The sequence below is a fragment of the Typopeltis vanoorti genome, chromosome 5 (genome assembly GCF_054136105.1).
Source record: "Typopeltis vanoorti isolate ZY-2024b chromosome 5, IOZ_Tvanoo_1.0, whole genome shotgun sequence".
Classification (NCBI taxonomy): Eukaryota; Metazoa; Arthropoda; class Arachnida; order Uropygi; family Thelyphonidae; genus Typopeltis; species Typopeltis vanoorti.
The window spans coordinates 21,498,245-22,526,759 of record NC_143553.1 but is presented as its reverse complement, the minus strand read 5'-3'; the positions used below and the strand labels follow the sequence as shown (position 1 = coordinate 22,526,759).

Here is a 1,028,515-nt window from a genome sequence, read left to right as displayed (position 1 = left end):
TCTTGATGGGGAGGAGGTGGAGAGGATCCAGAGGCGAGTGACCAAGATGATAGCAGGTCTGTGGAATGAACCGTATGAGAACAGGTTGAGGATTTGTGGGTTGCAAAAATTGGTTGATAGGCGGAGGAGGGGAGATATGATTGAGACATTCAAATTACTGAAGGGTTTCTATAAAATTAATTCAGAAGATATTTTTGAGAACACGGCTGGTTGTGGGAGGACTAGGGGACATCCGTGGAAACTGGGCAAAAGTGTGGTTAGTAAAGGTGTTAGAGCTGGGTTCTTTACTTTTAGAGTAGTGAATGAGTGGAATGCGCTCCCTGAGTCTGTGGTGGATGCTGTGACAGTGAATGAGTTTAAGGCGAGGTATGATAGATACTGTATGAATGTCAAATAGTTGTGATGAATATGATTTGGGGCCTCCCTCGATGAGTCTAATGACTCCCTGGAGTTGCCCGTAATAATAGTAATAGTAATAAATACAGACATGGTACAAATTAACAAAAAATTGGAACAGTATGAACATTACATACAGTTTGTAATTCCGTACAGTATATAATACAGTACAAAATTCGAAGCGCATGTAATGATGTGACAGTTGAAGAAATGTTAGGAACTGTGCGAGACATAAAGACGAAATTAACAGTAGCGATAGAAGCGCAAGAAAAGAAAAATTATGGAAAGAGGTAAACACCCTCGTGCCAAATCGAGCACACAATACAAAAAGAACTTAAAATAGAGGAAACACCAAAAGAAAAACAAAGATTTAAGCATTATAGTGCAACTCATTGGAACCAAAATTGGCATTCCAGTTACAACCAAAGACATGACCTCTGTTAAACGAGGTCCACAAAAAACAGAGAGACCACCACCAATCATCGGTCGATTTACCAGGAAAAGTCTGAGAGACTGCATTCTAGCAGCAAGAGAGAAAACAAGGCCGACAACATCGATCCTAAGTGACAAGAAACTCCCAACTATCTGAACACTGGACTCCATACTTAAACACCTTTTATACCAGGAAAGGAAAATCAAAACCGAGAAAAACTACAAATTTCCGTGGAGTAAGGATTCACAAATATTTATGAGACAGAATGAAAACACTCTAGTTTATACAATTGCAAGAGAATCTGACCTAAGCAGTCTACCAGTTAGTACATTAACTCTCCCCACAAGAGTAATCTTAAGAGCAATACTTAAAATATCTCTAAAAATTATCGCATTGAGATCCCACATCTGAGCGAACATATCCAGTCAGAAAATATAAATTTCAGTCTTTAACTCTTTGAAGAAATGGGCAGACAACATTTCCACCAATACCGACTTCATCATCATAAACACAAACTTAAGAAGTGTCAAGAAACACTAGCTTACACTGATAATACTACTCAACTACACCTTGACAAACATGGGCGTACTAATCCTAACCAAAGTTGCAATAAATGACACAGAATATTATGCATACAACATACAATAACCACCAGTCCTACATTTTATGGAGGCCTAACAAAAGAGGAATCATGACATTTATGAAAGAAAAATACAACGTGATGAAAAAACAAACTCGTTTCGAACATACGGAAACACTAATATTGGAAATCACAAATAACGACAAACATAGTGTCAAACAGACGCTGAGATAAAAATCCACTCAGCTTTCTGCACAAATTAGAAGCATGGCTAAGTGGCATTCAACACCGTACAACACATCTGCTCATCCTAATAGGAGACATTACATAAATATTCTAGACCATGCTTTTTCAACCACTAACACATACCTCGATTTAATAAGTCAGTACAACATAAACCCCTAAACAAGAAGAGAAATACTCAACAATTCAATAACGCAATTATGCTTTGATTATATCAGCATACGGGCTCCCATCAATACATATACCTCATCAGTAATTAACACCAAAATCGCCGATCACTACTTTGTCTCAGCTTCGTTTCATTACATCACGCTCGTATACAAACATTATACAAAAACACAAGATATCAGCTAACAAAAGTTCTTATGGCAAAAAGACACTACTGCCTTCAAAAATCTATGGAACATAATTATAATATGAAGTAGGCTTGTGTAGCTCAGTGGAAATGACGCTTGCGTCCTGTGCGCTTGGCGCTCGAAATGAGACTTGGGTTCAAGTCTAGTCGCCGACTGAAGGAACTTTTTCTAAGCCTATTTTCGACGGATTCCCGAGTTAGTCGATCTCTGGCAAGGGCAAGCGTGTTTTTCCTCCCGGAAAATCGGGTTTTTCGTCCGATGAACTCAAGAAAATCGACCTTTGTACTCACATTATTTCAGACAGCAACATATCCTGTTAGGGTTAGGCACCAAGAGATGGCGGCACTTGTTTGTATGCCAGCCTCTTCATCGGTGGCTGCCTGTAATTAGTGATAGACATGGACCAGTTATCTCTGATTGGCTACCGGTGGAGATTGAACTGCCCACTCAGTCTCCAAAAGCTAGATAGAGTATAAAGGCCACGCCTATAAGGGAATACTCCCTATAAGGGAATAAAAGGCGTTAGCTGATTTTTTTTATTTAATAATATGAAGCAAACTTTGGTTACACTTTACGAATTACTAACTAGAAAAAAGAAAACGTCAGCATAAGATTTTATTGCAAAAACCTTTAGTCAGGATATAAACCAAGAGAAACGGGTAGACACATGCAACCATGCTGCAACGACGTTCAACAAAATATTAATAATAGAAAGTCAACAGCAAACTATGTATTTTCCAGCTCTAACAAAACAGGAACTGAAAGAAGCGCTCTTAAGTAAAACAAAAGACCACTCCAAAATAAGACTCATAGACTTTTAACACACTTTGAACAAATAAATCCACTCCTGTTGAGACTCGTGAACACAATATTCGACATTGGCATTATTCCACAACAACTAAAAACTGCAATAATTACGCCAATTTACAAACATGGTAAAAGAAACGATACTCAGAACTACAGACCAATAACTACCCTACCAGTCATTTCAAAAATTCTAGAAAAAATAACACCAGAGTACAGAACAATTTACAGAAGTACAACATCATCTCACCAAACCAATATAGCTTTCAGGAAACAAAAAGCACCATCACTTTATCAAAAGACACAGCTGATACCATAAACAAAGCCCTCGATAAAAACAAGTTGTTTGTACTTATACTTCTTGACTTAACTAAAGCTGCTGGTACACTTGAACATGATATACTACTGACCAAACTATACTCAATAGGAATAAAGGGTACATTGCATACCGACTATAGTAGCGATCTCTCAAAGAGAACAAACGTAACAAAAATAGGCACATATTGGAGCCAGAGTATACAAATAAAAATGCTGACCCAAAAGACGCCATGTTATCACCTACTCTATTCAACACATACATTAATGACGTTCATAACCTTGCCACACGAAGTCAAATATATAAGTATGCAGATAACACCACGCTAATAGCAGTCCACACAGACATCAATACGGCTCTCTTCAAAGCACAAAACCTAAATCAAAACACAACTTACTTCTACTAAAACTGAATTGTAATCAACGGCACCAAAACGTAGATGTTAATTATACATAATCCGAAAATGATGCATCCTACACCACTATCGCTAAATGTTCATATATACCACTGCATTGACAACAAAAATACCTGCCAATGTCCTGAAATCAAACGCGCAGCACATGCAAAATAACGTGGCCTTTATACAGATTGCCAACTTAAATAGACAAAACATACAGGGTGTTCGGGATAAATTTGACATATTTATAATTAATTATATTTTTCCGTAAGTTACATGTATTAACACACACTTCTCTTCATTTAAAAGTTTGGACCCTTCTTCATTCATATACAAGATGTCAGAAAGGATGGATAGCTGGAACCCACCTGAATCATGGAAGAGAATAACTTGTATCATGATGATTCGTGCCCGCCATCAAAATAAGGATATTACGACTGCTGCCCAATGCTCCCTGAATACAGTAAAAACAATCAGGCATGAACTAGAGACTTGCAATGGTGACTACGAGGATGTAGCAAGAAGAAAGATCCCTAGCAGACGATCTGATTGCGTTCGTACAGCAGAATTCCTCGCAAATCTGCAGGAACAGGTGTTGAAGAATCCTAGCATTGGAATTCGGGCTTTGTTCGTGGAGTTGCTAACTGTAGTCAAGCCCTGGATAACAAGGGTAGCCAATGGTAGGCCGTATGTATGGCAGCAGGATTCGGCCCCTTGCCACACCTCTGGGAAAAGTCAAAAATGGTTGTCTGAAAATTTCTACGACTTCACCAGTCCAAATGTTTGGCCTCCAAACTCCCCAGACCTTAACCCCATGGATTATTTTGTATGGGGCGCAGTTGAAAAAGACACCAATCGCACTTCCAGTAATACAAAAGCCCAGTTAATGGATAAAATTAAAACAGTTTTTGCGGCCCTTCCCAGGGAGACTGTAGCATCAGCTTGTTCGAGGTTCCGAAGCAGAATTGAAGCTGTGATCGATGCTAATGGTGGTTATTTTGAGTAAATCTTGTTGATAGTATTGTAATTAACTCTGCCTGTAATGTTTTTTTGTCAATTCATTAAATTTAATAGATACAAAGAAGATTTTCTTTTTCCTTACGAAACTGTCAAATTTATCCCGAACACCCTGTAAATCAGCTAAAATCAGCTAACGCCTTTTTATTCCCGTATACGGGAGTAGGCGAGGCCATTTAGCCCTATCTAACTTTTGGAGACTGAGTGGGCAGTTCAATCTCCACTGGTACCAATCAGAGATAGATGGCCCAAGGCTATCACTAATTAAGCGGTACACAGTGAAGAGAGACGGCTCAAATGTGCCGCCATCTCGTGGTCCCTGACCTTAACACAATATATGTATTGTCTGAAAATGATGTGGGTTCTACGGTCGATTTTCTTGAGTTTACGGGACGAAAAACCCGAGTTTCCGGGAGAAATAACCCGCTTGCCCGTGCCAGAGATCGAGTAACTCAGGAACCGGTCGAAAAAAGGCTTAGAAAAATTTCCTCTGGTCGGCGACTAGATTTGAACCACCACATCCTTTCTTCGTACGGTCAAGCGCTGTAGAGTGCGAACGCCACTTCTACTGAGCTATACAGGCTTACCTATATACTAAACTACGCATCATTGCAGCAAAACTTTTCCATGTAAAAGACATTATTCAGTTTAACATAAAAAAACAAAAAACTCCTATATCACGGTATTTGCGAATCTCTACTCAGGTACGGTATAACGGTCTACAGAAACACATCAAACAGTCACCTAACAAAATTAGAAACATTACATAGAAGTTTGCCAACAGTGATTTGGAGACCCTTATATATATATATATATATATATATATATATATATATATATATATATATATATATATATATATATATATATATATATATATATATATATATATATATATATATATATATATATAACAGCCAATATCCGATCCGCTTATGCTGATACACAGAATCCTGAGCATTAAAATATGAAACACTAAATAATGTGACTAAGTAATTATTATAACAACACCTATCGTAACAATAGAGAGAGACACATATAGGATAACACGACCACAAAAAATCTTTGCATTCCTAGACCCTTCAACAACTCATACGGTTCTTTTGTTAGATCACATCTGATACCCATGCTATTCAACAACCTGCCAAGGGTTTAGAACACATAAACAACTACAGAACATTTAACCTCTTGAAGCTATACCAATTTGCTAACATAGCATTAACACTTATATACTCTTCACAAATACCCCGGATCCAATGCCTGCATTCCATCTATAAACAGTAGAAAGCAACATAAATAATGATGGTTAATCACACTATCCTCATAAAAGCTAATCCTAGCTTCGAAGTAGGGGTTAGCCCGCCTCATTCAACTAATCCTCATTAGCATAAACTGCAAATTATTGTAATGTATATATCAATACTGTGTATAATAGTAAATGATGAAATTGATATGGAAAAATAGTTACGTTTAATTATATTCAAAGAAAAAATGTTAAAAAGAAATACGGTACTCTAAACTGTATGCGGAATTTTGTAGAGAAGAGAAAATGTAATAAGTCTTAATTGTTTGCTGTTGATATGTTCCATCCATTCGTTTTCGATTCCTGGTGATTCTATGAACATACACTCTTCATTCAGATCTGTCCTGCCCATATCTTTCAGAATTTCCAGGCGCATTCCAGTTGCTTCTATAACTCCATCCACCAATCTAATTCTTGAACTTCTCCTTCTCCAGCTTCCGTCAACTTTAGGAGGCATCATCATCTTCTCCAGACTGTCATTTGCTTGTATAATATCTCTAAAGTATGACAATTTTGCTTGATGATCATAGCTTCGATGCAGCAATCTGGCTTTATTCTATCTATCACTGATTTATTCGTTTGCTCTGCAGTCCATGTATTGTTAGTAAGGATCTTCAAACCCATAATTCAAATGCATCTATCTTCATTCTTTTGCTCTTTCACAGGGTCCAACTTTCACATCCATACAGTACCAAAAGGAATACCACTGCTTTAGCGATACTGATTTTTGTTGCAAGGCTGATATCTTTATTTTTAAAGACCTTGCCCAAATTTGTCATTGCTTGCTTTCTGAATAATAATCTTCTAACTTGTTCAGTAGAATACCCATCTTTATCATATCGCGATCCTAGGAGCACAAAATTGTTAATTACTTTCATTTTCTCCCCGTCTACTTCAAAATCATTAAGTTCCCATGATGCCATACCTTTTATCCTTTTGAGGTTTAGTTTAATGCCATATTTAGCACTTTCTTCTTCAAGTGTCATAATAAGTTCCTCCAAATCTTTTTTGGATTCTGCTAGCAAGGTGCTACCATCTGCATACCTCAAATTATTGATATTCCTTCCACCAAGTTTAATTCCCACTGAACACACCTCCAGCCCTGCCATTTTTAAAATGTATTCGCTGTACAAGTTAAACAGATATGGAGATAAAATACATCCTTATTGCAGCCCCTTCGCCTATTGTGAAATATTCAGTTTCTCCAATATCTGTATGGACATTAGCTTCTTGTTCATAATAAAGTTCCCGCAGAAGGATAATGAAATGTTTATTTGTTTAATGCTCTGGTACTCCGATTGTTCTTAACACATTCCACAGTTTTACATGATCTACAGAGTCAAAAACTTTACTATAGTCAAGGAAACAAAGGTAGACATTCTTTGGATATTCCTGTACTCTTTTGATTATCCATCCATTGGAGATCTGATCTCTTGTTCCTCTGCCTTTTCAAAATCCTGCCTGTTCATCTGGTATTTCTCCCTTCATGAATAATTCCAGGCTTTTCTGAATAATCTTAAGTAAGACTTCAATTGCATGAGAAATGAGTGCTATAGTTCTGTAAATTTTGCACTCTCTTGCATTGCCTTTCTTCAGTAAAGGTATATAAACTGATTTTTTCCATTCCCTAGGCCATGCAGTTGTGATCCAAATTCGCTGATATAGAGCTGTTAAATTTTTAACAGCTCTGGTGCTTTCTTACTGGATAGCTGTTCAGTGTCTTCCTCAATTCACTCTCCCAGTGGTCCTTACTTTTAGGGTTACACGGTGATCAGCATTCATTTCAAAATGTTGATCCCAGTGGTAATGGCTCCTGTATATAATCCTGCTCTTCAAATTTCTCAGTAATTTTGGAGTTCTTTCTGTAAAGGGCTTCTGTATACTCTTTCCATCTTCTTTGTTGTTTGTAGCTTCTGTAAGGTATCCTTTGTGTTTCCTTTTCAAAATTTTCACCTTGGCACTAAACGTCCCTGTCACTTCCCTGATCTTTTTTGAAAAGATCTCTTGTTTCTCCTTTCTTGTTTGGGTCTTCTGTTTGTTGGCATTCCTGGTTAAAGTATTTTTCCTTGTCTCTTCTGGCTTATCGTTGAAACTTTGCATTCAAATGTTGTACTACCTGAAAATTTCCTGTGGACTTCACAGTACAGTAACGAGGGTATGGAGCGCCGGTGGCAAGTGTCTAACTTGTGCCCCCAACCAACTTCGTGGCGCCTCTGGCGGGCTCTACTTTAGTCACGCCCTCGTTATGGCACTGGGCCTTCATTATCCTACTTTCCTGACAGTTTTGATGGCATCCTCTGACAGCCATTTAAACTTCTTCTTACAATCTGTCGGAATATTCTTCTTTGCTTCTGTTTTAATTATATCTTTAATCTCTTCCCATAGTTCCTCTGGTTCTCTTTCACACAAATTGAGTCTGTTGAATCTGTTCTGTATGCTAATATTGTATTCAGCCGGTATGTTTCCAAGATCATATCTGATCAATATTTGTGTTGTTTTCAATTTCCGTAATTTCACATGTATCGTAGCCACCAATAATTCATGGTCTGTTCCACAGTCTGCTCCTGGAAAAGTCTTGACACTGAATTGCGTTTCTCCATCGTCTTTTCCAAGTATATAGTCAAATTGATTTCTGTAGAAGACCCTGAAGGAAAAGAAGAAGAAATTTATTGCTTTTACAAAAGGAATATATGAAAAATTAAATGAAACAGACCATGTAATTATAGCTGGAGTTCTTAATGCCAGAATAGGAATAAATTTTATATTGCGCTCTTCATATTAAAAAGGTTACTGGGTTGCTGACCCCTGCAAGATGTGCTTTACATTTATGGAAAATACTACAGAAAGAAGTCTGAAGATTGCTCCACCTATACTACGAGTCGCCCATAAGGTATTACTTATGCTTGCATCCGCCGAAACTTTTAATTTCTATATAATTGGCACGAACCTCTTGTAGTTTCTTTATTCGGCTATGAAATAATGTTGTATTCAATATTCACTTAATTTGTACCATCATGTATTATATTTGCAGTGTTTGTTCTTTATGTTTTCTTGAATTTTAGCACATACTAGTAATGAATGTATCTCTCAGATATACAGCGATCTATGCTGCAAAATTACCGCTGCGAGCTCCAAATCAGTTTACAATAATTCCTCTGAGGGCGTCATGCCGACCTCTGCCTTAAATAATCAAGGCATAGAAATTTCCCGGAATAACAAAATAATTACGCTATTTTTTTCAGATGATCAGGTAATAATATCAGATAAGGAAGACAATTTACAAAGAGCAATGTATAATTTAAACATTATAGTAGAACAGTTTGGAATGAAAATTTCCATAGATAAAACTAAAACAATGCCATTTTGTGGACAACTCCAAGTAGAAGCAAAATAGTTATTAACAATAAAATAATAGAACAAATAAATACTTTCAGTTATCTTGGATGTGAAATATCATATAAAGGAGAAAAAGACATAAAATGAAAAACTTCAAAATTTTTACAGATTATAGGCCTGATAAATAGAACACTGAACCCAAATATAGTACAAAAAGAAACACGCTTAAAAATATACAATACTTGAGCAGTTCCCACATTATTATATGGTAGTGAAATTTGGGCAATAAACAAACAAGATAAACATCATCATCATCATCATCATCAAATTCCTGCCATGTACCCTCAAGGGGTGTACAGGATATGACAGTACTACATGAAAAAATTACATCATTACTAACTTCCTATCTACAATTTTCCTCCAAATCAGTCTGTTACTTGTCAAGACTCCAACATTATCAGATCTTATATTTCTATCGTCTAAGGCACTTTGTACCGTATCAATCCACCTATATCTTGGTCTTCCTCTGGGTCGTTTTCCTGCCAACCTGGCAGAGAACACTTGTTTTGCTAATCTTTCCTCTCCCATTCTATTTAAGTGACCATACCATCTGAGATTAGCTCTGCTAACGCATTCCTGGATGCTGACAATGTCAAGTTCTTTCCTAATATCCTCATTTTTAATATGATATTGCCATTGATGCCATCTGTTCACGCCTCTAATCTTTCTCAGGACTCTCATATCTGCGGTCTCTAGTCTTTGGTCAAGTGTTTTACTTCTGACCCAGCTCTCAGATCCATAAGTTAAAATTGGTTTGAACACAGTCTTGTATACAGCTAATTTAGTGTTCCGACTAATTTCTTTCTTATTCCATATGAATTTATTCAATTGACTTCCCACGATACCAGCTTTGCTGATTCTGTTGTCTATTTCTATATTTAGTTTACCATCTTCAGTAAAAATTGTGCCTAAGTAGCTGAAATGTTTTACTTGTTCCACAGGCTCTCCATTCACAACACAGTTGACATTTTCAATGATTCTGCCTATTTTCATTGTCTTTGTCTTTTTATTGCTGACCTTCATACCATATCTATTACAACAGCTATTCAATTTAGTCAGAGAATCTTGCAGACTTGTAGCGGATTTATTTAGAAGTATAACATCATCCGCATAAAGCAAAGAGCTGACAAGAGGGGGTGCTTAAGGGTCAAAGCTGTATAACTGAGAGGAGACCTCCACATAGCCTTTAAAGGAATGCGGAGAACCGACCAGGGCTTCTGACCTAATGTCCAATCCTCACCTTCTCGTGGTGCACCCTGTTGGGTATCTACTTTGATACTGACGAACGAGGATGGGCTGGCAATTTGGGATTTAGCCGACCAAATTGTATTCTTATTGGTTAAACCAAAATAAAAAATGATGGCACAACATGACAAAAAACAAGATAAACAAAGAATAAAAACAAGTGAAATGAGATTTATGAGAAGAAATGCAAAATACACATTATAGATCAAAAAAGGAATGAAGACATTTTAAAAGAATTAAAAATAAAATCAATAGAAGAAAAATAAACAATTATAAACAATTATAAATGGATTGAACATGTAAACCGAATGGCCAACAACCGACATCCTAAACAAATACTAAAATATAAGCTAATTGGAAATAGAAGGCAGGGTGGACCTAATAAAAGATATTGGATGGATAATGAGACCGGAACAGACCAATATGGTCTATACCCATATTGTCTATCAAGTGATATCCATGTGTACAATATCCGTTGTACTGTTTTTGTGCAAAGAATTCTCTGCTCAAAACTCAGCTAGTCTCTTCCCTGCAGTGTTACAAATACCTAAACCAAAACGACCTATTATTCTTTGTTTCTCCGCCATAAATCTCGCTTCGGTCTTGTATCTATCACTTCTTGTAACTTACGATAAAATTATTCTGTCTACTTTATCTGGTGCTTGTGTAGTGTATGATGCAAGCATAATATGTTATATTCATTGGATGTCCACTGATTCTGAGAAAAATTATTCCGTCACTCACTGGATTATGACCAAATACATACCTAGCCATCTTTTTCCTGAGTTAGAAAGATACTCCACTTTTACGACTTGTCTCATGTCCCGATTAATACACCATATAATCCTCTGACTGAAAATTGCCCATTCCTGTCAATCTAAGTTCACTTATTCCCAATATATCCAGCTTCTTGCGGTCCATTTCCATCTTTATTATGTCCAGCATACCTTGGTTCATACTATCATTCCAAGTTCCAATGTTCTCGGTTCCTGTGAAACGGGGAGCCTCCCTATTCCAACCTGCAACGTCTATGACCAAGCGTCCTTCCATATTTTACCCGCACACATCATAACAACCAGTTCTACTTGTGGAATTCCTCTTTTCTTCCCTAGTTGCATGCTGGATGTCTTCAGGCCTGGGGGTTTTACAATCCAGCACCATAACGTACTTCTCATTTTTGGCATGTTCATAGAATGTTCTTGACAATGTACAGAGGTGGTTTTCCATTGTCTTCCTTTAGAATATTTTTCGACTATCCAGTCTAGATCTGAACAGTTCTGTGAAAACGGGAGCACCTCTGGAAGGATGTGACCTTTTGCCATGTTGTACAATCTTAATTGTACATGGGGAAATGATTTATATGGTAATAATAGAAAATATTATTATATAGAGAAATAATATATAATAGTATATATATATATATATACTATTATATATTATTTCTCTATATAATAATATTTTCTATTATTATCATTTAAATCATTTGTATATACATTTGTACATATGTACATTTGTACATATATATATATATATATATATATTAGGGTTACCAAGTAATTTTATAAGCTTGGTTATTTAACTCCTAATCCCAAGTAAGCAAACAATTAAGTTTGCGCCTGAAACATAGTTCAAGTCTAAAGATGGTACAACATCAGGGCAACTCATTGTACAGATGGTTAAAGCTCTGTTCACTGCTCTTAGTATTTTCCCATAATGTAAACCACATCTCACTAAAAGATGTATACTGCAATACATTATGGGTGGGGTCACTACTCAGACCGGTTTCAACCTTTTTTGACGTCTCCTCAGTGAGTAGCGAGACCCTAAATACCAAGGTTTTAGTAATACAGAACCTTATCAACTTTACCTATACAAGTTGCTGCATATGTATTTTAATTTTTAATAAGAATCTCTGGACGAGATATAGATGTAATTAATTTTTTAAATTGGGGATATGGTATATTAGGGTTACCAAGTAATTTTATAAGCTTGGTTATTTAACTCCTAATCCCAAGTAAGCAAACAATTAAGTCTGCGCCTGAAATATAGTTCAAGTCTAAAGATTGTACAACATCAGGGCAACTCATTGTAAAGGTGGGTAAAGCTCTGATCACTATTCTTAGTATTTTCCCATAATGCATTGCAGTATACATCTTCTAGTGAGATGTGCTTTATATTATGGGAAAATACTAAGAATAGTGATCAGAGCTTTACCCACCTTTACAATGAGTTGCCCTGATGTTGTACCATCTTTAGACTTGAACTATGTTTCAGGCACAAATTAATTGTTTGCTTACTTGGGATTAGGAGTTAAATAACCAAGCTTATAAAATTACTAGGTAACCCTAATATACAATATCGCCAAGTTAAAAAATTAATTACAGTATATATATATATATATATATATATATATATACACACACAATAATATTGTTAATATTATTATAATAATTGTTGAAAACAGTTAGCCACAATCTTTCTAAACAACAGTCTTTCCTCTCCCATTCTGTTTAAGTGACCATACCACCTGAGATTAACTCTACTAACACATTTCTGAATGTTAACAATGTCTTGTTCTGTCCTAATATCCTCGTTTTTAATATGATATTGCGATCTGTTCACACCCCTAATCTTTCTCAGGCCTCTCAAATCTGCGTTCTCTAGTTTTAGATCGAGTGTTATATTTCTAACCCAGCTCTCAAATCCATTAGTTAAAAATGGTGCGAACAATGCCTTGTATACAGCTAATTTAGTGTTTTGACTAATTTCTCTCTTATTGCATATAAATGTATTCAGTTGACTTCTTACCATACCAGATTTATTGATTCTCTTGTCCATTTCCATATTTAATTTACCATCTTCACTAAAATCGTGACTCAGTACCTGAAATATTTTACTTGTTCTATAGGATCCATTTACAATGCAGTTGATATTTTCAATGCTTCTGCCTCATTGTCTTTGTTAATGCCATTGCTGGCCTCCATGTCATATCTATTACAACATTTATTCAATTTAGTCAGGGAGTCTTTCAGACTTGTACCAAAGTTATTTAGAAGGATAACATCTTCTGTATAAAATAAGGAGCTGATATTAACCGCCAAATTTGATATCAGGTTTAATACCACTTTAGTTCATAATGTGATCCATATAGATAATGAATAACAGAGGGGATAATGTACATCCTTGTCTCACACCAGATGTAACATTAAACCATCTTCCTGTACTTCCTTCAGTTCTATCTGCTGACTTACAACTCAAAAAAACACTAAGTATTGCTTGATTTAATCCCCCACTGACACCACAGAACTGTAGCGTTTCGAGTAGCTTCTCTTTTGGCAAATATTCCCATGATTTCTGAACTATTTTTCGTAAAGTGAAAATTTGAACCTGACAGCCCTATGACGTCTGAATCAAGTCTGAATCCACAATCATTCTCAACAGTTTCTCACGTATACGGTCATAAGTCTTACCAGGAACACTCAATATAGAAATACCACTGTAATTCTCACATTCTGTTTTAATTCCCTTTTTATATATGGCTACTATGAGAGAAGATTTACACCAATCATCTGGAATGAGTCAGTCCAGGCCTTCTGATCTATGCAGTGCAACAACTGGATGACTTTAATACCTTCATACTTGAGCATTTCTTGTCGAATATCATCTACTTCAGCTGCCTTCCGCATTTCAGGCTTTAATGGTTTTTTTACTTCAAAGTATGGATATATATATATATATTCTTGATTACATGCCTGGTCAGTGTTTTTTACCACTGTGCTAAAATTGCTTGTTTCATTTAGCAACTAATCAAAGTAATTACTCAATACTAAAAGGATATCTGCTTCCCCAGTTTTCATGTCATCTTTTTCATCTCTAACTCCCTAAAAGAATTACAGATGACCAAGGAAATGCTCTTTTCTCCATTTCTGAGCTTCTTCAACAATCTCCAGAATATCTTGCCACCTTCTTGGTATTTATTTTCGATGTTCGTAGCTAAGTCTTCGCATGACTTTTGTTTAGCTATTTTACAAAATGTTTAGCTTTCCTTACATTTGTCTCTTTATTCTCTAAGAGCACAATCTGACTTATTTTCCAGTAACTTTTGATATGCTTTCTTCTTTTCCTTCACTGCCTCTTTAACTTCCTGTGTCCGCCACGGAGTTCTGATTTTTCTATCCTCACAGACAACCTCACAAAATACCTCTCTGGCTGAATAAATCAATGTTTTCTTGCGGGCTTGCCAATAAATCTCCAAGGTTTCGTCCCTGTTCACAAATTCTTTCATTTGTTCTTGAATAATGTGTATGTATTTTAGTCTACAGTTCAAAAACTTGATTACATGTTCTTCATTTCGAAATTCAAGTTTATACTGCTCAAAACTAAATGGTGATCATTTCCGATTTCAAATCCTCTGTACACAATGGTGACCTGCAGTGGAGAGAAAACATCACTCTCTACAACAACATAGTCAATGAGACTTTTCTTATTCTTTGTCTCTTCTCTCCATGAGAATTTATGCACATTTTTATGTTGGAATATTCTCTTATTAATAACCACTCAATGTCCTGAACAGAAATACAACAAGTATTGCCTTTTTATTATTAGCTTTGTTCTCTAAATTTTCCCAGAATATTTTTGTCTGCAATCATTTCCTACTGTGCTATTTAGATCCACAACAAGGACCAACTTTTCCTTTTTCATTGTGTCAGCTGCTATTCCTAAAGCCTCAAAATTGCTCCACTTCTACCTTAGTAGAACCTTTTGTAGGATCATATACACAAATAAGTCTCATTGTCCATTTCCCCATTCTGATATTAGCTCACACCATTCTACTTGGTATTGCCTGCCATTGAAGAAGATTATCCACCTATTTTGTTTTGAATGCTATCTGTCATTGCCTAAATATTGAATTTTGTATTTATTGCTCAGAAAGATCTTTCCCATTTTTTGTCTTTTTTGTTTAAGTCGATTATTATGTCGACTATTATGACGATCTGGTACTTATCCAATTCTTTATTTTGCTCCTTTCAGGCTTCTTATGTTGATAGTGCCGATCTTGAGCTCTGGTGATATTAAATTGTGATGTGTTTTAGAATTGTTGTAATAGCTGATTTTCGCTGTTCGCCCTAGCTCCGTGCCGAAATCAACGGGGGCCTTGTTTAACCGGACAACACCCCACCTGCATGAAATTCTGTGAAGTTGTACAATCATTTTATATTGTGGTTTAATCCAATAAGAATACAATTTGGTCGGCTAAATCTCAAATTGTCTGCCATCGTCGTTCGTTCAGTTTCCAGGTAGTTTCCTAACAGGGTTCCCCACGAGACGGTGAGGATTAGATATTTGGTATGAAGCCCTGGTCTGTTCTCGGCATTCCTTTAAAGGCTACGTGGAGATCTCCCCTCAGTTATACAGCTTAGACCCTTAATCATCTTAATAAATATATATATAGAGTGATTAATATATTAATTATTATTATTAATAATATTATTATTCAGTTATAAAAAAATCACTTAACGTCTTTTGTCTTTTTTTTTTATTCCCGTAGGGAAGGCGAGTTGATTTCCGCGAAAAAAAAGATTTAGTACAAAAAGTCGCCGATAGAGGACATTTTAGCGCTGGCGGAGCAGAAAGCAGTCAAAGATTTGCAGTGAAAGCAGACAAAAAGGATTATACAAATCTTATTGTGCGTACGTCACAGCAGCGCCACCAATTCCACTTAAAAAGGGATTGGGAACGTTCATGCTGTTATTCCAATGACTGACGAATTGTGCTCAATATGCGTCCTACCTTGCCTCACCACCTTTACTTGTTAATTTATTTTACCTTAAACAGTGCAATGCCGTAGCGGCCCTTCGGGGATTTAGAAGGCTTCATAACCTGCATACAGGTCCTATGTCAGCTGTAGCACTGAGAGCAATGATTAAGAAGTTTGAAGAAACTGGACCACTAGGAGTTAAATCTGGCAAGGGCCGGAAAGCAGTGCAAGAAGAGAGTAACAGGCGTTGCAGCTGCGGTGTTGGATGACACAGGGACCAGCACTGGTCCAAGCGCTCGTGCGATAGCTCGCAAACTTGATATGGTTTATGGTAGCCTGGAAAATCTTACAGAAAATGCTTCACTTCTATCTGTACAAGTTGAGTCGTGTGCAAGCACTAACTACTGCAGATTATGATAAATTCATGACCTTCATACTAACGTTCCTTTCCCGAATGGAGATCGACAATGACTGGTCTTGGAGAATATTGTGGACAACTGCAGAATTTGGTTATCTGAACATCCCCAAGTGATCCAGCAAGTACCACTGTATTCTTCAATAGTAACTGTGTGGTGTGTTTTCACAGCCGATTTCATAATAGGACCATAGTTTTTTGAGCGTACTACCCTACAGGTCCTGTAACCTGCTCCATTACTGGAGAGATTTATCGACGAATGGTGGAAAATTTTGTCATTCCTGCATTGCAGCAAAGAAAATGTTTGGACTCCACAATGTTTATGCAGGATGGAGCATGGCCATAAATTGAACGTTTGGTACAGCGCCTTTTACGCCAGTTTCAGTAATGTGAGGGTTATCAGTCAGTTCTTTCCAACGGCATGGCCGCCTCGATCCCCAGACATCACTCCATGTGACTTTTGGGTGTGGGGGTATTTGAAATCGGTTGTGTATGTTGATGGCGTTCCCAACTTGCATATCTTGAAAGAGAACATAAAACTGGCTGTTATGAACATCCAATCCAACTCCTTATGCTCAACTCTAGAGCATGTCGCACACCGGATGCAATTTGTTCTGCACAGAAAAGGTCAGCACATTGAAAATAGTGTATGTGGTCCAGGGGACCCTGATTCTGATGAATAAAACATTATTTCTTGTGAGTTCAATCACTACATTAATTTCTGTCTCTCGCTAGTTGTTTTAGTTTAATTATTATTATTATTATTATTATTAGCATTGTAAACCACCACACATCCAGCTGGAATGAGTGACACGGCTGAGGCTTACACCATCAAAATGTTATTATTCCATTTTATCTGCCTTTAATGTAATTATCCGCTTGTTTTCGGCTACAGCAGCGCTAAAATTTCCTCTATCGGCGACTTTTGATACTAAATCTTTTTTTCGCGGAAATCATCTCCCCATGCCGTGAAAAGCTCAATATGAAATTTGGTCTCATTCCATTTATTGGTTTTAGCTACAGATGCCTCCAAAGAGGGATAGTTATTTTATGGCCACTCTGTAGTATTTCTAATTTTGTTAGGTGGCTGTTTGATGTGTTGCATAGACTGTTATATCGTATCTGAGTAGGGATTCGTAGATACCGCGATATAGGATTTTTGGATGGAATAATGTCGTTTACTTGGAAGAGTTTTGCTGCCATGATCCGAAGTTTGGTGTGTAGGTATTCTGTATGTTTTGTCCATTTAAGGTGGCAATCTATGTAGAGACCAAGGTATTTGCATGTGTTACAGGTTTGATTTCGGGACATTGCTAGGTTTTTTTGTTGTTAATGCAACAAATACCTGTGTGATAGTGTATCGATAGTGATGCGGGGCGCAAGATTCTTGGTTTGTGTATTATCAACATTTGTGTTTTGGGGCAGTTGATTACAATTGCGTTTTGGTAGAAGTATTGGTACAGTTTTGGTACAATTGATGTTCTTATTTCACTTAGGGGCTTCAGCTTTGAATAGAGCCATGTTGATGTCTGTTTGGATTGCTAGTAGTGTTCTGCATACTGAAATGTTTGACTTCTTATTGCCATATTATGAACATCGTTAATGTGTATGTTGAATACAGTGAATGATAATATGGCGCCTTGAGGGACACCGCAATTTATTTGTATACCCCGGCTGTGACATGACCTATTTTTGTTATTTGTGTTCTGTTTGAGAGGTAGTTCCTGAACCATGTATGCAGTGTTCTTCTTATACCTATTGAGTATAGTTTGGTGAGTATACTCACCAAATAGGTATAAGTGTATAGTTTTGTGAGTAGTATGTCATTTTCAAGTGTATCAAAAGCTTTGGTTAAGTCAAGTAGTATAAGGACGGCGTACTTGTTTTTGTCGAGAGCTTTGTTTATTGCGTCGGCGATGTCTTCTCATTCGGAGTTTGGTATGTAGGTATTCTGTAAGTGAATGTGCTTTTTGTTTCCTGAAAGCCGTATTGGTTTTGTGAGGTGATGTCGTACTTCTGTAAATGGTTCTGTAGTCTGGTGTATGTTATTTTTTTCTAGAATTTTTGAAATAACTGGCATGGTAGCTGTGGGTCTGTAGTTCTGAATATCGTTTCTTTTACCATGTTTGTGAATTGGCGTAATTATTGATGTTTTTAGTTGTTGTGGAATGATGCGAATGGCGAATATTAAGTTCACGAATCTAAAGAGTATTGGATTTATTTGTTAAAAGTGTGTTATAAGGTCTGTGAGTCTTATTTTGTGTATTCCTGGAGTGGTCTTTGGTTTTAGTTGTAAGAGTGCTTCTTTCAGTTCGTGTTTTGTTACTGGTGGAAAATACACAGTTTTTGTTGAATTTGTGTCGGTAGTTTTTGTTGTTGAATTTGTGTCAGTAGTTTTTTTGTTTTGTTGGTAGTTTGTCTTTTTTGAGTTGTGTGATATTGTTTGTGAAGGCATGGTTGAATGAGTATACTAGTTCCTCTTGGTTTGTATCCTGAGTGAAGCTTTTTTGCATAAAATCTTGTGCTGAAGTTTTCTTTTTTCGAATTACTAATTCGTTGAGTGTAGCCCATGTTTGCATTATGTTGTCGTTATATTCCATGAATTTTGGAAGTAGTAGCGTCTTTTTGCCCTACGAATTTTTGTTGTTAGTTGATTTCTTGTGTGTTTTTGTATAAGTTTGAAAATGTGTGTTACTGGGTGAATTTTTTAGTTTTTTCCATAGATTTTCTTTTACAGTAATACTATTTAATATGTTGTCATTTATCCATGGATTGTTGTCTGTTTGTCACCTCGTTTCCGTAGGCTTTGTTGCTTTTTTGTATATTTCTGTGAACTTTAGTTGAAAATTCTCATATAATGTTACAGGATCATTTATTTTAAGTAAGCGGTTGCAGTCTGTATATTTTACATGGTTATCGACAGTGCTCTTTAGTATGATCGAGTTTTGTCGACTTTTGTGGTGGTGGGATGAGGGAAAGGCAATGTAAAAAACGCAGTTGAGACAAAGTAGTGATCGGCAATTTTGACGTTAATTATTGATAATGTATATGTATGGATGGGAGCCCGTATGCTGATGTGATCAATGCACGATTGTGTTAGTGAGTTATTGAGTATTTCTTCTCTTGTTGGGGAGTTAATGGCAGGGTTTATGTTGTACTGACTGGGTATATCAAGGTATGTGTTAGTGGTTGAAGAAGCGTGGCCAAGAGTATTTATATTAATGTTTCCTATTAGGATGAGACTATGTGTTGTACGTGGTTCTATGCCGCTTAGCCATGCTTCTAACTCATGAAGAAAGTTGAGTGGATTATTATTTGGGGATCTGTATATTATATTTATTATGTATTTGATTCTAGGTTTTCATAATTAGTGTTTCCGCATGTTTGAAATGAGTTTGTTTGTATTTTTCTTTGATAAGTGCTACGATGACTCCTCCTCTTTTGTTTGGTCTACATAAGTTGTAGGTTTGGTAATTATTAATGTTGTATGCGTTGATTTCTGTCTCGTTTATTGCAACTTCGTCAATATTAGTCATATCTACGTTTGTCATGGTGAAGTTGAGGAGTGTTATCAATGCAAGACAGTGTTTTTTTATACTTCTTATATCTGTGTGTACGATAGCGATGTCGGTATTAATGGAAATGTTGTCTCACCATTTCTTCAGAGTCAAAGACCTTGAAGTTTGAATTGCTGACTGGATATGTTCGCCTATATTTGAGATCTCCATTATATAGTTTTGGAGTGATTTCTGTTCTTGTTCATAAAGATGTGAAGGATTAGTGTTTATATTGATAGGCTGTGTAGGTCGGATTCTCTTGCAATTATATAAACTCGAATGTTTTCATTATTTCTCATAAATATCTGTGAATCATTATTAGTCCACAGGAACTTGTAGGTTTTCTCTGTTTTTCTCTTCCTAGTTTGGTATAAAAGATATTTAAAGTATGGAGTCCAGTGTTCAGTTATATAGATTGGTGTTGGAAGTTTCTTGTCATTTAGGATCGATGTTGTCTGCCTTGTTTTCTTGCTTACTCTCTCAGACTTCTGTTGGTAAAACGAGCGATGATTGGTGGTGGTCTCTCTTTGTTTTTTTGTAGGCCTCGGTTAATAGAGGCGATGTCTGTGGTTGCGACTTGAATGCCAATTTTGCTGTCAATCAGTTGCATTATGTTGCTTAAATCTTCTGTCTTTTCTTTTGTTATTTCCTCAGTTTGAAGTTCTTTTTTTTTTCTTTTTGTGCCATGTGTTCCATTTGACACTTGAGTGTGTTTAGCTCTTTCCACAGTTGTTCATTTTCTCGCTTGATTGTTTCCTGTGTTTCTATCGCTACCGTGAATTTTGTCTTTATTTCAAGCATGGTTTCTAACATTTCTTCAGAGGTCACGTCAGTGTACTGTGGTTGTAATGTTCATACTCCTCAAATTTTTGTTGATTTGTTCCATGTGTGTGTATTTAACAAGTCTTTAACCACGACTTTTAATGAATCAAAGTTATCAGTAATCTTAAGTTCAGGAAGCGGGTTACCTAGAAGTGCATCGTTTATTTTCTTTGGTGTCTGTTCTTTGTTCTTCATTTTCTCACGGCATTGTAGACAGCCCATTCGGTCCGTTTCGCGGCTGTTTTATTTTTCACATGCTTTCTGAGATCCCTGAACATTGGAAGTGTTGTTTTCAGCCACATCCAGAACAATGCCGCCCGTCCCCTTCGTCGCTTAATGGCTTATTGCGCTGGTTACAGCTCATTACATGCTTGACCTTCGCTGTCTCGGTGACCTTTAGACTTTCTTCCCGTTAGTGACTGTAGTGCGACTTTTAAAATGGCGATGTCCTTTGTTCTTTGTTGGTTGATGACAGCAGTTCCCTCTATGATTTTCAGCACTGCAAATTTGGATATTACAAAGCCGATTCTGATTTAAACGTCGCTGTCTTCAGCATGACTAGAAGAATTAAATTACAGCACTTTCAAATAAATATATGAGTTAAAACCACTTTAAACCTATAAAAATGGGAGCAGTGATAACAGCGTGTGTGCATCCGTGCATATAATAATAATAATAATAATAATAATAATAATAATAATAATAATAATAATAATAATAATAATAATGATGCATTTTTTATATTACCATTAACATGACAGCAATGCACATCTACTTCCTTTCTCGACGATCGACACAATATTTCTCACATAGTGGCGTAGATTCCAGGTAGAAACATGGAACTCACGATGCTTCTCTTTCAAGTGGTGATTGCAGCTGCAGAGGGGTATTTTTCAGATCTTACTAAGAACCACTATAAGGAAGGGATAATGGCACTGCTAACAATAAAATGAGCGAATTTGTAATTTCAAAATTATATTTATTTTTCAACATAATCTCCCTTAAGCCTAATACATTTATTCCAGCGATGCTCCAGCACCATTAATCCATCCCTGTAGTGGTTCTCAATAAGATCTGCAAAATACCCCTTTACAGGCAATCACCTCTTGATTCGAAGAAAAACGTTGACCAGCGAGGAAGAGTTTTAGTTTTGGGAAGAGATAGAAGTCAGAGGGAGCAAAATCTGGGGAATAGGGTGGATGTTCCGACAATTCATAGTGTAGATCCCTTAATTTTCCCCTTGCCAAAACACCTTTGTGGGCAGGTTCATTGTCCTGATGAAAGATGATTTCTTTCTTCTGCAAACCGGGTCGTTTCTCATGAATTTTTTCTCCGGTTATTGTTTCACCCTTTTCAAGATAATTAATAAACAAAAATATCTTTAGCATCCCAAAACACCGATACCATGACCTTTTCCTGTTGATGGAACCGACTTTGTCTTCTTTCGCGCTGAACAACCTGCTTCTGTCCAATATTTGGACTGCTGTTTGGATTCAGGTGTGTAATGGTGAATCCCAGTCTCATCCATAGTAATACATAAAGCCAAATATCAGTTTTATTCTTGTTGAAACGCTCCATGCCCTGTTCAGAGATTTTCATGAGAGTGCGTGTTTGATCTGCTGTGAGTAAGCATGGCAGATTTTGTGCAAAGCTTTTTCATTTGCAATTCTTTATGCAAAATATAGCCTGTAGTCTCTGCAGTTTCACGTACTTTGACTTGCCTTTCATCCAGTAGCATATCATGCACTGATCAATGATTTCTGGTATTGTTACACTTGTTACGTCCTTGACGTGGATGATCTTCAAGGTTGGTACGGTCGTGTACTCGGCAGTCCATTTTTTAATTGTCGTAAACAAAAAGTGGTCTTAAACTTTTATGAACTTCGAATTAATTTCTTTTCCGTTAAACCTTCTTTTTCTAAGAATTTTATAACCGATTCTTAATTTTCTATTTCAAGGGATACAAGCAACACTTTGGTTTCTGAAAGCTGTATAAAAAACTAATTGATAGAATGACTTGCAATTTAACATTGTTGCTTATGACAGTTGTAACAACTTAGAAAAAAATCATGCGGATAGTATCGGCATCTATGGTCGAAGCCGAGAACTCTTCTGATGACCCTCGTACTGATGACCCTGGTCATCTTCTGATGACCAGGCTCATAAATTGGGCCTGGCACCACAAAAACAGAAAGACGAAAGAAAAGATATTAAGGGGCTCAAAAGAAAATTTATACTCACTGATAAAATTCCTCTCAGAGGTCCTGACCAGGCATTATAACAATTTGAATGGAGCCACCATGAGGGATCATGTTACACCCACATTGCCACCAACTTGGTCTATAATGTAAAACATTATAGAAAGGAGATTTACAGAAAATTAAAAGTCAAACTATAGAAATTGTATCAACACACTTCGAACTGCAATAGTTGCGATACGTTTCACATAAAACATTAATCACAACAATAAACACTAATAAAAAGTTTAATTAATCATGATGATAATATTGTTATTTTTGACCACAAGGACTACAGGAGAGAATGAATAACTACTATTTCGGGGTTGTTTTTGGCGAAATTTATTTTAAAACTAAGTTATACCAACTAGTTTCACCAACTGTGGTTGTTGACTTCATCAGAGTAAAAGATGTATAAAAAATAAGAACACTTAAACGCTAAAAACTGTTAACACTAAAACCATTAAATGAACCGAATACAATTGTATTTTATAAAAGCAGAAGAACGCGTACATCACACGCTTAGCGCCTGTACGATCTACTAGTTGTTATGTAGGAACGTTCTGTAGTTGACAGCAAAATTTAATTCTTGCATGTTGAAAGATCTAATCAGGGTCTTCCAGATCTCGGGCAGAATCAATCCTTGGTTTCTATTAAGGTTTTGTTCTGAACGGAGAACTGTTGTGCTTCTTTTATAATTAGGGAGCGGAAGTCCTTTTCTAAATAGGGCATTGAGCTTTTATCCCATTCTATAACATGGTTAGTTATAGCAAAATGAAAGTCTAACCCCGATTTGTCTTCTCTATCATTATTGATGTCTCCTGTGTGTTCCTTCTTCCTGATTTCAAAACTTCTTGAAGTCTGGCCAGTGTTGTTCAAGCCGCACGAGCAGGGGATGTTATAAACTCCGTCATATTTAGAAAATGGATGACTGTCTTTCGGAGATATTAAATATTGGCGATTGGTCTGTGCAGGTTTAAAAGCCACTCTTATTCGATGTGGCTTGAGGAGTCTGGCAATCTTAATGGAAATTGTCCCCCCAAAAGGAATCACTATGGTAGATTTATAATGTACAGGGTGTTCGGGATAAATTTGACATATTTATAATTAATTATATTTTTCCGTAAGTTACATGTATTAACACACACTTCTCTTCATTTAAAAGTTTGGACCCTTCTTCATTCATATACAAGATGTCAGAAAGGATGGATAGCTGGAACCCACCTGAATCATGGAAGAGAATAACTTGTATCATGATGATTCGTGCCCGCCATCAAAATAAGGATATTACGACTGCTGCCCAATGCTCCCTGAATACAGTAAAAACAATCAGGCATGAACTAGAGACTTGCAATGGTGACTACGAGGATGTAGCAAGAAGAAAGATCCCTAGCAGACGATCTGATTGCGTTCGTACAGCAGAATTCCTCGCAAATCTGCAGGAACAGGTGTTGAAGAACCCTGGCATTGGAATTCGGGCTTTGTTCGTGGAGTTGCTAACTGTAGTCAAGCCCTGGATAACAAGGGTAGCCAATGGTAGGCCGTATGTATGGCAGCAGGATTCGGCCCCTTGCCACACCTCTGGGAAAAGTCAAAAATGGTTGTCTGAAAATTTCTACGACTTCACCAGTCCAAATGTTTGGCCTCCAAACTCCCCAGACCTTAACCCCATGGATTATTTTGTATGGGGCGCAGTTGAAAAAGACACCAATCGCACTTCCAGTAATACAAAAGCCCAGTTAATGGATAAAATTAAAACAGTTTTTGCGGCCCTTCCCAGGGAGACTGTAGCATCAGCTTGTTCGAGGTTCCGAAGCAGAATTGAAGCTGTGATCGATGCTAATGGTGGTTATTTTGAGTAAATCTTGTTGATAGTATTGTAATTAACTCTGCCTGTAATGTTGTTTTGTCAATTCATTAAATTTAATAGATACAAAGAAGATTTTCTTTTTCCTTACGAAACTGTCAAATTTATCCCGAACACCCTGTATATCTTCAGGTTGTCTTTGAAAAAACAACACAAAACAAGGGCTCACAGAAAAGAATCTTATGGATCAATTTTCTAGGATAACCATTCTTTGTAAGGTTATTTGATAATAGGGACAGTTCATCTTGGAGGTCTTTATCATCTGTCGTAATGAGAGAGGCTCTATTTTTTAGCATGTGCAATGCTAAATTTCTGAGAAAATTGATGTGAAGAATTGAAGTGCAAGTATCTACCTGTATTCGTATATTTACGATAAACCGTAAGGCTGATATGACCATCTATTCGTTTTTGATTAAAATGTCCAGAAATGGTAATTAGTTATCTTTCTCAAGTTCAAGAGTGAAGTTAATGTTTTGATGCAAAGAGTTAATCTTGCTTAGAAAATCGATCAGATCCTTTTTCGTATTTTTCCAAACAATAAAAATATCATCAACGTATCTTCACCAATCTGTGGGTTTAGCATCTAGTTGAGATAAAATTTTACCTTCAAATTTCTCCATAAAGAGATCTGCACAAGGTGGTGAAAGAGGGATTCCCATTGCAAGGCCTGTTAATTGCTGATAAATAGTTTTATTCCATAGGAAAAAGTTAGATGTTAAATAATGATAGAACAAAGAAGGGATGTCTTGAGGGAATAAGCTTCCTAAAATGTCGATCACTTCATTTACTGGAATGTTGGTGAAATAAGAAGTAACATCCAGGTTTGCTAGAAGATCTGTATTGGATATCGAGATTTTTTTTAATTTCTCCACGAAATGTTGCCAATTTCGTATATAAGTATCTGAATTACGGATGTGTGCTTTCAGGAGACCTGCAAGGTATTTAGATAATAAATAGGTAGGCCAATTAATAACATCATCAATGGGACGAAACGATATACCATTTTTGTGAACTTTTGGAGAGCCATATAGTCTCGGTATCAATGGATGCATAGACTTTAATCTTCCTTTAAAATCTGTTGTCCAGCTATCATATTACGCAATAAATCGTTGGTATCATTATGATTCTTTAAAGTGGGGTCCGAATCTAGAACATAGTAAATAGATGTATCAGATAGTAAGTTGGCAAATCGGGGTTAGCCTTTCTTTTGGCTAGCACTAACCGTGTTATAAATGGGATTAAAGCTCAATGCCCTTTTGTGGGGACAATTCCCCTTAAGATTGCCAGACTCCTCAAGCCCCATGGAATAAGAGTGGCTTTTAAACTTTTAAGCTTTTAAATGGGAAACCCTTTTTTACCACATTGTGCGGATCTCTTTATGGAGAAATTTGAAAGTAAATTTTATCTCAACTATACCCCACAGTTTGGTCGAGATACGTTGATGATACTTTTATTGTTTTGAAAAATACGGAAAAGGATCTGTTCGATTTGCTGAACAAGATTAACTGTTTGCGTCAAAAAATTAAATGCACTCTAGAACTTGAGAAAGATAACCAGCTAACATTTCTGGATATTTTAATCAAGAAACGAATAGGTGGTCTTATCAGTCTTACGGTTTATCGTAAATCCACCAATACATGTAGATAATTGCACGTCACTTCCACATACCATATTTCTCAGAAACTTAGCAATGTACACATCAGTGGCGCCAGTACATAAGTACTGCGACACTGCAGCATCCCCAAGGAAAAAATGAAAAATTTTAATTTTGTTTGTGTTTTAAATAATAACAATGCTGACAACATTACATAAATGCAATACAACATGTTAAAGGTTACAGCTTATGTTTTGACATTGATTGAATAGTTAACAATTGGAATTGTTCGATAGATTACAAAACAAATGCACTGCGATTTAACGTCGATATTCGTTTGCGCTTGGCATTGCATGTGATGTCATTCCCCCACTGTCCGACGAACGAAGAACATTTCTGGCTAGGTGTGAAGCAAAATTGCTTTTCATATTCCCTTTTGTCTGTAATGAAAGAACTATGAATGGGGTGTTTATGAGCTATATGCTCGCCTACTGAGGGTAGTGAAATTAGCTGTATTCAGTTGAACTTAAGATAGACTTAGCCCTTTTATATTTGTAGCTTTCCCCTTCATTATATTCTGAAGCATCCTTGATCAGCGGGTTTGTGTGGTTGCTTGTCTTGGTAAAGAACTTCTCAGCTAGATCTAGGAGAAAGGAGGAGATGTAAGGGATGTTGACTTCTCTGTGGATCTGGGAGTTACTAATAAACCAAGGGGCATCCGGAATCATCCTCATGCTTATTCTGTAATCTCTGTAATTTTAGAATATTTGAGTTCGCGGTGTGGCTTCATGCGGGGGATGTGTAAGTGATGACTGGTCGTATAACCATCTTGTAAATCGTTAATTTTGTTTGAGTATCCAGTTTACTTTGTCTGTTGATTACAGGGTAGAGCTGTGCTATGACCTTGGATGTCTTCGAGGTAACGTATCTTATGTGATTGCTGAATAGGAGTTTTCTATCCAGAATCATTCCGAGATATTTGACTTCCGTCTGCAATGGAATCTCCGAACTCCGAAAAAATGAATATCCTCGTATTATGGATTTTCTTTCTTGTAAATAGTATGGCTGAACTTTTCTGGGGGTTTACTTGGATCCTCCAGTCTGCCAGTCACCTCTCTAAAATATGTATACTGGCTTGAAGTCTTCTAGTTGCCAGTTTTGGGCTCAGATATCTTGCCATTAATGCAGTATCATCTGCATATAATGCAGTGAATGTTGTTCTCGGGTTCAAAGTGATGTCTCCTGCGTAAATTGAGAACAGGAGAGAGGCCAGAAGAGAGCTCTCAGGTACGCCTGCCAAGACCCTGAGTATGGACCCAAATGGCAGTGATTCTTTAGTATTCTTACACACGTTATTTCTGTGAGATATGAAACGTTTATTATTGGTGCGTGTGCGCGGAAAACTATTTTTTGTCCATCCTATTTTATTTTGTTAAAATAACATATAATTATTTATTTATTATAGATATAAAGCTGAATTATGACGAGTGTCACTGTTGAAAATATATTTGAAAATATAAGAATTATATATTTTAAATATCATTACACGCAGGCCTGGCTGGTGGCGTGTGCCAAGTACGCAATATACACAGGCGCCCGCAGAAGAAAAGGCGCATAAAAGATGTCAAAAAATATGGGATAAGAGTTTAAACGAACAACGAATAGTACATATAATTATGAATGTACGTCGTTCTCCGTTCGGGCCCCTTCAGATCTTCCCGGAAACGAACAAATAAATTCTGAAATTGTATCCTGGACGACCCGATTATATCACTGTAATTTTTTATTAAAATTTACAAAAATATACCTAAAATAGTTCTTCTTTATTTTTTGATGTATCATAAATCAACCTATGATTAATTGTTGCGTGTAAGGGCCGTTATTTTAATCCGATTTTAATTTTAATTTTAATTCATTTTAATCCGATCCGATTAAAATCCTAATTTTTTATCGGATCGGATGCATTTGGTCCGGCCCTAAAAGTCGGCTTACTACTGATAACTCATTCTTCTCGACATTCGAACCTGTTATATTAGCGGTCTATTAGGGAGGCGTCAGCGACACAAAATAATCGGCGAACTCTCGAGTCCAATGCGAAACATTCTTGTACAATTCTCTTATCTATTTTCGTTGAGTCTTGAAAATTAATTTATTTATTAATGCAAAATTAATGTAAAGAATATTTGAATGAATCTGTTAACTTTATATTACTAGTTTATATTATTTTGAAAATTTGTATAACTTGGAAAAATTTGTATAGGCAGGAATAATCCGTAGGTATCATTATACTCTAAAGAGGTTTTCATTTGTTTTTCATTTCCTGTTCGTTTTATTCACACTTTATTCAAAAAAAAAAACTTTTTTGGAAAGGCGGTGAACATTAATTGCACACACAAGAAAAATACTATCCACCGGTCCTGGTTACACGAAACAAATGCACTGCGATCTAACGCCGATATTCGTTTGCGCTTGTCATTGCTATTGATACGAAACTTTTATTATTGGTGTTTGTTCGTGGTGAGAATGAAATATTTTTAACAAAGCAATTTTTAATATGTAAATTTATTTATTAATAAATTCGTTACTGATTAGGGTTTTTTTTTTTTTTTTTTTGTATATGCTGCAGCTTCAAAACTTCAAAAGGTCAAACAATTAAAATAATCCAAATATATACACCAGACAGTAACCATTCAGAGGAAGAAATAGAAAATTTCGATGAAGAACTGCAACAGGAAATAGATAATCCCAAAAATAGAGAACTCATGATAGTGATGGGAGATTTTAATGCTAAAATAGGACAGTTCACAGCAGACAAAAAAGATGTGATGGGGAAATTTGGATACGGAGAGCTTAACGACAGAGGAGAACAATTACTCCACTTCTGTAAAGCAAACGATCTAATGATTACAAACACATTGTTCTATCAGCGCCCTAATAATAAATATACATGGACATCCCCAGATGGTAATAAAAAGAACTGCATAGACTATATCATCATAAACAAACAATGGAAATGATCAGTAAATAATGTATGAATATTAAGAAGTTTTGATTTTGACTCTGACCACGAAATATTAACTGCCAAAACGAAAATAAAATTCAACAGGAAAGGTAATATCAGAAAAGAAGAAAACATCAACCTAACAAAACTAAAAGATAACTCAAGCAGAAATCGATTTTTAGAACAGATGTGCTTGAAATTAAAACCCTCTATCTTCCAGAACAGCGGAAAATACTGGGAAGAAGGAAAAGAAACAGTGTTATCAATTGCAAAAGACACTCTAGGTTCCAAACCCAAAATAAACAAACAGTGGATAACCTAATAAATCATAGCTACCATAGAAGAGAAAAGAGAGGCCAAGATACTTGTAAACCAACAAAACAATGAAGAGAATAGAGAAAAATATAGAGCACTAAAAAATAAAGTTGATAACCTATGCAAAAAAGCCAAAGAAAAATGGTTAGAAGAAAAAGCTAAGAAATGCCAAGAAGCTTACCAACAAAACAACCTAAAAGTCTTCCATGATACTGTAAGAGGAATTACAAAGGAATTCTCAGCAAAAGCAGTAACAATGATAAACAACAAGATGACTGAAACCGGGAATATTGAATATATAAGAAAAATCCGGTCAAACCATTTTAAGACTATCTTCCACCAAGGAAACAAAACTACAATGCCAACAATAGAAGAAAATAATGATCACCCAAAAATTTTACAAGAAGTTAGATACGCAATAAAACAGATGAAAAACAATAAAGCACCAGGCATTGATACTATCCCTACTGAACTGTGGTCATATGGATGCAGCATATCAATAGAATATTTAACAACCCTATTCAATAAAATACTACAAACAGGAGAGATCCCAGATGACTGGAGAACTGGAAAGATCATCCCAATATACAAGAAAGAAGACAAAAGAGACTGCAGAAATTACAGACCAATCAATTTACTCTTTCACTCCTATAAAATATTCATAAGAATTATACAAAATAGATTAAAAAACACCTACGAAGAAATGATAGGCATAGAACAAGCTGGTTTCCGAGGAAACTATTCAACAATAGACCAAATTTTCACATTGCACCAACTAGCAGAGCTCAGCTGGGAAGACCATAAAGAACTATATTGTTGTTTTGTGGACTTTAAACAAGCTTTCGATAACATCAACAGAGAAATCCTTCTTAAAATTCTACTAGAAAAAGCAATAGACAAATATATAATACAGTTTCTGATAAAATATTACTTTAAGACAAATGCAATAATTAAAAAGGACACACTCACAACAGAACCCATAGAGATCCAAAAAGGAGCAATGCAAGGATGCCCATTATCCCCATGCCTATTCAACATATATCTAGAAGTTGTAAAGAAAGCAATAGACAATGAGCCTGGAATCAATGTCAATGGTTTAAACATAAATAATATCAAATATGCAGATGATCTCGTCCTTCTTGCAAGAACCCCAAATGAACTACAAAAGTTAATCAACAAGCTAAACGAAACCTGTAAAATATATGACATGACAATAAATATACAAAAGACAAAAGTGATGAAAATAGGGAGGAACAGAACTACCATCTCAGCCACCCTAAACGGAGAACAACTAGAACAAGTAGACAACTTCATATACCTTGGATCAAAACTAACAGAAACAATAGATGAACTCAAAACAATCAAACACAGAATAGCAATAGGATGGACCACCATGGGAAAATTACAGAAAATCTGGAAAACAAACAAGATATCTAAACAAGCCAAAATCAAATTACATGAAGCAATAATTATACCAACAGTCATCTATGGAGCAGTAGCGTGGACAGTTAAAAAAAGTGAGGAGAAAAAACTGCTGGCATTTGAAATGAAATGCTTAAGAAAAATAAATAGAACAAGTTGGATAGAAGAGAAAACAAACATCACAGTCAGACAAGAACTATTGTATAAAAAGACAATAATAGAAAAAATTAGAAAACAACAATGATGGTTTGAACACACTGTACACATGAATGCAGATAGGCTTCCTAACGTCCTAATCAATACTTTTCCAACTGAAAAAAGAAGACCTGGAAAACCAAGAATTACCTGGCTGAAATTAATAAAGAACATCTCAGGATGCTGAACATATAAGGAACTTTTTCGAACAGCAAGGAATAGACAAGACTGGAAGATCCTGCTCAAGAGAAGACTCAACCCGTCTTAGACGGAAGAAAAGAAGAAGAAGATATGCAGTTTCAAATTTAAACTTAAAATTTTCAGGCGGACGCGACTGGTACACAGTCTAAAAAACAGAGCCTCTCTCATTGCGACAGATGATAAAGACCTTCTATATGAAATGTCCCTGATATCAGATAACCTTACAAAGAATGGTTTTCCTAGAAAATTGATCCACAAGATTCTTTTCTGTGACCCCCCCACAAAGACAACCTGAAGATATACATTATAATTCTATCATAGTGATTCCTTTTGTGGGGACAATTTCCATTAAGATTGCCAGACTCCTCAAGCCGCATGGAATAAGAATGGCTTTAAACCTGCACAGACCAATCGCCAATTTTTAAGATCTCCGAAAGACAGTCATCCATTTTCTAAATATGCCGGAGTTTATGACATCCCCTGCTCGTGCTGCTTGAACAACATTGGCCAGACTTCAAGAAGTTTTGAAATCAGGAAGAAGGAACACACAGGAGACGTCAATAATAATAGAGAAGACAAATCGGGGTTAGACTTTCATTTTGCTATGACTAACCATGTTATAGAATAGGATAAAAGCCCAATGCCCTATTTAGACAAGGACTTCCGCTCCCTTCTTTTATAATTAGGGAGCGGAAGTCCTTGTCTAAACAGTTCTCCGTTCAGAACAAAACCTTAATAGAAACCAAGGATTGATTCCGCTCGAGATCTGGAAGACCCTGATTAAATCTTTCAACATGCCAGAATTAAATTTTGCTGCCAACTACAGAACGTTCCTACATAACAACTAGTAGATCATACAGTCGCTAAGCGTGTGATGTACGCGTTCTTTTGCTTTTATAAAATACAATTGTATTCGATTCGTTTTATGGTTTTAGTGTTAACAGTTTTTAGCGTTTAAGTGTTCTTATTTTTTATACATCTTTTACCCCGATGAAGCCAACAGCTACAGTTGGCGAAACTAGTTGGTATAACTTATTTTTAAAATAAATTTGGCCAAACTTCCCCCCCCCCCCCAAATAATAGTCATTCATTATCTCCTATAGTTTAATTAATCGTTAATCCCATTAGCTAATGAAAAGCTAACTCAATATTCGAAGTCAGTGGATTACTGCACTTCATCATCTTTTATTGCGAATATTAGCATATTAGCATTTATAAAGACATAAAATCTTAAGAAACTGCCTAGAGACTACGTCTGTCTGATGATCTGTTTAGTATGATATTATAAATTATATATACATTTTTTTGAAATTTATTTTACACTTTTATTACTAACCTTTTTTTCAGTGGAAGCATAACGCTATTTGCTATTTAGCGTCATACGGTTCGTTCTATTTTGAAAAAATCAATTTTTTGCATTCCACCTTGTAAAAACTGTTTTTAGTATACTATAGCCTAAATTGAAAACCAAATGGCTATTTTTCTGGCATCCTTATATAATAATTAAGAAGATACAAATCCCTTGTTGTTCAACTGCCAGTAAGCAAAACTGTAATATCGAGAACTACGAATCTATGAGTTTCATATATACCGAAAAACTATCGGCGAATCCAAGTGTAAATAACCACTTGGTAGTACAACACCAAGGCAACTCGAAGCAAAGGTGGAGCAAGCTCCCTCACTATCCTCACTCTCTCACTATGAGGGAGCTTGCCCCACCTTTGTTTCGAGTTGCCTTGGTGTTGTACTACCAAGTGGTCATTTACACTTGGATTCGCCGATAGTTTTCGGTATATATGAAACTCGTAGATTCGTAGTTCTCTATCTTAGAGTTTTGCTTACTGGCAGTTGAACAATAAGGGATTTGTATCCATTTAATTATTATATAAAGATGCCAGAAAAATAACCATTTGGCTTTCCATTTATGTTATAATATACAAACACACCTTTATGGCATTCGTGTAGTAAAGATATGTAAGTTGTTTTCACTTAAACCTTGTTATCTTTAATGGCGGTTGCCAAGTGTTTATATATGTGATCAGTGATTTAAATAGTTGTTATGAATAATACGGAGTGTTGATTCAGATTTTTGATATAAGCGGAAAGCGAAGGTAAACAAGTCGCTGATGATTGTGTTGTTATTTACTGATTGCGGTCTCGCGATAGTCCTTTAGTGTGTTATATTTTGTGTTTATACGCTATACGGAAATCCTTGAGATCCAGCTCAGGTAAGCATATATTTGAATATTTCAAATATGACCAGTTTAAGTCCCGATGACTTTATCCAATCGTTGGATAAGAAGCTAGCGCTCGACCTCCTCAAAAAACTGTGGAAGAAATTTGAGGTAGAGTGGCCAGGGTTTCTAAACCTATATTCAGTGACAGACGACTCCACAGAAGGGGACAACTCAACATCAGGGGAAGAAGGGAAGATGAACCTGATAATCTCTGCTCCCATTCCAAAACATGATACAGAAACCCATGCACGGAAAAAACGTAAAACAGTGGAGACTCAGATAAACGAGGGGATGGAAGAAGATACCCTCAACACTGACCTCCCCACACCTAACAACGAAAAAGTTCCCCCAATTGTTCTACGGGAAAAATAACGTTGGACGGCCCTTAGGCCTATTATGTAAAACTACCAAATTGCCTATTCATGGGCAAAAAACGTAGACGACGGAATTAAAATCCAGCCTACCACAGTAGGCGACTACAGACTCCTCACAAAAACCATGGACGAGTTAAATATTAAATATCATACTTACTCACTGAAGTCGGAGAAAAACCTAAAAGTTGTACTCAGGGGAGTAACAGAAAACATCTGCACAGATGAAATTACTGAAGACCTCTGCCTCCACGATCTCCCACCTGTCAAAGTTAGCAGAATGCTCCGGGCTGACAAGAGTCCAATGCCCCTAGTACTCGTTGAGATACCTAACACACACACGAGAACGTATACAACTTAACAACGATCTGTGGTCTGAAAATCACAACAGAACCACTAAGAAAAAGAGCCTCGTCAGACCAGTGCTACAGATGTCAAAAGTACGGACACGCACAGAAACTCTGCAGAGCAGACTACAAATGCCTCAAATGTGGGCAAAACCACCCCACAGCAACCTGCTCAAAACCCAGGACCTCACCAGCCAAATGCACGAACTGCGGGGCCCCCACCCCTGCAAACTACAGAGGCTGCAGTCACTACCCTAAGAATAAAACAGACAGCAAACGGAAACAGATCTCTGAACCCTGCCCGCAGACACCTGAGTTAACGGCTCCCCCAGTTGCCTGACACCCAACAAAAGACAACAAAATACCACCTCTCACAAGTGGAAAATACCAACAGTCTAGAAAGCCACCGTCGAAGCAGTACATACGCCGAAGTAGCCCGCTCATCCAAATACATCCAGCAGGACCAAATTCTTCCAAACATGACAACAGTCGTCACAGCCTCATTGGCAAACATGATTCAAGGCTTCAGTAAGTCAAACCGTTCAGCAAACTCCTCAAAAAGATTTCTAAAAGAATCTCAAACCATATTATCAATGCTTGTTAATGAATAAAACTAGATTACTGCCAGACTCACTACAGATCGCCGCTTGGAACGCCAATGGCCTAAAAATCAAGACTATGGAACTTCAAGAATTCTCACACAGATACAACCCTGACATCATCCTAATTAATGAAACTCATCTAAGACCTGCAGACAATCCAAAACTGAGAGGCTACACACTATATAGAAACGACCGACTGGACTACAGAGGTGGTGGTACAGCCATATTTATCAGGAACTGCATCAGGCACAATGGAATACTCACCCCCCCCCAACCTCCAACCTAGAACTCACCGGTGTCGAAGTCCACACAAATTCAACTGGAAGACTTAAAATCTATGCCGCCTACAACTCCACTGCTAAGACCCTGCTATTTTCTGACTTGGATGCTGTACTAGGCACAAATGAATTCATCATCGTCGCTGGGGACTTAAACTCCAAACATCCCTCCTGGAACAGAAGAACCACAAATAAAAATGGCCGTATCCTCTTCAGCTACACAGGATTAAACAACGCTGTCGTAACAGGACCCACTGAACCAACCCACCACAGCCCAACTGGCACAGCCGACATCCTAGAAATCGCCATTCTACACAACATCAAATACCAGCACAGCATTCAAGCACTGAACGAATTATCATCAGACCACAACCCAATCCTACTTCACTTAGGGAACAAAGATCAGTTACCACCCCCCCCCCCCCCACAAAAAACCTCCATCATTTGGGAGAAACTCAAGAAAGTGCTACCAGAACACACTGGTCCAGTTCCCCATATAAAAGCCAAGGAAGAAATAGACACGGCAATAAAGAACCTCACCAATCAAATCAATAAAGCCATAACAGCAGCCACAGTATCCACGATTACCCACAAACAAAATCGTCTCCCGTAAGAAATCATGGACTTAATAAGGGAAAAAAACAGACAAAGAAAAAGATATCACAACACTCGTGCTCCCCAGGACAAAACAGCCCTCAACAGATTAAACAAATCTGTCCGAGAAGCTCTCCAGAACCACAGGAACCAACAATGGGACAACAAGCTCACCTCCATCTCCACAACAGATCATTCTATATGGAAATTCCTAAACAACCTAAGGATCAAGCGCAAATCCCTCCCCCCCCACAAGCAGAACAACACCTTGCATACACAGATGCTGACAAAGCCGAAGCCATAGCAAGAAACCTAGAGAAACAATGCAGTCCTGCATATGATAACCTAAACATCAGCCACGTATACAAGATCCATCGTAAAGTCAGGTTCACAGTAAATCGTCCCGATGTCAATCCAAGTCCTATAATGCTTACCTCACCTACCGAAATAATCGGCATCTTCAACCATCTCAAGATCAAAATAGCCCCAGGTCCTGATGGCATCACTAACCAAGTCATCAAGGCACTACCATGCAAAGCCATAGCACATCTGGCAAACATCATAAACTCCATCCTCAAATGGCAGCACTTCCCCCAGTCATGGAAAATAGCTGACATCATTCCAATTCACAAACCAGGCAAAGACCCACACCTACCTGAAAATTACCGTCCCATCAGCTTGCTATCCAATTTAGGGAAAATAGCTGAGAAAATCATCCTCATCAGACTCCAAGATCATGTCAACCAATTAAATATCATTCCAGAAGAACAATTCGGCTTCCGTCAAAATCACAGCACCACCCATCAAATCTGGTAGAATACATCACCACAGGATTCAATTGGAATCAACACACTGGAGCTGTCTTCCTAGACATCTCAAAGGCATTCGATAAGATCTGGCACAAGGCCTCCTCTACAAACTTATCATTGCTAACCTTCCACTAAACATGATACACTTGATCAAATCATACCTCTCCAACAGGAGGATGCAAGTCAAAATTAATGAAACAGTCTCAACCCAACGGAAAATCCTCGCTGGAGTTCTTCAAGGATCACTGCTAGCCCCGATCCTGTTCAACATCTATATGGCAGACACCCTCAAAATCCTCTCACATCCACCATCGCCCTTTATGCTGATGACACGGCTATTCTAGCCAGATCTCGTCAACCACTTCTCGTCACCAAAAAACTACAAGACACCATCCTGAATCTAGAAAAATGGTTTAAAGACTGGCGACTACAATTAAACCCCCAGAAAAGTACAACGATATGCTTCACAAGAAGACGAGCATCCCCCAAAGGAGACATCACCATGTTCAACTCTAAAATCCCCTGAAAAACTGAAGCAAAATACCTAGGAATACTTCTCGATAAGCGATTATGCTTCAACAGCCACATCAAGAGCATATGCACCAAAGCTTCAAAAGTTATCACCCAGCTATACCCCTTGATCAACAGACACAGCAAACTAAGCTCAACAAATAAAATACTACTGTACAAGACAGTGATCCGTCCCACAGTCATATACGCCTCCACAGCCTGGAACCATACCTCCAAGACAAACATCCTCAAGCTACAAAGACTACGGAACAAATTCCTGCGAATGATTCTGGACGCCCCGTGGTTCATCAGGAACGCCCAGATCTACCGGGACATAAATATCCCCCACATCTCTCCACTACTACGCTCCCTAGCAGAAAAATTCTTTATGAAGACATCTACGCATCCAAACCAACTGATACAACAAGCCGGAAACTAGGACGGTAATGACTACTGGAAACATAAAAGACCGAAAGCCATCCTAACACCCAACGACGAATAACCACTTCTGCCCACTCAGGGCGAGCTAAAATAGCTCACAAATCTCTCCCATCACTGCTCCCGAAACAGACAACAGGGAATATGAAAAGCGTCTAGGTTCACCCTCTGTGCCATATATGTCCTGCGTCCTGCGTCATTGTTATCTTCCAGGTCTACCTACTCACTGATGAGACCTCAAAAAAGGTTGAAACCGGTCTGGGTAATGACCTCTCCTCATAATGTAATTACAGTATTACATCCCCTAGGGGCTGTATTTTTACATTATGAGAAAATATCAAGGATAGTGAGGGAGCTTGCTGCACCTTTGCTTCGAGTTGCATTGGTGTTGTACTACCAAGTGATCATTTACACTTGGATTCGCCGATAGTTTTTCGGCATATATGAAACTCATAGATTCGTAGCTCTCGATCTTAGAGTTTTGCTTACTGGCAGTTGAACAACAAGGGATTTGTATCCCCTTAATTATTATACTATAGCCTGTTAATTTCAGACTTATATATTAGTTTATGGCAGTATATTTAATAAATAATACTTTATGTATTATGCCGAACTAGTGGCACAAGTTTCTCTAATAACTGGAATTTAAAACCTTCAAGGATTTGAACGATTTACCAGAGCTTTACCAAAAAGGCCGTAAATTTGTAAACTATCTGTATTACAAGATAAGCTGTAAGCTAGAATTACTTTTTTAAAAAAAAAATGTCGCAAACTGCAGGTTATTCCAAACTTTACTAAGATAAAGGAAACTATAAAATCTCCAGGTGCTCATACTATCTACAGGAACACCAGATTATCTCTAGTCTGTAATCAACTTTGGGCAGCTAAACGTGATCTTGCCATTAATATTCGTCTTGTTGCTGATCTCCGGACTTTTTCCTCCTCAAACATGGACCCACAACTTTCCTAGATAGTTCTTAATGTAGCTAAATGCTCTTTACAACGTTCATTTAATAAACAAAATCGAAATCCAAATGGTAAATTCGGTGTCCTTGTTGCTAAGCAAATAAAACCTCTGCAGATAATCGGGTAATCAACGTTTTCTGTACGACCTTTAACTGACAGTCAAACACTAATTCTTTCAAAAGGAGGTGAATTCTACACACTTCCAAAAAAAAAAAAAACAAGGTATCCTATTTAGATTTCCTTTTTAGCATCGAAGGAAACTTATTTAACCTTTCAAGTGAAAAGGCTAATAATCTCAGCTTAGAACTTTCATACATCCTACTGAAATCCAAGCTTGCACCATGTAAAATGTCCCTGTCGGAAAAGAACACTTTGCATCCCTTAAGCCACAAGTCGGTTTGATATCACCAAAGCATACAAGCGAAAAGCTACAGTAGTTATTGAATCAGCAAATTATAAAAGAAAAAGTTCACTTTTATTACGAGATCGTTCATCTTACCAGGAACTAGATCACAACCTCACTGGAAGGCAAATTAGAAAATTAAACTCCCTTCTAGACGATGTTATAAGTTTAGATGCAGATACCATAGAAAAGTTAAAAACGCATTTTGCAAGAACGTCGATGTTTTATGGTGTACCAAAGATCAATAAGAAAAACATTTCTCTCCGTCGGTTTGTAGACTATATTGATTCACCTACGTATCGCATAGCCAAATATTTAGAAAACTTATTGAAATCACATATAGGCAAAAACCGCTCTTTTGTTTTAAAAATAAATAAATAAATAAAAGTCTTTGGATTTCTTAGACAAATTAAAAAATACTCCATACAACCTACTGATTTTATGGTGAGCTTCGATGTAGAATCCCTATTTACAAACGTACCTCTCAAAGAGACTTTACAACTACTTTCTGAAATATTCCCCACAATTCACAAGTATAGTAAAACTGTACGAAGTCTTGATGCATTCTGGGTACTTCGTTTGACAAAACAAATTCTACAACCAAGTAGAAGTAACTGCCATGGTAAGTACACTCTTCCCTGCTTTACCTAACTTTTATTGAGATCATTTAAAATACATCCTTTTTTCATCTCAACCTTCAACCTTCATTTGTTTTATATATATATATACACGATATTTTCCCGGTGTGGCTTCACAATATAGATACCTTTCCAACGTTTCTAGCTCATATCAATGCTTTGCATCCTCGTTTCAAATTCACTATGGAAATTGAAAGAGAAAACAAATGATCATATTTACACATTCTCCTCATCAGCTAACGTTCAGGTAATTTAAGAACACCAGTTTATAGAAAACCTACTTTCACTGAACGTTAAATTCTTCACCATTCTGCACGTCATATTTCTTAAGAGACTGAAATCATAAAGTGTATAATTCTACGAGGTTACACTAATTGTTCAACTCCTCTTTGACTCCTACAAACCTAACCCAAACAACAAGATATCAATATGACCTAACGGGTTCCACTCTCATACATTTCAAAACGATTTCAAGAATTCTGAAGAAATATTATTTAATTGCGACTTGTATTCCTATTAAAACTCTCAACGTGTTTCCACTCTTCTGAAGATAAACGCTATGTCTCTATAAGTCTGGATTAGCGCAACACGGAGTGGAGGCAGACCAAAACATTCTTTGATCTGAAACACGCCGTCTACATGGATCACCATCCACATCACCATATTCATCATCATCATCTCCTGTCTCTTGCTTTCTCTTTCATTTCCTGATAGTGCTATTTATATCATCAAGCATCATTAATTGTCTCCTTCCTCTTGGTCGCTTTCCTTCAATATTTCCTATTATTCAACAGGCTATCTCCTCCTAATACATGTTCAATACAATTATGTTTTCTTTGTCTTGTGGTCTTTAGTAAATTCCTTTCTCTTTTTTTAACTCTTTGTAATACTTCTTCATGGTAATTTTATCAGTTCACTTTATTTTCGTCATTCTTCTCCATAACTAAATTTAAATGGTTATGGAGAAGAATCCAACCTTTTGTCTTTTTTCTTCCCAAATGTCCATGTTTCCCACCCATATAAAGTTATACTCCAAATATAACATTTAATAAGTCTTTTCTTTACATTTTCATAAAAAAAAAAAAATCAGCTAACGCCTTTTTTATTCCAGTATTTACGGGAGTAGGCGAGGCCATTTAGCCCTATCTAACTTTTGGAGACTGAGTGGGCAGTTCAATCTCCACTGGTACCCAATCAGAGACAGATGGCCCAAGGCTATCACTAATTAAGCGGTACGCAGTGAAGAGAGACGGCTCAAATGTGCCGCCATCTCGTGGTCTCTAACCCTAACACAATATATTTAATGTCTGAAATAATGTGGGTTCTACGGTCGATTTTCTTGAGTTTACAGGACGAAAAACCTGCTTGCCCATGCCAGAGATCGACTAACTCGGGAACCGGTCGAAAAAAGGCTTAGAAAAATTTCCTCTAGTCGCCGACTAGACTCGAAACCAAGACTTCCTTCGTGCGACCTAGCGCGATGGTGTGCAAACGCCACATCCACTGAGCTACACAGGCTCATTTTTTTTTTTTTACATTTTCATTCATTTTATTAATTTAAAAATTTTCTTACTATAAAAGAAATATTTTTATTTGTTAATCCTTTCTTTTATTTACATGTCACATTTTCCATTTTCTTGCGAGATACTACCAAAGTATTTATATAGTCTCACTTGGTCAACATTTTTCTCCATTCATCATCACCTTAACACATCCTGGTGTCCTGCAGATTCTCATCACATGTGTTTTCTTTGTGATAATTTCCATACCCTATTTTTTGTATATACTTTCACATTTTTTCATTAGATACTGTAGTTCACCATCAGTACTAGCTAATATTACTTGATCATCTGCAAATCTAACATTTTGTATTATTCTTCCTTCAATAGTGATTCCTCTTTTCTCTTCGTCAAATGCTTCTTTATCATTTCTTCTGTAAATATATTGAAGAGTGTCGGGGAGACAACGCAGCATCCTTGTCTTACACCACTACTGATCACACATTTTTTAGTTTTTCCTACTTTTGTCTTTAATATCCCATTTCACCATGTCAAATGCTTTTTCAATGTCGACGACACTATATAAATTTCTTCATTTACTTCTGTATTTCTTTCGCGTATGGTCCTCATTATTCCAATTGCATATCTAGTTCCTCTGTCTTTTCTAAGTGCAAACTGATCATCCTCCCAAAAATACTCCACATTATTATGGAGTCATCGATTTAATATTCTTAGCAGTATTTTAAAGACATGCGAGTGTATGCTTATAGTTCAATAGTCACTGCACTAAGTAGGATTGCTTTTTTTTTTTTTCAATTGGTATAGGAATACTCTTTGTAAAATCTTTAGGCCATTCTCCTGTTTTGCAAATGAGGTTTCATAATTTCCATGTTTCTGTTATATCTTTGTCCTCCAGTTGTTTCAGGATTTCACTAGGTATTCCATCTACATAGATATCGGTACAAATTCGAACGTTTATTTAAGGAGAGTGCGGAGGCCTTACTTCACCGCCCTAATTTAAATCAGAATGACTGCCTATCCTTATCACAAATATGGGAAAGTTTGATTCAAATAACACATCATTAAAGGTTTTGTTTAGTAATTAAGACCAACAATGATATTTTATAAAGACATAAGGTCTTAAGACACCACTTAGATACTACATGTCTAGATACTAGACAAGACATCTAATCTAGACTAAATATCTCTTGCCTTGTATGTTGTTATACACTGTTGTGTGCTTGGTATTATTTATAAAAATTTTGTTATATCCTCTGAGTAGCAGAGAAAATAATCAATCTATCTTAATTCATCATTGAGATTATCAACACCATAAAGGAGGTTAATAACCGTTTAAAAAGGCTACTTCATGAATATCATTAAAGGAGTTTATTAACTCTGGGAAGAAGACTGCTTGTACAAGAAGAGCTCAAAGAGTAAATATGTTGAGTTTGTTCTTAGAGAAATGCACTCTCCTGCAAAGGTTGATATCTTTCAGATTTGGAGGTAAAGCAACTATTTCATGCGACTAAAGACAGACATGACCCAAATTCTAACAAGGCTGAAGCAAACAAAGTATAGAACATTATAATGAGTGCTGCTTTGAGGGCCATCTTTGCAATACAATGGCAATATATCAACAATCACTTGAGGTCCATTATATCATTGGCCATCTCTTGTCATTGAAAGTAATGTTCGCAGCCTACTCAAAGGAGCGTTGCAAAAGGACCCAACATCCATGGTGAATGGAAACCACGGGGGCTATGGGATACCATGATTTCCTATTCTATAACAGTGAAGGTCAATTTTTCAAATATAAATATCCTGTTTGTAACAAACCAGGCACTTAAATACTTATCCAGCAACGACCATGGTTCATGTATGGGACTTTTGCAAAGGCTTCAAATTTATTTCAGCGATTCTTACGTTATCTGGATTCTCTTGGGTGTCTTCATTGAGATGTATTTATGCCTTCCGGTATGCAAAGTACCATTCAAGCTATGAACAGTCATTGGTAAATATGAACAACTGGAATTAATTCAGATCCCACCATTCTAATCACCTATTTGTAGGTGTAATGATAAGAGCTTTTTCGACAGTCCTTGACATAATCAAAGTAGCTGGAGAAAGATGCAAAGTTGAGGGCTGACTCCTGCATGAAGGAATTATGATAGGATGAAACATTGTTGTGGAATATTGAATGGACTGGCTTTTATACCTATAGATGAAAGGATCAATGTGATGGATTATTTCATGGAGAATATACTTGATAATGAGCAACTGGAAGTCCTTAGCCTTCTTCAGCAGCAGGTACGCATTCTATCAGGAATACCTCCTTCAGTATGTTGAGGATTCCAACGTGGTCCTGACATGGTTATGGAATTCCAGAGAAGAATCGCACCGACGCCTTTGTGAGAGTTGGAATTTTGCTTTCCATAGGCTTCTTAAGGGATTGACCACCCAACGATCTGGAAGGCGTTTGAAAGCGTTAGAAAATATCAACTTCTCTATCGACAGTCCTGATTAAGGACTCATGATACAAGAGTCCTTAATCAGGACTGTTGATACAAATACTTGTCGATTCTCTCGTTCATATTTATATTGAACATGTTAATACATGCTATAGATTAAAACTTATACTTAAGAGACCCCACCTTAAAACGAGTCTGACGGGCCTGAAAGGAGCTGTATCAATAGCATTTGAAGAACCTACCTATGGGCTATGTGAATGAGCAGTAGTCTGAGGAATTTCTGAAAGGTGTAGGTCACAACATCTAGGTCACGCTAGTGATATATTCAATTTTGTGCTTTGTTTATTTCATTTTTCTTAGATACAGTATGATTATTAAATGAATAGTTATAATTGTGTGAATAACTTTCTTCTCCTGTTAAACAGTGAGCTCCAAATTTATAATGAACATGGTAATACATGATATAGATTAATACTTATAATTCCTTCCTCAATGCATTATAATAATATAATTAATTCCACATTTCACATGTCAGGAAAGAGGTCTTAACTACAAATAATAATAAGAATTAAAATTCACTAACGTGTTTTCTTTCCTTAGAGACTACGCAAGGCCGTTTGTAGCTTTTTTTTTTTTAACTTTTCAAGTCTGAGACTAAAACTTCACTCTTTGCCAATCAGAGATAGCTGCCTCGATGATTATCACTAATTTAAAATTGTATCCACTGCACAGAGCATGGCAAACAACTGTTGCAATGTTTTAGATCCTAACCCTAATATTGTATGAAATAGTATAGGTTTTCCTTCAGTTTACATTAAAAAAATCCGCGTTTCTTTCCCTGAAGAAAGGGTCTCGTTTCCTTGACAGATATCAACTAATTCGAAAAACCAGTAAAATAAAGAGTAACAACAGTTCCTCTATCTCGCGAGTGGAATCGAACTAACAACGCTGTTCTTCAGGTGGCCTAGCTCGATGGATGCAAAAGACACATCTATAGGCCTTATAGGATAAATAAAAAAAATCTGCTAACTTTTTTTATTCCTTATAGGAAGTAGGTGAGACTTTAAAACTCTATGTAGCTTTTGGAAACTCAGAGGGCAGTATTTCCGCCTGTTGCCAATCAGAGATAGCTAGCTCATGTCTATTATCATTAATTATAGCCGACATCGATGAAGAGAAAGGCAAACAAGTCATCTCTTGGTACCTATCCCTAACAGAATATGTTGCTGTCTGAAATTCTGCGGTCGTTTTTCTTGAGTTTAAGGGACGAAAAACCCGTGTTTCTGAGAGAAAAAACCGTCTCGTGACAGAGATCAACTATCTCGGGAACTGGTTGAAGGTAGAATTACAGAAAGTTGAAGGTTTAGAGACAGTTCCTCTAGTCGACGACTAGACTTGAACTTAAGCCTACCCTCAGGCGATCTTGTGCAGAGGAAGCAAGCATCACTCCAACTAAGCTTCACTTTCCTAAAGATAAATATTACGACTTTTAAATTTCGAATTTTTATTTGTCCATTCTGCAACAAATTATAATTGGGGTTTTGTTGAAAGGATTTTTTTCCTGAGTAGGTTTTGTTCTAGTATTTTCTGTTCTATACTTGCAATAAATGCCTACATAGCCCTATGGGAATGGCATTTTGATTAATTTAGGTCCCCTGATAAAAGACTGCTGTAAGTTTGATTTTAGTAGCAGACTAGAGGAACTTTTTCTAACACTTATTTAGATTGAAGAAAGGCTATTTCTAAAACTTACTTTGATTGAAGAAAGGTTTTTTCTATGCCTTACTTTGATTGAAGAAAGTTTGGAAAAAGCCTTTCTTCAATCTCTGGCATGGTCATGTGGATTTTTTTCCCCTTGATCTGGGGTTTATCAATCTGTAAATCCAAGAAAATAGTATGGACATATTCGCAGACAATAATATATTTGTGAAATAAAGCGAGCCAAAAGGCTTCACCTTGGCGATGAATTCAAATTAAGTGGATATTCAATCCAACATTATTTCAAAGCCGAATAGAGAAACTACTAGAGTTTCGTGCCGAATAGAGCACGAAATTTTTGTGCCGAGTTTCATGATAGGGGAAACTCGTAGTAAAGGTGGAGTGAGCTCCAATCATTATCTTTAGTATTTCCCATAATGTGAAACACATCTCCTAGCGGAGATGTATGATGTTATACATAATTTAAAGTTATATCCACTGCATTGAGTATGACAAACCACTGTTGCTATGTTTCAGTTCCTAACCCTAATATTGTATGAAATACAATATTAGGGTTAGGAACCGAATAACATGTATGATGTTATACATTATGGGGGTGACCCCCCATAATGTACAACATCATACATGTCCACTAGGAGATGTCGTTTACATTATGGGAAATACTAAGGATAGTGATAGGATCTTACTCCACCTTTACTACAAGTTGCTCCTGTCATGAAAGGTTTGCTTACACTTGGATCTGCCGAAACTTAAAAAAAAATTAACTAACGCCTTTTATTCCCTAATGGGGAGTAAGCGAGGTCTTTATACTCTATCTTGCTTTTGGAAACTGAGTGGGCAGTTCAATCTCGAACTTTTATAGTTTCTATATTGCACTCAATTCAATATTCATGGAAATATTTTTTAAATTATTTCCATGATCCTTCCCATTCCTTTTTAAAATTTTTATTTTTTATTCAGCTTTAAAAAATAATAAGAAACAAGGTATGTTTATTTATCATTAACACCAAACCAATATGAACTCCTATTATTATCCGATAGCAGTGTTTCTCAACTGCCAGGACACAGCCCAGTATAAGGCCCTGGCATCAATTATAACAGGCCGCAAGAGGTTCTCCTGGAATTTGTCATTTTACTTTTCTAAGCATTTTCATGAATAAATATTTTATAATGGAACATTCTGAAGAGAATAATATTCGTGAATGTGTCCAAAAGCTCAGACCCAGAACGCCTAAATAACATCTGTGTAGCAAATTTCAGTGACCAAGCCGCAAGTATTTAAACATGGAAATATTCATGAAGGTTTGGGAATTTTCAAAGATTGAAACCTTTCAACATTCGAGAAAGGTAATACCGCTGTTTATGACCAGCCATAAAATTGTAAAATTGCCAGCAAGCCGATTACAACATTGGCTGTGAATTCTCAAAACTGAACGAAATAACATGTGTTGCAAATATCAGTGACAATCAGCAAGGAAGTATAAAGAAAAATTTTTCACTGAAATTGAAGATCAAGACGGTCTGTATCCGGTTCTCAAATCTAGTAATACTGAACTGTTTCTTCGGAAGTTCGCATTGCAGTAAGTTCTTGTTTCGAAACCTAAGTGCCGTAATTTTTTTGACCACCTTACAGGCCATTATGGATAAAATACGCATCTTTATATGCTTCATATACATTCGTATATTGCAATATAATATCAATTGAATTACAATTTCAATATGCAGTACGCATCCATGGTAACCTTGACGTCTATAGACGTCTTGGCTGGTAGCGTGGTAAGTAATGGGCTTACAGATTTAAATTTTAATATGAATAAGAAACAAGGGACTTTGTTTATTTTTGGTGTTAAGAAATCTCTTATTGAAGGTGTTTGTGACACAGCAAATAGTGATTCATCCACCTTAAGCGTACAGGGCGATCTGCGAGATGTACAAAAGGAAAAGAAACTACCAGCACAAAGAAGAAAAAAGTCTGCATTCACTCGGAAGTACATGATAGCCATTTAAAATTTGGTTTGATACAATGCCCTGACACTGACCAATTGCCATGACCTCAATGTGTCATACTGTTCTCGGAAATGAAGCTATTAAGCCATTGCAACTTATCCACCATATTAGCACAAAACATTCCGATCTAATCGAATAATAATAATAATAATAATAATAATAATAATCAACAAACCCATTGAATTCTTTATGCGTAAAAGAGATGTGCTTAAATTATAAAAGGGTTATTTCCAAAGCTTCAACCACTGACACTTCACATTGATACATCCTATTTATTATCATTACAGATAGCTAAATGTAAAAACATGCATTCCATTGGTGAACTCAATAAGCCTTAGTAATATGGGTGTCACTTTCGACAAGATGAAGATAAGATAAGGGATCATGATATGATTGGTTGTTGATATTATGACGTCAGTGTGTGTGACGTCATGAATTTGGAATGTTTGGAATTTCACTGGGGCAGATGTGTCAATGACGTCAGGTTTTGTTAACTTGGAACTATCGAGGTTTTCTGAATATTCCAAAAGAAAACATTTTTTATTTTGTTTCTCTTATGGAATTGTGGGTGATCCTTGGAGATAAGGCCTCGTGTCGTGATTGGTGGGGAAGTTTAAACCAAATAGGGGTAGGGTGAATGGGGGAAGTGACGTCAGTGTCGTGGATGTGTGCTGTTATCAGATGTAGATAAGTGACGTCATTTGTTAGTTGTAAATAAGTGACGTTATTGTTTTGAATGGAAATGGAAGATATATTAGTGGATAAGGATTCGTGGTGTGATTGGTGGGTCTCTATGAACAAAATAGGGGTACGGTGAATGGGGGAAACGACGTCATTGTCGTGGATGTGTGTTGTTATGAGTTGTAAATAAGTAAATGGTTTGCATATGGCATTATGGGTGATGGATAGTGATAAGATAGAGTTTGGAATGCTTGGAATTTCGCTGGGGGGCCCTCCCCCCCTCTGTCAGGGATATCGCGTAGTGTGTTTAGTTCATGTATAGCATTGTGGATAATAATAGAGATAAGGAATCATGACGTTATGTGTTTGGAAATTTCTGGGGAACATATGTCTCTCTGTGATATCACATAGTATTTTGGTTTGTCCTAGGAATTGTGGGTGATGTTTTTGAGATAAGATATCTTGGAATTTCCTAGGGTGAGAAATATTCGTCATTGTCGTCAAGTTTTGTGTTTGGTAGTCTATAGATAGCAGTACTAATTTTCCAATATAGTTTCGGGTATTTCTCTCCTGTTAAATACTATGGGAATTCTTGGAGTAGAGTAGAGCCGAGGTGGCGGCAGCGTTTTGACCTTTTCAGAATAATGAACTGAACCACACACATTAGACATGAAAAGTCGCTAGTGTATCCATGGTGATACTCTAATATATGTACCCTATGATCATTCTTATGAAAAAGAAAACTATTCAGTATTAGAATTAGAATTGCGCTTATATCGCATGCTATGTTTAAGTTAAATAAAAAAGATTAACATACTTTCCATAATACAGCATCTTGGAACTATCGAAGTTTTCTGAATATTCAGAATTGTTGATTTTTAACATATATTCACACCACAAAACACAGAAATACAAGGTCTGAAATGCAGTTGACCCTTTTTCCTTATAGTTACTATGCGGTGAGTTTATTTCCTACACTCATGGTGGCTCAAGCTATGTTTTTTCTTTTTCTTACAGTAACTCAATGTGTCTTGTCATGGCTAATATCGGCCAGCGACCCATATTTGCCAATTTGTTGTGTCTACTTGTGAACTTTTCTGATTGTGGGGCTTGGAATTCTCCTGGTCTTACTTGAGGGTTTGATAATACTTCCCACACGACAATCCAAACTTCACCTTTTTTATGAATCCTATCCTCCTTTTGATGTTTCGCAGGGTATTATCAATTCGGGGTTTGAGTATGTGAATGAATTGTTTACAGATAACTCAAACATTGTCAATAGGTAGCATTTGACAATTTTCAAAATAATTAATTACAGGATATCAGTTTCTCCAGTTTTTGTTTTCTTTTTTTTTCTACACCAACCTTTCTTAAGAATTTGATAATGGGATGGGTTAAAAAATCTACAGTCTCTTTGTAAAATAACAAAATTCTAACAGTTGTACTTTAACAATGACTGTTTTTTTTCTAGTCTGGTGATGGTATTTATAAATATAGTAACAAAATTGTCAGTTTTCAGGTGAAATCTTCCCCCCTAAAAGTTCTGGCTATTAATTTAATAACCAATTCCTTTTGGCTTCCAAGAGTTGACACAGTTTCTTGAAATATTTGAGGGACTGCATGAACAAATAAGACTTTTAATTGACTAAGTGGATTTTCAAAAAAAAAACTCTGGTTAGTTTGTGGCAAGAAATTTCACAAGAAAAAAAATCATTTGTACTTTATTCATTTTAAAAGACACAATTACATTATTAGCTATCACATCTGTCTTTTTTTTTTTCGTTCTCATAATGGAATAGCATGCATTGTCAAGTTTAAAAAAAGTTTCAACTGCCAGTCATATGTTTTTTAACTTTCATCATGCACAAATGTTTTAAAAGAAAAGAAAAACACACCTTCTTTTCATACTAAGCTTTTTTAAGAGTTTGGTTAGGTGATGGGTTAAAATATCTACAGTCTCTCTGTAAAATAACCAAATTCAAACACTCGTACCTTAACCACGACGGTTTTTTTTTCTAGTCTGGTGAAGGTATCTAAAAATATCGTAACGAAATTGTCTCTTTTTAGTTAATTTGTACTTTATTTAATTCCGTTATTTGCTATGGTCTCCGTTTTTAATTCCGCCAAAACTAGAATGTATGGGTGGTAAAGTTGTGAAAGAAGTTTCAACTCACACTCAAGTCACTGGATTTTAACCTTTATTATATACAGTTGTTCTCGTGGAAAGGCTTAGACGTTGGTTATATATTCCTGCTAAATAGCCTTAAGGAAATTACAATGTACAATAGAATATACATTAAAATAAATTTTAATACACTTCCAATATTTCGGAAATGTCACGTTGCCATTATCACAGGAACTTAAATACAAGACACGTGCATGCAAGCACAACACAGTAATTGAGAAACAAAGCAGTAAGCTATTCTTTCTCCTAAAAGTCCTGATGGTGCCTCCTAGTGGGAAATGTTGGTATTCTTGGCCGATCGGGCTGAACGTCTTCTGATGTAGATTTCAAATTTGGGGTAGTCTCATGCAACTAAATTTGTTGAGGTGTGGATTGCTTCTTAGTGCTGAGGCTGATTCCATGAATAGCCTTTTGTATTTGAATTTACTATGGTGTATTATCGTGGCTTTCTTCCACCGTATTCTATGGCGGGTATCCAATGCATGGTCTGCAATTCCAGAGTGGCTGTATTGGTGAAAACGGATGTAGTCCTTGTGTTCTGAAATTCTGATATTTGCTCTCCTGCCTATTTGGCCAAAGTAGGACAGCTTACAACTGCTAGGGACTTGGAATACACCAGGTAGGTCTGGTGGGGGGGGGTTGATCTTTAGTGGAGTGGATAAGGGATACCATTTTTTTATAAGGTCCATAACAAGAAGTCAAGCAATTAAGTCATGTTTTTTTAGGATTTTTGTAATTTTTTCCCAGGTGCCTCGGATATAGGGAATGGTGATGGATTTAGAATAATGCTTGTTGTGAAGGGGGTGGAGGTTGTGGTTTACTGGTTTCAATATTTTTTGGATTTTTTTGGGTGGGTAGCCATTGGCTAAGAAAGTGTTGAGAATGTGGTTTAGTTCTGTGGTTAGGGCATTGTCATTGGAACAGGTAAATTTAGCCCTGTTGTGTAGTGTCTTAATGACTCCATATTGTTCTGTGTGGGAGGGGGATTGTTGGTGAATGTATCTGCCTGTATGGGTGGGTTTTCTATAATCTGAGAAAATCAATGTTCCATCAGGTTGGTGGGTGACTGGTGTGTCTAAGAAAGAAGGCAGTTGTTTTTTTCTTCTTCCAGGGTGAACTTGATTCTAGGGTGTTAGTTGTTTAAGTTGTTAGGAAGGAGACGAGTGCATCGGAGCCATATGGTCAAATAGCAAACACATCATCAACATAGGGAAGCCATATGGTTTCTTTTGGTGGTGCAGAATTTAAGCCTTTTTTTTTTCAAAAGTCTCCATATAAAAGTTGGCCAAGGGTGGGGAGAGTGGAGAACCCATGACTGTCCCCTCTATTTGTTTGTTGAATTTTCCTTGCCAAACAAAATAGCCTGAGTTCATTGTGAACTGAAATAGGGCTGTGATATTGGGAGGAAATTTAGCTTGGATTAGCTCCAAGGATTCTTTGAGTGGGAACATTTGTTAATGAGGAGGAGGAGACGTCAAAACTGATCATTACATCAGTCTTTCAGTGTAAGGTTTTCTATGCTGGCTTTGAAGTGGCTGAGTTTTTTATGTGTGAAGGTGTGTTGCCAATATAGTGTGTGATTGCTTTGGTCAAATGTTTAGCTAGTTTGTATGTGGGGGAAACAATGCCATCCACTATGGGATGTAATGGCACATTTTCTTTATGTATTTTTGGGAGTCCGTATATACAGAAGGGATGGAGTAAAATGGTTTTAATTTGTTAGTGACTTCTACAGGCCAAGAAGTGTCTTTCTTAAGGAGCCTGTGGAGTTTTCTAATTTGTGAGTTGGTGGGTTTGTGCTTGATAGGGAGGTAAGTAGCCCTATCTAACAATAGAGCATTCAGCTCACCTGTGTAATCCTTTTGGTTAAGTAATACACAGGCGTTCCCTTTATCTGCTTTGGTGATTATTATTAACTTGGTTTTTTTTTAATTCTTGCAAATATTGGAAGTGTATTAAAATTTATTTTAATGTATATTCTATTATACGTTGTAATTTCCTTAAGCTATTTAGTAAGAATGTATAACCAACGTCTAAGACTTTCCACAAGAATTACGACAATCCAGGGAGATTCCATTGCACGTATTCCATTTTACCCGCCATTATGGTAAAATGAAGTTGAAGCTATCAAGACAACAACTGAATTGTCTCGCTTTCCTAAAACGCTGCCAGGATAACCAAGTAATCCCAAAAAGATAAAATCTTGAAAGTCTAATTTTACCTTTTTTTTAAATAACGAAACCTGTGGTGCGATCATAATTAAAAGAAACACACGTATTAACCACAGTGAAAATTATTTAATTGTAAATATTTCATTCTAAGTATCTTAGGACATCATCGATACAGTAGTTTAAAACAACAATAGGAATAATATACAGTTAGGGCGCATGATTACAACAGAATCTCATTAAACGTGCGTAACGTGTTACAGAATTTTAAAAAAATTAATTAATTAATTAATTAAAAAAAGAATAATAATTATTTAACACAATTTTGCATGACAATTTCCCATACTTGCAGAATAGTAAGAACGTCGTTGCGGTTTAAGTTTGGTCTGTGTAGTAGGGCTTCAGAACTTTCTTTGTATGAAAGTTCATTTTTATATAAAGATCTATGTAAAAGTTTAAACTTTTCCCAATGGATCCTATGGTTTGGATTTTCAATTCTGTGTTGTGAGAGACCAGATTTATGCGGTTTAAAAAGACGAATGTGGTCTTGATGTTCCGAGATGCGTTTCTGAACAGACCTACCTGTCTTTCCAAAGACAGGTAGGTTTGGAAAGACAGGTAGGTCTTTCCAAACAATTTGCATGCACATGGAATCTCATAAACGCCAGGCAACATCAAAGGTGAGAGTTTGGCCTTAGGAGAAGGTAAGAAGTTGTAAATTTGGTTGATAGGTTTGTAAGTAGTAGCAAAATTGTATTTCTTCAAAATTTTAGAAAGACGTTCGGAGATGCCTTTGACGTAAGGTATGGAAATCCTATTGACTTCTTCCTGTCTGGTTTGATGTCAATTCTTCACATTCACAATTCTTCTGCTCATAATCCATCTCAGAAATCTGACATTATTAAATCACTAGTCTCCAGAGCACACAAATTCTGCTCCTCTGAAGAATCTTTAAACCAGGAATTAGAAGTAATCGAAAATACAGCTATCATAAATGGATATAATCCTAAAACAACTCAAAAAATCATTAGTCACTTCTCCACACATCAAACCAGAACAGGAAGAAGTGTGGCTGATTCATCATCCATGAAGACCTCATGATCTCAACAACCAACACGTCACGATCCCTTATCTTATCTTGATCTTGTCAGAAGTGACACTCATACTACTAGCCTTCTTTAATAAAAAAAAAATCAGCAACGCCTTTTTATTCCCGTATATATAGTGAGTCCATTTTTAACCCTCTCTAACTTTTGGAGACTAAGTAGGCAGTTCAATCTCCACTGGTACTCAATCAGAGGTAGCTTGCCCAAGGCTATCACTAATTAAGAGGCACGCAGTGAACTGTGATGGCTGAACAAGTGCTGCCATTTCGTGGTCCCTGACCTTAACACTCGTATTTAATGTCTGAAATAATGTGAGTTCTACAGTCGATTTTATTGAGTTTACGGGACAAAAAACCTGAGTTTCCGGTAGAGAAAACCCGCTTGCCCTTGACAGAGATCGACTAACTCAGGAACCGGTCGAAAAAAGGCTTAGAAAAATTTCACCGACTAGACTCGAAATCAAGTCTTCCTTCGTGCGGCCAAGTGCGGTGGTATGCAAACGCCACATCCATTGAGTTACACTGCTGCTTCTAATGAAGTATGTGGTGGCAAGTTAAATGAAAGATATCCCATTGTCGAATGATACAGTTGAAAGGTAAATATCTGACATGGCAGAAGATACTGAAACGCAACTCATTTGAAAAAATTAAAAAATCGAAATTGTTTGCATTTCAACTGGACGAATCTATAGATATTCAGAACAACAGCATTTTACTTACGTATATACGATATATATTGATCGTGATGAAAGTAACATGAAGGAAGGAATTTAAGTGTTTCTGAATTACCTATGCAAAGTACTAACAGCCAAATTTCAGTTTTGAATAGTTTAATTTAAGAGAGAGAGGTTGCGAATGGAAAAATTACGTTTAAGTTTGTACTGACTGCGCTGCCTGCTTTACAGGTAGAAATTCAGGTTTAGTCACTAAAATTAAGGATATGACATGCAATAACGTATTGTCAACGCACTGCTACATTCAGAGGAAAAACCTGACCTCCAAAAAATGGCAACTGAGCTTAATGAAGTCCAGTCTCAGTCTGCTAAAATTATTAATTATATAAAACAGTACTTTAAATAGTAGACTATTAAAAGCACTGAGCCATGATCTGGTGCCATTTTTTCGATGCCAAGTTTGCCTCTGAATGTAGCAGTGCGTTGACAATAAGTTATTGCCTGCCATATCCTTAATTTTTGTGACTGAACCTGAATTTCTACCTGTAAACCAGCGCAGTCAGTACAAACTCCAACGTAATTTTCCATCCGCAACCACGCTCTTTAATTAAACCATTCTCATCATCAAAATCTTCTTATCCATTTGGAAGTTCGTTATCTGTGCCGCGGAAACGTACTCAAGAGGTTATATGAACTGCGAAACGAAGTTGAGCTGTTTCTAATTGATAAGAAAAGTAACTTGTCCCATTATTTCCAGGATTAGAAATGGGTAGCCAGGCTGGCATATCTCAGCGACATATTTTCTTAGATAAACGAGTTGAATTTAAAACTTGAAGATGCAGATACCACAATATTTAATGCTTGGAACAAGATGGAATCATTTCAAACGAAACTCAAACACTCACTTAATATAATTGCAGAAAGAAATAATGAAATGTTTCACTTGCATTCAGATCATATTATGGAAACAGATCATTTCTATTCGTAGAATTCAGTTTCAGATATTATTGCAGCCCACTTGATAATGTTGTTGTTGTTTGAAAAATATTATTCCGAACATGAGGATCCCTGGAGGCAAAACATGTGAATTGTGAACCCCTTCTTGCACACAAACAGCCCTTTACCATGAAGAAACCCTTCAGCTTATTGAATTATCATCGGACAAAGAACTGGAAAGTACTTTTAATTCGATGAGTATTCGAAATTCTGGATTTGAATAAAAAATGAATATCCAAGTTTACAGGAAATAGCAGTGAAATTTATTCTTTATATTTCCACCATGTACAGTATCTTTGTGAAACTGTATTTTCTGCCATGACTGTGCTTAAAACGAAACAGAGGAACCGCCTGCAACTATCTTACTGTCTCCGTTTCAATTCCTGTCTCCACTCAATTCCTCCAAAACAGCAACAGAAGACTCATAGCCTAACTATATGCTATATATGAACTTTAAAAAAAATGGAAAGGTAATAAAAGAATCTGTTTAACTTTTTCAATAACTTATAATTGCTGTGTGGACAGGAAAGAGCAGTGCACAACTGCTCAGATTTGCACAAGAGCGCGGTTTGTTTGCCAAGATGGTCGCTGACCTTCGATAGAAGATAGCACAATAACAAGAAGATAATTGCTGTGTTAAAGTGCTTCGTTTTTAAATTGAAAATATTCATTAGTGTTGGAACTGGAGTTTAGAATTGAGAGATTCATATTGGAACATTTATTAAATTACTCGTACATACTTTGCATATATTTGGCATGTGTATGTGAAAACAAGTTTGACATCCTCCTGCTTCCTCCCCTGTTTAGCTGACTTCTATGGTGAGCTACGATGCATAAATATTTTCCCAACTACCGTTTTTTTTTTTCAAACCAACATCGTTAAAATCGATTTAATAATAATCAATTTTCACTGAATAATATTATAAATATTTGGTGATCACAATGGGACATATCAATGAAAACCAGCACAAATTGACTTAGTGATGTTGTCCTGAGGAAACTGCAATATGCTACAAGATTTCATTAGTCCAGTAATTGATAATTAATTTAAATGTAATTTTATATTTGTCAGCATGACACACCATATACATAAGTGTACTCTTTATTATTATTATTATTATGTGACACCTCCAGGGAGTCCAAAGACGCGTCGAGGGAGAGTGTTCCAACACCATCGAACGATTGGTCCCCTTCCGTTAGCTTAATTTATAAAAAAATTGGAAAGGTATATACGAGTAAATTGTTGGGACCAGTCTTATAAAAAAAAAATTTACTGGACCGCGGTCTAACGAAGGTTATGAACCACTGTCCTATAAGGTAGCGTTTCCCAAATTTTTCCTATGACTGAACACTTCACAAATTCTGAAATTTTAACGGAATGAACACCTTGGTTAGAGTCGAGTATCACCAGTCTCGTATTCAGTGTAAAGCTAAACGCACACCATCGCCGAAGCATGCTGTATTGCATCGCAAAAATGCCTGTATTGGGTAGCTCAGCACGCTACAGGCGTGCTTGGCTGCATCGAGTCGCATTGACCTTGCTTGTGACTGCACGTTTCCTAGAATAGGTACCTCTGTACTTCACTCGCGCTCGGAGGTGTCGACAACCGCTGTCAGCCAGCGGCTGAGTCATTCACATGCTAAATTAGGAGCGCCTGATTTTCAAACATGTTTGAACCTGTCGCAGCATTTAAAACCATTCCACGTTCATATTAATTTTGATGATTTTTCACGGAACACTTATTCACTTTCCGCGGAACACAGTTTGGGAAATCTTGCTACAGGGTGTGCATTTATATCTATATTTATGTTAATTATTCGACACATAGGATATTTGAACCACATAGAAATGCCCGTTAACAGCTATAATAATAATATAATTTTTCAAAATTCTGCATTAGGTAGAGTATTAAAAATTCCACGATTTCTCTGGTTTATTTTCTTTATAGGGAGATATCCACACTTTATATCCTATAGAGGGATTAAGGGCAAACACGTGTGTTTACAGCGCGCGTACAATGGCGACAGTAACGGTAATAGAAATTCGAAAAAGTATTGCAGGTAAGCGTTAAAGTAAGAAAAACATTCTTTTTCTCTCTTGTGCTTAATCATTATTGCAATATAAGTGTTTTCCATATAATTCAGGTTAATTTTTGATGTGTTTGTATTATTGCAGACATTTTAGAAGGCGCAGATTTGACCTCTTTGTCATCAAAGAAAGTTAGAAAACAGTTAGAGGAAAAATTCCAAACCGATTTTACGGAAAGGTAGTGTTTTTAATATATGAAACCTGTTCTTGAACTAAGTTACAGAGTTATTTAGGATAGCAAAACTAATGGTAATATCTGACTTTCCACTAACCTCTCTCTCAGGCGCACCTTAATATATTTTAATGTGTGTATATATTTTACCCCATGAAATGGTACCCTATCTTATATCTTCTGACTCCGAATATGCCTAAAGGTGAATCTAATTTCCTTCGAGCTCTCATCATGTAAGTGTACAAGGAGGGAACATGAATTTACATGTAAATTTACAAAATAAAATATTTGAGCAAACGGATAGATCGTTATCTTTACTAGCCATAATAATTTACAAAATCATTTAGAAAACCGTTAGAGGAAACATTCCAAACCGATTTTACGGAAAGGTAGTGTTTTTATATATGAAAACTGTTCTTGAAGTAATAACTACATAGTTATTTAGGATAGCAAAACTAATTATATCTGACTTTCCACTAACCTCTCTCTCAGGCATGCCTTAATATTTTTTAATGTGTGTGTGTGTACTAAATTCTACTCCATGAAATGTTACCCTTTCTTATGTCTTCTGACTCCGAATATGCCTAAAGGTGAATCTAATTTCCTTTTAGCTATCATCATGTAAGTTTACAAGGAGGGAATGAATTTACATGTAAATTTACAAAATAAAATGTTTGAGGAAACGTACAGATTGTTTTCTTTACTATCCAAAATAATTTACAAAGGATACCTTTCAGTATTCCATATGGAAACTGCAGTATGCTTTATTATAGAGCATGTCAAATAATACTTCCATGAAAAAGTTTTGCTGCTGATAATCAGAATTAAAACAGTGAATTTTACTACTACACTCCATTTAGCACAGATGGCATTGATTTATCACACGTAATTGCTGTGTGATACGAAATCAAAAACTATACAGACTATATAATCGTTAATAAGAAATGGAAACATTCGTTCCAAAAATGCCAAAACATTAAAAAAGACTGACGTGGATACAGACCATGAATTACTATCAGCCAAACCGAAAATCAGTTTCAAGAAAGGAATAAACCATCAAAAACAAAAGATGATAGACATCTCAAAATAGCTTGACCAAATCTAACTATCAGTGAACATTGAAGAAAAATTAAATAATCTTGATACAGTCTCTGAGTCTTCAAAAAAAAGTTAAGGAAATTATTAAAGAAATGACAACAAAACACCTAGGTTACCAAAACAAGGATAAATAAAGATTGGTGTAATCAGAGATTTTGGACTTATGGGAGAGAAAAAGAATATCCAAAACTAACTTCTGAAAAAAAAATAATGAAGAAAATAGGATGCTATACAAAAATTGAAAAAAAAGATATAGACAAAAAATGCAGATTAGCAAAAATTACATATTTAGAAGAAAAAGCAGGAATGTGTGAAGAAGCATACAAAAAACAAAGACTCCAAGACTACTTATGAAATACCATGATTACCTTGATAGACCTGTGATGTCATTCAGGATTTCTCCATGACAGCAGGTTGTAAAGAGACCAGCTATTCCTGTCTTGGGCCTTTCTTCTCCATTTTCTTCCAACTTTCTTAATCATTGGGTCTTCCCACCTTAAGGCTGGTCTTCCAGGTTTCCTTTTGGTATCTCTCAGATACCAATTTGTTACTCCAAATTGTGACTATCCATCTGTTGTCTCTCATTCTGGCAAGATGTCCTTGCCCATCTACTTTTGCTGTTGTAGATTGCTTTTATTACATCTTTGAGTTTAGACTTCTTCCTGATTTCTGCATGTCTTACATGGTTCTATTTTATTTATATTGCACATTCTTCCTTCTATTGCACGTTGAGTTGTTATTAAGCTTCATTCTTCTTTTAAAGTTGTGTTCCATGTTTCACTGCCATAAGTTAATGCTGGTAGGGTGTGACTATTGAAAAGGTGGGCTCTTATTTCTATATCTATGCCACTTATGAAATAGTTAGAGATAACTAGAACATGCTCACCCAACCCAATTTCAATATTGCAAAAAAATGGAACCACAATAAGTATCAGTGAAACAAATAAAGAAATATGGACTAATAATTTTAAAGAAACATTTGCAGCTAAAGAAAACATAGATCAAGACGCCTTCAACCCAGAAGAAACTTCTGACACAAAAGACATCCTAAATGAAGAAATACATAGAGTAATCAAACAAATGAAAAATTATAAAGCACCAGGTGTAGACAATATACCCGATGCTTTAAAGGGGGAGAAAGTATAATAAATTACCTAAGGAAACTATTCAACAAAATACTAAAGAAAGGAAATTTGCCAACAGATCAGGCCTGATCATACCCATCCACAAAAAAGATGTCAGATCCTGCACTGACTATAGACATATCACCTTTCTAAGCCACTGCTATAAAATATTCATCAGGATTCTTCAAAACAGAGTTAAACATTCCTATGAAAAACAGATGGAAGAAGAGCAAATGGGATTTAGAAGGAGAAGCACAATAGATGCAATTTTCATATTAAACAGATTAGCAGATCTTATGAGAGACAAAAATAAAAAAACTCTACTGCTGTTTTATTGACTTCAAACAAGTTTTTGACTCATTAAACAGAAGCAAACTCGTTAAAATTCTAGAAACAGAGGGTTCAACAAATACCTATTAAATTGTATCAAAAATTACTATTCAGAAACACAAGCAATAGTGAAATACAAAAACAGAAACAGACCAAATAGCAATTAAAAAAGGAGTTAGGCAAGGCTGCCCATTGTCACCATATGTATTCAACCTGTACCTAAAAGTAGTAGATGGACTACAGATGTGTGAAGGCATAACTGTAAATGGAAGAAATCTAACACATTTAAAGTATGCTGATGACATAGTTATCACTACAGACAGCCAAGAAAAATTACAAAATATCTTGACCAAGCTGCATCAAACAAGTAATAAAAATGATATGAAAATCAATTTTAATAAAACAAAACTAATGGTAATAAGAAGAAAAAAGGGAAGCAATCCAAATGAAAATTGGAAACAATAATATAGAAAAGTAAAGCAATTCAATTACCTAGGATCAATGAACACTAAAGATCTAGACTATTTATAAACTGTAAAATGCAGAATCAATAATGAATGAATAACAGTGGGCAGACTACAGAAAATATGAAACAGTAAAAGATTAAGCAAAGAACTCAAAGATATATAAAACAATGGTAATTCCCATAGTGCTTTATGGCTCAGAATGCTGGATCTTAAGAAAAAAAAGAAATGGATAAACTCAATGCTTTTGAAATGAAATGCCTAAGAAAAATCAATGTAACAAAGTGGAAGAAAGAAAAACAAATGAAGAAGTCAGAGAATAACTTAACTTTAAATAAACAATAATTACAGCACTAAAAAAGAGCCAAGCAGGCTGGTTTGGACATGTTTCAAGAACGAACCCAGAAAGACTACTGAACATATTATTACATGGCAGAATTGAAGGACAGCCCAGCAGAGTGAGACCAAGAAAGAAATGGATTGAAAACATTAAAGAAAGCATCCACTTAAACTCCATAATAGAACTTCACAAAAAAACAGCAGACAGAAAAAAAATGGCAAAAATTTGTCTTTGAGGAACTCATGCCATGAGAAGAAGAGAAGAATTGCTGTGTATGTGTGTATATATTATTATTTTTAAATAAATACATGTTATATATGATATATATAAATATCATTATTTAATATAAAGTGATGTATATATCAAAATCTTGTGATTGATATATATGTGTGTGTGTACACACACACACACACGATGTATATGTATATACAGTGTATATTTTATCTGAGAGGTGAGAAGTATTCCGTGAGGGAATATGTGAAGGATTTTTTGGACAAAGCAAATATGAAGAGCGAGAAGGTGAAGTCTATGATAGAGGCAAATTGAGGAGGAGAGTGTTGATAGTAAATGAATCAATATTCAGGTTGTGCAGAAGGAATTATACAGAGTTTGTTGACCTATGACCTGTATTTAATAGAAAGAAGGATTTGTCTAATGCTTCATCTAAATAGTTTGGGCATAAGGTGTCTAGAGAGCTTTGTTCACCGAGCATTCTAAAGCACGAATTCAGGTAAACTTAAGCAATTAGGGTGGATGTAGTTGGACGTGTGAATGAAGGTGAGTGAGTGTTCGAATGACCAACATGTGAAGAATCTAGTCTCAAGCAAAAATATTAAATAGGGTAGTCAATTCAGGAAGCAAAGGCTTAAAGGGATGTTGCAATTTGCATATACTGATGCCACAAGTATTATTAACCAGAGAGGGAGTGTTTGGCATTGGTTAGTGCTGTTATATCGTTGTCTATGGTTAATTGATATTTCTATATGATTTAATATAGTTGTTTACTTAAATCTATCCTTCTTACCTAAAACCTTACTCAAACAAGTCCTGTCATCTGCGCCAATTGTTATCGTTCGTTCTTCTTCCTTATATATATTTCTATCGTTATTATTGTCTTTACCACTGTTTTCTACACTCTCCTTTCTTAAACAGACTATGATTCAGGCCATTCTCAAATTTTGTCGCGTGTAATTCTTTCATACAATAGGGCTTTGTCTATGTATGGGACAAGGCCCTAAATATGTTCTCTGAGACAGTCCGCCTGTTAAATATTGACGAATTTATTTTTTGCTGTGCCAGCTACAGAGGATAGATAAGACTCTTATCCAAAGTGGCTATCTCAGAATAATACACAGTAATAAAATTTCAAACACTAATCTAATTATTCTCACTTCTCTTTGTTTTACATGCAGTCATGGCCTGAAAGATCAAACTATATTCATATGTTCCTCCCGCTAGGTTCGGTAATAATTTTATGAGTGGCTATTTGAATTCATAAAATCAGCTGAAATCAGGCAAATGATATAAAACATATTTATTAAAGCTTAAAAGATATACATGGAAAGTATAGGGTACATGATTAACTTAATCACCTTCCTAGCAAAATTCTGATATCAACGCTAACACCTAGGACCATAGAGATTCTATAAACATACAAATTTCCAGCTTAAATTATCTTGTCATCAATCACTCTAGGGTCACTAATCATATCTCACAATGTATCAAAGTTATTTCACATATAGATCCCTTCTAGGAAAACATTCTTCAAACAGGGACAGGTTACTGCCAAATGGGATAATCCCTAAAGTTCTCTACAACTTGTGCATTCACAAATTAACCTATTAAGTCTCTCATATCTTTAATTGGAAATCATATATTTTAATATATTTTAATATTTTAATCATATGGAATGACTTTCTGTTCTGTCTTCAGCCTTGTCTAGACATCAAGGCACCGTTGTGGGCTACCGTTCTTCGGGTCACACATGAGATCAGCGCTATCATATGTATCCTGAAGTGATCACATATGATCAGTTTCTCCAGGACAATAAGGCGGTATGCCGCTCTGGTCTTTCTCTGGAACCGCAGGAACACATCTGTATCGTCAGTCACACAATATAGCTCAGCTATTCTGTTATGAAGAGATGGCTAGCCTTGCCTCGCGAACCTCGATAATCCTTTCATGACTTCTACGGCCAACCCGGAATCGTCCCATTGGCGGAGACGGGGTCCCAACATCCAAGAGCACAGGAACCAGGAACCAAAAAAAGCCTCGTGTGTGGGGGGAGCTTGACCCTTATATTTACCCTCTCTTTCTCGGAGATTCTTGCGCATAGTCGTTGTTGACCGCGCAGCACTCATTCACTTGTGTGTGGCGTTCTTCCGAGAAAGCGTTCTAGCTTCGCTTTTCCTATAAATTCTCCTTCCCTCAGGCGTTATACTGGATGGCTAAAGTGTGACCTTTGGACTATAGCTTACACTCAACTTGCTTTCACACAATACATAGAATGGGATACTCTAATTAAATAATAACCTTAAATGAATCCCTTTATTTGACTCTACCAAACTGATTAAGTTTCACATTTCTTAAACTAAACATTTCTTCAGTTTTGCCTTAAAGTTATAATGTACATTTCAGTTTTCATGCCAAAACACAACATTTTTCTTAGAATGAAATATTTGATATATATATATATATATATATATATATATACACGGCATTCCTATATTACCTAGAGGTAAACACATGTGCTTACTTTCCTATTTATTGGGAAACCCATGTCGAACTGTGATAAGATAGGAAATCTTAATTTCATAATCTATCACAATTCAGCAGTGCAACCTTGCCAATAGTTATAGGCATTAATAACAGGAAAGATAGAATGTGAGGGGGTGGTGGCATGTTCCCTCTAATTGTTTGCTGTGAGTGTGCGCAGAAATTTGTGTGTGTGCAAAATTTGCCTTCTTTTGAAAAGTATGTGCGCACCCATACGAGTCACCATACTGATCATTTAAGCAAAAAAGTTGAAAGATTTTAGTTCACTCTTTACCTGCTGGTGTCAATGGGACATCAGCCAGGTCACCCCAACTCCCCACCGTGTTTCCACACACGGCAGTAGCCTCCTCAGTAAACAGTCAGAAATCATGATTCACAAGTCTTTTAAAAATTAGAGAATTTTGAAATGCTACAATATTTTTAATTGTACTGTAATTTATTTTTTTAAAAGTATTTAATTATTTTTATTAAAATTATGAAACCATTGTTTTAATTTGTCATGATCTTGAACTAATATGATCAGCCAATCATGTTTGGGAATTTTCCATGAGTCAGGCCTGAGATGTAAACAAACCGTGTGCCATTCTATATGCTATTTTAAAATTACACATTTGAGCCACACCCCTTTCACTTTGGTATCAAATTGCTAGCCTCAAATAGGTTTACTGTTAATAATTTATAAGTTTTGTGCAACTTTGGGAATATAATAAAAAATGCGAGGTTATAGGCTTGAGCGTTGGCGAGTTACCGTGTTTTTTAAAGAATTTATAGGTTAATGTTTAAGTGGAACTTATTTAATTAGTAAATTTTAATTTCATCTTGAAAATCTAGTGTGCGCATATTTTTTGCTTTGTGCGCTAGTAAAACGTGTATGCGTGCACATGCACACAGCTTAGAGGGAACATTGGGGAGGGGGATGTAAACTCCATAGGCTCCTTAAGGTCACTTCTTGTAGTGGATGGTATTGATTTCCCTCCACATACAAATTAGCTAAACATTTGGCCAAAGTGCTCACACACTATATTAACAACACACCATCACACAAAACACTCAGCCCACTTCAAAGCCAGCATAGAAAACCTTACACTCCAACATACTGACATAATGGTCAGTTTTGACATCATCTCCTTATTCACAAATGTTCCACTGAAGAAAACATTAGAGCTAATTCAAGCTAAATTTCTTCCTAATATCTCAGCCCTATTTCAGTTCACAATGAACTCAGGCTATTTCATTTGGCATGGAAAATTCTACAAACAAATAGAGTGGACAGCCATGGGTTCACACCCTGTGTGGTGACCAGGGTTAAAGAATAGTCCCAATATAGCCCACGCATGTTGTAAAAGGCGACTAAAATGGGTACGGCGGATTGTGATATGGATCATTACTTGTTAAGAATTAAATATAAACAAAGGATAAAAATTAATAAAGTAGGTAGAGGAAAGAGAACACCAAGATATGACATCCAAAAATTAAAAGATGGAAAAATCAGACAAAAATATATTGAAAGATTGAGAGAAGAAATAAATGAAGAAAATGAGGATGAGCATACTAATAGTATGACTATAGATAAAAAATGGGAAGGGATCAAGAATAAAATTACTAAAGTGGCTGAAGAAGTCCTGGGATTCAGAAACAATGATAAAAGAAATGAATGGTATGATTTGGAATGTAGAAAATGTGTTGAAGACAGAAATACAGCTCGTCTAAAGATGCTTGAACGAAAAACTCGAGCAAATGAGAATGAATATAGAGAAAAACGTAAACAAGCCAAAAAGATGTGTAGAAGAAAGAAACGTGAATGGGAAAAGGCAAGGCTAAATGAAATTGAGATTTTGAAGAATACAGGACAAATTAAGAAAATGTATAATAAGATAAAGGAAATTAAAGGCGGATTTCAACCCAGAAAAACTTTCTGCAGAGATCATGAGGGAAACTTGCCCAGTGGAAAGGAGGACATTTTGAGAAGGTGGGCAGAATATTTTGAAGATCTCCTTCAGGACAAAACAAGCATGGAAAATAACGTTCCAGAAGAAGATGAGTTTAACGAACTCTTGGCAAGTATGGGAAAAGCTGAGACAGAGGAAGCACCAGAATTAAATGAGATAGAATTAGCCCTAAAGAGAATGAAAAATTATAAAGCACTTGGTGAAGATGGAATACCAGTTGAGCTATTAAAATACGCTGGGCAATCACTATTAATCAAAATACATAAGTGCTTGTCAGAGGTATAGGAAACTGAATCTATGCCTACTGAATGGGACACTGCTATTATCGTTCCTGCACATAAGAAAAATGACAAGTCTCTCTGCCAAAATTATAGAGGAATGTCACTGTTAGCAGTAATTTACAAAATATTTGCAAGGGTACTGGCAACTAGATTGGAGCCCTTTATAGAAAAATGCTGGGCGACTACCAATGTGGCTTTAGGTATGATAGATCAACAACAGACCAGATTTTTACAGTACGAACTATAATGGAGAAATGTTACGAGTTCAATATCAATCTGCACCATTTGTTTGTGGACTTTAAACAAGCCTATGATAACATCAATTGAGATAAGCTATTTAAAGTCATGAAGGAATTCCAAATTCCACCTAAACTGATAAGATTAGTTAAAATGACACTCAGAAATACCATGGGTAGAGTGCAAATACAGGGCGAACTCACACCTGAGTTCAGTATTACCAAAGGATTACAACAAGGAGATCAACTATCAACAATGCTTTTCAACCTATATCTTGAAAGGGTAATACGAAATGTAATTATAAACAGAGGTGGAACTATTATGAATAGAAGTCTACAGCTTTTGGCTTTTGCAGATGATGTGGACTGTATTGCAAGAACTGAGAGAAGCCTCAGAGAAGGTTATAGACAAATGAGAGAGGAGGCAAGGAAAATGGGACTACAAACAAACGAAACTAAAACAAAATACTTAATTGTTGCCAGAGATAAACAAAAATTGGGAAACAGCAAGTTTTACAGTAGATGAAGAAACCTTTGAATGAGTCTAGCAGTTCAAATATTTGAGTTCAGTAATAACAGAAAGTAATGATATGTCAGTTGAAATTACCTATAGAATAGCTGCTGCAAATAGAACTTATTATAGTATTCAGCCACTATTAAAATCTAATTTGATTTCGATAAAAAGTAAAATCTAGCTATATAAAGTAATCCTCAAACCTGTACTTTTGTACGGCCCTGAAACATGGACAATGATCCAGAGAGATCAAAATCGATTATAAATATTGGAACGAAAGGTATTAAGAAAGATCTTTGGCCCAATTAATGAGAATGGACTTTGGAGAGTGAGGAATAACAAAGAAATAATGGAGAAATTCAATGAAGTGGATATTATTACTGAAATAAAGGTGAGAAGACTGAGATGGCTAGGACATGTTCAGCGAATGGGGGATGATAGAGCCATAAAAAAAGGTCTTCATGTCTGGACCGGGTGGATCTAGGTCCAGAGGACGACCAAAAAGGAGATGGCTTGACGATGTGGAGGATGATTTAAAGAAAATGAGAGTAAAGAACTGGAGGAGCAAGGCACAGAATTGTGAAGAATGGAAGGCTATCCTGAGACAGGCCCAGATCCTAAATGGACTGAAATGCCAAGGAGTAGTAATAGTAGTAGCTATGGGTTCACCACTCTCCCCACCCTTGGCCAATGTTTTTATGGAGACTTTTGAAGAGAAAGCCTTAAATTCTGCTCCACAAAAACCAACCATATGGCTTCGCTATGTTGATGATGTGTTCTCTATTTCTCGTAGAAAGGCTTATACGTTGATTATACATGATTATTAATTAACTTAAGGAATTCACAACGTACACAAGAATATAAATTAAAGTAAACTTTAATATATAATTCCAATATTTTGGCAACATCACTTTGCCATCTTCAAAGGAACTTAAAATAAAGACACATGCACGCAGGCACTACACACAGTAAAGAAGGACGAAGCGAGGAAGCTATTGCTTCTCTTGGGGAATGACATCTCCCAAATTTGGTGCAGCCTCATGCAACCAAATGTGTTGAGGTTTGGCATGTTTCTGAGGCTGATTCCATGGAAAGTCTTTCAAATTTGAACTTGCTACTATGTATTATTGTGGCTTTCTTCCACCGTATTCTGTGGCGTGTATCCAGACATTGTCTGCAAGACCAGAGTGGCTATACTGGTGAAAACGGATGTAGTCCTTGTGTTCTGAAATTCTGATATTCACTGTAGTGCCTGTTTGGACAAAGCAGGACAGCTTACAACTGCAAGGGAGACCTGGTATACAACCAGGTAGGTCTATGGGTTCACCACTCTCTCCCTTCCCTTGGCCAACTTCTTTATGGAGACTTTTGAAAAGAAAGCCTTAAACTCTGCCCGACATAAACCAACCATATGGTTTCGCTACATCGATGATGTGTTCGCTATTTGGCCACATGGCTCTGATACACTCCTCTTCTTCTTAACACACTTAAACAACCAACAACCCAGAATCAAGTTCACCCTGGAAGAAGAAAAAAACAACTGCCTTCCTTTCTTAGACACACTAGTCACCTGCCAGCCTGATGGAACCGTGGTTTTCTCAGTTTATAGAAAACCCACCCATACAGGCAGAAACATTCACCAACATTTCCCCCCCCCCTCACAGAACAATATGGAGTTATTAAGACACTACACAACAGGGCTAAACTAATCTGTTCAAATGACAATGCCCTAATCACTGAACTAAATCACATTCTCAACACCCCCCCCCCCAAAAAAATCCAAAAAATATTGAAATCAGTAACACCCCCTCCCCCCCTTCACAACAAGGATTACTCTAAATCCATCACCATTCCCTACATCTGAGGCACCTCAGAAAAAATTACAAAAATCTTAAAAAACGTGACTTGACCTCTTGTTACAGACTATATAGAAAATTGGCATCCCTTATCTGCTCCACTAAAGACCAACCACTTCCCCTAGACCTACCTGCTGTATACCAGGTCCAATGCAGCTATAAGCTGTCGTACATTTGCCAAACAGGCAGGACAGCAAATATCAGAATTTCAGAACACAAGGACTACATCTGTTTTCACCAGTATAGCCACTCTGGTCTTGCGGACCGTGCTCTGGATACATGCCATAGAATACGGTGGAAGAAAGCCACAATAATACACCATAACAAGTTCAAATTTGAAAGACTTTTCATGGAATCAGCCTCAGCCCTAAGAAACACGCCAAACCTCAACAAATTTGGTTGCATGAGACTGCCCCAAATTTGAGAGACGTACATCAGGAGACCTTCAGCCCGATGGCCAAGAATACCTACATAGCCCCAGTGGCATATTTAGGTATTTGCCTCCCTTAGGCCCCAGAAAGTGCCACCTCTCATGACCTGCCCATAGGCAGGTCATGATCCCAACCTCCAGTGACTGAAGTTTTGTAAAAACTTTGTTATTATAAATAGAATACTAAAAGCCTATGTATAAAGTTAAAAGGGAATTAACTTGCTCGCTTGCATAAACAAAGAATGTAAAAATGGTAATAGGCGACCTTCAAGGTCAGTGGAGAAAGGGGTAGCAAGAATCAAACATAAATTCCGCAGTCCGGTAAAATGGATTCAAGATATATGAAAGAGGAGAAAAGAGAAGTCTGCGGAAATTTTGGATCAAGAGAGTGACGAGGAAATATCTGGGGTTCCCAAACCTACATCCAGAGTTTGCACGGGAAAGTACGGGGATTTCAATCCTTAACCCAAGGTTTCAGAAAAGACCGAATATAAAGCATGGATCTTCAACCAGGAGGGGTCGACAGTTTTCGCTAGAACAGAGAGAAGTCGAAAGGAGGTAACGAGGTGGAAGTCGATCCACGGCAAATCGTCCAGATCAAAAATGACAGTTACCAGAAGTGATTAACTAAGGAGGGAGCAACCGAGCCGGACCCAATGCATTGCCGATCAGACAAATCTACATGTGCTCTGTATGCTGAATCCCCTTTGCCCAAAGTTCCAAGACTCTTAGAAATCGTGTTCCAGTCCCGCCAATCATTCCGAGTGAAATGCCGGTGCTCCATAAATCCCCGAAGGAAAGAACTCAAAACCCAAGATGGAAAAGGAAACCAAGGACTCCGAGATGAATAGAGAAGTGCACAGAAGGCAAAAAGAATTCATGTGAGTCAATTGTTGTATATTATTTTTGTATGTGATGTAAGGGAACTATCTTAATGGACTGCTAAGTTTAATGTGATAAGATGGTTATAACCTGAAAATAATTAATGCAATTTTATGGTTGGAATTATTAAGTGTTTGGATTAGAGCATTGCAAAATCCTAAGAAACGATTGAGCATAATGTGTAATTGTTGAGTGTAAGGATTTCTTTTGCAGAAAGATCAGGCAACAAAGGTGTAATAAGAAAGTGTATATATATTCTCTAAGAAAATTTTTTTAATCATGAATGTGGATAGCGTAAATTCGGGAGCCACTAGTACTAACACGGTGGGTGATAGAGAGTTTTTTAGGACAATTAATCCTCACCTCATCATCCCACAATTCTCTGGAGATGACCACAATGATGTGTTGTCCTTCAAGTTTGCTGAAGAATCAAGAAATGTTGGCAATTGGTCAGACTTCCAACTTCTGATCATACTGAGGAATAAATTGTTTGGAAGGGCTAAGAGTTTTTTGTATTCCTCTCCTATATTGCAAGACACTTTGGAATACAATAAATTCAAGGATACCCTGATATCCCAATTTTCCAAAGTTAGAAGTGCAGATCCGAACCTATGGAGATTACAGAAATGCACTCAGGAGAGAAAGGAATCTATAACTGATTTTTACAACAGACTGTTAACCTTAGCAAATAGCCTGAGTGTATCAAATGATGACAGAAGCCATCTCGACTGGGTGGTTTTCCTCCAATTCAGATTAGGGATAAGGAAAGAATTCTGAGAAACAGCATATAAAAAGAAAATTAGTAATTTAGACGAGTGCTACCTAGAAGTGAAAGAAAAAGAGGAAAGGCTAGGTGACTTTCATCTCGCATCTAGTGCCAGCCAGATATATTACAAAAGAATCTGATTCATAGAAAGAGGCAAAACGAGAAAATAATCCAGAGAATTCAAAGGGGAAGGTGAAAGAACAACAGATAGAGAGAATGGAAGATAAGAGTAAAACAATTGCAGTAAACAAGGTCGAAAATGACAGAGTGACTACCTCAAGTGTTGCAGACTCTTTCAACATGGAAGAGATACACTCTGTAATCAGGTGAGAAGTAGAGAGGTTATACCAACCTATGATGGATAAAATTGACTCTGTTTTAAAGCAACTACAAGAAACCAGAGCAAAATCATCCACAGAGACCTCGAGTCATGAACGAGTAAGCAACGAGGGAGAAAGCAGAGGGGAAGCACCCAATGCTATGACTGCAACATGTTTGGGCACATTGCCAGGTACTGTTTCCAGAATAAAAGAAATTTCTATAGAAATAAGCATTTTGCATCAAATATGCTGGTTACTCGCCACCATCCCACAAGCAGATCAAGAAGATTAAGTAGAGAATTTAAGGAGCAACACACTAAACCCATGACTGTCATTCAAGGAAGAATAAGGGGAATAGTGTGATGTTTTATATTAGATACTGGATCCCAAGTTTCAGTAATAACTGGATCGCTATTCAAAAGATTAAGGTCCAGAGTATCTAACTGTGTTACAAGGCTGAGGAGACCTGTTAAGCTAAGTGGAATCCAAATCCTACTATTTATGCACCAAGAAAATTAAAGGTAAACATGAGGTTGCCTGGCTTCAGTTTAGATGTCGTACCTGAGCTACTCATTCTCCCAGAGACCTCTCGGCATGGGACTCAAATAATACTGGGAACCGACTTCTTAAAAGGTCATGGGTTCACATGTGATTTCAGCACCCAGGAAGTCTCCCTGATGGGGGTGAAGCACGCTACTCGAAGGGGGGGGGGCTACTCAGAGATTTCAAACTGATAGAGCCAGTCAGGGCAGAATGATAAACAACCACAACTATAGAGGAAATAAACAAGCTGAAGTGAGTGAGAATGTAAACGGAAAGGAAGAAAATGATCCCTCAGTAGTTAGAGACATCCGACAAGATGATGTGGGAAAACCTTTCACATCTCAAGTGTGAAGGTGGCAGTAGGTCAAGAGGAAGACATGGAGCTTACAGGAAGTAAAGATAAAGGTGCAATGGAAATAATTTTTATAGAGAAAGAAGAAGGGAACGACGACAGATGGCCTACCTTTCCAGATCACGTACTGTTACGTACGGAGGAACGGAGGATTCAAAAGGCGAAAGAAGGTAATAGAAATGAGCGCACAAATTTTGAAGAAAACAAAAAGAGAACATAGTATAAAATGAAAAATAAATGTCCAAGGAGTAAGTTAAGCACTGACTCTGACAAATGTGGGTCTCAACATGTATTGCAACAGAAAGAGCCCACGTATCGGACTGACTACTTTCTTTACTCACAAAAGGCCCAATAAAACTGAGTATTGTCCACTCCAGAGAGTAAGTAACACACAGCATATAGATAATGTACAGAAAAAATTTATCATCCATATTCATAGCTGAAAAATTTTTCGTGAAGGGGTGGACCTTTGTAAAATTTGATGCAGCGTACATTTTTATATTTTTTATTGCATCGACTTTTACAGAGGTCACATCTAGAAAGTTGTAAAAATAAACTTTGTTATTATAAATAGAATACTAAAAGCCTATGTATAAAGCCAAAAGGGAATTAACTTGCTCACTCGCATAAACAAAAATGTAAAAATGATAAAGCCAATGCCTTGCCTTCGGAAGGTTATATGATGTTAGTGCCCTGATTAAAGTGTCCTTTTGTTTACAAATTCAGTCTTAGGCGACCTTCAAGGTCAGTGTAGAAAGAGGCAGCAAGAATTGAACATAAATTCCACATTCCTGTAAAACGGATTAAAGACATGCAAAAGGGGAGAAAAGAGAAGTCGGTGGAAATTTTAGATCAAGGGAGTCATGAGGAAATATCTGGAGTTCCCAAACCTACATTCAGAGTTTTCGCGGGAAAGTACAGGGATTTCAATCCTTAACCCAAGATTTCAGAAAAGACTGAATATAAGGCATGGATCTTCAACCAGGAGGGGTCGACAGTTTTGGCTAGAACAGAGAGAAATCGAAAGGGGGTAACGAGGTGGTGGTCAATCCACTGCAAATCCTTGAGATCAAAAATGACGGTTACCAGAAGCGATTAACTAAAGAGGGAGCAGCCGAACCAGACCCAATGCGTTGCTAATCAGACATATCTGCATGTGCTCCGTAGTCTGAATCCCCTTCGCCCAAAGCTCCAAGACGCCGAGAAATCTCGTTCCAGACCCACCAATCGTTCTGAATGAAATGCCAGTGCTCCGTAAACCTCTAAAGAAAGAACTCAAAACCTGCGATGGAAAAGGAAACTAAGGACTCCGAGATGAATAGAGAAGTGCACAAATGGCAAAAAGAATTCATGTGAGTCAATTGTTGTATATTATTTTTGTATGTGATGTAAGGGAACTACCTTAATGGATTGCTTAGTTTAATGTGATAAGATGGTTATAACCTGAAAATAATTAATGCAATTTTATGATTGGAATTATGAAGTGTATGGATCAGAGCATAGCATGTTCCTAAGAAGTGATTGGACATAATGTTTAATTGTTGATTGTAAGGAATTCTAAGGCTTTATGCTGCATAATTACAGAAAATTACCATAGTGATTCTGTTCTAAATTAGTTTGCTTAAAATAGGAGTCATAAATTATATTGCAGTAATTTTGTAAGATATGTTACATAATTGTGGAAGTATGCATATTGAATGTAGCTTAAGTTAAAGAAACATGCTTGCTATTTATATTCAGTGAGTACTGCCTGATCTTTAATATGCAATGCACTGTATTGAAATTAACTTGTTCTTGTGAGCGGGGGAACTAAATGATAGATAAGATAAGGAACGCATAGAGAGCCATGACTATAATTTAATTAAGAGAGGATTTGGATTAACTAAAGACCTACTGGAAGTACTGTTATTTTTTATGCTGCAAGGATGCTTAGTGGTGCAGTCTTTAATAAATTTCTAGTGTTCTCAGGTATAAGAATATAGAGTCATGGAAGGTGGAGTAGGAGATAGCAGGAAGAATAAGAGATTAATAATACAGCATAAATAGATAGCCATAGTTTACAATGGCCATCTATTATATATATATATATATAATAGATATATTATACGTCATCATCATCATCAAGGGGTGTACAGTCATATCCTGTACACCCTCAAGGGGTGTACAGGATATGATAGTATTACATGAAAAAATTACATCATTATTAATTTCCTATCTACAATTTTCCTCCAAATCAGTCTGTTACTTGTCAAGACTCCAACATTATCAGATCTTATATTTCTATCGTCTAAGGCACTTTGTACTGTATTAATCCACCTGTATCTTGGTCTTCCTCTGGGTTGTTTTCCTGCCAACCTGGCAGAGAACACTTGTTTTGCTAATCTTTCCTCGCCCATTCTGTTTAAGTGACCATACCACATAAGATTAGCTCTACTAACGCATTCCTGGTTGCTAACAATGTCAAGTTCTTTCCTAATATCCTCGTTTTTAATATGATATTGCCATTGATGCCACCTGTTCACGCTTATAATCTTTCTCAGGACTGTCATATCTGTGGTCTCTAGTCTTTGGTCAAGTGTTTTACTTCTCACCCAGCTCTCAGATCCATAAGTTAAAACTGGTTTGAACACTGTCTTGTATACAACTAATTTAGTGTTCCGACTAATTTCTCTCTTATTCCATATGAATTATTCAGTTGACTTCCCACCATACCAGCTTTGCTGATTCTGTTGTCTATTTCTATATTTAATTTACCATCTTCAGTAAAAATCGTGCCTAAATAGCTGAAATGTTTTACTTGTTCCACAGGTTCTCCATTCACAACACAGTTGACATTTTCAATGATTCTGCCTATTTTCATTTTCTTTGTCTTTTTATTGCTGACCTTCATACCATATCTATTACAACAGCTATTCAATTTAGTCAGAGAATCTTGCAGACTTGTAGCAGATTTATTTAGAAGTATAACATCATCAGCATAAGGGCAAAGAGCTGACATTAATATCTCCAATTTTGATATCATGTTTAATACCACTTTCCTTCATAATGTGATCCATATAGATAATGAATAACAGAGGGGATAATGTACATCCTTGTCTCACACCAGATTTAACATTAAACCATCTTCCTGTACTTCCTTCACTTCTAACTGCTGACTTACAACTCAAATAAAGACTAAGTATTGCTTGATATAATGCCCTATTGACACCATATAACTGCAGCGTATTGAATAGCTTCTCCCTTGGCACCTTGTCATATGCCATTTCCAAATCGACAAAACTTAAATACAGATCTTTGTTATATTCCCATGCTTTCTCGACTATTTGTCGTAAAGTGAAGATCTGATCCTGACAGCCTCTATTTGGCCTGAATCCAGCTTGTTCTTCACCAAGCTTTTCTTCCACAATTCTTCTCAACCGTTTCTCAAATATACTTGCATAGATCTTGCCAGGAACACTCAGTAGGGAAATACCTCTGTAATTCTCACATTCAGTTTTATTTCCCTTTTTATATATGGATACTATGAGAGTTCTACTCCAATCATCGGGAATTCGTCCCTCTGTCCAGGCCTTCTGAACTATGCAGTGCAGCCACTGTAAGACTCTCACACCACCATACTTCAGCATTTCTGGTCGAATATCATCTACTCCTGCTGCCTTTCCACATTTCAAGCCTTTGATGGCTTTTTCTACTTCAAGTATGGATATCTATTCCTGACTGCTTGCTTGGTCAGTGTTTTTTACCACTATGCTGTCATCACTGCTTGTTTCATTTAGAAGTTTTTCGAAGTAATTTCTCCATACTTCAAGGATATCTTTTTCTCCCGTTTTCATGTCACCTTTATCATCTCTAACTCCTTTTACAGCACTCTTTCCTCCATTCCTAAGTTTCTTCAACAACCTCCAGAATATTTTGCCACCTTCTTGATATTTATTTTCTATATTCTTGCCAAAGTCCTCCCATGACTTTTGTTTAGCTAGTTTTACACACTGTTTAGCTTTCTTACATTTGTCTCTGTATTCTGTAAGAGTAAAAGCTGACTTATTTGCCAGGAACTTTTGATATGCTTTTTTCTTTTCCTTCACTGCCTCTTTAACTTCCTGTGTCCACCAGGGAGTTCTGATTTTTTTTATCCTTACAGACAACCTCACCACATGCCTCTCTGGCAGAATCAATCAATGTTTTCTTCAGAGTTTGCCACTGAATCTCCAAGGTTTGATTCCTGTTCTCAAACTCTCATTTTTTCTTCAATAATCTTTGTGTATTTTAGTCTACAGTTCACATCTGAGAGCTGCTCAACTTTTAATCGCTTTAAAACTTTCTTACATGTTATTCTTTTCAATAAGAAATTCAATTTTATCTTGCTCAAGACTAGATAGTGATCACTTCCAATTTCAAATCCTCTGTACACTCTGGTGTCCTGCACCAGGGAGAAAACATCACTATCAACAATAATAGTCAATGAGACTTTTCTTATTCCTAGCCTCTTCTCTCCATGTGAAGTTGTGCACATTTTTATGTTGGAACATGGTGTTAGTAATAACCAGTCCATGTCCTGAGCAGAAATCCAACAGATATTTGCCATTTTTATTAGCTTTGCTCTTTTCTCCAAATTTTCCCAAAATAATTTTTGGGAAAATTTGTCTCACAATCATTTCCTAGTCTGCTATTTAGATCCCCAAAAAGGAACTACTTTTCCTTTTTCATTGTGTCAGTTGCTTTTTCTAAAGCTTCAAAAAATTCCTGCACTTCTACCTTAGTAGAACCTTCTGTGGGGCCATAGGCACAAATAAGTCTCATTGTCCAGTTCCCCATTCTCATATTTGCCCACATTACTCTACTTGAGACTGACTGCCATTCAAGAAGATTAGCCTCGTATTTTGTGTTGAATACTATGGCTACTCCTTCTTTTCCTAGATTGTCATTGCCTGAATATAACATTTTGTATTTATTGCGCAGAAAGATCTACCAATTTTGGTCTTTTTTGTTTCAGTCACCCCTATTATGTCGATCTGGTACTTATCTAATTGCTCAGCTAGCTCCACCACTCCACAGGCTTCTTATGTTGATAGTACCGATCTTTAACTCTGGTGATGTTGAGTTGGGGATTGTTTTCAGATTTGTTCCAGTAGCTGACTTTTCGCTGTTCGCCCTGGTTCCCTGGCGAAAACAATGGGGGCCTTGTTTAACCGGGCGATGCCCCAGCTGGCATGAAATTTTGTTATGTTGTACCATCGTTTTTTATTTTGGTTTAACCAATAAGAATACAATTTGGTCGGCTAAATCCCAAATTGCCAGCCCATCCTCGTTCGTTCAGTATCAAAGTAGATACCCAACAGGGTGCACCACGAGAAGGTGAGGATTGGACATTAGGTCAGAAGCCCTGGTCGGTTCTCCGCATTCCTTTAAAGGCTATGTGGAGGTCTCCTCTCAGTTATACAGCTTTGACCCTTAAGCACCCCAAGGATTTTCATTGCTCCTTCAAATAAAAGCAAAATACAGAAATCATCTTAGTGTGTGCGTGCCGATATTCGACTGAAGTTGACCAATATTGAGCCTATATCCAGCAACTCTGCAAGGGCTGAGAAGCTTAACGAGCTTATTAAAAGTAAGTAGTAACATAATTATATCATATTATTTATTCATTTAATAAAAATTAAAACTTTGTTCAATGATGATGCACTTTTAATCGTTTACTTCCAATTTAATTAATTATGTTTCCATATGTATTCAAAACATGCTTTTAGATTTATTATGTTATGAATGGCACAGTTTTTCCGAAATGTTGGTAATTCCTACATAGGTTTTTAAAAAAATTACAAAAAAGTCAAAACAATGTATTGGGAAATAAATTAAAAATTGAAGTAAAATTTTAATTCCAACATTCTAAAATGGTTTTTTTTTCTTGCTTTTCTGTGTGCAAAATCGTCGATGACATTGTCAAAGTCTATTTCATTACTCATTTGCTGTTTTATAGATGGTGTGGCAAGATTTCTTAAATGCCAAAAAAATGCTGCCCTGGGTGGATTCTCCCCCCTTTCCCAACACACACACACACTTCTGTAACTCAGTGGTCCATAGAATTGTTTTAGGCATTTTACTGGTCCTTGTGCTTAGGAAGGTTGAATAACACTGATCTTAACTATAAAAAGAAATGCTAAAATCCATGAACAAAATTTGGAGTAGTAGAAATATCAGCTTAAAAACCAACTAAACGCTAAATATAACAATACAACTGCAACCATATAACATACTGCTAAAGACATGCATCTTTAGCAGTATGTTATATGGTTGTGGAACTTGGATAATGACAAAGGAATCAGAAAGAATAAAGAATACTAGCTTTTGAAAGAAAGTGTTATTCCAAATTCTACACATTGGATGGACTCAGAAAATAAGAAATGAAGAGAAGGATACACTAAAAGAGACTCTGTTTCAAAAAGTCATACAAAGAAAATTAAAACTCTTTGGACATATTTATAGAATGTCAAGTGACAAAGTTAGTCATTGGTGTTTGGCCTAATGAGGGGAACAAATGTCAGAGGTTATCCTCATCATGAGTGGGCTGACGATATTAAAGACTGGTGTGGGGGAACTTCAAGAATTAAGTCATGCTGCAACGAACAGATGTCACTGGGACAACATAATCAACATGGCATCAGACTCCTATGGGCACTATGCCCAGTTCGTGATGATGATGACCATGAGGTCTTGACTTGGGAGGTAAAAAATGAGGAATATTCTGTCAAGAAGCATGCATGGAATTATTTAGGGCCTTGTGGGAGCGCTTGCACTGATGAGCAGAGCTGCCTTCAGGCGTTTGTGTTTCCACCTGTCTTTTTCATCGTAGTTGGATGACTCTTGAATGAGTTGATCAGGTGAATGGCCGCCTGTGCGAAGTATGTAGAGGCAGTCCCGCGAAGAAACGTGAGTATATCCAGTATTTTAGCATCTCGATGGAGGAGAGCATTCCTGACATCATTCCGTTTATAATATTTTTCATGTTATATTTTCAACATATCTACGAGGATATGCACTGGATGTTCTCTTCTCCACAAAGACATCGCTTACATTCCGCCATGCATACATATTGCACTCAGGACATCGAATATAAGGCAGATGATTATGACAAATGGCATAAAACTCTGCACAAAAGCAGAGTTTTCAGCAGTTAGAAATGAAGGAAGTACAGGAAAATGGTTTAATGTTAAATCTGATGTCAGACAAGGATGTTCATTATCCCCTCTGTTATTCATTATCTATATGGATCACATTATAAAGAAAAGTGGTATTAAACCTGATATCAAAATTGGAGGTGTTAATCTCAGCTCCTTACTTTATGCTGATGATGTTATACTTCTAAATAAATCTGCTACAAGTCTGCAAGATTCTCTGACTAAAATTGAATAGCTGTTGTAATAGATATGGTATGAAGGTCAGCAATAAAAAGACAAAGAAAATGAAAATAGGCAGAAGCATTGAAAATATCAACTGCATTGTGAATGGAGAACCTATAGAGCAAGTAAAACATTTCAGCTACTTAGGCACGATTTTCAGTGAAGATGGTAAATTAAATATGGAAATAGACAACAGAATCAACAAAGCTGGTATGATAGGAAGGTCATCTTAATAAATATATATGGAATAATAGAGAAATTAGTCAAAACACTAAATTATCTTTATACAACACAGTGTTCAAGCCAATTTTAACTTATGGATCTAAAGTTGGGTTAGAAATAAAACTCTTGACCAAAGACTAGAGACTGCAGATATGAGAGTCCCAAAAAAGATTAGGGTCATGAACAGATGGCATCAATGGCAATATCATATTAAAAATGAGGATATTAGGAAAGAACTTGACATTGTTAGCATCTAGGAATGGGTTAGCAGAGCTAATCTCAGGTGGTATGGTCATTTAAACAGAATTGAATAAGAAAGATAAATGTTCTCTGCCAGGTTTGCAGGAAAAAGACCCAGAGGAAGACGAAGCTATATGTTGATTGATACAGTAAAAAGTGCCTTAGAAGATAGAACTATAAGAGCAGATAATGTTGGAGTCTTGATAAGTAACAGATTGATTTGGAGGAATATTGTAGATAGGAAGTTAGTGGTGATATAAGTTTTTCATGTAGTACTATCATATCCTGTACACCGCTTGAGTGTATACATCAGGAATTTGATGATGATTTTTTCATCCATCCATAGTTTATTTAAAAAAAACATAAATCAGTTTTTATTTCAGTATTTTAACAAAAAAACTCAATCTTTTAGAAAAAAAAATAATACAAAAATAAAAAATTAAATTTCAAAAAAAAAAAATATCACAATTCAAGAACTTCAAAATAGGATTTAATAACGATTTTTATTCCAATTCGCTTTCTAATAGAAAGTGCATCCCTTTTGTGCTGAATTGGTTCAAAATCACTTTCATCCGAGGAAATGTTTTATACATCATATTCCTGTGCGTTCGTTGACAGTTGAATTTCTCTTATATCAGAAACCTTTTGAGGCATTGCTTCAGGAGCAGGTTTATTTATTTTAATAGTAAATTCAGTAATAGATTTTGTGATTCTAATTTGGACTGTTCTTTGTATAGCTCTTTGTAGCGACCTGATTGGAATTTAACAGCTTATTCGATTATGGGATCATTAATCAGAAAATAATTTTCCAGTTTATTTGTCAAAGGCCTTCAAGAATTAAATGAGCGTTTTGTGGTGATGGTTCTCTTCATTGCTGAAATCTTTTGGGTCGATCTTCTCTAATGTGATTTCTAATAACTCCTCCTCATTCAGAACTCTATCAGCAATTATTTCATTTATATCATCAATGGCAAAATCATCAATTCCTTCACCACCAACTATTTGTGCCAAAGTGATTATTTCTGCATACACTTCATCAGTTGTATTTGAAAGCTCAATAGTTTCGCTTTTGACGCATTCTGGCCAGATGGCCATCCAATGTGCATTCGAAGTCGACAGTCTTATGTCATATAAGGCCAAAGCTGCATGTTTTACACAATTCATGATTGAAAAGCTTTTCCAAACATCAATAATAGTAAGGTTTTGATCATTTTCCATTTTATTCATAATGTATTGAAATGATTGCCTTACATAATGTTTTTAATGTTGCAATTATTTCCTGGTCTAATTGCTGAATTAGGGAAGTGGTATTAGGAGGCAGGAAAACAATTTTTACATTGGGGATATTCCAAAATCATGTTAAATCATGTAAATTATGCTATAAAAATTGTAACCTTAATAAATATAAAAAAAAATTAAGTTTATTTTTTTGATTTAACTGTAACAGCTAGAAATCAATTAACTCAGAAAACTTGGAGATTTCTTATACATTTTCATTTCTGAATTAGATGAACATCACATGAAAATGATGATTAGCAAAATATCAGTAACAAGACAAAAAAAAAAAAAAAAATCAGCTTATGCCTTTTTTATTCCCGTATACAGGAGTAGGCAAGGCCATTTAGCCCTATCTAACTTTTGGAGACTGAGTGGGCAGTTCGATCTCCACTGGTACCCAATCAGAGATAGATGGCCCAAGGCTTTCACTAATTAAGCGGTATGCAGTGAAGAGAGACAGCTTAAATGGGCTGCCATCTCGTGGTCCCTAACCCTAACACAATATATTTAATTTCTGAAATAATGTGGGTTCTACGGTCGATTTTTTTGAGTTTATATGACGAAAAATCCGAGTTTCCGGGAGTAAAAACCCGCTTGCCTGTGCCAGAGATCGACTTACTGGGGAACCGGTCGAAAAAAGGCTTAGAAAAATTTCCTCTAGTCGCCGACTAGACTCGAAACCAAGTCTTCCTTCATGCGGCCAAGCGCCGTGGTGTGCAAACGCCACATCCACTGAGCTACATAGGCTCTTGTAGGCAGAAACATTGAAAATATCAAATACATCGTGAATGGAGAACACCTATGGAACAAGTAAAACATTTCAGCTACTAAGACACAATTTTTAGTGAAGATGGTAAATTAAATATGGAAATAGATAACAGAATCAACAAAGCTGGTTTGGTAGGAAGTCAACCGAATAAATTTTTATGGAATAAGAGAGAAAATAGTCAAAACGCCAAATTACCTGTATACAGTACAGTGTTCAAACCAATTTTAACTTATGGATCCAAGAGAGTTGGGTTAGAAATAAAACACTTGATCATAGACTAGAGACCGCAGATATGAGTCCTGAGAATGATTAAGGGCGTGAACAGATAGCATCAATGCCAATATTAAAAATGAGGATATTAGGAAGGAACTTGACATTATTAGCATCCAGGAATGTGTTAGCAGAGCTAATCTCAGGTGGTATGGTCACTTAAACAGAATGGGAGAGGAAAGATTAGCAGAACAAATGTTCTCTGCCAGGTTGGCAGAAAAAAGACCCAGAGGAGGACAAAGATATAGGTGGATTGATACAGTAAAAAGTGCTTTAGAAGACAGAAATATAAGATCTGATAATGTTGGAGTCTTAACAGATTGATTTGGAGGAAAATGAGGGGTTATCAGTGGGCAGTGTTGAGTCCTTATTTGTTATGCACTTGGATGTGCTGACAGAAACAGTAAGAACTGGATCTCTCTTAACAATGTTTGATGATGATGTGGTGATTTGCACAAAGTCTGAGCAGGAAGCAGAAGAAAGACTTGAACAGTGGAGGAAAGCTTTGGAAGACAGTGGTTTGAGGATCAGTAGAAATAGTATAGAGTTGATGTATTGTAGTGAAGCAGTAGGAAGTATAACATTGCAGGACACAGACATGCTATAAGTGTCTAGGTTCACATACCTAGATTCATGTGTCTAGAGTGATTGATACCTGGTCTCAGAACTCAGTAGGAGGATCTAGTCAGGGTGAATTGACTGGGAAAAAGGTTTCAGGTATCTTATGTGATACAAAAGTGTCTCGCAAGTTAAAAAGAAATATCTCCAAAATGGTAGTAAGATGTACTGATGTATAGCAGTGAGACCTGGCAGATGTCCAAGAGATGGGAGAAGAGAATGGATGTAGCTGAAATGAGAATGCCGAGACTTGCAAGTGATGTAACAAGATTTGGAAAGATTCGTGAATCAAGGCTGAGATGTCATGTTATGTTGCAAAATGTTATATTGTCATGTTATATTGCAAAATAAAAGCTATCTGGGAAGGAGAGTGTTGGAGATGAAGCCACCAGGCAAAAGAAGTAAGGGGAGGCCTAAATGATGGCTGGACAACTTGAGAAGTGACCTCCAAGATCTCGGACTAGAGAAGAAAATGGTCTTGACAGAGAACCCGGCGGAGGAGGTTGATCTACTTCAGCGATCCTACTTGAATTGGAATGAAGCTGAGGTTGTCTGTGTGTGTGTACATAAATATTCCCAGGTTCGTGTATGCAAATAATTGTTTTCCTTGTATGTGACTCTTATTAAATTTCTATATATAGATATCTTAATTCAGTGTTAGTGGTAAGTTTAAAATTACCACTAACACTAAGTATAAACCGAATAGGTTTATTGTTAAACTTATCCAGTACTACACGTTATGTCTTGTACATAGCTTTGCTCTCATTCTTTCAGCTATATTTGCTTACAGTTGTTAATGATAAGTTCTCTGTTCCTGTGGTCCTGATAGTATGTGACCGACTGGAGATCAGCAGAAGAGAAGCACTCTGTAACCTTTGTGTTTAGTTCTTTCTTGCTTCACTAGTTCATTGTATGTTTTACTCTAATGATGTGATGAGATGCTCTTCACGAAATATTAGGGAGTTATATTAAATTTTTTATTTCATTATGTGATTTAACTTATATAGGCAGTTAATTAAAGGAGATATTTTCTAGTGGAGGTATGCTTTGTTTAAAATTTGTAACACGTCAAACTTTAATTTGTTAGCTTCTTCTGTATGTAATTCTTAGACACATTTTTTCCTATAATGAAACCAGTCTTTTGATAGCACATTTAATTCATCTTCTGTAAGAAGCTGGATGGTTAAATTTATGACTCACTTGTTGCATGTGGGTGTATGAAATTGTTGAATTTTCATTGCAACTTTTCTCCTAACAGTTCAGATTTCTCAATTAATCAAAGAAATTATTTCCCAATTATTCTTTAAGAAATGCAGTATTTTTAAAGGACTTAGAGCAATTAGCATGAGTTCTTCATAGATTTAACCTACATGCTGCCATTGAACCATTTTGTGAATAGTCTTCTATTCTACACTCCTCTGATCTTAGCTAATAATGTACATGTCAAGTATCTCATTTTGGACAGAATAGCCATTCAGCTGAGATTAGAATTCATGAACACCAAGATATATCAAAACTTGGAATCTGATAAATCTGGCTTCAGTTCCCATTCCATTGAGACTGGTCACAGAGTTTACTACAAATAAATTTGGATACATCACATGTTTTAAATTTGATTGTTACTTTCTTGAAACATTGAAATGTTAGCTCACTGTCTGAATCTTGGTTGCTAAGATTGCATGTCTATATTCAAATTCTGGGAAGTTATCATTACTGATCGTCAATTTATTTTGTTTTATTTTATTTTTAATGATGTATATAGTTTTTGTATTAGATTAACATTTACTGCTTATTATTTCCTTTGAATTAATAACTTCTAAACTATTATTGAATTTTTGATTGCTATTTTATCATTACTTTTTATTCTCTGTCTGTTTATCTCTCTTTCTCTCTCAAATGTACATGAAATACTCCTTCAATGAAGAGAAGCTTTTTTTTTATTATTTGTACTACTATTAGATCTCTTAGTATTTAAATTCAGTAGGAAAGAATGGGAGTCATGTTTCCACACTGAAACTCGCTTTATTTTCAGATATTATTAAATTATTTATAAATAACATTCTTAAATACATGTCGAAAGATATTAAAAACTAAATTGAAGAATGAATGTTTGAAGAATCTGGTTGCTGAGATTTTATATTTGTGTATTTTTTTAATGTTGCTGGTCTTGTGCAAAATATCACAAATTAATCTCTGGCATAGTAATACCATCACAAATGCCAAAATTAAGCAGCTTTTGGTAAGCAGTGGAAGGTTATTTTTTATGTCTCGAGCCAAGTTTCCTTATATGGTATTATTCATGCTTTTGTACATGTATATATATTTGTGTCTATAAATAACACAAAACGTTTGTTTCTCTACAGAAAACAAGAGATAGATAATATAGTTATGGAAATGATAACTTCCAAGAATGAAAGTGGAGATCATGATTCTGAAGAGGGTGAATCACATAAAGGTGATTCTTCAGAAAGTGAGGTAAGTAGATGGCATTTTTAAAAATAAATGTACACAAATATTATCACAATCTTCTGGTGTATATCCTCAGTGGGTTTAGCAGATATTATGAGTAACTCAGGATTTCATGATTAGTTTCTAATCAGAAATGATCTTCATAATTGGTATACTATTTGTCTTCTGTGGTCTTACATTTAGTCTTATAAAACAAGTTAAACGAAATTAGCTGCAATTAGTCAACTCTACTGGGTATGATCACAGAATAAGAGGTAAGTGAATTCAAGCGTTTGAAACAAAAACACTTGATTTTGTTAATTTTCTTTTCTTTGATGGTATGTAGAAAACTCATCGAAAAACAGTTCACAAAGGCACTTGGATAAAAATTTTATTTAAAAACATCAAACAACAATTAACTGAAAAATCAATTAATTGAAAGGCAGTTGTTAAAAAAAAGTTCGTTGAATGGAAATTCTAGCATTATGTAAATCTTTATAAAAAATCTTCATAAAAATCTGTTAAATCATTATAAAAAAGCACCATGAAAATGCTATGTCATTGTAGCTGTATAGTGAAATGCCACATAGCTATTTGCTTACCAGATAACTTCAGTTTATATTGAAATAACTATAATGCTGTTATTTTTCATGTGTATAGCTGAAGTCGATTTTATATGTGATTTATGGCTACATTAATCTGTTATTAACAAAACATATCTAATTTTGAAGGAAGAGATATTTCAGGTGTGTAACCCACTTTCTGATTTGTGATAAAGTAATTCTCCACCTTATGATGCTTTACTTTATAATTACAGTAAAAGTCCACTTCATGTTGTTAGTGGAACATGATGTTAGTAATAACTATTCCATGTTCTGAGAAATTCAGCATCATTATTAGCATTGCTCATTTCACTAAACTTTTCCAACACATTTCTACATGTCTTTCATCATTTCCTACTCCACTGTTTAAATTTCCAGCAAGAACCAAGTTTTCCATTTATCCATTTCTTCCTTAGTAGAACTTTCTGTATGAGATCATGGGCTCAAATAAGTCTTATTGCCCTGTTTCCCCATTCTGATATTTGCCACATCTCTAATGATATTAGGGACAATCAGGGAAAAGAAGCCTCATATTTGTAGATTTAAGGACTCAAAAACACACTTGTTGAACAGATTATTTTATTAATTACAAATAAAATAAAACTTGACGTTTCGACCTCTATATCGAGGTCATCATCGGAAGAATACAACTGTATACAGAACCAAGCTACATGCTCATGCTTTCTATATCAATAAACTAAATCTACGTAGTTAATAAATCTTTTTTCTAGCCTGACCTCTAGTGATAGAAAGGAAAAACACAAATAAATAAGGAAAGAAATAAAATTATAAAAAAAAAAATATATATATATATATATATATATATTATAAATAGATAAATGCAACTACAATAAACTGTTAGAGTCCTCAAGTATTAATATTCTGGATAGTTACAAAATGATTTCTTTCAGTTGCTATTGAATGTTCTAAACACTTCACCAGGTCATCAGGTTGTCTTCTTGTAGTGGGAATTTTTCTAATGCTAGTTTAGGATGTTATACAGGTTGTAGATGGGTCCTCCACATTCTTGAAATGGTGAGGCCATCATTTTTGTTGAGATTTGGGTTGTGTTTGAGCATTTCACAACAAGACTCTTTAAATTTTCTCTCAAACCATGTTTTGGTGCGGTGTAAAGACTTGGTATTTTTCCAGTCAATTCTATGGTATGTTTGGAGTGCATGGTCAGAAAGGCCTGTTTTACCGAAGTGGAGGTATTTAATGTGTCGTTTGTGTTCGTCTTGTCTGATTGGGATAGTTCGCCCTGTTTCCCCCTATGTATGGTATGTTACATGTGCAGTGTATTTTGTATACCCCTGGGTGTGCTAGGTGTGGAAGAGGATCTTTAGAGGAACTGAGTAGGTGTCTTAGCTTATTTGGGGGTTTAAAGGTGGTTTTAATGTTGTATTTGCGAAGTGTTCTGTCTATTTTTTCAGAAATGCCTCTAACATAAGGAATGGCGATGGCATTCTTGAAATCTTTTTTGTTCTTACTGGTATCTTTATGGAGGATCTTGTGAATAGTTTTTTTATTGTATCCATTTTTGATAAATGTTTGGTTGATGATTTTGTATTCTTGGTTTAGAGCCTGTTCATTGGAACAAATAGTTAAGGCTCTGTGTTTAAGGGTGCTTATGACACCTAATTTTTGTGTTGGGTGGTGGTAAGAATTTTTGTGTATGTATTGGCCTGTGTGTGTAGGTTTGCGGTAAACTGAGAAGGAGAGACAGCCATAGGGAAGACGTGTGACAAGTGTGTCTAGGAAAGGAAGAGAGTCGTGTTTTTCCATTTCAATGGTGAATTGGATACGCTTGTGTTGTTTGTTTAGGTGGCTAAGGAATGTATTTAGAGCTTCGCGGCCGTGGGGTCAAATGGCGAAAATATCGTCGACGTATCTGAGCCAAATTTTGGGCTTTAGACATGCTGTCTCTAGAGCACGTTGCTCAAAGTCTTCCATATAAAAGTTAGCTATTGGAGGAGAAAGTGGTGAGCCCATGACTGTACCTTCTTTTTGAAGGTAAAAATTGTTTTGCCATACGAAATATCTGGAGCGGAGTTCGTGGGCAAAAAGGGCCGTGATGTCATGTGGAAATATGTTCTGTAGTAGCAAGATCGTGTCATTCATTGGGACATTGGTGAAAAGGGAAGTTATGTCAAAGCACTAATAAATCTTGGTCAGTGAGTGTAATGTTTTTGATTTTACTGATGAAATGTTGTGTATTTTTTATGTAGGAAGGGGACTGACCTACCAATTCCTTGAGTGTGGCAGCTAATTTTTTTGCTAAGAGATAATTTGGGCTGTCAATTCCTTCAACGATCGGGCGAAGTGGTGTGCCAGGTTTGTGTATTTTTGGCAGGCCATAAATTCTGGGCGCACGGGCATACTGAGGTATTAATTTTTTTGTCGTTTCTTCGGGCCATGTGTGGACGGATTTGATTAATTCAGTTGTTTTCTTTTTGTTACGTTTTGTGGGGTTGTAGTTAACCTTTTGCGTCCGATATTAACTGGTTAATTTTTTCAATGTATGTCGTCCGGTCTAACAGGACAGTGGAATTGCCTTTATCGGCTTTCGTTATTATAATATCATGGTTATTTTTTAAGGATTTAAGGGCTAGATTTTCGGTTTTGTTTATGTTGGTGTTTAGTTTTTTGTTAGAATTTAGTATACACGATGTTTCCATTTGTATTTTATCAGCCAGAATGGTGGGGAGTGATCGTAAACCTCTGTCGATATGATACACGATATCAAGCTTGTTTACTGACCTCGGAACAATGGCGTAGTTCAAACCTTTCTTTAGCAGCGAGAGTTCACCAAAAGGTTAACTACAACATACATATTTCGTATGGCAAAACAATTTTTACCTTCAAAAAGAAGGTACAGCCCTGGGCGCACCACTTTCTCCCCCAATAGCTAACTTTTATATGGAAGACTTTGAGCAACGTGCTCTAGAGACAGCATGTCTAAAGCCCAAAATTTGGCTCAGTTACATCAACGATATTTTCGTCATTTGGCCCCACGGCCGCGAAGCTCTAAATACATTCCTTAGCCACCTAAACAAACAACACAAACGTATCCAATTCACCATTGAAATGGAAAAAAATGACTCTCTTCCTTTCCTAGACACACTTGTCACACGTCTTCCCTCTGGCTGTCTCTCCTTCTCAGTTTACCGCAAACCCACACACAGGCCAATACATACACAAAAATTCTTACCACCACCCAACACAAAAATTAGGTGTCATAAGCACCCTTAAACACAGAGCCTTAACTATTTGTTCCAATGAACAGGCTCTAAACCAAGAATACAAAATCATCAACCAAACATTTATCAAAAATGGATACAATAAAAAAACTATTCACAAGATCCTCCATAAAGATACCAGTAAGAACAAAAAAGATTTCAAGAATGCCATTGCCATTCCTTATGTTAGAGGCATTTCTGAAAAAATAGACAGAACACTTCGCAAATACAACATTAAAACCACCTTTAAACCCCCAAATAAGCTAAGACACCTACTCAGTTCCTCTAAAGATCCTCTTCCACACCTAGCACACCCAGGGGTATACAAAATACACTGCACATGTAACATACCATACATAGGGAAACAGGGCGAACTATCCCAATCAGACAAGACGAACACAAACGACACATTAAATACCTCCACTTCGGTAAAACAGGCCTTTCTGACCATGCACTCCAAACATACCATAGAATTGACTGGAAAAATACCAAGTCTTTACACCGCACCAAAACATGGTTTGAGAGAAAATTTAAAGAGTCTTGTGAAATGCTCAAACACAACCCATATCTCAACAAAAATGATGGCCTCACCATTTCAAGAATGTGGAGGACCCATCTACAACCTGTATAACATCCTAAACTAGCATTAGAAAAATTCCCACTACAAGAAGACAACCTGATGACCTGGTGAAGTGTTTAGAACATTCAATAGCAACTGGAAGAAATCATTTTGTAACTATCCAGAATATTAATACTTGAGGACTCTAACAGTTTATTGTAGTTGCATTTATCTATTTATAATATATATATATATATATATATATATATTTTTTTTTTTATTTTTAATTTTTTTTTTTTTATTTTATTTTTTTTATAATTTTATTTCTTTCCTTATTTATTTGCGTTTTTCCTTTCTATCACTAGAGGTCAGGCTAGAAAAAAGATTTATTAACTACGTAGATTTAGTTTATTGATATAGAAAGCATGAGCATGTAGCTTGGTTCTGTATGCAGTTGTATTCTTCCGATGATGACCTCGATATAGAGGTCGAAACGTCAAGTTTTATTTTATTTGTAATTAATAAAATAATCTGTTCAACACGTGTGTTTTTGAGTCCCTAAATCTACAAATATGAGTGCTGATCACTGTGTAACCCTAAAAGAAAGGGAAAAGAAGCTATAACATTAAACACTAAATATGAGGATAATCTTCTTGAATGGCAGGCAATATCAAGTAGAGTGATGTAGGCTAATATCAGAATGGGGGAACTGGACAATGAGATTTATTTGTGCTTATGGACCCACAGAAGGTTCTAATAAGGAGGAATTTTTCAAGACATTAGGGAAGACAGCTTACACGATAAAAAAAGAAAAGTTGGTCTTCGTTGGAGATCTAAACAGCAGGGTAGGAAATGTTTACCAGACATACTGGGAAATGTTTACCAGATATATTGGGAAAATTTGGAGAAAAGAGCAAAGCTAATAATAATGGTAAGTACCTGGTCCATGTTTTGCTCAGGACATGGAATGTTCCAACATAAAAATGTACATAAATTCACATTGAGAGAAGATGCAAGGAATAAGAAAAGTTTCATTGGCTGTGTTATTGTCAACAGTTATGTTTTCCTGCTTGTTCAGGACACAAGAGTATACATAGGATTTGAAATAGGAAATGATCACTATTTAGTGTTGAGCAGGATAAAATTGAACTTCATATTGAAAAGAAGGGTGTGTAAGAAAGTTTTGAAATGAATCAAAGTTGAACAGCTATCAGATGTGAACTGTGGACTCAAATACAGAAACATTATTCAAGAAAAACTGAGAGTATGAAAACAAGAACCAAACCTTGGAGATTCAGTGGCAAACCATAAAGGAAACTTTAATTGATTCAGCCAGAGAGGCATGTGGTCAGGTAATCTGCAAGGATAGAAAAATCAGAACTCCTTAGTGGACTCAGAAAGTTAAAAAGGCAGTCAAGGAAAAGAAGAAGAAAGCATATCAAAAGTTTCTGGCAAGTTAATCACTATGTGCTCTTAGGGAATACAGAGAAAAATGCAAGAAAGCAAAGCATTGTGTGAATTAACTAAACAAAATCATGGGAAGACTTTGTTAAGAATGTTGAAAATAAATATCAGGAAGGTGGTAATATATTCTGGAGGCTATTGATCAAGCTCGGAAATGGAGGAAAGACTACTTTAAAAGGAATTAGAGATAATAAAGGAGACACGAAAACTGAGGATTAAGATATTTTTGATGTATGGAGTAATTAATTTGAAAGATTACTAAATGAAACAAGTAGTGACAGCATGGTGGTAGAAAACACTCAGTGGGAATGCCATCTGGAATATATATCTGTACTTGAAGTAGAAAAAGTTGTCACAAACCTGAAATGTGGAAAGGCAGCTGGAGTAGATGATATTCAACAAGAAATGCTAAACCATGGAAGTATAACAGTTTTACAGTAGTCAGATCTGATCCTCACAACCTATGTTTAGCATAGGTTGTGAGGATCAGATTTTCACTTTAAGACAAATAGTTGAGAAATCATGGAAATATAACATGAATCTGTATTTATGTTTTGTATATCTAGAAAAGGCCTATGACAAAGTGTCAAGAGGAAAGCTGTTCAAAATGCTCCAGTTATCATGGTGTAAATGGGACATTATATCAAGCAATACATAGTCTCTATTTGATTCATAAATCAACAGAATTGAACAGGAGGATGACTTGATGTTAAGTAAGGTGTGCAACAAGAATGAACATTATCTCCACTGTTATTCATCAACTATATGGATCACATTATGAAGGAAAGTAGTATTAAACTTGATATTAAGATAGGAGATGCTAGTCTCAGCTCTTTACTTTGTGCAGATGATGTTATACTCCTAAATAAATTCAGGACAAGTTTGCAGGATTCCCTGCCCAAATTGAATAACTGCTATAATAAATTTGTATGTAGATCAGCAATAAAAAGACAATGAAAATAGGCAGAAACATTAAAAACATCAACTGCATCTTGAATGGAGAGCCTATAGAACAAGTAAAATATTTCAGCTATTTAGGCACAATTTTTAGTGAAGATGACAAATTAAATTTGAAACTAGACAGCAGAATTAGCAAAGCTGGTATGGTAGGAAGTCAACTGAATAAAATTATATGGAATAAGAGAGAGAGAGATTAGTCACTAAATTTGCTGTATACAAGACAATGTTCAAACCAATTTTAACTTATGGATATGAGAGCTTAGTTAGAAATAAAGCACTTGACCAAAGACTAGAGACTGCAAATATGAGAGTCCTGAGAAATATTTGAGGCATGAACGGATTGCATCACTGGCAGTATCATATTAAAAAAGAGGATATTAGGAAGGAACTTGACATTGTTAGCATTCAGGAATGTATTAGCAGAGCTGATCTCAGGTAGTATGGCCTTAAACAGAATGAGAGGAAAGATTAGCTGAACAAGTGTTCTTTGCTAGAATGGCAGGAAAAAGATCCAGAGGAAGGTGTAGGTGATGTAGATCAAGATGTAGATGAATTGGTACAGTAAAACGTACCTTAGAAGGAAGAAATATAAGGTCTAATAATATTGGAATGTTGACAGATAACAGGCTAATCTGAAGGAAAATTGTTGATAGGAAGTTAGTAATGATGTAGCTTTTCATGTAGTACTATTATAAGATCCTGTATATCTCCCTGAGCATATATTACGTCAGGAATTTGATGATGATGACTAATTGATATTGCCAGCCATTGAAGGGAAAATTATCCTCGTATTTAGTGTTGAATACTATAGCTACTCCTTTCTTTCATGCTTACACGGTGATCAGAATACATTTTGAAAAATTATGGAGACAACTACCGTGTTATAGAGTAAAACTTTAGTTTATAAACCAAAATCAACACTCGACGTTTCGACCGTCATATCAAGGTCATCCTCTGGAGGCTAATCTTCTTGAATGGCAGTCAGTCTCAAGTAGAGTAATGTGGGCAAATATGAGAATGGGGAACTGGACAATGAGACTTATTTGTGCCTATGGTCCCACAGAAGGTTCTACTAAGGTAGAAGTGGAGGAATTTTTTGAGGCTTTAGAAAAAGCAACTGACACAATGAAAAAGGAAAAGTTGGTCCTTGTTGGGGATCTAAATAGTAGAGTAGGAGACATACAAAAATATTTTGGGAAAATTTGGAGAAAAGAGCAAAGCTAATAATAATGGCAAATATCTGTTGGATTTCTGCTCAGGACATGGACTGGTTATTACTAACACCATGTTCCAACATAAAAATGTGCACAAATTCACATGGAGAGAAGAGGCTAGGAATAAGAAAAGTCTCATTGACTATGTTATTGTTGATAGTGATGTTTTCTCCCTGGTGCAGGACACCAGAGTGTACAGAGGATTTGAAATTGGAAGTGATCACTATTTAGTCTTGAGCAGGATAAAATTGAATTTCATATTGAAAAGAATAACATGTAAGAAAGTTTTAAAGCGAATAAAAGTTGAGCAGCTCTCAGATGTAAACTGTAGACTAAAATACAGAAATATTATTGAAAAGAAAATGAAAGAGTTTGAGAACAGGAATCAAACCTTGGAGATTAAGTGGCTAACTCTGAAGGAAACATTGATTGATTCTGCCAGAGAGGCATGTGGTGAGGTTGTGTGCAAAGATAAAAAAAATCAGAACTCCCTGGTGGACACAGGAAGTTAAAGAGGCAGTGAAGGAAAAGAAGAAAGCATATCAAAAGTTCCTGGCAAATAAGTCAGCTTTTACTCTTACAGAATACAGAGACAAATGTAAGAAAGCTAAACAGTGTGTAAAACTAGCTAAACAAAAGTCATGGGAGGATTTTGGCAAGAATATAGAAAATAAATATCAAGAAGGTGGCAAAATATTCTGGAGGTTGTTGAAGAAGCTTAGGAATGGAGGAAAGAGTGCTGTAAAAGGAATTAGAGATGATAAAGGTGAAATGAAAACAGGAGAAAAAGATATCCTTGAAGTATGGAGTAATTACCTTGAAAAACTGCTAAATGAAACAAGCAGTGATGACAGCACAGTGATAAAAAACACTGACCAGGCATGCAGTCAGGAATACATATCCATACTTGAAGTAGAAAAAGCCATCAAAGGCTTGAAATGTGGAAAGGCAGCAGGAGTAGATGATATTCGACCAGAAATGCTGAAGTATGGTGGTATAAGAGTCTTACAGTGGCTGCACTGCATAGTTCAGAAAGCCTGGACAGAGGGACGAATTCCCGATGATTGGAGTAGAGCTCTCATAGTACCCATATATAAGAAGGGAAATAAAACTGAATGTGAGAATTACAGAGGTATTTCCCTACTGAGTGTTCCTGGCAGGATCTATGCAAGTATACTTGAGAAACGGTTGAGAAGAATTGTGGAAGAAAAGCTTGGTGAAGAACAAGCTGGATTCAGGCCAAATAGAGGCTGTCAGGATCAGATCTTCACTTTACGACAAATAGTCGAGAAAGCATGGGAATATAACAAAGATCTGTATTTAAGTTTTGTCGATTTGGAAAAGGCATATGACAAGGTGCCAAGAGAGAAGCTATTCAATACGCTGCAGTTATATGGTGTCAATGGGGCATTATATCAAGCAATACTTAGTCTTTATTTGAGTTGTGAGTCAGCAGTTAGAATTGAAGGAAGTACAGGAAGATGGTTTAATGTTAAATCTGGTGTGAGACAAGGATGTACATTATCCCCTCTGTTATTCATTATCTATATGGATCACATTATGAAGGAATGTGGTATTAAACCTGATATCAAAATTGGAGATGTTAATGTCAGCTCTTTGCTTTATGCAGATGATGTTATACTTCTAAATAAATCCGCTACAAGTCTGCAAAATTCTCTGACTAAATTGAATAGCTGTTGTAATAGATATGGTATGAAGGTCAGCAATAAAAAGACAAAGACAATGAAAATAGGCAGAATCATTGAAAATGTCAACTGTGTTGTGAATGGAGAACCTGTGGAACAAGTAAAACATTTCAGCTACTTAGGCACAATTTTTACGGAAGATGGTAAACTAAATATAGAAATAGACAACAGAATCAGCAAAGCTGGTATGGTGGGAAGTCAATTGAATAAATTCATATGGAATAAGAAAGAAATTAGTCGGAACACTAAATTAGCTGTATACAAGACTGTGTTCAAACCAATTTTAACTTATGGATCTGAGAGCTGGGTCAGAAGTAAAACACTTGACCAAAGACTAGAGACCGCAGATATGAGAGTCCTGAGAAAGATTAGAGGCGTGAACGGATGGCATCAATGGCAATATCATATTAAAAATGAGGATATTAGGAAAGAACTTGACATTGTCAGCATCCAGGAATGCGTTAGCAGAGCTAATCTCAGATGGTATGGTCACTTAAATAGAATGGGAGAGGAAAGATTAGCAAAACAAGTGTTCTCTGCCAGGTTGGCAGGAAAACGACCCAGAGGAAGACCAAGATATAGGTGGATTGATACGGTACAAAGTGCCTTAGACGATAGAAATATAAGATCTGATAATGTTGGAGTCTTGACAAGTAACAGACTGATTTGGAGGAAAATTGTAGATAGGAAGTTAGTAATGATGTAATTTTTTCATGTAGTACTGTCATATCCTGTACACCCCTTGAGGGTACATGGCAGGAATTTGATGATGATGATGATGATGATGATAGCTATGGTTTTACTGTAATCTATATTCTTTTTTGATGAAGTTTTATGAAGAACTTTATTAATAGTGTTAAATTGTGAATGAAGAATTTTATGATTATTAATACTTCATTCATGATTTAACATGAGTTGCATTTCCTGAGCTAAGTTTGCTCCTAAGTAAATTGTAATTTAAACACTTACTGTTACTTTTTCATTGAAATAATAATTGTAATTTTTTTTATTTATTTATTCTATATAAATTCTTTATATAACTTGTAAATGTATCCTAAGTGAACTGTAATATATGCATTTTATTTGTTGTTACTGAAAGTGAAAGTAATTCTAACGGACTCTGCTAATGTGATTTGATTGGTTGCTGTCAGAAAACTAAGTTATTTTTAGATAGTGCATGCCTTAACGTGGGGAACTGTACAACGATCAAGTGGGAATTTCGTTGTAAACTAAACAAGTGAAAAAAAACAAGTTTGGGCAGGTAAACGCAGAAGAATTATGGAATAGAGGAAAAAAGAACCAGAAGGAAAATGGAGAGACTGTAGGAAGGTCGTGAGATGTGATCTAACCTGGGATCATACGACTTAATAAAGATTTGGAAACTTGTTCCGATTTTAATGGATCTTCTAACGGATATTTATTTATAGTTTCCTGTCATCTTGTAAAGAAATTTACCCGAGTGAAAGGATAATAACATGATCGAGATTTATCATAAGATAAGCTATTACGAGCAAGAAAATACATTTTCCAGTCTTAACAAATAAGTTAAGACTTCAATTATATTGAACTGCCCACTCAGTCTCCAAAAGTTAGATAGGGCTAAATGGCCTCGCCTACTCCCCGTATATGTGAATAAAAAGGCGTTAGCTGATTTTTTTATTTAACAAATAAGTTATTGAACTCAGGAATTCCATAATGTGCAAGCTATGATGATCATACTGGTAAGAATATCTATTCTATAACTAACGTGTGATAGTGTTACTTGTGTCCGGAGAACTTGGTCAAATTTCATGTTGCTGGAGCCAGCTAGTCAAGCTTGAATGAGTGATATTATAAAACATTTCCTTGTGAAACTAATGTGAGAAACTTCATTGAAGAATTAGTTCGTGTTTGAATGTGTTATCTCACTATGCATATATAAAATCAAGACAACCTTTTAAGAACTATTTTAATCCTCTGATAAATATTGATGATGCTTGTTAAGTGTTTGATAAATTGAAGTTTAAGAATATTTCACTTAGACTAAAAAGAACTAACTTTTGAATGTTTTGCTGAATATTGTTATTGTTTAAAGTGAAACTAAGTTGAAATCCTAAAGGATGTGAATTGTGAAAGTCATATAAGTTCTAGCAGTAAATGATGCACTCAGCTGAGTAGAATCTAAATACTTTATAGAATGCATAAATTATTTTCTAATTGTATTGATCTTAATAGAGTTCTTGTTTCTTATGTAAGAATAATTTTGTGAGATAATTAAATATCTTGTTTAACTTGATTCTTGTGCTTGCCTAATTTCAGTTTCATTGCACCGCTCATTAAAATACGAATCTTGTGGGAAACCCTATGTATAAGTAAAAAAATTTCGGCCTGTAGTAAGTTCATGTTGCTGTTGTGCTATTTGATGCTTGATTCCTTCGCAGTAATTGTGTAATTTCAAACATAGAGTGGTGCGCAGTATTATAAAAATTTTCTTTATGTTTGAATGTGGGGTCAACCAACAACTAGCAAATATAAGGTTGGATGAAAGACAAAACCAACAATAGTATTTTTGTTATATCCATTATTTATAAATGTGTTGCTAATAATTTTTAATTCTTGTTTAAGAGCTTGTTGATTAGAGCAAATTGTTATTGCTCTGTTTTTAAGGGTGTTAATGACTCCAAATTTTGCGATGGGTGGTGATATGAGTTAGCATGTATATATTGGCCAGTATGTGTCGATTTGTGGTAAACCGTGAAGGATAGACTGCCTGAGGGAAGACATGTGACCAGTTTATCCAGGAACAGCAGTGAGTTCTGATTTTAAATTTCGTTAGTAAATTGTATGCGTTCGTGTTGTTTTTTTTTCCTCCGGGCATCGTAGATCTTTATAAACATTGTATAAATAATACTTTATTCACATATCAAGACAAATTTTGGGAACAAAAAGAAGGATTAGCTATGGGCTCTTCCCTCTCTCCGGCTTTAGCTAACCTATTTATGGAAAACTTTAAATAATGCTTTAAACATTTATCATAAAAAATCAAAAATATGGTTGTGCTATGTAGACGATATATTCTTCATATGGCCAGGAACAACAGATGAAGTCATTGCTTTCAAAGATTACCTAAATAATTTGCATAATAATATAAAATTTACTTCAGCACAAGAAGAACTTAGGAAACTGCCTTTTCTAGACATACTATTAGAAGTCAATGAAAAGGATAATAAACTTTCTTTCTCATTATATAGAAAACCCACCAACACAGGAAGATTTCTTAATGCGGCCTCACACCACCACCCTTTGCAAAAAATAGGTCTAATAAAAACTAAGGGACAGAGCGTATAACATTTCCAGCACAGAAAAACAGAGAAATGAAGACTGAATAATATATGCACGTAAACACAAGAAAGATATTTAATTAACCAAATATTTCTGTCTGGAAATAGCAGACCATCTTCAGTGGCACTACAAGAACAGTTTTAAAAAAAATACAAGGTGGAATACTAACAATAGATCATTTAAAAATAGAACTATATAGATGACATCTTTACTGTATGGCCGCACAACAAAGACTCCTTACCCTCTTTTTAAACAGTATCAATTCCTTACATCATCGTATAAAGTGTACTATAGAAATGGAAGAAAACAACCAGTTATCTTTTTTAGAGGTTCTCCTCATCCGGTCACCTTCAAATACTCTTCTACAGTTTACAGGAAACCAATGTTCACAGGTCATTATATTCTTAAAGAATCAGCCCATCATCCTTGTCAAAAAACAGGAATCATAAAATGTCTAATCAGAAGAGCCAAAACTAATTGTCCTACTTCTAATTTTCTACAGAAAGAACTTTCTACTATCCAACAACACATGAAACTCAATGGCTTTTCCGAAAATAGTACTCAACATCTTCTCGATTCTTATAATCCACCACAAAACAACAAAGATTCAATACGTTGAGTTCCAATTCCTTACATCTCCGGGATTTCAGAACCTATCACAAGAATTCTGAAGAAATATGAGTTAACAGCTACGTATTCACCTATTAACAAATTATCTTCCCATTTTCCTTCTCCTAAAGACAAACGCTCAACTATATCTCTTCCTGGAGTTTATCTAATTCCCTGCAACTGTGATCTCTCCTATTTTGGACAAACTGGACGTTCTCTTGAAAAAAGATTCCGAGAACATCAATCCTCCATTCATCACCACAAACCTGAAAAATCTGGATTGGCTCAGCACGGGATTGAAACTAACCATAACATCCTTTGGTCAAAAACTTGCCTCTTACATAGATCCCGTTATAAATTTGAACTTTATTCAAAGAAAGCATAGAGGCCTTACTCGATCGTCCTAACCTGAAATGGAATGACTGTATATCTATATCAAAAATCTGGGAAAGTCTAATCAGGATAACTCATTAATTCATATTAATTTTGTGTTATTTAATATTATTAATTAATATCTTTATTTCAATCATGTCTCTGCTTAAAAATATTCCCTTTAATACTTAGTGATATAACATCACGTGGCTTGTTGTATTTTTAAATGAGCTATTGTTAGTATTCCTCCTTGTATTTTTTTAAAACTGTTCTTGTAGTGCCACTGAAGATGATCTGCTATTTCCAGACTGAAATATTTGGTTGATTAAATCTTTCTTGTGTTTACGTGCATATATTATTCAGTCTTTATGTCACAAGTATCCTTAAAACATCCGAGAAATGAAGAATTAGAATATCTAACACAGATCTTTCAGAAGAATAGTTATGAAACCAAGACTATCAAAAAAATCTTCCACACACTTCCTCCTACAAGCATCTCTCAGAAACAAGATTTCAAAAACGCTATCATGCTTCCATATATCGAAAATGTTACAGACAAGATGGCTAAATTACTTAACAAAAATAACATCAAAGTAGACTTTCTGCCGCTGGAAAAAATTTTGAGATTTCTACATCCCCTCAAACCTCCTCCTCATCCTTTAAAAAAACCCGGTGTTTGCAAAATTCATTGTTCTTGCGGCATCTGCTAAGTAGGACAGACAGGAATATCTTGGGAAATTCGCATGAGCGAACACCAAAAGGAAAACAAAACAGAAGAGAACACAAATGAGGTCTAGCTGTCCATACTACTTCCACCGGCCACAATGTACTCTGGAAGAAAACAAATATGTCGTACATAGAAAAAAAACTGTTACATAAGGAAATTTAAAGAAGCTGCAAACATGCTTAAAATACCAACACAATACAATAAAAATCAAGGATTAATTCTCCACCAAGTTTGGTCAGCTTTAATAAAAATATACCTCAATCAGACCTCAGACATTATCCAGCATTGTTTAAATTCAGCACTGCTTTGAATCTGCATTCTGATTTTTAATTTTATGAATAGTCAGATGGCTACAACTGTATAGTATGAACTAATACTAATAATTTCTCTTTTCTTTGTGTTTTAAACTTTGTTACCTTTTGCCCCTGAAGATGTAAGTCAAACGACTTACGAAACTTGTCGGGTCTTTTATTAATTCATCGTGTTTTATATAGCTTTTTAAAAAAATGTGGTCCAATTACCGGAATATGCCATGTGAGTGTTTAATGTTTGTTGACCGTGTGGCCAGATAATGAAAACACCGTCAACGTATCTAAGCCACACTGTAGGTTTAGAGTAAAGGAATCAAGAGCATTTTGCTCCAAAGCTTCCATATAAAAGTTAGCAATTGGTGGGGATAGTGGTGAGTCCATGGCCGTACCTTCTTTTTGTAGGTAAAATTTATTTTTTCACACGAAGTAACCAGAACGTAGTACGGGTGGAAATTTGTTCCGTAGGAGAAGAATTGTGTCACTGATCGGGACATTTGTGAAAAGGGCAGAAACTAACTAATAACTCATCTTTGCCGAGTGTTATGTTTTTAATTTTGTTTATAAAGTGTTGTGTGTTCTTTATATAGGAGGGGGAATGACCTACCAACTCCTTGAGTGTTGACGCTCATTTCTTGGCTAGGTGGTAATTAGGGCTGTCTATTCCTTCAACTATCAGCCGAAGCGGAACGTTTTGTTTGTGTACTTTTGGAACATCATATATTCTGGGAGAATGGATGAAAAGGGGTATAAGATTTTTAACGGTGTCTGACAGACAAGAAGTGATGGACTTAGTAATTTCTCAGTTTTTTCTTAATTTTGTTAGTTGGATTATAGTTTACAAGCTGATATCGGAGACTAGTTGCAGCGGTTGGCAATCTTTTTGGAGTGAAGAGCCATTTTTAAAATTATATATGTTAAAAAAAAATTAGGGAGTCGCACGCAGTGATGAGCAACCAATGGTCCTCGGGCTGCATGCGGCTCCCTCAGGTTTTTTGTGCAGCCCACGGTGTTCATTTTGTACTGCAAAATTAATATATTTTAATTAAAAATCTATTTTATGAATGTTGATTTATACATGTGGATTTATTTGTGCGGGTTAAAAAATTAAAATATGCCTAAATAATGGAAAATAAATTAATACTTTCTTATCAAAGAAAAAGAAATTATTCTTTACGTGGATCGAATCGAGAATTTGATTTACTATTTAATCACTTTAAATTTAGAAACAACATTGAAAAATATTATATTAAATTATTTATTCAGTTTTTTTACAGTAACAAGTTATCATACATGTAAAACACAGGGGTGGCATGTCACATAAAATTATATGATATTCTTAAATATTAAATAATAAAACAAAGAACCGCAGTTATTTATTCAAAGAGCCGCATGTGGCTCTGGAGCCACTGGTTGCCGACCGCTGCTAGTTGATTCATCTGATGGATGTAAGTTGACCTGTCAAGGATGACAGTGGCATTACCTTTGTCCAATTTTGTTATAATTATATCTTGATTTGCTTTCAATGACTTGATTGCTGCTTGTTCTGTTTTTGTAAGATTGCTATATTAGGTTTTCTATTTATTCAGAACGTTGCTGGTTTCTAATCGAACTTTATCAGCTATATTAATAGGAAGAGACTTAATGGTCTTTCTATGTGGTATATAAAATCCAATTTATTAACAGTTCTAGGTGCTACTGCGAAGTTAAGGCCTTTATCAAGAAGTGCAATTTGACCGTTATTTAAGGTATGGCTTAATAAGTTGATTACATGACTATTGCTTGCCGGTGGTTGGTCGCTCCTCGTCTCACTTGTTCGTTGTTCACTGTTAGAGCTGTTTACCAGAGAAGAGATATCCTGGTTGTATTCGTATTTTTTTTTTTTTTTAATATATATATATATATATATATATATATATATGACAGAATGATCATTGACTCGGTTAACATACATAGTTTTATGAAAAAAAATTGAATGACTAGAACCGAGATTTAATTAAAAAGGTTTTAATATAAACACACTACTAGTTTCGGCCTGTAACAGCCTTCTTCAGGTGACATTATAAAAGAAAAAACACTAAACATTGAGGGTTAAAAGACTATGAACAACATAGACAGTCTTTATACATAATTAGCATTAAAACGTTGTAGTTGTATTTGAAGCTGTTCTTTCATTTGTTGCATTGTTGGGAGAGTGCGTGCTTGCTGCATCACGTGAACGCCAGTACATGATTACAGCTGAATGACTATCCGGGAGGTTGTAGCTTAAGTTGTTATTTAGATGAACAGGATTGAAGATGATTTCTCTCGATTCCACAATTTTTCTCTCTATTTCGTCACTGCAACGGAAGATGTTTGTAGATATTTCCCAGCAGACTTTGTGACTTTGGTTATCATCATTAGGATTAGCCGAGAAGAGGATATGACTTGATAATGCACTTGCTCGCTGTCTCTTGTAAGTAATGTCTCTCATGTGTTCTTCCATACGCATTTCGACAGATTTGTCTGTCTGCCCGAAATAAGGAATATCGCAGTCACATAATATTTTATATACGCCAGGGTATTTGAGTTGATGATGACAAGGTTTTGGGTGGCTAATTAAGGAACGGATCTTTGGAAGTGGAGTGAACAAGGTTCTGATATTGTATTTTTTTAGAACTTTTGCTAATTTATGTGAAACAGTACTTATGTAAGGAATAGATATATTCCTTTTGAATCTATTTGTTTCTTCTGAGTGATGTCTGGGAGGATTAAGAAGGAATTTGTTAATGATTTTCTTGGAATATCCATTAACTTCGAAAGAAGTTTTCAGATGGTTTATTTCTGTAAGCAGTTCATTTGGATCATCAAGAAGAGAATGGGCTCTATGTCCCAAGGTGGAAATTATTCCAAGCTTATGAGGAGGGAAATGATGGGATTGACTGTGCAGATACCTGTTGGTATGTGTGGGTTTTCTATATATCGATATTTTTAGTTTACCAGCAGAAGAGCGAGTCAGTTTGACATCAAGAAAAGGCAAGGAATTATCTGTTTCAAGCTCAGCAGTAAACTTAATACTTTGATGTCGGCTATTGAGATGTTCGAGGAAAACCATAAGGGATTCATGTCCATGGCTCCAAACAATGAAGATATCATCCACATAACGTTTCCAAACTTTAGGTGTTAAAATAAAGGAAGAGATAGCCTTGGTTTCAAAATCTTCTAAGTAAATATTTGCAAGAACAGGAGATAAAGGATTACCCATAGCCAGTCCATGATTTTGTTTGTATATATTATCTTGAAATTTGAAGTAACCGGACCTGATGCAATGTGTAAGCAAGGCTAACATTTTTTTGGATAACTTGTCCTTGAGTAATGTTAGGACTTCATCTGTTGGGACATTAGTGAACAAAGAAGTTATGTCCAAGCTAGCCATGATGTCATTTTCATCAACTGTAATATCCTTGATGTATGTAACAAATTCTGTAGTGTTCTTGATAAAGGAAGGTGATTTCCCTGAAAAACTTTTGAGGTATTTGGCAAGGTATTTTGAAAGATTGTATGTAGGAGAATCGATACCTTCTACAATTGGGCGTAATGGGGTGTTCTCTTTATGGATTTTAGGAACACCATATATGCGAGGAATTAACGGATGGAGAGAGCGTAGAGATAAACGGACGTTTCGGGATAATTCAGTTGTTGTTTTTAATAAGTTGTTTGTACGATTTTGAAGTTCACGAGTTGGATCTCTCTCAAGTATTGAGTAGGTATCATTATGTAGTAATTCAATCATTTTATTCTTGTAATCTTCGGAGTTCATGATGACTGTTGCATTTCCTTTATCTGCAGGGAGGATGATTATATCTCTGTTGTTTTTTAAACTTTTAATAGCTTTGCGTTCAGTTGAAGTAATGTTGTCTGCAGGTGGTTTTGCGTTATTGATAATAAAGATTGATTCAATACGTAGAAGGTTTGCATCTTGTGGAAGGAGAAAAGAAGCAGCTCTTTCTATTTTTGTAAGTAATGTTTCCTTTGGTATTAATTTTGGGGAAGGAATGAAGTTTAGACCTTTACTAAGGATGCTTTGTTCTACATCTGAAAGTATATAGGAGGATTTGTTGATAACGACTTTGTCAATATCGATGTGTGGTTTTGAGTTCCTATTATTTTGTAATCTCTTTAACGTTTCAAATTTTCTTATAAGATTTACTTTGTTATTATATTGTATTCAAAAGTTCTAAAAAAATACAATATCAGAACCTTGTTCCCTCCACTTCCAAAGATCCGTTCCTTAATTAGCCACCCAAAACCTTGTCATCATCAACTCAAATACCCTGGCGTATATAAAATATTATGTGACTGCGATATTCCTTATTTCAGGCAGACAGACAAATCTGTCGAAATGCGTATGGAAGAACACATGAGAGACATTACTTACAAGAGACAGCGAGCAAGTGCATTATCAAGTCATATCCTCTTCTCGGCTAATCCTAATGATGATAACCAAAGTCACAAAGTCTGCTGGGAAATATCTACAAACATCTTCCGTTGCAGTGACGAAATAGAGAGAAAAATTGTGGAATCGAGAGAAATCATCTTCAATCCTGTTCATCTAAATAACAACTTAAGCTACAACCTCCCGGATAGTCATTCAGCTGTAATCATGTACTGGCGTTCATGTGATGCAGCAAGCACGCACTCTCCCAACAATGCAACAAATGAAAGAACAGCTTCAAATACAACTACAACGTTTTAATGCTAATTATGTATAAAGACTGTCTATGTTGTTCATAGTCTTTTAACCCTCAATGTTTAGTGTTTTTTCTTTTATAATGTCACCTGAAGAAGGCTGTTACAGGCCGAAACTAGTAGTGTGTTTATATTAAAACCTTTTTAATTAAATCTCGGTTCTAGTCATTCAATTTTTTTTTTTTTTTTTTTTTTCATAAAAATATATATATATATATACACAGCAATCCCTCGATTAGTGCACCTAATGCGTTCTTTAAAACAGGCGCATTAATCAAAAACACACTAATCGAATATAATAACCTATGGGAAAATATATAATTCGTTCTTCAGATTTCTTTTTTGACCCTTAATTTTTTTTTATAAAAGAATTATGGTATGTCTCAGTTAAAGGAAAACCATGAAGCTGAAAGACAGTAAAACATATTTAGAATATAAATTTATTATTCTACATCTTAACAAAGAATTGAGCTAATGTAGTTTGGCAGGCATTTTGGTTTCTTTTTTTCATACAACCGACGGTATGGTCCTATTGCCTCTTCTACTCTTCTGCAGATTTTACTGCTTCTCTCTTCATCAGGGTCAGCCTCTAAGCATTGCTGCTTAAAAACTTCGATTGTATGATAAAGTATTTTCAAATTGTTTCTGTGAAATCTCTTGGCTGACTATCAGTGGTTAAATTTTCTTCATATTCTTCGGGATCTTCCCACTGTGCATCTAAATTTAGCAGGTCGGAATCACTCAATTCTTCAGAATGAGATTTAATTAACTCTTGGACGTTATCATTGAAGGGGAGAAAGAAATGAAGGATGTATGAATTGCCTGCCAACACATGAAATCATGTGCTTTATAGATAAAATTTCCCAACTGTTATAAAAACAAAATAATTACCACTTTAAAAACTACAATGATCATAAAATAGAAGTTAATTTTCCAATGTGTAATAATAAACAACTCATCCCAGAAGATGGATTAATTACCCTATTATTGGAATGGATTCTCCTTTTTGTGACGTGCAGAAGTGTCGAATCTGTGAGTGTACTATAGTAGACAACATAAATTTTGGCGGTAAAAATTTGGAACATAGTGTACATGGAAGTAGTGTAGTATGCCATTGAAAATAACTTTGTAAAATGTTTTAAATCAATAACTAAATTATTTCATTCTGGTAAGTGATTTTTTAAAATAGTTAGCCATAAAAATTTATAGATAGAAAGTTTTTAAAATCTGTAACATTTATTTTTAAGATGTATATAGGCGCACTAATCGGGGGCACATTAATCGAGGGATTACTATATATATATATATATAAACGTTGCTCTCCAGCCCAACTCTTAGTTTTGTAATCTAATAGATAATAATAAGACTCTAGCTTTGATGTAGTAAAGTTTTTTTTTTTTTTTTCACCAGAGGTCAGACCAATAAATGTTGTAATGGTTGGTCAGTAACTTTAGCAAACCATGTAGAATGTAGTGCAGCTTGTTTCTCTATATATATTGTGTATGCTCTAAAGTGGGCAGTACCTCCTCCCAGTGGGCGCTGAAGCCTTCTTTTGGGGGGGGGGGGGCTATAGTGGGATATCAGAAGCATTTGGAGGCGGTCTAGGGGTCAGTGGCTCTTTACAGAAGAAATTAATAATATATATTTAAAAATTAATTATTTTCATGATTTTGTGATTAGATAATCATTTAAAATTTAAATATTGCATTTTAATTTATCTTATGCCTGTCTTATGCGATCAATTTTTTTTATCAATTTTCTATTTCAATTATTTAACCATTTGAAAATTTACCATGTCAGATGTCAATTTTCTATGTCAATGAGAAAATAGAGCATGTATATACAGGGTGTTCGGGATAAATTTGACAGTTTCGTAAGGAAAAAGAAAATCTTCTTTGTATCTATTAAATTTAATGAATTGACAAAAAAACATTACAGGCAGAGTTAATTACAATACTATCAACAAGATTTACTCAAAATAACCACCATTAGCATCGATCACAGCTTCAATTCTGCTTCGGAACCTCGAACAAGCTGATGCTACAGTCTCCCTGGGAAGGGCCGCAAAAACTGTTTTAATTTTATCCATTAACTGGGCTTTTGTATTACTGGAAGTGCGATTGGTGTCTTTTTCAACTGCGCCCCATACAAAATAATCCATGGGGTTAAGGTCTGGGGAGTTTGGAGGCCAAACATTTGGACTGGTGAAGTCGTAGAAATTTTCAGACAACCATTTTTGACTTTTCCCAGAGGTGTGGCAAGGGGCCGAATCCTGCTGCCATACATACGGCCTACCATTGGCTACCCTTGTTATCCAGGGCTTGACTACAGTTAGCAACTCCACGAACAAAGCCCGAATTCCAATGCCAGGGTTCTTCAACACCTGTTTCTGCAGATTTGCGAGGAATTCTGCTGTACGAACGCAATCAGATCGTCTGCTAGGGATCTTTCTTCTTGCTACATCCTCGTAGTCACCATTGCAAGTCTCTAGTTCATGCCTGATTGTTTTTACTGTATTCAGGGAGCATTGGGCAGCAGTCGTAATATCCTTATTTTGATGGCGGGCACGAATCATCATGATACAAGTTATTCTCTTCCATGATTCAGGTGGGTTCCAGCTATCCATCCTTTCTGACATCTTGTATATGAATGAAGAAGGGTCCAAACTTTTAAATGAAGAGAAGTGTGTGTTAATACATGTAACTTACGGAAAAATATAATTAATTATAAATATGTCAAATTTATCTCGAACACCCTGTATGTGTGTATAATAGGTTATGTTTACAGTAGCAAATATATTCGTTATATTTCATTTCAAAATATATATAAAAATCACTTTTCTAATTGATTTGTACAAAAATAAATCCAATTTTATATAATTTAATATTACGAGTAAAAATAATAATGGCAAGAAAGAAATAAAATCGTAAATTTTAGTTAGCCTAGTTATTACTAACTCATATTGCTAACTAGAGGGAAAAAATAAAGCAAATATTATTTGAAACTTATTATACTGTTTTCTGTGGTTAAGTTTTGTAGGTTTGTTGTTTATTATTTTATTTATTAATTATTATTTATAATTATTCGGACTGTCGTGGTCGGACGAACAAAATGTGCTTGCATGCAAAATAAAAAAATTGAATGTGTCATACAGGATATTTTAATTTCTATTTTTTATATACTTAAAAAATTTATTCATTTATTGCTATTGTAAAAATTGATCGTGCCACACAGGCTTTAGTCTATCCACGCAGCAGACAAGTCTTAACTAGTAGTATGTCGGTCAACTATTACGTAGGTAATTCACTCAATTCAGCATGTTTTGATAGGAATATGGGTGCTTGCAATGACTCGTTCAAAGCACGAGCACAATGGTATCGCAAACAAGTCAATGCATGCAGGTCGATTCGGGCTAGATTTCAAATCTATAAATACCAGTGGTTTAGGAATAAGTTTCATTATTTTTTGTGTGCTTTGCCAACAATCATCAATCGAAAGTGTGATAGATAAGTGGAGTCATACAAAGCGTAAATTAAATCTTTTATTTTGTGAATATTTTCGCAAATTTTATTACTTCATTATGTCCGAATATAAAAAGAAATGTCGACAGTACAGTATTGAGTATTTGAAATATGGTTTTATCCAGTCTCCTACGAACCAATTATTACCCATGTGCTTGATTTGCCAAAAAGTGTTTTCAAATGAAGCAACGAAGCCTTGTAGGCTACAAGAGCATTTGACTAAAATGCATGCGGGGGAGGGGGGTGCGCGTTACAAATAAATGCAATGGGGCGTTACAAAATTTATGTCTTGCAAAGTGGGCGGTGGCCCAAAAAAAGTTTGAGAACCTATGCTCTAGAGGATGACCTTGATATGAAGGTCGAAACGTCGAGTGTTGATTTTGGTTTATATTAAATTAAAGTTTTACTCTGTAACACGGTAGTTGTCTCCATAATTTTTCAAAATGTATAGCTACTCCTTCTTTTCCCTGATCATTATTGCTGGAATAAAACATCTTTTATTTGTCGCTTAGAAAAATCACACCTGATTTTGTCTTTTTATTTCCTATCCCATTAGTGTGTCATCTCCTATCTAGGAGGTTGGCTACTATTATGTGATTCATTGTTGACTACAAGCATAACGACATGTGAGTACCCTATCTCTTCAGCATATTGTAAGTATTCATGGCTGTAATCATTGTGTGTCCATATGGCCAGTTTCCCTGTTCTGAGGGACAAAAAACCTGAGTTTTTGGGTGAAAAAACCTTCTACCTTCGTATAAGACCAACTAACTCACCTTTAGTGGAAAGAGATGTGAGGAACCAGATAAAGGTTACTCATATCATGGACTGGAATCGAATAAGTCTTTCCAACTAGAGGGCTTTGTCTATACCAACAAAAGAGAACATCTCTGAGCTACAGAGATGCTCTCTTTTTTGTTTCAGTAACACCTATTATGTCGATCTGGTATTATCTAATTCTTCTGCTAGTTCCATATCTTTTCCATTTATACTTTTTATGGTGATGGTGCTAGTCTTGAACGTGTTGGGATTTGTTCCAGTAGCTGACTTTTTCAGTGTTCATCCTGATTTGCTGATGAAAAGAATGGAATTCTTGTTTAACTGGGTGGCACCCCAGCCTGTATGAAATTCTGTCTTGTTGTACCATTGTGTTATTTTGCTTGAAGCCAATAAGAATATAGTTTGGTTTGCAAAATCCTAATTTGTCAGGCCCATCCTCATTCATTCATTATCTAAGTAGATACCTACTGATGTATTGCACCACTGAGGATTCAACATTACATCAAAAGCCGTAGACTGCTCTCACCATTGCTTGAGAGGCTATACGGAGATCTTCCTGCTAACCATCTTTCGCCTTCATTCATCCCCTTTAAAATGTGCAAGGAATTATTTTTACCTCCTCTAAATTAATGGGAATAATTTTACATTAGATTTAAAGTTATCTTCTTTATGCCAGGCAGGTTTTTAATATTTTTAAAGTATAATGTTTCTCAGACATTCCCCACCACCACACATACACTTCATTTGAGACATCACTTGAAGTGATGCTTTCTTTGTGATGTCAACAATTTCTTTAATAAGGACATAAGTCTCACATGAAGGAATGCTTTGCCAGAACTGTATTTCCCACAATCCTTGAGGGTACATGGCAGGAATTTGATGATGATTGATGATTTGTACATAAATTCATACATGAATTATTATTTTTACATAGATATGGAAGTTAAAAAAAAATTCCTAAAAATAACAGGTGTATTAAATTCTGTGTTTAAACAAAACCAGTTACAAGTCTTGATTAAAAGATTACTTACTATCTACTAGTTTTATAGCAATACTAATTGGAAGTGAAATTTGGACAATAAAACAGAAAGATTAGTAGCTATGAATAGTGGCTGAAATGAAATTTTTGAAAAAACAGCAAAACATACCCTATTTGATCATATAAAAATTAAGAAATAATTAAATGAGGTAAATAAGTAAATGAGGAACCAGTAATAAAAGAAAGGAATATAAATAGATTTGATATAAATGCAATTTAAAAAAATGCAAATAAAAGTTGATCCAGACAAGTTCTTCATTATCAACCACCAGGAAATAGACACTCATTGATGAGACTTATTAATGATTTCTGTAAGTCATCAGTCAATCATTTTACTGTTGACTTATTATTATCATCACACACCCACATAGGGAGGCAGGGGACATATTGAGAAAGATCACATATCACTCACGCTGGCTATCACTCCCTTCTCTTAAATTCATTCACACAGTCTGCATTAATCACTCCCAGAGGCCATTCTGATCACACACTGCTCTGTGAAAGAAAAATCTGGCTCTCCCCTTTCCTGACTGCATTCATTCTCAACACTTCCATGGATGCCTTTTTGTCTTCTCTCCACTATAAAATGAAAAATTATTGATTGATATCCTATATCATTCTTTCAGAAGTTTGTTGTTCTATCATATCACCCCACTCCTGTTTGCCAGTGTCTGCATTCTGTATACTGTCAGCTTTTTCTCATAATCTATATTCCATCTTTAATGGTTTCTTTTGCGTTTTCCATTGTATCTGAAAATGAAGTCATATCAATGCTTGTAAAGAGGTAAAATTGACTTCCTTATTTTTAATAACCTAAAATTACAATTATCCGCTGAAATATTTGCAGTCTATTTTTTTATTTTTTTCATTTATTTCATTTTTATTTGCAGTCTATTATTTTCTAAGAATAAAGAAAATATATATCAAGCAAGTGGCACGATATTCTGGAGATTGTTGAAGAAGCTCAGAAATGGAGGAAAGTGTGCTGTAAAGGGAATTAGAGATGATAAAGGTGACATGAAAACTGGAGAAAAAGATGTTGAAAGTTTATTTTTCACTTGGTTAGAGTATAATAAAGGAGTGTTGGTAGCTTGCTCCACCTTTGCAACAAGTTGCTCTGATGTTGTACCACCTTACCCCAATCCTGAAGATACTTTCAGGCGCAAACTTTATTTGCTCACACTTGGAAAAAGGATTAAGCTAATTTTATTATGGAGAAAAAGATATCCGTGATGTATGGAGTAATTACTTTGAAAAATTGCTAAACAGAACAATCAGTGACAGCACAATGGTAAGAAAACACTGACCAGGCATGCAATCAGGAATACTTATCCCATACTTGAAGTAGAAAAAGCCATCAAATGCCTGAAATGTGGCAAGCCTGAAGTAGCTGCACTGCATAGTTCAGAAGGACGAATTCCAGATAACTGGAGTAGATCTCTCATAGTACCCATATATAAAAAAGGAAAATAAAACAATGTGAGAATTACAGAGGTATTTCTCTACTGAGTGTTCCTGGTAAGATATATGCAAATATACTTGAGGAATGGTTGAGAAGGATTGTGGAAGGGAAGCTTGGTGAAGACCAAGCTGGATTCAGGCCAAATGGAGGTTGTCAGGATCAGATTTTCACTTTATGACAGATTGTTGAGAAATCATGGGAACATAACAAAGATCTGTATTTAGGTTTTGTAGGTCTGGAAAAGGCATATGACAAGGTGCCAAGAGAGAAACTGTTCAAAATGCTACAGTTGTATAGTGTCAATGGGGGATTATATCAAGCAGTTGAGTTCAAGACAGCAGTTAGAATCGAAGGAAGTACAGGAAGATGGTTTAATGTTAAATCTGGTCTCAGACAAGGATGTACATTATCTATATGGATTAATACCACTTTCCTTCATAATGTGTATAAAGGAAAGTGGTATTAAACCTGATATCAAAATTAGAAATGTTAATCCGAGTTCTTTGCTTTATGTCTATGATGTTATACTTTTAAATAAATCTGCTACAAGTTTGTAAGATTCCCTGAATAAATTGAATAACTGTAATAGATGGTGTAATAGATATTGTATGAAGGTCAGGAACAAGACAAAGACAAAAATAGGCAGAAGCATTGAAAATATCAACTGCATTGTGAATGGAGAACCTATAGAACTAGTAGACCATTTCAGCTACTTAGGCTTGAATTTTAGTGAAGATGGTAAATTAAATACAGAAATATACAACAGAATCAACAAAACTGTTATAGTAGGAACTCAACTGAATAAAATTACATGAAATAAGAGAGAAATTAGTCAAAACCCTAAATTAGCCTGTATACAAGACAGTGTTCAAACCAGTTTTAACTTATGAATCTGAGAGCTGGGTTAGAAATAAAACACTTGACCAAATATATGAGAGTCCTGAGAATGATTAGGGGCATGAACATATGGCATCAATGGCAATATCAAATTAAAAATATCATATCACATTAGGAAAGAACTTGACATTGTTAGCATCCAGGAATGTGTTAGCAGAACTAATCTCAGGTGGTATGGTCACTTAAGCAGAATGGGATAGGAAAGATAAGTGTTCTCTGCCAGGTTGGCAGGAAAAAGACCCAGAGGCCACCTGCCACCAAGATATAGATGGATTGATCCAGTATAAAGTGCCTTAGTAGACAGAAATATAAGAACTGAAAATGTTAGTGTTGACAAATTAATTTGGAGGAAAATTGTAGATAGGAAGTTAGTAATGATGTTAGTTTCGTGTAGTACTATTATGTCCTGTACACCCTTTGAGACATGTCAGGAATTCGATGATGATGCTTATATTTTCAGTCTTTGCTGTATGGCTGAACTTCAATTTCCTGTCTACTAAAACCCCGAGATCCCCAAGCTTATCAGGTTTCTTTCAGCTTAAGTTCACCAATATAATTACAGCACAGGATATCTCATCAGATGAAAACACATAATTTACATTTACTGACATAGAATAGAAACATTCTCACATGCCTAAACTTCAGCATCCTATCTTATTAAAACTCCAAGATCCCTAGCCTGATTAGTTTCTTCTAGCATAATCTTGTCAATATGAGAAGCCATTGGATATCTTATCATATCAAAGTGCCTAACTTTATTTACTAACATCGAACTTAGTCATTTTCACATGCCCACAATTGTCTCCTTATGTTATTTTCACATAATATAAGGAGACAGTTCAAACATCAGACACGCACGCACACACATTTAATTATAATTGTAATTACAAATAATTACAATTACAAATTTAATTATAAATTTTTTACATAAAAGTATTTGTTTTATGCCACATTTTATTGTGTATTTATTAAGTGTTAAATGGTTTATCAAATTCATATTGTCTCTTCATCACTAATGTTTGAATAGATGCTTTAATTTCACTAATATACCTTCAGTCACATTTCTTGTCATAATGATATATAAACATAGCCTCCCCTCCCATAAAAAAAGTAGGTTAAATTAGTGTGCTCCATTGAATTAAAAGCTTGCTTTAGATATTGTTATGTATTTATTAAACCACCGATAGTTTGCTGGTTTCAGATCATCATCATCATCATCCTCAGAGCACAATTCCTCATTATAAAATACAAGACACTATAATCATGTAATAGATAGGACAGGAACCTATTCAACATCGTAATGGAATAAAGCCCTAAAGTTTTAGCAAGCAGCTTGTGTTCTTTGGGTTAATGGTGGTCTTAGAATAATTCACCCAGATTTTGAGTACAATAGATTCTGGTTATTTTGGGCAACTATTTCATTGGGACAAATATAGAACAACAAAATAAGAATATAAGAAGAATTTGCTTTCATCTTGCTTTAAAAATGTGTCGATATCTGTAGTGCTTGCTGATAAAATTACTTTATCATGATGCATTGGATGGCTCTTTGTGTTATAAACACAATATGTTGTTTCAATCAGAGAAAGCATTGGATCATGTAACAGTGTTATGCTGTTCAGATATATTAGTAACAGATAAACAAATCTGTTCCAGTCTGTTTATTGGAATAAGGTCTGAGCCTTGATGCTTTAAAGGGATTAGAATGGAGAATTTGCCAGTTGAGTACCATACTAACAAAAATGCATGGATGATATCTGAATTTTTTAAGAATTGGCTTGTAAGTTGGGACTTAAAATTACAATGGAAATCAAGACAAATTTTGCTGTTCTTGAAAATTGCTAAGGAGGTCAGTGCAGAAGTTAATCTTTTGCAAGTAATACAATTTTTGGCCAATAATTGGTGAGGAATAAGCAATAAGACCATTCAAATCTGTTTTGCTCACTGTGGTTTTAAGCATTCAGTATGCTAGATAAAGTCAATGGTGAAAATGACATTCCATTAGACGAGAACATCAGAAACTATGAAGAGTTTGCATCCATATAGGGTAGGCTTTATAAAACATCAAAAGACATTAGAATAACAAGAAAGTCATGAGGATGACACTCCTCAGACTAAGCGAGATGATCACCCAGAAAGTTCAGAAAATTTATTACTGATTGTGACTATTTCATTTTGAAGACAATGAATGCAGTGCTATTACTACATACCTGTACTGATTCTGTTTAACTGCAATCAATCAAAAATATTAATAAAAATGGCAAGCTCACTTGATCAATTTCTAGAACATGAACTGCTAAGAACTGCATATGTACCTATATATTATTATTATTATTATTATTCCTGATACCTCCAAGGAGTCCGAAGACTCATCGTGGGAGGACATCTACAACTGTCTCTGCACCTAACCTCTACTACGAATTATCTCCATCAACGCCATCTGCCGCCCACCTCCATCACCACCACAACTAGTAATTTTTGTCTGTAAATTGCGTGTGTTCTGAAGGGCCGATTTGTATGTATGAGGGATGAAAAACCTGAGTTTCCGGGAGAAAAAACCCTGCTACCTCCGTATGAGATTGGCTAACTCACCTTCGATTGAAATCGACCAGATAAAGATTCCTCCCGTCGCGACAAGAATCGAACTTAGGCCTATTCCAATCGAAGGGCGCAATGTACTGTCGTTCTTCCAATTGCACTACGGAGGCGCTCAAAAAAGCTACAGCATTGCCATCCATTACCCTCCAACGGTATTAATTACCACATCTCACGGTCGATTCCCCTTCCTACCTCTCTCTATATATATATGAAATTATTTTTATGCAGATATTCTGCTTTAATTAAGCAAGTTGTTTATAAGTAAGTGATTTTGCTACTCAGTAAATGAAAAACTTGTCTAAACTGTATTTTTCTTGCACATATTTTAAACTTGTTATGCAGCTTTATGTAATTGGGCCAAATTATGCTATTCCTATCATAGGCAATTAAATCATCATGACTTCAGAAATGGCCTTGCAGATTCGTAATGGCTTCTTTGTAGAATTATCTTCTGTAGGTGTATTGTCTTATCCTGTCTGAAGGGCTGTCTTATGGACAGGGTTAAAAGAAAAGAAAAAAGCACACACTGCTCGTCAGTAATGAGCATTTATAGTTGATGAATAAAATAATCAGAGTAGCAGTGGTAGTTTAATCATTAATTTTATTGACTTTATGTAATGCTGATAAAATAAAATTAATGATTAAACTAACACTCCTATTCTGATTATTTTATTCATCAACTATAAATGCTTGCTACTGAAGAGCAGTGTGTGCATTCCTATTTACATTTATGGGTACTATGAGAGCTCTGCTCCAATCTTTGGGAATTTGACCTTCTGACCAGGCCTGTCTAAAATTCAGTTTAGACAAACACTCCTCCTTCTTCTTTGAGCACCATCCTCTATCGGAGGCCAGCGATCACCTTGGCAAATTTTGGGCAATCCTCAGCTACTCTGAACAGTCCTTCAGAGCTCATGCCAGTCCACTGTCAGATGTCTGCCAGCCAAGATTTTCTTTGTATTTCTTGTCCTCTTCTTCCATTTATCTTCCCTTTTATAATCAATTGAAGTGTCTTAAATTTTTCATTATGAAGTAGGTGACCAAGCATGCAGTTTTCCTTCTTTTTATGGCATTTAAAAGTTCACGTGATTTCCCCATTTATTCTAGTACTTCCTGATTAGACGTTTTTGCTGTTCATGGGATTTTTAACATGCGTCTGTATAACCACATCTCAATGGCTTCGAGTTTTTTTTTATTGATGACGTATTCAAGGTTCAAGTTTCCAGACGATTTTGAAGATCCTGAATATCTTCAAATATCTTCAAAATAACATCCAATATGCTGATGATTTCACCATTTACATTAATCCCTTTCTCTCTTCCTTTTAAGATTTTTTGAAATATGGCTTCTGAGTATATGTTGAAAAGAAGAGGTAACAGCACACATCCTTACCTTACTCCTCGTTTAATGTTAATGAAGTCTGTAATAATGTCATCAACTTGAACAGATGCCTTTTGGTTCCAGTATAAGTTTTCAATGATTCTGATGTCTTTACCATCTAAATCCAATTCTTTTTAATAGTGCAATCATTTTAGTATGTTGGACTTTGTCAAATGCTTTCTCTTGAAGTCAATGAAGCAAATGAATACTTCCTTGTTTTGGTCAATACATTTTTTAAATAAGATTTGAGAACAGAAAAGCACCTCTTTCATTCCCAAACTGTTTCTAAAATTGAATTGGGTATCACTGATGGTGTCTTCACATTTTCTGTATATTCTATTCTGAATTATTTTCAGAAACATTTTGAGAACATGACTCATTAAGCTGATCATTCTATAGTCATTACAAGTTTTCGCATTTGCTTTTTTAGGTAACATGATGAAGGTCGACTGTAACCAGTCTTGAGGGATTATGCCTGTATCATAGATCTTATTAAATAGCTTTACTAATATAGTAATGTTGTCATCTTCTATTTAAATATATCTCAAACAGATGGTTTTTTACATGGCATATGTGGTAAAAAAACACAAAAATCTATCTGTGACATAAATTTAAATATTATAAATAATTTTTTTTTTACATAAAAAATCTGACCACTAAGTGGACAGGATAGGATATGCATCATGTTACATCTAAAAAAGCACTCGGCATATTGTGAAGTAACCAGTGATGACATGGTAACTAAAACAGATGTGCTACAGACAGCAGATAATTATTTCATACCCAGTGATGGAATATGTAGAAAGTTGGAATGGAATGCTTGAAAGTTGCAAGAATTATTGCAATTTTTTTCTTTATTTTCCAGAATATGTGATATACTCCAGAATATTTCCTTATACTGATTGGGAAGACTTTGGTAAGGTAAGAATATGGAAAATAAATATCAGGAAAGTGGCAAAATGTTCTGGAGGCTATTGAAGAAGCTTAGAAATGGAGGAAAGACTGCTGTAAAAGGAATCAAAGATGATAAAGGTGACATGAAACTGTTAAAAGAACCAAGCAGTTACAGAAGCGTACTAGAAAATTTTCAAGAGAAATGCAAAGAGGAGTACATATCAATACTTGAGGTAGAAAAAGTCATTGAATATCATCTACTCCAGAAGCCTTTCCACATTTCAAGTTTTTGACAAATATTGATACATACTCCTTAAATGCTTAAGTATGCTGGTGTAAAAGTTTTGCATAACTAAGAGGGCCTGCTCAGAAAGTCAAATTCCCAATGATTAGAAATACTGTGAATAGAGAGCTCTCACTGTACCCATCTATTAAAAGTGAATAAAGCTGCTGCTTCTTCTTGCATTAGATGTAATATCTGTTGCGACCAAGATCTTCTTTTATGGTAACTTTTAGTCTTTTTCTAGGTCTTCCCGTTCTCTTATTCTTTGGTTTCCAACTATAGACTTGTTTTGTTATTCTATCTTCACTTCTTCTCTCCACATGTTCAGTCCATTTTATTCTTCGGGTTGATACCCAATTGTTTATTGCTTGTATTTCACATTGTTTTCTTATATTATATATGTATTTTTTATTTTATTTAGTCTAGTTTTATTTACTAGTTTTCTTAATATATTCATTTCACCTGTGTTTAACATTTGTCTTGTTTTTGTAGTGTCTGGTCATGTTTCTGCATTATATCTCATAATAGACTTGATTACTGCTTTATAAATTCTGGTTGTTGTCTCTACTCTAAGATGTTTATTTTTCCATATTGTTTCATTCAAGCATTCTGATATTCTTGCAGCTATTGCAACTTGTTCTCTGACTTCTAAATGTGGCCTTTCTTCCCTGTTCAGTTTTATACCTAAATAGTTATAATTTGTTATTTGTTCAATAATATAGTACCTTCCAATTCTAATTTGCATCTTTGTGGTTCTTGTGATATTGTCATACATTTTGTTTTAGTTTTTGATATCTTATATTATATAATTTTGCTGCTTTATTAAATGTATGTAGTAATATTTGTAGCTGAGTTTCATTTTCAATTAATAGTACATAATCTGTATTACATATAGTTCTTATTATTCTATTTATTTTCACTCCAGTATTTTATATTCTATTAATCTTTTGTATTATTTCATCCATTATTATATTGAATGTTGTTGGGCTTAAAGAGTCTAATACCATAATTAATTTGTGTCTCTTTACTTATTTTTCCTTGTGTTTTTATTATACAGCTATCATCATCATCATCATCATCATCATCAAATTCCTGCCATGTACCCTCAAGGGGTGTACAGGATATGACAGTACTACATGAAAAAATTACATCATTACTAACTTCCTATCTACAATTTTCCTCCAAATCAGTCTGTTACTTGTCAAGACTCCAACATTATCAGATCTTATATTTCTATCGTCTAAGGCACTTTGTACCGTATCAATCCACCTATATCTTGGTCTTCCTCTGGGTCGTTTTCCCGCCAACCTGGCAGAGAACACTTGTTTTGCTAATCTTTCCTCTCCCATTCTATTTAAGTGACCATACCATCTGAGATTAGCTCTGCTAACGCATTCCTGGATGCTGACAATGTCAAGTTCTATCCTAATATCCTCATTTTTAATATGATATTGCCATTGATGCCATCTGTTCACGCCTCTAATCTTTCTCAAAACTCTCATATCTGTGGTCTCTAGTCTTTGGTCAAGTGTTTTACTTCTGACCCAACTCTCAGATCCATAAGTTAAAATTGGTTTGAACACAGTCTTGTATACAGCTAATTTAGTGTTCCGACTAATTTCTTTCTTATTCCATATGAATTTATTCAATTGACTTCCCACGATACCAGCTTGGCTGATTCTGTTGTCTATTACTATATTTAGTTTACCATCTTCAGTAAAAATTGTGCCTAAGTAGCTGAAATGTTTTACTTGTTCCACAGGTTCTCCATTCACAACACAGTTGACATTTTCAATGATTCTGCCTATTTTCATTGTCTTTGTCTTTTTATTGCTGACCTTCATACCATATTTATTACAACAGCTATTCAATTTAGTCAGAGAATCTTGCAGACTTGTAGCGGATTTATTTAGAAGTATAACATCATCCGCATAAAGCAAAGAGCTGACATTAACATCTCCAATTTTGATATCAGGTTTAATACCACATTCTTTCATAATGTGATCCATATAGATAATGAATAACAGAGGGGATAATGTACATCCTTGTCTCACACCAGATTTAACATTAAACCATCTTCCTGTACTTCCTTCAGTTCTAACTGCTGACTCACAACTCAAATAAAGACTAAGTATTGCTTGATATAATGCCCCATTGACACCATATAACTGCAGCGTATTGAATAGCTTCTCTCTTGGCACCTTGTCATATGCCTTTTCCAAATCGACAAAACTTAAATACAGATCTTTGTTATATTCCCATGCTTTCTCGACTATTTGTCGTAAAGTGAAGATCTGATCCTGACAGCCTCTATTTGGCCTGAATCCAGCTTGTTCTTCACCAAGCTTTTCTTCCACAATTCTTCTCAACCGTTTCTCAAGTATACTTGCATAGATCTTGCCAGGAACACTCAGTAGGGAAATACCTCTGTAATTCTCACATTCAGTTTTATTTCCCTTTTTATATATGGGTAGTATGAGAGCTCTACTCCAATCATCAGGAATTTGTCCCTCTGTCCAGGCTTTCTGAACTATGCAGTGCAGCCACTGTAAGACTCTTATACCACCATACTTCAGCATTTCTGGTCGAATATCATCTACTCCTGCTGCCTTTCCACATTTCAAGCCTTTGATGGCTTTTTCTACTTCAGGTATGGATATGTATTCCTGACTGCATGCCTGGTCAGTGTTTTTTATCACTATGCTGTCATCACTGCTTGTTTTATTTAGCAGTTTTTCAAAGTAATTACTCCATACTTCAAGGATATCTTTTTCTCCTGTTTTCATGTCACCTTTATCATCTCTAACTCCTTTTACAGCACTCTTTCCTCCATTCCTAAGCTTCTTCAACAACCTCCAGAATATTTTGCCACCTTCTTGATATTTATTTTCTATATTCTTGCCAAAGTCCTCCCATGACTTTTGTTTAGCTAGTTTTACACACTGTTTAGCTTTCTTACATTTGTCTCTGTATTCTGTAAGAGTAAAAGCTGACTTATTTGCCAGGAACTTTTGGTATGCTTTCTTCTTTTCCTTCACTGCCTCTTTAACTTCCTGTGTCCACCAGGGAGTTCTGATTTTTTTATCCTTGCACACAACCTCACCACATGCCTCTCTGACAGAATCAATCAATGTTTCCTTCAGAGTTTGCCACTGAATCTCCAAGGTTTGATTCCTGTTCTCAAACTCTTTCATTTTCTTTTCAATAATATTTCTGTATTTTAGTCTACAGTTCACATCTGAGAGCTGCTCAACTTTTATTCGCTTTAAAACTTTCTTACATGTTATTCTTTTCAATATGAAATTCAATTTTATCCTGCTCAAGACTAAATAGTGATCACTTCCAATTTCAAATCCTCTGTACACTCTGGTGTCCTGCACCAGGGAGAAAACATCACTATCAACAATAACATAGTCAATGAGACTTTTCTTATTCCTAGCCTCTTCTCTCCATGTGAATTTGTGCACATTTTTATGTTGGAACATGGTGTTAGTAATAACCAGTCCATGTCCTGAGCAGAAATCCAACAGATATTTGCCATTATTATTAGCTTTGCTCTTTTCTCCAAATTTTCCCAAAATATTTTTGTATGTCTCACAATCATTTCCTACTCTACTATTTTGATCCCCAACAAGGACCAACTTTTCCTTTTTCATTGTGTCAGTTGCTTTTTCTAAAGCCTCAAAAAATTCCTGCACTTCTACCTTAGTAGAACCTTCTGTGGGACCATAGGCACAAATAAGTCTCATTGTCCAGTTCCCCATTCTCATATTTGCCCACATTACTCTACTTGAGACTGGCTGCCATTCAAGAAGATTGGCCTCGTATTTTGTGTTGAATACTATGGCTACTCCTTCTTTTCCTTGATTGTCATTGCCTGAATATAATATTTTGTATTTATTGCTCAGAAAGATCTCACCAGTTTTTGTCTTTTTTGTTTCAGTCACCCCTATTATGTTGATCTGGTACTTATCTAATTCCTCAGCTAGCTCCATTTCTTTGCCATTCAGGCTTCTTATGTTGATAGTACCGTTCTTTAACTCTGGTGATGTTGAGTTGGGGTTTGTTTTCAGATTTGTTCCAGTAGCTGACTTTTCGCTGTTCGCCCTGGTTCCCTGGCGAAAACAACGGGGGCCTTGTTTAACCGGGCGATGCCCCAGCCAGCATGAAATTTTGTCATGTGGTACCATCATTTTTTATTTTGGTTTAACCAATAAGAATACAATTTGGTCGGCTAAATCCCAAATTGCCAGCCCATCCTCGTTCGTTCAGTATCCAAGTAGATACCCAACACGGTGCACCACGAGAAGGTGAGGATTGGACATTAGGTCAGAAGCCCTGGTCGGTTCTCCGCATTCCTTTAAAGGCTATGTGGAGGTCTCCTCTCAGTTATACTGGTTTGACCCTTAAGCACCCCTTATACAGCTATTATTATCATATATTTCTTGAATTATTTGTATTATAATAATTTAGTTTAATCCTTTATCCAAGTATAAGCAAACAAAGTTTGCACCTGAAGTATCTTCAGGACTGAAGCAACTCGTGGTAAAGGTGGACCAAACTCTCATCATTCCTAGTCTTAGTATCTCCCATAATGCAAAGCACATCTCCTTGCGGACATGTATAATGCTATGTATTAAGGGAAGGGCCACTATTGAGGTCTTGTCGGTGGGAGCCAGACCCAGAGGTGGTGATACTAAGGCAGAAGCAGTGGAGAAGTCATATTTACCTATACGAGTTGCCAAAAGGTATACCAACTAAATTATTAAATTTAGTTGGATTTTAGAGAAAGATGTTTGAAGTTTTTTTTTTTCTCCAATTGATTAGACTATAATAAATTTAGTTTAATCCTTTATTCAAGTGTAAGCAAACAAAGTTTGTGCCGCTACTTTCTTCTCTGCAATATTTCTATTACATCTTGAATTAATATTCTGTCAAATGCTTTTTCCAGATCTATAAAACATATAAATAGTTTCTTATTGTATTCGATTATTTTCTCTATCAATATTTTGATTATGAAATATGTGATCTATCTTCTCTGAAACCTTCATCTAATAGATTAATTTACTTTATTATTTTATTATTTAGGATTCTTATTAATACCTTTAATGAGGTATTTAATAAATTTATTCTTCTATAATTTTCCATTTTTTTTAATCTCCTTTTTTAAATATTGGTATTGTTATACTTTTTTTCCATTCTACTGGAATCGTTTTTTTTTTTTTGTATTATTTGGTTGTATAATATATTTTTATCGTATATGTTTATATTATATTTTATATAGTATAGGATATTAGGAAAGAACTTGACATTGTTAGCATCCAGGAATGCGTTAGCAGAGCTAATCTCAGGTGGCATGGTCACTTAAACAGAATGGGCGAAGAAAGATTAGCAAAACAAGTGTTCTCTGCCAGGTTGGCAGCAAAACGACCCAGAGGAAGACCAAGATATAGGTGGATCGATACAGTACAAAGTGCCTTAGACGATAGAAATATAAGATCTGATAATGTTGTAGTCTTGACAAGTAACAGACTGATTTGGAGGAAAATTGTAGATAGGAAGTTAGTAATGATGTAATTTTTTTCATGTAGTACTGTCATATCCTGTACACCCCCTTGAGGGTACATGGCAGGAATTTGATGATGATGATGTATATTTTTATCCCCAGGGGCGCAGTTTCCATGGCAATCCCGGGATACCCAAACTAAAGATACCAAGTCACGGCGGTATAACCATTACATCTGGTTGGAAGGAAATGTCCAACCCACCGTGTTGCATAGAAGGCAACAGAGAACCACCATGCATACTTTTTCTCCAAGTAATGATGAACAAGTCAAGATGGAAGAATGAATTATGCACAAGAACAGATGGGACCTCTGGGTCTGATCTTATGCAATATGCTTGAAAATACAAATATGAACACTTGGAATATTAACTCGATGTATCAAGCAGGGAAGATGGCCGATGTGATCAGAGAAATGAAAAGAATGAAGATATCATTTCTTGGAATCTCAGAGGTTAGGGAAGGATGGAAAGGGAAATGAGATATAAGAAGAAATGGTGGATTTAGATTTATTTACTCAGGAGGAGAAGAAGCATCAAAGAGGTGTTGGAATAATGTTGGATAAAAGGATAGCCGATATGGTGGAGGGATATTGGCAGAGATCTGAAAGAGTGATTGTTTTGAAAAGACCAAACCTAGAAATATCCTTATAATTCAAGTATACTTGCCTACAAAAGATCATATAGACAAAGAAGTCAAAGAGATCTGTCAATAAATAGAGGAATGTTTACATTTGAAAAATAACAGATACACTGATAGTTATCTATCATACTGAGAGAGGATGATTTGATGGGCCCCTGGGGCTTGGAAGAAAGAAATGAAAGGGGGAGACAGCGGTGGAGTTTTGTAGAAGGCACAAATTGATAGTGACTAACACCTGGTTTCAACAACATGAGAGAAGACTGTATACTTGGAGATCACCTGGACAGAGAGGTGAAGAAATGAGAAATCAGATTGATTACATACTAATTAACTCAAGGTATAGAAATATAATTAAAAATGCAAAAATTTATCCCGGAGCAGACTGCAATAGTGATCATAACCTGCTCACAATTAATGTAAAAATCAAATTAAAACAAATAAATAAAGAAAATGTAACTAGAACAATAAGAATTGATGGAGTAAAAAGAAAAGATATCAGAGAGAAATGTCAAGCTGAACTAGATAATAAGATCAGCAATATTGATACTGATAGACTAGAAGTAATCTGGATGGATTTAAGAGAGAAAATCAACTAATGTACTAAAGGTCTTCTGGGTGAGGCAGAGAGAAGAGGAAGGAAGGAAGGAAGCCCTGGATTACTGAAGGAGTGAGAAAAAATGGACAAAAGAAGAAAATGGAAGAATAAGAACGACGAAGCCCAAGTCAGATATAAAGAGATCAATAAACAAGTAAAATTGCTGGCTAAAAAGGCAGAGGAAGACTGGCTCAATCAGGTCTGCAAGGAAATAGAGGAAAACAATAATGCAAAGGATATGAGAAAGGTCTATGAAGGAAGGCTTGAACTTGATTTCAGGGAAGAAGAGAATAACAAAAAAGTGCTTTGAAGAATGAAAAAGGAAAGATTTTGTTGGAAAAAAATGAAAAAATGATAAGGTGATAGAAATATGTAACAGAACTTAATGAGATGAAGATAATCTCCAGTGTGATCAGATAGAAAATGATGATACCCTAGAAATTAAAGAATGGGAAACCGAAGCAGCCATTAAAAGAATAAAGGATAGGAATGTTCCAGGAGTGGATGATATTCATGGAGAACTGCTGAAGACATTGGGTTGATACATTCAACATTGATCTGCAATCTAACTTTAAAGTTAGATTACATTGTTTCTTTCAATTGTGGACACTATTATTAATTCTTTGGCTGAAAGGTTTGATCTCTTGACAAGTCACTTTTAACATATTTCAATTTTTATCAAGTTTCAAGGAAATTTCTAATATGGATGAGCACTTTAAGAAAATTACTGTGATAATTTATAAGTTGCACTGACTGATGGTAAAGAAACGGATATTTGTGCCACCAAATTATATAATGTAATACAAAGTCTAATGGACATTATACAGGATAGTTACAGAGAGTTATAATAGCTCTTAGACCTACTGAAACTATTGCAATATATGTATATATATGTACATATGTATATATGCAAATAATTTAGATAGTGTCTTTATTAATTTAATAATTTCACTTAAAATATTTTTGACACTTCTAGTTTCAGTAGCAAATGGTGAATGATCATTTTCAAGATTGAAAGTAATTAAAACATATCTAAGATATAGTATTTCACTGGAAAGATAGTTGGACTGTCGATCATCTCAATAGAAGGTGATATCTGCGTGAAACTAGAAACAAGTGAAATTTTGGATGAATTTGCTTCCATAAAATCAAGAAAAGTAAACTTTTAAATCATTTAATTTTTTTCGTACATTGCTTTTTCCATTAAAAATTAAGTGATTCTTGTCATTGTGCAATTTTTCTAGTTTGTACATCTCTAGTTATAATAGCTCATAGCTAGTAATTCGACAACTTATGTATCTAATCTATGTGCATTTTTGTATGTTTTGCGATTTTTGCTGTGTTGTTAATATATGTGTTATGAGTTTTTAACCTTTAAATTTTAACTACATTTTTAAAAAAAGTAAGGGGCGGCTACTTAAATTTACATCGGGGCACCAGGACCCCTAGAGGTGGCACTGCTCTTGAGGAGACTTTATCTAGCAAAGTTGATTGAACAGAAAGAAATCCCAAAGTGATTCATGACCAGTGCCTAGATGATGATGTAAATACTGATGAAAACACTAGTAAGCTCTATGACTTTATTGCGATAACAGTGCATGACTGAAGCAGATGATAAATATAATTCTCATCCTCAACTTCCTGGAAACATGTGGTGAAGGATGACATTAATAAGCTTGCTAAACATTTAAGTTCAACTCCAAAAAAGTGTCATTTGGCACTGCTTTGGATCCACATGTACACATAAAGAGGGAACAAACTTCCTGCGTTTGGCAGAAGTGACCTGCAATGTGCCACCAGGAATATGCAAATTCACAATGGTTGTAAATAGTAAATTGAAAGACATGCCTGTCTGGATGTTACCTTCCCAGCAGGAACAAGGTTATCAACTGGAGGGAAAAAACTGACAAAATGGTGGTGATGAAGAATAGACCACTAATTATAAACAAGAGATGCTGGTGCAAAAATCAGGTGCTACACCTAATTACTGTGAAAACCAAAACTCGGATACTGTATGGTGACTGAATGCTTGGCCCATGGAGTCAACAGCAAATCTCAGAGAATCTTCCAAATCTCCTTCACAAAGATACACAGTCTCACTTCCAAACTCAGTAATGTCTGTTTCTATCTCTGTAACCTCATCTGCTTTTCTGTATAGAAACCCAAATTGCAACTTATCTCAACTCTCCCGATTACAGACTCATTTTGGCTCAAATTTTGATATCTGTGTATATATTCACTCTGATATACCATGCCAAAGAGTCTTCTGATTTTGACGTGCCTCCTTTGACTGAAAATCTCTACCACATTCTATCAAATTCATTTGTTCCCTATCACTCCTAATGCCACCAATCATTGCAAACATTATAATTTCCTTTCTTTCAATGATGATTTTCTTCTGACTTTCCTAACAGTATGATCATCTTTCTTGAGGATTTTAATGATCATGACACTAACTGTCTTCCCTCTAACAACTACACAGATCAGGCATGTGAAGATGCTGAAACTTACTGTCATCAAAGAACTGACACAAATTGGTCACATACCTACTTGAATACCAGATAACCCCAACCACTCTACTGGACCTTCTCCTTGCTAGTGACCATTTTATACGTGCACTGTGAATGTTGTTTGTCCTTCTCTTCACCTGTTGAGCAGCATGCACACAACCACTACCTTCCCACATGCTCTTAAAAATGCTACGTGGGATGATCTTCACAGCTTCTATGCCTCATTCCCTTAGTTGAGATACTCTTCACAACTTTCCAATGTTGTCTTTTTTTGTTGTCATACCAAAGTGCAGAGTAGCTGCAAGGAGACTGTTGAATCATCTAAAAGGGATTTTGAAAGATCTAAAAGCAGGAAGCTTGCATCTTTCCCAAATGGCAGTTGTGCTTTGTGGTCTTTTTGCCAAAGCCATCGGCTATAACTTCCATCTGCAATATTTACACTCACATTGCTATTTCATCATCACCCACAGTAAAAGCTAACCTCCTGGTTTCTTACTTCTCTAATTCCTGTATGATTAATTCTGATGGATGCCTTCCCACAACCATTCCATACACTCACCACACAGTGCCCTCTCTGACCTTACATCAGAAAAAAATCAGAATTTTATCCAGATTAAAAAAAAAAAAAAAAAAGCTGCCTGATCCAGATGGCATTTCTTCAGTTGTCCTAAAGATGTGTGCTTCACTGTAAGTCCCATTCTATGTTGCCTTTTCATGCTTTCTATCATCATCATCATCAAATTCCTGCCATGTACCCTCAAGGGGTGTACAGGATATGACAGTACTACATGAAAAAATTACATCATTACTAACTTCCTATCTACAATTTTCCTCCAAATCAGTCTGTTACTTGTCAAGACTCCAACATTATCAGATCTTATATTTCTATCGTCTAAGGCACTTTGTACCGTATCAATCCACCTATATCTTGGTCTTCCTCTGGGTCGTTTTCCTGCCAACCTGGCAGAGAACACTTGTTTTGCTAATCTTTCCTCTCCCATTCTATTTAAGTGACCATACCATTTGAGATTAGCTCTGCTAACGCATTCCTGGATGCTGACAATGTCAAGTTCTTTCCTAATATCCTCATTTTTAATATGATATTGCCATTGATGCCATCTGTTCACGCCTCTAATCTTTCTCAGGACTCTCATATCTGCGGTCTCTAGTCTTTGGTCAAGTGTTTTACTTCTGACCCAGCTCTCAGATCCATAAGTTAAAATTGGTTTGAACACAGTCTTGTATACAGCTAATTTAGTGTTCCGACTAATTTCTTTCTTATTCCATATGAATTTATTCATTTGACTTCCCACGATACCAGCTTTGCTGATTCTGTTGTCTATTTCTATATTTAGTTTACCATCTTCAGTAAAAATTGTGCCTAAGTAGCTGAAATGTTTTACTTGTTCCAGAGGTTCTCCATTCACAACACAGTTGACATTTTCAATGATTCTGCCTATTTTCATTGTCTTTGTCTTTTTATTGCTGACCTTCATACCATATCTATTACAACAGCTATTCAATTTAGTCAGAGAATCTTGCAGACTTGTAGCGGATTTATTTAGAAGTATAACATCATCCGCATAAAGCAAAGAGCTGACATTAACATCTCCAATTTTGATATCTGGTTTAATACCACATTCCTTCATAATGTGATCCATATAGATAATGAATAACAGAGGGGATAATGTACATCCTTGTCTCACACCAGATTTAACATTAAACCATCTTCCTGTACTTCCTTCAATTCTAACTGCTGACTCACAACTCAAATAAAGACTAAGTATTGCTTGATATAATGCCCCATTGACACCATATAACTGCAGCGTATTGAATAGCTTCTTTCTTGGCACCTTGTCATATGCCTTTTCCAAATCGACAAAACTTAAATACAGATCTTTGTTATATTCCCATGCTTTCTCGACTATTTGTCGTAAAGTGAAGATCTGATCCTGACAGCCTCTATTTGGCCTGAATCCAGCTTGTTCTTCACCAAGCTTTTCTTCCACAATTCTTCTCAACCGTTTCTCAAGTATACTTGCATATATCTTGCCAGGAACACTCAGTAGGGAAATACCTCTGTAATTCTCACATTCAGTTTTATTTCCCTTTTTTATATATGGGTACTATGAGAGCTCTACTCCAATCATCGGGAATTCGTCCCTCTGTCCAGGCTTTCTGAACTATGCAGTGCAGCCACTGTAAGACTCTTATACCACCATACTTCAGCATTTCTGGTCGAATATCATCTACTCCTGCTGCTTTTCCACATTTCAAGCCTTTGATGGCTTTTTCTACTTCAAGTATGGATATGTATTCCTGACTGCATGCCTGGTCAGTGTTTTTTATCACTATGCTGTCATCACTGCTTGTTTCATTTAGCAGTTCTTCAAAGTAATTACTCCATACTTCAAGGATATCTTTTTTTCCTGTTTTCATTTCACCTTTATCATCTCTAATTGCTTTTACAGCACTCTTTCCTCCATTCTATGTTGCCTTTTCATGCTTTCTATTCCACTGGTATTTATCCTTCTGCATGGAAATTAGAACATGTAAGGATTTATCGCCCTTGTGATAAATGAATGTAGAATTTGCGAAAGGGTGAATAATTCTAATTTTAATCTGAATACATAATTTCTGATCATCATCAGAAATTATGTATTCTATTATTGTGTGAAATGTGTACTGATTCTCAGTAAACAAAATAAAATTCCTAGAAAACCAACACAATATAAAATAGAGAAATAAATACACATAACACGTATTCTGTAAGGCATACTTTCTTGTAGAATCCAACAGATTCTACAAGAATCTGTTGTGCTTGTTATTGAACTACCAAATGTGTACAGTAGCTGTTCATTATTGGTTAGTTATTTAATACTTGGGAAACAAATATCTTTTCCTCTCTTCGTATTATTATTATTTTTTTTATGTTTGCCATCATAAATTCAATTATGCATGTCTAGATTTTATAGGATCATATGCTATTTGCTCTTCCAAGCAACTTATAGGACTCTTATATAATATCACAAATGCTAATTATTAATAATTCATTTGCCAGTAATGAAAATATTTCTATTCACACTTGTTCTTTCCTTTACATATTTACACCTTTTAGCAATTCACATATACCAACCAAATATAGCATCCTCCTTCATTGTTGTTTTCTAATATCCTGAAACAAACATATGTCTCTCTCATCTCAGTTCAGATTTGGTTACAGTTAAAAATCTGTCACAATATATAGCAGTAGTGATAATCCTCTGAATTCGCACGTGCAGTTTTATTTTATTTATTTATTATTTTTTTTTTTATAGAAGGGTAAAATGATGGCTCTGCTCTACTTATCTAGCATTCAACCTCTGACCAGGCCTTCTGATTATGCAGTGTAGCCAGTATAAAACTTTTATATCTCCATATTTGAACATTTCAGGTTGAATATCATGTTAAATTTGCTACACTGTTTGGAAAGAAGTCGATGCATACCATGGTTTGCCTGCCTTAATAAGATTTAGGACCTCCTTTCTTTGCAATGACTGCAGCATTTCTATAAGGCATACTTTCCATAAGTGTACGATAGTGATCAGTGGGAATTTTGGACCATTCTTCATGTGCAAATGTAATGAGGTCCTGGACTGTTGTGGTAGTGGACCTCCCTTAACCTCACCCGACATTCCAGTTCATCCCATGGATGTTCAGTAGGTTGAGATCAGGACTCTGTCTAGGCCAGTCAAGTGTGGTGATGCTCATGTCCACAAACCACACAGTTATAGCAGCAGTCTTATGACACGGTGCATTATCTTTCAGAAAAGCAGTGAAAAAAAAAAAAAAAAAAGGATGCATCACAGAATATTCAGATGCCGCTCCGAGTTCAGTGTTCGTGGCACCACAAAAAACAGGTCTGAGGCCAAATCAGGAAAAACAGGATCACACCATCACATTGCCTGTTCTGAATTTCATAGTTAGTTTCGCTTTCTAGTAAGAGATGTTCACTGGGCATCCACCACACTCAAACCCGTCCATCTACCTGGTAGAAGGTGTGTAGAGTGATTTGTTGCTCCATAACACAGCTTTCCAAACTTCCATGTCCCACTACATGCGCCCTCTTTGTGCCACTGGAGATGATGCTGCATGTTAATTTGGGTATGGGACTTGCATATTGCGGTCCTATCATGGAAACCCATGTTGTGAACCTCGGTTCTGAATGGTTTTGTGCAGATTCGTGTTGTAGTCGATGCCCAGAACTCCACATTTATCATGTCGGCCAATGAATGGCATTTTTTACATATTATCCTTTGTAACACCTTGCGGTCATGTTCGGTGAGGATGTTGGACCGTCCACTGTGGATAGCGCTTGCAGTTGATTCCCTTCGCTTCCATCTCAGTATGGTATCACTAATTGTTGACATGGAATGGCCCGTTTTGTCAAAAATTTGCCACACAAATTGGCCTGCAACTTGCATCCTATCACATTTCCTCTTTTAAAACTCGCAGCCATTTCACCACAATTGTGCACTGACTTGGGAGCATCATATTTCTCCAATTTATAATGGCTACACACATGTGACTCTTTACATGGAATGATGCACCTTGCCCATAGGGGGGTGTCTGTTACTTCTTTCCATCCAGTGTAAGAAAAGCCTCATTGACTATGTCATTGTTGGTAGTGATGCTGTTTCAGGATACAAGGATTTCAAATTGGAAGTGAGCATCATTTAGTGCTAAGTAGGATAAATATCACATTGAAAAGAGCATTATGTAAGGAAATTTTAAAAAGAATCAAATTTGAGCAGCTTTTACAGGTAATCTGTACTCAACTATACAAACATTATAAGGAAAATGAAACAATTTGAAAACAAGAATCAAACCTTGGAGGCTTAGTGGCAATCATTGAAGAAAACATTGATTGATTCAGATAGGGAATTATGTATTGAAGTTGTCTGCAAGGATAGAAAAATAAGAAACAGTCATGCACATGAAGAAGAATATAGAAAGTTACTCGCAAATAAGTTAGGAGATGCCCTAACTGAATACAGAGAAAAATGTAAGAGGGCTAAGCTATTTGTAAAAGTGGCTGAACAACACTCATGGGAAACCTTCAGTAAGAATATAGAAAATAAATATCAGGAAGGTGGCAAAATGTCTTGGAGGCTATTAAGAACCATAGAAATGGAGAAAAGGGTACTGTAAAAGGGTTGATAAATGGCCATTAAAACTAAAATAAGGATATTCTAGATGTCTGGAGTTACAATTACATTGAAAGACTGTTAAATGAAACTAGCAGTGATGGACAATAGTAGATGTTCAAGAGGAATGCAAACAGGAACAGAAAATGCCTTTAAAAATTTGGAGGTATAAAAGTTTTACAGTAACTAGACTGTGCATAATTCAGAGGGCCTGATCATGGGGTTAACAGATTCACAATATCATTCCTCTTATTCATCACCTATATGAATCACATTATGAAAGAAAGCAGCATTAAACCTAATGTTGAAATTGGAGATATCAAATTTAACTCTTTGTGATGTACTCTTTAAACATATATGACTCCATGATTCTCTAACTCAATTATTATTATTATTATTACCCAAGACCTCATGGAGTCAAAGACTTATCTGGGAGGTCCTTTTATCACACACACATCTCATCATACCGTGTCTTAAACACACTCAAACTCCTTGCAGACACCACACTCTCAGGCAAGGTATTCCAATCATTCACAACTCTGCACGAAAAAAACCTGCCTCTCACTCCCCTACTCACACCCTCTTTATACAGTTTCCAGGGGTGACCTCTGGTTCTCTCCTGATCTCCTACTATTCTCTGTAGAACTTCTCCACCATTGATCTTATAACAACCCCTTACCAACTTGTAGGTCTCTATACATATATCCCCTCTTCCTTCTCTCCACCAGACTGCAAATTACATCTTATCAATCTTTCCTCATACTCACCATTCCAGAGGTCAGAAACTACTTTAGTCAGTCGCCTTTGGACCCTTTCCAACATCTCTTCATCCTTCTGAAAACCCGGTGACCAAATCTGGGCACAATAGAGCATGTGTGGTCTAATCAAAGCCTTATACAATGGAACAAGAATCTCCCTACTTCTACACGTCAGTGTCCTCCGCATCATTCCCAGAAGTCTTTGTGTTGGCTTCATAATTTTGGCGATGTGTCCCCTAAATTTTAGATCCTTATCCACTATCACCCCCAAGTCTCTTATTTCCTCTACCTCCAAACAATATATTTTCACCAAGCATAAATTCTGCATCCCATCTTTGTTTTCCAAATTTTAAAACCTTACATTTTGCAACATCGAATCACATTCCCATTTGCTTGCCAATCACTCAATTTATTCAAGTCTTCTTGCAAAGCCACAACATCTTCACTACTCTTTATGGTTCGTCCCAACTTTGCATCATCAAACAACTGAATATCTCCATCCAAATCTTTGCCAATATCATTAATATACAAGTTAAATAGTAATGGCCCTAAAACAGACCCCTGAGGCACTCCTCTAGTGACTTTCCTTTTCCTGGATATTGCCCCCCCCCCCCCCATACACAACTTGTTGATACCTATCAGATAGCCAGTCTCCAATCCAATGCACTAATCTGATATCCAACCCCATCTGCTCTAGTTTGACTGTCAACTTATCATGAGGTACTCTATCAAAATCTTTTGCAAAATCCAAGTATATTACTGTGTATCCTTCTCCTCTGTCCAAGGAAGCATTCACTTTATTGTAATAAGTAAGTAGATTACTAAAACATGACCTCCCTTTAGCAAATCCATGATGGCCATCAAAGATAATACCATTGTTGTCAATCCAATTCTGGATCCTAGTTCTCACAAGCTTTTCCAACAACTTAACCACAACACCTGACACTTGACAATTGCAAAATACCTGTAAGAAATGGTTGTAAACTATGAAAATAGGAAGGAACACAGAAAACTTCAGGTGCATTCTCAATGGAGAACCGATAGAACAAGTAAAACATTTCAACTATTTTAATGACAATTTTTACGATGGCAAATAAAATTTTGATATAGAAAGCAGAATAAGCAAAGCTTTTATTGTGAGTTACCAGTTGAATAAAGTTAAATGGAATAAGACAGAAATTAGTGAAAACACTAAAGTAGCTGTATACAAGATAGTGTTCAAACCAGTTTTAAGTTATGGATCCAACAGTTGGGTTAGAAATAAAGCACACTTAATCAAAAGCTAGAGACAACAGATACAAGAGTTCTGAAAAAAATTAGAGGAGTGAACAGATTGCATCAATGGCAGATTCATATTTAAGATAAAGAAATTAGAAAGGAACATGACATTGTTAACATTCAACAATGTGTAAGCAGAACTAATCTAAGATGGTTTGGCTGCTAAAACAGAATGGGAGAGTGGAAAGTTAGCAAAGCAGTTCTTTGATGCCAAGATGGGAGGGAAGAGACTCAAGATCTAGATGGATTGATTCAGTCAGGAGTTCTTTAGAAGTATGAAATCTTAGATATTTGAGTGCTGACTATTAATAGACTAATTTGGAGGAAGATTGTTGATAGGAGAATAATAATATTAATATGGGGTGCTTAAGGGTCAAAGCTGTATAACTGAGAGGAGACCTCCACATAGCCTTTAAAGGAATGCGGAGAACCGACCAGGGCTTCTGACCTAATGTCCAATCCTCACCTTCTCGTGGTGCACCCTGTTGGGTATCTACTTTGATACTGAACGAACGAGGATGGGCTGGCAATTTGGGATTTAGCCGACCAAATTGTATTCTTATTGGTTAAACCAAAATAAAAAACGATGGTACAACATAACAAAATTTCATGCCAGCTGGGGCATTGCCCGGTTAAACAAGGCCCCTGTTGTTTTCGCCAGGGAACCAGGGCGAACAGCGAAAAGTCAGCTACTGGAACAAATCTGAAAACAAACCCCAACTCAACATCACCAGAGTTAAAGATCGGTACTATCAACGTAAGAAGCCTGAATGGCAAAGAAATGGAGCTAGCTAAGGAATTAGATAAGTACCAGATCGACATAATAGGGGTGACTGAAACAAAAAAGACCAAAACTGGTGAGATCTTTCTGAGCAATAAATACAAAATGTTATATTCAGGCAATGACAATCAAGGAAAAGAAGGAGTAGCCATAGTATTCAACACAAAATACGAGGCTAATCTTCTTGAATGGCAGTCAGTCTCAAGTAGAGTAATGTGGGCAAATATGAGAATGGGGAACTGGACAATGAGACTTATTTGTGCCTATGGTCCCACAGAAGGTTCTACTAAGGTAGAAGTGCAGCAATTTTTTGAGGCTTTAGAAAAAGCAACTGACAAAATGAAAAAGGAAAAGTTGGTCCTTGTTGGGGATCTAAATAGTAGAGTAGGAAATGATTGTGAGACATACAAAAATATTTTGGGAAAATTTGGAAAAAAGAGCAAAGCTAATAATAATGGCAAATATCTGCTGGATTTGTGCTCAGGACATGGACTGGTTATTACTAACACCATGTTCCAACATAAAAATGTGCACAAATTCACATGGAGAGAAGAGGCTAGGAATAAGAAAAGTCTCATTGACTATGTTATTGTTGATAGTGATGTTTTCTCCCTGGTGCAGGACACCAGAGTGTACAGAGGATTTGAAATTGGAAGTGATCACTATTTAGTCTTGAGCAGGATAAAATTGAATTTCATATTGAAAAGAATAACATGTAAGAAAGTTTTAAAGCGAATAAAAGTTGAGCAGCTCTCAGATGTGAACTGTAGACTAAAATACAGAAATATTATTGAAAAGAAAATGAAAGAGTTTGAGAACAGGAATCAAACCTTGGAGATTCAGTGGCAAACTCTGAAGGAAACATTGATTGATTCTGCCAGAGAGGCATGTGGTGAGGTTGTGTGCAAGGATAAAAAAATCAGAACTTCCTGGTGGACACAGGAAGTTAAAGAGGCAGTGAAGGAAAAGAAGAAAGCATATCAAAAGTTCCTGGCAAATAAGTCAGCTTTTACTCTTACAGAATACAGAGACAAATGTAAGAAAGCTAAACAGTGTGTAAAACTAGCTAAACAAAAGTCATGGGAGGACTTTGGCAAGAATATAGAAAATAAATATCAAGAAGGTGGCAAAATATTCTGGAGGTTGTTGAAGAAGCTTAGGAATGGAGGAAAGAGTGCTGTAAAAGGAATTAGAGATGATAAAAGTGAAATGAAAACAGGAGAAAAAGATATCCTTGAAGTATGGAGTAATTACTTTGAAAAACTGCTAAATGAAACAAGCAGTGATGACAGCACAGTGATAAAAAACACTGACCAGGCATGCAGTCAGGAATACATATCCATACCTGAAGTAGAAAAAGCCATCAAAGGCTTGAAATGTGGAAAGGCAGCAGGAGTAGATGATATTCGACCAGAAATGCTGAAGTATGGTGGTATAAGAGTCTTACAGTGGCTGCACTGCATAGTTCAGAAAGCCTGGACAGAGGGACGAATTCCCGATGATTGCAGTAGAGCACTCATAGTACCCATATATAAAAAGGGAAATAAAACTGAATGTGAGAATTACAGAGGTATTTCCCTACTGAGTGTTCCTGGCAAGATCTATGCAAGTATACTTGAGAAACGGTTGAGAAGAATTGTGGAAGAAAAGCTTGGTGAAGAACAAGCTGGATTCAGGCCAAATAGAGGCTGTCAGGATCAGATCTTCACTTTACGACAAATAGTCGAGAAAGCATGGGAATATAACAAAGATCTGTATTTAAGTTTTGTCGATTTGGAAACGGCATATGACAAGGTGCCAAGGGAGAAGCTATTCAATACGCTGCAGTTATATGGTGTCAATGGGGCATTATATCAAGCAATACTTAGTCTTTATTTGAGTTGTAAGTCAGCAGTTAGAAGTGAAGGAAGTACAGGAAGATGGTTTAATGTTAAATCTGGTGTGAGACAAGGATATACATTATCCCCTCTGTTATTCATTATCTATATGGATCACATTATGAAGGAATGTTGTATTAAACCTGATATCAAAATTGGAGATGTTAATGTCAGCTCTTTGCTTTATGCGGATGATGTTATACTTCTAAATAAATCCGCTACAAGTCTGCAAGATTCTCTGACTAAATTGAATAGCTGTTGTAATAGATATGGTATGAAGGTCAGCAATAAAAAGACAAAGACAATGAAAATAGGCAGAATCATTGAAAATGTCAACTGTGTTGTGAATGGAGAACCTGTGGAACAAGTAAAACATTTCATCTACTTAGGCACAATTTTTACTGAAGATGGTAAACTAAATATAGAAATAGACAACAGAATCAGCAAAGCTGGTATCGTGGGAAGTCAATTGAATAAATTCATATGGAATAAGAAAGAAATTAGTCGGAACACTAAATTAGCTGTATACAAGACTGTGTTCAAACCAATTTTAACTTATGGATCTGAGAGCTGGGTCAGATGTAAAACACTTGACCAAAGACTAGAGACCGCAGATATGAGAGTCCTGAGAAAGATTAGAGGCATGAACAGATGGCATCAATGGCAATATCATATTAAAAATGAGGATATTAGGAAAGAACTTGACATTGTCAGCATCCAGGAATGCGTTAGCAGAGCTAATCTCAGATGGTATGGTCACTTAAATAGAATGGGAGAGGAAAGATTAGCAAAACAAGTGTTCTCTGCCAGGTTGGCAGGAAAACGACCCAGAGGAAGACCAAGATATAGGTGGATTGATACGGTACAAAGCGCCTTAGACGATAGAAATATAAGATCTGATAATGTTGGAGTCTTGATAAGTAACAGACTGATTTGGAGGAAAATTGTAGATAGGAAGTTAGTAATGATGTAATTTTTTCATGTAGTACTGTCATATCCTGTACACCCCTTGAGGGTACATGGCAGGAATTTGATGATGATGATGATGATGATGAATATAAACTGAATCATGTAGTACTATCATAGTGGCTTCAGCACCCCATGAGAGTACGTACCAGGAGATTAATGGTGATATAATTTACTGCAGCCTTTCCACATTTCAGGTTGTTGATGGCATTTTCTATTTCAAGCACTGATGTATATTCCTATTTGCTTTCCTGTTGAGTGTGTTCTACTACCAAGCTGTTCATTACTTGTTGTAATTGATTTAATGGTATTGATATGAACACAGATGGATGAGAAAATAACTATTTATTAACTTAAAAGTTAATATTTTGTTAGTATTATATCCAGCATCTTCAGAGCATACAACACAAAGTTTGTTACAAATGCAAGACAACCACAATCCGGTGTAACAGTGGGGCTAGTATAAGTAATTGCAGCGTGCAACACAAGACTAAAGTCCTAATAGGGCGCCATCTAGGTTTTTTTTAAAAAAAAAGTAGTTCAAAGTTTTGAAATAGTAGTCCAAATAATAGTCTTATAAAGTTTGAAAAAAATAAAATAAAATAAAAGTAATTAATATTAATTTGATCTTAGGATGACTGTCTCCCAAATCTTTGGTAGATTTATACAGCCATACTTGTTAAGGTTTGGAGTATGTTTTAAGGCTTCTGTTGATTCCAGGAACAACCTCTCTGACTTGTACTTTTGAACTTTAGCAAAAGTACTACACAGAAGCTTCTGTGTAGTACTTTTGTTTTTTTCCAATTGATCCTGTGTGCTGGGGTATCTAATGCATGGTTTGCCAAACTCGACATGCGATAGCAAAAGTGCCAGATATTTTTTGTGTTCACTGAGGTGGATGTCCACAGTTCTTCCTGTCTGCCCGTAGTAGGCTTGATGACAAGAACAGGGCACTTCATAGACTCCTGGATGTGATAATGGAGTGAATCTGTTCTTGAGAGTTGCCAATTTCACATAAGGTTTAAATAAGGTGCACAGTTGGTGTTTATTAAGCACCCTAGTATCTTTTCAGATGGCCTTTAATGTATTGGATGGTGATAGTTTTGTTGTAGTCTTCTGTGGTAGATAGAGGGGATTTCTGGTTATCTATCTTATGGGGATTATAACCATTGGTTAAGAAGGTGTGACGTAGGTGAGAAAGTTCAGTAGTGAGAGCAATGTCATTGGAACAGATTGCTATGGGTTAGTGTTTTTAAGATACCATATTGTTGAGAAGGGTAATGGTGTGATTGTTTGTATAAGTATCTCCCTGTATGTGTGGGTTTTCTATAAACCGAAAATGATAAGGAACCTTCTGGAGGATGTGTGTCCAGGAAGGGCAGGCAGTCATTGCTTCTAGTTCCATTGTAAAGTGGATTTTAAGGTGCAGGCTATTTAGATGCACTAAAAATGTATTCGAGTTGTCTGGGCCATGTGGCCAAATAGCAAACACATCATCAACATAGTGTAGCCAGAGACTAGGTTTGAGAGTGGCTGTGTTGATAGCTAGTTTTTCCAGATGTTCTATGTTGGCTATGGGGGAACCCATAGCTGTCCCATCTAATTGTTTGTATATTTTCCCTTTCCATGTAAAATAACCTGCCTGTAATGTGAATTTAGATAGCTGAAATATATCTGGGGGAAATTGTGAATTTAGTAAGTTAAGTGTTTCAATCAATGGTACATTAGTAAATAATGAGGTGATATCAAAACTCACCATTAGGTCTGAACTATTTAAGGTGTGGTTTTCTAATATACTTTTTAGGTGGGTAGAATTTTTAACAAAAGAGGAGAATTGTTTGTATAAGTGGCTAGTAATTTGACTAAATGTTTAGCTAGTTTATATGTAGGACTATTTATACTATCTACGATAGGACGCAAAGGTGTACCTTGTTTGTGTATTTTAGGAGCACCATATAATCTGGTTGTTCTAACATGCAAGTGTGAGTTTTTTGACAATTTCTTTTGGCCAGGAAGTGACTTTGTTCAGTAACTTGCACACCTTATTCTTTTGTGAGTTGGTGGGATCTCGATCTATGATTTGATATGTAGACCGGTCTTGGAGCAGTGTATGCATTTTGCTTTCATATTCTGTTGTATCCATTACTACAGTGCTGTTTCCTTTGTCTGAGTTGGTTATTGTAATGTGGTTATTATTGCATAGTTCTTTTAGAGCTATTATTTCTTTATGTGGGATATTATTTTTGGGAGGCTCAGAATGGATTAGGATATTGGCCACGTCTAACCTAATATTATTGGCTATAGCTGGAGGCAAGTGGTATATCCTGTGTTCAACGGAAGCCATTATTTTGGTTTTAGGAACTTCTTTAAGAGTAATGGCAAAATTGTATCCAAGACTTAATGCACTCTTGGCCTCTTTGGATAAGGTTGTTACAATAGGTTCACAACGATGCCATCTTAATGAAATTGCGGCCGCTGCATAACACTGCATTGCTGGAGGATTTCAAATTTTTTCCGGTATCAGTTTTGAACTTTAGCAAATTCTTTATTGGCTGTCGAGTAGGAGATTCTATCCAAGATATCCCATAGCTCCGGGTTCAAAATGTCAGATAATCTGACCTTTTTTTTTTACCTAGATGGCACCCTATTAGGACTTTAGTCTTGTGTTGCACACTGCAATTACTTATACTAGCCCCACTGTTGCACTGGATTGTGGTTGTCTTGCATTTGTAACAAACTTTGTGTTGTATGCTCTGAAGATGCTGGATATAACACCAGCGAAATATTAGCTTTTAAGTTAATAAATAATTATTTTCGTATCCATTTCTGTTCATATCAATGCCGTTAAATCTATTACAACATGTCTGATGAACACATAAGCCTATCACATAAGCCACTTGTTCATTACTTGTTTCATTTTAGCAGTCCTTCAGAGTAAATTCTTCAGACATTTTGAATATGAAATATCATTAATCTTTTTCACATTGATCATCTTTGATTCCTTTACAGTACTTTTCTCCATTTTTAAGTTGTTTTTTTTTCTTCACCTCCAAACATTTTTACACTTTCAGGATATTTTTTCTTTTCTGTGTCCTTTCCAGACTTCCCATGACTTTTGTTGCTAGTGTTACACAGTGCTTCGCTTTCTTACATTTTTCTTAGTATTCTCTAAGATCACAATCTGTCTTCCTAGCCAGGAACTTTCAATATGCTTTCTTTTTTTTTTTTTTTTTTCTTGACTATCTCTTTATCATTTTTCTTAGTATTTTCTAAGACCACAAGCTGTCTTCCTAGCCATGAACTTTCAATATGCTTTCTTTTTTTTCCTTGACATCTCTTTAACTTCTTGAGTAAGAAGTTCCAATGATGGTGAGTGAGCAAGAAGTATATGAGGAATTGAGTAAATCTGATGTCAGCAAGACCATGCGACTTAATGGTATATCACCGTGTTTCTTAAGGGAATGTTTCACTGAGTTATCAACATCTTTAACTTACATTTTTAACATGAGTCTTAAATTAGCCCAGGTCCCAAAGGAGTGGAACGATGGCCAAATTGTTCCGCTGCATAGAGGAGGTGATAAGACTAAGGCTTCAAATTATAGGCCAATCTGCTTGTCTTGAGTCGTGGTCAAGGTGTTGGAGGAGCTAGTGAGAAAAAGGATTCTTTTTAATGGACAGTATGTCTTTGCTAAAGGAAGATTGTGTTTTAGCAATCTGCTTACTTATTATAACAAGATGACGAGTACATTGGATAAGGAGGGTGCATATACAGTAGTGTAATTAGATTTTGCAAAGGCTTTCAATAAATTGCCACATGACAAACTTGTAGTTAAATTGGATAGTAGATTAGCGCAAGCAGAAGCTCTAAACCTATGCTGCATTACTGTTAATATTGTGGGTGGGCTAGATGTTAGCTAATCCAAATATTGAACATTAAGACTCTACAATCCTTCATTAAACAGGGAAGTGATTTGGCATCATGGCAGTGAAATTCATCTACTGCCTAAAAAGTATTAAAATATCCATGCCTACTGCACTAACTCACACAACCTGTTGATTTGATTGGAAAGGTGATATTATGTCAGCTAACTAGAACAATAATTTGGCATTTTTTAATGTGAACCCACCCATGAAAACTTCGTAAACCTGTTGTGCATTTTGTGATGATTTTAAGATGAACAGTCAACTTAGGTGGGTGATATTGCAGTGCATGCACTTATAAAATGAACATTCTCTAGTTTGAAACATGTTGATATAAATGCCACATAGTGAAATTGAGGAACAGAAAAATGAGAATGATAAATCATATTGAATGTTTCATTTTAGATCAGGTGAAGTGATTTACTGGGTTTTGTTTTGTGATCCCTCCAAACAGAATAAATTCAGAACCATTGTTCAGTGCTACCTATCTGCAAATGATGTGTATTGTTTTTATGTTTTTTGGCAATCATTTGAAATCATTGAAATCATATATCTTTGTCTAAACTGGTAGTTAAAGGTAATGTTTTAACTGGAGAAGTGGTGAAGACTAAGATTCAGTTTTTGAGTTCATAACAGTGAAAATATTAGAAATTTTATTTTTTATTTTTTAACGATACTTGTGACATAATGATTAGAAATATATACACGTTAGCCCAAGAATAATATTTAATTTGCCAAATATTTCAGTCTGAATATTACAGACCATCTTCCGTGGCTACATAGGAATAGTTTTTAAAAAACAAAGTGGAATACGAACAATTGATCATTCATACATAGAACGCGGCGCATGATGTCATATCGCTAAGTATTAGAAGAGTAAAAAAAAAAAAAAAAATAATGTGTTATCCTGATTAAACTTTCCCAAATTTTTGATATAGATATACAGTCATTACGATTCAAGTTAGGACGTTGAAGTAAGGCCACTACACTTTCTTTAAATAAACGTTCAAATTTGTAACGACATATGTGTAGGAGGAGAGTCTTGGACCAAAGGATGTTGTGGTTTGTTTCTAATCCATTCTGAGCTAATCCAGATTTCTCAGGTTTGTTGTGTTGAATTGATGACTGATGCTCTTGAATTCTTTTTCCTATGGAACATCCAGTTTGTCCAAAGTAAGAAAGATTACAATTACAAGGAACAAACAAGTGAAAATATTTGTTTGAGGGTCACCACAAGTTAAGGGAAGTTCAGGTTTTACCATTTACATATTTACAACAGGGTTATCACACTGTAGAAGTACTACATTTTGCAGTAACAGATGGCCATGTGACAAGTTGGTTTATAAATTGCATTAGATGGAAGTTGTATAGTAATTAATGAGCTATATACACTGGCTTTATGCTAAATATTAGCAAGTTGTATTTAACTTACATGTTATATTATCAGATGTTTAAATGTTGTGCTGTTCAAGAGGACTTGAACATGCTGTCTTTGTATGTAGAGGAATGGGGCCATTAATTCACTATTGTAGAGTATAGGTTTGTATTACATATTTTATTAGTTGATGTATATATCCTTTATACGCTGGTGTCCAAAACCTAAAGACAAACACTATTTCTTAAGATTATAACTGCAAATTCAGATTGCTCAGCTTGAGGCAATTTGTATGACTGACGATTTTGAGTACAACACTGGTAAATATTTAAAATTTTTGCATTGTGTACAAAGGAATCATGTGGTAGCACTCAACAGGATAAAAGGCATAAGACTGAGCTAAGCGAATGGTGTTTGAAGGAAGCTCTTTTCTTGAAGGAATAAAGTTGCAAACTTGGATGTTTTGTAATGTCTTAAAGACATCATCTAGATCAGTGCTTCCCAAACTTATGGATGCAAAGTCCCCCTTGGAAAAATTAAAATATTTCACAGCCCCCATCGAAAAAAAAATTGTAATACAGACATATATTATTATAATATTTATTGTATTTTTATTCAATACAAAACATACACAGTGAATATTTCAAAAATCAAATGCAAATATTTCATTTTTAGCATCATACATACGCATTTGACATGACACACCTAGTCTTAAAACATTTAAAATTTTTCATTATTTCACGGCCCCCAGTTTGTGAAACTCTGATCTAGATGACTGCATACAAGGAAGAATTATTAGAAAGCATGAAGATGGCTGCAGAATTGCTGATATTGCCAGAGAGTTTGGAATCTCACATAACGTTGTATCCAAAATTCAATTGGTTTGAAATGGGCAGCATTTCAAACCAATGGAATGTGTTCCAAACATTTGCTAAGAGGTCATGCTTGCTCTACCAAGGAGCATGAAGACAGATTTTTGGTTATAATAGCAAAATATAATCGATTCAATGCTTCCATTCAAGCACAGATATCTCGATAAACTGTGCATGATGTCTGCGACAAGTAGGCCAATACACCCGAAGGTCTGTAGTCTTTTATCCACAACTCATTGTAGAGCACATTTTCAGTGGTGTTGTGTCCATGAAAATTGAACAAGACACTAATGAGCTAATGTACTCTTTACAGATGAGAGTCATTTTAGTCTTTCCTCTGATTCTAGACGACACTTGATCTGCCATGAAAGTGGTACTGCTTACCATCGTAAGAATGTTCTTGAAAGGGCTAGATACCACAGCTCTGAGTCATGGTTTTGGGAGGCATCATGCTTAATGAATACACTGAGCTACAAGTGCTGGAAAAAGGGACTATGACTGATGAGCGATATTGTGACGAGTTCTGCAATGTCATGTTCAGTTGATATTTTCGTGGTGCTATAGATGAAAAAATCATTTTTATGGATAGCAATGCCACACCACAAAGTACATGAGCAGTAGATATACTTCTGGAGACTAAGGATATTAATAGTATTAAGTGGCCAGCACACCCCACATCTCAACCTCATAGAACATGTTTGGGATGCAATAAGTAGACACATTGCTTCAAAATTCCTCTCCAGCAAAAGACAAGGACTTGCTTCTTGCTCTGAAGGAGTTTGCCTAAAGAACTCCTGAATCACTTGGTGCTAAGCATGATATGTTGTGGTGAGACCTGCATGACAGTTCGGGGTGACATATTCCATATTGAAATGTCTCTCTGCATAGTTTCTGTAAGCACTGTACATTAATTTCTTAACTACATCCTTAGGAAATTTGTAATTTTGCCAAAAAAAGTATTACAATTTAATTTGTACAAAATTTATAACTCATTATTATTGTTATTATTAACATCTGACCCTCATGCAGTCAGAGACATCATGGGAGGTACACACTATCGCACACAGTGCTCATCCAACCTTGCCTTAAGCTGATTCAATGTGTCTACATTCATAACACACTCAGGCAGTTCATTCCACTCGCCACCCACTCTCCATGCAAAGAACATTCTCCTCACACCCACCTTGTACAATTTTCAGTGATGGCTTCTTGTTCTACCTCCCCTCCCCACCCCATTCTATTAAAAATCTCCTCTATATCAAACTAATAATAACTAGCTTTTATGTCTCAATCCTTTCCTACCCACATTCCAAAGACTACTGACCACCTTTGTAAATCTTCCCTGGACATTTTAAAGTTTCCCCACCAAGTGTATACTTTCCATTCTCGCTGTTTACCAAATTTCAAAACTTACACTTTGCAATATTGAAGTGATAGTTCCACTTATTGATGCAATATCTATTTAAGTCCTCCTGTAAGGCCATAAGGCCATAGCATCTACTTGCCTTCCCAATTTTGTATCATTTGCAAACAGCTGTATAACATTAATATACAAATTGAGCAACAATGGTTTCAAAATTGACCCCATGTCGCACACCACTAATGACCCTCCTCTTTCAGGATACTGCACCGCCATATACAATTTTCTGATACCTATCTGACAGCCAGTCACTGATACAACTCAGAAGTCTGTTATCCAATCCCATCTGTTTCAATTTATATAACAGCTTATCATGTGGCAGTCTATCAGAAGTTTTGCAAAATCCAAGTTACACCACATTATATGCATCTCCTATGTCCAAGGTATTTGTCACTTTGTTATAGTACATAAGTAAGTTAGTGAAACATGATCTCCCCTTAACAAACCCATGCTGATAACCACAGAGAATACTGATATCAACCCATTTCTGTTTCCTACCTCTCACCAATCTCTCTAGTACCTTTACCACAACTCCTTATGTCATTGGTGAGGTTATACTAGAAGAAACTGACCAGGCTAGGGATCTTAGAGTTTTAGTAGACAGGAAGTTGAAGGGTTATATAGCACAAATTGTAAATACAACTCAAAGAATAATTGCAATGCTGAAACAAAACTTGACATGTAAAGATAATGAAGTCATTTTACCTCTTTACAAGGCCTTGATACGACTTCACTTGGACTGTTGCGTGCAGGTCTTGTCTCCTACTTTCTGTGGTGATTCTGATACAATGGAGATATTGCAAAGGAGAGCATTAAAAATGGTATCAGGATTGTGGAATATTGATTATGAAGACAGGTTGAGAATTTGTAGGCTGCAGACACTAGCAAACAGGAGAAAGAGGAATGACATGATTGAGAATTAAACTTCTGAAATGGTTATACAGAATTTCAGTAAATGGAATTTTTCATTTTCTGGAGGGTGGAGAAAGGATGTGAGGGCATCCTTGGAAGTTGAGAATGAATTCTGTCAAGAAGGGGTAAGGACTAGATTTATTCTTTCATAGACTGGTGCATGATTGGAATGGATTGCCATTGGATGTTGTGTGTTCAAGTAGTATGAATGAATTCAAGAACAGATATAACAGCTAGTGCTATGGCCTCCCTCAATGAGTTCCTGACTCCCTAGAGGTCAATGATAATAAAGATAGTTTTTTTGTGTAATATAATTTATTAGTATGCTGGCAATAAATTTATATCCATATTTGGCTGTAGTCATGAACATTTTTTCACATACAAGTAAAAATGTAGTTTGACTTTAGCTTTAGGGCAGCAGTGTATATTTATGTATACTGTATATAATCTGGAGCTAATAAAATAAAGGGATAATACAGGTGGCAACATTTAACTGCATAATGGTTATTTGCATAAAAAGTGAAAGTTGCGAACTGTTTCTGTTGCAGATGTGTCTGATTAACTTCGTAATGCTTATTCGCATATAATGATTTTTAAACATATCCAAACTGATAATAAGCCGAAAGGCTATTATTTTTAAACATATCCAAACTGAGTTGAATTTCATATTTTCTAACACATTTTGTGACGATGAGTAGATAGCTATTTTTTCAAAATGTATATTTTATTTTATTTTTTTAAATTTTTCTGAAATTTCACGTCAGAAATTTTTAGAATTTTTCAGCTTGATTGGTCCTTAAGGTGTTTCCCACTCAGACATAAATGCTATACATACATAGAGATTTACAACATAGTATAGTATCATGTATGTATATATGTTCTCACATTATGTAGAATTCCTACATAAATATGTAATTTCTTATTCGTTAGAAAGCAGCATTTTTTTTTTCTTGCAGGGAAATGCAAAACAACAGAGCAAAAAAAATTTTTTTTATACATCTTAAAAAATCAAAGTGATCATCAGCTATTTTCATACTGAGAAGGTTTTGATATCAGAATTGTTCAATTTAATTATAGTAAAATTGATTCATTAATTTACAAACTTGTTGCGTGCATTTAGCCACTTTATCCAGTCAGGTACAGAAGCAATAGAATTATCAACAGAAAAATTGATGTGAAGTAAAAAAAAAAAAAAAAAAAAAAAAAATCAGAGGCTACAACAAGTACACCACTGTTCCTAATTCAGAAGATATCCTTATTAAAGCAGCTACAGTAGTACAATCGGAACAATTACTCCATGCAATATCTATTGGGGGGGGGGATACCGATTGCAGTCATCTCCCATAAAACTTAAATTTTTTAGAGGCGTAACATCTGAGGAGGATCCCCTTGATGTTCCCATTTTAAGTGTCGTGCTTTTTTGCAATCAAGGTGTCAACTCAATACAGAACAACTCCAACAGTAAGTAATACCCTGTATGCGATGGTAAGCAGTACCACTTTCACGGCAGATCAGGTGTCATCTAGAATTGGAGGAAAGACTAAAATGACTCACCTTTAAAGAGTACATTAGCTTATTGGTGTGTTGTTCAATTTTCATAGATACAACACTACTGAAAATGTGCTTTACGATGAGTTGTGGATAAAGAGATGTAGACTACAGGCCTTCGGGTGTATTGGCCTACTTGTTGCAGACATCTTGTACAGTTTGTCGAGTTATCCTCACATCTGTGCTTGAATGGAGCTGACTTGGAAGCTGAACTGCCATTGTGCATCGATTACATTTTGCTGTTATAACCAAAAATCTGTCTTCATGCTCCTTGGTAGAGCAAGGACGACCTCTTAGCAAATGTCTGGAACACATTCCATTGGTTTGAAGTGCTGTTCATTTCAAAGTGAATTTTGGATACAGCCTGGATACAACGCAATGTGCGATTCCAAACACTCTGGCAATATCAGTAATTCTGCAGCCATCTTCATTCTTTCTTATAATTCTTCGATGTGTGAAGTCATCTAGATCACTGCTTCCCAAACTGTGGGCCTCGGCCCCCTTGGGGGGCCATTAGTTTTGTTGAGGGGGGCTGTGAAATAATGAAAAATTTTAAATGTTTTTAGACTAAGTGTGTCATGTCAAAGGTGTACTTAAGATGCTAAAAATTCAATATTTGCATTTGATTTTTGCAATATTCACTGTGTATGTTTTGTATTGAATATAAATACAATAAATATCATAATAATATATGTCTGTATTACGATTTTTTTTTTTTTTTTTTTTGTTTTTTTATGGGGGTTGTGAAATATTTTAATTTTTCCAAGGGGGCCTTTACATCCATAAGTTTGGGAAGCACTGATCTAGATGATGTCTTTAAGACATCCAAGTTTGCAACTTTATTCCTTCAAGAAAAGAGCTTCCTTCAAACACCATTCACTCAGCTCAGCCTTTTGCCTTTTATCCTGCTGAGTGCTATCATGTGACCCCCCCCCCCTTTTGAGCACAATTCGAAAATTTGAATGTGCACCCGCTTTCTACTCAGAATCATCTGATTATGCAGTTGTAATCTTCAAAAGTAGTATTCATTGTGTTGGACACCAGTGTATTACTACATTTATTTTCGGGTCTACATTATATGAGTTTATCATGATTTTCATTTAGATGAGTTGTGTTGGATTAGATTTTATTGGAGGAGCTATGGGTGACTACTATAAATGCAGTCATATTTAATGCACAGTGTCTTGGCCATTCCTGATATATATAGGTGCATGTGTTGTCTCCATGTGGAAACTTCCATGATTCTAGATCATTATAAGCTTGATTCAAATTGGTGACAGAATATTTTTTTCTTAGGCCATTTTTCAACTGTTTCCCAAGTTAATCAAGTCATTTATAACCTCATATTTGCAGTTAGTACGCGAGATTGTGTTCGTTATCTACAGTATTCTTGTTACCCTTTATAAGTCTACAAATTATGCTAGAAATGAACTAAATTAAACTATTGATGATAACAAAGGGTGATGAATTCAGACTAACTGCTTGTTGATTTCCAATAATTCAAAAAAGTTTTCTGCTTATTCCCTTTTGGAAATAAAAGGCATTAGAGAATTTTATTTAATTATTTATTTATTTTTGCATATGAACTTATTCTAGATATTCCTGCTGGTGTTCTGGAAAATGACTTTTTTTCCCCCTTTGTATTAGGAAGAATATGTTCCTCGTCCTAAAAAGAAAGCCAAATCTTCTATCATTAAGAAGGTAATATTATTTTCTTTGCTATATTAGATTAGAAATTTAATTTTTGAAGTTAATTAACCAATATCACCTTCTTGCTGACTTGAAGTGGTATATTTGCCACTTCAGGTCAAGATGCTGGGAAAGAGTTCAAGCAGTGCCTTATACAGGATTGGACTGCATATTGTATAAGCCATTGTATAGTCAGGAGACAGGGTGTTTTCTTTCTATGGGCAACTCTCTACTCACTTGCATGCCCCTGCTCTTTAATTATCTTTTTTGCATTCAAATAATCATGCAAAACAAATCATTATAGTTTTTTTTAATTCCATATATAAGAGGTTGATAGTCGTTCATCACTGATGTGGACAGACAGAAAGTTGAGGAGAAAGGAGAAACATGTTAAATTAAATTTGAAGATCTATAGATTATATTCTTCAGAGAATACAGAAGTGGAAAGCTTATTTGAGAAGACTGATATGAAGGAATGAATGAAGAGGAAGAAAAATTAGTGCTGTGAGTTTTGAAGTTTATATGTGAAGAAGTGTTGAATGACTGCTGCATGTGTTTTAAAGGGGGTGTCAAGGAGAGTGGGAGAAATTATTGATGTCAGTTGTGATGAACAGTGAAAGAGACTGGAGTGAACTTCCAAAAGATGGGGCATAAACTAATTGCTCTCTTTCTTACTGAGTTCATTATTTTTATGGAGCTTTTAAAGACACCACCCAAATTGTGAACAAAATTCAGTGGTGAATTTACAATATTTTATGTCATTCCCATCTACAAAAGGTTTTTGTAAACCTGTTAGTGCATTTATACCATGACGGAGGAACTAATGATATATATAATTACCTAGTTAGGGAACGCTGCTCTAGAGATCAGATATGGAACTCTTTCAAACCAATACATGTCTCCAGTAAGCAGAATGGTGGTCTCACAGTGGGTGATGAAATTAATCTCCCTCCTAAAGACATTTGCAAACATCCATGCCCACGGCGGGATTTTAACCCTCATCCTCTTCGTTGGAGAGCGAATACTTTAATCACTCGGCCAACTAGACTGGCATAAGTTAATAGCTGCTCGAAGTTTATTGCCTAACTGAAAGAGAAAAGTAATTTTTTGGTTACCAAAGTGACTTTATTTGTAATATATTATGGCAATAAAGTTTGCAGGTTCACTTTCTTCAGGAAGAGAGATCTAATTTTTCCTGTACTTTGGGTGTTGACAACAGTAAAACTAGAAGAAAGGAATTTTTTGTAGAACAGAGCTGAGTTTTGCCAGCATTGAAAGTAATAAGTTTATTAGCACACCATTGAAAAATGATTTGGACATCAGAAATTTCAGCATAGGAAATCTAGAAATTCACATATTTTGCTCAGCCAAGGTTTGCATATAGAATGAGAAGTTGATATTCTGAAAGTTTTGATAGTTTGTGTAGTGCCAAATTTCTGAAATGGGAAAGTGGAATGCAGTGCACCTTCATCAGCAAAACTGTGGATTAGGATATGCTGTCATCTGAAGAATATCTTTGATATAATTGATATATAAAAGGAAGAAAGTAGTAAAAGAATGGAGCCTTGAGGAACTCCATCATTATTTGTAAGGTTTGAGGATAAAAATCCATTCACTGTCACATGTCTTCCATCCAAACGACAGTTGGCAGTTTAGTTGCAGAAGGCATATCATATGAGTGGAGCATATTTCATAGCTTTTGTGCCAAATCTGATCAGATGCATTAGAAATATTGAGTGCAATCCATTGAAAATCTCCATGGTTTTTCAATGGCATTTATCTAAATTTGGGTCAATAGAAGGGGATTTGATTGGCAGTGGTAGAATCTTTACTGGCAGTGATTTTTCAGAGGCTTCAAGGTAGAGCAGAAGTTGGTATTAATGGTTTTCTACTGAAGTAATACTTTAGAAAGAATTGAAATGAGAGAAATTGAATAGTGCCTCGATGCACAAGATTTGTTGCACTTTAAGGATTGGGTTGAATATGGACTTATTCCAGTCTGCAGGATAGACCGGAATACCAGTGGAGGAGAGAATAAATAGGCGACAGAAAACTATTGAGAAAGTACTCCCAGAGACTAGGAGACTTTTATGGTATCCAGTTTTGGATAGAATTATTGTGATATCTTTCTGGCTAAAGTTTAAATTTATTTGTTTCATTTGAAATGATAGGAAGATGTTTATGAATAATGATGTTATTGCAGGAATTAACATAAGCCAAGTAACTTATTTGATACAGAAAAGATAACAATTGGTAATTGGAAAATCACAATAGAAGATAAAATTCCAGTAGAACTTATAACATATTCACTACATAAGTGGAACCAAAGATTTCTTATATCTTCTTCTAAGCCCTTTTATAACCAATTTTGGTCATAGGCCTTCCCCATTGACTCTATCTTTCTCTGTTGAAGGCTTCCTGATGCCAGCATTCTCCAACCATCTTCATTAGGTCATCCTTCCAGCTTCCTATTGTGGCATTTGTCTTCCTTCACATAGATGCTGATGTGCGATGGTCTTTGTCCATGTATTGCTTTTCATCTATCTCCTGCCCATCTCCATTCTAATTTTAATCTCTTTCCCGATATCAACACCTTTGTGTCTTTTCTTATATCTTCATTCCTTATTTTATCCTGCAGACTGATGTTTAGTATGACTCTCCAATCTGCAATCATTTTTTCCTCATTCTTTCTAGTAGTTGTTTGAATATTGACCATGTATCTGATTCATATGTCAAAATTTGGATGATGCACTAGTTGAAAAGTTTAGCTCTATTTTCTTGTTTTAGTTTACTGCACAAGAATTTTTTCAGTTTGCCAAAACCATCCAACCTAGCTGAATTCTTTTTATTGCTTCCTAAATGCTTCTTTTTCTTAGTATAAAGGTTCTTCTCTATATGCTTGCTCTATTTTGTTATTATCTATTGTTATCTGGTTTCCTTTGAAATTTGTCATTATTTTAGTTTTTTTAAAGTTTATGTAAAATCCTACTTTATTTGATACTGTATCTAATTTGTTCATCATTTCTTCTAGTTCTCTTTTGTCATTTGTTATTATTACAATATCATCAGTGTATCATAAATGTTTTAATTTTTTACCATTAATATTAATCCTTTGACTCCAATCGACTTCACTTAGGGCATATCTAATACTGCTTTGAATAATTTTGGATGAAATAGTATCTCCTTGGTGTACTTCTTTATTTCTCTTGAACTTGGTTGCTGTGTTCACTTATAAGGATACCAGCAGTTGGTTTCATATATTTTGTTTATTAGCTGTATATAATTTTGTCTTACTCCTTGTTTCTTCATTGGTATTAGCATTACTTCTTTTTCAACATAATGAAAGGCTTATTTATAATATATGAAATCCAAATATGATGGTAAGCTGAATTCTCTGCATTTTTCTCTTAGCTGATTCAGTATCCTCAGATGGTTGAATTGTGCTATCTCCTTCTGAATTCATCTTGATTATTAGGCTGAACTTAATCAAATAATCTTGTGATTCTGTTTGTTATTATTTTTATAAACAGTTTATAGACTTGTGACAGCAAGCTAACATATCTGTAATTTTCTGCCTTTTTCTTATTACTCTTTTTCAACAAGAGTATCATGATAGTATTTTTCTAGCTGTTTTGTATATTTTCTCTTTTAGGCATTTTTATATTTTATTATATTTCATATTTTTCATTGGTGGTTCTTCAAAAATTTGTATTTCTGGGGTACTTTCTTCTTCTTCCTGGTCTTCTAGCTTCCATGCAATAGAGTTTTAAATAATGTTATACAGTTTTAAAAAATTCCGTCTAATTCTTTTTACTATGCCTTTTATCTTTGAGAGGTGCTACATATGTTGATTTGCTGTGGTGAAAGATAAATTCTTTTTGATAGTATTTAGTGACAGTTAACTCTTTTTTTTTTGCATTATTATATCTGTATTTGATTAACTGTAGCAGTAGTGTGCTTAATTTCATGGTTTTCAAGGCTTCTGTTTTTGTTTTATTGTATGCAGGATTCTACCTCATGGCACTGATGCACAAAACAGTGGCGAGCAATTTCATTGTGTATGATTTTGTTTGTGTATATGAAATGTATGCACTTCATAGAATTAGAAATTTATGGAAGGAGAAGAAAACTGGAGAGCATATTTGTTGTGTTTCATGAGTGAATGTGAAAAGTCTGAAGAAAGCAAGACGAATAATAGTTGTGAGCTGAAAGACTAAATGCATGATAAATGTAATTTGTGAGGTTGGTGTTGTAAGCATGTATGAGTGACTTGAAAATGAGAAGGAACAGATGGAACAGAAAAGATAGCACACTTAAGTGGAGTTCTCCACAGAAAAAAATGTGAGATTGAGTGGTTGGAGAAATGCTTGGCAGATGATATGACACAGAATTGAAAGGAGATGCAAGATGAGTGAAAGCGTGAGAATAAAGATCAGATTTCTTATGGTGATTCATTGATAAAAGGAGAGTGTGAGGAAATCATGTTTTCCTAGTGCTAAAATTATGAATATTAATGATGCTGTAAGAATGCAAATAGTGAAGGTGAAAGAGATGCTTATTATTATTAGGTGACACCTCCAAGGAGTCCAAAGATATGTTCACTGCTACAAATGATTTAGCAGATGACAAAGTGCAGCATGCTAGAAGATGTGAAAGAGTTGCTATTCATGTAGAAAAGAAGAGTAAGAAAAGTAAAAGTTGAATCTGTTGCCACGGTATGATAGAGGCAAGCTATGATCATGAATCAGTCAGCATGCAAATTATGCAAGAGGAATGGTGTGGAGTTTGTGGATGTGTGGAGTGAGTTTGATAGAAGAAAGGATTTATATAAAGTGGAAGGCTTGCATTTGAATGAAATTTGGGTCAGGAGTCATGAGAAAGTGAGAGTTCAGAATTGCAGAATCAGTGAGACTAGAATGTTTGAGTGTGGAAGAGGTGCAAGTTGGTATGGGTCCAGGCAACTTAGAAGTAAGGGGGGATGAGTGAGCATATGATGCTAAATGTAGCATTCCAGGTTCGTAACTGTAGTGGGTTAAGCTGCAAGGTGTAAGAGAGGTTGTGGGATTAAGGAGATATTACAGTTTTTGTATACTAATGCTATAGAAATATTCGAAATAAGGATGAGGAGTTTTTTGGCATTGGTTAGCTCCACTTGACAAAAAGTTATAGGCAATATTGAGACTTGGTTGACCAAGGATGATATAGTCAGAAATAGAATGCAAAATAAATAGTTTCTTCAGAGAGGACAGATGAAACAGGATGATGGGGGAGTTTTGCAAATTTTAACAGAGAAATTGAAGCCCAAAAAGAGAAGCATGTCAGGAGTGCAAGGATGCAGAGGGCAGTTCATTTTAGGATGTCAGGTGTGAGATTGAGACCAACAAGATGATATATGTAATTAGTTGCTGGCATAATATGGGGAAGGGGGGTATAAGGAGGAATGTAGATGACATACATTGGAAAATTAGCATCGGTGCATCTCAAGTGGTTGCACTTGATATCTCCAAAGCTTTTGACTGGGGCTGGCACAAGCTTTTACTAAGCAAACTCCCATCGTTTGGTCTGTCTCAGGATTTCTGCAGTTGGATTGTCAGCTTTCTGTTTGGATGTAACTATGTGATGGTGGATGATTTCTTATTGTTACGACGTTTCTTATATTATTCATATCTCCACTTATTTGTTATAATACGTTTATATTCTAATCGTTTAGATTAACTTCTATGGTTTTATATCTTTCTTTTATCCTACTGGCTGCGACATTTATGTTGTGACTTTTTCTTATCCTTTGTCTTTGCTATCCTCTCGACTCCGTTATTTATGTTATTGCCCTTTTCTTATCTTGTTTGCTTTTTCTTTACTTAATTAGTTATTTACTCTTTATCTACCCTTTCTTAACTAATCCAATATTCTATCTTTCTTAAATTCAAAACTCATCTAACACTGTACCTTACTTATACACATTTATCCCTTATAATTTAAACTCTACAATCAAATATTCTCTCCTTCAGTGCTTTGCAGTCCTATTGGCCTCTCTATGTCCTAAACAAACAATCTGAAGAAGTTCACCCTATAAGTATTAACACATTTATTTTTATGCTGCGCCAGCTAATACCTAGGTAGAAAGGATTCTTGTTCAGGGTGAGCCCTTTAGAGAGTTAATGAATATTTGATCAAGCATCAATTTATCTCCCCCTCGCTTGTCCCTTTCTTTCTTACAGTCGCGGCTTACTTATTGCATTAGTATTCATGGGTTTATCCCGCTTGGTTCGTTGTTATTTTTATGAGCGGTAGTTTTGAATTCATATAACATAGGCAGATCAGGCAAGCACATGAATGAAACAATTTAATTAGCTTTAAGGTGATACACTATAATACATTTTATAACAGGATAATATGGTTGCACTCAACTCAGATCAAAAGCTCTAATTAACTTGTACTTATCACACATACTAAATGTAGACTTTTATACCTTAAATACCTTAAATACAATCATAAAGTAAAATTCACAGGTTATCATTAAGCCATTCGGATACACATGGCTATCAGTGAACACATAGCACAATTACACTTTTGGTTTAACATAATCTTGTATCTATTCGGCCTCTTGGGCAAACAATTCTTAACGCTGTCTCGGACATGTATCTAGTTGTAGGCTACTCTTACAGTTCTTTAAGTTCAGTCCAATTTAAACGTTCACACAGGAAATTCACTCTCTTCTTACAACTGGAATTAGTATTTTAAAAGTCTACATTACCATTTCTGTCCTTGAATTCTTAAAACTTATTCCCCCTTGTCTAATCATCAAGGCCTTCAAATGTAGTCGCTTTGGAGGATATTTTCCGTAGATCTGTGTGAGTAGAATCTCCAAGGGAAACATGGGAGGTGGCACGATAACATCGCCTTGAAGGGACGGCTCAATTTAGTCCCTCCGTCGTACGACAACATCACAGCTATCCTAGGACACAGACATAGCTTGGCCCAATACGAACGCTACGATGGACGAACTAAGTGCCTGTTGTGACTGGCCAAGGACTTCCCTCCTATGACGAGCAGGACCACTCCGAGAGATCAGGAATCCAGGAAGAAAAAAAAAAATCGAATCTTCATGCAAGGCCTTTTTGTTTAATTTTCTCCTCTCGGTAAATCTCGATATTTGCGATATGCGCCAACTCGGTCACGTGTGTCCACGTCAATCTCATTAGCTCCCTCTATTATCTTTTCTGCACGTATGTCTGCCTCCTATTCCTGGAAGACGCTTAGGTTTCCCTTTTCCAATACTTTCATAATGCAGGACGGTAAAATTGACCCTTGAACCCTGACTCACAGGCTTTACTATAGTGCAAGAGGCTGGTTTTTCAAATGGATTTTGCCAGCTTACATGGATTTCTATTATCAGGCCCACACTTAATACAGATTATATTTAAACACTTTATTCAATTTTATACAATTCCTTAAACTTTATCTTGACTTGTATTCACAAACAACTTATTTTTTCTATTGCCAATGTTCCATGTTCTCTGCCTGAGTAGAATTAATGTTGTGACCTGAATCTTTTAATATAAACCTTTTTAATGCTTATTCAGGACACAACATTATCCTCTCACCATTCAACTAATGCTGGGGTTCCACAAGGTTCTTTTCTCTCATCAACCCTCTATATTCTACCTTCAGTGACCTATTTCAGTTGACCTCCAAACCAATACACAGGTTTCCACATTGCACTCCTCCCTTTCATTTGATAAAACTTACTCTACACAACTCACCTCAACCTACAGAACATGAACTACCACTGCCCTCAATTCTGATCTCCAAGCCATCCTCCAATGGGGTTCAGATAACCTTGTCAATTTCAATGCTAGTAAAATTCAGTTCTGTCTTATTTCTGACAAAAAAAGAACAGTTTTCTCCCAGTATTATTTTTGACAATAATCAAATTTCCAGACAAAATGAAATTTCTCTTGGAATCATACTAACATCATGCCTCTCCTGGCATAAGCACATCCCAACTATTGCATCCCAGCTTCTTAAAAAAAAAACAACAACAACTAGGATTTCTCATTTGCTCAAGACATTACTTCACCTCTGAACAGCTATTAACCTTATAGAAATCACAAATCTACCTAGCTATTGAATACTGCTTTCACATTTGGAGCAGAGCCTCTAAGATCTCCCTCAAAATGCTTGACACATAGGAGAGCAATTAGATTGAAATAACCCATCTCTTACCAACTCATTCCTCCCGCTTTTGCACAGGTGTTTGGTTTTTACATTTTGTGTATTCTATAAATATTTCCATCGCAAATGTTCATCTGAAACTGAAATAGCATCAATTATTCCTCCACTCGGTTATTAAGTCCGTTGGAATACGTGCAGCTGCCACCCAACATCCCTTCAAAGTACACCATGATGCCCTAGGACAAGTTTCTTTCCTTCTCCTTCATCCCTGCTACTGTTGTATTGTGGAACAGTCTTCCCCTGATGTGTTTCCCAAGGAATACAATATGCAGTCTTTTAAATCAAATGTAAACAAGTTTCTCCTTTCCCAACCCGCTACCCATGCACTGTACTAACGTACTATAGGTTGATTAATCCAACCTCGTGTATATGCTCAGCAGTGGGAAAAAAAAAGTGCAGCTCGAGTAATTATTATGGAAGTCACCTTATAGGCAAATAGAATGGGAGAAGATATGGTCACAGGGAGTGAAGGAAATGGAATTTACACAGGTTCTGAATTATACATATATTCTGATGCAGCATGTAATGGAGTGGGGACATAAGGGTTCGTGAGTGCTGGATCTGATAATATCATCAGATGACTTAACAGTGTCCAATCTAGTTATACTGCCACCACTTGTGGAAAGTGATTGATCATATAGTCTTGACCCGGGAGATTGTCAGAAGTACAGAATTTTCTGTTAAGAAGCAGGAGATTATGAAAAGCTGTGAGAAGTCAGCTTACAGCAGTGCCATGGCATAAGAATTTGGAGGGATATTGGTAGTACATTGGAGGGTTACTATGAGTTTGAAGAACACAGTATCAGAATAAATACAAAATAAATAACGGAAAAACTCACCGAAAAAGATTATTTAATAGTATAATTTTCGCCAGTGGCATCAAAGGCATCTTCAGTACATTTTAAGCTCAAATTAAACAATAACTAACAATTCCAAAAAGCACCACCTAAGTAGCTAGTGTAAGATAACTAACAAGGTCAGTAAATTTCCTAACAAAAAAAAAAAATATATATATATATATATATATTAGATTTCAGATTTACAGATTTCAGAAAACAAACAAAATCTGAAAACAAACCCCAACTCAACATCACCAGAGTTAAAGATCGGTACTATCAACATAAGAAGCCTGAATGGCAAAGAAATGGAGCTAGCTGAGGAATTAGATAAGTACCAGATCAACATAATAGGGGTGACTGAAACAAAAAAGACAAAAACTGGTGAGATCTTTCTGAGCAATAAATACAAAATATTATATTCAGGCAATGACAATCAAGGAAAAGAAGGAGTAGCCATAGTATTCAACACAAAATACGAGGCCAATCTTCTTGAATGGCAGCCAGTCTCAAGTAGAGTAATGTGGGCAAATATGAGAATGGGGAACTGGACAATGAGACTTATTTGTGCCTATGGTCCCACAGAAGGTTCTACTATGGTAGAAGTGGAGGAATTTTTTGAGGCTCTAGAAAAAGCAACTGACACAATGAAAAAGGAAAAGTTGGTCCTTGTTGGAGATCTAAATAGCAGAGTAGGAAATGATTGTGAGACATACAAAAATATTTTTGTAAAATTTGGAGAAAAGAGCAAAGCTAATAATAATGGCAAATATCTGTTGGATTTCTGCTCAGGACATGGACTGGCTATTACTAACACCATGTTCCAACATAAAAATGTGCACAAATTCACATGGAGAGAAGAGGCAAGGAAAAAGAAAAGTCTCATTGACTATGTTATTGTTGATAGTGATGTTTTCTCCCTGTTGCAGTACACCAGAGTGTACAGAGGATTTGAAATTGGAAGTGATCACTATTTAGTCTTGAGCAGGATAAAAATGAATTTCATATTGAAAAGAATAACATGTAAGAAAGTTTTAAAGCGATTAAAAGTTGAGCAGCTCTCAGATGTGAACTGTAGACTAAAATACACAAAGATTATTGAAGAAAAAATGAAAGTGTTTGAGAACAGGAATCAAACCTTGCAGATTCAGTGGCAAACTCGGAAGAAAACATTGATTGATTCTGCCAGAGAGGCATGTGGTGAGGTAATCTGCAAGGATAAAAAAATCAGAACTCCTTGGTGGACACAGGAAGTTAAAGAGGCAGTGAAGGAAAAGAAGAAAGCATATCAAAAGTTCCTGTCAAATAAGTCAGCTTGTGCTGTTAGAGAATACAGAGACAAATGCAAGAATGCTAAACACTGTGTAAAACTAGCTAAACAAAAGTCATGGGAGGAGTTTGGCAAGAATATAGAAAATAAATATCAAGAAGGTGGCAAAATATTCTGGAGGTTGTTGAAGAAGCTTAGGAATGGAGGAAAGAGTGCTGTAAAAAGAGTTAGAGATGATAAAGGTGACATGAAAACCGGAGAAAAAGATATCCTTGAAGTATGGAGTAATTACTTCAAAAAACTGCTAAATGAAACAAGCAGTGATGACAGCACAGTGGTAAAAAACACTGACCAGGCATGCAGTCAGGAATACATATCCATTCCTGAAGTAGAAAAAGCCATCAAAGGCTTGAAATGTGGAAAGGCAGCAGGAGTAGATGATATTCGACCAGAAATGCTGAAGTATGGCGGTATAAGAGTCTTACAGTGGCTGCACTGCATAGTTCAGAAAGCCTGGACTAAGGGACGAATTCCCGATGATTGGAGTAGAGTCTAAAGTACCATATATAAAAAGGGAAATAAAACTGAATGTGAGAATGATAGAGGTATTTCCCTACTGAGTGTTCCTGGGAAGATCTATGCAAGTATACTTGAGAAACTGTTGAGAAGAATTGTGGAAGAAAAGCTTGGTGAAGAACAAGTTGGATTCAGGCCAAATAGAGGCTGTCAGGATCAGATCTTCACTTTACGACAAATAGTCGAGAAAGCATGGGTATATAACAGAGATCGGTATTTAAGTTGTGTCCATTTGGAAAAGGCATATGACAAGGTGCCAAGAGAGAAGCTGTTCAATACGCTGCAGTTATATGGTGTCAATGGGGCATTATATCAAGCAATACATGAGTTGTAAGTCAGCAGTTAGAATTTAAGGAAGTACAGGAAGATGGTTTAATGTTAAATCTGGTGTGAGACAAGGATGTACATTATCCCCTCTGTTATTCATTATCTATATCGATCACATTATGAAGGAAAGTGGTATTAAACATGATATCAAAATTGGAGATGTTAATATCAGCTCTTTGCTTTATGCGGATGATGTTATACTTCTAAATAAATCCGCTACAAGTCTGCAAGATTCTCTGACTAAATTGAATAACTGTTGTAATAGATATGGTATGAAGGTCAGCAATAAGAAGACAAAGACAATGAAAATAGGCAGAATCATTGAAAATGTCAACTGAGGAAGTCAGTTGAATAAATTCATATGGAATAAGAGAGAAATTAGTCAGAACACTAAATTAGCTGTATACAAGACAGTGTTCAAACCAGTTTTAACTTATGGATCTGAGAGCTGGGTCAGAAGTAAAACACTTGACCAAAGACTAGAGACCGCAGATATGAGAGTCCTGAGAAAGATTATAGGCGTGAACAGATGGCATCAATGGCAGTATCATATTAAAAATGAGGATTTTAGGAAAGAACTTGACATTGTCAACATCCAAGAATGCATTTATAGAGCTAATCTCAGGTGGTAGGGTCACTTAAACAGAATGGGCGAAGAAAAATTAGCAAAACAAGTGTACTCTGCCAGGTTGGCAGCAAAACGACCCAGAAGAAGACCAAGATGTAGGTGGATTGATACTGTACAAAGTGCCTTAGACGATAGAAATATAAGATCTGATAATGTTGTAGTCTTGACAAGTAACAGACTGATTTGGAGGTTAATTGTAGATAGGAAGTTAGTAATGATGTAATTTTTTTCATGTAGTACTGTCATATCCTGTTCACCCCTTGAGGGTACATGGCAGGAATTTGATGATGATGATATATATATTATATACAATAAAAAGTTAGGATAGATTAGCTGAATTATAAAGTACTATCTCCCATAAAGGGATGGCGAATGAAGTAAAGTTTCACATGTTTCTTTATAAAGCCATTCCATGAGGAACCGACTTTTGTGAAGGACTGTTGTCTTTTTCCACTGAACTCTATGTCTAGTGATGATGGCATGTGCTGCAAGTCCAGCATGTTCAGGTTTTCAAGGTATTGATTATATATATATAATATTGAACATGTCAATATAGAAAATGATGGCACAACATGACAAAATTTCATGCCGGCTGGGGCGTCGCCGGTTAAACAAGGCCCCATCGTTTTCTTCAGGGAACCAGGGCGAACATCGAAAAAGTCAGCTACTGGAACAAATCTGAAAGCACACCCCAACTCAACATCACCAGAGTTATAGATCGGTACTATCAACATAAGAAGCCTGAATGGCAAAGAAATGGAGCTAGCTGAGGAATTAGATAAGTACCAGATCGACATAATAGGGGTGACTGAAACAAAAAAGACAAAAACTGGTGAGATCTTTCTGAGCAATAAATACAAAATGTTATATTCAGGAAATGACAATCAAGGCAATGAAGAGTAGCCATAGTATTCAACACAAAATACGAGGCTAATCTTTTTGAATGGTAGGCATTCTCAAGTAGAGTGATGTGGGCAAATATCAGAATGGGGATTTGGACAATGAGACTTATTTGTGCCTATAGTCCCAGAGAAGGTTCTACTAAGGTAGAAGTGGAGGTACTTTTTGATGCTTTACCAAAAAGCAACTGACACAATGAAAAAGGAAAAGTTGGTCCTTGTTGGGGATCTAAATAGCAGAGTAGGAAATGATTGTCCAACATACAAAAATATTTTGGGAAAATTTGGAAAAAAGAGCAAAGCTAATAATAATGGCAAATACTGGCAAATACCTGTTGGATTTCTGCTCAGGTCATGGACTGGCTATTACTAACACCATGTTCCAACATAAAAATGTGCACAAATTCACATGAAGAGAAGAGGCAAGGAATAAGAAAAGTCTCATTGACTCTGTTATTGTTGATAGTGATGTTTTCTCCCTGCTGCAGGACACCAGAGTGTACAGAGGATTTGAAATTGGAAGCGATCATAGGCTTGAGCAGGATAAAACTGAATTTCGTATTGAAAAGAATAACATGTAAGAAAGTTTTAAAGCGAATAAAAGTTAAGCAGCTCTGAGAAGTGAACTGTAGAATAAAATACACAAAGATTATTGAAGAAAAAATGAAAGAGTTTGAGAACAGAAACCAAACCTTGGAGATTCAGTGGTAAGCCTTGAAGAAAACCCTGATTGATTCAGCCAGAGAGGCATGTGGTGAGGTTGTCTACAAGGATAGAAAAATCAGAACTCCATGGTGGACACAGGAAGTTATAGAGGCAGTGAAGGAAAAGAAGAAAGCATCAAAGTTCCTGGCAAATAAGTCAGCTTGTGCTCTTAGAGAATACAGAGACAAATGTAAGAATGCTCAACACTGTGTAAAACTAGCTAAACAAAAGTCATGGGAGGAGTTTGGGAAGAATATAGAAAATAAATATCAAGAAGGTGGTAAGATATTCTGGAGGTTGTTGAAGAAACTTAGAAATGGAGGAAAGAGTGCTGTAAAAGGAGTTAGAGATGATAAAGGTGAAATGAAAACCGGAGAAAAAGATATCCTTGAAGTATGGAGCAATTAATTCGAAAAATTGCTAAATGAAACAAGCAGTGATAGCACAGTGGTAAAAACACACAAGTCAGGAATACATATCCATACTTGAAGTAGAAAAAGCCATCCAAGGCTTGAAATGTGGAAAGGCAGCAGGAATAGATGATATTCGACTGGAAATGCTGAAATAAGGTGGTATAAAAGTCTTACAGTGGCAGAGGAGAATTGTGGAAGAAAAGCTTGGTGAAGAACAAGCTGGATTCAGGCCAAATAGAGGCTGTCATGATCAGATCTTCACTTTACGACAAATAGTTGAGAAAGCATGGGAATAAAACAAAGATCTGTATTTAACTTTTGTCGATCTGGAAAAGGCATATGACAAGGTGCCAAGAGAGAAGCTATTCAGTAAGCTACAGTTATATGGTGTCGGTGGGGCATTATTTCAAGCAAGTCGGCAGTTAGAATTGAAGGAAGTACAGGAAGATGGTTTAATGTTAAATCTGGTATGAGACAAGGATGTACATTATCCCCTCTGTTATTCATTATCTATATGGATCACATTATAAAGAAAAGTGGTATTAAACATGATATCAGAATTGGAGATGTTAATGTCAACTCTTTGCTTTATGCGGAAGATGTTATACTTCTAAATAAATCTGCTACAAGTTTGCAAGAGTCCCTGAGTAAATTGACTAACTGTTGTAATAGATATGGTATGAAGGTGAGCATTAAAAAGACAAAGACAATGAAAATAGGTAGAATTGTTGAAAATGTCAACTGTGTTGTGAACAGGGAACCTGTGGAACAAGTAAAACATTTCAGCTACTTAGGCACGATTTTCAGTGAAAATGGTAAATTAAATATAGAAATAGATAACAGAATCAACAAAGCTGGTATGGTAGGAAGTCAATTGAATAAATTCATATGGAATAAGAGAGAAATTCGTCGGAACACTAAATTTGCTGTATACAAGACAGTGTTCAAATCAGTATTAACTTATGGATCTGAGAGCTGGGTCAGAAGTCAAACACTTGACCAAAGACTAGAGATTGCAGATATAAGAGTCCTGAGAAAGATTAGAGGCTTGAACAGATGGCAATATCTTGATAAAAACGAGTATATTAGGAAAGAACTTGACATTGTCGGCATCGAGGAATGCATTATCAGACTAATCTCAGGTGGTATGGTCACTTAAACAGAATGGGCGAGGAAAGATTAGCAAAACAAGTGTTCTCTGCCAGGTTGGCAGGAAAACGACTCAGAGGAAGACCAAGAAAAAAGTGGATTGATACCGTACAATGTGCCTTAGACGATAGAAATATAAGATCTGATAATGATAATATTGGAGTCTTGACAAGTGACAGACTGATTTGGTGAAAAATTGCAGATAGGAAGTTATAAATGATGTAAATTTTTCATGTAGTATCCTATCCCATACGCCCCGTGAGGGTACATGTCAGGAATTTGATGATGAAACTTTACTTCACTCGCGTAACTTAAACAGATCTGGTGGTTTACGTCTATCCCCCTTTATGGGAGATAGTACTTTATAATTCAGCTAATCTTTCCTAACTTTTTATTGTGTGTGTATATATATATATATATATATATATATATATATATTTTTTTTTTTTTTTTTTTAGGAAATTTATTGACCTTTTTAGTTATCTTACACTAGCTACTTAGGAGGCGCTTTTTGGAATTGTCAGTTGTTGTTTAATTTGAGCTTAAAATGTACTGAAAATTACACTATTAAATAATCTTTTCAGGTGAGTTTTTCCGTTATTAATTTTGTATTTATATGTCTGCTCACGGTTTGCCATTATTAAAACTTACAGCATCAGGATGCACACCCAGAATTATAAAGATAAATCAGGTAGGAGTTAGGTGGATGAATAGCATCATTTAACAGGGATTTCAGACGAAGATCAACATGCCTATGAGTAGTACAGGGCACTGGCAACAAGGGTGGCCAGTATGGTGAGGAAGTCCAAAGCTAATTTTGAGAGAAAGCTTTGGACGAATCCAAAGAAAGCTGATAACCCCAAAAGAAATCCTAAAAAGTTCTTTTACTGTATTGATTGCAAGTAAAAGGAGGAATGACTATGGAAGAATGATTTTAAAAAGTGCTGATGGTTGGGAAGTAACAGAAGCAAAGAAACAGTTGAATGAATTACTGAGTGAGCATTTTGCAGGGATGTACCATCTAGGTGGTGATGTTGCAATTCTAGATTCAATATTGACTGATTGGAGAATAGAGCTTGAGGAAATGGAGGTGCTTAAAATAAAGTAAAACATCAAATGCAAGATGTTTTCATTTCTTGAAGACATTGTGATGTTTTCTTGAAGACATCTTCAAGATGTCTTCAGCATCTCAGGACTAGATGAATACGAATATGGTACTCTATAACAGAGCTTCTTAAACTGTGGGTGGCAACCCCAAATGGGTTGCGTAATGTGGGATAACGAAAAATTTGGCAATAGTAAAAGGTTTCTGAACGCGCAACGATCAAAAATTAATTCAGATTTGAGGCTATTGTTTGTAATTATTATTATCATTATTATTATTTGACGCCTCCAGGGAGTCCATAGACTCATCGAGGAAGGGCACCTACTCTGCAGCTCTCTCTACCCCTCAATCAACCAACTACAACTAACTGCAACTACACCAATGGCATCTACCGCCGACCACTACCACTAGTTTTTCCACAGACAATCACGAACATCCGTACCCATGGCAGGATTCGAACCCGCAGCCTTTTGGTTTGAGAGTGGATATGCTAACCACTCAGCCAACCAGGCCGGTTAAAGTTTCCCTTGCCGAAAACTAGCATCGAACCTAAGTCCTTTTTCCTATGCCCAAGCTATGAGGAGTACAAACGGCAGTTCCATTGAGCTACACAGGCTCACACAATTCTTTATGTAAATGGAAAAATTATATGTATACTAAAGAATTGTTTTAAAATAAATTTCTTTATGATTTATTATCAGTAAATGTTTGATTTGTATACCTATTTTATATACCTATATACCCAGGGTTGCATAAAAATTTCTCAGTTGAAAAGGGGTCGTGAGTGGAAAAAGTTTAAGAATCGCTGCTCTATAAGGGACAATATGGTTTAATCTATGGTAGGCCTTGCCGTAGTAATTTGCTTACACTTTATAATCAAGTGACAATGGAGTTGGTTAAGGAAAATGGGTACTCAGTGATATTGCTAGACTTTGCTAAAGCATATGACAAGATTCCACATTGCATAAATTGGAGGGAATGGATATGAATCTGGTGATTTGGATTAGAGTGTGGGTGGCTGATGGACAGATATCAAAAATTGGTTTATGAAGGGGTTGAGTCCAGGAGAAGGCAGGTGATCTGTGGTACTGTGTTGTTTAATTTGTACATCAGTGATATAGGAAATATTCAGTTTGCTGATGATGCAAAAATGGGAAGAATGATAGCCAATGAAGGTAATGTACAGGTTTCACAGAATGACTTAAATAGACTGGCAGTATTGGTTAAGGTAAATGACTACCAGTTTAGTATGGTGCAATGTATGGCAGTGCACTTTGGTGTGTAGTATAGGTGACCCTCGTATAACGCAGTACTTATACAATGCGGTTTCGATATAAGCGGTCTACAAATTGTAGTAACCCTTTATCTTTTTTATATATTTTTCACCGTGCGAATTAAAAATCAAATTTTATCTTTGTTAAATTTGCATCTGCCTGTATCGCGCATATAGTTATAAGAAGCGAATTTATATTAGGGAAAATACCTTTAGCACGCATGTACGTCAATTGTTTACCATATAAAGTGTTTGTTGTTGAAATTTGTCTTCTTTTTTTTGGCAGGAAAGCGCATTAAAAATCATAACTGTGTTAATTTCAAGCTGAGCACTATTTTCTGGTGAGTTACATACAATATGTAAAGCTTTTTTATGTAAAAATTTATTTTAATAGTTATACCACTTAGAGGGCTTTTGCGATATGGTTGAAAACGAAATTAGTGAATTAATTAATGGGAAGACAGATTTAGATGAGGAAGAACTCGTACAATTAATAGATGATGTTGAACCAAATGGCGGGGAAAGTTCTGCCGAAGATTCTGATTGTGATGAATCCATTAAAGAATTCAGTTTAAAGAAATTAGCAGAAGGATTGGACTTGTCAAGAAAGTTAGGATGTTATTTTATGCATAATAATCCATCAATGGAGCGCTCCTGAAAATTTCCAAGACAATTGAATATTTGTTTAGCTCCTTATTATGAACTTATTAAAAAAAATTCCAGCATAGAGCAAGGTCTTATTACTGACTTCTTGATAACTAAATCAGCCGAAGTATGCAATGAGAATTAAACTAATGATGTCCAAGAGATTTCAGGTGGTGATGATGTCCGGCCACTCATAAATAAAGAACATCTACAAAATGTTAGTTTTGAAGATGAACGATTAAAATATGCACTTTTATTTTATTTTGCCTAAAATATTTATGAATTATGTGTAATGAAGTTTATGTACAATTTGTATTTTTATAAGTTTATACTGTACTATGTATTTGTTTCATAGTTTATATGTTTTCTTAATTTACATGAATTACCTGAATTAAATAAAAATAATTTTTTGTTGGATATGTCATTGTTGGGATGACATATCGATGGTATATTGATGGAACTGAAATTGATGAGACCAAGGAATTGGGAGCGATTGTGAGCAGGGAACTGCAATTTTGAGGACATATTGCTAAGGTAACCAAAATGGCACATCAGATTACATGGATGTTTGAAGAACACACTAACAAGCAGGGATGCAGAAGTGATTGTTTCGGTATATAAGGCTTTAATTAAATTAAAGTTGCCAAGAAATAATAATGTTCTTGTTTAATCCTTCAAGTGTAAACAGTTTTTTACGTTGCATAAGCAGTATCTTCATGACTAGGTTAGTAGCTTATACAACAAATGATGTCACATCTTAATACATGTAGGCTAGTCATGAAGATACTTTATGTGCAACCTTTGTTTGCTTACACTTGGATAAAGGATTAAACAAGAATGCAATAATTTATAACCAAGAGTGATAAAACTTTCTGAAACTAGCTCTAATCTAAAGAGTATTTTAATAATAAAGTGTTATACCTTTTCACTACTTGTATATGGGAAATATAGGATTTCTGCATTGCATCTCTTCTGGGTCTCCCCACTGACAAGAGATCATATCTTAACCAACAGTTGAAGGCCTATTTCTCTATCTAATACTGACTACAAGATATCTTCTTCTTGACCACGTATTAGGCAATTGTTTGCCTGTAATGTTTTCAGGGGTTTAAAAAGTCTTCTGCCCATCTCCTCCTGGGTCTTCCTCTTGATCGGTGTCCCTTTGGTTTATATTTCCACGCAATATTTGGCCATCTGTCCTCATTCATTCTTTCTACGTCATTTTTCCAGTTCTTTCTACAGTTTGTGATGTCTTCTGTTATGTTAATTATGGATAATGGTTTTCTTATTTCATATCATGTCTATTCTTTTTATAGCCTGCGAGCGGTCTTAGGAACTTCATTTCTGCAGCTTCCACTTATCTCGTTCTCCCCAAGGCCATGTTTCACTGCCATATTTCAGAATTGGTTTGGCTATTATTTTATATAGTTTTATTTTGGTTGTTCTAGACATCTGTCTGTTTATTGAAGTGTCTGTTCAAAGTTCCTATGACTACTATGAATTTTTGCTTTTTATATGCAATGTCGATTTCTCCATTGGGGCTTATGTAATTTCCTAGATATTTCAGTTTGTTCACTTGTTCTATTACTTTGTTGTGGATGACTAGTTTGCATCTTTTAATTTCTTTACCTTGAAATGCTATTGATTTTGTTTTATTTACTGAGATTTTCATGTCATACCGTTCTATTGTTTTGTTCAATACGTGTACATTTTTTGTAAGTGGTCTTCATTTTCAGCAAAAATAACTTGATCGTCTGTATACAAAAAGCTAGTTAATTCTTTACTTCCTATTTTAATTCCTGTGATTTTGTTTTTCCCCTCCACTCTCTTGAGATTTTTTACATATATATATTGAAGAGTATTAGTGATAATCCATTTCTTTGAATGAGACCTATTGGTTTTAATTTTTTTGGTTGTTTCATTTTTAATTTTAATATAGCTTTCTTCCATGATATTTGTTATTACTTTTGTGGTTTGAGGTGGCGCTTTCAATTTATACAGTATGTTGATTAATTTTGTTCTGTTGATTTGCTTTCTCATAATCCAGGAAGGCCATATATGTTGCAAGATTAAATTCTATTCTTTTTTCTATAATTTGTTTGAGTGTAAATGTGGGATCTGTGCAGGATCTTCCTTTCCTAAAGCCGCATTGTTCTTGTCCAATAATTTCCTCGGCCCATGGTGTTAATTTACTTTTAATTATATTTAGATATATTTTATAGCATGTATTTAATAAGGATTGGTTTATTCTAATGTTTTTCTAATTTATAAGTCTTCTGTTTCCTTCTTATTAAGACAATCTCTGTAGTTTCTGCAGTCCTTTTTGTTTCCTTGTTTGAATATGTTTATGACTATTGCTGTTATCCATTCTTGTTGGATGTTTCCTTCTTTCAATATTCTGTTTAGGAATTTAATTAATCATAATTGAAATGGTTTAGAGCTGTATTTGTATTATTATTCATGACACCTCCAAGGAGTTCGAAGACTCATTGCGGGAGGACACCTACTATACAACACTCCGTCTCCACTACTACACCGAACCTCTACTGCCAATCACCTACATCAATGCCATATACTGCCCATAACCACCACCATCACAGCTAGTATTTTTGTCTGTAAATTGCGTGTGTTCTAAAGGGCCAATTTGTCTGCATGCGGGATGAAAAACCTGAGTTTCTGGGAGGAAAAAACTCTGCTACCTCCATATGAGATCGGCTAACTTCAATTGAAAAAGTCCATATAAAGATTCCTCCCGTCATGACGAGAATCGAACTTAGGCCTTTTCTAATTGAAGGGTGCAACATACCGTCGTTCTTCCAATTGCGCTATGGAGGCACTTATAATAGTTCTGAATTTATTCTATCTTCTCCTGTAGCTTTTCTTTTTTTTTTAGTTTTTCCAATATTTTCTTTAGATCATTTAACTGTATTGGTTCGTCATTTGTTTCTTGACTTATTACTTATTTTATTTCAATTGATTATTATTGGTTGCAAGCTGAGTGTAGTGATTGGTCCATTCTTTTGTGGAGGGGATCTTCTAATTGTAGATTATCCTTTGTTTCTTGAGTAATTTTTTAATGAATTTATAGCTCTTTAGTTGAGGTCCATTTTTGTCATGCTCTAATCTTGATACAAATTTTTCCCAGTCCTGTCTTCTGATTTTGCTGGTTTCTCTTCTTGTTATTGCTCATTCTTTGTAATATTTATTCATATTAATTTTATTTTTAATAAATAAAATTAATAATTTTATTTTAACAAATATGTATGTATTATCAAAGCTTTAAATATAATAATAATGTTACACATACTTCATGTGCATATTTTTTGACTGCGCAGAACATAACTTTGTACCTCCCATTAAAATTGGGTTAGTTTTATGCCCATTCAGTTTACACCTGTTTTTTCAGGAACAGAAGTGAGCCATAAACTGAGGACTGCCTGTACTGCTGACATAGCTCAGTACATCCTCAAAACATGCAAGCCCCTTAATCACATCAAGGAGAGGATTAATAAGATGTTTAACACTTGAAATACCCACTGACTGGAACCATGCAACTGTGAGTTCCATTTTTAAAAAAAAATCAAAGAAGAATATCTCTGAAAATGATACACAAATAAGTTTATTAAACACATGTTTAGAATATATACAAAAAATATTGAGGAACAGAATTAACCGTACTCCTGAAAATAATTTTAAATGAAGAACACGATGGCTTTAGAAAAGAATGATCCTGCATAGATCCTATAATTCACTCTCAAAATATTAATTGAGAGAGTAAGAGAATTCAATTTAGAAATATATCTGGCATTCATAGAAAAATTTGCAAAAAAAAAAAAAAAGCTTTTGACAAAATAGACAGATATAAACCCTTTGGTATATTAAAAACAACTTATAAATTTATTAAAGCCAATCTGCATCTTATATGAGAAAATAATTATTATTATTTACAGAGACGTCCAGGGAGTCAAGGACTCATTGAGGAAGGCCACATATCAACCACACCAACTGTCATAGCTCTTCTTAAATGAATTTATTCACATTACCTGCACTCACCACCTCCAGAGGCAAGCCATTCCAGTTACTTGCTGCTCTGAAAGATAAATATTTAGCTGTAACCCCTCTCTTGATTGCATTTATTCTCAACTTCCATGGATGCCCTCTTATCCTCTCCCCAACCTCCATAAAATGAAAAATTCCATTTATTCGTATATTCTATTGTATCATCATCTTCATCATCAAATTCCTGCCATGTACCCTCAAGGGGTGTACAGGATATGATAGTACTACATGAAAAAAATTACATCATTATTAATTTCCTATCTACAATTTTCCTCCAAATCAGTCTGTTACTTGTCAAGACTCCAACATTATCAGATCTTATACTTCTATCGTCTAAAGCACTTTGTATCGTATCAATCCACCTATATCTTGGCCTTCCTCTGGGTCGTTTTGCTGCCACCCTGGCAGAGAACACTTGTTTTGCTAATCTTTCCTTGCCCATTCTATTTAAGTGACCATACCACCTGAGATTAGCTCTGCTAACGCATTCCTGGATGCTGACAATGTCAAGTTCTTTCCTAATATCCTCGTTTTTAATATGATATTGCCATTGTTGCCATCTGTTCACGCCTATAATCTTTCTCAGGACTCTCATATCTGTGGTCTCTAGTCTTTGGTCAAGTGTCTTACTTCTGACCCAGCTCTCAGATCCATAAGTTAAAACTGGTTTGAACACTGTCTTGTATACAGCTAATTTAGTGTTCCGACTAATTTCTCTCTTATTCCATATGAATTTATTCAATTGACTTCCCACCATACCAGCTTTGCTGATTCTGTTGTCTATTTCTATATTTAATTTACCATCTTCAGTAAAAATTGTGCCTAAGTAGATGAAATGTTTTACTTGTTCCACAGGTTCTCCATTCACAACACAGTTGACATTTTCAATGATTCTGCCTATTTTCATTGTCTTTGTCTTTTTATTGCTGACCTTCATACCATATCTATTACAACAGCTATTCAATTTAGTCAGAGAATCTTGCAGACTTGTAGCAGATTTATTTAGAAGTATAACATCATCTGCATAAAGCAAAGAGCTGACATTAACATCTCCAATTTTGATATCATGTTTAATACCACTTTCCTTCATAATGTAATCCATATAGATAATGAATAACAGAGGGGATAATGTACATCCTTGTCTCACACCAGATTTAACATTAAACCATCTTCCTGTACTTCCTTCAATTCTGACTGCTGACTTACAACTCAAATAAAGACTAAGTATTGCTTGGTATAATGCCCCATTCACACCATATAACTGCAGTGTATTGAATAGCTTCTCTCTTGGCACCTTGTCATATGCCTTTTCCAGATCGACAAAACTTAAATACAGATCTTTGTTATATTCCCATGCTTTCTCGACTATTTGTCGTAAAGTGAAGATCTGATCCTGACAGCCTCTATTTGGCCTGAATCCAGCTTGTTCTTCACCAAGCTTTTCTTCCACAATTCTTCTCAACCGTTTCTCAAGTATACATGCATAGATCTTGCCAGGAACACTCAGTAGAGAAATACCTCTGTAATTCTCACATTCAGTTTTATTTCCCTTTTTATATATGGGTACTATGAGAGCTCTACTCCAATCATCGGGAATTCGTCCCTCTGTCCAGGCTTTCTGAATTATGCAGTGCAGCCACTGTAATACTCTTATACCACCATACTTCAGCATTTCTGGTCGAATATCATCTACTCCTGCTGCCTTTCCACATTTCAAGCCTTTGATGGCTTTTTCTACTTTAAGTATGGATATGTATTCCTGACTGCATGCCTGGTCAGTGTTTTTTACCACTGTGCTGTCATCACTGCTTGTTTCATTTAGCAGTTTTTCAAAGTAATTACTCCATACTTCAAGGATATCTTTTTCTCCCGTTTTCATGTCACCTTTATCATCTCTAATTCCTTTTACAGCACTCTTTCCTCCATTCTTAAGTTTTTTCAACAACCTCCAGAATATTTTGCCACCTTCTTGATATTTATTTTCTATATTCTTGCCAAAGTCCTCCCATGACTTTTGTTTAGCTAGTTTTACACAGTGTTTAGCATTCTTGCATTTGTCTCTATATTCTCTAAGAGCAAAAGCTGACTTATTTGCCAGGAACTTTTGGTATGCTTTCTTCTTTTCCTTCACTGCCTCTTTAACTTCCTGTGTCCACCAGGGAGTTCTGATTTTTTTATCCTTACAAACAACCTCACCACATGCCTCTCTGGCAGAATCAATCAATGTTTTCTTCAGAGTTTGCCACTGAATCTCCAAGGTTTGGTTCCTGTTCTCAAACTCTTTCATTTTTTCTTCAATAATCTTTGTGTATTTTAGTCTACAATTCACATCTGAGAGCTGCTCAACTTTTATTCGCTTTAAAACTTTCTTACATGTTATTCTTTTCAATATGAAATTCAATTTTATCCTGCTCAAGACTAAATAGTGATCACTTCCAATTTCAAATCCTCTGTACACTCTGGTGTCCTGCACCAGGAAGAAAACATCACTATCAACAATAACATAGTCAATGAGACTTTTCTTATTCCTAGCCTCTTCTCTCCATGTGAATTTGTGCACATTTTTATGTTGGAACATGGTGTTAGTAATGACCAGTCCATGTCCTGAGCAGAAATCCAACAGATATTTGCCATTATTATTAGCTTTGTTCTTTTCTCCAAATTTTCCCAAAATATTTTTGTATGTCTGACAATCATTTCCTACTCTGCTATTTAGATCCCCAACAAGGACCAACTTTTCATTTTTCATTGTGTCAGTTGCTTTTTCTAAAGCCTCAAAAAATTCCTCCACTTCTACCTTAGTAGAACCTTCTGTGGGACCATAGGCACAAATAAGTCTCATTGTCCAGTTCCCCATTCTCATATTTGCCCACATTACTCTACTTGAGACTGCCTGCCATTCAAGAAGATTAGCCTCGTATTTTGTGTTGAATACTATGGCTACTCCTTCTTTTCCTTGATTGTCATTGCCTGAATATAACATTTTGTATTTATTGCTCAGAAAGAGCTCACCAGTTTTGGTCTTTTTTGTTTCAGTCACCCCTATTATGTCGATCTGGTACTTATCTAATTCTTCAGCTTGCTCCATTTCTTTGCCATTCAGGCTTCTTACGTTGATAGTACCGATCTTTAACTCTGGTGATGTTGAGTTGGGGTTTATTTTCAGATTTGTTCCAGTAGCTGACTTTTCGCTGTTCGCCCTGGTTCCCTGGCGAAAACAACGGGGGCCTTGTTTAACCGGGCGACGCCCCAGCCGGCATGAAATTTTGTCATGTTGTACCATCATTCTATATTTTGGTTTAACCAATAAGAATACAATTTGGTCGGCTAAATCCCAAATTGCCAGCCCATCCTCGTCCGTTCAGTATCCAAGTAGATACCCAACAGGGTGCACCACGAGAAGGTGAGGATTGGACATTAGGTCAGAAGCCCTGGTCGGTTCTCCGCATTCCTTTAAAGGCTATGTGGAGGTCTCCTCTCAGTTATACAGCTTTGACCCTTAAGCACCCCTTTTCTATTGTATGTCTCTCTCATATGACATGCTCTTTCTCCTGTTTGCTAGCATCTTCACTCCACAAATTCTCAGTCTCTCCTAATAATCTACATTCCATCTCTAACACCTCCTTTGCATCCTTTCCAGTATCTTCATCACATCTGTAACCAGGAGACCAAATCTGTGAATAGTTGTCCAGGTGAGGTTGTACCAAGGCCTTGTAAAGAGGCAAAATGACTTCCTTATCCTTATACGTCAGTGTTTGTTTTAGCATTACAGTTATCCCCTGAGTTCTGTTCATATTCTTTGCTATATTGGTCTTTGACCTTCAACTTCCTATCTACTAAAGGTCCAAAATCCCCAATCTGATCACTTTTCTTCTAGCATAAACTTGACAGTATAGTATTGCATTGGATATTCACCATACCAAAGTGCATAACTTTACATTTGCTAACATTGAACTGAAAGTCATTTTTACATGCCCACAATTGCAGCCTATTCAAACCATTCTGCAAATGCTGCATGTCACATTCCTCATTACCCTGCCTATTTTTGTATCATCATCAGTAAATGGCTGTATGCCTTCTCTCAAATCGTTTCCAGTGTCATTAATGTTGTAAAGATTGAATAACAATGGACCAAGGGCTGATCCATCCCTGAGTTATGCCTTTGCAGCCCCCTCCCCCGCCCCATTTTTATATATATATATATATATATATATATATGTCAGTCAGGATTCCCATTATTCAAGCTAATAGTTTGTAATCCAATCCCATATCCTCCAACTTATGTAATAGCCTTCCATGCTGTATCCTTGCAAAAGTATCATGGTGTGTCCATTCTCCCTGTCTGGCTCATTCATAACAGTATTATAAAATGTGAACAAATTTCTCAAACATGCCCTTTCCTTAGTAAAACCCTGGTGATCATTACAAAGCATAAATTCTCTGTCAATCCCTTTCTAAATGCAAGCTCTTACCAACTTTTCAAAAATCTTCACCACCACTTCTCCAGAGATACTAATAGGTAGATAGTTGAGCCTTTGCATCACCTTGTGCAAAGGGATTATTGCACAGTCTTTCCACTCCTGTAGAATCTTCCCTGTTCTGTGACTCATATTACACAGCCAAGTTTTAATAACCGCATAAAGAGAACAGAACAAAAACATCTGAAGTAACCAGAGAAGTTAGACAAGGATTTCCCCTATCCAGTATTCATATTTACAAATTTAGGGACACAAAACACGTGTTGAGATGATTATTTTACTTATTATTAATAAAATAACACTTGACATTTTGACCCGTGTATTGAGGTCATCATCAGAAAGATACATGTGTATAGGAATCTAAGCTACATGCTCTTGCACTTATAAAGGTAAATTAAATCTATGCTGTTAATTAATTTTTTTGCTTAGGCTGACCTCTAGTGATAAAAATAAAATAATAAAAAAAAATAAAAATTAAATAAATAAAAAAATATATAAATAATTAATAAAAAAACTAAAAAAGTAGTTCTTTATTTTATTTATTAATTATTTATATATTTTATTTATTTGATTAATTAATTTATTTTTATTTAATTAAATTTTTTTTTATCACTAGAGGTCAGCCTAAGAAAAATATTAATTAACGGCGTAGCTTTAATTTACCTTTGTAGAGTGCAAGAGCATGTAGCTTGGTTTCCTATACACGTATCTCTCTGATGATGATCTCAATATGGAGGTCGAAATGTCAAGTGTTATTTTATTAATAATAAGTAAAATAATCATTTTAACACGTGTTTTTTGTGTCCCTAAATTTGTAAATATGAATGCTGATCACTGTAACCTTAAAAGAAAGACCTATCCAATATTATTTGGAATATGTAGGAATGAAATAATCAAAGAATGGAGAATTACTGATTATTTCATTTCTACATATTCCAAATAATATTGGAATGCAAATAGAAAATTAGTTTATTTTAGATACCTTACTTTTTACAAACTCCCTGTTTTATTTATTGATTTTTTTTATTAAACGACTCTTTTATATATCTTAACTCTTTGCAGATAACTCTTATTTTAGATTCATTTTGCACTTGTAATAAAACAATATGACAGTTTATGAAGAAAAATAAAATTATATCATTCAAATAAAAAAATGCCCATCTGAACAGAAATAGTTATACACAACAGAATCATTCAAGAAGTCATTAATTTTAATTAGGATTGCTTAAGGTCAAAACCAGATAACTGAGAGGAGACCTCCACATTGCCTTTAAGGAACGTGGACAACTGACTTAGGCTTCCGACCTGATATCCAGTTACCCATTAGTAGGTATCCACTGGGTACTGAAGAAATTAGGATAGACTGTCAGTTTGAGACTCAGCTGACCAAATTGTATTCTCTATTGGCTCCATGAAATCTCATCATGATGAGATTTCATGGTTAAACAAGTGTTCCTGCTGTTTTTATCAGGAAACCAGGGTGTACAGTGAAGTCAGATGCTGGAACGAATCAAATTGTAGAAGAAAGTGAACCCAACATCGAAACAATTGAAAATAGGACCCATCAATGTAAGGAGTATTAATGGAAAAGAAATTGAACTTGCAGAAAAACTGGAACAGTACCAAATGGACATAATTAGCATTACTGAGACAATAGTAAGTGTGGGATGTTATATTCGTGAATAATAATCAAAAGGAAGGATTAGTGATAGCAATATGAAACATGAATAAACTAATTCATTGGAGGACAATTTCAAGTAGAGTTATGTGGATAAACTTCAAAATGGGGAAATGGACAATGAAACTTATTTGTGCTTATGATCTCACAGACGGTTATTGTAAAGAAGAGGTGGAGGAATTTTTTGAGTCATTAAAGCAGGCAGCTGACAGGCAAAAAATGGAAAAAGTGGTCTTTACTGGAGATCTAAATAGCAGCATAGAAATTGAATCCCAGTGGGCATATAGAAGCATTTCAGAAAAAGTTTGAGTAAAGAGCAAGGCTAATAATACTGGTAAGTATCTGTTGGATTTCTGCTCAGGATATGGACTAATCATTATTAACACCATTTTCGAGCATAATGATGTACACAAGTTCATGTAAAGAGAGGACTTGAGAAATAGCACTATATTATTGTTGATAGCTTCATGCCAATTCAGGATACAAGGGTATATACAGGATTTGAAATTGGAAGTGATCATCACTTATTTGAAGTCAGATTAAAATGAATATCACATTGAAAACACAATATGTAAGAAAGCTTTCAAAAGAACTGAAGTTGAGCAGCAGGTAAACGGGTAAACTGTGGACTCAGCTGTTGTTCAGGAAAAAATGAAACTGTTTAAAAATAAGAAGCAAACCTTATTAGGATCTGAGTGGTAAACTCTGAAGAAAACATTGATTCATCTAGAGAGAGAGAGACGTGTGAAGTTGTCTGCAAGGATACAAAATTAAGAACACCATAGTGGACCCAAGAAGTTAAATAAATAGTCCTATAAAAGAAGTCCACTGAAAGTTCCTAGCAAGTAAATTGTCAGATGCTCTAAAAGAATGTACTAAAAATGTTAGAGAGCTAAGCACTGTGTAAAAGTATCTAAATAGTACTAATGGAAAAACTATAGTAAGAATGTAGAAGATAAATATCAGAAAAGTAGCAAAACATTCTGGAGACTATTGAAAAAAACTTAGAAATTTAGGAAAGCGCATTAGAAAAGGAATCAAAGACAATAAAGGCGATACTAAAACTGAAGATGAGGATATTCTAGATGTGGGGAGTAATTATTTTTTTAAAATAATTACTCACCACAACTACAACGGCAGAAAAGTAGTAGATAATACGTCAGAGGAATGCACACAGAAGTATATCGATATTTGATGTAAAAAAAAGCTGTCAAAAGTATGAAATGTGGAAAGGCAGCTGAAATAAATGATATTTTGACCAGAAATGGTCAGTATGGAGGTATAATAGGTTTTGCATTGCTACACTGCGGAATTCATAGGACTTGATCTGAAGGTTGAATTCCAGATAACTGGAGTAGAGCTGTCATAGTTTCCATCTATGAAAAGGGGAATAAACTTGAATGCAAAAATTGGAGAAATTGCTCTACTAAATGTTTCAGTTAAGATTTACCCAAGTATTTATGACAAGAGGGTAAGAAAAACTGTAGAAGGGACTTTTAAAAAAAAAAAAAAAAGTTCAGGCAAAATGGAAGTTGATATGTTGATATTTTCACTTTACAAGAAATAGTTGAGAAATGGAAACATAGGGATCTGTACTTAAATTTTTACATAGAAAACTTTGGCTTCTTTCTCAATGGAGAACCTATAGATTAAGTAAAATATTTAAGCTATTTAGGAACAGTTTTCTGGGGAAGATGGCCAATTAAATATGAAAATAGACAACAGAATAAGCAAAGGTGATGTGATGAAGAGTCAGTTGAAGAAATTTATATGGAATAAGTAAAATTAGCAGGGTCGCTTAAGAGTCAAAATCAGATAACTGGGAGGAGACCTCCACATTGCCTTTCAAGAATGTGCAGAACTGACTGGGGCTTCTGACCTAATGTCCACTATTCACCTTCACGTTGTGTGCCCAGTTAGTAGGCATCTACTGAACGAACAAGAATGGGCTGGCATTTTGGCTTAAACCAGAAATGCATGTGATGGTACAGCCTAATGATATTTCATGCCAGCTGGGGCATTGCCAAGTTAAAGAAGGCCTCTGCTGTTTTCTTCAGGGAAGCAGGGCAAAGAGTGAAAAGTCAGTTACTGGAACAATCTTGAACTCAACATAAGGAGAACTGAAGATAAGAAACCATCAATATAAGGAGTATTAATGAAAAGATAATTGAACTTGCAAAAGAATTAGAAAAGTACCATATGAGCATAATTAGCATTACTGAGGCAAATAAAAAAACAGGTGAGATCTTACTAAATAAGTATAGGATGTTATTTTCAGGCAATAATGATCGAGAATAGCATTCAACACCAAACATGAAGAGAAACTTCTTGATTGGAAGGTAGTTTCAAGTAGTTATGTAGGGAAACTTCAAAATGGGGACATGACAATGAAACTTATTTTTGCCTATGGTCCCACAGAAGGTTCTTCCAAATAAGAAGTGGAGGAATTTTTTGATTCATTAGAACAGTCATCAGAAACAGGCAGCTCACCAAGAAAATGAAAAAAGTGGTCCTTGTTGGAGATCTGAACAGTGGAGTACGAAATGAATCCCACCAGGCATATAGGAACATTTTGGGAAAATTTGGAGAAAAGGGCAAAGGTAATTACAATTATTATTATTAGTAGTATTATGGGCAACTCCAAGGAGTTCTTAGACTCATTGAGGGAGGCCCTAACATCATGTCAAGAACAACTATTCAACATTCACATAGGATCTATCATACTTTGCCTTGAACTCATTCACAATCATGGCACCCACAACAGACTCTGGCAGCTTATTCCACTCATTCACCACTCTCCAAGTAAAAAGCCTAGCTCTAACACCCTTGCTAACCACACTTTGGCACAGTTTCCATGGATGGCCCCTATTCCTCCCACCACCAGTTCTGTTCTCAGAAATATCCTCTGAATTAATCTTATAGAAACCCTTCGGTAATTTGAATGTCTCAATCATATCACCCCTTTTCCTCCTATCAACCAATCTCTGCAATCCACCAATCTTCAACCTATTCTCATAAGATTCATTCCATAGACCTGCTATCATCTTGGTGACTCGCCTCTGGATCCTCTCCACCTCCTCCCCATCAAGAAGAAACCCTGGCTCCCAAATCTGGGTGCAGTACTCAAGATATGGTCTTATCAAGGCTTGATACAGAGGAACAATAACTTGCTTGTCTCTGCTTGTCAAAGTATTCTTCAGTAACCAAGTGATTTGATGAGCTGATTTAGCCACTTTTGCAATGCACCCCCTAAACTTCAAATCTGACCTCGTCAATCTCCTGGAGTACAGTTACACCAATGTGGTATACTGCTGCTAATCTTTTCACCCCAAAATGCATAACCTTACATTTGGCCACATTAAATTGACATCCATTCTCCAGTCCTCCAAACTATCCAAATCATCCTGCAAAATTTTGACATCATGTGCATTCACTATTGCTCTACCAGCTTTGCTTCATCAGCAAACGAATGAACAGTTCCTCTCAGATTCTTTCCTATATCGTTAATGAGCAAATTAAATAGCAGTGGTCCAAGAACAGAACCCTGTGGCACACTACTAGTCACAGGCCGTCTTTTGGACTCTACGCCTGAATAAATCTCATCTCTCTCTCTCCATCAAACAACCTCCTATCCATCTCACCAACCATATATCCATCCCCATATGCTGCAGTTTACTGATTAGAATTCCATGTGGTATCCTGTCAACGGCCTTAGCAAGGTCCAGCAGAATCACTGTAAACCCATTACCCTTATCCAGCAGAATCACTGTAAATAAACCCATTACCCTTATCAAGTTCAGTGGCCACTATGTTATGAAACATGAGCAAGTTACTGAGGCATGATCTATCCTTCACAAAACCCCGAGACTCAAATTAAACAAAATGGTCAAAGGCACTGACAATTCTGTAGCTGCTTCACATATGACACGAACTGGTATACCATCCAATCCCACAGATGTATTCACATTCAGGTTTTGTAATAGACTATTCACCTCCACTTCATTCACCACAATTTCCATACGAGCTGTTGGTTCCTTCATTCCTGCAATATCACCACCTGGATGATATACTCTTGCAAAGTGCTTGCTCAGTAATTCCACTATATCAACTGATTCAGTTACCTCCCTACCATTGACATTCCTTAAAATCATTCTACCATATACATTATTTCTTTTGCTTGCAACATATCGAAAAAACTGTTTGGGATTCTCTTTAGCATGCAGAGCTAGTTTCCTTTCATAATCTGCTTTTGCTTTTCTTACCACACTCATTACTCTTCTGGCCTGTGCTTTATACTGTTCTTGTGCCTGCAGGTCACCTTTCTCCTTAAATTCCTGCCACAGTTGTTTCTTTTTTTGCAGCTCAAGCTTAATGGTGTTATTCATCCATTTAACCCTTACTTGATTTACTATTCGGACCCTAGGTATACAGTCAGCCATTACCTCCTGCAAACGCTCCTTAACCACCTCCCATGTACTATCAACATCCAGCCCTTGCAGTTTTACATGCCATGGCACTGAACCAAGCAATCTCCTAAGCTTTTCATACTTACCAGCCCCAGTAATTCCACATGTACCCTGTCTTAATTGAAAATTCCACACACACACACACACACACTTAGCCACCTCCCAGGTCAAGACCATATGATCATTCTCACCAATTTGTGGCAGCATAGTCATATTCATTAGTCAAATTCTCAGATGCAATTACTAAGTCAAGCACTCTCGAACCCCTAGTGTTTTCCATTACAGGCTGTCGCAGATGGTTATCCCTTAATAACTGCATAAAATCCAATTCCTTCCTCCCATTGTCCTCTCCTCCTTGCAATCAATGTTACCATAGTTGAAATCCCCCATAATGATTATCCTCCTTCCACTCATTGGATCTATTTGCTTATGCATACTATCTCCACCACCTATTCCATCACCTGGTCTATAGCAGCACCCAGTTGTATATTTTGTTCTGCTAGCCTCAATCTCACACCAAATAGCCTCAAATGTGCTCTTTTCTCTATCATGCAGTTCAACTTCTATTCTCCTTGGCTGCAGTTCATCAGCTATCATCAATAACAGTCCTCCCATTTTATTCTCTCTGTTCCTCTTGAACACACTATACCCCTCACATTCTATCCCACTAACTATATCATCTTCTTTCAGTCATGTTTCACTAATGCCAATAACTATTGGCATTAGTGAAAGAGCCAACCAAAGCCAAAAATTCTTCCTTCTTGTTCCTAATACTCCTGGCATTAGTATACATGAAATGCAGGTGCCTGTTAATCCCCCCCCCCTCCCCCCATCTTGATGCCTTATTCTAACTATCCCATTCTGATTTGTTGTCCTTCATACTAGCTCAGGCATATTATACACATGCTTACACTCAACTGTCTCCCTGAAGTCTGCATATCCACTCCCTTCCTTAATAACTCTGGTTTCCCTGATTCTGCACCTCCGCTTTCACTTCATTCAACAACACTTTTTCCAGTCTCCGCACACCAAATCCATTCAGGTGCAAACCATCCATCTTGTATAAATCCTTTTGCCCATCAAACCCTCTCCACACCACTCCTCCTGCATAACCGACGCATAGTCATTTGCAATTATGGCCCTCCTCAACTCTTCCCTGTCATACCGCGGCAACAGACTCACTATCCTAACTCTCCCACTCTTTTCTTTTGCTACCTCTAGTAATTCCTTCAAGTCCTCTCTCATAGCAATTTTTTCTCCTTTTAAATGATTCGTTCCTGCCACTACTATCATTTCCTTCACCCTCTCCTTTTGCATTCTGATAGACTCACTTACATCCTTAATTTTTGCAACTGGTAAGTATGATTTTAACAAACTCTCATCTATTACAGCTCTTAGTAATGAATCACCGTACAACAATGGTAAGTGTTTACTGGACTTCTGCTCAGGACACAGATTAATCATTACTAATACCATGTTTCAACATAAATGTGCACAAGTTCACATGGACAAAAGACACAAGAAATAAGAAAAGCCTCATTGACTACGTTATTGTTGATAATGATATCTTCATGCTCATTCAGAATACAAGAGTACACAGAGGATTTGAAATTGGACGTGACCATTACTTAGTACTAAGCAGGATAAAAAGAACAGAACATTGAAAAGAACAATATGTAAGATAGTTTTAAAAAGAATTAAAGTTGAGCAGCTTTTACAAGTTAATTGTAGAGTCGACTATACAAACATTATTGAAATAAAAATGAAACAAATTGAAAGCAAGTACCAAATCTTGGTTCAGTCCAGTGGCAAACTCTGAAGAAGACTAATTGATTCAGCTAGGGAGGTATGTGGTGAAGTTGTCTGCATGGATAGAAAAATAAAACATGATGGTGGACACAAGAAATTAAAGAAGAATAAGAAAGCATATCAAAAATTCCTAGCAAATAAGTTAGCAGATGTTCTAAAAGAATATAGAGAAAAATGTAAGAGAGCTAAGCTGTGTGTAAAAGTAGCTAAACAAAAGTCAGAAAGATTTTAGTAAGAATATTGAAAATAAATATCAAGAAGGTGGTAAAATGTTCTGGAGGCTATTGATAAAGCTTAGAAATGGATGAAAGAGAACTGTAAAATGAATCAAAGATGGTAAAGGTGACATGAAAACAGAAGATAAGGATAGCCTAGATGTCTGGAGTAATTACTTTGGAAGACTTTTAAAGGAACCAGGCAGTGACAGAACCATACCAGAAAATTTTCAAGAGAAATGAAAAGAGGATACATATACTTTTTCTACTTGAGATAGAAAAAGCCATCAAAAACCTATAATGTGGAAAGGCAATGGCAATTGGAGTAGTGTTAAAATGTAGTTATTTTATTATTATCTTATTAAAATATGTTATCAAATCTTCAAATATATCTTGTCTTCTGCTTCTTTGTAAAAACTATAGTTATCTCTTTTAAACCTTTTTTTCTTTACCTTTACTATACTTCTGACTTAAGGCAGCAAATAATATAAAGCTCACTTGTGCAAAACTTACAGAACAAAGAAATCGCCTCAGGCCAGAGCCAATCCCTTTGTCTGACCAACTGGTGTTTATTCTCAACTGAATTTGGAAAATTTATTTAGTTTCTAGCTGCACCACCAAATTTGTGGGAGTTGAATCGCCCTACGAAAAACACACATAGTAAACCACACGGAACTTCTCTCTTAATTCTAAGCAAATCAGATGCAACTTAAATTTTCTGTTATGCAGTCGTAAAAATATCTATCTTAAGGCTCACAGATTCTAATTAATGAGTAGTGCATTGGAAATAGAAATCAGGCAAGTTATTTAAACAAAAAAAACAGTTTATTTAACATCAATGAAATGTACAATGGGTCAATTTTAAGTACTAAGTAAATTAGCTTTTATGCTTCAAATCACAACTAATGACTACGTTTACAATTTGGTTCCTTATCATAATCAATTCTAGTAAGACCACGTATCTGTAATTTTCTCTCATTAAAGTTGTTAATACTCAGATCAATTTTTACATAACGTTCTGCAGGTTTAGGTAATGGCTATAACATTAAATACACGATGTTTCACCTTAAATTTTAGCCAGACCTCTCACAAATAACAAAATACTTCATATATCAGCATTAAGGCCTAAAGTCCTCAAGTATCATTATAAAACAAGTCCCTTAATTAAATCACCATTACAATCTTCTTATTTCTAGTTACGCAAAGGAAAGATCTTACTTTGAACAGATGTCTGGTCTTTTCTGAATGATCCCTGAAATCACTTCCTTCTATTACCGACCGACTTTAGCACTGCACTGCACTGCACTGCACTCGGGTACCTACTCCGGGATTAGTTAGATATCCTCTGAACATCAGGAATTTGGCGGCATGAAAATCCGATATCTAATTTCTTCTAAGAGAACTTATCTTAGTCGCGTCGGTCCCTCGGCAATTTTTATCTGGGACACAGGTCTCCAATGGCAATTACAAATCATTTCCCAAGATGTTATCAAAGCGCTGCTGCCGTAACGTACGTCGTATCATCATACCTCTCGACTCCGGGACCTCGTCAACTTCTGGAACCTGTGACTTCAGATCGGAACCCCACGTGACCTCGAAACTTCTCACTGACCCAGGACTGGACGAATTCGAACTCCAGGAACCAAACTGGATCACCGCACTGAACTTCTTTCTCGCCATCGCAACCCTCTATTTATCTGGTTCCAATGACTTTGGGGTTTGCTTATGTCATTGTCCCCCCTGGGTGTTACGATGTTCTGCACCCACCATCCTTCTCGGTCATTGCGTTCAGATGGGAAACCCCCGCGTTTTGTTGATCCTCGAGGTTGCAGTTGCCCGAGGTCATTTGTTAATACCTTAATCCATCTGAAATTACCGGTGACTAAGAGGTTTCTTTAGACACAATTAATCTTACACTTATTTTTCTGTTCTTTTACAAAACCCTTTGAGGTGACAATATTCAGTAATATACAAAAAATATTATTACCAAATTAAAAATATGGAAATTTCTCTGTTTTACCCACCAGTATTTTTAGTGAATTTTGCTTACCAGTAAAATCGGTATACAAGAGGTTTTTGAATAAAGTTCCTTGAATACACAATTTTCATAGGTTTTCTCTTCCCCCCAAAAAAAATTTCTTTAAAAAATTTTTTTCGAACTTCCTGCAAATTTTCTGGAGAGAATTTGACCACAAACTTGTTTACTTCCTTCCTTTGTATCTCTCTCGGACCTAATTTGCACCTTATTTCATTATGTGTTTTATCCTCATGATTATACCTAATTTCATTGCTATTCTTTAACATTTTGGACCTAATTAATTCTCCATTATTTTTATTCATAAAGCTTGCACAATCTGTTAGTAAGTGTTCAGCCTTTGTAGCAATTGCTAAATTCCAACACAATAAACCACTTATAGCTATTCTAAGCATAAAAAGAAAACATAGGAAGTTTGCATAATTAAACTGCCACTGAGGTTGTATATTAACTTCATGGTTGCTGTGCCTGTTCCATCTCGGTCTGTCATAGGAACTTCTAGATCTATTAATTATCTCAGTGTAGTTTACTCTGATGGATCTCGGACTATCCTCCCCTAATTTTTCTTCTGTATTACTTTGGTCATTTACTAATTTAATGCTTGATATTTCATAAGTCTCAGATTGACTGTTCACTTCTGAAGTCGAATCTATTTGACAATCAACTGGATTATTTTGAGACACTTCATTAACTCCATCAGTCGGAGCGACATTACTTTTCTTCTGAATTCTTTCTTCACGAGATTTCTTATTTCTATTTCCACTTTTATGGTTCCCTTTACCAAACCGTTTATTTCCCATTAGGAACATTTCATTTCTGGAAAAGTCGTACGAGAACCTATATCTCTTTAGTAAGTTAGTTCCTGAAAATTATCTGAACGTGTTGGTGAGATGTCCTGGGGAAAACCAATAACTCTTGCCAAACACATATATTAAACTCAGGTAAGCATAACTTTACTTTAACCTTCTTGGTCGCATAAACATTGGATGTCGATATCCCCGATAATCTGATCGGTCTGCTTAAATTAGAATTGCCTCGCCACACACAGGATTTTATTTCTTGAAAATAATCTCCTGTTATGACAAAGGTCTGGGAACCCGTATTTAATAATACATCACAAAGTTAACCTTGTATCTTACCCTTAATTATCATTTTTGACCTTCTTTGCTGTTCATGATTCCTTTGTCCTCTCCTACATGGTTTACCTTCATAATTATAAGGAGTGTGCCCAAACCTCAACTCATATCTATTATTTCTATTGGAGAGTCTCTTATTACTAAAACAGTTGCGAGCTATGTGCCCAATCTTGTTGCAACTGAAACCCGTAGGAGGCTCCTTTCTGTCTCCTTGTTCATTTTTTCCCTCTGATTGATGTAGAGATACTTCGAAGGTTTTTTCTGTTACTGTCGCCAACTTCTGCATAACAGCATCAAAACGGTTCATCATCAGCTGTTAGAATCGTTCAACTCCTTGTCATATTATTTCATTAGTCCTGTCTGTTTGATGTATAGTTGATTCCGAGGTCTTTACAGTTACTGCCACCAGCTGATTCAGAATAGCATCAAGACGGTCCATGAAGAGCTGTTGTAGTCATTCAGCTTCTTGTTTAACTATAGAATGTACTTCTAACTTAGTTAGCCCACTTCTTTTGTGATATTAGTTTTATTATCAATCACTTTGTTAACGTTGACTGATCTTTCTCCCTCACTGTCTTTTCGATCCTTAATAGTCTTTCCCTTACATGTGCTAGATTCCCTTTCAGTTTTATTCTCGCTAGTGGAATTATTTGCCTCTTTAATCACATTAATATAGCTGGTAGTAGATGCAGGACGAATGTCTCTGAGCATCTGTTCCTTCTCTTTCACGGCAAGGAAACATTCCTCAAGATAAGTGGTTTTTTTCTTATAGGCGGTTTCCTTCAATTCTTGTTTTGCCCCTAGTCTAAACTGATGAAAAACTGCCCAGTTGAGGTGAGGTTCATCCTCATTAGAGATCCTCAAACTGTTGGCATTTGTCAGTAACCTATCATAGAACTCAGTCACATTCTCCTTTTCCTTTTGAGCATATCTCTGCAATTTCCATATATTAGGGCCTAAACGTCTTAACTTGGAGAACTGGGAAATCAAGGTCTCCTTAAATTTTGAATATTCCAAGGTATCCTTCAAAATCAGGGATGAATATTGGAAGTTTTTTGCCTTTCCCACTAGCTTGCTTCTTAGCAAGATAAGAAGCTGGAAGTCTGTCCATCTACCCACTTTCCTCAGTTCTTCGACGAAGCTAAAAAAAGCTAAGACATTGTCAGTTTCCTCTCCAGAAAATTGTGGAATAACTTGTTGAGGATTAATAGTTCTGAAGAACTCAATGTCATCCATTCCTGTACTAGTAGGTTGATTCATGCTTGTAGATTAATTCACAAAATTTCAAATTTACACAGAATTTTTTCAACTTGATAACTTGCTGATTCTAATCCAAAACTTGTTCACTTTAATTCACTATATTGATCATTTAACTGCGTGATCAGAAATACTTAAATATGGAGGTATAAAAGTTTTGCAGTCGCTACACTGTATAATTCAGAGAACCTGGTCAGAAGGTCAAATTTCCAGTGATTGCAGTAGATCTCTCATAGTACCCACTACAAAAAAGGGAATAAAACTGAATTTGAGAGTGAGAGGAATTTCTCTACTAAGTGTTGCAGTTAATATTTATGCAGGCATAATTGAAGAGGTTGAGAAAGATTGTGGAAGAGAAACTCGGAGAACAAGCTGGGTTCAGACCAAATAGAGGTTATCAAGATAAGATTTTTCACTTTGAGACAAGTAGCTGAGAAATGGCGGGAATATCACAGGTCTCTGTATTTCAGTTTGGTAGATTTGGAAAAGACATACAACAAGGTATCCAGAGAAATGCATTTCAAAAAACTACAATTACGAAGGTGGTCTGAAATGTTCTAGGCTTAACAATGAAAAAATGAATTTATAATATCAAAATTATTTTTATTTTTCAATATAATCTTCCTTAAGACTAATACATTTATTCCAGCTATGCTCCAGTGCCATTATCCCATCCCTGTAGTGGTTCTCAGTAAGATCTGCAAAATACCCCTCTACAGCTGCAATCACCTCTTGATTCAAAGAAAAACATTGACCAGTGAGGAAAAGTTTAGTTTTGGGAAGAGGTAGAAGTCAGAGGGAGCCAAATCTGGAGAATAAGGTAGATGTTCCAACAATTCATAGTGCAGATCTCTTAATTTTCCCATTGCCAAAACACCTTTCTGGGCAGGTGCATTGTCCTCGTGAAAGATGACTTTTTTCTTTAGCAAACTGGATCTTTTCTCATGAATTTTTTCGTCTAGTCTGGTTAAAAGATCAGAATAATATTACCCGGTTATTGTTTTACCCTTTTCAAGATAATAAACAAAATGGCTTTAGCATCCCAAAACACCGATGCCATGACCTTTCCTGATGGAATCGACTTTGTCTTCTCTGCTGCTAAACTACTGGCTTTTGTCCACTGTTTTGACTGGTGTGAAATGGTGAATCCAAGTCTCATCCATAATAATAAATCGACACACAAAATCAGTTTTGTTCTTGTTAAAATGCTCCAAGCACTGTTCAGAGATTTTCATGCGAGTGCGTTTTTGATCTGCTATGAACAAGCGCAGCACCCATCTTATGCAAAAATTTTTAATTTGCAGTTCTTCATGCAAAATATATCCTACACATTCTGTTGAAATGCCTATAGTCTCAGTAATTTTGCTCACTTTGACTCGCCGGTCAACCCATACCATATTGTGCACATCATGATCAATGATTTCTGGGTTACATTTTTTGAACGTCCATCATGTGGACCATCTTCAAGGCTGGTGCGGCCATGTTCAAACTCTGCAGGCCGTTTCTTAATTGTCAAAAACGAAGAAGAAGAGTGCCCATAAACTTTTATGAACTTCAAATGAATTTCTTTTGCTGTTAAACCTTCTTTTACAAAGAAGGTTTTTACAGCTGTATATAACAAACTACTTGATAGAATAACATGCAATTTCACATGGATGCTTATGACAGATGTACCAATTTAGAAAAAAAAAATCTTGCCGATAGTGTTGCCATCTATGGTCGAGGCCAAAAACCTTTCAGATCACCCTCGTATATAGGATGAATGGAACACTATGCAGAGCAATACATAGTCTATATTTAAATTGTCAGCAGTAGTTAGAATCGAAGGAAATACAGGATTTGATGTCAGTTCATGGGTAAGACAAGGATGCATATTATCTACACTCTTTTTAATAATCTCTATGGATCACGTTATGAAAGAAAGTGGGATTAGGTCTGATATTAGACCTAATCAGATGATGACCTTATGCAGATGATGTTATACTCCTAAACACATCTAGTGTAAGTCTCCAGGATTCATTAACTAAATTGAAAAACAGTTTAACAAATCTGGCATGAAAATCAGCAATAAAAAGACCAAAACTATGAAAATAGGCAGGAGCATAGAAAACTTCAGCTGCATTCTGATTGGAGATCCTATACAACAAGAAAAATATTTCAGCTGTTTAGGTACAGTTTTTAGTGAATATGTTAGATTAAATCTCATCCACTTGATAATGGATTGAGTCCACTAAGAAGAAAGGTTCTCCACTTATCGCGATCTTTAGCCATCTCACTCATGACTCTATAGCTGGGTAGATGGGAATGTTCTTTCAGCAACTTTATCCAAGTACTTCTTGGTCTGCCTCTAGGTCTTTTTCTTCCTATATGACTCTTGTAAAACTTATGGTATGAAAATAAATCATCATAAAACAAAAATAATGAAGATAGGTAGAGAAGAAGAAAATATTTCTATAAATCTCGAAAATCATCTGCTGGAACAAGTTAATAAATATGTTTATCTTGGCAATCTTATATCTAGTAACCTCAACAATATGGAAACAGTAAAACACAGGCTAAACCTAGGTTGGACCAACATGAATAAACTAAACAAAATATGGAAAAATAAAAAAAATCCCAACAAGTCTAAAATTAAAATTACATAAAACAATTATTATCTCAATGGCTACTTATGCTTCAGAACCTTGGAGATTAACTCAACAACCAATCAAGAAACTTCAAGCATTTGAAATGAAATGCCTCAGAAACATTAATAACACCCACTGGATGGAACACAAGACTGAGATGGTTTGGTCATATTCAGAGAATGGTCCCTCATAGACTCCCATATTTAGCTCTGAATATGACCAAACCATCTCAGTTGATGCTTAATGATTGTGTCTATTATGTTATCTGGGAAGTTTAAATCTGTTCTGACTTGATCATTGGTCTTGTGTTCCATCCAGTGGGTGTTATTAATGTTTCTGAGGCATTTCATTTCAAATGCTTGAAGTTTCTTGATTGGTTGTTGAGTTAATCTCCAAGCTTCTAAAGCATAAGTAGCCATTGATATAATAATTGTTTTATATAATTTTAATTTTAGACTCGTTGGGATTTTTTTATTTTTCCATATTTTGTTTAGTTTATTCATGTTGGTCCAACCCAGGTTTAGCCTGTGTTTTACTGTTTCCATATTGTTGAGGTTACTAGATATAAGATTGCCAAGATAAACATATTTATTAACTTGTTCCAGCAGATGATTTTCGAGATTTATAGAAATATTTTCTTCTTCTCTACCTATCTTCATTATTTTTGTTTTATGATGATTTAATTTCATACCATAAGTTTTACAAGAGTCATTTAAAATATTAATAGTTTTTTCTAGCTGTAGTTTAGAATCTGCTAAAATAATGATATCATCTGTGTATTTTATGTGATTAATGTTGGTACCATTGATTTTTACACCTGGTTCATCAGCTATGGTTTTGCAGACTTCTTCTTGGAAGACAATAACGAGTTGAGGTATGAGAAGGCATCCCTTCATTACACCTTTCTCGACTCTGAAATCCTCGGTTTTAATGCTGTTCATTTTAACAAAAGCTTTGATGTCTCCATAATAATTTATAATAAATGTTAAAATATCTGAATCCATTTTTATATTTTTTAGGATAGTGATCAATTTGTTTCTATTAACTGAATCAAAGGCTTGCTTAAAATCTATAAAACAACAGTATATGGGCAGGTTGTATTCCCAATGTTTTTCTGCTATATTATTAATGGTGAAGATATGGTCTATGGTGGATCAATGTGGCCTGAATCATGCTTGGTTTTCCTCTATGATTTTTTCTGTAAGCACCTGTGTTCTCTTTTGTATAATTCGAATGAATAGTTTATAACTATGACTTAAGAATGTTATTGGTCTATAATTTTCACATATTCTTTTGTCTCCTTTTTTGTGAATTGGTATAATAATTCCTGTTTTCCAGTCAGTTGGGATTACTCCAATATAAAGAATTTGATTAAATAAATTCATTAAGAAATTAATAGCTTCCTTGCCACCATATTTCCATAGTTCTGTAGATATTTCATCTTTACCCGTAGTTTTTGAAAGTTTCATTTGGTTTATTGCATTTATAATTTCTGCTGGAGTTATGGGTGGTTCCTTTTCATATATATCATCTTTTCTGTTATACTTTCCTCCACCTGTTCTTTTTGAAATAACGTTTGATAGTAGTCCTTCCAAATTATTTTAATATTTTGTATTGACCCAGTTTCTAGATTGTTTTTATCTTTCATTGTTAACGGTTTATCTTTATAGATCTTAGTTAATTCTTTGATAATTTTGTATACTGTTGTATTATAATTTCTTTTATCAGCTTCTTCGCACAGTTTTGCTTGTTCCTCCAACCAGTTATTTTTGGCAGATGTGCATATTTTATTAATTTTGTTTTTAAGATTCTTATAATGTTGTTTATTTTCTTCTGTATTTTTTATATTCAATATATGATTTGCTGTTCTTTTTTCTTCTAAAGTATTTAGAATTTCAGGGTTATCCATTTATGATTTGGTCTTGATGTTGTACCAAGTATGTTTCTTGCAGTACTTGTAACAATTTTTTTACCTTGATTCCATGTATTTTCTATATTGTCATAGGAAAATTTTCTAAACTCATTTTCTATTAGTGTCTGATAGTTATCTTGCATAGAATTCTCTTCCAGTTTTGACAGGTCCACTTTGTTGATAGGAGCTCGTGATTTACGATACTTGAATTTTAGTTTAATTTTTGCTGCAAGCAGTTCATGGTCAGTATCGAAGTCTGGAGTTTTTAAAGTTCTAACATTCTGCACTGATGATTTCCAATTGCATTTGATTAGAATGTAATCAATACAGTTCTTTATTGTACCATCTGGTGAGGTCCATGTATATTTGTGGGAAGATTTATGGAAAAAAAAGGTATTACGGATAAATAGATTGTTTGCTTTACAAAATTCTAATATTCTTTCTCCTCTTTCATTTCTGTTATCAACTCCGAACCTGCCCATCACATCCTCCATGCCTTGGGTAAACTTCCCAATTTTGGCATTAAAATCACCCATCATTATTAATATATCTTTCTTATTGGTCTTGTCTATTAGATCTTGCAACTTATCATAGAAGATATCGATTTCTTCATCTTCATGTGATTGGTCAGGGGCGTAGATTTGAATTATTGTAAAGTGAACATTTTTTTCTTTACCTTTTAATCTGATAGTGATCATTCTTGGGCCATGTGGTTCTGTGGCCATGGCTGCATTTTGTAGCCTATTGTTCACTAAAATAGCAACTCCTCTGTGTATATTGTCCTCTCTGCCCGAATAGAATAGTTTTCCTGAATTTAGGTTTATAACTCCTTCTCCTGTCCAATGGGTTTCATCCAAGCCTACAATGTCCCATGTAATCCTAGCAAGTTCTTTTTCCATCAAATTTATTTTCCCAGGTTTTAACAGTGTCCTTATATTTAAGGTTAAGAGATGCAAAACTCGATTGACTGACCACATACTAAACTTCTCGGCTGCTCCCTGTGATCTAGGATCAGTCGTGTCGGTTTCCTTGGACGCAGTAATATTCTCTTGACACAGTGGAGACTCCTGATTCATAGGGTTGAATGGCAGAATAATGCAGCCGGCTTGCCACTCCTCTGCTGCATCCTTTGGTCCATGACTCCTTATTCTTTATTCGGAGCAACCCTTTGGGATTTCCCTCATTCGCCACCCGAGGGACACGCCTAGTAGGAGTCAGATCTTCCCCATGTTAAATCTCAACATAAGCAAATCTGGTATGGTGGGTAGCCAGCTGAATAAATTTATATAGAATAAGAGAGAAATTAGCCAAAACACAAAACTAGCAGTCTACAAAACAGTGTTTAAACCAGCTTTAAGTTATTCATTCTGACAGTTGGGTTAGAAATAAAGCACTGGTCAAAGATTACCACAGATATGAGAGTTCTGAAAAAATTAGGGGAGTGAATACATGGCATCAATGGCAGAACCATATTAAAAATTGAAGATATTAAAAAGGAACTTGACATTATCAGCATTCAAAAATGTGTCAGCAGAGCTAATCTAAGGTGGCTGTTAACTAAAATGGTCAAAGAAAGGTTAGAAAATAGGTGTTTGACTAGAGATGGCAGGAAAGAGACCCAGAGGAAGACTGAAGTAGATTGATTTGAACAGAAGTGCCTTAGAAGTATGAAATGTTAGATATAACAATATCTAACATTCATAATGTCAAGTTACTATCCAATATCTTTATTTCTGACATGATTTTTCCACTGATGCAATTTGATCAGGTCCATAATTTCTCTCAGAACTCACTCTCTAATCTTTGGTCAAGTGCTTTATTTTTAACCCAACTATCAGAACCATAACTTAAAACTAGTTTGAACACTAGACTGTATAGTGCTAGTTTAGTATTTTGGCTAATTTTTCGTCATCAATTTCCTGATACGTACCCCCAAGGGATGTTAAGGTCACTATTACAACACTACACTATTAAGTTTACATTATTATTAATCTCCTATCAACAATTTCCCTCCAAATCAATATTGTAGTGCTCATAAGTAATAGATTGATTTGGAGGGAAATTGTTGATAGGAGATTAATAATAATGTAAACTTAATGGTTTACATTATTATGAACTATTAAGTTTACATAATACACAAATAAACTAAACAATCACAATGTTTAGTTTCTAAATGTCGTCGGAGTTTCACAGGTTTCATGCACTCGTTCGACGACACTTCATAACACAAAATACATTGAGGCTTGTGTTCACTTTCATCTCTGCAACAAGTAAACCTGAATTCCAAATATGAACTGTTATATTTCCTACTGTATTTTTTCTTTGAACTACTTGTTTCTTCTACTTTAATAGTATCAGATTTACTTGTTATCTACTCGTTATTTGCTCGATATTAATAGTTATCAGATTTACTCACCATTACAACACGTGTATCACAATTAGGGTTAGCATCACCTGTTTCATTTGCCCTTCTTTTCAAAGTCCTAGTTCTAAGCCACTTTTCCATTATTAAAAAACGTTGCTGAAAAATATATAAATACTGGGGTTAACTCACGACACACTTTATCCAGGTATCACTTAGCACTTCTGAAGATATACTGAGCCTTGGTTGAAGGAGGGAAATCTTCAATAATAAAAATCAGTAAACAACAAGCAATTGGTTGAAATGTTGATAACGCATGTTCTTCAAATGGAAGCAGTAAAACTATGTTGTTGTCACTTCACCCCTCTTTTATTATTCGTCATTCTGCCGCTAAATTTGTAGCGGCAGAATGACGAATAATAAAAGAGGGGTGAAGTAAACAACATAGTTTTATTGCTTCTGCCTTTGAACATTCTGACACTATTTGTTGGTTGTTTTAAGTCTACATTTGATTTCAATGCTGGTCTGGTTGGCCGAATGGTTAGCATATCCGCTCTCCAGCCAAAAGACTTCGAGTTCGAATCCCCCCTTTTGGGCATGAATGTTTGTGATTGTCTGTGAAAATAATAGTGGTGATGATGGACAGTAGATGGCATTGGTGTAGATGAGGCGGTTTGTGGATGAGATTGAGTGGTGGAGATGGAGAATTGTAGAGTAGCTGCCCTCCCTCAATGAGTCTTAGAACTCCCTGGAGGTCTCAAATAATAATAATAATAATAATTTAAAAATATATATTTATTTAATTAATTTAAGTCTGCCTACGGACCACCTGTCCCATCATCACAGGTTGAGAAAGACTGATCTAGATTGATTGATTCAATTAAAAATGGCTTTGAAGATTGAAATGTTAGATACAAAAATATTAGAGTGCTGACTCTTAATAATTTGGAGTAACATTATTGATTTGTGGTTTTTAATAATGAACTTAATCATATCTTATAATACTGTCATATTGACCTTCCACATGTCGCTCCCCTTTGAGAGTTAATATCAGGAAATTGGTGATGATGATTTTAGTTATTTCATCTCTGTATTAAGTTATGAAGATTTAGGCATTTTTATTTTCTTAATTTCTCTTTCTTCAACCATGCAGTAAATTGTGATTTAATAGAGGAAACTATTTCCATTAATGAGTATCTCTACAGTAAATGGAATAAGAAACCAAATATTAAGACCAATAGTAGTCACCAGAAAAAAGTATACTGTGGATGTTTATTATTTGAACATTACATGGAAGTGATGCATGGACAATAAGAAAAAGGAAATAAGTAAAGAATCACTGCTGCAACAATATATGAGAAGAATAACGATGTATACAAGCCTAAATAAAAAGTGAAATGATGACATACTTGAAAGAACTAAAAGAAACCAATAATAAAAACAAGAGAAAAATAAATCAAAATGGAAAGAACATCTAGCTATATACAGAAGAATGCTGAATGAGATGAATTACAAATCAAAATGGTCAAAGGAACAGAAGCACGGTGATGAAACACTGGGCAGAGACTGAAACTGACCACTTAGTTGAGATTCATGAAAGCAGGAAGGAGATGTTCAGTTTAAATGTTTGAAACAAGACTGGAACAGTAATTGAAGCAATCAAGGCATAGGATTCACAAAGATATTTTCATTTGGTGTTTTCTTATAATGCCAAAGAAGACATTAATGAGTGTCTTTGTGAGTGCTGCTCTATGGAACTTTATCAGCACTAGATCGAGATCATCTGTACTATACTTAGAAGGTTCACTGGTGAGGAAGATATAAAGGGTGGTTAGAGGTATGTTTTATTCAGGTAGATATGTAAATAGTTTATGTATGGTCATTGGTAATAGCAAATTCGTTGGTTTCTCTACCTTCTGGATTGGTGCATATGGAAAAGGAAAGCCACTTGGAGTTGTGAATATTCATGCATCTAAGAAACATGGCTTTGTTTATAAAAGTTGTATTAGAGAAAATCTGCATTTAAAAAAATAAAGTTATAGATCTGAATGGTTAGTGGTATTTGGAAAGCATTAGTGAGATCGCAGTGAATTTGATAGAATTCGCAGAGAGATTTTTAGTCAGAGAGAGTCCAAAAGAGGAAGTTCTAAATTGGAAATTATAGTAATGTATGGATTGATATGCATTACTTGAGAATCAATATAATTTACAGAACAACACACTCAGTGACACTATATACAGGGTGGTTCAAAATTTCACATACAAACTTTGAGGGGAGGTAGAGAACATCAAAAGCAACCATATTCACATAGGAAAGCATGACTAGAAACGCCACCCTAAAATGATAGGTGGCACTGTTTGCCAGCCCTCCAGGTGAGCAATTGGGGCTTCCTCATTCAAGCTTTCGATGTCGTACAAAGAACATGCATTGTTTTACGCATGTTCTTCGTTACATACACCTGATGTGAAACCATATTATGTATCCAACTACTATTGAACTGTTCAGCTACGTCTAATAAAGTTTTTTACACTACTTACTGCCTTGTGTTATTTCTGTATCTTTGTGTCCCTGTTAGTACCTTCTGATGGCGTTTCTGGTCATGCGTTCCTATGTGAATATGGTTGATTTGATGTTCTTTACCTCCCCTTAAAGTTTGTACGTGGAATTTTGAACCACCCTGTATATATATAGCTACTCTATATATATAAAAAGATAAGCTGAAATTTGAAACGTTTTTATGTCACGTTTTTTTGTCTCCGGCTTACCAGCCCGGAACTCAGGGGGTTGGGTGCCAGGGGGGCAGAGACCCCCCTAGAGTGTGTGTGTGTGTGTGTGTGTGTGTGTGTGTGTGTGTGTGTGTGTGTGTGTGTGTGTGTGTGTGTGTGTGTGTGTGTGTGTATCAGGAAATTTAAAAAAAAATGCTGTCAGATTAAAGATATCCCATTTATGAGATGGAAAAAAGTCATCCAGTGTGTAATTGTGACAACTGATATGACTAGGAGTAGCCTGAAATTTGAGTTTCTGTTAGGAAAAGGTGTATGTATGTATGTATGTGTGCAGGTTAGAGGTAGGAATAAGATAATTAAGGATGGAACTTAAACACCATGTCTCCTGGTTTGAATTCATATCAATGGTATGCCAGAATTAAGCACGTAAAATTTATGTGAAATAAATGAAAGGACAGACTTAGTTTGATTAAACCAAGTCTTCTCTCTCATCAAACATATGGCAGATGGAAGATACATAATGGCTATTATGCTTTTAACTACAACAGTACCTGATGTGAAAAGCATTGCCATATTCATATAATTGTTTATTTGATCATTTTATTTTGTTACTGTTTGAATATTTTCAATAGCTCTAACTTTAATATATTTATTTTTTTTTTAACTCTGAAAAAGCATCCCACAAGAAACCCAAAACCTAGTAAAGTTACTAAACAGTAATTATATATATATATATATATATATATATTATTGCTATTATTATTATTATATGGACACTTCCATAGAGTATGAAGACTCATCGGGAAACCTAATCTATCCACACAATCTGTCATACCTCTTTTTGAACCTATTAACAGACAAAGCACTCACAACTGACTCTGGCAACCCATTCCACTTATTCACCACTCTCCAAGCAAAAAATCTAGCCCTCACACCCCTACTAACCACATCTTTATTCAACTTCCAGGGATGACCTCTTATTCTGGTCCCTCTAGCCAAGTGCTGAAACATTTCCCCTGCATTTATCTTATAAAACCCTTTAAGCAACTTCCAGGGATGACCCCTTGTTCTGGTCCCTCTAGCCAAGTGCTGAAACATTTCTCCTGCTTATAAAACCCTTTAAGCAACTTAAATGTGTTTATCATATCCCCACTTTTTCTCCTATCAACGAACTTCTCCAATCCACACACCTTCAATCTATCCTCATACGGAACATTCCACAGGCCACTCACCATTTTGGTCACTCGCTTCTGAATCCTCTCCACTGCTTCCTCATCTCCAAGAAACTCAGGAGACCAGACCTAAGCACAGTAATCCAGATGTGGACATATCAAGGCCTTATAAGGAGATTAACAACTTTCTTATATCTACCTGTTAGTTTGTTCTTCAACAGTCAAGTAATCTTATGGGCTACCTTAGCAATATGTCCTCTAAACTTTAACTCTCTGTCTACCACCACCCCTAAGTCTCTAACTTCATCTATTTCCTGGAGTACAGTGCCATCAATGTGAAACACAGCTTGCAATCTATTTATCCCAAAATTCATAACTTTACATTTCTCCACATTAAACTGACTCCTGTTTACTTTTGCCCATACTTGACAGCCTATTTAAATTGTCCTGATCGAGATCATATGTACATCGAGATCAAGCTCTCCACATTGCCTTGATTAACCATTACTCTACCCACTTTTGCATCACCAGCAAAAAACTGAATATTTTCTTTCAGGTTATTTCCTATATCATTTATGTACCAATTAAACAACAATGGTCCCAACACTGAACCTTGTGGCACACAACTAATCACCTGTTCTCACCTCTGTTGTTAACTGCTGTTGCAGTTAAAAGAAAAATAGCCATTATATATCTTCCATCTGGCATATGTTTGATGAGAGAGGGAGAAGACTTGGTTTAATCAAAGCAAGAAACAATTCAAACCAGGAGACATGTTGTCTAAGTTCCATCTTTAAAGCCTATATATATATATATATATATACAATATACAATATACAATATACAATATCCTAATATACAATATACCCAAGTTAAAAATTTATTCCCACCCATATATATATATATATATATATATATATATATATATATATTCAGTGACCTCGGTTGGCAAACATAATTCGTTCCTAAAGGCTGTTCGGAAACTGATTTGTTTGAAAACTTAAACCATTTTCCCATAAGAATTAATGTAAAATGAATTAATCCGTTCCCGAACCCCAGATAATTGCTTATTTAAACCTTTATAACAGTACTTCATGCATAAAATCATATATCGTATACAAAAAAAAATGAAACTGCATAGAATCTTACGCAAAAAGAATAAACACAATAAATAGATAAAATATAGATGAAAATTGATCGCCTCTTTATTTTTGAGTATTGTAGCGATTGTTGATTTTGCCATACCGAACTGCATAAAGCAAGATCCGAGACACGAACCCCATTTTCTTGTTTGGATGTGATTTCGTTTTTCACCTCTATCTTGGTTCTAACAACTTTTCTTTTCACCTTGCTGCTATCACTATCCTTCTTCGGCCCCATAGTGTTTATTAATTTAATTTTTATTATAAATTATTATTTAATAATAATTTATAATAAAAAAACTATAAAACACAAAGAAAATCAAGAAAACGCAAATTCAAGAATGCGAATGAGTTTAAGGGGGAAGTATGACAGATATTGTATGAATAATGGTTAGTATGCAATGTTGGGTCTCCCGCGATGAGTCTTTCTCCATGGAGGCACCTTATAATAATAATAAGTGTCTTAAATTAATTCTCCAGAAATTCCAGCAGGTGTCTGCACTGAGCGTAGGCTATGGTGTAACTGACGCTCTCCCACCATAATCTCAGCCCACCGAGCACTTGGTTGCCAGTTTGCCTGTTCGGGAACAGACATTCTGTTTGGAAACCGGTGCGGTTTTTGTTCAGAAAATATGTTTGGGAACTGATTTTTTCGAGTTGAGAGTCGTTCGACAACCGAGGTTCCACTGTATAAATGGCTGATTTGTGTGATATTGTCCAATTCCACATACCACTGATTCAGATTCCCTTCAGGCAACCCAAAAAATAGTGACAGCTTTCTAAAGTGTTTCTGTTAGGTTCAGTTCACTATACTGTCGACAGCTGGTCTCCAGAATAATTTTTAAAACTTTATTCTTGACTAGAGAAATGGTAAGTCACTGTTACCAGTTATATTAAATACTGTTCTCTAAAAACAATCCCGAAAAAATTCCATTTTACCAACGTACCATATTAAGCCCAAATATAAATGATGTACCTTACACTCATACAGAGGTGCACTATGCACCTCTGCAGTTTAAGTAAAGATGAAGTTGAAGAATCTTATAGCAGCATGCAACAAGTAGCATACAGTATTGAAAAAACTGATTTTCTCTTGGTATTAGGTGATTGGAGTGCAAAAGTGGGAGAAAAGAATATATACAAACATATATGCAAAGAAACAAGCTGCAGTACAATCTACATGTCATGCTGAAGTTACTGACCAACCGTTACAACTGTTGGCCTAACCTCTGGTGGAAAAAAAAATTACATCAAAGCTAGAGTCCTGTTATTATTATTATTATTATTATTGTTCCGGGAAACTCCAAGGAGTCGACAGACTCATCGAGGGAGGCCCTAACATCATGTCTGGAACAACTATTCAACATTCACACAGTATCTATCATATCTTGCCTTGAACTCATTTACGGTCGTAGCACCCACAACAGACTCTGGATGCTTATTCCACTCATTCACCACTCTCCAAGTAAAAAACCTAGCTCTAACACCCTTGTCAACCACGCTCTTGCCCAGCTTCCATGCATGGCCCCTAGTCCTCCCACCACCAGTCATATTTTCAAAAATATCTTCTAGGGGATATTTTGGGAAAACCAAACATCCAAGTCTGGTTTTCCCACAATTCAGGCCTTTTCTTGTACACTGTATCCCTCAAACATGCTAAAACTTCCTGGTACAACTCTTTGTTTAGCATCTGACTACGTGGTACAAATTTATAATGGACAATGCCTTTCCAATAAAAAAACACAACCCACATCACCTTGATCTTTGACTGACTCATCCATCAATGCTTAAACTACTCATTACACTGCGTTTGGCTCATACAGTCCTCCGTGTATGCTTGGTTAAGCAACTGAAATGTCTCAGTAAAATTTTTACTAAGTTTGTAGCAAAATTACACACACACACACATTGTTCTTCAGCTCATTCATTGTCATTTTGTCACTAAACTGACAAACAGTTTGTGCCCTTGCTGACTTCAGCAGATGTAACTTGACAACTAATGCTCATAGCAGAATGCGGCATATGTTGGCAAAACCTGCTGCTAAGTGTGCTCAGTAGCCGCAGCATGCTCTCTCTGCCAGTTGGTGCACTATTTAAAAAGTTCGGTCTTTTTTTTTAACACAACTCGTATATTGGAGTGAATATTCCAGGTGTGTGTGTGTGTGTGTAGTGCTCATCCACCAAATAGCAATATCACTGATATTATATTTTTGCATTTATTCCCATTAAAGACCCCGAATTGTTTCCAGACTTCACTTAATTCCTAAAATTAAACACAATATACCAAATGTTTCATGCAGAGGACACTTTTCAGCATGTAAACATTGTATCACATTCATGTTAATAGATCGGGTATGCGTTTAAAATACATACACTTCGAGCCCTTTGAAAAGATGTACAGATGGTGTAGCAGATATCAAATTTTTAGTGTTCTAGTAGTTTAGATCGCTCAGAAGGCGAGGCAGGGTGAGCTCTGAGACAATAGCACCTAGAGGCTGTGATTGGTTATTGTGTCAACCAATCCAATTGAATGTTGTCATTTGTCATGAGTTGCTGTTTTTGTTTTCTGAGTTTCATCTGTTTTGCATGCAATATTATAACTTGATAAATTTATAACTTTTTTTGCCCATATATACAATGGGAAACAGTATTGTAGTCGAAGTAGGTAAGACTCTTCCTCCTCTTCCAAATTTTACACCTTTGAGTAATTCAAATATACCAACCTAATATAGCATTCTCGTTCATCATTGTTTTTTAATACATCTTAAATTGAACACATTGTTCCCACTTTGCACAGATTTGGTTACAATTAATTGATAAATTAAAGTATTTTAAGTTATCCTACAATTGATTGCATTAGACCAGTTAAGATGAGCACTGATGTGCTATACACTTAAAACTTTCATTCATTAATCAAAATACAATCATATGGTCAGACTGATGTGAATTTTGTAGTGTGGGTTGAATAAGCCACGACAGCACACCCAACCGAAATGGGCACGCGATGCCTCTTTTATATATATATATCTATAAACTCCGACGAAGGCTGCCAACACATCATAGACTGGTCTCAAACGTCCAATATACATACTTGTTATGATGAACTCGAGAGAAGGATACTTGAATCTAAATATCCCTCGATTCAACCCATATGAATAACAGCCTCAGCTACAATTTATCTGATGCGCACATTTCTATCCAGTCTTGGCACTATCGCGATAGCTCACGCATGTAGTCAACTTTAATTGGAACTTCAGCATGTTTTCCTTTTTTAAACTGTACTACAGTTTTTTATATTAGATCTGTTGTTATTTTATAATGTTTCTGTCATTTTTTATATAATTCTTTGTATTTGACACCTGAAGAAGTTGATTTTTTCAACGAAACTAGTAGTGTCTCACGATTAAACCTTATTCTTTTTTATTCTCGGTGTTATAGTCATTTAAATTAATATTCATAACATTATTTACTGAATAAATATGAACTCCGATATATATATATTTATTATTATTATTATGGGCAGCTCCAAGGAGTCCTTAGACTCATCGAGGGAGTCTCAACATCATGTCAAGAACAACTATTCAACATTCACACAGTATCTATCATACTTCACCTTGAGCTCATTTACAGTCATGGCACCCACAACAGACTCTGGCAGCTTATCCCACTCATTTACCACTCTCCAAGTAAAAAACCTAGTTCTATCACCCTTGCTAACCACGCTCTTACCAAGCTTCCATGGATGGCCCTTAGTCCTCCAACTACCAGTCCTATTTTCAAAAATATCTTCTGAATTATTCTTATAGAAACCCTTCAGTAATTTGAATGTCTTAATCATATCACCCCTTTTTCATCTATCAACCAATTTCTGCAGCCCACAAATCCTCAATCTGTTCCCATAAGGTTCATTCCATAGTCCTGCTATTATCTTCGTCACTTGTCTCTGGATCCTCTCCACCTCATCCCCATCGAGAAGAAACCCTGGCACCCATATCTGGGCACAGTAGTCTAGATGGGGTCTTATCAAGGCTTAATACAGAGGAACAGTAACCTGTTTGTCTCTGCTTGTTAAAGTATTTTTCAGCAACCAAGTGATTTGATGAGCTCATTTAGCCACTTTTGCAATGTGCCCGCTAAACTTCAACTCCCTATCCACCAACACTCCCAAGTCCCTAGCCTCATCAATCTCCTGGAGTATGGTTCCACCAATGTGATATACTGCTTCTAATCTTTTCACCCCAAAATGCATAACTTTACACTTTGCCACATTAAATTGACTTTCATTTTCTTTATCCCAGTCCTCCAAACTATCCAAATCATCTTGCAAAATTTTGACATCCTGTGTACTCAATATTGCTCTACCCAACTTTCCATCATCAGCAAACAAGTGAACACTTCCTCTCGGATCCTTTCCTATATCATTAATGAACAAATTGAAAAGTAGTGGTCCAAGAACAGAACTCTGCGGCACACTACTAGTCACAGGCCGTCTTTTGGACTCTACTCCTGAATAATACACTCTGTGATATCTCTCCATCAACCACCCTCCTATCCATCTCACCAACCCTATATCCATCTCCATATGCTGCAGTTTACTGATTAGAATTCCATGTGGTATCCTATCAAAGGCCTTGGCAAGGTCCAGTAGAATCACTGTAAACCATTAACCTTATCCAGTTCAGCAATCACTGTGTTATAAAATGTGAGCAAGACCTTGACAACAATTCCTGATATGCTGATCGGCCGGTAATTTTCAACAGCAATCTTGGAACCACCTTTATGCAGTGGAAATATTTTCCCCTCTTTCTACTCCCTCGGGACTAACCCAGACCTGAGACTCAAATTAAACAAAATGGTCAAAGGTACTGACAATTCTTTAGTCGCTTCTCGTACGACACGAGCTGGTATACCATCCAATCCCGTAGATGAATTGACATTGACGTTTCGTAATAGACTATTCACCTCCACTTCATTCACCACAATTCCCATATAAGCTGTTGGTTCTTCCATTTCTGCAATGTCACCACCAGGATGTTATACTCTTGCAAAGTGCTCACTCAGTAATTCTACACTATCAACTGATTCGGTTACCTCCCTACCATCGGCATTCTTTAAAATCATTCTGCCATATACCTTTTTTCTTTTACTTGCAACATATCGAAAAAACTGTTTGGGATTCTCTTTAGCCTGCATGGCTAATGTTCTTTCATAATCTGCTTTTGCTTTTCTTACCACACTTGTTACCCTTCTGGCCTGGGCTTTATACCATTCATGTGCCTGCAGGTCACCTTTCTCCTTAAATTCCCTCCACAGTTGTTTCTTTTTTTGCAGCTCAAGCTTAATGGTGTTATTCATCCATTTAATCCCTACTTGATTTATTATTCGGACTGTAGGTATACAGTCAGCCATTGCCTCCTGCAAACACTTCTGAACTTCCTCCCATGCACTATCAACATCCAGCCCTTGCAGTTTTACATGCCATGGCACTGAACCAATCAAACTCTTAAGCTTTTCATACTTACCAGCCTGATAATTCCACATGTACCCTGTCTTAATTGTAAATTCCACACCTTTAGCCACCTCCCAAGTCAAGACCCTATAATCACTCTCACCAATCGGTGGCAATGTGGTCATATTCGTTACAGTCAGATCCTCAGATGCAATTACTAGGTCAAACACTCTCTGACCCCTAAGTATTTTCCATTACCTGCTGTCGCAGATAGTTATCCCTTAATAACCGCATAAAATCCAATTCCTTCCTCCCATGTGTTCTCTCCTCCCTCCAATCAATGCTACCATAGTTGAAATCTCCCATAATAATTACCCTCCTTCCACTCATTTCTTCTATTTGCTTATGCATACTATCTCCACCATCTTTTCCATCACCTGGTCTATAGCAGCACCCAATTGTATATTTTGTTCTGCTAGCCTCAATCTCACACCAAATGGCCTCAAATGTGCTCTATTCTCTATTCTGCAATTCAACTTCTATTCTCCTTGGCTGCAGCTCATCAGCTATCATCAACAATACTCCTCCCTCCATTTTATTGTCCCTGTCATTCCTGAACACACTGTACCCCCTCACATTCAATCCCACTAGCTATATCATCTTCAGTCAGCCATGTTTCACTAATGCCAGTAACCTGTGGTCTGGAAGTGCCAACCAAGGCCAAAAATTCTTCCTTCTTGTTCCTAATACTCCTAGCATTAGTATACATAAATTGCAGACCTCCGTAGGCCCCATTCCTACCTTGATGCCTTATGCTAACTATCCCATTCTGATTTGTTGTCCTTATTTGCTCGGGCATATTATACTCATTCATATTATACTCAACTGCCTCCCTATGGTCTGCATATCTACATCCCCCATCCCTTAATAAATCTAGTTTCCCTGATTCTGCACATCCACTTCATTCAACAACACTTTTTCAAGTCTCCTTACACCGATTCCATTCAAATGCAAACCATCCATCTTATATAGATCCTTTCACCCATTGAATTCGCTCCACACGTCCACAAATTCCACACCACTCATCACGCATAACTCACGCATAAAGTTATTTGTAATTATGGCCCTCGTAAACTCTTCACTGTCATACCGTGGCAAAAGACTAATCATCCTAACCCTCTCACTCTTTTCTTTTGCTACCTCAAACAATTCATTCAGGTCCTCTATCATTTCCATTCTTCTTTCAAATCATTTGTACCTGTCATAACTATCATTTCTTTCACTCTTTGCCTTTGCTCCCTAATAGACTCACTTACGTCCTTAATTGTCGCACCAGGTTGGTATGATTTTGTCAAATTCTCTACTATCACACCTCGTACTAACGAATCGCCATACAGCACTCGCTTCTTTGTTTTGTTTACATTCACAATCATACTCTTATTTTTCCTATCATACTTTTTTTTTTATTCGCTGGTACACTCGGTAGACATTTGTGCATATGCTCCAGCTGCCGCTTTGCTCTATGTATCACTCCGCTCAACAGCGCGATCTCACTCATTGCATCTATCTCATCTTTTTTATTATCTGTTAAACCATTGATTTGCTCTTTATTAATACCTTCATTCACACTTTCTACATTCACACCCTCGCATACTCTGGTACACCATTCACGCCCTCACACTCTCTGGTACAACCTTGCAATTTCTTATCATATTGCTATTATCTACATTCTGACATTCAACAAAAATATCACACTCACGACCTGAAACACACATTAATTCCTCATTTTCTGCACACATTCACTCCACTATCATCATCTAACCATACTCCAACCGCTCTCCGCAACGCATACATTTCGCAGATAGTATCAATCTCCTTTATGTTACTGTTATTGAACAAAGATGGTGAACCATTATTATTAACTGCCATTTTTCTTCTTACTGGAGCCATGTGCTATCGTATCTTATCGAATTAATAATTGAAATAACACCAAACAAACAGACACACTAAGATACGAAAAGCAAACAGAACTACGTAATATTCAAGAACATTGTCAATGATAACTTAAAATAACACTTATCTTATCAGGAGCTCTCAACAAACACTACCTAATATAAAAATTATATATATATATATATATATATATATATATATATGTGTGTGTGTGTGTGTGTGTGAGAAAAGAGTTTAAATGATTTTTATGAGATGCTTTTTGATGTTGTAAATGTACAGAGAATGGAATTAAATATCTCATTTGCCAGAATATTTTAATAAGTTGTTTGTCTGCAATAAGGCTTTTCCTTTATTAGATTGTTGCTACTTGATAATTCATTTTTGGTGCCAAACATAGATTGAAGGCTTTTTTGAAGTCCAGGAACGTTGCTATATGCTAAACAGATTTTAGCATTTTTTTTTTTTAATTGTATTAATAAAATACAGAATTTGATACTTGATTCTAGATTCTTTTGGAATTCTGTTTCTTTACCGTTTAAGTTAATTTTGAAAGGTAATGATGACCTTGCATAAAGTGATAGTTTCTCTCATCTCACACTTATTCTTTTTGCCATGTTCACGCTGGACAACGTTTCACTTCACACAGTAACTTGCTTTACTGTATGTCTTATCCCTTCCATATTGGACTGGTACATTTTTACAAAGTTTTCAATATATACATGTTAGTTGCAATTTTTTTGGTAAAATTTTATTCGTAAAATTAGTACTTGTGAAATGTCTTCATGTTACAGAAAATTTTAAATTGCAGTCAGAACTGATTGCTTTCGAAAGTGGCTTTACATAAATTTGATTTCTGTACTGAATCGCTGCATTATAAACAGATGTTACCATATATTTTCTACAACTGAAAAATTGAGAGAACATTAGTATGCTACACATATTGCCCTTGCTGCTACCAACACAGTCACCAGCTCATTGCAATCAAAGCCCCTCAGTTATTTTGAATACAGAACCATGTACCATTCTTTTTGATATTTTAGAAGCCTTTGCTCATAAAGAATTTTTAAAAGTAAAAAATTAATGCACCAAAATGTATAACGGTCTTCTGGTTTCTAAACCCACAATTTTAGTTCAACTCTTCATACACTAGTGGACATCACATCTAAAAGCTTAGCGATGCTGCCATCAGTGCCCTAAGTCTTGGTCATAATTTTGCCATTGCTCCGAAACATGTACAATACTAGATCTATATATATATATATATATATATATATATATATATATATATATATATATATAATTGGCAAAGGTTAGCAAACTCTCTTCCCTCCCCTCCCTTTACTGGTTATACCACTTCCTATATTAAAAACTCGATCCATTTTTAAAACTTCTATGGAGAAATTAACATTAAATAATACTGATATTTTGGTTAGCTTTGATATTATTATTATTTGTTAATGTAATAGGATGGTAATTTTTGGGCTCTCTGCTACTGTTTGTTTTCAGGGCATTAATTATTGCTGTTTTCCAGTCTTTGAATATTTTCATTGTATTGCGCTTGAGTTTAGTAGAAAGTGTGCAAAGGTTCCGTTTGGTGCTGGTCAGTTGATTTTTTTTTAATCCACTTTGGAAAAGTGTCTTCTAGTTTAGGAACTTGAATTTGTTTCTTGGAATTTTCGTTGATCTGGTCTGACAATGTGCAGGCCTTGGGCTTAATTGTCTAGTTTTGCATTTTTCCATATCATTTGCTAGCTCTGTCTTTGTTTTATTTGGTTTGTGGAAAGTTCCTCTTCAAGAATATTTCTTTTATTGATTAATCTAATTCATTAGTTGTAACAAATAATTTGATGTTTTCTTTATCTGTTTCACATTGGTTTTACCAGTTTGACTGCAGTTATAATAAAAGTGTGCCTCTTCATAGTGTTACGACATGTTAAAATGTTAAGATCTATCTGTCATTTTTCCTGACATATCTTCTAGCAGTAAAGCAGGGACATGAACAGAGACAACCAAGTTGTTCCTCTTTATCGATCCTTGATATGAACTCCATCTTGACTACTGCATGCAGATCTGGGCACCAGAGTTTCTTGGTTAGTTAGAGAGGATCCAGAGGCAAGTGACCAAGAGGGTGGCAGATCTATGGAATGGACCTTACGAGAACAGGTTGAAGATTTGTGGGTTACAGAAACGAATTTGTGAAGAGTTTTTACAAGATTATTATTATTCAGGCCTCCATGGAATCAAAAGACTCATCGTGGGAGGTCCTTCCTAAGAAACACAAAGTCTATCAAGACTCATCGAGGGGAAGTCGCCCCTAAGAAACACAAAGTCTATCATACCACTCCTTAAACTCATTGACCGTTCTCGCTCTCACCACTCCATCAGGAAATGCATTCCATGGTTCAACCACCCTCCATGCAAAGAAACCACTCCTCACTCTCTTGCTCAGTTTCCTTTCGTAACTTCCAGGGATGGCCTCTTGTCATCACTCCTTCCCGCTGTTCAACCAAGCGAAAGAACTTCCCAGTGTCAACCCTGTAACCAACTTTCAACAGTTTAAAAGTCTCAATCGTATCACCTCTCCTTCTTCTATCCACCAAACTCTGCAGTCCACATCCCTCGGCCGATCCTCATAACTATCATTGTACAGTCCTGAAACCATCTTTGTTATCTGCCTTTGTACCCTTTCCACAGTTAATTTATCCCCTTCAAATCCTGGGGACCAAATCTGAGAACAATAGTCCAAGTGTGGTTTGATCAGGGTCTTATACAACGGAATGATAACTGTTTTATCTCTGCAGGTCAGCGTCCTTTTCATTATTGCAGCAATCCTCTGTGTTACCTTCACCACCTTTGCAATATGTCCCCTAAATTTCAGGTTTCTATCAATCATCAACTCCAGATCTCTTGTCTCCCTTACTTCCTCCAGTATAACTCGTTCCATAGAGTATGCAGCGTCCCATTGATGTATTCCAAACCTCAAGACCTTACATTTTGCTGCATTAAACCAATACTCCCATTCATTTGCCCATCTATCTTGCTTATTCAAATCCTCTTGCAGGACTGCTGCATCTGCACTATTACTAATAAGCCTTCCCAGCTTCGCATCATCCTCAAACAATTGAATATCCCCTTGCAATCCACTGGCAATGTCATTGATATAAAGGTTAAACAATGTAGGTTCCAGTACTGAGCCCTGTGGGACCCCACTTGTAACCCTCTGCTTCCTTGAAACTGCCCCACCATACACAGCTCTCTGATACCTATCGGACAGCCAATTCTGAATCCAGTTGACCAATCTGACATCCAGACTCATGTGCTGCAACTTAAATATCATCTTATCATGTGGCACCCTGTCAAATGCTAAGTCTAAGAAAAGGGCAGTATATGCCTTTCCCTCATCTTATGCTCTTGTAACTTTATCATAAAAGGCTAGCATATTACTAAAACAAGAGCGCCCCTTCACAAATCCATGTTGACTCTGACAGATAGGTAACATTACCCTCATCTGCCCAATGCTGTATACTGTCCTTCACTACTTTCTCCAAGATCTGACTAACTACTGATGACACACAAACTGGCTTACAATTAGACATTTCCAGTCTGCTACTGCTCTTATGCAATGGCACTATCTTACCTTCCTTCCATTCTTTTAATACCATTCATGTAGTCAGACTTTCATTGAAAAGCCAGTCAAAGGCACTGTCAATTCCCTAGCACATTCTCTCAAAACTAGTGGAGAAATACCATCCAATCCCACAGCTTTACTGACATCCAGAATACTCAGTATTTGAAACACACTCTCCTCCTGTACCTATAAACCTCGAACCTGCCCAATCCCTCTAGCATTAAAACTGACTCCTCCAGGATGAAATACTCCAATAAAGTGTTCATTGAACAATTCCACTATGTCCTCTGCATCAGTCACTCTATTCCCATTTTTATCCCACAATGTCATTCTTCCACAGTAATTTCTCCTCCTACTGGCCACATACTAAAAAATTCCCTAGGATTTTCTTTGGGTCTTAGGGCCAATCTCCTCTCATATTCCAGTTTCATCTTCCTTACCATACTATTCACTCTTCTGGCCTGTGTCTTATACTCTTGATGCATCTTCACTTCACCTGTCTCCTTATATCTCTTCCATAGCCTTAGCCTCTTTTTCGCATGCAGTTCCTGTTTAATATTGTTTGTCATCCACTTTACTTCAAATTGTGTCCTCTTGTTTACTCGTGGTATACAACTTACCATTGCTGCTAACAAATATTCTTTCATAATTTCCCACGCACTAATAATATCCCGGCCTTTCAATTCCTCCATCCATGAAACTTCTCCAAGTTGACATCTTAGACTATTATAATCACCTGCCTTATAATTTCACATACGTTCCCTTCTCTTTGATACCCCTGCATGTCTATTCATTTTCCAAGTCAAAACCATATGGTCACTCTCCCCAACTGGTGGGAGAGATGTCATCTCAGTTATTATCAACTCTTCTGATGCTATAACCAAATCCAAAACTCTTGAACTTCTTGTTCTCTCTATTACATGTTGCCTAAGACATTTGTCCCTCAAGAATTCTATTAATTCCATTCCCTTATTGCTACATGCATCTTCCTCTCCCCAATTTATACTACTCTAGTTAAAATCTCCCATAACAATCATTCTTCTTGCACTTGCCAAACTCAGCTGTCTAAACATTTCCTGGTCCCCACCCTCTGTGCTCCTGGGTCTGTAGCAACACCGCACTAAATATCCTGTCTTGCCCACCTCTACCTCACACCATATGCTTTCAAACTCATTAGTGCCACTGCCTTCCAAATTCTCCACTCTTAGAGGACATAAGTCGTCACTTATCATAAGCAGTACTCCACCACCATGCTTTCCCTTCCTATCCTACCGAAAAATGCTGTATGCTGCTACTTCTCTTCCTGTTTTTATATCCTCTTCTGTCAACCACGTCTCAGTGATCCCAATAATCTTTGATCAACCTGATGCTATCAGCACCACCAATTCCTCTCCTTTATTCTGGATACTCCTGGCATTAGTATAAAGCATAAAAATGCCACTGTTTCTATACCCAGCATTATCCCCTCTAGACTCCACTGGGCTCAGTGTTAGCTGATGTCGTCCCCCTTCTCCCAAGTACCCATTCCCACAAGAGGCCACCCCTGCTACCATCGTCCCTCGGACACACTGACTTGTTCAGAACAGCAATCACTCCAGTGAATCCTACATCCTTCCTCATTCAAATGTAAGCGATCTCTCGCATACAATTCCTCTCTCTCCTCAAACGCACTCCAAGCATCCATATATTCCATTTCTCTCTTGTTACACATTCTAGCTATTATGTCATTCAAATTCAGAGGAAATTTTTCAGAACATGTCTGGTCTGGTGGTGAGAGAACCAGGGTGCCATCCATAGAAACTGAGTAAGAGCGTAGCTAGCAAAGGTGTTAGGACTAGGTTTTTTTGCTTGGAGAGTAGTGAATCAGTGGAATAGGCTGAGAGACTGTTGTGGGTGCTATGACTGTGAATGAGTTCAAAGCAAATGATAATAGATACTGCACAAATGTTTGATAGTTCTTGACATGATGTTTAGCACTTCCCTCAATGAATCTTAAGGACTCCTTAGAGTTGCCCATAATAATAATAATAATACATCGTACACTAAACACTGTCCAAGTTGTGAACATGCCCTGTTTATTCATTGCAGTGAGTGTAGCAATATAGTTTCATTTATTTATCATCATTTCACAGAGTGAGCAGATTTTTCTGCTATAATTTTTTGTGGATATTCAAGACATGATGTTGCATTGACAATATTGAACAGTAAGGACATAATTATTAAAGTTAGCTTGCTTTATATATCCTTTAAAGTCGATGTAAATTGATGTATAATTATGATGTAATTATAGGATATTTATAGTGTCTCATAATTTCATATTTCTCTTAATATTGCAACTGATAATTTATGAAACTACAAAATTCTCCTCTGAAGGAAACACTTTTTTTTTTTTCAAGTACCAAAGTCTTTATTTTAGGGCTCTTTTAAAAAAAAAAAAAAGTTTTGTTTTTGAAAAATATATACCTTATGAGATTAATTCTTCTTCTTATTGTGCTATCTTCTATCGAAGGTCAGCGACCATCTTGGCGAACAAACTGCGCTCTTGTGTTAATCTGAGCAGTTGTGCACTGCTCTTTCCTGTCCACGTCTTGATGTTGTCAAACCATGATATTCTTTTTCTTCCTCTAGTTCCTTTGCCATCAATTCTTCCTACCAAAATAGTTTGTAGAAGTTGGTATGAGATTAATTAATTATCCTAGTATTGAAAATATGTTTTATGTTCAGTTTTGATAGAGAGAGAGAGAATCAGACTTCTAGATTTAGTCTTAAATGCATAATACTTTATATTTGGAACATAGATAATATCGTGCTTCAATATCACCAAAGTATTAATAGGATGTGTTGCATTTACTATAACATTTAATTAATAGCATTGTTATCTTAGTTATATTAAGATATAATCTTAATATAACTAAGATAACGAAGATTTTCTTAAAGAACTCATTCAACTCTTAGTTCAAACACCCTCCCCCCCCTTCCAAGTTAATATTAAATTAGTTTATATTTCTCTTGGAAAGAGAAATAAACTGTCCTTATGCAGTTCATTTCTATTTCTTTATTGTATCTTAGTTTCTTTTAAGTTCTTTATTTGTATCTTTCAAATTATGCTTGAATACTATAACTAAAACATTATTCAGTTACACTAATTAAAATGAAATCAGAATTTTTTTAATATGAAGGCATAAACCATAAAAGTAAAGAAAAAAAATGTTTGGAAAGGCATACAGATTAATATGAAAAATTCACAATAAATTTGTTTGTCTTTGTTCTAAAATCTTCTAAACTAATTTTAGGTTTAGCAAATCTATACTATCATTATTGAATTGAATAATGTATACAATATATTATATATACAATATATTATTCAATTGTTTCAACTTCTGTTTCAAGTATAACTTGAAACAGCATCGCCACTGTAGTAAAACTGTATTGAAGAAGTGTTATACTTCCTTAATTTATTAGCCAGGTGTATTTAACCTGCTTATGAATGTTTTCTATGAATTTAGACAAATTTCTGCCATCTCTTCACTACATTATTTAATTCTTGTTAGCAAATTATTTGTGTTAAAAGAACTTATTCAACTCAGAAAAACCAAACCAATTCTTAAATTAGTTTTTAACGAGACCTCTGTTATTGTTATGCCAATAATTGCCTACAGAATTTATACAAAATATACAGATACATGCATGATGTATCTAATGATACACAATTGTTAGTCATGTGTATTGTTTTTTTCATTTTTTTTTTTTTAAACAATGGTTGTTAAAGTGTTCAGATCTTTTTGTGTAGTTTTCCTGATGATGTATCCTCATTCCTTTCCTTTCAAAACATGTTGAAATTTCTGTAATTTTATTTATTTATTTCTTAAATGTGTTATTTATTTATTTCTTAAAGTGGGATGTATGCATTCCCGAATGAGGCTGGAATTTGGATTGAAAGTGATAGTGGTGGGAGAATGTGCAGAAAGTGTAAGCAAAGTGAGGAGTTGAAGTATGTGTCAGGTAGTGAGATAGTTATGGTTGAAGAAAGCCAGAATTGCCAGAATGTGAGTGAAAATAGTGGCTTGATAGAGAATTGCGATGTACAAGATGGCAATGAGAGCGGTGATCTAAGAAAGAGTGAAAGCAACCATACTGAGAGAGAAAATGGTTTAAATGATAAAAATAATGAGGAATTATTTGTAGGAAGTGAGATCGCTACGTTGTTCGCAGTGATACAAAATGCCCAGCGGCAATTAGAGTACTTGCAAAACTCTTTCCAGAGTGATTCGGCTAACGTAAAAAAACAATGCAAGAATGAGAGAGTTTCTGAAATGAAGGAAAGAGTGTTGTATGGTGACTTTATTAAGAGGGATGATAGATGGCAGTGTAACTAAATCGTACTTACCGGGTGCGAAATTTAAGGATGTAAGTGAGAGTATTAGAGTGCAAAAACAGAGGGTGAAAGAATTAATAATTGTGGCGGGTACGAATGAATTGAAAGGTGATAAATTTTTTATGAGAGAGGACTTGAAAGTATTGTTAAAGGTAGCGAAAGAAAAGAGTGACAGAGTTAGAATGATTAGTCTATTGCCGCGGTATGACAGAGAGGAGTTTAGGAGAGGGCCATAATCGCAAATGAGCATAGGTTATGCATATGCATAGGTTATGCAGACGGTGTGGTGTGGAATTCGTGGACATGTGGAATGAGTTTGAAGGGTGAAAGGACTTATACAAGATGGATGGCCTGCATTTGAATGGACTTGGTGTGCGGAGACTGGAAAGAGTGTTGCTGAATGAAGTGAAAATGGATGTGCAAAACCAAGGAAACTAGAACTACCAAGGAGGGGGGGGAATGGATATGCAGGCATCAGTGAGACAGATGAGTGTAAGAATGTATATAATGTACCCGAGCCAGCACTAAGGACAAAAAATGGGAATGGGTCATTTAGAATAACGCATCAATATAGGGATGGGACTAAGGGATCACTGCATTTCATGTATACTAATGCCAGGAGTATTAGAAACAAGAAGGAAGAATTTTTGGCCTTGATTGGATCTTCCTGGCCACAGGTTATTGGCATTAGTGAAACATGGCTGACGGAAGAAGATATAGTTAGTGGGATAGAATGTGTAGGTTATAGTGTGTTTAGGAGGGACAGAGAGAATAAAATGGGGGGAGGGGTATTATTGATGATAAGCTGATGAACTGTAGCCAAGGAGAATTGAAGTTGTATCGCATGATAGTGAAAGGAGCTCATTTGAGGCTATTTGGTGTGAGATTGAGACTGGCAGAATAAAATATACAGTTGGGGTCTGCTATAGACCAGGTGATGGAATAGATGGTGGAGATAGTATGCATAGGGAAATTGATGAAATGAGTGGAAGGAGGGTAATTATTATGGGGGATTTCCACTATGGTAACATTGATTGGAAGGAGGAGAGGACACATGTGAGGAAGGAAAAGGATTTTATTCAATTATTAAGGGATAACTATCTGAGACAGCATGTAATTGAAAATACTAGGGGTGTGAGAGTGCTTGACCTGGTAATAGCATCTGAGAATTTGACTGTAATGAATATGACCATGTTGCCACCTATTGGTGAGAATGATCATAAGGTCTTGACCTGGGAAGTGGCTAAAGGTGTGGAATTTTCGATTAAGACAGGGTATATGTGGAATTACCGTGCTGGCAAGTATGACAAGCTTAAGAGATTGCTTGGATCAGTGCCATGGCATGTACAACTGCAAGGGCTGGACGTCGATAGAGCATGGGAAGTGGTCAAGGAGCATTCACAGGAGGTAATGGCTGATTGTATACCTAGGGTCCAAATAGTAAAACAAGTAGGGGGTAAATGGATGAATAACACCATTAAGCTTGAGCTGCAAAAAAAGAAACAACTGTGGAGGGAATTTAAAGAAAGGGGTGACCTGCAGGCACATGAACGGTATAAAGTGCAGACCAGAAAGGTAACGAGTGTGGTAAAAAAAGCAAAAGCGGATTATGAAAGGAAACTAGCTTTGCAAGCAAAAGAGAATCCCAAACAGTTCTTTCAGTATGCTGCAAGCAAGAAAAAAACTGTACATGGCAAAATGATTTTAAGGAATGACGATGGTAAGGAGGTCACTGAATCAGTCGATATAGTGGAGTTACTGAGAGCGCACTTTGCAAAAGCATATCATCCAGGTGGTGACATTGAAAAAATGAAGGAACCATTAATTTATACGGGAATAGTGATGAATGAAGTGGAGGTGACTAGTCTATTACAGAACCTTAATGTGAACACATCTGTGGGATTGGATGGTATACCGGCATGGGTCTTGCATGAAGCGGCTAAAGAATTATCATTGCCCTTGACCATGTTGTTTAATCTGAGTTTCAGGTCCGGTTTAGTCCCGAAGGTGTGGAAAGAGGGGAAAATAGTTTCACTGCATAAAGGAGGATCCAAGACTACGGTTGCGAATTACTGAACGATCAGCATATCAGGAGTCGTTGTCAAGGTCTTAGAGAAAGTAGTCAAGGGAAAAATACAGGAATGGATTGATGAAAACAAGATACTGTACAGGGGACAGCATGGCTTTGTGAAGGGTAGATCATGCTTCAGTAACTTGCTCAAGTTTTATAACAAGGTGACGGCTGAACTGGATAAGGGAAATGGGTTTACAGTGATACTGCTGGACCTGGCAAAGGCGTTTGACAGGATACCACATGGAATTGTGGTATCCTGTCAAACGCCTTTGTTTGACAGGATACCACATAAACTACTACATATGGGAATGGATATAGGATATAGGATAGGTGGTTGGTTGATGGAGAGATATCAAAGAGTAGTTTATTCAGGAGTAGAGTCCAAAAGATGGCCTGTGACTAGTGGTGTGCCTCAAGGTTCTGTTCTTGGACCACTGCTGTTTAATCTGTTCATTAACGATATAGGGAAGGATCTAAGTGGAACAATTCATTTGTTCGCTGATGATGCAAAAGTTGGTTAGGGCAATAGTGAATGCAGAAGATGTCAAAGTCTTGCAGGATGACTTAGATAGATTGGAGTTCTGGGCTAAGGAGAATGGATGTCAATTTAATGTGACAAAATGTAAGGTTATGCATTTTGGGGTGAAAAGATTAGCAGCAGTATACCACATTGGTGGAACTGTACTCCAAGAGATTGATGAGGCCAGGGACTTGGGAGTGTTGGTGGATAGGGAGATGAAGTTTAGGGGGCACATTGCAAAAGTAGCTAAATCCGCTCATCAACTCACTTGGGTGTTGAAAAATACCTTGACGAGCAGAGACAAGCAAGTTATTGTACCTCTGTACCGAGCCTTGATAAGACCTCATCTCGACTACTGTGCCCAGATTTGGTCACCTCGGTTCCTTCTTGATGGGGAGGAGGTGGAGAGGATCCAGAGGCGAGTGACTAAGATGATAACAGGTCTATGGAATGAACCATATGAGAACAGGTTGAAGATTTGTGGGTTGCAGAAACTAGTTGATAGGTGGAGGAGGGGAGATATGATTGAAACATTCAAATTGCTAAAGGGATTCTTAGGATTAATTCAGAGGATATTTTTGAGATCAGGACTGGTGGTGGGAGGACTAGGGGACACCTATGGAAGCTGGGCAAGAGTGTGGTTAGCAGGGGTGTTAGAGCTGGGTTCTTTTCTTTTAGAGTGGTAAATGAGTGGAATAAGCTGCCAAAGTCTGTTGTGAGTGCTATGATGGTGAACGAGTTCAAGACAGGGTATGATAGATACTGTGAGAATGTAATCGCATAGTTGTGTGGACATGATGTTTAGGGCCTCCCTCGATGAGTCTAAGGACTCCTGGAGTAGCCCGAAATAATAACAATAATAAATATCTACAAGCGTACTCTGAGTTATTTATTTTTGTAGTTTTTAATAAGTTCAGTTTTCTGGCATGATGAATTGCATAATTTTGCCCCATCATGGTTTGAAGAGTGGATGGCACCCATTGCTCCTACCAGTGAGCAGGTAGTGCATTCAAATCTCAGTGTGGTATGGCTGTTTGAAAATATTTTAGTAATAGATGTTTTCATTACCCATTTTGATATGCCTTGAAACAGTACTCTTAATCACTAAAGTTGACTTCCTAGATTATCTGATCCTTAGCCCCATCTGCATTATTAAGCGTATGATCATTTATTATTTTATTTTATTTTTTATATGACACCTAACTTTTGTGGATTCGGTTAAAAAAAATTTTAACCATTAAATTATATGCTTGAATGCAGCATTGATAATTTTGAGTATACAGTATTCATATGAAGTCAGATATAAGTGCCTCAGTAGTGTAGTTGGAATAACAGATGGTTTCAGTTCTTATTCCAACATAAATCTTTATATGGCTTTCTTAGTTGAAGATGAGTTGTTGGTCTCATGTTGTTGTTAAGTCCATTGAAGAACTTGTAGATATGATTGGATTTGTAGATGTATTTTGCTTGTTGTTTATGGTCTATGATTATGTTGGTCTCATAGAGAGTTAGTATAGTTTTGGTTTTTTGCACCTGGAAAGTCAGGTACAAAAACTTTTCCTTTCCTTTCCACATAACAGGCACACCAGCCAGTGATCTTGTGCATTTAATAGATAGTACTGCATAGTGTGTAATAAATAATGGTGGTTGAATAGGGACTGTAGAACTAGTTTGAAATAGTGAGGATTCACTATATTATATTCCCCTGATTTATTATTATTATTCAGGAGACCTCTATGGAATCACAAGACTCATGAGAGGCCCATCCTCTTGCAGTGAGTCTTGAACATTACATGAGTGATGTCATGTTCTTTGTAGTACTAAATAATAATGATGTTTTTTTTTAAATTATATTTTTAATATCAGTTCAGTCATGTACGCATTTAGAAAAGTGCTTACTTGTTTCGAAAGTTGTTTCATGTAGGGATTTGAACTTTGAAATTGATATGCATTTGAAGAGTATTTTATAAAAGCTCAGCTATTATGTGTTAGCTCTTTTTTAGCAACATGTGCAAATTTAGGAATTAGCCGCACCATAGGTTAAGAAGAATCTGTGAGCAAAGTGTATAATTCCACATCAATTAATTTTAAAGTCCAATATAGCGTCGTCTTAAAGGACGTTACAGTGAGTCTTTAATCCTTTATCCAAGTGTGCACAAACTTTGTTTGCACACACTTGGATAAAGGATTAAACTAAATTTATTATAGTCTGACCAAGTGAAAAATAAACTTTCAACATCTTTCTCTAAATCCAGAGTAATTTAATAAAAAGGTGGCATACCGTTTGGCAGCTCCTATAGGAGAAGATGACCTTGCTAATGCTTCTTCCTTGGTAATAAAGAGACCTCAATAAAGGTCGAAACTAGTCTGGGTAGTGGCCCTTCCCTTAATGCATAACATTATACATATCAGCAAGGAGATGTGTTTTGCATTATGGGAGATACTGAGATAGGAGTGTTGGTAGCTTGCTCCACCTTTGCAAGGAGTTGCTCGGTGTTGTACCACTTTACCCCAGTCCTGAAGATACTTTCAGGCGCAAACTTTGTTTGCACACACATAGATAAAGGATTAAACTAAATTTATTATTATTCTCAACCTGTGGTCTGTGACGATGGGACAGGTGGTCTGCAGGCAGACTTAAATTAATTAAATAAATATATATTTTTTAAGTATAATTTCTGGGAAATTCCCATGCTACTCCTCTAAAACACTATTAATATAATTAACGGCGCCTGTTTTTGTTTAGGAGTGTCCCTTATATTTAATACATTGGCTAACATAACTCAAAAGGGGTATATATATATAATTTAGGACATTACGGGCGAGTGTAGAAGGATAATGTACATACCTTGATTTTGGTTTAAAGATGCCTTCTAAATCTAAGCTCTTGTGGAAGGGGGGGGGGGGGGGGCGGAAAGAGAGGGAAAGAACATGGGGATGTATTTGGGACACGGGAAATAAGTTTGGGAACCCGGGTTACTATTAATAATATATATATATATATAAATATATATATATATATATATATATATATATTATTTTGTTGTGGGGAGATGGGGGGGGGGGAAGGAAGGGGAAGGGTATCCTTATGTGGAAACTGGGGCAAGGGTTTTTACGTGGTGTGGACCCTTTTCGGTCATCGTCTGACCATCGTCGGAACTTTGTGGGAATGACTGGAGGGCTATGTCAAGGCTGCAAGATGTGTCTGCCAAATTTGGGCATTTGTTGTCGCTAAATGGCCGGAGGCGTGGCTTAATTTGTAAGTTTTGGATCGTCCAACATTCGGAAATTAGGTAGGGGCGGTGGACGTTGATAGACCTTCACACCTTCTACACTCGCCCGTAATGTCCTAAATTATATATATGTACCCCTTTTGAGTTATGTTAGCCAATGTATTAAATATAAGGGACACTCTTAAAAAACAGGCTAAAATAGCCGTTAATTATATTAATATATTTTTTAATTATCCAAACAAAATAACATACATACATACATACATTGTATGTATGTATCTGCTTTTTGCATATGACCTAGTTCTGCTTAGCTCTTCCACAGATGACCTCCAGCGGACCCTGGATAGGTTTGTAGCTGTTTGTGCATACGCCGGAATGAAGATCAGTGTGACCAAAACAAACATTTGTGGTCTCAAGACAACCATCCCAGTGCACTCTACATGTAAGTGGAGTCCCAATGAGGCAGGTGGAGAAGTTTAAATACCTTCGGCCCATATTCATGAATGATGGAAAATGGGCCATAGAGTTAGATACTCGAATTGGCTTAGCAAGCTCAATACTGCGGGAGCTTGGCCGTTCGGTAGTATTGAAGTGGGAGTTAAACCAGAAGGCAAAGCTGGCTGTCTTCAATACAGTCTATGTCCCCATCCTCACGTATGGTCATGAGATTTGGGTAATGACTGAAAGAATGCTGACACGAATCCAAGCAGCTGAACTGGGGTTCCTTCGAGGGGGTTGCGGGGCTAACAAGACTCGACAGAGTCAGAAGCTCTGCAATTCGGGAAACCCTCAATACTCAACCGCTGCTTCTCCGTGTTGAGAGATCACGGTTACGTTGGCGAGCACCTGGTAAGAATGCCAAAAGAGAGGCTCCCTCAGCAGGCCCTCTTTGCCAAGCCAGAGAGTGGGAGGCCACGTGGAAGGCCAAGGACTCGCTGGATAGATTATATCCAAAACCTTGGGTGGACACCTTTGGAAATCCCACCAGAACACCTGAGCTTGGTGGCAGAGAATCGTGTCCATTGGAAATTCGTCTTGCTGCTGTTGCCCCCACAACCCAATTAGGAAAGGTGGGCCTTGAAGATGTATGTATATTTTTTATTTATCCAAACAAAATAAATTAAAATTAAATAAGTAAAAATTATTGAAATCAAATGAAGACTTAAAAAAAAAAACAAGTAGCATCACAATGTTCAAAGGTGGAAGCAATAAAATTGTATTGTTGTTCACTTCTCCCCTCTTTTATTATTAGTCATTCTGCCACTAAATTTGTAGTGACAGAATGACGAATAATAAAAGAGGGGTGAAGTGAACAACAATATAGTTTTATTGCTTCCGCCTTCCCTTGCTGTTTTGTCAGATTTGAAGTGAACATGTGTTATTTACATTTCAACCAATTGCTTGTTTATTGATTTTTATTATTGAAGGTTTCCCTACTTCAACCAAGGCTCAGTAATCTTCAAAAGTGCCGAGTGATACTTGGATAAAGTGTGTCGTGAGTTAACCCCAGTATTTATATATTTTTCGGAAACATTTTTTAATAATGGAAAAGTGGTTTAGATCTAGGACACTGAAAAGAAGAGCAAATGAAACAGGTGATGCTAACCCTAATTGTGGTACACATCTTGTAACGGCGAGTAAATCTGATACTATTGAAGTAGAAGAAACAAGCAGTTCAAAGAAAAAATACAGTAGGAAATATAACAGTTCATATTTGGAATTCGGGTTTACTTGGTGTGGAGATGAAAGTGAACAGAAACCTCAATGTATTTTGTGTTATGAAGTATCGTCGAACGAGTGCATGAAACCTGCGAAATTCCAACGACATTTAGAAACCAAACATTGTGACGTGAAAAATAAACCAATTGAATTTTTTCAGCAAATCTTAGGACATTAAATCATGGGAAAGATATAGTTTTGGTCATGGATTCCATTTATAGGAAGCCACTGGAACCATCCTATCTCTTAAGTTAGCACATAGCAAAAACAGGGAAACCTCATTCTATCGGAGAAAATTTGCTACTTCCAGCTATAAAAGATGCGGTAAAAACTATGTTTGGCAACAAGTTGCTAAAAGATGTTAATGTGATTTCTCTTTCAAATGACACTGTCGATCGCAGAATTAATGATATGTCAGGTGACGTAGAATCTGAGTTAATCGAAATAGTTAAGAAGAGCCCTTATTATGCATTACAAATAGACGAGACTACTGATGTTACAAATGATGCGCAATTAATATGCTACATAAGATATGCGCATGATAACAACATTCATGATGGTATTCTGTTTTGCAGAACTTTGCCATCCCGAACAACTGGAGAAGAAATATTTCACACTCAATAATTACATAATACACAAAGGGATCTAGTGGGAAAAATGTATAGGTTTCTATTCGGATGGAGCTCTCACCCTGATAGGCAGACATAGTGGGGTTATTTCTATGGTCAAGGAAGTAACTCCAGATATGAATTGGGTACATTGTTTCATACATAGGGAAGCGTTAGCCTCCAAAGGAATGCCATCACAATTTAAAACTGTGCTATACAACGCTGCCAAACTAGTTAATTTTATTAAGGCTCGAATGTTAAATAACAGGTTATTTTCAGTACTCTGCAATGAAATTGGCAGTGAATATATACAACTTTTGCAGCTTTCCAGTGGCAAAGTACTAACAAGGTTATTTCAATTAAGGCACGAAGTTTTATTATTTTTAAATTAATGTAATTCTGATTTTGCATCATTCCTTGTTGACGAAGCATGGTTATTAACACCATCCTATCTTTCAGACATTTTTTCAAAATTAAATGAACTAAATCTCTCCCTTCAGGAAAATTCTTTAACTGTTCTTGATGCCTATGACAAAATAAAGGCATTCAAGAAAAAACTGGTTTTATGGATTGATTATGTAAAAGACATACAATTTGCACTTTTTCCAACATTGGAATCCTTTTTAGTTGAAAATGATCTTTTTGTTGTGTCTGAGTTTCTGGAAAGGGTTTGTGACCATCTCAAAACTCTGAAACAGAATTTTGAAACATATTTTCCAAATAACTTTTATGAGAAATTTCTGTGGGTTAGCAATCCATTTCAGGCTTACAGTCACAAGAACGATCTTTTGTTATCGAAAAAAGAACAGTTAATTGAGCTTTCAAGTGACAGTTGGCTTAAAATGCAATTCCGTGATTTTGGTTTGGCTTGATTTTGGATCTCACCTTCAGTGAGAAGTGAATTTCCCCAATTATCTTAAGAAGCACTGAAAATTGTCATGCAGTTTTCTACAATATCTTTGTGAGAAAGGATTTTCATCGCTCCTTCAAATGAAAACAAAATATAGAAATCGTCTTTGTGTGTGCCTATCTTCGACTGAAGTTGACCAATATTGAGCCATATATCCAGCAGTTCTGCATGGGCCGAGAAGCTCAACAATCTCATTAAAAGTAAGTAGTAACATAATTATATCATATTATTTATTTGTTTAATAAAAATTAAAACTTTGTTTAATGATGATACACTTTTAATCTTTTACTTCCAATTTAATTATGTTTCCATATGTACTTAGAATTGGTCCGTAGAATTGTTTTAGGCATTTTACTGGTTCTTGAGCTTAGAAAGGTTGAGAATCATTGCTCTAGGTGGTGGATGACTGTCATTGCCCTGTAAAATACCACCTCCATGCTTGTTAGAGGCAGTAGTGTCAGATACATCTTTAGCCTTCAGAGCAAGGGTTCTGGTTTCTGTTTCTTCCAGGACAGGCCAAGACATGCTCAGAGATCCAAAACTTCTTCCTTTTTGAAGGTACATCAGTACCTTCAAAATGGTGGAGCCACAGCTCAGTCCCAGTTATAAATGGGTTTGAACCTGTCACTAATGAGACTGATGGCTGATCAGTTGGAGCATAATCCCACTGCCATACTCTCTACCAGGTTATTGCTGAAGGACACGTTTAAGTAGTAGTAAGGAGGAACTGTCAAGGCCATGTTATGGCAAGGAGACTGGTTGCTATCTGTATGGATGGAGTCTCTCTCCTCCTTACTGCTTGTCCCTGTTGTATCCTTTTATCTAACCCAAAATGAAATGTACAAAAACTGACTTTGGCATGAGACAAGGCTTGGCAGATTATGGAATCATTTGAAATTTGACTTCTGTTTGAGTAAACTTGAACAAAAATGGTTTCATGTCCACTTCAAAATTGTAGCGATTATTTTTTGTGGTATCATTAAATTCCTGATATGTACCCTTACCCTCAAGAGGTGCACAGGATATAAGTTTCCTATTCAAGAAAGAAATTATGTTTTCATTGTTCAGCCTATTTTCATAGTCTTTGTCTTTTTATTGCTGATTTTCATATCAAATTTGCTACAGTGGTTATTCCGAGTTATTCACTTTAGTTATGGAATCCTGCAGAATTGAACTGGATTTACTTAGGAGTATAACACCAGCTGCAAATAAGTAAAGACCTAAGGTCAATGTTTCCAATTTTGATATTAGGTTTAATGCAACTGTCTTTCATAATCTGATTCATATAGTCTATTCAGGGTATCGAGTGCCCCAAAGCCTATCACCTTTCCATATCTGAGGAACATCTGAAACACTAGCTAAAATCTTACAACTACTTTCAGACCATAAAAAAATCATTCCTTATTTACTCCATGTAAGACCAACACAGCCCCTAGACCCGTGTAATTGTTAACTATCCTACCATGGTCTAATAGGCAGGAGAGCTAACGTAAAAATCGCTAAAGAAGAGGACTATATCTATTTTCATCACTAGAGCCACTCTGGACTTGCTGACCATGCTTTGAACCACCACCACAGAATATACTAGAAGAAGGCCACTCTACTCCAACTGTAGCTAATATATATATATATATATATATATATATATATGAGACTATTCCTTGAATCAGCCTCACTCTTAAGAAACTAATCAAACTTCCACAAATTTGGTTGCATGATAGTGCTCCAAATCTGGGAAACTCAGCCTACCAACTTAACAACAAAGAGACCCATTTTAGCCCATGAGGAGGTACTGTTTAGAACTTATGGCTCACATTGGCATGCTTCAGCCTGATTACTCAGTGCCAGTAGGCACATATCATATTGTATACTGTTCCCTGATGATGACAATTTGACTCTGCTTAAATATTGGAAATATTAATTAAATTTATTGTAGTTAATATTGTCTGTTGTAATTTCGTTAAAAAATCGGTTGAACTGCAGCAGATATTAGCATTTAAGTAATTCACATCATGCTGAAGATAGATGTTTACTCAAGGTACCTAATAATAAATACTTATTTGTTATTAATCACATGTATAGTCATTAGCATGTTAAAATTTGTGTTGGCTTGCATCACATGTTTTGACACTTTTGTCAACTGCTCTGTATATAACATTTGAATTTTGACTTAGGAAAATATATGTTTTAAATTTTATCAATAGGAATTAGATGATGAAGCATTGGCACGTAAATTGCATGAAGAAGAACGGCAATCAAGGAGTCGGGCTGTGAAAAAAACCAGCCATGTTAGTATGTTTATTTGCCTGTGCATGTAGGATTTTTATTGTTACTCTTAAATATCACTGACAACAAATAGGAAAATTGACTGAAATTAAAAATGATTATTGTTAACATAATTAGTTTGTATTTGAATCCTTTCAGACATTATATGATCTTAATGACTTTGCAGATAGTGTTTTGATTTTCTTTAAGTTTGTACTTTGGTTGCTCATGCTTTATTATTTTGCTATCCTATTTTCTTTGATTCTTATAATGTATTTAATGGTATAAAACCTACTCTTCAATTTCAGTCTTTAAGCTAGCAGGTCTCAAATGTTAGGCACATATTAAGGTCTACGTTTTAATTTCACATTTTTTATTAATCTGCCAATGTTTAAGGACATTTAAAGAAGATAGTTTCTGTTTGGATAAAGTGGTGCCTCTCATGCCTCTTAACATTATTACACTTGCATTTGATTATAGGTGAAATGTTCATTTACTTACTTGGTCTTTAAAAAAATTAATAATTTTTATTTTTTTCATTTTTAATGGTATTTGTTTATATATATTTTTTTAGAGAATAACCAGATACAAATATATGCATAGACAGGGCTTTTCACCTGAAGGTGAGTGAGTTCGTGTGGAGGCCTCTTCCCCAGGAACTCTGTTTTTTTTTATTTGTTTTTTTATATTATCCTGCAAACTGGCCATCTGAATATGTTTACAAACAATAAAAATACTTATTGGGCAAGGAAGGCAACAGGAAACCACCTTGTTCTATTATTATTCCTTAGTAAAGTAGCATTGTTACCCACCAACAGGAGGTTGAGTAGATGAGACGATATATATATATTGCACAAGAAAATGTTTAATGATAATTATCTTGATATATATCAGATCATTTGGTTTCATTATAACAACATTAATGAAATATGGCAGATTCAAAGCCAGAAAATACAATGAATATACAAATGTCACTTTCGTGGATCAGATGTTCAACCGATTCTTTTCTGAACAAGGAACTATCTGTTATCAGAGCTATCTTTAATTCTAATGGTTATGATACTGTCGATAAAATAATCAAAAATTAATACCTTCATCTTAACCCTCTTGAAGGAGAAGTTTCTAGGATTTATCATCCATATGTTAAAGGGTTTTCAGAAAGAATAGCAAGACTTCTTCACCAGATTCACCTGCAAGTCTCTTTCTGTCCAATGCGTAAACTAAATACCTTCCTTATCCCTCTTTTCTTATCCTGGAGTTTACAGAATCCTTAGCTCTTGTGGCTTATGTTATTATGGACAGACTGATCATTCTGCACAAATTCATCTTGAAGAGCATTGAGAATATTTTTCATTTAAGGAGCCCAATAAATCAGGTTTAGCAAACCATACCTTATCTACAAAACACAGAGTTCAGTGGAATGCCAAAGTTCTACACAAAAGCTATTTTCTTCTGGAAAGACTACAAATTAAGCTGTGAGAAACACATTCACAATCCCAACCTTAACAAAAAAACAATTGCCTTAAATTTTCTCAATTCTGGGAAGTATCCTAACTAATACCATTCATGTGCTTCATAAATTGTAATTAATTATTTAAATTTAAAAATTTTATTAAGTATTTTATTTTTATTTGTTTCCTATCTGATATCTATTAATGCAGATGGAGTTATTCTCCAGCAGTCAATAGCACATATAATATGTGCTATATGCTTTCAGTTTAATTGTTATCTTTGTTGTGGTTATCTTTCTGTATTGAAAATGGCTATGAAACATAGCTGAAAATTCTACAAATAAGCAATTTTATGTAAATTACTTCTGCCATTAATTAGTATTATAATGTATTTCACTTGCATCTTGATTTTTAAATCAATAATTTATAATTTTGTTTAAAAAATCTCATTATTTACAGTTGCTGAGAATAATAATCTCCCATATTTTCTGTAATGTTAGAGCTCTTGTAATAAACATTAACATTTAAAATGACTTATGGATTAGGCACGTCTTTGACTAAAGAATCTATGTTGATTCCATGCTGATCAAATCTGGACTTGTGAGATTTTTGGTATTAGACATAGCTACTGAAGTTTTTCTCAATAGAACAGCTAGTTTGTCCTAAATACGAGAGATAGCATTTGCAAGATGCCTGGTATAAATGAAACCAGGAAGAGAGAGGAATGCAAAGCTCATTTTTGGTGAATACTGAGAAATAGTCAGTTTGTTGATAGAAAGAAGAAGATGTAGATAAGGATATCTTTTTCAGGATTGTTGCAGTTGATTCAGAGATACCAGAGTTGTAGGGAATCAGAACCATACATGTATACACATTGGAGTTATGTGATCTCAGATTATGGGTTTATTCTTTTGAGAAGACATAAGTAGTGTTTTGATGAGTTCTAAATCTGGTAGTGGATGATGTGTAGAATCATGGTGAATATATTTATCAGTGGGGGGGGGTCAGTTTTTGATAAACAGAACTGGATATGATATCTGAGGGAGAACAGTAAAGTAGAATTTCTATGAAGGATAATTTTACATCTTTGCATTTTCTATGCTGAACTTGATACAGGAATGTAAGTAGGGTTATTGATTTGTTGTCGGGGAAATCTGTGTATTTTCTAGATGCACTTGATTGCAAAAATATTATTAGCATAACATAGAGTTTTATGAGTGTAATAAATAGTAGTTGGCTAAAGCAGATGAGAGGGGATCTATGCTGCCTATCCCCTTGTACATTTGTTGTTTTCTCTGTAAAATATTTAATGTCTTACTAAGTCTTAAACCTTTAATACATTTGAAAGGAGGTCTCATGATGATAACTGAAGAGTTTCAGCCAGTGGAACATTTGTGAATAATAATGTGATGCCAAAACTGATAATGATATCGCTGTACCCATAATTTTTTGAGAAGTCAAAAAATTATGGGTAGTACAAAAAACGGATGAATTTTTAATAAACAAGTGGAATGTTCTACATAAGAACTCAAAAGATATGAAATAGATGTCATTAAAAGGATGTGTAATTAAATAGGTTTAAACCTCCCCTGGGAAGATTCAGTGCATTTTAGACTCCAACAAGTTGAATTCACAAAACTCTTGTGAAACATGTTATAATGCCCTACATCTCTAATATCTCAAAACCATTTGCAACAATCTTGAAGAAATTTGTCTTTATGCTCGTATTCTTTTCCATTAACAAACTGTCTACCTGGAAGAGACAAATGCAAAAGGTTGTCGTTGATGGACAATAGCCATTCAACAAAGATAAACATTCATCTCTTTCTTTTCTTTTCTGGTTTTTTACCAGACAAATGTCATCTCTCATATTTTGGATAAATCAGCTATTCTTGAATTAGAAGAGGGTTCGGGAACAGTAATATTACATCAACTATCAGAAATTAAATCTCATCCATCTAGGCTTTTGAGCATGCAGGCAACATACTTAACAGAATCTTTTGGCAAACACAAGCTTAAACCATAGAAGTCATTTTAATTTGAACTCTTATGGAAAGAGAGCACTGTGTTTGACCCCAGTTGAAATGATTGTATATTCTTACTAAAAGTTTGGATGATACTTATTTTCAGAAATGGTAAATAATGAGTTTTATAACATCATATCTCCAGTTTGCATCTTGTTTTATGAAAGCAAAATCCGAAGATGCCGATTAGTAGACCATTTGTACGACATCCTTCTTGCAGTTAGATGGAGCTAAAAATGTTCTACAAAGATTCTGCTTTAAAAATGACATTGTATGCTGTGAATCTGCCTGTGCGTTAAAGAACTCCTAACTTAACAAATATAGATGCCTGGGAGACTATAATCCTACATTTAAATTAGGGATGTGCTGAACCATTATATCATCATCATCAGCATCACATTCCTGCCATGTACCCTCAAAGCGTATACAGGATATGATAGTACTACATGAAAAATTTACATCATTACTACCTTCCTATCTACAATTTTTCTCCAAATCGGTCTGTTACTTGTCAAGACTCCAACATTACCAGATCTTATATTTCTGTCATCTAAGGCACTTTGTACCATATCAATCCACCTATATCTTGGTCTTCCTCTGGGCCGTTTTCCTGCCAACTTGGCAGAGAACACTTGGTTTGCTAATCTTTCCTCGCCCATTCTGTTTAAGTGACCATACCACCTGAGATTAGCTCTGCTAACACATTCCTGAATGCTGACAATGTCAAGTTCTTTCCTAATATTCTCGTTTTTAATATGATATTGCCATTGATGCCATCTGTTCAAGCCTCTAATCATTCTCAGGACTCGTATATCTGCAGTCTTTAGTCTTTGGTCAAGTGTTTTACTTCTGACCCAGCTCTCAGATCCAAGTTAAAACTGGTTTGAACACTGTCTTGTATACAGCTGATTTAGTGTTCTGACTATTCCATATGAATTTATTCAATTGACTTCCTACCATACCAGCTTTGTTGATTCTGTTGTCTATTTCCATATTTAATTTAGCATCTTCACTAAAAATCGTGCCTAAGTAGCTAAAATGTTTTACTTGTTCCACAGGTTCTCCATTCATAACACAGTTGACATTTTCAACATTTCTAACTATTTTCATTGTCTTTGTCTTTTTATTGCTGACCTTGATACCATATCTATTACAACAGTTATTCAATTTAGTCAGAGAATCTTGCAGACTTGTAGCGGATTTATTTAGAAGTATAACATCGTCCGCACATTAACATCTCCAATTTTGATATCATTTTTAATACCACTTTCCTTCATAATGTGATCCATATAGATAATGAATAACAGAGGGGATAATGTACATCCTTGTCTCACACCAGATTTAACATTAAACCATCTTCCTGTACTTCCTTCAATTCTAACTGCTGACTTACAACTCAAATAAAGACTAAGTATTGCTTGATATAATGCCCCATTGATACCATATAACTGTAGCATATTGAATAGCTTCTCTCTTGGCACATTGTCATATGCCTTTTCCAAATCGATAAAACTTAAATACAGATCTTTGTTATATTCTCATGATTTCTCCACTATTTGTCGTAAAGTGCAAATCTGATCCTGACAGCCCCTATTTGGCCTGAATCCAGCATGTTCTTCACCAAGCTTTCCTTCCACAATCCTCAACTGTCTCTCAAGTATGCATGCATAAATCTTACCAGGAACACTCAGTAGGGAAATACCTCTGTAATTCTCGCATTCAGTTTTATTTCCCTTTTTATATATGGGTACTATGAGAGCTCTACTCCAATCATTGGGAATTCGTCCCTCTGTCCAGGCATTCTGAACTATGCAATGCAGCCACTGTAAGACTTTTATACCACCGTACTTCAGCATTTCTGGTCAAATATCATCTACTCCTGCTGCCTTTCCACATTTTAAGCCTTTGATGGCTTTTTCTACTTCAAGTATGGATATGTATTCCTGACTGCATACCTGGTCAGTGTTTTTTATCACTGTGCTATCATCACTGCTTGTTTCATTTAACAAATTTTCAAAGTAATTACTCCATACTTCAAGGATATCTTTTTCTCCCGTTTTCATTTCACCTTTATCATCTCTAACTCTTTTTACAGCACTCTTTTCTCCATTCCTGATCTTCTTTAACAACCTCCAGAATATTTTGCCACCTTCTTGATATTTATTTTCTATATTCTTACCAAAGTCCTCCAATGACTTTTGTTTAGCTAGTTTTACACAGTGTTTAGCTTTTTTACATTTTTCTCTGTATTCTCTAAGAGTACAAGTTGACTTATTTGCCAAGAACTTTTGATATGCTTTCTTCTTTTCCTTCACTGCCTCTTTAACTTCCTGTGTCCACCATGGAGTTCTAATTTGTCTTTCCTTGCAGACAACTTCACATGTCTCTCTAGCTGAATCAATCAGGGTTTTCTTTAAGGCTTGCTACTGAATCTCCAAGGTTTGGTTCCTGTAATCAAACTCTTTCATTTTTCCTTCAATAATCTTTGTGTATTTTAGTCTACAGTTCACATCTAAGAGCTGCTCCATTTTTATTCGCTTTAAAACTTTCTTACATGTCATTCTTTTCAATAGGAAATTCAATTTTATCCTGCTCAAGACTAAATAGTGATCACTTCCAAGTTCAAATCCTCTGTACACTCTGGTGTCCTGCACCAGGGAGAAAACATCACTATCAACAATAACATAGTCAATGAGACTTTTCTTATTCCTAGCCTCTTCTCTCCATGTGAATTTGTGCACATTTTTATGTTGGAACATGGTGTTAGTAATAACCAGTCCATGTCCTGAGCAGAAATCCAACAGATATTTGCCATTATTATTAGCTTCGCTCTTTTCTCCAAATTTTCCCAAAATATTTTTGTATGTCTCACAATCATTTCCTACTCTGCTATTTAGATCCCCAACAAGGACCAACTTTTCCTTTTTCATTGTGTGAATTGCTTTTTCTAAAGCGTCAAAAAATTCCTCCACTTCTACCTTAGTAGAACCTTCTGTCGGACCATAGGCACAAATAAGTCTCATTGTTTAGTTCCCCATTCTGATATTTGTCCAAATCACTCTACTTGACACTGCCTGCCATTCAAGAAGATTAGCCTTGTATTTTGTGTTGAATACTATGGCTACTCCTTCTTTTCCTTGATTGTCATTGCCTGAATATAACATTTTGTATTTATTGCTCAGAAAGATCTCACCAGTTTTGGTCTTTTTTGTTTCAGTCACCCCTATTATGTTGATCTGGTACTTATCTAATTTCTCAGCTAGCTCCATTTCTTTGCCATTAAGTCTTCTTATGTTGATAGTACCGATCTTTAACTCTGGTGATGTTGAGTTGAGGTGTGTTTTCAGATTTGTTCCAGTAGCTGACTTTTCACTGTTCGTCCTGGTTCCCTGGCGAAAACAACGGGGTCCCTTGTTTAACCGGGCGACACTCCAGCCGGCATGAAATTTTGTCATGTTGTACCATAACCATTACTTAGCCAAATAACTGACATTTCAATTTGAAATTTGCCAATAACAGAATATTCGGCCAAAGCATGCTGAATTATATTTTATAAACAAATATTTTAATAAAAACACAAACTCATTAAAACCTGATAACAAATTTAATGAGGATTATATTTTTTATTCCAAACACTTTCTTATAAAATTCAATTCACTATACTTCAGCTCTATATATTTGGTGCTTCAGTCAAATTGCAAAATGAATCAAGATTAAAATACACGCTTTTGCCAAAAGCATCCAACACTCCACATGTATAATACACATACATGTCGGCAATTCTATGTAAGCATTGGCAGTGTAGACATTCTTTGCCATCAGAATGAGTGGCTGAAAAGAGTTTAGTCCGTTCCTACATGGTATAATAGTCAGAACCCACAAGTTTGGTCATTCAGTCTGAGAGATTTCTGCCACATTGCACATGCCCCTTTCTACTGTCAGCAAGGTCATTTTGAAGTGAAAACCTGATGGACCCTACCAAATCACTCCTGTGAACTTGGTTGGTCCAAGAAACTGGAAAATTAGGACTGGCGAACTCCCATGTGTGTTGTCACGATAAATAATCAGTCAGCCTTATCAAACTTCACAAATGAGTACTGCACTGAGCTCTGGAATGGATGCCAGTGACAGAACTATTTGCTGGGAGGTTTTTGCCCTTAGATTTCATGGTCGTGCTGCATCTCATACGCCCTTGATTAAAACTGCTATTCCTGGCATCATCTGGAATGGTTCAAACAACACTGTCATTGGAATGTGGATCAATGGAAGAGGATCTGTGGAGTGAATGAATCACAGTACGTGATCTGGCAATCCAATGGATGTGTGTGGATCTGGCAGATGCCTGGTAAACGATACTTACAGGAATGTCTTCTATCAACCATGAAATTTAGAGTTGGTAGCATAATGGTGTAGGGATTGTTTTTCCTGGTTAGGACTAGGCCCATTGGTTTCTGTCTCTGGATCTTTAAACACTGATACCATGACATGTTGGACAATTTAATTCTTCCCACAGGAAGAATTAAATTCCTTTTTTGTATCAGCATGATAATACCTCCTCACAAAGAAAGGGCCCTAGTTCTGTGGTTTGAAAATATGGAGGTGGAAGAACTAAACTGTCCAATCCAAAGGCCCAACCATAATCCTATTGAGCATCTTTGGTATCAACTGGAGCAAAGGTTGCATGCTAGATCTACTCACCCAACTAACACGCAACCTTTGCTCCAGCTGATACCAAAGATGCTCAATAGGATTAAGGTTTTTGTCACCTGTTTGGCATACTACAAGCGGAACGGAAGTGAATTCCAGCATCAGTTTACCAGAACTTAGTGGAGAGCCTGCTCTGAAGGGCAATTGCTGTTATAGCAGCAAAAGAAGGCCCGACTTCATACTGACACTGTAGTGATGGGAATTACAAACAGTTACTGTCTGAATGCTTTTGGCAACATAGTGTATGGATAATCATACTTCACCTAACTACATAACTACGTGAAAATGCAGAAATAAAAAGAATTATCATTTATATATATATATATATATATATATATATATATATATATAGTAACTTAAAAGGTTCTGAAAAAAAAAAAAAAAGAAAAAGAGAGAGCTTATGAGAATACAACCTGTGGCATCAGAGTTACTTAGCCAGGACTACTTAAAAAAATATCAGGATTGTAATCTTTGGGGAAGGCAGAGTGGGGGAAGAATGCTCTAAAGAACAAAGTAGATGAAATGAAAGAAGAGGCAGTGAAGTTGGTCAATGAATTTCAAGATGGACTGTAAAAGGGTTTTGGTTAGCAGTGGCTCATGTTTTAATGATTTTGAAGGGGACTGGAAGAGTTCAGCACACTGTGCATGAAAGTATCTGTAGAGGAGGCACAAGGAAGAGACTGAACATCTGTGAAAGAGCATTGAACTGGGTATGTGAGAGAAGGATCATTAATTAGCCAGACCGCTCTTTTATGGATAGAATCGAGCAATCTTAGAGATGATTTTTGTGCACTTCCCAAAATATGGGAGCAGTATTCTATGTCTGGACAGGTTTTGGATTTCTGTAGAGTTAGGAGCTGTGGAGGTGTCAAGTAGTGTCTTGAAAGTTGTGCAAAAAAGTACAAATGTTTTGGTGGCTGCAGAAGCTATAGTTGAATTGTGGTTGTGCGAGGAAAGATCAGAGGTGCATGTCAGTCCAGGAAGCGAAATCTTGATCATGTTTGCATATGTGAGTATTACTGATTGTAAGGGAGCAAAAAGGATGCAAGCTCTTTTTTGTGAGAGATCAGGAGAGTTTTGGTGGCACTGTATTTTACAAGGTTGATCTTGCCCCACTGGAATATAGTTAGATCTGATTTCAGGTCATTGGTCTTTGTATATCTTGAGGATTCTATTACTGAGCACTACAAAGTTTGTCGAACAAAAAGAATGAATGGAGTATACTGTCATCAGCAAAAGCTATGGATAGGATTGGAAGTCTGCAAAAGCAGATCATTTATATATAATAGGATTATTCTGATTAGTTGAAAATTTGTAGGCATTTATGAATTGTGATAAGATGACAGATTTTTTAACCGAATATGGATGGTATGAGTGAAAATGGAGGTAGTTTCCGATATGCGAGGGTTTGTAGTATATTTTCGTGGCTATTTTGTTGTGTGTTCTGGTTAATGTCAAGTTTAAGAAATTGATGGATTTGTTCTATTCGGTTTCTGTGGTGAATTTTAGTCTGTTGCTGTAACCATTTAGGGATGTTTTTAAGGTGGTAATGTGTGTGGGATTACCAATGCACAGAATATCGTCCACGTATCTGCCATAAAAGGTGATGCCGGGGGCGAAGGGAAGGGTGGAGTAGGAGTGATTCTATATGTGCTACAAATAATTTCGCTAGTTGTCCACTGATGTTTTGGCCCATGGGGAGTCCGAAGATTTGAATGTACATGTTGTTGTTGAACTTGAAGAAGTTTGCCGAGATTATTAGTTTTATTAAGTTAATAATGTCAATGGGCGTTAGATTAGTACAAGAGTGTAGGGTGTGGTTTTCTGTGAGTAGTGTGTGTACGATGTCTAAAGTTCTGGGGACGTCGACGTTAGTGTATAAAGAGGCCGCATCCAGTGAAGTGAGGATGTCATCTTGGGATACGGTTAGGTTTTTTATTTTTTCGAAAAGGTCGTCCGTGTTTTTTATCATGAAGTTAGACGTTGTAATTAATGGTTTGTATTTTTCGGTAGGTGTGTTTGGTCGGTTAAGATGGCTGTTATTTTGTTGTGGTAATCGGTTTGGTTTGTAATGACTACAGTGTCCCCTTTGTCAACTTTATTGATAATAATGTTCGAGTTCCTCTTTAGGGATAAAAGGGCTTTTTGTCAGTTGGGGTTGAAGTTTGGTTTAATTATTATTTTACTGTTTATGATGTTGTTAATTTTGTGGAATATTGTTTCTTTGTTAGGGTCATATTCTAATTTTGCTTGCATTTCGGTAACGATGTCTCTGTTTTGTATGTACTTAGGAGATACACCAAAGTTTAATCCTTTGCTCAGGATGGTGATTTCATCGGGCGTGAGGTTGTGGTGCGATAGATTGATGATGGAGTTGTTTTTTGTTGGTTCTAAGGCGGAAAAATCCGAAGGGTTGGAAGCAATGCAATTGTTGTATTGGGTGTTTGTTAGTGCGTACCATTTCTTTGCATGTCGATCTTCTAATAATAGCGTGTAGTCGTTGATGTGAGATTGGGTATTATCCCAAAAGACTGCCCATTCGTTTGTGGTTAGTAGCTTTTTCAATCTGTTTTTTGTTTTGTGAATGTATGAAGATGCTTGTTGTTTCTTTTTAAACCTGTTGTTTATGGCTTGTTTTATGAGGGCATGGGATGCTCGGTAGCAGATTTTTTTGTTTCCGCGAATCGTGCTGTTGCCGCGTACCGTGGCGAATTTTGGTGTGATGTTGTGATCGAGGCATTTTTTGAGGAAAGTTATATGTATTTTTTGAGCGGTGTATGTTAGGATGGTTTTTTGGTATGTACTTTTTGTAAAGTTTATGCACTCATTGAATATGTGACGTGCGACCACGACATAAGCTTGTGTTGGTATGTGCGCTAGGCGAAAACTATTTTTAAGGGTGTTTTGTGATCGAGGGGGGATTGGTGGGGGGTTGGTGGGGAGGTTATGAGTAGAGAGCCAATGATAGGGGTTGTATGGTTATAAGACACAAGTAAATTATGTGTATTATTTCTGGGAAAACTCCCATGTTACTCCTCTTAATAAACTATTATAATTACGGCTATTTTGCCTGCTTCAGTTTAGGAGTACCCCTGTTTAAATGTCATTGGCTATTTACTCACGGATTCATGCCCTTGAACAAAAACATACCCCGCAGATCGACAAGGCCATCATAGTAGACAGACAAGACAATGAAACAATGCTAAGAATATCGGAAACAATAGCCATAAAATGTGACGCGAACTCTATCAATGTACACAGGCCCTACATAATCTCCGAGGTTTGGAAGTTTCACAACATAAAATTGAGGTCAAACCCCGACCATTAGGCGATAACACAAACACTTCAAAAACAGAAGCACCTATCCGACCTGACATAGCATCCACTTTCCCAATGTGTTCAGATGACGACTGAGAATAGTCGAAACGGACCGCACCCCGTCAATCCCCTTCCCCCCTATATAAATAATCGACCCTTTCACCTTTCCTGCACCCTATATAATATAGCAATATATTACGGGAAAAAAAAACGGGTTTTTCTAATTTAATTCTCCCAAATTGCCTACCTCCCCCCTCCACACACTCAGTAGTTTTCAGACATCGCATAAAGAAGAAAAGCCGCAACACCCAGAAAAAGGTATGTGTAAATTTCTCTTCCTTATGCTACATATACTTTTTGGTAAACTTACATCTACAATGCCCTAAGAATCGGTGAGTAAATAGCCAATGACATTTAAACAGGGGCACTCCTAAATTGAAGCAGGCAAAATAATAGTTTGTTAAGAGGAGTAACATGGGAGTTTTCCCAGAAATAATATACATACTTAGTTTAATCCTTTATCCAAGTGTGAGCAAACAAAGTTTGCACCTGAAAGTATCTTCAGGACTGGGGTAAGGTGGTACAACACCAAGGCACTCCTTGCAAAGGTGGAGCAAGCTACCAACACTCCTATCTCAGTATCTCCCATAATGCAAAACACATCTCCTTGCGGATATGTCTGATGTTATGCATTAAGGGAAGGCCACAAACCAGACTAGTTTCGGCCTTTATTGAGGTCTCTTTCAGTGGGAGCCAGGCCCAAGTGGAGATACCAGGCAGAAGCATTAGCAGGTCATCTCTACCTGTAGGAGTTGCCAAATGGTGTGCCACCCTTTTTTATTAAATTAATCTGGATTTAGAGAAAGATGTTGAAAGTTTATTTTTCACTTGGTTAGAGTATAATAAATTTAGTTTAATCCTTTATCCAAGTGTGAGCAAACAAAGTTTTCACCTGAAAGTATCTTCAGGACTGGGGTAAGGTGGTACAACACCTGTAATGCTTCTGCCTGGTATCTCCACTTGGGCCTGGCTCCCACTGAAGAGACCTCAGTAAAGGTCAAAACTAGTCTGGGTTGTGGCCCTTCCCTTAATGCATAACATTAGACATATCCGCAAGGAGATGTGTTTTGCATTATGGGAGATACTGAGATAGGAGTGTTGGTAACTTGCTCCACCTTTGCAAAGAGTGCCTTGGTGTTGTACCACCTTACCCCAGTCCTGAAGATACTTTCAGGTGCAAACGTTGTTTGCTCACACTTGGATAAAGGATTAAACTAAATTTATTATACTCTAACCAAGTGAAAAATAAACTTTCAATATCGGCTTTGTGTTAGAGTGACTGAAAATGCCCAGATCCTGGACACAATGCTATGTGGATTTCCGAACTCTCTGGCAATAACAGTAATTCTGTAGCCTTCTTCATGTTTTCTAATAATTCTTCACCACCACTGATCTAGAAATCATCTAGATCAGTGGTGGCGAACCTTTTGATGTGACCATGCCAAAAATTTCAAATCGGGTTGCTGACATGCAAAGCAGTTTTTAATAGGGGAAAATTAATAGAAAATGAATCTAACTTAATTTATTTATTTACAATATACATATTTATTTATAATATTTTATTTTATTTATTTATCATCATCATCATCATCATCATGCATATCAAGGATTTAGGCCTAGCATAGCCTGTTCCGGCCTTAGAAGTCATCGTTTAAGAGGACGTCCTGGTTTTCTTTTTCCTAATGGTTTGTATTTTAACACTTGTTTTGGTAATCTTTCTGTTTTCATTCTTTGAATGTGTTCCATCCATTTATGTTTATATTTTTTAATTTTTTCTATTACTGGTTCTTGGTTTAATTCTTTCATAATTTCTTCATTTCTTTTGTGATCAAATAGGGTATACTTTGCAGTTTTTCTCATAAACTTCATTTCTGCTGTTGTTAATCTTTGTTTGTCTTTTTGTTTTATTGTCCAGATTTCGCTTCCATACATTAAGACTGGTAGGGCTAATGTATTGTATACTTTTAGTCTGGTTTGTTTTTGAACTAGGTTTAGTTTAAATATAGAGTTAATTACACCTGTTATTTTTAAATATTTTGCAATTTTTACGTTTATATCTTTTTCTTTTTCATATGTGATCATGCATCCTAGGTAGTTAAATGAATTCACCTGTTCTAAGATCTTGTTATCTATTACTATTTTAGTTCTTGCTGGATCTTGTCCTTTAAAGGCCATAGTTTTTGATTTTTCTGTTTATATTATCATACCATAATCTTTGGCTATCTTATTTAGATCTAAAATAGCTTTCTGTAAATTATCTTCAGAATTCGTAATTATTATTTGGTTGTTGGCAAAGAGGAGAGTGTTTAAGTTTGTTGTAGGAGAAAGTTTAATTCCTTGATGTAAATTTTTATTCCATTTTATTATTATTTCATTTAAGTAGATATTAAAAAGAGTTGCTGAGAGAGGACAGCCCTGTCGGATCCCTTGGTTTATCTCTCTTGTATATGAGAGATATACAAGAGAGATAAACGTGATTTAATCTTATTTAATAAATACAATTTTATTTAATATTATACAAAAGAGATATAGCTTGTGATTTAATCTTATTTGTATTTGATTATTTTCATATATACTTGTGATAGCTTTTAGGATATTATTTGGTATTTGTCTTTCTTTTAATATGTTAAATAATATGTTTCTTTTAACTTTGTCAAATGCTTTTTCAAAGCCAATAAATGCAACATGTTTATCTAAATTGTATTCTCTTCTTTTCTCTATTATTAATTTTAGGCAAAAGGACGGTCTATACATGATCGTCCTTTTCTAAATCCATTCTGTACTTCTAAAATAAAGTTTTGGAATATTTCATTAGTTTGCTATTTATGATTCTGCCATACATTTTGTAACAGGAATTTAGTATACTGATACCTCTAAAGTTTTTAGGGTTATCTCTATTACCTTTTTTAAAGATAGGAATCACAAATTTTTTCCATTCTATTGGGGGGATACCAGTTGAATAAATTTTATTTAAAAATAATAAGAGTCTTTCTTTAAATCTTGTTCCTGCATATTTATATAGTTCTGAACCTACCTTATCTTCTCTGGGTGATTTTCCGTTTCTTGTTTCTTTCAGGCTGATTTCTAATTCTTCTTTAGTTATTTCTTTTTCATTTTCATTAATTGTTTGCCCGTTGTCTTTTTTAAAATATTTGTCCACAATTCTATGTAGTAATTTAGAAATTCTTCTAATTTCAATTCTGTATTTAATTTTATGTTTTCTTTGGTATCTGCATTCAAGTGTTTCAAAATCTTATATACATTGGGTCTTATTTTATATAAATCATGTTCTAAATTAGAAACAAATTTTTTCCATGATTCTCTATGTCTTTTTCTGACTTCTCTTTTAGCTATGGCTCTTATTCTTTTATATTCTATTTCATCTTCTAATCTTTTACTGCTTAACCATTTATAATAGGCTTCTTTTTTCTTTTTGATTATTTCTTTGATTGTATCATCCCAAATCTTCAGTTTTTTCCTTTTATTGAATTTTTTGGTCTTTCCTAAGCTTTCATTTGCTGCTGCATTTAGTATCGTTTTTATATTAAGCCATTCTATTTCTATTTCTTCATTTTGTTTTATTTTATCTAGATATTGGTTAATTCTTTGTTCATATAGCCATTGTACATTTGTGTCATTCAATAGTCTAGTTTTATAAACAACTATTTCAAATTTTTTTTTCTCTTCTTGTTACTTGTAACCATTTTGGTGGTAATCTTAATTTTATTTTAACAAGGAAGTGGCCACTACTTATTTCATATCATCTGTGAACTCTAAAATCTAGTGAAAATTTTGATGTCTTTTCATTTAATATAAAGTAATTTAATATTGATTTCCATCCTCTTGCTACCCAAGTATATTTATGTATGTCTTTATGTTTATAGAAGGAATTCATTATTTTTAGGTTATAAACTGCAAAGTCAATCAATTTTTTACCATTCCTATTTAGAGTATGTTCTCCATGTATTCCTATATTATTATTAATTTTCGTGTTTCCAATTCTTGCATTTAAGTCTAAAATGCTAAAATTACGTAATCATTTTTATTTATTTTATTATATATATTTTGTATTATCTGTTCTCTTCCTTCTTTCGAGGCATATAAACCAGTTATTGTTAAATAGCCACTATCTATTTTTATTCTAGCTTCTATTATTCTTTCATTCCATAATTTATAATGTTTTAACTGTTTTGAAAGGGAGTTATGAATCCAAATCATGACTCCTGCTTGTGCTCTTTGGTCTCTGTCGACTCCACTGTATATCACATTAAAATTTTCGGTTCTCATAGATCCCTTTAATTTCTTTTTTGTTTATTTTAAAATAAACAAAAAATCTGATATTTTAAAATTTCTTTCATATAATAATTGGTCTAATTCTGTTTCTTTATATGCTATTCCTCTTACATTCCAGTTCGCTGTGTGTATTATATTTTGTCGTTTCCATTTTTGTTTTACCTTTCCATTCCAGGGTCATTTGCCATAGATTCAATTCGATTATCTTTTTCTATCAGCTTACAAGTAGCATTATGTTCTCCATGTCAGGGGACTAGCCTGACGATGGAATAGTTCAGTGCTAGGGCTGCTACCTTAAGGCTTCTGAACTAGCTTTCTTCCAAATTTAAATCCATCAGAGGAATAGGGTATATTGAAGGAAGAAAGAGTAGATTATGGAAAAATTATAATAAGATATAATTTTGTTATAGACAGGGCATAGTTGTAAGGCCAGAAATGAAAAAACCCAATGGCCCTTGAGTACTCTAATAGCATAAGGGTCATAAAATAAGAGTTGGCTGATAAGGCCTTATAGGAAAGATTAAAGTAAGTGGATCTTCCTCAAAGTAGAGGAAGGAGAGGATAGATCCAGCTAGGGATCCATGAGAGTGCCATTTCCCTTACAATCAAGATGACTGCCCTGTTGGTCCACAAGTCCTTATTCAGTATATTCGCACCACCCCACCACGCACGCACATGGTGTACTCCCCTATCTTCCACCCAGGGGACGCACTCTCTAGGGGTTCTCTATTTTATTTATAATATTTATTTCTTATAAATTTATAATATTATTTAGTGTAAAATTGATTTTAATGATGTTGGTTTGAAAAAAAAAGGTAGTGAGAAAAATATTTATGCACCTCACTGTAGAAGTCAGCTGAGCAGGGGAAGCAGCAGAAGGATGTCAACTTGTCGGCGAAAAGCTTACTGTAATTACTTGAATATAACTTGTTCTCGCGTATTACTCACGCCCTTGATTTTACTTGATGAAAAAAGGCATTTAAAAGTTTTGCATATATCTTGCACACGAAAAATGTTTGAACAATGAAACTTTTTCACTTGGTTAGACTGTAAATTATATATTTAATTTAATCCTTTAACCAAGTGTAAGCAAACAAAGATTGCGCTTGAAGTATCTTCAGGAATGGGGCAACTCGTGGCAAGGGTGGACTGACTTCACATCACTTGCCGTAGTATCCTATAATGCAAAACACATCTCCTTGCGGGTATAATGCTATGCATTATGGGAAGGGTCACTACCCAGACCAGTCTCGACCTTTATTGAGGTCTCTTCAATGGGAGCCAGATCCAGAAGTGATACCAAGGTTGAAGTAATGCAGAAGTCATCTTTTCTTATACCAGTTGCCAAAAGGTGTCACACTTTTTATTAAATTACTCTGGATTAGAGGAAGATGTTGGAAGTTTATTCACTTGGATAGACTATAAATTATATACGTGTCTTCTGAAAAGTTCCCCAGCCTATCAATGAAAAAAACGAATTTATAATTTCAAAATTATTTTTATTTTTCAACATAATATCCCTTAAGAATAATACATTTATTCCAGCAATGCTCCAACCCCAATTATCCCATCCCTGTAGTGGTTCTCAGTAAGATCTGCAAAATACCCCTCTACAGCTGCAATCACCTCTTGATTCGAAGAAAAATGCTGACCAGCGAGGAAGAGTTTTAGTTTTGGTAAAAGATAGAAGTCAGAGGGAGCCAAATCTGGGGAACAGGGTGGATGTTCCAACAATTCATAGTGCAGATCCCTTAATTTTCCCATTACCAAAAGACCTTTGTGGGCTGGTGCATTGTCCTGATGAAAGATGATTTTTTTTAATGCAAATCGGGTCTTTTCTCAAGAATTTTTTTCGTCTAGTCTGGTTAAAAGAGCAGAATAATATTCTCCGGTTATTCTTTTACCCTTTTCAAGATGATTAATAAACAAAATGCCTTTAGCATCCCAAAACACCGATGCCATGACCTTTCCTGCTGATGGAACTGATTGTCTTGCGCTGAACAACTGGCTTCTGTCTACTGTTTTGACTGCTGTTTGGATTCTGGTGGGTAATGGTGAATCTCAGTCTCATCTATATTAATAAATCGATGCACAAAATCAGTTTTATTCTTGTTAAAACGCTCCAAGCACTGTTCAGAGATTTTCATGCGAGTGCGTTTTTGATCTGTATGGCATCCATCTTGCACAAAGCTTTTTCATTTGCAATTCTTTGTGCAAAATGTATCATACACGTTCTTTTGAAATGCCTATAGTCTCAGCAATTTCACACACTTTGACTTGCCGTGTCATCGAATATCATATTGTGCACTTGATCAATGATTTCTGCTGTTGTTACACTTTTTGACGTCCTTTATGTGAATCATTTTAAAGGCTGGTACAGCCACGTTTAAACTCAATAGCCCATTTCTTAATTGTCGAAAACAAAGGAGAAGAGTGTCTATAAACTTTTATGAACTTCGAATGAATTTCTTTTGGTGTTAAACCTTCTTTTACAAAGAATTTTATAACCACATGATACTCAATTTTATCCATTTCAAGGGATACAGACAACACTTTTGCTTCAGACAGCTGTATAAAACAAACTGCTTGATAGAATGACTTGCAATTTCTCATGGATGTTTATGTGACAGATGTACCAACTTAGAAAAAAAAAAACATCTTGCCATCTATAGTTGAGGTCGAGAACTTTTCAGACCACCCACATATTTAATTTAATCCTTTTGCATGTGTAAGCCAACAAAGTTTGTGCCTGAAGTATCTTCAGGACTGAGGCAACTCGTGGTAAAAGTAGACTGACTTCACATCACTTGCCTTAGTATTTCTAATGCAAAGCACATCTCCTTGCAGACATATATAATGCTATGCATAATGGGAAGGGTCACTACCCAGACTGGTTTTGACCTTTACTGAGGTTTCTTCAGTGGGAGCCAGATCCAGAGGTGATACCAAGGTTGAAGTAATGCAGAAGTCATATTTTCATGCCTTATTCTTAAATAACTCTGGATTAGAGAAAGATGTTGGAAGTGTGACGCCTTTTGGCAACTGGTATAGGAAAATAATACTTCTGCATTACTTCAGCCTTGGTATCACCTGGGGTCTGGCTCCTACTGAAGAGACGTCAATAAAAGTCGAAACCAGTCTGTTTCCCTTACGACTCTTCCCCTTATGCATAGCATTATATATGTCTGCAAGGAGATGTGCTTTGCATTATAAATACTAAGGCAAGTGATGTGAAGTCAGTCTACCTTTCCCATGAGTTAGTTGCCTCAGTACTGAAGATACTTCAGGCGCAAACTTTGTTTGCTTACACTTGGATAAAGGATCAAACTAAATATAATTTAATGTTTGAGCATGTTCACGTTAAGGCGATAGTAACTCACTCACCGTGGTTAACAGCATGCCCTCCCCAACAGCCATTATACTGCAGATGCAAGAAATCTGCAGTATGGCTGCAGATTTATTTATTGTATCCCTGAATAAGGTACATAGCCTTTTCTGTCTGTGTAATATATTTCTCAATAAATATTACAATTAGAGACAGCTGGAATAAAATCGGTGCTAACTATTGAATCACGTGTCCTCTCTCACAGAAACTGTGCTGTATAGACTCAAGCAAAACCGTATATTGCACCAGAAACACAGTATCTAACTAAAAACTATTGTCCTATTTTTCAATTACATGAAATTAGCGTATTGCATTTGAAATTCTTGATGTCATTGTGACAGATCACAAAGGCTAACTTGAAATAAAATTCTACGACAAATTGATACATATCATATAATGCATGTGCGAGTTTGTCGACCAGCTCAAATAAGCAGCAATAAAATTTAACCAAGGATTGAAACTTTGTGTGAGTTGAGCCCACCAGTAATGAGAAGTTCCATCAGAACGATAAACGACGCCCCTTCATGAATGTGTTAAAACTAAGAAATATATAGTGTATGTTGTTAAGACAGTTTCAAATGTTATGGAATTCGGTTGAAGTTTGAGTGCGACCCAAAGACAAGGGCAACCTTATCTTTGGGTCGCACGATCATTTGTTAATACTCCACCAATTATATGCACGTCTTCATAGCTGCTCTCTCGTGTAAAACAAAATTTAACTTGTACATATTGTAACAATTAAAAAAAAAAAAAAAAAGATGAATAATTTATAAGCATATCAAAGGATATCACCTGTAAATCGTTTAAGTGCCAGCAAAATTCTCAGGCGTGCCATAGGTTCGCCATCTGTGATCTAGATCAGTGGTCTCCAAACTTTTTGGCGTGAGGGCCACATTGGGTACTTCAGCACTGTTCAGCGAGCTGTAGTAATAAAAAACTCTAGAACTAGATATGTGAGTTTTATTGAAAGCAGATAAAAACTGATTACAGAGTATGTGAGATTAAATGATCGTATATTAATGACAACGAACACTATCAGCAAATTCTCATATTTTTATCACAAATTATAATAAAACCATTAATGTGAATGATGTAACTGTGCGTTTTTAAAATCTTATTAAACTCAGGTTCAAATTTTGAAGTGCTAATTACCAGTAGCGATTTCAAATGTTCATCAGATAAATTTGCCCTGCATTTTGACTTGATATATTTCATTCGGGAAAAAGTTTGTTCGCAAAGATACGTTGTCCCAAAAATGGAGAGATAAATTTACAAGCAAATTTCTTCAAATTTGGGAACTGCTCAGAGTTTAAAATTTATAAAAATCGATCAAGTTTCCTTCCTTGTATTTATCTTTAATATGTTCATTTGCCTTAAGTTCAATAATTTCCATTTGAAGCTCTATCAACAACCCGTGTTTTTTTTTTGCGGATTCTTATTGAAAAATTAGTCCAATTGGCAGGCCGGATAAAATCATATCGCAGGGCACATCTGACCCGTGGGCCATAGTTTGGAGACCCCTCATCTAGAATTCTTGTCAAAATCGTTAATTATACAATTTGTCATAAGTTGATTCATCTGAATGTGCAGTTGTAATCTTCAGAAATAGTATTTTTCCCTAGGTTATGGACACCTGTGGTGTGTGTAAATCATATAGAAACATGGAAAGTTTTTCAAGTAATACAAACTAAGGCAACAAGTTTGCTGCTGAGGATTCTATTTTCATAAGCTCTTTGGTCTTTATTCAATGTATTTTAAATTTATATTTTTTCATTTATGAAATAAGCATGTATCTTTAATTTTATAAATCAAGTGGATATTAAATCCATCATAATTTCAAAGCGAATGTAGAAACTATGAAAGTTTCTTACGAAATTTGACCATACGAAACTTTCATAGTCTCTACATTCGGCTTTGAAATAATGCTGGATTTAATATCCACTTGATTTATATAATTTTGCATCGCCTGACTAAAGCCTTTGGATTTTTATTTTAGTAAATGGATCTTTAATATTTCTCTTTATAAAGGATTATTTTGCATTGCTGAAATAAAATGTTTTAGGCTCTTCCTTGGTAAAAAACAAAAATAAAATTTTTGCTTTCAGCTGTCAGATATTAAAAGTAGAGCCAGGAGGCTCTGCTTTTAATATCTGACAGCATTAATTATCTTATTAATGCTAATAATAAGATACTGAAAGGAGGATATTGTGGATCCATCCATATTTTATAACCAAATGTAGAAAAATTTAGCAGAGTCTGTGTCTTTCTTTTTAAACCATCTGGTAAATTTTTGAAAATTTTAGGTTTTTGTATATTTGGCCATAAAATACAAACAAATTCAAAATATCAATTATTGTGTTATGTTATTTATTTCAAATTAAAGTCTTTTAATATTTGGTTATATACCTGCCAAGAGTACACTTATAATTAAATTAACTTTCTGACATAGGATTGCTATGGTATATTTAACAGAGGGTTGTTGCTCTTTTAAGGTTTCTGTATGATATATTATAGAACAAAAGCTTATTCAGACGAGGCCAGTGAAACCTAATCAATACAATAATAAAATGCAAACAGATAGGCTTGTGTGCAGAGTTCGTGTCCTTTAAATAGTGAAAGCAATTCTCATGCCAAGGGTTATGCTCTCATAAGCTATGGTATATTTTCAAAACTTGAAGTTTCTTTCTACATTTGGCTATAAATTATGGTTAGATCTTATTTAAAAAAAAAAATAAAAAATCAGTGCAGCATAAAAATATTGCACTTATTTCCTCAAATAACAAAAATATTTATAGTCCTTTTTATTTTAAATTGTGAAATATAGAAAATGGTTATCAATTTATTAATCAAAATGGATTCATATAAATTATGATTTAGGAAAATAAATTTTTCATCCTTTTTGGGAGAAGCCTGCATGTGGTTTCTTCATAAATGTTTTCCTTTCTGAAAAATACATTGTTTTGGTGAATACGCTGGTATTTGATGCTTAAAGAAATTTTCTCTGAGAAATACTATGGAATAAGTTTATTTATTATCCTTGGAAATCCTCTTTTGCAAGTTAAAGTTTCCATAGCTTGATATTTCCATGCTTTTCTGTGTCTGGCAAATACTGCATGCAAATTTTTTAAGAAATTACTATTTAATTACTGGTTTTGTACAACATTTTTGTGTATAAAACAAGTAAAAAATAATGTATTCCCAGAGACAGATTTCTAAATTAACAACTGTCATTATTCAAATTAAACTTGAAATGCATGTTTAAAATCCTAGCTAGATATCAGACATGTGACTTATTGCTGCACAGTGTGTTGTATAACTTCTTTCATTGCCTAATTCATTAATCTGCTGGTCTTTCATATATAATGCTCTTTGCTTATTAAAGATGAGATCTTGGCTTGATTGAGTAGGACATCATATCATTTTGCGTGCCTCTTTTTTTTCTCCACATCTTTAACCTGTTGTTTTTTTGATGGATTTCTCCAGATTACCCACCTGTCCAACATTGCAAATTCTGCAAATACAGAAGATTTTGTACACTCCTGGTCATATATCAAATATAAACCATTGTGAGTTCATATTTACTTTGTCACACGTTACGTTTCCAGAGCATGGTATGGTTGTTTCATTGCTCAGTTTGTTAGCAGGCATGGCAGACTTGTGGCAACCGAGAATTTTGCTGGAGTTAAATTGCAATTTTTATCCAACATACATATGCCATTCTTGAATGCCTCATCCACTTTTATGTGAAAGTTATAGATTACAGCTAGATATTTTTTTACTTTCTGTTTCAGTGATATCTTGAATTGTTGATTGACAATTCAATGCAATGTTGGTGCTTTCGTTGACTTGCTTTATAGTGACTCAATTTTGTGAGAGAATCTCATATCCATCGTATTCCAGAAATGAGGAAAGTCTACCCTCAAATTACACTGGACAACAAAAATTTTGCAAAAGTCATGTCCCCAGATTAATTTCATCATTTCTTATAAATTTTGATGTGCTGAACACTGATATGACAATAAAAATGCAAAATTGACTACAGTTTGTGAGAAATCTGCAATAGTTTCTTATATAGTAGAGTAATACATACTTGTCACATATGCCGGTAAGTGTCCACTTCTACATCTCACTTCGCTAGTATAGCTGCTCAAGATCATCTCTAGTGAATATCCAACAGTAATCAGCCAACATGTAAATGTTCCTTGGTATCGTTTCTCCATCGTTACAATTTCCTGATGGAAACGTTCACCTGGGAAAGAAATCCCAACAACTGGAGCAAGTGTATTTTTAAGGACATATTGCAGCCAAGTTTTTGATACAGAGACAAGTCCTCAAGCAGTTCCTTGTAGTTTTCTGCCCTGACATTTTTAAGGAAGTTAGTTGATACCAGACAAAACACATGCCAAGCTTTTTTTCTTATCACCCTATAGCAGGTTGTCGAACATCTTGTCAATGAAGAGCTCTCCGATCTGAGGACCAAAAAAAACTTCCTCTTTAATTTTTGCTTCGCTGAGTCCAGGTACTTGAAAGCTGATCTAGTCCAGTCCATAGCTTTTACGAAGGTTTTTTTACCAGAATCAGTTGATATGTAGGGGCATTAGCAAAATTTTGTGCATTTCTGTCAGTGCTGGGTGTTGCTCCAACCTTTAGAAATTTCCTCACAGGGCCAGTTTCTCTTCACGAGTGTAAGTCCTTGCTCAGCTGTCTCATTCACACAAAAATCAGCAGTACTTCTTATATCCCAACTGCAGACCTATCATGAAATGCATTCCAAGCTTTTTTCTCATCACCCTATAGCAGGTTGTCGAACATCGAGGATGTTCGACAACTTACTATAGACACTACCATCAAGTCACCACAGAGATGCCAGCTGTTTTAGGTTGTCACAGGGTTCTTTCATGTAAACTGTGTGTCCTACTGGAACGGATGGAAGCTGGTTTCCATTATGCAGGAACACTCTCTTCAGACTCAATTTTAACGAGTCTGTGAAGAGTCATCATTCATGTAGGTCATGTTTGATTCGAAAGGCAGTTCATCACATTGCATCAGCCAATGATGCAATAGTTCTTGGGGGTGTTGTGTATGATTGACTGATGCAATCAGGAGATTGAAATACAAAGTTGCCTAATAACAGCGTTTTATTTTATTTTATTTATTTATTTATTTATTTTATGAAATAAAAAGGAACAGTTCAAACAAGAACCAAACATTGTAGTCTCAGTGTCAGACTAAAGAAAATTGATTAATCAGCTTGGGAACATGTGGTTTAATTGTCTGCCAACATAGAAAAATAACTCCATGGCAGAGACAATAAGAAGAGTCCTTGAAAAGAACAAAGCATACATACTGAAGTTTTTAGCAAGTAAGTCAGCATATGTCCTAAAAGAATACAGAGAAAAATGTACATAAAGTTTATTGTTATTGTTATTGTTATTATTATTCCTCATCATGGGAGGTTCATTCAACTGACAACATATTTATCATACAGAATCTTAAAATCCTTAACACTCCTTGTATTAACAACATATTCAGTATAAGTAGTATTAATGGAAAGGAAATCGAACTTGCAGAAGAATTGGAAAAGTACTACGTGGACATAATTGGCATTACTAAGACAAAGAAGACGAAAACAAATAACGATCGAGGAAAGGAAGGAATAGTGATAGCATTCAATACCAAACGTGAAGAGAAACTTCTTGATTGGAGGGCAGTTTCATGTAGAGTTATGTGGGCAAACTTCAAAATGGGGAAATGGACAAGGAAACTTATTTGTGCCTGAAAATAAATTTCCCTCTAAGAAAGAAGTTGAGGAATTTTTTCAGTCATTAGAACAAACAGCTGGCATAAAGAAAATAGAAAAAGTGATGGAGATCTCAACAACAGAGTAGGAAATGAATTTCACTAGGCATATAAAAACATTTTGGGAAAACTTGGAGAAATGGGCAAACTAATAATAATGGTAGGTATTTACTGGACTTATGCTGAGGACACAGACTAGTCATTAATAACACCATGTTTCAACATAAAGATATGCACAAATACCAAAAGCATCATTGACTACTTCATTGTTGATAGGGATATCCTCATGCTCATTCTGGATAAAAGAGTGTACAGAGGATATGAATATGGAAGTGTCTATTACCTAGTATTAATTCTAGTAGTAAGACTTATACGTTGGTTAGACATAACTGGTAATTAATTTACGGAATTAACAACGCATATAAAGTATATTAATTAAAGATAACTTTAATGAATCACTTCTATATTTCGGCAATGTCACATTGCCATCTTCAGGAACATAAAGATATGGTATGTGCACTAAGGAACTAACAAAGCAAATGAGGAAGAAAGTAAGAAACTAATTTTGTTCCTAAAGTCCTAATGGTGCCCTCTTGTGGGCTAATTTGGTAGTCTTGGCAATTGGGCTGAAGTTCTCATAATGAAAGTCTCTCAAATTTGGGGCAGTTTCATGCACCCAAATTTGTTGAGGTTAGGAACGTTTTTTAGAGCTGCTGAAGATTCTTTGAATAATCTTTCGTATTTAAACTTGCTGCAATGGATTATTTTTGTTTTCTTCCAACGAATTTTATGGTGGGTATCTAAGGCATGGTCTGCCAGCCCAGAGCGGCTGTACTGGTGAAACCGGATGTAGTCTTGGTGTTCTGAAATCCTGATATTTGTTGTTCTGCCTGTTTGGCCAAAGTAGGACAATTTGCAGCTGCAAGGGACCTGGTATACACCAGGTAGGTCTAGGGGAAGAGGTTGGTCTTTGGTAGAGCGGATAAGGGATGCCAACTTTTTATATGGTCTGTAACAGGAAGTAAGGTCATATTTTTTGAGGATATTAGTTATTTTTTCAGAGGTGCCCTGGATGTAGGGGATAGTGATAGACTTGGTGTAGTCTTTATTGTGGAGGGGGGGAGGGGGGTTGTGGTTTACAGGTTTTAGTATTTTTTGGATTTTTTGGGGGTTATAGCCATTGGCTAAGAAAGTGTTGAGGATGTGGTTTAGTTCCATAGTCAGGGCCTTGTCATCTGAGCAGATTAATTTTGCCCTGTTATATAGTGTTTTTATCACACCGTATTGTTGTGAGGGGGGGGTAGTGGGATTGCTGGTGAATGTATCTGCCAGTGTGGGTGGGTTTTCTGTAAACAGAGAAAACCAAAGATCCATCAAGCTGGCGGGTAATTAAAGTGTCTAGGAAGGGGAGGGTGTTGTTTTCCTCTTTTTCTAAGGTGAACTGGACTCTGGGATGTTGGTTGTTTAAGTGTGTTAGGAAGGAGTGGAGTGTGTCTGAGCCATGTGGCCAAATAGCAAACACATCATCCACATAACGAAGCCAAATAGTGGGTTTTTGTGGGGCGGAGTTTAAGGCTTTCTCTTCAAATGTCTCCATAAAGAAATTGGCCAAGGGTGGGGAAAGTGGTGAACCCATGGCTATCCCCTCTATCTGTTTGTAGAACTTTCCTTGCCAAACAAAATAGCCTGAGTTCATTGTGAACTGAAATAGGGTTGAGATATCGGGAGGAAACTTGGCTTGGATGAGCTCAAGGGTTTCTTTGAGTGGGACATTGGTAATTAGGCAGGAGACGTCAAAACTGACGTCTCCTCCAGTTTTAAAACCTGAAGCACTCACCGCACTTTCACGTGGTCACAATTTCGCCCTAGCTCCTAAAAGGATACCTGCTGAAGAAATCATGATCCAAATAGAGCGTGGAATTCGCAACCTGCTTAACCATATCGCCAATAATGTGAGACTGGATGTAGTCTGTGTTCTCACTAAAGCCAAACCTCCAAAATCCAACTTATCCAAAAACGAATATACAGCCCTACAAGAATTAAAAAACAACAAAAAAATAGTAATCACCAAAGCTGATAAGGGAAGCGCCACTGTAGTACTCAATCAAAAAGACTACAAAGGTAAGCTAAATTCTTTAATACGAGACCGTACTACTTACCTCCCCATTGAATATAATCCGACCAGCTCTCAGATTAGAACTATCCACAGACTCCTTAAGAAAGTCACTTCTTGGCCTGTGGAAGTCACCAACAAACTTAAACCTTATAACTCTAGACCCCCCCGATTATATGGACTCCCAAAAATACATAAACAAAATGTGCCATTGCGTCCCATAGTGGATGGCATTGATTCCCCCACATATAAATTAGCCAAAACGCTCGCACACTACACTGGCAACACACGATCACACATAGAAAACTCAGCCCACTTTAAAGCCAGTATAGAAAACCTCACACTCCAACACACTGACATAATGGTCAGTTTTGACGTCTCCTCCCTATTCACCAATGTCCCACTCAAAGAAACCCTTGAGCTCATCCAAGCCAAGTTTCCTCCCGATATCTCAGCCCTATTTCAGTTCACAATGAACTCAGGCTATTTCGTTTGGCAAGGAAAGTTCTACAAACAGATAGAGGGGACAGCCATGGGTTCACCACTTTCCCCACCCTTGGCCAATTTCTTTATGGAGACATTTGAAGAGAAAGCCTTAAACTCTGCCCCACAAAAACCCACTATTTGGCTTCGTTATGTGGATGATGTGTTTGCTATTTGGCCACATGGCTCAGACACACTCCACTCCTTCCTAACACACTTAAACAACCAACATCCCAGAGTCCAGTTCACCTTAGAAAAAGAGGAAAACAAGACCCTCCCCTTCCTAGACACTTTAATCACCCGCCAGCTTGATGGATCTTTGGTTTTCTCTGTTTACAGAAAACCCACCCACACTGGCAGATACATTCACCAGCAATCCCACTACCCCCCCCCCCCCTCACAACAATATGGGGTGATAAAAACGCTATATAACAGGGCAAAATTAATCTGCTCAGATGACAAGGCCCTGACAATGGAACTAAACCACATCCTCAACACTTTCTTAGCCAATGGCTATAACCCCAAAAAAATCCAAAAAATACTAAAACCTGTAAACCACAACCCCCTTCCACAATAAAGACTACACCAAGTCTATCACTATCCCCTACATCCAGGGCACCTCTGAAAAAATAACTAATATCCTCAAAAAATATGACCTTACTTCCTGTTACAGACCATATAAAAAGTTGGCATCCCTTATCCGCTCTACCAAAGACCAACCTCTTCCCCTAGACCTACCTGGTGTATACCAGGTCCCTTGCAGCTGCAAATTGTCCTACTTTGGCCAAACAGGCAGAACAACAAATATCAGGATTTCAGAACACCAAGACTACATCCGGTTTCGCCAGTACAGCCGCTCTGGGCTGGCAGACCATGCCTTAGATACCCACCATAAAATTCGTTGGAAGAAAACAAAAATAATCCATCGCAGCAAGTTTAAATACGAAAGATTATTCAAAGAATCTTCAGCAGCTCTAAAAAACGTTCCTAACCTCAACAAATTTGGGTGCATGAAACTGCCCCAAATTTGGGAGACTTTCATTATGAGAACTTCAGCCCAACTGCCAAGACTACCAAATTAGCCCGCAAGAGGGCACCATTAGGACTTTAGGAACAAAATTAGTTTCTTACTTTCTTCCTCATTTGCTTTGTTAGTTCCTTAGTGCACATACCATATCTTTATGTTCCTGAAGATGGCAATGTGACATTGCCGAAATATAGAAGTGATTCATTAAAGTTATCTTTAATTAATATACTTTATATGCGTTGTTAATTCCGTAAATTAATTACCACCTAGTATTAAGCAGGATAAAATGGACATAACATTGAAAAGAACAGTATGTAATGAAGTTTTAAAATTATTAAAGCTGAGCAGCTTTTGTAAGTAAATTGTAGACTCGACTATACAAACATTATTGAAGAGAAAATGAAACAAATTGAATACAAGAACTAAACCTTCTAGTCTCATTGGCAAACTCTGAAGAAGACATGGATTGATTCGGTTAATGAGGTATGTGGTGAAGTTGTCTGTAAGGATAGAAAAATAAGAACACCATGGCGGACACAAGAAGTTAAAAAAACAGTCCTGTAGAAGAAGAAAGTATACCAAAGGTTCATAACAAATAAGTCAGCAGATGCCCTAAAAGAATACAGAGAAAAATGTAACATAGCTAAGCTGTGTGTAAAAGTAGCTAAACAAAAGTTATGGGAAGACTGGTAAGAATATAGAAAATCAACATCAAGATGGTGGCAGAATGTTCTGGAGGCTATTGAAGAAGCTTAGAAATGGAAGAAAGAGTAATGTAAAATGAATCAAACGTGATAAAGTTGACACAAAAATTTAAAGACATCTCTTAAATGAATCAAGCAATAACAGAATCATACTAAACATTTTCAAGTCAAACACAAAGAGAATTACATATTAATACTTGAGGTAGAAAAAGCCATCATATATTTGAAATGCTGAAAGCCACTGGAGTGTATGATATTTGACAAAAAATGCATCAGAATGGAGGTATAAAAGTTTTGCAGTGGCTACACTGCATAATTCAGAGAGCATGGACAGAATGTCGAATTACCAATGATTGCAGTAGAGCTCTCATAGTAACATCAATAAAAATAATATTGAATGTGAGAATTACAGAGGAATTTCTCTTCTAAGTGTTCCAGGTGAGATGCATGCACGATTGAAAAGCGATTGTGAAAATGAGGAACTTGGAGAAGAACAAATTGGTTTAAGGCTAAAGAGAGAGGTTGTCATGATCAGATATTATTCACTTTCAGACAAATAGTTGAAAAATTGTGGGAATATGACAACGGGTCGGTTTTGTAGATCTAGAAAAGGCATGCAACAAGTTACCCAGAGAAAAGCTACAATTATATGGGTGAATGGAATTACACAGAGCAATACATAGTCTATATTTAAATTGTCACTCAGCAGTTAGAATTGAAGGAAATACAGGAAGCTGTTATTTGTTTAGTTAGTGAATCCTGGAGACTTGCACTAGATGTGTTTAGGAATACAATATCATCTGCGTAAAGCAAAGCGCTAAGTCTCACATCTCCAATTATATATTTGGTTTAATTCTTTATCCAAGTGTAAACAAACAAAGTTTGCACCTGAAGTATTTTCAGGACTGGGGTAACTCATGGTAAAGGTGGGATAAGTTCTCATCACTTACGTTAGTATCCCATAATGCAAAGCACATCTCCTTTCAGACATGTATACTGCTATGCATTAAGGGAAGGGTCACTACCCAGACCAGCTTCGACCTTTATTGAGGTCTACCAGTTGCCAAAAGGTGTCAGTACCTTATTACTAAAATAAGGTATTGACACCTTATTTTAATAAAATAAGGCCACTTTTGGCAACTGGTATATGGTGATATGACTTCTGCATTACTTCCACCTTAGTATCACCACCTCTGGGTCTGGCTCCCACTGATGAGACCTCTAAAAAGGTCAAAACCGGTCTGGGTAGTGACCCGTCTCTTAATGCATAGCAGTATACATGTCCACAAGGAGATGTGCTTTGCATTATGGGATACTAAGGCAAGTGATCAGAACTTATCCCACCTTTACCACGAGTTGCTCCAGTCCTGAAAATACTTCAGATGCAAACTTTGTTGGCTTACACTTGGATAAAGGAGTTTGCACCTGAAGTTAAACCAAATATATAATTGGTTTAATAACGAATAATAGCTGTAATAAATTTGGCATGAAAATCAATAATTCAGAAAAACCAAAACTATGAAAAAAGGCAGGAGCATAGAAAACTTCAGCTGCATTCAGAATGGTTATCCTATAGAATAAGTTAAAATTTGCAGCTATTTAGGCATATTTTTTAGTGAAGATGGCAGGTTAAATCTGGAAATAGACAACAGAATAAGCAAAGCTGGTATGGTGGGTAGTCAGCTGATTAAATTTATATGGAATAAAAGAGAAATTAGCCAAAACACCAAACTACCAGTCTAAAAAAACTGTGTTTTAATCAGTTTTTATGGATCTGAGAGTTGTGTTAGAAATACAGCTTGATCAAAGTCTAGAGACCACAGATATGAGGGTTCTGAGAAGAATTAAGGGAGTGAACTGTTGGCATCAGTTGCACAGCATATTAAAAATGAAGATATTAGAAAGGAACTTGACATTATTAGAATACATGAATGTGTCAGCATTGCTAATCTAATGTGGTATGGCTACTTAAATGGAATGGGTTAGCAAAACATCTGTTTGATGTGCAGATGTCAGGAAAGAGTTCCACAGGAAGACCAAGGTCTAAATGCTGCGATTTGGTCAGAAGTGCCTTAGAAGCACAAAATGTTAGATATGACAATATTGGAGTGCTCACATGTAATAGAATGATTTGGAGGAAAATTGTTGGTAGGGGATTAATAATTATGTAAACTTAATCATGTAGTGCTGTCACAGCAACCTGAACCTCCCTTGCAGATGTATAACAGGAAATTGATGATGTTGGTGATGTCATTGACTATGTTATAGTTGATAGTGATGTTTTCCCACAGGTTGAGGACACAAGATTATACAGAGGATTTGAAATTGATCACTATTTAGTTTTTACCAGGATAAAATTGAATTTCATGTTGAAAAGAAGAGTGTTGTGTAGTACTAAAGTTTTATAATAAATCAAGGTTGAGCATCTTTCAGAGGTGAACTCTAGACTTAAATATGCAAACGTCATTGAAGAAAAAAATGAAAGAATTTTAAACCAAAACCTTGAAGATTCGGTCGCAAATCCTGAAGAAAGCATTAATTGATTCAGCCAGTAGGCATGTGATGAGGTCTGTTAAGGGTAACAAAATCAGAACTGCATGGTGGACACAGGAAGTTAAAGAGGCAGTGAAGGAGAAGAAGAAAGCATATCAAAAATTACTCGCAAATAAGTCAGATTCTGCTCTTAGAGAATACAGAGAAAAATGTAACAAAGTGAAGCATTGTGTAATCTTTTTATAAGCAGTGCATCAGATTCCACTCACATACAACTTAATTAGATTAAAGAAAACAAAGGTTTAATGAACATTATATATGATATATATAGATTGGAACACTACACAATTTCAGTCAATGGTTGATATATTAAGATATTAAAACTCTAACTGGGCCCAATCGTTCAATGCATAGTATTATCAATGATATTAACCAATAAATTTTCTTGCAAGGCTAGATACATGTGGCAAAAAAAATTCACTTCTAAACTAAATGCTAACAGGCTATCTTGGATATCAGCATTATCATTAAATTAAAACAAAATTCTAGTAGTACTATCATTTAAACCTCAATGCTAATCTTCAAAACCTTTTCTGAATCATCTCAACATTCTCCTAGTTAGTACAATAACTCAGCACTGCTACAGAACTACAATAATCTATCTTTCAAGATTCTGATTGCTACAATCCTGTCTTATGTTATCATTAATGCGCTCTCTTTAAATCGATCACTTAAACAAATTCCTTTCATCCACAGCTAGCAATGAAAAGTTTCTACTTATCTATCTCAGAGGTCATCACCGTTCTTGACTTGTTAGAAGCGGGCTTTCTTCAATAGAATGCCCCTTTTCCTTTCCTTAACTGAAACAGTGGCAAGTGGTTCTCCGATCTGTTGACAATTATCCTCGACCTCTGTATGACGAAAGCATGGCCCCTCCTTCTATGGATGACTGGCTCGGCTGTAGATCTACGGGACTTCAGCTCTATTGTCTCTGCTGATGCATCATCCAACCAGCTCCGGAGTGGAGGCTCTGCCACCTTCATCCAGCCTACTACCTCGAGAATCCCAATGCGAGACGATCCAGGAACAAAAGAGAGCGAGTGGGAGTGCTCTTGACCTTTTTATTTCCCGCTGGTCACAGTGATTCCAGCACTCTACGATATCCACATAACGCTGAAAACCTTACTCAAGTGGGTCAAACGTCATAGTATGCAATCGCCGGGGTGAACCGTCCTTCTCATATTACTGCTCCGGGACTTTGGGTGATACTCCCTTCCAAACTTTACACAAGTTATGCTGCAACAGTCTGAAAGCTTGACTGATCCATCCAAGCTGAAGGTGGGACAAAGTTGTATATGCAACTCAATTCAAACAAAGACGGCAGGACCCTGACCTTGATTGATACTGGTATTGTGATGACAAAGGCATATCTTATGGACAACTTACAAACAACAAATTTTAATTTAAACTATACAACATTTGATGCATTTACTTAGTTGCACTTACGACAGGACCCTGACCTTGATTGACACTGGTATTGTGATGACAAAGGCATATCTCACAGATAACTTGCTAACAACATAATTTAATGTAAATTATACAATATTTGATACACTTACTTAGTTATAGATAACTTGCTAACAACATAATTTAATGTAAATTATACAACATTTGATACACTTACTCAGTTGTACTCTAACATACTTAGACAAGGAAAACTGTACAGTATGGAACTTGGATATATTTACAAGGTTACACTACAGTATACTCAGAGACAAACACATGTATTTATTCAGTCTCTCTCTCTAGTTTTGATTGTGAAATATGAAGAGATTGGAATTTCTGTATTCTCAATCGATCACAATTTAACAAAAGGCTCTAATATCTAGTGGTAGCCTACTTATGATACTGATTAGTATTAGTGCTGTACAATTTTTAGCCTCTCATGGAAGGACATTAAGAAAATAATAAAATAAATAATTTTGAATTTACCAGTTTTTAAAGTGCTGATAAGCACTAAAGCTGCTGATAATTGGACTCTGTGAAAAGGGTAAAAACAATTACCACAAGTACATAATGGTGGTGGTAAATCTCATTAATGTGAAGTTGACAATGAATGATGCTTAACAGAAAAATGACTTTTTGTAAATTACTTGATACTACTTGAAGGCTCTGAATTTATTGTAAGAAAATCAGACATGATTACCAAAAATACAAGTTATATAACTTGGTATCTTATTTATCTCATTTTTACTTCTTTATATGTACTTGTTCAAGATTTATTGCCAGTACTTAGAATAAACAAATTGCCAAGAATTATTAGTTGTATTAAAGCAGTTGAAAAATAATGGTAATGTTAAAGGCAAGGAGAAAAAAAATATTTGTGGAGAAATTTTTTGAGAAGAATCATTCATTGTAGTAATCTACAAATCTTCACAAACTAAATAATAAAATTTCCTCATTCATTTTGATTTTAGTGAACTGATTACCAAAATTGGCAGTACTGATGAAGTAACGTTTGAAAAAAAAAAAAATATGTGTAGGTTGAAAGTTTTATAAGAACATAATTTAATTGCTTTTTGATTCAAGAATCATGTCAATTAGCTTGATTTTATTCAACAGATAATGGCTTGCAAAATTTGTATCATTAAATACAAAGTGCAATATTTCTCCCCTCCTATATTGCTAAGTTGCATTGTTCAGCTAGTTTTAATTATATTTGGAATTTGGTTTCTCACATTGTTTAAAAATTAACTGAGAATTTCTGTCTCATTAGACTAAAATTAAAGCATGGGCCTTTCTCTGTGAATACATATCAGATTTTAAAGAAATTTATATAATCATTTTGTGCATTGCTTTTGGTCTCTTGAGATCCATATGTGATCAGATAGACTGGGGGAGGAGGGTCTGTAATGAAGCAAGAGAGGAGGACTACATACTTGTGCAAGTTGCATTTTTCATCTGATTTTCATCGCTAAACTATTACATTAAAAAAAAATGTGTCTTTAAAATGAACTAGTACTTAAACTAGGGAGTTGATTTCAGTTTTGTCTTGTCTTATTATTGCTTCAGTTGTTAGCAGCGTAAATAATTATTTCAAATTCCATTAGTACATTAACAGCAGCAAAATAACAGTCCTATCTATCCCAATGGCTTTAACAGGCGTTTAAGGCCCACAACCTTCCAAGCATGCTTGGATTTCGTAACCGAAATACGAGGATAGAATGGTCACTCCTATGCCTCAAGGTATTCTTGGCTGTATCCCTGTGTGTTCAAGGGGCTGGTTTGCCTGCTTGCGGGATGAAAAATACCAAATAAACTGGTGGAAAAAACCCTACTGCCTGCGCCCAAGACCGGCTAACTTGGCTATGGCTGAGGAAGATCCTTCAGCTCCTCATGTCTCCGACAGGAATCGAACCTAGGACACTCCTTCCCCAGGCATATGGTTACGAAGCGCAAAGCCACTAGGCTAACCGCACGGACGCAAAATAACAGTGCCAATACTAAACATGTCATCTGCTTCTAAATTGTAGCCAATCCAATATTTTCTTAAAATTTGGTTCACTTTTTTTATTACAGTTATTTTTCCTTTAAAAATGGACATTCGCAAAATTTACCAGTCAAATTTCTCAATACCTGATTTTCTTTTATGTACCTGTCACTTTTTTTTGGGAGGGGGGTTAAGCATATGCTTTTTTGTGATTTAATGTTTTTATTCTTATCGTCGACTGATGTATGTTTATATTTATATTAAACATTTAGAAATAATTATAAAAAAACATAGCAGACAGCAGGCTCTGTTTTTATTTATCATTGACTGACAGATTTATTTTAAATTGGAATTTTCCACTTTTTTTGAACATATTGCCAAAAAATACCCTAGTATTAAAAAGTAAATCCAGAACAAGTTCTGACATACATATAACTAAAACATCTAAAACTAACTTGGTCTAAATATCAAATCTGGAGTTAGGACTCATCAATATATTTTGATTTGTAAAAACTTGGCTCTTTTTTATGCAGTAGTATTCGTTCTTTTCAGTCTTCCAAGAAGGAATCTAAGAAAAAAAGTGAAGAAAAAAAAGTTAAGCAGAAAAGAGGTAAATTTAATTCAAATGATTATATATTGAACGTGCTTATAGGATACTGTAAATTATCTTTTTTGAAAGTTTTTGCAACATTTATAACAATCACTTTATATTTTCTTAAATTTTGTACATAATAACTAGGAACCTCAGTAATTAATAATGTTTTAATCATAAAATTTACACTTTATTATTACTGTTAAATAATATTTTTTTAATATTCATTATTTAATATCACTGTTCTCTATTCACTGTGAACTTTTCACAGCATGCCTAGAAGAAATATTCAAACTTCTTGATTAGAGAAAGATCTGAAGATAAATGGAAAATATCGTATCCATGGACTCCAAATTGCTAGCAAGATAGCTAGCCTAAAGATAAACCTGAAGAAGACCCAAGTTATGTTCAGTAACTATGTCCAACCAGAAATAATAAAAACTAATAATGATGAAATTGTGCAAGTTGATTACAAAGGATAACAGTTGAACAAAATATCATCTACAAAGTTAAAAGACATTATGCTTGGGTGGAAACCCTTTGGAAAATTACAGTCAATATTTAAAAGCCAGTTATCATTATGCCTGAAAGAAAAAGTTTTTAATCAATGTATTCTTCCTATATTTGACATACAGCTGCATGTCATGGACACTAAATGCAGTGCAAAGTAAATTCAAATATTAAAACAGTACAATTTAGTATGGAAAGAAGTATGAATGGTATCACAAGACTTGATCACAAAAGGAATACACGGATAAGAAATTAAACCAAAGTATCTGACATCATAGGAAGAGTGAAACATCTGAAGTGGCAACGGGCTGGGCATATTGCTTGAAGAGAAGAAGAATAATGATGAACAAAAGAAGTACTGGATTGGATTCCACAAGAGAAAAACTTTCCCATGATACTTACGAAATCATGATGGATAATCAAATTTGCATAAGTGACATGGGGAAAGAAGATCCATTTGACAGACATGTTTGGAGTAATCTCGGAAAGACCTTCCGCAGTGGCTTAACAATGGCTGATGATGATGATTGAATATCACATGCAGCATTGAAAGTAATATGGCATATGTGAAATATAAGTAAGCTAACTTCATAAACTGACTTTTGCAAGTGTAGGGATGAAATCCATATGATCTCTAACACCAGCTAATTTATTCCTATCTGAAAATGTTCCAATAAACTTCATAGATGCAATTGAGCCCAGGTCTTTCTTTCACTAGACAATCAGTGAAAACTTCAGATAAAGATAACTAAAGTTCAGTGATTGATCAAAGATCAATCATTAGATATCAGACTGGATTATCAGCTAAATTTAAAACAAGATTTTTCACTAGATTAAATTATTTTTATTGAATGAAGGTAATGAAATCAAGTGAATCCTGCATTAGAGAATAAACATAGTAATTCTTGTAGATAAACTTATACATTCGTTATAAATAGCTTTTAATTTTTTTATGAAATGACATTGTATACTAGAATATTAATCAATATCTTCCTTTAATCAGTACCTTCCTATATTTCAGCAATGTTACATTGCCATCTTCAGAGATCACAAAACAATGATATGTGCATGCAGATACTAACACTAAGCAAATGAGACTGAACCTAACCTAGAGTCCTAAAGGTCCCTGATAGCAAGATAAATTTTCCCAAATTTTTTGAGGTTTGGGAAGTTTTTCAGAGCTGAGGCTGATTCAAGGAACAATCTTTTGTACTTATACTTGCTGCAGTGTAATAAAGTAGCCTTCTTCCACAAATTCTGTGGTGGGTGTCCAGCGCATGGTCAGCAAGACCTGAGTGGCCGTATTGGTGGAACCGAATGTAGTCCTTTTGTTTAGATATCCTGATATTGGCTGTCCTGCCTGTTTGGCCATAGCAGGACAGTTTGCAACTGCAAGAGACCTGGTGTACTCCAGGTAGGTGTAAGGAAAGTGGCTGGTCTTTAGTGGAGCAGATAAGAGATGCCAATTTCTTATGTGGTTTGTAACTAGTCATGAGGTCATATTTTCTTAGTATTTTTGTTAGTTTTTGGATGTAACTCAGATATAGGGAATGGTGATAATAATAAATATAACACTCAGTTTATTAAGCATAAATTTATTGTGCAAAAATATATATATTAAAAAAAAGTAAAATGTATATGATTTTTTTAATAAAAAATTCCAAATCTTTATTGCTAACTTCTCATCCTGCACAATATGTCAACTTATTTCCTTGTTGTTATTACTAATTTTATAAAAGTGTATTGAAAAAAATTCAGACTGGCATGCTATATACATTTAAAAATTTGTCTGACTGACAAGTGAAGCACCTGATGTGTGAGCAGATTTTCATGACTTTTCTAGTCATTGATTTTTATTGCTGATTGTCATACTGAATTTACAATTATTCAATATACTTAAGAAATGCTGCAGACATGGCCTGTACTTATTTAAATGTATAAAGTCATCTGCATAGAGTTAAGATCTGAGTTAAATATCTCCAGTTTTGATATCAAGCCTGATGCCACTTTCCTTCATAATGTGCATTTATCTTCCTGTACTCTTTCAATTCTGATTGCTCATTTGTAACTCAGACTATGAATTATTGTGTATAACATCCCATTTACACCACATGATTCATTCTTTTGAAGAACTTTTCATTTGGTATGTCATATGCTTCTTGCAGATCTACAGAACTTAAATACAGATCCCTGTTGTATTTCCATGATTTGTCTTTATGTTCAGTCTGATCCTGATAAGCTGTTTTTGGTTTTACCTCACTTGTTCTTTTCCAGGTTTCCTTTCTCCAGTTTTTCATAACCTCTTCTTAAATAGGCTTGCACAAATCCTACTTGGAATACTCAGTAAGGAAATTCTTCTGTAGTGCTCCCATTCAGCTTTATTTTTTTATACATCTGGATACTGTGAGTAATCCTCTCCAATCTGGAAAGGATTACTCATAGTAATCCTCCTGACTAGGTCTTCTAAATTATTATAGCGCACCCACTGTAAAAGTTTTATAGCTCCATATTTGAGCATTTCTAGTCTAATATCACCAACTCCAGCTTCCTTTCCACATTTCAGGTTTTTGATGACTTCTTCAACCTCAGATATTACAGAGCTTAAAAAAAGCAGTTATCTGCTCTTCTGTGGCAAGTGGAAATTTTAGTTGATGAGTAAAGAAATCAGAAGAGGGGTTTTCAGTTTAATGGTCAGTTTTATTTATGTAATACCAATTCTGTGGTTCTTTATGTCATAAATAGTTTTAACCGTACTCTTTGCAAATATTGGGGTATACCAATCATTACAAACATGTATTTGGTTGTAATGGAATACAGTAGTAAGAGGATAAGATTTTTATCAGTGCATCTTTAGAAAATGCTCATGCACACAGTGAAGTGTCCAACCAGTTGCAATATAGTAAGCAGCAGAAGTAATAAGCTTATTTTGTTTACACTAGCATATGTGCAGAATTTGAACCTTTAATCTAGGAGATGAAAAGTTAGATTTGGTTACATTAAATTTACAAATGTAAATTTAATGTAACCAAATGCTCCTGACTAAAGTAGTGATAAGAAATGATTGTTAATTTCATTTCAACACAATAATTTTTGAAACATGGTGAACAAATAAAGTAACATAAAAGTTACATTTAACTGTGCTTCTAATTCCATTTTTTACTAATTCTGCATCATACATAAAATTTTAAGGAAGTTCTAGTCCAAGCCCAAGTGTGCATTTTGTTAGAAGCCAAAGTAAAGTTTACCAATGCATATTCTAAACACGTTTCAATTTTTTTTTTTTTAGTTGCTGCCACATCATGTGAAATAATTTGTAAATGAGAAAACATTTTATGCTTTCTCAGTTACTTGTTTGTTGCTTATAGTCATTTTGCACTGATAAAATGTATCGGTTTGTTCCTCGAGTAATTACACAAGGTAAAAATTAGCGATAGTATAAATAAATGCTTATAAATAGACCAAGTTGGGTTTGAACACACAATTATATTAAGTGAAATTTATACTCCAAACTGACATCTGGCTAATAAGATATTTGCCTAACTGGTGAGCCAGCATAAAATTGTTCAAGCCCTAAATATTGATATGTACTCCTGATTGCATTCTTCTTGAGTATTTTCCACTGATCTTTTAGCAGTTTTTTTAATATAATTACTTCAAATATTTAACACGTCTGGTAATTATTTTGGTTTATATTAAATTAAAAGTTATTACACTAACATAGTAGTTCTCTTTGTAATTTACTAATGGTTGGCATGCTATTTATATTTATTTAGCTACTTTTACATATCACTTTGATATTTCTCTGTTCTTAGTGCACATGCTAACTTACTTTTAGAAACTTTTAAAACACTTTCTTCCTGTGTCTAAAATGGTGGTTCTAATTTTTCTATCTTTGCAGACAACTTTACCACTTACCTCTCTGGTTGAATCAGTGATTTCTTCATAGTCTCCAAGGTTGTGTTCTTCTTTTCAGTTTCATTTTTTCCTGAATAATACTGAATTTTTATATTTGAATGCACAGTTCACCTCTATAAGCTGCTTCACTTTGATTCCTTTGCAAACTTTCTTGCATACTTTTCTTTACATTATGTTATTCAGTTTTATCCAGCTGAGTAATAAATAGTGATCACTTCCTATTTTAAATCTCTCATTTTCTAAACCAGCATGGAATGTCTCTCTGAACAATAAAAATAGTCAGTGAGATTTTTTTTATATCTTGAGTCCATGTGAATTTTGCGCATATTTTTATGTTGGAGCATGGTGTTAGTAAAGACTAGTTCATATCCTGAACAGAAATCCAGCATAATGTACTTATTATTATTATTAACTTATTCTTTTCTCTAATTTTTCCCCAAAACATTTCTGTATGTCTGGTAATCATTTCTTACTCTGCTGTTTTGATTTCCAACAAGGGTAACTTTTTCTTTATGTTTTGTGTTAGTTGCTTTCTCTGATGCTTTGAAAAATTCCTCTACTTTTTTCTTAGTAGAACCTTCTATGGAACCATAGACCAAGAAAATTATCCTTGTATGTAGTGATGAATACTATATTTACTCCCTTTTCTGATTATTACTGCCTTGAATATATCTTGGGTATGTTGCTTAGCAGAGTCTCAACTATTTCTGTTTTCTTTGCTTCAGTAGCACCGATTTAGGTTGATCTGGGACTTAAGCAGTTCTGCTAATTGCATTTCTTTTCCATTGATGCTTCTTAAGGTCATTATCAACAGAGTCCAGTACTGAACTCTGTTTATATTGAATTGAGGGTTCTTCCAATAGAAACCTCAATTCAAAATAATTCCCGTAAAATGAAATTTTATTGTGCTGTATCATAATTTTATTTTTGGTTTAAGCCAATAAAATTACACTTTGTTTGGCTAAATCCCAAATTTCCCACCGATTCTCATTCATTCAGTTATCCAAATAAATACCCACTAAACAGTGGTATTTCTTTGCATAAGGAGGTGATATTCCCTTGTTTGATGCAGTCATGCAGAGATAGTTTTTCTTTTCTTTTTTTCTCCCTTCAGTTTCATTTATTAAATGCATAATGCTCAAGCTTCTGATATTTTTTGAACTTCTCATAATAGTGCATGGGAATACCATTTTATTTTAGTTTATGCGATGATTAGGCATTATCTCAGAAACCCTGTTGGTTCAGAGCATTCTTTAAAAGGTTACTTGGCGATCTCTTCCTATTTATGCATCTTAGACCTTAAGCAACCATGAATTAGTCTTATTCAAAATAATTGTTTTGCATCTGAGGACTATTTTTTGTCCGGAAATCAAGGCGAACAGCAAAAAGTCAGCTACTGAAATGAACTCAAACTTGATATCATTTGAATCAAGATAGTCACCCTAAAGATAAGAAGTGTCAATAGAATAAAAGTGAAATGGCAGAAGAATTAAGGAAGTAACATTTCAGCATAATCGGTGTCTGTGTATAGAGGCTTAAGTGCTGTGAGGACATCATGTGGGAGGCTTAATGGATTGTATACAGCATGTGACTTTTTTTTTATATTTTGTGCTGTATACAATCCATCAAGCCTCCAACATGATAATTGGTGTCAATGAAACAAAGAAGACAAAAACAGACAAGAATCTTCAAATCCCTGGTGTCCAAATACACTAAGCCACATGTGGTGAAAAAGCCAAGTGTTGTGGCAGATTGGTACATTGCAAATCTCTCTCTCTCTGTGTTTGAGAGAGAGAGAGATTAGGTTTGTTTAAAATTTTCAATTACTTAACCTTCCAACCAGCCAGGACGTATATGTATATATGTATATGTATAGCAAATCCTGGATACGATTCAGACCACCTGTTAAAAGACAATGGATATGAAGTGCAATTTGGCCATCATGCCCATTAGAATGTGCAATAATTCCTCACACTGACGAGAACACTTAACCAGATTACCTCATGTGCATAGCTATGTTTTTTGCCTAGTAAGAAGCGTAGTTGCTTGCTGTTTGCTCGGTAATTGGAATCTATGTTATATTAGTTTAAATACCTATAAGTTATATATATATTTTGCTACTTGTTTTATTGTATAATTAGTTTTTAATGCCGGTGCAAAATAAGAGATCCTTTCACACTTTCTTCCCTTAATATTGTATCAATTTGGAAGATCAATGTCACTATCAATTTTTTTGCTAATTATCTTAGTCACGAATATATTTTATTTTCCCAGACCTTGAGTCAAGAAAATTATTTTTGTCAAACAATCATATTATAAATTCATGAAAATTCAAATCTTAAAATAAACAGCCTCCACCTGTTCCAAATTAAGTTTTCTTTATTTTTTATTCGTAATCTTAGTTCGAAAGTTAGTTCACAGATTGCATGAAGGTCCGAACTTTTATGATTTTGCTTTATAGAGAATCATACATAAATCTTGAATCTTATCACGTAATGTATAATCTTTATAACATAATATGTAGTTCCTTGCACTTCAACTTTCTTGGTTTCCCCTAATCACTCACATAAAATTGAAATAAATGGCAGTTATGAAGTCAACTGTTATATACATATTTTCTGCTAAGTTTGTTATTATGTGGCAGATTTGAAGCATGCATATATCAAAATGAAATTTTATATCCTAAATTTTCATAATAGAAATAAAATTGTATTTCGCCTTTGATGACCCCCCAAAAAAAAAAAAAAAAAAAAAAAAAAAAAAAAAAAAAAAAACTCTCACCCACCCATATCCACACACAAATATTGCAAGGTAACATACGTGCATATATAACATATTTATCAGACTTCATTATTTTTCCAAAGTAAGTGTACCGGATAATTTTTAATATTCTGATACAGGAATTAAATTGCGATTATTATAAATTAGCAAATTTTGTATATTTTCTCATTTACATTATATCCTGATAATTATAAATCGTTAAATTATGCAAAATTAATTTTTATAAAAACAGTGTCATCCTGCAAAAGTAATATTAGAATATAATGTTTCAAATATCTATAAATAAATCAGAAAGGTGTAAAATAAATAAATAAATAAAAGATTTCTGTGTGTATTCAGCTTTTGTTATGGACTTTAGCAAAGTTGTTTAAAAAGCTACAATTATATAAATGGGACATAATGTCCAGCAATGTATAATCTATCCTTGCATGTCAGCAGTTACAATTGAAAGAAATATAGAATGACTGCCATCCTCCTCCTCATACAGTTCCTGATTTGTACACTCCGAACCTAAAGGATGATAGTAACTGATGTAGCTTTTTCATTCTGTGCTAACTACCTTTCAAAAATTTCCCTCCAAATTAATCTGTTATCTGTCAGGACTTCCACACCATTATTTGGCTTTTGTTATGGACTTTTTTAGGACGTGTCCAGTGTGTCTACTGGATGTGTCCTTTCCTCACTTTATTAACAATTTTTGTTAGCTTACACCTGTACTCAAACAGAAAGGAATATTAGCAAGTATATCTAAGACACAATTCATTTCTGAGATGGCAAGTAGTTGCAACAGTAGCAATAGTTTTGAAGTACAGTACTGATACTTTCCTGTTTAGTGACGCACCAATCTTCTGCATGAAGACATGTCTAAACTACATGCAAAATTGCTATCTTCGTAGCTAGAAAAATTTCCCTCATCAACATCAGTAGAGTAAGCTATTTGAAGGCTGTGACTTTTCTGCATCTCCAGAACTTTTCTTTTTTTTTTTTATCCTATACAAAATTCATGTATAAGTGCTGCACTTCACCTTATGCTATTCAAAAGCAGATTGAAATGTAAGCTGTATATTCCCCAAAAGAAAACAAAGTTTGGAGTAAAAAAAGAAAAGTTCTGGAGGTGCAGAAATTTTGAGCCTTCGTATTTCAAGTAGCTTTTACTCTGTGCTGATGTTCTTGAGGGAAATTTTTCTAGCTGTGAAGATAGGATTTTGCATGTAGTTTAGACATGCCTTTGTGCGAAAGATGGGTGATCATCACTAAACATACCAGTTTGTCCACAGTTTTCATTCATAGGTAAACCAGGAACTACTGAAGCTTTTGACACAGCAACATTTTAGGTTTCTTCCGTCTATTTTTAGATGATGATATTTCCTTCATAATGGAACAGACTTGCCTTTATGCTTGCAAACTACATCAGCAAGTTGAGTAGTCTGCATTCTCACAGTACACTTTGGAGACCAATAAATACCAACATACTACTTACATTTATAATCCTCTTGATTGAACAAGGTATCGTGAAAAAGCCCACTCACAAAATGTATTTCTGCATGCATGGGCTATAGAATAGATTTTGAACATGTCAATGTTTTGTGATGTTATGACTGAAAAACAATTCATTCTCATTGTGAAGTATTTGCATTTTTAGAATAATGAGGAATATGATCAGGCAACTAATCCTTGCCCAGTTCTCAACAAAATTTATGATTTTCTGATGAAAATTCGTCAGAGATTTAGATCACTATACATTCCTGAGAGAGAGACATAAATATCATTGAAAGCCTTATGTCATTTATGTTTTGCAAAGTGAATAATTTTGGGATATCAACCCTTATAAGGGAAAGCAGGCTATGCGAACATGCTAAATATTTGAATATTCCCATGTTAATGCTGTAGTACTAGAATTACTAGATCTCTTTCTGGAGAATAGGTTACTGAGTTACAATGGATAACTACTATATGTGCCCTGAACTCATTGATTTGCATTTACAGCATTGTACAAATTGTTATTGTACCTAAAAGCAAGAAGGCGAGACATCCTCCAAATCTGGCATCAGGAAAACTGTTGAAGTTGAAACTGAGCTTAGCAGCAAGGCAAAGTCTTTGCACTACATTAGAAAGACGGGGAAAAAAAAAAACCTTTTTCTGCTGTCTTCCCTGCACAATCCATCAGTGGAATCCTTGGAAAAGCATATTTCAAAAAGATAAAAACATTGCTGTGTGTGCATTTACTAACACTATGGGAAGTGCGATCAAGTGGCTATAATTTTACTCTGTAATGAGGAAACAGTGTAAAAAATATTCCAAAAAAGTGTTTGGTCAAATGTTGGATTTTATCATTTGAAACAATTTCCTCCTGTACAAGAAAAGATATGTCTATCATAACATATCAAGATTACAAAGTAGAAATCGGCAAAGCATTGGAAACTTAACCACCCCAAAGCAAATACATAAATAAAAATAAACACTGCACACAAATGTCATGTCTGCTTAAAAAAATCAAAAAGGAGACAGTAATCTGGTGACCAGAATATAAACCTGTTTGTGCATTTATTTTAGGTCATTCCATACTGTTCAAGATATATAAATTTCAAACAATATGAAAACAAAAATGATGGCCCTTTCAGGGCCATCAAGATGGTCCTTTTTCTGGATTACAAGTATTGATAGAGAGATGGCTGAGTGTAATGATGCTAGTTCCTCTTGAAAAGGAATTTGTTTAAGTTGTTTTTATAACACAGAGAATAATATATTGTTCTTCTAAAAGTGGCTAATAGTACTACCTTTTTTGAGGGAATAAAAATAGGGAGGATCATCAGGACACACATGCCCTCTAGGTGCAAACACTTTTCTTTTTATATGTCCACAACCATAAAAGTTTGGAAATCTATAACACGTTAATGCTATATGTAATTAACATCAGAGATAAGAGTAAACATGTTTTTTTTTTTTTCTTTTTCAAGCCTCCAATAAACTGAGTGATGGCCTTGCACTATGCTATTTACAGAACCAAATTCATCTCTCCACCTAAATATTTTCATAAGGATTCATGCCAATATTGAAGTAAAAAAAAGCAGTGACCCTCTCCAGTCAGCTACCCAAGCTTGGTTGTCTCAATCAGGAAATGATTGAGTAGACTATAAGGCCTACGTATAGTCTGAATTGAGAAGAACTCTAATATCTGAAAAGAAATAAAACCGGAATAATTTTTCTGTTGTTTCAGGAATTTCATGGTCACAGTTCTTACAGAGCAAAGTTTTCTGGATGAACTGTGAAATCTTCAGTTTTCAACAACTAGCAAATGCAAAAGTAACACTTGGAAGAGTTTCCACTGTTCGTCCAAGAACATACCAGGCCAGGTTTTATATTACTTGAAAGGAAAAACAAGAAATGTGGCTACTTTCAGAATACAGAACATAGAAAATAGCAGCGAGTATAACAACATTTTCTTCTAGTTTAGATACGTGGCATTGTTGAAGTAGTAAACTTTTGCTACTATTTTACACTGAAATGCATGAGCATCTTTCCAAGTAATTCGCATTTGTAACAATTGTTTTGTGGATAATTTTTAAAATAAATTCACTGAAATATCTGCAGATTGAATAGGTCTATAACCCCCCCCCCCAAAAAAAAAAAGAAATGATTACGTAACACATGCGCATTTTCTTTTAAATAATTTAAATCCCTTTTTTTCAAGATAATTGTATCAAATAATTTATAATTTTTCGATAATAAAAGTGAAACTGATCATTATAAATTAAGAAATTATTTTGTCATAAATACTCTATCAGCCTGTAAAAGAAATGTCAGTATTTCTGTGTTAGGATGTCTGCTAATCAACAATTGAAAACAAAACAAGACATTCTTGATATATTCTGAACTACAACTTGAGGCACTTTAGTGTGACATCTGGCAAAGTGTTCTTTCTCTGTTTTTTCTCAATAAAAGAAAGTAATCGAAGCTTTTTGCTTTTCCTCAGCAAAGAGGATTATTATCAAGTATTTCTAAGATGTAGATTATTTTAGAAATAGCAACCAACAGTAGAAGTAGTAATATTTAGAATTTTTTTTTTTTTTAAGAAAAATAAATAAAAATAATACTACTGAACTTTCTTTTGTGTGGTATGCATATAAACAGTTTTACATATTGAAAATATAGCATAGTATTTCTAAAACTTAGAATAATTTCAGCAGAGAGCTCATTTTAGATTGCAAAGAAATAGTACAGAATTAGAAACTTCAGTGGTACAGCAATATTATTGCCTTATTTGTTTTGTAAAAACAGTAAAATGAAGTAATAGATTTTGATTACTGTCTGTGAAAGCTTCCAAACAATATAAATTTAGGGCAGCTATGTAATTGAGTTCCAAGTGAGGAGAGGGTGGCGGAAGGAATACATTTTACACAGAGGAAACAGTAGAAAATCATCAAAATGAGCATAAATTTTGAATAATAGTTACACACTGGATATTATAGTAAATGTGCATCCTTTAAAAAAAAAAAAAGCAGAAGCCAAAGAGTCCCTGCTAAAATATCATTGGATATAAATGTTTGATACTAAAAAAAGACTCGCAATCGGAAACTGAGTAATAGAGTTTAACATCATTTGTTGTTCATCAAAATAAAAATAAAAAAAGTTTTTAGAACTGAAAGGTGACGATTCATATAATGGTACTTTGCAAGGAAGAAAGCACAAGGTCATATTTATTTCAAAAATGTTATTCAAAAAATATAAATATTTGACATAATATGTTCAATGCAAACATTTGAAAATTTGCAAAGAAAAAAATGCTTCGATATTGTCAGTAAAGTGAAAGAACATAAAGAACACACAACAGATTTACTACTACTAAATAGATTCATTGCAAAGGCTGATCTGTGGTCATTTCAGGATTGATTATTTATTTTCACACATATGAATTTGTTTTTATTTTTGGGAAGAGAGACAATAAATAAATTATGCTGCAAAAAAAAAAAAAAGATCAAATATCGTAGGACAGTAAAGGAATTCCAAGTAAGACGGTACAATTAGAGACAAGTGACAAAGGTCGTTCCACCACAGTTGATCCTCCGCTAATGGTCTAAAATTGGCATAGGGGGTAGATAAGGTAGAATGCCAATGAAGTTTTGATCCATGAAAATGCTGGGATGGTCTAGCTATTTCATCCACTTTGGCCTGTAGGGAGGTTAATAAAAATTTAGTTGAGAAATTTAATTATTAAAATAAAATTATCAATGTGATTTAATATTTATTGCACTAGTTACTGCCTTTGACATATAAAATTACACCCCTCTCTCTCTCTCTCAAAATATAAATAACTTATTATTTATATTTTGACAGAGAGATATAATTTGATTACATCTGTCAAATTTTATGCCAGAAACTTATACCGTATATCTGGATATGGTAGGGCACATTACCAAGATAACAGCAAAAGAAAAGAAAAGAAAAAAAGTTTTTGATATAATTTATTTCATGTTTTGCTTTAAATTTCCAAGTAGTCTAATCTGGATAGAACATATTATCTGTGGATAGCTTACACTTCTTGAATTTGTAATTTAATGTAGGATTTTAGTATATTTTGACACTGTTTGAATAATGGCAGCCACTGCAATTCACTTTGCTGATACATTATTGCCCAGCCTATCACCATTTTAAAGGTCTACATTTTACACAGCATAGTACAAGATTTTGTGGAATGCTGTTCTTGCAGCATTGCATACCGGTGCCTAAAAATGTGACCAGTAAGAAACCAGGGAGTGTGTGTATGTGCTTATAATGCAAAATTGGGAAGAGCTTGGCAATATAAAAATTAGCATAGCAGACTTTGGCAGTGTTACTTCAGAAACAAATGCATGCTGGCTGAGAGAGAGACAAATAGTTTGATTCAGGGCAAGGAAGACAAGCATCATACAAATAAGAATATAAAATTAAGTAGTGCGATAGGTTTGGAAGATGGTGTTGATTGAGAGTAGATTGCTTGGAGAGAGAGAGAGAGAGAGATGCACTGAGAGAAGAAGTGGAACGTGAAGAATGAGTTCAGAAGCATGAAAGAAGAGACTAGGAGAATGGAAAAAGTGGATGTTGAAGCAAATGAAAGTAAGAATAAGAGAGAGAGCATTGTGGGAATGATAGAAGGGGAGAGACTAGTAGAACGAGCAGATGTGAGGAAATGAATTGGAGGTGAAACAGTGCAGGAGCTAACGGCAGAAAGATGACAGACAGTTAAATGGGAGAGAAAGTGTTGGGGGGAAGGTGAGAGAGAGGTTCAGGTGAGCAAAGAAGGAACAGAGTGATAAGGGGCATGATGTATGGAGATTCGATGACCCATGAAGTGCAAAATATAATGCCAAAGGAGAGTGTTTGTTTTGAGAGACAGTAGACAGTTTTACTGGCAGTTAAGCAACGTGAAAGAATGGATGAGATGATTATGATGGTGGGTACAAATGACTAGAGAGGCAGTGTGAATTGGATAGCAAGAGATTTCAGGTATAAGTTGTATTTCAGAAGAGAGAGAAGACAGTGAATTTGTTACCCAGGTATGATAATGCCAAGTCAAGAAAAAGAGCATCAGTAATAAATGGTATGATAGCAAGAATGTGTCAAAACAAAGCCTTGGATGATGCACAGAGTACATTGGAAGATAGCAGAGAAGTGTATATGAGACACAACCTGCATTTAGGAAAAAGGGGGAACACATAGTGTAATGAATCCAATGGAATCTGAAGGAAATAATAATGGGTATAGAAACACTTACAATGTGTTACACTTCTGTATATGAATGCTAGGAGTATCCAAAATAAGGGTGAAGAATTGGAACTGCTGACAGCCTCAGCTAGTCCAAAGATTATTGGAAGCAGTGAGACATGGTTGACTCACTGCTTCCAGTAATCTTTGGACAAGCTGAGGCTGTCGGTACTACCAAGTATAGTATTTTTTGGCATGATAGAAAGGGAAAAGCAGTGATGAAGTTACTTATGGTAAGTAACACTTCATCACTGGGAGAGAAAGTTGTCCTCTCAGAGTAGGATTTGGTGGGCAGTGGCACTAACAATTTTGAGAGCATATGATATGAGGTGGACAGGACAAAATATTTAGTGAGGTGTCGTTATAAGCGAAGGAGCATAAAGGGTAAATAGCAGATATTTAAGCAGTTGAGCTTGGTGCATGTGAAATGGATGATTTTTATGGAAAATTTTAATAGCAGGAATGTACATTGGGAAGAGGAAACTGCATGTAATAGTATAGGAATGGAATTTCTGGAATTCTTCAAGGCCAGCTGTCTTAGGCAATGTGTAGTAGAAGGAACACGAGGTTCAAAAGTTTTGAATTTTTTATAGCATTGGAGGATCTTGTTGTTGAAGAGAGTGACCATGTGTTTTTGACTTAGAGGATGAATAGATGTGCAAGAGTATCAAGAAGAAAGGAATTTATATGCAATGGAAATTAACCTCGTGCAGTTCCATGGATGGAGGAATTGGAAAGGCAAGATATCATCAGTTCATTGGAACTGGTGAAGAAATATTTATTAGCAGCAATGGCAAATTGTATACTGCAAATGAAAAAGAGAACACATTTTGGTGTAAAGTGGATGACTAACAATATCAAGGGGAGTGGGAGTTATGGAAGAGATATAAAGAGAGGTGGTGGTGAGAAGATGCATGAAAAATATTACTCACGCCCGGAGAGTGACTAGTATGGCAACAAGGACAAAACTTGAATATGAGAAGAGATTGGTCCTGAGGTTCAAAGGAATTGTTTCATTATGTGGCCAGTAGGAGTGATCAGTAACTCATGATTAATCATGAGTTATTTTTGACTATATTAACAACACCAAACGAAACTATTTTATAAAAGTATGTTTTATTAACTTATATTTCACTGAATTTCAAATTAGCATCATCAGAGCACAACACAGCATGTATACGTGACATTGAGTAAGTGAATCAATACAATTGTAACAGACAAAAGATCTAAAGTCCTATTTTGGTGCTCTCTTGGGGGGGGGGATTACATTTCTGTGTGAGTTGGTCTTAAGAATCTCCCAAATATTTGGCAAATTAATGCACCCATATTTGTTCAGGTTAGGAGAATTCTTCATAGCCATGGCTGACTCAAAAAATAATCTTTTGGATCTGTTCAACTTCCAAATAGCACATAGTTTTCTTCCATCTAATCCTGTGTGAAGGGGTGTCCAAAGTGTGTTCTGCCAGTCCTGGTAGTGAATGTATCTTTTCTGTTCTTCCAGGCAGATGTTAACAGATCTTCCTATTTGCCCATAGTAGGCCAAGTCACAAGGAACTTCATACACTCTCCAGGGTGTGCTAGAGGGTGAAGTTTATCCTTAGGCAAGCAGATCAGAGCTGCTAATTTAACATGAGGTTTGAATGTGGTGCAAAGGCCATGTTTCATTAGCACTTTGACTATCTTTTCTGATGTACCTCTAACATAAGGAATAGAAATGGTAATGTTGTGTTCCTGTGTAGTAGAGGAGGAAGAAGTAATGGGGCTATTTGTTATTTTAATATAATAACAGATTAAAAGTACTGCTATGGGTTCTCCCCCCCCTCTTCCCCTGTAGCAAACTTTTACATGAACACTTTGAAAACAAAGTACTTACCACATCTACATACAAGCCCCTAAAGTTGTTACGTTATGCTGATGATGTGTTTTCCATTTTGTGGGCCAGTTTGCCCCAAGAACTTCTGAATCACTTGATCCTAAGCATGGTACAGTGTCTTGAGAGCTGCATCACAGTTTGGTGAGGACATATTCCATACTGAAATGTCTCTCCACATAGTTTTCTGCATGCACTGTACATTAATATGTTAACTGCCTTCTTAGGAAATTTGTGACTTTTGTCTAAATTGTATTGCAATTTAATTTGTACAAAATTTATAACTCATTTTTTGTGTAATATAATTTATTAGTATGCTGGCAATATATTTATGTCCACACTTGGCTGTAGTTATGAAAATTTTTTCATATACAAGTAAAAATATTTCTCCCTTAGCTTTTGGACCCCAGTATAATAGCAACAATATGCATCATGGCTTGAATTTGTTGAATTTGTTAGAAATCCCATCTGGGCCGTGCTTTCCTATTCTTAAGTTTGGTGATGATTTCATGTACCTCTATAGGTGATGTCATTTAAATAGAGTTTATGTTCTGTGTACGTTTTATTGAACAGTGTACTCAAATGTGTGCTTTTACTGATAAAGTCTAGATCCACTTGGGTGTAGTTTGGACTACACTGCTTCTCTAGGCTGTCACCCAAGTCTTCACGTTAGACTCATCTTCAGCATGGTGAATGGATAGGGTTAGTATCTATGCATAGAGCTTTTGTCGTTTTCCAGGGCATCTGGTCCTCTGTGTTCAAGGACTGCAGTTTTATCTCCTGCTGTTGATTTTGATAGTTTTTAAGTGCATATCGGACATTGTGTTGAGCATTTGTCAATATTCTAGGGTTAGTGTTCTGTGGTAATGCTGCCTAGCTCTGTACTTTTCACAGATCAAGTTTTTAATCTCATCCAGAAGTCGGTCGGAGTTTGTGGATAGCACACCTGGCGTGGTATCTGTTTATTCCCTTGATGAGTCTAAGGACTCCTGGAGTCGCCCGAAATAATAATAATAATAATAATAATGCAGTTACCTGCTTTTCTAAGCCCAAAATCGGGTTGTCAATATTTTCCATTGAGATTGATGGCGTGAACAGGGCCAGTAGATTCATGTGGAGCAATTGTTAGTTTTGTCCAGTTGTCAGTCAGAATCCTATTTGGGATATTTTCATGTTGTACGTCCAGTTGGAATAAAACTGGGTTGTGGTCAGAGCTAAGGTCCATCACACATATTTGGTATTGATAGATAATATTTTGTAGTATTGCTATATCAAGGACATCAGGAAGTCCTGCCAGATTGTAACACGTGGGATCTGGAGGTCTTATGAACACTGTATTCCTCGTGGCAGCAAAATCATTGAGCGTTCTACCATATCAGTTTGTAGATTTGCTGTTCCAGGCCGTCTGCTTAGTGTTCAGGTCTCCTGCTACTAGCACTACATCATTTATGTATAAAATTTCAATCAAGTCTGCTTCCAGTAACTGCTTAGTTTGTAAGCTCTGGGTTGTCAGCTGTTTGAAGGTGTGTTTCATTAACAAGGAATACCACAGCAGAATAACATGTCGTAAATTCTTGTAGTTCACTCATTTTGTTTCCTAGACCAGCATTTCCCAAACTGTGGGCCGCAGCCACCTTCGGGGCCATAATTTAAAATGGTTTAAGACTAAGTAGATTTCTTTAATCTTAAAAGAAATGTATATAATTTTTATTATTTCTTTTTTGTTATTTTTTAAAATTTTAATGGAAAAAATCGCACATTGGCATTGGTTCACAAATTTTGCTTCTTGCATATTTCGGTGCTTAATGAATATTCGTAAATATATGCTTATTCACATAAGCATATATTTACGTATAAGCACATATATTTTATTTCAAAGGTATTGATAAGAAGCACAAAAAATTTTACAAATGCAAAATCTTGAATATAAATTGTATTGAATATAAATACAATAAATATTATATTAATATATGTCTGTATTACGATTTTTTTTTTTCAATGGGAACCTATAATGCAAAGCACATCTCCTTGCAGACATGTATAATGCTATGCATTAAGGAAAGGGGCACTACCCAGACCAGTTTCGACCTTTATTGAGGTCTTCCCTTAATGCATAGCATTATACGTGCTGGCAAGGAGATGTGCTTTGCATTATGGGAGATACTAAGACAAGGAGTGATGAGAGCTTGGTCCACCTTTACCACGAGTTGCCTCAGTCCTGAAGATACTTCAGGTGCAAACTTTGTTTGCTTACACTTGGATAAAGGATTAAACTAAATTTATTATAGTCTAACCAAGTGGGTGGGTGGGTGGGGGGGGCTTCCAATATCTTTCTCTAAATCCAGAGTAATTTAATAATAAGGTGAGACACCTTTTGACAACTCATATAGGTAAATATGACTTCTCCATTGTTCCACCTTGTTATCACCACCTCTGGATCTGGCTCCCACTGACGAGACCTCAATAAACGTCGAAACCGGTCCGGGTAGTGGCCCCTCCTTTAATGCATAGCATTATACATGTCTGCCAGGAAATGTGCTTTGCATTATGGGAGATACTAAGACAATGAGTGATGAGAGCTTGGTCCACCTTTTCCACGAGTTGCCTCAGTCCTGAAGATACTTCAGGTACAAACTTTGTTTGCTTACACTTGGATAAAGGATTCAACTAAATTTATTATAGTTCATTTCTGCTTCCATGGGGATTGTAGTTTCATTTGATATTGGTTTTTTGCATCATTTTTTCCTTCTGACTTTGCAAAACTGTCTTGTTCCTGTACTGTTCCTGGATTAAATATGAGCCAGATTGTCAGTACATAGTCTGAGATTCTAGACCTTGTTGATGACTGGAGTGGATTTTTGCCTCTCAAGCTTGGTAATGAGTTGATCATGCCATTTAATTTCTAAGAAGTCACATAAAATCTTCGGTATTGTGCAAATGCGTGCTTGAACTCTTGGCTTTCTTACTGGGGGAAGCTGGATCCTGGGATGCTGGGTGTTTAGATGTGTTAAAAATGTGTTGAAAGCATGTAGGCTATGCGGCCAAATGGAGAATTCATAATCAACAAAACATAGCCGAAGAGTTAGCCCATATGGGGTAGAGTTTGGAGCTTTTTCTTCAAATGTTTCCATGAAGAAATTAGCTAAGCAAAAGTGTCAGTTTTAGGACACCAGGGTGGCATGTTATATTATTATTATTCGTGACACCTCCAAGGAGTCCGAAGACTCATCGTGGGAGGACACCCACTATACAACTTTCTCCACCACTACTACCAATCATCTCCATCAGCGGCATCTACCGCCCACCACCACAACTAGTATTTTTTGTCTGTAAATTGCATGCGTTCTGAATGGCCGATTTGTCTGTATGCGAGGTGAAAATCCTGAGTTTCCGGGAGAAAAACCCTGTTGCCTCCGTATGAGATCGGCTAACTCGCCTTTAATTGAAAAAGTCCACATAAAGATTCCCGTCACAACAAGAATCGAACTTAGGCCTATTCCAATCGAAGGGCGCAATGTACTGTTGTTCTTCCATTTGTGCTACGGAGGCGCTTATGTTATGATTCCATTCTCAAAAAGACCAAGTGGTATAAAAACAATCACCATGGAATTAGTTTTTAGAACAGCCCTTGTGAATGCATGTATTATTTACAAAAAAATTCACCTCCAAAGGAAATCTTTTCTGCAATTCAGAGACTTAATCATAGAAGAATTATTAATTCTTTGATTATAGTGAGATTATACCTAAACAGGTTATAGTGAAAATGTACAAAATTCACCTTTTTCACTGAACAATGGAGTCAGTCTGTCAGTAAGTGCTTTAGAGAATACTATTGAAAATTTTCTGAGATTCTCCTTCTTTCCATAGTCCAGTTCTTTAATGGTATTTGAATTGAGTTATGTAAGTTTAAACTTTTGCATTCTTATTTTTCTAATGGTTCTAATTGCAGATTTCAACATAACATTACTATGACTTAATTATGGTCACTTCCAGAAGGATCTAGTTCTTGCTGAGTTTATACAGATTTTATATTTAGTTTATATAAGAATATGATCAATTTTCTCAGTTCTTTCATCTGGTGATATGCAAGTCTATTTTTGTGAGTTGTTATGTGGAAAAAGCATGTTAGTTATGGTGAGATCATTTCTAAGATTGGTGGAAGCAGATGGGTTAACCAGAAATATGAGATGATGACAACATACTGTAATTGGTAACCTCCCTTGCGTTTTAATGTCGCACATAGATATAAATAACTTACTTGTAAAAAATATAATAATGTAATGTAATGGCATTCTTAAATAATATTTTTTCCATGTATAGAGAAAATAGGTATTGGTGAGTTTTAAAAATGAAATGTCTGCATAAAGAAATAAATAATTTATATACATATTACTATATAAAAAAATGTGTACTGCTCATTAGTGAAGAAAAGGAAATTCTTAGAAAACAAAGTAAAATATAAATAACACATAGAAATAAACACATATAACAGGTACAAAAATTGTACAAGATTATTTGCTACTCCATCAATCCACATTATTAGTTCATTAAACCCTTCCTCATAGCTAACACAGCTGTTTTTTATTCTTCTTCTTTTCAGCCATTTTCTGCCTACTGCTGGATGAAGGCCTCCTCCAGTTCTCTGTTCTTTGTAATGGTTGACCAATTTTTCCCAACGAAATTTGACAATTCATCACTCCACCTTCTTTTAGGATATCCTCAGCCTCGTTTCCGTTCTTTTGGAATCCAGTTCATTAATATGGTGGTCCATCGCTCATCTTCTCTTCTGGCTAGATGTCCAGCCCATTTCCGTTTTAGTTGCTTGTGAAGAATGATGTCAGTGATATGAGTCTGGCTTTTCATCCAGCTGTTTTGCTTCTTATCTTTTAATGTGATTTCCAGCATCAACCTCTCCATTTTTCTTTGAGTTTTTGCTAGTTTATTTGTTAGTGCTTTTGTTAGAGACCAAGTTTCACAACCATATGTGATGACTGGAAGTATACACTGGTTAAATGTCTTCCTTTTTAAATAGAGTGGGACATCATTGTTTTGAAAAATGCTTTTCAATTTTCTGAATGCAATCCAGGCAAGTTGAACCCTTCTATTTATTTCCTTTTGGAGTCCACAGTTTAGATCAATGAGACGACCTAAATATGTATACGAAGAGACTCTTTCCAAGGAATTGTTTTCTATTATTATGTTTTTTGGTGTTACAAAATGATTAAACATGATTTTTGTGTTTTCTCTGTTGATTTTTAGGCCAATTTTTCTGCTTTCGTGATATAGGTCTTCTATCATTATATATGGTGAGTGTCTTCTTGGAGTGTTCGCAAAAATTATATCATCTGCATATGTAAGGTGTGTGTTAAGTTTCTGTTATTAATTAAAATTAAAAAGACTGCTGTAAAGATTTTGGACGATAGAGAGTCTCCTCGTTGGACACCCTTTTCAACTGATATTTTATTGCTACTTGTGGGAAGTTGGATTGTTGCTGTAGCGGTGTGGTATATTTTCTGGAGGAGGTCCATATATTCTTCAGGAACTCCCTGATTCTGGGATGTTTTGATTATTGCATTAGTTTTGATTGCTTTTTATTATTAGTTAGTTTTCATGTTTCACAAACAGATATTTTCTGCTCCTCGTTATTATTATTATTTTAATTATGCCCTTCATAAATGTGAATTTATGCATATCTAGAAGTTATAACATCATCCTCCACCCCAGCAACTTATTGGACACTCATACATAATTTTGCATCTCTATATTATTAGTAATTCATTTTTCTCTAATGAAATTATTTCTATTCATATTTGTTCTTTCTTTTCCTTACTGCAAATCATTCTCATATGATTCATGTCTCATTAATGTCAGTTCACGTTTACACTGTTTAGTAATTTAAACACACTAACCAAATACAGGATTCTCATTAAATATTGTTTTCTGATATATCCTGAAATAAACACATTCTTTCCCCCCTCCCACCCTAACAGATTTGGTTATAATTGAAGAACCAATCATTATATGTGCTGCCAATATGCAGACAGGAAGCCCAACAGAAAAAACCTTGTCAAGAACAGTGAGAAATTTCTTCTTTTCCCAACACGAACATGTTAGTGCTACCAATAATGTAATTCCTAAATTCAGATATTTGCCTTAGTGATCTCTCTCAGTTTTTACATCACTTAGTAAATGAGTGGAGAAAATGAGTTTGAGTGCAGATTGTCCATGTGTGGTCTGACCTGCTCCTATATGATGAAATAATCACCTCCATTACATTTACATATCTATCATTGTTTTCCTTATAATAGCAGCAGTCTACGATGTAGTATCAGTATCTTTCCCTTATTTTCTAAATCTGTTTTAAAATAGCACATTTCAAATAGATTTTAAATATTCTAAATAAAAAAAATAAAAAGGGAAAGATGTATCTGTGAAAGCCGTATAGGTGTGAAAACAGTTATCAGATTTTACCAGTAAGTTCAACATGAATTCAACGTTGAAAGTCTGATGTCTGAAATCTAACATGCAATGAGTATTAATGAAAGATAGGTGTCTCTTCATTATAAATATCAACAAGCAATTTTGAATTACCAGTGTATACTTGAGTGATCAGATGAAGACTATACACTGGTGCAATGATTCTTGAACTTAATCATGCACACAGTGATGTGCATGATTAAGTTCATGCACATCACTGTGTTCATGAACTGTATTCATCTTATAAATATAATCTTATAAAACAAGTCAGCCTTGGCATCTCACTTTCATAGATAGTTGTTACTTTCTGCATAGTAGGCTTCCATGTGTATTTCTGTATTGGGTGAAAGGCCTGCTGATTTCCCCCCATCATTTAAGAATGAGTCTCATTCTCAAGTTTATTGGAAGCCTTTCAACAAGCCCAACCCAGATCAGAAACCATTTGCACATCATTTGGTGGCAGATACAAAAAAAGCAAAAGACACCGGAGACATCTGCAAATGTATAATTTTTTCTAATTATTCATGCAACTGCTGAAATTCCAATCAGGATTATGTCACCTTCTTTATCCAGGAGGCTTTAGAAAGGTTCGCAAGATCTCCAAAATCAGTGGAAAAACTGTTTAGGAGACATTCATTTGGAATCATCCTCAAAGATACTTTCTGAGCTGCTCCTTCATGCAGTAACACTTAAAGGAATACCAATTGCAGTAACTGCCACCTGCACACACACACATAAAACACTGAACTTTTCTCAAAGAGTAATATAAGTGCGGGACCACCTCAACATTCCTGATGAGATTTGCTCTGAAATTAAAGATTGAGGAGTAATAGCCATAGAAAGAATTCTCATGTCTAGGAATGGTATCCTAGTACTTACCAGGAATATCATTTTTATATTTAAGACTCCCCTTAAACTCACAACATCAGTGAAAGTAGGATATCTCAATTGCACTGTTAGGCTCTTTATCCCAAAGCCTTTTCACTGCTTCAAATGTCATAAATATAGCCATGCTCAGACTATCCATGGTAGATTTACCATCTGGATCTGATGCACTGGAGAGCATGAGAATAAAAGATTAATTGCAAAACATTCAAATGTACAAATTGTTAGAGCATTTAGCTTCATCCAAGCATGCTACAGGTGGAAGGATGGAAAGAAAATTCAAAACATCAAGACTGAACAGAACATACATGCTGTTATTCAAGCAAAGAGGAAGTATACTGTATCTAGTGGAAAATCCTCATATGATGAGAAAGCAACAGTAAGAATTGTGGAATACATTAACTCATATATCTCTCTCACTTTCTCTTCTTACAATTTTGTCATCTGTGGGTGGTATGATTTACTTGCAGGGAATATGCCTCACATCTAAAAATTCACCAAAAAGCATTCCACTATATGTAGTTCATTTGCAAACTCTGTTTGTGCTTACACTTGGATAAAGGATTAAACAAGAATAATCCTGTAATATTACAATAGGTCATTCAAGAAAGAACTGAAACTTTGCTTCAGTGTTGACCATATGTATAGGACCAGATATTTGTTATGAGATAGTTAAACATTTGTTGTCATCATCCATAGATTAACTGCTCTATTTATTAAACAGAATTTTCTGTGCGAATGAATTTCAGGAATCAAGCAATTTATTGTCATTCTGAAGGCAGGTAAATATTATAAATTACCTGTAAATTATCATCAAATTGCTCTGACCCGTTGCTTTTACAAAATCTTGGAAAAATATGGTTTAACTCTCATCTATTATGGTTTCTTGGGAGTAACAAACTCTTTTTTTCAAAGACATACAATCTGGTTTCTGAAAACATCATTCTACTCCAGATCATATCATTTAATCTGGTTGGAAGCAGACATTTCCGATGTTTTTATTTTATTTGTTCATCATCAATTTCCTGATATGTACTTCCAAGGGTTGTTCAGGCTACTATGACAATACTACATGATTAAGTTTACATTATTATTAATCTCCTATCCACAATTTTCCTCCAAATTAGTCTATTACTAGTAAGCACTCCTATATTATCATATCTAACATTTCATTCTTCTAAGGCAGTTCTAACTGAATCAATTCACCTAGACCTTGGTCTTCCTTTGGATCTCTTTCCTGCCATCTTGGCATCAAACACCTGTTTTTCTAACCTTTCCTCACCCATTCTATTTAAGTGGCTAAAAACCACCTTAGATTAGCGCTGCTGATACATTTTTGAATGCTGATAATGTGATGTTCCTTTCTAATATCTTCATTTTTTAATATAATTCTGCCATTGATGCCATCCATTTAATCCCATAATTTTTCTCAGAACCCTTATATCTCACTTGTCTGATCAAGTGCTTTATTTCTAACCCAACTCTCAGATCCATAACTTAAAACTAGTTTGAACACGGTCTTGTATACTGCTGGTTTGGTGTTTTGCCTAATTTACCTCTTATTCCATATAAATTTATTCAACTGGCTACCCACCATACCAGCTCTTCTTATTCTGTTGTCTATTTCCAGATTTAACCTGCCATCTTCACTAAAACTGTGTTTAAATAGCTGAAATATTTTACTTGTTCTATAGGATCACCATTCCAAATGTAGCTTAAGTTCTGTGTTCCTGCCTATTTTCATAGGTCTTTTTATTGCGGATTTTCATGCCAAATCTGTTACAGCTGTTATGAATCCTGGAGACTTGCACTAGATGTGTTTAGGAGTACAACATCATCTACATAAAACAAAGAGCTAAGTTTAACAACTCCAATTCTAATATCAGGTCTAATGTCACTTTCTTTCATAATGTGATCCATATAGGTGATGAATAAGAGTGGAGATAATGTGCATACTTGTCTTACCCCTGATTTTACATCAAACTCAAACTGTCATGCTGTATTTCCTTCAGTTCTAACTGCTGACTGACAACTTAAATATAGACTGTGTATTGCTTTGTATAATGTTCCATTCACCCCATTAAATTGTGTTGTTTTGAAATGCTTTTTTCTGGCCACCTTGTATGCCTGTTCCAGATTTACAAAACTAAAATACAGATCTTGTCGTATTCCCACAATTTCTCAAGTATTTGTCTTAAAGTGAAAATGTGATCTTTGCAACCTCTATTTGGCCTGAACCCAGTTTGTTCTCCAAGTTTCTCTTCCAGAATCTTTCTCATGCTTGCATACTCACCTGGAATGCTTAGTAGAGAAACTCCTCTGTAATTCTCACATTCAATTTTATTCACTTTTTTATAGATGAGTACTATGAGAGCTCTACTGCAGGGTTCTTCAACGCATGGCTAACGGATCTCTTTGCCATGGTCCACCGGCCGTTTTGAAAAACTACTTAACATTAAAACTTGATTAAATAAAAAATAATTTCAGTGAAGCCCACGGGCTACTAAGCTATACTGTGGTATTTAGAATTGTAAGATGCTTTCCAGATTCACAAAGAATGCTGTGCATTTGATACTTTGCATAAAATCCTATAAAAATAAATATTAAATAGACATGCTTCTTCAGCTATCTACCAGTGTCAACCAGTACTTAAGTATTAGTACTAACGTCAGAGGTAGATGGCTGAAGCAGTGGTTCGTTCAAGTGTGCTGTCTAGTGCCCTCCAGATACATCTCGAAGGTTCTCGATACTTCGTTATTTTCATATAAATACAAGAGGATCTCATCCACAGTCAGTTAGTCAGTTGTGAACGGTGTGTGATATTCATGTATAAGCGCAGTAGGTTCGTCGTGTCAGCCATAGCCTATTGTGGTTTTATATTGCCAGACTTTTTTCATTAGTGTGAGACATATTCACTGGAAACAAAGGTTGGTCGATAATTCTGCAAATGATAATATCATTATCATTTGCAGAATTTCTCATTGACACAAGACTAAAAAGCGTGTATTATTACCATTAATAATAATCATAGTAATACTTTACACTTAATAACTCACAAGTTAAACAATATTACTTTTGTTGCAGTTTACCTAATAATTTTTTTTAAAATTTAAATATGTAAATTAAATATTTAAATTTAAATATATAACTGAAGTATTACTATCACATTTTCTCTTTACTACAAGTATTCATTACAGAATGTTAAGTAAATAATGTTTGATTATCTGAGGATGACACTGGTTATATATATATATATATATATTTTATTGATTTGGTTGCTGTGTTGGAAGTAGGCAGGTGTTTGGGAGGTCAAACAAATGGTTTGATCAAAGTGAAATTGCCAATATATTCTGTGTTATTGCATCTATCTTGATGGTTCACATTCTTTTTTATTGTTGGCTTCTTTTTGAGCTAATTAGGAGGCTTTTTTTTTCTTTTCTTTCTTTTTTTTTTTTTTTTTTTCACTGTGACAGCCTTTCTCTGTCTTCTGAGCTTTTAATTTGTATTGGCTTTGAAGTTTGTGACTTCCTTATGAATATCTTGACATTTCTGGTCCACAAAAATTGGTAATTTTTTTTCTATTTTTGCTTTCCTTGCTTGGTACAACAGATTCTGGTTGAATGGTGTTAAATATTCGGATAGGAAGATTGCTGTATTGTCTTGCTGTGCATTCAAGTCCTTGGCTACTGGTTTTTTCTGCCTGCTGGCTTTTATCAGATTGTCTCTTGTGGACTTGCTTGTAAGACGAATCATGATTGGTGCAGATCGTGGCAAGCCTTGGTTTTTGCTCCTCCTAGGAATCCAATTTACGATCTGAATGTCGTTAAGCTGTAGGGGGAATATCAGTCACATGGCCTAATTTTAAAACCATGATTGGAGTTTTCTGTAGGTGCAGTTTCAGGAAGACTGTTTATGACAAGATCTTCTTTATGTTGTTGCTGATTTAAACGTTCGTATTGTAGTTTTAGAGAATGAAGTTCTTGACGGAGTTCAGATGTCTCTTTCATCAAATTGTGTTGTCTGTCATTTATTGCATTAATGCTCATTTTAATGTCTTTTACTGTTTGCAACACTTCTATCACTGCTAAATTATTATGTTTTACCAAATCTTCATATTCGCTAGTTTTTTTGTTATTTGTTCGTTCTGTTTATTAAAGAGTTCTTGCACAAGGTCTACTAAGCTGGCTTTTATGATCTCTAGACCGTTTCCTATTAGTATATTTAAAGAGTTGAAATTATAGGACTCACCTGCATTTTTTTATCTGTTCAGTTCGTCATCTGATTTTGCCTCCGGTATAATTGGCTGTGTCGTAGGTAGCTGCTTTAGGTGCTTTTCTTTGTTCTTCCTACAGAATATGCACTTCCATTCCTTGCGTGTTACATCGGATTTATATTTATGTTGCCCGGTTGTTTCTGAAAAGCCGGCGCATTTTAAGTGTAGAATCCCTACTGCATTTCTTACAAGTTATATTATTTCCATTGGACGATAATCCTCCAGGCATTTGATACACTTCATGACTCACCTTTCTTCCCTTAGGCGGTATGGCGTGATTGTAAAGATGGCGATGTCCTTTGTTCTTTGCTCGTTGTTGACCACGGTCCATTGTTATTAATAACAGTATTATCAATAATAATAATAACCATTACACGGCCATTTTGGATCATTTTTTGGGCTCGCCTTCCATCACTGTGGCATCTACGAGCAAAAAGCATAAATCAAGTGATTCTTGTCGGGTTTTTAATGAAAAGTGGATCAATTTGTACTTTTTTGTGCTGATCGATGATAAGCTAGTATGTTTAATTTGTCATGAGTTGGTGTCATTATCAAAAGAATACAATATAAATTGACACTAAGAGACAAAGCATGTGTCCAATTTCGATCACCAGAAAGAACGAAGGGTTTGTCGCGCTGCTACGGAAAGAACCGGAACTAGAAGGAAAAGATTTCGTCCATTACCAATGTTTAATCCACCAGGAGAATTTGTGCACGAAAACTATTGGATTTGAGAATGTTATGAGAGTTATTGTGACTGTCATCAACATTATTAGGGCAAGAGGATTGAATTGTCATCAATTCCAAGAGTTTTTGACCCAAGAGTGTGAAGCGGATCACAGCGATGTGGTTTATTATAGTGATGTGCATTGGTTGAGCAGAGGGAAGGTTCTTAAACGGGTCTTTTACTTAAGAAGCAAAACACAGCAGTTCATGCAAACCAAGGGGAAGCAGATTCTGGAATTCAATGATCCAAAGTGGATGACAGACTTTGCCTTTGTGACCAGCATCTCTGGTAGAGCCTCTACTACTAATGGCTCAACAAAAGCTAAGCAAATTTGAGCATGGTTATTAGTTGGAAGGGGTCAATCGTTTGATGCCAACAGCATCAAACGATTATCTGAGGATGACACTGGTTATATATATTTTATTGATTTGTGAGGTGAGGTTTTTACCCAACTTTAATGAGGTTTTCATTAAAGTTGGGTACTTTAAGCTAATCAAAGTCTTTTGAATCTGATCATCAAGTCTTCTTTCAGGGTCAGAAGATGGGAACAATAACAATTCAAATCTATATCTAACATTAAATTGGCATATGTTATTTGTGGACTTGGGAACTTCAGAAAATCTTGTCTTGCAATGTTCTGCTTATAGAATGTTAATTTCCTGATAAAAGCATTTATAATTCCCTTTACTTTAATAAGATTCATGTTGCTTCCCTGCAATTTGATGTTAACCTCATTTAATTAGGTGAAAATATCGGAAAGATATGCAATGTCAACCTTTTCCTTTTTTAGAACATTACGCATGCTCTCATCATGTGAATTAAGAAATTCCAAAACAGTATCACAGACAGTTTCCATTTGAGAGCCATCTAACTTCAATGTGAAGAAAAAGTCACTCAAATTCTTATTCATTTTCATTGCAGATTTCCCAAAAAATATAGGAATTCAGTGACTGGGCTTTTATTTCATTCACTGCTTTAAAAGTCCATTCATTGAATTCCCATTTTCCTATAGCATCTTATGTAACATCTTCTTATAAAAAAGTCACTCAAATTCTTATTAATTTTCATTGCAGAGTTCCCAAAAAATATGGGAATTCAGTGACTGGGCTTTTATTTCATTCACTGCTTTAAAAGTCCATTCATTGAATTCCCATATTCCTATATCATCTTATGTAACATCGTCTTATGTTTTTCAGCTAAATGCTGTCTATGAAGAATGCAATGAATTGTAAACATATTTGGAACTGCTTCTTTTAAATATGTTATAAATCCACTGTGACGACCAATCATAGCTGGTGCTCCATCAGTTTCTCATGCAATAATATTTGTGAGAGGCATGTTTTTAGCATTAAAGAAGTCTTGAACAACCTTAAAAATTGTAGAACATTTTGTGTCAGTTTTCAGTTGTTCAGCAAATAGAAACTCTTCAATAATTTCTTCATTAGTTATTTATATAATGCACATAGGTCAATAACAAATCTTTGTTGTGAGGTAAAGTTGTCTCATTGAGTTGCAAAGAAAATTGTATGGTTTTTTTTTTTTCAATGTCCTTTGCCATTTTGCCAATTCTTGTTGATACTGAAGTATTGCTGAGAGGAATTGGCAATGTCATATTACTTTACCTGGGCCAATCATCTTATCTAAAACTTCGTTTATAACCAGAGATAGTGTCGTCATGTTGAAAACCAATAGTATATGGTTTTCAACATTTGGCAATTAATTTTGAAAGTTTGTAAGACACAACAAGTCCCTTCTCTTGTTGGTTACTTTGTTTTGCAACCAACTCTTTAAGTCCAGGACAATTTTTAAATTTAGTCTTTAATTCATAAAAATACTCCACATCCTTTTTTGTTTTATTTGGATTCGTTGTTCTTAAATGATCAATCATTCTTGAAAGCTTCATTCCTTTGAATTTGAACCGCTCATTATTTATAGATGGAATAACGCCATATTTTAATATTCACTTGAATATTGATGACACTTTCATTTTTCACTCATTTTAATGGGCTATAATGCTACACAATATCAGCAAAGTGTGCCACACGATACCACGAGCTAGATGTGAACTGCAAACCAGGGTTGTCAGATAGGTTAGGAAAAGTAGCAGATAAAGCTTATAAAAGTAGTGGATTCTGCTAAAAATAGCCCAAACTAATTATTTTCGATGTAGAAAATTTAGACCAAAAAGTAGATTAAATACAAACTTTTTTGCTCTCATTATATTAGTAGTATTATAACACTCCCCCTGTCAGCATTCCCAGGGATCGCTACTGTCTGGTGTCAGCAGGAAGATATTGTCACCAGATAACATAACATGTATGGAAGTAGTGTCACCAATAACGTAAAATGTATGGATATAGTTACATTAATAAAGAGCCAATAGGCTTCATTTCGGCGATGTAAACATTATTTAAATTAAGGGGATGTTAAATCCCACATTGTTTCAAAACCGAATAAGAAACTCTAAGATTGGATTCAAAGAGTTTCATGCCAAATATAGTAAACTATAAAAGTATCGGCAACTACTAGCATAAGCTAAAGCACGTAGTCCAAACTATGGTAACTCATAGCAAAGGTAGGAAAAGTTCTGATCGCTATTCTTAGTATTTTCCTTAATGTAAAACCCATCTCCTATGATATGTATGATGTTATACATTATGGTGGGAGGTCATTACCCAGACCGGTTTCGATCTTTATTGAGATCTCATCAGTGAGTGGCTAGACCAAATTAATACTAAGGGTATAGCAAAAAGAACTTATATACTTTGCTATACGAGTTGTCAAAATGGTGCACCGATTAAATTACATAAATAAAGATCCAATAGGCTTCATTTCGATATCGTCAAAATGAAGCTTGGCTCTTTATTTATGTAATTTAATCGATTTTACGTATTGAAAAGGCATGAAATATATCATACATTAGTACTGTGCATGGGATGAAGGTTATGTAGTTAAGAAATCACCTTAGAAAACAAACATGGATTCTTTTAAGCCACTTCATATCCTTAGTAAGCAATGTGGCTTGTCTTGGCACCATATGATGAAATTCGTTTATTTCCTTATCATCGTTGTCATCATCTGGTAGCATCCTCTAGCAACAGGGTTGTAGCAGATGAGCAGCTCTTCTTCATTTCTCTCTGTCTGTCGCCTCCATCATTCTTAAACCAGTCCATTCCACAATGTCATTGAACCACTCTCTAGTTGGTCTTCCACATTTCTCTTCCCCTCAACTTTCCCTTGTAATATAGTTCTTGTCAGGTGTCCCAAAGAACCTCTCAGAAGATGTCCTGCAAATCTAGTCTTTTCTTTGCATAATATTCTTGAGCAGTGTTCTTTCCAATCCAACTCTTCTTAAAACTTCTTGATTTGATATTCTCTCTGTATAGCTAATCTTTTCCATCTTTCTATAACACCACATTTCCCATGCATTAATTCTTTCCATATCTCTCTTTCTGAGTGTCCATGACTCAGTTCCATAATTGCAATCATCATGGTATCAAATACCGATTTTTCAGATATTTCCTCTGTAAGTGGTAATGGTCATGCACTTACTGTTTAGCTTGACTCACATTCATCTTTGATAATATTTTGGAGTTCCTTTCAGATATTTTCATTTTGAACATGATTTTGTTTATTGCTGATATCAGGCCTTTATCTAATTTTTCACAGATATTTGTTGTTTATAGTCTTTCAATCGATTATTCTGAATCTTTCTGAACTATCCCATCTGTAAGAAAAATTGACATAAATGGGTTTTATTGGCCGAAGGATTTTTAAGTGATACTAAGTAAGAAATACCAACAAGTTTCGCCATCTTAGCTGTTTGGCTTCTACAGAGTGAATAAAAGAGATATTAAACAACTTGTTTGTATCTCTTTTATTCACCCTGAAGAAGCCAAATAGCTAAGTTGGCAAAACATTTTGGTATTTCTTACTTAATTAAAATCTTTCAGCCAATAAAACGCAGTTTATGTCAATTTTTCTTACGTTTAGATAGTTTTTGATCAATTTTCGTTTTTTTATCATATTACCTGATTTTGTCTGTTCATAAAATGATTACACCATCCTGAAGTAGCTTCAAATTCTATACTTTCATCCGGATTCAATCTTGACCATTTTAGTGCATGAGCTAATTATATTTCTTGTAACAAGATAAACATTCTGCCTTTGTTCGAATAATACCCATTCTGCAATGTGATTTTCCAGTTGTGGCCATCGGGTGATCCCTGTTCTCATTGCACGTTTTTTCTTTGGCAATTTTTTTTTTTTAATATCTTCTTTCTTCCTCTATTCCCTTACCATCGTCTTGGTTATGTCAAACTTTCTTGCAGCAGCACAGTTATTAGTTTGCTTTGCCATTTCAATTACCCTTATTTTTAATTGAGCTTCATACTTTCTTTGTTTTGTTGATGGTTTCCATGATTTCAAATGATAACAATTTTAATCATCCTAAAATTTAAAAAAATGCAAAATTAATAATTAATTAAAATTGGGGCTAATCAGTTTTAATTAGGGTAATTCACTAAATCTATGCTATGCAAAAAAATAAGGGATATGCATAGATATAAAAATAACGGATATAACAACAATACCTAATGTTGCATTAATACAAGAAAGAAGAAATTGGGAACTCATCTTATATGCCAGTCATCCTATATGCTGACATATACGGTATATCTTCATGTGTGCATGTGCAAGGATGGTGGGTTATAGGCTATTACACAATTAGGATTCAATACACACACACACACACGCACACACACATACAGAGATATATATAGATTGCAGCATTTTTATAAAACAATAGGTGCTGGTATGCATTCTTTGAAAGGGAAAAGTTGTGAATTAAAACAATACCACATCTGTACATCACATGTCACTATTAATTTAGTTCGCTCACCGTTTGTAGATCTCTCCTTGGCATTTTGCCAAGAATAGCCGATTCATGCTGAAGGGGAGAAAGAAGTGAAGGATGTACGAATTGGTCGCCAACATGCGAAATCACGTGCTTTCTTGTCTGTCGCTGTACTAGCACTAGCTTGATTTTTGTTGTCGCTTTTTTGCATTATTTTTTTATTATTAATTTGTATGATGGATCCAGTGCAGTCAACAAGTTTTGTTGTTGTTTAACAACAGAACTTGTTGACTGTAGTTTCAGTAGCTCTTGCAAAAGAATATTGAATAATGTACTGACATTCTGCCAAAAAGAATCATCTCCTTGTTCCCCTTTCTCAAGTCATAAAACGTGCAAGTGCAATTGCGTGCGTATCGTCGTCGACTGTTAAAAGAATTCGTAGGGAATCAAAAGGTGAAGGTAAGCCAAAATTTAAATCTCTAAAAAAAGCGCCAGAGTAAATAAAACCATCGAAACCGTAGCTTTGAATGATTTTGATGTAGACGTTATAAGAAGAACTATTCACGAATTTTACGTGGTCGAGAAAAGAGTGCCAACTGTTCCGAAATTGATTCCTGTGCTTAAAGAAAAAATTAATTTTCCTTGGAAAAGAGAAACTTTAAGGAAAATACTTCGTGAAATCGGATTTTGTTTTAAAAAGTCCCAGAATAAAAGGAAAGTTATCATGAAGCGAAGTGACATTGATTTATCTAGAACGCAGTATTTGAGAGCAATAAGATGTTTCAGGGAGGAGTAAAGACCGATTGTGTATCTCAATGAAACTTGGATTGATAGTTATTTAACTTATGGAAAATGTTGGCAGTCTAAAGAAGAATGTGGAGCGCTACAAACCGGAAATGCCTTGCGTCGCATAATAATTTTGTGTGCAGGTGGAGAAATGTTTTTTTTTTGCCAAATTCAAACTTACTATACAAAGCCAATTACCATAAACAAATGAATTCTTCGATCTTCAAAAAGTGGGCAGAAGAAAAACTGATTCCAAACCTTCCTAAAAATGCTTTTGTTATAATTGATAATGCTTCATATCACTCTGTTTGATTTGGAACTTCAATTAAACAGAGTTCCAAATTGTCCTAATAAGAAGCAAGTTCTAATGGATTGGCTCTCTGCAAATAACATTTCTCATTCCTCAGATATGTGAAAAATTGAATTGCTTAATTTGGTCAAAAGAAACTCGCCCATAACTAAACTATTTGAATTCGACACAATGCTCAAAGAGCATGGATTTCTAGCTTTGAAGCTACCACCATATCATTGCGATATTAATGCTATTGAGTATGTTTGGGCAGAAGTGAAAAGTTTCATTCGCCATCGCAACATAACTGGAGATATTGACATGTCGAAACTTTTTAAGCTTTCAGAATAGGTGACTGAAAGTATTACAGTTCAAAACTGGGGAAAATATCTTTCATGTTACCTCATTGGAAATATGTATTGGGACAGAGACGGAATTATCGAAAAATTATGCGAACCTTTGGTGATCAGTTTAAGTGAAAGTGATGGCGATTCGGACACCGATTCAGATGACTATGAAGATTAAAAGGATTTGATAATGGTATTTTTTTCCAACCTTTTTTTTTTTGCATGTGAAGTGGAGGGTAACAGAATGAAATATATGGTGGGGTGTTGCTACAGACCTGGTGGCTCAATTGTAGGGGACAAAGAAATGCATCGCCTATTTAGCCTTATGGGTACCAAGTGAATGATCATTATGGGTGACTTTAATTTTCCAAACATTGATTGGGTAGAAGACAAATCTCATGATAAGAAAGAAGAGGAATTTATTGAATTGTTACGAGACAACTTTCTCAGGCAGCATGTGAAAGAAGGAACTCAAGGTCAAAGAGTGTTGGATTTGCTCATAGGGATCTCTGTCAAGAAGAATATGGTTATTTTACCACCAATTGTTGACAGTGATCATGCTATACTTTCTTGGGAAGTATCTACTTGTATTGAAGCTTCAATTAAAACAGGCTACATGCTGAAAATTATGAACACCTTAGGAGAATGCTATCTTTGGGCCCATGGTATCAGTTACTGAATGGCGAAAATGTCAGCAATGCATGGGGATCTTTGAAAAAGTCTTGAATGAAGTGGTATCTCAGTGTATCCCTAGTGTTTGAAAAATAAATGGGTTGGGTGTGAAATGGATGTGTAAACTTATTAAGCAAGAGATCCACAAGAAGAAGATGATGTTGAAAGAATATCGTGAGAATAAGAGTGGGAGGAGTTATGAAATATATAAAGCGCAGGCCAGAAAAGTGACGCGTGTTGTGAGGAAAGCTAAAATGGAGTATGAAAAGCAAGCTAAAGGCGATCCAAAAGAATTTTATCGTTATGCCGCAAGCAAAAGAAAGAATGAATGTGGAAGAATAACTTTATTGAATGCAGATGGTACACGAGTGTCAGAAGCTAAGGAGATTGTTCAGTTAATGAGTGCTTACTTTGCTAAGATATATCAACCAGGTGTATGTAGCATGGTGCACACAGCTACTGCTATGTTGGATGAAGAGTTAGAGGTTCCTGAAAATGAGGTTGAAGAGTTCTTGCATAACCTGGATAAGAATTTGCCAATAGGAACAGATGGAATATCAGCCCATTTGCTAAAGGAATGTTCAGCTGAATTGGCTAGGCCTTTCACACATTTGTATAACTTCAGTCTTCTCAGCTCAGGAAAGATACCACAGGAATGGAAGGAATGTATGATAGTTCCATTGCACAAGGGTGGTGCAAAAACTGATGTGTCTAACTACCGACCTATTAGTATCTCTGGTGTGGTAGTGAAGATTATAGAGAAGTTAGTAAGTACTCGCATACAGAAATGGGTAAACAAACATGCTATACACTGCAAGGAACAGCATGGGTTTGCTAATATTTTAGAAGAGTGTTACGACCGAATTGGATAAAGGGAATGGATACACTATGATAATGTTGGATTTTTCTAAGGCATTTGATAGGATACTACACATAAGGCTGTTGCATAAACTGGAGAATATGGGATTGGAACATAATCTCTTGACTTGAATCAGGGGATGGTTAACAGACAGATATCAGAAAGTGGTATACAGTGGGATGTGAATCTGCCAGATTTAAGGTAACCAGTGGTGTACCTCAGGGTTCAGTCCTTGGGCTATTATTGTTCAATCGATGATGTCGTGAATGAACATTATTATTCATTCACGACATCAATCAGGGTCTATCATGAAATGTGCTATTGTTTGCCGATGATGCAAAGATAGGCAGGGCAATCAGGGATGCTTCTAATATTCAGCAATTACAAAATGATTTGAATAAACCAGAAATCTGGGCAAACAAAATGGCTGTCAATTTAATGTTAGTAAGTGTAAAGTTATGCACTTTGGCATGATTCCAGCGGCATATTATATTAGTGGGGTTATGCTACAAGAATCTGAAGAGGCAAGGGATCTTGGTGTATTGGTGGATAAGAATTTAAAGTTCAAAGGTCACATAGCAAAAGTTGCAAATACAACTCAGAGGATAATTGCTATGTTGAAGCGAACCTTGACATGTAAGGATAAGGAAGTAATTTTGCCTCTTTATAACGCTTTGATAAGAGACCACACCTGGATTATTGTGCGCAGATTTGTTCTCCCAGGTTCCAAGGGGATAAAGAAGCTGTGGAAAGGGTGCAAAGAAGAGTTACAAATATTATATCTGGATTATGGGATTTAAATTATGAGGACAGATTGCGAGTATGTGGATTGCAGAGTCTGGTTAACAGGAGAAAGAGGGGTGATATGATAGAAGTCTATAAACTTTTGAATGGGTGTTATAGCATTTCAACTGATGAAATTTTTCATTATATGGAAGGTGGGGAGATAACACGGAGCATCCATGGAAGTTAAGGTTGTTCACAGTGAAGAAAGGGGGTAAGAGCTAGGTTTTTCTCACAGAGAGCAGTGAGTGATTGAAATAATTTGCCCTTAGTGATAGTGAGTGCATCTAATGTGAATGAATTTAAGGGAAGGTATGATAGCTGTTTTGGGTGATTTATAGCCTCCTCTCGATGAGTCCTTGACTCCCTGGAGGTCTTATATATAATAATAACAATAATATCCTTTGCAGTAGTTACTCTACTACCATGACTATCCACCAGTATCAGCCTACCATAGTTATTCTTTCTCTTTCTTGCCATATAGTGGAAAAATTGCTTTGAATTAATTTTGCCATGACTGGCCATTCTCTTCTCATGATGCACCTTTTCTTTCTTTCCCATGCTTTATATCCTGCACTTTATACACCTCATGCATCTGAACACTACCATCTGTTTTGTACCTCTTTCATAACATTTTCTTTTCCAACAAAGTTTGCTTGAGTTCACTGCTCATCCATTTCACTCATATTCTATTTAGTCATTTAATTCTTGGTATGCAGTTATACACTGTGATACTGCCTTATGAATTCCATACACAAATCATCAGCCAACATGTTGATGCTAGTTGACTACAGAGCTTCACATAATCATCCACCTTGTAATACCTTATGTATTCTTTTTTGCCAATAACCTTTTCTTGTTTCATCACTTCCCAAACAGGTAGCTCACAATCACTCTCACCAACTAGCGGCAGTGTTAATAACTTATTAAAAATCACATCTTATGAGAATATCACCAAATCCAACATGCTAAAAGCTTGAATTGCTTCTGTTACATGTTGCGTAAGATAGTTATTCCTCATAAATTCAACAAATTCACTCTCCTTGTTCCCATACACTATCCCTTCCTTCCAATTAAAGGTTCCTATTAGGATCCCCTTCTTTTTACTTGCCCAACCAATTTGCCTCATCATTTCACAAATAGCATTTTTTACATCCTCTGGCCTTTAGTGATATCTTATTAGATATACTAGTATGTTAATTTCAGCTTCACACCATAGATTCAAAACCTTCACATGTACTACCATTTTCAACTTCCACTTAATGTGAACACAAATCCTCTTTAATTGTTAACAGTACTCCTCTTCCTCTTTTCTATTCTTCTGAAAATAGTATATCCTTCCATTTCTATTCTCTACACTCCATCATACTCAGACAAACCAAGTTTCATTTATGCCAATTATCTTTAGGCATTCAGACTCAATTGGTGTAACAACCTCAGCTCTCTTATTTCGAATACCCTTACATTTGTATACAAACATTATAATTCCCCTGTCCTTGACAACATCCTAACAACATCATCACTTCCTGCTCTAGCTGCTATACCACACCTTTCTTTGGTCTGGTTACACCTGTTTCCCTGATCCTGATTTCTATTACTAGACGTTTCATTCCTTTCTTTATTCATTCCATCACTTCATCCTGCCATAATCACATCTTAAACCTGGTATCCATCTTCCTCCTATAGCATGTTTCACTGTGCTATCCTGCTTCACAATAACCGTTTGATCATTAGCAACACTTGGTTCTGTGTCTTCTCAGCAAACAGTAACTTCTATAAATGTTTCTAAAAACTTTCCTTCAAGTTCAGTGCATAGATTCACAAACTGAACCCCCTTTGCCTCACACAGCTTAGTCATCTTGCTATTTATTATTTCTGCTCTCCTTCTCAACTCACTATTATTATACCTGGACAACATGCGGACCACTTTCCCAACAACACTGTTTATTATTCTTTACTTCCTGTAACAACTTCAAAGTCCCTATTTACATTCCTTTTTGTGTGTTTCATCCATATTACTGTTTGTATGGATAACAGAAATTTAGAAATTACTAATTAGAAATTAAAAATTGCCTATGGAGAAAATTGTTGTAAATATCTCCACCTACAAACTTAATCACATAGAAACTTCCATTTTAATTAAAGGTTTTGGATTTCCAGTACTCCTCTTCTCATTCCAATAGTACTTATCCTCTATACTGCACATTGATCTCCCAAGAAGCAGTAATACTCTTCATCGGAAAGGAAAATCCTTAAAAGTTTGACACAACCATCTTCAGAACAGACAAGGGAATTGCTACATTTATTTTAAACAGCATGAACTACAATGCCAATATCTCCTGTTAGACTATTCCACTAAAAAACAGAATGTGATTCTATTTGGTCCTCACATATTCAGAGTAATAATCATATACACACAACTAGCTTTTTTTTTTTTTTTCTCAGTGGATTTAAAAACAAATCATGATGTCCTTTTATTCCTGGATTATATAGTTGTGTCAGAAATACATAAAGCTGACTTTTTTTTTTTCTACACCTGACATTTTTTTAGTCTGTACACATAGTTTTTTCCTAAATATTTATTCAGGCTTCTCAAGAACCATATAAGACACCAAAACTCAAAATGAATCAAGTTTTCATAGGAAACTTGATTCATTGGTTGAAAGGTTAACACACATGTCATTATTCAGAAATATGTCAGTATCTCTGAAGATCTTTTTACTTCTGGCACCATAGATCTTTTCCAACTCTGCTGTCAGTCATTTTTCTTTACGTGGAAAGGCTAGTTTCATTTTAAGAAATATGATTTAGTAATGGATTCTCCTTGTCTCGTCTTTTCTCCACTTTCTACCTGGAAAAGTTTAAAGAATTCTGTTACAAGCTACCTTAAAACTATAAAGATAACGTCCATGTATTGTGTCGGTACATAGCCAATATCTTTATTGTTGGAATTTTAAAAGACAGAGGAATTTGTTTATTTCCTCGACAACCATCATCCTAAAATTAAGCTTTTTCTGGGTGTTGAAAAGGATAACAGATTTCCATTTTTATATATTCTAATTTAAAAAAAATAATAATAATAGAGGAATAAATGATATTTTATTACTGAAGTATTTATGAAGTTTCTCTAATTCCAAATCAGTATGGCATAACACAGTTATTTTCATTTAGGCATACTTCCATCCATTATGGTGGATAAAAATGGTCACAATGTGCATATTTTCTCAGAACATCATGAAATGGAATAGTCCTCTGTCTTGTAGAAAATTTTTCCACTTGGTTATAAATTAACTTAATCATGCCAAGAAATTATATTCTTGTTTAATCCTTTATCCAAGTGTAAGCAAAGTTTGCACGTGAAGTATCTTCACAACTAGGCTACTTGTATAAAGAAACTAATGACTTCCATTAATTGCCTTAGTATCCAATAATACAAAACACACATATCCTTTGACATGCATAAGGCTATGCATTATCTAAAGGGCCAGTACCCAGACTAGTTTCAACTTTTACTAAGGTCTCATCAGTGGGACTCATTTCTTCACAAGCAATGGCTATCTCTAATCCAGAGAAATTTTAATAAGAAGGTGATACGAGTAAATCTAAGCGTTAAGAAAAAAACAAGCAATCATTTATTGTCAAATGTTAATTAGTAAAAACAAAACACATAAAAATAGTAAAACGTATATTGCAAATTAAGTTCTTAATGACTCCGATGTTTTTGGTATCTGATATTTGGTGCCTGATATCAAAAGAATTACAAATTCTTTTGATATCAGGCACAATATTAGAAAGTTGAATTCTCATATCTACTTGTATGTAGTAAATGCATGACTTCTGCATAACTTAAACCTTGGTTCCATGTTGGAGCCTTTCCCATGATGCCTGGCATTATACATGCCTGAAAAGATGCATGCTTTGCATAATGGGAGACGAGGGCAATTAATGTGAAGTCATTAGCCTCTTTATACAAGTAGTTTTATACAGTCAAGAAGTACTTCATGTGCAAATTATGTTTGCATACACTTTTCATTCAAACATACAATTATGTTTGAATGAAAGATTAAACAAGAATATAATTTCTTGGCAAGTTTAAGTTAACGTCCTCTGTCTTGATGCCTTATCTGAAATATTTCTCATTTCAAGGACTTTTAAAGATTCTTGGAAGTATGATCACATGGTGCCTTAAACAGGAAGCAGGGACTTATTCTTCTTAAGATTTGGAAGCTTCTCTTACATCTATGCAAACTGTCAGATCTCTATTACTCATGATCATCGAAATGTCTTGCGTAACAACAAATGTTTCGTTCTTCCCATTTTCCAGATGAAATTGTTAGTGGCAAAACAGAGTTTTGCCGATTACTATGTTAAGTTAAAATGTTGTATTGAGATATTGCAATATTAAATAGAACTGTAAAATGATACCAAAAACAGACAAGAAATAGAATGCCAACAAGAACAGTGAAGTCAAGATGAAAGAAAACTTGCACTGCAAAAGACAAACTTGGGGATATTACTGTTATTATTATTCAGCCCTCCATGGAGTCAAACGACTCATCGTGGGAATCATCCTTCCTAGAAAACACAAAGTCGATCATGCCACACATGACCATTCTTGCTCTCACAACTCTATCAATCAGTGCATTCACGGTTCAGCCAACCTCCATGCAAAGAAACCACTGCTCACTCTTTTGCTCACAGCTTCCTTTTGTAACTTCCAGGTATGGACCCTTGTCATCGCTCCTTCCCACTGTTCCACCAAGTGAAACAACTTCCCAGTATTAACCCTGTAACTATTTATCTACAGTTTCAAAAGTCTCAATCATATCACCACTCCTTCTGTCTATTAAAGTTTGCAGTCAACATTCCCGCAGCCGATCCTCATAACTAACATTGTACAGTCCTGAAACCATCTTTGTTATCTGCGTTAATTTATCTCTTTCCACAGTTAATTTATCTCCTTCAAATCCAATACAAAATGATGGTGCAACATGACAAAATTGCATGCCGGCTGGGGCGTCGCCCGGTTAACAAGGCCCCCGTTGTTTTCACCAGCGAAAAGTCAGCTACTGGAACAAATCTGAAAACACACCCCAAATCAACATCACCAGAGTTAAAGATCAGTACTATCAACGTAAGAAGCCTGAATGGCAAAGAAATGGAGCTAGCTGAGGAATTAGATAAGTACCAGATCGACATAATAGGGGTGACTGAAACAAAAAAGACAAAAACTGGTGAGATCTTTCTGAGCAATAAATACAAAATGTTATATTCAGGCAATGACAATCAAGGAAAAGAAGGAGTAGCCATAGTATTCAACACAAAATACGAGGCTAATCTTCTTGAATGGCAGTCAGTCTCAAATAGAGTAATGTGGGCAAATATGAGAATGGGGAACTAGACAATGAGACTTATTTGTGCCTATGGTCCAACAGAAGGTTCTACTATGGTAGAAGTGGAGGAATTTTTTGAGGCTTTAGATAAAGCACTTGACACAATGAAAAAGGAAAAGTTGGTCCTTGTTGGGGATCTAAATAGCAGAGTAGGAAATTATTGTGAGACATACAAAAATATTTTGGGAAAATTTGGAGAAAAGAGCAAAGCTAATAATAATGGTAAATAGCTGTTGGGTTTCTGCTCAGGACATGGATTGGTTATTACTAACACCATGTTCCAACATAAAAATGTGCACAAATTCACATGGAGAGAAGAGGCAAGGAATAAGAAAAGTCTCATTGACTATGTTATTGTTGATTGTGATGTTTTCTCCTTGGTGCAGGACACCAGAGTGTACAGAGGATTTGAAATTGGAAGTGATCACTATTTAGTCTTGAGCAGGATAAAATTGAATTTCATATTGAAAAAAATAACATGTAAGAAAGTTTTAAAGCGAATAAACGTTGAGCATCTCTCAGATGTGAACTGTAGACTAAAATATACAAATATTATTGAAGAAAAAATGAAAGAGTTTGAGAACAGGAACCAAACCTTGGAAATTCACTGGCAAGCCTTGAAGAAAACCCTGAATGATTCAGCTAGAGAGGCATGAGGTGAAGTTGTCTGCATGGATAGAAAAATTAGAACTCCATGGTGGACACAGGAAGTTAAAGAGGCAGTGAAGGAAAAGAGAAAAGCATATCAAAAGTTCCTGGCAAATAAGTCTGCTTGTGCTCTTAGAGAATACAGAGACAAATGTAAGAATGCTCAACACTGTGTAAAACTAGCTAAATAAAAGTCATTGCAGGACTTTGGCAAGAACATAGAAAATAAATATCAAGAAGGTGGCAGAATTTTCTGGAGGTTGTTGAAGAAGCTTAGGAATGGAGGAAAGAGTGCTGTAAAAGAAGTTAGAGATGATAAAGGTGAAATGAAAACAGGAGAAAAAGATATCCTTGAAGTATGGAGTAATTACTTTGAAAAACTGATAAATGAAACAAGCAGTGATGACAGCACAGTGGTAAAAACACTGACCAGGCATGCAGTCAGGAATACATATCCATACTTGAAGTAGATAAAGCCATCAAAGGCTTAAAATGTGGAAAGGCAGCAGGAGTAAATGATATTTGACCAGAAATGCTGAAGTATGGTGGTATAAAAGTCTTACAGTGGCTGCACTGCATAGTTCAGAAGTCTTGGACAGAGGGACAAATTTCCGATGATTGGAATAGAGCTCTCATAGTACCCATATATAAAAAGGGAAATAAAACTGAATGTGAAAATTACAGAGGTATATCCCTGCTGAGTGTTCATGGTAAGATATATGCAAGTATACTTGAGAAATGGTTGAGAAGAATTGTGAAAGAAAAACAAGCTGGATTCATGCCAAATAGAGGCTATCAGGATCAGATCTTCACTTTACGACAAATAGTGGAGAAATCATGGGAATATAACAAAGATCTGTATTTAAGTTTTGTCGATTTGGAAAAGGCATATGACAAGATGTCAAGAGAGAAGCTATTCAATACGCTACAGTTATATGGTGTCAATGGGGTATTATATCAAGCAGTGCTTAGTCTTTATTTTAGTTGTAAGTCAGCAAATAGAATTGAAGGAAGTACAGGAAGATGGTTTAATGTTAAATCTGGTGTGAGACAAGGATGTACATTATCCCCTCTGTTATTCATTATCTATATAGATCACATTATGAAGGAAAGTGGTACTAAACATGATATCAAAATTGGAGATGTTAATGTCAGCTCTTTGCTTTATGCGGATGATGTTATACTTCTAAATAAATCCGCTACAAGTCTGCAAGATTCTCTGACTAAATTGAATAGCTGTTGTAATAGATATGGTATGAAGGTCAGCAATAAAAAGACAATGAAAATAGGCAGAATCATTGAAAATGTCAACTGTGTTGTGAATGGAGAACCTGGGAACAAGTAAAACATTTCAGTTACTTAGGTATGATTTTTAGTGAAGATGATAAATTAAATATAGAAATATACAACAGAATCAACAAAGCTGGTATGGTAGGAAATCAATTGAATAAATTCATATGGAATAAGAGAGAAATTAGTCGCAACACTAAATTAGCTATATAGAAGACAGTGTTCAAACCAGTTTTAACTTATGGATCTGAGAGATGGGTCAGAAGTAAAACACTTGACCAAAGACTAGAGACCACAGATGTGAGAGTCCTGAGAAAGATTAGATGTGTGAACAGATGGCATCAATGGCAATATCATATTAAAAATGAGGATATTAGGAAAGAACTTGACATTGTCAGCATCCAGGAATGCATTACCAGAGCTAATCTCAGGTGGTATGGTCACTTAAACACAATGGGCGAGGAAAGATTAGTAAAACAAGTGTTCTCTACCAGGTTGGCAGGAAAATGATCCAGAGGAAGACCTAGATATAGGTGGATTGATACGGTACAATGTGCCTTAGATGATAGAAATATATGATCTGATAATGTTGGAGTCTTGACAAGTAACAGACTGATTTGGAGGAAAATTGTAGATAGGAAGTTAGTAATGATGTAAATTTTTCATTTAGTACTATCATATCCTGTACACTCCTTGAGGGTACATGACAGGAAATTGATGATGATGAAATCTTGTGACCAGATTTGAGATCATTAGTCTAAGTGTGGTCTGATTAGGATCTTATACAATGGAACGATAATTCTTTTATCTCTGCAGGTCAGCATCCTTCTCAGTATTGCGGCAATCCTCTGGGTTACCTTCACCACCTTTGCAATATGTTGCCTGAATTTCAAGGTTCTATCAATCATCAACCCCTCCAGATCTCTTGTCTTCCCTACTTCCTCCAATTAAGTATACAGCCTCCCATCAATGTATCTCAAATTTCAGGACTTTACATTTTGCTGCATTAAACCGACACCCCCATTTATTAGGCCATCTGTCTAGTTTATTCAAATCCTCTTGGAGGGCTGCCACATTTGCACTATTCTAATAACCCTTCCGAGCTTCACGTCATCTGCAAACAGCTGAATATCCCCTTGCAATCCACTGACAATGTCATTGATATAAAGGTTAAACAATATAGGCTGCAGTACTGAGCCCTATGGGACCCCAGTTGTAACCTTCTCTCTCCTTCATATTGTCCCACCATACAATTCTCTAATACCCATCAAACAGCCAATCCTGAATCAGGTTAACTAACCTGACATCCAGAGTACTCAGTATTTGGAATACACTCTACTCTTGCACCTCTAAACCTCGAAACTGCCCTATCCCTCTAGCATTAAAACCTACTTCTCTAGAATGAAATACTACAATAAAGTGTTCATTGAACAACTCCGCAATGTCCTCTGCTTCATTGATTCTATTTGCATTTTAATCCAACGATGTCATTCTTCAACAGCCGTTTCTCCTCCTACTGGCTACATAGCTAAAAAATTCCCAAGGATTTTCTTTGGATCTTAGGGCCAATCTCTTTTCATATTCCACTTTTGCCATCCTTACCATACTGGTCACTATCTTGGCCTGAGTCCTATATTCTTCATGCATCTGCTCTTTTCAACTCCTCTCCTTATATTTCTTCTATAGCCTCCTTTTCACCTGCAATTACTCTTTGATATTGTTTTTTATCCAATTCACATCAAATTGTGACCTCTTCTTCACTCATGGAATACACCTTACTTTTGCTGCTAACAAATATTCCTTCACAATTTCCCAAGCACTAATGATATCTTGGCCTTCTAATTTTGTCCTCCATGGAACTGCCCCAAGTTAATATCTAACACTATTATAATCACCTGCCTTAATTTCCACACATGTTCCCTTTTCTTTGATACTCCTGCATGTCTATTCATTTTCCAAGTCAAAATCGCATGGTCACTCTCTCCAACTGAGGGAAGAGATGTCATTTCAGTTATAATCCGCCCTTCTGATGCTATGACGAAATCCAAAACTCTTGAACCTCTTGTTCCTTATATTACATGTTGCCTTAGACATTTATCTCTTGAGACTTCTAGAAATTCCATTCCCTTATTACTTCATACATTTTCCTCTTCCCAATTTATACTGCTGTAGTGAAAATCTTCCATAACAATCATTCTTCTTGCCTTGTCGAGCTCAATTGCCTAAACATCTCCTGCTGCTCACCCTTTTTGCTCCTTGATTTTAGCAACACCCTGCTAAATATCCTGTCTTGCCCACCTCTACCTCACACCATATGCTTTCAAAACCCTTATCAAAGGGCTATCCAGCCTTAAGTAATCTGAGGGCCACATTAGAAAAAAAAAAAAAAAATTATCCAAGATCTGCATCATAATGTGTATCTAGTAATTTGGTGAGTAGCAGCGACACTATCTCGAAAATTGAACAAATAAACACTAATTGCGCACTAATCGCGCACTCACGTTCTCCACGATCACCTGGAGCATGCACGTTGAAACAAAACAGTGCAAGAACGCTTCTTTGAGACATCTAATATTTGAAAAACATGTGGGTATATTATTATTATTACGGGCAACTCTAAGGAGGCCTTAGACTCATCGAGGGAGGCCCTGAACATCATGTTCATCAACTATTCAACATTCACACAGTACCTATCATACTTTGCCTTGAACTCATTCACCACTCTAAAAGTAAAAAACCTAGATCTAACACCCTTACTAACCACACTCTTTCCCAGCCTCCATGGATGGCCTCTAGTCCTCCCACCACCAGTCCTGTTCTCAAAAATATCCTCTGAATTAATCCTATAGAAGCACTTCAGTAATTTGTGAATCAGTCAAAGATCAAGGTGATATTGGTTGTGTTTTTTGATTGGGAAGTCATTGTCCAAGTGGTCATATGGTAAACAAAGAGTTGTACCAGGAAGTTTTAGCACATTGGAGGGATGCTGTGCACAGGAAGAGGTCTAATTGTGGGAAAACCAAACTTGGATGTTGTACCACGCCTATACCCTGGCTCATGCGTTGCTCCTCAACCGTAGTTATATAGCAAAACATCAGACATCCATTGTGCCCCATCCACGCTGTTCTCTTGACTTAGCTTCAGCAGACTTTTTCCTGTTTCCCAGACTTAAAACCACTTTGAGAAGACGTCGTTTCCAAACCATAGAGGATATTAAGGAAAATGCGATACGAGAACTGCACGCCATCACAGAAATTGTGTGCTCAAGGAAGCATTCCAACAATGGAAGAAACATTGGGAACAGTGTATCACAAGTAGAGGGACTACTTTGAAGGGGACTTAAAATGTAAAATGAGCAATAAAGTCCTTATAGCAAAAGTTTGGTCTTTATTCGAACATGCCTTGTAGTTGGATCACTCTAACCTCATTCACTGACCCAAAGGATAATTTTTACTCATTAACTCTTGATCACTCAAAGATACTCCCCAGTGGTTCCGCTCATGAAAGGCAAAACCAGCCACTGAGCAGAACCGCTCATCTCCGAGGGAAAAGCATCCACCAAAGGGCCCTGATAAAGGCCATGACGGGAACTTAAAATGTAAAATGAGCAATAAAGTCTTTATAGCAAAAGTTTGGTCTTTATTCGAACATGCCTTGTAGTTGGATCCTCATTTACTGACCCAAAGGATAATTTTTACTCATTGACTCTTGATCACTCAAAGATACTCAGTGGTGGTTCCACTCCATGAAAGGCAAAACCAGCCACTGAGCAGAACCGCTCATCTCCGAGGGAAAAGCATTCACCAAAGGGCCCTGATAGAGGCCATTTGTCAGTAGAAGCCATTCCATAGGCAAACATCTAATGGAATGTATTGATTGAAACAAATTCCGTGTACTGTTAAATTACTATATAGAGTGATTGGAAATTCCACCTGAATCTCACTGAGTGATCCTAAAGGATCACTATTAAGCTCATCATCCTGACATATTCAGATATTCGAAAGTGTGCAAAACCACATATGTGGGAGCCAGACTCAAAATAGATACCAAGATAGAAGTAAGACAGAAGTGATATATTTCACATATACAAGTAGAGAAAGAGAGCTAGTTGCTGATAGTTTTTCACTTGGTTAAAAATTAAATTAAAGATGCCAATTATATTCTTGTTAATCCTTTGTTTCATCTTGTTTAAGGATTAAACAATAATATAATTTCTTGGCATCTAATTTAATTCATGAGCAAGTAGAAAAACTTTCAACATTTATGATTTAATCATGTAAAAGCACAAGGGTAGCAATGAATTTATAAAAGAAAATTAAACTGAAATATCAAGCCATAATGCAAGCACAAGGAATAAGTAAGTATCTAAAGTAAATCCACAAAAACATTTAACATTAACAAATAAAGTAAAAAAAAAAAAGAAAAGAGCTTTGTATTACACTAATGGTCAAAATGATTGCATTGGACAACATGCTATACTCAACTATACAAAAAAAAAAAAAAATCTACACCCGAGCACAATTTCTCAGATTTTTTTTTTTTTTTTTTTTGCACCAGCTACTACTAGCAATTAAATGAAAGAGTTTTTTTTCAGACAGCGAAATATTTATGAAGAAACTATGCATAGACTTCTCCCAAAAACGGCCAAAGATTTCTTTTCCTACATCACAATTTATCACAACTTTTTTTTGTGTGTGTGTGTGTGTGTGTGTGTGTGTGTGTGTGTGTGTGTGTGTGTGTGTGTGTGTGTGTGTGTGTGTGTGTGTGTGTAGTTTTTCCACTTGGTTATAAATTAAATTAAAGTTACCAAGAAATTATAATTCATTTAATCCTTTTTTCAAGTTTGTGCAAAGAAAGTTTTTACATGAACTATATTTGTTTGCTTACACTTGGAAAAAAAAAAGATTAAACCAGAAGATAATTTCTTGGCAACTTCAAAATAAAATTACTTATTTTGGTATTTGAGGAAATAAGTGAAATATATGTTCTAATTTGTATACTGTATTGTTTTTGTTAATAAATGATCCCTATAAAATTTAATGACAGCTTTTATATTGAAAAGCCAAATATAGAAAGAAACTTAAAGATTAATTAAGAGTAAATTTACCAGAGCACTTATGAGAACATAACCATTGGCATCTTAATTGCCTTTGCTTGCACTATTTAAAGTACATAAACTCTGTACAACAGTTGTAAGCTTACCATTTATTAATGCATTGAACTTTTCTTTTAAATATACATTAGTAATCCTCTCACAAAAATTCATTAGGTAGGTGCATTATCAAATATTAAAGTATAGAGCAAAGAGTAATTTTGAAAAAATAAGACACTATAATAGAGGATATTATATATCCATTTGTATTTTATCCATTTCTATAAATGGATATTATATATCCATTTATATTAGCCAAATATGGAAAATCTTAGTTTTGAAAAATTATCAGAGAGTTTATGAGAAAGTTATGTTTTCATAAGCTCTGTCTGAAAATGTTTTTACATTTGGCTATAAAATACTGATGGATCCTTGATACCATTCTTAGTGTCTTATTAATACCAGATTGAAGCCTTTTGGCTGTACTTTTAATATTTGACAGCTGTAACATATTTAAAAAAAGCAAAAATTAATTTTGCCTTTTATCAAAAAAAGGGTCCAAAAGTCTTCATTTCAATGATGCAAAATAATCACTACTAAACAGAAATGCATATTAAAGATACACGCATATATCTATACAGGATTTGATGAATAAGCTTGCTCATGGTGAGTAGCTGCAGAATTTATCTTATTTATTTATCTTAGACATGAAAGGTACAAGAACCTATAGCACATCAGTGCCGTGTGTTAGTTGCAGATAAGGGTTGAGAAAGAAGAAACCTATGGACATTCTTAAAGAGCCGAAGTTTGAAATTGTTGGGAAACACACCATGAGAGAGGTTGTCCCAGAGAACAGAGGTAGATCGAAAAAAAAGAGGAAGAGGAGAAGCAGGTTTGATGAGTTGGCAATTGTACTATAAAGGGATTAACAGGCCTAAAATCAAGTGGAGGAATTTTGTTTGCCAATTCACTGGAGAAGTGACCATTGAAGTACCAAAAGAAGAGAGTCAGAGCTGAAACATTGCATCTGTGAGATAGTGGCTGAAGTGAGCCTGTGAGGGAAGGGTCATCTATAAGATGGATTGCTCTCCTCTGGACAGCATCAAGAATTTTTAAGGAGGCTTTAGGTGCACTACCACAAATATGTTAACAGTATTCTAAGGATGGATGGATTTTGAATTTATAGCTGGGATGGTATAAAATATCTTCTTGCACGGAAAAGAATGCCTAGATGTTTAAAAGCTTAAGAAGCTACTGATGTGATGTATTTGTGCCAAGAGAGGTTGGAGGTAAATGTTAGTCTAAGAAAAGATAGTTCAAGTAAGCTATTGAGGGAAGGGTCAACTATGAGCCGAATTGCTGTCTTCTGGACAGCATCAAGAATTTTTAAGGTTTCAGGTGCCCCCCCCCAATATATGAACATCATTCTAAGGAATGGCAGGTTTTAGGATCTATATATGACTAGTAGCTGGGCGAGTGTAAAATAGCTTCTTGAGTAGAAAAGAATGACTAGTTTTTTAGAAGCTACTGATGTGATATGTTTATGCAAATAGAGGTTGGAGGTAAATGTCAGTCCAAGGAGAGATAGTTCATCCTATCTGGTGATGTGTGTATTACTGAGGATGAGGCAAGGTGAGCTGAGATCCCATTTTTGAGAGAAAAGGCAGGAACTGTGTCTTCGCAGCATTAAAGGTGACTAAGTTATTCTTGCCCTACTGAAGGAGTGTATGGAAATCACTGGTTGCAGATTTTGATGCAAGGGATGAATGAGGAGTGCTGTCATCAACACAGCTATGAATGGTCATCTATGTTTAAGAGAAAGAGAGTGGGTGAGAGAATGGAGCTCTGAGGCACTCCAGCATTCGCATAGCACCCTCTCGAGGTAAAGCTTGAGGAGAGGGTGCTATCAGACACACAGCGAATGACCAGAGAGGAAGCTGGCTATCCGGTTACAGAGGGTGGCAGGTAGATGTAAGGAAGGCAGTTTGCAAAACAGGCCTTGATGCCGAACACAATTGAAAGCCTTGGAAATGCCAAGGGTGGCAGTACACATTTCTCCAAACCTTTCTACGGCATGTGTCCTGTAATGAGAGATGGCTAAGATATCAGCCATGGATCAGGATTGGCAGAATCCATACTGGTGGTTGTTGATTAACTGGTGAACTTCTAGGCAGTGGAGAAGTTGACCCTTAATAACTTTCTCCATTAGTTTGGAGAGTATTGAGGCGATTGATTGGTAGTTGGATGGTAGACTTTTGTCTCACCTTTTTGGAATAGGTTGAATATATGTTATTCAACATATCCCGACAATTTGGGATAAGTGCCAGCTGAGTATAAAAGAGACGATATAGATGTTAGCTCTGGATCACAACGTTTGAGTGCAATAGGAGAGATGCCATCAGGACCAAATGACTTTGTAGGGTTCAGGTTGTCTAATATTCTTTTTATGTCTTTCTGCCAAAAGGCCACAGGAGGCATAGAGTGCTCAGCTACTGGTATGGAAGGAGGCGATTTGCCTTTATTGTCTATGCAGGAATTAGAGGGAAAAGAGTCGTGCTAGGATGTGAACATTTTCTTTGGGTGTCGTAACAGTGGTGCCATCTGGATAGGTGAGATGTGGCATGGACAGAAGTCGTGTTCGATGGCTTTTGCAAGGAACTAGAAGCATGGCTACTGTTTGGACAAGAGACGAGTTTTCTGCTATTGGCCTTTATGAAGTTGGATTTGAATTTGCTGATAGTTGATTTACATTTATTGTGTGCTTTCGCGTAGACTGAATATGAAGCCCAGGTTCTTGATGCAAGCCACCTGCAGTAAGCTGAGTTTTTTCTTCAACTGCTTTCATACATCTTCTATTGAACCAGAGCTTGGAAAGTGGATGGGAATTTTGAATGGAATGGGGAATGAGTGCCTTTATGCCACTGGGGATGATCTCTGTAACTCACTCAGTGCAGGTGTAATTTGGTGGAAGAGGATACAAAAAAGCATGTAGGTAACTTACATGCACATGAATGCTGAGAGTATTGGAAACAAAGTAGAGTTTTTTGCCTTGATGAATACATTGATACCAGAGATCATCCCACTTTGTGCCTTTGTAGTGCCGAAGGACACAAGGTTGAGTGTGGTCAGGGGAGGGGTGTTCTATGAGACTGGAAACTTGCACGCGAATGTGGTCTGCTATGGTGTGTCTGGAAGAACTGATGAAAACAGATCAGGGGTATTGGAAAAGTAGAGAAGATTATCTGTGGCAAAACTTCCACATCACATCACATCCTGCTCGATCTGTAGTGTTGGATTATGTACATTCAGGTCACCTAGGATGATGACTTCACAGTTTGGATAGTTGGATTCTAGATGATTGAGTTTCATGGAGAGGAGGTCAAGAGATCTTTGTGGTTTTCAGGGTTTGTAAGTGGGGCAAGGAAACCTTCGGCCACAGAAGGTCAAAATCAGGGAATTGTAAATTTGGCATTCTCAGGCAGGCAGTTTCAGAACACACAAAGGCACAGATCAGAACAGGAGAGATGCCATCGGTACTAGGTGATTTGTAGTGTTCAGGTTGTCTAATATTCTTTTTATGTCATTCTGCCAAAAGGCAGAGTGATGATGTTGGAATTTATGCTGCAGATGTTTGTAAAATGCATAATAAAGTGTTTGCTTGCTTGCTTGCTTGCTTGCTTGCTTTGCTTTGCTTTGCTTTGCTTGTTTGTTTGTTTGTTTGTTTGTGCATCCTGATAAATTTGATTTGTGTGGATGAACTGGTTGTTGACTGGATACAATATATTTTTTATTTAATAAAAAAAAAAAACACTTAACTTATCGAATCGTTATACATTACTGTTAATCTTTTTTGTAGAACTCCTATTAATTTATTGGGGCTTATAATTTAAAAATGAGGTTCTTGGGCAAGTAATTTTTTCATATGGCAAGTAGAGTTTCATAATTTATCGTTCTCTCTCTGTATATATACACACACACACATACACTTAAAACTTCTAATGTTGATATATATAGAAAGTTTTTTACCTTGGGTATAATATGTTAAAGAATGTTAAAGAGTTCTTTAACATACATACATACATACACACACAGTTGTGAGATATGGATTAATATCTTTATTTTACAACACCAAAATGAAGACATTTTCCTCTTCTGCACCAACCATCATTCACTTATAAAAAAATACAACTCTCTGACAGAATTGCTTTGTTACTGAATGAGTTTTTCTAAGGTGTTTGTCTGATCTCTGATGAGACCAACAGTTAGGAACAGGTATCAGGCTGGCCAGCAAAACTTTAATCAAAACATGCACTAAGAATAGGTGAATATACAGGTGCCTAGGCAGCTCTCATGTCTTTTAGTTACTGCAAGCTCAGACAACTCTGATGCCATGGGTGTGTATTCTTATAAGCTGCTTAAATTTTTTTTTTTTGAGAGTTTCCAAGTTTTTATGTACAATCTGATTATGAATTTTCACCGTTTCATATTGTTAAATGGTTGATTTAATGATTTATTCCTTCAGACGTTTCCAACCCTAGGTGACTTTGTAGGCATTGCTCACAAAGTATTCCTGGTGAAATTTTTACAGGGTAGTTCACCATTGCCCCCCCCCCCCCCCCAATTTTATCTCGCTTGGGACAAGCATATGGCTGAGACATATTCACGACTGTAATCAACGTGTGTGCACGGGGACAGTTTGCCTGTTCTAGGACGAAAAACCCAGAGTTTCTGGGTGATAAAACTCCCTACCTCCATATGAGACTGGCTAACTCACCTTTTGTTGAAAGAGACCAGATAAAGGTTCCTTACATCTGACAGGGATTGAACCCAGGTCTTTCCAACCAAAAGGGCTTTGTCTATACTGACTGAGCTACAGAGGCTCCATTAAATGATTGTGGCGAAGTATTACTATATGTATTTTTCAGTCTTTCTTCATTCTAGAATTTGTCCATATATGATGTCATTATATAACAAAGAGCCCATATGACGTCTTTAAAATTCAGCTCATTTATAAAGTTTCACAACTTTACTTAAAGAGCCAAAGGTTTTATTCTGGTAATAGTAAATAAACAATATGAATGATATGGTATTATATTATATTCGGATTTTTCAGCCAGATTAAGTTTAACCTTTGGGATGGGAGTTGGAGTTGCCTTGGTTTGTATTACTTAAAAAAGAATTCATCCTATGCGATCCACAGGCTCACCATTTATTAGTGTGTTTAGTTTATTTGCTATTCCCAGAGTGAAGTCTTTGACTCTTTATTTAAGTAATTTATATATGCAACTATCAAGCTTTCACTGATGTAAAATATAATTTTCTGACACAAGATAATTGCTTTTGTTAGACATAGGTTTTTGCCCACTTAGATTTCTGTCTAGTCTGATGAGAACTGAACAGTTCAAAAGAGCTGTAAGGCCAGTGAAACCAAAATGAACTAATGAAAGGTGAATATATAGGGCTGAGTGTGTGTGTTTTAAGTAGTGCAAACTAAGGTCACTCCCAAGCCGAAGGTTTTATTCTCAGAAAAAAAATAATTTGGATGAAAACTGGAAATTATGTGAAGGCTATACAATATCCTTCACATAATTTAATTTCATTACTAGATAGTGCTGTTTTGTATTATTGGTTCTCCTATGCAGAAATTGTGACATGCAGTGGGAGTCTGTACATAAGTCACATAAGTAGGCAGAAGTCCCAACCTGTCTGGCCAACATGGGATGAATTTGGGAACAAAATTTACCAGACATGTGGAATGGACCCCTACAACTCTACCACTTTTTCTCTTGCAGTGACTTCACTCCAGACTGTGGTACAGACCATCAGGTTGTGCCTTATAATACATCTCATGCTTCATAGGTTGCACACAGAATTATCAGAGACACATTCGGGGCTTAGACAGAGGGTCCTTTTTGAGAAGTATGTTACAGTCTTCAACAAAAGTCAGTAATATTGTGAAGAGAAATATAGAAGTATATGATTAATCCTAGAGGGGAATTTTACATAGGCACATGGAATGTTCGGGCTCTACAGGTGGTTACTCTTGAGATTGTATGTAAAGAGATAGGTATGAAATTGACATCCTGGGTATTACAGAGACCAGATGGAATGGAGAAGGTCACTTTAAAAAACAGGATGATAAGCTAGTTGTTTACTCAGGAGATAACTCAAAGCATCATGGGGTGTATAGCTGTGATACTAAAGACAGTTCAGGCAAAAATCCTTCTGTTATAATCCAGTTAATCACAGGATACTTTGTATTAGACTTAAGGCTCATCCTATGTATGTATCAATCATGGTAGTTTATGCACCCTATGCAGATGATGAAGATAGTGAGGAATTCTATGAAAACTTATAGACTGTTTTGGACTTCCTACAAGGAGAGACATACTTCATATCTTATGGGACTTTAATGCAAAAGTGGGAAAGAGTATGAGAGTTGGGTCTGAGTGTGGCATGTTTGGACTGGGTGAACGTAACACCTGTGGTGAAAGACTGTTGGAATTATCCCATGCTAACATATCAGTTATTACCAATACCTGCTTTCAGAAACACCCATGACAAACCTATACTTGGATGCCTAACATTGATAGGTCAAGACACCAGATTGATTACATCTTAGCTGTACAGTGGTGGAAGCCAAACATCTCTGATGTGCATACTTCTCCTGGAGCAGATTGTGGTGCACACCATCAGCTAGTAAGAACCAAAGACTAAGACTGCAAAAACTTTCAAATCAGGCACATTGTACTAGACTGGATGTTAAGAGTAATTCCTAGAGCATTCACAGAAGAAACATTTCTTGGAGACTAGTGAGGAGAACTCACCAGAAATGCTATGGAAAGGATACAGCCAAGAGTATCTTGGCCCAATAAGAAGACCAAGAGATCCATGGATATCAGATTCAACATGGGAACTAATCAAAAGAAGGCAGTTGGTAAAACAGAGAGACAGCAACTGGAGAATATTGGAGATTACATAGAAAAGTAAGAATAGCCATCAAGCAGGATGAGGAAAAGGTTTATACTAATAAATGTGAAGAGATAGAGTTTCTTATGATAAGGCACAATTATAAAAGGATGTTTTATTTGACTCATGACGTAAAGCACAAGTTTAAGTTGTCATCAAAGACAGGAATGGAGCACTGCTAACAGAAGTAGTGGAAATCAAAAACAGATGGAAAGAATACTGTGAGGAACTATACAATTGAGTGGATAAAAAAAATTTTGAAGGAGCCCTCTCACCAGGAAAATTCCAATTTGGAACCTCTTCCACTTGGCACAAACTTGAAAGAGCAGTTAAGCAGCTTGACAGCAATAAGGCTTGTGCATATGGAATCCCTGCAGAGTTAATTCAAGGACGTGGGAGACAGGATCATGGTCTAGAGACTAGAAGAAGTCAGTTTCATAGCACTACATAAGAAGGAAGATATGGAGGATTGCAAAGACTATAGAACTATTAATTTAATATCAGTTCAAGCAAGATTTTATTTAAGATCATTCTAAATAGGATTGAGGCAGAGATGGCTGAGGAACAAACATGTTTAGGAAAGGTAAGCTCCTTGGTCTTAAACAGATCATAGAAAAATATAAAGAATTTAGAGTCCCTATGGTGATGTGTTTCATAGATTACTCTAAAGCTTTTGATTGTGTTCAGCATTTGAAACTGTGGGAAGTAATGAAAATAATGGGTTTTGCTCAACACACTATCAGGTTGATAGCTAACTTGTTAAGGGGGGAAAGAAGCCATGGTAAGAACAGGTGTTGGATTAACTGATTGGCTTCAGGTTGGAAAGGCAGTTAGACAAAGATGTTTACTTTCTCCTCACTTGTTTAGTATATATGCTGAGGACAGCATATATGAAGCATTGTATGAGCTCAAGACTGGAATTAGGATTGATGGTAAATAGATCAGTAATCTGAGGTATGCTGATGATACCGTACTCCTCTGTAGTGACAAGGAAGAAATAGGACAAATTCTTGACAAAGTAAATGAGATCAGTAATAACAGAAGACATCAGCTCAATCCTAGCAAGACAAAGATTATGGTTCTCAAAGGAAACACAAACAGGGAAGGTCTTAAGAAACAAGTGTACCTTAATGGAGAAAGAATCGAGGAAGTCAGCAAGTTTGAATACCTGGGATCCATTATTAATGTGAAGAATTGCTGTTCAGAAAACATCACAAGAAAATTAGGAATGGCTAAAACAACAGTCAGAGATTTGTCTAAAATCTGGATAGATGGATCTCCACTGGAACAAAGTTGAGGATTTTGGATGCAACTGTTTTTCTAACTCTGACTTATGGATGTGAGACTTAGAAACTAAGGAAGTCAGATAAGAAAAGGATAGCTACTTATGAGATGTGGTGTTACAGAAGGCTGTTGAGGACATCATATATTGAAAGATGTACAAGTGAATTGGTGTTAGAAATGATCAGTAGAACTTTAAGGCTCCTTAAGGATATTGACAGAAGAAAGTTAAAATGCCTTGGACACTTTGAAAGAATGGCAGGAGGGCTTCTCAGAACAGTAATAGAAGGTAAAGTTCCTGGAAAAAAAGTAGAAGGAAAAGAGGAAGATTTAGACCGTCAATGAGATGGATAGATGGTGTGTGTGTGTGGAGTGACAGAGCTTCAGAGAGTTGAAGCCTCAAGAAAAAGCATACAACAGGACCACATGGTGAGGATAGGTGTGGCACATCACCGAGCATCGGCGTGACTATATGGCATCTGTGGATGTCCAATAAACAGATCAGTGAAGGGATGTAAGTGAACACTAGCAGAGCAGTTAAAGTGAATAAATTGCTTATGACATAATGAAAAGCATAACATATCCTATTCCCAATAGGAAATATATTCTAGATATCCAAGCTTTACTAAAAATAAAAAATAATAAAAACATATACAGGCAACCCTCGTACAAGGTGGTACTTATACAATGCAGTTTTGATAAAGGTAACAACCCCTTATCTTTTCATATATTTTTTACCCTGCAAATTAAAAATCAAATTTTATTGTCGTTAAATTTGTATCTGCCCGTATCGTGCATGCAATTATAAGTAGCAAATATATATTAAGGGAAATACCCTTTAGCACACATTTACGTCAGCTGTTTTCCGTATAGAGTGTTTATTGTTGAAAATTTTCTTCGTTTTCTGCCAGGAAAGCCATTAAAAATCATGTGTGTTAATCTCAAGCTTAGCACTTTATTTTCTGATGAGTTCAATACAATATGTAATGCTTTTTTTTTTATGTAAAAAATTAATTTTTATAGTAATAGCCACATACAGGGCTTTTGCAATATAGTTGAAAATGAAATTAGTGAATTAATTGATGGGGAAATTGATTTCAATGAGGAGAAACTGATATAATTAATAGATGATGTCGAACCAAAAGGTAGCGAATGTTCTGCCGAAGATTCTTATTGTGATGAATCCGTTAAAGAATTCAGTTTAAAGAAATTAGCAAGATTGGACTTGGAGAAAGTTAGGAAGGTATGAGGATGGTCTGAAAAGTTCTCAGCCTAACAGTGAAAAAACTAATTTATAAATGCTAAATTATTTTTATTTTTCAACATAATCTCACTTAAGACTAATACATTTATTCCAGCGATGCTTCAGCACCATTATCCCATCCCTGTAGTGATTCTCAGTAAGATCTGCAAAATACCCCTCTACAGCTGCAATCACCTCTTGATTCGAAGAAAAACACTGACCAGCGAGGAAGAGTTTTAACTTTGGAAGAGATAAAAGTCAGAGGGAACCAAATCTGCAGAATTGGGTGGATGTTCCAACAATCCATAGTGCAGATTCTTTAATTTTCCCATTGCCAAAACACCTTTGTGGGCAGGTGCATTGTCCTGGTAAAATTTGATTTTTTTTTTCTTCTCCAAACCAAGTCTTTTCTCATGAATTTTTTCATCTAGTCTGGTTAAAAGATCGGAATAATATTCCTCTGTTATTGTTTTAACCTTTTCAAGATGATTAATAAACAAAATGCCTTTAGCATCCCAAAACAGTGATGCCATGACCTTTCCAGCTGATCGAACTGACTTTGTCTTCTTTGGCACTGAGCAACCGGCTTCTGTCCAATGTTTTGACTGCTGTTTGGATTCTGGATGTACTGGTGTGTAATGGTGAATCCAAGTCTCATCCATAGCAATGAATCAACGCACAAAATCAGTTTTATTCTTGTTAAAACGCTCCACTGTTCAGAGATTTTCATGCGAGTGCATTTTTGATCTGTTGTGAGCAAGCGTGGCACCAATCTTGCGCAAAGCTTTTTCATATGCAATTCTTCATGCAAAATATATCCTACATGTTCTTTCAAAATGTGTAAAGTCTCAGCAATTTCATGCACTTTGACTCGCCAGTCATCCAATACCATATCGTGCACTTGATCGTTGATTTCTGGTGTTGTTACACTTTTTGGATGTCCTTCACGTGGATCATCTTCAAGGCTTGTATGGCCATGTTTAAACTTGGCAGCCCATTTCTTAATTGTCGAAAACGAAGGAGAAGAGTGCCCATAAACTTTTATGAACTTCGAATGAATTTGTTTTGGCGTTAAACTTCTTTTACAAAGAATTTTATAACTGCACGATATTCAATTTTATCAATTTCAAGAGATACAGACAATACTTTCGTTTCAGACAGCTGTGTAAAATAAACTACTTTATACTATAATTTGCAATTTCACATGGATGCTTATGACAGATGTACCAACTTACAAAAAAAAAAAAAAAAAAAAACTTGCTAATAATGTCCCTATTTATGGTTGAGGCCAAGAACTTTTCAGACCACCCTCATATTTTACGGATAATGATCCCTCAATGGAGCACTCCGGAAAATTCAGAAGAAATTTGGATATTTGTTTAGCTCCATGTTATGAACTTAAGAAAATATTGCAGCACAATGGTAAGCAAGGACTTATTACTGACTTCTTGATAACTAAACCAGCCGAAGTACGGTTTAGTATGAAAACCAATGAGAATTATGCGAATGATGTCCAAGAGATTTCAAGTGATGATGACATCCAGCCACCCTTAAATAAAGAACATCTTCAGAATGTTCATTTTGAAGACAGTGATGACGATTAAAATTTGCACTTTATTTTATTTTCCTAAAACGTTTATGCATTATGTGCAATAAAGTTTACATATAATTTGTATTTTTATAAGTTTATACTATGTATTTTGTTTCATAGTTTGTATGTTTTCTTAACCTATATGAATTTCTTTCTCTCCCATAGTCCTAAATGGACTGTTGGGTCATTCATGGCTGGTAGGTGATATTCTTTCTTAGCCTTCTTCAATCATCTCGGTCTCTGGTACTTGATGTCAGTTGAGAAAGGGAGGAATTTGTCCAATTTTTATGTTATCAGTCCATTTTAATCGAGGTCGGCCCCTAATCGTTGATCCCAGAATGATTCCTTCTAGCGCTTGCTTTGGAATGCCATTAGCCCACTCCACATACCCGAATCATTTCATCTGTCTTCTGATGACTGTCAAAATATTTTCCCTTTTTCTCCCGTCTATTGAATGAATCAGTTTACGGACATTTTCATTGGTTTCATGAGCAATATAGGGAATTCTCAAAAGTCTTCTGTAAGTTTTCATTTCAAAAGACAGGAGTCTCTTCCCTCAATAAAGTGCAGGCCTCACAACCATACAAGAGAATCACCAAGGTGTCAATTAGTCTTAGTCTGGTTGCGATTGCTATTCTGTTATCTCCCCACAATGGTTTTAACTTCTGTAGGGCCACGGTTGCCTTAGCATTTTGGTATTTAATGTCAGTTTTTGAGCAGCCATCTTGACTCAATGTGCTTCCTAGATAAGTGATCTTGTTTACATTCTCAGTTTGTTTATTATCAGTTTGTATCTTTAAGAGTTCAATGTCTGATTTTGAGGTTATCATTGTTTTTGTTTTTTGTCGGTTTATGTATAATCCATATTTTTTTAATGTTCCAAAAACACGGCTGGTTATCTCTTGTAATTCTTCTTCACTTTCTGCCAGAAGATTGATATCGTCTGCAAAACGTAAGTTATTTACTCTTAATCCACCAACTACTATTCCAGTGTCATATTCATGAAGAGCTTCATCTATGACATATTTCAGAAAACAATTAAAAAGAAGAAGGGACAAGATGCTTACCCCTCATTCTGCCCAGAACAGTTCACTGCTGTAATTTTTAAAATCATTTGTCATATCAGATGAGGAATAAAGAGATTTAATAATCCTAATGAATTTGTTGTCAATACCATAATATTCTAAACTTTTCCATAATGCCTCGTGCCATATCGAGTCAAAACCTTTTTGAAGGTCTAAAAAGTTGTGACAGATTATTTTGTTATGTTCTATGTATTTTTCACCTAATACATGTATTGTAAAAATATGGTCGATTGTACTTCTGGACTTCAGGAAACCTGCTTTTTCATCTGATAGTCTGCTTTCTATTTTCTTTTTGATTCTTGACAATAATATTTTTAATAGGATTTTGCTTGGATGACTAATAAGGCTTATTGTTCTATAGCTGCTCCATTTATTGCTGTTTCCCTTTTTAGGAATAGGTACAAGGACAGAAGTTTGCCAATCAGAAGGCCAAGTCTCTCTGTTCCATACGTCCTGGGATAAATTTAGCAAGGTGTCTTTAATGATGTCACATCCTTTGCGTATCATATCCATTGTAACACCATCAATCCCTGGTGATTTCCCTATTTTTGAGGAGCTAACTGCTACACTGACTTCTTTTAATATTATTATTATTATTATTTGTGACACCTCCAAGGAGTCCGAAGACTCATCGCGGGAGGACACCTGTTGTACAACTCTCCATCTCTACCACCACACCGAACCTCTACCACCAATCAACAGCATTTACGCCATCTACTGCCCACCACCACAGTTGGTATTTTTTGTCTGTAAATTGCGTGTGTTCTTAGAGGCCGATTTGTCTGTATGTGTGATGAAAAACCCGAGTTTCCTGGAGGAAAAACCCTGCAACATCCGTATGAGATCGGCTAACTCACCTTCAATTGAAAAAGTCCATATAAAGATTCCTCCTGTCATGACAAGAATCTAACTTAGGCCTTTTCCAATCAAAGGGCGCAATGGACCGTCGTTCTTCCAATTGCGCTGCAGATAATTAATCTCCTTCCTCCGAACCACCTGACAAAATACCATTCGGTTGAGGGTTCTTTTGAAAAAGCTTGGTTGCGTAACATTTCCATCTATCAACTATTTTCTGGTTATCCATGATAGGAGTTCCATCTGCATCTTCTATGCTCCAATAATTGCAGTAAAAGATTTGGTTAACTTATTGATAATTTGAAAAGCACTTTTAGGATTATTTTTATTTAAGTCCTCTTCTATATTTTTGCATTCATCTAGTATCCATAAGTTTCTAGCGTGTTTGATTGCTTTTTTAATAATCTTAGTAATATTTTTATACTGTTCTCCATTATCACTGCTATTAATATGAGATTTCAAATTTCTTCTTTCATCGCATAGGTCTAAAATATTTTTGGTTATCCATGGTTTATTGACTTTCCTTTTGTATCCAAGAATTTCTTCAGCTGTCTCAGTTATCTTTTGTGAGAATATTTGGTTTTAGATTCTATTGTATTTTTTGTTGCTTGTGTCAAAAATTTGTTTTAATTTGAGGATCTCTATGTTCTCCCCAGGACCTTTTGAATGGGCAAACTGCCGGCTGGTTTTACTGACCGCCCGACTAATTAATGTTGTGAATTAACATGGCTGAATAATGAGCTAGAATGGAAAAATAATTTAAGACATTTTTTAATTAATAGTGATAAGAAATCAAACTGGAGAGTCTCGATACTCGTGAGACCAGCTCAATTTCTTTCATTGCAAGCCAGTCTCGAGAACTTCGGATATTCACTTTGATTCACACCAATCCGTACGCGGAAGAAGACAAAAATCGGGATCTCGAATACAACAGTATCGGTTGTAAAGAAGAAGATCATTTACGAAAGAGACATAATTTTGATGTTTGAAATTGCTGCATTGGAAAGAGAGGCCACCGAATGAAAAAATATCACAGCTGAAGGTTTAAGTAAATATATCAGAACATAAAATTTTGTAGCCTCACTAATGATGCTTTCAGATGTGTTACCGTATTTATCCGACTTGTCTGGATCATGGCAAAGGCATGATGTTGACTTAACTGAAATAGAGCCAGTCTTAGAAGCCAGAAAATTATCCATCATGGAATCGAAAGACACTCCTGGCAGTCATTTTCAAAATCTTCATCAGTATCTTTCAGGTGAATGGTCAGACCTTCGCATTGATTATTCAGATTCTAATGTTATTACGTTTAAGACTATAATATATGATAAATACATAGGCACAGTTATTAAATACCTAGAAGCAAGATTTCCAGATATGCCAATCATTTCCTGCTTTTCAATGCAGAAAGTCATGATCAACGTGAGGCTTCTGAGATTCTTTTTGATTATTATTCTAGAAACGGAAGTCCCGCAGTTTTAAACTATGAAAGCACTAAACTAGAATTGGCATTTGCTTCAAAAATTATTAATGGACAATCATACAAAAATCTAGATCCAAGACAAATACTGCTGAAATTAGCAACAACATCTGAGCTCAAAGTCTTTTCCAAATTTAGCAAAACTAGCTGCTGTTGGACTGGCCATACCTGTGAGTACAGCTGAATGTGAAAGGGATTTCTCTGCATTAAAAAGGATAAAAATCTGTATGATGAATCACATCAGGCAGAACACTTTAAATAATTTGATGCTGATTTCACCAGAGGGACCCAGATCCAGCAGATTTTAATTATGAAAAAAACTGCTGACAACTGGGCTTCTAAGAAGAAGAGAAGAATTAATGTATAGAATTTTAAGCTGTGAGCATTACAAGGTTTTTCATTACTTATTATTAAGGTTTTGATTGCCCTGAACAATCAAAAGCCCTTTTGATTGTTCAGGGCAATTGGAATACCAAAATTGGAACAGACATCGGTAAGGATTTTCTCCTATTTGTCGGACCATATGGCTGTGGGGAGACAAACGAAAGAGGTTTTGAATTGATCAGTTTTGTCTCACAAAATGAACTCACCATTACTAACACTCTATTTCCCCATAAACCTTCCAGAAGATGGACATGGACTTCCACTGATGGTAAAACACCCAATCAAATCAACTTTATTCTTCTAAGCTCAAAATTTAAAAACTATCAACTCACAAGAACCAGATGATTTCCTGGAACTGACCACAATATGGTCATCACAACTGTGAATATGAAAATGAGGGAAATATTACCTACAAAATCAACTCATAAAAGATATAATATAGAAAAATTAAAAGATCCAGTGTTCTCCCCAGAAATTTTTACCAGCCAGGCATATAAAATATCCTTGTTTGAAGTAATTTCTAATAAAATTACTATTTTAATTTGTTATGAAAAAGGGTCTTTCTTAATTCATTCAAAATTTTTTTATGCCTGGCTGGTAAAAATTTCTGGGGAGAACACTGGATATTTTAATTTTTCTATATTATATCTTTTATGAGTTGATTTTGTAGGTAATATTTCCCTCATTTTCATATTCACAGTTGTGATGACCATACTGTGGTTGGGACATAGCCCTCTATGATGGTAATATTGAGTGGTTTCCTCTTATACAGACTAGAGCAATTCTGCTATTAATAGGATTGAATTCCATGACAGAATTTCGTGGCGATTTGTGTATTAAAAATCCGACACCTTCTTTTCCGCTGCAGTCACATCCAGAGTAAAGAAGCAGATGTCCTTCATCTGTTGTTAGCTCTCCTGTTTTGGACCATCGAATTTCACAAAGTCCCATAACAGTCCATTCATATCTTTTTAGTTCGTGCTGTAGTAATTTGAGTTGACCTAATTGTAGTAGAGTTCTAACATTCCAAGTTCCGGTCATTAAATGGTTGCGGAGGCTGAATCTGGATCCAGTTTTTTCATTATATTTGTCAGTGATAGTGGTGGTGGTGGTAACGCCAGTCACTAACTTCTCATTGCCATCCCCGGAGCTGTTACCAAATTGCAACGCGGACCTTGTTGAACCGGGCAACGCCCAATCTGGCATGGTGTGCTGTGTTAAATCCTTCACCATGAATGTCTAATGGGCAGTAAATTAAGACAGATGGCGATAATCTCCTTTTCTGTCTTTGCCTGCTAGCATTTAGCTAGGCATAGTGGAATGGCCTTCACGCCTTGGGAGGCCCTACCATAAGTAATGATACTACCGATGTGCTTCCCCCCCTTCCTCCCACCACCACCACCACCACCTGCCGCCACAGTGAGGCAGCATAGCAGGACTTTGCCCCCCAAAAAAGTCCTACTAAATTCCATATATGAATTACCTGAATTAAATAAAAATATTTTTTTGTTGGATGTCAGTTTATATAATTTAAAAAAAAAAACGATTTTGGAACATAACCCTAATTTTTCTGTGTGATCTGAGTCTCGCATAATGCGATTTATAATGTGCTATTTCTATGAAAACTAACATCCGCATTATACGAGGGTTACCTGTATAACCATAGAAAAGTGTAGTTGTAAAACCAACTTAATAGATGACACACACACTATGGAGAGCTTATGCGAAGTGCCTTATCTGAGTTCATTTTTGGTGTACTTCCACCATGTCTTCAAAATCCTTATTCCTTTCAAAATGAATATATGGGTAGAATTAAAGTTATCTAATTTACCTTTTTTTACAAGAATTTAACAGTGTTAATTTAAATGTTTGTCATTCTTTTATTTCATAGAAAATACATATACTAGAAAATGTGTTCTCTCTCCAGAACTAGCAATGGTTGTTGGCTCCAGTGAAGTAAGTTTTCTTGTCTACAGATAATTTCAGTTTAATAATTGTAATGAACCAAAGTTGCTCTCTCTCTCTCTCTCTCCCCCCCACCTCCCTCCCCTCTTCAGATTGAAAGCAAAAATATTTGTTTCTGAAAAATACATGAAACTACTATAGACTATTCATATTTAAGAATTTAGGGACACAAAACATGTGCTGAAATGATTATTTTACTAATTATTAATAAAATAACAGTTGACGTTTTGACCCCCTGTGAGGTCATCATCAGAAAGATACATGTGTATAGGAACCAAGCTCATGCTGTTGCACTCTAAGAAAGATAAATTAAAACTACATTCCTAACTAATCTTTTTCTTAGCCTGACCTCTAGTGATAAAAAAAATAATAATAAATAAAAAATTATATATATATTTTAAAAAATATAGATTTAATGACTTCAAAAAACTGAGATAACTTATAAAGATTTTAATGAGAAATACTACTAGTTTCGGCTTATAATAGCCTTCCTCAGGTATTCATAAAGGAAAAGAATAGTAATCAACATTGAAGTATCTAAACAAACTGGAATTTACAGGTAAAAGTTGCCACACGTGATTGCTACATAAAAAAATGTTATTTTTTTAAGTTGTTCTAACAGGCGTGCCATTGTTTATTGCAAGTGTGCGTGCAGGCTCACGTGAACGCCAATATTGAATAACTGCAGCATGTCTTTCTGGGATGTTATAACTTAAATTGTTATTTAAGTGAACAAGGTTCAGCAGGATTTCCCTTGATTCTACAATTTTCCTTTCAAACTCATCATCATAGCGAAAAATATTTTCTGATCTATCCCAGCAAACGGAGTGGCTTTGTTGATCATCGTTAGGATTATTTGAAAAAAGAACATAACGCAGTTGCATGAGATATTTTGTAAGAGATGTCTCTCTTATGCTCTTCTAACAAATCAATAGATTTGTTAGTTTGTCCAAAATAAGGGATATTGCAATCGCACCATAATTTATATACACCTGGATATTTTAGGTTGTGATGAGTAGGTTTTGGATGGCTGATTAGAGAACGGATTTTAGGAAGTGTGGTGAAGAACGTCCTGATATTATATTTTTTAAGGACTTTAGCTACTTTTTTAGAGACTGTGCTAATGTATGGAATGGAGATGCTACCTTTAAAATTAATAGTTTCTGTTGTGCACTGCCTAGGAGGGTCCAGAAGAAATTTTTTAATGGTTTTTTCCGAGTGTCCATTTTGTTTAAAGATAATAGTGAGGTGATTTATTTCTTCTTGTAGTTCATCTTGTTCAATCAAGAGAGAGCGTGCTCTGTGTCCTAAGGTTGATATAGTTCCAAGTTTTTGTGGTGGAAAATGATGAGAAAGATTATGCAGATATCTATTGGTATGCGTAGGTTTTCTGTACATAGAGATTTTTAATCTCTATGCAGTGGGCAATCCTTTGTCCCCAGTTCTAGCTAACATCTTCCTTGAAGATTTTGAAACGAAAGCCATATCTTCCTTCTCATTTAAACCAAAAGTTTGGAAAAGATATGTTGATGATATATTCATTATTTGGAATCACGGGCACACATCTCTCACAGATTTTCTTCATCATCTAAACATCCAACATCCTAATATAAAATTTATTGCTGATCTAGAAAATAATAACTCCTTACCTTTCTTGGATGTCATGCTTACTCGATGCTCTGAAAGATTATCAATCTTTCAGAGCATCGTGATTATCAATTATGTATCAATCATGTGTGGCAACTTTTACCTGTAATTTCCAGTTTGTTTAGATACTTCAATGTTTATTACTATTCTTTTCCTTTATGAATACCTGAGAAAGGCTATTATAAGCCGAAACTAGTAATATTTCTCATTAAAATCTTTATAAGTTATCTCGGTTTTTTGAAGTCATTAAATCTATATTTTTTAAAATGTGTCACAACAACCGAGTAAAAGCTGATCACCACATGTATATATATATATATATATATATATTAGGGTTACCAAGTAATTTTATAAACTTGGTTATTTTACTCCTAATCCCAAGTAAGCAAACAGTTAAGTTTGCACCTGAACATAGTTCAAGTCTAAAGGTGATGCAACACCAGAGCAACTCATTGTAAAGGTGGGTCACTATTCTTAGTATTTTCCTTAATGTAAAACACATCTCACTAAGAGATGTATACTGCAATACATTATTATAGGTGGGGTCACTACCCCACATCTCTTAGTGAGGTGTGCTATACATTATGGAAAATACTAAGAATAGTGATCAGAGCTTTACCCACCTTTACAATGAGTTGCCCTGGTGTTGCACCACCTTTAGACTTGAACTACATTCAGGCACAAACTTAACTGTTTGCTTACTTGGGATTAGGAGTAAAATCACCAAGTTTATAAGATTACTTGGTAACCCTAATATACATTACCCAAGGTAAAAAAACTTATTTCCATATATATACAGGAATACCTCGATTATCGTGGTTATTGTTATCACGAAAAATACTGCAGTAATTGAATCCATGATAATCGGGATAAATAATGCGTGTAAAATGGGTGATCAATGCCAAGGATTTTTCAAATCTATTAATTAAATTTTATATATCAAGTAAAAAAGAAATGTGTTAAACGTGTTAAGTAAAAATGAAGGTTCATTAAGAAAAACAAGATTATTCTTTAATCTTTATTTATATATAAGAAGTACATACAGTACATACAATTATTCTTTCTTGGGATAAAAATTGGTGTAGAGTTGTCTGGTGGAATTTTTTCTTTCTTTTTTATTTGTATAAAACTCGGTAGCAACGGATGGAATTTTCAATTTCCTGATGAACTTTCAGTGATCGCTCGAGATTAGGATCGCCGTTTAAGATTTTTTCTTTAAAATTTTCAGCAATTCTAAACATTTCGTCCATTTCTTTGAGGGTAAATTCCTTCGGTGCCAAGTCAATTTGTTCGTCATTATTATTGATTTGAGCATCGTAAGCACGTTCTCTCTCTTGAGGTTAATTAGGTCTGCATCATCCAGCTCCTTATCATATGACTGAAGCAGGTCCTGAACATCACCTTTTTCAATTTCTTTTAGTCCTAGATTGAAGCCCTAGAGTTTGCAGCGTGGTCTAAAATATGGTGAACAGTTGATTCATTTAGACCGTACTCCCTTGCAATTTTGGCTTTGGTTATACCTGCTTCATACTTATTTATCATATGCAACTTATCTTCTAGGCTGATCACTCTACCTTTCTTCTTGATAGCTGTTGACTTGAAATCATCTTTGTTTCTTTTAGCATTCATTCTAGTGGTAAATAACAAGAGAAATAAATATCCACATGTACTTCAGGCAAGGGCGGATAGTTACTGGTTAGTGGTGAGAAGGCACCATCGGATCAAAACGAAGCGCTACAAGAGAGCGATACCTGGAGAATGGCGACTCGAACTGGTTGCATATGTAGTGGACTACGTAGATCTTGTGGCCGTAATAATTCGAATTTGGAGCACAATAATTGGAATTTTGGTATCAAATTATAAACCGCGGTAAATCGAGAATCGCGATATTCGAGGTATTCCTGTAAATATAAATAAAATAAAATAAATAAATAAAAAATTAAAATTAAAACTACAATAAACTCTGCTGAAGTCTTCTTGTACTAAGATTCTTCTGGAATTGTACAGTTCATATTGTTATACTAAGATTTTCTTCTGGATTTTTACAGTTCAGGTTGCTATTGAATGTTCCCAAAAAAAAAAAAAAAAAACTTCACAAATCTTCTTGTATTGAGATTTTTCTTTGTAGTTGCTATGAAGGTTGTAGATGGGTCCACCACATTCTTGGAATGGTTAGACGATCATTTTTTATTCAGATTTGGATTATGTTCGAGCATTTCACATGCCTCTTTGAATTTCCTCTCGAACTAGGTTTTGGTGCATTGTAGGGACTTAGTACTTTTCCAATGATTTCTGTGGTATGTTTGGAGTGCATGGTCAGAAAGGCCGGTTTTTCCAAAATGGAGGTATTTAATATGTCGTTTGTCTTCATCCTGCCTGATTAGGATGGTTCGCCTTGTTTCCCCTATGTGTGGTATGTTACGTGTGCATTGTATTTTGTAAACCCCTGGGTGGGCTAGGTGTGGTAGAGGATCCTTGGAAGAACTGAGTAGGTGTCTTAATTTTGTCGGGGGTTTAAAGGTGGTTTTGATGTTGTATTTGTGTAGTGTTCTATTTTTTCGGAAATGCCTCTAACATATGGTACAGCAATAGCATTCTTGAAATCTTTTTTGTTTTTAGTGGTATCTCTGTGGAGGATCTTGTGGATGGTTTTATTTACTGTATCCCTTTTTTATAAAGGTATGGTTGATGATCTCGTATTCCTGGTTAAGAGTCTATTCATTTGAACAGATAGTTTGAGCTCTGTGTTTAAGGGTGCTTATGACTCCTAGTTTTTGTGTTGGGTGGTGATAAGAAGTTTTGTGTATGTACTGGCCTCTGTGTGTAAGTTTGCAGTAGACTGAGAAGGAGAGACAGCCAAAACGTGTGACGAGTGTGTCTAGGAATGGAAGAGAGTTGTTTTTTTTCTATTTCAATGGTGAATTGGATGTGTTTCTGTTATTTGTTCAGGTGGCTAAGGAATGTATTTAGTGCTTCGTGGCCGTAGGGCCAAATGACAAAAATATCGTTGACCTATCTGAGCCAAATTTTGGGCTTTGGGCACACCGACTCTAGAGCTCATTGCTCAAAGTCTTCCATATAAAAGTTAGCTATTGGGTGGAAAAGTGGTGAGCCCATGACTGTATCTTCTTTTTGAAGGTAAAAATAGTTTTGCCACACGAAACAAGAGTGGAGTATGTGGGCAAAGAGGGCCGTGGTAATTCGGGCTGTCGATTCCTTCTACAATCGGACGTAGTTGTGTGTCTGTTTTGTGTACTTTTGGCAGGCCATAAATTCTAGGCACATGAGCTTACTGAGTTATTAGTTTTTTAATTGTTTCTTCTGGCTACGTGTTAACGGATTTACTATAGACTATTACTAGGGGCTATGTTGCAGCTTTTTTTTTTGTTACAAATTGAAACATAACTATCAGATATGAAATATAATAAATATTTACAATGTGGAGAGTTGTATCTCTTACTTAACAATAACATTAACTTATCTCAACTAGTTACATGCCACTGCTCATGAGTGTTTACTGTCTACATTGGAAAAATACCATCCTTTTGTATTACAGATAGTATGCTTCTGTAATATGCATTAAATTACACATTACACAGTACTAACCCAACTATATTCTATATGGAATATATATTCTTAGTTAAAATAGAAAAGGTGAAAACTATTACTTGAATTTTTTCTGTATATAAAGAAAATCTTATGAACAAAGGCTTAAGTCACTTGGTTATACTATAATTTGATGATGCCAAGAAATTATATTCTTGGTTTAATCCTTTATCCAAATGTAAAAAAAACAAAGTTTGCTTGTAAAGTAACTTCACAACTTGGAATTTGTATATTAGAAGTCATATTTCCATATGCAAGTAGTCAAAAGGTATCACACCTTTTGGTCTGCTTCCACTAATGAGACCTCAATAAGGGTCAAAACCAGTCAGGGTAGTGACTCTTCCCATAATGCAGAGCATTATACGTGTCTATAAGGATTTTCATGTTGCATTATGGGATACTAAGGCAATTAATGTGAAGTCATTAGCCCATTAGTCTCTATATACAAATTCCCAGTTGTAAAATAACTTCATGACTGGGCTACTTGTATATATAGAGGCTAATTACTTGCCTTAGTAACCCATAATGCAAAACACATATCCTTACAGACATGTATGATGCTTAACCTGTCCTATAAAATGGAGACCATGATTACTAATTGTATAGAGGTATCTCCATCTTGGAATGAAATACTGTCTACATTGATCTGGAAAAGAATTAATATATTTATGCTTCAAAAAGCATAAATATATTAATTCTTTTCCAGATCAATGGTCCAATCATCATTGGAGACTATCAGTGTAACCATATTAATACTAACACTGTCAAGTTCTTTCTTTTTTATTATCCTCATTTTTAATATGATTTTGCCACTGGTGCCAATTGTTCACTTCTTACTCAAAACACTGTATGTGTTGCCCAGTCTTTGATTAATTGTTTTTTTTCCTATGCTAACTCTCAGATCTGTAAGTTAAAATTGGTTTGATCTCTGTCTTGTATATGGCTATTTTAATGTTTTGACTGATTTCTCTTTTATTCTATATAAATTTGTTCATTTCCCTTCCTACTCTACCGGTTTTGCTAATTCTCTTGTCTATTTCCAAATTCAATTTGCTATCTTCACTAAAAATTGTTACTATGTATTGGAAATGTTTCATATGTTCCATGTTTTCTTCGTTCAGGACGCAGTTAATGTTTTCAATATTTCTGCCTATTTTCGTTGTCCCTGTCTTTTTATTGTTGATTTTCATGCTAAATTTATTATTTTTTCTTTATTAATTTCAATTTAGTCAGGCAAAATAAAGAGCTAAGATTAACATCTCCAATTTTAATATCAGATTTAATGCCACTTTCCTTTATTATCATATAGATTATGAATAACAATGGAGATAATGTGTACCTTACACCTAATTTAACATAAAATCATCTTCCTGTACCTCCTTCAATTCTAATTGCTAACTTACAACTCAAATATAGACTAAGTATTGTGTGATATAATGTCCCATGTACACTTTACACTTCATTTACATTTTGAATAACTTTTCTGTTGACAGCTTGTCATATGCTTTGAGATCTACAAATACAGTACATCCAATACAATACAGACACTTGTTATATTCCCATGATTTCTCAACTATTTGTCTTAAGGTGAAAATGTGATCCTGATAATCTACATTCCTCAAGAATAATTATATAATTCTTACCACCCAGTTGAGTAATTCCTCTGGAATTCTCACATTCACATTTGTTTCTTTTTTAATAGATGGATTCTATAAGCATCCAGCTGCAATCATCTGGAATTCAACACTCCTAGCCTTCTGAAGTATTTTAGTAGGCCTGATAGAATACCAACAAGCAGCGACAGTACAATCATAGAAAACATGTAACAGGAATACAATCAATAATATATATCAGTACTTGTTTCATTTAACAGTCTTTCATTGTAATCACTTTATACATCTAGAATGTTATCTTTGACTGTCATGCCATCTTTATTATCTATACAGTGGTGCCTTGGTTAACGACGGTAATCCGCTCCAGGTTTACTGTTGTTATCCAAGGCACTATTCTTCGTAAGATTTAATTGAAAATCAATTAATTTGTTCCGGCTCCTCCCCACAACTATAGTACATATTAAAAAGGCAAATAAAACTCATTTAAAATGTCATAAAAATATGGTAAATATCATTTATCTATTATACAGTTTTGCTACAAAAAAATTAACATTAATAAAATCAATTGTTCATGAAAACAGTTTTTAATTATCAATCTTCACCAGAAGGACAATTGGACTCACTTCGGAGTTTTTTGAAAAATGGACCTGTAAAAAACATGTCTAGGGTTATTTGCTTCTGCCCCTTTTTTTAAAATATTTCTGAAAAACTGCATGGACTTTTCATTAAATAGATCTGCAGGTCTGATAACCTCAGATTTGTTTGGATTTCATTTCATAGCAACATTTTGAACTTCCTCCCATTTTGCCAAAACATTTTTGATTTCAGCAGTCGTAATTTGTTCTTTCTCTTCATCTTCAGATGAAATTTCCATTTCCTTTTCTTCACATTGCCGCTTGAAAAGTTCTTTTAGCTCGTCAGTAGTCAGTTCTCGGTCATGCATCTCCAATAATTCTTCAACATCTTCTTCCTCTACTTCCAAGTTAAGATCATGAGCAGTTGCCACAATATCCTTACCAATTTGTGTCCTTCATCTGAAGTTTCTTCATTACTAAAGGAAGGACACAGTTTCCTCCATGCTGCTTTGAGACATTTCATTGTTACTTCTTGCCAAGCCTTTACAATTAGCCTAATTGCTAATTGTAAATGACAATGTTGAATTCTTCCTTACAAAGTTTTCTTTGGGTTATGTTGGTAGCCTGACACATTTCAAAGCACCTGGTAAAAAGTGCTTTGAAATGTGTCAGGCTGCTTTTGCAGAGGTCGAGCAAAACAATCTGCCTCTAAAATGGCTTTTAGAGTTAGATTGTTTTGCTCAAGATATGCTTTTGACAGTTGGTCCAAACACTTCGCAAATCCAGTCTCTAAATTCTATTCTTGTGACCCAGGCTTTGCTGTTAGACTTCCACAAAACACCGAGATTGGATTTAGAGACATTGAACTTTTTGAATGTTGGGGATTCTCTGAGTGGTAGATTAACATTGGTTTTACCTTGCAGTCTCCATTTGCATTTGCTGATAAAAGCAATGTTAACCTAGCATTCATTGGTTTATGCCCAGGAAGTGTTTTTTCTTCTTTTGTGATAAACGTCCTGTTGGGCATTTTCTTCCGTAATAACCCAGACTCATCACAATTGAAGACTTGTTGAGGTAGGTATTCTCCTTCTTCTATAATTCATGTAAAGCTATTGACAAATTTATCTGCTGCTGCTTTGTCAGCACTGGTTGCCTCTCCGTGTCTGACCACACTATGAATTCCTGTTCTTTTTTTAAACTTGTCAAACCAACCTCTGCTACCTTTTTGAAATCGTCATCATCTACCTCAGAACTCGATCCTGAAGTCTTCTTTTTCAAATCTTGATAAATCTGTTTAACCTTCTGACAAATTGCATTTTGAGATGTAGTATCGCCCGCCATTTCTTTTTTTTTGATCCAAATTAGTAATAGATTTTCCAATTGCTCAAAAAGACGCCCTCTGACATTCAACCTTGAAGTTCCCTTAGCAACCTTAGCTACCATAAGTTCTTCTTTCTTAGCCAGAATGGTTGATATTGTAGAATGACTGGTTTCATATATTTGAGCTTTTTTCAAAAAAACTTTTTGAAATAAAAGTTAACAGTTTAATTCTAAACTTGCAATTTTTGACTTAATGCATTTTGCTTGTAAGGTGACGATATTAGATACAGCACTTACTGTAACATACACTGATTAGCAGCTTATAGATACAATGATTATTATATAGGTGTGATTTGATTTTGCTTTTTGATGGCAAACGAACAGTGACACGCACCCTCGATTTATTGTCTATATGAACCAATACATAAAAAAATAAATTTATGTAAACTTAAATACTCATTTTCATCATAAAATGCATTTATAACCGCAAATTTTAAAATAAAGCACAGTACACTACAAGAAAAGAAACAATAAACGGAAAACGTAAACAGCTGGCTATGATGGGTCAAATATATAACTGAGCTTCACAGGAATGCCGCGTGGCTGTTCTCTATTCGACAGTGTCTTCCCGCTCGTGGCTGAGTGCGATTGGAAAATTCCAGTCTTTTAGATCAGATAGAGGTTCACATAATTGACAGTCGTTAACCAAGAGATTTTTTTCTTACAGCCACTCGTCGTTATCTGAGGCCGTTGTTAACCAAGGCACCACTGTATTTCCTTTTACAGTAAGTACACTTTCCTCCATTTGTAAGCTTTTTCAACACCTCCAGATTATTTTACCACCTTCCTGATGATTACTTTCAATGTTCTGACCAAAGTCTTACTGTGACATCTGTTTAGCTAGTTTTACATAGTGCTTTGCTTTCTTACATTTTTTTTGTATTCTCTAAGATTGCAAGCTGACTTACTTGCCAGGAACTTTCGATACGCTTTCTTGTTATCCTTGATTACTTATTAACCTCCCGTGTCCACCATGGAGTTCGGATTTTTCTGTCCTTGCTGAGAACCTCACAACTTCTCTGGCGGAATCAGTTAATGTTTTCTTCAGAGCCTACTACTAAATCTTGAAAGTTTGGTTCATGTTTATCTGGTATGAAATTTTGTCATGTTAGATTTTGGTTTAAGCCAGTAAGAATACAATTTGGTGTCAATTAAGTCCCAAATTACAAGCCCATACTTGTTTGTTCTGTATCCAAGTTGGATACTAATAGTGGGTACCACAAGAAGATGAAGAGTGAACATTAGTACAGAAGCACTGGTCATTTCTCTGCATTCCTTAAAAGGTGATGTGGAAGTCTTCTCTCTCAATTAGCCAGCTTTGATCCTTAAGCATTCCTAAAGCAAATATAATAGCACAGTTAGGGGAGGGAGGGCATGACCGTGTGATTGCATTTTATTGATGTATGAAAGTTTTGAATGAGCATAGTGCATCAGCACTCATCTTAATTGGTCCAATGCAATTAATTGCAGAATAACTTTGAATACTTCTGCATAGAGTGGGGGAACAATCTGTTTTATAATTGATTAGAAAGCAACAATGAAGGAGAATGCTGTATTTGGTTGGTATATTTGAAAAGATGAAAATATGTGAACCATCATTTATAAGACGTGAGAATAGGAAGGAATAAGTGCGAGTAGAAACACTCATTAATGATAAATGAATAATGATCATTTGTCATATGTGTGTCCTATAAGTTGCTGGGTAGAGTGAATAGCACATTCCTATAAATTCTAAACATGAATAAGTGAATTTATGATGGCATAATTTAAAAAAAAAACTTGAGAGAGAGAGAGAAAGTATTGCAGGAATAAATATGGTTTGATGGAGCAGCAAATCATCTCGTAAAATTTGTTGCACATGTTATGTGTATTTCTTTGGTTTCTGTATATTTCGTTCCGTTTTCCAAGAATTTTATTTTGTTTACTGAGACTCAGTATACATAACATCCGATCATTATCAGAATTATTTTCGGGAATCCTAAATTCATTAGTTTTTTTGTTGTTTTTTTTTAGTATCGGTGGTTCTTCTGTCTTATCAATCTCACATATGCTGGTATTTTGTTTTAGATCAACAACATCTTATAATACACAGAATATTCATTTTTATTCAGGAATAGATATTTTTTACTGCCTGTTGTTTATGAAGACTAGAAATAAACATATCTCTATTGTTGTGTCGCTTTCTTACATTTACAACTATTTTCAACCTTTGTGCTATATCTCCGTAATACACTCTATCGGGTAACACGTGGTACCTCTGAGTGACAATGGAATTTCTTCGAGATTGAGGCAGTATCAGAGTGTCCGAGATTTACCCCTCGTAAAACGCCAAGAAATTTATTTGTTTCGCTGCGCTATTAGATTATTAATATTAACAACCAAGAGGTAATCTCAGGACAGTACTTAATGATACCCATCAACTCTGCAGACGTGGCCAAAATATACCCTTTTCTAATATCCCGCATAGGTTCGCATTAATATTTTATAAGGGGTGCATCGGATTCCAGAAATCACAGAAAGTCTTTGTTAGAATCAAAAGCAAGGTGTATTAATTCTCAAAAGCAGATACACTTAATAACATTAATTCAAATCCCATCTTAAGGGAGTCCATACAAAGCATAAAACATTCATACACTCTATTATACTTATAACATATTATGTAGCAGCTATTTAAAGTAAGAATTATATTAACACTCTCTAATGCATTATTTATGTATTATTATCACAGTTATTCCAAAACTCCGTAGCTCTGTCAGACTACTCAAGATAACATTCATATCTTTCACAATCTCTTTATAATTTGTCAATTCTTCACTCTCAACATATCCTTAATTTCATTCAATATAAAAGCAAACTTTAACACATCGACAGACAATAAGAATAAATTCAATATCCTTCTAAAGTGATAGCAATACAACCTTATCCTATATCATTAATGTTCCCTTTTATAACATATTAACGTGGCACAAATCTTTCATTCATATTCAGTGAAACACAAACAAAGTCTATTTATCTTCCCCTATGGTTTTATTACATCATAGGTTCACAGGAAACTGGCCTTCTTTGGACAGCCGGACTTGCTTTTTTCTGCGGAGATACTGCTGCCGAGACCCGCGACTGCCTTAATCGGAATCCCTCCGGTACGGGGGCACTGGCACCCTTCGCCACCACGAGAGGGGAACACACAGGAGATCCATGAACAAAAAAAGCGTTGTCACAGGGTCACATGACCCTTATATTTTCTTCTTTTCTTCTTGGTGTTTCTCGCCCTATTCGATGTCCAGCGAACTCTCACGTGCTATTACGTCACGGCGTCCATCCTCTCCTCCGCTATCACACGTACGCTGACATTACGTTGTTTGCTTAGGGCGAGCTGCTTCCTCGCGTACGGCTCCGTAACCTTTGGACTTGACTCCCCCCCCCCAACTGTTGAATTTGTGCTTACATTCTATAATTCTTTTATACATGTTATTTTATAAAGCTCTGATAATGTTTTACCTTTTCAATATTATAACCTCATTCGCGAATGGCACAAAATATATACTTATTTAATCTTTTCATAACAGAACACACTTGATATACATATTACTTATTTTACGCTTAGAGGCAGTTTACTGTATTTATTTCCCTTTTTTGTTTTGAAATGCATGTTAGATTGGATAAGATAGGAGTTCATAAAATTCTACTCTATCACAATCCAACACTATACCTATAAAAAAACTTTGCAACTTCAAAAGTTGCTAATCACAATCCGACATAGGCCTCCCCTTCCAATAAAAATTTTTCTTCCTCTCAAGTGTTCCTTCTTACTGTTCTAAAGGGGGGGGGGGTCTCTCTTTTAATGGCATCTCATATCTTCATGTTGTGGGTTTCGTTTACTCTTGAAATAACGTGTGCCCCTGTGATAGTTTGCATTCTTTCTTAGTCTACTAATATGATCTGTTTCCTGGGATTTCTCCCTTTCACTCGCTTCGATTTTTGTTCCATCCCCCTTTCAACCTTTTAGAGGTGTTCAGTTTGTCAAAAAATTGTCTTGTGAATTGGAGGCATCTAGTTCTGCCATTTTCCCTTTATCTCTTCTGTCTCCATCCTCCTCTACCTTTCGTATAGTTGACCAAGGGTTATTCACGAGTGGGTTCCCAGTATTTGGGTTCTTTTTTTCAAAATCTCGCTCACTCAAGGGGTATACTCTAGATCTGTGTTCCACTTTACCATTATGCCGGGGTCTGAGGTTGTATCTAGTTTGTCTTGATACTTCACCTTCACTCTCATCGTTACAATGTTCTCTAATTTTGGATGAGGTTCTCGTGTTCAGGTACTCCCCTTCTAGGTATTCTTTATGTCTGTAGTACCCATTTAGGTGGTCACCTTCAACAAGACCTTTCTCACCCTCTTCTAGTTCATTCTTACCTCTCTCCCTCTTGCTTTGGATTTCTCATTTGATCCTTGACTCTTCTGGAGGAATCCTCCCTTCTTCCCATAAACACTCTCTATGGAGTCTCCTTGACAAACCAGCCTCTCTGATCGAGTCTTATATAACTTGAGTCTGTCAGAGTGCACTATCCAAGTTCTTGCTCTGTCGGAGGTTTCCTTGATCTTCAATGTCACCAGGGATAATTTCTCTTGGATCACGAAAGGCCCAATAGCACTCCTTCCAAATTTACCTCCTTTCTTATTTACAGAGCCATGTTCCATTAGGACTAGGTTGCCTGGGTTTAGATCCTTGTAACTCCTTATTTTATTGGCATAATCCCTGGCTCTTTTGGAACATGCCTCGCTTGACCTGGCTACTATGTCATAAGCTATCCTGTTGTTATTCACCAGATCCTTTAGGTAGATGTCAATATCAGGAAATCCAGAGTCCACATGGGTATTCCTGAAGTCGCAGGGAAAAGCTGGCTCAAATCCATAAAGGATAACAGCAGGAGCTTCTTTTATGGCAGTATGCAGGGCAGCTCTGCATGCGAATAGGGTGTGATCTAGGAAAAGTATCCCGGTTTGATATATGTTCATCGGCCAGTTTGGATAAGGTAAGTTTCAAGGTTCTGTTCAAGCGCTCATACATCCCATTTTCCTGAGGATGGTACAGTCTGGTGAACAGTTTCTTTATCTTTAACAGCTTACACAGCTGCAACATTACTTCTGCCTTGATGTTAGAGCCCTGATCAGAGAGGATTGTTTGGGGAGGAGGGGGGTTCCATACTGGGAGATTATTAATTTAAAAAATTTATTGGCCACTGTCTGAGCTGTCTGGTCTTTGATAGCTACAGCCTCTGGATATCGGGAAAACATATCCACAGTCACCAATATGAATTTATTTCCTTTCTTGGTGACTGGGAGGGGTCCCACAATATCCATGGCTACAGCTTGGAATGGGCGACAAGGTGTCGGTGTCGATTAAAGTGAGGCCTTACCCAGAACACCTGACTTCTTTTGGCACAGGTGACAGGAAGACACATATGCTTCAACGTCACCCCTCATTCCTTTCCAGATGTATCTGCTCCTGATACTGTTCCATGTTCTCTGCAATCCTTGATGGCCTGCCAAGCCGGAGTCATGGAAGGTGTAGAGGACCCAGGGGATCATGAGTTCTGGTACCACAATCTTGTCCCTCCACCTTCCTGTAAGATCCTGCCTGGAAAGTAAGAGCCCATCTTGATCGAGGTGCAGGGTGTGATGAAAAGACCTGGTATCTAGTGACTCCTCCCCTCTAAGGATCTTCTCATATAACTTTCCCCATATAGGGTTTCTCTTCTGCTCCTCTACGATGCGGAGCTTGTCTCAGATCTGGTTTTCGAGGGACGTACTTCGCTTCTTGCTCAATTCCTTTATCATACTTAATTGGAAGGACTCTTCTTCCTGACTAGCACCCTCTCTGCAAGTGAAGTCTAGTGACCTCGATAAGTAGTCTGCTACTACGTTGGTGGAACCTGGGATATATTTTACCTCTAGATCAAACTCTTGAATCTCTAACGCCCACCGGATGATCCTCTGATTCTTGTTTTTCATTGATGATATGAAGGACAGAGGTTTGTGGTCAGAGTGCAAGATGATTTGTTCGCCCAGTAACATTTATTTGAGTTTCCTCAGGGAGAAAATGATAGCAAGTGCCTCCTTCTCAAAAACCAAATAGTTAATCTCAGAAGAGGATAGCTTGCTGCTGATGAAGGCTATGGGCCTAAATCCCTCTCCCTCCTGCTCAACGACTGAGGCAATAGTGTCCTTAGAGGCATCTGCTGAAAGATAGAACACCTGACCTAACTTGGGATTGGTTAATACTGGTGATTGAGTTAGGGCTAAATTTAGGAGGCGGTATGCCCGTTGCTGTTCCCCCCCCCCACTCAAACTTCCCTCCTTTCTTTGTAAGTTTAATAATTGGTTGCATCAGACTCGAGCACTCAGGTATGAATTTCCGATAGAAATTTACCATGCCCAGATATCTCATAGCCTGCCTGATGGTGGTGGGGACCTTAGCGTTCAATATGGCAGTTACATTGGCCTCAGTGGGATTTACCCCATTCTCACTCACTACATAGCCCAAATATTCCACTTCTCTAAGAAAAAAAATTGGCATTTTGAATATTTTAGGGAGAGTTGGGCCTTGTCTAATCTATCCATGACCTTTGACACCAGCCTACAGTGCTGCCCAATGCAGGATGAGTATACCAGAAGATCGTCCTGGAAGCAGATTACCCCTTCCCCCAACAAATCAGATAGGACTGAATTCATCAAGCACTGGAAACTCATTGCAGAGTTTCTGGCTCCCTGAGGGAGTCGGCACATCTGGTACTTTTGCCACCTTGTGGTAAAGGCAAAGTACTTTCTGTTCTCCTTCCTCAATGGGATTTGGAAGTACCCAGAGTTTAGATCTAGTTTAGAAAAAATTTTGGCTCCTCCCAGGCCTATCAGTAGGTCCTCTATCCTGCACACGGGGAAGTTTATAGGCTTAGTGACTTTATTTATTTCTCTCAAATCTAGGACAAATCTTAAACCACCACTGGGCTTTTCTACCAGAATGAATGGACTATTCCATCTTGAATTTGATCTCTCAATAATGCCTGCGCGTTCATATTCTGATAGCAATTTCTTGAGCTCATCCATATGCTTCAGAGGCGTCTGGTATTGGTTTACATGTATAGGCACGTCAGATGTGACCTGAACTGAGTGCTGTACCTTACTGGTGCAGGAGAGCGAACTGATCTTTTCAGTAGACACACGAGGGACGCGGTTAAACAGGGTCTCAAAAAACTCCTCAATGTGTCTCTTTTCTTTGCCCGACCTAACTTGTTTAGTGGCCTCTTGGATCAGTTTCCTCCTCCACTGGTTGGTATTTTCCTCACAATCTCTTATTCCAACTTCCATGGCTTCGTTCCGTTCACTGGTACCCCTTTCTCCACAGTCGAGTTTGTATCTCAAGTCCACATAATGACAGAGTCCTGCTGCCAAAGTCACACGCAAACTTGTTTTTTTCCAAAAAAATCAAGGCGCAGTATGACCTGGTCACCGGTGTCTGCTAATTCAGGAAGAACAAACATATCACGTGTGGTGTTTACCGGGAAGCATGGTATATGGATCACCACCTTTGCCTTCAGCACAGATGAGAGTTCGACTCTTGCTATCCCCATGATTCTTGTAGGATTGCACAAACTTGTAAAGGCATCAAGAGTGGTGTTCCGGAATGCTTTAACTAGTTGCATGGGAATGACAGATATATGGGCTCCTGTGTCAAGGAGAAACTTGCAGGGAACCCCTTCTATATAGCCTTCCACTAGGGACAATGGTAGTCATTTTCCTACTTCTGCCAAGGAAACAGTCTGTATTCTATAACCCTTTTCCACTATGGATTCCCTTCCTTTCAAACAGAGCAAGGAGGGTACCTTTTCCCTATAAGTGATTTGCTGTTCATGGTCTACAGGGATGGGGTTAGGTGTACTGCTGGACTCATTCTCTAATGCAGCTCTCAAAAGAGAGGTTTGGGTCATTTCCTTTATTCTCCTTTCCTGCTCTAGGGCAAGATTGACGCACCCTTCAAATTCTCTGGCTCCCTTCTTAAAGATCACTCCCCCTTAAATTATCTTTTAATCCTGTTTTAAATTGTTGAAGGGCCAGCCATCTTAGATGGGTGCCTTCCTCTATATTTGATATCCTTACAGAATTTGAGATGGACAGTACCCTGTTGAAGAAGCTAGTCACTCCTTCATTATCCCCTTGTATACAACTGTATAAATTTTTCAATGCCTGGGGAGTTCCTTTCTTCTGAGTGAATTTATCAATTAGTATTTCTTTAAATTTTTTGTAATTGGTCGATTCTTTTAAATGGGGGGATCAACACAAGAAGATCTTAGCCTTCATTTGTAGACTATTACGGAGTAGGATTAACAATTGAAAAATCGGACCATATCCCCCTCCCTTTTTAGCTCTTCTATGTATGAAAAAAATGAGATGACGTCATCAGTGTCCTCTCCTGAAAACGGGGGAACACTTGTTGGGGGTTAATATATTGAAAAAACTCACTGTTTTCCATTATTGAGCTACTAGAAAGGTTTGACATATTTGCCTCTAAGTTTATACAAATATTAAATTTACCTTTGCCTTTGTTAAGAATTTCTGTTTGGAATCCGAAACCTGCTTACTGTGTTTTATATAAAGTACTTATTTAGTTATATAAACCACATCCTGTCGGCTGATTGTGCCATTTATGTTGTGTTGCTTTCTTACATTTACAACTATTTTCAACCTTTGTGCTATACTATAATACACTCTATCGCGTAACACGTGGTACCTCTGAGGGACAATGGAATTTCCTCGAGATCGAGGCAGTATCAGAGTGTCCGAGATTTACCCCTCGTAAAACGCCAAGAAATTTATTTGTTTCGCTGCGCCACTTAGCGCTATTAGATTATTAATATTAACAACCAAGAGGTAATCTCAGGACAGTACTTAATGACACCTATCAACTCTGTAGACGTGGCCAAAATATACCCTTTTCTAATATCCCGCATAGGTTCGCATTAATATTTTATAAGAGGTGCATCGGATTCCAGAAATCACAGAAAGTCTTTGTTAGAATCAAAAGCAAGGTTTATTAATTCTCAAAAGCAGATACACTTAATAACATTAATTCAAATCCCATCTTAAGGGAGATCCATACAAAGCATAAAACATTCAAACACTACTATTATACTTATAACATATTATGTAGCAGCTATCTAAAGAAAGAACTATATTAACACTCTCTAATGCATTATTTATGTATTATTATCACAGTTATTCCAAAATTCCGTAGCTCTGTCAGACTACTCAAGATAACATTCATCATCATCATCAAATTCCTGCTATGTACCCTCAAGGGGTGTACAGGATATGACAGTACTACATGAAAAAATTACATCATTACTAACTTCCTATCTACAATTTTTCTCCAAATCAGTCTGTTACTTGTCAAGACTCCAACATTATCAGATCTTATATTTCTATCGTCTAAGGCACTTTGTACCGTATCAATCCACTTATATCTTGGTCTTCCTCTGGGTCGTTTTCCTGCCAACCTGGCAGAGAACACTTGTTTTGCTAATCTTTCCTCTCCCGTTCTATTTAAGTGACCATACCACCTGAGATTAGCTCTGCTAATGCATTCCTGGATGCTGACAAAGTCAAGTTCTTTCCTAATATCCTCATTTTTAATATGATATTGCCATTGATGCCATCTGTTCACGCTTCTAATCTTTCTCAGGACTCTCATATCTGCGGTCTCTAGTCTTTGGTCAAGTGTTTTACTTCTGACCCAGCTCTCTGATCCATAAGTTAAAACTGGTTTGAACACTGTCTTGTATGCAGCTAATTTAGTGTTCCGACTAATTTCTCTCTTATTCCATATGAATTTATTCAATTGACTTCCCACCATACCAGCTTTGCTGATTCTGTTGTCTATTTCTATATTTAATTTACCATCTTCAGTAAAAATTGTGCCTAAATAGCTGAAATGTTTTACTTGTTCCACAGGTTCTCCATTCAAAACACAGTTGACATTTTCAATGATTCTGCCTATTTTCATTGTCTTTGTCTTTTTATTGCTGACCTTCATACCATATCTATTACAACAGCTATTCAATTTAGTCAGAGATTCTTGCAGACTTGTAGCGGATTTATTTAGAAGTATAACATCATCCGCATAAAGCAAAGAGCTGACATTAACATCTCCAATTTTGATATCAGGTTTAATACCACTTTCCTTCATAATGTGATCCATATAGATAATGAATAACAGAGGGGATAATGTACATCCTTGTCTCACACCAGATTTAACATTAAACCATCTTCCTGTACTTCCTTCAATTCTAACTGCTGACTTACAACTCAAATAAAGACTAAGCATTGCTTGATATAATGCCCCATTGACACTATATAACTGCAGCGTATTGAATAGCTTCTCTCTTGGCACCTTGTCATATGCCTTTTCCAAATCGACAAAACTTAAATACAGATCTTTGTTATATTCCCATGCTTTCCTGACTATCCTGACAGCCTCTATTTGGCCTGAATTCAGCTTGTTCTTCACGAGAGCTTTTCTTCCACAATTCTTCTCAACCGTTTCTCAAGTATACTGGCATAGATCTTGCCAGGAACACACAGTAGGGAAATACCTCTGTAATTCTCACATTCAGTTTTATTTCCCTTTTTATATATTGGTACTATGATTGCTCTACTCCAATCATCGGGAATTCGTCCCTCTGTCCAGGCTTTCTGAACTATGCAATGCAGCCACTGTATGACTCTTATACCACCATACTTCAGCATTTCTGGTCGAATATCATCTACTCCAGCTGCCTTTCCACACTTCAAGCCTTTGATGGCTTTTTCTACTTCAAGTATGGATATGTATTCCTGACTGCATGCCTGGTCAGTGTTTTTTATCACTGTGCTGTCATCACTGCTTGTTTCATTTAGCAGTTTTTCAAAGTAATTACTCCATACTTCAAGGATATCTTTTTCTCCTGTTTTCATGTCACCTTTATCATCTCTAGCTCCTTTTACAGCACTCTTTCCTCCATTCCTAAGCTTCTTCAACAACCTCCAGAATATTTTGCCACCTTCTTGATATTTATTTTCTACATTCAGATAACATTCATATCTTTCAAAAATCTCTTTAGAATTTGTCAATTCTTCACTCTAAACATATCCTTAATTTCATTCAATATAAAAGCGAACTTTAACACATCGACAGACAATAAGAATAAATGCAATATCCTTCTAAAGTAATAGCAATACAACCTTATCCTATATCATTAATGTTCCCCTTTATAACATATTAATGTGGCACAAATCTTTCATTCATATTCAGTGTAACACAAACAAATCTACTTATCTTCCCCTATGGTTCTTTATTACATCATAGGTTCACAGGAAACTGGCCTTTTGTGGACAGCCGGACTTGCTTTATTCTGCGGAGATACTGCCGACTCAACCCGCGAATGCCTTAATCGGAATCCCTCCGGTATGGGGGTAGGGTTGTTACAGGGTCGCATGACCCTTATATTTTCTTCTTTTCTTCTAGCCGTATCCGAGCCATACGCGAGGGAGCAGCTCGCCCTTGCATACGGCCCCGTAACCTTTGGACTTGACTCCCCCCAACTGTTGAATTTGTGCTCACATTCTATAATTCTTTTATACATGTTATTTTATAAAGCTCTGATAATGTTTTACATTTTCAATATTAATTTAACCTCATTTGCGAATGGCACAAAATATATACCTGTTTAACCTTTTCATAACAGAACACACTTGATATACATATACATATTACTTATTTTACACTTAGAGGCAATTTACTGTATTTATTTCCCTTTTTTGTTTTGAAACGCATGTTAGATTGTGATAAGATAGGAGTTCATAAAATTCCACTCTATCACAATCCAACACTATACCTTTAAAAAAACTTTGCAACTTCAAAAGATGCTATACTGCACGAGCAAAAGAAAAAACAATTAGCATTTTTCTTCTGACATCCACTTTCAAATTTTCAGTTCCAGAAAACATGTGTAACAGCTGTTTGTAATAAAGCCATATATAATAATCTCTCAACTCACAACAACATTCATTTGGATTGATTGACACAATAACCAATCACAGCTGCTAGGTGCTGGGTGAGCTCAAAATTTAAGCTCACCTAGTCACGCATTCTCAGCGGCTTAAAAATAATACAACACTAAGAATTTGACATGCTTCACTCTCTTTACATCTTTTCAAATGGCTCAAAGGTGTATGCATTTTGAAAGCACACCTGGGCTATTAACGCGAATGTGATGCAATGTTTATGCGGCGAAAAGCACTATATTGTGTTCAATTTTAGGAATCACGTGCAAAGTCTGCAAACAATTGGGTGAGTCTTTAACGGGAATAAATGCAAAAATATAATATCGGTGATACTGATATTTCATGGATGAGCACTGCACACCTGGAATATTCGCCCCTGATATATATACAAGGTCGTATCAAAAAGTTTCAAGATCAGCTCTGTTTACGAGAAATTACTTTATTTATCTACGCTTACACGCTGTCACCTTCAAAATAGTCCCCTTGCATAGCAATATAGCACTCCCAGTGCTCTTGCCACTTCTGGAATGTGTACTGGAAGTCTTATTTTAGAAGTATGTCAAGCACCTTCTGTGATTCGCGCTGGATCTCGGCAGTGGTGTCAAAACGGTGCTTTGAGCTGGATCTTCATCTTCGGGAAGAGGGCGAAGTCTGCAGGAGCCAAATCTGGCGAGTAGGGTGAGTGCGGAAGTGAGATCATGTTGTTTCTGGTGAGAAACTCGCATGTGAGGAGAGCTCGGTGACAGGGTGCATTGTCGTCTTCGAGCATTCAGTTTTTTGCGCACAGAGCTCTGGTCGCTTTCGCCGAATGTCCTACCTCATACGCCTTAAAATCTGGCAGTAGAACTCGCTATTGACAGTCTGGCCCCTGAGAATGAATTCTCGATGCACAATGCTGCGAATGTCAAAAAAGACGATGAGCATGCACTCGGTCGAGCTGCGGATCTGCCTCGCCTTTTTTTCCATCATGGAGATGATGGGCTCTTTCACTGTGAAGACTTGCTTCGTCTCAGGGTCATACCCGTACACCCAAGTTTTGTCACCAGTAATGAACCTCGACATGAAGGATGAGTCATCCACGGCACGCTGACTGCGTGCCGTGGATGACTTCGATGCGGTCTTCCCTCTTCTCCTGGGTCAGCAGCCTGGGGATGAACTTGGCAGCAACATGCCGCATGTTCATATCACATGTGAGGATTGCCTGGACTGTTCCGTATGACACACCGAGAATGGCAGCAATGTTATGGATTGTTCTCTCGCGATCCTCATGCACAAGTTGCCGAATGGTTTCGCCATTTTTTGGGGTTGACCTCATTGAAGGTCTTCCTGATCTCATCATCTTCCAGTGATATTCTGCTGCTCTTGAAGCACACCTGCTACTCAAAACACCTCGAAAGACTCATTGTAGCATTGCCTTAAACTTGCCAAATCATGTCTTATGTCTCTGTGGCAGATTTGCCCAGTTTCACGCAGAATTTCACGTTCGCTCTTTATTCTAACTTGCTGTCCATGATGAAATCGTAGACGTGGTCAGAATAGCATCAGTTGCACAGCTCCCGATGTATACAGGACGATGTCTTTTGGCACACTGACTTATGAAGGTTGGTGCTCCCTGTGACTATGGGTGCAGCCTTGTGCTGCTATCTGTTGGCGTGTTACAAACCTAATATCGTAACTTTTTGATACCACCTCATATATATATATATATATACGTAGGCTGTTCAATAAGTAATAAGACTATATTTATACAGAAAACAGATTACCTTTAATCGTCATCATTTACATGATCTTTTTCGAAGTAACTACCATGAGACGCGATGCATATGTCCCAATGTTGCATCCACTTCTTAAACACATGTGAAAGTCCGTTTTTTGAGAGTTCTTTCAAAACCGCCTCCGCAGCTTTTACACGTGCTTTGTTGCTTTTGAAATGGCGGCCTCTTAGTGGTTTCTTGAGCTGAGGAAACAGCCAGAAATCGCACGGTGCAAGATCGGGACTGTATGGAGGGTGTGGTAGGATATCTGTGTTGTTCTTCTGCAAAACGTCCCCTACACAACCAGCAATATGTGGCCTTGCATTATCGTGGTGCAATAAGAAGCCATTCTTCAGCGATGGACGCTTCTTTTTGACGTGCTTGATGATAATCGCTGCTGTGTTGATCATTGTCTCTGTGATGGACGTTGAAGGTCTTCCCTCACATTCAAGATCTTCCACATTTTGCCTTCCTTCCTTAAATCCTTAAAAGTTTTATGCCAGCGAAAAACACGTGCCCTCAACATTGCTTCATCATGGAAAACTTTGCGTATCATGATAAAAGTGTCCGATGCCGATTTTTGCAAACGCACACAAAATTTAATCTCATAATGCTGTTCCAAGGACGCTTCCATTTCGGAAACTGGTCGCGGCTCGTAGGCCCGCTGAAACAAGCTTGCGTTTAGTCACGTGACACTCTGGCACATCAGCCCGTATATGCCATCTATCAACCTCTTTTGTTAATACATACAGCAACATTTCTTTATTCCACAGAAATTAATATTGTGATGTGTGGTTTCGCCACAGTAAAATTAGTCTAATTACTTATTGAACAGCTCACTTATATACAGTATATTTCAAAAGGCGATATACAACTTTGAATGACAGTAGAAGGTAAATAGCAATAGATGAACAATTTGTATTACTGTGCAAATGAATAGTAACACTTGAAGTTTCAACACAGATAGTTAATGTTTGCGTTGAGTGCCTCCAGTAATTCTGTAGACATCCCATCTTTCATGCCACACACAGCAGAGCATATTTGGTGTAACTTCAGCAATGGCAGCCGTAATTCTGGAATGCAGTCCATCCAAATTGGTTGGTAGTTGTATACAAACATTCGATCTTTCACAAAGCCCCACAAGAACAATCTAGCAGTGTAAGGTTGGGGAACTGCGTTGGCCATGCTACAGGTACCCCTTTACCAATCCCTCTGCCTGGAAAACAGGTGTCGAGGTACAACTTTATATGAAGGAGGTGCTCCGTGTGGATTTTTGCTTCTCCAAATTCTGCAATTATGAGTGTTTACTTACCCATATACGCGGAACGTGCACTTGTCACCAAAAACGATCGTGTCCAAAAAAAGTCCTAATTTTCTTGTATGCTACTAATCATTTCCGTACAGAAATCCAACGTATCTTCATATTGTTTTTCTTCAAATGTTGTACAAGGGTAAATTTGTAGGGCCTTAAATGTAGATGCTGTCCTAAAACATGCCACTGTTGTATCGTACTTCCTTTTTTTTTTGATCCGCCATCTTGTTTTAACTCTGTTCTTAAACAAGTAATAAGTTGCTGCTTGATTACTAATTTAAATATAGAGAAATTTATATTTTTAGACTGCGCCACTCTATATCTAGATTAGTCTAATGAAATGTAGTGAAACCAACCATCAACTAATTTTATATCAATATTATTTCTTACGTAGGTTGAGTTTATCTCTTATGTTTGAAGCTCCCGCTAGGTCCGATAATTTTATGAACGGTGCAGTAAAGGAGATTCAGGCAAACACAATTTTAAAGTCATCAAAACAAAAATTTAATTATGGGTAATATATTATACATATAAACTCAATTCTGAGAACAAGATAATATAAATGTCTTAGTTTAACGTCATAACATCTTACAAATTCAGTCTATGGGCATTCTGCTATCAGATTTATAGCTTTCACAATATTAAAATAACTTTTAATAAAGTTCAATATCACAAAATCTCTTAGTAACAAATTTAACTATTAGTCTCAATATATTAATGGTGGCAGCAACTGCTTCATGAGTATACACTTTCATACTTCATACTCTGGCTGATTTCAGCCCAAAACGTTATAGTTAATGTGGGGAATAAGAGGTGGAATTACACATATATCTCTGCACTGAAGTAATATAAAATTGGACAGTTCTTACTGGATAAATCCTTTGCTCAAGGTATTCACTGAGGCACAATTAAAACTTCAATCAACTATCACACTGCAGCTACACATTTCAAAAGTAATCTTCTTTAAACTAACTTAATCATTAATCTCTGCGCATCACAAATGTTGACACACTTTCATTAGAAAAGTCACTTGTTCCTCATTTACTACTTTGCAATAAAATCAGCTTTTCATTAATCTTCCTTAAAAGCTCTGGAATTCGTCATAACTTTAGAATTCCTTATCAATATTCTGAGTTGCCAATTTACATCCCGATCCTTCACAATCTAATTACAGCACTTAATTCCTATTATTAGAGCATCTCACTTTACTCCGTGCTGCTAAATAGCTATCTCCTCATCTCTTCTTAATCTAATTACAGCACCTAATTCCTATTACTACAGCCTCTTACTATAGTCCGTGCTGCCATGAGTGCTCCCTGTTTCCTGCCTCTCCGCACTGTCCTGAGAACCCTCCCCCTTTCTTCACCGCACTGTCGTATATGCTTCTGGTCTACTCATCCCCTGTATACTCTCGCTTTTCGCTTATATACCTTCACTTTCTTTCCTGCCCAAAATTCTTTCTCACGCTCTCTCATGTCAATTCCTTCTCTGCAGTTGAATACCATATCTCGCGATCCATGCACGCGCTAACTATTTCTAGCCCGTCTCCATAGTAACAAACAAAATAAAATAAAAACAGAAATATTGCATAACATTATACCTTTACATACTGGCATTGAAAATTAATAAAAAAAAAAATATTATCATCATCGTCATCAAATTCCTACCATGCACCCTCAAGGGGTGTACAGGATATGATAGTACTACATGAAAAAAATTACATCATTACTAACTTCCTATCTATAATTTTCCTCCAAATCTGTCTGTTACTTGTCAAGACTCCAACCTTATCAGATCTTATATTTCTATCGTCTAAGACACTTTGTACCATATCAATCCACCTATATCTTAGTCTTCCTCTGGGTCGTTTTGCTGCCAACCTGGCAGAGAACACTTGTTTTGCTAATCTTTCTTCGCCCATTCTGTTTAAGCGACCATACCACCTGAGATTAGCTCTGCTAACGCATTCCTGGATGTTGACAATGTCAAGTTGTTTCCTAATATCCTCGTTTTTAATATGATATTGCCATTGATGCCATCTGTTCACGACTATAATCTTTCTCAGGACTCTCATATCTGCGGTCCCTAGTCTTTGGTCAAGTGTTTTACTTCTGACCCAGCTCTCAGATCCATAAGTACTCAATGGAGAACTTATGGATCTGAGAGCTGGGAATGTTGTTGTGAATGGAGAACCTTGTTCCACAGGTTCTCCATTCACAACACAGTTTACATTTTCAGTGATTCTGATTTTCATCGTCTTTGTCTTTTTATTGCTGACCTTCATACCATATCTATTACAACAGCTATTCAATTTAGTCAGAGAATCTTGCAGACTTGTAGCGGATTTATTTAGAAGTATAATATCATCTGCATAAAGCAAAGAACTGACATTAACATCTCCAATTTTGATATCATGTTTAATACCACTTTCCTTCATAATGTGATCCATATAGATAATGAATAACAGAGGGGATAATGTACATCCTTGTCTCACACCAGATTTAACATTAAACCATCTTCCTGTACTTCCTTCAATTCTAACTGCTGACTTACAACTCAAATAAAGACTAAGTATTGCTTGATATAATGCCCCATTGACACCATATAACTGTAGCGTATTGAATAGCTTTTCTCTTGGAACCTTGTTATATGCCTTTTCCAGATTGACAAAAGTAAAATACAGATCTCTGTTATATTCCCATGTTTTCTCGACTGTTTGTCGTAAAGTGAAGATCTCATCCTGACAGCCTCTATTTGGCCTGAATCCAGCTTGTTCTTCACCAAGCTTTTCTTCCACAATTCTTCTCAACCATTTCTCAAGTATACTTGCATAGATCTTCCCAGGAACACTCAGTAGGGAAATACCTCTGTAATTCTCACATTCAGTTTTATTTCCCTTTTTATATATGGGTACTATGAGAGCTCTACTCCAATCATTGGGATTTGTCCCTCTGTCCAGGCTTTCTGAACTACGCAGTGCAGCCACTGTAAGACTCTTATACCACCATACTTCAGCATTTCTGGTCGAATATCATCTACTCCTGCTGCCTTTCCATATTTCAAGCCTTTGATGGCTTTTTCTACTTCAGGAATGGATATGTATTCCTGACTGCATACCTGGTCAGTGTTTTTTACCACTGTGCTGTCATCACTGCTTGTTTCATTTAGCAGTGATGACAGCACAGTGGTAAAAAACACTGACCAGGTATGCAGTTTACACAGTGTTTAGCATTCTTGCATTTGTCTCTGTATTCTCTAAGAGCACAAGCTGACTTATTTGACAGGAACTTTTGATATGCTTTCTTCTTTTCCTTCACTGCCTCATTAACTTCCTGTGTCCACCAGGGAGTTCTGATTTTTTTTTCTCCTTGCAGACAACCTCACCACATGCCTCTCTGGCAGAATCAATCAATGTTTTCTTCAGAGTTTGCCACTGAATCTCTATTCTCAAACTCTTTCATTTTTTCTTCAATAATCTTTGTGTATTTTAGTCTACAGTTTACATCTGAGAGATGCTCAACGTTTATTCGCTTTAAAACTTTCTTACATGTTATTCTTTTCAATATAAAATTCAATTTTATCCTGCTCAAGACTAAATAGTGATCACTTCCAATTTCAAATCCTCTGTACACTCTGGTGTCCTGCACCAGGGAGAAAACATCACTATCAACAATAACATAGTCAATGAGACTTTTCTTATTCCTTGCCTCTTCTCTCCATGTGAATTTGTGCACTTTTTTATGTTGAAACATGGTGGTATTAATAACCAGTCCATATCCTGAGCAGAAATCCAACAGGTATTTCCTATTATTATTAGCTTAGCTCTTTTCTCCAAATTTTCCCAAAATATTTTTGTATGTCTCACAATCATTTCCTACTCTACTATTTAGATCCCCAACAAGGACCAACTTTACCTCTTTCATTGTGCCAGTTGCTTTTTCTAAAGCGTCAAAAAATTCCTGCACTTCTACCTTAGTAGAACCTTCTGTGGGACCTTAGGCACAAATAAGTCTCATTGTCCAGTTCCCCATTCTTATATTTGCCCACATTACTCTACTTGAGACTGTCTGCCATTCAAGAAGATTAGCCTCGTATTTTGTGTTGAATACTATGGCTACTCCATCTTTTCCTTGATTGTCATTGCCTGAATATAACATTTTATATTTATTGCTCAGAATGATCTCACCAGTTTTTGTCTCTTTTGTTTCAGTCACCCCTATTATGTTGATCTGGTACTTATCTAATTCCTCAGCTAGCTCCATTTCTTTGCCATTCAGGCTTCTTACATTGATAGTACCGATCTTTAACTCTGGTGATGTTGAGTTGGGGTTTGTTTTCAGATTTGTTCCAATAACTGACTTTTCGCTGTTCTCCCTGGTTCCCTGTCGAAAACAATGGGGGCCTTGTTTAACCGGGCGACGCCCCAGCCGGCATGAAATTTTGTCATGTCGTACCATCATTTTTTATCTTGGTTTAACCAATAAGCATACAATTTGGTCGGCTAAATCCCAAATTTCCAGCCCATCCTCGTTCGTTCAGTATCCAAGTAGATACCCAATAGGGTGCACCACGAGAAGGTGAGGATTGGACATTAGGTGAGAAGCCCTGTTCGGTTCTCCGCATTCCTTTAAAGGCTATGTGGAGGTCTCCTCTCATTTATACAGTTTTGACACTTAAAAATATTATAGTTACTTAAATTTACCTTCACCTTCATTCACAATAACAAAAAAAAAAAAAAAAAAAAACATATTACAGTTCACATAAGGCTCATAAAGTTACATACATACAATTTCTTATAATATTATTGAAGGAATAAAGTAATAAAATAAATGGCATTTACTACAGAATCCTTTCATTATTATGACATATCCTAAAATTATATAATTAATTAATATCTGACAAAATACAGAGCAATTATATGAGTAATACAGAAGCAAGGGACAAATAATAAACAATATTTACAAGTCTTGCTTATATTATGGACGATCATGTTGGATTCTGAAAGAAATACCAATAACTTTAATTTCTCTTCATTCAGAATCCAATACCACACAGTCGCATGTGTGGTGTTGGATTCTGAATGAAAAATGAACATTTTGACTAGAACAGAATCTTATGATTCCATCAGTGGAATGGGGAGCAATTCCACACTTATCATTTTCCAGGAATTTTAGTGTTAGCATTACCTCCAAGTCTCCTTATAATCTGAAGACTCATCATGAGATGCCGAACACTCATAGACCACAGTAACTATTATACCTTGCCTTAAATACATCACTGTGGGAGCACTCATCACTCACTCTTACAATGCATTCCATTCATCAACCATCTGCCAATTCCAGTTTGAAGTAGATGCCCATCTGGTTGACTTTCAAAGGCATCTCTGGACACTTTCCCCGAAATTCTTTTACAACAGCATCAGAAGCACACGCCCTTCCTGTTGGCCTTGGAAGATACATAGAACAGCCTGTTTCTACAAATTCTGTGCCATGTGTAGATCGTGCACTTACTAGGAGGTTCTTTGCTGTATTGCGAAATTCCTCTGAACTTGTGTTGCAGACTTCATTTCCTCAAACCTAAACACACAGAATGCTCACTCTGCACCATCGAAAGTTACCATTTTCAGATGGTGTGATGCATCATGCCATCTAGTGTTGTAATTTGGTAATAAAGTTATGTGACCAAAAATTGATGTGAGTGTCATTACATCATGACACTCACTCAGCTTTTGTACGTCTTCCGGGTTATTCTCTGTTCTTCTACAAACTTGTATCCCCCCCCCCCCCCCTTTGAAACACCCTGTATATATAAAGTGAGTTGGATAGTAGAATGTCCTTCAGTGAGTCAGTGGACTTCTTTGAGATGTCACGTACTAATACTAATAATAATATAAAATTATGTCTAATTCATTTTGATTACTATCTGAAACTTTGAGGCAAATATACAATCATAACTAGAACTGTTAAGATTCATATGATGTGAAGTTTCACACGTTTCAAGGAACAGATGATCAAATTTAAATTGACTACAACAGAATCTTATGTTTCTATAGAACTCTGTCTAGTGTCAGTGGAATTGGGAGCAATTCCGGACTTATCATTTTCCAGGAATTTTAGTATTAGCATTACTTCCAAGTCTCCTTATAATCTGAAGACTCATCATGAGATGCCGAACACTCGTAGACCACAGTAACTATTATACCTTGCCTTAAATACATCACTGTGGGAGCACTCATCACTCACTCACTCTGACAATGCATTCCATTCATCAACCACCTGCCAATCAAAAAATCTCCTTCACTTCTTTACTCATATGACTTTTGTACACTTTCCGGAGATGTCCTCTTGTTCTCAAGTCACCCATTATCCTATGCAGTAATTCAGCTGTATCTGTTTGATAGGCTCCTCTTACCAACTTATAGATCTCAGTCATCTTCCTGAAGCAAAGTTATTCCAATATGGTAACCTTTTGTGCACTTTCTCTGACCAACGTATGTCATTTTGTGATTAGCAAGAGTGTATTGCCTCCTCTTTCAGCCCAAACCACCAACCTATTCAAATCCTCTTGTAACATCAACATGTCAGAACTTTCTAACATTACTGTTCTTAATTTATCATTATCATCATTAAAGAACTGAATATCTTCTTTCATACAGTGAACTATATCATTGATGTATAAGTTTAACAACAGTGGTCTCAGATCAGAACCCTGTGGTGTACCACTCATCACCTTCCTTTTTCAGGATGGTGATGAGTGGTACCCCCTCCCCCCTTTTTTAACTTGCATTACTGGGCCAAATGCTTTAGCAAAATCCAGATAAATCATGGTATGGGCATATCCTCTCTTCAGTCAGCCTCTCCAACACATTCACTTCTACACTTGATATGCACATTTGCCTATAATTTGACACTCCTGACTTGAATCTAATGGACACACTTAGTTAGAATAATGCTGAATATTATTCATAACTTATTTTAATGGTATTAAAAACACCAAATTTTGCTGAGCAACTAAATTAAGGGCATTGCCAGCTGTTTTACTTATCTCCATAAGCAAAAGAGTTCCTGATCTGCAGTGATATCCTGTAGAATTTTTATTCTATACAGTGTAGCACTACAGAATGATCTTTCCTTCCCATGAAAAGTTTACATTATTACTACCTTCATATTAACCATTTTTTGTCGAATTCATCTGTCGGGATTCTAGTATTGTTACATCTTAACATATGACACAAAATTCATCAAAAGCATTTTGCATTGCTCTTTAAAAAAAGTTAACTCAATTGGTGCTGCCTTTATATGTCAAATAGTAAGCTACATTTAAACTGCTTGTTAAGAACTATAAATACCAAATGAGTTAGCTATTAATTTGAATTTTATGTATTAGAATGAGTATAAAATTTGAACATGACTGATATTTTTTGGTAAAGCTGATAATATTCCATTTGGTATTGAATTTCATAATGGTTACAAAAACAGTATTAGCTTTGAAAAGATGCAAAGATATAGAAATTTGATATCTTATTACTTTTCTTTATCCTTGCATCTTTTCAAATCTATCTTGAAATAGAAATAAATTAAAAGGATGATAGACAAAAATTATAGATTAAAAAGATGATGATAGAAAAATTTTTTAAAAATTAAAAACCTGTAGGGAAAATAACAAGCCATTAGAATTGCAATGTTCTGGCTGTTTTGGAGAACTAATCATCAGATAGCAGAGAATAAAAATTTGCTGTGAGCTTGCCATGCAGTTAACAAAATCAGGGTATTAAGTGGTTAGTTTGAAAGTCTTCTTCTTCTACGCGTTATTCCCACTTCCTATGCAAGGCCCGCGTGTTACTTTAGATGCGACTTCTTGTTAGTACTACTCCCAACCGACCCGTTGCCTGGTCTGCCGCTGGGGGGGGATATATTTTTGACTGTAGAGGCGTATGTTCACGGGGCCAGTTTGCCTGTTTGCAGATGAAAAATGCCAGATAACCTGGCGGAAAAAACCCTACTGACCGCGCCCAAGACCGGCTAACTTGGCTATGCCTGAGGAAGATCCTCAAATTCCTCACGTCTACAACGGAAATCGAGTTAGTTTGAAAGTAATAAGATGTAATTTATCCTGTTAAATTGCCACAAGGATGAAATTAGGTAGGCCCTTTTCCTGTTTATAGTGTATTTTTCAGTTTTTATGTAATAGGGGTACATTCAGAGCAACATAATTTGCTTCCTTTTAATATTGGAAAGCAATAATAATAAACGTAATATTCTTATCCTTTCTTTTAGAATTACACGGTGATCAGCATTCATTTTAAAAGTGGTGGGATTTTCGTTAATATTTATTTGTTTTTGTATTATATCTTAGCTGTATGCAGTATTGAGATATCACAATCGCAGTAATATTCATGTATACTTGATTTTAAAAAAGATGATGGATACAATGTAAGAGGTGTTACAGGCAGATTGGCAGTTATTTTTATATGATGCCACGATATGTTAGATGTGTTGTTCTGATTTTGAATGATAAATGCACGTAAACACAAGAAAGATATTTAATTAACCAGATATTTCGGTCTGGAAATAGCAGACCATCCTCAGTGGTATTATAAGAACAGTTATAAAAAATAAAGCTAGAATATTAACAATAGATCATTTAAAATAGAACAAGCTGCATGATGTTATATCACTAAGTATGAAATGGAATATTTTGAAGTAGAGACATGATTAAAAAAATATAAAAAAAATTAATGAGTAATCTTGATTAGACTTTCCCAGATTTTTGATATAGTACGATTCAGGTTGGGACGATGGTGCAAGGCCTCCACGCTTTCTTTGAACAAACGTTCGAACCTATAACGGGATCTGTGTAAGAGGTGAGTCCTAGACCAAAGGATATTGTGGTCAATTTCAATCCCGTGCTGAGCCAATTCAGACTTTTCAAGGTTTGTTGCAAAGAATGGAGGATTGATGTTCTTGGATTCTTTTTTCAAGAAAACGTCCAGTCTTTCCAAAATAGGATAGATCACAGTTGCACAGAATTTGATAAACTCCAGGAAGAGATAAAGTTGAGCATTTGTCTTTAGAAGAAGGAAAATGAGAAGACAATTTGTTAATAGGTGAATAAGTAGCTGTTAAATCATATTTCTTTAAAATTTTTGCGATAGGTTCTGAAATACCGGAGATATAAGGAATTGGCACTCGACGTATTGAAACTTTGTTGTTTTGTGGAGGATTATAAGAATTGAGAAGATGTTGAGTACTTTTTTCAGAAAAGCCATTGAGTTTCATCTGTTGTTGGATAGTAAAAAGTTCTTTCTGTAGATAATCAAAGGTAGAACAATTAGTTTTTGCTCATCTGATGAGGCATTTTATAATTCCTGTTTTTTGACATGGATGATGGGCTGATTCTTTAAGAATATAACGACCTGTGAACATTGGTTTCCTGTATACTGTAGATGTAAGAATATTTGAAGGTGACCGGATGAGGAGAATGTCTAAAAAAGATAACTGGTTGTTTTCTTCCATTTCTATAGTAAACTTTATACAATGATGCAAGGAATTGATACTGTTTAAAAAAGAAGGTAAAGAGTTTTTGCTATGTGGCCAAATAGTAAAGATGTCATCTATATATCTTACCCAAAAGGATGGTTGAGGGAAAATAGATGAGAAGAGAACTTTTTCTAAATGTTCTAAATAAAAGTTGGCTAAAGCAGGAAAAAGAGGACTTCCCATGGCCGTTCCTTCAATTGGCTGTAAAATTTATTTCGACATACAAAATATCCAGAATGTATTATGAAATCGAACAGTTTTATAATATCTTCAGGAAAGATGTCAGCAAGTAATTTTAAAGTTTCCTTGAGAGGTACATTGGTATATAAAGATTCTATATCAAAGCTAGCCATAAGATCTGTAGGTTGTAATGAGACATTTTTTATTTTTTCTAAGAAATGTGAAGAGTTCTTTAAAAAAGAATTAGAGTTGCCAATGTCAGATTTTTTTAAAGAACTCTTCACATTTCTTAGAAAAATTAAAAAAGTCTTATTACAACCTACAGATCTTATGATTAGCTTTGATATAGAATCTTTATATACCAATGTACCTCTCAAGGAAACTTTAAAATTACTTGCTGACATCTTTCCTCCATTGTTTTATCGATGTGAGAATATTTATAAGTAGTGTACAAAATGCTCATGGTTTTGGGTATGTCAGCATTGGACAAAGAAAAACCATATCACCAGAAAATATATTTTCTGGTGATATGGTTATTTCTTTATGTGTTTGGAAAGCTCTTCACTGTTTTTTAATTATAAATTTGGGATTTTTTAACAGCAATTTTTTTGGTAATATGACAAGTATAACTGGGGTTGTTTTGTTTGTATGAGATAGCTTGGGTCACATATTTTTATTTGTCCAAAAATAGTGAGAAGATGGTTAATGTGGTAACTGATTTTTTATTTATTATTATTTTTTTTTTTTATAGATATATTTATCTATTTTACCTTATTCTTTGAGTTGGTGTAGAGTTTATCGGTCTTTCTTTTATAATATTGGAAGTGTAATGTCTTCTGTAATTATTTTATAACCGTTGGGATCATTTACAATATATAGTGGTACATAAATGGAAAATAATATCAAAATAAATATCTATGATTTTATTAGGGTTGTTTGTTAGAGTTTTTATGGATTGTAAGAAGTAATGATGGTTTGAAATTATTTGACTATTAATAATATTGTTTATCTTATTGAAAAACATACCTTGGTTTGTATCATTTAACTTTAGTTTAGATCTCTATAATGTAATCTTTTCTGGGAAACATCTTTAGCAGAATTGTAAAATTTAAGCCTTTACTTAAATTTTAAAACATCTATTTTCAGGAGAACATGTGTATATATTGAAAGATTTACAACTGAATAAATATATTATTGTCATCATAAATATTGATTATTGTCATCAGGACAGAAATGAAGGTGGGAATCGAAGGTTTGATGTACAGCAATCCCTCGATTAATGCATTTGCAATTAGTGCATCATTTATTTTTATTCCCAGATTCGATTAGTGTGAATTCGAGAAATCTCGGTCAGGTTATAAAGTCGCAAAGTCGAATGAAATTACTGCTAGCAATATGCGAACCATTTGGAAGCACATTCTTCCACATTGTGCAAATGATTTTAGAGGCTTTTCAAATGAATGTAAGTTAATTAAATCTCATTCTGAGAAGTTGAATGATTCCGACCTGCCAAATGTAGATGCACTGCGGGAAGATCCTGAAGAATATGAAGAAAATTTAATCACTGACAGGCCCCAAAAGGTTTCGCAGAAACAATTTCAAAATATTTTTCGTACAATCAAAGTTTTTAAGCAGCAATGCATAGAGACTGACCCTAGTGAAGAGAGAACCAGTAAAATTTGCTGAAGAGGCAATAGGGCCATACTGTCAGTTGTATGAAAAAAAAGAAACAGAATGCCCGCCAAACTACGTTAGCTCAATTCTTTGTTAGGAAGCAGAATAATATTTATATTCTGAATATGTTTTATTGTCTTTCAGCTTCATGGTTTTCCTTTATATAGGCCCTGAGACATACCCTAAAAAGAAATTTGAGGAACTAATTATACTTTTTCCTATAGGTTATTATATTCGATTAGTGTGTTTTCAATTAATGCGCCTGTTTTAAAGAACATTAGGTGCATTAATCGCGGGATTGGTGTATTTGTGAATTTATTCCACTATTATTGTTGTTATTATTATTATGATTATTTTATTCACATAATTGATACACAGTCAAAACAAGATGTCTTTCAAACAACAATTTGACTGGTGATACAGAGCAATTCTGATTCTGCCCAAGAATCGGAGAATAGTTTGTCAGGTAGCATCGTAAAATATGGACTCTAACAAGTAATGCTGTTTTTTATAGATCATATGGGTTCACTTCATTGATGTTTAATTCTTGTAAATAGTTGAATAGCCTTTCTGAAATTGCACCCAGTGTACCGATAACTATTGGGATGACTTTGGTGTGTTTAAGCCACAACTGGCCAACTTGGATTGCCAGATCTCGATATTTAGTCATTTTTTCCAGTTCTTTGTTGTTAATGTTGTTATCACTGAGTACAGCAATATCAATAATCCAAACCTGACAATGTTCGATAATTGTGATGTCAGGTCTATCATGTTCCAAATGCTGATCAGTTTGTATAAGTCCCAGAGAATTTTTGTTGTTTCATTTTCCATCAGAAAAAGGAAAGCCATATTTTTAGCATACATGCCAATGAATTATTTTGGCTACTTGATCATAGCAGTATTTATAATCAGTTTGAGCTATATTGTTGCATGCACTGATTAGATGTTCTATAGACTGATCTTTCCCATCAACATAATCTGCATTTGTTGTTATTATTGTTGTTCAAAATGTTTGCATTATAAACTAATGCAATCAAAGCAATCAGATCCTTCTGTTTCTTTTTTAATATATCCATATTGTAGCCATTGCTGCATCTTGTTCATATCAATTTTTTCCTCAGTATCTTTGAAGAAATTAGCCATGCAAGGATTTATTTTTCCAGTGCATATATCAGTTATTTAGCTATTCCTTTTTTGTAATCTGATTTGTTTGCTTTTAGAAGGCCCTATTGTGTAATTGATTGAAGCATTTGCTTAGTGCTATTGTTAATGTAACTTTTTAAACTAATTTCTTCTTCTTCTAACACAGTTTGTCTCACTTGCAGTAGACCCCGTCCACCTGTTCTCCTTGGTAGGTACAACCAGTCAGCATCACTACGTGAATGTAATGCATGATCCATGGTAATTAATTTTCTACTTTTGTGGTCCAATTTGTCCAGGTCCAATTTGTTCAATATATTATGCCAGCTTTGTATTGGATCACTGGTATAGCCTAAGAGTTCATTGCTCTAATTGTGTTTAATCCATTTAGTTTTGTTTTCAGAATATTTCTAGCTCTTTTGGTGTATTCTGCTGCTGCTGCCTGTTGTTTAACTTTCGAGTGGATAATATCACTGGCTTCTAATCTTAAATATTTATAGTGTTCATTAGCTGAAATTGCTTTTATATATTTCTCTTCATCAAAATTAAAATTGCTAGTGTCATCAGCTTTTCCTCGTTTAATAGATAAAATTGCACAATTATCTAAACCAAATTCCATTTTGATATCCTGACTAACTTGCTTTGTGATTTTCTATATAACTTGAAGTCATCCATATACAACAGATGGGAAATTTTAATATTATATATAGGAATTTCATATCCAAGTTTTGTTTTCTTCAAAAACATAGACAAAGGTATCAAAAAAATGTTGAAGAGCAATGGTGACATGGAATCACCTTGGAAAATTCCACATTTAATGCTAATATCTCTGAATCATTCATTATTGACTATTAAAGTTGTTTTCTTTGATTCAATAGCAGCAGCCAGAAACATATATATGTTTTTGCTAATTCCAAATATTTATAGTGATTTTAGGATCCAGGAGTGTGACAGGAAATCAAATGCTTTTTTATAGTCTATCCATGCTATTTAGTTAATTTTTCGTCTTTTTTGAATTTCTGAAGATCATTTTATTAATAAGGATCTGGTCTTTTGTTCCTCTAGATTTTTGAAAATTGCCATTTTGTTCATTCGGATAAATCTGATTATATGATAAGCAATTGTATATGGAATTTGCTCTGATTGCAGTGAACAGCTTAAGCATAGTTGGTAAGCATGTTATCGGATGACAATTACTTGGATCTACACCATTATCCAGTTTTCAGACTGAAACAAATAATTAAATTGTTCTGCTATTCGATCACGTAGACTGGTTAGATGCTTTAACCAAAATCCATGTAATTCGTGTCTGCCAGGTGCACTCCAATTTTTTAATTTTCTAGCTTGTGCACTAACACAAGCTTCTCACACATTATTCACACTATTCACACATTTTTTTTAGTGATAATGACATTTTGCATTTGTTTTTGTTTCATTTCTGATTCTATTTCCTTAATCCATGAGGCATCTTTGTTATGTTGAATAGGATTATCCCAGATTAACCTCCATAATTCGAGTGTTTCTTCTTTTTCTGGTGAATGATTGTTTGCATTTGTATTCTTCTGGAGAGACTGAAAGAATTGTTGTTTGGTTCTGTTGAAATTGCACATTTTGTACATATTGGTTTATTCTTGCTTCATATCTTTTAATTTTCTGTGCAGTAACTATAATTTTTTGTTTTTGCTCTTCGGTAACTTCAGCAATTGTTTAGTTGGCCAAATTATATCTGTTTATCAGTTTGTTTTCGATGCTGTTATTTTTCAGCCATCCTTCTTTAAGTTGCTCAGCTTGAAATTTGTTGACTTTTGGTTGCAACTGGATTTTCCATGGTGCAGATTTTCATCCTTGGCTTTTGCAGTTTGCAACCAAGCTTTCCTGTAATGATATAGGCTGGCTGTAAAGGAGCTGATTTGTTTCTCCTTATACTTTTGGTTGTGATGGTTTTTATCACAACATTTAAGTCTAAGAGGAGCCATTTTAGCTTAGATTTATGTGAAGCTTTTAATTGTAGTAGTCATTTATGGAGTTCATATGTTCCAATATCCCTGACTTCATTTTACACTGTACTTCTGTCAAAACATTATGAGGTATGTTGTCAACTTGATGCTCACTGAGTTGAATTCCAAAATTAGATATAGATACCTCCTGATGATTTGCTGTTATTGTCGTTGTTGGTTTATTACGTAATGTTCAGTAAATATTTTGTTGCATGAAATAAAATATTTTGGTCCATATGTCTTTGTGCTGTTTTCTAAAACCCCATTTTTCTGGTGTTGATCTCTGAAAACATTTAAATTCTCTGTGCTCTTCAACAGTCCATTTTTCACATTTGGTTTCTTCCAGTTGCTTTATAGCTTTCTGCCCTTGGTTGTCCAGCAAGGAGAACTGGATCCTGTAGCCCATTTGTTGCCTGATGCCCAATGTCCCCAACATCTGACACGGTCCTTGATGACCTGGGCATCAAATGATCCGATATGGATTTCTTCTTGCTATTAACCATTAAGATGGGCTGTGGAAAACTGTTAGCGTGGCTACTCAGTTGAGGTCTGTCTGACAAGGGTGGCCCTGCTGGTAGCTATGCTACTTTTAAAGTGACCTTAATATTTTGGTCTTTGAAGGCACTCCTAAATATATGAATCCACCTAGACGTTTTTCTTCCTCTGGGTCTTTATCATACTATGATGTTATCTAACATGTTTTAAATACCCATATTACCTAAGATTAGTTCTACTCACATGGTCCTGAATTCTAATAATGTCAGGTTCCTTCCTAATATCATCAATTTTAATATGAATCAGCAATTGATGTTATTTGTTCATTCCCCCCCCCCCCCCAGTGCTCAGATCCACTTGTTAAAATTGGTTTGAACATAGTCATCTATACAGCTACTTGAACATTTTGACTAATTTCTCTCTTATTCCAGATAAATGTATTCAGTTGTCTATTCTGTTCTTATTCTGTGTTTAGTTACCATCTTCACTTTTAAAAAAAATTTTTAAAAAATATATTGTTCTATAGATTTCCCGTTCAGAATACAGGTTGTGATTTCGGTGTTCCTATCATTTTCAAAGTCTTTGTGTTTTTATTGCTAATATTATTATTATTTTGTATTCAGATATCTCTTTGGTCAGAAGACTCATGACAGAAGATCCACATTAACAATTATTCACACAACATACTTTTTCTTTAACTCATTCACTGTCACTCATAACCACTTTTAGCAGTCCATTCCAATAATTCACCACTTATTCAGTTATTCACCACTTTCCAAGCAAAAATGTCTAGTCTGTACAGCCTTACTAACCACACACTTATACAGCTTCCAAAGGTTGATCCCTAGTTTTTCCTTCCTCTCTCTATTTGAAGAGGTTGTTTCCAAAGTGACTTATCTCATCTCCAATTTTTAATTTTTTGAGCTGACTATGGCATTATGTCACTAAGATGCTGCTAAGAACACTGAAAACACAACTATCTCTTAATGGGATTTACACCATTTTGGAAAAAAAAAAATGGTGACAACATATAGCAACGTCTTAGTGACATAATGCTGTAGTCAGTTCAAAAAATTAAAAATTGGAGATATGCTTTGGATCACTTTGGAAATAATCTCTTCATTTGTCATGTATTGAAAATTTTCTTTTATGTATCAGTCTTATCAAACCTTTAAGGGAGACAGGATAGGCAGAAAAGTGTTCCATCTCTCCTGTCCACTTAACTTTGCAACCCATATGTCTTCAATCTGTTATCATAATGATCCTTTCTACTATCTCCTCATTTCCAAGAAACACAGATACCAAACCTGTGCACAGTAGTCAAGATGCAGTCATACCATAGCCATATGAAGAGGAACAACAACAACCTCCCCCTCTCTATTTGTCAATGTGTTCTTCAACATTGAAGTAATCCTTTGAGCTTTTTTGCAATCTTTTGCAATTGTCCTCTTAACCTCACCTCTCTGTCCACTGTCATCCCCAAATCCTTATCTTCAGCAATATCCTGTAATTTAATGCCATCAGTGTTACACAATATGTAATCTCTTCATCGTGAAGAAATGATGAGATTACATACTGTGTATGTAATCTCTGATGAAGAGATTACATCCAGTATAAATTTGTTACATCGGTTTATACAGTATAGTTAAGGCATCATGGAGATTTGTATTAGATTATTTTAGAGTATAACATTATCTGTATAAAATAAACTGAATTGAATATCTCATCATCATCAAATTTCTGGCATTTTCCCTCATGGGGTGTACAGGTTATGATAGTACTACATGAAAAACTTACATCATTACTAGCTCCCTATTTATAATTTTCCTCCACAATCTGTTACTTGTCAAGACTCCAACATTATCAGTTTATGTTTCCATCTACCATGGTACTTTTTATCATATCAATCCACCTATATCTTGGTCTTCCTCTGGGTCTTTTTCTTGCCGACCTAGCAGGAACAGATGGCATCAATGCTAGATGATATCATATTAAAAATGAGGATGTTTGATATTTTAAGGATACTTGTGACATAAAGATTGAATAATATAAGCACGTAAACACAAGAAAGATATTTAATTAGCCAAATATTTCGGTCTGAAAATTGCAGACCATCTTCAGCGGCACTACAAGAACAGTTTTTAAAAAAATACAAGTGGAATACTAACAATAGATCATTTAAAAATAGAACAAGCTGTGTAATGTTATATCACTAAGTATTAAAGGGAATATTATTAAGCAGAGACATGATTGAAATAAAGATATTAATTAATAATATTAAATAACATAAAATTAATATGAATTAATGAGTTATCCTGATTAGACTTTCCCAGATTTTTGATACAGATATACAGTCATTCCAATTCATGTTAGGACGATGGAGTAATGCCTCTATGCTTTCTTTGAATAAACGTTCAAATTTATAGCGGGATCTATGTAAGAGGCGAGTTTTTAACCAAAGGATGTTGTGGTTAGTTTCAATCCCGTGCTGAGCCAAACCAGATTTTTCAGGTTTGTTGTGAAGAATGGAGGATTGATGTTCTTGGATTCTTTTTTCAAGAGAGCATCCAGTTTGTCCAAAATAGGGGAGATCACAGTTGCAGGGAATTTGATAAACTCCAGGAAGAGACATAGTTGAGCATTTGTCTTTGGGAGAAGGAAAATAGGAAGATAATTTGTTAATGGGTGAATACGTCGCTGTGATCCCTCCTATTTTGGACAAACTGGATGCTCTCTTGAAAATAAGAATCCAAGAACATCAGTCCTCCATTCTTCACAACAAACCAGAAAAATCTGGATTGGTTTCAGCATGGGATTGAAACTAACCACAACATCCTTTGGTCAAAAACTCGCCTCTTATATAGATCCTGCTATAAATTTGAATGTTTATTCAAAGAAAGCATAGAGGCATTACTCCATCGTCCTTACCTGAATCGGAATGAATCTATATCTGTATCAAAAATCTGGGAAAATCTAATCAGGATAACTCATTAATTCATATTAATTTTATGTTATTTAATATTATTATTTAATAACTTTATTTCAATCATGTCTCTGCTTAATAATATTCCCTTTATACTTAGTGATATAACATCATGCAGCTTGTTCTATTTTTAAATGATCTATTGTTAGTAGTCCACCTTGTATTTTTTTAAAACTGTTCTTATAGTGCCACTGAAGATGGTCTGCAATTTTCAGACTGAAATATTTGGCTAATTAAATATCTTTCTTGTGTTTACGTACTTCATCATCATCATCATCATCATCAAATTCCTGCCATGTACCCTCAAGGGGTGTACAGGATATGATAGTACTACATGAAAAAATTACATCATTACTAACTTCCTATCTACAATTTTCCTCCAAATCAGTCTGTTACTTGTCAAGACTCCAACATTATCAGATCTTATATTTCTATCATCTAAGGCACTTTGTACCGTATCAATCCACCTATATCTTGGTCTTCCTTTGGGTCGTTTTCCTGCCAACCTGGCAGAGAACACTTGTTTTGCTAATCTTTCCTCTCCCATTCTATTTAAGTGACCATACCATCTGAGATTAGCTCTGCTAACGCATTCCTGGATGCTGACAATGTCAAGTTCTTTTCTAATATCTTCATTTTTAATATGATATTGCCATTGATGCCATCTGTTCACGCCTCTAATCTTTCTCAGGACTCTCATATCTGCGGTCTCTAGTCTTTGGTCAAGTGTTTTACTTCTGACCCAGCTCTCAGATCCATAAGTTAAAATTGGTTTGAACACAGTCTTGTATACAGCTAATTTAGTGTTCTGACTAATTTCTTTCTTATTCCATATGAATTTATTCAATTGACTTCCCACGATACCAGCTTTGCTGATTCTGTTGTCTATTTCTATATTTAGTTTACCATCTTCAGTAAAAATTGTGCCTAAGTAGCTGAAGTGGTTTACTTGTTCCACAGGTTCTCCATTCACAACACAGTTGACATTTTCAATGATTCTGCCTATTTTCATTGTCTTTGTCTTTTTATTGCTGACCTTCATACCATATCTATTACAACAGCAATTGAATTTAGTCAGAGAATCTTGCAGACTTGTAGCGGATTTATTTAGAAGTATAACATCATCCGCATAAAGCAAAGAGCTGACATTAACATCTCCAATTTTGATATCAGGTTTAATACCACATTCCTTCATAATGTGATCCATATAGATAATGAATAACAGAGGGGATAATGTACATCCTTGTCTCACACCAGATTTAACATTAAACCATCTTCCTGTACTTCCTTCAATTCTAACTGCTGACTCACAACTCAAATAAAGACTAAGTATTGCTTGATATAATGCCCCATTGACACCATATAACTGCAGCGTATTGAATAGCTTCTCTCTTGGCACCTTATCATATGCCTTTTCCAAATCGACAAAACTTAAATACAGATCTTTGTTATATTCCCATGCTTTCTCGACTATTTGTCGTAAAGTGAAGATCTGATCCTGACAGCCTCTATTTGCCCTGAATCCAGCTTGTTCTTCACCAAGCTTTTCTTCCACAATTCTTCTCAACCGTTTCTCAAGTATACTTGCATAGATCTTACCAGGAACACTAAGTAGGGAAATACCTCTGTAGTTTACGTACTTATATTATTCAATTATTAAAAATGAGGATATTAGGAAAGAACTTGACATTGTTAGCATCCAGAAATGTGTTAGCAGAGCTAATCTCAGGTAGTATGTTTAAGTGACCATACCACCTGAGATTAGCACTGCTAACAATGTCAAGTTCTTTCCTAATACCCTCATTTTTAATATGATATTGCCAATGATGCCATCTGTCCACACCCCTAATCAGTCTCAGGATTCTCATTTCTGTGGTCTCTAGTCTTTGGTCAAGTGATTTATTTCTAACCCAGCTCTCAGATCCATAAATTAAAATTGGCTTAAAATTAAAATAAACACTCTCTTGTATACAGCTAATTTAGTGTTTTGACTAATTTCTCTCTTATTCCATATAAATTTATTCAGTTGACTTCCTACCATACCAGGTTTGTTGATTCTGTTCTCTATTTCCATATTTAATTTATCATCTTCACTGAAAATTGTGCCCAAGTATCTGAAATGTTTTACTTTCTATAGGTTCTCCATTAACTAAGGTTAGTAGTGGGAAGGGGTCCAGTCGTTCGATGCTGTTGGCACACTCTCCCTCGATGAGTCTTTGGACTCCCTAGAGGTTTCAAATAATAATAATAATAATAATTAACAACGCTGTTGATGTTTTCAGTGTTTCAGCTGATTTTCATTGTCTTTGTTTTGTTATTGCTGATTTTCATACGAAATTTATTACAACAGTTAATTTAGTTTCGTTAGGGAATCTTGCAGACTCGTACTAGATTTATTTAAAAGTATAACATTATCTATGCAAAGCAAAGAGCTGAGATTAACATCTCCAGTTTTCATATCAGGTTTAATACCACTTTCCTTCATAATGTGATCCATATACATAATTAATAACAGAGTGGATAATGTACATCCTTGTCTGACACCAGATATAACATTAAATCATCTTTGTCTGACACCAGATATAATATTAAATCATCTTCCTGTACCTCCTTCAATTCTAACTGCTGACTTCAACTCAAATAAAGACAAAATATTGCTTGATATAATGCCCTATTGACACAATACAATTTTTGTTTTTTTGAATAGCTTTTCTGTTGGCACCTTGTCATATGTTTTTTCCTGATCTACAAAACTTAAATACATATCCGTGTTATATGCACATGGTTTCTCAACTATTTGTTCATCATCATCATCAACTATTTGTTATAAAGTGAAAATCTGATCCTGACAGCCTGTATTTGGCCTGAATCCTGCTTGTTCTTCACCAAGCTTTCATTCCACAATCCTCAACTGTCTCTCAAGTATGCATGCATAAATCTTACCAGGAACACTCAGTAGGGAAATACCTTTTGTAATTCTCACATTCAGTTTTATTTCCATTTTTATATATGGGTACTATGAGAGCTCTACTCCAACATCAGGAATTCGTTCCTCAGTCCATGCCTTCTGAACTATGCAGTGGAACCACTGTAAGACTTTTATACCCCCGTACTTAAGCATTTCTGATCGAATATCATCTACTCTAGCTACCTTGCCACATTTCAGGCTTTTGATGTATGCTGGCTGGTTGGCCGAGTGGTCAGCGTATCCACTCTCCAGCCAAAAGGCTTCAAATCCTGCTGGTCCAAGCCCACGCCAGGTTCGAATCCCATCGTGGGCATGGATGTTCATGATTGTGTGAAAATACTAGTGGTGATGGGTGGTAGGTGGCATTGGTGTAGATGATGGTGGTAATTGCGGTTCGTTGTAGTTGGTGGAGACAGAGAGTTGTAGAGTAGGTGTCCTACCTCGATGAGTCTTTAGACTCCCTGGAGGTTTTACCTAATAATAATGTATTCCTGCTTGCATGTCTAGTCAGTGTTTTCTTACCACTGTGCTGTCACTGATTGTTTCATTTAGCAATTTTTCGAAGTAATTACTCCATTCAAGGATATCTTTTTCTCAAGTTTTCATGTCACCTTTATTATGTCTAATTTCTTTTATTCAACTCTTTCTTCCATTTCTGAGCTTTTTCAACAACCTCCAGAATATCTTGCCACATTCTTGATATTTTGATAATCACTGACCCTAATGCCACTTTCCTTTTTTGGAAGTTTTTTCTCCATTTGGTCAGACTATAATAAATTTAGTTTAATCCTTTATCCAAGGGCCTTGGATAAAGGATTAAACTAAATTTATTATAGTTGTCTAACCAAGTGGAGAAAAAAAAACTTCCAACATCTTTCTCTAAATCCAGATTAATTTAATAATAAGGTAGTACACCTTTTGGCAACTCGTATAGATAAATATGACTTCTCCATTGTTTCTGCCTTGGTATCACCATTTCTGGGTCTGGCTCCCACTGACGAGACCTCATTAAAGGTTGAAACCGGTCTGGGTAGTTGCCCTTCCCTTAATGCATAGTATTATACATATCTGCAAGGAGATGTGCTTTGCAATATGGGAGATACTGAGACAAGGAGTGATGAGAGCTTGGTCCACCTTTACCATGAGTTTCCTCAGTCCTGAAGATACTTCAGGTGCAAAGTTTGTTTGCTTACACTTGGATAAAGGATTAGACTAAATTTATTATAGCCTCTTTTCTTCATGACGAATAATATGGAGAAAGTGTTCTCCTGACATTGGGGCAAATGCCCCCCCCCCCCCAATTCAAAATTGAAAAAAAAAAAAAAAACACTAGAAAATTTTTTTCCAAAAATCTTTTCCTAATTAAAATTCATTTTTCTATTTATGTTCTATACTACTTATGAATTATCGGTCACATAAGGTTGAAATACCCTGTAGCTCTCGGGCAACATGGCCGATCACTGCAGATGCTCAGTCATTGGTCATATGCAATGTGTAGTGTGTATTCTCAAATCATCTACTCAACTCGGGCCCCCTCCAGATTAAATCCTGAGTGCACCACTGCATTAAACCATCTTCCTGTACCTGCTTCAATGCTTAACTGCTGAACTTGCATCTTAAACTATATATTCTCAATATAATTTATCATTTATACTCTGTGACTAGTGTTTTGAAAAGCCTTTCTCTTGTCAGCAAGTTATGTCTTTTCCAGATCCACAATACTTGGAGAAGAACCTAGATTGTTCTTCTCCAAATTTCAATTTTTCTGCTTTCTTTGCCTCTTCTCAAGTATGCTCAGAGTTGTGCAAGCATGCTTGTACAACTCTGAGTAACATACTTGAGAAGTAACATACTCTGAAAGTATGTTACGCTGATCTTGAATTCGGTGTTTTTGTCCAGGCTTTCTGAGTTATGTAATGCAGCAGCTCTAAAGGTTTTGTATCCCATATTTTAAGTAACAATGTGTTGAATGTCATCTACACCAACTGTCTTTTCTTTTCTTTTTTTTTTTTTGATGGTTTATTTTACATTAGGTATTGGCAAGTATTGCATATGATCACATTCTTCTTGAATATTTTCCAACATCTTTTGCTAATTCTTATTCCTTTTAACCATCTTTCAAAGTAATTACTAGGCATCCAGGATATATTTATCTTCAGTATTTTTATCTCCTTCTATCCTCTCTTATTCCTTTTGCAATACTCTTTCCTCCATTTCTAAGCTGCTTTTTCAATATCCTAAAGACTCTCAGTTGTATCCCAAAAGCGACCTCATGTAATGACTACAGGAATCATTCATTATATAGAATTTTGTTATAGTCAAATTCTGTAAAATGGCATTATGTCTATGAAGCTTTGTTTGGGACTTTATTGTAATGGTGTTTGGTATAGTCATATACAGATCAACGAAGAGTTTTAAGTTTTAGTTGTTTGGGAATACTTCATGAGGTAGGCTTTTCCAGAGGATTGTGATAGATGGAATTAAAGAAAAAGCAGGTTTAGTGTGTTTACAGTTGCACAATGAGGGAATGCTGAGTTTACATGAACAGCAGAAAGTGGAAGAATGGTTGCCATTTCAATAATAATTCAAGTATCCATAGAATAGACACAATCACAAATATTGGATCTGTGATATAGGGATTGAAGTAAATCTGTAAGAAAGGGATCATCTATGATCCGAATTGCTCTGTGAGCAGCATTCTAAAGTTAAGCAGATTTGTGATTTGTATATAGTAAAGAGCTGATTGGGTATAAAATAGAATCTTAAACTAAAGAGGATGCTGAGGAAGCTATTTATGTCATGTGCTTATGCCAGGAGAGACTGGAGGTAAGTGTCACTGTAAGCAGAGAGATCTCATTTTGTCTGGTGAGTTTTGTATTATTAGGGGTAAAGGTAGGTGAGCTGAGATCTGTTTTGCAAAAGAATGATCATCACTATGCTTTGGTGGCATTGAAAGGAACAAGATAGTTCACCCCATTGAAGGATAGTAAGTAGATCAATGTTTGAGGCACTGGTTGTAAATGATCTTGATGCCTGGCACGTATGTGCACTGCATAAAATGAGCAGGATGAATGGACAGTACTATTATTATGATAATTATTATTATTACGCTACTTCAAGGAGTCCTTAGACTCACTGAGGGAGGCCATAAACATCAACATGTCATAAACTGTCCAACATTTGTGCAGACTCTGACAACCTATTCCACTCATTCACTACTCTCCAAGCAAAAAAAACTCAGTTCTAACATCCTTGCTAATTATACTTGTAATTCAATTTCCATGGATGGCCCCCTAGTTCTCCTACCACTAGAACTGTTCTGAAAAATTTCCTCTGAATTAATCTTGTAAAAATGCTTTAGTAATTTGTATGTATCTATCAACCAGTTTCTGTAACCCACAAATCTTCAACCTGTTCTCATAAGGTTCATCAATGTGGTATAGAGCTAGTTATCTATTCACCCCAAAATGCATACCCTTTCACTTTGACATGTTAAACTGATATCCATTCTCCATGGCTTGGTTTGCCAGTCTCTCCAAATCATCCTGCAAAATTTTAACATCATCTGTGTTAACTTTTGCATCATCAACAAATAACTGAACAGTTCCTCTCAGAACCTTTCCTATATTGTTAATGTACAAATTAAACGGTAGTGGTCCTAGAACAGAACCCTGCAGCATGCAACTAGTCACAGGCCTTCTTTTCGACTCTACTCCTGAATAAACTACTTTATGTTGGAGGTTTAATGGATTTTTTACAACACTCAAAAAGAATTAAAATAGAATTTAATGCTTCCTATATTTCGTCCTAGTCACTAGGACATCTACGGGGATTACAAAGACAATTAATGTAACATGCACACAAAAACTTACAATACTAAGCCCAACCACGTGGGTGACAATAAAGTCCTATCTAGGTGGAGCGCCCTCTAAGGGCAGTAGTAGGTGGCCTGGAATGTAAGGTGGGACCTCTGGTGATGACTGTTTCCCAAATCTTCGGAAGCTTGATGCAACCGTATTTGTTAAGATTTGGTTGGTTTCTGAGAGCTGCTGCTGCTTCTAAGAAAAGTCTCTCTTTCTTGAATTTGCTGTGGTGGAGCATGGTGGTTTTCTTCCATGATACTCTGTGGGTGGTGTCCAAAACATGGTCAGCCAAGCCTGAATGGCCATAGTTGTGTTTAACGATATACGACTTGTGTTCCTCCAGGCGGATGGATGCTGATCTGCCTGTCTGTCCAAAGTACGCAAGCTTACAGGAACAGGGTACTTTGTAAACTCCAGGCAGAGAGAGAGGAGGGAGCTGATCTTTCGTAGAACGGATAAGGGTAGCCAGTTTGCGATAGGGCTTATATGCTGTGTGTAGGTTATACTTTTTTAGTATCTTGGCTATTTTTTCCGAAGTGCCACGGATGTAGGGTATGGTGATGCATTTTTAAATTCTTGTTGACGAGAGGGACGGGGAATGGGGGAGGAATTGATTATTTTTTTGATGCTGTGTTCGCTGTAGCCATTGGAGAGGAAAGTTCTGTGTATGTGGTTAAGCTCAGTAGTGAGGGCGGTTCCACTGGAACAAATATTGTGGGCTCTCTTGGTAAGGGTTTTAATGATGCCATATTGTTGTGAGGGGTGGTGGTGGGAGAGTTTGTGAATGTATCTGCCTGTGTGTGTGTGTTTTCTGTATACAGTGAAGGCAAGTGTGTCATTAGGCAGGCGTGTGACTAAGGTGTCTAGGAAGGGTAAACAATTGTTCTTTTCCTTTTCCATAGTAAACTGGATTCTTGGATGTAGGCTATTGAGATGACCGAGGAACGAGTCTAACGTGTCTGGGCCATGAGGCCAAATAGAGAACACATCATCTACATATCTTAGCCAGAGAGAGGGTTTGAGTGGGGCTGAGTCTATGGCTCGTTTTTCAAAATCTTCCATATAGAAATTGGCAAGGGGGGGTGAGATGGGGGAGCCCATGGCAGTTCCCTCTATCTGCTTGTAGATTTTGTTATTCCTAGCGAAATACCCAGAGTTGATGGCGAAGGAAAAGAGATCTAAGATGTCAGAGGGGAAAACGTTTTCTAAGAGAGATAAAGTGTCAGTTAAGGGAATATTGGTAAACAAGGAGGAGATATCAAAGCTTACTAATATGTCTGTATTATTCAAGGTTAAATTTTCTGTGAGGGCTTTAAAGTGGGTCGAGTTTTTTATATGGGAAGCTGAATTTCCGGTGATGGGGGACAGAGAGTTGGCCAGCTGTTTAGACAGTCTGTAACAAGGTGCATTGGTGGCATCTGCTATAGGCCTGAGTGGGGAATTAGGTTTGTGGATTTTTGGTAAACCGTATATTCGGGGGGGGGGGGGGACGGGAGCGGAAAGGTTTAAGTTTTTTCGTGACGTCGGGGGGCCAGGAGGTTACTTTTTTAAGTAAGATTTTTAATTTCTTAACTTGCGTTTTTGTGGGGTCGTGTTCTAGCAGGATGTACGTAGCGCGATCGCGGAGGATAATGTTCATTTTACGATTGTATTCGCTGGTATTAAGGACAACTGTGGCATTACCTTTATCCGCTCTGGTGATGACGATACTTTTTTCTTTGCGTAGTTTCTGGAGAGCCATGCGTTGGGAATAAGATAAGTAACTTTATAGTAGCCAACATCCTCGTTCACTCTTCGCCTTCAAAAAGTAACTTATCTTATTCCCAATGCATGGCTCTCCAGAAACTACGCAAAGAAAAAAGTATCGTCATCACCAGAGCGGATAAAGGTAATGTCACAGTTGTCATTAATACCAGCGAATACAATCGTAAAATGAACATTATCCTCCGCGATCGCGCTACCTACATCCCGCTAGAACACGACCCCACAAAAATGCAAGTTAAGAAATTAAAAATCTTACTTAAAAAAGTAACCTCCTGGCCCCCCGACGTCATGAAAAAACTTAAACCTTTCCGCTCCCGTCCCCCCTGAATATACGGTTTACCAAAAATCCACAAACCTAATTCCCCACTCAGGCCTATAGTAGATGCCACCAATGCACCTTGTTACAGACTGTCTAAACAGCTGGCCAACTCTCTGTCCCCCCTCACCGGAAATTCAGCTTCCCATATAAAAAACTCGACCCACTTTAAAGCCCTCACAGAAAATTTAACCTTGAATAATACAGACATATTAGTAAGCTTTGATATCTCCTCCTTGTTTACCAATATTCCCTTAACTGACACTTTATCTCTCTTAGAAAACGTTTTCCCCTCTGACATCTTAGATCTCTTTTCCTTCGCCATCAACTCTGGGTATTTCGCTTGGAATAACAAAATCTACAAGCAGATAGAGGGAACCGCCATGGGCTCCCCCCTCTCACCCCCCTTGCCAATTTCTATATGGAAGATTTCGAAAAACGAGCCATAGACTCAGCCCCACTCAAACCCTCTATCTGGCTAAGATATGTAGATGATGTGTTCTCTATTGGCCTCGTGGCACAGACACGTTAGACTCGTTCCTCGGTCATCTCAATAGCCTACATCCAAGAATCCAGTTTACTATGGAAAAGGAAAAGAACAATTGTTTACCCTTCCTAGACACCTTAGTCATGCGCCTGCCTAATGATACACTTGCCTTCACTGTATACAGAAAACCCACACACACAGGCAGATACATTCACAAACTCTCCCACCACCACCCCTCACAACAATATGGCATCATTAAAACCCTTACCAAGAGAGCCCACAATATTTGTTCCAGTGGAACCGCCCTCACTACTGAGCTTAACCACATACACAGAACTTTCCTCTCCAATGGCTACAGCGAACACAGCATCAAAAAAATAATCAATTCCTCCCCCATTCCCCGTCCCTCTCGTCAACAAGAATTTAAAAATGCCATCACCATACCCTACATCCGTGGCACTTCGGAAAAAATAGCCAAGATACTAAAAAAGTATAACCTACACACAGCATATAAGCCCTATCGCAAACTGGCTACCCTTATCCGTTCTACGAAAGATCAGCTCCCTCCCCTCTCTCTGCCTGGAGTTTACAAAGTACCCTGTTCCTGTAAGCTTGCGTACTTTGGACAGACAGGCAGATCAGCATCCATCCGCCTGGAGGAACACAAGTCGTATATCGTTAAACACAACTATGGCCATTCAGGCTTGGCTGACCATGTTTTGGACACCACCCACAGAGTATCATGGAAGAAAACCACCATGCTCCACCACAGCAAATTCAAGAAAGAGAGACTTTTCTTAGAAGCAGCAGCAGCTCTCAGAAACCAACCAAATCTTAACAAATACGGTTGCATTAAGCTTCCGAAGATTTGGGAAACGGTCATCACCAGAGGTCCCACCTTACATTCCAGGCCACCTACTACTGCCCTTAGAGGGCGCTCCACCTAGATAGGACTTTATTGTCACCCACGTGGTTGGGCTTAGTATTGTAAGTTTTTGTGTGCATGTTACATTAATTGTCTTTGTAATCCCCGTAGATGTCCTAGTGACTAGGACGAAATATAGGAAGCATTAAATTCTATTTTAATTCTTTTTGAGTGTTGTAAAAAATCCATTAATCCTCCAACATAATGTCCTCACAGCACTTAAGCCTCTACACAAGAATGAATAAACTACTCTCTGATGTCTCCATTAACCATCCTCCTATCCATCTAACCAACGCTACTTCCATCCCCATGTGCTGCAGTTTTCTGATTAGAACTGCATGTGGCATCCTGTCATAGGCCGCTGAAAAGTCCAGCAGTATCACTATAAACCCATTACCCTTATCCAACTCAGCTGTTACTATTATAAAGCGTGAGCAAGTTACTGACGCATGACCCTACCCTTCACAAAACCATGCCCCCTCCTCTCCCCCCATACAGTATCCCATTTACATCTACCCATTCTTATATTTTCCTCTTGACCAACTTCTCTAATACTTTGACAACAACTCCTGATATGCTGATCGGTCGGTAATTTGCTGCATCAGTCTTGGAGCCTCCTTTCTGCAATGGAGATATTTTCTGCTCTTTCCACCACCACCCTCAGGACTAACCCTGTGCTGAGACTTGGATTAAATAGTATGGTCAAGAACACTGACAATTCTCTCACCACTTCATATAAAACTTGAGCTGGTATGCCATCCAATCCTGCAGCTTTATTCACATTAAAGTTCTGTGATATGCTATACACCTCCATTTCATTTACGTCAGTTCCCATATAAGCCTTTGACTCTCTCGTTCCTGCAATATCACCACCTGGATGATATACTCTTGCAAACTATTCACTTAGTAATTCTACTATTTAGACTGATTCATTTACTTCCCTACCATCAGTATTCATTGAAATCATTCTGCCTTATACATTCTTTCTTTTACTTGCAGCATATTGAAAGAACCGCTTGGGATTATCTTTGACCTCCACTTCTAATTTCTTTTCATACTCTGCTTTTCCCTATTTTACCACACTAGTTACCCTTTGGGCCTGTGCCTCTCACTGTTTATGTGCCTGCTGGTCACCTTTCTCCTTAAATTCTCTCCATGTTTCTTTTTTTGCAGCTCCAGCCTAATGATGATGATATTCATCCATTTAACTCCCACTTGATTTACTCTCCTGACTTTAGGTATGCAGTCAGCCATTACTTCCCTCAAACACTCCTTTACCACTTCCCATGCACTATCAACATCCAGCCCTTGCAGTTTTACATGCCATGGCCCTGATGCCACCTCCCAGGTCAAGACCATTTGATCATTCTTACCAATTGGTGGCGATGTGGTCATATTCATTATAGACAAATTCTCAGATACAATTACTAGATCATCACTCTCAAACCCCTAGTATGTTCCATCACATACTATCTCAGATAATTATCCGTTAGTAACTGCATAAATTCCATTCCCTTCTGCCCATGTGTCCTCTCCTCCTTCAAATGTATAGTTGAAATTCCTCCCATAATTGGCAAATAGACTCATTGAGTCTATTTGCCAATGCACACTGTCTTTATCATCCTTTTCATCCCCTGGTCTATAGCAGCATCGAACTGTATATTTTGTTCTGCTTTCCTCAGTCTCACACCAGATAGCCTCGAATGTGCTATTTTCACAGGATTTTCACAGAAATCCTGCAGTTGAATTTCTGTTCTCTTTTGTTGTAATTCATTGGCTATCATCAGTAACACATCTGCCCCATTTTTTTCTCTAATTCTGTCCTCCTGCCTTGTCTCACTAATGCCAATAACCTTCGGCCAGGATGAACTAACCAATACCAAAAATTCCTCTTACTTGTTCCAAATGCTCTTGGCATTAGTGTGCATAAAGTGCAAAAACCCCCTTAGGCCCACTGCCCTGATGCTTTATACTAACTTAAGCATATTATATATGTTCTTACACTCAACTGCCCCACTCATGTCTGCATATCCACTCAACACCTTACTCCCCCCACACACACACACCCAAAAGCTCTAGTTTCCCTGATTCTGGATATCCACTTTCACTTCATTCAAACACTTTTTCCAGTCTCCGAACACCAAATCCATTCAGATGCAAACCATCCTCTTGTATAAATCCTTTCACCCATCAAACTCACTCAGCACATCCACAATCTCCATACCACTCCTCTTGCATAAGCTATGCATCACGTCTTTCGCTATTATGGCCCTTCTTCTCAGCTCTCCTCTGCATTCCCATGGTAACGGACTAGCTATCTTAACTCTCTTGCTACTTTTAGTAATTCTTCCATTTCCTCTCTCATTCCATACTTTTAAATTTAAATCATTTGTTCCTGCCAGTATGATCATTTCTTTCACCCTACCCTTTTGTGCTCTAATAGCCTCACTAATGTCATTTATTTCACATGCAAAAAACACAATCGCACCTTTTATGATTGGATCGCCATGCAGGACTCTATCATCAGCAAAACTCTAGATATGATTAGTGGTGATTGTGAATTGGTCATTTATTATTATTTTACAGGCATCTCCATGGAATTGAAAAACTCATAGGAGATCCAATATTCATACACTAGCCTTATTCACACATTGCCTACCATACCTCTCCAAAAACTCATTCACCAACAAAGCACTCACAACCACCTTTGACAATCCATTTGCCACCCACCAAGCAAACTAAAAAAAAAAAAAAATGTAGTCCAATCACTTATGTTAACCACACTCTGACACAATTTCTGTACTCAAAATGTCTTTAGGTGCCAATCCTATAAAACTCCTTTAATAGGATTGGCACTTTAATTTTTATATGCTTCTATCCTCTTGTTTTTCACCTGTCAGCAATTTTTTTGAAGCCTACAGACTAATTCATTCTCATAGGTAGCATTCCATAGTCCTGCCACAATCTTTGTCATTCACCTCTGGATCCTCTCCACCACTTTGTCATCCCCACAGTATCCAGGTGACTGAATCTGCATGAAATACTCCAGATGTTGCTTCATTACAGACTTATAAAGGGGAACAATAACCTCTCTATCCCTGCTTGTTAGTATGTTCTTCACCAACCACATAATCTGATATGCTGTTTTGGTTACTTTGCAGTATGCCCTCTAAACATTTAATTTCCTGTCCACAATCATCCCTAAGTCCCTGTGCTCATCAATTTCCTGCAGTTCAGTTCCAGTCTCTTCCTAAGTGCTTTAATGTGGCTAAGTGCATCACCTTGCACTTAGCCACATTAAACTGGCAGCCATTTACCTTTGCCCATACTGTAAGTCCATTTAAGTCTTCCTGCCTGATCTCTATATTACTTACATTTCCCATTGCTCTCAGTATAGTATCATCAACAGACAACTTAATATTTCCTGTTAGATCATTTCCTATATCATTGATGTCCAAGTTAAACAACAGAAGAACAAGTACTGAACCCTGTGGTACCCCACTATCACATGGCTGGACTCATCTACTCCATAATCATTATTGGCTTGACAGCCCTGTGTGGACTCTAGTTTTTAACTCCCAAAGTCCTAATATCCTGAATCAATCCATATTCCCATCTCTATTTAGGTCTTCCAATGTTCCTTTTTCCTTCTGTCCTTTCATTTTTCTTTCTGTTATTATCTATGTGTGGAGTATGCCCTTCCCATCTTAATCTGTTGATTTTTAATGTACTTAATAATGTCTGGTTCACTAAATAAACTATGCGGTTCATAATTGCATCTTTTCCTCTACATCCCATTCTGTTCCAAAAATATGTCTGAGAAACCTTCTTTCAAATAGACCTGAGTCTTTCATCTGCCATTGGTAATACCCAGTTTTTGGAGAAATAAGTGAATACTAGTCTTGTAAGCACTTTATGCATAGTTATTTTTTTTTTTTGTTTATCTTGATAAACAAAATTATGTTGTTGATCAAGATTACTTTGTGGAAAAAATAAACATTATTTCCACAAAGAGATGCCTCTATGAACTTAGGAAACACTTAGTCTGATAAGTTCATAGAGGCATCTCTTTGTGTAAAAAATGCATTTCTGAATATCAACACTGATGTGATTATTATTATTAAAATTTGACCTCCATGGAGTCAGAGACTCATCATGGCATACAATGCCACGATGCTCACTATTGCATACAATGCTCATCCAACCATGTCTTAAACTGATTCAATGTGTCCACATCTACAACACAATCAGGCAATGCATTCCACTCATTAACCACCCTCCATGCAAAGAACCTGCTTCTCACTCCTTTGCTCACACCCTCCTTATGCAGTTTTCAGCAAAGGCCTCTCGATCTACTCTCCTCTCCCATTCTATGAAAAATCTCTTCCATGTGTACCTGATAACAACCCCGACCAGCTTATATGTCTCAATCATATCCCCCCCCTCCTATTCACGAGGTTCTGTAACTTACATTCTCTTAATCTCTCCTCATACTCCACATTCCAAAGACTACTGACTACCTTTGTGAATCTTCTCTTCACCCTTTCCAACATATCCTCGTCACCATGAAAACCCGGCAGCCAAATCTGTGCACAATAATCCATATGAGACCTGATCATGGCCTTATACAATGGAATCATAACCTCTCTATTTCTGCATGTCAGAGTTCTCCATATCATTGCCATTATTAGATGTGATGTCTTCACAACTTGTGCAATGTGGCCCCTGAATTTCAGGTCCTTGTCCACGATCACTCCTAGATCTGTCATCTCGTCTACTCCTGTTAAAATTTCCCCACCAAGTGTATACTTTGCATCCCATCGTTACTTACCAAATCTCAAAACCTTGCACTTGGCAACCTTGAACTGACAGATCCACTTACCTACCCATTCATGCAATCTATTCAAGTCCTCTTGTAAGGCATTAACATCGGCCTGACTGTGCATTGCTCTCTCCCCAGTTTTGCATCATCTGCAAACAGCTGGATATCACTAGTTAAAACCCAACCCAATATCATTATCATAGAAATTGAACAACATTGGCCCAAAACTGACCCCTGCGGAACCGCTGGTGACCTTTCTCTTTCGAGATACTGCACCCCCATATACAATTTTCTGATACTTATCCGACAGCCAGTCGCTGATCCAACACAGAAGTGTTGGATCAGTGACTTAAAATCCAACACTGTTTCAATTTATTTAAGAGCTTGTCATGTGGCAATCTATCAAAAGCCTTTGCAAAATCCAAGTACACCACTGTATATGCATTTCCCTTCTCCAAGGTATTTGTCACCTTGTTATAGTATGTAAGTTAGTGAAACAAGATCTCCTTTTAACAAACCATACTGATAACCACAGAGAATACTGATGTTATCAACCCATTTCTGTATCCTACTTCTCACCAATCTCTCCAGGACCTTCACCACTACTCCAGATATATATAGACCGGCCTATAATTTGAAGCTACATCCTTATCACCACCTTTATGCTGTGAAACAATTTTACCCTACTTCCACTCCCTTGGTACTTGTACTGTTGCAAAACTTATTAAACAGGCATGCCAATGCTACTGCAAGTTCTCTGGAACATTCCCTTAAGGTGTGTGGTGATATGTCATCAAATCCTATTGCTTTAAGGTTATTTATTTCCTCAAATACCTCCTGCTCATTCACAATTAGGCCATCCCTCCTATGTCCTCTACACTTAATTTCCTCATGATTCCACCCTGATCAGGATGGAACACCCTTATAAATTGATCACTGAATACCTCAATGTCTTCTGATCAGTTAATTTCTGATCCCAGATATATAAAACTACATATGGTTTCAAATTTACAGGAATGAATTTTGATATGAGAAGTTTGACATCACAAGTTTTACCTTGTCATTGCCATTTTTTTTTCCTTTGTTATTCTGCAAATGTATGATCTTTGCTGCCTTTTTCCAAACTGTCAATACTTGTTCCTATTGTATTAATACGAGTTTCTCTAAAAATATTTTCAAGCACTATATTAAACAATAAGTTAGCTAAGGCATCCCCTTGTTGAACACCATTTTTATATGTATTGGGTCAGACAACATGTTTTGAATTTTAATGCAACATATGTTGTCTGATGGGGATGATGACCTTCATGCAAGTGAGGATAATTTCAGTTACAGGTTTAGAGTTGGATGAGTGGAAGCAGTTGTCAGACCAAGGAAAGGAGGAGTAGAAATTTGGGAGGTTATCCCATTTTGGTACCTTTGTAGTGGCAGAGGATGTAAGTTTGGGAGTAGTTTGGGGACGACTATTCTCTGAGAGAGAAGAAGTGATCTCTGCTGAGTATATGAAAGAAGAATTGGTTAAAAAGAGATCCAGAGTATTGAGAGAGAGTGAAGAGTACCATTATGAATTCATCATAGATGTACAGTTTTTTGTTAGGTCACTGCTTATGGCAAAGATTTCTGCCTCTTATCCTGCATGGTTGGGGTGTTGGAAAAGGGGAACCACTTGGAATTGTGGACTTTGAGGTTCCCTAGGCAGATGGCCTCACTATTTGGTAAGTTAGCTGGAATCTATATAGTTGAGTTACATGGATAGGTATGTGAACAGGTATGAGTTGTTATCATTTTGAGATTGATGAATGCAGGTAATAAATTGTGATTGTCTGTGAAAATACTAGTGGTACTGGTGGGCAGTAGATGGCGCTGGTGTAGTTGTGGTTCATTGTAGTTGGTGGATTGTGGGTGGTAGAGATAGAGAGTTGTAGAATAGACGTCCTCCCTTGATAAGTCTTTGGACTCATTGGAGGTGTCAAATAATAATAAGAATAGAGAGTTGTGTATGGTGGGGCAGTTTCAAGGAAGCAGAAGGTTACAAGTGGGGTCCCACAGGGCTCAGTACGGGGACCTATATTGTTTAACCTTTATATCAATGACATTGTCAGTGGATTGCAAGGGGATATTCAATTGTTTGCGGATGATGCAAATCTGGGAAGGATTATTAGTAATAGTGCAGATGCGGCATCCCTGCAAGAGGATTTGAATAAGCTAGATAAATGGGCAAATGAATGGGGGTGTCGGTTTAATGCAGCAAAATGTAAGGTCGTGAGGTTTGGGAAACATCAATGGGACACTGCATACGCTATATACTGGAGGAAGTAGGGGAGACAAGAGATCTGTGGTTGATGATTGATAGAAACCTGAAATTTATGGGGGCATATTGCAAAGGTGGTGAAGGTAACACAGAGGATTACTGCAATAATGAAAAGGACGCTGACCTGCAGAGATAAAACAGTTATCATTCCGTTGTATAAGACCCTGATCAAACCGCACTTGGACTATTGTTCTCAGATTTGGTCCCCAGGATTTGAAGGGGATAAATTAACTGTGGAAAGGGTACAAAGGCAGATAATAAAGATTGCTTCAGGATTGTACAATGATAATTATGAGGATCGGCTGAGGGAATGTGAACTGCAGAATTTGGTGGATAGAAGAAGGAGAGGTGATATTATTGAGACTTTTAAACTGTTGAGAGGTCGTTACAGGTTTGACACTGGGAAGTTCTTTCGCGTGGTTGAACAGCGGGAAGGAGTGATGACAAGAGACCATCCCTGGAAGTTACGAAAGGAAACTGTGAGCAAGAGGGTGAGGAGTGGTTTCTTTGCATGGAGGGTGGTTGAACCATGGAATGCATTGCCTGATGGAGTGGTGATAGCGAGAACGGTCAATAAGTTTAAGGAGTGGTATGATAGACTTTGTCTTTCTTAGGAAGGACCTCCCACGATGAGTCTTTTGACTCCATGGAGGCCTGAATAATAATAATAATAAATGTTACTAAATAGGGCAAATATACCTTGAGCCCTAGAAAGTGAAAAGCAGGGAATTTTCTAAATTAGCCATTCCCTGGCAAGTGATGAGCTTGTACAAAGGCCATCCTTCTGGAAAGAAATCATGAAGTGTGTAATTTGAACATTGAAAGTGGACAGTAATGGTTGTAACTGCAATCTGGGTTTCTGTCAATAGTAAGATGTCCATTCTGGATGACTGTAAGTTGTTATATTAGAGTTAAGATCCTGGATTACCTATAATTGTAATTATAATTGACTTTTAGGCAGAAAGGTAATGCAGGTAGAATTATGTGCCTTCCATATTCTTGGGATTTTTAGACCATTATTATTGTTAAGATTTAGGGTGGTCGATAAGAATTTCACAGGACCCCTTAAATTTCGTTCATACCACGTTTTGGTGTAATGTAAACAACAGGTGCCTTTCCAGTCATTTCTATGTAGAGTATTCAGGGCATGATCAGAAAGGTCGACTTTACCATAGTTATTAAATTTAATGTGCCGTTTATGTTCCTTTTTTCGGATAGGAATTGTGCGTTCTTTTTCCCCTATATAGGGCAAATTACAGGTGCAATGAATATGGTATACTCCAGGGTGGGCCAGCAGAGAAAGTAGATCCTTGGATGAGTTGAGTAAGTTCTTTAATTTTGCAGGAGGTTTAAAAGTGGTTTTAAAGTTGTATTTCTGTAAGGTTGTTTACATCACACCAAAACATGGTATGAACGTAAATTTAAGGAGGCTTGCGAAATTCTTATTGACCACCCTAATCTTAACAATAATGACGGTCTAAAAATCCCAAGAATATGGAAGGCACATATTCTACCCACATAACCTTTCTGCCTAAACATCAATTATAAATATGATTATAGGTAATCCTAGATCTTAACACTAATATAAAAGTTCTCATGTTAAATTAGGACATCACTTTTGCTGTAATAAAACTATATGAAATTGTTCTCTGATGGTGTCATAAATGGAATATAGCTTTGGTGTAGTTATTTTATTTATTTACTTTTTTATTTTTTTGCACTAGAGGTCAGTCCAGTAGACTAACCATTGATCAAATCATTGTCTCTTTCACATACTGTGTGAAATGTAATATAGCTTGTCTCTGGATATATATGTGTATACTCCAAGTGATAACCTTAATATGAAGATCAACTGTTGGAAAATTATTTCTAACATAGTTGTAGCAGTCATACAGGTTGCCCCTTATTGGTATCCAGGCATTTGTCTAACTTTTTCCACTTATTGTTTTAAGTGCTTTTGTGTGTGTGCTTTTACAATTTTAAGATGATGTGTGTAACAGAGAAAAAATATAGAATCCACTAAATACTTGATTGTTAATTCTACATGGAGTAGCTAAAGCATTTAAAACTATCAATATTCTAAGTGGAAACTGTTTATCCAGGAAAAGTAACTGGCTATCATTCATAAAAAGATATAAGGATACTGGAATTATACTCACTTATGTTAAGTTTAAATAAAATTTTACTCATATAAGGCTTTTCATATCTAAAGCGATGCCAGCTTTGAGAACAAATCACCATTACTTGCAGTAATTTATCTGCTATTAATGCAGCCCATAGCTCTCTCCAGTCTGAACTATCTTCTGTTCTCATTGCTGAACTACATGCTCACTTTAAGGTTTAGTGGAATAAATACAGGACATGGAGAGCTTTGATGTTATCCCTCTCTATTTACCAATATCCCCCCTTTCTGACATGTTAGCTTTACTGGAAAGTGCTTTTCCTGCCCACCTATATCATTGATCTCTTCAATTTTATCCATGCTAGCTACTTCTCTTGTAAAGATACCATAACCATATATAAACAGATCAAAGGAACAACCATGAGCTCTCCCCTCTAGATAATTTCTGTTTGAAGCATTTCAAAAAATATGCCCTTAAAAAAAATTAAAAAAAAAAAAAAGAGAGATAATGTGATATCCTGCATTTTCTAGATACTCTAATCCTCATCTTTGCAGTGACAACCTTTCTCTCTCTCTCTCGGTTGTTTATGGAAAACCTACCAGCACTGGTAGATAACTTACCCATTATCCCCCCCCCAATGATATGGTGTTTGGTTTTATCAAAACCATTGTCAACAGAGCTTCCAACCTCTGTTTCATACAGGCTTTGCTTTCAAGCTGAAATCTCCTTTATTCATCAGGCCTTCCTGTCCAATGGTTATGCAGAAGATTAACAAATTTGATATTCCCATCTCACATCCCTCTCAACATACTACAGTAATGCTACTACTATTCCTTATATCCAGGGCACCTAAAAAAATTAGCCAGAACTCTAAAGAAATAATCATTACACTATTTTCAAACCTCACCAGAAGCTAGCTGCTCTTGTCTGCTCTCCTAAGGGTCATCTCCCTCCCTTCTCTGTTCCAGGTGTTTACAAGGTCCCTTGTTCTTGCAAATTATCTTATTATAGTCAGACTGTGGTCGTTCAGATCAAGCGGACAGTGTGTTGTGGATACCTTGCTGAAAATCCAATGAAGGGGGGAAAAATGCTCTTCTTTCTTTCTTTTTTTAGTCTTTCAAGTTTCAGCAGCAGATTTAAAAAACCAACATAATCTTAATAAAAATGGTTTTGTTAACCTTCCCATGATCTGTGGAAGGCCTCCTATGCAATAGCTAAAGCAAGCCAAAAAGGCTAGTGGAAAACAGTTAGCTAAACTAAGAGGCTTTTACTGTAACTGTTTCTGAAATGTACAGCTTCACATCATGGATTCTTTTAAAAATTTTCATATGCACTTTCTGATCACTTCACATTTCTTATCTCCCCTATAATATTTTTGCTTGAACCAACCTAAAGATGTCACTATCTGCAATAACAAAGTGAATAACTTTCCTTAATTACTGTGTCTTCTTTCCATCTGAATTTATAGATATTTTAATGTCAGAATGTGGTTGTTAGTAATGACCAATCGATATACTGAACAGAACTTCAGCAGAAACTTACCATTATTATTAGTTTTGCTATTTTTCTCTAAATTTTCCCAACACATTTCTGTACATCTTAGTATTCATTTGTTACTCGGTTGTTTAGATCACAAGGTGGAACTTTTCTTTACATCAGCTGTCTTTTCTAGTGACTTGAAAAGTTACTGTTGTTAATTCCTGCCATTATTGATTGGAAAGAATAAATTATTTAATATAATTCCTTTGTTGTGCTGTGTGAGTACTATCCTTTCTTTATATTTCTTAAGGCAGTGGGCCTGGATGGGATCTCACCATATTGTGTTGAGAGAATGGAGATGTTAGTGCTAAGGAACTAACATCTCCATTGACCTGGCTGTTCACTGAAAGTTTAGCTACTAGAAAAATGCCCAGTGAGTTGAAGAATGGTAAGATAGTACATAAGGGTGGTGGTAATGCAGGTAGGAAACTATAAGCCAGGTTATATTTTTTCCATAGTTCTTAAGATTATGAGAAATTAGTGAGAACTCTTACACAGAATTGGAAAAATGAGTGATATTATCTGTGAAGATCAGCATGAATTTGCTAAGGGGTTCTCTTGTTTCAGTAATTTGCTGGCTTCTATAATAAAGTAACATGGATGGTTGAGGAGGGAAAGGCATATACTGCCTTTTTTGGATTTTGCTAATGCTTCTAATGCTGTTAGGGCTCCACATGATAGGTTGATAATTGAATTGCATTGCATATGGTTAGATAGATATCGGAGTTATGAATGGGGGATACCTTAAATAAGCTGGACAGGTGGAAAGGTGAATGGGATACCAGTTTAATGCAGCTGAATGTATGGTCTTGAAATTTCGGATCCACTGATGGGAGACTGCATGTTCTATTGGTGAATCTGTACTAGAGGAGTTTGAGGCAAGAGATCTTGGGATGATAGTCATTAAAAATTTGAAGTTTAGGGGCACTCTTGACAATATGTAAAGATTGAAGGTAATCCAGAGGATTGCTGCAATACTAAGAAAGACTAACTAGTAGAGATAAAAGAGCAATGATTTCATTGTATGAAGCTCTGATCTGGCTACATGCAGTTTATTGCAACAAGATTTGAAGAGAATAAATGGACTTTGGAGTGGGTACAGAGGTAGTTAACAGCAGTGATAATATCTGGACTTTACAATGTTAGCTATGAGTATTGACTGAGAGCATGCATTCTACAGAGTTCATTGCATAGAAGACAAAAGAGGTGACATAACTGAGACATTTAGACTTGAGAGATATTTACAGGATTGACACTGGGGAGATTTTTCATATAGTAGTACAACGAGATGGAACAATGACAGGAGACCATTCTTGGATGGGGTACACGACAACTGGGCGATTGCCAAATGGGCTGCGAAATAAAAATTCAAATATGCAATTCTATTCTGTTGATCTATTACTAGGTAAATTTAAATTTTTTTTGAGAAATGAGTTAAAAGAACGGTATAAACATAAAATTTGAAAAATCTCACTTAAAATTAAGTTTATTTTTATTGTGTAGAATTACAAATTGTATAGAAGTTATATTGAAATTTCCCATACAAAAAAATGAGTCAGCTAGTTAATAAATATTTATATTATATATTTTCGTTTATATCATATATCAAAATTTGTAGGATTATTTAAGAAAGAGATGGTTAAAAAGAGTGGTCCGAAAATGATTTAAAAATGAAAAGGTATAATTGCACAGTATTAAAATAAAGAAAAAGTATAGTTTTTTTTTTTAATTCATTTATTAATGTTATTTTGTAATTAATAAACATATTTACAAATGTTACATATATACACTAAAACAGAAAATCATATGAAATTCGAAAAAATTTTTTTTTAATTTATTAATTCATATTATAGTTATATGCAATACCACGTAAATATTCTATTATATTTTCCCTATTGTAATTAATAACTTTTTTCAAAATTCTTTAGGCTTCATCGTAATGTCTACGTTTGTGCTCATGTTGAAAACCTGCTACTGCTCTTTCATAATCAACATCATATGTTTTTTGAATTTTTTGTAGTCCATTTAAAATCCATAAATTTGGATGACTTGTGCTGCTGCCAAAACTCAATTGCAGTTTTCGATGACAGGCTTCCGCAAAATTATTTGTCCTATCAGTGGAGACCTGGTTCTGTTATTCCTTAAACGACCTATGTATGTGTTCGTAAATCCTTCTACAATTGGTTCAAATTCATTGGATAAATGATTCTCAAGTTCAGAAATAGCGTAAATAATACTTGTTCTGGAACAAAAGCAAGCGAAGTGATCATTTTTGAATTTAAAGCAAATTGCACATCAGAATTATATCTCGTTAAAAGACTGCATGAAGCTAAATGCTTATGAAGATTTTGTACGAGATGAAAAAAGCAACCATTTATGTTAGCTTGTTTAAATACTGTACGTAACGCTTGATGAATGGCAATTTCAAAATCAACATTTATATTTTCAGGATCTAGTAATGGCCACATTTCATGCATCATATAAAATAATTTTGTGTATGTTTCAAGAGTCTTATTAGGTAATAAACAATATAAAACAGGGAATCAGGACCTCCATCCTTTCTAGCCAAAATAACAAAAATTTCAGCAAAAAGAGGGGGGGAGAAAGTAAAAATGTGCCATCCATAAATAGTTCATTCATGCTTTGGCTCCACACTGCATAGCTTTCATGACCAAAAATTAATATTCTCATGGGGTCGACCTGTTCTGATCCAGAATCAGCCAATAAAAAAATGTTCAAATTGTGATGGACTGAATTCATAATTTAAGTATTCTTCAAGAATAATTATTGTTTCCCTAGAATCAGGATTAATTGGGGCTTTTAAATTTTTTAATCTTCTTCTTTGAATATTTCTGTGCAGACTGCTATGATTTGGAAGCATACCTTCTACTGCAGAAGAAACGTTTTGTAGAACTTGAGTTCTGATTTGTGATGGGTTGCTCATTGTCGTATCCACTAATTTTTTGGCTGTTGTACTAACTTTTGTGTTATTACTCTGGCCGCATTTCCAGAACTGCAACATGTGTGTTCCTGTTTTTCAGAAATTAGTGATCCATCACTGACACTTGTCCGTATTCTACCTTTGCACCCTTTGTTTTTATTTTCACATCGCCAAAATTGAATTGAACCTTTCTTATCAATCTTGTCTTTAACATAAAGATACCCATTCCAAGCATATTTTTCCTTGTCTCTTTGACTTAATATTCTTGAATTATCCATTTCTGAAGAATAGAAACAAGAAATATAAACATAAAAATAAAATTTAAAAAAAGTTTTCACTATTGATATAATTAAGAATTTTTTCAGTACTATTTGAAAAATAGTATTGAAAAAATTCATAATTATATCAATAGTGAAATATTTCTGTACTTCTATATAATTGTACTTACCAATTTGTTTCATTTGAGAGATAATCAAGAGTTTGAAATTTATTTAAATTAATTTAGATGTCACATAAGCAATTTAGTATACGATTAAGATTATAAATTTTGAATACAACCTTTTATTACTGAAACTTGTTCTTTGCACATGGTAACTGTAACTATCGGAAATGATGTAATAAACAAACAATCAACTAGTCTTACTGTTTAATAGAAGTCAAAATATCTTGCGAATGCGTATTAAACTAATAACCGCACACAAAACGCCCAAATGATAAATCCAAACAAGATACCTTATGCAGTGAAGCTCAGAAATAAAAATTATAAACAAGATTTTTCCATTTTTTTGTTTATACTGTTCTTTTAATTCATTTTTACCTGGTAATAGATCAACAGAATAGAATTGCATAGTTTTCATCTTTTATTTCGTAGCCCATTTGGCTTTGCCCAGTTGACCCTGTCCCTCTTGGATGTTATGAAAGGAGGAGGTGAGAAGTGACTTTTTTTGAATGGAGGATGGTTGAATGGTGGAATTTTTTACCTGATAGAGTGGTGAACATGCAGAAAGTGAATGGATTTAAGGAGTGATGTGATAGACTTTGTGTTATCTAAGATAGGCCTTTCACAACAAGTCTTGTGGCTGCTTGGCAGTTTTAAATAATAATAACAATAAACAATCCAGATCAAGTATAACAATAATGAATATTAACAGTAGCAACTGTAACATGCACTTAAACACCCATGACCTTCCAAGTATCCTTGGATTTCATAACTATAACAGTAATAATAATTATAAAACAGAATTTACTAATGAAGGCAAACAGAAACTTTTTGCAGCTCATGTAGATGATTGTCAATAATCCGTTTATCACTCTGATGTTTAAGATGCATGGATGAAATTTGAAAATTGTCTAAAGATAAGTGAAGTACTTATGTATTTCAACTGTTTGTTGAAATACATAAGTACTAGACATAAATGAGTAACATAATGGGGTTTTTATTAAAAATCTGCTTATTTTTAATAACAATAAGAAAATCACAATGACTTGTTATGTTGTCTAATATCTGAACATCTTCAGGAAATTTTTAATTAGAGAAAACATATATGAGAAAGCTGTGAACCTACACAGTGAATTTTTAAAAAGAACAATTCAAAGATTAATTAAACACTATCATAATTGTTGCTATGCTACATGTCTTCTACATGCCATGCAAGTGTATAACCATGCTAGTTGCTTTGAGAATCCATGACAGGAGTTTGTTGTTAAAATATGTCATGAAAGTTGATGACTGTCTGTCCTTTCTATGGTATTTTGTAAAGCTGATGCTTATCATATAAAATTATACCCGAATAGCCTTTCTGGGTGATGCAAGTGCTCCTTCTCCCCGATTTCATAACTTCCAAAATCTGGGAAAAGGAATTGTATAGAGTTTGACATAGGAGGAGATCTTAGAGATACCAGGATATTTTTGCATTGGGAGGCTGTCTTTCAGAGAACATAAAAAAGTTTGCACTGGTTTGAAAGAAGTTCTGTCATCTCTGTTTATTAAACTATATACATATATATAACCCCGCAGATTATAGTGGCGTGTTCATATCTGTCATATGTGACTTACACACACACAAAAAGTTGTAAATCTATAGTATAGATTTTAAGAACAACTGAAGACAGTGTTGAAAGAGTTTTGCAGATTTGGTGGAAATTGCTTTTCTAGGTAAGAAATGGATTCTTCAAATGCATATTTTCGGAAATATTACATCTAAGCTAGCTGCTAAAATGTATGAACTGTTTGTTTCGATCTTGTTGAGTTTTTTTTCCTACAGAATGTTTGGTAATTTTTGACATAAGTGTCAATATTGAATGGGGCTTTTTAAAGGTAGCTCAATATTTCAGTGTAGGTAAGTTGGACAGCTCATGCCAATTCACTGTTGGTCAGAAGGATGAATTGACTTTGTGAGTTTAAGTAATCCACAAACCTAAGGTAAAAGGCTATCGTGACTTAAGTTGGTTCTCTAAAAATCTTCAGACAAATCTTGTTTTTTAGACTGCTATGTAGGAACACTGTCTCTGAATAAGTAGAATGAAGGCCATTTTTAGTCCTATGACCACTTGCACTGTTTTTTAGTGACTTTGTTGATCAAATACTTTGCAGTAAATCCTCTCATGTGTGTATACATAATACACTGTAGAGATTAATTAGCTAAAATTTTAACAGCTTGTTTGAAGAACAATTAAAAAGAAAGCCTTTACAAACTCTCCAAGCATTAGCTGAATGACATAGAAATAGTGTTACTAATTAATGGTTATTCTTTTCAATAACATCTGTTGGCATTCTGAAAAGTGATATTATGGCTAATGAGGAAAATACAACAAAATACTCCTCAACATGATGTTAGAGACATTTCACTCAAATTTTTACAACAATAGTTTCAAATATTGCTGTTAGGTAATCATTTGAGGTGTGGTCTTTTTATGTTTGTTTTTGCAAAGTATGGAGGGTTTTGAGGAAACTTATTTCCCCCAATAGCAGGAAGCAATAAAAGTTTCACCTAAATTTTAAGCTAAAATTTAGATTTTGGCTGGATGCAACATGAGTAAGGGATGAGAATTCAGTGTTGTAAATTATATGATGTTAATTTTGAAAGTAAAAATTGCTGAGATGTTGTTTATACATTTGGCTAAAAAGATGGAGAGGTTAAAGGCTCACTTTGATGGTAGATAAGAACCCAAAATTTGAGGGACCACATATTTGGGAATTGTTAGCACAGCATAGCAAATTTTTAGGAATTATGAGGACACCGACATATGACCTGGAAATTTTTTACGATGATAATGATACGAAGATATTTCATAACTGGTTCAAAGAATAGAGACTGCGGCAGAATTAATTTTCATTTTTCTATAGTAGTTACTGTTATCAAAAATTATTAAATTATGTTAGAAATCAAAGAGATGCAATTATCTGTTTCTTAATAACCCCAAACACGTAACAAAAGAAAACTGTTGAGCTACAGACATTCAACATATTGGAAGTTTTTTCCCACTTGGTTAGCCTATAATAAATTTAGTTTAATCCTTTATTCAAGTGTAAGCAAAGAAAGTTTGTGCCTGAAGTATCTTCAGGATTGAGGCAACTCATGGTAAATGTGGACTCTGGGTCTGGCTCCCACTGACGAGACCTCAATAAGGTCGAAACCGGTCTGGGTAGTGGCCCTTCCCTTAATGCATAGCATTATATATGTCTGCAAGGAGATGTGCTTTGCATTATGGGAGATACTAAGGTAAGTGACGAGAGCTTGGCCCGCCTTTACTACGAGTTGCCTCAGTTCTGAAGATACTTCAGGCGCAAACTTTGTTTGCTCACACTTGGATAAAGGATTAAACTAAATTTCTTATTCAACATATTTTTTTATGAAATCTTCATTATTATATTACTTGGCACATTTACAGGGTTTCAGGACCCACTACAGGAGGCTGCTCCACTGTCCATATAACTCCATCCTGTTCATGAAAATATATTCTTTGTGTCTTAAATACATGTTTTTTTTTTTTGATCTGTTTGTCTCTTTTGTATGAGAGGAAAACTGTGTGATCTCCATATGAAAAGAACTATCAGGTTTTCTTTTCTTTAGTAGTTGCTGTTATCAAAATTATTAAATTATGTTAGAAATCAAAGAGATGCAAATACAGTCATCCCTTGACTTACATCGGGGTTTCGTTCCATCCAGCAGGATGTAAGTCGATACATTAAATCAACAGAGTTATAGAGGTTTGGGACTTAACCATAATAAGTATACGGTAATTTTAATTTTTAAACCTTATAAAACTGTACTGTGATATACTACCACTATAAAACAGGAGAATAATCACCCAAATCCTCCCTCCACAATAACATCTTCATTACTTTCCCTATGTGAAGGACCAGGCTGCAGCTCTTCTGGTGTAACCCTTTTATTATGAAAATGTCCAATGTGCTTTGCTTATTCCTCCTCTTCTTTTCATCATAAATTTGTTTATAGCAAACAAACGCATCATGTACTTTCCTTTCTACTAATAAGTAGCATTCAACATATGGGTCCATGTCTTCAGCAATTTTGAGAACATCGCAAACTGCAGAGAACATTTCTGCAAGACCCTTTACTGTGAATTGTTTAACTACTACTACTACTACTACTTGTTTTTCTTTTCTCTCTTCCTTTTCTCATTCTTCCTCTTCTGCAACACATTGTTCTTCCAGTATGACCAATTCTTCAATGGTCAACTCTTCAGGACACTTTCTCTGAGTTGAATTATGTCATCATCATCATTCACTTCAAGATTCAGATGGTTTTGCATGCCCACTATTTCTTTACTCAATTTACAAAGGTCTTCATATTTTTCAAAACTTCCAAAATTGTGCACAAACCTTTTTAATGTCTTTTCCATATGCCACTTATACATTCAGAGACCATAGCACTGTTTTTAATAGCATGATAAATGTTGAATGCTTTCCAGAATTCCATGAGAGTCTGATCATTTCCTTCAGTGGCAGAAGAGGCTTGTGAAAAAGTTTTATATAGATAATAAGCCTTAAACACTGCAAGAACTCCCTGATCCATCGGTTGGATCAATGAAATAGTGTTTGGAGGGAGAAATATGACCTTGATCCTCCTTACACTGGTGATCTTTACTTGGAGTAAAGATCACCAGTGTAAGGTGGATGACCTGGAGCATTATCTAGAATTAATAAAATTTTTAAATTCTACATTTTTCTTTCACACAACAGCTTTCCATTTCACTTGCATAACAGTTGGTTAAGACATCCTCAAACAATTTTTGAGTCATATCCACGACTTCTTATTGCTCTGATAATGAACTCGAAGAGTAGGCTTCCTTATGTTTTTGAAGGCTTGTGGATTCTCACTGTGCCATATTACAAATGGTTTCAGTTTATATCCAGCCACATTACCCCTTAACAGAATCACAATACGGTCTTTAAGAGCTTTGAAACCAGGCATAGATTTTAGCTTTTTTGTGGATGAATGTCCACATGGGCATTTTTTTACAAAACAAGGAGGTCTTATCCATATTAAATATTTGCTGGGGTAAATAATTTGCCTCCATAATAATTTTATCCAATTTCTCCACAAACTCCTTGACAGCCTTCTCATTGGCATTTGCAGATTCATCATACATTTTCACGTTATGCAGAACAAAATGCTACTTGAATCTCATCTCATGAACCAACCAGAAGAAGCATTCATAGTCATAATCGGACGCTGCTTTCTCCTTCGACATGTTGAAGAGACTTAGTGCCATAGCAGTTATGATCATAGTGCTAAGGGGTATGCGCTTTTGGTTCAGGACCTCTATCCATGATGCAAGTAGCTTTTCCATATCATCAATAGGACTTTGTCATTCCTTCATCACTATCGTCGATTTAATGGAAGCACATCATTTCACAGCCTATATGATTTTATTTTGATTGGGCATGTAAGGGCCATGATGCACAAAATATTGTGAAATATTTAACAATAAATACACAAATAACCTATTTCTCAAATACAAAGTCGACAGAGGAACTGTTGAAGAAGTGTCGATTGCTGACTGCTGAGGGAGGTAGCTGCTGAATGCGCTCTTGCTACTGCTCATTGTGCTAAATAGAAACCTTTTTACTTTATGCTCGCTTGCGTCTTGTTTGAAAGTATAGTTGAAAATTTTATTTATTCCTTTATGGGATCACGGACGTATCTTCTAGCAGAAGTAAGTTGAGGGATGACTGTACTTAAAAACACTAATATTTTGTGTGACTGCTAAAAATTAGTTAATGCATCCATTATACAGCTGGAGTGTGACAGTGATTACAGGAGGCGTAAATAACTTCAAAGTTCATTATGATAGACATGTTGCTGGTTGAGTGGGCTTCCCACAACAAATCTGTTGATTCTATGGCAGTTAATGAAATAATAATAATAATATGCAGAAGTTTCCCATTTTATTGTTAAATTTTGCTTTTTATGTGACTGCCACTCACAAAAGGTTGTAAACTTGTAGTGCATTAGCACTGAGTACTAATGCATTAGCACTGAGTACTAATGCACTATAGGTTTACAACCTTTTGTGCATTAGTACTGTCATGAACTAAAAATGTTAATATTTATTCTGGCCTTCTAAAATATTTTGTTAACTTATATAATTAATGTTGGTATTTTGAAATTACAACAAAAGGCTGTGAGGCTTATTGTTGTGTTTTTTAATATGCTTGAACCATTTTTCTGGATGGCGTGCTTTCATGGGATGAAAAATCCAAAGATTTGGAGAAAACATCTTGTCAGCTTCGTGAGAGTCTGACTACTACTTCAGCTGAAAAAGTCCTTATAAATGTTCTTTGCATGCTGGAACAAGAAGAACATGATTTCTGGATAATGTAACTCTTAGTCCATCCACACTATGAATATATGATAATCCACTACCTTTTGTAGGTGTTATGCTCATAATGTGCATGCACAGAATCAACTAGATGACACCTCTCCATAACACTCTCAAAAGTATAGTGTGTTCAATTACCCAGAAAAGGTCTAGGTTTAATTTCTCTCATGATGTTACTAAATTTATAAACATTTAGTAGATACAGGAAAGTCTTTGGCATTACACCATAGGTAACAAATCAGAGAAGTATGATTTATTATCACTTAAAAAAAGAAAAAAAGTAATCCAAAACCTGAAATGTAGAAAGGCAGCAGGAGTAGATGACATCTGACCTGAAGTGCTCAAATATGGAAATATAAACGTTTTGTAGTGGCATTGCATAATTCAGAAGGCCTGGTCAGTGAGTCAAATTCTGGATGACTGGAGCAGAGCTCTCACAGTATCCATCCATAAAAAAGAAAACAAAACTGAATGTGAGAATTACTGAGGTATTTCCCTACTTAATATTCCTGGTATGATTTATGCAAGAATACCTGAGAAATGGCTAACAACAATTGTGGAAGGGAAGCATGGTGAAGAACAGGTTGGATTCGGACCAAATTGTCAGAATTAAATTTTCACTTTGCGACAGATTGCTGAGAAATCTTTGGAATATAGCAAGGATTTGTATTTTAGTTTTGTTGGTTCTGAAAAAGGCATATGACAAGGTGCCATAGCATTTTGAAGAGGAATGCTCTTCAAAATGCTATGGTCGTGTGGTGTAAGTGGGACATTATATCAGTCAATATATGCAATCTCTATTTAAGCTGCAAGTCAGGAGTTAGAATTGCAGGGCATACAGGAAAATGGTTTGATGTTAAATCAGGTGTGTGACAAGGGTTCACATATTATGCCTACTGTTATTCATTATCTACATGAATTACATTATGAAGGAAAGTGGTATTAAATCGGATATCAAAATTAGCTAGTTAATCTTAGCTCTTTACACTGTTCAGATGATGCTATACTTCTGATTAAATCCAGTACAAGTCTGCAAGCTTCCCTGACTAAATTGAATAACTGTTGTAATAAATTTGGTATGAAAATCAGCAATAAAAAGACAAAGAACCTACAGAGAAAGTAAAACATTTCGCCTATTTAAGCAGAGTTTTTGGTAACTCAGATGTTGGTAAACTAAAACTAGAATTAAATTATGATAAATTAAATATGGAAATAGACAACAGAATTAGTAAAGCTGGTGTGGTAGGAAGCAAGCTGAATAAATTTATATTGAATAAGAAAGAAATCAATAAAAGTCAAAACACTAAATTAGCTGTATACAAGACAGTGTTCTAGCCAGTTTTAATTTATGGATCTGAGCACTGGGTTAGAAATAAAATACTTGATGAAAGACTGGAATCATCAGATACGAGAGTTCTGAGAAAGATTAGTGGAGGGAATAGATGGCATCAATGGCAGTATTACATTAAAAATGAGCATGTTAAGAAAGTGCAGCACTAATCTCAGGTAGTATGGTCACAGAATGGAAGAAAAAGATTAGCACAACAAGTTTTCTTTGCCAGGTTCGCATGAAAATGACCTAGATGAAGACCAAGATGTAGATGGATTGGTACAATAAAAAGTACCTTAAAAGACAGAAATATAAGATCTGATAATGTTGAAGTCTTGACAGACAACAGATTAATTTGGAGGAAAATTGTTGATCAGAAGTTAGTAATGGTGTAACTTTTTCATTTAGTACTGTGATGTTATCCTGTACACCCCTCCTAAGGATATATGTATCAGGAATTTGATGATGATTCATTTTATAATGATTGTCTTTTTTGGGGGGGTGAAGAAGTCATGACTTTTTAATTATTTTCATTTTACTCGAAATTAAAAATTATCTCCATTAATTAAATGAACAGCTGTTGAAAAATGTAAACACCAATGAGAAATATGCACATTTGTTTTGTATAGTACCAGGATGCCAATTCTGCCTTGCAACTTTTGAAAGCTGCATATTTTGGGCATCCTGCAAGCAGTATAATTATGGTCTCATGATATCTTATAACTGCTGCTATCAGAACACTGTGTGGAATAGGAATTAGTTTCAGATGCTTTTTATACATTTCGGTGAAGAGCAGTATGATATGGGATGCGAAAGATGCACCAACAAAAATTGTAAATAAATAGTTTAATTCAGTAACAAATGGGTATGTGAAGAAAATGGTCAAAATGAGATTGTCAAATCCCTCAATAACGAATGTGGTCACTTACAATAATATATCACCGTGAGTGATATATTGCTGTAAGTGACCACATTTGTTATTGAGGCTTCATATTTATAATGGTGTACAGGAGTTCAGTAGGTAATAACAACCATTGCTCCTGCAAAGCTCTCCTAAGTCCCTCAAGGTTTTGAGGAGGAGGGGGGTTTAAGAGCAGTGACAAATCTACCTAGAGCATCCTGATCATGCCCAATAGGATTAAGGTTAGAAACCTGGCTCTCCAGTTCACACATAGTCTCTTCTTGAAGATATTGGTTTGCAAGCTTCACTGAATGAGGATGAGCATTATCAAATTTGTAGATAATTGTCTTACCTATCGCACATATAGATGAACATAAGGGTCAAGGACTTTGTTTTTATAAGTTTCAGCATTCATGGTTTCACTAGGAAGTACATATAGGTTTGGTGCATCCACCAAACAAGATGCTTCACAAACCATCACACTACCTCCACCATAAGTGTCCCTTTCATGGATTTCATGGATATTAAGAGGGATGATAACATGACCCTATTTCTCTCCTGACCAGAGTATTCCTGTATCACTTTGTAGAGTAAATTAGGACTCATCTGTAAACAGTTCCAATCCACAAATTTTGGATCTAGTTGACATTGATCTTGGTCCATTTCAAATGTTCTCTCCTGTGGTGTGAGGATAGGAGCATACAGACCACCTTCAAGAAGCCTGCTGCACACAGCGAAAGCATATACCAATGTTTTTGTAGCTGATGCAAGCTCAGATCATAGCTGATAGCACTCCATTTTCGGCAAGCAGATAATTGCAGACATCGGTCACCCCACTGTTGTTGTAGCCCATGCCTTTCTTGCTGTATCTTCGAAGTGATTTTTGTGACAGTTGGAATTGGTTCCACATTCTGTCAAACATGGAACAACTGACATGCAACTATCTTGCTACCGCTCCCTGACGTTAGCCAGCCTCTACTCTAATCTTACGATGGTTCACTGGAATTCTTTGGTTAAACGGTGTCTTGCAGCCATGTCCAAGAATTTTGCTTTCATGAAATAGAAAACCACTTAAAAATGTGCATTTGCATATAACCATTTGCAAATGGTTATATGCAAATGCATTATATACAATTATATATAATAATTATATGCAATATTAATATGCAGTACCTAAATTCACCATCACTTTTTTACATAATGTATCAGATTTTCATATGCACCCCCCCCAAGTTATCACGATTTTTCTTTTTCTTTCTTTCTATTTTTTTTCCCTTAATTTATGGAATCTAGTGTATTTTTGTAATAAGCCCATACAAAGAAGATTGGAAACTTATAGTATGTTCAGTATAGTGGGCTAAGAGCTTAGTAATCTGAAAATTCTGTGATAAAGTCAAACATTTTTCTAGGTAACATTTCAGAAATTGGGTGATGAAAATAATCACCAGCTAAAATTGTAATAGAAAATAAAAAAATATATTTATATATGTATGTATGTATGTATTGTAATTGATGATGTTTCAATTGAATGGGGTGCTGTAATATTTGTGGTTCTCTGAATAATCTGTAGAAATGGGGCAGGGGGAAAGAATTTTGTTTCCTTTGTATTCTCCTTTAGTATAATATTATCTTGTATTATATTTAACATTTGCCTACACTGATAAAGAAATGAATGATATCCAAATATGAAATGTGTTTGTGTGTATAAACTGTGCAGTCATATCCATGATACATCACAAGTACTAGTGTGTCATTCCAAAAATAAGATAGAAATTTACATAGATTAATTATCTATTGTTATCAGTGTTTTGATCTCATTTCCTAGTTTAAACCCCACATGAGGCTGTATCAGCCTGCTCTGGACAAGTTTATATAGATTGTTGAGTTTATAAGGCATATCTTCTAAATAAATGCATAAATTACGAGGGTGGTCTGAAAAGTTCTCAGCCTAACAATGAAAAAACAAATTTATAATTTCAAAATTATTTTTCTCTTTCAATATAATCTCCCTTAAGACTAATACATTTATTCCAGCGATGCTTGAATGTCATTATCCCTTCCCTGTAGTGGTTCTCAGTAAGATCTGCAAAATACCCCTCTACTGCTGCAGTCACTTTTTCATTCGAGGAAAAAACGTTGACCAGCGAGGAAGAGGTAGAAGTCAGAGCGAGCCAAATCTGGGGAATAGGGTGGATGTTCCAACAATTAATAGTGCAGATCTGCCATAACACCTTTGTGGGCAGGTGCATTGTCCTGATGAAAGATGATTTTTTCATCTGCAAACCAGGTCTTTTCTCACGAATTTCTTCATCGAGTCTGGTTAAAATATTGGAATAATATTCCCCAGTTACTTTTTATCCTTTTCAAGATAATTAATAAACAAAATACCATTAATATCCAAAAACACCGATGCCATGATTTTTCCTGCTAATGGAACCGACTTTGTCTTCTTTGCTGAACAACCAGCTTCTGTCCACTGTTTTGATTGCTGTTTGGATTCTGGTGTGTAATGGTGAATCCAAGTCTCATCCATAGTAATAAATCGATGCACAAAATAAGTTTTATTCTTGTTAAAATGCTCTAAGCACTGTTCAGAGATTTTCATGCGAGGGCGTTTTTACCAGCTTGGCACCCATCTCATGCAAACCTTTTTCATTTGCAACATATATCCTACACGTTCTTTTGAAATGCCTATAGTCTCAGCAATTTAACGCACTGACTCGGCAGTCATCCAATACCATATCATGCACTTGATCAGTGATGTTGTTTTACATTTTTTGGACGTTCTTCACCAGATCATCTTCAAAGCTGGTACGGCCACGTTTAAACTCAGCAGCCCATTTCTTAATTGTCAAAAACGAAAAAGAGTGCCCATAAACATTTATGAACTTCAAGTGAATTTCTTTTGCCTTTAAACCTTCTTTTACAAAGAATTTCATAACTGCACAACACGATTTTATCCATTTCAAGGGATATAGACAACACTTTTGCTTCAGACAGCTATATAAAACAAACTACTTTATAGAATGACTTACAATATCACATGGATGCTTATGACAGATGTACCAACTTGGAAAAAATAATTTTTTGCCGATAATGTTGCCATCTATGATCGAGGCTGAGAACTTTTTAGACCACCCTCAGACTGAATAATATAGCACGTAAACAAGAAAGATATTTAATTAACCAAATATTTTGGTCTGGAAATAGCACACCATCTTCAGTGGCACTACAAAAAGTTTAAAAACAAAAAGAAATACATGGTGGAATACTAACAATAGATCATTTAAAAATAGAACAAGCCGTGTGATGTTATATCACAAAGTATTAAAGGGAATATTTTTAAGCAGAAACATTACTGAAATAAAGATATTAATTAATAATATTAAATAACATAAAATTAATATGAATTAATGAGTTATCCTGATTACTTTCCCAGATTTTTGATATAGATATACAGTCATTCCGATTCAGGTTAGGACGATGGAGTAAGGCCTGTACGCTTTCTTTGAATAAGCGTTCAAATTTATAACGGGATCTATGTAAGAGGTGAATTTTTGACCAAAGGATGTTGTGGTTAGTTTCAATCCCATGCTGAGCCAATCCAGGTTTTTCAGGTTTGTTGTGATGAATGGAGGATTGATGTTCTTGGATTCTTTTTTCAAGAGAACGTCCAGTTTGTTCAAAATAGGAGAGATCATTTATTTAAATCATGTCTCTGCTTAAAAATATTCCCTTTAATACTTAGTGATATAACATCACGCAGCTTGTTCTATTTTTAAATGATCTATTGTTAGGTTAGTATTCCACCTTGTATTTTTTTTTAAACTGTTCTTGTAGTGCCACTGAAGATGGTCTGCTATTTCCAGACCGAAATATTTGGTTAATTAAATATCTTTCTTGTGTTTGCATGCATATATTATTCAGTCTTTATGTCACAAGTACCCTTAAAACATCAAATTTTAATCCTTCATGGAGAAAATGCCACAAAAATAACCGGTAAATTAGGAAAACTTTCAGTTATACAAGGTAGGTTACGAGCAAAGATCATTTTTTTAAAAAAATGCCGCGACAACAAGATTATTCCCAATTTCGCTAAGATTAAAGAAACTATAAAATCTCCTGGAGCTCATAATATTTACCGGAACATCGTTAATCTGTAACCAACTTAAACCTACTAAACGTGATCTTGCTATTCACAGTCATCATATTTCTGATCTTCGCACCTATATTTCCACAAATTTTGTTGGATCCACATCTTTCACACATAGTTCTAAATGTGGCTAAACGTTCAACTCAACGAGCATATAATAAACTAAGTCAACATCTAAACCGAAATTATGAAGCTCTTTCGTCTAAACAATTCAAGCCCTTCAAAACTCCAGATAATTGGATTGTCAATATATACGGAGGTCCTCTACTCCTAACTGATAGCGAAACCCTCATCCTGTCAAAAGGACATGATTTTTCTATTGTTCCTAATAAGGTACCATATCTAGATTTCCTAGTTAACATTGAACGGAATCTCCGTCATCTAACTAGTGATAAAGCCAATGCTTTTCGACTAGAAGTGGCTTCTTCTCTACTTAAGGCCAAACTTCCTCCTTCCAACATATCTCTTTCTAAAATGAAATCTTTACAGTCCTTGAGAAAAAACAATCACCTCATTATCACCAAAGCTGACAAGGGGAAAGCAATAGTAGTTATGGACTCAGCAAATTACAGAAGAAAACTTTTTCTTTTACTTCGAGATCGCTCCAAATATCAAGAACTTGATTATAATCCAACCAACAGACAACTAAAGAAATTAAATTCTGTCTTAGATGAAGTCATCAGTTTAGATAGAGACACAATTGAAAGACTTAAAACTCATTTTGCAAGACCTCCGAGATTTTATGGTCTTCCTGAAATACATAAGATTGACTTTCCTTTTTATCCAATAGTAGATTGTATTGATTCTCCTACTTACCGTATAGGCAAATATCTAGCTAAATTATTGAAATCTCACATAGGCAACTCTAGTTCCTTTCTAAAAAAACTCCTCAGATTTCTTGGAAAAATTAAAAAATGTCTCATTGCAACCTACAGATCCTATGGTGAGCTTTGATATAGAATCTTTATATACAAATGTACCTCTCAAGGAGACTTTAAAATTACTTGCTGACATCTTTCCAGAAAACATTATAAAACTATTCAGTTTCGTAATACACTCTGGATATTTCTTATGTCAAAATAAATTTTACAGCCAAGCAGAAGGAACGGCCATGGGAAGTCCTCTCTCTCCTGCTTTAGCCAACTTTTATTTAGAACATCTAGAAAAAGTCCTTTTCTCATCTATTTTCCCTCAACCATCCTTTTGGGTAAGATATATAGATGACATCTTGACTGTATGGCCGCACAACAAAGACTCCTTACCTTCTTTTTTAAACAGTATCAATTCCTTACATCATCGTAAAAAGTTTACTATGGAAATGGAACAAAACAACTAGTTATCTTTTTTAGACGTTCTCCTCATTCGGTCACCTTCAAATACTCTTACAACTACAGTTTACAGGAAACCAACGTTCACAGGTCATTATAAAAGAATCAGCCCATCATCCTTGTCAAAAACAGGAATCATAAAATGTCTAATCAGAAGAGCCAAAACTAATTGTTCTACTTCCAATTTTCTACAGAAAGAACTTTCTACTATCCAACAACACATGAAACTCGATGGCTTTTCCAAAAAGAGTACTCAACATCTTCTCAATTCTTATAATCCACCCACAAAACAATGAAAATTCAATACATCGAGTTCCAATTCCTCACATATCTGGGATTTCAGAACCTATTGCAAGAATTCTGAAGAAATATGAGTTTAACAGCTACGTATTCACCTATTAGCAAATTATCTTCCCATTTTCCTTCTCCTAAAGACAAACACTCAACTATATCTCTTCCTGGAGTTTATCAAATTCCCTGCAGCTGTGATCTCTCCTATTTTGGACAAACTGGACGTTCTCTTGAAAAAAGAATCCAAGAACATCAATCCACCATTCCTCACAACAAACATGAAAAATCTGGATTGGCTTAACACGGAATTGAAACTAAAATGTCTAATCTAAATTTACTAAATGTGTAAATAAAATGTAAAATGTAGTGAACCTAACTACAACATCCTTTGGTCAAAAACTCGCCTCTTACATAGATCCCATTATAAATTTGAACGTTTATTCAAAGAAAGCGTAGAGGCCTTACTCCACCGTTCTAACCTGAATCGCAATGACTATATCTATATCAAAAATCTGGGAAAGTCTAATCACTCATTAATTCATATTAATTTTATGTTATTTAATATTATTAATTAATATCTTTATTTCAATCATGTCTCTGCTTAAAAATATTCCCTTTAATACTTAGTGATATAACATCACGCGGCTTGTTCTATTTTTAAATGATCTATTGTTAGTATTCCACCTTGTATTTTTTTTTAAAAATTGTTCTTGTAGTGCCACTGAAGATGGTCTGCTATTTCCAGACCGAAATATTTGGTTAATTAAATATCTTTCTTGTGTTTATGTGCATATATTATTCAGTCTTTATGTCACAAGTATCCTTAAAACATCAGAACACCTTCATATAATGAGCATTATTTTGAAATCGACAAATAATGGGCCCATTGAGTCATCAACATAATATTATAATTGACAGTGTTGAAGTAATATTAACATATTGATATGCATGCTGTGAATTCTACAGATATCTGTTGTCAACAGTATAAACAGGAATACCATTTGCCTTAAAGAGTATTCCTAAATTGATTTAAATATTATATAAATTAACATTTGCTTAATTAATTCATACCTGTGATCTTCCATAACTGACAGCTTAAACAACCATTGCAATGTAAATTCAAGTTATGAATTGCTGCATCACATCCTTCTTTGAACAGTCTTTTGAATAAAAAATTTATGTGAGAACTTCAGCTTTCCATTTGATACCGTGATTATGATTGTATTGTGTACAATCTGACTTCACTTCAGACTTCTGGTAGTATTTTATTAATATATTTTGGTTATTTCTAGTCCATTGCCATTGAGTAGCCTGCACTAATGTTTCCACTTCTCTCTCTCTCTCACTCACACACACACACACTGATAGAACATTGGCAACATTTCTTAAAGATATGGCAGACCTCTTTGCATTGTTCTCTTCAAGTCTTGTTTTCATGATCAAGACAAATCTTCCTATTCTGCAAGCCTTCCTCAGTATGCCACCTCTGATCTTTCATGAGTAGGACATCAGGAAAATACCTAGTGACCTTGATACTGGTAAATCATCTTCGTACGTTGGTATCCTTCCAGTTGTATGAAGAGCTTGTGATCCAGAATTAACGCTTATGTCACCTTTACAAGAGCTGTCATCCAGCCTGTTCCTGTAAAAGGAGATGAATAAACCATCAAACTATTATCCCAGTGCTTTCACCTTAAAAGTAGTCTCAAAAGTGATGGAGAATATCATCAATCAGCTTCTTCACTAGCTACAGACCCAATGATTAATTAGTGATCACAGTTTGGATTCCATCATTGTTATTTTACAGTAGACCTCCTTGCTAACTTTACTCATCTCTGTATAATAACTGATGGAATCGAAACTGTGATCACTAAACTAATTAATCATTGGGTCTGTAGCTAGTGAAGAAGCTGATTGATGATATTCTCCATCACTTTTGAGACTACTTTTAAGGTGAAAGCACTGTGATTTCATGATGGATGGTACCCTCTTGTGATTTTTTTCATCGATCCTGGAGCACCAAAGTTCTGTGCGTTTACTTCCACTCTTTCTCCTATATATCAGAGAGCTCTCATTAATGTCTAGTCTTATTCATACCCTTGTAATGACAGTACATTCCATTCCTCTTCATCATGCACAAAACTTTGTTGTACTGAGATCTTTCGAACTTCAAGATCTTCTGTGGCCACTGCCTTAAACGCCAATGTTCTTGCATTCTCAAATTTATTCTCTCTTATTGACTTTCTCCAGTTATTTTCCCACAGCGGTGTTATTTCTTCATGTCTGCTATAGCAATCTCCAGTGAACTGGCAACTGCCATTCCTCTGCATCTCCCTAATCATTTATAAACATGAACAGCTGCTAGTCAGCATCCCTATACATTTTAGCTACAAAATCACCAAACCAACTTCTTTCCCTCTTCCTTCATTTTATATATTTTATTGTCGCACACTATTTTTCTCACCAAATACAATATTCTAGAAGAAACACATTAACAGATTCCTTTCTCTGGTTTTATGTCTTGAGACTGCTTATGTTTGGATTTGATAAAGGGAGAAAAGAAAAATTATATATATATTAGGGTTACCAAGTAATTTTATAAACTTGGTTATTTTACTCCTAATCCCAAGTAAGCAAACAGTAAAGTTTTCGCCTGAACGTAGTTCAGGTCTAAAGGTGTTGCAACACCAGGGCAACTCATTGTAAAGGCGGTTAAAGCTCTGATCACTATTCTTAGTATTTTCCATAATGTAAAGCACATCTCACTAAGAGAAGTATACTGTAATACATTATGGGTGGAGTCACTACCCAGACCGGTTTCAACTTTATGTATAGGTGAAGCGGGCTCTATAAATAAGGTGATCCCGAAAGATCGCCCAACTCAGCGTTGTTCCACTCGATGACAGGCTTGCCCCGTCACCGAGAAGAACTTCTCAGCATTGGCTCTACCCAATGGCAGGCTCACCCCACCACCAAGCAGAGCCATAATCTTAGCGGTTGTGCCACTCAGAGACAGGCAAAAACCTACCTCCAAGAGGAGCCTCTCAAAGCCAGATCTGCCCCACACCGGTTTCTACCCTCATTGCGATCTCCTCAGTGAGTAGGTAGACCCTAAATACCAAGGTTTTAGTAATGCAGAGCCTTATCAACTTTACCTATACAAGTTGCTACAAGGTGTTTTTATTTTGAATAAGAACCCCACCCATAATGTATTGCAGTATACCTCTCTTAGTGAGATGTGCTTTACATTATGGAAAATACTAAGAATAGTGATCAGACTTTACCCACCTTTACAATGAGTTGCCCTGGTGTTGCACCACCTTTAGACTTGAACTACGTTCAGGCGCAAACTTAACTGTTTGCTTACTTGGGATTAGGAGTAAAATAACCAAGTTTATAAAATTACTGGGTAACCCTAATATACATTATTCCCAAGGTAAAAAAACTTATTTACATATATATATATATATATATACTCATGCTCCTCTTTCAAAGATGAAAAGCACATGACTAGGCATAAAGTACTATGCAAATTTTCTAACTTTAATTTATAAGAGCTGTTGTCTGATATCACTTGACAAAACACAGAATTATTATTCTGCTAGGCTGATGGAATGAAGGTATATGGCTGTTTATTATACATAGAGCATGCTAATATTAAAATCATTGAATAATCATGCTAATATTATAATCTTCAAAGGAATGTTCACTGAAAGTGGATTTCTCTCATATTTTAGACAAATGTGTCAGTCTGCAACATATACATTTGAAACTAGAATGGTTTGTTTTTGCAGTTCAAAGCAGTCGTAATAAAATCAGAAATTCCACATCAGTGTAAAATTTTTGTTTATAAGGTTTATTTTAATATGCAATTGAAGAAAGCTCAAATGCAGTAATCTGAATTTGAGTCGAATTCCATTAGTCCTGATGTTGTTAAGTGCTTTGCTTAAAGCTCTTAATAAATTGAGACTGACATTGTTCCGAATCATCTGCATTAATGTTTTTTACTCTTTTTTACAAGAGTAAAAAACATTAATGTTTTTTACTCTTGTGACATTAATCATTAATGTCACAAGTGTCTTAGAGACACTTGTGACATTATGATTAAGAATTATAGACACGTAAACACAAGAACATTTTAATATTTGCCAAATATTTCAGTCTGAAAATAAATTAAGATTATTATATGAAATTGTGAATTAATACCTATAATTTAATCATCACTCTGATGAAATTTTTCCTCTCTTTAATGCTTAGCAATGTAACATCACGCAGCTCGTTCTACTTTTGAATGATCAATTGTTGGTATTTCCCCTTGTTAAAAACTGTTCCTATGTAGCTACTGAAGATAGTCTGTTATTTTCAGACTGAAATATTTGACAAATATTAAAATATTCTTGTGTTTACATGTCTATCATTCTTAATGCATTAATGTTAATTTATATATTTTTAGTTCTTATGGCTGATTAAGACTGAAGGTATCCATGACAGAATTATCTACTAATTTTAATTTAATAGCACTACTAGTTGTCTGCAGACATGCAGAAAATAAGATACAGAGAAAAATATTTATAAATGCTGCAAATATAGTAACTTTCACTATTATAAGAAAGGATTGCTGTTCTTTAAAATCTCAATGTATGCTGGCATTGTTGAGTTCAAGTCCTTGGTCTCACTTACACGTTATCTAAATAATAGCAAGTAATAGCCTGATAGGTTATAACTAAGGTTTATACCGAAATAGCTAGGATAGGATTAAACATAATCTCTGCCATTTCCAGTAACTTTCTTTCAGTGTCATATACTGGTGTAAGATTCTTAGATGTTCCACTTCACTTTTTGTATTATAGACTAGTCATTGTATGGATCTGCAGAAGGTAGTACATGTCTGACTAGAGCAGAGCCACTGGATCTTGTGTAAGTGATATCTTTGACATGTTATTCTGTTCTGTATTGTTCACTTGATTTCTCTGTTTGTCTGTAATATGGTACATTTAATTATATGAAAGGCTATAAACACCTGAGTACTTAAGAGTGCAGTATTTGACATCAATGTGTGTTGTGAGAGAGAGTTGGAAACTCTCACCACCATGTGTCTTGGGGGCTTCCTAAAATGAAAGAATCACTATTGTTTTTTTCTTTTTTGCATACTTTAAAAAAAAAAAAATGAAAAATAATTCACAATTACAGGTTGTGCAATGTTTACTAGAGCAGATTAACAAGTTAACATATTCAACAAAACAAGTAATATCTTGTTGAAATGCAACAGACTGAGGTAGACAAAATCATTGATGAAAGGCATAGTTCAAATGTACATGCATTTTGACGCTGTGCCTAGCTAAGATGAGTCTCAGGCTTAAATAGTTCACATCATGTGGGTATATTCAATTAATTGGGATTTATCTGTATTTTGAAATTAGCTATGCCATGTGGCATGACTAGTTGCACCTGCAAATGTGTTTATGACTGTCTTGGCCACATAGCTTATTTAGCCAAAAATAACATATCATTTGGCACATTAGTTTTGCACATTAGGAATGGTTTTTTGAAGATATGAAAATTAGAAAATTTATGGACTGCGATAAACAGCTGACACTTTATTGTGTATGAACTGAAAAGAGTCGGGGAATTTTTTTCCCCTTCCCTGCCTACATTCTAAATGCATCCCTTCTGCTTTCCGAGAACTATTTCTGTTTTTCTTTATCAGTTATTTAAATAATAATACTGATGTTATGCAGATAACACATTGAAAATTTTTCTTTTCCTGAATGAATAAATGTGTTCAGGAAAAATAAATACAATGTAATGAATATAATATAGGATAAATCAACTAAGATTTTATTATAAATTAAAGATACCAAGAAATTATAATCTTGGCTTAATCAAGCATCCAAAACAAGGCCAAACCACCAAAAAGTAGTATACCAGATAATGATGTAACTGCCTTAAAAAAGTTGTATAAGAATAAAAAATATTATTATTACAAAAGCTGATAAGGGAAATGCAGCATTTATCATGAATCAAGAAGATTATAACAGAAAAATGCAAGATCTTCAATGTGATGGTTCTATGTACCAAATTATATGTTGAGATCCCACTATGTCTCAAAGGAAAAAAGTCAAAAAATCACTGATAAAGGTGACTTCTGTCCAAAAGAAATCATCAAAAAAATAAAACCAGTTCATGTTAAACCACCTTGTATGTATAGATTACCAAAAATCCACAAACCTAATCCCCCCCCCCCACACACACACACATCCTGTAGTCGACAGCATAGATAGTCTCACATATAAACTGGCCCAACAGTTAATCAAGTCGCTTAACACCCCCCAATCCCCTTTACTGGCAACTCCCCTACTTTTGTAAAAAATTCTGTCCATTTCAAAACACTAGTTGAAAATCACATCCTTAAAAATTCAGACATAATGGTTAGTTTTAATGTCACCTCTTTATTTACCAATGTACCACTGATAGACACCCTTGATTTGATCAAGTCTAAATTTCCCCCTGATATCTCTGAATTACTCAAATTTACTATGTATGGAGGTTACTTTACATGGAAAGCAAAAATCTACAAAGAGATTAATGGTACTGCTATGTGTCCCCCCCTCTCACCCCCTTTAGCAAACTTTTACATGGAACACTTTGAAAACAAAGTACTTACCATAGCTACATACAAGCCACTAGTGTGGTTACACCATGTAGATGACATGTTTGCCATTTGGGCCCCATGGACAAGACACTTCGGATGTGCCACGTACCTAAACAGCCAACACCCCAAAATCCACTTCACAGTAGAAAAAGAATCAAATAACTGTTTACCATTTCTGGACATATTAGTCATCAGCCATTCAGATGGATCACTATCTTTTTCCATTTACAGGAAGATACCTACATAAACAATAACATCATCCAGTTCAGCAGTATGGCATTCTAGAAATACTTACACACAGAGCCGGAGCCATTTGTTCTAACGATAAAGTTCTGCCCACAGAACTCAAATATCTGCACGATATGTTCTTGGCCAGTGGCTACAATCCCTAAAAAATAGATAAAATACTCCATAGTTCCATTACCCCTCCCTCCCTCCCCTAATATATAGGAACACAACATTACCATTTCTATTCCCTATGTCAGCAGTACATCAGAAAAGATAGCCAAAGTACTGATGAAACATGGCCTTCTCACCACATTCAAACCTCATGTTGAACTAGCAACTATGATAATAATATAATAATGTTGGAAGTTTTTTCTAGGAAAATTGCAACTCTGATCTGCTCACCTAAGGATGAACTTCACCCTCTAGCACATCCTGGAGTGTATGAAGTTTCTCATGACTGTGACTTGGCCTACTATGGACAAACACGAAGATCAATTAACATCCGCCTAGAAGAACATAAAAAACATGTTCGCTACTATTACTATGGCAAGTCAGGACTAACAGGCTGGCTGTTAAATACCCTTTCACACAGTATTAGATGGAATAAAACGAATGTGCTATTTAGAAGCCGTTATACAAGGTGTGGCAAAAATGTGGTTTATTATTACAATTGTACAACTTAATTATTATCCCTTTCAACATACTTCCCTCCTCTATCTATACACCGTTCCATATGAAATTTGCATTGTTGGAAGCTGTACTGCAAGTCATCAGGTGTTATCTACTTCAGTAGCCCTGCCGTTTTCTCATTTACCTCATCCACTGACTGAAAATGGGTGTCCTTCAATGCGATTTCAATTTTGGAAAAGTTAAAAGTCGCATGGAGCTAAGTCCAGCGAGTAAGGCGGATGGTCCAACACTAGGATCTTCTTATCGGCCAGATATTGCTTTACAGACTGTGGGCTGGAGCGTTGTCCTGATGCAGAATCCAAGTCTTGTTCTTCCACAGATTGGGTCTCTTCTTTCTCACTCATTCTCTCAGCTTGGCCAGAACCTCAAGGTAATGATGTTGGTTAACTTCTAACCCTCTGGTACCCATTCAACCATTACCACGCCATTGATATAAGGGGAAAAAAAAACGATCAGCATTGCCTTCAGTTTTGACTTGCTCGAATGAAAGATTTTTTCATTCTCGGTGATGCAGGAGTTTTCCAGTGCATCAATTGTCTCTGCAACAGTTTCAAACACTCGGGCGGCGATTTCTTCAATTTCACACAGAATTAGAGATTATTGCGCTGCTCGAGTTTAACATTAGACATTATTCCAGCAAAGCGACTTCACACGTGTTCCTTTTATAACTGCCTAAAGACTAACTACGAGCAACAGTGAACAATGCTTATCTCAACTGCTTCTAGAACCTTCAAGGTCATTCACAGCACACAAGCACATCCCACTGCTACGAGTACATGAATCACAGCGCACCTTGTCTCGTTATTTAATAGCCACACCTTTTAGATCTGAAAGATTAATTTTTGAGTCAGCCATGGCTTTGATGAATTCTCCTAACCCAAACAAATATGGTTCCATTAATTTGCCAAAAATTTGAGAGGCTGTTATTGTAAGAGCAACTTCCACTTAGCTGTAAGTGTTTTTTTTACAACATTAGAGGATGCCAAAATAGGTCTAGATCTTTTGGCCAATACAATTGTATTGTTTCACTTGTTCATTGTGTCATACTCTGATGATGCTAATTTCAAAGTCAGTGAAATATAAGCAGTTAATGAAACATTTTTTGATAAAATTGTTTGGTGTTGTTAATACCTTTATCCAAGTGTAAGCAAACAAAGTTTGTTTGTGACGTAACTTCACTACTGGACAACTCGTATATAGAGGCTAATGGCTTCACATCACTTGCCTTAATATCTCGTATTGCGAAGCACATCCTTACAGACTTGTAATAATGCTATGCATTATAGGAACGGTCACTACCCAGACCAGTTTTGACCTTCATTGAGGTCTCACCAGCAGAGCCAGATCCAGAAGTGATACCAAGGTTGAAGTCTGGCTCCCACTGATGAGACCTCAATAAAGGTGGAAACTGGTCTGGGTAGTGACCCTTCACATAATTCATAGCATTATACATGCCCATAAGGATATGTGCTTTGCATTAGGGGTTCTAAAGCAAGTGATGTGAAGTTTCTTCACGAACAAACTTTGTATGCTTACACTTGGATAAAGGATTAAACCAAGAATATAATTTCTTGGGATCTTTAATTTATAGTATAAACAAATGAAAAATCTTTCAACAACTAAGATTTTATTAATTCATTCACTCCTTTTCTCTTATTTGTTTAGCCTGCATACTTTTTTTTTTAGACTAAACTGTATTAAATCTTAAATTTTAGGGACTTTATCTTTCGTTGCCTACTCCCTTTCCCATTACTTCACATGATTAACTATGAGATAACATTGCTGTTATAATAATCTAGTTTGTGAAATTTGGTGTGTCTATGTGTGCACTCCTAAAATCATAATTATGCTATTAGCTAAGAAACTACACAGATCAAAAAACACTTGGAAAAACAAATCTGTCTCTGGGAAGAAAAAAAAAAGGTGGCAGTGTTTTCAGTGTTCTTATTGTATACATTGCACTGGTTAAATCATTTTATTAACCATATTATTAAAACCTTTAAAAAATTAGGGAAGGAAGTGATAAGAGTGCCATTTATGACTGGCATGTGTATATGCAACAGATTTTAAAAGTAAAATATTGGGTTTTATGTTAAAACCTAATATGTTATCTAAGGTCAGCAGGGTCGTCTGGATCCATTTTCCAACACAGTCCTTGATGTCATTTGTGCCATGAAAACCCTACCCTTCTAAATAAGAATAGAATAGAATAAAAAATATTCATGACTTATTTTTCATGGTATTAACAACACCACACAATTTTCTCAAATCGATGTTTTATTAACTGATTATATTTCGCTGATTTTCAACTCGGCATCATCAGTGCACAACACACTTGTACACACGATAGTGAGGAGTGAAACTATACAATTGCAATGGACAAAAGATCTAAAGTCTTATTTTTGGCTCCCTCTAACAGGGGAAAAAAAAAAGCTATGCAGGAGTTTCTCTTAGGATACTATTCTTCCAATTTTTGGCAAATTAATGCAACCGTATTTGTTAAGGTTGGGAGAATTCTTCAAAGCCATTGCTGACTCAAAAAATAATCTATCAGATCTGTGATGACTTCTAAATAGCACATTCGTTTTCCTCCATCTAATCCTGTGTGGAGGAGTGTCCAAAGCGTGTCTGCCAGTCCCGACTTGCCATAGTAATAGTAGCGAATGTATTTTTCATGTTCTTCCAGGCAGATGTTAACTGATCTTCCTGCTTGCCCATAATAGGCCAAGTCACAGTCACAAGGAACTTCATGCACTCCTGGGTGTGCTAAAGGATGAAGTTTATCCTTAAGCGAGCAGATCAGAATTGCCAACTTGACATGAGGTTTGAAAGTGGTGTGAAGGCCATGTGTCATCAATACTTTGGCTATCTTTTTCGATGTACCTCTGATATAGGTAATAAAAATGGTCATGTTGTATTCTTGTGTATTAGGAGAGGGCAGAGTAATGATCCTATTTAGTATTTTATCTATTTTGTGGGGATTATAGCCGTTGGCTAAGAACGTATGGTGTAGATATTGGAGTTCTGTGGTCAGAGCTGTATCGGTAGAACAAATGGCTCTGTCTCTGTGTGTAAGTGTTTTTAAAATGCCATACTGTTGGACTGGATGATGATGATGATGTGATTGTTTATGTAGGTATCGTCCTGTGTGTGTGTGTAGGTTTTCTGTAAATGGAAAAGGATAGTGATCCATCTGAAAGGCAGGTGACTAATGTGTCAAGAAATGGTTAATTGATTCTTTTTTTACTGTGAAGTGGATTTTGTGGTGTTGGCTGTTTAGGTAGGCGACAAATGCATCCAAAGTGTCTTGTCCTTGTGGTCAGATGGCAAACACATCATCTACGTAGCATAACCACACTTCTGGCTTGTGTGTAGCTGTGGTAAGTACTTTGTTTTCAAAGTGTTCCATGTAAAATTTGCTAATGGGGAGAGAGGAGGGGGCCCATAGCAGTACCATTAATCTCTTTATAGAATTTTCCTCCCCATGTAAAGTAACCTGCATTCGTGGTAAATTTAAATAATTCAAAAATATCAGAAGGAAATTTAGACCTGATTAAATCAAGATGTCTATAAATGGTACATTGGTAAATAAAGGGGTGACATCAAAACTAACCATTATGTCTGAATTTTTTACAAAAGTAGAGGAGTTACCAGTAAGGGAGAAAGCGACTTGCTAAATGCTGGGCCAGTTTATATGTGGGACTATCTATGCTATCAACTATGGGGTATAGAGGGATGTTAGTTTTGTGGATTTTTGGTAATCCATAAATACAGGGTGGTTTAACACGAATTGGTTTTATTTTCTTGATAATTTCTTTGTCCCATGACATCACTTTTTTCAGTAATTTTTGGACTTATTGCTTTTGAGACATCGTAGGGTCTCGATGTATAATTTGATACGTGGAACTGTCACATAGGAGATCTTGCTTTTTTTTTTTTTTTGTTATACTCTTCTTGTTTCATGATAACTGTTACATTTCCTTTATTGGCTTTTGTAATAAAAATATTTTTATTATATAACTTTTTAGGGCAGTTATTTGGTTACATGGCACATTGCTTTTTGGAGACTTAGCCTTGTTTAGAATACTTGCTATATCTGGTCGCACGTTATTAGCCATTGCCGGCGGAAAATTGTGAATACCCCGTTCTACTTTCATCATGATTTCTAGTTTAGGGATTTGTTTGGACATGACGGCAAAATTATGCCCTAGACTGAGAGTGTTCTTGGCTTCTTCAGTGAGTGTTTGCGACCACATGGTCTCGGCAAAGTTTCAATCAGGACTTCGTAAGTTGGTGCTGTTATATGAGTTCATATTTCTTTAGGTGTCTGCTTTTTACTTTTGTAAATTCTTTTTTTGCTGCAACTTTGGAGATGTGATGTAGGACAGTCCACATTTCAGTATTTGATTAGCTTGTTGTAGAGCTGTTTAGCTTACTAAGCTGCATGCGAGTAGCGGCAATGTGTTCTCAGAGAAACACTAAACTCGCTCATCGATAAATACAATGTGCCTTTACCGATTGTAACTTTTCTTTCAATTTCAGAAAAGATGGAATGATATCATTGTCGCAGCATCGTTTAAGGAAGGATAACCTGTTCAGTTTTCTATACAATTTCAGTTTCAACTTACCGAACCATCGCGCTTTGTATACAATATCTTCTCCATGCTGAATCATTAATCTAACAGATAAGCATAGGTGTTGACAATTATTCCTGACTTATTTTTCACAGTACTAACAACGCCACACAATTTTATCAAATAGTTGTTTTACTCACACACTGTTGCGTGTACAAGTGTGTTGTGCTCTGATGATGCTGAGTTGAAAATCAGCGAAATATAAACAGTTAATAAAACATCTATTTGATAAAATTGTGTGGTGTTGTTAATACCCTGAAAAATAAGTCATGAATAACCGTCAACACCTAAGCTTATCTGTTAGAATAAAAAATAAGAATAGATATATTGATATTCTTATTTTCTTCTAACCACACTCTCCAAAAATATTCCAAGTAGTTGTAGTTGTAATAGTATGTGTTATCCAGGTTGACTTATAGGTTAGCATATCATCTCTCAAAAACAGGAGGATGCTGAGGGTCTAATGATTGGCCCCATCTACTGTAGCGGATGCAGTGAAACCCCTATAGGAGATAGGCTCTGTAGAACCCCCCCCCCCTCCCCTTCCTGGGAGGAAAAAAAAAACAAGTTGTGGAATCTTGCAATGGATGTTTATGAGTGTCTTTAGGTAGGAGATTGATATTATCATCATTAGATCTCCACGGAATCCAACAACTAATCATCTGAGTTCCCAGTATCTCCACACTCTTCTCAGGCAACACATTCCAATCACACTCTCCTTCTTCTCCTCCACCACCATTCCCCAGATCTCTCATCTTCTCAACCTCCTGTAAGATCTCTCTACCATTTGCATACTGTGCATTCCATTGATGTTTTCCAAGTTTTCAAACCTTACACTTTGTAACTCTGAATTGGTGATCCACTCATTTGGCCAATCTATTCACATCTGCTCTACTCCTTGTTGTTCATCCCAACTTTTCATCATTTGCAAATAACTGCATAACATCATTCAAGCCTACAATATGATTATTATTATTATTATTATTATTATTATTACAACTCCAAGGAGTCCTGAGACTCATCGAGGGAGGCCCTAAACATCATATCAAGAACTATTCAGCATTCGCACAGTAATATCATACTTTGTTTTGAACTCATTCACAGTCATGGCACCCAAAACAGACTCTGGCAGCTTATTCCACTCATTCACTCTCCATGTAAAAAAAACTAGTTCTAACAGCCTTGGTAACTACACTCTTGCTCAGTTTCCATGGATGGCCCCTAGTTCTCCCACCACCAGAACTGTTCTGAAAAATTTCCTCTGAATTAATCTTGTAAAAATCCCTCAGTAATTTGAATGTCTCAATCATATCATCCCTTTTCAGCCTATCAACCAATTTCTGTAACCCACAGATCTTCAACCTGTTCTTGTAAGGTTCATTCCATAGACCTCTGGATCTTCCCCATCAAGAAGAAACCCTGGCACCCAAATCTGGGCACAGTAGTCAAGATGGGGGTCTTATCAAGGCTCAATAAAGAGGAACAATAATAACCTGCTTGTCTCTGCTCAGCAAAGTATTCTTCGGTAACCAAGTGATCTGATGAGCTGATTTAGCCACTTTTGCTATATGCCCTCTAAACTTCAACTCCCTATCCACCAACACTTCCAAATCGCTGACTTTGTCATTTTCTTGGAGTACAGTTCCACCAATGTGGTATACTGTTGCTAATCTTTTCACCCCAAAATTCATAACCTTACGCTTTCCCACATTAAACTGATGAGTTAAACTGACATCCATTCTCCTTAGCCCAGTCTATGCCAATCTATCCAAATCATCCTGCAAAATTTTGACATCATGTCTATTCACTATTGTTCTACCCAACTTTGCATCATCGGCAAATAGATGAGCAGTTCCTCTCAGATCCTTTTCTGTATCATTAATGAACAAATTAAATAGCAGTGATCCAAGAACAGAACCCTGCAGCACACCACTAGTCACAGGTCTTCTTTTGGACTCTACTCCTGAATAAACTATTCTCTGATATCTCTCCATCAGCCACCGCCCTATTCATCTCACCAACCATATATTCATCCCCGTGTGCTGCAGTTTACTGAAAGAATTCCATGTGGTATCCTGTCAAAGGTCCTTGTGCTGGGAAAGGTAGTAGAATACTCCAACTGCACTCCTTCCTATCATAAGAGGCAATAAATGGAGACCCAGTCCCGGGGGTATAGCCGGGTCTCCTTCAGGGGTTGGGTGAAGAGCCAATCATCCCTCCCTATAAAAATCTGATTACAGAAATGCAAATCTGGATGAACAAATGCTCCTGGCAAAAGACATGACTTGTGAGACCCCAGAAGATAGTTATCTGGCCTGGTCTGATGTGGATAATGTATATATGACACACCAAGGGGAAAGCCTTTCGGAACCCTTGTTGTTGAAAGAGTCACTTATGAAGCCACAAAAAACTCTTAAGATTAGATCATGCAATGTAAGAACACTGTATACCAGGTAGGAAAAACTAGGCAACTAACCAATGAAATGGACAATTACAAGTTGGACATTTTAGGCATCAGTGAACTCAGATAGACTGGTTTTGGTAGACTTATAACTAAAGACAATATTGTACTCCGAATCAGAGGAGAAGCATGAAAAAGTTGCACTAATATTGAACCCAAAAGTAGTCAAAAGCCTGCTGGAATGGGAACCAGTCTTCTTCTTCTTTTGCTATGCCTTATCCAGTGTTAAACCGGGTCGGCGTTCCCATCTTTAATCTTCTTCTTCCAGATTCTTCGGTCCAGGGCATCTTCCCAACTCCATCCTTTTTCCCTAAGATCCTCTGCCACCTTATCCCTCCATCTAAGTTTGGGCCTGCCTCTTTTCCTCCTTCCCTCCACCTCCATACACTCCACTTGTTTACCAACATACTCCTCACTCCTTCTCTCTACATGACCGAACCACCTCAGCCTGCTTTCTTGTACCTTCTTACCAATCGGTCCCACCTTGATCGTCCCTCTGATGTAGTCATTCCTTATCCTGTCCTTTGTCACCACCACTCATCCATCTCAACATCTGCATCTCCACCACCTCCATCTTCCTCTCCTATTCCTTTGTTATAGGCCACATCTCTGCACCATGGAGCATCGCCGGCCTCACCACCATCTTATACAGCTTTCCTTTCATCTTACAACTTACTCTCTTGTCGCACAGGACCCCGCTCATCTTCCTCCACTTCATCCAGCCGCATGTTATTCGGTGCTGTATTTCCTCATCCAGGTCACCATTCCTCTCGTGACCGACTCAAGATACTTGAATTTCTTCCCTGAAGTTAACCTTTCAACCTGGAGTCATATCATCATATCCTCGTCACTCCCTGTTGACATATATTCGGTCTTTACCCAGTTAATTTTCATGCCTCTCTCTCTCCACCCTTCCAGGGTCTTTTCAAGCTTCTCTCGGGATGATTTGCAGAGAACAATATCATCAGCAAACATCAGGCTCCCTGGCGCCTTTTCTTGACGTCCTCCACTAGTACATCCATGATCAGATCAAAGAGGTAGGGGCTCAGAGTTGATCCCTGATGGAGCCCTATGATAGGGGGTTCCCCATTGTCGTAGGGCTATGAGGTCAGATCTAGTGTCATGCCGACACTAGACCTGACCTGAGTTTTCACTCCAACCTCACGTACTTTTCCGACACCCCCTTCTTCCTCATACACCTCCTGTCTGGCCACGCTGTTGTATGCCTTTTCCAAGTCTATAAACACCATATGTAGCTCTGCCTGCATCTCCCTATATTTCTCCATCAATCACCTTAGCACAAATATTGCATCCATTGTCCCTCTTCCTGGCTGTAAACGAGAGAATTATAAAAGTCAGGCTCTATTCCAAATTTATTAAACTTTCTGTTGTGCAGGTTTACACACCTACTAATGATGCAGAAGTAAAAGAATGTTTTTATGAACAACTCCAATAGGTAATAAATTCTATTCCAAAACACTATGTTTTGGAATAGAATTATGCAAAAGGGTAAAAGGTCATGTGCAGAAGAAAACTCCTTAGTAGGAGTGTGGAGACCGAAATGAAAATGGCATGATGTTTGTATCCTTTTGTGAAATGAACGACTTTGTTCATTTCACAACTTTGTTATTGGAGGAAATAAATTCAAGCATAAAAATCAATACATAAATTTATCATGTTGCTATCAATAGTAAATTCGTAAAACCCATGCTTGATGTGAGAGTCAAATATGGTGCTAATGTAGGTTCTGACCACTTCTTGTTAGTGATGAAGTTGAAATTAAAACTTCAAAGTGTATGAAGGAAGAAAAGAAGTTCAAGAACTGCATTTGATATTAAAAATTTGAAAAATTAAAGAAACAAGAGAAAAGTTTGCTTTGGAAATAAAGAACTGATATAATATATTAGAAATAGAGGAAAATCAAGATGTAACAGTAGAAAACAACAAAGTAGAAGAATATTGGAAAAACTTCAAGAATACGTACAATGAAGTTGCGAAAGATGTAATTGGTAAATGAAAAAAAAAAAAAAAAATAGAGAATGGTTAACTGCAGAAACTTGGAAAATCATAAGAGAGAATAAAGATTAAATCATTAATGAACAATACAAATTCAGAACAATTATATAAGGGTTCATAGTAATCGCTATAATGAACTAAATAAAAGTGTAAAGAGAGCCGACAAGAGAAAATATATTGATGAATTAGCAAAAGAAATGCAACATGCTGCAGAAAATGAATAAATTAGACAATTTTATCAGATTATAAAATGAATCAATAGTAACAAAAAAGCAATCCCTTCCTCCATTAGAGACAAACAAGGAAAGTTATTGACAACTGATGCCAAAATCAAAGCAAGATGGAGAGAATATTTTGATGAAACTTTGAATGTAAAGGTAGATAAAGGATCTCCCACAAAATATTACATCTAGTATAATACCCACTTTGAATATTTCCAAAGATGAGATTTCGTTGAGCAAAATCAAAGATCTCCTGAAGACACTAAAATCTAGCAAAGCATGTGGAAATGATAATATCAACTCTGAAATGTTAAAAGCTGATCAACTACTACCAAATTACAAAGGTTATGCAACAAAATATGTAAGACAGAAAAAATTCCTCAACAATGGAAAGAAGCAGTAATTATAAAAATCCCCCAAAAAAATGAGATTTGACCAAGTGTGAAAATTGGAGAGGAATAAGTTTGCTTTCAATTCCCTCAAAAGTTTTTACAAAAAATTTAATTGATAAATTAAAAAAGGAAATCAGAATTTTATTAAGAGAAGAACAGGCAGATTTCCGAACTGGTTGCGGAACCATCCAACAAATATTCACTCTTTGAAATATAATAGAATAGTGTATAGTATTTCAAGCCCCATTTTACCTAAACTTCATCGATTTTATTGAAGCATCTCAGTAGATAGAGAGAAACTTTGGAAAATATTAGAAGAATACGGAATATCTAATAAATTTCTCAACATTATTAAGAATATGTATAACAGACTTCTTTATCATTGAAACTGGAGTTAGGCAGGGTTGTGTTCTTTCTGGTCTGTTATTTATAATTTTAATTGATTACATTAATCATTAATTTTGCTGATGACATAGTGCTCCTGTCCTCCAAGTTAAATGACTTACAGCTAAAAACTAATGACTTTGCTCGCTGTGCAGAAACTGTGGGTCTTCATATAAACAAAGACAAAACTGAGGTCATGCGAATAAATGAAAAATAAGATAAAGAAATTAAGTTAAAAAATGAAACAATTGAAGATGTTGATACTTTTACATACATTGGATCAGTAATAAATAAATAAGGTGGCACTGCCGAAGATATTTTACAAAGAATTGCTAAAGCACAAAATTGTTTCAGGTCATTAAATAAATTATGGAAAGTATCAAATATTACAGTTAAAGTGAAAATTAGTATCTATAAATCTATTCTGCAAGCAGTACTGCTATATGGCTCTGAAACTCGGAAACGTACCAAGGCACCCAGTAATAAATTGGACATTTTCCAAAACAAATGTTTAAGAAGAATTTTAAAAATCTTCTGGCCAAATACAATCACTAACAAGGAACTTTTAAAGAAAACCTTCTCCAAGTCAATAGATGAAGAGATTCACTTAAGATGATGGAAATGGACCTGACATGTTCTTCACATGGGATAAACAGAACTCCCCAAGTAGCACTGAGTTGGGCTCCAGAAGTCACCTGAAATTAACTTGGAGAAGAATGATGGAATCCAAAATGAAGAAGGCAGGATGGGCGAGTTGGGCAGAAGTAACAGCAGCTACGAGGGACAGGGGCAGATGGAAAACCAGCACTGCAGCCTTATGTGCCAGTAGGCATGGAAAGACTTGATGATGATCCTGTCAAAGGCCTTAGCAAAGTCCAGCAGTATCACTGTAAACCCATTACCCTTATCCAGTTCAGCCGTCACTGTATTATAAAATGTGAGCAAGTTACTGAGGCATGATCTACCTTTCACAAAACCATGCTACCCCCATGCAGTATCCCATTTTGCTCTTGACTAATTTCTGCAATACCTTGACCATGACTCCTGATATGCTGATAGGTCAGTAATTTGCAACAGCAGTCTTGCAATTATAAAAATGATATATAATTATATCATTTTTATAAAATAATTATAAAAATTGCTTCCTTTATGCAATGGAACTATTTTCCACCCCTCACTACTAACCTAGAGCTGAGACTTAAATTAAACAATACTATCAAGGGCACTGATAATTCCTTTGCCACTTCACATAAGACTTGAGCTGGTATACCATCCAATTCCCACAGATGTATCCACATTAAGGTTCTGTAATACACTATTCACCTCTATTTCATTCATCTCAATTCCCATATAAGCATTGGTTATCTTATTCCTGCAGTATCATCGCCTGGATGATATACTCTTGCAAAGTGTTCGCTTAGTAATTCTACTATTTCAACTGATTCAGTTACCTACCTACCATCAGGATTCCTTAAAATCATTCTGCCGCATACATTTTTTCTTTTACTTATAGCATACCAGAATCCCAAACAGTTTGAAAGAACTGTTTGGGATTCTCTTTAGCTTGCGTTACTAATTTTCTTTCATAATCTGCTTTTGCTTTTCTTACCACACTAGTTACTCTTACCCTTTTGGTCTGTGCTTTGTACTGTTCATGTGCCTGCAGGTCACCTTTCTCCTTAAATTCCCTCCACAATTGTTTCTTTTTTTTTTTTTTTTTTTTTTTTGCAGCTCAAACTTAATGGTGTTATTCATCCATTTAATTCTCACTTGATTTAATCTCCAGACTCTAGGTATGCAGTCAACCATTACCTCTCTCAAACACTCATTTACCACTTCCCATGCACTGTCAACATCCAGCCTTGCAATTTTACATGCCATGGCACTGATCCAAGCAATCTCCTAAGCTTGTCATACTTACCAGCCCAGTAATTCCACATATACCCTGTCTTAATTGAAAATTCCACACATTTAGCCACCTCCCAAGACCTTATGATCACTCTTACCAATTGGTGGCAAGGTAGTCATATTCGTTACAAAATTCATATGCAATTACTAGATCAAGCACTCTCGAACCCCTAGTATATTCCATTACATGCTCTTAGGTAGTTATCCATTAGTAACTGCATAAAATCCATTTCCTTCCTCCCGTGTGTCCTCCACTCATTGAGTCTATTTGCCTATGCATACTATTTCCATCAGCTATTCCATCACCTGTTCTATAACACCACCCAACCCAACTGTATATTTTGTTCTGCTGGCCTCAGTCTCACACCAGATAGCCTCATATGTGCTATTTTCACTATCCTGCAGTTGAACGCAGATGTCTTTTGGCTGCAGTTCATCGGCTATCATCAGTAACGCTCCTCCCCATCGTATCATTAACATACAAGCTAAACAGCAATACCTGAAAACAGACCCTTGATGTACACCATTAGTGACCTTCCCTTTCTGGGATATTGTTTCCCCATACACGTCATATAACCAATTTTCAATACAGTGCACTGATCTACTCCCTATCTGTTCCAGTTTATTCGACACCTAATGATGTGGTAATTTACCAAAGATGTTTGCAAAATATAAATATATCCCTGTGTATGCATCTCCCTTATCCAGTACATTTGTCATCTTGTTATGATAAGTAAATGGATTGCTAAAATGCAGTCTTCCTTTATTGAACCCATGCTATCCATCGAATAGAGTATTTCTGTTATCAACCCATTGCTGAATCTTAGTCCTGACTAAATCTTCTAGTATTTTAACCATAACCAGGCATGAACCGGAGTAAGTTGAGCAGGATAAGATTTGTTAGGTTTGATTTGCTAAATGTGACTGTGATATTCTTAAATGCATTTTTTTTAAAGACAAACTGTCGTTTTTGTTACTAAGTGTTTACTGAGAAAATAAGATAAATTGCAGGAACATTTAACTTGATAAACACCTGGTATGAACAATAACAGTGGCAGTTTGTCTTTTGGAGAAGGTTAATGGATTTCAGATGTAGCTGAAGTGCTTGGTTGGCCACATGTTGGATTTTTACAAAATCTTTACTGCATGGCTTTGATATGGGGAGTTTTGTGGACTTCTTCTCTTGGAGAATGTTGAGAGATTGTGAATGATTTTTTGAGTAGTGACAGACACAGATCAAGGGAACTGCTATGCACTACTAATATCCTCAAATATTGCTCAATTTTATTTCAAATATTTTTAAGAAAAATTCTTCAATTTCAATTTGAGACTTTCTCTTTGGCTGTAGTATGTAGATGACATTTTCTGTATTTGGGGAGGCTCCGAGCTTTAGCTACTTCTGTCTACCACCAACCAAATTTCATGAGTGCTGTATTCCTTTCTCATCTGCACACACAGGTGAGTCAGGAGTATAGCATTTTAAAAATTTGGAATTATAAAATCCTTGGATTTTATAATTTATTATTATTATTATTACATATGGCACCTCCATGAAGTCCGTAGAATATCACAAGAGATTCATTTCAAATATATTAATCATTAGTTATCAGCACCTATACAATACCCATCGTATTTTGCCTTGAAACCTTCACCGACAAAGCACACAGAACTGACTCCGGCAATCTATTCCACTCATTCACTACACATTTTTATTGACCATTGCTCTATCTAAATCTAATCCTTACTCCCTTGATAACCACACTTACTCAATTTCCATGGATGACATCTAGTTTTCTTACATTATTCGTGTACTGAAAATTTCCTCCACATCAATCTTATAACCCTGCTTCCAAGCTACTTATATATCTCTGTCATATATAAGTTGCTATATCCCCCCCCCCCCCATCTGCTGATCAACCAGCTTCTGTAACCCACAAATCTTCAATCTCTCCTTATATGGAGCATCACATAGAACATAGACCTGCCACCATCTTGGTAGCTCGCCTCTGAATCTGCCCCATCTCATCCACATCTCAAAGAAACCCAGACAACCAGATCTGTTAGCAGTAATCCAGATGAGGCCTTATCGAAGCCTAATAAAGGGAAATAATAGCCTGTTTATGCCTGTTTTCAGCATAATATGCAGCTTTCTCATGGTCAGCACCCACAACTTGTACATCAATAAAGGCTAACTAATCTTCTCTGTTTACTACAAGGGGTGTTCTTCAATAACCAAGTAATCCTATGAGCTGTTTTAGTCACTTTTGTATTATATCCACTGCACTTCGCCTCCCTATCCACAAACAACCCCAAATGCTTTGCTTCATCAGTTTCCTGGTCTACAGTACCATCAATATTGTACACAACTGGTAATCTTTTCACTCCAAAACGCATAATTTTACACATTAAATTGACATTAATTCTTCTTTGCCCATATTTGTCCTTCTGTTTAAATTATCCTGTATAATATCAACATCATCTTTATTGACTATTGCTCTACCTAATTTAGCATCATCTGCAAACAACTGAATATTTCTCCTCAGATCATTTACTATACCATTAATTAAAAATTAAATACTAGTGGCCCAACTACAGAGCTTTGTGGCATGCCACTAGTTACAAGCCTTCAACAGGACTCTGCTCCTGTATAAACTATCTAGTATCTTACAAAAACACCCTCTTAAATTTACTAGCTTCGTGTCCATACTCATTTGATGTGATTTATGTATCAGGATTCCATTTGGTATCCCGTCAGATGCCTTTGTGATGTTCAATATTATCACCATGTAGCCATTACCTTTATCCTACTCAACTGTCACTTTATCATAACTGAATGATGGCCTACTCTTCACAAAGCCATGCAGCTCCATAAAATACTCCTTTCCTCTCCACCCATTCCTGAATTTCGTTTTTTGTCAACTTCTTCAGTAGTCGACTGCTGCACTTGAAACACTAATTTGTCGATAATTTGCTACTTTGGGCTTTGAACTTCCTTTATGCAATGAGATGCAGATTAAACAGTCTAGTCAAAGGGACTACCAATTCCTTAGCACATTCTGATAATACATGAGCTGATATCCTGTCCAAACTCATAGCCGTATTCACATCCAGATTCTGTAATATCATATTAATCTTGATTTCCTCTCTCCTTACTTTCACATTAATCCCTATCATATTTATTACTGCAATATCTTTGCCTGGATATGACATGCACTCTTGCAAAATGATTACTCAGTAATTCAGCTAGTTTGTCTGCTTCATTCATCCACCCTGCCCCAACCCACACACACACACAGACCATTAGCATTCTTCAAAATCATTCTACTCCAGACATTCTTTCTTTTACTTGACACATACTAAAAGAACTTTAGGATAAATCTTGGCTCATTTGGTAATACTCTGATTTTGCCTTCCTTACCATATGATTCCCTCTTCTGTCGTGTGCTTTGTACTGCTGATGGTCTTTTGATGGTCACCTCCATCTATGAATCTGTTCCACGTGCTTCTTTTTTTTAACTCCTGCTTCATTTTATTCCCAGTTTATTCTCTTAACTTTTGATATTCAGTCAATCAGTTAGTTCCTTCAAACATCCATTTAACACTTCCCACTGCTAACATCATTTTCCCTGAAGTATATTTTCCCAAGCAATTTTCTAATTTTTGTAGTTCCAATCTTTGTAATCCTACATAAAACAATTCTTTATTGATGAAAATTTCACATTCTTGGCCACTTCCTAGTTCAAAACGGAACGATATTTCTTGCTAATTGGCAGCAATATATCCATCTTAGTTATACACAAATCCTCAGATATAATCACAGGGTTCAGCACTCTCATACCTCTAATTATTCCTGAGAAGCTGCATAAATTGCAATTCCTTCTGCTATATGACCTTTCTTCCACTTATTAAATTTGTTTGCTGATACATATCACCACATCATCTTTTGCCATATAGCAGTAGCCAACCAAATACTTTGTCATGTTAGCTTGTATCTCACACAGAGCTCAAATACACTGTTTTCCACCTTACTGATTTCCTGTTGTACTCTCACTCTTTTAGCTGCTATTCATCTGATATTATCAGTAATATCCCTCCCCCATCTATTTGTTCTACCTGCTCTAAAAATATTATAACCTTCACTTTCTATGCCAATAATTATAGCATCACTGGTCAGCCATGTTTCACTAATACCAATAACTTTTGGACAATATAAACTGACCAATGCTAAAAATTCCTCCTTCTTTTCCTAATACTTCTGGAACCTCATAGATTCGTGATTAACCTTACACTTTTTATCCACAATCCCCTTCTTATTTACTACATCAGAAACTAAAATCAGCACTTTCTTTCCAGTCACACACACACACACACACACACACACACACACACACACACACACACACACACACTTGCTCTATTGATGCTTGCATACACCCTTACTTGCTTTCTCCCTAACAACTCTAATTTCTCTGATTTTGCACATCTAATCCTACTATAATTTGTAATAGGATTAGATGTGCAGTCAGTCAGCAGCACTTTTTCTAAACTCCTAACACCAAATCCATTTAAGTGCAAACCATCTTCAGCCACCAAACTCACTCCACATATTCAGAAACTGCACTCCATTCCTCTTACATAGCCTACGCATTGAGTCATTTGCAATTATGACCATGTGATTTGCTAAGACTAGCATCTTACATCTCTCTCTCATACATAGCAATGCAATAGACTATCTTTATTTTTATTTTATTATAAGTTGTACTGATAGAGCAGTACTGCTCTTACATAACGTCAAAAAGGACTTAAGAAGGCTGAAACCTTTACAATAGGCCAAAGCTTTTATATAAAATGAAAGATTACAAGGGTATCACCCAACGCCAGTCCTTGGTATCCTATCTGTCATGCGCTGATGATAATGCCATGCCACCAGTGTACCCTGCAGGGCCCTCAAAGAAATAACTTTAACATCATTCTTGCATAAACCAAGTAAAGACCAGTCTCTATAGCTAGCGGCACTCCATGCGGTGTTCATACAGATGGTGGCACTGGTGAAACGAGGAGCCACCCCAAACTCCTTTTCTATTTGCCTGTCAAGGTCAGCATTTCGCTTGTAGTACTGAACCTTGCTCTTATGGCAATAGGAAAGTGAGTGCCCACTACCTGAACATCAATCACCCAAACACCACCATCTCTCCTCATTACTATATCTGGCTTTCTAATGCCAGAAGTTGTTGTATAGTGTGGTTCAGCTGTGGTCTCCCAACCTTTGTTATTAAAACAGTTAGCCAATACAGAGACCACAGCATCATGTCTCTGCACACAGACACCATCTGTACAGAAACATCATTGGGAAATATGAGACAAAGTCTTGCTGTAACGGCAGCCAGCCTTACAGCTAATGTCTTCACTACCCAATCGGGCTGTGCAGACCCTAGTGGTCAGGGCATTTATTCTCATCCTTATTAAATCAGTAAACTTAAAACCTGGAAGTAATCTAGTCCCATCATGTACCCGCTGATGTTGTGGGGGTACCAAGTGTGACTTTACTAAGTAGGTGCTGTCTCTACAGATACTAGGGCTTTGAAAAGCCTCTCTACAGATAGGAGAGGAGGAAGCTACACGTTTTTCTATTCTAGATAAGCAGAGGCATGGAATTGATCACCTTCGTGATGGGAACCTGAACTCGCCGTCCTTCACCTGAGCATGGAAATTTGCTATTGGTGTGTCTGGCAATAATCGGAGCCATGAGCTAATGGCAGCGCGAACAGCCCTATCCATTCAGGGACAGTACCAAGACATATGTCCTACCAAGAACCAGCTTGTGGTAAAATCGAGGTAGGAGGTAATAGGACAGAATAAAGAGCCTTTGCTGGGGCTTAAGAGGAGCTGGCCTCAAAACGGTAAGCCCACACTCTAAGGCAGAAGGGACAGAAGATCTCTCCCTTTGGAGTGAACATAACACCAAGGTATCCCCACTCCTCTAGGATGGTCAAAGCATGCAATGGTCTCGTGTGCAGGGAAAACTCTATACTCTCGACCTTTAGCTTTTCGTAAGGGACAAGACCTAATGAACAGGACTTCTCAACATTAATATTCAGGCTCTAATATGAAAGAAGTCAACTGCCCGGTCAAGGAGTTCCTGCAAGCCTGTCTTTGTGGAGGCTACAAGAATAAGTCATCAGCAAAGGCCATAGCATAGAAGAAAGAGGCACTTAGAGAGTAACCAATATGGTTAGGAAGAGAGCAAAGAAACTCATCTATGATGCAATTGAAGAATAAAGGAGATAGAGGGTCGCCATGATGAACACCCCGCACAACGGGTATTGTGTTCATACGGGCCCCCTGTTGTGATAGAGATGGAGCTACCTATATAGAGCTCCCTAACATAAGTAAGAAAAGGTTCTGGACATCCGGCAACAGAGAGCACTTTAAGGATAGCAGGAAGGGAGACACTATCAAAGGCCTTTTGGAGGTCCAGGGATGAGGCTTAAGGCTGCGGCGGCGGGAATCTGAAAGAAGAGAGGAAAGGAGTTAGATGTTCTCGGTCCAGCCATCCAAAGGGATAAAGGCTTTCTGCCAGAAGTCGTGCTGTATATATTGCTGTAGTCGTCTGAAAAATATCTTATGTAAAAGTCTAAGAATCACTGGTGATATAGGCCTATAGTCTGAAGCATGTGTAGAGGTTTCCTTCTTGAGAATAAAAATAGAATATAGAATATGGAATCGAATAATATGGAATTTTCTCCCTTCAGATCATTTGTATCTACCAAAACACACTACTCTTTCCTTTACTTTTTTGCATGCTAACACATCACTAATATTATTAACATTTGCACCTGGGAATCATGATTTCGTCCTTCTCTCTCACAAAACACACTCCTCTTATCATAGAATGAATCCCCATACAAAATTCTCAGTCTACTTTCACTCATTCTTTGACAAGCATTCTTTTCTCTTCATTGGTATATCTTTTTTCTTACTTTTCTCAGCTGTACCACTCACCAAACATTTATTCAGTCTTTCAGCATGATTCTTCCTATGAAAGACTACACACAAGCAAGCCGTCTCTCTCATCTGTTGCTTCCCATCCGTGCTTTCATTTGCACCTACACGGATCTTTCCCTATCTCATACCTGACGCTTTCACGTTGTCATGTTTTCCATTCATGTCTCCTTAACATACTATCACATTTTCTTGGGACTATCTCATTTCCTCTCCTACCATTATACTTCTTCCACCAAAACTTTCATTTGTTTTCTCATTCTCATGAACTTTTTATATTAGCTAATCTTACCTGAAGCATCCTAATTGTCTTCATCTGCATCCTCAAATCTTTTACTTCCTTTATGAATACCTCTATTTCTTTTTCCACAGAATGAAGAGTAGACAATGCAGGGGACCAGAAATAAATTATAGCAGTCCTCATGGGTTTAGAATCAGCAGTAAAATTTTGTGCTTTAGTTCTGCTGATAAAGAATGAACTGTTGACTACTTCAGATTTCTTCAAACACCCTTCCAGAAGCAAAGACTGATTTCTGTCTCCTGACTTCTCTGATTTCATTGAATGTAACCGGGGAGGTGAAGGAAATGGCATTCTAACACTGAAGGCATTGTCTTGAATTGTAGATTGACAGAAGAAATATCCATATCAGATGTCTAATTGTAATTTGCCCAGTGTTAGCAAGCGGCTCAGAAATATCCTTACTACTGCTACTACTTTTATCTTGGTATAAAGTATCAGCAAATGGTGAAAGAGGAAGTTTTTCAGATAAGATGGGGACCCTTGGCTTGAAGTCTCAGGGGTATAGAGCAATGGAATATTGCTTGACCATCTTCACATGTCTCTGATAATTTACGATGAGGTTGAGTGTCAACTAATCCAATAGTGGTAAGTACAGACTGCTTGTTCTCTGCAATTAATGCATCCCTATGATGCACAGTTTGTTGTCGACATCTGTGTTAATGGTGGTAACTCTATTTCAATTACTGTATCTTTTTCAGGTGACAATCCATCCACCATTACAGAACACTGACCATTGGAAAACGATTCTGAGTCGGACTAGTGTTTATATATGAATGATGAAGGGAAAGTTGAGTTGATGGGGTTAAGTGATTAGAACTCAGGTCTTTTTCTGTTGATAACAGCTTTATGATTGTTGACTTCACCTATTGCTTTGTACATTTATTTGAAGCAAAAAGTCTTCCTCTCTTTTTAACCTACCTAATGGTGGCAATTTTACCTCATGTTGTTTATTTTGTGGTCCAATAAAATACAAGGCCTTTACTCTTAAGCAAGGATCACATTCCTCCTGATTGTCAACTAAACCTGGGCCCACTGAAAGATGTTATGTCAGAGTAGGATGAATGGAGTGTGCTATCTTTGGCAAACCTGTGGATAGGATTGGCTTTGATGGAGTGCAGGTGATTTATTTAGAAAGAGCATAGGTGATAGAAGAAAGCCCTGAAGCACTCCTGCATTGGTAGGAGAGCTCAAAGAGAGGGGTGTCCACATTGACACTAAATAACCAGAAAGTTGTCTGTCCAGTTACAGAAGGTGGCAAGAAGACCAAAGGATGGAGGTTTGCAAAGCAGATCTTGATGCCAAACATGATCAAGGGCCTAGGAAGTGTCAAGGGTGACTGCACATTTCTCTGAACCCTTCCATGGCATGTGTCCAGAGGTGGGTGATGTAGGCTAAGAGATCAGCCAATGATCTGAATTAACAGCATCCATACTGGTGGCTGCTGTTTAACTTGTAACATTCTAGGTAGTGAAGAATTTCACTATTGATAACTTTCTCTATTATTTTGGAGAGGATTGAGGTGATGAACATTGGTTGGTAGTTAGACGGTAGGCTTTTATTTCCCTTTTTTGGAATGACTTGGATGTATGCTTGCTTCATGTTGTGAGATAACTGCTAGCTGAGTATAGAAATTGAAAAGACAGTGGAGGACATATGTTAGCTCTGGATCGCAATGTTTGAATACAATAAGAAAGATGCATCAGGACCAAAAGGTTTGTAGTGTCCAGGTTATATAATATTCTTGCTATGTCTGTTTGCCAAGAGACTACAGGAGGCGTATGGTTCTCAGTTGCTGCATTATAGGAAGCGATTTCCCTTCATCATTTGTGTAGGAGTTAGAGTAAAAGAGTGATTCCAGGAGGTGAGCTTTATATTTGGATCTTTATCTCTCATTTAGATGGAACAATAGTGCCTTCTAAATGAGAGAGAGATGGAAGTACAGTTGAACAGAAGATAGCTTTTGCAATGGACAAGAGGCGAGTTTTCTGCTGTTAGTCTTTATGAAGTTAGATTGAGATTTGCTGATGACTGTTGTACATTTACTGAATGCTTTGGCATAGGCTGAGTATGAAGCTGAGGTTTGGGATGCAAGCCACCTGCAGCAAGCAGAGTTTTTTCTTCAAATATTTTCATGCATATTCTGCTGAACTAGGACTTGGAAATTGATAAAAATTTTGGATTGAATGAGGAATGAATTCAGTCATGCCAACATGGATTTCTGTGACCCACTCAATGCATGTCTCTGTCAGAATAGCCAAAGCAATAGTCATACTACAGACAGGAAGAGTAGTAGTTCCAGAAGTCATCTTGCTTGGTACTTTTGTAGTGCCAAAAACCATGAGGTTGGAGAGGGGTATTTTGTGGGTGGTATTGGGAAAGTGGAGTGATTATTGGAAATTTGGGTAGGTGTACTATAATAAATTTAGTTTAATCCTTTATCCAAGTGTGTGCAAACAAAGTTTGCGCCTGAAAGTATCTTCAGGACTCGGGTAAAGTTGTATAACACTGGGCGGCTCCTTGCAGTAGGTGTACGATTTGTGTTAGATCATTACTTATAGCAAAAATGTCCACATCATGTCCAGCTTGATCAGTAGTAGGAAGGGAAGCCAGTTGAAGTTGTGGACATTCACATCACCTAGGAAGATGCCTTCTCTGTTGAGATAGCTGAAATGAAGATGGTCGAACTTCATGGAGAGTAAGGGGAAGAGATCCAAATGGTTTTCAGAATTAGTAGACTAGTAAATGCACCAGATGATTACTAAATGGAGCAACGAAACCCTGAGGTCAAAAGCAGAGGATTCTAAATTTGGGCTTCTCTGGCAGGCAATTTCACAGAACTCACACAGAGGCACCATTGCCAGTCTTGTGATGAAATTAATAATGAAGAGTATAATTTTGGCATTGAAGGTGAACTGTGGTTGATGTAGCTGCAGTTTGTGTTTTTGCTAATAGGTTGTCTGATTTGAATGTCTGTAAGTGGTGGCAAACATCGTTGGATTTATGACACCAATGTTTGCAAAGCAGATGTGAAATGATTTGTAGGAATACTGATACGTTTGGAATATTGTGCTTGGTTTATTTGTTGGATGAATTGACTGTCAAGGGTGATTTATTTCGATTACAGTCTTTCCATATTTGTGTGTCTGTTTCAGTTTTGGTTTAATGTTAAATAAAAGGAAAGAGTCAGGGTATGCAGTGGGAGGAGATAGCCTTATAAACATAACATCCATTCAGATACAGGCCATTCTCCTTGCCATTTCGTGGTCTCAACAGTGCTTCTCACTTACCAATACTCAGACTCCATATACAGCCATGACCTAGTAGATTATGTGACACTTGACTGGGAAGCATCCTGACTTGTTGCTGACATATTTGGGCCCATATATTATCAGTCATTACCACTGTTTTAACTGATGTACTACCCTTGAAATGGAGTATGTTCTTGGTCTCTGAGTGTGGGAGGCATGACTTTGAAGGGTATCACTCACACTGCATGGAGAAGAGAGGGAGAGACAGAATGGAATCCCTTCTTTGGAGGCCAAATATAGCCTTCATCACATTATATCAGGCCCTCAATAAGCAGAGTAGTGGTGTTTCATCAGAAAATGAAATGGTTCTAATTGAGATTATCTTCAACTAGAAAGATATCATTTTGCAGCGAGAATGCTCACTGCATGCACTAAGAGTCCCTTTTGTGAAAACAGGTCACACTACAGGAAGGTGTGGCTGACTTGTGATTGTACATTGCACATCCCCTGACCATTAGTGGCCAAAAATATATGTTATATCTGTTCCCCACATATGAGAATTCCCAATACCCTATGACACAATGGTGCTATATATGCAAATGGTTAAAGAGAGGAAAGGAATTTGATTGTTGATATGTCCCATGAAGAGGAATTGCTTGAGAATCATAGCCAGATAACCTGATGAAGACCATATCGCCCTTAAAGAAAGTAGAGAACTGACCAGGCTCTGGCCTGATGTCCAGTCCTCACCATCACATGGTGCACTCTTTTAGAAGGTATCCACTGAATGATGGGTTGGCATTTTGGTACGTAACTGAACAAATTGTATTCTCCATTATTGGCTTAAATCATAAATAAACATTGATGGTACAATACGATAAGATTTCATATGGGCAGTGGCATTGGGCAGTTAAACAAGACTCACTGCTTCCATCAGGTAACTGCTGAACAATAAAAGTTGGAACAAACTCCAACTCATCATCTAGACGAAGAACAAACCTGATGTCATAAGAATTGAGGATAATCCAAGAGAAGGATTATCAGTGGCGAGGAAATTGAACTTGAGGAACTGGAAAAGTACTGTTGGAACATGATAAGACATAAACAAGTGAGATCTTACTAAAAAATAAGTACAGATATTATATTTGGGATTAAAATCAATCAGAGGAAGGAGTAGTGATAGTTTACTCAAGTATTGATATGTACTATCAATACTTGAAGTAGAACAAATGAATGAAATGAAAGAAAAGAAATGTGTAAAGGCAGCTGGTAATAGATGAGATTTGACCATTAATGCTCAAATACAGAATTTTTTCAGTGGCTACACTGAGTAATACAAAAGGCTTTTTCATAAGATTGAATTCCAAATGGGGCTACAGCTCTCATAGTTCCCATCTATAAAAAAACAGAATAAAACTGAATGTGAGAATTACAGAATAATTTCTCTACAGACTATTCCAGGTAAAGAATTATGCAAGCATGCTTGTGAAGAGGCTAAGAAAAATTGTAGAAGAGAAACTTGGATAAGAACAAGCTCAATTCAGGCCAAATAGAGATTGTCGAATCAGATTTTCAATTTATCACAGTTGAAAATCTGTAATCAAGTTTTATAGATCTGGAAAGGCATACAATAACGTGCCCAGTGAAAAGTTTTCAGAATGTTAAAATTATGTTGGGTAATTGGAAAAATTATATAGATCAATACCTAAGCTAAATTTAAGTTGCAAGTCAGTAGATAGAATTTGAAGTTAATACAGGAAGAGGAGTTCTTTGTAAAATAAAGTGTAAGACAAGGGTAGTGCACATTATCTCCACTCTTATTCATCATCTATATGGATCACATTATGAAAGAAAGTAGCAATAAACCTGATATTAGAATTGGAGATATCAAACTTAGCTCTTGCTTTAAGCAGACAATGTTGTACTCCAAACACATCCAGTGCAGATCTCCAGGTTTCTCTAACTAAATTGAATAACAGCTGTAACAAATTTGGCATTAACATCAACAATAAAAAGACTACAACTTTGAAAACAAACTGGAACATACAGAACCTCAGCTGCATTCTCAAATGGAAGTAGACAGCAGAATATGCAAAGTTACTGTGGTAGAGAATTAGTTGAATAAATTCATTTGGAATAAGAGAAAAATTAGCCAAAGCTCTAAACTGTCAGTACTGAGACAGTGTTTCAAACCAGTTTTATAGTTGAATCTGAGAATTTGGTAGAAATAAAGAACTTGGTAATAGATCACAGATATATGAGAGTGCTGAGAAGAATTAGCAGCCTAAAACAGCTGGCATCAATGGCAGAATCATTATTTATTTATTTTTTAAATGAAGATATTAGGAAGGAAATTGACATTGTTAGCATTCAAGAATGTGTGAGCATTGCTAATCTAAGGTGATATGATCACTTAAACAGAATGGGAGAGAAAATGTTAGCAAAACAAGTGTTTGATTCCAAGATATTTAAAAGATCTGGAGGAAGACCAAGATCTAGGTGGATTGATTAAGTCAGAAGTTGTCTTAGAAGACTGAAATGTTATATATAACAACATGTTAGTGCTGAAAGTAATATAATGTAGAAGAAAATTATTATTATTTCAATAACTTCCATGGAGACCAATCTGTCATGTGGTAATCTATCAAATGCCCTTGCAAAATTCAAGAAGATTACTATATGAACTTCCCTTATCCAATACATCCTTCACTTTATGGAGAATTTTATGTCCATTATTCCAATCCTGTATTCTATTCCTAACAATTTTTCCAATACTCTGACCACAACTGCAGATATACAGACTGGTCTATAATTAGAAACTTCTGTCCTAGAACCATGCTTATGAAGATTTATTATTTTGCCTTCTTTCCACTCCTTAGGAGCCTTCCTAACTGTAAGACTTTCATTAAATAACCAAGTCAAAGGCATGACTAGCTCTTTTGTACATTATTTAATGTCTAACCCAAACAAGACTTGATACATCTGATTCTTTCACCTTTAATTCTTCTAATCCTTATCTTCTTCTGCATGTTGTGCAGCATCATTCACACCACTACAATATATACTTATGAAATGTTCATTAAATAATTCCACTATATCATTTTCTCTGGTTACTATACTACCCTACCTGCTGTAATTATTTTTCCTCCTGTTTGCCACATAACAGAAAAATTCCCTTTGATTAGCTTTGACCTAAGTAGCCAGTCTCCTTTCATATTCTACATTTTCTTTTTTTAACCATGCTTGTCGCTTTTCTGGCCTGGCTGGTTTATATGCTTCATGCATGTGTTTACTACAAACTGTCTTGTATCGCCTCCATTGTTGATAGATTAGTTATAATGTAAATTTAATCATCTAATAATGTCATAGTGGCCAGTGCATCCCTTGTAGGTGCATGTCAGGAAATTGTTGATGTTTCTTGAAGAGCTGACCATTGTAATCATTTGAGTAAACAGTACAGTAAGGTGGTTCCAGAATGCAGAAATATAGGAAATAATAGAAGATCAAAGTTCATTCAATAAATTTGCAGCTGACTCTGTTGACAAGTCCTGCTTGTTTTCATGCATAATTTAAGGAACTGGTGGTTACCAATTCAATGAAGTATCCATGGAAATACTTATAAATGGCAAAATAATCTTAATTGTAGACACTGAAATCACTGTAAAGTATTATCTCATTATTAGGGTAATTAGACTATAAGTGATTGGCTTTCAGAGATAAATAATGACCAAGTGGATAGCACACCCACTCTCCAACCATTAGGTCATCCACCTGAGGGCATGGATGTTTGTAAAAGTCTGCTCTGGACAAGCTTGTACAGCTCCTTGAATTTATAAAGGCTTATCTTTTTTTTAATTTATAAAAAAAAAAAAAAGAAATTGATAGGTTCATAAAGTCTTCAGTCAGTGAAGCAGCAAATGGTGGCATCCAAGTGAAGTAAGGAAATCCTGAGTCAAAGCAGATTAGATGAAGGGGATTCGAGGTCTGATAAAGAAACTATATGGGGTGAGATATCAGACCTAAACAAATGTATGTGACCACCCTTCTTGCAAAAGGCATGATGTAATGAGGAAAGTTGAGGTATGATATAGTTGCAGAGGATACTAGTTGAGGATATGTGATGAATTTATATATCAGGTTTAGATGTTGCAGGTGGTGGTGGTGCACATCATTAGTATTATGACTGAGCCATCATATGTTGGTAAATCAGTCCAGTTTTTTTCTTTTCATGGAATTTTGATGTTTTTTTTTTTGCCTGGGGGGGGAGTTGATTTTTGTTTATATATATATATATATATATATATATATATTACCAACTTCATGTTCCAGCAAGTATTTTCCCTTTCTCATTTCCTTGGCTCATGCCTTGTACACTAAAAGGCTCTTTTTCCTTGTTAGTTTCTTGCTTACTTTAGAGTTACTTTAGTCTTCTATTATATTGTTCCAATGACATGTATTATCTTGGAGAGACCATCATAGAAACTGTCAGTTTCTTTATATGAATGAATGGAGGTAGGTGTTTATATTTGTACTACATTCAAATCAAACCTCTCATTGATTATCAGTGTAAGAATTTTAATTCTCTGTACGATTATTTAAATTCAAGAATGTTATTTTTCCATCTTTTATGGGCCATAATTCCAACTCTTCCTTGATTATAATCTCTCCCAGTGGTAATCAAAATAAAATGGCTTGTTTCATTAATTTTTTATTCTTTTCTAGTTTTAGAATGCCCAAGAGTTCTGACATTTTAAATACAAATACTCAGTTTTCTTATCAGGGTGTTCTTCACAGATACATTACCCAGAAAGGGACCTCACTTCTAGGCTTGAGTCAATTCCATCATTAGAAGTTGATTTCAGACTCCAGGTAACATGTCCATTTTGAACTTGTTTGCTATATTGCCTTCAATTCTGGTCAACTCCATTTCTTTAAAGGGAGTATTTGGTTATTTCTCCCATACTGATCAGAAATCTCAGGATTCAGCCTATTAACTATGAAAGAAGGCAGACTCTACTGCATGAAACAAAAATTCCTTCTACATTTCTTCGATCAAATGGCCCCAATTCAATTTCTTGTATTTCTGTTCAGAAATCTTCTCCAACTGGTCCATTCAGATCTCCTATGATTAAGATTACATTCTTATTTTGACTAATACCCTACCTCTACTTCTCAAATAAATTCCTCTATGTGGCGCTTTTCATAGAAGAGAGGGAAATGTCGATGATGTGCTGGCATTACAGTATAGATGAGAAAGTGCCGTGGGCTGCACTTGAATCATAAGCAGTGATCAGGAACCTGATATGTCTATTGCAGAATATCAGTGACAATGCAGAAGGAGCTGTGATAAATTGTGGAGAAATAGGAAGCTGGTTCTAGATTACAGGAGGTACGAGACAAGGTGACATATCCCCAAGCATCTTTATCATGCTTTTGGAAAGAACAGTGGATGTCATAATGGATAATATAAAGGTCAATTCAAGGTACAAAAATAACTAATTTGTGATTTGCAGATGACATAGTCTTTAATGAAAAAGATAAAGGTGAACTAGAAAGAACAGTGCTGAAATTAAGTGAAGAAGGAAAAAGTTATGGGTTGATAATGAACATTGAAAAAACAATAATATTCAGAGAGAAGAGGATGAAAAATGCAAATAAAAGTCAATGGAAATGAGCTGGGAGGTGTTAGGAACTTCACATTCCTAGAAAGCAACATGACACATGATTTAGACTGCAAAAAAGAGATAAGATCTCGAATAAGAAAAGTAAGTGAAAGTAAACTTACAAGTAATTGACAAGATATGGAAAATGAAAACAGTAAGCCATCCCATGAAGGTGAAACATGTATATTTACAAGTGCACTCTATGGTTGTGAGACTTGGATAATGGTCAAATAGTGAAAGACTCTGTGAGATGAATATTGGCTTTTGAAAACAACATGTTATAGAAAGATTCTGTGAATCAGACTGTAATTGACAAGATATGGAAAATGAAAACAGTAAGCCTTCCCATAAAGGTGACACTGCCAGAAACATATATTTACAAGTGCACTCTATGGTTGTGGGACTTGGGTAATGGTCAAATAGTGAAAGACTCTGTGAGATGAATATTGGCTTTTGAAAACAACATGTCATAGAAAGATTCTGTGAATTAGATGGATACAAAAGGTAACAAATGGACTACATAGAAAAGTAAACTGCAAAAAGAATCTAGTGCAGAAAATAATTTGAAGGAATAAGTAGAATTATGTGTTGGCAGTTCATGTCAGTTTATATTTAATGGTAATAATTCACAACATAGTATATTAAGAAAATAATTAATATCAGCAAATAAGTTAAATAAGCTGATATTTTGCTGGTATTATACCTAGCATCTTCAGAGCACAACAGTGTGAACATGGACAGCAATAATTTTGTATAACAGTGGGACTAGTTTTAAAAAAATGTAATGGATAATACAAGGAACTAAAGTGAAAGAAGAAGAATTTGAAGGAAACTAAAACCTTTTGGACATATGTGCAGAATGGGTAATGGGAGAAAGATCAAAACCTTGAAGCTTGGTATAATGGATGGTATAAGCAAATGAGTGCAGCCAAAATCTAAGGAAGGTGAGGGTGGGTAGATGATGTGAAGGAGTAGTATGGAAAGAGTTTGTGGGATTTGGGTCACTGGCAGTGGATAGAGAGAAATGTCAAAGAATGGTGAAACAAGCATCATATACCATTGAACACTGGAACTATGGATACTGGTGATGAGGATTTTTCCAGGTTGCCATAATTGAGATCTCTCTCCTGGCCACAAATTTTATGATGTAGTGCAACCAATGGGCATCCAGCAAGAGGAATCCTAATAGTCTTGCATTACTTTGGCTAGATAGGCATTCCTCTACATCCTTAATCCCCTAAAATGCTTAAAATCGCAGAAATATCTACATACACAAATTCATGTCATGACTCTACTATTTGTACCCATACCATATTAATTAACATTAAAAATTAGCTATAACAATGCAGCTGATAATTTTGAAAATCTAAGGACAGCATGGAGACATGAGCAATAAGAACCATCCAATGTGTTATAAACACAAAAAGATCCTATTCGCTATCCCCTCATGGCAATTAACATGTTCACTGCCATGCTCCTCGGGCATAGTTTGTTACTGCATGCCAAACAATTTCACTTCTTCAAAGTCAGTACGAGTAATCTCATTGCCTGCGGTAATTGACATACGGGTATATTCGTAGTTGGTTTGTGAGGCTCATATACCAACAACGAGTATACACACTTTCGCTGCTACACTCCGCACGCCAAGCACTTTCACTTCTTCAAGGTCAGTACGAGTAATCTCATTGCCAGTGCTAAGCGTCATACGAATATATTCGTAGTTGGCTTGTGAGGCTCATATACAAACGTGTTCAACAAAATAAATTACTCCCCTGTACTCTCAAACTAACCCAATTCCTGTATACCCTCAAACCAACCAAACTCCTCCTAATACGTTTTACCAAAAATCACAATCAGTTTTTGGCTGCTCTCATTCGATGATGTTTTAATGAAACAACCAGCACCTGCCATGTTTGTTGCTAGCTTGCTATGTATGTAATAGGGTTTTTTTTTTCCTACTTTTTCTCGTTTCCTTCAAAATCCAAAATTTGCACTATTCATTTTTTGGTTTTAGTCTTTTTGTCATCAGTTTTTAATTCTTATTAATCTTCTTGTATTTTCTACATTTAGTTGTTGCTATCTTTTGCCCAACACTTTAAATCGCTTACTATCTCATTCCGATCTAGTCTTTTGTCAAGTTTTCACCATCTTTACTTCCAAGACTTTTTTTTACATAGGTATGTTAATTGATATCCATCATTTTAAACCCTGTTAAATTTAACTTATAAGCCTGGCTCTTTACAAAGGGTCCTCTGAATGATATAATCACGTAATCACAAGAAAGATATTTATTTAACCAAATATTTCGGTCTGGAAATAGCAGACCATCGTCGGTGGTATTACAAGAACAGTTTAAAAAATATACAAGCTAGAATACTAACAATAGATCGTTGAAATTAGAACATGCCGCGTGATGTTATATCACTAAGTATGAAACGAAATATTTTGAAGTAGAAACATGATTGAATTTGCTATTAAAAAAAAAAAAAAAAAAAAAAAAAAAAAAAAAAAAAAAAAAAATTAATGAGTAATCTTGATTAGGCTTTCCCAGATTTTGTGAAAAATCTGGGAAAGTCAACTGTGATCTCTCTTACTTTGGACAGACTGGACGTTCTCTTGAAAAAAGAATCCAAGAACATCAATCATCCATTCTTCACAATAAACCTGAAAAGTCTGGTTTGGCTCAACACGGGATTGAAACTGACCACAGCATCCTTTGGTCCAAAACGCGCCTCTTACATAGATCCCGTTATAGGTTCGAACGTTTGTTCAAGGAAAGCGTGGAGGCCTTGCTCCATCATCCCAACCTGAATCGTAATGACTGCATATCTATATCAAAAATCTGGGAAAGCCTAATCAAGATTACTCATTAATTTTTTTTTTTTTTTTTTTTTTTTTTTTTAATAGCAAATTCAATCATGTTTCTACTTCAAAATATTTCGTTTCATACTTAGTGATATAACATCACGCGGCATTTTCTAATTTCAACGATCTATTGTTAGTATTCTAGCTTGTATATTTTTTAAACTGTTCTTGTAATACCACCGACGATGGTCTGCTATTTCCAGACCGAAATATTTGGTTAAATAAATATCTTTCTTGTGATTACGTGATTATATCATTCAGTCTTATGTCGCAAGTATCCTTAAAACAACAAAGGGTCCTCTGCTCCATCATCAAAAATAGTTAGCTTTTCTTTCTACTGTATGCATTTAGGAGCATCACGATTTTTCAGTAATTTAAAGTATTACCTAAATAACCTTAATTACATTATGCACTGTTTTCATCATCAATATTTTTTTTTTCCCTCTAAGGGATATGCCACTATTTGAAGAAAAAATTACATTTTTGCTACAACCCAGTTGAATATTCCTTCTATAATAATATTAAATGGTATACAATTTTTAGAAAATTTGCTAATATGATTACCTAGATTTTTGATAAGAGTGGTCTGTATCTCTGAAAGACAAATATTAAAAAATCTGTTTCATTGGCCATACATAATTTAAGTGACAATTTGATTTGTGATAAATTAATCAAGCTCTTTATTGGAAAGGATAAGTGACTGATTAATTGCTGTAGTCAGTAGCATAGCTAGGTTACTGATGCCTTTGGCAAATTTGTAGCTATGTGCACCTTTTTTAGTGTGACAATTTCAATAACTGTTAAAATATCCTATCACTGGCACCCTTGCCAACTGCCCCACTGACATAGCATTCCTGTTCCTCTGGTTGTAGTTTTTGTTTGGCATGCAAGCATAGAAAAATTTAGGACTCTGCAAAAGAATGCATTTATTGAGTAATTTGTTCATTACCTATGAAATCTGAGTAGTCCAGTTCATGTGTTTAACAACAGTACATCAAATGATAAAATGTTAAATTCATTAAGGAAAATATATGTTGGAGTTGATGGAGATAAAACTGTTTCTACTGGGAAACTACAGCCTCTACATAAGAGGATTCTTCACGGAAGATTTGGTAGAACTTAGAAAATTCTGTATCTGTATGTAAATCTCATTAATTATTATGAGAAGAAATCATAAAAACAGCTGAAAGTAATGGTATGTATTAACACTTGTGAATAGATGTTATTCTCATCATAATTGTTGTTATTATTATTCAGGCCTCCATAGAGTCAAAAGACTCATCGCGGGAAGTCCTTCCTAAGAAATACAGAGTCTATCAAGACTCATCGTGGGAGATCTCTCCTAGGAAACACAAAGTCTATCATACAACTTCTTAAACTCATTGACTGTTCTCGGTCTCACCACTCTATCAGGCAATGCATTCCATGGTTCAACCACTCCTCACCCTCTTGTTCACAGTTTCCTTTCGTAACTTCCAGGGATGGCCTCTTGGCATCACTCCTTCCCGCTGTTCAACCAAGCGAAAGAACTCCCCAGTGTCAACTCTGTAACCACCTCTCAACAGTTTAAAAGTCTCAATCATATCACTTCTCTTTCTTCTATCAACCAAACTCTGCAGTCCACATTCCCTCAGCCGATCCTCATAACTAACATTGTACAGTCCTGAAACCATCTCTGTTATCTGCCTTTGTACCCTTCCCCTTCAAATCCTTGGGACCAAATCTGAGAGCAATAGTCTAAGTGTGGTCTGATCAGAGTCTTATACATTAAACATACAAACTTATTGTTTTAATACTGACCATATGTAATGCATACAAACATCTTGCATTCTTTGCCTACCAGTTTCGCTAGCAAACTGTCTAGCGTTTTCAAGGCATTGATGGAAAAGCATAAAAAAACTAGTAAATGCAAATTGAAAGGAACATAAAAAACTTTGTAAACAATCTAGTAGCTAAGGTTACATTTTCGCGTGACAGAGACTGAGAGGACTTATTGTTCTTATACATTATCACGCATGCGTGTTTGTTGTAAAAGCGTAATGTGATTACTGGCTAGCTGTAGTTCAGATGGATTTAGAGAGAGGATCAGGTTTTTCCACGAACTGTTCAGAAATAGTACCCTGATTTCTGTTGAGGTTTCCGCCGGTTATTAACACTATTGTGGCTTCCTTGAATAAACGATGTCTGTAGTCGTCATCCAAATATGGCATGGAGCTGTTTTGCCACTCTATCGTGTGGTTAGATGTACAGAAATGATGTGCTAAGCCCAAAGAAATACTTCTGTTGTGGATTACATCACCATCATGTTCTTTTTGTCTGATCTCTAAACTCTGTGAAGTTTGTCCAATGTAAGCAAGACCACAGGAGCAAGGAAAGTAATATACTCATGGATATTTGTAGAATAGCACCTTATCTTTAGGGATCCTAAAACCTGTCTGATGCTGGTGGTTGGTTTGAAGACTACTCTGATGTTGTAGGCTCTTAGTATTCTGGCTATTTGATAAGAAATTGACCTGATGAAAGGGATCACTACAGTAGAAATGTGCTGGGAGCTTGATTCTTCTTGTCTGGGGTTGTCACCATATAGATATTTTTTGATGATGTTCAGAGGATATCTATTTTGTGATAATGTGTTGGCTATTAGTGAAAGTTCAGTCTGTGTATCCTCCTCTTCTGATATAAACTGTTGGGCTCTATTTTTCAACATGTGGATAATGCTCAGTTTGTGTGTCCTGTGATGGTTGGAAGTATAATGAAGATATCTTCCAGTGTCTTGAAAGTTTATTTTTCACTTGGTCAGACTATAATAAATTTAGTTTAATCCTTTATCGAAGTGTGTGCAAACCAAGTTTGTGCCTGAAAATATCATCAGGGCTGGGGTAAAGTTGTACAACACCGGGCCACTCCTTGCAAAGGTGGAGCAAGCTAACATCACTCCTATCTCAGTATCTCTCATAATGCAAAACACATCTCCTTGCGGATATGTATAATGTTATGCATTAAGGGAGGGGCCACTACCCAGACTAGTTTTGACCTTTATTGAGGTCTCTTCAGTGGGAGCCAGGCCCGAGTGGAGATACCAAAGCAGAAGCATTAGCAAGGTCATCTGTTGTACCACTTTACCCCAGTCCTGAAGATACTTTCAGGCGCAAACTTTGTTTGCACACACTTGGATAAAGGATTAAATTAAATTTATTATACTTCCAGTGTCTGTAAGCTTTCTGTAAATAGATAATTTGACACTATTGTCTCTTTATCAAGATGTCTAAAAAATGCAGTTGGCTGTTGTTTTCTACTTCCAGAGTGAATTTTATCTTGTTATGTATTGAGTTGATTTTATTCACAAACGATTTTAGGTTTTCTAAGCTGTCTTGCCATATAATGAAAATATCATCTACATATCTCCACCATATAGGTGGTCTAGGGGAGATTGTGGAGAGAATTTATTTTTCAAGTTTTTCCATGAAAAGGTCCGCACAAGATGGTGACAGCAGGCTTCCCATTGCTAGGACTTCTAATTGTTGGTATATAGTGTTGTTAACCTTGAAGAAATTAGACTGAAGGCAGTGTTTAAACATCTGGGTGATGTCTAGAGGAAAGAGGTCTTGATGTTTATTACCTCTTCTACTGGTACATTGGTGAAAAGGGATACAACATCTAGACTGGCTAGCATGTCTGTTGGTGCAATCTTGGAGTTTATTTACAAAGTGCTGACTATTCTTGATATAGGGATTCTGTTTATCTTATTTTATTATTTAACAAGTTTGCAAGATGCTTGGCGAAAAGGTAAGTTGGCGATGACCTTCCGTCAGCGATTGGACGAAGAGGTGTATCCTTTTTATGTATTTTAGGTGTCCCATATAGTCTGGGAGTGATGGGATGTGAGGATTTTAGTGTTCTCTTCACTTCTTCTGGCCAAATGTTACAATTTCTGATTAGTTGGTTTGTTTCATTATGCTTTTTTATGGTGGGGTCTCTGTCTAGGATCTTATAGGTAGAGTTGTCTGATAGTAATACGTTTAACTTATCATGATAGTCTTTAGAGTTAAGGATAACTGTGGAATTTCCCTTATCAGCCTTGGTAATGATAATATCTTTGTTTTTTTTTTCAAGTTGAGGATTGCCTTTCTATCATAAGGAGACATGTTGAGAATAGATTGTTTGGCCTTGGCTAGGATTATAGTACTTTTAAATCTAATAGTGTTGGCTATGTTTTGCGGTAGTTGATATAGGCCTTTTTCAATTCCACACATGAAATCCATTTTAGGAATTTGTTTGGGCGTAATCGCAAAGTTAAAATCATTTTTGAGAATGTCAGATTCATTTTTTGTGAGACTATGATTCGACAAATTAAGATCACTTTGTTGTCCGGAAGGTTTTTCTGTGTCCGATATTTTTTCTTGTAAAGTTCATTGAATTTCTTAATTTGTTTGTCTTTATAAAGATTGAAAGAAAAAAACTTTAAAATATCGGACACAGAACAACCTCCCATACAACAAAGTGATCTTTAATTTGTCTAATTATAGTCTCACAAAAAATGAATCTGACATTCTGAAAAAGGATTTTAACTTCCCCAAAAGATAAGGTGCCATTCTACAAATATCTAGGAGTATATTACATTCCTTGCTCTTGTGGTCTTGCCTACATCGGACAAACTTCACGGAGTTTAGAGACGAGACAAAAAGAACATGATGGTGATGTAATCCACAACAGAAGTATTTCTTTGGGCTTAGCACATCATTTCTGTACGTCTAACCACACGATAGAGTGTCAAAACAGCCCCATGCCATATTTGGATGACGACTACAGACATCATTTATTCAAGGAAGCCACAATAGTGTTAATAACCGGCAGAAATCTCAACAGAAATCAGGGTACTATTCTGAACAGTTCGTGGAAAAACCTGATCCTCTCTCTAAATCCATCTGAACTACAGCTAGCCAGTAATCACATTACGCGTTTACAACAAACACGCATGCGTGATAATGTATAAGAACAATAAGTCCTCTCAGTCTCTGTCACGCGAAAATGTAACCTTAGCTACTAGATTGTTTACAACGTTTTTTATGTTCCTTTCAATTTGCATTTCCTAGTTTTTTTATGCTTTTCCATCAATGCCTTGAAAACGCCAGACAGTTTGCTAGCGAAACTGGTAGGCAAAGAATGCAAGATGTTTGTATGCATTACATATGGTCAGTATTAAAACAATAAGTTTATATGTTTAATTTAAAGAGTCTTATACAACAGAATGATAACTCTTTTATCTCTGCAGGTCAGTGTCCTTCTCATGATTGCAGCAATCCTTTGTGTTACCTTCACCACCTTTGCAATATGTCCCTTGAATTTCAGGTTTCTATCAATCATCAACCCCAGATCAATTGTCTCCTCTACTTCCTCCAGTATAGCTCCTCAAGACCTTACAGTTTGCTTCATTAAACCGAAACCCCCATTCATTTGCCCATCTGTCTTCTTCTTCAACCTTTTGGTTCTGTCCACTGCTGGACGAAGGTCTCCTCTATGGTTTTCCAGTTCACCTCCACCTTCTTCTCGGTCTTCCTCTTTGTCTCGCTCCATCCATTGGTCTCCACTCTGTTGTTTTTCTAGTCCATCTCCTGTTACTGCATCTGGCAATATGGTCAGCCCATCTCCACTTAGCCTGTTTAATGTATTTTACAATATCCATGACCTGTTTTGAATTCTTATCCAGGTATTTGTCTTCCTATCTCTTAATGTTATTTTTAGCATACTTCTTTCCATGCGATGTTGTGTTGTTCTCAGCTTTTTATTTAGGGGTTCTGTTAAAGTCCATGTTTCTCCTCCATATGTTAGGACAGGAAGTATGCACTGGGCGAAAGCTTTCCTTTTTAGACTCATAGGGCATTGTCCCATAAGCCATCCATCTAAGGTGAATTCTTCGTTCAGTTTCTTTTCTTTGGCACTCCTCAAAGGATAACAATTGGCCCAAATATACATATGAAGTAACTTGTTCTATTTCATGGTTTTCAACTTTGACAGTTCTATGGTTAATATATTTATTCATTATTTTTGTTTTTTCTCTATTTATTTTTAATCCAATTACTTTGGAAGCTTCATTTAGCTGATTTAGCCTTTCTTCCAGATCTTCAAGATTATCTGCTATTAGGACAATATCATCTGCGAATTTCAGATGATGCAGCCTTTCTCCATTTATGTTTATTCCTTTTGTTTCCCAGTCAAGGCTTCTAAAGACTTCCTCTAGTGCAGCTGTAAATAATTTGGGAGATATGGTGTCGCCTTGCCGGTTGCCTTTTTGTATTGGGAACTTTTCACTGTTTTTATATAATTTAATTACACAAGTTGCCCATCTGTCTAGCTTATTCAAATCCTGTTGCAGGGCTACCACATCTGCACTATTACTAATAACCCTTTCCAGCTTCGTGTCATCTGTAAACAACTGAATATCCCCTTGAAATCCACTGACACTTCATTGATATAAAGGTTAAATAGTATAGGTCCCAGTACTGAGCCCTGTGGGATGCCACTTGTAACCCTTTGCCTCCTTGAAACTGCCCCACCATACACAACTCGCTGATACCTATCGGACAGCCAATCCTGAATCCAGTTGACAAATCTGACATCCAGACCCATGTGCTACAACTTAAATATCAGCTTATCATGTGACACCCTGTCAAATGCCTTCACTAAGGTCCAAGAAAATGGCTGTATATGCCTTTCCCTCATCTAATGCTCTTGTAACTATTATAAAAGGCTAGCATATTGCTAAAACAAGAGTGCCCCTTCACAAATCCATGTTGACTCTCACAGATAACATTACTCTCATCTGCCCAATGTTGTATATGGTCCCTCACTTATTTCTCCAAGATCTTAACAACTACTGATGACACACAAACTGCCCTATAATTAGACACTTCCAGTCTGCTACTGCCCTTATGCAATGGCACTATCTTACCTTCCTTCCATTCACTGGGCACCTTTCCCACAGCCAGACGTGCATTGAAAAGCCAGGTCAAAGGAGCTGTCAGTTCCCTAGCATATTCTCTCAAAACTCGTGGTGAAATACCATCCAGTCCCACAGCTTTACTGACATCCAGAGTACTCAGTATTTGGAACACACTCTCCTCCTGCACCTCTAACCCTCGAACCTGCCCTATTCCTCTAGTATTAAAATTTACTCCTCCAGGATGAAATACACCAATAAAGTGTTCATTGAAAATTCCACTATGTCCTCTGCATCAGTCACTCTATTCCCATTTTTATCGCACACAGTCATTTCTCCTCCTACTGGCCACAAAAAATTCACTAGGATTTTCTTTGGATCTTAGGGCCATTCTCTTCTCATATTCCAGTTTCGCCTTCCTTACCATACTAGTCACTCTCCTGGCCTGTGTCTTATACTCTTCATGCATCTTCTCTTCACCTATCTCCTTATATCTCTTCCATAGCCTCATTTTCACATACAGTTCCTGTTTAATATTGTTTGTCATCCACTTTACTCCAAATTGTGTCCTCTTCTGCACTCGTGGAATACAGTTTACTATTGCTGCTAACAAATATTCCTTCACAATTTCCCAAGCACTAATGATATCCCGGCCTTCCAATTCCTCCCTCCATGAAACTTCCTGAAGATGATATCTAAGACTATTATAATCACCTGCCTTATAATTTCAAATACATTCCTGTCTCTTTGATACTCCTGCAATGTCTATTCATCTTCCAAGTCAAAACTACATGGTCACTCTCTCCATCTGGTGGTAGTGATCATCTCAGTTATCATCAGCTCTTCTGATGCTATGACCAAATCCAAAACTCTTGAACCCCTTGTTCCCTCTAATACATGTTGCCTAAGACATTTTTCCCTCAAAAATTCTAGAAATTCCATTCCCTTATTGCTACATGCATCTTCCTCTCCCCAATTTATACTGCTGTAGTTAAAATCTTCCATAACAATCATATGTTTGGTTTTCTCTTCACTCTTCTTCATCCTTGATCCTTCAGAGATCCCCCTTTTGTTCCAGTGTTAATGTTTCAAAAATGTATAATTGCAAGGAATTTATTTTCTTACTTTAATGGAAAGCATGATGTCTGACAAAGCAAACTCCTTAATGATCTGGAACATAAGTATTTCAGAGCAAAGTTTGTCTCTCTGTTTTTCTCTCTCTCACTTTAATTTATGATTTATAAGGCTTCTTTCCATCAAGTAAGGGAGGAGGGATAGAAAATCAAAACATACCTCTTGTATATAAATTCAAGTTGTATTGCCTTACTTCCAGAAAGAGAAGCATGAGTATTACCTCTTTTCTACGAATCTTAAATTTATTTCTTTTAAACAGTTTCAGGTAGTGCAAGTGAGGTGCAATTATTTTTAAATAGAATTCTGCCAAACTTGTGATTCAGATTTTGGTGATACATTATGAATGTCTATTCAGAAATACTTTATTGTTTGTCGTACAATAAATGTTAACCATGTGTTCTAAGCAGTTATAAAAGTTTATACATGCAAGAAAAATGAATTTAAAGTTTTACGCTACAACAAAAATGTATGCTAATTTCTTATTCTTATATGCCCAATTCTTAGCATATTAATCTTTGTCCCTTCACTTAAAACCTTGTTTTAACTTCTGAAACTATTTAAAGAACAGGGTTAAAAAGGAGCCAGGATGAGTGAGTGAGCATGAGGTATACGAGGATTTCAGTTAACTGAACATTAATAAGGTAATAGGGTTAGGTGGCATATCACTTTTAAGAGAGAATTGCAGGGATTCAGTATCATCCTTATTATGTTTGTTATACAAATCTACCAAAAAGAGAACATTGAAAAGAGGGTTTTGTTCCACTCTATACCAAATGGTGACCAAGACTGTGGATGTCAAATTAGTACAGTGTTTAAGGTAGAGAAATTACTAAGAGTAGATCCAAACTGAGTTTATAACTGCTGGATTCAGTGAGGGTCTGCATCTGTTTGTTAGCAGAGATTTGCTTCTCTATTTGCATTTTTGTAGACAGGCACTATTAAAGTGCTACTCCAGTTATTTATATTTTAACCTTCTTACCAGACTTCCAGAATTATATTTTCACTGTAAAACTTTCGTAATTTCAGATTTTTCTTTCCATGCAAACAAATACAGAATAATTTGCACCAGCCAAGATTTCTACCTTGCCTGAATTAAAACAGTGTTTTCTTCAGAGTTGTCACTGATCCTTCAGTGTTTTCTTCTTACCTTCAAGCCAATTCATATCTTCTTTGATAATATTTTTATATTTGAGTTTAGAGTTTTTCACTGAAAGTTACTCAGCTTTAACTCTTTTTAGAACCTCCTTACATAGTCTTCTTTTCAATTTGATTTTTGTCACTCTCAGAAATAAGTCAAACTGGGCTTTTCTTATTTCATCTGTATCTTTCTCCATGCTGGTTTTTATACATTTATGTTGGACCATACATATATACGATGAGTTGCCATTTTCTCAAAATATTCAAGAACTAAGAACTTTTTGTTCATTAAATTTGGACTTTCTCTTAAAATAAGAATAAACTCTGCATATTGTGGAAAAATCTAATGTTGTCTGGTAACCCTATTATCAAAAGTAATATTTCTTACAAAAAAGCATAGACTGTTGCAAAACTGCAACAGCAAAGGTTATGAAAAATCCTGAAGCTTGGAATGATCACTTGTTAAAAGTTTTGTCAAATGAAGAAGAATAGTGCTCCTACTGTTGTTAGCAAAGATGTTGATAGCATTTGTAATTTTAGAAAACATCATTTATGTATAAGAAGAAGAGAGTGAGTACAAGTCCATTTTTTTTTTGGGGGGGGGGGGGTATTTACCCTGGATTGATGCAAAATCTGGAGATGAATCCACAATCTTAAAGTGTTAAAAACAACGGAAAAGGAAATTGGCAATAACTGCAAAAAGATTGAAGATAGACTATAATATGGTAGTTTAAGTAGGCCTCTCTGCCAATCAAATGCTCCAAATAGGTTTCTGCTAAACTTTTTATGGCCTGTGTACAAATATTGCTAATGGCTTGGGGATCTACAATGGATCAAGGATGACAGAATACATACTGGTGTCCCTAGACTATTTAGAAATCTCAGTGCGAAGGAGTTGACTGATTATTACAATATTATTTTTGAGAAAACACATGTGATGACAGTCTGCTGATTATTCTATGGTTGTCTTTTATTTTAATAAATACAGATGCTAGATCAGAGGTTGCAACCTGCAACTCTTTGAGAAATTTTTGCAGCTTATTCTCGCAAGCAAAGTAGCCAAAATATTGCAAGTTTTTTTCACTTGGTTATACTTTGATTTCATCCTTTATCCAACTGCAAGCAAAGTTTGCACGTGAAGTCACTTCACAACTGGGATATTTATATATAGAGGCTCATGTCTTCACATCAGTTGCCTTAATATCCCATAATGCAATGCCATATCCTTACAGAGTATAATGCTATGCATTATGGGAAGGGCCACCACCAAGACTAGTTTCAACCTTGATTGAGGTGAAAAAGTAAACGTGTGTGCGTCATAGGCCTAGATGAGTTGGTATAGGGATGCAAGAGACCCTGATAGTATTAGGAGAAAGAAAAGACATATAGCATGAGAGAAAATGCCTCAGCTCTTTTATATGAAATGATATACTCATTTTACTCTTTTATATCATTTAGTTAGCCTTATCTGATGGCCTTGAGTTGACCTTCTCTGTCTGGGATTGCTCTCCAGTCATCCCTACAATTGACCATAAGACCACATTGAATTAAGAGGATAGAACCATTTAAAACACTTCTCAAAGCAAAAATAGCTCCCTCTGGTAAATATTGCATAATGTAAGTGGTCTACACCAGTGCTTCTCAAACTTCTGGATGTCAGGGGCCCCCTTTATAAAAATTAAAATATTTCACCCCCCCCCCCTCAGAAAAAAATCGTAATTGAGACATATATTATTATAATATTTATTGTATTTATATTCAATACTAATTTATAATTTATATCCAAAAACATATGCAGCGAATATTGCAAAAATCAAATGCAAATATTACATTTTTAGCATCTTACATACACATTTGACATGGCACATTATCTCAGATTTTTATATAGATAGATATATTGTTATTTTATATTTGCATATTGTACACAAGCACATGAAACGTAAGACGATTAGTAATAAAGAAAGAATTATTTCCATCAAATTAAATCCATCACATTAAATAACAATTTAATGTGATGGATGTGTTTCAATATTGCTACACAAATAGTCAATATCAGGTGAAATATTTGAAATGGCTATTCTTAGATTTCTTTCCAATTCTTCCATTGATAAGCAGGACCTATGTTTATTTTTAATTATCAATAACGATGAAAATGCTGTTTCACAAAGGTATGTAGATGCGAAAGGAATTAACATATTTAAGGCTGGTTTTGCTAATGAAGAACATTCTTTTTGTCGTCGAATCCAAAATTCGGATAAATCACTGTTAAGAAATTCAGATTCGAGGGTTGAATCTGCTCTCATATTAATTAGTTCTTCTTGGGATGACTATGGAAGATTGCTAAATTGTAGAGAAAGAACAATCATATTCTTTATCTTCATTCAAATTAGGAAAATATTTTTTGAAAAAAAATATAGAATTTGTGAGGTGGTTAATTATTAACCTTTTATTTTCTGTTGATAGTAAAATATTATTTATGAAGAGAAGTAAACATTTCCGTTTTATTATCCTTAAAACTTTTTAACCACGCAGAAAGTTTACTTTGAAATGCTTGCAATTTAATGTTTAGTGTTAATATATTGGTGCTTTTTCCTTGCAGAGAAAGATTCAATACATTAACTTTTTCAAAAAAATCCGACAGATAAGAAATGAAACACAACCAATTTTGATCACAAAAATAAGATGCTAACATGGGATTCTTATCAAGAAGAAAAATTCGTAGTTCATCTTTAGCAAATTTGTTTTACTCTTATATTCCCCATGAACAGTATCTAAATGGCGACAAAGTTTTCCGGGTCACATGCAGTCATTTGAAAACTGTTTACAGCAGATTGCACACATAGGTTTGTTTGGATTATTATATGATGGTACAAACCCATATTTCAAATAAGAAGGATCGTATTTTCAAATTTTTTTATGCAACATTTTTTGCATCTTACCGTTTGGTACTGAAGACGACGCGGACTGTTGTGGTAAAATATGAAATAATGTCCTCTTTTTTTTTTTTTGAGTCTGTTTCTGCTTCTTCTGATTGTTTGCTGGATTTTTTTTTATCAGCCACATATCCATCTCAGGGTTAAATTTTTTACATAGAATAGATCAAATAATAGCACCAATTACCGATACTGGCGCACCACAGACTAACAACATGAAATTAGTGAATATTACCTGAATAATGGAATCCCCACATACTGTTACGCAAATTGGAGCAGATGGGAATGGATATTAAATTGGTGATGTGGATAGGAGAATGGCTCAGGGAGAGATACCATAAGGTGATGTATGGAGGAGCTGAGTCCAGAATGAGGCAGGTGACCAGTGGTGTGCCGCAGGGCTCTGTGCTTGGGCCAATGTTGTTTAATTTGTATATAATGATATAGGAAATGGCTTAAAGGGAGATATTCAGTTGTTTGCTGATGATGCAAAGTTGTGTAGTGCAAGAAAAAATCAAGCTGCTGTTGAAAGTTTGCAGGATGATTTAAATAAGCTGGTAAAATGGGCAAAAGATAATGGATGTCAGTTCAATGTGGAAAAGTGTAAAGTCGTGCATTTTGGGATTAAAAGAATACCAGCTCTGTACTACATTAATGGAAAGGTACTCCAAGAGATTGATGAGGCTAGGGACTTAGGGGTGTTGGTAGATAGAGAGATGAAGTTCAGAGGACACATTGCTAAGGTGCCCAAGATTGCACATAGGATTACTTGGTTGTTGAGGAACACACTGACATCCAGAGATAAAGAGGTTATTATTCCCCTTTATAAAGCATTGATACTTCCACATTTGGATTACTGTGCTCAGGTCTGGTCACCTGGATTCCTTGGAGATGAGGAGGCTGTGGAGAGGGTTCAGAGAAGAGTGACCAAGTTGGTGAGTGATATAAAAAATGCCCCCTACATTGAGAGCTTGTGGATTGCAGAGATTGGTTGTTAGGTGAAGAAGAGGTGATATGATAGAAACATTTAAATTACTGAAGGGTTTTTTATAGGATTGATGCAGGGGAAATGTTTCAGCTGTGTGATAGTGATGGAAGAACAAGAGGTCATCTCGGGAAATTAAAAATAGAGTGTGGTTAACAAAGGTGTCAGGAGGGTGGTGAATGAGTGGAATTCATTGCCTGACTTAGTTGTGAGCTCTTCGTCTGTAAATGACTTCAAGAAGAGATATGACAGATATTGTTTTTCTAGTTTGGGTCTCCTGCGATGAGTCTACTGACTCCATGGAGATACCCGTAATAATAATAATAACCCTACCTCTAGTTTAAGTACAGTCTTCAGCTCATCTTTGTGGGGAGTGTGCCCTTAATGAGCCTGACATTGTCTTTTGCTTCTAACTGTTTCTTTCAGTAAAACATCACAATTACTTTGACAAGACTTTCCCACAGATAATCTTTGTCATCCATTCAGGCAATTCACATTCCAGCACGTGTTTTACCAGCAATTAAAAGGTATACCACCATAGCCAGTCCTTCCTTTGCAAGCTACTTTATGGAATTAATTGAACATTAACTATTGATGTAATGTTTGTTGCACGGTTCCTTTCTAAAGTTCAAGATTTCTTTGTAAACTTTGATGCTATTATCCTCATATGAAGTTTACTCTTGTAGTATAAAAGCAGATTTCCTTTTTTAGACATTCTTATTTTTGGTTGGGCAGATAATAACCTTCTGGGTTTTTTTTTTTTTTTTTTTTTAAAAAAGAAACCACACCACACTTTATATCCATTCTGTCACATTACCATCCTTGTTAAAAAACCCTGGCACCGTTAAGACTCCCATCCATTGAGCTTACTCATTGTGCTCTACTAAGGTGTTGTTGACAGAAGAAATATATTTTATTAAGACCAGCTTCTTGTCTAATGACTTGACTTACTCCTCTGTTAAATAGGTCATCAATGGGTATAGAATTTCTGTCACTAATCTCTCAAAAAGTTAATCATATATTGGCATTCCTTGTGCCAAGAATGTTTCTGAGCAAATGCCATAATCAGATCAGTTGAACTTAGAACTTGGCATCTGTTCATCATGAATGAACATTTTGCCTTCTTTAGATTCTATGATTTGGAACAATCTAGACTTGCTGAGCAATCTCCATCATCCTCATATGAAGTTTAAAACATTGGATCCTTTAGAAAGACTAAGGCCCAACACAAAATCTTTTTTCATATAGAACAATTGTACAAAGGAATATGCATAACCTTATTTCATCACCATAATCTGAATCTGAAATTATCCCCCTCCCCCACCATGGAAAATTATTCTTCATATATCCTATTATTTATAGTATTATGTATATATAAAGCTTGTTTAAAAAATGTTGTCAGGATCTAAAACTTTAGGCCTTGCTCCTCTCTGTCATTTTCATGTAATTCACACATTCTCATTGTTGCATTTTCATTTTGTCAACTCTACTTATTTAATTGGTATTTCATGCTGACGATGCCCTTATTTACTGACAATAAAGTTGTTGTGTAAATGTTTTGCAATGTATTTTGAACAAGATAATGATGACTTCTCATTATCCCTTAATACACAGCACACATTCCCTTTTGAAGATGTGTAACCAAGATCAAACCAAGAATATAATTTCTTGTCAAAAATAATTTTCTTTCTAATCAAGCAAAAATGCTTACTTTCACTCATCTAGAGTATCATAGTAATATGGTGATATACCAAGGGAGGTTTGTGGTGCATCATTCCAAATGCAAGAACAGTATATTTAGATCAGGTGATTTGAGCTTTACAAAGTGTCAGGAGTTCAGCAGGAGAGAAGTGCTGTTTGGAACAAAAAAATGAATATCACGATTTTTGGGGGCTGAATATGCTATGGACCTTGATGTAAATAAGTAGAGTTTGTGGCATGATAGACTAAATGTTGAAGTTGATAAACAGGGAGAGTGAGGTGTGGTCTTTCTTCTGGGAAATGAGACAGGACTGCATTTTTGCAGCATTAAAATTCATCAGGTTATCCTTATCCCACTTGAAAATGGCAAGAAGATCAGTGTTTGAAGTATTGGAGCATGAATTCCTGAGCATTACAAGGCTTTGGGGGGGGGGGGGGGGGGAAGAGCAATGGAGAGTATTATCATCTTCAAAGCTATGAATAGGATTGGATGTTAGAGAGAGAGAAGATCATTGATGTATAAAAGGAAGAGTGTAATTAAGAGTATTGCGATAAGAGTGGAGTGTAATTTGATAATTGGGTTTTATCTCACTTTTTGGAAACAGGCTAGATAAAAAGTAGTAAGACTTATACGTTGGTTAGACATAACTGGTAATTAATTTACGGAATTAACAACGCATATGAAATTGTCCTACTTTGGCCAAACAGGCAGAACAACAAATATCAGGATTTCAGAACACCAAGACTACATCCGGTTTCACCAGTACAGCCGCTCTGGGTTGGCAGACCATGCCTTAGATACCCACCATAAAATTTGTTGGAAGAAAACAAAAATAATCCATCGCAGCAAGTTTAAATACGAAAGATTATTCAAAGAATCTTCAGCAGCTCTAAAAAACGTTCCTAACCTCAACAAATTTGGGTGCATGAAACTGCCCCAAATTTGGGAGACTTTCATTATGAGAACTTCAGCCCAACTGCCAAGACTACCAAAGTAGCCTGCAAGAGGGCACCATTAGGACTTTAGGAACAAAATTAGTTTCTTACTTTCTTCCTCATTTGCTTTGTTAGTTCCTTAGTGCACATACCATATCTTTATATTCCTGAAGATGGCAATGTGACATTGCCGAAATATAGAAGTGATTCATTAAAGTTATCTTTAATTAATATACTTCATATGTGTTGTTAATTCCGTAAATTAATTACCAGTTAGGCTAGATAAAAATTTGCTTCCAAACTGTTGAGGTAGATGCCAGATGAGTGTGACAACTTGAAGAGATGATACAAGATAATTCACATGCAAACGTTTGGTTTGCTCATATTTGGGTGAAGGATTAAATCAAGAACATAATTTCTTGTCATTCACTTTCTGAGCAGAATATTGTCATACCATGCAAAAAAACCACCCTGCATCATACTGAGGTAAAAAATTATTACATAATTAAAATCATCTTATACAGTGAATGAACATGTTTGGACTTTCCAACTGATATGTGAATTAAAACATATTATGCTTGAATTAAACACACAAACTATAAACTCAACAAATGTCATGTTGTTTGGGTGTCACCTGCTTATACAAAACCATATAGTTTTCATGAAACTATTGCCAACACTGAAAAGGCCTCGACTGGAACAACCAAAAACTCAAATTGTGAGCATATGCAGAGGAATTACAGAAATCATAGTGTTACTCAAGACACAAAAGACTGTATCAGGTGTGATACTTCAAAATAATAATGATTTAGTTAGCAACAATTATCCAGAGTGGGGGGAGCTTATATTATACACTAAACACAAAAATAAACTTTTGAGTAGGAAATGAATTCTGGCATGTAGAAATATATTGAAAATGGTAATAGGATATTTCCTTTGCCATTTTCTAATTTTTTTCAATACATTTATTGAAAAGGCTGTATACTTTTTTTTTTTTATTTTTTATTTTTTTTTGATGAATGGAGTTATTTTGTCATCTTAGGAAAGAACTTTTTTTTTTTCAGATTTTTCATGGTGGTCTAATTAATAAACAGCCATTTTTATTTGGTAGAGCTACAGAATTTATTCAACTTCAGAGGGTTCAACAGACAACAATCACAGCTGATTTCTGATTTTTTATTTATTATTATTTTTTTAGTTTTTTTTTTTCTTTCTAATGTCTAAAGTGTAGTACTTTTTGATTTCTTATCTTTATTTTCAGACAGACAATTTTTTTCACGATGTTAGCCATCTGCTTTAAGTGTTCTCAGTGTTATTTTTACCTTTTATAATTTACCCTGTGAGACTTAGGCTGAATTAACAAGTCTAATTGTTTGTGTTTTGTGTACACAGGTAGGTGTGGGCATGTACACACCAAAAATCTCAATCGTGAATTTAATGCATTTGAGTTGTTTATTTAGGCAGCTGAGGAAAGTGTCTAATGTCTGGCATCCATGGGGCCAGATAGCGAAAACATCGTCAATGTATTTAAGCCAGACTTTGGGTTGGAATCTAAGGAGAGGAATCTAGAGTATGTTGCTCAAAATGTTCCATGTAAAAGTTAGCAGTAGTGGTGGATAATGGTGATCCCATGGCTATGCCGTCTTTTTGTAGGTAGAAAGTGTTGCCACACAAAATAGCCAAAACCTAGTACATGCACAAAGATCGCTGTGATATCAGGAGAGAATTTGTCCTGTAATTGAAGGATTGTGTCATTTGTTGGGACATTTGTGAAGAGTGCAAATGTCAAAACTGACTAATAAATCATCTTTTTCCAGTGTGATGTCTTTGATTTTGTTTATAAAGTGTTGTGTGTTTTTAATATAGGAGGGGGAATGACCTACCAACTCCTTGAGCGTTGATGCTAGTTTCTTGGCTAGGTGATAATTGTTCTGGCTATACCTTCGACTATCGGTAAGAGTAGTGTGTTTTGTTTGTGAATCTTTGGTAGACTATAAATTCTCGGGGAACAAGCGTAGTGCGGAAGTAATTTTTTAATGGTATCTTCGGACCATTTGGGGACTGATTTAAGTAGCTTCTCCATTTTCTTTTTTATTCGATTGGTAGAGTCATAGTTAACAAGTTCATACGTGCTGTTGTCCGAGACTATTAGATTCATTTTTTCTAAATAAGTAGTTCGTTTAGAATAACTGCACTGCCTTTATCAGCTCTAGTAATTACAATGTCCAGATTTAATTTTAGTGATTTCACTGCTGTATCAATTCCAATTTTGTTAGGTTGCTGGTTATTGTTTTGGTATAATTTAAATTTAAAATTTTAGAGGTTCCCAAACATACTTTATCTGATGTGGTGATTGTGATAAATCTTAATCTTCTTTCTATATGGTAAATAAAATCAAGTTTGTTAATTGTTCTTGGTGCAATGACAAAGTTTAAACCTTTGCTGAGTACTGCGAGTTCATCATTGTTCAGGGCGTGGTTAGATTAGTTGACTATGTGACTGTTCATTGAAGGCAGCTGGTGACTAACTGGAATTGACAGCAGTGAAATCAGTAAAATTAAATCTGTACATCGTAATTGCTAGAGCCGATAAAGGCAGTGCCACAGTTATTCAAAATCAAACTACTAATTTGAAAAAAAAAAAGTGAATTTGATAGTCTCGGACAACAGGACCTATCAACTTGTTAACTGTGGCCCTACCAATCGAATATAAAAGAAAATGGAGAATCTACTTAAATCAGTCACCACATGTCCTGAAGATACTGTTAAAAAATTACTTCTGCACTGCGCTCGTTCTCCGAGAATTTACGGTTACCAAAGATTCACAAACAAAACACATCACTCAGGCTGATAGTCGAAGGTATAGACAAATGTTGGAAGTTTTCCCACTTGGTAATACTATAAATTAAAGATGCCAAGAAACTATATACTAGATTTAATCCTGTATGTAAGTGTAAGCAAACACGTTTGTGCCTGAACTGTTTTCAGGACTGGGACAACTCATATAAAGAAGTTAAGACTTCACATCACTTCCCTTAGTATCCCATAATGCAAAGCACATCGCCTTGCAGGCATGCATAATGCTATGCATTATGGGAAAGGTCACCACCCAAATCGTTTCGACCTTTATTGAGATCTCATCAGTGGGAGCCAGACCCTTATAGTCCTTATAAGGACTGGTTTAAAGGGGCAAAGCAAGAATGGTTTTCATCTTCCCTGTTACCTGTTATCTGTAGAGGACAGTGTAGGGATAAGGTGTTATTGAGCTATTAAAGCTCTGATCATTGCAGGAAGGTAAACAGCAATAGCCAAGCCTCAGTTAGAACTTCATTGGCTGCAGCATTGCCATCCGTTACCCTCCAAGGGTATTCATTTCATGACTTAAGGGAGCCAGATCCAGAAGTAATGTACAAGTCATATTTTCTTATATGAGTAGCCAAAGGGTGTCACACCTTATTATTAAAATACTCTGGATTACAGAAAGTTGTTGGAAGTTTTTTCACTTGGTTATACTATAAATTAAAGATACCAAGAAATTTGTTTTCTTACACTTGAATAAAGGATTAAACCAAGTATATAGTTTCTTGGTATCTTTATATAGTATAATTAAGTGGAAAAAATTTCCAATAACTTTCTCAAATCCAGAATATTTTAATAATAACATGTGATACCTTTTGGCTACTTATATATATGAAAATATGGCTTCTACATTAATTCAACCTTAGTATCACTTCTGGGTCTGGGTAGTGACCTTTCCCATAATGCATAGTATTATACACGTCTGCAAGGAGATGTGCTTTGCATTATGGGATACTAAGGAAAGTGATGTGAAAGACAAGGTATGTCTTAGCTTCTTTATATGAGTTGCCCCAGTCCTGAAAATAGTTCAGGCACAAACTTGTTTGCTTACACTTGGATAAAGGATTAAACAAGTATATAATTTCTTGGTATCTTTAATGTATTGAAGGTATAGCAGCCCCAATTATTACCTAGCCAAGAAACATCAACACTCAAGGAGCTGGTATGTCATTTCTCCTCCTATATTAAAAACACACCACACTTTGTAAACAAAATCAAAGAGATCACACTGGAAAAAGATGATTTATTAGTTAGTTTCATGTTTCTGCACTCTTCACAAATGTCCCAATAAATGACACAATCCTTCCATTAGAGGGCAAATTCCCTCCCGATATCACAGTGCTCTTTGCGCGTGTACTACGTTCTGGCTATTTTGAGTGTCAAAAAAAAAACAAAAAAACTTTCTACCTACAAAAAGACTGCACAGCCATGGACTCACCATTATCCATGCATGTTGCTAACTTTTACACGGAACATTTTAAGCAACGCGCTCTAGATTCCTCTCCTTTAAAACCCAAAGTCTGGCTTATACATTGACGAGGTTTTGCTATCTGGCCCCATGGGTGCCAGATATATTAGACACTTTCCTCAGCCACCTAAACAAACAACACAAATGCATACAGTTCACAATTGAGATTGAAAAACAGAACACGCTTCTGTTTCTAGATACACATGTCACAAGGAAAAACCACCATAAGTCTTCCTTCTGGTGGTCTTTTCTTTCCTTCACTGTTTACCGAAACGGACACATAAGCTCCTACCACCACCCAGCACAAACACTAGCGGCCATTAATACACTAAAAAACAGGGCTTTGAAGATTTGCTCCAATGAACAACAGCACTTAAAGATGAATTAAAAGTTATCAGCAATACTATCATCAACAAAATTCTGTACAAGACCTCACTTAAAAACAAAAATAAACAAGACTACAATAAAACTGTAACCATTCCATACATTAAAGGAATATCAGACAAAATAAATTCAACCTTAAAGCTACCTTTATGCAAAATTAAAGAACTAACTCAGCTCATCCAAGGATCCACTCCCTCCGCTGGCCCACCGGAGTATACCGTATTCATATTCATTGCACCTGTAATTTGCCCTATATAGGGGAAACAGGACACACAATTCCTATCAGAAAAAACGAACAGAAAAGACACATTACATATAATAACTATGGTCAAACTGGTCTTTCTGACCATGCCCTGAATACTTTACATAGAATTGACTGGAAAAGCACCTGTTGTTTACATCACATCAAAACATGGTATGAACGTACATTTAAGGAGGCTTGTGAGATTCTTATCAATCACCCTAATCTTAACAATAATGATGGTCTAAAAATCCCAAGGATATGGAAGGCACATATTCTACCCACTTAACTTTTCTCCCTAAGAGTTAATTATAAATAAGACCATAGGTAATCCAGGATCCTAAATCTAACATAACAATTGTCATGTTAAATTAGGATATCATTTTAACTGCAACAAAACTATCTATATGAAAGAATGTTTCTCTGATGTTGTCTTAAATAGAATAGAGCTTTGATGTAGTTAATTTATTTTATTTCATTTATTTATTGTAATTTTCTTTTATTTTCACTAGAGGTCAACCCAGTAGAATCCAATCATTGTCTCTGTGTGTGTGTGTGTATATATATATATCTGTGTGTGTGCGTGTATACTCCAGATGATGACCTTAATATGAGAAATGTAGAAATGTCAGGAAATTAAAATAATTATGTATAACACGGTTGTAGAGTCCATAATTTATGTAAAATAAAATAACAACAGTATATTTTGTCTGTAAATTGTGTGCATGTTCTCAAGGCTGATTTGCCTGTGTCTGGGATGAAAAAGCTCATATAAAGATTTCTCTTGTCAGGACGAGAATCAAACCTAGGACTTTTCTAATCAAAAGGAAATCGATGATGATGAATTATTAAAGATCTAAGATTTTTGAAAAATAATAATAATAGGAAATAATTACTATACACACTTGTGCTTAGTTTGCAGTATAAAAGTTTAGTTGCAGTTGTGCATCAAAGAGATAAACTTTTCATTTATTGAGTGTACAATTGTTTTGCAAGAAATAACATGTCACAATTTTTACAGAAGAATATAAAATTGTCTGTATTATGTTTTTCAGTGAAACAAATAAGTCAATCCTGTAAATTTTTTTCTTTAATGATATCTGATTTTTTTTTTTTTTTTTTGATGGAAGAATGGTGCAAGTTATTTTAAAAAATGAAAAAAAAAATGTTTGAGAACTCTGTTTCTCAAAACTGTCTGATGGTTTATTTCAGAATTAGCTTGTGAACACTGTGTAATCTTAAATTCATAACAGAGAGCCCAACACAAATAATACCACCCTGCTGTCATAAATTGGAATTTCTTCATCTTTCAAAAACAGCAATAACCATATCTTTGAGAGTATCTTCATGCAGACACTTTACATACAAATTAATTAAATCAGTTGCATAAGATGCTATCACTTGGTTGGAAATTAAACTTGAATAAATTTGTTGGCAGCCACATGTTGTCAGATAACTTAACAGTGAATGAGATAATATTTTAAAATTAAAAATATAAATGTGTAAATTATACAAAAATAATAATAAATAGGGTAATATATTTTGAACAAGGCTAAAAATTAAGGTGATAAAATACTTCACCAGAAAAAAATAGCCGTTTTGCTTTTCTTAATTATAAGAGGCTAAAAATTCTTTGATAACTTGCCTATGGCTAAGGGTGAATTGATTTCTGAAGACGTGTCACACAGAAGTCAAGTGAATGTGTCTGCTAACTCCAAGAATATTATCATTATACATAGTGCATCTCCTTTATCCAGCATATTTAACTGTGTCATATTTCCTGGATAAATATTCCTTACTTTTGAGATCTTTCCCATTTGATAACTCATTAAACACCAGATCTTAGATACATTCAAATATTGGTCATATCACTTAAAATGTATAGTGTGAATGGTATATGTCACTCAGCATCATTCATTCAAGTATAATATACACTAACAGTACTCACTGAATAATTCCACAACATGCTTTTAGTTGCCCTAACCAGCCATAGTATTTCACAATTTTTCTTTAGCCTGACTGGTAATCCTTCTTTCATAGTGCACATTCTCTTCCTTTATTGTTTGCTCATTTCTACTTTGCATTTTATATTACTCCTGCATCTTGTCTATCTTTTATATATATATACAACAACTTCTTTTCTCACCTGCTTCTCTGACATCACTGTTCATCCATTTTGCTCCTTCTCTGTTTATTTTACTAACTCTTGTTGATTATGGCATCTTCATTTGTCATTATAAAGAATAAAAGAGTATAATGGTGGCCACTTATTTCAAATCTCCAGTAAGCCCTGAGCAGTATAAAAATGAGTTATGTTCAAATATAATTACTTATTGTTTGTCTAGAAATAATATGTTTGCCTATAGGATATTACTTCTTATCATTTACAACCTGCTCCTCCATTTTTCGCATCTGTCAAGTGACCTTGCAGTTTCTGTACAATTGTAAAAAAGAATAAAAATAGCTATGTAGTGGGATATTACCATAATCCCATTCATCATAATCTTCACATTATTGTGCTTTTCTTTGCATTGTATTAAAAAATCCTTAAATCTGTGAGAGACCTGTGAAAAACATACATTTTTTATTATTAAATTTATCTGTTAGATTTCTTTTGTTTCATTGTATACCATTAGCAAGATGTATCATGCTAGTAGTACTGTAGTGAAAATGAGATGAAACAAAACATTCTTTGATCATGCATCAACAGTGTAAGAAAAAGGAAAATGTCCAAGTAAAGAAATATCACTAATCCATCAACGTTAACAATAGTAACACCAGTGATAAGTGCAAAAAAAAACTTAAAATTCTTAGAGAATGCAAGAATGTATCTTGCATTCTCTAAGAATTTAGAGAATGCAAGATACAATGTTGAGTTATGCAGATATTAAAAAAAAAAATGATAAAGACAAGTTTTTCAAACTATTATTTGCACATAATTTATTATGGGAATTATGGAAAAATAACATTACAAGCATAACAAAATAAATTTAACACATATAAAACACTACGCATATCAAAATAACACAATAATAATAATACTAAATCACCACAAACACTGTTTCCAAGAACTAAAATACATCTCTGACAGCACCCCACAAAAAAAAAGCTACCTGACCTTTTAAAGTTAGTGAGATCTACATAACACCTCTCCTGACACACCTGCACTAACACCAGAAACATGAGCACCAAAGACCTCTGGCCTTCAGCACTTGATACTTTAAAGTCAATAAAATCAACATATCATCACCATTCCAATGGAAACAGAAACATCCACAAATAGGAAAAAGCCAATAATAGAAATGTGGGAACCAAGAACTAATCATTTCTAGCCTACAGTCCTGAAAAGCACCTGACTTTTTAAAGTTTGTGAAATCAACATAACTACCACTACAGAAACAAAACCAGCCAAAATAAGAAATGTCCATATCAGAAATGCATGCATCAAAACACTATCAATCAATTCTAGATATTCAAAACTCCAATATATTTCAACAAGTGTTATGTGGAGGGAGATAGACCATTAACTATATTCAAAAGATGAATCAAAATAATGAGCCATAAATCGTGCTTATATTAGCTTGTGTTTCAGTCACAGCTGAAGTTTATGATATACACTATTAGAGTTCAAAGGAATACTGTAGTAAGTTGCATAGATTAAAAATAAATTAAATTAAATAATTATTAATTCAAAAAAAAAAAATTATGAACAGTTAGCCATGATACTTTCCAAAACTAGGATATTGACATTCAGTCTGTTCAGTTTAGGTTCGAACAATTTCTTAGTGTTTCACATGTTTCAAAGAAAAGATGATCAAATTTGAACTTGCTGGAGCGAAGAAGCTCTGTCTGGCTCCAAAGAAATCTGTGCCTAGTGTCAACAGAATGAGAAGTAAGGCCAGATTTGTCAGATTCCAAAAATGTAATATGTTCTTCATGCACTTCAATTCTAATCAAGGCAGAATGGCCAATCTGTCCAAATTATAAAAGATGGCATGAACAGGGTACTTCATAGACACCTAGTAAGGAAAGAGGTGGTAATGCATCCTTCGTTGATGGTAAGAAGGAAGGCAGTTTCTGAGCTAGTTTGAAGAGGGTGTATACATTGAATTTACAATGAATCCTTGCTATCTGTTCTGAGGTTCCTTTAAGGGAGGATATTGAAATTCTTTTCACATCGGATTGTAGTCTGGTAGAAGGATGATAATTATCAATACATTTTTGAATGATAGTTTTGTTGTATCCATTATATATCAGACTGCTTTTAATTTTATTCAGTTCATACAGCCAAAGGGGATCAGAAGAGCAGATTGCATGGGCCCTGGGTACAAGACTCTTGTGCTGATAAATATTTTTTGTGATGAATGATGGTGGAAGGATGAGTGAATGTATCCGCCAGTAAAGATTGGCATCTGATAAACTGAAAATTCAACATGACCTGTGGGATTACAAATTATTAAGATATCCAAAAAAGGATAGTTGATTATCGGATTCGTGTTCGATAGTGACCTTTACTTATTCTGTTTTTTATTTCCAGATTTAACTTGCCATCTTCACTAAAAACTTGCTAAATAGCTGAAATATTTTACTTGTTCAGTAGGCACTCCATTTAGAATGCAGCTGAAGTTGTCTATGTTTCTGGCTATTTTCATTGTTTTAATCTTTTTATTGTTGATTTTCATGTCAACTTTGTTAGAGACTCCTGGAGATTTCCACTGAATGTGTTTAGGAGTACAACATCTTCTGATAAAGCAGAGAACCAAGTTTGATATCACCAATTCTGATATCAGGTTTATTGCCACTTTCTTTCATAATGTATTCCCTATTGATGATAAGAGTGGCGAAAATGTGCATCCTTGTCTTACACCTGATTTTATATCAAACCATATTCCTGTATTTCCTTCAATTTGTAACTGCTGACCTACAACTTAAATATAGACATGCATTATCCATTATCCTGTATAATGTTTCATTTATCCCATATAACTATTGAAAAACTTTTCCCTGGACACCTTGTTGTATGCCTTTTCCAGATCTACAAAACAGATTCTTGTCATACTCGCATGATTTCTGAACTGACTGTCATAAACTGAAAATCTCATCCAGACAACCTCTATTTGGCCTAAGTCCAGCTTGTTCTTCTCACAGTTTCTCTTCCACAATATTTCTCATCCTCTTTTCAAGCATAAATTTTACTTGGAAAACTTAATAGAGAAATTCTTGGTAATTCTCACATTCAGGGGAATTTCTCTGTTAAGTGTGAAAAAAAAAAAAACATGAACTAGTAACATGAAGTTCACTTCAAAAATTAATAAATTCCAGTTGCTAATCACAAATATGCAGGCACCTTAATAAAAATTAAACATAAAAAAAAAACAGGATAACAGATCATTTCTTTAAAAAAATTAGACATGCCACCACTACAAATAAAAAGATGCACGCATTTGCAGAAATGCTGCTACCAAAAATCACCTAAAAAAAAACCAAAATGACAACATTCAGGTGAAAAAAAATTCACCATTCAGAAAAAAAGTACCATTCCAAACATAAAAAAAAACACATACATCCTGGTAAATATGTAAATTGAAATTGCTTCCAATGATCACTTATATGGCACATAGCTATGCAGATCACATAGATTTGTCAATTTTTGGGCAGTTTTTCAGTTCCCAAAGTCGTTCATAGTTTTTATCATTATTCTTATTAATCAGATTTTTTGCTTTAAACTTATTTATCTTTATTCTTTTGAATGTTGAATATCAGTATTGCTGTTGTTGGATCGTGAATGACGCTTGCCATTACTAGACAGACTTTCATTCAGGATCCAACAAGAACAGAGCCTAAATCAAAATTTACCTGTACTGCTGGTGCAAATTGTACTATAAATAAAAGGAAAAGGTTGGGTAAAGTGTATCATGTAAATATTAAATGAGCGCATATCTCTTTACCCAAAGAGGGAAAAACACTGTAGGTTATGTTGTATGTGATATGTCAAGGAAAAGGATATATGAATGATATATCCTTTTATGAAGGATATAGAGTATATTCATATAAAGGGATATATGAATTTGTAGTGAGGCAACATATTTGACGACCAACCCAAGAATAGGCTGTGTGAAACAGTGCATACTTCAGTGGTGACTAAGAGCCTTGAGGTCATGACCTTATCTTATCATCACTAATGAGTTTGCCATGACCTTGGCAAACTCATTAGTGATCCTTACAAGCAAGGTTCGCGAAAAAAGACAAACGTGGACAGTTCTCTGTGAGGAGCTCTGTCACACGTTCAAGTGCAACGTCATTGAAATGACCGTGACTGAAAGCTGCAGTACAATAGGAGTAGGGTGATCGAAAAAAAAAAAAAAAGAGTGGAAGGAACGTGAAGCAGGAAGGAGGAAAAGAAAGGAATGCGATCGAAGCACAGAGGACAGGAAGCGTCTGCGGTAGAACAAAGGGGTGCGAGTGCAGACGGTTGGATGAAGTCCGACAAAGAAGCTCGGGACCAAGTGGAACCCCAACCGTGATGTCCTTCTAGAAGGGTTCATAAGTCCTGGAGATGCATGCTGAAAAATTCCCACCGATATCAAAGATCCAGTGCACATTGATCCAAAAAGGAGAGTGCTCCACAACGTGAGTAAAGTCCAACCAGGGTTTTCACGTGGTGATGAAGTGTTACTATATGCTGCATCAAATGGTAATGTAAAATTTTGCTGTATCTAAAATATGTTAAAGGAGGAAGCAGCTAAGACCTTTCATTAGCAAAGGAAGCTGAGACTATTTGTCGATATTGGAACTTATAGAGACTTTGGACTGGTAGTCCAAAGACCCATGTCATGTGATCTTCGCATCGTGCATATCTGTGTCACTTTAGCGATCTCTCCAGAGATCCATGTTCAGATAATTAATAATATATGCTTATATCTATAACATTCTTAGAAAATAGCAATCTTGTCCTGTTTGAAATTGTCATGTATTACCATGTAGAGCATTAAAATTTCGAAATAACAATTAACTGATAAAATTATTTATGTTCTATGTATCCTAATCTTGTTAAAATTAAATTTTGTGTTTCTTGTAAAATCCTGGTCACTGAATTGTGTTTGAGAACGACATTGCCACTCACCAAAAGACGAACTGTGAAAAAAGGGGACGAGTATCTAAAATAAATTTAGTAAGGCTAGGAGAGGGCACGACTACAAAATCCCTGAATCTGTACACCGTTCTACCAGACTTGGGTCGAGTAAGATAAACGTAGGATTCAGGTAGGGCCCACCGCATACAAAGGGTGACTCTAACTGGCGTAGAACAAAGAAATTTGTTAGAGATCCAAAGCTCCAAGGGAGCTTTGGATCCCAGGTCACAGGAAAACACACTAATAGGCCATATACAAGGCTCATAACAAATATTCCGCGGAGTGGCGACGTAACTCTTGAATGAAAGTGGCAGAGCAATAATATTCAACTTAGAACAGGTTGAATATTATTCAACCTGTTCTAAATTGAATAATATTTAACTTAGAACAAGTTAAATTTTAGACTTAATAATTCTTGTGCAGTGACTGGCAAGAGGCTTGATTGACTGTATTGACTTGATCAAAAATATATAAACAGAATTAACTGTGTTTTAGTGGGAAATTAGCAGTTGTTAAAAGATGTGTACTGTAGACTAAAATACACAAATATTATTCAAGAAAAAATGAGTTATATTAAACTAAAGTTTTTATTCAAGCACAGTAGTTGTCTCCATAATTTTCAAAAATGCATTCGGATCACCTTGCAAGCCTAAAAGAAAGGATATATACAAGTATATTTGAGAAACGGGTTGAGAAGGATTGTGAAAGAGAAGCTTGGTGAAGAAAAAGCTGGATTCATGCCAAATAGAGGCTGTCAGGATCAGATTTTCACTTTACGACAGGTAATTGAGAAATCATGGGAATATAACAAAGATCTGTATTTAAGTTTTGTAGATCTGGAAAAAGCCCATGACAAGGTGCCAAGAGTAAAGCTATTCAAAACACTACAGTTATATGGTATAATGCGGCATTATATCAATCAATGCTTAGTCTTTATTTGAGTTGTAAGTCAGCAGTTAGAAATGGAGGAAGGTGGTTTAATGATAAATCTGGTGTCAGACAAGGATGTACATTATCTCCTCTGTTATTCGTTATATATATGGATCACATTATGAAGGAAAGTGGTATTAAACCTGATATAAAAATTGGAGATGTTAATCTTTGCTTTCTACAGACGATGTTATACTTCTAAATAAAGCCGTTACAAGTCTGTAAGATTCCCTGACTAAATTGAACAACTGTTGTGATAGATATGGTATGAAGGTCAGCATTAAAAAGACAAAGACAATGGAAATAGGCAGAAACATTGAAAATATCAATGCAGTGTGAATGGAGAACCTGTAGAACAAGTAAAACAATTCAGCTACTTAGGCATGATTTTTAGTGAAGATGGCAAATTAAATATGGAAATAGACAACAGAATCAACAAAGCTGGTGTGGTAGGAAGTCAACTGAATAAATTTATATGGAATAAGAGAGAAATTAGTCGTAACACTAAATTAGCTGTAGAAAGTTTTTTACCTTGGGTATAATATATGTTAAAGATACCAAGCTGTTTTAAATATAAACCTTGTTTTTTACTCCATTTCCCAAGTAAGCAAACAGACAAGTCAGTCAAGTTTGTGCCTGTAAGTGTTGCAAGTCTAGCTGACCCTGCACATAGTGCAAGTCAAGGCAACTCGTGGTAAAGGTGGAATAAGCTCTGATCACTATTCTTAATATTTACCCTTAATGCATAGCACATCTCCTGGAGGAGATGTATGATGATATATATTAAAAGCAAGGGGCCACTACCCAGACCGGTTTCGACCTTTATTGAGGTCTCCCCCTTGCCTTTAATACATAGCATCATACATCTCCTCCAGGAGATGTGCTTTGCATTAAGGGTAAATATTTGTGCTCATACTTTCCAATTACTTCAGCTAACCATCCTACTTTCATCACAACATTACTGCATGTTCTTTAATTTACTCTGTTAGTCTCATATAATCTGAATTATAAAAAAGTTGTTATTTATGCTTTTTTTTTTTTTAGATGGCAAGGCATGATGTTGTAAAGAAGATGTGGGAAGTTGTCCGTGAGAGAGAGCTGTTTGTAAGTAATATACCAATGTTTCGTTGCATTTTTGCATTTACTTGTGTGGAAAATAAACAGTTTCATTAAAAGCAGTTAGGCACAAGGGGCATTTGGCAGTAGTGTTGTCTGAAAAAATACTGTGCAAATAGACATGAAATGTTTCAAGTTTTGTTCCCTTGCCTATCTCTGTTAGAGTTTAGTGTAAAGCGGTGTATGATCAAAGTTTTATTTCTGAAGTTATGATATATGCCATAAAAGAAATGAAAGTATGAGTGCTATTGAAATGCACTGCTAGCAAGAGGAATTTGTTGGATTGCATGTGGGTATTCACAGCTCCATTCAAGCGAAAGCGATTCTCATCTCTTCACAAAATCATTCATGGCCATGCAGTGTCCAACTCCACTTTGGGTGCTGGTTTAAGCTCATTTTTGCTATCAATCAGGTATATTAATAGAATTAAAACAGTTCAGTGAAATAATTAAACTCAGGGTTTAGTAGTTGCAGTGTTTTTTCTCTCATAGAGACATCATAATTATATACACAAACAGTATGTAAACTAGAAGTCTCAAGTCCTGTGAGTGGCACTTTCTAAGGTTGTTGGTAGCTAGCCTTGACTGTGGCACTAGAATTCTATGAATTACTGTTTCCATCAACTTGGGGAGTTTCATGCATCCATAATTTGCTGCAAAAAAAAAAATGTCTTTCAAGCTTGTATTTGTCATTGTGAAGTGTATTTTTTGTTTTCCTCATCTATGGAAGTTCTCCAACACATGGTGGCAGATATATTCCTTGTGTTCTTCAAGGCTTATATTGGCAGATCTTCCAGTTTGACCATAATATAACAAGTCGCAAGAATAAACACACCTGAAAGGGAAGAGAGAGTTAATCATTATAAGAGCAGATAAGTCTAGATAGCTTCATATGACGTTAGAAAGCAGTGCAGAGATTATATTTCTTTAAAGTTCAGGGTATTTTTTCTGAGGTAACCTGGATATAGGGAATAGTAATAGCATTACTATAATATGCCTGTTGAGAGGGATGATGGGTAATGGAAGGAACAATTCTTTTTCAAATTTATATATTTATTTTCCATTGTAGGCATTGGAAAGGAACGTATTGCAAATAAAGGAGAGTTCTGCTTTTTTTAAGGAATTCTGGTTGAATGGCAGGTTGGTGGCTCTGCTAACAAGGGTTTTTATGTTACCATATAGTTCACTGGGAGATGATAGAAAAGTTTGTGATCACATCTACTGATCTGGGCAGGTGTGTGTAAACTGAAAGAATACCATTGGGGAGATGCGTCATTAGTGTCTAGAAATGATAGATTAGTGTTATTTTCTTTTTTGCTATAGTGAATTATGGGTCTTGACCCCTGAGGGTATCGCAAAGTGTTTTTTTTTGGGGGGGAGGGGAGGGGATCACAGTGGTTATTTTTAGCTGCAGTTATTTTTATAGATAATTTCATTATGAAAGGTTTCAACATTTATTTATTTTGAATAACTACACTGCAATATTCTACTAGTGGTACTGATTTTTGATAAATGAAGGGAAGTGACTTAAGGTCTACTGTGGCAGATACTTAAAAAATATCAAAGGCCTGCTGTGTTCATACATATTAAAAGTTTAATTATTTGTTATTGCAGGATTTTAATATATTTTTCAAATTTCTGCTGCAGTGTACATTGCTTCATTCCCTAAAAATAAAATATACAAATGCAGCGTTATCATTAGAATAAAATTCTGTGTTACAAATAGTAAGCTGAAAAAAAAATATTCACTATGATGCAAAATTCATTTTTAATCTGTGTTTCAATGTTTGAATAACAGACTATCAAATATGAACCATCAAATAGAGGTGAGTTGCTCTCTTAACACTTGACCATGCTTGCCTTTCGAGTTTTACTTCCATTTACCTCTACATATCTCTGTGAGGGTGGATTATGAACACTTCCTCATATCAAAACAAAGGCAAGAAATAGACTGAATGTTGAGGATGACATGAGGTTGGCTTTAACAAACACTCAGCTGCGAATTTTGAAACTGGTTACCCAGATGCAATTACAACCATTTCATTAAATGTTAGATTAATTAAATATTAAGTTACAATTATATTCTGAAAAATCTATTTTTAATGTGTTTTTTTCTTTTCCTTATTAAAATGCCTTTTTATGCAAATATGGTGAGGGTCGCAGGTTACTTGGCTATTATAAAAGGGGGTCATGACTAAAAAGATTGGGAAACACTGGTCTAATGTATCTGATCCATGTACCCAAATGCAGACCACCTCATAAGTGTAATCTTTAAAGGTACCTGTGGCATAACTATAAAGAACAAATTACATGATAACCACGGTAATTAACTTTAATGAAAGTGTAGATATTTCATACTGAAAATAACAGTATGAAATATAAACAGTATAAATAGCATACTTAACATCAGAGTGTTAAGTATGTCAAATTACATTCACAAGGAATCTGGTAAACACAGCTAACAATAGAGGTGATAGTGACAGATGAGAAATTATTTCATTGATAGGAAAATATGTGGGAATAAGGTGATACTTCTTCAAAATTCTACTAGGTTCAGAGATACCAGAAATATAAGGGATTCGAATCCTGTGGTCTAATGCAGAATCCTTGTTGGAACTTGGATTTGATGAGGGCTGTAACCATTTAATTCCATTAAAGTTTTGATAGTGAGAAATTCTTGTTGTAAGCTTGGGGAGGAGCATATATTATGTGCTCTATTCATTAAAAATTTGAATAACAGATAACACCAAATTTTTTAGTGCCGTGATGGCGGTAAGCGTATGTTTTTGATAAACACTGCTTGACAAAGTGCTTGCCAGAAGCTGTGCAAACAAGGATGTCCAAGAATGGTAAACTACTGTCAATTTTCATTTTCCATGGTGAATTGAATGCATGGATCAAGGCTATTGAACCAATGTAGGAAAACGTTAAGTTCATTTTAAGATTGAGGCCAAACTGCAAAAACATCATCGACTTAATGAACCAAAGAGAGGATTGGGGATGAATGGATGAGAACATGGTTAAAAAAAGTGTTTGCCGAATGTGGAGATGGGGCTACGCATATCAATGCCTTCAACTTGTGTATAGATCTTGTTTTTCCAGCTGAAATATTCTGATATCTTGAATAACAAATTCAAAAATCTTCACATCAGGAGGGAAATCATCATACAGTAAACTAATAGCGTCAGATAACAGAATGTTGTTAAAAAGAGAAACAGTGTTGAAGCTGACTAACAAATCCAACTCTTGTACTGGAATATTCTTGATTTTTTTTGAGAAAATTTATGGAATTCTTGAAAAATGATCTATATTGTCCAATATGTTTATCAAAAACCTACCTTTACTGGCAGATACATTTATAAAAAGTCTGCTCACCATGAATCATCAATAAAATTGGTGTTTCCAAGTCATTAATTAATAGAGCACATAATGTATCTCCTCTCCCTCAAACTTACAACAAGAATTTCTCACTATCAAAACTTTAATGGAATTAAATGGTTACCACCCTCTTTCAATCAGCACATAATTGACTCCTCTATTCCAACACCCAAGGATTGTTCAGCTGACTTTAGGGTTCCAATCCCTTATATTTCTGGGTATCTCTGAATCCTACTGGTAGAATTTTGAAGAAGTATCATCTTATTCCCACATATTTGGTGTGTGCAGAGACAGTTGAATATATTTAAGGCACAGTATGATAAACTGTGTGTATAACAGTGGACCTCCCACGATGAGTCTTTGACTCCATGGAGGTTTTTATAATAATAATAATAATAATAATTTTCCTGTCAACAAAATTCCTCATCTGTTGCCATTCTACGAAAGACAAACTGTCACCTCTATTGCTACCTGGTGCTTACCAAATTCCTCGTGAATATAATTTAACATACTTTGGGCAAATGGGCCATTCTGTGGAAAACAGATTTAACGAACATCACTATTACATCGAATATGTGAAACATCAAAAGTCTGGTCTGGCACAGCATAGTAATGACATAAACACAGTATCCCATATAATGAAGCTTGTCCTCTCCATAGAAGCAGTTTTAAATATGAACACCTTTTCAAAGAACGTTGCAAAGCCCTTTTACATCAGTCTAAGCTGAAACTGAATGATTGTCTCTCTCTCTCTCCCCCAAAAGTTTGGGAGAGTCTCATTTTATGTAAAAATAATTTTATTATTATTTATTAATATAGTAACTTCTAGCTTGCAGCAACCATTTTTAATCAGTAAACCGATTGTCATATGTACCTTGTATTCCTGTTCTTTGATTTGTTTGTTTCTAGTTTCTACACACTGATGATATACTGTTATTTTCAGTATGAAATATCCATACTTTCATTAAAGTTAATTATGGTTGTTATTGTGTCATTTGTTGTTTATATCATAAGTGTATCTTAGCCAGATAGAAGGTTTTGAGAGCGATAGTAGTGGTATCAAGAGCACGTTTTGTTGAAGTGTTCCATATAAAAATAGTATTGGGAAAGGAAAGCCCAAAGCAGTACTTTCTATCTATTCATAAATGGCCTTCTTCCAAGCAAAGTAACTAGTATGGATGCAGTGGCATAGCTTGGGGGGAGGTCCACCCCCAAGCTATGCCACTGCACTTTTCACGTGAGACATAATTTTATATTTCGACAATTCTTTTATTTATGATAACTTAGTAATTTTTATTACTTAATAATTAGTTTTTAACAACTATACTTGCAACTAAAATAAACATAAACATAGTGTTTTAATTTATTTCCTTATACATCGTTTTGACTTTTTGTAGTTTTTTGGTGTGTATTGACAGAGGCAGCAAACTCAGGAACCACCCTGGGCGACAAAAGTTCTTCAAAAATTGAAGAAACACATGACATTATGAGTAAAATTAATTTTTACTTCCGAGTGGTTAGCGTATCCACTCTCCAGCCAAACAGCTTAAGAGTTCGAATCCCTCCGTTGGCATGGATGTTTGTCTTTATCTATGAAAATACTGGTGGTAATGGGAAGTAGATGGCATTGGTGTAGATAATGTGATGGAGATGGGGAGCTGTAGAGTAGGTGCACTCTCTCGATGAATCTTTGAGCTCCTAGGAAGCATCACATCATAGTAATAATATCAGTACTATATAAAACTTAATTTCAGATTAAAGATTTGAAGTAGGTGAAATTTTTCATATAAGATGAAGTGTGATCAATAAGTTGGTTGCTTGGTTTATAGTTTATTTGGCCCAAAAACTACAAAGGTCATACTGTGCCATACTAAAGGTTACAACATTAGCATTTACAGTACATTTACAGACATATTGTAAACAATATGTCTCTACAACAATCTAGTTTCACAAAGCAACATCTCTAGGTAAACAGAACTGCTGCAGAGGGCACAGCAACACAGAAGGTTAGAGGTTATTGCAGTAGTGCAAAAATAGTTAACAATATAAGTTAATACATAATATATGCCTTTATAGCAGTACAAAAATAGGCAAAAAGGGATTATTATACAATATGCATGGATGAAAATTAAATTTAGCAATGCAGTATAAACAGAATTTAGCAATACATATAAACAGAATTACTAGAAAGTACACAAATAGGTAAGATGTCCTATAGCACTAAATGATTATTCAAAAAATAAAGTAGTAAATAAGATGCATACACAAACTATGTATAAACAAAATTACTGCAGAGATTTCAGCAGCACATAAATAGATAACTATAGATTAACATATGTATATACAAAACAAGGCACATGGAAAGCAGTGTCTACATCTAGTAAGATGACAATATATATTATTATACTAATACTTAAAGAGTCAAAAAGAAATTATTATACAGCATAAAATTTAAGTTTATCATTATGGTATTTACATAGTAACAAAATTACAGCAGGATGATACAAATGTACAAGATCAAGGCCTATGGTAATACATAATTGGTCAGTTAAGTTAAGCAAAAAAGTATTTATATATAAACAAATTTATGGTCAAATGTGTTTCTACAAATTAATTCTTTCTAAAAAATTAAAAACATCATGCAATTTGCCTGAGTCTGCTAGCATTTCGCTGATTGTATGTGGCTTGGTTAGATAGGTGAAAATTTCATTCCTCTCTCATGTAAATTTTTGACAATCTACCAGAATATGATGAATAGAGAGATGTCTCTTGCATTTTTCACATATGGGAGGGTCATCAGCTCTAAGTAAATGAAAATGCTTAAGGTGACTGTGACCTATGCAGAGCCTAGCAAGGACAACCTCCTCCCTTCTCTTTGTACATTGATTAGAATGCCAGTGTTTAATTTCAGGTTTAATATTATATAATTTGTTTGTTGATGCTTCTTGCCATGTTAACTCCCACTGAGCAATTAGCTTTGATCTTATAAGTTGTCTGTAGTCTGTATATGGAACTGTCAAATAGTATGTGGAAAATGTATGGGCTGATTTAGCAGCTGCATCTGCAGCCTCATTTCCTTTGATTCCGATGTGGCTGGGAATCCAGCGGAACTCAACATCGAAATTAAGGATTTTAATTTTGTGAAGCAGGTATAGCACTTCATAAAGCACTGGATGAGGATTATACACAGAAGCGGAGATAGCCTGTAAAGAACTCAATAAGTCTGTATAAATTATACACTTTTGGTAGCAGCTTTCTTTTATATTCACAAGTGCAAGCTGAATGGCATGTAACTCTGCTGTATAATTATTGCAGTCTGGTGGGATAAGATTTGAGATAATAATGTCAGGAAACACAGTAGCACAGCCAATAGAGGTGTTAGTTCTTGAACCATCAGTATAGATGAGTAAGAAATGAGCATGTGTTGCTCTATGTGCATTAAACAATTGCAGGTAAATGGATGATGGGGTATAAGATTTCTGTAGCTGACAAATTGAGAGGTTGCAGGATGGTGTGCAAACTTGCCATGGAGGAATACTGTTATGTTTAGTGTAGCTAATGTTGTCAACATTTATACCAACAGCTTGCACAGTTTCTTTACTACACATACCAAAAGAATGTATAGCAGTTTGATGTGTGTGATATTGAGCTTCCCAATGCAGAGAGATGATACTATTCCATGTAGGGTGATCTGGGAGAGATTTTATTTTTAGGGCATAATTAAGAGCCAACTGTTTCCATCGAAGTGATAGAGCCGGTTCATTTGCTTCAACATAGAGACTTTGAGTAGGTGAGGTGCGAAAAGAACCAGTAGCTATCCGTATACCCTGATGATGGATGAAATTTAACCATCGTAGGTTACTCTGTCTTGCCCAAACCATAGACTTGGGACCCATAATCCAGCTTTGAAGGTATATGTGCATGATAAAGATGAAGCAATGAAGCTCTGTCAACAACCACTCAGGAGGACAGATTGAGAAGGAAGTTCAAAGTTCTTTTGCACTTTTCTCTTAGTTGGCGCATGTGTGCTAGGAATGTGAGTTTTCCATCAAAGAGGGGTCCCAAGAACTTGGTTTCTGTAGTTACTGGAATAACAGTATGTCCCATTCTTAGTTCAGGATCTGGGTGATGAGTGCGTTTTCAACAGAAGTGTACACAGACACTTTTTTCTGTTGAAAATCTAAACCCATTATTAAGAGTCCACAGAGAGACATGATCAATTGCTTGCTGAAGTTGTCTTTCAATTACCCCCATTTTACGTGAGTGACAGTAAATTGTGAAGTCATCAACATACTGAGCATTGTCTACAGTGGGAGGAAGCTGTTCAATGACTGAAATAATTTTAATAGCAAAAAGGGTTACACTTAAGACAGAGCCTTGGGGAACACCTGGTTCTTGATGATATGGTCAAGATAGCGTACTTCCCACTCTGACTTGGAAAGTTTGCCTGGACAGAAAGTTTTTAATAAATATAGGGAGGTGTCCTTTGAGAGCTAGGTTATAGAGGTCTTTTAATATGCAATATCTCCAGGCTGTGTCATAAGATTTTTCCATGTAAAAAAAAACTGAGACAAGATGTCCTCGCTTCAGAAATGCATCTCTTATACAAGTTTCTAACCGAACTAAATGGTCTAAAGTTGATCGATGTCTACGGAAACCACATTGTGTATTGGAGAGAAGACTGTTGCTTTCTAAATACCAGAGAAGTCTGGCATTAACCATTTTCTCTAATATCTTACAAAGACAGCTGGTCAGAGCAATGGGTCGATAATTATTTGCTTGTGTTGAATCTTTTCCTGGTTTTGGGATAGCAATTGACTTATGCAAAGAATTTGGAAACTCTTCCTCTGCAAGTATTCTGTTGTATAATAAGAGAAGAAGATCCATAGAAGATGATGGTGGGTGTTTTATCATTTCATTTAAGTCTTCATTTCTCTTGCTGCTCTTTCAGTATTAAAAATTCCGGAGAATATGAAGCTGTTGCTGAGATTTTAGCAAACGTTTCTCCCAAAGTATCTGCAATAGCTTTGGAATCAGCAATAACACTTCCATTATAGTCTATGGTGGACAAACAGTGTGTACTAATCTTCTTCTTCTTCTTCTGTGTTCCATCATCTATGTGGATGATGATGAGGCCGAATGAACTCTTTCAACTTCTGTCTGTCCCAGGAGAGTCCAAACAATTCTGTCCAGTTTGGTGATGCTTGTTGTGATTTGGTTTTCAGATCTTCTTTTATTTTGTCTATCCATCTAATTCTGGGCTGTCCTTTGGATCTTTTACCTTCCATCGTTGTATTCAGGACTTTAGATGGTGTCTTTCTGTTCCCATTCTGGTCACATGGCCAAACCATCGCAGTCTTCTTTCTTGGATTTTGTCTATTATTGTTATTTCTTGTTTTAGTCATTTCCTTATGTCTTCATTTCTTAGTTAATCCAGCAGAGATACTCCGAGTAATCTTCTTAGCCAACCCATTTCAGTAACTAATAATTTTTTCTCTTCAGCCTTTTTGAGATTCCAGCATTCACTTCCATAGAGGAGTTTTGGGAGGACCATTGTTTCATAGATTCTTACTTTTGTTACTTGTTTGATGTCTCTTGACTTCCATATTTTATTAAGTCATCCAAAAGTTTGGGATGCTTGACTGATTCGTCTGTTTATATATTTTATAATTTCACCATTGTACTCGATAACTCCTCCAAGGCAGGTGAAGGTTTCTACCTGCTCTAGAAGTATAGATCAATTTCAGTTTTCAGATTGGTGCGTCTTTTTCCTATTTGTATAATTTCTGTTTGGTCTATATTTATGTTTAATCCAGATTTTATACACTCCTCCTTTATTTTATCAGAAATTCACTGTAGATTTTCTTCTGTGCTTGCAAGTAATGCAATGTCGTCTGCAAATTTTAAATTTGTCACATTTTTCCCATATATTTTGATTCCGGAGTCTTCATAGTTTAAGGCCTTATTGGTTGCCTCTTCCAGTGTAAGATTGAACAGGTCTGGAGACAGATTGCATCCCTGTCTTGCTCCACTCTCTGTGTGGAACCAGTTGGTTAAGGTGTCCTCCATTCGTACTGCACTTTCAGATTTCTCATGCAGATTCTTTATTATTCTTATGGTTTTGTTGGGAATTCCAAATTCTTCCATAATTTTCCATAGTTCTCTTCTACGGATTGAATCAAATGCGTGATGAAAGTCTATGAAATTTATGTAGCAACTTTGGTTGTACTCTGGTGTCTTTTCTATTAGCTGTCTTAAGGTGAATAGTTGATCAATTGTGCTTCACCCTGGTCTGAAACCAGCTTGTTCTTCTCCTAGTGCCAGTTCTATATATAGCTTAATTTGTTTTTGGAGTACTTTCTTAAAAACCTTACTTGGAATACTGAGGAGGCTAATGCCTCTGTAATTATTGCATTCTGTTTTATCTCCTTTTTTGTATATAGGAGTAATGGCTGATTTGGTCCAATCAGTAGGCACTGCTTCGTTTTTGTAGATCCTTTCAAATAATGTTTTTAATGGTTCCAAAAGTTGTTCCTTTCCTGCTTTTAAGAATTCTGCATGTATTTGATCAATGCCACGTGCTTTCCTAGTTTTGAGTTTTTCTATGCTGTGTGCTATTATTTCTTTGGTAAAGATACTTGTTTCCTCTTCCATTTCAGTAGCTGTAGTTTTTTTACATTGTCTCCTTTTGACTCTAAAAGTGCTTCCGGATTTTAACTTTATTCTTAGGTTGTTTGCTAATACTAGCTTATGGTCTGATCCAAAATCTGCAGTGTAGGATACTTGATGTCTATCTTTGGTTTACAATAATATAATCTATCATATTCTTGGTTTGGCTGTCTCGTGATATCCATGTCAATTTTCTTTGGGTTTTGGATGTTTAAAGAGAGTGTTGGTTATTGTTAGTCTATTATTTGAGCAGAAGTTTAGCAGTCTTTTGCCACGTTTATTGCTTTCTCCATACCCGAACTTTCCGATTACTCTTGGCCAGGTATCCCATTCTTTGCCTACTTTTGCGTTTAAGTCCCCCATTACAATTAGGAGATCTTGACTTGATATCCATGTCAATTTTCTTTGGGTTTTGGATGTTTAAAGAGAGTGTTGGTTATTGTTAGTCTATTATTTGAGCAGAAGTTTAGCAGTCTTTTGCCACGTTTATTGCTTTCTCCATACCCGAACTTTCCGATTACTCTTGGCCAGGTATCCCATTCTTTGCCTACTTTTGTGTTTAAGTCCCCCATTACAATTAGGAGATCTTGACTTGATGTCTGCTGTACTGCTTTTTGTCAATCAATATAGTACTCCTCAATGTCTTCTTCTGATGATGTCGAAGTTGGTGAGTATACTTGAATAATAGTTAGTGATCCGATTGTTTTAAATCTTGCTTTAATTATCCTAGGTGAGATAGGATTGTAGGACAATAGAGAGTTTTGAGCCTTTGGTTTTAATATAAGTGCTACTCCTTCTTGGTGTTTGTTGTCCTCCCTGCCTGAAGATTTTGTACTGTCCATGGTGGAATTCTCCTTTTCCAGTCCATCTGGTTTCTCAGAGTCCAATCACTTCCCATGGTAGTTGTCTAATTCATGCAGTAGTATTTCCAATGCTCCTTCCTGGTGAAGAGTTCTTACATTCCACATTCCTATTGTTGTTATGTTTTTCCTGTCTATTAGGTGATGTTTTGTTCCAATAGCATATTTTTCCCCTTCACTATCTTGGTTCCTTAATAGGGGGGTGCAACCCTTATTTGACCGGGCGACAGTTGAGCCGGCATTTATCTTTAGGTTGGTTAGAGTTCATTCGGTTTCAATGGTTAAATTTTCGTCAAGTGTCAGCCACCACTCCTTGACCTGAATTCAGCCACTTTTTTTTAAGTAGATAGTGGAAACTACAGTTTGAGAGGGAAAGAGCCCCCGCTTGCCCTCGAGTTGCTCTAATAGCACTGGGGGGGGATAAGAAGTAAGGGAGAGTACAGGGAAAGAAGAGTAGAAGACCGGTCTCCAGATATGATATACCAAGTGTATATTGTATGAAGGAAGATCAGATCTAGCTTGGGTATTTCGGGTTTGCCATGCCTGTACTCACCAATGTGAACCCCTGAGAGCACTGTACTATATCTGCCTTTCGTTTTCCGAATTTTATCCCGTACAATTTTTGGACTGGTCATTTGATTAATTGATGTAGTAAATTGGATCCATGATTGTTTTTGACTCTGGCATCTTACATAACATGCTTTAGCTTGAGCATGCTTGAAAGTTATTATTTTTGATGTGATGCGGTATCCACGAAATATGCTCCATGCTCTGTGTTGATGTTTTTTGGCTGCCTGACATTCTGGGTTCCACCAAGGCTTTGGATAGACTAGAAATCGAGATGATGTTTTTGAGATGGAGGTTGTTGCTGCCTGGACAATGCATTCTGTTATGTATTTTACAGCTTCATTGATAGGTGTTTGACTGATGGCATCAGCATTAAATTTTGCAAGTTGAGAGAAAGTGTTCCAGTCAGCCTGGTCTAATTTCCATATAGGTATCTGTGTGGGTGAACATGGTTCCTGCGAAGACATTGTACAAAGAACAGGAAAGTGATCACTTCCATATATGTTCTCTTCAACGTCCCACATGAGCAATTGAAGAATGGAAGGGGAACAGATTGTAAGATCAATTGCAGAATATGAGATGATAGGCATATGGAAGAAAGTATTGAGTTTATTATTTAGAAGGGAAAGGTTATTATTACCAAGGATTTTTTCAATGATTTGAGCTCGTCTATTAGTGTTGGCACTACCCCATAGAGTATTCTGACCGTTAAAGTCACCCATCAAAAGTATGGGTTCAGGCAGTTGCGAGATAAGGTTATCAAGACCAATTTCATTTAACTCAGCATTTGGTGGTAAATAAATTGAACATACTGTAATAAGAAATCCTACAGAGAAGCGAATCGCTACCACTTCCAGAGAAGTATTAAGTTGGACCTGATGGAAAGGAGTATGACTGCCCACTAGGATAGCTACTCCTCCACGAGCAGGACCATCTCCAGTTCTATCCTTACGTACAACAGTGAAATTCCTAAAGGTATGGTCCTCATTGGGTCTTAAGTATGTTTCCTGTAAACAGAAAGGTTTATGTTTCTGCAACAACATCTTGATATCGTCAATATTCTGGCAGATCCCACGACATTTCCATTGTAAAAATTTTCCAATTGTTTTGATTTTATTGACTTGTCTGGTTTTCAAGAGGTTGAGGGCTTACCTTTGTCAGATTTATATTCATCCACTGTTTTAGGGAAGTATGGACAGCAGGTGCCCATCTCTTCCTCTGGTAGAGTGTTCAACATATTAAATGTGTTAGGGTCAGTTGGTATATTTAGTTTTCTTTCATTTGGTATCGAGGTATCATTTTTTCTGTGCGTGCGTCTGGTGGTTTATCTTTGAGTGAAGTCTCCACCATAATATTTTTGACAGGTGAGTTTTCATTGAATGAGACCACTCTGGAGTAAGGCCATAGGTCTTGTGATTAATGCGCTCAACAGAGAAGCACTTGAGATCGCAAAGTTCAGGTATGGTGAAATTATCAAACGGTGATAAAGCAACTCAGACATACATGTTTAAGTTGCTGTTGGCACTTTTTTTAATTGTTACTTTTTCAGCATAAGAGAATCGTAGAACAGGTGTAATGGTGGCCAGCTTTCTTTTTGCATCCTGATATGTTTTGTTCTGTTTTAATTTTTTGTATCTCTTTTTCATCTTTCCATTTCTGACTTGCACGAGAGTATGCTGGATGATCTCCCTGACAGTTGACACATTTAGCTTTTTTTTCACAGCAAGATTTATTATCATGTTCATTACTATCACATCGGGCAGAGGTAGTAGACCCACAACAGGCAGTTTGGGCAAGTCCATATCTTTGACATTTAAAGCATCTCAGTGGGTTAGGCATATGCATTCTAACAGAACAGCTGAGATACCCTGCTTTTACAGATGTCGGAGGCCAAATCTGAAAGCACACCCCAACTCAACATCACCAGAGTTAAAGATCAGTGCTATCAACATAAGAAGCCTGATTGGCAAAGAAATGGAGCTAGCTGAAGAATTAGATAAGTACCAGATCGACATAATAGGGGTGACTGAAACAAAAAAGACAAAAACTGGTGAGATCTTTCAGAGCAATAAATACAAAATGTTATATTCAGGAAATGACAATCAAGGAAAAGAAGAAGTAGCCATAATATTAAACACAAAATATGAGGCTAATCTTCTTGATTGGCAGGCAGTCTCAAGTAGAGTGATGTGGGCAAATATCAGAATGGGGAATTGGACAATGAGACTTATTTGTGCCTATGGTCCCACAGAAGGTTCTACTAAGGTAGAAATGGAGGAATTTTTTGATGCTTTAGGAAAAGCAACTGACACAATGAAAAAGGAAAAGTTGATCCTTGTTGGGGATCTAAATAGCAGAGTAGGAAATGATTGTCAGACATACAAAAAATATTTTGGGAAAATTTGGAGAAAAGAGCAAAGCTAATAATAATGGCAAATGCTTGTTGGATTTCTGCTCACGGCATGGACTGGTTATTACTAACACCATGTTTTCCAACATAAAAATGTGCACAAATTCACACGGAGAGAAGAGGCAAGGAATAAGAAAAGTCTCATTGACTATGTTATTGTTGATAGTGATGTTTTCTCCCTGGTGCAGGACGCCAGGGTGTACAGAGGATTTGAAATTGGAGGCAATCATTATTTAGTCTTGAGCAGGATAAAATTGAATTTCATATTGAAAAGAATAACATGTAGAAAGTTTTAAAGCGAATAAAAGTTGAGCAGCTCTCAGATGTGAACTGTAGACTAAAATACACAAAGATTATTGAAGAAAAAATGAAAGAGTTTGAGAACAGGAACCAAACCTTGGAGATTCAGTGGCTTGCCTTGAAGAAAACCCTGATTGATTCAGCTAGAGAGGCATGTGGCGAGGTTGTCTGCAAGGATAGAAAAATCAGAACTCCATGGTGGACACAGGAAGTTAAAGAGGCATTGAAGGAAAAGAAGAAAGCACATCAAAAGTTCCTGGCAAATAAGTCAGCTTTTGCTCTTAGAGAATACAGAGACAAATGTAAGAAAGCGAAACACTGTAAAACTAGCTAAACAAAAGTCATTGGAGAACTATAGCAAGAACATAGAAATTAAATATCAAGAAGGTGGTAAGATATTCTAGAGGTTGTTGAAGAAGCTTAGAAATGGAGAAAAGAGTGCTGTAAAAGGAGTTAGAGATGATAAAGGTGACATGAAAATGGGAGAAAAAGATATCCTTGAAGTATGGTGTAATTACTTCGAAAAATTGCTAAACAAAACAAGCAGTGAGAGCACAGTGGTAAAAAACAACAAACAGGCATACAGTCAGGAATACATATCCATACTTGAAGTAGAAAAAGCCATCAAAGGCTTGAAATGTGGAAAGGCAGCAGGAGTAGATGATATTCGACCAGAAATGCTGAAGTATGGTGGTATAAGAGTCTTACAGTGGCTGCACTGCATAGTTCAGAAAGCCTGGACAGAGGGACGAATTCCCAATGATTGGAGTAGAGCTCTCTTAGTACCCATATATAAAAAGGGAAATAAAACTGAATGTGAGATTTACAGAGGTATTTCTCTACTGAGTGTTCCTGGCAAGATGCAAGTATACTTGAGAAACGGTTGAGAAGAATTGTGGAAGAAAAGCTTGGTGAAGAACAAGCTGGATTCAGGCCAAATAGAGGCTGTCAGGATCAGATCTTCACTTTACGACAAATAGTTGAGAAAGCATGGGAATATAACAAAGATCTGTATTTAAGTTTTGTTGATCTGGAAAAGGCATATGACAAGATGCCAAGAGAGAAGCTATTCAATACGCTACAATGATATGGTGTCAATGGGGCATTATATCAAATGTTAAATCTGGTGTAAGACAAGGATGTACATTATCCCCTCTGTTATTCATTATCTATATGGATCACATTATGAAGGAAAGTAGTATTAAACATGATATCAAAATTTGACATTTAACATGATACCAGCTCTTTGCTTTATGCGGAAGATGTTGTACTTCTAAATAAATCCGCTACAAGTTTGCAAGATTCCCTGACTAAATTAAATAACTGTTGTAATAGATATGGTATGAAGGTCAGCATTAAAAAGACAAAGACAATAAAAGTAGGTCGAATTGTGGAAAATGTCAACTGTGTTGTGAATGGGGAACCTGTGGAAAACAAGTAAAAAAAAAAAAACATTTCAGCTACTTAGGCTGAAATGTTTTACTTGTTTTTTACTGAAGATGGTAAATTAAATAGGGAAATAGACAGCAGAATCAACAAAGCTGGTATGGTAGGCAGTCAAGTGAATAAATTCATATTGAATAAGAGAGAAATTAGTCACAACACTAAATTAGTTGTATACAAGAAAGTGTTCAAACCAGTTTTAACTTATGGATCTGAGAGCTGGGTCAGAAGTAAAACACTTGACGAAAGACTTGCGGTTGCAGATATGATAGTCCTGAGAAAGATTAGAGGCGTGAACAGATGGCTTCAATGGCAATATCATATTAAAAATGAGGATGTTAGGAAAGAACTTGACATTGTCAGCATCCAGGAATGCATTAGCAGAGCTGATCTCATGTGGTATGGTAACTTAAACAGAATGGGCGAGGAAAGATTAGCAAAACAAGTGTTCTCTGCCAGGTTGGCAGGAAAACCACCCAAACGAAAACCAAGATATAGGTGGATTGATATGATACAAAGTATGTTAGATGATAGAAATATAAGATATGATAATGTTGGAGTCTTGACAAGTAAGAGACTGATTTGGAAGAAATCAGGGTACATGTACCCTGATTAGAGTACATGTCAGGAAGTTAAAGAGTAGGGTACATGTCAGGAATTTGATGATGATAATGATTTTCTGCGAGTCCATCTTTAGCCAAGAATCAAAAAGCATAATATGCCTAATCACATAACAGTTATGCCTTTATTCTGATTAGATGTCACATGGCCAGCATGTTTTTGAATAAACATAAAACATTGTCAGGTAAATACAGCTACTTTCCCTTCATTCCAGCTTGTGCCATAACCATTTATCAATCGGAAAGCAGAACTTTTGATTTGGTTGTTTACAAATATGAAAAGAGCCATGAACTGGTCTCTTGATATGATCTTTCAACAGTACCTGAGTTTCTCTGTTATAGAAAGTTTTTTCACTTGGTTATAAATTAAATTAAAAATGTCTAGAAATTTTCTTCTTCTTTAATCCTTCATCCAAGTGTAAGCAATCAGAGTTTGCACATGAAGTATCTTCACAACGAAGCTACTTTTATATAGAGGCTAATTACTTCACATTAATTGCCTTGGTATCCCATAATGCAAAGCACAACAAAAACAGATAATGTTTTACTAAATAATGAATTAAAGATGCCAAGGAATTATATTCTTGGTTTAATCCTTTAGCCAAGTGTAAGCAAACAAAGCTTGTTCGTGAAGTAACCTCACAACTGGGCAACTCAGATATAGAGGCTAATGACTTCACATCACTTGCCTTAGTATCCCATAATGCAAAGCACATCCTTACAGACTTGCATAATGCTATGCATTATGGGAATTGCCACTATCCAGACCGGTTTTGACCTTTACTTGAGGTCTCATCAGTCGGAACTAGACCCAGGAGAGATACCAAGGTTGAAGTAATGCAGAACTCATACACTATATCCCATAAACAAATAGTGAAAAGGTGTAAAACCTTATTATTAAAATATTCTGGATTAGAGTTAGTTGTGGACAGTTTTTTCTTGGTTATGAATAAATTAAAAATGCCAAGAAATGATATTCTTCTTTATCCAAGTGTAAGCAAAGTTGGCTTGTGGAGTTTCTTCACAACTAAGCTACTTGTATATTAGAAGCAAAAGGATATATGCTTTGCATTACGGATACCAAGGCAATTAATATGAATCGTGTATACACGTAGCGTGGTCTTGAAGAATGTTTGTGTGCAAATTTGTTTGCTTACGCATGAATTAAGGATTAAACAAGAATGTAATTTCTTGTTTCTAGGCAGTTTTAATTTAATTACTCTCAGATGATGCTCTCATTATTTATTTCATTCAATTCAATTTTTAATGAAACCTAAACAGAATCATTAAAAATAATATGGATTTATTAAACAGTAAAATGATTCTCAAATAGAAACCTAATAATAATATTTATATGAATTCATTACTGAAGAGCTTTAGACTGAACGTAAAATTCTTCTCTTACCTCCTGTTGGAAGATAATTACTACTTGTGTTATATTCAGATCATACCTCACAAATCATTTTCATATAATCTGTAGTTGTCTTGAATATATATATATAGGCCATTGTCATCATTTTATTAGCTTGTTAATGATTTCTTAACTGCATTATTTTATAAACATCAGTAGCACCGTCAACAATATGTGTCAGTCTGTTCATATCATCTTTAGTATTATAGATTTTGTGGAACTCACCTAGTTATCTGCTTCAACTCTTATGTACAAGGGTGGTCTGAAAAGTTCTCGGCTTCGACCATAAGTGGCGACACTATTGTCGTGCTTTTTTTTTTTTTTCTAAGTTGGTGCATCTGTCATAAGCATCCATGTGAAATTGCAAGTCATTCTATGGAGCAGTTTTTTTGTACAGATGTTGGAAGCATAAGTGTTGCCTGTATCCCTTCAAATGGATAAAATTGGGTATTGTGCAGGTATAACATTCTTTGTTAAACAAGGTTTAACACCAAAAGAAATTCATTCGAAGTTCATAAATGTTTATGGGCACTCTTCTCCTTCGTTTTCGACAGTTAAGAAACGGGCTGCCGAGTTTAAACGGTGCAGTATGAGCCTTGAAGATGATCCACATGAAGGACATCCAAAAAGTGTAACAACACCAGAAATCATTGATCAGTGCATGATATGGTATTTGATCGGCGAGTCAAACTGCGTGAAATTGCTGAGACCAGGCATTTCAAAAGAACGTGTAGGATATATTTTGCATGAAGAATTGCAAATGAAAAGGTTTGCACATTTTGGGTGCTACGCCTGCTCACAGCTGATCAAAAACGCACTTGCATGAAAATCTCTGAACAGTGCTTGGAGCATTTTAACAAGAATAAAACTGATTTTGTGCATCGATTTATTACGATGGATGAGACTGATTCACCATTACACACCAGAATCCAAACAGCAGTCAAAACAGTGAACAGAAGCTGGTTGTTCAGCACCAAAGAAGACGAATTCAGTTACATCAGCAGGAAAGGTCATGGCATCAGTGTTTTGGGATGCTAAAGGCATTTTGTTTATTAATTATCTTGAAAAGGGTAAAACAATAACCTGGGAATATTATTCTGATCTGTTAACCAGACTAGACAAAAAAATTCATGAGAAAACACCCGGTTTGCAGAAGAAAAAAATCATCTTTCATCGGGACAATGCACCTGTCCACAAAGGTGTTTTGGTAATGGGAAAATTAAGGGCTCTGCACTATGAATTGTTGGAACATCCACCCTATTCCCCAGATTTGGCTCCCTCTGACTTCTATCTCTTCCCAAAACTAAAAATCTGCTCACCAGTGAGGAATTTTTCTTTGAATCAAGAGGTGATTGCAGCTGTAGAGGGGTATTTTGCAGATCTTACTGAGAACCGCTACAGGGACAGGATAATGGCACTGGAGCATCGCTGGAATAAATGTAATAGTCCTAAGGGAGATTATGTTGAAAAATAAAAAATAATTTCAAAATTATAAATTTGTTTTTTCATTGTTATGCTGAGAACTTTTCAGACCACCCTCCTACTCTTAATCGAAAATTGAAAACTCTTTGGTGTTTTTAGAAGTCTAAAACACTAATGAAATTGATTATATGTTCTTCTTGCATATGCATATACAAGTAGCCAAAAGGTGCTACTAGTATATGGAATTAAAATACTCTAATCCAGAGTATTTTAATAACAAGTGTGACACCTTTTGGCTACTCGTATATGGAAATATGTCTTCTGCATCACATCAACCTTGGTATCACCTCGGGGGTCTGGTTCCCACTGATGAGTCCTCAGTAAAGGTCGAAATCAGTCTGGGTAGCGTTCCTTCCCATAATAATGCATAGCATTATACTTGTCTGTAAGAAAATGTGCTTTGCATTATGGGATACTAAAGGAAGTAATGTGAAGTCATTAACTTCTTTATATGAGTTGCCCAGTCCTGAAAATAGCTCATGTGCAAACTTTGTTTGCTTACTCTTGGATAAAGGATTAAAACAAGAATATTTTTGTTATATATTTGTTTCTATTTTTCTTTATGCATTTTTTTGTATTTTTTATTTTATTTGTTTGGTTTCTAGACCAGAACCCTGGTCTAGAAACCAAACAAATCCTTTCAAGTCACTTCAGGCCTTCAATAAGTAGGGCGTTCATCTCTCACTTGGAAAGACTCTTCCAGTAATGGGACTGGTTCTTTCATCCTTATTCTTTTCTATGCTTTTCTTCCCATATTTTTCAGTCCACCATCACTGGGATTCAATGCCTGCTGCCTTGTTTTTTGTGTGGTGCAAACCATGGACATCGAGAAAGGGGGATCCTAGCAGAATCTCACACTACTTCGGCAAGATGGTTGCCTTGGATGGCCTGGCCAGGATCAGTTGTCTAGCGGGCTTGCTTGAAAGGGACAAGGGTGTCTTCCCTACAGTCTCTAGACAGGGTCCTAGTCTTGTTGTGGTGGCCATATACGTGGGTGGTCTCAAAAGTTCTCGACATCGACCATAAATGGCAACACTATCGGCACGAGTTTTTTTTTTCTAAGTTTGTACATCTCTCATAAGCATCCATGTGTAATTACAAGTCATTCTATCAAGTAGCTTTTTTTATACAGCTGTCGGAAGCCAAGGTTGCCTGTATCATGAAATGGATAAAATTGAGTATTGTGCAGTTATAACATTCTTTGTAAAAGAAGGTTTAATGCCAAAAGAAATTCATTCAAAGTTCATAAAAGCTTATGGACACTCTTCTCCTTCATTTTTGACAATTAAGAAATGGGTTGCCGAGTTTAAACGCCGCCGTACCAACCATGAAGATGATCCACGTGAAGGATGTCCAAAAAGTGTAACAACACCAGAAATCTTTGATCAGTGCACGATGTGGTATTGGATGACTGGCAAGTCAAAATGCATGAAATTGCTGAGACTATAGGTATTTCAAAAGAACATGTAGAATATATTTTGCATGAAGAATTGCAAATAAAAAAAAGCTTTGTGCAAGAAGATTGGCACACACTTGCATGAAAATCTCTGGACAGTGCTTGGAGCTTTTTAACAAGAATAAAACTTGATTTTGTGCATCGATTTATTACTATAGATGAGACTTGGATTCACCATTACACACCGGAATCCAAACAGCAGTCAAAACAGTGGGAGAAGCTGGTTGTTCAGTGCCAAAGAAAACAAAGTCGGTTCCATCAGCAAGAAAGGTCATGGCATTGGTGTTTTGGGATGCTAAAGGCATTTTGTTTATTAATTATCTTGAAATTGAAAAGGGTGACTCAATAATCGTGAATATTATTCCGATCTTTTAACCAAACTAGACGAAAAAATTTTTTGAGAAAAGACCTGGTTTGAAGAAGGAAAAATCATCTTTCATCAGGATAATGCATCTGCCCACAAAATTGTTTTGGTAATGGAAAAATTAAGGAATGTGCACTATAAATTGTCAGAACATCCACCTTATTCCACAGATTTGGCTCCCTCTGACGTCTATCTCTTCCCAAAACTAAAATCTTCCTCACTGGTGAGCATTTTTCTTTGAATCAAGAGGTGATTGCAGCTGTAGAGGGGTATTTTGCAGATCTTACTGAGAACCGCTACATGGACGGGATAATGGCACTGGAGCATCGCTGGAATAAATGTATTAGCCTTAATGGAGATTATGTTGAAAAATAAAAATAATTTTTAAATTATAAATTCTTTTTTTCATTGTTAGGCTGAGAACTTTTCAGACCACCCACGTAGTATCCAGGGTAACTTAGCCATTCCACTCCTGAGTGCAGTAATTCATTGCCAGAGAGTGGATGTCCATTTCGGGTTCTGTATTGATGGGGAGCCCTGGTGCTAAAGTAAGCTCCTTCTGAGAATGAACTTCATTCTCTTGTTTATCAGGGCCCTCAACAACCATCAGCCATCTCATGAAATCATAGAAACACTAACAGAAATCAGAATAAGAAGCAGAAAACATCAGAAGCTGTAATCAGTACACAGCTTTTCTTGCTAATACAATCAACAGAGGAAGCGTCTTGGAAAAATGTCATAATCTTTCTTCCGGGAAGGTTTGGAAGAATTGGCAGTAAAGAAGCTCTCGTCAATAGATATACTTATTGAAGCAACAACTAATACACATTCAGAAAAGTTACTTCATGCAACATCTATTGTGGGGGTATTCCAATTATTGTTACCCCCACAAAACGTTTTCAGAGACATAATTGGAGTGGGATCTCCTCGACATTTCATATAAGGAGAATACTCATACGTAGGGATGCTAGCCTTGTTACAACCAGGAACATCATCCTTACATTCAGCATACTCAAACCACCAATGTCTGTTAAAGCAGGCTATCTCAACTGCTCAGTAAATCTCTACATCCAGAACTGTTTGTGCTGCTATAAATATCAGCAGTATTGTCATTCTCGAATTGCCTGTCATGGCCATCTGTGTCCAGTGCAGCAGAAAAAAACCATGAAAACAAACATTGTAATAACAAAAAATAAACTGTTCTACTTGTGAGGGAGACTAGCCAGCTTGCTCTGAAGCTTGCCAAAGGTGCAAGAATGAGAAGAAGATCCAAAAAATAAAATCAGCAGTGCATTTATTTCTTATCTGGATATAAGAAATACTATACTACAAAAGTGACAGCAGCATCTGGTAAATCCTCTTACTCCAAGAACCAGCTGTAAAGAATGTGTCAACAGGGTTCTAGACTCATATGTTGATCCTTCCTTTTTACAATTACAGCACCCCTGAATGATATGGCTTGTTTGCTATCTCCTTAGAGTAGTGTTTCTCAATGTGGGGCAATTTGAATATTTTGGGGGCAGGGGCAATTAGAAAATGTACATATTTATATTATACTTTTTCAGAATTTGGCTGACTATTATTATTATTATTATTATTACCCAAGACCTCATGGAGTCAAAGACTCATCTGGGAGGTCCTTTTATCGCACACACATCTCATCATGCCATGTCTTAAACTTATTATGCTAGAGGTGGGGCATCAAATTATTTGAGACGTTGATGTGGGGCATGATCCAAAAAAGGTTGAGAAACACTGCCTTAGAGCAAACTAAGGAGAAAGATCAATATGAATTCCCTGCAGAGAATATGCCACAGATAGTCCTAATACACAAAAATTCACATTAAAAAAAAGATAATAGAAAGTGCACTGTAGAGGGTAATGCCTCGAGATCCTTTAATAGATGAACTATCCAAAGATAGCATGGACACATCCTTTTCCCCTGAAGAAGTTAAAATAATTCATTTCACTATTGTTTTAGAGGGGGTACAATTTGATGATGTCTTTGATATATTACCTGATGAAGAAATAATGGATACTGTCCATCCTCACTTCTCTGAAAAGAAAAAAAATTCAAAGCTAATGAAAACATACTCAACACAGGAAGTCAGATGATACCATAAAAAAATAAAAAATAATAATGAAAACATTCTTGCAATGGAATTGTCATGGATTCTTTCAAAACATCGATCACATCAAGGTCCATTGCAGATGTATAAAACAATGTGATTCTGCCTACGGCAAACATACCTAAAGCCAAGAGAGGATCTGACATTACAAAATACTGCCATCATTTGTAAGGACAGACTTGCTCATTGAGAAATGTTCATCCATGTTGTCAATTATGCCCCTTTCCAATCTCAACTCTAATAACAATATGTTGCAAATATCTCTCAAGATGATTTTGATAACATCTTATTGCATATACCATTCCCCTTAGTTTTAATGGACAAGATAAATGAACACTATGTGGGATAGTGTGCCATTCAAAGAAAACAAAGCCAGGTTTCTTTGAATGACACTGAAGAATACAACAGGCCATGCACTAAAGAAGAAATTTTTAAACTTTGCTTAAGTGCCATTCAACAAACATCAGAGGATGAGTTGTTGAGCATATGCTTGATAACTAATCTCTCTCTTCCTCCCTTCCTAAACACAGGAAGCAACAACTTCTTCAGTATGCCTACTCAAACATTTACTGTCATAGATTTAACTATCTTCTCACCCTCCCTTTTCCTACTCTTCTAGGCAGAAACTGGAGAGAACTTATTTGGGAGTGATCACTTTCCCGTGTTATCCACTTTGCTGTATGGCCAACCATGCACTTCATGATGGATAATACTGTGAACAGTTGAGCAAGCAGACTGTTCCACCTTCTCATTATTAGCAGAATTTGATTCTACAATGGTTAGCTCTTCTTCCATCAACAATACAGTTAATCATGTAACAGATTATGACACAAGCTGCAACAACTACATTTCCTAAAACAGCTAGTCAGTTTCCATGTTTCCTTAAACCATGATGGAATGACAATTCACATCAAGCAAGAAGGTTAGAAGAGAACTTGAGATATTTTCTGAAGATACCCACAAAAACAAAACTCGTTGCTCACATGTCTAAGCTCATACATATCACATATGCCGTCAGAATTGAAAGGAATCCTGGATCCAATTTAATCCTCCATAACAAGAACAATAAACACCGAGACAAAACAGAGATATATACCATCCACCAGCTTTCTATTCTTGAAGAAGGATACATTTGGTGATCCAACAACAATTACTGACACTCTTGGAGAGCTTTTTGTTGCTACTAAATCAGCAGCATTTTCTTATCTCCCGAGTTCCCCCCCCCCCACACACACAAGCCAGATTTTTTTGAATGGCATGGAAGAATACAACAGGCCATTCACTAAAGAAGAAATGACCTGCTTTACTTAAGTGTCATCCAACTGCTGTTGGATCAGATTATACTCTCCCAACCATATAACCAAGAGGAGAGAGAGTCCCACATGATTCAGTATTAAGTTTATGTGGAGCACCTGTTCATGGTGGAGGGGACCTCCCAGTGATGGTACTGGCCCTTTTCACTCTTTTTCTTTGCTCTACTTCTCCTGAGTCTTTTTCACTATCCTTTTTCCAGACCACCATCACTGGGATCCAACGCCCTGTTGCCGTGTGGTGTGACCCGTGGACATCTGGAAAGGGGGATCCTGGGAGTCTTGCACTACTTTGGCCCCTGCTTCGGCAAGATGGGTGGTCATGGATGGCCCAGCCAGGATCAATCGGCTAGTGGGTTTGCCTGCAAGGGTCAATGGTGTTGCAGTAAGTCTCTCACCCCATGGTCCGGGGTTGGGATACTAGACCTGCTGTAGTGCCATTGTAGCATCCAGGGTAGCCCTGTCTTTCCACTCCTGAGCACAGTCTTTGCTTGCCGGGTAGTGGGCGTCCATGTGTGGTTCCGTGGTGGGTGGGGAGCTCTGGCACCGAATTAAAAATTCTTTAAATATGAATTCTTCATCCTCAAATGTTTCAGGAACCCTAACAAAGTCCCAACCAAGTACTAATAATATAGACACAGCATATGGAAACAGAAGTAAGAAACAAAAGATATCGGATACTACCAAAAATGTACCAACCTTTTTTAATCATTCATGCAACAGGTGAAAAACCAATTGGGAAAATTTCACCCTTCTTTATCCAAAAAGGTTTAGGACTGGCAGGACCTCCCAAAACTGTCAAGAAATTGCGTTCTGCTGATATCCTCGTGGAAACAATGCGCAAACAACATTCCGAAAAACTACTGAGAGCAACGACAATGGGAGGAATACAAATTGCAGTAACACCTCACAGAACACTCAATTCCAGTAGAGGAGTGATATCAGAATGGGATCTCCTTGAGGTTCCTGATGACGCGATATGTTCAGAGCTTAAAGATCAAGGAATGACGGGTGTGGGGCACATCCTGATACGCAGGGATGGTCGCCTGGTCTCAACCAAGAACATCATCCTTACTTTTGATACACCTAGGCTTCCGACATCTGCAAAAGCATGTTATCTCAGCTGTCCTATTAGAATGTATATCCCTAACCCGCTGAGATGCTTTAAATGTCAAAGATATGGACATGCCCAAACTGCATGTTGTGGTTCTACTACCTGTGCCCGATGTGGTAGTAAAGAATATGATAATAAATCTTGCTGTGAAAAAAAAAGCTAAATGCGTCAACTGTCAGGGTGATCATTCAGCATGCTCTCGTCCATGTCAGAAATGGAAAGATGAAACAGAGATACAAAAAATTAAAACAGAACAAAACATATCAGGATACAAAAAGAAAGCTGGCCACCATTACACCTGTTCTACGATCCTCTTATGCTGAAAAAGTAACAATTAAAAAAAGTGCCAACAGCAACTTAAACATGTATGTCTGAGTTGCTTTATCACCATTTGATAATTTCACCATACCTGAACTTTGTGATCTCAAGTGCTTCTCTGTTGAGCGCATTAGTCACAAGACCTATGGCCTTACTCCAGAGTGGTCCCATTCAATGAAAACTCAACTGTCAAAAATATTATAGTGGAGACTTCACTCAAAGATAAACCCCAGACGCATGCACAGAAAAAATGGATACCTTGATACCCACTGAAAGCAAACTAAACATACCAACTGATCCTAACATCTTTGATGTTTTGAACACTCTACCAGAGGAAGAGATGGACACTGGCCGTCCATACTTCCCTAAAACAGTGGATAAATATAAATCTGACAAAGGTAAGCCCTTAACCTCTCGAAAACCAGACAAGTCAATAAAATCAAAACAATAGGAAAATTTTTACAATGGAACTGTCATGGGATCTGCCAGAATATTGACAATATCAAGATGTTTCAAAAACACAAACCTTTCTGTTTCTGTCTACAGGAAACTTACTTAAGGCCCAATGAGGACCTTACCTTTAGGAATTTCACTGTTGTACGTAAGGATAGAACTGGAGATGGTCCTGCTCATGGAGGAGTAGCTATCCTAGTGAGCAGTCATACTCCTTTCCATCAGGTCCAACTTAATACTTCTCTGGAAGTGGTAGCGATTCGCTTCTCTGTGGGATTCCTTATTACAGTATGTTCAAGTTATTTACCACCAAATGCTGAGTTAAATGAAATTGGTCTTGATAACCTTATCTCGCAACTGCCTGAACCCATACTTTTGATGGGTGACTTTAACAGTCAGAATACTCTATGGGGTAGTGCCAACACTAATAGACAAGCTCAAATCATTGAAAAAATTCTTGATAATAATAACCTTCCTTTCCCTTCTAAATAATAAACTCAATACTTTCTTCCATATGCCTACCATCTCATATTCTGCAATTGATCTTACAATCTGTTCCCCTTCCATTCTTCAATGGCTCATGTGGGACATTGAAGAGAACATATATGGAAGCGATCACTTTCCTGTTCTTTGTACAATGTCTTCACAGGAACCATGTTTACCCACACGGATACCTATATGGAAAATGGACCAGGCTGAATTAAACACTTTCTCTCATCTTGCAAAATTTAATGCTGATGCCATCAGTCAAACACCTGTCAGTGAAGCTGTAAAATTTATAACAGAATGCATTGTCCAAGCAGCAGCAACCTTCATCCCAAAATCATCTTGATTTCCAGTCTATCCAAAGCCTTGGTGGAACCCAGAATGTCAGGCAGCCAAAAAAGATCAACACAGAGCATGGAGCATATTTCGTAGATTTTGTAAGATGTCAGAGTCAAAAACAATCATTCGTCCAATTTACTACATCAATTAACCAAATGACCTGTCCAAAAATTGTATGGGATAAAATCCGGAAAATGAATGCAGATATAGTACACATTGTTTGTCCACCTTCGACTATAATGGAAGTGTTCTTGCTGACCCCAAAGCTATTGCTGATACTTTGGGAGAAACTTTTGCTAAAATCTCAGCAGCAGCTTCATATTCTCTGGAATTTTTAATACTGAATGAACAGCAAGAGATACAAAGGCTTAATTTTTCTACCAACATTCTTCAGCTATTTGTCAAGGAGGAACTAAAAAGAGCTCTTACTTAAATTAAGGGGATATTAAATCCCACATAGTTTTAAAATTGAATAAGAAACTCAAGGATTGGAATCAGAGAGTTTCTTGCCGAATATAGAAAACTATATAAAGTATCGGCGACACTAGCGTTAGCAAATGCAAGTGATCCTAGTACATAGTACAATACCGGACGACTCGTTGCAAAGGTGGAGGAAGTTCAGATCGCAATTCTTAGGTATTTTCCATAATGTAAAAACACATTTCCTAGGAAATGTATGCTGTTATTACATTATGAAGGGAGGTCACTACCCAGACTGGTTTCAGCCTTTTTTTGAAGCTTCATCAGTGAGTAGCTAGACCTAATACCAAAGTGTATAGCGAAAAGAACTTAAATACTCTGCGAACGAGTTATCCAAACAGGTGCAACCATTAAGTTACTTAAGTATAAAGAGCTAATAAGCTTCATTTCGGCAATGAAAACATTACTTAAATTAAGGGGATATTAAATCCCACATAGTTTTAAAACCGAATAAGAAACTCAAGGATTGGAATCAGAGAGTTTCTTGCCGAATATAGAAAACTATATAAAGTATTGGCGACACTAGCGTTAGCAAATGCAAGTGATCCTAGTACGTAGTACAATACCGGACGACTCGTTGCAGAGGTGGAGGAAGTTCAGATCGCTATTCTTAGGTATTTTCCATAATGTAAAAACACATTTCCTAGGAAATGTATGCTGTTATTACATTATGGAGGGAGGTCACTACCCAGACCGGTTTCAGCCTTTTTTGAGGCTTCATCAGTGAGCAGCTAGACCTAATACCAAAGTGTATAGCGAAAAGAACTTAAATAGTCTGCGAATGAGTGTTTTTACATTATGGAAAATACCTAAGAATAGCGATCTGAACTTCCTCCACCTTTGCAACGAGTCGTCCAGTATTGTACTACGTACTAGGATCACTTGCATTTGCTAACGCTAGTGTCGTCGATACTTTATATAGTTTTCTATATTCGGCAAGAAACTCTCTGATTCCAATCCTTGAGTTTCTTATTCGGTTTTAAAACTATGTGGGATTTAATATCCCCTTAATTTAAGTAATGTTTTCATTGCCGAAATGAAGCTTATTAGCTCTTTATACTTAAGTAAAAAGAGCTCTCCTGCAATTGCACCCTAGTGCAGTAGGACCTGATGACATCCATTATGAAATGATAAAACATCTACCATCATTTTCTATGGATCTTCTTCTCTTATTATACAACAGAATACTTGCAGAGGAAGAGTTTCCAAATTCTTTGCATAAGTCAATTGCTATCCCAAAACCAGGAAAAGATTCAACACAAGCAAATAATTATCGACCCATTGCTCTGACCAGCTGTCTTTGTAAGATACTAGAGAAAATGGTTAATGCCAGACTTCTCTGGTATTTAGAAAGCAACAGTCTTCTCTCCAATACACAATGTGGTTTCCGTAGACATCGATCAACTTTAGACCATTTAGTTCGGTTAGAAACTTGTATAAGAGATGCATTTCTGAAGCGAGGACATCTTGTCTCAGTTTTTTTTGACATGGAAAAATCTTATGACACAGCCTGGAGATATTGCATATTAAAAGACCTCTATAACCTAGCTCTCAAAGGACACCTCCCTATATTTATTAAAAACTTTCTGTCCAGGCAAACTTTCCAAGTCAGAGTGGGAAGTACGCTATCTTGACCATATCATCAAGAACCAGGTGTTCCCCAAGGCTCTGTCTTAAGTGTAACCCTTTTTGCTATTAAAATTATTTCAGTCATTGAACAGCTTCCTCCCACTGTAGACAATGCTCAGTATGTTGATGACTTCACAATTTACTGTCACTCACGTAAAATGGGGGTAATTGAAAGACAACTTCAGCAAGCAATTGATCATGTCTCTCTGTGGACTCTTAATAATGGGTTTAGATTTTCAACAGAAAAAAGTGTCTGTGTACACTTCTGTTGAAAACGCACTCATCACCCAGATCCTGAACTAAGAATGGGACATACTGTTATTCCAGTAACTACAGAAACCAAGTTCTTGGGACCCCTCTTTGATGGAAAACTCGCATTCCTAGCACACATACGTCAACTAAGAGAAAAGTGCAAAAGAACTTTGAACTTCCTTCTCAATCTGTCCTCTACTGAGTGGTTGTTGACAGAGCTTCATTGCTTCATCTTTATCATGCACATATATCTTCAAAGCTGGATTATGGGTCCCAAGTCTATGGTTTGGGCAAGACAAAGTAACCTACGATGGTTAAATTCCATCCATCATCAGGGTATATGGCTAGCTACTGGTTCCTTTCGCACCTCACCCGCTCAAAGTCTCTATGTTGAAGCAAATGAACCGGCTCTTAATTATGCCCTAAAAATAAAATCTCTCCCAGATCACCCTACATGGAATAGTATCATCTCTCTGCATTGGGAAGCTCAATATCACACACATCAAACTGCTATACATCCTTTTGTTATGCGTATTAAAGAAACTGTGGAAGCTGTTGGTATAAATGTTGACAACATTGGCTACACTAAACATAACAGCATTCCTCCATGGCAGGTTTGCACACCATCCTGCAACTTTCACTTTGTCAGCTACAGAAATCTTATACCCCATCATCCATTTACCTGCAATTGTTTAATGCACATAAAGAAGCAGCATACGCTGATTTCTTACCTATCTATACTGATGTTTCAAGAACTAACACCTCTGTTGGCTGTGCTGCTGTGTTTCTTGACTTTATTATCTCAAATCAGATCCCACCTGACTGCAGTAATTATACAGCAGAGTTACATGCGATTCAGCTTGCACTTGTGCATATAAAAGAAAGCTGCTACCAAAAGTGTATAATTTATACAGACTTATTGAGTTCTTTACAGGCTATCTCAGCTCCTGTGTATAATCCACATCCAGTGCTTTATGAAGTGCTATACCTGCTTCACAAAATTAAAATCCTTAATTTCGATGTTGAGTTCCGCTGGATTCCCAGTCACATCGGAATCAAAGGAAATGTGGCTGCAGATGCAGCTGCTAAATCAGCCCATACATTCTCCACATACTATTTGACAGTTCCATATACAGACTACAGACAACTTATAAGATCAAAGCTAAATGCTTAGTGAAAGTTAACATGGCAAGAAACATCAACAAACAAATTATATAACATTAAACCTGAAATTAATCACTGGCATTCTAGTCAACGTACAAAGAGAAGGGAGGAGTTTGTCCTTGCTACGCTCCGCATAGGTCACAGTCACCTTATGCATTCTCAATTACTGAGAGCTGATGACCCTCCCATATGTGAAAAATGCAACACACCTCTCACTATCATATTCTGGTAGATTGTCAAAATTTTACACGAGAAAGGAATGAAATTTTCACCTATCTAACCAAGCCATATACAGTCAGCTAAATGCTAGCAGACTCAGGCAAATTGCATGATGTTTTTAATTTTTTAGAAAGAATTTATTTGTGGAAACACATTTGACCATAAATTTGTTTATATGTAAATACTTTTTTTTTGCTTAACTTTTATACATATATATATTATTCATTAGGTTAAATCTGACCAATTATGTATTACTATGCAGCTTGATCTTGTATATTTGTATCACCCTGCTGTAATTTTGTTAATATGTAAATACCTTAATGATAAACTTAAATTTTATGCAATGCAGTATAATATTTCCTTTCTGGCTCCTTTAGTATTAGTCTAATAAGGTTTGTTGTAATCTTACTAGATGTAGACACTGCTTTCCTTTGCTTGTTTTGTATATACATATGTTAATGTATAGTTATCTATTTATGTACTACTGAAACCTCTGCAGTAATTTTATTTATATGTAGATACTGCATCACTTAACATACATTTTGTGTATGCATCTTATTTATTACTTTATTTTTTGAATAATCATGTAGTGCTGTAGGACATTTTACCTATTTGTGTACTTTCTGGTAATTCTGTTTATATGTATTCTAAATTCTGTTTATACTCCATTGCTAAATTTAATTTTCATCCATGCATATTGTATAATCCTTTTTGCCTATTTTTGTACTGCTATAAAGGCATCTATTATAATTTTACATATACGTAGATACTGCATTCCTTGGTTTAGTGTTTCATATATTAGTATTAACTTATATTGTTAACTATTTTTGAACTACTGTAATAACCTCTGACCTTGTGTGTTGCTGTGCCCTCTGCAGCAGTTTTGTTTACCTAGAGATGCTGCTTTGTGAATCTAGATTCTTGTACAGACATTGTTTACAATTTTCTGTAAATGCTAATGTTGTAACCTTTAGTATGGCACAGTATGACCTTTGTAGTTTTTGTGCCAAATAAACTATAAACCAACCAACCAACCAACCTTTGTGGTAGTGGGCACAAGGTATAGATGAGTATAGATTTTTTATTCACTGCATTTACAAGAGTGGTCTGAAAAGTTTTCGGCCTCGACCATAGATGGCAACACTATCGGCACGATTTTTTTTTCTAAGTTGGTACATCTGTAATAAGCATCCATGTGAAATTACAAGTCATTCTCTCAAGTAGTTTGTTTTATACACCTGTCTGAAGCAGAAGTGTTGTTTGCATCCCTTGAAATGGATAAAATCGAGTACCATGCGGTCTTTATAAAAGACAATTTAACGCAAAAGAAATTCATTCGAAGTTCATAAAAGTGTATGGGCACACTTCTCCTTAATTTTTGACAATTAAGAAATGGGCTGCCGAGTTTAAACTTGGCCTTGAAGATTATCACATGAAGGAAGCCCAAAAAGTGTAACAACATCAGAAATCATTGATCAAGTGCACAATATGATATTGGATGATTGGCGTGTCAAAGTGCGTGAAATTGCTGAGACTATAGGCATTTCAAAAGAATGTGTAGGATATATTTTGCATGAAGAATTACAAATGAAAAAGCTTTGCTAGATGGGTGTCGCACTTGCTCACAGCAGATCAAAAATGTACTCACATGAAAATCTCTGAACAGTGCTTGGAGTGTTTTAACAAGAATAAAGCTGATTTTGTGCATCTAATGAGACTTGGATTCACCATGACACACCAGAATCCAAACAGCAGTCAAAAAAAGTGGACGGAAGCCAGTTGTTTCAGTACCAAAGAAGACAAAGTCAGTTCATCAGCAGGAAAGGTCATGGCATCAGTGTTTTGGGATGCTAAAGGCGTTTTGTTTATTAATTATCTTTAAAAGGGTAAAACAATAACAATATGAGATTATGTTGAAAAATAAAAATAATTTTTAAATTATAAATTATTTTTTTCATTGTTAGACTGAGATCTTTTCAGACCACCCATGTAGCATCCATGGTAACTTAGCCGTTTCACTTCTGAGTGCAGTAATTCATTTCCAGAGAGTGGATGCCCATTTGGGATTCTATATTGGGTTTTTTCATTGTTAGCCCGAGAACTTTTCAGACCACCCTCATACGCACTCTTGCCTTGGCCATCCTCTTCTGTTTATACCACCCAGTCCATGCCACTTTCTGATCTATAGCGTCAAATGTTTATTAAAAGTCAACAAAACAGGTATAAACATTTGTGTTTTAACTTAGAGCTTCCTCCACAATTAATCAATCTTAACATTAGTATTTGGTGCACAGTACTGCTGTCTCTTCTAAATCCTGCTTGCTCATATTCTAGATTTTCTTCCATTAGTTTTGTTATTCTTTCTGTCAATATCATCATAAGTACTTTTCCCACATGATTCGATAGAACTATTGTTCTGCAATTTTTGCAATCCATTTTGCTTTCTTTTCTGTGAATAGGTATTAGATTGATCTTGTCCATTTCTTTTGGTGTTTTGCCTTCCTCCCATACCATGTTACATCACCGGTACAGTTCATTTATTATCACCTCGCCACCATGCTTCAACATCTCTCCAGTGATTTAATCATTCCCAGGACTTTTATAGTTTTGCAGATATTTTACAGCCTGATCTCTCAGTATATCTCTTTCTCCATCTGTGGAGAAAGAGATATTCATCAGCTAACTTCTTTTGGACCTCAACATCTCCCTGTGTCTTATGTAACTGTGAGCAGTATCTTGTCCATCTCTCTCTTCTATATCTTCTGTGTTCATCAAGATTTGACTATTTTCATTATTTATGACTCACTGTTTTGGACTCTTTCATGTTGATGTTTCTAACCATCTTATGTACTTCTTGTTCTGTATTCACCAAAGTATTTATTGATACCCTTGCACTGTTCTAGGCATTTTGATTTGTCTCTCCTAACTGCCTCCTCCACTTCTTTGCACTTTGCTCTATACTTTTTTCCATTTTCAGAGATCTCTCCTAATCTTCAATGCACTTTTTTCTTGAATTATCTTTAATGTCTCTTGTGATTTTTGGCTTTTCAGTCTCGATTGTTTGTTTGTTCCACTGCTTTCTTGATTGCAGACACCACTTTCAGTTTTTCTTCAAGAACTTTCCTGTCCACTTTCTCTGTAATTTCCTCACTCAATGCTCTCCTATCCCTCTGATTATATCTCTCTGAGACTGTGCCTTTACTTGTTTCAACTTGATATTGGCAATTGCTATACTATGATCCAGTTCCATGTACTCCTTGAAACGTTTGGCACTGCCGAACTGATGTAGCCCATCTCTTGTTTATGAGTATCATGTCTAATATGTTCTTAGTTCTTCATCTGGCAACTGCCATGCCATGCTTCAAGGCGATTTCAAGCATCATTTCTCTTCATTCATTACTTTCTCCATATCAATGTTTGCCTATTATACTTTCCCATCCTTCATTGTCCTTTCTAATCTTTGTATTCCAATCTCCTCCAATAATTAGTATATCTTTCTTTGGTACTGATTTGAAGGTTATTTCCAAGTTGCTATAGAATAACTGTATTTCTTCTTAAATACTTTCTGAAGTGGGTGAATAGACCTGAATTGCTGTGATATTCTAAATAGTCTTGCCATTATCATTCTGTCATTTACTGGTTTGTAACCTAGTATTACTTTCCCTTCCTCTTTTACTTAGAAGAAATCCAACTCCTGCCTCATGTTTTATACTATTGTCAGACCAGATGAGTCTTCTACCTGTCATCTCCCATTACTCTGTCCAGCACATTTTCCGGTAATCCATGGATGTCACATCACTATCACTCCATCTCCTTGCAAAGTAAATCTAGCTTTCCCAGAGCCCATAACGTATGGACATTCCATGTTCCTATTGATAGCTTGTCTCTTGCTGGTTTTAATTTTATTGCACTTCTTTCGGTAGATAACTTGTTGATCCCACCCTAATCACACAGTTGGGTATGTATGTATGGCGAAGTTTGAGCCAACATGTTGTGCTTTTCCTTTGCACTTCACTATTGCCATACGAGTAGTCAAAAAATATTAAGGCAAGTGATGTGAAGTCATTAGCTTCTATATACGACTTGCTCCAGTCCTGAAAATACTTCAGACACAAACAAAGTTTGCGCCTGAAGTATTTGGATAAAGGATTAAACCAGATATATAATTTCTTGGTATTTTTAATTTATAGTCTAACCAAGTGGAAAAACTTCCAACATCTATCTATTAAAATAATCCAGATTATTTTAATAATAAGGGGTGATACCTTATGGCTACTCGTATATGAAAATATGACTTCTGCATTACTTCAACCTTAGTATCACCTGTGGGTCTGGCTCCCGCTGATGAGACCTCAATAAAGGTTGAAACCGATCTGGGTAGTGACATGTATAATGCATAGCATTATACATGTCTGCAAGGAGATGTGCTTTGCATTATTGGATACTAAAGCAAGTGATGTGAAGTCATTACCTTCTTTATACGAGTTGCCCCAGTCCTGAAAATAGTTCAGGCACAAACTTGTTTGCTTTCATTTGGATAATGGATTAAACCAAGTATATAATTTCTTGGTATCTTTAATTTATAATATAACCAAATGGAAAAACTTCCAACAACTTTCTCTAATCCAGAGTATTTTAATAATAGGGTGTGACACCTTTTGGCTACTTGTCATGTAGGTACATGACGAGTAGCCAAAATATGACTTCTGCATTACTTCAACCTTGCATAGCATTATACATGTCTGCAAGGATATGTGTTTTGCATTATGGGTTGCTAAAAAAAAAAAATCTATTTTTTCTTAGTGGATCTGCATTTTTCTTGTCTTAATGCCATTTAGAAACACCGTTTTGAATTACACAACAAAATTACAGAAATATTAAGTAATATGAGAACATATATACAGACTGTGTTGTATTATGCTGTGTTTGTGTGTATAGTATTTATATCTGTTTAGAAAACATCTTCAAGAACCAACAAAGTAATAAATTCTGAAAATTTCCAAGGTCAAAATTCTAAAACATATATATACTTTTAGGAGAGAAAACTATTCAACTTAGCTTGGTTATGCTAAAACACATTATAATTATATTCAAATATGTGTTATGCTGTAACATCAGTCCCTCTTATTGTAAGCCTAAAGGGACTCAAAAAGTTTCATGCTTGGCCTCTAGAGCAAGGTGTCTGAACTAGGTAATAATGAATAAAAATGCAAAAAAAAAAAAATAAATAAATATAAAAAGTAATTTAAGAAATATAAAAATTCTTATCCCACCCATGATAGTGATGAGCTTACAACAACATTTTGTTAGTTGGAGTCATGTAAAAAAAAAAAAAAATTAAAAAAAAAAAGTCAAAAGTTTTAATAGAAATACAAAAAAGTTAGTGATATTTATATATCTTTAGATACTATCTGTACCTAATCATAAGGATTTGTCCCTTGATATCTTACAAAGACAGTCATTTAGACATTATAAGGAATCATAGTTTGTAATATCATTCGGGTTTAAGATATCCTCAATTTGAATTTTTGGCTTTATTGTGTGACCTGGAAATACAAACTTTAAATTTCATAAGCACATTTGAATAGATATGCAACTCGCTTTACTATAAGAGCTTATGTACCAGTAATAACATGAGACCTATATATTTTGATGAATTCCTTAAAACATGATATAATTCATGTGGACAATTAAGTGAAGCTGAAAGGAATTTTTATTATCAAGAATTATTTGAAACACAAATGTTAAAGGCTGAAGTTGAATTTTCTGATATAAATTTGAATTATTTACATTTCTAGTAACTTGGGAATTTCAAGCTCATTCATTGATTTGAGTTTTGGGATAACTTTCTTGTAAAGTACAGGTACAGCTGTGATTGTGTTACTGCTACTTTGTTCTTGTTAAGAAATATGTACTGAAAAACAAAGGATTCAAGTTTTTTTTATTGCAAAACTCTTGGATTCTTTTTTGTCTGATTCGCATCTCCAGCTAGTATGTTCATTAAATTTTATTAGCTTTATTAATTTGATAGAACTGATTCACATTGTGAAATTCTGTTGAATAGAGTTTTAAATATTTTTATTGTTTACTTTTAGTTCAATTCTACAAAATAAGGTTAAAGTTTATGAAAAAATAAGCTATTTAAAAAGTTCGTCAAAAGTGATTTTCTCCCCCCCCCCCTCCAAAATAAAAAAACATAGTTGCACACTGTTATAAAAATTGCTAAATTTGTTTTCATTAAGCAATATTAAACACTTTTTTTATTATTATTGTTGAAATTTATTAAGACTGAAGAAATGGTACAAATGATAACATATTACAATAGTGATTCTTGTTTTCAGCAATATAAATGATAATGGAACGTAGGAAAAAAAAAAAAAAAATATATATATATATTAGGGTTACCAAGTAATTTTATAAATAAACTTGGTTATTTTACTCCTAATCCCAAGTAAGCAAACAGTTAAGTTTGCGCCTGAACATAGTTCAAGTCTAAAGGTGGCGCAACACCAGGGCAACTCATTGTAAAGGTGGATAAAGCTCTGATCACTATCCTTAGTATTTTCCATAATGTAAAGCACATCTCACTAAGAGATGTATACTGCAATACATTATGGGTTGGGTTACTACCCAGACTGGTTTCAACCTTTTTTGAGGTCTCCTCAGTGAGTAGCTAGACCCTAAATACCAAGGTTTTAGTAATACAGAGCCTTATCAACTTTACTTATACAAGTTATATATATATAACCATTTCAACAGGGAAAGGAAATATAAGGAACTCTACAGTTTTTGTAACCAAGGACTATAGCAATAGTGGTTACTAAAAAAATTAAATTTAGGCAATACAGTCAGTACAAAATCAAATGACTATCTGTTAGGGCTCATGTAACATAGCATATATATTTAGTCATAATTAGACATATAACTTACAGTCATTTCTTATAATATATGTTTAAAATAAATGTCAACATTTTAGTCTCATGAGATAGTCTCTCAATCTTTTTCTGAAACCATATTCTGAGGTTACCGACTTTATTTTATTTGGCAGTTTATTGCAGCTGCTTCTTGATAGGTATTCAAAGGATTTATTAAAAATTTCTTTGTTTGCCTTAGAAACTATAAGTAAGTTCCAGCCACAATATAAACCATAGTCTACATTGTATACAGAAAAATTTATAATGTTATTTCTTACATATAAAAAAATAAAGATAGCATTTCTGTAATGAAAAAACAGGCCATTGGTTGAATATGCAAAGTCAGTAATGGCTATAGCTATAATTATTCTATTTTATTCTGTATTCATATCAAAGGAAGCAGATTGTAGTAATCTCCACCCTAACCGGTGATACCATATTGCAGTGCAGAATTTACCCCAAAATAGTATAAACATCTTAAAAATACTACATTTACAAGTTTTTTAACATAATATATTCTGTTAATTGCATATCTCAAGTGATTTGAGAAAAATGAGATTGTGGGAGTTCCATTTCAGATTACCGTCAATATGGAGACCTAAATACTTGACTGATTTTGTTTTTTGACTAAACTACAATTACAATTTGAATATTGCTACATTTCATTTCATGCCATTTTATAGTTATGTTGTGATTTAGCTTATCTGTTAACGTGAAGTAGATATATTTTTAGTTTTATTGGTATTAATTTTAAGGCCATTATTGCTAAACCACTTATTTAGATGCAACATATCATGGTTGATCCAATTTTCAAGATCCTGAAGGATTGTTTCAATGTATATTATTATTATTATTATCATCAACATTTGACCTCCATGAAGTCAGAGACTCATTGTTGGAGGTACTCACGATTGCATACAATGCTCATCCAACTACGTCTTAAACTGATTCAATGTGTTCACATCCACAACACACTCAGGCAATGCATTCCACTCACCAACCATCCTCCATGCAAAGAACCTGCTTCTCACTCCTTTGCTCACACCCTCCTTATACAGTTTCCAGCAATGGCCTCTTGTTCTATTCCCCTCTCCCATTCTATAAAAAATCTCTTCCATGTCTACCTGATAACAACCCCTGACCAGCTTATATGTGTCAATCATATCCCATCCTCTTCCTCCTATTCACGAGGCTCTGTAACTTACATTCTCTCAATCTGGCCTCGTACTCCACATTCCAAAGACCACAGACTACCTTTATGAATCTTCTCTGTACCCTTTCCAACATATCCTCATCATGTAAATTAATGCTGTGTCATCATCGAACGATATCATTTTGCCAAAATGTCTGTACTCACATCATCATTAACATTTTAAAAATGGGATAGGTCTTAATACCGAACCTTGCAAGACTATATTTTATTATTTTTGTTGTGCTATTGAAGACCAGCTGGTATTTTATTTTCTATTATTCAAACAGGTTTTGAACCAAGCATTGGTAGCTCCTGTAATGCCATATCTAGACATTTTCAGAAATAGTAAGTCACGATGCACACGGTCGAATGCTTTACACATATCAAGAAAATGGCTACTGTGTACATTCCAACAGCGATATATCAAATTGTTTTATGGAACTCTAATAGCGTGTTTTCCATATTGAATTTGAATCTGAACTCATATTGAATAGCACATAAAAAGATACGGAATTTAGGTTTTTTTTTTTTTTTTTTTTTTTTTTAATATTTTAACCTTTGAGACTGTACATAATACAGATTCTGATTTCATTTCTGTTACCTCTTTTAAATAACAGAACTGAAGCAATCTTTAAGTGTTCTATAAATTTCCCATGTTCAAAAGATTTATTTGTAATATTTAGTTTTTCGACATTTGTATGATCACATTCTGTTTTTTTCCCCTTTTTTTAATCCAATTACTACTCTTTTTACCTCATCCTCATTTACTACATATAGACATATCAAATTCTTAATTCACAGAGAGTGACTCACATACATTATCCTGTCTACAAGATCAAAATCACAGCTGCCATAATTTGTAAAGTGGTTATTCATTTCTTTAAGTACAACAGTGACATCATCCTCCTCTGGGAATTCTCATGTTTTCTGCTTTGTATTACCAGTTATCATATTAACCAACCTCCATTTTTTACTGTTATTATTCATACAAAAATGAAATTTCATTAAGAGATAATGTTCTTTTATTATCATCATCATTATTATACAAACACCTCCTGGAGTCAAGACTCATCAAGGGAGGCAATAATAAGATGAGCTCTAACAAAGATAATGTTATCATATTTCGTCTTCGATTGCTTCAATGTTTGTCCACTCTCCATGCAAAAAAAAAACATCATGCTGCATTCTCTTATGCACCACCAAGAATGACCTCTTGTCTCTATCCCTTTCCTCCTTCAATCATTTGAAAAATATTGTGGGTATCTAATAAGCACCTCTTAATAATTTGTATGTCTCAATCATCTCACCTCTCCTCCGTCTATTTGCCAGTCTGCAAATTACATTCATTCAACATGTCTACATAGCCAGTATTCCACAAACCTGATGCTGCTTTTGTTATGTTTCTGAACTTTTTTCCAGAACTCGATTCTCACCTAGAAATGCAGGTGACCAAATTGGTGCACTTCCTAATCAAAGCCTTGTACAATGGAATGACCACAAACCTTATCTCTACGTCTCAGTGTTCTTAGTATACTGGCATTTCTTTGTGTTCTTTTGTTATCACTTTTGCATTACATCTCTTGCTATTCATTTCTCTATCCACCAATATCCCAAGATCCCTCACTTCCTCTACCTCCTGTAATACAACACCTATAATATGATACACAGTTTTACAGTTTTGAGATCCAGCAAATTTTACATTTACTGGTGTTAAATTGAAATCCCCACTTGTCTGTTCACATAGCTACTTTATTCAAATCACTCTGAATCATCACTACCTCTGCATCATTCCTAATAACTTTTCCCAATTTAGTAAACAGCTGAATATCCGCTTGCAAACCTCTTTCAATATCATTAACAAATTAAAAAGCAGTGGTCCTAGAACAGAACCCTGTGGGATTCCACTGGTAACTCTCCTCCTCAGAGACATGGTTCCTCTATATACCAGTGTTTGATACCTATTAGAAAGCTAGTTTCTTATCCAGTCAACCAACTGATTGTTCATTCCCATTTGCTAACTTGTACACCAATTTGTTATGTGGTAGCCTATCAAATGTCTGCAAAATCCAGAAGTATCACCATATATGAATCATCCCCTATTCAGTACTGTAGTCACCTTATTATAAAATGTAAGTAAATTAGTAAAACAAGACCTCTCTTTAACAAACCCATTTTGATCTCTATACACAATCTTTTCCTTATCTACCAAATACTCTATTCTATTCCTAACCAGTCTCTCCAAAATCTTAAAAACCATGCAAAAAATGCAAACAGGTCTGTAACTATAATTTGAAACATCTGTTTTGCTTCCACCTTTATGCGGTGGAACAGTCTTGCCCTCCTTCCACATATTAGGGATTGTTGAGGTCACAAGACTCATTAAACAACCTAGTCAACGGACAAGTCGGTTCTTAAGCACATTCTTTCACAACACGTGGTGAAATTCCATCCAGTCCAATAGCCTTACTTTCATCAGGACAACTTAAACAATTATAGGCGTCCACCTTATTCACCTACGAGTAACTAAGTTGTAGTACTGATTCTTCAACTTCCTGCTTCCTTAGAATAGTATCATTACCACCATAGTAAAATTATCACTGAACAGCTCCCGAGTAATATCTTCTTTGGTCACTCTTGTGTCATCTCAATCCAGGAGGAGTTATCCTACCATAGTCATTCTTTCTCTCACTAGATGCATAATGGAAAAACTCCCTAGGATTTTTCTTAGCCCGATTTGCTGTTCTCTTATCATAATATAATTTCGTCCGTCTTTCCTGCACCTTATAGATTTCATGTAACCATTCACAATTAGGCACAAGTCTTTTATTGTTATCATCAAATACTCATTAACTATGGACCATGCCATATTAATCTCTTTTCCTTCAAGTTCCTTTTTTTTTTCCATAGAACTCCTTCAAGCTGTGTTCTGAGTTTTCCATTATTGCCTGTAGTTCTACAGGACTATAATGTCCTATAGTTCTACTTGTATCCTCTTTTTCTGGATACTTCTGCATTCCTCTGCACCTCTCAGGTCAGAACAAATGGTCACTTTTGTCAGCTGGTAATAATGTTGATGTGTTGTAACAATTACATTATTCAATGTTATTGCTAAATCTGAGACATTTTGCCCACAAGTTCCTTTCATTGCCAACTGTATGAGATAGTAATTCCTTAAGAACTCAAGAAATTCTCTTTCCTTTCTCTCATAAGCTGTTTCTTCTTTCCCATTTATATTTTGAAAATTGAAATTCCCCATTATTATAATGCTTTTTTTCACTGGATAAATTATTTTGCCTAAACATTTCTTTATCATCTTGTTCATCAGGCACAACTAAATATCTCTCTCTAGTAATGTTTATTATCACACCACACACTTTCAAAATCAATCTCATTATTATCCCTCTTAGTTCCTCAAACTTACATGGACTCAACTTGTTATCATCAGTAATACACTCCTTTCTTTTATATAATTTCTGTCTTCTAAAAATACTATACCCATTAACTTCAATTCCAATCAAGATTATCATTAACAGTTAACCACATTTCCAATACACCTATTATCTCAGACTGGACTATAATAACCAATGCCATAAACTCTTCTGTCTTATTCCTTATACTTCTGGCATTGGTGTATAAGCAGAGTAGGGTATTTTAAAACTTTTCCCTTGATTTTTCATTTTTACCCTTCTCCTCCTCCCTTCAATGTTATTTCTAATAGCTATTTTTATTCCTTTCCACCCTAATAACTTCCATTTCCCTAACCTGATATCCACACATTTTTATTAAACAGTAATTTCTGTAAACACTTCCTCCCTTACTTATTTAAATGCAGTCCACCTTCAGCATATAATTCTTTTCTCCCATCAAACTCATCCCATACATCCACATAATCAAACCCTTTTTTCCTACACATTCTAGCTTCCATCTTATTCATCATCAGTGCTCTACTTCTCAATTCTCCACTATCATATGTAGGTCGCACATTGACTATCCTAGCACTCTTAATGCAACATCTCCCTCAAATACCTTGCCACACAATTTATGTTATCATTTGTCCCAACCATTACGATCATTTCATACTTTCTCACCCCTCTTTATTGCCCTTGTCATACAATTTAAAGTTCATCCCAGCAAACATTTTTTAAGGACATCTGTGCTTTTTTACTTTTTAAATCATCGACTCCCCTAGCATTATTTTCTTAACTTTTCTCTCTACGTTTTCCCTCCCCTGTCTATCCATCTCTAATAAATTCGTGCTTTCCATTCTGACTCCCAAAGATCTCTGAATCTCGCTCTGTGCTGTCTGCAGTGACTTGGAGCACCCTAATTTTCTTTAATATTTTGGTTCTACACTTCCGCTCTTCACTCATCTCAGAATCATTCTCACTTTCACACATGTTTTGCATTGTGCTTTCATGTAACTCTTCAATAAGTTTACTTTTCTTTCATATATCTTGCAGAAGCATACATCAAAGCAAACACAACATTTAACATTTTTTTTAATACCATATCCTTCAGTACTTGTGTTGAGAAAAACAGAGATATACTGATGCTTAGTCCATCAGTTAAACTTCATGGACATCTGCTAAGATCCTTTGAATTGCCTGATGTCATCCTAATAATTCTGCTAGATGTTGCTAACACACTTGGTTTTTTGTATATTTAAGACAGTAAATTCAGTATCTTTGATGCTATACAAAATAGGCTCACTTGATTTTGAGGTCTGCTTCTGCTTTTTATTAAATTTGCAAGGCTGTTTACCTTAAGTGTTTCAGCAGTTTTCAGTTCTAACAACTGATCATGGAATATACTAACTTCGCCATGTTACATAAAATCTACAACACTTTCAAATCCACATATCTATATCTTTCATAATTGCAATAGAATGCTTACATGGATTTTCCAGAAACAAAGTTTGAAAAAATGTTTTACAAGTGAAAGCACCATTTTATGAGAAGATGCAAAGGGCTTTTTTTTCAGGGAGATAAAATTCATAGAGTGATTGAGATGTTGGATATGAGAGGGTAAGCAAACAAGAGTTGGTAGTGGTAGTAGGGACAAATGACTTGACTGGGAACAAGGAGAATGTAAGATTGGACATCGGGAGGTTGTTGACCAGGTATAACAGTGATGAGAAAAAGCAGAGAGCAAGCATATTGATCTGCTAGCATATCAATGATATGCTAGCAGAAATCTGTGAAGAGAAAGGAGTGAAGTTTGTTAATGTGCGTGGAATTAGTTTGAAGGACAAATTGAACTGTATAAGAGTGATGGACTGCATTTGAATGGTTTTGGAGTGAGTGAAATTGGATTTTGGAATTGAGAGTAATGAGTGCAGAGAATGAATCTGAGCAAATCAGAAGCAATGTGAAAGAGCAAGAGAGTAACGAAGGAGAGATTGAAATGGTTATTGTGAATGAAAAGGTGGGTAGCATGAGTGTGATAATACAGAATGATGGAACAAGTGTGCAAGACAACAGGGAAATGGGAAGTTTAATGCTCAAAGAGGATGTGAATATACGTGTAGAGAAAAAGGAAATGGGACCTAGGATTTAAAGAGAACAGCTGGATTTGAGGAAGGTTTTGGAATGGGTAAGAAGAAAAAGAAATGGCTCAAGGAAGGTATGGAGAAGTCGTACCTAAGAAGTGGTATCAGTGAAACTTTTATAGATCCAGGAATGAGATGTTATTTATGTTTGTATATGAATGCTGGAAATATCAGAAACAAGGAAAATGAAATGATTGGATTGATTGAGTTCGTTCATCCCAAAATTGTTGGAATAAGTCAGACATGGTTGGATGAGGATGGCATCCTGACAGAAATAGAGATGGAAGAGTATGAGGTATTTCTGAAGATAGAAAGGGTAAAAAAGGGAGGTGGAGTGCCATTGATGATAGAAAAGGAGTTATGTCCATACAAGGTAGAGATGCAAGAGAGAAATAGTGGCAGTGTTTTCGAAGCAGCATGGTATAAGATAAAAGGGAATAGCTTATCAAATGTTGCCATAACCTAGTGGATAGTGACCACAAAATGTATAAGCAAATAGGAAAAAGTTGATCATTATGAGTGATCCTAATTATGACAATATAGATTGGGATGACAAGATAGCAACCAGAAGTAGAGAAAATGGATTTCTTGAGTCTTTGGACAACAACTACCTCAGGCAGTATGTAACAGAGGGGCATGAGGTGTCAAATCTCCCTCCATTTGGTGGGAGTGACTATGACGTTATTACCTGAGCGGTTGCCAACCATGTGAGAAAAGGTATATGTGGAACCACAAGGCTGGTGATTCTGAGAAGCTCTGGAGATAGCTTGCAGCTGTAGAATGGAATGAGGAGTTGGGTGATATTCAAGAATTGTCTACTAGAAACAATGTTTAAATGTATTCCAAGGGCCAGAAGTTTAAATGAGATAGGTGTGATATGGAATGAAGAGAGCAGTACAGAGAAATAAGGTATTATGAAGGTGACATAAAATGAGTGGTAATAATGAATTCCATGAGGAGTACAAAGAACAAGCAAGGAGGGTGACTTGGTTGGTAAGGGTAGCAAAAGAGCAGTGAGCAACAGTTAGCTAATGAAACTAAAAAAAAAAAAATCCTAGGAAGTTCTTTCGATATGTAGCCAGCAAAAAAAATAATGATTATAGTAGGACAACATTGATCGGAGAAAATGATATAAGGACCGCTGCTGTGGAGAATATAGTTGACATTTTTAATGAAAACATTCATGGTTAAGAATTTAGGGTGCAACAACACGTGTTAAAATAATTACTTTACTTAATATTAGGAAAGTAACATTTGACATTTCGACCTCTGTATTGAGGTCATCATCAGAAAAATACATATGTATAAGAACTAAGCTACATGCTACTGCACATTACAAAGGTATAATGAATCTAAGCTGCTTATTAATCTTATCTAGCCTGCCCTCTAGTGGAAAGAAAAATTGATTATTCCCCCTTGTACATAAAAAATACATATTTTATAATCAAAATTAAAAACATAACACCCAACAATCAAGATTTATTAGTCAACTTTGACATATCTGTCCTTTTCACCAGTGTCTTGATCAGTGATAGTATTATTCTCCTACAGAACATATTTCTGCCTCACGTCACGATCCTCTTTGCCCATGTATTCTGCTCTGGATATTTCTTGTGGCAAAACAATTTTTACCTACAAAAAGAAGGTACAGCCATGGGCTCACCACTCTCTTCCCCAATAGCTAACTTTTAAATGGAAGACTGAGCAGTGAGCTCTAGATTCAGCCAGCCTAAAGCCCAAAATCTGGCTCAGATATGTCAGTGATATTTTTGCCATTTGGCCCCACATCTGGAAAACACTAAATACGTTCCTTAGCCACCTGAACAAACAACACAAACATATCCAATAACCATTGAAATTGAAAACAACAACAACTTTTCTAGACACACTCGTCACACATCTTCCCTCAGGCTGTCTTTCCTTCTCGGTCTACCACAAACCTACACACTTGGGTAGGTTTGTGGTACACATACACAAAAACTAGGAGTCATAAGCACCCCCAAACACAGAGCACTAACTATTTGCTTGAATGAACAAGCTCTAAACAAAGAATTCAAAATCATTAACCATACATTTGTAAAAAATGGCTATAATAAAAAAACAGTTCACAAGATCCTCCATAAAAATACCACTAAAAACAAAAAAGATTATAATAATGCATAGTCATACCATATGTTAGAGGCATTTCAGAAAAAAATAGACAGACCACTGCATAAATACAACATCAAGACTACCTTCAAACCCCCAACAAAATTAAGAAATTTACTCAGTTCTTCCAAAGATCCTCTTCCCCATCTGGCCCACCCAGGGGTTTATAAAATCCAATGTACATGTACCCTACCCTACACAGGGGAAATAGGATACACTATCCTAATCAGAAAAGACGAACACAAACGATACATTAAATACTTCCATTATGGAAAAACAGGCCTATCAGACCACACACTCCAAGCATACTAGAGAATTGACTGGAAAGGCATCAAGTCCCTACATCGCACCAAAACCCTGGTTTGAGAGAAAATTTAAAGAGGCCTGTGAAATGCTAAAACACAATTCAAACCTGAACAAAAATAACAGACTAATCATTCCAAGAATGTGGAGGACCCTTATAGCAACCAGAACAAGCCCAGAAGGAAATCACAATATCTATTTTTTTACTTTATTTTAATTATTATGATTATTATTTTTTTTTTAATATTATTAATTTTTATTCCACTAGAGGTCAGGCTAGATAAAAGATTAATAAGCAGCTTAGATTCATTTTACATTTGCAATGTGCAGTAGCATGTAGCTTAGTTCTTATACATATGTATTTTTCTGATGATGTCCTCAATGCAGAGGTCGAAATGTCAAATGTTACACTCCTAATATTAAGTAAAGTAATTATTTTAACACGTGTGTTGTGTCTTGCTAAATTCTTAACCATGAATGCTGACCACCATGTAACCTTAAAAGAAAGAATTTTTCTAAAATTAGATTCTGTAATATCTACATATGCAGGATGATAATATCTGCAGTATTCCAAAGAACATTGCAGTAAGATGCTTTTGTCTACCTTATCTTTGCAGCTCTTGCAGTTTATGACGGACATGACTTGGCTGGTGACCATGAAGGATTACATTGCATTAATAGTTACAGCCTTGTTTTCCTCTGGTGCAGCTTGACCGACATGGCTATGGGAATTTTGAAACACTGATTTTTCAGCATCCACTAGGTTGATTTTTATGATTAAAACATCTTTTTTTAGATTAGCAAGATGTTACACCTGAGCACAATTTAAATTAGACTGGAAAAAACTCAAATATTTACAACAATATCTAGAAACAGGAATAATTGAATATTCTCAGTTGCTGTGGAATACTTCTCTCATTCTATTGAAGAAGCCAAATTATGGATTTTTTTTTGCATGCTTTAGGGGCATCTAATATGCTCATAGTGTACTACTTTTCCTTAAACTTATGTATAGGAATTGCTGGCCACCATGGTGCTAAATTGTTCTCAAACTTGTATCTGAAATCTAGTTATTATCATAGCCTGAACCATGCTAAGGCATAGATGAGAGATGCTTTCTCTATAGTCATAGTTAAACTTTAAGAGTAATTTCATACTCTTAAATCTTAGTCAATAACTAATTGTGCACATACTAGTTTTGTGTGTGTGTGGGGGGGGGGGGGGGGCTCTACAGTTGCATTTTCAGATGACTTGCTAATCTATTTTGAGTTTGATTCACAATACAAGCATTTAAAATAAGCCATATATATATATATATATGGATTATATGATGTAAACTGCAAATGAAATGTAATTCTTTCTGGAGAAGGTTGTTTATCTTGGTCATGTGATAAAAACAGATGGCTCTAGTCCTCTGTGTTCCCAAAACAGCAAGACAGACTTATTGGCATTTTTCTTTTATCAAAGTACAAAAATCATTTGAATTCTTTTGAATCTTTAAGTTTTAATTTTTATGATGTTGAATGATCCTCTTTTCATCAGTGCAAATGCATCTCGAGGATGTATTGGCTTATTATATTCGCTTTACTTCTTGGCTGTCATTATTCTACTGAGTAAAAACTAAGCTGTATGGTCTGTTGAGAGCCTACACACTTTTAATTTCCATACACATTTTAGTCAGTGTGCATGCCTGGGTGCTGCTTAGTCTTCACCAGCGGCGGCTCGTAAAAATTTGTAGTGGTGAGGCTGTAGAAATAAAAGTAATAAAAAAAAAATCAATATGGATTGAAAAAATATATCTTTAATAAAACTAAAATATAAATCTTTAATAATAAAATATAACAATATTTAACAGAATTCTTCTCTTTGTTCAAAGATATAAATTAAATGCTAGAATTAAATAGAAAAAATAAAAACTGCACAATACTTACCTGTGATAACAACAACAACAACAATTAATTTGTGTTGTTTGTGTTCGTGTGGTAGCAACATATTTTGGGCTGCAATGCTACAAGCCCAAACTGCATGTAAATATCTGTTACCTCGCCTAGGTAGCAGTTTGGTGCAGTCTGAATTGAATTCAGCTGCAGCATGGAGTATACTAGCCCTAACCCTCACAACACATTGATTATTGCAAAATACAACTATCGCTACAAGATGAATTATATAAAATACTATGGAGCAGTGTTACAAACAAGAAAATAATGGTTTTTGATAAATATATAAAAATTTAAGACTGACGATAATAAAACAGGAACTTTCATTTTATACTGGAGGGGGCTGCAACCCTGCAGTCCTTATGGATGAGCCGTCACTGGTCTCCACTCCCTTTAGCCATCAGTGCACATTGGTCCCTCATCACAGACTCTTTGCATTAAACAACATTTCTCTCACATCATATATGACTAGCCAGTGCATTCTTTGATGGCAATGTTCAACTTATTTGATTTACAGTCACATTGCAAATAGCTTGATATTTGTAACAGTTTATCACTATTTATTTGAAATTAATAATTGCTCAAAAATTATTTGTTCATAAATTTTCTTGGTGGGTGGCACTTACCTGTCACTCCATGAATATACACCTCTGGCTACATTCCTGATAAATAGAATATGGTAGTAGATTACTTCTCAAGATCAGCATTGAGAGTAAACAAGATGACTATGGGAAAGGAAACTATTATGAAGCGATCAAACATCATGTGAACCCAATTTTCCTGTCACATAAGAATACTATGGGCAATAATCCATAAAGGGGAAAAAGCTTTCTTTGCACTGTTTAACTATGATGCTCTTTAATCAACTGACTTCCATTTTATTTTTCCAAAATGTTTTGAATATATTGATGAATATCTTCCAGGTTGCTTGTTTTTCAGGTTGAAAAATCAAGCAAACTGGCCAGAAGGACATGCAATGTGCAGATGTAGCAGGCATTGCAGATAAGATTGAGAGAAGAAACAAACACAATTCAAACGACAACCAGTAGTTTCATGACAGGTTTTGAAAACTACAACTATGTGCATTTATTCTGCTAAATCATCCTCTCTCTCTCTCATTAACATCCAGTACACAATAATAACTTGCATTGTTAGAAAGTTGAAGAGAAAGAATAAACTTAATGATATAATCACGTAATCACAAGAAAGATATTTATTTAACCAAATATTTCGGTCTGGAAATAGCAGACCATCGTCGGTGGTATTACAAGAACAGTTTAAAAAATATACAAGCTAGAATACTAACAATAGATAGTTGAAATTAGAACATGCCGCGTGATGTTATATCACTAAGTATGAAACGAAATATTTTGAAGTAGAAACATGATTGAATTTGCTATTAAAAAAAAAAAAAAAAAAAAAAAAAATTAATGAGTAATCTTGATTAGGCTTTCCCAGATTTTTGATATAGATATGCAGTCATTACGATTCAGGTTGGGATGATGGAGCAAGGCCTCCACGCTTTCCTTGAACAAACGTTCGAACCTATAACGGGATCTATGTAAGAGGCGCGTTTTGGACCAAAGGATGCTGTGGTCAGTTTCAATCCCGTGTTGAGCCAAACCAGACTTTTCAGGTTTATTGTGAAGAATGGATGATTGATGTTCTTGGATTCTTTTTTCAAGAGAACGTCCAGTCTGTCCAAAGTAAGAGAGATCACAGTTGCAAGGAATTTGATAAACTCCAGGAAGAGATAAAGTTGAGCGTTTGTCTTTAGGAGAAGGAAAATGAGAAGACAATTTGTTAATAGGAGAATACGTAGCTGTTAAATCATATTTCTTCAAAATTCTTGCGATAGGTTCTGAAATACCGGAGATATAAGGAATAGGTACTCGACGTATTGAATCTTTGTTGTTTTGTGGAGGATTATAAGATGTAAGAAGACGTTGAATACTTTTTTCAGAAAAGCCATTGAGTTTCATGTGTTGCTGGATAGTAGAAAGTTCTTTCTGTAGATAATCAAAAGTAGAACAATTAGTTTTGGCTCTTTTGATGAGACATTTTATAATTCCTGTTTTATGACATGGATGATGGGCTGATTCTTTCAGAATATAACGACCTGTGAATGTTGGTTTCCTGTATACTGTAGTTGTAAGAATATTTGAAGATGATCGGATGAGGAGAACGTCTAAAAAAGATAACTGGTTGTTTTCTTCTAATTCCATAGTAAACTTTATGCGATGATGTAAGGAATTAATACTGTTTAAAAAGGAAGATAAAGTGTTTTTACTGTGAGGCCAAATAGCAAATATGTCATCTATATATCTTACCCAAAAAGATGGTAGAGGGAAACTAGATGTGAAGAGGACTTTTTCTAAATGTTCTAAATAAAAGTTGGCTAAAGCTGGAGAAAGAGGACTTCCCATGGCTGTTCCTTCTACTTGGCTATAAAATTTGTTTTGACATATGAAATAACCAGAATGTATAACGAAATCGAATAGTTTTATAATATCTTGAGGAAAGATGTCAGCAAGTAGTTTTAAAGTTTCCTTAAGAGGTACATTGGTGTATAAAGATTCTATATCAAAACTAACCATAAGATCTGTAGGTTGTAATGAGACATCTTTTAATTTTTCTAAGAAATCTGAGGAGTTTTTTAAAAAAGAACTCGAGTTGCCAATGTAAGATTCTAATTTCAACTATCTATTGTTAGTATTCTAGCTTGTATATTTTTTAAACTGTTCTTATAACACCACTGAGGATGGTCTGCTATTTCCAGACCGAAATATTTGGTTAAATAAATATCTTTCTTGTGATTACGTGATTATATCATTCAGTCTTATGTCGCAAGTATCCTTAAAACAACAAAGAATAAACTTGCAAAGACAATTAGATTACATTCATTGGAACATGAGAGTGTTTCTACATACAGCAGTAGAAAAATTTGTTCTTTAAGTTTGTAGTTGAACTCTGTGAAACAGAGTTGAATAGTTGCTGCATGTGTTTTTCAGCAGATTATTGGGGATAGGAAAAAGTAAAAATGGTAGTAGATTACTTCTCAAGATCAGCATTGAGAGTAAATAAGATGTTATGATGACTAGCGTTTATAAAAATATTTGCAGACATTGAAAGCAGATGTGCAAAAGGGAGTGAAGTGAGATGAGCCACCAGTCCACCTAAGTGTTCTTCTGGACTTAGTGAACAAAGTAAGTCCTTCAATAAAATAAGAACTGTAATTAGTATGATCCTAAGACAACGATATTTGTAGTATGTTTGTGCCGAGAAAAATTAGGCATTAGTTATTGCAAGAAGAGAAATCTTTGCAATTTATCATGTTGTGGCTTACAACTAGCAATTGCGAAGCTTTCAAAAGTAGGACTAGAAGAAATGGGCTCATTTGGTGGATTTTAATATCATTGATATTAATAAGTTATTAGAAGCATAATGTCTAATTGTTTAATGATTAGAGGTTTGGGTTATAGAAGTTGATATTCTGAAAGTTTTGGCAATTTTTGCAGCACAAGGTTTGTCAAATGAGAAAGAGTAATTATTATTTATTATTATTATTTTCCTAACCTCCATGTAGTCATGACTCATTGTGGATAGACTTTGTGACAACACAAGTCTATCTTACCGTTTTACTTACCACCTTCTTTTGCACTCATCACCATATGAAAAACTTTTGTGTAATGCATTGTACTGTAATCAACAAAACTTTTCAGTAAGTGCAGGTCATGAATATAGACAGAAAAGAAAAAATAGGTGAAGAGAACAGTCTTGCGGAAGCCACGGGGCTTCCACATAAAGTTGTGAAGAATCCCAAGGAGTTTTTTCGCTATGTTGATGAGTAAGGGCAAAAATAATAGTGGATGGAGATGGGAATCAGGTAACCAAAGCAGATGACAGTTGAGCTATTTAATGATCACTTTATTAGTTTTCCATCCTAGTGCTATAAAGTTTATTCTTAGAAGGATAATGAGTGGTGAAATGTTAGAATGAATGAAGAGGATGTATTATGATACTGAATATACTCAATGTCAATAAAGCAGAGGGACTGGATGGAATTTCACCATGTGTTTTAAGGGAATGTGGTATAGAACTGACTGTGCTATTAACTTGGCTGCTTAATGAAAGTCTTGTAATGGGACAGATTCCTAGAGAGTAGAAGGAAAGTATGATAGTACCATTGAATAAGGGTGGTGGTAGAATGGTGGTATCAAACTGTAGGCCTGTTCTTATTTCTTCTGTAATTGTTAAGATTTTGGAGAAATTGGTAAGAAGTCATATACAGAATTGTGCAGATGTGGGTAATATTATTTGTGCAGGCCAGTATAGATTTATTAACGGATGCTCTTGTTTTAATAATCTGGTTACTTTTTACAATAGAGTAACAGGACCAGTGGTTGAAGGTAAGGCACACAGTGTCATTTTTTTTGTTTCCTTCTAGGCATTTGACAGGGTGCAACATGAGTTGATTTTTAAGTTGCATCATATGGGTTTGGGTATCAAGTTAGTGGATTGGATTGGTGATTGGCTCTCTGATAGATATCAGAGAGTTGTATATGGGAGAGGAGTATCAGGTAGTAGGAAGGTTACAAGTGGAGTTCCACAGGGTTCAGTTCTGGGACCATTACTGTTCAATCTTTATGTCAGTGATAATGTCACAACACCACATAGAGATATTCAGTTGTTTACAGATGATGATGTGAAGCTAGTGAGGGTTATTAGTAATAGTGCTAACATTTTGGCTCTTCAAGAGGATTTGAATAAGCTGGAAAGGTGGACAAAGGCATGGGGATGTCAGTATAATGCAACTAAATGTATGGTTTTAAAATTTGGAACCACAGATTAGTTGCTTCATATTCACTTGGTGGAGTTATACTGGAAGAAATGGAGGAAGCAAGGGATCTTGGGGTGATTGTGGATAGACATCTCAGAAATTTGCACCAATATTGACAATGATAGATAAAAGTGTGCTGGTCCCACTGTATAACGTGTTATATCTTCTCTCTTTCTTTGTCTTCGTGTTCTGTGTGTGGCTATCACTTTAAGATAGAAAATTAATCTTGTTAATTTTCTATCTTAAATCCTTGTCGTACCAACTAAGCCTGAAATCTCTAACTTATCTCTCTGGGGCTGCTTCTCTATTCGGAACTCTGACAAATTTATTTATTTTAGCTGCGCCAGCCAGAGTCCTAGTACAGAAGAGTTCTTGTACAAAGAAACCTTCCCAGAGTTCAGGTATTACCTAATCTTATTAAAGTATTAAGTGCCTATAGAAACTTCAACATTGCAGTCATGGCCTAAACTTTCCAAACTTTCTTTAATTTCCCCTTATTCACAGGTTCGAGCTTTAGTGAGTGCTAATTTCAATCTCATGCTCAGACAAACACAGACTTACATAGAAGAAACATGTTTATTAATTATCAGAATACTCTAATCTTACATCTCTAGGTTAAATAAGTACACATTCATCATAAAACACTAGTTCAAATTCTAAATAAAACTTGCTAACAAAGATCAATTCACATTCAACTAAGTGTTGCATGCTCTCATGCTTTCAGATTACTAGATCAATATGACTAACACGTATATTCAAAGCTAATCAAGATCAATACTAAAAAAACAGGTAAAGCAAGGCAGTGGTAATCAAACAGGCAAGTTATTTATGCACTCTCATGATTCATCTAAATCACAAACATGGTTCCTGATGTCAAATTAAATTAGTGCTCCTGAAGACCCATACACATTAACTTGGGTTTAGACAATCTAAGAACGTAGACTACCAGTCCAATTCAATCAACTTAACACATGAAACTGTCTCTAAATTCTCACTATCTTCTTTTCTAATCTCTGTCCATTTTTTTACACTCATCACTAATAGATAATAACAAAACGAAGATTTTGTATGTTACCACCTTGTTAGATGATTTCTTGATCTTTCCATCTGTTCTTTGTTATGGATTGTCCCCTTTTACGGTGATCTGCCACCACGTGGAGTCACATGCTTGTCCCGATTTTTTTCCTTTGTGTCCTCTGGGCTTACAAACTTTTCGCGACGCTGCTTTTAACACAAATTATCTTCAAAGGGAATCCTTTGCTGCCTTCTCATCGGTTAGAACCAGACTGATGGCTGAAACTTGAAGCAATGTCCTCATCTCGTGCCATGCCATTTTATCAGATAGCAGCTGTGCTGACCCGCTTCGGAACTACGAGCCAGTAACCCACATGGGGGGGGGGGGGCATACGTGACCGGGGAACACCACAGGAACCAAAACCAGAAATGTAGAAGGAGCCAAGAGAGAAGCTTCCAGCACCCATGAGTTCGTTTTCAAACTCTTCTATTGTGCCCTCTTCTGTACTCCAAGCTTGTCTATGACGCTTTCCAATTGGCTGTCACCTCCTCGCTGAACGAGGATCGCTCTCTTCGGGTAATGCGAAACTCGAGCGCCTTCCACGAATGCCTACTCATCTTTGTTACGTCATCTTTGGTGGTCATACAGCAACCTTTGTACTTTCGTTCGCATGACAATACGCGATTTTATACATGGCATAGTTTAATGTTGGTGCTTTTGAAAGTTTAAGATTTCCATCTATTTTAGACAATACTTTAAACATAGTACAATCTAATACTTATTTCCTTCTTCAATTTCATTTTAATTTAGGATTCAATTTCTTCCTTTATATTTTAATTCCCTTCTTAAGCAAAGTTAACATCTGCATTTTTACATATTATGTCTGTTTTGCCAAGAATACAAGTGTGCTTTTGCTTGATATGGTTGTTCTTGTTAAATCTTGAATGGAGCAGTTCTATTCTTGATAGAACCATCATTCAAAATCTAACAAAAGCTTTGACCACACCAAAAACCTCGCTTAATGTGATGAATTAATCCATCGATTAATGCACGCTAAGCAAAATCGCATTAAGCGAATGCAATAAACAATAGGAATTCTTATAAATTCATCCATCAGTTGGCGTAAATTTGAAAAAAAAAATTATAAGCTATATTAGAGGATAAAATCATCAAAGTTCATAACAATCAAGCTACATTTTTCTTTAATGTCTGAACATTTGATTGAGCTAGTTTTTTACAAAAAAGATTAAGATAAGAGCTTGGAATAATGCTCGACGTTTTCAGTCTTTCCTTTTTTTTTTAAAAAAAAAAAAATAAAGCAAAAGTAACTTGTCATAATCAAGCCAGGGGCAATTACCGTCCTACTGTAACAGGTATGACAAGGCTGCATGTTCTCACAACACTTCACAACATAAATGTAGCTGTATCCATATCCATATCCTAGGTTTAATTAGAGAGCAGTTGTGTCTTGTGTGAGAAAACTTGATCCATTAGAGGGGCCCATTTCACATTACATCATCTTCTAACATGAGGAGGAGTTCTGTTGATACCATGACAAGGACTATGAGAGTGACTATGAATATAATGTCTTCGTGGTGAGACAGGAACCGTGATCTTCTGTTTCCTCCATAACCATCCGCCACATCAACTACAGGTCAAGGTCCAGGCTGGAAGCCAATTTAAGGCCTCATCTGTCACTTTATGGATGTCTTGTAGGCCACCACCGTGAAATTGGCGCCTTGGGCAGTCATACACAATATGAGTAATCGTCTGAGTGACGGGAGAACAATCACAATAAGGGTGATCTGTCTGCCCTGACTAGTTCTGATCCTGTTTATTGATGACCAAATCTTCCTAGGAAGATCAAAACCAGGGTATGGAGCACAGGGATCTTCTACCAGGAAGCCGTTTCTTGGTAGATTGTTGGACCACTGTTCTCTCTCCATATGTCAGACATTGATGGCAGCGCAGCTGAAGGGAGTTTGTCCATGGACCAGAGAGGCTTTCTAGATTTGAGGCGTAGACTAGGTGGGTTTATGAGAGTCTGATGTAGGGGCAGGAGTGGGTTGCTCACTGCTTTATTAAATTCCTTAATCGAGGCTTGTCTTCTCCATATGTGTGGTGGAGCAATGTTAGATAGAACAGGCAGCCAGGAGAGAGGGGTGCTTCTCACTGTCCCACTAATTGTGCGCATGGTAGAGTTCAGCTGGATGTCTATAATATTAGTGTGTGTACTTCTTTTCCAGACAGGGGCACAATATTCTGCTGCAGAGAATGCGAGGGCTAGTGCAGACGACCTTAGGACTTCTGCACCACAACCCCAGGTTGTTCCAGCAAGCCTTGAAATGATATTATTTCTAGTTTTAATATTGTTGGAGAGGTTGATGATGTGCCTTTTATAGGTTAGGCTTCTGTCCAGGCTCACTCCAAGGTTTTTTTCGGTGAGGCTCGTGTTCTATCATTTTTCCACAGAAAGAGAGGTTGAGTTGTCGATTCACCTCTGCATTGTACAGGTGGAATACTGAGGACACTGTTTTCGTTGGATTTGACTTCAAGTACCACTGCTTAAAGTACTCTTCCAAGGTGTTCACGTCTGTATTCAAGGTTGATTTTAGATTGGTAAAGGAGGTGAATTGATGTGAGATCGCTAGGTCATTGGCATATACTTGCTTGATCTGGTATGAAGTAGATCATACACATAGGTGTTAAAAAGTATAGGGGATAACACAGAGCCCTGAGGAAGACCGTTGTGAAGGAATCTGGGCCTGCTCTTTTTTCCGCCAATATGGACCCGGATCTTTCTGTTGGAGAGAATAGAATCAAAAAGTTGCAAAGTTTTTTACACTTTATAATATTTCCTAGTTTTAGGAGGAGACCCCTGATCCAGACAGTTTCATAAGCAGATGTTAGGTCAATGAAAGTGGCTCTAGATTTAAGTTTCTTCTGGAAGCCTGCTTCAATTTGAGTTGTCAGCGCCAGGACCTGGTCATAGCAACTTCTTCCTGGCCTGAAGCCAGCTTGTTCAGTCGGGAGTGCTCTTTCGGTGAGTGGTGTTCTTGGTTACATCCGCTTAATGATCTTGGATTTTGTGCACGATAAACTAATATAGGCCTGAGTTTAAAGTCACCTTCTGTATTGCCTCCTAATAAAAGCGTGAGATGATCTTTAGATACTTTATATCCTGGTTGAGATGTTTCAGTTTAGCTAGAAAAGTTTATCTTGGCATGTGCTTCCAAAAGAGACAAGTTTCATTGATGGAGAATATTTGACAATCTTCATAATCACCTCCTGAATTATCCTTTGCAATTCTTCAGGAAACTTGGCTGCAGAATCTTTATTAGCACTAGCAGATTCCCCAGTTATTCTTTCATTATGCAGTCCAGCTCAATTTTTAAAATGGTCAAACCATCCTAAACTCACAGTAAAGCTTTCACATTCCTCTTGAAATTTGGTCTCTTCAACGATGTAAAAGTATTGAGAGCTTTTGCTTGAATAATCCTTGTACTAAGAGGCATTCTTTTTTTATTATAATCCTCAATCCAGAGTGAAATAAGACTTTCCGTCTCAATCATTAAATGGCTTCTATTTCAGGTGATCTGCATGCTTAAAGAAGCAGTAGCAACTTTTCCTTGTTCTTTGTATTCTTTGCTCTTATTTAATATAGTCCGAACTGACGACTCACTGTATCCCAGGTCTCGCACAATCATTATATTACTAATGCCACTTTCATGTCTTTTAATGACTTACAGCTTTTCCTCTAATGTAATCAGTTTTCTTTTCTTTTTTATAACTGCTGCTTTCCTCATCAGTCTTTCTCATTTCCATATCAGGGGTTGAATATAATAAAGCCTTACAGGTATCTAAATTAAAACAAAATGAAGGAAAAGTGATTAAGCAAGAGAACAGATTGTATGTGCACTTGTGATGATAGCTTTGAGTCAACTGCTGAGTTTCGCTGGCTACTGCCAGCAGCACTGCCACTGCACACTGGCTGCTACATTGACATGTGCCGCCACTCACTGCAGATTGACTACAAAAAGTTTTGCATAACATAAAATTTCCCATAAAAAAAATCCCATTAACTGATTAATCACTTAATCGCTTAATGCGGGAAATAGTATCATTTCACTCAATCACGCTAACTGATTATTGTGCATACCGAATTTGCGTTAAATGAGGTTTTCCTGTATTGTTATCTCGACTTGTTTCTCCAGTCTGGATCACAGTTCATATAATAGCCATAATTGCTATAAGACGATGTTGTCGATTGTTTTCTTTATTATCATGTGCACTTCCAGAGTTTCAAGAAACTCTGGAACTGACTCCCACCTCTCTTATTGAATAAAAATCTCATACTATTTTTGTTTGTAAATATTTTATTAACTGTAACTTAAAATAGCCATCATATTTATGTATGCCTTAATTGTTTTTTCCCCTTCTTTCTTTCTCCACATAGGATCCTACTAATAAGCAGTTTGCTATATGTGATGAACAGTTGCAAAAGGTTTTTGGTAAGTTTCATTCAGAACTTTGCTGTAGCATTATAATATTTGATTATAATTAATAGCATGCTAGTCGAACAGAAATGGTTGTTAAAAACATTTTTCTATAGTGAACAGGTTAATCAACAGCTTCATCCAATGTCTGATATGTAGTTTCTGTTACCTGTCAGAACTGCATATTGTTGGATCTTATATTTCAGTTATCCTCTATGTCTTGTTCCTGCCATCCTGGTATCAGATATCTGCTTTGCTAATATTTACTCTCTTATTCTGTTTTAGCAACAACATACCAGCTGAGATTAGCTCTGCTCACTCACTCTTTAATTATAACAATATGAAGTTCTTTTCTAATATTTTCATTTTATAATACAATTATGTTACTTATGCCATGTGTTTATTCTGAATTTTTCTGAGAACCTCTCATGTCTATAGTTTTCTATTCATTAACAAAGCTTTATTTCTAACCCATCGCTCACATTGTTAAGTATAAATTGTTTTGAATTCTGCCAGTTGTGTGTTTTGGTTCATTTTGTTCTTATTCCATATAAATTTATTCAACCAGCTTTCCAGTTTTTATTTCTCTTATATATAGGGTGATTATAATTAAAGTTCACATTTTGAAAGACTGTAACTGGGTAACTACACAGCAGAACGATTTAATATTTAGCATGACGATGTGTGTGGCATTGGGATTTTATTTCGCACAAAAACCAACATTAGTTCTAAAATTGCCGCTAGGGTGATATGTGACGCTACAATATCGTAGTGGGTAATTCAAAACATCACAAAACATAGAGTAATCATGGCACATTGTTGATTACACAACAATAACATTGTTCAATAGCTATCCTCTGGTGTTGACAACATGTTGAAATTGCAAAATCACATGCTTAACCACAGAATGTAGAGTTTCACTCTAAATGTTGTGGATATGGCATATAATACTGGTCTTGAGGTCCACTAAGCTAATGTGTCCACAATAGATGTCTTTGAGATGTCCACAGCCAAAAGTTATGGGAGTTCAGATCCAGCGAGTGCACTGTCCATGTTGTACGAAAATGGCAGCTGATGATTCTGTCCTCAGTAAAATGTCTGAAGTAACTGCCTGACAGGGATGGCAAACTATCCTGCATAAAAACTGTTGAAGTGTTTGGATCACCTGATTGGCTAAGAGAGAAGAATATCTCTGGCCATTAACAGTGCGGGTAATGAGACCAGCAAGATTGAGATCCTCGAAAATGAAATGTTGGATAAAATACAAACTTATTTATTACTGACCATTTACAAAACAAACTTACATTAGAGCCCTAGGCTCTAATGTAAGTTTGTTTTGCATATTCACACACTGTCCAGATGGTAGTTAGTTTTATCAGTCCAGAAAATGTTCCATAGCCAGTTGTTGTCCAATTCATTCTGAGCAGAAAGCTGCAGGGCAAATGTTTCTTTGTGCACCCCAGTCAGGATTAAGCAATTGCTGAACATGGGAAATCTTGTAAGGATACCAGTGTGCAGAATTTGCCTTACAACTTTGTGAACCGTACTTACGGTTTTGTCTAAAAAACTTCCAATACACTGTGCTCTGTTGCATCCTTTGATATTTGCCATCCTTTCTTCCTATAACTCTTTGGCTACTACCTCCACTGTCTGCATTTTGATGGGCTTCCATCCTCAAACAGGTTTGACATCTAAAGAACCTGTCTCTTCAAATTTTTGGATCATTTTGGGTAAATAAACCCATTTTTCATCCCTTTAACATCGTGAACTTTTGCACTGCTATCAAGGCACAGCTATTATTTTGGTAAAAACAACTTCATGAGACGTGTGCAATCCCTTTGGTAATGGTGACGTTGTGCTTTAACATGTTGTCTGCCCACAGGCAATGAACTGATACATTCCAAAGCTACTTGCTCTATAGAAGCTTCTTTCAAAGCTTACATTATTGGAGACATTTGCCATTTGCATAAATGGTATGGTTGCAGTGTTTTACTGCATACCAGGAGTATCATACATAATTTACATGTATTGCAGTACCATGTTTTGCCCTAGTGTCAACTTTAAGAACTTATGTTGGTTTTTTTGCAAAAGAAAATTCAATTGTTGCACACACCATCATGTTAAATATTAAATTGTTCCACTGAGTAGTTACCTGTATTTTAACAGTTTATTTGTCACCTGCACTAAAAATTGTACCTAAATGGCAGGAGTGTTTTACTTATTTGCTTACAAGCATATCTGTTTACTGCTATCACATCAGGATCAGTTACTTGATATGATAGCAGAAAAGAAAATGTTTTTGTAGTCACAGAAATCTAAACTTTTTGTTTTCAAATTGAGGTTTAAACTTGTGGTTAATCCATTGCCTTGATCTATACATTGACTATAGTTTATTTTGTCATTTTACACATCATTACAATTATGGACAGTCATTTTCTTTTAATTGTTTAGAAGTTAGTAAATGTAGATCTTGCAGTTTCCTTATGCCAAAATACAAAACAAATAAGACGTAAAACAATGTTTTCAGATCTAGAATCCTCCTGATTGAAAGCTCATAACAGTAAATAGCTTGAAAACTTCATTTTTGTTTACAATTTCCTCTGATTAATTCTCTCCCTGTCAAGATATCAAAGTTACTTCCTAATATCTTCATTTTTATTATCATTCTGCCATTCATGGCATATCATTGCTATGCTAATTTTTTGCAGAAATTAGTTAAAATTAATTTGAACACTGTCATGTATACTGTGCTTTACTGTTTTTGATTATTTTTTATCCAGATAAATTTCACTTAATATTCACTTGATTCCCTACCATACCACTTTTGTTAATTCTGTTGTCATTCCCATATTTAATTTGCTATCTTCACTAAAAGTAATACCCAATGAGCTGAAATGTTTTACTTGTTCTATGAATTTCCCATTCAGGATTCAGATGATGTTTTCACTGATCCTACCAAATTTTCATAATCCTTGCGTTTTGATTGCTGATTTTCATACCAAATTGTTATAGCAGTCATTCAACTGAGTTAAGGAATCAATTGAACTGGATTTATTTAAAATTATAAGATTATTTGCATAAAGTAGAGAACTTAATACATTAATATCAGGCCTACTACTACATTTCTTCATAATACCCCCTCTTATTATGGTACTGGCCTTTTTCATCCTTTCCCTTTTTCTTTGCTTCCCTCATTCTTTGTTCTACTTCTCCTACTTCTTTTTTTACTATCTTGTGTTCCAGACCATCATCACTGGGATCCAGTGCCTTGTTGCCATGTTTGCTGTGCAGTATGCCCCATAGACATCTGGAAAGGGAGTTCTAGTAGTCTACACTACTTTGGTCTCTGCTTTGGCTAGTGGGCTTGTCTGAGTAGCCAACTGTGTTACAGTACGTTCTCTTCCCTCTCCAAAAAGTGTAATGAATGCCTTAGGCATTCATTACAGAATGCCTAAGGCATTCTGTAATGCTGATATAGTGTCCTGAATAACTCTAGCATTCCACTTCTGAACACATTGCCTGCTTGCCAGAAAGTCGGCATCCATGAGTAGCTTCATTATGTGGTTTGGGAGCGCTGGCACTGAACTAAAAATCCTTTTAGCATGAATCTTATATCCTCAGATTTTCCAAGGTCCCCTCAAAAGGCACCAGCTATTACAGCTACATTCACTTGATAATGGAAATAAGAAACAAAAAACCATCTGTCAGACATTGCCAGTATTTTTATTGTCTATGCAACAGGGGGAAAACATCACTCTTCTTTATTCATTTATTGGATACAGTAACATCTCATAAAGAACAGAACTATTCTAGAGGATGTCAGATTGGAAGATATGTTTGGAGCTTAAAGATCAAGGAGCAACAAGTATAAGGCAAATCCTGATACATGAGGGTCACTTGGCTCCAACCAGGAATATTACCCATACTTTTGATACACCAAACCACCAATATCAATGATAGCAGGATATTTCATTTGTCCTCTTACACTCTACATCTGTAATCCACTAAGTTACTTTAAATGTCCAAAATATGGGCATGTCCAGACTGCCTGTCATGGCTCTATGACCTTTGCTTGATGAAGTAGTAAAGAACATGGTAAAGATCTTGCTTAGCAACGATAAATGCGTCAAATGTTAAATTCAGCCTTCTCTCGTGCATGCCAAAGGCGGAAAGATGGGAAAAAAAGGGAAAAAAAAGATATTATAATCCTAAGAGGAAGCTAGCCATCACTATATCTATCCTGAAATCCTCTTGTGTTAAGAAGTGTACAGCTAAAAAATATATCAAAAAGCAACTCAATTCTTCTTGTTGTTCAGTCTCTTCATGTCTGAGGACTTGGTGACTCTAGCCACAATATCTATCCATTTCTTTCTGTCTTTTGTTGCAGCAGAGGCCAACTCCAAAGTAAGTCCAGTGATCTTCTTAATCTGTTCCCAACCATCTTGTTCTTGGGCATCCTCTTTTCCTTAAATTATAAGTTTTTCCAGGTTGTCATTTTCACATCTTAATGTGACCGAAATATTTGAGAATTCTTTCATTTACAATGTCACAATAGCCACCTCTTGATTTTTAGTTGACTTTCATTGGACCTTTTGTCCATCCAGGAGACTGGACATCCTTCTCCAGCCCCCACATCTTGAATCTGTTCATCGTGTCCATATCTTTCTTGCTGAGTGTCCAAGATTCAGCACCATAAATGAAAATCGAAAACACCAAGCTATTGACCAGTCTTGATTTAGTGGTGATAGAAATGTTTCTGTCTTTCCATATTTTCTGCAATTGCTCCATTGCTAACCTTGCCATGGTAATTCTACTTTTAATTTCTGGTTGACTACTCTTGGTGCTTATTAGAGCTCCAAGGTAAATGAATTTATCCACCTCCTCAAAGTCAACGTTGTAGGCGAAATTGTCATTTTCATCTATGGCGATGTAGTTTGTTTTATCACTATTAATTCTTAAAAACCATATATCAGGCTTTCCCATTCAACTCTTTTAATGAGTGACTCCAGTTTCTCCTTTGCTGCTGGCAATAAGAATGGTATCATCAGCTTACCTAAGATTATTTATCTTTTTGCCACCAACTGAGAAACCACTATCATATCCGTTAAGTGCCTTTCTCATAATGTAAAGATTATATAGATCAGAGGAAAGTATGCATCCTTGTCTCACACCTTTCTTGGCATTGAACCACTGAGATGTTTTTCCATTCATCTTCACCACAGCCTGATTCTTCTCATAGAGTTATTTTAAATGGTGTGTCAAGTGTTCTGGGATGCCCATTTTACTTAGTATTTTCCACAGGTCCTCCCACCTGACACAGTCAAATGCTTTAGTGTAATCAATGATGCACATATACAAGGGGATATTAAATTCTTGAGCCTTTTCAACCAAGTGTCTTAGATTAGAAATTTGATCTCTGGTTCCATGCCTTTTCTAAAACCTACTTGTTCTGCAGGAAGTTCATGCTCAACATATTGTTTGTCTTTCTTTAATAATATAGAGCAGAATTTCGCTTGCATGTGAGATCTAGGCTATAGCTCTATAATTATCATTTGTTGACATTTCTTTTTTTGTGTATTGGGATAAAAATGGATTTTACCCAATCATCAGACTAATCTCCTGTCCCACATTTTATTATAAATTTTTCTGATAATTTCAATTCCAATGAGTCCTAGACACAAGATGTTTGCTTTGTATTTGGTCATTGCCTGGGGTTTTCCCCATTTCTGAGTTTTTTTTTTTTAGATCTTCTTCAACTTCTTTTAAAACACAAGGCTCCTTATGGAAGTCTCTGGATATCCATTGGATCAGTAAGAATATGATTGTTGACATCAGCTTTACTTGAATACTTTGGTTTAAATTTTCTATTCAACAGTCTTATTTTGCTAAATAGATCTTTGGTTAGATTTTGATTTGAGTGATCTTCAATAGCTGTCCAGATTTGAGCCCTTTGGTGGTATTGCATATCTTCAGCCTCATGCCAATACTGGAATGTGCTGTTGTCCACTTCTAGGGTATCTCACTTAGTCTGGTTCCTACCCAAATGAGATCTTAGCAACTGTCTGTATTACTTCAAGACTCAGTAATGTAATTCTGAACTTTACAATCATAAACATTTCTCTATGCAATGCATCAGTCACATGACCTGTTACAGTATTAGTGAAGAAAAAATTCTTAAAATGATGTGTTATATGAGTATCTACTTGTGAAGAAAATTATAGCAAGGATATCACAGAAAGAAAAATCACCAGACACCCCACAGAGAAAATGGATACTTCTGTATCCACTGAAAGTGAAGTAAACTTGACAAATGTAACACATCAGATGATTCACTGTACATTTTACCAGAGGAGAAGATGGACACTGCCCATCTATACTTCCCAGAATCAGTTGATAATCATTCTACTCTTAGTGGAGCTGTCCTAGTGCATCCCTACTCCTTTCTAATACATCCAACTTAATACTACTAATGAGTATCCGTGGGATTTCTTATTATAATATGTTTCATTTATTTACCGCCACATTCTGAGTTAAATGAGATCAATCTTGATAACCGTATGTTGCAACTGCCTCTTCCCACACTTCCTATGGATGACTTCAATGCATATCACTGAGGACATTGCTAACATGAAAGCACAACACTGTATTGTTGAACAAATGCTTGACAATAGTGACCACTCCCTTCTTGATAATGGACTCAATACCTACTTCCATATGCTTCCCCGCTTGTATTCGGCAGTAGCTTTTAATCTGCTCCCCTGCCATTTTTTCACTGCTCGTGTGGGATGATGAAGAGAACATATATAGAAGTGATCATTTTCCTGTGATTTGCACTGTGTCCTCATCGAAACTATATTTCCTCTTACTCTAGGTAGCTTTACTCTTTTCTCCACATTTTCCCCTCAAATTATTTCTTTATATTTCATTTATAGTGCTTTTAGATCACCTTTTACCTTGTTCCTGTCAGCTGTCTTTTCTCATGCTCAGAAAATTCCTGTACTATTACTTCTGTAGTAGAACCTTCTGTGGGTCCTTAGGCATAAATAAATCTGATTTTCCAGTTTCCCATTTTGAAATTTGCCTACATCACTTTGCTTGAAATTGCTTGCATTCAAAAAGATTATCTTTGTGTTTAGTGTTAAATGCTATAGCTGCCCCTTCCTTTTCTCAGTCACTGCCTGGTATGTTGATGATTTCTATCTTCAATTCTGGTGATATTGAATTTAAGTTTGTTCCAGTCAGTAAAAGCTTTTTTTAACATGGCATTGCCTCAGCCAACATTACATTTATCATGTTGAAGAATTATATAGAATACAATATAGTCAACTTATTCTTGAATTGTCAGCCCAACCTTTTCCATGTTATCCATGTAGATACATGCTTATGGGATTAGATATATACCTAAATACATATAATGAGAGGGTAAGGGTTGAACATTGAGTCAAAAGCACTTGTCAGTGCACATCATTCCTTGAAGGCTTAATGCTTTGATTATTATATTTCCATGATTTTCATGTGTGTTTGCTTAAAGTAAAAATCTGGTCTTGCCTTCCACTTTTTGAACTAAATCTAGATATTTATCATCTCTTCTTTCCTTCATCCCTCCCTCCCTAAGCCATTTTTCTTATCCCTTTCTTCAAATACATACTTATGTATTTGATGGAACAATCTTTATGGCAGTTTTTTTTTTATTATTATTATTTGTTTTATTTTCCATTTCCAATGTACCATTTTATAAAAATAGAAATTTTCATGATGAGAACTGTAATTATCAAAGGAATTCAACCTCATCAACATGATCGACAAGGTTGAATACCTAATGATTAGATGATGGTACTCATCTAATCATGATACAACTGATACTATATGACTTCTGCAGGTGTAGCCACTGCAAAACTTTTACCAACATGCTTCTTCATTTCAGTTCAGTTATTTTCATTTTCTATTCTGACTGCTTTTCCACATTTTGGCTTTCCCATGGATTTTTCCACCTAAAATATATCTCTTATTGCTTTTTTCCTATTTATTACCATTGTTCTGTCACTGATTATCTTGTTTAATCATCTTTCATTGTCATTATTCTTGACTTTCAGAATAACTGCATGCCACCAATCTGATAATCAGCTGTAGACATCCATTGTGTTTCATGGTGGGTGCATTTTTGTATTAAATAGCAGCATTAACTTTCTGGGAGTGTTGCTGTTATCTATTATTTGCATTTGCTTTCTTTATTATTATTTGATATATCAAAAAAAAAATTAATAATTAGCATTCTTTTTAAAAAAACAGTCCTTTGAATGTCAAAAATTAAGCATAGTTTTTTTCTATTTTCAATAATAATATACCTGGCACACAGTTGCTGATCTACTTTTTATTACAAAATTATTAGAGTTAGCAAAATTTTTAGTAATATTTGTCATATTAAGAACCTTTTGGAATTTGAATGGTAGGAAGCCAGCATACTAGATTTTATTTTTCTTGAAATCACTTTTTCATGGTAGATCTGCCATCACTAATTGAATCAGAAAGTCCAAATCCAGATGAATGAAGTGTACTGCTAGCAACATATTACAACAGTTGAAGTTATTGTTATTACAGTAATCTGCCATTTATCCATCTTTCAAAACACCTCTTCAATTAACCGACTCATGCATATCATCTGGCTTCTGATACAGCACTATCTAACTGTACTTCAATTTTCTGATTCTTCAGTTATCAGAACTGTAAATTGCCTTCCCAATCTGGTTGGATAAATGGTAGGTTACTGTATTTGAATATAAAACCTCCATAGATCCCAGACACTGATTGTGGAAGATGCACACAGTACCTACCATATCTCTTTTTAAAAGTAATTTACCATTCCTAAACAAAACATCTAGTTCTTGTGTTAATATTCTGATGATATGAATATCTTATTACATCATCAGATATTATTATTATTAAGAGACCTGCAGGGAGTCTGGGACTGATCAAGGAAGATCACATATCACCCCACTAGCTGTAATACTTTTTTTTGATTATATATTCACACTACCTCCATTGTCCATCCAAATCATTCACCATTCTATGAGAGAAATATCTATCTCTTGCTCTCTTCTTCACTGTATTCATTCTCAACTTCCATAGATGTGTATACTTGTTTTTTTTTTATTCATTCACACTACCTCCATTAGCACTCCATCCCAATCATTCACCATTCTATGAGAGAAAAATCTATCTCTTGCTCTCTTCTTCACTGCATTCATTCTCGACTTCCATGGATGTCCTCTCCCACCCTCTATGAAATGAAAAATTCTATCTACTGGTATCTTGTATAACCCTATCAGAAGTCTCAATCGTATCATCCCTCTTTCTGTTTGCTAGTGTTTGTAATCCACAAATTCTCAGTTGGTTTACATAATCTGTATTTGACAATCCTAATATCATCTTTAATACTTTGTCCACTGTATCAGCATTACCATGGAAACCTGGAGACCAACCAGACCTGCTCACGTTAGTCCAAGTGAGGTTGTATCAAAGCCTTGTAAAGAAGCAAAATGACTTCCTTATCTTTGCATGTTGCTGTTCATTTCCACATGCAGTTATCCACTGAGTTGTATTTGCAATTTTGCTACATGTCCATTGAACTTCAACTTCCTATGTACTAAAAACTCTAATATCCTTAGCCTGATCCATCCCAATCATTCTCATCTAGAATAATTCTACCAATACAATATAATATGACATCATTGGATATCACATAAAAAGTGCATAATTTTCCTGTCATATTCAAATCATTCTGCAAGTACTGTATATCAATGAAATCTTGATTACCCTGTCTATCTTTGCATCAGCAAATAGCAGGATGTCTCCTGTCAAATCATTTCTCGTATCATTAATGTAAGGAGTGAAGAACAATGGACCAAGGATTGAACCTAGTGGTTTACTGCAGTCACCATCTTGCAGATTCACATCTCCCATATACTACTTTTTAATGTTTGTCAGTAAGCCATCCTCTTATGCGAAGTATAGATTCTCCATCAACCATTTCAATATACAAGCCTGTACCAATTTTTTTCAAAATCTTCTCTACCATCCCATTAAATCTTTCTTCTTTTTTGTTTATTTTGCTGCTGTCTTTGTCTTATTTTCCTTTAGTTTATGTCTATGAAAAACTTTATGCATTTAGGAATTATATTGCTCTAATATAATGCAGCAGGACAATAATTGTCCCTGGCTTGATTATGACAAGTTACTTTTGCTTTATTTTAAAAAAAAGAAAAGACTTAGAAAGCTGGTTGTGCCTTTTATGTAATGAACTTTTATATGTTAAGATTTTCATCATTTGTTTCTGGAAATTGTGATTGTACTTTTCACTTACCAGTTTCATGTAGCCATAAGCATAAATAAATAAATTGCTTTAATATTAAAAAACAAAAAAGATAGTTATGGAGAATAATTCGTATTTCTTTTTAAAGAAGTATTACATTATTATATAGTAATTCTTTATATATAAGGATGTTTTAGGGGGGGGAAATCGACAATCTTTTAAAAATATCAAAAAGCATGTCAATCTCTGCACATCAAGTTGACATAACTAAGAAGTATTGCTTACTAAAATGTTATATTTATCTTATTTTTGTCTATGAAATCGGTTATAATTCATGATAGATTGGTCATAATTCATGAATGAAAGGACATTACTTTCTCTCATATTTTTCAGTTGGAAAATAATATTTTTTTAAATATAGCAACAGATTCTTTCATTGGCAAGAGAGAGAAAATGACAGACATTTAGAAAATTAAGTAGGATGTAATAAGAGCAATGTTAAAACTTGGTAGAAAACTTGTCTTTCCATCAGACAGTGCCAAATTACCAAGTAGTACTGTATGCAATGTTTCTCTAACAAAATAGTGCAGAAGATTTATTTGAGTTTTCAGTTTTCATATTAACGTTGGTAATCTGGTAATCCATATATGTTTGTAGAGAAGCTCTGGCTACGCTTTTTTTTTTCTTTCTTTTTTTATTATTGCTATTATTTTCATTGCATGCTGGTTAGGCATGGTTGTATTAATAGAAAATTGTTTTAATTTTGAAGATGTTCATATAGATTTATATATGTATATCTTGAATTTTAAGTTTTTTTTTTTTTTCAGTTACTTACTAGTGAAGGCCCAGTTGATGTACAATAAACATATCATTCTTGTTGAGAGGCTTATACGCTGGTTAAACATGATAACTAATATTTAAGGAATTGACAGCGTATACTAGAAATATAGATTAAATAAACTTTAATATATACTTTCCGATATTTCGGCGAACGTCACGTTGCCATCTTCTTGGGAACTTACTATAAAGACACATGCACACAAGTACTAATAACAGCAAATGAGACTGAAGCTAGGAAGCTAGCGTTTTCCTAAAGTCCTGATGGTGCCCCCTGGTGGGCTATATTGGTAGTTCTTGGCCTTTGGGCTGAAGTTCTTCTGATAAAAGTTTCCCAAATTTGGGGCAGTTTCATGCATCCAAATTTGTTGAGGTTTGGCATGTTCCTAAGGGCCGAGGCTGATTCCATGAATAGTCTTTCATACTTGAACTTGCTGCGGTGTATTACTGTGGCTTTCTTCCATCTTATTCTGTGGCGAGTATCCAGAGCGTGGTCTGCAAGCCCAGAGTGGCTGTACTGGTGAAATCGGATGTAATCCTTGTGTTCTGAGATTCTGATATTTGCTGTCCTGCCTGTTTGGCCAAAGTAGGACAGTTTACAGCTGCAAGGGACCTGGTATACACCAGGTAGGTCTAGGGGGAGTGGTTGGTCTTTGGTGGAGCGGATAAGGGATGCCAGTTTTCTATGTGGTCTGTAACATGTGGTCAGGTCATGTTTTTTTAAGATTTTATTGATTTTTTCTGAGGTGCCTCTGATGTAGGGAATAGTGATGGATTTAGAGTAATCTTTTTTGTGAAGGGGAGGGGGGGGGTGGGTTGTGGATAACTGGGTTAAGTATTTTTTGGAGGGGGTAGCCGTTGGCTGAGAAAGTGTCACGGATGTGATTTAGTTCAGTGGTTAGGGCTTGATCATTAGAACAGATTATTTTTGCCCTGTTGAATAAACAGGGCAAAAAAAAGGGAACGCCACTGTGGTACTCAATCTTAAAGACTACACAGGTAAGCTCAAGGCTTTATTATTAGATCGTTCCACTTACCTCCCCATTGATTACAATCCCACCAACTCACAAATTAGAAAACTCCATAGGCTCCTTAAGAAGGTCACTTCTTGGCCTGTGGAGATTACCAACAGACTAAAACCCTATAACTCTAGACCCCCCCGCATATATGGGCTCCCAAAAATACACAAAGAAAATGTGCCATTACGTCCCATAGTGGATGGCATTGATTCCTCAACTTACAAACTAGCCAAGCATTTAGCCAAAGCACTCTCACACTATACTGGCAATACACCATCACACATAAAAAACTCAGCCCACTTCAAAGCCAGTATAGAAAACCTTACACTCCAACATAATGACATAATGGTCAGTTTTGATGTCTCCTCCCTATTCACGAATGTCCCCCTCAAAGAAACCTTAGAGCTAATCCAAGCTAAATTTCCTCCCGATATCTCAGCCCTATTTCAGTTTACAATGAACTCAGGCTATTTCGTTTGGCAGGAAAAATTCTACAAACAGATAGAGGGAACAGCCATGGGTTCACCACTTTCCCCACCCTTGGCCAACTTCTTCATGGAGATGTTTGAAGAGAAAGCCTTAAACTCAGCCCCACAAAAACCTACCATATGGCTTCGCTACGTTGATGATGTTTTCGCTATTTGGCCACATGGCCCGGATTCACTCCTCTCCTTCCTAACACACTTGAACAACCAACACCCTAGAATCAAATTCACCCTGGAAAAAGAGGAAAACAATAACCTCCCCTTCCTAGATACACTAGTCACCCCGCCAACCTGATGGAACCTTGGTTTTCTCAGTTTATAGAAAACCCACCCATACAGGCAGATACATTCACCAACAATCCTCCCCCCCCTCACAACAATATGGAGTTATTAAAACATTATTCAACAGGGCAAAAATAATCTGTTCTAATGATCAAGCCCTAACCACTGAACTAAATCACATCCGTGACACTTTCTCAGCCAACGGCTACCCCCTCCAAAAAATCCAAAAAATACTTAACCCAGTTATCCACAACCCACCACCCCCTCCCCTTCACAAAAAAGATTACTCTAAATCCATCACTATTCCCTACATCAGAGGCACCTCGGAAAAAATCAATAAAATCTTAAAAAAACATGACCTGACCACATGTTACAGACCACATAGAAAACTGGCATCCCTTATCCGCTCCACCAAAGACCTACCTGGTGTATACCAGGTCCCTTGCAGCTGTAAACTGTCCTACTATGGCCAAACAGGCAGGACAGCAAATATCAGAATCTCAGATCACAAGGATTACATCCGATTTCACCAGTACAGCCACTCTGGGCTTGCAGACCACGCTCTGGATACTCGCCACAGAATAAGATGGAAGAAAGCCACAGTAATACACCGCAGCAAGTTCAAGTATGAAAGACTATTCATGGAATCAGCCTCGACCCTTAGGAACATGCCAAACCTCAACAAATTTGGATGCATGAAACTGCCCCAAATTTGGGAAACTTTTATCAGAAGAACTTCAGCCCAAAGGCCAAGAACTACCAATGTAGCCCGCCAGGGGGCACCATCAGGACTTTAGGAAAACGCTAGCTTCCTAGCTTCAGTCTCATTTGCTGTTATTAGTACTTGTGTGCACGTGTCCTTATAGTAAGTTCCCAAGAAGATGGCAACGTGACGTTCGCCGAAATATCGGAAAGTATATATTAAAGTTTATTTAATCTATATTTCTAGTATACGCTGTCAATTCCTTAAATATTAGTTATCATAATAAACATATCAATAATACAGCTTAATCATCTGCCTGTAAAATTCATCTAAACATCCCATTACGATTTTCATTGATATAATTTACTGACTTATAGAACTCTATATAATATTCTCTGTAGAACTATTAGTTTAATATCTCATGCAAGCAAGATTTTATTAAAGATCATTCCAAATAGGATTGAGGCCAAAGTTTAAACAGAGATGGCTGAGGAACAAACAGGTTTTAGGAAAGGTAAGAGTACCATAGATCAGATCCTTTGCTTTAGACAGATCATAGAAAACTATAAAGAATTTTGACTCCCAATGGTAATGTTTTTGACTGTGGGAAGTAATGAAAATAATGGATTTTCCTCAATACATTATCAGGCTGATAGCTAACTTGTACAGAGAGCGAGAAGCCATGGTAGGAACAGTTGTTCGATTAACTAATTGGCTTCAGGTTGGAAAGGGAGTCAGGCAAGGATGTCTACTTTCTCCTTACCTGTTAAGTATCTATGATGAGGACATCATGCATGTAGAATTGGATGAGCTCAAGACAAGAATTAGGATATATGGTAGATTGATCAGTAATCTGAGGTATTCTGATGATACAATACTCATGTAATGACTAGGATGAACTAGGCAAATTCTTGACTAAGTTAACAAGATCAGTAAGAACAGAGGACTCCAGCTCAGTCCTATTGATTATGGTTCTCAGAGGAAATACAGATAGGGAATTTCCTAAGAAAGAAGCATACTCTAATGGAGAAAGAATTGAGGAAGTCAGCAAGTTGGAGTACCCATGATCCATTATTAATGTGAAGAATTGCTGTTCAGCATCACAAGAAGATCAGCAATGGCTAAAACTAATAGTCAAAGACTTGTCTTAAATCTGGAAGGATCTCCATGAGAACAAAGTTGAAGATTTTGGATGCAGCTGTTTTTCCATGTCTCACATCCAATGCGACTTATGGATGTGAGTCTTGGAATCTAAAGAAGTTTGATAGAAAAAGGACAGCTGCTTTTGAGATGTGTTGTTACAGAAAGTGGTTAAGGATATCATATACTGAAAGTCAGACTAATGGCTGAGTGCTATAAAGGATCATTAGAAGCTCCTTAAGGATATTGACAGAAGAAAGTTGAAATACTTTGGAAAGGATGGAAGGAGGACTTCTCAGAACAGTAACAAAAGGTAAAGCTCCTTTTGTTACTGTTCTGAGTAAACTGGAAAAAGAGGAAGGGGTAGACCATCCATGAGATAGATGGATGGTGTGTCTAGAGAGAAAGTTGAAGCCTCCAGAAAAGCATACAACAGGACCACATGGTGAGGACTGGTGTGTGACACATCACTGAGCATCTACGACAGTGATCTGAAATGTTCTCAGCCTCGACCATAGATAGCAACAATATCTGCAGGATTTTTTTTTCTAAGTTGGTACATCTGTCATAAGCATCCATGTGAAATTGCAAGTCATTCTATCAAGTAGTTTGTTTTATACCTGAAGCAAAAATGTTATCTGTATTCCTTGAAATGGATAAAATTGAGTATCATGTGGTTATAAAATTCTTTGTAAAAGAAGGTTTAACACCAAAAGAAATTCATTCGAAGTTCATAAAAGTTTATAGACACTCTTCTCCTTTGTTTTCGACAATTAAGAAATGGGCTGGTACAGACACGTTTAAATGTTGAATTTAAACGTGTCTGTACCAGCTTTTAAGATGATTCACATGAAGGATGTCCAAAAAGTGTAACAACACCAGAAATTTGATCAAGTGCACGATATGGTATTGGATGACTGCCGAGTCAAAGTGTGTGAAATTGCTGAGACTATAGGCATTTCAAAAGAACATGTAGGATATATTTTGCATGAAGAATTGCAAATGAAAAAGCTCTGAACAAGCTGTGTGTCGTGCTTGCTCACAGCAGATCAAAAACGCACTAGCATGAAAATCTCTGAACAGTACTTGGAGCATTTTAACAAGAATAAAACTGATTTTGTGCATTGATTTATTACTATGGATGAGACTTGGATTCACCATTACATACCAGAATCCAAACACCAGTCAGAATAGGGGGAGAGAAGCCGGTTGTTCAGCGCCAAAGAAGATAAAGTCGGTTCCATCAGCAGGAAAGGTCATGGCATTGGTGTTTTGGGATGCTGAAGGCATTTTGTTTATTAATTATCTTGAAATTGAAAAGGGTGAAACAATAACCGTGGAATATTATTTCGATCTTTTAAGCAAACTAGACAAAAAAAATTCGTCAGAAAAGACCCGGCTTGCAGAAGAAAAAAATCATCTTTCATCAGGACAATGCACCTGCCCACAAAGGTGTTTTGGCAATGAAAAAATTAAGGAATGTGCACTATGAATTATTGGAACATCCACCCTATTCCCCAGATTTGGATCCCTCTGACTTCTATCTCTTCCCAAAACTAAAAACTCTTTCTCGCTGGTCAGTGTTTTTCTTCGAATCAAGAGGTGATTGCAGCTGTAGAGAGGTATTTCGCAGATCTTGCTGAGAACCACTACAGGGAAGGGATAATGGCATTAGAGCATCGCTGGAATAAATGTATTAGTCTTAAGGGAGATTATATTTAAAAAATAAAAATAAATTTGTTTTTTCATTGTTGGGCCGAGAACTTTTCAGACCACCCTTGTATCTGGGTGACCATATGGCACGTGTTCACAATGCCCTGAACACCTGCCATATTCTCCTGATTTCAAGACTTTTATTTTATTTTCCCTCCTCTACTGTCTCCCCAAAAAAATGAAATTGAAATTATTCTAGTTTGACTCAGTGGAGATCATCCAAAAGAGTGTGACCACCAAGTTCAATGCTGTACCTTTAGATGCCTAAAAATGAAGAACCACAATTCTTGTAGTTCTTCATTTTTAATGAATAACTACAAGTGAATAAGTTCCTCAAGCAACCAGTGCTATAGATCAAGTTTCTCACATTAGTTATCCTGGTAGCTGTGTAACTGATATTTGTGAGGTGAGGAATGAAATGGATAGAAGACAAGGAATGGTTTCTGTGGTGTTCAAAAACTTAACGAAAATTCAGAAAGACAGTGAAATAGTAGTAGGAACAAAATAAAAAATTTACAAATAGTCTGGTTTCTCTCATTTGGATTATGGAGCTGTGTCATGTGCACTGTAAGAGTGTTAACTTGAGATTTGATACTTTCATCAGTAATGTTTAAGGAATATCTTAGGAATGAGGCGAGGTGTCTGACCACTCTTTTAAGTGGTCAGACACCTCACAGCACTATCCCATGTAAGAAAAATAGGATGGTTTGTCATATTGTCAAAATATAGGATATCTGCTCAGTGGACAAGATTTTAAGAGAACTGGCATACAGTGGCATGAAGAAGTAATGGAAATCCAAGACACACCTTTTAACCATGTGGAAGTGGGAAAATGAAAAAGAAATACAAAAGATTAAACACAACAAAATATATCAGGATGCAAAAAATTTAAGTTGGCCACTGCCATACTCTTATGCTGAGAAGGTGACAGCTAAGAAAATGTCAACAGCATCAAAAACATGTACGTCTATTCTGCTATCTGATAATTTCAATATACATGAACCTTATGATTGTGGGTGCTTCTCTGTTGGGCACTTGAATTGCATGACCTACAGCTTCACTCCAGAAACAACCCCAAAAATGGTTCCATTTGAGAGAACCCATTTGTCAGACAAAAATTATGGCAAAGATATCACTTAAAGATAAACCACCAGACCCCCCCCCCCCTCAAACACACACACACAAGAAATGGATACTTTGGCCATCCATAATTTCCAAAATCAGCTAATAAATATAAACCTTACAGAGGGAATCGCTCAACTTCCTGAAACCCAGATAAGTCCACAAAGCCAAAACAACAGGAAAATTTGTATAATGAAATTGCTCCCTTTGAATAATAGATTCAATACTTTCTTCCATCTGCTTACCCATTCATATTCTGCATTTGATATTACAATCTGCTCACATGCGATGTCCAAGACAGTATCTATGGAAGTTGATTGTTTTCCTGTTATTTGCACAGTATCTTCACACGAACCATGTTCTCCTACATCGATGTCCATATGGAATGTGAGTAGGCTGGCTGGGATGCTTTTCCAACATTGAAAAATTCAGTGCTGATACAATCAGTCAAACACTTATCAATGAAGCAGTAAACTATGTAACAGACTGCATTGTTCTAAAGCAACGCTCTCTCGATTTCCACTCTGTCCAAAGCCTTGATGGAAACCAGAGCATAATATACCCCAGAGCATGGGGTATATTTTGTAGATATCCCACCACATCAAATTTAATGGCTTGTAAGTATCCTCAGGCCAAAGCATGTCATTTGAGACGTCAGAGTCAAAAACAATCTTGGGTCCAATTTATCTCATCGATTATTCACTCAAAGGTGCAGAAATTGTATGGGGGGAAAATCTGATTAATGATAGGTAGATACAGAACACACCATTTGTCTACCTTAGATCATAATGGTGTGTTGTTGTTGATGATTTCAAATTGCATTCACTTTTTAGGAGAACATTTTTCCAGAAACTTGCCAGCAACATATCCTCCTGAATTTTTAATACTGAAAGAACAACAAGAGAAACAGTGGCATAATTTTTCTACAAATAGGCTTTGAACCATACAATCAGCCATTTGTTAAGGAGGAACTAAAAAGAGCTATTTTAATGTCTCACCTAGTGTAGTAGGTCAATATGACATCCATTATGAAATGACAACAACTATGGATCTCCTTCTCTTAATATACAATACTTGCAGAGGAAGAGTTTCTGGAAAAGACTATCTTACAAAGGCTCAGAGTTTCTGAGCCTCTGTAAGATATTAGAGAAATTAATGCCAGCCGTCTGGTATTTCAAACAATGATCTTCTCTGCAATACACATTGTGGCTTTTGTAGACATTGTTCAACTTTGGACCATTTAGTCCATTCAGAAACATATATAAGCGTGCATTCCTTAAACAAGAACATCTGGTTTCAGTGTTCTTTGACATTGCCTAGAGATATGGCATATTAAAAGACCTCTATAACCTATGTTTCAGAGGATATCTTCCTGCATTTATTAAAAATTTTCTGTCCAGGTTAGCTTTCAAAGTCAGAGTGGAAAGTATGTTATTTGGCCATACATATCATCAAGTACAGTGTGTTCACCAAAGCGTTATGTTATCTTAAGTGTAACACTTTTTGCTATCAAATTTAACTCAATCACTGAATATCTTTCTCCCACTTTAGGCAATACTATCTTAAGTGTAGCACTTTTTGCTATCAATAACTGGTAACTGGTAATTAGCTTACGGAATTAATGCATATGAAGGATATTAATTAAAGACAACTTTAATGAATAACTTTTATATTTCGGCAACGTCACGTTGCCACCTTCAGGAACATAAAAATATGGTATTTGCATGCAGGCACTAACAAAAGCAAATGAGGAAGAAGGCAAGAAACTAATATTGTTCCTAAAGTCCTAATGGTGCCCTCTGTTGGGCTGATTTTGTTTTCTTGGCCGTTGGGCTGAAGTTCTCATAATGTAAGTCTCCCAAATTTGGGGTAGTTTCATGCACCCAAATTTGTTGAGGTTTGGAATGTTTTTTTGAGCTGCTGATGATGCCTTGAATAATCTTTCGTACTTAAACTTGCTGCGGTGTATTTTTTCGTTTTCTTCCAACGAATTTCACAGTGGGTATCTAAGGCATGGTCTGCCAGCCCAGAGTGGCTGTACTGGTGAAACTGGATGTAGTCTTTGTGTTCTGAAATCCTGATATTTGCTGTCCTGCCTGTTTGGCCAAAGTAGGACAATTTGCAGCTGCAAGGGACCTGGTATACACCACGTAGGTCTAGGGGAAGTGGTTGGTCTTTGATAGAGAAGATAAGGGATGCCAACTTTTTATATGGTCTGTAACAAGAAGTAAGGTCATATTTTTTGAGGATATTGGTTATTTTCTCAGAGGTGCCCTGGATGTAGGGGATGGTGATAAATATGGTGTAATCTTTATTGTGGAAGGGGGTTGTGGTTTACTGGTTTTAGTATTTTTTGGGGGTTATAGCCATTGGTTAAGAAAGTGTTGTGGATGTGGTTTAGTTCAGTGGTTAGGGCCTTGTCATCTGAGCAGATTAATTTTGCCTTAATCAATTATATCGTGTTTTTATAACCCCATATTGTTGTGGGGGGAGGGGGGGGATTGCTGGTCAATGTATCTGCCGGTATGGGTGGGTTTTCTGCAAACAGAGAAAACCAATGATCCATCAAGCTGGCGGGTGATTAAAGTGTCTAGGAAGGGGAGGGTGTTGTTTTCCTCTTTTTCTAAGGTGAACTGGAGTCTGGGGTGTTGGTTGTTTAAGTGTGTTAGGAAGGAGTGGAGTGTATCTGAGCCATGTTGCCAAATCGAAGTGGGTTTGTGTGGGGCGGAGTTGAAGGCTTTCTCTTCAAAGGTCTCCATAAAGAAATTGGCCAAGGGTGGGTGGTGACCCCATGGATGTCTCCTCTATCTGTTTGTAGAATTTTCCTTGCCAAACAAAATAGCCTGAGTTCATTGTGAACTGAAATAGGGCTGAGATATCAGGAGGAAACTTGGCTTGGATGAGTTCTAGGGTTTCTTTGAGTGGGACATTAGTGAATAGGGAGGAGACATTAAAACTGACCATTATGTCAGTGTGTCGGAGTGAGAGGTTTTCTATACTGGCTTTAAAGTTGGCTGAGTTTTTTATGTGTGATGGTGTGTTGCCAGTATAGTGTGTGAGCGTTTTGGCTAATTTATATGTGGGGGAATCACTGCCAACCACTATGGGATATAATGGCACATTTTGTTTATGTATTTTTGGGAGTCCATATAATCAGGGGGGGGAGGTCTAGAGTTATAAGGTTTTAGTTTGTTAGTGACTTCCACAGGCCAAGAAGTGACTTTCTTAAGGAGTCTGTGGAGAGTTCTAATCTGAGAGCTGGTAGGATTATATTCAATAGGGAGGGTAAGTAGTACGGTCTAGTACTAAAGCATTAAGCTTACCTTTGTAGTCCTTTTGATTGAGCACCACAGTGGCGTTTTCCTTATCCGCTTTGGTGATTACTATTTTTTTGTTTTTCTTCATTTCTAGTAGGGCTGCATATTCGTCTTTGGATAAGTTGGTTTTTGGAGGTTTTGCTTTGGTGAGAACACTGGCTTCATCCAGTCTGACGTTGTTGGCGATATGGTTTTTGCTATCAAATTTAACTCAATCAAATATCTTCCTCCCGCTTTAGACAATACTCTCTGTGTTGATGACTACACAATTTTTTGTCACTCTCATAACATGAGGGTAATTAAAAGACAGCTTCAGCAAGCAATTGATCATGTCTCTTCATGGGCTTTTAGTAATGGATTCAGGTTTATCGCAGAAAACATATTTGTACCGGGTGAAAATGCACTTTTCATCTTTGACAGAAAGCCTACATTCCTTCCACACATTCATCAACTGAAATAAAAATGCAGAGAACATTGACTCTATTTCATACTCTGTCCTCTACTGGATGGGGTGTGGATCAATCTTCTTAACTTTGTCTTTATCATGTGCTAATAAGTTGAAAACTGGATTATGGGTCTCAAGTCTACAGTTCTGCAAGTCTGAATATGATGTTTGGATCTCATCTATCATCAGAGTAAAGTATAGTGCTTTTCATACAATGTTAACTCAGAGTCTTCATGTTGAAGCAGATGAATTGGCTTTCACACAGAAACAGTTGTCTCTTAACTATACCCTAAAAATAGTCACTTTCAGAGTATCCTACCTGTTTTCTGACATTACCATCTCCAGCCTGATCCCACTTCACTGCATTAATTATAGAGCAGAGTTGTGTGCCATTCAGTTAGCATTTGTGCATATAAAAAAAACTGCTACAAGAAGTGTATAACTTATGCAGTCTCACTGAGTTCTTTACAGGCCATCTCTTGTGTACATTCCACATCCAGTGATCTGTGAGGTGTTACACCTGTTGTACAAAATTAAGACCCTTAATTTTGATGTTTGGTTGTGCTAGATTTCCAGCCACATTGGAATTAAGGGAAATTAGACTGCAAATGCATCTGCTAGATCAGCTGATACTTTTTCAACAGTACCATAAACATAGTATAGAGTTTATGAGATCAAAGCTAATGGCTTCCATTACAACAGGAAGCACTGAAAAACAAATTACATATTATTATTATTATTAAAGAAAGATCAAGGTTAGAATCAATGCAGCAATATCAAGAGAGCGGAAAATCTGGGCTGGTGTTCTTCCAGGGCTCAGTACTCAGTCCCTTACTGTTCCTTTTATATGTCAATAACATTCATCCCTTCCTTACAGAAGACACAAAAGTAGCTTGCTATGCAGATGATATAGCCATCTCTGGTACACTAGTGCTAAAATCAAAGAATCAGAGGAGATTCTAAACAAATCCATGAGAGGATTAGAAAAATGGTCAGATGAACTTAAATTCAAAATCAACCCAAACAAAACTAAGCACCTTTAGTACAGACAGGAAAAATAGACATTCCTACAATCCCCAAGTCATGATCAACAACAAGCAAATTGAAAAAGTCACAAATCCAAAATACCTTGGTATTACGCTTGATCAGGAATTACGTTTTGCACAACACATCTCTAACACTTCGAACAGAGCTCTAAAAAAATTAAATATACTTTAAAGGCTTGTGGAACAAATTGGGGTGCAAAGCCAAAAATCCTCAAAACTACTTGCACTACACTAATAAGGCCAATAATGGAATATGCAACACCTATCTGGTCACCTTCGGCCTCATCAGTAAAGGAAAAATTAGACAAAATACAAGCAAAAGCATCCAAGATTATCATTGGTGCAGTCTCATCCACTAACAACATCAGAGCCTCACAGGAATGTAGGCTCGACCTGCTGGAGGACAGACGAAAATTTGCCACCATAAAATTCATAAATAATATCAAAAGCTACCAAAGGGATCATATCTCCCTAAAAACTTATGAACATTGGAATCAAAAATGCAGACTTCACAGATCATCAACTTTATAATATGATGACACTATCAGGAAGGAAATAGGTCTTGATCAGCTAAATGCCCAGATAAACAAAGAACCTCTATTTTCCAGTCCTTTACCTCCAAATACCTTCTTAAATCTAAACCTTACCAAACTCTGTACAAAAAAGAATCAAAAGAAATGCTCAAAGATAATGGCCTAAATACGATCAACCTTCTTTCATTCTCCAAACAGGTTATTTGTTATACTGATGGATCGTCAGACACCAATATGATTAATGGAGGTGCTGGTGTTCTCCTTCTACTCCCAAAAAAGGTGAAAAACTTTCAATAAAAGTTGGATTTGGGAGAATTGCATCCAATTTTACCAGCAAACTTTCTGCAATAAATAAAGCACTCAAAGCCTACTTAAAATTATCATCATCTCAACAATCTGAGGGAATCATAATTTACAGTGACTCAAGATCAGCTATGGAGGCAATCAAAAATGGTGATACCAAGCTCACACAAGACACCCATAAACTCTTAAATCAATTAAAGTGTTTAGGAAAAAGTTGCATTTTACAATGGATTCTTGCTCATGTAGGCATTGATTACAATGAAGCAGCTGATAAATTAGCAAAAGATGCCAGAGAACTCAACCAAGAAACTCACGTGATAACTCTTGCTGATGCTAATGAATTAGCAAAAGCTAAACTAATTCCACTGAAATCAGTGATACAACATCAAATTCCTGATATCAATACTGACAGAAAGACCTCCGCCATGATAGCAAGACTACGAACAGGATATTATAGAGGAATGAAGATCAACACAGATGATACGAGAACATATAGAAACTGCAACAACTGCTCCGATACTGAACTGACGCTCACTCACATCTTTACCTGTCCAACAATTACTGCAGCTTTGCAAAAAATAGATCCTAATCCTAAACAACAGCTCTATACAAACAAAATCATCGACATAGCCAAAGCAGTTCAAGGAGCACATGGAAACATCTAAGACTCTTCAAACAACAAGACAACAACATTATTATTATTACATGACACCTCCAGGGAGTCCAAAGACTCATCGAGGGAGGGCAACTACTCTACAGCTCTCTCCACCGACTACAATGAACTGCAACTACACCAACGGCATCTATCTCCCACTGCCACCACCACTAGTATTTTCACAGACAATCAAAAACATCCATGCCTATGGCAGGATTTGAACCCGCAGCCTTTTGGCTGGAGAGCGGATATGCTCAGCGAACCAGGCTGGCATATTCAGCCTGAAATTAAGCATTGGCAGTCTAATCACTGTAGAAACAGAAGAGAGGAAGTTGTTCTTGCAAGGCTCCACATAGATTACAATCATCTTGCACATTATTATTTACTGAGGGCTGATGACCCACTTATGTGTGAAAAATGCAATGTGTATCTTATTGTTTTCTCATTTTCTGGTGGAATGCCAGCATTTCTTACCTGACAGGAATGAAATTTTTACCTATCTAGCCTAGCCACATACAATCAAGCAGATGTTATCAGACTTGGACAAACTACATGACATTTTCAACTTTTTACAAAGAATTAATACCAACACAATTTATTTATATACAGATGTGGCATTGATTAACTTAATTTTTGTACATACATGTATATTATTTACTAATTAATCTCTTTCTGATTATTTATTAATACCTTTTGTACTACTTGTAACCTTTGCTGTCCTTGTACCAATAAACCATAAATCAACCAACCAACAAACCATTCTTCATGCCCCTTTTTTAACCATTTTTGATTATGGGCCTTTCCCATTTGACTTAATCTTTCTCTATGGAAGGCTTCCCAATGTTATCATTCTTCAGTCATCTCAACTAGGTCATAGTGGCTATAAACTCTGAATGTCAACTTTAAGTGAATACTGAAACTGTGGTAAGCAGTACAATCTACAAATAACACATTCTAATTAGAAAACATCAAGAATTATTCAAATTACAGAACACAGAAAGAGCACATCAGTGACATGTTTCATATTACATGTAGATCAGATAGAACCTACAGTGCACCTACAAGAAGACGAAATATGAATTGTCAAGATATATCTTCTTTCTGGTTAAAACAAATTTTTAGTAGGAGGAGTTGTCAAAGAACTTGTGGAGGTCATCCTATCATTTGGTACATTAAATGTGAAACGTGGATTGAAACTTGGTGTGTAACCTTTTAAATGAGCAAATGTCAATAATCCCAACTTTGTCTGTATTCAATAACTGTGATGTCAGGTTTATTGTGTTCCAAATGCCAATCAGTTTGTATTCTAAAGTCTCAGAGAATTTTGCTATTTCATTTTCCAGTATTGTCTATTTTAAGCTGCAACCAATTATCAGAAGTATGAAAACCATATTTTTTGCCAATAAATTATTTTGGCCACTTGATCAGTCCTGAAGTTCACTTTGCCAAAGTGAACTTCAGGACTGCTAACTCGAACCTACTACGTATCACTGGCCGTATCCAAAACATTCAGCTCTTAAATCTAAACCTGCATTTGTATTTTGGGCTTTATTAATCATCATTGCATAGCTTTCTTTGCTTTTTTTTTTTTTTTTAATATTTCATTTTAGTAATATCTGCAGTGCAATATTTCATCCCTTTCACTTTCAACATAATCAGTTATTATTCCTACAAAATTTAACACTGTTCATAACTATTACAAATTTCTCATTATCGTCATCATCATACTTACCATTGATATATTTTACAGTTTTAAGCTGATCCCTCCTGCTTTGTGGATACTTTCGTCATAGTGTACAATTGTGAGCATTATAACACTTCTCGTAAACAACATTAGAAATTCATCATCCTCGACAAAACTAATTTAAATTCTAGGACATGCCATGTATAACTGTATGTCTGAAACATTCGCCTCTTAAATCTAAACCCTGCATATCTAAGGATCTGTCTTCTTCAAAAATTATGGAAACAACTACCATGTTAGAGTAAAACTTCAGTTTAATATAAAACAAACCAAAATAATCACTCGATGTTTCGACCTTCACATTAAGGTCATCATCCGAAGTATACACATATATACAAAGAAACAAGCTGCACTACAATCTACATCATATGCTGAAGTTACACTGATTTGGTCAGCCATTAAAACTACTGTCCTGATCTCTGGTGAAAAAAAAATTTTACATCAAAGTTAGAGTCCTGTTATTATGTTGTTATTATTATTATCTATTACATTACAAAATTAAATTAAGCTAGAGAGAAACATGTTCACACAAAAAAATTTTACTCATATAAATTAAAAGCAAACCAATATGCATGGTGGCCAATTAAAGCGTAAAAATTGCTTCGAGTCCTAAAGTCAGGGTTTGCTGGAAAACTTGAAGAATTAAGTGGGCTGAATGTGTGCCATCCAAATTCTTGGGATTTTTATGCCACCATTATTGTTAAGATTAGGTCGGTTAATCAAAATTTCACAGGCTTCTTTAAATTTCCATTTATGAAGGAAAGGACTAAGGGTCTGTCCTTCGTCTTTGCAAAGCAGACTCTTATTGAAATTGTAACCATTTGAATGCAAATGGATACCTCTCATTCCTTCAGAATGAAGATCATTTCTCTGATATTGGAATCTGTAAATATCAGGGTGTCTGTCATATTTGGTTTCAACTATTTTTCTTGAAGCCTAGTTCTATTGCAAAGATTTGGGGGTGCAGATTTCAGAGCAACATAATAGTAACACTTATTTTGAATTTAATTTCATGACCAGGCAATCCAGAAGGATTAAGTGAATTTAAAAATTCCATCAGGAAATGAACTGCATCATCTACAAGAGTATCTACTGATTTGTAAACACTAACAGAGCCATTAACCCTATTAAGAACCAGCTCCTTCATTATTGACACACCGTCATTTCAAGGTGTAAGGATAGCTCTCTTCCTGAACCAAGAAGGTGACTTTTCTGTTATGTTCTCAATAGATGGGTAGACACTGTACAACAGTTCATCTGCAATTCGGAACAGTTTTCCCAATATTTGGGTGTGTTAATATAATTTTTCCATCTCTTTGCTGTACTTCACCATTGCCAATTTTTAACAATTTTGAGGAGAAGGAATATGCATTAGAGTCTCCATGTAGGTGAACATGCATATTGATTTTGAGAGAAAACTTCTCTATATCATGCCATAATGATGATTTCTTAAAGCATGCATTCACTTTATCCACTCTGGTTCTGCAGGATACGACAAGCAGTGTTTATCAAAAATCACCAGCAATCAAACAGTTATTCCGCCCATGTTGATTAATTTTAAGTATAGATGAGAACACAGACTGATAAGAAAATGACTATTTATTAGCTTATTGCTGGTATTCTATCCTGCATCTTCAGAGCACAAAAAACAGTTTGTCACAGTCCACAAGGCAGCAATCCGGTATAACAGTGGGACTAGTTTGAACAATTGTAACGTACAACACAAAAGTTATAGTCCTAATTATGTGCCATCTATGTTGAGAAAAAATAAATAAATGAAATGAGAGAGAAAGCAGGTATTATTTGGTCTAGATGACTGTCTCCCAAATCTTTGGCAAATTTACACAGCCATACTTGTTGAGGTTTGGAGTAGATTTTAAGGCTTCTGTTGATTCTAAGAACAATCTCTCTGACTTGTAAAAGCTTCTGTGCAGCACTTTTGTTTTCTTCCAGTTGATCCTGTGTTCAGGGGTATCTAAAGCATGGTCTACTAGACCTGACTTGTCATAGCAATAGTGCCAGATGTATTTTTTATGTTCATTGAGGCAGATGTCCACAGTTCTTCCTGTCTGTCCATAGTAAGCTCGATCAATGAATGAGGCACTTCATAGATGAAGTACCCTGTTCGTGTGATCGAGACAACAGATGGGAAATTTTAATATTATATTTAGGAATTTCATATCCAAGTTTTGTTTTCTTAAAAGTCATAGACAAAGGTATCAAAGAAATCTTGAAGAGCAATGGTGACGACGGGGAATAATCTTTGAAAATTCCACATTTAATGCTAATATCTCCAAATTATTCATTATTGACTATTAAAGTTGTTTTCTTATAGTCTATCTATGCCATGTTTAAATTTGTTTTTCATCTTTGTGAATTGTTGAGGATCATTTTGTCAATAAGGATTTCATCTTTTGTTCCTCTAGATGTTTGAAAATTGCCTTTTTGTTCAATCAGATAAATCTGATTATCTGATAAGTAGTGGTATATGGGATTTGCTATGATTGCAGTTGAGCAGCTTAAGCATGGTTGGTGAGCATGTTATTAGACAATAGAAAATATCTGAGCATACTTTTCTAAGTATGCCCAGATATCATCCAGTCTTCCACTGAGCTTGACTGTAATAAATAATTAAATTGTTCTGCCATGTAGACTGGTTAGATGTTTTAACCAAAATCCATGTAGTTCATTTTTGGCAGGTGTGCTCCAGTTTTTTTAATTTTCTGCCTTCTGCATTGACTATTTCTTTAGTAATGATGATTTTGCATTTGTTTTTGTTTCATTTCTGATTCTGTTTTCTTAATCCATGAGGCATCTTTATTATGTTCAATATGATTATCCCAGATTAACTTCCAAAATTCAAGTATATCTTCTTTTTCTGGTAAATGATTGTTTGCATTTGTATTTCTCTGGAGAGACTGAAAGAAGTAACGTTGGTTCATTCAAAATTTGCATATTTTGTACATATTGGTTGATTCTTGCTTCATATCTTTTAATTTTCTGTGCAGTCGCCATAATCCTTTGTTTTAGCTCTTTGGTAACTTCAGCAATTGTTTGTTTGCCAAATTATATGTATTTATGAGTTTGTTTTTGATGTTATTATTTTTCATCTGTCCTTTAAGACTAAGTTGCTCAAATCAGCTCGATGTTTGTTGACTATTCATTCCAACCAGATTTTCCATGATGCAGATTGCTTCATTGTAATGATATAAGCTGTTGTGTATAGGAGTTAATTTGTTTTCTTTATACTATTAATTGTGATGGTTTTTATCACTGCATTTGCATCCAAGAAAGCTGTTTTAGCTCTGTCTCAGTATCTCCTATAATGCAAAACACATCTCCTTGCGGATATGTCTAATGTTATGCATTAAGGGAAGGGCCACTACCCAGACTAGTTTCGACCTTTATTGAGGTCTCTTCAGTGGGAGCCAGGCCCGAGTGGAGATATCAGTCAGAAGCATTAGCAGGTCATCTCTACCTATAGGAATTGCCAATTGGTGTGCCACCCTTTTTTAATAAATTACTCTGGATTTAGAGAAAGATGTTGAAGGTTTATTTTTCACTTGGTTAGAGTATAATAAATTTAGTTTAATCCTTTATCCAAGTGTGAGCAAACAAAGTTTGCACCTGAAAGTATCTTCAGGACTGGGGCAATTCCTATAGGTAGAGATGACCTGCTAATGCTTCTGCCTGATATCTCCACTCGGGCCTGGCTCCCACTGAAGAGACATCAATAAAGGTCGAAACTAGTCTGGGTAGTGGCCCTTCCCTTAATGCATGACATTAGACATATCCGCAAGGAGATGTGTTTTGCATTATAGGAGATACTGAGATAGGAGTGTTGGTAGCTTGCTCCACCTTTGCAATGATTTGCCCTGGTGTTGTACCACCTTAACCCAGTCCTGAAGATACTTTCAGGTGCAAACTTTGTTTGCTCACACTTGGATAAAGGATTAAACTAAATTTATTATACTCTAACCAAGTGAAAAATAAACCTTCAACATGTGTGTGTATATGGTGGGGTGGTCCGAATATACTGAATGACTCGTGGACCAACAGGGCCATAAGGGGCAATCATCTTAATTGTAAGGGAAGTGGCACTCCCATGGACCCCTAGCTGGATCTATCTTCTTCTTCTTTTACTTTGAGGAAGATCCACTTACTTTAATCCTTCCTATAAGGCCTTATCAGCCAACTCTTCTTATTTTATGACCCTTATGCTATTGGAGTACTCGAGGGCCACGAGGTCTTTTCATTTCTGGCCTTACAACTATGCCCTCTCTATAAACCTTACTATAATGGAGGGAGGGGGGGGTATTGTTATTATTACTTGACTCCTTTCAAGAGTCCAAGGACTCATTGCAGGAGGGCACTCCATTACACACATTCATCTCTACTACTACTTAATTCTACACACAACTACCATCAGTGCCGTCTACTGCCCATCACCACCACAACGGTATTTTTTGTCCGTAATTGCGTATGTTCTGAAGGCTTAGGCCAACCCCTTCATGAAAAATGTTTTCTTTAATCTGTTTCTGTGTCATGTGTCATGCATTCTCTGGGTCGGACAATACTGGGAATGCCATCACCTTAACTGTGGGCTCTTTTGGGTGCGATTTGCATTATGACTCATGTTTGTCATTATCCCTCAGGCATTTTACCCCTTTATGATACCCTGCTATCCTTATTCTATTTATCCCTTTACCTGGGTGTTGAATTTTATTACTACTTCTCTCTATAATGTTTATAGTACTTCTTGATCTCAAGAAGTATCACGTATGAAAGTGCCACTTGCTCCCCGTATCATCAACCTCTGTACTGCCCTCCCTTGGGGTCTCGTAGCATTCATTTTCATTATCATTGTGACCCTCTTGGCTCACGAACCTGTGATATTTGGCAGCATCCTCCTCGGATATGAAGTTATCCCTTCTCGCTTGATTGGCATAGTGTGCCCCTGCCTTCCTCCTTTCTTGATGGCTGGAGGTCCTTTTTTCTAGCAACGAGTCTAATGAGTCACCCAAGCACACAAGCCTCTCTTTTCTTTTGTTATATATAACTTTATCCTATCCGAATGTATGATAATGACCTTTCCAAGGTTTTTACATCTCAAATTCTAATTTCTCCAGAATCTCGTAGGGGCCCAGTGCACTTCTTCCAAATTTTCCTCCTTTCCACTGGATTAATTTTGGCTCAAGGAGAACCAGGTTTCCAGGGTTCAATTCCTTATATTTTCTAAGCTTGTTGACATATTCTCTGGTTTTTGTGAACTGTGTCTGCTGGATTCTGCTAACAAATCATGAGTTATCTTATTATGCTCAATCAGATCATTCAAATACTCGTCTATGTCTGCAAAACCAGAGTCGATGTGAGAGTATTTTAAATCACAAGGGAAACTTGGTTCGTAAGGGGCAACTGCAGGGCTCTCACTTATTGCTGAATGAATGGCAGTCCTGCAGGCGAATGGCTGCAGCAAATACGTATCCCAACTCGTCACCTTATTGTCAGCTAGCTTGGCCAGTATCTGCTTCAATCTTGCTTAGCCTTTCATACATTCTGTTCCCTTGGGGGTGATATGCTAGCATAACTACAGCAAAATCTCTGCTGTGAAGTTTGCACCCTGGTCAGACAGAAGAGTCTGAGGTGTCCCATACCTGGACACTATTAGTTTTAAAAATTTATTAGCTACGGTCTGCACAGTCTGATTTCTCATTGCCACTGCCTCAGGGAATCTGGTAAACATGTCTATTGCGACCAGTATGTATCTATTTCCCTTCTGTGTAGTGGGTAGGGGCCCTATTATGTCCACGGCCACTGCCTGGAAAAGTTAGACAGGAATAGGAAATGGTTGCATGGGGGCCCTTCCCTCTAAAGCCAGTTTTCTTTTGGCAGATGTGGCAGGAGGACACGTATGAAAGCACATCCCTCCTTATACTCTTCCACAGGTATCTATTGGAGATGCATTGCCACGTACGCTCGAACCCCTGATTCCCTGCCAGGTCAGAGTCATGAAATGTATAAAGCACCCATAGCATCATGACTATTGGGGACCAGTATCTTATCTCTCCATCTTCCCATCCCTTCCTGCTTGGACAGTGGAAGCTCATCATCGTCCATGTGTAGGGTTTTCAGGAATGAAAACTCACTGGGCAGTGGCTCTCCCTTTTCACTTCTGTTATAAACTGTGCTCCACATGGGGTCTTTCCGCTGAGCTGTGATAATAAGAGGTTTCTCCCATGATTGAGGGTGGGGGGGCTTATTCCTGTTCTCCTCTAAATTCTCAATCTTATGTATGGGGTTGGGATTATCACTGTCACTAGGCTCATCTCCTTCATTATTTGCTCTTAGAGATCTCAATAAGTAGTCAGCCACCACATTTTTCTTTCCTGGGATATATTGTGTGTCAATGTTATACTCTTGGAGTTCCAGGGTCCACCTAATTATTCTTTGGTTCTTATCCTTCATAGAGAACAGGAAAGATAGTGGCTGGTGATCTGACCTCAGTATTATATGTTGTCCTAACAGCAAATATCTTAACTTCCTGAATGAAAACATGATCGCCAAGGCCTCCTTCTCAATGGCTGCATAGTTCAGCTCGGAGGATGAGAGCATTCTGCTAATGAAGTCTATGGGCCGGAAATCGTCCCCATGCTTCTGCTCTAACACCGAGGCAATGGTATCGTGCAAGGCATCTGCGGTGTAGTAAGGAAGCTTTCTTCCAACCTATTTTCCTTACTACACCGCAGCAAGTTTAAATATGAGAGATTATTCTTAGAATCAGTCTCAGCCTTAAAAAACTCCCCAAACCTCAATAAATTTGGATGCATGAGACTACCCCAAATATGGGAGGCTTGCATTCTTAGAACATCAGCCCAAACAGCCAAGATTAATACCCAATTTGGCCCACTAGGTGTCACCCTTTAGGACTCTAGGACTGACTTCAGTTGTTTTCTTCAGCTATATTTGCTCAGTGTTAGTGCCTGCGTGCACATTTCATTAATTTTTATGTTCCCTGAAGATGGTAATGTAACATTACCGAAATATTGGAAGTATTAACTAAAGTTGTTTAGTTAATATAATAATATACGTTGTTCTTTCCTTAAAATTAACAGTTATGTATCACAAACTCTGAACACCAAATCCATTCAGATGCAAACCATATTTCTTGTATAAATCCTTTTGCCCATCAAACTCACTTCACACATTCACAAACTCCAGATTATTCCTCCTGCATCGAGTCATTCACCATTATGGCCCTCTTTCTCAGCTCCATTCTGTCATACCATAGCAACAGACCCACTACCTTACTTTCTCACTCTTTTCTTTTGCTGCTTCCAGTAATTCTTTCATTTCCTCCTTCATGCCATAATTTTCTTCTTGAAAATCATTCATTCCAACCAAAATGATCAACTCTTTCACTTTACCCTTTTCTGTGCTAACAGCCTCACTAACATCATTAATTGTGCACCTGGGAAGCACAATTTTGCCAATCTCTCACTAATCACACCTCTAATTATAGAATCGCCATACAAGACCCGCTCCTTCATTTTTTCTTCTCTCTTACCCAGGCATTCATTTCTCTTTTCTTTCACTTCACTCTTTCTGGTATCAGCTGACCCACTCGCCAGACATTTCTGCATTCATTGCAGCTCCCACTTCATCCTTTGTATCACTCCATGTTACCGAGCTGTCTCCCTCATTACAGCCAACTCTTTATTCTTTATATCTGTCATACCACTATTCTTTTGATCAACACTGATTTTGATCAAAACAAAATGAACTGAATCATGATCCGCATTTTTGGTACGGTACACTTTCCCACCACTGTCACTTTTAGTTTGTGTGAGATATATACATTTGATAATGCATATATCTTGCAGACATTTTGGTTGAATTCTTTAAACAATGCTGCCTTGGATGCCATTGTTTTGCTTTGCATCGATGCTATGTTATGCAACACAACCTACCATACAGAACACTATTAATTATATTGAGAATAAAATTTTTAAAATCTAATTAACACCACAATACAATCAAATTCTACATAGTTTTTAACTAATATTGCTATTTTTTTTAAATTAAACAACTTAGCTTTTGGAACTCTCCAAACATAAGCTTACCACCATATGCTGGCTAAGAGTTTGGGAGAGAGGACTCCTCATTACAGTACAGTACCTTCTGTTTGACAGTATAATTTATTCTGAACCATAAAATATTTGAATGGGTTATAAAAGCAGTAATCAGCAGGAAAATCTTGTTTAAGTAATTCTCATTATCCTAAAAGTATTTTGAAACCCTATCCGTTTCTTTATATCAGATGAGCTCAGGTGAAGTTCACAAATTTTGCTCTTAAAATCCAAAGTGTTCTAGATTAGAGAGTCTGACTTTCATGCAGAATTATAGAGCAATATTGACAAGTTTATTTTATGTGCAACAAGAAATCTTAAGAGAATACCAGATATATGGATCTCATATAACTTAAGGGGATGTGCATTTATTTCCTTTACTTCTACAATCTCCTTAAGTTTTCTAGTTTTTACTCTATTCATTCATTGCCCATTTGTTATCTTGATGATGATCAGCCTGTATTTTCATGCACTACAGGGTGAAGTCTTCTCCCATTGCAGGAGAATTCAGTCTACTTCTCCCACAGTGACTCAGTCTGTCTTGGTGAAGCGTATACATATTTGTATGAATGAATGCATGAAGGTGAAAGATAATTACAAACATTCATGCCCTAGGCAGGATTCAAACCCACATTCTCATAGCTGGAGAGCAGATACTCGAATCAATTGGCCAACCAAGCTGGCATTTGTTATCTTACTACGTCTTTTTTGTGGCACATTGTTGAACTTTTTATTTATTTATTATTTTTTTTAATCTTAAGTTTTATATTTTTCTATAGTATTTTCTACACTAATAGTGCCCATGACTCATGAGCAAAAATTATACCAGTAAATAATTAATTTCACATAAGTCATCTGTTTAGCACAATTGGAAGAATGATAGTACATTGCGCCCTACAATTGGAAAAGGTTTAAGGTCAATTCTCGTCATGATGAGAGGAATCTTTATATGAGAATTTTTCAATCGAAGATTAGTCAGCTGATCTCATACTGAGGGTTTTTTTTCCTGGAAACTCAGATTTTTCATCCCGTATACAGACAATTAGCCTACAGAGCACATGCAATTTACAGACAAAAATGCTAGTGGTGGGCAGTAGATGATGATGGTAGTGGTGGTTCAGTGTAGTTGGTGGATTAAGCAGTGGAGATGAAGAGTTGTTGAGTAGGTGTCCTCCCTCGATGAGTCTTTGGACTCCTTGGAGGTGTCACAAAATAATAAATAATATATCAGCTTGAGCTGTTGTACTGATTTGTTTTGGTTTAATGAAGTTCTTTCTAAAGCATAACTTTTTATTGTGTGCATACCTGTTGGTTTAGGTTTTAGGCAGTTTACATTATTATTATGTAAACAACTTTTTATGATTTCAATTTTTATGTTAAGGGTACATATTAAGAATCAGTTGATTAAAGCATTCTTTACTGTTGAATATGTGGAGTCTGGGTTGGAATAATGACATTCAAAAATTGCTTGTGGAGAATGGAATTGCTCCTGTATGCAGTAGCAAGGCAGCAAGGTAAAAAAATGATGCTGTTAGGAGTAAATGAAGTGTTTGTACGTATCAGCTGTGTTTATATGTAACTGTATTATAATGAATAATACATGGTTTTTCCTTCATCAACTTAGCATCTTATTGTGTCATAACACTTGGAGACCCTGATATATACATGAGAGGGGGAAGAAAGGAGGAAAAAAATGAAAGAAACTCTAGTTTAAAGATTAATCAAGTGGAAATCAAGACATAAAACATACAATTCTTTAGTTGAATGCAAATTAAATATGCTATAAGATCATTCTCATACACATAGATCCAGTTATAATTATATCTTGCACAATACTGCACACTTTATATCTTGTGTGCCATTGATTGCTGATCTCTGAGATCAACTTGTACTAATGGATAGAGAGTATTTTATGTTTGTTTTGTTTATGGTTTGCAGATATTGCGAATATTATACTGTGAATTATGTTGAATTAGTGAGGAAAAGGGGAAAAAAAAGCTGACATATTTCTGTAATATTTTTACTAGATAGGTCAAAGATCAATAGGCACAATGTATATAATGACGATTGGAGATACACACTTTATGTGATGTCTGCTAACTGTTACACTTTTGGGGGAAAAAATACTCAGTCACTTGGCAAGCTGACTATCACTGTTCTTTCCTTTAGTGTTTCCATTAAAAACACACAACATTTTATAAACAAAATCAAAGACATCACACTGGAAAAGATGATTTATTATTCAGTTTTGATGTCTCTGCCCTCTTCACAAATGTCCCAATCAGTGACACAATCCTTCTATTACAGGATGAATTCCCTCCCGATATCACAATGCTCTTTGCGCATGTACTACTTCTGGCTATTTTGTGTGGCAAAACACTTTCTACCTACAAAAAGAGTCTCCATAGCTCAGTCAGTATAGACAAAGCCCTTTGGTCTGAAAGACCTGGGTTTGATTCGCGTCAGTGATGTGAAGAACCTTTATCTGGTTTCTTTCAACTAAAGGTGAGTTAGCTGGTCTCATACGGAGGTAGGGTTTTTTTTTTTTTTTCATCCAGAAACTTTTTTAAATAATGACACCTGTGGTGCGTTCATAATTACAAACATAAAGAAACAATAGAATTACTAACTCAAAAATTTCCATCTGATATAGTTGAATTGTTCAAGTTTGTTATTGCATCAGGTTACTTCACCTGGAAAGGTCAAATTTACAAGCAAGAGGAAGGAACAGCAATGGGATCTCCTTTATCACCAAACCTAGCAAATTTGTTTCTAGAACACCTTGAGGAAAAAATATTCACTTTTGAACCCAAACCAAAAATTTGGCTAAGATATGTCGATGACGTATTTGCAGTCTGGAATCATCCCGAACCTGAATTACAACTGTTTCTAGATAAAATTAACCTTCTTCATCATCGCATCAACTTTACGTTAGAAAAAGAATCTCCACAGGATATCTCTTTTTGGATTTACACATCCAAAAGAAGAAGACGGTTCGATTGCCACGTCTGTCTTTCGCAAGCCTACATTCTCAGGTCGCTACATTCACAATTCTTCTGCTCATCATCCATCTCAGAAATCTGGCATTATTAAATCACTAGTTTCCAGAGCACACAAATTCTGCTCCTCTGTAGAATCTTTAAACCAGGAATTAGAAGTTATCAAAAATACAGCCATCCTAAATGGATATAATCCCAAAACAACCCAAAAAATCATCAGTCACTTCTGTATACATCAAACCAGACAGGAAGAAGTGCATAGGATTCCCATACCTTACGTTAAAGGCATCTCAGAACGTCTTTCTAAAATTATGAAGAAATACAATTTTGCCACTACTTACAAACCTATCAACCAAATTTACAACTTATTACCTTCTCCTAAGGACAAATTCTCACCCTTGATGTTACCTGGTGTTTATGAGATTCCATGCTCATGCAAATTATCTTACTTTGGACAGACAGGTAGGTCTGTTCAGAAACGCATCTCGGAACATCAAGACCACATTCGTCTTCTTAAACCGCAGAAATCTGGCCTCTCTCAACACGGAATTGAAAATCCAAACCATAGGATCCATTGGGAAAAGGCTAAACTTTTACATAGATCTTTATTTAAACATGAACATTTATACAAAGAAAGTTCTGAAGCTCTACTACACAGACCAAACCTAAACCACAACGACGTTCTTACTATTCCTAAAGTATGGGAAATTATCATACAAAATTGTGTTAAATAATTAATGTTTTTTTTTTTTTTTTTTTTTTTTTTGTATGATGTAAAATGTATGCATGTTTTCATGAGATTCTATTGTAATCATGCGCCCTAACTGTATGTTATTCCTAATTTTGTTTAAATACTGTACTGATGATGTCCTAAGATACTTAGGATGAAATATTTACAATTAAATAATTTTCACTATGGTTTATACATGTGTTTCTTCTAATTATCCAGAAACTTGGGTTTAAAATGAATGAAAAGATTATCAGCAATACCTTCCTAAAACATTGTTACAGCCAAAATACCATCAACAAAATTCTGTACAAGACCTCACTTAAAAACAGAAATAAACTAGACTGCAATAAAACTATAACCATTCCATACATTAAAGGGATATCAGATAAAATAAACTCACAGAATACTACAGAGATACAACCTTAAAACTACCTTTAAACCTCCTGAAAAATTAAAGAACATGCTCAACTAATCCAAGGATCCACTGGCCCACCCTGGAGTATGCATATTCATTGCACCTGTAATTTGCCCTCTATAGGGGAAACAGGGCACACAATTCCTATCAGAAGAAAGGAACGTAAACAACACATTAAATACAATAACTATGGTCAAGCTGGCCTTTCTGATCATGCCCTGAACTTCACATAGAATTGACTGGAAAAGCATTGTTTACATCACACCAAAACATTGTATGAATGTAAATTTATGGAGGCCCATGAGATTCTTATCAACTGCCCTAATCTTAACAATAATGATGGTCTAAAAATCCCAAGAATATGGAAGGCACATATTCTACCCACTTAACCTTTCTCCCTAAGAGTTAATTATAAATAGGACCATAGGTAATCAAGATCTTAAATCTAATATAACAATTAACATGTTAATTTAGGACATAATTTTTACTGTATTAAAATTATCTATATGAAAGAATGTTTCTCTGATGTTGTCTTAAATAGAATATAGCTTTGATGTAGTTGTGTTATTTTCACTAGAGGTCATGCTAGTAGAATAACCGTTGATCAAATCATTGCCTCTTTAGCATATCGTGTGAAATGTAATTTAGCTTGTCTCTGTGTATATATGTGTATTCTCTAGATGATGACCTTAATATGAATGTTGAAACATCGGGAAATTAAAATAATTATTTATAACACGGTTGTATAGTCTATTATTTGTCTAAAATGAAGGACTATCACTGTTGCGAAGTAGTGCTGTTAAGAATAATAACCACTGCTAGTAATATCTCATTGTATTCCAAGGAAATATTCTTAACAGCAAAAAATATTTCTGCATAATGCTGTTACAGTGATGAAGAAAGAAAATTCAGGTGAGATATTCCTAACTTTAACAGTTTGACTGTTATTCCATGAAGTAAGGACACCCAATTACACTACATAATAACATTTTTTTGGAATGAAGTGGTTTTGTTGAATATTCTTTGAGTCACAGCCGTCCAAGAAATTACACATTTTGTTTATTTACATCCTGATAAGGATGTTGGTTGGTTGGTTGGTTGGTTGGTTTATAGTTTATGGTACAAAAACAGCAAAGGTCATACTGTGCCATAGTAAAGGTTACAGCAATACATAAACAGTCAAAGAAAAATTATAAACAATATGCAAGTACAAAAACCAATCTAAGCAATACAGCATATACATATAAACAAAATTACAATAAAGGTTACAGAAGCACATATACAGTTAAATAGAAATTAATAAACATTATGCACCCACAAAAATTAAGTTCCACAATGCAGCATCTACATATAAACAAAATTACTGCAAACGTTACAGCAGTACATAAATAGTCAACAGTACAAACTAATGAACAAAATGCATCTACAAAAACCAAACCAAATAAGAATGCATTATCTACTGCTGTAATTTAATTTATATGTAGATACTGCATTCTTATTTGGTTTGGTTTTTGTAGATGCATTTTGTTCATTAGTTTGTACTGTTGACTATTTATGTACTGCTGTAACGTTTGCAGTAATTTTGTTTAGCCCTTTATTCGGGAAGGCCTTGGCTCAATTCCCGTTAGTGACCAGATAAAAGTTCCATGAGGAACCTTTATCTGGTCTCTTTCAACTAAAGGTGAGTTAGCCGGTCTCATATTGAGGTAGGGGGTTTTATGTCCCCCAGAACAGGCAAACTGGCCCCACGAACACACATGGATTACAGTCATGAATATGTTCCGGCCATATGCTGGTCTTGAGCCCAGATAAAATTGGGGGATTGGGGAAAGCACTGGTGAACTACCCTGTAAAAATCTCACCAGGAATACTTTGTGGGCAATGTGTACAAAGTCACCTACAGTCAGAAACAACTGAAAGGGAAGATCAGTCAGTACATAAATAGTCAAAAGGAAATTATTATATAATATGCATGCATACATACAAATTATGCTTAGCAATGCAATATCTACATATAACCAAAATTACAACAAGGTTACACAAATACACAAGATCAAAGGCTACAGCAATATGTAAATGGTCAAAAATAAACTAGTAAATAATATCTATGTACAAAAGTTAAATTAAGCAATGTAGTATACACTCAAATGTGTTTGTACAAATTAATTCTTTATAGAAAGTTAAAAACATCATGCAATCTGCCTGAGTATATCGGCTTCGCTAGATAGGTAAAAATTTCATTTCTCTCTTGTGTAAAGTGCTGGCACTCCACCAGAATGTGACAAGTAGTGAGACATGTATTGCATTTTTCGCATATGGGAAGGTCATTAACCCTTAGTAATAAGAATGCATAAGATGACTATGACCTATGCAGAGTCTAACAAGAACAACTTCTTTTCTTCTCTTTATACATTGACTAGAATGCTAGTGCTTAATTTGAGACTTAATGTCATATAATTTGTTTGTCAATACTTCTTGCTATGATGATTACCATTGAGCAGTTAGCTTTGATCTTATAAACTGTCTGTATATGGTACTGTCAAACAGTACATGGAGAAAGTATCAGCCGATTCAGCAGCTGCAGTCTTATTTCCCTTAAATCCAGTGTGACTGGAAATCCAGCACAACTGAACAGCAAAATTAAGAGTTTTCATTTTGTACAACAAGTGTGACACCTCATACAGCACTGGATGTGGATTATACATAGGAGAGGAGATAGCCTCTTAAGAGCTGAATGAATTTGTATAAATTACACACTTTCGATAGCGGTTTTCTTTTACATGTGCAAGCTGAATGGCACATAACTCTGCTGTATAATTGCTGCAATCAGGTGGGATCTGGTTGGAGATAATAATTTCAGGAAACATAGCAGTACAGCCAACAGAGGCATCGGTTCTTGAACCATCAGAATATATGAGCAAGAAATCAGACTGGACTACTTTGTGCGCATTAAACAATTGCAGGTAGACAGATGATAGAGTATGAGACTTCTGTAGCTGGCAGAGTGAGAAGTTGCAGGATGGAGTGCAAACCTGCCATGGAGGGATGCTGTTGTGTTTGGTGTAGGCAATGTTGTCAACATTCATACCGACAGCTTGCATAGGATAACACTCAAACCAAAAGGACATAAGGCAGTCTGAAGTGTGTGATTTGAGCAACACAGAGAAAAGAGACTAGTCTGTGTAGGATGACCTGAGAGAAACTTTATCTTTAGGACATAATTATTATTATTATTATTATTACATGACACCTCCTGGGAGTCTAAAGACTCATCGAGAGAGGATACCTACTCTACAGCTCTCTGTCTCCACCAACAACAATGAACCGCAACTACCATCATCTACGCTAACACCATCTACAGTCCACCACCACCACTAGTATTTTCACAGACAATCACAAACATCCATGCCCATGGCAGAATTCGCACCCACGGCCTTTTGGCTGGAGAGTGGATACGCTAACCACTCGGCCAACCAGGCTGGCATTAAGAGACAACTCTTTTCATCTGAGTGATAGAGCCAGTTGATTTGCTTCAACATGAAGACTTTGAGTGTATGATGTGCAAAAGACACCAGTAGCTATCCATATACTCTGATAATGGATGGGATCCAGTCATTGCAGATTATTCTGTCTGGTACACAGTAAAGATGAAGCACTGAAGATCAATCGACACCCCACTCAGCTAAAGGATAGACTGCAGAGGAGGTTCAACTCTCTCTTGCACTTTTTCTTAGTTGTCAGATGCATGCAAGGAATGTCAGTTTTTTTGTCAAAGATGAGTCCCAAGAACTTGGCTATTGTAGCTATTGGAATAACAGTTCATCACATTCTTTTAATTCAGTTTCTGGGTGAAGAGTGCACTTTCAACAGAAGTGCAAACAGACACTTTTTTCTGTTGAAAACCTAAACCCATTACTAAGAGCCCACAGAGAAACATGATCAATTGCTTTCTGAAGTTGTCTTTCAGTTACCCTCATGTTACAAGAGTGACTGTAAATTGTGAAGTCATCAACATATAGAGCATTGTCTACAATGGGGAGAAGCTGTTCAGTGATTGAGTTTAACTTTGATAGCAAATAGTGTCACATTTAGAATTTTGGGGAATGCCCTGTTCTTGATAATACAGTTGAGATAGCATACTTCCCACTCTAACTTGGAAAGTTCGCCTGGACAGAAAGTTTTTAATAAATACAGGAAGGTGTTCCTCTGAGATCAGGTTATAGAGGTCTTTTAATATGTCATATCTCCAGGCTGTTGTAATCTTTTTCCACGTCAAAGAAAACTCAAACAACACATTTTTGCTTCAAAAATGCATCTCTTATACAAATTTCTAAATGAACCAAATGGTCTAAAGTTGAACAATATCTACGGAACCTATACTGGAAAGAAGATCGCTGCTTTCTAAATACCAGAAAAGTCTTGCATTAACAATTTTCTCTACTATCTTACACAGACAGCTGGTCAGAGCAATAAGCCAATTCAGTAATTATTTGCTTGTGTTGGATCCTTTCCTGGTTTTGGAATAGCAATGACAACTGACTTATGTGAAAAATCCATAAACTCTTCCTCTGGAAATATTCTGTTGTACATTAAGAGAAGGAGATCCATTGGAAGATAAAGGTAGATGTTTTATAATTTCATAATGGATGTCATCTGGCCATACTGCACTAGGGTGAGACAGTAGAAGAGCTCTGATTAATTGGTGTGGTAAATTGGATCCATGATTGTTTTCGACTCTGACATCTCACGTAATGTGCTTTGGCCCAAACACACTTAAAAGCTATTAAGTTTGATGTGGTGGGGTATCTACAAAATATACCCCATGCTCTGTGTAGATCTTTATTGGTTGTTTGACATTCTGGGTTCCACCAAGACTTTGGATAGAGTGGAAATCAAGATGATGTTCTCGGGTGGAGGCTGTTGCTGCCTGGAGAATGCACTCTGTTATATACTTTACTGCTTCATTGATAAGTGTTTGGCTGACGGTATCAGCATTAAATTTTGCAAGATGAGAAAAAGTGTTCCAGTCAGTCTGGTCCATTTTCCATATGGGCATCCGTGTAGTTGAACATGGTTCATATGAAGACATTGTACAAAGAACAAGAAAGTGATCGCTTCCGTATATGTTCTCTTCAACATTCCATGTGAGCTTTGGAATAATGGAAGCGGAGCAGATTGTAATATCAATTGCAGACTATGGAAGAGAGTATTGGTCTGTTATTGAAATGGGAGCAGTCATTATTGTCAAGGATTCTCTCAATGATTCAGCCTCGTCTATTTGTGTTGGCTATCCCACAGAGTGGTGACCATTATATCACCCAACAGAAGTAGGGTTATCAAGATAAGTTTCATTAATCTTAGCACTCAGTGGTGCTAAGTTATGTTTAGTGTTAGTGCCTGTGTGCACATATCATTATTGCCTTCCCTGAAGGTAGTAATATAACATTACCAAAATATAGGAAGTATTAATTAAAGTTTCTAATTAACTTAAATATAAAGAGCCAATAGGCTTCACTTCAGCGACCCACCTTTGCTACGAGTTGCCCTAGTTTGTACTACATGCTTTGGCTTATGCTAGTATTCGCCGATACTTTTATAGTTGATTATATTTGGCATGAAACTCTTTGATTCCGATCTTTGAGTTTCTTATTCGGTTTTGAACCAATGTGGGATTTAATTTAATATCCCCTTAATTTAAATAAAGTTTCTAATTAATATTCTAGTATATGTTGTCTTTCCCTAAAATCTGACAGTTACCGTAATAAGAATCCCATGGAGAGGTGAATCGCTACTTCTTCCAGAGCAGTATTAAGTTGGACATGTTGGAAAGGAATATGAATGCCTACTAGGATAGCTACTCCTCCATGAGCAGGACCACCTCCAGTTCTATCCTTGCATACAACAGTGAAATTCCTTAAGGTAGGATCCTCATTGGGTCTTAAGTATGTTTCCTGAAGACAGAAACAAAATCTTGATATCATCAGTATTCTGGCAAAACCCATGACAGTTCCATTGTAAAATTTTCCTGTTGTTTTGGCTTTTATAGACTTGTCTGGTTTTCAGTAGGTTGAGGGCTTACCTTTGTCAGATTTATATTTAATAAATCTCTTCTTCATCCCAATACATCTGATGTGCTAGGGTCAGTTAGCAAGTTTAATTTACTTTCAGTGGATATCAAAGTATTCATTTTTTTTCTTTAGGGATGTCAAGTGGCTTATCTTTAAGTGATATCTTTGCCATGTTTTTTTGACAAGTGGATTCTCATCGAATGGAACCATTTTTGGAGTAAGGCCATAGGTCAAGTGATTGACCTATGGTGCTCAACAGAGAAGCACTCACAGTCATAAAGTTGAAGTATGGTGGAATAGACATGCAAATTTGAGTTGCTGTTGACAGTTTCTTGATTGTTACCTTCTCAACATACAGGGATCTCGGAGCAGGTGTGGTGGTGGCCAACTTTCTTTTTCATCTTTTCTCTTTTGCATGCACAAGAGTAAGCTGGATGATCTCCCTGACATTTGACACGTTTAGCTTTTTTTTTTTTTTCTTTTTGCAGAGAAAGATTTGTTATCCTGCTCTTTACTATCACATTGGGCACAGGTTGTAGACCCATCACAGGCAGTTTGGGCATGCCCATATTTCTGACATTTAAAGGATCTTAACAGATTAGAAATGTAAACTCTAATAGGACAGCTGAAATACCCTGCTTTCACAGATGTTGGATCATCAAGAATACCAAGGAGATCCCATTCTGCTATCACTCCTCTACAGGAATTGCGTGTTTTATGAGATGTTACTGTGATTGATATTCCACCCATTGATGTTGCTCTCAGTAGTTTATCAGAATGTTGCTGACACAATGTTTTCAGAAGGATATTATAGTTTTGGGAAGTCTTGCCAGTCCTTCTAAACATTTTTGAATAAAGAAGGGTGACATTTTCCCTATTGGCTTTTCACCTGTTGCATAGATGATCAAAAACACTGGTACACTTATGGCACATCTTTTGTTTATTTCTTCTATTATCAAATGATGTATATATGCTATCAGTATTGGTAGGATCCTTGTTAGGGCTCATGAAACATTTGAGAATGTGGAATTCATGCTCAAGGGGATTTTTTTTATCGACACCACAGCTCCCCACTTACTGTGGAGCCATGTGTGAATGCCTACTGATCAGCAAGCAAAATTGTGATTGGGAGTGCTATTCCAGGGCACCTGGAATACTAGCACAAAAAACAAGCCTTGGGAGAGAGGCTTGTTTTCCTCAGCCCTGGAAGAGGGAGTGAGAGTCTTAGTGCAACACCGTTGACACTTGCAGGCAAGCCAAATGATTCCTGGTTGGGCCATCCAGATCTGTGTGTACTGCTGAAACAGATACCAAAGTGGCCACACCTTAGACATTGAGTTTCAAAATGTGACAGCAACATTTCTTATCATGTTGCATGCTTGTTTGCAAGACCACAAAAATCAGAACATCTTGGTGAATGCTATAAATTAGAGGCAGTTCAATGAGGCAGAGGGTATCAAAAGCAGTGGCAAATAAGCCAGCATAAACCCTTACAGAAAGTAGAGTAAAATTCTAGATATAACTTAGCTAAATGACTCATGGGAAGATCATACAAGATGAACATCAGGAAATTGGAAAAATACTGTGGTAGCTACTAGAAAATCATATAAATTTAAGAAAGAGTGCTATACAATTAATCGGAAATGGAAAATATCAGTGCCTCCATTACCCAGTTTGGTTTACTGAAGCCTTTTGGTTGTAAAGATCTAGATCAAATCCCACTTAAGACTTTAAGAACCTTTATTGTGATTTCCTCTTCCACTTTAGTTTTTCATCCCACAACAAGGCATTGGCTGGCCATTTGAGAATGCACACAATATACTTAAAATATCATATCATATACACACACATATATATATATATATATATATATATATATATATCTTATTCTTCTTTCAGTGGCATTAACAGGCACATAAGCATCCATAACCTTCCAAGTATCCTTGGATTTCCTAACCATAATATGAGGATAAGGCAGTTACTCCCTATGCTTCCAAGTATTCTTGTCTGTAAATTGCATTTGTTCTATTGGTCATTTGTCTGTTCTGAGGGACAAAAAACCCTCTACCTCCATATGAGACCAGCTAACTCACCTTTAGTCAAAAGAGGCCAGATAAAGGTTCCTCGAGTTTATCATATATATTTAGGCATGGGACTAGCCATTCTTTCTAAAATTGTGGTTCCAAAAGCCACCTATACTTAGAAGCTAGTGAGTTTTAAGGACCTGTAAATACTGGATATTATGATTTATTATTAGATGGTGACATAGTAAATGAATGTAGGGATATTCTGAATGTCTGAAGCTTTAATTTGAATCCTGAATCCCACTCCCAAACGTTTGTAAACCTCTTAGCTTCCTGAGTGGATTATGGATTATATAATCATAAATCTTGCCCTGGAGACTTTGTACTCTTTCAAGCAAAATTTTTAAGCCACTTGCACAAGAAGTTTGACTGCTTTTGGAAAGATATATTTTCTACCTCTGCCACCATACCTACATGTCCGTTTCAGATGAAGAAATTTTCTGTCCATCTTTTAATGAAATGATGACTTTTCACTTCCACCCACTTTATCAGTGACAGGACCAGACTGCGTTATTGCTACAAAGCTTTGGCAGATTCCTTTGCCTGTGTTGCAAGATCTAATTGAACTACTTCTGCTTACCACCATGTCTTTGTTCATTCCAAAGAAAGAAGAGGCATCTGCCCCCCCCCCCCATTACAATCCAATTACAGTTACTCCTTTTCTCTTTTGTGAAGTGTCACCGTAATGTCTTCTATACATCCAACATGATTTTAAGCAGAGCCTTCATACCTGAAAATGGCTGTGCTGAGAATATCTTCATTCCTTCCTCCCTTGTCTTTGAATCCCAGTGCCAACTTTGGCCTCTTCTTATGGCATCCCTGGATTTCAGAAAGTTCTTTGACAGCATCTCCAACAAGAACTTCAAGCACTGTCTCCAGGACAACTGTGCAAGCTTTGGGTGCAAGAGGAACCTCATCATCATCCAGTGTGAGACCACTGCTCTGCTTATTGGAAGCCTGAAATAGCTTGATAAAGTTTAATGTTTGGTCTCTAGAGCAAGGTTTCTAGACTCTGTGATAAAAAAAAAATAATTAAAAAAATGTATAAATGAGTAAAAACAGAGGAAAAAAAATCCTTAGCCCACCCATGATACAAATGTACTATAGGTTTACAGAAACCCTATATGTGTGGGAAACACATTAAAAAAGAAATCCCTAACTGTTTCACTGGATTACAGATCAACATCCATCCCAGCACTTAGGGGTGTATACCAAAGAGATCCTCTGTCTCCTGTTTTCTTCAATTGTGCCATCAATGAGTTTCTTGATAGCATAATTCATATTGGGTACTTGCTTGATACAACCACTGGTAATGCTATAGCATTTGCCAATGATCTTATGCTTATAGCCTCTACTATCTCTACTAGAGAAGGTATGCAGTAACTACTTAACCAAGCAGGCACTTTCTTTCGGGTTTGAAGCCTGAAAAATTGAAAGTTGAGTATGCTTTCTCTCGTCCCCTCAGGCAGAGACAAGAAATTGAAGGTTGAGACCTTTGAGTTTTTCCTGCATGGCATGATGTCCTTATATTCTCTCTGGTTCTGGAGGGGTGAAGATACTCTTCCTTTTTACTGCTCCACTTGAACCTCAACAACAACTCTTAATTCTGAATAACTTTCTTCTTCCAATAGGTTAATCTTTGGTAAAGACTCTCTCTCAGACTGTCACAGATTGATGTAGCTGTTCAATGAGCAATACATTATGTTGGAGGTTTAATGGAATATTTACATCACTAGGAAAGGATTAAAAACTAATTTTAAATTCCACTATTTTGTCATCTTTTGTAATCTCTGAAGATGTCACTGAGACATCTTCAGAGATTACAAATAACTCTTGTAACACACTAAAATGCAACACAATATTAAGTGAAACAAATAGGTGACTCTATTCTTAATGGAAACCTTTCCTTCACTGTATATAGAAAACTTACTCACACAGGCAGATACATTCACAAACTCTCCCGCCACCACCCCTCTCAACAATATGGAATTATTAAAACTCTAACCAATAGAACGCACAATCTTTGTTTCAGTGGAACCTCTGTTTCAACCACATACACAACAACCTTCAATGGCTACAACAATTACAGAATTTTAAAAAAAAATCATTTTCTCCCCATTCCCTGGCCATCTCTTCAGAAGGATTTCAGAAAGGCCATCACTATCCCCCTTACATCCGTGGCATATCAGAAAATAGAGCCTGGTCCTTAAAAATGTACAACGTCTACACGGCTTTTAAGCCCCACTGTAAACTTGCTACCCTTATCCTTTCTACCAAAGATCAGCTCCTTCATCTGTCAGTGCCTGGAGTATATAAAGTATCCTGTTCCTGCAAACTGGCTTACTTTAGACAGACAGGTAGATCAGCAACCATCTATTTAAAAGAACATAAATCATATATCTGCAATCATGAATGTGGTCAATCTGACCTTGCAAACCATCTTTTGGATACAACCCATGGGATCTCCTGGAGAAAAACCACCATACTCCACCATAGTAAATTCAAAAAAGAAAGACTACTTATTGAAACTGTGGCTGCACTCAGAAATCCACTGAATTTAAATAAATACGGTTGCATAAAACTTCCCAAAATTTGGGAAACATTAATTATCAGAGATCCCACTTTACATCCTAGACCACCTACAAATGCACTACCTAGATAGGACTTTAGAGTCACCCATGTGTTTCACTTAGTGTTGTGCTGTATTTGAGTGTGTGTTACAAGAGTTATTTGTAATCCCTGAAGATGTCTCGGTGACACTGAGATGAAATAATGGAAGCATTAAAATTAGTTTATAATCCTTTCCTAGTGATGTAAATATTCCATTAAACCTCCAACATGATGTCCTCCCAGCACTTAAGCCTCAATACATGGACAGCAATACATTCTTGGTTATGTCTTCCTCACGATGTGCCATTAGCAATTTTCCATCTCACTATAAACCATGTTTTGAAATTCCTTGAGTGATAAATGCCTAGATTACATCTAACCAGATTACAGAAATTTTCTCTCTCCACTTCAGAATTATGTCTTACTGACTGTAGAACTTCATCTATTAAGGATGATTATAAATGCACCTCTGGATGGGTGATTGATGATAGAATACTGATTACGATTGCCTGGAGTCAACAATGGAGATGCATTAAAAAAATCTAAACATGTTCCCTCTCAACATGAGTAACTAATGGATGGTATTTTTCCCTGCCTAAATATGAATACATAGACATTATTATTAAGAGAAAGATGCCCACGGAGTCAGGGACTCACTGAAGGAGGCCACGTATCACCTGCACTCACCACTTTCAAAGACTCCATTCCAATCTGGCACTGCTCTGTAAGATAAAAATGTAGCTCTCATCTCCCATTCTCTCCCCACTCTTCATAAAATGAAAAATCCCATCTCTGATCCTTTCAGAAGTTTGTAAGTCTCGATCATATCATCCTTCTTCCTTCTGTTTGCTAGTGTCTGCAGTCCACAAATTTTCAACCAGTCTTGAAAATCTATATTCTGCAATCAGCATCACCACAGAAACCAAGAGACTGGACCTATTCACCATAGGCAGAATGAGTCCTTATTGTTACATATTAAGGTTTGTTTCAACATCGCTGTTATCCTCTGAGTTGTATTTGATGTATGGCCCTTGAACTTCAATTTTCTATATACTAAATTTCCAACATCTCCAGCCTGATCAGTTTCTTCTAGCATAATCCCACCAACATAATATGACACTGAATATCTCATCATGCCAAAGTACACAACTTTGCATTTAGTAACTTTAAACTGAAAGCCATTCCCACACTTCCAGTCTATTCAAACCATTCTGCAAGTACTGCATTCCTGATTACACTGCCTATCTTGACATCATCAGCAACTATCAGTATTTCGTTGTCAAATCCTTTCCAGTGTCATTAATGTTAAGATTGGATAACAGTGGACCAAGAACTGATCCCTGTGGTACACCACTGGTCACCTTAAATTTTGCACACTGACATTCCCCATATACCACTTTTCGATATCTGTCAGTTAGCCATCCTCTTATCCCTGCTAATATTTTATATTGCCAATCCCATATTCGCCAGTTTATCCAACAGTCTTCTATGGTGTATCCATTCCCCTTGTCTAACTGAGTAGTAATACGAAAAATGTGAGCAAGTTTTTGAAACATCACCTTTCTTGAATAAATACATGCTGTGCTTATTGCAAAATATAGATTATCTCTCAACCTATTTCTGTATAAGAGCTCTTACATAAATGATATAGGAAATAACATGAAAGGAAATATTTGGTTGTTTGCTGGTGATGTGAAATTGGGTAGAGTAACAGTTAATCAAAGTGATGTGGAGAGCTTGCAGGACGATTTAAATAGGCTGTTGGTATAGGAAAAAGATAATGGGTGTCAGTTTAATGTTGAGAAATGTAAAGTTATGCATTTTGGTATAAATAGAGTACAAGCTGTGTATCAAATTGATGGCACTGTGCTCCAGGAACTAGAGATTTAGGGGTGGTAGTAGACAGAGAGTTAAAGTTGCTTAAAGGGTTTTATAGGATTGATGCAGGGCAAAATATATCAACGATCTGCTATAGAGGCCAGAACAAGAGGCCATCCCTGGAAGTTGAATAAAGATGTGGTTAGTAGGATTGTGAGGACTAGATTCAGAGAACATATTACTGAGGTATTGAAGAACACATTAATAAGTAGGGATAAGGAAATTGTTATTCCTCTTTATAAGGACTTGATACACCCACATCTGGATTACTATTTGTAGAGGTTGGTTGATAAGAGGAAAGGGGGGGGGGTGAGAAACATTTAAGTTGCTTAAAGGGTTTTATAGGATTGAAGTAGGGGAAAATATTTCAGCACTCTGCTATAGAAGCCAGAACAAGAGGTCATCCCTGGAAGTTGAATAAAGGTGTAGTTAGTTGGATTGTGAGGACTAGATTTTTTGCTTGGAGAGGTGTGAATGGGTGAAATGGGTTGCCAGAGTCTGTTATGAGTGTTTTGTATGTTAATGGATTCAAGGAGAGGTATGATACAATGTGTGGATAGATTGAGTCTCCTGCGATATGTCTTCAGACTTCATGGAGTCTGAAGTGTGTAATGATAATATACGAGCTCTTACTAACTTTTCCAAAATCTTCACCACCATTCCAAATGCTGATAGGTAAATAATTGGGTACATCAGTCTTAGTACCATCCTTGTGCAGTGAGATTATGTTCCTTTGTTCTGATGATCAAATTTATATAGCTTTGTCAAAGGAAGCAGCCAGTTCAGCTGAACACTGTTTTAGCATGCATGCTGATATCCCATTATTCCCTATTACTGAATTCTTATTCAGGTTGTGCAACAGCTCTAGTACCTCCTCCACATACATACATACACCTGAGTGTTTCTTCATTGAGTGAAGAGGCTGAAATGCACTCAATATTGCATACATCAAGTTGTTAGCTTTCATTACTTGAACGATCTCTTCTGCATCTGTCACATACATACCATATACATTCAGTAGGATTATTCTTTCATAACTGTTCTTTCTCCAGTTTTGTTTTCGTATCGGACTTAACTTTCTGTACACCAGTTGTAACTCTTCTTCTAGCTTGCTCCTTATAATTTTCAAAATTGATATTATCCTTTTACGCACAGTATTCCTTCTGTATCATCGTTTTCTTAAAATTTCTTGCTTAATAAGATTACAAATCCATTTCACTACTATTCCCTTCTTAATCTTTGAACGCTGCTCACTGAAATGCACACATTTTAGTGAGCAGAATATCCATAAACTTAGCCACTTCCCAAGTCAGTGCACCATGATCATTGTCATATCTTTAACTAAAACTCCTTCTGACACTAGAATCAGATCTAGAACCCCTTGACCTTGAGTTCCTTCTATCACGTTAAAGTCACCCGTAATGATTACTCATTTCTAACCCTTCATGTTTTTTTGGTAATGCATTTTATCATCATTAGCAATTGATCCACTAGGTCTGTAACAACATCCCCACTATTCATACCAAAAGGTTTCAAACTCACTTCTGCATAGAAAATTGTTACTATTATTGCAATCATAACTTTCTACCCTAACTGGACTCAAATCTTCCAGAATCATTAGTAGCACTTATCCTTCTCTCCTATCCTGTCTATCATTCATAATGGACACTGTACTCTTTACACTCAATACCATTAGTATATCTCTCACAGATAGGCTGGTTTAAATGATGCCTACAGTGGCTCCAATAAGTCCAAACCATGTGAACATAGAGTTGCTTTTTTCCTCATAAATGATTTTTGTAATAATGTACGTTCCTTTCGTTAACATAACTACATAACATGGTTGCTCTTTTGCACAGATTCAAGTGTAGGCTCTCACTCTTATACAAATCCATTCTTCCCTAACACTAACTCCGCACATCCAAATATTTGCAACCATTCTTACTGTACAACCTACACATTGAATTTAATTAAAGATGCCGAGAAATTATATTCTGGGTTTAATCCTTTATCTAAGTGTAAGCAAACAAAGTTTGCACCTGAGCTGTTTTCAGGACATGGCAACTTGTATAAAGAAGCCAATGACTTCACATCACTTGCCTTAGTATCCCATAATGCAAAGCACATATCCTTATGGACATGTATATACTGCTCAAAACAATTGGGGGGGGGGGGGAGTATTTTGGCTTTCTTGTAAATTATAAAGTTATAAAAATAATTTACAAATGTGACACAATTTGTAATAAATATCGATTATTTAAACAATATCTCATCAATTACACCCCATCCATAAGAAATATTATTCATATATAAAGTATCCAGTAGCTATAATTATTTGTAGAAATTTATAATTATCAGATGAAACTAAAATATCCCCTAATTGTTTTGAGCAGTGTATAATGCTATACATTATGGGAAAGGTCACTACCAAGAATAGTTTCGACCTTAATTGAGTTCTCATCAGTGGGAGCCAGACTCAGAAGTGATAACAAGGTTTGAAGTAATGCAGAAGTCATATTTCCATATACTAGTAGTCAGAAGGTGTCTTAACTTATTACTAAAATACTCTAAATTAAAGATAGATGTTGTAAGTTTTTCCACTTGGTTATACTTAAATTAAAGATGCCAAGAAGTTATATTATCGGCTTAATCCTTTATTCAGTTGTAAGCAAACATATGGAAATATGACTTCATTACTTCAACCTTGATGTCATACTTCTGGATCTGGCTCCCACTGATGAGACCTCGATAAAGGTCAAAACTGGTCTGAGTAGTGACCCTTCCCATAATGCATAGCATTATACATATCCATAAGGATAGGCAAGTGATGTGCAGTCATTAGCTTCTTTATACAAGTTGCCTTGTCCTGAAAATAGTTCAGGCACAAATTTTGCTTGCTTACACTTGGATGAAGGATTAAACCAAAAATATAATTTCTTGGCATTTTTAATTTATGGTATAACCAAGTGGAAAAACTTATGTCTATCTCTAATTCAGAGAATTTTAGTAATAAGGTGTGGCACCTTTTGACTACTTGTGTATGGAAATATAACTTCTGCATTACTTCAACTTTGGTATCATTTCTGGTTTGGCTCCCACTGATGAGACCTCAGTAAAGGTTGAAACCAGTCTGAGTAGTGACCTTTTCCATAATGCATAGCATTTTACATGTCCCTAAGGATATGTGCTTTGCATTATGGGATACTAAGACAAGTGATGTGAAGCCATTAGCTTCTTTATACGAGTTGCCGTGTCCTGAAAGTAGTTCAGGTACAAACTTTGTTTGCTTACACTTGGATAAAGGATTAAATCGAGAATATAATATCTTGGCATCTTCAATTTAGGATATAACCAAGTGGAAAAACTTCCATCAAATACACATTCTTAATTCATTTTCTCACTTCTTCCAATAGTCCTTTCATATCCTCCATGATAGTGAATGTATCACCAGCAAAATCATTTGCTCCTACCAAAACTACCATCTCTTTTACTTTTCGTTTCTGCTTTTTTCACTTCCTCTCCAGTCATGCAATCTCAAGTCATCAGAGCATTGATTCTTTTCCTAATTAAATATAATTTAATTGTATATAATTGAAAAGAGGGGTGCTTAAGGGTCAAAGCTGTATAACTGAGAGGAGACCTCCACATAGCCTTTAAAGGAATGCAGAGAACCGACCAGGGCTTCTGACCTAATGTCCAATCCTCACCTTCTCATGATGCACCCTGTTGGGTATCTACCTGGATACTGAACGAACGAGGATGGGCTGGCAATTTGGGATTTAGCCGACCAAATTGTATTCCTATTGGTTAAACCAAAATACAAAATGATGGTAAAACATGACAAAATTTCATGCCGGCTGGGGCGTCGGCCAGTTAAACAAGGCCCCCGTTGTTTTCACCAGGGAACCAGGGCGAACAGCGAAAAGTCAGCTACTGGAACAAATCTGAAAACACACCCCAACTCAACATCACCAGAGTTAAATAAAGATCAGTATTATCAACATAAGAAGCCTGAATGGCAAAGAAATGGAGCTAGCAGAGGAATTAGATAAGTACCAGATCGACATAATAGGGGTGACTGAAACAAAAAACACAAAAACTGGTGAGAACTTTCTGAGCAATAAATACAAAATGTTGCATTCAGGCAATGACAATCAAGGAAAAGAAGGATTAGCCATAGTATTCAACACAAAATACGAGACTAATCTTCTTGAATGGCAGGCAGTCTCAAGTAGAGTGATGTGGGCAAATATGAGAATGGGGAACTGGACAATAAGACTTATTTGTGCCTATGGTCCCACAGAAGGTTATACTAAGGTAGAAGTGGAGGAATTTTTTGATGCTTTAGAAAAAGCAACTGACACAATGAAAAAGGAAAAGTTGGTCCTTGTTGGGGATCTGATAGCAGAATAGGAAATGATTGTCAGACATACAAAAATGTTTTGGGAAAATTTGGAGAAAAGAGCAAAGCTAATAATAATGGCAAATATCTGTTGGATTTCTGCTCAGGACATGGACTGGTTATTACTACCACCATGTTCCAACATAAAAATGTGCACAAGTTCACACGGAGAGAAGAGGCAAGGAATAAGAAAAGTCTCATTGACTATGCTATTGTTGATAGTGATGTTTTCTCTCTGGTGCAGGACACCAGAGTACAGAGGATTTGAAATTGGAAGCGATCACTATTTAGTCTTGAGCAGGATAAAATTGAATTTCATATTGAAAAGAATAACATGTAAGAAAGTTTCAAAGCGAATAAAAGTTGAGAAGCTCTCAGATGTGAACTGTAGACTAAAATACACAAAGATTATTGAAGAAAAAATGAAAGAGTTTGAGAACAGGAACCAAACCTTTGAGATTTGGTGGCAAGCCTTGAAGAAAACCCTGATTGATTCAGCTAGAGAGGCATGTGGTGAAGTTGTCTGCAAGGATAGAAAAATTAGAACTCCATGGTGGACAAGGGAAGTTAAAGAGGCAGTGAAGGAGAAGAAGAAAGCATATCAAAAGTTCCTGGCAAATAAGTCAGCTTGTACTCTTATAGAATACAGAGTAAGGAAGCTAAACAAAAGTCATGGGAGGACTTTTGCAAGAAAATAGAAAATAAATATCAACAAGGTGGCAAAATATTCTGGAGGTTGCTGAAGAAGCTTAGGAATGGAGGAAAGAGTGCTGTAAAAGGAGTTAGAGATGATAAAGGTGAAATGAAAACGGGAGAAAAAGATATCCTTAAGTATGGAGTAATTTCTTTGAAAATTTGCTAAATGAAACAAGCAGTGATGACAGCACATTGATAAAAAACACTGACCAGGCATGCAGTCAGGAATACATATCCATACTTGAAGTAGAAAAAGCCATCAAAGGCTTGAAATGTGGAAAGGCAGCAGGAGTAGATGATATTCGACCAGAAATGCTGAAGTATGGTAGTATAAAAGTCTTACAGTGGCTGCACTGCATAGTTCAGAATGCCTTCACACAGAGGGACAGATTCCCAATGATTGCAGTAGAGCTCTCATAGTACCTATATATAAAAAGGGAAATAAAACTGAATGTGAGAATTACAGAGGTATATCCCTATTGAGTATTCCTGGTAAGATATATGCAAGTATACTTGAGAAACGGTTGAGAAGAATTGTGGAAGAAAAGCTTGGTGAAGAACAAGCTGGATGAAGTTCAAATAGGGGCTGGCAGGATCAGATCTTCACTTTACGACAGATAGTGGAGAAATCATGGGAATATAACAAAGATCTGTATTTAAGTTTTGTCGATTTGGAAAAGGCATATGACAAGGTGTCAGGAGAGAAGCTATTCAATACGTTACAGTTATATGGTGTCAATGGGGCATTATATCAAGCAATACTTAGTCTTTATTTGAGTTGTAAGTCAGCAGTTAGAATTGAAGAAAGTACAGGAAGATGGTTTAATGTTAAATCTGGTGTGAGATAGGGATGTACATTATCCCCTCTGTTATTCATTATCTAAATGGATCAAAAAATTTAAGGAAAGTGGTATCAAAATTGGAGATGTTAATTCAGCTCTTTGCTTTATGCAGACGATGTTATATTTCTAAATTAATCTGCTACAAGTCTGCAAGATTCTCTGACTAAATTGAATAACTGTTGTAGTAGATATGTGAAGGTCAGCAATAAAAAGACAAAGACAATGAAAATAGGCAGAACCATTGAAAAATGTCAACTGGGTTGTGAATGGAGAACCTGTGGAACAGGTAAAACATTTCATCTACTTAGGCACGATTTTTAGTGAAGATGGTAAATTAAATCTAGAAATAGACAACAGAATCAACAAAGCTGGTATGGTAGGAAGTCAATTGAATAAATTCATATGGAATAAGAGAGAAATTAGTCGGAACACTAAATTAACTGTATACAAGACAGTGTTCAAACCAGTTTTAACTTATGGATCTGAGAGCTGGGTCAGAAGTAAAACACTTGACCAAAGACTAGAGACCACAGATATGAGAGTCCTGAGAAAGATTAGAGGCATGAACAGATGGCATCAATGGCAATATCATATTAAAAACGATATTGGGAAAGAACTTGATGTTGTCAGTATCCAGGAATGCATTTGCAGAGCTAATATCAGGTGGTATGGTCATTTAAACAGAGTGGGCAAGGAAAGATTGGCAAAACAAGTGTTCTCTGCCAGGTTGGCAGGAAAACGACCCAGAGGAAGACCAAGATATAGGTGGATTGATACAGTACAAAGTGCTTTAGAGGACAGAAATATAAGATCTGATAATGTTGCAGTCTTGACAAGTAACAGACTGATTTGGAGGAAAATTTTAGATAGAAAGTTAGTAATGATGTAAATTTTTCATGTAGTACTATCATATCTTGTACACCCCTTGAGGGTACATTGCAGGAATTTGATGATGATTGAAAAGAACTGCAGAACAGTTTGCCTCATGTTTCTCCCTGTGATTATTGTACACATGGAGTAGTGAGTGTTATTGAGAATACATTGAAAAATAAATATTGGATAACAATAATAGAACCTCACTATAGGACTAACATTGGGTTGAGGAAGCCTGACCTTGTAGTAAAGAGAGATGAGTTAGCCATTATCCGTGTACAAGCCCTGGGCAACCTCCCGCTACCCTCTATCATGAAAAAGCTGCCTACTCTGCTGAAAATCAAGACTTGGTGTGGCTACTTCAGAAAGAACACCACATCATAACAAAATTAAGCTTTGCAATTGTATCCTTTAAAGGTGTATAATGTCAGCGAAGTTATATAGATTTTCTAAGCATGAGACTCTCTCGCGCTGATTTCAAGAGTATCTTGAAATCAGTCTGAGCATCTTTCAGGCCACACTGCTGCCATAGAGCGCTTATGGAAGACCTTTTGAATCTCCAGGTCTAAAGTTAGATAGTACGAGATATTGTTAAGGACTTGGGTCTCATCTGGTCATACATGTGGGACGAAAGTATGTAGCACTGGTTTTGGTGCAAAGTTAGGAAAATATAAAATTAATACTGAAAAAGAGAACCAAAAGTCTTCACTTCAGTGATGCAAAATTATTCAAATTAAGTTGATATTGAATCCAACATTATTTCAAAGCTGAATAGAGAAACTACAAGAGTTTATAGTTTCAATATTCGGCATGAAACTCTTGTAGTTTCTCTATTCAACTTTGAAATAATGTTGGTTTCAATATCCACTTAATTTGAATAATTAAATAAATAAATAAAAATCCTCAATAAGCAGAATGGTGGTGCTGTTTTCTACCAGCTAAAATTATTTGAAAACATCCATGCGTGCAGTGGGATTTGAACTCACAGCCCGTAGGTTGGAGAGTGAACACAATATCCACTTGGATATCCAGGATGGCATTTAAAATAAAATAAAAAAAAAAAAGGTTAAATAACATACCAGTTACAAAAGACTACTATAGAAAAAAAATGGCGATTTCGACCTTCGGTACTGAATATAGAAAAACCTGTCAGAAATCGAAAAAGGCAAGCAGATTAGATGATAACCAGCTAGATAAAGATAGTGGTGATAAATCATGAAAATATAACAGGAATTTATATTTAACTTCTCTTAGAGTCATACGATCAAGTGCCATGAAAAAAAAATTTTTCAAACCACTAGTTATGTGAATGAAAACATCATACATAGCAATATACAGGGTGTCAGGTTACTCCCGAAATATTTTAATAATTTATAAAAATCAGAAAAATTGATATATTAGAGTATGGTTTGCACGAAAGTGAATTGCAAGGAGGGGGATTTTTTTGGGCAAGGAGAAAAAATTTAGTTCAGTTTTTCACTAATAGAGGGTGCTGTACCACTGATAGCTTGTAATGAATGCATACAAATTCCTGGTCATTGGGGCAAACAGAATTATTTTTGTGAAAAGAAAAATTTGTTGCTGTGATAGTTACATTGGTGGATAAGGCATTGTTAGTGAAGTTGCTTTATGTAAGTGGGGAATCAGTAGTGGAAGCTTTACGAAAGTTTCAAACACAGAAATGAATAAAGAAAGGTCGAGGTTCTATCACTCTTGCCAGACTACAGTCTCTAATACGACATTTCGAGGAAAGTGAAAATTTGTCACTTCACCCTTGCAGCGGCAGACCAGTGTTACCCAAAGTCCATACAGCATCATGGTATTGCAAATGAATACCCTAATAGCACAATCAACAAGCGTGGTATTGTAAGGTGTAAGAAGTGCACAGGAAACTGCAAGAATCACAGTCATATCGAAAATGTTCGTATTCTGCATCCTTCATGGTGTGTTAAAACTGTATCCATATACGCTGCAATCTCTTCACCAGCTGTTACCAAGTGATACTACTAAGAGGGAAGAATTCGCAGTGTGGGCTTTGACAAAAGTTGCAGACGATCTCAAGTCATCAATGCTCTGATGACTTGAGAGCCAAGTACAACAATCTTCTAGACAGAAGAAGCATTTTTCATTGCATGGGACAGTTAATACACATATGCAATGAAAAATGTTCTTAAAAGGGATAGATATAGTGGTGCTGGAGTCATTGTGTGGGAATGCATTATGCGTAATGGAAGCACTGAGCTACAAGTACTGGAAAAAAAGGGATTATAACTGGTGAACAATATTGCAACAAAGTTCTTCAACATCGTGTTTGATTAATCAGGGGTGCTGTAGGGAAATTCATTTTTATGGATGACAATGCCACACTACTGTACACAACCAGTGCAGATACTTGTGAAAACAGAGGATATTAATCAAATCAAGTGGCCAGCACACTCTCCCAGATCTTGGCCCCACAGAACATGTTTGGATGCAATAGAGATATCAAAATTCCTCTTCAGAAAACAAGGCCTTATCATCCTTGCTCTGAAAGAGTGGGTCAGTTTGTCCCAAGAACTCCTGAATCACTTAACACTGCCAAATGGTACACCAAATGTACACCGTTGTGAGAGCTGCATCATAGTTTGAGTTAGACATATTCCATACTGAGTGTCTCTCCACATAGTTTTCTGTAAGCACTTTACATTAATTCCTTAACTACATCCATAGGAAATTTGTCATTTTTGCCAAAGATGTATTGCATTTTAATTTGTACAAAATTTATAACACATTTTTTGTGTAATATAATTTATTAGTATTTACCTTGATGGACCTGTGATTTCAGTCAGGATTTCTCCATGACTGCAGGTCATAAAGAGTCCAGCTATTCCTGTCTTGGGCCTTTCTTCTCCATTTTCTTCCAACTTTCTTAATCATTGGGTCTTCCCGCCTTAAGGCTGGTCTTCCAGGTTTCCTTTTGGTATCTCTCGGATACCAGTTTGTAACTCTGACTGTCCATCTGTTGTCTCTCATTCTAGCGAGATGTCCTGCCCATCTTCTTTTGCTGTTGTAGATTGCTTTTATTATATCTGTGAGTCCAGACTTCTTCCTGATTTCTCTGTGTCTTACATGGTCTATTTTGTTTATCTTGCACATTCTTCTTTCTATTGCACGTAGAGTTGTTGTTGTTATTAAGCTTTGTTCTTCTTTTAAAGTTGTGTTCCATGTTTCACTGCCATAAGTTAATGCTGGTATGATGTGACTATTGAAAAGATGGGCTCTTATTTCTATATCTATGTTTTGGTTTGTAATTGTTGATTTTATTTTGTTGAAGGCTATCCAAGCAGCTCTTTTTCTCCTTGCTATTTCATTTGTTATATCATTATTCATTTTCTGGACTGGCTGAGGTAGATGTATTCTTCAACTTTTTCAATGGCGTTGATATTCTAGAGTGATTGTATGATCTTTACAGTATTTGTTGTTTTTCATCCATCTTGTTTTGTCCGGATGTATTTCCAATCCAATTTTTTGGCAGTTTTGGCTTATGTTATTCAGCATTGATTCTAAGAGTTTGGGTGAGTGAGATATTAATACCACATCATCGGTGAATAATAGTATATTTAACATTTCACCATCAATGTTTATTCCATCTTTCATGTAAATTTTTCGAATGATGCTGTCCATAGTAGATGTGAAGAGATTAGGTGATAAGACATTACCCTAACATACTCCTCTACTTAAGTTAATTTTAATCGGGTGATTTCAAAGGGTGATATTTGCTGTGCCTTCTTTGTAGATATCTTTTATGAGTTGGGCGTATGCTTTTTCTACGCCTTGTTCTGTTAAAGCTTGGGATACTGCGTTATGCTCAACAGTGTCAAATGCCTTTTTAAAATCGATAAAAAGAAGACAAAGTGGAATCTGGTTTATTTATTGGTATACTGGCAATAAATTCATGTTCACATGTATTCACGAAAATTTTTTCATATTTTTTATTTTTTTTTCTTATATTGAGCCCATACATGAGAGGTTGGCTGATCAACCTGCAGTACATCAGTACTGTATGTGGGTTGGAAAAGGAACTTGTTTACATTTGATTTAAAAGACTGTATATTGTATTCCTTGAGGAAGACTGTTCCACAATACTGTAGTAGCAGGGATGAAGAAAGAGGAAAAGAAATTGAAACTTGTTCTGTGGGTTTCAAGGTGCACTATGAAGGGATGTTGAGCAGCAACTGCACGTGTTCCAACGAGCTAAATACTAAGTGCTTGATGCTATTTCAGATGAGCATATATTGCAGAAACTAAACGTCAGTGCAAAAGTGGGAGGAGTGAGTTAGTAAGAGATATGTCATTAATAAGTCTAATTGCTCTCCTTTGGATTGAGTCAAGCATTTTGAGGGAGCACTTAGGAGCCCCACTCCAAATCTGAGAGCAGTATTCAATAGCTGGGCTGATTTGTATAAGGATTTCCTCTCTCATTGTTCTTAAAACCTTATCCACAATTTTCCCAATGATTTCAGACTGTATTCCTTCTATTCATACAACAAATCTTGCAGTGAACTTAAATTGTACATATTTGGTCTGATGTATTAAAATAAAGAACTTTTATTATTAAAAGACCAGAAGATAAATGATAAAATATACAAAGAGCCAACAAGTTTCACTAGCCACTGTCTAGCATTTTCAAGGCTGAACTGGTGTGAAAACAAATGCATTAAGTTACATTTAAAACATAACACTTTAGTAACTGTTAGGCCATTACATTTGATCATTCTGATCTTGCAGTGCTCAAACCTGAGCTTTTGAGATCCATCTGATTACATCTTTCCCCTGATTAAATTTTCACTTTGTTATATCTCTCATTTAAATGATAATTTTCATATTGATCTTTGAAGCTGTTTGAGTTTGTAGCCAATTATTTATTTAAAATTTATTATTATATGGATATAATAGATTAAAATATTGCCTTCATAAGATAGTTTGGGATTCATTGATTTAAGTAAGTTGGGAAACAATGTATTGATAACCACTTCAGTTTATTGACAAGAAACTTGTGATAGACCATCAAGGGCATTGTTTATTTATTATATATGTATTTATTACAGGTACAAGGAGAGTGCGGATGTTCGGCATGATGAAGCATCTTAAAAATCACATCAAAGATCCAAAATGAAAATTGCTACATATTTTTTGCTGTATGCAAACAATTTCTAAGGAAGAAAGGAAAAGAAGACAGGAAAAGATAGTGGTTGCCAATGTTATCTAGTATTAATATAATAATTAATACATCCTCTCCTAAGTTAAATAAATAGCTATATTATGTTCTCTCTATGGTTGTTTCTCATTTTATCATGTTTCATTTGAATATGGTATTTTTTTACTTATTTATAATTCTTCACCCCCCCTTTAGTTCTCTCTTTCTGGGTGTGCACGTGCATTCCATTATTCAGTAAAACTATTTTAGAGAATACTATTCATCATTATTATAAAAATTTTAATCAAAAATTGTTTCAGTAAGTGGATCTCTTGTAATTTGTTTTCACTTCAGGATAAAATTTGAAGATATAATAGTTTTAATAATATTGTATGAGGTTAATAATCATGAAGAAACCCATTTTTTTAAATAAATACCAGCTTATTTCAGGGAAAGAAAGAAAAAAATGAAAGAATGCATACAAGATATAGCAAAGCAGTTAATTTACTTAATATCTCCTTATCCCCCGTCGCCGTCGCCAAAAAAGAGAGAGAGAATCTTCCACAAGCTGGTTGTCTGCAACACCTTGTTTCATGCATGAATGGGAATGTGGAATATTCTATTCAGCATCCTTTGCAAACACCAACTAAACAGATATCTAATGAGATGAAGTGACTATTATATGATGTCTCAGAAATGTATATTTTTTTGAACATTTCATGGTTACGGCTAATGCTTTTCAGATATGTATAATCATGTTAACCATTTAGAAATCAAAATTTCTTTTTTTGCAAACGGCAGCAGTGAAAAGGAAATTAAATGAATCAATAAATGCCTGACCAGGCTAAGTTTTAAAATTTCAAAGTTTCTCCATTGTAGGGATGACATCCTCACTTTGATAATTACAATTAACATTTATTCCTAACAATTAGATTTACTGCTTTATTACATCTTTTTATACTTCTTTCTGAAATGAAGCTTTGGTTGCTTGCCATTATGCTCTCATGCCTTGCTCTAAATATTATTTAAAATTTGTTATATTACAGTAAAGCCACTTTACTGTGGCTTTGCTATAATGCATTTCTAGGTATAGTTAGTTAATTCATTTATTTGAAAAAAAGTAATCCAATAGGAAAAGAAGAATCACATCAGCTAATAAAACAGATAATAAGAATCTCTCGAGCACACATATAACAAAAGTGTTTATATTAAGTTTTTTGAGGCATTTAAAGAGTTTTTTAAAAAAAAAATGGTTAGTCATTATCATTTCATAAACTTGCATGAGTTACTCTGCAGCAGTTAAAATTTAAATATTTTAGCAATATTATTAACAAATCATGTCTATCATGCTTGAAAGATTTAACATAAAAAACATGTAGTAATTTCATTTAATTATATGATTTGCTTTAATTATGTTGGAGATGTGATAATCTAATTTCTATTGTATACTCATAAAAGCAATACAATATAAGTACATTATGTTTGATATTTAAAAGTTCTTTGCATATATACATAATATACTCCACTACACATCATATACATCTTTTATTTTAATACCAGTGGTGGATCTTTGTGGGAAGAGGATAGGAAACTCTTCTGACAGTACTTTCAAATTTTTTAATAAGTTTTTGTTGTATATAGATTTCCTAATAACATGCATGAAAATTTTATCAAGACGCTACTCCATTCTGATAAGTTTTCATTAGGTCAACCTAATGAAAACTTATCAGAATCAGCCAGTAGTAGTTTTTATGTTATCCATAACACTGAAAGTTGGTTAATTGTTTCTTCTAGATTTAAACATTCCTCCTGCTCATTGCAAATATATGAATTTTGTGTGTTTTATTTAAATAAATAATAGCAAAAAAAGAGTTAAATTGTACTCTATAGTTAAATATATATAATGGATGCTGAATATCTGAATTATTGTATTCTGTCAAATTAATTTGATATAAATTGTAAATTTTATTGAAGTTGACATTTTAAAAAAATGCTGTGTGTGTGTGTGTGTGTGAGAGAGAGAGAGAGAGATACCCATTTTTTAGATTTCTGAGTGTTGCATTCATAATTTGAAATTTCTCTTTGCATGCATACTTTGGAGTATACACTTTTTAATATTCATTGATTCAAAGATATTAATGGAGCAAAGCTGCTTGCTGGAGATTAATTAGTTAACACAGATATGAATATGGAGATAAATGAGTTTTAACAGATGTGGATATGGAAATAAATTGGATTTAACAGACAACAATTAAAATTCTTTAAGGAGTAATTAGATGACGGTCAATTCTGTAACACTCTTTAGAAAATACATGCTAAAAACAAAAGTACTATAAGCAGAATTTTTTTTTATTATTATTTTGCATATTCCATACAAGTGGATATTACATTAGCCAGCAGTATCTTTTATATCATCATCAAGAAACACAGGGTCTCCGTAGCTCAGTCATTATAGATGAAGCCCTTTGGTCGGAAAGACCTGGGTTTGATTCTCATCAGTGACATGAGGAACCATTATCTGGTCGCTTTCGACGAAAGGTAACCAGTCTCATACAGAGGTAGGAGTTTTTTTTCACCCGGAAACTCGTGTTTTTTGCAAACCAGCCCCGTGAACAGTCGCATCTACAGATGTAGGACACACCAGGAGGCATAGGGCTAACCACCTTATTCTCGTTACAGTTGTGGTTGCAAGAATAATAAAGCCTCGACACCGTAAAAAGTAAAAGCGGAAGGATTAAGAAGAAGAAGAAGATCAAGGAACACAAAGATTCATCTTGTAATTTTGCTCTTTTCAGTCAGTGGGGTACATTCAGTGAAAAGAGCAAAGTGCTGATTTTTTACATCCCACTCATATACCAGTGGTGAAATCTGATTGATTATAATTACAATGATTTTGGTTATCATCCAGACTTAGAAATATGATGTTTTTGAAAATACATATTTGTATCTTATTGCTTCTTAACACAGTCAGTTTTTAACGTTATTTGTCCACTGCAATCCTATGCATAAAAACATAAACATTCCAAAACATTTTTAAATGATTCATTTTAGATATTTCACATTAATTGTTATCATCAATAGATAACCATATGGAATCAAAAAAGATAAATAATGGGAAGTCTTCACCTCCCATGATGAAATCCTTTTAACTCTTCAAACAATGAAGAATTTGAATTGCCAATTTTGCAGATGCTGGATTTTGCATCATCTGTAAACACCTACATAACCCTCTCTTAGTATTGTCAACATACAAGGTAAACAATGCCTTAAAATGATCCAAACTTTTAGGCAGTGCATTCCCTTGCTCACACCTTTCTTATATAACGTATTTCTTGTTTGTTTGTTTTCTCTCATTTCTATTTAAAAAAAAAAAAATCACTTCTACATGAATTTGGCATAAAATTCTCACCAGTTGTATGCGTCCACACTCTACTCTAGATCTTTTCTAAAATATCTAATATCTTCATCTTGAAACAAGTGACCAAATTTCAAATCTTCAGTGAGCTACATCAATTTTGCCCTTCAATAGCTCTCCCAAAATTTGCAAACCTCTCTCAATGTCAGCAGTGTCATTAACATACAAGATAAACAGTAGTGGCCCTAAAGACACCCCCCCCCCTTTCCTTCCTCTGCACTACACCACTGACTTTTTTCTTTTCTTAGAAACTGCTACTGCATACATAACTTGCTGAAATAGGGTAGCTAATCTTTTAAATCAACTCAAACCCCCCCCCCTCCCCAACCGGCCACGACGTCTATAGACATTCAGCTAAATCTGGATACGAAGCTCTAACACCCATTGAATAACAAGGATAAGAAGTGCAATTTGGTGTCACTATTTCATCCACATTGGCCAGTAGGACGTTAATCTACTGCCCATCTTATTCATCATAAGTTGTCATGTATCTGTCTATGAAAGGCCTTTAGATATACTACTAGATATGCATTTCCCTTGCCCAGTGCATCTTTCCCTGCTGAAACTTGTGTGGTAGACATAGTAATATATATTATAAAATGGTTAATGCATGTAAGGGAAATTAGAATTTAATATCCGCTAAGGAGAAATTCTAATTTCCGTTATATGTGTTAACCATTTTATAATATATTACTTTAACAGATCTTAGTGTTATCAAACCATTCTCTCCAACCTTATCCAGTACTTCAGTTATATACATATAGTCTTTTAACATAAGTCTTCACAAAAGGATTGCGCCATGCTTTGTGTGGAATAATATTTATCATCCTTCAACTTCTTTAACAGCTTTCCTGTTGAAAGCTCCTATGAAAACATGGCATATCATTAACTCTTGCAACAAACAGCAGTATATCATCATATATCGAGTTTACTTAATTTCTCATTATACCTGCAGCTCGCTCATTTCTTTTGCACTCTTCCATTATCAGTCATCACACTTAGCAGCATGACATATCTTAATTAGCTCATATCATATATCACAATCCCATAATTATTCTTTCTAATACTACTCAGGTCTAGTTGTTGGTTGAGGGGTTAGCATATCTGCTCTCTAAACAACAGGCCAAGTTTGGGCATGGATGTTTGTGATTGTCTTTAGGTGGGATAACTTCACCACCCAATAAACTGGGTCGTGGTCCTAAAGTGGCATGAAAAAGTGCCATATTTGGTCTCTAGAGCAGGATTTCTGTGCTATGTAAAAAATAAAGAGAACAAATAGAGAGAGAGAGAGAGAGAGGCTTATTAGTTGGTAGTTTGTGTTGAGCTTTTAGCGGTTTAATTCACAACACGAGACACCAAAAAGAAAATAATGTTAATGAAAAGAAGTTAATGAATTTTGCTAGTTTTTTATTCAGAATCTTTCAAACACAGTTTGTCACACTATCCAAATAACAATTAATTACTTGTGGGAATAGAAAAAATACTAAATCCCCCCCCCCCTTTTTTTTTTTTTTCAAAATCCCGTCCTTTCATAATACACAAGGCATGTTAATCCTAGCACATCCAAGATTCATCTGAAAAGATATCCAGTGTTCAATAAATTTCAGATTTACACCACATTTGAATCGTATATCAAACTTCCAACTCTCATCCTGTAATTATGACCTATCATACTAGTTGTTGAAAGTTTTTTCACTTAGTTATAAGTTAAAGATGCCAAGAAATTATTCTTGGTTTCATCAACTTTTGAGTACTTGTATATAGGAAATATATGACTTCTGCATTACTTAATATTGGTATCTCTTCTGAGTGGTTCCCACTAATGAGACCTCAATGAAGGTCGAAAATAGTCTGGGTAGTAGCCCTTCCCATAATGCATAGCATCATACATGTCCGTAAGGATATGTGGCTTGTATTATGGGATACTATGGCAATTGATGTGAAGTCATTAGCTTCTATATACAAGTAACCCAGTAATGAAGTACTTCATGCACAAATTTCACAGTGCACCTTGAAACCTACAGAACAAGTTTCCTCTCTTCCTCCTTCATTCCTGCAACTGCTATACTATGAAACAATCTCCTCCCCCTGATGCATTTCCCACGGAATACAAGTACAATTGGAAGAATAGTGAAACATTGCATTGGGTTTTTTTTCATCCCATGTACAGACAAATTGGCCTTCAGAACACACGCAATTTACAGACAAAAAATACTGTTGTTGGTGATGGTGGGCGATAGATGCCGCTGAAGGTAGTATTCTCATAGTTGGATAATTGAGCAGTAGTGGAGAGGATGAGATGTATTTAATGAAGTAGAGTAGTGTGCCCTCTCCTGATGAGTCCTTGGACTCCCTGGAGGTGCCATGTAATAATAATAATAATAATTATTATTATTATTATTATTCAGGCCTCCATGGAGTCAAAAGACTCATTGTGGGAAGTCCTTCCTAAGAACATAAAGTCAGTCAAGACTCATCGAGGGGAGGTTCCCCCTAAGAAACACAAAGTCTATCATACCACTCCTTAAACTCATTGACCGTTCTCGCCCTCACCACTCTATCAGACAATGCATTCCACGGCTCAACCACCCGCCATGCAAAGAAACCACTCCTCACCCTCTTGCTCACAGTTTCCTTTCGTAACTTCCAGGGATGGCCTCTTGTCATCACTCCTTCCCGCTGTTCAACCAAGTGAAAGAACTCCCCAGTGTCAACCCTGTAACCACCTCTCAACAGTTTAGAAGTCTCAATCATATCACCTCTCCTTCTTCTATCTGCCAAACTCTGCAGTCCACATTCCCTCAGCCAATTCTCATAACTATCCTTGTACAGTCCTGAGACCATCTTTGTATCTTTTCCACAGTTAATTTATCCCCTTCAAATCCTGGGGACCAAATCTGAGAACAATAATCCAAGTGTGGTCTGATCAGAGACTTATACAACAGAATGATAACCCTCTTATCTCTGCAGGTCAGTGTCCTTCTCATAATTGCAGCAATCCTCTGTGTTACCTTCACCACCTTTGCAATATGTCCCCTAAACTTCAGGTTTCTATCAATCAACAACCCCAGATCTCTTGTCTCCCCAACTTCCTCCAGTATAACTCCTCCCATAGAGTATGCACCATCCCATCGATGTTTCCCAAACCTCGAGACCTTACATTTTGCTGCATTAAACTGATACCCCCATTCATTTGCCCATCTATCTAGCTTATTCAAATCCTCTTGCAGGGCTACCACATCTGCACTATTACTAATAATCCTTCCTAGCTTCACATCATCCGCAAACAACTGAATGTCCCCTTGCAATCCACTGGCAATGTCATTGATATAAAGGTTAAACAATATAGGTCCTAGTACTGAGCCCTGTGGGACCCCACTTGTAACCTTCTGTCTCCTTGAAACTGCTCCACCATACACAACTCTCTGATACCTATCAGGCAGCCAATCCTGAATCCAGTTGACCAATCTGACATCCAGACCCATGTGTTGCAACTTAAATATCAGCTTATCATGTGACACCCTGTCAAATGCTTTTGCTAAGTCTAAGAAAATTGCAGTATATGCCTTTCCCTCATCTAATGTTCTTGTAACTTTATTATAAAAGGCTATCATATTGCTAAAACAGGAGTGCCCTTTCACAAATCAATGTTGATTCTCACAGATAACATTACCCTCATCTGCCCAGTGCTGTATACGGTCCCTCACTACTTTCTCCAAGATCTTAACAACTACTGTTGGCACACAGACTGGTCTATAATTAGACACTTCCAGTCTGCTACCACCCTTATGCAGTGGCACTATCTTACCTTCCTTCCATTCCCTGGGCACACCTTTGCCGAAGCCAGACTTTCATTGAAAAGCCAGGTTAAAGGCACTGTCAGTTCCCTAGCACATTCTTTCAAAACTCATGGTGAAATACCATCCAGTCCCAAAGCTTTATTGACATCCAGAGTTCTCAATATCTGAAACACACTCTCCTCCTGTACCTCTAAACCTTGAACCTGCCCTATCCCTCTAGCATTAAAACTGACTCCTCCAGGATGAAATACTCCAATAAAGTGTTCAATGAACAATTCCACTGTGTCCTCTGCATCAGTCACTCTATTCCCATTTTTATCCCACAATATCATTCTTCCACAGTCATTTCTCCTCCTACTGGCCACATAACTAAAAAATTCCCTAGGATTTTCTTTGGATCTTAGGGCCAATCTCCTCTCATATTCCAGTTTCGCTTTCCTTACCACACTAGTCACTCTTCTGGCCTGTGTCTTATATTCTTCATGCATCCCCTCTTCACCTGTCTCCTTATATCTCTTCCATAGCCTCTTTTTCACATGCAATTCCTGTTTAATATTGTTTGTCATCCACTTTACTCCAAATTGTGTCCTCTTCTTCACTCGTGGTATACGACTTACCAGTTCTGCTAACAAATATTCTTTCACAATTTCCCATGCACTAACGCTATCCCGGCCTTCCAATTCCTCCCTCCATGAAACTTCCCGAAGTTGATGTCTAAGACTATTATAATCACCTGCATTATAATTCCACATAAGTTCCCGTCTCTTTGATACTCCTGCATGTCTATTCATTTTCCAAGTCAAAACCATATGGTCACTCTCTCCAACTGGTGGGAGAGATGTCATCTCAGTTATTATCAACTCTTCTGATGCTATAACCAAATCCAAAACTCTTGAACCTCTTGTTCCCTCTGTTACATGTTGCCTAAGACATTTGTCCCTCAAGAATTCTAGAGATCTTTCCACTATTGCTACATGCATCTTCCTCTCTCCAGTTTATACTACTGTAGTTAAAATCTCCCATAACAATCATTCTTCTTGCACTTGCGAAACTTAGCTGTCTAAACATCTCCTGGTCCCCATCCTCCGTGCTCCTGGGTCTGTAGCAACACCCCACTAAATATCCTGTCTTGTCTACCTCTACCTCATACCATATGCTCTCAAAATCATTTGTTTCGCTTCCTTCCAAATCTTCCACTCTTAGAGGACATAGGTCATCACTTATCATAAGCAGTACCCCACCACCACGCTTTTCCCTCCTATCCTGACGAAAAATGCTATACCCAGCGACTTCTATTCCTGTTGTTATATCCCCTTCTGTGAACCACGTCTCAGTGATCCCAATAATTTTTGGCCAGGCTGATGCTATCTGCGCCACCAATTCCTCTCCCTTATTCTGGATACTCCTGGCATTAGTATAAAGCATATAAATGCCATTGTTTCTATACCCAGCATTATCCCTTCTAGACTCCACCGGGCTCAGTGTTACCTGACATCGTCTCCCTTCTCCCAAGTATCCATTCCCACAAGAGGCCACCCCTGCTATCATCCTTCCTGGGACACACTGACACGTTCAGAACAACAATCTCTCCAGATGCCTACGTCCTTCCTCATTCAAATGTAAACGGTCTCTCGCATACAATTCCTCTCGTTCCTCAAACGCACTCCAAGCATCCACATATACCAGTCCTCTCTTGTCACACATTCTTGCTATTATGCCATTCAATATCACTGCTCTTCTGCTCAGCTCATCATTATCATACCTAGGCAACACACACACTATTTTTCCTTTCTCTGTCTTCTTCTGTACAGTCTCAAGCAAGAACCTCATATCTCTCGCTGCCCGACTTACATTACCACTCAAGTCATTCGTTCCTACCATCACAATCATCTCATCCACCCTTTCACTTCTCTTAATTGCCATAGCCACCCTTTCTATTGTTCCTCCTGGCAAACACTCCTCACGCATCCTATCTTGAACACCACGGATCATTGAGTTGCCATACATTATACCTCTTACCATTTCCTCTCTCCTATTGTTTCCATTCTCTCCTCTTCTTTCATTCCCATGGGTCTCTCTCATTCCCTCTCCTCTACTGCTATTCTCTCTCTCCTACTGTTTCCATTCTCTCCACATCTATCACTTCCATATCCCCCTCTCATTCTGTCTCTCCTACTATTTCCATCCTCTCGTCTTCTAGCATTCCCATACCTCTCTCTCATTCCATCTCTCCTACCATTTCCATTCTCTCCTCTTCTAGCACCCCTATACCTCTCACTCATACTCCCTAAATTCTCTCTCTCTCTCCTACTCTGATTCTCCGTGCATTTATCTCTTCCATTCTCCTAATCTTATCTTTCATACTTCTGCTCTCATTCACAAGCCATTCCACCTCCTCTTTCAACTCATCTGTCTCCCTCTGCAGGTCAGTCACTCTTAATCTAAATTGACTCTCCCAAACAAAACCATCTCCTAAACTTTCATAGTCACTCACCTTCCACACTATCAACTATTATTTTCTCATTCATATGTATCTTTTTTTCATTCTCTCCTATCACACTACTTGTCTTCCTACATTCATTCCCCGTTCCTGGAGCAACGAAGTCGGATATCGATATTTCTAATGCACTTATTTCCTCTAACTGCCTGCATTTTGCGCATATACGCTCTCCGCTCTCTTTCACAAGCCACATATCTAATTCCCGAGACGCATACATGCCGCAAGTACTGCATGCCACAAAGTCCCTTATGATATTGCTAATAATTGAGTTCTTAAATGGCGGAGGACTTGGCGATACGCTTGCAACTGCAGCTGAATCCATCATCATTCCTTACTGCCGAGTAGCGTAATCGTTAATTATTCAATTAATAAATTCCGTTAAATAAATAGAAAAAAAAGTACAAAGAATTACAAGCAAAACAAAACATTTAAGTACACTAAATAAAATGAAATATAACTAAATACAGTAATGAAAACTTAGCTTCGTTTTGTCTTCCACTGTTATGCATTCGATTCCGAAGGTAACCGAAATATATTATATCGCGACAGCAACTAACTTCCAAAAAACAATAATAATAATAATAATTAAATCAAATGTGAACAAGTACCTTCTTTCCCACCCCACCACCTATACATGCTACTAATGTACTATAAGTTGATCAACCAACCTCTCATGTATGGGCACAGCATTAAAAAAAAAACTTTGTTTGCTTACACTTGGATAAAGGATAAAACCAAGAATATAATTTCTTGGCATCTTTACTCTATTTACTGTAATTGTTGGTGTTTGTGTACTGTTGTTTGTATTCTAAAGATGCTGGGTAAAAAAAAAAAAAAACAGCAAAATATCAGCAATTATATAAATAAATATATTATTTATTTTCTTATTAGTATCTTGTGTTGCAAATTAAACCAGTAAAAAACTCAACAGAATGAAATGTAATAGGAAATTTAGAAAATAATAATAATAACCCTCAGCCCACCCACAGTGCTGATGAACTATAGTTTTAAGAATCTTTCATGGGTGATAGCCAGACATACACACATTTATATATAGTGCTTGATAAATACACTTGAACATTACAAGTATTTTTTTCCCAGCTGGTGAGCAGCTACAGACAGACTTGACAAAGTAGAATATTTATATTGCTAGAATTGGATGAAGAGAATGTATTCCGAATACTCTGTACACTAAATGTGAATAAGGCATGGGGACTAGATGGAATTTCGCCATATGTTTTAAGAGAATGTGCTATGGAATTGACTGTGCCATTAACTTGGCTGTTTAATTCATAGTGAAGAATTTATGGAGACACAACATACGTGCTAGAATAATTACTTTACTTAACATTGAGAAAGTAAAGTAAAGTAATTATTCTAAGACATGTGTTGTGTCTCCATAAATTCTTCACTTCAAATACTGACCACCATATAACCTTAAAAGAAAGAATTGTCTGTTTAATTAAAGTGTTGTAATTGGGCAGGTTCCTAGAGAGTAGGAGGAGGATAAGATAGCACCATTGAATCAGGGTGGTTCTGGTAGAATGGAGGCATCAAACTATATGTCTGTTTGTATTTCTTCTGTAATCGTTAATATTTTTGAGAAATTGGTAAGTGATATACTGAATTAGTAAATGAGAGTAAATGTTGTTTATGCAGGCCAGCATGGATTTGTTAACGGGTACACGTGTATTTTAGTAAGCTGGTTACCTTTTACAATAAAGTAAACAAGAGCAGCAAATAAGGAAAGGCATACACTGTCAGTTTTTTTTTATTATTTTTTTTTTTTTTATTTTCCCAAGACAAGGTGCCACATGACAAGTTGATTTTTAAGTTTCATCATATGGGTTTGGATATCAAGTTAGTGGATTGGATTGGTGACTGGCTCTCAGAGAGTTGTATATGGAGAGAAGCATCAGGGAGTAGGAGGGTTTCAAATGGAGTCCTGGGACCATTGCTGTTCAATCTTTATGTCAATGATAATATCACAGGACTATGGGGAGATGCTTAGTTGTTTGCAAATGATGTGAAGCTTGGGAAGGTTATTAGTAATAGTGCTGATATTTTTGGCTCTTCAAGAGGATATGAATAACCTGGAAGGTGGACAAAGGCATGGGGATGTCAGTATAATGCAGCTAAATGTATGATTCTAAAATTTGGGATCCACAAAAGGAATGCTTCATATTCACCTGGTGGGTTATATTGGAAGAAGTGGAGGAAGCAAGGATTCTTGAGGTTATTATGAACAGAGATTTAAAGTTCTGGGGGCATATTGCTAAGGTTGTGAAGACATCTCAGAGAATTGGAGCAATGTTGAAGGGAACAATAACCACAAGAGATACAAGTGTTGCTCCCACTGTATAAAGCTTTGATCAGACCACATCTGGATTTCTGTGCTCAGGTGTGGTCAACAGGATTTGAAAGGGGATTAGTAACCTTGGAAAGGGTGCAGAGATGGATAACAAAAATGATGTAATGTCAGGATTACATCATTTTTACAACATTTTACATAATGAGGATAGGCTGAAGGCATGCAGACTGCAGAGTTTTGTAGATTGAAGGTAAAGGTGGGGGGGGGGGGTATGATCAAGACATTTAAGCTGTTGAAGGGCTATTATCGTATGAACACTGAGGACATTGTTCATATGGTTGAATGAGGAAAAGGAACAAGGACAAGATTCCATCCCTGGAAGCTGCAAAAGGAGGCAGTGGGTAAAAGGGAAAGAAGTAAGTTTTTGCATAGAGAAGAGGGTAGTAAACATGTCTGTACTTTTCTTGATCCTCTGTTACTGCATAAGATGATCATCCCTCAGACACTTAAGAAATTAATTTGTTTCTTATTGCCTAAACATTTTATCATTGCCCACGTTTTGACAACTGTAACAGCAACCCATTACCTCAAAACCACTGCCTCTGTTTTACTCTGTTTCTGTCTTCACAGAAGTTATGTTATATACCACTTCATTTCTGTTCACACCTATCTATACATCATCTATCAATATTCCCTTCATACCAGTAATTATTTTTACTGTTATATGTGATAGTAAAACGCCTTAAATACCTCCAACTTATTCCTGAGCGCTACCTATGATAGTTCTGTTAGTTGTCACTAAATATTTTTTAGTTTAAAAATCTTAGTTCGTTAATGTACAAATTTAAAATAAACAAAAACCTGTACTTAAAGGGGACAGGTTTTCTGTTATCACCTGTTGCTATCACGTTGGGTGCATTCCCATGATGTGCTAGATAAGAGTAGATGTTCCTGACTTCAAATTTGTAATTATGTATACTTAGTTCCAGAATTAAAACCTCAGTTTCTTCTGGGGTTGGAATATTGCATAAAAGTGCCACACATCCAAAAAGATTGACTTAGGAATTGCAGTTGAGAAGTGAAAAATTCATATGGTTAGCGATAAGAATTAAACCCCTAATTCCTTCTTTTGCATACTTAGTGTGTAGTTTCATGAGGTGTGTAGACATAAGATTTAAAAACGCATTTCGTGGTATGTATCCTTCTAGGCAGTGACACATCCAGAGGAGAGCAAGGGGTTCCTGCCCCCCACCCAAAAAAAAAGAAAAAAAGGGGGGAATAGAAAATTTTCCTAATTAAAATTCTTTTTTTTTTTTTTTATTTATTTATATTATGTCGTGTCTTCTATTTCTATACTACTTATGAATTAGCAACCGTTGCAGATGCTCAGTCATAGGTCGTATGTGATGCGTAGTGTGTATTCTCAGATTGTCTAGTCAATTCTTAATACTTTAATCTTGGGGGGCAGGGAGCAAGATTAAATCCTGAGTGCACTACTGCTTCTAGGTAGGTATAGAAGATTTTTCAAGACAGAACTCCATAATTACGTTTATATTATTATTATTGGCTTTCTACTAACATTTTTTTCCACCTTCAATATAAATCTTCTCTTTTGGCTAACCTTTCCAGTTCTGTTTAAATGACTGTTCCATCTTAGAATAGAATAGCTAGTGTGCACATTTCTGAATGCTAATGATGGCAAGATCATTTAAACAGAACTGGAAGGGCTACATCAATGCTATTCCTCTTATTATTATTATTATCCATTTAGTTACAAAAAATAAATTAAGCTAGAGAGCAACATGCTCTCACATAATTATTCATATAAGTAAACATAAATTAAAACAAAACAGTATGGATGATGGCCAGTTATCACTGAAAATGTTGCTTACAGTCCTAATGACAGGGTTTGTTGGAAAACTTATTGGGATGAATGTGTGCCATTCAAATTCTTCGGATTTTTATGCCACCGTTATTGTTAAGATTAGGATGGTTGATCAAAATTATACAGGCTTCTTTAAATTACATTCTTACCAGGTTTTTGTATGATGTAAAGAAAAGGTGCTTTTCAAATCGATTTGGTATAGGGTGTTAAGGGCATGATCTGAGAGTCCTGCTTCACCAAATTTGTTAATCTGTCATTTGTGTTCTTTTTTACAGATAGGAATTGTACATCCAGTTTCGCTAATTCAAGATAAGTTACAGGTGCAATGGATGTAGTATGTATATTCCAAAGTACAGTGGCACACTCAAGATTTAATCTTGGAGGGGGGGGATACGAGCACTCATGATTTAATCTTGGGTGGGGCCGAGTTGAGTAGATGATTTGAGAATACACACTACGCATTGCATACGACCTATGACTGAGCATCTGCAGTGATCGCCAATACATGATAGCTTGATCTCTGGCCTGTCTCAGGCAAACAAAGTACCGCCCGAGCACTACTTCGTTTGCCTTGCGTTCACAACAGCCGAGAGCCAGAGGATATTCCTACCTTATGTGACCGATAATTCATAAGTAGTATAGAAATAGAAGACATGTCACAACACAACAAAAGGAAAAAGAATTTTAATTAGGAAAAGATTTTTGGAAAATTTTCTAGTCTTTTTTTTTTTTTTTCCTTTTTCTTTTTTTTTGGGGGGGGGGGGAGTCTTGGCCCCCTTCCTGGGTATGCCAATGCCAAGGTAAGTCATCGGGGGAGAGGATCCTTAGAGGAGTTTAATAATTTTTTGAATTTTATAGGTGGTGTAAAAGTAGCATTAAGATTAGAATGGCGTAGAATTCTGTTTATTTGTTCTGATAACCCTTTAATGTATGAAATAGCTATGGTTTTATGAAGAATTCTATTGATGTTATTTTTTCTGTGCAGAGCCTAGCAAGAAAAACTTCTCTTTGTGTTTCTACGTTGATTTATTGCGAATTCTCAATTTCAAAGTCTACCGCGCCACAACACCATTGACTCATCAATACATACGTTTCTGTCTGGTGTGTAGCAATTTCGCATTACACTATTAAAATGATCTAGGACTGGTCTTAATTTGTGCAATTTATCATTAGCTGCTTGAGAATTATCTGCAAAATGCAAATGACGCAATAAAATTTGAAATCGATTTCGGCTCATTTTAGAGCGCCAAAATGGCAAATTGTAAAGTTGATTTGCACTCCAGTAATGCTCAATAGACGGTAAATTACAAGGACCCATATGAAGTAAAAGTCCAAGAAATAATTTCATTTCAGGTATGTCTGTTGCTTTCCAGTTAGAAATTCCTCAACTTTTTTTGAACTTCGCTCGGCTTTCCTCAGTATTTTGTAAAGCATATAAATTGGTTTGCTCTACTAAAATTGTGAGAAAATCTTCAGAAAAGAAAAGTTCAACTACCTTTTGATAGTGAAATTTCCAGTATCAATTTTAAAATCTGTAGTTTCAACAAAGTCAAATTGTGGGGGTTCTTCTTCTGAATTTTCCCAATAAGTTGATGTTGATGTATATGGCTGGTTGCTAACTTCATCTTCAGAAGTTTCTTCTTCATCGGAGTCACCGCTAGAGTCGTCTGTAGGATCATCTTCGGAATCGGAACCAAATATTTCATGAAATTCATCATCGCTCATATTAGCATAAGCTTCTATATCAGTAAGTTTTCTTTTACTGGCCATGGCGAAATTGAAGGTTCTTAGAGACTAGAAACTGAACTAGACGCAATAAACACTGGCGACAGAACATGTAATATATAGATGGAAGTGATACGAGATTACTCGTAGTTGGCTTATGAAACAAAATTCTATCTGATAAGCCGGCTACGAGATTACTCGTAGTTGGCTTATGAAACAAAATTCTATCTGATAAGCCGGCTACGAGATTACTCGTAGTGACCTTGAAGACGCGAAAGCGCTTGGCGTGCGGGAACAAACTATGACTGAGTAGCGTGGCAGCGAACGTGTTAAGAATAAATAAATGAAGGAAATCAAAACTTTAGTTTAGGTGATATATAAACATTCAACAAATTACTATTTCGAAAAATATGTTATATACAATTAAAACCAACAAGGACCAACTTTTCCTTTTTCATTGTGTCAGTTGCTTTTTCTAAAGCCTCAAAAAATTCCTCCACTTCTACCTTAGTAGAACCTTCTGTGGGACCATAGGCACAAATAAGTCTCATTGTCCAGTTCCCCATTCTCATATTTGCCCACATTACTTGAGACTGACTGCCATTCAAGAAGATTAGCCTCGTGTTTTGTTATGAATATTTCTTTGCGAACTCATTATCACCTTAAATGTTAATTCTTGTATATCCAAAGATTACAGAAATTTTTCTACAAATAACAGTTAAAAGTAAAAAAAAAACTAACATCTTATACACCCTCTGTCCAAAAAGAAACCGAACTTTTCGAAAGAAGAAACTAGTGGTGCCACCTGTTGTATGTTGTATATTTTTATTGTCGAAAGCGGCAACCTTCATTAGTGTTATGTCAACTGTTTATGACATTTGTTTTTTCATTAGAAGCCGAGTTATAGTGCCAAGAGTGACATAGTGTTTTGACGAACGGTCGGAAAATGAATTTCAAACAGAGAGCTGCGATTGACTTTTGTGTGAAACTTGGTAAAAGTTTTACCGAAACGCATCAAATGCTTCAAAAAGCATGCTTATCCCGTATTCAAGTTTACGAGTGGTTTAAGTGATTTCAAAGTGGTCGTGAGATGCTAGAGGACTACGAAAAGCCAGGCCGTCCAAAATCTGGACTGAGTGAAGTTAACAGCCATTCGGGTTTTCTTTCATCAAAGAAAACCCGAAATCGTCCGTGAGATTGATTAAAGATGAATTATGGATTCCAAAATCAACTGTGCACCACATTTTGACTGAGAGTCGTAAATTGAATTCGGAATTTGTTCCCCACAAGTTGACCGACGACCAAAAAATATCTAATTGAACACTGCAAGGATCTCATTAAAACCGTTCGTAAGGATTCAAACTTCCTTGAAACGATCGTTACTGATGACGAAACGTGGTGGTTTGAGTATGAGCCCGAAACTGCTGAGGGAGACCATCATAAGAGGAGCATCCAAAAAAAAAGTCACTTGAAGTCAAAAGTAGACCGCTGATTTGTTTCTATGATTCCAAGTGCATTATCTACAAAGCATTCCTTCTGCCTGGCCAAAGTCAATAGTGAGTTTTATCTCGAAGTTTTGAAGTGATTGATAGCGAGAATTCGTCGCGTACGGCATGAATGTCGTGATGACCGACTGTTCGTCAAAACACACTGTCACTCTTGGCACTTTAACTCGGCTTCTAATGGAACAAATGTCATTAACAGTTTACACAACACTAACGAATGTTGCCGCTTTCGACAACAAAAAGATTCAACAGGTGGCACCAATAGTTTCTTCTATTTTCTAAAAGTTCGGTTTCTTTTTGGACAGAGGGTGTACAATAGTCATAATCCACATCCTAAAAGTGTCTAAAGATACTTTTAGGAAGTGGATTTTGGATGGTACAGCATATCCTTTGGTCCAGATGAAATTAAGAGCATACTTGAAATTCCTGTGACCACTCGACTAGTTGACTGGAACACTTCTTGAATCCACTCGTTTAATCTCATTGGTGGTGTTCCCTTGATTCTGGCTGATTTTAGCTTCTTTTGTTCCATTCAACAGATCGACTAAGCAAGTACACTTCACAATGGTAGTGTTGTGGTCCAGCATAAGCACAGTCCATATCCATAAGTATGGTGTAATTTAAAAAAAAAAAAAATCAGCTAACGCATTTTTTGTTCCTGCATAGGGAGTATGTGATACCGTTTTAGCCATATCAAACTTTTGGAGACAGTGGACAGTTCATTCTCCACTGATAGTCAATCACAGATAACTGGCGAGTGCGTATTTGATCTGTGAGCAAGTGCAGCAGCGGTCTTGTGCAAAGATTTTTTTATTCGCAATTCTTCATGCAAAATATAGCCAACACGTTATTTTGAAATGCCTATAGCATCAGCAATTTCACGCACTTTGACTCGCCGGTCATCCAATAATATGCACTTCATCAATGATTTTCGGTGGTGTTACACTTTTTGGACGTTCTTCGCGTAGATCATCTTCAAGGCCTGTACTGCCAAATTTAAACTCAGCAGTCCATTTCTTAATTATCAAAAACGGAGAAGAGTGCGGATAAACTTTTTGAACTTTGAATACAAAGAATATTATAACTGCATGATACTCAATTTTATCCATTTCGAGAGATGCAGACAACACTTTGGCTTCAGACAGCTGTATAAAAAAAACTACTTGATGGAATGGCTTGCAGTTTCACATCGATGCTTATGACAGATGGTCTAACTTAGAAAAAAAAAAAATCTTGTCGATAGTATTGCCATTTATGGTTGAGGCCGAGAACTTTTCAGACCACCCATGTGTGTGTGTATGTATGTATGTATTATTATTATTATTTTACTAAAGCTTTTAAGGCAGAACACCGAAGATAACATTTATTGTGATGGATAATGAGACGTTGCATCCTAATAGCATAGGATCTCATCAGGTTTTAACCTACAAACTAATAAACAAAACAGTATGAATTAACAAAGGTGACAAGTGTTACGCAGTTCTAGAAGTGTGATATTTTTTTGTTGTGGTTGTTTTTTTTTTAATATTTCTAATTGTTCAGAACGTTGTGCTTGTTTACTTATTCACAGGAACGTGTTTGGCTAATGAAGAAGACTGTGTACTCAGGCAAGTTAATACTTGGGTTAATATTTAGATATTGATGACAATTAAATTTCCAAAGACTCGCAGATTTTTCTCTCCATAGCAACGGTGTAATAGTTCCAATCAAATAATTCAGTTTTATACCCTTAGAGGGAGTAGATAAGGCTTTTTATTCTATCTGGCTTTTGGAGACTGATTGGGCAGTTTAATCTCCACTGCTATCCAATCAAAGAGCTAGCCAACTATCACTAAGTGCTAATAATTCCTATTTATCCCATAAATACTTGATATCTCATTTGCAATGCGCCTTGTGAGAAGAGCACATGTGAAGCCTCACTCCTATGGTATTCAATATCATGAGTGTCCTTCAGTTGATCGCTATGTCTGCATTGTATGGTGACCGGCAATCACATCATAGCCGATAAACACGAATATTAAAATGGACTATGTCGAGGTTTTGTGGATTGGAACAGTGCTATCGTCTTGGTAAAGGGATAAATACTAGTTTGATTTTATATTCCTTAAGTATTTTTCCTAATTTTATGAAATATATCCGTGTATATATATATATAAATCAGCTAACACCTTTTATTAGGCCTGTGTAGCTCAGTAGAAGTGGTGGTTGATCGCTCGAAATTAGACAGGTTTTTCTAAGCCTATTTTCGACCGGTTCGCGAGTTAGTCGATCTCTGGCACTGGCAAGCGGGTTTTGTTTCCTGGAATCTCGGGTTTTTCGTCCCGCAAACTCAAGAAAATCGACTTTAGTATCCACATTATTTCAGACAGTAATATATCCTGTTAGGGTTAGGTACCAAGAGATGGCAACACTTGTTTGCCAGTCTCTTGGTGGCTGCCTATAACTAGTGAAAGACATGGGCCAGCTATCTGATTGGCTACTGGTGGAGACTGAACTGCCCACTGTCTCCAAAAGCTAGATAGGATTTAAAGGCCTCGCCTACTCCCTACAAGGGAATAAAAGGCGTTAGCTGACTTTCACTTCAGAACACCGTTTATTCCCATATAGGGAGTAGGCGAGGCCATTTTAGCCCTATCTAACTTTTGATGACTGAGTACAGTTCAATCTCCACTAGTAGACAATCAGAGATAACTGTGCCAAGACCTTATTTAAGTGGCACACATTGAAGAGACGTCTAACTAGTTCTCCAGTTCGTGTCCCTGGTATGTTTTTAATATCTGAAAATACTGTTGGTTCTATGGTCGATTTTCTTCAGTTGATGGGAGAAAAAATCCTGCTTGTCCATGCTAGAGATTGGCCAACTCGGAAACGGTCGGAAAAAAAAAATTTACAAAAAGTTAGAAACTAATATTTTCTGTTAGGCTCTTAACATATATTCTCATCTGAAACATCAAGATCTGATGGAACTCCTGAAGAAACGTTGTTTAATGAGGTGTTATCGTAATTGGCATTCCACCCACTGATGTTTCTGTGTGTAGTTTTTCTAAGGGTTGATGATGTGATTAATTACACAACTACTTGATGGAATGACTTGCAGTTTCACATGGATGTAACAACTTAGAAAAAAAATTGTGCCGATAGTATTGCCATCTATGGTTAAGGGCGAGAAACTTTCAGAGCAACCTGGTATATGTGTGTGTTTGTGGAATATTTTTGTGGTTATTTTGTTGTTTGTTCTGATTAGTGTCAGGTTTAGGGAATTTATGGATTTTTCATGTTCTGTTTCTATGGGGAATTTTAATCTGTTGCTGAAGTCATTAAGGGACGCTTGTAAAGTGGTGATGCATGTTGGATAAATTAAAGCTTAGCATCTAAATAATATGATTACGTGGCGTTGTGGTTTCAGTGGATGTAACAGCACCCGTACTTTGAATTTTATCTGCTTAATTAACAATAGAAGAACATAACAATTGTTAAACAGTATATTCACAACAAAACCACCAAAATACAGATCTAGCGAGCAACGATGTCATAAACAAACAGTTCACGAAAACTGCATCGGTTGATTCACTGCAGTGTCATGTCGCTAAAAGAGTCCATAGTTCTTAATTGAAAAGTGTCGTGTGAGGGATCGTGGTATAGCGAAAGACCGTAAGTCTGGTATTACTGTATTTGGAGTGGTGGACGATTTTAGTATATAAGGCAGAAACATTGCATCAACTTGTAAAATGCAAAAATATTTCTGCATATATTTTTATTTAAAACATTTGCAGGAAAATCATTTGGTTCATAAAAAGTAGGTTACTACCCAATTTGAAAAAACAAAAAAAAAACTGTAGACATATTCATAATTGTAAGTTTTACTGCAAATTATTAACGGAATAATTTAACTCTCCATTTTTAAGTGCGGGCGTGTTTATACCATTTTGCAATGATTTAAATCTTGCGTTTGTTTAACCAATTTAGAACAATGGCATGTAGAGAGGGAAGCATATAAAATGGTCTATCATAGCTTGAAATTACTAGGAATTTTCAAGTATACTTCCGTAGCGCAATTGAAAGAACAGCGGAACATTGCGCCCTCCGACGAAAAGATCTGGGTTCGATTCTCGTCATGACGAGAGGAATCCTTATATGGGCTTTTTTCAATTGAAGGTGAGTTGGTCGATCTTATATGGAGAAAGCAGGGTTTTTCATCCCGCATACAGACAAATCGGCCATCAGAACACATGCAATTTACATACAAAAAATACTGTTGTTGGTGGTCGTGGTGGTTAGGGGGTAGTTGGCGTTGATGGTGGTAGTGCTGTAGCAGGATAATTAAGTAGTGGAGAGGGTGAGATGTATTTGGCGAAGTAGAGTAGAGTAGTGCCCTCCAGCGATGAGTCCTTAGACTCGGTGGAGGTGTTACGTAATAATAATAATAATAATAAATCATAAAATGGTATAAACACGCCTGCACTGAAAAATACCCTGTTTATTGCCAATCTTCTTAACATCAGATTTCAGAAGAGTAAGCTGACCAATTGTCACCGATACAGAACCTAAACAATGAATTCTCAGTCATCCAATATACAAATAAATTAATTCTTGGTTATCATTGAAAAGATTAGTATGTTTTGTAAATCCTGGTACATCAACATGTAACTGACAAGTAAATCGATTACTTACTATAATGAAAACAATACTAAGCATTCCATGCAAGTTCTTCAAAGCAACAAGCATACCTCACATTTTGGCTTATTTCTAAGTGAATAGAATTTTATGAAAAAAAAATTATTTTTTTCTTGATAGAGTTTCATGCCTAAATACATAACATACAAAAGTCAAGAAGACATTCATGCTGTTTAATCCCAAATTTTTTCATAATCTTGCTGCAGAAAAGCTAGGTTTCAGAATTCTTCATAAGTTTTGTAGATAAGCTTGGTCGATTGGTAGAGCCTCTACTAATGGCTCACGAAAAAAGTTAAGTAAAGCAAGTTTGAGCGTGGTTAGTAGTTGGAAGGGATCAATCGTTCGATGCTGTTGGCACACTTTCCCTCGATGAGTCTTTGGACTCCCTGGAGATGTCACACAACAATAAGCTTCACATTTTTCCCAACAGGTCCTCCACCAAGCAGATAAAATGCAAAAAGATGAAGACATAAATGGCCTACTATCAATTGGCACTAATCCCATCCACAGTTTTCAAGATGATAGTACTCTCCATTCATCCTATTCATTTGACAAACTATGCAGTGTCAGCCACCCTAAGCTTCAATATCTTCTTCAGTCAGTGCCTTAAACATTTATATACCATCCTTAAATGGGGTGAGGACAATCCAGTCACCTTTAATGCAGTCTTGCCTTTTTTTTTCTTGCAAAAGAGAACCCAGCTCTTTTGCAATTTACTAACAGTGAATCATATGAAAGAACATTTATTTCCCAACTCTTATTATCCAAATCTGCTAAGAATATTATATTTTGGGGGATGGGTTTAAGTGGTGCACCTAAAACCTTCCTAAAAACTCATGATGGTACCCAGAGGAGAGCAAATTGACTCAGATGATCCCTCTTTAACAGAATTGCTCCAACTTCTATCTCACAGCTTCAATTGTTCTGCAGTCTATTCTACTGGAACTTCAATGGACATTGTTCCACTGAGCTGGCAACCATCATTTCTAAGGGATGCTGTTGCCTATGAAACAGCATCCCTTTACTTTGCAAGTGCAAAACAGACTGAACTGCTTCTCATTTTATTCCATCTGCCTTTGTCCTCTGGAACAGCATTTCTAATTGAAGTATATTCAAACAACTGCAACACCTGTAATTCTACAAAAAAAGAAAGTCGATAAACTTCTGTCTTCACCACCACCCCACACAAGGAAATGACGTGTTTATTTATAGGTCCTTCAACCTGCTGTATTTTGTGGAATCAATATAAAAAAGAAATTCATCTCGTTGCTAGATTAAGTCGCATTCTATAGTATATGAATATGTTTAAAAATTGAAGATACTATGATATTACACAGAGATGGCCATCTGTTTAAACTAACAGTGAATCAGTCAGTGATATATTGCAGTTCTTATGTATTTTAAGTGCACAAAGGACATATTATTTTAAAAAATTGCGTATGTTCTGAACATCAAAAATATTACACCCATTAGATTTAATAATTAGTGCCATTATATATATATATATATATATACAGTAAAACCCCGTTTTTTTACGTTCCCGCAATTTACGTTTTCCTGCCATTTACGTCATTTTCTGTTGGTCCCGTCTTAAGGCCTATTCTCATGAAGTATTGTTTTCCATCCATTAACAATTTGATGTGAACGTTATTTCCCGTGATTTCGTTTTTTTCCTCGGTGGCAATACCGATTTTCGAATCGATATCAGCGGAAATCTGCGAATTTCGGTTCTCAGGTGGCGATGCTTTCGGCTGTAGTTTTCCCGACATTAACAACTTGACGTTGACGTTATTTCCCGTGATTTGCGTTTTTTTTTCTCGGTGGCAATACCAATTTTCGAATCGATTTCAGCGGAAATCTGCGCATTTCAGTTCTCAGGTGGCGTTGCTTTCGGCTGTAGTTTCGTTTCCGCTATCACGGTGGCTTGCGTGCATGCAGCAGTACTGCAGTGATGAACGATACCGTGATTTTTCAATCACAGTACGAATTGATATTGCAGAATTTCTGCAACGTAATTTAGCGTGTGAAAGTTGCTTTCAAGTTGCGGTGGTGGATTATCCATGTTAGTAACATGGAGAAAAAAGACAGAAAATGTATTTCGGTAGAAGAAAAGATGGCAATGAACACGTGTGCATTTAGCATAAGATCTTGGACTCTCCGTGTCCACTTTGAACATGATAGTGAAAAAAACAGGTCAAGCACTGAACTCAATGCAAAGCAATCTGGCGCTAAGTCAAAAAAAAAAAAAAAAAAAAAAAAAAAAAAAAAAAAAAAAAAAAACGAAAAGCAAAAAAAGTGTCAAAGTACAAAGATATATACAAAAATTAAAGATTTTTTTTAAATAGATAAATGTAAGTACATTGTAAATTCATTTATTTTCAGTTATTAAATTTTGTAATCTAGTATGTAGACTCACATACTAGCAGTAAGTCATCTTTTAGCCTTTTTTTTTTGTTTTTTACATTTCCTGCTATTTGCACTTTTTTCCATCAGTCCCCTGAAAAGTGTAAAAAAGGGGTTTTACTGTATGTATATATATTTATATAATTATTAGGGTTACCTAATAATATATATAAATCCTAATCCCAAGTAAGCAAACAGTTAAGTTTATGCCTGAACATAGTTCAAGTCTAAAGGTGGTGCAACACCAGGGCAACTCATTGTAAAGGTGGATAAAGCTCGGTTTCAACCTTTTTTGAGGTCTCCTCATGAGTAGCTAGACCCTAAATACCAAGGTTTGACAATTGACAATTGACATTTATGTCTTTAAGGGTGAAGCAAGATGCTTTTCATATTCCCCGCTATCTGTCGTGGTTACAGTGAGGGTAAAATTTACGAGCAGTTTGCTCGCCCTGAATGGGCATGGAGATTATGCATCGTTATAGGAGGCTAATATAGTTTTTGGTCTTCTATATTTGAATATGTCCGTTGGCTCATATGCTGCAGCTTGTTGAATCAAATCATTGGGGTGTGTGGACGTCTTTAGAAAAAACTTGGAAGCTAAGGATTGTAGATAAGAGAGAATATATGGAATATTTGTGTCTCTATGGAGCTGGCTGTTTCTAACATACCACGGGGCGTTCAGAATCATTCTCAAGCACTTGTTCTGCACACGCTGAATCTTGATAATGTTAGCGTTAGAGGTGTGGCTCCAGGCTGGAGAGGCATAGGTGATTATGGGACGAATCGTCATCTGGTAAAGTTGCAATTTGATTCTGTTGCTGAGCTTGCTATTTCTATTAATTAGCGGGTAAATCTGAGCTATGGCTTTAGATGCTTTTGCACATGCAGACTTGATATGTTGGTTGAAAGATAGCTTTTTGTCGAGAATTACACCCAGGTAATTTGTTTCTGTCTGCCAGGGAATTTTAGTATTGAATAGTAACACATCTCCTGCAGGAGACATTGGCCTTTTTGAGAAAAGAACCGCTGAGCTTTTCAGGGGGTTGACTTCCAATCTCCACCTAGAGAACCAACCCTCCAGCTTTAGAATGTTTTCTTGAAGCTTTCTAGTAACAAAGTGGGGTCTGAGGGATCTGGTTAGTATTGCCGTATCGTCCGCATACAGCGCTAAAATGGAAGTCATCGGATTGTGAGGGATGTCTGACATGTATACAGAAAACAGCAATGGAGCCAGTAGAGATCCCTGTGGCACTCCAGCAAAGATATGGCGCTGGGACGATATAGAACCGTTAATTTTAACTTGCATTGATCTATTCTGAAGATATGAACGGATTAGATGAACCATTTTTAGTGAGATGCCGGCTGAGATAAGTTTGTGCAGGAGTCCAAAATGCCAGATTTTATCAAATGCTTTAGATAGGTCTAGGAAAACAGCTCCTGTGTACTGGCGCCAGTTGTAGCTGGTGATGATATATTCCACAATTCTATGGATTTGCTGGGTAGTACTATGGTGTTGCCGAAAACCAAACTGTTCTTTAGGGAGGATGTTTAGGTCATTTATTGAGGTTTGGAGTCGAGAGAGGATGACCTTCTCTGCAATCTTACCCAGGTTGGAGATGAGACTGATTGGACGATAATTCTGCGGTAAGTGTGGGTCTTTGCCTGGCTTATGTATAGGAATCACATCAGCCAGTTTCCAGGTGGAAGGAAAATAGTGAAGTCTTAAGATTGCATTTATTATACTGGTCAGATGCACTATAGCTTTTCGAGGCAGCAGCTTGATCACCCTGTTTGAGATGCTGTCTGGTCCAGGAGCTTTATTGTTCTTAAGTTTTTTAATAATATCATATAATTCAACAGGTGATGCGAGTGCAATATGATCAGCACTGGTATCCGGGAGGTTTAGTGCATGTCTAACCTGTCTGTGGATTTTATACAGATGATTGAAATCAATGTTGTTATAAGATGGTTTGCACTGATCCTCAAGATTTTTAAGTATGGCTTCTGCCTTATCTGCATCTGTGTGGATTAGGCCCTGGTTTGAGATTATAGGGGGGAGGGATCTGTTTTTGTTTTTGATGTTTCTCAGTAGGCCCCAGATAGAGTGATCAATAGGTGAGATAGAGGCTAACTTTTTATCCCAAACTTCGTTTCTATGCGTTTTAAGTGCATCTCTTACTGCTCCATTCAATCTATTAAGCACTGTCTTATCCTGAGGAGCGCGAGTGTTACGAAATCTCTTCCTAGCTCTGTTCTTCTCTCTGATCAGGTCCATAATGTCCTCAGGCAAACGATCAGGCTTGGGAACAGGTTTCTGGAAGGTTGCAACCATTATAGCGGACTTAATCTGTTGGGTGAGGCTAGTCACTGCAGAATCCACATCTTCTGGTGTGCATATGTGCGGGACGGGTCCTATTTGATCCCGAAGTGCTTTAGACAATCTCTCCCACGATATGCCTGAATGAGAAGGAGGAGACAGGCATTCTTGTTCTCCTAATTGCAGTAGAATTGGGTTGTGATCCGACGACAGCTCGTTTAGTGATGTAAGGCTGTACTGTAGTTTAATGTCTTGCAGGATGGCTATATCCAAGATGTCAGCAGTGCCAGATGTGCTGAGATGAGTTGGTTCGGTAGGTCCAGCCACAACAGCATGGTTTAATCCTGTGTAGCTAGAAAGGATACGACCATTTTTGTTAGTGGATTTACTGTTCCAAGCAGGATGCTTTGCATTGAGGTCTCCAGCGATGATGATCGGTCCTTTTACTCCAAGGATGGCATCCAGATCTGAGGTCAATAATGTCTTTAATGGAGGGTTGTAAGCAGAAAAAATTTTGAGGTTCCCAATTGAGTTTGTGAGAACATTGATTCCTGTGATTTCGAGGTTGGTGGTAGTAGGGTTGGTTATTGAGTGATGATTGATATAGCTTTTGATAAGGGTGGCTGTACCTCCACCTCTATACCCAAGCCTGTCGTTTCTGTAAATCTGATACCCTCTGATTTTCAGGGTGTCAGCAGGCCTCAGGTGAGTTTCATTAATTAGCAGTATATCTGGGTTGTATCTATTATTAAATTCCTGGATTTCTAATAGTTTGTTTTTTATACCGTTGGCATTCCAACCGATAATCCTAAGAGAGTTTGGGACGATTTTTTTCCTATGCATCAGAGAGTGCAGATAATATGGATTGGGTTTGCTGTAGGAATCTTTTTGTGACACTTAAGGATGGATTTGAGTTGCTGAAATCCTGGAGCATGTTTGCAAGAGAAGAGGTGATAACAGCTGATAGATTTGAGTGTGGAGTATTCCGGTTCTGGGTTTGTACTATCTGTTTGGAGCGGGCCACATCAGCATATGTTCTTACTTGATGTTGAAGATTCGTTTTCTTAAGGGGCTCAGTTAATGATGGGCGAGCACCAGTTGTCATGTTCTCACTCTTGGAGAACTGAGTAGCCTGAGCTTCAGGAACTCTCGCATTAGATGACGAGGTAGATTGATGACTGGGATCATTCCATCTGTTTTTGGGATGATGCATACACCCTCTATAATTAGCAGGGTGGGGACCCCCACAATTAGCGCACTTAGCCGGGGTGGTTTTTGGCTTGGCGCAGGTGTTTGTGGGGTGATTCTCGCCACATTTTACGCATCTGAACTGAGCTTTGCATAGCTTCTGGGCATGGCCAAATTTTTGGCACCGGTGGCACTGCCCAGAAGATGATTTCTTTCTCAATGGTTCTGTGGTGATTTTGAGTCCACAGATTGATTTTAAATTATAAATGTCTTTGTAGATGTTATGAATTTCTACTAAGACTAAAGGCATAGGTGTCTTATTTGATCTAAACATTCTAGTGACCTTTATGGGGGATAGTTCCTGTAGGTTAAGGTCAGTAACTATTTCATCTGTGTCAATATCCTCAGAGACTCCTCGTAAGACTACTTTCAGATTTTTTTCAGAGGCAAGTGAAAATGTGTGATATTGGGTTCCTCTAGTATCCAGTTCCTTTGTAAGGTTTCTATAGTCAGCCACCGTGGTGGGCTGAATTCGTATTCCCTCGTCTGCATTTTTAGCAGACGTGTAATGAATTTGTGAATTTGCCATGATGGTTCTGAGTGTTGTCCATCTCTGCTTTTCCCTTAGGATAATCGGTGGCACCTTTTCATTGTGGGAAACAGAGGGATCTGAAATGGGAACATCCTCTTCCATACCAACAACATTTGTTGATTCAGCAGCAAGAATTTTTCTCTTCTTACGTGCATGAGTTTCTTCTTGATCAGAAGGATTAGAGGTAGAGACAACTAGATTGAGTTTTTCCTCCACTTGTGGGGAGTCTTCATTTTCCTCAACTTCAACTTCAGGTGAGGAATACAAATTTAAGTAGCCGGGCCAATCCCGTTCAAACTTTTTGAGGAGCTTTTTAATAAAACTGAGTGCTAGCTTTTTATCGAGTGACTCAATAATAGTGTCGGGGTCAATCATGCTAGTAGGCCATGTCAACTTGAACTTCTTTTGTAGTTTATCAATGAGTTCAAGAGCTGGCTCTCTTTCGAGCAGATCAGCAAATACGTCCAGGTCAGGCACGCTCATATCGATTTAGTTGCGTATGTGCGTTAATAAAATATCCCGCAGGTCTAAAGACCTGCCAGCAGAAGTTTTTGTAAAATATCCCGCAGCCGCAAAGGACTACCAGCAATATCAAGCATAGGCGCGTCAACTAGCAACAAGATGTTAAAATACAACAACGACACTAATGGCAGTAGGCCTAGCGTATCGCCTTTGCGAAGTCAGTTGACTTACCTTGTATGGGAAATAAAATGTAAAATGCCTGTTTATTGCGGCAAGCATCAGGAAATTAAAGTCATCACGGTTATAGTCTCCATAATTTTACTGAAACGAATCTCTCATGATAATTACTGACACTCATCTGGTTAATTTGGCAATGCATTTTATCTTCACCAGTAAATGATTGACTAGGTATGCAATAAAACTTCAAAATGTATTTCATCTTGTTAGACTCTACCTCACACCAGATAGCTTTAAATACATTCATTGCAAAAATTATGGAAACAACTACTGTGTTATAGAGCAAAACTTCAGTTTAATATAAATCAAAATAATCACTCAACATCTCGACCTTCACATTAAGATCATCACCTGGAGTATACACATATATACAAAGAAACAAGCTGCACTACAATCTACATGGTATGCTAAAGTTACATTGATTTGGTCAACCATTAAAACTACTGGCCTGACCTCTGGTGAAAAAAAAAACAACACTACATCAATGCTAGAGTCCTGGTAATATTTGGTTACAAAAATAAATTAAGCTAGAGAGTAACATGTTAACAAAGTTGCTCACATAAGTATACATATAAATTAAACCAAACAGTATGGATGGTGGCATACAAAAGCTGAAATAATTGTTTAGAGTCCTAAAGTCAGGGTTTGCTAGAAAACTTGAAGAACTAAGTGGGCTGAATGTGTGCCATCCAAGTACTCGGGACTTTTATGTCACTATTATTGTTAAGATTAGGATGATTAATCAAAATTGCACAGACTTCTTTAAATTTGCATTCACACAACCTTGTGTGAATGCAAATTTAAAGTTTGTATGATGTAAAGAACATGTACTTTTCCAGTCAATTTGGTGTAGGGTATTAACCCAGTGTTAGTAAGGTGGGGTGTCACAGACCCCAAACATATAGAAAGAAATAATTGTGACACCGCCACTTTACTAACGGCGAGTTAAGAGCGTGATCTGAGAGGCCTGCTTCACCAAAATTGTTAAATTTAATGTGATGTTTGTGTTCATTTTTACAGATAGGGATTGTACGTCCAGTTTCCCCAATATAAGGTACAGGTGCAATAGATACAGTAAACTCCAGGGTGAGTCAATGGGGGAGAGAGAGGATCTTTAGAGGAGTTGAATATGTTTTTTTAATTTTATAGGTGGTTTGAAACTGGCATTAAGATTATAATGGTGTAGAATTCTATTTATTTTTTCTGATAACCCTTTAATGTATGGGATAGCTATTGTTTTACTGTAATCTATATTACATATATTTTTTGATGAAGTTTTCTGAAGAATTTATTGATAGTATTTTTGCTACAGCCATTATTTATAAATGTGTTGTTAATAATTTGTAATTTTTGTTTAAGAGCTTGTTCATTAGAGAAAATTGTTATAGCTTTGGTTTTCAGAGTGTTAATGATCCCAAATTTTCGTGAAGGGCAGTGATATGAGTTATCATGTGTATATTGGCCGTATGTGTAGGCTTGTGGTAGACAGTGAAGGATAAACTGCCTGAGGAGAAGACGTGTGACCAGCATATCCAGGAAAGGGAGCTAGTTCTGATTTTCAGTTTCGATAGTAAATTGTATACCTTTAAATTCATTGCTACATGGAACATTGTTACTAACATTGCATTCATAGCTTTCTACCTGGATTAAAATCCACCAATATAATTAGCAGCGTACTCCTCTTCCTCTCCTATTTTGTGTCTCCTTCCTAAAAACACTGTGCTCATTGCATTGAATTCAATTTAGTATATCTGCCTCTGAAAACCAACAATGTAAGGCCAAAAGATGTTCACCAAGGCAAGAAAACTCAACCACTTTGTTCCTGATACTCTTGGTATTTATGTAAAGACAGGCATAAGTGAAATCCAGAATTGTTTGTATATTCATCTCTGTAGCCTGTTTCAGATAGACAAATTACAGATCTTTATTCGTACTAATGCCTTACTTAATATGTTGCTGTGCATATCTAATAAGTCTGAACTGGTGAGAAAGTATGGAAGAAGCATCATCAGAGCTGGACATCAAAGGAATAAAATGAATAATTTTTATTATTATTATTGTTTTACAGATCTGCAAGGAGTCTGGAGATTCATCACACGGGAGACCCAAATCAACTATCATACACACAAATTCCATCATACCTCTCCTTGAATTCATTCACCGTCAGGGAACTCACAACTAATTCTGGCAATCCATTCCACTCACTCACCACTCTCCAACAAAAAATTGCACACCCCTATTAACTACACTCTTACACAACTTCCACGGAGAGGCCCCTAGTTCTTTATTTGCCATATATTGAAAATTTTCACTTGCATAAATTTTATAAAACCCCTTTAATATCTTAAAGTTTCTACCATATCCCATCTTTTCTGCTTATCAACTAAACTTTGTTCAATCTTATAAATTGGGATAACTTCACTATCATTACTTGGTCTAATTTACCAACTTTTGCAATATATCCTCTGAACTTCAACTGTTTGCCAACTATTATCCCAAAGTCCCTAGCCTTATCAGTTTCCTGCAATCCAATACCATCAACATGCAACCTTTTCAACTCAAAGTGCATAACCTTACATTTCACAAATATCAATTGATAATCATTATCCTTTGTCCACAATACCAATTTATTTAAATCATCCTGCAAGATATTTACATCACCTTTATCAATTATTGCTTTCCCCAGTTTTGCATAATCAGCAAACAACTGAATATCTCCACTTAAGTATTTCCCTAATGTCACTGATACGGAAATTGAACAGTAGTGGCACCAGTACTGAATCCTGAGCTACTCCACTAATCACCATCATTCTCCTAGACTTCACCATATACTACTCTCTGATGTCTGTCCTTAAGTCCCCCCCCCCATCCATGCTACTGGCCTCATATCCATTCCCATCCTCTCGTTTTGTTTTCCATGTAGTATTTTGTCAAATGCCTTGGCAAAAATGAGCAGTATCATGGGATAGCCATTACCTTTATCCAATTCTGCCGTCTCTTTATTATAAAATATGAATAAGTTGTTGCCCACCATAGAGTATTGCATCCCCTATCCACCCACTGTTGTATTTTACCTTTCACCAACTTGAACGGCCACTCCCAATATATTAATTGGTCTATAGTTTGCTATCTCTGTCTTGGAGCGATCTTTATGCAATGGTACTATCATCTTGTACTATCTTACCCTCTTTCCAATCCCTTGAAACCCTGCCAGAGCTGACTTAGACTGAACAACTTTGTCAGAGGCAATGCCAATTCTCTTGATTAATCACATAGTACATGGGATAATATGTCATCCAGTCCCACTGCTGTGTTCACATTCATATCTTTTTAATATGTTGAATACATCCTGTTTATCTACCTCAATGTTGATACACATCTCTGTAACATTAGCAACTCAACTATTTCTTTTGGTTCAGTCACCTTCCTACTATGAGCATTGTTCAAAGTCATTCTACCATTTAAAGTCATTTCCCCTCTTACTTGCTACATAATGAAAAAACTCTTTTGGGTTCACTTTGGCCTGTTTGGCTAATTCTCTCTCACAGTCTAATTTGACCTTTCTTACTATACTAGTCAATCTTCTTGCTTGCACTTTGTACTGTTCATGAGTATGATGATCACTTTTTTCTTCATATTTCTTCCACAGTGTTTTCTTTTTTTTTCAGCTCTTGCTTTATATCCCTACTCATCCACTTAATTCCAACTTGGTTTATCCTCCTGTCGTTGGGTATGCAGTCTGATACTGCTACTTGCTGTGGACTACTGACATTCTTTCCCTGTAGCTTCTCAAGCCATGGCACTGTTCCAAGATGACTCCTGAGTCATCTTGGAACAGTGATGTCAAAGTTCTCTTAAAGGGTGCTTTATGAGAGCATAAAGCACCCTTTAAGAGAACTTTGTCCAGCTATGAATGTCATGAATATCACTTTAAGTGTAACCTTCTGGTTTGTGAAACTGACTTGTTTTTCTTACACTTGACATGGGTAAGTACAAATATTACATACTGATATCCAGCAATATTGGGAATTTGATTTGCTTGCTATAAAAACAGTTAACTGAAGAAATAGCACCAGATTATATAGTGCTGTTTTCCAGGAATTTTCAAGTAAACTGAAAGTTTCATTATTCAAGGGACAGATAATTGAGATTCCTATAGATTCTCTCAATTAATTCTTATGCTAAGCACAAAGAAAGCGTTTTTAGAAAGAGAGCATTCATACAATCAAAAACCAACCATTCTAACTTTTTAAGATTTAAGTTACAGGATAGGTAGTTAGGATATTCACTCTCTAACCAACAGGCTTTAGGTTTGAATCCCATGCTAGGTACAGATGTTTTATGGCTTTCTTGGAGTGGAAGATAAATTTCATCACCTAGTGTGAGACAAGTGTCTGCTTACTGGAGACCTGAAGTGGATTCATGGTTGGTTTCTAGAGATTGGTTTCCAGATTATGTTAAAAATAAATAAAAACACAAAAAGATAAAAATAGATAAAAAAAAAAATTTTTACTCTGACAACAGTACCAATGTGCGGTAAATAAATGAATAAACTATATTAGCCATAAACAGTTACCTTTTAGAAATCAGGAGCAGTCAGTCTCCAATTCATCACTGAATTGGTTATCAATGGTTCTAAGAAGCATCGTGACAAGAATATGACAGTTATCACCAGCTCATGATCCTAAACCCAAACATTCATACTGATGTCTGAAAAAGTTTGCGATCTAGTTTTAAAAAGATGGAATTCAAAAACAGTAGGGGAGAAACCCCTACTTGTTTGTGCCAGAGGTGAGCTAACTTGTGAAATGGCTTGAAAAAGTTCATCGTTTGTGCTAGAATGGAAACTATAAAGGTCTTTCTTCTGGTGGTCTGGCATTATTATGGCACCAGAAATGTTGCCCAAGGATACACACACATACCTCTGAGAGGGGAATATACCATCATTACCATTTTCCTGATATGTACGCTCAAGAGGTGTTCAAGCTACTATCACAGACTGTGCTGTAACTAGCTTTTCATGGGCCCTGTGCAAGATGTTAATCCCCCCGCCCCGTTTTTTTTGGGAAAAAAAAACCATACAATAGAAATAGATCAGTTAATTTTTAACTATAACCAAAAACATTACAGAATCGGCTCCCATGGTGGAAAAATTAAAAATTTGAAAATGAAAATATAATATTGATTATATCCTGGACCCTGTGTCTGTGCACCCATTGCACCTGCCTAGTTATAGTACTGATGGCAGCACTACATAATTAAGTTTGCATTATTATCAAAAGTCTGTCAACAATTTTATTCCAAGTTAGTATTACTTGTAAGTACTATGGAATGTAACAATTCATTCTTTTAAGGCACTTCTGACTAAATCAATCCACCTAGAACTTGGTCTTCCTGTGGATCTCTTTCCTGCCATCAAACACCTGTTTTACTAGCCTGTTCTCTTTTAACCGTTTTCTCTATTTAGCTTACCACTTTAGATTAGCTCTGCTCAAACTTCCCTGAATGCTAACAATGTCAAGTTCCTTTCTAATATCTTCATTTTTAACATGATTCTGCCAGTGATGATGCCACCTGTTCACTCTCTTAATTTTCCTCAGAACTCTCATATCTGTGGTCTATAGTCTTTGATCAAGTGTTTTTTTCTAACCCAACTTAATTTATGAATCTAACTCAGATTCACAAATTAAAACTGGTTTGAACACTGTCTTGTATGCTGCTAGTTTGTGTTTTCGCTAATTTCTCCCTTATTCTGTAAATTTATTCAGCTGGCTACTCACCATACCAGCTTTTGTTTATTCTGTTGTCTATACCAAATTTAATTTGCTCCCTTCACCAAAAACAGCTTAAATGGCTGAAATATCTTACCTGTTCCATAGGCTCTCCATTGAGAATGCTGCTGAAATTTTCTAAGCTTGGTCTATTTATTACTGATTTTCATGCCACATTTGTTACAGCTGTTATTCAATTTAGTTGGAAAATCTGGAGATTTGCACTGCATATATTTAGAAGTACAATCTGCATAAAGCAATGAGCTTTTATATTATTTTTATTAATATATGACCTCCATTGAGTCCAAGGATTCATTGCAGGAGGTATATGCTCTCTCTCATGCTAAAACATCAAGCCATGACTTCAACCCATTCACAGTTTCTGCACTTACCACATTTTCAGGCAATGCATTACACTTGCCAATCACTCTCCATGCAAAGAACCTGCTTCTCACTCCCCTGCTCACACCTTCCATGTGTTAAGTGCTGGGAGGACATCATGCTGGAGGTTTAATATGCAGTATTGACAGCACTAGGAAAGGATTAAAATCTAATTTTAATGTTTACAATTATATACTTGTCTGTAAGGATATGTGCTTTGCATTATGAGATATAGTTTGTCCACCGATTAAAGATCCCACAACACTTCTGCGCATGTCAGAAAAAGGAGAATCCATTCCGATAATAGGGTAATCAATCTGTCTTCTGGGATGAGTTTGTTTATTATTACAGGTTGGAAAATTTAGGTTTTCTTTTACGAACGTTGCTGTTTTAAAAGTAACTATTTAGCTTGTATAACACTTGGAAAAATGCGTAGAGTATTAACAAAATTAAAAAAGGTATAGCATAAAACAAAAATTTAACTAAGTTTACTTTTAAGAAAGTTTTCTATAAAATAAAAATAATTATAAAGAAAAACAGAATTTTTTTCAAATGAACTTAGATATTCTAAGTTGAGAGAACTGAGACACTTTAATGTCCTAAACCGATTAATTATTTATGACTTGTTGTGACTCTTAACAAACCCATGCAAAAAAAATACCATTATCAAATCCTTTTAATCTTCAGAGTCATCTGAATCGGTGTTCGAATCGCCATCACTTTCACTTAAACCGATCACCAAAGGTTTGCATAATTCTTCGATAATTCCGTCTCTGTTCCAGTACATATTTTCAATGAGGTGACAAGAGAGCAATATTTTCCCCAGTTTTGAACTGTAATACTTTCAATCACCTGTTCTGAAAGCTTAAAAAGTTTCAACATGTCAATATCTCCAGTTATGTTGCGATGGTGAATGAAACTTTTCACTTCTGCCCGAACATACTCAATAGCATTAATATCGCAATGATATGGTGGTAGCCTCAAAGCTAGAAATCCATGCTCTTTGAGCGTCATGTCGAATTTAAATAGTTTAGTTGTGGGCGAGTTTCTTTTGACCAAATTAAGCAATTCAATTTTTCACTTATCTGGGGAATGAGAAATGTTATTTGCAGAGAGCCAATCCATAAGAACTTACTTCTTATTAGACCAATTTGGAACTTTGTTTAATCGAATAGAATGATATGAACGTTGTCAATTATAACAACAGCATTTTTAGGAAGGTTTGGAATCAGTTTTTCTTCTGCCCACTTTTCGAAGATCATAGAATTCATTTGCCATTGGTAATCTTCAGTAGTTGAATTGGCTTTGTATAGTAAGTTTGAATTCGGTAAAAAACCCATTTCTCCACCCACACACAAAATTATTATGCACTGCGAGGCATTTCCAGTTTGTAGCACTGCACATTTTTCTTTAGATAAATTACTATCAAACCAAGTTTCATCTAGATACACAATCGGTTTTTTCTCCTCCCTGAAATGTCTTATTGCTCTCAAATACTGCGTTCTAGATAAAACAATGTCACTTCGCTCCATGATAAGTTTCCTTTTATTCTGGGACTTTTTAAAACAAAATTCGATTTCATGAAGTATTTTCCTTAAAGTTTCTCTTTTCCAAGGAAAATTAATTTTTTCTTAAAGCACAGGAATCAATTTCGGAACAGTTGGCACTCTTTTCTCGACCACATAAAATTCATGAATAGTTCTTCTTATAACATCTACATCAAAATCATTAAAAGCTATGGTTTCGATGGTTTTCTTTACTCTTGCACTTTTTTTTAGGAGATTTAAATTTTGGCTTATCTTCACATTTTGATTCCCTACGAATTCTTTTAACAGTCGACCCCGATACACCCGCAATTGCACTTGCACGTTTTATGCTTTGAGAAAGGGGAACAAGGAGACGATTCTTTTTCGCAGAATGTCAGCACATTATTCAATATTCTTTTGCAAAAGCTACTGAAACGTTTAACAACAGAACTTGTTGACTGTACTAGATCCATCATACAAATTAATAATAAAAAAATAATGCAAAAAAGCGACAACAAAAATCAAGCTAGTACTAGTATAGCGACAGACAAGAAAGCACGTGATTTCGCATGTTGGCAACCAATTCATACATCCTTCATTTCTTTCTCCCCTTCAGCATGAATCTTGGCAAAATGCCAAGGAGAGATCTACAAACGGTGGGCGAACTATACAAAGGCAAGTGATGTCAAGTCATTAGACTCTATATACAAGTAGCCCAGTCATGAAGTTACTTCACATGCAAACTTTGTTTGCTTGTGCTTGGATAAAGGATTAAACCAATAATATAATTTCTTGGCATCTTTAATTTATAATTCCTCTGTTATCATCAACAGCACTCACCTCTCCTTCTTGCTTTTCCTATCTTCACAGAAAAACATCATATCCTTCCATCTTTATTCCCATCAAGATGTCATTCAATTCCAACTACGTTTCACTTATTCCAACTATTTACAGGCATATATAAACTCAATCAATGGAGCAATTTCCTCTCCCTTGTTTCTAACACTCCTGGCATTTATAAAAATTGTATTTACTCGAATGTAATTCGCCCTCACATATATCTCGTGCCCTAATTTTACTCTATGAAAAAAAAAAAAATTAACAAGTTTTGCATATCCCTCACACACAAAAAAAATTGTAAAACTTTAAGAAATAGATAGTGAATGTTATTATGGAAGTTTCAAATGCTTTGGAATTCGATTGAATGGAATCAGCATTTCAACTCAACAATCGTCAGCTTGTCTTTGTTGTTGAGTCAATCGATCTTTTGTTAATACAGCACCAATCATATGTAAGACCAGTAAAAGCAATCAGTCCCATAACGAGGGCGTGACGAAAGAGGCGCCCAGCACGGGTGCAAAACGTAAAAAATAAAAGGATATAAAAGTCTGCTATTTTATATTGCATTTTTAAATTTCGGCAACACCCCGCTTTAGACACAAATTCTGCATCACATTGTAACTCATTTTAATGGGATTAATAGTAAGTATTCAACATACTGCATTTAGTAAATTTAACTTGTTACATTTAAATTTTTCAAAATTTTTGTCATTTTTGGGTTAAGGACACAAGTTAGACACATGACACAGGTGCTTCATACCTTCGTTACTGTATTGAAAGCGATAGTGAATAGTAGATTCTTGGTAAGTCACATATTTTAATTTTTTTTTTTTTTAAATCGCGGTGATCTTATGATTCCTAAATGATAAAAGAACAAGCAATAATAAACTGTTTGTTTTAATTTAATTACAGAAGCATTATTGCTAAAGATATGTCGCATGGTGAAGGTGAGGGGTTGGCCACGTAAATAACGTTGATAATCAAAATTTAAATGCATTCATTTTAAAAATAATGCGAACAGTTATAAATTATAATGAATGTTGAGAATTTAATTATAAACATCAATTTAATTTTTTCCTTAAAAAACATTAATTTCCGAAAATCCCCACATATATTTTGCACCACATTTTTTAACTTTAATTTTGGGGAAAAAAGTGCAAGTTATATTCGAGTAACATTTAATTTCTTGGTTTATAAGCAGTGCCACTCCTGCTGTCCCTGTCTGTGATTTCTTAACTCCCCCTCCCCATGTATTCCTGGCCACTGACTAACAACTTAAATATAGACTATGTACTGCTTTGTATAATGTTTCATTTACTACATATAACTGTAGTGCTTTGAGAAGCTTTTCTCTAATATCACTTTTCCAGTACACAACTTAAGTACAGATCCTTTCATATTCCCATAATTTCTTGACAACTTGTCATAAAGTAACAATTTGATCTTGATAAGTTATGTGTGGCACGAACCCTGCTTGTTCTCATAGTTTCTTTTCCACAACTTTTCTTACTCTCTTTTCGTGAATGCTCGCATAAACCTTACCAGGAACACTTAGCAGTGAAATTTCTCTGTAATTCTTATATTCAGGTTTATTCCCTTTTTTATAAATGGGAACTATGAGAGATCTACTCCAATCATCTGGAACTTGGTCTTCTGGCAAGGTTAGCTGAATTATGCAGTGGAGCCACTGCAAAACTTTTATACCTACATATTTGAACATTTCTGGTCAAATATCATCTACACCAGCTGCCTTTCCACATTTCAAGTTCTGACAGCTTTTTCTATCTTAAGTATTGATATGTACTCCTGTTTGCTTCTCTTGAAAGTTTTCGACTACAGTTCTGTCATTACTTGTTTCATTTAACAGTCATTCAAAATAATTACTCCAGACATCTAGGATATCCTTATCTTCAGCTTTCATGTTACCTTTATCATCTTTGATTCCTTTTACAGTACTCTTTCCTCCATTTCTATGCTTTTTCAATAATCTCCAGAACATTTTGCCTCCTTCCTGATTGAAGTCTTCCCATGACTTTTGTTTATTACTTTCACACATAACTCAGCTCTCTTACATTTTTCTCTGTATTCTTGTAGGACATCTTCCAGCTTATTTGCTAGGAACTTTTGATATGCATTTTTTTTTTTTTCCAGAACTACTACTTTAACTTGTGATCACCATAAGTTTCTCATTTTTCTATCCTTGTAGAAAACTTCACCACATTCCTCCCTATCTGAATCAATCAATGTTTTTTTTAGGAGTTTGCAAATGTGACCAAAAGGTTTGGTTCTTGTTTTCAAACTGTTTCATTTTTTCATCAATAATGTTTGTATAGTTTAGCCTACAGTTTACCTGTAAAAGCTGCTCAGCTTGAATTCTTTTAAAAACTTTTTACATACTATTCTTGTCAATGTGATGTTCATTTTTATCCAGCTTAGAACTAAGTGATGGCCATTTCCAATCTCAAATCCTCTGCTCTTGATATCCTGATCCAGCATGAAGATATGACTATCAACAATGACATAATCAATGAGGCTTTTCTTATTTCTTGTCTTCTCTCCATATGGACCAGTGCACATCTTTTGTTAGTAATCACTAGTACATGTCCTGATCAGAAGTCCAGCAGATACCATTATTATTATTAGCCTTGCCCTTTTCTTCAAATTTTCCAAAAATGTTTCTGTATGCCTGTTGGGATTCATTTTCTACTCTGCTGTTAAGATCTTCAAGGACCACTTTTCCCCCATTTTCTTAATGTCAGCCTGCTCTAATGATTCAAAAAACTCCTCCAAATTCCTGCTTATGAGAACCTTCTGTAGAACCCTAGGCTTAAATAAGTTTCAATGTCCATTTCTCAGTTTTGAAGTTTGCCACGTGAAACTTCTTCCAATCAAGAGGTTTATCTTCATTTTTGGCATTGAATGCTATTGCTACTCCTTCCTTTTCTTTGATTGTTATTGCCCAAATATAACATCCTATACTTACTATTTAATAGGTTCTCACTAGTTTTGTCTTTTTTGTTCAGTAATGCTAATATATCCACCTGTACTTTTCCAGCTCTCCTGCAAGTTTGACTTCATTTTCTCTATAATCCTTATGTTGATTATTCCTATCTTCAGTTCTTCTGATATTCAGTTTATTCTTCTTGATATCGAGTTGGAGCTTGTTCCAGCAACTGACTTTTCCTCCTCACCCTGGTTCCCTGACAAAAAGTGGGGGACCTTATTTAACTGTGCAATGCCCCATAAAATATAAGTATATATTATCTAAGCTTATGCACCAACACAAGATCACCCAGGCAAAGAGTTGTAGCAGTTTTATGGAGACATACAAATTGCAATCTTTGGCCAAAATGTAAAAGTGGGTTCAGAAAAAATCTCATTCTGCATGATAACCAAGGGCTTGGAATTAGAAATGAAAGAGGTGAAAGATTGAGACAGTCCTGTGAACCCAATGACTTAATAATTGCAAACACATATTTAAACATCCTCCCAGAAGACTCTATACGTAGAAAACCCTGGGGATATCTATAGAAGCCAAATTGACTATATAATAATAATAAGCAAAGGTGGTCCAGTGATTTTTTCCATCACTGGACAGTGATGGAAAAAATCAAAATAAAGCTTAAGATACCAAGCCAACCGTTCATAAGAGAAACTTATAACCCAGACTCATTTAAAGACTGGTTTATAAAAGAATTTCCAAAATCCCTTCACAAGTCTGACACCACATCTCACACAGAAAATAGAAGACCAATTGATGAAATTAACATGAACTGGCAAACATTCAAAATAGCATCAATAAAGCAGCCAGAAATACACTTCCACAGTTAAAAAGGAAAAAGAATAAATCTTGGATAAATGAAAAAATCTTAAAGTTGATAGAACAAAGAAAAAAGTTAAAGAACAAACCCAAGTATAAAAGCAGGAACAGAGAAATAAAAAAAGAATGCAGGAAAACCAAGGAGGAATAGATGTACGGACATAGAAAACCTTGACGGAAAGCACAGGCGCAGAGAAATGACAAACAGAACAAATAAAGTAAATGATGCAAGTCTAACTGATAAAAAAGAAATCATGGAAAGATGGGTTGAATATACAAGGAAATTACAGGAACCACAGAAATAATATTCCCAAACACACAGATTTAGAAGGACCATCCATTGAAAATGCCATCAGAAAACTAAAACCACATAAAGCCGCAGGAATAGATAATATCTTGGCAGAATGGTTGAGGGCTTCTAGATGAAGAAGGACTGAACTTTCTAACAAAATTATGCAATAAGATATATGAGATTGGATTTCTACCCAAATATATTAACTACTCAATTTTTGTTCCAATTCCCAAAAAACCAAAAGCTACAAGATATGAAGAGTTTAGGACAATTAGCCTCATCAGCCACGTATCAAAAGTTCTCTTATATGTTATTCTTGAAAGAAATAAAAGAAAAATAAACATAGAAATAAATGATACACAAAGTGGCATTAAGAAAAATGTAAGAGAAGGTATTTTCAACATCAGCACCATCATAGAAAAATATTTAGAAAAACAAAAAAGATGTGTATCTCTGCTTCATAGATTACAAAAAAGGCATTCGACACCACTCAACATGAGAAATTAATTAAAATTCTTTCAAAAATAGGCATGATTCTAGTAGCAAGGTTTATACGTTGGTCAAACATAACTGGTAATTAGTTTACGGAATTAACAACGCAAAAAAAGTATATTAATTAAAGTTAACTTTAATGAATAACTTCTATATTTCGGCAACGTCATCTTCGGGAACATAAAGATATGGTATGTGCACGCAGGCACTAACAAAAGCAAATGAGAAAGAAAGCAAGAAACTGATATTGTTCCTAAAATCCTAATGGTGCCCTCTGGTGGGCCAGTTTGGTGTTGTCTTGGCCGTTGGGCTGAGGTTCTCATAATGCAAGTCTCTCAAATTTGGGGTAGTTTCATGCATCCAAATTTGTTGAAGTTAGGAACGTTTTTTAGAGCTGCTGATGTTTCCTTGAACAATCTTTCGTATTTAAACTTGCTGTGGTGTATTATTTTTGTTTTCTTCCACCGAATTCTATGGTGGGTATCTAAGGCATGGTCTGCTAGCCCAGAGCGGCTGTATTGGTGAAACCGGATGTAGTCTTTGTGTTCTGAAATCCTGATATTTGCTGTTCTGCTTGTTTGGCCAAAGTAGTATAATTTGCAGCTGCAAGGGACCTGGTATACACCAGGTAGGTCTAGGGGAAGTGGTTGGTCTTCTTTGGTAGAGCAGATAAGGGATGCCAACTTTTTATATGGTCTGTAACAAGAAGTAAGGTCATATTTTTTGAGGATATTGGTTATTTTCTCAGAGGTGTCCTGGATGTAGGGGATGGTAATAGATTTGGTGTAATCTTTATTGTGGAGAGGGGGAGGGGGGTTGTGGTTTACTGGTTTTAGTATTTTTTGGATTTTTTTGGGGTTACAGCCATTGGCTAAGAAAGTGTTGAGGATGTGGTTTAGTTCAGTAGTTAGGGCCTTGTCATCTGAGCAGATTAATTTTGCCCTGTTATATAGTGTTTTTATAACCCCCATATTGTTGTGGGGGGGGATTGCTGGTGAATGTATCTGCCAGTATGGGTGGGTTTTCTGCAAACAGAGAAAACCAATGATCCATCAAGCTGGCGGGTGATTAAAGTGTCTAGGAAGGGGAGGGTGTTGTTTTCCTCTTTTTCTAAGGTGAACTGGACTCTGGAGTGTTGGTTGTTTAAGTGTGTTAGGAAGGAGTGGAGTGTGTCTGAGCCATGTGGCCAAATAGCGAACACATCATCCACGTAACGAAGCGAAATAGTGGGTTTTTGTGGAGCGGAGTTTAAGGCTTTTTCTTCAAAGGTCTCCATAAAGAAATTGGCCAAGGGTGGGGAAAGTGGTGAACCCATGGCTGTCCACTCTATCTGTTTGTAGAACTTTCCTTGCCAAACGAAATAGCCTGAGTTCATTGTGAACTGAAATAGGGCTGAGATAGCGGGAAGAAACTTGGCTTGGATGAGCTCTAGGGTTTCTTTGAGTGGGACATTAGTGAATAGGGAGGAGACGTCAAAACTGACCATTATGTTAGTGTGTTGGAGTAAGGGGTTTTCTATACTGGCTTTAAAGTGGGCTGAGTTTTTTATGTGTGATGGTGTGTTGCCAGTATAGTGTGTGAGCATTTTGGCTAAATGTTTGGCTAATTTATATGTGGGGGGAATCAATGCCATCCACTATGGGACGTAATGGCACATTTTGTTTATGTATTTTTGGGAGTCCATATAATCGGGGGGGGGGGTCTAGAGTTATAAGGTTTTAGTTTGTTAGTGACTTCCACAGGCCAAGAAGTGACTTTCTTAAGGAGTCTGTGGAGAGTTCTAATCTGAGAGCTGGTAGGATTATATTCAATAGGGAGGGTAAGTAGTACGGTCTAGTACTAAAGCATTAAGCTTACCTTTGTAGTCCTTTTGATTGAGCACCACAGTGGCGTTTCCCTTATCCGCTTTGGTGATTACTATTTTTTTGTTTTTCTTCATTTCTAGTAGGGCTGCATATTCGTCTTTGGAGATTTGGCTTTAGTGAGAACACTGGCTTCATCCAGTCTGACGTTGTTGGCGATATGGTTAGGCAGGTTGCGAATCCCACTTTCTATTTGGATCATGATTTCTTCGGCAGGTATTCTTTTAGGAGCTAGGGTGAAATTGTGACCACATGCAAGTGCGGTGAGTGCTTCAGGCTTTAAAACTACCGACAAGAGGTTGACTACAGTGTTGAGTGGTGGCTGTGGTAAGGAAGTAGAATTCTTTATCAGGTTTTCGTATTTTTTCGAATTCTTTTCTTGCCGATGCGCATGAGACGTCATGAAGTATTGTCCATAGATCATGGCCGAGTGTATTCGAAAGCTCTTCCTCTAGCGCCTGTAAGGTTTTGTTTTCGTCTCAAGAACATGTGTCGCGGTAATTTGCTCTCTTAACAGGGCGAAGCTAGTGCGATTATAAATGCGCAGAGCTTTCTGCAAAGTAAAACAGTGCTTCAATTTGACACAATTAGGGATTACTTTGTTATCCCAGCAGCGTTTTAGGAACGTCAGATGATTTAGTTGTCTAGATATCTTCAACCTCATTTTGCTGTATTGACGGGCCTTTCGTGCGATGGAATCTCTGTGGATGATCATAATTCTAGTAGCAAGGCTTATACGTTGGTCAAACATAACTGGTAATTAGTTTACGGAATTAACAATGCATAAAAAGTATATTAATTAAAGGTAACTTTAATGAATAAAGTAAATTTCTTTATGGAGACCTTTGAAGAGAAAGCCTTAAACTCTGCCCCACAAAAACCCACTATTTGGCTTCGTTACGTGGATGATGTGTTCACTATTTGGCCACATGGCTCAGACATACTCCACTCCTTCCTAACACACTTAAACAACCAACACCCCAGAGTCCAGTTCACCTTAGAAAAAGAGGAAAACAACACCCTCCCCTTCCTTTAATCACCCGTCAGCTTGATGGAACATTGGTTTTCTCTGTTTACAGAAAACCCACCCATACTGGCAGATACATTCACCAGCAATCCCCCCGCCCCTCACAACAATATGGGGTTATAAAAACACTATATAACAGGACAAAATTAATCTGCTCAGATGACAAGGCCCTAACTACTGAACTAAACCACATCCTCAACACTTTCTTAGCCAATGGTTATAACCCCAAAAAAATCCAACTAAAATCAGTAAACCCCCCCCCTCCACAATAAAGATTACACCAAATCTATCACCATCCCCTACATCCAGGGCACCTCTGAGAAAATAACCAATATCCTCAAAAAATATGACCTTACTTCTTGTTTCAGACCATATAAAAAGTTGGCATCCCTTATCCGCTCTACCAAAGACCAACCACTTACCCTAGACCTACCTGGTGTATACCAGGTCCCTTGCAGCTGCAAATTATACTACTTTGGCCAAACAGGCAGAACAGCAAATATCAGGATTTCAGAACACAAAGACTACATCCGGTTTCACCAATACAGCCACTCTGGGCTAGCAGACCATGCCTTAGATACCCACCATAGAATTTGGTGGAAGAAAACAAAAATAATACACCACAGTAAGTTTAAATACGAATGATTGTTCAAGGAATCATCAGCAGCTCTAAAAAACGTTCCTAACCTCAACAAATTTAGATGCATGAAACTACCCCAAATTTGAGAGACTTACATTATGAGAACTTCAGCCCAACGGCCAAGACAACCAAATTAGCCCACCAGAGGGCACCATTAAGACTTTAGGAACAATAGTAGTTTCTGCTTTCTTTCTCATTTGCTTTTGTTAGTGCCTGCGTGCACATACCATATCTTTATGTTCCCAAAGATGGCAACGTGACGTTGCAATCTTCGGGAACATAAAATATAGAAGTTATTCATTAAAGTTACCTTTAATTAATATACTTATGTGTTGTTAATTCCGTAAACTAATTACCAGTTAAAAATAGGCATGGATGGAAAAGACATAAGGCTAGTAACAAATCTCTGCCGAGAGCAGACTGTATCTTTGAGAATAAATAGGGAGACCTTGGAAAATTCCCAGTTCAGAAAGGTGTGAGACAAGGCTGTTGTCTCTGATTCTCTTTAACTTATACACATAAGAAATATTTAATAAAATTAGTAACCTCAAACTAATCACTGTCAGGGGCAGAAATATTAATAACCTAAGATATGCAGATGACAGTTCTTCTAGCTGAAAATAAATATGACCTCAAAATTCTTATAGATGAAAACCTCAAGTACAGCGAACAGTATGGCCTCAGTTTCAACTTTAAAAAGACAAAAATCATGATAATTTCAAGAAAAAAGGAAATGTCAAAAATACATATCGATATAAAAGGAAATAAACTAGAACAGGTGCAAATATACATATACCTCAGATGCTTGATCACAGAGAATGCAAGGATAGAAGATAAAATTAGGAGTGAAATCACAAGGTCAGCTTTCAATAATATGAAAAATCTACTGACATCTAAGGAATTAAATCTGAAAATAAGACTATAAGAATCTCCAATTGCTACATATAGTTCACATTACTATACAGAATAGAGACATGACACTTTCCAATCTGAGTGTGTGTGTGTGTGAAAAAAACTGGAGGCCTTTGAAATGTGGATGCTGTAAGGAATTATGAGGATATTATGGAAAGACAAATGAAGAGGTACTAGAGATGGCAGATAAAAACAGAAGCCTGATAAAAGAAATTAAATAGAGAAAAGTCAGCTACTTTGGACATATTCTTAGATAGAATTGCCTACAAAGGACACCACTTGAAGGAATTGTTGAGGGAAAGAGAAGGAGAGGAAGACAAAGACTGGAGTGGATGAAAAATATAGAAGATGGACCTCTCTCTCATATGAGGAATGCAGCAGAGAGGTGAATACGACATGGTGGAGACACAAGGTAGTCGATCTCGTGGAGGGAATGGATACCTGACAGGATAGGACGAATTTATAGTTAGCAGAGAGTATAATTTGGTCAGCTAAATCTCAAATTGCCAGCCCATCCTACTTTATTCAGTACCCAGTGAGTGGAATAACTACTAACCCCGTTAGTAGGTATCCATAAAAATACTTTATTATTCAAGTCCAAAGAAATCTTGTAAACAGTATCAAATTCTTCAACATTATCAACGATATTAGATAATTCAATCATAACAGAATCAATGTTATGATTGATAAAAAATAAAAGTTTTTTTTTTTTTGCATCTTGGGTCTGATTAAATAGCAAATTAAAAACTTTAATTTTGCAGTAAGCTGGAATCAACTGAGCTCTCCTGCAAAGTTTTAGAAAAATTAATCTATTTATACATTATGCCCTCTTTAATACTCTTTCCTAATGTAGATGCTAATTTAAAATTATGCTCTCCATAAAGCAAATGAATTGTTCTAAAAATCAAGACATAACAGTAAGAATTCATCATAAAATATTATTACTGGAATCACGTTTAATTTAAATGTCTTTATTCATAAAATTTTTGGCTAAGTTTCAGAGTCATTGTAAATACAATTATAGGAAAACACAAAAAAGAGAACAACAGTTCAATTGAAAGTGCGTGATATTATGTGATGAATTCTTCCTCTTACATCTCAAGTTTTAGAACAATTCATTTGCTTTTCGGAGGGCAAAATTTTAAGTTAACATCTACATTAGAAAAGATTCTATTAAAGAGAGCAAAATGTATAACTTGATTAATTTTTCTAAAATGTTGCAGGAGAGCTCAGTTGATTCCAACTTGTTGTAGAATTAAAGAAGTCTTTCATTCACCTCAAGCAAATCACATTTACACATGTCCAAGTTTTTTCGTTGCTAATTAATTAGATCCGAGAAGCAAAGAAACTGTTGTTTTTTATCATTCATACTATTGATTCTGTTATGACTGAATTATCTAATATATTATCTGTTGAATAATTTGATGCTGTTTATAAGGTTTCTCTGGACTCAGCTAGTAAAGATCAGTTAAACAATGTCATATTCAGAAGTTTGAGTGTCTGTTGTATAAGAAAAATATGCATATTAATAATCAGTTTGACTCTTCAAAAACTGTCATTTATATTTCAGGAATGATAAAACATCAGTATTATGCAGTACCTCCAACACCATTCTGATCACGGACTTCATCTATAATATACATAAAGGACTTTGTAACCATTCATATAATTTAGTAAGTAAAAGTTGATTTTGGGCAGCACAGGATATATTGATTGATATAAAATGTAAATTTTATATCAATCAATATATCCTGAATGCAATCTATCTGAAAAAGAAATTCAAAACTTTTCTTCTCTAAAATGTAATAAAAACATAATTATTATTATGTTATTATTATGGACCAGGAAATGTTTAGACAGTTGAGTTTGGCAAATGCAAGAAGAATGATTGTTATGGGAGATTTTAACTACAGTTTAACTATAGTACAAACTGGGGAGAGGAAGATGCATGTAGCAATAAGGGAATGGAATTTCTAGAATTCTTGAGGGACAAATGTCTTAGGCAACATGTAATAGAGGGAACAAGAGGTTCAAGAGTTTTGGATTTGGTTATAGCATCAGAAGAGTTGATAATAACTGAGATGACATTTCTTCCACCAGTTGGAGAGAGTGACCATATGGTTTTGACTTGGAAAATGAATAGACATGCAGGAGTATCAAAGAGATGGGAACATATGTGGAATTATAAGGCAGGTATTATAATAGTCTAAGACATCAACTTGGGAAAGTTTAATAGAGGGAGGAATTGGAAGGCCGGGATATCATTAGTGTGTGGGAAATTATGAAAGAACATTTGTTAGCAGCAATGGTAAGTTGTATACCACGAGTGAACAATAGGACACAATTTGGAGTAAAGTGGATGACAAACAATATTAAACAGGAATTGCATGCGAAAAAGAGGCTGTGGAAGAGATACAAGGAGACAGATGAAGAGAAGATACATGAAGAATATAAGACACATGAAGAATATAAGACACAGGCCAGGAGAGAGACTAGTATGGTAAGGAAGACAAAACTGGAATATGAGAGGCCCTAAGATCCGAAGAAAATCCTAGGGAATTTTTTAGATATGTGGCCAGTAGGAGGAGAAATGACTGTGGAAGAATGATATTGTGGGATAAAAATGGGAATAGAGTGACTGATGCAGAGGATATAGTGAAATTGTTCAATGAACACTTTATTGGAGTATTTCATCCTGCAGGAGACAGTTTTAATGCTAGAGGGATTAGGCAGGTTTGAAGTTTAGAGGTAGAGGAGGAGAGTGTGTTTCAAATACTGAGTACTCTGGATGTCAGTAAAGCTGTGGGACTGGATGGTATTTCACCACGAGTTTTGAGAGAATGTGCTAGGAAACTGACAGTGCCTTTGACCTGGCTTTTCAATGAAAGTCTGGCTGCGGGAAAGGTGCCCAGGGAATGGAAGGAAGGTAAGATAGTGCATAAGGGTGGTAGCAGACTGGAAGTGTCTAATTATAGGCCAGTTTGTGTGTCATCAGTAGTTAGTAAGATCTTGGAGAAAGTAGTGAAGGACCATATACAGCACTGGGCAAATGAGGGTAATGTTATCTGTGAGAGTCAGCATGGATTTGTGAAGGGGTGCTCTTGTTTTAGCAATATGCTAGTCTTTTATGATAAAGTTACAAGAGTATTAGATGAGGGAAAGGCATATACAGCCATTTTCTTGGACCTTAGTGAAGGCATTTGACAGGGTGCCACATGATAAGCTGATAGTTAAGTTGCAGCACACGGGTCTGGATGTCAGATTGGTCAACTGGATTCAGGATTGGCTGTCCGATAGGTATCAGAGAGTTGTGTATGGTGAGGCAGTTTCAAGGAAGAGGGTTACAAGTTGGGTCTCATAGGGCTCAGTACTGGGACCTATATTGTTTAACCTTTATATCAATGGCATTGTCAGTGGATTGCAAGAGGATATTCAGTTGTCTGCAGATGATGCAAAGCTGGGAAGGATTATTAGTAATAGTGCAGATGTGGCAGGCCTGCAAGAGGATTTGAATAAGCTAGATAGATGGGGAAATGAATGGGGGGTGTCTGTTTAATGCAGCAAAATGTAAGGTCTTTAAGTTTGGGAAACATCGATGGGACACTGCATACTCTATGGGAGGAGTTATACTGGAGGAAGTAGGAGAGACAAGAGATCTGGGATTGATGATTGATAGAAACCTGAAATTTAGGGGACATAGGTGGTGAAGGTAACACAGAGGATTGCTGCAATTATGAGAAGGACACTGACCTACAGAGATAAAACAGTTATCATTCCGTTGTATAAGACCCTTATCAGACCACACTTGGGCTATTGTTCTCAGATTTGGTCCCCAAGGATTTGAAGGGGATAAATTAACTGTGGAAAGGTACAAAGGCAGATAACAAAGATAGTTTCAAAACCGTACAATGATAGTTATGAGGATCGGCTGAGGGAATGTGGACTGCAGAGTTTGGTGGATAGAAGAAGGAGAGATGATATGATTGAGACTATTAAACTGTAGAGAAGGTGGTTACAGAGTTGACACTGGGGAGTTCTTTCACTTGGTTGAACAGTGGGAAGGAGTGATCACAAGAGGCCATCCCTGGAAGTTAAGAAAGGAAACTGTGAGAGCAAGAGATTGAGGGGGGGTTTCTTTGCATCAAGGGTGGTTGAACCATGGAATGCACTGCCTGATGGGGTGGTGAGAGCGAGAACGGTCAATGAGTTTAAGGAGTAGTATGATAGACTTTGTGTTTCTTATGGGGGGGGGGAACCTCCCCTCGATGAGGCTTGATAGACTTTGTGTTTCTTAGGAAGGACCTCCCACGATGAGTCTTTTGACTCCATGGAGGCCTGAATAATAATAATAAATTACTAAGGCTGACAAAGGTCGAGCAGTTGTAGTTCATGATAAGAACAATTATTTTAGAAAACTTAATCTTCTACTTTGAGATCATTCTACGTACAGAAGCACTGTACGTAGAATGATGTACACTGTACGTAGAACTCACTCACAAATCGATAAACTTAACAGAGTCTTGGACAAAGTTCATTTCTGGGATGAAGAAACAGTGAAAAGGCTAAAAGTTCATCATGCTTTTGCTCCAAGACTGTATGGCCTTCCTAAATTGCATAAAGAAAATATGCTGTTAAGACCTATTGTGAATTGCATTGGATGTCTCACGCATAAAGTCTCTAAATACCCGCGTAGTCTTCTTTCTGCATTTACTGGAAACTCTGCTTCATAAAAAATTTAATAGCTTTTAGAAATGAAATTTCAGGATTATCCTTACAACCCACAGATCTAGTAAGTTTTGATGTGGTCTCATTCTTTACAAATATCCCTCTGACAGATAAGAACTATCTAGTAGATTCAATGTCTAAATATATTCCAAAGGTGAGAAGGTTATATAAGGTAGGTGTGAAATGGATGAATAAAGAGATTAAGTATGCGATACAGAGAAAAAGGGCATTATGGAAGCAGCATAAAAGAAATGGAAATAACCAATTCCATGAGGATTACAAAGACCAGGTAAGGTGTGTGACTTAGTTGGTAAGGGTAGCAAAAGTGAGGAATGAACAGCAGTTAGCTAATGAAGCCAAAAAGAATCATAAGGAGTTCTTTTGATATGCAGCCAGCAAAAGAAAGAACGATTATGGAAGGATGACACTGATTGGAGAAAATGATATAAAGACAGCTGTTGCAGAAGGTGGTGGAGATGCTTAATGAGCAGTTCATAAAGTTCTTTCAATCTTGTGAATGTGACTTCATAGAGAGATTGAGAGCAGTTGATGATGGGGAGGAGTGACTGACTGTAAGTGAGCAAAAGGTATACACCTTTTGCTCGTGGAATGGCTTTATAAAGAAACATGTGAAACTTTACTTCACTCTCCTAACTTAAACAGATCCGATGGCTTATGTCTCTCCCCTTTATGGGAGATAGTACTTTATAAATAAGCTAATCTTTCCTAACTTTTTATTGTATATATAATTTTTTATTTTTTTTTAGTTAGGAAATTTATTGACCTTTTTAGTTATCTTACATTAGCTACTTAGGTTGCACTTTTTGGAATTGTCAGTTATTGTTTAATTTTATCTTAAAATGTACTGAAGATACCTGTGACACGCAAGTGAAAATTATACTATTAAATAATCTTTTTATGTGAGTTTTTCTGTTATTAATTTTGTATTTATATGTCTGCTCACGGATTCCCTTATTAAAATGATAGCCCTATCTTGTGTCAGGTGTCGTGGTTAAGTTGTTGGAGAAGCTTGTGAGAACTAGAATCCAGAATTGGGTTGACAGCAATGGTATTATCTTTGATTGACAGCATGGATTTGCTAAAGGGAGGTCATGTTTTAGTAATCTTCTTGCTTATTACAATAAGGTAAATGCTTCCTTGGACAGAGGAGAAGGATACACAGTAATATACTTAGATTTTGCAAAAGCTTTTGATAGATTACCGTATGATAAGTTGATAGTCAAACTAGAGCAGATGGGATTGGATATTAGATTAGTGCATTGGATTGTAGACCGGCTATCTGATAGGTATCAACAAGTATATGGGGCAGCGATATCCAGGAAAAGGAAAGTCACTAGTGGTGTGCCTCAGGGGTCTGTTTTAGGGCAATTACTGTTTAACTCGTATATTAATGATATTGGTAAAGATTTGGATGGAGATATTCAGTTGTTTGCAGAGATGCAAAGTTGGGACGAACCATGAAGAATAGAGAAGATGTTGTGACCTTACAAAAAGACTTGAATAAATTGAGTGACTGGGCACGGGTATGGGGATGTGAGCTTAATGTTGCAAAATGTAAGGTTTTAAAATTTGCGAAACAAAGATGGGATGCAGAATTTATGCTTGGTGAGGACATACAGTGGTACTCGCTAAACTGAACCTTCCAGTAATCTGAACTGCAGTTTCAAAGAAAAACATTTTATTTATTATGTATTATTATATTGTGTAGTATTATTTTTATTTAATAATTATTATTTTAACTATTATTATTTATTTTATTATTATTACAGTAGAGTATTTTTTCATACTGTCGATTGTACAGTTATACTGTAGGTCTATTTTGATTTATTGTGTGCTCATGTTTTCCTGGGAAGCCGTCGAACCTGAAGCAATTCGAGCATCATGGAGAAAACTGTGGCCTTCTAAAATTTACCAAGATAACTACAGTGATACACAAAAAGAGGAAATTCAAAACATGCATAATTTGGTTAAAAATATAAATCCAAGTGTTGAAATTTCACAAACAGATGTTACAGAATGGATTACAGGTAGAACTGAAAGTGAATTTGAAATCAAATCAGATTCTGAAATTATAAATACGACACTACAGAATGAATTAGAAGACGATGATGATAAAGAACTCGAATAAAAAAAAAGTAAAACATGAAGAGGCAGTTCACAGTTTTAATATGTGTATAGAATGGGCTAAGCCGAATGATACGACATTCCACAAAATTTTATTGCTAATGCAGCTCTGAAAAGAAGCATTCAAAAAAAAAAAAGTTTAGCTTCCAAGAAGCAAAAGAAAATCAGTGACTTTTTTACAAAGATATAAAAAAAAATTTTTTGTTATTTTGCATTATTTTGTGAAACTTTTTTTTGTGTGTTGTGTACAAGAAAGTGATATTTTTTTAAAGCAAATTAAGTTATGTACTGAACTATGCAATTTTATTAAATCAGAATCCTCAACAATACAAGTACATACAAACTAAATTTTTTACTAAAATAAATTTGTGTACTGTATTATTTTTTAAGTTTTACATTACAGTATAGTAGTTTTTTTCTATCGGATACTTCATTTATTTACAGAATTAAATTGATGTGCAATTAGAATTTGGTTATTTTTGTCTTAAATGCTAGTTATTGTTGTCTCTTGGGCGAAAATTTGCTAATCCGAACGAGCACGGTTTTTATTAGTTCGGATTAGCGAGATACTGCTGTATTGTTGGAGATGGAGGAAATAAGATCTGGGGGTGATAGTGGATAAGGATCTGAACTTTAGGGAACACATTGCCAAAATTGTGAAGACTATACAAAGGCTTCTGGGAATGATGCGGAGGACACTGACTTGTAGAGGTAGGGAGATTCTTGTTCCATTGTATAAGGCTTTGATTAGGCCACACATGGACTATTGTGCGCAGATTTGGTCACCTGGTTTTCAGAAGGACGAAGAGATATTGGAAAGTGTCCAGAGGTGACTGACTAAGGTAATTTCTTACCTCTGGAATGAGGAAAAAATATGAGTAAAGACTGAGAAGATGCAAGAGTCTGATGGACAGGAGGAAGAGGGAAGATATGACATGACCTACAAGTTAGTAAGGGGTTGTTATAGGATCAATGTTCGAGAGGTTCTACAGAAAACAGTGGGAGATCAGGGGAGAACCAGAGGTCATCCCTGGAAACTGTATAAAGAGGGTGTGATAGGAGAGTGAGTAGGTTTTTTTCATGCAGAGTTATGAATGATTGGAATGCCTTCCCTGAGAGTGTGGTGTCTGCAGAGAATTTGAGTGTGTTTAAAGCACAGTATGATGAGCTGTGTGTATGATAAAAAGACCTCCTAGATGAGTCTTTGACTCCATGGGGTCTTGGGCAATAATAATAATAATGATTTTCCTGATATTGTAAAATTATTTGACCTTGTCATAAATTCAGGATATCAGTTTGTTCTGGCAGCTAAAAGCTGCCAGAACAAACTGATAGAGGGAACAGCTATTTACTTTATGGAACATTTCGAACAACATATTCTGGACGTTTTTTTCACCATCGATTTAATACAGATGTGTTGGTGATGTGTTTGCTGTATGAAATTCCTCCTTGTCTGATTTTCATGAATTTCTTGAAAAAACTAATCAAATAAACCCAAGAATCAACTGTACCCTGGAAGTAGAAGATAACAATTGTCTTCCTTTTCTGGATGTTCTCATTCTACATCAACCAACTGGCAGTCTGCAGTTCTCAGTATATAGAAAACCAGCTTACACTGGTAAATACATAGATTCTAACTCATATCATCACTCATAAGAAATATGGAGTAATCAAATCTTTAATCGAGAGAGCTCATAAAATACGTTCTACAGATTCTCTTCTAAACAAAGAACTATTTATTATCAGAACTACCTTTATCTCTAATGGTTATAATGCAAAAAAGTATCTATAAAATAATCAATAATTATCGCTGTCATCTTAACCTGCCTCAAGAAGAAATTACCGGAATTTGTATTCCATATGTTAAAGGACTTTCAGGAAAAATAACAAGACCACTTCAACAGATCAACTTACAAGTCTCTTTCCATCCAGTTCACAAACTTAATACCTTCCTTATCTCACCTCACCTAAAGACAAATATCCTCCTTTTTTTTTTTTTTTTATCCTGGAGTTTACAAAATCCCCTGCTCTTGTGGCTTATGTTATTATGGACAGACTGATCATTCTGCACAAATCCACCTTGAAGAACATCAAGAACACATTTCACTTAAAGAACCCAACAAATCTGGCTCAGCAAGCCGTGCATTATCTACAAAACACAGGATTCAGTGGAACAAAATCAAAGTGTTAGACAAAAGTTATTTTCTTCTGGAAAGAATGCACAAAGAAAGCTGTTAAGCACACATTCACAACTCAAACCAGAACAAAAATGACTGCTTAAAACTTTCTCAACTTTGGGAAGTTATACTGACTAATACTTACCATTTATGTGTTCCTTAATATGTCATTAATTTTTTTGTTTATATTTAAAAATAATTTATTAATTAAATTTTAGAATCTCCTGTAATTTATTTTGGATATCTATTAATGCAGATGGAGCTATTCTCCTGCAGCTGATAGTGCACATAATATCACGTGCTTTCAATTGAATTGATGTTCTCTTTTTTGTGTTTTCCTATAATTGCCAGGACAGCTAATTTCCTATAATTAGCCAGCCTGGTTGGCCAAGTGGTTAGCGTGTCCGCTCTCCAGCCAAAAGGCTGCGGGTTCGAATCCTAAATTTTCACAGACAACATCCATGCCATGGGCATGGATGTTGTCTGTGAAAATATTAGTTGTGGTAGTCGGTGGTAGATGGCATTGGTGGACTCAGTGGTGGAGACAGAGTTGTCGAGAAGGTGCCCTCCCCCGATGAGTCTTAGGACTCCCTGGAGGTGTAATATAATAATAATAATGTTAATTGTATTGACAATGGCTATGAAACTTAGCCAAAAATTTTATAAATAAAGAGATTTAAATTAAATGTGATTCTGGTAATAATATTTTATGGTGAATCAAAAGATCTATAGTAGTGCCAAGATGGCTTTTGCGACCTTTTGTGCATGACTGCTATAAACAAAAATTCACTGTATATTTTTTTTAACAATCATGAACAGATAGGTGGCTACTTCAGTTTGATTACCTGTGAATTCTAAAAATAAGAAAAATAAAAGTTCTATTTAGCATTTTCATGACAAGAATTATGTTGCTGTTTCTTTGCAGACTTAAAAATTACTTGCACCTCAAAAATATTTCTACAGATATACAAATGTATTTTCCTTTTATTGCAGTTTACTTTTATATATTCAATAAAACATTACATTACAACTAGAAATCTTTATTTTATGCTTTGAGTGGATGACTTGTTTCTGAATTTGTTTCATTCTTCTCAGTGCCATTTTTCTGCATTTCCAAATGCCTTACTCTCACATAACCAGCAGATCCTATCAAAACTACTGCATTACTAATCCACCACAGTGCAGATTTCATTTCATGAAACCATATAACAGCAATGATTGTCTGGGAACAGGCTTTAGCTGTGCCACTAATGTTGTGTGTAAGTGGAGAAGTCACCTGAAATAGATAAACAAATCTGTTACTTATGAGATGAATGGGTTAATGTTTTAATTCTATTGGCAAGCATATTTTGTTTCTAACTAAATTTGTAACATACTGCTAGAAAATGACATAAATGGGCACTAGCCAGTAATTATAGAACTACTAATGAATCCTGTATTTTGATATGGGGCTGCTCAAGAAACTGGAAATGCAGATATACATTTCCAGTTTCTTTGTATTTTATTCAAAAAGCTTTTTTTGTATTTTTATTCAAAAAGCTTTGGACCATGAGGTCAAGCTTACAGGCTCACATGGTGTATGCAATCACCATGTATTCATTTTGATGCTGTGCACACAAAAGTATCAGCTAGTGATTAGGAATTTAGCTGACCTAAATTTATTTCATATTGGCTATGTAAACAATTGTAATTTATGAAACTTTTTTACTATATAATAATTCTTATAATTAATATCAGTTATAACTATATGCTATCAGCATTTACTCTGTGCATGATTAAGGATTGATATATGTCATCATCATCATCATCATCTTAATGCTAATTACGGGTAGAGACCATATCGGTCTGTTCCAGTCTCATTATCCATCCAATATCCTTTTTTGAGGTCTACCCCCCCCCCCCCCCCGCCTTCTCTTTTCAACTGGCTTATATTTTAGTATTTGTTTAGGATATCAGGAGTTGGCCATTCGGTTTACATGTTCTATCCATTTTCATTTATAATTGTTTAATTTTTCTTCTATTGATTTTGTTTTTAGTTCTTTTAACATGTCTTTGTTCCTTTTTTGGTCTAATAATGTGTATTTTGCAGTTCTTCTCATAAATCTAATTTCACTTGTTTTTATTCTTTGCTTATTGCCCAAATTTCACTGCCATATAATAATGTGGGCACTGCTAAAGTATTGTATATTTTCAAGTGTGCTTCTTTTTGTACTGTATCTGGATTGAGTGTTCTATTTATCAGGCCTAAAATCTGTAAAAATTTTGCAGTTTTAATTTTATGTCTTTTTCTCCTTCATATGATATTTCACATCCAAGATAACTGAAAGTATTTATCTGTTCTATTATTTTATTTTTTATTTTTTACTTCTATTTTACTTCTAACTGGAGTTTGTCCACAAAATGCCATTGTTTTATCATTTTTGGAAATTTTCATTCCAAACTGTTCTACTATAATGTTTAAATTATATATTGCTCTTTGTAAATTGTCTTCCTTATCTGATCATCTGCAAATAATAGTGTATTTATTTTGTTATTCTGGAAAATTTCTATACCTGGATTGTTTACCTGGAAGGTGTTCCACTGTATTAATATTTCATTAATGTAAATATTGAAATATTGAAAAGTGTTGGAGACAGAGGGCATCCTTGTCTTACTCCTTGGTTTATAGATTGTTTTTACAGACCTTTTTTTTCATTTATTTTTTATTTCATTATCTTTGTATATATTCAATATTGCATGCAGTAAAATATTAGGTATATTTATTCTTTGTAATATATCAAACAGTACAAATCTTTTTACTTGATCAAATGCTTTTTCGTAATCTATAAACAAAAGATGAGTTTCTAAATTAAATTCTCTTCTTTTTTCTATAAGTAGTTTTAAACAGAAAGCTGAATCCATTGTAGAGCATCCTTTCCTATATCCATTTTGGCATTCTAATAATATTTTTACACTGTATATTTTCAGTTTTTCATTAGGTATTCTACTATATATTTTGTAACATTTATTCAATAAACTAATACCTCTGTAATTAGCAGCAGGTTTTGTTTTATTCCCTTTTTAAATATAGGTATTAATATACTTGTATTGCATTCTATTGGTACTTGTCCATTTGTATATATTTTATTTAAAAATGTTAATAATTTTTGATGAAATTTTTTTCCAGCAAATTTATATAGTTTGGAGTTTATCCTATCTTCTCCTGCTGATTTGCCATTTTTTATTTTCTTTAGGTTGTCCTTTAATTCTTTCATTGTTATTATATCATTTAAAGTATTTTGTAAATTTCCGGTGTAATTGTTTTTGATGGCAGTATTATCTGTCCAAAGATCTGTAAAGTAATCCAAAAATTCTTTTACATCAATTTATATTTGCAATTTCATATCTGCATTCATGTGTTTTAGTATCTTATATGGCATTGGGTCTTATTTTGCATGTCATTTTCTAGATATGATACAAATTTTTCTCAGCTTTCTCTGTCTCTCTTTCTGGTTTCTCTTTTGGCTTTTTCTTTCTTTTAAGGTTACACGGTGATCAGCATTCATATTTCGGAACTTAGGGATGCAAAACACACGTGCTCAAATGATTATTTTACTTATTATTAATAAAATAACACTTGACATTTCGACCCCTATATTGAGGTCATCATCAGAAGGATACATGTGTGCAGGAAACCAAGCTACATGCTCTTGCACACTATAAAGGTAAATTAAATCTACACTGTTAATTAATCTTTTTCTTAGCCTGACCTCTAGTGATAAATAAATAATAAATAAAATTTTTTAAAAAATGTAAAATAAATAAATAATAAATAAATTAAATAAAAAACTACAATAAACTGTGCTAAAGTCCTCCTGTACTACTAAGATTCTTCTGGATTTGTACAGTTCAGATTGTTATACTACAATTTTCTTCTGGATTTGTACAGTTCAGATTGTTATACTACAATTTTCTTCTGGACTTGTACAGTTCAAGTTGCTATTGAATGTTAAAGAGAAAAAAAAAACTTCACCAAGTCTTCTTGTATTGAAATTTTTCTTTGGCTTGTTCTAGTTGCTATAAAGGTTGCAAATGGGTCCTCCACATCCTTGGAATGGTTAGACCATCATTTTTGTTCACATTTGGATTTGCTCGTCTTTTTTTTTATTTTATATTCAATTTCATCTTCATGTTTTTTGCTACTTTACCATCTTTTAAAAGCCAGCTTTTTATTTTCAATTATTGTTTTTATTTCATTGTTCCATATATGTAATTTTTTTATTTTTATGATATTTTTTTTGTGTTCCTAGACTTTCATATGCTGCTGATGCAATAATTTCTTTTATATTACTCCATTCTTTCTCAATGTCTTCATTTTCTGTATTTTGTTTATTTATACCAATCCTCTGTTGGTATAAATTTCTTATACTTGAATCATTTAGTAGTCTTACTTTGTAATTAGATTTTGTTTCTCTAGTTTGTTTATTTTTTTAAATTTTTGCAACCAGTTTGGTGGAAACCTTAGTTTTGCCAGCACTAAATAGTGATATGTGTTGATTTCTAGCCCTTTTCTGACTCTAACATCTAGGAAAAAGTTTGCTGTTTTTTCATTTGCTATAAAGTAGTCTATTATTGATTTTTTTCCTCTTGCACACCATGTATATTTTTATGTCTGTAAAATGTATTCATTATTTTTAAACTATTATGTATTATATAATCAATGACTCACTTTCCATTTTGTTTACTGTTGGTGGTGCTAGTGTCCTTGGTGAATGTGGAGGTCGTGCTTAGTTAGGCTAGAAAGCGTGTTTTTAAATTTAAATATTGTGTGGCTTTTTGTCTCAAATTGTGTTACAGTTATGCATCAGTTAGATACAAATGTCCTTCAGTGGTGTTACTGTTTGGAACTGTTTTATATATATTGTGTTTTCGCTGCCATTTGTTTCACTACTTCAATGTGTAAAGATGGCATCCAACAAGAAACGTACGTCAACGGCGCGCAGGACTTCTACACGAAAGGCTGGCTCAGCGTTAGATTTTTCGCAATGGATGCGTTGCGGAAACTGCTGCATGTGTGTGTCGAAGAATGTGAAGGATCTGTGGTTGGTCTGGCTAAATGAGAAGAACAAAAATGTTGACATATGTGAGAAGTGTCGGGATAGGCTGGAACATTTGGGAATGGAAGCTAACATCGGGACCGTAGCGAAAGAACTTCGGTGGGAGTTCATGAAAATGAAAAATGACCTTCATCTTCTGCATGAGGAATTGGAAGTGCTCAGTAAGGAGATACTGGAAGTTAAAACTGAGTTTAATGTGTTAAATAGAAAAATTAGGACTATAGAGATTACTTTAGCTGAAGTAACTAGAACATGATTACGTATGGGTGAGTCTTTGGTGAATGATGCAATAATAAATAGTATGGGAGTGATTGGGAGTCAACAAAATAAAACCACAAGAGGTCTAGAAGAAACGATATGTCGTGAGAGTGGGGGGGGTAAATAAAAGAGCGTTGAGTAATGAAACTGGAAGAGTCATGCTGAATAGTGTAGAAAATGAGTCCATGAGTGACGCTTGTATGGAGAATGTTGTACAATAGAAAGAATGGCTTTAGCAATAAAGAGAGGGCATGAAGCAGACAAGATGATAGTTATGGTGGGTACAAATGACCTGAGTGGTAGTATAAATCGGGTAGCAAAAGATTTAAGAACATTGTTAGATATTGTGAAGAGAAAAAGTGTCAATGGGAGGATAGTGTGTGTGCTGCCTCGTTTTGACAATTGCGAGTTAAGTAGATGAGCGATGATAATGAATGCAATGATATGATATGATTGCAAGAATGTGCAAAAAAAGAGGTCTGGAATTTGTTGATGTTTGGAGTGTGTTTGAAGGAAAAAGACAGTTGTATGCTAGAGATGGGGAAGCACCTGAACATGGAAGGACATAAGCGATTGAAGAAGTTACTGTTTTCTGAACAAGTTGAAGTAATTGGGCAGGGAAACTAATATTGAGAAGGTTGAGTGTAAGAGAGAGAAACTTTAGCACTGATTGTATATTTATTGATCCTTATTCGCAGAATAAATTGCAGAAGAGAAGGGATAAAAATCGGCATGGGACTACTGAAATTAGTGAACTTATATATCAGTTCTAAAACCGGTACAAGAACTAGAGGGATTCTGCAATTTTTGTATACCAATGCAAGAAGCATTTGAAATAAGAGAGAAGAATTTTTGGCATTAGTCAGTGCAATCTCACCAAAAGTTGTAGTCATTAGTAAAACTTGGCTGTCAGTAAAAGATGTGGTCACTGGAATTGAATGTGATGGGTACAGTATTTTCAGGAAGGATAGAGAAGATAGAACAGGGGGAGGAGTACTGTTGATGATAGCTGATGTGTTGCAGCCAAAGAAAGTAGTATATCAAGATGACAGACATGTGAATGAGAGTTCATCTGAGGCGGTCTGGTGCAAAATAGTGACCAATGCAACCAAATATACAGTTGGATGCTGCTATAGGCCAGAGAGTAGGGGAGATATTGAATTCATGCATCAGCAAATTAGTGCAATGAGTGCAGGTTTAGTGATTATTAAGGGGGATTTTAATTATGGTGATATCAATTGGAAGGAGGAAATATCACATAGCAAAAAGGAAATGGAGTTCGTACATCTTCTATAAGATAATTACTTGAAACAGCACATAACTGAAGGGACACGTGGTGTGAGAATGTTGGACCTGGTTATTGGTTCAGAGGATATATACATACGTAAGGTGTCCTCGTTACCTCCAATTGGTGAAAGCGATCATGTGGTATTGACTTGGGAGGTTGCAAAATCTGTGGATTTTTCTGTTAAGAAGGGGTATATACGGAACTACAGGTTTAAGCAATTATAACAAGCTTCGGAGTGAGTTGCAGCCATCCCATGGCAGAACATATTGCAGGGAAAAGATGTTAGCAGTGCATGGGATAAAATCAGCGGGTATCTGAGGAAAACAATATCAGATTGTGTCCCCATGGTCAGGAAGTCAAACAAGGCAGGCGTTAGATGGATGAGCAGTAGTATCAAGCTAGATCTGCAAAAAAATAAAATGTTATGGAGAATTTACAAGGAGAAAGGCGATCAGTACACCTATGAGCAATACAAGGCTCAAGCTAGGAAAGTTACCAGCATAGTAAGAAAAGCTAAATCAGATTATGAGAAGACCTTAGCCAAAGAGATCAAGGGTAATCCCAAAGAGTTCTTCCGCTATGTGGCAAGTAAAAGGAAGAATGACTTCGGAAGGATAACTTTAGTGGGTGCTGATGGTATTGAGGTGATAAAATCAGATGTAATAGTCGAGTTACTGAGTGATCACTTTTCAGAAATCCATCACCCAAGTGAGGATATCTCTGTACCTGTAGCAATACCTAATGTGAGAATTGAAGCTAAAGAATCAGAGGTATTAAATATATTGCAAAACTTAAATGCAAACACTGCGGTAGGCTTAGATGGAATATCAGCTCGGGTGTTGCGTGAATGTGCAAATGAATTGTCAACACCTCTTACTTGGATATTTAATTTAAGTTTGAACTCTGGTATGGTCCCTAGGGAGTGGAAGTTACGCAAAGTGGTTCCTTTGCATAAGGGTGGCTCTAAAACTGTGGTAGTTAATTACAGACCAATCACCATCTTAGGAGTAGTGGTAAAAGTATGGGAAAAGTTGGTTAAAGACAAAATTCAAGAATGGGTGGATCAGGATATGATACTCTATAGAGGCCAACATGGTTCTGTTGAAGATAGATCCTGCCTTAGCAATCTATTAACTTTTCATAATAGAATGACATCTCAGTTGGAGAAAGGAACTGGCTACACAGTGGTACTGCTGGAGTTTGCTAAGGCTTTTGACAGGATACCCCATGGAACACTGTTATGCAAATTGGAGCAGATGGGAATGGATACTAAATTTGTGATATGGATAAGAGAATGGCTCAGGGAGAGATACCAGAAGGTGGTGTATGGAGGAGCAGAGTCCAAGATGAGGCAACAATGGCCCAAGGCTCTGCGCTTGGGCCATTGTTGTTGTTTTATTTGTATATAAATGATATAGGAAATGGCTTAAAGGGAGATATTCAGTTGTGTGCTGATGGTGCAAAGTTGGGTAGCACAATAAAAAATCAAGGTGATGATGAAAGTTTGCAGGATGATTTAAATAAGCTGGTAGAATGGGCAAAAGGTAATGGATGTCAGTTCAATGTGGAAAAGTGTAAAGTCATGCATTTTGGGATTAAAAGATTACCAGCTGTGTACTACATTGATGGAACAGTACTCCAAGAGATTGATGGGGGCTAGGGACTTAGGGGTATTGGTAGATAGGGAGATGAAGTTCAGGGGACACATTGTTAAGGTGTCCAAGATTGCACATAGGATTACTTGGATTATTCCTCTTTATAAAGCGTTGATACTTCCACATTTGGATTACTGTGCTCAGGTCTGGTCACCTGGATTCCTTGGAGATGAGGAGGCTGTGGAGAGGGTTCAGAGAAGAGTGACTAAGTTGGTGAATGATGTAAAAAATGCTCCCTACATTGATAGATTGAGAGCTTGTGGATTGCAGAGGTTGGTTGATAGGCAGAGAAGAGGGGATATGAGACATTTAAATTACTGAAAGGTTTTTATAGGATTGATGCAGAGGAAATGTTTCAGCTGTGTGATGCGATGGAAGAACAAGAGGTCATCCCTGGAATTTAAAGAAGAGTGTGGTTAACAAGTGTGTCAGAACAAGGTTTTTTGCCTGGAGGGTGGTGAATGAGTGGAATTCATTGCCTGACTTAGTTGTGAGCTCTTCATCTGTAAATGAATTCAAGAAGATATATGACAGATATTGTTTTGCTAGTTTGGGTCTCCCACGATGAGTCTACTGACTTCATGGAGATACCCATAATAATAATAATAATAATAATAATATATTATTGTTAATTTTTTTCATTCGTATTCTGGCATTAAGATCACTGGCTATAATTATATGGTCTGTTTAATTTAATTTTTTATATATTCCTTGTAACTCTTTATTCATTTTCTTCTTCTTTTCCTTCTTCAAGGGCATACACTCCAACAACTGTTAAATTTTCTTTATTTAATTTTAATCACACTTGTAATATTCTTTCATTTTAGTATGTACGAGTTATTTTTGCATTAATTGATTTATGGAATCCAAATCATTACACCAGCTTCTGCATGTATTTATTTGTCCACTCCACTATATATGATATCGTAATTGGTTGTTGATATATGTTTAGAAAAATAAATTTCTTTTGACAAAATAGGACTTACCCAAGACCAGATATACAGGGTGGCCCAAAATGTACCTACCAAGTTTAAATCGAATTTTCTCTGCAATTACATGGTATAATTAGAAAAAACTTTACCGACACATTATAGCCATCAAGCCATTTCTTTTCATTTTGTAGGGTATGCAAAATGTCAACCTACACTACTGTGCAGTGGGTATTCATCATCGAAGAGTACATTTGATCATCAGAAAGTCCCGAAAAGGTTAGAAAAGCTTTTCAGGTAAAGTTTTGGTGTCAAAGTTGGACTAGACAAGCACACAATATCAAACCTCATCAAGAAATTTCACAAGACTGGATCAGTGTTAGACGATCACTCTAAAAGTGCCAGGCCTTCAACAGCAAGGACTGAATGAAACATTGAAAAAGTTCAGGAAACATTTGAAAGAAGCCCAAAAAAGTCTACCAGGAGAGCAGCAAGATTGGACTTTGCTAATGCAATGATCTTAAAATGTTAAATCTGGTGTGAGACAAGGAAGTACATTATCCCCTCTGTTATTCATTATCTAAATAGATCAAAAAATTTAAGGAAAGTGGTATTAAACATGATATCAGAATTGGAGATATTAATGTCTGCTCTTTGCTTTATGCAGGCAATGTTATAATTCTAAATAAATCCACTACAAGTCTGCAAGATTAACTGACTAAACTGAATAACTGTTGTAGTAGATATGTGAAGGTCAGCAATAAAAAGACAAAGACAATGAAAATAGGCAGAATCATTGAAAATGTCAACTGTGTTGTGAATGGAGAACCTGTGGAACAGGTAAAACATTTCATCTGCTTAGGCATGATTTTTAGTGAAGATGGTAAATTAAATATAGAAATAGACAACAGAATCAACAAAGCTGGTATGGTAGGAAGTCAACTGAATAAATTCATATGGAATAAGAGAGAAATTAGTCGGAACACTAAATTAGCTGTATATAAGACAGTGTTCAAACCAGTTTTAACTTATGGATCTGAGAGCTGGGTCAGAAGTAAAACACTTGACCAAAGACTAGCGGTCGCAGATATGAGAGTCCTGAGAAAGATTAGAGGCGTGAACAAATGGCATCAATGGCAATATCATATTAAAAACGATATTGGGAAAGAACTTGATGTTGTCAGCATCCAGGAATGCGTTAGCAGAGGTAATCTGAGGTGGTATGGTCACTTAAACAGAATGGGCAAGGAAAGATTAGTAAAACAAGTGTTCTCTGCCAGGTTGGCAGCAAAATGACCCAGAGAAGACCAAGATATAGGTGGATTGATATGGTACAAAGTGCCTTAGATGATAGAAATATAAGATCTGATAATGTTGGAGTCTTGACAAGTAACAGGCTGATTTGGAGGAAAATTGTAGATAGGAAGTTAGTAATGATGTAAATTTTTCATGTAGTACTATCATTTCCTGGTTCATCCCAAGAATTTGATGATGATGTTTATGAAGTGTCTTGAAAAACACGGTCTGAAAAAAGAAATCCCGCAAGAAATTCTAATTGAATTATTACAGATGGGACCTCAGTTATGCTAGGAAAAACGAGAGGTTTGGCAACATTGATGAAAGAAGATTTTCCAACAATTTTAACATGGCACTGTATAAATTATCGCTTAGAACTTGCTGTGCACGATTCAGTGAAAGATGTTATGACAACAAATCATTTTATGGTGTTTCTTGATAACTGATCAAATTAGAAGTATTATATTAATTTGTAATTTTTTATTTGTATATAATGTTTCTGGTGGTGTGGAAGAGAAGGCATGATGGCTTTAAGTCCACCAGAATAAATAAATAAAATTTTTTAAAAATGTTGTGACAATCTAGCAATAACCTCACATTTATGATCCTTATTTTAAGGACCCCCAGAGCTTATTCATTTCGAATTTAACCACTGGGAACTATATCTAAAAGAAGAAGAAGTAATAAAAAATGTAGGGATGGAGAAGGTTATGGATCATCAAATGAAAACTCTTCAGGCTCAGAAAAGTTTATTTATAGACCATGAAAAACAATCTCATGTTAATAAAGGAAAAACAAGGGAAACAATTAAAGAAAAAAAATAAAGTTTACTGATTAAAAGTTTTCTCAGTATGATTATCATCTACATGAAAAGAAAATAACTAGCTTCCAAATAAAGAATGATAGGCATGAAATTGAAATTGTGGAAAACAGTTTACAAGAAGCAGGCTAACAACTGCTCCACAGATTGAAGACCTCATCAGGTTCATCCAAAATCTAGAAGTTAAAGACTTGCCAGTGATGCTTCACTAATCATAGCATCTCCTTTCTGCATTGCTTCATTAAATGTACGAGGATTCCACAGGCAAATTTAACAAGAAACTATATGGAAACTTAAGCTATGCCATAATATCAGGTGGTTTTTGTTTCTCCAAGAAACATACTTTTGCAGATATAGAGATATAAAAACTTTAACAGATACATATCCACCTCTTTCTTATTGGAGCTTGGGTTTATTTAACAGGACGGAGTAAGAGTTCTTATTCTTATCCCCCTCCTTAAGTCATTCTGTAATATCCAAAGGAATGCAGAAGCAAGAATCTTGACAACAGACTGGAAATACTGATGTGTAATTAGGTTTATAAATGTTTATACTCCATCCAGTGGAACAGTTAGACAAAAATTCTTCCAGGAATTGGAGCCATATTTATATAGTGCCCACTACATCATAGCAGCTGGAGATTGGAATTGTATTAAAAACCCCACATTAGACAAAATAGGAGGACGCTCCCTGGAGTGGAAAAGTGGTATATGCACAGTAAAAACATGTCATGACAATGCTGACCTAGTAGACGTATGGAGGATTTGCAGCCCAGGCCTACATGTACATGAATCAAAGTATTGACACCAATCTTGATTGAATTTATATCTCTTCTTCCTTATAAATAGGATAATTCAGATAAAACATCTTGACATCAACATGTCGGATTATGATCTGACATGTTGACATCAACATGTCAGATCATAATCCAGTTCTACTTAAATTCTGGTACATGGAATGAGTAGAGATCAGTTCTGGACCACGGAGACTTCCACCAAATTTTCCGTTGATCATTTCAACCAAATTCCAAACACTCTGTTCAGATTGGAATGTTACCTGGAACTGAGATATGGTTAAAATTCAAACAAGCAGTAAAACAGAATAGGATGGAATGGAGAAAGGAAAAGGCTTAACTCAAAAGAAAAAAGTTGATAGACCTGTATAAAGAGAGAAGCTGGTCTGTTACAAATCATCACAGTGGTATAGAATGTAACAACATCATTAGAAGTATTAACATAGAGATAAAAGTGGAGAGGCAGAAACGAGTAGAAGAATGAAATTTTAAAATAAGAATACAGCAACACTTATCAGATAGCCCTTCAGCTGCACTGTTCAATACACAATTCACTAAATTCCTTGAAGAAAGGACTATCATTCAAATCTGCATTGATGGTGAAGACATATCCACCACCCAAGATATCTTTGACTCCTTTCACAAACACTACAAAAATCTGTTTGAAGACAATAGTACTGTGGGCAATTATAACTCTTGTAACATTGATGGCTTTCCTAGACATTAATGGTCCAGGAATAGAACTTTATTCCTGGGATTTTATTCTTCCCATTCTAGTTATACTGTTTAATTCCTTTCTCTCGTCATTACACATACCAAGTAAATTTGTAGCAAGCCATTCATTCTCATTCCGAAACCTAATAGAAATCACACCTTAATCAGCAGCTGGAGACATATTTCTCTGTCTAATACTGACTATAAAATATTTTTCTGCATTATCAATAACAGGCTCAAAGTAGGAATAAGATACATAATTAAAAGCAGACAATGTATTGGAGTTCCGGGCCAAGCAGTATAATTTAATCTGTTTCTGCTACGTGATCTACTTCGCTTAGTTAATATGAAAAAGCAGCCAACGGCAGTGCTATCAGTAGACCTTAAGCATTTGATAATGTCTGGCATCCCTTTCTTTTCCACATCCTCCAAAAAATCGGTGTGGGTAAAAAGCTGCTATCTGTTATTAAAGGAGCCTATGCCAATTCAACTATCTGCCACCTAGTTAATGGGTTCCTGTCAGACCCAGTCAAAATTAAATAAGCAGTCAAGCAAGGTTGTTCTCTTAGTCCATTGCTCTTTGCATTGGTTCTTGAAATTTTCATACAGGAAATCGACAATACACGAGCTATGCGAGGAATAACAGTTCTTTCAACTATGAAGGAAAATAAGGTATTAGCATATGCCGATGATGTAGTGGGCACTTTGAAGGATAATGATTCCATATACATCTTTTTTGGTATTTTGAAAAAATTCAGCAAGATCAGCAGATTAACTGCTAATGCAGACAAGACAAAAATATAAGTTTTTGGAAAGTCGGATCATGGAGGCATTCCAAAAGGAATGCCTCCAAGAGAGAACCCTCGTTATACTTGGAGTTCTCTTCTCCATCTACCCAATATTACCAGTTCAAGAACTTATATATAAGAACATTGAAAACCATAATCTTCCCCACTCAGTTGTACACAATATATATTACAGATATCACAGAAGCTGAAGAAAAGCAATTATATAGTAAGCCTGTGCAATTTTTTTGGTCCAGCCAATACCAAGAAGTTAAAAAGGAATTTCTTCAACTAGCAAAGAAGAAAGGTGGGGGATTTGGGCTTCCAGTTTTAAAATTCTGCTATTTAAGCAATACAGCTTCCAAAATTCATAAAATATTGCAGACTAATCACACATGTGCAGACCTTTTCCAATATTACCTGGGTTTTCATCTTGCCCCGTTTGAGGTAAATGAATATAAACATCCAAAAGCTGAGATTGTTCCTGAATACAAAAAATTCTCTGCTTAACTCTAAGACTGCTACAGCATTCTGGCATTGACATTCTTTCCATTAAAAAAAAAGTAAAATTTGGTATGAAGAAATCTTTAATCCCTTTTGCTGTGAACTTCCACAGTTGGGTACTGACAACAACACTTTGTTTTATAACTTATTGAAGTTCCAAGGATACACTAACAGGAGGGATCTTGTTTTGGAATTGCATATAGTAGCCTAGCAGTCATTACCATCAAATGGAAGTACTTTAATATTGGCAATCCAATCTGTGACATCTCTTACTGATTGGAAACAGTAGAGCATGCATTCTGCAGCTGCCCTGTTATATAATGTGTTAAGCATTATATAATGTGTTGGGCATTCCATTAATTACAACAGAACAGGTTATTATTATTTTTTTTTTTTGCAGTACCCACCACCTGTCAGTAATGGGAAGACAATTTTGAGTTTTATCACTAAAGACTTAAAATAACTATGGAAGGTTAGAAAGAAACATGGATTTGAAAACCAGCAATATGACATACAAATGCTTTATAATATTGTGCTGTATAAATTTTATTGTTCAGTCTCCTAGAAGATATCAAATTTTTGACTAGGTAGTGTAGACCTCTCACAATATATATAATTTTCCAGAGAGATTGGAATGTGAAAAAAGGAAGGGGGGGGGTTTGCTATTAATGATTGCAGAGGAACTGTGTTCACAAAATATGGAAATTGATAGTACATGCACAGATTTTGAATTTGTGTGTGGTGTGGAGTTGAAATTAACAGTCTAGTATATCTGATAGGATGCTCTTACAGACCAGGGAATGCAGATAATACTGATTGTGATATGGTTAGGCAAATAATTGTGGGCATGTAAAAGAAAGGTGATCCTGATGGGAGATTTTAATTACAGCAATATAGAAGGGAACAAGGAGAGTGAGTTTATTGAATTTCAGAGAGATCATTATCTTAAGCCACATGTGATGGAAGCAATTAGAGGCTTTAATAACTTCACAAGAGTTGTCAATGAGGTATTAATACTGCCACTGTTTGGTGAGAATGATCATGAGGTACCTGTTTGGGAAGTGGTGAAACAAGAAAAGGTTCCACATATATGTCCATTTTTGGATATATGTGGAAGTATAAAGCAGATGATTATGAGCAGCTCTGTAGTCAGTTAGCACCAGTACGTTGGGTAGATGAACTGAGCAGAAAAGATGTTGACAGTGCATACGTGTGTAGAGGCTTAAGTGCTGTGAGGACATCATGTTGGAGGTGTAATGGATTTTTTACAACACTCACAAAGAATTAAAATAGAATTTAATACTTCCTATATTTCGTCCTAGTCACTAGGACATCTACGGGGATTACAAAAACAATTAATGTAACATATACACAAATAACAAACAATACTAAGCCCAACCACATGGGTGACACTAAAGTCCTATCTAGATAGAGCGCCCTCTAAGGGCTGTAGTAGGTGGCCTGGAATGTAAGGTGGGAACTCTGGTGATGAGTGTTTCCCATATCTTCGGAAGCTTAATGCAACCGTATTTATTGAGATTTGGTTGGTTTTTGAGAGCTGCTGCTGCTTCTAAGAAAAGTCTCTCTTTTTTGAATTCGCTGTGGTGGAGCATGGTGGTTTTCTTCCATGATACCCTGTGGGTGGTGTCCAAAACATGGTCAGCCAAGCCTGAATGGCCATAGTTGTGTTTGAAGATGTAAGACTTGTGTTCCTCTAGACGGATGGATGCTGATCTGCCTGTCTGTCCAAAGTACGCCAGCTTACAGGAACAGGGTACTTTGTAAACTCCAGGCAGAGAGAGAGGAGGGAGCTGATCTTTCGTAGAACGGATAAGGGTAGCAAGTTTGTGGTGGGGCTTATATGCTGTGTGTAGGTTGTACTGTTTTAGTATCTTGGCTATTTTTTCGGATATGCCACGGATGTAGGGTATGGTGATGGCATTTTTAAAATCTTGTTGACGAGAAGGACGGGGAATGGGGGAGGAGTTGATTATTTTTTTGATACTGTGATCGCTGTAGCCATTGGAAAGGAAAGTGCTGTGTATGTGGTTAAGCTCAGTAGTGAGGGCGGTTCCACTGGAACAAAGATTGTGGGCTCTCTTGGTAAGAGTTTTAATAATGCCATATTGTTGAGAGGGGTGGTGGTGGGAGAGTTTGTGAATGTATCTGCCTGTGTGTGTGTGTGGGTTTTCTGTATACGGTGAAGGTAAGTGTATCATTAGGCAGGCGTGTGACTAAGGTGTCTAGGAAGGGTAAACAATTGTTCTTTTCCTTTTCCATAGTGAACTGGATTCTTGGATGTAGACTATTGAGATGACTGAGGAAGGAGTCTAATGTGTCTGGGCCATGAGGCCAAATAGAGAACACATCATCTACATATTTTAGCCAGATAGAAGGTTTGAGTGGGGCTGAGTCTATGGTTCGATTTTCGAAATCTTCCATATAGAAATTGTCAAGAGGGGGGGGGGTGAGGGGGGGAACCCATGGCAGTTCCCTCTATCTGCTTGTAGATTTTGTTGTTCCAAGAGAAATGCCCAGAGTTAATGGCAGAGGAAAAGAGATCTAAGATGTCAGAGGGAAAAACGTTTTCTAAGAGAGATAAGGTGTCAATTAAGGGAATATTGAAGTCAATTAAGGAATATCTCTTCTTCCTTATAAATAGGATAATTCCGATAAAACATCTTGACATCAACATGTCAGATCATAATCCAGTTCTACTTAAATTCTGCTACATGGAATGAGTAGAGATCAGTTCTGGACCATGGAGACTTCCACCCAATTTTCCGTTGATCATTTCAACCAAATTCCAAACACTCTGTTCAGATTGGAATGTTACCTGGAACTGAGATATGGTTAAAATTCAAACAAGCAGTAAAACAGAATAGGATGGAATGGAGAAAGGAAAAGGCTTAACTCAAAAGAAAAAAGTTGAGAGACCTGTATAAAGAGAGAAGCTGGTCTGTTACAAATCATCACAGTGGTATAGAATGTAACAACATATATAACAGGGCAGCTGCAGAATGCATGTTCTACTGTTTCCAATCAGTAACAGATGTCACAGATTGGATTGCCAATAATAAAGTACCTCCATTTGATGGTAATGACTGCTAGGCTACTATATGCAATTCTCCAAACAAGATCCCTCCTGTTAGTGTATCCTTGGAACTTCAATAAGTTATAAAACAAAGTGTTGTTGTCAGTACCCAACTGTGGAAGTTCACAGCAAAAGGGATTAAAGATTTCTTCATACCAAATTTTACTTTTTTTTTAATGGAAAGAATGTCAATGCCAGAATGCTGTAGCAGTCTTAGAGTTAAGCAGAGAATTTTTTGTATTCAGGAACAATCTCAGCTTTTGGATGTTTATATTCATTTACCTCAAACGGGGCAAGATGAAAACCCAGGTAATATTGGAAAAGGTCTGCACATGTGTGATTAGTCTGCAATATTTTATGAATTTTGGAAGCTGTATTGCTTAAATAGCAGAATTTTAAAACTGGAAGCCCAAATCCCCCACCTTTCTTCTTTGCTAGTTGAAGAAATTCCTTTTTAACTTCTTGGTATTGGCTGGACCAAAAAAATTGCATAGGCTTACTATATAATTGCTTTTCTTCAGCTTCTGTGATATCTGTAATATATATTGTGTACAACTGAGTGGGGAAGATTATGGTTTTCAATGTTCTTATATATAAGTTCTTGAACTGGTAATATTGGGTAGATGGAGAAGAGAACTCCAAGTATAACGAGGGTTCTCTCTTGGAGGCATTCCTTTTGGAATGCCTCCATGATCCGACTTTCCAAAAACTTATATTTTTGTCTTGTCTGCATTAGCAGTTAATCTGCTGATCTTGCTGAATTTTTTCAAAATACCAAAAAAGATGTATATGGAATCATTATCCTTCAAAGTGCCCACTACATCATCGGCATATGCTAATACCTTATTTTCCTTCATAGTTGAAAGAACTGTTATTCCTCGCATAGCTCGTGTATTGTCGATTTCCTGTATGAAAATTTCAAGAACCAATGCAAAGAGCAATGGACTAAGAGAACAACCTTGCTTGACTGCTTATTTAATTTTGACTGGGTCTGACAGGAACCCATTAACTAGGTGGCAGATAGTTGAATTGGCATAGGCTCCTTTAATAACAGATAGCAGCTTTTTACCCACACCGATTTTTTGGAGGATGTGGAAAAGAAAGGGATGCCAGACATTATCAAATGCTTAAGGTCTACTGATAGCACTGCCATTGGCTGCTTTTTCATATTAACTAAGCGAAGTAGATCACGTAGCAGAAACAGATTAAATTATACTGCTTGGCCCGGAACTCCAATACATTGTCTGCTTTTAATTATGTATCTTATTCCTACTTTGAGCCTGTTATTGATAATGCAGAAAAATATTTTATAGTCAGTATTAGACAGAGAAATATGTCTCCAGCTGCTGATTAAGGTGTGATTTCTATTAGGTTTCGGAATGAGAATGAATGGCTTGCTACAAATTTACTTGGTATGTGTAATGACGAGAGAAAGGAATTAAACAGTATAACTAGAATGGGAAGAATAAAATCCCAGGAATAAAGTTCTATTCCTGGACCATTAATGTCTAGGAAAGCCATCAATGTTACAAGAGTTATAATTGCCCACAGTACTATTGTCTTCAAACAGATTTTTGTAGTGTTTGTGAAAGGAGTCAAAGATATCTTGGGTGGTGGATATGTCTTCACCATCAATGCAGATTTGAATGATAGTCCTTTCTTCAAGGAATTTAGTGAATTGTGTATTGAACAGTGCAGCTGAAGGGCTATCTGATAAGTGTTGCTGTATTCTTATTTTAAAATTTCATTCTTCTACTCGTTTCTGCCTCTCCACTTTTATCTCTATGTTAATACTTCTAATGATGTTGTTACATTCTATACCACTGTGATGATTTGTAACAGACCAGCTTCTCTCTTTATACAGGTCTATCAACTTTTTTCTTTTGAGTTAAGCCTTTTCCTTTCTCCATTCCATCCTATTCTGTTTTACTGCTTGTTTGAATTTTAACCATATCTCAGTTCCAGGTAACATTCCAATCTGAACAGAGTGTTTGGAATTTGGTTGAAATGATCAACGGAAAATTTGGTGGAAGTCTCCGTGGTCCAGAACTGATCTCTACTCATTACATGTACCAGAATTTAAGTAGAACTGGATTATGATCTGACATGTTGATGTCAAGATGTTTTATCTGAATTATCCTATTTATAAGGAAGAAGAGATATAAATTCAATCAAGATTGGTGTCAATACTTTGATTCATGTACATGTAGGCCTGGGCTGCAAATCCTCCATATGTCTACTAGGTCAGCATTGTCATGACATGTTTTTACTGTGCATATACCACTTTTCCACTCCAGGGAGCGTCCTTCTATTTTGTCTAATGTGGGGTTTTTAATATAATTCCAATCTCCAGCTGCTATGATGTAGTGGGCACTATATAAATATGGCTCCAATTCCTGGAAGAATTTTTGTCTAACTGTTCCACTGGATGGAGTATAAACATTTATAAACCTTATTACACATTAGTATTTCCAGTCTGTTGTCAAGATTCTTGCTTCTGCATTCCTTTGGATATTACAGAATGACTTAAGGAGGGGGACAAGAATAAGAACTCTTACTCCGTCCTGTTAAATAAACCCAAGCTCCAATAAGAAAGAGGTGGATATGTATCTGTTAAAGTTTTTATATCTCTATATCTGCAAAAGTATGTTTCTTGGAGAAACAAAAACCACCTGATATTATGGCATAGCTTAAGTTTCCATATAGTTTCTTGTTAAATTTGCCTGTGGAATCCTCGTACATTTAATGAAGCAATGCAGAAAGGAGATGCTATGATTAGTGAAGCATCACTGGCAAGTCTTTAACTTCTAGATTTTGGATGAACCTGATGAGGTCTTCAATCTGTGGAGCAGTTGTTAGCCTGCTTCTTGTAAACTGTTTTCCACAATTTCAATTTCATGCCTATCATTCTTTATTTGGAAGCTAGTTATTTTCTTTTCATGTAGATGATAATCATACTGAGAAAACTTTTAATCAGTAAACTTTATTTTTTTTCTTTAATTGTTTCCCTTGTTTTTCCTTTATTAACATGAGATTGTTTTTCATGGTCTATAAATAAACTTTTCTGAGCCTGAAGAGTTTTCATTTGATGATCCATAATCTTCTCCATCTTTACATTTTTTATTACTACTTCTTCTTTTAGATATAGTTCCCAGTGGTTAAATTCGAAATGAATAAGCTCTGGGGGTCCTTAAAATAAGGATCATAAATGTGAGGTTATTGCTAGATTGTCACAACATTTTTTAAAAATTTTATTTATTTATTCTGGTGGACTTAAAGCCATCATGCCTTCTCTTCCACACCACCAGAAACATTATATACAAATAAAAAATTACAAATTAATATAATACTTCTAATTTGATCAGTTATCAAGAAACACCATAAAATGATTTGTTGTCATAACATCTTTCACTGAATCGTGCACAGCAAGTTCTAAGCGATAATTTATACAGTGCCATGTTAAAATTGTTGGAAAATCTTCTTTCATCAATGTTGCCAAACCTCTCGTTTTTCCTAGCATAACTGAGGTCCCATCTATAATAATTCAATTAGAATTTAATGCGGGATTTCTTTTTTCAGACCGTGTTTTTCAAGACACTTCATAAACTACATCATCAAATTCTTGGGATGAACCAGGAAATGATAGTACTACATGAAAAATTTACATCATTACTAACTTCCTATCTACAATTTTCCTCCAAATCAGCCTGTTACTTGTCAAGACTCCAACATTATCAGATCTTATATTTCTATCATCTAAGGCACTTTGTACCATATCAATCCACCTATATCTTGGTCTTCTCTGGGTCATTTTGCTGCCAACCTGGCAGAGAACACTTGTTTTACTAATCTTTCCTTGCCCATTCTGTTTAAGTGACCATACCACCTCAGATTACCTCTGCTAACGCATTCCTGGATGCTGACAACATCAAGTTCTTTCCCAATATCGTTTTTAATATGATATTGCCATTGATGCCATTTGTTCACGCCTCTAATCTTTCTCAGGACTCTCATATCTGCGACCGCTAGTCTTTGGTCAAGTGTTTTACTTCTGACCCAGCTCTCAGATCCATAAGTTAAAACTGGTTTGAACACTGTCTTATATACAGCTAATTTAGTGTTCCGACTAATTTCTCTCTTATTCCATATGAATTTATTCAGTTGACTTCCTACCATACCAGCTTTGTTGATTCTGTTGTCTATTTCTATATTTAATTTACTATCTTCACTAAAAATCATGCCTAAGCAGATGAAATGTTTTACCTGTTCCACAGGTTCTCCATTCACAACACAGTTGACATTTTCAATGATTCTGCCTATTTTCATTGTCTTTGTCTTTTTATTGCTGACCTTCACATATCTACTACAACAGTTATTCAGTTTAGTCAGTTAATCTTGCAGACTTGTAGTGGATTTATTTAGAATTATAACATTGCCTGCATAAAGCAAAGAGCAGACATTAATATCTCCAATTCTGATATCATGTTTAATACCACTTTCCTTAAATTTTTTGATCTATTTAGATAATGAATAACAGAGGGGATAATGTACTTCCTTGTCTCACACCAGATTTAACATTAAAGCATCTTCCTCTACTTCCTTCAATTCTAACTGCTGACTTACAACTCAAATAATGACGAAGTATTGCTTGATATAATGCCCCATTGACACCAAATAACTGTTTCATATTGAATAGCTTCTCTCTTGGCACCTTGTCATATGCCTTTTCCAGATCTACATAACTTAAATACAGATCTTTGTTATATTCTCATAATTTCTCCACTATTTGTCATAAAGTGAAGATCTGATCCTGACAGCCTCTATTTGATCTGAATCCAGCTTGTTCTTCACCAAGCTTTTCTTCCACAATTCTTCTCAACCATTTCTCAAGTATACTTGCATATATCTTACCAGGAACACTCAGTAGGAAAATACCTCTGTAATTCTCACATTCAATTTTATTTCCCTTTTTATATATGGATACTATGAGAGCTCTACTCCAAACATCGGGAATTTGCCCCTCTGTCCAAGCCTTCTGAACTATGCAGTGCAGCCACTGTAAGACTTTTATACCACCATACTTTAGCATTTCTGGTCGAATATCATCTACTCCTGCTGCCTTTCCACATTTTAAGCCTTTGATGGCTTTTTCTACTTCAAGTATGGATATGTATTCCTGACTGCATGCCTGGTCAGTGTTTTTTACCACTGTGCTGTCATCACTGCTTGTTTCATTTAGCAGTTTTTCGATAATTACTCCATACTTCAAGGATATCTTTTTCTCCCGTTTTCATGTCACCTTTATCATCTCTAATTCCTTTTACAGCACTCTTTCCTCCATTCCTAAGCTTCTTCAACAACCTCCAGAATATTTTGCCACCTTCTTGATATTTATTTTCTATATTTTTGCCAAAGTCCTCCCATGACTTTTGTTTGGCTAGTTTTACATAGTGTTTAGCTTTCTTACATTTGTCTCTGTATTCTCTAAGAGCACAAGCTGACTTATTTGCCAGGAACTTTTGATATGCTTTCTTCTTCTCCTTCATTGCCTCTTTAACTTCCCTTGTCCATCATGGAGTTCTAATTTTTCTATCCTTGCAGACAACTTGTCCACATGCCTCTCTAGCTGAATCAATCAGGGTTTTCTTCAAGGCTTGCCACTGAATCTCAAAGGTTTGGTTCCTGTTCTCAAACTCTTTCATTTTTTCTTCAATAATCTTTGTGTATTTTAGTCTACAGTTCACATCTGAGAGCTTCTCAACTTTTATTCGCTTTAAAACTTTCTTACATGTTATTCTTTTCAATATGAAATTCAATTTTATCCTGCTCAAGACTAAATAGTGATCGCTTCCAATTTCAAATCCTCTGTACACTCTGGTGTCCTGCACCAGGAAGAAAACATCACTATCAACAATAGCATAGTCAATGAGACTTTTCTTATTCCTTGCCTCTTCTCTCTGTGTGAATTTGTGCACATTTTTATGTTGGAACATGGTGTTAGTAATAACCAGTCCATGTCCTGAGCAGAAATCCAACAGATATTTGCCATTGTTATTAGCTTTGCTCTTTTCTCCAAATTTTCTCAAAATATTTTTGTATGTCTCACAATCATTTCCTATTCTGCTATTTAGATCCCCAACAAGGACCAACTTTTCCTTTTTCATTGTGTCAGTTGCTTTTTCTACAGCGTGAAAAAATTCCTCCACTTGTACCATAGTAGAAAACCTTCTATGGGACCATAGGCACAAATAAATCTTATTGTCCAGTTCCCCATTCTCATATTTGCCCACATCACTCTACTTGAGACTGCCTGGTATTTAAGAAGATTAGCCCCGTATTTTGTGTTAAATACTATGGCTACTCCTTCTTTTCCTTGATTATCATTGCCTGAATATAACATTTTGTATTTATTGCTCAGAAAGATCTCACTAGTTTTTGTCTTTTTTGTTTAAGTCACCCCCATTATATCGATCTGGTACTTATCTAATTCATCAGCTAGCTCAATTTCTTTGCCATTCAGGCTTCTTATGTTGATAATACCGATCTTTAACTCTGGTGATGTTGAGTTTGGGTGTGCTTTCAGATTTGTTCCAGTAGCTGACTTTTCGCTGTTCACCCTGGTTCCCTGGCAAAAACAACGGTGGCCTTGTGTAACCGGGGAACGCCCCAGCTTGCATGAAATTTTGTCATGTTGTACCATCATTTTGTATTTCGGTTTAACCAATAAGAATACAATTTGGTTGACTAAATCCCAAATTTCCAGCTCATCCTTGTTCGTTCAGTATCCAGGTAGATACCCAACAGGGTGCACCACGAGAAGGTGAGGATTGGACATTAGGTCAGAAGGCCTGGTCGGCTCTCTGCATTCCTTTAAAGGCTATGTGGAGGTCTCCTCTCAGTTATACAGCTTTGAACCTTAAGCACCCCATAAGACACTTCATAAGTGAGTTCTGAATGTCCATTGCTTTGGTGCTTTCTAATTGAATTAAACCAAAGAATAGTGTTGTAACATCACCACTATTTATTGCAACCTGTATGTACACTATCAGAACAGTCTGGTTAGATATCGATGTACTTTCATCCGAAGAGTAGAAATTTTGGTTCTATGGTTTAAAATGCTGTCGGCAATTTTGTGTTTCGTTTGTTTTGTAATATGATTCTGGCATATTTGGCAAAAACAATGGTAACTACAAAAAAAAATCAGACTATAAATTAGAACTAAATGGAAAAATACTGGAACAAATAATGAAATTTAAATACTTAGGAATAACTGTGAACACTGAAAATAAAACACAGGATGAAGTGTAAAAGAACAATCCCTGAAGGTAATAGAATATCAAGATGTCTATATTCAACTATATGGAAAAATAAAGGATTATTTTTCCATAAGATTTACAAGGATTGACTGAGAGAGTGTGGTAGATAGAAGGAGAGGTGATATGATTGAGACTTTTAAATTGTTGAGAGGTAGTTACAGGGTTGACACTGTGGGGGTCTTTCGCTTGGTGGAACAGCAGGAAGGAGCGATGACAAGGGGGCCATCCCTGGAAGTTGCAAAAGGAAGCTGTGAGCAAGAGGGTGAGGAGTGGTTTCTTTGCATGGAGAGTGGTTGAACTGTGGAATGCACTGCCTGATAGAGTGGTGAAAGCGAGTATGGTCAATGAGTTTAAGGAGTGGTATGAGAGACTTTGTTTCCTAGGAGGGACCTCCCACGATGAGTCTTGATAGACTTGTGTTTCCTAGGAAGGACCTCCCGTAACGAGTCTTTGACTCCTTGGAGGCCTAAATAATAATAGTAATAATAATAAAATTCATTATATATGAAAATAAATGTTTTGTTTGCTGTAAAAAAAAATTACAAAATGTAGAAATTGAAAGCATTCTGTAAAGTGATTTCTAATTAAAATCATAAATAAACAATAAACAAAATTAATTTAGAAAAGCAAACTTTATAAAACTCAGACAATATTTGATTAATTCATAAAATCATTTCACGAAAGTAATAATCTTCAATAAAGTTCAAGAACAAAATATGCACAGTCATCTAAGTGCAATTAGGTCAAATTAACAAAAAAAATTGATTCTTGCATTGCTTTCCAGGCTGACACAATACTTTATGTGCAGCCCAATCAATGGCCATTCCCCACCAAAGGTGTATAAAAAAATTGATATATAATGGTATGGAAGTTTCTCTTATTTTGACATGCTTTTAATAAACAAATTATAATTAAATGATAAAAAAAGCAGAAATAGAAATGTGATAATCCTTCATGCTCACCTCATAATGTAGATAATTGATGGTCTACACTTACTGTCCATATTTTGAAAGACATGCAAACATGTTATTGACAGTAGAAAGAATAATGTGCTTTGAGGCTCTGAAGTCTGATATAGTAGTGTTTGTATACATCAGACCTCATTAAGAAATCTTTTTAAAGCTCTTTTGATCGGCTTTTGTAGCATGGTACTCTTGAGTTCCACCAGTCATCATTTCCCTTTACTTTGCAGTATATATACTGTCACAGAAACAATGTTTTGTTTCATGCATACCAAGGTGAAAAATTGGCCAGGCTGACTGCTTTACCTTTTCACAACTTGCAGAATTTAATCTAAACACCAATATAATTGAAACAGTGATAGTATGTAATGGAGTATATCAAGTAACCTGTGGCAATGGCATTTCTTAAATTGAGATGTTTTTGGAAATGCTGTTGCAAGTTGGGAAACAGGTAATGCAGTAAGCCTGGTCAATTTTTCACCTTGGTATGCATGAAACAGAACATTGTTTCCATGACAATATATTGCAAAGCACAGGGAAACGATCACTTCCATATATTATTATTATACAACACCTCCAGGGAGTCCAAAGACTCATCAAGGGAGGGCACCCACTCTACAACTGTCTCCACCACTCAATTCACCAACTACAATGAATCACAATCACACCAACGCCATATATCGCCCACCACCACTTGGCAAACCATATGTTCTCATCATCTTCCAACAAAACTAGTGGGAAAAAAAGGTATGTAAAGACTGTAATTATTCATTTGTAATTAAGCTTCCATTTTTTATATGGGATGAAGCATAATCAATAATAAAATTACTTAATATTGTGTAGTTTTGTTTGCCTTGCATATTTTAGTGCGTCTCTTTGTGTGTTTTTGGTGTGTTATAACTTATAATTTAATAAAACACGTAGCAAATAAGTATGGCACCTGTACGAAGGAAAATGGCGACCAGTAATGATGGTTTGCCATCTTTATCAAAGAACGGTAGCATAAAAGAAATGAGTCAGTGTACTAGCTGTGAAATGTACGCTTTGCGGAGTGTGGTCGGAGTGTGGTTAGAAGATAATAAAGGATTGAATGTGTGTAGAAAATGTAGGGAGAATGAGGAATTGAAATGTATTTCGGATCGTGAATGTGATATTTTTGTCAAACTTCAGAATGAAGAAAACAGAGATATGACAAGAAACGGCAAGGTTGTACATGAGAATTGTGAGAGTGTGAATATAGAAAGTGTGAATGATAGTATTAATGATTTCTCAGAGAATAAAAAAGAAGAGATAGATGCATTGAGTGAGATCACGTTGTTGAATGGTGCAATAGAAAGGGCAAAACAGCAGCTAGAGTGCATGAACAAAAGTTGACTGAATGAACCAACCAATAATAAAAGGTATGATAGGAAAAATAGACATATGAATGCGAACATGAACAAAATGAAGGATAGAGTGCTGTATGGAGACTCGTTAGTATGAGGTGTGTTAGTAAAGGATTTGACAAAATTGTACCAACATGGTGCGACCATAAAGGATGTAACTGAGTCTATTAGAGAGCAAAAGGAAAGGGTGAAAGAAATGATTGTTGTGGCAGGTACGAATGATTTGAAAGGGATAAATTTGAATGAAAGGGATTTGAATGAGATAAAATGGAAATGATAGAAGAACTGAATGAATTGTTTGAGGTAGCAAAAGAAAAGAGTGAGAGAGTTAGAATGATTAGTCTTTTGCCACGGTATGACAGTGAAATGTTTAAAAGGAGGGCCATAATTGCGAATGACTATGCATGGGCTATGTATGACGAGTGGTGTGGAATTTGTGGATGTGTGGAGTGAGTTTGATGGGCGAAAGGATATGTATAAGATGGATGGCTTGCATTTGAATGGTTATGGTGTAAGAAGACTTGAGAAAGTGTTGCTGAATGTAGTGGATCTGCCAACTCAGGGAAACTAGATTTGTTAAGGGGGGGGGGAGTAGATATACAATCCTTAGGAAGGCAGTTGAATGTAAGAATGAACATAATATGCCAGAGCAAATAAGGACAACAAATCAGAGTGGGATAGTTAATATAAGGCATCAAAGTAGGGTTGGGGCTAATGGGGGTCTTAAATTCATGTACACTAATACTAGGAGTATTAAGAACAAGAAGGAAGAGTTATTGGCCATGGTTGGCACTTCCAGACCATAGGTTATTGGTATTAGTGAGACATGGCTGTCTGTAGATGATATAGCCAGTGGGATTGAATGTGAGGAGTATAGTGTGTTCAGGAATGACAGAGAGAATAAAATGGGGGGAGGAGTATTGTTGATGATAGCTGATGAGCTACAGCCAAGGAGAATAGAAGTTGAATTGCAGAATAGAGAACACAGCACATTTGAGGCCATTTGGTGTGAGATTGTGGCTAGCAGAACTAAATATACAATTGGGTGCTGCTATAGACCAGGTGATGGAAAAGATGGTGGTGACAGTATGCACAAGCAAATAGAAGAAATGAGTGGAATGAGGGTGATTATTATGGGAGATTTCAACTATGGTCGCATTGATTGGAGTGAGGAGAGGACACACGGGAGGAAGGAATTGGATTTTATGCGGTTATTAAGGGATAACTATCTGCGACAGCATGTAATGGAAAATACTAGGGGTCAGAGAGTGCTTGACCTAGTAATTACATCTGAGGATTTGGCTGTAACAAATATGACCATATTGCCACCAATTGGTGAGAGTGATCATAGGGTCTTGACTTGGGAGGTGGCTAAAGGTGTAGAATTTTCAATTAAGACAGGGTACATGTGGAATTATCGGGCTGGAAAGAATGACAAGCTTAGGAGTTTGATTGGTTCAGTGCCATGGCATGTACAACTGCAAGGACTAGAAATTGATAGTGCATGGGAGGTAGTTAAGAAGTGCTTGCATGAAGCAATGGCTGACTGTATACCTAGAGTCCGAATAATAAATCAAGTAGAGGTTAAATGGATGAATAACACCATTAAGCTTGAGCTGCAAAAAAAGAAACAACTATGGAGGGAATTTAAGGAGAAAGGTGACCGGCAGGCACATGAACGGTATAAAGCGCAGGCCAGAAGGGTGACGAGTGTGGTAAGAAAAGCAAAAAAAGATCACTGGCCATGAAAGAACATTGGCCATGCAGGCTAAAGAGAATCCTAAACAGTTTTTTAGATATGTAGCAAGTAAAAGGAAAAATGTACATGGCAAAATGATTTTAAAGAATGCCGATGGTAGAGAGGTAACTGAATCAGTTGAGATAGTTGAGTTACTGAGTGAGCACTTTGCAAGACTATATCATCCAGGTGGTGAGATTGCAGAAACGAATAAACCAGTAGATTATATGGGAATTGTGGTGAATGAAGTGGAAGTGAGTAGTCTATTGCATAACTTCAGTGTCAATACATCTGTGGGATTGGATGGTATACCAGCTCATGTTCTACGAGAAGCAGCTAAAGAATTGTCAGTACCCTTGACCATTTTGTTTAATTTGAGTCTCGGGTCTGGGTTAGTCCCGAGCAGGTGGAAAGAGGGGAAAATAGTTCCACTGCATAAAGGTGGTTCCAAGACTGCTGTTGTAAATTACCGGATGATTAGCATATCAGGAATCATTGTCAAGGTCTTAGAGAAATTAGTCAAGAAAAGAATACAGGATTGGATAGATGAAAATGGGATATTGTATGGGGGACAACATGGTTTTGTGAAGGGTAGATCATGCCTCAGTAACTTGCTCACGTTTTATAACACAGTGACGGCTGAACTGGATAGGGGTAATGGGTTTACAGTGATACTACTGGACCTTGCCAAGGCCTTTGATAGGATACCACATGGAACCCTAATCAGTAAACTGGAGCAGATGGGGATAGATATAGGGTTGGTGAGATGGATAGGAGGGTGGCTGAAGGAGAGATACCAGAGAGTGGTTTATTTAGGAGTGGAGTCTGAAAGACGTCTTGTGACTAGTGGAGTGCCACAGGGCTCTGTTCTTGGACCATTGCTTTTCAATTTGTTCATCAATGATATTGGAAAGGATTTGAGAGGAAGTGTTCACTTGTTTGCCGATGATGCAAAGTTGGGTAGAGCAATTGTGAGTGCACAGGATGTCAAAATTTTACAGGATGATTTGGATAGTTTGGAGGACTGGGCTAGGAAAAATGGATGTCAATTTAATGGGGCAAAGTGTAAGGTTATGCACTTTGGGGTGAAAAGAATAGCAGCAGTATATCGCATTGGTGGAACCATACTCCAGGAGACTGATGAGGCCAGGGATTTGGGAGTGTTGGTGGATAGGGAGTTGAAGTTTAGGGGGCACATTGCAAAAGTGACTAAAACAGCTCACCAAATCACTTGGCTTCTGAAAAATACTTTAACATGCAGAGACAAACAAGTTGTTGTTCCTCTGTATCGAGCCTTGATAAGACCCCATCTGGACTTCTTTACCCAGTTATGGGCACCAGGGTTTCTTCGTGATGGGGAGGAAGGGGAGAGGGTCCAGAGACGAGTGACCAAGATGATAGCAGGTCTGTGGAATGAACCTTATGAGAATAGGTTGAAGATTTGTGGGTTGCAGAAATTGGTCGATAGGCAAAGGAGGGGTGATATGATTGAGACATTCAAATTACTGAAGGGTTTCTATAAGATTTATCCAGAAGATATTTTTGAAAATATGACTGGTGATGGGAGGACTAGGGGCCATGAATGGAATCTGGGCAAGAGCGTGGTTGACAAGGGTGTTAGAGCTAGGTTTTTTACTTGGAGAGTAGTGAATGAGTGGAATAAGCTTCCAGAGTCTGTTGTGGGTGCTATGACCATGAATGAGTTCAAGGCAAGGTATGATAGATACTGTGTGAATGTTGAATAGTTCTTCTCGACATGATGTTAGGGTCTCCCTCGATGAGTCTGTCGACTCCTTGGAGTTTCCCGGAACAATAATAATAACAAGTTGATGCCCAACAATTTGACCTCTCTGTGGTGTGTTAGTGCTACCCCTAACATATTGTGTCCACTGAAATCATTTATAATAGTGACACAATTTCAACATAAGATTATCAATACTGGGTAACATTAACTCAAATCTTAGTAGCAAGTATATCTAGCATGTTGTAATAAGGGTAGACCATAAGGATAAAGGCTCATCCACGAGCAAGTTCCATCCTTATAAATAATAAAAAGCTGTAAGTTGTGGTTCTTCACCAGGCTTTGTACATATTTGCTGCGGATAGAAACAGGTTTATGTTTCTACAGAAGGTTCTTGATATCAATATTTTGACCTTATTCTTTTTCGCTTTGCAGACACCTGATTTTTAATGACAGCTTAACTTTGCCTCATGTCTGTTGTTCAATTTTGCAAATGAACGATGACCAGTGATCTCCTCTTCAACATCACTGATCCTGGCCAGGATCAGTGATGTTGTACTGTCTTTTTTCCAACAGCCAATGTTGTATGCCATCAGATTCTCCTTTTCAGATGTCAATGGGTACCATCACATAATGCAGGGTAGTGGATCAGTTATCTTAAATATGCCATGCAGTTATTATATAGGAGTATCCTACCTGCTTTTGCCTTCTTAATCTCACAAATGTTCAGATATATTTGATCACTATATTATTGATATGTGATCAAGTTCTTCGGTGTTAAAGAATCTGATCGCATCAATGAACTATCAGGATGCTCATAAATTAGGTGGATAATATACCATATCATACTTCATGCATCATACACTATAAATTTATAAAGTTCTTGCTAGACCTTCTCTAATGTATAGAAGTTAAATATGGACTATATTTCACTTTCAGCAATAGCAAAACAAAAAAAGAATAGGAAGCAGAGATATGAAATACGTATGCAAAACACAGGCTTATGATCTGGGGAAAAAAAGAAGAAAATATGTAAAGAATTTAAAATAGACTCAGTAATAGATAAAATGCAAATTGACAATAGGGATGTCCTGAGATGTCCAATAAAAGAATGGGCAGCTCAAGCCTACCAAGAAGATGCTCCAAAACTACTCAACTGGAAGACATAGAAGTCAAGGGTGGCCAAGGACAAGAAGGAATGACACAGAGCTAACAGCTAGGCCTAAAATCCATGGTAGGATGATGATGATGTCACACTTCATAAGGTATATCATCATGTTTTTACAGTGCTCCAGATTTGAAATGGTTATAGCAAGGTTTTTCATTAGATTGTAAAATATGTAAGTGCATGACAAGCATTTCAAAGCTTTTCTGAGATAAGCTGATGGATACCTGCATGCTTCCTGGGAAGAAATAATGAATAAAAAGAACTACCCATACATCTTTATAAATTCAAACTGTGTTTTCCTTTCCTCTTCAATTAGAACATTTTTTTTTCAACTTCTGAACATTTTTCAAGAGATTATACTGTTACATAATCAATCAAGTCTAAATAATTACTCTGAATTTGAATTAGTTTCTTTAATTTTTATTCTAAAATTTCTTATCTAGATGATATTAGACATTTCATAGAAAAAAATGAAAGTGTGCAAAAGAATAGAATGAAAGAAAAAAGGGTAAGGAGGTGACAATTGATTCTATGATAGCAGTGCATGAAGATTCCATTGTTAGAGGACTGGTTAATGAAAGAGTCCATAAAGTTTGCTATCCAGGAGGGAGAATGAACAAGATAAATCATGCTTTAGACATGAGGAAATGAAGAATTAGTGGGGACAAATAATTTAAGTAGACATAAGGAGGTTATTAAGACATAAAGAGACATAAGGGTGAATATCAGGAGGTTATTGAGGAAAGTAAAAGATAACAGTATAGTAGGAAAAGTTGTCAAGTGTGCTACCAAGGTATGATAATAATGAGTTGAGACAGAAAACCAGAATTATGAATTGTATGATTTGGTATGATTGAAGTGCTGTGTGTGTGTGATGCAAGCAAGAGACCAGAAATAAGAGATGAAGTGAAAGATCAAGTGAGTGGTACTGGAGAGACAAAAATGCTTCAATGGAAACAGTAGCAGTGTGAGAGATGAAGAGAGAACGGGAATGCAAGAGGAACAGGGAAATGGGGGAGCATGGGTGTTGGTGAGACAAGGCATAGGAAAAGTCGATGTTGGAAGTACTGCTGAATGTATGGGGATGATCAGCATAGAAATGGAACAAACTGGAATGAGAGTAGGGAAGTTGGGTCTAAGCAGATATATATGGAAAACACATATATATAACTAGTTCTACCAACAAGTGGCTTTGGTAGGACTGGCTATATACCTAAAAGTGGATAGGCTTATGTGTTCATCACACATGTTGAATTGGATTTAAATGGTATTGATGCGAACACAGATTGATAAGAAAATAACTATTTATTAACTTAAAAGCTAATATTTTGCTGGTATTATATCCAGCATCTTCAGAGCACACAAACAAAGTTTGTTACAAATGCGAGGCAACCACAATCCGGTGTAACAGTGGGGCTAGTATAAGTGATTGCAGCGTGCAACACAAGAATGAAGCACCATCTAAGTTTAAAAAAAAAAAAAAAAAAAAAAACAGTACTCCAAAGTTTTGAAAAAAATAAAAATAAATAAATATTAATTTGGCCTTAGGATGACTGTCTCCCAAATATTTGGATGATTTATACAGCCATACTTGTTAAGGTTTGGAGTATTTTTTAAGGCTTCTGTTGATTCCAGGAACAACCTCTCTGACTTGTAGAAGCTTCTGTGCAGTACTTTTGTTTTTTTCCAATTGATCCTGTGTACTGGGGTATCCAAAGCATGGTTTGCCCAGACCTTGCCATAGCGAAAGTGTCAGATATATTTTTTGTGTTCACTGAGGCAGATGTCCACAGTGCTTCCTGTCTGTCCATAGTAGGCTCGATGACATGAGAGTTGCCAATTTCACATAAAGTATAAATACAGTGCACAGTTTGTGTTTGTCCAGCACCCTAGATATCTTTTCAGATGTGTCTTTAATGTATGGGATGGTGATAGTTTTGTTGTAGTCTTCTGTGGTAGATAGTGGGGGGGGGGATTTCTGGGTAGCATTTAGTATTTTATCTATCTTATGGGGATTATAGCCATTAGTTAGGAAGGTGTGATGCAGGTGAGAAAGTTCAGCAGTGAGAGCAATGTCATTGGAACAGATTGCTCTAGCTCTATGGGTTAGTGTTTTTAAGATACCATATTGTTGAGAAGGGTGATGGTGTGATTGTTTGTGTAAATATCTCCCTGTATGTGTGGGTTTTCTATAAACCGAAAATGATAAGGAACCTTCTGGAAGATGTGTGATCAGTGTGTCCAGGAAGGGCAGGCAGTCATTGGCTTCTATTCCATTGTAAAGTAGATTTTAAGGTGCTGGCTATTTAGATGCACTAAAAATGTATTCAATGTGTCTAGGCCATGTGGTCAAATAGCAAATACACATCATCAACATTGCGTAGCCAGAGACTAGGTTTGAGAGTGGCTGTGTTGATAGCTAGCTTTTCCAGATGTTCTATGTAGAAGTTGGCTAAAGGGGGAGAAAGGGGGGGGATCCCATAGCTGTCCCATCTAATTGTTTGTATATTTTCCCTTTCCATATAAAATAACCTGCCTGTACTGTGAATTTAAATAGCTGAAATATATCAGGGGGAAATTGTGAATTTAGTAAGATAAGTGTTTCAGTCAATGGTACATTAGTGAATAATGAGGTGATATCAAAACTCACCATTAGGTCTGAACTATTTAAGGTTTTCTAAAATACTTTTTAGGTGGGTAGAATTTTTAACAAAAGGGGAGAATTGTTTGTGCAAGTGGCTAGTAGTTTGGCTAAATGTTTAGCTAGTTTACATGTAGGACTGTTTATACTATCTACAATAGGGCGTGAAGGTGTACCTTGTTTGTGAATTTTTGGAGCTCCATATATTCTGGATGTTTTAACGTGACTCCTTTATTTACTCCTTTTTCACATCCAGGAGGCTATGAAGTGTCCTGTTCATGTCATTGAGCCTACTATGGACAGACAGGAAGAACTGTGGACATACGCTTCAGTGAACACATAAAATATATCCGACACTTTTGCTATGGCAAGTCGAGTCTGGCAGACCATGCTTTGGATACCCCAGCACACAGGATCAATTGGAAAAAAAAAACAAAAGTACTGCGCAGAAGCTTCTACAAGTCAGAGAGGTTGTTCCTGGAATCAACAGAAGCCTTAAAACATACTCCAAACCTTAACAAGTATGGCGGTATAAATCCACCAAAGATTTGGGAGACAGTCACCCTAAGACCAAATTAATATCTATTTATTTTTATTTTTATTTTATTTTTTTCAAAACTTTGGACTACTATTTTTCAAAACTTTCAATGACTACTATTTGGACTACATTTTTTTTTATTTATTTATTTTTTAAATTTTTTTTTTTAAACTCAGGCCATATGGCGCCTCATTAGGACTTTAGTCTTGTGTTGCACGCTGCAATCACTTATACTAGCCCCACTGTTACACCGGATCGTGGTCGTCTCGCATTTGTAACAAACTTTGTTTGTGTGCTCTGAAGATGTTGGATGTAATACCAGCGAAATATTAGCTTTTAAGTTAATAAATAGTTATAATAAATTTAGTTTAATCCTTTATCTAAGTGTGAGCAAATAAAGTTTGCACCTGAAAATATCTTCAGGACTGAGGTAATTATTTTCTTAGCAATCTGTGTTCGCATCAATACTGTTTAAATCCAATTCAACATACCTAAAAGTGAACTGCTCTGTTTATTTAGAAATGTCAGAAGGGAGATGAAACAGTTACACTGATTGAGTTTATTTGCACCAAAATTATTGGAATAAGTGAAATACGGTTGAATGAAGATGGCATCCTAATGGGAATAGAAATGGAAAGGTGCAGTATCTTTTGTGAGTATAGAAAGGACTTGAAGGGAGGAGGAGTGCTGTTAATGATAACAGGGAATTAAGTTGACGTGGAAGGAAATTATTGTGTTGGTTGGTACAAATGATCTGAGAGGCGAGAAGTATTCTACGAGGAAAGATGTAAAGGAGTTGTTAGAAGAAGCAAAATCAAAGAGCGAGAAGGTGAAGATTGCAAGTCTCCTACAACACTATGATAGATGTGAACTGAAAAGGAGGAGGGTGTTGATAGCCAATGAATCTATATGTAGATTTAGCAGAAGGAATCATGTAGGATTTGTGAATCTCTGGTCTGTGTTTGATGGAAAGAAGGATTTGTACAATGCTGATGGACTGCATCTAAATAGTTGGGGTGTTAGGTGTCTAGAGCAAGCTTTGTTCACCGAGCTTGCTGAAGTGCAAATTCAGAGAAACTTAAGCAATTAGGGTGGAACCAAGAGAGTTTGTGTGAAGGCACCCATGAAGTGAGTGAGTGTGAGAATGACCAAGTGTGGAATCTAGTCTCTCAAGCAAAAATATTGAACAGGGTAGTTAATGCAGAAAGTAAAGGTGAGTGGGGGCTAAAGGGATGCTGCACTAATGCCAGAAGTATCAGGAACAAGAGGGAGGAGTGTTTGGAACTGATTAGTCTAACTTCACCAAACGTTATAGGCATTAAAGACTTGGCTCACAGCAGATGATGTAGTTACAGGGATAGAATGCAAAGAGTTTAGTATTTTCTGGAAAGATAGAGAAGATAAGATGGCGGAGGAGTGCTGCTGATGATAGCAGATGAATTGCAACCAAAAAGAATAGGGGATAGGGAGGAGGGTTGCTGTTCATTTGAAGCAGCATGTGACAGATGGGACTAGGGGTGGGATAGAATTGGACCTGGTCACAGGATTAGAAGAGTTATCCATAACCAAAGTGATCAAGCTGCCTCTGATTGGTGAAAGTGGCCATGCAGTCTTGACTTGGGAGATTGTAAAACATGAGGAATATTCTCTCAAGAACTACAAGTCAGGTGATTATTACAAGCTTAAGAAGAAGCTTAAATCTGTCCCATGGCATAAAACACTGCAGGGTAAGGATGGTAATAGTGCATGGGATATAGTTAACGGTCATCTAGAGCAATGATGACTAACCTTTTAGGCTTGGTGTGTCAAAAATATGGAAAATGCCTAACTTGACTCTGCTTGTGTGCATCCCCTGAACAAAATAGAAACAATTCTTTATATATTCATTTATTTAAAAAAAATACAGTCCAATCAAGTGTGGTGTTATGCATTATATATTGAAGCTTCAAATAATTACAAAAATGAAATACAAGTAAAACAAACTCAGGCATATGTAAAATAATATTGAAAAAACAGATTCATTATTAAAAACAGTTTCATAAAAAGAAAAATCAGTGATGTATAATAGAGAAAATGATACGCACACTGGGCTTAAAATAGTGCATTAAAATTACCCTACTTTTAATAGTAATTTTGAATTGAAATGAAAAAAAAAAAAAAATGGAACACATTGTTTTTCATTTGATTAACACCAATTAATGACTTTTTTAAATTAAGGGGGTAAAAATCCCTTATTATTTTACAGCCAGTATGCGAAACTAAGATCAAAAAACTACGATCTAAGATTTTCATGATCAAAAAACTATTTCTAAGAGTTTCATGCCGACGAACTATCGGTGAATCCAAGCGTAAGTGACCACCTGGTAGTACCACACCAAGGCAACTCGAAGCAAAGGTGGAACAAGCTCCCTCACTATCCTTGATATTTTCTCATAATGTATAAACACACAGCGCCTAGGTGATGTAATACTGCTTTACATTATGAGGAGAGGTCACTACCCAGACCGGTTTCAACCTTTTCTGAGGTCTCATCAGTGGGTAGCTAGACCTGGATGATATCAAAGTTTAAGTGAAAAGAACTTACATACCTTCACTATACGAATGCCAGAAAGGTGTTCCCATATATTTATATTATAACTAAGATGAAAAGCCAAACGGTTATTTTTTTCTGGCGAAGTTAATTCAATTAAGGGGATAAAAATCCCTTATTATTTTACAGCTAGCTTTTATTACTGAGCTGAATGAATTAGTCTGAAATTGAAGGTTAAATACTTTGTGCGCTTCAAGCCCAAGCAGCACTAACTTCATCTGTCAGTCAGTTTCTTTTGTCCATTTTTTAATGTTGTTAAACCCGAAAATAAGGCCTTGCAAGAGTATGTAGAGGGAAAAATCATGAGTCAAGCCATTGCTAGATTTTTAAGAGTACTAAAAGTTTCTGGTATTCGGTTCCAAGCATTCGGAATTTCTTGTTCATGGTGGCACTCTTCATTCTGCAGGCAATTTCTTTCCAGATCTTCAAGTTGAGACCTCATGTCAACAAGAACTTGAGTCCAAATGCTGACCTAGAACTCAGCTAACTGCAGCTCTAATACTTCAATTAGTAGCCATCAGAAATCATTTAATTCCATAATAGTGTATACTACTACATCCAGATACTTAATTATTTAAATCATCTGTTCTAAACTTCTAAATTAATTAAATCGTGCACCAAACTGATCATTTATTGAGTTTAAAATGTGCTTGTACTTTATATGCAAGTGCTCCATTTCATTTTGCATATCCGAGCTGATCTCCTCAAAATGTTTTTTTTTTTTTTTAGTTGAGGAAAATACTTATAAGTTTTAGTCCCCACATCTCATTCGAAAATTTGAAGTTTAGTTTCAAAGGCTTTTATGTATCCTAACATAATGTTAATACTTTTGCCAAAACCTTATAACTTTAAGTTCAGTTCAGCATTTGGGTCATTGTTCAGCATCTGTGATTGTACATGGATCAGTACACTGAAACATCAGTGTACTGACCCATGTACAATCACTGAGCTGAGGAAACTGTTTCAAATTTTTATTCTCAACATATAACTTAATTTCTTCATAGCACTCCAGAAATCTTTCAAAGACTTTTCCTTGGCTCAACCACCTCACATTGTCGTGCATCAGCAGTCGATTGTTAGTTGATTATGAGGGGATCGACCAGCTATTGACTGTTTTTTTACAACTATCATTATATTATGTAGTTCTGTGAATCCTGCCTTGGCACACAACACCTCCTGGTGGATAATGCAATGACACAGACACTGGATGTCCAATAGTTTTCATAAACAGTTTCACAAATCTGACCTTTTCCCCCACCATACTGGATGTCCCATCTGTTGTCACAGACACAACTTTAGACATATTAATGCTTAGGTCATGGAGCATATTTAGAACATTGTTGCATATTTCATTTCCTCATGTACTTATTGGCACTGTTTCTAGCTTTACCAGCTCCTCTCTCATTGTCTGACCATTGCAATATCTAGAAATTCTAGATCGGCTCAGTTGTCCAATGATGGACAACTGAGCCGATCAGGTGACATCAATAGTTTCATCAAGACAAATCGAAAAATATTTAATTATTTAAGTCTCCTTTTAATTGATGTTATATGTCAGAGATCATTGTCATTTGCTCTGTCTTTAATGGTAATTCTGCTGACTGGTAAATTAGAAATACACTTAATAATAACATCTTTATATTGCATATCTTGAAACAAAAAAGGAGCACATTTCAGAAGAGTTTCTTTAATCAATTCTCCTTTAGTGAGGGCCTTTACATGCTGAGCTATGGAATGAGCAATGCTGAAACTTGCCGATGTTAAATTCATACGGTCTCTTAAGAATTTAAGGAAGTTATTTGATTGACACTCTTTGCAGTGTAGTTGCTGAGAAACATATTCCTTCCTTTGTTCCTCACTTTTTTCTCAAAAGCCACTGATGATTTGTTTTGAAATGTCTTTTCACATTACAAGTTATGCTTACTACTATTTCATGGCACAATAGGCACAATGATTTGCCATTTCTGTCATTAACACCATACTTCTCAGTCCATGCATCTTGAAAGCTTCAACCACTTCCTTTATCACTCATTCGGGATTTTTTAATTTGAGGTTCCTTCATAACAGGGCTAGAATATTAACAAAATAAAAATTTTGTATTCAAATTCAGAATTTCACAGAAATGTGAAATTGTTGAACTGACACAAAATTCTGAATGCAAAAGCTGAACTGAACTCAAACAGGAAGAATAGTTGTTGTTGTTGGATGTTGGTGAGTGCTGACATATCACTCAAAATGTCGTGGCATGTCACCGTTGACATGCATGTCATAGGTTTGCCATCACTGATCTAGAGGAAGCAATATTAAACTGTATATCTAAGGTAAGGAGGGTTAATCAGACAGGAGTTAGATGGATGAGTAATATCATTAAGCATAAGAAAAAGAAAATGCTTTGGAGGGTATATAAAGAGAAAGGTGACAAGAAAACTCATGAACAGTATGAGGCTCAGACAAGAAAGGTGACCATCATTGGAAGGAAGGCAAAATCAGATTATGAGAAGAATCGAGCTTAAGCAGGCCAAAGGAAATCCCAAAGAGTTCTTTCGTTATGTGGCAAGTAAAAGGAAGAATGACTATGGAAGATTAACCTTAATGAGTGATGATGATCATGAGGAGAACAGAGCAGATAAAATAGTCGAGTTAATGAGTGACCACTTTTGTAAGGGAATATTATCCTAGTGAGGTTACTGCTTTAACATATGTGACAGACACTGATGTGGGAACAGAGGTGGATGAATTGGAGATTCTCAATGTAAATACAGCTGTGGGATTAGATGGGATATCAGCTTGGGTTTTACAAGAATGTGCAAGGGAACTGGCAATGTCTCTAACTAGGCTCTCTAATTCAAGTCTCAGCTCTGGTAGAGGTCCATGGGAGTGGAAGGAGGGCAAAATAATTTCCAGCAAATTATAGACCAAGTATCTCAACCATGGCAGTAAAAGTACTAAAAAATTGGTCAAAAAGAGAATTCAAGAATGGGTAGATAAAAGTATGATACTGTATGAGGGTCAACATGGCTTTGTGAAGGATCGCCTTAGTAATTTACTAACTTTTTATAATAGAGCAGGGGTTGGGAACCGGCGGCTCTTGGCTGAACAAAGTGCAGCTCTTTTATATTGAATTAAAAGATACATAATTAATACAAACAACTAAATATTGTTTTTTTTTTGATACGGCCTGTTCGTGAAATTTTATGACATGAACAACTGACAACTACGTTACATTTGAAATATCGCTAAATGCTAACCCTGCCTAAGGTAACTAGCACCACGGCGAAAATTTGAACTAGTTGATCAGCTGTCCTGTCAAACACCACGGTTTTTAGATACATATGGATTTTAACTGTCAAAATAAATATTCTGTTAGTTAACTTATTTATTGTGGTACTAAACTGGTGTTTAATTTAGTGTCAGGTAATATTATGCACAAATTAATTTTTATTATGTAATTATGTTTAATTTGTGTTTTTACTTGCAGGTAAATTTGTGATAATAACCCACTTAATATGAGTTCAAGAAAAAAAGAAAAATAATCGAAGAAAACAGAGGATTCAATAAAATGTGGATAGAGAAATTTGCATTTATAGAAGCAGGGGCAAATGTGGTCTTGAAATTCACACTTGCTCTTGTTATCATTCAAGGAGTGAGAGATGTGATTGAAGTCTGATTAGCAGAATAATGAATTACTGACTATTTAAAACTATATATTTAGAAATTTATGTACATTTAATTATACAAATACAACATTTATTTTACAAATGATATTCTATCTTTTTCAATTTAGCTACTTGAATATTCTTTATGAACTGGTCAATAACATCGTCATAAAAAGTTGGTTGTAACTTAATTTTACCAAGCAACACGCAAACTTCTAAAGGCTGGCTGAAGCTTACTGACTAGAGCTACTTTCACTGTGTATGGCCTGTGTTTAAGGCAACGTGAAGAGAGCGGAAATGGCTATGTGCACGCATGAAATCACAGTGTAGCAGCAAGGACCTTGGAAGCTCTGACAACCAAACAAGCCAAGGTAGCTTTGATTAGACGAGCAAACATCAGCCTTCGATACACATCACAAAGCTCAATTATTGCTGCGCAAGCTTAAGACGTCTTCTGTCTACAAAAATAAAAGCCTAAATGAGATGATTATAAATGCATGCATTTATTAACAAATAAATATTACTTCTTTCTCAAGTAATGAGCTTGTGCAGCAAGCATAGCAAGCATGGAGAATTTGCCCCTGCATAGAAGTAAATGGAAATCCGCAATGTTCAATTTGCCATCAACGACTTCAAAATAACAAATCAAGTAATGTCAAATGACATTTTCGAGGAAAACATTTAGACTTCAGTAAAAAATATCCTGAGGGTGATAATAGAAAAAAAGCTATTGAAGAATTACAAAAGAAAACTTTTGTAATTCTTCAATAGCTACACCAAGTTGACAAATTTCTTCAGCAAAGAAATTTGTCAACTTGGATGAAATCTTCGTCGAATGCTACTGAATCAAGTTTTTTGTTATCCCTTGAAATAGCAAAAGTGGGAAAACCTTTTACAAATGGTGAATTTCTAAAAAGATTGCATGTATAATGTCTCTGAAATTCTATTTAAGAATATGAAAAATAAGCACGAGATACGTAAAAAAATTAAAGATTTACCCTCTTTTGGCTAGAACTGTCAAGGAATGGATTGTAACAATTTCTGCAGAAGTTTCAATTATGCATATTAATTCTGCCGATTTTATATCTGTTGGGATTGATGAATCAAATGATATTTCCAATATGGCACGATGCTACATGATGGTTAAATATATCACATCTTCTGGTATTTGAGAAGAACTTCTTGATCTGCTAACACTTAAAGGACACACTATAGGTCAAGATATTTCAGAAAACCTTCTAACAAGTTAACATAATAAAAATATAAATATTAATAATATAGTATGCATTGCGACCGATGGCTCGCCTTCTATAATTGCACAAAAATAAGGGGTTTGTTAAATTATTCTCCACTCATATTCCACATGGAGTTATTTCATTTCATTGCATTTTGCATCAAGAAGCTTTAGTTGCAAATTCTTTGGGATTATTACCACAACTAAAAAGAGTGATGGGTGTTGTGCCAATGATTAATTTCATCCGATTTCAGGAGTTGAATCACAGACTTTTTGACATATTTTTAGAGGAACTAGGTAGTCAACATAAAGATTTAGTGACATTTACATCTGTACGATGGTTATCAAGAGGAAAAGCATTAAAATGTTTTTTTTTCAGTGCTTAAAAGAAGTAATAGTTTTCTTAACCACTAAAAATTATAACTTAAATCATGTGGAACTTCTCAGTAATCCCGAATGGATACAAAATTTTTGTTTTTTGCTTGATATGACAGAACATTTTAATAAGCTAAATTTGAAGTTGCAAGGGAAGAGAAACACAGCCTTACAATTCTAGAGGAAGTCCTTACCTTTGAACAGAAACTAAGAGCGTTTTTCGAAGATGTTACTGAAGAAAAATTTATATATTTTGAAAATCTAAAAAATTATAGATTGAATTTAAATCAAGAAAAAGTCGACTGCAAAATATTCGCTGAAATGATTACTGTAATTTTAGATTCATTTACAAGCAGATTTCAGGATTTTAAAAAACATCAGGAGATGATGAAATTTATATTACATCCGTTAAATTGCAATTTAAAATTAATAGATATTGAAGCTTTTCCCAGAATATCAATTGCAGAACTACAAATGGAGCTTCTGGAAATTCAGAATAAAAGCATCTGGGTACAAAAACTTCAGGAAATGGTAGCACAAATTGAAGAAAACGAGGAAACTATGGAAGAAACACCACATGAAATTATATTTAAATGTTGGAATGCTTTCCCAACTAATTATTCAAATGTACCAGGCGGCTTGCTTTTGGGGTTTTGACTCTTTTAGGTTCAACGTATAATTTCAAACTATTTTTCTCTTCAATGAATTACATTAAAAATAAGTATAGGAACAAATTGACTGATGAAAGTTTGAAAGTCGAATTACTATTAAAGTACATGACATACAATCCAGATTTAAGTAAACTGGCTGAGAAGATGCAAAATCAAAAGTCTCATTACTGAATTTTAAATTAAAACAATCAAATATCTATTAAAATACTGCCTTTCTGACAAATTCTGACTTTTTTGCAAAATTATACTTACTTAAACATGTTTTTGATTAAAAACTTAATCAAACTTAATGTTGTTTTATTTATTGAACACATAAAATATTTATGTGCAAACATAAAAGTGGTATTTGATATCTGGAAGTACTGAATTAAAAACAAATTTACCTAAGTTTGAACTAACTGCAACTTGGAGTCACCAGGAAAAATTGAATTGAAGTTGCGGCTCCCAAAATTTTGTTTTAATTAATTTTTTTGGTGGAATGGCTCTTTGGTTCAAAAAAGGTTCCCGACCCCTACAATAGAGTAACAGCTGAGTTGGATAAAGGAAATAACTACATGATGATTTGATTTTAAAAGGGCATTTGACAGCATACTGCATAGAACTCTGTTATGCAAATTAGAACAAATGGGAATGGACATGACACTGGTTAATGAATAAGAGGGTGGCTGCTGGACAGATAACAAATAGTGATGTACAGAGAGCAGAATCGAGGTGAAAACAGGTGACTAGTGGTTGTGCTGCAAGGTTCAGTGCTTGGACCATTGCTGTTTAATTTGTACATAAATGATATAGGAAATATTAGATTGTTTGCTGATGATATGCTATTACTCTACCTAATTTCATATAGGCTGTCAGTATGGGCAAAAGATAATGGGTATCAGCTTAATGTGGAGATATGTAAAATTATGCATTTTGGGAAAAATAGATTACAAGCCATGTATCACACTGATGGCACTGTACTCCAGTAAATAGAGGAAGCTAGAGATTTAGGGGATAGTGGTAGACAAGAGTTAAAGTTTAGAGGAAATATTGCCAAGTTTGCTAAGGTAGCCCATAAGATTACTTGGCTATTGAAGAACATATAAGAAGTAGAGATAAGCAAGTTGTTATTCCACTTTATAAGGTCTTGATATTCGCACTTCTGGATTACTGTGCTCAAGTCTGCTTCCCTGAGTTTCTTGGGGATGAGGAAGCAGTGGAGAGGGTTCACAGGCAAGTAACCTGTGGAATGTTCCCTATGAGGATAGATTGAAGTATGTGAATGGCAGAAGTTGGTCGACAGGAGAAAAAGAGGAGATATGATATAAACATTTAAGTTGCTTAAAGTATTTTATAGGATTGATGCAGGGGAAATGTTTCAACTTGGCCAGAGAGATCAGAACAAGGGGTCATCCCTGGAAGTTGAGTAAAGGTGTGGTTAGTATGGGTGGGTATGAGGACTAGAATTTTTGCTTGGAGAGTTGTGAATAAGTGGAATGGGTTTTCAGAGTCAGTTGTGAATGCTTTGTCTGTTAATGGGTTCAAGAAGAGGTATGACAGATTGGGTCTCCTGCAATGAGTCTTCGGACTCTGTGGAGGTGCCCGTATAATAGTAATAATAATTATGTCTATATAAGGTAGACATGAATGAGGGAAATAGTGGCAATGGTTATGAGGCACTGTAGTGTTAGGTGGAGGCTGACTGGACGACATTTTAGTTGAATGTTGCTATAAGCCAGAGAATGTGGAAGGTGGTGATGAAGAAATGTATAAACAATTTGGGTTAGTGAACAAAGGAAGGGTGATTATCATGGATGATTTTAATTATGGCAGTATAGATTGGAATGAAAAGATAGAATTTGGGAATAAGAAAAGTGAATTTGAGTTCTTTAGAGACAGCTATCTCAGGCAGTATGTAAAGGAGGACATGTGAGGATCGATAACTTTAGATCTGATCATTTCATCAGAGGATGTAACTGAGTGGGGGTTTCACACCTTCTTCCAGCTGGTGTGAGTGATCATGAAGTGATCACCTGGGCTGTGGCTAGTCATATGCAGACTTCTGTGAGGAAGATATATGTGGAAGTACAAGGCTGGTGATTATGTCTAGCTTAGGAGACAGCTTGGAACTATAGAATGGAATAAGGAGTTGAGCGATAAGGAAATAAATGCTGCTTGGGAACCAACAAAGAAATATATAACAGCATCAATGTGTGAATGTATTCAGAAGTTAAAAGGCTGAATAAGGAAAGTATAAAATGGTTGAACAAGTGGATTAAGCATGAAATCTGGAAGAAGAAGAAGAAGAATGCACTTTGGAAGCAGTACAAGATGAACAATGGTAATAATCAATTACATGAAGAGTATGAAGAACAAGCCAGGAGAGTGACTCAGTAAGGACAACAAAAGTACAGTATGAGCAAAAATTAGCAAATCAGGGAAAGAAAAACCCTAGAGTGTTTTTTATTTAGATATGTGGAAAGTAGAAGAATGAATGAATATGGTAAGATGATGTTAATGGATGAAAATGGTAGAATGGTAAATGCTGCAGTATTCAGTGATCAATTTATAAGGGTGTTTCATCCTTATCAGGGTGAAATCATGAGAAACTTAAGTGAGAGGAGGTATTTGAGGAAAGAAATAAACTTGATGTCAATAAAGCAATCAGATTTGATTACATATCATTATGCGTCTTATGGGAATTGGCATGCTTGTTTAATAAGTCTTACAACAGCATGGGTTCCAAACGATTGGAAAGAAGGTAAAATTGTTCCATTGCATAAAAATGGTGTTAAGGCTATGGCTACAAGTTATAGGCCAATCTGTATACAATCTGTATATCTGGAGTTGTGGCGAAGGTGCTAGAGACATTGGTGAGAAGTAGGATATAGAAATGGATTGATAAAAGCAGTATTCTCTGTAGTTATCAGCACTGGTTTGTTAAAGGGAGATCAAGTTTTACTAATTTACTTATGTATTAAAACAAGGTAACAAACATCCTGGAGAAGGGAGATGCATATATAGTGGTATACTTAGATTTAGAAAAAGCTTTTGATAGACTGGCACATGACAAGCTGTTAAATAAATTGAAACAGATGGGACTGGATAACAGGCTTCTGAGTAGGTTCAGTGACAGGCTGTCAAATATGTATCAGAAAGTCGTATATGGGGGAGTGCAGTATCCCAAAAGAGGAAGGTCACTAGTGTTGTGCCACAGGGGATCAGTTTTGGACTATTGTTGCTCATTTGTATGTTAATGATATTGGGATGGGTTTAATGGTGGTATGCAGCTGTTTGAAGATGACCCAAAACTGGGGAGAGCAATTCAGAGTCAAGTAGATATTATGGCCTTACAGGAGGACTTAAAATATATTGCATAAATGGGCAGGTAAGTGGACCTATCAGCTCAATGTATTGAAATCTGGTAAGCAATGATGGGATGCAAAGTGTACACTTGGTGGGGAAACTTTAAAGGAGATGAGAGATCTGGGAGTGGTGGTGGACAGGGACCTGAAATTCAGGGGGGCCACATTGCACAAGTTGTGAAAATGTCACATTGGATAATAGTAATGATGTGGAGGACCCTGACATTCAGAAATAAATAAGTTATGATGCCATTGTATAAGGCCTTGATCACATCTTATATGGATTATTGTGCACAGATTGTCACCGGATTTTCATGGTGATGAGGATATGTTAGAAAGGGTCCAGAGAAGAGTCACAAAGGTGGTCACTGATCTTTGGAATGTGGAATATTAGGCCAGATTGGGAGAATGTAAATTGCAAACCTTCATGATCAGTACAAAGGGGAGATATGATTGAGACATATAAGTTAGTCAGGGGTTATCATGTTGACATGGAAGAGATTTTTCCTAGTATGGGACAGGGGGGGATAGCACAAGAGGGCACCCCTGGAATCTGTATAAGGAGGATGTGATCAGAAGAGTGAGTAGCAGATTCTTTACATGGAATGCATTGCCTGAGTCTGTTGTGAATGTAGACACACTGAATCAGTTTAAGGCACAGTTGGATGAGCTCAGTGTACCTCCCAATGTACCTCCTAATGTACCTCCCACCATGAGTCTCTGACTCCATGGAGGTCAGATGTTAATAACAATAATCTTGTACATGCATTTCTTTAGGTGTACAAGTTTCAGGATAAAAAATATTCATAGTACTAATGCAAATGAAGGATGGAATGCCATTATCATCATCAACAATCATTGTAAAACACCAGGTATATGTAATGTGTGTTAAGCATAAGAAATTGGCAGATTTGGCAAAATGTTGGATGTAAGTACTAGTATGAATCTCTACACACATCCAAAACAGAGAGAGGTAACCAGTTAAATGCAGCAGGAGATGTGTAGTATCCCAATGTTACACTGGGTATATTACATGTTAGCATGAATGATGACTGAGCAGGTGAGTAGATATTTTATATACAGAATGTCTTATCAATAGGTTAACACTTCTAAATAACTATACATAATAATAAATAACTAAATAAATAATCCTGCATTCAGTAATGCACTAGATATCGATACGGGCACAGTTAAGAGTGAATACATGAAGTAAAATACAAATATGGAAGAAAACTGTGAATTGGAAACAAAAAAAACTTAACTTTTAAAAGAGGTAAACCGTGAGTAGACATAACTATACATAATAAATAACGGAAAAACTCACGTAGAAATATTATTTAATAGTATAATTTTCACCTGTGTGTCACAGGCATCTTCAGTACAATTAAGCTCAAAATTAAACACTAACTGACAATTCCAAAAAGCGCCACCTAAGTAGCTGGTGTAAGATAACTAAAAAGGTCAATAACTTTCCTAAAAAAAAAAAAAAAAAAAAAAAAATTAATACAATAAAAAGTTAGGAAAGATTAGCTGATTTGTAAAGTACTATCTCCCATAAAGGGGATAGACGTAAGTCGTCGGATCTGTTTAAGTTAGGAGAATGAAGTAGAGTTTCACATGCTTCTTTATAAAGGCGTTCCATGAGAAACTGACTTTTGTGAAGAACTCTTGTCTTTCTCCAATGAACTCTGTGTCTAGTGAAGATGGCATGTTCTGCAAGTCCAGACTTTTCAGGTTTAAAGTATGCAATATAAGATTGGTGTTCTTCTAGCCGAATGGAGGCAGATCTTCCCGTTTGTCTGAAATAGCATAATCCACAAGAGCACGGAATCTGGTAGACACCTGGATGATTAAGATGTGGAAGCTTGTCCTTTGGAGAAGCGAGAAAGGTGGAGATTTTTCTAAATGGTCGAAAGGCAACAAAAAACAAAAAAAAGCAACATATTTTTTTTTTTTTTTTTTTTTTTTTTTTTTTTTAGGAAAGTTATTGACCTTTTTAGTTATCTTACACCTATTGCTCTCCCCAGTTACTTAGGTGGCGCTTTTTGGAATTGTCAGTTAGTGTTTAATTTTGAGCTTAATTGTACTGAAGATGCCTGTGACACACAGGCGAAAATTATACTATTAAATAATATTTCTACGTGAGTTTTTCCGTTAAAAAAAACTTAGTTCTTGACAATATGGACTACATAACGAATAATAAATGCAAGTAAACATAAACTACACTTTTTTTAGAAGCTAGTGAAAAACTGAAGTAAAGCTAGAAGCTGTCATGTAATTTAAATACAAGTATTTTATAAACTTATCTTAAGGTAGTATTTTATAATTATACAAAATACTTTGTCTTGTAATAATATTACTATGTTGTATTTCTAAAGTTGTTTCCCCTGATGCTAAAAGAAGATAGGACATCTAAGCATTACTTATATTTTAAAATAAGGTAAAGCATGACAAAATAAGAGCTCTTCCAGAAAGCAATCTCTTGGGTAAAAAAAAAGTTTCTAAACTATATTTAAAAATAACCCACAGATATTTGCATAGAGGATGAAACAATGTTACAACAAAACAACAACAAAAATTAATTTTTCTTTTCATTTCTCATTTAAAATTTTTAATACAATTCATGTAGTTTATTACTTATTATGTTATACATTTCTAAGTTTAAAAAAACAAGCAAACTTCAACTTACTTTGATCTGAAATCCAGTAACATATCCAATTGCAAACCCAAATATTCCACCAATAATCATCAAAATCCAAAACATATGGTCAAGAAGATGATATGAAGTTAGAAGTATAGGGAATTCTCCAAAGAATAACATTAGTGGTAAAAAAAGTAACATGGCATTGAAGTTATTATAAAAAGTAAGCAGCCATATACTATCATCAACTGCAGGCAGCAATTTTTTTGTATAAATAGAATAAAGGGATACAAGAAAGCTAGCCAGAACTCCATATATTATTCCCATCACAGAGAGAGAACCTAATATAAAATATATCAGTTTTAAAACTTTACAAATGCAATCACAGATATCAAACAAATATAGTAAAAGTGTTATGAAAGCTGGGTAATTTACAGATAGAGAAACCAGTTTTTATTGTTTCTGTACAGTCAGTAATAGTCTTTAATACAAGAATATTTTTTAGTTGCAGTGACAGTACTATCTGCTACTTTTCTAATCGGTACTTCAGGTCATTTTCAAAGCAGCCTAAATAGTATATCTGCTAAAAAGACCATAGTAATTATAAATATTATTTCTGGAAATTTTCCATGTTACTCCTCTAAACTCGATGTTAATATTTAAGACTACTTTACTTATTTTTCTTAAGGAGTACCCCTAGTATTATTACAGATAGAGAAACCAGTCTTTGCTTTTTACTCCTTTTTTTATGGAGCAGAATCAGAAATATATTGATAGAAACTATATAACTGAACTTTGTACCTTTAGAATGAACTCTGGATGATGGACTATAACCATTTAGGACTGTCATTTGAATAAATACATTAGGACTTTTTTTTTTCAAAAAGAAGGGGGAAGGCAAAAAAAATATGGAGATAAAGATATGCAAGAACTAAAAAAGTGGAAATTAAAGACAATGTGGAAATTTGCTGAAATTAAAAAATGTGGAAATTTGTGGAGAATTAGCCAAACCGTTTCTATCACATTTAGAATCAAATCTACTAAACCCTTCTCCCTCTCCAGCATTATTTTTTATGGCCAATATGTGGATGATGTTCTATGCATTGGGGAACCAACATGAATTACCTCTTTACAAGCATCCCTTAATGACTCAGCAGTTAACTAAAATTTACTATAGAAACAGAACATGAAAAATCCATAAATTTCCTAAACTTAACATTAATTAGAACCAACAACAAAATAGTCACAAAAATATTCCACAAACCTACACATATCAGTAACTACCTACACTTTAACTCACATCATCCTTATTCTATTAAAAAATTGGTCATTCTTCATAATTTATAAACACACAAAAATTTTTAACTACATATAATTATCTAACATGAAATTAACACAGATATTTAAACCAAAATTACACTACACAACTAATAAATTATGCCAACCAAACAGTGAAAACCTGTCTAATGAGTCCAATAATCAAAGCAAACTTCCCAACATGGGGTGCTTAAGGGTTAAAGCTGTATAACTGAGAGGAGACCTCAACATAGCCTTTAAAGGAACGCAGAGGAACCAGGGCTTCTGACCTAATGTCCAATCCTCACCTTCTCGTGATGCACTCTGTTAGGTACCTACCTGGATACTGAACAAATGAGGATTGGCTGGCAATTTGGAATTTAGCTGACCAAATTGTATTCATACTGATTTAAATCACAAGTAAAATGATGGTACAACATGATAAACTTCCCAACATAAAAAAAAAAATCATTAAACTTCCATATATCCAGAATACATACAAAGCTTGTAAATATATATTTAAGAATACCAACTATAAATTAGAGTTTACTACAAGTCAAAAATTGGCAACCCTCTTAAAACCTACTAACTTTCAATCATGCAAGAAAATATTAGAATAAATACCACAACATAGTGTACAAATTTCCTCGCCATCACAACTGCAACGTCACCTATACAGGTTCCACAATTAGATCATTATGGATGGACTACAGGAACGCTTCCACGATTGCAATATACCAATTCCAAAACATCCAAGTTTTTCTTAGATTTAATTGTGTAATTTTAGTTTATTATTGTAGTTTTTTAATGTAATTATTGTACTACAGAAGTTTATAATATAATTGCAGAAATATTATTAGTTTTTACTACTCTTAAAAATGGCACTGAAAACTCGTCATAACAAGGCAGTGTCTAAAACTGAAGTTGTTGCTACTGAGGAGAGCATTTGTCCTGATGAACAAAAGTACTGCTGCAGTGATGATGATAATTTATCTGAGGATAAGTTGACATTAGAAATATCTCAATTAAAAAAAATTATTAGAAAATCTACCAGGGAATTGGAAAAGGTGGAAAAACGTTTGACTAAACTTAGGATAAGAAAAAGGATCAGAAGAAGAACATGCAGGAAAGTACTGAACTTGGTAGTCAAAATATTAATAACAACAAGGTAAGTCAGCTAAAATCTAAGAGAAAAAGAGATGATATGGTATGGTGACTCAATTTTAAAATTTGCGCTTACCGAGGGAGTCATCACTTTTAGTTTCCTGGGAGCAAAAATTAAAAATATGACAAATGTAATTGAAAACCAAAAAAGAAAAGAAAAAGAGATGGTAGTTCTGGTAGGTACAAATAATTTAAGTAGTGACGAATATAATATGAGAGAAAATATGAAAGGTCTGTTGGAAGAAGTGAGAAAGAAATGTGAGAGAGTAAAAATTGTTGGATTACTACCCAGATATGACAGTACTGAGTTAAGAAGGAGGAGATAATAGCAAATGATTTCACGCACAGGCTGTAGAGAAGATATCAATGCGAGTTTTTAGATGTGTGGGGTGTGTTTGATGGCAGAAAAGACTTGTACAGGAAGGATGGCCTGCACTTGAATTCATTTGGCATCAGAAGCCTGGAAAAATTACTTCTTGGTATGAGACCTAATGCAGAGAGTCAGGGAAATTAGATCATCAAGGGAGGAATGGGAAAAATGTGTGTGAAAGTTCAGCTATATGGTATGCAAACGTGATAAAGATATGAATGTCTTCAAACATGGTTATGTATGTGGTGAAGGGGTGGAAAAATATGCTTTAGGTTCGGACATTTTAAATATGTCTGGGGAGGGAAAAAAGAAAATTCTAGAACAAGACCAAATAGATTGCATATCTAATTATAAGAATAGGCTAGGTGATAATTTATTATGTCTATACGCAAATGCCAGGAGCTTTAGAAACAAAGGGGTTGAGTTCATTGCTTTATTGAATACGATATGGCCTAAGATTGTTGGCATTAGTGAAACCTGGCTATCAGAATCAGTGGGATTGAGTGTAATGGATATACTATTTTTTTTAGGAATGACAGGAGAGGAGGAGTGCTACTAATGATACCAGATGACTTAAGTCCAGTTATGGTAGAAACACAAGAAAACAATGATGGTAACAATGTCCCATGTAGCAGTGAGTTTGAGTCTATCTGGTGTGAAGTGGAGGATAACAGAATGAAATCTATGGTGGGGTGTTGCTACAGACCTGGTGGCTCAGTTGCAGGGGACGAAGAAATATATCACCAATTTTAGCCTTATGGGTATCAAACGAATGATCGTTATGGGTGCCTTTAATTTTCCAAACATTGATTGGGTAGAAGAGAAATCTCATGATAAAAAAGAAGAGGAATTTATTGAATTGTTGCAAGCAGTATGTGAAAGAGGGAACTCAAGGTCAAAGAGTGTTGGATTTTCTCATAGCATCAGATGGGGGTCTCTGTCAAGAGTATGGCTATTTTACAACCAATTGGTGACAGTGATCATGCTGTACTTTCTCGGGAAGTATCTAATTATATTGATGCTCCAATTAAAACAAGTTACATAGATGCTGAACTACAAAGCTGAAAATTATGATCAACCTAGGAGAATACTATCTTTCGTCCCATGTTATCAGTTACTGAATGGGAAAAATGTCCGTAATGCATGGGAATCTTTGAAAAAGTAAGAATTATAATTAAGATTATAAACACGTTAACACAAGAACATTTTAATGTTTGCCAAATATTTCAGTCTGAAACTAACAGACTATCCTCAGTGGCTTGATAGGAACAGTTTTTACGAGGTGGAATACAAACAATTGATCATTCAAAAGTAGAACGAGCCGCATGATGTTGCATTGCTAAGCATTAAAGAGAGGTAAATTTCATCAGAGTGATGAATAAATTATAGGTATTAATTCACAATTTTAATTTATAAATTCCATTAAAGATAACATTAGACTAATGTAAGAATTAAAGGTCTCAATAAAAAAAAAAAAGGATATAAATGATTGTATATCCTTGTCAAAAATATGGGAAAGTTTAATCCGGAATAAATTCTCAATTTAATTCCGTTTAATTTAATTTAATTCTTAATTTAATTATTCTCAATTTAATTCCAGAATAAAGGTCTCAATTTAAAAAAAAAAAAAAAAAAAAAATTTTTTTGAGACCTTTAATTTTTACATTAGTCTAATGTTATCTTTAATGGAATTTATAAATTAAGATTGTTATATGAAATTGTGAATTAATACCTATAATTTATTCATCACTGATGAAATTTACCTCTCTTTAATGCTTAGCAATGTAACATCATGTGGCTCGTTCTACTTTTGAATGATCAATTGTTTGTATTCCACCTTGTAAAAACTGTTCCTATCAAGTCACTAAGGATAGCCTGTTAGTTTCAGGCTGAAATATTTGGCAAACATTAAAATATTCTTGTGTTAACGTGCTTATAATTCTTAATTTAATATCACAAGTTTCTCTCAAGAATAGAACTTTGAAAAAGTACTTAAATGAGGTGATTATCTGAACGTATCCCTAGTGTTCAAAGAATAAATAGGTTGGGAGTGAAATGGGTGTCCAACCTTATTAAGCAAGAAATCCACAAGATGATGATGTGGAAAGAATATTGTGAGAATAAAAGTGAGAGAAGTTATGAAATATATAAGGCTCAGGCCAGAAAAGTAATGAGTAGTAATGAGTATTGTGAGGAAAGTTAAATCAGAGTATGAAAAGAAATTGGCCATGCAAGATAAAAGCAATCCAAAAGAATTTTATCACCAATTGGTGACAGATCTGTGAAAGTTATGCTGCAAGTAAAAGAAAGAATGAATGTGCAAGAATAACTTTATTGAATGCAGATGGTACTCGAGTGTCAGAAGCTAATGAGAGTGAGTGGAATAATCGCTTGTCTCCTACAAGGTCAGCTCATAAATGCCGGCGAGTGTATTTCCATAAGCTCTCTGATCAAATTTCATACGAAACTTTCATAGTTTCTGCATTCCGCTTTGAAATAATGCTGGATTTGATATCCACTTGCTTTATATAATTTTTGCTGAAATGAAGCCAAAGAGAATGGCCAAAATAGAGCCAATTTAATAAAATAAATTTTTATTTTAGTAAATACTTTACGCACTGAGCGAGAGTCCACTTACGAAAAATACACCTCTCCGACACTTCGAGTTCCTTAGTAATGAATGAGAGTTTTTTTTTGCTCTCTTAAGGTTTCTGCCTGGTCTCTGAGGAGAACTAACCGGTTTGAAACAGCTGCCAGGCCAGTGAAACCTTATCAAAATGGACCAATAGAAGGCGAATATATGGGAGCTTGAGCAAGCGATCATGTGTCCTATAAGGTCCACGCTAGGGCAACTCATAAATGCCGGCGAGTTTATTCCCGTAAGCTCTCTGGTCAAATTGCGTACGCAACTTTCATAGTTTCTGCATTCAGCTTTGAAATAATGCTGGATTTAATATCCATTTGATTTACTTATATAATTTTTGCATTACTGAAATGAAGCCTTTTGACTCTTTATTTTAGTAAAGTTTATTTATTATATTTTATCTTTCTCTTTTTTTCTAAAAAAAAATTTGTAGTTCATCCTAGATATAAAGCCATTATGAAATTACTATATGTATATTTCGGCTTCTGATTTGCATATCTTTAATTTCCATATTTTTAGTTTCCACATATCTTTACTCTGCATTTTTCTCTGTCTTCCTTTCTTTTTGGAAAAAAGTCCTAATGTATTTATCCAAATGATAGCCTTAAATGGTTCTAGTCCATCACCCAGAGTTCATTCTAAAGTTCAGTTATATAATTTCTATCAATATATTTCTGATGCTGCTCCATAAAAAGATAGTCTTGAGAATTATACAAAGGTATGTCAAGAAATTATTCCTTCCATATTTTTCATTTAATTTATGTCTTTACAATACCATTAACGTTTTAAATTAATTGGAGTAAAAAGCCAAAGGCATAATACAAGGAATACTCCTTAAAAAAAATTGGCAAAATAGCCATAAATATTAATACCATGGTAATTACTTGTGAACTGCATCATATTATTAATTGACACAAAGACGATGAATTTCTAGAAGCATTTCATAGTGTGCCTATAACTAATTGTATATATGCAATTACACTGTATCTATGTTTGACTGATTGTTCAGTTATATATTTAGTTTTAAGCTGGTTAAAGGTAAAATCCATCCAACAATGGGTGGATAGGAATGCAAAACTTTGTAGAGGGCAGAATGGCTCTGTAAAGGGTAGGTTCTATCTTAGTAATTTATTTACATTTTATAATAAAGCGACAGCAGAACTGAATAAAGGAAATGTAAATAAATTACTAAGTTCACCATGATACTACTGGACTTTTTAAAGGCATTTGATAGGCATTTCCACGTGGAAAACTATTACAAAAGTTGGAGCAAATGGGAATGGATATGAAGCTAGTAGTATGGATGGGGAAGAGGAGGACAGACAGAAACCAGAGAGTGGTATATGGTGAAGTGGAATCTAGGAGAATGAGGTTGACTAGTGGATTACCTCAGGGTTCTGTACTAGGGCCACTACTCTTTAATTTGCATATCAATGATATAGAGAAAGATTTAAGGGGGAGGAGGATATTCAATTGTTTGCTGATGATACAAAACTGGTGAGAGCAATAATTGATATGTAGATATCTTGCAGGATGATATCTACATATCAAACGAAAAGGTAGCATATGGTGTATCATATTGATGGCATTGGATTGCAGGAATTGATAATGCTAGGGATGATAATGGTGGACAGAGAATTGAAGTTCAGAGAGCATAATACAAAAGTTGGTAAAACAGCTCAAAAGATGTTGAAAAAACATGCTAACAAGTAAAGATAGGGAAGGTATTATCCCTCTTTATAAGGCTATGATTTGGACACCTGGGTTTCTTAGAGACCAGGAGATGGCAGAGAGGATTCACTATCAGTATATCATCTTCCATCAACCATGTCTCATTGATCCCAATAATCTTTGGACAGGTTGAGGCTATCAGCACCACCAATTCTTCTCCTTTATTCCAGATACTCCCATCATTAGTATATAAAAAAAAAAAAAAATGATCAGTGCATTTTCAGTGTGTTTATACCTATCATTATTCCTTCCAGACTCCACTGGATTCTGCATTACACCATGTGTTCTCCCTTCTCCCAAATGACTGTTCCCACATGTTACTTCTGATAATCCTAGTTTCCTTGCACTAACACTCACACTCACTTGTTCAGAGAACATTATTCTCTCCAGATGCTTACATTCTTCCTCATTCAAATGCAAGTCATCTCTCCCATACAGTTTCCTTCTGTCCTCAAATGCACTCCAAGCATCAACATAATCCAAGCCTTTCTTTTGACACATTCTGGCTATGATATTATTCATTATTGACACTCTTCTCCCCAACTCTGCATTATCATATCTGGATAACACACTATCTTCTTTCTCTCATTTTTCTGCCACACAAAGCATGAACTTCAGATATCTTTCCACGTGATTTACACTGCCTCTCAAGTCATTTGTATCCACCATGACAGTCATCTCATTCACAGTTTCACCTTGATTAATTGCCATAATCACACTGTCTATCATTTCTCCAGGCAAACACTCCTCTGGCATTCCAAATTGCACTGTACGGATCATTTATCTATATATCTCATCTCTTACCACTTTGTTCTTTCCTTTCTCGTCTGTATCGCTCACTATCTCCTCTGACACTTGCTCTCCCACATACCTGCCTTCCTGTCATCTCTCCATCTCTGGCTCCTCCAATATCTCACCTTCCTCTCATTCCCTCTCTTCTCTTAGTTTCTGATATAGTTTTACTACCTCAATTATTCATATATACTCCAATTTGTGTTTCTCTTTAATATCTTCTACCACTGTTCTCTTATTGCTTATCTCAGTTAAAAATCTTTCTTAATAATTACTCCAAACATCCAGAATATTTTGACCTTCAGTTTTTTATTCCTTTTTTCATATTCTTTCTTCCATTTCTAACCCTTTTCACTAGCATTCAGAACATTTTTCATTTCATTTTTCATTTTTCATATACATATCAGCTACATGATATGTATAATTTCTATTCTTAACAGTCTTCCTACTCTAACCTTTTTTTACATTTTTATATATCAGTATACCTGCTGACTTACTTACTAGGAACTTTCAGTATGATTTTTCCTCATCCAGGCTGCCTCTTCTCAAGTACATCAAGAAGTTCTGATTTTTTTATCTTTGCAGATGACTTTATTGCATGCAGTCATAGCTGAATTCAATCAATGTTTTCTTCAGATTTTGCAACCAAGACTCCACAGTTTGATTCTTGTTTTCATAGTGTTTCATTTTCTTGAATAATATTTACATACATTTTATCTCTCTCTCTTTATATATATATATATATATATATATATATATATAATATGCTAACTTTTATTATTAAAAAAAAAGAAGATTGTTTTTCTTTTCCCTATGGTATTAATTTTTATCTTGTTCAACACTAAATGGTGATCACCTCCTATTTCAAATTCCATGTCTATTCTGAATTGTGAAGATATCTCTTATGAAACATAAGCATAGTCATAACGGCTTTCTTATTTATTGTGTATACTCTCCATGTGAATTTATTTACATCTTTATGTTGGAACATAGTGGTATTAGTGATGACTAGTCTGTTTCCATAGTACTTACATTCTCTTAAGGCCCATGACTTTCACAGAGTGGTATTTGTAATCATAATTTTAGGGCACAACAGTTAGTCTTGTGCCTAAATATATATTTTTAGGTGTAAATTACATGTGTTTTTTCTTTCTGGCCAGTTTGCCTAGTCTCAAGTTCCTCAAGAGAATAAAAATTGCCACTTCTGTATGAGACCAGCCAACTTGCCTTCATTTGAAAATGCCTGATAAAGGGTATTAACATCCTAGATGGGATTCACACCCAGGTCTCTCTAGATAGCTTCGTCAAAACAGACTGAGCCATGGATACCTGACTACTCCATGCCCTGAACAGAAATCTAGAAAGTATTTCTACACATGATCAACAGGTGGCACCTGTGAATACACTACTCTAAACTTGTGCTCACATATTATTATTATTATATCCTACTAAAACCTATCCTACTAAAATTAATAAATAAAATATTTAAAACAGGACAGATACCAAGTATGCTAAAGACTGCCATAATCACACCCATATATAAACATGGAAAAAGAAATTTAATCAGCAATTACAGACCCATAGCAACATTACCAATTATCAATCAAATTATGGAGCGGATCATACTGAAGAAACTCACAGCATACACAGAGACCTTTCATATTATCCCCAAAACAACAATACGGTTTTCAGAAAAATAAGGGAACAACATCTCTCTTGGAAGACTTCACAGACATAATTAATACCGCCTTAGACAAAAACAAAATTGCCATGGTAGTCTTTACTGATCTAACTAAAGCATTCGATACACTCACACATCAAACCTTTGTTAGAAAAGTTGAGGCATGTTGGAATAGACGGGCCTCTTCACAGGTGGTTTACAAACTACCTTCAAAATAGAAAGCAAATCACACGTATTGGATCAAACTGAAGCAGAGAGCTACCAGTAACCTGTGGAGTACCACAGGGAGCCGTACTCTCCCCAACTCTATTCAACATTTACACGCACGATATTAATCAGCTACCACTCAAAGGTAAGATATTCCAATACACAGATGATACAGCAATAATATCCATCCACAATAACGCAAGCATAGCCCAAACAAATATGCAACATGACATAAATCTGATCATAGGCTGGCTCACGAAAAACTCCATACACCTAAACTCAGAAAAGACAAAATTGATGATATTCAGAAATCCACTGACGCGACCAGTTGATAACAAATATATAACCATCCAACATCCACTTTCCAACATAAAAAACACACAGAAGAGCAAAACTACTACAATCATTCAGGTTGAAACAATACGATACCTTGGAATTTATTTCGATGCAGATATAAACTGGAATAGCCACATAAACCATCTACACAACAAACTCTACAGGTTAAAAGACATAGTTCCCATACGCCTAAAAACACTAATATACAAAGCACTATGCCAAAATATACTAAGATAAGCTATAACAACGTAGGCTTTCTGTGCACCCTACAAATTAAATAGATTAATGTCGCTACAGTACAAAATGATAAAACTGATCTTTTGGGAACAAAGAGAAAATAACGACTTTATATATACTGCAATGTCAGAACACAAAATACTGACAGTAAAACATTTGTCACTATGCAGCTTTGCTAAAACATTATTTCAATGCCAACTACAGGACAGTCAGAAATACATACCATATAACACCTCAGACAACTAATTATATCACATATAAATACAATAATCACTACGGAAAGGCCACACAAAACTTCTACATCCCAGACATGATAAACAAATTATCTTTTGAATACAGAAACCTTACAAACTACAATAGCCTGAAAAGAGCTTTAAGGACATACTATGAACAAGAAACACGCACCCAAAATACCAAACTTAATGAAACACAATATATTCGTCTGGGCTTCCAGCTCAGTGGTGCATCGATACATTCCAAGTTATTGTGTGTGTGCACGCGAATTTCTCAATCATAGATTTTGTAGCTTCCCAACACAGCAAAAAAATAAAAAAATAAATAAATAAATAATAACCAACTGGTGTCATCCTCAGATAAGCTTACATATAAGCTTCGAGGATAAAAGCAGAGACATTAGTTCTCATCCAAGATGTATCATATGTAACGAAATGCATGTAATGTACGTATCACATGTAAACCAATGTATGTAATGTAAGTATCATATGTAAACAAAAAGTAAGTAATGTATCATATGTAATCAAATGTATGTAATAACTGTAACAAAAGTATGCAATATAGAGTGATTATATCCATTGATATTGATATTTTATACACAGAGTGTAAAATTGCAAAGAAACATCTGTAATAATCATCATTATGAATATTATAATAATATATGTTGTAAACAGTTATTGTTATTATTTAAAAAAACTTTATGTACGAGAAAGTATTCGTTATGCATAATTGTGTTCCTATAATGTATGTAATTTATCTGAGAAATAATAAAAATGTTTAAAAAAAAATATATATTATTATTATGTGACACCTCAAAGACTCATTGAGGGAGAGTGTGCCAACAGCATCAAACGACTGAACCCCTTCCAACTACTAACCACGCTCAAACTTGCTTAAATTTTTGTGAGCCATTATTAGCAGGGGCTCTACCAATTGACCAATATTGTTATAATACATTATAATAAGTGTTTTTTGCTCAAATTAATCAATAAACAGAAATCATAACAGCAGCTACTAAGAAGCCAATTACTTCTACACAACCTGTAAGTATACTTATAGTGCATTAAGTCAGTTATCTTTTCAGTTAAAAATCAGCCACGTGTAAGCGCCAACTATGCCTACTGTGCAAAGCAAAGATGGTGGCAACAAAAGCCAATGATAGAAGGCACTTTGTGTCTTGCCAGCATAGTGCATCAATCACTGACAAACACAATGATAATAAAAAGTGCCACAGTAAAATTGATGTTACTGATAAGAAAACACATATATATTGTGCAGTTTCTGTTGCCACTGGCTACATGCTTCCTACACAAAAATAGACAAATCAGTGCACAAACTATTTATCGACCTCAACCAGTCTTTCTTCTGTTCGCTGTGCCGCCCTTCTGTAAACCAGCTTCTGAACTTAGGTAAATGAGTCGAAAACTTTGAAGAGCACCTTAACACTATGAACAAAACTTTCTCCTCCAAAATCCGAATGTTGGAAGCTAAGCTTCAACTATTCAACGATCAGTGCCACAATGCAACTGCACCCTTGCCCACCGAAAACAAGAAATTCAATGGTGTTAATTTAAACTTCCCAACGGGAAGTGGCAAATCACTAAAAGATGACATCAACAAATTAGCAGGAGAATGCAACTTTGATTTTAGAAATATCGTCAGGTGCCATTGTTTTGGATCCATAAATAAAAGAAAGGATGGAATTAACTTTCCACGTCTTGTGAAAGTGACTTGTGACATGCCAAAAAGCACATATCCATATATCTGCTCTGACATACCTTGCCAGAGAGCACTCAACCTAGAATTGCCCAAATTTGACTTTCTTTGGTTGAAAATCTCCCTTCCCCACTCAGTCAAATTCATTTGCTGTCTCCATTGTTCCCCTAATGTCTCCAACCACTCTAAACTCTTTAATTTCCTCTCCTTAAAAATTGATTTTCTCCAGTCCCACTTCCCTTACAGTGAAATCATCCTCCTGGAGATTTTAATGTCCACAAAACCAAATGGGTTTCCTCCTCTGGCTGTACAGATCTAGCAAGGCAGAGATGCTGAAACAATTGCCATTATCAATGTCCTTAAACAAATTATTCACATACCAACCAGAATACCAGATAACCTGAGCCGCTTCTCAAACACCCTAGATCTTTTCCACACCAGTAACCCTTTCAAATGCATAGTGAATGTAATGGGTCCTAGTAATTCTGACCATGATCTAGTGCTCATCTCCTCTTCCATGCAACAACAATTACACAGCTACTCTCTTACAAGAGTAGTCTGGCATTATAACAGTGCCAAGTGGGACAGCCTCCGTAACTTCTATGCTTTATTCTCTTATTCCCATGGTTGGACTATTGTTTCTGGGCTTCTAACCCAAACATATGCACTGAATGTATCACTGAAGTAATGCTTACTGGTATGGAAATATACATTCCCCCACAATACTCTGAATTCCTCCCCTGACTAAACCCTGGGTTTTCCAAAACATGTTTAAGGCTGTACAAATCAAAAAAATCAAAATAACATCACAACTGGCTTACATCAAGAACTCTATCCTCCTTTATTGCTTATACTCAAGCCTGAAATAGCTGAAAGAAAACTATTAGCGCTTCCAAAACAGACTTTTAAAGAGCAAAAAGCAGGAAACTTGCAGCCAATCTAAATGGAAGTCGAGCCTTTAGGTCTCTTGCCAAAGCAATTGGGCACAACTTTTGCTCAACACTATTCCCACCCAGATGGCTTTATTGCATCATCATCCACAGAAGAAGCCAATCTCCCGGCCTCACATTTTGTCTCCAATGCACACATAACTGACAATGGTAAATTTCCCAACCATTCCAGACGCCCCCTATATCCTCTTGCCAGAAAGAGATCAGAAAAATATTGTCCAAATAAGACACAAAAAAAAGTCCCCTGGCCCTGACGGCATTCCTCCAATTGTCCTGAAGGTTTGTGTACCAGAACTGATCCCTATCTTATGTCATCTGTATATACTCTCTTACTCCCCTGGTATCTGTCCCACAGCATGGAAACTGGCCTATATTTACAACACCCATTCCCAAGAAGGGCGACAGATCAGTGCCTTCAAATTAGCACCCTATCTCACTCAATGGTAATGGAGAGAACCATAAATTCGCAACTCTTACACTACCTCAAAGGACCCAGCTAATAAACGACCACCAGTATAGATTTCATCACTGCAGATCAATGGGAGATATATATATATATATATATATATATATATATCATCTATCTCTGGATAAATGTAATGGAGAAGTTTAGTGAATCTTAAGTGGTTACACTTGATATTTCCAGAGCTTTTGACCTGTCTGGCACATCTTGAAACTCACAGAACAAGTTTCTTTTATGCTTCCTTCATCCCTGCTACTGCTGTATTTTGGAACAGTCTTACTAAAAGGCTTACTAAACAAACTCTCATCATTTGGTCTTCTCAGAACTTCTTCAGTTGGATTGCCAGCTTTCTGTCTGGACACACATGCACTATATGTGATGATGGATGGTTCCTTATCCTCTCATCATTCAACTAATGCCGAGGTACCACAAGGTTTTGTTCTCTCGCCAACACTCTTCTTTCTATAATCAATGACCTACTTCAGTTGACCTCAACCCAATACACAGTTTTGCATATGACATCACATTGCACTCCTCCCTTTTATTTGATAAAACTTACTCTACACACCTCACCTCAACCTACAGAACATCAACTACCACTGCCCTCAATTCTGATCTCCAAGCCATCCTCCAGTGGAGTTCAGATAACCTAATCAATTTCAATCAATGCTAGGAAAACCCAGTTCTGTCTTATTTCTCACAAAAAATAACCATTTTCTTCCAGTATTATTTTTGATAACACTCAAATTTCCAGACAAGGCGAGATTTCTCTTCTTGGAATAACCCCAACATCAAGCCTCTCCTGGCATAAACACATCACACTGCTGCATCCTCAGCTTCTAAAAAACAAGGATTTCTCTTTCATTCAAGACATTACTTCACCTCTGAATGTCATGAAAATCAAAAATCTTCCCAGCTATTCAATACTACTCTCACATTTGGAGTGGAGCCCCAAAGAGCACCCTCAAAATGCTTGAATCACTACAGAAGAGGGGAATTAGATTGATTAATAACCTATTTCTTACCAACTCACTTTTCCTACTTTTGCACAGGCATTTGGTTTCTGCAATATATGTATTCCATAAATATTTCCATAGCAAATGTTCATCTGAAATAGCATCAATAATTCCCCTCACTCAGTACTAAACCTGTTGGAACATGTGCAGCTGTCACCCAACATCCCTTCACAGTACACCTTGAAACTCACAGAACAAGTTTCTTTTACACCTCCTGCTACTGCTGTATTGTGGAACAATCTTCCCAAGGAATGTGATATACAGGCTTTTAAATCAAATGTAAACAAGTTTCTCCTTTCCCAACCCACTACCCATACACAGTACTAACATACTATAGAATGATTAACCAACCTCTCATGTATGGGCTCAACATAAAAAAGTACATAGTATTATTATTAGTTTTTCTCTTTTTTTTTCCAAATTTTTCAAAACATATTTATATCTAATATTCATTTCCTACTCTGGGTTCGATCTCCAACAAGAAGTAGCTTTCCTTTCACTTAGTCAGTAGTTTCTCTAATAATCCTCAAAAATTTCTCTTCTTCTTCCTTACTGTTTAGGACTTTTAGGTGCACTTTTGTCCAATTTTCTATTTCAAAATTCACTCATATCTCATATATTCTGGAATGGAAAGTAACTAAAAAAAAATTTTCCATTCAAGAAGTTTTAATGTTTAGTTTTGAGCAGTATGGTTCCTTCTTCCTTTCTCTGTTCACAACAACCCAAACAGAACATCTTATAGTTAAGTGTCTAGTAGTTAAGTGCTCATGCAGAGGCAGTCTCTCCTCTTCCAAGGAAGTCCATATTTATCCCATATGTTTATCCCACATATGAGCAAACCTACCAGAAAACACATGCACTTAACAAATGTAACTATCAACTGCAATGACATCAGTATGGATTAAACATATCACTCCTCATGCACTTCATGTTCATGGAACTTTGATGTATATATACATCGAGTTTGGTTAGATGGTTAATGGACAGCATATGGTATGCAGATTGTGCATTACTGAAATGGACATTAGGTGGTGTAATGTGTGTGTGTGTGGCATGGTGTGTCCTCTGACAATGTGTTCTTAGACTACATGGCAATGCCATGTAATACTAATAATATAATGTAATATCAAGATTATAAACTAGGTATTATACTAGTATTATATAAATTTGATAAAATTTACATTATAAACTCTGGTTTATAATGTAAAAAAAAAATTCAAAACCTTTTGAGTTTTATTTTAGTTGGCTATAAGAAGATGATGGATCCTTAATATCCTCATTATGTATTATTAATAATATAGTTATTTAGAAGTTTGTCATCTGTTTTAGTCTTGATTGATTCAACACATTAGTTATTCAGTTATTCTTTGGCTAGCTCTACTTCTTTTCTGCTGTTACTTTATACATTGACGGTACCCACCTTTAGTTCTGCTGATGCTGGGTTTATTCATGTATCTGACTTTTCACTGTTTTCTCTGATTCTCTAAGGAAAACGGTACTAACTTTGTTTTAATTGATGATGTCCCAGCCAGCATGACATTTATTCATGTTGCAGTGTCAAGATATAGGTGGATTAACCTAAACTGCACAATTTATGTGCAGTTTAGGTTAATGCAAAATACAATTTGATAAGCTATGTTTGAATTGGTGTTTCATACTACTCATTCATTCACTCATCCAGGTAGATACAGATAGTGAGGGGGATGCACTGTGAGAAAGTGAGGTTTGGACACTGAAAGAGAAGACCTTAGTTTTTCACATCCCCATACATGGGGGGAGAATTCCACTGTATGCTTCACAAAAATATATGGAGAAATAAATTAAAAAAAAAAGTATATGTGAAACCAGCAGGGAAGAAGTGTGATGTGTAAATGTCAAAATTGTTGCATGGCATGACAGAAAAGTTGTCAGCAGCATTGACACATTTAGGTAAGTTGTCAGCTTCAGATGTTGACTCCAAGTTGGAGATATTTCCTTTCCAGCAACTTCATGAACTTACTTAATATCAGTAATTCCTTGGTACTGATATAAGTGCCTCTGTAGCACAACTGGAAGAACAACAGTAAGTTGCACCCTCATCATCATCATCATCATCAAATTCCTGCCATGTACCCTCAAGGGGTGTACAGGATATGACAGTACTACATGAAAAAATTACATCATTACCAACCTCCTATCTACAATTTTCCTCCAAATCAGTCTGTTACTTGTCAAGACTCCAACATTATCAGATCTTATATTTCTATCGTCTAAGGCACTTTGTACTGTATCAATCCACCTATATCTTGGTCTTCCTCTGGGTCGTTTTCCTGCTAACCTGGCAGAGAACACTTGTTTTGCTAATCTTTCCTCTCCCATTCTATTTAAGTGACCATACCATCTGAGATTAGCTCTGCTAACGCATTCCTGGATGTTGACAACGTCAAGTTCTTTCCTAATATCCTCATTTTTAATATGATATTGCCATTGATGCCATCTGTTCACGCCTCTAATCTTTCTCAGGACTCTCATATCTGCGGTCTCTAGTCTTTGGTCAAGTGTTTTACTTCTGACCCACCTCTCAGATCCATAAGTTAAAATTGGTTTGAACACAGTCTTGTATACAGCTAATTTAGTGTTCCGACTAATTTCTTTCTTATTCAATATGAATTTATTCAATTGACTTCCCACGATACCAGCTTTGCTGATTCTGTTGTCTATTTCTATATTTAGTTTACCATCTTCAGTAAAAATTGTGCCTAAGTAGCTGAAATGTTTTACTTGTTCCACAGGTTCTCCATTCACAACACAGTTGACATTTTCAATGATTCTGCCTATTTTCATTGTCTTTGTCTTTTTATTGCTGACCTTCACATATCTACTACAACAGTTATTCAATTTAGTCAGAGAATCTTGCAGACTTGTAGCGGATTTATTTAGAAGTATAACATCATCCGCATAAAGCAAAGAGCTGACATTAACATCTCCAATTTTGATATCAGGTTTAATACCACATTCCTTCATAATGTGATCCATATAGATAATGAATAACAGAGGGGATAATGTACATCCTTGTCTCACACCAGATTTAACATTAAACCATCTTCCTGTACTTCCACTTCCTTCAATTCTAACTGCTGAATCACAACTCAAATAAAGACTAAGTATTGCTTGATATAATGCCCCATTGACACCATATAACTGCAGCGTATTGAATAGCTTCTCTCTTGGCACCTTGTCATATGCCTTTTCCAAATCGACAAAACTTAAATACAGATCTTTGTTATATTCCCATGCTTTCTCGACTATTTGTCGTAAAGTGAAGATCTGATCCTGACAGCCTCTATTTGGCCTGAATCCAGCTTGTTCTTCACCAAGCTTTTCTTCCACAATTCTTCTCAACCGTTTCTCAAGTATACTTGCATAGATCTTGCCAGGAACTCTCAGTAGGGAAATACCTCTGTAATTCTCACATTCAGTTTTATTTCCCTTTTTATATATGGGTACTATGAGAGCTCTACTCCAATCATCGGGAATTCGTCCCTCTGTCCAGGCTTTCTGAACTATGCAGTGCAGCCACTGTAAGACTCTTATACCACCATACTTCAGCATTTCTGGTCGAATATCATCTACTCCTGCTGCCTTTCCACATTTCAAGCCTTTGATGGCTTTTTCTACTTCAAGTATGGATATGTATTCCTGACTGCATGCCTGGTCAGTGTTTTTTATTACTGTGCTGTCATCACTGCTTGTTTCATTTAAGGCAGTTTTTCAAAGTAATTACTCCATACTTCAAGGATATGTTTTTCTCCTGTTTTCATTTCACCTTTATCATCTCTAATTCCTTTTACAGCACTCTTTCCTCCATTCCTAAGCTTCTTCAACAACCTCCAGAATATTTTGCCACCTTCTTGATATTTATTTTCTCTCAAGAAGGTGGCAAAATATTCTATGAGAGCTCTACTCCAATCATCGGGAATTCGTCCCTCTGTCCAGGCTTTCTGAACTATGCAGTGCAGCCACTGTAAGACTCTTATACCACCATACTTCAGCATTTCTGGTCGAATATCATCTACTACTGAAAGTTGCGCCCTTCGATTAGAAAAGGCCTAAGTTTGATTCTCGTCATGATGGGAGGAATCTTTATATGGACTTTTTCAATTGAAGGTGAGTAAGCTGATCTCATATGGAGGTAGCAGGGTTTTTTCTCCCAGAAACTTGGGTTTTTCATCCCGCATACAGACAAATCGGCCCTTCAGAACACACGCAATTTACAGACAAAAAATACTAGCTGGTGGTGGTGGTTGTGGGCAGTAGATGGCGTTGATGTAGGTGACTGGTAGTAGTAGAGGTTCTGTGTAGTAGTGGAGAGGGAGAGTTGTACAGTGGGTGTCTTCCTGCAATGTTTTTGGACTCCTTGGAAGTGTCATGAATAATGATAATAATAAAAATAAACTGTTTTCTTTTTATTTATTTATTTTTTTAAAATTTATTAATAAAAAATATAAAAAGTATTTATTTTATATATTTATTAATTTTATATTTCATTTATTTTATACATATTTTTCAATATTTATTTATTTTTTTTAATATTTTGACAGAATCTATTTCTTTTCAGAAAGTTCAGAATCACTATCAATGATTAAGTTTCATAATCTGCTGCTATTGAACTTTGGAAACTATGCAAAATATGAGATTTTCACTGAAGCTTAGAAACTTAATGAAACTTGATGTTTAACATTAAGTCTAAGTTGTTTTTTTATACCACATTCCAGTTATTCTAATTCTATACTTTCAAGAACTATAATTCAATATTTTCATTAGGTGTATTATTTTTTTTCACCAGAATATGTCTTGATGATAGCAGATCTATGTATCACCAAGTGAGAATGCAGAATATATAATAAAAATTATGGAAACAACTACCATCATCATCATATTCCTGACATGTACCCTCAAGGGGTGATGTACAGGATATGATAGTATTACACGAAACTTACTTACATCATTACTAACTTCCTATTTAAATTTTCCTCCAAATCAATCTGTAACCTATCAAGACTCCTACATCATCAGATCTTATATTTCTATCCACCTATATCTTGGTCTTACTCTGTGTCTTTTTTCTGCCCTGGCAGAGAACACTTACTTTGTTAATCTTTCCTCTCCCATTCTGTTTAAGTGAATATATCACATGAGATTAGCCTGCAAACACATTCCCGGATGCTAACAATGTCAAGTTCTTTCTTAATATCCTTGTTTTAAACATGATATTGCTTGATGCTATCTGTTCATACCCCTAATCTTTCTCAGGACTCTCATATCTGTGGTCTCTAGTCTTTGGTCACGTGTTTTACTTCTAACCCAGCTCTCAAATCCATAATTAAAATTGGTTTGACCACTTTCTTGTATACAGCTAATTTAGTGTTTTGACTAATTTCTCTCTTATTCCTTATAAAGTCGTTCAATTGACTTCCTATCATACCAGCTTTGTTGATTCTGTTGTCTATTTCGATATTTAATTTACCATCTTTACTAAAAATTGTGCCGAAGTAGCTGAAATGTTTTACTTATTCTATAGGTTTTCCATTCACAACACAGTTGATATTTTCCATGCTTCTGCCTATTTTCATTGTCTATGTCTTGTTATTGCTGATTTTCATATGAAATTTATAACAACAGTTATTCAATTTAGTCAGGGAATCTTTGAAGACTTGTACCAGATTTATTTAGAAATATAATATCATCTGCATAAAGCAAAGAGCTGAGATTAATATCTCCAATTTTAATATCAGGTTTAATACCACTTTTCTTCATAATGTGATCCATATAGATAATGAATAACAGAGGGGATAATGTACATCCTTGTCTGACACCAGATTTAACATTAAACCATCTTCCTGTACTTCTCACAATTCTAACTGCTGACTTACAACTCCAATAAAGACTAAGTGCTGCTTACACTTGGATAAAGGATTAAACTAAATATATAATTTATAGTCTAACCAAGCGGGAAAAAAACTTCCAACACCTTTTCTAGATATACAAAACCAAAATACAGATCTTTGTTGTATTGTGTCCCATTAACACAATACAACTGTAGCATTTCGAATAGCTTCTCTCCTGACACCTTTTCAAGATAAATTATATATAAATTTAATCCTTTATCCAAGTATAAGCAAACCAAGTTTGCACCTGAAGTATCATCAGGATTGGGAAAACTTGTAGCAAAGGTGGGCAAATCTTCACATCACTTGCCTTAGTATCCTATAATGCAAGGCTCCTTGTGGACATGTATAATGCTATGCATTATGGGAAGGGTCACTACCAAGACCAGTTTCGACCTTTATAGAGGTCTCTTCAGTGGGAGCCAGACCCAGAGGTGATACCAAGGTTGAAGCAATGCAGACGTCATAGCATTATACAGGGTGTTCGGGATAAATTTGACAGTTTCGTAAGGAAAAAGAAAATCTTCTTTGTATCTATTAAATTTAATGAATTGACAAAAAAACATTACAGGCAGAGTTAATTACAATACTATCAACAAGATTTACTCAAAATAACCACCATTAGCATCGATCACAGCTTCAATTCTGCTTCGGAACCTCGAACAAGCTGATGCTACAGTCTCCCTGGGAAGGGCCGCAAAAACTGTTTTAATTTTATCCATTAACTGGGCTTTTGTATTACTGGAAGTGCGATTGGTGTCTTTTTCAACTGCGCCCCATACAAAATAATCCATGGGGTTAAGGTCTGGGGAGTTTGGAGGCCAAACATTTGGACTGGTGAAGTCGTAGAAATTTTCAGACAACCATTTTTGACTTTTCCCAGAGGTGTGGCAAGGGGCCGAATCCTGCTGCCATACATACGGCCTACCATTGGCTACCCTTGTTATCCAGGGCTTGACTACAGTTAGCAACTCCACGAACAAAGCCCGAATTCCAATGCCAGGGTTCTTCAACACCTGTTCCTGCAGATTTGCGAGGAATTCTGCTGTACGAACGCAATCAGATCGTCTGCTAGGGATCTTTCTTCTTGCTACATCCTCGTAGTCACCATTGCAAGTCTCTAGTTCATGCCTGATTGTTTTTACTGTATTCAGGGAGCATTGGGCAGCAGTCGTAATATCCTTATTTTGATGGCGGGCACGAATCATCATGATACAAGTTATTCTCTTCCATGATTCAGGTGGGTTCCAGCTATCCATCCTTTCTGACATCTTGTATATGAATGAAGAAGGGTCCAAACTTTTAAATGAAGAGAAGTGTGTGTTAATACATGTAACTTATGGAAAAATATAATTAATTATAAATATGTCAAATTTATCCCGAACACCATGTACATGTCCACAAGGAGATGTGCCTTGCATTATTATTATTATTATTATTATTATTATTATTCAGGCCTCCAAGGAGTCAAAAGACTCATCGAGGGAGGTCCTTTCTAAGACATAAAGTCTGTCAAGACTCATCGAGGGGAGGTCCCCCCCTGAGAAACACAAAGTTTATCATACCACTCCTTAAACCCACTGACCGTTCTCGCTCCCACCACTCCATCAGGCAATGCATTCCACGGCTCAACCACCCTCCACACAAAGAAACCACTCCTTACCCTCTTGCTCACAGTTTCCTTTCGTAACTTCCAGGGATGGCCTCTTGTCATCACTCCTTCCCGCTGATCAACCAAGCGAAAGAACTCCCCAGTGTCAACCCTGTAACCACCTCTCAACAGTTTAAAAGTCTCAATCATATCACCTCTCCTTCTTCTATCCACCAAACTCTGCAGTCCACATTCTCTCAGCCGATCCTCATAACTATCCTTGTACAGTCCTGAAACCATCTTTGTCATCCGTCTTTGTATCCTTTCCACAGTTAATTTATCCCCTTCAAATCCTGGGGACCAAATCTGAGAACAATAATCCAAGTGTGGTCTGATCAGAGACTTATACAACGGAATGATAACCCTCTTATCTCTGCAGGTCAGTGTCCTTCTCATAATAGCAGCAATCCTCTGTGTTACCTTCACCACCTTTGCAATATGTCCCCTAAACTTCAGGTTTCTATCAATCATCAACCCCAGATCTCTTGTCTCCCCTACTTCCTCCAGTATAACTCCTCCCATAGAGTATGCAGCATCCCATCGATGTTTCCCAAACCTCAAGACCTTACATTTTGCTGCATTAAACTGACACCCCCATTCATTTGCCCATCTTTTTTTTTTTTTTGTAAATGTCGGGGACAGCAAATTATCTACCTGAAACAAAGAAACTTCGACACGATCGCTAAAATTATAGCAGAAGGTGACGAACAACGAAACGTTTGTCTGGGATACTAAATCAAGTGATTCGAAGCTTTGTCCACCTTTACTACGAGTTGCCCCAATTCTGAATTTACTTCAGGTGCAAACTTTGTTTGCTTACACTTGGATAAAGGATTAAACTAAATATATAATTTATAGTCTAACCAAGTGGGAAAAAAAACTTCCAACACCTTTTCTAGATCTACAAAACTAAAATACAGATCTTTGTTATATTCCCATGACTTCTCAACTATTTGTTATAAAGTGAAAATCTGATCCTCACAGCCTCTATTTCACTTGAATCCAGCTTGTTCTTCACCAAGCTTCCCTTCCACAACCCTTCTCAACCATTTCTCAAGTATACTGGTATAAACCTTACCATGAACTCTCAGTAGAGAAATACTTCTGTTATTCTCACATTCAGTTTTATTTCCCTTTTTATATATGGGTTCTATGAGAGCTTTACTCCAATCATCTGGAATTTGCTCCTCTGTCCAGGCCTTCTGAACTATGCAGTGCAGCCACTGTAAGACTTTTATACCTCCATATTTGAGTATTTCTGGTCAAATATCATCTAATCCTGCTGCCTTTCCACATTTCAGGTTTTTGATGGCTTTTTCTACTTCAAGCATGGATATGTATTCCTAATTGCAAGCCTGGTCAGTGTTTATTACCACTGTGCTGTCATCATTGCTTGTTTCATTTAGCAATTTTTCGAAGTAATTACTCCATTCTTGAAGGATATCTTTTTCTTCTGTTTTCATGTCACCTTTATCATCTCTAATTCCTTTTACATCACTCTTTCCTCTATTTCTGAACTTCTTCCAGAATACCTTGCCACCTTCTTGATATTTATTTTCTATGTTCTTACCAAAGTCTTTCCATGACTTTTGCTTAGCTAGTTTTACACAGTGTTTAGTTTTCTTATATTTGTCTCTGTATTCTTTAAGAGCACAAGCTGTCTGATTTGCCAGGAACTTTGGATATGCTTTCTTCTTTTCCTTCACTGCCTCTTTAATTCCCGTGTCCACCATGGAGTTCTGATTTTTCTATCCTTGCAGACAACCTCACCACAAGGCTAAATCAATCAATGTTTTCTTCAGGGCTTGCCACTGAATCACAAAGGTTTGGTTCCTGTTCTCAAACTCTTTCATTTTTTCTTCAATAATGTTCGTGTAATTTAGGCTACAGTTCACATCTGAGAGCCTCTCAACTTTTATTCGCTTTAAAACTTTCTTACGTGTTATTCTTTTCAATATGAAATTCAATTTTATCCTGCTCAAGACTAAATAGTGATCGCTTCCAATTTCAAATCCTTTGTACACTCTGGCGTCCTCACCAGGGAGAAAACATCACTATCAACAATAGCATAGTCAATGAGACTTTTCTTATTCCTTGCCTCTTCTCTCTGTGTGAATTTGTGCACATTTTTATGTTGGAACATGGTGTTAGTAATAACCAGTCCATGTCCTGAGCAGAAATCCAATAGATATTTGCCATTATTATTAGCTTTGCTCTTTTCTCCAAATTTTCCCAAAATATTTTTGTATGTCTCACAATCGTTTCCTACTCTGCTATTTAGATCCCCAACAAGGACCAACTTTTCCTTTTTCCATTGTGTCAGTTGCTTTCTCTAAAGCAATGGTCACCAAAGGGGTTGATATGACATTGTTAGGGGTCGATTTGGGCTCAGGGGTCGATTGGGGGTCGACAGAAAAATATTAGACATCACTGTATGGGTAATATTTAATTTGATTAACTTGGATTACCTCCATGACAAAAGACATGGAGGTAATGACAACGCAATTAAGAGTGAATCGTGGGATCAGTACCTCCATCTTACAGGTCCATGAATAGGACCTGTAAGCTGGAGTAAGGTTATAGTTACTGAGGCCAATCAAGTAGGCCAAAATGATGTATTTACCAATAAACGGATGTTGGTAGTTCCTGTCGGCCGGCACAGTGGGAGTGAGATTGTAACACGTGCGTGGTTCTTATTTACTGATACTTACAAGTATTCGATTCCAGTCTCATTTTTGCGCATCGACATACAAGTGAGCGTTAATGTTCTAAAATTCATCAACATACATGTTATAATTCAATCGTTATTCATTCACAAACTAAACTTCTCTATGTTGAAGAGTTGAGCAGCGCTGGTAGTAATACCAGTGATATTACTACCAGTAGTTTATTAATATTACTAGTAATACCAGTAATATTACTAGTGATAGTAATAGTAGTAGTAATAATAATATAATAATATATACTATATTATACATACAATAAACACTGTAACTATAAAATAAACAATCTAAAAACTCACATAAGCGTCATTTTTTGCTTGTCCTATTATAATTACATAATAGTAAAATATAGGGGATCGATAAAAAGTCAAGAAACTCTTGAAGGGGTCGACGGCAAATAACTTTGCCGACCCCTGCTCTAAAGCCTCAAAAAATTCCTTGACTTCTACCTTAGTAGAAGTGGAGGAATTTTTTGTAGAACCTTCTGTGGGACCATAGGCACAAATAAGACTCACTGTCCAGTTCCCCATTCTGATATATGTTCACATCACTCCACTTGAGGCTGTCTCCCATTCAAGATTAGCTCCAGATTTAGTGTTGAATACTATGGCTATTCATTCTTTTCCTTGATTGTTATTGCCTGAATATAACATTTTATATTTATTGCACAGAAACATCTCACCAGTTTTTGTCTTTTTTGTTTCAGTCACCCCTATTATGTAGATCTGGTACTTATCCAATTCCTCAGCTAGCTCCATTTCTTTTCCATTCAGGCTTCTAATGTTGACAGTAGCGATCTTGATCTCTGGTGATGTTGAGTTGGGGTGTGTTTTATGATTTGTTCCAACAGCTGACTTTTTGCTGTTTGCTCTGGTTCTCTGGCGAAAATAAACGGGGCCTTTGTTTAACCGTGTGAAGCCCCAGCCGGCATGAAATTCTGTCGTGTTGTACCATCATTTTATTTTGTGGTTTAAGATAACAAAAATACAATTTGGTCAGCTAAATCCCAAATTGCCAGCCCATCCTCGTTCATTCAGTATCCAGGTAGATACAAATACGGTGCACCTCGAGAAGGTGAGAATTGGACATTAGGTCAGAAGCTCTTGTCAGTTCTCCACATTCCTTTAAAGGTTATGTGGAGGTCACCTGTCAGTTTTCCAGTTGTTATAATATTTGAGAAAAGAGCGGCCAGCCATGTTTGACCTCGTTGGCTCAGATGTTTTAGAAACTCGGGGAGGATACCATCTGCTCCTGCAGCCTTGCCATTCTTAGTGAGTTTTAAGGCTTCCTGCACCTCAAGCGAAACTGGCTGTATAAGTTCAGGAAGCTGGGAATCCACCTTCAGATTTTTTCTGATGGAAGATTGCACAGTTATTTTCTCCTGGTAGAGCTGGGACTTATCTTGGAGGGTTCAGGAGTTACCTCTGGTGGCTTGTATGTTGTCGGTTCAGCCCCCCCCCCCCTAATTTTCTCAGAAGTGACCAGCTTTTCTGGCTAGATTTGGTGAAGTCAAGTTCATGGATGGTTGAGATCCATCTTTCCTTTCTGTTTTTGTCAAGTATTGCTATGAGCTCCTTCGCAATAGTTGGGCCTTCGATTTTTTTCATATTTGGCTAAAAGTTCCTCAGTATTCCCTACTGCAACATGGGATGTATTGTTTTCTGTAGCCTCTAGGAATAGAGGCTTTGGCTGCAGTTTTTATTAGTTTGACAAATCTGGGATAGCAATTAGGAGTGGGTGGTATTGCTGTAATGATTTGCTCAATTTGCTTTTCATATATATTCCAGTTGGATCTGTGAAGGTTCCATCTAGCGATTGGTGTTCCACTGATGATTGGGATTGATGTACCTGTCTCTATTAGTGTAGGACAATGCTGGCTGTTAGGGAATCTGTTGAGGATGGTTCTGGTTGTTGGCAGAGGGTGGTCTTCAGAGTCTTTAGAGATTATGCATAGATCAGGGGTGTAGGTTCTGTTTCATCTGGCTGAGTGAAGAGTGCCTTCTTGTTATAAGCTCCTTTTGGTCAGCTAAATCAATTAAAATATTAAAATTCAAAATACCACCATTTACAATGTCTACAAACCACCATCACAACAATCTTGGTCTGACCAGATGGACAGGCCACCACCTCACCCTGCTATCTATGTTGGTGACTTCAACTCTCATCACACCATGTGGGACTATTCCTCTAACAACTAGGATGGTGATAACCTAGTTAATGGATGGATACATATAACCTGTATTTGATCAATGACGTTATCACCATCCTGGATAGCCCCACATGGTGTGATAAGAATTGAAGCCACCAACATAGATAGCAGGGTGAGGTGGCAACCTGTCAATCTGGTCAGGCCAAGATTGCGATGGTGGTTTGTAGATGTTGTAGATGGTGGTATTTTGAATTTTAATACCTATGGAATATTCTGCTTCAGGCAAGCATTGGGTTATGTCCTTGAGACCAGGACAGATGTAGGTTGCCAGGCTATGCTTGGGATGGCAGTTATAAGACACAAGAATTAGGTCTGGGATCTTTAATCTATTGAGAGCTGTGTCAGGCACATGGGTTTCCTAGAGAGCCAGGACATTAATCATTTTGTCTTTGGCTTTGGATTTAGATAGCCCTTCTATGTTTAAGGAACAAATCTTGAGAGAGTGTTGTTTAGGGGACTGTAATATATTTTTCGAAGCTTGCCCTCCTCCCAAAAAAGCAACACGATCCATGTTATTCAGGGCGACAATCAAGCTGGCATGGATTTTTTTGAGTTGTGTTTTTATCATTATTGCTGTAATTGGTCCAGGAGGCTTGGTACCTTTGGACGTCTGGTTTGAGACATTAGCTTCGTGTTACCAGCGTTACATCTCTGGGGCTTCTTGTGTCGCAGCACCAGCAATGTACCACAAGGTTAACACTACTGGTGGTGGGGGGAGGCACGGGAAGGCTGTCTCAATCCCCCCCCCCCTTGAACACAGACCTGAACATCCTGGAGGCGTACTTAAAGCAGTGGTACCTGAAGCCAAACCCTGAGGCAAATCGACCTTAACCTCTCTTTCTGTGACAAAATGGTAGAACATGAGCCTCACCTGAAATACCTTGCATTGAGCCTGGACAGAAGCCTAACCTATAAAAGGCACATCACCAACCTGTCCAACAAAGTTAATACAAGAAATAATACCATCTCATGGTTTGCTGGAACAACCTGGGGCTGTGGTGCTGATGTCTTAAGGTCGTCTGCACTAGCCCTGGCATTCTCTTCAGCAGAATACTGTGCCCCTGTCTGGGAAAGAAGTGCACACACTAACATTATAGACAGCCAGCTAAACTCTACCATGTGCACAATTAGTGGGACACTGAGAAGTACCCCTCTCCCCTGGATGCCTGTCCTATCTAACATTGCTCCACCAAATATATGGAAAAGACAAGCCTCGATTAAAGTATTTAATACAGTAATGAGCAATCCGCTCCTGCCTCTGCACCAGACTCTAATAAATTCACCTAATATTCGCCTAAAATCATGAAACCCTTTCTAGTTCATGGACGAACTCTCTTCAGCTGCCTTACCATCAACACCTGACATGTGGAGAGAGCAATGGTCCAACAATCTTCCAACAAATGGTTTCCTGGTTGAAGATCCCTGTGCTCCACAGCTTGGTTTTGCCCTTCCTAGGAAGATTTGGTCATCAATCAATAGGATCAGAACTAACCAGGGCAGATGTGGTTACCTACTATGTAAATGGAGACTATCAGACCACCCTTATTGTGACTGTTCCCCTGTGGCCCAGACGATCACTCATATTGTGAATGACTGCCCAAGGCACCAATTTCATGGTGGTGGTGGCCTCCAGAACATCCACACAGTGACAGACGAGTCCCTGGATTGGCTTTCTGGTCTGAACATTGACCTGTAGCTGCTTTTGTCATAAGAATAAATAAATAAATAAATGACTACAGATGTATTTTTTGTGTTTGGATGGTGGCTGATCTTCCTGTCTATCCATAGTATGCCTACTTGCAGGAACAGGGCACATTATATACTCCATGCACAGAGAGGAGGAAGATGATCTTTGGTAGAGCATATGAGGTAGCAAGATTTCAGTGTGGCTTGAAAACCATGCAGAGATTGTATTTCTTAAGATTCTGGCTATTCTTTCTGAAGTACCTTAGACATACTGCATGATGATAGTATTATTGAAATCTTTCTGAAGAGAAGGAGGAGGATTCAGGGAAGGATTGATTATTAAAGTTATTTATATATTTATTTATTTTTGATACTGTTGGAACTATAGCCATTAGACAAGAAAGTGTGGTGTATATGATTAAGTTCTGTTGTAAGAGAGGATTTACTGGAATAAAGGTTATAGACTCTATTGGTTAGTGATTTAATGATACCATATTGTTGATTGAGAGGGGGGGGGGGGTGATGAAAACGTTTGGAATATATCTGCCTGTGTGGATGTATTTCCTGTATACTGAAAAGGAATCTCAGAGTGTTATGAAGGTGTCTAAAAAGCTAAACTTTTATTAGTTCGTTTTTCCATAGTAAACTGGATTCTAGTGTTGAGGGCTATTGAGATAAGAGAGGAAAGAATCTAATGTGCCTGGGCCATGAGGCCAAATGGAGAACACATCATCTAGATATCTTAACCAGATAGAAGGTTTGAGAGGGGGCCACTTGTTTTCCAACAGTCCATAAAAAAAATTGGCAAGGGGGTGAGAGTAGAGAACCCATAAACGTATCCTCTATCTGTTTATAAATTTTGTACTTCAAGAGTAATATCCAGATAGATATCAAAGGCAAAGAGATCAGTAATATTAGGAGGAAAAACTTTTTTTTTTTTATAAGTGATAAGGTGTCATTTAAGGGAAGATAGGTAAACAGAAAGGTGATATCAAAGCTAACTAAAATATCTATATTATATAACGTTAAATTCTCAATGGAAATTTTAAAATAGACAGTGTTTTTAATATAGGAAGTGGTATAACTATTAATAGGAAGGGAGTTAGAAGGCTTGCTAACTGTTCTGCTAATTTATAGCAAGGGGGGAGGGGGGGGAATCTGTAGCATCTTTTATAGTCTTAGGAAAGAAATGGGTTTGTGTATCTTTGGTACTCCTTATATCTGGGGGCAGGTTATGAGAACTGAAGGTTTGAGATTATATCAGGCCATGAAAGAACTGTTTTGAGCAGACTTTTAAATTATTTGATCTGAGATTTGGTGGGATCATAATGAAAGACCTATAGGTGGAGCAATCTCTGAGAATGATGTCCATTGCATTCTCTAGTATTAAGAATAACATAACACTCCTCTTATCAGCTCTAGTGATGACTAGACTGCTATGTTTGCATAGTTTCTTGAGAGCACTAAATGGCAAGAAGATAAATTTCCTTTAGGAAGCTAAGATTGAGAAAGAATGCTGGTGATGTTAAGCCTAATGTTGTTATCTATTTCTGGAGCTAAGTTACAAATACCACATTCAATGTTGAACATTAAGTCTAATTCTGTTACTTGCTGCTTCAGAGCAATGGCAAAATAATGGCCGAGACTAAAACGGCACTGATGGCGTCATTACCAAATCTGCCCAGAAAGAATTCTTAAATTCTTTCTGAGCAGATGCTTCAGAAATATTGAAGAGGATGGTACAGAGTTCAGTGTTCAGAATAGCTGAAAGCTCAGACTGCAATGAGCTGATGACTGCATTTGTAGCAATGAGCTGATGGCTGCATTTATAGCAGTGAGGAAGGCACACATACTCGTGATCTGATCATGTGGTGTAGTGGAGCAAAACTGACATGCAGTCATGACTATGGTCATTTGGGTGGACAATGCTTTAGATACAGTTCATAGAATCAAAATGCCCCTGCATGGGTGGGGGGGGGGAAAGAAATCCCCAACAGACACTACACTACTGCAGGAGCAAGAAACAAAGGATTCTTCTCTCACCTCTCCATCATTAGATCAGTGGGAAACACTGATCATGTGATGGAGAGGATCTTTGAGTGAGTAGATAAAGGTAGCTAATTTTTGGTATGACTTGAAGGAGGTCTATATGTTATATCCTTTAAGGATGCATGAAACTTTTCTAGATGCCCCAGATGTAAGGAATGACAAAGGATTTCTTTTTCTTTTTTTTTTTCCTGTGCCCTGGATTTAGGGAATAGTCAGAGAGTTCTGTTGATTTTGGGAAAGGGGTGGCCATTATCTGAAAATAAGTGTATCTAATGGAAGAAATTCTCCCTTTTATACAGAAGCAGAATAAAAATCAGAGAGACCATTTCTGGCATCTGCCATAGCACTACTGCATTCTCCAAATCTAAATAAATGAAACCTACAGTTAGATTCCATCACTTAGTCCATAGAGGGAACCAGTTAGAACTGTAGGATCCTGACTTTTTTACAATCAGTCTGTGTCTGCATTCCTGCTAGTGTATCCACATGCATGAACTTAGCATATTTCTTTGAACAAGGCCTAATAAACTCTCGTCTCATCTTCCTTTTTCCCTCTTTTACCTTGCGGTATCGAGAGTTTATTAATCATCAGACCTCAAACCGTTCACAGGAATAAGGTGGTCAGCCCTACGCCCCAGTGTATCCTATGTCCGTAATGTCAAGTTCTCAAGGTTGGTTTGCCTGCTTTGCAGGATGAAAAACCCCAGGATAAACTGCAGAAAAAACCCTACTGTCCACGCCCAAGACCGGCTAACTTGGCTATGGCTGAGGCAGATCCTTCAGCTCCTCAAGTTACCGACGGTAATCGAACCTGGGACACTCCTTCCCTAGGCATATGGTTGTGAAGCACACAGCCACTAACCGCGTGGACTCCTAATAATTTAATAGGAAATAATTTTTTAGTTATTATTATTATCTCTAGATGTCTTTTTTTTTTCACCTCTAAAGACACAAGTGACAATCTATGTATAAGAATCCATACCAGATCATTGTTCTTCTATGGAAATGATGCAAAGGGTACTCAATGCATGCCACTTTCTTCCCATAAGCATACACTGAAATTAGCAAGACACCAGAACAATACTCTCTCTAATTTTTTTTTTTTACATGACCTGATGACTGTGTAGCACTTTGAGTTTTTTGTAATATACATAGAAAACAAATGATTAAGTCTGCTGGCAGCTGCATGATAACAATTCATTGTGTGTGGGAGTATTTCAGTTAAAGCAAAGACATACCTGTGTAGCTTAGAAGGAACACCACTCCTGAATAGACTTTGCATTCCTCAAATATTGTTGTGATTTGAGTATTATTCCCGCCAGTGTTAAAATCAAGCCCTAGTTTAAGTCTCCAAAATCTCTCCATATCCACATCACACCAGCTTCACTCTTTTATGAGAAAAAAATCAATATCACAAGCCATATTGGTTAATACCAATGGAACTATTGAAGCACTACAGGATGAGCTCATTAACATGCTGAATGCCAAGCTATGGGTGATTCTCTTGAATGTTGCTAAACACTTCAATGCAAAACAAATTTTAAAAAAGGAAAGGCTCATCATATCCAAAAACCAGCCTAGATATATATGCCACAACTGCCTCCAGAACAAACTGTGATTAACCTGTCATCTTTTTAGTGCAGAAAAGAAACTATCAGTGTCCTCAGCTATAATTATGTAATTATGCTGTAGATGCTAAAGAAACATCCAGTCTTTAAATCATGGCAAAAAATAGAATGGGACATCTGTAGCCTTTCTTCCCATAATATACAGACAGATATAGCTAACATTTTAAAATCTACATAACTTCTGAAAAGGAATTTATCCTATGTGGAACTCACCACATTTACACAACTCCTCCCATATCAGAAGATTATCATTACTTAAATAGAATAGGGTATGTTATGGTACTACTTTATCATTTTGATTGGGACAAATAAATGTCAGTCTTATTCAGAGCAAATCCACTTAATTGATGGTGACCCCCCCCTTCCCCACAAAAAAAGTCCAATTAAAATATCCAAATAGTATGAGATTCTCCACTTATAGTGGCCAAACATAAAGAGCTCTCTCTCTCTCTCTCTCTCTCTTGTTAAAGGCCACACTTCTTCCGATGATAAAAATGCAGTGCACCTCAAAATGCTGCATGTCAGACTCAATCCTCAAAATATTAACATCATGTTCAGTTTTGATATAGCCTACTTATTCACTCATGAGTCTTATTCAGATTATCTTTTCCTCTAACACATCAGAGTCATTCACTTTTACTATGCATTTGATTTGTAAAAAAAAATTACAAGAAAAATGAGAACACAGCTATGTACCCCACCCTTCTCTTCCCCATCACTAATCTTTTCTTGGAACATTTTGAAAATATGGCCCTAATTCAATCCCTCTAAACCCCACAATGTACTGAATGATATTTGTATTAAAATTTGTATTAAAATTAAAATTTGTATTAAAATATCCCACAAATAAAATAATGAACTGAACTGAATTTAGAGTTTAAAAGTTTATTATAAAATACTATTATATTTTATCAGGTAGTCTGTTTCAGTTTTAAATCTCACGAAGACGTTTTGAAATGTTATCTTTAATGTTACTTTACATATAAAAAAAAATCAGATTACAAATTAAAACTTAATTATATTTTTGTATAAGCTGTCAGTTTTTGAAATGTTAATGCAAATAATGAGTCTATACACAAAAAACAATCACAAAAACGAAGTATACAGTATAGATGATAGAAGTATAGATGATAGGATTAATAAAAGAATCTCAAATTAAAAAATTAAGTCTTAAAATAAATTTTGTGTAGCACTAGTATGTTTACAAAAAATTATGAAAATGTATAAAGTGTAGTAGGAAAGTTCTGGTTCTTCATTTGTAAAACTTGAATCTTGTTATATCCAACTTCAATGGTAATTCTAATGAAAATACTGAGAATCAATTAGGAAATTGGTAGATGGTCTCTGAAGGACAAATGTCGTTTTTAAAGCGGAAAACTTTATGGCAAAGCTAAACATTTTTTTAAGTTTAAAACTTATTAGTTTAAATAATTAACTTCAATGAATATATTAATTATGCAATAGTTCCAAAATTTTTCCTAACCTGCTACTCCTTCCTGATCTACACCAAGACAGAAACCTACAATAATCAGTAAGCAACAGATAACAGCCTTTCTTGATGTTTTTTGTTGTAGCAGCAGATATGTTAGTATCTTGATAATAATAAAAAAAAAAAATTACAAGCCATGAACAAGTAAGAATATATGTTTAGTTTCTTCACCTGGATAAAAGTGAAAATATACTATAAAAATATAAAAACTTTCCCAGTAGTAAAAATGTAAAGGCCTCGATTTAAAATCATTATTAATTCCATTAATTAAAGAAACTATAATGTTAACTGCATTATTAAATTCAAACATAGAACACAGAAAGAACCTAAAGAAATGTCACATTCTACTGTAAAGATTTTCCATTTCCTGCAAGGAATGGAATCCCAATCAGTTATACATATGAAGTCACATATATGAAGTTATACATATGCAGTCCAGTTGGAGAGATCACAACTAGATGGGTCCACAGATATGGAGGACAGCTGTTAGATAAGCAGGGTAACCTGATGAATAAGCAGTCCTGGACAACAGCAGCACTGCCATCAGGGGTGGTAGCATGGACTTTAATAAGGCCTCTCAAACTAAAATGCCAATGAACCTTAAGACGACAATGTGATATGGAGAGCTATATCATTAAATAAGCTTGCTCCTGGGGAGGCACATGAAGATAAACTGCAGTGACTGTCCACCAAGTAAGGTGCAACTGCAAAGGCAAGCACTCCATGTCAGAAACAGCCTCTGTTTCAAAGATTAATGGTAGCCTGCATCAGCCCCTGTCTAAAAAGTAACACCTTCTGACTAATACCTCACCTTCAGGGTTAAAATGCCAACTATGGTATTCTGACTCTACAAGAAATGAGCACACAGCATCAAAGTAGATATATTGGATCAAATGTCACCCAGGTTAACAAGGTTCGTGTAAATACCTTAGGCAGATTGCCATGTTCAAAAAGTCCACTACACAGTCTCCAAATCATTTCAATCACTTAAAAAATGAATATATACAACCAAACAAGAACTTTTGGAATTGCCTGAATATCTTCCGGTTCAAAATTGAGGGATTTACTAGATCAAAATCAGAGGTGGTAAAAATATTCTTACCAGGCACAAAGTAGACATTGCTGCCCTACAAGAAATTCACCCCACCCCACAAGGAAATATTACCATTCCTGAATACATTCTGCTCACTGATAAACCTGATGAAAGACATGACCTGGTGATCTAAGAAAGCAAATCTGGAAAGAATCTCCAAAGCTCTGGATCATTCACAAAGTGACTATTTGATTGGTATCTGGATCGACAACTTCTCAATCTACAACGTATATAAGCCTTCTCTACTTGACTGGTCTAGCCATGCACTTCCTCAGCCAGTCCATCCTGGCATCATCCTTGGAGTTCTTGTAGATAAACTGATAATTTGGTAATCCATAAATGTCAGATTTTAGTGAAAGACAATTTATACTAAAATATTATTTAAAAAAACTTTAATTAGTACTGCCTGTATTTTGGGAATGTTACATTACCATCTTCAAGGAAACATAAAAAGAATGATATGTGCAAGCAGGCACTAACACTAAACAAATATAGCTGAAGAAAGCATCTGAAGTCAGTCCTAGAATCCTAAAGGTGTCCTCTAGTGGGTTAAATTGGGTTGTCTTGGCTGTTGGGCTGATGTTCAGAATTCAAGTTTCCCATATTTGGGGCAGTCTCATGCATCCAAATTTGTTGAGGTTTGGGGAGTTTTTAGAGCTGAGGCTGATTCCAGGAATAATCTCTCACATTTATACTGGCTGCGGTATAGTAGAGTGGCTTTCTTCCAGCATATTTTTTGTTGGGTGTCCCAAGCATGGTCAACAAGTCCTGAGTGGCTGTATTGGTGGAACTGGATATAGTCCTCATAGATATGTGTTCGCTATTTGGCAACATGGCTTGGATACACTCCACAACTTCCTAACTGAGGATTTAGTCACCTTGGAAAAGGAAAACAATAACAATCTCCCTTTCCTAGACACTGTGATCACACACCAGCCCAGCCTGATGGAACCCTGGCTTTCTCTGTTTATAGAAAACTTACACATACAGGTAGATACATTAACCAGCAATCACCCCCTCCAATCACCCCCCCCCCCTTCCCAACAATATGGGATTATAAAAACTCTATATAACAGAGCAAAATTAATCAGTTCAGATAACAATGCTCTAATTACTGAACTTAACCATATTCTTAACACCTTTAAGTGTTAAAGGTGTTAAAAATTCCTACAACCCGCCAAATAATATTAAAACCAATTAACCACAATCCCCTTACCCACTCCATAACAGAGATTACTCTAACTCTTTCAAAATTCCTTATATCCGGGGTACTTCTGAAAAGCTAACAAAAATCCTAAAAAAATATGGACCTGACAACTAGTTACAAACCATATAAAAAATTGGCATCTCTTATCTGCTCCACTAAAGACCAGTCACTTCTCCTAGATCTACCCAGAGAATACCAGGTCCTTTGTAGTTGCAAACTGTCCTACTACAGTCAAACAGGCAGGACAGCTAATATCAGGATATCTGAACATAAGGACTATATCCAGTTCCACCAATACAGCTACTCAGGACTTGCTGACCTGCTTTGGACACCTGCCACAAAATACGCTATAAAGCCACTCTACTGCACTGCAGCAAGTATAAATACGAGAGATTATTCCTGAAATCAGCCTCAGTTCTAAAAAACTCCTCAAACCTCAACAAATTTGGATGCATAAGACTGCCCCAAATATGGGAAGTTGCATTCTTAGAACATCAGCCCAACAGACAAGACAACCCAATTTAGCCCACTAAAGGGCAATTTTAGGACTCTAAGACTGATTTCAGTTGTTTTCTTCAGCCATATTTCTTTAGTGTTAGTGCCTGCATGCCCATTTTATTATTTTTCTGTTCTCTAAAAATGGTAATGTAACATTACTGAAATATAGGAAGTATTAATTAAAGGTTTTTTAATTAATATTTTAGTATATATTGTCTTTCCCTAAAATCTGACAGTTATCATCCTTGGAGATTGCCTCACACAGTACGTTATGGGGATACAATAATGACAACAACCCAGGCCTGTAATTGACAGACTGGATGTTAACAAACAGCCTCCACTTCCTCTATGACAGCAAATCACCTTGAACCTTTAAATCTGGAAGATGGAGATCAGAGACAACCCTGACCTCTGTTTTACCATCACTGATATGGAAGGAACCACCTCTCATCTCAAACTATCCAGTAGCTCCTTTTCCCCACAGCCTACATGGTTACCTCCTAATTAGTGTCAGATTTATAATCCCCAGAATAAACAGCTTCTCAATACCTTGATGGAATTTCAGGAAAGGAAACTGGCCAAAAATTATCAAATTCATTGAAATCAACATAATTCTGCCTACAATTGATACCTATGAAAAATTCACTAAACTTCTCATAGCATCTGGCATGAAACACATCCCGAGAGGATTAAGAAAAATCTACACGGCATGCTTCTGCCCTCTTAAGGTCCTTGAATGATGGTAGAAGAGTTCACTGGCATGAAGAAATGAACAACCTCAAAAATACGAGATCGAGTCAGGTCACTGCTCCATCAACTGAGAGAAACACCAGCACTCCAAATAGGACTAAAGAAAAAAGTAAACCTAACAGTATTGCAAAACTCCCACTGACACCAAAAAAGAGATCCATCATCTTTATAAAATGTTTTCTTATCATGTCCTACATTTACAACCAACTCTAATCCAATAACTATGTATCAAATTGATGCAACACTCAAACTAACTAAAACAGGTACAGTTCCTGGCACTAGTGGCATCCTTTCAGACTTTCTTACTCAACTTCAAACAAGAGCAAAATCCTGGCTAATTTTCTCCACAATAATAAATGTTGAATCGCTCCCAAAACTTTGGCATGAATCAAAGATAACAGCTCTGTCAAAACCCACTAAGTCAACTGATGACCCTAATGAGAATGAGGAAGCAGTGGAGAGGATTCAAATGCAAGTGACTAAGATGGTGAGTTGCCTGTGGAATGTTGTCTGCACTCCTTTCAAACTTTTTGAAAGGATTATCCTCGCTAGTATTTCTCCAAAAAATAGAAGCTATCTTGCCCAGTGAACAAGCTGGGTTTAGACCTGGCATCACTAAGATGCTCATTCTTCTTCTTCTCCTTATTTTTATTATATGGACACCTACATGGAGCCCAAAAAGTAATTGCTGGAGACCCAATCTACTACACAATCTATCATACCTCTCCTTGAATCCATTAGCAGACAAAGCACTCACAACCAACTCTGGCTAACTATTCCACTAATTCACAACTCTCAAATAAAAAAAAATCTAGTCATCACAACCCTACTAACCATACCTTTATTCAACTTCCAGGGATGACTTCTTGTTCTCGCCTCTATAGCAGAGTGATGAAACATTTTCCCCGAATTAATCCTATAAAACCCTTTAAGCAACTTAAAATGTTTCTATCATATCCCCCCTCATTTCCTTCTATGAATCAACTTTTGCAATCCACACACCCTCAATCTATTCTCATAGGGAACATTCCACAGGCAACTCACCATCTTGGTCACTAGCAGCTGAATCCTCTCCACTGCTTCCTCAGATTTCAGAAAATCTCAGAGAATAGATTTCAGCACATCCAGATGTGGGCATACCATGGCCTTATAAAGAGGAATAACAACTTCTTTATCTCTACATGTCAATGTTCTTTGATAGCCAAGTAATCTTATGGGCTACCTTAGCAATATGTCCTGTAAACTTTAACTCTCTGTCCACCACCATCCCTAAATCTCTAGCCTCATCTATTTCCTGAAGCACAGTGCCATCAATGTAATACATATTTGTAATCTATTTTTCCCAAAATGCATATCTTTACATGTCTCAACATTAAAATCACACCAATTATCTTGTGCCCACAGTAACATCCTAATTAAATCGCCCTGCAACCTCTTCACATTATTACTATTATAACTATTACTCTACCTAATTTTGCATTATCAGCAAACAAATGAATATTTTCTTTCAGCTTATTTCCTATATCATTTATGTACAAATTAAACAGCAATGGTGCAAGCACTGAACCTTGTGGCACACCACTAGTCACCTGTTTTTGCCTCATTTCTGCCCCTTCATAAACCACTTTTTGATATCTGACCAGCAGCTACCCTCTTATCCACTTAGCCAATATTATGTCTATCCTCATTTGTTCTAATCTGAGTAACAGAGTTCCATGTGGTATTCTCTCAAACAGGTTTGTAAAATCCAGCAAAATCATTGTGCAGTTGTAAAATTTTGCACAATGAGTTATTCTAAAACTTAACAAGCTCAGTTTTCCAAGGGCCTTAAGTCATGAAAATACATAAACTTTAATGTAAAGTTGATGTAAAGTATATATGAAAAAAATAGTTATAATGTATAATATATGTATGATTTTTATATTACTTGTAAAACAACTGTGCTTAACACAAAGGAAAAGAATCGTTCTTTGTTAAGTAATGAGGCAGAAAAAAAAAGTTGCCTAGAATAGTAAAGAACAAAAGGAAAGCCCTGAAGGAAAAGTCGCAGAGACTTGCAAAGGTTAAAAAATCATCAAGAACAAAAAATTTCAGTAAAGACATGCAAAAGTGATGTCAACATGCCAGAGGATAAGCGTGAAATATGAACAAGTCAAGACAAAGAATGGAAATGGATATTTAAGCGACCTGGTGAGTAGAAAACAAGGTATACACACACACGCGCTTCCAGGGTTCAAGAAGTTTGGAAGTACAGAAGTTGCCAAGCTCTAAGTGACTACCAGCACCTGTGGCCGGATTTCCTCAGAAATAATCCCAATAGAAAAGTTTCCAGTCATCAACTACTATAAGGAAGGAAAAAGGAGACATCACTCGTAATTTGCATCAAGCCACCATAAAGAATGAAGTGCATTACCACAATATCCTAGTGAGAAATAGAAATATCATAATCAAGACAGAAGAACGAGATATCCTGACAGAACTTTCACTGAATACAAAGAACTATTTGTAAAGGAAGATCTGTGAATAGCTATGATGAGTTTGCACTCTTGTGATATGGATATATGCAACTGTGAAAAGGTATGCAATAAGTTGCTGTCTTAATTGAGTATGATACTGTGTTGTATAATAGCATAGTGTATAATATTGTATTGTATAATAGTGTATAATAATGAAGATTTAGATAGGCTAGGGAAGTATAGCTATAACTAATTGTTGCTTTAACTGTACATGCATTTCTTGGTTAAAATAACTGACATAAACAATACGATGATATGACTCTTGCCAATGCACTGTCTCGAAAAAAAATTACAATCCTGTGTGCTAGTAGGAAATGGAAATTGCCATGACTAACCTGTTACTGAATAAGTTAATAAGAAATTTCTATTAAAGCTATGCGTGCCTGCATTGTTGTTATTCCACATTTCAATCCTGAAAGGTGTACAAATGAATGGGTGTTAGAAAAGATTAGTAGAACTTTAAGGCTCCTTAAGGATATTGACAGAAGAAAATTAAAATATTTTGGACACATAGAAAGGATGGAAGGAGGACTTCTCAGAACAGTAATAGAAGGTAAAGTTCCTGGAAAAAGAGGCAGGAGTAGACCATCAATGAGATGGATGGATGGCATGTGTGGAGTGACTGATCTTCAGAGAGTTGAGGCATCCTGTATCCTTATACAGCGAAGACGTATCTCGGCCCAATAAGAAGACCAAGAGACCCATGAATATCAGATTCAACATGGGAACTAATCAAAAGAAGGCAGTTGGAAAAACAAAGAGACACAGGGACCAAAGAATACAAGAGATTACACAGAGAAATCAGAAGAGCCATCAAGCAGGATAAGGAAAAGTTCTATACTAATAAATGTGAAGAAATAGAGTTCCAGATGAGAAGGCATAATTATAAAAGGATGTTTTATTTAGTTCGTGACTTAAAGCACAAGTTCAAGCCTAAATTGAATGTCATCAAAGACAGGAATGGATCATTACTAACAGAAGGGTTGGAAATCAAAAACAGATGGAAAGAATACTGTGAGGAACTGTACAGCAGAGTGGATAAAGAAAATGTGGAGTCCTCCCACCAAGAAAATTTTGATTTGGAACCTTCTCCACTTAGGCATGAAGTTGAAAGAGCAGTTAAGCAGCTCAACAGCAATAAAGCCCCAGGTGCAGATGAAATCCCAGCAGAGTTAATTAAGGCCACAGGAGATGTAGGGATAAGAGTGTTTCATAGATTGATTACAAGGATATGGGAGACAGGATCATGGCCTAGAGACTGGAAGAAGTCAGTTTTCATACCACTACACAAGAAAGGTGATATGAAGGCATGCAAGAATTATAGAATTATTAGTTTGATATCTCATGCAAGCAAAATTTTATCGAAGATCATGCTAAATAGAATTGAGGCCAAAGTTGAGGCAGAGATGCCCGAGGAACAAGCAGGTTTTAGGAAAGGTAGGGGCACCAGAGATCAGATCCTCTGCCTTAGACAGATCATAGAAAAATATAAAGAATTCAGACTCCCTCTAGTAATGTGTTTCTTAGACTACTCTAAAGCTTTTGACTGTGTTGAGCATGTGAAACTGTGGGAAGTAATGAAAAGAATGGGTTTTCCTCAACACACTATCAGGTTGATAGCCAACTTGTATAAGGAGCAAGAAGCTACAGTAAGAACAGATGTTGGATTGACTGACTGGCTTCAAGTTGGAAAAGGAGTTAGGCAAGGATGTTTACTTTCTCCTCACTTGTTTAGTATATATGTAGAGGACATCATGTGTGAAGCATTGGATGAGCTCAAGACAGGAATTACGATAGGAGGTAGATTGATCAGTAATCTGAGGTACGCTGATGATACAGTACTCCTTTGTAATGACATGGAAGAACTAGGACAAAGTTAACAAGATCAGTAATAACAGAGGACTTCAACTCAATTCTAGCAAGACAAAGATCATGGTTCTCAGAGGAAAAACAAACAGAGAAGCTCTTGAGAAACAAATGTATCTTAATGGAGAAAGAATTGAGGAAGTCAGCAAGTTTAAGTACCTGGGATCCATTATTAATGTGAAGAATTGCTGTTCAGAAGATGTCAGAAAAAGGTTAGGAATGGCTAAAACAACAGTCAGAGACCTGTCTAAAATCTGGAAGGATGGATCTATCTCCCAAGGCGTACAAATGAATGGGTGTTGGAAAAGATTAGTAGAACTTTAAGGCTCCTTAAGGATATTGACAGAAGAAAATTAAAATATTTTGGACACATAGAAAGGATGGAAGGAGGACTTCTCAGAACAGTAATAGAAGGTAAAGTTCCTGGAAAAAGAGGCAGGGGTAGACCATCAATGAGATGGATGGATGGATGGATGGCGTGTGTGGAGTGACTAATCTTCAGAGAGATGAGGCTGCCAGAAGGGCAAACAACAGGACTACATGGCAAGGCCTAGTGTGGAACATCATCGAGCATCGGAGTGACCATACGGCATCTGTAGATGTCCAGTGAACACAGACAGATTCTCAGAAGTACAGCCTGGCTGACACAGTTGAAAAACAAATAAATTTTGCCATACTGCAGAGCATAAGGGACTGAATAAATCATAGACATATAACTGGCAACAATCATAATTAAAGCTGGCCACACATACGATAAAGATTAAGGCAAGGTAGAAAGGGAATGTAAATTCAGCTTAAGTGAGTTTAGAGACATAAGTGAAGACTTTAGCTCTGTGTAGTAGTATATAAAATAACAATACAATAAAAAAAAGGTAAAACAATTACAAATTTTACATAGTTATTTCCTTTATCCAATTCTGCTTTTACTTTAAAACATTAGTAAATTACTAAGGCATGACTGACCCTTCACGAAGCCATGTGGACCCTCATACAATATTATATTTTTATCCACCCATTCTTGAATTCCCTTTTGGAACAATTTTTCCAGTACTTTTACCACCACACCTGAGATACTGATTCGTCTATAATTTGCTACTGCAGTCTTAGAACATCCTTTATGCAAGGTAATTATTTTGCCCTCTCTCTCTCCACTCTCCCTTGAAACTCTACCAGATCTGAGAGTTAAATTAAAGACCCTAGCCAGAGCATTGCTAGTTTCCTTGCACATTCTCACAAAAACCCAAGCTAATATCCTGTCTAATCCTACGGCTGTATTTATATTGAGATTCTGCAATACTGTATTGCAGAATCTCAACCTCCACTTCATCCACCTCTGTATTTGTGACATATGTTAAAGCATTGACCTCACTAGGATGATATACCCTTGCAAATGGTCACTTACTAACTCAACTATTTTATCTGTTTCTGTCTCCTCATGACCATCATCACTCATTAAGTTTAATCTTCCATAATCATTCTTCCTCTTACTTGCCACATAACGAAAGAACTCTTTTGGTGCTTGTCTAGATTCTTATCATAATTTGATTTTGCTCTCCTTTCATGCTGGTCACCTTTCTCTTTATATACTCTCCACAGTATTTTCTTCTTCTGCAGCTCATGCTTTATGATATTAATCAGACAGGAGTTAGATGGATGAGTGCAATTTAATTATCACTGAAGTATACAATTTAATATCGCTTCTTCTGGATGACCCTTAACTAATTCCATGTACTACTAACATCCTTACCCAGCAGAGTTTTATGCCACTGTAATAATCTTCTTCCTAAGCTTGTCATAATCATCTGCCATTTAGTTCCATATATATCCCTTCTTGGCAGAACATTCCTCGTGTTTTACAATCTCCTAAGTCAAGACTGCATGGTCACTTTTGTCAATCGGAGGCAATGTGGTCACCTTCGTTATGGATAGCTCTTCTGATCCTATGACTAGGTACAATACTCTCCCACCTCTATTCCCCTCCATCATGTGCTGACTTAAGTATCTCTTAGTATAATTCTATTTCCTTCCTACAATGGGGTCTTTCTTCCTTCCAGTCTATATCTTCATAGTCCATAGTACAAGTCTTCCCTAACAATCACAATGAACGTCTTCCACATCATCTGTGGAACTCCCTGGCCTATAGCAGCAACTAACTGTATATTCTGTCTTACTCGCCTTAATCTCCCTAACCTCCTACCTATCTCCTATTCTTTTTGATTGCAATTATTTGATATCATCAGCAGCACATCCCCCCGACCCTATCTTCTCTATCTTCCCTGAAAATACTAAACCCTTCATATTCTGTCCCTGTAACTACATCATCTGCTGTTAGCCAAGTCTCACTAATGCCTATAACTTTTGGCAAGGTTGCCCTAACCCATGCCAACTACTCCTCCCTCTTGTTCCTGATACTTCTGGCGTCAGTATATACAAACAGCAGCATTCCTTTAGGCCCCCACCCATCTTTAATTTCTAATTTGACTACTCTATTCAATATTTTTGTTAGAGAGACTAGATTCATCACTTGGTCATTCTTGTACTTACTCACTTCATGGGTGAGCGAGTGTGAGAATGCTTAATCGCTTAAATTTCCCTGAATTTGTGCTTCAGCATGCTCGATAAACTAAGCTCTCTAAACACCTAACACCGAAATTATTTAGATGCAGTCCATCAGCATTGTATAAATCCTTCTTTCCATTAAATTCCTTCTGCACACTCTACATATAGATTCATTGGCTAGCAGTGTCCTCCTCTTCAGTTTGCCTCTATCATAGTATGGTAGGAGACTTATGATGTTCACCTTCCTGCTCTTAAGTTTTGCCTCTTGTAACAGCTCCTTTACATCCTTCTCATAGAATAATTCTCACTTGTCAAATAATTTGTACCAATGAAGACAATAATTTCCTTCAACTTACCTTTTTGCATCCAGATGGCGTGGCTAATATCGTAAATTTTTGCATCTGGAAAACATGATTTTATCACACTTTCATTAAGTACTCTTCTGATCATTAAGTTTCTGTACATAATTGTTTCCTTAACTTGTTTGTTTTCGGTCAGTCTTTATTATAAATTCGGACCACCTGCTTCGTTCTCTTTTCAGCCCTGCTAATCTCTTGCCATTTCTACAATTTTTTCAATTTTGTGCTTTGTCTTATGAAGGATAACATTCAGGTGTGTAGTTTGCTTATTAATGTCCATTTCATTCTCCTCTATTTCCACAGCTGTGCATTCGACATTAATAACATCATTTTCCATCCTACCATCAGTACTATCCGCTCTGCCACATTCTCATCGCCTAACAGACACTCAGTATTGAAACACTTAATACACATTCTCTCTTCAATTTCAATTTACTTCCATGTATCCTTTAATTTTCTCTATGAATACATTTTGCACACACTCCATGCACTGGTGCCATGCTGACAATATCATATTTAAATGCCCAAAAAAAAAACCGTTTACTTACAAACTAACCAGCTCAATCCCACACCGATTTAAAACAAAAACTACAATAAGTTATCCTAATATTCTCAAATATGAAAAAGTTACTTATCCTTCAGGAGCAATAATTTGACTCTACACACAATATACCACCATATATTAGAATCTAGCATTCTTAACTCAAAACTTCTCAAAATCTGTCCTATGTAGGAAAGGCAACAGGAAGAATGAATTTTGTAAGTTCTTGGATGTTTGTGCAATTATTGTCATTGGAGCATGAAGGAGGCTATGGATGGTGAGAGTAGGTTTGCATGCCATAATGATGTTATGAGATTTGAAGAGATTAGTGATTTGGGTTGAAAGGCTACTAATGTAAGGCACTGAAACTAAGTCTCTGGAATGCATATCATGGTTAGCTACTCGCAGGAAAATGGTACTAATATTAATAATAGTTATAGCACAACTATTACATATAAATATAACATAATAAAGTATACAGATTATATTAACATTAATAATAGTAATGGTAAATAGTAGGAGTGAATTGGTTAAATAAAAGTTTGTAATTCTTTATTTTTCCTGTCTCATCTTTACATGATAGAGATATTACATTTTTTAAGAGTACGAATGATTCCTTTTTTTTGTGAAGGATAGTAAAGAAATGATGAATGCATTTAACATCCAGTATGAGTTCGATTGCAGTAACCATCTAAGGATGATTACATACAAGGGTTGGTTAATTAAAGGGTCATTGTTTTAAAGGTCAGATAAATGACTGTTTACATTACTGTATGAATCAGGTGAAGGAATGGGCTATACTTTGGGTCCAGGCTTTTATTGTGTGTTTGGGAAAGGAAAAGAGCAAGCTGTCCAACCGAGCCAAACAGACTGCATGAAAAAGTGAGGAGATTACTTGTTATGTCTACACACAAATGCCAGGAGCAACAGAAACAAAGTAGTTGAGTTTGCTGCTTGGGTGAATATGCTGTGGCTTAAAATTATTAGCATCAGTGAAATCTGGATCCCAGAGTTAGATGTAGTAATAACAATCAAGTATAAAGGGTACAGTATATTTAGGAATGACAGAAGAGACAGGGGAGGAGAAGGACACTATTAATGATATCAGATGACTTGTCATTGTTTTGAAGGTCAGATAAATGACTGATTACATTACTGTATGAATCAGGTGAAGGAATGGGCTATACCTTTGGATCCAGGCTTTTATTGTGTGTTTGGGAAAGGAAAAGAGCAAGCTGTTCAACTGAGCCAAGCAGACTGCATGAAAATGTGAGGAGATGACTTGTTGTGTCTACACACAAATGCCAGGAGCAACAGAAACAAAATGGTTGAGTTTGCTGCTTGGGTGAATATGCTGTGGCTTAAAATTGTTAGCATTAGTGAAATCTGGATCTCAGAGTTGAATGTAGTAATAACAATCGAGTGTAAAGGGTACAGTATATTTAGGAATGACAGAAGAGACAGGGGAGGAGAAGGACACTATTAATGATATCAGATGACTTGAGTCAAGTTACGATAGAAACCGATGAAACCAATAATGATAATATGTCCAGTATAGCAGTGAGTCTGAGGCAATATGGTATGAAGTGGAGGCTAACAGGAGGAAATATGTGATGAGTGTTGCAACAGACCTGGCAGTTCAGTTGCTTTGAACAAAGAAATACTTTGTCAAATTAACCCACTGCAGTCATAAACAAGTAATTATTATTGGCAACTTAAAATATCCAAACAATGATTGGGTATAGCAGAGAAAACTCATGATAAGAATGAAGGATAATTTCTTGAGGTATTGTGAGGATACCTCAAGTGTTAGATTTGATCATAAAATCAGAAAATGTTTCATTTAAGGAGGTGACTGTTTTGACAGCAGTTAGCAACAGCAATCATACCATACTGACGGAAACAGCTAACTGTATGGATGCTACAATCAGTTACATGTTGAACTACAAACCTGGAATTTATGACAAACTCAGGAGAACACTATATTTGGTCCCATGTATCAGTTACTGAATGAGAAAGACATTGGCAATGCATGGGAAGCTTTGCAAAGATGCTTATATGAGGTGGTATCTGAATGTGTCCCTAGAGTTTAAATAATAAAGAGGATGGGAGGAAAATGGATATCAAACTTTATTAAGCAAAAGATCCATAAAATAATGTGGAAGGAATATTGTGAGAGTAAAAGTGAGAGGAGTTATGAAATAGATAGTGTAGGCCAGAAAAGTTACAAGTATTGAAAGGAATGATAAGCTGGAATTTGAAAAGAAATGGGCTGCGCTAAAGGAAATCCAAAAGAATTTAATCATTATGCTGCAAATAAGAATGAATGCGGAAGATATCCTTGTATCAGAAGCAGATGCGATTGCTTAAATAACAAGTGCACACTTCACTAAGACCTCTCAACCTGGCATATGTAACACAGTGCATGACAAGGCAGATCTAGAGCTATTGATTAACTTGATAAGAATTCAGCAATAGGGGACTGATGGGATATCAACAGATATGCCAAAAGCAATGTTCAGCCAAACTGGATAGTCTCTTGACATGTTTGTATAAATTGAGTTTCTCAGCTTAGGAAAGATTCCACTGCAATGAAAAGAATGCAATAATCTCATTGCAGAAACTGATGTGTCTAACTAATCAACCTATCAGTATCTAGTGCTGATAGGTTGCGATTGTGAAATTTTAGAGAAGATGGAAAGAACTCGCATAAAAGAAATAGGATGACAGACAAACTATACTTTGGAAGGAGGAACATAGATTCACTAAAGGTATGTCATGCCTTAGCGAATTGCACTTATTTTAAAATAATGTTATGGCTGAGTTGCATAAAGAGAATAGATTCACTGTGAGATTGTTGGACTTTGCAAAAGCATTTGATAGGGAGATACACATTGCATAAACTTGAGAATGTAGGATTGGAATATATGCTATTTTGGCTTGGATAAGTGGATGGTGGTTGAGATACAGGTATCAGAAAGTTGTATATGAGGGAGGGAAGGTGGATGGGGAGATGAATCTGCCAGACTTAAGATGGATCAGTCCTTTGAACATTGTTGTTTAATCTATACATTAATGATACTGGAAAGGATCTGACAGGAGACTGTCAGTTGATGATGAAAAGATGGACAGCACAATCAGAGAGAGAGAGAGAGAGAGAGAGATGGTTATGATATACAGCATTTAACATACAACATTTCTAATTATAACATCTGTGAACCAAGCACCAGCAAGGACATATATAGTGTATCTATTATAATATCTGGTTATACCATAACCAACGTGTATAAACCTTCCTTAGTTAAATGGCCTGATCAAGTACCCCAGCAACAACATCCAAGCATAATCTTGGAAGATTTTAATAGTCATCATTTTACAGGTTGACACTGTAATAAGATTTATAAAGCCCACTGTAAACAATTACCATAGATTTGTTGTCATTATTCTTGGTGCTGCCAAATGAACCATTCCAAGAGGTTTTAGGAGAGATTATATCCCAGGCTGGAAAAGTGACTGAAAGACTGTATAAGGAATTCTCTACTAATAATAACCCTACAGTAGCCACTGAGCTACTGAAGTCTCTTGACAATGCTAGAAAAGACAAATGGATTAAAACAATGAAACAATTTTAATTTTACTCATTCCAGCCGAAAAGCTTGGTCCCTGATTAGGAAGCTTGACCCTAATACAAGGACTTCAGGTAAACTACCTGGCACAGATCCAAAACACATTGCAAAACATATAGTTTCAATGACTAAATATCCTCAAATTAGAGTAGCTACAAGAGAGGTGAAACAAAAACTAAAAAATCTTAAAACAGATCTTCCACTATCATCATTATTTCAGACTTTCACTTCCCAGGAAATTAACCTACCCAGGCAGTTAACTCATTGAGGCCCGGGAAGGTGGCTGGCCTCAATAACATCTACCCTGAATTCATTAAGAACTGTGGACCAAAAACTATTAAATGGCTTACTGCTTGTATAATAATATCCTGGACTCTGGCATGCTTCCATCAATTTTTAAAAGATCTAAAATCATTGGCATCTTAAAACCGGGCAAAGACCCTACAATTGCTTCCAACCAGCGTCCTATTGCCTTATTAAGCATCTGCCTGAAACTTCTTAAAAGAATGATATACAACAGAATTTCTTCAAGTATACATAATACAACTCCAGAGGAACAGGCTGGCTTGAAACTGACAGAACTTATTGCGATCAAGTACTGGCCTTGACAACCTTCATAGAGAATGGTTATGAAAAACAACTGAAAACAATAGCGGTTCGTGGACCTCTCTGCTGCCTATGACACAGTGTGGACAGAGGGTCTTATTTTAAAATTCCTAGAAACTATCCCATCACCAAAACTGGCCAACCAAATTAATCAAATACCAGCAGACAGATGGATACAAGTATCTCTCAATGAATCCAAAAGTAAATTCTTTAAGATTAAAAATGGCCTACCTCGAGGGCCATTTTTAATTTGTTCTTGCCACATTGCTCTTTAACTTATATATTAGTGATATCCCAGAGATAACATCAAGGAGATTCATGTATGCTGACGATGTTGCCATTGCAACTCAACATTCAACATTCCAAAAAGCTGAGAACATCTTAACTGAAGATCTAGCTGCACTTGATAAATAATTTAGATGATGGCGATTACAACCTAACTTGAACAAAACTGAAGTAGCATCCTTTCATTTAAGGAATATCCAGGCCAACTATATCCCAAAAGTTTATTTCAAAATAAACAGGTGAAATTTAACAATCATCCAAAATACCCAGGAGTTACCTAGACAGAAGTTCAACATTTAAATATCATTTAGAAAATATTGCTGGAAAATTAAAAACTCATAATTATTATTATTTAGGCCTCCAAGGAGTCAAAAGACTCATCACGGAAGGTCCTGCCTAGGAAACACAAGTCTATCAAGACTCATCATGGGAGGTCCCTCCTAGGAAACACAAAGTCCATCATACCACTCCTTAAACTCATTGACCGTTCTCGCTCTCACCACTCTATCAGGCATTGCATTCCACGGTTCAACCACCCTCCATGCAAAGAAACCACTCCTCGCCCTCTTGCTCACAGTTTCCTTTCGTAACTTCCAGGGATGGCCTCTTGTCATCACTCCTTCCCGCTGTTCAACCAAGTGAAAGAACTCCCCAGTGTCAAACCTGTAACCACCTCTCAACAGTTTAAAAGTCTCAATCATATCACCTCTCCTTCTTCTATCCACCAAACTCTGCAGTCCACATTCCCTCAGCCGATCCTCATAACTAACATTGTACAATCCTGAAACTGTCTTTGTTATCTGCCTTTGTACCCTTTCCACAGTTAATTTATCCCCTTCAAATCCTGGGAACCAAATCTGAGAACAATAGTCTAAGTGTGGTCTGATCAGGGTCTTATACAATGGAATGATAACTGTTTCTCTGCAGGTCAGCATCCTTCTCATTATTGCAGCAATCCTCTGTTACTGATTGTAACTTTATTAAGAAAGGCTAGCATATTACTAAAACAAGATGCCCCCCCCCCTCAAAAACCCCTGTTGATGTTCACAGATAACATTACCCTCATCTGCCCAATGTTGTATACAGTGCCTAACTAATTTCTCCAAGATCTTAACAACTACTGATAACACACAAACTGGCCTATAATTAGACACTTCCAGTCTGCTACCGCTCTTATGCAATGGCACTATCTTACCTTCTTTCATTCCCTGGGCACCTTTCCCACAGCCAGACTTTCATTGAAAAGCCAGGTCAAAGGAGCTGTCAGTTCCTTGGCACATTATCTCAAAACTCATGGTGAAATACCATCCAGTCCCACAGCATTACTGACATCCAGAATACTCAGTATTTGGAACAAACTCTCCTCCTGAACCTCTAAACCATGAACCTTCCCTATCCCTTTAGTATGAAAATTTATTTCTCCAGGATGAAATACACCAATAAAGTGTTCATTGAACAATTCCACTATGTCCTCTGCATCAGTCACTCTATTCCCATTTTTATCCCATAATGTCGTTCTTCCACAATCATTTCTCCTTCTACTGGCCACATAGCTAAAAAATTCCCTAGGATTTTCTTTGGATTTTAGGGCCAATCTCTTCTCATATTCCAGTTTCACCTCCTTACCATACTAGTCACTCTCCTGGCTTGTGTCTTATATTCTTCATGCATCTGCTCTTCATTTGTCTCCTTATATCTCTTCCATAGCCTCTTTGTCACATGCAGTTCCTGTTTAATATTGTTTGTCACCAACTTTACACCAAATTGTGTCTTCTTCTTCACTTGTGGAATACAGCTTACTATTGCTGCTAACAAATATTCCTTCAAAATTTCCCAAGCACTAATGATATCCCATCCTTTGAATTCCTTCCCTCCATAAAACTTCCCAAAGTTGATGTCTAAGACTATTATAATCACCTGCCTTATAATTCCATATATGTTCCCGTCTCTTTGATACTCCTGCATGTTGATTCATCTTCCAAGTCAAAACCACATGGTCACTCTCTCCAACTGGTGGGAGAGATGTCACTCAGTTATTATCAACTCTTCTGATGCTATGACCAAATCCAAAACTCTTGAATCTTTGGTTCCCTCTATTACATGTTGCCTAAGACATTTGTCCCTCAAAAATTCTAGAAATTCCATTCCCTTATTGCTATATGCATCTTCTTCTCCCCAATTTATACTGCTGTAGTTAAAATCTCCCAAAACAATCATTCTTCTAGCACTTGCCAAGCTCAACTGTCTAAACATCTTTTGGTTCCCACCCTCTGTGCTCCTTGGTTTGTAGCAACACCCAACTAAATATCCCACCTTGCCTATCTCTAGCTCACACTATATGTTATCAAAATCACTAGTGTCACTGCTTTCCAAAGCCGTGACACTAACTCTTAGAGGACATAAGTCGTCACTGATCATAAGCAGTACTCCACCACCACGCTTTCCCTTCCTATCCTGCCAAAAAATGCTGTACCCTGCTACTTCTATTCCTGTTATTATATCCTCTTCTGTCAACCACGTCTCAGTGATCACAATAATCTTTGGCCAGGCTGATGCTACCAGTGCCACCAATACCTCTCCTTTATTCCAGATACTCCTGGCATTAGTATAAAGCATAAAAATGCCACTATTTCTATACCTATTATTATCCACCCTCTAGACTCCACTGGGCTCAGCATTACCTGATGTTGTCCCCCTTCTCCAAAGTACCCTTTCCCACAAGAGGCCACCCCTGCCACCATCCACCTTGGGCATTATAGTTTCCCTACAGTGACACACTGCCTCGTTCAGAAACAGCAATCTCTCCAGATGCCTACATTCTTCCTCATTCAAATGCAAGCCGTCTCTCGCATACAATTCCTCTCTGTCCTCAAACACTGTCCAAGCATCCACATATCCCAATCTGCTCTTCTGACACATTCTAGCTATTATGTTATTCAATGTTACTGCTTTTCTGCTCAGCTCATCACTATCATACCTATCATACCTAGGCAACATGCACACTATCTTTCCTCTCTGTGTTTTCTTTCGTACTACCTCAAACAAGAATCTCATATCGCTTGCTGCCCAATTTACATTACCTCTCAAGTCATTTGTTCCTACCATCACAATCATCTCATCCACCCTTTCACCGCTCTTAATTGCCATAGCCACACTTTCTATCTTTCCTCCAGGCAAACACTTCTCACACATCCTCATGCATCCTATCTTGCACACCACGGATCATTGAGTCACCATACATTATACCTCTTACCAATCCCTCTCTCCTACTGTTTCCATTCTCTCCTCTTCTATCATTCCCTCTCTTCCAATTATCCTATTCTCTCCTCTTCTATTGTTCACATAACACTCTCTCATTCCCTCTCTTGTACTGTTCCCATTCTCTCCTCTTTTATCATTCCCTCTCTTCCAATTATCCTATTCTCTCCTCTTCTATCGTTCACATAACTCTCTTCTCCCGTTCCCATTCTCTCCTCTTCTATCATTCCCAAACCTCTCTCTCATTCCCTCTCTCCTACTGCTTCTATTCTCTACTCTTCTATCATTCCCAAAACTTTCTCTCACTCCTACTCTGATTCACCTTGCATACATCTCTTCCATTCTCCTAATCTCATCTTTCATACTTCTCATTTCGTTCACAAGACATTCCACCTCCTCTTGGAAACAGTTCTTTGCCTATCCACCAAGACATTTCCTTCCATACCTCAAAAAGACTGAAATCCAGGCACCCTGCCCGGAGGAGTGAAATACAAATGAACAACCAGAACTTTGACCCAAAAGAGTCATGGGGAGAGTATTCGCTTCAACGTACCTCCAATCTTTAAATTCCCATTTCAAATCCAACATCTCATCTGGAGGGCTTTGATCTCTCCAGACATGTATGGACCACTTTAAATCAGATCAGAACAGGACATGGGAGATGTAAGCATCTCTTGCATAAATGAAACTGGTCCGATACTCTAAACTGTTAATGCAGAAGCGGGATGCAGATTATCAATCACATTACACTTGAGTGCCCTATCTACTCATTCTCAGGTACTAAAGAGGACTTTTTTAAACTACTCCAGAATCTCTGGCATGGATCCAGGATTTAAGGATTAAGCTCTGACTCCTGATTCTTAATTTTGATGTTTAATCATTTCAACCTATTGTACCCCTTTTAATATGATTTTTACAATTGTTTTTATGCTGTTTTATGTAATATGTATGTAATATCACGAGACCTGTACATCATATGCTAAATAAATAAAATAACAGTATTTACAAGGTAATTTCAATAGGCTGGAAGCATGAGCAAATGACAATGGCTATCCAACAGCATATTATACAGGCAGGATTATGCTTAGAGAAACTAATGAGGCTAGGGATCTTGGAGATATGGTGGACATGATGATGTAACAAAAATTTCAAATACAACTCAGAGGATAACTACAATGTTGAAATGAACATTAGCATGTAAGGATAAGGAAGTCAATTTCCTGCTTAAAATAGTGTCGCCTGGGCTACTGTTTGCAAATTTGATTTCCTGGGTTCCGAGGTATAAAAAGATATAATAAGGTATAAAATTCTGAAAACAGAATTATGGAATGTAGATTATGAGACCAGACTGAGAGAATGTGGACTGCAGACACTGGTAGGTAGTAGAAAGAAGAGTGATATGATAGAAGTCTCTACACTTCTGAGAAGATATCATAGGATATCAGTTGATGAAATTTATCACTGTGTAGAAGGGCCAGAAAGGGCAAGGATGCATCAGCAGAAGTTTGTGAATGGTTAAGAAAGGGATGAGAGCTAGATTTTTCTTTTCGCAGAGGAGCGAGTGATGGAAAAGTTTGATTGATGAAGTAGTGAGATTCATCTAGTGTGAATGAGTTGAAGAGAAGGTATAACAGCTTGGATGGGTGATGTATGGTCTCCTCAATGAGTTCTTAACACCCTGAAGGTCAGATTTAAAAAAAAAAAAAGTCAGAAAAACAAATGCAATTAAAAGACATGATACTTAGCACTTTAGTGGCAATTCCAAACAACATAACCAAACTAATGTTAGCTATGAGGACAGTTTGACTTCAAACTGTCCTCATAGCTAACGTTACAGTCCTGAATTTACTATTATCTTTTTTTTGTTTATGTGGCTCCCACTCACTAAAGGTTTTTTAAACCTGTAGTACATTCAAACCATTGGTGGACAAAGGATTTTTTTCTTTTTTTTTAAAATTAATTTTGTATATTTTTGGCGTTTTATTTATTTTTTTAGAAAGTCCAGAAATTCTGCTCTAAGAGACCAAATATGGAACTTTTTCAAGCCATTTCACGTCTCCAATAAGTGGGACGGTGGTGATTAGCTCCCACTTCTTATTACTCACTTCTGTACAATCTCTAAAGTATCTTCATTCCCTCTTCATTCCATGTGACCACATCTGAGTATTACAGTCCATATGTGGTCTGATCAGAACCATATTCAGTGGAACAGTACTAACTCATCTCTCTCATGAACCTTCTTGGTATTCCAAAAATGCTCTGAGTTATTCATTATACGAGTTCTTAAAATATCAAGGATAACATATCCTTTGTTATAGAACTAACTCTTATATTATCTTCTCTTATATTATAGCATCATTTAATACAAACAGAAAAACATCCATAACAATCAAATATATCATTTATAATTTGCTTGCATATTACATTCAAGTACAATTAAAGTAAAGTAAATTCAAATCGACAGACAATCAACTGTTAATGAATCAACTGGAAAAATAAAAGCAGCTGATGAAAACTATCAGTAGCAAATGATGCGATCTTCTAAAGCAACATGCTTTAATGACTTACACATAAATATCAAATTCACTGCTCTGGAAGAAAACCTTGTCCATTCCCAGTGAGTTGTTAAAATCTTAATAAGTTAGGTAAATACTGGTATTTTAAACATTTATTTTTCATTTATTATTTACTTTTTTTTAATTAAAAAAAAATTACAGATAAAAAATATTATCAGAAGTTGGTAGATGGCATTACATGAAGATGGGCAGATGGTGGATACTCATGTAGATGGGTGGGACTGCCAAGAATTCATCGAATCCTTAGCAGTCACATAATAAAAATAATGCATTACTTATCTACAACTGTTCTTATGTTAAATACACAATGTATATTACACATCTTATATTATTGACTAACATATAGGAAAAGCTTCATTTAACATGTCTGTGGCCATAGTAGTAATTCAAGTGTGGTTTTTACTTGCATGATCACAAAGTTAGCACATATTACTTAAATAAGTGATTGATGCACATATATATGTTGTTGGAAGTTTTTCTGCTTGGTTATACTATAAATTAAAGATACCAATAAATTATATACTTAGTTTAATCCTTTATCCAAGTGCAAGATCCCAAAGTTTGCGCCTGAAGTATTTTCAGGATTGGGGCAACTCATATAAAGAAGCTAATGACTTCACATCACTTAGTACCAGATAATGCAAAGCACATATCCTTGCAGACATGTATAATGCTATGCATTATGGGAAGGGTTACTACCCAGACCAGTTTGATCTTTATTCAGGTCTCATCAGTGGCAGATACTAAGGTAATGCAGAAGTCATATTTTCAGAGAGAGTAGCCAAAATGTGTCACAACTTATTATTAAAATACTCTGGATTAGAGATAGTTGTTAGAAGTTTTTCCACTTGATTATACTATAAATTAAAGATACCAAGAAATTGTATACATATGCATAGCATTATACATACATGTTCGCAAGGATATGTGCTTTCATTATGGGATACTAAGGCAAGTGATGTGAAGTCATTAGCTTCTAGATACAAGTCGCTCCAGTCCTAAGACAGGTGCAAGCTTTGTTTGCTTACACTTGTATAAAGGATTAAACCAAGTATATAATTTCTTGGGGTGCTTAAGGGTCAAATCTGTATAACTGACAGGTGACATCCACATAGCCTTTAAAGAAATGTGGAGAACAGACCAGGGCTTCTGACCTAATGTCCAATTCCCACCTTTTCATGGTCCACCCTGTTAGGTATCTACCTGGATACTGACTGAACAAGGATGGGCTGGAAATTTGGGATATAGCTGAACAAATTGTATTCTTATTGGCTTAAACCACAATACAAAATGAACACACAACATGACAGAATTTCATGCCGGCTGAGATGTTGCTCGCGGTTAAACAAGGCCCCACTGTTTTCACCAGGGAACAAGGGTGAACAGCGAAAAGTCAGCTACTGAACAAATCCTAAAATGCCCCATCTTATCATCACCAGAGTTCAAGATCGGTACTATCAACATAAGAAATTCAAATGGCAAAGAAATCAAGCTCGTTGAGGGCTGATCTTCTTGAGTGGCAAGCGATATCAAGTAGAGTGATGTGTGCAAATATCAGAATGGAGAACTGGACAATGAGATTTATTTGTGCCTATGGCCCCACAGAAAGTTCTACTTAGGTAGAAGTGGAGATATTTTTTGACGCTTCAGAGAAAGCAACTGACACAATGAAAATTAAAAATTGGTCCTTGTTGGGGATCTAAATAGCAGAGTAGGAAATGATTGTCAGATATACAAAAATATTTTGGGAAACTTTGGAGAAAAGAGCAAAGCTAATAATAATTGCAAATACCTGTTGGATTTCTGATCAGTACATGGACTGGTTATTACTAACACCATGTTCCAACATAAAAATGTGCACAAATTCAAATGGAGAGAACAGGTAAGAAATAAGAAAAGCCTCACTGTTATGTTGTCAACAATGATTATGTTATTGTTGATAGTGATGTTTTTTCTATGGTGCAGGACACTAGACTGTACAGAGGATCTGAAATCAGAAGTGAGTCATTTAGTCTTGAGCACGATAAAATTGAATTTCATATTGAAAAGAAGAACATGTAAGAAAGTTTTAAAGCAAATAAAAGTTGAGCAGCTCTCAGATGTGAACTGTAGGCTAAAATACAGAAACATTATTGAAGAAAAAATGAAAAAGTTTGAGAACAGGAACCAACCTTGGAGATTCAGTGGAAAGTCCTGAAGAAAACATTGATTGATTTATCCAGAGAGGCATGTGGTGAGGTTGTCTTCAAGGATATAAAATTCAGAACTCCATGGTGGACACAGGAAGTTAAAGAGGCAGTGAAGGAAAAGAAGAAAGCATATCAAAAGCTCTTAGAGAGAGAGAGAGAGAAATGTAAGAAAGCTACACACTGTGTAAAACTAGCTAAACAAAAGTCATGGGAAGACTTTAGTAAGAACATAGCAAATAAATATCAAGAAGGTAACAAGATATTTTGAAGGTTGTTGAAGAAGCTCAGAAATGGAGGAAAGAATGCTGTAAAAGGAATTAGAGATGATAAAGGTGACATGAAAACTGGAGAAAAAGATATCTTTGAAGTATGGAGTAATTACTTCGGAAAATTGCTAAATGAAACAAATCAGTGGCAGTTCAGTGGTAGGAAACACTGACCAGGGATGCATTCAGGAATACATATCCATACTTGAAGTAAAAAAAAGCCATCAAAAGCCTGAAATGTGTAAAGGCAGCTGTAGTAGATGATATACAACCATAAATGCTCCAGTATGGAGGTATAAATGGCCTTACAGTGGTGCACTGCATAGTTCAGAAGACCTGGACAGAGGGACGAATTCCAGATGTTTGGAGTAGAGCTCATAGTACCCATATATAAAAAGGGAAATAAAACTGAATGCGAGAATTACAGAGGTATTTCCCTACTGAGTGTTCCAGGTAAGATTTATGCCAGTATACTTGAGAAATGGTTGAGAAGGATTGTGGAAAAGAAGCTTGATGTAGAACAATCTGGATTCAGGCCAAATAGAGGCTGTCAGGATCAGATTATCACTTTACGACAAATAGTTGAGAGGTCATGGGAATATAACAAAGATCTGTATCAAAGATCTAGAAAAACATATGACAAAGTGCCAAGAGAGAAGCTATTCAAAACGCTGCAGCTGTATTGTGTCAGTGGGTCATTATATCAAGTAATACTTAGTCTTTATTCAAGCTGTAAGTCAGCAGTTAGAATTGAAGGAAGTACAGGAAGATGGTTTAATGTTAAATCTGGTGTCAGACAAGGATGTACATTATCCCCCTCTGTTGATTCATTATCTATACGGTTCACATTATGAAGGAAAGTGGTATTGAACCTGATGTCAAAATTAGAAATGTTAATGTCAGCTCTTTGCTTTATGCAGATGATGTTATACTTCTAAATAAATCCGCTACAAGTCTGCAAGATTCCCTGACTAAAGTGTATGACTGTTGTAATTGATATGGTATGAAGGTCAGAAATAACAAGAAAAAGACAGTGAAAATATTCAGAAGTGTAAAATCTCTTGCAAATAATTAAACTTTGTTAATTTTTTGCATTTGATTTTCCAAGGTTTTATAAATATTTTGAACTCTTGAAAATATAATATACTTAAAAGAATGTTATAATGTGCTGTAAAAGTGCATATATGTTAACTTGTATGTAAAGTTATAAGTAGGGATTAAGCCAGATTAGCAATAACGAAATATCAACCATAGGTCGCAAGGTCGAGTGACGTTAACGGAAGGGGCAACGATGACATCATTATGCTAAAGGCTAATCCCGAAAAGCACATAACAGAGAACAAAGAGCTAGATATTGTATAAAGGAGATTGTGGCTCTTGTCTAGTGCTTTTGCCCCTTTTGCTTTTCTTCTCATCAGCGTGGCTCTCTCTCTCTCTCTCTCTCTCATCTCCCGGCTATTCTCTCATCAATAGCTCTCAAGTTTGAGTCTCCAGTTAGTCGGTACCCAGTGTAGTCCGGTCAGCAACTTTTCCAATGAAGTTTCGATGACGGATAGACACACTGCGGGAACACAGTTACCCGCAAGTTTCGTGGTAACTTCAGCAAATTCCGTATCAAGTATTCGACAGAGGAGATTTCTATAAGACACCGCCAGTGTAGTCCAAGCAGCAAAAATCAACCAGGAAGAAGATACTACGATCTTGATGAACTTTGTTGTAATTTATTTGGACTCTATATCCAAGGAAAATGTAAGCACTGTTTTGTAATTGTTAAGCATACCTCAGAACTCTGTATGTGCTTACAAGAAATTGTTTATAAGCAGGTAACTAAGTCGCAGTCTTTGTAGGAAGATTATATGTTAACTTGTTTGTTTGGGTTCAGCAACTCAGATCTGTTATGTTTCAAGGTAGACAAATTGTTTGTTCTATATCTACTCTTCATTTTCTGGATTTTATCCTATACAATTTTTATGCTAGTTGTTTGATTGATAAATTATGTAAATTAGATCTAAGATTGTTTTTGACTCTTACAGATTGTTTTTGACGCTTACAAGAAATTGTTTATAAGCAGGTAACTAAGTCGCAGTCTTTGTAGGAAGATTATATGTTAACTTGTTTGTTTGGGTTCAGCAACTCAGATCTGTTATGTTTCAAGGTAGACAAATTGTTTGTTCTATATCTACTCTTCATTTTCTGGATTTTATCCTATACAATTTTTATGCTAGTTGTTTGATTGATAAATTATGTAAATTAGATCTAAGATTGTTTTTGACTCTATGGTTTAACATAACATGAATGTAAACTTTTTATGAAAGATAAGTCCTAAAAATATTAGCCCAAGTATGTTTAAAACTATGAGATTTGATGTATTAGGGTTCTATGGAATATAAATATCATGCTATATCTCTATCATTTTTGGCTGCTCTCACTCATAATTCAATGAAAGCTTTGGACGGAGTGGAAATCAAGATGACGTTTTGGAGATTGCAGTTGTGCTGAATGGACACTATAATATACATCAGTACATAAATAGCTGTTTGGATGACTGCATCAGAATAAATTTTTGGAAGAAGGGAAAAATATTCCAGTCAGCCTAAGCAATATTCCATGTGTGGTTCTGTGTATAACATAGTTGCTGTGAAGATACAATACAATCACAAGAAAAAGATTATTTCCAAGGTATATTCTCTCTCTCTCTCTCTGACTTCCTAGAAGTGCAGTAGAAGAATGATAGAGGAGCATCTAGATTGTAAGATCTAATACAGAATATGAATGAGCAGGCATATGGAAGAAGGTAGTGAGTCCATAAGAAGGCAGAGGCCATTATTTTCAAGCATACTCTCAATAGGGACTCATTGATTCTGTGGGATAGTGCCCAAACTACTCCACAGAATCAACGACAGGTCGAATGACAAATGAGCTACAATGACAAGCACTAACAATCATAAAGTGCAGGTATGCTGAAATTATTGGATGGTGAAGTAGATATACATGTTTGAGACACTCTTGATATTTTCTTTATTGCCACCTTCTCAGCGTAAATGGATTCTGGACAGGTGTTGTTGCTAGCTTGCTCTTGGTTCCCGATATATGTTTTGTTCTGTGTTCTGTTTTTATCTTTTATATTTCTTTTTTATATTTTTATATAAAATACTTTTACATATACTATATAGTATACATATAGTATATATATATATACATATACTATATATTTTAAAGAATAAATTTTAAATGACTTTAAACCGAGAAAAAATATTAAATTTTAATGATAATGGTACAACTAGTTTCAGCCATTTACAGCCTTCTTCAGGTATCCAAGAACACAGTAATAAAAAATTGAAGTTACAAAAAAAAAAAATTCCAATAAATTGGCTCAAGTCCTTAAAAAATACAATATCAGGACGTTTTTCACTACACTCCCTAAAGTCCGTTCTCTTATAAGCCATCTGAAGCCTCTTCATCATAACCTGAAATATTCAGGTGTTTACAAGTTATGGTGTGATTGTAATATTCCTTATTTTGGACAGACTAACAAATCTCTTGAACTGCATATTCAAGAGCATAAGAGAGACATCTCTTATAAAAGAAAAGAACCATCATGTTCTTTTCTCTAATAACCCTCATGACGATCTACAGAGTCACTCAGTTTGCTGGGATAAATCCGAAAATATTTTTCGCTGTAGTGATGGGTTTGAAAGGAAAATCGTGGAGTCCAGAGAAATCCTCCTTAATCTTGAACATTTGAACAGCAATTTGAGTTATAACATTACTGATAGCCATACTGCAACTCACGAGAACCTGCAAGCACGCATACAACAAACATTTATTATTATTATTATTGTTCCGGGAAACTCCAAAGAGTCGACAGACTCTTCAAGGGAGGCCCTAACATCATGTCAAGAACAATTATTCGACATTCACACAGTATCTATCATACCTTGCCTTGAACTCATTCATGGTCATAGCACCCACAACAGACTCTGGAAGCTTATTCCACTCATTCACCACTCTCCAAGTAAAAAACCTAGCTCTAACACCCTTGTCAACCACGCTCTTGCCCAGATTCCATTCATGGCCCCTAGTCCTCCCATCACCAGTCATATTTTCAAAAATATCTTCTGGATCAATCTTATAGAAACCCTTCAGTAATTTGAATGTCTCAATCATATCACCCCTCCTTTGCCTATCGACCAATTTCTGCAACCCACAAATCTTCAACCTATTCTCATAAGGTTCATTCCACAGACCTGCTATCATCTTGGTCACTCGTCTCTGGATCCTCTCCACTTCCTCCCCATCACGAAGAAACCCTGGTGCCCATAACTGGGCACAGTAGTCCAGATGGGGGTCTTATCAAGGCTCGATACAGAGGAACAACAACTTGTTTGTCTCTGCATGTTAAAGTATTTTTCAGAAGCCAAGTGATTTGGTGGGCTGTTTTAGTCACTTTTGCAATGTGTCCCCTAAACTTCAATTTCCTATCCACCAACACTCCCAAATCCCTGGCCTCATCAATCTCCTGGAGTACGGTTCCACCAATGCAATATACTGCTGCTATTCTTTTCACCCCAAAGTGCATAACCTTACACTTGGCCACATTAAATTGACATCCATTTTTCCTAGCCCAGTCTTCCAAACTATCCAAATCATCCTGTAAAATTTTGACATCCTGTGCACTCACAATTGCTCTACCCAACTTTGCATCATCAGCAAACAAGTGAACACTTCCTCTCAAATCCTTTCCTATATCATTGATGAACAAATTGAAAAGCAGTGGTCCAAGAACAGAGCCCTGTGGCACTCCACTAGTCACAAGCCGTCTTTTAGACTCCACTCCTGAATAAACCACTCTCTGGTATCTCTCCTTCAACCACCCTCCTATCCATCTCACCAACCCTATATCTATCCCCATCTGCTCCAGTTTACTGATTAGAGTTCTATGTGGTATTCTATCAAAAGCCTTGCCAAGGTCCAATAGTATTACTGTAAACCCATTACCCTATCCAGTTCAGCCATCACTGTGTTATAAATCATGAGCAAGTTACTGAGGCATGATCTACCCTTCACAAAACCATGTTGTCCCCCATACAATATCCCATTTTCATCTATCCAATCCTGTATTCTTTTCTTGACTAATTTCTCTAAGATCTTGACAATGATTCCTGATATGCTAATCATTCGGTAATTTACAACAGCAGTCTTGGAACCACCTTTATGCAGTGGAACTATTTTCCCCTCTTTCCACCTGCTCGGGACTAACCCAGACCCGAGACTCAAATTAAACAAAATGGTCAAGGGTACTGACAATTCTTTAGCAGCTTCTCGTACAACACAAGCTGGTATACCATCCAATCCCACGGATGTATTGACATTGAGGTTATGCAATAGACTACTCACCTCCACTTCATTCACCACAATTCCCGTATAATCTACTGGTACATTCGTTTCTGCAATGTCACCACCTGGATGATATATTCTTGCAAAGTGCTCACTCAGTAACTCAACTATATCAACTGATTCAGTTACCTCCCTACCATCGGCATTCTTTAAAATCATTCTGCCATGTACATTTTTCCTTTTACTTGCTACATATCTAAAAAACTGTTTAGGATTCTCTTTAGCCTGCATGGCCAATGTTCTTTCGTAATCCTTTTTTGCTTTTCTTACCACACTCATTACCCTTCTGGCCTGCACTTTATACCATTTGTGTGCCTGCCGGTCACCTTTCTCCTTAAATTCCCTCCATAGTTGTTTCTTTTTTTGCAGCTCAAGCTTAATGGTGTTATTCATCCATTTAACCCCTACTTGATTTATTATTCGGCCTCTAGGTATACAGTCAGCCATCTTCATGCAAACACTTCTTAACTACCTCCCATGCACTATCGACTTCTAGTCCTTGCAGTTGTACATGCCATTGCACTGAACCAATCAAACTCCTAAGCTTGTCATACTTTCCAGCCCGATAATTCCACATGTACCCTGTCTTAATTGAAAATTCTACACCTTTAGCCACCTCGAAAGTCAAGATCCTATGATCACTCTCACCGATTGGTGGCAATGTGGTCATATTTGTTACAGCCAAATCCTCAGATGTAATTACTAGGTCAAGCACTCTCTGATCCCTAGTATTTTCCATTACATGCTGTTGATGATAGTTATCCCTTAATAACCGCATAAAATCCAATTCCTTCTTCCCGTATGTCCACTCCTCACTCCAATCAATGCAACCATAGTTGAAATCTCCCATAATAATCACCCTCCTTCCACTCATTTCTTCTATTTGCTTGTGCATACTGTCACCACCATCTTTTCCATCACCTAGTCTATAGCAGCACCCAATTGTATATTTAGTTCTGCTAGCCACAATCTCACACCAAATGGCCTCAAATGTGCTCTTTTCTCTATCCTGCAATTCAACTTCTATTCTCCTTGGCTGCAGCTCATCAGCTGTCATCAACAATACTCCTCCCCCCATTTTATTCTCCCTGTCATTCCTGAACACACTATACCCATCACATTCAATCCTACTAGTTATATCATCTACAGTCAGCCATGATTCACCAATACCAATAACCTGTGGTCTGGAAGTGCCAACCATGGCCAAAAACTCTTCCTTCTTGTTCCTAATACTCCTAGCATTAGTGTACATGAATTTAAGACCCCCCCATTAGCCCCAACCCTACCTTGATGCCTTATATTAACTATCCCACTCTGATTTGTTGTCCTTATTTGCTCGGGCATATTATATTCATTCTTACATTCAAATGCCTCCTTAAGGACTGTATATCTACCCCCCCCCTTAATAAATCTAGTTAGCACATTAGATTGAACGACTTGAATAATACTACGTTTTGGTGTCAATTATGTATTGCATTTTTTGCCTGTAATTCTCAGTTTTTTTGTAACTTCAATTTTTTATTACTGTGTTCTACCTTTAGTGGATACTGAAGAAGGCTGTAAAAGGCTGAAACTAGTTGTATCATTAGCATTAAAATTTAATATTTTTTCTCGGTTTAAAGTCATTTAAAATTTATTCTTTAAAATGTATCATTACAACCCAGTAGAAGATCAAGAATACATATAGTATATAGTATATATATATATATATATATATATATATATATATATATATATATATATATATATATATATATATGTTGATGATAGTTATCATCATGCCACCTTTACCACGAGTTGCCCTGGTCCTGCACTACCTGTAGGATCAGCTAGACTTGCATCACTTGCAGGCGCAAACTTGACTTATTTGTCTGTTTGCTTACTTGGGAAATGGAGTAAAACCAGGTTTAAAAATTGCTTGGTATTATTAACATTTATTATACCCAAGGTAAAATACTTTCTACATTTATATCTCCTCCAGAGATTTTTATTTAATAAGGTTAAAACACCTTATGGCAACTTGTTCTAGTAAAATACTTATGAGCTCTGTATTACTAAATCTTGGTATTTCTAGCCTAGCTCCCACTGATGAGACCTCAATAAAGGTTGAAACCGGTCTGGGTAGTGGCCTCTTGCCTTTAATACAAAACATCATGCATCTCCTTCTTGGAGATGTGTTTTGGCATTAAGGGTAAATATTAAGATTAGTGATCAGAGCTCATGCCACCTTTACCACGAGTTGCCCTGGTCCTGCACTACCTGTAGGATCAGCTAGACTTGCATCACTTGCAGGTGCAAACTTGACTTATTTGTCTGTTTGCTTACTTGGGAAATGGAGTAAAACCAGGTTTAAAAATTGCTTGGTATTATTAACATTTATTATACCCAAGGTAAAATACTTTCTACATATATATATATATATATATATATATATATATATATATATATATATATATATATATATATATACTTTTATATTTTTTTTATATTTTTTTTTTATATTTCTTTTCAATCCACTCACCTCTGCAAGCATAGGAATAGGCTGGATAGTCTCTCTCTCACACAGCAGGTTTAGGTTAGGTTTCTTTGCAGAACAAGCTTTGTGATGCTTTTTACTACCTAATCAGGAACAGATAGTAGATCCATGACAGGCAGTTTGGGCATGCCCATATTTATGAGAATTAAAACATCTCATTGGATTAGCAATGCAGAACCTAATAGGACAGTTGACATAACCTGTTTTTACTGATATTGAAAGTATGTGTTATGCATCAAAAGTAAGGACGATGTTCCTGGTCAGAAACAAGTGACATTAACTACATATCAAAATACACCTTATTTTCCTGGAACATCAAGGAGAACCCATTCTTATATCATACCTCTAGGATAGTTGAGTGTTTTATGTTGTATTAATGTGCAATTAATACCCCCCCCCCCAATGATGTTGCTCACAAAAGCTTTTCTGAGTGTTTTGGACATGATGTTTCAACAAGATTATTATTGGAATGCATCTTTTTAATTGTTTTGGGTGATCCTGCCACTCTTTCTATGCTCTTTAAATAAAGAAGGTGAATTTTTCCTATTTGCTTTTTTTATGGATGATGATGAGAAATAATGTACACTTATATGTGTATCAGATGTCTGTTTCTTACCTCTTGTTTCTGTTGTCAAATGATGTATCTACAGCACCTTGGTTATGGTCTTGTGAAGGCCCTCTGTGAAAAATCTTGAAGGATTCATGCTCAAGGAATTTTTTGTTCTGTGTCAGTGATCCCCATCCACCACATGGTACCTACTGTCAGGAAAGCAATAAATGTGCTCTAAAGTGATTAATCCATATGTTATACCAGCACCACAGAAAGTCTTGTCTCTGACTACGAGGTAGCAAACTTACTGCAATACCAGTGACCCCTGTAAGCAAGCCAGCTAGCCAACTGATTCTGTCTAGGCCATCCAGGACCTCCCATCTTGCTGAAGCAAGGACAAAAGTAATGCAAGTCTACCAAGATCCTTCTCTCTGGATGTCCATGGGTCGCGGTGTGGTGTGTTGGATCCCAGTGATGGCTATCTGAATCTGGAATATAGGATATTTTAAAAGACACAGGAGAAGAAGAGTGAAGAATATGGGGGAAAGAAGCACAGTAAATGAAGAAGAAGAAGAACAAAAAGGGATCAGTTACCATCGCTAGGAGGTTCTCTTCACTATGTACAAGAGTCCAATATGGCAGAAAGAATAGATCTACACTGTATTTGGACAGAGAACTGGTTACGAAAATGTCCAGAGCGTTGGTAGAATGACAGGGGTTGTTCAGTTTCCTGGCAGATACATTAACTATTTATGGTAAATCACGAGTGATGGGAAATGATTCAGCTTACCGTCAAACTTGATCTGTGAAATTAGAGAGGAGTAACCGGTTTGTATTGTGAGTGTTAAAGTCTCCAAAGAAAACAGTCTCATAATTTGTTTTATTACATTTTATAGAATGAACTTCAGTAGATAAGCAGTCAAAAAGAAGAAACATGGTTGTCTAAAGACAAAGGTGCAAAGTGAGGTAGGAAATCTTGTGCCAGGAAAGATCCAAGGAGAGTTAGATCTTTCCTGGAAGTGCCAGGAAATTCCAAGTTGTAATAGCCATTAAAAAAGGAATGTCTGATCTGACAAACTACACATTCCTACCTTTTTTTTTTTTTTTTTTTTTTTTTTTTTGTAGAACACCTCATGCAAGAAGAAGAAGATGGATTGTTTTAGAGGTATACAGTTTACTGACCTAATTCAGGTCATACAGCACCAAACCAGAGAGATAAATTAGTAAACAATGTTACATACCAAAAGCAAATTTTAAAAAATTCATATAAGCAAGATAATATCTAGCAATAAATGGAATTTATAAAAATTGTGTTTAAATATATTAATTCTTTGTAAAAAGCTAAAAATTTAACTTGCTGAAGCTGCCTTTCAATAATTCTCATATTACAAGAATGAGAGAATATTAGAAAGTTTTTCAGTGATTCAATTAACTCTGACAGACCTTGGAGAGCACCCTTTTCTTGGCAGAATGGCCTGGAGCTACCCACTCAGACTTAGAAGGTTCAGCTAGAAAGAAAGTTTTTGATTAAAACAGAAAGATAATCCTGAGAACTACATTACAGAGGCTTTTTAATATGTTATATCTCAAAACCTGTGTTATAAGCTTCTTTCCATGTTAAAGCACTTAAACCAGATGTTCTTGTTGCAGGAATGTATTTCTTATGGATAATTAAAAATGGACCAAATGGTCCAGTGCTGAACAATGTATAAAAGCCATATCGTGTGTTGGAGAGAAGATCATCCCTTTCTAAATACCAAAAAGCCTCCCATTTTCTCCAATATTTTGCAAAGAGAGCTAGTCAGAGCAATCAGCAGTTGGTTCCTTCTGTATGTTTTTTTCCTGGTTATGGGATAGGAATAACAATTGACTTGTGCCATGAATCCAGAAACTCCTCCTTCTCCTTGTTAAAGAGGAAAAGTTTCTAGTCTGTTGTAAAGTAAAAAGATCTGTTGATACCTGTGGAAGATGCTTTACCATCTCATAACAGATGTCATTAGACCGTACTGTACTAGCATGAGATAGTAAAAGAGTTCTTTTTAGTTAGTTTCTGCTTAACAAGTGGCTAATTATATGGCTCTTGCTTATTAGTACAAAAGTTGAGAACATTTTTTTCCTTATTGTTCTTTCAATATTAAAAATTCAGTAAAATATGAAACTGTCACTGAGATTCTAGAAAGGTTTTTCCCCTAAAATGTGTGCAATGACTTTTGGTTCAACAACAACAACAAATCTTATGTTCCTGGGTAAATGAATGGTGTATTCTATATTTGCATTTCATTTTCCAGATCTTCTAAACAACTGTTACACTGGTTGTATAACTGATAAAAGATGTCAACTCTATCCATGATCATTTTTTGAATCTCATGTCTAACATAACTTGTTTTAACGAGGGCATGTTTAAAAGCCATGAGATTTGATGTGGTAGGATACATACAAATATAACCCATACTCTATCTTGATCTTTTTTGACTGCTTGGCACTCAGAGTTCCACCAAAGCATCATCATCATCAAATTCCTGCCATGTACCCTCAAGGGATGTACAAGATATGACAGTACTACATGAAAAAATTACATCATTACTAACTTCCTATCTACAATTTTCCTCCAAATCAGTCTGTTACTTGTCAAGACTCCAACATTATCAGATCTTATATTTCTATCGTCTAAGGCACTTTGTACCGTATCAATCCACCTATATCTTGGTCTTCCTGTGGATCGTTTTCCTGCCAACCTGGCAGAGAACACTTGTTTTGCTAATCTTTCCTCTCCCATTCTATTTAAGTGACCATACCACCTCAGATTACCTCTGCTAACGCATGCCTGGATGCTGACAATGTCAAGTTCTTTCCTAATATCCTCATTTTTAATATGACATTGCCATTGATGCCATCTGTTCACGCCTCTAATCTTTCTCAGGACTCTCATATCTGCGGTCTCTAGTCTTTGGTCAAGTGTTTTACTTCTGACCCAGCTCTCAGATCCATAAGTTAAAACTGGTTTGAACACTGTCTTGTATACAGCTAATTTAGTGTTCCGACTAATTTCTCTCTTATTCCATATGAATTTATTCATTTGACTTCCCACCATACCAGCTTTGCTGATTCTGTTGTCAATTTCTATATTTAATTTACCATCTTCAGTAAAAATCGTGCCTAAGTAGCTGAAATGTTTTACTTGTTCCACAGGTTCTCCTTTCACAACACATTTGACATTTTCAATGATTCTGCCTATTTTCATTGTCTTTGTCTTTTTATTGCTGACCTTCATACCATATCTATTACAACAGCTATTCGATTTAGTCAGAGAATCTTGCAGACTTGTAGTGGATTTATTTAGAAATATAACATCATCCGCATAAAGCAAAGAGCTGACATTAACACCTCCAATTTTGATATCAGGTTTAATACCACTTTCCTTCATAATGTGATCCATATAGATAATGAATAACAGAGGGGATAATGTACATCCTTGTCTCACACCAGATTTAACATTAAACCATCTTCCTGTACTTCCTTCAATTCTAACTGCTGACTTACAACTCAAATAAAGACTAAGTATTGCATGATATAATGCCCCATTGACACCATATAACTGCAGCATATTGAATAGCTTCTCTCTTGGAACTTTGTCATATGCCTTTTCCAAATCGACAAAACTTAAATACATATCTTTGTTATATTCCCATGCTTTCTCGACTATTAGTCGTAAAGTGAAGACCTGATCCTGACAGCCTCTACTTGGCATGAATCCAGCTTGTTCTTTACCAAGCTTCTCTTACACAATACTTATCAACCGTTTCTCAAGTATACTTGCATATATCTTACTGGGAACACTCAGTAATGAAATGCCTCTATAATTCTCACATTCAGTTTTATTTCCGTTTTTATATATGGGTACTATGAGAACTCTACTCCAATTATCTGGAATTCATCTTTCTGTCCAGGCTTTCTGAAATATGGAGTGCAGCCACTGTAAGACTTTTATACCCCCATACTTGAGCATTTCTGGTCAAATATCATCTACTCCTGCTGCCTTTCCACATTTCAGGCTTTTGATGGCTTTTTCTACTTCTAGTATGCATTCCTGACAGCATGCCAGTCAGTGTTTTATACCACTATGCTGTCATCACTGCTTGTTTCATTTAGCAGTTTTTCAAAGTAATTACTCCATACTTCAAGGATATCTATTTCTCCTGTTTTCATGTCACCTTTATCATCTCTAACTCTTTTACAGCACTCTTTCCTCCATTCCTAAGCTTCTTCAACAACCGCCAGGATATTCTGCCACCTTCTTGATATTTATTTTCTATATTCTTGCCAAAGTCCTCTCATGACTTTTGTTTAGCTAGTTTTACACACTGTTTAGCTTTCTTACATTTGTCTCTGTATTCTGTAAGAGTAAAAGCTGACTTATTTGCCAGGAACTTTTGATATGCTTTCTTCTTTTCCTTCACTGCCTCTTTAACTTCCTGTGTCCACCAGGGAGTTCTGATTTTTTTTTCCTTGCACACAACCTCACCACATGCCTCTCTGGCAGAATCAATCAATGTTTTCTTTAGAGTTTGCCACTGAATCTCCAAGGTTTGATTCCTGTTCTCAAACTCTTTCATTTTCTTTTCAATAATCTTTCTGTATTTTAGTCTACAGTTCACATCTGAGAGCTGCTCAACTTTTATTCGCTTTAAAACTTTCTTACATGTTATTCTTTTCAATATGAAATTCAATTTTATCCTTCTCAAGACTAAATAGTGATCACTTCCAATTTCAAATCCTCTGTACACTCTGGTGTCCTGCACCAGGGAGAAAACATCACTATCAACAATAACATAGTCAATGAGACTTTTCTCATTCCTAGCCTCTTCTCTCCATGTGAATTTGTGCACATTTTTATGTTGGAACATGGTGTTAGTAATAACCAGTCCATGTCCTGAGCAGAAATCCAATAGATATTTGCCATTATTATTAGCTTTGCTCTTTTCTCCAAATTTTCCCAAAATATTTTTGTATGTCTCACAATCATTTCCTACTCTGCTATTTAGATCCCCAACAAGGACCAACTTTTCCTTTTTCATTGTGTCAGTTGCTTTTTCTAAAGCATCAAAAAATTTCTCCACTTCTACCTTAGTAGAACCTTCTGTGAGACCATAGGCACAAATAAGTCTCATTGTCCAGTTCCCCATTCTCATATTTGCCCACATTACTCTACTTGAGATTGCCTGCCATTCAAGAAGATTAGCCTCGTATTTAGTGTTGAATACTATGGCTACTCCTTCTTTTCCTTGATTGTCATTGCCTGAATATAACATTTTGTATTTATTGCTCAGAAAGATCTCACCAGTTTTTGTCTTTTGTGTTTCAGTCACCCCTATTATGTCGATCTGGTACTTATCTAATTCCTCAGCTAGCTCCATTTCTTTGCCATTCAGGCTTCTTACGTTGATAGTACCGATCTTTCACTCTGGTGATGTTGAGTTGGGGTTTGTTTTCAGATTTGTTCCAGTAGCTGACTTTTAGCTGTTTGCCCTGGTGAAAACAACGGGGGCCTTGTTTAACCGGGCGACGCCCCAGCCGGCATGAAATTTTGTCATGTTGTACCATCATTTTCGAATTTGGTTTAACCAATAAGAATACAATTTGGTTGGCTAAATCCCAAATTGCCAGCCCATCCTCGTTCGTTCGGTATCCAAGTAGATACCCAATAGGGTGCACCACGAGAAGGTTAGGATTGGACATTAGGTCAGAAGCCCTGGTCGGTTCTCCGCATTCCTTTAAAGGCTATGTGGAGGTCTCCTCTCAGTTATACAGCTTTGACCCTTAAGCACCAAAGCTTTGGAGAAGTAAATATCAAGATATTTTTGTAATTGTAGATGTTGCTGCCTGGACAATACAATCTGTTATGTACATCACTGCTTCATTTATAGACATTTCACTGCTTCAGTATTACATTTTGCAAGATGAGAAAAATTGTTCAATGAGTCTAGTCATTTTCGACATGGACATCTACATAGTAGAACACAGGAAAATGATCAATTCCACAATATTTGACATCCCACATAAACAGTTGAAGAATGGCAAGAAGTCAGATGCTAAGAGTGACTGCAGAATACAAGTGGGTAGGCATATGGAAAAGGATACTGAATCCAGTATTAAGAAGGGAGAGGTTATTATAATCTAGCATATGCTCAAAGATACAGCCTCATTTGTTTATGTTAGTACCCCACAAAGTGTTGTGTTTCCATTAAAGTCGCCCATAAGAAGTATGGGGATGGTTGCAATATCAAATTATCAAGATAAATGGTGTGTTCTATATCTACCCTAGTTTTTCTGAATTTTATCCCATATTTAAGCACTGGTTGTTTAATTAATAGAAGATGTAATAGTTGTGTTTCCATCACTCATAAGAAGGGCTGAGACAGTTGCAATTATAAGGTTATCAGGATCGATTTCATTTAAGTCAGAATACAGTAATAAATTACACTGACAAGCAAATGGCTATTATAGCTTCCATAGAAGTATTAAGCTGGATATGTTGGAAAAGAGTATGGTTGCCAACTACAATAGATATAGCTACTCCACCATGAATGACCATCTCCAGTTAATATCTTACAGATAACAATGAAATTCCTTAAGGTGGGATCACTAGGTTTCTTGCAGACAGAAATAGACTGCTTTGTGTTTCTCCATCAGAACCTTGATTTCATTAATATTTTGGCAGAACCCATGACAGTTCCACCAATGTAAGAATTTACCTATTCTTTAGCTTTGTACACTTGTACAATTTCCTAAAGGATGAGTGGCTACCTTAGTCAGGATTATACTTGTCAACTTATTTTGGGATGTATGGACAGCCAGTGTTCATCTCGTTCTCTGGAAAATTGTTTAATACATCATCTGATGTGTCAGGATTGGATGTTGAGTTTAGTTTACTGAAGCGGTGTCGGTGGTATATCTTTCAATGATTCTCTTGACAAGCAGATTCTTATCAAATCAGATCATTTTAGGAGTTGCTGCAAGAGTGAGATTATAATGAATGAAGTGACGGATGCACTCCTTAAAGAAGCATTCTCGATCATGAAATTCAGGTATGCTGAAATTATCAGATGGTGAAAAAGACGTGTTGAGTTGCTTTTCATGTTTTAACTGCCATCTCAGCAAAAGAAAATTTTAGGATATAGTGGTGGTAGTGCTCTTTGCATTCTGATGTATTTTTTTCTGTTTTTAGATTTTGTATTTCTTCTTCGTCATTCCACTTTTGGCATGCCTGGGAATAGGCTGGTCATTCTTCCTCACAGTTCATAGCATGATTTATTAACATGTTTCTTTACTATCACATAGGGCACAAATAGTAGAGCCACAATAGGCAGTTTGGGAATGCCATATTTTTGACATTTAAAGCATCTTACTGGATTAGAGATGTAGTTACTAATGAGGCAACTGATATCTCCTGTTTTTACTATGTTTTTATTTTGGGTGTATTGAAAATAAGGATGATGTTCCAAGTCAGAACTATGTGGCCATCCTGACATATCAGGATGAATGTCACCTGTTCTTTAAGCTCTGAAAATATCTCCTCATCTGCAACATTAACACATTCTGATATCACACCTACAGAATATTTGAGCATTTCATGAGGTGCTGCCATAACAGATATTCCAACCCATTAGTGTTGTTCTTGGCAGTTTTCCTGAGTGTTGCTGACATGATGTTTTGAGAGGAATATCACTGCAAGGTCATATTCTGCCAGTCCTAAATCCTTTTTGAATAAAGAAGGGCAACATTTTCCTTACTGTCTTTTTACCCATTGAATGGATGATGACAAACACTGGCACATTTATGTATGTGTGTCAGATATCTTTTGTTTCTTATTTCTGTTATCTAATGATGTATCTAGATCCTCTGTAGCTCAGTCAGTATAGACAAGGCCCTTTGGTTGGAAAGACCTGGATTTGATTTCAGTCTATGACAAGAGGAACCTTTATCTGGTCTCTTTCACCTAAAGGTAAGTTAGCCAATCTCATAGAGAGGTAGAGGGTTTTTTCACCCAGAAACTGGTTTTTCATCCCTCAGAACTGGCAAACTGGTACCAAACACACATGGATTTAGAGCCATAAATACTTATGACATATGTGGAAGAGACAGGTGTAATTACAGATGTCATTACACCGTAGTTACCATGCATCACATCATGGTAGTCAATCTCCTAGATAGGGGATGGCACTTGAATGGGAACGATGTATCTATATTATCTGTACATTGTGCGTTTATGAGAGTCCTAAAAATTTGAGGATGAAAAATACATTCTAAAGGGATTTTTTGTTCACTGCTAAAACATCCCACCATCATGGAGTTACACATGAATGCTCACTATCTATCAAGCAATAAATGAGCTCAAAAACCAAGATTACTGTTATCGTACACATTATAGCATCACTTTAGAAAGCCTTGCATTCATCCCTGGACTATGGGATTGGAGAGTTACTGCAGCACCAATGACCCTTGCAGGTAAGCCCATCAGTTGATTGATGGGCTTACCTAGCCAGGCCATCCAGAACTGTCCATCTTGCTGAAGCTGAGACCAAAGTAATGGAAGACTGCCAGGATCTCCCCCCCCTTCATCAGATGTCAGTCATGTTTACAGTGCAGTTACACCACACTGTAAACACAGTGGCAGGGTATTCAATGGTTGTCACAAAGACGGGATAGTAAAAAAGACTCAGGAGAATAAAGAATATGGGAAGAACATAAAATAGAAAGAGGAAGGATAAAAAGAATCATCACTAGGAATGAATGAACTAGTTCCATAAAAATTCTTCGAAAACAATTAATCGAAAGAACTTACCAAATAGAATTCATCAAACTACAATTTGCTGAACTAGTAATTTGTCAAATAAACAATTCATTGAACAACAACTAAATGAATGGCAATTCACTGAATAAAGAATTAATCGAATAACAATTCACAATATGAGGGGAGAATAAAATTATACAGGTGTGATGGGTTGCAAATTAAATGACTTTGGAGTGAGTGTACTGGAGAAAATGTTTCTGGATGAAAGTATAATGTGTGGAAGTACAGTGTGTGATGCGTGCCAGAGATCAGAAGAAAGGGATGAAGGAAAAAATCAGGAGAGTGGTACTGAAGAGACAGAAGTGCATAGCAGTGGAAAGAGTAGCAGCGTGAGAGAGGAAGAGAGAACAGGAATGCAAGAGTAACAGGGAGACAAGGCATAAGGAGAGTGGATAGTGGCAGTGAATGCATGTATGAAGATGGAGTATATTGCGATGTGGATGGAGAGGTTGAGACTGAGCAGATATATGTGGTAAGGGGTGATAAAGGCGACTGGGCAAGTGTGGTGGGGAAATCACAACTAACACATGGCTTGGATAGGACTGGCTATAGACATAAAAATGAACTGCTGTGTTTGTTTACAAATGCCAGAAGTATTAGGAATAAAGAGAATGAAATGGTTTCAGCGATTGACTTTATTCGCCCCAAAATCAATGGAATAAGTGAAAACATGGTTGAATGAAGATGATATTGTAACGAGAATAGAAATGGAAGGATACAGTATTTTTTGCGAGGAGAGAAAGGGCAAGAAGGGAGGGAGAATGCTGCTGATGATAGCAGGGGAATTAAGTCCACATAAGATAGAGATGAAAGGGGTAAATAGTGGCAATGATTATGAGGCAGTGTGGTGTAACGTGGAAGTTTGAGAGGAAGACATATTTTGTTGGATGTTGCTATAGGCCTGGGAATGTGGAAGGAGGTGATGAAGAAATATATAAACAACTTGGATTAGTGAACAAAGGAAGGGTAATTATTATTACCTTGATGTACCTGTGATTTCAGTAAGGATTTCTCCATGACTGCAGGTCGTAAAGAGTCCAGCTATTCCTGTCTTAGGCCTTTCTTCTCCATTTTCTTCCGACTTTCTTAATCATTGGGTCTTCCCACCTTAAGGCTGGTCTTCCAGGTTTCCTTTTGAAATCTCTTGGATACCAGTTTGGTACTCTGACTGTCCATCTGTTGTCTCTCATTCTGGCGAGATGTCCTGCCCATCTTCTTTTGCTCTTGTAGATTGCTTTTATTACATCTTTAAGTCCAGACTTCTTCCTGATTTCTCTGTGTCTTACATGGTCTATTTTATTTACATTGCACATTCTTCTTTCTGTTGCACGTTGAGTTGTAATTAAGCTTTGTTCTTCTTTTAAAGTTGTGTTCCATGTTTCACTGCCATAAGTTAATGCTGATAAGATGTGACTATTGAAAAGATGGGCTCTTATTTCTGTATCTATGTTTTGGTTTGTAATTGTTGATTTTATTTTGTTGAAGGCTATCCAAGCAGCTCTTTTTCTCCTTGCTATTTCACTTGATATGTCATTATTCATTTTTATAGACTGGCCGAGGTAGATGTAATCTTCAACTTTTTCAATGATGTGGGATTCTGGAGTGATTGTATAATCTTTACAGTATTTGTGTTTCATCCATCTTGTTTTGTCCAGATGTATTTCCAATCCAATTTTTCGGCAGTTTTGGCTTATGTTATTTAGCATTGATTCTAAGAGTTTGGGTAAGTGAGAGATTAACACCACATCATCAGCGAATAATAGGATATTTAACATTTCACCATCAATGTTTATTCCACCTTTCATGTCAGTTTTTCAAATGATGCTATCCAGAGTAGATGTGAAGACATAGCCCTGACGTACTCCTCTACTTAAGTTAATTTTAATCGGGTGATTGAAAAGGGTGATATTTGTTGTGTAGATATCTTTTATCTTTTGTAGATATCTTTTATGAGTTGGATGTATGCTTTATCTACGCCTTATTCTATTAAAGCTTGGAATACTGTGTTATGTTTAACAGTGTCAAAAGACTTTTTAAAATCTATAAAAAGAAGACAAAGTGGAATCTGCTATTCTCTGCATCTTTCTGTTAGCTGAGTAATAGTTTGAATGTGATCTATTGTCGAAAAGCCTTTTTTGAAACCGGCCTGTTCTTTGCAGCTATTTTCGTTGATGGAGGTTTCTATTCTGTTTAGAATGACTCTGGCGAATATTTTATATGTGTGTGCTAATAAACAGATAGGTCTGTAGTTACTGTCTTCTTTATTATCTTTTTTATGCAGAATTATGGTCTTTGATGTTTTCCATTCAGTAGGTACTTTCCTTAATTGTATATATCGAGTAAATCTTTCTGCTAGAGCTTTAAAGAGTCCTTGTCCACCCATTTTTAATTCATCAGATCTTATACCTTGGGGGGGGGGCTCCACCCCTACCAAGCACGTCCCTCAGGTGGCGGATGAGGGAAGCCCAAGCGAGCAGCTCCAAATAACAAATAAGGAGCCATGGACCAAAGGCGCACTTCAGAACCACGGTCAGGAGAAGTGCTGTAGACCACTGTAAAGATGCCAGCAAATAGAAGAAGATAAAGGCCCCCAGTCCAGCGCAGCTCTTTGCAACCCCACCAAGGTGGTGGTGAAAAATCTGCAAGATGAGGAGGTGCTAAGAATCTCACAGAGGAAGGTAGACCACTATCTGGAAATTCGACCCTATTAATTGATTCTTTCAAAATTTGAACTCTGTTTTCCGACTCCCATATTGATTTCCTGTTTCAAGAACTGCAAAATGTAAAGTTTGATGTCCTTGCTATTTGTGAAACCTGAAGAAGCTCTGAATTAACAGCAAAATGGAACAATGGTAACCAGATTTTCCTGGACGTTTCACATACACTACAAGGGTTGGAGGAGTTGGCTTCATCATAAATGAAAAGCTAACTAAATATATTATTTTTTGCACAACCCATTCTGAATGACTAGGAATACTAAAATTAAAAATAGGAGAATCAGTAACAATAAAAATAATAATAGCCTATGCACCCACCTCAGCAGCTGACAAAGAAGAAATAGAAAACTTCTATGAACACCTATGAGAAACATTACAGAAAAAAAAAACAACATATGCAATAGTGTGTGGAGATTTCAATGCAAAGATTGGTACAGGATTTAGTGAAGAAAAATATATTGGACCATGGGGTAAAGGGAAAGAAATGAACGAGGTGAACTCCTGGCAGAATTTGTAGAAGCAGAAAGGCTGTACATTATGAATAGTTTTTTAAAAAGAGAACTGGAAAAAGATGGACTTGGCAATCTCCAAATGGAGAGACAAGAAATGAAACTGATTTCATTCTAACAGATTGCAAAAGAATAATAAAAAAATGTTGAAGTCATTGGGAAAACCTATTGCCACATTCATTCAGACCAGTGCCCAATAAGAGCCACCCTCAAAATATATAGCAAAAATGAAGAAAGCATACGAGCATAGTCCAACCATAAAAAACGCTCAAAACACATAAACCCTGAAGAATTTAGAAAAAATGTGGAAGAAACTGAATGGAAATTAAAAAATGACATGACGAAGATTTAACAAACTTTAATAATCAGTTACTGAATTGCAAAGAAATAACCTTCTATGAACTTCCTCCTAAGATCAGAGAATGATAGAACTATTAAAGAAAAGAAGAATACTGAAAGATACAGGAAAAGACCGTTTAGAATATAAAATTACCTGCAAACAATTGAGGCAGAATATCAAAGACGACTATAACATATTTAGAATAACAAAATTGGCAGAAGCAGCTAGGCTCCTAAAAAAAGTAGAAAAAGAAATAAATCTAAAGCAACCACTACCATCAGTCTTCATAGACAATCAAGGAAACAGACACACAAACTGAGGTGAAATGGAAAAAATAGTAAAATTGTTTTATGAGAACCTTTACTCATCTAAGCAAGTAATCACAGCTCCAGTACCAGACGAAAATTTGGAAATATCATCTGTCCTACCTGAAGAAGTGAAAATGGCTATCCACCATATGAAAAATGACTGATCACCAGGAACTGACAGTATAAAATTATTATGGGTATTTTAATTATGGTGGTATAGACTGGAATGCAGAGATAGCATTTGGGAATAAGGAAAACGAATTTCTCGAGTTCTTGAGAGAAAACTATCTCAGGCAGCACGTAAAGATGGGCACGCGAAGATCAAGAGTTCTAGATCTCATCATTTCATCAGAGGATGTAATTGTTAGAGGGGTTTCACACTTTCCGTCAGTTGGTGAAAGTGATCATGAAGTAATCACCTGTGTTGTGGCTGGTCATATGCAGACTTTTGTGAGGAAAGGATATATGTGGATTTATAAGGCTGGTGATTATGACAAGCTTAGGAGACAGCTTCGAGCTATAACATGGAACAAGGAGTTGAGCGGCAAGGAAATAAATGCTGCATGGGAACTGACAAAGAAATACATAAGAGCATCAATGTGTGAATGTATTCCAAAGGCCAAAAGGCTGAATAGGATAGCTGTAAAATGAATGGATATAGAGCTTAAGCATGAAATCTGGAAAAAGAAATTACTTTGGAGGAGGTACAAGATGAATAATGGCAATAATCAGTCACATGAAGAGTATAAAGAACAAGCGGAGAATGACTCAAGTTAGTAAGGAACACAGAAGTAGAGTATGAGCAGAAATTGGCAAATCAGGCATAGAAAAACTCTAGAGTTTTTTAGATATGTGGCAAATAGAAGAAAGAATGATCAAGGTAAGATGAAGTTAATGGATGAAAGTGGTAGAATGGTAACTGCTGCAGAAGACCTTGTTGAGGTATTTGGTGTTCAATTTATAAGGGTGTTTCATCCTGATCAGGGAGGATTCATGAGGAACTTAAGTGTAGAGGACATAGAAGGGGATGGCCTAATTGTGAGTGAGCAGGAGGTATTTGAGGAAATAAATAACCTTGATGTCAATAAACCAATAGGATTTGATGACATATCACCACATATCTTAAGGAAATGTTCCACGGAATTAGCAGCAGCACTGGCATGCCTGTTTAATAAGAGTCTTACAACAGCACAGGTTCCAAGGGAGTGGAAGGAGGTAAAATTGTTCCACTGCATAAAGGTGGAGATAAGGCTATAGCTTCAAATTATAGGCTCGTGTATATCTGGAGTTGTGGTGAAGGTCCTGGAGAGATTGATGAGAAGTAGATTGGTGAGAAGATACAGAAATGGGTTGATAACAGCAGTATTCTCTGTGGTTATCAGCATGGGTTTGTTAAGGGATACCACGCTTCACTAACTTACTTATGTACTATAACAAGGTGATAAATACCTTAGACAGGGGAGATGCATATACAGTGGTGTACTTAGATTTGCAAGGGCTTTTCATAGACTGCCACACAACAAGCTCTTAAATAAATCAAAACAGATGGGATTGGATAACAGACTTCTGAGTTGGAACAGTGACTAGCTGTCGGATAGGTATTAGAAAGTTGTATATCAGGGTGAAGTCACCAGTGGTGTGCTGCAGGGATTAGTTTTGGGCCATTGTTGTTCAATTTGTATGTTAATGATATTGGGTTTAACTAGTGATATGCAGCTATTTGCAGATGATGCAAAACTGGGGAGAGCAACACAGAGTCCAGAGGATGCTATGGCCTTACAAGAAAACTTGAATAGATTGAATGAATGGGCAGGTAAGTGGAACTATCAGTTCAATGTTGCAAAGTGTAAGGTTTTCAGATTTGGTAAGCAACGATGGGATGCAAAGTATACACTTGGTGAAAAAATTTTAACAGAAGTAGAGGAGATGAGAGATCCAGAAGTGATGGGGAACAATGACCTGAAATTAAGGGGCTATATTTCACAAGTTGTGAAAATATTACACTGGATAATGGCAATGATGAGGAGCCCTGACATGCAGAAATAGAAAGGTTATGATTCCATTGTATAAGGCCTTGATCAGACCTCATATGTAAAGTATACACTTTTGGTCGTTTTATAATAGAAATGCAATTTTATTTATTAATACAGACCAGTATTTTACAATAAAAAACATATAAAAAATTCATGGTAAAGAGGATATGTTGGAAAGGGTCCAGAGAAGATTCACAAAGGTAGTCAGTAGTGTTTTGAATGTGGAGTACGAGGACTGATTGAGAGAATGTAAGTTGCAGAGCCTGACTAGATTATATGTTGAGACATATAAACTAGTCAGGGGTTGTTATCGGGTCGACATGGAAGAGATTTTTCATAGAATGGGAGTGGGGAGTAGAACAAGAGGCCATTGCTGGAAACTGTATAAGGAGGGTGTGAACAGAGGAGTGAGGAGTAGGTTTCCTTTCTTTTAAGCTTACACGGTGATCCGAATGCATTTTTGAAAATTATGGAGACAACTAACGTGTTTGAATAAAAACTTTAGTTTAATATAACTAAAATCTACATTCGACGTTTCGACCTTTATGTCAAGGTCATCTTCTGGAGCATATAACTATACACAGAAAACAAGCTACACTACAATCAAACCGGTTTGTTAAAGTTGCTGACCAACCACTACAACAATTGTTGGCCTGACCTCTGGTGAGAAAAAATAAATAAAAATAAATTATACATCAACGCTAGAGTCCTATTATTAGTGTTATCTGTTGGTTGTAGGCATACAATGGGCGCAACAACAAGTTTATGTATCTATCTATATACATATATTAACATCATGATTATACATATACATTCCAACGAGTTGGTATGGAATGGTTTCTAATACTAGCTGAAGATTGGCTAGAGTCCTGACTTATGCTGGATCTTATATATTAGATGGGCTGAATGTGTGCCTTCCAGATCCTTGGAATTTTCATGCCATCTTTGTTGTTGATATTTGGGTGGTTTATCAGGATTTCGCAGGCTTCCTTAAATTTCCTTTCATACCAGGTTTTTGTGTGCTGTAAAGAGAGAGTGCTTTTCCAGTTGATTTGGTGTAAGTTGTTGAGCGCATGATCTGAGAGGCCTGCTTCACCATAATGGTTATATTTAATGTGTCTAATGTATTCTTTCTTGCGTATAGGGATTGTCCGTCCTGTTTCACCAATGTACGGTAAGTTAGAGGTGCAGCAGTTGCAATAGACTCCAGGATGTGCCATTGGGAAGAGAAGATCCTTAGAGGAGCTGAATATGGTTTTAAGTTTAGTGGGTGGTTATAATGTTATAGGATTCTGTTGATTTTCTCTGATAACCCTTTAATGTATGGGATGGCTATGGTTTTACTGTAATCTAGATTCGTTTTTGTTGTTATTTTATGGAGTATTTTATTAATAGTATTTTTGTTATAGCCATTATTTATGAATGTGTCGCTGATGATTTTTAGTTCTTGTTTCAGGGCTTGTTGGTTAGAGCAAATCGTTGTAGCTCTTTTTAAGGGTGTTAATGACTCCATATTTTTGTGATGGGTGGTGGTATGAATTATGAATTAGTATGAATTAATGCAAAACACATCTTAGCTTGCTCCACCTTTGCAACGAGTTGCCCGGTGTTGTACCACCTTACCCCAATCCTGAAGATACTTTCAGGCGCAAACTTTGTTTGCTCACACTTGGATAAAGGATTAAACTTAATCCTTTATTATAGTCTAACCAAGTGAAAAATAAACTTTCAACATCTTTCTCTAAATCCAGAGTAATTTAATAAAAAGGTGGCAAACCGTTTGGCAACTCCTATAGGTAGAGATGACCTTGCTAATGCTTCTGCCTGGTATCTCCACTTGGGCCTGGCTCCCACTGAAGTGACCTCAATAAAGGTCAAAACTAGTCTGGGTAGTGGCCCTTCCCTTAATGCATAACATTATACATATCTGCAAGGAGATGTGTTTTACATTATGGGAGATACCGAGATAGGAGTGATGTTAGCTTGCTCCACCTCTGCAATGAGTTGCCCAGTGTTGTACCACCTTACCCCAGTCCTGAAGATATTTTCAGGCACAAACTTTGTTTGCTCACACTTGGATAAAGGATTAAACTAAATTTATTATAGTCTAACCAAGTGAAAAATAAACTTCCAATGGCTTAGAAGTATACTACTTAATAAATAAGTAAGACAACATATAAAATCAGTGTAGAAAAACAAATATAAAAAAAGAGTATAAAACAGATGTAAAAAGTATAAAAATATTAAAATTCATAAAACATACATAAATCTGAATCTTTTTTTAAAAACATATTTTACAATAACTTAAACTAAAAAGTATTTACTTTACCTATGCTTTAGTGTTATCAGTGATCAGCATTCATTTCAGACAAACTATGGAGACTGCAACCAAGTGAGAATTAATTACTTTAATTTCCCTGATGTTTCAACCTTCATATTAAGGTCACCATCTGGAGTATACACACACACACATACATACAGAGACAAGCTATATTACATTTCTAACAGTATGCCAAAGAGATAATGATTTGATCAACCATTATGTTACTGGCCTGACCTCTAGTGGAGTCAAAAAAAAAACTATATCAAAGTTTTTTTGAACAAATTCATATAGACAGTTTTATTACAGCAAAAGTGGTGTCCTAATTTAACATGAGAGTTTTATATTAGAGTTAAGATCCTGGATTACTTACAGTCCTATTTATAATTAATTATTAGACAAAAAGGTTATGTGGGTAGAATATGTGGCTTCCATATTCTTGGGATTTTTAGACCATCATTATAGTTAATCCATCAAAAAGATCATATCAGAGATGTGGAGTGGTTAAAAAAAAATTAAAAAAAAGTGCACTAGATTGGCTTTTACACCACTAACAAAAACCATCAAGTCAACTGGCATATCACAAAAATAATACCACACACAGAATTTAATACTTATGTACACAAATTTAAAGAGACTAGTGAGATGATACGATGTTCGACTCAGTGTAATAAAAACCAAGGCCTGATATCAATTAAACTATCATCTCTGGGGAGCATACATAAGAGATCTATGTGTCAATGAATAAGGCTATGAGATAAAATATATTATATCCTGTAACAATGACCTACTTTCATAATATGTCATTCCTGCATTCAACATCTCTAGTGTGCTGAATGAATTTCAGAATGATAATCCAGTTAGCTATGAGGATTTACTCATATGAGCAGACTGGAAAATGATTTAAGTTTCTTTTGGATTTAGTTTGAAATTTTGACATTAAAGGGATCAGGGTGAAACATGCAATTACAATGAAGACACTGATGAAAAATTGCCAAGTACTGTCAATTCAAAGCGTATTTCAATTACATAATATGCAAAGCTGGATGGCCTAAGAAAATCTGTAATGCTCATAAGTTCCAGAATTCATTTATGAACAATGTTTAACTGAGTACGTATAGAAAGGCATAGGAGTCAATGATTCATAATAATGTTTTACTGTATAAACAACACCAAGATAGCAAAAAGTAGATTTATCAAATTCACTAGTATTTTGATGGTTTTCTAACCATCATCATCAGAGCACAATTATAATTGTGATAAGCACAGAGCACTGAACTACATAATTGAGAAAAACAATTTAAATTGTAACTGACAAGAGAATTAATGTCCTTACATGGTGCCAACTATGGGGTTGGATAACCATAAAGTTAATTTAGATCAGGATAACAGGTCTTAAAATGATAGTTTCTCAAATCTTTGATAAATTAATGCAACTATACTGGTTGATGTTGGGAGAAAGATTTCCATCAGTGACATGAGGAACCTTTATCTGGTCTCTTTCAACTAAAGGTGAGTTAACCGGTCTTATACAGAGGTGGAGGGTTTTATCTCCCAGTAGCTTGAGTTTTTCATCCGCTATAACAGGCAAACTGGTCCAGTGAACACAGACAGCTCCAGTCATAAAATATATTATGGCAAGGAAGGCAATGGAAAACCACCTTGATCTTAATCATCTCCCTAGTATGGTAGCATATAGCTAACCCCACCAGCAGTATGGCTGAGGGAATAGGATAGGATAGAATCACTAATGTGCCTTTGTCAGAGACCCTTAACCTTATTAAGCCACATTTCCCTCTTGAAATAACTAAACTATTCAGATTCATCATATATGTAAGTAATTTCCTATGGAAAGAAAAAAATACAAAATAGCTGAATGGGACTTCTATGGGTTCAAAAGGCTCCCCGCATCTTACAATTGACATTTTGGTGAATTGTTCATTTGATAATTTGTAGTTTCAATGACTGAAATGAATTGTTTGAAATTGTTATAATTCTTGACCACAGAGATTAATGAATAACTAACTCTTATTTAGAAGTATTGGTCAAGTGTTGATAAACTATTTAATAACCAACTAGTTTCGCCAGCTATTGCTGTCAGCATCTCCAGGGTACAAATAAGGTAGGCAAAGTAAATTACAAGCTAGATGTTAACTGACAATTCTAATTCAATAACAAAATAGTACTGAGCGTGAAACAATACACGTGTCATGGATACATGATTTACTTGTTGAGAAACATTTTGTAGTTGGCGCTGAAGTTCATTTCATGTGTGTTTAGTAATCTGATTAAGGTCTTCCATATATTAGGTAGGATTAAACCTTGATTCCTGTTGAGATTTTTTGTGGAACGGGCGACTGTAGCTGCTTCTATGAAGATTCTGGAACAGTAGTCTTCTTCTATATAAGGCATATAATAGCCGGCGAAACTAGTTGGTTATTAAATAGTTTATCAACACTTGACCAATACTTCTAAATAAGAGTTAGTTATTCATGAAATAAATCGTGCTTTCAATGAACTGTCTTTTGATGAATTACTTTTTTGCTTAACTGTTGTTTAATTAATTGTTTCTCGATGAACTGTTTATTTGGTTAATTATTTATGCAATAAATTGCCTGTTACTGAATTTCATTTGATAAATTATTTTTTTAGGTGAATGTTCTGCATACTGAACGAACCATCACTGAGAGTTTCCTCCACCATAAGGAGGAGTCCACATGGAGCCATGGTATGGCCCCTTAAATATAATGGGATAAGAAAGGTAAGCAAAACAAGTGGTTTTTTGCTAAAATAGCAGGAAATTGCAGAACTGACAGATAAGATTAATAGGAACTTTGTCAGCAGGACTATGGTAACAATGTAAACTTTTCATGTATTGATAGTTCTATCATAATGTCCCATATCCCCAGCCCTCCCAAGGGTACATATCAGGAATCTGATGAACACCTGTACATTTATTACAGGTCAGAATAAACCTGATAATTTCAATGTTAGTCTCACACATTAACATGTTCACGTTGAGAAGTGTTTCACACATTATCATACCAACAGGACTTCACATTCTATGTTGGATAGGTGGGCTCAACTGACACAAAGTTTACACAGTTTGCAAGGTTTCGACAGAATTTTACTGCCGCTTGTTTGTATGCTGCTTCTGCATCAGGCTTGTAGGTGGGCTTACTGACACAAAGTTTATACAGCATGTTAGCTGCAACTCTTTCAGTAGAATTTTATTTAAAGTTGTTTGTGATCTGTCTTAATGACATTGAAAATTTCAAATGCAATCAAACAAACACTTATTTCATGTAATTGAAAATTTGGATAAATGTTAATATAAATGTTAATATAAATGCTTTTAGTTAGTTAGTTAGTGTGGCTGACGGTACAACAAACAGTTTTGCTTGAGTCTATACAGCATAGTTACCGTGGGAGAGGACATGTAATTCATTAGGTAGTGCCATTTTTATCCCAGTTGACTCTAATTGCACTATTTGTTAACAAATATGTTACACATACTGCAAATGTCTCTGTACCTTATTCAGTGATACAATAAACTACTTGTTTTTCTTGTATCTGCAGTATAGTGGCTGTTGGAAAGGGCATGTGCTTCACTGTATAGGGACAACTGCTTCCAGTCTTAGGACGGTATACACATAGGGAGTAAAAATTTATCTATTCATAATTGAAAATGAATCCTTATATTTTATAAGAATGCATCTCATAAAAGCCAACAAACTAAAAACATGTGACAAATCCACATGTTCAAGTAATGGGTTTCCTGAGCCCCTGTCAAAAAAGAAAAAAAAATATGCATCTGATGAAGTTCGAATTTTTGAAGATATAGTGAATAATTCAGATGATGATTTCAATCAGGTATTACATTTATGGGGCAGTTCCTCATCTGATGAAGAAGATATTTCACAAAGTAAGGTTTCTGAATTTTCAGTTTCAAATGAATGTAATCCTGTAAGTAATGTTGCAGTAACAGTTCAGGTGTATAGTAGAGAAGATGAGCCACTTTTACCACTTGATGTGGAAAATCCGTTGGCAGTGTACTCTGCATTTCCAACTGATGGCCTAATGGAATTTATGTTAAGAGAAACTAACATATATGCAGATTAGTGATTATCTACAACTCAGGATTGTGAAACTCCAGGTAAACAAGTGATTTCCAAGAAATGGATACCCACATCCAAAGAAGAAATGTTTTTGGAATCCTACTACTTATTGGGATAATATATGTTCCAGAAAATGCATTTGTACTGGTCAAAGAATTCCACGTATACAAACTGGAGAATAAAGAATGCAATCTGCAGGGATAGATGTCTGCAACTGCTGAAGTATTGGCATTTTTGTAACAATGACATGGAGACTGTATGTATAAAATATGAGTATTGCTAGAATAAGTTGTTTCAAGCTTTCAAAAAGTAGTTTTGCAGGGAAAAAGTTATAATTGATGAGTATGATTCCATGACATGGGAGGTTGTTCTTTCGACAAGACTCATAAATATAGCATCAAAGTGTAGAAACGCTGTTTACTAGCTTGAATACACATACAGCTGCGTGTATTCAGGCAAAGGTGACACAGTGAATGGTCAGGGCCATGCTCATTCCATCAATTTGAAATTGCTTGATGGCCTCTTGAATACAGGAAGGATTTTATTTGCAGATAATTTTTATACAAGTTTGGCACTTGCTGAGAAACATCTCTCTAAGTCAGTGGTTCCCAACCTTTTTCCAGGTTGGGAACCACTGCCTTAAATCCATTTCTATAAATTGTGCCCCTTGTTTTTAAAATAGCTGTTTTTAAATACTGACACTTTTGTTCCGTGCCTATCTTAATGTAAAATAGTTTACTTTACTTGTTTTTCTGCCATTACTGATTATTTTTCGTGTACCCCTAAACGGCCCAGCATGTACCACCGGTTGGGAACCGATGCTCTAAGGGAACATTTTTTTGTGGAACAATCAGGAATAATAGAGCTGGACTTCCAGCAGAAGTTATGTTGAAGAAAAAGAAACATGGAGAAATAATAACCATGGAAATGGACTGACAAAAGATCAGTAACTATGTTGACAACTTACAGAGGTCATCGTTGTGAGTTATCAGAGTGTGCTCGTAAGAATAGGGCAGGGCAGCAAGTACAGAAATTTTGCAGATGCAGTGCTTAGCTATAATGCTGCTAAGAAAGGCGTCAAGCTCTCAGGCCAGATGGCATGTTATTGTTCCACTCTCAGAAAGACAGTCAAGTGGTATAAAAAACTCACCATGAAAGTACTCTTTGGAATAGCTCTTGTGAATGCATGGATTATTCACAGAAAATTCATTTCTAAAGGAAACATTTCCATTCCCCAATTCAGACAGATAATCATAAAAGAATTTTTAGATACAGGAAAGGCTATATATATTTAAAGAGATTACAATGAAAAGGCAGTCAGCTAAGAAAAATGAAGGTCCATCACTCAAGACTGGTAAATACTGCAGAGAATGCTATAAAAAATTTTCAATTGGTGGAAAGAAATTGGCAGATCAGTGACAACATACTGTATAAATTGTGATGGACAGCTTCCCATGTGTTTAAAGTGTTTTAATGCAACTCATATGAACAATTTACTACTTTCAAAATAATGTAAAGTATCCATAAATAAAATTTTTTCTGAGCATATGCAAAATAGATATTATGAGCTTTTAAAATAAAATGTCTATATAAGAAACAAAATTATTTATGTATATACAGTCGCTGTTTCTTATTGGTTAATGATTTATATTTCACAAACAAATCCCTTTCCATCTATTCATAACTTGTTTTTTTTTTTAATTATTTCCATCATAAATGTAAACACAAAAGTCTAGAGTTTATAGGATCGTGTATTCTTCACTCCACCCCAGATACTTATAACACAAGCACACATATAATATTAGAGATAAATTATTCATAATTCATTTTACAGTACTGAAAGTATTTTTATTCGTGCCTATTCTTTCTCTTCCTTATATTTGCTATTCTCTACATCTTTTAGTAAATTAAAGTCGGACTGGTTGGCTGAGCGGTTAGCGTATCCGCTCTCCAGGCAAAAGGCTGCGGGTTCGAATCCTGCTATAGGCATGGATGTTTATCTGTGGAAATATCTGTGGTGGTGGCGGGCGGTAAATGGCGTTGGTGTAGTTGGTGGATTGAGTGATGGTGACAGAGAGCTGTGGAGTAGGTGTCCTCCCTCGATGAGTCTTTGGACTCCCTGGAGGTGTTATGTAATAATAATAATATATTATACTACTATGTAAATAAAAGAATTATCAGAAAATAAAGTAAAATATATATATATACATACAAAAAGAAAGAAATACACATAACAAGTAATCCACATGTATTCCTGCGACACCCACACAAATCAGCTAATCAGCATTATTAGATCATAGGATAAAACCCTCCCTATAGTTATTTACTGAGCTAGCAATGTAAACAGTCGCTGTTTCTTATTGGTTAATGATTTATATTTCACAAACAAATACCTTTCCATCTATTCATAACTTGTTTTTTTTTTAATTAATCCCATCATAAATGTAAATACAAAAGTCTAGAGTTTACAGGGATCACATATTCTTCACTCCACCCCAGATACTTATAACACAAGCACACATAATATTAGAGACGTAAATTATTCATAATTCATTTTACAGTACTGAAAGTATTTTTATTCGTGCCTATTCTTTCTCTTCCTTATATTTGCTATTCTTTACATCTTTTAGTAAATCAAGTATAACAACTAATAATCAAATATATCATTCTCTTTAATTATTGTTTTTAATATATTCTGAAAAGAACATTCCTTTTCGACTATCCTCCCACAATGCGGGATTAGTTACAATCAAAGAAACCATCATGAAAAGCAGCACATGCAAGAGTGATATTACCAGTAATTTTGCTCGCTTTGCCAGATGGTTTGGTTAGGTTAGGTTCACGGCGAGCAAGCTACTATCACCTGACATGAACATTAATAACGTTGTAGTAGTATGACTATTAATAGTAATAAGAATCAATAACTTACCACATTAAATACAGTAGTTAATGACCTACCAACATAATAGAATGGCACACCAACATACTTAAGGCATAAGTTGTTCATAGTTACCATGGCAACAAATACAACAGATAAAGGTAGAATCTAAAGGGAGAGGGGGTGGAACATATTATTTTAGCTGCTCAAGACATATATATATATATATATAAATACATACATACTCAATACTCACACACATTAATATAACTAACAAAAAATAAATATACATGATATGACAGATATATTATTATTACCACCCCAAGACCTCATGGAGTCAAAGACTAATCTGGGAACATATCCCAGAGCAGAAGATCAGTTTGCAAGTAAGAAAAAATTACTAATGTAAATGATTATTATAACAGGATTGTTTATGCATCAAAGCTAGATCACATCGACTCTCTGTTTCTTCAATGGAATGAACATGACTTACCAAGGCTTCTGACTCGATGTCCAGTCCTCACCTTCACAAAGCAAGGACTTGACATTTCTGTACTCCATCAGAATTCATTTGAGAGTTTAAACAAAAATATGCTTTATTTTGGTCATGAAAAAAAATCATCAAAATCCAGCAATCTTAAATTATGATGGTTTGTTGATGCTCAATTTACATCCATCATTCTTGTCAGGAACAAGAACAACAAAAAAGTCAGCTACTGGAAAACATCACCAGATATGAAAACAAGAACCATTAATAAATGAAGGATTAATTTTCATTGAAAGAGGTAGATGATAGAAGAGAGTCAGATGGTTTTGAATTATGGCCACAGCACCTTGGACTATAACAGCAATATATTACTCTGCAGTAGTAGATGATATGCATATGGTCACTCCAATACTTGGTGATGTGCCACACCAAGCCTTGCCATATAGCCCTGTTGTATGCTTTTCTGGAGGCTTCAACTCTCTGAAGATCAGTCACTCCTCACACCATCTATCTCCATCTAATTGAGTCTACCTCTTCCTCTTTTTCCAGGAACTTTACTTTCTATTACTGTTCTGAGAAGTCCTCCTTCCATTGTGTCCAAAATATTTTAACTTTCTTCTGTCAATATCTTTAAGGAGCCTTAAAGTTCTACTGATCTTTTCTAACACCTATTCATTTGTATGCCTTCCAGTATATGATATCCTCAACAGCCTTCTGTAACACCATATCTCAAAAGCAGCTTCTTTTCTTATCTGATTTCTTTAGGTTCCAAGTCTCACATCCATAAGTTGCTGTTGGAAAAACTGAATCAAAAATCCTCAACTTTGTTCCCATGGAGATAGATCCATCCTTCCAGATTTTAGTCAAGTCTCTGTCTGTTGTTTTAGCCATTCTTAATCTTCTTCACATTAATAATGGATCCCATACTCAAACTTGCTGACTTCCCCAATTCTTTCTCCATTAAGGTACACTTGTTTCTCATGAGCTTCCCTATGTGTATTCTTTTGAGAACCATAATCTTTGTCTTGCTAGGATTGAGTTGAAGTCCTCTGTTATCAATGATCTTGTTAACTCTAATGATACGAAGAACTAGGACAAGAATTTGTCCTAGTTCTTCGTTTCATTACAGAGGAGTACAGTATCATCAGCATACCTCCGATTACCGATGAATCTACCACCTATCCTAATTCCTGTCTTCAGTTTATCCAATGCTCACATGATGTCCTCCACATATATATCAAACAAGTGAGGAGAAAGAAGTAAATATCCTTGCCTAACTTCTTTTCCAGAAGCCAATCAATCAATTTAACACCTGTTCTTACTGTGGCTTCTTGCTCTCTGTAAGAGTTGGCTATCAACCTGATAGTGTGTTGAAGAAAACTCATTCTTTTCATTACTTCCCACAGTTTCAGATGCTGAACACAGTCAAAAGCTTTAGAGTAGTCTAAGAAACACATTACCAGAGGGAGTCTGACTTCTTTATATTTTTCTATGATCTGTTTAACTAAGGCAGTGGTGGCTAACCTTTTTATGTGCGTGTGCCAAAAATTTACAATTCAAGCTGCTGACATGCCGGGCAGATTTTAATAGGAGAAAAGTTAATAGAAAATTAATCTAACTTAATTAATTTATTTATACATAACTATTTATAATTTTATAAATAATATTTTATTTTATTTATAATATTTATTTATATATAAATTTATAATATTATTCAGTGTAAAATTGATTATTGTATTATTAAATTGATTTTAATGATGTTGGTTTCAAAAAAAAAAAAAATGGTAGTAAGAAAAACATTTATGCATTGTAACTCACCATAGAAGTCAGCTGAGCAGGGGAAGCAGCAGAAAGATGTCAACTTGTCGGTGAAATGCTTACCGTATTTACTCGAATATAACTTGCCCTCACGTATAACTCGCACCCCTGATTTTACTTTACGAAAAAAGACATTAAAAAGTTTTGCATATACCTCGCACACGAAAAATGTTTAAACATGTTTTCACGTCGAGGCGATAGTAACTCGTTCCCCTGCGATTAACAACACGCCCTCCCCAAACAGCCATTATACTGAAGATGCAAGAAAAACAAGTAGTTTTATTGTAATAAAACTACTTGTTTTATTACAATAAAACAAGTAGTTTTCCCTGAATAAGGTACAGAGCCTTTTGCAGTCTGTGTAATATATTTCTCAAGAAGTAGTGCAATTACAGATAGCTGGAATAAAAACGGCTAACTAATGAATGACATGTCCCCTCTCACAGAAACTATGCCGTATAGACTCAAGAAAAACCATATGTTGCACTGGAAACACAGTATCTAACTAAAAACTATTGTCCAATTTTTCAATTACATGAAATAAGTGTTTGTCTTATTGCATTTGAAATTCTCGATTTCATTATGACATCTCACAAAGACTAACTTCAAATAAAATTCTACCATGAATTGAAACATGCCATATAATACATGTGTGAGTTCGCCTACCAGCTCAAATGCAAACAACCAGCAATAAAATTCAACCAAGAGTTGAAACTTTGTGTGAGTTGAGCCTACCGGTAAGTTCTGTCAGAATGATAAATGACACCCCGTCGTGAATGTGTTAAAACTAAGAAATATATAGTGAATGTTGTTATGACAGTTTCAGATGTTATGGAATTCAGTTGAAGAGAATTAGCATTTCAACTTGTCAGTTGTCTTTGGGTCACATGATCAATACCATGCCAATCATAGGCACATCTTCATAGCTGCTCTCTCTCATGTAAAACAAAATTTAACTTGTACATATTGTAACAATTTAAAAAAAAAAAAGAGTGAATAATTTATAAGCATATAAAAGGATATCAACTATAAATCGTTGACGTGCCAGCAAAATTCTCGGACGTAGCACTTCTGGCAAGCATGCCATAGGTTTGCCATCTAGGATCTAAGGCAAAGGATCTGATCTCTGTGCCCTTATCTTTCCTAAAACCTGCCTGTTTCTTAGGCATCTCTGCCTCAACTTTGGCTTCAATCCTCTTTAGTATGATCTTCAATAAATTTTGCTTGCATGAGATATTAGTTTAATTTCTATAGTTCTTGCAAGCCTTCATATCTCTCTTCTTATGTAGTGGTATGAAAACTGACTTCTTCTTCCAGTCCCTAGGCCATGATCCTGTCTCCCATATCCTTGTAATCAATCTATGGAACACTCTTATCCCCCCTGTCCCTTGTGGCCTTAATTAACTCTACTGGGATTCCATCTGCACCTGGGACCTTATTGCTATTAAGCTGCTTAACTGCTCTTTCAACTGGTGAGAGGGCTCCTCCAAATCTTCTTTATCCACTCTATTGTACAGTTCCTCACAGTATTCTTTCCATTTGTTTTTGATTTTCAATTCTTCTGTTAGTAATGTTTCATTCCTGTCTTTGATGACATTTGATTTGGGCTTAAACTTGTACTTTAGATCACGAACTAATTAAACATCCTTTTATAATTGAGTCTCCTCATCTGGAACTCTATCTCTTCACATTTATTAGTAGAGAACTTTTCCTTGTCCTGCTTGATGGCTCTTCTGACTTCTCTATGTGATCTCATATATTCTTCAGTCTCTGTGTCAAAATACTTCTTGGCTGTATCATGATTATCACCTTGAATCCTTCCCCAAAGCAGTTCAAAAATCATCCAACTGAGTTGAGGTTTTTTTTGGGAATCCACTAGGAATTACTCTAACATCCAATATAGTGAGATGTGCCTGACTTGCAAGTTTTCAGAGTCTTAGTCTTACTTTGCTCTTACTAGCTGATGGTCTGTACCACAAACTGCTCCAGGACAAGTACGCACATCAGAGATCCTTGTCTTCCATCGCTGTAGAGCCAGGATGTAATCAATGTGGTGCCTTGACCTATCAATGTTAGATATCCAAGTATAGATCTGTCATTACTAATACTACTAATACTATTAGTACTAATAATAGTATTAGTAATAACTAATCTGTTAGCAAGGCCAAATTCCAACAGCTTTCACCACGGGTGTTACGTTCACCCAGACCAAACATGCCACACTCTGGCCTAACTCTCATACTCTCTATCTCTCATTTTTGCATTTAAATTTAATGCAAAATTTAAATTTTGCATTAAATGGGGAAGAGGAAGAAGAGAAGAAAGAAGGAAAGAAAAAAGGGGAGGGACCAGTCAACATATAGCAGATGCATATTACATGAAGAAAAGCATCGTCCAGCATCAGGTACCTCAAGTTGCCAAGCCTGTACTCACTAACGTGGGCCCTTGAGGACACAGATGATGATATTTGACAGAAATTTACTATTATGGAAGAATAACGTTATATAGTAGATAGAGAGCATAATCAAAAAGGCCTAGTCAGAGGGCCAGATGATACTATGAGCCCTACTCCAGTCACCTGGCTGGAGTAGGGGTCATAGTATCATCCATAAAAAATGAAATAAACTGAATGTGAAGAATTTCACTGCAGTGTTTGATATGAGATTTATATAAGCATATTTTCTTCTAGAAAAGACTAAAAAAAATTGTCAGACTAAGAAATTTGACTAGGAAAGTGAATTCGGTTCAGGCCAAAAACAGGGGATGTCAGAAATCAGACATTGATATAACCAATACTGAATTCTATGGGAGAAAATACATGTCTAGAGATTTCGCTAATGATTTACTATGAGAATATTTTACCTTGGTCACCAAGGTAACTTCATTGGCACAAGGAAAGACAATTAAGCATGTGCATGCAGACACAAAGTAGACAAACACATACAGAGTATGAAAAGCAGGTTCCTACAGTCCTAAGTGGCAACTGATATGGGGGCAGTGATGGAAGCTCAAGGTCACAAAATAATGGACTCCCATATTTTAGGTAAAGTGAAATGAATAACATTCACCAAATTTGAACAAAGTTCAAATTTGGTGAATGTTATTATTCTGTGGAAGATTGTATAAATAATAATTATTATTATTAAACAAGACATCATGGAGTCAAACCCTCATCTGGGAGGTCCTTTTATCACACACATATCTCATCATACCGTGTCTTAAACACATTCAAACTCCTTGCAGACACTACACTCTCAGGCAAGGCATTCCAATCATTCACAACTCTGCACGAAAAAAACCTGCCTCTCACTCCCCTACTCACACCCTCTTTATATGGTTTCCAGGGATGACCTCTGGTTCTCCCCTGATCTCCCACTATTCTCTGTAGAACTTCTCCACCGTTGATCTTATAACAACCCCTTACCAACTTGTAGGTCTCCATCATATCTCCCCTCCTCCTTCTCTCCACCAGACTCTGCAAATTACATCTTCTCAATCTATCCTCATACTCAATATTCCAGAGGTCAGAAACTACCTTAGTCAGTCGCTTTTGGACCCTTTCCAACATCTCTTCATCCTTCTTAAAACCCGGTGACCAAATCTGGGCACAATAGTCCATGTGTGGCCTAATCAAAGCCTTATACAGTGGAACAAGAATCTCCCTACTTCTACACATCAGTGTCCTACACATCATTCCCAGAAGTCTTTGTGTTGTCTTCACAATTTTGGCGATGTGTCCCCTAAATTTTAGATCCTCATCCACTATCACCCCCACATCTCTTATTTCCTCTACTTCCAACAATATATTCTCACCAAGCATAAATTCTGCATCCCATCTTTGTTTTCCAAATTTTAAAACCTTACATTTTCCAACACTGAACTCACATCCCCATTTGCTTGCCCAATCACTCAATTTATGCAAGTCTTCTTGTAAGGCCACAACATCTTCACTACTCTTTATGGTTCGTCCCAACTTTGCATCATCTGCAAACAACTGAATATCTCCATCCAAATCTTCGCCAATATCATTAATATACAAGTTAAATAGTAATGGCCCTAAAACAGACCCCTGAGGAACTCAACTAGTGACTTTCCTTTTCCTGGATATCGCACCCCCATACACAACTTGTTGATACCTATCAGATAGCCAGTCTCCAATCCAATGCACTAATCTAATATCCAACAACATGTGCTCTAGTTTGACTGTCAACTTATCATGAGGTACTCTATCAAAAGCTTTTGCGAAATCCAAGTATATTACTGTGAATCCTTCTCCTCTGTCCAAGGAAGCAGTCACTTTATTGTAATAAGTAAGTAGATTACTAAAACATGCCCTCGCTTTAGCAAATCCATGCTGTCCATCAAAGATTATACCATTGTTGTCAACCCACCTCTGGAACCTAGTTCTCACAAGCTTCTCCAACAACTTAACCACAACACCTGACACAGAGATAGGCCTGTAGTTTGATGCTTGAGTTTGATCACCTCCTTTATGAAGTGGCACAATCTTGCCCTCCTTCCACTCTTTAGGAACTTGACCAAGTGCAAGACTCGTATTAAAAAAATATGTCAAGGCAGGTGTCAACTCTCTGGCACATTCCTTCAGAATAAGCGGTGATATATTATCAAGTCCCACAGCCTTATTTACATCTAGTTTACTCAACTCCCAAAACACCTCTTGCTCACTTACAGTCAGTCTCTCCTCCCCATCATCAACTACTCTTAATCTCTCCATGAAGTCACATTCACAAGATTAAAAGATCTTTATGAACTGCTCATTAAGTATCTCCACCACACATACTGCAACAGCTGTCTTTATACCATTTCCTCGAATCAATGTCATCTTTCCATAATCATTCTTTCTTTTGCTGGCTACATATCAAAAGAACTCCCTAAGATTCTTTTTGGCTTCATTAGCTAACTGCTGATCATACCTCTCTTTAGCTACTCTCACCAACCAAGTCACCCTCCTTGCCTGGTCTTTGTAGCCCTCATGAAATTGGTTACTTCGACTTCTCTTATGCTGCCTCCACAATGCCCTTTTTCTCTGTATTGCATGCTTAACTCTTTATTCATCCATCTCACACCTACCTTATTTAACCTTCTCACCCGTGGCATACATTTACATATTGCATCTACTAAATAGTTTTTGAAAATCCCCCAAGCTGCATTGATCTCTTTTCCAACTAACTCCTCATTCCATGCTACACTTGCAAGCTGTCTCCTGAGCTCTTCATAATCACCCCCCCCCCTTGTAGTTCCACATATACCCTTTTTTCACAGGGGTCCTTGTACTGCTGGCAATCCCCAGGTAATCACCTCATGGTCACTTTTACCAATTGGTGGATGATTTGACACCTCATTTATAATTACATCCTCTGATGAGATGACCAAATCCAAGACCCTCAATCCTCGTGTGCCCTCTGTTACATACTGTCTGAGGTAGTTATCCCTCAAAAACTCAAGAAACTCATTTTCTTTACTTCCAGTTGCTATCTCTTCATTCCAGTGTATATTGCCATAATTAAAATCACCCATAATGATCACTCTTTTCTTATTTGCTTGGCTTATTTGACTATACATTTCACTATCACCACCATCCACATTACCAGGTCTATAACAACATCCATTCAAGTATTTGATTCTATTCACCTCTATCTCACACCATACTGCCTCAAAACCACTGGCCCTATTTCCCTCTTGAATCTCTACCTTGTATGGACATAACTCTTTCTCTATCATCAATAGCACTCCCCCTCCCTCTTTACCCCTTCTATTCTCACAAAACACACATCATACCTTTCCATCTCTATTCCTGTCAGAATGTTGTCCTCATCTAACCATCTCACTTATTCTGACAATCTTTGGGTGAACAGACGCAATTAGTGCAACCATTTCATCCGCCTTGTTTCTTATACTTCTAGCATTGGTATACAAACACAACAACTCATTTCTGGATCCACAGCTAGTTCCACTGATACCACTCACTCGATGTGATCTCTCCATGGTGGACTGGGGCCATTTTCCTTTCTGCTTCTTCATTTTAGAACCCTTTGCAATTCCATCTGTTTCCTCTTGATCCCTGGTCATCCCATTTCTTTCCTGCCTATACATGCTCTCACCTTCTCTTGGAGCATCCACCTTCCTCACGCTGCTACCCCTATCCACCCTGAGCCTCCCCGTTTCCCTGCTCCTCTAATCTCTGATTTATATCTGCTCCTGCATGAATAGGATGTTTTATTTCATTGGATCCAGTGGTTTGTTGGAAACACTTTTAGTACACCTGAACAGCCAATAGCCACAGATCTGTTACATCACTGAAAAGGAAAACAATAACTGTCTACTGCTCCTTGACTACTCAACATATCCTTATCCATTTCTGTCTACCAAAATCCTATCCAAACTGGAAGGTTGATACATTGCCACCATCCTAACAAATAGTAACATCTAAACCAGTGGTTTCCAACCTTTTTCCACTTGTGTGTCCCTTTTAAACCCATTTTTATAAAGTGTACCCCTTGTTTTTTAAAATAGCTGTTTTTAAATACTGATACTTTTGTTCAGTGCCTATCTTAATGTAATGCACTTACTTATACACGGTCAATAACATCTAGTCAATACGGGGGTATGCATACCATCGGTTGGTAATCAATGATCTAAACCTTAGCTATTGAAAGTTTTTCCACTTGGTTATATTATAACTTAAAGATGCCAAGTAATTATATTCTTAGTTTCATCCTTTATCCAAGCGTGAGCAAACAAAGTTTGCACTTGAAGGCACTTCACTACTGGGTTACTTGTATATAGAGGCTAGACTTCACATCAATTGCCTTAGAAATATGACTTCTGCATTACTTCAACCTTGGTATCACTTCCGGGTCTGGCTCCCACTAATGAGACCTCCATAAAGGTCCAAACCAGTCTGGGTAGTGGTCTTTTCCATAATGCACGGCATTATACAGGTCCATAAGAACATGTATGTTGCATTATGGGATGCTAAGGCAATTGATGAGAAGTCATTAACCTCTATATACAAGTACCCCCAGTTGTGAAGTTACTTCACATGCAAACTTTGTTTGCTTACACTTGGATAAAGGATGAAACCAAGAATATAATTTCTTGGCATCTTTAATTTAGAATCATCTGCTCAGGCCAAACTAATCTATCCACAGAGATCAGTCACATCAATGGCAATTTTTAGCCAATAGCTTTCTCCTTCAAAAATAAAAGAAGATTTTGCCAGTTCCCCAAACCCAATCCATCCCCAAATGCAGAACACAAAAATCTATTGCCATTCCCTACACCTAGGATCCCTCAGAAAGGTCTATAATTCCTACTCTTTACAAAGGTAAGAATTATAGACCATCTTCAAGCATACATAAAATTAGCTACCCTTATCCACTCATCAAAGGATCCTCTCCATTATCTATTTTATTATCTCCCCTTATCCACTCATTAAAAGATCCTCTCCATTATTATTGACCAGTGATGAGCAATCTTGGTTCTTCAGTGGGCCACATTTAAAAACCTAATATTCCATGTGGGCTGCAACAAACACTGTATTAAATACTTGAATATATTAATCAAAATAATTTAATTTATGGGGTGGAATTTGTTATTTTCGACATAGATTTACAATGAAAATTATTATTATTTTTTAATTTGATTTACTTTCTATTAGTAATACTTTCAATATATACACAGGTATACGACCATATTTTTTTAATCAAAAGTAATTAAATACCTGCTGAAATTTAATTAATGAGATATTTGGCTGTTTCTGATCAACAAGCTTTTCAATACTGGGAGGTATGTTTGAAATTGAGACTCTAATACAAGTTTTTAGTTGTTCGTCATCAAGGTGATTTTGAAGATCATTTTTTATAATTTTCATTTTAGAAAAGAGTTGTTCATACAGATAAGTACTACCAAATAAACTCATTAATTGCCTGGAATGGGTAGCCAGCAATGGAATTTATCAGTTGGAAAGTAACTCTTATAAAAGTCAATAAGACTTACAATTTGCAACTTATTTTCTTAGTTCACCGTTGCTTTGCAAATCATTTATTTTTATTTGAAATTCTTCGGGAACCCTTTTAACGTCTATATTAAAGGGTAATGAGAAAATATCAAAATTAGTTTCTTATCTTTAAAGGTACCTGTGGCATAACTATAAATAATAAATTACACGATAACCACAGTAATTAATTTTAATAAAATAAAGGTACAAATATTTCGTACTGAAATTAACAGTACATCATCAGTGTAGACAACAAATAGTTCAAAGGAATGAATACAAGTACATAACAGTCGGTAGATTACCAATTAAAAACTATTGCCACGTTCTAGAAATTAATATTAATAAAATATTATTAAATAATTCTTAAAAACTATTTCTTTGATGGTTACATAAGAACATAAGATAAGAATCTCCCAAACTTTTGGGAGAGAGAGACAATCATTTCGATTCAAATTTGGCCGATGTAAAAGAGCTTCACAACTTTCTTTGAAAGGGCATTCGTATTTAAACTTGCATCTATGGAGAAGACGAGCTTTATCCCACTGGATATTGTGTTTAGTGTTAATACTATGTTGTGCCAGACCAGACTTTTGAGGTTTCATGTATTCGATATAATACTGATGTTCCTTCATCCTTTCTTCCACAGAACGGCCTGTTTGTCCAGAGGCTGTTCTGTGGAAAAAAGAATGAAGGAACATCAGTATTATATCAAATACATGAAACCTCAAAAGTCTGGTCTGCACAACATAGTATTGACATTGGCCAAATTTGAATCAAAATGACTGTCTCTCTCCCCCAAAAGTTTAGGAGATTCTTATCTTATGTAACCATCAAAGAAATAGAAACTCAAAGAGTTTCATGCTGAATACAGTAGAAACTATATAAATAAAGTTCGGCGATTCCAAGCATAAGCAAATACCTGGATACTGCAGCAACTGACCCTTAAGGTAGTGCAAGCTGAGGCAACTCATGTCAAAGGTGGAGCAAGCCCCGATCACTATTCTTGATATTTACCCATAATGTGAACTTAGCTCCTAGGAGCTGTATTACTGTTCAACATTATGAGAGAAGGTCACTACCCAGACCGGTTTCAACCTTTATTGAGCTCATCAGTGAGTAGGTAGACCTAGTTAATATCAAGTTTGTAGCGAACAGAACTTACAACCCTTCTATGAGTATTGCTGAGAGGTGTCCTAATAAATTATTAGATATATGAAGAGCCAAAGGCTTCAGGACTGGGGTAAGGTGGTACAACACCAGGGCAACTCATTGCAAAAGTGGAGCAAGCTACCAACACTACTGTCTCAGTATCTCCTATAATGCAAAACACATCTCCTTGTGGATATGTCTAATGTTATGCATTAAGGGAAGGGCCACTACTCAGACTAGTTTAGACCTTTATAGCAGGTCATCTCTACCTATGGGAGTTGCCAAATGGTGTGCCACCCTTTTTTATAAATTACTCTGGATTTAAAGAAAGATGTTGAAAGTTTATTTTTCACTTGGTTAGAGTATAATAAAATTAGTTTAATCCTTTATCCAAGTGTGAGCAAACAAAGTTTGCGCCTGAAAGTATCTTCAGGACTGAGGTAAGGTGGTACAATACCAGGGAAACTCGTTGCAAAGGTGGAGCAAGTTCGGCAACATATGACTTGTTTAAGTTAAGGGATATTACATCCCATATCGTTTCTTAGCCGAATAAGAAACTCAAAGAGTTTCATGCCGAATATAGTAGAAACTAAATATCATATGTCACCAAATTGAAGCCTTTGGCTCTTCATATATCTAATAATCAAAGAAATAGTTTTTAAGAATTATTTAATAATATTTTATTAATATTAAAATTAGTTTCATTTTCACATAAGTTTTTGAATTATTTCATGTCCTAAATTCTTTTTGTAGTTGCTGTATTTCCTCTGCATATTTTTTCATTTCAGGTGGAATTTCTTTTCTCAAAATTGGAAAATAAGCCATATTATTAGATTACAGTTGCTGATTCCAAATTTTTAGTTTATTTTCAAAGGCTTTGATTTTATCAAACATTTTATTAATAAGTTTGTTCTCTCCTTGAAGATTTACATTTAATTTGTCCAAATGTTGAGTAATGTCGAGTAATAAAGCGCTAGTAGGTCAAGCGCTACGGACGTGTTTTGAAGAGCTCCTGATTCAGATAAGTTTTACTAGGAATAATTAAATATATATGCATAATTGATTAAGTAAGAGCGGCTGTAAATGTTGTATGCTACCGATATTATTAGTGTGGGGTTTTTTCCTTGCTTAAACTAAATACGAAAACGTTAATATTACACCTAGTAACCTGCAGAGGAAAAAAAAAAAATGGCGACGGCATTGTCATTCCATGATTTTAATTTGGATTTCAGTCGGTTCGTTAAGTGTGAGTTCTGTTATATGTATTCCTTCGATTACATAAATGATTTGTGGATGTTTAGTGCGGATGGAAGAAGGGTGTGTGTGTGCGAAATGTGACCTGAACGAGGAATTGATGAATGCGAATATGAAGTTGATGACAAAAAAGTACCGATTGTGTCGCGAGTGCACATTTGAAAGAGAAGGATGGTGAGAAGACAGGCGAAAAAATGTTAAAAAATCAGGAAAAAAAAAAAAAAGGAGCGATTTGACAACCGTAACGGATGTTAAAAGGGACGAAAGTGAGGCAGAAAGAAACGAAATTGAGAGAACGATTGAAAGCAGAAATGGCGTGATGCAGAAATCGCAAGTAAAAAAAATCGAAAGAATGAATGATAGCGAAAAAAGAATGGCTGATGGCGAAAGTTGGACGCATGTTGGAACGAAAGTACTGAACCAAAGAAAGATGAATGACAGTAAAAGTAAGAAGAATGATAGCGACAATTGGACGCATGTTAGTCCGAAAGTACGGAAACAAAGAAAGATATGTGAGAGTGAAAGTGAGAAGAATGATAGTGAAAGTTGGACGTATGTTGGACCGAAAGTACGGAAACAAAGAAGGATGAATGAGAGGGAAAGTGAGAAGAGGGGGTCGAGAGTTAGAAAGATTTAATGATAGAGTGAATGTGTCGCGAGGTTCGGAAGGTGAATTGGATGAAGCAAGAAATGAAATGGATGCGGAATGAAATTAAGAGAATTCAGGTCAAAACTATTAAAATAAATCACGATGGCATGAAAGAGTTAACAAAAGATGAGCGAGTGGCGTTGTATGGCGAATCCATTGTTAAAGGTGTGCTAGAGGATAAAATGCACAAGGTATGTTTTCCAGGCGGTAAAATGAGTAGAGTGATTGAGGCATTGAATATGAGGCGGGAACGAGCAAAAGAGTTAACTGTATTAATTGGTACAAATGATTTGAGAGAGAACAAAGAGCATGTCAAAATGAATGTCAGGAGACTGCTTGGAAAGATAAAGGAGAATAGTGTGACAGGAAGGGTGGTCAGTGTGTTGCCTAGGTATGATTGTGGTGAAATGAAGCGGAGAGCAAGGATTATGAATGATATTCTGGCTGAAATGTGTGAGGAGATGGGAGTACAGTTTGTTAATGTGTGGAATGAGTTTAAGGGACAAAGTGAGCTGTATGGGAGCGATGGACTGCATTTGAGTGGTTATGGTGTGAGTCGCTTGGAGAGACTGCTGCTGGAAAGTGGAGAAGTGAATAGAGAGAATGAATCAGATCGAGGGGGGAGTGATGTGGAAGAGCAGGAGAGTACGACAGGAGAGATTGAAGGAGTGGAAATGAATGGGGAAGTGAGTGGTATGAGTATAGAAAATGAGAGAATGGGTGTGCAAGAGGAGCAGAGAAACGGGGAGGCTCAGGGTGGACAGGGATACACAGCGTGAGACAGGTGGATGCTCCAAGAGGAGGTGAAAGCATGTGTAGGCAGGAAAGTAATGGGATGATCAGGGATCAAAAGGAAACAGATTCAATTGCAAAGGGTTCTAAAATGAAGAAGCAGAAAGGAAAATGGCCCCAGTCTACCATGGAGAGATCACATCGAGTGAGTGGTATCAGTGGAACTAGCTGTAGATCCAGAATACCAATGCTAGAAGTATAAGAAACAAGGCCGATGAAATGGTTGCACTAATTGCGTCTGTTCACCCAAAGATTGTCGGAATAAGTGAGACATGGTTAGATGAGGATGACATCCTGACAGAAATAGAGATGGAAAGGTATGATGTGTTTCGTGAGGATAGAAGGGGTGAAAAGAGAGGGGGAGTGCTATTGATGATAGAGAAAGAGTTATGTCCATACAGGGTAGAGATGCAAGAGGGAAATGGGGCCAGTGGTTTTGAGGCAGTATGGTGTGAGATAGAGGTGAATAGAATCAAATACTTGGTGGGATGTTGTTATAGACCTGGTAATGTGGATGGTGGTGATAGTGAAATGTATAGTCAAATAAGCCAAGCAAATAAGAAAAGGGTGATTTTAATTATGGCAATATAGACTGGAATGAAGAGATAGCAACTGGAATTAAAGAAAATGAGTTTCTTGAGTTTTTGAGGGATAACTACCTCAGAATGTAACAGAGGGCACAAGAGGATTAAGGGTCTTGGATTTGGTCATCTCATCGGAGGATGTAATTATCAATGAGGTATCAAATCATCCACCAATTGGTGAAAGTGACCATGAGGTGATTACTTGGGTGGTTGCCAGCAGTGCAAGGACCCCTGTGAAAAAAGGGTATATGTGGAACTACAATGGGGTGAATATGAAGAGCTCAGGAGACAGCTTGCAGGTGTAGCATGGAATGAGGAATTAGCTGGAAAAGAGATCAATGCAGCTTGGGGTATTTTCAAAAAATATTTAGTGGATGCAATGTCTAAATGTATACCACGGGTGAGAAGGTTAAATAAGGTAGGTGTGAGATGGATGAATAAAGAGATTAAGCATGCAATACAGAGAAAAAGGGCATTGTGGAGGCAGCATAAGAGAAGTGGAAGTAACCAATTTCATGAGGTCTAGAAAGACCAGGCAAGGAGGGTGACTTGGTTGGTGAGAGTAGCTAAAGAGAGGTATGAACAGCAGTTAGCTAATGAAGCTAAAAAGAATTCTAGGGACTTCTTTCGATATGTAGCCAGCAAAAGAAAGAATGATTATGGAAGGATGACATTGATTGGAGGAAATGGTATAAAGACAGCTGTTGCAGAATGTGTGGTGGAGATACTTAATGAGCAGTTCATAAAGATCCAATCTTGTGAATGTGACTTCATGGAGAGATTGAGAGCAGTTGATGATGGGGAGGAGAGACTGACTGTAAGTGAGCAAGAGGTGTTTGGGGAGTTGAGTAAACTAGATGTAAATAAGGCTGTGGGACTTGATAATATATCACCGCATATTCTGAAGGAATGTGCCAGAGAGTTGACACCTGCCTTGACATATTTTTTTAATACGAGTCTTGCACTTGGTCAAGTCCCTAAAGAGTGGAAGGAGGGCAAGATTGTGCCACTTCATAAAGGAGGTGAACGAACTCAAGCACAAACTATAAGCCTATCTGTGTGTCAGGTGTTCTGGTTAAGTTGTTGGAGAAGCTTGTGAGAACTAGGATCCAGAGTTGGGTTGACAACAATGGTATAATCTTTGATGGACAGCATGGATTTGCTAAAGGGAGGTCATGTTTTAGTAATCTACTTACTTATTACAATAAAATGACTACTTCCTTGGACAGAGGAGAAGGATACACAGTAATATACTTGGATTTCGCAAAAGCTTTGGATAGAGTACCTCATGATAAGTTGACAGTCAAACTAGAGCACATGGGGTTGGATATTAGATTAATGCATTGGATTGGAGACTGGCTATAGGTAGGTATCAACAAGTTGTGTAAGGGGGTGCGATATCCAGGAAAAGGAAAGTCACTAGTGGAGTGCCTCAGGGGTCTGTTATAGGGCCATTACTATTTAACTTGTATATTAATGATATTGGCGAAGATTTGGATGGAGATATTCAGTTGTTTGCAGATGATGCAAAGTTGGGACGAACCATAAAGAGTAGTGAAGATGTTGTGGCCTTGCAATAAATTGAGTGATTGGGCAAGCAAATGGGGATGTGAGTTCAGTGTTGGAAAATGTAAGGTTTTAAAATTTGGAAAACAAAGATGGGATGCAGAATTTATGCTTGGTGAGAATATATTGTTGGAAGTAGAGGAAATAAGAGATCTGGGGGTGATAGTGGATGAGGATCTAAAATTTAGGGGACACATCGCCAAAATTGTGAAGACAACACAAAGACTTCTGGGAATGATGCGTAGGACACTGACGTGTAGAAGTAGGGAGATTCTTGTTCCACTGTATAAGGCTTTGATTAGGCCACACATGGACTATTGTGCCCAGATTTGGTCACCTCGTTTTCAGAAGGATGAAGAGATGTTGGAAAGGGTCCAAAGGCGACTGACTAAGGTAGTTTCTGACCTCTGGAATGTCGAGTATGAGGAAAGATTGAAAAGATGTAATTTACAGAGTCTAGTGGATAGAAGGAAGAGGGGAGATATGATAGAGACCTACAAGTTGGTAAGGGGTTGTTATAGGATCAATGGTGGAGAAGTTCTACAGAGAATAGTGTGAGATCAGGAGAGAACCAGAAGTCATCCCTGGAAACTGTATAAAGAGGGTGTGAGTAGGGGAGTGAGAGGCAGGTTTTTTTCGTGCAGAGTTGTGAATGATTGGAATGCCTTGCCTGAAAGTGTGGTGTCTGCAGGGAGTTTGATTGTGTTTAAGACCCGGTATGATGAGATGTGTGTGAGATAAAAGGACCTCCTAGATGAGTCTTTGACTCCATGAGGTCTTGTTTAATAATAATAATAATGTCAAAGCAAAATGCAACGTCACACATCCAGTACTTGTCATTAAATTTGGGAAATAGGTTGTCTTTCATCTCCAAGAATAACTGAATTTCGTTTTTCAAATTGTACATACGCATTGTGTGTTAAGCATTGTGCTGCGACTTTAACCACTGAACCTCAGTGTTGAAAAGGATAACACCATATTTGCTTTCCATATCTCTCAAAAATTCCTTAAATTTGCAATGATTCAGTCCTCAAGATATAATAAAATTTATAATTTTAATGATAGATATAACAACATTGGACATTTTCAAAACTTTTGTAATCAAATTTTCTTGGTGCAAAATGCAGTGAGAAAAAATTATTCCACGTCCTGTAAATCTTTATGGTTCTGGATAATAATCCCGAGAGACCAACATTCATACAAGACATGGCTCAAGTTCCATCGGTTGTTATACCAATGATCTTTTCTGTTGGGATATTTAATAGATTAAAAACAATATTCAGTTCTTCCTTGTATATATCTCTACTGGTAGTAGTTCCTTTCAATGGAACTAAAGATGCAAATTCTATGGTAATGTTAAAGGGTAAAACTAGAATCTGTTCCTCTCAAAGAGGCAGCAAGTTGTGCGGTATCACTAATATCACAACTTTCATCCAAAGCCAAAGAAATCCATTCCGACTTAGAAATATGTCCCTGCAAAATTTCCTCATTACTTTACAAAAAGATCATCAATCCTTCTTGCGATTATAAATTGCGACAAGCAGATTTTCGAAATTATATCTTTTTCATCAAGGAATGCAACATCTGCTCCTGCTAGTAAGCATTATTATTATTATTATTATTGTTCCGGGAAACTCCAAGGAGTCGACAGACTCATCGAGGGAGGCCCTAACATCATGTCTGGAACAACTATTCAGCATTCACACAGTATTTATCATATCTTGCGTTGAACTCATTCACGGTCGTAGCACCCACAACAGACTCTGAAAGCGTATTCCACTCATTCACCACTCTCCAAGTAAAAAACCTAGCTCTAACACCCTTGACAACCACGTTCTTGCCCAGCTTCCATGCATGGCCCCTAGTCCTCCCACCACCAGTCATATTTTCAAAAATATCTTCTGGATCAATCTTATAAAAACCCTTCAGCAATTTGAATGTCTCAATCATATCACCCCTCCTTCACCTATCGTCCAAATTCTGCAACCCACAAATCCTCATCCTATTCTCATAAGGTTCTGATAACTAATATTTAAGGAATTGACAGCGTATACTAGAAATATAAATTAAATAAACTTTAATATATACTTTCCGATATTTCGGCAAACGTCACGTTGCCATCTTCTTGGGAACTTACTACAAAGACACGTGCACACAAGTACTAATAACAGCAAATGAGACTGAAGCTAGGAAGCTAACGTTTTCCTAAAGTCCTGATGGTGCCCCCTGCGGGCTATATTGGTAGTTCTTGGCCTTTGGGCTGAAGTTCTTCTGATAAAAGTTTCCGAAATTTGGGGCAGTCTCATGCATCCAAATTTGTTGAGGTATGGCATGTTCCTAAGGGCCGAGGCTGATTCCATGAATAGTCTTTCATACTTGAACTTGCTGCGGTGTATTACTGTGGCTTTCTTCCATCTTATTCTGTGGCGAGTATCCAGAGCGTGGTCTGCAAGCCCAGAGTGGCTGTACTGGTGAAATCGGATGTAATCCTTGTGTTCTGAGATTTTGATATTTGCTGTCCTGCCTGTTTGGCCAAAGTAGGACAATTTACAGCTGCAAGGGACCTGGTATACACCAGGTAGGTCTAGGGGAAGTTGTTGGTCTTTAGTGGAGCAGATAAGGGATGCCAGTTTTCTATGTGGTCTGTAACAAGTGGACAAGTCATGTTTTTTTAAGATTTTATTGATTTTTTCCGAGGTGCCTCGGATGTAGGGAATGGTGATGGATTTAGAGTAATCTTTTTTGTGAGGGGGAGGGGGTGGTGGCTGGTGGATAACTGGGTTAAGTATTTTTTGGATTTTTTGGAGGGTGTAGCCATTGGCTGAGAAAGTGTCACGGATGTGATTGAGTTCAGTGGTTAGGGCTTGATCATTTGAACAGATTATTTTTGCCCTGTTGAATTGTCCTACTTTGGCCAAACAGGCAGGACAGCAAATATCAGACTCTCAGAACAAAAGGATTACATCCGATTTCACCAGTACAGCCACTCTGGGCTTGCAGACCACGCTCTGGATACTCGCCACAGAATAAGATGGAAGAAAGCCACAGTAATACACCGCAGCAAGTTCAAGTATGAAAGACTATTCATGGAATCAGCCTCGGCCCTTAGGAACATGCCATACCTCAACAAATTTGGATGCATGAGACTGCCCCAAATTTCGGAAACTTTTATCAGAAGAACTTCAGCCCAAAGGCCAAGAACTACCAATATAGCCCGCAGGGGGCACCATCAGGACTTTAGGAAAACGTTAGCTTCCTAGCTTCAGTCTCATTTGCTGTTATTAGTACTTGTGTGCACGTGTCTTTGTAGTAAGTTCCCAAGAAGATGGCAACGTGACGTTTGCCGAAATATCGGAAAGTATATATTAAAGTTTATTTAATTTATATTTCTAGTATACGCTGTCAATTCCTTAAATATTAGCTATCATGTTTAACCAGCATATAAGCCTCTCAACAAGAATAAGTCTCATAAGGTTCATTCCACAGACCTGCTATCATCTTGGTCACTCATCTCTGGATCCTCTCCACTTCCTCCCCATCACGAAGAAACCCTGGTGCCCATAACTGGGCACAGAAGTCCAGGTGGGATCTTATCAAGGCTCGATACAGAGGAACAACAACTTGTTTGTCTCTGCATGTTAAAGTATTTTTCAGAAGCCAAGTGATTTGGTGAGCTGTTTTAGTCACTTTTGCAATGTGCCCCCTAAACTTCAACTCCCTATCCACCAGCACTCCCAAATCCCTGGCCTCATCAATCTCCTGGAGTACGGTTCCACCAATGCGATATACTGCTGCTGTTCTTTTCACCCCAAAGTGCATAACCTTACACTTTGCCACATTAAACTGACATCCATTTTTCCTAGCCCAGTCCTCCAAACTATCCAAATCATCCTGTAAAATTTTGACATCCTGTGCACTCACAATTGCTCTACCCAACTTTGCATCATCAGCAAACAAGTGAACACTTCCTCTCAAATCCATTCCAATATCATTGATGAACAAATTGAAAAGCAGTGGTCCAAGAACAGAGCCCTGCGGCACTCCACTAGTCACAAGCCGTCTTTTTGACTCCACTCCTGAATAAACCACTCTCTGGTATCTCTCCTTCAACCACCCTCCTATCCATCTTACCAACCATCTGCTCCATCTTACCAACCATCTATCCCCATCTGCTCCAGTTTACTGATTAGGGTTCCATGTGGTATCCTGTCAAAGGCCTTGGCAAGGTCCAGTAGTATCACTGTAAACCCATTACCCCTATCCAGTTCAGCCATCATTGTGTTATAAAACGTGAGCAAGTTACTGAGGCATGATCTACCCTTCACAAAACCATGTTGTCCCCCATACAATATCCCATTTTCATCTATCCAATCCTGTATTCTTTTCTTGACTAATTTCTCTAAGACCTTGACAATGATCCCTGATATGCTAATCATTCGGTAATTTACAACAGCAGTCTTGGAACCACCTTTATGCAGTGGAACTATTTTTCCCTCCTTCCACCCGATCGGGACTAACCCAGACCCGAGACTCAAATTAAACAAAATGGTCAAGGGTAGTGACAATTCTTTAGCTGCTTCTCGTACTACACGAGCTGGTATACCATCCAATCCCACAGATGTATTGACATTGAGGTTATGCAATAGACTACTCACCTCCACTTCATTCACCACAATTCCCGTATAATCTACTGGTACATTCATTTCTGCAATGTCACCACCTGGATGATATATTCTTGCAAAGTGCTCACTCAGTAACTCAACTATCTCAACTGATTCAGTTACCTCCCTACCACAGGCATTCTTTAAAATCATTCTGCCATGTACATTTTCCCTTTTACTTGCTACATATCTAAAAAACTGAGCATTCTTTTACTATTTCTCCATCAGAGAATGATTTTATTCTTTTTGCCAAAATTTGACTAACAATGTAACTTGCATGAACTGCAGTATCTGCGGTTAATGAAGCAACTCAAAATACACTTTCCACAGTTGATTAATACAGAACTGATTTACTTTTTCTTTGCATGCTTTATACTAATGCCAGGAGTATCGGGAATAAGGGAGAGGAATTGGTGGTGCAGATAGCATCAGCCTGGCCAAAAATTATTGGGATCACTGAGATGTGGTTGACAGAAGGGAATATAATAATCGAATAGAAGTCGCTGGGTATAGCATTTTTCGTCAGGATAGGAGGGAAAAGCGTGGTGGTGGGGTACTGTTTATGATAAGTGATGACCTATGTCCTCTAAGAGTGGAGGCTTTGGAAGGAAGTGAGACAAATGATTTTGAGAGCATATGGTGTGAGGTAGAGGTAGGCAAGACAGGATATTTAGTGGGGTGTTGCTATAGACCCAGGAGCACGGAGGATGGGGACCAGATGTTTAGACAGCTAAGTTTGGCAAGTGCAAGAAGAATGATTGTTATGGGAGATTTTAACTACAGTAGTATAAATTGGAGAGAGGAAAATGCATGTAGCAATAGTGGAATGGAATTTCTAGAATTCTTGAGGGACAAATGTCTTAGGCAACATGTAACAGAGGGAACAAGAGGTTCAAGAGTTTTAGATTTGGTTATAGCATCAGAAGAGTAGATAATAACTGAGATGACATCTCTCCCACCAGTTGGAGAGAGTGACCATATGGTTTTGACTTGGAAAATGAATAGACATGCAGGAGTATCAAAGAGACGGGAACTTATGTGGAATTATAATGCAGGTGATTATAATAGTATTAGACGTCAACTTCGGGAAGTTTCATGGAGGGAGGAATTGGAAGGCCGGGATATCGTTAGTGCGTGGGAAATTGTGAAAGAATATTTGTTAGCAGCAATGGTAAGTTGTATACCACTAGTGAAGAAGAGGACACAATTTGGAGTAAAGTGGATGACAAACAATATTAATCAGGAATTGCATGTGAAAAAGAGGCAATGGAAGAGATATAAGGAGACAGGTGAAGAGAAGATGCATGAAGAATATAAGACAGGCCAGAAGAGTGACTAGTGTGGTAAGGAAAGCAAAACTGGAATATGAGAGGAGATTGGCCCTAAGATCCAAAGAAAATCCTAGGGAATTTTTTACCTATGTGGCCAGTAGGAGGAGAAATGACTGTGGAAGAATGATATTGCGGGATAAAAATGGGAATAGAGTGACTGATGCAGAGGACATAGTGGAATTATTCAATGACCACTTTATTGGAGTATTTCATCCTGGAGGAGTCAGTTTTAATGCTAGAGGGATAGGGCAAGTTCAAGGTTTAGAGATACAGGAGGAGAGTGTGTTTCAGATACTCAGAACTCTGGATGTCAATAAAGCTTTTGGACTGGATGGTATTTCACCACGAGTTTGAGAGAATGTGCTATTGAACTGACAGTGCCTTTAACCTGGCTTTTCAATGAAAGTCTGGCTTTGGCAAAGGTGCCCAGGGAATGGAAGGAAGGTAAGATAGTGCCATTGCATAAGGTTGGTAACAAACTGGAAGTGTCTAATTATAGACTAGTCTGTGTGTCATCAGTAGTTGTTAAGATCTTGGAGAAAGTAGTGAGGGACCATATACAGCACTGGGCAGATGAGGGTAATGTTAGCTGTGAGAGTCAACATGGATTTGTGAAAGGGCGCTCTTGTTTTAGCAATATGCTAGCCTTTTATAATAAAGTTACAAGAACATTAGATGAGGGAAAGGCATATACTGCAATTTTCTTAGACTTAGCAAAGTCAGGGTGCCACATGATAAGCTGATATTTAAGTTGCAACACATGGGTCTGGATGTCAGATTGGTCAACTGGATTCAGGATTGGCTGTCTGATAGGTATCAGAGAGTTGTGTATGGTGGAGCAGTTTCAAGGAGACAGAAGGTTACAAGTGGAGTCCCACAGGGCTCAGTACTAGGACCTATATTGTTTAACCTTTATATCAATGACATTGCCAGTGATATTCAGTTGTTTGCAGATGATGCGAAGCTGGGAAGGATTATTAGTAATAGTGCAGATGTGGTAGCCCGGCAAAAGGATTTGAATAAGCTAGATAGATGGGCAAATGAATGGGGGTATCTGTTGAATGCAACAAAATGTAAGGTCTTGAGGTTTGGGAAACATCGATGGGATGCTGCATACTCTATGGGAGGAGTTATACTGGAGGAAGTTGGGGAGACAAGAGATCTGGGGTTGATGATTGATAGAAACCTGAAGTTTAGGGGGACATATTGCAAAGGTGGTGAAGGTAACACAGAGGATTGCTGCAATTATGAGGAATGACCTGCAGAGATAAGAGAGTTATCATTCCGTTGTATAAGTCTCTGATCAGACCACACTTGGATAATTGTTCTCAGATTTGGTCCCCAGGATTTGAAGGGGATAAATTAACTGTGGAAAAGATACAAAGACGGATGACAAAGATGGTCTCAGGACTGTACAAGGATAGTTATGAGAATCGGCTGAGGGAATGTGGACTGCAGAGTTTGGCAGATAGAAGAAGGAGAGGTGATATGTTCGAGACTTCTAAACTGTTGAGAGGTGGTTACAGGGTTGACACTGGGAAGTTCTTTCACTTGGTTGAACAGCGGGAAGGAGTGATGATAAGAGGCCATCCCTGGAAGTTACGAAAGGAAACTGTGAGCAAGAGGGTGAGGAGTGGTTTCTTTGCATGGAGGGTGGTTGAGCCGTGGAATGCATTGCCTGATAGAGTGGTGAGGGCGAGAACGGTCAATGAGTTTAAGGAGTGGTATGATAGATTTTGTGTTTCTTAGGGGGAACCTCACCCTTGATGAGTCTTGACAGACTTTATGTTCTTAGGAAGGACCTCCCACGATGAGTCTTTTGACTCCATGGAAGCCTGAATAATAATAATAATAATAATAATAACAACTGTTCTTGCAAATTGTCAAATTTTGAAGAATGTGTTAGTTTTATAATGCCTCTTGATGTTATATTCCTTGAGAACAGATATCTTTTCACAACATATCAAGCAAACAGCATTGTCTTTTATGCAAGTAAAAAAATAGTCGCATGTCCATCTTTTGTTAAACTGACGATTTTGTCATCAACTTTGCATTTTTCTAGATTTTGAACTCACTGATTAAACACGGCGTTCTGCTTGTGAAAAAAAAAAGAAAAAAATTATAAGGATGCAATTTTTTAAAAGAAAAAATCATAGTACTGTTATAAAATTATAATTTACTTAGGTTTTGAAAGAACTTGTATCAATAAGTTTATTCAAGAATAATGCAACTACTTTCATATATCGTTTAAGTATGACTGCTAATACATGACTGAAAATGCAAAGGCGAATGGCACAATCATGGGAACTATCGTCAAGAGCAAATATTTTTCATGTGACCTCTTAATGTGTGCTTCATATTGCTAGTACACTGTGCCTTTTGCTAAAATTTTTACACTTCAGCTAAATGAAGTGAAATGTTTCAGTGGGCCACAGGTTAGTAGTTAGATGAATGCGGCACACAGGCTGCTCATCACTGATCTAGATCATCCTAGGATCTACAACATCCCTTATTCTTGCAAACTTTCATATTTTGGACAAACAGGAACAACCATCAATATCCAGCTGGAAGAACACAGAAACTATGTCTACTACCTGCACTACAGCTGTTCTAAAGTAGTAGACCATACACAATCACAGGATTCAATGGGACAAAACCTTTGTATATAGGATCAGATATAAATCAGATGATTTCTAGAATCTGTCACAGCATCAGAACATTCACCAAATCTGAACCAATTTGGCTTCTTCACTTTATCTAAAAGATGGGAGACCATTATTGTGAGACCTTCAGCAAGTTTCTAGCATTACACCAACAGAGGGCACCACTTAGAACTGTAGGATCATGCTTTCATATTGTGCATGCTCACCTTCCTGCTAGTGCCTGCAAACATGTGCTTAGATATATGTCCCTGGGTCCACTAAATGCCTTGGTCACTAAGGCAAAATATTGGCATAGTAATTTATTAGCTAAATTAATTTAGTAATTATCTGTAGATGTAAGTTTTCTCAATTCAACCTCAACATAAGGGATTGTCAGAATTAGATTTTTTGAAGAAATTAAAGGCAATTTTGGTCTTTTTATTTATTTTTATTTATTTTTTTTTTTATAGGAAGCCTTCCACTTACCATCTTTATCACTCACCTCTGGATCCTCTCACCATTTCCTCAACCCCATAATAAATTTAGTTTAATCCTTTATCCAAGTGTGAGCAAACAAAGTTTGCGCCTGAAAGTATCTTCAGGACTGGGGTAAGGTGGAGGTAAGTAAAGGTAAGTAAAGGTGGAGGTAAGGTAAGGTCATTGCAAAGGTGGAGCAAGCTACCAACACTACTGTCTCAGTATCTCCTATAATGCAAAACACATCTCCTTGCGGATATGTCTAATGTTATGCATTAAGGGAAGGGCCACTACCCAGACTAGTTTCGACCTTTATTGAGGTCTCTTCAGTGGGAGCCAGGCCCAAGTTGAGATACCAGGCAGAAGCATTAGCGGGTCATCTCTACCTACAGGAGTTGCCAAATGGCGTGCCACCCTTTTTTATTAAATTACTCTGGATTTAGAGAAAGATGTTGAAAGTTTATTTTTCACTTGGTAGAGATGACCTGCTAATGCTTCTGCCTGGTATCTCAACTTGGGCCTGGCTCCCACTGAAGAGACCTCAATATAGGTCGAAACAAGTCTGGGTAGTGACCCCTCCCTTAATGCATAACATTAGACATATCTGCAAGGAGATGTGTTTTGCATTATAGGAGATACTGAGACAGTAGTGTTGGTATCTTGCTCCACCTTTGCAATGAGTTGCCTGGTGTTGTACCACCTTACCCCAGTCCTGAAGATACTTTCAGGTGCAAACTTTGTTTGCTCACACTTGGATAAATGATTAAACTAAATTTATTATACTCTAACCAAGTGAAAAATAAACTTTCAACTTCCTCAACCCCAAGAAACCCATGTGACCAGACCTGAGTGCAGTAATCCAGATGTGGTCATCTCAAGGCTTTATAAGGAAGAATGATAACTCCCTTATCATTAGTGTATTCTTTCATAACATATTATTGAAGAACACATATATTAATAATTCTGCTTGTTAGTGTATTCTTCAATAACAAAGTAATCCTATGAGCTACCCAGTAAGTTTGCAATATGTCCTCTAAACTTTAACTCTCTGTCTACTATTACTGCTACTATCCCCAAATCCCTGGCTTCATCAATTTCCTAGAGTACCGTTCCATGAATGTGGTACACAGCTTGTAATCTTTGTATACCAAAATGCATAACTTGACACTTTTCAACATTAAACTGATATCCATTATGTTTTGCCCATACTGTCAGCCTATTTAAATCATCTTGCAAGCTCTCTAACATCATGTTGATTTTAGATCTAACTTTGCATCATAAGCAAACAACTTATTTCCCTTCAAAATATTTCCTATGTCCTTTATGTACAAATTAAACAGCAGTGGTCTAAGTACAGAGCCCTGCAGCACACTACTAGCATCCTGCCTTTCCTGGACATATACTACTTTTTAGTATCTGTCCATTAGTCACCCTTTTATTCATATCATCAGTTTCATATCCATTCAATTTGTTGCAGCTTGTGAAACCGAGTTTCATGTGGTATCCTGTCAAGTTTGCAAAATCTAGCAGTATCATCGTATAGCCATTCCCTTTATCCAACTCAGCTGTAAATCCATAAGTCTGATTTTCTGTGTTTTGTTTCAAGTTTTCAAAAAAGTTACAAATGGCTGATCAAAAAAATTATAATGGAGACCAAATAAGAATTTGAAAATTTTATTAGACATTATTGAAACATGGCTATAAAGCATATATGATCCCATTCTATTATTTATTTCCTTCCCTGAAGGTATATTGAAAATGAAGAAAACCACAATTTTTATGTTGCATCTTTCAGCTTAATTAGTGCATCTACTTATCAAGACAATTTAGGACCTGCCTGAATGGTGTATAAGCAAATTACATGTTGAGAGTGTTTAGAGTATTAACAAAGAAACTATAAAGCATTTAAAAAATAATAACAACATTGCTAAGATTTGCAAACAGGATAATCAGCAGTATGAAGTGCTTACAAATTTTTTCTTTTAAGGTTACACAGTGGTCAGCATTCATTATGAAGAATTTTTGGAGACAAAAATACACAAAGTAATTACTTTACTTAAAATTATGAAAATAACACTTGATGTTTCAACCTTTGTTCCGAGGTCATCATCAGGAAAACATACATATGCACAGAACACAAGCTACATGACACTACACAAAAGAAAGATAAATCTAAATGTTTTGTTAATCATTTATACTAGTCTCTGATAAAATATATATATATGTTTATAAATAATTATAAATATAAATTAATAAAATAAAATGAATTTTTTATACATATAAGTACAATAATATACAGATGATAAAAAATAATAAAATAAATAAATATATAAATTTTTATTAGGTATGGTTTCTGGGAAAATTCCCATGCTACTCCTCTTAAACACTATTATTATAATAACGGCTATTATAGCCTGTTTTTGTTTAGGAGTGTCCCTTATTTTAAATACATTGGCTATTATTACTCAAAAACGGGGTATATATATTTTAGGGCATTATGGGTGAGTATAGAAGGCAAATACAGCAGAATAAAAGAGGTAGAAACATTTTGTACATACCTTGTTTTGATTCCAGGATGTCTTCCAATATCATGATCCTGCTTAAGGTTGTTTATAAAGAGGGGGGGTAAGAAGGAGGAAGGGAGGTGGGGGTGTGTTTTGACGTGGGAAAATAAATTTGGAAACCCGGGTTATGTATTAATAATATATATATAAATATATATATTATTGTGTTTAGGGACACATTTTGTGGGGAGGAAGGAGAGAAGGGGAAAGGTTTACTTATGTGGAAACTGGGGCAGGGAAGGGGGTTAACGGGGTGCGGACCGTTTTGGTCGAATGACCATCATCAGAACTTTTTCGGAAATTGGAAGACATCCTGGAATCAAAACAAGGTATGTACAAAATTTTTCAACCTCTTTTATTCTGCTATATTTGCCTTCTATACTCACCCATAATGCCCTAAAAAAAATATATATATATATATATACCCCTTTTTTGAGTAATAATAGCCAATGTATTTAAAATACGGGACACTCCTAAACAAAAACAGGCTATAATAGCCGTTAATATAATAATAAATTTTTATATAAATAAAAATAGTTTTATAGCAGAACTGCATTAAATACATCTCTACAGTCCTCTTATATTAAGGTTTTCTTGTGTTGGGATTCTGCTGTCATGTTCTGAATGCTATGTAGGTTGCAGATGGGTCGTCCAGATTCTTGGAATTACTAATCCATCAGTCTTGTTTAGATATAGATGATGTTTCAGCATCTCACAAGCTTCCTTCAACTTTTTTTAAAACCAGGTTTTGGTGCAGTATGGAGACTTGATGCTTTTCCAGTTGATTCTGTGACATGTTTGAAGTGCATGGTTGACAAGCCTGTTTTATCATAGTGAAGGAATTTAATGTGGTGTTATGGTCATCTTTTCTTATTGGGATGGTGCATCCTGTTTTCCCTATTTACAGTAGGTTGCAGGTGTACTGAATTTTGTAAACCCCTGGGTTAGGAAGGTTAGAAGGGGATATTTGGATAAGCTGAATATACTTTTTAATTTTGCAGGAGGTTAGAAGGTTGCCTTAATGTATTTATGTAGTGTTCTATTAATTTTTTTTCTGATATTCTCCTAATAAAGGGTTTCCCAAAGCAGGCTCAATAGAGCCCTGTATCTCCCCAATTGAAATTCTAGAGTTCTGCAAATCTTGTTTACAAACATTCACTTATTTTATTTATTTATTTTTAATTAATGAATCGATGATATGATATGATGCTACAAGTTACGTCCATCATACGACCACTTTGAATTTAATTTTTTTAAATTTACAGAGCACTTTCCTTTGCTTCATGTTTATTTTAAAGATTTAAAGGCTGCAAAAAAATTTTGCTTGCTTCAGGGCTCCACTTTAGCAAGAATTTTGGAAACTCTGTCCTATGCATGGTATGGCTATGGAATTCTTGTAATCTTTTCTGTTTACAAGAATGCAATCAGACCTGTCAGACCATGCACTTCAAACATGTCACAGAATAAACTGGAAAATCATGAAGCTCCCACACTACACCAAAACCTGTTCGAAAGTTCAAGGAAGCTCGTGAGATGCTGATATATCATCTAAATTTAAACCCATCTGCAACCTATATAGTATCCAGAACATGATGGCAGAACCCCAACAAAGAAAACCTTAATACACCGTTCAAAATAATTAGAGGATATTTTAGTTTCTGTCAGATAATTATAAATTTCTGCAAATAATTACACTGATGAGATACTGTTTAAATAATTGATATTTATCACAAATTTAACAAATTATACATTTTAGAATGCAATAATTTTAACAAGAATAACCAAAAACGCTTTTGTTAATTTTTAATAGGGCATATGATCTCCATTAACAGCCAAAACAGTGATACATCTTGATTGCATGGACCGGATAAGATGATCAAACAGTTCGTGATGGCACCTGTCGAGCAGAAACATGCCTACCTAAAGCATTCCAGTCCATTCGTTCAATACCTTCTTCCTCAAACCACTCTTGTACCAAACTTGCATGATGTGGACGAGCATAGTCATCCATAAAAATGAATTCTTGGCCAATTGCAGCAGCAGATGGATGAACTACAGGTTCCAAAATCTCATTGTGATATACCTTTGGACTGTTAAGGAACCGTTTCTGATAAAATAGAGATCAGTATGGCCCACCTATACTTATTCCAGCCCATACCATCAAATTCTCACCTTGATGTTCGGATCTTTCATGAACAAATTTTAGATTATTTCTTGTTCCACTTTCATGCCATATTGAGATACTTTGGTTATCTGGCTGCAGACTGAACCTGGACTCATCGCTAAAAAGTACATGAGCCCAATCCTCATTTGTCCAATTGCAGTGTTCCTGTGCCCAAATTCTTCGGGCTCTTTTGTGATTTGTAGTAAATGGAATGCAAACCATTGGTCATCAAGCATATAAACCTATGGCATGAAGACGATTTTGAACATTTCCCATCTCCGGAAAGCGATTCCAAAGTCGCAAAATTATGCTTTGAGATACACGACATGCTTGAGCGACAACTTGCTGCGGTTGTCCAGCTTCTAATTGACCAATAGCTCTCCAAGCCATGGATTCCGGAATATATCATGTTTCTCTGCCAATTTTAACAAAATGGGTGATAGGTGACACAAGTTTACAATTGAAGTGATAATTATGCACTGTGGAAGTGAGCACAACAAGTCACGCTTTTACCCCCCACATGCTAATATGGCTAAGACATGTTTCGACAAGTCTTAACATGATTTTGTACGCGGCTACTTGTTCCACACTGTTGTATATTAAGAATATTTTAAAATGAATGTGTTGCATTTGTAAATTATTTTTATAACTTTATAATTTACATGAAACCAAAATATCCTCTGATTGTTTTGAGCAGTGTATAAGAGGACTGTAGAGATGTATTTAATGTAGTTCTGCTATAAAACTTTATTTTTATTTATTATTTTTTATCATATTTATATTACACTTTTATGTGTAAAAATTCATTTTATTTTGTTAATTTATTTATATTTATGTATAATTTTTTTTTTTTTTTTTCCACTAGAGCTGACCTCTGGTGGAAAACAAGGCTAGTGTAAATAATTAACAAAGCATTTAGATTTATTTTATTTTTATGTAGTGTCACATAGCTTGTGTCCTGTACATATACAGGGTGTTCGGGATAAATTTGACATATTTATAATTAATTATATTTTTCCGTAAGTTACATGTATTAACACACACTTCTCTTCATTTAAAAGTTTGGACCCTTCTTCATTCATATACAAGATGTCAGAAAGGATGGATAGCTGGAACCCACCTGAATCATGGAAGAGAATAACTTGTATCATGATGATTCGTACCCGCCATCAAAATAAGGATATTACGACTGCTGCCCAATGCTCCCTGAATACAGTAAAAACAATCAGGCATGAACTAGAGACTTGCAATGGTGACTACGAGGATGTAGCAAGAAGAAAGATCCCTAGCAGACGATCTGATTGCGTTCGTACAGCAGAATTCCTCGCAAATCTGCAGGAACAGGTGTTGAAGAACCCTGGCATTGGAATTCGGGCTTTGTTCGTGGAGTTGCTAACTGTAGTCAAGCCCTGGATAACAAGGGTAGCCAATGGTAGGCCGTATGTATGGCAGCAGGATTCGGCCCCTTGCCACACCTCTGGGAAAAGTCAAAAATGGTTGTCTGAAAATTTCTACGACTTCACCAGTCCAAATGTTTGGCCTCCAAACTCCCCAGACCTTAACCCCATGGATTATTTTGTATGGGGCGCAGTTGAAAAAGACACCAATCGCACTTCCAGTAATACAAAAGCCCAGTTAATGGATAAAATTAAAACAGTTTTTGCGGCCCTTCCCAGGGAGACTGTAGCATCAGCTTGTTCGAGGTTCCGAAGCAGAATTGAAGCTGTGATCGATGCTAATGGTGGTTATTTTGAGTAAATCTTGTTGATAGTATTGTAATTAACTCTGCCTGTAATGTTTTTTTGTCAATTCATTAAATTTAATAGATACAAAGAAGATTTTCTTTTTCCTTACGAAACTGTCAAATTTATCCCGAACACCCTGTATGTATGTTTTCCTGATGACGACCTCAATACAGAGGTTCAAAAGGACAAGTGTTACTTTCATACTGGCTTGGTTGGCTGAGTGGTTAGTGTATTCGTTCTACAGCCAAAAGGACGCAGGTTCGAATACCACTGTGGGCATGGATATTTGTGATTGTCTGTGAAAATAATAGTAGTAGTGGTGGGCAGTAGATGGCATTGGTGGAGATGATGCGGTTCACTGTAGTTGGTGGATAGAGTGGAGACGGAAAGTTGTAGAGTAGGTGCCCTCCCTCGATGAGTCTTTGGACTCCTTGGAGGTGTCACATAATAATAATAATTCAAGTAATTACTACAAGTGGTTTTGTCTCCAAAAATTCTTCACAATGAATTCTTACAAAAATTTGTTTAATTTTAACCAGTTTTAATTAGTATGCAATAAAAAATATCTGGAATTGACTATTTCAATGTCATTTATTTATCCAAAGAGGAAAAAAATTGAATCTAACAACAATTCCATATTAAGTCAATTTTAATAGTCACCACAGCAGGCTGTCATTCAGTCATACTACATTTAATCTTAAAATCAAACAGGGACAATATAAACCCTCAATGACCATATTATTTTATCACTTCAGTCATAAAAATGTTATTCTCTCTTGAAAATGAAATGAAGGATGTACTTAACATCATGAAACATTCAACAGAAAAACAGCTGCTAAGCTGAATGGATGAAAATAACAGAATAGGCCTAATTTCACTTTCTAGCTACCTATCGAGAGTATTTGTGTTTATATACAAATGATAGAATTGTAAGAAACAAGGAAGATTAAATGGTTGCACTAATCGAGTCTGTTCACCCAAAAATTGTTGGAATAAGTGAGTCATGGTAAGATGAGGATGACATTCTGACAGGAATAGAGATGGAAGGGTATGATGTGTTTCGTGAGGATAGAAGGGGTAAAAAGGGAGGGGGTGCTATTGATGATAGAGAAAGAGTTATGTCCATACAAAGTAGAGATGCAAGAGGGAAATAGTCCCAGTGGTTTTGAGGCAGTATGGTGTAAGATAGAGGTGAATGGAATGAAATACTTGGTTGGATGTTGTTATAGACCTGGAAATGTGGATGGTAGTGCCTATGAAATGTATAATCACATTAGCCAAACAAATAAAAAAAAGAGTGATCATTATGGGCGATTTTAATTATGGCAATATAGACAGGAATGATGAGATAACAACTGGAAGTAAAGAAAATGAGTTTCTTGAGTTTTAGAGGGATAACTCCCTCAGACAGTATGTAACAGAGGGCACGAGGATTGAGGGTCTTGGATTTGGTCATCTCATCAGAGGATGTAATTATAAATGAAGTGTCAAATCATCCGCCAATTGGTGAGAGTGACCATGAGGTGATTACCTGGGTGGTTGTGTGAGAACCTCTGTAAGAAAAGGGTATATGTGGAACTACAAGGGGGGGGGGGTTATGAAGAGCTCAGGAGACAGCTTGCAGACATAGCATGGAATGAGGAGTTAGCTGGAAAAGAGATTGATGCAGCTTGGGAGCTTTTCAAAAATTATCTAGTACATGCAATGTCTAAATGTATTCCAAGGGTGAGAAGGTCAAATAAGGTAGGTGTGAAATGGATGAATAAGCATTAAGCATGAGATACAGAGAAAAAAGGCATTATGGAGGCAGCATAAGAGAAGTGAAAATAACCAATTTCATGAGGATTACAAAGACCAGGCAAGGCAGGTGACTTGGTTGGTGAGGGTAGCTAAAAAGAAGTATGAACAGCAATTAGCTAATGCAGCCAAAAATAATCCTAAGGAGGTCTTTAGTTTTGCAGCCAGCAAAAGAAAGAACGATTATGGAAGGATGACACTGATTGGAGAAAATGATATAACGATAGCTGTTGCAGAAGGTGGTGGAGATACTTAATAAGCAGTTCATAAAGGTCTTTCAATCTTGTGAATGTGACTTCATGGAGAGATTGAGAGCAGTTGATGATGGGGAAGGGAGACTGACTGTAAGTGAGCAAGAGGTGTATGGGGAGCTGAGCAAACTAGATGTAAATAAGGCTGTGGGACTTGATAATATAACACCACGTATTCTGAAGGAATGTGCCAGTGAGCTGACACTGCCTTGACATATTTTTTTAATACGAGTCTTGCACTGGGTCAAGTTCCTAAGGAGTGGAAGGAGGGCAACATTGTGCCACTTCATAAAGTAGCTAATAGAATTGAAGAATCAAACTTATAGGCCTATCTGTGTGTCAGGTGTTGCAGTTAAGTTATTGGAAAAGCTTGTGAGAAATAGGATTCAGAATTGGGTTGACAACAATGGTATTATTTTTCATGGACAGCATGGATTTATTAAAGGGAGGTCATGTTTTAGTAATCTACTTACTTATTACAATAAGGTGACTGCTTCCATGGACAGAGGAGAAGGATAGACAGTAATGTACTTAGATTTTGAAGGCTTTTGACAGATAACCGCATGATAAGTTGATAGTCAACCTAGAGTGGATGGGGTTGGATATTAGATTAGTGCATTGGATTGCAGACTGGCTATCTGATAGGTATCAACAAGTTGTGTATGGGGGAGCGATATCCAGGAAAAGGAAAGTTACTAGTGGTTACTAGTAACTAGTCTGCATTGGATTGCAGACTGGCTATCTGATAGGTATCAACAAGTTGTGTATGGGGGAGCGATATCCAGGAAAAGGAAAGTTACTAGTGGTATTTCTCAGGGGTCTGTTTTAGGGCAATTGCTGTTTAACTTGTCCAAATCTTCACCAATATTAATAATATTGGTGAAGATTTGGATGGAGATCCAAATTGGATCTCCATCTAACTTAGGATCATGTCACCTGTTCAGTTGTTTTGCAGATCATGTAAAGTTGGGACAAGCCATGTAGAGTAGAGAAGATGTTGTGGCCTTATAAGAAGACTTCAATAAATTGAGTGATTGGGAATGGGGATGCGAGTTCTATGTTGCAAAATATAAGGTTTTAAAATTAAGAAACAAAGATGAGATGCAGAATTTATGCTTTTTTGGTGAGGATATGTTGTCGGAGGTGGAGGGAACAAGAGATCTGGGGTGATAGTGGATAACAATCTGAAATTTAGGGGACACATAGCCAAACTTGTGAAGACAACACTAAGGCTTCTGGGAATAATGCAGAGGACATTGACTTGTAGAAGTAGAGAGATTCTTGTTCCATTGTATAAGGCTTTGATTAGGCCACACATGGACTATTGTTCCCAGATTTTGTCACCTGGTTTTCAGAAGGATGAAGAGATGTTGGAAAGGGTCCAGAAGTGACTGACTAAGGTAGTTTCTAACCTTTTGAATGAGGAAAGATTGAGAAGATGCAACGTGCGGAGTCTGGTGGACAGGAGGAAGAGGGAGAGATATGATAGATACCTAGAAGTTATTAAGGTGTTGTTATAGGATCAATGCTGGAGAGATTGTACAGAAAATAATGGGAGATCAGGAGAGTGCTGTAAAATGAATTAGAGATGATAAGGGTGACATTAAAATGGGTGAAGAAGATATCCTTGATGTATGGAGTAATTAATTTGAAAAATTGCTAAATGAAACAAGCAGTGATGACAGCACAGTAGTAAAAACACTCAACAGATATGCAATCAGGAATACATATCCATACTTTAAGTAGAAAAAGACATCAAAATCCTGAAATGGAAAAGCAGCAGGAGTAGATGATATTCAACCAGAAATGCTCAAGTATCGAGGTATAAAAGTCTCATACTGGCTGCACTGCATAGTCCAGAAGGCCTGGATAGAGGGATGAATTCCTGATGACTGGAGCAGAGCTCTCATAGTACCCATATATAAAAAGGGAAATAAAACTGAATGTGAGAATTACAGAAGTATTTCCCTACTGAGTGTTCCTAGTAAGATTTATTCAAGTATTATTATTATTACTATTCGTGACACCTCCAAGAAGTCCGAAGACTCATCACGGGAGGACACCCATACAACTCTCCATCTCCACCACTACTGAGCCGCTACTACCAATCAACTACATCAGCGCCATCTACCACCCACAACCACTACAAGTATTTTTTTGTCTGAAAATTGCGTGTGTTCTGAAAGGCCGATTTGTCTGTATGCAGGATGAAAAATCCAAGTTTACGGAAGAAAAACCCTACTACCTCTGTATGAGATTGGCTAACTCACATTCAATTGAAATGTCCATATAGAGATTCCTCCCGTCACAACAGGAATTGAACTCAGGCCATTTCCAATTGAAGGGTGCAATGTACCGATGTTCTTCCAATTGCGCTACTCAAGTATGCTTGAGAAACAGTTGAGAAGGATTGTGGAAGGGAAGCTTGGTGAAGAACAAACTGGATTTAGGCCAAATAGAAGATATTAGGACCAAATTTTCATGTTATGACAAATAGTTGAGAAATCCTGGGAACATAACAAAGATCTGCAGATCTGGAAAAGGCATATGATTGGGTGCCAAGAGAGAAACTGTTCAAAGTGTTTTAATCTCAGCTCTTTACTCTATGCAGATGATGTCATATGAGGGTGGTCTGAAAGATTGTTGGCCTCAACCATAGATGGCAACACTTTTGGCATGATTTTTTTTTTCTAAGTTGGTATCTGTCATAAGCATTCATGTGAAACTGCAAGTCATTCTATCAGGTAGTTTGCTTTATACCCCTATCTAAGCAAAAGTGTTGTCTGTATCCATAGAAATGGATAAAATTGAGTATAGAGCGATCAAAAATTTCTTTATAAAAGAAGGTTTAACATCAAAAGAAATTCATTTAAAGTTCATAAAAGTTTATGCGCACTCTTCTTCTTTGTTTTTGACAATTAAGAAATGGGTTGGGTTGTCGAGTTTAAATGTGGCCGTACCAGCTTTGAAGATGATCCAGGTGAAGGACGTCCAAAAAGTGTAAAACACCATTGATCAAGTGCACGATATGGTATTGGATGATGGGCGAGTCAAAGTGTGTGAAACTGCTGAGACTATAGGTATTTCAAAAGAATGTGTAGGATATATTTTGAGTGAAGAATTGCAAATGAAAAAGCTTTGCGTAAGATGGGTGCCGCACTTGCTCACAGCATATCAAAAAAAAACGCACTTGCATGAAAATCTCTTAACAGTGCTTGGAGCGTTTTAATAGGAATAAAACTGATTTTGTGCATCGATTTATTACTATGGATGAGACTTGGATTCACCATTACCAGAATCCAAACTGCAGTAAAAAACAGTGGACAGAAGCCACCAAAGATGACAAATTTGGTTCCATCAGCAGGAAAGGTCATGGCATCGATGTTTTGGGATGCTAAAGGCATTTTGTTTATTAAGGGCCACCTTCCCATAATGCATAGCATTATACATACATAAAGATATTTGCTTTGCGTTATGGGATACTAAGGCAAGTCATTAGCTTCTATATAAGAGCTGCCCCAGTCCTGATTATATTTCAGGTGCAAACTTTGTTTGTTTACACTTGGATAAAGAATTAAACCAAGTATATAATTTCTTGGTATCTTTAATTAATAGTATAACCAAGTGGAAAAACTTCCAAGAGTTTCAGAAACTAGGTAAAAGGCTTTAGATTCATAAACTACACATCTATGTTCCAAGATACAAAAATGACTATCACTCATTTTCTGCATGTTAACCAATACAATTTTTGAAGATATTAGATGAAGTAAACTGAATATCCAAGATTGTTTTTAATTCTGACATCTGATGTAATGTGATTTGGCCCAAACACTTTGTTGTGGCAGAGTATCTTCAAAATATACCCCATATTCTGTCTTCATCTTATTGGGTTGCTTGGCACTCTGGTTTCAACCAGGGCTATCTACATACTGAAAATGGACATGGTGTTCCTGGAGTTGTAACTACTAGCTAATTGCTACCACCTGGACAAAACATTCTGTAACATACATTACTGCTTTATTGATAGCAGTAATATATAAATTAAATGCTGACTGCTGCTTCAACATTTAATTTTGCAAAATAGCAGATGAGCAGTTCATTGGAGTCAATATGGTGAGAGATTGAAGCCAATAGGACAATATATAAAAACTGATTGCTGCTAGGCCAGGAGGTGCTAGGATGATGTGGAAGATGTGCATCGGCAGATTAGCACAATGAATACAAGCCAAGTAATTAACATGGGGACTTCAACTTCAGAAACATAGATTAGAAGGAGGAAAGGACATATGGAAGGAAGGAAATAGAATTTATACACATAGGGAGAGATAATTACTCGAAGCAGAATGTGACGGAAGGAACTCGGGGTATGAGAGCATTGGATCTTGTTATCGGATCAGAAGACCTGTCCATAACTAAGCTACATTGCCTCCAAATGGGGAAAGTGATCATGTGGTCTAGATTTGGAAAGTATATGGAACTACAGGATAGGTGGTTATGATACACTAAGGAGGTAGCTTGAAGCAGTAACACGGCATATAAAGATCTGCAAGGGTAGGATGGTTACAGAGCACAGGGGGGGGGGGGAGAATAGTCAATGGATATTTGGAGGAAGGAAGATTAGACTGTATGCCAAAGATCAGGAGGGTAAATCAGGTAGAAGTTAGACGGATGAGTAAAATTATTAAGCAAGAGCTGCAAAAAAGATGCTGTTGAGTATATATACAAGGCACCAGTTGTTTTTGCCAGGGAACCAGGGCGAACAGCGAAAAGTCAGCTACTGGAACAAATCTGAAAGCACACCCCAACTCAACATCACCAGAGTTAAAGATCGGTACTATTAACATAAGAAGCCTGAATGGTAAAGAAATGGAGCTAGCTGAGGAATTAGTACCAGATCGACATAATAGGGATGACTGAAACAAAAAAGACAAAAACTGGTGAATCTTTTTGAGCAATAAATACAAATTGTTATATTCAGGCAATGACAATCAAGGAAAAGAAGGAGTAGCCATAGTATTCAACTCTAAATATGAGGCTAATCTTCTTGAATGGCATGCAGTCTCAAGTAGAGTGATGTGGGCAAATATCAGAATGGGAAACTGGACAATGAGACTTATTTGTGCCTATGGTCCCACAGAAGGTTCTACTAAGGTAGAAATAGATAAATTTTTTGAGGCATTAGAGAAAGCAACTGACACAATGAAAAAGGAAAAGTTAGTCCTTGTTGGGGATCTAAATAGCAGAGTAGGAAATGATTGTGAGACATACAAAAATATTTTGGGAAAATTTGGAGAAAAGAGCAAAGCTAATAATAATGGCAAATATCTGTTGGATTTCTGCTCAGGACATCGACTGGTTATTACTAACACCATGTTCCAACATAAAAATGTGCACAAATTCACATGGAGAGAAGAGGTAAGGAATAAGAAAAGTCTCATTGATTATGTTATTGTTGATAGTTATTATTATTATTATTCCTGACACCTCCAAGGAGTCTGGGGGCTCATCGCGGGAGGATACCTACAACTGTCTCAACCACTACATCGAACTTCTACTACTAATCATCTCCATCAACGCCATCTATCGCCCACCTTGTCTGTAAATTGCATGTGTTCTGAAGGGCCGATTTGTCTGTATGCGGGATGCAGACAAATCTTTTTCTCTCAGGAGACATTTTTTCTCCTAAGTTTCTGAGAGAAAAAAACCTGCTACCCCCGTATGAGATCGGCTAACTCACCTTCAATTGAAATCGTCCAGATAAAGATTCCTCCCGTCGCAATGAGAATCGAACTTAGGCCTATTCCAATCGAAGGGCGCAATGTACCGTCGTTCTTCCAGCACTATGGAGGCGACAATTATGTGTGTGTGTGTGTGTGTATATATATATATACCACATGTATATATGGTGATGTTTTCTCCCTGGTGCAGGACACCAGAGTGTACAGAGGATTTGAAATTGGAAGTGATCACTATTTAGTCTTGAGCGGGATAAAACTGAAATTCATATTGAAAAGAATGACATGTAAGAGAGTTTTAAAGCAAATAAAAGTTGAGCAGCTCTCAGATGTGAACTTAGACTTAGACTAAAATACACAAAGATTATTGAAGAAAAAATGAAAGAGTTTGAAGGAACCAAACTTTGGAGATTCAGTGGCAAGCTCTGAAGAAAACCCTGATTGATTCAGCCAGAGAGGCATGTGTGAGGTTGTCTGCAAGAATAGAAAAACCAGAACTCCCTGGTAGACACAGGAAGTTAAAGAGGGGGTGAAGGAAAAGAAGAAAGCATATCAAAAGTTCCAGGCAAATAAATCAGCTTGTGCTCTTAGAGAATACAGAGACAAATGTAAGAAAGCTAAACACTTTGTAAAACTAGCTAAACAAAAGTCATGGGAGGACTTTGGCAAGAACATAGAAAATAAATATCAAGAAGGTGGCAAAATATTCTGGAGGTTGTTGAAGAAGCTTAGAAATGGAGAAAAGAGTGCACTAAAAGGAGTTAGAGATGATAAAGGTGACATGAAAATGGGAGAAAAAGATATTACTATTACTACTATTATTACGGGCAACTCCAGGGAGTCATTAGACTCATTGAGGGAGGCCCCAAATCATATTCATCACAACTATTCGACATTCGACAGTATCTATCATACCTCGCCTTAAACTCATTCACTGTCACAGCATCCACCACAGATTCAGGGAGTGCATTCCACTCATTCACTACTCTAAAAGTAAAGAACCCAGCTCTAACACCTTTACTAACCACACTTTTGCCTAGTTTCCATGGATGTCCCCTAGTCCTCCCACAACCAGCCCTGTTCTCAAAAATATCTTCTGAATTAATTTTATAGAAACCTTTCAGTAATTTGAATGTCGCAATCATATCTCCCCTCCTCCGCCTAGCAACCAATTTTTGCAACCCACAAATCCTCAACCTGTTCTCATGAGGTTCATTCCACAGACCTCCTATCATCTTGGTCACTCGCCTCTGGATCCTCTCCACCTCCTCCCCATCAAGAAGAAACCTAGGTGACCAAATCTGGGCACAGTAGTCGAGATGGGGTCTTATCAAGGCTCGATACAGAGGAACAATAACCTGCTTGTCTCTGCTTGTCAGCGTATTCTTCAGCAACCAAGTGATCTGATGAGCTGATTTGGCCACTTTTGTAATGTGTCCCCTAAATTTCAATTCCTTATCCACCAACACTCCTAAATCTCATGCCTCATCAATTTCCTGGAGCACAGTTCCACCAATGCAGTAAACTGCTGCCAATCTTTTCACCCCAAAATGCATAACCTTACATTTTGCCACATTAAATTGACATCCATTCTCCTTAGCCCAGACCTCCAATCTATCCAAATCATCCTTCAAAATTTTGACGTCATCTGCATTCACTATTGCCCTACCCAACTTCACATCATCCGCAAACAAATGAACTGTTCCTCTCAGATCCTTTCCTATATCATTAATGAACAAATTAAACAGCAGCAGTCCAAGAACAGATCCTTGTGGCACACCACTAGTCACAGGCCGTCTTGGGGACTCTACTCCTGAGTAAACCACTCTCCTATCCATCTCACCAACCCTATGTCCATCCCCATATGCTGCAATTTACTGATTAGAATTCCATGTGGTATCCTGTTTACAGTGATTCTACTGGACCTTAGCAAGGTCCCGTAGAATCACTGTAAACCCATTACCCTTATCCAGTTCAGCCGTCACTGTGTTATAATACGTGAGCAAGTTACTGAGGCATGACCTACCCTTCACAAAGCCATGCTCTCCCCGATACAGTATCCCATTTTCTTCTATCCAATCTTGTATTTTCCTCTTGACTATTTTCTCTAAGACCTTGATAATGATTCCTGTTATGCTGATTGGCCGGTAATTTTCAACAGCAGCCTTGGAACCACCTTTGTGCAGCGGAACTATTTTCTCCTCTTTCCACCCCCTTGGGACTGACCCAGACCCGAGACTCAAATTAAACAAAATGGTCAAGGGCACTGACAATTGTTTAGCCGCTTCACGTACGACACGAGCTGGTATACCATCCAATCCCACTGATGTATTGACATTGAAGTTCTGTAATAGACTAGTTACCTCTACTTCATTCATCACAATTCCAGTATAAGCTGTTGGTTCTTCCATTCCTGCAAAGTCACCACCTGGATGATATACTCTTGCAAAGTGCTCGCTCAGTAATTCCACAATATCGACTGATTCGGTTACCTCCCTACCCTCATTTTTTAAGATCATTCTACCATGAGCATTTTTCCTTTTACTTGCAACATATTGAAAAAACTGTTTGGGATTCTCTTTAGCCTGCATGGCCAATTTTCTTTCGTAATCTGCTTTTGCTTTTCTTACCACCCTTGTTACCATCCTGGCCTGAGCTTTATACTGTTCCTGAGCCTGATGGTAACCTTTCTCCTTAAATTCCCTCCACAATTGTTTCTTTTTTTTTGCAGCTCAAGCTATTAAGCTTGAGCTGCAAAAGTGTTATTCATCCATTTAACCCCTACTTGATTTATTATTCGGACTCTTGGTATACAGTCAACCATTGCCTCCTGCAAACAGTTCTTAACCACCTCCCATGCACTATCAACATCCAGCCCTTGCAGTTTTACATGCCATGGCACTGAGCCAAGCACACACCTAAGCTTGTCATACTTACCAGCCTGGTAATTCCACATGTACCCTGTCTTAATTGTAAATTCCACTCCTTTAGCCACCTCCCAAGTCATGACCTTATGGTGACTCTCACCAATTGGTGGCAACATGGTCATGTTCGTTACAGGCACATTCTCAGTTGCAATTACAAGGTCCAGCACTCTCTGCCCCCTGGTATTTTCCACTACATGTTGCCATAGATAGTTGTCCCTTAATAACCGCATAAAATCCAATTCCTTCCTCCCATGTGCACTCTCCTCTTTCCAGTCAATGTTACCATAATTGAAATCACCCATAATAATTACCCTCCTTCCACTTATTTCTTCTATTTGCCTATGCATACTATCCCATCTATAGTATATTTTGTATATTGTATATTTTGTTCTGCTAGATTCTATCTCACACCAAACAGCCTCAAATGTGCTCTTTTCTCTATCCTGCAGTTCAACTTCTATACTCCTTGGCTGCAGCTCATCAGCTATCATCAATAACACTCCTCCCCCCTTTTCCCTTTTTATTCACCCTGTCACTCCTGAACACGCTATACCCGTCGCATTCAATCCCACTAGCGTTATCATCTTCTGTCAGGCATGTTTCACTAATACCAACAACCTGTGGCGTGGAAGTGCCAACCAAGGCCAAAAAAACTCTTCCTTCTTGTTCCTAATACTCCTGGCATTAGTGTACATGAATTGCAGAAGCCCATTTGTCCTATCCCTACTTTGATGCCTTATACTAATTATCCCATTCTGATTTGTTGTCCTTCGTACTCGCTCGGGCATAATATACTCATTCATACACTCAACTGCCTCCCTAACGTCTGCATATCTACTCCCCCCCCCTTAATAAATCTAGTTTCCCTGAATCTGTACATCCACTTCCACATCATTCATCAACACTTTTTCAAGTCTGCGTACACCAACTCCATTCAAATGTAACCCATCCATCTTATATAAGTCCTTTCGCCCATCAAACTCATTCCACACATCCACAAATTCCACGCCACTCTCCATGCATAACCCACGCATAAAGTCATTGGAATTATGGCCCTCCTTCTAAACACCTCGCTGTCATACCGCGGTAAGATACGCACCATCCTAACTCTCTCACTCTTCTCTTTTGCTACCTCAAATAATTCCCTCACATCCTCTATCATTTCCATTTTGTCCTCTTTCAAATCATTTGTTCCTGCCTCGATTATCATCTCTTTCACCCTCTGTTTTTGCAGTCGAATAGATTCGCTGATGTCCTTTATGTTCGCACCCGGCTGGTATGACTTCGTTAAACTCTCAACTATTACACCTCTTAATAGCGAAACTCCATACAGCACTCGCTCCTTCATTTTATTGATGTTTACGAACATTCTATTATTTGCCGTCACAGACTTTCGCCGGTTATTTGTCGGTACGTTCAGCCACACATTTTTCCATACACTCCAGTTGCCTTTTAGCTCTGTGTATCGCACCATTCAAACGGGCAATTTCACTACTCGCATTTATCTCACCATTTTCATTAACAATCAAATCATCCATTCGTTCTGTATTTCTACCTTCATTTACACTTTCAACGACGCTCTCACACCTATCTGGCGCTACCTCTGTTAACGATATCACTCTCGCCACACGAAACATGCTTGAAATCCTCATTCTCTTTACACTTTCTGCACATATTAACTCCACTATCACTTTCTAACCAGACTCCCACCGCTCTTCGCAAGGCATACATCTCACAGACAGCACATTGCATAAATTCATTTACATCAAAACTCTTAAACAAACATGGCGACCTGGCCGCCATTTTTTTCTTTATCGGTGCCATATGTACGCTATCTTATCTTAAAATTAATAATTAAAATAACAGAAAACATGCAAAAATTGCACAGACACACCAAGAAACAAAAAGCAAACAACACTACTTAAAATTCTAGTAAAATTTCTAATGTTAACACAAAATACTACTAATCTTTTCAGGAGCTCTCAACAAGCCGACGATCTAATCAGTGCGACACCAAGCGACGATATCCTTGAAGTATGGTGTATTTACTTCGAAAAACTGCTAAATGAAACAAGCAGTGATATTACAGTGGTAAATAACACTCAACAGGCATACACATCCATACTTGAAGTAGAAAAGGCCATCAAATGCTTAAAATGTAGAAAGGCAGCAGGAGAAGATGATATTCGACCAGAATTTCTGAAGTACAGTGGTATAAAAGTTTTACAGTGGCTGCACTGCATCGTTCAGAGGAGTAAATTCCTGATGATTGAAGTAGAGCTCTCATAGTACCCATATATAAAAAGGGAAATAAAACTGAATGTGAGAATTACAGAGGTATTTCCCTACTGAGTGTTCCTGGTAAGATTTATGCCAGTATACTTGAGAAACGGTTGAGAAGAATTGTGGAAGAAAAGCTTGATGAAGAACAAGCTGGTTTCAGGCCAAATAGAGGCTGTCAGGAGTTTTGTCGATCTGGAAAAGGCATATGACAAGGTGCCAAGGGAGAGGCTATTGAATACGCTACAGTTATATGGCATCAATGGGGCATTATATCAAGCGATACTTAGTCTGTATTTGAGTTGTATGTCAGCAGTTAGAATTGAAGGAAACATAGGAAAGTGGTTTAATGTTAAATGTGGTGAGACAATGATGTACATTATCCTTTCTCTTATTCATTATCTATATGGATCACATTATGAAGAAAAGTGGTATTAAACCTGATTTCAAAATTCGAGGTTTTAATGTCAGCTCTGCTTTATTCAGACAATGTTATACTTCTAAATAAATTCACTACAGGTCTGCAAGATTTCCTGATTAAATTGAATAACTGTTGTAATAGATATGGTATGAAAATGTCAACTGCGTTGTGAATGGAGAAGAACAAGTAAAACATTTCAGCTACTTAGGCACGATTTTTAGTAAAGATGGTAAATTAAATATGGAAATAGACAACAGAATCAACAAAGCTGGTATATGGTAGGAAGTCAACTGAATAAATTCATATGGAATAAGTGAGAAATTAGTCAGAACACTAAATTAGCTGTATACAAGACAGTGATCAAACCAATTTTAATTTTTGGATCTGAGAGCTGGGTCAAAAGTAAAACATTTGACCAAAGACTAGAGACCGCAGATATGAGAGTCCTGAGAAAGATTAGCGGCGTGAACGGATGGTGATATCATATTAAAATCGATGATAGTAGGAAAGAACTTGATATTGTCACTAAAAAACACACGTACTAACCACAGTAATGACTATTTAATTCGTAAATATTCGTTAAAAAAAAAATGATATTGTCAGCATCCAGGAATGCATTAGCAGAGATAATCTCAGGTGGTATGGTCACTTAAAACAGAATGGGTGAGGATAGATTAGCAAAATAAGTGTTCTCTGCCAGGTTGGCAGGAAAACGACCCAGAGGAAGATATAGGTGGAATGATACGGTACAATGTGCCTTAGATGATAGAAATATAAGATCTGATAATGTTGGAGTCTTCACAAGTAACAGACTGATTTGGAGGAAAATTGTAGATAGGAAATTAGTAAGTAATGATGTATGTTTTTTATGTAGTACTATCATATCCTGTACACCCCCTTGAGGGTACATGGCAGGAATTTGATAATGATGATAAAAGCCCATATCAAGTTGAATATGATTGTTTTATGTCATGACATCCAGATATAGCTCTTAACGAAAACTGAGGTTTAAATTTTTTTTATTTAAATCAACCTCAAATGGTGATTAATCAAATCTGATTTTTCCCACTTTCTTTCAAATTTGTTTAAAATATTATTAAGAAATACTTGATGTTGCAGTTAATCCATGCATAATGATTTTTATATATTATACTTTTTAATCTATGCTGAACTCATTAAACTAACTTTTTTTTCAAGTATTTATTATTATTATTGTATGGAAATCGTCTCTCTCTCATCTCTCCCAGAAATCCTCTCTTTTCTGTCTATTAACCAACTTCTGCAATCCCACAAATGCTCATTTCATCATCACAGAAAACATTCCACAGACTATTACCATCCTGGTGACTCACCATTACCTCATCCCCAAGAACCCATGTGACCAGATCTGAGCACAGCAATCCAGATGAGACCATATCAAGGCCTCAAAGATGAATGGTAACGTCTTTATCCCTGAGCTGAGCTATCTGTCACCTTTGCAATATGCTCAGTGCCCATACCAGCAGCCTATTTAAAACATTCAATGGATGCCAAGTACGAGTTACTTTGTATCATATTTTTCTTACAGAATATTAGTGTACTATTTGAGTGCTCCCTACCTGCATAGAATTAAAATCTTTCAACCCATAATATAATCACACAAGAACTGAAAACTTTTTTACTAAAAACAAAGTTTGTAGTTAAGTGAAAATGTAAAAAATGTATCATCGATTATATACTTTTGAAGAGAAGAAAGTTACAACTTCATGGCACTGGCAGCAAGCTTACACATTAGGCCAATGGCAGTCATGTTAAATCACCCTGCAAGCTCATTATATAACCTTAACTATTCTTCTTCTTTCTCATCTGTAATCTGACCAGCGAGTCTTATTTTTCTTAAGCATTTCAAATGCTCTGATTTTCTGTATTTCTTTCTGATTAAGTATTCAAGTCTTGAATCCATACATTGCTGTAGGTATAAGAATGGTTTTATAGAGTGTTAGTTTGAGGCTTTTTGAAATACTGTTATTTTTTCATATTTTATTTAATTTATTCATATTAGACCATCCTTTGTTAAGTCTGTATTTTAATGTGTTTGTGTTATCAAGGTTGTGAGTAATGAGCCCTGCCAACATATGTAAATTGCTCTACTTGTTCAAGTATGCGATTTCCTAAGTTTATTGATATTTTTTTCCTCATCTCTTCCTATTTTCATTGTTTTAGTTTTGCTTAGAATGATTTTCATTCTGAAAGTTTAGCACTCTTCATTTAAAATTTGTATTGTTTTTTCCAACTGTTCTTTAGATTCTGCAGTAATAATAATATCATCTGCGTATATTTAATGTAGTTGATATTTGTGCTATTTATTTGTAAACCTGCTTCTTCAGCTTTGGATTTGTATATTTCTTCAAGGTAGATTATAAATAAATTTGGTGAGAGTGGGCAACCCTGCATAACTCATTTTTCTACTCTGAATTTGTCTGTTTTTTTTTTATTTTATTAAATTTGACAGTTGCTTTGGTATCTTTATAATAATTCGTAATAAAAGTTTGTAGTTCTGGATCTAACATCATAAATTTTAAGACGTGTATCATTTTGTTCCTGTCAATGGAATTAAATGCTTGTTTAAAGAGCTGCAGCATATAGTTAATAGAGCTGCAGCATATAGATAAGTTGTATGCCCAGTATACTTTGTAGCCAGGCTATTATCTGTAAAAAAATATGTGCTATAGTATACCTTCTAGGTCTGAATCCAGCTTGATCTTCTCCTATTGGCTCAGTCATTAAAGTCTGGATTCTATTTTGAATAATACATGTGAAGATTTTGTGGCTATAACTTAACAATATTCTGAGTCTATAATTTTCACACCTTCATTTATCTCTCTTTTCGAGAATTGGTATTATGATGCCTAGCATCCAGCCATCTGAAAATTTCACCAATATATAGCATTTGATTAAAACGTTCAAGCAAGAAATTGATGCCTGCTATACCATCATATTTTCACAGTTCAGTAGGAAGTTCTTCATAACCAGGTGACTTTAAATTCATTTAGTTTATTCCATTCAAATTTTTTTCTTTTATTATGAATGGTGCTTTTTCTCTTTATTTATTGGAAGCTTTTCCACTTGATTATACTATAAATTAAATATACCAAGAAATTATATACTTGGTTTATTAATCCTTTATCCAAGTGTAAGCAAACAAATTTGCACCTGAACTATTTTCAGGACTGGGGCAACTCGTATAAAGAAGTTAATGACTTCACATCACTTGCGTTATGGACATGTATAATGCTATGCATTATGGGAAAGGCCACTACCCAGAGCAGTTTCGACCGTTATTGAGGTCTCATCATTGGGAGCCAGATCCTCAATAAAGTTCAAAACCAGTCTGAGTAGTGGTCCTAAGGCAAGTGATGTGAAGTCATCAGTCATCATTTATATTTATAGTCTTCTTCCCTCTGTAAAAGTATCTGGTAATATTCTTTGCAAATTTTTTAAATCTCTTTAATTGTTCCAGTTTCAATATTGTTTTTATCTTTCATATTTATTGGTCTGTTCTGGGATGTTTTTGTTAATTGTATTATAATTTTTACAGTCTTACTATCATTCTTTTTATTAGCTTCTTTATACATTTTTACTTTTTCTTCTAACCAAGAGTTTTTAGCAGATCTGCACATTCTCTCTATTTTGTTTTTCAGCCTTGTATAATGTTGCATATTTCCTTCTGCATTTTCTCTGTTCAGAAGTATTTTTGCAGCTCTTTTTTATTCAAAAGTTTCCAAAATTTCTATGGTTATCCACTCATTATTTACTCTAAATGTCATATACCAAGAGTTTTTCTTACAGCATTTACCATAACTGCTCTACCCATTTTCCCTGTATTTTGTACATTGTCAAAGGTTATTTTCTTTAACTCTGTTTCTATTATGTTCCTGTAGTTATTTTATATAGTTATATATTTCAGTTTTGTTATTAACATAACAAAACTGAAAGTAGGAAGTTCTTCATAACCAGATGACTTTAAGTTCATTTAATTTATTCCATTCAAACTTTTTTCTGTTATTATGATCTTAGGATCTTTGGATTGCTTAGGATCTTTGGTTTGCTATTTTTAAATTTTACCTTAATTTCTGCAGATAGCAATTCATGATCAAAGTCAAAATCTGCTTTCTTTAGTGTTCTTACACTTTAGATTGAGGATTTTCAGTTATTTTTGATCAGAATGCAATCAATTTTTAATCATGCCATCTGCAGATGATCATGTGTATTTGCATGATGGTCAATGGAAAAACATGGTGTTTGAGATGAACAGATTGTTATGCTTACATAATTTCAGCAGCCTTTCCTCTCTTTTTTTCTCTCATCCACTCCAAATTTGCCTATCACATCTTTCATGACTGGTGTAAATCTCCCTACCTTGGCACTGAAGTCTCCCATTACTATTAGAATATTCTTTTTGTTTGTTTTGCCAAGGTCCTGGAGTTGCTGGTAGAAAGTATCTAACTTTCTACCAGCATCATTCTGCATCAACAGCAAATGAGAGAATATTTTGATTCAAATAATTTCCTATATCATTTATATACAAATTAAACAGTGGTGATCCAAACATAGAGCCTTATCATGCTGGTTACCTTTCTTGCCTGTGCCTTGTACTATTCTTGAGTTTGCTAATCACCATCTTTCTACTCACATACCCTAAAAAACTTCTTTTTTTTTTTTTGCAGCTCCTGCTTGATGATATTACACAAACATCTATCTCCTATCTGATTTACAAGCATAACTATGGGGATACAGTATATTGCTTCCTTCAGATACCCGTGGCCATCTCGGATGTACTGTGAAAATCCTTCCTTTGTAGATTCTTATAACATGGCATTGCTTCTTAAACTTGTCATAAATACTAAACATGGGGGATCTTAATTGAAGATCCAAATTTTGAAAGTCAACAACACATAATCACTCTCCTAGTTAGAGGAGAGTGATCTACGTGGCTACCTTGGTTATGGATCAATATTCTGATCTTATCATCAGCTCCAGCACTCACAAATCCTGAGTCCCATCCATCACATACCCTTTGAGGTTATTAGCACTTAGTAGACGAGTCAATTCCATTTCCTTCCAAATTGTGGATCTTTTTTCTTTCTAGTTTATGTTCTTGTATTTAAACTCACATAATAATTAGTTGATTTCCATGTGTGCTAATTATTTTCCAATGTATATTTTCCACATCATCCTACATCTACACCCAGCACACAAAAGCAACTATCTGAACACGTTAGCAAAAACAAACACTGAAATATGTACACCCAAGAAGTTTAATAGGACTTGATTGAATGAAATACTGCAATATGAATTGCAGTATTTCATTCAGATTATTGCCAGTGATTAGACAATTCAACAAGGTAGACTAACAATTATTATTATTATTATTATTATTATTATTCGTGACATCTCCAAGGAGTCCAAAGACTCATCACAGGCAGACACCTACTATACAACTGTCTCCACCACTACACCGAAACTCTACTACCAATCATCTCCACCAACGCCATCTACCGCCCACCACCACAACTAGTATTTTTTGTCTGTAAATTGCATGTGTTCTGAAGGGCCGATTTGTATGTGGGATGAAAAACCCGAGTTTTGGTGAGAAAAAACCCTGCTACCACCGTACGAGATCGGCTAACTCACCTTTGATTGAAAAAGAGATGGGAGGAATCTTTCGACGAGAATCGAACTTAGGCCTATTCCAATCGAAGGGCACAACTTACCATCGTTCTTCTAATTGCGCTACGGAGACAATTTCAAAAGATACATGTGAGCGCTAGTTTAATACAGTCAACTGTGAGATGTGATATATAAAAACTACTACTTGTACCTTATAGGACTTTCCCAAATGTTAGGGAATAAAGACAACTATTATAGTCCATGTTTGAGCAACATAATAGTACTTCACTCTTTGAACAAACATTCAAATCTGAAATGGCAGCAGTGTAATAGATGAATCATAGAACAGAATATTCTATTGTGGCCATTGTCAACTCCATGGTGTACTAGACAAGGCTTCTCAGGCTTATTATAGATGATATAAGAATGGTACTCCTATAATCTTTTCTCAACAGAACATTCTATTTTTGGAAGGTAAAAGAGATGATAATCCCAAGGAAAATGGTGAATGCTTGGGAAGGATTGATGACATCATTTATCCTTGGTGGAAAGTAGTGAAAAATTTGTAAGTAGGAAAAAAAAAAAATGTGGTCACTAAATATATTTCTCAAGGATCTTTGAAACTGGTTCTTAGGAACAGGCCTGTAAGAGTCAAGGAAGTGCTGAATCTTCCTTGGGAGAAGCCATCCTGCTTCATAATGGAGTGCTGGTAATGAAGAGTGTTTCAGGGAATGTAGATTACAGCAGTTGGATAGGAGGAAATGAGGAGATATGATAGAGACCTTCAAGTTAGATAAGGGTTTCCTTACAGATTAATGCAAAAGGAAGTATAAAAAGAGTGTTAAAAAGATGTATGAATGGGAAGAACAAGAGGCCATCCCCAGAAGTTGTATAAAGATGTGGTGAAAAAGGATGTGAAGAGCAGATTTTTCATGTGGAGAGTTGTTAGTGAGTGGAATGCATTGCCAGAGTGCATTGTGAATGAAGGTAGCGTAAAGGACTTCAAAGTTCATTATGATAGACATGTTGCTGGTTGAGTGGACCTTCCACGATTAGTCTATTGACTCCATGGAGGTTATCAAAATAATCATAATGATAATAATACATCTGATGTCAAGTTCTAGCATTGGAGAGCTCGAAGTTAGAGTAAACAACATGAGGTCTAATCAACCAAGTTCTGATAAAATCAATTTTTTGAGACAGATGCGACGAAATGTTGCTGTATATAATGGTCAGTGAAGGTAAGGTTTATGATAAACAGAAGTATTCAGTAGACCAGGAGGAAGGCAGGAGAGGAGGATGTCTGTTAACTGACTATAATAATTATTATTATTATTATTACAGGGGACTCCAAGGAGTCCTTAGACTCATAAAGGGAGATCCTAAACATCATGTCCATCAACTATTCAACATTCACACAGTATCTATCATACTTTGCCTTGAACTCATTCACTGTCATAGCACCTACAACAGACTCTGGCAGCTTATTCCACTCATTTACCACTCTAAAAGTAAAGAACCCAGCTTTAACACCACTGCTAACCACACTCTTGCCCAGCTTCCATAGGTGTCCCCTAGTTCTCCCACCACCAGTCCTGTTCTCAAAAATATTCTCTGAATTAATCCTATAGAAACCCTTCAGCAATTTGAATGTCTCAATCATATCTTCCCTTTTCCACCTATCAACCAATTTCTGCAACCCACAAATCTTCAACCTGATTTCATATGGTTCATTCCATAGACCTGCTATTATCTTGGTCACTCGCCTCTGGATCCTCTCAACCTCCTCCCCATCAAGAAGAAACCTAGGTGACCAGATCTTGGCACAGTAATCAAGATGGGGTTTTATCAAGGCTTGATACAGAGGAACAATAACTTATCTCTGTTCGTCAAAAGTATTCTTCAGCATCCAAGTGATTTGATGAGCTGATTTAGCCACTTTTGCGATGTGTCCCCTAAACTTCAACTCCCTATCCACCAACACTCCCAAGTCCCTGGCCTCATCAATCTCCTGGAGTATAGTTTCACCAATGTGATATACTGCTGCTAATCTTTTCACCCTAAAATGCATAACCTTATATTTTGCCACATTAAATTGACATCCATTCTCCTTAGTCCAGACCTCCAATCTATCCAAATCATCCTGCAAAATTTTGATATCTTCTGCATTCACTATTGCCCTACCCAAATTAGCATCATCAGCAAACAAATGAACTGTTCCTCTCAGATCCTTCCCTATATCGTTAATGAACAAATTAAATAGCAGTGGTCCAAGAACAGACTCCTGCGGCACAACACTAGTCACAGGCCATCTTTTGGACTCTACTCCTGAGTACACTACTCTCTGGTATCTCTCCATCAACCACTCTCCTATCTATCTCACCAACCCTTTATCCATTCCCATATGTTGCAGTTTATGGATTAGACTTCTATGTGGTATCCTGTCAAAGGCCTTAGCCAGGTCCAGCAGCATCACTGCAAACCCACTGCCCTTATCTAGTTCAGCCGTCACTGTGTTATAAAACCTGAGCAAGTTACTGAGGCATGATCTACCCTTCACAAAACCATAATCTATTATATTCAGGTTGACATATTTGATTTAATAAAGGCGGCGAAGGTTGGTCGATTGGTAGAGCCTCTGCTACTAATGGCTCAGTTAAGTAAGTTTGAGCGCGGTTAGTAGTTGGAAGGGGGCCAATCGTTCGATGCTGTCGGCACACTCTCCCTCGATGAGTCTTTGGACTCCCTGGAGGTGTCAAAATAATAATAATAATAATAATAATAAAAGTATTATTAAGCCTCTTGTGTTTAGGTGTTTCAGTGTCTGTTTTATTAGGTCACAAGTATCATAAGAGCTTCAGTAACTAAGTATCATCCTGATCTCTAGAAGATCAAGAAGACAGCAGTAGTATTGGTATTTTCTTTATGCCAAGCATTTTTTAAAAAAAAATATCAGTCAGAATTCCTTTAGAAAAATATTCATAAATAAAATGATGAGCAAAGAACTCTTTACTGACTAGCCTCTTGTGTTTGTCTAGACCAGTGCTCCCCAAACTTCTGGATGTCTGGGCCCTCTTTGGAAAAATTAAAATATCCCCCCCCCCTTAAAAAAAAATCGTAATATAGACATATATTATTAAAATATTTATTGTATTTATATTCAATACAAAACATACACAGCAAATATTGCAAAAATCAAATGCAAATATTACATTTTTAGCATCTTACATACACATTTGAGATGGCACATTATCTCATATTTTTATATACATAGATATATTGTTATTGTACATTTGCAGTACAAGCACATGAAACGAAAAACGATTAGTAATAAAGAAAGAATTAAAAACATAAAAGAAGTTTAATAACAATTTAATGTGATGGATGTGTTTCAATACTGCTACACCAATATCAGATGAAATATTTGAAACTGCAATTCTTAGATTTCTGCTTTGAAATGAAACGCTTTGAAATGAAACTTATATGAATAAGCATATATTTACTAATATTCATTAAGCACCGAAATACGCAGGAAGCAAAATTTGTGAACCTGCACCAATGTGTGATTTTTTTCCATTAAAATATAAAAAATAACAAAAAAGAAATAATAAATAATAAAAATTAAATACGTTTCTTTTAAGATAAAAAAAATCTACTTAGTCTTAAAAGATTTTAAATTTGTTTTCATTATTTCATGCCCCCCTCAACAAAACCAACGGTTCCCAAGGAAGCCACAGCCCACAGTTTGGGAAGCACTGGTCTAGACAATCCTCCTATTTAGCCCATTACCCAGAACTCCTTCCAATCTGTCTCTCTCTCCCTTATCAATTCCATTCCTATAATTTTCTTTCCTGAACAATTCTAAAGTTGCATCTCAATTCAATTATGTGCTAATTGAATTAGTTCATTTGTTAACAAAAACAATATCACTGTTTTAACCATTGAAACGATATTTAAAAGTGGCCTTTTATAGATTTGTAAGTTCTAATAATTAAGCATATCCTCTGAATCTTTCTGATCTGTTACATTTCTTAATTTTCTTCTCTTTCTCTCTATTCTCTAAAAACTCTATATTTGAATATTCAATACAGTTTTAGAAGTTTTACTGCCTCCTACAAATCTGTCAATGTCAAGCTGGCAATTAAATTTGATAAAGTTCTCCTTCCACTAGTAGTGGGAAAAAAAAAAAATTTGAATTAAAGAAGAAAAAGTTTTATTATGCAGTTTTCAGTCTATTAAAGAAAGATGGGAAATCCCTGATATCAGCTGAAATGAAATAGGTGCAGAAGTAGAAAGCAGCTTCAAGCAATAGTCTCTCTGTCACCATTATGTAACATCTATAAAGTTTAGAAATATTTAATAAACGTCAGGAACAAAGTTTTATGCCAATAAACTTTTTTTAACAATTTGTTTAAAAAATTTTGTTAGCATAAAAATACCCTCATTTTTTGAGACAAGGACAAATGAATTTACTATAACAAGAAATTCAAAATTCATAACTGAGTAGTTGCTTTAGGAATCACTTAGGAGGCAAAGCCAAGAACAGAAATCTAGATCCTTTTAAGGAATATGAAGACCTTCTTGTGGTGCAGTTAGTAGGGCCACTACGTGATATACCTGGATACTGAATAAACAAGAATGAGCTGGTACTTACTGATTTGTTGACTAATTTGCATTCTTTTTGGCTTAAATCAAAATAAAATGATTATACAAATGATGGAATTTCATGCTTCCTGAGACATTACCCAATTAAACAAGGCATACTGCTGTTTTCAGGGAACCAGGATGAACAGCAAAAAGTCAGCTATTGCAACTAACTCCAACTCCAAATCAGAAGGGGGGGAGTCCACAATTGCCACCATCGACATAAGAAACATCAACAGAAAAAAAAAAAACTGCAACCTGCAGAAGAAAAATGCAGCACAAGTTTGAAATAATTGCTGTTAGAAAAATAAAGAAGACAAAAAAAAGATTGTCTTTTTCATTTGAGATGTTTCTAAATAACCATTACAAGATGTTGCAATCAGGTAATAATGATCAAAGAAAGGAAGGAGTTGCTACAGCATGACATTAAACAAATAAGATAAGATTCTTGAATGGCAGTCAATATCTGGTAATGTGGGCAAACATCGAAATGAGGAATTGGGCAATGAGACTTATTTGTGCCAATGGTCCAACAGAAGATTCTACTAAGAAAGAAGTAAAGTATTTTTTAAATCAAAACGAAAGGCAGCTGACATAAAAAAAAAAAATAATAATTTAAAAAAAAATGGAAAAGTTAGTTTTGTTGGAGATCATAACAGCAGAATATCAGATTTACAGAAATGTTTTGGGAAATTTTGAGAAAAGGGTAAAGCCAATAATAATGATAAGTGTCTGCTGGATTTCTGTTCAAGATTATTATTATTATTACGGGTATCACCATGGAGTCAGTAGACTCATCGTGGGAGAGCCAAACTATCAAAACAATATCTATCATATCTCTCTTCATGAATTCATTTACAGACGAAGAACTCACAACTGAGTAAGGCAATGCACTCCACTCATTTACCACTCTCCAGGCAAAAAACCTCATACTCACACCCTTGTTAACCACACTTTTCCTTAATTTCCAGGGATGATTTCTTGTTCTTCCATCACTATCACACAGCTGAAACATTTCCCCTGCAGCAATCTTATAAAAACCTTTTAATAATTTAAATGTTTCTATCATATCCCCTCTTCTCTGCCCATGAACCAACCTCTGAAATCCACAAGCTCTCAACCTATCAATGTAGAGAGCATTTTTTACATCACTCACCAACTTAGTCACTCTCCTCTGAACTTTCTCCACAACCTCCTCATCTCAAAGGAATCCAGATGACCAGACCTGAGCACAGTAATCCAAATGTGGAAGTAGCAATGCTTTATAAGGAGGAATAATAACTTCTTTACCTCTGGATGTTAGTGTGTTCCTCAATAACCAAGTAATCCTATGTGCAATCTTGGACACCTTAGCAATGTGTCCCCTGAACTTCATCTTCCTATCCACCAACACCCTTAAGTCTCTAGCTTCATCAATCTTTTGGAGTACTGTTCCATCAATGTAGTACACAGCTGGTAATCTTTTAATCCCAAAATGCATAACTTTACACTTTTCCACATTGAACTGACATCCATTACCTTTTGCCAGCTTATTTAAATCATCCTGCAAACTCTCAACATCAGCTTGATTTTTTTTGCACTACCCAACTTTGCATCATCGGCAAAAAACTGAATATCTCCCTTTAAGCCATTTCCTATATCATTTATGTACAAATTAAACAACAATATGGCCCAAGCACAGAGCCACACCAGTGGTCACCTGCCTCATCCTGGACTCTGCTCCTCCATACACCACCTTCTGGTATCACTCCCTGAGCCATTCTCCTATCCATATCACCAGTGTAGTATCCATCCCCATCTGCTCCAATTTGTGTAACAGTATTCCATGGGGCATCCTGTCAAAAGTCTTAGCATAATCCACAAGTACCACTGTGTAGCCATTTCCTTTGTCTAATCTAACAGATAAGCTTAGGTGTTGATGGTTATTCATGACTTATTTTTCACGGTATTAACAACACCACAAACACTTTAACAACAAAGATGTTTTATTAACGCTTATATTTCGCTGATTTTCAACACACATGTAAACATGACAGTGAGTGAGTGAAACAATATAATTGCAAAAGACAAAAGATCTAAAGTCCTATTTTTTGGCACCCTCTAATGAAAAAAAAAAAAAAAAAAAAAACGTCACGCCCAAACAAATTCCCAAACTAGAAATTATGATGAAAGTAGAATGGGGTATCCACGATCTTCCGCCAGCAATGGCCAACAACGTGCGACTAGATATAGCAAGTATTATAAACAAGGCTAAGCCTCCAAAAAGCAATATGCCAAGTAAACAAATAACTGCCCTAAAAAAGTTATATAATAATAAAAATATTATTATTACAAAAGCCGATAAAGGAAATGCAACAGTTATCACGAATAAAGAAGAGTATAACAGAAAAATGCAAGATCTCATATGTGAGAGTTCCACATATCAAATTATACATCGAGACCCTACGATGTCTCAAAAGAAAAAAGTCCGAAAATTACTGAAAAAAGTGACATAATGGCCCAAAGAAATCATCAAGAAAATAAAACCAATTCATGTTAAACCACCCCGTATTTATGGATTACCAAAAATCCACAAAACTAATATTCCCCTACACCCCATAGTTGATAGCATAGATAGTCCCACATATAAACTGGCCCAGCATTTAGCCAAGTCCCTTGGCCCCCCTTACTGGCAACTCCTCTACTTTTGTAAAAAATTCAATCCATTTTAAAACACTGGTTAAAAATCTAATCCTAAACATAATGGTTAGTTTCGATGTCACCTCCTTATTTACCAAAGTACCACTTATAGACACTCTTGATTTAATCAAGTCTAAATTTCCCCCAGATATTTTTGAATTATTTCAATTTACCATGAATGCAGATTACTTTACATGGGGGGGGGGATTCTACAAACAGATTAATGGTACTGCTATGGGTTTCCCCCCTCTCTCCCCCATTAGCAAATTTTTACATGGAACACTTTGAAAACAAAGTACTTACCACAGCTACATACAAGCCACAAGTGTGGTTACGCTATGTAGATGATGTGTTTGCCATCTGGCCCCATGGACAAGACACTTTGGATGCTTTTGTCACCTACCTAAACAGCCAACACACCAAAATTCACTTCACAGTAGAAAAAGAATCAAATAACTGTTTACCATTTCCTGACACATTAGTCACCTGCCTTTCAGATGGTTCACTATCTTTTTCTATTTACAGAAAGCCTACACACACAGGAAGATACCTACATAAACAATCACATCATCATCATCCAGTCCAACAGTACGGCATTTTAAAAACACTTACACACAAAGCCAGAGCCATTTGTTTTAACGATACAGCTCTGACCACTGAACTCCAATACCTGCGCCATACGTTCTTAGCCAACGGCTACAATCCCTACAAAATAGATAAAATACTACATAGGCCCATTACTCTGCCCTCCCCTAATACACAAGAATACAACATGACCATTTCTATTCCCTATATCAGAGGTACATCGGAAAAGATAGCCAAAGTATTGTTGAAACATGGCCTTCGCACCACTTTCAAACCTCATGTCAAGCTGGCAACTCTGATCCGCTCGCCTAAGGATAAACTTTACCCTTTAGCACACCCAGGAGTATATGAAGTTCCATTTGACTGTGATTTGGCCTATTATGGGCAAACAGGAAGATCAGTGAACATCCGCCTGGAAGAACATGAAAGATACATTCGCTACTATTATTATGGCAAGTCGGGACTGGCAGACCACGCTTTGGACACTCCTTCACACAGGATTAGATGGAGGAAAATGAATGTGCTATTTAGGAGTCGTTATAGATCTGAAAGATTATTTTTTGAGTCAGCAATGGCTTTGAAGAATTCTCCCAAACTTAACAAATATGGTTGCATTAATTTGCCAAAAATTTGGGAGACGGTTATCCTAAGAAAAACTCCTTTTTTTTTTCTTCTTCTTCTCGTTAGAGGGTGCCAAAAAATAGGACTTTAGATCTTTTGTCTCTTGCAATTATATTGTTTCACTCACTCACTGTCGCGTTTACATGTGTGTTGTGCTCTGATGATGCTGAGTTGAAAATCAGCAAAATATAAGCGTTAATAAAACATCTTTGTTGTTAAAAGTGTTTGTGGTGTTGTTAATACTGTGAAAAATAAGTCATGAATTTCCTTTGTCTAACTCAGATGTCATTCTATTATAAAAAGTTAAAAAATTCCTAAGGCAGGATCGACCTTTAACAAAACCATGTTGGCCCCTATAGAGTATCATATTCTGATCCACCTTCTTGAATTTTGTCTTTAACCAACTTTTCAAATACTTTTACCACCACTCCTGAAATGGTGATTGGTCTGTAATTAACTACTGTAGTTTTAGAGCCACCTTTGATGCAAAGGAACTACTTTGCCTTCCTTCCACTCTCTAGAGACCATACCAAAGTTCAAACTTAGGTTAAATAACTAAGTAAGAGGCGTTGGCAATTCCTTTGCACATTCACGCAACACCCGAGCTGACATTCCATCTAAACCTACAGCAGTGTTTGCATTTAAATTTTGCAATATACTAAGTACCTCTGATTTCTTAACTTCAATTCTCGCATTAGTTATTGCTACAGGTACAGAGATATCCTCACTTGGGTGATAGACTTTTGAAAAGTGATCACTCAGTAACTCTACTATTACATTTGAATTTGTCACCTCAATACCACCAGCACCCACTAAAGTTATCCTTCAGAAGTCATTCTTCCTTTTACTTGCCACATAGCGGAAGAACTCTTTGGGATTACCCTTGATCTCCTTGGCTAAAGTCTTCTCATAATCTGATTTAGCTTTTCTTACTATGCTAGTAACACCTTCCTAGCTTAAGCCTTGGACTGCTCATGGGTGTACTGATTGCCTCTCTCACCAATTGGAGGTAACGAGGACACCTTACTTATGCACATATCCTCTGAACCTATGACTAGGTCCAACACTCTCACACATGTCCCTTCAGTTGTGTGCTGTTTCAAGTAATTATCTCGTAGAAGATGTATGAATTCCATTTCCTTTTTGCCATGTGATATTTCCTCCTTCCAATTGATATCACCATAATTAAAATCCTCCATAATAATCACTAATCCTGCTCTCGTTGCACTAATTTGCCGATGCATGAATTCAATATCACCCCCTGTACCCCCTAGCAGCAACGAACTGTATATTTGGTTGCATTGGTCACTATTTCACACCAGACTGCCTCAAATGAACTATCATTCACATGTCTATCATCTTGATATACTACTTTCTTTGGCTGCAACTCATCAGCTATCATCAACAGTACTCCTCCCCCGTTCTATCTTCTCTATCCTCCCTGATAATATTGTATTCGTCACATTCAATTCCAGTGACCACATCTTCTGCTGACAGCCAAGTTTCAGTAATACCTACAACTTTTGGTGAGATTGCACTGACTAATGCCAAAAATTCTTCCCTCTTATTTCGAATGCTTCTTGCATTGGTATACAAAAATTGCAGATTCCCTCTAGTTCTTGTACCAGCTTTAGAACTGGTATACATGTCACTAATTTCAGTAGTCCCATGCCAATTTTTATCCACTCTATTCTGCAATTTATTCTGCGAATAGGGATCAACAAATATACAATCAATGTTTATCCCTCTTACACTCAACCTTTTCAATTTTAGCATGCCTGTTCAATTACTTCAACTTGTTCAGAAAACAGTAACTTCTTCAATCGCTTATGACCTTCCGTGTTCAGATGCAACCCATCTCTCGCATACAGCTCTTTTGCCTTCAAACACACTCCAGACCTCTTTTTTGCACATTCTTGCAATCATATCATTCATTATCATTGCCTTGTCTACTTAACTCATAATTGTCAAAACGAGGCAGCACACACATTATCCTCCCATTGACACTTTTCTTCTTCACGATATCTAACAATGTTCTTAAATCTTTCGCTACCAGATTCATACTACCACTCAGGTCATTTGTATCCACCATAACTATCATCTTTTCTGCATCATGCTCTCTCTTTATTGTTAAAGCCACTCTCTCTCTCTATTGTTTCACCAGACAAGCACTCCTCAGGCATACCACTCCCCATTCCCTTAATCATAGAATCACCATATATTTTACCACTCATAACTTCATTCAAGCCCAAATAATAGTTGCTCACAGCCTCATTTTCTGCGCTCATTCAGCACGACTCTCCCAGTTTCATTACTCAATGCTCTTTTATTTACTCCCTCACTCTCACGATATCTCGTTTCTTTTAGACCTCTTGTGCTTTCATTCTGTTGACTCCCAATCACTCCCATACTATTTATTACTTCATCAATCACCAAAGACTCTCCCATACTTAATCCTGTTCTAGTTACTTTAGCTAAAGTAATCTCCATAGTACTAATTTTTCTATTCAACACATTTAACTTTGTGTTAATTTCCAGAACCTCCTTACTGAGCACTTCCAATTCCTCTTGCAGAAGATAAAGGTCACTTTTCATTTTTGCAAACTTCTGCCGAAGTTCTTCTGCTACGGTCCAAACGTCTGCTTCCATTTCTAATCGCTCCAGCCTATTCCTACACTTCTTACATACGTCAACGTTTTCATTCTTCTCATTTCGCCAAAGAGCCAAGAGATCCTTCACATTCTTCGGCGCATACATATAGCAGTTTCCACAACACATCCATTGCGAAAAATCCAACGTGCAGCCAGACTTTCGTATAGAAGTCCTCCGAGCCACTGATTACGTTTTTTGTGGGATGCCATCTTTAGAAGCTGAAGTAGTGAAACAAACAGCAGCAAAAACACAATATATATACAACAGAGTTTCAAACAATAACACCACTGAAGGACACTTGTATCCAACCAAAGCATAACTGCAGCACGATTAGAGACAAAAAGCGACATTATACTTTAATTTAAAAACACGTTTTCTAGCATAACTCAACACGACTGCCACGTTCACTAACAACACTAGCACCCAAGATACAGACTAGTCATTACTAGCATCATGCTCCAGTTAAAGATGTGCATGAATTCACCTGGAGAGAAGATAACACAAATAAAAAGTCTCACTGACTACATTATTGTTGATAGGGATTTCTTCTTGCTGGTTCATGACACAAGAGTATACAAAGGATTTCAAACATTAAGTAATTACCAGTTAGTTCTGGACAGGATAAAATTTGTATTGAGGAAAAAAAAAGTTTACAAGAAATTTAAAAAAAGTAGAGTAGCTGTCAGGATAAACTCTATACTCAACCACACAAAACATTATTCATAAAAAATAAAAAAATTAACAAGTTTAGAAAAATATCTGTCAAATCCATGAAGACAGAGTAAATTTAGTTTAATCCTTTATCCAAGTGTGAGCAAACAAAGTTTGCGTCTGAAAATATCTTCAGGACTGAGGAAAGGTAGTACAACACCAGGCAACTTGGAGCAAAGGTGGACCAAGCTATCATCACTCCTATCTCAGTGTCTCCCATAATGCAAAACACATCTCCTTGCGGATATGTATAATGTTATGCGTTAAGGGAAGGACCACTACTCAGACCAGTTTCGACCTTTATTGAGTCAGGCCCAGAGGTGGAGATACCAAGGCAAAAGCATAGAGAGGTCATCTGTGCCTACAGGAGTTGCAAAAAGGTGTGCCACCTTATTATTAAATTACTCTGGGCCTGGCTCCCACTGACGAGACCTCAATAAAGGTTGAAACTTGTCGGGGTAGTGGCCCTTCCCTTAATGCATAACATTATTCATATCCGCAATGAAATGTGTTTTGCATTATGGGAGATACTGAGATAGGAGTGATGATAGCTTGATCCACCTTTACTCCGAGTTGCCTGGTGTTGCACTACCTTTCCTCAGTCCTGAAGATATTTTCAGGTGCAAACTTCGTTTGCTCACACTTGGATAAAGGATTAAACTAAATTTATTATAGTCTAACCAAGTGCAAAATAAACTTTCAACATCTTTCTCTAAATCCAGAGTAATACACTTGGTTAGACTATAATAAACTAAATTTATTATAGTCTAACCAAGTGCAAAATAAACTTTCAACATGAAGACTCTGAAGATAACATTGACTGATTCAGCCAGGGAGGCATATGGTGAAGTTGTATGAATAGATATAAAAGTCACAGATTCATGTTTGACTTAAGAAGTGAAAGAGGCAGTTCTGGAAAATAAGAAAGCATATCAAAAGTTCCTAGCAAGTGGGTTGGCAGCTGCCCTATAAGAATTCAGAGAAAAATGTAAGAATTGGTAATGGGAAGACTAGTAATCTCAGGTACAATTGTCACTTAAACAGAACGAGAAAAGAATGATTAACAAAAATAATGTTTTTTTTTTTGTTTTTTTTTTGCTAGAATAGCAAGATCTAGGTAGATTGATATAGCAAGAAGTGCCTTAGAAGAAAAATCTGACAATATTGATTGGAGTCATGAAAGATAACAGACTAATTTGGAGGGAAATTGCTAACAGGAAGTTGGTAATAATGTAAAATTTTCATGTTGTACCATGACGGTATCTTATATACTCTTTGAGGGTACATACCAGGAAATTGAGGATGATGACAACGATGTTTTTAAAAATGTTCCTAACAAATAAGCTAACATGTGCTCGAAGAAAATACAGAGAAAAATGTAAGAAAGCAAAACAAAAGCACAGAAATAAAAGTCATGGAAAGACTATTGTAAGCATATAGAAGATAAATATCAAGAAGGTTTAAAATGTACTGGAGGCTATTGAAAAAGGGCAGAAATGAAGAAAAGGGTACAAAAGGAATCAAAGAAAATGGTGGCATGCAGACTAAAGCTAAAGATATTCCTTATGTTTGAAGTAATTACTACAAAAAATTTCTAATTAAACAAGAAGTGAAACAACAGCAATACAAATTTTCAAGAGGAATGTCATCTGATTCACATATCAATACTCTGTGGTACAAAATGCCATAAAAAAGTGAAAGAGGGAGAGGCAGGTGGAGAAAACAACATCTGACTAAAAATGCTCAGACAGGAAGCATAAGTTTTACAGTGGCTAATGTTTCACTGATAGTTCAGAAGGCATAGTAAGAAGGTTAAATTTGAGATGACTAGAGTAAAACTTTCATAGCACCATCTATAAAAAGGGAAATAAGACTGTTGAAAGTTTTTTATTTGGTTATACTATAAATTAAAGACACCAAGAAATTGGATTGTATATTTCCCATATACAATCCAATACTGTACAAGGGAAATATATGACTTCTGCTTTACTTCAACCCTCGTATCTCTTTATGGGTCTGGCTAATGGCCTGTCTCATAATGCTTAGCATTATGAGACAGGCAATTAGCCGGAAACATCACAAGGTGCACTTTGCATTATGGAATATTACGGATATTACAAGGGTAGTCTGAAAAGTTCTCAGCCTCGACCACAGATGGCAACACTATCGGCAAGATATTTTTATTTCTAAGTTAGTAGATCTGTCATAAGCAAGCATGTGAAACTGTGAGTCATTCTATCAAGTAGCTTTTTTTATACAACTGTTGGAAGCCAAAGTGTTGCCTGTATCTCTTTAATTGGATAAAATTGAGTATCGTGCAGTTATAACATTCTTTGTAAAAGATGGTTTAACGCCAAACGAAATTCATTCAAAGTTCATTAAAGCTTATGGGCACTCTTTTCCTTCATTTTCGACAATTAAGAAATGGGCTGCCGAGTGTTTAAACGTGGCCGTACCAGCCTTCACGATGATCCACGTGAAGGACGTCCAAAAATTGTAACAACACCAGAAATCATTTATGTGCAAGATATGGTATTGGATGACTGGCGAATCAAAGTGCGTGAAATTGCTGAGACTATAGGCAATTCAAAATAATGTGTAGCATATATTTTGCATGAAGAATTGTAAATGAAAAAGCTTTGCGCAAGATGCCTCGATTGCTCACAGCAGGTCAAAAACGTACTTGCATGAAAATCTCTGAACAGTACTTGGAGCATTTTTACAAGAATAAAACTGATTTTGTGCGTCGATTTATTACTATGGATGAGACTTGGATTCACCATTACACACTAAAATCCAAGCAGCAGTCAAAGCAGTGGACAGAAGCCAGTTGTTCAGCACCAAAGAAGACAAAGTCGGTTCCATCAACAGGAAAGGTCATGGCATTGGTGTTTTGGGATGCTAAAGACATTTTGTTTATTAATTATCTTGAAAAGGGTAAAACAATAACTGGGGAATATTATTCTGTTCTTTTAACCAGACCAGACGAAAAAATTCGTGAGAAAAGACCCAGTTTGCAGAAGAAAAAAAATCATCTTTCATCAGGACAATGCACCTGCCCACAAAGGTGTGTTGGCAATGGGAAAATTAAGGGATCTGCACTATGAATTGTTGGAACATCCACCCTAATCCCCAGATTTGGCTCCCTCTGACTTCTATCTCTTCCCAAAACTCTTCCTCGCTGGTCAGCGTTTTTCTTCGAATCAAGAGGCGACTGTAGCTGTAAAGGGGTATTTTGCAGATCTTACTGAGAACCGCTACAGGGAGGAGTTAATGGTGATGGAGCATCGCTGGAATAAATATATTAGTCTTAAGGGAGATTATGTTGAAAAATATAAATAATTTTGAAACTATAAATTCATTTTTTCATTGTTAGGTCGAGTACTTTTCAGACCACCCTCGTAATGTGAAGTCATTAGCTTCTATATGCAAGTAACCTAGTTGTGAAATAACTTCAAGCACAAACTTTGTTTCATTTTTATTATTTTTTTAAGATTTTGTTTATGTTTTATAATTTACTGTATTTTTTTTTGTGAAGTTTTTTTTTTTTTAATCTGCTTGTTACTGTATTTTGTAATGTCTTTTATGGTGGATGATGTAAGATAATATTACAGAGCAGATGGATGAAATGTAGAGATGAATGACTAATGAATGTCTCTTTCATACAGGGAATACCAAGGCTGGTATAGCAAAATGATAAACATGATAATAGGCAGAATTAGTTTCCAAAGCAATCCTTCAATAAGCAAAGAAACTGGTGATGAAAGTCACTTACCACCTAGTGATTTAGTCTGCATTTCCACCAGTCAGACAAATGAATACTTTTTGAGATACCAATACTCATCTAGTGCCTGAGCCTATTTGTTTTTTTTTTTTTTTAAATATTGATCCCATATATGAGAGGTCAAGGACCACAAGCACATCAGTTGCTTCGGGTAGGTTGCAGATGAGGACTGAGATAGAATTTTTTTTTTTGAAAGGTTGCAGGTTGTAGTTTGGGAGTTTTCACAAGGAAGAGTTGTATGGAACAAAAGTCTGGTGTTTGCAGCTGTACTAGCACCTATCATGCTAGACCCCTAGCATGATAGGTGCTAGTTCGGTGAAACAATGATCATTGAAGTACTTGTAGAATAGACATTGGCCAAAACACTGTGTCTGTTCTCTCTCTCCACTGTCCAGAGGACAGCCTAAATGCTCTTCTCCAGACAACATCAAGGAATTTGAGGGAAGTTGTAGGTGTACCACCTCAAGAATGTGAGTAGTATTCTAAGCACGGGTGGATTTTTATATAGTAAAAATTTGGTTGGATGTAAAACAGCATCTTGAATGAAAGAGAATGCTTAATTTTTTGAATGTCAAGGAAGCTACTGATGGTGACATGCTTATACCATGAGAGACTGAAGGTAAATTAGCTTACATTAGATCTCTCTGTTTGGATGTTAGTCCAAGCAGAGAGATCTGATCTTTTCTGGTGATTTGTCTATTACTGAAGGTAAGGATAGGTGAGCTGAGATCTCTTTTGCAAGAGAAAAGGCAAGATCATCCTCACCCCCACTGAAGGATAGTATGTAGATCACTGTTTAAAGCACTAGCTGTAGATGATCTTGTAGCCCAGGATGAAAGAGTACTGTGCAGTTTGTCAAATAAATAAGTAGGATGAATGGAGAGTAAGTCCTGTGCTAGTCCTGTGCACAGCTTTGTAGACATACTGTCTACAAAGCTGTGCACAGGACTAGTCAGTGATTGAAAATAGGCTTAAAGAGAGGGAGCAATCTACCATGACTCGCAGAGAATGACCATAGAGCTGGCTACCAATTACAAAGGGTGGCAGGGAGACCAAATTATAGCAATTTCCTTAGCAGACCTAGATGCTAAAATACAATCAAAAGCTTTGGAATTGTCAAGGACGACAGCACAACTTTCTTCAAACCTTTCCATGGCACATGTCCAGTGGTAGGTGATGTAAGCTAAAGAGTTCAGCTGTGGATCTTGAATGGCAAAATCCATACTAGTGGTCACTGATTAATTAGTGGGCCTCAACATTGCAGAGAAGTTGGCTATTGATGACTTTTTCCATTATTGTGGAGAGGACAAAGGTGATAGCGATTTTTAGAATAGGCTGGATGTGAGATTACTTCCAAGCACTGGGCTAATACCAGCTATGTATAATAGATTGTGGAGATGATGAACGACAGGTGTTAGTTCTGGAGGTACAATGTTTGAGAACAATTGGAGAGATGCCATCAGTACCAGAAAATGTTTTAGTGTCCAAGTTATTTTTCTTTTTGGAGAAAAACTATAGGAAGCGTACAGTGCTTGCATACTGGTATGGTAGGAGATCGAAGGAAAAGAGTGAGGTCAGCTTTATCTTTGGGTGAACGGTGGTACCATCAGGATGAGAGAGAGAGAGGTGGAAATGCAGATGAACAGAAGTTGCATCATCCAGAAACCCTGCTCTAAACACCAAATACGGAACTTTTTTTCATTCCACTTCAGGACTCCAAAAAGTGTGATGGAAATCTCATACTGAGCCATAAAATTCATCTCCCAAACAAAAACAATCACAACATTCATAGCCATGGCAGGATTTGAATCCATGGCCTGTTGATTGGAGAGTGGATACACTAACTACTCAGTCAAGCAGGCTACAATGACACCTTCTCCATAAAAAATGGGATCATAAAGTTGTAACTACGAAAAGGAAGATCAGTAGTGATTGAAGAAGGTAACAGAGAATAAAGATTGTGGTTTTCTAGAGCAGAGACAGATAAGAAAATGGTTCTTTGGAAAAGTTCACCACATCCATTTCAACAAATAGCAAGAACCAGAGAAATAGTTTGTAGGAATGCAGGGTTTGACATAATGAATTTAGCAAAAGACAAAGGATGACTGGATACTTCATGATTTATCAACACAAGGACAACAAAGGTCATATTGTACCATTCTAAAGGTAACACAAGTACATAAGGTAATAATAAATAATAATAAACAGAAATTACTACATAACATGGTCACTGATTACATGGTCACAAAAAACAAATTTTAAAAATTTAGGTCATGACATATCTACACATAGCAATTATGATCAAATTAATTTGTATAATGTAATTCTTTGCAAAGAGTAAAAAATTATTTAAAAAAAAACAACTCCATGCAGTTTGTCTGAGTCTGTAAAGATCTGCCTGATTCTATACGATGCAGTAAGATAAGTAAATTTTTCATTCCTCTCTTGAGGGAAATGCTGGCAGTCCACTAGAATATAATCATTTTTTTATGTGGCTCCCAACCAACAAAAGCTTATTTGTAAATCTACACTACATTTGTACCATGGGTGGAGTAAGGATTTTTCCCTTCTTCTATATTTATTGATTTACTTTATATATACAGTAGATTCCAGTTAATTGGGACAGCCATTTATTTGGGACAAACAATTGAAGAGCAGAAACAAATCAAGAATATAACACAAAAAAAACTTGTTTGTTTTTATAAGGTCCCTGTCAAGATGCCAAGGAAGGATTTAATATTAGCAGATAAAATTGCCTTACTTGACAAAATAAAAAGCTAACTGTCTAACAATAGTCACTGTCAGGTGGCAGAGATAACCATTGTTCCAAAACCAAAAAATTGCATCTTTGTTATGCCAGCAGGACAAATAGTGAGCAGAATGGGCATTGCATGATGGACAACAAGCAAAATCCCAAAAACAGAAGGAAGAAAGCAAGGATACAGATGTTGAGGAGGCTCTCAATCAGTGGTTCTCTATTGTAACTGGACGAGGTGTGCATGTTAATGGACAAAAGTTAAAAACGAAATCAGTAGAGTTAGCTAGAAAGCTAGGTCACATGAGCTTTAAAGCTATAGATGGTTGGTTTTCCATCATGATAACCAGACATGAAATAAAATTTAAGAAGACACATGGTGAGAAATCCAGTGCCGAAATTGCAAGTGCTGAACAGTGGAAATCAATTAAATTACCTGAATTGCAGCAGAAATTTAGTCCTGATGAAATCTATGATGATGACGAAACTGGTCTGTTTTACCATGCGATGTCAGATGGTTCCTTGAGCTATAAAATTGAAGTGCTGTCAAGTTCAAAAAAAACAACGGGTCGCATTACTGTGTTGTGCTGCTGCTGTAACATGTCGGGAAATGACAATGGAAACTGTTGGTAACTGAAAAAAGTGCCAAGACTCGATGCTTAGAATAGACAATTTGCCAGTTCTGTATTATGCCAACAAGAATGCATGGAGACTTCTGTTATTTTTCAGGAATGACTAATGAGATAGGATGCAGAATTACAACGAAATTCAAGAAATATTTTTCTGCTTCTGGAAAACTATGCAGCACACCCTCAATTAAATTGTTTGAAAAACATTCAACTCGAATTTCTTCCTGCTAACAACACGTCCCCAGTATTTCCATGTCCAGCCACTGGACACGGAAATCATAAAAAATTTGAGACACTGTATCATGAAAGGTTGATATGCTACATCCTTGAAACAATTGAAAAAAATCTACTGATGTTATCTTCAATGGCCAAAGAAGCAATCTACAAAAAAGGTTACCATTTTACAGACAGTACAATTTGTTGCAGATAAGTGGTGAGAAATAAGCAGCAAAACAATTCAAAACTGCTTTACTTATTGTGGTTTTAAGAATTCAGACCAGGAAATGGCAAATATGACTGATAATAAAAACAAAATAATTTTGGAACTGCAACATGTCAGAAACTATGAAAAGTTCTTATGCATTGACAATAGCCATCAACGTTACAACGAAAATGAAGATTGTAAGAATGCAATTGCTGAACAAATTGCAACACCACACCTAAAGATGATGGAAGACAAGGAAAGTAACGAGGATGACACACTTGAACATGAGTGAGTGACTAACCAGGAAATTTATTGCTGAATTATGATGCTACTTTATGCAAGGAGGCTATGAAGACAGCCTTTATCTGAATTAGATACCTGTGCTGATTTTGTTCAGTTGCAGTCTAGAAAGGGAATGCTCAATAAATCACTTCAAAATAATTGTTGGAAAATATACTTCTTTATATACCTATGTATAATTAACTTCTTGAGGGATACTGACATGTGTATGTTTAGTTTTTTAAAGAAAAACATGGTTAACAAAGGTATACTGAAAAGTTTGCCTCTTTTTAAACATTTTTAATTTTTTTCTGATATTTTAGCTTTTTCCATAAAATTTCACATAATTGAGGGAGCCACTTAATTGGGATAAAGTGTTCTAGTCCTGATTTGTCCCAAGTAACTGGAATCCACTGTATTTTATTTTTTAAATAGTCAAGAAATCCTGCTCTACAAGCATGAAACTTTTTCAAGCCGCTTCAAACCTCCAAATGATAAGGCTAGTGTAACACTGCTTACACATACTTGGCTCATCAGCCCTCAGTAGATAACAATGTGTAAGATGATTGTTACCTATGTGGAAGCAAGAACAACTTCACTTCTGTTTCTATGCTGACTAGACTGCCAATGCTTAATTTCAGAGTTAATTTAAGCAATTCATTTATCAGTGCTTCCATGATACCATTGATTAATCAGTCTTCATCTTATAACCTATTTGTAGTCTATATTTAGGATCGATACACAATATGTTGAAAACATAAATGCTGAAACATAGATGTCGTTTATCATTCATAATAATGCTTAATGGCATAAACAACATCGAGATTTAAAAAATACATTTATTAAACTGGTTTTTCTAAGGTACATCATCAAAGCAAATAACAAGCGTGACAAGCACACAGTGATTAATAATTGTAGAAACAATTTAAATTGTAACTGACACCTAATGTCCTTACATGGCACCCACTATAGATTAGATAACTACAAAGTTAATTCAGAAAAGTCTGGCTATTAGGTCTTATAATGCTAGTCTCCCAGATCATTGGTAAATTAATACAACCATACTTGTTGAGGTGTCCGTGTGGTTAGCCTAGTGGCTTTGCACTTCGCAACCATATGCCTGGAGAAGGGGTGTCCTAGGTTCGATTCCCGTCGGAGACGTGAGGAGCTGAAGGATCTTCCTCAGCCATAGCCAAGTTAGCCGGTCTTGGGTGCGGGCAGTAGGGTTTTTTCCGCCAGTTTATCTGGTGTTTTTCATCCCACAAGCAGGAAAACTGGCCCCTTGAACACACAGGGATACAGCCAAGAATACCTTGAGGCATAGGAGTGACCATTCTATCCTCGTATTTCGGTTACGAAATCCAAGCATGCTTGGAAAGTTGTGGGCCTTAAAGGCCTGTTAAAGCCATTGGGATAGATAGATACTTGTTGAGGTGGGAGAGTGCTGCACACCTGATGCTAATTCTAACAATTCTAAGATGAGAGCCTCTCAGATCTGAGAGGCTCTCATCCTCAGTACTTCAGCCCAAAAGACAGCCAAGGATGCCCAATTTAGCACTAGAGGGCACTATTTAATACTTTAGGCCTATTCTCAGTTAACATGATTCAACTTCATTATTCAGTATAATGCCTGCGTGCATGTATCTTATTATATTTTGTTCCCTGATGATGGCAATTTGACTTTGCCAAAATATTGGAAGCATTAATTAAATTTATTGTAGTCAATATTGGTCTACATCGTAATTTCCTCAAAAAGTACAGTTTTGAATTTAGTTAACTTTTAATGGATACAGAAGTAATCATTTTTGTTGTGGGGGGTGTATGGTGGTTTGTCTTTCAGTGATATCCTAGTTAAGAGGGTTTGCATCAAATGGGATCATTTTAGGAATAAGACCATAATAGGCTGGGTAACTGACTGTGTTCCATAGAGAAGCACTCACAATCTTATAGTTCAGGCATGTTGAAATTATAAGATTGTGAAATAGACATACATGTTTTGAGTTGCTTTTCATATTTTCTTAATTACCACCTTCTGAACATAAATTTTCAAGACAGGTGTAATTCCTGCTAGCTTCCTCTTTGTGTCCTAATATATTTTGTTCTGTTTTTATATCCTGCATTTGTTCTGCATTAGACTGAACGTCCTCCCTGGAAGTATGACACATTTAGATTTCATTGCCAAGCAACACATTATTTTCTTAATCATTTTTGGTTTGTATCAACTGAGATCTTCATTGCTTTTTTTTCTGATGTACTGGAAATGTTGTAAGCTCTGTCCAGTATTGTTTTCATCATGAGTACCTTTTGTAATGGATGGTGACGCTGAGTGGCATGTAAGAATCTTCAAGTTGTAGTCTGTTTGATGTATTATTATTATGATTATTATTACATGACACCTCCAAGGAGTTATCGAGGGAGGGAGCGTTCTCTGCAGCTCTCTGTCTCCACCACATAATCCACCAACTACAGCAAACCACCACTACCATCATCACTAATGCCATCTACTACTCCCTACCACCACCACCACCACTAGTATTTTTTGTCTGTAAATTGCATGTGTTCTCAAGACCGATTTGTCTGTATGTGGGATGAAAAACCTGAGTTTCCGGGAATAAAAACCATGCAGCCTCTGTATGAGATCGGCTAACTCACCTTCAATTGAAAAAAATGCATATAATGTTTCCTCTTGTCATGCCAAGAATCAAACTTAAGCCTTTTTCCAATGGAAGGATGCAAATGTCCCAGTGTGCTATAAAGGCACTAACTCTGAAATATACTAAAAAGATCAATGAAGACATTATTATACCATTTTCTTTATTACCACATTTCACCCACATGGTAGAGCCATAACAGCTAATTCGAGAATACCATATTTCTGATATTTAAAACATATTTGTGGATTAGGATAGTAGAGACTAACAGGACAAGTAAGATATCCTGCTTTAACCAATGTTAGAAGCATGGATGCATCAAAAGTACGGATGATATTTTTGGTAGGAACCAGGTGGCCATCCCTAAACAGGGGATACATAATCTACCTATCACTCTTTGATCTTAGAGTGATGAACATATCTCCTCATCTAGAACATCAAGAATATCCCATTCTAATATCATGCGGGTAGAACGGTTGAGTGTATTATGAAGTATTACCATTGTTGGTATTACAGTCACTGAAGTTGTTCTCAGAAGTTTTTCTGAGGGCTGCTAACATGATATTTCGACAAGACTATTACTGAACTATAATCACAATCCAGTGATATTCTTGTCAAATATCACTGGATTTGTTATCAAATGATGCACCTATCATGTGCTGACCCCTGAAATATTTGAGGATGAAAGATTCATGCTCAAGGAATTTTTTATTCAATGCCAGAGATTCTCACCCACCATGGAGACATACCCAGATGCCCACTATCCAGTAATAAATAAATGCACTCAGAAGCAGAATGTCAAGTTTACCCTAGATGCTATTACCAGCACCATATCAAGCCTTGGGCTCCCTCCCTTGCCATGTGGGTAGGAGAGTTAAATGACCCTGGCCAAGCCATCCCAGACCATTTAACTTGCCAAAGCAAGGGCCAGAATAATGAAGGACTACAACCGTCCTGCTTTCCAGTTGACCATGACTCATATGGCAAACACAGCAGCAGGACATTGGATTCCAGTGATGATGGTCTGGAAGACAGAACAGTAAAAAAAAAAAAAAAAAAAGGCTTAAGAGAAGTTAGGGTGAAGAATACAGAAAAAAAAGCAAGATAAGAATTAAAAAAAAGACCAGTACCATTATTGGGAGGCTTCCCTCCACCATGATCAGCCAGGAAAAACAAAGGAAATGGTGGGAAACAGAGAAGAATTGGCAAACAAAACCATACATAAAGCACAAAATGATATATGGGTCAAAAACTTCTGTTTTGTGCCTAAGTGGCCAAAAAACCTATAGACCTTTGGCCTCTGTGTAATGGCATAATAGCATTATACTAGTTTTCCAAGCTATCTATAAATAGGATTCTGATAATAACACACTAAAGCAAACTCTCCTCCAAAGACTTAGTGTAACATTTAAGATATTTCACACCTCCAAAAAATGGAAGGTAGTCTGAAACTGATCAATGAAATTCAAGAACTGTCTAAAGATTTTCACACATACATATCAAGGATATCAAACACCTGGTTTCTTCTGCATGTTATGAAGATGTAATACTTCATTATACTACAAGTACACAAGATATTTGCTTCCCCATAGTGAAAATTGCATTCACATATATAAAATGATTTATGAGCAAATATAAATTTACATGTATTAACTCCATACCTAGGGGTTCTCTTGCTCTCCACTTCACCACTGCAATACTACTTTTGTATACTCACATATGTAGAACCCTGTACATAAGCTCATGATAACAGCAGATATATATATATACCAGTAACCTGTGAATGCGTAGTTTATATAACACCTAATATTGTAAATTAAATTTAAAAATCTCATGTGCATTATGTCATAATTTTCATTATTAATAAATATTTAAGTTATATAAAGCTTACCTTACTCATAACTGAAATATTCACCTGCACAGCAGGAAAGGTGATAACTCCTGGGAGCACAGTTGAAAGATCACTAAATAACACACACAGAAAAACACTAACAATACATTGAAACCAGGTAATGAAGAGAGGAGCATCAAGCTGAAAAAATAAAAGCAAATATGAAGAACATTATAACTTCCTCCATCAAGAATATAATGAACAATGACAGGGTAAGTTAACACCCTAGCCATTTTCTATATATAAAAATGTATGTGTGTGTGTACATTTTGGTATGGTTCTGCTACTACACATGAGAGATGTGTAGTAGCAATACAAAAAGGTAATGTTATTGCCTACATTTACATTTTTCTAGTAAACAGTATGGCAATGGCTCTTGGTTACAAAGTGTAGTACAGTTCCTTCTAATCTACTCCCCACCTTGTTTTCAGTCATTTCTTTAACCCATTTGTCTCTATACTATCACCTGCTTGCACAGTACTTGTATTACATTATATATAGTATTGCATTTTATTATTTTCTGTTATCATCTGTACTACTACTTCAGTCTTAATGATTTCTAATTTCAATTAACAAGTATCAATCCCCTAATCCAAAATTACAAGTACTGTTTAGAACTCACTTCTTAAAATGTGTTTTTTTCATGTAATTTTTTTGAATGGTACAGCATCCTATGCCATCAGGTGGCGTATGGTGGTGGGCCAGTGTTTGCAGAGTTCCAAAAGCTAAGTTGTCAAGTTTAAAAAAAAAATAGCGATATTAGTTAAAAATTGTGTTAGAATTAGATTGTATCGTGGTGTTAATTAGATTAAGTTCGAAGTTTTATTCTCAATATAATTAATATAATGTTTCTGTATGGTAGGTTGCATCGGGTAGTGTAGCACATAACACAAATGCAAAGCAAAACAATAGCATTCAAGGCATCATTGTTTAAAGAATGCAACCAAAGGGTACAGTGCAATGTCTGTGAGATGTATGCATTACCAAAGGTAAATGGAATTTGGTTTGAAAGTGATAGTGGTGGGAAAGTGTGCCGAAAATGCTATGAAAGCGAGGGTCAAAAGTGTGGGTCAGGTCAGGTCATGAGATTGAAGCTATAGATGGAACAGAGAATACACGTGAAAATATCTGTGACAGTGTAATGGCAGACAGTATTGAAACAGGGGTTAAACGTCATAATTGGGAGAGAGAGAGAGAGAGAGCAAAATCATTGATCAAAAGAACAGTGGTATGATGGATGTAAAGCATGAAGAATTGGCTGTAATGAGGGAGATAGCTCGGCTATGCGAACCGATACATGATGATGCAGGAGCTGCAATGAATAAAGAAATATATGGCAAGTGGGTTAGCTGAAATAATAAAGAAGGAAGTGCAAGAAAAGAGAAATGAATGCTTGAGTAAAGAGAGAAGAAAAAATCAAGAAGCGAGTCATGTACGGCGATTCTATAATAAGAGGTGTGATTGGTAAGCATTTGACAAAATCTTGCTTCCCAAGTGCAAAAATTGATGTGAGTGACACTATTAGAGTGCAAAAGGGTAAAGTGAAGGTTGATGATTTCGGCTTGAATGAACAATTTGAAAGGAGAAATTATGGCATGAGGGAGGACAAGAAATAATTACAGGAAGTAGCAAAAGAAAAAAGTGAAAAAGTTAAGACAGTGAGTCAGTTGCTGCGGTATGACAGAGTAGAGCTGAAACATAACAGCGAATGACTCAATGTGCAGGTTATGCCGAAGGAATAATGTGGAGTTTGTGGATGTGTGGAGTGAATTTGATGGACAAAATGACTTATACAAAGATGGTTTGCATCTGAATGGATTTGATGTTCAGAATATGGAAAAAGTGTTGTTGAATGAAATGAAAGTGGATATGCATATTCAGGGAAAATAGAGCTTTTGGGGGGAGGGCTGTTGAGTGGATATGCAGATATCTGTGAGGCAAGTGAGTGTAAGAATTTGCATAAAATGCCTAAGCCACTGGTAAAAAATCAGAATGGGATAGTTAGTATAAAGCATCAGGATAGCAGTATGAGTAATGGGCTTTTGCACTTTATGTACACTAAAGCCAGGAGCATTTGGAACAACAGGGAAGAGTTTATGGCATTGGTTAGTTAATCCTTGCCAAAGGTTACTGGCATTTGTGAGACATGGCTGACAGAAGATGTATAGTTAGTGGGATAGAATGTGAAGGGTATAATGCATTCAGGGAGAATAAAGAGAAAAGAATGGGGGAGGAGTGTTATTGATGACAGCCAATGAAATGAAACCGAAGAGAGTAGAAGTTCAACTGCAGGCAAGAGAAAATAGCATATTTAATGTTATCTGGTGTAAGATAGAGGACAACAGAACAAAATATACAGTTAGATGCTTCTATAGATCAGGGATTGGAAAAGATAATGGGGATAGTATGCATCAGCAAATTAAAGCTCAATAAGTGGAGGGTATGTAATTATTATGGGGATCTCAACTATGGGAACCACACACACACACACACACACACACACACACACACTATCTACCAATAATTATCCAGCCACTTTATCAATTTACAATTGATACCAGCAGGTGAATCCTAATATTGGATATTAGGGTTCGCCTAATACCTTTGGCATTGATCACCTCAACCTTTGAGGGAGGCTTTTCACCAATGTGTGGCAGACATCAGGTGGAATTTGTCTCCATTCCTCCATCAAAGCAACACTAATTCAGAGAAAGATCGAGGATGTCCTGCTCTTGACCTCAATCACTACTCTCATTCCACAAGTGTTTGATGGGGTTGAGGTCACGATTCTGTGCAGACAAGAGCAGTCGTTACCTAACCTAACCTAACCCATCTCCTCATAGCATTCCATAACAGCCAGCTCTGTGGCATGGGGCATTGTCGTCTTGATAGTAACACAGGTCCATTCCATAAAAACTTGGCAGTGTAGACAGCACCTGATCATCCAGAATATCAAGGTACTGAGCTGCCTTCATGGAACCACAGGCACCGATCAGTGGTCCCACTCCAAACCAGCTGAATACGCCCCACACCATTACTCCACCACCACCAAACTTCACTGTGGGTACAACACACTGTGGCAACAAATGTTCACCAGGCTGCCTCTACACCCTACTATCAGAGTGGAAACAGGTGAACCTTCATTCATCATTCCAGAGTACCACTTTTCACTGGTCAATTGTCCAGTTCACACGCTCTTTGTACCAGGCCAGACAAGCCACCTTGTTCAATGTTGTGATGTTTGGATTGGGTGCCGCTGCTCTTCTGTGGAAACCCAATAAATGGAGCTCTTTTTGTATAGTATTAGTGCTCATCATGGTGTTACTGGCATTCTGGAACTCATCACAGATGGTCTGTGCTGATTGTAATCGATTTTGTTTATGCTACCTGTTTCAACACCCTCCTGTCCCTGTCAGTCATTTTTGGCAGATGCCCTGGATGTTTTCCTGCACGATGTTCTAGTGATACTAGAACATCTCCATTGGTTGATAACATTGCCAACCATTGATTTTGGATGCTCCAGTTGAGCAGCAATGGCAGGTACGGACATGGAACCAATGACACCATGGCCCACAATGACACTCTCTCTCAAAGTCACTGAGTTCGCATTGTGTTGCCATACCACCTGTATTCAACTGCTACAATGAAATACTGCTTCCTACTATCTATACATTGTTTTTGTGTTATTAACAAATCTGGAATGTTCCATAACTTCAAATAACAGGGATCTCCAGACAATTATTGGTAGATAGTGTAGATTGGAAGGAGAAGAGGACATACGAGAGGAAGGAAATAGAATTTATGCAGTTACTAAGGAACAATAACCTGAGACAGCATGTGATGGAATATACTAGGGATTTGAGAGTGCTAGATCTAGTAATTGCATCAGAGAATCTGTCTATAACCAATATGACCATGTTGCCACCAAGTGGTGAGAGTGATCATATGTTCTTGACCTGGGAGGTGGCTAAATGTGTGGAATTTTCAGTTAAGCTTGTCCTACTTACAGCCCTGTAATTCCATTCCATGCCATGGCACTGATCAATCAATCTCCTAAGCTTATCATATTTACAGCCCTGTAATTCCATGGCACATGAAACTGCAAGAGCTGCATGTTGATAGTCCATGAGAAGTGGCAAAGGCATGTTTGAGGGAAGTCATAGTCGACATAGAATCAGGAGAGTATATTAAGTAGGAGTTAAATGGATGAATATGACAATTAAACCTAGAGCTACAAAAAAAAAAAAAAAATGTAGAGGGAATTCAAGGAGAAAAGTGATCAGCAGGCACATCAGCAGTACAAGGCCAGAAGGGTAACCAGTGTAGTAAGAAAGACAAAAGGAGTATGAAAAGAAATTAGCAGTGGAGGCCAAAGATAATCCCAAACAGTTCTTTTAATATGTTGCAACTAAAAGGAAGAATGTTTATGGCAGAATGATTTTAATGAATGCTGATGGTAAGGAGATAACTGAATAGTTGAAATAGTAGAAATACTAAGTGAACACTTTGCAAGAGTATATGATCTATTGCAGTAACGAGAGAGGCAAAGACTCATATAGGAAATGAGGGAAATGAAATGGAGGTTCATAGTATATTACAGAACCTTGATGTGAATACAGCTATGGGATTAGATAGTATACTAGCTTGAGTTTTATATGAAGATGCAAGGGAACTGTGGTGCCTTTGCCCACATTATTTAATCTAATTGTCAGTTCTGGGTTAGACCCAAGGAGGTGGAAAATAGTACCACTGCATAAAGGAGACTCCAAGATTGATGCAGAAAATAACTGACTGATTAGCATATCAGGAGTTGTTATCGAGGTACATAGTATGTATGTGTGTGTGTGGGGGGGCATGGTTTTGTGAAGGGATAGGTCATGCCTCCGTAACTTGTTCATGTTTTATAATTCAGTGACAGCTGAGGTGGATATGGGTTTACAGTAATACTGCTGGAATTTTTAAAAATACACCATGTGGAATTCTAATCAATTAACTGCAAAACACAGGGATGGATATAGGGTTGGTGAGGTGAATAAAAGGGTGATCAATGGAGAGATATCAGAGAGTCCAGAAGAGTCTAGAAGAAGACATGCGACTAGTGGTGTGTCGCAGGGAGCTGCTGTTGGGCTGCTACTGTTTAATTTGTACATTAATGATATAGGAAAGGATCTGAGAGGAAATGTTCAGTTGTTTGTCGATGATGTGAAATTGGATAGAGCAATAGTTAATATAGATGATGTTTTGCAGGATTTTGCATAGATTAAATTTTGCAGGATGATTTGGATAGACTGGCAGTCTGGACGAAGAAGAATGGATGTCAGTTTAATGTGGCAAAGTGTAAGGTTATGTATTTTGGGATGAAAAGATTACCAGCTGCATACCACATTGATGGAACTGTACTCCAAGAAATTGACAAAGCCAGAGATTTGGGAGTGTTGGTGGATAGGGAGTTAAAGTTTAGAGGGTTTCTGCAAAAGTAGCTAAAGCAGCTCATCATATTACTTGGTTACTGAAGAATACTCTGAAAAGCAGGTTATTATTCCTCTTAATCAAGCCTTGATAAGACCCCATCTTGACTACTGCGCACAGATCTGGTCACCTGGGTTTCTTGACAATGAAGAAGAGGCAGAGAGGATCCAGAACCAAGTGACCAAGATGGTAGCAGGTCGATGGAATGAACCTTACAAGAACAGGTTGAAGATTTGTGGATAGATTTTCAGAAATTTGTTGACAGGCAGAAAAGGGGTGAAATGATCGAGACATACAAATTACTGAAGGTTTTACAGAGGAATTAATACAGAGGAAATTTTTCAGAACAGGTTTTGTGGTGGTGGGAGGAACTAGGGCCATCCTTAAAAACTGAGCAAGAGTGTAGCTAGCAAGGGTGTTAGAACTAGATTTTTTGCTTGGAGAGTGGTGAATAGCTGTTCTGAGTGCCATGACTGTGAATGAGTTCAAAACAAAGTATGATAGATACTGCATAAATGTTGGATAGTGTTTGGCATGATGTTTAGCACCCCTTTGATTATTATTACGGGCTACTCCATGGAGTAGCCCGTAATAATAATAATAATAATAACAACAATAATAATCCTTGTGTGGATTACTACCTCACCAGTCAGCAAAGAATTAAAGCAATCTCCACTGGTTTTTCAAAAAACTGAGAATAGCCTTGCAAGATGAAGTATTTACTGGGATTTTAAATACCAATAAGACGGAAAATGCATAAAATATAAAAGAAAACTAAGTGGAACTAAGTTTTTTTTTTTTTTTTTTGCAAATTTTTATACTGAGGATATTTTTCCAATGTCTTGTGCTAATGTAGTAGAGTACACAGTACAAATTAGTATCCAGCTTCATATAAATTAATATAAATAAATGTATTAATATAATAAAATGGCCGTAGCGCAATTGAAAGAATGATGATACATTGCACCATTTGATTGGAAAAGGCCTAAGTTCGATTCTCGCCATGACGGGAGGAATCTTTATATGGACTTTTCAATCGAAAGTGAGTTAGCCGATCTCATACAGAGGTAGCAGGGTTTTTTTCTCCCAGAAACTCGCGTTTTTCATCCCACATATAGACAAGTCAGCCCTTCAGAACACACATAATTTATAGACAAAAAATACTAGCTGTGGTGGAGGCGGTGGGCAGTGGATGGTGCTGATATAGATGATTGGTAGTAGATGATCGGTGTAGTGATGGAGACGGAGAGTTGTACAGTGAGTGTCCTCCCGCGATGAGTCTTCGGACTCCTTGGAGGTATCATGAATAATAATAATAATAAATATGAAAATCCTTTGAAATGCAGGGAGTATTTTCAATATGAAAAGGCTGGAATAATTAAGAACTCAAATTCTCAGTAAAACTGCCCTTTCATATAAACAAAATTACAAAAGAAATCCAGTTTCCACCTTGTAAGATTTAGGAATTATTGATCTGTTCAGTGAAAGCACTTTTTTTTATAAAACTAGATTTAAATGATGGCCTACTTTCAAGATCTCTTTAAAGAAAGAATATAAAGTACTATGCATTTAGCACTACATGGCCATCTACATCTATTCACTTGACATCAACAGGTGTAGTATGGTCAATCAGTTGCTCAATGATGTAGTACACCAGTCTTTGCCAGGTGGTCTTGTTGTATGCTTTTCTGGAGACTTCAACTCTCTGATGATCAGCCACTCAAGACATACCATCCGTTGATCTCACTGACTGTCTATCCCATACTCTTTTTTCAGGAACTTTACCTTCTATTACTGTTTTCAAAAGTCCTCCTTCCATCCTTTCAATGTGTCCAAAGTATTTCTACTTTCTTCTGTAAATATCCTTATGGAGCCTTAGAGATCTACTGATCCTTGTCTGCCTTTCAGTATATGATATCCTCAACAGCTTTCTTTAACAACACATCTCAAAAGCAGCTATCCTTTTCCTATCAGACTTCTTTAGGTTACATAAGTCTTCTCACATCCATAAGTCACCGTTAGAAAAACAGCTGCATTCATAATCCTCAACTATGTTCCTCTGGAGACAGATCCATCATTCCAGATTTTGGACAAGTCTCTGACTGCTGTTTTATTTGTCTTCTTCTAATGTCTTCTAAGCAATTCTTCATTAATAATGGATCCCAGGTACTCAAACTTACTGAATTCCTCAGTTCTTTCTCCATTAAGGTACACTTGTTTCTTAGGAGCTTCCCTGACTGTAATTTCCTTTGAAAACCATAATCCTTGTCTTGCTAGGATTGAGTTGAAATCCTCTGTTTTCACTGATCTCCTTAATTTTGTCAAGAATTTGTCCTAGTTTTTCCCTGTCATTACAAAGAACTACTATATCATTGGCATAACTCAGATTATTGATCAATCTACTACCTATTCAAATTTCTGTCTTAAGCTCATCCAATGCTACATGCTTGATGTCCTCAGCATAGATATCAAACAAATACTAAACTGCTGCCACTACATGGCAGCAATTCCAATTACGTAGATTATCACAAGGCACATGAAATTCTGCCATTTATTCCAAACCATAATGAATTATGTTTTATTAAACAAGTCTCAATGAAATTACCTTTTTCCAATATGATCTATTTTATTCAAAAGACATACAGTAGGTAGCCATTTCAAGATTCTATAGAATTTGTAAAGAATCTCCATGAAGCAAATTTATCTTTATAGTACTCTAATTACCAATTTTCTGTTAATGGGGTTGAGTATTTAGGCCATTAAATCAGTCAATTATGCCTTTACTTACTGAAATGTAGTAAAACAACTTTTACTACATTTCATTTTCCTGATCCCCATGGAGTCACAAAGCTCATTGTGGGAGGTTAACACTAGAAAACAAAAATCTAATAGGCTAAGATCTAAGTTTTCCATGCAGAAAACTTAGATCTTAGTCTTTTACTCACCACCTTCTTTTGCAACTTCCAGGGATGGCTCCCTTGTCCTCGCTCCTTTTCCTCATTCTACCATATGAAAAATCTCCTCAGTGTTAATATGATAATAACCCTGCAACAGCTTAAATAGACGATCATACCCACCCCCTTTGCCTACTATCCATGAAACTCTACGGTCTGCATGCCCTCAGCCCATTCTCATAATCAATGTCGTACAGTCCTGATATCATTTTTGTTATCCATCTCTGCATCCTCTAGAAGGTTACTTCATCCCCTTTCAAATCCTGGTGACCAGATCTGAGCAAAGAAATACAGATGTGGTCTGATCAAAGCTTTATACAATGGGACCAGCACATTTTATCTCTCATGGTCAATATACTTCTCGACATTGCCACAATTCTCTGAGAAAACTTCACCTTTGGAATACATCCTCAGAATATCAAATCTCAATCCACAATCACTCTTAGATCCCTTGCTTCCTCCACTTCTCCAGTATAACTCCACCAAATGAGTATGAAGCATCCCATCTGTGGATCCCAAATTGTAAAAACTTATATTTAGGTGCATTAAAATGACATCCCCATGGCTTTTCCCACCTTTCCAGCTTTTTAAAATCCTCTTGAAGAGCCAAAACATAAGCACTATTACTAATAACCCTCCCAAGCTTCACATTGTTTGTAAACAACTGAACTTCCCACCCCCTTTGTCCTGTGACAATATTACTGACATAAAGACTGAACAGCAATGGTCCCAGGACTAAACCCTGTAGAACTCCACTTCTAATACTCCCTGAGACTGCTCTGTTATACAACTCTCTGATATCTATCAGCGAGCCAATCACCAATCAATCCACTAACCTGATATCCAAACCCATATGGTGCAATTTAATCCTTTGTTTTAATCCTTTATCCAAGTGTGTAATTACAGAAGCAAATAGCTTTACATCACTTGCCTTAATAACCCATAATGCAAAGACCATATCCTTATGGACATGCACAATGCATTATGGGAAGGATCACTACCCAGATCAGTTTCGACCTTTACTGAGGTCTCATCAGTGGGAGCCAGACCCAGAAGTGTACCAAGGTTGAAGTAATGAAGAAGTCATATTTCCATATACAAGTAGCCAAAAGTTGCCACACGTTAGATTAGAGATAGATGTTGATAGATGGATTAGAGATAGATGTTGGAAGTTTTTTCACTTGCTTATGCTACAAATGAAAGATGCAAAGAATATAGCTTCTTGGTATTTTTAATTTGTAGTCTAACATCCATCTCTAATCCAGACTATTTTAATTAAAGTATTTTAAATTTACCACTAACTCTATCTAATATAATGGCAGTTTGCTGCAAAGTTTGTGAAGATATAGTTATTGATATTACATCTGTTATGAAGTGTGCAGAAAAATGCATAAGCAGTAATCATTTTCACTGGGCTGGTCTCAGCAAAAGCCAATTTAAAAAGCTCTCTAAAAACAGAAAACAAAACTTGAAATATGTTTCGTGCAAATTCGGATGATTTATCTGGACGATTTCAATCAAAGGTGAGTTAGCTGATCTCATACAGAGGTAGCAGGGTTTTTTCTCCCGGAAACTCGGGTTTTTCATCCCACATACAGACAAATTGGCCCTTTAGAACACACACAATTTACAGACAAAAAATACTAGTTGTGGTGATGGTGGGCAGTAGATGGCGTTCATGGAAATGATTCGTAGTAGAGGTTCGGTGTAGTGGTTGAGACAGTTGTAGGTGTCCTCCCACGATGAGTCTTTTGCCTCGTTGGAGGTATCAGGAATAATAATAATAATAACTAAGACCTGCTCAGTGTTCAAATTCTTTGTTCCACAACGGACACCATTCCAGTGCTAACCAATGCCCACCGGCAACTTCTCCCAGGGGTGATGGCTCATGCATTCCAGAGATAAGTAACATGGACAACATCTCTATTACAGATTTAATGGGGATAATGAAAGAATTAAAAAAAAAAGACATCAACGACTTAAGAAGTTCAACAGAATATATCTCAAACAAAATAGATTACTTTCTGGCTATCATTGCTGGCCTGACACAAGAAGTTTAGGAACTTAAAACAAAAAACACTGAACTAGCAAATATGGAGCTGCATAAGGAGCTTAAAAACATTCATGAAACAGTGGATGACCTGTATCAACAGGCAATTAGCTCAAACCTGGAAATTGTTGGTGTTCCTCATGAGCCACTTGAAAATATGCATGAAATAGCAAAGAAAATTGCACATAAAATCAAGATTAACTATAATGAGTAAAGAAGTACACTGCAAATATCTCTGGATCAAAAGGACAAACCTTTAATGAGAAGAGACGATATATAAGGTTGGTCGATTGGTAGAGCCTCTGCTACCAATGGCTCAGCAAAAAGTTAAGCAAGTTTGAGCCCGGTTAGTAGTTGGAAAGAGACCAATCATTCAATGCTGTTGGCACACTCTCCCTCGATGAGTCTTTGGACTCCCTGGAGGAGTCACATAATAATAATAATAATAATAAAAAATATGGTTGATCAGATGCAAAGAAGATTTGTGTAAACTATGAGAAAACATCAAGAATAAAAACTGATTCATGAACAACAATGGCAGATAAGAATAGCAACTGTGATATCGCTTTTCGTAAGTGTATAGTGTGTCATGATTCAGTAGAATTAAGATACTTTTTATCATCAGACACTGAGTACTTTGAATATTTTGCATATAAATATAAGAAATATTTGAGATAAATTAGAACACACAGAATTACTTCTAGACAATTTCAACTATCAGCTAGATGTTCTGATATTAACAGAAATTTGGGTTAAAGATGAAAAAGTTGATTTGTACCATTTAAGCAGATTTAGAAGTTATAATCAATGTAGAAATTATTACAAATCTGGAAGTGAGTTATCTTTATTTGAAATTCCATACCCGTTAATAAACATTGGTAGTAACATAAAAATTAAAACAGTTGAAAATGTCAATTTATATTTAGTCCATCATAATATATGTGAGGGTGGTCTGAAAAGTTCTCGGCCTCGACCATAGATAGCAACGCTATCGGAAAGATTTATTTTTTTTCTAAGTTGGTACATCTATCATAAGCATCCATGTGAAATTGCATGTCATTCTTCTTTGTCATTCGTCACTCTTCCCCTTCATTTTTGACAATTAAGAAATGGGCTGCCGAGTTTAAACGCGGCTGTACCAGTTTTGAAGATGATCCATGTGAAGGATGTCCAAAAAAGTGTAATAACACCAGAAATCGTTGATCAAGTGCATGATATGGTATTGGATGACCGGTGAGTCAAAGTGAGTGAAATTGCTGAGACCATAGGCATTTCAAAAGAACATGTAGGATATATTTTGCATAAAGAATTGCAAATGAAAAAGCTTTGCAAAAGATGGATGTTGCGCTTGCTCACAGCAGATCAAAAATGCAACCGCACAAAAAATCTCTGAACAGTGTTGGAGCATTTTAACAAGAATAAAACTGATTTTGTGAGTCGATTTAATACTATGGATGAGACTTGGATTCACCATTACACACCAGAATACAAACAGCAGTCAAAACAGAGGACAGAAGCAGGTTGTTCAGCGCCAAAGAAGACAAAGTCGGTTCCATCAGTAGGAAAGGTCATGGCATCGGTGTTTTGAGGTGCTAAAGACGTATTGTTTATTAATTTTCTTGAAAAGGGTAAAACAATAACCGGGGAATATATTATTCCGATCTTTTAACCAGACAAGATGAAAAAATTCATGAGAAAAGACCCGGTTTGCAGAAGAAAAAAAAATCATCTTTCATCAGGGCAATGCACCTGCCCACATAAGTGTTTTGGTACTGGGAAAATTAAGGGATCTGCACTATGAATTGTTGGAACATCCACCCTATTTTTACTTTCTTTTAATTGAGTCTTATTTTACTGTTTAATATTTCAATAAGTTTATGATACGAAGTATCAATATTTGTTTCCATCATTATCTCTTCCCAAGAGATGGTGCTCCAGGTATGCTTCAATACTCTCTGTAGCCAGTTGAGGGAAGGTTTTCAGTTGTACTGTCTCTGTGCTGTACTTGCAAATGCACTTTAACACCGATTGGAAAGTGATCCATGAGAGGTTGCCACAAACTACTGCTTGGATTTTGTTTCTATTTAAAGTTCTCCTGAATATATGATCTCAGTATGATCTACCACCATTGAATTCTCTTATGGGAATATTAATATATTGTTCAAGTTCATGCATGGCAAGTAAATCTAAATAATCTTGAGAGGAGCTGCTATTCCTCAGCAAGCCAGTATTCATATCCTCAATTATGAGAACGTTCACTTCTGATCTCATCTAGACTACACTTGAATTCATGTGTAAAGTTGGATTCTGTAGCAATGCGACCTACGTGCATGCAGCCATTATACAAGGGTGGTTTGAAAAGTTTTCGGTCTAACAATGAAAAAACAAATTTATTTTTATTTTTCAACATAATCTCCCTTAAGACTAATACATTTATTCCAGCGATGCTCCAGCACCATTATCCCATCCCTGTAGTGGTTCTCATTAAGATCTGCAAAATACCCCTCTGCAGCAGCAATCACCTCTTGATTCGAAGAAAAATGCTGACAAGCAAAGAAGAGTTTTAGTTTTGGAAAGAGATAGAAGTCAGAGGGAGCCAAATCTGGAGAATAGGGTGGATGTTCCAACAATTCATAGTACAGATCCCTTAATTTTCCCAGTACCAAAACACTTATGTGGGCAGGTGCATTGCCCTGATGAAAGATGATTTTTTTTTTCTTCTGCAAACCGGGTCTTTTCTCATGAATTTTTTCATCTAGTCTAGTTAAAAGATCGGAATAATATATTCCCCAGTTGTTTTACCCTTTTCAAGAAAATTAACACCTTAACGTCTTTAGCACCTCAAAACACCGATGCCTTACATTTGTCTCTGTATTCTTTAAGAGCACAAGAAGCTGACTTATTGCCAGGAGCTTTCGATATACTTTCTTCTTTTCGTTCACTGCCTCTTTAACTTCCAGCATCCACCATGGGATCCTTAGGGGTTTCGTGTCAGTCCCAAGCCTGGATAAAGGAAGAGGGTCGGTCAGATGAGTGTCGATCCTTTGACTGTAAAGAAAAAACATGATTGTTATCTGATGCCTATTCCTATATGATACAGCCAAAACATGCCAGCTGATGTCGCCTGGATGAACAAGGTCCGTGATACCAATCGAGTGATCGGGGACTGGATTGAAAAATGGGATACCGAAAGAAACTGAAACTAACAGAACTACTATAAGTAGGAACATGGAATGTACAGACACTCTGGATGTCAGGAAAACTAGAACTACTTAGCGAGGAAATGAAGAGATATTGGTGTGATATATTAGGACTGGCAGAAATGCAATGGATATCATCAGGAGAGATAAATGGGTGCAAAGTCATATGGTCAAGGCATGACACCAACCACAAAGCAAGAGTTGGCTTCCTTCTTAACAAAAGAGCTAGAGAGGCATGTTAGGATACAAACTAGTCAATGAATGAATCATAGTAGCCAGATTTCAAGCAAAACCATTTAATATATCAATAATCCACATATATGCACCCACATCTGACAGTACAGATGAGGATATTGACTTATTTTACAAAGATCTGACAGAAACAATAGAAACAATACCAAAGCAAGATGCTAATTATTGAAGGAGAATGGAATGCCAAAGTCGTAATAGATAATGATAGCTGGGAAAGCATCATGGGAAAATATGGTTTCAGAGAAAGAAATGAACGAGGTGAAAAAATGTAGAATTTGCTGTGAACTACGAGATAATGATCTATAACACAAGATTCCAACAAAAGGATTGTAGAATACTGACGTGCCGATCAAATGATGGGAAAAACCAAGAACATGATCGATATGATTACGATTAAAAGAAGATAGATAACATCAGTACAGCAGTGTCGAACTTTTCAAGGAGCGGATATAGACATAGTTTAGTGATTGCAAACATCAAATTGAAATTTAAAAAAATATATAAACCCCAACATCAGAAACAAAGAGATACAGCAAGAATAAGTGAAGCAGAAATAGGAAGAAGGTACAGAACAGTTTTAGAAGAGAAACTTAAATATGGAAAGAAAAAAAATTCGAATCTGAGAGTGAAAGGAGTAATGAAGGCGATAGAATATGCAGTCGAAGAAACAGTACCAGAAAAAGAAAAGATCAACAAGAAGTGGATTAGACAAGAAACACTGAAGTTAGTACAGGAGAAAAGAATGCTGAAGATAAGAAGAGATACATCAGAAGAAATAGAGGAGCAATATAGAAGAAAGTGTAATGAAGTGAAAAAAGCAATCACAAAGGATAAGATGAAATGGTTAGAAGCCCATTGCAATAATATAGAACAGCACTATGGAGAGCATAAAACTAGGGAGGTATACAAAATCATTAGAACCATTAATAGAAGGTAGCAACCAAAACAGACCACAATTAAAGATGAAAAAGGCAAAGTATTGATGAGTAAAGATAAAATTGTACAGCAGTGGACAAGATACTGTAGTGAGTTATATGAAGAAAAACTAGATTTAGATAGTGTTGGGAAACTGAATGAAGAATTGAAGCAAATAGCACCACCATGTAATGAGTATGATATGGAAATTTTAAGAGGAGAGGTAGAAAAAGCAACAGGATGGCTAAAACACAACAAGTGTCCTGGTAATGATAATATCACTGGAGAAATGATTAAATATGGTGGCGAAACTTTGGTTACAGAAATGTACCAACTATGTAACATGGTATGGAAAGAAGGGAAAATGCCAGAGGAGCGGGTGAAATCGATATTAGTGACATTATACATACAAGAAAGGAAATAAGCTAAAATTGCCTTGATCTTGGCAAGGTGATGATGATGATGATATTGACAGAAAGATTGAGAACACAATTGGAAGCATACCTTGCAGACGAGCAAGCAGGATTTAGGAAAGATAGAACTACAATTCAACAGATTTTGACAATGAGATTAATAGAAAATTAGGAGAAAAAACAAAAACATATATATTTGCTTTGTTGATTTTCAGAAGGCATTTGACAGTATCGACCAGAAAGTGACATTAGCAGTCCTAGAATCCTATGGAATTGACAGAAAACTAATAGCTATATTAATAGATGTTTACAAGAATGCAGTTGCAGCATTTAGAATAGGTTATGATTTGGGAAAATGGTTTAGAACAAGCAGAGGTACTAGATAGGGGAATCCAATATCAACAAGCATTTTCATCACACATTTAGAAAGAGCAATGAACAAAATGAAGGAAGATGCAAAAGGAATATCAGTGCATGGGATGAGAAGTAACAATCTGAGATTTGCAGATGACATTGTTATTATGAAGAAGACGAAAGAGAACTAGAAAAAACATTGAAACTGTTAAATGAGGAAGGGAAGAGATTTGGACTTGTTATGAACTTGGAAAAACCAAAGACAATGGTATTTGGTGAGAAGAACGTGAAACAAAAGATACAAGTGGATGGAACTGATATAGAAAATGTAGAACAATTCACATATTTGGGAAGTAAAATGACATATGATTTGGACTGTAAAAAAGAAATAAAGATTAGGATTGTAAAGGGAAGAACAAATCTGAAGGCCATGGATAACATTTGGAAAGGTAAAGTGATCAGCCTGCAAACAAAATTAAGAGTACTAGAAACATGCATCTTCAGCGGTGTACTGTATGGATCTGAAACGTGGGTAATAAATAATGACTCAAGAAAAAAGAATTTTGGCATTTGAAAGAACTTGTTACAGGAAGATTCTAAGAATAGGATGGTGTTAATTCTTGAATGAAGGAGAAATTTATTGTACTACATTTCATTCAGATTTAACAAGCATCAAAATTCTCAGAGAAATACTTGTATATTGGTAAGGGTGAAATTGATTGTAAAATAATGATAAAATCCATGATTTAAAATTCTCCTTATGTATTATAATGTTAAGTGTCTTTGTAAATACAACAGAGGTTGAAAATAGGTGAAAAAATGTTAGTATACGAAAGTTTAGATCAAAGTTACAGACGAGATAAGCGGATTAAGAACATGTTCGGAGGTAGTCCCATACGCAAAGTCTAAAAAGGCGTGCAGGAAGTTCCCGTGGACACGAAAGGAGGAGCGACGGCACAGAGTGGAGAAGAATTAGGTGCCGGGTAAAAACAATGACGTAGTCAGGAGAATATCACAGCAGTGAATACATAGAGCTTGGCAATGCCAACTCGGGGCTTTTTCCATCTTGTTCTTGTCGTTCTGGGAGAAGGAAGTTCGAGTGCGGTCGAGAAGGACGATGTCCATTGGCAGCTATGCAGTCAGACAGAGATCCAGAGTGAGCTTAGGCCTCAGCACAGCGGTAAAATCAGCATAGACTGAGATGATATGCAGAACCACGTGGACCAATCCCCACAGACCAGCTTCGCCTACATCGAAGGAAGTGAATCGTGAATGTATTCGCTATCCAGTCTTTTCTGAAAGCAGTAAACCGAAGGAAGAAACAATGAGCCGTAAGAATATAACAGATGATCAAACGAGAAAGCCAGAGAGATCCTAATGCCCCAGTAATGTAAGAACTTTCAATCTTTTGTATATACAGGAATGTTAGATTGTAATGAAGATAGGAACTGATAAGTTATGGACTTTCGAAGTGTAATAGGACTTTAGAATCTGATCCACAAGTAGAATGTTCTAGCTCTGTGTATGAAGACTTGTAAAGAGTTGTGATTGAATATATAGTTTTGTTATAGTCAAATAATTCCTAAGACTAAGTTTGGTAAATGATTACCCAAGAATGTTAAGTAGTTGGAAGGAATTCATAATTTGTTTAGTAATAGATTTTGCTTCATGTTGAGAAGGATTAAGAATGTTCAGGTTACACCTGCATGACTGAATTAGTTTAGTTAAGTAATTATCAGTAATTGTACCATATTTTTTTTTATGAATAAATCCTTTCTTGTCAACCTAATAACTTGCCTGATCTATGTTCTCAATGCACCACTCATAAAGTAGAACCTGTGCGAATCAAGATTTTGGGGATAGCCATGACTGCAGTAAAATTAAGATCGAAGTTTTTGATGAAATTTGGAATAGTAATTGTATGAATATTGAATATTGTGCCATTCTGAGTGTTTTCTACCAGACAACAAAGCTTCTTTAGTCTAATAATTTTGGATGGCGCAGCGTTAACAAATAAATTTTTCCAAAATTAGAAACGGGGTTAATACCAGAAATATAACAACAGGATTGGCTCTAGCCTGAGGCAGTGTCTTTGTTAACAGTGCGGTGCACTATCATTCAATACATTTATAGCGCCCAACAGTTAAAGAAATAATAAGATTTGTATGAGTAAGGAATTAATGAGACTTAAGAGAGAATTAAGAGTGATAAATGAGTAAGAGGTAGATAGGTAAAGGGTATATAACATAATTTTACAATGGGCATAGAAAGTCATAAATGAAGAGCTCTAATGAATTCTCCAAAGGAGAATCTAATGCAGAAGATTATAAAACGGAAGCTGTAATTATTTGAAGACTACATGCAGACTACAGACCTTTGGGCATACAGACATCTTGCCAGTTTGTCGAGACATCTGCATACCTATGTGTGTTTGAATGGAGCTGACTTGCAAGCTGACCTGCCATGATGCATCGATTACATTTAGCTGTTATAACTAAAAATCTGTCTTCATGCTCCATGGTAAAGTGAGGGTGACCTCTAGGCAGATGTCTAGAACACATTTCACATAACACATTGAAATGCTGCCAGAGCCTTGTTACAATGCCATGTAAGATTCCAAACTCTCTGGCAATATCATTAATTCTGTGGCCTTTTTCAAGCTTTCCAATAATTCTTCCCCCACATGAAATCATCATCATCATTATTATTATTATTATTATTATTATTCAGGCCTCCATGGAGTCAAAAGACTCATCGTGGGAGGTCCTTCCTAAGAAACACAAAGTCTATCTAGAAATCATCTAGATAATGTGTTTGAGACATTAAAAGGCATCCAAGTTTGCAACTTTATTCCTTCGTGAAAAGAGCTTCCTTCAAACACAATTCACTTAGCACAGCATTTTGCCTTTTATCCTGTTAAGTGCTATCATGTGACCCCTTTGCATGCAATTCAAAAATTTGAATGTGCACTCGCTTTCTACTCAAAACTGTCAGTGTATAACTCTCTGATTCATCTGAATTTGCAGTTGTAATCTTCAGATATAGTATTCATCCTTAGGTTTCGGACACCAATGTATATACACCACCACAACAAAGAGAATAAACATCTTTAAGAGAATTTAAAGCAACCAAATTCAAATTATATTCAATAATTTGAATATAATGAAGATCCCACACAATGAAGATCCTAGAAAGGGTTCTTGATGGTAGATTGAGGGAGGAGGTGGAGATTGCAAAGGAACAATTTGGCTTCATGCCTGGTAGATCAACAACAGATGCTATCTTTGGGTTACGACAGATGATGGAAAAATATCGAGAGAAACAAAGGGAGCTACATCTGGCATTTAGTGATCTGGAGAAAGCATACGATAGAGTGCCAAGGCAAGAAGTCTGGAGGTGTCTGAGGGAGAAGAAGGTGCCGGAGAAATATGTCAGGTTGGTGCAGGAAATGTACAGAAACGTGAAGACAAGTGTTCGGACCTGTTTGGGACAGACAGAAAGTTTTCAAGTAACAGTTGGCTTGCATCAAGGGTCAGCATTAAGTCCGTTTCTGTTTAATATTGTGATGGAGGTGGTAACAGAGGAGGTGAGAGAAGATGCACCTTGGACAATGTTGTATGCAGATGACATCTTGCTGTGTGTAGATTCAAGAGAAGAAGCGGAAACTAAACTGGAAAGATGGAGAAAAGTACTGGAAGAGAGAGGTATGAGACTGAGCAGAAGTAAGACAGAGTATATGTGTTGCACAGTGGGCGTTGGCCAGGAGACAGACCTGGAGCTGGAAGGAAATGTCATCAGGAAGGTGAGAGACTTTAGATACTTAGGTTCGACAGTGGAAGAAGATGGAGGAGGTGAGAAGGAAGTGGGATGCAGGATACAAGCAGGTTGGAGGAACTGGAGGGAGATGGCTGGAGTGTTATGTGATAAGAGGGTGCCGATCAATCTGAAAGGCAAAATTTATAGGACAGTAGTGAGGCCAGCTATGACATATGCTATAGAAACTGTGGCCCTGAGGAAAAATAACATTAGCAGGATGGAAGTAGCAGAGATGAGAATGCTTAGGTGGATGTGCGGTGTGACCAGAAAGGATCATCTGAGAAATGACTATGTCAGGGGAACAGTGAAAGTTACGAACTTAGGAGCGAAAATACAGGAGGCAAGGTTGAGATGGTTTGGTCATGTGATGAGGAGGGAGGACGAATATGTGGGAAGAAGGGTCATGCAGATGGATGTGCAAGGAAGACGGAAGCGTGGGCGGCCAAAGAAGAGATGGAGGGAGCTGGTAGAAGAGGACTTGAAGATGAAGAACTTGGATGTGGTGACAGCCCAAGACAGGAAGGTGTGGAGGAGACTCATAACAAACAGTGACCCCACTTAAGTGGGAGAAGCTGCAGAAGAAGAAGAAGAAGAAGAAGTCCATTGTTCTTTTTCCTAGCATGTTACATACTACTTTTGTCCCACTATCTGCTAATCAATTACTAGTCTTTCATGAGAAGCACTTGTTCATTTCACTTTCTCATCTATTAAAATAAATGCAGCTTTGGAGAGGAGTTATGTAAACAAATGCCTCTGAATTTTTATCTATGAATCTTATATAATGGACAAGTTTCTTCTCATATGAAATATTTGAAGAAGCCTCACTACTGGAGTGTTTGATTTCCTTAAATAAATTTTGTTTAATATTTAATGGCATTATCAGTAACCAACACAAATTCTTCACATTTCATGTCAACGTGGTACTGTTCACAGATGCACATTTTTGAAGAAAATGTAAGTTTTATTGGATTATATTGAATTTAGCTTTATAATTTTATAATATTAAAATAGCATTTCACTTCATGTGTTCAAACATTTTAGAATCTATTTTTCTTTGGAAAGCAGTTAGAGGTGTAATTTTTCATAGGCAATTTCTAGCCAAGTGTATGTCACAGCATTTTTTTTGTGAAAATTAAATGCCTCATGAAACTCAAATGTCTCCCATTAAAAAGGCCATGAAAGCATTGTAGTAATTTCGAGTTTCTGTCAACAGTCTCAGGATATTTTTATACATTACAGAACATAACGTTGTCTTTGTAGCATAACCACTTGAATTCCTTGAGCCATTTGTCTTGAAAGCACATCTTGGTTATTTAAAAATATTTTTTTTTACATTTTTTTTTGATAACACAACAGAACTCTTTTCTCCGGCATTTTAACACTTTGAGTCCTATCGATGTAAATACACATCGATCGCACGTGAACCCAGAATCCCATCAATGTATATTTACATCGCTAAATTAAAAATTCTGAAAATAATAATATATGCTTGAAATTCATTATCAGACTGTACTGTATTTAAATTTGAACCTTCAGCTTCATTATCCATGAGGATGGTTGACTTTTATCAATAAAAAGGGAATTTTTATTAGCATATCATAATGCCTGCCCATTGGCTGCATCACGTACAATCAGATGTGTTTATATTACATCATGCTGTCATAACTCTGGATGCTCCAATCTAAACAATATAAGGGATTCACGACTCTCTCTTCTTGTGACCTGAGATATCGGTTTGAATTTCTCTGTCACCATGGACAGACAAGACCGAGTGGTGCCCAAAGCAGGGATGTAAAACGGTTCTTGATTGAACATGAATTAGAACAAATGCTCGAGGAAATACTTGATAATGAAGGATCTGAATTAGATGACTGGGCAGACAGTGATCCAGAACGAGAGGAAGCAGATCTCCCCACAAATGTTAGCTCTAAGTCAAGCGAGTGATGCAGAACTTCGAATAAGTGGTGACCAAATTCAAGACCGTCCAGCGAATCACATCTTTTCATCATATATATCATATGCATTCATCCTGTTGGTATACATAGGAATTACTTCACATTTTGGAAACAGCAGCATGGAATCTTTGAGGATATCTCTGTGCAAACTAACTTTGGGAAGAGACAGTCTACAAAGGAATTAACTTATTAAATTAATTTCAAAAGGTATTATCTCCGGCTGGTTGAAAATAAAATTTTGGTTCTTTAAACATCTTCCCATAACTTGTCTATAAAAAAATATTAATTTGGAATAGGAAACTGATTGGTATGCTTAATATGTTAATAAACATTCTTGTCAGAATGATATTCTCTTTCTTATGCAAAATAAAGGAAGCAGAAGTACTTTTTAGTTTCATTATCAGCAAAAGACAATAAAGCTGTTAAAGCCTGATAATGTCCTGTTTTTAAAATTTCTGAAATAATCATCACTATAGGGGAATCTCCATGGAGTCCATTAATATAATTACGGCGATTACAGCCTGTTTTTGTTTAAGAGTGTCCCTTTATTTTAATACATTGGCTACAATTACTCAAAAAAGGGGTATAAATATTTTAGAGCATTATGGGTGAGTATAGAAGGCAATTATGACAGAATAAAAGAGGTGGAAAAATTTTGTACATACCTTATTTTTGGTTCTATGATGCCTTCCAATTCCAAGATCCTGCTGAAGGTTGTTTATAAAAGGGGGGAAGAGGGGGAGGAACATGAGAGTGTGTTTTGAGCGGGAAATAAGTTTGGAAACCCGGATTACTATTAATAATACATACATAAATATATATATAAATATTATTTTGTTTAGGGACACATTTTTTGGTGGGGGGAGGAAACGAAGGGGATGGGTATCCTTATGTGAAAACTGGGACAGGGGTTAAAGGGGTGTGGACTGTTTCAGTCTTCATCTGACCATCATCAAAACTTTGTCAGAATGAGTGTAGGACTATGTCAATGCTGCAAGTAGCACCTGCCAAATTAGGGCATTTGTGGTCGCTACATGGCCAAAGGCATGGCTTAATTTGTAACAAAAACAGGCTATAATAGCCGTCATTATATTAATAGTGTTTAAGAGGAGTAACATGGGAATTTTCCGAGAAAATATACTTAACCTATCATACCTCTCCTCAAACACATTCACCAACGAAACAATCAAAACTAACTGGCAACACATTCCACTCATTCACCACTCTTTAATTATTATTATTATTATTATTATTATTATTATACTGGGAGGTCCTTTTATCACACACACATCTCATCATACCGTGTCTTAAACACACTCAAACTCCTTGCAGACACCACACTCTCAGGCAAGGCATTCCAATCATTCACAACTCTGCACAAAAAAAACTTGCCTTTCACTCCCCTACTCATGCCCTCTTTATACAGTTTCCAGGGATGACCTCTGGTTCTCCCCTGATCTCCAACTATTCTCTGTAGAACTTCTCCACCATTGATCTTATAACAACCTCTTACCAACTTTTAGGTCTCGATCATATATCCCCTATTCCTTCTCTTCACCAGACTCTGCAAATTACATCTTCTCAATCTTTCCTCATACTACTCAACATTCCAGAGGGCAGAAACTACCTTAGTCAGTCGCCTTTGGACCCTTTCCAACATCTCTTCATCCTTGTGAAAACCCAGTGACCAAATCTGGGCACAACAGTCCATGTGCGGCCTAATCAAAGCATTATACAACAGAACAAGAATCTCCCTACTTCTACACATCAGTGTCCTCCGCATCATTCCCAGAAGTCTTTGTGCTGTCATCACAATTTTGGCGATGTGTCCCCTAAATTTTAGATCCTTATCCACTATCACCCCCAGATCTCTTATTTCCTCATCTTCCAACAATATATTCTCACCAAGCATAAATTCTGCATCCCATCTTTGTTTTCCAAATTTTAAAACCTTACATTTTGCAACATTGAACTCACATCCCCATTTGCTTGCCCAATCACTCAATTTATTCAAGTCTTCTTGCAAGGCCACAACATCTTCACTACTCTTTATGGTTCGTCCCAACTTTGCATCATCTGCAAACAACTGTATATCTCCACCAAATCTTCGCAAATATCATTGATATACCAGTTAAATAGTAATGGTCCTAAAACAGACCCCTGATGCACTCCACTAGTAACTTTCCTCTTCCTGGATATCGCACCCCCCCATATACAACTTGTTGATACCTATCAGATAGTCAGTCTCCAATCCAATGCACTAATCTAATATCCAACCCCATTTGCTCTAGTTTGACTGTCAACTTATCATGAGGTACTCTATCAAAAGCCTTTGCGAAATCCAAGTATATTATTGTGTATCCTTCTCCTCTGTCCAAGGAAGCAGTCACTTTATTGTAATAAGTAAGTAGATTACTAAAACATGACCTCCCTTTAGCAAATCCAAGCTATCCATCAAAGATTATACCATTGTTGTCCACTCAACTCTGGATCCTAGTTCTCACAAGCTTCTCCATCAACTTAACCACAACACCTGACACAGAGATAGGCCTATAGTTTGATGATTGAGTTCAATCCCCTCCTTTATGAAGTGGCAATATCTTGCCCTCCTTCCACTCTTTAGTGACTTAACCAAGTGCAAGACTCGTATTAAAAAAATATGTCAAGGCAGGTGTCAACTCTCTGGCACATTCCTTCAGAATACGCGGTGATATATTATCAAGTCCCACAGCTTTATTTACATCTAGTTTACTCAACTCCCCAAACACCTCTTGCTCACTTACAGTCAGTCTCTCCTCCCAACTGCTCTCAACCTCTCCATGAGGTCACATTCACAAAATTGAAAGATCTTTATGAACTGCTCATTAAGTATCTCCACCACACATTCTGCAACAGCTGTCTTTATACCATTTCCTCCAATCAATGTCATCCTTCCATAATCATTCTTTCTTTTGCTGGCTACATATCGAAAGAAGTCCCTAGGATTCTTTTTGGCTTCATTAGCTAACTGCTGTTCATACCTCTCTTTAGCTACTCTCACCAACCAAGTCACCCTCCTTGCCTGGTCTTTCTAGACCTCATGAAATTGGTTACTTCCACTTCTCTTATGCTGCCTCCACAATGCCCTTTTTCTCTGTATTGCATGCTTAATCTCTTTATTCATCCATCTCACACCTACCTTATTTAACCTTCTCACCCGTGATATACATTTAGACATTGCATCCACTAAATATTTTTTGAAAATACCCCAAGCTGCATTGATCTCTTTTCCAGCTAATTCCTCATTCCATGCTACACCTGCAAGCTGTGTTGCATCCACTAAATATTTTTTGAAAATACCCCAAGCTGCATTGATCTCTTTTCCAGCTAATTCCTCATTCCATGCTACACCTGCAAGCTGTCTCCTCAGCTCTTCATAATTACCCCCCCCCCCTTGTAGTTCCACATATACCCTTTTTTCACAGGGGTCCTTGCACTGCTGGCAACGACCCAGGTAATCACCTCATGGTCATTTTCACCAATTGGTGGATGATGTAATTATTAATGACACCTCATTAATAATTACATCCTCTGATGAGATGACCAAATCCAAAACCCTTAATCCTCGTGTGCCCTCTGTTACATACTGTCTGAGGTAGTTATCCCTCAAAAACTCAAGAAACCCATTTTCTTTACTTCCAGTTGCTATCTCTTCATTCCAGTGTATATTGCCATAATTAAAATCACCCATAATGATCACCCTTTTCTTATTTGCTTGGCTTATTTGACTGTATATTTCAATATCACCACCATCCACATTACCAGGTCTATAACAACATCCATTCAAGTATTTGATTCAATTCACCTCTATCTCACACCATACTGCCTCAAAACCACTGGCCCTATTTCCCTCTTGCATCTCTACCTTGTATGGACATAACTCTTTCTCTATCATCAATAGCACTCCCCCCTCCCTTTTTACCCCTTGTGTCCTCACGAAACAAAACACATCATATCCTTCCATCTCTGTTCCTGTCAAGATGTCGTCCTCATCTAACCATGTCTCACTTATTCCGACAATCTTTGTGTGAACAGACGCAATTAGTGCAACCATTTCATCGGCCTTGTTTCTTATACTTCTAGCATTGGTATACAAACACAACAGCTCATTTCTGGATCTACAGCTAGTTCCACTAATACCACTCACTCAATGTGATCTCTCCATGCTGGACTGGGGCCATTTCCCTTTCTGCTTCTTCATTTTAGAACCCTTTGCAATTCCATCTGTTTCCTCTTGATCCCTGGTCATCCCATTTCTTTTCTGCCTACACATGCTCTCACCTCCTCTTGGAGCATCCACCTTTCTCACTGTGTACCCTTGTCCACCCTGAGCCTCCCTGTTTCCCTGCTCCTCTTGCACACCCATTCTCTCATTTTCTATACTCATACCGCATATATAATTAATCATACGCATATATAATTAATTATTCCAAGAATAACTTATCTGAATCAGGAGCTCTTCTTAGGTACGTCCACAGTGCTTGGTTCACTAGCCAATCCAACTAATCCAAGCAAAAAATCTATACTGGATGTCCTTACTAAACATACTCTCACTCAATTACAAGGGATGATCCCTCAAACAATCTGTCCACTCTATTGAAGTGCTGAAAAATTTCAGCCATCATTTTAGTCATCATCTTGTCATCATCATTTAGTCACCCTTTTAGTCATCGTCATCATCGAATTCTGACATGTACCCTCAAAGGGTGTACAGGATATTATAATAGTACTGAATGAAAAACTTACATCATTACTAACTTCCTATCAACTTTTTTACATTACAACTTTCCTACAAATCAATCTGTTATCTGTCAAGACTACAACAGCATCAGATCTTGTATTTCTGTCTTCTAAGGCACGTTTTACTATATCAATCCCCTATATCTTGGTCTTCCTCTGGTTTTTTTTCCTGCAAATCTGGAAAAGAACACCTGCTTTGCTAATGTTTTCTTTCCCATTCTGTTTAAGTGACCATACCACCTGTGATTAGCTTTGCTAACACATTTCTGGATGCTAACAATGTCAAGTTCTTTCTTAATATCCTTGTTTTTAATATGATATTGCCAATGATGCCATCTGTTCATGCCCCTCATCTTTCTCGGGACTCTCATATCTGCAGTCTCTAGTCTTTGGTCACATGTATTATTTCTAACGCAGCTTTCAGATTCAATAAGTTCAAACTGGTTTGAACACAGTCTTGTAAATACAGCTATTTTAGTATTTTGAATAATTTCTTTCTTATTCCATATAAATTTATTCAGTTGACTTCCTACCATACCAGCTTTGTTGACTGTTGTCTATTTCCAAATTTAATTTACCTTCACTAAAAATTGTACCTATGTAGCTGAAGTGTTTTACTTGTTCTATAGGTTCTCATTCACAATGCAGTTAATATTTTCATTGTTTCTGCCTATTTCCATTGTCTTATAACAAGAAAAAGACAATAAAAATAGGCATATGTCATTCATCATCAAATTCCTAATATATACCCTCAAGGGGTGTACAGGATATGATAGTACTACATGAAAAATTTACATCATTACAAACTTCCTATCTACAATTTTCCTTCAAATCAGTCTGTTACCTGTCAAGACTGCAATATTATCAGGTCTTATATTTCTGTCTTCTAAGGCACTTTTTACTATATCAATCCACTTATATCTTGGTCTTCCTCTGGGTCTTTTTCCTGCAAACCTGACAAAGAACACTTGTTTTGCTAATCTTTCCTTTTTCATTCTGCTTAAGTGACCTTACCACAATAGATTAGCTCGGCTAATGCATTCCAGCATGCTGACAATATCAAGTTCTTTCTTAATATCTTTGTTTTTAATATGATAATGCCAATGACGCCGTCTGTTCATGCCCTAATCTTTCTCAGGACTCTCGTATCTGCAGTCTCTATTCTTTGGTCAAGTGTTTTACCTCTAACCCAGCTCTCAAATCCATAAGTTAAAACTGGTTTGAAAACTGTCTTGTATACAGCTAATTTAGTGTTTTGGCTAATTTCTCTCTTATTCAACATAAATTAATTTAGTTGACTTCCTACCATACCAGGTTTGTTGATTCTGTTGTCTATTTCCATATTTAATTTACCATTTTTCAAAAATCGTGCCTAAGTAGCTGAAATGTTTTACTTGTTCTATAAGTTCTCCATTCACAATGCAGTTGATATGTTCAATGTTTCTGCCTATTTTCATTGTCTTTGTCTTTTTAATGCTAACCTTCATACCATATCTATTACAACATTTATTCAATTTAGTCAGGGAATCTTGCAGACCTGTAGTGGATTTATTTAGAAGTATAACATCATCCACATAAAGCAAAGAGCTGACATTAAAACCTCCAATTTTGAAATCAGGTTTAATATATTAGTAATCTACTTACTTATTACAATAAAGTGACTGCTTCCTTGGACAGAGGAGAAGGATACACAGTAATATACTTGGATTTCGCAAAAGCTTTTGATAGAGTACCTCATGATAAGTTGACAGTCAAACTAGAGCACATGGGGTTGGATATTAGATTAATGCATTGGATTGGAGACTGGCTATCTGATAGATATCAACAAGTTGTGTATGCAGGTGCAATATACAGGAAAAGGAAAGTCACCAGTGGAGTGCCTCAGGGGTCTGTTATAGGGCCATTACTATTTAACTTGTATATTAATGATATTCGCGAAGATTTCGATGGAGATATTCAGTTGTTTGCAGATGATGCAAAGTTGGGACGAACCATAAAGAGTAGTGAAGATGTTGTGGCCTTGCAAGAAGACTTGAATGAATTGAGTGATTGGGCAAGCAAATGAGGATGTGAGTTCAATATTGCAAAATGTAAGGTTTTAAAATTTGGAAAACAAAGATGGGATGCAGAATTTATGCTTGGTGAGAATATATTGTTGGAGGTAGAGGAAATAAGAGATCTGGGGGTGATAGTGGATAAGGATGTAAAATTTAGGGGACACATCGCCAAAATTGTGAAGACAACACAAAGACTTCTGGGAATGATGCGGAGGACACTGACATGTAGAAGTAGGGAGATACTTGTTCCAATGTATAAGGCTTTGATTAGGCCACACTTGGACTATTGTGCCCAGATTTGGTCACTGGGTTTTCACAAGGATGAAGAGATGTTGGAAAGGATCCAAAGGCGACTGACTAAGGTAGTTTCTGACCTCTGGAATGTTGAGTATGAGGAAAGATTGAGAAGATGTAATTTGCAGAGTCTAGTAGAGAGAAGGAAGAGGGAGATATGATAGAGACCTAAAAGTTGGTAAGGGGTTGTTATAAGATCAATGGTGGAGAAGTTCTACAAAGAATAGTTGGAGATCAGGGGAGAACCAGAGGTCATCCCTGGAAACTGTATAAAGAGGGTGTGAGTAGGGGAGTGAGAGGCAGGTTTTTTTCGTGCAGAGTTGTGAATGATTGGAATGCCTTGCATGAGAGTGTGGTGTCTGCAAGGAGTTTGAGACACGGTATGATGAGATGTGTATGTGATAAAAGGACCTCCCAGATGAGTCTTTGACTCCGTGAGGTCCTGGGAAATAATAAATAATAATAATAATAATACCACTTTTCTTCATAATGTGATCCATATAGATAATGAATAAGATAAAGGATAATGTACATCATTGTCTGACACCACATTTAACATTAAACCACTTTCCTGTAAGTCCTTCAATTCTAACTGATGACTTACAACTCAAATAAAGACTAAGTATTGCTTGATATAATGTCTCATTAACACCATATAACTAAAGTGTTTGAATAGCTTCTCTCTTGGACCTTGTCATATGCCTTTTCCAGATCTACAAAATTTATGAAAATTTGATCCTGGCAGCCTCTATTTGGCATGAATCCAGCTTGTTCTTTACCAAGCTTCTCTTCCACAATCCTTCTCAACCGTTTATACTTGCATATATCTTACTGGGAACACTCAGTAATGAAATGCCTCTGTAATTCTCACATTCAGTTTTATTTCCGTTTTTATATATGGGTACTATGAGAACTCTACTCCAATTATCTGGAATTCATCTTTCTGTCCAGGCTTTCTGAAATATGGAGTGCAGCCACTGTAAGACTTTTATACCCCCATACTTGAGCATTTCTGGTCAAATATCATCTACTCCCTGCCTTTCCACATTTCAGGCTTTTGATGGCTTTTTCTACTTCTAGTATGAATTCCTGACGGCATGCCAGTCAGTGTTTTTTACCACTGTGCTGTCATCACTGCTTGTTTCATTTAGTAATTTTTCAAATTAATTACTCCATACTTCAAGAATATCTTTTTCTCCTGTTTTCATGTCACCCTTATCATCTCTAATTCCTTTTACAGCACTTTTTCCTCCATTTCTGAGCTTCTTCAACAACCTCCAGAATATCTTGCCACCTTCTTGATATTTATTTTCTATGTTCTTGCCAAAGTCCTCTCATGACTTTTGTTTAGCCAGTTTTACAGTGTTTAGCTTTCTTTTATTTGTCTCTGTATTCTGTAAGAGCACAAGCTGACTTAATTGCCAGGAACTTTTGATATGCTTTCTTCTTTTCCTTCACTGTCTCTTTAACTTCCTGTGTCCACCATGAAGTTCTTATTTTTCTATCCTTGCAGACAACCTCACCACATGCCTATCTGGCTAAGAATCAATCAGTGATTTCTTCAGAGCTTGCCACTGAATCTCCAAAGTTTGGTTCCTGTTCTCATTCGTTCATTTTTTCTTGAATAATATTTGTGATATCAGTTCACATCTGAGAGCTGCTCAACTTTTATTTGCTTTAAAACTTTCTTACATGTTATTCTTTTCAATATGAAATTCAGTTATATCCTGCTCAAGACTAAATGGTCACTTCCAATTTCAAATCCTCTGTATGCTTTGGGGTCCTGCACCAGTGGGAAGACATCGCTATCAACAATAACATAGTCAATGAGACTTTTCTTATTCCTTGTCTCTTCTCTCCATGTGTATTTGTGCACATTTTTATTTTGGAACATTGTGTTATTAAATCCAGTCCATGTCCTGAGCAGAAATCCAACAGGTATTTGCCATTATTACTAGATTTGCTCTTTTCATCAAATTTTCCCAAAATATTTTTGTATGTATGACAATCATTTTCTACTTTGCTATTTAGATCCCCAAGAAGGACCAACTTTTCCTTTTTCATTGTTTCAGTTGCTTTCTCTAAAGCCTCAAAAAATTCCTCCACTTCTATCTTAGTAGAACCTTCTGTGGGATCATAGGCACAAAACAAATAAGTCTCATTGGCCAGTTCCCCATTCTGATATTTGACCATATCACTCTACTTGAGACTGCCTGTCATTCAAGAAGATTAGCCTCATATTTAGTGTTGAATATTATGGCTACTCATTCTTTTCCTTGATTGTGTTGTTTATTATTTTAACGGTATAATAGAACACAGAAACTAAGTAAATAATTAATTTATTAACTTAATGCTGATATTTCGCTGGTGTTATAACCAGCATCTTCAGAGCACAAAAATACACTGTTTGTCACAATACGTGAGACTAAAACAACATGGTGTACTTAAACAAAATTGTAGCAGCAACACAAAGACTAGAGTCCTGATTTTGGCGCCCTCTATCTGAAAAAAAAAAAAAAAAAAAAGCTATCATATATTACTAGAGTCCTAGAAAAGTGCTAGTTTTTTCTTAATATGACTGTCTCCCAGATCTTCGACAAGTTAATACAGCCATATTTGTTGAGATTTGGAGTGTGTTTTAGGGCTTCTGTCGCCTCTAAGAATAATCTCTCTGATTTATACAGGTTTCTGTGGAGTACTTTTGTGTTTTTCCAGTTGATCCTGTGTGCAGGGGTATCCAGAGCATGGTCTGCCAGGCCCGACTTCCCATAATGATAATTCCGGACGTATCTTTTATGTTCGCTGATGCGGATGTTCACAGTTCTTCCTGTTTGACCGTAGTAGGCTTGATTACATGAGCAGGGTACTTGGTAGACTCCTGGATGTGATAAAGGAGGAATGCTGTCCTTGGGTGAGCAGATGAGGGTGGCTAATTTGCTATATGGTCTGAATGTAGTGCGTAGTTTATGTTTATTGAGAATTCTTGAGATCTTTTCGGATGTGCCTTTAATGTAAGGGATGGTGACTGTTTTGTTGTGGTTCTCTGTGGTGGATCGTGGGAGGGGTTTCTTAGGAGTGTTTAGTATTTTGTTTATTTTATGTGGATTGTAGCCGTTGGCCAAGAAGGTGTGGCGTAAGTGAGTCAGTTCAGCAGTAAGAGCCTTGTCATTGGAACAGATTGCTTTCGTTCTATGGGTTAGCGTTTTTAATATGCCATATTGTTGAGAAGGATGATGGTGTGATTGTTTGGGTAAGTATCTACCTGTATGTGTGGGTTTTCTAAAAACTGAAAATGATAAGGAACCATCTGGGAGACGTGTGATGAGTGTATCCAGGAAGGGCAGACAGTTGTTGGCTTCCAGTTCCATAGTAAAGTGGATTTTTGGATGTTGGCTATTTAAATGTGCTAAGAATGTTTTCAATGTCTCAGTTTTTTTTTTTTTTTGTGCTCTGAAGATGCTGGTTATAACACCAGCAAAATATCAGCATTAAGTTAATAAATTAATTATTTACTTAGTTTCTGTGCTCTATTATACCGTTAAAATAATAAACAACATGTTCGCCGAACACATAAGTCTGTCCACACATTTCCTTGATTGTCATTGCCTAAATATAACATTTTGTATTTATTGCTCAGAAAGATCTCACCAGTTTTTGTCTTTTTTGTTTCAGTTACCACTATTATATCGATCTGGTACTTATCCAATTCCTCACCTAGCTTCATTTCTTTGTCATTCTGGTTTCTTATGTTGACATTACTGATCTTGAATTCTGGTGGTTGAGTTGGGGTAAGTTTTAGTATTTGTTCCAGTAGCTGACTTTTTGCTGTTTGCTCTGGTTTCCTGGCAAAAACAACAGGGCCTTGTTTAACAAGGTGATGTCCCAACCGGCATGAAATTCTGTCATGTTGTACCATCATTTGAAATTTTGGTTTAAGCAATAAGAATACAATTTGGTCGGCTAAATCCCAAATTGCCAATCCATCCTCATCCGTTCAGAATCCAGGTAGTATGAATTCAGAAATTCATATAATAATCTTAAATAACATTAGACTAATATAGGAAATTTAAAAAATAAAATAAAATAAAATCATGTGTTATCCTGATTAAACTTTCCCAAATTTTTGATATAGATATACAGTTATTAGGATTCAAGTTAGGATGATGAAGTAAGGCTTCCACACTTTCTTTAAATAAACATTCATTTATTATAAATATTATTATTATTATTATAAAATAATAATATTATTTTATTATCAATAAAATTGTATTTAAGTAACTAAAATATGCAGCCCAATCGAACAGGTTCGCTACTGAGAAAGGAATTGATGTTTTCTGTCATGTTACCTATATTTATAGTTTTAGCCTTTTACAACCTATTTCCTTGCCAAATTTGTCACAACAATTATATAAACTGGAAAACTCTTGAAGACAACCAGAGATTAATTTAAGAGGTTAACATTGTCAGCATAAGCTAAAGTACTAATCTTAGTTATCTCCTAACATGGAATATTAGTTTAATAACATTTTCTTTAGTGATATGGGTCATACAGATTCAGCCAGAGAGGCATATGGTGAGGTTGTCTGCAAGGATAGAAAAATCAGAACTCCATGGTGGACACAGAAAGTTAAAGAAGCATTGAAGGAAAAGAAGAAAGCATATCAAAACTTCTAGGCAAATAAGTCAGCTTGTGCTCTTAAAGAATACAGAGACAAATGTTAAAAAGCTAAATGCTGTGTAAAACTAGCTAAAGGGGTACACAGCGTGAGAAAGGTGGATGCTCCAAGAGGATGTGAAAGCATGTGTAGACAGAAAAAGAATGGGATGACCTGGGATCAAGAGGAAACAGGAAGGATATCATCAATTGTAGAATCCTCATCAATGGAATTGAAGAGAGTTCTAAAATGAATAAGCAGAAAGGGAAATGGCCCCAGTTGAGCATGGAGAGATCATATTGAATAAGTGGCATCAGTGGAAAACTAGTGTAAATCCAGGAATGAGCTGTTGTCTTTGTATACAAATGCTAGAAGTGCAACAAACAAGGCAGATGAAATACCTAAGAAGTGGAAGGAGAGCAAGATTGCACTAATTGAGTCTGTTCACCCCAAAATTGTTGAAATAAGTGAGACATGGTTAGATGATGACGACATCCTGACAGGAATAGAGATGAAAGGGTATGATGTGTTTTGTGATAGAAGGGGTAAAAAGGGAAGGGGAGTGCTATTCATGATGGAGAAAGAGTTATGTCCATACAAGGTAGAGATGCAAAAGGGAAATAGCGTCAGTTGTTTCGAGGCAGTATGGTGTGAGATAAAGGTGAATGGAATGAAATACTTGGTTGGATGTTGTTGAAGACCAGTTAATGTGGATAGTAGCGATAATGAAATGTATGATCAAATTAGCCAAACAAATAAGAAAAGAGTGATCGTTATGGGCAATTTTCATTATGACAATATCCACTGGAATGATGAGATAGCAACTGGAAGTACAGAAAATAAGTTTCTTGAGTTTTTGAGGAATAACTTCCTCCGATAGTATGTAACAGAGGGCACATGAAGATTCAGGGTCTTGCATTTGGACATCACAGGATGTAATTATAAATGAGGTGTCAAATCACCCACCAATTGTTGAAAGTCACCATGAGATGATTACCTGGGTGGTTGCTAGCAGTGTGAGGATCTCTGTGAGAGAAGGGTATATGTGCAACTAAAAGAGAGGTTGCTTATGAAGAACTCAGGAGACAGCTTACATGTGTAGCATGGAATGAGGAGTTAGCTGGAAAAGAAATCAATGCAGCTTGGGGGATTTTCAAAAACTATTTAGTAGATGCAATGTCTAAATGTATTCCAAGGGTGAGAAGGTTAAATAAGGTAGGTGTGAAATGGATGAATAAAGAGATTAAGCATATGATACAGAGAAAAAAGGGCATAATGGAGGCAGCATAAGAGAAGTGGAAATAACCAATTCCATGAGGATTACCAAGACCAGGCAAGGTGGGTGACTTGGTTGGTGAGAGTAGCTAAAGAGAGGTATGAATAGCAGTTAGCTAATAAAGCCAAAAAGAATCCTAAGAAGTTCTTTCGATATGTAGCCAGCAAAAGAAAGAATGACTTTGGAAGGATGACATTGATTAGAGAAAATGGTGTAAAGACAGCTGTTGCAGAATGTGTGGTGGAGATACTTAATGAGCAGTTCATAAAGATCTTTCAATCTTGTGAATGTGACCTCATGGAGAGGTTGAGAGCAGTAGATGATGGGGAGGAGAGACTGACTGAAAGTGGGCAAGAGGTGTATGGGGAGTTGAGTAAACTAGATGTTAATAAGGCTGTGGGACTTGATAATATATCGCCACATATTCTGAAGGAATGTGCCAGGGAGTTGACACCTGTCGTGACATAGTTTTTTAATACGAGTCTTGCACTGGGTCAAATACCTAAGAAGTGGAAGAAGGGAAAGATTGTGCCACTTCATAAAGGAGCTAATAGAACTGAAGAATCAAACTATAGGCCTATCTGTGTGTCAGATGTTGTGGTTAAGTTGTTGGAGAAGCTTATAAGAACTAGGATCCAGAATTGAGTTGACAGCAATGGCATTATCTTTGATTGACAGCATGTATTTGCTAAAGGGAGGTCATGTTTTAGTCATGTACTTACTTATTACAATAAGGTGACTGTTTTCTTGGACAGAGGAGAAGGATACACAGTAATATACTTAGATTTTCAAAGAGTTTTGGTAGAGTACCGCATGATAAGTTGATAGTCAAACTAGAGCGGATAGGGTTGGATATCAGATAGCCAGTCTCCAGTCTGATGCACTAATCTAATATCCAACCCTATCCGCTCTAGTTAACTATCCGCTCTTATTAACATCTTCAAGCAACTGAATATCTCCATCCAAATCTTCACCAATATCATTAATATATAAAGTTAAACAGTAGTGGCCCTAAAATAGACCGCTGAGACACACCACTAGTGACTTTCCTTTTCCTGGATATCGCTCCCCCATACACAACTTGTTGATACCTATCAGGGAGTGATATCGAGGAAAAGGAAAGTCACTAGTGGTGTGACTTTCCTTTTATAGCCTTAGCGGTCTTTCCTCCTAATAGCCTTAGCGGTCTATTTTAGGGCCATTACTGCTGTTTAACTTTATATATTAATGATATTGGTGAAGATCTGGATGGAGATATTCAGTTGCTTGCAGATGATGCAAAGTTGGGATGAATCATTAAGAATAGTGAAGATGTTGTGGCCTTACAAGAAGACTTGAATAAATCGAGTGATTCTGCATGGGATGGGCAACAGATGGAGATGCGAGTTCTATGTTGCAAAATGTAAGATTTCAAAATCTGGGAAACAAAGATGAGATTCAGTATTTATGCTTTTTTTGGTGAGGAGATATTGTTGGAGGTAGAGGGAACAAGAGAACTTGGAATGATAGTGGATAAGGATCAGAAATTTAGGGCACACATAGCCAAACTTGTAGCCAGATTTGGTCACCTGGGTTTCAAAAGGACGAAGAGATATTGGAAAGGGTCCAGAGGTGAATGACTAAGGTAGTTTCTAACCTCTGGAATGTCGAATATGAGGAAAGATTGAGAAGATGCAATTTACAGAATCTGGTGGATAGAAGGAAGAGGGGGAGATATGATAGAGACCTACAAGCTAGAAAGGGGTTGTTATAGGATCAATGTTGGAGAGGTTCTACAGAAAATAGTGGGAGATAAGGGGAGAACCAGAGGTCATCACTGGAAACTGTATAAAGTGGGTGCGAGTAGGGGAATGAGAAGCAGGTTTTTTCATGCAGAGTTGTGACTGATTGGAATATCTTGCCTGAGTGTGTGTCTAAAGCATGGTATGATGAGCTGTGTATGATAAAAGGACTTCCCAGATGAGTCTTTGACTCCATGGGGTATTGGGTAATAATAATAATAATAAACAAAAGCCATGGGAAGACTCCGGTAGGAATAATGAAAATAAATGTCAAGAGGGTGGCAGGATGTTCTGGAGGTTGTTGAAGAAGCTCAGAAATAGGAAGCCAAGAAGAAAATGGAATTTGAGCTCTGGAATCTTTATCACCTTTATCACTTAATTCCTGTAAAAGGAATTAAGTGATAAAGTTGATATGAAAACTGGAGAAAAAGATATCATCAAAGTATGGAGTAATCACTTTGAAAAATTGCTAATCTGGTGTCAGACAAGGATATATATTATCCCCTCTGTTATTCATTACCTATATAGATCAAATTATGAAGAAAAGTGGTGATAAACCTGATATCGAAATTGGAGATATTAATCTCAGCTCTGCTTTATATGGATGATATTATATTTCTAAATAAATCCAGTACACGTCTGCAAGATTCCCTGACTAAATTGATAACTGTTGTTATAAATTTGGTATGAAAATCAGCAATAACAAGACAAAGACAATGAAATTGGCAGAAACATTGAAAATATCAACTGCGTTGTGAATGGAAAACCTATAGAACAAGTAAAACATTTTAGGTACTTAGGCACAATTTTTAGTGAAGAGGGTAAATTAAATATCGAAACAGACAACAAAGTTGGTATGGTAGGAAGTCAACTAAATCAATTTATATGGAATAAGAGAGAGAAATTAGTCAAAACACTAAATTAGCTATACAAAACAGTGTTTAAACCAGTTTTAACTTGTGGATCTGAGAGCTGTGTTAGAAATAAAAACACTTGACCAAAGACTAGAGACTGGAGATATGAGAGCCCTGAGAAAGATTAGGGGCATGAATAGATGGCATCAATGGCAATATCATATTAAAAAACAAGGATATTAGGAAAGAACTTGATATTGTCAGCATCCAGGAATGAGTCAGCAGAGCTAATCTCAGGTGGTATGGTCACTTAAACAGAATGGGAGAGGAATGAATAGCAAAACAAGTGTACACCTCCTTGGGAGTACATAGCAGGAATTTGATAATGATGATGTTGTATTTATCTGTTGTATTTTTGATGTTTCTATTCTTATTTCAGATGCATAAGTCAGTACTGGTCAGATTATTGATTTCTATATTCCTACTTTTGTTACATCTTTATTTTTCCTATAGTTAAATTTAGACATCCTGATATTTTATTAGCCTTGAAGGATTGTTTTTTTACTCCATTGTGCGTTATTTTTACTGCTCACAGCAATTTCTAGGCATTTTAATTTCATTGCTTGTTCCATTTTTTTACTTTTAGTTCTAATTTGCATCTTATTAGTTCTTTTGAAATTACCATTGTTTTTGATTTTTCTCTTGATATTTTAATGTTAAAGCTAGTGCATATCTACTGGAATTTGAATAATTGCTTTTGGAGATCATCTTCATTTCCTGAGAATAATAAATATCATATCATCTCCATGTTCAACAAGATTTATTTATTTTTTTAAATTTTTATTCCATTTAGTTCTTTTTCTTAAATGCTATTATTACTTTGTCAATAATTATGCTAAATAAACATCGACTTACAAGAACTTCCTTGTCTGATTCCTTTCTTTACAGGTTTTGTTTTTTTGTTTGTGTGTCATGATATCTTATTATATATTAATATTTTGTGTATATATATATATATCTTAACTGTTTCAATAGCTTAAAGTAGTATATTTCTTGATGATATTACTTTCAGAACATCCTGTAATCTGATTCTATCAAAAACCTTCTCAAAGTCAATGAAAAATATAAATATTGGTTTGCTATATTCTATTCCTTTTTCTATTATTTATTTTATAATAAATATAGCAAGCATACAAAATCTCCCCTCCCATATAGAATCCTTGTTGTTCATCATTATAATTTAGTTTTGATTTGAATTCTTCTTTGATAATTTTCATACATATTTTTAGGTTAATGCAAAATAAGTTTATTCCTTGGTAATTTAGGGGTTCACATTTTGTTCTCTTTTTAAATACTGGTATTGTAATGTTCGTTCTCCATTCATTGGGAAATTTGTCTTTTCTTGAAAATATGTTTAATTAACTATCTCATGTTTTCAGTCATTTCTTTACCTGCATGTTTTAGCATTTCATTATAAATTCCATCAATTCCAGCTGATTTCCTATTTTTCAATTTTCAGATAATTGATTATATTAAATTATTTCTTATTTTGATTTCTTTTGTGTTTTATGGCTGTAGTATTTGAGACATTTTTATTTCTTCTTTGCCTTCATATAATCTAATAAAATAGTTTTCCTGTTGTTCTCTTTCTATGCCTGGTATGTTTATGTATTTGAAAATTTCATTTATTTGAAACTATTTTGAGTAACCTTCCCAATATTTTTTGCTTGTATCTTTATTTCATTTTATTTCAATTGACTCCCTGACCAGGCCTTCTGAATATTTGGCTATATTAGCCTTATATTCAGAAGGCCTGCTCAGGGAGTCAATTCCAGATAATCAAAGTAAAGCTCTCATACTATCCATCTATAAAAAGAGAAATAAAGCTGAATGTGAGAATTACAGGGAATTTCTCTACTGGGTGTTCTTGGTAAGATTTATGTAAGCATACTTGAGAAAATGTTAAAAAGAGTTATAGAAAGGAAGTCAGGAGAACAAGCTGGGTTCAGGCCAAACAGATATCAAGAAATTATATTCTTGGTTTAATTCTTTATCCAAGTGTAATGAATGAAGGCAGTTGATGTGAAGTAACTTCACAACTGGGCTACTTGTATATGAAGGCTAATGACTTCACATCAATTGCCTTCATTTCATTCATTTCTATGGTGATTCAATGGCTGTGAGCCCCTTTTACAGAGGTACGGTACCACCTCAATCCCCCCTTATTTTTATCCAGATTCGGGACCGGCATAGCTGACAATTCAGACCTATAACTGCAGGGATTGTCTTAAGTATTCCTGACTGTATCCATGTGTGTTCACAGGTGCCAATTTGCCTGCTTGCAGGATGAAAAACCCCAGATAAACTGGGGGAAAACCCTGCTGTCCATGCCCTAACTTGGTTATGGCTGAGGAAGATTCTTAAGCTCCTCATGTTGTTGACAGGAATCGAACCTAGGACACTCTTTCCCCCAGGCATATGGTTGCGAAGCGCCTAGCCACTAGGCTAACTGCATGGACATTAATTGCCTTAGTATTCCATAATGCAAGGCACATATCCTTACAGACAGACATGTATAATGCTATGTATTATGGGAAAGGCCACTACCCAGACCAGTTTCAACCTTTATTGAAGCGAAAAAATAAAGGGTTGCTCATCATAGGCCTAGAGTAGTTAGTATAGGGGTGCAAGAGAGCCTGATAGTATTAGGAGAAAAAAAGACAGACAGATAGATAGCATGAGAGAGAAAAAAAGCCTCAGCTCTTTTATATCATGATACAGCCAAAGGCTAACAGTTTTACTTTTTCACCAATCTCATATAGATGAACAACCAAAATACCAATTGAAACTAAAGTGCAAAGATGTCTGATACCCAGGTGGTTAGCCCCATCTGGGTTAACCACCTTGAGTTAACCTTCTCTGCCTGGGATTGCTTTCCAGTCATCCCTGCAATTCACCATAAGACTACACTGAATTAAGAGGATGGAACTATTTAAAAAACCTCTAATAACAAGAATAGACAGAATTTTATCCCCCCCCCGGTGAATATTGCATAATGTGGGTGGTCTACACCATCTAGTGATATCATTTGATATCTCCTAGAATACTTCTTTCTAAATACAACAAAACATCTGACTGAACAATAAAATTTCCACTATACAATATTATAAAGCATTTGGATGTCATATTGCTGGTTTTCAAATCCATGTTTTTTTCTAACCTTCCAGAAATGGTATTTTAATTCATCAACTATAAAAATCAAAATTCTCTTCCCATTGCTGAGACTTGGTGGGTATTGTAAAAAAATAACCTGTTCTGTTGTAAATAGTGGCATACCCAACACATTACATAATCTGTTCCAAATACGCAGAGCAAGAAGGTAGCTGTAGAATGCATGTTCTACTGTTTCTAATTGATAACAGATGTTACAGATTGGATCTCCGATGCTCAAGTGCCTCCATTTGATGGCATTGACTGGAAGGCGACCATATGCAATTCTCAAAGCAAGATCCTTCCAGTTAGGGTATCCTTGGAATTTCATCAAGTTAGGAAACAAAATATTGTTGTCAGTACCCAACTGTGGAACTTTGCAGCGAAAGAGATTCAACCTTTCAGTGGGAGCCATACCCAGAAGAGATATCAAGGTTGAAGTAATGCAGGAGTCATATATTTTCTATACACCAGTAGTCAAAAGGTGTCACACCTTTGTACTAAAATACTTAAAATATTATTACTAAAATACTTCGCACATAAGCTTTGTTTGCTTACGCTTGGATAAAGAATGAAAATAAGAATATAATTTCTGGCATCTTTAATTTATAGTATAACCAAGTGAAAAAAAAACTTTCAACAGGCAAAACATACATTGTCAGAATCAGTTTCTCAACTTTAAGACAAAGAGTTTGGAAATTGTAGGAATATATTTAATTTTTGTAGATCTGAAAGAGGCATATGACAAGGTGCCAAGAGAAATGCTGCTCAAAAATGCATCAGTTGTATGGTGTAAATAGGACATTATTTCAACCAATACAGTTTATATTTGAATTTTAAATCAGCAGTTAGAATTGAAGGAGGTACAAGAAGATGTTCCTAGTTAAATGAAGTATGAGACAAGGGAGTACGTTACCTCCGCTTTTTTCATCATCTATAAGGATCACATTATGAAGGAAAGTGGATTTAAACCTGACATCAAAATTAGATATGTTAATGTCAGCTTTATGCAGATGATATATTTCTGAATAAATCCAGTACAAGTCTGTAGGATTTCCTGTAATAAATGGTATGAAAATCAGCAATAAACACCATTCATACCATATAACAGCATCCTGAATGGAGACACATTTTGTCTATTTAGGCACAATTTTTAGAGAAGATGGCAAATTAAATATGGAACTAGACAAGAGAATTAGCAAAGACAGTATGGTAGGAAGTCAAATGAATAAATTTATATGCAATAAGGGAGAAATTATTCAAAACAGTAAACTAGATGTTCAACAAGACACTGTCCAAACCATTCGTTCTGTGAAAGATTAGTAGAGTGAACAGATGGCTTTGATGGTGATATCATACTAAAATGAGGAGATTAAGAAGGAATTGATATTGATAGCATTCCGGAATGTGTTAGCAGTGCTAATCTCATTGATATTGTCACTTAAACAGACTTAAACAGAATGGGCAAGGAAAGGCTGACAAAACAAGTATTTTTTGCCAGAATAGCAAGAAAAAAAAAAAAAAAAAGATCCAGAGGAAGACCAAGATCTAGGTAGATTGATAGTGTAAGGAGTGCCTTAGAAGACAGAAATACAAGATCTGAAAACTTACTAACTAATTTGGAGGAAAATCTGTTGAAAGAAGTTAGTAGATTAACTTTTTCATGTAGTGCTATTGTAATATCCTGTAAACCTGCTAAAGATACATATCAAGAATTTGATGATGATGATGGTGATGTAAATGTTTATGAAATTCAATTTGTTTTTGGTCTCTAACAGTGCTTTTAAATAAAATACTAGGGAGTCCATTTGTTTTGCATTTTCCAGTTTGTTTCAGTGCTTCATATGCTGCTTGTTTAATGTTCATTTTGAATTATTTTTAAATTGGAAACTACATCTTCCACATTACTGATAATGTTTTCTTGAAATTGTCAAAATAGATTGGAGAAGAGGAGAACAAAATATTCCTATACTGTCTTCTTGTAGTAATTCTACCTATCTAATAGCGTGTTGGTCGTCCTACAGCATGAATAATAGCCTGTACTCTTTGAGGCATCGACCCCACCCGATGCCGGAGGGTTGACAGATGTAATTCCAGCTATGACTGTGGAACAGTCATAGCTGGAATAGCTATACAGTCATAGCTGGGTCTTAGATGTTCATCCCAGATACATGGATCTGATGTCTCACTCTATTGAGCCCAAGAGAGATTCGATTGGATTTGAATCTGAAGACATTGGAGGCCATTGGATGGTTCCAAACTCAGATTGGTGTTCCTTGAACCATGCCTGGGTGGTTGTGGCCCAGTGGGCTGGCTCATTGTCTTGCTGAAACAGCCTATCAACTGCTGGATGAGTGAAGGCCATGAAGGTGTGTAGGTAATGAATCAGCCAGCACATTCTGGTAGCTCGCAACACTTAAGGATCTCTACAGACACACAAAGGGACCTAATGTGTCACATGAGAAGGCTCCCCAAACCATTACAGAGCCACCAACATCCTTGAACATAGCTGATCTGGCACAATGAGGCCATAGCCTCATGCTTTCAATGTCACATCCTCCTATTAGCTGAGCACAACTGATAATGGTATTCATCAGATCACATGACTTTGGTCTGGACCATGAACACTGGACCTCTGCAAAAGTCCAGTTTTGATAGTTCCAACATCAAGTGAGGTGCAATGCCCGGTGGCGAGCTGTCAACAGTGGTACATGATTAGGGCATTGGCTCCCATAGCCCAGGGTATGCAGGATATATCATTTGCTTGCTACGGTTGAACATTGAAACTAGATGTGATTTGTGCTGTTGTTACCCTGTGGTTGTTATTACAAGTCTGAACAGTCTGTGTTAACCCTGGTCATCAATGGGATGTGGTTAGATACCACTTGCTCGCTGGGGCTTGTACATCCATTGGTATACTCATGATAGAACCCTTGATACAGTTGCCCTTGAGAACCCTAGGGTTCTTACTACTTGGCCGAGAGAATGACCCGCCTGTCTTGTGCCAATAATACATCCATGATCAAAGTCGCTAAGTTCGGCACATTTGCCCATGTTCATCAATTGCAATACACTGTTGGGAAGTCCCGATGTCTGCCTATTTACTGTCTTTGTTTGGTTTGGGTTTTTCACTCTGCACAAGGGATGCCAGTGTCAACTTCCCACCACCCCCACTCTAATGTTTTGTCAATTGAGTGCATTTCATTTTATTTCTTTATTTTGGTTGTTTAATTTTTTTTTATATTTTTGTTGGAGTCAAAATTTTCTTATTAATAGTCCATGATGACTTCCAATGTCTGTAGATGTCAGAACTCCAATATCCAATATTTCATATAGTTTTATTGTTATATTATATAATTTATGGTACACATTTGTCCTCTGTTATTTCTCCACATTTTTTGTGTTGACTATCGTGATTAACGTGCTATTTATTGTAAATTTGTTATCTCTATACAAAACTGAGGTAATCTCATTCTGTTTTAGCTTTCAGTTGTTTCACTTAAAGAAATAGTTTGTTCCTGGTATCACACAGTCTCCAATCATTTTTAAGTTTTTTGCAAGTATTGTTAATTCAGCTTTTTTTTTTTAAATAAATCCATACCTGATCTGTTTTCAGTTTTCCTTCTTCAGGGCTATAGCCACTGACTATATATAGGGTTTTAATTTGAGATATTTTTTACATTTTTAGCTTATGACTCATAAGTTAAAAATGTTGGCTTCGCATTCATTATTTAGCTTAAATATTTGGTTTTGGAATTGGATGTTTTAAAAAAGTGTTCTTCAGGGAAACAAGAAATATTGGGAGGGGGATGCAATCAAGTATGTATCTCAATAACTCTGGAACAAATAAGCGAGTGCAGAAATAACTATGAACAGCTGGGTACAGGTTTCCAATCTGAATAATTTGGTGACATTATGCAAGCATGACAGTGGATCCAAGGGGATGCTGAAATGCATATTCATGAATGCTGGATGTGCCAGAATTCCACTTCTATCTTCTCTGCAAATATGATATCTCTTGTGTTCTATCCCTGTAACTACATCATTCTGTGTCAACCAAGTCTTGCTGTTGCCAGTAATTTTTTGCCAAGTTGAGCTGACCAAGAAGAGTTTTTGACAATTCCATTGTCAAAAACTCTTCTTGGCAAAAAATTACTGGCAACAGCAAGACTTGGTTGACACAGATGACAATAGAGAAGCTAGAGGAAATTGAGCAGAAGGAGGAATTACTAATGATAGCTGAAGAACTTCAACCATCAAAAACAAAAATTACAGAGGAGGATTTTAGATCTGAGGGAGATGGTTCATTTGCAGATATCTGGTATGAAATAGCGATCAAGGCCAAAACCTTTGTTTATAGCCATGGAGGTCCAGAAGAAGATGTAGATACCATTTATTGGCCGATTAGCTAAAGTAGAAAAAAAGGATGAAAAATTATATGGAACATGTGGCAATTCCATAATTAAAGAATGAAAATTATCTTCTACATCCAAAGATTTGAGATGTGACTGAGCATGCAGACAGGTAAAACAAGTGCAAGATATGACTCAGTTAGTTGGAATGAATGACTTGAAAGAAGACATATATGAGAGAGGCAATGAAACAGTTGAACAAGATTAAAATGAAGAGCAAATAATGATGTTAACACATGAAATGAGTGAGATGAGATAGAAAACTATGATTTCAATGCACAGACTATGCAGAAAAAATGGTGGGCATATATGCAGCATGCCTGTGATGGTCAAAACAATTTGAACTTGCAGAACGGGTTGCAGTGAAATGGATTTCATGTTAGGAATTCACAGAAACTATTATTTTCAGTGAAAGTGTGAGCAGAATAAACAATCAGAAGAACTACTTACAAGGAGAGTTTCATGAAATATTGTACGTGCAGATTAAAGCAAATGACAAAAGAGAGCAAGAGATGAAGAATAGCAGCATGACAGAAATAATCCCAGGAATGATAAAAGCAAATCTGTCAGATAGAAATAAGGATGAAACATATTTGAGGAATGACATTATGCTACTTATACTGATCAGGTCATGAATATCAATCAGCCTGGTGGGCAGCTATCGTGAATGTTCATTAATACCAATGATGATATGCAATAGACATCTCCTTATAAGGAGATGTCTACTGCAACATTTCAACATTTCAAGTGTGAACAATCAAATGAGAAAAGAAATCTAGCATATTGCCAAAGGAGTGAAGAAAAGGTCATAATAGCTACTCAAGAACAAAGAAAACAAATTCCAGACTGAATGTAAGTAAAAGTATTGGAAAAGTTGGTTCAGACTCAAATCCATGTATGTCATTGTTGTTATTATTATTCCAAGATCCCCATGGGATCAAAGACTCAGAACAGGAGGTCCCTTAGTCATACACACATATCATTATACCATGCAGTAAATACATTCATTTACTGAAAGTTTATTTTGCACTTGGTTAGACTATAATAAATTTAGTTTAATCCTTTATCCAAGTGTGAGCAAACAAAGTTTGTGCATGAAAATATCTTCAGGACTGAGGAAAGGTAGTGCAACACCAGGCAATTCGGAGCAAAGGTGGACCAAGCTATCATCACTCCTATCTCAGTATCTCCCATAATGCAAAACACATCTCCTTACGGATATGTATAATATTATGCATTAAGGGAAGGGCCACTACCCAGACTGGTTTCGCCTTTATTGAGGTCTCGTCAGTGGGATCCAGGCCCAGAGGTGGAGATACCAAGGCAGAAGCAATGGAGAGGTCATCTTTACCTATAGGAGTTGCCAAAAGGTGTGTCACCTTATTATTAAATTACTCTAGATTTAGAGAAAGAAGTTGAAAGTTTATTTTGCACTTGGTCAGACTATAATAAATTTAGTTTAATCCTTTATCCAAGTGTGAGCAAACAAAGTTTGCACCTGAAAATATCTTCAGGACTGAGGAAAGGTAGTGCAACACCAGGCAACTCGGAGCAAAGGTGGACCAAGCTATCATCACTCCTATCTCAGTGTCTCCCATAATGCAAAACACATCTCCTTGCGGATATGTATAATGTTATGCATTAAGGGAAGGACCACTACTCAGACCAGCTTCGACCTTTATTGAGGTCTCATCAGTAGGAGCCTGACGAGACCTCAATAAAGGTCGAAACCGGTCTGGGTAGTAGCCCTTCCCTTAATGCATAACATTATACATATCCGTAAGGAGATGTGTTTTGCATTATGGGAGATACTAAGATAAAAGTGATGATAGCTTGGTCCACCTTTGCTCCGAATTGCCTGGTGTTGCACTATCTTTCCTCAGTCGTGAAGATATTTTCAGGTGCAAACTTTGTTTGCTCACACTTGGATAAAGGATTAAACTAAATTTATTATAGTCTAACCAAGTGCAAAATAAACTTTCAACATCTTTCTCTAAATCCAGAGTAATTTAATAATAAGGTGACACACCTTTTGGCAACTCCTATAGGTAAAGATGACCTCTCCATTGCTTCTGCCTTGGTATCTCCACCTCTGGGCTTGGCTCCCATTGACGAGACCTCAATAAAGGTCGAAACAGGTCTAGGTAGTGGCCCTTCCCTTAATGCATAACATTATACATATCCGCAAGGAGATGTGCTTTGCATTATGGGAGATACTGAGATAGGAGTGATGATAGTTTGGTCCACCTTTGCTCGAGTTGCCTGGTGTTGCACTACCTTTCCTTAGTCCTGAAGATATTTTCAGGCACAAACTTCGTTTACTCACACTTATATAAAGGATTAAACTAAATTTATTTATTACATTCGAATATTCTGCAGATACCACACTCTAAGGAAGTGCACTCCAATCATTCACAACCCTCTATGAATAAAATCTGCTTCTCATTTCTTTGCTTACACCCATCTTCTACAGCTTCCAGGGACAGCCTCTCATTCTCTCCAACTCTAGATATTCGAGGAAAAATTTCATCCACGTCAATCTGATAATTACCCCTTACCAACTTATACATCTTGATCATGTCTTCCCTCTTCTTCTATCCACTAGACTCTGTTTGCATTCTTTCAATCTGTCTTCATATTCCACATTCCAGAGACTAGAAATCAACTTAATCATTTCTGAACCCTCTCCAAAATCTCATCATCCTTTTGAAAACCTATTGACCAAATCTGTGCACAGCAATCCATATGCAGCCTCAAAGTCTTGTACAATGGGATCAAAACATCTTTACTTCTACATATCAGTATTCTCCACATCATTCCCATAATCTGCTGTGTTGCTCTCATAAATTTTAGTAAAATGTCCATGAAATTTCAAGTCCCTATCAATCAAATATCACCCCCATATCTTTCAACTCCTCCACCTCCTCTAAAATATCCCTAAGACCTATACTCTGCATCCCATCTTTGCAATTCACAGACAATTCATCTCGGGGTAAATTCATCACGAGGAAAATTCATTGCGTGAACTATTCATTGTGGAAAAATTCATCACATGAAATGTTCATTGCAGGAGAATTCATCACAGAAAAAATCTGCTAGAAAACTGAAATGATATTGCATTGATACTGACATATGAAAAGTAAATGCAGTGCGATAAATTTCACAAAATATAGTTTTTTTATGTATTATTTATTTAGATTTTAATTAATTTTCATAATATTTTTATTCTAATACAGTGAATGTAATATTTCATTGATTAGCGAGTTTCCTAATTTCTGTGTCATCTTAAAAAGTAATAAATATGCTTTCTTACTTAGATACTACAGGTTCTGTTGATGGAATATTAATATTTACAAAACTAGAATAAGGTGGTTGAGGGAGAAAGGGCACCATATTTAAGTTCATTCTGCAAACCATTCACTATTTTTCTGCGCACTTAGAACTTAGACACCTGTTGATTAATTTTGATGGAATATATTAGAACACAGACTGATAAGTAAATAATTATTTAGTGATTTAGTAATAATAATAATAAAAATTACAAAATGTGCTATAGGTTTGCAAATAATCTTTCATGGATGGGAGCAATATATATATAAACAAAAAAAAATTATATTCTAAATTTCATGAAAATCAACTGAATGACTCAATGGTAGAAATGCCTGTGAAGAGAATGAGAAGAAAAAAAAAACTTTTGTGGACAGTTTCATACTCAGTACTCTAGTGTTTTTTTTTTTTTTTTTAAATTAGATTTAATGCTTCAAATTTGAAACCAAAGCACTAAAAATATAGTACAAGAGAAAAGATTTAAAGGATGATATTGTATGCAGATTTGATGTTTGTGAAAGAAAGATTTTTAAAGGTTTGTTTTCTGGGTGGAATGATAAGCAGGATGATTAAGGTCTTGAATGAGGAGTACACAATTAACAGTGTTAGTGATAATAACAAAAATGACATCAAGAGAAAGAGTAGGGTATTGTGAAAGGTAAAAAACAAAAATAAATTAGTTTCTTTTGTTTTTTTTAGCCACCTAACTAAGACAGCGTTGTTAAGGAGGAGGAGAGCAGAATCTCAGGTGATTGGGAGAGGAAAGATTAGCAAAACAAGTGTTCTCTGCCAGGTTGGCAGGAAAAAGACCCAGAGGAAGACCAAGATATAGGGGAAGTGTCGGCCTGGTTGGCCAAATGGTTAGCGCATCCACTCTCCGGCCAAAAGGCTGCAGGTTCGAATCCTGACATGGGCATGGATGTTTGTGATTGTCTGTGAAAAATACTAGTGGTGGTGGTGGACAGTAGATGCTGTTGGTGTAGTTGCAGTTGATGTATTGAGTGGTGAAGACAGAGAGTTGTAGAGTAGGTGCCATCCCTCGATGAGTCTCTGGACTCCCTGGAGGTGTCATGTAATAATAATAATAATAATAATAATTTATTGGTGATATTTTGCTGGTATTCTAACCAGCATTTTCAGAGCACAAAAAACAGTTTGTCACAGTGTGTGAGACAACAACAATCTGGTGTAACAATGGGACTAGTTAGAACAATTGTAGCTACAACACAAAGACTAAAGTCCTAATTAGGCACCCTCCCTCTATGTAAAAAAAAAAAAAAAAAAAAAAGAGAGAGAGAGAAAGCAGGTACTAGTTATGTCTTAAGATGACTGTCTCCCAAATCTCAGGCAAATTTATACAGCCATACCTGTTGAGGTTCGGAGTATGTTTCAAGGCTTCTGTTGATTCTAAGAACAATCTCACTGACTTGTAAATGCTTCTGTGTAGCACTTTGGTTTTTTTCCAGTTGATCCTGTGTGCAGGTATCTAAAGCATGGTCAGCTAGACCTGACTTGCCATTGCGATAGTGTCAGATGTATTTTTTATGTTCACTGAGGCGTATGTCCACAGTTCTTCCCGTCTGACCATAGAAAGCTTGATCACATGAACAATAATTCAATAAATAATTATTTACTTATCAGTCTGTGTTCTAATATATACCATCAAAATTAATCAATATGTATAATGAACACATGAGCCTTTCCACACACTTAGACACCTATCCAGATGTGATATATACACACACACGCACATTTTATCTGAACTTATTCATAAGATGACGTGTTTCAGTTATTGAATAAATGACTCCACTTGTCCTGCATAGGAAAGATATAGTGTACGCTGTTATCGATTACAGAGCTAGTTTAAGATAATAGGTGAACTTTTGAGTAATTATATTAAAGAAAATTATAAAAAAAAATAAAACAAATCAGCTAACGCCTTTTTATTCCCGTGTAGGGAGTAGGCGAGGCCATTTAGCCCTATTTAACTTCTGGAGACTGAATGAGCAGTTCAACCTCCACAGGCAGCCAATCAGAGATAGCTGGCCCAAGGCTATCACTAATTAAGCGGCATGCAGTAAAGAGAAACGGCTCAGCAAGTGCCACTGTGGTTAGGGACCACCACCATCTCGTAGGCTCTAACCCCAACACAATATATTTAATGTCTGAAACAATGTGGGTTCTATGGTCAATTTTCTTGAGTTTATGGGATGAAAAACCTGAGTTTCCGAGAGAAAAACCCGCTTGCTCGTGTCAAAGATCGACTAACTCGGGAACTGGTCGAAAAAAGGCTTAGAAAAATTTCCTCTAGTTGACGACTAGATTCAAAACAAAGTCTTCCTTCATGCGGTCAAGCGTCGTGGTGTGCAAATGCCATATGATAATAACTGCAGATGGCAATTTAGCTTATGCTGATTTACATAATGATAGTATTTATGTTATGATATTATGAGAGTATATTAATTTTATTATCATTTTCTTTAATATAATTACTCCAAAGTGCACATAATAAAATTATGTAAACGCTATCATAATGATGTAAGTAAGCATAAGCTAAACTGCCTCCAATGCTAGTATTTTCAGGCAATGAAAACACTAGCATCTTTCACCTAAAAACAATTACAAATATCGAGTTTTGAATCCACGGCTCACTGGTGGGAGAGAGTGCACTATCTACTCGGTTGTTAATGACATGATATTTCTGACTACAGTTTATTTCTGAACAGTTCCCAAGAGAAGTAATTAAGTACATAGTTCACTTTGGGAGCATGGATATATATATATATATATATATTTTTTTTTTTTTTTTCAGTAAAGATGATTAAATATAATATTTAAAATTTCTTAGTATCATTACTGAAACCGCAGATGGCAATTTAGCTTAAGCTGATTTATGTTATGATATGATACTATATTAATTTTATTATAATTTTCTTTAATATAATTACTCCAAAGTGCACCTATGAGCTCACACTAGCTCTGCAAACAATAGTAGCGTACAAGATGTCTTTACTATGCAGGAAAAGTGCAGTGATTTTCAAAATACACATGTAAATAACTTCAGTATTCAATAAACATGTCACCTTCTGAATTAGTTCAAATAAAAAAATATATCGCACCTGGATGGATGTCTAAATGCCCAGAACAGAAAAATAGTGAACGGTTAGAAGAATAAAGATTCATAAATATTGTGCCCTTTCTCCCTAACTATTCTTAAATATTTTATTCTCCCTAATAACTATTCTAACTATTAATAGTTAGAATAGTTAATATGAATAATAGGAATATATAATAGTTAACTACAAATATTAGTTGGAAATAACTATTATCCCTAAATATTCTTAAATATAGTGCCCTTTTTCCCTAAACCACCCTATCCCAGTTTTGTAAAAATCAATATTCCATCTACAGAGCTTGTAAAATCTAAGTAAGAAAGATTATTAATAACCTTATATATAAAAAATTTCAGAATGCTAAATATAATCAAAATAATAAATAATACGTAAAATATTTCTTTTTTTTCATATATGGGAATGACATGACCATAGGATTTCAAATTTTCTTGCAAAGAATTTTTCCAAGATGAATTGTACGGACACACATCTTTACTTATCAAATTTTAAAAACCTAACACTTTGCAACATTAAAGTGATATCCCCCACACACTCTCCCATTCGGAAAGTCTATTTAGGTCCTCTTGCAAAGTTACGACATCAGCTTTAGTTCTCAATAACTCTCCCCAACTTTGTATCATCTGCAAACAACTGTATATCACCATTTAAGCCCCTTCCAATGTCATTTGCATACAAATTAAACAACAATGGCTCCAAAACAGACCCCTGGAGCATGCCACTACTGACTTTCCTCTTATGGGATATCACTCACCATAACAACTGAACAGCCAATCACAAATCCAATGCACTAATCTACTATCTAACCTCATTGAGTAAACATCAAGTTTACTCAATTCCTCGTATATCTCCTATTCACAACCATCATTGGTTCCTCTCTCATTCCCACTGCTCTTAGTGCTGCATTATGCTACAAGGATGGAATACTTTAATGAACTGCTCATTAATGAACACCTCTTTATATCCTCCTCAGTGTTTATCATATATAATTATTCTTCCTTCTACTGGCTACATATCAAAAAATGTCCCTAGAATTTCTTTTAGTATCATTTACCAAGTGCTGCTCGTATTGTATTTTTGCTATCCTTACTAAGTGATCAAAGATCTTGGATTTGTGAGTCACCTTCCTTTCTTGCTTGCTCTTTATACTCCTCATGTAACTGATCATCTCCACTCATCTCGTGCTGCCTTCATAATGCTTTTTCTTCTAGAATGCATGCTTTACCTCTTCAGTCATCCATTTTATACCTACCTTATTTAATATCCTGACCTTTGGAATACACTCAGTCACTGCCTCTGCCAGATACTTCCTGAGTAGAGAACAAGCAACACCAATTTCCTTCCCATGGAATTCCTCATTCCATGATATCGTTGCAAGCCACCTCCTTAGTTTTCCATAATTACCTGCCTTATAGTTCAAAATATAACTTTTTCTCAGAAAAGTCCTGATAAGGCTGGTCACCAATCAAGTGATCACTTCACGGTCACTTTCACAATAGGATGAAGATGTGACACTTGATTTATAGCAATATCTTCTGATGAGATAATCAAATACAAGATCTTTGATCCATGTGTGGCTTCTGTTATATACTTCTTAAGGTAGTTATTCCTTAAAAACTCAAGAAATTCATTCCCTTTGGTTCTTCATGCTGTCTCTTCATTCTTGTCTATATTACCATAATTGAAATCACCCAAAATGATCATACTTTTCTTATTAGCCAGACCAATTTGTCTAAACATCTCCTCCTCCTTGCTGCCTTCCACAATACCAGGTCTACAGCAACACCCTACTAACCTACTGAGAAAATTAAGGGATATGTGGAAAGAAATTGAAACTAGAGAGAGAGAGAGAGAGAGAGAGAGTGCATATTAAGTGTTTCAAAAGTGAGTGCCTATTAGGTGACAAAAATGGAGCAAATATTAGCAGAATGGACAGTAGCAACCTTTGGATGGATTAACTTCAGAATTCATGTCGAACGTGCACTGTGGAAATAGAGACAAAATTGACATAAATAAAGAAATAGCATGCTTGAATGTTATTCATCACAGGACAAAGCACAAAATTGAAGAATTGCAGAAGTGGCAAGGGATTAGCAGGACTGAGAAGAGGAAGAAGAAGCAGATGTCCAAAGTAATAATGAAGACCGAGCAAACAAACAAGAAAAACAAGTTAAGGAGAAAATTATCTGAGACTGAATGATCAGGGGAGTACTTAAAGTTAACAAAATTGTGTTTCCTTGGTGCAAAAATTCACAATATTAGTCACACAAGATGGAGCGAGATCCAGATGCAAAAAGGTAAGGCAAAAGAACTTATCGTGTTTGATGGCACAAATGATTTGAAAAGTGAAAAGTATTCTATTAGGAAGGATGTAAAGGAGTTAGAAGAAACAAAACTTAAGAGCGAGAAGGTGAAGAATGTAAGTCTTCTGCAAAGTTATGATAGAGGTGAACTGAAGAGGAGGGTGTTGGGAGCAAATGAATCAATACATAGGTTTTGCAGAAGGAATGATGTAGGATTTGTGGATCTGTGGTCTGTGTTTGACGGAAAGAAGGATTTAGATAATATTGATGGACTGCTTCTAAATGGTTTTGGTGTTAGCTGTCTAGAGAGAGACCGAGCATGCTAAAGTGCAAATTCAGGAAAACTTAATTAAGGTTGAAGCAGGGGAGTTTGTGTGAAGGCACCCCATGAGGCGAGCAAGTGTGACATTGACCAACTATGCAATCTAGTCTCTCAAGCAAAAATACTGAATAGATTAGTCAATTCAGGAAATAAAGGTGGGTGGGAACCCAGAAGGGATGCTGCTGCTTTCATATACAGATGCCAGCAGTATCAGGAACAAGAGAGAGGAGTTTTTGGCATTGGTTAGTGCAACATCACCAAACGTTATAGTCATTAGTGAGACTTGCAAACAGCAGATAACGTAGTTATTACAGGGATAAAATGTGAAGGCGTTGGCATTTTCAGGGAAGATAGAAAAAATAGGATGGGGAGGGTTGGAGGGTATTGCTGATGATAGAGATGAATTGCAGCCAAAAAGAATAAGAGATAATCAGGAGGGTGGCTGCTCATTTGAAGCAGTCTAGTGTGAGATCTAGGCCAGTAAGACAAAATATACAGTTGGTTGTTATTATAAGTCAGGAAGTTCCATGGATTATATGGAAGACATGCATTGACAAATTAGTACAATGAGTACAGGTTGAGTGATTATTATGGAATACTTCAACTATGGCGATATAGACTGGAAGGAAGAAAGATCACATGAAGGAAATGGAATTTATACACCTTGATAGACCTGTGTTTCATTCAGGATTTCTCCATGCCTCCAATGATCTTGATCTTGGGACTCTCTCTTTGATGTTATACCCATAGATTTCACTAATGGGTCCTCCCATTTATTTTTGGTGCCAATTGAGAATTCTACACGTCCATCTGTTATCCCCGAGTCTAGCCATGTGGTCTGCCCATCTCATCTTGCTTTTGTATACTGCAGTTACCATATCTTTTATGCCTGATTTCTCTCTTAGTACTGTATTACTAACATAATTTCTAATTTTTTATATGCCTCCTGAGAGATAATTACTTGAGGCAGTATGTGATGGAAGGGACAAGGGTGGGAAAATACTGGCCCTGGTTTCAGGTTCAGAAGATGAGCTACCCATAACCAAGGTGGCCATATTGTCTCTGAATGGCAAAAATGACCATGCAGTCTTGGAAGATTGTAAAACATGAGGAATTTCTATCAAGAAAGGGCATAAGTGACTACAAGGCAATTGATTATGACAAGCCTAGCAGGAAGCTTAAATGTGTGGCATGGCATAAAACACAGCAAGGTAAGGATATTAGTAGTGCATGGGAGATAGTTATGGTGATTGTTATGGATAATCAAGAGGTGATTGCAGCTGTAGAGGGGTATTTTGCAGATCTTACTGAGAATCACTAGAGGGATGGGATAATGGTGCTGAAGCATCACTGAAAATGAATTAGTCTTAAGGGAGATTGTGTTGAAAAATAAAAAAATAATTTTGATTTTATAAATTCGTTTTTCCATTGTTAGGCCAAGAACTTTTGACCATGCTAGTATGCCAACAATTTTTGGAAGAATGAACTCTATCAATGCCAAATTTCATTCTGCCTTGTTTTGAATACTTCTAGCGTTTGTATTTTAAACATGCACAAACATGCACAATAGCTCATTCCTATTTCCTTAACAAGTCCCACTTCTAAGATATGACTCCACTGCACTACCTCCTATCAATTACTGTCTATCATCAGTGATATTACACCCATTCCCAGACCTAAATGTCACCCTCACATTCTTGACTATCTTAATCCTTTCTTGTGCACTCACACATCTACTCCTGACTCTCACATCTGTCCAAAACACCCAAACTCTCTCTCATCTGTCCTATTAATCCTCTCCGCATAAATATATTCAATATTTCCCCAAGAATAGATACTGCATTTACGGTATCTCCCCATGTTTGAAAAATCAATAACACTTATGTTCGTCTTTCATGCCATCTTACATTTCACTGCCATTTTACTCAAGCTCAAAGCTGTACACAAGAAACACAAAGAAATTTAATAAATACACTTTTCATGCAGTGTCCACCTGCCCAACCTGACTTCCCGTTTCCTTGTCCACTTTGTCTTCCTTCTCTCTCATTCTCTTAACTCGTGCCACTCACTTCTCCATTCACAAACTTGCCTACTGCCCTTCCACAACACACCTCTGCCTTCCTCAGGTCTTATATTCACTTCAGTCGTTCTCTCTTGCAGCAACAGCTTTTCCAACTGACTCATACCAAATCCATTCATATGTAGCCCACCTCTTTTATACAGTTCTATCTGCCCCTCAAACTCATCCCACACATTCACAAAATTAACTCCTTTCTCCTCACAACTCTGCTATTATGCTATTCATAATCTTCACTCACCTTCTCAATTCATCATTATCATACCTGGGCAATATGCTGACTACCTTACTTACCCCACTGTTATCTTTCACTCACCTAAGCAGCCTCATGACATCCCTCCTTACATTCTTCTTGTTGCCAGTCAAATCATTCTTGCCAACTCTTATGCTCACATACTCCTGTTATCTAATGCTTCAACCACCCTGCTCATTCTGCCTCACAGAAAACAGACCTTGTGCACCTTTTCACAAGTCACAACTGTTATCATCAAATCTCCATACATTGCCACTCTCAAATCATTCGATATTTCTTTCAACTCTTTCTTCCCATTCTTCCTCACATTCCCATGCAAATCCGTAATTCTCCTCGGTTTATTTTTCATACATTTAATCTCTTGCCTTATCTTTACCAACTCTGTTTCCATATCTTTAATAACTTATTCAGTGCCATTTATGTAAATTGAATTTTCACCACCTTGTATGCTAACTCCCCACCATCTACACACACACTGTCTTACCAATCAACATTGCTGACTGATTGCCACTTTTGCCTGCTGCCTTAACATTACCAGTCAAGCACTCAGCTGAACTATCAACTCTGCTTACTCTAGTAACTACATCCACAATCTTTTTCCAGGTACTGCTTACATTCAATGATATCTCCTAATACATGAGTATGCTATACTTCTTACACACGCAAGCGCTCTCATCTGTCCCATTAATCCTCTCCACATAAATATCTTTAATCTCCCCCCAAGCATAGATAATGCATTCATGGCATCTCACTATTTTTGAAAAATCCGTGACACATTTGTCTTTCGTGCCATCTTACATTTCACCGCCATTTTACTCACACTCAAAACTGCACACAAGAAACACAAAGAAATTTAATAAATACAGAACTGGAGAGCAATGATTGAGACCCTATGCTCCACAGCAAGTAATAAATCATCCCTATCAAAGGAACTTATTTTCAAATAATTGAATAGGGCAAAGTGGTTCATTGTTTCCCACAGTCCTTTATATTGGTTTATTACTCATTCTAGAATTCATATCACCTAATATATGTGGCCATTTTTGTGTTATTATTTATTGTTTGTAAAATTCCTCAGATTCTTCTTTATTAATTTTCTTCTGGGGCATAAACAGTGAGGAACACTTGGTATTTTTAATCCTGTTTCTAATATTCTTATATGTCAATATTTACAGCTAATTATTTTTCCATCATAGTATGGTTCGTGCTATTGTTCTTGCAGATTTCTTTACTCAACTGTATATATGAATACTACCATTTGGTTCTTTGCCCACACAACCGCCCATGATGTGTATATATGTCAAGGTTACCATGGATGCAAAGTGCATTTTAAAATTATAATACCATTGATATTACATTGAAATATACGATGAATACAAAGTGTATGAGGAGTGATCTATTTTATACATATTAACGTCGATCTGGTTAATCCCTTACTTTTGTTTGTTTTATTTTTTGTTTCATATTATAGCAGTTATTTTGATATCATATATTGCTTTACGCGTTTTCTCAAATTCTTCATCTTTATTATAAATATAATGTTACCTTTGTGTTGATGTTAATAACTTTATGCGAAGGAAACCTTCACATAATAATGCTATTCAGTAAGAAATTTATTTAATCTGCTTCCATGTGCTCTCTGTCATCACAGAAGTCATTGCTTCCATACTCTCATAATTAAAATCCTTCCATTTGGATCATTCTCTTTATACCAGTCTAATCATTTTACAGTTTCCTTATAATAACATCCTATTAGAATAGCCACAAAAGCATTAGCTTTCTTTAGCAGGTATAATTCTTCTGCATTCTTCAGAATGCATTAAGAACCCCCCCCCCCCATCCTGTGGATAGTCTTCTACTGTTGTTCCCATCTTAAATTTCACATTTGACATCCACAGTATGGTCACTCCTATACCTCACCAGGTTTTGGGAGTGAAGCCTTCTGCTAGAAGAAGTGGTAGGGTTGCAGATGTCCTTTCCACACAGAGTTAGTAGGACAATCACAAAAATCCATGGCCATAGCAGGATTTTAACATGCAAAGTGGGTTCAAAGCATGTAAAGTGGTTAGCATATACACTCTCCACTCAGCCAACCAGGCCAGCCAATCTTGTTGGAAATTATTATAACTAAGTTTCTAATGGGCATGTGGATAGAACTTTCAGTCTCCAACCAGTATGTCACAGGTTTAAGTTGCACTGTGAATATGGATGTCTTCAAACAGTAGATGAAAATATAGACCAGTGTTTCCCAAAGTGTGGTATAAGTACCTCGAGAGGTATGCAAGAGGTCCTAAGGAGATTAAGGGCACTTTTTAATTTTGATTACTTTTTATACTTTTGTTGCAGATAAATGCAGGTGCATTCTATAATTAATTTTTAGAAAATCTAAAGGAAGTTTTAAACAAAAGGTGTTTCTTGGCATGTATCAACTGACCTCTGTAAGGACCACATCTGATTGATGGCACAATTGCATTCCAACTGTATGGTTCAAACTGTTATGCATTAAATTGAATTCATATTTTACATTAACATCTTCAGCAACTGATTCACCATCCATGTGTGCATCTATACATGTTTCATCAGATCTGTGTCACAAACTGTGATGGAGGTATATGTTATGCATACTTGTAGATCACAAAAAACAAGAAACTGTATTCTTCTTGATATGGCACTACATCTATGGCTAAAAATAACAAATATAACTGGATTTCACCAAACTAACTTCTTATCAACAAGAAAATTTCATATGCCTCATTAAACTTTTTTTTATAATTGAAAATTCAAATTTCATAATTTTTTGTTTCTACTGTAAGTCTACTGGATTCGTATTACCAAAAATGTATTTAATCATTTTAAAAAAATGTAATATTTAAATTGTACATATTTGGTCTGATGTATTAAAATAAAGAACTTTTATTATTAAAAGACCAGAAGATAAATGATAAAATATACAAAGAGTCAACAAGTTTCACTAGCCACTGTCTAGCATTTTCAAGGCTGAACTGGTGTGAAAACAAATGTATTAAGTTACATTTAAAACATACACTTTAGTAACTGTTAGGCCATTACATTTGATCATTCGTGTTTGATGGCATGCATGTGTTCGAATGCTTCAGTCAGAATCCGGTACATGACCACATGTTGTGTTTTTTTTTGCATATTTAGTTCTGTTGAACTGAGAGAGATGATGAGATTTTTCCATATGTCTTTAAGAATAATACCTTGATTTCTATTTAAATTATTGCCTGTGCATAGTACCACAGCTGCTTCTTTTAAAGTTCTGTGTCTATAGTCATTCTCGATGTAAGGCATAGAACTGTTTTTCCAATCTATAACCTGATTGATGTTGAGAAATGATGAGCTAAACCAGATGTGATGATTCTATTATGATTGACATCCCCCACATGTTCCTTCTGTCTTATTTCAAAACTTCTAGAAGTCTGACCAATGTAAGAAAGGCCACACATGCATGGAATTTCATATACTCCAGGACATCTGAAGAAAGGTACCTCATCTTTGGGTGATCTTAAGATTTGTCTGATCATGGTAGTTGGTTTAAAAACCACTCTGATGTTATGAGCTTTTAACATTCTCGCCAATTGTCGCAATATGACCGGTTGGTCGGATGAACTTAAAAAACAACTTAAATCATTACATCCTATTACTCCACGCCTTTATGGAGCTCCCAAGATTCACAAAGAAAACATACCTCTTCGTCCAATAGTTGATGGAAGATCCTCACCTACGTACATACTAGCAAAGCATCTGACAAAATTAATGAAAGGAACAATTAGACACACAGAGACCTACATTAAAAACTCTCAACAATTTGTAGCAAAAAACAAACAATCGGAAGGTCTAGCCATGGGTAGCTCCCTGTCACCACCACGTGCAGACCTTTTTATGGAAAAACTTGAAAAGGATATTCTTTCCATCATTTTACCAAAACCGTCAATTTGGTGGAGATATGTCGATGACGTGTTCATCGTCTGGAAGGATACCACGGAAAACCTTCTCGTGTTTCTGAACAAAATCAACTCACTACACAATAAGATCAAATTCACTATAGAACTAGAGAAGAATAAAGAACTTCCTTTTCTTGACATCCTAGTGAGGAGAGAAGATAACAATATCCAACTGTCCATTTACAAGAAATCCACAGATACAGGTAGATATCTACATTATTCGTCCAACCATCATAGATCACAAAAACACAGCATCATTCACATGCTCCGTAATAGAGCCTTAAGGTCTATTTCAAAAGAAGCAGATGTACAGAGAGAACTGTCACTAATAGCTAACACTCTATCTCTTAATGGATACCCTTCTAACATTTTAAACAAATGGCTATTTAAAGACAACCACCAACAACGTGTTACGGTGCCCCAATATGTGTCCACAGCTGTCATTCCATATATTAATTCAGTTTCCACAAAATTGGCGAGAATGTTAAAAGCTCATAACATCAGAGTGGTTTTTAAACCAACTACCATGATCAGACAAATCTTAAGATCACCCAAAGATGAGGTACCTTTCTTCAAATGTTCTGGAGTATATGAAATTCCATGCATGTGTGGCCTTTCTTACATTGGTCAGACTTATCGAAGAAGTTTTGAAATAAAACAGAAGGAACATGTGGGGGATGTCAATCATAATAGAATCATCACATCTGGTTTAGTTCATTTCTCAACATCAAATCAGGTTATAGATTGGAAAAACAGTTCTATGCCTTACATCGAGAATGACTACAGACACAGAACTTTAAAAGAAGCAGCTGTGGTACTATGCACAAGCAATAATTTAAATAGAAATCAAGGTATTATTCTTAAAGACATATGGAAAAATCTCATCATCTCTCTCAGTTCAACAGAACTACAATATGCAAAAAACTACACAACACGTGGTCATGTACCAGATTCTGACTGAAGCATTCGAACACATGCACGCCATCAAACACGAATGATGAAATGTAACGGCCTAACAGTTACTGAAGCGTATGTTTTAAAATAACTTAATGCATTTGTTTTCACACCAGTTCAGCCTTGAAAATGCTAGACAGTGGCTAGTGAAACTTGTTGGCTCTTTGTATATTTTATCATTTATCATCTGATCTTATAATAATAAAAGTTCTTTATAATAAAAATTTAATATGTTTGCAATTTATTCTAATGCATATGTTAAAAAAGAAATGCCTTTATAATTATTTGTGATCAAATTAAATATAACTTCTCTTAAATTTCCTTTGCCTGAGAGGGGATATGCCAGTGTTATTAAAATTTCAAAAGGGGTACACAGATACTGAAGGTTGGAGAGCCACTGCTGTAGACCATCTGCATGTGTTGTAGATGTCCTACAATATATTATTTAAAACTGTGTAAACTTTATTTTCCTCTTTATAATTAAATCTTTCATCAATGTACTTATACCATGAGGAAAATGTAATAATTCTGATTAATTGCATTATACAATAAGAAATTCTACACTGCTTATATTGGGCTTATTAGTATTATTATTACCCAAGACCCCATGGAGTCGAAGACTCATCTGGGACTTATCTTCAGCAATCGCTGAAGATGTTAAAATGTAAAATATGAATTCAATTTAATGCATGACAGTTTGAACCATACAGTTGGAATACAATTGTGTCATCACAGTATACTTATGTATACTGTGATGTGATATTTGAAAAGAATGAATAGTTTGTAAAAAAAAACATAATTTTAGATCATGTCATTATAATTTGAAATATTAACTTTTAAGTTTGTTTATTATTATTGTTATTATTATTACATGACACCTACAGTGAGTCCAAAGACTCATCGAGGGAGGGCACTTACTCTAGAACTCTGTCTCCACCACTTAATCAGCCAACTACAACGAACCACATTATCCACACCAAATCTACACTTATAACATTTACATGAAAAATTTACTTGTTTTGGTCAAAGTCTGGTTTTCATTGTAAGATTGAAATGGAAACCAGAAGTATCACACATGATGGAGCATGTGCAAGTAAGAACATGGTAACTATGATACAGAAATAGTAATTTTTGGAATTTGATATCTTTAATATAGAAAGAAAAACATTTAAGACTTGTTAACTGTTCATGATGAATATGATAACTGTCTAGTTTTGTCGCAGATACTTGTGGTTTTGTCTGGGGCTAACATGAACTCAAACATTTAAGTGCCTCCGTAGTGCAATTGGAAGAATGACGGTACGTTGCACCCTTCAATTAGAAAAGGCCTAAGTTCGATTCTCGTCATGAATCTTTATATGGACTTTATATAGAGAGGAATCTTTATATGGACTTTTTCAATTGAAGGTGAGTTAGCCAATCTCATACAGAGGTAGCAGGGTTTTTTCTCCTGGAAACTTGGGTTTTTCATCCCGCATACAGACAAATCGGTTCTTCAGAACACACGCAATTTACAGACAAAATATATTAGCTGTGGTGGTTGTGGGCAGTAGATGGCGTTGATGAAGGTGATTGGTAGCAGAGGTTCTGTGTAGTAGTGGAGACGGACAGTTGTACAGTAGGTGTCCTCCTGCGATGAGTTTTTGGACTCCTTGGAGGTGTCATGAATAATAATAATAATAATTAGAGAAGACAGCTCAGGCCTAGCTTTTCAATTCTCACACACTCGTCATAATAATAATGGGATAAGAGCTCCATGATAACTTCGCTTCTCACAACATAAAAGAATCTACTATGGTCATCTGTTTACACTCAATAGGAACTAAGGAATGATCTTGTGTGACATTTGGAAATAATTCATTAGATCTTTCTGCACATGAGATTAACTTTTTGACCAATTATCTTGCACACATCACCGAACAATAGCTAACCTGTGCTGGCTTCCATGCTCTACGTGGATTCTGTTTTCAACTTACATTGTAACAGTTCCTACATATTATGCATTTTAGTAATGTTTTAGTTCATGTTAACTTTTTAATGGATTTTTTATCTTAACCCTACTTGTGGCTTCATCTGTGTTAAGATAAAAAAATCCAATAAAAAGCAAAACTAGTCAGTTATCATTTTTTCTTATTATTATGGCCAAATAAACTAGATGGATTCCTCCTTATAGTTGTAAACTGTTATTTTATGACAATAACTAGGATAACAGCTCTCAGAGAAATGAAGGGAAGTTAAAAAATTGATAGGATATTTTATAAAGTGTTTATATAGAAAGAGAAATGTTTTGAAGTTATCAACTATTACAGACAATAATGGCTATACAGCTGACTGGAAGAATATGCAACAAGTTGAGTTTCAGCGGACATTCAATATTCCAAGTTATTAACACTCCAAGATCCTTAACAGATCCAAGATATGCATCTAAGATCAAACTCATGTGTTCAATTTTCAGTATAGAAACTTAATACCACTGACTCAATAGGATAACTGCAGCTATCGCAGCTAAGAGACATACATTTACAACATTTATATGAAACAAAAAATAATAAAGCTGTGAACTTGGAAAGAAATTCAAGATTACTGGTTTATGTGACTTTTAGAGAAACCAGCAACTTAAACTTCAAATGTTATCCATGACTCTTTAAATGGAACATGGGAATGTTTGAATTTAGAAACAGATATAAGAATATTATTATTATTTGACACCTCCAAGGAGTCCAAACACTCGTAGAGGGAGGGTACCTACTCTACAACTCTCCATCTCCACTACTACATCATTTACCAACTACAGCAAACTGTAACTACCATCATCATCTTCACCAAAGGCATCTACTGCTCACCACCACTAGTATTTTCACAGACAATCACAAACATGCCCACAGAGGAATTCAAATCCATAGCCGTTTGGCTGGAGAGAGGATATGCTAACCACTTGGCCAACCATATATGATTTTTGTTGATAGCTTTTGGTCAGTTCATTAAGAATGTGTGCAAATGACTGGATTTTTCTTCTCAGCAGGAAAAAAAAAAAGATTTTACTTAGAAGGAAAAAAAGATGGTTTTACTTAGAAAGAAAAAACTGTTTCCTTAAATTTTTATCAGAAGTACTAATACAGTCAAATGAAATAAGCACATCAGAATTAATTCAAATTTTCTTTTTGCTTAAAAAAAAAAAATTCTAGTATATTTTGGGCCCAGTTAAAATTTTATTTATTTAAAGTCAGAATGAAATGCTTGTGAAGTTAATTCCTGCATATTTTAATTAACACATTTTGGAATTATTTCTTTTTTGGTATTTAGACATCTGAAGACTTGATTCTCTTAATTATTATGGGTGTAGGATTGGTTTGAAATAATAGTTATTATTAACACTATATATATGCATCTAGGATCAAATTCATGTGCTCATGTTTTTAGTACGGAAACAATGCCACTGACTCAATAGGACAACTCGAGCAATTTCAGCTAAGAGACATATATTTACAACTGGTGAACCAATTGTTCCAACAGAACAAACATGCTGTGTGCACAATTTTTAGTTTCATAACCTAGTGCAAGATGATTACTCTGCTAACTGTGGGTTGAATGGCTTGAAAACATTTATTTGATTTCTAGAACAGCATTTCCAGTTTATTTAATCCTTAGTCCATCCACAGCACTAATGAAGGATAAGTTTATAACCTTTCATATTTTACTTCAAGAAGTGATGACAAGACCTGCAAAGCAGGCTGCAGAGTATAGTAACTTTGGCTCATGTTGCTTAATGTTGTTATCGCACATATGGAGTGCAGGTCAGAAAACATAATGCAATAGTGAGAGTTACAGAGAACAGGTTGAAGAACAAAGGTTGGATAACAGCAATAAAACCCCACCAAAGGACTAACATTGGATTAAGGAAGCCTGACCTTGTAGTAGAAAGAATAGATGAGTTCGTCATTATTGATGTACAAGTTGTGGGTGACCCTCCATCATGAGAAAGCTGCATACTATGCTGAAACCCAAGATTTGGTATGGCTGCTTCAGGAAGAATATAACATAATACCAAAATTTACCTCTGCAACTATCATATCTTTTAAAGGTGTATGATGTGAGCAGAGTTATATGGACTTATTAAGCTTTGGACTCTTCAAACTGATTTCAAGATATTCTCATTGCGTGCCTTGTAAGGCACACTGGTGACATGGAGGATTACCAGAGAATGACTTCTCCAATTCCCAGGTCTGGAGTTGGATAGCACAGGATATTGTTGCAGCCTAGACCTCTTCTAGTTCTACATATGAGACCACAGCATGTAGCACTGCTTCAGTGGGAAGATGGAAAATAAATAATATGATTTGCATTAATGAAAAATAAATAAATAAATAAATAAACAAAAAGCTGTTTGTATATCATACTCAGTTAACTAAATTTCACATATACTGATTATCTACATGCAGACAAATTTGATAAATGCCCAAAATTTATGTTGCTCTTATTTCTAATTTCTTCTGTATTAGTAAACACACATAACAGCTCATTTGAAGATGATAAGCAACCATGCTGTGCAATTTGTTTGTGATGCCTTAGTTTGTTACCATTCTCTTCTCATCATCATAATTTATTTCTCAAGATTCCATCTCTCATAGCTGGCCTGGTTGGCTGAGTAGTTAGCATATCCACTTTCCAGCCAAAAGGCTGTGGGTTTGAATCCTGCTGTTGGCATGGATGTTTGTGATTGTCTGTGAAAAAGCTAGTGGTGGTGGTGGTGGTGGGGGGCAGTAGATGACATTGGTGTAGATGATGGTAGTTGCTGTTCGCTGTAGTTAGTGGATTGAGTGGTGGAGATAGAGAGTTGTAGAGTAGGTGCTCTCCCACAATGAGTCTTTGGACTCCTTAGAGGTGTCATATAATAATAATAATAATTATTATTAGGTCACACACTATGCCATACCACTCAATTCCTGTGCACCTTTAATTCATCCTCTCCCTCACTGACATTGCTTTCCTTTCTACCTTCTTCAGAATGTTTCTGAGGCTCCTTGGTTTCTCATATTTATACACACTACACTACACACCATATTTATACACACAACAATCCACTCCCCCCCCCCCTTCCACAACTCTCTAACTGCTCCAAATGTCCAACATTAAACACATTCAAATGAAGCCTCTCTCACAAAGCAATCCTGCTTCCACTCAAATTTACTCCACATACACAGGCCATATCACTCTTAATATTATCATTTAATAAAGAAATGAAATCCAAGAACTATGCAATCTCATTTTTGACTATGACAAGTTTTACATTTTACTTAGATTTATTTTATTTACATTTTACTATAAATTTACTATAAACTTGTATTTTACTTAGAGTTACTTAGATTTATCGATCCCTGATTTATAGATACTACCATGTCCTAGCCCCAATTCTATATCAACAAGGTACAGGTACCAGAGAGACAGAAGAACAAATGACAAATACATACTTTTTATACTTCACATGTATCTCACAACAAAGCCTATGAGTATGAGAACAAATATAGATGCCATAAACATAAAGACATACATAAATATACTTGGGCAGCAAGAGGATGGAACTCAATATTAGATTATTTTATATTAAATGAAAAGACATCAAAATTTTCACTAGATGTTAGAGTTCACAGAGGATATGAAATAAGCAGTGATCACTTCCTTGTTAAAATAAAATTAAGATTATCGCATAAATGGCTACAAGTAACAAGAACAGAAAGAAAATTTGAAACATTTGTTTATAAAACTAGGCTACTGAATGAAACAAATGTACAATGGCTATATGAACAAAGAATTAACCAATATCTAGATAAAACAAAACAAAATGAAGAAATTGAAATAGCATGGCTTAATATAAAAACAATACTAAATGCAGCAGCAAATGAAAGCTTAGGAAAGACCACAAAATTCAATAAAAGGAAAAAACTGAAGATCTGGGATGATAAAATCAAAGAAAAAAGCAAAAAGAAGCCTATCACAAATGCTTAAGCAGTAAAAGATTATTTATTATTATTTTTTTTTTGTGACACCTCCAAGGAGTCCGAATACTCACGGGAGGACACCTATTGTACAGCTCTCTGTCTCCACCTCTACTACCAATCATCTACATCAGCACCATCCACTGCCCATCACCACAGCTAGTATTTTTTTGTCTGTAAATTGCGTGTGTTCTGAAGGGCCGATTTGTCTGTATGCAAGATGAAAAACCCGAGTTTCCAGAAGGAAAAAACTCTGCTACCTCCGTATGAGACTAGCTAACTCACCTTCGATTGAAAAAGTCCATATAAGATTCCTCCCATCATGACGAGATTCGAACTTAGGCCATTTCCAATTGAAAGGCGCAACATACCGACGTTCTTCCAATTGCGCCAAGTTGGCAATAATTAATGCCAGCAGCACCAAGGGTTCCCAGGTGGACAACCCTCCCAAGTACTAACTGGGCTCAGGTTTGCTTAACTTCAGTGATCAGATGAGAACTGGTGCTTCCAATCTGATCTGGCTGCTGACAAAATCAAACGAACCATATGAGCCGTACGTGACTCGAGCATGCAGCCTTCTGATCTGGAGTCAGATGCGCTGCCATTGCGCCACAGGCCAACAGATGAAATAGAATATAAAAGAATAAGAGCCACAGCTTAAAGAGAAGTCAGAAAAAGACATAGAGAATCATGGAACAAATTTTGTTTCTAATTTAGAACATGATTTATATAACATAAGACCCAATGTATATAAGATTTTGAAACATTTAAATGCAGATACCAAAGAAAACATAAAATTAAACACTGAATTGCAATTAGAAGAATTTCTAAATTACTACACAGAATTGTGGACAGACAAATATTTAAAAAAAGACAACTGGCAAACAATTAACGAAAATGAAAAGGAAATAACTAAAGAAGAATTAGAAATCAGCCTGAAAGAAACAAGAAATGGAAAATCACCTGGAGAAGATAAGCTAGGTTCAGAACTATATAAATATGCAGGAACAAGATTGAAAGAAAGACTCTTATCATTTTTAAATAAAATTTATTCAACTGGTATCCCTCCAATAGAATGGAAAAAAGCAATTGTGATTCCTATCTTTAAAAAAGGTAATAGAGATGACCCTAAAAACTATAGAGGTATCAGTATACTAAATTCCTGTTACAAAATATATAGCAGAATCTTAAATAGCAAAACTAATGAAATATTCCAAAAACTTTAATTTAGAAGTACAGAATGGATTTAGAAAAGGATAATCATCCTTTTGCCTAAAATTAATAATAGAGAAAAGAAGAGATTACAATTTAGAAACACATATTGCATTCATTGACTTTGAAAAAGCATTTGAAAAAGTTAAAAGAAACATATTCTTTAACATACTAAAAGAAAGACAAATACCAAATAATATCCTAAAAGCTATCACAAGTATATATGAAAATAATCAGATACAAATAAGATTAAATCATGAGCTATCATATACGAGAGAGATAAACCAAGGGGTCCAACAGGGATGTCCCCTCTGAGCAACTCTTTTTAATATTTACTTAAATGAAATAATAATAAAATGGAATAAAAATTTACATCAAGGAATTAAACTTTCTCCTACAGTGAACTTAAACACTCTCCTTTTTGCCGATGACTACATAATAATAATTGCAAATTCTGAAGATAACTTACAGAAAGCTATTTTAGATCTAAATGAGATAGCCACAGATCATGGTATGATAATATCAACAGAAAAATCAAAAACAGAAATATCAAAAACCAGCAAGAACTAAAACAGTAATAGATAACAAGATCTTAGAACAGGTGATTTCATTTAACTACCTAGGATGTATGATGGCATATGAAAATGAAAAAGATATAAACATAAAAATTGCAAAATATTTAAAAATAACAGGTGTAATTAACTCTATATTTAAACCAAACCTAGTTCGAAAACAAACCAGACTAAAAGTATACAATACATTAGCCCTACCAGTCTGGAAGCAAAATCTGGACAATAAAACAAAAAGACAAACAAAAATGAAGTTTATGAGAAAAACTGCAGAGTATACCCTATTTGATCACAAAAGAAACAAAGAAATTATGAACGAATTAAACCAATAATAGAAAAAATTAAAAAATATAAACATAAATGGATGGAACACGTTCAATGAATGGAAACAGAAAGATTACCAAAACAAGCCTTAAAGTACAAGCCATTAGGAAAAAAAAAAACCAGGATGTCCTCTTAAATGATGACTTCTAAGGCCGGAACAGGCCATGCTAGGCCTAAATCCTTGATACGCATGATGATGATGATGACTTAGATTTATTTTACTTCCATTTTACTATAAACTTACTATTATATTTACTGTATACTTATATTTACTATAAACTTGTATTTTACTTAGAGTTACTTAGATTTATCGATCCCTGATTTATAGATACTACCATGTCCTAGCCCCAATTCTATATCAACAAGGTAAAAGTGCCAGAGAGACAGAAGAACAAATGACAAATACATACTTTTTTATACTTCACATGTATCTCACAACAAAGCCTATGAGTATGCAAAATAGTATTTCTTACCTGAACTTGATTACCACTTAACAGATACTTGTTGACAAACACCAAAGTAATAGATACAACCCTGTAAAACAAATCACGTTTACAAAATGAATTTAACATAATAGAGTGAAACATAATAACATAATAGAGGGCATAACATAATAACAGAGTGCATCAAAAGTCTAGATTCATAAAATAATTTCAAAATATCAATTTAGCTGTTAATCATGGACTTTCTTAACCCCTTAATATACAAAGACGTCTGTGACACGTCTTTTGTTTATTGCACCAAAATTGATTTTGAATTTTGGTTTCACATATAAATACAACCAAATATAGATGCTGTACAATCTTGTGCCTATTTCCTTTCAGCTGAGAAAAGTTGCCAGCGGCATGTATCGGCTGGCTATTTCGTTTGCACAAATTCATCATTATTTTTCAAATAATGATGAATTTGATCCAGCAAATCACCCTCGCCCAAAAAATTGGCAGAAAAATAGCCGCTTTCTGATTTTTAATTGGTACATTAAGGGGTTAATAATCAAAATTAGATAGAAGAGCTGAAGCTGACCTCCGAATGCTATAACACACTAAGACACTGTATGACTCATGATTTTATTCTTTCACACTGAAGAAGAAAATAAGACATATACAGATAACTTAAATTATTAACCAATGCACATGCATGCAGGCATGTGCATTATTAATGATTTAAGTTATACAGGAAGACAAACAGAATAGGATTCAAAGGGCCACAATTTTAGTATTTTAAGTGGCACCCTCTATGAATGTCGTGATGAGATCTTGGTCATTAAGCTGATGGTCTTCCAGATTTCTGGTGGGGAAGCAGCAAAATCTGTTTGGAGTAATTATCACTTAGAGACAATCAAAAATAGTCTCTAAGATTTGTATCTGTTAGAGTTTTCTCCACAGAATTTAATGATCTATATCCAAGCATGACCTGCAACCTCAGAGCATGCTGTATGTAGAAATTGGACATATTTTCAATGTTCCATTACAAAAACATAATGAAATTGTAATGTAGGCATTAAATCACATAGAACAACTTGATAGAAAAAAATATTTATTCAGACACTCAGCTAGTTTTGTGAAATAACTGTTTCAATCATCAGAAGATAGTGAACAAAATAAAATAAGCAAGCTATAAACAGGTAACAATCACAATGTAAATATTTGAAAAACAGAGCCTACAATGAAATTAGCACTACTAGTTTCCAAGCAGACCAGATGTTTTATGAGAGAGGACCATATTTGGTGTAATATCATGCCTTAGTTCAGGGGTTCCCAACCCTATGCCTGCAGGCACCATGGCGCCCATCAACCAATTTGTGTGTGCCCGCCGCTGTTCAACCGTGTGCCGTATAGTTTGAAATAATCACGCAACAATTCATGGCATGCTATATGACGCATGCGTTAATGACACATGACAAGTATTAAACGCATACAATGTAAAGTAGACGCGCATTCGAAGTTGTTCATTCCAGTTTAAGAACTGGAATATCATCATATTCTCCTAATTATGAAGCACTGGCCAATGAAATGCAATGCCAAAGATCACACTAACTTACATATATATATTTAAATTTTTATATAATGTAAAATTCGCCCATCGCCCTACTGGTATTTTAGAATGTGCTCTAGGAAACAAAAAGGTTGGGAACCCCTGCCTTAGTTGCTTGTTGCACCATTGTGGATGTTTTATCATTTCTGCTGACTCTTTGTACACTCTTCAGTAGAAACTATAATCTATGTGAATCATTTCAGTTCACTGCCACAATACTACACGTTTGGTTTTTGTTGTATGTACTGCCAATTCTGATTTATGTTTCCTTTTTTTCTCCACATTCTTTAAAATGTTTGGACATACGTATCTCTTCTGACTTACCTGTCTGTCCTATGTGCACAACCCACAGCTATAGGTATCTTGCACTGTTTGTGAACACTGTTTCTTAAGTGGTGAATTGTGAGGTTTAGAACACCTAAGGAAATTAAAAATTTTATTAAGGAAGTAGGAGACTTTCATATCCTGTTGATGTAACAGCTTTGAAATCTTGTCTGTGACTGATCAAATATAGGAAAGAATTATTGCTCCTATGAAAACTTGTCAAGTTCATCTGTTTGTCTGAAGAGCGTGAGGGGAAATGGGTTGATAAGATTTTGTTGACCAGTAGCCATTCTTTGATAGGATGGAATTGAGGTATTTGAGCTTCTAGTTTATTTTGTCTATGCTGCTGCAGATTTTATATGGTCTATTTCTTAGGGTTCATATAATGTCAGCGTTTTGCACTAGATGGTAATCAGATGTGACATGTAAGTATCATTGCTATGAGTTTGCTTCTTATAAACTGAGTAACTTAGTCTCTTTTGCTTAGATACTCTTACAAGCATGTTTAAAATTGGTAATTACCTCTTGCTGTCTAATTGCCAGCCTGGTTGGCTGAGTGGTTAGCATACCTGTTCTCCAAACAACAGGTAGTGGGTTCAAATCCCACCATGGGCATGGATGTTTGTGATTGTCTTTAGGTGGGAGATGAATTTCAATGTCTGCTGTGAGACCACTGCCCCACTTATTGTCTGAATTTCTTGAAAATGTTCCATGTTTGGTCTGTAGAGCACAGTTTGTGGATAATGTAAAATAATACAAAAAATTTATTAGATATGTGAAGAGCCAAAGGCTTCAATTCGGCGACATATAACTTGTTTAAGTTAAGGGATATTACATCCCATATAGTTTCTTAGCCGAATAAGAAACTCAAAGAGTTTCATGCCGAATATAGTAGAAACTATATAAAGTTCGGCGATTCCAAGCGTAAGCAAATACCTGGATACTGCAGCACTGATCCCAAAGGGTAGTGCAAGCTGGGGCAACTCGTGGTAGAAGTGGAGCGAGCTCCGATCACTATTCTTGTCGAAGAATTCTTGCCGAATATAGTAGTGATCTCCGATCACTACTATATTCGGCATGAAACTCTTTGAGTTTCTTATTCGGCTAAGAAACTATATGGGATGTAATATCCCTTAACTTAAACAAGTTATATGTCGCCGAATTGAAGCCTTTGGCTCTTCACATATCTAATAATTTATTAGAGCACCTCACGGCAATACTCGTAGAAGGGGTACAAGTTCTGTTCGCTACAAACTTGATATTAACTAGGTCTGGCTACTCACTGATGAGACCTCAATAAAGGTCGAAACCGGTCTGGGTAGTGACCTTCTCTCATAATGTGAACAAAAATACAGTTCCTAGCAGCTAAGTTCACATTATGGGCAAATATCAAGAATAGTGATCGGAGCTCGCTCCACTTCTACCACGAGTTGCCCCAGCTTGCACTACCCTTTGGGATCAGTGCTGCAGTATCCAGGTATTTGCTTACGCTTGGAATCGGCGAACTTTATATTGTTTCTACTATATTCGGCATGAAACTCTTTGAGTTTCTTATTCGGCTAAGAAACTATATGGGATGTAATATCCCTTAACTTAAACACAAAAAATTTATATAAAAATATGTATTATATATATATATATATATATATATATATATATATATATATATATAATTAAAAAGAATAGCATTTATAATATCGCTAGATCTCAAAAAACCTCTAAAACAACAATAGGTGTCCTCCCGCGATGAGTCTTCAGACTCCTTGGAGGTGTCACTAAGAATAATAATAATCTCACCATCCACTACTTAAAAAACCTGGGCATTTACAAGATCACCTGAAGCTGTGAGTTTGTGATATTTTGTAATTTTTATTTATATTTATGTTGAACTGTGCCAATTGTACAATTTAGTTTTTTATTACATTACTTTTTAACTCTATGTGTTTCCCCTATTACTTCATTATTTTCGCAGTTGCTTGAGCTTGCACAAAATGCCTAAATGTTCTAATCTTAACTCATGTATAATATTATTATTTAACTTTAGTCCTTTCATAAACTAATTAGAATTATTCCTCTCTTACAATGCAGTAAAGTATAGTCTCACGTGTCCTAGTATCGTAGACTTAGGAAAATCTTCTGGCTGGGGCCAAATCCTTAATCTATGTTGCTATAATTCAAATGTATTAATCCTTAAAAATTTTTTTTTTGTTAACGACTGCGCCATTAAGGATCGTGTAAAAGAATTTTCTATATTTCCTTTACATACAAAAGAATACTTTAGCTACACACGTGGAATAATTCTTAAATCAACTGTTATGTATTGTTTTTTTTTATTTCTCAGTTGTATAATGCTATTTGATTTAGGGATCACCATTCTTTTCTCTACCTTATTATACATCCCGAAATCGTCTGCCTAACACTGAGTATATGATCTTACTGCTTATCTGACAACTTCTAAATTTTGGGCCCCCCAGAAAATAACTATTCCCTGATCTCTACAAGTCATCCACATTCGCTCAGACAAATTTATTTCCTGCATCAGCATGGGCTTTAAGGACAGAGTCAAACTCAGCCTAAGGTGGTTATAGAGTATCAGATGCTACTAATATAATTTGTTTCAAATCAGAAGACGTAGGTTTTCCCTTTTGTTTGTTTGCAGTCGTGCCCCCTTTCCTTTCTTACTTAGGATGTCCCCGCGCACATTATTATTATTATTATTTCCCAAGACCTCATGGAGTCAAAGACTCATCTGAGAGGTCCTTTTATCACATACACATCTCATCATAGCGTGTCTTAAACACACTCAAACTCCTTGCAGACACCACACTCTCAGGCAAGGCATTCCAATCATTCACAACTCTGCCCGAAAAAAACCTGCCTCTCACTCCCCTACTCACACCCTCTTTATACAGTTTCCAGGGATGACCTCTGGTTCTCCACTGATCTCCCACTATTCTCTGTAGAACTTCTCCACCATTGATTTTATAACAACCCCTTACCAACTTGTAGGTCTCTATCATATCGCCCCTCTTCTTCTCTCCACCAGACAATGCAAATTACATCTTCTTAATCTTTCCTCATACCCAACATTCCAGAGGTCAGAAACTACCTTAGTCAGTCGCCTTTGGACCCTTTCCAACATCTCTTCATCCTTCTGAAAACCCAGTGACCAAATCGCGGAACAGTAGTCCATGTGTGGCCTAATCAAAGCCTTATACAATGGAACAAGAATTTCCCTACTTCTACACGTCAGTGTCCTCCGCATCATTCCCAGAGGTCTTTGTGTTGTCTTCACAATTTTGGCGATGTGTCCCCTAAATTTTACATTCTTATCCACTATCACCCCCAGATCTCTTATTTCCTCTTCCTCCAACAATATATTCTCACCAAGCATAAATTCTGCATCCCATCTTTGTTTTCCAAATTTTAAAACCTTACATTCTGCAACATTGAACTCACATCCCCATTTACTTGCCCAATCACTCAATTTATTCAAGTCTTCTTGCAAGGCCACAACATCTTCACTACTCTTTATGGTTCGTCCCAACTTTGCATCATCTGTAAACAACTGAATATCTCCATCCAAATCTTCACCAATAACATTAATATACAAGTTACACAGCAATGGCCCTAAAACAGACCCCTGAGGCACTCCACTAGTGACTTTCCTTTTCCTGGATATCGCACCCCCATACACAACTTGTTGATACCTACCTATAGCCAGTCTCCAATCCAATGCACTAATCTAATATCCAACCCCCATCTGCTCTAGTTTGACTGTCAACTTATCATGAAGTACTCTATCAAAAGCCTTTGCGAAATCCAGGTATATTATTGTGTATCCTTCTCCTCTGTCCAAGGAAGCAGTCACTTTATTGTAATAAGTAAGTAGATTACTACAACATGACCTCGCTTTAGCAAATCCATGCTGTCCATCAAAGATTATACCATTGTTGTCAACCCACCTCTGGAACCTAGTTCTCACAAGCTTCTCCATCAACTTAACCACAACACCTGACACAGAGATAGGCCTATAGTTTGATGATTGAGTTCAATCCCCTCCTTTATGAAGTGGCAATATCTTTCCCTCCTTCCAATCTTTAGGAACTTGACCAAGTGCAAGACTCGTATTAAAAAAATATGTCAAGCCAGGTGTCAACTCTCTGGCACATTCCTTCAGAATACGCGGTGATATATTATCAAGTCCCACAGCCTTATTTACATCTAGTTTACTCAACTCCCGAAACACCTCTCGCTTACTTACAGTCAGTCTCTCCTCCCCATCATCAACTGCTCTCAATCTCTCCATGAAGTCACTTTCACAAGATTGAAAGACCTTTATGAACTGCTCATTAAGTATCTCCACCACACATTCTGCAACAGCTGTCTTTATACCATTTCCTCCAATCAATGTCATCCTTCCATAATCATTCTTTCTTTTGCTGGCTATATATCGAAAGAACTTCCTAGGATTCTTTTTGGCTTCATTAGCTAACTGCTGTTCATACCTCCCTTTAGCTACTCTCACCAACCAAGTCACCCTCCCTGCTTGGTGTTTGTAGACCTCATGAAATTGGTTACTTCCACTTCTCTTATGCTGCCTCCACAATGCCCTTTTTCTCTGTATTGCATGCTTAATCTCTTTATTCATCCATCTCACACCTACCTTATTTAACCTTCTCACCCTTGGAATACATTTAGACATTGCATCTACTAAATAGTTTTTGAAAATACCCACAAGCTGCATTGATCTCTTTTCCAGCTAACTCCTCATTCCATGCTACACCTGCAAGCTGTCTCCTGAGTTCTTCATAATCACCCCCCCCCTTGTAGTTCCACATATAACCTTTTTTCAGAAGGGGTCCTTGCAGTGCTGGCAACCACCCAGGTAATCACCTCATGGTCACTTTCACCAATTGGTGGATGATTTGACATCTCATTTATAATTACATCCTCTGATGAGATGACCAAATCCAAGACCCTGAATCCACGTGTGCCCTCTGTTACATACTGTCTGAGGTAGTTATCCCTCAAAAACTCAAGAAACTCATTTTCTTTACTTCCAGTTGCTATCTCTTCATTCCAGTCTATATTGCCATAATTGAAATCACCCATAATGATCACTCTTTTCTTATTTGCTTGGCTAATTTGATTATACATTTCATTATCATCACCACCCACATTTCCTGGTCTATAACAACATCCATTCAAGTATTTGATTCTATTCACCTCTATCTCACACCATACTGCCTCAAAACCACTGGTCCTATTTCCCTCTTGCATGTCTACCTTGTATGGACATAACTCTTTCTCTATCATCAATAGCACTCCCCCTCCCTTTTTTTTACCCCTTCTATCCTCATGAAACATATCATACCCTTCCATCTCTATTCCTGTCAGGATGTTGTCCTCATCTAACCATGTCTCACTTATTCCGTCAATCTTTGGGTGAATGGACGCAATTAGTGCAATCATTTCATCCACCTTGTTTCTTATACTTCTAGCATTGGTATACACACACGACAGCTCATTTCTGGATCTACAGCTAGTTCCACTGATACCACTCACTCGATGTGATCTCTCCATGCTGGACTGGGGCCATTTCCCTTTCTGCTTCTTCATTTTAGAACCCTTTTCAATTTCATCTGTTTCCTCTTGATCCCTGGTGATTCCATTTCTTTCCTGCCTACACATGCTCTCACCTCCCTTGGAGCATCCACCTTTCTCACGCTGTGTACCCCTGTCCACCCTTAGCCTCCCCGTTTCCCTGCTCCTCTTGCACACCCATTCTCTCATATTCTATACTCATACCACTCACTTCCCCATTCATTTCCACTTCTTCAATCTTTCCTGTCTTACTCTCCTGCTCTTCCACATCACTCCCCTCTCGATCTGATTCATTCTCTCTATTCACTTCTCTACCTTCCATATATATGATCACCAGGTTCATATTTTTTATGAAGGGTCTAGGTCAGTCTACATGGTCAGAAAAGCAAGCATGGAAGGTAACAAACAAATTTAATGAATTCATAATTAATTACAATACAAAGACAAAATTGATATTTATGCTAGATTAAAACTCTTACGTTTCTCTCACTTTCTCATTCTTAGATAAACATGGATTTCTTAATCTCTACAATACTATTCCTTTAACTTATCAAATATTTAGTTTACAACTTAATAGGAGCCAGCTAGGTATTGGCACATTATTAATCTCCCTCAAGTAGGTCACGACAGAATCTCCAGTAAATTAATAATTCTCAGAATTCAGTCTAATGGTATAGAGTCATTCACACAAATAATAATTCTTCATGCTTATCCTTACCATAAATTCGAGTTACACTTTCTTCTGTTTCTGTTAATCAAGTTCTCTAAAGGGCTAGAATATGTAAAGTACTTATCTAAACTATCTTAGGTTCTTTCGGGATTTTCTCCGTCCTTCCTTCTTAAGTTCTGGCTGCCTTGGTTCTTGCCACGTGGGAATCACGTGCTCTCCCTGGATCGGGTGCTCGGTTTCTTTACTAAGGATTTACGTCAGTCTGCGTTCAAGATTTGTCGTGTTCTGTGGCAGAGATCAGCTCTTAAAGATAAGAACTGAATCACGATGACCACTTGAAGCACACGGTGAGAATACAGGAACAAAAAAAAAATGGGGGGTTTCAATTCTGTGTTGCAGGTTTTATATGCTCCCCAAGAGCGCCATCTTTCCGAGTTTGACCTCTCCTTTCGCCCTTCCTATTCCCATTTTATTCTCCCTGTCACTCCTGAACACACTATACCCCTCACATTCAATCCCACTAGCTATATCATCTTCAGTCAGCCATGTTTCACTAATGCCAATAACCTGTGGTCTGGAAGTGCCAACCAAGGCCAAAAATTCTTCCTTCTTGTTCCTAATACTCCTGGCATTAGTATACATGAATTGCAGAAGCCCGTTACTCCCACCTTCCTTGGTACATACATAAATAATATGTATAACGCTGACCAACGAGGAAGTTTTGGGAAAAGACAGACGTCAGAGGGTGCCAAATCTGGGGAATAGGGTGGATGCTCTAACAATTCATAGTGCAGATCCCTTAATTTTCACACTGCCAAAACACCTTTGTGGGCAGGTGCATTGTCCTGATGACAAATGATTTTTTTGTTTCTGCAAACCGGTCTTTTCTCACGAATGTTTTCGTCTAATCTGGTTAAAAGATCGGAATAATATTCCCCGGCTATTGTTTTACCCTTTTCAAGATAATTAATAAACAAAATGCCTTTAGCATCCCAAAACACCAATGCCATGACCTTTCCTGCTGATGGAACAGGCTTTGTCTTTGGTGCTGAACAACTTACTTCTGTCCACTGTTTTGACTGCTGTTTGGATTCTGGGTGTAATGGTGAATCCAAGTTTCATCCATAGTAATAAATGAATGCAAAAAATCAGTTTTATTCTTGTTAAAATGCTCCAAGCACTATTCAGAGCTTCTCATGCGAGTGAATTTTTGATTTGCTGTAAGCAAGCGTGGCACCAATCTTGCACAAAGCTTTTTCATTTGCAATTCTTCATACAAAATATATTCTACACGTTCTTTTGAAATGCCTATAGTCTCAGCAATTTCATGTACTTTGACTTACCGGTCATCCAATAACATATCATGCACTTGATCAATGATTTCTAGTGTTGTTACACTTTTTGGATGTCCATCATGTGGATCATCTTCAAGGCTGGTATGGCCACATTTAAACTCGGCAGCCTATTTCTTAATTGTCGAAAACGAAGGAGAAGAGTGCCATAATGAATTCGAAGTTAAACTTTTATTAATTTGAATGAATTTCTTTTGGCATTAAACCTTCTTTTACAAAGAATTTTATAACCGCACGATACTCAATTTTATCCATTTCAAGGGATACAGACAACACTTTTGCTTCAGACAGCTGTTTAAAACAAACTACTTGATAGAATGACTTGCAATTTCACATGGATGCTTATGACAGATGTACCAACTTAGAGAAAAAAAAAAAAAATCTTGCCAATAGTGTTGCCATTTATGGTCGAGGCTGAGAACGTTTCAGACCACCCTCGTAAATTTAGTGTTCAAACAGCAAACGTCCAAATACAGATCGTAATAGAAAAAGAAATAAACTGTCATCGTTTACTAGTCACACTAGTTACATGCATTCAAAGTGGCTAATTATCATTTTTCTGTTTACTGAAAACCTACATACTCTAGAAGGTTACTTACATATAAGCAGTCACAAAAAATCCATCCCAACAGCACAGCATCCTCAAAACACTGATAAATACTTACAGAACTATCTGTTCTAATGAGAGCTCTTACTACTCAAGTCCAATTTATGATAATAAAAGTAGAGCTGAAAAGCTAGCTGAAGTTCTTAATAAATAAAATGATAAATATAATGTAATATAATATTGAAGCCACACATTCAACTAGCAACCACCATCCATTCTCCAAAGGTTGAGCTTCATCTACTTGTGCAAACTAGAGTATATATTTTGTATATTTTTAATCATTTACTGATTTGGATAAGCAGGAACAGCAGATAAATGATAAGGTATCCGGACAGTTCATCGAAAAGGCAATTCATCGAACGACAATTCATCGCAAATGCAATTCATCGAAAAAACAGTTCACTGAAAATTTAAAATTTTTGAAAATGTTATGAGAAAATTGATCCAGAACAAAACTTGAACCGTGAATAAGGAGATTACAATGCTACTTTCATAGGGAAAAATTATAGAACACTATGGTTCTTATAGTTTTTCTTGTCCGATAATTGTTTCGTGTCTGTTCATGGACTGATTTGCCTGTTTCCGGAAGAAAAGCCCAGCCGTATCTATATTATGCCTGCTAACTTACCTTTAGCAGAACAGGACTGATAAAAATTATGCATAAATGGGATCCAACTACCCAGGTCTTTCTAACTAAACAGCTTCATTTTTACCGACTGAACTATGCGGGCTTCATTATTATTATTGTTGCTAGTAGTAATATGCGACTTCAATACAGCAATTATTATGGGATGAATTTTACACAGATTCGCTATTTGAAACTTTTACAAGAAAATGTCAAACGGTTCCAGTTTTCAGTTCAGCTATATTCGGGGCGACAAAGAAATAATGTGTTCAAATTATGTACTGTACTACAAAAACTCTCTGACTTAAATGACTTAGTAGAAGTTGCTGGTACAAAAAGCTGTCTGCATGGTTCAGTTTTTGTTCTAAATGGATTACTTTTACCATAACATAGAAAATTTAAAATTTTTGGTGAAATGAATTTTGATGAATTGCATTTTTGATGAATTGTCTTTCGATGAATTCGCTTTTCGATAAATTTTCCTGTAACCATATTACAAGATATTGATAAGGCTAGGAATCCTGGAGTTATGGTGAAAGTGAAGATCAAATGTCACACTGCAAAAAACTGCAAATACAAATCAGAGGATAAGTGTGATGTTGAAATGAACATTCACATGTAAGGATAAAGAATTTTTCCTCTTCATAAGACTTTAAAACTACTGCACCTGAACCACAGTGCATAGATCTGATCTCCTGGATTCAGAGGAGAAAAAGAAGCTGCAGAAAGGACACAAAGAAAAGTAACAAGAATGATATCGGGATTATGGAATATAGATTATCAGGACAGATTGAGAGTATTGTGGACTGCAGACATTGGTAAACAGAGGACAGGTGATATGATTGATGTCTATAAACTACTAAAAAGGTTATGTTATCATCATCATCAAATTCCTGCCATGTACCCTCAAGGGGTGTGCAGGATATGATAGTACTACATGAAAAAAATTACATCATTATTAATTTCCTATCTACAATTTTCCTACAAATCAGTCTGTTACTTGTTAAGACTCCAACATTATCAGATCTTATATTTCTATCGTCTAAGGCACTTTGTACCGTATCAATCCACCTATATCTTGGTCTTTCTCTGGGTCGTTTTGCTGCCAACCTGGCAGAGAACACTTGTTTTGCTAATCTTTCCTCGCCAATTCTGTTTAAGTGACCATACCACCTGAGATTAGCTCTGCTAACGCATTCCTGGATGCTCACAATGTCAAGTTCTTTCCTAATATCCTCGTTTTTAATATGATATTGCCATTGATGCCATCTGATCACGCCTATAATCTTTCTCAGGACTCTCATATCTGTGGTCTTTAGTCTTTGGTCAAGTGTTTTACTTCTGACCCAGTTCTCAGATCCATAAGTTAAAACTGGTTTGAAAACTGTCTTGTATACAGCTAATTTAGTGTTCAGACTAATTTCTCTCTTATTCCATATGAATTTATTCAATTGACTTCCCACCATACCAGCTTTGCTGATTCTGTTGTCTATTTCTATATTTAATTTACCATCTTCAGTAAAAATAGTGCCTAAATAGCTGAAATGTTTTACTTGCTCCACAGGTTTTCCATTCGCGACACAGTTGACATTTTCATTGATTCAGCCTATTTTCATCGTCTTTGTCTTTTCATTGCTGACCTTCATACTATATCTATTACAACAGCTATTCAATTTAGTCAGAGAATCTTGCAGACTTGTAGCAGATTTATTTAGAAGTATAACATCATCTGCATAAAGCAAAGAGCTGACATTAACATCTCCAATTTTGATATCAGGTTTAATACCACTTTCCTTCATAATGTTATCCATGTAGATAATGAATAACAGAGGGGATAATGTACATCCTTGTCTCACACCAGATTTAACATTAAACCATCTTCCTGTACTTCCTTCAATTCTTATGACTTACAACTCAAATAAAGACTAAGTATTGCTTGATATAATGCCCCATTGACACCATATAACTGCAGTGTATTGAATAGCTTATCTCTTGGCACCTTGTCATATGCCTCTTCCAAATCGACAAAACTTAAATACAGATCTTTGTTATATTCCCATGCTTTCTCGACTATTTGTCGTAAAGTGAAGATCTGATCCTGACAGCCTCTATTTGGCCTGAATCCAGCTTGTTCTTCGCCAAGCTTTTCTTCCACAATTGTTCTCAACCGTTTCTCAATTATACTTGCATATATCTTACCAGGAACATGCAATAGGGATATACCTCTGTAATTCTCACATTCAGTTTTATTTCCCTTTTTATATATGGGTACTATGAGCGCGCTACTCAAATCATCGGGAATTCGTCCCTCTGTCCAGGCTTTCTGAACTATGCAGTGCAGCCACTGTAAGACTCTTATACCACCATACTTCAGCATTTCTGGTCGAATATCATCTACTCCTGCTGCCTTTCCTCATTTCAAGCCTTTTTCTAATTCAAGTATGGATATGTATTCCTGACTGCATGCCTGGTCAGTGTTTTTGACCACTGTGCTGTCATCACTGCTTGTTTCATTTAGCAGTTTTTCAAAGTAATTACTCCATACTTCAAGGATATCTTTTTCTCCCGTTTTCATGTCACCTTTATCATCTCTAATTCCTTTTACAGCACTCTTTCCTCCATTTCTAAGCTTCTTCAACAACCTCCAGAATATTTTGCCACCTTCTTGATATTTATTTTCTATATTCTTGCCAAAGTCCTCCCATGACTTTTGTTTGGCTAGTTTTACACAGTGTTTAGCATTCTTCCATTTGTCTCTATATTCTCTAAGAGCACAAGCTGACTTATTTGACAAGAACTTTTGATATGCTTTCTTCTTTTCCTTCACTGCCTCTTTAACTTCCTGTGTCCACCAGGGAGTTCTGATTTTTTTATCCTTACAGACAACCTCACCACATGCCTCTCTGGCAGAATCAATCAATGTTTTCTTCAGAGTTTGCCACTGAATCTCCAAGGTCTGATTCCTGTTTTCAAACTCTTTCATTTTTTCTTCAATAATCTTTGTGTATTTTAGTCTACAGTTCACATCTGAGAGTTGCTCAACTTTTATTCGCTTTAAAACTTTCTTACATGTTATTCTTTTCAATATGAAATTCAATTTTATCCTGCTCAAGACTAAATAGTGATCACTTCCAATTTCAAATCCTCTGTACACTCTGGTGTCCTGCACCAGGGAGAAAACATCACTATCAACAATAACATAGTCAATGAGACTCTTCTTATTCCAAGCCTCTTCTCTCCATGTGAATTTGTGTACATTTTTATGTTGGAACATGGTGTTAGTAATAACCAGTCCATGTCCTGAGCAGAAATCCAACAGATATTTGCCATTATTATTAGCTTTGCTCTTTTCTCCAAATTTTCCCAAAATATTTTTGTATGTCTCACAATCATTTCTTACTCTGCTATTTAAATCCCCAACAAGGACCAACTTTTCATTTTTCATTGTGTCCGTTGCTTTTTTTAAAGCCTCAAAAAATTCCTCCACTTCTACTTTAGTAGAACCTTCTGTGGGACCATAGGCACAAATAAGTCTCATTGTCCAGTTCCCCATTCTCATATTTGCCCACATTACTCTACTTGAGACTGACTGCCATTCAAGAAGATTAGCCTCGTATTTTGTGTTGAATACTATGGCTACTCCTTCTTTTCCTTGATTGTCATTGCCTGAATGTAACATTTTGTATTTATTGCTCAGAAAGATCTCACCAGTTTTTGTCTTTTTTGTTTCAGTCACCCCTATTATGTCTATCTGGTACTAATTCCTCAGCTAGCTCCATTTCTTTGCCATTCAGGCTTCTTACGTTGATAGTGCCGATCTTTAAGTCTGGTGATGTTGAGTTGGGGTTTGTTTTCAGATTTGTTCCAGTAGCTGACTTTTTGCTGTTCGCCCTAGTTCCCTGACAAAAACAATGGGGGCCTTGTTTAACCGGGCGATGCCCCAGCCGGCATGAAATTTTGTCATGTTGTACCATAATTTTTTTATTTTGGTTTAACCAATAAGAATACAATTTGGCCGGCTAAATCCCAAATTGCCAGCCCATCCTCGTTCGTTCAGTATCCAGGTAGATACCCAACAGGGTGCACCATGAGAAGGTGAGGATTGGACATTAGGTCAGAAGCCCTGGTCGGTTCTCCGCATTCCTTTAAAGGCTATGTGGAGGTCTCATCTCAGTTATACAGCTTTGACCCTTAAGCACCCCAGTTATGTTATACAACTGATGAAATTCTTCATTAAGGTCAGGTGAGAACATTCAGTGAAGTTTGTGTGCAGCTAAAAAAAGTAAGTTACTTTTTTTTTTTCCCTTCCAAAGCAGTGAGAGTGAGCGGAACAGTGTGCCAGTTAAAGTAGTGACTGCAAGTAGTATAAACGAGTTTAAGAGAGGGTATAACAGCTGGTATGAGTGATCTATGGCTTTGCTTAATGAGTGATTCCTTGGAGGTCTTGGATAATAATATGGCCACAGGTTAGCCTAATTTGGAGAGACCAGCAGATTTACTTGCACCTTGAAGAAATAAATTACAAGGGTGGTCTGAAACGTTCTCGGCCTAACAATGAATTCATAATTTCAAAATTATTTTTATTTTTCAGCATCATCTTCCTTAAGACTAATAAATTTATTCCACCAATGCTCCAGCAAAATTACCCCCTCCCTGTAGTGGTTCTCAGTAAGATCTGCAAAATACCCCTCTACAGCGGCAATTACTTCTTGATTTGAACAAAAACGCTGACCAGCAAGGATGAGTTTTATGTTTGGGAAGAGATAGAAGTCAGAGGTAGCCAAATCTGGGAAATAGAGTGGATGTTCCAACAATTCATAGTACAGATCCTTGTGCCAAATCAACTTTGTGGGCAGGTGCATTGTCATGATGAAAGATGATTTTTTCTTCTGCAAACCAAGTCTTTTCTCACAAATTTTTTCATCTAGTCTGGTTAAAAGATAGGAATAATATTCCCCAGTTATTGTTCTACCCATTTCAAGATAATTAATAAACAAAATGCCTTTAGCATCCCAAAACACCAATGCCATGACCTTTCCTGCTGATGGAACCGACTTTTTCTTCTTTGGTGCTGAATAACTGGCTTCTGTCGACTGTTTTGACTGCTGTTTGTATTCTGGTGTGTAATGGTGAATCCAAGTCTCATCCATAGTAATAAATTGACACACAAGATCAGTTTTATTCTTGTTAGAATGCTCCAAGTGCTGTTCAGAGATTTTGATGCGAGTATGTTTTTGATCTGCTGTGAGAAAGTGCGACACCCATCTTGCGAAAAGCTTTTCCTCTGCAATTCTAAATGCAAAATATATCACACATTCTTTAGTCTATAATACCTGTTGGAAGTAAACTAAATTTATTATATCCATAATGCCTATAGTCTCAGCAATTTCACGCACTTTGACTCGCCAGTCATCCAATACCATATCGTGCACATCAATGATTTCTGGTGTTGTTACACTTTTTTGACATCCTTCACGTGGATCATCTTGAAGGCTGGCATTTCTGAAGAGATGGTCGAGGAATGGGGGAAGGAATTGATTCTTTTTTTAATTCTGTAATCATTGTAGCCATTGGAAAGGAAGGTGTTGTGTATGTGTTTGAATTCAGTTGAAAGGGTGGTTTCACTGGAACAAAGATTGTGGACTCTATTGGTTAGAGATTTAATAATGCCATATTGTTGAGAGGGGTGGTGGTGGAAGATTTCGTGAATGTATCTGCCTGTATGAGTAGGTTTTCTATATACAGAGAAAGAACGGTTACCATTAGGAAGGGTAAACTATTGTTATTTTCCTTTTCCATCGTAAACTGGATTCTTGGATGTAGGCTATTGAGGTGACTGAGGAAGGAGTCTAATGTGTCTGGGCCATGAGGCCAAATTGAGAAAACATCATCTACATATCTTAACCAGATAGAAGATTTTGGAAGGGAAGTCTATTGCTCATTTTTCAAAATTTTTCTTGTAAAAATTGGCAAGGTGTATGTAGATTTTGTTCTTCCAAGAAAAATAACCAGAATTGATGGCAAAGGAAAAGAGCTCTAAGATATCAGAAAGAAAAACGTTTTTTTAAGAGTGTTAAGGTGTCATTTAGGGGAATATTGGTAAACAATGAGATGATGTCAAAGCTGACCAATATGTCTGTATTATTTAAAGTAAGATTTTCAATTAAGTTTTTAAAGTGGGTAAAGTTTTTTACATAAGATGTGGTAAGACCAGTGAGGGGATTCAGAGAGTTAGCGAGCTGCTTTGATAATTTGTAGCAAGGTGCATTAGTGGCATCTACTATAGGTCTTAGGGAAGAATTAGGTTTGTGGATTTTAGGTAAGCTGTATATCTGGGAGGAACAAGAACTGAAAGGTTTGAGATTTTTTGTGATGTCAGGAGGACAGAGGACACTTTTTAAAGTAAGTTTTTGAATTTTTTAACTTGAGTTTTTGTGGGATTGTGTTCAAGTATTATGTAGATAGTGATTTAGATGTCTCTGTAACTGAGACAAAATATTGGAAGCATTAAAATTAGTTTTAATCCTTTCTCAGTGCTGATAATATTCTATTAAACCTCCGACATGCAAACATTCATTATCATCATTATGGCAAGTTTTTATTTCATGTGCAAACTACAGAAAACATAAGAGTATATATATAAATAAATGATTAAAAGCATGCATTTAAAATAAACATTAAAAGAATAGGGATTAAAAGCATACATTTAAAAGGATAGACATTTAAAAAAAAAAAAAAAGAGTAACATAAAAATGCTACTTGCATAAAATATTATGCAAAAACCTAAAATGTCAAATTTCACCCATCCAGTGATTAATATACTTTAAAGCTATTTCATTACACTGCATTAAATCTTCTCAGGTACATATATTAATGTCTATTAAGCAGCATTACAGAAGAAGAAGTTCCAAGGTTTGTGCTTTGCCACATCAGCAGCTGTCATTGTCTGTGTAGAGCCCCATCTGCCAATATTCTGCTTTGATCTGTCCACTCCAGAATGAGGTCTAGTCAATGTCTTCCATCTCTGTCAGTCTAGATGTAAGCGGAAGGAAGAGATTCATTTAAGTTCAGAGCCTCTGCAGATTGCTTTTGGCATATTGTTGACCTTGTAGCTTTTATGGAATAAACCAATGGTTCCAATGAGTGAATAAAACTTTTCCTTGATCTTAGCCTCCTTTGTACTGCAACATGTCCATACAAAAGATGCCATTAATTTAGTTGTTTCCATTCATATCTACTCTGTGTTGTCCTTCTGATGTGAGTATAGATGGTCAATTTTCAGGCTTAAGGCAGCTTTGTAATGTGGCAGGGTTTGTAATGTTTAAGGCAGATGGTAATGTGCCGACATGTTTCATTAAGAACCTTGTCAATAATTTTGACACGTGATTCCTTCTCAAACAGGGTTAGCATACTCGGTTGTTGAAAAAAGTGCCAGTGCAGAGGTGCCCAATACTTGTGGACTTGCACCCCACCAAGATGATGTTAATTGACAGAGGATATTATTATGTTTTGAGTTTTAGCTGGTGTCTTCTCTATGTGTCGCTTGTAATTTAAGGTCCTATCTAGTGTAACACCTAGGTAAGTTGGATTTGGATAATTCATCAATTTCACACCATTCAATTCTATATTTAACTCTCTCCTCGCCTCCCTATTATTGAGATGGAAAAGACATACTTGGGTTTTATTGGGATTTGGTTTTCCTTATAGTAACTGTAAGAGCTAGTTCTTGTGTGAGCTACTTCTCAATGGTACCAAAGGATTTTCCTTGATGAGCTATTGCCCGATCATCTGCATATAGGAAGGTTCTTGACTATGGGTTTATAGGTTGGTCATTAGTATATACAGTGAAGAGGAGGAAGGAGAGCACACTTTTCTGGAGTAGACCATTTTTCTGGATATGCCATCTGCTATTTTTTTCCCTTGAAAATCAACAAAAAATCTCCTGCTAAACAGCAGCTACCTAAATACCTCCACTAACCGACAGCTGTTTGTCGTGATGTTAATTTTGACTTCTAAGATTTAGTGTCATATGCTGCTGTCAAATCTATGAATACAGCTTCTGTTGTTAACCCCCTTTTAAACCCGTCCTCAATAAACTGTGTTAAGTTTAATACTTGTCCAGTGTATGATCTTCCTGGTCTAAGTCCTGCCTGTTCTTTTATCAGCACTTTCTCTAATTCTGGACTTAATCTGTTCAAAATTAATCTTTAAGACAGCTTCAAGCATTGCACAAAGGAGAGCTAAAAGCCCGTAGCTCTTCAGCAGGTTTACCAGGTTTCAGGAGCAGCAGCATAACTTTCATTTGCTTCCATATGCTGGGTATTTTAGAAATTTCTAACAAAAGTCGAAAAATTCTAATAACCACTCTATTGCCTTTATTTCCAGATTCCTTAGGGTCTCATTTCTAATATCATCCATACCGGTGGCTTTTCCTAGTTTTAAGGTTTTTAGGGTATTTTCTAGGTCCTCTTTAGTAAATGGTGCTTCAAAGAGATTGTTTTCTGAATCCTTAACTTTTTTAATGTAATCTTTAGGTATTTTTCCTTCGGCACTCAGTTTACCATTCAGAGATAGCTGAGTTGCAATTTGGTTTGCATTTATATTAACTTCAGTTGCTGCTGTTGTGGGGTCACCAGATAATTTTTTGAGTAAGAGCCAGGCTTTCTTGCTACGTTTCTTAACTTTCTGTTTCATATCTAAGCTTTTAATTTTCTATGCCCATTGTTAACTTCTTTTTTCAGACAAAGCTGCTATAGTTCCTCTCCTGTGTCAATTGTTTCTGATGAAAATGGATCTTTATCATATAGGTCACAATATCTTTCATATATTTCCACATTGTGTTCTGTAAAACCTGGAATGTAACACATTCTAAAACCTTTTGGGATGTGCCTGGTAGCAGATCGTCTAATAGCTTGGTGAGCTTTCCATAATTTTCTAGTCTTGGAAAAATGTTAGACAAGTTTATGTAATTCTCTTGAGAACTGTTCCCAGTTAGCATTTTTAAAATTATTAAAAATGCATCATTATGGCAAGTAAAGCCTGGCAAACATGCTCTAAATACTCCATCATGCAGGATTAAATAGAAGAAGAAATGCATTACACAGTAGTCAGTACAATTTTATTAGAGACTATTTTTAATAAAATAGTCTCTAATAAAATCAGCATCAGCTACAAAATATTCCTCTCAACCTCAATAAATAGAGTTTCATTATTTTGTCAAAGATTTGGAGAGTCATTCTAAGACCTCATCCATTCTGACTTCTATGAATTAACTTCCTTTTATTCAGCCATTTGAGAGAGCCATGACAGAACATTAGTTCCTTTTTCAGTTACAATTTCAATTGTTTCTGCAGCTGCCTAGTTGGGTGCTCTTATGATGGTTGGAAATTTAGCAAAATACTAGCAACTTAACAAGCTGTTTGTTTTGTGCTTCTGATGTTGTTTATATCCTGAACAGCTGCTGATCATGTTTTAACAGGCCCAACAGAAAGTGAAAGAATGATGGTTGCCAACTTTGTGAAACTATGGACAGGAAGTAGATACAGAAAAGACAAAGCCAAAACACAGCATCTGTGAGATAGTGGTTGAATTGAGTCGGTGAGAGGGAGAGATCATCTATCAGCTAAACTGCTCTCCTCTGGACATTAGGAATTGGGTACACCATCCCAAACATACAAACAGTATTCCAAGGATGGGTAAATTGTAAGTATTTCTACAGATTTAGGAGCTGGATGGGTTAAAGTACTCCTCTCAACCTTAATAAGCATGTTAAGCAGAAAAGAATACCTAATCTAATTTTTTTGAGAGAACAAGAAAGCTGCTAATGTGATATTGCTCAAAAACTTTAATGTTAGGGAGTTTGTCCGGTGCAATGTGTGTGGGATGTATGCTTTCCCGAAAGAGGCTGGAGTTTGGATCGACAATGATAGTGGTGGGAGAATGTGAAGAAAGTGTAAGGAAAGTGAGGAATAAGTATGTGTCAGGTCGTGAGATTGTTGTGGTAGAAGAAAGCCAGAATGTGAGTGAAAATAGTGGCTTGATAGGAAACTACGATGTTGTACACGATGGCAATGAGAGCGGTGATCAAAGAGAGAGTGAAAGTAATTATACAGAGAGAGAAAATGGTTTAAATGATGAAAAAAATGAGGAATTAGTTGTAAGGAGTGAGATCGCATGGTTACGCAGAGCAATACACAGTGCGAAGCGGTAGTTAGAGCGCCTGCAAAACTCTTTCCAGTGCATCTCGGCTAACGGAAATAAGCAAGTGTTTTAAAGGAAAAATAAGCGTAAGAGTGGGAGAGTTTCAGAAATGAAGGAAAGAGTGTTGTACGGTGACTCTTTAGTAAGAGGTGTGACAGATGAGAGTTTAACTAAATTGTACTTATCGGGTGCGAAATTTAAGGATGTAAGTGAGAGTATGTAAGTGCAAAAACAGAGGGTGAAAGAATTGATAGTTGTGGCGGGTACGAATGAATTGAAAGGAGATAAATTTTTTATGAGAGAGGACTTGAAAGTATTGTAAAAGGTAGCGAAAGAAAAGAGTCACAGAGTTAGGATGGCGAGTCTGTTGCCGCGGTATGACAGAGAGGATTTTAGGAGGAGGGCCATAATTGCAAATGACTTCATGCGCAGGTTATGCAGACGGTGTGGTGTGGAATGAGTTTGATGGGCGAAAGGAAAAAGTGTTGCTGAATGAAGTGAAAATGGATGTGCAGAACCAGGGAAACTAGAACTATCAAGGAGAGGGGGGGGGTGAATATGTGGACATCAGTAAGAATGTATATAATATACCCGAGCCAGTACTAAGGACAAGAAATTAAAATGGAATAGTTAGAATAATGCATCAAGATGGGGGCGAGTCAAAGGGACCTCTGCATTTCATGTATACTAATGCCAGGAGTATCAGGAACAAGGAGGAAGAATTTTTGGCCTTGGCTGGTTCTTCCTGGCCACAGGTTATTGGCATTAGTGAAACATGGCTGACGGAAGATAATATAGCCAGTGGGCTAGAATGTGTAGGTTATGATGTGTTTAGGAGGGACAGAGAGAATAAAATAGGGGTAGGAGTGTTAATGATGATAACTGATGAACTGCAGCCAAGGAGAATAGAAACTGCATTGCCGGATAGTGAAAAGAGCTCATTCGAGACTATTTGGTGTGAGATTGAGACTAACAAAACAAAATATACAGTTGGGTGCTGCTATAGACTAGGTGATGGAATAGATGGTGGAGATGGTATGCATAAACAAATTGATGAAATGAGTGGAAGGAGGGTAATTATTATGGGGGATTTCAACTATGGTACCATTGACTGGAAGGAGGAGAGGATACATGTGAGGAAGGAACTGGATTTTATGCCGTTATTAAGGGATAACTATCTGAGACAGCATGTAATGGAAAATACTAGGGGTTTGAGAGTGCTTGACCTGGTAATAGCTATCTGAGAATTTGACTGTAATGAATATGACCATGTTGCCACCTACTGATGAGAGTGATCATAGGGTCTTGACCTAGGAGGTGGCAAAAGGTGTAGAATTTTCGATTAAGACAGGGTATATGTGGAATTACCATGCTGGCAAGTATGACAAGCTTAGGAAATTGCTTGGTTCGGTGCCATAGTATGTAAAACTGCAAGGGCTGGATGTCGATAGAGCATGGGAAGTGGTCAAGGAGCATTTGCAGGAGGTTATGGCTGATTGTATACCTAGGGTCCGAATAGTAACACAAGTGTTAAATGGATGAATAACACCATTAAGCTTGAGCTGCAAAAAAAGAAACAACTGTGGAGGGGATTTAAAGAGAAAGGTGACCTGCAGGCACACGAACGGTATAAAGCGCAGGTCAGTAGGGAAACGAGTGTGGTAAGAAAAGCAAAAGCGGATTATGAAAGGAAACTAGCTATGCAAGCTAAAGAGAATCCCAAAAGGTTCTTTCAATATACTGCAAGTAAAAGAAAAACTGTACACGGCAGAATGATTTTAAGGAATTCTGATGGCAAGGTGGTCACTGAATCAGTCGATACAGTGGAATTACTGAGTGAGCACTTTGCAAGAGAATATTAACCAGGTGGTGACATTGAAAGAATGAAGGAATCACTAGTTTATACGGGAATTGTGGTGAATGAAGTGGTGAATGACAGAACCTTAATGTGAATACATCTGGGGGATTGGATGGTATACCGGCACGGGTCTTACGTGAAGCGGCTAAAGAATTATCAGTGCCCTTGACCATGTTGTTTAATCTGAGTCTCGGGTCTGGTTTAGTCCCGAAGGTATGGAAAGAGGGGAAAATAGGTCCACTGCATAAAGGAGGATCAAAGACTACTGCCGCAAATTACCGACCAATAAGCATATCAGGAGTCGTTGTCAAGGTCTTGGAGAAAGTAGTCAAGGGAAAAATACAGGAATGGATTGATGAAAATTAGATACTGTATAGGGGACAGCATGGCTTTGTGAAGGGTAGATCATGCCTCAGTAACTTGCTCAAGTTTTATATAACACAGTGATGGGTGAACTGGATAAGGGTAATGGGTTTACAGTGATACTGCTGGACCTGGCTAAGGCGTTTGACAGGATACCACATGGAATTCTAATCCGTAAACTGCAACATATGGGAATGGATAAAGGGTTGGCGAGATGAATAGGAGGGTGGTTGATTGAGAGATATCAGAGAGTAGTTTATTCAGGAGTAGAGTCCAAAAGACAGCCTGTAACTAGTGGTGTGCAGCAGGGTTCTGTTCTTGGACCATTGCTGTTTATTTTGTTCATTAACGATATAGGGAAGGATCCTAGAGAAACGGTTCATTTATTCGCTGATGATGCAAAGTTGGGTAGGGCAATAGTGAATGCAGATGATGTCAAAATCTTGCAGGATAATTTGGATAGATTGGAGGTCTGGGCTAAGGAGAATGATTGTCAATTTAATGTGACAAAATGTAAGGTTATGCACTTTAGAGTGAAAAGATTAGCAGCAGAGTTTGATGAGGCCAGGGACTTGGGAGTGTTGGCGGATAGGGAGATGAAGTTTAGGGGGCACATTGCAAAATTGGCTAAATCAGCTCATTAAATCACTTGGTTGCTGAAGAATACTTTGACGAGCAGAGATAAGCAAGTTATTATTCCTCTGTACCGAGCCTTGATAAGACCTCATATCGACTACTGTGCCCAGATTTGGTCACCTAGATTTCTTCATGATGGGGAGGAGGTTGAGAGGATCCAGAGGCAAGTGACCAATATGATAGCAGGTCTATGGAATGAACCTTATGAGAACAGGTTGAAGATTTGTGGGTTGCAGAAATTGGGTGATAGGCTGAAAAGGGGAGATATGATGGAGACATTCAAATTGCTGAAGGGTTTCTATAGGATTAATTCAGAGGATATTTTTGAGATCAGGACTGGTGGTGAGAGGACTAGGGGGACATCTATGGAAGCTGGGTAAGAGTGTGGTTAGCAAGGGTGTTAGAGCTTGGTTCTTTACTTTTAGAGTGGTAAATGAGTGGAATAAGCTGCCAGAGTCTGTTGTGGGTGCTATGACTGTGAATGAGTTCAAGGCAAGGTATGATAGATACTGTGAGAATGTCGAATAGTTGTGTGGACATGATGTTTAGGGCCTCCCTTTATGAGTCTAAGGACTCCTTGGAGTCGCCCATAGTAATAATAATATGTTTATGACAGGAGGTAAATATCAGTCCAAGGAGTGAGAGCTAATCCTGTCTGGTGATTTGTGTGTTACTGAGGGTAGGGATAGGTGAAAGGGGGACTCTTTTGCAATGGATTTGATCTCAACCCTAAAACAGACTAAAATTTTGTGGCAGTGAAGGTGACCAGGTTATCCTCACCTAACTGAAGGATGGTACAGAGATTAGTGTTGGTATTAGTGTATTAGAAAATAGTACTGGTTGCTGATAATTTTGAAGCTTCAGATGTATTTTGTCTGAGACTATCATCAGTAAAGCTCAGAATAGAATTAGTGGTGATTGATTGGTCATTTATGTATAGGAGAAAGAGGGTAGTGACAGAAGCATTCCTGCAATGGTGGAGAAGCTCACGGCAAACAACCAGAGAAAAAATCTGCCACCTAACTACAAAAGACAGTGGGACTAAAGGATGGCAATTTACTTAGCATACCTGCCAAGTGCAATTACATGCTAAGGAGATTGAATTGTCACATTTCTCCAACCTATGATGGATACTAAGGTCAGCCAGATATCTAGAGTGGCAGAATCCATATTGATGGTCACTGATTAACTGGCAAGCCTCTAAGTAGAGAGAGAGAAAAAGTTCACTGTTGATGACTTTCTCAATTATTTTGAAGAGGAGGGAATTCAGTCAGTAGCTGGATGGCAGACATATCTTTTTTCTGGAATGAGTATAAAAGATCACAGAGTAATATTAGTTCTAGACAATGTCATTGGAAGGAGAAAATGTTTTGGCATCAGTTATTTAGGATTTTTTTTTTTTTTTTTTTTTTTGTTGTTGTTGTTTTTTGTCAAGAAACCATATGGGGCATGTGGTGCAACATTTCTGGAATGGCAAAGAGGGATTTACATTGATCATCCATGCAAGAGTTAGAGAAGAGACTATGCCAAGAGGTCAGCTTTTGCAATGCTGTAACAATAGTGGCATCAGGATGACATGTGGAAGTATAGGTGGTGAACAGAGGTTGCACTGTCTGATTCCTTGCAAAGGGATCAGAATGCACTATTTTCATTTGGACAGGAAGCAAGTTTTCTGCTATTCACCTTCATGAAGTAATATTCTGATCTGCTGATGGTTGGTTAGCATTTCATGTGTGCTTCAGCAGCACAGAATGAGTATTGAGTTCAGTGTTCTTATAGCAAGCCGCTTGCAATATGGTGATTTTTTTTTTTTTTTCTTCTCCCTTCAACTCTTTTTGTATACCTTTTGTTAAACCATAGCTTGGAAAGTTGAGAGGAGGTCTGGATGGAAATGGAAATGAAGGCCTTCATGCTAATAAAGATAAATTCAGTCAATTCGTTCAGAACAAGTATCTGGACCAGAAGTGTGGAAGCAGTAGCCTGTCTATGGGTCATCTCACTTGGTACCTTTGTAGTGCCAAAGGAAAGGATGTTGGGATTCACTGGAGAGAAAGTGTTCTGTGAAAGATGAAACTTACACAAGAGCTGAACAAGTCACTTCAAGTTGGCAGATTAAGGTCATCTAGGAAGGAGAATTCACTGCTTGTATAAGTACACTGCAGAAAGTAGTGCTTCAGGGAGAAGGTGAAAAGATTATTTAATAGTTTCTTATCTCTCAAGTAAATTACGTACAAGTCCTGTAAAACTTAGGCAAATACTTTCTTATGGTGGTTCAGTACAGATAATTAATATTATTATTTGCAACTGATATAAAAGTGAGATTTGTGTATTATTCATTTTTTGTTTTTAATAATGAAAGTTTATTATCTCTCAAATAAATTACATATGTTGTATTTCAGGCAACACTACTAGTATATTTTCTTACAAGTGGTTCAGCACAGATTATAATTAATATTATAATTTGCATATGTGATGCAACTGACATAATTTATGTATTGCTGTTATTTACAATAATCATAGTATTTACAGCTTGTAAATAGTTATACAGTTCATAAATAATTATAGTATTAATGACAATAATTTACATTTATTGCATATCACAGTTTACTTAAATGAAAATATACTCTTTTTTTTTTGATAAATGTACATTTTTTGACATAGATTATCATCCAGGTTATTTACATAGATACAATTAGCACACTGCAATTCCTGTTCAGTTGAAAGAGTTCAGTATAAGTACTAAGCAGATAATAGTAATATTAATAACAATAATAACGGTAGTAAGGATAAGCAGATAAGTGTGTGTTGAGGTGGTGTAATCCTACAGAATTCAAATCTAGGTTTTATGAAGAGTGGGATTATCATACGCTATTTGTTTGGTACTTTTTATGGATGGAGTGTAGGCACTAGATGTTGTAGTTTCTTGATTTATTAATGTATATAGGTGTTATGTGCTCCACTAACCATTTTATAATTTCTAAAGTTCATGTATTAGCATTCTGTAATTGTCATTTTAAATTTTGTGGCAGGTTATTGAGCAGCATGGGTATGAGTTGCTCTCTCACAGCTACACAGTATGATTGTGGCAGACCAACCACAACTCATTAACACCAGTTGTATATAAAATTGTACTTGGCTGTGTTATACCTCATGTTTCTCTGTTGTTACAATAAGTATGTTGTTGAGATAAATTATGAGAGAGTAGGCATCATTTAGGATTTTTAATGCTCAAGTTTCTGTATATCACCATGGCTGGTATATTAAGCCTCCAAAATAGCATTACTTCCAAGCCTCCATGGAGTCTAAAGACTCATCATGAGAGGTTGAATATTCACAAACCACAATAACTATCATATCTTGCTTTGAATACATTCAATGTTGAAGCACTTACCACCCATTGTGGCAATGCATTCCACTTGTTCGCCAACCTGACAAGCAGAAAAAGCTCTTTTTCACCTCTTTACTCACATGACCCTAGTACAGCCTCCAGAGATGACTTCTTACATCACCCATTATCATATCAATAATTCTCCTGTATCTATTTGATAGGCTCTGCTCACCAGCTTATATGTATCAATCGTATCACCTCTCCTCCTCCTCCTCAAATCTGCCAAGCTCTGAAGACCACATTACCTCAATTTATCCTTATAATTAACATTCCAGACTCCTGAGACAGTCTTGGTTATTTGCCTCTGCACTCTCTCTCTCTCTCTCCAATGTTTCCCTATCACCAATATAGTCAGCTGACCAGATCAATGCACAGAAATCCAAATGAGGCCTAATTAGCACCTTATAGAGTCAGATTCTTTGCATTATATATTATAGCAGTGATTTTTTGGATAACCCTTACATCTTTCACAATGTGTCCCATGAACTTCAGTTCCCTATCTACCAAGATGCCTTGTTTCCTCCACCTCCTGAAGCAAAGTTCCTCCAGTGTGGTAAACCTCATTCCATCTTTTCTGGTCAAAGTGTGTAACTTCATACTTAGCAACTTGAAATAACATCCCCATTCTTCAGCCCAAAGCACCAACCTATTCAAATCCTCTTGTAACAACAACACATCAGAATTTCCTAACATTACACTTCCTAATTTAGCATCATCAGCAAACGACTGAATATCTCTTTTCACTCCATGAACTATATCATTGATATACATAAGTTAAACAACAGTAGTCCCAGAACAGAACCCTGTGACATCACATCTTTTACTTGGAAGTTTGTTGTAACGATGCAGTTTGGTATATAGGTATTATATGTTTTGTCTGATTAAGGAGGAGATTGGATAGTTGGTTGATGATTTATTGGCATGAGGACAGATAGACAGATGGATAAATTAGTAGGCTAGAGGCCTGAAGGGACTTGAAAGAGTTTCATATTTGGTCTCTAGGACATGGTTCCAGGACTATGTAAAACAAATAAAACTATAAACGTGTTTTTTTTTTAAATCCTTAGCCTACCCACACCATGAATCATTATCATTATTATGTGACACCTCCAAGGAGTCCAAAGACTCATCGAGGGAGAGTGTGCCAACAGCATCGAATGACTTTAACCCTTCCAACTACTAACCGTGCTCAAACTTGCTTAACTTTTTGCGAGCCATTAGTAGCAGAGGCTCTACCAATCAACCAACCTTTTTGCTGGCAAATGTAGTATAAGATTATATATAAACTTTGGCTGGTAGAAGTGCCACATAAAATAAAATCAAAAAACATACAAAATAAAAATTTTGCAAAATTAAGCAGTGAAATATACAAACACAGACGTATAGGTATTTCACTTCTTAAATATGATGACATGCATTTGTATAAATTATTTTGCAAAAAGTTTAAAACTTCATGTAGTTTGTATGAAAATACTAAGATCTGCCTGAGCATAATGGCTCCACCAGATCAGTAAACATATTCCATTCTAAAGTCAAGTACTGCCAAATGTCTCATTGCTCACACAAGTGGGTCATCTGCAGAAGCAAGAATGAGTAAGAAGTAACCATGAATTAAATATTATTTTAGTCCTTCCTCAGTGATGTTTTGAGTCCATTAAACTTCTTATAAAGTATAAGAAGACTGTAACCTATAAGGAACATAGTAAGAACAACTTCCTCTCTTTTGTTTAAAGGTTGACTAGACCAGCAATTCATAATTTCAAGCTTAATCTCAATTTATCAGTCAATGCTTCTACCATTGATTAATTAACCTTGATTTTATGATACACTGGTGACCTAAACCTAAGGACAAACACTATTTCTGAAGATCACAACTGCAAATTCATACGAATCAGCTTGTGATAATTTGTATAACTGATTATTCTAAGTAGTAATCGGGTACACATTCAAATTTTCGAATTGCACGCAAGTCACATGGCAGCACTCAACATGATAAAAGGCTGAGGCAAGCAAAATGTGTTTGAAAGAGCTCTTTTAGTGAAGGAATAAAGTTGTAAACTTGGATGTCTTGTAATGTCTCAAAGAAAATCACCTAGATGATTTCATGTGGGGAAAATGTTTGGAAAGCTTGAAGACTGCAGAATTAATAATATTGCCAGAGTGTTTATAATCTCACATAACATTGTATCCTGGCTCCGGACAACATTTCAAAACCAATGGAATGTATTTCAGACGTTTACTAAGCAGTCATCCTTGCTCTACCATGGATTTTTGTTATAACAGCAAAACATAATTGAAGTGCCAAGGCAGGTCAGCTTGCAAGTTGGCTCCATTCAATCACAGCTACATATATATGGTGATAATATTGATTATGTTGATATTTTGTGGGTTGCAGAAATTGGTTGCTAGGCAGAAAAGGGGAGATATGATTGAGACATTCAAATTGCTGAAGGGTTTCTATAGGATTAATTCAGAGGATATTTTTGAGATCAGGACTGGTGGTAGGAGAACTAGGGGACATCTATGGAAGCTGGGTAAGAGTGTGGTTAAGGAGTGTGGAACCCAGCTCTAGCAAGGGTGTTAGAGCTGGGTTCTTTTCTTTAGAGTGGTAAATGAGTGGAATAAGCTGCCAGAGTCTGTTGTGGGTGCTATGAGAGTGAATGAGTTCAGGGCAAGGAATGATAGATACTGTGAGAATGTCAAATAGTTGGGTGGACATGATGTTTAGGGCCTCCCTTGATGAGCTAAGGATGCCCTGGAGTTGCCCGTAATAAGAGTAATAATAATAAACTGTGGCAAGACATCTGCAACAAGTAAGCCTATATGCCTGTAGTCTGCATATCCACAGCTCATCATAGAGCATGTTTCCAGTAGTATTGTATCCATAAAATTTGGACAAGATACTCATGAGCTAATGTACTCTTTACAAATGAGAGCCATTTCAGTCTTTCCTAAGATTCTAGATGACACTTGATCTGGTGTGAAAGTGGTACTGCTTACCATTGCAAGAATGTTCTTAAAAGGAATAGATATGGCAGTGATGGGATCATGGTGTGGGGAGGCATTAAACTTAATGGATACACTGAACTACAAGTGCTGGAAAAAATGACTATGACTGGTGAACCATACTGCAATGAAGTTCTTCAACATCATGTTCAATTGTTCAAGGGGTGCTGTAGGAGAATTCATTTTTATGAATGACAGTGCTACACCACACCACATTGTACACAACCAGTGGAGAGATAATTCTAGAGATGGAGGATATTAATCAAATCCAGTGGTCAGCACACTCCCCACAGAACACATTTGGGATGCAACAGGAAGATGCGTTGCTGCTCGACATTCCTCTCCAGAAAAACAAACAAACAAGGACTCCTGAATCACTTTGTACTAAGAATGGTACGATGTTGTGAGAGCTGCATCGCAGTTCTGGGTGGACCTATTCCATACTGAAATTTATTGTTTTCTGTAAGCACTGTACTTTAATTCCTTAACTACATCCTTAGGAAATTTGTATCTTTGCCAAAAACACATTGCAATTTAATTTGTACAAAATTTATAGCACATTTTTTGTGTAATATAATTTATTAGTATGCTGGCAACAATTTATATCTACATTTGGCTGTAGTCATGGAGGTATGGACATATCCACCGGCTAGGTCAGTTCATCCTTCTCTTTTGAGCACCAGTGTATATCTGAGGTCTGTATACAAGACAGAGAAAGAGCATGTGGAAAAGTATGAGCTGACCTAGCAGGTGGATCTGCAGTCTTAATTCCCTGAATTCCAATGTGGGTGGGAACCCAAAAAAAACAAACAACAAAATTAAGGATCTTCAAGTTATACAACAATTGAAGAGATATGATCAATTACTTGTTGAAGATGCCTTTCAATAACCTTCATGTTACAAGGACAGCATACTGTGAAGTCATCAACATATATAACAGATTGTCTACTAGGGAAGGAAGTGGATTATTGATTGAATTCATTTTAATAGCAGTGTCATACTAAACAGAGCCTTTTCTTGGCAAAATGTCATGGATAATACATTTTGCACTAGAACTTGGGAGATTCAGAAAGACAAAATTTTTATTAAAAACAGAAAGATGTTCCAGAGACCTAGATTATAGAGATCTTTTAATATGCCATCTTATATGTTTTGTTTCTAATTAGACCAAATGGCTGAACGTTGAATGCTATCTATGAAAGTCTCATTGTGTTAGAAAGACGACCAATACTTTTTACATAACAGAAAAGTCTGACATCTACCATTTTCTCCAATATCTTACAAAGACAGGTGGTCAAAGTGATAGGTCAGTAATTGATTGCTTGTTTTGGGTCAGCTACAACAAATGATTTATGCCATGAATCCAGAAACTCCTCCATGGTAAGTCTTCTGTTGTACAGTAAGAAAATGAGATCCACTGAAGACGAGAAGATGCTTTATCACTTCATAATTTATATTATTAGTCATTATTGCACAGGCTTGAGACAGATCTCAAGAAAAGAGCTCCTTATAATTCCTCCTTAATGAATGGCTGACTGTACAGCTCCAGCTCATTTCTAGAAAAATTGAACCACTGTTTCACTTTGTTACTTCGATATCAAAAATTCAGGAGATAGGAAGCTGTTGCTGAGATTCTAGCAAAGACTTTTCCTAAAGTGTCTACAATTGCTTCAGGTTCAGCAAATGCACATCCATTATGTGCTACAGTAGACAAAACACACCATCTGAAAATGAATGGCAGATATAGAGCAGGGATGTTCAACCCGTCGATCGCGGAGCGAATTTTAGTCGAGCTCTTGTGTATTCCTCCTTATTTACAAATTTAATTAAAATATTTTATTTATCATTATTTTGTATTATTTTTAATTCGCTTTAAGCGTATTGCTATTGTTTGTTTATTTTTTCTTAAAATTGTCAAATCAGTAATTTTCTTATAAGTCCGGGTAAATGAATTAATTTGGATCAGTGGAAGTCAAACAGCGAGTCGAGTGAATACGATTATAAGCAAAGTGTAAAAACTCGATTGTAGCTTAAATATTCCAAAGCACATTACATCGATTTTTTACTTAGGTTAAGTCCCATGTGAATATTGTAAAAAAAAATAAACTTTGTTTGTCTCAGTATAGTTTGTATTAGATGTTTTTGTAAATAACTCTTTTGAAGCTAACTGTATATACTGCTTTAATAAGAATATGTTAGAGTGTTAAAAACAAAGGCAATGTTTTTGTCGCCGAAGCTGTACATGGGCATTAGAAAGATTGTTACTGAAACTTGTATGTATGAGAAAGGCTTGCAGGCTCTAAGTGTAAACATCTCCGAAGTCAGTCAGAAAGAGTTCAAACAACTTTCCAATGGCTGGCAACTTACAATCAAAAGGCGTGCCGAACTTGAAACTTAAGATGAAAGACTCATACCGATTCTTTGGAGGTTGCCAAACTTCATGTGAGGGCTCAGAGGAGGCCTAATAAAAAGGGACTGAAGCAAGCAGAAGGGGCCCCAGTTCCAGAATTGCTGTCAGAGAGAAGGCCGCCCGGTCCAGAGTCGCCGTCAGAAAGACTGCCTGGATCCACGTTGCTTGAGAGAGGAGTTTCCTGCTTCCAGAAAGGAGCTTCTCGGTTCGAGACGTCACTAGAGAGACTACATCTAGGCTGCAGAAAAGTTTCAAATTCCAACAGGAAGAGTTCCAATTGCCGGAGAAACATTTCCAGGCCAGGTTAATGTCAGACATTCACCAGTGTGTTGCGTTTTCATTACAATTTGATGAATCAAACAACTTCACTGATATTGCTCAGTTAATGGTATTTATTCACATGGTATTTCAAGATTATTCAAGTAAAGAAAAACTTTTGAAAATTATACTATTATTGGGAAGGACTAGGGGAGAAGACATTTTTTCAGCATTTGATGAATTTGTAAAACAACACAAACTTCCACTTTTTAAGCTTGTGTCTATTACTACTGATGGTGCTCCTGCGATGACAGGTAATAAATCAGGCTTCATTTCATTATGTAAAAACGATGACAAATATCCAGATTTTTTAACGTACCACTGTATTCACCAACAAGTACTGTGTAGTAAAAGATTAAACACAAAAGATGTTTTGGATATTACATTTAAAATTGTAAATTCTGTTCGAGGAAAAGCCCTGCAACGGCGGTTATTTAAATTACAGGCGGATGATGATAGAGAACTTCTGTTGTACAATAATGTTCACTGGCTCAGCAGAAGTCAATTTTTAGAAAGATTTCTTGTATTAATTAACAATATAAAAATTTTTCTTGATGAAAAAGGAGATATTTATCCACAATTGAGTGATAAAAGATGGTTGTTACACTTATCATTTTTAGTAGATATCTGTACAAAATTAAGCAATTTAAATTTACAGGGAAGAGATAAAAATTTAATTGACATGTTAAGTTCAATAAAAACTTTCCAACAACACTTAATTTTATTAAAGAAAAATATAAATGACATATAATGGAATTTCGACATCTCCCATTTTTATTAAAATTTTTTGAACAAAATCAAGAAATGCTTCGCTATGATTTACAAGAATTTATTTGTGAAATAGAATTAGTTGAGGAAGAAATAAATTCAAGATTTAAAGATTTTAATAAAACTGAAATTATTGTATCTTTTATCAATAATCCATTTCAAGAAACTTGAACATCACAGAAATTTTAAATAAAATTAGGGCTGTTTGATATAAACCAAGCTGAAGTAGAATTTGAGATAATAAACATTCAGAATAGTTTACATTTAAAATCAATAAACAACGAAGTCATTTGGAAGTATGCACATGAAAAATTTCCAATATTAACTGATATTGCACGAAAAATTCTGTCATGTTTTGGATCGACATACTTGTCAGAATCCGCATTTTCAAATATGAACATCATAAAAAAATAAATTAAGAAACCAAATTACAAATGATCATTTGGATGATTGTCTGTGATTGGCCACCTCTTCATATCAACTTGACTATGAAAATATTGCGAGGTGCAAACAATGCCAAATTTCACATTAACTTTTTTTTTTTTTTTAAATCAACCAGCATTTTCTGTAACTTGTGAGTTTGTAATCAATCTGTTGCTTTTTCTAACTTTGGTTTTCCAAAATAGAGAAATAAATATTTTATTCCAATATATTTGTTTGTTTGTTTTTATTGTATTAAAATATTTGTTGTATTAAAATAATTAAAAGTGACAAATTAATTTTTAAATACACAAATAGTTTTTAGTTGTGCATTTTTTTTAGTTGTTTATTTGTGGGTAATCAGATATCCAGTTGGGGGAACGCGATCTATATAAGAGAGTAGATCGCCGAATAACTTTCTATAGAAAAGTAGCTCGCATAGTAAAAAAAGCTGAACACCACTGATATAGAGCATTCATTTTCAGAATCTTATCCCATATGTTTTGCAATGGTTGTATAACTGACAGATTATACACACTCGATCCAAGATTGTTTTTCACTCATGTTTAACCTAAATATGCTTCTGCTGAGCGCTGTAAAAACTATGAGATTTGATGCAGTAGGATCTGCAAAATACACTCCATGCTTTATTTTGATCTTCTTTGGCTGCCTGGCTCTAAGGGTTCCACCACAGCTTCAGACAGAGTGAAAATTGAGACGATGTTTTTGGAATTGCAGTTGTTGAATGGTGGTCAATATCATCTGTTCTCTACATCACTGCTTCATTTGATAAGTGTTTCACAAACTGCTTTAGCATTAAAAAATTACAAGATGGCAACAAGATATTCCAGTCAGCCTGGTAAATTTTGTACAAAGGGCTCATGGATCACATGAGGACATAGTTCATATCTGTCAAATGATTTATTAAGTATGAATAGCTAGTATCCATTTTTTACTCTGGAAAATGCCAAGATATTTAGTGTATTGCAAATGAGATTTCTGGGCATTGGACGCTATTGCTGATGCAGTGGTGTGTGCAACAGTGTAGCATGAGTGTTGTTACTATAACTGAATTTGGTAGCAATGTTATTTCATTTATGTCTTCATGGGTTTTGATAAAAGCATTGCTGATGTCTGTGTTAATTGTTATGCAATTTCATATATCTAACTTCATGTGGTCAAGTTGTAAATGCCATTAACATATCCACTGAGCAGAGTGAGTGATAATATAGTGCCTTGAGGGGGCCCCATGTTTAATCTATATAACCTGACTATGATGTGTGCCTATTTTTGTTGTACTCTGTTTGAGAGTTTCTGAGCAAGGTATGCAGTGTTCCTCTTCTGCCAAATGTGTGTAGTTTGGTCAGCCGTTATGTCATGGTCCAGTGTGCCAAAAGCTTTAAGTTAAAAAGTATAACTTAAAGTATAACGTAAGAATAGTGAATTTATTTTGATCGAGAGCTCTGTTCAGGTGCCAGTGATATCTTCTAATAAAGTAGTGGTGTTTTTTGTTCTCTGGATGCAGTATTGATGATGTGAGATATATTTCTGTAAATAGTTCTGTAGTCTAACATGTCATTTTTTTATATTTTTTTATATTATAGTTCATCTATAGTTCTCAGTGCCATTTGAGTGAAGTGAAACAAGTTTTTTCATGAAACTAGTCAAATTAAAACAATTTCCTTTTTGACTTTGAGTGGCTTAATACCAGAAAACAGTCATTCTAATTATATAATAAACCTGTACAATTTCTTTGGTCCAATTGAATGCAAAAAGCTAAAAAGAAATTTCTTCAACTATCAAAGAAGCATGGAGGCTTTGGGCTTCCAGTTTTAAAATACTATTAGCTTCAAAAATCTATAAAATGTTGCAGACCAATCACACATATGCAGACATCCAGTACTACCTGGATTTTCATATGTTGCTGTTTTATTTTGTCTATTCCTGGAAGTGGTCTTTGGGTTTTAGTTCTGAGAGAGGGCATCTTCAGTTCCAGTTTGGTTACAAGTTGAATAAGCATGGTTTGCTGTTGACTGTGCTGGTAATATATATAGGGCCATCTACGGAAATTGGGAAAGAGTGCAGTTAGCAAGGATGTTAGAACTAGGTTTTTTACTTGGAGAGTGGTGAATGAGTGGAATAAGTTGCCAGAGTCTGTTGTGGGTACCATGACTGTGAATGAGTTCAAGGCAAAGTATGATAGATACTGTTCTTGACATGATGTTTAGGGCCTCCCTCGATGAGTCTAGGGACTCCTTGGAGTTGCCTGTGATAATACTATTGTGTTACTGATCATTGGAAGATTTGTTTTGAATTGTCTGATGCTGTTTATGAAGTTATCATCTGCTAAATCTTCTTGATTCATCTTGACCAAAACTCTTTGCAATAAAATCTCAGAGAAATGCTCTCTCTCTCTTTTTTTTTTTTTTTTTTTTGTGTGTGCTAGTAATTCAGTAAGTATGGACCATGTGTTTTTGTGTTTGTAGCTGAGTGCCTACTTTTAGTCATTTCCACAGAATATCTTTTACTTAATTCAGTTTAGAATGTCATCGTTTATCCATGAGTAGACTGTTTGTCGAACCTTTTGTAAATGCTTTGCTTTTTTTGCAATTTTTATATAAACAAAATAATAAGAGGTTCTCGTGTAAATTTACTGGATTATTTATTTTAAGTAGGCTGTTCCAGTTTGTGTTTTTATAAAGTTGTTCAGCAATACTATTCAGTGGAGTTGGAATTGCCTGGTATAATTTTGCTATGGAGTGGTCGCATAGTGGAATAAAGATGAGATAGAATGGTGATCAGAGATATTGGTGTTAACTATGTCGTCGTTTATCCATATATTTATTATTGGTGTCATCGTTTATCCATGAGTAGACTGTTTGTCAAATCTTTTGTAAATGCTTTGTTTTTTTTGCAATTTTTATATAAACAAAATAAGAGGTTCTCATGTAAATTTACTGGATTATTTATTTTAAGTAGGCTGTTCCAGTTTGTGTTTTTATAAAGTTGTCAGCAATGCTATTCAGTGGAGTTGGAATTACCTGGTATAATTTTGCTATGGAGTGGTTGCATAGAGGAATAAAGATGAGATAGAATAGTGATCAGAGATATTGGTGTTAACTGTTGATGAGGAATATGTATTGATAGATGCCTGTATGTTGTGATCTATGCATAACCATGTTAGTGAATACTTATATATCTCTTCTCTTACTGGGGAGTTTATGGTACAGTTAATGTTATACTGACTTAGTATATCAAGATGTGTTAGTGTTTGAAGAGGCACAGTCAAGTGTATTTACATTAATGTCTCCTATTACAATTAGCTGTCTCTTGTATGGTTGTTAATGCCATTTAGCCATGTTTCTAGTATGTGAAGGAAATTGAATGGATTTATCTGGTGGTCTGTATATCGTGTTTATTGTGTATTTAAAGCTAAATCTGACATTAGTCATCATTTCCAAAGTTAGCGTTGCATCATGTGCAAAACACGTTTTTTGATTAAACTACTTTTCTTTTATGAACACCATACCACTGCTGCCTCTTTTGTTTGGTCTACATGTGGGTGTAAGACTGGTAATAGTTAATGTTGTATGCAGAAGCTTCTATGTCACTTATGACAACTTTGGGAAGGATTAGTACATCAATATTCGTCAAGGTTTGGTTAGAAGTATTATCAATAAGCCAGTGTGTTTCTTATATATTCCTAAGTTTTTATATTTGTACATAAGATGGCAAGTTTGAATTTGTGTAAGTGCTGTCTGTCCACTTGTCAAAAGACACTAAAGCTAGCTCTTGAGGATGTGTGTAGGGGGGGGGGGAGAGTGATGATTATATTGGTTAGGACACATTCACCTGAAATTATGTAAATTCAAGTATTGTCATCCTCCCTGTCTCATAAATACCTGTGAGTACTTGTCTATAGAAAGGTGTTTATATATATATATATATATATATATATATACACACAGTAGGTTTTTAAAGTATGGGGTTGGTATTCAGTTATGTAGGTGAAGGTTGCTTATCAGTCAATAAATAATAACTGATTGATGTTACTGGCTGATGTTTTCTATTAGTTTTTTTTCGCAGCACTGTGGACAACATTATTCAATGCATTTTTCTGATATTCCAAAACATAGGTAGTGTAGGTGTTATTCACAGACAAAATAGTGCAACATTCCCTTCATTGCATAATGGTTCAATGCAGCTGTTGTAGAATGTACATAGCTTGGGACTGTTGGGCGAACAGCAGGAGGTTCGTGTTGAAGCAATATCGTAGTTTATCTGCTATCCTAGCCTTCAATGTGCTGATACAAAAAAAGAGCTAGTAAATGCTAGATACTAATTACACAAATATATTGTTAAAGATGTACCTTACTTTGTTCAATGAACATGAATTGTTATATCTTAAATAGCATATATCGCTGAAGAGAATTTGTTTTTAATGAGCATCAACAACTGTCAAATTACTGCTAGTGATCAGTGAGGTGGATAATAATTTTTTTTTAAAAAAAAGGGAGGGAGAGAAAGAGAAAAAAAAACTTGCAGATACAGCAAATGAACGTGAAACTTTAAGCCAAAAGAGGTCAAAAGCAGCATAAATCTAAATTTGCATTATTATCCCAAGACTCCCATGGAATCAAAGACTCATTATAGGAGATCCCTTTGTCATACTTACACACACAGCTCATCATACCATGCATTATTAAGTAATTCAAATTCTCTGCAGACACCACAATCTCAGGCAATGCATTTCAATCATTCACAACTCTCCAAGCAAAAAACCTGCTTTTCACTCCCTTATTCAATCAGTCATCCTCCAGCGATGACCTCTTGTTCTCTTCCCCCCCATCTCCCACCATTTTATGAAAAATCCCTTCAATATTAATCTTATAACAATCCCTTACCAACTTGTACATCTCTATCATATCAATCCTCTTCCTCTCATCCACTAGACTCTGTAAATTACATCTTCTCACTCAATCTTAATACTCAATATTCCAGAGACCATAAACTACTTTAGACAATCACACCTAGACCTTTCTCAATACCTCTTCATCCTTTTGAAAATCCAAAATCTGTAAACAGCAGTTCATATGTGGTCTAATCAAGGCCTTACAATGGAACCAGAATCTCTTCACTTCTACAAGTCAGTGTCCTTCACATCATTGCCAGAATTTGTTGTGTTGTCCTCAAAATTTTAGATCCTTATTCACCATCACTCCAAGATCTCTTCATTTCCTTCATGCTAGTTCTGTGACCTACCTTATCAAGCACTACAATCTTCCCTTCCTTCCACTTCTTTGGAACTTGACAAATATGACAATGCAGGTGGCAACTTCATAACAAAAAATTCCTCGACCTCACAAAGGAACAGGTGCCATTCCTGCAGCAAAAGGTCAAAAGCAGCATAATCTAAATTTGCATTATTATCCCAAGACTCCCATGGAATCAAAGACGTCGAAGGAAGGGAAGATTGTGAAGAGCCGCGTGATGCATAGACGTGAAGGAAATGAAGAGATCCCTTTGTCTTCTCTTCTCTTTTTGTTTATTTTTCCCTTGTAGATCGTGAAGAGCCACGTGATACATAGACATGAGCCACGTTGCGACTCCCCTTGGACTAGTACATTGGATTGGAGATTAGCTATATAATAATTATCAGCAAGCTGTGTATGGGGAGGGAAGAAATATCCCAGAAGAAGAAGAAAGTTATTAGTGGTGTGCATCATGAGTGTTTTAGGGCCATGTTTAACCTCTATGTTAATGATATTGGGGAAGATTGGAATGGTGATATTCAGTTGTTTACTGATGGTGGAAAGTTGTGAAGAACTATGAGGACCAGATGTGGACTTACAAGAAGACATGAATAGATTGAGTGACTGGGCATAGTGATTGGGGATGCCAGTTCAGTGATGCAAAATGTAAGGTTTTAAAATTTGGAAAACAAAGATAACAGACTGACCTATAATTTCATCCTCGAGTTCTGTCACCTACCTTATCAAGCACTACAATCTTCCCTTCCTTCCACTTCTTTGGAACTTGACAAATATGACAACGCAGATGACAACGTTATAACAAAAAATTTGAATTACTTAATAATGCATGGTATGATGAGCTGTGTGTGTGTGTGTGTGTGTGTGAGACAAAGGGATCTCCTATAATGAGTCTTTGATTCCATGGGAGTCTTGGGATAATAATGCAAATTTAGATTATGCTGCTTTTGACCTTTTGCCACAGGAATGGCACCTGTTCCTTTGTGAGGTCGAGAAATTTTTTGTTATGAAGTTGCCATCTGTGTTGTCACATTTGACAAGTTCCAAAGAAGTGGAAGGAAGGGAAGATTGTAGTGATTGATAAGGTAGGTGACAAAACTTGAGGATGAAATTATAGATCAGTCTGTCATCTTTGTTTTCCAAATTTTAAAACCTTACATTTTGCATCACTGAACTGGCATCCCCAATCACTAAGCCCAGTCACTCAATCTATTCATGTCTTCTTGTAAAGCCACATCTGCTCCTTATAGTTCTTCACAACTTTCCACCATCAGTAAACAACTGAATATCACCATTCCAATCTTCCCCAATATCATTAACATAGAGGTTAAACATGGCCCTAAAACACTCGTGATGTACACCACTAGTGACTTTCTTCTTCTTATTCTGGGATATTTCTCCCCCCTCTCCCATACACAGCTTGCTGATAATTATTATATAGCCAATCTCCAATCCAACGTACTAGTCCATGGGTGGCCACAACATGGCTCACGTCTATGCATCACGTGGCTCTTCACGATCTACAAGGAAAAAATAAACAAAAAGAGAAGACGACAAAAAAGAGGAACAAAATAAAAAAAAGACAGAAGAGAGAGAAAAAAAATGGTTAATAAAAATTACTGCAATAACAAAGTTTAATTCGAAACACATTAAATGAAGTTTCCTTTGAACAATTAGAATAATTTTTAAGTCGAAAAACAATAATTTTAGTTACTTATTTACTAGTAGAGGCCTTCCTTGTATCCATTTTCTTAGTAAACTCCTTAAAATTAGGTGTGTAATTAGTCAAAGCAGTTCTTACAAGCTCGTTACAACAATGCAATGGTATAGGAGATAGTGAGTGTGCACATGGTCAAAGGTTGAAGTTCTCTAAGTATAACTGGAATTATTTTGGCTCCAAAAGGACGCATAGTTAGTCACCCCTGTACTAGTCTAATATCCAATCCTATCTCTCTAGTTTGATTATCAACTTACCATATGGTAATTTATCAAAAGCTTTTGCAAAGTCTAAGTACACTACTGTGCATCCATCTTCCTCATTCAATGCATCTGTCATCTTACTGTAATAAGTAATTGCTAAAACATGACCTCCCTTTAGCAAAATCTGTGTGGTCTATCAAAGATAATACTACTGTTATCAACCCAATTCTGGATCCTGATCCTCACTAGCCTCTCCAACACTTGAACCACAACACCTGACACACAGACTCACCTATAATTTCATGCTTGAGTTCTGTCACCTACCTTATCAAGCACTACAATCTTCCCTTCCTTCCACTTCTTTGGAACGTGATAAATATGACAACACAGATGGCAACTTCATAACAAAAAATTCCTCGATCTCAAAAGGAACAGGTGCCATTCCTGTGGCAAAAGGTATCGTGTAGTATGTAATTTTGGACACTGAAGGTAAATTGTGGTGGCTGCAACTGGATTTGGGCTTCTTTCAAGAATGGCTTTGTTTTTGATTTATCATTTTTGCTGCAATTTGCTTTTGAGGAAAATTTATGAAAGTGTCACAGTGACACTTTCATTCTTTGATATATGTTTAAATTCGATTCAGAAATACATGCAACAAGAGTAGGAACAAAGAGAGAGAGAGGGAAGACATACTCCTGGACTCTTGGCAACCAAGCACCAGTCAATGATATGCAGGAGGCACTGTCAAGGCCATAATATGACCCTGACAGTGCAAAGCCTCCCACTGATTTAGGCCAATGTAGTAACTGGCCTACCACACCATTTCACTGCTGTACCTTCAAAATGGAGGTAGTTTGGGTCTTTAAGCTAACAGCATATTGTGAAATTTTCAATATATAAATCATTGTCTAATGTGAAAGGAAGTTATTCAGTGATTGAGTTCACTTTGACAGCAGTGTCACACTTAAGACAGAACCTTGAGGAACACCCTGTTCTTGACCAAATGACCAGGATAATGTACTTTCCATTGAAACTTGGAAGACTTGGCAAGAGAGTTTTTGGATAAAAACAAGGTGCCCTCTGAGACTTAGATTACAGAAGTGTTTTAATATGCCATATATCCAGGCTGTGTTATAAGCATTTTCCATATCAAAGAACACTGAAGCCAGATCTTCTTGTTTCAAAAAAGCATCTCTTATACCATAAGTTTCTAAATGGGGCAAATAATCCAACAATGAACGATGCCTACATAAGCCACACTGTGCATTGGAGAGAAGATCAATGCCTCCTAAATATCAGAAGTATACATTTACCATTTTCTCCAATGTCTTACAAAGACAGTGGGTTAGAACAATAGTTTGATAACTGTTTGCTTGTGTTGGATACTTTCTGGGTTTGGGGAAGACAATGACAATTGCCATATGCCCCAAATCCAAAAACTCTATATGAATGCTGTTGAACAGTAAGAGATGGAAATCCATAAAAGATGATGAAAGGTGTTTTATCGTCTCATAATAGATGTCATCAGCCTTACTGTACTGTCATGAGGGAGTAAAAGAGCTCTTTTTATTTCCTCCTTAATGATTTGCTGATTACATGGCTCTGCTGCATTTGTAAAAAAAAAGAAAAAGTTTATCCATCGTTTTTCTTGTTCTTTCAATGTTAAAAATTCAGGAGGGTATGGAGCTGTTGCTGGAGTCTAACAAAATTTCCTCCCAAATTGTCTACAACATCTTTGGGTTCAGAAATAACACATGCATTATATTCCAAGAAAAATAGTATGTTCTATATTTGCCTTTCATTTTCCAGATTTTATTCCATGCAATTTTAACAGATTGTTTAATTAATAGATTATGAAAATTGAATGCACAATTGTTTCTGCCTATCATGTCTTATGCAACATGCATTGGCCTCAGCATGTTTAAAAGTTATGAGACTTGATGTGGTAGGATAGCTACAAAATATACTCCATTCTCTGTCTTAATCTTTTCTGGCCGATTAACATTCAGGATTCCATCAAGGATTTGAACAGAATGGAAAACGTTATATTTGGAACTGCAGTTGTTGCATGGACAATACAATCTGTTACATATGTCACTATTTCAGTGATAAGTGTTTCACTGAATGCTTCAGCAGTAAATTGTGCAAGATGGGAAAAGATATTCCAGCCAGCTTTGTTCTCCAACAGGGCATCTCTATGGGAGAACATTATTCCTATGCATATATATAGCACAAACCACATGAAAACGACTTCCATATGTTTTCTTCAACATTCCACATGAGTAGTGGAAAAATGGCAGGGGAGCAGTGTCCTATTGTTTTAGCTCTACCAAGTAGGGTATGTGTGGAAAGGCTTGTGTTCGTCGCACACATTGATTGGATTTTAATGGTATAGATGCGAACACAGATTGATAAGAAAATAACTATTTATTAACTTAAATGCTAATATTTAGCTGGAAATATTAACATTTAAGTTAATAAATAGTTATTTTGTTATCAATCTGTGTTCACATCTATACCGTTAAAATCCAATCAACAAGTAGGATATGTGTCCAAATAGTTACCAGAAGAAATACTAGCTGATATAGTAGCAATATAAGGTTATCAAAGTTGATCTTATTTATCTCAAAACCTAGTAGTAAATAAATGGAACATATTGCAATAAGAAAATCCACAGACAGGTAAAATGCTATGGTTTCCAGAGCAGTATTAAGCTGGACATGTTGGAAAGGAGTATTGCATCATCAGGACCTATCTCCAGTTCTTTACTTACAAATAACATTGAAATGCTTCAAGGGTGGGGTGTAACTGGGTTTTCAATATGTCTTGTGCAGATAGAAATGGAGTGGTTTGTGTTTCTGCAGCAGAAGCTTAATATTATCAATAGTTTAGCAGAATCCATGACAGTTCCACTGTAAAAATTTCCCTACTCTCTTGACTTTTAAAATTTTCAGATTTCCAAGAAGATGAAGGCTTGCCTTTGTTAGGCTTATATTTGTCAATGATTTTGGAAAGTGCAGACAATTTTTCCAGTGCCCATGCCTTCTGGAAAAATGTTTAATACATTATCTGATATGTCAGGATTAGTTTCCTTCCATTGGATATGGTGGTATCCATTTTTCCCATCAGCATTACCCTGGATGCTATATCAGCACCATAGTAAGCCTTATGATGCTGGTTGGAGACAGTGCAACACTGCTGACCCTTGCAAGTAAGACCATTAACTAATCAATCCTGGCCAGCCCATCCAAGACTGCCTGCCTTACCAAAGCCAAGTCCAAAGTAGTGGCAAACAACCAGTATCTAATAAATTAAAGACTTAATTCTGTATGTTAGTCAAGTAAATATTAGTTTAATATCCAACGTTTCACTGACTGATATCTGTCAGCATTTTCAAAGAAATACACTGGTAAGCAATAGAAAAACAAAAACTAGGAAACTAACCGACAATTCTAAAAATTATATAAAGCTATCACAGTGCGTGATACAATGATATAATACACATGTCACAATCGCAACATTTTATTTGTTGAGATATTTAATGTAATTTTCACGAAAGTTCATTTCTTTTTGGTTAAATGATCTGATTAGAATTTTCTATATATCTGGTAAGATTAGGCCTTGATTCTTATTTAAGTTACCTGTTGATCAGGCGACTGTAGCAGCTTCTTTAAATGTTCTGGAATGGTAGTTGTCTTCTATGTAGGGCATATGACTCATATCCCATTCAATATTATGGTTGGTAGAGGCAAAGTGTGAAGAAAGGCCTGATATATCCTGTCTGTTATTCCTTACATAGCCTATGTGTTCTTTCTTTCTTGTATCAAAACTTCTAGATGCCTGTCCGACGTAATTAATACCACAAGAACAAGGTATGCAATAAACTGAAGAGTATTTGTAGAAAGGATGGCTATCTTTCGGTGATCGTATAAACTTTTGAACGGTCTCAATAGGTTTGAAGGTTACTCTGATATTATATGGTTTTAGAAGAAGAGCTAATTTTCTGGATATGGCACTAACAAATGGAATTGTTATAGAGCTGATGTATTGGGTTTCATCTCGTTGTCTTTGCGGTATGTCACTAAAGAGAATCTTGTTGATGATTCTTGTAGGGTAGCCATTTAGGGATAGATCTTTGGATATTTTCATTAATTCTTCTTGTAGGTCACCAGGGTCTGTGGTACACTGTATAGTTCTTTTTTTAAGCATATGGATAATGCTGAGTTTCTGGGATATGTGGTGAGACGAGTCGAAATGGAGGTAGCGTCCAGTATTAGTAGGTTTTCTATATACTGACAGGTTGATGCTATTGTCAGTTTGTTTCTTAATAAGGACATCTAGGAATGGAAGTTTATTATCTTTTTTCTAGTTCCAATGTGAACTTGATGGTGTTGTGGAAGCAATTAGGTATGTTGACGACATCTTCATCATTTGGAATCACAAAAAAGAAGAATTAATAGATTATCTAAACAAAATTAATTGCTTCCACAATACCATCAAGTTCACATTGGAAATAGAAAAAGATAATAAACTTCCATTCTTAGACGTCCATAATGTGTACCATGCAAAACTATGTGTCAAATTCTGCTCAGATGATGTAGATTCCCATAGATTGTAATGCTCATTGTGATTCAACTAACTTATAATCTTTACTTGTAATATGAAATAAGCACGTTCATGGCCTACATAATGTGTTTATGTGATTTATCACCATAATTATTGTATGTTATGTTGTTAAAAGATAATAAACTTCCATTCTTAGACGTCCATAATGTGTACCATGCAAAACTATGTGTCAAATTCTGCTCAGATGATGTAGATTCCCATAGATTGTAATGCTCATTGTGATTCAACTAACTTATAATCTTTACTTGTAATATGAAATAAGCACGTTCATGGCCTACATAATGTGTTTATGTGATTTATCACCATAATTATTGTATGTTATGTTGCCATCAGTGAAATCACTGCCAGTGATGTTATACATTATAGCCTTCTAGAATCTAGATACATGTGCCATATGACTTTGCTCAACGTCAACGCTACAAGTTGGTTGTTTTTTTATGTCGAGTTTGACTTGGATTTTCATTGTTTAAAGGAGAAGTTGTGGCATTTTTTTTTCAGAGGAAGAGGTAAGTTATTATAATGATCGATGACTGAGACGTAGCATGTTCTTAAGTTTTGTGAGATACTACTGTTTTTCATTTTTTTTTTCAGAATTGCTTTCTGCACACATTAGTCACCGATAGTGAACTGGAGTATTGCACAACATTCATTTCACGATGCCTAGTTCCTCAAGTGACGGTGAAAAAGAGAAGAAAAGCAAAAAAATGAAGCAATTATGTGTGTACAGAAGTATTTGGGAAGGGAAATATCCATTGTCGAAGCCATGTGGAACAAACTCTTTTAAAGCATTCTGTAATATTTGCTTCTGTGAATTCAGTACTGCACATGGCAGAGAAAGTGATGTTAAAAAACATTCAAACAGTGAAATCCACACAAAGAAAGAGAACAGTAGCAAACAGGGAATGAAATTATAAAGTTTTTTTGTATCATCCGAAATGGAAAGGAAATCAGTAACAGCCGCAGAATTAGGTTTGGTTTATCACACAGTGAAGCATAATTTATCATAATCAAGTATGGATTGTGCCAATAAAATGTGTCCTGTTATATTTAATGATTCTGAAATTGCTTTAAAGGTTCAATGTGATAGGACAAAGGCTGAAATGATTGTCTGCAATGTAAATGGCCCCTGAATTTGTCTCTGAAGTTACCACAGATCTAAAAAAAAGTAAGTTACTTTTCTGCAGGCTACTGATTCAAGTAACAGAAGAAACAGAAATCTGTGGCCTCTGTGTGTAAGATATTTCACAGCTGAAAAGGGCATTGAATTTGATTTTTACGAGGATCCAGAAGAGACTTCAGATTCAGTTTTTTTTTAAATATCAAAAGTAGGCTTCAAGAGCATTCCCTGAGCCTAGACAATGTCACAAGCTACGGCACAGACGATGCCAGTGTTAATTTTGGGAAGAAACATTCAGTGTATCAGTTATTATCTAAGGCAAATAAAATAATAAAAGCAATTGTTCAGCCCACATCATACATAACACATGTAAGCAAGCATGTGATGCACTAAATATAGATATAGAAACAGTTGTTCTCAAAGTTTACAACCACTTTTCTTGTTCTGCCAAAAGGAGAGAAGAGTTGCAGAGTTATTTTAAAGTTTGTTGATTTAGAATGGCAAGAGGTTCTGAGACATGTTTGTACTAGATGTTTCCTTGAAACCTGCAGCTGATAGACTTTTACTTAACTGGGATGCTATTAAGAGCTGCTTTAAAAGCACTGAAGAATGTCCTGTTTTTTGAGGAAAATATTTGATGACAAGAAGGCCATCTAGCAAGACAAACTCTACTTTTTATTTTTTTCAAATATTTCAACCATTTTTAAAGAATGTATTAAACTCCTAGAAAAAGAAGATTTCAGTGTATCAGAGGCATTTGAAATAGTCAGTGTTTTACGAAACAAACTTCTTAAAAGACAAGAGGACAGATTCTTTGGAAATGCCACTGAAGAGGTATTAGAAGCCATGATCCCTCAAGAAAGCAATCAGTGCAAGTCAGACTTTCTTAAATTCTATGAGAAAGCTTTAAGCCATTTGGAGAAATCATTTGACTTCACAGAAAACAATCTTTTTAGTCTGCTGAAGAACTTAAACCTCCAAAGTGCTTTAAACTGACTCACGCAATCCATTTCCAGTCTTTCAAATTCACGCAAGTCTTTCAAGAATCTCAAAGAGACTGTGAAAGCACTTAATCTAGAATCCGACATTAGCCTGGATGAGTTATACGAGGAATTCTGCTCGAGTTGTGACAAAATAAATACCACTAAAGTGGACTACATAGCAGGCGAGACCTTGGGTATGAAATGGAAGGAGATTATTCAGAATATTGGTAAAGAAAACATTCCCAATCTCTATAAGCTTATACGGTTTGTTTTAAGCATTTCTGGTAGTAATGCCTTTGTAGAAAGGATGTTCTTTCTTATGAACTTAAAATGGACAGACTCAAGAAAAAGTGCTCAGCTAACCTCATAAAAAGTGAAATCATAATTTCAAAAAAATGTTACAGATACTTGGAAGGACCATTTTGTGAGAGTGAAACAAAACAAACAGCTTTTAGAAGCAGCCAAATCAAATACGAAGTACAGTTTCAAATCTTGAATTTCAAGAACAGCTAGACTTGTGCTCTTCAGTATTTTCTCTCCATTAAAAGTGTTTCAAGTTATATTATAGTGAATTTTGTTCATTTTTAAGGTAAAATCATACAAAATAAACTTTAAAATACAAATATTATTAAATCACTAATATCGGTACCAATGGATTCAACTTTTAATTTTTTATAAGGTTAGAATTATATATTCAGCTTTGGCTTTTTCATTTTATGCATTTAGGGGAGGGGAAGACTTTCATATTCGATAAGTGTGTCCCTCTTTAGACTTACCAAAAGGTGGCAACCCTACACCCAGGTGTCATCTTGAAAGACTAACTACGTTTTATAACCCAGGTAAATAAGGATACTTTCAAGTCACATTCTTGAATTCCCAAAGTGCATCTGATAATTCTTTGGTATTTATTCATGATATTAAGAATATCGCATGCTTATGATATAACTAGTGTCCTGACCTTATAATAAATACTTCAGCTTCCTAAGAGGTAAATCAGGACCAAGGCTTCCTTTATCACAGAATAATTCCTCTCTGTGCTATTAAGTTTCCTACTGAAAATGCTGCAGGCTTCAATTTATTTTTTCAATCTTACAATACAACTTCTATGCAATTGTGTGAAGTGTCCATACAAATTAAACCTTTAGATCCTAAAATTGGGTGAATCAAAATAGAATTAAGATCTCCTGTTGTGCTTTTTCCCAAGAAAGCTTTGCTCTCTCTTTTGTAAGACCATTTTATCCTACCTCAGTCTGTAAGTAAGCAGACTGAGGTAGGATAAAATGCCTATAGCAGTTTACCATTCCTATCACTCTTCTAATTTCGTCAGCCTGGTTGGCTGAGTGGTTAGCATATCCACTCTCCAGTCAAAAAGCTGAGGGTTCGAATCCTGCCAGGCATGGATGTTTGTGATTTTCTGTGAAAATACTAGGTGGGCAGAAGATGGCATTGGTGTTGATGATGATGTTATAGTTGTTGGACTGTGAGTGTGCGGAGACAGAAAGTTGTAGAGTAGGTACCCTCCCTCAATGAGCCTCTGGACTCCCTAGAGGTATCAGGTAATAATAATTTACCCAACACTTGTAGGATTATTTAGAGAAAGAAATATCTTGTGTATTGTCAGGTTAGTCTGTTTATCAGTAACATATTCAAGGTAATTTACTTAGTTCAAAAGAAATAGTTCACATTTTGAGGTTTTTAGTTTCAGTTTTGCTTGATGAATTTTCTTGGTTATTGGCTTCAGTAAATCATTGTGAAAAACTAAGACACTAGTTCCTAAAATTTCAGATAAGACTGAATTCATTGGTCCTGAAATGGATGTGCTGAGGTCTTTGCACCCTAAGATATTCTTGTTGAATTCATACTTGGACCAAGGTGTATAGTTAGAGCAAAAAGTATACCTGACTGGAAAGATGTAGAGGAAAGATTAATCTTTTGCAAGAAAATATTTTGATGAAAGAGTTATCACATGAGTTATTCAAAGTAATTTCATAAAAAAATCCAGGAACTGAACAAGGACAAAACAGAAATTGACATAGGGTTGAGTTTTTTTTTGTTCTGATATGGTATGATTAAAAAAATGGTCACCCTAAGCATGAAACATGAAAAAAAAAAAAAAAAAAAAAAAAAAAAAAAAAAAGGACTAGAAACAAAAATTAAAGAGAACATGCCAGATCTTACAAATTATTGCATATAACCTGAATATGGCTGTTTCTTTTAAAAATGTCGCAGGCACGCACACGCGCGCGCGCACACACAGTAGAATTGGTTTAATTTTCTGACATCTTTAATTTATATTCTTGGTTTCATCCTTCATCCAAGTTTAAGCAAACAAAGTTTGCATATGAAGAAACATTGCAACAGTGAATTCACATGAGACAAAGATGAGCTCTTTGTCTTTCTGGATCTGTTGGACCACTCTTTTCTCCAACATTCGTTTGGTCACTTTTCATCATACCATCAACAGACACAAGTGATCCTGGACATTAATGTGTAAAACAACCCCAGAACATCTTTGTAGCTGGGTGTTTAGAAGTTTTAGACGTATACCTTATATTTGCAAATCAGCAGCTGAGCTGATTTGCAACTATAGGGTATTTGCTCTCCTTGGACAAAGAAATGGCTCTTATCTAAGAATATGACCTTCTTCCACTTCTCAATGGTCCAATGTTTGTATACTCTTGCCCACTGGAGTCTCTTTTTCTGCATAGGCTCTGTCAACAATTGTTTCTTTTTTGGTCTGTGGGCAGTCCTACCTGTTTCCAACAATCTTTGACGGACTGTCATGTCAGAAACATTAATCCTGCTAGCTACAAATTCTTTATTTAAGTCTACAACAGACAATCTTGAATTCATTTTGCTTTTCCTAACTAGTAAACAATCTTAAGTAAGTGTGGTTTTCCTTTTTAGCCCAAATTTTCCTTTTCTGTCAGGAGAAAAGGTATCTGTTGCCCTAAACCTCTTTAAAATCACATTTGTTCCACATGTGCTTTAGGTAATGCATGTGAATGACTCATTATTCCTCTCACCGACTCAGGTTATACAGCATACTATCTCATAAGGGAGAACAGTTTCTAATGTAGCATCAGTTGAGTGTCCTTCATCTTTCATGCTGAGCCAATGCCTAATCACGAAAGCTTAGATTTTTTTTGTGCTGTTTTCGGATAATCTGGTTTTTAATTTTAATTTTGTAAAATTGTGGATTACCAAGATGTCACGTAAAAATTTGCCACTAGCAGAAAAAAATTATGTTACTAGACCAAATCAATTTCCTTCACCCAATACCCAGTCATTGTCGTCTGATGGAGATAATTGGAATACTGAAATCTATGATTGCACACTTTATAATACAGAAAGATAAACTGCAAGAAAAATAAGATGAATCATGGTAAACAGGCAACTTCCCAAAGAGGGAAGCAAAAGTAACAATCCTGATGTTGAGAACACCCTAAATGAGTGTTTTTCCATTATAATTAGATGAAAGCATGCATTAATGATCCAATGTTAAAATAAAAACAGTATGGAAAAAACAAATGTAAAAGAGTTATACAGTGTTATAAAATAGATGTACGCAGTCTTGCTATAAATATCGTTACCACTTCCGAACACCCCAGCGCTGCCGACAGAATTGCACAAGCCTGGGTCCATTAGTGGTGCTATGGGCTGCCAACATTCACGTTTATCAGCAGAGAGTTGTCTAGCTGTACAGGTTAACATGTAGTGGGGAGATCCTGAGAACTATGTAGTTGTAATAACACTACACAAGATTGTAATGCAGTCACCTGTTATTTTTAACATGCTATGAACACTTGATTTAAGTAGGACAATTGTCTATCGGACTATTAACTGTTATGATACAGAAGACATCTGACTGCCAAAGAGCAGGTCGACCTGCGTTAGGACGAAATAGCTTGTGAGGACTGTGACGACATGCCTCTGCCGTAATCCATGAGCATGCAGAAAGTGATGTTGTGAGAGATGAACATTTCACAAAAAACAATGTCATGTATACTAACTGATGACCTGGGGATGAGAGCCTACCATTGTCTACTCGACACTTCCTAACAACACAGCTTATGTGGCAGAGGATAATAAAATGAAAGCCATTTCCCTAGCAGTACGTGAACAACAGACACAAAAATATCCTCTTCACAGATGAGAAGATTTTCACCACTAAAGAGTCATTTACCAAAACGATCAGGTAAGTGCCCCTAATGGTCGCACAGCACGTGCCATAGCACGCAGGATTCAGAGAGGTCATCGTAAACTTCCTGCTTTGTCTTAATCTTATAAGTTTTAAATGTCGTGAAATGTCAACTGCTTTAATTGTCAGCTGCCACCATTTGTCACATTCTACTATATCTTATTTGCTCACACTCTAACAAATTTATTTGTTTTTCGACTGCGCCAGTTAGACTACGTATTGTGTGTGAGTTAGTAAGATTCTAAACCAAAGACAAATCAAATATTGTTCTTATTCCTCGCTAACTTTAATCTTTATTTTAAATCAGTCATGGCTTAACTTAATCACTTAAACTAAGATGGCTTAACTTAATCACTTAACTTAATCACTTAAACTTAATCACACAACTTTTCATTACTCAATCATGTGCAGGTTTGAATTTTTGGGGGATACTGCATTTTTAAAATCAGTGCAATGTTTTGTTCACAAACTTCTTAATTAAATCAAGAATTTTTATTAGATTATTCGATCCATATTAGCATATTTATACAATTGAATCACAATTCATAGTTACAAATGTTTCTAAATTAGGTTTAGTTCTCCTACATCTCCTACAGTTTGTTCAGAATTATTACATATCCAAGCACAATGAATTGCAATCTTTACAATATTTTCATTCAGCACTGTCCATTTCACGATTCTTTTGTCCACACGATGGTGTTCCCTTTCTCTTTCTTTCTGCTAGCTTATTCTTGATCTCCCACCATATTTCTTCTTTGTCTGAGTCATCAATAATTCTGAACCCTCTTGAACCCTTAATTTGGCAATGTGGTGGTAATGGCTGCACAATGAATGGTTCCTGTGCCAGCGAAGATTCTTTTCCATGGTGGCAATAGGCAGCTCTCTTCTAACAAGGCATTCTGACGATCGACAGCAGACTTCTCATGGCAGTGGACCCAAAGAATGGACTGGACCTTTGTAAGTAAGATGCTTCTCTTTCGATGACATGAACTTCACGTGGTGGTGGACCTAGGTAAGAGGAAGTAGAACCAGAAGACGAAGTCCTTCTCAGCGTGAGAGCTTAAAGAGGTCTGTACTTCACGTTGTATGCATGCATTTATCAAACTTCCATAAATTGTCATGGATCGACATCTGGACAAGATGATGTCACACATCTTTCGAAATTCCTAAATATGGACATGCATTAACACTGGTCTTTCGGGGGGACCCTGTAACCCCTAGAGAGCGCATCCCCTGGGTGGCAGATAGGGGAGTCCACCATGTGTGTGTGTGTGTGTGGTAGTCCGAACATACTGAATAAGGACTCGTGGACCAACAGGGCCATAAGGGACAATCATCTTGATTCTAAGGGAAGTGGCACTCCCATGGACCCCTAGCTGGATCTATCTTCTTCTACTTTGAGGAAGATCCACTTACTTTAATCTTTCCTATAAGGCCTTATCAGCCAACTCTTCTTATTTTATGACCCTTATGCTATTAGAGTACTCGAGGGCCATGGGGTCTTTTCATTTCTGGCCTTCAACTATGCCCTCTCTATAAACCTTACTATAATTCTTCTATAATCTACTCTTTCCCCTTTCAATATACCCTATTCCTCTTATGGGTTTAAATTCAGAAGCCTTAAGGTAGCAGCCCACTGAACTATTCCATCGTTGGGCTAGTCCCCTGACATGGAGACATAATTCTACTTGTAAGCTGACAGAAAAAGATAATCGGATTGAATCTATGGAAAACAACCCTGGAATGGTAAAGGTAAAACAAAAATGGAAACGACAAAATATAATACACGTAGCAAACTGGAATGTAAGAGGAATAGCATATAAAGAAATAGAATTAGACCAACTATTAAATGAAATAGCAGAAATCACTGAAACAAAAGAGAAATTAAAAGGAACTATGAGAATCGAAAATTTTAATGTGATATACAGTGGAGTTGAAAGAGACCAAAGAGCACAAGCAGGAGTCATGATTTGGATTCATACCTCCCTTTTAAAACAGTTAAAACATTATAAATTATGGAATGAAAGAATAATAGAAGCTAGAATAAAAATAGATAGAGGCTATTTAACAATAATTGGTTTATATGCCCCAGAAGAAGGAAGAGAACAGGATAATATTGATTTTCATAATCAGCTACAAAACATATATAATAAAATAAATAAAAATGATTTGAAAATAAATAAAATAAATAAAAATAAAAAAAATTTTAGCAGGAGACTTAAATGCAAGAATTGGAAACACGAAAATTAATAATAATATAGGAATACATGGAGAAGGAATTCTAAATAGGAATGGTAAAAAATTGATTGATTTTGTAGTTTATAATAACCTAAAAATAATGAATTCCTTCTATAAACATAAAGACATACATAAATATACTTGGGCAGCAAGAGGATGGAAATCAATATTAGATTATTTTATAATAAATGAAAAGACATCAAAATTTTCACTAGATGTTACAGTTCACACAGGATATGAAATAAGCAGTGACCACTTCCTTGTTAAAATAAAATTAAGATTACCACCTAAATGGCTACAAGTAACAAGAACAGAAAGAAGATTTGAAATATTTGTTTATAAAACTAGACTATTGAATGATGCAAATGTACAATGACTATATGTAAAAAGAATTAACCAATATCTCGATAAAATAAAACAAAATGAAGAAATAGAAAGGCTTAATATAAAAACGATACTAAATGCAGCAGCAATTGAAAGCTTAGGAAAGACGAAAAAATTCATAAAAGGGAAAAACTGAAGATCTGGGATGAATCAAAGAAATAATCAAAAAAAAAAGAAAAAAAAAAAAAAGAAGCCTATCACAAATGGTTAAGCAGTAAAAGATTAGAATATGAAATAGAATATAATAAGAGCCATAGCTAAAAGAGAAGTCAGAAAAAGACATTGAGAATTATGGAACAAATTTGTTTCTAATTTAGAACATGATTTATATAACATAAGACCCAATGTACATAAGATTTTGAAACACTTAAATGCAGATACCAAAGAAAACATAAAATTAAACACTGAATTGCAATTAGAAGAATTTCTAAATTACTACACAGAATTATGGACAGACAAATATTTTAAAAAAGGCAACTGGCAAACAATTAACAAAAATGAAAAGGAAATAACTAAAGAAGAATTAGAAATCAGCTTGAAAGAAACAAGAAATGGACAATCACCTGTAGAAGATAAGCTACGTTCAGAACTACATAAATACGCAGGAACAAGATTCAAAGAAAGACTCATTTTATTTTTAAATAAAATTTATTCAACTGGTATCCCCCCAGCAGAATGCGAAAAAAGCAATTGGATTCCTATCTTTAAAAAAGGTTATAGAGATGATCCTAAAAACTATAGAAGTATCAGGTATCAGTATACTAAATTCCTGTTACAAAATATATAGCAGAATCTTAAATAGCAAACTAATGAAATATTCTGAAAACTTTATTTTAGAAGTACAGAATGGATTTAGAAAAGGACAATCATATATAGACCCGGCCTTTTGCCTAAAATTAATAATACAGAAAAGAAGAGAATACAATTTAGAAACACATATTGCATTTATTGACTTTGAAAAAGCATTTGACAAAGTTAACAGAAACATTATTTAACATATTAAAAGAAAGACAAATACCAAATAATATCCTAAAAGCTACTAATTATATGAAGAGCCAAAGGCTTCAATTTGGCGACAGCCTTTGGCTCTTCATATAATTAGTAATTTATTAGGACACCTTCTTGGCAATTCTCATAGAAGGGATGCAAGTTCAGTTCACTACAAACTTGGTATTAACTAGGGTTTACCTACTCACTGATGAAACCTCAATAAAGGTTGAAACTGGTCTGGGTAGTGACCTTCTCTCATAATGTAGAACAGTAATACAGCTCTTAGAAGCTAAGTTCACATTATGGGTAAATACCAAGAATAGTGATCGGAGCTTGCTCCACCCTATCTATGAGTTGCCACAGTTTGCACTATCAAATGGGTTAGGAGCCACTATCCAGGTATTTGCTTACGCTTGGAATCGCCGAACTTTGTATAGTTTCTATATTCGGCTAAGAAACGATATGGGATGCAATATCCCTTAACTTAAATAAATCCTAAAAGCTATCACATATGAAAATAATCAAATACAAATAAGATTAAATCATAAGCTATCATATACAAGAGAGATAAACCAAGGGATCAGATAGGGATGTCCCCTCTCAGCAACTCTTTTTAATATTTACTTAAAAGAAATAATAATAAAATGGAATAAAAATTTACATCAAGGAATTAAACTTTCTCCTACAGTGAGCTTAAACACTCTCCTTTTTGTTGACGACCAATAATAATTACAAATTCTGAAGATAACTTACAGAAAGCTATTTTTGATCTAAATGAGATAGCCAAAGATTATGGTATGATAATATCAACAGAAAAATCAAAAACTAGCAAGAACTAAAATAGTAATAGATAACAAGATCTTAGAACAGGTGAATTCATTTAACTACCTAGGATGTATGATCACATATGAAAATAAAAAAGATATAAACCTAAAAATTGCAAAATATTTAAAAAATAACAGGTGTAATTAACTCTATATTTAAACCAAACCTAGTTCAAAAACAAACCAGACTAAAAGTATACAATACATTAGCCCTACCAGTCTGGAAGCGAAATCTGAACAATAAAACAAAAAGACAAAGATTAATAACAGCAGAAATGAAGTTTACGAGAAAAACTGCAACGTATACCCTATTTGATCACAAAAGAAACAAAGAAATTATGAAAGAATTAAATCAAGAACTAATAATAGAAAAAATTAAAAAATATAAAGATAAATGGATGGAACACGTTCAAAGAATGAAAACAGAAAGATTACCAAAACAAGTCTTAAAGTACAAGCCTAATATTAGGAAAAAGAAAACCTGGATGTCCTCTTAAATGATTCAACAAAGACTTCTAAGGCTGGAATAGGCCATGCTAGGCCTAAATCCTTGATAAGCATGATGATGATGATTAACACTGGTATGTGATGACATCACACTTTGCATGTTACATTAGTTTAACAAAGTTTCGTCATTAAATTATTACATACAAAAGGATTTATAGTAATAATACAAACAATGACAATTCTTTACAATTTTTTTTCTTTAAAAGAAACTTGCAAAAATGAACATGATAAATTATTTATCATGTGAGATTTTACATCACCCCACATCAGTGAGGGTTTGGTGGAGGGGGGATATCCAAATTACATTTCTGCCTTACACTTTGGTGGAAGTAAAAATCTCCAAAGTGTAAGAAAACACCATGCTGGAATCTGAGGTATGACTCCTTAACAACACCTTTTTCACATTAAGCAGTGGACCTTCCAACAGGACTCTGTTCCTGCACACAAGGTGAGAACCACACAGCAGTGGTTGGAGGCAAATGCACCCAACCACATATCACCATCTGATTGGCCGTCTGGAAGCCCTGATCTGAATCTGTTTGACTTCAAATTATGGTTGGAGCTTGAGAGAGCCTGCAAGAAACCAGCTTCACAAGCCTGAAGGTGGATTTGAAGCGAGCAATAGCAGCATTTCCATTGGATGTTGTGCATGCCACCACTGATATGTAGCCTCACAAACTTTGGGTGTACGTGAAGACAAAAGGGGGAAGTTATTTTGAACAATGAGTGGTGCTATATGCATGTTATACAAGTAGTTTGTATGTGCTGAAAGCTGTAAATGATTTACTGATATGTAAATGATAGATGTAAAGATTTATGCACTGTTCCAATTGGTAACAGTATTTATAGCTATACTAGATAAAAAGCATATAAAAAATATTAAACTTCATGAAATGTACATAAATCCAAGCTTTCTAAAAAACATATTTATAACAACTTAAACTAAAAAATATATACTTTATATAAGATGATAAAGATTAATAGTCCATAAAAGCTTGAAAAAAAGGTCAACAGTTGATGAGTTTGGTAAAATATGTGGTTTGTATGTGCTGAAAGCTGTAAATGATTTAATGACATGTAAATGATAGATGTAAAGATTTATGCGCTGTTCCAAGAGATTATTATTACTCTCTCTCTCTATTCCAAGACAGCTGCCATTGGGATAGGAGTTTTTGTCTGATAATCTGTTATGGTATAGGCAGATGATGGATGTTTGAGAAGCAAGCTTACCTTGCTATGTTATCTGCAGCCTCATTTCCCTTAATCCCAACATGGCTTGGAATTAGAATACAACAGAAGCATATATCAAAGTGTAGCTTCTATAACTGAAAGAAAATGTGTTGAATTCGAGAGCGCACCAGATGTTGCTGTAGCTCTAGACTTCTTGTTGCCTGAAAAGAACACTGTCTGAATATATTATGCATCTTTGGTAGTGAGGGAATCTGATATAGTTTAGTGCAAGCTCTGCTGTAAAGTTCTTATATTATTATTATTACACCTCCAGGGAGTCCAAAGACTCATTCTAGGGAAATATGTGTAGATATAATGTTACCTGGAAAGATGGCAGAAGATCTGGCTAGGTCTCTGATTTTGAACCATCTGTGTAGATAGGCACAAAATCATAGCATTCAGTTCTATGAGCTTCAAAGAGCTGTGGTAGATAATAGCAGGGGCAGAAATTTTTGGTTCCTTGCTGAAAGAAAAGCTGCATGCTGGCATGTAGGAATGTGAAAGTGTGATAGTGGAAGTGAGTTTAATGATGTCTGATCTATGCTGTCTACCACTATTTCTAGAGTTTGTTGGAGAGTTTTTATCTGAAAGAAATAAAAAAAGTTTTATGGCAGTCTGTCAAGTGTTGTAGAGATTCCCCAATTGAGGTTAAAATATAATTGGATAAATGGGATGCTCTGACAGGGATTTTATTTTAGTTGCATATAGCAGAGACAACTGTTGGTATCGGAGACACAAAGGTGGTTCATTTGCCTCAATATACAGACTAGGAATAAGAGACATGCCATTGACTTGGGATCCATAGTTCAGTTTTGATTTTCAATGCCTGTACAAATGAAGCAAAGAACATCTATTAGCACCCCACTGGGTGAAAGACAAGGTGCATAGAATGTTCACTGCTTTACAGCACTTGGTAACTGACGTATATGCGAGAGGAAACTGTTTACCGTCAAATATCACTCAGAAGAACCTGACTTCTGATGCAACTAGGATTAGTGATTGTTCTACTCAGAGTTCTTCTGGGTCAGGATGAAGATCGTGTCAGCAGCAAAAGGGCATCCAAACTATCTTCTGATGTGAAAATCTGAAACCATTTGCAAACAACGATTTCGAGAGATGATCAATGGCTCTCTGCAGCTGTCTTTCTATATCGTCAAAAAAATCTGTACCAGGAGGGAGGTAGATATAGCATACTGTTATTATATTTCTGACTGAGAGTCTTATAGCAACTGCTTCTACGGCTGTCTTAATTTGGATTTGTTTGAAGGGGTATGGTTGCCCACAATGATGGTAACGCCTCTGTGGACAGGTCGATCCCTTGTTCTTACAAATAATGGTAATATTATGGACAGCTAAATTATCACTTGGTTTTCAGATACGATTCCTGCAAGCAGAAGCATACTGGTTTATACTTCTGCAAGAGAGCCTTGATGTTGTCTATGTTTTGCCGGAAACCACAACGATTCCATTGTATGAATGGTTCCATCATTTCTTTTTGGCGGTATCATCTCGTTTCCTATGATCAGTGGTTTTGTTTTCATTAGTCTGAGATTTTTTTTTTCTTTTTTGAGAATTGTGGATGGCCAATATCAATCATATCGTCTTCTGGAAAAATATCTAAGACTTTGTCAAATTCTACTCCCTCTAGAGCAATCAGTATATTGAATGTTTTATCGTCCTGGGTTACTCCGGATGCTATATCAGCACCATGCCCAACAACCCTATCCCAAGACCATGGAGAATGAGACTTAATGCAAAACCCTTGACCTTCGCAGGCAAGCCCACTAGCCGAATGATCCCGACTTGGCCATCCAAGTACTGCCTGTCTTGCCACAGTAGTGCAAGATTACCAGGAACCACCTATACAGATGTAAACAGGTCACATCACATGGCAAACATGATGGCAAGGTATTAGATCCCAGTGATGGTGGTCTGGAATATAGGACAATAAAAAACACCCAAGAAGTAGAACAAAGAATCGCAATAAGAACAAAAAGAGCCAGTCCTATCAATGGGAAGTCTACTCCACCATGAACAGGTGCCTCATTACATTAAAGGACTTTGAGGAAACAGGGGTCATTGTCTCTGTTGATACTGGTGATGAGAGAAATTTAAATATGTACACATTTTGCTAATATAATTAATCTGAATAAATGATTCACTGCTCAGTGAAATGTTACTTTGTCTATCTTTTTAGCTATTAACATGAAACTTTGCATAATTGGGGCAAAATTCTAGTCCAGATGTGCCACAATTAACCAAAATCTACAGTTTATATAATATGAAATAATACACACACACACCTTTAACAACAGTTCATACAAATGGGCAAATAAAATTTTTGTGACCAGTAGATTTAAGTGGTATTTCTGAATCCCTGTATACTTACAACATAATTAATATAACTTACTATGCAAGAACGAATATATATATATATATATATGTATATATTTTTTTAAAAAGAATTGAATGACTTAAACTGAGAGAAATGGAAAAAAAAGTTTATTAGTACTACACAACTAGTTTTAGCTTTTTTAAACAGCCTTCGTCAGATGCACGTTATAAAAGAAATAACCAATAAACATGGAGGAAAATACTGTAGCCATCACGGAAAGTAAATGTATATATTTAACGTTAAAACGTTGAAGTCAACATATTCAAAGCTATTCCCTTGTTGACTACATTGTTAGACGTGTGTGTGCGTATAGCATCTCGTGAGCACCAGTATTTGATCACAGCAGAATGACAGTCTGAAAGGATGTAGCTTAGGTTGTTGTTTAGATGTACAGGGCTGAGGATGATTTCCTTAGATTCTATAATCTTCCTTTCCAATTTGTCATGGCAATGGAAAATGTTGTTAGATTTGTCCCAAAGGATTGTATGGCTATGGATTTCTTCATCAGAATTGGCCGAAAACAGAACCTGGTTAGATAAAGCACTGGCACATGTGTGTTCTCTTGTAAGCAATGTTTCTCTTGTGCTCCTCAATGCGTAACTCAATAACTTATCTGTTTGGCCAAAGTAAGGAATGTTACAGTCATACCAGATCTGATAAACACCAGGATATTTAAGATTATGATGACTAGGTTTTGTACTTAATAGAGAATGGATTTTTGGAAGAGGAGTAAATAAAGTTCTTATGTTGTATTTTTTAAGAACCTTGGCTAATTTGGGAGAAACAGAGCTTATGTACGGTATAGAGATATTAACTTTTACATAATTCGTCTCTTCAATATGGCGACCAGAAGGATTAAATAGGAATTTTTTAGTAATTTTTTGAGAATATCCATTTAGTCAAAAAGTAGATCTAAGAAAATTGATTTCTTTATGAAGTTCAATCAGGTCATCAAGAGGATAACAAGCTCTATGTCCCAAAGTAGAAATTATTCCAAATGTCTAAGGAGGATAATGATGGGATTGAATATGGAGATATCTGTTGGTGTGGGTAGGTTTCCTGTAGATGGAGATTTTTAGTTTTTCTGAAGAACGGGTCAGTTTAACGTCTAAAAAAGGAAGGGAACCATTAGCTTCAAACTCAGCCGTAAATTTAATATTTGGGTGTTGACCATTTAGATGTTCAAGGAATTTCAGGAGAGATTCACGCCATGGCTCCAAATTAGGAAAATGTCGTCAAGATATCGTTTCCAAATTCTTGGTTTCAAGGGATAGGGAAGAGATAGCTTTAACTTCCAAATCTTCAAGATAAATGTTGGCAAGTACAGGAGGTAAAGGATTACCCATAGCAAGACCATGATTTTGTTTATAGATGGTATCCTGAAATTTAAAGTATCCTGACTTGATGCAATGAGTAAGTAAGGCTAAGATCTTTTTAGATAATTTATCCTTGAGTAGTACCAGAACTTCATCTGTAGGAACATTTGTGAACAAGGAGACTATGTCAAAACTAGCCATGATTTCATCTTCCTTGACAATAATATCTTTAATATGACACAAAATCCACAGAGTTATTAATAAAAGATGGCGACTTGTCGGGAAAACATTTAAGAGATTTTGCCAGATATTTAGAAAGGCTGTATGTTGGAGAGTCAATAGCTTCAACAATTGGACAAAGTGGGGTATTTTCCTTCTGGATTTTGGGGACTCCATATAAACGTGGAATAAGTGGATGGAGAGAGCGAAGAGAAAGGCGAATGTTTCTAGACAGTTAAGAGGTAGCTTTCAGTAAGCTGTTGATCTGGTTTTGGAGTTCACGAGTGGGATCTCTCTCTCGAGGACTGAGTAAGTGTCACTCCGTAATAATTCAACCATCTTATTTTTATAATCTTCAAAGTTGAGAACAACTGTGTGTGTGTGTATATATATATACACACACACACACTTTAGATCATAACATGTAAAACATGTTATTAATACTGCCTGTTAATTATATACAATGCTGAAGGATTATTATTGGATTAATATTGAGAAGATTTTTCATAAAGCAGAATAAGGGAAAGGACAATGGACAACAAGGTGTCCATCCCTGGAAATCACAAAAGTAGTGAGTAAAATGTAGCACAATATGCGAAGTGGTGTGAGGGGCGCATCATAACTCAATTCAGACTACTCCATCACCACGTCTAATTTTGGAAAGTGATTTTTAATTGGTGAATAGTCCGTTTTTTTCCCGTTTTTCTACGTTTTTGAGTGCTAAATTGTTTCTCTGAATACGAGTGTACTTCAGTGGTTTTTTGGAAGTTAGTTGCTGTCGAGATATAATATATTTTGGTTACCTTCGGAATCGAATGCATAACGGTGGAAGACAAAAGGAAGCTAAGTTTTCATTACTGTATTTAGTTATATTTCATTTTATTTAGTGTACTTAAATGTTTTGTTTTGCTTGTAATTGTTTGTACTTTTTTTTCTATTTATTTAACGGAATTTATTAATTGAATAATTAACGATTACGCTACTCAGCAGTAAGGAATGATGACGCAAGTGGCATATCGCCAAGTCCTCCGCCATTTAAGAACTCAGTTATTAGCAATATCAAAAGGGACTTTGTGGCATGCAGTACTTGCGGCATGTATGCATCTCGGGAATTAGATATATGGCTCGTGAAAGAGAGCAGAGAGAGTATATGTGCAAAATGCAGGCAGTTGGAGGAAATAAGTGCATTAGAAATATCGATATCCGACTTTGTTGCTCCAGGAACGGGGAATGAATGTAGGAAGACAAGTAGTGTGATAGGACAGAATGAAAAATAGATATATATGAATGAGAAAATAATAGTTGATAGTGTGGAAGGTGTGAGTGACTGTGAAAGTTTAGGAGATGGTTTTGTTTGGGAGAGTCAATTTAGATTAAGAGTGACTGACCTGCAGAGGGAGATAGATGCGTTGAAAGAGGAGGTGGAATGTCTTGTGAATGAGAGCAGAAGTATGAAAGATAAGATTAGGAGAATGGAAGAGATAAATGTAAGGAGAATCAGAGTAGGAGAGAGAGAGAATTTAGGAAGTATGAGTGAGAGGTATGGGGGTGCTAGAAGAGGAAAGAATGGAAACAGTAGGAGAGATGGAATGAGAGAGAGGTATGGGAATGCAAGAAGACGAGAGGATGGAAACAGTAGGAGAGACAGAATGAGAGAGGGATATGGAAGTGCTAGAAGTGGAGAAAATAGAAACAGTAGGAGAGAGGGAATGAGAGAGAGACCTATGGGAATGAAAGAAGAAGAGAGAATGGAAACAATAGGAGAGAGGGAATGGTAAGAGGTATAATGTATGGCAACTCAACGATCCATGGTGTTCAACACAGGATGCGTGAGGAGTGTTTGCCAGGAGGAACAATAGAAAGGGTGGCTATGGCAATTAAGAGAGGTGAAAGGGTGGATGAGATGATTGTGATGGTAGGAACAAATGACTTGAGTGGTAATGTAAGTCGGGCAGCGAGAGATATGAGGTTTTTGCTTGAGACTGTACAGAAGAAGACAGAGAGAGGAAAAATAGTGTGTGTTGCCTAGGTATGATAATGATGAGCTGAGCAGAAGAGCGGTGATATTGAATGGCATAATAGCAAGAATGTGTGACAAGAGAGGATTGGTATATGTGTATGCTTGGATTGCGTTTGAGGAAAGAGAGGAATTGTATGCGAGAGACCGTTTACATTTGAATGAGGAAGGACGTAGGCATCTGGAGAGACTGTTGTTCTGAACGAGTCAGTGTGTCCCAGGGAGGATGATAGCAGGGTTGGCCTCTTCTGGGAATGGATACTTGGGAGAAGAGGAGAGGAGAGGATGTCAGGTAACACTGAGCCCAGTGGAGTCTAGAAGGGATAATGCTGGGTATAGAAACAATGGCATTTATATGCTTTATACTAATGCCAGGAGTATCTGGAATAAGGGAGAGGAATTGGTGGTGCAGATAGCATCAGCCTGGACAAAAATTATTGGGATCACTGAGATGTGGTTCACAGAAGGGGATATAATAACAGGAATAGAAGTCGCTGGGTATAGCATTTTTCGCCAGGATAGGAGGGGAAAGCGTGATGGTGGGGTACTGCTTATGATAAGTGATGACCTATGTCCTCTAAGAGTGGAGGCTTTGGAAGGAAGTGAGACAAATGATTTTGAGAGCACATGGTGTGAGGTAGAGGTAGACAAGACACGATATTTAGTGGAGTGTTGCTACAGACCCAGGAGCACGGAGGGTGGGGACCAGGAGATGTTTAGACAGCTAAGCTTGGCAAGTGCAAGAAGAATGATTGTTATGGGAGATTTTAACTACAGTAGTATAAATTGGAGAGAGGAAGATGCATGTAGCAATAGAGGAATGGAATTTCTAGACTTCTTGAGGGACAAATGTCTTAGACAACATGTAACAGAGGGAACAAGAGGTTCAAGAGTTTTAGATTTGGTTATAGCATCAGAAGAGTTGATAATAACTGAGATGACATCTCTCCTACCAGTTGGAGAGAGTGACCATATGGTTTTGACTTAGAAAATGAATAGACATGCAGGAGTATCAAAGAGACGGTAACTTATGTGGAATTATAATGCAGGTGATTATAATAGCCTTAGACATCAACTTCGGGAAGTTTCATGGAAAGAGGAATTGGAAGGCCGGGATATCGTTAGTGCGTGGGAAGTTGTGAAAGAATATTTGTTAGCAGCAATGTAAGTTGTATACCACGAGTGAAGAAGAGGACACAATTTGGAGTAAAGTGGATGACAAACAATATTAAACAGGAATTGCATGTGAAAAAGAGGCTATGGAAGAGATATAAGGAGACAGGTGAAGAGAGGATGCGTGAAGAATATAAGACACAGGCCAGAAGAGTGACTAGTGTGGTAAGGAAAGCGAAACTGGAATATGAGAGGAGATTGGCACTAAGATCCAAAGAAAATCCTATGGAATTTTTTAGCTATGTGGCCAGTAGGCAGAGAAATGACTGTGGAAGAATGATATTGTGGGATAAAAATGGGAATAGAGTGACTGATGCAAATGACATAGTGGAATTGTTCAATGACCACTTTATTGGAGTATTTCATCCTGGAGGAGTCAGTTTTAATGCTAGAGGGATAGGGCAGGTTCAAGGTTTAGAGGTACAGGAGGAGAATGTGTTTCAGATACTGAGAACTCTGGATGTCAATAAAGCTTTGGGACTGAATGGTATTTCACCACGGGTTTTGAGAGAATGTGCTAGGGAACTGACAGTGCCTTCAACCTGGCTTTTCAATGAAAGTCTGGCTGTGGGAAAGGTGCCCAGGGAATGGAAGGAAGGTAAGATAGTGTCATTGCATAAGGGTGGTAACAGACTGGAAGTGTCTAATTATAGACCAGTCGGTGTGTCATCAGTAGTTGTTAAGATCTTGAGAAAGTAGTGAGGGACCGTATACAGCACTGGGCAGATGAGGATAATGTTATCTGTGAGAGTCAACATGGATTTGTGAAAGGGTGCTCTTGTTTTAGCAATATGCTAGCCTTTTATAATAAAGTTACAAGAACATTAGATGAGGGAAGGGCATATACTGCAATTTTCTTAGACTTAGCAAAGGCATTTGACAGGGTGCCACATGACCAATCTGATATTGCAACACATGGGTTTGGATATCAGATTGGTCAACTGGATTCAGGATTGGCTGTCTGATAGGTATCAGAGAGTTGTGTGTGGTGGAGCAGTTTCAAGGAGGCAGAAGGTTACAAGTGGGGTCCCACAGGGCTCAGTACTAGGACCTATATTGTTTAACCTTTATATCAATGACATTGCTAGTGGATTGCAAGGGGATATTCAGTTGTTTGCGGATGATGCAAAGCTGGGAAGGATTATTAGTAATAGTGCAGATGTGGTAGCCCTGCAAGAGGATTTGAATAAGCTAGTTAGGTGGGCAAATGAATGGGGGTGTCAGTTTAATGCAGCAAAATGTAAGGTCTTGAGGTTTGGGAAACATCGATGGGATGCAGCATACTATGGGAGGAGTTATGCTGGAGGAAGTAGGGGAGACAAGAGATCTGAGGTTGATCGTTGATAGAAACCTGAAGTTTAGGGACATATTGCAAAGGTGGTGAAGGTAACACAGAGGTTTGCTGCAATTATGAGAACGACACTAACCTGCAGAGATGAGAGGGTTATCATTCCGTTGTATAATTCTCTGATCAGACCACACTTGGACTATTGTTCTCAGATTTGGTCTCCAGGATTTGAAGGGGATAAATTAAATGCGGAAAAGATACAAAGACGGATGACAAAAATGGTCTCAGGACTGTACAAGGATAGTTATGAGAATTGGCTGAGGGAATGTGGACTGCAGAGTTTGGCGGATAGAAGAAGGAGAGGTGATATGATTGAGACTTTTAAACTGTTGAGAGGTGGTTACAGTGTTGACACTTGGGAGTTCTTCCACTTGGTTGAACAGCGGGTAGGAGTGATGACAAGAGGCCATCCGTGGAAGTTACAAAAGGAAACTGTGAGCAAGAGGGTGAGGAGTGGTTTCTTTGCATGGAGGGTGGTTGAGCCGTGGAATGCATTGCCTGATAGAGTGGTGAGGGCGAGAACAGTCAATGAGTTTAAGGAGTGGTATGATAGACTTTGTGTTTCTTAGGGGGAACCTACCCTCGATGAGTCTTGACAGACTTTATGTTCTTAGGAAGGACTTCCCGCAATGAGTCTTTTGACTCCATGGAGGCCTGAATAATAATAATAAAAAGGAATTTTTTTGCATGGAGTGGTAGTAGAATGCAATGAATTGCCCAAGAGGGTGATGAAAGTGCAAACAATGGATTAGTTTATGGAGTGGTACAATGGACTTTGTATTGATTAGTGCTGACCCCCCCCCCCCACACACACACACAAGCGCTCTACTCTAATCATCTGGAATTCAACCCTCTGAATTATGAAGCGTAGCCACTGCAAAAGTTTTCTACCTCCATATTTAAGCATTTTTGGTTGAATATCATCTACTCAAGCTACCTTTCCACATTTCAAAAACTGAAAAATCAATGTTTTGATTGACTTCAGTAATCCTAGTTTAAGGTGGAATTAAAGCTAAACTACAGCAATGAGACCATTTTACGTTTTTGGTAGATTCTGCAGATTACTTTTATGTAAAACTCAGCTTTCCATGAAAAGGAAATTTTCTCCCTCTAGTATTGATACACTCTCCTTACTGTATTCCTCTTGAAAATTTTCTACTGCTGCTCTCCCACTACTTGTTTTATTTAAACAGTCTTTCAAAGTAATTACTCCAGACATCTAGAATATCCTTATCTTCAGTTTCCATGTCACCTTTATCTTCTCTGATTACTTATACAGAATCTTTCCTCTATTTCAAGCTTTCAGTCTCTAGATCATTTTGCTACCTTACTGATATTTATGTTTTTTTCTGTATTGTTTAAGGAATCTGCTTACTTACTAGGAACTTTTAGTATGCTCTCGTTTTATCCAGGACTGCTTCTTTAACATCTTGAGTCACCATGGTGTTTGTTTTTCTGTCCTTGCAGATAACTTCGCAACATACCTCCCTAGCTGAATCCATGTTTTCTTCAGAGTTTCTCACAGAGATTCCATGGTTTGGCTCTTGTTTTTAAACAGTTTCAGTTTTTCTTAGGTATATAATGTACCTGTAAAAGCTACTCAACTTTAATTCTGTTTAAAACTTTCTCACATACTATTCTTTTCACTGTGTTATTCATTTTTATCCTACTTAGAATCAAGTGACGGGAGATTTGAAATTGGAAGATTTGAAACTAGAAGTGACGATCACTTGGTTCTAAGTAGGAAAGAGCATCTTAAAATAGGGTAGCTGGATTTTCTGGAATTAACTGAGGTGTTGAGGAGGGAACAAATGGATCCCAAGTTTTGTAATTTTCATATATCAACTCTGCACACAAGCAGTCTCAAGTTCTATAACACAACAGTGACTTACTGTTTGAATTGTAATGTAACTTGTCTCTGTACATACATGTTTATACTCCAAATGATGACCTTGATATGAAGGTTGAAAATGTCACGAAATTAATGTAATTATTCTTAAAATGGCAGTAGTCTCCATAATTTTATCAAAATGAATGCAGAATAGTGTGTAACATTCCCTCGATGAGTCTTTCGACTACGTGGAGGTGTCAGGTAATAATAATAATAATTAAAAGAAAGGCCCAATTTTAATAAAATCTGCCATAAAACATAAACACTAATGTTAAATTATTGACAGACCACTTTTGCTTTATTAAAAGTATAAAAGATTATCTGAATTTGTTCTCTAACCATGTAAAAAGCAGCTTTAATGTAGTTTTCTGCCCCCCCCCCCCCCTAGAGGCCAATTAAATAATGGTTGATCAAAGTAGTTTTGATTTGACTTACTGTTTGGTTTGAACTGTAATGTAACTCTCTCTCTCTGTGTGTGCACTCCAGAAAATGACCTTAATATGAAAGCTGGAATGTAAGGAAATTAAAGTAATTACTCATAGCATGGTACTAGTCTCCATAATTTTACCAAAATGAATGCTGATCAGTGTGTAGCATTAAAAGAAAGGACCAATTTCAATAAAATATGCACAGCCAAAGCCAAAGAATAACATGCATACAGAAGGAAAGATTAAAGGCACTCAGATATTTTGTGAAATTTACGTTAAAAAAGTAGTATACTTGCAAAATAGCTGAAAAATCAAAGCTTTGATTGACTACAGATTCCGTGCAGATTACTTTTATGTAAAACTCAGCTTTTCATGAAAAGGAAAAATATACAAAACTAGATAGGACTGCTATTGGGATCCCAACTTTCTACCCCACCAGCCAAGCACACAACAAAGCTACACAAACTAGTTTGACTACGGTATTTACATGTTTGCTATTCAGCCTCATTGGCTTAGACTCATTATACTTTTGATACTATTAAACAGGCGACATCCAAAAATACACTTCACCATAGAAAAACAAACTGTCTCCCTTCCTAGACACGACTACCAGTTCATTATTCTTCTCTTTTTACAAAAACTCCACACATAGTAAGATACTTATGCAACAATGCCACATCACCATCTATCCCAACAGTGTAGCATTCTCGACACACATGAACACTCAGAGAGCCAGCACTATTTGTTCAAATGACAAAGTCCCGAAAATTGAACTCTGATACATGTTTTCTCAGCATGTTTTTATGTCAATGGCTATGATCCCCATTAAATACACAAAATACTGCATTCCCAACCATCCCTCCTAACACAATACACAAGATCGCAATACAACAATTCTCATCTCCTTTGTTCAATGTATATGTCTGAAAAGATGGCTAAAGTTCCCTGCAAATATAAATGCATGGTTCTCTTCAGGATCCAATCAAGCATTCTGAGGAACATTTTTGGTGTGCTCTATCACAGATGAAAGAACAATATTCAAATGATGGGAGGGGGGGGGCGATTTATAATGATAGGAGTAGAGTAAAGGTTGTGTTTAGAACAAAAGAGAATACCAAGCTTTCATGATGCTGAAGAGGTAATTGACATAATATGTTTATGTCAGCATAGACTGGAAATGAAAGTCAGTTCATGGAGTTCCACTCCATGCTCCAGAGATGCCAACTGATTTGTAATTCGCTACTCTGTCTTAGAGCCACCTTTATGTAATGGAACTATATGTAATAAGTTCAAGGCAAAGTATGATAGATACTGTGTGAATGTTGAATAGTTGTTCTTGACATGATGTTAGGGCCTCCCTTGATGAGTCTAAAGACTCCTTGGAGTTGCCTATAATAATAATAATAATATCTTATCCTATTTCCACTCCATTAGAACCTTGCCAATGCTGAAACTTAGATCAACAACCTCATCAGAGGCATTAACAGTTCACTTGCACATTCTCATAGCACTCGAGTGACATACCATCCAGGCCAACTGCTGTATTCATGTTAATATTTTTCAATATACCGAGTACCTCCAGTTCATCTACCTCAATGCTCACATTAGTCTCACAGTTTCGTAGTATTGAAATCATAGCATTCATAGCTTTCCTGGTGAAAGCTATGAATGGGACTGAACATTAGTGAGAGAGAGATCAATGTAAAGGAGAAAATATAGATCAGTGCACAGAGCCTTGGGTACTCTGCCACTGATGGAAAAATCAGAGAACTGTTCACCATGACATGCAATCAACAAGTGGAAAAAGAAAGTTGATGTGCTAAAGGTGGGTAAGGTAAGGTAAGGTAAGGTTAAGCAAGAGCATCTCCTACAGAATGAAAGAATTAATAATGATAAATTCTCATCAGCTAATGAATCTCGATATAGTGAAGCAGCTCATTAACCTTTTCTACTTTTGAGAGTAATGAGGTGAGGGGAAAACAGGATAATACTTTGAAGGCTGACTTATTACCTTTTTTTTTTTTATAATGAGTTCAATAAAAGCTTCCTCTCATGCTGTTCGACAGTAGGACAGTCTATAAAGGTGATAAAAAATCAGTTAGTTCTGGGGCACAAGCTCTTAGTATGACTGGAAGGTCATTTCTTGTCCTCGTGATGAAAAATCAAAAGTACATACTGAGGATGGTTTTTGGAATATCTTGATAGCAACTAGTGCCTGGTTGGAAGAATGGTTAGCATATCCACTCTCCAGCCAAAAGGCTGCAGGTTGGAATCCCGCCATGGGCACGGATGTTTGCGATTGTCTGAAAATACTTGTGGGGTCGGCAGTAGATGCCATTGGTGTAGATGAATGTAGTTACGGGTTGGTGGAGACTGAGAGCTGTAGAGTAGGTGCCCTCCCTCGATGGGTCTCTGGACTCCCTGGAAGTATTACATAATAATAATAATACTTCCATTTCTGCTAAACCTACAGCAGAGCAAGTAACTAGTGTTGCCATCCTTTTGCACCTCAACTGTTGACTCACCAAATCTGCTACTACGAGTCATCTTTTATTTCATCTACCTGAATTCTATGGAACTGCCTACGAAGTATTCGCCATACTACAATCTCCAGCTCTTCAAGACTCTCAACACATTACTTTGTTCTTGAACCCAGCCCACACATGGTACTTACTTGCTATAGGCCTTGCAGCTTCCCTGTGTGGATGTTACTTTTAAGTTCCTATGACATTACTGGAAAATTTTAATATATACTTCGTAGTCGGATTGTATAAAAATGAGTAATCGCTGTAAAACCGATCTCAGTGATGTAGTATACTGAGCCTATCCTAGCGTTTACCAGCTCACATTACATGATGTTCGAAAAGTTATCTCATGCACTATTTCCTGTGTAATAACAAATCTATAGACATTAGAAGCCAATTAACAAAAGCTCTTCGCAAATCGTTTCATATTAACTGATTGAACTTTATATAATTTTTCGACTGAATTTAATAGAACTCGCCATTATGCCTAAGTGACCGAATTACATGTTTTTGCAAAATACTCACCAATAAGAAAGAACAGCAGCCGTTATTTTCAAATACACGTATGTCTGCCGATGTTTGTTCAAGGCTGACATTTTCATTATTTTTCACGAATCGAAAGAAGTTAAAACGGAAAAGCAAAATGCAGATTTGAATATGTAGATAGTTTGTTAGTAACAAACCAAAGATGTATGCATATCGTAAACTAATATACAAACAATTATCAGCAATTTTAACAATTCGGCAAAACTTCCCTAGTAATACCAGAAAACGAAGCCAAATAATTCTTTTAATAGCATATACCATTAGAATATCATAAACAGAATTTCGAGACAGTATCTACATGCGAATCATACCTCAATTTAATTTTAAAAATTTACGTAATTAGCGATTTGAAATGTAAACTGAAGGTGTCGCCAGATATCGCTCGAAAGAGCTAAATTAAAGTTTATTTATTTGTACGGCAATTCCCCCCCCCCCTTTCCCTGTTCCTCCACCGTCACTTAGGACTGGTTGAGCACTCCTAGTGAAGGATTAAGTATGTATTTTAACAGATCTCATTGTGTTCACGGGCCGGTTTGCCTGTACTAAGGGACGAAAAATCCGAGTTCGGGTGAAAAATCCTTTATCCCGTATGAGACCGGATAACTCACCTTTAGTCGAAAGAGACAATATAAAGGTCCCTCATCCTGGACGGAAATCGCACACAGGTCTTTCCGACCAAATCGCTTCGTCTATACCGAATGAACTACGGAGGATCAAATTAAAGTTAATAAACCAGAATTATTATTATTATTATTATTATTATTATTATTATTATTATTATTATTATTATTATTATTATTATTATAAAAACCTGCATGTTGTCAAAGACTCATCGCGGGAGGTTGACTGTCACACATGCAGTTTATCAGAGTACTGTACCTTAAACATGTTCACTGTCTCTACGCTCACCACACTTTCGGGCAATGCATTACAATCAATCAACTCTCTCCATGAAAAATCCTTCTACCTTGCTCCTTCCCCTTGCCCATACTCTCTTTATACAGCTCCCAGGGATCACCTCTTGTTCACTTCTTACCTTCACCCATTCTATGCAAAACCGCCCTGACATTAATCTGGTAATAGCCTTTTGACAGCTTATATCTGGATCATATCCCCTTTCCTTCTATCTACAATTTCTGCTAATTGCATTTTGTTAAACTCTCTTCATACTCAGCATTCCAGAGACCAGAACCCACCTTAGTCAATCATCTCAGAATCTTTTTCAATACATCTTTTTGAAAACGAAGTGACCAAATGTACTTTCAGTAATTCATATGTGGCCAGATCAAAGCGTTATACAAAGGAACCAAAACATCATCACTTCTACAAGTCAGTGCCCTCCGCTTCATTCCCATTATTCGTTGTGCTCTCCTCACAAATTTAGCAGCATGTCCCCGAAAGCTTAGGCCCTTGTCTATAATCATTTGCAGATCTCTCATCTTCCCTATCTCTTCTAAGATGTTTCCACTGATTGTGTACTCTACATTTCATCTCTGCTACCCAAATATCAAAACCTTACACTTAACAACATTAAATTGACATTCCCCACTCGTGTATCAATTCAGTCAATGTATTCAAGTCCTCTTGCAAAGCCTCAGCTTTGCTGAGGCTTTGCAAGAGGACTTGAATACATTGAGTTATCTTCACCTGATAGTTCTTCCCGACTTGCATCATCTTCAAACAATTGCATATCACCATTTAGCATATTTAACCATTTAACAATTTGCAAATTCCCAATATCATTTACATACAAATTAAACAGCAATGGACCCAAAAAGTACCCGATAGTGTGGTTTGGTTTATAGTTCATGTGGCACAAAAACTACAAAGGTCATATTGTTCCATACTAAGGTTATAACTATACATAAGCAGTTAAAGAGAATTGTAAAAAAAAACATGCCTGTACAAAAATTAGGTTACACTTCCACAAAGCAGCAACACACAAGGTTAAAGGCCACAGTAATACAGAAATTGTCAGCAATACAAGTTAATAAATAAAATGTACAAGACACCAAACAGAGAGAATGCAGTATCTACATATAGATAAAATTATAACAAATGTTTTTACAGCAGAACATAAATAGGCAAACATGAATATTATACAACATGCATGCATAAAAAATTAAATTTAGCAATGTGGTATCTACATATAAATAAAATTACAAAAATATTACAAATATACGTGTCCTACAGCAATACTTTAGTCAAAAAATAAACTAGTAAATAATATGCGCAAAAGTTAAGTTGAACAGTGCAGTATCTACATATGAACAAAATTATTTACAGCATTTACAAGTTAATAAACAAAATGCATGTGCAAAACCAAGTCAGGGAATGCAGTAGTGTATATACATATAGATAAGATTACAACAAATGTTATTACAATAATACATAAAGTGTCAAAGAGGAATTATTATACAATATGTACGTATAAAAATTAAGTTTGGTAATGTGGTATTTACATATTAACAAAATTACAACAAGGGTACACAAATACATGATCAAGGTCTACAGAAATACGTGATTGGTAAAATTAAACGAATGAATAATATATACATCACTACTTAATTCCTGCACAAATATATCACAAAATATAACATATTTTGTGATATATACATACATATGTTAAGCGAAGCAATACAGTATTTACATATAAACAAAATTACAGTCAAATGTGTTTGTATAAATTAATTCTTTGTAAAAAACTAAAAACATGATGGAATCTGCATGAGTCTTTCAGCATCTGCCTGAGTGTATATGGTTTGGCCAAATAGGCAAAAAAATTTTATTCCTCTCTCGTGCAAAGCGCTGGCTCCACCAGAATATGACTAATAGTGAGATGTGTATCGCAGTTTTCACACGTGGCACGGTCATCAGCCGTGAGTAAATAAGAATGTGTAAGTTACCGTGTGTTGAGGCTTAAGTCCTGTGAAGAATTCATGTTAGAGATTTAATGGAATATTATCAGCACTGAGAAAGGAACGTTTTTCTAATTTTAATACTTCCAATATTTCATTCCATCACAGAGACATCTTCAGGGATTACAAAAAAAACTTTTTGTAACAACACACACACATACATAAAATAATACAACAGTGAGTAAAACTGAAGTCCTATCTAGGTGGAGCACCCTCTATGGGCATTTGATTTGCAGGTCAAATCAAATGCCCATTAAATAATGCAGATGTCTGCATTATTTAAAGTAAGATTTTCAATAAAGTTTTTAAAGTGGGTAGAGTTTTTTAAATCAGAAGTGGTATGACCAGTGAAGGGGTCAAAGAGTTAGCTAGCTGCTTTGACAATTTGGAGCAAGGTGCATTGGTGGCATCTACTATAGGTCTTAGGGGAGAATTAGGTTTGTGGATTTTTGGTAAACCGCTTAGGATGTAAAGCAGGATCTCTGATAATTAATGTTTCCCAAATTTTGGGAATTTTAATGCAACCGTATTTGTTTAAATTCGGTTGATTCCTGAGTGCAGATGCGGATTCAAAGAATAGTCTTTCTTTTTTGAATTTACTATGGTGGAGCATGGTAGCCTTTTTCCAGTAGATCTGTGGGTTGTATCCAAAACATGCTCTGCAAGGCCAGATTGACCATAACATTTATTGTGTATGACTTGTGTTCTGATAACTGGATAATTGCTGATCTACCTGTCTGTCCGAAGTAAGCCAGTGTACAGATACAAGGTACTCTATATACTCCAGGCACTGAGAGAGGGGGGGGTGGTCTTTGGTGGAACGGATAAGGATAGCAAGTTTACGGTGGGGCTTAAAAGCTGTATGGTAATGATCTGGCTATTTTTTCTGATGTACCATGGGTGTAAGGTATGGTGTGCATTTCTGAAGTCCTTCTTAAGAGATGGTTGGGGAATGGGGAAGGACTTGATTATTTTTTTAAATCTGTAATCACTGTAGCAATTGGAAAGGAACCTGTTGTGTATGTGTTTGAGGTTGGTTGAACAGACAGTTTCACTGGAACAAAGATTGTGGGCTCTATTCGTAAGAGTTTTAATAATGTCATATTGCTGAGAGGGGTGGTGGTGGGAGAGTTTGTGAATTTGTCTGCCTGTATGAGTAGGTTTTTTATATACAGAGAATGAAAGGCTACCATTAGGAAGACGTATTACTAAGGTGTCTAGGAATGCTAAACTATTGTTATTTTCCTTTTCCATCGTAAACTGGATTCTTGGATGTAGACTATTGAGTTGACAGAGGAAGGAATCTAATATATCTGGGCTATAAGGCCAAATAGAGAACACATCATCTACATATCTTAACCAGATAGAAGGTTTTAGAGAAAAAGAGTCTATGGCTCGTTTTTCAAAATTTTTCTTGTAAAAATTGGCAAGAGGGAGTGTGTATGTTCTTCCAAGAAAAATAACCAGAGTTGATAGCAAAGGAAAAGAGCTCTAAGATATTAGAAGGAAAACGTTTTTAAATGTGTTAAGGTGTAAATTAGGGGAATATTGGTAAACAATGAGATGATGTCAAAGTTGATCAGATTAGCGTTCAATTCATCTTCGCTAAGAATACCATTAGAAATATTAGAATGGGATTGTCTTTTCAGACATTTGTGTGCATGTGATAGCTTCTACTCGATTTTGGTCCCTACTGTTAGGCGGATGTCTGCATTATTTATAATAAGATTTTCAATAAAGTTTTTAAAGTGGGTAGAGTTTTTTACATGAGAAGTGGTATGACCAGTGAAGGGGGTCAAAGAGTTAGCTAGCTGCTTTGACAATTTGCAGCAAGGAGCATTGGTGGCATCTACTATAGGTCTTAGGGGAGAATTAGGTTTGTGGATTTTTGGTAAACCGTATATACAGGGGGCGAGATGAGACCCGAATGGTTTGAGTTTTTTGTAATGTCAGGAGGCAAGGAGGACACATTTTTAAGTAGGTTTTTTAATGTTTTAACTTAAGTTTTTGTAGGACATGTTCAAGTGGTATGTAGGTGGAACAATCGCGGAGAATAATATCCATTTTTCGATTATATTCCGAGGCGTTAAGAACGACTGCAGCATTACCTCAAAAAGGTAATGGTAAGGGTAATACCACAGTCATCCTTAACACCTCAAAATATACACGGAAAATGGATATTATTCTCGGTAAAATTTTGACAAATGAGCCATAGACTCTTCCCCTCTAAAACCTTCAATCTGGCTAAGAGTAGATGATGTGTTCTCTATTAGGCCTCATGGTCCAAACACATCAGATTCCTTCCACAATCACCTCAATAGTCTACATCCAAGAATCCAGTTTACGATGGAAAAGGAAAATAACAATAGTTTATGCTTCCTAGACACCTTAGTAACACGCCTTCATAATGGTAGCCTTTCTTTCTCTGTATATAGAAAACCTACTCATACAGGCAGATACATTCACAAATTCTCCAACCACCACCATCCCCCACTCAGCAATATGGCATGATTAAAATTCTTACCAATAGAGCCCACAAACTTTGTTCCAGTGAAACTGACCTCTCAACCAAACTCAAACACATACATAACACTTTCCTTTCCAATGGCTACAGTGATTACAGAATTAAAAAAATAATCAAGTCCTTCCCCATTCCCTGACCATCTCTTCAAAAGGTCTTCAGAAATGCCACACCATACCTTACACCCGTTGTACATCATAAAAAATAGTCAGATCATTAAAAAAGTACAACCTCCATACAGCTTTTAAACTCCACCATAAACCTGCTACCTTTATCCGTTCCACCAAAGACCAGCTCCCTCCTCTCTCAGTGCCTGGAGTATATAGAGTACCTTGTACCTGTAAACTGGCTAACTTGGGACAGACAGGTAGATCAGTAATCATCCGGTTAGAAGAACGCAAGTCATACATTTGCAATCAATTATGGTCAATCTGGTCTTGCAGATCATGTTTTGCATACAACTCACAGGATATCCTGAAAAAAAACCACCATACACCACCATGGTAAATTCAAAAAAGAAAGACTGTTCTTTGAAGTTTCATCTGCACTGAGGAATCAACCAAATTTAAACAAATACGGTTGCATTAAAACTTCCCAAAATTTGGGAAACTTTAATTATCAGAGATCCCTCTTTACATCCTAGGCCACCTACAAATGCCCATAGAGGATGCACCACCTAGACAGGACTTTAGTTTCACTCACTATTGAATTATTTTGTGTGTGTGTGTGTGTGTGTGTGTGTGTGTGTGTGTGTGTGTGTGTGTGTGTGTGTGTGTGTGTGTGTGTGTGTGTGTGTGTGTGTGTGTGTGTGTGTGTGTGTGTGTGTGTGTGTGTGTGTGTGTGTGTGTGTGTGTGTGTGTGTGTGTGTGTGTGTGTGTGTGTGTGTGTGTGTGTGTTGTTACAAAATGTTTTTTTGTAATCCGTAAAGATATCTCGCTACGGCGAGAAATATTGGAGGTATTAAAATTAGTTTTAATCCTTTCTCATTGCTGATAATATTCCATTAAACCTCCAACATGAATGTATTAATTAACTGTGAGCTATTCAGAGCCTAGCAAGAACAACTTCCTCTCGCGTTGTACAATGTTTATTTTCGGGTTTAATATCATATAATTTTTGTGTGAATGCTTCCTGCCATGATGACTGCAAATGATCGATTATATTTTATCTAATAATCTGTCTTTAGTCTGTGTATGGTACTAACCAGAGTACGTAGAGAAAATATGTGCTGATTTAGCAGCTGCCTCTGAAGCCTCATTTCCCTTAATTCCAATGTGGCTGGGATTCCTATACAACTGAACATCAAAATTAAGGAGTTTCATTTTGTGAAACAGGTGTAACACCTCATAAAGTACTGGACGTCTATTATACATAGGGAGGAGATAGCCTGTAAAGAGCTCAATGAGTTTTTATAAAATGTACACATTTGGAAGTATCTTTCTTTTATATGCAGAAGTGCAAGCTGAATAGCACGTAATTCTGCTGTACAATAATTGCAATCAGGTGAGATCTAGTTGGAAATAATCATGATAGGAAACACAGCAGCACAGCTAAAATATATATTAGTTCTTTAACCATCAATATAGATTGGCAAAAGAAATCAAAGTGTGCTGCTCTGTGTGCATTAAACAATTGGTGGTGGACAGGTGATGGAATATGAGACTTTTGTAGCTCACAAAGTGAGATGTTGCAGAATGGATTGCAAACGTGCCATGGAGGGATTCTGCTATGCTTACTGTAGGCAATGTTGTCAAGATTTGTACCAACAACTTGCATAGTCTCTTTAACACGCATACCAAAATGATGTATAGCAGTTTGATATGTGTGGTATTGAGCTTCCTAATGCAGAGAAAAGAGACTAGTCAGTATAGGATGATTCGGGAGAGACTTATCTTTAGGGAATAATTAAGAGACAACTGTTCCTGTCGAAGTGATAGAGCTGGTTCATTTGCTTCAAAATAAATACTTTGAGTGGGTAATGTGCGAAAGGCACCAGTAGCAATCTTTATAACCTGATGATTGATGGAATCCAAACATCACAGGTCACTCTGTCTAGCAGAACTATAGACATGAGACCCACAATCCAACTTTGAAAGTATAAGTGAACGATAAAGATGGAGCAAAGCAGCTCGATTAGCACCGCACTTAGTAGAAGATAGAGTGCAGGGAAGTTCAACGCTCTCTTGCACTTTCCTCTCATGTGTGCTAGAAATATAAGTTTTCGGTAAAAGATGAGTCCCAAGACTTGGCTTCTGTAGCTGCTGAAATAATAGTGCATCCCATTGTTAATTCCAGATCTGGGTGAGGAAGGCGTTTTCGACAGAAGTGTACACAGACACTTTTTTTTATGTTGAAAATCCATTAATAAGAGCTCACAGAGAAACATGGTCAATTGTTTGCTGAACTTGTCTTTCAATTACTCTCATATTACGAGAGTGACAGTAAATTGTGAAGTTATCAACATATAGAGCATTGTCTACAGTGGAAGGAAGCTGTTCAGTGATCTAGTTAATTTCAACAGCAAAAAGTGTCTCACTGAGACCTTGGGGACACCCCGATCTTGATGATATCGTCGAGATAGCACAGTTCCCACTCTGACTTGGAAAGTTCGCCTGGAGAGAAAGTTTTTAATAAATACAGGAGGTATCCATTATTGTTTTGTATTTGGTCACTTAACATTAAAACTTGAGTTTCTTTTTTTCTTGGTTTTATTAGTTGATCATATATTAATAAATGATGCACAAAAATTGTCAACAAGTTAAACCAGCTATACTGTCTGGCTTCTTCAGGACAAGTATGATTGTACAATAACCTTTGCTAGTAATAAAGAAGAATGGAATAACACAGTCAAATAAAATAAAATTAAACCTAACGTGTAACATCATAAGCATGAAGCGTGGCGCCACAGTCGTTATTTATTGAGCGCGTTGTATAGTTTTTAGAGAAATGAAATTCTGGAAAGCTGAGTGGATTTATCAGGCTTTTCCAGATGTTTTTCAGAATCATTCCTTGATTTCTGTTTAGATTTTCTCCAGTAGGGAATACAACCGCGGCTTCTTTGAAGTTTCTACATCGAAAATCTTTTTCTCTTTAAGGCATGGAGCTGTTATCCCAATCGATGGTGTGGTTAGAGATCGAAAAGTCCTAGGCTAACCCTCAAGTGTCTGCTCTGTTGTTGTTCGTTCCCTATATGTTATTTTTTTCGAATTTCCAGGCTTCTTGATGTTTGGCCTATGTAATTTAATCCACAGAACATGGGATGTTGTATACAACTGCGTATTTGAAGAAGGCATTAATGTCCTTAGGAGATCTTAAAATGTGGCTACAGTTTTGACAGGTTTGAGAGCAACTCTGACGTTGAAAGACTTAATGAATTTGGCTATTTATGTTGATACTTTAAGAGCCTGCGTAATATGAGCCTGGTTAAGGGATTATGATGAACGATGAACATTGCGTGACAGGAGGTTACTGCTGTGAAGTGTTTCTATGAAGAATCTTTTTGATTATATTTTTTGGTAGCCATTGTTTACTAGTGTTTGAGATATGAGAGTGAGTTCATCATGGAGATCTTTTTCTTCTGAGATAATATTAGTCGCTCTATTTTTAAGCATATGTATTAGGCTGAGTTTTTGTGCAATATGGTGAGAAGATTTGAAGTGCATGTAACGTCCATTATCTGTTGCTTTCGATAGATTATGAGCTGGATTTCTCCATTCTGTTGTTTATTTATTAGTGTATCTAGAAAAGGCAATTGAATATTCTTTTCCAGCTCTAACTTTATTTTTGGTCGAAGAGATTTATTTTTGTAAGGAAATCAAATAAGGTATTTACTGTATCTTTCCAAATAATGGAAACATCATCTACATATCTCCACCAAACTAACGGCTTTGGATTTACTTTGGGAAGGATCTCAGCTTCTAGTTTTTCCATGAACAGATCAGCGCAGGAAGGTGATAAGGGACTGCCCATGGCTAAGCCATCAAGTTGTTCATAAATTGTATTATTTACTTTGAAATAATTCGATTTGAGGAAATTGCGAAAAAGTTGAGCTCATGTGGATAGAGATTTTCTATGATCTCGATAACTTCTTCAACTGGTACGTTGGTGAATAACGAAATCACGTCTAGGCCTGCAAGGATGTCTGCTTTTAAGGTGGCGACGCCTTTTAATTTTTCAGTGAAATGCTTAGAATTCTTTATGAAGGAATCCGATTTTTTTTTATATTATCTTTCAAAAGACGGGCTAGATATTTAGCTAAGAGATATGTATGATAATTTCTTCCGTCGACGATCGGGAGTTGCTGAACTCTAATTTCTAACTTCTCATATAAGCGTGGTGTGAGTGGGTGTAAAGATTTCAGACTTCGTTGTAAGTCCGAAGACCACCTAGTCATGTTCCATATTAGACAATTAGTCTCTTTTTGATTTTCTAAAGTTGGATCGACATCTAATATGCGATAGGTTGGCATGAATGAAACTAACTCAGTGATCTCTGTTATGTAGTGTTTGGTGTTAAAAAAAATATCGAGTTACCTTTGTCTGCCATTAGAATGATTATATCTTTGTTCTTCTTTAGGTTTGAGAGGCTCGCTTCTCAGGAGGAATTATATTAAGTTTTGGTGGTTTTGAAGTTGAAACGATGATATTGCTTTTTAATCGGATATTATATGCTCTGTTTCCGAGAATGAAGAAAGTACCTTTTCGATGTTGCTAATGAAATCAATCTTTAGAATGTGATCTGGAGTGACAGCGAAGATGAAACCTATTTTTAGTATGTCAGCTTCCGGTTTTTATAACGTGTAGTGTAAAAGATTGAAAATAACTTTTTCATCCGGGAGACTTGTTATTGAGTTGTATTTTCTTTCATAAAATCTATTGAATTTTTTATTTTGCGATTTTTTACTGGTTAGAAAAATCTTGTCATAACTCTTTTCAACCATGCGGTCAAGGATATTCCAAACATTGCTATTTAGCCTGTTAGAGATGTCTTCGATAAGTTCTAAGCATTTCAGGTCTCTTTTGCTAAGTACAAATCTAATGTGATGAATTCCTTCACGGAGTAAAGGAATAGATGCCTTAAAGTAAATCCGTTACGTTCGTATTGATTTTATTTGCACGTTAATAGTTAAAAACGTAGGAATGATATTGAACTGCCTACATCTTTCTAAGAAGGTTAGATGGTTTAACATTCTCGCTTTTATGCTTTTGAGTTTTTTAAAACAAGCTGACATCCATTTCAAAGTATATCCAAAGCCGTTGGTTTGGTCGACATACCGATGATGTTTCTTATTTGATTTCCTTACAAAAATAAATTCCTTCCACCAAAAAATAAATTTCATATTAGAGCTGGAAAAGAATAATCAATTGCCTCTTCTACATACACTAATCAAGAAACAACAGAATGGACAAATCTAGCTTACAATTATCGAAAATCAACAGAAACTGGACGTTACCTGCACTTCAAATCGTCTCGCCATATTCCGCAAACATTCAGCATAATACATGTGCTTAAAAATAGAGCGACCAATATTATCTCAGAAGAAAAAGATCTCCATGATGAACTCACTCTCATATCTCAAACACTAGTAAACAATGGTTACCAAAAAATATAATCAAAAAGATTCTTCATAGAAACACTGCACGGCAGTAACCTCCCGTCACGCAATGTATATCGTCCATCGTCATCCCTTATGCAGGCTCATTAGGTTTCAACAAAATTAGCCAAACTCATGAAGTCTTTCAACGTCAGAGTTGCTCTCAAACCTGTCAAAACTGTAGCCACATTTTAAGATCTCCTAAGGACATTAATGCCTTCTTCAAATACGCAGTTGTATACAACATCCCATGTTCCTGTGGATTAAATTACATAGGCCAAACATCAAGAAGTCTGGAAATTCAAAAAAATAAACATATAGCGGACGCAAACAACAACAGAGCAGACACTTCAGGATTAGCCCATCACTTCTCGATCTCTGACCACACCATCGATTGGGATAACAGCTCCATGTCGTATATAGAAGATTTTCGATGTAGAAACTTCAAAGAAGCCGCGGTTGTACTCCGTTCTGGAGAAAATCTAAACAGAAATCAAGGAATGATTTTGAAAGATATCTGAAAAAGCGTGATAAATTCACTCAGCTTACCAAAATTTCATTTCGCTAAAAACTATACAATGGATCAATAAACAATGACTGAGACACCACGCTCCATGCTTATGATGTTACCCATTAGTTTTAATTTAATTTTATTTTATTTGACTGTGTTATTCCATTCTTCTTTTTTACTAGCAAACGTTATTGTACCCTCATACTTGTCCTGAAGAAGTCAAACAGAATAGCTAGTGAAACTTGAGGACAATATGTGTGTATCATTTATTAGTATATGTTCGACAAATAAAACCAAGAAAAAAATCAAGTTTTACAGGAAGGTGTCCTTTGAGACCCACGTTATAGAGGCCTTTTAATATGCTATATATGCAGGCTGTGTCATAAGCTTTTCCCATGTCAAAGAAAACTGAAACAAAGTGTTCTTGCTTCAGAAATGCATCCTTTATACACGTTTCTAAACGAAAAAAAATGGTGTTAAGTTGAATGATATCTACAGAACTCACATTGTGTATTGGAGAGAAGACTGTTGCTTTCTAAATACCAGAGAAGTCTGGCATTAATCACTTTCTTTAGTATTTTACATAGACAGCTGGTCAGAGTAATGGGTCGATAATTATTTGCTAGTGTTGAATCTTTTCCTGGTCTTGGGACAGCAATGAGAATTGCTTTATGCCTAGTATTTGGAAACTCTTCCTCTGCAAGTAGTCTCTTGTAAAATAGGAGAAGCATACCCATAGAAGATGATGGTAGATGTTTTATGATTTCGTAATGGATGTCATCAGACCCTACTGCACTAGGGTGAAACAGTAAAAGAGCTCTTTTTAGTTCCTCTTTAACAAATGGCTGATTGTATTGGCTCAAGAACATTGGTAGAAAAATATAGCCTTTGTTTTTCTTGCTGCTCTTTTAGAATTAAATATTCAGGAGGGTATGAAGCTGTTGCTGACATTATTATTATTATTAATTTGTTACGCCTCCAAGGAGTCCAAGATTCATCGAGGGAGGTCACCTAATCTAAAACTCTCCTTCTCGACATTCTGGCAAACGTTTCTCCAAAAGTGTTTACAATCGTTTTGGGATTAGCATTAACATTTCCATTATGGTCTAAGGTAGACAATGTGTTTTATATATGCCTTTCATTTTTTGGATTTTATACCATATAATTTTTGAACTGGTCATTTGATCAATTGATGTAGTAAATAAACTAGATGCTGATTGTTTTTGAATCTGATGTCTCACATATCGTGCATTCGCTTGAGCACGTTTGAAAGCTATAAAGTATGATATGGTGGAATACCTGCGAAATATACTTATGCTCTGTATTGATCTTTCATTGGCTGTCTGACATTCTGGGTTCCATCAAGGCTTTGGATAGTGTGGAAACTGTGATCATGTTTTTGGGATGGAGGTTGTTGCTACCTGGACAATGCACTCTGTTATATACTTTACCGCTTCACTGATTGATGTTTACCTGATGGTATAAGCATTAAATTTCGCAAGATGAGAAAAATTGTTCCAGCCTGCCTGTTCCATTTTCCATATAGGTATCCGTGTGGGTGAACATGGTTCCTGTGAAGATATTGTGCAAAGAACAGGAAAGTGATCGTTTCCGTATACGTTCTCTTCAACGTTCCTCGTGAACAGTGGAAGAATGGAAGGGGAACAGATTGTAAGATCAATTGCAGAGTATGAACGGTTAGGAATATGGTATTGAGTTTATTATTCAATAGGCAGAGGCTATTATTATCAAGGATTCTTTCAATGATTCGACTTCGTCTATTAGTGTTGGTATGGTGGTATTTCGGCAGTTGCGAGATAAGGTTAAAGTGGGACCAATGTCAAGATGAATTTCCTTTGTCTTAGCACTTGATGGTAAATAAAATGAACATACTGTAATAAGAAATTGCACAGAGAAGCCAATCACTACTGATTTCAGAGCAGTATAAAGTTGGACATCATGGAAAGGAGTGCTAATGCCCAATAGGACAGTTACTCCTCTGTGATTAGGACCACCTCCAGTTCTGTCCTTGTGTACACCAGTGAATTTCCTAACGGCAGGGTCCTCATTTAAGTACGTTTCTTGTAGACTGAAACAGAAAGCCTTTCTTTTAGTGTTGCACTGTGATCAACATTCATTTTAGAAATTAGGGACTTTACAACAGTGTTATAAAACTCTTAATATCCCGACGTTTCGATCTTCATATTAAGATCATCATCTGGAGCATATACAAATATACAGGACAAGCTGAGTTACATTACATACAGTAAGCTAGAGAAACAATAATTTGATCAAAGATTATTCTACTGGCATGACCTCTAGTGAAAAAAAATTAGAAACTGCATCAAGCTAAATTCTATTTATGATAACATGAGTAAACATTCTTTCTTACAGATTTCTTACAAAGAACACAAACGCCTACAGTTTACAATTGAAATTGAAAAACACAACACACTTCCGTTTCTAGATACACTTGTCACAAGTCTTCCTTCTGGCAATCTTTCCTTCACCGTTTACCGAAAACGTCACATACTGGCCAACATATACACATAAACTCCTACCACTACCACCACCACCACCCAACACAAAAACTAGGTATCATTAATAAACAGAACTAAAGATAATCTAGGATCCTAAATTAAAAATAACAATTGTAATGCTAAAAATAGGACATCATTGTTACTGAAAGAAAACTATCTGTAAGAAAGAATGTTTACTCATGTTATCATAAATAGAAGCCTGTGTAGCTCAGTGGATGCGGTGTTTGCCAACTACGGCGCTTGGCCGCACGAAGGAAGACTTGGTTTCGAGTCTAGTCGGCGACTAGAGGAAAATTTTCTAAGCCTTTTTTCGACCTGTTCCCGAGTTAGTCGATCTCTGGCACGGGCAAGCAGGTTTTTCCTCCCGGAAACTCGGGTTTTTTGTCCTGTAAACTCAAGAAAATCGACCGTAGAACCCACATTATTTCAGACATTAAATATATTGTGTTACGGTTAGGGACTACGAGATGGCGGCACATTTGAGCCGTCTTTCTTCACTGAG

The 1,028,515-nt window shown here is 36.2% G+C and overlaps 2 protein-coding genes and 1 pseudogene across 4 annotated transcripts; 1 reads left to right on the top strand and 2 right to left on the bottom strand.

Annotated features, from left to right (window-relative positions):
* The first annotated feature begins 57,560 nt into the window (after positions 1-57,560).
* Positions 57,561-602,968, top strand: Non2 (upstream activation factor subunit spp27 homolog Non2). Of its 2 annotated transcripts, XM_090392283.1 has the most exons (10): positions 57,561-57,629; positions 57,745-57,835; positions 85,247-85,358; positions 149,846-149,899; positions 227,697-227,780; positions 263,657-263,714; positions 329,669-329,733; positions 479,127-479,186; positions 538,404-538,458; positions 600,907-602,968. In XM_090392283.1, the coding sequence occupies exons 1-10, from the start codon at positions 57,587-57,589 to the stop codon at positions 600,972-600,974; spliced, it is 690 nt and encodes a 229-aa protein (XP_090248409.1). In that variant the 5' UTR covers positions 57,561-57,586; the 3' UTR covers positions 600,975-602,968. The 2 variants fall into 2 exon arrangements, with proteins under 2 accessions (XP_090248409.1, XP_090248410.1); XM_090392284.1 differs by lacking the exon at positions 479,127-479,186.
* A 54,617-nt stretch (positions 602,969-657,585) lies between these two features.
* nac (GDP-fucose transporter nac) lies at positions 657,586-1,014,296 on the bottom strand. 2 transcript variants are annotated; one of them, XM_090393057.1, is made up of 7 exons: positions 1,013,910-1,014,296; positions 941,670-941,730; positions 872,071-872,211; positions 796,854-796,970; positions 740,045-740,153; positions 705,900-706,192; positions 657,586-657,895 (listed from the first exon to the last, which is right to left on the bottom strand). In XM_090393057.1, exons 1-7 carry the CDS (start codon positions 1,013,984-1,013,986, stop codon positions 657,665-657,667), a joined length of 1,029 nt encoding a protein of 342 aa, XP_090249183.1. In that variant the 5' UTR covers positions 1,013,987-1,014,296; the 3' UTR covers positions 657,586-657,664. The 2 variants fall into 2 exon arrangements, with proteins under 2 accessions (XP_090249183.1, XP_090249184.1); XM_090393058.1 differs by having other exon boundaries at positions 872,095-872,211.
* Positions 939,501-939,620, bottom strand: LOC150106262 (5S ribosomal RNA; annotated as a pseudogene).
* Positions 1,014,297-1,028,515: the final 14,219 nt, after the last annotated feature.

Excerpts from the sequence above, each read along its gene's own strand:
- Non2 (XM_090392283.1), top strand. The coding sequence starts at position 57,587 with ATGGCGACAGTAACGGTAATAGAAATTCGAAAAAGTATTGCAG. Across the intron at positions 57,630-57,744 it reads AATTCGAAAAAGTATTGCAG|ACATTTTAGAAGGCGCAGAT; the intron begins GTAAGCGTTAAA and ends GTATTATTGCAG. Across the intron at positions 538,459-600,906 it reads ACAGTTGCAAAAGGTTTTTG|GTACAAGGAGAGTGCGGATG; the intron begins GTAAGTTTCATT and ends TATTTATTACAG.
- nac (XM_090393057.1), bottom strand. The coding sequence starts at position 1,013,986 with ATGAAAATGTCAGCCTTGAACAAACATCGGCAGACATACGTGTATTTG. Across the intron at positions 796,971-872,070 it reads ATATTTCAGTTATGAGTAAG|ATTCTACCTTTATCTGTTGT; the intron begins GTAAGCTTTATA and ends CTCTCCCTTTAG. Across the intron at positions 740,154-796,853 it reads TAACTACTGTATTTAATGTG|ATACTAACATATCTGCTGCT; the intron begins GTAAGTTATTGA and ends ATTATTATCAAG.